Raw genomic sequence first — 1,034,865 nt, 5'->3', positions numbered from 1 at the left:
ACAGTCAGTCTTGTCTACATAACCGAATCATAAGAGTGACAAACCAATAAGGACTACTGACCTGCAGCAGCTTGCAACAAAAGAACTTTTGTAACATTGTGACACCCCGGTGTGTGTGAAAACTGCATGGCTGTAATGCTGCACAGCAAACCAGTACAGATCCAAGTGGTACATTTTCAGTGATGGAATGTGTGATTATGTAATTTTCATAGATCAACAACACAGCTTCAAATCAGCAGCACAAAAAACAAATCAATTATCACCTTTATTCAAAAAAATCAAACAAAAAATGTGATTGCTTTGCTTGAATCATTTTGGCACAACACTGGATTTTGTTTGCTTCATTGGAGGGGTTATTTCTCTTTGTGTGTCATGAATGCAACACATAGTACAGGGACAGAAGGCTGTAGCAACAAGTAGCTGAAACCTATTTATTCACGACTGCAGCAGCCTCTTATCTCTGAAAGCATGCACTCTGTGTCATCCAGCTGTCAAGCACTGGAAAATAAAAAAATAAAAAAAAGTTGATGAGGTTCAGCAGGAAACTAGATGTGCAGACGTGACACTACCGGCAGGTGATTTTGAGTGACATTACGCACCGGTGTCGCCACCAAATGATGTGCTGTTCTGGTGACGGTGCAACAAGCAGCACGGAGGCTGTGGTGTTGCTGTGATACTACCAATAGGCGGGACTGTGGATCTGCAGTGTGAGATTGTGAGCCGCACAGCTGGAACATGAGCGGAAGGCTGGCACGCGGTCCAGCTGTGAGCTCAGCTGCTACACCAGCACTCATCGCATCCAGAACTTGCCTCCGAGTGCGCCAGGAGAGGACTTGTGCGCACGTTAGGTTTGATCAGTGAGGCTACAGAACAGCAATTCGCAGACTCAGCTCCAACTCCGAAGAAGGATCCGAGTGTTTACGTCCTCTGATGACTTCTTGTGGGCTTCGATCAGTGTCGCCTCGAACCGCAGGACTTTCTGTTTCCACTTGGTAGCCGAACAGACGCCGTGAGTTCGGTGGTGCCGGTGATGTAAGCTTTTCCTCCCAGAGCTCACCCCACAATCACTACTGCGTCTCATCTCAGAGCATGGGACCCTTCAAACTCTAAAGGTAAGACGTTTCTCGTAACTTACGCAAACTGGTGCCATTTGAGCTCATTTGGGCATTTTTACGCATGGCGTGGGCTCAGTCTTAACACAGGAAATCTGCCACAATGAAACGTGTTCTGTTCTGGGCTCGACCGGTGTAAATGTTGCAATGCAACAGTTTGATCACGCGTTGACTTGTTTGGTTGCACCATCAGGTAACTGCAGTGTCAGTCTGAGAATCTCACGTTGACTCATTACAGCTGCGCTTTGTTCTCGTGTTGGGGGAAAAAAGTACTTACAGCTGTTGCGCTCAGACTTGCAGAGGTTTAGAGGTTTTTACGTGCTGCAGCTGTTAGATACTTGTGGCATTTACAGAGCAGCCTGTGTTGCCGGCTCATAAACAACATGACCTGGTGGCTGTGCGGAGGAAGACTATCTGTGTCACAGCGCAACAGCCAGAACATGAAGCCCAAGTGCTTAGAGCTGCACTGGTGATGCACTGATACCTGGATCCATCATTAATAGAATTTATGAGCCTGTGCACGTTGATTTTCAGGAAGGAGGAGCATGCAGAGCAGAGCAGAGGAGGATGGAGGAACGCCTATTCCTAAAATTAGACTGAGGAGTGGCAGGGGGTTTATCCTGCTTTGACTGGCAGGCGGATGATGATCTGTTGAGAAGTTAAAGCTTCAGATGCAAAAGCTCAATTTCTTCAACCCTGATCTATCGTTCTTAGCTGAGGTATCCATTAAATGCACATTGACTCGCAGGACCCCTGGCAGCTCTGCTACTAGACAATAAACCACCTGTGTGTTGATGGGAATTTACAGTGACTGTAATGTAATACTCTAAGCCCTACCCAGCTTATTGGGATTCAACTTTGAGTGCTTGAATTAAGCAAACAGGAGGTCAGACTCGGCTTGACCTCTTGATTTTCCTTCAATCGTACCCATCTACCTGTTCTCTGATGCAGGCTGTCTTGACTATGGTGATCTCTGTGTACTGGGCTGCTGATTACCGGCTCTGCGGCTTCTTTACCAGCTCCCCCCTCAGCCTTATCCATCCATGTTTTGGTGTCAGAGCAGAGGGATTTGACTTGTAAGCTGCAACTGGCATCCTGTCTGGACATTTAAAAGTATCAGCAGCTGTAGCTTTGCAGCCCGTTGCTTCCTTATGAGAGGCATGAAAGACATTTCAGTGCTGTCAATGTGGCTGATTTGACCGCCACAGCATGTTGCTGATTAGCTGTACCTGTTTTGAATGTTGGACAGGCCTGCTTTTGTGCACCCGTTCCTCCAGATCAGCGTCTGATTCAGAGAATGCAAATTGGGCAGCCATCAGCCATCATATGTGCACTGCCCACTCAGAAAAATCTGTCAGCACAGCTCCAATCGATAAAACACATTGTCCAAAGTCCATTTCATCGCATGCTGACTTGTTTGATCGTCAGTCATCTCCAAGTCACCCGTGGCCTCTGTGATCTTAGCTCAAGTGGTGCTTGACTTGCTTCAAAGATACAGCGCTTTAAAAAGACAGAATTTCCAAGATTCAGACCGTGTCCAGAATAGTGGAAAAGTCAAGTAGAGGGAGTTAAAAAGAAAACCTCTGCATCACTATCTTTCCTTTCTCTGCTTTCCTGCCGCAGTCCAATTACGGCTGGTCTCTGGAGCGGCCACCCTTGATATTTAGCATCACTTCTGGCTGCCTCCTCCACCTCAACTTGCTGCAGTGTTGCACTTATCAGGAGAGCCAGCTATAATTGGCTCCATTGTGAAATGCCTAATGCTAAAGGACCGACAGCTACAAATTTGGGAGATGCAGAGGAAGGAATAAACTAAAGCAGAAACAGGAGGAAATAGCAAGAAAGAAAGCAGCAAAAACAAATAAAAAAGAAAAATCGATCTACACAGGAGGAAAATCACGCAGAGAAGAAAATAATTACAGGGAGTAGACAAAGAGCAGCAGATGAGACATGTGCGTTGGATGTACGCCATCACAGTGATGAATGGTCCGATGCACTTTCTGCATGTCCTCTGTCTTTCCTAGTTTGCTTTTAATTAGAGAATCCAATATATTCCTCCACAGTTCTGGTAGTACGCTCTTAATTACCTGCAGTGAGGCCGCCTGGATTGTTTGTTTGGGGTTGTTTTTAACAGATTTACCATCATGTAGCACAGCAGAGCTGGAATCACATTTGGTTTGACTTCCTCTAACTTTGCAGGATGACAGAAGTCCTAAAATTCTGAAGATATAATAATGAATGGATGAGACACCTCCTTATATGAACAGGGTCGCTTCTAATCAACCCTTACAAAGCAATTCACAGATAGTCATCTCCACTCTTCTCTTGTGCTATGTATCTTGCATCTCTCTGCTCTCTTGCCACCTCCTCAGCTCTCAGTAAAGGCCACAAATTCTGTAAAATCTCAGCCTGTCAATGCAAGCTCTGCTCCCCTCACCTTTAAAGGCATGGCTGGAACACACAAGAGGAACTGGAGACATTCTGTGGGTGGGGAAGGTGGCTGGGGAGGGAAAGTGTCAGGCGTGATGAGCTATAACTCAGGCTGTGGCTGGAGTTAAATCAGTGGAGGTGAAATACAATCACGGTTGAGCCCTGTGGGAGGGCAGATCAAAACGCACCGGTGCTACATCTCAGCTAGTGATTAGTAAAGGCAGTGAATTAGCACTGATTGTGGCTGCAAGATCATGATTAACTGAGGCATCACTGTGCTACAGGTGTTAGGCGTGCCTCGGTTTCAGAAGGGGAATTGAAAATGCCCGTGGTATCCTGCACCTGCTAGCAAAAAGTGCATTCATTTCCCTACCTTTGTTTTCATACTGTTTGCAGCCTGCGAGCTCTCAAACTATTTGTCTGAATGTTCATAATTAATGGTGTATTATGACTACAGGAAATTAAGGGGTTTGCGGTCTACCCAGGAGTGTGATCTGTTTCAGGGAGGAATACATAAACAGGAACCAGCCAGGGCTGCTAAAACGCCTGCGAGGGGTAATGAAGAAGTAGGCTGGGTGAATGTGAAACTTCCAGTGTTTTCACACAGAACTCTTTCAGAACAAGTCTTGTATGAAACCGCCATACAGCTCAGTGAGCACAACTCTGACAGTCAGGAGGAAATGAAGCAGATAAACGCAGAGCAGCCAACAAATTAGCCTCCAGATGCACTGTTTGTGCTTTATTCTGCAAACCACAGCCATTTCTTAGAAACTAGAGTTGGTGGAAAATTAACGGATTCAGCATCACTTGTTGTGTGATCGTATCTAGAGGGTGTTTTTAGATACATGTTTCCCTGCAGCCACGCGACCGTGACTCCATGTTTCTGCATGAAAGGTCAGAATCTGGTGCCTTCAGGCGATGGAAATGGCTGGCGTTTATATTGAACTGCCAGGTGAAACAGTCTGAAAAATTGAAATCCTGATTTTCAGCGTAGATTTCTTTTTGGTGGCTCCTTTATTTGGTAACTTACTGCAGTTTCTTGCCAAAAAAAATGGAAATTATGTGAAATAATTGGAAAAATGAGTCTCTGACTGGGAGAATTCACATGATCGAATCCAATTAAACACTCAGAAATTCAAAACTTTTGATAAAAGGTGCAAATTCCCACATTGCACATCAAATATTTTGCTTTTAATATGACATTAGACTGTAGCTGCTAGTTGCTGTTGATACAGAGTGACCTAGATTAGTTATACTTTAGCAGTAATCCCTATTAGGGCTGAACCATATGCTATTTTTGTTGCAGTCGGTGCCAAACAAGCGTGTTTCTGTGGGTGAAAAATATAAGATATAGGCTAAGGCATCTCTATACTACCACAAAGCTTCATTTATAATGTTATGTTTAGGCTCTTTTTTTATTTACCTTGATCAAACAGTTACAGCTCCCACGATTTGGATATTGCACTTTTCTGTCGTGTGATTTTGATATTTTGATTGATTGTTCAACCCTCATAACAAGTTTCCTTTACTCTTCATTCTCTCACAAATATTGGGAACAGCTTGTGTAAACGCAACGAGGAATAAAATGCAACACACATTTAAAAATCACACAAAGCCTGAACATTTTGTAATGGCCATACACATACACACAAAAAAAGCACAGGCCCAACTTAAGTATCTGCAGTAGCTTATGTTCCGATGATAATAAATTGCGTTTTCATTACGTGGCTGGCGGTAGCTAAACTTTTTGAATTAACTTATGTATTAGGATAAATCCTGTACTTTCAGTAACTCCACTATGGTAGACATTGTTACATTTAAGCAGCAAAACTGAAAACTCCCTTCAATAATCCACTTTACAGTCCATTTTGTTTCCACATATTTCATTGTAGAAGCTTTTAATCAGTGTAGAACAGCTTGGTTGATTGTAGCAATTCATGACAATTACATGTCAGATGATATATATGCTTTATTAAGTTACCACCGCTCTTCCAGTGGGGTAAATTACGCTTTAGGCCCATTTTAAGTTTGGAAACAGTATGAATTCTACTGCTACGTTGTGCTGCGGCTGTTTAACAAAGTCAAAGAAAAGACGGTGACATTCTACATTAGTTTGTTTAGCATGCAAGAGTGTGAAAGCAGATTTTAAGAGCTGTGTTGGTAATCTACGTGGCGCGATGGCCCAATTTAACAACTGGAGCAAGGCTATGCTAACTAAGCTAACTAGCTTCAGGCTGCAGCTACATAGACATGACTGGTATTAATCTTCTTATCTAACTCTCAAAAGGAAAAAGCAAATAAATCTGTAAAGAAAAGTATAACTTCTCTGGGTTTAAATGATTTTCTGAGCTGTTTTAAGGTGCAAAGCTAAACTATTTTAGGCTAACTAGCTACTTGTTGTGTCTTTAATTTTATAGTCCAGGCATAGCAGTGGGTATTTTCCTGTATTTCCCACGAGTCTGTTGGTTTAGATTTGAAATCCGACTGCCGTGATGAAACACGGTGTAACAACAGGATGTGAGATTCCTGACTTCAGCATTGCAGAACTCGAAATGAACCCTGGGTGAGGCAAAGCTGAAAAGCGGTTGGCAGGAATCGGCTGGGTGTTCCCTGCAAGAGCTAAACCCTGACACATAGTTGCAAAATGATGTATCTTCTCTTTTACGCAACACACAGTGCCGCCTCATCTTTCAGGCTTCACACCGCGAGAAGCTGAGAAGGAAGTTCAAAGTTTCGGGGATCTAACTAAAAAATGCTAAAATTGAGCACACTTGTGATCTCAAATCTGCTACATAGGAAGCCGTTTGTGATAAGAAAAATATACGTGTGGACACGCACATGCACTTGTCACATTTCAAATACCGACACACACCCTTCCGGTATTTGTTGTGAAGCAAACTTTCACATCTGGGACAGAAATTCGAGCAGGAAGCGTCAAAACAAAGCAGCGCAAACAGCCTGACACAATGACGCATTGTTGTGTTCGGAGGGGCCAGAAAGGCATTTATTAACAGCACATGGGATCTGCAGCGATGCCCTTTCTGGAACACACACTGCACTTTCCATTTGAAGTCAGAGAGCTGAGATATGAGAGTGTGCCAGATGTGGAACAGGATGCGTGCCTTTTTTTGTTTTAGAGGACGTAATAAAACGTTACACTCAGGCAGCTGCTGTGGCCCAGCAAGACAATGTGGAATTTATGTGTTTTTATCCTGTGTTTCTTTCTTTTGTGTCAGAATTATTAGAGAGCTTGCACACACAATATGCACAGTATTATGTTTAGTCATAAAATAATTCCAGATGTAATTGACTGTTTCATTGATTACGTCACTGTTTAGGAAGGTTTTCTGTTGAACCCTGTAACTAGACTTTCCAGTAATATGCAGTATTTACTGTATATTGTGTGGCCACTATAATCCACACTAACTGCAGTTTTGTGTCTTGTTTTGTCATGTTGTGTTTGGTTTTTCTTTTGTGTCTCATTCATGTCAGTTTGTTTTCATTTTTAGAGTTTTTTTTGAGTTTTCTGTCTTGTTTGTGTTGCTCTCTGTTTCATTTGTGCCTATTTGTAACTTCTTTTTGTCATGTTGTGTGTTGTATTCCTTTTTTTGGTAGTTTGCGCAGTTTTGTGTAGTTTTGTGTAGTTTTGTGTCTGGTGTATGTTGTTTTGAGTCTTGCTCTGTGTCATTTTGTGTCTCATTTTTGTGCTATTTTTAGGTACTATATGTCATTTATCCATTTTTCCTTGCTTGTGTCATTTTTTTGTTGTTTTGTGTAATGTTTGTGCCATTTTGTGTCTAGTTGTTCTGATTATTTTTGTCTCAGTGTCATTTCCTATCATTTTGTGTCTCATTTTTATCATTTCATGTCTCGTTTGTGTTGTTTAATGTCTCATTTTTCCTTTGTTTTTTGTTTTTGGCATTTTATTTGTGTCTCTATGTAACAGTTTTGTCTCCTTCCTGACAATTTGTGTCTTGTTTTTGTCATTTTTTTGTCGTGTTTTTGTTTTGTATAATCTTCTTTGTTGTTTTGTGTCTAGTTTGTGTCATTTTGTGTCCTCCTGGTATAATTTTTGTCTCATTAGTGTCATTTTGTCTTTTCTTTTGTTTGTGACATTGTGTTTTTGTCTGTTTGTGACAGATTTGTCACCTTCCTGTCGTTTTATGTTTTGTTTGTGTCACTTTGTGTCTCGTTTGTGTCATTTCTTGTCCCGTTTTTGTCGTTTTGTGTCTTGCTTGTGTTGTTTTATGTCTCATTTTTCTTTTGTGTCTTGTTTGTGGCATTGTGTTGGCAGCTTTTTGTCACGGTTTTGTCTCCTTCCTGACAATTTGTGCTTCTTTTTTTGTCATTTTGTGTCAGCTTTTTGTTGTTTCTGTTGTTTTGTGTCATTTTTTTTTCAGTTTTATGCATAGCCTTCTGTTCCTGGTTTTTATGTTTTTGGCTCCAAAAAGGATAAACATTGACAGTTTTAACTCTATTTTGGAATAACAGTCTACTGCTGTTAGAATCTGTCTGTGTTTTACAGTAATTTATTACAGTGCAGTTATTATCTTATAGCATTTTCCATCAGTACTAACCCTCCCTATCTAAACTCCCTCCTTCAGCCAACAATATCTTTCCGTGTCTGACTCGGGCGAAACGCTCTCTTCCTGCCTCTCCGTTTCTCTCTCTTTATCTCCCATTCCTCCTCTCCTCCCTTCACCTCAGCTCCTTCCCTCCCCAAGGAGCAACTGTTGCTGCTAATCTCAGTTTGCAGCCGGTGCCCCCCACCGACGTGGCATTCTGTGTGTCCAGGGAAAAGGAAACGTTTCCCTTCCTGCTCTCAGTACCCTGCAGTCTGTAAATAGAGCCTGCCACCAGCTGCTCTGTCGGCCTCTCTGGAGGACTATATCTGTCCCATCATGCAGCACCCTTACTACAACTTCCTGAAACAAACTATGGGGTGTTGAGCAACAGATAAAGGTGGTGTGTGTGTGTGTGTAATATGAAACGCAAGTGTTTCTACGGTTTGTGTTGGACAGAAAGATGAGATAGAGCTCTAAACTTGGGATTACTCCTCCTCAGTTTGTTAACTGTTGTTGGAGATACAGTCAGGAAATAACCGTAACTGGACTTTAGCGGTTCAGAGTCAAACTTTATGATTATTTGCTGATACGAACCATTAAACTATACGTTACCCTATGTGTCATCGCACAGAGGAAGTTGGATTTGCTAGTTTCTGCTTTTAGATTTTCAAACTATGGTACATGATGAAAGAAAAACGTAGCAACATTATACCCACTAGTAAAGTAAGCCATGGAAAATGGACTAAATAAAGCAAGGTAAAAAAGTAAAAGAAAGCTTTTTCTGTGACAGGAAGCAAATTGGTTTATGAGAAATGTGGCCCCCCTTGTTGTTGTTGTTGTTTTTCTTCCTCTTTTCTCGTTCCTCTCTTCCTGCCTTTCCCCTGTCAGGTCCGGCAAACTTATGTATATTTAACTAATCAACAAGTATTCAAACTAAATAAATTACTGTACAGTATCAAGGGGAGTCTTGTACTTATAAACTCCCCTTGGAAAAGCAAACTTGTATGGCACAATGCAGCAGCCAGATCCCCATTCTGCCTGCTCTGTTGCCGGACAGGACAAAAAAAAAGAAGAAATGTGGCATAGATGAGTATAAACACAAGCAAATTCTTATAATGATAAAGTCCTTTTAAAGCACAGGATTCTACTATTTAAACATCGGTCACTTTTCTGTTCATGTTCCTCATGACATACCCATCACAGTGACGGCAAGAGCCATCGTATGTACGGGATTGGATGATCAATATGTCATCATAAATGTCAGCTTATACAGAAGGTGCATAAATTATATAGATTTCCCCTCATTTAAATTGCTTATGGACATATACCGATCATGAAAAATGGGTGGCGGCCCACTACAGCCAGCAGATTGTGTTGTTTAATGAACTCAGCCCTTACCACATTTGTCGGGGCGTTGGATTTGGGATTCATAAATACCACCATCTGTGATTCCCCCTCTGATGTATGCTCCTCTGGCAGAGTTTAAAATGTTCCTTTTTGCATCACACACACCAGAAGCAGACGCCTTGAAGTTTCACACACTGAGTGTAAGGTGTGGTGGCTCTACTTCGGTTTGTGTTGCTTTAAAAAAAAAAAAAAAAGTGTTTAAAGAGTTTATGTGTGAAAGACAGTAGTTCTAGTATTTATATTAATAACTCATGCATTTTTTTTCCCCATAAAACAATAATGATGTTTCAGTTCAATCAATATAAAACTATTCCACTGCAACTCCAATTTCAGCCATGGGCTCAGTAGACGTTTACAACTCATCATAGGTGTAGATTTTATTTGGATGTTGGGGAGCATTAACCCTCTTGTTGTCCTCATTTACAGGCACCAAAAATAATATTGTTTCCTTGTCTGAAAAAATCCAATATTTCAGCAAAAAAAAATCCCCAAATTTCTGAATATTTTCAAAACCTTCAGGAAGTAAATTCCAATAATTCTTTAAGTTTCCCTTAAAAGTTTAATATGAATAATCCCTCAAATTTGGCAAGAAAATTCTTGTGAATATTTTCAAAAAAATGAGTAAAAATCTTCCAAAAAATCCTAAAAATATCTAAAGTGATTACATATATATCAGTGAAACTTCTAGTATTTTCTTTGTTCAAAAAATTCCTCCAAATTTTGAAAATGTGGACATCATAAGTCTCACTGTGAAATTATATATTTTTTTCCACATTTTTAAACTTTAAAACGGGCCAATTTGACCTGCAGGACGACACGAGGATTAAACACTTCATTTTCTGCAAAATTTTATATTTTTTATGGCAATTTGTGCCTTTTCCAAAATTTCCAACACAATGAGTAAAAGGCTATAGCAGTTTTTCAAAGTGAATGTCTTCTTCCATGTTTTAAGTCATCAATCAACATAATCTGAGAATCACAAATATCTGTACTATGTCTTGTGTTGATCCATTCAATATTTGTTGAGTACTAGAGCCACCAGTGTGATTAAAAATAGGGCGACAGGAGATAAAATATATAAAACATTTGTGTGAGAATGAACAGACTGTGTGTGTCTGAGTGAATAAATGCATCTGTATCCACCGTCTCATGGCCATTATCCATGAAAACATCAGTCAAACTTGTGCTACTCAAATGCCAAGGACGGAAGATAAAGCTAAATCAATGGCTGTATGGAGACGGTGCATTAGCATGGGGGCATTTACTGGCATGGGAATGAGCCCATTATGGAAATATCAATAAAAGGATGAATGTCATTATGTGTGCGTTTGTCACCTACTTGGAATCAATCAGTGCTAGGGTCAGTTTTAAGACACGATGATTTATACACCTACACATGCAGTTTGCTTCAAATGTGTATTTAAAGGGCACATGTACAGGCGTGAGTTGTTAAATGAAAATTTATATTAATTTGCTGAAATGAATTGATAGAAAATTGTTATTTTGGATGAAAAAGGAACTAATTACAGGTGCTTTCTTAGATAGATTTTTGAAAGAACCATCAAAATCCAAGCAGTAGAGACTGTAGTCCTGTATTTCCCATTATGAAAGTACAGTTTTTCTGTTTTTTTGTGGCTGTACTGGTGAAAACGAGGAGGACGGCAGTTCGAAGGCGACTCTCTGCATCCAGGTGACATTTTCGCCGCCCATTCTCCAGTGAAAATGTCTTCCTCATAGCCAGGATTGACCAGGCACCCGTCAGCTTCCCTTTATCCCCGCTGCGCCCCAACCCACGCCCTAATCTGGCCGATCGATGGCCCTGGGTCGTCGTCACCAGGCAACCGAGGTTGACACCAAAGCTCTCCCAGCATGTCCTACTTAACAATCAATGCACGGCTATAGAAACAGCATCAGAAGTGACACCGCAGAGAAGATGCTTAAAGAATAGCTAAAGAGGCGGCACTTGTTGGGGATAAATCGGCCTCTGAGTTCTCCTGAGCAAGCGCAGGGAGAACGGTTCCTTGGGTTGCTGCAAAGGGGCTCCTGTCAGTGAGATGATGGATGGTGCCAAGATAGTATCATCAAGACGTGCACAGCCTGCATTATAGTGCCAGAGGAGACCTGGTTCAAATTGGTTTTTGCACAGGTGGTTCTGGAAAATCCCCCCGCCTTTCGTTTTCTGTTCATTGCTGCAGCGTCTGAGGGATGCACACAGTCGGCCCTCTGCATCTGTATGCCCTCTTTCGGTTTTTTCGACACAGACTGTTCTGATCTGAACAGTCAAAATGCAGAAGTGGAACACAAAAAAGAGCCTTTTCTGCTCTGATTTAAATCGCTAATAAGGACTCCTGTTGTGTGGCAATAATACACTCCAAGGCCACTTTCCTTCCTGTTGTGTTTATGAGAAATGAGCAGCAGTTTCTATACTGTTGGAATATAAAACACGCTGCCTTTTTTTCAGAGCGAGGTGTCTCAAACGTCTGAGGTTTCACTTACAGCACCTCTCTGTGTAGCTCAGATTTACTTCCTGTGGTGGTCTTAGCATCCTACCCAGGGACTTTCATACAGTATCTATTTATAGCATCGTTTTTGATTGTCGTCCATCATTTCTTTTACACTGAAACTGTCCGTTATCCATTCGTAAAGGCACAGATTTGAAGTTTTAATCTTGCCCGTTCATCCTCACGGAGCTTTTCACTCACTCTCGCCGTGTGGCCGTTATGATGAACGATGATGGAAGCTCGAGGATTACGCTTCCCTCTCTTTCCTCGATGCTTTCGTCTCACTCCAATCCCCGCAGAAATGAGTGTGGCCGAGACAGCTCGTGAAGCCTGTAATTGAGTGTGTCCACCCACCGTGTTGCAGCAGAGACAGTGCAGTGAAGGGCTTCATTGTGTCAGGCACAATAGATAAATGCACATTCTCATCACACCCTTCTCACACTTGCAGAACCACAACACTTAAAAGCCATTAGCATGAAGACGCAGCGGCGTGGTGTGCTGTTGTGGATTTTGTGACTTAGCTCTGTCACTCGAGCGTGCCCTCAGTTACCTTCACGCTTATCTGCAAAATATCTGGTGGTTTCTTTATCTTTCGTTCTTGCCACAGATCGACACGTAACCTTTACAGCAGATAGGATTTATGTAATTTACTGCTGAGATTACTGCAAAACATTTAAAGTTTTTTCTCAGGCTATTTTTACTCCTGAGCCATGCCTCTCTGGATAAACATGCATTTTGTGCATGTGTGTTGTGTCTAGAGGTGTGCGTATACGTTGTGAAAGTGTGACTAGACTTTAAGCTGCGGTTGCCATGGTTCCCAGCAGCAAGGACTTACTAAATCGAGAAAATGCCACTATATGTTTTTTTCAACATGTGCCATGTAAACGTTAAATGATTTGAAACTGCATTAACTCTCAATAACTGCTTTATTTCTATGCTGCCAAGTCAAATGTTTCCTCTCGTAAAGAATCCAGAACAACTTCTTTAGAGAAACTAAATAGAAAATACAGGCCCCAAGTAGAAATTCGGTGCAGCAAAAGTGACTACACCCATGATCACTAAAACATAAATTAGTAACTGTGAGATCACAGAATTGAGTACACCTGTGATTTCCAATTGGCCTGAATGTGCGAATCCGGACAAAAAGTGAGCTGCAAACGCCAGAACTTTGTCAGTTTTTGAACGTATAGGCCAAGTCTGTCTGCATGTCTGCATCATGGCTCCACATGGAAATGAATTACACAAGATGGACAAAGAATCAAAGGAAACACAGCTGCAGCAATAATCAGGAGGTATAGAAGGAGCCATGGTAGCACTAATTAGAGCCCCTGTGGTTGTTCTTTTAACCCGTTGATCCACAACGTGGGTCAAGAGATACCCATTGTCCATTGAATCAGGGTCACTTTTGACCCACGTTGTGCACCAAGGGTTAAAATGACTTTACAGACTGTTTGCACAACGTAGCTCAAGGGATATCACGAGAAATTAGAGCTTCTATGACAGAAGAAGAAGCAAAACAACATGAAAAGAAGCCTCGGTAATATTGGAAGGTGAAACCAAGATAAATTTTTGCAGCTCATACATTTTGCATGAATCGGTCCAGGACTATCACAGTGAAAGTTTCTCAAGCCGAAAAAGCGAAAACTATGACTTGGCCGAGTATAGCGCCTGACTTGAATCCAATAGAACATCTCTGGTGTATTTTTAAGAAAAAGGCAAAGCAGCACAACTCGTCTAGCTAAGCAAATAGTCTATTGCGTATATTTTAATGTTTTGTTTCACATTCAAACCATTACTCTACTGTTCAGTGTGAATGTGATGCAGTTACTGTAAGCTGACATGACTGTGAATCATTTGACATTTAAGTGATATTGCACAAGGGTGTCCTCCTTTCTGTTGTATACTGTATCCTGCATGCCACAGCCTGAAGCATGTCAGTAGCAGATAAATTGTGGTTTCCTGGCGATTGTGCTCGTGGCTTTGTATTAATCCGTCTGACAATATGTTCACCACATCTGGTTTAAAGTTCACAGTCCTAAAGCAGGACTTTGATGTTTAAATGTCAATTACATTTTAGTTTGAAGACAAATATGATTTCACTTCAACTGAAACAGTCAGTCAATACTTCAGATGGTATGTATTTTCAGTATTTTACTATTTGCCTTAGTGGTGGAAGAAGTTTTTGGATCGAAACCAGAATGTAAAAATAACCATAACTGTAATTTTCAGGCTGATCATGACACTTCTACTATGGAGAAACAAATTTGATATCATTGTATCTGTCAATACTCATATATCTATATCCAGCAATGTATTGAAAGAACCATTTAGCAGCGTACCATGAAGGCACTTCTTCACCCACCACTCCTGCTCAGCTGTGATGTTTACTCTGCTGCATGTGCTGCATCGACCGACCAATATATCAGTTGTTCTCCAGCATAAAATACAATTTCCTACTGAAGCAGCAATGTGAAAACAGTATTGAAATGGTTGAGGTGGTGCCAATTTAGCTATTCATGGTTTTAGGAAGCTTAATGCATAACAAAGGATTGAAAACTCATCATATGTAAAGTCTTTGCCTGATAAAAAAAGCTATTAACTGCACCTGTCTGACAAATGTAGTGGAGAAAATTCCCATCTAAAATCTTGGAGGAGGGTCCTCTGAGAATCAGCCATGACTATAACTATAAGATAGCATTGGATACTTTGTGGGATCTCGTTTAAATATTCTTTGAGCAGATATTTTAATCCAGAGTGATTCTATCTTACACAACCATAAGGGATCCTAAACAGCTACTGTTTTTGTAACAAGTAACCTTCTCAGCCTTTTGAAAACTCAACTCTCCACTTAAAGTTGGGCCAATTAAAATCTGATTCTTCAAGTAGAACAAGTTTCAGTGCAGATTTTGCACACCCTGACACCTTGACTGCCTTTGGGTCCAAATGAACCATCATATCAGTCTGGGGGATGACTTTGACAGGCACATATCCTAATTAACTTAGCATGCCTAGAGTGTGGTGTAAACAGCAACTGATTATCTCACTCACTGTAGCATTGAGCAAGATGCAAAATAACGGCCCACACAGCTATTTAAAAAATGCAGCAACACCCACTGTGAATTGTGTTTCCTCACTCATCGCTTGGTAATTACTCTGAATAAAGTTCTTTTCTTTACGTCTTTTTTTTGGTGTGTGTTTCAGTGAGAGGCACGACAGTCGGACTGCAGAGAGGGAACCGAGGGGAAAAACAGAGAGGAAGGAAAGGATGGAGTCCATATTATCAGAACAATCTGCCACGGTGGACGAGCTGGTGGAGGCCTGCATCCAAGCCTTTGGTCGGTTATTTAAGTGTTGTTTCTTCCATTTTAATAATTAATTTGACGTTAAAGTGAGTCAATAAAAGCAAAGTATGAGTGTTTTTGGCATTATATTATATATTATTATTTATGGTGTTTTGCAGTATAGAAAAAAAACCTTTCAGAAATGTATATTGTCGTATGTATTGGTGGCCATGGCGACCAAACAGAGATACACACCGACTGAAAGCAGATCACACTGTGACATCCTTTTTTCTTTTCATAGATGAGAAGGGCACTTTGAAGGATACTTCTCTGGTGCGCATGTTCCTCATGATGCATCCTTGGTATATTCCTTCCACTGACATGGCTAAGAAGCTTGTGCTCAAGTATCCTTCACCTTTGGATTCTGCTCCATCAAAGATGTTTTTCAGTGTTTGCCTATAGATATTTCCTTCCACCAAGCATGCAGAGCAATAGAATCAAAGCCAGGTCCTTTTATAATGGATAGAAAAGGAACCTTGAAGAAGAACATTATTGTTCATCTGCTTTGTTCTTCTAAATTAGTTCAATCTTAGTGGCATTTTAGAGGGAACAGTTACAAGTCTGATGACAATTTGTACCTTGACTTGGTGATCAGATCTCAAGAAGAGAGCTGCACTGCAGAGCGCCGAACAAAGATATGCCATCTTATGAGGTAATAAACTATAATATCTGTGTGACTCTTATGTCATCCACTGCTTCTTGTTTCTGATCTTTGGTTTGTCCACCTGGTATCTCTTATTCCCTCTCTTCTCCTTCTCTTTTTTCTCTGATGTCTTTGATTTTAAATCTATACAGAAGCTGTCTTATTGGCCAAACAGGCCCATTTTATCATCACACAAACAGTTAAATTAAGGAGAAGCACTGTCAACGATCACTTCATTGTGCAGATGTAAACAAGTCTATTTTCCTCCACTTCTCTTAGCCCATCTCCCTCTCTCTCTCTCTCTCTCTCTCTCTCTCTCTCTCTCTCTCTCTCTCTCTCTCCCTTTGTTCTGGCCTCCAGGTACTGGATTTCGGAGTTTCCCGCAGAGTTCAATCTGAACCCGGAGCTGGCAGACCAGATCAAAGACTATAAAGACCTCTTGACCACCGAGGGCAACGAGAGGCAGAGTCAGCTCATTGACCTCGACAGTGTGTGAGTGAACAGGCCGCTGAATGCTTCGTGTGCCGTCGACACTGTGAATGAACGTCTGTCTCTGGGTGTTTATGTCAGCTTGCCCTTTGATTGCCTGTTATTTGGCATTGCTGAGCTGTGTAATGCAGGGTCAGTGACTTTCTCTTTACTCATAAAAGCCATTTTGGTGTGACCTTACCTTCCCTTTAGAGCTCCATAAGAAGGCATGTTTTGCTCGGTACGAACATTTGCAAATGACTAAATACCCTTCCAGAAATAAAGAGTTGTCTGATATGTTTCAGATTCCACAGGGTTTGTTGTGTTTTATTATAGTGGACTCAGTGTTGGGCTTTGATATCCAACACCACTTTAAGTGCAGCTCCAACTACTGCAGTGGCTATAAAGCAGATCCTCGTATAATCTTTTATGGTGTTGTTCCATATGACTGCTAACAAAATAACTGTGCTTTCTCGCCCCTCTCAGGCCGTCCTACAAATGGAAGCGGCAGGTGACTCAGCGTGTCCCGTCTGTGTCCAAAAAGAGGAAGATGTCCCTGCTCTTCGACCACCTCGATTCTTGCGAACTGGCCGAACATCTGACCTATCTAGAGTACAAATCCTTCTGCAAGATCCTGGTCAGTGTGGCCGCAGCCCAGTCTGATATTTACATCTCTTGAATTCTTTGAATTTTTAAGTACTCTGGTGTTGACATACTTTGGGCTCATCGCAGTTGCTAAGCAATAGCGGTTCAAATCAACCTTTACCACGCAGTAATTATGTTTGTGGTCTGGAAACATTTTCCTCTTTGAGCGTTATTTTTGCAAAGGCTGACTGGGTGTGCACAGATTTAAACGTGAGAAAATTTTTTTTTAGATCTTTTGTTCCAGTGTGGGGGTGCTGTTGGCACGATGAGGGCAAGGGCAGTGGAATTTCTCTTGGCTTTGTCTTTGTGCTGCTTCTAAAAGAGATTCTGGCTCAACATGAAGCAACAGAAATAAAAAAGCATCAGCAAAAGACAGATTGTGACTAAATTCATAAAAATAAATCTGTTTTTTTCAGTGCTTTCCTGAGTACAGATAATAAGAATCTGCAAGCTTTATACTGTAGGTGTTACCTTTGGATAAAAAAACCCCAAAAGATTTTTCTTGCCAAATTTGGGGCATTTTTTTAAAAATAAAACTTTTAAGGGAAACTTTTAGGGAATAATTAGAATTTTCTTCCTTAAAGTTTTGCAAATTTTCAGAAATTTGGGGATTTTTTTGCTGATTTTTTGGATTTTTTTTAAGACAAGGAAACAATATTTTTCGGTGCCTGTAAATGAGTTCAACAGGAGGGTTAAAGGAGCCTGCAGTGGTTTACAAGTGTACTTCCATAAAACAGTTCAACAGAATAAAAGCACATTTAAATAAATTCTTAATAAAATCCATGAAATAATATCTAGATCTTTATTTTTAATCTATGCATCAAGAACCTACATTTCCCATGACACAATACAATATAATCTTTCATTAGAGCTACCCTGCCGGAGAGATAAAGTTTTTCAAATCCCACCTCCTCAATTTGCAGCACAGGCCACAGAAGGCATTTTATACCTTCTTTATGTACCAGCAGTAGTAATAAATTGATTGTTTGGGTATAAATCCTTGATTAGAATATCCACAGTGAAAATCAGCTGAGGATGCAGTCGTTGGATGTGAGAATGCTGCAGTTTTATTTTTAATAATTTTAGTCTTCAATGCTCCGCTTCTCCTTTTAGTTCCAGGACTACCACAGCTTTGTGATGCACGGCTGCACGGTGGATAACCCCATCCTGGAACGCTTCATCACGCTCTTTAATAGCGTCTCCCAGTGGATCCAGCTTATGGTGCTCAGCAAGCCCACCGCCCCGCAGAGAGCCGCTGTCATCTCCCATTTCATCAGAGTGGCACAGGTCTGTCTGCTGGGACTATTAAAACTGGGTTTGGGAAAGTTGCGGGGTTCAGGGTGCGTAGACAAGCAGAATAATAGAGGGGGATCGCTTGGGACCAGAGACAAAGAAGAAAAATTATAAAGACAGATGAATTAGAAACTGCAGTGAAAACCATAAGATATAGAGAGCCACTATGGGGCTTAGATGTCTTCTATACACACACTTTAGATGCCATGATTTCCCATTAGGTGAGAAAAAGGAAAAATTTAATTTACAGAGGCTTTGGCGGTATTAGCATGTTAAGATCCCTACTGAGAGCTCTTTAAGATAATGCTGCTGTCAGGGGTAACCTTGCATCTCTTGGAATGAGGAAAAACAGCGTTGCTTAGCTGGATGATGATGCATTTTTATCATTATCTAAAGGGTTCTTTCTGGGCTCAAGGGGTTGTAAAATTGTCCCACATAATGAAAGAGCAAGTAAAATTGAATTCATTTGGAAGAGTTCGACGCCGCATAAACCAAAATGTGTCATAGTTATGTCTGTCCACGGCACAAAATGCATTACTTTGACCGTGAAGGTTTGCTGCCTACCTCTGTGTCACATATCTCTTAAATTTTCATCACATGATTCACAAGTTTTTATTTCCTGCTTTGCACATAAAAAGCAACAAAGTCCACATTGCATCACTAATCCCATATACAGTAGATCCAAGTCCCCCTCCGTTTGGCTGGAGAGAGAGTTTACTGATGCATATTAGAACAGAGGAGCAGGGGATGGAACAGGGAAGCAACATGAAACCACCTGATTTTGGTTTAGCAATGGTATTAGTAGCATAATTAAGAAACAGATGTTGCAAAACTGCAAAAAAAAAAAAAAAAAAATCAGGGTCTGTGCTGCTGCTCATCGGTGAAACAGGTAAAATCAAATAGGCTAACAGTGCTCTGACTTGCTGACTAAAGTGTGAAAGAAAACAAAAGACAACAACTAAACTCCCAAACTAGTGTAGCTAACAAACAATAACTGTGAGCAAGGGTGGATAATTAGCAAAGCCTGGCAGTTTCTAGGCAGTGGAGTAAATGTAACATATCACAAAGCTCTGAGCTCTAAGTAACTACTTCTAACTGGCTACAAAACATACTAAGACAAAGAATAAACCACTATCAGCAATTACAGAATACACAAAGAAACCGGGTAACTGCCAGTAAGTGATTGCAGAAAACACAAGGACAACAAGGACTGCCAGCTTACAGGTACATAGAAACACAAGGCTGCTGTCAAGTCTTACAAAGAATGTACAAGGACAAATTGAAGGCCCTCTATTGTGCCTCTTTTCTAGCTTAGCCGCGCTAGACAACCCATGGCAGCGAATTTAATTCTCTTCCATGGTGGGTCTAGTTACCCTCCATAAGGCTCGAGGCTGGATGCTCCTAAAACTGGCCGGACCAATCACCATGAAGTGTAGAGTCAGAAGGCGGGCGTAACTAAGTGACGACAGAGGCGCGACGATTCTGACAGAAACAACCGGCACACAATAAACGTTTATCTTTCGACTCGGCTTTGGCCACAGCCCTTAAAGATTTGAAGCTGAAATTCAACTTGAAAGATAAACAAAGGACGGCACTGAAGTGTTTCATTGAGAAGAAAGACATATTTGGACTTACGCCGACGGGATATGGCAAATCCTTAATATACCAGTTGGCTCTGCTGGTTGGGAAGCTAATGGGACTTAGCCACAATCCGCCGGCGCTCTAGGAACTCCGTCAGCCTATATGTTGCACTGATTGGTTGTATACCTACCCAATTGCTGCAGAGTGATTTGAAAGACAACCTTTCAGCCCGCCTCCCTCCCTGTCGAGCGTTCCTAGACCCTTGTGTCTTAAGACCTGGGTCTAGCGCGGCTAGGCTACCTCTTTTCAGCAAATTAATTAAAATCTCATGGTGACTCATTGGTAAATGGAACAGAGTGTTTCAGTGTCTGCCTAGCTGCTGCTGACCACGCCCCCTTCAGGAAGAAAACTCTCTCTGCATCTGTGATTAACAGTATGGAGCAGAACAGGTGAATACACTGCACCTGTAAACATGAATGTGAGACCAAGATTTTCTGTCACTACTAACTTTCTGAGTTATCATTTTACGTTTAACAATCACTAAATTCACAGCACAGAATTTGTCTTTAACTAATGTGAACAATGGGTGATTGTGTTTTAGTGGCACAGAGCAGCAGCTTGGAAATGATTCTGGAGTGACTGCTGGTCAATATGTAGGTTTAATCGGTGTGGTTTAGCCACTATTTTATACTTGTTCCATTATCTGACAACAGAAACAGAAACAGCACAGCTTTATTGTGAATTCAACTGTATTAAAATACAGTATATGTGAGCACAGGGAGTAGGAGAGAAGCAAATGGAGCTCAGGTTGCACTGAAGTACAAAGTAAGTTGAAAGAAATGAAACCTAAGAATCTGTAGAATTGAGTTATCTACAGAAGTTGTTGTCGTTCACTGAAGAGGCTACAGATGGTAAAATGAGACTACAGCAATAGTAGCAGCTCAGTGTATCAGAGATTTTAGTGGGGAAATTTTTGTTCAGACAAATTTAGCATTTCCTGTTAGCTCTTGAACACACCACCAGAGAATTAGGTTGACTCCTCCCATTTGCCCTGCTCCCTAATGAGGGTATTTAAAGCACTTGTGGCATCATGGCCACTTTTTGTCTCTATATTGATGGCTGCTACATGGACCCCTCTGACTCTGAAGTAGGTGGTATGCTCTGGATTGTTCAAGGGTTTTTGGCTGTTTCAGAAAATGTATTCATATATTTGTTTGATGGTCCCCTGTTTGCCTCATTAGCGTCTGTGTGGCTGAGGTTTGTGATGCCAGGTTTGTCTGCCTTGGCGTATTGTGGATGCTGCCGATCCCCCCGAAGTCTCTATCTTAATTGAGCCAACTGGTTTCTTTGGTAATGATCCCCTGTGGAGCAGGTTGCCGGCTGGCGGTGGAGGTTCAGCATTGTAGAGTGGAAATTTCCTGCACAGACGGAGAGCACTGGGGCGCCTTATCTTAAACCGGTTTGCAGTGGTGGTGAATAGCTGTGAACTCATGAGTGGTTGGTGGTTTGTGGCCCTCCTGGAAAATTATTTTACTGTTAAATAGGATTAAATTATGGTAACATTTTAGTTTGTTTTATTCTGTGTCTGAGGTTGTTCTCTCTGCAGGCACTTTTAGACATCCAGAATTCAATCAATTAGCCAATAGATGTCATTTCTTTCAAACTGAGCCCCTTCTGTCTTCATTGTTGTAAAACATATGTGACCTGTGAATGACTGAAATGGTAGTTCAGATTTAATATAGTTTCTGCTTCTCTTTTCCACCTCTTCATGACCTTGGCACATAATCATACTTGGAGTGAGCTTGGCATGTTAGCCTGCTAACACTTGTTTACAAGAAAACACAAAGTACAGCTGATGGAATTGTCTTACAGGGATCAACAATGTATCAATTTCACAATGATAAATGGCAAAAGTAATCAGTAAATGAATCTGTATCAAAAAGACTTATTAGTTCTTCTGAGATGCATCCTCTGAACATGAAAGTCAGAGCAACGTCCCTGACAATCTATCTTAGTTCTTATGTTTTGGTGGTGGTTTATACACTAACCAGTCGACATCCCCAGAGTCATGCTACTAGCACTACAAAAAAAGTGAAAAAAGAGGCCAATCTTTCCTTAACAGAGTGCTCACTTATTCATTATTAGGAGAAAAATGTCTTTTTGCACATTAGCCTGATGCTATTACAAAGATTTCCCACCTCTGTATCTGAAAAAAAAAAGCTGTATTTAGCACACAGTAAGTCTAAATGAAGTTTGAATAGTCCTGAATCCATGTAGCCATGTATTTCTACAGTCTAGACTTTGATTTTAATCATTTCTGGTCATCTACTGGTCACCATGACTCTAATCCTAATCTTAACTTAATCTCGTCTCTCCCACAAATTCCTGAGCGAAGCCGCCAGCTCGCTGCCTCATATGGTTCTCTGACCATATGTGTGGAGACTGTCATTCTCTCACAACAGAAACATCCCTCTAAATGGCGTCCTGAGCTTCCCCGTAATTGATATCATTTCAGCTTGATGTTATCATTTGCTTTGGTCTGCCAGATGGGCTGAGATTTCCCTCCATGCGACAATTCACTCATCTCCACTGTGCGAGGGAGCTTCAGTCAACCATAGAAAGAAGTGCGGGAGAAAAAAAAAATTTCCATCTTAACAGCCTGCAGTGCTCTGCGAATGCACCCTCATTACTTTGAGATTGTTTTCATCATTATGAGACGTCTTGGTCTGCTCCCGTTCTTGATTCATTTCATCTTTACTCACGGAGAGACGCCAGTCGCTCATTATTTATCTAACGGGCTCTCAGCAGGGTTCCTCACCTTTCTCTGTCAGAGTACACCAGCACTCCAACACCTCACTCGGGCTCTTTTCCTGAGTGTTTCCAAACTTGACTGCTCATTGATACTTAACACTTGAGCTTGCTCCAGTGTTTCGTGAAGCTCTGACAGTGCAGAGGGGAGGACAGATGCCGATACTGACCGGCCATTATTGGAAGAATTCTAATTTGCTTTGGTGACCTTTGTTTTGGTGGCAGCACAACAACCTTTGTGGATTTGAGTGAAATATCTCTCCAACTGTTTAATGGATTTTGGTGCAGATATTCATGTCCCCCTTAGGAGCAGTTGTAATAGATTTGATAATGCCCACATGGCCTGAGCAGTTTCAGTTTGTCTGATAGTTTGGTTTACAAAACGCCACTTCCAATTTAAAATGAACTCTACTCTCTCACATTTTAGCAAGTAGCAGAAGATGCTTGATGAGTCTGCTAGCAAGTCAGTAGACTGTTAGATCTCTATTTTTCTGGAGGTGCTAACTGAGTCTTGATATAACTTTCTGACTCATACCTCTTCAAAATCACTAAGCGTCTTTCCTCTGTTCCTCTTTCTGTTTTTCAACTCCTGCAAATTGGTGTGTGCACTAAAATAGTTTACAACGCAACTGAGGAAGATTCTAATCGGTAGTATCAGTGATGCAGTGGGGCTCGCCCAATGAAGCAGTTTTCCAGCATCATGGACTCCTTTTTAACGAGAGCAGATAACCATGGTAACCTATGCTGCGCAGCCAACCTGCTCTAGTGAACATTTTTCCATGGCTGTATGAAGGAAAATGAATAAGCAAATCTGTGCTGACATTTTTATGAAAGACTCTTGGTTTTTTTTTTACTTTTTCTTTAGTGCGTGTAGCTTTGTGTATCTGAAAGGTCTGCAAACTTGCATAGCAAAAAGTCCATGCCAAAGGGAGTTTTGCTCTCCGACAGAAAATGCTGCTCCTGAACTGCCTCATTTGGAGTCCAAGCTTTTCTTCTGTTACTGTGTTGTCCTGCGGGTCAAAATTGACCCGTTTTAAAGTTTGAAGATGGGGGGGCGAATTCACAGTGAAACTTCTGATGTACACATTTTCAATATTTTTGGAAATCTTTGAACATTTTTGGTGGGATAAAAAGAAATGCTAAAAAGTTAAACAACATTCACGAAAAAAAATCAACCAAAATCCAGCAAATTTCTCTGGATTTTGGTTTCTGTAGCAGTGTCATGGATGGATTCATTTTGCAAATCTATATTCAAAACATTGCATAACATGTGACCTGCATTTATCACTAAATCAATTCACTCCGATGTCAGACCTGACCCATAATTAAACATTGGCTCAGAGCTGAGGAGTGAATACAGAAGCCCAGGAGGCACAAATGCAAGAGAAACCTCAATAATAAGAAAATGCGTGTTAATATTCAGACGCACGGAAGATTGTGGAACATTTTTCTCATTCTCTCAAAGAGCTTTTCCTCATTCTTTTCACCTGTTTCTGATGTCGCATTGAGTAAGAGAAGCTGCTTATCAGAACATGCTTATCCAATAATCTTTGGGTTCTTTTGTTATGTGTGAGTAAATAATGTATTCAGATTCTCCTCTAAGTGCGATTGGCTGCGTCTGCTTTGCACCAGTGCCCAATTTTCTATGTAATTTCACAGATTCCCTGGTCAAGCCCATTTGTGTTTTTGGCCCAGAGATCTCTCTTGCATCTGTGGACTGTTTCATAACAACAATCAATGTTTCCCGCTGTCGGAGTGTCCAGAAGTTATTTTGGACGTTGCCATTCATACAGAATGGGTGAGCATTTGGCCAAACACATTTGAGAGATATCATCCCCGCTGAACATTCCCTCATTAATTCTTTGCCAATTTAAAATGCCTCAAAGTTTAATATTCAGAAGTGTAGCTGAGTGGAAGCACACACAGGGACAAAAAATTATGTTCAAGCTGGTTTCAAATGTCTTTAGAGGCAGCACAGAAGGTAGTCTTAATGTACTTGACATTTCCTAAAGCTTCCCTCAGGGTGTGCTGGTTGTGGCCCATTCCAGCTTCCTATTGGGAGCACATTACAAATGACCCATGTTCATTAGCTCTTTTTCTTGACTGTAGATGTGCATTAGAATTTAAAATGCAAAAAATAAAATAAAAATGGCTGCCTTGTAACGCATTACAGAGCTCCCTTCCAATTCATTTCACATTATGTTCTCTGCGAATGTGCCCTCTGGCTTTGAAAATATACCCCATCCCCAATCAATTTTGTGATAATAATTAGTTGACAGGAGGATGAAGCCCGAGCGTACACAGATTTTTTTTTTCCCGACGCCCATTAGGCTTGGCATGTTGACAATGAAGCTCTTCCCCAGACCTCCCTGATGGTCACATGCGTGTGCGTTGTAGCTGAAACCTATACTCTGCAAATGATGGGCTGCCTTTCTCTGTGCTTTGCAAATTGATTCCAAAGGGTGTTTGAGCTGAATCAAATGATCCCCCCTGGCAGCCCTCCCACACAGCTGTGACCCCATTGATTTTCAGTGAGATGCCAGCAGGCTGAAGGGCAGCGTGGAGCCCTGCAGAGTGCCATTCACAAAGAGTTAGCCTAATGTTGACACAGACAGGTTAGAACATTCAGTAAAATCTCGGTATGCTCGCATTAGGCTCATGTGTGGATGTGCATCTAGGCTGCTGAACGCTGCAGACTTTCCAGATCTACTCTTAAAGTCTCTGACTTTACCCTGTGAGGCATTTCTTTTTCACCACTACATTTTTGTGACTGCTGGTAAATCTTTTTTAACCTTCACCACCTTCCATCTCTCTCTCTGCCTAGAATCTTTTTTTGGGCAGTTTGCTTTTGGCAGTGGCTTACACAATTCACAAACTAGCTCCTCTTTCACCCTCACTCCCAATATTTTTTGCTTTGTCCCTCGACAGAAGCTGCTGCAGTTGCAGAACTTCAACACACTGATGGCGGTGGTGGGCGGCCTCAGCAACAGCTCCATCTCTCGTCTCAAAGACACGGAGACCCACATCAGTGCAGAGACCAACAAGGTGCGGTAGCTGCTGCCATCCTCTAGACATCATTTCTATTTCTGGCATCCGCAGCCGGATGCTACCAGACGATGTTCGCTGCACATTGATGCACTTAACTAACTAGAGATATTGCATTTTGATTCAATAATCCACGTCTCCTCTGTGAGAGCTTCCAAGCTTCTAATCTGTGCCCATTACTCCTACACAGTGTCTTTTTCGAGCTATGAATTTGGTCCACATGACTCGAACGTTAAATGCAACAGTTGGGGGAGTTACAGTGTCTCTTTAGTTATGTAAGTCCATCTGGTGCAGAAAGTTTTACAGAATGTTTTTAATTCTTTAAGCAAGTCTCTCTTGAGACAGCCTCTTCTCTTTCCTGCCAAGTCTCGTATTTGTCCTTTCCCCTCTAATTAATGTCGTCCCTCTGCATTCGCTCTACTACAGGTTTTTAACAACTTGATTGAACTGGTGACATCATGTGGGAACTACAGCCAATACCGCAAGCGTTTCTCGGAGTGCTCGGGCTTCCGATTCCCCATTCTTGGCGTTCACCTGAAAGACCTGATAGCTGTCCATGTGGCACTGCCAGACTGGGCCGACAAAGAGAAGACACGGGTCAACCTGGCCAAGACCCAGCAGCTGTACGCCATCCTTCAAGAGCTGGCACTCATCCAGACCACGCCGCCCAGCGTCGATGCCAATACAGACCTGCTCAACTTGCTTACCGTGAGTGTGAAGACTGGACAGAATGTGTGAGTGTGTGTGTGTTTGCAGGAAAAATGTTGGACTTGAATTAATCTACCTGCAACAGATTGTACCGACTCTAAAAGCAAAACTAGGCCCCGAATCAGAGGCTGTGAGTTTGTTATTCATCATGAAGTGCCACTGAATCTGAAAGCGTCAATTGATTGCCAGATGGAAATGAAGTAGGCGGCAAAATTCAGAGAAGGACGAACACTTTGTGTCCAGCCAGTGCAACAGGCGGCCAGTTTGACACACAGACTTTGTTCTGCTCTGATTTGACTGCCTCATGGTCGGACAGACTGTTGGAGGCAGGTGGCACAAAATCTGCATACAAAAAAGGCCAGAGATCATATATAACCAAAGCATTTGAAAAATGAACCTTGAAGTACAAAACTATGGATTGCATGAAAGAAATACAGTGCAGAGAGGTCAGAACGGCCTGGATGTGGACTTTGAGAAATAAATCGCACAGTATATGAGAGCTATAAGTGGTTACTGAGTGAATAATTAAAGCACAGCTCATGGAATCCATCAGCAAGATATAGTGGAAGCAAGAAAAATAACCGAAAGGCTTGTTTCAATGTGTTTTACCAAAAGACAGCAGAATGTTATCCAGATATCTTGACTTTTAGGGCCTTGCATGAGTCAAGCCCCAAAACACTGCTTTATATATATATCCTATATATCCCATAGTGCAACTCTGTCATGACTTTTAGGTTCCCTCCCTCCTAAGGCTACATCAACACTAGTCTGACTCACCGGCTGTAGACATTTGGGTATAAGAAAAAACTTTTCTGCCAAGCATTTCACATAATGTTCTGTTCCCCTTCCACACTCTACGTCTAACCTTTTTTTTTTTTTTTTTTTTTAAAGAAAGAAACAACTAAACTTTACTTTTGATGACTTCAATAAACACTGAAAGGGGCAAATTTTGGAGAAGATTTGTTCTAGTATAGGTTGCCTCTCGTCCAGGTAGTAGGGAGATAAAATGGGTCGATATATAATTGAGGGACTTTTGAAGTTCATGGGATATATCTTGCATACATTTTTATTGAAAGTAAAAAATAATTATTTTTTATGTTCATTGTGATCATGTCTTTACAAATTCTATAATTAGTTATTATGGAAACAATCATTTATTAATAAAAAATGACTGGATATCACTAGAATGTAAACTAAATTTTAATAAAAATTACCTACAGCAATGTCTGATAGTTAATGCTGATGTTGTTTTCTTCATGGTATGGGTGTGACAAATCAAGGAAGTGGCTGATAAAAACCTATCAGGAAATGATCGCAGGTGTCTGCAATATATCGTTCCCGAAAGCAGAATATGTGTTTACAAAAATACCTAAAACACCAACTAATGGTGCGGATGCTTGGGGTAAAAGTAGCTAAAGCTGGTATGCTGTATTTTTATTATCTATTTATTCATTTTTGAATGAATTCACCTCTTAAGCTGTCCATAGTAGTAATTATACCACAGCTTCCTCAGGTTGCATGCTCCATTCAAGAGTAAGGTGAGCTTCACATTGGATTAAGTGTCAGAAGCATAGCTTAGCATACAATAGATTAGCACTAACTTTCAGTGATATAGCAGGGATTAAAAAGTGCTTCTGGTTTCCCTATTCCAGTAGCCACTGATCTGGAGCAATGCCTTTGTCTGGGTTAAAGAGTCATAACCTCTGTTTCGACATCTCTTCAGTGAACTTTAAATCGTTAACCTGCACTGAAACCTTCATTGTGATTAAAGACCAAAGAGCTTTTCCTGTCAGGGAGCTTTGAAATCGCCTAACGCTGATCTCAGTAGAAACGGTGCTGTCTCTTTGCAGGAAAGCCTTTTAGCCAAGAGATCACATTACACGACCAATAGTTCAGTTTTATGCATTCGTACTCTGTTTTCTTATCACGCTTACTTTGAAGTACTTTACTTCAAAGTGCACTAGAAGTAGAGAGCATCAGTGTAGTTAAAATGTAAAAGGGAAACCCGTCATCAGAGCAGTAATTATGTGAAGCTGGACTCCTTCTTGTCTTGTACCCCACTCCACTCCTGTCAATCATCAACAGGAAGGAAGGAAAACCTCCACCATGAAATAATCCCCCCCAAATATGTTGTTATGAAACACGAGTATATTCCACTTGGACCAAGACGTGACAGTATGCAATTCAAACTAGATGCAGACAGCAGTATTTTGGCTGAAACTCAAAATAAATGACGTGTGAAAGAAGACTTAACAGCAACTCATAACCTTAGCATAAAAAACACATTTTTTTTACTTAAAGAACAAACATTTTGCCACAAATAAATATATCTTATACATAGATTTCATCTTCAGCAGGAGGTCACAAACTGGAAGTACTGAGCAGAATAATCCCTGCATTGTTCATGCTGGCTTAAAAAGTGGTATTTGTAACCATTACACAACCCCTGATATGTGTCAGTGTTTTTGGCAGATGCAGATAAGAGTTTGCTGAATTTGAGATGGAGAGCTTTCCGAGTTTAAACAATCCCAAGAGATCAATTACTCCGCCTGACTGCAGGTGTTGGTGTGAGATTGCACCTGGTTTCTTTTTTTTTTCTGTGAAAAAGAAAGGAAACTACTTGACAGGTTTTGTAGCCGAGAAGCATCAGGAAAGTTTGCTAGACAGAGTCAATACCTAATTATCTTATGCTCGTGATTATTGATGCTGATCTAGCTTAAATCCTGCTCGGCTTGCAGTGATTAGATGGAAAGGAAGTCAATAAATCCTTCAAAATAATGAAAAAGGGTAAGGTAGGCCTGTGCGAAGGGCTAAAACAAGTAAACCACACCGGTTTACCTTGTAATTTCCCTCCTCTTTAATTCATACTCATTAGCGGTTCAAATGGAGAAGCTTTTTTTTTTCATGATCCGGAACGCGGTGGACAATTGAAAGGTAACCCTGGCCTTGAAATAGTGTACGTCTCACTAAATCACAGCGCCAAACAAGGAGAAAAGCCTTTTGTCCTTCCGCTGTTGCCACTTCAACTCAATAAAACGCAGGAAACGCAATTAGAGTAAGAGAATAGCTCAGAGGGAAAAAACTATTTGAGGCCAAGAATGGATGCAGCAGATGATCAGGAGCGGCAGTCGGCTGTAATCTGTTAACTGGTGCAAAAAATAGACGGTGAGCTCTCACCTGTTGCCATAGTGGCATCAAATGCATTTTATGTGAGGAGTCCTACGGTTTCCATAAGCCTTTAGTGTTAAACAGTAACAGTGCAGAATAATAACTTGGCAGTTTTGACGCTTGGTACTGATACAGATTCTTTAATGCAGAGGTGTCAAACATGCGGCCCTCTTAAGAGTCCAATCCAACCCCCAAAGTGTAAAAATTCCAGAGAAGACATTACCTGCAGATTGTTAAAAAGAAATTAAAAATTATTTCTAGACCACGACAAGTTGTTTTGACCATAAAGTAAAATGTTAGATTGTCCTTTTGTCATTTTGTGCCTCATTTTTGTCATTTTGTCTTGCTTTTGTCTGACTTTTGTCATTTCTCGCTTGTGTTTTTTTATTTTTTTGTTTTGCCTTATTCGTTGATTTTTGTCTTATTTTTGTCATTTTGCATCTTTTTTGTCTCACTTGTGTCGTTTGCGTCTTTTTTTGTGGCTTTGTAACTTTTTTGTCTATGTTCTTGCCTTTTTTGTTTTGTCATTTGTCTCATTTTGTTTCTCGCCTTTGCCATTTTATGTCTCGTTTTTGTCATTTTGTCTCATTTTTTTGTATTTTGTGATTGTCTTTTTTATGATTTGTCATTTGTCTCATGTTTTCGTCTTTTTGTTTCTCATTTTTTTGTCATTTTTTGTCTCATTTTAGTCTTTTTGTGTCTTTTTTGGTTGTCACTTGTGTGGTTTGTCCATTTGTCGCTTTGTCTCATTTGTATAATTGTATTCTTTTTGTTGTTTTGTCTCTTTTTTTTTTTTTGTCTGACTTTTGTTGTTTTGATTAAATAATAAATACTGTATTGTTCAGTTCCAAATAGCTTTGACTAAATGTTTTGTGTCTTTGTAGACACTCTGTGATCTGGAGGTTTTAATGTGTAAATGACAAACTGAGGCAAAATGTTGCTGAAATTGATCTTATTTTTCTTTTGAAATTTCAGGTTGTTCATAATGTTTTGTAAAAAGTGAACATTTTCACAATGTACCCGTTTGTCACTAAAACAAAGGGAACATTTGGACTGTGGTTATATATTTAATATAGGTTTTTATGCTGTGATTTCAGTGGTCCGGCCCATTTCAGATCAAACTGGCCTCAATGTGTCCCCTGAGCTAAGATGAGTTTGACACCCAGGATTTAAAGTGTCTGTTCACCAAAGTTTTATTATAGTGGGATGTTCTTCTGCAGTTAGTTTAGTTTGTGTGCTGTGGTATAAATGGAACAATTTTGGTTTTATTTTAAAATATGTGTCTCAATTTGCTCTGTCGCCTTGTTACAACTCAGTCGAACAGATTTTCTTTGTGGCGCTCGCTGCTGAAAACTGACACTGACAAAAAAAAATAATACTCCAATGTGGGTGAGAAAACTGACAAATCGTTGCCAGCATCTTTATTTAGTCACATTGTGTCTATTTCAGCAACATTTTCAGTTGGACTCCAATTGTAAAATGATGCTATTGGCTTAAATTGGTGCAGGAATGTGCTAATTTTAAGATTTGGGATTAATGCTGAGAATTTAAAAGCTATTGAACGGGCGCCCAGATAGCTTGAGTGGATGACCCATAAACAAGGGCTGTAGTCCTTGATGCAGAGGCCTAAGTTTGGTTCCAGTTCTTCCCCTATTCTTCTCCCTACTTTCCTCTCTGCTAACCTGTCTAAAAAGGCCAAAAAACCCCTTCAAAGTAAACTATTTCAGCTACAGCTTTGAAAACGATACACGTGGGGAAACTGACTGATTCTCAAAAAATTGTAACCAATAACCATTAAGTCCAACTTTTTGCAATATAAATACAAACAATAATTCACTTATGTGTCCCTTTTCAGAGGGACAGTGTGAATGTAACATTAGATTATGTAATTATATGTATCTGGATAGACACTTTGCTCGACAAAATACTGATAAATTAATAACTACAAAAAACAAAACATACATTTGCAGTTTTGGCACTCAACATAGATTGAATCTCAAACAGTATTGATCAAACCCTTAGAAACTCATCTCTATGTATCAGTTACACATTAAAATAACCCTTTCCTGCCTTAAAATGGCTCATATTTAACACTGCGCTGTCACTTTCCCACTTTGCCTCTGCAGTTTAGTACAGCTTGAGCACACCGGCTCTCCTACTAACTCTATCTGTAAAAGAACTTTCTGTAGCACTGAAAGTTTCACTGTATGAAACTCTGACTTCTTGAATTCAAGTAAAAATCCTCAAACAAGCTCATAATATCCCTCCCAGCATTTAAAAACCACCACATGGACATGATATTTTCACCAGAAAAGGCCTCTGTTAATGAAAACAACCTTATTTCCGACTCATATTTGAGGACAAGTTGATGAAATGACTGGTTCGGTTCACAATTTCTAATGAATGCAGGTTTTTCCGCAGACCTCATTCACACTGGTTTTGTGTGCAGGTGTCGCTGGACCAGTACCACACAGAGGAGGAGATCTACCAGATGTCTCTACAGAGGGAACCTCGTAAAACAGCTGTAAGCATCACACATGTTCAGATCCTGTGTTTGTTTTCTGTGTGTGTGTGTATTTGACAGCAACATGCATCACTCTCGTCCAATCTTGATGTGATGGATGGTTCTGATTTTAAATTTTACATTTTGGAGCTCCATGATGCATCGTTTCTAATATTTAAATATCAGGTTTGCTGTGTTCTCTTACATTTAATAGATTCTTTTATACGTGGCACAGAGGAATATTGGAAATCTTTGCTTTTCCTCGCTCGTGACATTTGGATCCGATGACGCAACCCCTCGACTTCCGCTCCGTGCAGCAAATTTTTAATTAATTTTTTCCATGTGTAAGACTTCACCGGTTTGATATCGATTCTCACGGTCTCTGGTTTCTCATTGGCTGCAGCAGAACTCCAGCCCTGCCCCCGCACCTGACCCCAAGCCCACGATGATCGATGAGTGGGCTGTGTCGGTGAAGCCCAACGCCGACCCGACCGTCATCAAGAAGCACATAGAGAAGATGGTGGAGGTGAGTATCGCTTGCTCCTCTGTGCCGCCCTCCCTCAGGGTCTGGGAGGATAAGGGTGAGTGATTATCTGTTGTTGTCCTCACTGAGAGCTAAGACATGAACTTTCACTATAATTACCAGAGCCGGGAAGGTCAATTGGAAAAACCTGAGAACTCCTCTTTTGGTGATTTTTCATGTTTTTTTCCCCCCCAAGAACTGAAGGATTCTGTTTCTCTCTGAGTTAGGAAGTTAAATCCTTTCAAAACCAATGGGAATGCTTCTATAATATATGGCCTATATGACATGTGAGGAAAACCTATTAACAAATAAGAGCAATTGGAGCATTATTAACCCTTTATCAGGCGAGTGATCATTATTTGGTAACTTCCGCACACATTAAATATGGCGTTGCTCCCGCCTCTCATTGAGGTCCAGAAGCATGTGATTGTCACCCAGCCAATCAGTGAAGGTCGTTCATTTGATCAATCAGCAGGGGGCTGAAACGTATCAAACTTTCTCTTTAATCCAAAATTGGAAAAAGACGGACTTGTGGCTCAGTTCTCTTCCATATTTGCGGTCGAAACGCCAAAACTAACCTCTTTAATGTGTGAGCTTCGTCAGCTAACACGATGAATGTCATGTTGGTTGACACGAGTTTCGTCGACAAAACGAAACTCGGCGACGTTTTCGTTTCATTAAATTGTGTGAGTTAAAGAAACTCCCACATTTTGCAGTTGAGTAGTTTTATTAAGTGATGATTTATACATTTCTTGGAGTGTTTTTTTTTATTATTTTTATTACCACTAATGGGCAATGAACCATATATGATAACTTCACTGACTTTGAATTTAAACATTAAAATTAAAAATTTTGAAAAAATGTCACAAAAATAAAAAAGTTTTGTCCTCCAATAACACTGTAGGGTTGAAATTTTGAATTTCAAAGTATATCAGTGAGTGCCCTAACCATGCCTGTCACTTTTATCAGGAACAAGACAAATAAAATAACAATAAAACTCACATATGCTCAGTCTATCGCGCTCAGGGTGGGGAGTTTGCTGCTACAGTTTTATATTCTGGTGCAGCGAGCAGTCATAGGTGACTAATTTTAGCAAACTTAAGATTGATATGCGTTACCGACACGACTGAGTCAGTTTCCTGACTTGTGCTGCTTTCACGTTGTATTTTGGCGCATCATAGTCGCATTTAAAAAAAGATTTGACCTGAAAGGTGTCAGTGATAGTTTTACTGCAGCTGCACATTTATTCCCGCATTTGTTCAGCAAACTAAGACTCTTTAGAACACCAGCACAAAGTATCATGACACAAAGTGTTAGAGATTATGTGGAGCTGATAAAACGGACCATTTCCACGTTTTCTGGGGTTGTCTTTCCATTGACAGGAGCTTAAGAAGTGTATAGATAAAATACTGAAGGTAGGGTAGACTGAACTACTATATCTGGGGAAACTGGACATAAATTTTACAAGATTTGGGGACAAACATATTTATACAATAATGCTGATTGTAAAGCAATTACCAGAACAGGGATGAAGAATGTGTTACCTTAGGTTGAGGTAATACACAATATATATGTGATGGAAAACTTTTTCTTTGAGACTGGAGGTGGATAGATTTCAAAGAATTTGGGAAACTGAACAGAGTACATGAAACTCATCAGGTCTGATTTTATCTGAGATTTACCAAAAAAAACTCGTTCATAGCTACAGAAGTGGAAATGTTTGTTCCTGTTTATTTTATTCATTTATTTACTTGACTTTACTGTATTCGCGGCAATTTTTCATTTTATTTAACCTTTATTTAACCAGGAGAGATCCCATTGAGATTAAGAACCTCTTTGTCAAGGGAGTCCTGGCCAAGATAGGCAGCAGCAAGTACAAAGCACAGTTATAAAATTACACAGTTAAATAAAAAATAATAATTAATTTTACAAGCAAGTTATAAAAAACAAGTGCATGTTGTGGGAATAGCCTCAAGAACTCCCAATTTAGATTTAAAGACACTCAATGAGATGAACTCGGTTAATTTCCAGTCTTTCTGCAACATGTTCCAGGCAGAAGGTGCAGAATAAACAAAAGCCTTTTTACCCACTTCAGTATGAACGTATGGAACTGAAAGCAACAGATGATCTTGTGACTGGAGCGAGTGAAGATCACCACTTTTCTGTGCCGTAAAGGAGCAAATGTACGAAACATAGTAAGATAACTGTTAGTTTAACCGGTCAAAATGTATGGTGGAATGCAAAGAAACATGAAGTCCTGGGCATACTTTTATTTGTGTAGTTTGATTTAAAGCCAAAGAATGAGGAAGTCTTTCCCTTTCTTTTGTCTTTAATTTATGTATTTATTTTTTTCTCTTTTTTTTGAATGTCATGTCTCATTTAAAGATATTGCATTTGGAGGAGAGAGAGGGAGAAAAAAGTAAAACTTGATTCATTTATGAGCTGTTATTTTCAGATATATTGATTAAGTTGTTGTTTGTGCATGCTAATTGTCCCCTGACTTCTTGAGAACTTTCTTGCTTACAGTCAGTCTTCAAGAACTTCGACACAGACGGCGACGGCCACATCTCCAGGGACGAATTCGAAGCAATCAGGAACAACTTCCCTTACCTCAGCAAGTTTGGAGAACTGGACAAGAATCAGTGAGCATCTGCAGATTTACTCACGCACCGTCCAAACGGCCAGCATCCAGTCTGTGTTGCACGGAGCTCACCTCTCTTTGCTTCCTTTCTTTTCGCAGGGACGGGCAGATCAGCAGAGAGGAGATGATCGACTACTTTATGAAGGCCAGCTCTCTGCTCAACTGCAAGATGGGCTTCATCCACACTTTCACTGAGACCACCTACGTCAAGCCCACGTTCTGCGAGCACTGCGCCGGCTTTGTGAGTAAACAAATATGACGGCATGTAAACTATAATCACGTTTTGTGTATGAAGCCATGTGTGACCTCAGTCGATCCTCACATTGGATCAAACTCTCATGAAATAGTTTGAACTCTTGTGTTTTAAATTTGGAAAATGTGGGGAAAAAAATATTCTCACAGTGAAGTTTCTGATGTCCACATTTTCAACATATTTGGGAAATATTTGAACATTTTTGGTAGAAAAAAGAAATGTCAAAAATGTTTACGAACATTCAATTTCGCTAGATTTTGGCTGATTTTTATGTGAATGTTCTTAAAGAAAATATTAGAAGTTTGACTGATATACATCTAATCATTTTAGATGTTTTTAGGATTTTTTTTACTCATTTTTTGAAAATATTTGCAAGAATTGTCTTGCCAAATTTGGGAGATTTTTTTAAATAAAACTTTTCAGGGAAACTTAAGGAATTACTGCAATTTTTTTTTGCAAATTTTCAGAATTTTGGGTGATTTTTTATTTTTTATTTATTTTTTGCTGAATTTTTGTTTTTTTTCCAGACAGGAAACAATATTTTTTGGTGCTCATAAATGAAGACAACAGGAGGGTTAAAGAAGTATTGACCTCTCTTTTATTTCCTTGTATTTTTTTCAAATGTATAGATTTCTTTATAGTCTCAATCATTAGCAAATGCCATGGTCTGTTTCAAAAGGTCAGAGGCCATTCCTGATTTGTCTTGGCAGTCAGTGGCTCTTAGACATTCCCCCTGTGAGGTCACGGTAATGCCAGTTATTTAAGTTCCAGCCACATGCTGCTGAAGCTGCATTCTGGGGAATATAGGAGGGAGATAATTGAGGTAGATAAGCGTCGCCCGTGTGGGTGTAACATCTGTGTGTGTCCTTTGGCCCTTAACATTCCCCAAAGTCCCCCGAGGAGTTCTCTGCTATTAAGACGCAGACATTGAGTCAGCACTGAGCTAATGAGAACAGGAACAGGGCTTTCATATGTAACCGCAGTTGCTGAGATGACATCCCTCTTCATTTTTGCCATCGCATATAAGCTACAAAAGGCTGAAAAGAGCAGCGCGGCAAAGATAATGTGTGTAGACTTTCATTAACACTCAACGCACACATATCCTCCGGGGGAAACTCATGAAGGGAAACTCAGAAAAGAGAGCAGGGAAAGATAAGGGCTCTGGCAGCATGCTTCTTCCTTTGAATATGTCTGTGTGAGTGTGTGTGTGTGGCAGAGGTAGATACACCAGCCACTTCCTCATCTGTCTGCTTTGTGCTTTCCTCTTGGCTTCTGTGCAAAAACAATATTTTCCCGCAGCCCATTTTTCAGCACTTGTCTTAAACATGCTGTACAAGCTGAACTCAGCCTTCTGTAAACACCGTCGAGTTCACTCACCTCCTGTGTCTCACATGGGTCTTCATAATCTTGCGCTGTTTTGCCTGCGGCCTCCTTTAGCCTTACATCTTAATTAATGGCTCAGAGATGAGTTCTGCTCAGCGCACAAAGTGAGGAGACAGAGTGTTGCTGCTTCTCAAAGGATGCAGGAAACGTTTAGCTCCATCCTCCTCAGAGCTCTTCTGTAAGAGAGATTGAAGGGAGTGATTTGAAAGTGTTTCAGGGCTCTTGACAATTTAGCTTCGTGGGATCAAAATGAGCAGCATAGAATCAGTCGGCATGTATTTTGTCATTTACCTCTGGAGTGTTCATACAGTGTGACAAAGATTCAACTCCACTGGAAAGCAGTCATTATACTATTTGAACATTGTCTCACTGGGAAAAATGTCTTTTCACAGATTCTTCCCAGACTGTCTGTCGAGGCAGTGATTGCTTTATTAAAGCAACTGAACCGGCACATTTTACTGCTTTTTTGAGTGATCACTATCGATCATTTCCACTTAATTTAGCTTAGAAATGTAACGCTGCCCTAAATATGCGAGTTAACTGCACTTAGATTTAGATTAGTTGGTTCAAAATCATCAAACTAGTTGAGTTAAATTAGTCGAACTAAAGAAGACAAATTCAGTCAACTTTACAGATTAAAGTGAGTCACCTAGTCATATTCACAGATCTGAATTATTTTCATTAATATGAAAAGAAACTATCATAAATTGATTTAGCAGGTACTAAAAACACACGGCAAGTTTCCACTTTGTCTGTGTTCTTAAACTACAAAAAATACAAGAGTTGCTGGGGAGTTTTAAATCGATAGAAATGCATGATGGATAGTTTTATATGGGTCAGTATATAATTGAGGGATTATTGAAGTTGATGGGATATATCTTGCACACATTTTTATTAAAAGTAAACTGTTTTTTTATGTTTGTTCTAGTCATGTCTTTACAAATTCTATATTTATTATGGAAACAATCACTTTTTAATAAAAAATGACTGGATATCACGAAAATGTCAACTAAATAACATCCCAATTTAATAACAACCACCTTCTAATCATAACATGAGCTCATTCAAAAGTAGTTTTGTGTTGTTTTCATTAACTTGAGATAATCATAACAGATATTTGCAATATATCAACTTTTATATGGAAAATAAATTGTATCTGTGTCCAAAAAAAAAAAAAATCACTTTCAACTACCCATTACGGAAACACCTCTCAAGGAAGTGTGTTAATTCCAGATCACATGACCTGCTCCACATGATGTCATTTCCTCCTGAAGAAAAGACTGGCAAGACTCCAAGACTTTCTTAGTTATTTAATATAAAGTAGTGTGTGAGTCAACTGTGGATTTATGGCATGTAAACAGGTTTACTACAATATCTTTACAAATAACTTTCAATTTCACTTTTACTCAGTTGCATATGCAATATTTAGGAGAATCTTTCTGTAAAAATGCCATGTGGTGTTTAGTTGTGGGCGGCCATGTTGATTTTAGGTCTGAAAACAGCAAAAAATGTCAACTATGATACAAAAAGCCCCACAATTATATACTGACCCACACGCTAGTTTTCATGTTTATAACTGAACTTTGTTCATATTAAAGTGGTCTGTAAAAAATTAAATGTTGACATTTTAAGTTCAGTTAAGTAAAAATTGGCAGAACTTCTGTATTTAGAGTACAACAGAAAAAATGAGCTTATTTGACTAGATTTCTATATGAAGTCTTACAGAGTATAGTTCAGACTGAGGAAAAACTAGCTTCTGTGACTTGAGCTCATTACGATGGACTTGTCTGTTCCTCTGCAGTTTTCCTGCTTTGATGTTCAAACCAGATGAAGCTGCGCATAGTCTGAGACTTTAATTAACCGTTTGAAATCACATTTGAAACTTAACGCACTTCATCAGGTCCTACAGATGATGACAGTTTATTCATGGAGATGGCAGCACGTCGGTTTACACGTTGGATATGTTCAGTCCTGTTAGTGTAACGCTAGCACTGTGGTAAACAGGTTTAAAGGAGAGAGGAGTCCTCAGATTTCACAGACTACGAAGACTTTTATTTTTCTGTGTTGGCAGAAGCTGATATTTTAGGAAGCTTCTGCTTAAACTTGACGAGAAGATAAGAACTCCTTTTATGTGCTTTTTTCTGTTAGATATGCAGTCATAGCCGGCATGTTGATGCTTAAAACCCCTTCTTGTGCATAAATCCAAATGTAAAAATGACAACTTTGTGGTTCACCTGGGGTCATGGGCTGTTTCTTGGTCTGGTGACATGACTTCCTGGAGTCCAACATGATGACAAGACCTGAGAAGATGTGTTAATGTGCTCATTAGCGGGCTACTGGGAGGCTAATTTAATTGACTTTTACTCAGAATCATTCCAACTTTTTCCGATCCGTCTGCTGAGCAACGCTGGTCAACTGCTGGCTGTAGTTTGATATTCAACAGACGGATGGATAAATAAATCCTAATTATAAACTCATTATACCAATTGACAATTAGATGACCATGTATTAAATAGACGTGGGGCCAGTAATGGAAAGACTATTCAAGTACTGTACTTGAGTAGAATTTGAGGCACTTGTCCTTGAACTAGACCTCCAATCCACCACCTTCTCGATATGAATTCTATTCAATCACATTTAAAAAATACAACCCATTATGAAAGATTTAAGCAGCACTTTTCAACATATTGTGCTTCTGGCATCTTAAAAAATGCAGCTTGTTGTCAAGGTCAAAGTTGGATAACTGTTAAACCAAAGAGAAATTTCTGTCTCTGAATATCGCATGGCTTCAATGGATGTTACAATAATCAAATATCTCCTCAAAAATCAAACTTTAGAAAACAAAAATCCCAAAAACTGAAAACGGATTTGTGCATCAGAGCGTATTTCTGTGTGTAAAGTAGTTTAAAACCTGCAGCAGCTGCAACAGTAACATGCTGCTGACACACTGAGGCTTCACTGTTAATAATCTAATGATAATATATATTAGATTTTAGCAGCCAGAGGGACTAATACTCAAGATTTTTATACTTTAACTAAAGTTGAATGTTTTCATGCAGGGGTCTTACTTGCAATGTAGTATTTTAACATTGCTGAATTGATGCTTTCCCTTAAATTTGAGTGCATTTGATTCATGAAGGAGCAGTAACTGTGCAAGAGTTCTCTGATGTTAGCAGGATTATCAAGATTTAGCTCCGCAGTTCCAAAAAGCACTAGATGAATAGACTTATAATGTGAAAATAAAGTCGCTGTGATCAATCAAAAATGCCACAAAAGTCAAAGAGAGATAGAGACAGCAAGATAGTGTTGAGAATAATGTGAATTCAGCAAATGACAAGCAGAAACTTTTCTCATTGTGTAAAAGCGTCATTCGCCTTCCTGCAGTTTTTTTTGTTTGTTGTTGTATCAGATAATTCAGCAGGAACAGAAAGACTAGAATGCAGTTTAGACAGCTTTTTTTGTCCCTGGAAGAGCCACACATTAGTTGTTTAATTGTGGTAAAAAAGCTTGAATTACTGAGCTTGATTTAAAATTCCTTTTCGATTTGAATCCTTCTGTTATGTTGATTTCACAGGAACAGCATTAATGGGTCAGTTTGATCTGGGGGCATGTTTAATTATCCAAAGATGGCAGAAACCAAAAGAATCACAATAACAATTGTTCACATCTCATTATTAACTCCTTTACTAATAATTTCAATCAATATTTAGTGCGGTGGTGAGCTTTACCTCTCATAGATCATGGTTCAATGAGGATAATTCCCTTTTCATAATAAATGCATGTTAAAACTTTTTTTTAATGTACATTGGAAAGACCTGCTTATAAAATACAAAAGTTTTACATGACATTGATTTTAAAAAAGTGTTTTCTTTTTCTTATGATGAAGCGATGTCGATAAATGAATGTGAAATGAACCATTTTCATTTTATGATTACATTTAGCAGAAAGTTTCATACCAAAAATAATTTTTTAAAGATTTTTTTTTACTTTAAAATGGTTCAATTTGACCCTCAACATAACAGGAGAGTTAAAAAAGGTCTAGTTTTGCATGTAGCTGTTTGCTTAAACATATACTGCTTGTCACTTTAAACGCCACAATGTGATTCATACTCATTCGCACACAAACATGCTGATTCAAAAGCCAGACATCAGTGAAGGATTCCCGAAATAGAGGCATAAATATCTCACAGAGTGCGCGTTTAATATTAAATGTGTGACTGCTGGTGGTAAAAGTAGCAGTTTTCATTAAAGCTTCCACTAAACCGTCAAAGCAAAGTAACACGTCTGTGCGTTTGGAGCTGTTGTTTGTAGCTCATTGTGTTTCGCAGTCTGCAGAGGCAGTAAAGGTCAGTTAGTGTAGGCAGAGCTGTGATGACAGTTGTGTTTAGATGTTCTGCTCATAACCGACTTCTCTTTGTTGTCGAGCCTCTGGCTGCGCTCGTGTGTGTGTGTGTGTGACTTTCTTTGTGCATCTGCAGGTGAGTGTGTGTGTTAGCGGCCGTGTGTGTGGTGTCTATGCGGAGAGGTCAGGATATTTTGTGCCTCCTCAGATGTGCCAGTGCGGTGTGTGATCTCCAGCTTGGCTCTTTCATGTCATTGTTCCCCCCACTGCCTGTGCGCTCCCTGCATCCCGCTTGATCTCGGTTCCCCCTCCGCCCCCTCTGTCCTGCCAACCTCCCCTCTCTGCCTCTTTCTTTCTCTCCGTCTCTCTCTCTCTCTGTTGCCTCTTTTATTTCTTTTTCAATTTGCGTTTCTTCAGTCTTCACTCGGCATCAATGGGGGATATCAGGACGCGATCAGTATGGGTGTTTTAACATGTTTTAGCTCATAAATCACTAATCGTGTCGACTTTTCTCTTTATTGCAAGACATTTTTCCAGTGCATAAGCTTTTAGATTAATTCCCTGCCTCTCCGCAAGTAATTGGTTTCCATTCATTTGGATTCCCAGTTTAGCACATGTTGGAGACATAAAATTTAATTGAAACGCAACGCAACAGTCTGAAAATTGTTTGGTATTACAGTTATGAGCAGGTATTATTCTGGAGGTGCTCCATAGTGGCAGGAGATCCATCATTTTATGGCACGTTGGTAAGAGTTAAAGTAAAACCATCATGGTAATAAAAAAACTGCACACATCGGAGGCAAACACACCCCTGTGCAATATCATCTGACTGTCAGGTGGTTCAAAGTTGCACCATCTTTCAGTATTTGCTGACAAGTCGAGTGTTGTGAAATTTACTGCAACTAAAGGAACTGTGATTATGGATGCATAAAATCATCTGATTTCCAGCTGATTGTTTGAACTTGGTTGTAAAATGACCCATGAACATCAGAAATGAAGCAGTTCAAGCCATTTTTCCTGTGTCTTTCTGTATATCTGCATCAAGAATTGCCACAGGGTGAAAAAAAAAATCTGATTGTAAAAATGTGACTTTTTCGCCAAGGTCAGTTGCAAAGTGACTTCTTGAAGCTGGTCTGAAGTCACACAGAGCACGGAAGAAGCCCTTTATCGATGAAAGGCAAAGGAAAGCCCAGTTACTCTTTGCTGGGGATGACAAGGATTGGACTGTTGATGAAGGTTCTCTTCAGTGATGAATCCAATTTTCAATGGATGCCCACTCCAGCCAACTTACTGGTTGACTAAATGTGATCATAAAGACTGTGTTATAGTTTGGTTACTTTGAAATAATATGCAAACTTTAACAAGTTAGAATGTTGGTTGCCACTGGTGTAAAAAATGTGTTTGGTTTCTTACATTCTGGATAAATTCAAACTTAAATTATTTGAGAATAGTTACCACAAACAGACTGTCATGACTTTAAAAGACATGATTTACCTGAAGAAACCTCACATTACATTGTTCATTCGACTTAAACTTCACCTTCTACCTTCACCCTGATGATCTAAACACACCTCTTGTCTTCATAGAAATGAAAACCTAATTAACACTCACTTCCGTTGCCCTTTTGCTTCTCTTTCTTCTCACAGATATGGGGCTTCTACAAACAAGGCTACAAGTGTAAAGGTAAGAGACCAATTCATCTCGATTTTGTTCCATGTCTGCCGCGCATATGTACTTGTTCCACGTGGAAGGATACGGCCTTCAAAGTATTAGCGATTCTTTTTGATGCCTTCAATTGAGCCCCTCAAATATTCACATATTAGGGAGTGCTTAATAAATGTCATCAGCACAGAAACCATGGCAAACATATCACACTGTTTCACTCAGCTCCATCAGCTGACAACACACCACATATAATACATTTACTTGCCCTTTCAGGTCTTTGAATGGACCGGTGTTTGAAGAAGCTGGTTCATTTCACATATGTACACACACAAGTCGGCAAACCTCCGACACCTCCCAACCCCTCGTACTCCCGGTTATTAGCTCCTTACACGCACACTCAGCCCGCTCCTTCTCCTCTGTGGATATGCAGCTGGTGGTCTGTGCTGATTCTGTAAAGTAAGTAGTGATAATCTGCAAATGTTACGCTCTCTAAATAACTTGCGCTACATATGCTTCCAACCAGATGTCAAGCAAAAACCTTTGGAAGTGATGCCAGATCTAAAATGCAAATCGCGCAAGTTTCCATCTGCTGGAGGCTTTCAAGAAGTGATTGATTGCAGCTTAGTCTTCTAAATGGGAGAAGTTGGAGTGGGCAGATATTTTACAGGCTTTTCAGTTCAATAAATTAGTTTCCATTACAGTTACAGCAAAAAAAAAAGTTAGTTTGTGCGTGCCCTTTTGCATTTTCTTCAGTTATCTGGTTGTACGAGCATTTCTTTGTAAGAAGTAATCATCGTGTAAATATTAGATCAGCTTGAGCACATGCATGAATGTCTATCAGAGGATGACATGTATTCTCCTCAGTCTAGTGTTGGAAAAACAAGCAGATCTCTCTTGTCCGTTGTTTGTTTCAACATTAACAGCTTCCTCACCCATTCAGGCTTTCAGGTTGACTAACTGATGCTTGTTAAATCGCTTGCAAGTTACCGTCAAACATTGGAGTCGCATAGCAACTACAGTAATTAATGCTCCTTGGGGCCTTTGAGGTCTGTGTAGCCTTCACTGCACCCTGCACCTCGTGTATGGGAGAAGGAAAAAAGACACTCGCTAATTTGTTAATTAGCACAGACATCTTCTGTTTGGGTGTTTTTAAAAAATATCCCTGTAATTGCAGCCTTTTAAACTCGGTGCTCATAAGTAAGGTCGGGCGGTTGTTTCAAGGCAAACATGACCACGTGGTTTGTTGTTTTTTGTGATTAAAACTGAAAGAAAGCGGCAGGGATGATCCCACTCACGCCCCCGAACCCCACTCACTCTCGAAGTGCAGTTCGCAAGTCTGTCCGGGAGTTTTCGAGCGTTCAGGCTTGTTCCATTAATGAGACCAGTAGAAGTCAATGAGAGAGCCCCCATAGCCATTCATCCCTATTACCAGCGTTAGCCCGTACTCTGAGAGGTAGACAGAGCGGCAGGGACATAATTGAAATGAATCACCTACTGCAGTGCATGAGTGGAGTGTGGAGAACTCTGGATGTGTGTGGGAGGTCGGATGTGTGCCGTGGGGCAGCAGACGTCAGACATTTGGACTTATATAAGAGGCCTCCGAGTGTCTGAATGGATGCGGCGCTGCTGCAATGCCAGTATTCCAACTTTTTCACATCAATACAACACAACCACACAGCAACAAGTCATGATTTCCATTTCTGTTACAGTTTGAAAAGTGCGCTGTTGCATTTTTTTTTCCTGAGAATTACATGACACTGCTCTCATATCTGTCTATGAAGCATAATGCTAGTTAGCTTAGCATAAGAATGAGGAGAAGGGAGCAACGGTTACATCAAATATTATATATAAAATAACACATTTTATCTGTCTGGGAAATCACCTTCAACCCAGTTACCCATTACAAAAACACTTCTCTCGGAAGTGTGTTGATTCCAAATCACATGACATGCTCCACTATTTTGCGTTTTCTGTGGTCATTTTGTGTCATTCTATGCATTCTTGTAGTCATGTTGTTTTGTTTTGTGTGTCTGTGCTCATTTTGTTTCTTTTTTGGTAATTTTCAGACTATTTTGTGCATTTTTGTGGTCATTTTGGGCCCCTTTAAAGCCATTTTCAGTCTCTGTGATAATTTTAGGTGCTTTGTAGTCATTGTGTGAGTCTCTGTGGTCACTTTGCAACTTTTTGTAATTGTTTTGTGTGTCTTTCGCCATTTCATATCTTTATATGATTATTATCTGTCCCGCAATTATATATTGAACCAGACATAATGTTGAACAGCTCGATGACTTGTAAATTCCCCCTTTTTGTGGACATTCTGGGGCCGCAGGGCAGTTAGAGGTTTTTAATTGCTTCTATCTCACCATTAGATAGGCAGTTTATCATAAATGAAGTTAAGTACTTTGACCACTGAAAGGAGCAAGAGGATAACACTTCCTGAATGAAGGAGAGAAATAATTTCATCCTTTTATACAGTGAAGAGGTGGTAATGACACGGAATTTTAATGTTTCAATTTTCATGTTGATGAATGAGGAAATTTGGAGTGCAGAGACGTGGGGGGGGATTTGTGTGCATTCAGGTGACTCACATGCTTTCTTGCTGCCTTGCTGGATGACCCACCACTCCTCCCCTCTTACACTCCCCCCGGTTGCCAGAGTTGTTGTCAGGCACGCTCGGCCTCGCCGTGTGCGTGTGCCAGTGCTCGTGTGCCTGCATGACGTGTCGAAGCACTTTTCTGTCGCCCCTAGCGCTCCCGTTCGCCCCCATGTTTCGGCCCGTCCCCCTGTCTGACCCTGTCTCTCGTCCTCTCTCCCTGTCTCGCCTCCTGTCCCGCCGGTTCTCCCTCCCTGCTCTCCGACGCCATCGCCCTCCTCCCCTCACCCGGCACCTCTCCCTGCCGCCGTCTTTCTGCCTCCACGCCCCGGCTGCAGCCTGCGGGGTGAACTGCCACAAAGCCTGCCGGAGCCGCCTGGCCGTCGAGTGCCGAAAGAGGACCAAGAGCATCAGCCACGAGACGCCGCCTGCCCTCCAGGCTCGATCCTACAGTTTCCCTCCGCCTGCCAACACACCGCCCAGCCTGCAGAACACCGGTGAGACGCATGCACACACATAGCTGCTGATGAGCCCATCAAGGCCGCTGTCATATGTTTGTTGGTACGACATTGAAGCCACATGACTGCAGAAACGGCAGGAATGGATGTGTGCTGACGTACAAAAAGCAAGATCCAGCACCTATATCTTTACTATAGTCCATGCACAGAGCCAATCCAGCTGTTCTCCCCTGTTTCTATCTCTGTAAAGAACAGAAAGGCTATATTTTTTTTTCTTCTTTTAACCCTTGTGTTGTCCTGCGGGTCAAATTTACCTGTTTTAAAGTTCGAAAATGTGGGAGAAAAAAAATAGATTTTCACAGTGAAACTTTTTCACAATTTTTGGGAATTTTTAAAATATTTTTTGTTGGAAGAAAAATGTTTAAAAAATGTTTAAGAACATTCACAAAAAATCAGCGAATTTTGCTGGATTTTGATTTATTTATTTTTGGCAATGTTCTTAAACTATTAGCAGTTTTACTGATATACATGCAATCACTTTAGATATTTTTAGGATTTTTTTTTACTCGTTTTTTGAAAATAATTACAAGAATTTTCTTGTCAAATTTGGGGGATTTTTTAAAATGTATTTTTTGAAGGAATCTTAAGGAATTATTGAAATTTTCTTCCTGAAGGTTTGGCAAATTTTCAGAAATTTGTCGAATTTTTTTGCTGAATTTTTGGATTTTTTTTTTCACACAAGGAAGCAATATTTTTTGGTGCCTGTAAATGAGGACAACAGGAGGGTTAACAACTCACGACACATGCAGCATCAACTTTCCTGATGTTTCAATAGAGACAGCCTCCCGACTGATAAAACTGAATTTTCTTTTCACTAATGCAGACATCCTCTCAAAAAATTATAGCTAAAAATCACAGCTCAGAGGAATTTTTACCGCAGCACCTCTACTTTCTGCTTTTGTCCTCCTCTTAGCGTATTGAGCGCTGACATTTGGAGGATATTCTCAAACAAAAGAGGCGTAATTTGCAATGGAAATGTAATTGGCCCACCACAGTGAGGCTACTGACTCATAGTGGCAGTGTTTTTATCAGGCATCAGGAAAAAGCGGTGCCCTGCCTGGCTCAGTTTTCTGTCAGCGTGAACCTGCTTGATCAGTGGGCTTGACAATACCGCCATGCAGATGGATTTGTAAACAGTCAAAGGCCAAATCTAAGTTTGAGGCAGTGTTTTGCATTTTCATTTGATTGACTAATCTGTTACTCATTACTTCACTCTGTTTCCATCAGTAATCGCTGAAGAGGACATAGAGTCAGTGGAGGAAGGAGTTTTTGATGTCCACCTATAACCAGGTGAGAGAGACGTTCACTTTGCCTCTGAAGGAAAAGTCATTTGTGACATTTTTTGGTGTATTTACTGATCTTCAGCACTCCTAATTCATTTCCATTTAAGCTAATAACGGCCTGTTTTAGAATCCGTGGTGTCAGGAAGTTCAGGCAGAGTTCATCGCGTTACTCGAGGAGCCTGATCAGACTTTACTCTCTCTGGAGCCAAAAACGGCTCTAAACGGCTTTTATCACATTTGCAGAACTACTCCACTGTAAACAGACTTTGATGTGTAAAATCAACACAGCTCCCATTTAATATTCATCACGCATTGTGTTCGGAACAGCAGTGCATAGTTTGTAGTAAAGCAGTAAATAGATGTTTTTGCGTTGATCTGCTTTATTTTTTTAACGGCTGAGCATTAAGTAAAGAGCTTGACAATGAGGGGAATCCATTTATTTGCTTTCTTGCTGAAAATTACATTAGAGGACTGATGCCGCCTCTATTTTTGTCCAATAAATATGAATAAAATCTGCCTGTCAGAATCTCTAAAGCTGCAAATATCCAAGAAATAGTCCTGTACCCATTCCTTTTACAGATATTAATGAGCAGATTTTACCTTTAAACATATTAAAATGTGTCCCAAATTGTTGCCATATTTCTTTAAAGTTGGATTCTCCTCATAAGGAGACCAGTTTAAGTGTAGCTGCACCAAAAATACCTTGAGGTGTTGTCATTTAACAACCTTGTGCTTGTGGCCCTTTGGGGAAAAAAACATCAGTGCCAACTCAAAACCTCAAATCACAGTTTGAATTTGAGCTGTGAGCGGTTCAATCAAAGAGCAGGTTTCTGTTCTCAGATTGTTTGATTTGATTTTCTTTTTCCACAGATGTGAGACTAATTTGTGTTTTACAAGAAAAAAGTGACTGCGGATAACAGGAAAAATGAAACCCTAATTTTCCATCAGGGACATGTTTTTTTCTTCTTCATGAGATTCATTTGACATCCAGGTTGGAACCGCTGTTTTGTCAAGTTGGCAAATGACCAATTAAACAAAAATACAGGCCTGTGAGAACAAAAGACATGCCCAGGTCTTCCTACAAGGAAGTTCCAGGGCAAAAAAGATCAATTTGTTTGTGGCATATCTACAGATCTGCTACTTTTGATACAAATATTGAAATAATAAAGGTATTAAAACTATAATATGACACCAACTTTGCTTTAGAAGTTATAACAGCCACATTAGGGCTGTTTGTTTCTCTAGTATTAATTATAATAACATAATTAACCCTCTGAACTCCAACCCACTGTGGGCTCATGGAAACAGGACAACCATGAAGAAGAGGAGAGGAATTAAGTGTTCCAAGTGCAATATGACACTGCCACAAATGATAAAAAAATAGGAAACAAAGATTGAATTTTTAAAATTATTTAACATGTGCAACATTTTTCCAAGACCCCACAAGTGGTTCTGATACTATAAAAGCACATATTTGATATTTTGTTTCCATACATGTCTCATTTCTGCTCAGAAAATCTGCAATTTTTCTCAATTGGCTGTTGGTTGCAGCATTAGTGGCTTCTGCCTTGTTGCAAGAAGCGTAGAATTTTTAGATATTTACAGAATTTCACTGGTGGAAAGTTGGTTTATCTATGCAGGATAAAGTTATTTTGACGAAATGTTAGGATTTTTGGCTTTGATTTGGTTATTTTTCTGACACAACTGTGTGTGTAGTTGATTATCCTGTGATTTTACAGTTGATAAATGGTGTAATTTTAGCCATTTTTCAAAAATAACATGCTTTCCAATCATGCGTATGGGTTCAGAGGGTTAAATGGTGCATGTCCCAGTGCTTATTTACTTTTAGATTACATCAAACCAACTGAGAAACGGTGAATGCGGACCTTTTGGTGTCCCCTGGTGGTTTGTAGCCCTCAGTCTGCTGCAGATCTCTCTTTGCTCTCCTTTTATATGCTGTTATCACACCACTGATGTGTGTATTTCCCTTGCAGCCTTTAGCAACACCTTTAATGCTGAATATAAGTGTATATCACAATCCTTGCAGGAGCCCTGAACTGAGGAGCGCTTTTGACGAGCAGGCCAGTGACAGTCTTCAGCTCTCAATTTTTAGAATCCCTCCTACGGTTGGTGTGCAAGAGGCCAAATCGGCGACTGTCAGGATCCAGACAGAGAGTGTCAGTTTTCCAACCCCTCAGCTCGGAGGAGAAAATGCACTGAACACGAGCCAGGATACCTACATGCTGCCACACAGTGGACACAAACCGCAACTGCACTCCCCTCCACCCTAACTCACAAGAATGTGGCGACCAATGTGAATGGATGTATGTAAAACCTTTGCATTTTGAAGAGTGTTAGTGTAAAATCTTGCTATATATATATATATATATCCCAAAAAAGAATCCACAAAATTGTATTTTCTTGGTGGAATGTTAGTCACTGAAGTTTATAATTTGAGCACACTTTTGCTGCAGGCTGTTTTCTTTCAGACATAAAATAGGTGCTGTTATTGCCAAGAATGTAAAACCTGCCACCCAGACTAAGCTAGTCTCCTTTATCTGAGAAGCTTTTTTCTTCTTCTTTTGTTTATCGCATTGTTTTGAAGTACATTTCAGCGGACCAACAATGGGACCAATTTTGATGTCAGATAAAGTATTGTTGATTTGTGGTGCCTGTCTGAAGTGTGATGACAAAAACGACCATTTCTACCGACGAAAGAAACGGCTGAAATGAGTGTACAGACAGCTATAAGTAGGAATTTTCTGTCATGTTTACCTGAATATCAGTAAATGTCCTCTAGTTATTGCCGTGGTGTTGTTCAGTATGCAGTGCTGTCTTGTACCAGTGCACTGATAGATGACCTATCCTCTCGCAGTACTGTGAATGTAGCAGAAAACAGTGAAACGCTGCCGTCACATGAAGAACTCATCCTTCCTGATAAATTTGTTGACAGCACGAGAGCGGGAAACTGGCTCGCTTCCCACTGATTCCAGTGTTAGTTTCTGAAGTTTTTCAGACTGTCATCTCGGATAAAATAATCAAAAGGATCACCTCAGAACTGGAGTAATGAGGCTTTTCATTTGACAGCAGCCTATAAAAACCTTTCCCTTTGAATCTATTTTAATGTAAGATGTGTTTTGCTGCCTTTATCCTGCATGCGTCGTCCTTCGCGGCTGTATTCTCTCGCCAGACGTCTCTGTTGCTTTTTATTTTCGTTTTTAAATGTAGCACGCCGAATTATCATTTATTTAGGAAACCTGTTTTCCAGACAGTGGAAATGCTCCCGCTTCTTTGTGCCTGTGGAGAGATGAATTCAGAATCGCTGTGCCATATTGTCAACTGCTGGTTTGTCATTGAATGAGACTCCTCCCATTTGCTGGTATTTATTTTCCCTGTATAAACGCATAAATAGATGCTGGTCCTTCTGTGTCTCTCCGCCTGACGCAGGATGTTTTGTTGTTATGCAGAATGATGCCATGCTTTTCTTTGTGGTCTGTTCCCAGATGATTCCTCAGTATTAAATGCAGCAGGCATCTTTCTATAATGTGGTCTGGTTCAAAAAAATCTGTGACAAATAAGAATGATACTGAAAAAACGAGGCTTTCTCTTTTCTTTCTGAAAAAAACAAGTCAATCAGTGGTCATCTTTTGATTGTTTTCCCTCTGAATCAAAAGTGTTAACATTGAAATTCCTCCATTTGCACATTAGCAGAGGATCCTTTCAGTTTTAGCTGCTGCTTTGGTCTAAAAATATTGCCTGTTTTACTGCAGATTGTATGTCATCACAATTAATACTCATAATTTCAGGTGGGAGCTTGCAATTTTGGTGATTCATGTACTACTTTGCAGATTTTCATGTTTTAATTTGAAATTAATGTAGAAGAAGAATTGGAAAACTCTTCTGGGAGCACCTTTTCAAATCTAAAGTAACCCGCCTCCCTGAAAAAAAGAATACAGCTGTCAGGTCAAAATCAAAGCTATTTTTCGTGCTTCCTAAAAAGGGAACTTTTTCAGAAGTTAATATAATTGTTCTTCCGTCTGATCGTGTCGCCGCATTAAAAGCACAATTCAAAATCCAATAGCAGAGCTGAATAAAACATAAGACAAAGATGTTTAATAGAAAGGAGGTGTGGGATGATTTAGTTGACACTAGCTGCAGCGTAATAGCAGAACGTTTTCCTCCATTTAATACAAAACAGCCCATTTTAATACTGCTTGTATAGCCGGTAGCACGTTAAAATATTAATGCAACTTTTTTTTTTTTTTTACAAACTCAGCCTTTTTCCAGAGTGTTTCACAGCAACACAACATAAAAAAATGGAAAAATATTTAACCACATCTGCTCCAGTTACCCCACAATCCTTCATGTGACCATGATCCAGTGCCCTCTGCCTGTCTATTATAGACATTAATAACCAGCCCTGAATGAGCCTTGGAGTCGATGCCACATCTAATTACTCTCAGAGATGAAGTCAGTCTGGGTCTCTGATTGCCCGGCCCCCTCTCTGTATGTTCTGCTCAATGGGAGGACATCGATCGAGCTCGAGCCAGCCTTTGAGTCAGCTCATATCTCATGCAGCGCTATGATACCGCTAAATGCTCTCATGTGTGACTGCGTCGGCTAATGGTGAGCTGATGAACTGCAGAGGCGATGTGACCTATCGACCCCGGTCCCACACATACAGGCGTTCAGCGTTTACGACCTGATTATGCAACTGTAGCCGCTTGTTCCACCAGCATCATTGATAAACAACACATTCACAACCACTTTTTGTGTCTTGATTGGCGTTGTCTTGCATGCATAGAAATCCACTGAGGAAAGAAGACACAAAAGGACAACATGCAGACTCCACACAAGCCAGCGAACGACCTTGAAGATGGTGGAACTATGATGTAATCCTGGCAATCTGACGCAACATATTCTTTGAAAAATCCCACACATGCACTCCCCATATTCCTCCACCGCTGCTCCTCCCAAAGCCTGTAGGATTGCCCGTTAAAGTGTGTGTGGTCATCACCCACTGCAGCATTGAACATCTCTTTTAGCTGGGTGATTGATACCTCCCATTCAGCTATAGAAAAGCCCTCCTAGCAGCGCGGCCATTTAGCCAGCAGCCCTGAGTGATATTGATCTGCAAAGTCTGAAATGAGGGAAATTGAATAGCACCGCAGCTAATTGCATAGTAATGAAGGCAGGAGGGAAATAACCTCACACATTGTTAGCAGTCGCACACTGTGACCTTGATTGCTCGGAAAGAGAAAGATCTGGGGCCTGATAGTTGCAACGCATTCTAGCTAAGATGTCATTCGCCCTCACAACAGATGCTCCACGGCTGTGTTGAATTAGAAAGAGATGCAACGCACTGCACATTGAGAGGCTATAAAGCTGGATATTTACTGTGTAGTTATTGGCAGGTATTCCTTTTAGCAGCTATAGATACACATAAAAGGTTATCATAGATGGGTGGGAGGGATTTGGCACAATGAGTAACTACATGCACTATCGATTTTTTTTTTTTTTTTGAGTAGCAGATCACTCTTAGTTTTGCTCATGTAAGACTAATGAACACATTATTGATTTCATGTCTGCTCATCAAAAGCCGGGAACGCAGCCAAGCTCCCGCCATCTTTTGACGTCTGCTCATCTTTTTTTTTTCCTGAACCACGACACCTGCATCTGCAATGCCCCCCTCCTCCCGTGTGGTGCACTGACTACAAGCATCTGGAGCCGTTAACCCCACGCCAGTGTGAGGGCATGGCCGCCACGTTCCACTTGGTGGCAATGTTGAGCTGCCAGCTCGGGGCCCACGAGCCGAGGAAGGACTCCGACAGTGCGGGGAGGCAGGAAGGCTGCCAGTGATGTGGCAAAAACAGAGCCACTGTCAGGGTTTATGGTGAATCACAATGCAGCATCACAATGCAGATAACAGCACTACATTTCTCTGTCGTTTATATGTTGCTTCCCATAAAAATCAAACCGGGGCATATGCGCGAGAAGATACATACTGTAAATCAAATGAAATGTTGCTTCATACTAGTTTTTCATAAGCTGACAGTTATCCAGCCTCTCTTTCGCCCACACACAAACAAGCTGAGGAAACGACCCTCCAATTCCATTTCAGCAGATAGACGCTGAGTCGTGTTTCGTGTGTTTTTGCTTTCACGGTATGTAAGGTTTTTTTTCTTGACTTTGCCTAATAAAAAGAAGCACATTTGTTCTTTCGCATCAAATCTACATCCACGGACACCTCTTGCTCAAAGTAAAATTCAAGCGGCATAAACAGAAATGGATGGCAAGTACAGTAAAACAAGTCAAACAGGCTGCAGTGAAAGCGCCTCCAGAACTCTCTGGCTCTGCTTATCTGGCTTTGTCGACGTTTAAGAAGCAGCTGGGCAAACAGTCTCGCACAAAGTCGAAGGCGCTCTGTTCGGCGGCTGCGGCCCTAATTGCATTAAGCTCAGTGCTGACTCTGGTGAAGCACTCAGGACTGTAGGGGGTTGGAATCCTCATTAGAGCCGAATCAGTTATGATGAATATTGCTTTAAGAAAATTTCACTTATGCCAGAGAAACCCAGTGGGATGCAACCCAGTGCTGTAGTTCTACTGTGCAACTTTGAAGAAAATAAAACTTCAATTGTCGAGTTAAATTCAACGGCTTAAGTGCTGTTAGGATTTTTTAATGACTTCCTGAATTAAAGAGAGCAAGAGACAATATCCAAGGTTATGTGTCTAAAATCACTCAGAGATTTTAAGAGGAAAAAACAATGCAAGTGAAGAGGCTCTTTGTGAAGCTAGGCAACAGACAGATGTGATCCTTTCACATTGCTGCTGATAATTATTACTCTTTCTGCATGTATGAAAGCAGTCAGAGTAAGTAACCTGCCAACTCTTCGCCTCGTCTCCCACTCTCCCCGCTCTCGCCTGGAGAAGTCTCATTTAGCAGTTGCTGATACCAAATCAAGTTACTGCGGCTCGGAGGATTGACACAAAATCAATGGCATTGCATCTACAGCAGGCATCGCTCCCATATTTAATATTCCTGAAGCAGCAGGGCAGGGGGAAGACGAGAGGGACGAAAGTGAGCCACAGCAGCAAGCAAGCGTGTTTTGACTGATGGACCTGTAGATTGTATCTCATGACCCTGGCGTCACTGATAACAATTCACCTCAGACTTATCTATGTATAACCTGCCCAGCCGGGTCACCACTGCTGTTAAGAACTCCCTTAAAAAATAACATTTAAAAAAGGAAGACGACAAGTTTTTCCCCTGTGTTCTCCACAGTCCCCTTGCCTTTCATTCCCTCTGTATTTTTGAAGATTAAAACCAGCACTTTGGCTCATATAACATTCCTGCTTTGAGGTATTCATGAAAGCACAGATATGATGGGCTATAAAAGTATGCATGCATAAATGACTGCAATAAAGAGCTTTCTCTAAATGTGGGCTATCATGCTGCTGAAAGGTGAGTTATATTTCATGAGTGACTCATCAAAGAGTCCTCTTTCAGTCTAGAAGAACCCAACAATCCTGTATTTTCTACCCTTTGTAGCTTCTCGGTCCTTCTTTCATTCACTTCTGTGTCTGACGTTGCTTATCTGGTGGAGGTCGGCCAGTTGGAGTATAACTGGAGGGCTTGAAAAAAATCTGTCTTACTCAGTATCCTTGAGATTTTTGTTTATTGTTTGAATACAGCAAGCCAGAAAATGACATGAAGATTCGAGATGACTGTTAATATTTAAATTAATGCCCACACATGCAGTATCCACTGGAGAGGTTCGCGATCCAAGAAGCATAAAATATGTAAAACCTCCGTTTTGGCTAAACTTGAATGACGGTTGAGTAATTCTGGAGCAGTTCTGATCATCTCTTGACCATCCCTTTGGTACTCATTAGACAAAGACATGCTGTGGATTATTCACTTACAGACTTAAATGATTCATGGTGGGCCTTTACTGCTGAAGCTCCAGCGTGTGAAATCTAAATATATTCTGTCAATATCTCAGATCAGATTCTACTATCCTGCCCACACAGTACCCAGAATTTAATTCAATAAATCCCAGTGAGTAAATAAATCCCGGATTATTAGATTTAGAATTTGTTGCTAAATGATGCATGGTATATATTTTCTGTTGGACCCCAAACATAAGGTGTGAAATCCAAATATATTAGCATCCTGCCTCATTTTGCTTTGAAAGTAACCTAGAAAAGAACAAATAATGGACACTCTGAATATTTTAAGAGATAACTGGTAGTTAATATGATGCAGTCTGATGGCATAAAAACACCTCCAAATCCTGCTGAAGCCATCGAGCTGCAATGTTGGAAAAGGCATAATCTTGGGCCTGGATACCCCAGGGATGATGTCTTAAGGTACTCCGAGGACAGAAAGACAGCAATGCATGTGGTTTCGGAAGAAAAAGAGAGTTTTGCTGAACTTCTGGGGTTCCATAGAGACATTTTTCTTGGCAAATCACCAGGTGACTTGGTAAGTTGAAACAGAACCTTGCCTCGGCTGTGCTCAGCAGCAGATAAGAACTTCTGACCTCGACAGAGGATATAGTCAGTCGACGGAAGGACATCCAACACAAACTGTAGAGGAGGCAGACCTGGAGGTCTAGGTGGAAACATTGTCCGTTTCTTTAGCGGAGGTCATTGAGATAGTGCCAGTGGTAGCAGGCAATAGCAAAAAGGCATGGAGTGGGTGAGATATGAAAATTGCTGGGCCATTGGTTTAAATGCCTTTTCAGGGCCGCAGTTGAAGCTATAGGTCATGAGTGACAGAATGAATGTAACTGTAGAATAGAGAGGTCGAAGTGATCTTCTTAAACAGGGCGTCTGCACTGACCCTGAGGTATATCTGGAGGGAGCGTGGAATAAGACATTCAGCAGTTGAAGTGATTCGAGAAAATTATTGACTTTCTCTTGAATGCTTTCCTGTTCAAGTATGATCAGGTACGTCCATTTGGGAGGAGACCTGGGGCAGACCCAGAGCACACTGGAGGGGTTGCATATCTTGTTTGGCTCAGGAACCCCTTGGGATGCCTGAGAAATTGCTGGGGGATGTGGAGAAAAATTTCAGGGCTAAGTTTCTGACCCTGCTGCCGCTGAGACTTAGACCTGAATAAACAGGAAATGAATGCGTACTCGGGCTCCCCTCCAGTTACCACTTTTACTTGTAAATAATTGTTTTCACCAATACTCAAAGGTAGTTGCCAATTCCTCTGCTAAGTTTATTTATTTTTTTGTCTTCTTTGTCCTGGAGGCAAGGCATCTCCTCCTTCATGCCTCTGAGGCAAACACAGGCACTCTGCCCAAAATAGTTTCTTTGTCTCAGCCTATTTAGTTGCATAACCCACCTTGACAGTGGGCACAGAATGGCAAAGCAGTGGACCTAATATACATATCATAATGCCTCAGTTTTGAGTGAGGAGCACTCATAAGTTATTCACAGAATCTCTCTCTCTCCTGTTTTCCCTTTCTGATCAAATCAAGCTCATGGCAAATATAATGTGGTGAGTGACAAAGAGGAATGGACAGAGCAATAAGAGAAAAATGAAGAGGAAAATGGAATACAAGGGCATCTGAGGGCAATTATAGAAGGGTTATGAGGCTCTTGAAGGCACAAAAGTCTTCTAAATATGCTATTATTGCCATTGTGGTCAAAGAAGGATGCTAAGGATTTACAAGTCCATAAGGGAGAATGAGTCTCCAAAACCTTTCAGGTTTTTATGTGAAAATGCCCAAGAGGCATGTAAATCCTACCTTTATTAAACACCACTTAAGCTGCATTTATGATGCCTAACAGCATGTGCTGATGGATATAGGCTTAACCTTACTTTATGTAGGTTTATGAGGTTTCGGGTTCATGTGTAGAATTAGTTTGGATGCAATATGGAGGCATATGGACACACTGTTCCCCTAGTACCGGTATATTGTGTAGTTTATATCTATTGGCTACCTTAGCCAACATGTTGTTAGATATTTACCTGCTTCTGTTGGATCAGTCATTCCTATTTAGATTCTGTTGGGGGCTGGAGCACATCTCAGCATGGGGCTGTGGGCAGGTAAACACCCTGCAGGGGTGCCAGTATATCACAGGGTAAACATACAGTAAATTACAGAGTAGATAATCCTTAAAGCTTATATTCACACCGGGCAATTTAGCATCTCCAAGCCACCTGATACAAACATCTTTCTAAAGTGAAGTTAGACTACTAAGAAGCCTTTCTTTTCGTTGCTCTTTTTCTGGAAACTTCTCAGCATGACTCAGTAAGAACACAAAAGGAAGGAATCATAACATTAACTTATCACGGTTGTCTAATCCCCCAGAGAGGTTTTTGCCTGTCCCCAGGCTCACTGGGGCTTTAAACCCTGACAAGGGATCCCTGACCTGGGGAGGCGATTCTGCTCAGGGCCTTTGCTCTCCCAGGCATGAAAGCTGAATCTACAGTATGCGACTGCACAGCTCGCCAAGCGCAGTGGCCTTGTGGCTGGCCAGGCCTCTCTCACTCTCTTTCTCCTTCTCTATTCATTTTTCTTTTGCTCTCATCCCACTCTCATAGCCTCGGTTTTAATTGCTTTGAAGCTGAGTGCTCACCTCAGGGAGCTCAACAGGATGTTTTACAGAGCTTTGGGGAGACTGACTATTAATAAATAATACCTCCCCTCTGTCCTCTTTCTTCACCTCGTACTCTTCGCTGCAGTGAGCTGGAGAGGAGCATGGCAAAGAGGCAACAACAGGTTTTTCTGACCTGCAAAACTCTCATGCAAACCAGCAAATAATGTAATTCTAAAAAATAAAAGTGAGAAAATAATTGCGTTCTGTTCATCTGTAATATTCAAATCTACCCTTATCAGGTGCAATATTTCAAAAGGCTGCACCCTGAGTGTTGCATATCATAAAGTTGAGTATTGTTTTTTAACCTTGTGCTGCCGGTTAATATATTCTGCACTGTGAGAAAGTTACAATCATGTCATCCTGATTAAGCTGTAATCAAAACAGTGTGCACAATTATCATTCCAAATGAAACTAGCATCCCCTCTTGAAAGAAATAAAACTTATTCAGTCCATCTTTTATTCTTACTTACACTGGCTTTCTTACTACATAGACCTTTGAGGTTTTGCTTTGTTGTTATGCTGCAAGGCAAGACTTTACACCCAGGTTTTATAAGTGCGTTATGTGTCTCTAAAGCTTTCATAGCTGTGTTGACCTTATAACAGAGCTAAACGCTGAGGAAACAATGGTTCCCAAGCGTCCTCGCTAAAAGCCTGTCCATCCATACTTTCATTCACTGCGTTCACCCAAAGGGTAAGGACTGAGTTTACTCTTAAAGGAAACATCTACCTTAGAACTGTAATAATGCCAATGGAGCCGCTTTGGTCAAGAGCCCTGCCTTTTGTTATTTGGGGGTTACAAGTGGGAAAAGACAATTCCATTTTCTGCCTTTTTTGGAACAAAATAGTGCGACTATATTGAAACAAGACAGGCATTTCACTTTAGAAGTCAATTTCTGCTGGAAACAGGTAAGCATAATTTAAGCTGCAGAGTTTTCCACTTGTAACGAAAAGTTAACAGAACTCAAGTTGAAGATGAAGATTTTATCCATCGCAGAATCAACTGACTTGTGCTGACAGTAACCTCAACAGACCAAAACACAATGCAACCACAAAACATTGTTTGTTATGTTTATTTTTCTAAGGATTCTCAAATGCATTCTGGCATAGAAGAAATAACCACCCAAAGCACTATAATGAGGCATGTAAAGGAGAAGTAGGAACACAAAATATTTAAACAACAACTTCTGGGAGGAGGCCTGGGAGTATGAGTTGGGTTTAATTTTGGAAGATTCCTGGTGGGAACTGGCATTGAGTGACCTCCATTTGCGCCCGCTTGACTCTAATGCAATTTAAAGTTCTGTTCAGATGTCACTATTCTAAAACTCGACTGGCACAAATTTTTCCAAATACAGCTGACATCTATGACAGATGCTCTGGATCACCTTGTAATCTCGCACACGTTTTTCTTTGGCCCAAAATTAACAAATATTTGGCAGATTTATTTTGATACAATGTCCAAAGTTCTTCAAAAATCAATTGACATTTCTCCCCACATTGCAATTTTCGGTCTCCCCAAAGACTATGATAATTTTTCATCTGTTCAAAAAGAAGTTTTAGCTTTTACATCTTTAATTGTGAGACGTCATCTTCTCCTAAATTGGAAATCTACAAACACCCCATCTGGTACACTCTGGATGAGTGAAGTCATGTCTTTCTTAAGACTAGAGAAAATAAGGTACTCCAGACAAGGTAATTTGAACAAATTTAACACAAAGTGGCAACCATTCATTTTATTTTTTAACATTAGTTAGACCCACACTCCTCCAAAACTCTTCCTGTGAGTTTTTTTTTCATGTTTTGTTTTTGCCCTGTTTTGTAATTTCCTTTATCTTTTATTGTTTTTTTTTTCATGTTTTTTTTTGGTTTTGCTTTCTGGGGACTTAAAAAATTGAAAAAAGATGTACACATATGTGACGATCATTTATACTAAAATGTATTCATTGTTTGATGTATACATGCTAATAAACATATGAAACAGGAACAACAACTTCTGTAGTTCACTGAATCTCACAAAGTATCCTTGTATTTTAAACTTCTCAGCAAGAGTCTTATGTGTGAGTATATAGGATTTGCTTCTTTAATGAAGACTTATCTACGCCACAGGAGCCCACCTTGAATGTACAGACCTGTTCCCCTGCTCCAGTTCCACTCCCGGGACTGCGCGACTAATTAGATGTTGTAATGCATGTGATGGAAGGGGGAGATATTGAAGTTTAAAAAGGAAGAGGGAATGTGAGATTGATCTGGTCCTAAATGATAGAGGAATTGATCACGCCTGCACGTGGTGGAGGAAGCGATAACATTCCCTAATGAGGAAGAATAGCCATTAGTGGCAGAGTTAACAGATATGTGGGCAATCTCTCACGCTGATTAAAAAGGCTTATGAGCGCTGTGACGCGTTTGTCCTCCACATTTAGCGGGAAGAAGAGAGGACGGAAAGACGTGAAAAGGACATTCATGGAGCAAGCAGTCCGGATTCTTTCCTAACCTGTGAGATTTTAGAGGCACACAGTGGGAAAAATAACACATTAGCTCCCTGATTTTTTCTGTGAAAAAGCATATTGGTTAAATGTTTTCCTTGCAATTCATTTGAGTAAGTTAAGGATTTGTGTGTTCTGTATGTGGAAAGTTCAAATCTATTTGTATACAGTGATTATAAAGTTTCCCCCCTTTATTGCTTTTCAACATTAAATCATGGTTAGTTTAATTTGTTTGTTTTTTTTTTTCCAAGGATTTCCTAAAAAATGACCCTCTAAATACCCCTTTTAGTACAGTTAAATCCTTCATTAGAAAGTCAAAGGAATATGGCATATATAAATTTGAGAACAGGCCAAACTGAGTGACTGTAAAAGAATCAGACCAGGGCCACCAAGACAAGGAGTGCCAAGCTTCAGTGTCTGAGATGGGAGAGACTGTTCATATATCAATTGGTGCCAGGTTCTTTGACAGTCAAATCTTTATGGGTGGGTGGAAAAGAAAAAAGGCACATGGGAGACTTGGAAGTTACCTGCATAAGCTTCTCTGGTTTAATTAGACCTAAATAAAGACTTTTGGCCTCATATTAGACAGTATGTTGGACGAACACCAAACACAAACCAATCTTAACAAAAACAGCATTCCCACCATGAAGCATGGTGGTGGCGGTATCATGATGTGGCGGATGCTTCTCTGCAGCAGGCACTGGAAAGACTGTAAAGGTAAAGGGAAAGAATGAAGCGGCAAAGTGTATGGAAACCCTGGAGGACAACCTGATGCAGTCTGTAGGAAGAATGCATCTTGGTAGAATGGGCTTAATGACCTGAAGCGTACAGCCAAAGCTACACAGAAATGAAATGAATACCACAAGGTGAATGTTGTGGAGCCCAGACCTCGATCCAACTGAGAATTTATGACTGGACTTGTAAAGCGACGTTTTCTCACAACTCCCGTGCAGCTTGAGCAGCTTTGTAAAGATGAAAAAGTAAAAGTGAGGCAGACTGAGACCTATCCACATAGGCTTAGGGCTGCAATTCCATCCAAAGGTGCATTTACTGAATACTGACTTGATGGGGATAAATATTTATGCAATCATTACTTTACGTTTAATATTTCTTATCAATCATGAATATTTACAGAAATATTTTGGGAAAATATGTTTTCACTTGGACATGAAAGAGTCTGTTTTGTAAATTCTTGCAAAAAAAAAAAAAAAGGCAAATTACATTGACCGTGGTCCAATATTAAAAAGCAATTAAAGGGCAAAACCTCCAAAGGGGTGAGAACCTTTTATAGGCACTGCATATACACGTCAATCAGCAGCAACACTAAAACCATGACAGGTGAAGTGAATAACATTGATTATCTCATTTCAATGGCAGCTGTCAGGGGGTGTGATATATTGGCCAGCATGTCAACAGACAGTTTTTGAAGCGTATGTGTTAGAAACAATGGGCAAGCGTAGTGAGCTGAGTGAATGTGATATGGGCCAAACTGTGATGGCTAAAAAACTGGGTCAGAGCATCTCCAAAATCACTGCCAATATGCAGTGGTTACCAAATGTAGAGCAAGGAAGGACAATCAGTGATCCGGTAACAGGCTCGAGAGCATTTAGAGCCCATTGGTACATTCCTGGGGAAGAGATGGCAGCAGGATATATTATGTGGAAATGCAAGCCGGCAGATGCAGTGTGATGCTCTGACCAGTGTTCTGCTGGAAACCCTTGGATCCTGGCCTTCATATGAATGTTAACCTGACATGCTACCAGCTACAAAACGATTCTACAGATCAGATACACCCTCCCTGATGGCGATGGCCTCTTTCAGAAGGATAATGCATCCCGTTGCATAACAAACGCTGCTCACCAAGGGTTCGTGGAACATCACAAAGACCTCAAGGTGCTGATGTGGACTCCAAAGCTCCCAGAACTCAGTCTGATCAAGCATCTTTGGTCAAATCCATGGAGACCCCACCACACAGTTCCAGGACTGAAAGGATTTACTGCTAACATCTTAGTGCCTGACACGACAAGACGTCTTCAAAGGTCTTGTGTCGGGGGATCTACACAGCGTTAGGCAAGTCATAATATGATGCATTTGTTGCACAAATGTAGAAATAGCAGCTTGTGTTGAAAAATGTGCAAATGTCATTTTTTGCTTTCTCTTCCTGACGCGACTGGCCAGAAATGGTGCTGGAAGCTTATGGCAGTGAGGTGACTCTCCAAATTTTCCTGTAAATAAAAAAACAATACACAAATGCAGTTCAATCATAAAGCAACAATACTATTAGGATTTTTGGTTTGCGGTGCATCATTTACACGTTATTTTTCACAAGACTACACGGTCTCACCCTCTTATCTAATCTCCCTTTGTTGTGAGCTGTATCTTGCCTGACAACCCACCGGGGCCGCATACTTCTGTGGGCTTAATAATGTGTGAAAGGGTTGTTGTCAGGACGCTGTTTTCACAAAACCATATACATAGGTGCACATGCACACAAATGAACACATAGGCTGCTCCCTGTGACTGCTGTGTCCTTTCTTTCTGTCATTCTAATGTCATTCTGCTTTTTGTTGTTGTTTTTTACAGACACTTTTCAGCTATACACATTGTTAAGTTTGATGTGTTTGCGGAAATAAATTGACTTCCATCTTCGACATCCCCACCCTCTCTCTTTTCTGTTTACTGCTGTTTAGGTTTACTGCTTTAATGGGGTCAAATAATTGCAGAGCGCGGACACTTTTGTTCACTACGCTGCGTTATATTGTACTGGAGACAGTTGGAATTTACATCTTTCATTGTTTCAAGCTGAGACCTCCGCTCTGCGCTTACCATGTTAACAAGATTGATGTGTCCGATACGACCGCACACGCATACACACACACAGAAGAAAATCAATGGACTGTTGTTAGCATTTATATGGCTTTTGCTTGAATGTCGCTCGCTATGAGGGAGCCTGTGAGCAACAAAGTAAAAAAAAAAAAGAAAGAGGTTGTTAGCAGGTGGTAGCCATGAAACAGAGTTAGCAGTGTTTTCTGTTTAACGAAGTCCATTAAACACCACTCCAGACTAAATGGTTCATGTTTTAACGCTGATTCATGGCATTCATAAATGTTTAGTGTCACTTTTAACCGATTAGAGCAGAACGTAATTTTTAGGATTTATTTATGAGCGAATATTTATAGATGTTCACACACATAGGAATAATAGAAGATGTTGAATCTGGATTTAGCATGTTAAGATTTTCTGGGTTGAGAAAAAAGTGCATATGGATTGTAGCTGATATCCGCATTACAAGCTAAATTTAGATCACAGGTAGATTATAGGGTTTGTATTAAATTCATGTTCTCTCCTTTCTCTTTTGCCTTTCCTTAGAAGTTAGATTCTAATACCCTGACAGAATTCTGGATGAAGAAGAAGAAGACGGAGAATCACTAAATTAAAAAAAAGGAGAAGGGGGAAATGAGGAGGCTAAGAATAAAAGTGAAACATAATCTATAGGTAATCTTTTGATTTGGGCACATTCCCTTCTTGCTGCTGAATCAAAAGGTCTATTTGCATTTTTTAACAGATGAGGTTTTAATTTTCACAGTGCTTTGGATTACCTCAATTCAAAGCTCCCTGTCAGAAATGGAAAGATCTCTATCTTTGCTCCCCTTCGCCACTCTCTTACTTTCCTCTCTCTTGTTGTTGAATGTTCTTGTGGATGAGAAGAATCGGAAAAATTAATATACACAGGATGGTCTCTGTTGTCTGATCTAGGATCCTGTCACGCTGAATTATATCTGGACAAATTAGCTTTCTGTTCAAATTGATGTGCAAGTCCTAACCTGCATTTTGAGCAGTGGAAAAGACAAGTAAGAGAGAGCTGATGAGGAAGATGTCACTCCATTCCATCCAACAGCTGCACGCTCAGACAGCAAAGAGGTCAGACCTCCAATAATTGAAGTTTCTGCTTTGGTTTTTATGTTTCTGCACTGGGACACTTTATCATAAAGGTGTCAGTTTTTGCGTGATCCACCAACACAACCAACGTTATTCCCAGGAGGATTTTCTTTCTTAAACAACAGCTTTGGCTTTAAGGACAGGGAGAGTCCCACGTTACTCGGTATTGAGGGACAGGTGGAGACTGGGGAGGCGGTGGCAGCCGAAAAGCAATTAACATTCACAAATAGCGTCAGGGAAGCTATCCGCAGAGGTTACCCTGGCGCTGAATGTCACCTACTGCCTGGGCCCAATTCCTTCATTCAACCCTCCCATAAGGGCAGACACACTTAAATACATATTTGCATACAAATGCAGTGATTAACCCTCTAAGTGCATTAGCTCTGGCTGCTTCTCGGAGCCTCGGTGCTAATATCTCACTCACCATTTGTCTGTGTGTGCTTGAAATGAGGTGGAATAATGACCCTTTATTGACTTAGTTGAATTGTCTTCCATTGGCTTCCTCTGGCTGTTTTGTTTCTGGATTTCTGAAGTATATTATTCCTTTTCTTCGCCAATAAATCACAGCCAAGCTTTAGTTTGCGGTTGACATTATGACAATGTGCTCTGTTTGATTTAAGAAATGTATTTCCATATTGTCTCCGATAAAGCAATAAAGCATTGAAGCTCAAAAGTTAAATGATCCCAGCTGGGAAGTGTGCCATTACAAAGCAATACTAATAGGATACATTACGTAAAGCGTATAGAAAGAGCAGAGTAAAGACGTGGGATTGATCAACTCAGGGTAGTGTTGTAATAAAAAAAAAAAACAGCTGAAGAACCTTCTTGAAATGAAGACAGAGCAAAGCATTTCTTACTGCTTTGTAAGCTTTGTTCTATTTACAGCAGATGAATGCTGACATACTGGGGGAAACCACAGAATACGCCAAAGGGCTGATATGTTCCTACACCGCTGCTGAGGTTAGTCTGTACCCTACACCCAGGCAAGTGAGCCTGAGTGTAGAGGCAAAGAGCAAGAGCTAACACAGTAGAAGAGGACAGAATGAAAGTGTTTGGTTGTGAGAGTCCTGATCCTTTTTTTTTGTTGTTTGAGTCACACTTTGAAGACGCACTTCATGACCTCAGAGGTTCACCTTGAGGCTACAACAGATAACTCTCTGTGGAGTCAACAATCACAACAGAAAAGGAGAAGTATTGCACAATTCATAGCAGCTAGTCGTCACTACTTTCTTTCACCATGTGACTCTCCTTCACTCCACACTGGGTTACATACTGTTGCATAAAGATGAGGACCAAGTAGTAAATAAGAAACATTTAGAATTAGAGTGTTTTTCCCTCCTCATGCCTCCATCCCTCCCTAACTATGTCTGTCCTCCTCCTTTCTTCTCCATCTCGTCCTCCCTCCTCTGTCCATTGGTAACGCATACAGCCGTGAGCAGAGCTAATTAAATGCTTCTAAGTGAGTCGCCTCGCCTCGCCTGCCATTCCAGCCTCAGCAAAAGGTCATCCTACTCACAGGCATGAGGCAGACATTTCTCATGACTGTTTTCCTTTTGAGAAATTTAGCAGATTGTTAATTATCAGATTACAAGTTTGCCTTTTTAAAGGCCAGCACACCGCCCCGAGTTGGATGGCTGGAAAGAGAGGGAGAGAGACAGAGAAGAGGAATGGAGAAGAGGGGGAATAAGCAACGAAGATAGCTGAGGGGGTCCAGCTTTTCTCCTCTTCGCTCGAGTTAAGTCAGGGCTATGATTCGTGATCAGACAGAGAGAGAATTTGAGATAAGCAGAGGAGAGAGGCTCTCTGTCTGACAGTAACCCCTGTACTCTCTGTCTGCTCCCATCAGCCCCAAGCAGGCGATGCCTCCACCTCTCGTTCACGGCACCTAAATTTAAATAGAAACTGTTCAAAGTAACAGAGGTAGAAAGCAGAGCCTTGGCGTGTCGAGATGACTATGCCAAAACAAGCAAAATCACTGCAAAGGCACCAAGAACACTTGTTTACGTCTTTTTTCACCTTTCCTCGCCCAGCCTGAACCCTCCCGCTGTGTTGAGAGAGGCACAGGGCTACAGTGATGCCGGCCAGGTGACATTTTGCATTCTGCTTGTGAAGGCAGAGTCCTATGGGAGAGAAGCGTCAGAATTTCTGTTGCATCGTTGCTTTTGTAATGATCAAAGGGGTTGGGGTTAAAGATGTCATTGTTGGGTACCCATGAAGAACTTCTGGGAGGCTGTTTGCGTGTGCACTGGATGTAGTGACATTTGATGCATTACCTGTGTTTAACATATGCAGAACCTTCCTTTTGGTGGCATTTCAATACATAAGCCTCATACTAGACATCTATCTTTGTGTTAGAAAAGTCCCAGTGATTATTACCATCTGTTTCACTACAAAGTCGCGGATGAGCCACGAGGCATTTTAAACCTCCATTTACAAGAAATGCTCCACTATCTTCCAAATTGCTCATGTTTAACAGTGTTTCTTTAGCTGGATCCTTCGGTGCCCCTGGCTTTACTGCTATTCATGGCCATCAATCTATAAATTGATATGGTGAGTTAATGAGCCAATAATTGAGTCGTGAATCAGCTGTGGAAATAGGCAATGGCAAGTCATTGATGAAAGATCTGTGCTTTATACCTCTTAGCCAAATGCAAAGGAAACAAACAGCGTCCTGTATATGTAGGGCTATACTGCAGATCTGAAAAGCCAAATTTCAGTACTCATCCTTTAGATATGGAAACTCAGAAAAATGTATAGAAATCTGTTGTGACAGGAAACAACTCAATTATCAGTTACATTGCTTTCTGGGAGGCATTTTGATGTATTACTGGGGTTTCTGTCAATTTAAGCCCATTAACTATAAATCACATACTTTCTGCTTGTTGTGTTCAAGGACAGTCAAGCTGATGAAGCTACATTTCAAAGGGGAATACTGCACTTTTTTTTACTCCACTGTGATTATCTGACAGCTGCTATGGTTACCAGTCACTTTGCAAATTAAGATTTTACATGCAAAGCATATAATGAGCTTATAAAATATGCATTGTTACAGATTAAATTACCCAACAGCACAAAGTAGCTAAAATTAGTTCCTCCTTTAATGCAGCCACTGCATTAAAAGCTTGTTTTGCTTACACCAAAGTGCATCAGTGCAAATAATCCATTAATATAATGTTACACTCTGACGGGGGCCATTCTACCGTCTAATGCACATACGTCGACAACATTTCGCTGCTAATATGGCTTCTATTTAAGTCAAATTTTGAATGCAGGACTTCCATGTGTGATTTTTTAAATGTGCTATTACTGTCTTTAAATGACGTAATTCACCACTGGTGGTATCTTTTCTGTAGCTAATTCTCAAATAATGGATGACCAACCATCCTTGAAGGCACCAGCCACGGAAAGCTTTCAGACTCAACCCTGATTTGCAAATGAGAGACAAAAATAAGCCAGTTCTACTGCTGAATAGAAACAAACAGCTGAAAATTCATGTGTCAAAAGCATGTGCATGGATTACATAATGCACGCTCTGCACAGTATTGTCTTAGCTGATATCAACTGCATTTCACAGCCTCCCTTGTTTTCTTTGCCCTCACCTATGTCCCACTTCCTGACCTTCACCCCTCATTGGTGATTTGTAACTAATGTGCATAAGATGTTATTTGTGTCCCTGCCCCGGGCGACCAATGCTCCCTGTCCAAACAACCCACTGCCTAGCCAACTAAGTAAATAAATGGGACAAGAAGAACAAATGAATAAGTAGATAGATGTTCCCTTCTTGGAGACACAGAGGCCTAATTTGAGCTAATAAAGGATCACATCAAGCGTGACCCCTCGCTGCGAATGGAGGGTCGATGGAGTGTCTGAGAAGCCCAAGCAATCTCGAGTCAATTGCTCACTGGCTCAAAGATCTCATCAGCTTCTTTTCTCTTTACAGAAAGAAGGGGTTAGGACGGGGAATGAGAAAAAGAGTGAAACAGGAGGGAGGAGAAAGGTAACTGACAGGCGATGCTTTAAAAACAACATTGTTCACCCTTTCAATGCTCCGTCTCATCAGCTCAGTGCTAATCTGGAAAGGAGCCACTTAAGAACAAGCTGTTGTTTATAATACCATCAATCGATGGATGACCACTATCACAGCGGTAAAATGTCGGAGGAGGGAACACAGTAGATGAACAAAATGAATCCCTAACCCTTTCCCTTCCGCCCATCTTCAACTCTCTCCGGAGTTAGCCCCTGATCTGTGGAGTGGGGGTTTTGGGTAATCGGCAGAGCACTCGCAGCAGCAACTGTGATCTGATTTGTGGCAGAGGGCAGCCAATTACAACCATCGCGTCACTTTGTGCAAGACGGTTACTGCCTGCAGGAGGAGAGAACGAGGGAGGAGGAAGGAGAGGAAGAATAGATGGGAAGAGGCGAATAAAGAGAAGGAGGAGCTGACAGAGGTTAGAGAAAGAAGGGAGGAGATGACAACGAGCAATAAAGAGAGGGCAGGGATGAAGGGGAGAGAAGGGGAAATTAGAAAATGTGATTACATACTGGATAATTCATTTTCTTTTTACAACTCGGGGCTTAGTTTGTGTAACTTTGCCAATAATTGGTGCTCATAACTTTGCAATCATATGGATTCACATGTACATCTATAAAGTATTTGCAAGGGGTCGGGGAATCTGTACCAAAGGACAAAAAAAGACAGAAAAGAAAATCCCACACTGAATATTTCCAAATCCATATAAAATAAAGAACAGGTTTGATGCATGACAGCTGTGTCGGGGTCTTTCTGCAACTTATTATGATAATGTTGCTGTCTGAAATCACAAACAGGAGAGCACTTGTTATTCATGCACTGATGTTTTGGTCTGATCATGCCATGCCTCACCTTGCCAACTGGCAACAGAAGCTGCTGCCCAAATGTCTGTGCATGAATAAACTGGATAGTTGTCCTGTCCTGATTTTTGTTGATTTAAGAGTCTCTGACCACATGTTTCAGGTTTGAGCATTTCTGAGTCATGACCAGCGATAATTATATATTCATCAAAGTTGCAAAGATGTGGAACAAGGGAGTAATAAATGTGTGTGGACAGAAAAGTTGTACCAACATATTTTCTGCAGTTTTTATGACTAAAAATGAGAGGTCTGAAATGTAAACTCTACAAAACATCTGCACCACTGTGAGTGTTTGTACTTGTGTGCTGGTGTGGGTTCAGCTCTGCTTTCTGTCATCTGGTGGCATCTAAACATGTCAGCTGTAGCAACATTTCCATACATCTCAACTGTAGTCACTTTGTGTGATGCAATTTGGTGAAGGCTTTCTCCACATTTTAACATCAGTTTTCTTCCAAAAGAACAGCAGAAAGTGCCAAATATACAAAGATATTTCCACAGTAGTTGTTTTTAAACTTGGCTCTTAGCTATTGGCCAATTTAAAAGGGTTGCAGTTAGTTTATATCTATGTTTTTGTTTAATATTTCCATGTTATGTATGATGCATCACATGCTGTATAAAGTGCATGATAAATATTAAATTGCGTCTCTGTTTATTACTGTAGAGGGGATAGCAGAATCCAGCTGTAAGGAACATTAATGTAAAAGTGACCTGAATGCTGTCTCTTTAACAGGCAGCAATGTGATGCATCCCAAGTTTATAAAGGCCTTCTGTACCTGTGTACAACAAAAAATGGCAGCTGATTGTGTTGCAGTTGAAGTTAATAATAACCAATAAAGAATATGTACAAAAAAGCAAAGCAGAAAAGTTAGAAGATGACCCACACTTTTTACATTTATTATTTTAGTATTTCATTTTTTATCAATTTGGACATAATTGCAAAATTGTCATGTGAGATATGAGTTATGTGGATTTTCTTTAGCAGTTGTAATTTTTTTTGTGTGTGTGAATTGATCTGTGGGTGAAGGTAGTGAGGCTCCAACGCGGTCGGGGTTGCAGGCTCACACAGGCACTTTGGCCACCTCAAGGGGTCCTGTGGGAAAGTTGCAGGGAATGAGCGTGTGTTTCTGCGTGTACAGATGAGCGAAACGGATTAAAACCCGTGTGAAACATAGCGACATAAAAGTTTCGGTGTCATAAAATGTTGCCAGTGAAGCTAATGTGATGTTTACACCGGAGTTTGTAAGTTAAATGAGAAAACGTAGCGTGTGGAGTAGCGCCGCACCTGGTCAGTTTCTAATGAATGTAGCCGCAGGTAGCTGGAACATGAGCTGTGTGAATGTGCAGGATGTTTTTCCCCTTAAGTGTGTGTTATCAGTAAAGTTTAACAATAACTACTTGACAGCTTAAAGCCGCATTTTGCTCATGTGTTTGTGTTTTTGTTTACACAAAGTGAAGATTCTGTTTTAACTAATGCATGAGTGGAATTCTGTGTAGTGCGGCAGTGGTATTATTGTAAATAATGGTATTAGTAATATATAAAATTCCATATATATTTATTTTATTGTTCTTTTGTCATAATTCTAAGAAGTTTGGTCTGTCTCCCAGATATTGTGTGGAACCTTTTCTGGGGGCTCCTGTACCCACTTTTAGCTGCCCCACAGTGTCCTATGAATGTATTTTTTCCCACCTTACATCTCCCCTTTTGTTCATGTATTTGGAAGGAGAGGTTGGCGAGATTGCAGTTGTGATTTGTGTTCTCCACTTATGAGTTCACTTTCCATTTCTCATGTGTGCATTGTTTGATTTCTGTTGCCTAAGCGTATAAGACGGACGATTTTGTGCTTTTTGTCGGCTGTAAAGGATAAAAAATGCATGGAGATTGCCTCCAAAGACATTTGTGTGTCGGCCAGATCATCACAACGCAGAGAAGAGAGCCACCGGTTACATGTGCAACGCTATGAAAATGAGAAAACGGCATTAAGGCTGCATTAGTAGATTACTGGCTCTTGTGTTTGCATTATGAGCAAGCCAAATGAAATTACAAGTTATTACTTATGTCATTTTGTTTCATTTAAACATTGTGTTTGTGCAAATCAATATGCTGCATTCACATGACATCGTGCTACCAAGCAGACCAATCACTTTTACTGGTGTCTGCATTGGCATCATGTGTAGGTAAATGTCAGAGGAGGTGAGGCTATCGCCCACCTGCTGCAAAAATTCAGCCCACAAATAATAATCAAGCTGTAGATCTATGCCTGTCTGTATGTCTGATAGGATTTACTGTGAGCTTACCATATCTGGATACTTATATGTCTGTGTTATCACTGCAGTTATGCAATTTGTTTGAATTTGAATGCCTAAAATCCATCTTTTTACATCAACAGAGAATCATGTGGCAAAAAAGAAGCCCTCCTCCAGTCTGTGAGGTGAGTCTGAGCATAATAAAGAGCGGAACTGGCTTCCGTCTTTTCACAAAATGAGGAGATGGCACAGCGTTGCACCTCTACAACCGAATTTATCCACACTCTCATTCATTGCAGCATCACTTTTATTGCTTTTTCCTGAAATGCGAAATTAAAAAAAAAAAATCAACTTCTTATTACTTTTGACCCCATCAAAAATCAGGGAAAGCACCACAAAATGCAATGTGCCAAATTCCTATTTCCTCCTATTAGGTTCATTTCCTCTCCATACTCCCTTCATTAGCACCCGTGTTAAGCTCTGCAGAATTGCTAATAAGTTAATTGAGGGCTTCTTAAGACTGTGTAGGTGACATTGAGAGGGAGATTGGCCTCACTATGTGTGAGAATGAGCTTTGCATAATATTTAACGGCTACTCATGCTCCACATAGTGTAGCTGTAGCAACGCCTAGGCTCGTATTGTCTCATGCTCACACACACACAGATATAGAATTACACACCGGCGAACACACACTTTCCTGCTATGAGTATGGTGTCGGTATTAATTAAACACGTTGTATCCCACTAGGGGAGAAGCTGTGTGTGTGTGTAGCTGTGTATGTGTGCGATCAGTCACCTTCTATATGATGGGCCGAGTGGGCTTAAGCATGAAATCGACTGTATCCGAGTTGTGAGTGCTTTTCTCTCTATCGCACGCACACACTCACTCACTGCGGCATAAAGGCGATAGTCTGTTTTCATCGTATAATGTGTGTGTGTGGGCAGACAGGTTGACAGTGCATGCAGAGAGTCAGAGAGAAAGAGTCAGGCAGGCAGGCAGCAGCTGTATTGGGACTTCCCTTTGGGGCCAAAGGTTTCCTGCCTCGCTCTCTCTCTCTCTCTCTCCGTCTCTTCGCCTCTCTCTCTTCTTCCCCCAGAGGCTTTGTGTAGACAGAAGAGACTTCCATCCACACACTCACACATACAGATACTCCTTCCTCCATCGCAGACCAATTCTACGCCCACCAACAGGCCGCAGATGGTTGTCTGAGTGTCAGAAGAAATACACTGCAAAGTGAAATATTGAAAGGGAAGTCTAGTATGGTAATTCTGTCTCTTGAGTTTCTGTTTTGCTCCGGTTATGTGTGTGTGTGTGTGTGCTTTTTTTTTTGGGGGGGGGGGGGGGGGGTTCTGCTGGACAGCTTGATTGGCTAGCTGTCCGATTTCAGACTTCCCCACAACAGATCAACCTTGAACAACCTTTCTGTCCACTTGATAAGGTCCACTTACCTCCGAAAGCTCTTATCTCATTCACTCATTCACTGCAGTGAAGAAAGTCAGGAGAGAGATACTGCAGAGTGGCTCAGGTTTGAAAGATTTGTGTATTAAAACATGTCTGTATACTACACCAGTGGAAAGCACATAGAGGCTTAATATCTAGTCCAGGTAATTATGCAATCTCCTTTAAAGTATTTGGTTTAAGATGTGTTCTACTCCACTGCACATCATTTAGAACATTGAATGCTTTTATAATAACCAGCTGATTTTTAGGAAATAACATAAATCTGAAACCTGCTATCAAATAACAAATGCTTTAATGCAATGCATAAAACTATGAATGTATGATGTTCTTTTGCTTTTTAAAGTGTTGAGTCAATTTTGTAGACACCTCAATAAAATGGTCTGACATTTTCAGTACTAAGAAACATAAAATGTGAATTTTACTTCTGACCTTTTAGAAAATAGATTCCGCATCAGTCTCTTTTAGTTTTCCAAACATTGGGTTATGATAAAGACCAGACAGACTGCGTTTGAGTCCATACTAATAGGACCATCTTTCAATCAGAGGAGCTTCGGTAAGGTAGCTCTCAGGCAGGATTTATGTTCTGTCCAAACTGTCTGTCAAATGGTCAGATCCCATGTCGGATAGCGGGTGTCTAGGTGACCATTGTCCATCATTTTCCCCAATCAATGATCTGACATTCACACCCACTTCACGCTTTGATTGGCTTCCTGGGGAGATTGTCTGATAATGTGCGCCGTTTTCCCATTTTTATAAGAAATCACGTCTGCAGTCGCCTTATCGTGGCTGGTTATTCAGTGTGCCCTTAATTCTGACTGTTCAGAATGACTATAAGCACATCTTAAGAACTAATTCTGAGAGGCCATAAGCCGACCCTTGTCCACCCCATTATTTTGCCACTACAGCCCCGTTCCATCGAGTAGCTTGGGCATGCCGTAGCTGATCTGAGCCTTCTCAGAAATGCAATTACACATCAGGTCTTTGGCGGCTGAGGAGATGCCAGGTGAAGACAGCAAGAGCAGGGATTAGTTGACTTCTGAGGGCGGTGGAGGCTTGAAGAAAGACTCGTCTCCATTTCTGAGATGCACATTAAGAAATCTTACCTCTGCTGGTCGGTCGGAGTGAAAGAAGGAATGCAAATATGCCGATGGCAAGGCTGCACTCTTCTCTTCAGTAATGAGACTCGGTGAAATGGCCAGTACTGAAGGCATCGCCACGCCATATCACAACATAAACTAAAGAATATAAACACACTTCCCCCAAATCCGATTCATGTCCTACGTGAGGCAGCGACGTCCTTCTGAGGAACACTGGAAGTTGCCCAGCAGTGAGAAATGTGCAGGTAGCGGGTAGGATAAAGTTCAAATGAATGAACTGTGACCTGGACGATGTGGAAAGTGGTAGCGCAGCAGCTAACCCGTTATCAGTTTTGTATTTATTGTAAATAAATGAACACGGCAGCTTGGTGACCCTGAAATAAGACTCCCAATCACATGCAGCTCCTGAACCAATCTGTGTTGTTATCTGTATTAGGAGCCTTTACACCAGCAACACTGGAAACAAGCAGTAAGCTGCATTTAAATTGACAGTGTGATTGATTTGCTCACAGGTGGCTGAGTGTGGGTGTTTCCTGGTGGCTTTGCTACATTTGGTGTGTCTAAGTGTAACGCATCATCACTCAGTGTGGAGTCAGTTACATTTCCAAAGCTGGATGGCATTTACAGCTTTATGCAATTAAAAAAGCACCCATATTATGCACATTTAAAGTTTGAGTCTTCTAGAATATGTTTAAATGTTCAAAAAAACACATTATTTTTCTCATACTGCACATTACTGTAGCAGCTCTTCTTCATCTCTGTCTGGGACTCACCATTTTAACTCCTGTCACTTTTTTTCTCGCCTTGGTAACAGCTACATATTATGGGTTTTAGATGCTGGAACTTATATCATGAGCAAAATGATAATAAATTCAGACAGGATGGGTTTCATGTGTCACAAAATTAAGAAGCCAGTCCTGACAGTTTCCAGAGTGGGACTTTTTGTATCATTCTTCTTCTTCAGAATTAGTTTCCTCTTTGAACAAGTGCGGCTCAGTTACTTCAGTTATATCAACATTAAGTGCAATATTATTTTTTTCATTAGTTTGTGTACTTCAGTTTCTCTATCATTTGTAATATTTCATTTGCATTATTTTACTACATGTGTAATATTTCACTTTTATGTACAACATGTCATTATATTGTGGAATATTTCATTCTTTCAGATGTATAATTCCAATTTCATGTGCAGTATTTCTTCATGATGGCCGGGTGAGATTATTTCTTCTTCTTCTTATGTCTTTCGTATTCCCGTTGACAACCATGTCTTTCCACTTTTCTCTGTCACACGTTGCATACAGTACAGTGTTGGCATTCGATATATTTGTCCAGTCTTTGATGTTGTCAACATATGTCATTCTCTGGCGTCCTTTTGCTTTCTTCCCTTTTATTTTGCCTGTAATCGCAAGATTCTCTGCACTATTCTTCCTCATCACATGTCCTTGGAATTTAATTTTTCTCGATTTGATGGTTGCCAGCGTTGTTCTTTAAGCACCTCTTCACTGGTTACTCTTCCTACCCATGATATTTTTAGCATTCTTCATAGGAGTCACACTTGCCTGGAGTCTCTTCTGCAGGTTGTTTGGTATTGTCCACGTTTCGCATCCATATAGCAAGATTGGCCAGATGTAGCATCTGAGTATTCAGAGTTTTGTGAAGATGGTCTTTTTCTTGTCAAAAACATCTTTGGCTATGACAAGTCGTCTCTTGATCTCCTGGTCTGATCTGGCATCTTATGTTAGCTTGCTGCCAAGGTAGTTTGATATTGTCACCTGTTGCATTACTACCTGAGTATAATTGCCAGTATTGCTTCTTACTTTTCTATTCTGTAGCCTTATTTCAGTGTACTCTTTGTATTTTCAGTAATATGCCCCACTTAGATATTTTTTTCACTTAATTTGCTAGTGTTTTGTGGTTTTGTTTTCTGAGTTGTATCTTGCAAAAATCTTATTTTATCTTACAATTTGCCACTGTCTAGCATTGAGTGGTTTTACATTGTTTTAGTATAGATGCACGTGAGCTAGTGTGGTCGACCTGCAGCGACCTGGAGCAACCAGTTCATTAGAACATTTGTAAACAAGACGAACCAAATGTTTGTAACAGTTTATTAATGGTTTTGATTATTTGGTAAGCAGTCTATATGTAACAGGATTGCTTTTTTAAAATTGCGCTGATGATTATAATATCTTGTTAGACGACACCGATCTGGAGGCTTCCTCTGCCACTGGTCTGCGTATTAAAAACAATGCTATCAGGCAAGGCATCTCCGGCACAGAAATCGGAGTAGTAATTTGAAGCGATAAGACCTAATTTGTATGAATTTGTTCAAGTTGGAAATGAAGCTCATTATCCTTGAGGTCTTGTTAAACTCTGAGTGAGAGAAGGAACATGAATTTGAAATGCTTTTGAACTACAGATTGGTTGCTCCATGTTGCTAAATGGAAATGTGAAAGCCTTGCAAATCAATTCATGACTAGTCTGGTGAAATAATTTCAATGCTGCATTACAATTGTTCTGTCTCCAGGAAACTGGAGGAGACTGTTTATTTTATCCTAAAGAGCCGTACGTCTCCGACAAGGGTACTGTACATGCACATGTGGCAAGATTCATGTGCAGGGAGTTTAATCAGGGAGCTTTGTAATGAAGTGAGGCCGCACAATGCAGGATCACCAGTTCCACACACAGCTGGAATGCTTGTTGTGAATGATACCTGCTGCACATACAGTGATTTTGTTAAGTGGATCTCTGCTTTCTCCCGCAAGACCAATCTCTCCTGGTCTGTCATGCTGGACAAGTAGTTATTGAGCAAAAGATTGAAAGTAAGAAAGAAGAGATTGGACGAAGAGACTGGAAAAAAGAGAGGGAGGGGAGCGAGGGGCAAGAGACATGGCTGAAGAAAAAGTGAAACGGCGAGGGGAGAGGATGAATGTGGGCAAAATGAAAGGATGGCAGAAGTCAGATGAGTGAGAGAAAGAAGCGCTGGGCTAATGGGAAGCACAGAGAGAGATGGAGAGATGGATTTGACTGAATAAACGAGAAACGCAGACTGACAGAGACAGCCGAGCCAAAGTGAGAGACTGCCCTGGAAGGCAAAAGATGTGGAAGGAGAGGAGAGGACAGCTCAGCTCTGCTGCTTGCTATTCCAGGTGTCATCTTTTCCAGTCGCTGCTGATTAGTGCCTGAACATATCTCCTGGGGAGAAAATTAAATATTGATCTATTTTTCTCTCTTCGTTCTAACTCCCATCCTCTTTTTTTTTTTTTTTTTTACTCTGCTTCTTTTTTTTTTGTATAGAAAAGCACACTGCTGTTGGAATTTCAAATGTGACTGCTCAGGGGTAAGCTTTTCACATATGACCAAAAAAAACACCTCTCCCCAGCACCCTTAAGGCCTCTCACCCAATGGTCTGTGCTTTTTACTACACTTTGTTCAGTGCAGTGGATGCTGCTGCATATTACATGCTTGCCAACAGTGTCCTTTTGTAGGTATCATAATAACGAGACATCCAAGAAACCAGAAATTAAAAGATCACATATGCCACAAAGCTGAAAATGTATATATACTTAAAATGTACAAAATGACCGAAAGTGTTATTGCAGTTTCAATGAAACTTAATTTATTACATTAATGAATAGTTCAGTGTCTGTCTTCCTCTGGAATTTACTCAAAGAGCTATGCAGAAGCAGAAAATGTAATGTTTCCAATGTATTTGTGAATTCAGTGTACCATTTCCATTATTTTGCCAACTTGAAAGTCTTGCATCCTGATTCAGTGACTGCAATTAATATTTCTGCTGGTGATAAGTCCTCCAGTTATGTGCCCCGTTCCTCTACTCAAAAATGAAGCAAGGATTGATAACAATAACTAATATATTAAATGGAAGGGAATTTGAGGAGAAATATATTTTGAATATAACATATCCATATATGGATATATCCAGTCTACATATTTGATCATTGGTAGCTTGTGCAGTGCAACGAATCTTAACTATTTATAGCGACCAACTAATCTGTCCCTTCATCAGCCACTCATTATGGTTGTAAGCTTTGACTCATTACTCATTGATTTTGGGTCACCCGAGGGCAACAAAGCAAGCTGTGAACATAGAACAGGCATTATTACGAAAGCTGATAAGGGAAATATGTTAGTTTTCTTCTAACATAGCCAACAGATGCAAAAATCCAAATCCCTTTCTAGTTGTGTTTCTTGCCAAAGGATGAATGTCCAATCCAATATTGTCTCTTTGCTCCTCACCTGCTCTGTCTCTCATCCAACCCAGTCTGCTGCAGTTTTGCACAGGCGGTTAGTGGGTTAAACACAGTCTGTTGTTGTTGTTGTTGCTTGTTTTGTTTGGGCTGAAACGATCCACTGATAACAGCAGTAAAAAATCATTGGAAGAGTAACTGCAGCAGCCTGTAAAATCAAGAATACTAACCCAAAAGATTCTTAATCCTTTGTAGATGTTAAGTCATGTTTTCAGTCTGGTGATGTTTTTCTGTTGATTCATCCTCTCGTGTCATGTGACCCACCATTAATATAAAACATTGATTATCCATCCATTAGCCATTCCTGCTTAATCCTGTGGAGAGTCGCGGGGGACTGGAGTCTGTCCCGGTAGATGCTGGTTGAGCGGCAGAATCCACCCTGGACAGGTCACCAGTCCATTACAGGGCTAACACAAAAAGACAGACAATCACACACACTCACACTCACACCGACAGCCAATTTCAAATCAGCAGTTAACCGACCATGCGTGTCTTTTACTGTGGGTGGAAGCCAGAGCATTGAGAGAAAACCCACACAGGCACACGGAGAACATGCTAAGCCTGCCAAAATATTGATTTGCGCAGCTTTAAGTGTATTACATGCAATTATCTTATTGTCAGTTCAGTCGTATAACCGATAGCCAACCACAGCTTTAGCCTTTATTCCATCCATGGGAACTGACATTACTTGAGTACGTTAACAGATGTGACAGAGGTGGCTAGATAACACTACATACATCACTGATCCACAGTAAAACCATTCCCTTCCTATTGATTATCCCTGAAAGTACACGAAGGTACACAAGGACATAAGTAGACCATATGACCAGAAGGGTGTATCACATATAAAAGACAAAATAATAAAACGATTAATAGCCTTCACGCCCACCGCAGCCTCCGATCCTCTGGGGGGCATAAAAAGAACAGCCAAGCACTTAAATCCTCTCCTTTCTACCCCCTGTCCCTCCTCCTCTCCCCCAGCCCCGTGTCCTGTTCTTCTCTGTGGAACTCTGGCTTTCAGTGTGACGGCCTCAGCTGCGAGGGCCCAGAGTGGTTGTGACAGGCCAGGATAGCAGCCGTTCCCCGCTGTCTCGGAGGATTAGGGCTCCTTGTTAAGGACGACTCGGGGATGCCTCGTGGTCCCTCTACCTGACTTCTATAGGTGCTTCTCCACTTTACAGGGAAGATTGGGCATTTATCGACTCCGGTAAGGGAAATGAAACACCATTGATGATAAAGTTGATCTAAAATAGTCGCAATTAAATATTAACAGCATGTGTTCATGTTGCTTTGCCAAAGGGTGCCTGCTGGTGCTAATTACTATACATCAAGACCACTGTATGGGCAGGAAGACCAGCGCCACACTACAAATTCTGCACTGTGAGTAAACAAAACAGCAAGTACTTGTATCTTCACTCCGAACACCTTCAGGCTGAATAGATCGCCTTTTCCTGACTAGGACTCAATGAGTGTTCGTTTTTGTTGTCCCTGTTTATTTTACATAGTGAAAACAACAATTTGAGATGGAACAATTTTTGCCTGTTTGTTGATCCCAATTTGGACATGCGTACTATGGTAATATGGTTATTTCTGACAATATGTGGGTGAAATTACTTATCCACCCAAACCAGATGATACACAGCCTGTGCTCTTGTCTATTCTGATGCAAATAGCACCATCTCCTACCCATGTTGGTGTAATTTTGGAGAAACAGCAGCTCTGATAGGGTTACGAGACAAAGGTTACAGACATACAAACAGGGAGAACAACAAGCAGCAGTAGTTGGCTAAAAATTTCAATAATTTAAAATATTTTAGACCAAAAAGGTAAGTTTGTTAGTGTTCACTGTAGTTCTCTTTAATGCAATTTATATTAAAGACCTAAATGTGTTTTGAGTGACTTAAGTTGTGTGTTTACAGCATGTCATGGAGCAACAACTAACAAAAGGCGGGGGAAAAGATTATGTTAATGAGCATTTTTATTTCAACTTTGGCTCATGATAATGGCTATTATTTTATACTGACATTAAACTTAATATGTTGAGCAGATGTCGGTGAGTTCAGTCTGTGAAAGTGTTTTGAAGTATGAACCTATAATGCTTTGTTTTCCGAGGCTGATGTTTTTGACAAGAAGCTAGAAGTTATTTTGGTGGTTTAAAGGCAAAACCTTTTGCTCTCAAGTCAATAAAAGATGCCACAGTTGTGAGTTTGTTAGTTTTTCTTAGGCTTTGTCCAAATCAATACGGATATTTTGCAAAATGAACATTTGGGCCTTTTATCCACATGCAAATTGTACTTTAGGTCACTCACGGACATTTTTAAAACTAGTTAGTCTATTTGGTGATGTGAAATAGGATTGTGGGAAACAATTATATCACATTTAGTTAGTGCATGCTCATAGTTGCTTTGTGTATTGAGTATGTGTCTGAAACAGACACATACTGATTTTTTTAATGTTTTGTTAGCACTAGCAGGTACAATTTAACAGATTAATTTGGCTTTGCAGCACCACTTCACTACCACACAAAAGCCTCTGTGTCCGCTGTGCACAGTGTTAGCTGGTCTCCAGTTTAAAGTCTGCAGGAAAAAAATGACAGTTTTCTCTTGTATTTGATGTATCATTGATGTAGACTGGCTCAGCATGCTTGCTGGAGCCTCAGTGGTCATTTTTGCTTTCTCATAATCGTGCAGTATTGATGGCTGGTAGTTATCTTGCTTTAGACAAAGAGGATGGTGATGAATTCGCCACTGTTTTGTATTTAGCGTCGCTATTAGTCAGCCGTTACTATTTATTTATTCTTTCTGCTCCTCGGGTCCCAGTGCAATAAGCTTTCTGTAACGCATGCCTCATTTACAGCTTCCGAACACAGTCATTCCAAAATATTGCACTGCAAGGTGCACGGTGCGTATTCCTTGGCGGTAACTTATGCTCATATTAGCAACATAATGAGCTTTAATCTCCATTCCCACAAAGTACGCGTCACTGGTTCAAGATAACACCTGTGAACATAACGAACTAACATCTGGTATGATGCTAATGAGGGGAGAACACCGAAGTTGTGCTGTTGATGTTTGTAATGCTGTCAAGGTGCTGACTCAGAGATGCATGAGGCGATGGGTTAAAATAAGGCTTTTGAGGACGCTCTGAGGTATTTTCATGGGAGAATAACAATGTAAATGAGTGTTGTGTTAATCTGTTAAACTGCCAATAAGCATTATAGTAATAATAGCAGGAAAATTAATGGACAGATGACTTTGTAGTGGGAAGAATCGGCGTGAGTATTCTGTTTTTCTCTCCTGTTTGCCGTTCTGTTTTTCTCTCCTGTTTGCCGTGTAAAGCCATTAAGACTTATTGTCCTTGACATAGCAACTGTAAAGCAGGCGCTTGCTAGCCAATTCCCACTTTTTCCCCAATCGACCTCTCTTTTCCACATTGGTGAGCAATCATGATGAAAAAAATGCCTGACCTTTGGTTTTATGGACCATTTGCGATATGGAAAAAAATGTCAAAATGTGATTTCTCTAACTACTGCGGTTAGTGAAGAAAAACCCAGCAGCCCTCAGAAGCACCGGCCAGAGAAAGGCCTTTGTTGTACGTGTATTCTGTATGGATACCTTTATCCACCAGTATAAACTGAACTTTCATGCACCACAAATAGCCATCAAGCGGACATAGTAAACTGGTGAGACTGAGGAAAAGACAGCTCTTGCATTAAAAGGATGACCCTGGAACAGATGGGATGCTTTGCTCTGCTGACAAAGCTTAAGGCCTAAGACCAGACTCCATCACGATGACCAGTCCACTGTAGACTCCACAAAAGAAATGGCAAGTAAATCTTGACTGGCTGAGATCCAAACATCCAATTATTCAGCGTCAGGGAAAGCCTCTCCTCTTCCAGCCTGACTTTATTTGAAAAATTTGAACAGGCCAAACAGGAAATGTGCTTTCATTTCCAGAGGCAACCAAGAGCCAAGACTGAACGCCATTTTAATGAGCTTTCCCAATGAGGTGCCACCTGTTTTATCCAGATAATTGGATGATTGGCCACCCTTAAACGACCCTGGTTTGGCAAGCAATCTTTTTCTTTCTTTCTTTCTTTCTTTCTTTCTTTCTTTCTTTCTTTCTTTCTTTCTTTCTTTCTTTCTTTCTTTCTTTCTTTCTTTCTTTCTTTCTTTCTCAACTATACACACTAACTTCCTTCCTAGAACAACCACAACAAATGCATGTAGAAGCACATTGTTATTGAAAAGACTCAGCAGATGATGAGAATGCCCAAAGCAGACAGCAGACAAACATTCAGCTTATATGCGGAAATTATTTTTACCTGCCACTGTAAACCTTTTCTGCAGCACGCAAACAGCTCAGCTTCATAGAACTTGGGTTTATTATTTTCACAACATCAAAAATAAATCCATTCCGAGAGGGAAACTGAGATATGGAGTCTCTCCTGCCGCTTCACATACAGTATGTAGCTTCTGTAGCTGTGAGATGCTGCGGCTCAGTGATGGTTTTAACAATGACTTTATGTTTGCGTATGTTATTATGAATGCAGCTGCTGTAGAGCAGACACTGGACTCCTCACCTAGACAATTCACATGATTTAATCAATTTCACAGCGAACAATTGAGCAGCGCAGTCTGATGGAACTTGATAATTTCATCATTTCACACTGCTGTTTTACATACAGCAGACATAGCCAGCTGATGCTCTGCCCTTGACTAAGAAAGAAATTGCAACTTCCTGGTCTCTCTCTAGGTGAATAATCCACAAGAGACCTTACAGAGGGAGATTCAGTGTCAGTTTTGGAAGCAAAAAGACGAGCGTCATTGTATTAAATGAGCTGAAGGAATAAGATGGACATTTTTACCCAAATGCAACGGCTTTACCACGCAGTCATCTTATATGCTGTACTAGAGACACTGCTGTATTTAAAGAAATGTAAAATGTGTTATCTGTCAGCAGTCAAAGTTAATGAAGTCTTTGCTTATGGCTCATGAAGTTGAGACTACAGTATATAGAATTGTGTTCCAGAAAGAGCTCACTTCACCTTCACGTACGCACAAAACTAAACTTGCATATTTATTACAAGTTAAAGGTCCTACTAAAAGGTAAAGTCAGCTATTCTAATCCAATACAGCTCTTGTCAAATGCAGTAAATATCTCCTCACAGTCCTCAGGCTAAGCTGCCTGTCTGGCTAAATACTAGAGCTATGTCGAAAATTCATTTCTCCATCACTCACATGTATGAAATGACAAATGAAAACAGACCCCAGGTTGAAAAAAACTGAAGTTCCCCTTTAAGACAACAGACGAGTGATGAAAATTCAGTTGTCATGAGTGGGGAAATTAGCTATATAGACAGAAACATGTTTTGCACACCAGGCTGTAAACATTAATTTATGCATTTTGACATTGGGTTCTATGGGGAATTATTTTCTTTTAGAGCCAGCCTCAAGCAGCAATTCAAGGAACTGCATTTTGTGGCACTTCTGCCTTGGCCTGGTATCTTTCTGCATGGAGTTTGCATGTTCCCCTGTGCATGCTTTGGCTCTCACCGGGTACTTCAGCTTCCTCCCACAGTCCAAGAACATGCTGAGGTTAATAATTCTAGATTGTCTGTAAGTGTGAATGTGATTGTGCTTGTTTGTATCTATATGTAGCCTGCGATAGACTTCACCCTAAGTCAGCTGGGATAGGCTCCAGCCCCCCACAACACTAGTGAGGATTAAGCATTGTATAGATAGTGGATGGATTTTTTAGATGAACAGAAAGCAGGATTTAAGAAAAAAAAGGTGCCTTGAATGTATGGCTGAAAGTCACATATTCTCATTAATTTTATTTTTCTTTTTTTTTGCAATCAGTAAACCATCACCTGCCTTTACTGTAGCTACATGTGTGAATCCCAAACATCAATGCTTTGTGTGACACTGCGCTGACAAACCCTGCAGGAATTTGATCAATTTACCGATTTGCTTGACTAATGCATGTACATGAAAACCATTTTAGTCATGGAAAAAAAACCTCCAGGAACCACAGCGCAATATATGTAAGACAGTATGAAAGACACTAATACCAGTAACTTGGCCCACTACTGTACTTGAGCAGCTCCAAAGAGTGTAATAACCAGGGACCACTGCTCCTTCATGACTGGGGGGCTGACCTTTCCACAGTGGCTGCCCCTCAATTTGCCAGTCCACAGGCCCATACAGGCAGATAATAGGCATCCTCAGGAGTCACTATGTGTCTATATAGTCAGGCATGGACACAGAACTGTAGTGGTGCATTCAAATGTCAGCTATATTTGTTGGCGAAAGGGCAGTGGCAGGCACTGTATCTGCAAGGTAGTGCAAATGGAACAGCTGTTATTAAAAGTAAAGATGTAAAGGACAGACTGGTGGAAGTTGTGATGACAGAAATACAGTGATCAATAACGAGTTGAAGGGATCAGGACAACTTTATATTAAAGGAGATGTCAAATAAGGATCTGGGGAATCCTGAGGTGATTCAAGAAGACGTTGAGTTTATTTTCTTTCTAGTGCCATTTAATAAAAAGTACTCCAGGTGTATAGGAAGTAGCTATAATTGCAAATGCAAAAACAAGAGATTAGGGTAGGAGAGGCTTGTACGTTCATCTCGTCTCCAAAATCCGTTTGGCACATATGGCAGTTGTAGCTTCCCTACAGCTGTGGCATAGGGCAATAGTGGACAGCAGCAGTTTTTATTTTTCTTGCAGCAGCTGGCTCTTTGTTTCCTTGCTGTTTTCGAGGAAAAAAAACTGACTCCAGTGGCTGCATATTAACTCCTCTAATTACTCTAAGGACTAGATTAAACCCATCTAGACCAAACCCCATGTAAATGAATGCCAGTTGTAATTTCCAGCTAAAACATCACTGTGATATTTTATTAAATCCATTACAACCACTATTTTGTGTTAATAACAGATTGCTCTGGTGGCCACCTAACTCTGCAGCATCCCCAGGTCTTAATAGTTTTAAAGCGACTTACATCTTATTATTTTGGAAAATGATGTGTCAAGTGTTTTTTTCTCAAGCGTTAGTAGAGACTGTAATGAGAGTTTAAAATGAGATGAAATAACTGATTAACACTGCCAGGAGGCCAGAAAAAGGCCTCTGGTATCATACACACGTGGACAAAATTGTTGGTACCCCTCAATTAAAGAAGGAAAAACCCACAATTCTCACTGAAATCACTTGAAACTCACAAAAGTAACAATAAATAAAAATTTATTGAAAATTAAATAATCAAAAACAGCCATTACTTTTGAATTGTTGATTAACATAACTATTTAAAAAAACAAACTAATGAAACAGGCCTGGACAAAAATGATGGTACCTCTATAAAAGATTGAAAACTATTTGACCAGAGTGACATGATTAACTCAGGTGTGTCATTTAATTGACATCACAGGTGTTTCCAAACTCATAATCAGTCAGTCTGCCTATTTAAAGGGAGACAAGTAGTCACCCTGCTGTTTGGTGAAAAGGTGTGTACCACACTGAACATGGACAACAGAAAGCGAAGGAGAGAATTGTCCCAGGACATCCGAAAAAAAATTATAGACAAACATCTTAAAGGTAAAGGCTATAAGACCATCTCTAAACAGCTTGAAGTTCCTGTGACAACAGTGGCTCATATTATTCAGAAGTTCAAGACCCACGGGACAGTAGCCAACCTCCCTGGACGTGGCCGCAAGAGGAAAATTGATGACAAATTGAAGAGACGGATTGTTCGAATTGTATCCAAAGAGCCCAGAGCAACCTCCAAAGAAATTAAAGGTGAACTCCAAGGCCAAGGTACATCAGTGTCAGATCGCACCATTCATCGTTGTTTGAGCCAAAGTGGACTTCATGGGAGACAACCAAGGAGGACACCACTGCTGAAAAAAACTCATAAAAAAGCGAGACTGGAATTTGCAAAAATGCATGTTGACAAGCCACAAAGCTTCTGGGAGAATGTCCTTTGGACAGATGAGACCAAACTGGAGCTTTTTGGTAAGGCACATCAACTCTATGTTCATAGACTCAAAAACCAAGCATACGAAGAAAAGAACACTGTCCCTACGGTGAAACATGGAGGAGGCTCAGTAATGTTTTGGGGCTGCTTTGCTGCATCTGGCACAGGGTGTCTTGAAAGTGTGCAAGGTACGATGAAATCTGAAGACTATCAAGGCATTCTGGAGAGAAATGTGCTGCCTAGTGTCAGAAAGCTTGGTCTCAGTCGCAGGTCATGGGTCTTCCAACAGGACAACGATCCAAAACACACAGCCAAAAACACCCAAGAATGGCTAAGAGAAAAGCGTTGGACTATTCTAAAGTGGCCTTCTATGAGCCCAGATCTGAATCCCATTGAACATATGTGGAAGGAGCTAAAACATGCCATTTGGAGAAGACACCCATCAAACCTGAGACAACTGGAGCTGTTTGCTCATGAGGAGTGGGCCAAAATACCTGTTGACAGCTGCAGAACGCTCATTGACAAATACAGAAATCATTTAATTGCAGTGATTGCCTCAAAAGGTTGTGCAACAAAATATTAAGTTATGGGTACCATCATTTTTGTCCAGCCCTATTTCATTAGTTTGTTTTTTAAAAATAATTATGTTAATCAACAATTCAAAAGTGATGGCTGATTTTGATTATTTAATTTTCAATAAATTTTTATTTATTGTTATTTTTGTGAGTTTCAAGTGATTTCAGTGAGAATTGTGGGTTTTTCCTTCTTTAACTGAGGGGTACCAACAATTTTGTCCACGTGTGTATATCACAGTTGCCGGTTGTACGCCACCTTGGATTGTACTACATTCGCTAATTTTTTGCCGTTCAAACTCTTCTGATGGCAGTTCTTCCAAGAAAAGGAAAGCCATCTCCGTGTGAGTGAAAAAAGATATAATAAAACGCTCGGAACAGGGCGAAACACCGACAAACATCGGTCAAGTTGTAAAAAACAGCGCAACATATTGTAGCGACCCTCTGTGTTGAATGAGTGAGACTTTATCTCGTTCTTTGATCATTTATTGAGCCTTCACACAGGCAGCTGTGGGCCGTACTCAACACCAAAATAACTACAAAAACTATAACTTAGCTCCAGAATTAGCCGCCATTCCCATATGATGTTATCTTCTTGTAAAATGATTCATACATGCATGAAAGTCATTGTATCCATGACTTTTCCGAAGCACTGATCATAATGTGATGCACAAAACAGCTTTGTTTAGTTTCTTGCCATGTCGTGATTTTCACTGGAGTCCCGACTTACGGAGAAAATCAACTTGCATCTCGCTGTAGGAGCGGAACTTCGACATAAGTCGAGGACCCCCTGTATATCAGTTTGTCACAATGTTAGACCTACCAACAGGTGAAGTGTACGACACTAATCGTCACCTTACAATGCACTGTTCTGTCATTAATGAAGATCTTACCCATTTCAACCACATCAACATTGTTGTAGACCAAGCAGCATCCTCTTTGAGCAGGACAATACGCCCTGCCACCATGCAACAACTGCTCAACAACAACTCAGTGAATACAACAGTGCCCTTAGCGTTAACCGTGCCTGCAAACTCACCAGATCCCGATCTGTTCAATAAGCGAGGTCCCATCCTGCAATCCAATGATCTGCTGACAGACATGGCAGGAAACCTCCAGAGATCTTGTCTTCATTCCTAGACTGAGGTGTTCTAGTGGCACAAGTACGACCAACAAGAAGCTTTTCTAATGAGGTGATGAAGATGCTAACCTCCAAAACGTCCTTAAACAAGGCCCCCTGACTTGACTTAATTATAAAGCTGAATACACTTAAAAGATATATTGGCACATAGCTCGGGTTAACTTTCCCGCTGCCTTTCAGCAGAACACAGCCCCCTCCCAAGCTCTGAAATTCTAAGTATTCTCGTAAAGTCTCCGACAAGACGTACACAGAATTTGAATCTGCACCAAGTAGTAAGATTTTAAGAGTGTGTAGTCTCCTTCTTCTCCTGAATCCCTTTATCAGCGGAACAGGGAAATATCTGGCACACCCGAGATGAGACAAGCGGACCTACTGGCAGATGGACTGACGGTTTGAATGAGAAAGAGGTAGAGATTTGCAAGGTAACGTGTGCGTGGATCATGCATTTAGTTGGCGGGGGGCGGGGGAAAAAGGGAAGTCTTGTGTTTGTGTGCATTTGTGTACTCACAAATGTTTGAACCTGAGAGTTGGGAGGGTGGTAGGGGGGGCAGACTTAGCTGGGTAATTGAGTGCTTAATCCCATCAAAGACTGCTTCATGCCATCCGCTTCTTCCATAATCTGCCCATAATTACACACTTCCAGCATCTCTCTCTCTTACACACACACACACACACACACGCACACACAAAGTTCTTCCTGCTCCTGTAGAACGCCGTAAAAACAGTTCATCTTAAGGTTATTGGTGATGTTTTTGCCCAAATTACGAGTTCTTGTGGACAGTTTCACAGCACCAGTGACCTACACATTTATTTAACATACTGTAGCCTGCCTAACTCTGGATTTTATAGTTTTATATAGTTAAAGCGATTTAGAAGCAGCAAAATCAGGCACAAAAATGCTGCAAAATAGTATTAGATTAGGTCCTGTGTTTGCAAACCTGCGTGTGGAAGTCTGACATTTCTATCTTGTTGATGACACCGTATTTACATTTTGCCTACTAGCGTTTGCCGTGCGTACTATAAAACCCCCGGATTAATATCGTCAGCCATTTTTTTTAATGATCTCATCCCAGTCACTCACTTGATATGACTTTGTCACATTGCAGAGAGAAATCCATTAGTGTCTGTATTTGGTTTCAGGTTGTCCACAGAGATACGGAACCATTCGTCTGTCACTGTATGATGTATACGCTACACAGTGAACGAAAACCCCTCTTAACCTGTGGGTCAGTGCAGTGAATCGTGGCGCTGACACATCTTTGATCACGGTACTAAATGGCTCCAACAAGATAGTTGTCCCACATAAATCCTAAATGATCCAGGTGAGCCATGGAGGAAAAGGAAAAAGGAGGTGCTTGTTTCTCAGGCTGCCATGGCCAAAGGGGCTAACACTGGGGCTAGTAAATAATATGGTAAACACTGATGCTTTTATTCCTCAACACTCCCATCTGTCTGGCCCAGGGAGCCAAAATAAATACCGGTGGAATGGAAGAGGGAGAGGGAGTATGATGAACCAACAGGGCCTGCAGCAGATTAGAAATGCAGACTTTTGACTGGAGGCAGCCTGAAATCCAAGTCAGCCTGAAAATATTTGGTATGGAAAAATGAGTATGTAAAGCCTTCTCTGCACCATCAACTACCATCAGTGTGCCCATGAGCAAACCACTTCATCCCCCAGATTGCTTCTGTAGAGCTGCTGGTGGATAGTAGATGACTGTAGTTCTCTGCAAATCACACCTATGAATGGGTTTTAGAATGAAACTGTGATGTGGGATTGGGCTACTGTTAATAAAAAGCTGAAATTTTTAAGTTTCCTAATAAAAATGGATTCAAGTATTAATTGTGTTTCAATAAAAATGTTAAAATACACGTATTTATAGGGATTCTAGCAGTGTAAATCAGTTAATGCACAAGCAGTTCAGTGATATCCTCGCAGAAATAAAAGCCGAAGCCGTCTTTGTCTGAGACTGACGCCAGAAAGAGTGAAACATGTGGCTGAACAAGAGCCTGAGACCTTTTAAAATGCAGCCTCGAGACCAAAACTAATACTCCAACACCACTGTGTGCCGTTTGCATGTCTGCGTGGGTTTTTCTCCAGGCGCTCCCTCTTCCTCCCACAGTCCAAACACATGCATTTTACTTTAATCGGTGAGTCTAAATCGACTCTACTGGCAGTGACTGATCACCTGTCTCTCCCTGTTAGCCTTGTGATGCATTCATAAACACAGCTGCAAGAGGCAAAACATCCACAAAAAATACCTTGCTACTGTGACTTTTAACAACAACGACGAAAAGAAACATAGAACTTTGAGATCCAGACTAATCCAGGCACCATGTTGGGAGATTTAAAGAATTAATGAAGTTGCTGCTGTGCCATTTTTGCCAATGACACGCAGCCTTTCTCTATAAATCTGCTGATGAGTGATGACTACAGGTGTGACTACAGGTTAGAATTTTGCTTACTACAAGATGTTCTGGGCTGCTCGTCATCCCACACAGAATCAGTGCTGACATTTCGATGGAGCGCTGGGTCATAGAATTACACTGTAGATGATCAGAAACACACTAAAAGGGGGGTTTGATGCGACAAAAACGTGTAGCAGAACAGAAAAAGGCCACATTTACATTCTGTGTGCGCGTGCCGCATACCAAAATGTGCACCACAATTGCACTGTGCCGCCCAATCAGCACACTCACAGCTATCTCAGCGCAAACAGTCGGAGAATTACTCGACAGGTGCAGGCACAAATATGTAGACTCGTACTGAGGAAAACGGCATTAAAACTATGCTTGCACTGGCACTGGAGTTGCGCCAACTGGAAAGTAGAGCCAAGTTGTTTATTTCAACTAGATTGCTGCAAAGCAAACATATTTCAAAAAGAAATTAAATTGAGACTGCATTATATTTTTGATCAAAATTGTCAGTTTTTAAATTTGGCAAGTTGTAAATACGTTGACATTTAACAAGCCATAAAAATGATCACTGATTAACATCTTCCATAGACTGTTTTAAATATCTGCACAGTGTCTATTGGTTGAAGGTACAGCATTATTCAGCTTTTAAAGAAATGCCAGCTATCAGGTGAAGCTAGAGTATTGCCACCTTCCTAAAATAATGGATCATAACTCAGTCACTGATGTTATTTCCATAATTCAGGGCTCATCCCCCATTGATAAGTGATGAGGACTACGATAATACAGGGATCTTGACGCTGTTCCTCGTTGTGCTTCCAACTGAAGCTTCAAAATGGAACGAGTCTCAGAGTGTCCAACTCACTTCTTTGCTCTACACTTGGTCTCCCATAAAGAACCATTACACCCTGGCTGAGCAAAGACATGACTGACCATGAGGAAGAAGCGGAAGTGCTGCCATCTGAGTGACATTGTCAATTGTTAGTATTTTCTACAGCTTTTTTGTGTTTTCTGAAAAGCCTGAAAAAAACGACACAGGCCATTATTTTAAGAGAGTGTTGGAATAAGCAGGATTTTGCAATCATACAACCAAAAAGAAACTCACCCTCTTCCTCCAGGGCTTCCTGCTCGCCCACTCCTCCAGAACACATCGGCACACACTGCCCGAGCACAGCTGCAGGGAGGTGGAGCAAGGCACATTCAAACTACACCATAACTCATAACCCCTCAATCCACAAAACAAACCAAACCAGAAAATCAGCATCTGGTTTCCAGCAGAAAAAGAGCAACCATGGTGTCACTTTGACTCCCACAGTTGCCGCCAGCATGGAAAAGCCCTTCTAACTTTGGCTTGGGTTTGTTTTATCCAAACTTTTATTTGGTCAGAACTTTTTCCACTATGGCCTTTCTTTTCTTCTTGTGGATCTGGCTGGTTTAGGCGGAACTGAAACATGGAAGACCGGTACACAGTTAGGGTTAGGTTCACCGTCCAGTCATCTCATGTGAATCAAGACTGGATGGGATTTTTACAGGCCTGTGATGGACTTTTTCATTACAGTGTTAGAGTTCTTGTTTTATGGATTGCTTTTATGGATTGAAATGTAAGGAAAATGTCAACAAAAATAACAAAAATGCTCTGGGAATACTTTGTACACTCTACCTTCAAGGATGACCAGAGTGCTTCTGTCACCTAAATTTAACAATAGTGGTTTTATCATCTAACAATGTGACCAAAGTAAGGGTAAACAAGGGCCTCTGTATAAATTTAAAACCGGAACGGTGATGGCACTGACATCTCAAGAACTCCAGAAGAAGCAGTCGGAGGTACTGCAATGTCAAGGCCTTATTTAAAAAATGTGTTTCAATCACCTTTTATCAAATTTTCAGTCCTCAGTATGCTACCATATTCCACTTCAGCCAAGCGTGATGATATTCTCTTCTATTTCAGCAATTTTTAATAAAAATGTACCTAGTATTTTCACTGTGGAAATTGAAAATGTGCCTAAAAGAAAGAAGGAGAGAAAGAAAACTTAGCCAGGATAGATAAATGGGGCAGGAGCTGCAGAAAGGGCCAAAACTACAAGATAAGAGAGGACAGAAAGACAAAAGGCCTGCCAAAAATAAACACCCATCCATTGCATCAAACACACACACACACTCTGTCAAAAGGTGGAAGTGGGCCAACATGCTTGGTGGCCAGGTTGACCCCTTGTCTTGCTCAGGTGTCTATCAGCTGAGACAGGGAGGGAGGCAGAGGGGGCGAAAGAGGAGGAGGACGGAGGGGAGGAGGAGGCAACAGACTGCCAGATCGCTGTGTGGCAGAGCAGTGTGGCCTCTGGCACTGTCACAACTGCTGCCACTGCTGCTTCTGTTGTTGTTGCTGTCAGACGACGACAGGACAGAGAAAAACAGAGAAAAAACGAGAGGGTCAGGTTAGGGAGGACAGTGGCGCTGATTGGAAAGGCTACCAAAATATCTTATTCAAGTAGAAATGCTGTCACCCGGATTCTCTTAATTAGAAGGGAATTGTCCGTGGAAAGGCTTCAGGACGTACTTCTTGACTTTATTTTAGCAACCATATGCACCCGTAACTCCCAAAGTGTCTTCTCAGCAAACTGTCTTGTCGACTCCTTGCTGGAATCTCTATGCTGAACACGGATGAATGTTTGATAAAGACTGTCTGAATGAATGCAGTTCGCTTTTTACGACCTGCTCTGTATCATTTTTTGCACCTCAGTCTTGCACTGGCCAGAACAAACGGAGAACTTAGTGAATTTCCTTTTCACTCTCACTGAATATAGACGGTTTTTGAATTGAGTTAATAAAAAAGCTATAATTTGACTCTTTCCTTTTGGGTTGGTTACATTCAGTATCTATGTGTTAAACAAACAGGCCTCCAGTCACAGTAACAGAGCTTCTGTAAATCCAAATTGGATTAAGTTTGGAGTGTACTGTACTCCACCACCAGACTAACAACTCAAAAAGAAGTGCTGGTATCCCTGCCTCATCCCTCAATCCTCTAGTCTCTAATTCTAAGGCTGGGCTCTCTCTGCTGTGTGGCTTCAGTCATAATCCACACTCTCACAGCTTCAGAGACACATCTTTACACAGAAGTATGGACACAAACTGTAAAATACATGAGAAACACAACCAAGGGCTTTATGTTGAATTTAGCAGTGAAATTGTAGACTCAACACCCAAAACGAGGATTAACCAACTAACCAACAATCAGAAAATGTGGATCAATTCAGTGTATAGGAAACTATGTAGACTGACTGTACAATGCAGATCCCTAAGGAGGAAAACACGCAGCTTAAGTGAGTAAAGAATTTAAAGAGTGTTTTAGTTTGCACAGTTCTATTGCTGTCAAGGTTATTGTAGAGGTTGTTGCCAGTGAGATCACTTGAGAAAGATGCATAAACTTCTCCTGGTCTAACTAAAGTTTGCAAGAAGACCTGAAGATTTGGTGCATCAATAGATAATTTGGAAAACACATTTTTTGTCCTTATCTGAAAGAAGATAGTGTTATTAGAGCAACACTTTACAACGGTGTACACAAAATCGAGAGCAGTTAACAAGCAATGAGCAAGGAACAAAACAGTCAGCTGCCACATTAATAAAGCATTAGGTAATGATTAGTCACAAATAACTGTAAAACAACGCACTGGCCGATGTCTCCATTAGTGGTTCCTGATTAACTATGAATGAGGCAGCGAGCAGCCTCCACGGTCAAGCTGAAAGTCAACATTTATCGGTGAAAATGGAGCTCAGAGGAAACACAAAAGACTAGTTTCCTCTCAAACCAACTTAATTAATTTGGTATCAGATACACGGGCGTCAGTTTGTTTTTAAAAGTGGGGGGGGGCGGAGACAACAGCACTTTGAGAAAATGTTGAAGAACAGCGGCAAAATGCCACAAGCTGGGCTCGAACTCACAACCACCGTACCAAAGGCGGAGGAATAAGCTGTTAAACTATCACTACATAGGGATAGAAGGGTCTGTGGGCCGCTATAGTACTAATTCTCCCGGGCCGAAATTTTGCCCCTGCACGCCTCTGGTCGGAGCTTCCACTTGGCACAGGCGCAAATTTAGCATCTGCGCGTTTTTTTTTTGGTTTTTTTAACCTCACGAAGGTGTGCTGCATGTCTGTGCAACTCTCGGCCGAGTGCGGATGGTGCGTTCAGGAGCGTCAGAATTTTCTATACTACTGAAAATAACTGGGTTTACAACGGCTTACATGTCAAGAATTTGAATGTGTTGGAGACAAAATGACCCCTGACAAAAAGTGGGGGGGACACGTCCCCACCGTCCCCCCCTAAACTGACGCCTATGATCAGATAATCCTTAAATAATGACGCATTGCTGACACAATATGCAGAAGAAAATGCTTTTGACATTTTCTCCTTAATGGAAATTAAAAGCACCTGTTTATATGATGTGTATATTTTCTATGATAAAGACAATTCCAGCTCTTCAATGTGGTACAAAAATACAATGACAGTACATTGGACATCACTTAGCTATACACAAACGTTACATACATTATGCAAACCTTACAGACATCCATGAGTCAGGTACATTTTATACTGAGCCTCTTGCTTTGCTGTACACTATTTGGATTGCATTAAGATGGTTTTAGGGATGTGGAGACAAAAAACAGTGGAATTTCAAATAGGATCGCCCATGTACTCACTATAGTTTGTCTGAGATTCTTTTTTGTATACTGAATAATGTATTTATTTTTCTTCTGTTTTTTTTCCTACAATTTCTAATTTCCTTAGAAAGCGGAACAATTCCAGGACAATTATTTGGTTATTTATCGTATTTTCCAAAAATACACATGTGAATTTGTAGTGTGTTGTGTCATTTAACATACATGTCAAAGTAATTTTAAATGTTTTCTTCATTTGGAGAAAAAGTATTGTTTGTAGGTTTTATGATTCTACAGAAAAATGCTTTAAAAGTACAAAAACAATTTCATGAGTCAAGCATCTGTAGATTTGATGTTGATATAAAATGATATGGAACATGCAACGTTCTGCCTAAAATGCCACATCACACCTTTGCCGCCATAAAAAACAAGAAATCCCACATTAAGTTCTGCGCATATCAAAGCTATAAATGCACAAAGGCACCCACACATATGTGGGGGGGACGTTTACATCGCTGTTAGTCCAATTAGCTGTATTCACACTTGGCTAGTTAGCAGTGTATGCCTGTTCCATCTGTTTATGTATCACAACTTTGTGTTTCTCATACCAGCTTTCACAGGTCATTTAGTTTGCCAGAAGGGAGTCAGGCTTTCGCAAATTCCTCAAACAACTCTATTGTCATTGTATTATTGTAGAAAACTCCTCTGACAGAGGTTATGTGGTTATAAAGGTGCGTGATGCAGCTGTTCCAAGCGATGACGATGACATTTTCCCGTGCTGGCTCCTGTGCGAGTTGCAGCTGCTGTGGAAGTGAATATTTCCATGGCTTGACATGAGGTGGCTATTTTTAGCAAGAGGACATTTGATGATTTGATGAGGATTTCAGTGTCAACACAGCTTTTCTTCTCCAGGAGAGATGACATAGAGCTAATCCTGCGGTGACACAGACAGACAGCGAGAGAGTTTCATCCTAGAGGAATGGCACAGTCCAAACTCATCACACATGTCCACAAACACACTCGCTCACTCACACAGACACGCACATAACTAATGATTACCGCAGAAATGGTTTAATTAAATGCCATAATCACAATTAGATTGACAGATACAGACATTCCCACACACCCGTGTATGCACACACGTTACTGTACACACACACAGTTCCACCCTATCTGCATGTTAACAGACTGACAATTTACTCAGTAATAGAGGCATTAAAAATATTTGTGCAGCCTGATTGGACTGTCAGATTTAGCAGCTTTGTTTACATTAGAGCTGAGAATGTAAAGAGGTAATCTTAGAGCAACTTTGTCTCACTCTTGAGAGATAGCTATCAATTAAGCGATGTCGCTAATGTATCATTATTTTTCTCTTTGTTTTCAGGAAGCTTTTAATTACAAATGTAGGTCATTCAGTTTAGTAATTCATGACTATTCTGATAAAGCAAATATTACTCTTGTTATTATAGGAGGAGTGGGTAGGAGGAGAGTTAATGTATGCCAACGTTGACAGTTATGTTTCACAAGACTCTCCTAAGTTCATAGTTTAATGGAAATATGATGTACGGTAGTCAGCACTGGGAGCAGAACTTTTAGGAAAAAATGGTCTGTAGTCCATATTCCATCCATATTTTGCCTAAAGCAGCTGTATAATCAATATTTTATACTACCTGAATTTGAAGGAGATGCTTGTTTAAAACCCACGTGCGGTTTCCCTCAGTTCTGCAGAGCTCTTCAGCATCTCTCAGCTCGTTGTTTGGTCCTCTCGCCCATCAGTTTACTGTTTTCATTAACTCTCACCACTCTCAGAGTTTGTTTTTTTGGCCACAACCAGCATTATTTTCCCAGTAAAAACTCCATAAAAAAACACACTGCCAACCACCAAATGGCAGGCAAAGAAAGCAACTTGCTGGCAAACATGGTAAGCAGCCAAATATTTTCCAAAGAAGTCAGCAGAGGCGAAATTAGATCAGTTAGAAACTGAGAGTGAATATTGGACTTGCATCTATCAGGTGGTCAGAAATATGAATGCTAATGTTGATCCATATCTGCTGTCGTGTCAGTGTTGTGTTTACAGCTTGTGGCAAAAAAAACAAAAAAAAAATCCAACAGTCATTACAGCCTTGACTACAGGCCCATTTTAGGGTGTTTCGCTCCTTGGTACTAATAATTTTACTAGTCAAGTTCAGTAGTTTTTCCACCAGCAGCTGGATGTTCGCAGGCAGCACTCTCACAAGCCCTTATCATAACCCCAAACATAACAGTCAGTGCTGTGTGCATCTGTGTATGCAGCTGACTGGAAAGTCGGAGAGAGTTGCGGGTGTGAGCCTGCAGCTATAACTGAAGTGCTGTTGCAGGCACTGGAAATGTAAAACACATCTCTTTTGTGTGCCACAGGAACATTTCCTAGAGCTACCGTAAAAGCTTTTATGAACCAGAGTCCGAGCTTGAATCGCTACCGTGTTCAACACAGAGACAGTCAGAAGGAGAAAATGGCCAATTATTTGAAAAAGTTGTAGATTAGGTTATTACTGTAGACTGTAAAGAGATAAGGAAGCTACATGTTAGCAGCTGAGCTTCAGGCAGTGGAGTGTAGCTTAGACACTTTATTAGTTGGATTGATCAAACATTTTTTCTTTTTTTTCTTTTTTAATCATCACGGCCACAGGTAGGCTGAGGCCATTCAATCGGCTATTTTGTTACAGCCAACTGTGATGTGGAGCTTTGATAGCAGTGACCGCCGTGTTCAAGTTCTTTCCATCTATCTTTCCTTTGATGAGATTCTGTCGGTTGTTTGTGAATTTTACATGAGGTTTAGTTGAGCTATCACGGCACATTCTGTCAGTGTTAACAGATACCGCAAGTGCAAATCTATTTTTTTTGTACCTCACCTCAGGTCTGTGGAAGATAAGTGATAAGAGGTTTTCTTACGGGAAAAAAAAAACCTTCTGTCCTCACATTCAAAATGATCGATGATATTTGGCAAAGCAGCAGAACTGAAGCTACAGCCTGCAGAATTTTCTAACTTTGGTACATACATTCATTTCTGTTCTCACAAGCGTTACAATATACAACAGAAGTGAGAGCAATGCTGTGCAATGTCATTATAATGCATTATAAAGAGGACAAGATAAATTTGTTTGGCTGAGATGGGGTCCAAGATGTTTGGTGTAAACATGACAAGGACTACCACAGTGAATGCATGGTCCATACAGTGAAGCACTAAGGTGGCAGTGTTTGAATATGGGGCTGCATGAGTTGCTGGGGAAATTTATTTGCAGATGAAACCACGAATTCCTGTGGATATACCAAAATACTGGATGGCAAGATGACTCCAAGCCTGCAGACACTTGGCAAAAGTGTAATATTCCAGCATGACAGTGTTTCAGACCACACTGCCAATATCACACAAGAGTTTCTAAAGAAGGAAAAAAGTCAAAAATGATGACCTGACCATGAATGCCAACTTATTTGAATCCAACAGAACACCTTTGGGGTATTTTAAAGAAAGACTTAGAGCAGCACAACCCCTCTAGCAAAGAGCAGCCGGGAAAAGAAAGGTCTCTGAGGATTGGCAGAACATCTCTCCAGAAGTTTAGTTTTCTCCATTTAGTGGATTCTGTCATTAGAAATAAAGGTGGACATGCAAAGTACTGGCAAAAATAATATGTTTGAATCTCAGCAGTGAAAGGTGTACTCATAGTTGCATTGGGTTTTCACTCAATGCAACTATCAAACTATTAGCTTTCAGTTTTACAGAAGAAGAAATATCCTGCAGTTCAATCCAGAAAAAAACGATTACAATTTTGAATCATGTGACATTTAAGTGATATTGCACAGGGGTGTACTGTCTTCTGTTGCATACTGTAATTAAGGAAACTAAGTAGCAAATTGTTAAAGATAACCACAGTAATCACAAACACCAATATGAGTCACTAAATAATAAGTTACAGCTCAAGTCAGATCTACAGTTGAAGAGGAATTCCAGACATGGCTCCATTGGGCGCTTTGGCCGTCTGTACACGTGCCACACTGTTTGCACACATGACTGCATTTGTCCACCTGTCTGTCCCTGTGTTCACTGTGTCAGCTGGCCTACCTCCATTACACTGTGACTGTTCATCAAAGCCCTGCTCCCAGGCAACCTTGTCGCCTGGCAACACGAGCGAGGTTCACCAAGGGGAGACTTCAACCGGGCGCGAAGGGAGAGAAAACAGAAGGAGAAAAAAAGGACAGAACGCGCTCTAGCTCCACCTCCAGCTTTTTTAGCTTTTGCGCCACCATGCCTATATTTGCTTCGAGAAAATTAGCCACTCAGAACCTACAGGTTGGTGGCATGGCTCGTAATCGTACAAGCCAGGCAGGTGAGGCGTCATTTTGTTTGCGGCCCGCGGTTCAATATCAGTATCGCACAGCCAATTATTAAATCTACCTCCATATAGATATAGGACTACAGTCACACTGTCACCCTCCGTCGCCCGCCACCATATGCACATGCGTCCATACTGGAGGCGCGGTGATCGAATGTGAAATGCGTCTTCATTTTAGAGCTGTTACACCGTAGAGCTGCAATTACCCACTGATGCCTGCTTACCGCCAGGCAATCAACACTCCATTAGCCCCTCCACACTCAGCCCTAAGACACACATATGCACTGACACCCACAGACACACACATGGCCAGGCAGACACATGTACACACAAACGCACACTCTCCCTCGCAGCAACCGCGATTCTGGAGGGGACACAAATCATTACTGACTGCTGTGGCTGTTTTTTCCCCGTTTTTTTCCTTTTTTTTGTTGAGCTTGTTTTTCTGTCTCTTCCAGCATATTTTCTTTTCCCATCCCTAAAATCGTGCTGCTTCCGTAGCTTCTGGTTCCTAAAGGAACAGAGACTTTTTCCATTTTTAACATATCCTAGCGGAGGAAACTGATCATGTAATACTTCGCCTGAGGTACAGTAGAGAGTAAATGTGTTATTCATGGCCAAAGGCATTTCTATCATGTTAAGTGGAAAATCTGCAGCAGAGAGGTGACTGGGATGCAGGTGGTGCTGAAATGAACACAAACAGACACACACACACACACACACACACACACATTGAAACATGTTTATGAATCATTGCACAGTAGCACAGACGATACAGTACAAACAGACAGTCAAAAATAGGGAGGTAAATGCGTAAATCTGCTTCCCTGCTTAAAATAGTACGCCTCTGCAGGGAGCAATGTTATGCATTCCAGTTCACAGCTTTCAACCGATATGTATTCCTGATTGCTTGTTTTCTCTTAACGTTGTAATCCAGTTGAGCAGGCAGGCAGCCACCAAGTATATATTCCACCCAAAGCACATATTACTTTTGTGCTCAGACCTGCCGCCCTTCAGACACTCAAGGCGAGAAGCAGGCTGTCCTTCACTTTGCCTTCTTTTAATTGCCGTTCTTTTGGGGATCTGGGAACAAACATTCAGCTCAAAGTGTCATTATTCACACTGATGACTCATAGACAAGGAGAGTTTTCCTGTCTGAGCACAGACTGAGGGGAAACGCTCTCCCATATGGTAGCGTATCTGTGTGGTAAATCACAAAAATACATTAAGCAGACATACATGAACAGCGAAGCATGGCATTAGCATCACTATGTTATCATTTTTTAATGTACGGTAACTGAGAGGACGCTCGGTTCTTTGTGCTGCGTAGACTTTATATAAGGAATGCCTTTGAAATCATTCGTCATACTTGTTGAATCAGTCGGAAAGGATGGTGCTTAAGACGCTCTTTGTTGCTTTAAACGACGTCTCCATTAGCTGTGACTGTGCAGGTCAAAAGAATTCAATAAATGTATACTGTAATGGGTGAAATCTTTCTTTTAATACGAAGCTTCAATCCTCCTTCCTCCAAAATGACCTTTGTGAAAGCGTAGAGCGAAAGGGCCGACACATCTGCTTCTGAAAACAACTTGCACTGAAAAGTCTCCTTCCTAAAAAACAAATTAAAAGCAAGCAAGCAGAGAAATAACTCCTGAAATGTTTTCTTTTATGAAATGTCTGCTTAAAGCATCGCGGCTTGTTCACATATGTTGACTTAACATTACAGTGTGAGATAAGTAATGGTGCTTGCCTGCACTGAAAAGTTAATGGTCTCCTTCCAGAGACAAACTAAATGCTGTTTGTTTCCCCCTGTGGTAGACATGTTTGTGGTTCAGGTATTTATTTGGATATTCACTCAACCTTACAGAAGTGGTGCTTGGCAAATGATATTCCTGTAAAGTCTCCACAGTGAATTGATGCAAATATCTGAAATGTAGCCTTCAGTGTGCAGTATGCTAATTCAGACATGCTAGACTGTAGTCGGCGTGTTTAGCTCATGAAGAAGAGCACACAGGTTAATTTGGATTAATGGTGCGACTGTGCTCCATGTTAAATACAGGTCAAAATGATTGAGCTGGAGAGCCAACAGATTATCTTTGGCGTTGAGAACTGGTGTCATGCAAGTATGGCTGCAGAAATAGACGGCAAACTAGAGGAAGTATTGGAAGTAGAATGAATGTAGGGAGTGACATCTGCACAGAAAAAAGAAAAAATGTAAAAAGCTGTTTCTCTTTCACATGGTGAAACACTGGCAAATTGTTATTGTTGTTTTTTTGAATAATATTTAGAGCTTCTTCATGCTGAGCTTTGTGGTGTTAATTTAAATGGTGATGTTACCTTGCCGCAACAATTGCAAGACATTGCAAACACAGTGCCTGTTTTCGGTCAACATCATCCTTTCTGTTGCCAAATTACTTCTGTACAACTGACACTGTGCTCATTTCTATGTGCTTATGGGTCAACAAACTCCTTGTCTTGTAAAAAAAACAGTTTTTTAAAACTCCAGGTGTCCACGAACTCTTAAATTGGTGTAAATTTTGTTCTGTCAGAGAGACTTCTCTTGTAGATTAGTCATGGAAAATGAGAACTGTGGGATGCATCATGCAGTGTGAGTATCATGCAGTGTCGATGCAGAAACAATATATTCTGTAGCCCTACATCAAACACATGTATTAAAATTTCACAACATCAACTCCACCCAGCTTCAGTGCCTCAGGTGTTTTATCTTTTGGACTAAGGGAGTCTCTTTTGGTGACCCAGACTTTCAGAACCAGCCTTCAAGTCAACATCAAGAAGAATGCAGTAGGAATTGGGAACTAAGACGAGAAATATATTCTTAAGTAACTCTCTATTGACCCCACAGTGTCTGTGCCAGCTAATAATGGGTTAGAATAAAGGTAGTATTACATTTAGTTCTCAATCTATGCAGATCACTGAAAAAATACTCTCTTGTGCAGTGATAAATACGCACACAGGATTGCAACCAAACAGCGCTTGACATGAAGAGCTCTGACTGTCGAGTCCCTTTCCTTTTATTCCTGAACTTATCTTTAAAAAGATGCCAGCTTTAATGCAGTAGAAGCCTTTAAAATGTGTTGTTTCTTTTCCATTGCAGAGAGGTTATGCTGTCACAGTGATTATCACGTTGCAGACGTTGTTGCCTTGTGACAGTATTTGCACAATGTACATAATGTAGATGAAGCCCCGCTACTAACACAACAGGAAAGTAACGGAGAGAGAAAAGTCTGAGTAGCCACAGATCATGAGCAGTATTTGAATACAGGCATTGCAATTATAAGACGAGCCTTTGTCCACTGTGCAAGCAAGATGAGGTTTCTTTAATCTTATTGGTTTTAAATGTCCTGCTCTCTTCAGCCAATCATTCTGTTTAAAAGCTCGAGCTGTTCGCTGACCTCAGTTGGAGGGTTTAGTTTTAACAACTGTGTTATCTTTCCTTTCCTTGTGTACTCTTCTCTTCTTGGTTCTTGGTGTATTGAGCTGATAGCTACAAGTTCATTCATTGAATTTTGGGCCAGCCACTCTTTAATATGTCCTTCCATTGGGGCAGGTATTGTCAAGAACGCAAAACTCATCTTGATACCCCTGAAACACCTTCAGCCACTTGGAGGCAGAAAGAGAAGAAATTCGAGCGTCCACTAACTGATATTTTTTCCTATCCTTGCTCTCAGTTGTCCTGCACATTTTAGCCAGGTAAAAAAAAAAAAAAAAGCAGCAGCGTGGATAGGTATCTCTTACAACCAGCAATAAAGAGAAACTCAGAGTCAACAAAAGTTCAAGTTGCTGCTGTGAAAGTTTCTGATTAAATGAGTTGTGCCGAAGTATTGCCTTCAGTTTGTTACCAACTACTTTTATTTTTTCAAAAAAAACTTTCCCTCTGCAACTGATGTAGTGAATTTAATGTTGTATATTAACGTGTTTTTGTGCTTCACTTTAATACAACTAAAACACATTTTCCCCCACCAAAGCTATTCTCCTGTCTCTCATTATTTCTGCAACATCGTCAGCAGGCGTACCTGTGAACTACAGAATCAGGCGCTACAAAATACAAAGAGAGAATGCATTTTGGCAAGAAAAACTTTTTTGTTTATTTGTGAACGTGGCTCTACCACATTTCACAATAAGTGCCCTACTGTGTGCAGTTCTTGCTGTGTCTTCTTTCCACTGCATCAAATCAATGGTCCACTGATTCCCTGCAGAGCTGAAGTAGTCAGCACACTTTTTCAGCCAAATGAACTTAAAAAGGAAGTGGTAAACAACAGCACATATGATTTGCAGAGGACAAATATTTTAATCTTTTATTAGAAAGAAGAAAATTTTTAAATAATATTAAACTTGTACACAACTTACATATTTTCAGTTGATGTTGCCTCATTATAATTAAAGACACATTAACAATATCTAGAATATATTTCTGATTAATTTAATGTATTTTCATTGAAAAAAAATGCCTTTCTTTAAAAAAAAGAACATTTCTAAGCAACCCTAAACTTTTCAACACTAGTGTGTGTATATAGATATAATTTTTTAACCCCTAATGGAGGCACTTTGCATCCAAATTCACATCCCTTCTTCTCGATTGGAGTGCTCCCAAAATATGATTGCAGTGAAGTGTAGGACATGTTTAATGAAACCTCATTATTTGACCTTTCTAACAATGTCACATGCTTGTGCAGTGATGTGTTGGCGAGAAAAAAATAATGGAAAATGTGAACATATGTACGCAATGATGCACCTGGTTTGCCATGTCTGCAAAGCATAATGAACAAAATAATAACATTTATTTCCATTGGTTGTGATTGTTTCCAGATTCCAAGCAATCTCCTCAACACATTTATGACTAATAGTGACAATTTGTAGTGAGATACATGTAGAAACATACGTTCATAATACTAAATGTTTCCCATGCTGTGAAGTCCAATATAGAAAATCTGCAAGCATCAGTGTATCAAAAGATGGACACAATATAAAAATGCAATATATATTATGTATGGCTTGTCCTTGTAATGGCTGATATAAGAGTTTTGGAAGCTTAACATTATTTTGGAGCAAAGCCACCAAAGTTTTTAAGCATTTCTTTTTACCAGATGTTACTTGTGATTCTATACATGCATTTTTAATGTCACACAGTGACCACTGAATTGCAGTTATGGTTCTCTTGTCATTCATTTAGACAGAGGTGTCATCTTATTAGCTCGACATAACTGCCCAGGGGTGTTACCAGCATGCTGAGTGGTGAGAGTTGCCTGTAAGGAAATTAGCTATGCTACCTCAGAAGATAATGTAATTTTATAAATCGAACACAATTCAATCCATCAACAGTACAAATTCAGTTCTCACATTATCAGAAATGAAAGCCGTCTTGTTTCCTGTTTCCCACAAATCTCGCTTGCTTCCCTCCCTTCTCGGTCTCTTCCATTCTTCTCAGTGACACTAGCAATGTGAATAATTACCCATAGTACAGAGAATGGAAAACAAAAACAAAAACAGAAAGGAAAAAGAAAAACGGGGAAAAAATCTCCTACACAAACATCTTATAAAGCACCATCCTGTCAAAAATGAGCCGCATTCCCGATTGCCGTTTTCGATCTGTATGTCAGTGTATTCCTGAAAGTAGTAATTAGGTTGTCAAGGAGAGAGCATGCGAGAGAAACATAATAGCCGCCACACACATACCCATGGAGACACTCACTGAGCTGCTGGTAAGGGACAGCTGGGGGACAGAAGAGCCATTAAGAGTAAGCTGATGGCAGTAACAACTGTGTGCTGTATGCCTTTACTCCACTACTTTACTTCCAAAAACTTATTGACTATGTATCGAGCTAACTTTTTATCTCCTAAATCAAAGGCACACACTGACAAGTCATTTAGATCTAAATATATAGCTACTGGAGCTGCACTGCTTTCCTGCAGACTTGCCTCGCTTATATTTCCAAACAGCCATCCAGGATCTTTACTTCAAATATTATGCTTGTCTTTCACTTTTTAATTTTGAAATTGTAACATTGACAAGTATCGCAATGCGTCACATTAATCAGATATGGTATTGTGGACGCGCAAAGTTGGTATTTAGAGTTGGGGTCAGGAGGGAAGTCTTTTGTAATGAATCTCTGCAAACAGCAGTCATTGAATTTATTCTACTGTCATAAAAAGGCAATGCACATTTGTGAGGTTGAGCACATTTGTCAGGGTTAACATATTTGCTCTGCCATTCAGAGACTTGTCAGGGTTACCTGCATGACCAGGAAGACATTGGTAAAGCTTCCCCCTGCTAATGGCCATGTAGGAAAAGGTCTGTGCACACGGGTTTTGGGGGATTTGGAGGAAGATTTTCGTGACATTTTGCAGTAACTCCACAAAAGAATGACTCACAGATGGAACAGGGCTAAATGGGGAAAGGTCGACAGCATCACTCGGGAAGAAGAAAAGGAGCAGAGAGGGAGTGAAAGAAATGCAGAAGGGGTTGGAGAAACGAAACTGCAACAAGCAAAGCAAATAAGTGCAGAGACAACCGTGCCACTCAGCTGGAAGTTACAGGCAAGACTTGACAAGCAGGGATGGATCGGAACAGTAAAAGGATTTGAAGCTCCATCTCCTCACCATCCGTCTTGATCACCCACTGCTCTTGTTAGGCCCCGGCCATCAGCCACACACAGAGCGGCTAACTAGCATCCCACTGTTCTACCTCCAGTATGACAGTGTCCTTAACAGCAACATCATGGTGGGACAGAGATTAGCAAGTCTCACATGCAAGAAGAATGCAGGCAGGAGCATGGTGATTGCTGGGTGACTGCAGAGAATGCCACATAATTGCAATTTCCAGTGACTTGATTCTTGCTGGGAACCAGTGTTAAATGCCATACACCCTCTCCATCCTCCTGTTTCCAGTTTGTGTCTTTAATAGAGCCAATAGAAAGTAAAAGTTGAACCTGACTGTGCATCAATACACTGTTCTCATTGCTCTTGACATACTTGGAAGTCTCTTTGGAAGTTCCATTCTGTAAAAATGACGTGTGCTGGATCTTCTTTTTTACCGTGCCAAACAGCAACGGCTTTTATTTTGGGTAAGAGGAGGCAGTCACAGGAAGGCTGGTCTGGTGAGTAGGACGGGTGGAGGGTGTTTGTGTAGCTAAATAACTTGTGTCTTCATGATCTGGTACCTATCACGATGGAGCACCACAGTTAAGTCATTTACACCTAAGATATTTCAGAACATGATAGCAGAACTGGTGGACCTCATGAAGAGCACCTTCAGCCTTGGTGACTGAAGGTTCTTTCACAACAAAGAGTGCTGTTTCGCCTCGAACCCACTTTTTGTCATAGCGATGATCCTTGACATGAAGGTTGGGCCAACCTGGGCCTGTAGAGGAAAACTCTGGTATGATGTTGCTCTCTGTGGGTCCATGAAACACAGACCCTGATGTTGATATCGCACAATCCTGATCATGGCGCCTGAGGACAAACATATTAATTTAGAAAGTGAATGTAGTCAGATAACCCTTCATGTTCAAGCATAAACCCTTAACAAAATTAAAGCACAACCATATTTTAATACACATACACGGACATGAAATAATGCCTAGATATGACTTGTGCTTGTTATCAAGCTGAGCCTTTCCCAACTTGCCAAGATCCTACCAGTTCTTTTGATTGTCTCACAATTTCAGTTCTGTGTTAGACAATCCTGGTGTCATGTTAGACAAAGGGTTCTCATGGCAGTAAAACTGCTGTGTAACGCCTACCTAGCCAATAGTCCTCCAGCTCAAACTGACATCTCTGTGATGTCAGTCACAGATGCAGACAGTGTGTTCTTCCTAAAGAAGGTGGGAACAGCAGCAGCTCATTAGTTTTCAGAGCAAAACAGCCTGTTCAGAACATCCCTAAAACCAGATGGTTATACAGTCATGGTGAAATGAACCATGACTCACTCACTCAAAGACACACTGTGAGGACATGCAAGACTTTGACTAATTTCCTGAAAAGATGGGACCTTCAAGCCTCTTCTATTGCCTTGCTATTCAACCACAGCTATGTATTTTTCAAGCTATGTCAGAAAACTCACTTCAACCCTGTTACCTGACGTGGTCCTGCAGAACCTTTAATTGCCTCCACTCTTTCATTTGTCATCCCTTTGCCTCCCATGTCCTCTTCAACTGCTGAGTTTCAATGTGCTGACCCTGTTTCCTGGAATAATATGGAGCTTCTTCCTCAGTAGAGAGCCGTAGAAATACATACATGTTGACATATGAGCAAATAAAGACGCTTATCACGATGCATAAAACCCAGAAATTCTCTATTTCACTGACCTCATTTGCTAATCTTTAAAGTTGTACCGATGATGATGAGAAATTACAAATGTATTCAAATTGTATAGCTAGTAATAGTAGGCTTAATAACCTATTTGCATGTTAATTTATGTAACAGCAGTGAAAACGCAGAAATGTATCTTGTAATTTAAATTCTTTGGTGATTTACTCATTCACCCGACACGTGGTGATCTTACAGACTTCCTACAACACACCTTAAAGGGGGAAACTCAAAACATTGTGCAATCTAGGAAGCCATGCTATTTTTTTTCAGCTCTTGAAGGGTCATATTTCTTTTTTATTGGCAACAGAGAGGACACAGACAACTAGACTCCATCTGCCCGCATTTTTATAACCACCATGCTGTCGACATTTGTCATCTGAGCCAAAGTCATGAGGTGTTATAATGGTTGTATTTGTTTAGTTATCTATTAATATATCTAAGATGTCGCACTATGGCGTCAGTAATTTACAGTCAATTCATAAATGAACCACAGGCAGTTTCTGTACGCCTTTCAATCTGGCATTAGCACCCGTACCACACAGTGTTAGGCCACGTGTACAGAAGTGTAAACTCTTTTTGTATATGCAGCACTGTAAATATCTTACAGGACAGACACCCAAGGTTTACCCAGCTTATAAAGCAAAAACACTTGTCTCCTTACATGCATACTGTGGTTTGTTTTGGTTTTGACCATTCCTATTGGGACTTGGACTTACAAATTAATTGCTAGTATCTGGAATACAGAAACATTTCTTTAAAAAAAATCTTCAAATTCATATAAAATGATCAGCAAGACTGTGATTATAACCTAAATTGTACTTTAATGTAGTCTTTAGTGCAGATTTATTCTTTTCTATAAAAGTCCACCTCAAATATACAAGTTGTACTGGAGGATATTTGTATGCATATTTGAGGTCTCCCCTCCACCGTCTTATTTCTCTTTCCACAAGAGGAAGATGCCCACCGACCACAAGCTGGCCTTTCTCTCCTGATTAGCATCACAGCAGAAGGAGGTGGGAGGGAAAGAGGAGAGCAGGAACGAGGAGGAGGAGGTGGAGGAGGCAGGAGGGGGCATCAGGGGAGCTCTCTAGGAACACACACCAGTTGACTCTGCTGCGCCCCTCTCAGCAGGAGCTGTCAATCCAATTATGCCGACAGTCTGGCCCTCGAACGCACACTTCCTCACACGCATGCGGTACATGCACTTTTCACTGCTGCACTCCACCCACATGAGTTATTAATGCGCACGTCTACTAATGCTCTACCTTCAAACACTGCAGACATTCATAGGTATATCTATGCAATCTTGGCCTGCACGCACGCACACACCTATGAAGACAGCTCCAGCTGAGCCCCTGACTATTACCACATCCCCTGCTTGGTGAGGGTATCACAGCAACAACATGTGCAGCAGGGGGTGTGGAAGTCTCTCGAGCTAATCAAGGCATGTAAGCACCGGCATCTCCACACATAGCCACACTTCAAAGCCCAGCTGTTGTGTGTTGTTTGCCTGCCTGTTGTAAATTCTCCTTTCAAATGCTAGAACATACCCTTTGAACACCCTTCCTGCCCCTTCTTCCTTTTCCTCTCTCAATCTCTCCATCTCTTCTTTCTGTCTTGGCAATCCAGCTCTTTCATTACAGCTTGTTTACTGTGCTGTTAACCCTTTGTGTTGACGATGCGAACATAGGCTTGCCTTTGTGCGTTGCATCCTATTGCATTGCCTCCCTGCTGTAATCGTGTCCTGGAGAAAGCATTGCGATATCTATTTTCGACCGTCCAACAAGAGACATGGCAAGTTGTTCTGTTTTCCTGCGCCACAAACAAGGGGAATAAATACAAGTAATCTCATTCCAAAGAATTTGTTATTCAATCAAAATGTGGCTTATAGAATTGAAAATAAATGCACCGTTGAGAATTAATCTTGCTGGTCGCAGTAAAAACCGAAGCCTGGCAGTAGCAGCGGTGCTCTGCATCTGACATTAAAGCACATGTACACGTATGTGGTTTGGCTACTAAAGCCAAAAGTTTAAAAATAGTTTTCCTTCCTCATATGTGCACTGATTAGCCGCCACAGCAAAATCCTGCAAGAGCAGAAGAGCGGAACTCTCTCATGATTTGAGACCTGGCTTCTCTGATTTTTTTTTTTTTCTGTCTTTCTCATCCTCCACCCACCCATTTGTCTCAACTTAGCTCCCTCTCCATGGTGTCCATGGAGCTCAGGACGACATGCAGAGCAGACAGGCCTGTCAAAGAGCAGAGACATGAAAGCGGATAAAGCATTGAGGGGATAGATTATAGCAACATTACATCCTGAAAATCTATAGCTGCAGAGGACTAAAATATCTATAAAGTACTGCCAACTAAGTAGAAATTTGACTTCACGCTCCACAAGGCACACTGCCCGTAAGTCACAAAGTGCAATGTGGTCTTGATAAATAGCACAGCATCCACATTTTGAACAACTTGAAAGCAGAAGTTGATAAAAGAAAGCTCGAAATTACACATTGTGAAGTCTTTAATGTAAACAGTTTTTAGCTTTTGCTCTTCTTCTCTCTTTTAAAGCATTCTTGAGGTTGCATTGATTGCAAACTGCTGTCAGGGTTGCAAATATGGCATCACCACAGTTTGGAATACAGATGCAAAAGAAGCTCGTCTGAATTGCGTCAAGTGGCACTGCAAAGACCTGATTTTGTGTTTCTGATTTATTTGGCACATTTCTGGAAAGCAAACAGGCAGCTGAACTTGAAATACTGGCTCAGGAGGAAACATTTATCGCATTGCATACTGTATTCAAAAGGGACGGCTGTGTGTGAGAAAGCGGCGACTCTGCAGAGATAAATCAGGTGCAGCAGACATTTGATTACATTTCAGGAATGTCTTAAAATACATATTGCATGAGACCAAACGCAATTTTTTTTTAGTGGTGCCACTTTTCTTCCGTTTAACTGACTTAAGACCTCACTGTTGTCCTTTGGCTGATAGGACAAACACAATTTAAAAAGCAGAAGGGCTTGTAGGTCCTGGGGTAAATATCCCATCATACTTTCCTTTTCGGAGCTATTGCTTCTAACTGCTTAGTAAGAGAAACTTGTTGAATAGAACATGTAGTTTTGCATCATTTTTAATTTAAATTTAAACCATGAAAAAATAGAAAAACTGTACATGATATAATATTTAAACTTTCATAGGTCGGTTTTAGCAACTATAAAACTGGAGAAATGAAGTCTGCAGACATAACTATCCATTTTGTCTGGATTGCATATTGACCACAGTCATATTTTGAGGGTTAAATCGTACGTAGCTGACAGAATACACCACTGGCTTCATTTAAAACATTTTTGCAAAGACCAAATCAGTTTCAGTTTAACTGGTCCACTTGTTATTTGCTCACCTTTATACCGATTTTCTTTGGGATTAGATAAATGCTGAATGGTGAATTGGAAATATGAGTGCAGAGTGAGCTGCAACCTTGGTCGGAACAGACGGAGTTGAAATCTCCCTCAGAAACCTTTGCACAAAAGGAGGCTGGGGGTGGTGGGAGGATGTGGCGAGATCTGGGAGAAAAGGGAGAGAAGGTGAGCAGGTGCAAAGCATTTAGCTGAAAGAGGTGGCATAAAAGTGTAAGTGGTGAGTTAGAAGGAATATGATGCTGAGTGAGGGGAGAGGGAGGAGATATAGAGGTGGTTTATAGTACAAAAGACAAATATGACAGCCTTCTTAGAGAGTGAGGCTAATGGATTTCTCTTGTTCAGCCCTTTCTAAAAACACATCCACGTCCACTACAGCTTATGCTGAAAGCACTGGACCTTCGTCACAACTCGTTGCCTGAAAGTAACAACGGCTTGCTTCTAATATGGAGAGACCGTTAATATAAAGTCCTTCTGTTGTTGGGATTTCCCATTTCTGTATAATTCCAATTGGCTCTGATGTGTGTGGCTGTGCAATTCACAAACAATGACCGGCTTTCTGTGACATTTTAAACACAGTGCATCGGAGATCATGCTGGGATATTTTTCACCAGATTGAGCTTACACGCCACGCCTGACGTGACATATGATAATGAGTTCTATGTGCACCGTTCCCATGCATGACATATATCTCTGCCATGTAATGATAAATGCGGGACCTCTTGTGGACAGATTGATTTTTTTTTTTTATTCAGTGATTTCTCAGTTGAAAAACTAGCTGTCAGTGCCTCTTGTTCTCCAGTCACTTTGCTAGGAGGTACATGCCCTTGTCTGCAATTAAACAGCTTGAGAATAAACACCGCATTGACGAGGAAGCGCCACTTGTCCACCAACAATGCAGCAGTTCATTTTTAACCATTAACATTTAAATGCCTGCCACGATTGATTGACCAAGTTTGAATGGCAATTTTAACACACAAGTGATTCCTCTCATCCCCTATCAGCGGTGATGTTGTCACAACATCGCATCACGGGTCCTTTGGCAATTATGCTTTCACCGTGCACAGTATTTACTATGAGACAGTCTCCAACAGTTCCATTTGTAATAGCCTGACATACTGTGTGGCACAATGGCAGATAGAGTAATGGGTACTTTGAAAAGTAGCCCTCGATGCATAGATAATGTAAAACGAGGCTAGTCGTGGCCTTTTTCTTTCGGGATGCCATTATTTTTTGTCTGTTTTCAGGCTTCACTGATGGCATTTCTAACTGCACCAAAATTTCCAGCCAGCAGCATGTCGCATGGTTGTAAAAAGTCGTCAATAAATTATGTGTATAAATCAATGTTTTATATGCAGAAGATCATTTGGAAACAGGATTGTGTTTAATGCTCCATATATAATATGATTGCCTGTGGAATCCCTCAGCCAGTTGGATGCAGTGAGGTTCAGCGTGTTCAGCTTGCAGGCGGATTCATAAGCCATCTATCCATCCATCTACACATCTATCTTCTGTTCATTGCAATGTCTAGTTTCAAGTGTTAATCTAACGAATCTGCTCGGGATTGGTGGTGAGCATCTACTCAAATTTTCTTCAATCAAACTTGTACTGCTGGTACTGGAAAGAAAAATGCATTAGCTTTAAAACCACCAACTGGAGCTTCAATGTTATAGACTTGCATAGACTACAGTACAGTCGACCACATGCCCCTGTGGTGGGTGCTGTGGGAGTACGTGGTATCAGGGTAGCTGCTAAAAGCCGTCAGGTCCTTGTACAACTAAAGAGAAAGCTGTTTCCATATTCTAGGTCCAAACTCCTCGTCTCGGACAGTTTGAGGTAGTCACTGGTAGGATCTTAAAGTGGGACCAGGATGAATAGAGTGTACAGCTCGGTAACCTCAGGTTGGCATCTCAGCTTTTTGCAGATGATGTGGTCTCTTCGGCTTCGTCAGACTGTGATGTTCAGCTCACACTGGGAGGGTTTACAGCTGAGTGTGAAGTAATGCTGAGGCATTGCTTCTTTGCTGCATGTTGGTGGACTGCTTTCTTTAGGTTAGGAGTAACTTGACTGGCATATTGAAGAGGAAGCTATAAGCCAGACGGCAAAGTTTTGGATCTGCATTTCCACTTGTACCTATGATGATGAGTTCTAGGTAATGACTGGAAGAATGTGATTGTAGAGGGCTTGGACATCTGGAGGGAGCTGCACCTTTGTGTTGAAAGGAGCCAGCTGAGGTGGTTTGAACACCTGATGAGGGTGTTTTCCTTAGAGACTGTGGGGGAGACTTAGAGCTCACTGGAGAGAATAGACTGAGAGCTCCCCTACAGAGGAGCTAGAAAACATTGCTGGGGAGAGAGACATCTGGAATACCCTGCTTAGCTTGCCCCTATCGTGATCTCACTCTGGATGAGCAGCAGAGAATAGATGGTATTATGATATAATGCCTTGGACTGCACCAAACAATCAGTGCTACTTCATGCCTGTGGATTGCTTTGGGTGACCCTTAAATGTCACTTGGGATCAGAGCCTGACTGATTGACCAAACAGGCTGATACGCTTGCAAATGTGCACTTGTGGGAGATGTATAATTTCAAAATGACAAAAGAAATAAGACTGCTGAAATGCCATTTGCACTCCTTAGTTTGCTTTTCACAGAGCTGACAGGTTTTAGTTGTGGGAGTCCTACTTTCCGCATGTCGTGATTGCAGCCTTTTGGAGGATAAGTTAATCCGAGGGATCAAAAATGTTTGCATGTTATGTATCAGTCAGGCTTCATTGATGATATTAGATTTCACTGGAACTTAAAGCCAAAGCTGTTTAGTCCCTCAGTCAGCTGGCCATTGCTGCATCAGTGTAGGTTTTATATGCATGTCTGTTTTAAACTTATGTTTACCTTTGTGGGTGAATAAAGTTGTATTGAATTGAATATCATCATCACAGTAGACTATTGTTGTTGCAGATGGGGCAAATGTAAGCAGGTGACGAGGTGTATAAATGCAACCCATTCCACTGAGCCATCAAATATTATAAACAAAGCATAAATTGAAAATGGCCTGCTGCAGAGTGCGACACTGACACACATTTTTATCTGCTGGCGAAGCACAATAGTAGTTTGTTTCCACTTAGTGTAGCGTGGAGAGACAGATTTGTGAGTTAAAGTTGCTTGGTTAACTCAGTTCCAGTAACCAACTGCGAACGAACTCAGTGTGTGAATTACAAGTGTGAAGTTATTCCTGATTCATTTATATCTGCTCCACTGAGCAAAGCATTTCAGCACCAGCTGCTCAAATGAGCTTGCTCAGTGTTTTAAAGTAGAAGACTGAGGCTGTACTACGCCGGTTTGTTGCACACGTGTAGGATAAGAGTGAGAATGTTGTTTTAAAATAGCAGGAGGTTAAACAGGCTTCCATCAGTTCAGTAACATACTGTAATGCCTGGCTGAGATTATGTTTTTGTTCAGTTTTAAAGAAGAAGATACTGTAGTGTTAAATCAGTCATGAAGAATATTTTTGGCTGTAAAATGATAAATGTAAGGAGGACATAAAATAAATAATATTGAGATTATTACTTTTTTTGTAAATCACAAGGTTAGGTTGGATTCCAGTGAAAATGTTAAGCCATGATGTCTCTCGAGGCTTTTACAATATACTGGCTTCAGGTGGAGGAGTTAAATATTTCTGAAAAGGAACAGATGTGCTTTTCTTTTCTACCTCTGCTACAAAGGCTACAATCATGCAGTTGAACATTTGCAGCCTTCAACCAGTTGAGAAACCATATTAGACATACATCAAATGAATCTCTGCTTGGTGTGTGCTGTGCCTGGGGGGGGGGGTTCATTAATGACATATGGCCTCCAACCAACTCATGTGAGACGCAGGTAAGGGAAAGAGTATATCTACACTCGCTCCTCTGATGTCTCCTCTGACGGTGGTCCTGTCTGTCTGTGTGTGTTTCGTAAAAAGCGTGTGGTGTTGGATCTCAACGGCGACGTGCTCGCTTAGCCGTCTTGTGCCTTACCGTTGGCTGTGCTGTGCTAGCATGTGGCCACTCAAACATGAAGCCGCATTAAATGGATTTATGTATCTTGTTGAGCATATGTAGAGGTGTGGTGTTATGGGAAATAAGCTGTGGGGAACTGTGTGTTCTGTGTTGGTGCCTTTAGGTGCATGCATGTGCAAAATAGCAGTTTGTATTTCAATTGCTTTCCTGTCAAACAATAACAAGTGCGTCTGTGGGACTGCAGTGTGCATTTGTGCCCTCTGTGCACCGCATTCAGGACCATTTTCTGATACACACCTGAACATGTGTTCATGCACAATCCACATCACAGAAGTGTCAAAGCTGAAAAATCCATCTTTCACTCATCTGCTCATGTTTGTCCCCTTCTTCAGTGGTTTGGATTTTAATAAGAAACCACTGAGGGGTGTGATTAGATTCACCTGAATCATGATAATTAGGAGTAAATAACTCTAATATTGTGCTCATTCACAACAACATACAGACGCAAGATGACACATTCTCAAAAGCACTAGTTGTTCAGCGAGATACTTAAATGAGTGTGTTTTTGTAGTTAATTAGGGAGCAAGCAGAAATCTCCATATTAGGTGGATTGATTATGAAAAGAAAACAGCAACATTTTCACCCCAAACCTTCCACTGTAAGCATCAATCACTTCCTTTAGCCCACTGCAACCAATAAAGTCACAAAAACCTGCAGGTTTCCTGTGCAAAAAGAGATTGTTTCTAGCATTAAGAAAGAACAAAACTGCATAAATAGGTGGATATAACAAGACCCTATTTTCACTCTTAATTGTCACATCGTTCCACTTTGTCAGGTCCCATTGGTGTCACATTTGAATACACTTGGTACCTATTAATAATCTGTGATAGTCACAAGTAGACAAAGTGAGCAAATTTGTTCCTCGCTGGTGTTACTGTTCCTTTTTTGGTAAGAGAAGTTTACCCTGTAACCCTTTGATGTGCAGTGTGGGTCAGGAGATACCCATTTTCCTTTGGATTTGGGTCACTTTTGACCCATGTTGCCCATCAAAAGGTTAACATGTGGTTAATGCTGGCGAAGGGTGTTTTTTTTTTAACCCAAAACAGGTACTTTCCTAAACTTAAAAAGGTAGTTTTGGCGCCTAAACTTAACCAAACAGCAAGTCAAATCAAGACTTGAGGCTTACAAATAAAATGAAACTAAGTGAAAAAGTAACTGTCCACAAACAGCACCGCTTCAACCTCGTTATGAGGCTCATTCATACTGGAAAAACGACTATGTGTCTAGAATAACTATGCTAGTGGTAGGACTGAAGAAGCCAACAATGGTTTGACCCAAACACCAAAGACAGCATGCCAGAATGCTGATGTTTAGCAGAGATATTGTCATTACCATCATCAATGCTAGCATGCTAAAAAAAATGCTAATTATTGTATTATAGTGCATCTGAGGACAAAAGAAGGTTGTGTATAATTTTTGAGGCACAATAGTTCTAGTTGGACTTGATGTTGAAAATGTTGTCATTGTACAAAGACTGTTGATTGGATGGATGTTTGTAAAGTCTATTTTAGCCAAAGTTTTCCACTCTGGCTTCGTGATAGGACAACTTATTGTATAACAAAATTCCCATGTATGTCTTTTATCCACATAGCCCAAGTTTGTTCATTTTTTTCCTTACAGTTTTACTGTTACTGATTAAATTTGGAGATTTTTTTTTTCCACATGGAAAAAAATAGCCTAGTATGGAGTCACAGGAGTGCCAAAGCAAAATATAAATAAATAAATAAATAAATGTGGAAATATAAAGCGAAATAAATAAATAAATACATGTGGAAATATAAAGAGAAATAAATAAATAAATAAATAAAAAGGAAAATTCTGTCTTTGCTTTTACCTTTTCTGTTTTTTCCTTTTATTTATTTATTTATTTCTCTTTATATTTCCACATTTATTTATTTGTATTTTGATTTGGCACTCCTGTGACTACATAGCCTAGGGCCTATGGGGTTAAGATATATCAGTCTGGACCCAAGTGCCACCCTAGCCTGCCTTTGCTATCCCCGAAGCTACACCGCTAGCATTGCTAAAAGTCTGGTACATTAGTGTGACCCGATAGCTGAGCGGGTAGGGCACATGCCACATGGATGCATATGCCTTGAGCAGTGAGCCTGTGGTTCGATTTGTGGCTGAGATTAGTTGCAACATGGTGTTTTCATGCTCTCTTTCCCCACATTTCCTGTCACTGTCGAATAAAGCCATTAAAATGAAAAGTAAATGATGCACCTTGAGAGTGAAAATGTAATTATTTAAGCGCTTATTCATGAAGACACATTTATAAGATGTTTTGTGAAAAGCAGAAAGAGCAAATGTGTTTTGTTCATTACAGAGAATGGAACGAATCTTTTTTTTACTGTTTAGCAGCAAATTTTAAACCCAACTCTTCCTAATTACTTCACATCAATGTTACTCGTGTCTTGCTTGTCTGGTTGCAGGCTCCAAATGTGTCCAAATGGACAAGTGGACACTCCAAACATCTGCTTTGCACACAAAAGATAGCATCCCCTAAAAAAAAGACACAAATGTGATTTCCACCCTAAAAAGAAGATGCCAACTAAGTAGGCCTATCATAAAGAAAATCACAAGAAGCGATTACAAGCATTCGGTATTGTTGAAAACAGTGAGAACACTTTGCTGTCATGTCACTACCGAGATGCTGTTTTCATCTTCTCTTCATTTGTAAAAATGTCCTTATCACCGCTTTTCTTCTCCCACAAGCGAGAAGAATGCAGCGAAGTCGGATCAAAATTAACCTGCATGTCTGTCAGCTCTGAGTGCACAGACTGAGCATTATCGCTACCGGTTTTAGTGACTCACACCACATGCTGCCGCTGCCTTCAAAAGCACAAAGGCAGGATGACTGAAATAGCATTCATTTATGCCTTCCCACTTTTGATTCTGCTTTTAATTGGGTTTTCTGCACATTCGAATACTTGCACATTCTGTATGCTTTGAGATGCACAGACTGCAATGCACTTTCACTCACACGGCCAATGAGAAACGAACAGAGTAAGTCCTTTCCCATTGATTTCTGCTTTTCATTATGCTGGTGCAGGCATTGGGGGGTATTTCACAAAGAGCTCTTTATCGCCTGCATTCTTTTATGAAATGGAAATTATAACCGTGGGAGAAAAAGGCTTCCATTCGTCGTTGTCAGAGCCGGTCCAGCTGTGTCTTCTGGGGTGCGTTTGCTGGTTTACTGTAGCCTGGAAGACACATTGACATTCATGATCAGCTGCTGAGCTGAGCTTGTCTACCTGTAAACAGTTTCCAGGCTTTCATGCTTAACCTCCTAAGTTAAGGACAATTAATCCAAATCTGTGTAGTCTGACTGCACAGCTTCCACTCGCCTGCCATTAAATTGTCCCTCTGTGTGAGTGTTCACAGCAGCTGAAAGAGGAGTTTTAAAAATGAAAAAGCAGGAGAAAGGGTGCGAACATTCTTTTTTTTTTCTCCCCTGAGTGCCTTGATGCTTTTGCCAACATCTCATCACTTCCACCTGTAGTTCATTTTAGTCCTTTTCTTTCACATGCTCCTTATTTTCCAGACTGGATCTCCCACACTCATCTTCCCTCTCCTTCCTCATCACACCCCCCGCCCTCGAAGACGCCCACCGACGTCTTGACAGTACCGTTCCTCTCTCCTCCACATCTTGATACCGGTTGCTTCACGCACACCCTGCGCTGAATCATACTCCAGAGGGAAAGTATTCTGACCAACAGAGAAGACAACTCTCCATTCCATATGTCATCTTTACACTCCACTGTGCCCCAACTTCTTTTGGTAATTGGATCATCTCTCTTGCAGCACGCCTAACATCTGTTGTTTTGGGGGAATTTTACCACTTGACAGTTACCACCCATATCTATATGAACTTATATTTGCTGTCTGCAGAAATACTCTTTCTGATCTTGCACTGTATATTTACAGAGGTGCTGGTAGAAGAGCACCTGAACAATCCACAGCAAAGACTATCTATTATTCTAGACGTATTCAAAAGCTTTAGACCAGGTATTCTGTTTTTTTTTCTTTCTTTTTTGTTGGAACTGACTGCCTGTTTTGACTGTTTAGCTGCCTCATAAAAGAAGTAAATTCTCCATCTGCCTTTTCATTGAGTTGTGATTTTAGTCCCAGGCCTCATTTTGCTGAGCCATTACAGTAGACATAAAACACAGAAAAATGTTTGTAGGTATGCCCAAAATGCTTTTTACTAACAGCCTTTTGTCACATCAAAGTACAAAAAGCACATATATAAATTATACAATGAGTGATTGTTGAATTCTATTCAGATCCTTCACTTTCACTATCCTGCTGCGGGGACATTTGAATAGAATGGCACCAGTGTTACAACACAGTAACGTCAGATTTTTTCCTCAGTATTAAGTAGTGTAAGGTGAGAAATTTGAAATTCAATAATTACATTACAGTTACTGATACTGATGACTGCTTTTTGGCGACTGGTTGCACAAGTTGAGCTCAGGGAGGAGGTTATGCTATATTCACATCGTGTGGGAGGTAATGTGATGATGTAATGATAGGAAAGTTTGTCATGTTCACCTCTATGGAAATCTCAAGATCGCACCGAGCAGTCTTGTTGACATTATCTAAGATTCTGCCTTCTACTAAAGAAGGAAATAGACAAAAGCTTACATTTATTCAAAGAAACAAACCCATATCTGCCTTTATTGTACATGATAGTCCACCGAGTGATAGTTTTGCTGTAGCTGGATGTGAGTCAAACACTGTACTTGTTCAGTATGGCATTATTGTTATGGGGGAATTAGGAGAGAGTCCAAATGCAGACGGATGGCAGAATAAAAAACAAAAACTTCAATTCAACACAGAGGAATAACTGGCAAGGAGGCAAAACCAACAAAAAAATCAAAAAAATCCAAGATCCAGGTAAATTTAAAATGACAATCCAAAGGAAATCCATCCAAAGGGGTAATAAAGACTAAAGAACGGAAACACAGGGATGCTTAGAGGGGAAGCAGGGACTAAACAGCCAAGGACCACAGGCAGGTCGACAAAAAGAAAGGTGAACAGGCAAACTGGCAACTGATCAAACTGGCAAAGCAAATTGTTTTAAATTGCTGCTCTGTCTGCTTTTCAAATGACAAAAAAAGTATTTTTTTTTAAAATACACACCCTTTCACAGTCACAATCTGCCACTGGTTTTGAATGGTATCGGCTAATCCTCGCTCAAATTGCACATTGTTTGAAAGCACAAACGCGCACGATTCAAACGGCGTAAACCACTTTAAGACACCAATACTGCAGTAACAACAGCAGCAGCAGCTGTCATGGTTCCATACTTTGTAATAAGGGTGCGTATACGGCGAAACTTCTTTTTTTTTCTGTCGTCTATCGGGCCACATACTTGTTAAATCGGAATGCGCTGCAGACTATTTTCACCGAAAGCAAACAAAATGCTTTCAAGCTATTAGTAACACTTGTGCTTCTCGTTCCCCAAAAAGTCAATGTGCCTGCTGTGAAAAAGACCTATTGTGTAGAAAGTATAAAGATATATAAAACTAAAAAACTCAAGTAAAGTGCACAGACGTTAAAACCTGTAAATGTGCTTTATTAAATCCACCATTTACCTTAACTACACATTTCTGAGTGCCTAAATGTGCAATGTTAAAATATTTAATAGTTCCATGTAGGTTCACTGTGAACACTTTGCTATTTGAACAATACTTTTGAAGTATTGAGATTCTTGGTTGGATTTGGAGTGACTGCAACCAAAGTCCTCCTTGTAACTGCCACCAGGCGTCTGATGCTTGTGACTCATGTTCAAGGAACATTGCCTGTTTGAAAGCACTTGCAGCTAGCTTGACATCTTTTCCACTTTCCCCTGAATTCACTTCCCGTCCCCTCTTGGTTTCTCAATGGCACACATGATGTACGTAGGTGATTAGCCCATGTAACAACCTGTGCAGTGCTTTCACATCACTTATGTTTTCACACTCTCCAGAGGCAGCATCTGAGTGTAAATACATAAATAAGTCAGGGCCTCTGGAGTCAAATGAGTTTCCAGCATGGCCAGGTATAAGCGGCGCGGTTTTCTGTTTAAGTGCAAAAGCCAAGGGAAGCAGTCCAATCAGTCACAAACACTTCTTGAAGATGTGTATAATGAAGGGTGTTAAGATGAAAGGGCAGCTGATGGAAGCGCAGCATGTGGTCTGTGAGTGTCTGTGAGTGTGTGCGCAGGTGGGCGGGTGGGTGGATAAAGTGGGGTGCTGTGGCTGAAAAGAATATGTGATTTGCATGTGTGCCTGTTTCCATGCGTGTGGGCGGAGACTCTTGATATGTAATTTGCATGTGAGGGAGTTTCGGGGGTAAATACGTGTGTGGTATGGATGTACGCTCATGTCGGAGGTGCGGAAAAAACCGTGAAGATTTCTCATCCTTTGTTGCTTTTGTCCCCACTGGCTGTTTATGTTTTCATCTTTCTCTTCTGCACCACACACACACACACACACACACACACACACACACACACACACACACACACACACACACACACACACACACACACACACACTCTTCGGCAGCCTCCCTGTCCATCCCCTCCCCTCCATCATACTTCTCTCTGCGGAGCTGCCAGAAAAATGGCTGTCTTTTAAATGGCCCACTCAGCATGGCAAGATGACTCGCTTATCATCAAGGTCTGCTCTCCGCGCACACATCACACTTGTACACAAAAATACAAGAACACAGCTGAGGATTTATGCAAGGCTATGCATTTGCATACCACCCATACACACATACATGCTCACACACTACTTAGCCCTGTATGCATGTTTTTTTTATGTGTGTGTTTTTGCACACAGACAAGCACTACACACACACACACACACCTGCCTCCTCTGAAGTTCATTCCTCATCCTCATTTCCAGCTCCTTCCACAACCAGTGCACCCTTCCCTCCTTCTCCCACCCTTCCTGTTTTGCCCCGTCTGCCCCATAGGGGAGATTTCACACAGAGTGAAATACAGCGTTGCCAACATATGTCTCTAGCAATCAATTTATGCCACTGGGCTATCTCTCTTGGCTTCCTCTGCTTAATGCACTAGCATAGAAGGCTGCATGCAGACCGGCTTGGCTCTGCTGTCATCATCTTTACAGGCAGAGTTAGTGTCAAAAGAAGTATTTATTTGCATTACATTGTGCGACTTTGTGCTTTTGTTTATGAGTGTATTGACAAATGACAATAAACAGCCAGCTTCAACTCTTGCAATTTTGAGAGTTACTGAGGCAGATGTCTGGGTTTGATGTGCTGCCTTTCATTTATGACTGCAGTAGTATGGAGTAAAAGCAAAGGGTTTGTTGCTGATATGTGAGAATATGGCGGCGAAAATCCGAAAAGCACCACCCGCATTGCTCCTGGCGTGTTCCTTAAGTGTTTTGTTTTCGAGGTAAAAATATGTTGTTAAAATGGTAATGATGGTCAGTCTAGTGTAATGTTTGTGCTCCCTGTGAACACCGTGTCACCCTGCAGCCTGCCGGTAATTCCTGTGTTTCAGCACCACTGGAGTGAACAGTTCCCCATGAATGTTCCCTCTCTTTGGGGGTTTTTTCTACCAAGAAAATAAATGCCCACTTTCAGGGTGAGGGCAGCAATGCATTAAGAACGCATGAACGGGAGAGAGAGAGGGGAGGAAGGGAGATTTTGGTGAAGGAGTGGGTAGATAATCTAACACAGGTGGCTTTTTTCTTCCCTTTTTTTTTTTTTGCTGTTTTTAGGAGGAAATACATCTTAGCCCTTATCTGAGCGGTGATGTGGGATCATTAATTTGCCTGCTTCTTCCGTTCCTGTTCCTGCTGAAGCCTGTCGTTGCAGTCGATTGCCTATGGCCGTTAAGAGGAGAGGTAAGATGGAGGGAGGAAAAATGGCCAGGATAGGGGGAGATGAAGCGCAAATTTATGTAGACAGGCTTGCATGCGTACAAAGGAAACATACAATAGGTTGTAGGCACACACAGAAACAACCACACACCCACGTGGTCACGAAGAGATTGATTCCTTACATTCTCTCACACTCGCATATCGTGCATGCACACACGGCAGCTTAATCGCAGCGACTGTGTAAAATCGAAAGCTCAAATAAAAAGCTGGATGGACTGATGGACTGTCTTCATTACGTTCCAGTCCTCCTCTGAAAACCACTGGGAGGAGACGTGTGGGTAGAATAGGTTTAAATCACCATAATCCCTTCCCAGTGCCTTTTCACTCCTGCTTTTAAGTTGCCTCTCTTGCTCGCTTTCTTTGTATCTCTTCCTATTTGTCCATGTCAGACTACCCATGTGAGGAAAATAGGTGCCCTTCACCATGAAATAATGCCAAGCCTTCTCTTCAAATAAAGAAAAAAGGAGAAGATTGCTGCGGTCCTTGAGGGCTTCCAAACTCTCAATCAGAATATTGTACTGCCTGCATTTATAATTGGTCCAAATCCCCCTGTTGGTACCTTCCCTCATTCAGATAGCGGTATTATTCTCAGCTTTAAATGGTCTTATCAATTAGCGGTGGTCTAAAGATTGCTTAGGGGAGCAGAACTCTACCTTCGAGATTCATCCTGTCATCTTTTATAGATGTCGGTGAGTGTTCGGCACATCTGCCCTCAGAGGGACCACTGTGCCGAGTGGTCAGCCGTGGAATCCATTCTCCAAAAGTGGTCCAATAAAGCAGGGGAATAATGAGCAATGGAGTGTGAAAACGTGAGGCTTGGCTGAATAACAAGGTCAGTATTATTGTGGGGGCTTCGTTTATATTGATAATAAGACTGAGCCTTTTTCAGAGCAGACACACAGAACACAAAGTGGAGTTTTTATTGGGACCAGTTATACAAACTGACATTGATTCTTTTTTAACCAGATCTGAAAACCAACCAGTGCAGCATTTAATGAGCCTATTCAGTGGAGTAAGGGCTTTTTTTTTCTCTTCTTGTTATCTGTGGATGCTACAATTCTGCTCGCTAATTACAGGTGAGAGAATCAGAAAGAAGCTGTAATTTCAAAAAACAAAATCAAGATCTGCTAAAGGAGGAGCAGTCAGATTGTACCTCTGATAATTATTGATTTCCAAATGAGAACAAATAAATAGACTTAAATTAGTCACAATTATTCACAACATAGTTAAAACAAAACTCCATGGGACAAAAAGACGGAGAACAAAGCTTTTGTTCCATGTCAATACAGACCGACAGCAAAAATGGCATTCAAGAGTTTTGATCTTAAGAAAATTATTCTAAAATGTTGAATAAAATGAATAGAGTAAAATTGGTTTTGATTCAAGCCTGCAAGGTTTATCAACAGGGCATTCATCTGACCAACTCACTGACCATTGTTCTCTCTACTCAGCTTGACATCCCCACAGAAGCAATTGTTATGAAGGTCACGTCACAGAAAAGAAATGAAAAGGGTTTCACTGGAGAAAGTTCAGGGTGATCACCTCCACTTCATTCAGCCACTGCTGCATTATGCTACCATGGATGACTTACACTATTCACTTAGTACAATGCAATGTGGCCCCTCCAGCCCCGAGCTAGACCGCATGAATGAGGAGACCTGGAGTCAGGCCATTGGCACTTTGTAAAAAAGTTGGATGACAGCCTCCTGGGAGGGTACGCACTTCTAGGAAGGTCAGGTTTGAGTGTAGATGAGACTCTGTGTTTGGGAAGTAACTGTTTCTTTGTACAAAATAACAGGAAGCTGTTTTTGGTATACTGCACTACATTATTTGAAGAGCTTAATTATATTTTAAAATTTGTGATATTAGTGATGCTAATGCATGTTGAAGTGTTTAACAAAAGCACAACATTAACAGGATCTTGTTCAGTTTAATCGCAGGAGATCGTTTTTTAAAATAACTGAATATTCCAAATCTCAAACGATTACTCACTTTTAATGACAGCACTCATCTCCCTGCATGCAAATGTTCCAGCACAACAATTCCACCTGTGACTATGTTGAAAGAACACCACAGTCACAATCTTTGTTGAGCTCCATCCATGATGATTGTGATTGGTTTGATGAAATATAAATAAGCCAGAGGTTGTTTTTTTTCTTCCCCTCCAATAGCAGATTGATATTGAGGTGCAGCCTCAGAATGGGCTGGCTAAGCAAGACAAGTACCTACTAAAAGTGGTACAAAAAAGGATGAAGATTGAAGCAGTAATGGGGTCATGGGTGCCCAAAGCTCACCAATCCCACAGAAGAGCTTCTGCAGCACAAATTGCTGAAAACCTTAATGCTGGTCATGAAAGAACGGTGTCAGAACATCGCACTGCATCACAGCTGCAGACTCTAAACCGGTCAAAGTGCTGATGCTGACCCCTGTCCACCGCTAAAAGCTCCTACAATGAGAATTTGCCCACGGAGAAATTGCAGAAGGTGGCCAGATGTGATGAATCATGTTTTCTTTCACATCATGTGGAAGACTGGCTGCATGTGCGTCATTTACCTGGGAAGAGATGGGAGCTGGATGCAGTATGTTAAGAAAGCACAGGCAGTTCTGATCAATGTTCTGCTGGGAAACCTAGGGTCCTGGCGTTCATGTGGATGTCGCTTTGACATGTACAGCCTACCTAGCCGTTGTTGCAGACCACGTATATCCCCTCAGGGCAACAGTGTTCCCTGAATGCTGTGGCATCTTTTAGCAGGATAATGTGCCCTGACACACTGTGAACGTGATTCATGAATGGCTTCAGAAACATGGCAGAATGCACGGGCTCCAAATTGTCCAGAACTCAATCTGATCAAGCATCTGTGAGGGAGGTGTACTGGAAAAACAAGGCCAATCCTCGGAGCCTCCAGCTCAAAACATCCGGGACTTAAAGGATTTGCAGCTAAAATCTAACTGCCTGATAACACATGGCACCTTTAGACATCTTGTGGAGTCCATATTTCAAGAGTAAGGGCTGTTTTAGCAGCAAGAGAGACCTAGACAATATGAGGCAGGTGGTTTGATGTTGTTTCCGATCAGTGTGTGTGCTGACTGCGGTCTGTAGGCTTATGGCCATTATCAGCAATTTGCAACCAAAGTCCCACACACACTTGTAAGATGGTAATGAGAGGGCTTCTTCAAACCTCCAACTGTGGGATGATGACTAATAACTGTGTGAATGAGTGCGTGCATGTGTGTGTTTTTGCGTTGCAGAGAACCTTGTTCACATTTCAGAAAAGTTGTGCATGGTCAAGGGATTCAACTCTGACTTTCTGCTTTCAATTAAGCTGGTAATGAGCTGACATTAAGGTCAAGCATGGACAGTGGTGCAGGAGAGCTATGCACATTAATCAAAAGAAAGCTCTCCTAATGGCCAGTGAATTATTAAACACTGTGTTAAGAGTTCCCTACGTCTTCTACCTAAACAGTACAGCCCTGTAGTATGATGGATGCTCATATGTCTGTGAGTGCGTACTATTTCTGCCAATGTAGAAGTTTAATAAAATATGCCTGCATATGTACCATTTTTAAAGAAAGAAAAATAAATAGCCGGATACAGAGACTCCAAATCCAGATGTCACCACTGGAGGAACACTGCAACATCTTCTATTATTAGTTGAAACATTTGCTATTTCAACAAGTTTAAACTGAATAATTTGTCAGAAGAAAAATAAAAAAGTGACCAGTGCAGTTTTGTTCTGTTATTACATCTCAGTTTCTTTCATATGTAAAATATTTTACCACCATTCTCTCTTCTATCGTGACATTTGAGCCTGTGAACCGTCGGCTCACCACACGCCCAATCAGTGTGACATTTAACTGAGGGTCTCGGGCTTTAATTACCATCCTTATCTAGACATATGGCATGAACCATATTACATAGTGTTCAGTAAGATTCGGTACCAAAGTAGGATGTTTATATATCTGCCTGTTACAAATGTCAGTGGATTTTCTCTTTCGGCCCAGTTCCACCAGAAAAGACTTGAGATTTATTTGAAATTGGTATAGTTGCTTTAGTGCAGACACCTCTACAGCTGCTTTTATCTGGATTAAACAGTCATGCCATGCAAATTCACATTCACTTTATGTCCGTCTGTGGTAAAAGCAAATTCAAGCCTTAACATTTCTCCGAAACTAATAATTGTTTGCAGTAATCGGGCAAGGTATTTACTGATTATAGGTGAAACTATTGTCTGTTTCTGATGTTTATAAGTGTCTGTTGTGTCCAATACCCTTGGTAGGTGCCCTATATTTGGCAACTAGACTATAATTAAAATGATTTATGGATAGGTTATATTTAAAAGAACACCAGCCGCAGCAATAAAAAATGTTATGATGAACAGATTATGCTGGAACACAGCTGGATGGAGCTAAACAGTTATAAGTGAATGTACAAGGGTATATTTTTAAAAACACCTGCACACACGGTTTACTGAGGACGTCTGAAACTTACTGAAATCACAGACCGAGGTGTGAAGGGTGAGCAGGTAGCAGTGGGGAGCTGGGGGTAGTAGGAATTACATCTGAGTCAGCTAAGCTAAGTATGGCTGCAGTCTTTAGAACAAATTTGTGTCTGCAGCTGTAGAAGTTGTCGGTGTTCACCTCCCCACCCGCTTTAAAGATCTGTGTCACAGTATTTGAGCAATTACACTAACTACAGACTGAATTTGTCCAGCAGCAGTTAGAGGCAACCAAATGCAGCTGTCCTGCACCATTCTTATTTTACTGAGTGCATTACATCACGCTAGAATTCACATTCGCCACTCACAATTTAATCATGACACATGTAGCATTCAAATTTGAGCGTGCAATGCATTCTCTTGCAATTACACAGAAGTGGGCCTGGATTTTCTTACCGATGATGCTGTCACCACCAGAAGATGACGTGCTTTGTGTGTTTCTGACGCTCAGTTCTACCTCTAGGAACTCAATCCAGAACATCTAAGGAATTTTAGTCAGTCAAATGCATCCGACAGAATCGGTGACATGAAAGAAGTTCTTCATCCAGCTCGTTCTGTCCAGCATTGGAGTCAAAAATCTATGTTGCCTAATGATGGATGACAAGCGTGCATGTGGACCATATAGCAACTTGTTGGTGAGGTGCGATTTCGACGAGATGTGTTGTACCATCATTTCTTTTCCAGAGAGTCTTCGATAGTGACCAAGAGTCAGATCCATAGAGTAAGATGGATTCCAGTGACGCCTTGAATACTCTCATTTTGGTTGTTGTTATGGGAAGCAGGAATGGTGATAGCACTGGTGAATGAACATTGATAGACAGCCGTTTCTGTCACCGATGCCTGTTTAAGTGAATGAGCTGTAAACAGTCAACGGTTAGGAAACTCTGCCCCCTTCAGTGGGGAACTGCTCCTGTGATAGTCTTGGCAAGTCGTCACAGTATTTATACTACTAGAAATTCATGACGAATTCAGTGTACGGCTCCACGGTTGCTCAGTTCCTACATGGTTATGATAAAGTCTCAACAACTTCTAATAAAGAAGATACCCCAAATCCTTCTGGACGGGTGTCTTCTGAGGTCAAAATCATGAAGGGACTCTCCTGACCAAAAAGTTCCTATTTCATTGGAACTTGAGCCATCAAAATAACAAAGTAGGAGCAGATTATGTCCTGCATGAAGAGACATAGTTCTTCTCGAAATCCAAACCAGTCTTTTGTGTCACATAAAGAATCTGGGGGTTCCTCACACATACATATCTTTCCCACCAACCACTCATGCACATACCATATAGTAAATATCCAGCTTAACTGTTCTGTCGAGCATTATTCCAGCATGGGGGTAAAGAGAAGCCTGTGGAGGAGTAGTTGGCAGTGGTGCCAGCCACCCCGGCACTCTGACAAGATTACCTCTACACCCAATTCAATTAGAAGCCCACTTTAGTCACCGTTCACCCCTTCAGGGTCTCCATAATCATAACAGATGGCTCTCTGTGAGACACCCACCATCTTTCACCTCCGAGAGGCCCGAAGAGGAGTAGAGCAGGAGCACTCATCACAGTACAGCGGAGGATCATGCAGAGTCTTTTTCACTGTATGTCAGAGTAACACTTCTTTTGTAGCTGCTGATGTGTGTGGTGCACAGAAGTACTATTTTAAAATCAGCGAAGGCATATTCAATATGGCAAAAATAGCCGAAGCAATTTTCTTTAATCCAAGGTACATTAGAGCACAGGACCGCCTTGCCTGATTGGCACTCCATAGTGTTTTGCATTTTGCAGGTAGCAGTTTGTGTTAGGGCTGTTGAAATATTTATACTGTGCTTTTAGATGTCAAAATAATACACCGAAGCTATTTGGTGTTTTTGAAACAACTGGAGATGAGGAGAGATGAGTTTCAATCACTTAAGTCCATGTAATATCAGGTTTCCACACAGGGGGTCTGTCGAGGAACAATTGAGGAGTAAACAGCTTCTTTTGTGATTTTCCAAGCTTCTTAGAAATCCTGACAATGGTGCTTTGGCGCTGATAGTGGATTGTTGCAAATTATAGGCTGTGTTAGTCACAAATTGTGTTTGCATTTCGGCATACTACATTTGAATGTAATTTTTTGTCTCTCAGTTCATCTAAGGATCTTGAAGTTAATTCTATTTTCTTGGTGTAGGTGTGACTCAGCACATAGAAACGTACTGCTTTGACTGGAACATAATTCAGTTTTGTAGATAATTGTGATCTTCAGATGATAAATCCTTCTGATCCCTTGAAGTTTACGCTTGTGGTTTTGTGTCTTGACTTAGATTGAACTAATTGCTATTAAAACTAAACAAAGATTGCTCAGAACACAAGCTATGTTTTCCTTTAGAATTACAACATCATAATTGTCATTTACTGCAGTCTATACCTACCAACAATACCTTCAAATCTAACAACAGCTTCAAAGCTATATATACTATAAACACTGCTAAATAATATCATGTTAGCATTGGTATTAGAAGCAGCCTTACATCCCAAGGTTAATATTCTTCCCATAGCACTACCATTGTCCTATAGACACTTTAATAGTTGTGGAATCCACATTTTTCATTTTCACTGACTTTTTCCTCTGTTGACAGCAGCAATAGAGACAAAGTGACTTTGTTGCCCCAAGCCAGATCTGGATGTTCACCCAATTGTTCCTTCTGAGTCTGTTCTGTGTGTTTAGTTCATGTTCCATTTTGTTATCAACATTTAATCATTGTTTGCTCACTCTCGGCAACCGCCGTTTCCCGGAGAATCCTGATGCAACATCCTTCTTTGTGATGTCTGAAGGTCTTACAAGATTCCTTCACTGTTTGACTTTGTGCTTTTCCTCATTGTTGAAGAAGTACTGTCACGATCTCATGGATGGGGAACTTTGTGAGCACAGAGCAGTGAGAAGATAATACAGTGATGGCGCAGTATGGACGGAGTTGTTCTGTTCCGACATAGAAACTCTGCTCGAGATCCTTCCAGAGATGGTTTCCTTCTCTTTTTGTTTGGGAACAAGTCATTCTATTTTCCATAAAATCTTTCCCTGTGCGTGTCTCATGCAGAATGAATGAAGCCCCAGTTGTGTCATTCCATGATACATTTTTAAAATACACAACAAATCTGTCCCTTTGTGGTGCCTCGGGCTACGGCGCATACCATGTCCTCACGTCATTATGAGTTTGGGTCGAGCTCCAGACTCCTGTCTAATGCCAGCACTGATTTCTTTCTCACCTCCTTTTACTCCACACAACATGGCTTGAAAAGCACCAGAAATGGCTTGGAACTTCATCAAAAAAAAAAAGAGAGAGTGAAATGCTGATTGGTTGTGTACTGTATGAGCACAACATTGCGACTTCTTATTTTTTTCATTTTTTTGCATGTTACGGGAATCGAGTTTCTCCCGCTGAGAGGGAAGTTGGCACCAAAGTGCGTCTCGGTGTACACAAAACAGCGGATCAAAGGCACAGACAAGTCTTTTTGTTGTGGTAAGATGAGAATGTTCGTAGAATAGAAAGCAAGCGTCTAAACAAAAGGCGACGAAGTGATATTGCGCGAGCCTGTTTTATTTTTTTTACATCTCTTTTCTTCATTTTCGCTTGAATGTAGATGATGGGCTATTATTTTCACATCAATGCTGTTAAATTGCATTTCAAAATAAGATTTTAACCACAAATGCCACTCTATATGTGTTTCTTTATCTTGCTATTCAAGACCTGGAGTGAACTGCACAAAAGCAGTGAGGCAGCATTCATCTTTTTTTGTCATCAGTATATATGTGTGTGTGTGTGTGTGTGTGTGTGTGTGTGTGTGTGTGTGTGTGTGTGTGTGTGTGTGTGTGTATGATCAAAGCCTCTCTGCCCCACCATGTGCTGATCTAGCCCAGGCCCGATAGAGCTACTTAGTCCCCATAATGTCCTGGGGTCCCCTCTCATTGCTGCCTTTGAATCCTGTCACAGATAACACTGCAGATTATATGCCTCTCCTGAGTCACTTTCAAGTTGACTGTTCTCCAAAATCGCAAATCTTCCAATCTGACTGCATACGCGTTTGCAGTGGAGAGTGGCACTATCGAGCCTTCCATCTGACTTTGTTGTTTCTGTCGGTGAACAACAGAAGGCGGCTTTTGTACACAATGTTGTTGAGGACGAGAGAAACAACATGCAGTATACAACGTGATCATCCAGGTTTCTCAAATTCAGGTTATATTGACCCTGAGTACGAGGGAAAGTAGTTCTCAGCAGAGGCAAAGTGTAAGAGCATTTGAGGAAAAAAAAAGTGCTTTAGTGGTCATTTTAGAAAATCAGCAAAGGTGCTGCAACAGTGGTTTTTGCCATTTTCCCATTTGTGAGGTCACTCTGACATAAAGAGGACAGAAGTATGAAATCACATTTTAAACCACCCTTCTATTAACTAGCTTGTTCCTAATAAGTGGATCTATTGTATTTTCTTGCACTGTTGGGGTTTTATGTCTCTCAGTGTCCAAATAGGTACAGTACTTAGAGCTGGATTTCAGGACACTTGCTTCTTTTTATCTGAATTCTTTACAATTAAATCATTTTGAAGCCTTTTTCAAAGTATGGTTTATTACATTTGCCAATCATATCGCAAATCATTTTGTCTTTGGTGTTGCCAAGAACCAATCCACTGCAGTTTTAATGATATATGTCATGTATAAAACAAGAAACACACTGTTGCAACTATGTTGATGAGACAACTGGACCTACAGACAGCTACTGTGTTGAAGTGTCTTTGTTGAAGACGGACTCGACTGTCTACATGGTAACTGATCTGTAGCTGAACAAACTTCATAATCTCTGTGGAAGGAACAATAAAAAAAAAACCCTGAACGCAACAATTTTCCTGACACTGTTATTGCATTATGTGTGCTTTCACAGAAACAGGCACTAATTGTTCGATTCGTTTTCAATTTGCTTTGTAAATCCAGGCCATAATAATAAATCAGTATTAAAAATGCATTTGAAAATTTTCAAAATCCAAGGATACCTCAGTGCATAAATGCAAAAGCTCTTTAGCTGCATTAGGTAACTGCAGGGAATCCATTTCTGATTTTAGACGCTATCAGTGAAGCAAATTATACTACACTATGTCACATTGGCAGCTGAATTCAATCCCCCTGATACTACACATCCCAAAGCCAAGGACATTACTATCTATCACGACCCCACCCCATGCCAAACGAAAACCCTCCCTCTTCTCAGTTCTATCTCAGCTTCCTAATGGAGACTAAGTAGCACTCCATGCAATGTTTCCCTATGCTAATGGTCTTTCTGTCTGGCCTAGGAGGGGACAAGCCTGAACTCTGTCAAATTTAATCTTTTAATAAGGTTTAATACTAAAGAGAGAGCCGCTGCCTCCGTCATCCCACCCCCTTACCAGTGTCTCATCTGGGCTGGGCCACTGTTCCCTCATGCAAGCTCGCTGCAGCAGAGCACTTAGCTTCACCCGGGACATGTCAGCGCTCAGTGGATGTGACGACTGCAAGGCGAGGAAGAGGAGGAGGAGGAGGAGGAGGTTGGAGGGTGGGGTGGGGTTGGTTGTGGGGAGGTGGGGCGGGTGCACACAGGGCCTTGTTAATGGGTACACAATGTGCCGAGAGACAAGAAGCGGCACACTCCAGCAGACAGCACTGTCATCACAGAGGGAGAGACAAAGTGAGAAGCAGAGAGGGAGGAAGGGTTATTATTCTTCCACTTTGCTTATCAGTTATCACTGGCGAGCGCACGTGAGGACCGAAGCATTAAACACACACACACAGGTGCCGAGTGGCAGCTAAGCGCTTCGGCAAGACAAAATGCACGCAAAAGTAAGGAAATGAGCAAGACACACATTCACACCCGCGTACACACGAGCAGCATGGTTAAGTGAATCTCCTAAATCACAAGCCAGTATTCAATTCATTAGGGAGCTCTTAGCAGCTGTTCTTGTCTAACCACATCAAGGCGAAGATTTAACACACGGATCCAACACTTAGATAAGTCTGCTTTTCTAAGAGATGGGGGAATTCTCTCAATAAAAGTGTGCCCGAAATTGGTTTTAAACCCTAAGTCATAAGTACCATTAAGCTGGCAGAATACCACAAATGAAATCAAAATCAGTGTATTCTCATAGGCAATAAGGCGGAAGTGCAACCCAAACAGAGGCCTTGTGTTTGGTTGGCTTTGATTGCTGCAGTGCGCTGACCTCCAGTGTCCTGTGAAAACTCTGTATCTAAGTCGATTTGATCATGTAAAATTTAGATTTAAGATCAAATCTGACAGAGCGTTTTACATAATTCAAGTCTCTTGACTTGTCTTAATTAGAAAGCCTGTTTGGTGTTATGTGTAGCTGCAGCACCTCCAGTATACTTTGATCCTTGCTGCAAGTGAGAAATTATAGTTCCCAACTTGCGGCACTGATAAATCTCAGTTTGCTTGGAAAATAAACAAAATACACAATTCCAGGATCTAGACTTAATATTTGCTCAAAGTACTATTTACGCCTAATAATTTTGACTTAATGTGGGTGCTACATGATAAGTCAGACAGACTTCCTACATATTCATCCTCTGGGGATCGTGATCATGGCACTAGCCACCTACTAAGTGTTGAAATGCTTTGCTGGATAAGGGAAATCTGGAGCAAAATCAGGAGATCACCAATGATATTGAGATTAATCCTCTGTGGGCCATGAGTATTTAATCCAAATTTTAGGGCAAATTGTGTTGCTCGCAAAATGTGAAAAGCTGATTCATTCTTCTGTGGTTTTCCAATGTTTCTGTGTCTTCATGAGGTTCCAGATTGATTCTATGTTGTTGTGATCGGAGCACTGTGGGGGTCACACCATCTGTAGCAGAACTCCCTGTTTCTATGACCCCGGGGTATTTGGAGTCATTGTCACACGGGAGAACAAATTTGGAACCAGTCAAAACATCTCAAATGTCTAAAACTTTTACACTGTACAGGAAACTTGTCAGGTATTTATAAATCAATTACAGCAGCTTCATTGTTCTTGTGGCTCTTTTTCTATTGATGGATTGCTTTTAAACATTATGGATGGATGAGAATCATTTCTAATGAAAGGGTCACTGTCTGGGAGGCCTTTAAATAAGCTGCATGTAGTCTAATACCTAAAGAGACGGATTCTGCATTCATCCTCCTTGTTTTGGTTGAGGGAACAATTTATTTTTTTATTATTATTGTTTAAAAAAAGTGCCATTGTAGTGACAATAGATTTTTCCTGCCTGACAAAAGAGCTACACTTGTATTCCGCTGGTATTTCATCCCAAGAGACGAGCTCAAATTGTCTGAACGCAAGTTTGAAATCATTGTCAGCCGGGTGTATTATTATTACTGTTGCTTTAACTTTTAGCACAGCCTGAGTGTGCGTTGTCTTTGTTTTGGATTTTCACCTTTGGGATTTATTTTCTGAATCATCTCCTTCACCGATCTCCACCTTCGGAAGCAAACACAGACCTGAAGCAGCGATATCCGGCAGCCTTTGAGAGCATGCCAATTAAGCATACAGGAGCCTTTCCTCTACGAATGAGTGGCTTGAGTCAGGTAAGGTAACTTCTTTTATTATTTTTTTTGCAGTTATATCTTTTAAGCACAAAAACCTGAGGGGAAAAAAATGTCTCTAAAGGCAAATGGTAGCAATTTTCTACCATCTAAAATTCTGGTTCCAAAGAAGAAATACTGTCAAAGAGAGACAGCTGATATGAAAGACCACATGCTGAGGTGTACCCCCAACCCTGACAACACAGAAGAAAGGAAAATTTCTCTTGATTGGTCCTGGGGTGGTCATTCAGACTGCTCTGTTTCGGACTTTCAACTGCTGTTCTCGCACAGTATGTTCTCCGATTAACTTAAGCAGAGCTTCTGTGTTTATATTTAGCTGTCATAAACAATAAGCTCATGGACTACATGGTGGGCATTTCTCTGTGGCGGTGGTGGCGGTGTGGAGGTCACAGCGAGACAGAAACACAGGGAGACAGAAGAGGGAAGGAAATGCAATGGGAGAGCTTAAGAGTCGCAAAATATGTGTGCCTGCTTGTGTGTGTTTGTGCAAACCCGTGAGTAAGCAAGTGTGTATGTTCGTGTGAGAGACAGACTGAGAGACATGCCTCCACCAGTGCTGAGGGCAGCAGGTTTTTGGCAGAAGCAGCGCTTTCGTGGGCGTATAGGGAAAGAGAAGGGAAGGGGAGAGTCGGAGGAGGCAGTGAAGGAGGAGAGGATTTGGCCGTGGTACCGATGCCCGGCCATGTGGCGGTGGCAGGGTCACGTCAAGCGTGATTGGCTTTCGCTTTCTGATGGAGGCTGACCTTGAGATCTCGCTGCATTTAACCGACTCTGACTGCTCGGTGAACGCCGGGCGGACGCGTTCCCATGGTCGGTCCCTGAGGCCATGGTCGGCAGGAGGCAGCCTCACATGCATGAGAGAGTACAGATGTGCGCGAACACATATTAACACACACTTAGTGCATGTGTGCAGTGAGGTCACGGCAGCTGGCAACACATCAAGTTTTAAGATTTGGCCACATAACAAAATAACATACTGTATTTTCTAACTCTAGTTTTATCAGATCCTTTGAGACATATGAAATCTCTGCTGCCACATGAATACAATAGGTGTGTGTGTGTGTGTTTGCATGTTTTTGCAACTGTAAAATAATTTGGAAACTGGACCAGCACCCTTTAATGGCCCTAGCAGCTGCCATTGTATTCCACTCTAAATGTGGAATAGAAATAGGAAGAAATAGTTCCAGAAATTGCCTTACTAAAACAGTGAAATCCATGGCTGAGAGTGGGAAGTTGAAACAGTCACAGGGATGAAAAGCTTCTTGTACACAAGGTGATGCTATGGAAACACAAAGTCAAAGTAACATCTGTACATGGTTGTATGTTTCAATCAGACTACACAAGAGAAATTTTCTGAACACCAAGACCTGATGAATGCTCGAGGTTCTATTAAATCATTTATTTAAGGATAATTACTCGAGAATTGTGCTTGACTTTTTTCATTGTGTGCAGCTTCTTACTTCTACTACATCTTGGAACAATAAGACATGGAGATTTGTACTCCACTACGCTTGCCTTTCAGCTTTATTTTTGTTCAAATTTTTCATACCCCTACTGTCCAATGAAAACCATCTGTCACCAAATTTGGTGATTTAGAGTTTGAATTTGTCTGATGAACTGAAATATCAAGAGTTCCTTTGTAAGTTGAGAACACTGTCCTACTTCTTAAGATATGTAAACTCTGTTTTTTATGGATTCTCTTGAATTAGATGAAAACACCGAGTCACAAAACTAAAAAGAGTGCTCGTTAAAAGTTGAAATGTGGTTCTCACAAGACAGTATCACAAACATGATGTAATTGGATAGTAAATGATGCATTGATGGAGATCTAATCACCAATGGAACGTAAAGATTTAGATTTTTTTTGACAATAAAGCTTTGTATGCAGGAATTTTACTTGTACTGGAGTATTTTTACTGTGAGGTATTTATACTTTTACTTAGGAGATAGATCTGAATAGCTTCCCCACTATGGATGTTGGCTAACAACAAAGCAGTTCATATGAGTTGTTTGTCACTCTGCATAATGTGAAGGCCATTTTCTCCATCTAATATAGTGCTAGCAAAAAAATTTATGTATGTGAGAATGTCTTTTTGTAATCAGGGAGAAATAATCTTATGTCTACAGCATTATGAGTGCTGTATTTTTTTCAGCTTAATTTACTCGGATCAAAAAATCTGGTGTTGACCATTATTAACAACAATACCCTTCCTTTATGCTAGATCTAATCGTATAATTCCAACTAATCCATAGCATGAAATTAAACTCTTTTAGAAGTAAAAAGGGACCACAAGTCTCTTCTGATTCTCCTCATTGTGTTATCCTTCTGAGGACAAATTGCTGTGTTAATAGCGCAACACTACACAGACACATGTGTCATCCTATCTAGCTGTGAATGAATCTGAAAGCAGAGCTGAGACTCCAGGCACCTATGGTGGTGAAGGTCACACGTCTGAGTGGTTCCTGAAGGACATGGAAAAGTGATCCCGCCTTTAAAAACCCCGATGACAACACATTAGCTGGTGTCCAGGGAGCAGCAGTCATGACACACACACACAGACACACACACACACACACACACACACACACACACACTGTGGATCCTGTTTCACCATTAAACATGTGATGTGATTTGTGGGAAATCCTCTCAAATTGCACACACGATCCATGCCACCCTTTGGCCAATATATATCAGAATCAAGGCTTTCCACAGGTAAAGATAGATACAGGAGCCTGCAGCAAGAAAACAACAAAGATTGTGTGTTTTGGAGACATTTTGAACAAAGCAGTATTGACATGTGGTGTGTTGATGTGATTTTGTATTCAAACAAGTGTAGAAGATGCAATTGTTGGCTGCTATTTTCATACAAATATCAATTAATAATTCAATTCTAATTCCCTGATCCCCTTTTACTTGTCTTTTTTCTGAGAGAGAAACAAAACACAACACGACGTGGCCTTGACTGATTGTAGAGGTGCATTATTCAACTACATACTGGCCTGACAGCACAAACAACATTCTAATGCGTTTTCTTATTCAGCTTTATGAAAGGCAGTCTGTTCGATGACTGTGCTTTGTTTTTTTAAGCCTACGCTTTGAGATAAGTGCTGAGCAATTTTGTGAACGAGCTGGTCCCTGTATTCAAAGATAACATTAGACAAGAGGGAGACTGAAAGCCAAGAGATTTTTAGCTTTGACAAGGAAGAAATAATAACAGTGGACGGTTTTGACTGGACGAGTTGATCCGCCGGATAAATTGCAGTCATTGTTGCATGGATACATTTGCATGGTAGAATATGTTACTGTGAGAGGGTAATCAAGGAAGCTCACACAAACAATGACAAAATCGCACCAAATGCCTCAGAAAATGCACCAAAGTCCAGAGCATTTGTGAAAAAAATAAATCGATTTTAACAGACAAATGCCTTTTAATGGAGAAATTATGAACTGAAGATAAAGGAAAGAAGGATGTGAAAGGTGACCAGTGGTCATAAATATTTAATTTACTGTGCATTCACTAATAACAAAAGATTTTCCTTTTTCTCTGCAGTCATTTGCCATGAGAAATATTGTGCTTTTTTTGGTCATTTTTGTGTATTTGTGCCAGCAGTTTCTGCTTAGATTAATACCTTACAAGGAAAAAATAGCCTGAGCTCATAAATTATGATGCGCCGCAATAGGATAAACTACCCGACAGCACTGAGTAATTAGAGCTACTATTCGACAGTAAAATTCTGCACAACACCTGAACACTGTAAGAATGCACATAGCGAGAACGTTTCACTCTGAAACTTCTTGTCCAAAGAGAAACACCTCTCGCACATTGTGAATGCAGGACTTTTAATGCAGTGTGTTTACATACTGTTTGGTGGGTACACAAGTCAATACTTTTGTGCTATATGCTGCTCAAATTTGAAGCCTGTAGCGCTTACTCTGGAGTATTTGGCAGTCATTTATGCGTAAAGCGAAAGGAGTTGTCGATACACATGCTAGCTAGTAGCACAAGTGGAGACCGTCGCTGTTGTGTGTAAAGCAATACATGAATAAAATAATACTGGTCGTACCAAGAAAAACAGAAGAATTTTTAAATGAATTTGGGAAAGGAAAGCACAACACTGAACTTTTTATGATGCAAAGTAGCACTGCTGCCATGATCCACAGCCAAAATGTGTTGTTATTGTATCCTAACATCAATAAATTATTGACTATATATCACATATTGTAAAAGATATTACATAAAGGACTAGGAGACTGCACATCCACTCTTATGCCAATGATTGGCGTCTTCCTCGCTCCTCTGTTGCGTCTGTTATGGCGGCACAATTTCCGCCTCTGATTCTATATGCATATGGACTAAGTGTCTGTGTAGGTGTGCTGGGCTTTTAGTGTCTCCTGAATGTGTTAGACAAATGCAATAAAACACAATTCCACATTCACAGTTTGATCTCCATAAGGTGTATAACTAAAAAATCTTCCGGCCGTTCACAAGAGGAAGATAGAACTTTAATTTGGTGTTATAAAGTAGTGACATTTCCTTATAACTACAGCACCTCTCTGAAGGATTGTACAGGTCTCCGGCTCTCATGTACTATTCATGCTATATATTTTTCTTCACATAATCTCTGCTGGATCAGCCGGCAGCTTGGATTTTCACCCCAGCTACAGTAAGTGTACATGGTAAAAACGGCTTGCAATTTGCAGACAAAGCCCTTTGATAGTAAAGGGCCCCTATGGTAACAAGAAGAAAAAAAACGACATAAAAATGCTTCTCTCCCTGAGCATATCCAACCAAGTCGAGATGGGGTTTTTTTCAAGTGTGTTTCTAGCAAACGATTTTCCTACTGCAAACCTTTGCCTGTTCTTCTCCTGGTTCTAAATATAGAGGTAGATAGCGAGAGTGAGAAAGAGAGGCATCTCACACTGGCATTTTGTCAGATCATCTTTTTTTTTTTTGCTGATTTTTCCAATTACGGCTGACTGACATGTAGAGTAGCAAATGGTGAGGCTGTTGGCGCTCATTTCACCGCAGACAGCAGTTAATGAGCTTTTTATCATCTATTTATGTGAGTTCTGTGAGCGAGCAGATGAAAGTGAAGATATCTCTGAGAAAATGCGCTCCCAGACACCTCTGATTGTGATAAAATAACATACAGCTTTTCAAACACCTGCTCTGCTTTGATCACATTGTCTTTTTTAGTTTTTATTTTTTTGGTCATTTTTAGAACCACTAAATATCCGCTCTTATATATCCGCTGCTTTCAGAAGAACCAAAACGACGCGAGGCTGATTGCCGCTGAAACTTTCAATTGATGGAACTGTTGAACAGCCTGTTCTTAGCAGTATTAGCACTGATATAGAACAAAAGCTCACAGCTCACTGACGGATGTTGGTTTTATGAAGAATATATATTCAGAGGGTTTCATTGTGCTTTTTATAATTCTGTTGAATCACAGGTGGCTTTGAAAGGTCTTACACTTATTGACGGTCAGTGCCTTTTCTTAGTAATATGCTGTGAAAAAAATTGTAAAGGAATTAAGAAAAAAGTGCATAGTACAACTTATGTGTTATATATATATATGAGTATGGAGTAATTATATTTTGTAAAAAGAAAAAGTTCTATAGATGGGTCAGTATATAATTGAGGGACTTTTGATGTCCATGGGATACATCTTGCACACATTTTTATTAAATGTAAAAAAAAAAATAAGTAATGCTTTTTATGTTCATTATGATCATGTCTTTACAAATTCCATAATTATTTATTATGGAAACAGTCGCTTATTAATAAAAAATGAGTGGATATCACTAAAATGTCAACGAAAGAACGGTCTAAATTTACTAACAACCACCTTCTAATTAGCTAAACAATAATAAAATGAGCTTTTTCAAAAATAGTTTTGATTGTGTTTTTTATTAAGTTGAGATAATCATGACAGATATTTCTTTTTTTTTATATTGAGTTCCCCATTACAAAAAACACCTCTCAAGGAAGTGTGTTAATTCCAGATCACATGACCTGCTCCACATGATGTCATTTCCTCCTGAAGAAAAGATTGGCAAGACTCCAAGGCTTTCTGAGTTATTTAATATAAAGTAGTGTGTGAGTCAAGTGTGGATTTATCACATTTCAACAGGTTAACTATAATGTCCTTATTAAAAACTTTCAGCTTCAATTTTACTCAATTGTATATATAATATTTAGAAGAATCTTTCTGTAAAAATGCCATGTGGTGTTTGGTTATAGACGGCCATGTTGATTTTAGACCTGAAAACAGCAAAAATGTCAACTGTGTTACAAAAAGTCCCACAATTATATGTTGACCCAGGTGATATTGATATTGTACTTGCCTAAATGCAAATGAACAGGTTTTTTGTTTCTATCTTTAATCTTGAACCAACTTGCATTCCATCAATGTGGACAAAACTTCATAATTCTTGACTGCATCACTTTTCATTGTCATTTTTTGTTATTACAGTGCAGATCCAGCAGGAAAATGTAGATCTGATTTGCAAGAATTCAATTCTTTTTATCCAACTTTAACCCTTCCTCTCTCTTTGTTTTTGCATCGCTCATCCCCTTTTGCCTGGAATTGCATTTCCAGCAATCCATTTACTCCCCATCAAAACTGAATCAGAATCACTAATGGACACATTGCACACCTGCCTGAATATGATTGGGCATTACTCACCAGAAGGTGCCAAAGCAGGTAATGAATGAGCCCCTAATGCAGAAGCATAAATGAAGCAGCTGATTCCAATCACCAGCTAATGCAAGTGCAACATTATTGCCACCTTAACTTACTCAAATGCAATTTTCCAAGTGAAAAGATCTGAAAATGGCATTTCAATCCACGATAACCGATTTTATACGAGTTAAGTGGAAACACTGCAGGTGAATTAGGGTGAAATTTCTACTTATTACTTATCGCCATGAAACTTTGCATTCAAATATGCAGATGAGGGATTATATGAGTGTTATATATTAAAATATGTCAATGTTCATCAGTTTCCAGAACAGATTCCAGAGCTGATTCAGTGAAGAGTGGAGAAAGACAGCTTCATATTTTTAGTTTCATATTAAAGTCAAAGGTTTTCACAGATGGATTTTTAGATTTCTCTTTTTTATCACTTGTAAGATCAGAAAATAGTGTCAACAGCCCAGCAAAATCTCTTTTCACCATGTTTTTAGGAATAAAATGTTCTATAAGTCAGGCTATGACTTTATGAACAAACCCCTGAGTAGAAAAACTTTAAAATATAAATAACTGAATGTTTGGTGCATTTAAGTGCGAATGAGGGGAAGATTTCTGACTCACAGTGTGAGGAAAAATAAACTAATTTTGAGAAAATGGCCTTTAAAGATTTGTATTATAACTGAAATCTACAGACACAAATAAACAAAGCATAGAAAAAAATCTCCGTGTGCATTTTGAATGTTTTCTCTTCATTACGCTGAAATATACATGTTAAAATATACGTTTCTGCCTCTAGTGCATCATCAAGTATTATTAACCTATAAAATACAATTAGAAATAAGTTGGAATTTATCAGATAAAAAATTCCTATGCAAAACTACTTCAGTTTTCAAATTTGTGGTGATTCTAATAACTCTTAATGGTGTTGCAATAGATCAGTTTGGCTGAATGTTCACCTATCATGAAACAGAAATGTGAATGACTTCTTGCTGACACGCAGCATCTATCACGACATTAGCGGACGCCACAGAGGCTAGATAAGAATCATCCCTCAGAAGGACAGTCCTGTGTGTCCTCTAGCCTCCCCTCCACCTCCGGCCCCCATCCTCACCCCTCTGGGGATGAGCAGGAAGTTAGGGGAGTGGGGCTCAAAGTGGGACGGGGAGACACACTCATCAGGCCTCAATGATTAAGAGTCCACATCCAGTGACCGTGAGTGTCAGCCTCTACAACACAAACACCTTCCAGCCGCTCTGGTCTGGTAGAGTGTGAACCCTCCCCACCTGGCTTGGTCAGAGTCGGGGACGGGGGAGGCACACGAGCCCGTCATCCCCTACTGATGGATGGGGGACATTACGGCTCTTGGGGACAGGTGCCACTGACGATTAAAGGCCCCAGCCAGTGGCTTGGAAAGAATGGAAGTGGAGAGAGGGGAGAGGAAGGAAAGGGAAACTGTTGCCGCAGAACGAGTAAACACAAACACTGCGGGGAAAGCAGATGTGAAACGAGTGGCGAGGTGGAGGGGAAGGAGGGGGCGTTGCAGGTAGAGAAGAGACAGATGGCAGGAGCGTTTTTTTTTTCTTCGGCATTTGGACTTTAAGTGTGATACAATACGACTGCCTGCGCACCAAAACAGTGGTCACACAAGCTAACGCGCCTGCTAACAGGTGCAGAAACATTTTGCTTGGTCTCTTCCAGCCCCTGTTTATTGACGCAGGCTTTTCTGTATTTTTCTTTTTTTTCTGTCTGTCTGCCAGAGTCCAGCAGCTGCCCTGCTGCTCTCCTCTGTGCTGTGTTGATGACATTTGTTTCCTAACCCTGCCACTGAGCTGTGGGGACAAGTATTACCTCCCCTGCTTCAGGGGCAATTCACCTGTCTGTCACTGCGACTCCCCCGCCTCCCCGTCTTGACACAGCATCGTTGTTGTGCTACCTCGTAATTGGTCCACTACCTTGTTTGGGACTCAGTCGTTTCAAGCATCCACAGCCTCACCTGTGCACCGAAAAACATCAGGAAGCAAATAGTTTCTGTTTAATTTCCATCTGCCTCATCAGTGCAAAAACTTGCACTTCATCCAATGTGTGACAAGCGAGTAGCAAATTAAGCAGTCGTTCTCAGGTTGTGTAGCCTGTAGGACCCTAGATAATGATAGCAGCGCTAAAGCCGAATCCCTGTGAAGGAAAAATGTGACACAAAATAATGTGTGTGCAGCAGCTCATTTCCATTATTGTTTCCAATCATGGGGAAAGTGAAACAGGCGCTGCTGAGAGGATGACATGTGAGTGAAAGAAGAAGATGGAAAGGAGAAAGTGGCAATCCACTGGGAATGGTACCACCCTTTGTTGATGCCAAGTTCAACAGACTGATTGTGGAATTGGAGCTCTACAACACCGAGGCAAGGAATAATAGGGCCTGGCTGAGAGAATGGAGCTATACTTTAGGTTTCAACCGCAGGGTGGAATGTACCGCCATCAGCAGAAAAAAAAGACGGACAGGAGTTGGGACCAATGTCTATCTCCACAACACCAGTGATTATCTGGAAATTGCCTTGACATTCAGCTATAATTTGCTTTGTAATGACTGGAAATAGCTGGGGATGAGTCCTCCCAGATTGCTATGTTATCAAAAAATGCGCCAGTGAAAAGCAACGTTTTCGCATTTGCAAACAGCAGGGGGAACCACTTCATCCAACCAACCCTCCCTCCTCCTTCCAGTTTCGACTATGGCTCTTCTTCTGATCCCTGTTCTTTTTTTCCACTCCATCTTTTTTATTTTTTTCCCCAGCAAGACCCAATCCGTCTGTGTTTACTGTTATAATGTTTAATGTTTGCTCATCTGCTTACCCATAATCCCTCAGCACACATTCCCTCTCCTCCTTGGCCTCTATATTAAGGCTCTGTCGTCATTGACGGATTAACTCCTTTGAACTTCTCAGGGATGATACAGAGCTAAAACATACTATGAACTATGTCTGACTGTCATATCCACTACAATGTATCTTTGGAGTTTGTGTGTATTTTTTCATGCATGATCTCAGGGGAATTGTACATCAGAAGTTCTGTGAGATTAAGAAGAAGCTTTGAATGGGAACTTAAGACATATTTACCAGCAACAACAGCTGTTTTTTTCCCCACAAAGTCATACTGCTTTAAGTCGACTTTCTGACCGGTTCAACCCACAAACTAAGAAGTCATATGGTGGAGTAAAACATATGTTCTACCTCGAGTGCTGCAGAAATCCGCCAACTGTTACAGTCTACTGAAGAACTTTCCAAAGAAAACAGCATAAACGAAAACTTTTTTTTCCTGGTTTTTCTCTTAAAACCTATGCATCCCACCTAATTATAACGAAAGTAGCCTTCCTTCTCAGCTATTCCATGTCTGATAGGTTGTCATGTGGGTTTCTGCTTCCTCTTGAAAGTGTCCCTTTATCAGTGAATCCACACAGATACTGTTCTGAGCCTCTTGCCAGCTTATCTCTGTTAGGCCGTTAATTAGCACCAAGTGCAGCAATTACACTCAAATATCCTGAGCAACAAAGACACAAAAGACGGCCCCCTACCTACCCCCACCCCGCCGTACCCTGGTCTTAAAACTAGACCAGCTCCCACAAATCACATGAAGGACAGAGGAGTGAGGAGAAGGAAATGAGGAAGGGAGATTTTTGAGCAGCACAAAGACAGCGCTCGGATAAGACTCTGCTGTCGTTTTTAATTGGTTTGTCTCTCCTGAGAGGAGCCCCAAATCTGGAAGGTTTTCAGATGTTGAGCCGGCTCCTGTAAATGCCTGTAAGTTTGTGCACATACATGAGTGCATTTGTGCATACGTGTAACACCGCGTTGCTTAACCGTACAGTTAGCCACACAGTGAACTGAGCTCAGCCTGTATTTGCAAGACTAGAACATTTTTGGTAGCACTTTCCATGAAGGTCATCTCTTTAGAAGATATTAAAATGCATTTAAAAGGTGTTGTAAAACTTTTTAGAAATGTCTATTGTCATGTATGACAACTTTAATTAGTCTTTTGAAGTATTATATGTGGTGATAGGTTCACATAGCGAGTCTTTGAAATGGATTATCTTTAACATGACTTTGTGAGCTGACTATTAGAAATTGTATGATGCTACTGCACATTTATGATTAGTTATGAGAAGTCTTTGCTGTAGTGCGACCATTGCACTAAACACAGTGGCCAGTGGTACAAGTAGAGAGAAATTAACAAAAAGTGTTTAGTTGAAGATGATTTCTCAGACGCAGATACAATTTGTTATTTTCCATATGAAATTTGATATATTGCCAAAAAAGAAATATCTGTCACGATTATCTCAACTTAATAAAAAGAACACAATCTCAGCTATTTCTGAATAAGCTCATTTTATTCTTGTTTAGCTAATTAGAAGGTGGTTGTTATTAAACCAGGAGGGTTATTTAGTTGACATTTTAGTGATATCCAGTCGTTTTTTTATTAATAAGTGATTGTTTCCATAATAAATAACTACAGAATTTATAAAGACATGATCATAATGAACATTAAAAACATTCTTTTTTTTTTAAACTTTTAATAAAAATGAATGCAAGATATACTCCATGGATATGGAGTCACAGGAGTGCTAAATCAAAATATAAATAAATAAATAAATGTGGAAATATAAAGAGAAATAAATAATAAAATAAATAAATGTGGAAATATAAAGAGAAATAAATAATAAAATAAATAAATGTGGAAATATAAAGAGAAATAAATAAATAAATAAAAAGGAAAACTTTGTCTTTGCTTTTACCTTTTCTGTTTTTTCCTTTTATTTATTTATTTATTTATTTATTTCTCTTTATATTTCCACATTTATTTATTTAATTATTTATTTCTCTTTATATTTCCATATTTATTTATTTATATTTTGATTTGGCACTCCTGTGACTCCATAGATGGACTTCAGAAGTCCCTCAATTATATATTGATCCAAACCATTTTTCGACTAGATTTTTATGTTTCACATTTGAACATCTCCTGCTGTTCTCTTAAAAGATATTGTCTAATTTTTAGACTGCATGGAGTATTCTATTCTATTATTTTCTCTTCTCTTCTATTCTAGAATAGAATATTCTATTCTACGCAAATGTCATACCAAGTGTTACCAGCATCTGTCTTACTGCTGCTTTGTCTGGACCCTTATTTTGCAGTGCAGTCAGATAGGTCAATAAAAACGTGTGAAAATATAAAATGAATACTGTGAGTCCAAAGCCAGAATTTCTTTGCTGATGTTGCTCCATTTAAGTCAACTAAAGGTTTGCCTTGCAACATGGCCGCAACATAACCTTGTCAAACCTCAGTGTCCTGGGTGAAAATACTGCCTCACACCTCCACCACCACCCGTCCAGCCTCCCTATGCATCTCTTTTAAATTGGTGAAATTCCTATTTGTTTCGCAGCACTAAAGATCGAACAGCTCTGACAAAATTGTGACTAAAAATGGGTTTGAACTTTATTTTTAGTCTTTTTGGAAGTGTTAAACTTGTGCTCCCTTTGTTGCATTAGTTATCGCAAACAGTATTCTGTGTCAGTACACACCTGTCAAATTAGCCCAGCTATTGCAAATTGCAATAGAGAAAACAAACAATTTCTTGTTTTGAATGGGAGGTATGAATTTGTTATTGTCACTCCCCAGTTTCCACATCTAGTAAGTGTTAAAGTCAGATAAGGACAACAGTAACTCTATATACTGTCCTAAATATTTTAAAATGCATTCCATATTAACTAGCTGTCTGATTTTAAACAGATGTGAGTGCTCAGCTCTGGAAAACTACTTTAAAAACTCACCAATTTCAGATCTTAGAGAGTTTTCTTATTGCTGTCAGAAGTGGTTTAGAGAGTAGCAGTGAACTGACCTAATTATGTAACTTAATGTAAAGCATCTATTAACTTTCAGCGGCTGCAGAGGAGGCTGCATGGTTGTAGCTGTTTGTATTGCTGCTAAATATGGTCCGCAGATGCCTTACTTGGAGAGGACATAAAAATGGTCCAGTGTAACTATGATCAGATGACAGGGGAAGCCTTTTATTGATTTAGAGCAGAGAAATGGAAGGAGCAGGATATTTCCAAACTTTAGAGGGGGATCTAGGGGACTAATTTTAGTTCTTGTGAGCTAAGTTGTCTACTCTTAGATTCAGGAACAAATCTGGGTTCGAATGCAGACTTAAGAGCAAAGGTTTAGTTAATGGCTGTTGTCAATTAAGACAATCACAGTAGGAACAGTACCAGACATTGCAGACTGTATGTATCGAGCCCTACTGCGTCTGTCAGTATTTGAAAGGCCTCAGGTGTTCCCTTGTTCTCCCCACATGCTCAATCGACTGCTCTGTGAACAGCTGACTAGACAGCAAACCAGGAAACTGGCAACCATCTGGCGCCACTGGGGATCCAGGTAGCCCCCCCATAGCATTCATCATGAACGGCCGAACTCAAGGGGAAAAGTAGAAGCTCAAATTAGAATGTAGCACATGATCTTAAAAGGTTCTCACGCTGTTTGAGAGTCACTTTTAATTCTTGGGGGAGTTGATAAGCTACATCAAACAACATATGCGACAGTGTAATGTGCAGAGGGTACATCAGCTAGTGATACATTAACAGGAAGTCATGAAAAGCGTTTCAACTTCACATCGCACGGGCTGAACGAAAGCAAACATCTGGCTTCTAATAGCGCCATTTAAAATCTCAAGATAATAAGAGTACAATAGTGTCTATCCCAATTAACCGTGTTTGCTTTTAGTAGTGTTTTTTTATATATATTATCACTGCTGCTGTATGTAACATCAGCAGTAAAACTCTGAGTGTGATGAGAACTGTTAAGAAGCCCGCAGTGCTAAACTTATAAAGGTGAGGCAAGGTCAGTGCACTGTCACTGCTATCTGATGATAAAAAAAAAAATTATGACAAATACAATTTTTTAAAGTAAAAACTGTCAAGGCTGACTGTCACATCATATCAGTTTTTTTGGATTGAGAAGAGCTTCCCCTACAAACAGCGATTATCATTATTGTTTCAAATATTATTTGCTTGCTGCCACATAGACGTTTGAATAAAGAAGCACCTGTTTGTTGTAGTTTCGAGGCAGAATCCATGACAAGACTTTCATATCAGCCGTGACAAATATTAAATTAGTGGCTGCCATTCACTTGCAAAAATATTATGGACTCTGTACCAGTAATTGCTGCCTTTCAGCCAGTAAATAGACAGTTTTAAAGGTGTTTTTCAAGCTGAAAGTCTATCATTGCAGTAATAATATTAAAAGTCACATCGGGGAAACTTACTTTTCTTCTTCTATGTGATTCTGTTTGTGTATTTTCTTAAGGTTTTTGCAGAGTTGAAAAAATCTCCCTTTGGGTAGAGAGTGGACGTACTGACTGTCACTTGGCAGAGGGATATATTTAACTGGGACACATTTCAGGTAGATGCACACTCAGCAAAGGGGTGAAACTGATGCTTTCATGAGAAGAAGTTACGCTGCAGTGATGAGCAGCACTTCTTGCTCCGAATGTTGTCAAAGTTACAGCATCTTTTTGGTCCCAACCATACTTGCCTTACAGCCTTGTCTCATAAAAATGACATTCCTGCACAACTAAGCGACATTTTGAGTTAGGTTTTGAGGAAAAAAGACTTTCTCTTGGATTGCATTTCTATCAGTCATGTATTCAATGAGGTGGGACTACAAAAAGAAAAGCCCAAATTGTGCTATTTTCCTAAACTTTAACCATGGAGTTAGTGAAAATGGAAGTTAAATCTAAGAACCATTGGATTATCACCAATGGCGCCAATGCCCCTCCATCCTTTTATCATGGGTTTTTCAAACAGGAAGCGTTTCCTTCAACATCATATTCTCATTTTTTTTGCGTAGAAAATACCTTTTCTTCAAACAGAGATGTGGTTGTGGTTTTAAAGGAAACATCCAACAAATGTACATCATAAAACATTTTACATAAAAAAATGCAAAGCTAATAGAATCTACCCAGAGCGCTACTAACAGCAGCCCACTCTGCTCATTTCCTCTCAGAAATATGTTTCGCGGCAGAAAGTCAGTGATTTAATTCATTTCCTCTGTCTGGTATGTTTCCTTAATGACTGTAATTATGACCTTTTGTGGATCCTACAGCTCTACCTCTTCCCACACAGCACTCTCCCTCCTCTTGTCTACACATTAATTTTCTCTTATGTGAATCAAACATTATTATACCTGAAGGTCACACCATTATCCCCCGTATTCACAGTCCAAATATTCATATGTAGTGCTGCAAAGCCTTCCCACTGTGAAAGCGCGAGAAAGAGAGAGTGCTGTTTTTTGCCACTGATGAAACCCAAAATGCTTGGAACCAGGCACAGATATCCAAGACAGAGGTAAAAGCTCACATCTCTAAAATGCTGTAGGTTAAAGATAGAAAATAGATCTTCACAGCAGTGGCTGTGAGAGATACCCACTGTATTTCGGGGAATGTGGCGGCTAGGGAGGCACGCAAGCAAAGAGAGAGGGCTGTGAGAAAAGGAACAAGAGTGTCACATCCATTTGTAACTCCCGCTGTGATGTCAGGATGCTGGCGGGGGCTCACCAACTGTGCACAGTGACATTGATGGATGCAGGTGAGCGCACCAACTTTCTTCCCAAATACTCATCTTTGAAGATCTGTCTGTTTGTTGTTCCTTTATAAACCCGTAGCTGAAAGTTGGCGACAGCGAAAAGATGAGAAATGGGGCTTGCAGGATAAATGAGGGTGACAAAGATAAGAATAAAGGTGAGAGCGGAGTGAGGAATAAAAGGCTTTCAGAGGAGCGGTGAAAGGAGAGGAGATGGAGTAGCGTGACCAGTCCTGGGTAAAGTCAGACAGATAAAGAGAGTACATTATTAAGTTTGGGCTTCCTTCTGCCTGGACTTGAACTTTTTCCCTCAATTCTGTTTAAATATTAAAGGCTTGTAATTAAAAGGTGACGGAGAGGGGCGCCACAGGGGGGTTCTGGCTGTATTGACCGAAGAGTGACAAAGCATACACCACGACTTGCAGACTGCATCAAATGGGGGAGCTGAGAGGAGGGGGAAGGTGGGGGCTCTGGGATCTCGAGGCAAACGCGTCTGGATGTCGAGATGTTTTCATCTGTTTACGTCCCAGCAAGAGCCGCGCCAGCCTCCTGGGGAGCAGTGACAAATCTGAGGCAGGATCCCGCCACGACAGATATGTATTTCTGAGTGTTTATGTATTGCTTAATTTGTTTCTCTCTTCCACATGGGATTGAGCTCTTGCTGAGAGATGACTGGCAGACAAGAAGAGGGAAGAAAAAGTCAGTTTTCAGCACTTTACAGTAGCGTGTAGAGCGCCTTCAATCCCTGCCACCTGCACAGACACGATTCCGCTTCGGATACACGCGGAGAAATCATTCACCGTGTTTGGCCCTCTGTATGTTGTCTGAATGCCGAAGCTGTTTGTCACCGTCTTTGAAGTGCGTCAGCCTCGAATGCACCATTGTTCAGGCCAAATGCACGACACTTCTCCCTCGATGCCGGCCTCGCAAGCCAGATGGTGAAAGGTCAGGGGTCGACATACTTTACCTTCTCCCAACAAGAAGAGTAATCACCGGTACAGTAATTGCGTTCTGCTATTGAAAGATCCGGCGACACCTCGAAACAAAAGAAGCGACTGTACCTTGAAATGCTCTTGGTAGGGATGAGAGGAACGTCTGCTCACCCTCGCACTTTTTCCCTGCCATCACGTCAAAAAGCCGTGAGTTGTGAAGTTGGGAAACAGGCGCGGATATTGTATTGAATCCTTACCTTCATTAATCATACATGCCTTTGAGTAAATTCACAGCTCAACAGATTTAATAAGAGACGTGCTGGTAGGCCCAGGAAGTCTATGTGCTTCATATATACCAGTGTAAGAGAGATCATTATGGAAAATCTCAGAGGGAGGTGAACTTTAATAACTGCTCAAAATAAATCAAGAGGCGATATGAAAATTGACAGGCGTTTCTCCCCCTCCAGACTTCAGGTAGAGTGTGGAATTGAAACAACACTAAGCGTCAGAACCTCTCAAGTAATATTGCTTCTTGAGAGAGATTCTGATTATGCAGGTTAGAATATTATGTGCCACTGCTTTGGGTAATCATGTAGTGCTGCAGCCGTGCTACTATTGCAATAAATCACAGTTTATGATAATGACTCAGGAGGAAATCACTGACACCTAGGCATCCGGAACACAATGTGCGATGTTCATGCATATTCAGCGCCAGCACCTCGGTTTGTTCCACACTTTGCTTATAAGAGAATTCCAGCGCAACATATGTGATTATGTGAGGAGATATAAATCTGAGGCAAATGACTAGACACAGATGACCTTTCCTAACAAATCCAAGATGACCTTAGTATGGGAATGCAAATGGAAGAAATGACTGATGGTTTCAAAGGGCAGTTTTAGCCACAGAGTATCTTAGCCTGCAGGATTTCACTGACACATGTTCAGGTGCGAGCCTGGGGTTCCTATCAAAATATATTACAGAGATAATGACTCTCGTACGTGCAAAATGTTATACTTTTTCTACACGCGAGACTTAGATGAATGATTGTGTAATATAAACAGGCAGACGGTTACTTCCAGCTAGTTTTAAAGGTAGTTTGAGTTTAGTTTCAAGCCAAGGACGTACAGAAGTGTTTGCATAATTGTTCGTTGAGTAATGGCCCTTATTTAACCATGACCAAATCCTTACTTTGATGTTGATCAAACTGTTTAATTTGGTCAGCCTAATTGTCTAAATCTATCTCTAATAATGTGACCTGGGCAGACACAATTATGTTCCCAGGTGGTGCAAATGCATCCTACTACTGGGCACTTGAAGGCAGATCAATTCAAACGTACTTTACTGTTCTCTATGGTTGGCTTTACTGCTGTAGTTCAAACGAGTTATATTAAAACACTAAAAATACATGAAAAGAACTGTATTCGTGTAGACAATACTTCACTTTTCTGAACTTCTCTTAAGTACATTTTGTTTGTTGCATGTACATTCTTATGCTAAACCAAACACAGACAAAAATGTAAATATTGCAGTAATGTTTGTATAAGCGCAAGCCATTCTCATTAACACAAGAGAGAATTCTTCTTTTTCTCGCTAGTTTTGTGACTTAGTCTCATCTTTAATGGTGGTTTGCCTTCATTTTTAGTTGCCATTTGTCTTAATTTCAGCACCAAAACTACTTACTTAGTTTTAGTGTCAAGATTTGGGTTAAAATACGCCCTTTTAAGACAATAAACTTGTGTTACAAAGTAAACTAATTTTAAAAAAAATGAAAATAAAAAAAGAGCGACACCACCAGGGAATATTTGGTCTCATATGGCCTCTCTTTCTGATGTTCACAGGTTTGCATTTATTTTTTAAAAACTATTTATAATGTGATGCTGACATTTTCTGTTTTAATTAGGATGTGTCTTTGTTTGTTTAGGTCAGTAAAGACTAGACATGGCTTTCATAATCATTGGAATTGTTTGTATTACACAGAAAATAGTGCTCATGGGTCTTCATGAGCATGCTATAGTGTAACATAATTGTAAAAAAAAAATCCTATAAACATGACATTATTACATTTTAGAAACTAAGAATGCACAATGTGGAGTACAATTTATATTTTTTGTCTTTCGGAAGCACTGTGCATGGGAAATTTGATGCTAAAGGTACCTTGTGCCTTTAAATGTGACACCAATGTGTCCTGATAAAGTGGAAGTATGTGTATATATCTAGAATTCCATATATTCAGAGATTCATTCCATATCTTCAAAATTCTAGATAATATATACATTATAATTTTCTACATGGCATATATATGCACACACACACATACATACATACATACATACATATGTGCGTTATAATATGCACGGTGCTGCAGGGAGTTTAGACAAATTTTCATTGGAAATTCAGAAACCACCATTGTGGAGCCTGAAAAGAAGCCTTTTCTGAGCTCTGTGTAACTTTGGCGGAAGTGTAGATCTGATGCTACAGTGCTGTTTGTAAGAGCAGAGCAGTGCTCAGACACCAGTGCTCCTTGTTAGCGATGCCCCCCATCAGGATGCTCTCCACAGCACCAGAGCAGGAGGCCTTAAGAACCCTGGGAGACACTCCAGGAGAATTTCCTAAACTATCTGAAGTAGTACAGGCCTTCCCTCATATTTCATCTGTGTGCATCAGACACCCCTCTCTCTCTGCAATGTTCTTTCTTGCTCACACTGTTTTTCTTCATAATCAAATAATACATAATATTAAAAATGGCAAGAGATAAATAGAAAACCGACTTGGGTGCATTCATTCTGGCTGTAGCCTTACTTTAGTCTCAAGTGGCTACTTAGCCTTTTCACAAAACACGGGGACATGTTTAATTTGTACATTTTAGAGTTCCCACTCACCTTACAACATTTTCAAATTTGAGGGTTTCATTTTTTGAAGCAGTGCAGGTACAAAAGAGATTAATTGCTGTGGCATGAATACTCTGAGAAATATTGTGGATGGATTTCCAGGCAACCTTTTCCAGGTACATGTACTACACTATTTCTATATTTTTCAAAAAACATTTTCTTATTTGGCTTTAAAATAAACTACTACTGATACAAACTGGCAATTGTATGTCAGTTAATGTTAATGTTTATCAGATATACCTTTTGAAGCAGAAAACTTTTACATCAAACCCAGTTCTGTCGAGTTTCGGCATATTTTGCAATTTGTCCTGACGCATTTGCCAAAGGAATATTTGTCGTTTATTTACACCGGCTAACCACCTGCAGAGGCTGAGTCAGAAAAATACCGGAGGAATAGTAAAGAGGTGGCAACATCAGTGAGATTGGTAAATCAAGCTGCTTTCTGCGGCAGCGCATAAACAAACCACTCAACTGAAGGCCACATGCTTTTTTTCACCTGCTGCGTTTCATCCTTAATCATGGATAGAATATAATGCAGGTAATAGGGCTCCTGTGTTTGTGTGTGTTTGTGTGTGTGGGTGTGTTCTGTTTCCTTGTCCTTATCCTCCCCCCCAGCTCACCTCATTACAAACTGGCAAAAAGGATGGCAAGGAGAAAATATGATAAAGGTCAGAATGAAGACTCAAAGTAGCTTAGCTCATATCAGAGTCATCTTTACTTTCATCACATACTTGTTACAAACTATTGATTTCCTTTTGGCACTCCTCTGAAAGACTGCAGTAATTCAATCAATCACATCATATAGTGTCATTGAAGCGTCACTTATAAAATAAGTCTTTATTCGTCCCTCTCCAACAAGAATGTACAGTTGATAAAACAGCTTCCTGACCTGTCATGCTCGCTTATCATCACAGACTTACAATAGGGTTTAAAAAGGAAAAGAAATATAGTTTTAGTCTTGTGACTGTTGAGCCCTCTGGGGATTTGATGGAAGAGCTGACAAGCAGTGACAAACTTCCAGGACTGTCCCTGAAGGTGCTGGGGTGGGCATTAAGCAGGCAGACTGATGGACCCTATTTTAGTCTCAGGGAGCTGATAAGACGGGGATTCTGAATCACACATTTACAGTCACGGTTATTAAAAAGCAGGGTCACTTCACTCAGCCGAGCTCTTCAGATGGAGACGGGGCGCTTGAAGAAAAGGAATGAATTAAGAACGGCCCGCCTTTGTCTCTGTCGGACTACAATTTCAAGGACTTTCACCGCCAATCCCTTGCAAGAAACAGACTCTTAATAGAATCTGTTGTGCCTTCATGCTGCTGTGAACTTACACGCTCATGTTGCAAGTGTTTAACATTCTAAAGAGGCAGAAAGTCTTGATTTACTGCGGCAATTATGCTCTTTTATTATTACTCACAATTGCCTCTTCTTTCTGCTTTGCAAAATATGGTTGCTATAAAGTAACAAAGCGAGTTTCAATGCAGTATCTCAAAGGATGGGAAGCTTGTACTTAGGAACTGCAAATATCATTGAAACAGCAGACCAAACGGGATGAAAAAAAATAATGTTCTGTGCTTTTCTGTTTTATTCTGCACGAATAACATATTCTGATCCGACAACCCTCGAGTCTATTTGTTTCTGTTTACTGTAACACTTGACATTTTGAATAACAATTGTGCTCATTTTAGGAAGAAATATTTCACAATTAGTCGAACTAATTAATGCACTTTCCCTAAAAAGAACACTTAGTGTCTCTGCAGCCTAAATTATTCTCATGCAGAAAATCTGGGCTTTTGTCTAGCCTTGTTTGATACCATAGTGGTTTTTGAGGCAGCCATGAAACAGAAATGGAAAAGTCATTTCTTGAACCAGCATGTCACTTTTTTGTATGATATATTGTGGCTTTATTTTGCTCACAGAATGGAAGGAATAAAGAGTGTGTGAAGTCAGCTCAAAAACTGTTGGATAGCACATCTTGTTTTATTATGTGAGAAGTTATTCCATCCTCAGCCCCATTCAAATCGCTCTGTTAAATCAAGAGACTAAAATGTATTTCAGAAAGTATTTGTTATTTTTTCCTGTTTCTGAAGGATGTTGGACCACTAGTGCATTTTCTACACTGGGTGCAAAGGGGCTGATATATTCCGAGGCAGCCGTTCATTCAGAGAGGAGTGCAGTTCTGTGCTACGACTACAAGGTGCAGTCGTACATTTTGGGGTCCACTGACATCAGAATCTTTATGGCTATGAGAATGCAGACATTCTGTTCCCTTTAAATGATACTAAGATTACTGTTCAAGATTAAAAACAGCATGACAACAAGGCTTTTATTTGCCGCAAATGTCAAGCTATTTAATTCGTCTAGTGTTTAGACTATATAAATGACAGAAATAGCAACCGTGACTTCAACCATTGCTTTATGGGGTACCATTTTGAAGACATTAGTTTGACATTTTGCAGTTGTTATCTTTTGAAACTGCACATGGGAAGAAAGCAAGGGCTGGATCTGACTGATCTCATTGGGTAGCAACCAGCCAATCACACATTAGCCCCACCTTTAAACAAACCCAGCTTTATTCTTAATTTTACTCTAAATGTTTACATAAGTTGCAAAATGAATGTTATGTTGTATTTAGAAAATCTTGAAGCTACTGTTTGAGACCATAAACTCATCAGAAAAATATTTATTGTGGTAACAGGTGAAGAGAGAATTAGGGATGCTCTTCTAATAGGCTTCTATACAATTTAACTTGCCCCCTGCTGACCATTAGAAATAATTCAGGTTTTAGGCATTTCTTTGTTGGTTTTCTTTTCAGACCCAGATATTACATCCACCTTCTATTTATCACTTGTTTTTCATCTTGTTCCTCAGCTGATTTGCTTAAAGGCATCTGGTTGAAATCAAATCTTTTAGCTTGTTGACATGGCCATATCGTGAACCAAACAACAAGTGAATGCACTGAGTTAATATTTCCACTTTGGAACTGCAGTGTAGCAATGACAGTTTCAAAAACATGCAGAAAGCTCAAGTTTCACACGTTGCAAACCTAAAGTGCCAATCCAGACAACCTGCAGGCTGGACATTTTCCTCTTCTGCAGAATCGTTTCCCATCTCGTACCTGTATGTCTGAAACACTTCCATATTTCAGTTTTTCCTTGTGTAGCAGTTTCACAGTATCTGATATAGTGAGGTCAGGCTGCTTTTAGGTGGGAAGGAGTGAGTGAAGAGAGATTCACGGGTATATCTGCTTATTCTAGAGGAAGCAAGGGTGTGGAGTTACTTGTGAGCTATTTTAAGCCATTTGTGAGTAAGAGATTATTTTCATCTTCAAGCTAAATATCCTTATGCTTTAGACAAAGGGTGTCTTTGAGGAATAGTTGGGCCATTGACTGAAACTGACTAAAACATTTACTGAAATTGACTAGCCTATCGTGCATTTAATCTTTACTGTCGAAGCAACCGCACTGAATTTTACATTTTTAGCTGCTGCTCTTTATGTCTTACGATCATCACAGATTCATTAATTTACTGAAGCATTTTAACTTTAAAAGATATATTTATTGTTTCTTGAAGCACCACTAATGTCGAACACTGTGTATTGTTAGACCAAAGCCAGGAAGTAATAATAAAATGTTGGCCAGTATAGACAAAACTGTGGTCATAATGTGGTTATTAATATAAAACTTAAGGTCAGCAGCCACCTATGCAGAGCTGGAAAGTGGCTGCCACCTTTCTCAGAGGCCCAGAAAGTACATAATAATTTTCTCAGTTTCATCCATGAGCAGCCACCTGCAAGAGAAATTGAGTTTATGAGATAAGAAAAATATATACACGGAAAAACACAAAGGTGTATTACTGTTATTACTGCATAACATTGTGAGACCGCTCCAAATTACTCCCCAGCATTGCATCACTATCTGCTCCTTTGAGCTCAATAGAAAATAATTCAGTGAGTAAACTTTTGACTTTTTTTTATCTCCTTCCTCACTTTATTTCAGTGAGCCAGATCGTGACCTTGATGCTGCTTTTTTGCATCTGAAATCAATGTACGTGGCGGCATTCAACCCGACTACCATGCCTCATTCTCTTAAATCTAACAGTTCCCCGAACACTCTATATTTATTTGTGCAGGCACATACCAGGGGTGCCCAAGGTCAAAGAAAGTATCATCTTGCTGATGCAAGAAATCCCCTCTCTGATAACGGCAAATACCAAAGCTGGAGAGGCCATAGACATCAACCACAACAACACAGAGGGAGAAACCTCAGTGAACTTTCCCCACACTGAACCAGCCAGTGATTGATTTTCTACACAGATCTCTAAACGGGTGTTACTCTCCTATCTGTAACAGTAATGAATTTCATTATAAGGCCGTGGAACACAGAGGGAGAGATGGAGATGCCGGCCAATGTCAGGGGAAAGAGAGAAGGAGAGAGAATAGAAAGGCAGAGGGAGAGAAAGGCGGGGCTGCCGTTCAGGGTTCTGTCTGTCAATAGTGACAGCGCATCTCCCCTCTGGCCAGATACTGAAATAACAGCCGACTGCAGAGCAATTAGAAACGCTGCCTACCGCTTTTAGACAACCTACATATTCCTCGGCGTTCGTCAGCATCTTTGTCCCGTGGAAGTGCGTATTGTAACATACATGTAAATATAGACGTATGAGTTTCCACCCTACTTCCTCCTCTAGCATGCTGTAACCCTTGTGCCCGGTAACCACGGTGACCAAAGACGTCCTGAGGTTGTGGATGTATCCAGGCCGCACTGAGTCAGGATGCATGATTGGATGACTCATTGCCATCTTGGGGCTAAAAAAGCCCTTTCATCATTATCTCTCACTCTCTCTAATTCTCTGTCTTTCTCCCCACCCACCCACCCACCCACTCCTTCTCATTTTGCACTTATCTGCACTTCAGCGTTTCCCAGGTAAATAAAAGCCATTTGGTTTTCTCCCAGACCCCAGGGGAAAGTGTTGTCATCTGACACCACGGAGAGGTGTCGGGGCATTCTGTTGACTTACCAGTTGTCTTATTTTCATATCTGCTCTCCCCTTCTGTTTGGTTGCTAAGGAAGTGAATTGCAGCTCTATCATTTTTTGGTCATTAGTATTCATGGAGGGCCAGGTCAGGTACCCCAGGAGTGATTGGCGCTCATGAATAAGCCAATATGCCACAAGAGACTATGCAGAGAAATTGTTACTCCGTTTTTTTTATTGGCTCAAGATTTCAATCTCAAGTGGACAGTCGCACACAGTGTATGGCTTGTAATATTTGGGAGTTATTAAAAAGGTTACACTGGTTATTTATTTAGTCTTTATCATTATGGAAATCAATTGTCAGATTTTCACTGCAGTACCAGCCGTTCCTAGCAAGAGCTCTGTCATTATTTATGCGCCTCCATTTCCACCAGAACAAAATTGATTTGACTCCATTTTCATTGTGTTGCCCCCAGAAATGATTTCCCAGTTGGGACGTAATGTCATCCAAAAATATTAGGTTAACACTTAACACAGACTAGAGGATTTGTATTTTGAAATATCTCCTTGATAAACTGTCTCAGTGGCCCATGAGTAAATCAAATATTGCCCTGCTAAATGAGTGCTGCACAAAACTATATCAATTTGATCATAAAACAAGTTAATTTAAATGGTTGTCACTTACATTTTAAGCCATAAAGAGGAGAATATTCCAAACACATTTTGTTTAGTAGCTCTCCTCTAACCATCTGCTTCTCACTGTTATATCTTTTCTTTTTTTAGCGATTCTTTTCAATCAGTTCATACAATTGGGGATTCAAAGAGCACAGATCTTAACATCATTGATTCAGTCTGGGGCTAATCAGTTGGTTAAAAATGGTACTGAATATTTGCCCATCAGTGTGGTCATGATGCTCATGTACCCACAATTACACATGTGTACTATTAATGAGTAATTAGGTAACTTTTCCTAATTCATTGGAACAAAAACCTAAGAAACTGAATAATAATCCTAGTTGGAGGCAACAAACAGTACAAACAAGAGACAAAGTTGTAAGTTCACTCTAATAGCCACTGTATTTTGAATTTTGCTTGCAAATATAAAGCATTTCTGGATCATGTCATCGATGTCAGACCTACAATTTGGTAGCAATCATTAGTTGCATATAAAGATGGATGAATCCTCAGTGATGACTTTCATAGATTTCCTGTGAAGCTCAGTGTGGGGGCTCCAGACTTTGCTACTTTAGCAGTGACAGATTATGCGCAGCTAATCCAAGAATGTCCAAAGAAGTGGAGGATGAGTGAGCAAAGCAAACGTTTCTGGACTCTGAACTGTCCTTTAATGGAACTCAATTGTCTCTCAAAGCGGTCACACCAATAATGATGCAAAACTTTACACCTTAATGCAATTTGAATGCACGAGTTACATAAAAAGCCTATACTATTATTGTGAATGGTGAAATTAGCAACTGTTATTACACCATGCTGTAAACACGTTTATTTTTGCTGTCAAGTTGAAAATTTTAACATGGAGTTCTATAGGGAGTGATATATTTTGAAATGAGCCTCAAGTGGCCTTTAATGGAACTGCAGTGCCTTGCTTCATTTTTCCACCTCTGAAGCTGCTGCCTGGTAGCAATATTAGATTTGCTGTCCTAAAAATAAACATTTCTCTAAACAAAAAAGATGTAATTATATCTGGATAACTTCTATTCTTCACAGCATTTTAGAATATGGCCCAGGGTAAACTGGCTACAATAAAACACAGGATGTCTGTTGTCTTCTGTGTATGGAAATGGCATTACTCTGAGGCTGTTTGAGGAAGCTACTTCAAATTCTGCTGTTGGTCAGTGGCTCATGTTCCCTCCTCAACCATAACAAATCCCATCCCTTAGTCCTACTGTTTTTAATCCATCTACTTCACTGCCATCACTATCTCCCGTTCTCACTTAGTCTCTAATCCCTTCACTCTGCTCTCTCTTTTAGCTTTTCAAGAGTACATTCCATTTCTCCTTTTATTCTGCCCTTGTTATTTTTGTCTGGTCTTTTGACCTTCTGTTCTGCATTGCTCTTCTCTTCTTCTTTTTACTCCCTCTCTCATTTCCTTTCTCTCAAACCATAATTCCTTACAGTGCACTTGGTTTCATTGTGTCAGTGTTTCATCTCTTTATTCCTCTTTTACCTCGCTCTCTTATTTGTTACTCCTCCATTGTTGCTGCCCTGCAACCAGCCACTTCTCCTGCCTTTATCCAACGCCTCCTTGTGTCTGCTTATGTCGTGACCTTTCTTCCTTGACTGCAGGCTGTTCACCAGCCTTACTACTGCTAGCTATATACTCTGTACATGCATATTACTGTACTGCACACCTCCTTATCTCTGCCCGTCAGCTAATACATGTTTAATCCCTAGCTTTAATTTCATCCTAACCCGTATATTCTGAAAAACCATGACACCACAAACCCTCCCTTGTCCTCTCGGATACAACAATACAAACAAACGCCCACACACTGTCCAATTCTCTCTTTCTCTCTTTCATGCAGATCCCCATGCACATGTTGACGGCTTGTCGCCTCGGTGACGTGACTGCACAGAGGTGACACTGCGTCTGTCACTCTGACAGCTGGCATTTCACAGCGATCCACTAACTACGGTACTCACAATGCAGACAGGAGATGGATGGAAAGAGATAGAAAGGGGCACAGAGAGGGGAGGGGAGGTTGCAGAAAGCAAAGATCAGCAAAACAATAAAATGAAAACACGACAACAGATGGACAGTTTTGCTTAATATTTCTGCCCTTATCTTACCCTTGTCTGTGAAGATAAAGGTAAAGCAAAGTCTGCTGCTCAGTGCAGAGTAACGAAGGTTTAGAGGACACGTTGTGCTTGATTAGGGGATGCGTTTTAAAGCTAATGCTAAATGGCCCACTTTGTTAATAAAACCATATGGCCACTTACAAGTTCAATCTGTAATTTTTGACATTATAAATTAAAATTGAATTGTTATGAAACCGTGTACGGAATATGATATGTGCAGTTTGATAAAGTTATCGGTCACCAATTAGTGATGATGAAGATGAGATAACGGCAAGATGAAAATCCTGGGGAAATATTTATTTTGCACCAGTTTAAAATCGCAAGCAGTGAATCAAGGTCAAAGTAATGATAAAGCAAAAGCAACTTGTTACTTTCCTGTAGATCTAAAAGTTGTGAATACTGTCATGACCGTAGATGCTGTCAACAACCAATGAACATACAGCGTTTGACAGAAAGGCAGGTCAGACCTGCTGGATGCTTCACTGAAACAGGAAGAAACATTCTGGACTGTTATCACTTTGAGGAAACCTGTGTGTGAGAAGCTTACTGTAAGAGGATCTCGCAGTGCTGAAGAGCTGTCTGTGGAGTGTTTTCTACTATTATGCTGTCTGCCTTCTGCTTGGTGCTATAGAACTATGGCAGTCTGTCACAGTATGCACCCTTTCAGGAGCTGTATTAGGCAACATTCCTGTTCCAAAACGCACCTTTAGACGTGTTTATAGTCCATCTATGGTCTGTGCTACTGTGCTATTCAGCTGTACGTGTTCGGAAGTGGAAACCAATTCTGAAAGATAATAATAATAATAATAATAATACAGAAAGCCCAACACTGCTGGGTTACAGGATTGGTTCTTTTATGTTTCTTACGTATGAAACCCCAGATGTTTTTCTTTGAATCCGCGTTTGAGACTGGAATTGCTACGCTGCGTTGTCAAAGATGAAGTTCCCAGCTGTGACGTTGACTGAATATTACGCTAATGGAATGTCTTTTAGCGCATAAAAAGCACCATATGGACTGTTAACAAGGTAGAACACTTGATATTCACTACAGGGGGCTGCTAACAAATGTGTTTGTGCTTCAGCACGGAATATTGGCAGTAGGTGTAAATTATGCTGTAAAGCACTGAGGAAATGTGTAACACGACGATCACTCCTGTAGTAGCCTTCAAATGCTCACATTTTTCATTAGGAAACTGGGATTTTATAACATACTGCATATTCATGTTCATTTTACCTCCTTGCTATTCTTCAGCTAATTTTATTTTTCTTAACATGTATATCTATGTAAAATATGTATGTTGTATGTAATACACACAGCACACAGAATGATGCAGACGAATGTCTGTTGGGCTTATTGTCATATATTCAGGAGTATTTCCTTTGATATTGCAGGGTGTTGTTGACAACTGCTTTGCAGATGAAGATGTACTTGAGACTAATGGTGATAAGGGGATAAGAGAATTTTTTTTTTTTTTTTTTTTTACCATTTATGAATCAGATCAGATCCAGATCATGAAAATGACAAATCCATTCAGAGCACAGATGAAGCACAATGAGTGGTCGAAATACAATGAGTCCAAGTCCCTAGAGAAGCCAGAACTGAAGAGGGAATCTCTTATGGTTACCTCAGCTGCCTCATTGCTGGTACTATGAACACAGGTAGCTTTACAGGTCAAGTTTCCACCCTGGGAGGCCAGAAGATCTCACAAGTGTGTACTCTCCTGGGAAATGAGGTCCTCAGTTGTTATGGCCACTGTGGTAGAAAAGTAAAGGAAGTGCAATGCCTTTCAGAAGCTGATAGGTTCTTGAAGCATCTTCAGTTAAAACTTAATCAGAAATGCTTCAGCAGACATTGATAAAACTGTCACCTCTGGCTACGAAGCCTAGCACGGACAAAAAGCACACTGGGCAGTGGCTCGTCTGCACAATGCGCTGAGGAAAGGCATTCCCATTAGTAGTTTCAATGCTAAAAGGAGATTGTTTCAACTCTACTGTGCATCCACCATCACACCAACCACAACAAATGCAGAGTCTCCCACACTTCCAGCATCCTCATCTGGGCCTTCCACCTCCAGGGCTGTTCTCCACACACAACAATCCTTAGCCATGTCAGGCAACCCACTTGGCCAGCTTTGTCGACCCATTGTCCATATCTCATACACCTGCCTTACATCAGCAAAGTCTCTCAGATAATTATGTAGATCTAGTCCAGCTCCTTCACCCACCTTTCAGCAATATCAGTCAACTAAAGGGACTACAGACCCGCCATGGCCATGCAACTTAACCACCCAGTTCACTCCCAGTCAAAAGACCTCACTCCCACTGAATTTGTACTGCCATTTTCATTCTATTGAGACATAATCTGCTCATCCTAACCTGACTGGGATAGAATTAATCACATATGCTTATGCACCTCCCATTCCTCCACCATCCCTTCCTTACCCCTCCTCTATCCTCCCTTCATGCCTCCAACAGAAAAGAGATTCAGTTCTTTTAATCTTCAGTCCACTTCCCCCTCATCTGTGCTCCACAGGGCGTACACCATCAAAATAGCTGCTGCTCTTTAGTTAGGCACGCAAATAGGAAATCCATACTTACAGTATCTCTGTCTCGACTCCCACCTCAGTCTATTAAATCCACAACCCAGACAAGTTCAATCCTGGAGCAGCTTCCACAGCATCCACAGTGAGCATCTAAGACCGAACTGTTCAAGCTCCAGGCTGCTGGTCATCTCAAATAATAAGGAACTGTAGAGGGTCCATGGCAGATTCGGGTGAAAATCGTCAACTGAGATGGAACCCCCACCTTGAGTCTCTGTCCAAGCCTTCAAAATTGTTGCATTCCAGGTTAGCTCACCATCTTATATGCTGTATTCATCCACAGTCTCCAACATTACCTTTCCTCATTAAATCTCTAAAATCACTGCTCTGGCATGCTCCTTGCTAATAAAATATATAACAGAGAGAGGATGCGAGGTGTGGCACAAGACTGCTTGATTCACCATAACCTGCATTTAACAGCATGACAATGTCTGCCTGCTGCTCTGTGTGTCATTCAGTTAGTCCACTCTCAACATCCAACAATTGTTGCATGGATTACCAAGGATGTTGCTACGAATGTCAATGCTGCCCAGAGAATGAAACTGTAATGAGTTGGGTCATCATGACTTTTGATGTAGTACTACCAGCAGGTTCTTAAAAGAGGATGAATCCTTCTTACTTTGCTTCAGTTTCACTCCAGCATGAGGTTTTGTGTAATATGTCTCAGCAAATGCTTCACTGCTATTCATGAGCTTCACACGGATGCATACATGGCTGGAGAGTATGCAACATATTTTGTAATTGGGTAATTTTTTTTAGAATTGAAAATAGAACAAGTCCACCTTTTAGAAACACCTGAGCTTAAAAAAGTCAACAGCACAGGAGCCACAGAGAATAAAAGGTTCGGAGTCTATTATGAAACTTAGCAATCTAAGAACAAATGGAGTTTATAACAGAAATAGTGAGCCCTTGTGCACTACAGAATGAAATTCAAAAGTAATAGAGAAATGCATCAGAAGATGAGAAAAAAAAGGTGGAAGTGCCAGAAGAAAATCATTGAAAGAAATGAATAAGTAAGTGTCAGCTAGAACAGAGCTCTGCAAGGATTCCTTTAAATTTGTCAAAAATCACTCTTCACTGGGGAGAAGATATGTGGTCTGAGGATGTACAGATCATCTCATGAAACAGTCACTCTGGGAAAGTCACTGAAAGTTAAGGCACTTTCAGATGATCCAGTACACAAAATGGATTTTTAGGCCACCAAAATGAAAAAAAAAAAAAAAGCAAAATGCAGTAAAACTTTAATGAGAGTCTCCAGATCTGGATTCATCTGTTGGAAGGTTAAAAGAAGTGCTCCAGGTGTTGGGAGATTTATGTGAGGCTCATGAAAGAAGAAGAGAATATCTGGTAATTGCTAAAAAGAAAAAGAAAAAATGGGGTGGATGTGCAAGACTGATGGAAGAGTAGCAGTATGCTCTCCGTAGGTGCCTGTAATGTGACAGAGCACGGGTGAATAAATTAACTATAATTGAAAAACACCAACTTTTTTGACACGTCTGAACAAAACTACATGGCTTCTAAGAGTGGTTAGATCCTCCAGCCAAGAAACATGCTGTGCAATAGACCTGGAGATGGCATTTAGCCCAGCACCGCACATCCATTTGAGGGTGGATTTTATTTGCTTTGTGCCCCAAATGCCACCAAAAATCAGGTTAAAGCCCATTTTCTAGAGGGAATGTGCAAAATTTAATATGCTTCACAACATTGGATTGGTACTTACCAAAGCATGACAGTGCCTGACAATTTGTATCTTGGCAGGGTGCACAATCTCCACTGTAGCATTCACAATGACAATGGAGGTAATCATTAGGGCATCAAAGTGGTTTGTTGAGAAGCAGCAAGAAGGATGCTTTTTCTCAAACAATCAGGCAAATATTCTACGACGGCTTTGTTCGAATTTAGTGTAGAAGCCAATTATAAGGTAAGAAAATGGAGCTGGTAATTAGACTGAATTGTGATTCTATCCTAATTGTATTAGTCATTTGACATTGCCTTCATGGTGGTGGTTTTCTCTTTGAGAAGGTTGAAAATTGCTCAAATATATTAGTAGCTACTGACCTTCAGAAAGACCTGTCTATTCTGCTGTCATCACTGATGGCTTATGATTACTGGTAGCGGCTGTAAAAAAGCCAATAACGTTTGTCATGTTGATTCTGTAATCCCACCCACAAAGCTTCGACCGACTGAGTTGATTTTTCAACAGGGTTAACAGTTGTCAGTGTGGATCAGATGTATTTGAAGTGCTCAAAAATGTCTATTCTATGACCACCAATTAAGAGGTCTGGAAGGCAGCTAGAGTGACAAACAAAATAGAAAAATTAGCACTCCAAGACAACACCAAACAAGATTTTACTATTTCAGTATTAAAACTGATGCATGGAGAAAAGCCCCTACATTTGACCATATTGTGTCTTGACCCTCGTGCCGTTCTGTGGGTCAAACTGACCCGTTTTAAAGTTTGAAAATGCAGGGCTGCCAACTTGTGACCAGACCTGAGAGTGAGATTTGGTTTGTGTGGGATGCTGACATGGGGTCTGGGAGCCCTTTCCCAGAAAATTTTGAAAATTATTGATCCTATTTCCTGCATTTTGGTGTAATTTAGGAGCATTTTGCCTGTTAAAATCTTATGACAGAGATAACATTAAGGGATAATAAAACAAAAACAAAAACATTGAGCTTAAAAAATGCAGAAAAAAAACAGAGCAAGGGCAGGCAGTATTGAAAATGGTTCTTCATGTAAAATATGAATGAAAATTCTGTGGCTGGATGTGCACAACACATTTCAGTATTTTCCATAAATATCTGCATAATTGAAATAACTCCAGCAACCACTTTGTAACATTTGTCTTGGGGGATTTTAATGCACACACTCAACAGCTTCAAGTTGACCACATTAGCAACTAAACAATAAAAAGTGCTGAAGCAAAAACAAAACATATCTTCACAACTTAAATTATCCATTCACTGAACAGAATTGCAATCAGACACTAAACTCTCTATTAAATGTCAAAACAATCCATCTTCAATCAATCCTCCTAACCCCCCAGGATCCAGTGTTTGTCCTGTTTTTGTGTTGTTACTCGGCGACCTAGACAGCCAGTCATAATGCTTTTTGAGCAACACACCATACTGTGATGTTTTTACAGTGAAGGTTCTACTATGGAACCAGTTTGACATGTTCAGGTGTTCTTTGTGTGAAAACTCAGAGATTTCAGGGATCAGAAGGTGGTTTTCAACTTTCTTTGTGAACTTTCTGCTTCAACTTTAAACTAAATTTACTTCACTAAGCCAGCCCTCTGGACTTCCAGTAAGCTGTGTTCCTATTGGCTGTCCAGGTGGCTGCTTGGTGTTATCAGGAACACCTGAGCAGCTCAGTGTCTTCCTGTTTTCTGTCTGCACTCAAACATTTCCTCTGCTTCTCTTCACTGAACCGGGTTTGGCTCCGTTGTTTTAGTTTGTTCTTTAGGCGTTGGCTTGCAGCTTCCAGCAGTAAAATCCTCTTTAATGTGTTTCTTGGTGTGTTTTAGGGCTTTGTACTGGATAGTTGTCTTGGTAAATGTGGTTCTTTAGCCACAGTTAGCACATGGTGCTAATGTGTGCAGTGATTAGTGGATTTGGTGCAGCTGAGTTGTGTCTTTATCTTGGCTGTAGTGAGTCTTTAGAGGTTTTTGGTCAGACACATTCTGTATTCTTGTTTGTGAACCAGCATTGGTTTCTCTGTGTGACTGTCTGACTTTCTCTAATAAAATCATCCTGCAGCCATAGATATATATCTATCTACTGATTCATATCTATACACATTCGTCGATGCAGTCTCGATGATGACGTTTCACGACTAGTCTTGGTGAGAACCAGGTACAGACAGTTACGTACTGAGAAACGGCCACGGTCTTCTTACCACAAAGGTGCAAAGCTGCTTGTCTTCTCCTCCGGCATCGGGAAACGTCTTCAAAGCTTCTTCAAATCCAAACAAAATACAATCAAAACATCAACGTCATTGGTGCATTCAAGTGCAGTCAGACAAGAAAGTTGCATTCATGAGCGTCTGAAATCGGAGTATCAGTAATGTCAATTTCCAACGAAAGTTTGGGGGGGCACACGGGGTAGCCAATCAGATCAGGAGGGGACCAATTTGGAATTTTCTTCCTGAAGATTTTTTGATTTTTTTTTTTTAATAAATTTGAGGATTTTTTTTTGTGCTGAATTTATGGATTTTTTTCAGACAAGGGAATTATATTTTTGGTGCCCATAAATGGGAACAACAGGAGTGTTAATTCCTAGGAGCATTTTCTCTATCAACAGAAACACTACTTTCGCCACTGCTGACAAGAACAACTAAATTGTGATTTTCCATAATTGCTTAACAATAACAGGCCTTTCAGTTTTCAAAAACGGAATATTTTTGATGAGACTGTGAGGCGACAAGAAATGTTTGGCTGGCATTAGCAGGTCACGTCTCGCTCTCAGTGGGCAGCGTGTAGGACAATGAATCAGTTGACCAGCAGGACACCTCATTGCACGACTTAATTTTCTGATGCAGTGACTTTTAAAATAATATGCGCTCAGACTGTGCGGGGTATGGTTCAGTTTTCTTCTGGAGGGGTTGGTAAACATTGATGGAGAAATCTGTTGAATGAAAGTAAGGAGAAGCCCACAGGAGCCAAACAACAACAATTCTGCCACAAGCTGAAAAGAAAGTATTGAATTTTGCCAGTAATCATTAATAGAAATACAAACAGTGAATGGCACAATGTATATTTTGCTGCCTGTACACGCACTTGATAAAATAGACGCATTTTGGCCAAAAGCAAACACTGTCATCTAATCCTTGCACAGTATTGCACATCTGTGTTTCATGTAGTGCATTCATAATGGAAAGTCTGTGTTTTACTGGAATTTTCTGACATAATTCCTGCACCTAATGTTACTGTTAATAAGCTGCCACATAGTAACTGCTTAAAGACAGCAGAAGTTCCTCACTGCAAGCTGCCATTAACATCATCCATCTAATCATCCCTTGACATTTTGCTTTTGTAATGGGTTTGAGCTTTCTGTTAATGGGTCTCTGTGTTATTTAGTGACATGAGCTTCTTGGATTTGCGCCTAACATTCTGCCCAAGCTTTCATTTATAATTGCCATAGCAACCTCCATAACTCTGGGGGCAAGAAGGAGGAAGGAGAAGGGTGTGGAGAAATGATATCAATTTAACCGTTACCTGATAAGGCGGATGATGAGGAACATGCATGTCAGGAAATGTATTGTAGATTTGCTGGAGTACCTGGTGGTGCCACCTCTGGACCCTCGTCATGCTTAATGAGATGGAGTTAAAGGTGTGTTTGCTGATTACCCTTAAGGGTCCATAAAATAAGAATGCCTCCCTGCTGTCCAGCTGCTGAATTTGGCCATAATTTGGTCAGATTGATGAACTCTGCAGCATAAAGGGGTAAAAATGGTGCCTGGTAGCTGTCTGGTACACCTAAGGCCCTTGTTAATGCTAAATATAGACTTATTTCCTCTGTGTGTGTCAGCAGAGACAGCTATAGCTGCTAACGCTGCTAATGCCTGGAAGGAGCAAGACTCTAGTTGCATGATTCCAGTTACATTTGAACTGAAGTGACACTTTGCTGTAAGTTTCAATCCATTTTAAAGGTGGAACTGAACACTGACACATTTGACTGACTGATAAAGTTTGCTGCAACATTTGTGGGCATCTGTTCCCACTGAGCAGCTGTAATCAGCAGCTGGACTACAGTGTACAAGTTACTCCATCATGTTAATCAGGTATGAGGATTATTTTTGATTAAAAAAAAAACTTCTGCAAAGAAATGAATAACTTTATTTCTAATTCCTAATGTTTTTGCAGTCAACATTCAGTGTCAGTGAAAGAAAACATATTTTATCAGCATTTGGAGCCACATTCACTGCATTTAGTTCCTTTTGCCAAATTAATTGATTAATGATTTTTAACCTTGGTGACTATTGGTAAGGAAATAGTTCAAATTTTGCATCTGTTGTAGGAGAAAACAACAAACACCGGCAAAGGACCCAACTTTACAGAGATGCTGATTCACTCTGGACTGTGTTTGTTGAAATCTACTGGGTGATTTGCAGTGGAATTTTCACTTTGTGCATTATGCAAGTGGCAGATTCACACACTAGTAAGATCTCAGCGATTATTGCAAATTACTGCAGGTTCATGTGTAGTATGTGCTAGTCCTATGTGAATAGATGTGTGCTGGCCTCAGTATGGCCTCACTTATTAAAAGCTGTCTGGCTCAGACACTGGCAGTAACAGGTGTCTGTGTATATGGGAGTGTACCGGTGTTATTTTAATATTTTAGAGCCGGTACATGGTATAAAGCCTCACCTACACCTACCCATGATAATGTTTTTCCTATTGAGTCTCCAAATAAACTGTTGAAGGTAGAGCTATAGTTAAGATCAGGCAACTAAAACAAACACAAAAGGTGAGAGAGATGATCAGAGGTAATATAAACTAGACACATTACACAGACATTAACCCTCATGTTATCTTCATTTGCAAGCACCAAAAAATATTGTTTCCTTGTCTGAAAGAAATCCCAAAATTCAGCAAAAAATCCCCCAAATTTCTGAAAATTTGCAAAACTTTCAGGAATAAAATTCCAACAATTCCTTAAAAGCTTCCCGTAAAAGTTTTTTTTTAATCTCCCAAATTGGCAAAAAAAAAGGTCCTGTAATTTTTTTTAAAAATGAGTAAAAATCTTCTAAAAAATATCTAAAGGGATTACATATATATATCAGTAAAACGTCTAATATTTTCTTTAGGAACATTCACTAAAAAATCAACCAAAATCCAGCGAAATTTGTATACAGTGCCTGTGTTTGTACTGGCCTTTGCAGTGGATATAAACCCTCTGTCACACTAAATGCTATTAATTTATATCACTTTATATTTAGCTGAAACTGGTGGGCTTGGTTACTGTGCATGCATAAACTCTTAAAATGAATTGTTACCACATCTAAGTAAAACTAGAGTTGACATGAATAGTGTCAAAGACCCAGCAGGGAGACTGTATCTGAATAGATTCTGTTCTTCAGACTGGGAAGTAAGACATTTTTTTGTCTGTTAATCCACTGAGGCTGCTGCTCTTCACTTGCTAACTATGCAGTTCTTGTATTGATTTCAAAGTAACAGCTGCTGCTACAGGAGACAGAATACTTCACTTAATGTGCACCGGAGTATTTTTGGCTGCAAGGAGGACGACTATCTTTCTGTTAAAATGTTCCACTTCATTCGAGCAAAACAAGCGTCTTTGTTTTTGCTCAAATGTTCTTTAGACGTCTGCGGCTGTGCGATAAAAGAGAGCTGAAGCGTCGTATGCTAAACGCGTCGTACTTTATTGCTCTTTGTTTCTGCTCCTATTTACCCAAATCCTCTCCTGCAGGTTAGATAAGTGTTTAATTCATCGGCCGACTTTTACCCACTGAGATCCAGTGCAACTCGGCGAGGAGTGCTGAGACAAACCGAGTGGAGACGGACAGGCTCACCTGGTGTGTAGAGCAACATGAGAGGATATTGTTATCAGTGCTGATGCTTCTATGCAGCTAGAGAACGCCAACAGGCCTGTCTGGAGAGAGATGGCAGCCTTATCAGAACTTCAACAGACGACTGACGTTTTTCTTAATTTATTTTCACCAGATTGCCAGATCAAGACTGCCATTTCCATCAGGTGTTGCTGGTTGTATGCAAGCATGCGTGCACCTGTGAGTGTGTGTGTGTGAGTCGGCTCGTGTGTGTGTCTGCAGTTTAAGTGCATGTGTGTGGGTAGGATTATTTCATGGTAATCTCAGTGAATGCAAAGGTGGCAGTTATCTGTGTTATTTTTAAATACCATTTGACTCCTTCATTAATAATTTTACACAGCACGCCGACATTTTCTTTGCAGAGGAACATCTGTCTGGAACTCACCCCCGGAGATGCTGTTGTTGTGCGTTTGGTGTCTGTGTGGTTTGTGTGTGTGTGAGTGTATGCATTTGCCTCTTTTTAAAATGCCTCAATCTCTCTGCTTCAGTGCTTCCACTTTTCTAATTTTCACCAGCTCACCCCCGCTCCTCCTCCATTCCTTCTCTAATTACCTTTTCTTTACCATCATTTCCCTACTTAGCATATGAATTGGACCCAGAGCGTCTCTGTGTAGCTCAGTTATTATGTTTGCACGTGTATGGATGAAAGCATGTGGCTCTTGTAATGAAACACACTGAGAAAAGCTTTATATTCAATTACAGCTGTGACTGCTACATGGGTTCAAAGTTGGTAAATATGTCTTTTGTTTCTACAATGGCATGTACATGACCTTAAATCATAATTAGATAACGTACAAAGAGCAAATGTAAGTTACATTTCATCACAGCTTGTGTACATCCACTCTCCTCCTCGGTGTCTGCATTGACCTCTCCTTTATTCTGACTTCGCTTCTTCTCTCTGTTTGATGGTATTTAAGCAAATGCAAAGTGGCAGAAAACATTGTTTATTCATTGCAGTATGAATAATTTACTAATCATATACATTTAGTGTACTTAAAGAACAAATGCTTATCATCATTTCCAGACTAAACTTACTGTCAGTGATACTGACAGATCTTATTGCAGATTATTTGTCTAATCAGCAAGATTACAATATGAATGGCAAAATTTTAGATTGACTTTGTGGGAAAAAGTTAAAGGTGAAATTATGGAATTATTCAGGAGCCTTTGTGGCGATTGAAAAAACGGTGAGAAGATCTGAGGCTACTCCTCTAACAGTAAATAAATCCTCTACTAAGAGTCAGCTGGGTAAAGACAAGCATGGATCTTAAATGTGATTATTAACAATTTAAAATCATTTCTATAATGTAGCTGAAGGAAGCTACTAATGTAAGCGTTGTATGTATGCATTTAAAAGGCACTAATCAAAATTTTGAGTAAAAGACATGAAAAACTCTGCTAAATAACAAAGATATAAAAAGTACTTTACTCAAAAAAGCACTTATACTATTGAGGAATCATCCTCAAGTACAAGCAGAACGTAAATTATAAGCACTTACTGAGTTACTTTTTAAAAATTGATCAAATTCCATTTTTATATTGCAGTTTTGCAAACATTTAATTTAGTCAGATCATATATAACTGAGTGACAGATACAGTATTAAACAGCATATTTAAAGATGGATGAACCCTCCATGACATCAGCTTTACTGTGCGGTGGCTCCAGCTGTAGCCATCTTTCAAATGTCTGATTCCTCCTAGCTAATCCAGAAATTGCTAAAGAGATGGAGCAGTAGCTGAGGCAGGCGATGCAAACACCCCTGAGCCATGAGCTGTCCTGTGACGGTACTCGTCTGTCACTCAGAGAATTACTTGTGCATACCTTTAAGCTTTAATTCGATTTAAACAGGGGGTTATATACAAACTCATTCCCCCATGCAGTTGCCATGAACTAGTAAATTAGCAAAAGAGACCCAAACCCTTTTCTTGCTCAGCTGTGAATGACTTTATGTCTGCTGTAACGCTGGGCATTTTAACCTGGAACTCTGTGGGGATTTGCTCACTTTTAGCCACTCTCTAGTGGTCATTCAAGGAACTGAGATGTTGACTTCATTTTTCAGCCCTAGAAACTGTCACTTGCGTCAGCTCTGTGAAGTTTTTGTTTGCTGATATTTCCACAGTTTTCAGCAAACAAATCAAACGCTGGATAATAAGGCTGTCAACTTTCTTGTACTTAAGGTCCCTCAAATGTGACCAACAATTTTTATTTTCCTCATGTTCAGGCTCAGCTGAATGTGACTGAGATTCAAAACCGTTATCTGTATTTTGGTCTTGGTGTGCGTGTGTACTTTCATCTTCAGTGCAGGCGTCTGGCATTTGAATGACCAACTGACTTACCGTCATTGTGTCTGGGGAAAAAAGTACTCTCTTAACAGACCATTTAGTTTGTAATGAAGTAAAATGCCTCAAAAATAATGAACTGTATCACAGCAACAAGAGTGTAAACAACAACACTATTAAGCACCTTTATAGCAATTGTTGCATATGTGATTAATTGAATACAATTTCATTATTTCCAGGTCTTTACATTACATTGTTTACCCTCTTGAAGGTAAACTGAAGGAAACTCTCACTTGAACAGGCTTTTAAATGTATCAATGACAAGAAGCTCTGCTGTTTAATGATGAAATATTAAACAAAGAATATGCTAATTCTTTCATTTGGCGGTGTTTTGTGACTGTAGTTAGACAGAAACCTTCATCATGCTAGATGAAAAGAGTATCAGGACATACTTGCAAAGTAATCTAAGGGATTTATACAGCACAGGAGTTTACATGAACTGATGGGCTCAAGCCGGAGAGAGAGGGGGAGTGGAGTTATGAGGCTGAGATATCACACCGCATACTCTCTCAGATTACTCTCTTCTCACATAGTATTTCTCACTCATTTCCTAATGAGCTTAATGGACTGCAAGCCGAGTCTCACCTCTTTAAACCTGATGAGGTCGGGCAGAAAATTGATCTGCCTGGAGGGCTGATATGTGCCCATGCAAAATTAGATAGATGCAATGTACTGTTTTCCACCAGCCATTTTATTACACATGACTGTGTGTCACGGTGAAAGGCCTTTTCTGTTTTACAGCAGAACAATGGAGAACAATGTGTTCAATCTTCTTAGAAAAACCTCTTTAAAGTCTAGGATTATAACCATTTTTATAGTGGTAAAAAACTACCTGCTATGTAAACATATGATGGAGTCCTCAACAAAGACTGAAATCAAACTCGGTCTTTGGGTGGTGGAATCTGAGCTTCCATGTTTTTGAAGCCTGCCGTGCATGTTAGTGCATGTGACTCCCTGTATTTGAACTGTTGGCCGTCTATATGGCTATAAAAATACAAAGAGTTCCACATTGCACTGGAAGAGCAAAAGTGCAGTTCAGCATTGAGATGGTTGCCTAAAACCTCAAAGAATATTAAAATTTAAAAAAAAAACAAGATTACAAAGTGCTGGTTTCCTCTGTAACTTTTTTCCCACCTTGTGTTTTCTGCTCCGATCCGTGAGTGTCTGCTTCCATTGCTGTTCATCCATAAGTCTGCTACAAACCAAAGGCGCAGACGAAGAGCAACAGAAAATTTACAAAAACCTCTTTTTGCAGTTATAGTGTGGACCCACAATGTGGCTGGATTATTCTTTGTTGTCTCACTTGTATACAATCTTCCTGTCTGTAAATGAATTTGAAGCCTGCTAAAATGTGTGACTAACGTTCCTATTTGCTTTGGTCTTTGGTGGTCAAACGATGTCCAGTGGTTCTGAGAGGTTGCGAAGAGAACAATTTAATCCTCAAAATAGTACTTATTACATTCAATAGCTTACACATGGATGCTCTCAGCTCTCTGGGTAAATTGCTACAATATGCCCTATTAGACATAGAGTGCCCTTTCAGTGATGGTCAATGATGCAGGGATGTCTGGCTTTATCATCCTATGGTTCCACTCATAATCAATATGTGTTTCATTTTCCATCTGATGAAATCTCCAAAAGGTCACCTCACAAGAACAAAGCTTTTTTTTTTTGTTATACTATTTTTTCTCGAAAGGGGATTCCTAACCTTTCAGTTGCTGCATTGTAAAGAAGGATTTGACCCATGAGTTTTAGGACAGCCTGGAAATTAAATGTGAAATTACACAGTTTTTGTCAGTATAAGAAAAGGTGGCTGTCAATCAATGAAATAGGCAGTGAGTGACAACGTTGTGATCATTAGCTTGCTGCCACAAAAGGCTCATTTGGAAAATCTGCACACTTGACATGAGCTTTTTGAAGTGTTCTCTTCTCAAATGGAGTTTTTTTATTCTGTATCAGTAACAATATCTTTGAATTTCACAGGTAAAGACACACCGCCTCACTACAGAAAACTTGCGGCAATTACACAAAGAAAGAGTCAGGGGAGATCAGAGGTATCGAGGCGTACTGGGGGTCCGGGATGATCACAGCTTCCTCTGGGTCTCTGAGGGTCCGACTCAAGGGGAGGTATAGATCACAGAGCTGGGGTTTCACTGCACTTCATGTTGGAGCAAATTGTAGACTCAGCTCACAACTCTAAATGGATAGACACCGCCGCTCAACAAACACAGCTCCTGCCACTTGTTTTTGATATGTCTTTTAAAACGTCACTCACCTTGACAATACCTAACAAACCAGACTCGTGACACCTCAGCAGCACGTGAACCATAGTGAACTGACAGAGAAAATGTCTCTATATACAGTATATCTATACATATAGGCTATATGTACGCTAGTATTTCTACATGTATGTATAAACCTGCCTTCTCTCTCCTACCCCACTCTCTGCATCTTCTTCTGATTCTATGACACCCCTCAAACTGTCAGTGAGAGGGGTGTACTGCCTGCATGCATGCTCATGTGAGACAATCCGTCCATCACATTTTTCCACACTTGGATGTCAGCAAGATGGCAGCCATCTTGCTGACATCCTTGTAACGCAGCCCTGGGAGGCAAGCCGGCATTGAGGACATAAACAAGCGTGCTTGTTTGTTCAATAACTATTTCAAGCTCTTCCCAAGTCCGCCCCTCTCCACCATATCGGAGGAGCACTGATTAAAGCTTTTGGCTCCACAAGGAACAATCCATCAGGGTTGTACATAAGCTATCAAAAACCTCAAAGACGATGCTTGCTCGCTGCTTTGTCTTCCAATGAGAAGCAAGGCGGCACATCAAACGGCTGACAAAACCTCAGTAAAAAGGGAATACTTTATTCACACGGTAGCTGTCAATGGGAGGAAAGGTGTGAGATATTCGGGATAAGAGAAGCCTTCTACAGTTTAGATCCTGAACTCATTGTCTCTTCCTTTCAAGGTCTACGGCTGGGGGCTTAATGAAGCAACACGATCAGAGGATCAGGTGACATCTGAAGTATGTCAGGACACGAAAGGTAATTCTATTTAAATACATAACTTCAGCCCTCAGGATTCTCATGTTGTGGCTGGATATGCTTCTTGCAACACTGTAAACCTGTTAACCTTAACTTACCAGAGCAGTGCATTGTTTTTATGCTGATGCTTTTAAATTAAAACTTGATCCATGAATTTGTGAGCATGCTTGATTTGCAACTGATTTCAAACTGTTGCAATGGAAGAAAAACTGATGCATGTCAGTGTTTATAGAGAACTGTTAACTGTCCAACATGATCTCTGTGAATTCAACATGTTGTCTGCAGTACAAAGGACATTTACTCAACTTCAGCTTCCTCTTGTGGCATCAGAAGTCTAAGTGGCAATCATCGCCACATCAGGGGATAAAACGGCCAGCATGGCTACATACAGTATTTGCAGAGATTAGGATGAAATCTCCGATTGTCTAACAGATACTATGTTAGTTAACTAGGCGTCAACTTCAGTAAAGCACAGTAAAGAGTAAATAAACTGTTTGAAAGTCAGTTTATTTTACCAACCCCAACCACAACAAGTAATATCCTCTTATACAAGTGATCGCATACACAGGGAGAATGGAGCATAGACTATACACTTCCAGTCACTGCTGGCTTCTAGCAGCTTTGACTGTCCATCTCGGTAAATCGAATTCAAATGGTAACACAGTGTTCCGACATAAAGGCACAAAAATGTGGGCAAGTTCAGAAAGTTTCAACTTGATGTACTGAACTGACAACTAATAGAGCGAGGCTCGCAGCTCCCTGACAATATATCCTTAACAAGCCATTGCAGTTGGAATAAGAAAAAAATGATGCGTGGAAAGAAATCGTTCTACTTAGTGCTAGTCTTGGGGTAACATCGGAAAATGCTCAACGATCCATACTGAGGCTGAACAACATGAGGTGTAAAGCTTCAGCAGCCTCAGCCCAATTTTATTGTAGATTCTGGCTCATGCAAGTGCAATATTAGTTATGCAAAAGGCTTTTATAGATAGCAAAACATATCAGCCGAAGACAAAATCTCCCTCCCCACTGACATCAGAAACCGCAGAGCCTTTCTTATCTTACATTTACAGGAAAGAATTGTCTATTTAAATCTCCCGTCCCGTTTGGACCAAACCTGTGTTATTGTAACTGCATTAGTATAATGTTTCTTCCTCCTTCCACACCACATCTTCTCCCTGCCCTCCTCCTATATGCTATCGCTGCTCCTCCTCCAACACAATGCTGCAGAGAAAGAGGAAAAAAGTTTGGGAAGGAAACTGCCGCGAGATAAAAGCCACTTTTATCTGCCATTACCTGAAGAGCGGATGCGGCTTCAATCAAGCATCATTCACGACTGAGCCGTGCATTATATCAAAAGAAGAAGCGTGTCCAGATGTGCGATTGGATGTGTATGCAGGCATGTCCGCCATGTTTGCGTACAAATGCCTGACTCTGTGATGTAATCTTTGGATTTCACATTGGGGATGAGTGCATGCAAGTGTGTGTGTGTGCGTCCATTTTTAGGTCTGTCTGAGGTGTCAAATGTCTACTGTCTCATCTTAGATTTGTCCATCTCATTTTTATTTTATTTTTTTCTGGAGCTGTGATTGACAGTCAGGTGGGGCAAGAAAGAGACAAGAGGTTGTTGGTGAGCCAGAGGTGATTTGTGTGTGTGTGTTGGTGTGTGTGTGAGTAAGTCCACACATGTGTAAGGGGGATTTATGAGTCAGGGACAAATGCGAGCATGCCACGCTGACATTCTCCATCACAGAGGCTTGATGTGAAGGGACAGGTCGTGTCAGAACACAGGAGAAGCAGTTTCATCATCCAAAGGCCAGATGGGAGAGAAAAAGTCCACAAAAGACACACAGTCACACTTCCGCTGCCAGTGTTTTTGCACTGATTGGCAAATGAATGCATGGAAGGACAATCCTGCACTTTATGGCACACGCACATGGAAAAAAAAAAGAAAAAAGAAATCCGGTTTACACCAGTCAGTCAGAGGCAGCACTCAGACAGAGAAGTCACCAGTAGAAATGGCAGCCTCAGAGCAATGTCACCATTGTCGTCACAACAAGAGGGTTTCTTTCCTCTCCTCCACGGGCAAACACATCCACATGATGTGCTTGGCTGAGCAGAGAAGTTTGATTTCCTGTCGCATATTTTCAATGAATACAGTTAGGCCAGTGGCTGACAATGTCATCAGAATGAACACTGGGGATTGAGTCATGGTGAAATCTGCCAGACTTCTTTCTTTAGAATATGATCTTTAAGGGTCACTTACCACTTACTACGAGAGTTAAGTGGAAAGTATATTACAGGAATCATCATTTCAGTGAATGGCTTGAAGCCCTACACCCATGAGGTTCTATAAAATCTACTGAGATGAGTCATAGGTGAATTGGTTATTTTGTTACTAATTCATTGCCTCAAGTCAAAACGTCACATCTCTAGATTTAAATTTTATGTTATGCTATACTATTGGTTCATTACATGTAAGCCAGCAAAGCAGCTGCACCGAAACAATGTGGGTTAAATGTTTTTCTCGAGGATATCTCAAAGGTTGCTGTTTTAGGTGAATGTAGCATTCATCATCCTTGTTCCTTGACCAAATATCTGAAATAACAACTTTCTGACATGTTTTCTTGACATTTGGCACAGCTGTCCCCCCAAGCTTCTTGATGTTGAGTATTTGAACTGTTTTGGCCAATTCTCAGCTGAGTGAGAGAAACCAAAATGTGGGAAAAGGCAGAGCTAGAATTCTACAATTTAAGTGGAGCTACGATTCAAATATGCCATTTCGTATCCCATAGAAACACCTTTTAAATGAATTTTTAGATGAGAAACACGGTCCAGAAGGAAACGGGACACAATACTATTCATGCCATTAAACATACCCACACTTTGTACTCCAAAATAAAAGCACTTCTGTGTCTGACAGAGTTTCGCAAAGCAGTCTTCACCATGTGGTTATTAATATCTAGCTTGTTGTTCTTGCTTTCTTCTTGTTAGCAATGCCAGCTCAATAACTCCAGCTTATTAATCACACTGCCAAATATAATGCACATCACAAATGAGCCTGTCTAGTTTTGTATCTCTGGTAAATAGCTCCCATTGAGATTTGAAACATATGTGATGCCTGCTTCATGAGAAGTGCTAGTAAAGGATGTAATTGATTGCCAAGCCTATGACGGGAAACTCATTCTTGCTGCTGTGCCAAGTGCTGTACTGCTAATTTAGTCATTAAAGCTGGCGCACAAGGAAAACTTGACATTCATCCAATGACTTTTTATCTTCTTTGTTTAAACCTGAAAAGAACAGAAAACAACAGCAATGTGTGGATAGCTTTGTTGCAAGGTGAAGCAGCTTTCTAAATACACAGCAGATGTTGAATGTAGACACTTTCTAGCGGGTGTATATATAGCAAATTCCACTTTTGTCAGTATTGACCTTTCTCACAATGTTCTTCGCGAGGAAGATACTCAAGTGTTTACTGCCGAAATATTCAAAAGGAAAGCTTTTTGGACAACTGCAATGCAATCATCACACTTGTTCCAAGAAGAAGAGTGCTTAGATCTGCTTTCAGTGCAGATATTTATGATGTTCTGGTGTCTACACTCATTAATACTGGAGTGGTTGTGTGTGTATGACAGTGGGGGTTATTGAACAATGGATGGACCAACAATCTGTACTATCCTGACAATGAAAATGTTGTATTGGTTAACCAGAAGTAATTGTAGAATCTGACTGACTGATGTAATCAAACACAATGAATTCTAAACAGAAATTAGGCATATTGCTGACCACTTTTGATGCTAGATCTTACTTCAAGGATATATCTGCATTTCTGCCCCTGTTGTGTCTCCCCCAGACTGGATTACTTTTATCTCAGAAGTAAATGGACTCTGTCAGTACTGCATGAGGAGCCAGGGGCTTTGCCATTTGTTGCCACGCGTGGACTTCTGTGTGAAAACACTGAATATTTTTAATGTCTCGGGATTGGTCCAGCTCTCTCTTGTGTGCACTTTGCTTCTAGTACAGTGTCTACTTCTTGTCTCTTCGCATCAGTGAGACGAAAGCGTCCATCCCCTCTGCCACCATCATTCCTCATTTCCATCAGCTCACTCCCCAAACTGTAAACACTCCCTCACCTCCTGTCAGTGTCTGTGATCTCTAACCCTGGTGGCCTATGAGAGCCGTAGTCCTACTGATGTATCCATGCCCCAGTCACCTCCCTGGTGCTTTCTGGCTGAGTGGAGGCAGTCTCGGAGGGTTTCCTCGGGTGAATGAGCCCGACTAGGCCCAGGTCATATGCTTGGGGAAGGTTCACTCTCCAGCACTCTAACGGGAAAACTGTTGGCCATTTATTCAGCACATTTATCAGCTTTTTGTGGTGAACAGCATGTCAGCTATGACGCAGGACAAAGACAAAATGATATTATTTGGAAAATAAATAGACCTAACAGGAAGCATGAACCAAATAAGCCACAGCTAGGGTCAAATTTAAGGATGGTAGGTTCTTGTACAAATGACTTATGAAATTACAAACCAGGATTTTTTTTTCTAAAGAGAAGAGTTAATGCTTTAGCCACTTGTTTGGAGCAAGTCAAGATCAAGCACCCTTCAGCTGATCTAGGCTTTGGATGGCATCCTTATTATAGCTCTGAAGACAATAATAACTTTTCCTGGCACAAAATGTAGTTTAGATGTTTTGTTTAATGTCTGTCATCTGTAAAGATGTATTGACATAAACACCAGCTGTATGTTAAGCTGGCAACATGGAAATGCTTGCTGTTGTTCTTATTCAAAAACTTCCCAGTGGCTTGTCTTCTTCTGCTTGATTCTTCGCATTAGACATTCTTTGGCGGTAACTCACTGCCTCTTCATATTCCTGAGTGGAAAACTCATAATCAACTCACGATCTGAGGAATTAGTTTGATATTTGTTGTTCACAAACACATCCCAAGGGGGAAATGAGATAAGTTTTGAAAATCATTTGTTTTCTTTTCTTTCGCTGCTGTCAATTAAATGAAGCTCTTAGATATTTTCTTTTCTTCCAAAATACGATGTAATTCTGTCTTTATTCCAACAACAAGTTAAAAGGTGTGATGTTTGATTTGTCACTGCCACTGCTGACCTGCATTAGAATTTGAATCAAATGAAACTCATGAGAATTTCACAAGCACTGGAAAGCACCGTTTTAAATGTTGAAAAGCAAAGTCTATGTTTTTCGCAATGAGAGCTTCTTTGGATTATGTTTTTAAGATCTCAGTCATCTGGTCTTGCCGCAGTACCATTCTGCATGCTCTTCTTTAGCTTCAGTCGCTGGTGGTTCGCACCGTACCTCCGTCACTACACCACTGCAATTACACTGCTGCCACCGGCTGAGGTTAGAGAGAGTTCAGTGCTCTCAAGCTTGGCCCCTCGGTCCCTAAAGGACATTGATTCCTCTGACCTAAGTGTGACTGCTCTTCCTCCGACCGAGGTTCACCGAGCTCCTTGCCGCATGGTTCAGTGAGCAGCTAATTTCCCAAGGCTCAGTACACCAGGCTATTAGTCCAGAGGCTAAAAACTAGCTGCCACGAGCTGCTGCGTTGCGGAGATCTATAACCAGGCTTGTGAGAGACTGAGAGAGCTCAGACATCCTGAAAGCTTCCATTGGCTACTCATGCATGTAGTTGTCTCTCTTAAACCTGTGTTGTCCTCTAACAGAGTAATTTCACTACATACATTTTGCTTATGAGCCCTGCTGTACTCACAAGCTAGGAATTGCTGCCTGACACAATGAAGTGGTTGTGTGTTGTTATCAAAGAAAATGTATCTGTATAGAACATTTAAAATAACTTGACTTGATCAAAGTGTTAGCACAACGTTAGCATAGCAAGTAGCAAAGATACACATTATTGAATGACAATGGTAAGACAAGAAATATGTGTAAAAAATAAATAACAACCAGTGTAAAATCAAAAGGAAATGTAAAATCTGAAAATAGTAGGACCACCAAGAACAGCCAAAGGCCACTGAAAGCCCGTACAGTACATCTTGGGCTTTGTCTTAATAGTGTCAATCGAGGGGAAACATTTGACTGAAAGCAGAAGGCTATTCTAAAGCTTTGGAGCTGCAACTGCAAAGACACGATCTGTCATAGTGGCATTATTTCTGTTCCCATTCCCTGTGACTTGGCTGCTTTCTCTCACAAGTATAAACAAGCTTGAGCTGCCCAGAAAAGGACAGACAGATGACAGCTCATTTTGCACTGCAGTCTGTGATGGTGAAAGTTTAAGGCGCAGTGATGAAGAAGTGTGTCTCAGTGATATGCATACTGCATGACACAGCACATACTTTAAAAGGGCAGCTGTTTTACTCAAAATATGTGATTTGGAACACAGGACAATCCCCTCACACACCTGAGATTCATCCTTTAATGATAATTAGGTAAGTGTTGTTTTCGTCCAACTGTGTTTACAGTGGTTGCTTCCTGGTGTTTTGTTCCCAGTCTAACTTGTGTTTTCCTTGTTCCTAAGTTCCCAGTCTCCTCGAGTCGTCTCTTTGACAGATCTCCTGCTCCCACTACCAAATTCCAGCCAGAGTCACCAGCCAACAACATTTTCACCCTATCCATTCCCCTGCAACAACCCTAAAATCTCCAGATTCCCTACATGAAGAAGACCCAATATTGTTGATTGTGGAAGAGTTAAAAGCCAATGTACACAGTCATCATCCCATGTAAGGCTTTAATCCTGGTGATTAAACCCCCTTTATATCATCACAATACATTTAGAATTTGTTTTGTATGAAAATAATTCCTTCATGCCTTAAAATGACAAAGATGTAACCCCACACTGTTGCCTTTAATAGAATGTGTGGAACTGCTATAAAACTGCTCCCTGCAGCTCAAGCACACCAGCTCATGAGCTGGATGAGACAGCAGTGTCGGATACCCAAATACACTGAGATGCAAAAGTCTATCAGCAAGAAGATTAATGTGGTTGTAACAGTCCTCATGTTGTCGAGAGTGAGGATGAATCAGCGTACCTCACAGTAACATGGCAACCTTTTTGCTTGGAGCTCCAAGGTTTTTCAGATTTCTTTGCTAAGTGATGTTGCCAAGATTCCTGGCATGGACATGAAGGCCCTAAGTGGCTAACTATACTCACTGGGGTGTTGAAGAAGCCTAAAAACAATGATCTGCTCTGCTGTCATTTAGCTGAAGGATTTATTAGAAGTGGAAACTGTGGGTTCAGTTGAAGGTGTGTCATCAGCACAACTGCAGAAGGAGATACTGTGTTTGCAGCAGGTAGAGCCTAAGGCAAATAAAATGGGTCCTAAAATGGAGCCTTGAAATGATCCATGAGAGACTGGTGCAGAAAAGGAGGACATGTTCATAATCTCAACAAAGAAAGATCTCGCTATCAAACTTGATACACAGCACTTGAAGAAGTTGGCTTGAATGCCATCCATGTTTGTGAGTTAGCTTAGAAGAATGCAATGAAGTCTAAAATAGTTGAAATGGCGTGTTTGACTTAAGACAGCTGTAGGCCATTTGAGGATTGTGAATTCAGGGATCGGACACTAATTATTTTCATCAGATCAAGGCTTCTTAGTAAGGTTGGACTATTGCATGTTTGAAACAGGATGGGACAGTTCACAGTGTAGGCAGAACTAGAGATCACTTATCATTGCTTTGATAGAAAATACTTCCGATGGCCATTCAACAGGAACTCTTTTTGTCACTGAGAGTAAGATTATTATCACTAAACACACAGTCTGATGTCCCTCTTGTAAACATTTATTACTTGATGTACTGCCATATCTGCAAAAGATTTCAACAGCATGCCACTAAAGTGTGTTACAAAAGAGGTGTGTTGCAGGGATTGCAAAACTGCAATAAAAACAGGTTTGCACTCTATTTTGTATTTAAAATGTGTGTAATTTTATATTCTATTCCTGAAATTACATGTAATTACTCAGTTAAGTAAATAAATTAGGCTGGTTGAAGCATATTACAGCATCTTTGAGTTTCTTGAAGAAAGAGTCACTTGCATTTTAGGTCATTGTTTAATGAGTAAAAAAGGTATTGTGCTGGAACAGCTGTTAAAGATAACTGTGTGTTGTGCTGCCAGTTGTAATGATCAAACAGGCATGACATACTTAAATTGCCCTTTGTTCAGAAAAAAATAAATCATCAAAATATATAACAAGTTCCACCTAGCGAACACAAGTTATGCTAATGAGATCATGATTAAGATAATTCCTGCATTTTTTAGCATATTTTAAAATGCTTGTTTCCTCAACACCCCTGGTGGCTGTATAAATATACTCTCTGGGTGTTCAAGCATGAAGAGTTAAGAGAAGTTGGGATACATTGCCATTAAGTTTGTTCAGATCAAGTATGAGCACTAGAGTGAAGTTGCTTTAATTATAACTTGCCTGTGTGTTTACTGGATGTGTCCATACAGACATGCATACAATTAGAAGACACCAGACAGCTTTAATCTAGGATCAGGCCATGACTGTTCAAATGAAAACAATTTCACCCATCATTTTTTTTTGGGAACTTCGAAGCCACATCCAAGCAATATGATTGTGATTGGTTTATAGAAGTGCAAACAAGCCAGAGCACTTTTGTCCTTTACAAGAGATTGATAGTGAAGTACATTCAGACCAACAAGTATCTGGTAAATGTGACGTAAATCTGCATTCTTTCAGACAGCCAGCAGGAGGCGACTTGTCATGTTGCAAAAAGAAGTTGATCATATACAAGTCTATGGGAAAATGACTCAACTTCTCACTTGATTTGTTACCTCAGTGAACAATTGCACTAGTTTCGAGTCTCCTATGATACAGCCTGATGTCTGTTGTATAAATTATGTTTGCAGTAGGAGTGAAATAGACAATTCAGCAGAATATGCTTTAGGATGTGGCGACCTTGTAGCCAACAAGCTGCTTGGCTTGTGTGATGTGAGTTATTCGATTTGCCAGTCAGATCAACCCCTCTTTGGTTTCAAAAAGAACAAAATGATTTCAGCCAGATTCTAAATTCAGGGTTTCAAAACAGCAGTCCACTATCCAATGAGTCAGACACAATACAGCTACCAGGTACCAGGGCCATCACTTGCCGAACTGTATTCTAATCTGTGATTAAAGAAGAGATTGTGCTCTGTTTTTGATGTTACATGATTCCCTCTGACATTCATCATGGTGCTACCACTGAGCCTTTCTGCTACTTCTTACTAGTGGTCACTGAGATACAACATTAACCTCTGGGCCATCATCATGCCTGTAAAACCTCCAATGCCTCACACTGAAGATAAGCTATTACTGTTATATTATGATTAGATAAACTTTTGGGGAGGTTACAAAAGAGATTTTTGTTTACGTAATGGACCGTAGACTATGTGAGAGTTCTGCTGTACGAAAAAACACAAATGGACAGCAAAATGGTACATGTAACAAGGAAGAAAACCAGGATGCTATGAAATTCTTTTTGGCTTTTGCACTAAAAGAATAATTTTCCATTTCCGCTACATCTTTAAATCAGGAGGCCTTCCTGATTTTTTTCTCCTCACCCTGTAAGTCATGATGACATTTACTAATGCATTCCAGAGAGTTTGCTCTTATTCTCAGTATTCTGCCTGCAACAAATTTTGTGAACACCGTGGTGTCTGAAATATTTAGACTCCACTAGATGGACACTCAAGACTGTGGCACATAGTAAGATGTCCATGGATCAGTGCTACACACCTACAAGACAACACAATGCCTTGAATGCAGTAGTGTCGGGAGATTAAACATTTAGGGCTTGGATTGATTTTTAGTCGTAAATTCTGTTGTCTATCGACCCTAAACAAGTTCAGTTTGAAACAGCAGCCCTAGAGCTGTAACTCTAGGCAAAGAATACCCCTGGATTCTCACTTTACCATCAGTATACTCTTATTAAGATTATTTATAGGTTGTAGTTTGTAGATATAAATCTGTCATGGTAAAAATTGGTGTAGTAGTTGCTGTTGAGAGTTGGTGGTCATAGTAAAAAAAAAACAACCTTCAGAGTCCTCAAAGTCAGAAATATTTGTTAATATCAACTAAAATGGCTCAAGTCACATTAACGTTTACTTCATAGCAATGACTCAAAGCTGCTGTTAGGCAGCTACTTTGATGAAAATATTGCAAAAATAAAGATTTTTTTAAAATTAAATGACCTCTGAGTGGATTATATCTGTCACAGAATCCTCTGTTATTCTTGAAACCTGTGAAGCTCTGCAGCCACCATCTACCCCTCAGAGGTGTGACGCAGTGGGGACGAACATCGCCTCCAAACAAATAACCTATATGCAATCACCATGGAGACATTGACCCTGACTAGACCCCCTCCACCACCCCACCCCAAGGCTGGGGACACAACTGCATGATAAGCAGCTTTTCAACCTCGACTCGAGTCGAGATTCTGTGTCCCTCCCAGCCCATCCAGTTATGAGGCCGGTTGCCAGAGGCCAGCGTGAATCTCATATACAGCAGCCGCTATCAGTCAGTCCATAGGGGTGGCGAGTACTCGGTTAGGGCAGAGATAGCCGCAACTGTGAGCTCATTTTGCCGCTGCTCTCTGCTGCATAGCGTGGCAGAATAATCACACCAATAATACTCTCTGGCTCCATTTCAGCACAGGAGCTCTGAGGAAGGAAATTAAAGCAACAGCGAGGAATGAGGCTCTGGATCTCACATCATTTTTTTATTATTTTTTTAAACCCCACGCGCGCCACCAAGAGAGGACGTCCAAGGCAATAAGGCTCCCAGCCTGCTGAGGGAATTGTTTTGCCAAAAATATTTGTTGTTTTCAATAATGTGGCTGTTTGTATAGCACAGAGGAGAAGAGAAGAGGAGAGGAGAGATTGCAGTTCACATATAATCTCGTATAGTGACCTAAATTCACCATAGATGCCTTATTCTCTTACCCAGGGGAAATAATGAGGAAAGAGTATGATTAGCATGATTAGTCTGTCTGTGTGTAATCCTGCCGTGTGTGTTAGCATACAGTTTGGATGTTCTTTTATTCTCTCTGTCCTATTTCTATGCTTGATACTACAATCACTGCTTGTCTTTAAACCTTAGAGTGTTGGCTTAGCGCCGTAGGCTTATGGCTACCACTGGACCCACTTAAAGAAAGCGGATCCTGTGAGACTCAATTGCCTGCACAGGCTCTCGTCGCTCTGGTTCTGACAGACTATCGTGCCCTTTGCTAATCCCCTGGATAGTTGCCCGGCCCTGGGGACAGCAGCCCAAAGAGAAGCCCCTGTCCATGGAGCTTTGAACAGGTGCCCTGAGGGTCTTTACTGGCCACAGAGACACAACCTCCAATCCTCAGTGATCCTCAGGATGAGCCAGGAAAATGCTGTTCCAGGGAGATCTGCTGCTCAGGCAAGCCAATGGCAGCCGGTCATGCAGGCAACATCTGAGTATCAGCAGTTTCACAAAGACAGAGGAGAGAGTGGGAGATGGGAGATTGAGCCAACACCACTGATCAAAAATAAAATGGGCACACATATATTGAGGCTCACGTACAGCCATCCTCCTTCCAATGCACTAACTTTCACTCACTTGAGGCTAACATTTGGCATGGGGATATTGTGGTTTGCTGCAAGTGGTGTTTCTCAGAGACTGAAGAGCATGTGTGTGTGTGTGTGTGTGTGTGTGTGTGCGTGCTTGTTTGTGGGTGAGTGAAGAATCCCTTTCATCTAGCCTCTGCTACCAATCTTGGAGCTCCCCCCTGCACCATCACCCAGCCACCCACTCTTCAGTCTCCTCTCTTCCTCTTACAGTGGCTACCTTGAAAGCCCCATCACTCTTCAGGTGATTGTTCGTCCTAATGTGATGACAGAGCAAGTGGTGTGGCCATGCTTCTTTATTTGTAGGAGCCACAGTGAGGGTGAGTGGGGGATTGCAGCAATACATAGTAAACAGGACAGGAAAAACTGGCAATAATGAACAACTGAGCATTAATAATAGAGTTTCTTTGTTTCTGTTTTTTTTTCCTTTTTATGCTGCAGGGTTACATGTAATCAGACTGAGTAGTTAGCACAATCTATATTGGCTACCATGTGTCAACAGGTAAACAGATGATCTGATAATTGTTTTGTCAATTAATCAATCAATAAGCATTGAAAGCCGTATATAAATAGCCAGCAGGGGGCGACTCTTCCAATTGCAAAAAGATGTTTGATTGTATAGACGCCTATGAGAAACTGACCCAGACTTTTGCTTGATCTGTTCCCTCAGTTAACATTTTCCTAATGAGATTATAATCTCTAGTTGAAAGACTTTTTTGATTACAGCATGGTGTTCATTTTGTGTAAAACAGGTGATAAAGCAGAGGATGTTTTAAGGCGGCATTCCCAGTCAGATCCACCTCTTGCTTGATACATCGGGTTTCTATAGACCAAGATGCTGCTGGTCAATGCCACACTTGAGGCTTCAAAAACAGTCATTCACAGACCTATGAGTGGGAACGTCCATCGTGTTTATACATATGGCTTACACACCTGAATGAATGCGATGGGAGTCTGTGAGAAGCCCCTGACTGCAGCCCGCAGATCGGGGCGTGGCTCAACGTGGGCGGAGTTAAACGTTGAGCTCCGCCCACATTGAGCTAAACGTGGGCGGAGTTAAACGTTGAGCTCCGCCCACATTGAGCTTGACTCATTTATTGTCACCATCTGGTGGCGGAGACGAAATAGCACATTCACAAACGTCAATACAGCTTCTAAATGCTGGCCTAGAAACCGAGCATCTTATGTGATTTACTGTCATGATTAATTTTATATCAGCATTACTATTTATATCAGGATCAGGTCTAGAGCCAAAAAGTAGTTCTTTGGGAAAACATTTTTCTTGTAGTATCAAATCCCACAAATACAACATATACAATCCCTGGCAAAAATGATGGAATCACCAGTCTGGGAGGACTTTCGTTCAGTTGTTTAATTTTTTTTTTTTAGAAACAAAGCAGATAACAAACATGACAAAAAACTAAAGTCATTTTAATTTGCAACTTTCTGGCTGTAAGAAACACTAAAAGATATCAAGAGGAAAAATTGTGGTAGTCAGTAACAATCACTTTTTTAGACCAAGAGTGATTGGAAGTTGCTGCAGCACACCAGTTTGCTGATTTCCAACCAAACCAGCTTGTTGCTCATGCAGACTGTGGATTTGGTTGTTGCTGCTGGGCCAAATAAACTTGGTTTTGATGCTGCTGCTGCAATTTTTCTCGTCTCACGTCAGTTTGATGATCATTTGCAGAACCAATCTGGGATATCTCCAACAATTCGTGATGATTGACCCTCTTTGAAAAGTCTGATAATCCTCCCCTTTGTTTCAGCTGACATCTCTCATGTTGGAGTCATGATTAATGTCAATCCACTTGGTGCAACATCTCTCCAAGGTGTGATCACTCCTTTTAATCTGCAGACTAACGAGCAGATTTAATCTGATATGGGAGCTAGTTTTGGGAATGAGAATTTATGGGGTGATTCCATCATTTTTTCCTCAGAATTGATTCCATAATTTTATCCCTGTGCTTGGTCTAAAAAAGTAATTGTTACTGACTACTACAACTTTTCCTCTTGATATCTTTTAGTGTTTCTTACAGCCAGAAAGTTGCAAAATAAAATGACTTTAGTTTTTTGTCATGTTTGTGATCTCCTTTTTTACTACAAATTAAAACAACTGAATGAGCGTCCTCCCAGACTGGTGATTCCATCATTTTTGCCAGGAGTTGTAATACTGACACAACTTTTTACTTGGGTTCAACTCTCTTTAACTCAAACCCTGTCTAACTAGGGCTAGCTGGACTGAAACAGTGAAGTGAAATCTGTGATATACAGCATACAGAGACACATTTGGATTTTTTTGTACACTGAATTATATCAGCTACATTAAAGGAGATCAGAGACAGCAGCAATGTCTCTGCCATTGATACCTGACCATGCATGGTTATTCCTGGCTGATAACACAGATTTCCAAAACTTTGCACTAACGACTTTCTTAAAGTGTCACTAATCCACTCAAGGATATAAGACTGAACTGACAGTCAATGCTACATGTCTTTCCTCAAATCAAAGAGGGCTCTTAGCTTGGCCTTCATTCTACATAACTGAAACAAAAACATAATCTCTGATCTCTGTATAGAGACTTTCTGTATATGATTATGTCAGACATAATATATCAGAGTCTGTACAACTCACGAACCATGTACATTTGTAGGGGTCAGATGTAATGAATTAAGCTTCAGCACCGTTGAACACAACTTTATTCTTTTCTGTCAAAAGCACAAAACACCTTCATGTTTCTCCTGTCAATGATTTCTTGACAGAATGTCTCATAGTCTTCCTGCAGACTAAAAAGAAAAAGGAACGGTTCTCTGAGATCAGCGGTCTCCTCTTCTTCCTGGCCATCACAGACACACAGGAGTTCCACTGCCCTCACGCGTTGCTCCTTGGCCATGGTAACAACTTGGGGAAGGGAAATTTTCCCTTGAACGTTCTGGTCCCACACCACCGGGCTGCCGCCATTGCATCCCTGACCAAAGGATTCTCCTAAACAAAAATAAAGAAAACCGTTGTTTAAGTAAAGGCTCGGAGATTGCAGAAAACACTGAAATTAGACTACCCATCTCAGGCAATATACCCCGTTTCCTGTTCCCAGTCCTATTCTCAGCCTGATCTAGAAAGGAAACAGATTGTGGTGTATACAGGCACAATGAAAATGCAAGATTTAAGTGGTTGATTTTAAGTACACAGAGAAATAATGACTGCTCTGTGACATGGAACCTCAACAACCTTGATGGATATGTGTGAGACAATGCTGGCTGGAACAATACCTGATGCTTCAGTGGCAGATTCTGAAAGCCTAAACATTTTCAGGGGGACTTCAGCCACATCCTGAAATAAGTGGGGGGGATCAGTCTTTGAGCAATAGTTTCACTATATACCAATTTATCACATGACCTCTCACCTGTAATTTTTCTGCTCTCGTTGCCTTTTTCTTTGCTGCAATCTCTCTTCTTCAGATCTTGGTGATTTAATGACAACAAACATTCACAATGAAAACATTCATGCAGGTCAGATGACAGTGAATACAGTAAAACGTGATTTAAAAGAATCTGGTTTAAAAGTGTGATACTGAGGGCGCTTACAGCAGGAGAACAAGACACCACCATCTTCTAATCTGCAGCATGTTTTCCTGTGAAGAAGGAAATGCAGAAGATTAAAATATGTTTCCAAAAATAATACCTTCATCGCTACAGTCAAACATAACGTGTCACAATTTGCACAAAACCTCACTGAAATCACAACTGGCCCCCATTACAATGTACAGAGATACTGGTTAATATAATATCATGCACATTCTGTCAGGATACAGGTTTTCAATACAAAGAGTGTGTTTTAAATGCAGAAAAAACATTTTATAGAGGTCATCGATATAACATACTGAGTAGTTCTTACCATCAAAACAAACATGCCACAGTTGGTGGAGCATCTTTGCAGTGTTTTAACAAAAGAATGGCAAGGAAATAGGAAATGTTAGCAAATGCAATGTAGTAATGTCTCACCTAAACATCATTCACACCAAGCTGCCTCCAAGGCCCAGGAGATGTGAGCAATGTGCTCAAAGAGGAAATAAAAGTACAATAAACCATTTTAAAGCAACACTGGGAACAAAGTTGGAAGAGGCTGGAACTTCAAATCAAACGTTTTTGTAATGGGCTTAAACAAACAAAACATATGGTTCTGTTTCCATCTGCGTAGAATAATGTAAAAATAAATAAGAATAATGTAACAATTACTTCTATCCCTCGCAAACACTCACTTTTGTTGTTTGTTTTTGTTTGTTTGGAACATCTTAATGCATTCAAATAAAAACAGAACCATTCATAAAACAAACAAAGGACAAGTGGTTTAAAACAGAACTACCACTGTCCAGGAAGGATCTTGGAAGGTGTCCTAAAAACCTGACTAGATGGACTCTACTCTCATCTCTCCAGCCGCTGCCACAGAGGGGATCTAGAAAGAAAATCTCCCTAGCCTGTGGCCTCAGTATCTGTTAAATGTGTTCAAATATAACCACACACATAAAGTTATGGAATGTTACAGAAATACTAACAAAGCTGCCATGCATTTAATATACCAAAAAATTTAAATCAGCAATGAGCAACTTGTTGTGTAAGGTCATAATAGAGGAAGATATAAATGTATTTACAGAGTATCCAGTGTCCAGGTACAAATACTGGAAGCAGAACCCACTGGAGACTGGCTGCATTGCCCTGTAAAAAGATATCAATAACTGAATATGAAATGCTCAAACTCCACTACAAAAGCAAAACTTTTTAACAAATTACCAGCAGGTGATCCATGGGGTTTGTGGATGATGGTGGAAACCATGTGGCAATGACGTGGCTGTTTGCAGCAAACACGTGCTCTATTCTCTGTAACAGAGATAGATAATTGAACTATACTATCCAATCCATTTGAATTAATAGTTTTGTAAACCTTTCATTTTAGCTGAAACTCTTCGATCACACCTGACACTTTTCTCCAGCCGTTCCAGCCTGCCTGTACACGCTTCTTCACCTCTTTTCCACACTCTCCATTGCTCTGGACTGTTGACCCTAAGTACTTAAAATCCTCCACCTTCTTGATCTCTTCTCCCTGTAACCTCACTCTTCCACTTGGGTCCCTCTCATTCACACACAGATACTCCGTCTTGCTGCGGCTAACCTTCATTCCTCTCCTTTCCAGGGCAAACCTCCACGCCTCTAGCTTCTCCTCCAATTCCAGTAGATTATTCTGAATAGTTTGAATCAGTCTAATTCTAAAAGGAATGGCATCGTTTAAATGTTTTGTTAAACGTCACTTTTCTAATGGGCTTGCTACTTAGCACGTGACAAAATAAATAAGTCTGACGTAAGTCTGAAACTAATGCAAGGAGATAATGCAACTGGAGATAAAATAATATCACTTCCTTCCTTGTCTGTCACAAAATAGCAAAACAGCAACGTTTAAACAAAAGATAAACGTGCTTACCTCCATTTTGGAAACTTCTTCTTCTTCTCTATTACATTCTTCTTCTTCTTCAACGGTTCAACTGCGCTATGCGGGCGGAGTTAAACGTTTAACTCCGCCCACGTTTAGTTCAAGGTGGGCGGAGCTCAACGTTTAACTCCGCCCACGTTGAGGCACGCCCCGATCTGCGGGCTGCAGTCAGGGGTACTTGGAGTCTGTTGGCTACTAGATGGTGAATGCTGTCTTTGCTGTACATTGTGAAGGTCAGAGGAAACAAGTTGCTCCTTTGTTCTCCTTTCAGAGTTAGCAGCTCACTACTGACTTGCTTTGTTGCTCCTGTTGCTTGTAAGGTAGTGGACAGGCTTTGTGTTGTAGCTGCTGGTGTTAATTCACTTGCTTACATTCAGTTAGTGGCGTGTACTTGGATAACAAGCGATCTTCAGTCAGGCTTTTGCTTCAATACCATAAGAGTGCATCTGTGTGGAGAAGACCTCTGTCCAGAGGTCAGAGAGCTGTCTGAAGAGAAAGAGGAAAGAAGCAAGTAAGAGGATAAGAGAGTGTAAGAGCATTAAGAAGGAGAATAATAGTTGTTGTTGCAGTGTTGGCGGTCATCCAGGTGATATTAGGTTACAGTGATTGGAAGAGTGGTGAGACTGTTTAGCTTTTAAAGTGAAAGTTCAGTTAAAATCTCAGTCATTAACAAATTAATCTGTGGAATTCCTAATCATACCCAAAACTAGAACTTAATAGGCAACCAGATGATTGATAGGCAATGAAAATTTCCATGTTTCTACAGGGCTGGACACTTCCGGAGTGTTTTTAAAGTCCTGCACAGCTCTTATAGGGAGACTACTCTTTGGTACAAGTTTAAAAAAAGAACATTCATCATCTCACACTGTGTCTTCACAGAAGGCGTAGCCTCAGCAGCACATTAGCTGAACAGCAGCAGCAGCGTCAGTTCTCCATGTCTACATGGAGCTCCTCTACACGGAGCTGCTCTGTTCTTTGTGATTTGGGCACAGATGCAAAGAGTGGCATTTTCCATAAGAGTGATAAACAAATTGAACATGGGGGCGGTTTTGGATAACACATACAGCACTACACGAGGGAGGAAAGTGTTGGTGCTTTATTGCAGCCATTATCACTTATAATTAGCATAATAAGTAGTTATGCAAACCTGTTATGAGGAACCTGTCGGAAAGGTTAGCTCTTTAACCACCGAGAGGGACTCAGACATCAGATTAAGACACACACACACACACACACACACACACACACACACACACACACACACATCACACACACACACACACACACACACACACACACACACACACACACACACACCATTTTTAATTCAACTTTTCTCAAATGCGGCTGTTTTCTCTGTCAACAATCAACGCAAACTGTCACAACTTTGGAACTAAAATAATTCAGCTAAGGCTCAGCAGACTTTTGCTCATTAGAGACAACCTTTGGACTCAGTGGATGAGTAACAAATGACCTATAGACGATATGCTGTGATTTTAACACTCCATATTTTTTTCGGTTTTGTCGAAGTACCAAACTTTATCAAAGAAAAAATGCTTGACATTTTACTAGCAATATCCAGTCCTTACTTCTAATTATTATTCATAGAAATGGTTGTCAGAGTTGAACCCATCTGTGTTGGCTGCCCTTTTGGGGAAGGAAATTGTCCTTCCTTGTATGTATAGATTGTCAACACCAAATTGCCTTTTTAGAAAATAGGTATAAATCTGAAAAATCTCAGTAGAAACAAGGATTCTCTATTGCAGATCTACTTTACAGCTTTGGCTCATAACACAGTTGTATTTTTACATAACTAATAGATCTCGTAACCATTATGTTCATTATGAGCAATAATAAGATTATAATCATGTAGACACACACACACACAATGTCTTTGGTACTATAAACAGATTCCTCTTATCTCCCAGCTGATTGTGGTCTTGTCTCTCTTATGGTGTAAAAACAGGGTTAAAGTTACAGCCAAACTGGGGGAAAGCAATGCAAACACGCATTTCCCTGACTTGTTAATTCCCACTAAAGCCACAGAGCATGAAATGCACCCTGTTCCCTCATGACACCACAGTCAAACCACTGTCTTCATGCGGCTTATTAGAAAGCTTCCAAACTCTGTCCTGAAGCAAAAGGGAGAAGAAAAAAGAAAGAAAGAAAAATCACAGGGAAAGCAGCATTGCCACTCAAGTGTCAGGGAAAACATTTTGATCTTTGTTTCCACCACAGAAAAATGGATATCAGCGACTGTTCAACATCAGCTTTGTAGAAATGAAAAAGGCAGCGCATGAAGTCTTACACATGCTCTGTAGGGTTGAGCAGATTTATGTTTTGTGCCATTTTCCTTTATTGCCCTGCTTGAACAACAACAACAACAACAAAACAGCTATGAAAAGCATGTAACATGGTACACCATGAAGCTATTATTAATGCAATTTATTACATAACTGGAGAAATCTTGTGGTTTGAAGTAGAATAAAGAAGGAGAAACTGTTGCCAGTAGACTTACCTTCATACACTGATCAGCCACAACATTAAAACCAAGAAACATGTTAAAAAGCATGACCCAACCTCCAAGCTCCTGCATGGTTTTATTGCTGTGATTAATTGGCACATCACATATAATTTCCAAATGAGTGTACACTACTGCTTTAATTATATGCATATGTATAGTTTCTGTGTATATGAACAGAGATTTGATGTGAGATTTTATTTCACAAATGGTTCCACTAAAATGCATTAGATTCAAACTACAAAGAGAGCACATACAAATCTAAAGGTAAGTTGCGTTGACAATGCCCAAGTATGCCTCTTTTTCGATTCAGAACAGCCAATCTTATCTTTTTATAATGACAATTTCTTTATCTTCTGTCGCTCTCCTGGCTGCTTCTGTGTAGGTCTCCTCAGACATGCTACGCTGTGGTCACCTGGGACATTTTTCACCAATGTCTACGACTGGGAGGAACTGGTGGAGTCCCGTGTGAGCTGTGCTTCACAATCAAAAGCACCCATGACTCTGACACCTTCATCTAAAAACCACACTCACGATGGCCTGCCTCAAATCTGATGGACTGCTGAGAGGTTAGGACAGGGTCTGCGGTGATATCTGGTCCAGGTCAGGTACCCAAATCTTTAATTTCTGCATGTCTGGTAGCTTCACCCTGGTTGCCCTCTGTGCACCTCCGGGTTTGTCTTGTTTTCTTCATTTAATATTTATTGTGATAAGATCCTTCCTATGTATCTTGAGAAGCAGGTTAAAGTGGTTAAATTTAAGGTAAGGTGGTTTTAGTCAGTTTAAATCTTTTTTCCTCTTGTCATTTAAGAGATAGATAGATAGATAGATAGATAGATAGATAGATAGATAGATAGATAGATAGATAGATAGATATTTTGTTAATCCTTTGGAAAATTATTAATAATTAATTATTAGATTTTTTTTCAAGTATGTTCCCCTGCCATTGGTTCAAAAGTAACACATGACTTAATCTTTGGTTGCTGCAACATCTCACATGTGCCTGATTTGAAAGCTGAGAATTTCCATTGTTTTTGATAGGGAGTTGTCTGTCTGTATTGAAATTAAGGTGACTGCCCAAGAGAAGGAAATAATGACGACACAAAAAAAGCAAAAATCTGCCAGGAGATATGAAGAGTAGCCAGCCGAATTCAACATTTGGGCTCATTCTGAAAAGCAGAAAAACTAGAAAACTGCAAATGAGATGGTTGACTGAGAAGCACAAGCTTTTAGATGAGTAGAGAATCACTGTACAGTTAGTTTGGAGTGCGGTCTATGATGTAAGCGAACATGTTCCTCGTCAAAATTCAAACGACTTTATGATCAGAACCGAGAAGATTCAGCACAACTTGTAAATCCCTCAAAAACAGACAGACCAGGTTGCATTTTGCAAAAAAAAAGAGAGAAAAAAATCATACAAAACAGAGCTGGTAGAGTTGTGGAACAAAGTTATACATCATGATGAAACAAAAATCAACCTCTATCAAAATGAATGAAAGAGGAAAGTTTGGAGAAAAACAGCGCTCATCTGTCAAACATGGTGGGGCTTCTGTTATAACTTGAGCATGTGAGGCTGCCAAAAGAACTGGCACACTGCCATTTATTGATGATTTCACTGCTGAGAGAAGCAACAGGATGAATGCAGGTATACTAAAGCTCCCTGTTTGCTCACATTCAGACATTAGGAGTCATTGGTCGGCATTTCAGCATTTAACAGAGCAGTAATCCTAAACATACGGCCAAAGGAACAAAAGTGTTTTCCGGGGTGAAGAGGTGGGATATCCTTGACTGGCTGGGTCAATCACCTGATCTCCAGTTGGTCAGAGTTTTACCTAGTGAAGACCAGAGTGAAGGCAGAGAGACCACACAACAAGGCAGGAGGTGAAGATGTTTGCAGTGACGGTGTAGGAGAGCAACACCAGAACAGATACAAAGCATCCACTGACATCTCTGGGACTTGAAGCAGCACAGCACGGACTAAAAGTGATTTTCCACAAAATATTAAATCTGATGATTTTCTGTCTCTTCCTCAGGGCAGTATGTGTTTAACGCCCCCCCATGTCTGTCTGTATTGATGTAAACCTACTGAAATTAAAGCTGAGAGCACTTTAATGTAGCGTCCATTATTTTATTTTAAATTGAATGTGCTGCAGCCTGAAGAACAACTGCTGTTTTTTTACTGTGTGGAATGGAAAAACCATTGTAGCAGACATTACTAAAGTTTGTGAGTGGTTAATGTGCCAACATAATAACTGAGAACTGCACAGAATGTGTTGCACCAGAATGGAAAAATTGACAGTAACTGAGGGGGTGGGGCTCATCGAAATTTGCTAATGGGAGTGCAAATTACATCTTGGACTTTTTGTAAAGGGGAGAAAAGCTTTGCGAAAATATGTACAGTGTTTGTAAGGCAGCACATAAGATTTTGCTACCTCTGAGTCATCGTTAGTGCTTGTCAGTGGCTGCTTTTTGTATATATCCTCTGTGTGGTGTTGTGTGTGTCGCAGGTTAGGAAGTATTGCTTGCAAAAACACTTCACTGAGGGAAAAAATAAATCTTATATTTTTCCATCCAAAACTTAGTTAAAGAGACAAGGGAGAGGACAAGGGGAGTTTGGAGGCTCCCATAAGCTTATTACAAATACGAATCGACCAGAAGTGTGAAGATGCCTCCCATCCAGAAGCAGAAAGCTCAGGGGCTCAGACACTGACCTTGTATTCTGCTGGCTGAACAAACCCAAGTCAACTACAAAAACTGAGAGCAGCTCTAACTATTCTCCAATGCACACATGCTCTACATATATTTTTATATCCACTCCTGTTGAAAGAAGAGGCCCATTAAACTTAATACACCCCCTGCTGTTACCCACAGTCATTTTCTTTTCTTTTCAAAGAGAATTGGCAGGGTAAAAAGATGTTCCAGGAAGGAAAATTACCAAGGCTTGTTTCTGAGCATCCAGTCTTCCCTCGCCTTGTCTGAAATGAAATGGCATGCTGTAATTCCCAAAGTAAATAAATGTTGTTTTGCTTTTTTGGTGGGAGCCTTGCTGTTGAGGCTTTTCAGACCTGTCCAAGAAATAGCTTTAAAGTATGGAGATGAATACAGAAGCTTCCTCAAAATACACACCCATGGCACTACTGCTGCTGCCACACGTGGCATATTATTTATTTCCTGTGCATCAAAACTGGGCTGGAAAATAAGAGAAGAAACTGAATTAAACATCATTTTAGAGAGAGACTAATGGTATTCCTGCAAAAGTGGATGTTGAAGTTTCCCAGGATTTTGTGTGAGCATTTTTTATTTTTTTTTTGGCTCTGTGTGAGTTTGTGAGTGTCAGACATACTGTACCTGTAAGCGCACTGGCTGCTCTCTAACTTCCTAAATTCCATTTCATGACACAATGACAGATAAAAACTTAACAGCATCGCCTCCCCATATCTCCTTCCTCTGGCTCCGTCTCTCCATTTCTTGCTGCGCCTCAAACCGGCCGCAATAAAACTCAAAAACCCACTTGGCTCAGTTCCCTCACTCCCATCTACGCCTTTCCAAAAACGCTCACTCGTGCTTAACAGACAATTACGGCGCATTTTACAGGAGCACGGGAAAGGAAATTGCTTGAACCTGCCTCCTAAGGTGTGTGAGGCAATAGCTTCTCTTACAACCTAACATATATGTTGTATAGTGCATGCATTACCCTGTGTAGGGTAGTTAGCACGGGTGTAATTTTATGTTTCATTTGAGGAAGAACAAATGTGGTTTGCACCTAGTCAGCTTCAGGTCACCAGACCAAACCAGCACTGATCAGCAATTGGCTCGTAGTGGTAATTAGTCTGCTGTAGGATGGTCTAGTTCATGCAAAATTCTTCTGTTAGGTATTGTTTAAGGGCGATTTGATATCCCAGTCACATATAAATATACTCTTTCTAACACTGGAAATACTTGTATGAGATAGGCCATTTCAGCTGGAATGAAAAACGAAATCATATTGCATACATGAACTGCATGCAATAACACATGAAACACTTTAATATTACCACATCAATAATGACTGTGCGTACGGGGGGCCATGCGGTTTATGATTTCCTGTAAAAAGGAAGAAAAAATAGGATTCTTTTTCTCATGAAGCTACCAAGTATCAGGCTGTGCTTGTGGAGGCATATGATGTAAAACTGCTGCTAAAGTTAATTCAAAGCAATGACGTCAAAATCACAGACATTTCACATGTAGTACGTCAGATATTTATTTTAGGTACACACGGGAATCACATTGTTATATTACACTGAATAAAACAATTATGTGGAAAATTTCCCATGATGTTAACCAGTTCAATAGGATTCACATTTCATTCTTCTATTGGATATTTATCATCATCTGAAAACGTTTTTCAAAATGGTAAATATACATGCAGATGAATCTGACTTTTAATACAAATAACAACTAAAACCAACTGCTCCTTTCATAAATTCTTTTTCTTCTGTTCTGATGATTCAGTAAGTTTAAGTGCTGTATGTCACCGCAATCCACACCCACGCGCATATATTTATGATAGATATAATTTTCTGAAAATGTCATGAGACGAATTGTCAAGAATTGCTCTAAATTCCGCCACAACAGGCTGCTGTTACCGGAGGAATCTAGGATATAGTGTATGTCTACAATGTGACTGCTAAATGTCAGAACAAAAACGCGTCTTCACAAGGATGCTTTTGCTATTTGACACCAGAACCTACTATTAACTTGAAGTTGTTGATAACGAAGGCTGTTATCAGGCTCTGTCATATCTGTCTGGGAAATATCTCGACATGATATTCAAATCATGTGCATATCTCCAGCTAGGGAAGAAAAAGACAGAAAAAAAGATATTAAACGAAGCCGAAGAGAGCCCATCAATAAATTATATATATTGTATTATTCTGGATTGGATTTTACTCTGATGACTGACTGCCTGTAATTAAATCTGAATGAATGTGAGGACATAATAACATTGATTGGGATGCATTTCTGCTTTGTGGTACTTAAAAAGTTTATTTAACTACAGACAGCTAGAGATGAAATAGGTATAATTATATCTTGTCCTTAATTAGTATATTTTCATAACAGAAAATATTTACATACCTCTAAATCACTTTGTTGATGAAAACACTATTAATGCCTCATTTTTTAACCAGGTTTTCTTTCTACATAATACAAATATGTTTAATCTATTCTAATTAATTTGTTAATCAATCATATTCAGACTAACTGGTGCATGTATCTCTCCATGAAGAACAGTAAAGGATATACTAAATAGAATAACAGATGTTGGACAAATTCTGGATAGAAATGCAGAATCACATATGATAAGATAACAAAGATATTTGCGTTGTTTTTGTAGATTTTTTGTTAAATTGAGCTTTGCATTAGTTCATGCAGGTATAGAGTCAGGGTGTCACAAGGCCCTTTTATGTCCAGTCATTTTCAATTAAGTTCCCCAACTTAGTGTGCTTTATAACTGAGGCAGTGTTCATTCATTCAGTGCATCTTCCACCAGACTCTACAGATCTGCAGATCTTCGCTGCTGTTCATCTTCTCCTCAGAAATCTCAGTTCATAACTTCAAATCCACGCCAGAAAACGCTGAGCGTACCATCTCCTCCCATCCCGTCGGTCCTCCAGCTCCGGCTCCTCTGGGAGCAGCTGATGGTCTGAGGACCTGGACAACTTGTCGTAACTGATGGAGCCGTGAATTCTGCTCTCTATCGGAAAATCCTTTTGCAGAATATCCACCATCAGCTCAGGAACTGAAGCTCAACACAAATGGGTTCTCCAGCATGACATTGACCCAAATCATTTTTCTCAAGAGCAAATACTCCATTGTATGACTCAGAAATAACGCCAGTATCTAGATGTGACGCAATTTTGAATCATTTGACATTTGAGTTACACGCCCAAGGGTGTCCTCACTCCTATTGTGTCCCACTGGTTGCATAAGAAAGACTTGCACATAGAACCCCACTTTTATTTCTCATTCTTCTTTGTTTTTGTTTTGTTATTTTTTTGACCAGCACTTTTGGCAAACACATCCGATGTGCGTCCATGCTTCCCTTTCCTGAGTCAAAATGGAGCCATCCTCAATACATCAGTTGCAGTCATGCGTATAGTATATCCACACACTGTCACGCTCATCCTCCATCATAAATGGGTTTTCATATGGTACAATGGCAAAACAGCACAAATTAGAAGTTACTTCATCATTCTGCACTTTCAAACAGGCCAGTCCTGCAGCAGATAGTGGAGTCATTTGGAGGAAAAAGACAGTCATTTCCCTCCTAGAAAGTCACACGGAGCATTGAGCGTTCCCTTATTTAATGGTTCAATAGCGATACCTACTCCCTCCTGTTTGAGAGCATTGTTTCCCTATGGTTATTGCGCCATCAGTTACCCCTGCGGATGCCTGGCTGACATAAATGCATACTTCCCATGCCAGCCAAGCAAATTAAACTGAATTGAAGGTGGAGTGCGAAAGAATGGGAGATTAAGTGAGAGATGGCCCGGAGAAGGGAAGAGAGAAAGAGAGGGAGAGGAAGATTGAGCGAGAGATTGAAGGAATGACTTGCAATCAGGGATAAAGGAGGCCATCTGAGTTTCTCTTTGAAGCCACACACACACACACACACACACACACACACACACACACACACACACACACACACACACACACACACACACACACACACACACACACACACACACACACACACACACTCAAATAGAAGTTTGCCTCACTATACTTTCAAGGCCCATTTGTCAATTCTCTGCTGAGCCCTGTGTTCACTGTGTATGCAGGAGGTTAAGTCTCACCCTAATGTAGGCCTAATGACAAATCTAAACTCAACCCACAGAAATCAAGGTGAAGTGTGGCCCAGCAGTTGCAAATTATACCTTGCTGCATGTTCACTGCACTTTCTCCCCCATATTCAATCCAACGAACATCGTTGAAAGATTATGTGCTTGTTGCTAATGCTAGCGACTCCAACTGATTGGAAGGGGAGCTTGCATTGAGAGTAAAACTGGGAACAGAGTGTGACTATAACATATGTTCGAACTACAGACACAGGCGACATGATGACTGAGTGATTAGGGCGCATATTGCATGGGTGCAAACGCCTCTGAGCAATGAATCCTCGGTTCGGTGGACAGCTGGCCTGGTCCCTTTACTGCTTGTCATTCACCTGCTCTCTTTGCCCACGCTTTCCGTCTCTCTTGACTGTCACTGTTCAATAGCGGTGAAAATGCCCAAAAATACCTTTTAAAAAAGAACCGCAGGCACACACAGCAGCTAGATGGTAAATATAGTTACATGTTTAACTTCAAAAGAGGCAGAAATTTCCCCGGGGAGACCAAAAAGAGCTTAAAAAAAGGAATATTGAGAGTGGAATATCAAAACAGTTTCTAACAGGTTTACAATATCAACATGAAAGGCGATGAAATGTCACTGGGTTGTTAGCAGCTTGTCCCTTTTGTTCCAAAGTGTTACTGCAAGTTTATAGTAATATGAACACATTATTGTGTGTACTGTAGTAGTCTGAAAACTAAATTTCCACCATCTTATCAACAACTGAACAAGTGAAATAATTACATTTGAATTTAAATGTCCAACAAGCAAAACAATTTATCAGCATTTTAGCCAATAATACCAAAAAGTCAAGCAAGTCAATTAAGTCTAAACCCACCGATGTTTTCCAATCCTAAAACTTTGAGGGAAATAGACACATTTTGGGAAGTTTGCTTATTTGCTCCATATTTGAGTTAGAGGGAAAAATAAAAACCAATTTAATGAGAGTGTTGAGGTAGTGTAGTACCAAGTTTTTGGTAAACAGAAACAAATAACCTCAAAATCCTAGCTACAGATTTTCAAAACTAATTTGGTAAAGCTAAGCAAGCAGATTTGACCAAAGTGGCAAAATTCCTGAGAGCAGCCCTCGTGTTAACAAAATATATCTTTAAAAATCAACACTTCATAGTATCTTGATAACCTTCCTTGTTGAAAATCAAGTTTTCACCCTATTATTATGTCCCTATGGTGTTTGTTTTTATATGCTAGAGCATGCATCATTAGCAAAATAGGCAGTAGACATCATGACTTAGCATTTCCAATTTAAAGTCCACGAGAGCAAATATTGATTTAGACTCTGAGGTTTAAATTAAACGTATGATACCACTCGTTTCACCCTATGGGGCTCTGTATCTTTACTCTTCTTCAGAAATGATTTCTAGATGGAGCATGTAAGGTTGAATTAGCCCAAAATTACATCTCACTATTTTGTAGCATTGGGTAGTTTTACAGGGTTTGAGCCAAAGGTGTGCTTGAGCTGCAATGAGTGGGGACTGCGTAGAGCAATTTAAAAGCTTATTTAAACTTCTAAATCTGTAATTTTCAAATGTGGATGTGAGGTTTTAAAGGTTTCATCAATAACTAGAGAGAGACTTTAAATATTGAAGTTGCCTGAGGACTAATAAAACGATGCAACCCAAAGGATGTAACGCTAAAACTCCCTTTGCCAGGAGTAGAATTAGAGGACTTACAGTGTAAGAGCATACATGGACACACATACAGACACCGGAGAACGAGTTGGGAGCTCTATGCTGATTTTCTCTGTCCTCATAGTATGGTACAAAAGCAGCTTTGTTCACCAGTGGCTGGTGCTCTCCATCTCAGGGGGATAAAAGAGAGGGGGAATAATTGCTTACCCTCACACCGAGTGTAAAGAGTGTCTCCTTTCGGCAACAAGGCATGATGGGAGCGATAGTGGTTTTCTCCCCACGACACACAGCCTCACCCCGCCTTCCTCAAACACAAACCACCGCTGTCCATGTTCAGTACTGCAACAGCAATCACTGGAGGGGCCGTCTGGAAAATAGCACCCCCTGATGTAGATCTGTGCACATGCTGTGGAGAGGAGCACACTCAGGGACTGGAGAGACTCACTGATAGGGTACAAACACAGATACAGGCTGTTAGATTCCAGTCTTGACTGTGATCTTTACAGCAATCCATCCTGCGTTTCATTTTCTCCCGCCACCGTAAACAAATGACATGCATTTGACATGCAAACGCACAATTCATCCCAAGAGATACGCATCTCCAGCGGTGTATCTCTCCTCTGGATCTTTGCTGTCCTGTGCTATCTGCAAATGTGCTGATACTGTCATTGTTGCCTCGCGCACACATACCATGTCCAAAGGGCTCTGTAGGGGAAATATGTTTGGAGCCATCATGGCTGATCATCTAATCATGACTAGGCCTTTGGGGAGCAGACCATGCTTGCTTTTTTCCCCTTTGCCATACATGCTGATCACACAGTTCTCCCACAATGCCCTTCAACACCACAGATTCATATCTCCGAAGAGGTTTAGATTGCAACAAAGGCGCCCTAAGTGCTGCTTTGACAATTTTCTGTTTTTTTTTTGGAGGAAGATAATTGATGTGTTTTGAGTTTTTCCATCACTCTTGTTTCTTTTTTTGTTGTTGTTCTTTTGTTTTTGCTTCGACTTCCGTGAAATCCAGGACAATGTTAAAATGTTCTTGCGGTTACATGTTCAGTTTCCATGACTTATTGTTTGGGTTTTTTTTAGTTTTGAAACAAAATTTCCTTAATATCCTACTGACAGAAATGCTTGTTCATTTGTGTCTACCTGTGTCCAATCATCAGTGTAGCTTTTGTGTAAAACAATATCTTTTTTTTGTTGTTGTTGTTTTTAGCTAGGTAATGGCTATGATAAAGAGCTAAAGTGGTTTCTGATAAGGAGAATTTCCATGCACAGCAGGAAGAGCTAAACTAGGACCAGAACTGTTGGCTGTAAACTTTTATGTAACACAATTTGTGCTTAAGAGGCTGTTAATTAGTTTGCCAAAGCCATTTATTTTTTTACTTGTTCCTCTTTTTAAAACAATTTCCCTCTCATTCTTTTAACCTAATGCACTCTCTTCTGTCATAAAATACAGTTTAAAATACGTTCTCATTAGTGTATATAAAATCGATGGAAACTGCCTCCTGCCCCACCTGCCTTCGCTTAGATTCACAATTTATCCATTTTCCCTGAATACATAACCTTTTTTCTTTTGTGATATATCAGGAAACTTAGCTGATGATGTCCATTATCTAGATATGACAAAAAACATTGCTGAGTGGAGGATTGAGCAAAATTCTGGGATAATTCAGTTTCAATCTTGTATCTGGAGGAACTACAGTTTTGTCATCGATGTGTCCAAACATCTTAGTCACCAGACAGTCCTCTTGCTGTCAGTATGAAGCAAAAAAAAAAAAAAACACCCAAAAAACAACAACAAAAAAAGGACAGCAATCTCTGTTTCCTACATTCTGTTGACTCATGCATCTATAACAATGCATTCCATGTGTGGACTATTGTGGCTCTATAATACTATCACACTATTCCTCATTTGCTCAAGAGTCATTGTTCCGATAACCCCTAACAGGCATTTGCTGAAACAACTAAAGCTGCTGTTTTTTTTCTTCTTCAGGAAACCAATCTCCATATTTGCCTGAAAGGGTGGCAACATTGATTTGTAAATGAAATATTAAACTCCTAGTGATTTCAAACCTCTCCTCGGCCTTTTTTCCCATCATCTGCTGACCATTAATCAGCATCCTTCCTGCATGCTGGAGACGGATCCTTTCTTCTGAGTAGTGCTGTGCCTCAGTAGCAAACCCACAGGCCTTGACTTGTTAGTTAATGATCTGAATGGAGGCTTTTAGGTTTCTCGCCACAACAGCAGTGCTTTCACTTTACAGTAAGTACACACTGATCTGTAAACACTCCTTCCCTGAATATGGTCTTGGTGACTATGACTGTGGCCTGTAGAAACTCATCAGTGCAGTGAGAATTTAAAGTAAACCTGCTGATATAACACATATTTGAACTTTAAATTCTTACTCTACTGAATTAGCACCAACAGGATGCAGTGATTTTCAACTGGACACAACAATAAGCTTCTACAATGGTAAAGTTGCTGTCTCAGCTGCATAAGAGCTTCTCTCTTTGATTAATTCTGACTGACAGCATTACACACACTTGCTTGTGGTTATTCTGGCTTCTTTTCACACTTGAAAGGCAATTAGCGCTTGGTTTGTGTCATCAACACACATGTTAGATGGTACACACATGTCACTAATATGACATAATAGCTGGAGCAGCTTGTACAGTAATGCTGACATACATCAAAAGAGGACGCTTACACTAGCAAGGACAAATGAAATGTATGTTCTCAGGAACACAAGCAGAGCTGTCCATACAAGAGGGTGCAGAGCAAATACTGACCTACAGTCAACAACAGATGCATCAATTCAACAGATTGGAAGTGTTTATTAGGATAATTGAAGTCTGCTTTATTTGTACGGAGACACAGAAGTGTCTGACGGGTGCTTTTTTTTTTAATGAAAACATGGTGACAGTAAACAGTGGCATTAACTCAGAATCAGTGACTGTTCCTGAATAAAGCACAGATGATAAGCAGGTCCAGCACACCACTTTATCTAAAATGAGACTTAGTTATTCATCACTGTTGCTTTATATAATATTAACCAAAGTTGCTGTCTTCATGACATCTCACGTATGCCGTCAGTTAATATGCATACACCTACACAGCACTTGTCTGCACTTTTAGTCGGCATAAGCTCCATATGTTTATGTAAAACTTACTCATAGCTGCTGAGCCACATATTCTATGGACAGTATACAAATGAAGTGAGTACACCCCTGTGCTATATCACTTCATTATCAGAGGTTTCAGAATTGTACCGCCAATAGCCACAAAGGTCAATACATTTCACTGCTATTATTTCAATTCTTTGTGTGTCCACCTTTATTTTTGATGACAGACTCAACACCTATTTTCCTAAGGGATGCTCTGTCATTAACCCTCCTGTTGTCCTCATTTACAGGCTCCAAAAAATATTGTTTCCTTGTCTAAAAAAAATCCAAAAATTCAGCAAAAAATTCTCCAAATTTCTGAAAATTTGCAAAACCTCAAGGAAGAAAATTCTAATAATTCCTAAAAGTTTTATTTCAAAAAAATCCCTCAAATTTGGCAAGCCAATTCTTGTAAATATTTTTAAAAAATGAGTAAAAATCTTCAAAAAAAAAAATCCTAAAACTATCTAAGGTGATGACATATATGTCAGTAAAACTTCTAATATTTTCTTTACAAACATTTTTTTAAATTTCTTTTTTCCAACAAAAAATGTTCAAAGATTTTCCAAAAATGTAGAAAATGTGGACATCAGAAGTTTCACTGTGAAAACATGTTTTTTTTTACATTTTCAAACTTTAAAACGGGTCAATTTTAACCCGCATGACGACAAGAGGGCTAATGGGTCCATCTATAAAGACAGCTTCCCCAACACCTTTGGCACCTCAACATCACACTTCCACCTCTGTGGTTCACTGTCAGGACTGTGCATTCACCAGGTTTCACGCCAAACATGTTGGACCCCATTTGTTCTGAGCTGAACAAATGCATCTTCATCTCATCTGAGTGCTCCCAGTATTCACCATCCTTCTATCTGTGTCCTGTAAGAAAGTCAAGCAAGGGTGTTTTCCTTAGACACCGTCCACAGAGGCTGATGTTACACAATACCCTTCAACGCCGTCTGAGCTGTCACAGAAACTCTGATTCGCCTTTATGACCCCTGTGGGAAGTCCAGAGCACTTGTCCATCTGTTTTTCAGAGCTCGGTTGTGCACACAGTCTGAGGCATCATTTCTGGAGGACAGCCAGTTAGTGGTACTCCGGCTCATTCTTAACCTCCTGGTTTCTGCCTCAACTGTCTTTTGACTGATTGTTAGTTGGTCATCAATCCTCCCATATCCTGTCTTCCAGTTTTGTGAGAACCCACACTCTTGCTTTTTTTTGTTATCTTTCACTTCCTCTGGAAATTCTTTAACATGTGGAACAATGATGCAGGCATGCAGATAGACCACCCCAAGGCCCAAAACTAAGAACGAGCTTTTGCTCGCAGGTCATACTGAATGTTGTTTTAGTGCTCATAGATTTTCTGACTTGTGTTTCACAGATGTATTCACTTTTGCTGCACTTCTTGCAATGCAGTTTTTCTAAAGTATTAGTTTCTGACTGTTCACAAAGGAAAATACTCCTAACAAATAATAGAATCGTTGAGACGTGATGCAGTTTTGAATGATTTGACATTTAAGTGACTCACGTCTGCTGTGTGCTGCAGCTTGTTGGCACAGTTGTATGTGTACAGAAAAATGTTATCAACAACGGTTCTCTGCAACCCTGAAGCAGTTATTTCAAGCTGAGAAAACCTTCACCCATGAAAAGTTTTGTGTGCCATCCACAGTCACATCTAAAGCAACCAACATTCAGTTGTGTTCAAACAACTCCGAGTCTGTGTTTTAATGCCAAGTTATTATTTGTGAATTTGATGGAAATGTGATAATGGGCTAACAACAAACAAGGGAGACGACTTCTTTGGTGTTTTGACTTTTTTTTCATGTCTGATTACACGGCACACTTGATTTGTCTCATTTCAGGGATGAGCAGGAAGGAGATGGTTGCACTGTGATTCAGGGGCTCGGTAGCATCAATTCAATTCAATTAGTTTTAATTAGTGCAATGGAGAGAAAGGGGAAAAAACAACAACCTCACAGGGTCCTCCAACAATGAAATGAATTACTCATGAGTGAAAGCTTATCAAATCAGCCAGCTTTATATGTAGAGAATATTAAATCAAGGCACTGGAAGACATATGACTGAAATGAGTTATAGTGATATTTAAAAGGCATGAAATCTCTATTGGATTCAAATCAGATCATGATAACAGGCTGGCGGTTATTTGATGCTGTTTGGTGTGTTATACACTCAGCTGACATCTGTCTGCTGTGAGATATTCTCATTTATTTTTAGATGTTGCCTTTGAATGGAAAACTCTTGTCATGCCCAGCAACACTGGCTCACATTTGATTGATGGTAACATCTAACAATGACTGCAGAGGCCGAGGTTTGTTTTTTGTTTTTTGAAAGGCAGGACTGTGGCAAATGTCATACAAAACACTCTCTGATGATAACTTCTGTGTATCAGAGGACATTGTGGATTTGTGGGAAGGTCATCTTTCTGCACAAAATGTACACAGTGTTCAGGCAACCTTTTTGGTTTGGACCCTTTGGGCTACATCTACTGACAACCTCAAGGTTTATTGACAAAATATTGGCATCCCCTTCAAACTTAAGATGACTAGCTTTCTTTCTTTGAAAAAACTAACAAAAAAACAACAATTTGAAAATCTTTTCTCTTGCAGAAATCATCTCGTGACCCCCTCCTGTTGTCTTTCTTTATGGGCACCAAAACGTATTGTTTCCTTGTCTGAAAAAACAAACAAAAATACAGCAAAAAATTCCTCAAATTTCTGAAAATTTGTAAAACCTTGCGAGAGAAAAATCAGATAATTCCTTAAAAGTTTCCCTAAAAAAAAAAAATTTGGCAAGAAACTTATTGTACATATTTTTTTAAAAATGAGAAAAAAATCTTTTAAAAAGTTCTAAAACTATCTAAAGTGATGATATATATATATATATATATAAATATCAGTAAAACTTCTCAGATTTTCTTTAAGAACATTCACCAAAAAAATTGACTTTTGCTGAATATTCTTAAGAAATATTTTTTTTTGTAATTTTCCCAAATTTTTAAAATTTTCCAAAAATGTTGAAAATGTGGACATCAGAAGTTTCACTGTAAAAATATTTTTTTACCCCACATTTTCAAACTTTAAAACAGTTAAATTTGCACCTGACGACACGAGGGTTAATATTTTCCCATCACCAATAAAACAGCCACTCTCTTTGTCATGCACAGGACAGAAGAAAAACAAAACAATTTGATGTATGTAACCCAGTGTAAACAACGGTGCACCTAATTGGTATATAATTAGAAATGCTTGAGCTGTTTTTTGAAGGTAATGTTATCCAGGGATTCTCTAATAAGATATTATTCCAATTAAACACCACACAGAGCTGTTGTCTTTAAAGCTTCTGAAATAATAATCTTACTTGTTTCTGGTCTTGTTTCTTTTTAATACATCTGGGTTAGTTCGGATTAAAGCTGTTTGGTCACAAAGGATGGTTCAAAAAATCATTCCCCACCTTCAACCTTGTAGGCCACAACATAAAGTGAAGACCAGGATTTCTGATCTAAGCAAGACAGTGCAAAAATACAGGCAGCCATGAAAATACATCAAGATCTAACAGCAGGAGTGTGGTGGCAATGCAAGGCTGCCCAGGTGAACCTTTTATCCACCTTCTCAGGGTAGGACAATTAAACCCATGTGCTGCTACTGCAAGGCCAGCGGCGATGCACAGAGATGTAACACTTAACAGCATCTAAATGACAGTTCAGAAGCAGACATGTTTGATGGTGAAGCTTGTTCCATTCCTGATCAGCTGCACTGCACCATATTGTGGTATAATTGTCCAGATATGACAAAACCTTAGATTGTACAACTGGATTTAATATTCTTGGAGATGGAAATGAAATGCAGTTATCCCTCTTCAGATTTTTGTCACAATTTTATTAACCCTCCTGTTGTCCTCATTTACGGGCACCAAAAAAATATTGTTTCCTTGTCTGACAAAAAAAATAAAAAAAAATAAAAAATTCAGCAAAAACAAAATCCCCAAAGTTCAGAAAATTTGCAAAACCTTCTGGAAGAAAATTCCAGTAATTCCTCAAAAGTTTCCTTTAAATGTTTTTTTTTTCAAAAAAAATCACCCAAATTTGACAAGAAATTTCTTGTAAATATTTTCAAAAAATGAGTAAAAATCTTCCCAAAAAAATCCTAAAAATGTCTGAAGTGACTACATATATATCAGAAAAACTTCTAGGACGACGCAAGTATTAATATCACAAGTGAATCTAGTATCAGTTTCTCAGGTCATAGTGTCAGATTGTGATATGACATATCCAAAACTGAGTCCTGAACCACTCTGTTTCCACCACAGGCAGGCAGGTGTAACTTTACAAACTTTAAATCACAGCGGCAACAGTCCGCCGACCCTCTACTGTTTTGAATCTGCTATTTTGGCCTGAGAAATTATTTCTGAGGTGCCAGTATTCTTTTGACAGGCTTCTCTTGTGCCATGCTGCTCAATAAGGCTGTGATTGATGCCCTTCCCCCCACAGGTTCATTGACTAGGTGGCTGTGATTTCTCTGTCGACGGGCGACGTGGACAGACCTCTAAGGCACAACTCCTGATGGCTAGATTGATGGGATAAACTGTAAAAGTACTCCAAAGACACACTATTGAATTATGTGTCGATTGTGCATGTGTGTTCGGTGGCTCCCAGGGGTTTCAGATTGATTGAAGACAAGTAGCCCTTTATTTAGCCGCTCCTGAAATACATGTATAATAAGTGGGGAACTCGGTGAAATACTACACCGCTCTCACCAGCCAGCAGATATATCCTGCAAATGAGGATAACAGGCAGAAGTGACGACTTCTGCTGTCTCAATTTGCTGACATGATGTGGGGCATGATGAGCGGATCCAGTTGTTCTCCCAGTGAGGCAAGACAGAGCAATAGACCACAGTGAGGCCACGGATTGCTACTAATGAGGAACTTTGTCAGCCCGCTGTGTGACACGATGAGCGGAGGAAATGAAAAGAAAGTGAGAGTGGAGCGAAATGCAGTTTCAGCTTCAAATGTTCCTCTTGGCTCAAATGACCCCCCATCTCTGCCCAGATCAAATGGTCCCACTCGTGCAGGTGACACCTGCGTTTTGCCAGGAGCGATGGGCCGGTCTTTAGGGTAACACACGGCGGTGCAGCAGAAACAGAATGGCTTGGCTGGCCAAAGCTCACTCCACATGTTGTCGAAAAGAAAAAAAAATTGTGCAACAGCAGTGAGTTTTTAAGTCCAGCACAGTTTAGAGCCCCACTGGTTTGCATTTAAGCTGATTGACTCGCGGCTGATTTACACTCAGGATGGAGACTAAATGCAATTAGCTAACTGGGAGAATTATAAATAGGCAGCGCTTTGCCCGACTTGTAAAAATACAGAGATTTGAATCCAGTTGGCACACAAAAAGAAGCTATAAAGCTGTGGATATTCAGATTATCTCAGCAAATTATTCGAGTTCCACTTGAACAGACAGCTCTGCCTCTCAACATTACCATACTTTTGAATGCATCTGATATTTGACTGGCTGAAGTTGACTGTAAATTTAAAAATAATGCATTTATCAAAGCAAAATAAAGCACGTATGGATGGGATATCAGAGCGATGCTTTAGTGGACTCACACAGAACTCACTATAAACTCCACAGAGAGACTTAAATTGCCTATAAGAATGCAGTAGCATGTCAATATTCCTATTATTATTCAGTTCCTTTTTAGTGTCGAAGAAAGGATGGTTTTCAGACATATGTCCTACTTGTACTTAAATCCTACACTCAGTATTGTTGTCTCTATAACTATATACTATTGTTTACTCACCTATCAGGAATATCATAAATCTTTATGAGGGGAATTTATGTGTCCATCCCAGGAAAAAAACTATCTGTGGAAGAAAATACGATCCCTTTTATGTTGTTCTTTCCTTTTGTGATGATGATCAAATGGAGTTTGCAGACCCATTGTTTAGTTTACATAACTGCCTGCAGAAATGTTTGCAGGTGTGGGCAGTCATTAGCAAATAATAGGAGCAGCTCACTTCATAGCTGTATCCGAAATAAGTTTTTGACTCATTATTGCTGCAGTTTGACTCACACAATGTAGTTTATAGGAGGACGCTAATTAGGCTGTCATTTTTGAAGACTTTATTGTGACAAACCTTTAAAACCTGCATAATTTGTGGTCTGTATTGTCTCTTGGGTATATTTTGCTGTTTTGTGTGTTTTTTTAAAAAAAAAAAACTTTTTTAAACTTCTTTTTACTTCTTTTTTCTACTACATTATTGATTTTTCTCTTTGAATTTATATGCACCATGGTTTTATCTGATCTTCTTAAACTCACTGAATGCTTCCAATTAAGTCCTGTGCGTAAAGTTGGACAGTAACGCATACTTTCATCTTCTCTGAGTGCCATGAGTGTGATTTTTTAAAATCTTCAGTACCTGGTAGGTGGAACTTCTCAGCCAGAGATCTCCGGTCTGTCTCCCTCGCCCAGGGTGAAGTAGCCTCCTGCAGCCGGAGCGGGGCGTGTCTCTGTGGGCGGCCTCCTCAGTGCGGCGCCGCTACCAAACCACCGCTGCTGATGCCACTGTGTCTCCTGTTCCAGTCGATGCAGGTGGAGGTGCGTCAAAGGACCCAGAAGCATCCAGAAGAAACGGGGAGACGAAACCTTCAAAATAAAAGTCTCAGCGGCACGGATCGGCGCGGAGGGTTTTGATTTGAAAGGAAGAATGTGACGTTACATTTCCTGCTTTGTGTCGGGCTTGACAGCAGGGATGCAGGTGGAGCGACTCGGCCAGGACCGTTCACATCTGTCTTGAAGGAGAGAGGGGGGGAAGAAAACCTGGTCTGTTCAACGCTCTGGATAAAAAAAGAAAGGAAAAAAAAGAAAAGAAGCACAGAAGCTACATCCAGGCTTTACCCAGGGATATTTACAAACCTCCCCAAGTCTGGAGAATATTATCGCAAAGGATTGCCGCAAAATACAAGTAAGGACTTTTTCCCCCTTCTTTGCTGTGGTGACTGTACGCTTCTGTGTGTTTTCTCTCCGGCTGTGAGGATTTGTCCCTCTCTGCAAGGGTTCTCCAAATGGTGACAGGTGATATCACGCTGGAAAAAAATTAAAAGACGCACTTAAATGATCCAATAATGCCTGCTTTGTTCTGTTGAGAGGGAGCCATCAGTAAATGATGCGTAATGGGTCAATATTTGGAGGAGCGGAATGGATCTGCTGTTTGTTTTCTGCGGCTCTGGGAGCAGACACGCTGAATTCGGTGTGTGTGTGTGTGTGTTGGGGGGAGAGAAATGATGGACATATATGTTCTGAAGCCACGCGTGACAGCGTTGGCAGAGTGGGGGAATTCTCCCCACAAAAAACCCCAGTGTGTTTGGTGAAAGAGAAAGTCAGTTTTTGTGCTTGGTGAGCTGGAGATGTGTTTACGCAATGTCCAGACCACTTGTGAGGGGTTATTCTTACAGGTTCCGTCACTCGTTAAACCCCAGGGTACCGATTTAATTGAACAGCTCTGGTTTAGAGGAGAATATACGCATGGATTGTAGCGAGTGAGACACGCTGATGATACATGCAGCCTATTTTTTACACACGCATCCTGCTTACTTGGACTTCTCCCTCACTCCAAATACCTGAAATGGAAATTAACTGTAATTCCACTTTCTAGGGAGTCGAATCCTAAATTTGGCACCATCAATTGAGAGTATTAATGTTTATTTGCTGCGGATTTCTCTTTGAAATGCGAGAGTAAAATCTTTAGGACATGGAAAATTAGGCCACCGGAGGGTAGACTTTCTTTAATGAACAGCTGCATTACATTTGTGTCTGCTGAAGGGCAGGATTGCTGTGATTTGACAGTCTGCTGCATAAAGCAATCTCATAAAGTGTTTTCTTGAGTAAATGTGTTCAGCAAGGACGTGTCAGAAAATGCGCTCTCGCGTAGATATTTGGGACGAGCGTACTGCGACTGAATGCGACTCCTGCGCCACCGTGTCGCCAAACGCCCACTGGGGTGCGTAACGGTGTCTCTACACAAAATCCCCCGAACCAAAAGGACAATTAACAAGTGCTACAAATACACCAAATCCCCGATAACGAGATACGGTTGTGGTTAGTTGTATTGATAATATTTGAGCTCAGACTGTGTAGTTTGGAGACATCGAGGCAGAGACGGATGGGAAAACGCAGATACATGAGGGGGAGTCTCTGTAAAGGCAGATGGGGAAGCTCACCTCCTCTGTTTTTATAGTGAAGATGTAGGAACGTTTTACAATTTTCAGGAGGAAATATGAGATGATTGTCATTATTTACAGTGTTTGCATGTTGATTGATCTCCCAAACCCTTTATTCTTGTTGCTCTGTATGCCATTACTGTGTCAATAATGTTCACATGCTCTCACTGTAATCAAAGTAATCAAAGTTTGATGAGTGCAGACAAGAGTCCCACCTCTGAGTGACTGACCTGAATTCATTGCTGGAAGACCTCTGAGGAGCTGCTGGTTAGCTGATCCACACAGGAAGTAGGATTGCTTATTGAGCCATTTGTTAAATGACCCAAATTAAACTTTTTTGGCCGAGATCAACCAAGGTGATAGGTTTTCTTTTCAGTTGGAGTTTACTTTCTCACGCCACAAATGAGCAATGGTACAAAAGAACAACACTTAATCACAGGGTCAGGATTTTCTGTCTTTATCAGCAGGCGACAGAATGACAGCACCAGTGCATCTTTTCCCACACACACAATTTGGCATTTTTCTGTCAATTCTCAGTTGAAAGAAAGAAGAAAATCACAAAGACGAATACATCACCAAGTCAGCCTAACAACTCCAGCTTTGATAATGGCTTTGGAAATACCTAAATAGCTTCCTCCCTTTGTAACAATACACAGTGAGCAGACACCTTCAGCGGAAAATGGGCGCATGTATAGTCCCACTTTTGTTCTCCGAGCTTTCAGTGCACTTCATGAAGGGTGCTTAACGTTGCCTTTGTGGGTTGAGATGACTTATAATAATTGCAAATTCCTCCGCAATTTGAATAATTTCTCCAGACCTTTTCGCTGTTTGTTATTCAGCGAGTGCAAAAAGTGGATTCGAGGTCCTGTACTTCTCTTTGTTTTCGCTCATCTCCCTGACACGAGGTTTCCAACAACTTTCCTGAATACAAATCTGCAGCTTTTCAACTCAAATGCCGTCATTCTGGGTCAACACACAGCCGGCATGCCATTTGTACATCTCAGAAAAAACGACTGCCTTTTCAAACGTGCCTCATTTCAAAGAGTCCACTATGGGTTTATGGGGGAGGAATCTGTAGCGTGTTAGAGCTATCACCCGAGAATTAATTTGATGAAGGAGCCGGATCTCATGTGACTAATGAGATATTCAGTCTTATGTTGGGTATATTTAGCTCAAATGTAGCCATCCTAACAGCTGTCAGATTGCAGGCATCAGTCAGAAATTCTCTCCATTTGCAGGTCAGTGTTTTGAGCAGCTGTCACTTTCCCTTGACAGAGAGCCGGAGCGCTGCCTTCTATCTCACCTCTATGGAAACATGGGCACTCTGGCACTCTCCCCACGCCCCTCTTCACCGTGCCTTGCCCCTTCAGTTTACCGCCAAAGCGACTGAAATTGGAAGAGAAGAGAATCAGAATGGGTAATCTTTCTGTAATCCCTCGCACAGGCGGCAAAGAGAGCAATCTGCCTCATTAACTCACTCTTCTGCTGCTTGCCGCCTGGCCCTCATCCATCTTCCTGTCCGTTAGTCCACCGTCCGCCCCGAGAGGAGAGGTTAAAGGAGCTTAGGGGAGTTATAAAGAAGGCAAGACACCTTCGCTTCTGTAAAAAGAAGGTTTGCAGTAGAAAAATGAAGGATTCCCCCCTTCTTCTTGCTCCTCCTTGTGCCCTCCATTTTAGCTGCAGGGGCCATGATGAGGAAAGATGTACCCAGCTTGCTCTTTGCCCCACCCATAATCTTTCCTCCTTTGATAGAGAAGTCACAGTAGGGGTAAGAGGAGCCTATAATGCAAAGATGGACTGAAGCACCTCTTATTGTCTCTGAGTGACTGCATGCATGGATTTCTGAGAGAAAAAAGAGGCAGCACAGAGGGAAGAAAAGATACAGTATAGCCTATTGATCCTATCACGTTACTCCCTTCCCTCCTGCTTGGCCTTGCCGGTAGGATATCCGCATCTCGATTGAGACTAATATTAGTCAGTCTGGCAGGACATTTATTATTGAGCATGTCAAAGTTAATACATCTCTTGTCATGCTGTCGGATGCAGAGGAAACGATGTAATGGCAGCAGTTGAGTTCAAAGCTCTGTGTGGTTTTTAACAACTTGCCTTTGGTCTTTCTAATTGAGAAAGAGTGGAGAGACTCGGGTGTTGAAAACCCTGGATCTGTGCCACATATTCGACTGTATTCCACAAAGATTGGGTCATGAATTCATTCAGCAGAGCTTGCAAGTGCATTTGAATCTTGGATGAGGGGATTTTTTCTTCTCTCAGATTGTTGAAAGTAATGTAATCCCAGCCCCCTTTTTTCATATCTGAGTAACCCCCAAAAAAGCAGGCACTGCAAATGAATTAATGAAGATGTTCTTTGTAGCCTCCAGTGAGAGCTTGATTTGAAATATTTGCATTACCATATTGCTCGCCTTTTAACAGGCTCAAGCAAGTTTCTTGGTGCTACAGTTTAGCTGGAATTTAAAGAGAAAAGGGAGTGTCCATAATAGACAAATAAAACATCTCTGGCTTCTTTTTTCCCCCTCTATTCTGGCCTCATCAAAACATGTCACCTTGCTTTGACCTGAGAGAACTGTTGGCTTGAGAGTTTTTCGGAACCAATTTATGTTTCAGGTGTGGGACACGTCTCTTTAACACCTGCCAGTGAGCTGCTTAACCTAAATTACTCCAGCAAAAAGGCAGCTGCTGTTCTTCGGGTTTAAAAATATCACACCTACCTCCCTGTTTGGAAGGGCACGTTCCGGACAAAACGAGCTGACGTAACCTCACTGTTGACGATGATGTATCATGTTCGCCTGCAACCTGAAGACAGTCCTTGGAGTCAGTAGTAAACAATGGTGGCCTTTTGCACTGCAGAGTCTGTTGGGCAAAATTGTCCAGCGCCTCATTTGGCTTTGCATCATTATGTTTCCGCACTGTTTCCATCTTTCAATTATCCCAATCCATACCACGGTACGCTAACATGCGGTTAGCTGTGAAAGGATCTATTTCAAAGTGGAGCAGGTTGCGTAACAGGGATATGGGACACAAAAAAACCCACATAAGAGTTTTATGCTCATAATTGAAGAGTGGGTGTTAGTAACTAATCCTTATGCTGTGGGATATCACTCATCCACACTATTTCTAGTTGTGCATAATCAGGCAATTTGTTTGCATAACACTTGCATATCTAGCAACACAATAGCATTTACTTCTCAAGATAAGTGCTGGACATTACCATCAGTCAATAACCCACTATTTAGACTGAGCCTTATGCAATGAAATGCAAGCTAATCCACGGAAAGCCGCATTCTTCCCTCTTAGAGAATGTTTAATTCATTTGTCCTATGGTCATCAGTGCACATTATGAGGTTGTTTCCCTCAAGCAATTTTCCAAAGATGCAGGGATAGCAGCCTGAGGAGACTTCGGAGTCATTACTTGTCAGTATAAATGCATGGCTGTTCCCCCACACTGCTTTAAATTTGAGTTGTGCATGAGCTGATCATGACGCACAGCAGTCAGGGGAGGTTCCTCGGCCGTCTTTCTGATAGAGTTTGTCGTGTCTCTCTTACTTTATTTTATTTTTTATTTTTTGTGTGTGTTGAACTCCTCCTCCCACTTCCTCCGGTGAGTCTCAGCAGAGCAACTTGAAAAACTGTAAGTACCGCGCTCAGTCAAGTACCCTTAAGAGAATTGTTGTGCTCCGCTACAGTTTATTCCTCTTCCAGAAATCCATACAGCTTTTGTCCGTCCTGTCATAATGAATATATTTTCACAGTGCCACCCCTGCAGCCAAATCAATACTGTGTATCCAAAGTTGACTTATTCATGCTAAAAATTTCTACCCTTACCACTTCACCTTTGGCTGAAATGTTGCTGTTTTCAGTCCCAGGATGCAGCTGCACCTCACGGCCTATTCACCATCTGAAATTAGGTCTGGATTGTACCCACCTGTGGGATAATTTCACTGAATGACAGGGAGCACTCAGGGGCTGATGGAGGTCACAATATTGAGATACTGTCTACGGCTGCAACCGCGACCATACGCAGCCCCAGCATGACAACACTTTCCCCGCCAGGCAATGGAGAGGGATGGCTATTCTGCCATCCACAATGGCCACTTCACCGCAGAGAGGGAAAAGCTTTGGCAGGGCACAATGGGTCCTTTTAGAGAGGTGGTACCGCTGCTGCCGGTGCTGCTTTGGGTTTGTGCAGCCAGCGTACCTTCATCAGGCTTCTCTTGTCACCGATACGATGGCACTCTGTTTGCCGGCGGCCACAGGGCAGAATGTGGGAATAGCCACCATTTATCCCATAGAACTCTAGCATCGAGCGCTCTCAGCCACCAAGGACGTAGGTTGAGCAGGCAGGGTCAAACAATTACCCAACGCTATTCTCTCTGTTGTAATGAGCCAGGAATAGAGAAGCACCATTGAATGATGACTAGTGTCACCATATTGTGATTCAAAGGAGAAACACAGAAATGAAATAGACACTCAAGTTAAATCACATTTAGCTTTGTTGTATTGTGTTATTTGTAGTGCAACCTTGCTTTTTTTGTGGTGGAAATTCGAACATCTGATAGCTAAGGTGGTAATTTTATGTTTATTGTTCCAAAGTTTAGCATTGATGCAAATTTTTCCCTCCCGTTTTCCTGGGGCAAATGAGGCCTGAGTCACATTTGTGCCACCCCGGCTGCCGTTTTCCCAGTTTTGAAGGAGAAAAGCAGAGATGTGAAGGCTAAATGTGTCAGAATGATGGTAAGGAAAGAGGAGGGAGGGAGGGAGGGAGAATGAGCAGGGAGTAGAAAGAGGGAGAACGGAGTCACAGAGCATCCATCCCTCTCTCCATCTTAGTCCAGCTGTTTCAGTCCAGCCATCCATCCAGATAGCTTCTGTGAGACGTTCGGACTAACTGCCCTGATGCAGTGCAGGCTTTTGGAACATGTACCTCAATGGACATTTTTAGCCATGTAGTCTGCTGCTGTTGCATAAGTTTCTGTCCTATGTGCCTTCTAGATTATGAATCATGAAGGAAACCATTCCAAATGTAAGATTGCTATTCACTGCCAGTTATATTTTAAACACTAGAAATGATGAATTTGTCTTTAGGAAATGTCATTACCCAGTTTGATCAACTCTCCACCAGATATAACTTAATAATAATGCTGTGCCACACAAAAAATACCAGTTCTACTACCACCTGTTGTGATTTGTGTAAAGCTGGAGTAGGCAGTATTTTGTGTGGGTCATTGTGCGATAATTTCAACTTTTGTAACCCCAGTGGTCTGAGAGGAAAGTACACATTTGCATTTCCTCTGAGCTCCATTTTTATGCTTTAGACAATCTTGTGTATAATGGGAGATTATATATTAGTAAGAGACTGGAGTGACTTAGTGGGTTAAAAAGATTTTTTTTTCCCGCATTGTATGGTTAGTTTGAAATCCTGCCTAAACCTATAATTAAATGTGGACTTTTGGCTTGACTATTTTTTTGCAGTTTTGCATGCTTTTATTCACACAATAAGGAGGTTACCGTTATCTGACATACTTTCTATTCATTGCTAGAAAGTGGAGAAGGTCCCTATTGGCCCATATATATGAGGATGATATACACAGATAATGGGCCGTTTAATGGGATGTCTGAATTGAGAGAAGATTAAGACGGGAGAGTGGGCAATTGCAAAGATGTCTGTATTTTCAAATTTAAGAATTTTTTGTCTCTTTGCAGATTTCTGCTAACTGCAGCTTTAACTGGAGTAATTACTGTGTTAGGATTAGCCATAACAGCTCTCAAGTGCACATCGGAGACAAAAAAAAAAAAACATAGATAAGAAGAAAAATAGCAACACTTGCAAAAACTGAAACTTCACGAGCAGAAAAAAGCATGATCTAACAATACTGGGCGGACTGGATGATTAAAAGGTGAATCATCAATAAGTGCTGTGTAAACCCTCACAGCGCTGACATCACAGTGCTAAGCTGTAGAGTGTCATGCTGTTGTATAACTTAAAATGCTATTATTGCCGACACTTTTCAAGTTTAATTGTGTTTTTAAACAGTCTTTGTTTCAGTTTCAGCTGCCCAGATATCAACAGTAGACGTCCCATAGCTGCCACCTCTCAAATCATGGCCCAGATATTAAATAAGCCCAGATCTGATTGTTTTGGGATCAGAGCCACTCTTCCCATCAATGGTGTTAATTGTGAGGGTTTAGCACTTACCAGGTTTCCAAGTCCCCCCCTCTCTCTGTCTGTCTCTCTCCCTCTCTGTTTTTCACCGTCTCTCTCCCGTTTTCAAATGGAGCAACACAGGATTCATCTGTGCTTTCCCTCGCTTCCAAGCTGGTGTGACACACCATTTGGCCTGGGTGTTTGGGGACTGGCATGTACGGTGACATGTGCCTCCCATTCCCCAGCGAGTCCCTGGAATAACTTGGTGATTTGACATGGCCCCCGGTGTACAGCAAGCTGCAGAGTGTGGGAGACAGGAAGTGAGTGTGTGTCACAGATGGTATTAGCAGCAGAGATACTTGTGCCTGTTTTGACAGAGCAGATCCCTGGGAATGTATCAGGGATTTCCACCTCTCTTGTGGCACAACACTCTGTCATCCTTTTTCAGTTCCCTAAAATGGAGGACACATTACATGATTTCTCGGCATTTCTTGCGCTAAGTTAGCATTGTGAATAGGACAACACAATCTGGATTTCCAGAAATTGCTATAATCAAAATTCAAGGACATTTATGAACTTGCTGCCATTCAACAGCAGTTTCTCCTAGTTTATATGTGATGAAACAGAGAGGTTAATGTAGACTGGACAACACAATCTTATTTGATACTTGTCTTCTGTAAATATTACACCAGAAATACAACTGGCTATTAATTCCCACCTAAGGAGAAACACCAGTATCATCTAGCAGGATAGCTTCCAGGTTGACAGAGAATCAGAGAATGATACTAACAGAGAAAATGAGACAGAAATGGAGAAGAGATGGCAAAAAGACAAACAGAGGCAGATCAGATGAGCCCAGCAGACCTCTTAGGTTTTCCAAAACACATATGCTGTGTTGAAAAGTCAGCCCCTCCCGAGCCCTATCAAACTTCTACAGAGCATTATCGATCCAAAGCTAACTCTCTTGCCAAGCCATTTTCTCCAAGGATGCCGTTATCTGCAAGCTGTGCACTTTGCTCTAGTTACCCACTATTCACTGGCTAACCCTGCTCTGCCATCAGCCCTGAATCTGGAAGACTTAGTCACACCTGTGTGGCCTGGAGCAAGCCAGCGAGGAGAGAGTAAGTGTGTTTTTCTCTCCTGTAGCATTAACATCTCCATCTCTTACCTTGTTTATTCTCTGTGGGTTCTATGAGAGGAAAAACAGAAGCAGGGATGAGCTTCCTGCATTCTCACAGTGCAGTGGGGTCTTCATATTTTCATACTTACATAGATTTGCAAAAATCATCACATCAGCACTTTGGAAATCATAATTGTGAACAACAGAGGATATCATTGTTCTCTTGTTCTTGATGTCTGAATAAATTAATGAAAATTTGAGATTCCTGTTGGGATATGTTAGCAGTTTAATAGTCTGGCTACATAAATATTCACTAGAAAATAGAATTTCTAAAGAAGCTGTGGTGGGATTGCTGGCTGCTGAAAAGCTGACATTGAGCTGCAATGCTTAATAGGTGGCTGGGAGGGTTCTAAATATGCTGCTTGAAAAGCTGGAAGCTGGACTGTATTATTTCATGTATATGTAACTGAGAGCTGCACAGCATTGCTGGATAAATGGCTTGCAGCTAAACTGCATTGCTGGCTTAACTTTGCATGAAGGATCAGTTGAAGGCAAGAGCTGGGATAGTAGGAAATAGAAAAAGGTTCCAAATATTCAAAATACTGTGTAAACAATGAGAAAATGAAAAGTTGAAATGAAAAGTGTTGACATTAGTGTGTTCATGGCAGGTTGTCACCTCTGTCCAGCAGTTATCCTATTTTTGCAATTACAGATTCAAAATACAGAATAACCACAATTTCCCTATTTCAGCATTTTCATAAACTGATTTTGTGAGTAGTGGAAAATAAATAAAATGTTTCCAATACCTGCTATATTTTCACAGTTTGGGAACTGGAAGCTAAGCCCATTTTGAGCTCGGTAAGAGATGTATTCATCCGGTCAGTTTTAGAAAGCATTTACACCTCTGAGTGAACAAGAAAATTGTAAGCCAGTCTACTTGAAAAGAAAATGACCAGCTCAAGGCTCTAACCTTGCTTGGCAACAATGGCTGAAGCTGAAACAAAATGATGACTCTCAATTAGGAATTGGATGCATCTGTAAATACAACCCTGATCCTGACACAAGAATATTTAGAGCACTTTCAATTTTCTTTACACCATTCATATAATCATCTTTGTTCACGTCCCCTCTATCCACTACCTACAGTAAAATGTGGAGTGTTTGCCCTGAGTATTTCAGTGACCGTCCTTGATGTCATTAAGTGCTTGTGGCACATTCCACAGTGCATTGCCACCTCCTGCCTCTTCAGTTTAGCTGTGCAGATGAACCAGAAACAATAGGTGCAAGATGCACTGTGGAATAGGTCACAAGGACTCCATGACCATCAAGGAAGGACATGCTTTGTGCACACGGTCCATTGGCACACTTCAGCACCACATATTTCACAGACAGCTCCAAGCACTGCCACTGTATTGAGAGCTGCTGTCAGTTCAGCACCACGGACAGCTCCTTACCCGCATGCATTGTTTCATTCTCCCTCACTGCTGCCTGTCTCTCAATGCCAGACTAGTCAGCTAACCTTTGGGTTAAGCGCTGACATTTTTGTTGTATGGAGATGTCTTAATTTTAACTGCAGAATATCACCCTGGTAACTTATGCTGCATAATATCGCTCACCTGCTCCTTAAAAGGTTCTATTCAAGATTTATACAAAATTTTTGTTGAACAGTTGGGTCGGTGCGTTTCAGATATTAGATTATTTGCCCTTTTTAGCTGCAAAACATAGTGTTTAGCAAATAGGAGGTAGATGTTAGTTGAGCATAGTTATCAATAATGAATTAAATTTAGACTATTAATTGTGCTACAGAACTCCTAACATCGATTGGTCCAGTGTAAACTGTTGCACTCATATTTCATCATTGCAGCTCGGGAGAACATGAAACCAACTTTTTAAATAGAAGTCTTTTTGCAGAATCAATACACAGTGCAGTATTAATGGAAAGCAAAGTATGTCCGCTGTGTTCTAATAATGCTGCGCTTCCAAGGTTTTTGATTAATGCATTTACACCATCTGCACTTCACTTGCAGCAGTACTCAGCTTATGCAAAAGAGGCAGTGTTTTCTTTTCTCTTTAATAATGTTTTATATTGCTCAGATTTTAAAATGCAGTTTGTAATTCATTCATGAAACATAAGAGGATTGCTGATTGTTAATTATAAATGTGTGTTTCTCAAACTTATTTTTGTATTCTTGGTTGTTTAACAGTGAAAAGGCTTGTAGTCAGCTACTTTTATCCTTTGCCATTAATTTTATATTCTTGCTGTATTTAGATCTACACTCAACAACTAGCACTGAAAGTCACAGAACAATATGCACTCTTTAACAGACTTTTTGCAGCTTTTGGTTTGGATTCCAAATGTGCATTATGTGCCAACAACCTGGGGTGAGCACTACTTCTGTTCTTACGATTAATATTATTTTCTGTTGTTATTGATTTTCCTGCCTGGATTTACAAGATGCGTCCTATAGGTCATCAGAGGGCCAAGCTTTTCATGAACAGGAATATTCTGTCAGTGCTGCCATTTATTGCCGCAGTCGAACTCAGTTGCATAGTATCAAAGGTATAAGTAAGCAGTCTGACAGAGGCTTGCTCGATGAATGGAAACCTATCCGGTGTGGAAAGGAGAGCCACACTGTTGATTCTTTACCTCGGACAGTTCCTCTCTTTGGACCACTCCACAGCCACTCTCCTATCTCTCCTTGAAACCAGCCATTTGTGTCTGAAGGAGTAAGATGGTTTCAGCACCATGGTCAGCTCCAGCTTCTGGACTGCTGCTCACTGTCCCCGTTCCATTTCTCAGCACACTGGAGGTGTTTTTTCTTTTTCCACCACTTTCCTCCACAAACTTTCCAGCAGAGTTTCCACTGCCTGTGTTTATGAGTGTAAGTGTGTGTGTAGCAGACGTGGTGTGTACGCTGAGTTTGTTGTTGGTAGAGCTCCCTGGACAGCTCCCCACAGAAGGACTGCTGCTCTGGCTTTTTATGATGGATTAGAGGTGTGTATGTGTGTCTCTGAATGTGAGTGTGTTGAACTGCACACATTTGAGCTATGAGCCAATCTTTTTTTCCTCACTCGCTGCGTCCACCTTTGTATCTCTTTCTCCCCCTCAAATTCTGGCTTGTTGTTGTTTACCTTCTTGACAGTGTTTATACTTTTACTCGCTGCCGTTACAGAAATTAATGGCAGGTCTTAGGAAGTAAACAACCATGAAACAACCCAGTCAGGCCCATTTCTAAATACAATACAGTGCTTGTTTGTGTGTCTCTGTGTGTGTGTAAGCGGCTGTGTACTGTGTTTGTGTGTTGGGCTGGTGGTAGCTTAAGCTGCTGTGTTTTTTTTTTTTTTTTATTAATTATTGACTTATGTGAAGCCTGTGGGGAGGACTTGCAGCTCTTGTGGGATAAAACTACTATGATTATGTCTGATTTACTGCCTTCCTACCTGCTAGTGATGACTGTGCAGAACTTACTCCTCTCTCCCCACTTCTTTTCACCAATTTTCTGTATTCTTCCTCACCTCTGTCTTGTGTTACATCTCGCATTGCTTTATTTTTTTATTTATTTATAATCAAGGCAGACTTTACATCGGCATAATCGAGGCTTAGGGCAAGAACTGCTGACTGGAGCCCTTTGATGTTTGGGCTGCCGGTGTTGCGTCGGGTCATGGTGTAAATGTAGTGATGAGGTCATGCAATGTTAAGCCCAAGCCTCTTAGCGCACTTAAGGTAGCTGCAGAATATCTATGTAAGCTCTTTTGAAGTGCATAAATTTTGTCTGATGGCATGTGCAGCGTTGGAAGTTTTCAGTGAAGGAAATATTGTAATGATTTATGGAGTATCATGGCACAGCAGTTGTGCTCAGTGTGCAATAAGAGTGCAGCGATACGCCACGTGCTCGTGTGTATAAGTGTGCAAGAATACTTCTAAGTCGATTTGATTACATCAAATAGAAAAGGACGTCTTAAATATTCATTATGCGTGCTTAAATGCATTTTGCACAAAAGTACAGCACACAGACTGCTTGCCTTTGCTTTTGGAGAAAGTTTTACATGCATATGAATGTGGATGCAAATGCATATTTGTATATGTATATGCATTCTGTGCATTCATGTGGCCTGTTGATGTTCCCGGGCACCACCTGTGACCTGTGGAAGGGTAAAGTCGGCTGATGCTGATGTGGCTGCTGATGCTTTTCCTGTCCCTACAGATGGTCCTGATAGGCCATGGCACAGCACAGGGACAGCTGCTGAGTGTCACAGCCACAGAGACAGAGAGAGAGGGAGAGAGGGCTGAGAGGGTGTGAAGGAGGCAAAGGCAAGGAACCATTTAAGGTGGCATTTATGTTTGTGCAGTGTGCAATCTGTCTTCTTACCTCCTCCTCCTGAAGGGAAGAGAGGCCAATTAAACTGATCATTACACCCTAGACATTTTGTGCTGGGAAGCAAAAGTAGTAGAGACACTAAGTTAATTTTGGTCCTCATAAACAATTTTCCAAAATGAATGCACACGGAAATAAATAAATAATAAGAGGGCATTAAATTAAAAAGAAAGTATGAAAAGAAATTTTGACCATGAAGGTGTACAGTGAAGGTTTAGCTTATTACGCCTACCTTTAGTACATAACATTTTAATATCCAACCATTTCTCTATTAGATTTAGGCAATACAAAGATGAAATCAAACAGAAGCAAAGGCAAATGTCCCAGACAATAATGAGCAGAACTCAGTTTTATTTCTGTTTACCACCTTGGTTTTAAGCATTTTTCAAAATTCCACACATTCGTAATTTCTTGACACATTTCTTCCACAATTTTGCCCCTTGACAGATGTGCATTTATTTATTAAAAGTATTTTTCTTTCCTTGTGATTGTTTTTAAGCAACATATTTTCCTTTGCATACTGGCTTTCTGTAATTACCCTCAAACTGTGGGATCAGAAAGTAAATTATATTGTGATTTGTGCATTATCAGTGCAGCAATAGGATCACCATGAATATTAAAGCATGACAGTTAATAAATTGTGTGGTTGTCGGTTTGTAATAATCCTATCAGTTTACAGTTCCTGTAGCTTCCTTCTGTAGCATGAAAACTGGATTAGTCCTGGTTTTGTATGTATTTCTCCATACCTTTACATAATATAAATGAGAGAATGGCACAGCATATATACAGTGAGTTCTAATTTAAGATATCTGTAATTTTATGTAATACTGATTATGCTTATTTTTGTTTTTGCATATTTTTTTTTGTAATACCCAACATAATTTGTGATTATCGCTTCCATGGACTATTTCTGCTGTATTCTTTTGTGACGTGGGCTTCCAAAGAGAAGCTGCAAAACGTCAACTTCTTAACTTCTTTTCAGCAAGGGAATTTTCTCTTTTTCTACCTAAAGATATTTCATGTGAGATTTGTGCTGCAAATGTGGCACATCCTTGCATACTGATTCTTAAATGAAGAAGTGTGTTCTCATGATGTGGAATATAGGAGTTCAGTCTGCTGCAATGGCCTTATCTCTGTGCGTTGAGCAAAACTTAGATATGCTATCAATGCACAGCTCGACATAATACAAAGGGCAAAGTGAAGTAGTCAGAAGCACAGGCAGTTTGCAGTCAGTGTAATTTTGGGCTTGGATGTTAAGTCAGAAGGAACAAGTGATGAGTCGAGCAGGGGAGAAATTAAGTAAAGGTGAAAGAGAAGTGATAACAATAAAAAAGAAATGAGGAGAGAATGGGGCAAGGTTATGGAAATGACTTTTGGAGTAGGAGGGGGATGAGGAATTATTTGCTAAGAACGAGGATGAAACAGAAGGGGAGGAAGAAAAGGGGAGAGAAAAATGTTCCTTTTTCAACTTAAAGCAGTACGAGTCTACCAGAGAGAGAGAGACAGAGACAGAGACAGAGAGAAGGGAGGAAATTAGGTTTGGTGAGGGCGTAGAGTGCAACCTGTGGTTTGACATTGGCTCACCTTGGCTGTCAGTCATTTGGGAGGAGGGGTTATCTGTCTCCCCCTGGTCCACTCCCTGCTGATTTAATGAATTTACTGGGGCCTTGGGAATGACTAACGCACTTATTTATCGAGGTAGGAAAAGAAGTGGCTGCACAAATCCCCACAAGCAGTTGTTTCCTGGGGGGAACCAAATAATACCCCAGGCTGGGGCTCATGTGCAATTTGGTTACCAATTTGTTGGCTTGAATCCCAATCATGACCTTTGGTATGTGTCCCTGAGCTTTGTTTTCAACCTCCTGGCCTAAAGGATAACTTCATAGGGAATCTGTCTGATTTTAAACACAGTTATCAGTAATTGTTGTTAAAAATCAAACAAATTCATGATTAAATGAACCCTTGTGTCGTCCTGCGAGTCAGAATTGAGCCGTTTTAAAGTTTGAAAATGTGGGAAAAAGTATATTTTCACAGTCAAACTTCTGATGTCCATATTTTTGGGGAACTCTTTAAACATTTTTTGGTGGAATAAAAGAAATGTTAAAATTTTTTATTTAGAACATTCCCAAAAAAATCAACCAAAATCCAGTGAAATTTGATGGATTTTGGTAGATTTTTTTGGGAATGTTCTTACAGAAAATATTAGAAGTTTTACTGATATATATGTAATCACTTTAGATATTTTTCGGATTTTTTTGGGAAGATTTTTACTCATTTGAAAAAAATGCAAGAATTTTCTTTCCAAATTTGGGGGGATTTAAAAAAAAACATTTAAGGGAGACTTTTAAGGAATCATTGGAATTTTCTTCCTGAAGGTTTTGCAGATTTTCCGAAACTTGGTGGAATTTTTTGCTGAATTTTTGGAAACAGTATTTTTTTGGGTGCCCGTAACATGAAGACAACAGGAGGGTTAAAGATTCCAAAACATTGCTAATAGCCAAATGAATGCCACATGCCGGTCGGGCTTTTTTCTTTCCGCTCTGTCTGCTTTCCTCCTCGGTCGGACTATCGCTACCGAACCATCCAATCCTTCATTCATATGCTCCACTGACTGTGCTGCATCAAACAGGCAACCTGTAAACTCAGGGGCAAGTGTCCAGAGAGAGATACGGACTGTGAGCTGCAGGATGCGGGGGCAGTTGGTCTGTTGTGGAGAGTGATGTGAGGCAGGAAAGAGAATGCAGCTATCATCCATTCCTATTAGAGGAGAAAAGAGAGGTCAGAGGCCCGGTAGGGAGAGATAGGGGAAGAGACAATAAGTCACCAAGAGGGAACGGAAGATGGCAACATAAAAAAAGAACATATCACTCATAGTCATATTCATGCCAAGGACGAGAGGCAGAGGAAGCAAGCACGGACAGAGGGAGAGAGGAAAACGTGGACTAAATCCTGAGACCTTTACCTCCTGTTCAGTGTTAAATGCTAAACATGTTACTGCTCACTGCAGAGCTTAGCTTTCTCAACCCTATGGGCCTTTTCCTTGCCTCTGACTCCCGAGAGGAGGAGGAGTGGGGAGGCAGAGTGCTGGCTTTAGAGCTAGCTGTAGGCTGCTTGGCTGCCGAAAACTGCCGTCTCCTTCACTGCCGTCTTGCCCTGATAAATATAGCTCAGTTTGCATGTGACCATTTTCTGATTTTAGTCTCTCTCCCTCCAGATTATGTTTTTAATATGTAATATGCACTGGTTCAAGATGTGTGATGAAATTGACATGAGATAGCGCTGCGTTGCCAGAGGATGTGTAAGAATGTAACAGAGTTGCAGAATCACTGACAGATTTCTGCCATTTTCAGACTACCATATTCAGAAGATGATTTCTTATTTTTGGAGCCAGGATGATGGTCCAATGGAAGCGGCTCCTGATCCCACACCACCAGCGAACAGGCACACATGTGGAATCATTCTAAATATCATCATTACATCTAATATTTTGATTTCAAAGAAGTACTATTAGGCGATATATTTCGTGAACAATTTTTTCTTTCTTTTTTTCTTTTTCTTGATATGGATATTTTTCAAAACACACCATGTTTTCGTTGATTCATGCTATTGTTGCTATATTTTGATCGTTAAGCCGTACCCTGAATAGAGTTCTTGAATCCATCCATTCATACTTTAGCAGACTGAGGATTTAATTGAATGATGGTTGCTATGTAGATGAACACAATTAAAAAACTTTGTGTGTGACACCTCACCTGTTTGAACTGAAGAAATGTGCACAGAATGATTTGATCAACATGTGAAGGATAATTTAGAATTAGGGTGAAGTTATGTTGATGTTCCATGTGTGTAAATGTGCACAGCTCTTTCACTTTCAATACTGCCTTTGTTCAATGCTGCAGGTATCTACTAAACTTCTTCAAACAGCCTAAAGCAACAGACAACACAATTATGTTCTTTATCGATGAATCTCATTAAACTGATCTGTCAGAGGTTTATTTTTACGGACATTTTAGCATGTGATAGATGGAAATTTGCAGATCTAAGAGAGGTAAAATCCAACATACTTGAAAGGTGTTTTTTTTTATTTTGGGGATGTCTGTGTGCGTCCCTCTGGCAACTAGAGACACGCAAACTGTGTCTTTTTTGCTCTCTGTGATGTTTACGGACCAATATTGGTGCTGAAATGTGTTCAGACTTTGTTCTGTGTGCTGAGGAAGGCTGTTTAACTTATATAACTCTGAGGATGAGGAGGGGCTTTGAGGTTTCCTCTTATTTGGCGTGAGATTAGTTTGGCCAGCGTGTGAGCATGAGGCAGAGCCCGAAAGCGGGCAACTCACGCCAAAAGCGTGAGAGTTGGCAACCCTGAGCAAATGATCAATGACTCAGACTAACATATTCAAGTAAACAACTCCTCTGGCCCTGTACTTTGTCTGCTACTAAGCGATGGTGAGGGAGTATAGCAACAAGGGGGATGCATTTTGGTCATTTTGCTAACAAGTAAAATAGCATCCTGTCTCATCCCTGCTTTAAATCACCTCCTCACTGCACTCAGTATGTTACTTTGCAGTGGAAATGAAATCAAGGTATCATTTTAGACATCGTGAGCATCCCCTATGTGAATCCAGTGCAGCAAGTAAGTAGGGATCATTTCACCTGGCTATGGTACTAAAGAGATGCTAGTGAGGTTTGAGTGGCAGGAATTTGGTACAAATTGAGAAATTCGTGTTGAAAATGAAATATAAATCAACATGAGATGAAAAATCACGATTATGAACGTAGATATGAAAGTCGTCCGAAATATGCGCTCCCTCCCACTGCAGTAGTGGTCCAGTCCAATATTCACCCTGACGTGTGGAGACAGGTGAGTGTGGCCCAATTTGGAGCCGAAGTAGCGGCGAGAAGACAAGGAGCGTTAAAATGACCGATATATTCGCCGCAAACAAACATATTAATTTCTGCGTGCGAAATGTTCTGTGTTGGAGAAACCTTGAGGTCCCACGTTGTTAAATTGAAGCTCGAGGAACATGGAGGTTTTATTTTCTTTTGTTAAAAATTGCTTTTAAAAACGGAGCTGGAGGATATGAAAGTTGGAGAATGTCAACCCGGTGAGTATTCGAATATTTTATGTTATTTTCTTCGGTAAAAATACAATTGAACGTATGTGTTTATAAGTACTTACTGACACGACGGTGCGACGTCACGTTTTGAGCTCAAAGTTAAACAGTCGGCTTCAGTATTGCGCACTTGCACGTAAAATGTCTAGAGCCAGGACACCTAACGGCGACGTTATGGTTAAATTTTAATTCTCTTTTATGACTTAGCATGCGCATAATTTGAAATTATTTTTATGTATTTTCATTATCACAAGTGTGACCAACATTTGAGCTCCACGAAGCAGCCTGTGGATAATTAGGCTAGGATCTGGCACGTGCTTAAGCGCACAGGTGTTTCCAGTTGTGGCTGATTAGACCTCTGCTTAGGCTGAAGTTGTTAGAAGTAATTATTGATCCTATTTTAATGACCCATTTTTCAGAGTAAAAGCTATCAAACAGGCTATGTTGTCAGCACAGTACTGAAAAATACACAGAATTAAAAATCAATAAGGATGAAGGAATCATTTTTGCCTTGATGCATACTTAATGAAGAAAGCAAAATCTGCTTTGAGGTCAAATAACTACTTATCAATAGGGATTCAATAAATGAACAGTGCAGGAAGTTTTAAGCATAGTGTATAAAATATCGGAAAAGATGGGGAAGTGTCGTAATATGTTGATACTGGGAGCGGTTGACCTGGTTTGGGTATCACAACGGGGAACATTTAAGTGAAGATGATGGGTTAAACAGCGTAGTGGGTGCTTTTAGATGAGAAAACCCAGACTAATTCACCATAGGAGACCTACATGGAAGCCAATGGGAAGAGTGGTGAAAGTGGTTCTATTATGAACAAATATTTGACTGCTATGAGATTGGTTTAGGAACACAGTTGTGGTTGTCAACTTTGTGTTTTCATTATATGCTTTTATATTGATGTAGACATTCTGTCTATTATTGCTGCTGATGCAGTGTGAATTGCAGGTTTATATTGCTGTCATTATATTAGCCCTATACAATGTGGGTTCGCAAAACAACACAATAATGACGATAATAATAATAATTTCTTAAGATCAAACTGATGCATTGTAGTAGAGCAGACTAGGGATAGACCAATTATCGCCCTGACCAATTTTGCATTGTTGTTTTTGTTGGTCGATTATTGGTGAATTATATGTGCTACCTCAGGTCTGATGCAGCCTTTCCTCTAGTCTGTCGTCACCCTGTTGCCTCAAATATCTCTCAAGCAGAAACACAAGCCGCTGCCACAAACCTAGAAAACACCCGCTCTCACAGTGGCTGAAGTTATGCTAACGGCTAGTGGCCGAGTTAGAAGTCAACCACAGATTACCCTGAAACTGAATCTGTAAATTAATAATGCTTAAAGATATTGACCTTAGTGCACAATAAAAGTAATAGAACTTTGAAAGATTAAGAAAGTAGAGAACTAACTAATCAATCTCACATAAACAGAGGAGATAATTTAATCACTCTTGTTTCTATTTTACATATTCAGTTATAGTTACCCTTATTAATGCAGAAACCAAGCTATGAATGATGGGTTCTCTGCTATTGCATGCTGTTTTAATCATTACTTCTAATGCAGATCGGTTCCAAACGTTGGTTATCTGCCTTTCTCGACCACCAATAATCGGCACTGGTATTGGTAACATACTGGTCGATCCCGACATCAGACTGTCCAATACAGTAATGAGAAGAGGTCTAATCAGGCAAATTAAGTAAAAAATTCTTCATGTCCCTGAGGGGATTTTGAGATTGTTAGTTTGAAACTGTATCAGGTGATAGTTGTGTTTTGTAGTGGGTTTTAAAAGCAGTCCTCTCAATCTGTGATGCTCTTTGTCTGAGAGCAGCAACAGTAACTTGTAATGGGCTTTACTTTCATGCCAGCAGTCATCTTGCGAGAGTAGGTGTCAGTGTCTGACTGACTGATGTCTCATTCTGAAACACTCTTTGTGTTATATATTTCTTTCACTGCATTACAATAACTTCAGTAATAACTGAGTTGGTTCTTGGGCTTTGTGACTCAAACATCATACAGTGCTGCAGTGTGATGCTTACTGCAGTTTAGCGCTCATTTTGGTGATTGCAGACAGTGCTGGCCAAGAATCGCATGCATCCTCATAATTTGTGAATACGTGCTGCTGTGTGTGTGTATATGTGTCAAAGGTTTTCGTTATATGATCACATGAGCCAGCTGCCTCTCAGAGTAAATTAAATTGTATATACACAGCAGCATTACCATCGCCTCAAACCCAGTGGCTTGGCTGTAGTGGCTCATCAGTGATGTCATGACTGGACAAGCGACATCTTGAATAAAACATGCCCACTGGTGCCAAATTAAAAGGTCAATCATCACTTGCTGTATGCTTCATTGACTTTCTTTCTGAACTCAGGATCATCTTGTTTAGCTGTGCGTTGTGCTGCTGCATGCCTGTATGTTAGTCTGCACTAGTTTAATGATTCTATGGGTTCTGTTTTTCAGAAGATGTGCTCTTTTTTTCCTTTGTGTGACTAAAGGTGTGTGTTTGTGTATGAGTAGACATAAGAGTGTATTTGTGAATCCCAGCCTGTAGGCAGGAAACATGATCTTTTTTGTTTTCAGGGAAGGGATGTCTCAGAGTGGAGGCTGGGTTTTGCAGAGTTGTTGCCCATTGGTATGTGAAGGCTGTATAATTGAATTAACACAGGCCTTATGGCCTAATGTTGGAGGCACACTGACTTCCAGCGCAACGCTGCTCACTCATGATTGTGAAAGGAGGTCAGGAGGAATTGCGTGTGAAAAGGCATCTCCTTGTTAAAGATGGGCTATACGAGGGATGATCTGCATTTTTGTGGGAGAAATTGTGTATATTTATACTTTAATTCTTATTCCCCTGCCAGGCTTGCCCTGGCCTTTAACCACGTGGATGGAGTGAGTGAGTCAGTGAGAGAGAGAGATATGGTTGTGGCTGGCTACGAGATTTACTTCAGTGCTCTGGATGTGGTGATGATTACTTAATCATCAGGGCCCTGTGTAAATGTTTAATGGCTGATGGACATGTCTATCTATCAGAACTGTTGGGGCACTTAGGGAGCCTGAAAACTGGCATGGTTTATCCATCAGAGGGTAGTTTGTAACGAGTAGGGATACTGTGTTGAAATGCTTGTGTGTAAGCAGAGATCAGTGTGCATCAGTCCGTCCCTGTTTGTCCATTTGGAGCCCACTCTGTCACACTCATTTATTCGTCTGTCTCTGTGAGGACACTGACTGACATAGTGCAACCTCAATCATCAAACCAAGTCTTTATACAGTACAGTGTTTGTTGATTTCAGTGTAATATCTCATCATTAAGATGCACAGTGATTCTGTGGTTAACATTGCTGCCTCACAGCTGGAAGGTTCTGGGTTCAAATGCCCATGTCCTTCTGTCCGAGTTCCAAATTGACCATAGTTCTGTGTGTGTGCACTGCTGGCTGACTGGTGATCTGTCCAGGGTGTACCCTGTCTTTCACCGAATGTCAGCTAAAATGGGATAAAATTGGTATAGCAAATGAATGCATCTCCTCATTATCTGTTAGCCCTCAATTGTGTGTATAGTGGAAAAAAAAATGTTGCTACACAGTCAGGTCTGTAAATGAGAAACAAAGAAAAATGTCTCTAACTGATCTACACAACACTATTCTACAGTGTTGGTGCACATTTGAGCTTGAGCACATTTGCTTCTTTGCACACAAAGGGGTAAAGGGAGGGGATGGAAAAGGGAAGAGGTGACTGTAGGACCGAGGGGAACAGTAAATCTAGGACATGCTGTCTAAATATGCTAACTAGCTAAACACCACCAATCTTCCTCCAAAATCATAGACATTCAAACCGTGCATATAACGTGTGTCAAAACATGCTGACCAGCCACACTGTGCTCACTTTCCCAAAATATCCTCTCTGCCAAAGTGTCAAACTGACACACACACACACACACACACACACACACACACACACACACACACACACACACAGAGTGCACAGCGGTCGCCCACAGGTGCTGGCTACAGCTGAAAATGCCGGGGCACAATCATTTATTTCAATCGGCCTTCTGTCAGTTTAGCATAGTTTAGCATAGTCGCCTGAGGATTGAAGAAAAATGTATGCAGATTTTCCATTACTCAGAGATACCAGGTAAACAGCACTTTGCCTCCCTTGATCAGCTGTGTTTGGTGCATTACATCACCCTGAGATGCTAAACCACATCTCGCCCATCACATTTTCTTGCAGCTCTTTTCAGCTGCATTCTCTGTTCTTATAGACATCTCCTCTGTGCTGCTGGATGTGTCGGGGAATCTGTGCATTTGCATGTCTCTGCTTTTGCATTTACTCACTGGGTGCTCTTACGGGGTCTCTTTTTTTCGTCTTCTTTGCATTACAACCTAGCGGCAGATCACACCAAATATGCTTAAGATACATTTCTGCCTCACACAATGCGGCCGCAGTAATACGTTCTCTTGTAATGGCCTACAATCGGTTTCAGAGACTGTGGTTTGAAACCGTGTTACTGTGGAGGATGTCAGCATGTAATGAGGATTAAATCATAGCTGGGTCGAGAGCATTTCTGAGTACAGTGTCGAGACACTGCTGTGGTTTGGATTTTAGTGCATACGCACTTGCACACTGAGGAGGCCAGACATTTAAAGCATGACAAGGAAATGCATGTGTAAGATGTCATTGTGCATAATTTAGCATGAACAGATTGTTGCGTTGCTCATGCGTTTAGCTGCGTGAATTGCATGTTTGAGATTATCAAGTGAGAGTTCACTCACATAGAATGGATCTGCATGAGTGGGCTAATCTAACCTGTGGACTACAAATGAAAGTGTTTATTTGAGCTATTTATAGCCAGGCCCATTTAAGACTGAATAGACTGAGGTGTTAGGTGTGCTAAATTTTGCATGTGGTGAATTAAGAAGCATAGTACTTGATTTCTAATGAAGACCAAGGCTGCTAAATCGAAAACCTTCTGGATATTCAAGGAAGTTTACATTATAGAGATAGTTGAGGAAATGCATTTTATTTTTTTCCATAAACCTGCCACAACCTTTGCGGTTGTATGAGGCTGATAAACTACCCAAAATGTGAACTGTCTAGAACCATTTTAATGACAAAAAAATGTATGCAACAAAGGAATACTGTCATGCTTAGCTGGAGAGGAGAAATGGAAAAAGGACAGGAAGGAAGAAAAAAAAATTGGCGAGACAGGAGGTTGGAACTCATTGTCAGAGGGCCCATGTAAAGTAGAGCTTAAATTCACTGTGGTGACTGATTTCCACAAAAGTACTCTGTGCTAGCGAGTCCTGCAGGAGAGACGGGTAGAGAAAATTGCTATCATTTGATATTCAAATAATATTCAAATAAAAAGCTTGTGCTTTCCAGTCCCTCTGGCTTTCTCTCAACAACTGTCCCCTTTATCCTTCCCTCTCCTCTTCTTCTTTCTCTGGTTTCCTTTTCTGTTGTCTCTCCTCTCCCACTGAGCAAGTTTTTACCACAATCTTTTGCAGGGTAAATACAGCTTGAAGGGTATTTTGACTCTCATGGGCAGAGTCTGTGTTTAATTGTGATGCATCCAGCAGTGGCCGCTGCAGTGTTTTGTTGTCTCGTTCGTATCATTGCCATGAATTTTAGATGACTATTGCCAGACCATCGAAATACAACTGAAGAAAATAAAAATAAATTACTCATAACAATAAACATCTGTTCCATTTGAATGACTATGTGTTCAAATGTGGGATAGAGTGTTAATGAAGGAGCTTGGGTACTGTGTCTTTTTCTAGTAGCTCAGTTTATTGTGTGTGCGCCTAGGAATTTATCTATTTTTTCAAACAAAAAGCATAGCATTAATGTTCAAATAGTAAACTAAACAAACAGTTAGCAAAGGCTGTCCTTCCTCACTCTGGGTTGAGTCACCCACAGTTTGGCACTGTTTGGTTTGGCAAATGACTGATCTGTTTATATGATCTGCAGCGAGTTATTATGGCTGCCTGCCACTTGGGCGACTTGTCCCTCCCTGTGAGGCATTCCCAGGGACATTCATCAAATGCCTAATGGCCAAAAACAGGGGCCAGGCCACACTTTCCTCAAGGCCTGTAGTTCTGGCCAACATGTTTCAGTCAGCAGATGGAAAGAAGATGGAAGGCCCATTAGAATCCAATAAGTCTTATTTGTGTCCTTGGTGTGTCCTCTTCAGCAACTAATTTGCACATGACTGTTGAAATAAGGAAGCTTTTCATGATATGTGTGCTTATTTTCCTGTTTTGCTGTCATTCAAAGGAAGAATCAAAAATGCATGATAATGAAACCTGAAAAAATGTCTTCAAAACTGAATTGTGCATCAATGATATGGCTTCAAGTAAGTTTGAAGAAATATGCTTGTAACGGTTCAGAAATGGTGATGCAGAATTACTACACTGTGCGGCTTGACCATTCAGCCACTAAGATTGCTTCATATGGTTATCACAATAAGACTGCAGTGGGTCCTTCTTGGTGGCCTGTGCAGGAGACTTTAAAGCCAGAGTTTTGAGGACAAAAATGATTACTGAATGAGCAGAAAGGTTGCAGAAAGTAACACAATTTAGGGACTCGAATGTTAACAATAACAGCTTGGGTGCCTACAGTTTGGGTGTAAATGAAAATGCCTGCAAATTGTGCAGTAATTGCAACAAATAAACCACATTCATAATCACACATTTGCTCATATGTGGACCCATAAACAGATGAATAAATAAGGTGACTGGCCCATGCCAGCACATACAATTAAAAACCTGGCTTTGTTGAGAGCAGTAGCTCGCAAAATTAATTAATTTCTATATCCAAATGAAAATGGTTACAAAATGTGCAGTTATCACATCAAATTATCTACAGTCTCGGCTCACACATGAAATCGGGGATAGAAAATAAGTCATGTGGAGCTGTAACATGGCCCTCACATAGCTCAGCCTGCTTTGTGTCCACCTTCTCTGGCAACAAGGAGTTTGTAGTTGTGCTTCCAAATATATATCTCAAAATCAAATCTTACATCTAAGCTCCTACATTTTACATATTTGAAAAATATGGAGGCTGATGAAGTAGGCATGCAAAAGCAGATGCTCCAGTGCAGTTTCCAGCTGCAGAGAAAGGTCAGCACTTCATCTGCACGACTCAAGAAGACCAGGATGAAAATTCTGCTTGTCTTTTAAAAAGGCCTTCAGTTTTTTTCCTTACTCTGACATGTACTATGCCTTCAGGTATTTCTTTGTCATGATCCAGAGACAGGAGAAATGTCATTTTTTGCTCTTAATTGGTGCAGCCACTGCAGTGTCCTGTTCCTCTTCATCAACTACCAATACCTGTTCTTGTTTATATGTGACCAGGTGTTTGGCCACTGTGATTGCTTCTTTGTACCCTGTACCTTTTTCTCGGCATGCAGGGTTGTCTGAAGGTGCTGCTGTGACGGAGAACTGAAGTGCGTGTCCTGCACAGCAAGCAACCATGTCTCTTCTCTGCAAGGCTTCTTCTTGTAGCATCTCATTACACAAGACTATTTTTGCTGCATTTTCATGTGCAATCACAACAGTTTTTCAGTAGGATTAGAGAAATCTTCTCAAACTTAGTCTGATCCATGTTTAACACCTCCACGTGATTACGTGTCTAATACAAAACTCTCCATTTACTGGTCATCGTTGATCCAATGAGCTGTCACCATTTTGTAGCCCCTCATCAGCTGAATGGAACGTATGTCTGGGGTAATGCTGAGGACCAAGCACTTGTGGATGAGCCTGCATGTTTTGTCCCATATTTCATGTCTGTTCTGTAAATGCATGGGAGATAGGATGCAGGCTGCAAAGACATCAGCCACAGTAGGAAAAAGAAACATTTAGCTGTATTACAAGGCTAAGCTGGAACCAACAGTTGTTGTTTTATAAGTTGTTTCTTTTGGGATACCTGGCACTCAGCTGTCCATCTTTGAATTTTTTCCAGCTGCTTCACTTTGATGACATCTTGCCAGTGTAGTTGTAGCTTGCAAACCTGTTATGTGGTCATGTATCAATGCATCTTTCATGTCCCAGTGTCAGTACTGGTATAGTCTTGCTTAGCCAGTCTATTCTGTAGTAGAGAATGGTCTTGCTGCAACACACAATCATTCTGCTATAGAGGAAAAGCACTTTGGCTTTTTTCCCCACTCAATTCAGGGATGGGTGAAATTATTGTGGTGGAACACTTACACACGTGGACGAAATTGTTGGTACCCCTCAGTTAAAGAAGGAAAAACCCACAATTCTCACTGAAATCACTTGAAACTCACAAAAGTAACAATAAATAAAAATTTATTGAAAATTAAATAATCAAAAACAGCCATTACTTTTGAATTGTTGATTAACATAATTATTAAAAAAAAAAAAAACTAATGAAACAGGCCTGGACAAAAATGATGGTACCTCTATAAAAGATTGAAAACTATTTGACCAGAGTGACATGATTAACTCAGGTGTGTCATTTAATTGACATCACAGGTGTTTCCAAACTCATAATCAGTCAGTCTGCCTATTTAAAGGGAAACAAGTAGTCACCCTGCTGTTTGGTGAAAAGGTGTGTACCACACTGAACATGGACAACAGAAAGCGAAGGAGAGAATTGTCCCAGGACATCCGAAAAAAAATGATAGACAAACATCTTAAAGGTAAAGGCTATAAGACCATCTCTAAACAGCTTGAAGTTCCTGTGACAACAGTGGCTCATATTATTCAGAAGTTCAAGACCCACGGGACAGTAGCCAACCTCCCTGGACGTGGCCGCAAGAGGAAAATTGATGACAAATTGAAGAGACGGATCGTTGGAATTGTATCCAAAGAGCCCAGAGCAACCTCCAAAGAAATTAAAGGTGAACTCCAAGGCCAAGGTACATCAGTGTCAGATCGCACCATTCGTCGTTGTTTGAGCCAAAGTGGACTTCATGGGAGACGACCAAGGAGGACACCACTGCTGAAAAAAACTCATAAAAAAGCCAGACTGGAATTTGCAAAAATGCATGTTGACAAGCCACAAAGCTTCTGGGAGAATGTCCTTTGGACAGATGAGACCAAACTGGAGCTTTTTGGTAAGGCACATCAACTCTATGTTCATAGACTCAAAAACCAAGCATACGAAGAAAAGAACACTGTCCCTACGGTGAAACATGGAGGAGGCTCAGTAATGTTTTGGGGCTGCTTTGCTGCATCTGGCACAGGGTGTCTTGAAAGTGTGCAAGGTACGATGAAATCTGAAGACTATCAAGGCATTCTGGAGAGAAATGTGCTGCCTAGTGTCAGAAAGCTTGGTCTCAGTCGCAGGTCATGGGTCTTCCAACAGGACAACGATCCACAACACACAGCCAAAAACACCCAAGAATGGCTGAGAGAAAAGCGTTGGACTATTCTAAAGTGGCCTTCTATGAGCCCAGATCTGAATCCCATTGAACATATGTGGAAGGAGCTGAAACATGCCATTTGGAGAAGACACCCATCAAACCTGAGACAACTGGAGCTGTTTGCTCATGAGGAATGGGCCAAAGTACCTGTTGACAGCTGCAGAACGCTCATTGACAAATACAGAAATCGTTTAATTGCAGTGATTGCCTCAAAAGGTTGTGCAACAAAATATTAAGTTATGGGTACCATCATTTTTGTCCAGCCCTATTTCATTAGTTTGTTTTATTAAATAATTATGTTAATCAACAATTCAAAAGTGATGGCTGATTTTGATTATTTAATTTTCAATAAATTTTTATTTATTGTTACTTTTGTGAGTTTCAAGTGATTTCAGTGAGAATTGTGGGTTTTTCCTTCTTTAACTGAGGGGTACCAACAATTTTGTCCACGTGTGTAGCTGTATTACAAGGCTAAGCTGGAACCAACAGTTGTTGTTTCTTTTGAGATACCTGGCACTCAGCTGTCCATCTTTGAATTTTTTCCAGCTGCTTCACTTTGATGACATCTTGCCAGTGTAGTTGTAGCTTGCAAACCTGTTATGTGGTCATGTATCAATGCATCTTTCATGTCCCAGTGTCAGTACTGGTATAGTCTTGCTTAGCCAGTCTATTCTGTAGTAGAGAATGGTCTTGCTGCAACACACAATCATTCTGCTATAGAGGAAAAGCACTTTGGCTTTTTTCCCCACTCAATTCAGGGATGGGTGAAATTATTGTGGTGGAACACTTACATACAGGGAAACGAGCACTGTCGTTAAAATGGATAATCTACAGTATAGAAACACATTTTCAGTGTGGTCGATTGCTCCACAGGCGTAATTTGACCATGTAAGGGGGCAGATTGAAACTCAATGTGCAATGTAAATTAACGCGTGTACATTTTTAATAAAATGTTGCACTAGCATGCTGTAGTGCATGGACAGCAGCTGATTCACTGCTGAAATGCTCGAGCTGGAATTTGCACTGTAGAATATTTGCATTACAAGACTTCTGCAAATACCAGGATGTCCCAAACCAAGGAATCCTCATACCAAATTGACTGCTGTGTACCAAGTGGTGCAGATGTTTATGTAATGTTAGATGTCCACTGTCATTATTACTCAGTATCTAAAAATGTAATGTACAAAAAAATTATTTGATGCAAAAATACATTATTTTGATATATATATATATATATATATATATATATATATATATATATATATATATATATATTTTTATTTATTTTTTTTTCTATTGGGTATCACAGATTGTGAGGCTTGTATTAGTACTCACCACCAAATATCTAGTGTCTTGGCATCCCAACACAGATGACGTTCATGTAGAAAGTGAAACGTATTTAGCATATCCTTTCGAGTGAAACGCATCAGATCTATATAGCTCTCAGTTCAGTTTCCTGCCAATTTTCTGTGCATTCCCTCTGATACGACTCATGCCATCGAATTACAACACTGTTTTGCAAATAGCAGCCATGGTAAAGGGAGTTACAAAAGGGCTGATATCACCAGATCTGCACAATGCTTGACACCAAGCCTGAACATGAGTGGCAGTTCAATTTTAATCACCCCTCATCAGCAACGATCATCTAGGTAAACAGTGCACAGGGATGGGATAATTAATCATCAGTCCCTTGCTCTCAATTAGCTGACTATTGGAGAAGTGGAAGGGAATATTCCAATCACCAAGCTGCTATAAAGGCGGCATGTTGATGACACATCATAGTTAAAGACTTCCACCATCCCAGGATCTAATAGGCAACATCTTGTTAGCAATCCCTCCGTGGATAGTTTAGATGGGCTGAAATGCAAGTGCAGAGAAACGAAAGACAAGAAGAGATAACAAGAGTGATAGAATATTTGCAGTGTACCAATTAATGTTTTTTTTTTTCTGTGCCCGTCACTGGTCTTCTTGCATACACAATCTGTGTGTAGATTTGCACTCAAGTTGCTTTTCCATCAGAGACAAAAAAGGATGAATCAATACGGTCTGACTGCTGTGAGCAAGCGACTGCACTGCATCAGCGTTTTCAGACGAGAAACGGTGGCACCATTCCCTGAAATCAATCAGTCAATGAATTGATCAATCAGTGGTGTTCTGCCCAAGCCACTTAACTTGGATAACCTTTCAAACTGATTAATGAGCTGTGTGTGTCATTGCAGTGGCTGAGGTAATGCAAGGCTAGTAAGAATGATGCACAGTGATGTCATTTGATTAGTCAAAAAGTAAATCAAAGATACTTGGCACACTCAGAACATTCTGTCTAATCTGGTCTTTAATTATGATTCTCTAGTGTGATTGAGGTAGCCCATAGACTCACATTCACAAAGAAATTTTGAGTCACTGGTGTAAATTGTTCGGTTTCAGGCTTGTATACCCCAAAGGCTCAGTTATTCTAATCTCACCCAACACGTCATAGCCTATAGATACAAAAAGGATAGAGTTTTCTTCTTTTGGATCACAGTAACTTGGCAAAGGGGGAATAAATTATGGTGCTATTTGAGGCTGGGAGGGAGAGAAATTATAAGAGAGGGGTAAAAGAAGGAAGCAACACAAGAGGGGAAACATAACAAGAAAGCAAGGGGGGAAAAGAAAGTAAATTTCAATGTAAAGATAAAGAAGAGAGAGCATAGAAAAAAATGGGTTTCTGAGGCAGGCTGACATGCATCAGCTGTCAGATTAGTGCAGGGGGGAAGCGATGGTAAGCTGAGATGAGACGGCTGAACTTTTTATTGCCTATCCCCTAGTTCCCTTTGGTGGCACCACGGCCACTTTTTCAAAAGGCATTAGCTGTCACTCTGCATGAACTTGGGCATCACCGCTCTCCCACTGTCTGCTCTCAGTGTCATTCCCCTGTGATGCTGGTTAGCAGTTAGCTGGCAGCAGCACAACGACCAAAAAAAAAGACGTTAAGAGCGACATGAGCTCAGTTACCTCAGATACCTTTCTGCTTCAGATCTGCTCTTCCTGTGGGATTCCACTGGTGGCTCTGGAACTTCATTAGCTGTGTAACAGTCAGGGGAGGAAGCTTTCTCTTCTAAGAGAATGTCAGGATCGTCATATCCATGTATTTCTGTTGCTATTGTATGTTTGAATGTGATGTTCTCTTAGCATTCTTTTTCTTTGATTTTATTTTAAACATGTTACAGGATGTTATTAACAATCCTATCAAAGCTATATTCTAGCTTTGATATTGTTGGCACAGACAGCTGTAGCATGAAAGTTTCATTTCAGCAAAAACCCTAAGACAAGTTTGTGACCAGTTTAAAAAAAAAAAAAATCCTGCATATTTTAGATTTTTAGACTAAGGTTCCTTTTCTAAAACAATGCACATATCAAGATGACCACCAGCATTCTTAGAATCAAAAATAAATGAATTAATTGTGATCAAGGTTGTCATGTTATTGCTTTAATGTACTGACAAATTAATACTAAACCACCTCTCCTTTTTACCAAGTATGAATGGGCTTGAATATTCCTAAAATGAACAACTGTTGAACTAATTAATCTTTACTTAAATCCATCCAATCCATTGTTTACAAAGGTGCATGTCTGAATATGTTGGCAGCTCTGGGGCATCATTTGTCCTGTCATCTGTTCTCCTTTCTGTGCTTCTGATGTGATGAGATGCACTGCTTGTAGAAAAGTCTTGGTTTCTTTCAGTCTTGCTCTTATTCAGTGTGCAGTCAGTTGTTTGCCATTTGCACAAGTTTTTTGTTGTGCTGGTTCAACTTCTGTTTAAAAATTGCATATAGTGTTATATTGGCAAGTTTTTGTTGTACTTCTGTTTTATCGCTATTGTCAACAAGTGAGACAAGTGTGGATCTCAACCTTGCCCTGTTCACAGACAATAAAAGAGCAAAAACAACTCAGACCTGGATTTGGTCTGACTTTTCTTGTCCACAGCATTCTCCGACCTAAATGTCGGCTCCAGTTCTGTTATCGGCACGATAACAATAATTTGATTTTCTTATCGGCCACCTATATATAGGGCATCATCGGCTTTATTGATTCACAAGATTTAACTACGACATCATAATTACTTGAACAACATTTATGGAACATTTCTTCCACTTTCCTGTAAATTGAATCATGGCAAAGCTGCAGAAAAATATGAGCCTTAAATTTGTTAAAAGCAATGATCATATTTCAAAGCACAATATAATGAGACTGGTAGACCTTGTATGAAGTCTGTGTTTTTCTTTAATTGGATAAGTATTAGATCATGAAAGCACGCTCTAAAAATGTGAAATATTTCATTCACTTAATTTAGTTTTGCCAACCAGTCTCACGGTTTATTAAATAGGGGAAACAGATAAAAATAGATTTTTCCTAAATGCTTTGAGACTGAGCTAATCAATGAATTTACTCAACAGTTATTTTCAGTTCATGTTGTGGATTTTTTTTTTTTTTTTTTTTTTTTTTTTACTGAAATCTAGTCCTTCTGGATTCTAAAGCAAAGACAGTGTTCGGAAAATTATACCAGTGAAACCTGTCCGTAAAAGGCTCAGTAATACCCACATCCAGCACTTCTGGTACCTTGAGGAGCTTTTTAAACCTGAGCAACAGGTTTGCAGGTGGAGATGAGGGTAATGCAATTTACATTTGAGGAAACAATTGACAGTGTTGCTGTCATGTAAGAATTATTTTTCAAACCATGAAATCAAGACAGAGCTGTTGCTGACTTCTCTTTTCAAATACCTCAACAAATAGTGTCTTTTATGCAATTTGTATTGCACTTTCTTTCATTTCTTTCTATCATTAATTTGTCAAAAGATAGCCTATCACCCATGGGTGACAAAGCAGCATTCAGGAAGCAATAACTTAATGAAACACTGTGGGTAGTGGGCTTTGATTACTGTATAATTGAATGCACACTTGCAAGGGTGCAAGACCTCCAATGCCCTGATTATTTACTTTCTGCATTACTGAACTATAGAGTAACCTACATCTATCATGCATTTGTCTGCACCGACTATAATTTATAAGTAACATGTAGCAGTACCAACTAACAGGGCCCCAATACCTCCCTCATTTGAAAATTTCCCAAACAAACACATCATGCAGTGCCTGTATACCGACACTGTTGCAGTAAAGGGCTGAAAAGATATTGCAGACCAAACCACCTCAACAGCAAAATATTTACAGAGACAGTCACTGCAAATACCGTTTTTAGTAACCTATACATGCTGAGTGTACCCTGGGAGTGGAGCAGATAATGTGGCTTAATGTAAGGAAATGAACCTGTCCTGACTGCACTGTTCTCAGCTGCTACATTTACACATAATTTGAGGGCATGTAAATTGCATTGGGTAAAACAAACCATGCCTGAATAGACTCAGTCTACTGCTTAAAATTTCAAGGTGTATTTACTCAGCAATAAAGAAACAATTGTATTAGGGAGATACGGAAGGTAGCTTTATAAAATGGAATTTAACATTGTCATGCTTATGGTTCAGACATCCTACAGTGAGGGTTGTGGGTCAGGACAGGATCAGACGGTTGATTAACGCATATTGTGGATATGGATGGTCATGATGAGTCAAATGTGCATGGTATTAAAAACCCTGGCCGATGCATCAGTGCTAGATGGAGACTGGTTTAAGAGCCCTGATGAAATTATTATTATTCATTTATGAGTGTGTAGTGAGAGGTCTGCTTGAATGCTGTTAAAAATGTTGTGATTTTAGACCTTTTCAAGGCAGAAACAAAAATGTCAATACACTACTTTTGACCTGAGCCCTCGGGGAGATAAAAGGGTATCAAAATTTCATATCACAATAGTAATGACCAAGATGATCATGTATTATTGCTGTGTTTTTAAAAAGAGGTGGAAATGTCAAATGAATACATGACATGGCTTAGTTCTATATCAGCTTCTCTGTTCAGTGCTATTTTCTAGTAGATCAATGGAAATAGTTAGTGAGGCAAAACAGATGTGTCGTCATTAAAAATGCAGCTGTTTCATGAACTTTTACCATTTATGTATGCTTGCTGAATTTAACTGAATTAAGCAATTTAAGGCATCTGTATTCCATATCCTTAAAAAACTTTTTGAATTTGAAATAATCGTACAAATTTTGGGAGTAGTTCAGGGAAATTGGTGATTTTTTTTTTTTTTTTTTAGTAAATTCAGATCTCAATCCAAAATGATGTACCAGTTTTTCGTCAAGAGAGACTCTTATAGCCACCAGTAAATTTACAATGTTTCGTCAGCTGACACTATACTGCAAGCACAAATTAGTCCTTTTGAAGAGAAAACATTGTATTTGATGATATTAAACCCTGAAAACACTGTGGTGTATTTGATATATGAGCTGTCTGCCCTTTTCACCTCCTAGCTAATAGTAATATCATTTATTCAAACAAAATCATCCTCTTTCCCCCCCCCCCCCTCTCTTCCTTTTAACCTTGGAGCTTTGTGTTGGGGCTTTTTGTCTGTTTTGAAAGCTGACAGCCTGAGCTGTTGTTGTCAGAGGCTTTGCTCTCAAATACCAGTCTAAGGTTTCATTCAATCAGTCATTCTCCCTGTGTCTCAGCATGCGCTGTATCGATGTTGGTTTGGAGTCCTTCTCCCACGGTGAACTGCTGAAGTTGATGTAGCCTTAGGGCAGAATAAGCAGCTATCCAGCTGTGGATTGATGGGAGAGAGAGACATATGTGCGCATAACACAGAAACGCGTGCACACACACACACATACACACACACAAGCAGTCTGCAGGACTCTTATTGATCCGATCATCTTATTGCTGACTCCAGTGCGGTGTGCTCATGTCAAAAGGGCTGTGGAACGTCACTCTGCTGCACAGGGTCTGTTCAATCAAACTGTTCACAGCTGGTTAAGAAACACCATTTGAACTACTATAAGTAGTGCTCTTAATATATTTTATTGGCTAGACAGTACCTCTCCACACTGGCCCCAACATGTCCACTTGCTTGTTTTTCCATTTGTCCATAATAATTGGGAAATGGTAATATGCTTCAAGGTTTAGTTTGCTCTGATAATTTAAGCAATTTTCGTAATAATTGACTGCGATTGTCACTATTTTGTTTTTTTTTTAATTGAAAAAGTTAATAAATAAATTTGGAAAAAACTTATAACTAAAAAAGTTTCCCAGATACCCCAACTTGTGTTTAGCCATGAAGATTTCAGCTGTTTGTAACAACTTTTGTAAGAGAAGTACTTCTAAAGTTTTGCTTTTACCGTGCATTACACTGAATACATACATCAGAACAATCAACAGGCTGCTGCTAACAGATTTCAGTAGACATATTTCTCCTACCCCAGAAAGGTTAAGCACCAACAGGCATCAGCAGGAAAACACATTTCTTTGTGATTTTGGCTAGCTGCCTCTTGTCTCTTGCATGCATAATACTATGAAAGATAAACTGTCACAGTCAGAAATTTTAAGTGACTCCTTCTGTTTTGTTTTGTTGTGAAGATAAGGCTTTCCATTCAACACCAGCAGCATGCACAAAATTTCCCCCTGCACGAAGAACACTCAGCAAGAGATACTGATAGGGAAACTTGCACCACTGTGGGAAGTCATAAAAGGCTAGCGGTTCATTACCAGGCTAATGGACAACGAATAAATCCTATAACTTAGTTAGAGAAGGGCTTTGTCTTCATGAGCTCTACTCTCTCTCTCTGCTAACCAACACTTTCCTAGACAGCCGGACATTGCTATGAACTCTCTGTTAGGAAATCTACTCACATGACACTTTCTTCTCCTTTTTGATTTAGACTTGGATGTCCAAACACATTGGTTGGACTAGTGTGGATGTTTTTGTGGTGCTGTACACTGAATTGATGCATTCATTACTGGCTATTAGACAAAACCAGTCAAATCACACACACACACACCTGAGCTTAGGCTTGCACACACTAAATTTGGCATCAGTGACTGAGGGTGTAATGGATCCTCCTCAGGTTTCCCCCGGTGTACACATGTATATGAGCAACAGTGGTGCTGAGGAGACAAGGGGGTAAGAGACAGAAAGGGAGAGTGAAAGCTGCAGACGGAGAGAAAGATAAGAACTTGTAAGTACTCCTCTTTCTATTATCTGGCTAAAGGAGTCATTGTTATCACTTTTGCACGTGCTCTATTGTTGCAAGCCAGTGTTATGTTTCACCCTGCAGTGTGCGTGTTAAAGTGTTAGGATTTTCAGTGTGCATGACTAAATGGCCAGGCCAGTGGCATTTTAATCACTTTGATCATGTTGTGTGTTTTCATCTGCAGCAAAGAGGTAGTATTAACTTTGATTGCTGCATCTCTATATTTATGTTTGGAGGAAAGGTTCAGTAACATGCACTGGAGTGGTTAAATTCTTCTTTACTCGACTGACCCAACAAATTCCCAATTTAAAAGTGAAGTAATTGCAAAACAGAGGTGCTTTCTTTTCTGTCCTTTCCATAGTTTTGTCCTCTGTCATAATTTTTCTCTCTCCTCTGACTTATCAACTGTAGTTTCCTGCTTTTTGTCCAGAGACTGCTAGTCGGGATCATTTTAGGACATTACCAATGCAGGCAGGGTAATAGGACCCTTGGATTGATCCCTGCTTTCTTCCACTAGGGGATCTTTGGCCAGAAGCTCAGGTTACACAGCTGACATCATCTTTAGTACCCCCCCAACCTTCCACAGTCATGCTTCATCTACCTGATAATCCCTCTCCTCCAGCAAGGAAAGATTTGCATGAATGAATGAACAGCTTTATAAGCCACATAACTACATTTTTTTTAAGTGGATATCAAAAAATACAATAAAAAGCATGCATTTTAAAATATTTCACTGGCAGACCTTACAATGTCCTGGTGTGTTATTTATGATACTATCCAATGATTTATTAAATATTGAACTCCACTGCTCATGTTAAAATTATGATTAAATAATGGGCAACATCGTGTTACTTGTCAGAACATCGTCAGTGTTAGCAATGATCAAACTTTTGCAATTACTTAGCAGTCAAATGTTAATCAGTAGTGACTATAGCCAGAAAATAAGATGAATTTTAAACATGGCTTGCTGATGCTTCCTTATTTTTAATTGTCTTATAAGAACATTTTTCCAAGACTCTCCCCCCTGCATCGTACGAACTTATGAGTATTTATACTTATAGATACATATAGCTTAGTGGTGCATGTATATAATTTAAAGAAAGAGACACTTGATGCAGTTTTATTAGGAATTAGCTGGCTGTGATTGAATACAGCAGCACTTAGCATAGTTAATAATCACACTTATTCAGGTTATTCTTGAACTCAACTAAACTTTTGTGCCAAATTTTAGGAAATTCCCTCCAGGCGTTCAAGAGAGATCGCGTTACTAGGAATAGGATGTAAGTGGTTTTAAGTGTTCTTGGTCTTTTTCTTCTCGTAATTTTCATTTATTTTCCTAAAAAAAGCACTCCGACTTGCCTTAGGTATGGAATGTCCCGTACGTTGCCTGGCCTATTTGCTATGGTGCTGTGGTGTTACAGAGTGTGATTTCTTTCCTCAGAAATGATCTTTGGCTAAGGACAGACACTGGCTGCAGAGAGCACATAAACCTGACATCAGCCAAGTTTCATTTTGGCTTGTCATCAAGTTACTCAAGGAGTTATTGTTAGTGACAGCTGAGATGACCTGCCACTGGCGACATTTGTCATTTTAATCAGCAAAAGCAGCGGTCAGTAGTGCCGTACCTACTTTAAAGACAAGCCATTAAAATGTCCATAATACACGCACGGTATTAAAAATTAAGCCTGAATGTTGAGAGGTTTAGCATTCGGCTTCAAGTTTTCCTCAAAATTTACAGTATATGTTTTTGCATATAGGTGTAGCCTAAGACTCTGTGCCAGATTTAGTACCTCGGAAAGAGATGGATTTGTAGTTTCTTGCAATAAATTCTGGGAAATGTCAAGAACTGACTGGTCACTTGGTGTGTATTGTATCCCCCCCCCATGGGTGTCTTTTTAACAAGAAAATCTGTTACTGCCTTCACCTGTCAGTAGTTTTAATGTTGTGGCTCATCACTGTAATAATATTTAAGTAACATTTCTGCCACTGCTGTCTCCAAAATCTGAAGGAGCTTTGCAGAGTCTAGACTCTGCTGAAAACTACAAACTGTGCTTCCTTTTTCCCCCTTCAGAAGTCCCCCTCCACAGAAACCTGGGTCAAGCCTATCAGTGGCTTGAGGAGAGAAGTCATTGTACAGCATTGTAGTTGTTGAAGAATTTTTTTTTCTCTTGACGTCAGACACCATTTAGATACATAATTGCCTGTTTCCACAGCATAAATGGAACTTTTAATATATTATTGGAGTTCCAATGTTTTAAAAAAAAAATCCTCATTAAGGGGGTTTAAATCTCAACATGTGAAGGATGTACATTATTGGCTGTAAACTCTGGAATGAAAGTCTGACTACTTTTCAAAATGGCATCCCTGACAGGAGCTAGGTGTGTGAATTGTCAGTTATGAGATGATGCTATGTGTCATGGGCAAAGATAACGTTTTTTTTAATGTTCATCTTCAACAAGACAGGAACTGAATGAGAGCTAAATACAGTGCAGACATCTCCTGCCTGAGAATGCATGCTCACAGATCATACAAACAAATGCTTTGTGGGGGGGGGGGACACCTCCTGAATTATTCATAGTTTTTCATGGGCATGTTTTCATCATCACGTTTTACCTTCCTACTATCATATTCAGTGGAGTGTGACAAATGATTTAGGCCCACAAAACGCACTAGGGTGAGAGACATTGAGGAAAAAAAGTGTAGAATAAAAATACCCCAGAAATGAAGAACAGCTTAACTCTCAAAGGAACTGTGAAACAACTTGATCCATTCTTTATCTCCAGTGGACTGATTGTGCAACAGCTCCAGCACTCTGAGCAGTTGATGCTGGTCTCATTGTCCTTGTTCCTGTATAGTTACGGGTTTTTCCCCACAGGAAGGACGAGATTTGAGGAATGCAGTTGTTTTATGCTCTCTCCAGTAACTTTAAATGACAAATGTAGCTTGAAACTGCAGCTGGCATTGACAGTGACGGGGTCAGGAGCACTTTTGCTTGTGGTTGCCATGGAAACAGGACAAGCACTTTTTAATATGATGTGAAAGCAAAAGGAAAAGTATTAACTGGTGGTTGCATTCTGTTACTGAGTGCTTTTGTTTTTGAAAAGATGAGTGAACTCTTAGATGAAGAGATGTGAAGAATACTGCTGCTACAGTGTTGCATGAAGTGTATGTAAACAGGGGTGTGTATGGTTTTGTGTGTTTGTGTCGGTCTGTGAAGGTCCCTTTAGGACCCTGTCTCTGTAGTAACACTGTTTAGACAGTTTGATGTGAGTACTGGACTGCAAAAGACAGACTTTGGCCATCCATATCTTCACACCTCACACTGCTTTTCAGTTTTTTGAGACCCATGCTGTGAGGCTTAGAAACTCTCATTACTTCACTCAAATTATAGTTAAGACAAAAATGTATTTGGATGCAGACAGTTACATGTATTATGTGCAAAAATGGCACTCTTTTCTGGTGAGTTACAGGAATGCTTTGTTCGTTCCTGTATGTTTTTACTTGGCTGTGCGCTTTGGATGGCAAGAAAAAACAATGCCGTACAGGCTAAAATGTTATGGTATGGAAGTGTACATACTGTACCCATTTTACCCTCTTTATTAGACATCTCTGTACAATCTAATGGTGGTGGTCTGTTCCACCTATGTTGCCAGTTTGCAGAGCTGCACTCTCAAAATCAGTGAGTCACTCATCTGTTTGGGACCCATCAGTCAACTAAGATTTGAGCCAGACTTTTTTGTTTTTGTTTTTATTTTTAAATGTTTTTGTCAAATAGAAGGTTGCAATGCAAAAGCACAGGGATAATGTTTCACTGAAGGACTGGTTTGTAAAGAAGGGTGTTGCCAGAAGTCTAGGTTAAGGCAGCATTTTAAACGTTAGGACAGCCTTTACAATGTTGAAATGGAAAACCTGTTCACATTATTTTTTGCGTTCTGAAACACTGAAGATGGCAATATGCGCAATTCAGTCTTGCATCATCTCTTACAGATTTTTAAATCAGTCACTTAAAATTCTGTTCTGATGGCTCTTGGATTTGACTGTGTTGCTGTGATCAAAATTATCACTGAAACTCATGCCAGGGGGTTTTCTTGATTGTCAGATGATCTGTAAGTTTTAAAACAAAAAAAAAAAAAAAGGAATGACAAGACTGATCTTTGGCTTTTTAGACATTTTTCATGACCTGGCGTGACAGTGGAGTTACTGTGGATGTTTAAAAAGAAAGTTAAAAAAGCAGAAATGTCTGGAACATGCCATTGCTTTAATATACACAGAGAGCTCTTGCTTTAAGCACCATAGTAGCCTGAATCGATGGTCTAAAGCTGCCTGTTAAAAAACCTTGCTAGTTATGTTTTTTTGTTTGGAGATGCAAGACGTAAGTTTGCCAGTTATGTGTTTTAAATAATGTTGTGGGACATACCCATGTTTGTGCATGTAATTTTGGGCCATTGTGTACTATTAACAAAAATCAGATTTTTGACTTTACACTTGAAATCAAAAGAAAGCTGAGAAGTCGGAACCAATTTCACTTCGAGGTCCTTAGTAGACCCCACTGCCACTTGCCCCAGGGAGTGTAAGAGATGAGGGGGATAAAGGAAAAAGATGGAGGAGAGGGACGTGGTTAAGGCCCCTCAATAATTCATTACCATCGGCCAGTATAAAGGTACTTCATTCCACTTGAAATAATACATGAAACGTCTGCTACAGAGACACCTGTTTCAATTTTTAATGGTTGCCTCTTTTTCAGCAACTACATCAAATCAATCATTGTCCTGAAATCAGAAGTTTCATATCCTTCTTTTAAATACGAAAAAAAATCTCTGCCATATTTTTTCCCATTAAAATTATTTACAGATTTCAAGCTTGGATGTATTTTTTCCAAAACAGTTTTCAAGGTCTGCTTTGATCGGACTTGCAGGAACAAATTCTTCAGTGGCATGGAAATCCTAGCCTCGAAGACGACATTTGTCCTTTTTTTTTTCAATTTTTTTCTTTCTACTTCTGTTGAAATATGCATCATGCTGCCAGAGATCCCTGAGTGCCTTCTCCTGTCGGGAACTTGAAAGTGCCTTGCACTTTTTTTGTTGTGTGCCAGGTCTAATTCCCTTTCCTCTCCAGTGGTGTATTAATACATGCACGACAGAATTAGTTACACTCAACTGTCCACACGGTCTCTATGCTGACTTAAGTCTTTTAAGTAGGTAGGTTCCGCTGGCTGGGGATGTCTCTGTGTGCACAGCCCAAACAGATTCCACGGTTACTTAGATTTTCACAACAATCTGGCCTTATCATAACAACAATGCTTGCATCTTTGATTGTGCATCTCTGTGTGGCCTATATGAATGCAGTTTTTCTGTGGTTTCTTCCTATCCCTTTTGGAGCAGTTGCTGTGCCTTGCATATTTTGCTGGCTGTGGCAGTTGGTCGCCTCACCCCTCTTCGGACAGCTGCACAAAATCCTACAAGCACACACAAACCACATCCACAGCCTATGCACAACTCTCATGACAGTGATAGATTTGTTTTTAATGTGCTATCCCTGCCAGAGCCCAAGTTACTGTTTATAGATTCAGTATGGCAAGGTGTGCAGTTTTTTTATTTTTATTTTATTTTTGTTACTTTTTTCAAACTAAGAATGACATAAGGTAAAAAAAAAAAACCTTACTGGTAAAACCAATCTCTGTATTTTATTGGTCTATGTTATTCTTTTTGCCCAGCTACCCTGGCTTCTCAGGTGCATCTCTCAACACAATTTAATGCAAGACAGAAATGCATTTTATCCCCAAATACATCTCTTGTTCTAAATGATCACATTCGAAATTCTAAACTCAACAGATTCAATCATCATAATGTCAGATAGCCAAGGTCAATGCAGTACTGCTGCAAAATTTCAGGCACTAAAAGTAATGCAAGTGTGCTTTCAAAAATAATGACATTATTTTATTATTATGAACTTCCTACAAATTGTAAATCAAATCGGTATTTAATGCGACCTCTCTTCATTTTTAAAAATACATTAATTCTTCTAGGTGCCATAGGTCACAGTTTTTCAAGGTACTTGGCAAGTAGGTTGTTGTGAGTGTCTGAGAGAACTTGCCACAGTTCCGCTGTGAAGGTCGCTTCATCACATTTTATGCTGTATATTCATGCCTTTCGAGACTGATAGAGACCTTTATAGAGGAGGCCTGGCAAATGCTTGCATGGTTTCTTGTTCTTCCTGTCAGTGAAGGGAGTTCTATATCACACTGACTGTATGTTTGGGGCTGTTGTCAAACTGCAGAATAAATTTAGGATTGATGAGATGTACCCCTCATGGTATTGCATGATGATAAAAATCTAACGTGCATAAAACCTTTGCATAGTACTGTCCATCTGAAAATTCCTATCATTCAGTCTGCCGAGTCCATGTCAGCACACAGTCAGTGAAGTGTAAAGAACTGCTTTTTGGGGTTTCTTCATCCACCTCTGTTTCAGCATGTTTTAAAGCATGTTTTCATTCCGATTGCTGTGGCTTCATTTATGTTATTCTGTCTGTTCCGTTGGTGAAATTAGAACATGAGGAAGTGGGATTGACCGTTGCATTGCTCTGCGATAATTAAAACAGAAGCTCTTTTGGGTTTCACAAAGTGGACACTTTGCTCGGCCACATACTAGGTGTCGGTTACATGGAAAGAAGTGTTGAGGCGAATGACGGTGAGTGAGGTCGTTGGCTTACATATTTCAGGGTCTCCAGCCGCTACTACTTAAGCTTCAACACCTCAGGCCAACCTGATTAGGCCACCTCTGCCTTGTTTTCATCCACTTCCTCTTTATTAGCTAATAGGCTTAGCTCTCTCAGGGGGCTACAGACATATTGGATCAGCACACCAACCTGTGCTCTGTCTATCTGCCTCATTTTCTATCCCCACCCTGTTCTCTCTTCCGTTGTCTGCCTTATTAACTGTCTCATGCAGAATCTCACTTTGTCTTTGTCTTCAACATAGATACGTCTTTAAATTTTCTTGTTTCATTATGAACAAGGAGTGTTTGATGACATAGAAAGGTGCTCGTGCACAATAGATTCACTCAACTAAAAGTGAATCTATTATTTCTGTTGCTCGTCTGTGTTTAGGGACTCCTCTTCTGTATTTCTGTTTACTCATGGGGCAGAACACATACTCGGAGTCAGGGGCAAGTTTTACTACTGCTTTGCTGATGCTGAGTTGGGAGTCATAAAAGCAGACATCATCCCTGACTTATCACTGGCAATATAAACATAATAACTCCTCTGGGATTATGCATTATGCTGTAATTGACCCTTTCTCATTGGCAAAATTGAGGCTATCATTTTCATTTCCATGTGTGGCAAGTCTAGAGGTTGGATGATGAATGAAATTGATGTGAGGACTTCCGTGATGCCGTCTAAATGCTTCTACCTTGAAGGTAATTGTAACATTAAGGAGGGGTAAAATAGTATGGTATGATGAAGAGATTTTTTTTTGCGATTTTGCCATATCTAGCATCAGTTTAATTCACTATTATAATGCATTAATGCTTCAAACGAAAATTTACTAACTCAGATTTCTTACTTGCGCACTACTCAAACTTAGTTATCTACTTTATTAACTGTGTACTTGAAATTGGGGAAAAAAAGGGAAAACAAAATGTTCATTTTAAAAGTCAGATGATGATGGATAGATGATGAATTCTCAATCTGTTTTTTTTTCTCCAGACCAATCAAAATGGATCTCGATGGTCTCCGCGGTGTCATTTTATTTGCCATCAAAAACACTTGTTAGCTAAAACAAGCAAGGAATTTAAAAAGAGAAGACAGCCTGTGATCTCACCACAAATCCTGTAGAACAGGGGTGTCAAGATCCGTTCCTGGAGGGCCACTATCCTGCATGTTTTAGATGTTTCCCTCTTCCAACACAGCTGATTCAAATGATCAGGCTCGTTATCAGGCTTCTGCTGACCTTGATGATAAGCTGATCATTTGAATCAGGTGTGTTGGAAGAGGGAAACATCTAAAACATGTAGGATAGTGGCCCTCCAGGAACTGAGTTTGACACCCCTGCTGTAGAAGATCCCTACTCTTCCACCAAAAGCATCATGCTCATGCAAGCTGACAAACCTACCTTTTTGAGGATTATCTTGCAGTAGAATTAAGGCAATCTTCAAAGCAGTCCTTTTTAAAATAATTTTCACTGTGCAATAAAAAACAGATCACAGATTTGGGCCTGAAGCAACATTTTTATTCAATCACAAGAACACTGCTTTTCATAAAGCTTTTCATTGTTTTTGTTCTTTTACTACAAATCTATTCTTTGTTCTCTCGTATTTTCTTGTTCTGGTTCGGGAGGTAGATACTTTCTATTTTTAAGGTTAATCTTAAAACTTTAATTTTTCGTAAAGCTTATAGTGATGTGGCTCTGAACCATCCCTAAGTTATGCTGCTATAAGTCTATTCTCCTGGGAAAGCTCTCATAATAACTGAGCCTCTTCTGCGTTTTGCATTTACATGTCACTATTGCATGTCATTACCTTGGTGTAATTTCTATCCAGTAGTCTGTGCTTTTTCATCTGTCCTTCCTGCTGCTATATCATTCTGTCGGTATCTCTGGCTCTGGAGCTGCAATTTTTTGATCTGTGGTTACTGCCAACGCGCCCCGCCAACGTGCTCAGTCATTATTGCATGTTGTTGTCCCATGCTCATTTTATGTGTCTCTTTTTAACCCAACCGGTTGATGCAGACAACCATCCAACCTGAGTCTTACTCTGAGAAATTTCTTTCAGTCGAGTTTTTTTTTTTTTTTTCCCCCTTCCCACTGTTGCCACATGCCTTTTCTTGTTGTTTCCGTCTTTAACACTGTAATGCCTGTGCAACATGACCTATCTTAATTGTGCATGGTGATTGAAAAACCTCTTGGTTTTATATTCTAGTGCCCATGTTAGTAGATAAGAGCAACCACGTTTCCTGCATGAGATTCACATCTCGGGCAGGTTTGAAACTCGCTGCAGTGGGATGCCATTGAGTGTTTTGTCATGGATACTATTTTTCCACAGATGTGTGGTTTTAGAAAAAAACAGACCTAGAATATATCTGTTGATCATCAGATTGATTATAATTGTATATGGCACCTACATGAAAAGAATTAGCTCTTTTATCAATTGCATGTGGTGTTGTCACAATACCAAAATTATTACCGTGATGCAATATGTGTGTGCCAGGATATATCAGCACTGCTACTGACATGGAAAAAAAACAAAATCAGGATAAGTAATGATTTAATAGTCAACAGAACACGAAACTTGAAATTGTTTAGTGTCACTACTAATGAACAAATGTATATTGTGACAATGTCAGTACTAGGTATTATTGTACCACAGTGTGTCGATGCATTTTCATGTCCATCCAGAAGTGGACGAGTTCTTCAGATGAAGTCTTTAAATGTTCAAATCTCTCCACTTTTACATGCCCCACTTATGAATGTTTAAATATGGATAGAGACAAGTGGGAGTAGTACAGTAGTGCACATTTTAATCACCCACTTTCACTGTTTTGGGATTTCAGTTGATGAATTCTGAGTGGTTTTGTTAATCTATGTACTTGTGAATGCCTGGTTTTGGAAGCGTTCAAGCTTTAATAAAGCTAACACTACCATTTGGAGCATTCTCTTTGCATGTTTAGAGTTTTACCGCATTAAGTTAGGTAGAAAGTCAAATTAATGTGTTGATATGCTGTCTCCCTTGGTCATGGTGTGTAGGCCAAACGTCTTTTACAGATGCACTTTGTAGTGTTTATGTGCTTGCCCTAATTGTCGGCCATTAAACACAGACGAGTGCTGGAAAATAAAAATTTAAAACCTTATGCATTGTTTTGGGAGGGCACTTTCTAGAAGGTGGCAAGTGCAAAGTTTGCAGAACCCTTGCTGCCAGAATATGGTAAATGTGACAGAGCTAAAGTAATGTAAATTACCCTATAATTTGCATTTTTCTTTTAAAAAATTGCACCACATTTGAATAGAAACATGATAAATGCTTTATGAAGACCGATCTTTGCAGAGTTAGACCTTTAAATTTGACATTGTTGCTTGTTTTTTTTTTACATTTCTCTTAAGTGCATGCCTAACAGTGAGCAGGATATTACTGCAAAGGATGTGGTAATGCTAGTAATTCATTTTTCATAAAGGTGAAAGTTCACTGTTTTATACATTTCATATCTTGATTAGTCTGGAACCACACAGACCGTAATTAATCCCCACTCCCAGTTCTTTGTTGTTAAAGACGGACTCCTTTGTGGCATAGAAACAAAACGCATAAGAGGAAATTATATCACTAAGAAAACCCAACTCTACATAAAGGTCATGCTGGCAGTGCCATGTAGTCTTGTGGCCATAATTAAGCTTTGACACACTGAAGCTTTTTGGAACTTAATGTATGGGGGGAGTGTGCTTCCCACAGTCTGGACCCATCAATGTCCTTGAGGGAACCATAGGGGACCTATTAGCTTAATGAGAGAATGTGTATGCATTAATGACTTCTCTTATAAAACTCTTCTCTGTCCCTAGAACTATTATACAGTTTAGTCATACGCTGATCAGCCACTACATTAAAACTGCGGACAGATGAAGTGACTGATATTGATTATTGTATACACACGTGGACAAAATTGTTGGTACCCCTCAGTTAAAGAAGGAAAAACCCACAATTCTCACTGAAATCACTTGAAACTCACAAAAGTAACAATAAATAAAAATTTATTGAAAATTAAATAATCAAAAACAGCCATTACTTTTGAATTGTTGATTAACATAATTATTAAAAAAAAAAAAACTAATGAAACAGGCCTGGACAAAAATGATGGTACCTCTATAAAAGATTGAAAACTATTTGACCAGAGTGACATGATTAACTCAGGTGTGTCATTTAATTGACATCACAGGTGTTTCCAAACTCATAATCAGTCAGTCTGCCTATTTAAAGGGAGACAAGTAGTCACCCTGCTGTTTGGTGAAAAGGTGTGTACCACACTGAACATGGACAACAGAAAGCGAAGGAGAGAATTGTCCCAGGACATCCGAAAAAAAAATGATAGACAAACATCTTAAAGGTAAAGGCTATAAGACCATCTCTAAACAGCTTGAAGTTCCTGTGACAACAGTGGCTCATATTATTCAGAAGTTCAAGACCTACGGGACAGTAGCCAACCTCCCTGGACGTGGCCGCAAGAGGAAAATTGATGACAAATTGAAGAGACGGATCGTTGGAATTGTATCCAAAGAGCCCAGAGGAACCTCCAAAGAAATTAAAGGTGAACTCCAAGGCCAAGGTACATCAGTGTCAGATCGCACCATTCGTCGTCGTTTGAGCCAAAGTGGACTTCATGGGAGACGACCAAGGAGGACACCACTGCTGAAAAAAACTCATAAAAAAGCCAGACTGGAATTTGCAAAAATGCATGTTGACAAGCCACAAAGCTTGTGGGAGAATGTCCTTTGGACAGATGAGACCAAACTGGAGCTTTTTGGTAAGGCACATCAACTCTATGTTCATAGACTCAAAAACCAAGCATACGAAGAAAAGAACACTGTCCCTACGGTGAAACATGGAGGAGGCTCAGTAATGTTTTGGGGCTGCTTTGCTGCATCTGGCACAGGGTGTCTTGAAAGTGTGCAAGGTACGATGAAATCTGAAGACTATCAAGGCATTCTGGAGAGAAATGTGCTGCCTAGTGTCAGAAAGCTTGGTCTCAGTCGCAGGTCATGGGTCTTCCAACAGGACAACGATCCAAAACACACAGCCAAAAACACCCAAGAATGGCTGAGAGAAAAGCGTTGGACTATTCTAAAGTGGCCTTCTATGAGCCCAGATCTGAATCCCATTGAACATATGTGGAAGGAGCTGAAACATGCCATTTGGAGAAGACACCCATCAAACCTGAGACAACTGGAGCTGTTTGCTCATGAGGAGTGGGCCAAAATACCTGTTGACAGCTGCAGAACGCTCATTGACAAATACAGAAATCGTTTAATTGCAGTGATTGCCTCAAAAGGTTGTGCAACAAAATATTAAGTTATGGGTACCATCATTTTTGTCCAGCCCTATTTCATTAGTTTGTTTTTTTAAATAATTATGTTAATCAACAATTCAAAAGTGATGGCTGATTTTGATTATTTAATTTTCAATAAATTTTTATTTATTGTTACTTTTGTGAGTTTCAAGTGATTTCAGTGAGAATTGTGGGTTTTTCCTTCTTTAACTGAGGGGTACCAACAATTTTGTCCACGTGTGTAGATCTTACAACAATGTGACGTTGTGCAGGGAAACCTTCGGTCCTGGTGTTCATGTGGATGTTACTTTGACACGTACTCCCCACCTGAGCATTGCTGCAGGTCAAGCAGACTTCCCCGTGGCACTCCCAGAAAGCAACAGCTTCCCCCAGCAGGACAATGTGCCCTGCCCTCAGGAACAGCTTAAAGAACACAACAATGAGCCCAAGGTTGTGACCCGGCCTCCAAACTCCCCAAATCCCAATCCGATCGAGCATTTGTGAGATGTGCCGGAACAAGCGTGTTGTGCAGAGGCCACAGCCTGCAACACACAGAACCAAACAGATCTGCTGCCAATGTCCTGGTGTCAGACATGACAGGACAGCCCTCGATGGGTCAGAGATAGTTTGTGAGACTAGGGGGACATGCATTATATGGAGCAGCTAATAATAATGCTGTAGCTCATTGGTGTACATGTGTATGTCTATCAGACATGTGTAGAAAATATTCCATTGCATTCATTCAATGATTGTTTCGCTGACAAGCTCCTGCAACATAGTGTAATTTGTATGTAGTTAGTGGACTTTTAAAGCTCAGACTGTGTGGGTCACAATATTTAGATGTTTGGATATAGAAGTTGTTGGATGGCTTTGATAATGTTTACTTTGCTGATATTCGTCAGATTATGACTCCAAACTATGAAATACTCCCGTATCTGCTTTGAAAGCCATGAAAAAAGTTGAAAAGGACATGAAAAAAAAAACAGAAGAGGACTTCTATCAGTGATGCCAAGTGGCTATTGACCCCTTTTAGCATCCTGAAAACAAACATAAAACACTTCTTCCATGCCCAGCCATCCATGTTTTGAGTGATCAAGTTTATATGGGACAAATAAGCAACAACTTTTGCTGCACTGAAATGTGTTCTATAAACATAATTATAACTTTGTCATCGACAATCTATACAATTAAATGCTTTCCATTTAGTTATTCTGCTACTATTCCAGCAATATACCTACACTGCATCGTGTAGAATCCCATTAGCCCAACACCAAATTGCTTGACAGTATGTCATCATTTATTATTTATACTTGAGATTTGCTCCTGTTCCTAATAAATTATCTGACTTGTCTGACTTGTCTGTTGAGTATTGCTTGAGTTCTGCTGGAAGCAGTCCTCATGTTATCCCTGGTGGGGTGGGTGGAGCTGTGAGATGCTGTTGGCTTGTGTAACCATCGATGTGCCATAGACTTTTGTGGTTGCAGTGAGAAAATCCCATTGATTCACAGATGAGATTAGCCAAGGATTGTGATGCTCGTGAAGAGAGTGACAAGCATGTTGTGCATTTGCCAAACTTGAATAGAACACCATTTAGGGGTTTGAGTCTTTTGAATGCATTTACTTTCACAAGCCGCTGCCTAAATTTTGAGTTTGTTTTTCATGGATGAATGCTCTAAAGTGAAGCATATGCCCACATACTTACCCATAGTCTCTCTGTCCTTGTGTTTGGCAATGCTTCATTTCAGCAGCTCAAACAGACTCCCTCTAGCCCTTTGCTGTTGCCTGCTATCGGGCCATGCAGCTGGGGCGGGGGTAGTGACAGAGCCCCCCTTGGCAGTAAGGGCTAACATGCAAGTGTAGAACAAATTAAACCAAGGATGGCGAGTTGATAGTATATTATCATACTGTTGCTATCGTGGAGAAATGCTGATGCCTGGCCAACTACGCCTACACCCCGATTCCTAGCCAAGTAAAGTGTTTCTACGCTTCCTCTCCTCAGAGTTGCCCGTTTCCTGGTTTCTGCATATTCTCAGACCTGCATGTGGGCCAACCTTTGTATCAAGAGGATATTACTGATATGTGCTGAGTGTATTTCAAGACACTCACAAAGTTCACATACTAGAGACTCAATTAAATCCATAGAGAAAATATAGAATAGAAATAACGCTTACGGGGAATTACTTTTATACAGCAGCATGTTAACATGCAGACAACCCACAAACCTGACAGACCACCAACATTAATAGTCATCAGTATGTCCATATAGATAATATATAACTTTGGCTTAGAGAACAAAAACACACTAAACAAAAAAACAAACAAACACAGGACTAAGGAGCTGCCGTAATAGACTGCCACGTCATCAGCACCCTCTTGTTTTGTTTAAGATATTTGCTTGTCACTACTGGTGTACTACATTCTCTAAGTTCTAGTCAATCTTTACTCCTTTGTTTATTTTAGTTTATTTACTCAGTAGCAGCACAGCGCCACATGAATTTTAGCCAGTAGCTTTAATAAATGGTACCCACACTGATAGTAATCTGAACTGGATCACTTAGTTTGGAAAGTGCCTGGAATTCAGCTGCATTTTGAAGTGCACTTCATCTCTAAAGTGGAGATTTTGCCGATATTAAAAGACCAGTGTTTAACAATGTTAAACCATTTTAGGCAATCCATGTTGCATAATATTATTCTGAACGCACAACATTAATTTCTTCAACTTTCTTGATCAGGTTTAGTTTTTTCAGTTGTTGTCATACTTCTGCAGGGAATTATCGGAAAAGTTTTGTTTTCCTCCAATCTGGTCCAGGTCTTTTAATATTTTGTATTTTCTAATAGAGTCCCTATCTGATACCAGTTTTGTAGATAATAAACAGATAAAATATAAGTTATTCAAAAAGTCAATTCAATGTGTGTGCTTGTTAGCTAAATACAGCATCTCTGCATTGCATTAAGAAAAAAAAAGTATTTCTGCATACAAGCGTTCACATAGGTAGTCATGAGTGCTGTTGTAAAGCTCCGATAAGGCAATGTCTGAAATGATAGGGTGTAGTAAGGTTCCAAAAGCTGCAAAGAAATAGAGAAAATCTGTATTCTCTACTGCAGCTATGTGCTGCTCATCCAGTGCAATTCCATTCTGTCATCTTTTTGGCCTTGTTGCTGACTTGAGGTAATTTCTCTCTCCTTTTAAAAGTATCCTCCAGTGTGTAGCTTGGGTGCAGCTGTTGCCTGAGTTGCCTAAGTGAACTCACTGTGTTCCACTGACTGTGGACTTTTCAGGTGGTAGCATTGAATGTGAATGAAAGACTTCTCTCCCTTTGACACCTGTGTGACAGTCGATCCAACATAGTATTGAACTTAGGTCTGCGCTCAATAAGCTGATACCAATCAGTTAAAAAATGCCTTGTTTCAAAGCATTAAATCGGATTGGGATATTCCTTAAGTGTACTCTACACATTGGTCTTATATAAAGATACATGCATATCAAGTGTGTGGGATGGATGCTCAGTATTACATCATATTAATATTGCAATGGTATTAATATAAAAATATGACTCTAGAAAGAACTTTATTAGGACAGCAATGCATTAATTCCACTTGCAGTTTTTGCAGTGTGACAGATCAGGTTCCCTCTAAATCCTTAGAGTCGATCAGAAAATAATAAAAATTCAACTCTTTTGTCTTTTGCATTCCAAGCCAGTTGTTACAACCGCCTCAGCTTGACGCACCAAAATATTCCTGATACGGAACCTGTGCTCTTGTCCCAGTAAATATCCTTTGGACAGCAAATAAAGAATAGCTGACAGCATGAACATGAGTCATGCCAATGGAGAATTGCGTGTCTAAAAAGGAGAACTGCAGGAGAATTGTGAGGAATGATCAAATATTTGGTTTATGCAGCGAATTCCAAAGAAATACTTTTCTTTATGCGAGGGTGTGGTACCAAAAGGTCAAAAAATGATCTCATTATAAAAGGTAGTCTCCTCATATTATGATAATATAAGAAGACTAAGCATCCAGAACTGACCACTCTGTATTCACCTCTAACCTGCTGTGTCTATTGCAGTGCTATAGTTAATTAAAGCTAACTAAGATGGCCTAGGAAATCTAGCCTGCACTTCAGTAGTTTGTTTCATCAGAGCTCACACACAGATATACCAAAGTTCAGAGGTCAGTTGAAGAGTGGGAGATGGATATAGAGCAAAAGATTGAGGGAGTAAGAAAGAGCTCACTGGGAGAAAGTGTCAAGAGAGCTCTGGTCTTCTCTCCTTCTGAGAGACGTTGATCATAGAGTGCGTGGCTGTTGTGGGATCAAAGGCTTTGTCAGTCAAAGCCCCTTGACTCTGTCTCCGCAGAGCCGACTACAGGTACTCAGGGAGGCATAGATGTGGAATAATTCATGACCGGAGAGGCTAACCCTCAGATGCTCTCCCTGCCCAGAATGAGAGAGCACATTTGGGGTCACAGGTCTCACAGCCTCCCGTTATCAGCCCCTAGGCTTTCAGTCGAGAACAGCTGCTGTGTTTGGCTTCTGTTCCTGTTCTGTACTATCTGTCGTAACACACATACAGCACAGTAGTGTGTTTGGCACAAACACAGTCATGCTGTGAAGTGTTTGTGTGGCACAAATGGCATGTATTGCATGTATATGGGTGGGCAGGTGGGTGGATGCTTGGCATGAGATGTTTTGTTTTTCCTTGTATGTGCAACTATATAATTTTAGCTTTTCTACCCATGGCTGAACTAATGCTTTAGTAAACAAAACAGTTAAATCAAATTTTACTCGGATCTAAGTTTGAAACAACATATGGTTTGGGGTTGCTGACTAATATATATGCAATTAAGTCATCTTCTGACAATTCTGGTAGACAAGGCCGATGGAAAACAGTCATGCAATCAGCAAAGATTTATCTGAAGTTACTGTACAATTCCTAGAATCAGACTTCTAATTGTTTCGTCATACTTTTTTGTTTCAGTACAGTAAGCACAAGTAAAATCTGACATTTTAATCCCTCTTTCCATTTGCAGTTCATGTCAAGTGGGCAATATTTACTCTAGATAATTGCAGCAGTGTATTTGGTGTGTACTGTGTTCCCTGCTGACGACAGAATACACATTTACCCCAAATTTTTGAATTTAGACATCAATATTTTAGTGTTAGAATCAATCGTGATAAAATGTTGGGAAGTATCGATATTTAAGCATCGATCTGCACACCACAAGTTAGCAGAGTAGCAGCAGACTGAACAAATTATACATCTGGATTATACTTGACAGAGCTGCATGTAGGACAGCATGAATGAGGCTGTTCATTTGAGTCTGTATCACTTTTATACTTTTGTGTAGCACATTTATGCTTTCTGTTATTTTCGTTTGGAGCACAAGTCCTGACAGGATTTAAATCAACTGCTTCAGCCAACACCCTTCTTTATGAAGGTCTGTGGAGTTGTCTTTGAAGAAACATAAATCTACTGTTACTGTATGTGTGCACACATGATGTGCCCAGGCACAGCATTGACTTGTAGGTGACCTGTGTTTTAATATTGCTCAGAATCCAATACACAGTCATTTTAATTATGGATGGAAAAATGAAGAAAGTAGACCAGAAACATAAAAATCCGTTCCAGTTTCTGGCTTGACTTGCTCAAATGAAACGGCAGTAATTGCACCGTAGCCGACCGAATTGATTAAAATAGCACGGCATCCATTCCATCACACTCGTGAGATGGGCGACTGCGAAAAATGCAGCAGAAACACCTTCCCCGTAGACCTGTCATTATCAGTCAACGTACTCATAAGCTGACGGAGTCCTGAATTGATTTTGTCATGTATCTGTCCTCAGCTTGAACAGCATCTAAATCAGGTCAAATCACTAATTTCTGTGGGGTCTGAAATTTTGCCCTTGGGACTGATTTTCTAAGCACTGTGTCAGGTGAACTATGCAAGGCCTTTTTAACATTTAATCAGTATGGCAAACCCTTTAAACATTTCATGAGGACTGACTAGTAGGGATTTGCTTTTCACAACTGAAAATTGTGGCATGTCCAAATGTTAATTTTAGATGTGTAAAAGCATTTTAGACATGTTAGAAGCCAGATATGTTTTATGTCCACGACACCTGAAGCAAATCTCTAAAACACGATTTTTTTTGTGTGACGATATAGTCAATGGTTCCAACATAGAAAATTAAGAGTTGCAGTAATCATTGGAAGCTCAAGTCTACCAGGATATACAGATTTTATTCAAAGAAAATGAACAACCCCCTGTCCTTAAGCAATTGTTTTTGGTTTGTATTATACTGATTCACACTAATTAATGCTTGCTAGGTAGCAATGTTAAGACATGAGGGAATGCAACAACTCCTCTCCTGTTTTCTCCTCCTTTTGCCTTTGTGAAAGCATCGGCTCTGAGAAGAATGAGCAGCTTGTAGCTCTTTTAATGTGTACGCATTTGTGCCAACAGTTAGGTAACAAATTTCAGTTATATTTGGTTTTATTTTCAGCACTGAATTAGGATCCCTCACAACCAAATCCAAGTGCCCCTTGTCTTTGCCAAATAAGACATCGATTTGTTGGCATAACAGTGACTACAAAAAAGAAGGTTGTGATTTTTTAGCACTTCTGTAATTTCTGCTTTGCCTTACAAGCAGCAGACAAAGCAAAGGGAGTGAGACGGATGGTGTGAGTGTGTTGGGTGAAGCTGGAAAGTGGTGAAGTCCAGGCAGTGTGGGCTTGAGACAAATTCTTTATCATTTTATCCTCCACTTTTCTTCCTGCGCTCTTCCCTTAGGACTTAAAACCTCGTGAAGACGGGTCTCATTTTACGTTCACTTCGGCCTCTACCTTTGTCTTTTCCGTCATGGATTGTAATCTGTGCATATAATCATGACTTTTCTCTTCTTGCTTGTGGTCAAGGAAAGTAACAGTGTACATGTGTGTTTTTATTCCTTTGCAACTTGAATGACCTCGCATGTAAACCTCACGTTTCAGCATATTGTAGTTGTTTTCGTGAGCCTTGTACCTGTTTTATACAGCATCAAACTGTGAGCAAGTGAACTTGCCAAACTGTACCGAGATGTCATTCTACACCAAAAATCAAACCGGTCGATGATGGCATTAAAAATGAATGGACACAATGCAGAAAAACAAATCCTGAAAGATGGGGACATAGAAGAATTATAGGATAGCAAATATACAGGATTCTTAATCACAGCCTGCCTTTCTTTAGGAGCCTATAGACAGAAAAAATGACATTCTGAACTGTAAGGCCTTTTGCTCAACCTTGTCAGCTTTTGGTGAAGGATTACAGGATTATGCATTGATTTGTATCACAGCACAGGGGACACCTGCCACCTTCCTCTGTTTACTTTCATCTTAGCCTTGACAGGAAAAAGTCCCATGCCAGCCCATTAGAATATCTCTTTATCACTCTGCTGTTGTTTTAAGAAATAAATTGGAGGGCGTGGGGGAGCTCTGAAAAATGGGTCAGTGTGAATATTCAATGTCGAGCGTGGGGGAGGGAAAGAGAGAAAGGGTAAAGGATGGGGAAAGAGAGAGGGCACTAACTCTGAGGCAATAATTATGTGGAATACGGAGCAGCCTCAAGGGTACATTTGAATCAGCACTTTACATTTTGATGCAATGCGAGACCACGTGGAAGTCACTTTATTAATGAGTTTATTTATGTGTGGGTGGATGGCATTGGCCCTGACTCTGCGACACGCTTGGCCAGACTCTCCCTCATACTTGCAAATTGCTAGCAGGGGGCAAACAAAGGTAACTCAGGGTCACATCCACTCAGTGTGCTACAAGCTGTGGAGACCAACCATGTAATGACCGTCTTATTAGCATAATGTGTCCTTAGTGCACCTAATCATATGGATTTGTATGGGCTCATTAAAGTTTGCCCAACACAGGTTTGTGAAGCTGATACAAAAATTTAGGCAGATCTGACATACTGAGAGCTTGGATGCCTGTAAGGGTTGCATGTAGATTTCGTTTCAGAGACTTGACAGTTTCTTGGGCAAACATGCAATACTTAGTGTCTGCTGAATATCTAATATCTATCTTAACTTGTTGAAGTTATCTGGGTTAAAGTCTTACTCTTTTGTTATTAAAGTATACCACTCCAACTTTTTTTTTAGTTTTTTTTTTTAGCCATATTCGAAATGGGTTTTGGGAAGGAACGATGTCAGTGCTGTATTCAAAAAAAAAAAAAAAAGGTTTATTGCCCTCCCATAATGGTCTCCAGTGAAAGCTATTGGAAAACTCATTTAATAAAAACTGAAGTTCAAGTTTTATAAGTGCAGTGCTTTACTTTCTCACCTCTGTCTTCTTTAGGGTTCATGGGTTTTGACGGCTCTTAATAAAAGCTGCGGCTGAGGCGCCAGCAAGCCTCCCCAGAGAAATGTATTTGTGTCGAAGTTTATGAGGACACCAGCCATAAAGGTTTAAGATGAAGCTTTTAAGGCTGTCCGCAACATAAGCATGTACTGAGCTGGATGGGGCGATTATTGAGGGCTGTATCAATAAGAGTTGTACATGATGGCTGTCTGCACTTTTTGTCCATCTTGCCCTGTTGTTTTATATCATCCCGTCAAGAATGTCACATTGATAGTTTCTTTTTTCATTCACTCATCGTTATAGTCGTAAATGTAACATGGTCATGGTGAGTCACTGGGGCTTGTGTGGGAATAGCTGGCGTTTTAGTTGGCGTGAGTGGCTTGCACTTGCTCTGATGGACTCGCATATCTGCAAACACTCATCAGTCCCTCTGTCCTTAGGTATTTAATGTGTGTGAAATGGTTTTCCATGCTTGAGAATGAAACGACCAACACCATGTGAGGATACTCACAAGGGATTTGGCATTTGATTGGCCCGTAGCTCACCACCTGTCCCTAGATGAATATTCATTGGCTTAATCTCCTCTGACAACAAACACAACCAACCAAACAAACAAATGGGAATTCATTTGGGAAACTGTGTTGCGATGACAAAAGGTCAGAAGAAGGGGCGATATGTGATGTGTTGAAATTCATTTTGTTGTCCCTATAAAAGATGTTTGTCATGAAGCTAATTTTACAGGTCTTACCTTTGCAGACAAGGGATGGGCTGCAAACGTGGGTTGTACGCCTTGCATACAATAATATAGATATTTTGTATAATGTACTTTTTTTTTACCATCCACATGCAAATTACGCTTTTAAAGCTTAGTTTTTTATAAACCACTTAAACCGTGAATATTTTGCAAAGCTTTAGTTTGTACTTGTGTGAGAGTTTGGGAAATGAAGTCACAGCTCAATTCACAGATGTGCTTTGTTGCTTTTCGTAATGAGTGAAACAACAGCAATATAAATATATACACTACCAGTCAAAAGTTTGGACACACCTTCTCATTTCATGTTTTTTCTTTATTTTCTGCACAACACAGCTGATGGTCCCAACCCCATTAGGAAGGCAAGAAATTCCACAAATGAACCTTGACAAGGCATAGCTGTGAAGTGAAAACCATTTCAGGTGACTGCCTCATGAAGCTCATCGAGGGAATGCCAAGAATGTGCAAAGCAGTAATCAAAGCAAAGGGTGGCTATTTTGAAAAATCTAGAACATGTTTTAACTTATTTCACATTTTTTGTTTACTACATAATTCCATATGTGTGCGTTCATAATTTTGATGCCTTTAGTGTGAATCTGCAATGTAAATAGTCATGAAAATAAAGAAAAATCATTAAATGAGAAGGTGTGTCCAAACTTTTGACTGGTAGTGTGTATATACACACTGGTTTGTTTTGTTGCTTTGGCACTAGGCGTTTAAAATTTACAACTTAACTTGGCACCGCTACACCACTTCACTAGCTGTGTCTGCAGTGCCCAACATTACTTGGTCCACAGCATCTGTGGTTTAAATTCAGCAGAAAGAGGTAAACGACAGTCTTCTCTGCATTTCTAGTTGTTTTTGTGTGTGCTCTTTTTTTCTTTTTAAGGGAGAGGGAATATTTCCATCGAAAAAACAAACAAAAAGCACTGTTCCTGGCTGGTAAGAATCAAAATGGCAATAAGCTTCTGTCCAGTTGGTGCTGCCATTAGTACTTGGGCACTTGGCAATTTAATTTTGACCGATAAATGCCGTTTGAAAACATGCCTGTCTGCCTGCAAGTGATAATATTTATTGGTGTTGCATTCTGTGGATTTTAGTAATGGTATGTTGTTTGAGAGCTTGGGCTCACTATAGCAAAGTAAATGTGACTGACCATGACTTGGATGCTTCTCAAAAATACCTCAGTCAAACTAAATATCATGATGACAAACTTGTCCTTTCTTGGAGCTCATAGACGTAACTGTTCTTTTGCGATATTGGTGATTGTTCCATGCTACAGCTGATTCTGTAGTTGTAACGTGGTGGATAACTGACTTCTGTGAAGTAATTTCACAGACCAGGAGATGTTAAAATACTGCTTTCCTGAGAGGTCAACAGTTAGATCTGCTTTTGTGAATTTTTTTCCTCCAATATTGTGTCATCTACAACGGAAGTGTTTAGTCTTCCAAACAGAGGAGAGATCATTAATCTCAGTGGCTTGATTTTTTTTTTCTTTTTTTGTCAGAAGCTCCTACTCCCGCCTGCTTGATGCAGCTGGCACTTTTCTTCTTTTGTTGTTGTTTTTGCATAAAACTGCAGCACGACAAATCCCTGGATCTTTGGCTCTTTTATCGTGTCCTACGCATCACACCTTGGTGACACTTAGCATTTTGTTTAGACGTTGTGATTCTGCTAATTTTGGATGCTGTAGTTACTGTTGTTTTACTGAAACTAAAAATGGCAAGAGAGGTAAATCATCACCTTTAAAATTTGGTTTTATGAGCAGTTTATAGAGATTGTTGTATATCGAATTGTTAATTAAATGACAACACAAAACAGCATTTTAAATCAACAGTGATTAAATGTAGTGAGTAGACTTATGACTCGTTATTTCATATTTATAATCTGTCACCTTTTAAATGTTAGGTGATTTTTAATATGCATGTGCATTTAACTACAACTTCTGTGCAGCACATGACAGTTAAAGGGCATGTTTGTGCAAATTAAGAGCAACAATATCATCATGAAATGATTTCAGAAAAAATATATCTGATATTTACCAGACTTCATACCAGCTTTTTTTTTTTTTTTTTTTTTTTTTGAATAATGCGTGTTTTGATGGATCAAAAGTGATGAAGCAGACTGAGAAGCTGGGCATAATTAGGTGTTCAACTTAAGATGCTCCTGGAAATATGGTGATAAATCAAGGATACAGAACAAACTATTTCCCTCTTCTGCCCAGACAACAACCAAATAACTGCATCATCTTTCTCTTTCCTTTTGAGTCACTTTAAATTGGAATCTGCAATATACATCAACTACACATCTGACAGTAGAAGACCTCAAGGTTACTGGGTTGATTTAAAGACCGAAAGTGAGTTAATAGTCTTTGATATATTAAATTTAAAAGGTAAATTACCTCATATATTTGTCAGGGGTGTGTGCTAGAGATGGAGCGTTTTGGGAATTGGGTATTTGGCAAGGACATCCATTCAAATCCCAACACCCACAACAACCTATCACCAACTTCACCAGTAGCATCATTGACGTGTTTTAGTATGAGGATATATCACGTCCACACACACATAAATATGTATATATTGACCAGACCCGCCACTAATCACTTTTCCCCAATGTGGTGATTATTTTTACTTCATGTTTGTCCACCAGAAAGATAACCTTTGCATTTATTGGCCAGTGGCCCTGATGCCTCTGCTGTCCATCCTGGCTTTAATTAAAACTGTAATTGTGCAGACAGATTCCTCTCTCATTATATCTAATCTTTCCTTTCAACCTGCTCACTGTCCTCTGTTCAATTAACTGAACTGTCTGTTGTGGAGGTGTGTTTGGTAAAATGCACCGTGAGAAGCATGTAAATAAAGCTGGACATATTAGCTTGATGATTTCTGCTCTGACCACATTGACCTTCAGTGTTGGTTGCATGGTCTTGCTACATGAGTGGAATCATATGTTGAGGGTCAGACATGGAGCTTGTGAGTAAAAGTGATGCTTAATTTCATTATTTATTCAATCTAATCTATTTTCCTGGAGGCCAGCCTTTGAATTGCTTGTTTTGTTTTGTTTGACCTGCAGTTAAAAGGTTTTCCAAATACCAAAATTAATATGTTTGGTTAAAATATCAAAGCGATGTAGATAGGGAGAGGAGACATATTCCCCTCATTTGAGGTGTTGGAAACCAGCTGAATGATCTTCAAAATTGTTGATTTAAAAAAAATAAAATAAAAAAAATCAACAAATAATTTCAGCAGAACAGACATATGCCGAAACATCTTTCATTTCTGTTACTTTTGAAAATGGAGCGTGTTGAGCAAGCCCTTTATCAAGGTCAGTTTTTCGTCACTGTCCTTTTCAAAGGTGGACAGTCTGTGAGCTACATGCTGGTTGCAGCCTGCTTCTTCCAATGCTGCACTGTGAGCTTACTCCATAAGCCTATACTTGGAAGAACTGATGTGCAATGTCAGACAGAAGGGACTCATGCCGTTTCGTAGAAGTCCCCTGGGAGTTCTGACATACAGTGCATTTATGTCATTCTGATTGAAGTAGATTTAAAAGGACAAGATTTGGCGTGGAGAAAATCCCCTAGTTTTAGCATTTACATTGCCTTATTGATTAGCTTCTTAGAAGAGGTATTGTGAGGTAAAGGGATTGCTCAAAGCAAAGAGGTGTGTGTGTGAGTTGTGAGCATATTTTCATTGAGTTGGTGGTAGAGTATTCAAGTAAAGGTTAACAAGGGATAAAACGAAAACTTCAGATCGGTATCCCCAAATGTATCTCTGCTCGGGTCTTGTACACCAGATTGATGTGAATATTGATTTGATATTTGACAACTGACAAAAATGTCTTTTTTTAAGATGTCCAGAATGTATTTGACGTTAAGATCAGACCTTGCTCTATTTCATTTAACGTGGCTGATAACCATTTGTAGCAACACCATTTAGGTCAAATGAATAAGTGGCATGCATATTTATAATTGCTCTATGGTGTAAAAAACATCAACAATAACACTTGTTTTTTTAATTAAACCCCAGCAGAAATGTCTGCTATACCTCGTAAGACAAAACTACAGCCTCCTCCACAAATCTTTTGTGCAGTTAAGTATTGTGCTAGTCTGTTGCAATTAAGTGCTGAAAGCGAGGTGAAAATGCCTTAATTATATGCCATTATGTGCCCTTTGTTGTTAGGCAATTACAAGACTTCTTCACTCTTGCTCCCTTTGCTTTGTCTGGCGTCCATTTTCTGGAATCGCGTCCGTCTGCGTGTTTTAGAAATGACCAGAAAATGGAATAGATATGAGGAACCGAGAGATTGCTAAAGAAAGGAAAGCAGCAGAGTGAAAACAGTCAGGCAGAGAAATGGAAAAAGGATTATTGAATATTGTGCTATTGTCAGTGAGGGACGTCAGAGCGCATGTGTGTATAATCCAGTTGGGGAAGGAAGGGACAAACAGGGCTATGCAAACTGTTATTGACGGCAGTCCTTGGGATTATTGCTGCACTTATTCACTCTCTGATTATTACCCACTCACCCCTCCTAAAGAAATAATCTTCTATACAAGGCTATGGTTAGAAAGTCTTTGCATAGCGCTACTCTTTTTTCCTTATCAAATCCTTCACATGTAAAAAAAAAAAAAATGCATCCATTCACCCTAAAAACACATGCTGGAAGACACATTTACAGATGTTTATTCTGAAGAAAAAATCCAACATGTCCACATTCTTGTCAGACACACATAGTATATTTCAGATCTGAATTGCCCTTGGCTAATGAGTTGGCTGTGTAGGTGGCACATTGAGAGGTCAGAGGTTAATGAAACATCTGCAGTTACAAGCACTGACCCTGATGTCCAAAGGTGCTGTTCACTGCACTCAAAAAATGCACATTGTTAGTTTTAGTATGCATTATTCTTCTGGGCAGGCAGTGCTATACATAGTTTTATGGCCTAGCTTTATAGCCTCCAGTCAAGGCACTTTACCTCGTTAAAAGATCCTGTTTAATAATTAATCAAGTCCATCAGCTTCAAAGGCTGTGATCAGTCGATTGAGCAACTCTCTCACCCCCCTATTCTCAAGGAAACTACAGCTTCCATAATATCATGTTTCCCTCCTTCCCTAATGATTTGTTCTCAGTGCTTCATACCAAACATGCTAATCCTAAGAAGTCAAACGGCAACTATACTAAAATGTGATGTCTACCCTCATATCATCCTTGATCATCCTATTTCAAAGGAATGGTTGTACGGTGTTAGTTTTTTTTTTTAATGAAAGCTGATTTGCACACTTCTGTCAGCGACAAATGGTGGTAAGGGCTGCTGCTCTTGAAAGGTCATCTGTTAGTAACTCTGCTGTAAGGGAGTGAAGATGATAGTGATGACTGTTGTGGAGGAGGCCCCCCCCCCAAGGATCGTTGCTTTACTGTCAGCTCTGACCCTCGCCGAAGGGTCATCATCAGCTACGTATATCTCTGCCTCTGGTCTTCTTGGCAATGCAAACTGGACAGTACCCATATGTATTTTTTCATCCAGTTGGAGCTGGCGTCGTTAATCATCCACATCATCTTTTCCTGCCTTAGCTCCTCTTGAGGCCCTGGGCTTCTCTTCTCCCTTATTATCTTTCAGTCCCTCACCTCCTTCGCTGCCCTTCATGTCGTCTTCTAAGTATAGATGAACTTTAATTTCACACAAACTATGTCATAGTGTACAGAGTAGTCTGTATGTACCAAGCAGATGGCAGTATCCATGTGTACTGACTGCTCTGTGACAAATTACATATTCGCTGAGTAGTAGCTTTGAAAACACTTAATTGAAAAGACTTATGACTTACTAGCAATGCAAATCGATACAGTAAACATACAGGATTTCTGTGCTATTCATCAATAAAACTAAATGAGTTGATTACAGGCTGCCAATGAATCTTCCTTCAAAGGTTAATCCACGCTAAATCTTGTGTGGCTAATTATAACAGTGAACTTATTGAAACATATTAGCCAGTTACCTGTATTATTATTCTAAGTATATTGACATTCTGGCAAGCCAAAATGGATCATTTAACTTCTCAATCAAGAGACTCCAGCCCAACCTGCATCTCAGATTCCCTTCCCTACAAAACTGCTGCTGATTTAACTGCTGAAGGAAAGCACAAATGAGAAATGGCCCAAAAAATTGAGAGAATTTCAAGTTTAGATTTATCTTCAAGGAGACTGAGGACATTGAAGTGTCAGTGTTTGTCAGCTGCTCTGTGGTGCTGTCAAACAAATCCATGAAGCCATCAAAGCTGCAGCGTCACTCAAAACAAAAACCTGTACGCCAACAGACGTTGATGAGACAATTAGCTGAAGTTGGTGAGCTAGCTTTGAAAGCCTCTTATCAAGTTGCTATTTGAATTGTTCAGTGAAAAAAATCCATACACAACTGTTGACAATATAGTTTTACATGTTAAATGTTTAAGCAAAGTTTAAGAATGATGAGCACTTTAACAGACTGAAAACTTCATTTGTTGGACGCAAGCATTGCTTGCACTATTGATGACATCTGAGGGCAGAGTACAACTGAGAGAGTAGCTGACATTGACAAACGCTTTTGCATGAAAACTGGATGAATCTAAAGGCATGTAAAAGGTTGCTCAACTTGTGGCATTTGTGCAAGTTCTTACAGAAAGAATTTTTCTTTTCTAAACAGTTTCCTTGACACACTATTAGTTCTGAAGTTCTTAATGGTGTTGTTTTTCTGATAAAGTGACATGCTTTGGGCAAAGTGTGTTAGGGAATGCAAGAGCCATAGTTTGTTAAAAAATGTTGACTAATATCATTTGTAGTCACTTGTTGCCAAAGAAATGACTGCTGTGTTATCAGACATAATGGACTTGGTCATATAAACTCAGTTTTGTCAAGCAGAGTGCTTTGCACATGCATTTCTTTTCTCCTGTCTTTGCTGCTGTCAGAGAAGAATACTCTTTTTCATTCTGACGTTGAATGGTTTTCACGTGGGTATATTGGGGAGTTATACCTCTCCTGCAATTCTCATAGCAGGCTACAAATTTCCACTGAGTAACTAAACTTGCAACTCTTGTAGATATTTTTACTGAGTTAAATAGACAACAGCTCCGAAGAACAGTCCTATGCAGTTATGGCTGTAAAATGCATTCCTCTTTTATGACAGAATGGAAGGGGGGAAAAAGAAGTTGGTCAGGAAGGGATTTTCTTCTATGTTTCCATCAGTGGATGAATTCTGACATTCTGCAGTGATCTTGCCTCACATAACATGCAATTGTTGCACACTTGGAAGCACTTGAGGGTCAGTTTAGGAAATATTTTCAGAGGCTGACTCCTGGCACACGCCAGCACAAGCTTGACGATAACGGAGGCCAAGCCACTCATCAAACTAACCACTGACAGTGAATACAGAAACATATATGAGACAAGACCACTCGTCCAGATATGGATCTCTTGCCAGAAACACTTCCCACAATTGACAGCAAAAGCTATGATGAGCCTTTTGACTTTGGCAACAATGTATCTTTGCGAAACTACATTTTCCAACCTCACCTAAAAAGCAAATACAGGTCAGGACTGCAGCCTGAGGCTGATATGGCTCTCTGCCAGACAACCTCCAACTGCCCTAGGATAGACGAGCTGTGAGCCTCTCACCAGGGTCAAACATCTCACTAAGATAGGGGCATGTGCTATTCATAGATCATTAGGCATTCACTGTACCTTACCTGTACATGTGCTTAAAATTAAACCATGAATATATTAGTCCTTTAATATTTTTATTAGCTTGTATTCTATGTGCAATAATAAGGTATGCTGACATGTGGCACTATAGATCATCTAAGGGGTCTTTGACAATGGCAATGGCATGCCTTGGAAATAATGTTGGTGTAAATAGGTTTATAATGCACAAGGAGCCTGCTATTCACCTTGTTTCAAACAGCCAATAAAGTAATCACCCTCTCCCCATTCTTTTGAAAGTGCTACTGCAATCACAATCTCTACATGAGTGAACAGCAACCTTTTCCAAGTTAAGATCACTTCTCACTTCCACATGTAGGCCAAGGTCTGTACTGCTCAGAAATGAAGAAACAAACTTGTCACACACTTAAAAGGCGGTAGGGTGCAAGAAAAAAAACAAACAGCACAGTACAATCTCATGTACAATGCCTAAAAGTATACACCCCCTCAGAAGTCCTTCCCTTTCATCCCTATTTGACATTGAATCAGGGTCAAGATAATTTGTCTTTCTGACAACAATTTCCAAAAGACACCCTTCTAGGCAAAGTGAAAATGGATTTCTACGAAGTAATGCCAATCATACAAAAGTATAAAATGTACAATAAGTGAGTGGATAGGTACCCACACACTTTAAAGTGACTCACTTAATTCAACACAGGTGCAGCCAGTTGGTGCAAGAAGTCACACAGTGAGTGAAATGGAGATAATCCGTTGAGTTAATACTCCTGGCTATAACAAAGAAGCACTCCAAGCAACTCTGTTTAAAAAGTCGTTTAAAAGCATAAGCCAGGGGATGGACAAGGACATTTTCAAGAGATTGTGCATATAACAATTGTTGCCTGTTCTTCGCCAGTCTTGTAACACTGGCAAAGAGAAAGTCAGTTGGGGAGGAAAAAGCTCATATTAAATCTTGACTTGTGTTCGCCAGAAGGCATGTGTGAGACTCTGAAGTCAACCGGAAGAAAGATTCTTTGAGAGAAAAATACTACTTTTTGGCATCAGAAAACAACACTGTTAAGTGGATACCAAACACTGCACATCATCACAAACACACCACCCCTACGTGAAGCATGGTGGTGGCAGCATCATGATGTGGGGATGCTTCTTAGCAGCAGGTCCTGGAAGGCTTGTAACAGTAGAGGGTAAAATGATGTAGCAAAGTATTGCTAAATCCTGGAGGACAAACTGATGCAGTCTGCAGGAAAACTGTGACTTAAGAGAAGATTTGTTTTCCAGCAATACAACACCCAAAGCAGACAGAGAAATCGAGTCAGGGCCCAGACCTCAGTCCAATTCAGAATTTGTGGCTGAACTTGAAAAGAGCTGTTCATTCAAAATCCCTATGCATCCTGAAGGAGCTTTAGCAGTTTTCAAAGAAAGGGGGGGGGAGGGGGGGGGGGGGGGGATTGCAGTGTCCAGATGTGCAAGGCTGATTGAGACCTATCTTTACAGGCTGAACGCTGTAATTGCAGCCAAAGGTGCATCTACTAAATACTGAATTGAAGATGCTGAAAATTAAATGTTTTGGCCCTGTGATGAACATTTTTCTTTTTTAAAAATTCTTGTCAAAGAAGCCCAACTTTGCTGACTGTGATTCAATGTGGAATGTTTGGAGTGGTTGAAACCTTTTTGCAGGCATAGTATATATTGCTATAGAAATGCTTGCACACTGGACTGTTTTTTCTTCATTTGCATCATATAGTATTTCTAAATCAGTCTTCCTCTTTATTAACTAAAATCATGGAGGCTCTGCACATGGCATCTTTGTAACAGCATAACAAAACACTGTTTTGGAGACGATAAGATGAGTGATGAGAATAAGACAGCACTAAATGTGGGCACTGTGGTGTGTATCAGCTTGCTGTCGGAAGAAGAGATGGACTGAAAGCGTGAGTGATGTCAGTATATTGATACTGCACAAAATGAGTATTGAAACCATTTTAAATACCAGCATTGATCTGTCTTGGAAAAATCTTTATTTTTGACAACACTAATGCAAGAAGTGCAGTTTAATTTAGCTCTCCAGCAGCATAAATCTGTATTCTGAAACAAAAAATCACATGACATTAACAGAAAAATACGCGATCAGCATTCAAATTATGGAAAACCTTGACAAAGTTATTGTAAGAGTCTCGCACAGTCAGTCAGGTGAATGTCAGTCAGACTGGGTTGGTGCTTTGTTTTCATTATTGTCACTCATGAAAATGCTGTCTCACAGAGAGAGTTACAGCCAAAATAGGCTTTGACTTTCAGTGCACAGCAGGATAGGAAATATTTTCCTCCTTGCGTGTCCCAAAAAGTTTGTCTTTTGCCCTGGCTTCCTTTTCAATGTCACCCTGCAGTGCAGTCATTTGCATGTCTGCTTCATTTGGTGAAAAAAGAAAAGGTATCCTGCAACCTCAAAAAAACACACTGTTGTCAATGTCAATAAGAAGAGATGGGTTCATGATGAGTTTGTTGCTGTTCATCCACCTTAATGAATTCTCAGAAAACACCAGTACATTTTCACTTGTACTTTAACCAAACCGACACAGAATTGGCATCCCTCACAACCTGTGGCAGCTTTGAAAGGTTTGGGGATGGTAAAGTCTCCGGTTTCTGAAATGAGTTGTCCACAGGCTCATTCTGGCTGTGAATACATTTATAATGCCAGTATGAGATATGACCCCTCTTTACTTTTATACTACAATTTCCCTTTTTATTGCTTTTTAACAATGAATCATGGGCTATTTAATGATGCAATTTTACATGAATCCCCCCCTCCAAAAAAAAACAAGCAGACAAAACTCTTTCATGTCAAAGTGAAAGCACATTTCCACAAAGTAATGTCAAATAATTTTAAAAATGTGAAATAAATGATTGCTTCCCTTGTCACTCACCTAATTGGTGCAGTGAATGTTGCTCAAAAGACTGTGGTATGAAGACACCTGAATCTGAAAGGTCGATCATTTCAGAGAAATCCTAGGTGTTCTCCTTCACTAGTCTCTTTTTCTGTACGGTCACTTTGTTTTTAAGGACGTTGTGTTCTCGGCAAATTTGCACATGTGCCATATTCCTTCAATTTCATTGTATAGATTTTAAATGTACTCAAATATCAAATGGCTTACAAAAATTTTTAGTATGCATCCCTGGACTTATGCTTTACAAAAATCATGTTCACAGAGTTGCTTGGAGTGTTCCTTCGTCTCCGTGGTCTAGTTATAGCCATCGTCAGTAACTAGACCTTACAGATACAGACGTTTTTGTTACATTCACTTGCAACATATTAACTGCATTCATATGATCTCCATTTTACTAGTTATGTAAATTCCAGCACCAGTTTCTGCACCTGCATTGAATTAGACAAATCATTTTAAAGGGGGCAATATTTATGCAGACACTTTTACATTTTATAATTTTCATTAATTTACATTGCAGTGTAAACATGTTTTCACTTTTGACCCAAACGGATATATTTGTTATTGTTAACTTGATGTCAAAAAAGCCAAATCTAATAGCTCATGGCTTAATGTTTAAAAGCAATTAAAGGGAACAATTTCCAAAGAGTAAAAACGTTTCATTGGCACTGTATAACTCAGAAATGCAAATGTTTATTATTCAAACAGCAGCAAATGTATTTCCTGTATTACAAAGATAACCTGGATAGATTTGACAGCATAATTTGGGAAAATTTGCAAAGTATTGCAGAACTTAGCTTTATAAGTTAATATACAGAGGAGTAGTTTTAATTAGATTCTTAAGAAATAATGGAATTCAGATTGCGTGCTGATGATTACGTAGTTTACCAAAGATTATTTCTCACCTGATTTATATCATTACTTTGCATAATGAATTAACAATGAATTAAGGAAGAATTTTGTGAAGCAATTTAAAACTGCACATCTTCAAGCAGAAAAGCTCTGCTGACAAATGTTTGATTTGTCTGTGTCTTCCTGCGTTTAGGTCTTCAAATTGGTTTTCAAGTGCATTTCTTAATGTGAAATTTCTTTGCCAGTTTCGGTGCTCTGACTCTCCCCAAGGTTAAGATAGGGCTGACAAACAAATATACATCCATAGAGTGTGAGGAGTGATTGTGTGTGCCAGAAAGTAACAATAATGAAAAAACACAATGAATTTGAGTGGGAGGGAGTAGATAAACTTCTTGAAGGCAGAACTCTTCTTACCTTGCCTAAACCAGAATATACGGAACAGGCAGCCTTTACAATGCAGCTGGGAAATGGAGCCATTCTGGCTAAGAATACCTCTGCTCTTCTCCCACAGCTGGTAACCTGCATTTGTCTATATTTTCCAGCTTACAGGGCATTACTAGCCTAAAACACAAATTTTATTGGCAGGAATTCTGTGTTTCTACTTCCCACTTCCAAGTCAGGTAACATTTCTGAGCTGCAGAAAACACGTGCTTTGGGCTATTGTCACATAAGGTTATCTTCTAAAGAAAAAAAAAAGAACCACCAGACAGTCATAGTAGCAGCCAAAATGTTTGACCTTCTGCCTCTGCCGATTAGTGACACAAATTCAGCTTAATGATTGTCATGCACTAGCAGAATGTGACCACTTGAAATTTTAACTGGAACACTTTTGCTTGCAGTCTAGACTCCTGCTAATTTCTTCAATATTTATTTTCAAGATTTTGCCCTCTAACAATACAAGAGGTGAGACGCTTTCTACACCTTCACTTATCATAAAAAGAACCACTTAAGTGATCTCGATCACGTAAAGTGGAGATTAGACCTTTATCAGATTAGCTGTGACATTGTGCTTGGTGCCCAATTGTAACTTCCCTCTTACCCAATCACAGATGAAGCAAATGTCCATTTGGGTCTTCATTTCCATCTAATGTATGACTGTGACATTTGTTCTTTTGCAGCTAAAAGAACAGACACTGATTGTGTTAAGCTGGTTGTCCACTCCTTTTAACTTAACCACTGATGGCACATTGTAATGCCTCGGTGTCCTACTGGTGTCATTGGACCCCATTACTGGAGTCATGCTTGATTGGCTATGCAAGACACCTCAGGTCATTAGAGGCAATGGAAGATGAAGGAGTTCTCTGCTGCACCATTGTTTGAAAGTGAGAGGAAAAACTCAGAATAAAGAATGGTAGTGCACTATCTATACATAAATGATGGGTTTAGATGTTGACATATTTCTTTAATATGTTGATATCTAAAGATCTGTTGTTTTTATGTTGAAGGGAACACCTAATCTCACAACAAAGCCAGCAATGTATTTATCTCTACACTGTTAGATTATAAAAGGCCATCTTTCATTCACACTTTAAAAGGGAGCCTTGAGACAGCGAGGTTGCTTATATATTTCGTGTGATTTTCAGCAAGTCAAACTGGTTTGTGTGAGTGTTTTTCAATATCTTTGATATTAGTTTTTCTTGTGGTTGTAAAGATCTATCAACCTTAATCCTTGCTGGATGCACAATGGACAATTAATGCACTGCCTACACACAATCACAAGAATGTATGGGCAGGTACACAACCTGCTCTTTGGCATCATTGTCTATATTATTTAATTTTAAAAATCCCAGAGGAATCTGATATTCAATCTTAGTTTTAAATGTTAAGTTAATCCCAATTGTTGATTCACTTGTCGGAGTCTGATGGAGGGCTGACAAATACATTTTATATAAAATACATGTTGGGCATTTGAATTACCTAAATACTTTAGCATCTAAGTATAGTAAATATTATCTTCCAGTGGTTTTTTTTGAAGAAGTTTAATGTTGGTCAGCTTTAGGTAGTAGAGAAGGACACCATAATTGTGGAACTTTGTAGAAGTTTAAGCTATTTGGGTAAATAAACTGCCTGAATGCAAACTTTAGAGGAAGTAAAGTTCTTCACAGTTTGACATATTTTTAAATGAGTCCTGCTAATGTTTGATTGTAGTTGTCAGTGACTGAGACGGTAGTTCTAATGTTTTTTACTTGATGTATAGTAAATGCAACTAACCAGTAATTATTGAATGTACAAATATTGAAGTATAGGACAGAAACGTGACTCCTTCGTACTTGTTTGGTCTGTTAAACACTGGCGTATCAGACAATGGAAATATACATCCAGAAACCTGAGGTCCAGCATAAATGTATATTCACTGTTCAGAAATGTAACATCACGCAACACCAAGAGAAACTGCAACCCGTCACATTTCAATGTCTTTAACCAGCCATTGCTTGGGATTTTTCCTTGATAGTGCAAAACAATTTTGGGAAGACGCCATTGTGGTTTGTCGGGCAGAAACTGCAATGACTTATTAAAAAATTGAAAATATCAATTGTCATTACCACTTGAAATGCTACCAAAAGTGTGACTGTCATTGAAGGAGGACAGCATGAAGTTGTAAAACTAAAGACGTAACAGTTGAAACACCGGCTCAGACAAACTGGATTATGTAAACCCAAGTGGTATGTCTTTCACATGAGTGTGCAGATCAGCCATAGTCATATGGGAATGTGGCATAAAAACTGTGCATGTGTGGAAGCCTACTGTGTGTCATTATTCCCGTCGTCATTAGGTTTGCATCTGTGTATTTGTTCACTCTGTGGCATTTGGATCAGTATGAAATTTCCCCGGTTCAGCCAGCCCTCTGATCCAAACAATTGCTTTGAGAAATGGTCTATTTATCTACACAATTACACTCCCAGAAGAGGAATTTCAGAGTGTCAGTTCCACCTGGAACGTTTTGGCAGTGCCTGTGGGTCAGTTACAGTATGCATGCTAGTAGGGTTAGCCATGCAAGCAAGATCAGATGAAGTTGGGTATGTATGTGGAAATCCATCAAACATGCTAAACTGTTTACAGCATCAACATCACCTGGATGTTTCAATTAGCAAAGCAAGACAGGAATGGAAGGAAGGAAAAGCACGTTTTTCAACTGACAGCAAACTAACAGCCTCTCCATGCAAAACTGAACCATGTCAAAGCAATAACTAATGCTATCAGAATGATTATTGCTTCAGACATGCTAACATATTTGCTACAGAGATATTTTACAGATTTAAGCATGTGATCAGAGTGTAGGTGCTAGAGCCCCACAACAGTGTGCCTTCACATATGATTTTAAGTGTTTTGATTGCCCTTTGCAAGCAAATGTAACCTGCACTTGTAACTGAACCAGCAGTTGTGCTTATGACTGAAAGGGCTACGGAGTGCTGCTCAATAACAGTGGCCCACTACCTACAAGTCAGATTCCTAAACTGGTGCGTTATTGACATATTTTTTGCTGAGTTTATGTACCATTGCACCCTGATTTATTATCGCATCACAGCCGTGCTAGATCATTGCGTCTTTCCAAACACATGCACACTGACACATCTGCACATATGCATGTCATGTACTTGCGTTTCTGCAGGTTATTTACCTCTGTGACCTCAGCTCTTCTTCAGATGCAGTTAGGAATCTGTTAGTAAGCACTTGTGTGATTCATTGGCCTTCTACACACAACTTTCTTGTTTTGCTTCTTTCTTTTTGTCAGGGTCACAGAGAAAAAGGTCCCAGAGGGTTGTTGTCACCTGTCATCCCTTTTTCTTATTTCTTTTGATGTGCTGATTGTGCTGATACCATTCGAGCATTGCAGAAGGCGACATTTGCTCCGCTGTCATGTAGCTCATATTCTGCTTAAGTGCAAAGTGTTTAGTCGAGTCGTTGTGAGTGTGAAAGTGGTGATTTGCAAAGGCCGTGTTCCTTAATGGTGCTTTTCATGAGCTGCGTGTCACATCCTGATGGCCTGGTCTCAATTGATCCATTTTAGATTGTGCCATCTCCACCACATGTAATTCAGTCTCATGTTAATCCCTATCAGCCCTCTTTCACGCCCTTCAATGAATCATAGGTCACCTGCACTTCTCCTCTCTTTCGTTGCTCCCTACTGTGAGCTGCTGGTACACCCTCTCCTTTTGGCTTAACTTGTCTCCATGCTCCATTCTGTCCCACGAGTTCCCAGAGGTGACAGGCGACGAATGAAGGCACTCATTGTTACGTCAGCTAGTGCAAAGCCATGAATTTTTAATCTGCTCTGACACTATTCTCTGTCTGTCTCTGTCCGTCTCTGTCTGTTACCCTCTCGCTGCCTCTCTCTGTCTTTGTGTTCTATTTCCATCAGCTTCCTGTCCACTGGCCACAGCTTGATTTACACCCAGCCGAGAGGCTTTACACCTGGGACCACAAACCTCAGTGTTCTGCTTGCCCCTGGTGCTTGTCATGCTGTGTGTGTGTGTGTGTGTGTAGATATGCATGTGTGTAAATGGCAGACACCTCTGCAGTGTAGTTGTGCTTCGGGGCTTCATGGCCTGAATCAGGGCGGGAGGGAATGGAAAGAGGGGAGAAGGTTACCATCTATGACCTTCCACCATTAGCAAGAGACTGTTCTCGTTTGCTTTCACACAGACATGTTGTCCGCTGCAGGTAGTCGGTGACTCATGAAACTGATAGCACTGTTACGGAAGTCCTTTGGATCTCAGCTGACAGTCTCTTGTGTGAGTAAATCAATGGATTCATCAATAAGGCGCTTAGCATTGTTGTTTGAGAAAGTGAGAATCGCTTAAAGAAAGTAAATGCATCTGCTTTGGTCATCACAAAATTGTTGTCATTTTGTTGTCATCATAGACACTAATGAAAGAAAGTAACACTTAGTTGCCAGTTACACTAATGAAGCCTAATACAGTGGTCCTTCAATAAAATCTGGATGGTTTTGTTTTAGAGAGGAATTTTTATATCAAAGAAATATTAAAATCAATAAACATGATACAAGAGCATAAACATTTTAAACGTGAGTCCTAACCTTTTTTTTTTTTTTAAACTAAAATAGAAGGTAAAGAGAAAAAAGGATAAAATCCAACTTTAAATGTAAACCTGTAAAGACGGGTGATACAGCACATCTCTGACACAATCACAAGAAAATCTGAACTTTAATATCCAGGAATCTTAATTTGCGTTTGTCAACATACAAGTCTATTTCAGTCCCATCCGTACGTTGGGCAGCCAGTCATTTATTTATAATGTTGATCACTTAATGTGTAACCAGATTTATGAATGCAATAACATGCCTCTGGTTCTCACGTGTGTGGGGACACATAATGGAAGTCATTACTCTCCTGCCCAGTGCTCCATTCTAATAGAGCATTAGTATGCTCTTAGTGGCACTGCTGGTACTGAACACTCTTTCTCCTTCAGAGCAGAATAACTGCTGCTGGGTCTTTCCTCGATTCTCTCCTTTTTCTCCCTTCCTGTTGTCACCTCAACTCTTCGCCTTGCCGTTCACCTTGTTGCTCCCTTCATCCCCACCCCGGCCTTCCCTCCCAGCTGTTTTCTCTCCTTGTGCTTGAAGACGGTGAATTAGCTCCAGCCTTCAACAGGGATCTGCCTGTAATGAAGCCTTTGTGTTTGTACTCTGAGCCGGCACCGTTTCAAAATTGAATTGGATGTTCTCTCCCCGCTCTGTTCCTCTTACCTTCCTGCTCCCAACACGGTTCGGGGTTTCTCCATTATCTCCTGCATTCCTCGTCACAATGCTCCACATTGTGTGCCTCAATACGCCAGCATGTTTTTTCAACGCATGCAAGTGCTCCCAGGCTCACGGCCAAGTCCCCACACCTGGTTACATAATATGCTACATACATATACAGTAGCAGTGTACCACTTTGTTGCAGCATGAATGGTACGAAATGTACACATGGTCAGACATAAACATTCCCATTTTCATTCAATAGACGGCCCCCCTAGCTCTGTCCAAAGCCCACTTTGCACTAATGCTTATTGTGGAACTGAGAGCTCCCTATATACTTGTACTTGTTGCTCTCCCCAGATGTCTTCCCTTTCTTCTTCTCTATACTCCCATTGTCATCGGCGCCTGTTCTTCAAACTGGGTTATTGTTGCCATTCCCAATGTATGACTCTCTGCTTAACGTCATCCTGACCTTGCCTCATGCTTCACACATGTCCACACTGCTGTCTGGGAAGCCATCACCACAGATCTGTGCTCACCAAATCCCATCTGCATAGCACGGTGCTTTTTTTGTCCCCTCACCACACTCAGGCTCTTACCAACTGCTTTAGTCTCACTTGCTTTCTCTTTGTTTACTCCCACCTTTCTGTCTCCCTCCCTTCCCATATTTTCTTTATTCTCCTGGTAATGGTAGAGGATGAAAGGGAGAGCTTGTTTCAGTTCACTGGTGCCCCAGTTGGCTCCTTGCCTTTCTTCCACTGTTGTTGTTGGGACTTAGCAATGGTTAGCCGGAGTTTAGGAAGGTAAACACAGTAGGTGGCCTGACAGGAACATGACAGGATACAGGGGGTGGGAGTTTATTTAGAAAGATGGATAAAGAAATAGCAGGCGGAGTGTGATGAATGATACATGATAGGATGTTTCACAGTCAAAGAGTGAACTGAGGGCACTGTATTGCAGCAGAAGGTGCATTGGAGGCTGTGAGCTACGCAGGTTGCCAGTTAATCATACACATCAAAATCAGATAAGAGTGCTCCGATAGCTCACCTGCTTGAGTCGGCAGCACACGTACGTAACTATAGCTGCTGCAGATTCAGACTTTGCTCTCCAATCTTAACTTTCTCATTGTTTTCTATTTTTGTCTTTTTTCTCCACATACAACAATTTTATAAAAATGCACTCTAGATTAACCAGGCACATTCACCAAAAACCTCCCCAAACTCTGTCTGACAGTGACATTTTATCTCAGGGTTATAGAAGAAAGATGCAAACATGGGATTTTGACTCACTACTTAACTTGATGACAGGAAAACTACTGCAAAAGTAGAAAAGTATTGGTGGTTAAAGTTCCTAAAAGTGGGTTAAAGCTGCTGTCCGGAGTTTCCGTTTGTTTTCAATTTATGTATCATTTTTTAACAAAGCTTAAATGTGTTAGTCTAGTTCGATACTATAATATAAAGTTAGTATAACGCGATATGAAAATTTATTCCTGAGCTCCGCCTTCCTCTCATAGACCCCCATGTTATTCCAAAAAGCGCCGGTTGCTGCCGACCAATCAAGTTCGAGCTTCAGCTTTGTCATGCTGTCAATCAACGGTTACGCGCACAGCAAGCAAGCCCATGCAGAGGTGGGCGAGCTACACACTACGCAACCGCGCGCACATTTGTTTTGCTTGTGGAGGAGAGAGCATCAGGGCTCAGCAACTTCCAGAAAAGTTACCAATCCCACGGCTTGTCAGGCCAAGAGACTGCAGGACGTTTTTTGGCTCGGGGTGCTCGCGTCGCTCCCCGACCACGGCCTCCATAGCCCGGCTGACGGCTTCGTTTAGATGCCCGACCTCTGGAGGAAGATGTTGGGGCGTCTGGGACATACTCTTCGTCAGAGGAGTCATGCAATTCTGAACTCTAGATAGAAATAAATAAATAAACAATGTAACACATATACACGCGTAAATGCACTAAGTTTGATAAACAACGTCATCGAGAGGGATACACGAGTGTAATCACATATTCAAACTTTACTCGTTCGTCCTAGCAGATTCATGTTATTTTGGTATTAGGACAAGTTAGACTCAATACAGCATTCTAACGTAATTCCTTTATTATTTACTAAATGTACTAAATGTAGAAGAGGGGAAAACAGCAAAACAGGCGAGATGCTGCAGCACTCCGGGCACTCCTCTCATGTACTCCGCGCGTGCACAAATAAAGGGGCGAAATCAGAGGGAGGGAGGGACCAACAGTGTTTTGGGAGACGCTGCGATTCAAACTCCGGACAGCAGCTTTAAGGTTGGATTGGAATTATGAAAACAGATTTTTCAAACATAACCACTTGTATGTGTGCATGTATGTGCAAAGAAAATGCCAAGTGACTCAGGCACCGTTTTCACAGAAACTAGATTCTTCCGGCCACATTTCAAACACATTATTACTACAGTAGGTTCTTAGTGGGAGCACACAGTTGTTTTTTTTTTTTTTCTATATATGTACAGCATCATTATCCAATTTCTAACCCCTGCTGCATCATAATCAGATTGGTGCTGGTGCATGAGCATGGTGTGTACTGACTTTACTTCTCTCAGTCATATGTAAGAGGTGGTTACTGTTTACCCGTAACAGGTGGCTCTGTGGTTTATACATACACCAAAGGAAACTTGCTTACAAAGATGTATAAACCTTTATGTGCATGATCCTTTTAACTTGGGGCATTGTTTCTCTGGTGTCCTTTTCTATAGCCTTATGTATTTAATGAAAACAGTAGTTAATAAGCCTTACTGAAGGATAAAGCTTGTCTGTTTCCCATTGTTTTACATTTATTTTATATTTAAATGCAAAATCTATTTTTCAGTTTTGTTTATTTTAACATTTTCTTTAGCTGCATTTATTCAAGGAAAATGCTGCATTCTAGATGCTGAAATGATGTGTATGACTTTGCATTTGGTATTGTGAGAGAAAAGAGGAAACGCTTTAGTTAATATGAATGTCATGAAGTGTTCATTGTCAACACATTGTACAAAATGAAATCCAGCCTCTATTATGATGCCAAATCAATAGGTGAGCATATTGACTTCATCCCAAAATAATGGGATCATCAGCAACTTACATTACCAAACAAAGTCACCTGAGAGATTCACACATTCTCCTATATGGTCAAATTTTGCAAGGTCATAGTCGGTGCGTTTGTATTGATCAGCTGAACCACTGTCTTTTAGCTTTTCCACTTGGTTTCAGTAGTAAATCCTCAGGCACCGAGTGGTTTCAATTGGCCTCAGAGGCAGCCTGTGTAATATTATTTTATTCCTGGGGTCATAATTTATCCTGTCTGTAATATCCCCACTGAGGCAGTTGGGAGGAGGATGCAGTTTGTCTTGCGAGTTCAGGTTGGATGCTCAAAAAAATACCTCCCTCCATTTTGTGGGCTTTTTTCCAGCGAGGGAGTGAGCATCAGCTTACATAATCTGATCCTTTATTCTCAACTTTATTCTCAACTGCCTCCCCTCCCCTCATCAAGCCCGTGTCTCCTCTCCGCTCTCTTCTGCCTAACCTACTTCTGCCCAGAGACTTACAAATACATGCATATTCTGGACCCTTTTTTCCCAGCTCCCCATGTATACCCCCATGTATGTGCACGCACAAAGCTGTGTGTCACCTCGTATCTTTTCAAACCAAATTTTTGCCACTTTTTTTGTTCTGAGTCACAAAGCGGCACTGCACGACTGTGCATGTTCCCTCTCCTTCAGATTTAGAGCTGAACTAAAGGAGACCTGAATCAATGTTTTCAGTGTGGCGTCAGTTGCATTTTTCATCAGTTATTCTTAGTTACTTCCTTCACAGGTCCTCAAAAGAGAAAGGAGAGCCGGATAGAGACAGACCTGATACTAAAGACTGCACATGCGAGGAGCTTGGCGAGAGGCGTTTTGGAAGATACAGCTTTCAGCCATGTTGCTTAGATCAATATGCCACCATAGGAAGTGCACTGAGTGAATTGAGAGGCCAATAATGAGCTGAGTGGGACTACAAGGTCTGTGAAATTAAACGCATTGCTCACCTGCTGCAGATATCAGTGGGCCTTGACACTTAGTAATCATATTGGCATCCTAACATCGGTGGAAATTGCTAAACTGAAACGTTGAGCAGAATATCCAGACCCCAGTTATTGCTTTTGTCGGTCCCTAGGTCTCCGGTGTACTCCTGTTTTTTTTAATTTCTCTGATTTGTTTGTGACAATACGACCATCAACCTCAGCTGGAATATTGAAACATCAGTTTAATTTACAAATCTGCAGTTGCAGTGATATCCTTTCATAATCTGTGTCTTCCACCTGCTGAGTGTACTTGCTATGAGGTCTACAAGCCAATAAGCACAAAAGAAGTTGGAAATAAATGCAAGTATAATGTGTTGGGAATGTTTCTTTTTATGATGGATGCAGATAGCCGTGAGGATCTTAACCAACAAAACTGATTAAAATTCATTATTTCCTCACTATTCTATGAATTATATGACATTATGCCTATTTAGCCCAAATTCCATTATAATGATGACTTGGGCTGACCTGAATAGTGGTTTCTGGCCTCCGAATACTCGGGCCCTATTAAAGACGAATATCCGAATATTCGTTCCGCCACATAAAGTTACGTCCGATTGTTGGGGGGTGGGGGGTTGAGGTCTCTTGTCTCCCGTCTCCAAATTTTGCCTTCGTTTTGTCTTCCGTTAAACTGAAGAATTCCGAAGGCGAAGGGAAGAGACGAGCTCCGAATATTTTCGTCTGGAGGGGGGAAGGGGTGATCACATACACATATGTGTATATGTCATAGACATATGTGTAGATGTTTATGTGATCACACCACGAGATGAGCCGATGTGGGCCGAAGGGGGAGGGAAGACAGTAACGCTGCATATTCTTGCCGCCCGGTAACGTCCCACGGTGGGCGAATATTCGGATACCAAAATTAATATCCGGATACCGCCGTAGCGAATGAATATTCGGATATTCGGGTCCAGCCCTAATGATGACGACAAAAACTATCACGTTTTAATTGTGATTACATTACAGGATTGTTTCATACTGTAGCTGTCTATCCGTAGCTCTGACCATTCCTGTTTCACTCAAATGTCCTCTGTTAGACAGGTGGCTTATGGGTACATGGGAACTTAGGGAGGTCGGGAGGTTGGCTTCTTAAAATATAGGGCAGACTTCCTAATAAGGTGCAAATATCAGGCCTGTGGCATGAGCGAAGCAAATTGCTTTTTGACAGTATATTTAAGATGGTAATCGACTGTCATTTACCACAGCCAATTCTCTCTGAATTGTTACGTGTGCCCAAGTGTCCCTCCCTCTCTGGCTCTCACTCTTTCTATCTGCTGTCCCTCTCATTTTTCCTGTCGGATTCATCCATAATTCATTGGTGAATTATAGGACCCCCCCTCCTGCCTTCAGCACACACACACACACACACACACACACACACACACACACACACACACACGCACAGATACCCCCAATAATAGATGAAATTTAATATTATATTCATAAATCCAGCACTTGCTCTGGGCTTAAGGAATGCATTATTTGGCAAGGTGGTGGCTTTTGTACCTCAGTTTTACAAAGCAAACGGTAACAGATAGCAACATGTGTAAAAGTAGACTATAAATCCCACTGTTTGTCTGTGTGTGTTTCAAAGACTGCTTTTCAAAAATTTGACATTTTTCTTGACCAATATCATTTACCTACCATTACCCAGTATAGTCGCACAATCCTGCAATTTTTATTCCCTCAGTTCATCCTCTTTGATTTTAATTGCTGATTGAACAAATGACAGTAACTTTTTAAGTGTTTAGCGTCTTAAATGCTGCTGCTGGAATGGTACTTGTCACTGACCACTGAGGAACCTGAGACGGTCTCTAATGGTGCCCGTCATTGCCCCAATTAACAAGCAGAAAAGATGGGATGGCAGCCACCATGTATAGTTGCTAATGGGCCCCTTTTATTGTTTTTGCAGTTTTGTAGACGTGATGTTAGTAGTATAATCATGCCTTTGAAATGCAAACACACTTCAGGTTTATGTGTAAAAAAAGACTAACACTGAGTCACAAAAAAAGAGTATGTGTAACCACCAGAGGAGCCCACAAGAATCCCAGCCATGGCAGGAAAAAGTGTGAATGATGTGGATAGATGCATCTCTTATCTTAGATGACACACACTGTTCTAATTAAAATTTCTTTATTCAACTTATTTACACACACGCAAACACATATTCCATTTTCATCCCATTTTCCAGGCATAGAGGGGATATTTAAACATCTTTGTTTACGTTCCTGGCTTGCCTACAGTATTTTTTTTATATAATCCTGAATACTTAAGCGACTGCACGAAAATAATCCATTCAATAAAGGCTTTAAAAGTCGTAATTGGCAAATATTAAGATCAGGTGTCTTCCCTTTCAAAAAGATCTCACTTCTGTTTCTGCTTTGAAGTGTAATATAATATATCCTTTTGTATGAGTTGTTTTTTGGCCATGTTTGGACTTTATTTGACAGGTTAAGTTGAGAGGCAGAGAGGAACTTAGGGGAGAAGAATTGGGGGAAGACCTGCAGCAGAGGGCCATGAGCTGGAATTGAACCCAGGCCGCTGTGATGGGACTGTAGCCCGTTTATGGGTCACTAGTTGAGCTACCTGGGTATGAGCTTTGACATTTCACAAAGTTCTCTTTTGGCCAGTACGAGGCTCAGCATACCACTGCTACTCAAGCAGTGTCTTTTTCCCATCATCTTGTTGACAATGACTATTAAAATGACCTGTTGACAATATTGACCGTGTAATGTTTTCTGACTGAAACACACACACACACACACACAATACCTTGTCAGTTTTGAACTGTTCCCGACAGTGAGGCATTTGCAGGTCTTTGTTTTTTTTCTTCTCCCCTATCTAATGATAGGAAGATCAAGAATGGTGCAAAATGAAAGTGTGTATGTGTGAGCAAGCAGGCATGACTGTATAGTTAGTTCTCCCTTTATTCGGTCTCTCCTCCTCTCAAGCATTACTTTCTTTATGTTGCCTTCCAACCCTCTCTGTCTTTCCTATGTCCTGTCTCACTCCATGCTCGCCAGTCTCGCTCTTTCCCTCTTTTCTCCCAGATAAGGCCAGTAGAGCTGCAGGCTGCTGGGCTGGTTAATTGGAACAGGAGAGTCTTGAGGCCTGGCCAGTGAGCCTTGCACTTCCTACCAAAACATCTCCAGGCACTAAGACAGCCACACGCCTGCTGCTGGGCACACACACACACACAAAATTATTCACTCATATTCTCACATGCCCCAAGCAAACATTTTACATTTCACACATGCAAACCCACTTATATCAAGTGAACAGGTAGGGCTTCAGCACCTTACTCAGGGCAACTTAGAGAAGAAAACAGCACTCAGAGATATCTAAATGTGTAAACTGTAAACATAATGTAAATGGGCTGAGTTGGCTGTGATTATACTAACAAATGCATTACTTTTGGCGACGATTGCTGTTGGAAAATTAGCAAATGTTCCCAACACACATATATAGTTTATGCCCCTCCAGATACATATATGTAAAAAAACAACAACATTTTCACCCTCTATGCTCTGATGGTACACACTATCTAACACATGCAAGAGTGATAACCTGACAGAGCATAACCCGGGGCACAAACAAACTGCCAATTCATTCTAGTTACAAATGCATTTAAGTCAGATTCTTTTGGATTTACTCGTTCAGTCCAGGCCACACCTGAAGTCTGCAAGCTCTTACACAACTGAAAGGTTGGAAATGGGTGGAGCCACAGTGTAACGGGGATGGATGGCTGGATAAACTGAGACTGGGAGGGTGGGACATGATGGGGGATGAAAGGCATTATGAGGAGGTTAGTGTCACACAGGGAAGAAAGAGGATGGAAGGGCAAGCAAAAAGGTATTAAGGGCCTGGATGAGCACTCAGCCATATGATAATTTTACAGTACATATGCAAAAACTCTTTCATATGATGAATCTGGCAGAAGGCATGAAGATCTAATGGCACCACAGTGTGGAGAATGATGCGTGTGTGAGTGCATGTCAGTGCAATTGCATTTCAAGTAGAATTGCAGACTGAGTTTCTCAAGTGATGTCGGTTTTTTTTGTTAATTTATGTGCCTCATACTTACCCTCTCTCCCTCCCTCCCCTCCCTTCTGCTCTCTCCCTTTGTTTGGCCATCTTGTTGGCTTGATTAGAGGTGTAATGATGCCTTTGAGTAACTCGCTAAAACTAGAGTCTAAAACTGAAGGCCTCTGTTGCCACTGGTGTCGTTGATGCGTCTTTTTTCCTCCACTGAGGAAATTATGTCTTTAGTTGATATCTGACCCACCATAGTAGTTGGAAAAAACTGTCCTACACAGTCTTTCCCTGAAAAATTCCTTTCTTATTGATAGCCAAGGTTATTCACTGAACTCCAAGCAGTCGCACTTTTTTTTTTTTCTCGTTGTAGGCTCGTTTTTTGCTGCAAGTCTTACGCTTTTATGGAAGTAGCAGAACAGCTGCGAGATGAGAACTCAAAAATGCCTTTGTGCAGTACAATGCAGTTATAATTCTTCAAGAACTTTTCAAGGGCTCGCAGGTGTTACCAATACTTTCTCTACATACAATAAATATATTATAGTTACATTTTTAATTTGTTTCCATGCTTGTTTCATATCTTCTCTCTGTAAACACAGACTGCAGTTCAGTCTCTGAAAATTTGTCATGTGATTGGTGGTCACTAATGGCCTCTGGATTGCACTGAGTGTGGGTTTTATCTATACATTTATTTATTTATTGCAAAATCTAGTTATTGCACGTTGTATTTTTTTATAAATGCAAAATGGAAGTAAAATGATTTTGATTAAATATCATGATTTTAAGCTCAGATTTGAGGATTTTTTTTCCCCCCCAAAGAAATGCCTTATAAGTATAAGTAATTCAAGGACCTTCAAAAAGTGGGGAAAAAAGACTATTCTTTCTGTTTTCACAGTTTGAAAAATTGTGTAAATTTGGTAAACTGTGTTGAGCAAACCCACCCAACTCTGGGTTGCCTTTTACTGCACAATCAAAGTCTAAAGCTCGTCATGGAACAAGCTGTATGTCATTACGTGTACTTGTCTTTAATTATTTCTCTTTTCTACTCACTCTCTCACTGGTGTTGCTTTTCACCCTCACAACATTTCAGCTCGCAGAGCAAATGCATTTGCTCCCCATGATTCACCTGTCAAGGCATCGCAGCTCAAAGGAGCAACAAGGAGCCCCGCTAAAGTCATTATTAATCTGGCTGTTACTGAGCTAACGGCAAGGCTAAAGCCCTTGATCTGTTTCATTGCCATCTTCTCATCAGGGCTAAATGCAGTTAGCACTAACAGCCAGAGCTAGTCACTAGCGGCTTACAGCTGACGAGGCTGATCAAAGGCAGTAATCGGATGTCGAATAAAGGTCCGCTCTCGTTTGTGTTTGCTCACAAAGCCCACACGACTGAAGGACTGTGTTGTGTAGCTGTGCTGTCGCATTACTGATCCTTATTTTTTCCCCTGGCTTTAAGGTGCTCTTTATCTTTTTTTTCTGTTTGAAATGTAGGTTTGTTCTTTTTTTTTCTTTTTTCTTCTTACATTATTCTTAGTCTTTTTAATTCGTCCTTCCCTCAATCCCTGAGTCATCGATCTGTCTCTTAATCCTGGAGCTACATTCCAGAGCTGTCAGTCAGAACTCTGGCTTTTTAGTACATACGATATACTGCCACATTGTGCAGAAATTAAACAGAGTTTCAACAAGATCTCAACTCAAAATATTTTAAATGTTTTCTTTTTAAATTATCAATCTGTAATTAGCCATTTCATTTTAAATAGTAAAATTATACTTGGCGAATAATCTTCTAGTAATTTGCTAGTAACGTTTTTCTCATAAGCGAGCTTTACCTCAGGACACATAGGGAATAGTTTGGCCAAAGAAAGGAAAACTTTCACTCTTTCATATTGTCTCCCTGGTATTAGTAAGAATTGCCACTGAAACACTTCGAGGTGTTACTTAAAGCTTCCTTCAAAATGTCTGACTTTCAGACTGATGATTGCTTTTATGTATTCTACCTCTCCCCATTGTATCCATTTATCCTTAATTCATCCCCCAAGGCAAGAGCTAAGGCAGAAGTATGTTTTCACTGTGGCTTGTCTGTCTGCAGGATTGCACAAAAACTTCAAAACAAAATCTCATGAAACTTGATAGAGAGGTAAAGCATGTGCATGAAGCTTTGGCATAAATCCTAATCAAGGGGTGGATTCATGCATTTGTTATTTATTTATGTATTTATTTTTCTAACCTGAACATTTAGAACTTGACAGAGAGATTAAGTGCATGCTATAGAAGAACCCATTAATTTTGTCACAGATCTAGATTGCTTCCTTAACAATGGAAAATATGGCTCTGGCCTTGGCAGAGGATGTGCTCTCTGTCTTTGCACCAGCCTTCCTTCTCTTCCCATGCTTCTTTGCTATTCCTTCTCCTATCACTTCTTATTTTAAATCCTTGTTTTCCATCTTGACCAGGAATATTAAAAGTGGCTCAGCGGGCCTCTGTGGTTAATTAGAGCACAGCAGTGGCAGCAGCAGCTTCATGCTGACGGATGGTACACTGCTGAGCTTCTCACAGGCCAGGATTAATGGAGACCGCCTGTCTACGATATGGTGTGTGTGTGTGTGTGTGTGTGTGTGTGTGTGTGTGTGTGTGTGTGTGTGTGTGTGTGTGTGTGTGTGTGTGTGTGTGTGTGTGTGTGTGTGTGTGTGTGTGTGTGTGTGTGTGTGTGTGTGTGTGTTCTTGTACTTGCTACATTGTGAGAACCATTTTCTGCATTTAACTATCAAAGTGAGGACATTTTTACAAAGTGAGGACATTTTGGCTGGTCCTCACTTTGAAACAGCCATGTTTGAGGGTGAAGACTTGTTTTTAGAGAACAGGTATGAATTGAGGTTTGGTTAGGGTTAGGGTAAGGATTAGGGTTAGGCGATCAGTTGTGATGGTTAAGGTTAGGGTAAGGCTCTAGGAAATGCATTACGCCTATGGATGTCCTCACTAAGATAGAAGTACAAACATGTGTGTGTGTGTGTGTGTGTGTGTGTGTGTGTGTGTGTGTGTACTTGCTTGCATGTGAAAGCTGTGTGTGTAATGCATATGTGTATTAGCGCATAGAAAATCTATTTGCACTTGTACATATTTGTGTGAGCTACACCTCTATTATCCTTTGCCTAGATTGCTGTACTATGTAAATATTCTATACGCTTCACTCGTTTTTATGGCTCTTGAGAAGTGTGTCATTGTCATATTTACAATTATAAATAATGTCAACCCCTTAGGAGTAAAATAAAAATAAGGGAAAAAAAATAAAAATGCATAACAGTGAACTCTGTGTGGCATTGATGGGCAGTGAAGTATTCAAACCAGACTTCACCGGGTTGTCTGTGAGCCGGATGTTTGCAGAAGAAGGAAGATGAAAGTCTGGCACAGCTCCACATAACAGATGTAGTCTGGTCTGTGGGGAATCTGAAGACCTGGGGCCAAGGCGGAGCTCTGCAAGAGATAGATTAAACACGAAAACACACATATTTATTCCGAGGCATACTGTAAATGTGTGCACACACCAAAGCTCATTCTTCCACAACAAAAAAAATGCAGAGAACAAATACCCTGAAACTCACCGAACAGCACACGTGCAAGCAGATACATTTATTTACATAAATACATTTATTACAGTGAATAATACCGTGCAGTCATACAAAAGACCACTTCCCCCAGTTTTAGATTGCTGACCAAATATTGCAGGAAGTGAACAATGTGCAATATTGCTGTAGGTAACAGTTGTTTTAAAGAGAAGCATACATCGTGAAAACAACCACACCAGCTTCAGTTTACAGCATATTTTAGTCCCTGTCTGTGCCTTTTCAGCTTTAATACATATTTCTTCAAATACTAAGTTAGCCTGACTTCTTTGCATTACTGTTTTATTTGGGTCTCTGTTAAGACTAGCTTATGCTGCAGATAAGAACATCATGACAGTTGAATCCAACTAATTATTTACCTTATTCTAATGGTAGTTATTGGATGCTATTTTTAATCGAAGCATTCAGGTAAATGAGAGCGGACAATATTTGTGCCACAGAATTGAAAAAAAAATAAAGGAGGATGATGTTCTGTTGTTGTCACTGATTGTAAAACATCCAATCTTTGTCTCAAGTGAGGGAATAAAAATAATAAATGGGTCAGTTTCCACTGCAGTGTGAATGTAGCCAAAGACTCTTAAAGAGTTGGAGCAGAGTTTCTGTCAAGATTGTGCCAGCATTCCCTTTGGGATGATGTGAGAGGAAATGGGTCGGTGGTGGCTCACATGACCATGCAGTTATCCTGAGGGTAGCAGAGCTTCACTTGGGCACGAAGTCGAGGCAGGGTGTATGAGACTGGGTACAGATTGCTCCTTCAGTCAAGTGACCCATCTCTGTTGCAGCTTAGCCAACAACTGTGAGGAAGAGAGCTGTTGTTTTTCTTCAGGCAGATGGATATCATGCAAGCAGTTGGTTTATTAAAAAAAAGATGGCAAACATTATTTTTGGATTAAAACTGACCGAAGCTGGGTTGTCATTGGCGAAACGGCTCTGCAGCCAAATGCTGTAGAGGAGACACAGTGGACACTAACTGTGACCAAAAGAAAAACACATAATCCCAAATGCAGGCATAAATATAGACACGCACAAATTTGTGTTGGGTACACAGAGTCCAGATGAACACTCCATTGTCACACAAGGACAGTTGTGTTGCTGGATGCAGACAGCTGCACATGCAACTAGAATCAATCACAACTACACACAATGCAGTCCTCGGGGCTCTAGTTATCTCTGGAGGCTTGTTATGTTTCCTCTGCGTCCTTGGGATTTAATAGTACCATCAGGCGAGCCCACCAATATCCCCCAATAACTAGCAACAGAATGCATGGAGGATGCACTGAAATTCAACGTGCCAACCTTTATAAACACCCAAGTGTGAAAAGGGCAGGGAATGCTGCTTGGTAGAACTCCCCCCACCAGACAGAAATAACTAGGGGATATTCAGTTTGTGGAGGGGAACATTTCAGCTCACATCTGTTTGGTAAAAGAATGGTTAATTGGGTAGCCTAATGGCTGAGTGGTGAGAGCGCATGCCACATAGGTGCAAATGCCATCAGCTGTGAGCTCCTGGTCCGATTCCCAGCCGACCAGATTCTTAATGCATGTCATTCCCCCTCTGTTTTCCCCCGTACTTCCTGCCTGCCACTAATTCTCTGTAATAAAGGAACATGTGCCCCCCAAAACAATCTTAATTAAAGGTTGTGCAAGCTTTTAATTTCCCCACAAAATGCAATTTTGACTCCAAAAGTATAATACAAACATGATAAAACAATGTCATGATCACAGTATCTTTAGGTGCATTTTATCACATTGCTGCCTGTATACTTTGTATTGTATATATGTATATGCATTTGTGTACTGATTAATTTGTATTCAGTTGACTGAATGACTATCTGATTAAGGCCATACTAGTCTTCATATACTTGTGAGTAAAGGTGAGATTCTGTCCAGTGACTGCATGTGGTGGTGTTCTTGTTTTTGGCTGACATTTGCAGTGAACATCGCTGTTTTAAAAATGTCTCTTTGCCAAGGAACTCGATGTACTTATTCACTTGCATCTACTAACATGATGCATTGCCTTTTATAGTCACCGGTATCAATCACTTGAATTTCACCTGTTAATTTACACTAGCATGCTGAAGCGTTAGCAGAAGTGTGTGTGCAAATGAATACAGCAACCTGATGGGGCATGCTGTGCTTGCCACAGACATTTTGTTTGACTGTGTCTCGTATTTAACAACAAATCATCTTGTAATTGTAGTTCCGTGTGAGCACATGACGTCATGTGAGAAGTAGAAATCATGAAGGAGAACACATAGGACTTCAGCCGTCCTTGTGTTGTCAGAAACGCAAACATTTTATGTCAGGAAGCCGTGCAGTCAACACAGACAGCAGATCACCACATCTCAGCTTGAAGTTTAGGAAGGTAGATAATAGAGAAATTTCAAAACGTAAAAGAAAACCTACCTGCTAGGGTCCATTATTTTTGTTTTGTTTTGCGCGAGCTGAAATCCAAGGCCACAGAGAGAGATGCTGTGATCTGGTTTTTGAGACTGCAGGATTATAAGTTGAGCTGTTAAACACTTTCCCATAGCCAATGATAAAACACATGCCATATGTTAAGCATATTTGATTGTGTTGGAATAGTCGGGATGGTTGGATCAGCTACCCCCACAGGATCAAGTGGTAAACGGCTGCATTTTCACACTGTTGTTGCAAATATAAATTACCTAAAATCAAATGATTACAGCATTTAATTGAGATTTATTGCTTAACTCTGCGTAGTGAACCACAATTAATCAAAGATTTAATTTTTTAGCCTGTTCAAATTTGAGCATTTTATATTGTACAAAATATGTTGCTTGCTTTATTTTCGTTGTCTCCACGGCCTCGGTATGTTGCTGTCCTCTGTTTTCATGATGGTAAATGTGTTTTCTACTTTTCATTGATATAATCAGCTGTAACCCCAAGGACAGCGGTGATGTCCAGTAAGCTGCTGCACAGATTTCCAACTCATCCGCTGCCCTTTTCTCGTTTCCAACAGCTTGTGTAATCAATTGACAACTGTTGTCGAGGGCGACTCATAAATTAAGTCGTATGTCGGACACGTTTGTTGCTTTGCTGGAGATTGATCCATCATTTGCTGCTTTCGTCGTCTTCTTGATTTTATGACGGAGAGCAATGTTAAAGGTGCATTACTGCCACCAGCCGGACTGTAGTGTGGTTCAGAAATCTACGTATGCATTCACTGCTTCTAATCGTACATCACAAATAACACAATAGAGCAGCACTGACATTATTTTTTAACGAATAAACTTCACCCACCCTACTTTAAATATTATTTTCTATGACGCTGTCACAAGTGTGTTCATATTTGAAATGTTTAACAGTAGGGACAGGCTGCAGGAAAATGTCTGTCTGTGTGTGTTGGTTTGTTTTCAACTGCTTTGTCTGTTACTTTATTTGTATTTTTCTTTTAAATGATGCAATTCCCACGCCTAAGCAAATTTTCTACCAACCTAAAATGCTCAAATATCAAGTATTAGGTGTTCTGTGCTTCCAGTGCTAAAAATACAACCTCACAAGAATCTGAAGGCACCGTGGAATTCTCTTGCATACGAATATGAACATAACCCGAAGAAAAATGGCCTCCGTATTATTTGTTTTCCTCCCTCTTCTGCTTCTCACAGCTATCTGTCCCCTCTGTCCTCCCTAATCTTTCTCCATCGATGTTAAGCTTTGCCCCTCTGAGATCATGATTATGCAGCCTCTCTCGCTTTCTCTCTCTCCTTCCCTCCCTTGCTTGTACTCTATGCCAGCGTCATCAGTGTTGTCACTTTGAAGCCAAGCAGGATAGCACAAGGGAGCATGAGCAGGGGTGAGCCTAGCTTTAATTGTAGACTGTCTGATGGAAATTAAATCTCACTCAAGAATTAATGGCAGGGGATTAGGTCAAGCCCAAGGGTCAATACCAGCTATTCAGACAGCTATTGACTCTGCAGCTCTCCACTCTCAATCACATTTGATTTAGTGATGTGTGTGTTTGTGTATGCATGTCCATAGTGTGTGCGCCACAGAGAATGGATGTCATTTATGAAATGTACACCATTTTTGTCTAAATGTAGGCATGGATGACTGCTGTCTTCGCTGAATATGAAACTGTTACGTTAAAGTTCAGCATACTGCTTGACTTGACCGAGAGTAACATGATGAATGAAGACATTCATTTAGCTCAGGCCCTTTTGGGATGTTTGAAGCCATGCAAAACTCAAAATGCTTATTTATTCCTGGGCTCTCAACAAACTTTTTTTTTTTTGAAGTGTCAGCTTTCAACTGAAGAGAGTAGGGAGTTTATATATATATATATATATATATATATATATATATATATATATATATATATATATATAGTACATGGTGTCTAAAACTGCAGGCGAAAGCAAACTCCAGGCAAAGCAGATGAAAGATAAAAGAAATTAAATACGGTGAAAAAAGTCTGCCAAGGCTATCACAGTAATTGCTGATTAACTTTCTGTGGAATGGGTCACGTTTTTACGTTTATTCTGTACAGTGGCGATTAAAAGCACTGGATAAAGTTTGCATGTAATTTACAATTTTTTGTGTGTTTTCTTCCAGATCGCCACCTGCCACCAGAATCATGGATCCCATACCTGCATAAATCTTTGTTTTCCATAAGTTTAAGGAGTAGACGGGGCTCATGCTGAAATGATGAATGCATCGCATGCTCCAGCAGACACCAGCAAGCTCTGATACCCGTCTACTCGACAGCTCCCTCACTCTTTTCTTCGACTTGCACTCCTCTTAAAGAAAGATCACAATCTTCCCCCAAGGTTTTGGCGGCAGCTCAAATTCCTGGAAACTGCATCGAGATCTGGATTCTAGAGACGAACATTCTATTTTTGGTCCAGGATAGACCAAGAGCCTTTTGAAGAAACGGCTGTGTTGAAATTATCATATTCCCCCTCTTTTACTCTCCTGCTATTCCTCAGTCCCAGAGGCACCAACTGATGGAGAGACGAAGGAGAGAGTCTGGATAAGGACAAGAATTAGAGCTTCAGAGAGAAAAGGAGAAACTGCATATTGCTTGGGAAAATTGAAGTAGGGCTACTGTGAGGATTATTTACCCATTGAGCTTCATATACCAGTTTAGTGGTATATAATAAGTCTTGTTTACTTTTGAAATCTGTTATTCCCAGTGAAGCTAGGCCTTAACTTTGTGATTCATTACTTTTAAGGCATCAAGTACAGAAGGGAAACTTGGGAACTTTGAGCATGACAAGGGGGTTAAGATTCATGTGTTGGCCCCTGTGGCCTCTGGCCCTCTTTAGCCTGCTTACTACAGTGGAGATGCTGGAATTCGGCGGGGCACCCGGCCAGTGGGCACGCTACGGCCGGTGGGAAGCTGGATCAGTGGGTGAGCTGAGCTTCAGTCTTAAGACCAACATCAGCAAAGCCTTGGTACTCTACCTGGACGATGGTGGGAACTGTGACTTCTTGGAGTTGTTGATTGCCGGAGGGCGCCTCCAGTTGCGGTTTGCCATCCACTGTGCCGAGCCAGCCACTTTGCACATGGAAACACGGGTGAATGATGACCGTTGGCACATGGTGTTGCTCACCCGCAACTTTCGTGAGACCCTGCTAATGGTGGATGGGGAGACAAAAGTGGCTGAGGTCAAGTCGAAGAGGAAGGAAATGGCGGTGGTCAGTGACCTGTTTGTGGGCGGGATCCCGCCTGACGTACGTCTCTCTGCCCTGACGTCCAGCACAGTGAAATATGAGCCACCCTTCCAGGGCCTGATCTCCAATCTGAAGGTGGGGGAGATGCCTCCGACCTTGTTAAACAGCCAGGGCATTCAGAGTGACTTGGAGTATCTCTGCACCAAACAAAACCCATGCTTCAATGGAGGGTTTTGCTCTATTCAGTATGGAGAAGTTCACTGTGACTGCACCCACACTCGTTTCAAGGGGAAGTACTGCAAGGAAGGTAAGAATCTGTCATACTCTACCTTATCAATCCTGTTGTTATTGCATTGTTGCTGTGCTGTGCTGTGCTAGGGAATGGCAAGGCATGCTGTGCCTTAACATGGCAACTTGTAGTCAAAAATATAATACCATTTCGTTTGCTGTTCTTGTCGCTTTGTAGCGATTTAGTCCTATGAGGTGTCGGTGTTGTAATACTTTGTACAGAGTATTGTGAGTTATACATTTCTGATGTGCATACAGTTTTTTACGTCTCTTGCAGAAAGGTCAGAGAGACTCATTTCTCTGGTGAGGCAGTAGGAGGTCTGTGTTCTGGTAGTGTTTTAAAAAGAAGTGCTGATCCAGGGAGGTTGAGAGGCTTTCTGAAAACGGAAAAGTTTCTTGACTTGAGAAATTGAATTGTTGAACAACACTTTTTTTAGGAATTGTATGAGTCATACAGAAGTTTTAAACATTGCGCAGGTGCTTCTTTTAATGTGGCTGGGATTTCTTTGAAAACAATATTTAACATCACAGCTATTGAATATTTCATATGCAAGATCACACATTGTAGACTCGTTTTTCAGCTGGCATTCTTTCCTTCACTTTTTCTGTGTGAAGTTCCTCCATTTTTCGTTCTTTCCCTCTGTCTTCTTTCTTACTTTCCATGCCTATTGTCTTTGGCGCACACCCTGCTCTTGCCTTCATTTGCTCTTGGGATGTGCTCCTGTGCTGTCAGCTCATGTCAAACTCTGTTCTGTTTTAAACCTCTGGCTCCCTCCTTCACTGACACATCCCATTTCCATATCTGTGGTTTTTCCTTCTCCTTCACATTCATCCATCTCTGTTTCTCTTCGTCCTGCAGCATTTTTGTTCGCTCGCGCCCTACCCTCTCTTCTCAAGGCTATCGGGGCTTTCTACCTCTCTTCACCTCCCCTCCTCCACTCCGTCTCTCCCGAGTTTACTCCCTTACTCCACTTATCTCTCTTTCACCTTTAGCCGCTGTCAGCACTTCCCACTCGTACCTCTCCTCCTCCTGCACTTATCTCCCCACGTCTTTCTTTCATCCTGTCTGCATCTCCACACCTAGCTTGTGAATTCTCTCATTCCCTATGCAGCCATCAGAAATTGCTCCATCTGTCTTGATCATTTGTAATAGGGGGGAAAAACAGGGGGAAAAGCCCTTCATCCTACATTATCACCATGGCTTATTAATATTGCATTGCGACTTTGAGAATAATCAATAGACTCAGTAGTTCCTACCTTGTCCTGTGTGATGAAATGACTTGTAATTACAGAATGTTCAAAAGGTAGATAACCATTTTGCCAGCAGTTATGTGCCAATTGTTTGAAGTCTTGCATTTTTGTGGCACTCACAGATAAGCTTTGACAGAACGAAAAAGAAATCGACTCAAACAAAATATTTTGTTCAATTTTTTGTCGGAGCGTTGCTTTTGATAGATCCGAAGTAATAAGAATAAAATCAGCACGCGGCCATGATTTAGATCAAAGCCTTTGAATTATTTTGATGTAGAAAGTTTAGAACCGTCTTAAACAGCTAAAAAGCACTGTATTGTTTTGCTTTTGCTCTCTAAAGAAGCCGAACAAAAGCACAGCCCTTGATTTCTTGAGGATGAGCTGTTGCTGTTTAGAGGCCCTATAGCGCAGCAAATGTCACTGCTGGACAGCCATATAGGTCTGTCTGTCTGTTTCCTCCCGTCTCTCTCTCATATTTCACAGTTCCTTTAATTCTTCGAGCCTTTTCTTCCTTTCTGTCTCAGTACTCTGTGTCAGATTGCTGTGTGGTTGCTGGAAGCAGATACTGCTGCCTGGCTCTCGGCTAAATTGAGAGCAGAATACCAATGCAGTGCTACAGTGACTGCAGGAAACATTTGTCCTTTTGAAATGGAGAGAGAGTAAGATAGAGGGGGGGAGAAGGGAGACGGAGGTAAGGAAGAGAGAAGCACAACGAGGAAATTAGGGAGAGAGCAATGGCGCTAGTGAGAAATGGAGAGCAGAGCAAGAATGAGGAGGGCAACATGAAGATATTCATTTACTCAGTGTTAATTTATTTTCAGAGATGTTCTTTGGTTTGAGGACTGTAAATTGGGTCATTATGGCTGACTGCCAGTGCAGCGGTGTATTTATTCTTTTTATCTAACACATGGGTGGGAATGTAAAGGCCTTTCTCTCTCTCTTTCAGTCAGTTTTAAGACCCTTTAGATGCCTGTACTAACAAATCCATGTCTCGCTGTGTTAGCCCTGTGGTGAAGGGGCCATGTCAAAGGAAAGCTTATTTTAAAAGGCTTCTGCCTGCTTACTTCAGAGCGGAAGAACGCATCATTTCATGGTAAAATTTTTAATGATGAGATGTGGCACTTGGAATACATTTATATGTCTAGTTCTAGATGATTCATGATGCGCCAGTCGAATCTTTCAGGCATTGAGCTGATGCTCTTCTTCAGAGATTTACAATCAGTAAAATAAGCTTAAATTCCTAGATCACAAAAATAAGTAATGCAAAGAACCCAGAAACACTGCTTTGCATTATTTTTTAATAGCAATAAGATCATTATGGCTGCTTTATGCTGCCTTCAAAGGACATAACACATGCAAGATTAAAAACTAGCATTAAAGGCAAAGTTCACCCAGGTCACACAGAATTACTTTCTCCCTAATTATTTCTTGTGGTATTTACATAAGCTAATAAGTGATACTGTTTGATACACACGTTTTGTAGTCTTAGATTTCTACTTCCACCTTAACAAATATAGCAGTAGCTGGAATTTATTGTTTTTAGGCAAATGTATTTTTTTTACGTGATTCAACAAATACTTGAAGAACAAAATACAGAGAAAAACAAATATAAGGTGCATATACAAACATTCGCATCAAGACACATTTCAAATACTCAGCTTTAATAAACAGTGACAAAGAGACGGAAACAAAAAACAGGCCAATATAATGAAGTCGGTACATAAATTGTCAAATAGAATAATAAGCAATATAAAATGGGGCTGCAAGTATGCATAAATAGGTACATTATGACAGTAGCTAATAATCACAGCAATCAAGGTTCTGCAGATTTCCAACTGCTTCAGAAACTCAAAGGTAGAGAAATTTCATTTAATCGTAAATTTTATTTTATTTTTTTCAGGCGCAAGAGACCACAATAAACTATTAAGCCAGAGTTGGTCTTGGTCCGTTTACTCATTTCGATAACCCTGCTCTAATGTATGTATGTTGCAGTAATTTTCTTTTCTGTGTTGAAGGAAACAATCTGGGGATCTGCCTAAATTGATGCGTACTGACAACCTGTGTATCATTAGAAAAGATATTCAGCTTGGGCATTTGGGCAGTCCTATTGACCATTTAAACATTTCTATAATGGATACATCAACAATACAGGGGTTATTCTTTGATATTAAGGTTGTTTAATGGATTATGTTTGAGCATTTAGGCAAATCTCATTAATCTCGTTGCTTGTCCGCACACACAAGGCTTTAATGCTCTAATGTTCTGAAAAAAACATACCAACTATCATTACTTTTTCTATTAAAGTGAGAAGTTATTATTATTATACTTATGTATTTTTAACAGAGGTGGAAGTAGATAAAGATAAGGAATATTGTATGTGTACAAATACTACAGCAGTATTTTGCATGCAGGTAGTCTCATGTCTTCAGAGGGCAGAAGGATTTAAGATTACATTTCTTTTTCTGGCCACATTTTGAGAACCATACTACTTATACCAGGTGTGAAGCCCAGTCTGTACATTATTATTATTATTATTGTCCTGTTGTGACAGCACAGATTATGTATCTTGTGATGTACTTATAACTAAAAGGGTTACATGTGGATTTTTTGAGTTCTATAAACTGAGTAGGTATCACTTTTCATTATTTCTAATGTCTGAATCGCAACATTGTGTAATACTGGATTTTACCTTGATTTTTGCATCTGTTTAAAGTTATTGATGTATCACGCTCAGTTTAGAGGAACAGACCACAAGAGACATTTTTCTGGTTATTTTCTCAACTCTGATTTAAAAATGATATGATCACATAACATTAAACACATCTTGCTGTTTAAGATTTATTAGTTATTAATTTATCTTACTTATAAAATTCGGAAAATTACATTTAGAAATTTTAGCACCAGTTTGTCCTTCCGGAAACGATGTCTTACTCCAAGTTATTCACAGACAAAGCTGCCTTTAACTTTTTATAGGGTTTGTTTTCTTAGTAAATAGTTATTTGAAACACTGTTTGAAGTGTCTGTGTTTTTGTTTTTTTTGGAGGCAACTATACATGGAAACCTTGCCAGTCAAATACACATGCTGCAAGAGCTGGGGACAAGAAAATAAGAATGAAAAGGGTTGTCTCTTCAGTTATTTATGAATTTTGAGAAGTCTAGTGTCAAGTAGACCCACCATGCTGTGTACAGTTTTTAAAAAGACATTTATTCCAGCACCTGAAGTAACAGCACCCAGTAAAATGAGAGAAGCCTGTCTCTTTCTGGGATTCAGATGCTAGCACCTTCCTTTCAAGTATCACCCTGTGTGTAAAGACAGAGTGCAGGTGGAAGGAAATTACAGAGGCGTGGCTGTGGCTTGCTGTTTTGTTTTAGGAAAATGCAGTGTCAGGTTATAGCCGAAAATCTTTCCTGGATGTAGCGTTGCTCTATTTTCAGCTCTTTTTGTTAGTGTTGCAAAGCTTCACCTGGAGCCTTCACTACGAAGGAAGTTCAACATATCCAGGCTATCTCTTCATTGTCTAGCCTCACTGAGCTAACAAAAACAGTCATAAGTGATCACACCAAGCTGGTTATTAGTTTATTAGGTCAACACAGGGTTTCTGAATTTAGCTAGTAGCGCATTCACAGAGCAGTCGAAGGCACAAACAATTTAGAATCCCAAACTAATGAGGTTTTTAGCTGTCCATTGTGCTACTGCAGCCAATGCCAGGGAAGAAAGCTGGCACAAATTTTCTGTGTTTAAACTATTTTAATGTCGATTAATAGGCTCATTAATATCACTGCCTCATAGAAGACTCGACCTGTATATAACTACAGCTGTATGTAAGTTACTTAAATGTAAGTTTTTTTAATGTAAGATTCAGGTTGATCATTTTGCAACACACGATTGTTTTACAAAGTTATAGATGTAGTTTCTTCATGATGCTAATAAAAAGAGACACTATTTAAAGAATAAATAATCCAATCATAGAAACAAAGCTATTTTCATAATGATGTGAATGATGAATTTAGTAATCTGACTTTCAATCTCATCCTTCTGCTGTGTAGGGCAGCTTTAACCTTTCAGTTGAAACTCCGGCAGTGTTAAATGGAGTTCAGAGCAAGTAAAGAACAAACAGAAAAACATCATTCAAAATGTGAAGTAAGCTTGCTGCAAATCTTACAAGGTCAACAAAAACAAGACTTAAAGTGCTTTATCAGTCTCTGTTAGGATTATATCGCCACATAAAGGCCTGTAGAAAAATGAGATGGCTTTGAAATTGCTTGCAGCTCTAAAATCTCTTTCTCTCCAAAGAAACCATCTCTTTGTCCACATGTCGAGGTCGGTGAGATCCTCGAGGAACAGTAATGGCATTTTCCAAGATAAATGATTGGTCAGTAGGCATTGCTTTTATACATGATGATCTATTACCTCTTATGTAACTTGATGAGTTACCATGACGATGTAACCCAGTAAGAGGCAAACCCCTAACGTAGTCCTGAAAACAGAAGATTCTACTTCTAAACCCAAATCATAGTCAATAGTACAGGCCTCAGGTGTTTCTCTTGACTTTACCAGTCTAAAAGAATAATGTCATTGCCTGCTGCTTTTCTTTAATTGCTCCTACTTACCTTAAACTTGAGGTGTATTGTATAATTTTAGTAATAATTTTTGAGTCATGTTTTATTTTGAGTTTTATATAGAGCAGAAACAATCTGGAATAGTGATTTGCCCATATCGCTGACTTTTCATCCAACCCGACTAGAGTGGCTGCACTGTTTCGGTTTCTGATTGCTGTTCATATCATTTAAAAAATGCTGTTAGCCAAAATAAACAAATAGTCTGTTTACATTCATTGCTTTAGGATGGAACCAGACATCTCAGGTATCACACAACTTGTTCAGATTATAACTAATGTAAAGCGAGCATCTGCAGCAGACCTTTGAAGGGACGTGTGTTTCAAAGAATCTTGACACATTTTGCAAATGAAAGAAATTTAGGAAATGGGGAGCAAGTGTGATGAAAGTTAAACGTACACAGATAGCTTTCAGGATGTAGCAGTAATTAATGGCTCTGTTGAATTTGTAATTGTAGTATTTGTCTGATTTTTTTATTTTTTTTTTTTCATGCAGACTCTGTGGCTGCCACTCAGAGCAGCATGTCATTAATAGAGAAACTGTTTATGCATGAACGGGCCAAAACGGCCTGATCACATGGAGGTGGAGAAGAAGCAGTGGGATGTGAATAACCAAAACAATAGCTAATGGGCATTTGCAGAAAGAAATAAATATAAAACAGATGGGCTTCATGGACTCCAGATAATTTTACAAAACTGGAGGAAATGAAAATCTTCCAAAAAGAGACAAATAAGAAGAGAAAAGAAGCTGCATGTTAATTTTTAAATTGTTTATTAATAATAATTGGTAATACTGTGTTCTGGACTTATGCATGAGTTGATTAGATGCAATCTGCAATCTCCATGCAATCGGATATCCGTCATCATATTTGGCAACCGATTTTAAAGATTTTAGTGTGAAAGCAAGCAAAATTGCACCATTTTCAACCAGTGTAATTGAACAAAAACATGAATGTTTGATAGACAATATTGTCTTGGTAAAAAATTCACTGTGATTGGCAACCGGTAGAAACTGGTCCTCAAGTATTTAACAATTTATTTTATTAAACAATCTCTTCAATACCAATTACATGTCAGAGGCTGTCGGTTCCCAAAAAACAAACAAAAAAAACCCCCACAACTGTAAACCAATTTGAATATTCTGTGCCAGAGTTGAGTGACTGATGGTTGTGAGGCTGTATAGCTATGAAGGCTGGATTTTTTTTTTTTAAAAATAGAACAAAATAGAATCCATATTTTAATGACAGCAAACAAAGAAATGTAAGGTCTGTCAAGTGCAACATTAACATATGGATGGACAAGATACAGAGAACGTGTGGTGATCAGAAAAAAAAAAAACAGAAACAAAAAAACTTTCCATCCGTCATCTTCACTGATAGCAGCTGTATGCTCATGAATATATGTCTTTGGAAGTGGCAGGCTTTGATGTAAACATTAGAGCATACCAACAGAGAATAGAGTTTGACATAAAGAAGTGGCTTTCAAATGTGCCTGATACGGAGATGGAAAAGAAAATAGTCAAGCTTTTACCTTGTGATCTCAACCACGTTGTGCTGCATAGATTTTCTCGAAAGACTTACTTTCAGCATCCGCGCTTTGATGGCCTGTCAAGCAATTCGGACAAATTATTAAATTAGAAACTGCTGGCCACAGAGGAGCTAATTCAGTGCAAAAATACTGCCCTCCCAACTTTTGCAATCCTTTGTAATGATGAATATCAGCCCAAAGAGGAAACGGTGAAATCTGAAAATTGAATTTGACAGTGGAGGTTTTGTAATCCGAGGAGGTTGTGCCATTTCATCTCCCTTAAGCACAATTCTTTTTTAAAATTTTATCCCACTGCTTTGTAGAGTGTGTATCTTCTGTTGCATTGATTTCAATACCAGTGATCCTTTGTCCATGTGTATCACTGACAGACTTTTTGCATATTTATGCTGTTCTGGTTAAGTGGGAAGTTGGTCAGACAGGATGGAGGTTGAAGTTGAACATCACACAGTCAACCCAATACTTTCTAAGCTCATCTGATACCACAGAGAAAATGCACATCGTACCTCTCTGAGGAGCGAGCTCACGTACCACCTGAAACAGTAATGTGCTCTATGTATGTATTTATGCATGTGCATTTTCACTGCTATAATCATCCTATTAACTTGCATTTTGTAATAGTCATGGTCATGCCTTTTACCATTACAGGTTGTAATTAAAGCCGCTATGTCCCTCTGTAGGCCATTGTGTTTATAATTGATGCCGACCCTGGCTTTGTTCTTGTGTTGACCTCCAAGCGGCAGTGCAGGGCAAGGCAGCCATGAGCTCTCAAGTCAGGGTAATTGGAGGTTAAATGACTTTGTGAAAATGAGTGCCGTGCTATTAATTAATTAATTTACTCATCAAACTGTGAACAGTCTTTTCGGTTGCCGTCAGACTTGCTCTGCACCTGATTTTAAAGGTGTCATGTTGTTTTCATTTTATTGTGTATGGCCTCTAAATTGCTGTGTCTACATAACTTGACATACTCAAGCAGTTAGAAATCTTAAATGCGCCAGTCCTCTTAACTGTTCAATGAAGACATCGAATTCTACATGTCATAAATCCCTTCTAAGTTGACATAAGAATAAAACCAAGTCTGAAAACCATATACAGAAACTAAATGTATCCATCTTTGTTGCTTATTCACTTATCAGTTTGCAAATGCATGTGCCAGTGAATTTAGAGGGCAGTGCAGTCGCATTACTCAGTTGTCCCTCTTAAGGAAACAGATAGGCCTTTTGTTCTGGCAAACAAAGCTGTCGACATAGGCCAGGTAATGCTTGCAATTACCTAAAGCCATGCACTCCCACACGCATCTTGAAGGACTTAAGTCTGCGTCTGTTTTACCTGTGTAACTACAACGGTTGTGTGTTGGACTGCCAAAACGCCGGTGACCTACATACAGTGCTGTGCCTGAATGCATCCTGAAGACGCTGACTAGGGACTCAAGTTATTACTGCTGCACTGCTAATGTGTTGCTATCATTAGGCAGCCTATGTACACATGTTTGTAATAGCCATAAGATGGCCAATTCATGATTTACCCCAAACAGTAGTATCAGGAATGTAAATAACTTTGCAATCTTGGGCAATCTATTGACTTAAGTGTAAAAATATGAGTTCATACAACCACTCTAATAACAGTGCACTTTTGGGGACATTATCAGCACCTGTGGTTTACTTTATATTCCTTAATCCAATCAGTAATATAGCATAGAATATTTTTTTTTGCTTGTGACAGGGAACGATATCCCACAGTGTCTCATATAATTGGATGTTATCCGTCTTTTGGCAGTGGAATATAAACAGTATATCACCATTTTATAAAGAATGATTGATGCAGCAGCCCTTCTCCACTTGGCATCACCAAATAGAGTTGTGTTTAAAAACAGCTGCTTAGCTCATTACTGCTCACTACTCTCCGGTTCACTTTCATCATCACTTTTTATTATATATGGAGGTATAAAGCAGAAACCTGGGTCCCTGAGGAGCACTGCACTTAACTGGCCTGGACCCTGTATGTCGGGAAGGCAGCCCATGCCTTAAAGCAAGAAGCGGTGACCTCAGGCGAGCCTCTAGCTGCAGAGTGAGGGAGAGAGACAGTTGTGTGTAGGGAGTCAAGGCGTCAGCTTCACACACACATGCACACACACTGTCCTTTTTATAGCCTGTGGAGATGTTTTAATGCAGTATACCGTGAACAGATGCTGTTTTCCCCGACAAGCCAGAGTAATCTGGTTTATCAGCTGTTGTAATTCAGGAACGATAAGGGCTCAGCACCCCTCTTAACACTCTAACACCCATAGATTTGACATTTTATACACTTTAGCTCAGCATTGTTTTTAGCTAACACTTCATATTGCTTTTGTATCTCCAATTTCTTTTCAAAGTGAAAGCCTAGCACTTTAACAGTTCGTACTGCAACCTCACATTGCCCCATTGCAATGGCCTGCAATCCTGAAACTTTGAGCTGCATCTATACTGAAAGAATGAACATTTCTTCTGTTTCTATGATAAGCAGAACTTTGGCCCTGAAGCCTACCAGCAACCTTTCTTGTAAAATTGACATAAAAATAAAATGCAGAATACTGGAATGGTCAAAAATGATACTAATATTAATGCTTCAGACAATTATTTCACAAAATGTAAGTTGGGTTTGGTGGGACATTGAGCTTTAGTGGTTTGTGTCGGGTCGGACGCGACAAAACAGGACTGGGACAAAGCACAGAGGATGCCTGAGAGAGTCATACATCATGGTGATAATTGCTCCCCACTGGCAAGCACAGAGAGGAGGTGGAGTGTGTTGGGGGTGAGTGTGCAGTTGGGAAGAGGGGCCCTCACTGCCTGATAATTGAACTCCCAATTAAGTTGTCCTGTATACATAAATAAATATAGAGCTAATGAGGGGGCCGTACCCCATAAGGCCGGCTGAAGAGGTTCCATAGATAACCCTATCAGCAATATGTCTGGCTGTAACGACAGCAATGTCTTTTTGCCTTCACCAACAAGCTACACTGATAAAGTCTAATGAAGCAGTTTGTGCTTGAGGTCTCCACTGGATCTGATTGCTGAGATTTTGTTGGTGTTTATCAAAGCTGCTGTGTTACATCTCTGCTGCTGCTGTGTGCTGTTGGGACATGATGTTTGTAAAGTAGCTGTCATTAGCTTTCTATCATTATGGCTCTCTTCTTCCCTCCCCTGTGCTAGTTGCCCAGTAAGCATATACCGCTTTTTCAGTTTGTCTTGTTAGTACAGACACAGATGGGAAGACCATTGAAACATTATTTTTGCATATGTGCATACTGTATATTGCATTGCTCTAAAAGTTTTTACTTAAAATATTCAAGTTTGTTTATAAAGAGCAAGAAATATTGGCTTTTGCAACAGCAGAGTCTGATATACTGAACATCTGTACATGTAGCTTTCCAAGTCCAGTCCCTTGATGAGTTAGCCTAGCCGCGCTCGACCCATGTTCTGAAGACACAGGGGTCTAGGGCCGCTCGACAGGGAGGGAGGCGGGCTAAAAGGTTGTCTTTCAAATCACTCTGCAGCAATTGGGTAGGTATACAACCAATCAGCGCAACGAATAGGCTGACGTAGTTCCTAGAGCGCCGGCGGATTGTGGCTAAGTCCCATTAGCTTCCCAACCAGCGGAGCCAACTGGTATATTAAGGATTTGTCATATCCCGTCGGCATAAGTCCAAATACGTCTTTCTTCTCAATGAAACACTTCAGTGCCGTCCTTTGTTTATCTTTCAAGTTGAATTTTAGCTTCAGATCTTTAAGGGCTGTGGCCAAAGCCGAGTCGAAAGATAACTGTTTATTGTGCGCCGGTTGTTTCTATCAGAATCGTCGCGCCTCTGTCGTCACTGAGTTACGCCCGCCTTCTGACTCTACACTTCATGGTGATTGGTCCGGCCAGTTTTAGGAGAATCCAACCCCGAGCCTTATGGAGGGTAACTAGACCCACCCTGGCAGAGAATTAAATTCGTTGCCGTGGGTTGTCTAGCGCGGCTAGGCTATTGATGAGTATGAATGGATTAGGCAATCTTTAAAATGTCATGTTATTTAAAATCAGTGCTGTACCACGGTAACAAAAATGAGAACAGCAACCTCTAACAAAACAAATCCTGAAACAGTTTTAGCATTAATTCAAATACACAAACAATGACTGGTTGATTTTATGGTTGCAGTTGTTGCCAGGCCTTAACTCTTGTAGATACAATTTTTCAAAAAACTGAACCAGCTTTATACTGTCAGGTAGAGATTCAGAGGGTCATGACTTTATTTGAGAATTCAATTTATGCAAAGGAAGTCTTACACTGTCAAAAAATATGCAATTTTAGATGAAAATGTCCCTATAGTAAAATCTGGTTCTAAGGTTTCAAAGATAGATGGAACTAGATGGTGGAAATACTCAAATGTAAGGTTGGAATGAGTAAATGGACTGTTAAATATATTTTAAAAATCTACTTTTTAAAATATTGCCATAATAGAAATCCAGTAGTTTCTTGAGCAGAACCCTGATAGCTTGACAAAGATGGAGCTGTATGAAATAGTAAGAAATAGTAAAAAGTGTCTGAATCACCTGAAGGTTTGAAAACATACCGAAATTTAAAAAAATAAACCTATTTGCTTAAACGACTTAGTAGAACCAAAATTCCTCTCTACAAGAAAAAAACCTTGTTATTGGGGTCTTTGTCCCTTCGAAGCACGTAGACAGCCTTGATCATTTTGGTACTGAAAGCATAGTTGTTGCTTTTATGCTTCTTTTCTTGTCCACAGGCGTCCACTTGAAAGACTCTGTTGCATACATACATACTGTCGAGCATACTTACTGTTATTGTTGTAGTGTAGTCGCCACATGGACACAAACTTTGCATTGCATGTGGACGTCTGCACAGACTTGGGTAGAAGACAAATAAATGTCACATGGACCCTTACACACCTGCAGACACAAGTAAAACACTCGAGTCATTGGCCACCATAGTCAAGCACTGACTGGCTGACAAACATCTCGGGAGGTTAATGCTTATGTCAGGGGTCATCAGATTTGACACTGGATTAAAACTATGAAATAATAAGAATATTATAAACTAAAAATAATGACTGAAATATTGAAGGTGCACTCTTTGAAAAGCTATCAGGAAAACATTTTTTTTAAAGAAAAAATTACTTGGCAACGGTATCTAAAGTGGTAAGGCTGTTTTTTGTTTTTATGTTTTAAATGTCTAGCATAGTGGCATTCACATATTTGCTTCAATACTGTCAAGCCTCATCTAGGAGTGTGACAGAGTGACTCAACCTCTACAGGGTCCCCCAGATCCTCAGATGAGATTTCACAACTGCTGTCTTTATTTACTGACCAAAATAACAAACAAATCTATGTGAGAACACCAGAGATAACCAAACAAAAATCAGCAAACCAAATTACAACCTCTTTTCTCCATGTAAAACATAAACGGGTCAAAGAAGATCAAAAGAAAAGGCAGGGAATCAGGCCATCCACATAGCAAAAGCTACAGGTGGACAGACAGTATTTAAGAGTGGCTGGTTGGAAAAGAATGGAGATTTCTTTTATCCTGGACTGCGGCAGCATCCTCGTAGCTCCTAATATTGCTGGCTATTGTCTGACAGAAGCCAATCATCTGCAGCTGGTTAGCCGGTCAACCAATCTCTTCTTCGTCCCTGCTTACTTATATTACCATGAACACACAGGTGTTCACACCTGACATGCATCATGCAGACTCCTAGCAAAGAAAACAGCCTTATAATGGAGCAGAATGAACACTGCGGTTCTAACAACCGCCTTATAAAGTGGAAAGAAATGACTATGACTGTATCGCAGAGCTAGTTGAACACCATTATGGACCTATCGAGTATATATGTTCCGGTAAGACAGATTTACTAAGTAAATTAAACATTTTTAAATAGGACAATTGTGTTTTACTTTGCTTGCTACTGTCCATACAGCCACCAGTCATCGAACATTATTCTTCTTCTCTTTTTTTAAACTTATCTTATTTTTGGCTCATTTCTACTCATCACTCCCTCAGACTTTTTTTTCTTTAGCCTCAATTGTGTAGAGCCTTTTTGCTGGCAGAGCAATCCACAGTTCAAAGGACACATGCTCCTGGGCCTCTACTCTCCACTTGATAGATTCCCACCTTCCTCAGACAGACAGCAAAGCAACATATCACTATTTAGTCATGGCTTCCCAATGTTCCCCAATTCCTTTGAAGGGTATTGCTTATCTCAATCTCTGTGGTCATGCTGTCTTCTTACACCCTGCTCTCATAGTTTTTCCCCTGTGCTTTTGCATTTTGAAAACAGACAGCGACCATATTAATCTACACTCCAATAACCGATTCTGATCCGGTGTTAAATTAATCTTTGGTGCGCTTAAAAAAAAGGAGAATGTGGTAACAATTGCTGCAGATGAGAGACTTGCTTAAGTCCCTAATCCCCTAATTCCTCCCAAATTTTTTTTTTTTGCACTGTATGAATACTTTTATGCAGATTGCCTCTCCTTGTGGAGGCAAAATGCAGGCATTACTGGATTAAAGTGAGGTGTTTAAGTTTCCTTATTCAAACGAGTCAGTGAATGTTAAGCACACTCAAAACATATTTGCTTTGACTTGGATGTTGCAGAGAGGTAGTAGTGTAGCATGTAAATGGGATGGGTGCAATCAAGCAAGAGGCTTTTAAAAGGAAGGTGTCAATCTGATGCTTCCTGCCCTCAACCTTCTTCACCCTTTTCTCAGGTGAGTCTTTACTGGTTTGAAGGTCGCTGCCGGTGTGATCGGCCGTCACATGCAATTAAAGCTCGCTCTCTACCCCGGCTGTCACTCCACAAGTAGAAAATTGATCAGGAGGTCTGACTCTCTCACATCCCTGTCACATGTCACTTGATATCCATCCCCATTATCACTGAACTGCAGGAGAAAGGGTAAACAAATGGGAAAACAACACATTGTCTTTGAAGGTAACCTTTGTAAACATTTAGCGGTAATACATATGGTTGTGTTTCCTGTAATAAATTAGCATATGGTGCATTTCCACAGACCATGTGTCGCTGCAGCATTACCATGTAAGCAAACATGAGATTTACAGACGGGACCGTTATCGATCATTTGCATGCCTGTATGTGATTACAAATGATTTTTTTTAAACAAAAGATGAAAATCGACACACATCTCTGTGGAATACATGCGTTACAAAGGTTGTGCTGGAGGAATACATTAGACTGCTTTTCTAAAGAAACAACAAAGCAAATCAATACCTTGTTTTACTGTGTCGACTCGCCGGCATCGTTATCCTAATGCACTCACATCAATGGCTCTAAATTTCATATGCATAGATTTTTGAGTACTTGGTGCACAGCTTTATGCAATTAGGCTTGATTTCTCTTTTTCAAGATTAAGGTCTCCTGACTATTTGTGTACAGTGTTAATTAACAGACAGACAGCTTCCCAGAGGCTGCAGTCTCAGTCCAATGCAATTTCCCCAGATAATGCCTACTTCAAGAACATTAAAGCTATTTAAATCAAGCCTATGTATATACTTAAACTAAATAGCTCTGCATTGCATTAAGAGGAAACATGCAATGCTGCATTCAAACATCTACGTAGGTAGGCACAGACCTTGCTGTAAAGCGATAACTTGGCTCCCAAAGCCAAAAGAAGGCAAAACCTGTATTTTCAACCAGAGCAAAGGGCTGCTCATCCAGTACAATGAATTCAATTACTCCCTGAAAATCCTTTTGGCTCGTTGTCGCTGTCTCGAGAAAATTTCTTTGTCCTTTTAAAAGTATCTTTCAGTGTTTGTTTCCTGAGCCACCTGACTGAACTCACTGTGTGAGCCAGGGACATTGTAGTCGCGTTTTGCTGCAAGTTGTGCTCTTCCTTCACACTCAGTCTGGAGTGTGAAGGAAGGTGGAGGTGGCAATAATGTGTCTTTGACCTTGTTTGCCCACCACCCATCCAACCAAAAGAAGAATCAAAGATTGGATGCTTAGTATTGCAGACACCGTCAGTGCTTGCTAGGTTGCTGGGGTAACCTTATCAGCAATGCTTTGTGAGTCTTCCTATACATATTACAACACCGCCAATAACAACAACGATGATGATAATAATAATAATACCAATAATAAAAATAGTATATTTTGGAGGACACTAAGAATCAAATACATATTTACAAGGGAAATGCTTGAACATCTTTATAGTAACTCTTATGCATTGTTTCACATTAAGTTATGCAGTTCCTTTATTCTTGTCTATGCCCAGCCATATGTAGTATTATACTCTGATAATGTTGTATATTGCAGTTTCCATAAAAATGCTTTGTGATGATGAAAGGAAAACTGCACTTACTGTCCATTTCTCTCTCATATTTACTTGCTCTGTTGAGGCCTACATAAAATATTAATAGTATGTTTCATTCTTTGTTTGATTATTGCACTCCATTCTTCAGTATTCTTTTATATTTTACTGTTTTTCCTGAAGCTGCAACAACTAGATTATATTTGTGATTTAAATAGTTTTAACTTGCATTGAATACCCCAGCTTTAATGAGTTGATTTTTGGTGTGATTGCCTACTACTTGGCTGCTTACGTAGCTTTTTTCACTTAATCTCTGATGTAGCTGACTAAAAGGCCTTGGTTTCTAGGATTTTGGGAGGTTGCTTTTTGTTTTTTTTAAAGCAGTTGGTTTCCCAGTCAGGACACTTTACGAACAACTGAGTAAAACCATGGTATACATTTCATTCTCATGTTTGAAATGATAACACTTTGACTGGCTATATGAACTGTTTTTACTCAGTGTCTTTAGGTGTCCATTTCACAGCACAGCAGCTGGCTGGACCGGGATTTTGTCATTAACGGCTCATTTGACTAACCTGAATTTTCTTAGTCGTTTTCACAAATCGCCGGACTGTCAACTTCTACTTCAAACACTGTAGCACTGTAATCCTTTACTTTACAAAGACCCCAAGATACAGTAATATGACAGTGTCGATATATGGCATAGAAACGGTTCCTATGCCTTCCATCATATCCCACAGTGTGTCATTGAAAATGCAGGTGCAAAATATCTACTCAAGCTTGTAAAGGAGAGGCCTTGATCTCAACATGTGGGATTCAAATTAGCCTTTTGAGACTACGTAAAGGAACTAAGGTGCCATCACTGCTGATTTCTGCACAAACAGGGCGGTATTCATTATTACTTTATAGATCTCTTGCGAACCGGGCCACTTCTATGATATTTATTTATTAATTTAGTCTCCCAAACAGACGGGGCCACCTGTGGAGTTAATACAACGCCGGCGACATCAAATTACTTCGGAAATGAAGTCTGATTGCTGATGTGCCTGCTGCTGTAATGCCGTCACTCAAGTTGCAAGCTGTTTGTGCTTGTGCCTCATCAGTGCTGAGTGAGATTTCACAACATAGAGAATGAAACTTAGCATATTTTTATTTTTTTTTAACTACTTCATTTGGGGTTGAGTATTATTAAATTAAATAACAAAATCAGGAACTGCAGCAATATGATGAAATGTAGTTTGTTCTATAAAAACATGGACAGAAGAAATATTCGCAGGAAGCTTTTGGATCGACCACGTGCTGTGTTGGGACAGTATACACGGCAGTAGCTAACTTTCCATAGCAAACACAACTGAGATGACCAAATACGAGCTATAATTAGCAAATGGTGAGAGGAACACAGAATTTGCCATAACTGAAAGTTCACTGGTTTCATGGCAGAGAAAGTGGTGAAAGAGTTCAGATAGAATTAGGAGAATGAATCTGGAAAGATGGCATTAAGTACACAGCATTCATTGAGATATAAAAGGAGTACTTTAGCTAATTGGTGGACAGAAAGATGCTGGATGATGCATTGTGACAGTGGCAGTGACAAAATCGTCTAATACATTAAGAAAGGGCTTACGTCTGTGATGGACTGTCCAGGGTGATATTTCTTAGGGAAAACTAAGCAGTCTGAGAGACACACCGTGGGGGCTGGGAGGGAAGCGCACTGTGTGTCTGTGGGAATACACAGAAATGCCGATCAAGGGTGTTTGCAGAAAGCATCAATGCACCATTTTGCTGGTGAGGCCTTTAGCATGGGTTGATAGATTGAGCAAAAAACGTTCACCAGAAAAATAGACAAAGTAGAAAAGGTCTCTCAGCGTGTGTGGTGACGTTTCACCTTCTGTCCTCTGTACATCCAGTCCCCCCCGACTGACAGAACTAATGTTGCACCACACAGACATGTTGTCCTTGGTAACAGTTTTCTGTGTCGTCAGCATCAGTTTGATAATGCGATTCAAGAAAGCAGACTTAGTTTTCACATTCTGAAATGACTGTTGTAATTATTCAGTCTTTCCGTTTTAGAGCACTCATCACACCATAACACCACTTTTTATTCACAGGCATCTTTTTTTCAGCAAAAGGACTTAATCACACATTTCCATAAACACACAAACACATTGACACACATCCTCTGGCGTCACTGCTCACAAGCCAAGCAGGACAGGTAAATATTGACTCACAGTCTTCTCATTAAAGGGCTTTTTGACTATCAGACCCTGAAAAGGACATATAGTTCACTAATTGCAAATGGTAGAATGCCAGGGGCGGTGTGTGGTGGTGATAATGGTCACCCTTTATCTTATTTTCTCCCCCTAGTGTTGGCCTATTGCCAAGGCATAACTTAGACCAAAGTGTCGAATCAGATTTGAGGTCATCCTGGGTGTTAGGAATTACACGATTTCACTGCAAACGCGGAAAGCATAGTTCATGTGAAAATAGGGTTAATCTTGTTATGCTAGGGATTCATGCCAAGTTTATACAATGGGCACAGCTTCTAGTCCCATTTTCTCTGCCAGCTGTTGTCTCTGAATTCCACTAAGCCATGCATTTTTATTTATTTTTTTAATTATCGTTACAGCTCAGAGTTACAATAAACATAAAACCTCCCCCTAACGCTTGTTGTTTAGCCCTGGTTTAATTTAGGTCTAACATTGAAACAAAGTCACACAAAGTCAACAATGCCAATTATGAAACATTGCAAAGATGAGACAGCGTAGCTGAAGAGTAAGCTCGTAAATATAGAGGCAAGAACAAGGGAATATATAGAAAGAAGGAACAAAAGACCTCACAATCCCACAGAGAATATTGTTCTGCTGTCTGATCAAGCTTAAAAATACTATTACCTTGTTGTCACTGGAGCTGTTCTCCCTGGTTTGACTCTAGAAGATGCACTGACCTTTTCAGCACTTTACCACATCAGGTCTATTACGCGCCGACAGTTCACCTCTCCCTTTTCCTTACAAGAGGATAATACCAGCTCCCTTTTTTATTGTGATGAAACAGCCAAGGTGGCTTTAGTGTGATTTCATTTGCCCTGCTCTCTGAGCTTCCATAGGCAGCAGTCCTAACGGTCACTTTACCTGAAAGCAATCGTCAGGAGTGATGGTTACTTTCGTGTGTGATTAAATATCATTATATCTGAACCCCATTATTTTTCATTGAACACAGAATGGTGGAAGGATACCAGCTTGTACAGACAAGAGAGTGGATTATCTTCCCTGTTGGACTTTTAGCTAGATGATCAGAACACAAAGCTTCCATCAAATATGTAGTGGAAGGGATTGATTGAAGCTGATTCTGTAATCCATGTAATACTTGGAACATTTATTTTACCTCAGCCACTCTGTGTCTTGGTTGTACTGTATGACCAAGGATTCTCTGCTCTTGTCTTTGGTTCTTTATTGCCACTGGAGGTGGTTAGAGCACTGAGATCATAGTGAGTCAGAACTGTGTCAGCAAGGCTTCCTCCCACTGGAGCACCCCATCCATCCATACGTCTATTTCAATTCAGCACTTTTTTGTGTGTTTTTTCTTTTGCAGCTGTGCTGCTAAGCAGTGATCATGTCTTATATATGTACAAAAAGCCTTGGCAAACACCATCTGCATCATTCTGCCTGTGTAGCTTCAAATACTATAGTGTGGAACCAAGAATCTCAAAATGGCTTCCTGAGTGATTTTTCTAAGTATGGGCAGATGGGGGTAAGAATTAATTCAATGCTTTATTTATGCTGCTAATGACATCGAGGCTGTTTTGGCTCTTGAGAGAGGAGCGCAATCTTGAAGTGAACAGGCAAGATTTGGACCGGAGAAAATATATTTTCCTGTGACACTTCCAAGGCAATGAGACACAATAGTTCTACCCACATAGCTGGTAATGAATGATCAACCTAGTTCAACCTCGTTCTTTTATCCTCTTCCGCTGGGGTGTTACTGTTAAGCTATGACTGTGGTGTATTTTTACCTGTATAACACAGTTATTATGTAAATATAAATAGAGACTGATACTTTATTGACACGCTTGTGAGCCAGACACATATACCTACCCAGACACGGATTCCACATGAGCTGATGAGGGAGAGATGGATCTGTTTTCTCCGTCTGTCTTCAGCCAGGTAACTACTGTGATATGGCCTGGTTTTGCTGTGATGTGTGTGTGGGGCTGTGTGTGTTGTCGCACTGCACAGGTGGCAGGCAGCAGGGACGGGAACAGGCCAGTGAGCAGGTAGAATACCACTGAGGTGGAAATAACAGTCTGGACTCCTCTGCTGCTTTGAGAAGTCTGGCATGAAATGCTGCAGGTAGTGCTGACCGCACACTGTTGCTCCCCCTGTGCTTGACAGAGTCTGGTACAGGTGTATCCATGTGCATTTGTACATCGTGGTAAGACATACAGGTATTCACTAACATAATGCACAAACAAGGACATAAATACAGATCCATTTACCGTACATTTGTTATATTTATGTGTATGTAGCATCATTTATCAGTATAAATGCTTTGACTGCTGGTTAGTATTAATACTTAATTGTGATTTATACTTTCATTGATTTTCTTTATTGATTTAACATTGTTTCCATGGGTGTTTCCCATTATCACAATGTTACTTTTAATCCTAAAAGCTTTTAGTCAAATCCAGTGATAGTGATAGTCAATGTAGTTCATGCTTACCGTCTACGTGTACTAACGAGCTAGATATAAACAGCCTCTCTCCAGATTCAAAAGAGGAATTGGAACATAATTATAATCCTAACATCTGAGCAGTGTTTGTTTACTTCATCAAACTTCCGATGAGGATAAAACCCTGTTTGGTGGAGCTGTTAACTACTGATAAAATGTGACCCAGACCATGCACTGCCTTTTGTAAGATGTCAGAAGGCAAAACGGTTAAAAAGCACTGCTGTAATATTTAACGTTTTATTATTAAAACTTGTCATATTATTAATTGTATCAAATTTTCCACCTTTAAAGTAACTAAAGCTGCCAAATAAATGAGTGGAAATGCAAAGTAGTATAAAATAGAAATACTCAAAGTCCAAGTACCTCAAAATTGTTCTGAAGTCCAATACTTAAGTGAATGTGCTTAGTTGCTTTACACTTCTGTCAGTGACTGTTCGTAGTTGTATATTTGGTTACTTTGGTTAATGGTTTACGTTTATAGTGCTTGAGTTTATTTTCTTTATTTATCTTTTCAGTTCAGTATGTAGTTATGAACTGAATTTTGGCTTCTTCTTTAATATTTGGTTGCTATGTCCAAGAAGCTTTATTTTACTGCTGGTAGGGCTGCAACTAACGACGCGTCGACGAATCATCTGAGCACGATACGTCATCAAAAGCGGAAGTGGACGCGCAATGCAACAGAAATTTCCGTCCGACCGGACTGCGGAACACGGACGTCTGCGTTTAGATACAGCTGTATAGTAAACGCTGACATCCGCGCTTATGATAGATCGCGGATGTCTGCGCTGCATCGTGCATACATAATACATGCACGATGCAGCGCCGATGTCCGTCTGTGTTCCGCGCTCCGGTCGGACGGAGATTTCTGTTGCATTGCACGTTCACTTCCGCTTTTGATGACGTATCGTGCTCAGACGATTCGTCGACGCATCGTTAGTTGCAGCCCTAGCTGCTAGTAGAATACATGTCTGGGGCCATTGTCTTTAGTTTTTTACCATTTGCCCCTGACCAAAGCCACCACACAGTGTCCAGCTGAGAGTCCAGCTGCTGTTTTTGTTGCATCTTAGGCAGGTGCCATCGCCAGAGGAAATCATAAATTGTCCAAAAGTTCATGTTGAGTAGCAGTCTCAAACTGTGCTCCAAACAGTTGCGGCAGACGGACGAAGAAGGGCAACACAAGTGAGAAAATAAAAAAAGCAGACAGCTGGTAACAATAGTAAAGTCTTAACACCTATTATTGAGGGCTTTAGTTTATTAAAAATGGATCATACTCTTGACTCTGTTTGACCTGTATGTGTGTGAGCGATCAAGCTTTTTAAAATGTGAAAGTGGCTACAAGGAAGAGACAACTATAGGACACTTCTTTTTATTCTGTCTCCTCGAAAGTCCCTCTTTTGTTCTTCGGGTTTTGGCAGTGAGCCTTAAGTCCAGTCAACTTTCACTGCAGTGATTCGTCTGTGACACATCAGTAGCTCACAGAGCTGCTCAACACTCTCATCTAAGAGAGTTTAGAGGGGTGAAGTGAGGGGTGAGCATAAGTGCCTTTGCTAGGTATTGTGTAAGGCTTGCCTTTGCTTTAAGCTGCCACATCAGAGGCAGTTCTCACTGGTAAATAAATCCATTCTCTCCAGCGGACAGACAGATCAACAGACAGACAGATATCTGTGCATGTGGGGTATATGTTCATTAGTTCTTATGTGTAGACATACATTATACATTGGCATGTAAATTCAAGATAAAATATTTAAGATTCTTCGCTACTTCTAGGTCAGGAATCAAACTCAAGGAAGTTAGCTCCTTGGATAAAATGTAAAATTTCTCTGAGTTGCTTTCTTCTACTGAAACGGAGCTCATGACTCTCAGGTGGATTTGATCCACTCAACAGAGGCTGATCAGGTATATGAAGTTGTGGCTTTTGTTTTGCCTGTTATGTTGTTTTCCTGTGCCTATGGTTTGCTGGTAATCATTGATAACTAAGTAGCATTGTGATAATAATGGAAACAATGGCTTCTGAATGAGGTGAAATTGTCAGAAGTCAATTGTTGTTATAAGAAAAATGTCAAACATGGGCAGAGTTAGTTTCTAAGGGGGCAGTTCATGGTGCTACATAAATTAAATTAGTTGTGTTCAATTTTGACTGATTGTACTCTGGGTATACCACCAGGTGATCAATACATCTGGCTTTGTTTACCGAGACATTAAAAAAAGCAGGTTCATCAGAGATGCACAATTTGCTGAATAGAGAATGCAAGGCTCCAGTTAGCAACAGCGCTATCAAAATCTGAGGAATTATCTCCGCCCTGATCAGGGTGACATGCCACTCCATTCTTGCTCCACATGCTCCATCCACAGCTTTGCACCTTTCTGGACAAGGATTCATACTGCAGCAGGATAGTGACCTCATCCCTCCTGAACATTTAAGGGCCACATGAAGCTAAACGCTCCTGACATTACAAGAAGTGTTTTGGAACAATGTCAGATCATGCTGGGCTAACATGGATTAGCAAGGAGTTCATACAGCTAAAGTGTCATAGATCTAAAGGGGGACATACCAGATACTAAGTTATTGTAAAATCCATGTTCATTTGTCTGTTCACTGACAGCTCGTTAAGCTGATGTTACCATTATCTTAATGCCGTGTACTTTTAATAAGTAAAACTGTTTTTTTTAAATAGCTTTATAAATATTCATTTAATTTTGCTCAGTTGAATTTTGAACATTTGGAGCAACATTGAACTTGACCTCCTTCTGATTTTCTCATTGTGTTGGCAGAAATGCTATTTTGACTTCCCACCTCTAATTACACTTGCCTCTTCCTTTCTGGCCTCCCATGGATCTTTTCTATTTGATGACTCACTGACCCCCGTACTCCCATACAAACCTGCACCCAGTCTTTTTACATACCGCCCACGGCCAATTGCACTTCCACTCTGGTGAACAAGACCGAAACAGTGGCTTGGTGTAACCCTCTCTACATCACATTTTGTATTCCATCCCTATGGTTCAATGAATACTGTCTGGGATGGAGAGGAGCCTATGTTCCTGTTGCCACATCCACATAGGGGAATGATGAATGTTTCAGTCCAGTAGGGGGTATTGAGGGGCTGGAGACAAGGTCAAGAGCTGGTTCAGGACAATAATGCATAAATCTCAGGTAGACATGGACATCCTGAATCCCTAGCAAGAGCTGGAGTCACATTTTGGGTGCAGTACGGCCACAGGTCAAAATTCATTCCCTCAAAAAGATTAAAACGCATTCAGTCATTTCTGCATATAGTGTCTAGCAGGTGTTTCATACGATCTGTGTCGGGCAAACATAATGTTCTATTCTAAATAAAACCTCAGGTAAACTTTATGTACTGTGCTGCTACAGATGCTTTCATAGCAGAGAGATTTTTTACAACACAGTGCCGTTGCGTTCATGGTTGTTTGCTGTGTTTTAGTGACTTTATGACGCATACAGCAGTGGTTGATATGAACAGAAAAAGGAGCAATTTCAAGCTTGTACTTTTTGCATTCGTGATTTTTCTGTCTTGGGTTTTTATGGCATTGGATGTGAATCATTGTGTAATTGCGGTCTCAGATTGTGTTCATACAAAGCATTTTGGAATTTATTTGAAATCTGAAGCACTTATTTCATTACTGTGGTTGACTGAGGCAGGTCAAACAGTGCCACATGCCATTTTTGATATATTTGAACATGGGTGACACCAAATACTTGCATTTAGCTGACTGAAAGTGCCAGACTAAGTCTTTTTACAAACCTAAAGAAAGTACATTCTGAACCAAGTATTAAAATGAAACGGTTAAGGGAAGCACAATATCGTCTGATGAACGTGAAACCGTCATTCTGTCATTCGTTCATGTGTTTCAAACTAAAATAAAGACCATGGACAAATCCCTGTCAAACCAAAGCACAAGCAGTACTGGACCTCATGTTACCCTCAGTGCTAAAATGTAGATATTTATGACAGAACCACTGTTTGTACATGCCTGGTTATATATGTTTCTGCGTCTGTAGTTTGTCTTGATTTTGAAAGCATGAATATTGTTTTAGAGAACTGTTGTGCACATAAAGTTATTATTACTTGATTCCCCTTGCAACAAACATGAATTATGGAATGCAAAATGGCGCTTGAGGCTGCTCGAGGCAATTTACATCGGCATTGAAAAACAATAGACTTTGTAATAGCTTTCGAGTTAAGATCTATCTTTTCTGCTCAACATCTATCTTCTCTGCAATATTGGATTTTCAGCTCTCTCGGTTGAAAACAGTGGCCCAAAGCAGCTGCTGTTGCCCACCTTATGTTTTCTGACATTATGGCTAATAAGATAATGGACCTTTTTGCTAGCAAAGAACTGGCTTCAAACCTCAGGGTCATCTGCTAGACCACATGATGATTTTGATAGCAGTGATTGAATGTATGAGTAATCCAGAGAGAGGAACAGGGAAAGACATATGTGTCTTTGTTTCTGCTAAATTAGGTCTACGCTATCACAAATAAATATATATTTTTTAAAGACTATTGCTACAATTTGTGTTGTTTTGGGCTTCTCTTGTTATCCAGATTCATGTGCTAGTCCCACACTGCTCAGTACTTAATTTAAACCTGGCCTTCCATATCACACAGAGAAATGTATTTCAATAGATATTTTAGTCATGTAGCTTACAGTGACGGCGCACATGATGAACTTAACAGGCCCTATCTAATGTAAATTGGATTTTGAGTAATTTGTAATTAGACATTTTTCCCAAAATAATTGTGATGTGCTACACCTGTGTAATGCAGATTCCAAATCGCAATGCAACAACGTATTAAAAGAATCCTCTTCCAGTGCATATTTTATATTAGCTTTTAGACTGTACTTGCAAAACTCATTTACATTTACCCCTCTTGATCAACAACTTGCTCGTTTACGGGGACACCACAACCCAAAATCCATCGGAATCTCATGGCAGAGTGTAATGTACGCGTTCATTCTAACATTCATCACTTCCTGACTGTCGGGAACTGAACCAGTGTGGGCTCAAAACCATCAACAGCTCTTGCCTCAGAGTGGTGGCATTTTTGGAGATCTATGAGGGTGTTTATGAGCAGCTTGAAAAGGGCATTTTACAGATTTATGGATGACAAGGCTAAATGATCTATGGAAAACAGAGAGGGGGGGAAAAGGGTTGTTGATGCTGATTGGGGGGAAAAAAAGGTGTTTGAGTGTGTATTTGAGAGGGGTGTGCCCCCTCTTTCCACAATATTGTGGACTTTCTATAGAGCAATTTGACAGGGACAGGAGGAAGAAGGGGATGGAGAGTTTAAGCGAATAAAGAAAAAGGTCACGTCTAGCCATTTTCATTAAAGCTCATTAACTTTTATTTGCTCAAAAAGATGTCTGTGTAATTAGAATAACAGAGATTGAGCTAATGAAATTACAATAAACAGTGGTGGTGTGGAACCAAAAAATAATATCGCAGCCGGGCTCACGCATGTCTGAGAATTAATTGCACATTATTGGCCGGTGACCTTTGAAGGAAATTGAGGTAGATCCCCAGGTGTGTTTTGCTAGGTGTGGGTTTAGATTGCCTGCATAAGCATACATGCATATGTGTGTAGTCTCTGCGTTCATTGAGTGTGTCAGCATACAGGATTATCTCCAGTGTGTGTGTGATAGGTTGATACAGTAACTGAGAGGTGTTTTTATTGCTGCTTTGTCCTTCATTTATTGAACCTATTATTTCCTGCCGGTGAGGAAGTGGAACAATATATTTTGACAAATGACAAGGTATCGAATTGGCTTTCTCTACACCTTGTTCAGTAAAAATGAGCAATCCGAAGCTCACATTTGTCATTTATTAGCAGGCTTAATAGTGAGGGTGGCTAAACTCATCCCTGGCTCCCAGAATATAGTGCAGATACTGCTCTGCACTTCCTTGGTCTGACTATATGTTAGTGAATGGCAAAGCGAGTGAGGGCTTCCGCTGCAGCCAAACACTAACTGATTTTCGTAATAAACACAACTTCCACCTGAGGAGAGGGAGCTAATTGGTGAAATGTGTTGAGGAGAAGCTGCTCAATCCCAGCTCCACATGATCAGACTTTAGGGTGGACACCTGCTCTGCTCTCATATATTATTGACAGCAGGAAAGTACTGTATGTGTTTCAGTGTGTGTCATTAGCAAGAGCAGGCCATAAATGATGAATGACACCTGATGGTACATTTGAAAGATTGGAAAACGGTAATCAATTCTCCCTCACTTTAATCACCTCATTGGTCTAATATCTGTTTTCGACCTTCAGATGGAGCAGTCGTTCTGTGGCAGCAGCGACGCCGAGACATGAGAGTAAGGGTTCAAATCTTTTAAAAATTAGAGGAATACAAGCTATATGGATAAGATCGGATGGATTTGCTCCAAAGTCACATCAACACCAGGCGTGTGTAGTTCCAACACCTCACCTTTCTAGCCTGCGTGAAACCTGGCTCGATTCCACAGATATGAGGGAGATTTGTCAGCCTCCCTGTTTGTTCGCTGTGTGTGCTGATAGCCTGGCAGCCTGTTTGTTTGTTTATTCCCTGTCTAGGTCAAAGCAGATGCCCTCGCTCTTCTTCTCTGCCTTTTCACTCTCTCACCAAGCCTATGAATCTCTGATTCCGAGTCTCTGAACTGGTACAGACCCTGTTGTGCTGACCTTTTCAGAGAAGTATATGTGCTGTAAGGTAATGTCACAGCATTCAATTCTCGGATCTAAAGCCCGTTGTCGGAAAAAGCTGAGGCTGGTGTCTGGTAGCGAGTAGACTCTTGAATTGAATGTTCTAAACACTTGTAGGATCAGTTGCATGAGTTCACCAAAGGGATTGGAATAAAAACTGAATAAGTATTGATTTAGTAGCTGCAGCTTCACCATGCTCCATACAGTTTAATTGCCTGTATTCTGAAAATGATTAAAAGTAAGACAGTTTGGGTACAACTTTCCAAAGAAACGGACTGAATAGGCCCAAGTTAGCCGCTGTAACCTCTGTGTCTCAATACATGTCACTACTTCTGATTGACTCTGATGAATGATGATGATTTAAATCTTGCAAATGAGAACCTTACAGGCTGATTTTCATCTTGTTTTTCTGCTGATATATTCAAAAATGTCCAGTTGACCTGAACATTATACATCACCACAAAGTAGGCAACCTTGACCTACTGTCAGTTAGAATCTGCATCAGCAAACTTGTCTCATCAAGCATTTCAATGAGGTCAAGTAGTTTCCTGTCTCATGCATCCATTCAGAAAGTTGATGCCCCACAAAGGTCATGGGCATAATAACCTGTTGGAAATTAAAGTTAGCTACAGCTAAGTTTTGAAGTGTTATATGTGATACAGCATTCATCTAGTTCCTGCTGAAAATCTGATACTATATTTATTTAGTTTCTAACTTGTTTTCATATACCCCAAACTATGTGTATAATTTGTCTGTTTTCCAGTTTAGCTCTGAGCTCACTGCTGCTAGTGAAACTGTGTCAATAACACAACTGACAAAAGGTCAAAAGTTAAAAATCTTACTTTATTTTTCAGTCTAAAGAAATAGCTAACAACCCATGACAAGCAATAATGAGATTTTTGGGAAACAAACAAACAAACAAACAGTATTCTCGATGATAATGGCAGATGCTGTCATTTTCACTTTCACTTCATGACTGTATTGTGGTCTCACACTATCTCAGTCTAGACACTTTTGGTTCAGATACGTGTGCATTTGGCTTGTTGTCACAGAAATAGAATGGCACTTCAGCTGGTAACAGGTTCAGTTCAGAGCAGCTTTCTCATTGATAGTGGAAGGTCGTGATGACAACACTTTTGCAGATGAAGATGCACCTGAGGCTACTGATGATGTAGTAGTGTTTTGTGCCGTTTATAAATCTGATAATTTAAAAGCAGAAAATGACATTGCAGTGAGACATCCAGTTCGAACTTGTTAGGAGTGAAGGAATCTCACAAGTCTCATAAGCTCCCTGGAAAATATTAGCACCTCCTTTCTATGGTGAGAGAAATAATGTTCCACGACTTCTACAGGCTGGTATATGCTCTAAAATTCTTTATTTTATCCAGAATCGGATCCAACCTCAGGTAAAAGATTATAAAACTAAATGCTAAAAATGCCTCAGCTTTCCATTTTGAGTTGACTGCAAAACTGTGGAGTGGTGTGAGTCCTTGGTGCAGTCCTTGCTGTGTTTAAAATGTTACAAGAAGCGGTCAGTTAATGTATTTTTTTCTCCAAAAATGGCTTTATCCATCTTATGCATGTGCAGAACTATGAAATAGTGTGAACAAAAATAAAAATAAGTATGATTTTTAGATTCCATTTCATGTAACGCAGTTGGAATGTTGTAGGTTTATACGTGTATGCATTTCTTTTTATGTACTCATACTTCACCTTAATAAGGGCCAGGCTTCATTATAATCATCACCTTGAAGAACATAATTTGTGCTTTTAAGCGGTGTTGACATTTTTATTTACATGGACGAGTCAGTAGAGGAGAAGAAAGAATTAGAATTTACACCTTGACCAATGTTCTTGACAGAAATGACAGGTTTTCATGTGGACCACTACAGAAAGATCTCTTCTTTTTGTTTCATTGGGATAAAAAAAATATTTGAATGGTTTTAAATATCAAACACCTGTCATCCTTAATGTCATTTATTTTCACAGAAACGGACAAAATAAATGTAAATAACAATGATTTGTATCATTAGAGTGCATATAAACAAGCAAAGGTACAGACATTTACAAAAAAACATATAAAATAGATTAAACTACATTGATTGATCCAGAGGCAGTGTTTTCAGGTTGTTTGTCCTTCAGCTCCATTTTTCTAAATGTGATTCTCCAGGTACACTTTGAGAGAATTTCTGTACATTTGGCACAAACATGTAGATTGACTCAAAGAAGAACTTACTAGAATTTGGTGACACTGAGCATATTCTGACTGCCTCATCCACTGAACTGTACTTGCATACTTCAGCAGAGAATAGATAATCTGTAGTCCACTTGCGAGTTTCTTGCGGACTACACAGACCGACAAGAAACCGAGGTGGTTTCAGGAGCAGTCGGACATTTGCATTTTCTCTCAGAATTCAGATTTTTCTTTTTTTGTAGCCAAAAGCCAAAAGTCGACCTCACTGTTCTGTAAAATCTCTTTCCTTGCTTTTATTCAGGACCCTAAATTGGGAACAAAAATTGATATTGTGAGCATATTTCACATTCTGGTATAAAATTGGTGACCTTCATTTTGGGTGTTCACCTTGAAACTCTGGCGTTTATATAGATCTTCTGTGCTGCTCGAGGTTGTCACATAAGAGGAGAAAAATGTGACATGCTTTTTTGTGCTGAGACATTGTGAGGCATCAACTCTTGTCTGGTCATTGATAATTTAGTTATTTTTTAATTAAAGATTTGTTGATAGATGAGCTTGTTGTTTATATTTAAATTGGGGCTGTCATGTGTCGCAAAACTGCCTCTGACGTTCAGTTGTGGCGGCAGATACAAATGTTTGATCCTGGCTTGTTTTCTTGCTGATATTGTGTTGCTGGAACCCATAAATGGTATACATTATTCAAAGTGTGAAATATAACTCAAAAACTCTGTCACGATGTTGATTCAGTCCAAGAAAGGGCTCCCTGTTGATTGATAACTCCCGGCAAGAAGGAAGCTGAGTTCTTTGTCTGGGCGATATTGAGCATTCATAACCGATGTTATTTTTCTCCATAAATCTGAAACTTCTTTTTACAATCATATAGTGTGTTCCAGCATCTTTGTTACAGTGGCAGCATAGGTTATTGTTCCACAGTTTGAGCCTTGCCATTATGCAGTCATCATGTTGCCAAAGTTGATGCAACTTTTTAAAGGCAGATATTTCCTTTTCTATTTTTTTTGCTACAAACAGTGCATTGAATAAGTAGTTGAAATTGGCTTTTTTGAGAATATTAGACGTTATACTACTTATCAGAGCACATTTGTTAATGTTAAACTGTGTGTGTTTGTTGTATATTGTGTTTGACCTTACTAGAGTCACTCCTTGACCGGTTGGAGAGAATTATTTTGTAGATTGTCAGATTATTTTCACACTGTACAGACAAGCCATTTTCAGTTTCTGATCAGCAGCAGGCCCGATCATCTCCATAGAAGACAACATTCTTATTACCAAACCACTTGATCTCTACAGGAGACCAAGCTCCCACTGCGACATACTTCTCTAAAATAGCTCTATCCATTTTCAGATGTGAAATCTCATGTGGGTTGTGACAGTGTGCAGTGAAACATACTTGAACCCAAGCAGACACTTCCACTTGCACACACTGCGATAATGTAGGTCAACACACACACACACACTCATACCGACATGAACTGCACACACAGACACACACAGTATTGATTTACTGTCATCACCTTGAAGGAAGGTTACCTGCATTGTTTACTTTATGAATTCATGTTTTCACAAAGACGGCAGCATTTCTGGCACAGCAGTGACTAAGACACACATTGACACCTAGCAAGGCTGTTGACTAGGTGTTAAAACTGAGGCAATCGTTGTGACAACTGCATGTTTTGGGGGCCCTGAAGTGTCCATAGTTGTGTATTGTTGAAGGATTAGGGGTTCAGAATCTGTGAACTCTTAAGATTTTTTTTTCTCTCATGTCTAACTGACAAAGACACAGCTTCTAAAAATGCTGTTTTTCACTTCTTTCACATTTCTTTCTTTGGCGGTGACTAAGATGAATAGTACTTGCAGTGGTCTCATGCAGCAGTTGATGTGATCAATTATAGTCTGTATTTGACCTTTTACGGCAACAGTAAAACTTTTTTTTTTTAATTCTTAAGTGATGTGTTTGGTTAGAATGTGCTTTTTTCCCCCCAAAGTTTTTGGGCCATTAAGGAATGCGGGAGCTCATTTATAACAGGCTCAATTTTTTTTTTACAAAATATAGTAAAATCAAAAGACTGGCAGTTTTATTGTTGTCTGTGTAAACTAATGTAACCTTTTCAGTGGCTCACTTCAGATTTGATATGTATTTGCATTAACAACCACAAAAACTAGGCGGTTTACAGTGCAGTCCTTGCACATGGCAGCATATTTGCCTATTTACACCCACCCCTTGGCCCTTGACTCCACAAAAAAAACACAAAGGTTGTGGTACATTGGTTCAGTGGGAGAGACCCTCTGCTGTGTTTTTACTTTGCAATCCAACCACCGATGCTTCACAGGTAATCGGAAATTTTTGACGCTGTTGTTGCTTACTGACACTTAGGCCCTAATGGCATCTTCCAATTGTTTTTGTCCCTGTGAGACTAAAATTGGCTTAGTTCATTATGCTGCATGAAGGGATTTCAGGGAACCTTTAGGCATACTTGAGTCCTTTAGCAAAACACTTTGCATATTTAAACTATTGGTAAGTGTTATTTATTTCTTTATTTGCAGACCAATACTCTCTCAAACCAGATCAGAATGATACATGTGTTCTTTAGAGCACATCAAAGCGGTGGAGGAATAAATTGATGCTGCTCTGTTGATACAGAAAGTAGTAAATGAAACAAGAACAGCAACTTACCAGTGTCCATAGGGTTTTGCTCTCTTTGACTATTGCAAATAATAAAAATGTTTTTGCCGACTTTGTACTTAACTCTTGCGCTGTGTACGTTTCTATTCTAAAATCCTTCCGTCCATTTAATCTCGGGGCGTGCTGCTCAGCACCTCAGGGCCACACCGAGCAGCACCAGACAAAGTCACATTAGCTTCTCTTGACCTCGCAGCTGTAATCGGCTCTGGGGAGAGGCAGGTGGTTGGTGTTTTGCGAGAGTCCCATGCACAACGTTAATAGTTTTGCAAGCGCAAGGCCGAGAGTAAAGAGCAAGGATGCAAGCGTTACAACAGCTTACCTGGAGATTACAGCATCAGCAGTTCACTCACAATGCAACCCCACAGGATTTGACTACCATTACCCTAAAGGGACAGTTTCTTCTTTTGCGTTTGTGGTAGTGTGGAGATTTGGAGTGACTTTACCAGGCAGCTACCAGGAAAGATTGAACTGTGGCTCATACTTAAGTAGGACCCTGATGGTTTAAGACACTGTCATTAGAATTAGAACATTTTGTGTTGTATTAATTAAGCAGTTGAGATCATGCTGTGATTGTTTTTCTTTTCTGTTTTATGTCTGAAGTAGGTTTGCTGCATTTTCAGGCATATGGGATAATCCTGTACTCAGCTCTGAGCATATTTACTTGACGTCCCCAGAGTGACTCGTTTCCCTTAATACTGTACTTTTTTTTTAAAGGTGTATGGATACGATGGGTGAGGTGGAACGGGCATTGGCAGCCTTCTTTTTCTTTTAGGAATCCACAACAATACTCGCCATGCTGTAAGAGGGGGGAGGCTGACTGGCTCAATCCTAACTCAATCGAGGATCATCAACAATTGTCACTAAATCAGCCCCTTTAGTCTTTAGCTTCTCTCTCAATTCATTACAAGTGAATGGGCTTTTATTGGCGTGACCATTTTAACAGGGACTTGGGGAGTGTGTGGAAGCTTGTAAGGCTGGATCGACACAGGCAATTTACGAGGGGATCGACTGTCGACTTGAGGCCAAAACCAACACAAAACAAACCAGAGCTAAAGAGAGTGAGAGGGAGAGATTAAGAGATTTGTCACCCGACCATCCCCATTCCCACCCCAATCCCTCCGCCCCCTACCCCTCTTTTTTTTATTGTCCTTCACTTTTTATTTATTTCTTTTTTTGTTCTTAGCCTGTTCGTTTTGCTCGTCTCATCTCCCTTCAGCTTTGGAGTCTGTTGGTGTTCCAGGCTGCTTTTTTTAACTTTCTTCTGCATATTTTTATTTTCTTTAGCATTTCACTGGCACTCTTTCCAACAAATTCTAGCCTGTTCTCCGCTGAGACTGATATGCAAACTGTATTATCTCATCCCGTTCACAGGCACAGTGAAAATACATTTAAAATTTAAAGCAGCGCTACATAAGAGATGTTTCTCTCTTTCAAACACCTTACAGTGTCCTGTAGTGAAAAAAAACATAAATCTGGAAATGTAAAATGTAAACACAAGATCCCTGGGAAATCATCTTAGTGGCTTTTTTCAACCATCTAGTTCCTTTTCACTTCGTTTGCCATAACCTTGTAGATTTTGATGATGTGTAGGTGTTTGCATCTGCAGGTGGCACTGAAAGCAAATGGGTTTATATTTACTGACATGCAGCTGTTGTGCATCACAGTTGTAACATTATATAAAAAATAAAAAACTTGTCATAGAATAAAACATGTTTTTTTGTAGAAATGAAAGGTTTCTTTTAGTTTAATGCAAACAATTACAAGATCATTTGGTTTATATAAATTTCAAAACGATACCACCTTGAGCTGTCTCCTGTTGTCTGTCTGAAGAACGTGTGCATGCCTGAAGGTCATGGATTGTTTTGAATAACACAATCAGAAAGAATGAATGACCCTCAGCCATGCATAGGTTTTGGATGGCTGAGGGAAGATTACCTTTGTGATGGACCTGATGTCAAACTGATGGACTGCTTCGCCTGCCCTAGAATAATCTTTTGTGTATGTTTGTTGTCTACAGTGGGCTACAAACACCACCACGATTACCATTAAACAATAAATGGAAAAATGTAACCTAGCTTACATTGCACCATAAACTTGAGATGCTTTTTCTGCATGACTTGTTACAACAAAATCTGCTGTTTTTCATTCACTGCCCCACCCTCAAACAACAGTCTTCAGTCTCACCCAGCTTCTAATTTCACATATGCGATAAGCCGTCTGCCAAGGCTTCTTACGTCTCATATCTCCTGCACCACCACCCCCTCCCCTCCTTACTCCCTCCGCTTCTCTCCCACTCCCCTCTTTTCCCATTATCTCCCCTCACTCCCATCTCCTCTGTCTTCCTAGGTTTGCAAAGATAAGATTTGCGCTCCCAAGTGAGTTCTTGGTGTCGATACTAATGTGCTGCTATCATCGATGAACTGTCAGACCCTCTCCTCCCATTCTGCACCATTCCTCTCCTGACCTTCCTGTAGCAATCAAATAAAAAGAATTTCTCATGACATACAGTAAAATCCCAGACACTACTCTAAAGCTTCTTGGCCTATAATACAACTCTATAAAAAGGATCTTCATCTTAAAACTGTTAGTCTGAAAATGCCAGTCACGACTTATTCTGTGTAGTAATCTATTTTGATTTTTAACTTATGCATTATTGACTGTTGGCTTGCATGTTCCATTGCCAGAAGATTTTAGAAATTCATGGCATTTTTTCGTGATTGGCTTTGTGTTCACATCTATGTGGTTAAAGTAGAACAGCTGAATAGCCAGCTGACGTACACATTTTCCCTTGTCTCCCTCATATTCAAGCTGATCACAGGCAACAAAGTGATTTTCATGTTTTATTTAGATTAGAAAGAGAATTGGCAAATGCAGTAGATGAAAAACAAATTCCCCCAAAGTTTATCCTCTCCTCACCCCAGATTTCAAATAATGAAGACGGAATATTTCAGATGATGTAATAGCCCCAGAGGAAAACATTATCGCTCACAATGCTTCTAAGGAAGCTGTGTTTTTGCTGGTGTGCCCAGCAGTGCACCATTAAATATCAAAACAAACGTTGCTGTTAGTAAAGGGTTGAACAGATGGACAGAGCTGTGTTCCACACTTGTGGTTTGTCTGACCAGATTTGGTTTTATCCACACAGACATATTTGGTAATACTCGATAATGTGTGAGTTTAGTTTTAAATTAGTAGAAAATTCAGAACAGACGCAGTTCTATGGCGTGACAGTGTAGATAGCTATAATAAATACAAGAGGAGAGTTTATGTTCCTGTGAAATAAAAGAATGAAAAACACTTCTAAAACACTTTTTATGTAGGCCCGACTTTGGAATGACAAACCTATGGCTCACTGAGCCCAAACAACCTTTGTGATGTGTTTTAACTCGGCACACTAGAAAAGAGCTGAATTCAGTAGTCTGCTCTATAAAGTGTAGTACTATTTCTTCTTTGCTGTTTATTTATGTCAGTGTTTTTATTTAGCTCCTCTAGATATCACACTAGATCCCTACCATCATTAGCACTGAATTGTACATGCCTAGTTAAACATTTAACCACACAATACGTTTATATCAGTGCCATTGCAGATTGCTAAGACTGAATACAAGTCGTCACTGAAATGCATTGTAATCTTTACTGTTATTCTCTATTACCAGAAATGTCTCAGTTGTGGTCAGATTCAGCTGACATACTGAGAGTAAACCAGTTTTGTTACATCAACAAGCTAAAAGGAAGACAAAATCAACAAAGCTTCTTGCTCTCTCCACTGAAGAATGATTCACTTACCTGCTCACTTAAGAAGAAGAAATGCTAAATCATTGGATGACATTAGTACAGTGAAATTTCTTTAGCAAACAGAGGACGATTCAGTTGGAGCATAGTCATTAATCCTGGAGCTGACTCATTCCTTCTCACAACAACATAGAAGTTATCCAAATGAATGGAACATTTCTGTTTTGAAAAGTGAAGCCAGCATGGACGTGCCTTAGAAGTGCATTATTTCTAACAGCTAACAGTGGGTGACTCCTCTGGTCTCAAAAACAAGCCAAATTGTATTGAAGTCTGCAAGAAAAAGACCCGAGTTCTCTCTTGATCTGTTCCCTCAATAAATGTTTTTCTAGAGAGTTTATGGTCTCAAGACTTTCTGACTACAGCGTGGTGCTCATTTTGAACATTATTGTCCCATCTACAGCAAAATAGACTGTAAAGTCCTAAATAAAGACTTGTGATTAACAGGTTGGTACTGTATCTGCATGCGTAGTGTCCTCTAGTTTTGACACAGGTCCAATTTCGAAACACCAAGACAGTGATGGCCAAATCCCAAACTTAAGACTTAAAAATGGTAGCCAGGAGCTACAGTACATTTTGATACATTATTTTATATCTGCTTTCATTTTTGCTATTAAAATTGGTTGTTTGATGGAATTACCCCAGTCAACAAAACATTTTAAACAGTTAAATTGGGTTTGGACATTTTGTAAACCTGCTGCTACTCTTCAAATGTGATGATGAATTTTCATCAGCATCACACTGAACGGAGTTAAATTGTGGCACTTCTTAACTCTGTGCCACAATTTTAACTGAACTTCCACATTTTGTTATGATGAAGAATAAAAAAAAACGTGACTGCACATCATTTACCAGTTATTTTCTGTCAGTAGTAACCAATCAGATCCATATGCATGCTCTAGTAGTGGATAGTAGTTACCTGTTTGATGGTGATAAGGAAGATAAAGCTTTGCAGAGACAGGATTGATCCTCTGCATGCAAAACACATCTTTTAGACCAAACTAAAATAGCCTGATGGCATAAGTAAAAGAACAAAAAAAGCTAACAATAAATTAGTCAACCTCCTTTGCTCTCCCCAAAATGTCAGACTACCTTCTGTTTAGCAAAAATAAAAATGACAGTAACAATGTCATGGCCCATCTGGCAATTTTAGACGTGCAAGTTACATGACTGTACAGGGTGCAATGCAGAGTGGCAAATTAATAAAATGCTTTATTTCATCGTTCAGTGACTGATGGAACTTTTCTGCAACATGCTTCAAATGGTTTATAGTAAATTTTCAGTTTAAAAGTAAAAAGCTGTCTACATAGCTGAGGAACACATGATGGAAATGTACTGTTGGATCACAAAAGAGCATGTGATAGGAGGTACGTTAGACATCGGCCCACTCAGCCAGGGGTACGGCAGGGAAATGGAGCAACAAACATGTCACTTAGTGTATGTTGATGCTTCTTTGCTCACAGTTGTTGGGCTCCGGGTGGGAGCAGAATGGTTGCTGGCTATCAGGTAGTGACATCAAAGAGTTGGATCTCCCGCTGCTGATTGAACCTAACAACAAGTGTCATCTTGGTAAACCCTGTTATCCACATCACCTCTCTGCATCATAAGTAGACGTATTTTCAGGACGGGGAACCCTACTGGGAACCAAATCTTGAACATCAGCACGATTATGTTTGCACTCTGTTTTTAAAGCTAGCTGCAAAGAGCTATGTATAGAAATGACTTTGCGGAGCGTCTTTGCCATAGGGGTAGAGACTTGAGATGCTGAGCCCAGAGGGTGAAATGTCGCTGCAATACTTTGACGTCAAAAAATAGTATTTCTTTACACCAGCTACATAGTTGGAGAATTTGAATGAAACTTAAAAAAGGTAAAATCTCCAAAGCGTTGCAGTTACACCTAACAGTTTGATGTCTAGTCACTGCTGATGGCTCAGAAAGTGGCTTCAAATAGGTAGCGACTTCAAAGAGATTTAACTGGCAGAGTGTTTGGAACAGCCAGTGGTGTCATCCCCAGTATTGGTTTCTGTTTTTGGACCGGTTTTGCAGCCAGTATGTGTCAATCTTGTAAATTATGGCTTCGTTATAGGCCTGCTGTTGATCTCTGTTAAAGAAAATGTCCTGTGTTTTAAGTGGCTCTCACTGTGCTTCAAAGCAGTTGCATAAAGGCTCACAATGTATTCTACAAGCCCAAATATCTGTTTCTTTTATTCATTGTCAGTATGTCAATAAATGTGGCTGGAATAATGTGAATAACTTTGTTGATTAAGACCTATGCACTCTTAGATCTTCATTGTTTAATGACTCTACATCATAGACTGTATATATAGTGGACGTAGCATCTGGCTCCAGAATTGAAGCCAACCCGGAAGTGTCAAAAACTTGCAATATCCCGCCGTCCGCTAGGGTTGGCTCCAAAAAGCTTTTGCTCCATAGACCCCAATTCATTTTTGGAAAAAATAAAATTTGATAGACTGATTTTCTACACCTCAGGATTTTTTTCCTGTTAGTTTTCATGGTCAAAATAAGAGATCAGGTGGCCGATCTTAAAATAAATCAATACTGAATTTTAAATAAATCGTTAAAGTTGGCGGAGCCAGGGGGCGTGGCTATACTTGATAGACAGCAACAGAAGCCTCTGCAGTAAAACGTGGGCGGGATAAGAGAGTTCTCAGCCAATCCTGCCCCTAGTTGCTCTCCGGTCCAGTCTGTTTGATGACGCTTTTTACGTCACTGGCTCCAAAAAATCCAAAACGGCGACCAGGAAGTAGCAAAATCCGGGCTTCATTTTCTCGCCGTTGAAACCAACGGGTGACGTCACGGTGAGTTGACGCCTGCTCTACATAATGTACACTAAGCACTGTGTGTGTTTTATGGTGAGTGGACTTGTGTAACTGGTCCAGCATAGAGAACAAGAACAGCAGGAGGCCACTGCAGAGAACATACTGCACTGAAGGTAAAGAACATTAAGTCTGGTACATGTTGCTCCGCAGCAGTCGGAACACAGCCTCGCATGTTTGCATATTTGTGTAATCATCTAACCCTTGTTTTCGTCATTTGGGAGCAGTAATCTGGCAGAGGATTTGATAGTGGGGACAAAGAAACATGATCCCTCGATGTCATTTGATGAGTTCATGATCATGGAGATTTCAAGTGCAATGGAAGCAAATCTTATTTAGGTCACCTTGAACAAGGATTAGAGGGAAAAACTCATTTTCAAATTTTCATGAAAAGTCAGATTTGTTTTGCAATCCAGCCAGAGGGGAAAATGGTCCTTATTCAGGGATAATAAAACCGTTAATTTATTACATGTACATTTGTAAATATAAATATAACTGCACACAGATGTATGTGTGTGTTTAGAGTACAGCAAAACATTTGTAATATAAAAATATTAGTGTACTTCAGAAATATCAACTTGCCTATCTACTATATTTTTTAATTTCCACAAAAAAAATGTTTATATACAGATTACATGATGCCGTGTTGAGATACTTTAAGCACTGCTTTTTAACTGCTGAAATACTAGCTGTTATCTGAAGCACCACCGGTGAATGTCAGGTTTTGGTTTCAGCCCCTTAAAATCAAAGAACAAGGGCTTGCTAGAACTTACTACGGCTGACATTCACATCAGCGTCGAGCAGTCGTACAGCAACAAACTCACTGTGCTGTAGAAGAGACAGAAATATCCCAGTGACAGCATCCTTAACAGATCAGAGTACCAGGATCCAATGTTTTGTTTGGATTGTGTGGTTTAGGACTCATTTTTTCTTCACCGGATGAGCTTTATGTGCTCAATTGTTATTTCCACATGCACATATATTTACTAGGTGAGAAATGTAGGTAATCACTGATGTAGAACTGTGAGAGTACACAAGACAGGTTGTGTAAACTCACACATTTCATTACACAATTGGACTTTTCAATGAAGTGTAATCAGAGTGATTTCCTTTTGCTACTTCAACAGCTTAATACTTAAATGTAGTCAGTAATGCCAGCCTAACAATGAATGACATCCCTTTCAGTGATAAGAATATTAGAGATTCCAGTTCATCCTGCGGTCATCAGTGACTGCAGAGAAAGCCGTTTCTTCCCCTGCCACGGTAAATCTTGAACAGACACATGGAAATGCTTCTCTTCTGCTTTTAAATTAATCTTTTAGTTAACTGAGCACTCGTGATTATTTCAGAGTTTAATTGCGGTGACACGTGAACGATATTAATACAAATTTCAACGGAGTTTAAAATCAAGGTTAAATGTAGTGAAAAATGAGCCGCATTGAAAATCAAATGTCATTAATTCTGCTGGGCTGGAGGGCCCTAATGGACAGGACGGCAGCCAAGCCAGGCCAACGCTTGATTGGTGAAAGATACACTCATGGCCTGGCTTTGCTCGCTCGCTCGCTCGCTCGCAGTGTGAATGTTTTGTAATGGTTTTCTGTCTTCATCTCTGAAGGAAAATGTTTTTTTCAGCGGTCTATTTGCTTTTTGCTTCTTTTTGCTGCCAAAAGATTCAGTGGATACAGAAAGCAATCAGACCCACCATTACATTTTACACACTTTGTTTGGGATTTTTGATTTTAGATTGATAAAAATGACCATTTTAGTGGCCAAGAGTCAGAATCACAATCGATTTTAATGGCAAAGTGCGTACACAACATACAAGGAATTGGCTCTCGTCTGTTGTCGTCAATTTAGGAATAAGGAAAACAGAATAATAAAGTAACTATAGAAGAGAAATTAAAAATATATTTGTACAGATACTTACACAGCTCAAAAAGCGTATAGATAAACTTGTACAAAAAGCAGAGAATATAATTCTTAGTGCAAAAATATTGTGGTGGATAGGTGTGGAGGAATGGCTCAGATAACGCATAACAAAGTAGAAATTATATATTGACTGTGGTGAAACATTTCGGTCACAACTGCAACAAAAACACGGTCCTGAAATAACCTTTATTTTCTGATTTTGCATCTAACTGGCTTCTTCTTCATACCAATGGCTTCCAATGCTCGTGTGGTATTTCAATCTGGAGCATGTCTAAATGATGGGTAAAACATGATTTTAAGAAACTACGTTGTAAGAATTAATACTGGTGGCTATAACATAAAACTGTTGGGTCATTCCATTATCTGAGTTCTGTAACATTGAGGATATGCTTTTTGCTGCATTCGTCCTATCAAGTCTAACTAGCTTCCTTAGCCCTGCCACTGAGAAGCACCATCAAAGATTGATGCTGCCGCCACCATACTTACTGTAATCATATGATATCAGCCAGGTGATGAGCGGTGCCTAATGCCTGCCAGACGTACTTGGAGAGTGCTTGGAGTTCTGCTCAAAGAGTTCAATTTTTCTCTTATCAGACAGATAATCTTTCCCTCGTGCTCTCAAAGTCTTTTAAAGTGCCTTCAAAGCCCTTCCATTTGGAAAACTTCAAGTGGGCAGTCATATTTATTTTACACGAGTGGCTCCTGTTCAATAACTCCTCCAGAAAATTAGAAGGCCTCTGGAATTCTGTTAAAGTGCTCGTTGAGTTCTTGGTCACCTTACTCACCAAATCCTTTCTTCTTAGGTAGCTAATTTCAGCCAGGAAGTACAAACAAGTAAAGAGAGGATTCAGACTTCTTTAATTTTACAATTATCAACACCACCGTGGTCTTGGAAACGTTTTCGTACACTTTAGGAACATCTGTGCCTCTCCAGAGAACACTACAGAGAGTTTTTTGGACAGAATGGCTGTTCTTTGTCCTCACATGCAGTGCACATTTTAGCTCTTGTGAACAGATGTGTGCATGTCTAAACTGTGTCCAGCGAATTCTATTTGTCACGTGAACCATGGTCAAGTTCTTGATGCATCATAAAGCAAATACAATGGATATTACTGCTGTTTGGAATTATACACTAAAGAGTTTATTTTGGAACTGAGAGATCTCAGTTTTGAATTTCAATAAACCTGCCAAAAAAGGAAAAAAAAAAATATAAACATTAAAAAGCTCTGAAAAATGATATATGAAGCCAAATCATTCCTTGGAGCAAGAATGAAGTCTTTATTTCGCCAGAGCTGCAGTTTTTCTAGTATTTCACTGCACCGTAGTTGAGTATATTCAGATCACTGCTGTATTACATAACACTTGGCTTCCTGTCAATTATCTGGCACCCATATCCATTTATTAACATCAATTTAGCTCTTAAACTTTGTAACATTTTTTATTTAGGTTTCCTTTAGTAAATGTTGGGTAATGTTTCCAACTAGGTTTGACCTAACAAAGTCTTTTGTTGCAACTCAGTTCAGTTCCATAAAATACTCTTTTGTTTCTCATACTCCTTCATCCTTCCACATCCTAGCAGTTTTTCTTTCCTAGTTTTTTTCCATCCTCTGCTTATTACTCTTCCCACTTGGCAACTCGTCAAGGAATCATCTCTTGACTAGTTAACCTCCATTTCATCTGAACTGTTTGGAGTCAGTTCTGTTTTGCTCTCACGTGTTAAAAAATGTAATGTTGTTGTTTTCTATTAAAAAAAGAAAGATCAAAATTATGACTCTACGCCTGTCTCTTCACAGGTTTTGGTAAAAATTCTATGGTTATTAATTTTATATCAGATTAGATTGCGAGATTCTATTCATGACTCAATTTTAAATGAGATGTTAATTTATAATGCATTGTTGTCCGCTGCAAAGAAAGGAATGTTTTATATCCATTTCCAGTCTCTACAGTTCACTGTAGTTTCTTTCTGTCTCCCTTGGTCTCTTTTTATTTCTGTCTGACCTTGTCCTTGTTGAACCCCGTTTAAGGGCCCTGATATATGTCAACCATTGCCTTTACCTTGTCCTCTGCCTTTGAGTCTAAGCACTGTGATTGGCAGAAGAGGTGCACCCTACTCATTTCACATTATTACCTTTCCCTGACCTCCCTCTGAAACCCGCTTTTGCTTTATGAGTCAGCACTGTGCGAGGTTACATGAGTCTCACTTTGCTGTGTCTGAAGTAGCTGCAGGTAAACTATAGATGTGTATGACTGTCACTGTAAGAAACCCAGGGTGCAGAGGTTTGTGTAGGCTGAACAATTTTCTACATTTCTATAGATGTTCAGAAATGTTAGATCCGAAGTTGGAATCCAGATCTGAATCAAATTATACAGTGACTGACACTTCACAGGTACATAGGTGTATGGGAATAGTGTGAAAAGATTTTTAAATGCTGTCACGCTGTGCTAACGTATCCTTTACAAATTTCTTGAACTACTTGTTCCTTGGCTCATGGCTTACTTTTTCACCAAATGTTATTGGAAAAATATTAACAAGGTTTTAGACATCTTACTACATTCACTAAGACAAATCAGTTGGACCAAAGGCAATACCTAATTGAAAGAACTGCTGCAAGATAAGCTACACTAACTGCTGACAAGTATACACAATTTATTTCACGACTTTAAGGGATAATTCCATTTTATTCTATCCTGCCATATTAATTTGAATCTATGGGGCATCCTCACGTTGCACTCTCTGTCTCTGAAATTGAAAGACATGAGGAGTAGCAGAAAACTCCCTGCAGCTCTGCGTAAAACACATTTTTTTTCAGGAATCATTTAATCATTCCAAAAGTAAACAGAAATTAGCATTGTGCTGCCTTTTTGCTAACTGCATTAGGGTTATCGCATACTGATATTTCTGGCACCAGCAGGTCCCGCTATTTGCACCAAAAGTTTTCTCTGCGGTGCACATAGCAAAGCAGAGGTATGTTGTCTTTCAGTGGTCTTTCCGCCTCTAACTTTTCCTTCTGTGTTTCGTTATTTGTTTGCTTAGCTCTTTGTCCATCCAAACAATAAGGACGACCATCAAGCTGAAATGACCTGCGGCCGTCCTCATGATGTGCCATGGGGTAATGCATTCAGGGTTTCCCCTCAGGAAGGCTTAGGTGCTACATGTGTTACTGCTCTGTCACCCAGAAAACTGACTAAGATCAAAGACACAAATAAAAGATTGCTCAGTTGTAGTGGTGATCTGTTCAGTCTTTACCCATTTGCAGATCTAAACCTGGTGTTGACCCCTAGAACCCCAAGCAGATCCTGAATGTTGAGTGCAAACAGTTTATTTGTGGTGACATAAGTGAGAAATGGTGAGTCAGGAGATATTTGGATCATTGTCCCGACAGACCTCCACGTCACATGATTAGTTGGAGACCTGTACAAAAAATTGTAGTTTGAAAATCTTGTGATTGTATCTGTTTCTGCAATTGCTGACTGTGATGAATTGTTAAAACAAACACACACACACACAAAAAAAAACCCTCATTCACGTCTGGCTTGGGAAACAGAAAGCAAAACAGTGCAGCTTTTCACATGCCTAACCATATGTGAAGATGCCATTAGAAGTGGATTCAACTAACAGTATGATTTTAATCAGGATTTTGCTTTGGGATGATGACACATTAAAACAAATTAGTCCCTCAGTGCAGAGGTAGATGTACGCTTTTATAAGCAGTGAATGAAGTTTGCTAATATGTCAACTATATCTATTAAACTCTCCTGATAACTCTCCTTTAATTATTACATGTTCAGTGTCAAAACACGGACAAGAGATTAACAAGTGAGCAAAACTACCTATTAATAACTAAACTAATTAAAGTGAAAATGTATAAATATAATCATTTATATGCATAAAATACATATAAATGATTAGATTTTTCTCTTTTAATTCAGCTCTTCTTATTTTAAGAACAAATGTATTCCTTTGTAGTAATATTTATTAATTGATAATGTTCACTTATTTTTCTTAAATCAGTAGGCACCGTTTTGAAACTCATGGTGTATACAGTATACCATATTTTCAAATATTGCTTTAACGCATAACATGTTTTGTACCTGAGATGGAAAACGACATTTACTATTCAGTGAAGAAATACCTTACACATCTGTTTAAGGTTGCATCTCTCTAATCCTTTCCATTTGACCTCAGTTCTCTCCTTCCCCTTCAGACATTCTGTATTAAATGGGGAATCCTGTGTATGTTGTGTTGCTGCTAGATAAATCAGTCAATTTGCTTATTTTTTTTTCAATTTTTTTGTTTATCTGGATTAGAAAGCCTCACTTATATTTCCACATTTGTAGGGTGGAAGTTTTGTGTTGTGCTGTCGAGATTTGGTGTGAAATCTGCAAAGGCCATGTCTGGCGGATTAACTTGTCACTCAGTGAGAAAGTTTCTGACAATGTGGGAAAGTTCAGGACAAAGCTTTCGTCTGATAAAAGAAAGCGTGTGTCGGCAATGCATGTGCGCACACATGTTCTCCATCCTCTTGTCTTGCCTGCATACTCTGTTCCCTTTATTCACTAATGTTGTCATTTCTTTTCCTCTTTGCCACTGCAAAGTCATGTGAAATAGCCTTGGACGGAAAGAGATTTTCTGTCGCTTCTTGTCTTTGAAGTTCTGTTCCCAGAGCGACGTGCCACTAACCACCACAACTACAGTTACTCATAAAAAAGAGAGCATGTAAAATGATAGTTTCATTTGAAGACGAGAAGAAAAAGCTTACACCACAGCAAGCAACAAATATTTGAAATTAAGTATTACGCTTTCTACTACGCTGCGGTTTACTTCGTAAAAATCAATACAAGATATATCAAATGAAGCAGCAGAGCCAGCGTTGCTCACAACACTGTGAGACCTCTTTGTAGGCAGTTATTAAACAAAAAGCACAATCAGCCCACTCTAACTAAAACCAAGCATTATTAACCTGTTTGAATCCAAAAAATAAGGTTGTGCTGTGTGCTCCAGGGGCAGTATACTACAAATCCAAACATAAGCTAACTAAAGCACTGTATGAACAGAGTGTTTGCAGGTGTATGCACTTCATTGGCAAAATAAATTACGAATGTTAAGGTCAACACACTATTTAATTTATACAAAGTTTTGCACCCTGACCATACTGGATAGGAGTTGAAGTTTCAAAAAACTAATAAAAAACATTATTACTAAAAAGTTTTCCTTGTTTTTGTTGTCTGTGCAACAATGTTTCACATCACATCCATGTGCTTATAGTTCTTGTGTCCTCTTTATTGTATAGGTCAAATATTCAGTAGAAACAACTTAAACATTAACCTTGCGCCACCTTAAAAAATTAAAAACGGCACAAAGAAACTAAACTGTTCTGCTGCAGACTGAAGAGAGCGGTAGTAAAGCATCCATCACTCAATAGCATTATTCATTTATTATTGTTTAGTGTTATCATGGACATTAGAATAAGATGTTAATTGATGTAGTGAAAAATACAGAAAAATATAAAAATACCTATTTTACTGTAAATACTGTGTGAAACAACTCGTACAGCCATGTTGTGACTTGATGTCTGCATGATTGGAATGTACTTCTCCAGCTGTGCCGAAGCGTTAGAAAGATTTACAGTCACTTTCTGGTTGCCTCTGATGTTGAGCTTGAACTCCCTCTGTGATGACTTGCTGCTGAGCTTCAGCCCTTTATCTCTAATGAGAATATTATTCTGGAAATTATAGATAATTATTTTTAAGAAGAAGTCAATCACAATAGATATTCTGTGTGTGTGCGTGTATGAGGATGCAAACAGTTTGATTTCCAATGCCAGATTTTTTTATTAACTGAGTGATGATTTGATGTCGGAATGACTTCAGAAGTAATTTATCACCCCACGGGACTTTGTGGGACTATACTTTAATAGTCATAATATATTTTAAAATGCACTTCGTAAATGCTGTTTAACATTGAATTGACGTGTAATATTTACAATTATGCTGGTGAAGTTGTTTTAGATTAATGTGACTGTTATGAATTAATTTAGATGATGCAGCACCTTGCAGTGCTACTTTATGCTCATTCATCTTTGTATCCAACCAACAGTTAATTGTGCGGCTTCCTTTATGTGCAAAGAAATGGGGGAATGGCAAGAGAGAGGAGGTTGTTTTTCAATGCAGGCACGCTTTTCTCCCCTTGGTAAATCCTTTAGTTAGCTGGGTGAGGATTAGGTCTGCAAAGTCTCTCATTTGCCTCCAAAACCCTTCAGGGATTCATTGGTGAAGACATTCAGCTTCTTCACTGCTTCCATCCGAGTTTTACATTGGGTATTTATTTATTTTTATTGCAGCCCACGTCTGATTTCTGCTTTCTTTTGTATTCCGAAACTGCATTTTTGATTAATTTAGACTTTTTTCGTGCTTTTGTTGCTGGAGGTACAGCACACGAATTTAGAGATATTGGGAAGCAGTGTCACATTTGACTGACTGTCCAATTCAGCACAAGTCTATGTCTGCATTTAAGCATTTGCTTTTTCCTTTACTCTTGAATTACGTTTAAAAAGTTATAACAAATAATTTGTACTCCTCTTTTTATGCTAGACAAGATTCAAAGCCTTAGCACTGGGCTCCATTTTTGCTCATGGACAAAATATGCACACATACCTAGAAAAGATTCTGTGCATTCTCCTCTGAAAATTGTTCTACACATTCCCTTGCGAACCACAGAGTACATTGAAAAGATTAGGATCCCAGTGGAGCTGAAAGCCCGAGGCGATATGGGATACACCCTAATGGAAAACAGCTCTTGGATAAAAGTAATGGGTGGTAAAGACTACAGGAAACCATAAATGGGATAAAAAAGACAACCTCAAAAGGATGGGGTATATCCCAGAAGTGTCTGACTGAAAGCGTATTTCTTCCTTAAGGCGAGATTTTTTGCAAGCATTCACTGTGAAGCAATGGTGCCTCAAAATAAATAGCTGTCAAGTACACTTGACATGATACAGATATATATGACGATTAGGGGTCTTCACTATTTTTACTGTATTATTGTGTCTGAGAGGATCCTCTGTCATTGTAGAAGGATCAGTTACAACATTAAACCACCTGTCTAATGCTGTAGAGGCATCTTAAGCCAACAAAACATCTCTTAGACATTTGATTCTGAGGTTGTGGTTGGTCCACAGTACTGTTTAGGTGAGTTTTAGGTATCAAAGTAACAGCAATAGGAATTCCAAGGATGTGGATTTCCAGCAGAACATTGCACTGTCAAGAAATAATCAAAGTTAAACACCTGATCTGTCAGTGATTGTAATGTAGTGACTGGTCGGTGTATATTCCTGCAGCTTTGCCTCGTGGAGGATCATTTTTAATATTCTCAAGAGACAAGGGGTGTCTACTTAGGTGCTGTTTCGAATTTTAACTATATCTGTCAAACTTGTTAAAATATGCTTTTCATTTCAAATGTTGCTCTTGTTTGACCCTAGAATTGTAAATATTGCCAATATTTGTAATTACACAATATTTAATTTGAACATAATTTGGTCTGTCAATGATCCTTTTGTCAATGTTGACCGTACCTTAAGATCTAATTCAAATGATCTAACACCAAGACTGTACAAAAAATCCCTTCTAGTGCTTCAGAATGAAGAACATAATCAGTATTTCAACAAAAGCAGTGTCCTGCTGCGTCTCTGAAACGATATGAATTGAGTTTTGACAGAGAGAAGCAGGGACCACAAAGAAAAGTGGAATGAGGGACTGTGTTGAGAGATGAGTAGAGGGGGGAGGCAGAGTCATGGCCGGTGATGATATAAACAATGTCTACTGTACATCAAACATCCTTTGCTTCAGCTCAGAAAAGAGAGGGAGGAACATATGTGGGTGCACAATGAAAGAAAGGATGATGGGCTATGATCAGAGATGAGAGAGCAGGACGGCAGAGTCACGGCCAGTGATTGTATAAACAACTGCTACCCTGCATCACACAAACACTGTCCCCATGCTGCAGCTTGGCAGATGATCTGTCATTCATGAGGGGCTTTCAGTCGGTGTACTAGGGTCGTTTATGTTTAAATGCGTCTTCAGCTATCTGAGAGTTTCAATCCTAATAATTTAATGTTTTGGGGTTTTTTGTTTGGTTAAATGACTGTTCTTGTGTCAATTGCCTTGACCCACTGAACTCATTTTAGGTCAGGTCAGGCAGCTGGGATGCATAATGAAACCATCCTTCAACCAAAGAAGTCCCAGTATCTTGCTTATCCTTAAAGGTTACCTTTGAATAATTGCCCCCCCCCCCCCCCCCCACACACACACACACACACACACACACACCCCACCCCACCCCACCCCACCCCACCCCGTACGAATGGGGATAATAGAGGAGCAAAATAAATGTTGCTTCTCCAGGAGTCTTCATTTGTTACCCTTGTGGTTCCAATTACCTGCAATGACATTGGTTAAAGTCCAGATGCTTTTACAGGCCAGTTATAGTGCAGAATTCAAAGGCAGACATAATCTTTGGTTCATGCATGGGTGAAGAGTGCATTCAGGGGAATCCCTTTTCAGGAACCAGGCTGATGTGTTATGGGAAATCTGTTTGACTTGCTTACTTTCCAGCCACGTTTGGGGCCACAATGGAGCAGTTCAGATTTTTAAATGGCTCCTGTTTTCATCAAATCTTAATGCTAAAAGCAGCTTTAACTATGTGGGATTTCCATCATGTGGACCACATAAAAAATGAAGTTGTCCTGTGTAGCTGTAAAGGGTAGTGTATTTACTTTTTCTTAGCTTGACCTTGTGGTTTTCCATAAATTGTATGCTGTGGTGACACAAATTCCTGTGAGGATACTGCATGCTGTTTCTACCGCTGCGTGATGCTGCTTCAACCTTCCTGACTGAAATACTGCGCCCGACAAACACGGTGAACCAGCGCAGTGCAAAGTCATATTAAAATATTGTCAACTACTACAACTTAATACAACAGTGTCACATGCAGACCCAGGCCCAGCATCCACAACAGCAGATCAAAATGCCTTGTTCTCCACAGGGATGGCATGCCAAGCCAGAGGCTGTTTTACATTCTTTACTCCTCATCTTCCAACATGGGGGTTCTAGAGTGGCACACAGCTGCAGCTTTATTTTCTTGCATTACAGATTGGCGTCTGTTGCTAAAGGGTGGCTTTTGTAAGTAAAGCATCCTGCTGGAGCCTGAGCTCTTTGACTCCCTCTTGCTGTGTCATTAAGACTGGGAAAAGTGTGTGAAAGTCAGTGTCTCTCAGTTGGGGGTCCTTTTTGACTCGAGCCTCCTGTTCACTATGGGAAATAGTGTGGTTACAGTCTGCTAGTTGAGGGTTCTTCACACTCCCATCGGATTTTTTGAGAGTGTATTAAGTGTGTTTTTACGAAGTTATTATGCTATCTGCGGACTTCTAAGAAAGTCAGCAGATAAGACATATTCAGGGAAGCAGACCATCTGCTGTCCCGTATCCAAGATGTCAAGCTTTATTGGCTGTCTTTGTCTTGTGTAGATTTAGTTTGAAGAAACAATAAATGACATTTACTTGGAGAAAATATAGCATCTGAATCAACTTTTTCTGTCTTTTCTCTTTTTTTCATGCATTCCCTCTGGATCCTGAAGCTGAAGAGTATGCTGTTGAAGGTAAGACTGATGTTCTTCTCCTCAGCTCGTCTGATGGCTTCTCTTAATGTTCTCATGGATGCTGATGCTGGTTGCTTGTTAATGCTATATGCTCCCTTCTGGGGAGGGGCATTGTCAGTTTGGACTGCGGTTATAAGTGACTTCCAGGGGGCCTAAATTACAGTTTCTCAATATGATAAAAGTGATGGATTTACAATCAAATTTATCCCTGTTTTATCATTATTTTTCTTTACTTTTTTTAATTTTGTTTTGTTTTATTTGTAGTTTATTTCTGTAAACACAAGAATATGGTTGTATATTGCACTAAGGAGTATATTAATACAATTTAGAAACCTTGAGTCAGTCTACTAGTTAATAAGAATTTGTTTAAGTGAAGAATTTATGGTTGTTTTGAGGCACTATCTTCCTTCCTATCATGTCGTCTCACACAAGAGTGAACAACGACTACTAGTAAGGGCCCGTGAGGCCTCTCATCAGCCCTTGAGTCCAGATACTAAATCAGGTCTCGATGTTGCAGAGTTTATGGATAGATCAGCCTTACCTTGTCTGGCTGCAGACTGTCACTTGTCTCCACTCTGAATTGGAAGAGGTTCACTCACTGATTGACTGAGTCTGTTTGTCAGTTCAGTCAGACACTGAGGTAGACGGAAACAGACTTTGTAGAATGTGGAGTGGAAAGTTGGAGTCTTAAGTGTGGGTATGTGCATGCGTTTGCATGTTTTGGAGTTGAATTTTCTCCGAGCTGAGTTTGAGGTGATGGATAGCCTATCACATAGCCTGATCCAGCTGGGGAAATCACTATGACAAACACCCTGTTGCCCCAGGTTTTCTTTAAGCTGAAAAAATATGTGCTGCAGTTATTTCTCGATTTTCTACCAAACATGCGGGGTTTATCTTTTGGCATATTGGAGATATGGAAGCTCATGTCATAGTGTAATTTCATTGTTATCAGTTAACCCATTGAACTCTATTTATATTCTAGCCTGCACACGATATGTAAAATGTGTGCACTTGTAGACAATGTGAAGCTGACATTTTCTTTGCTGCTACTTGGAAAGCACAAGCCTGTAGTAATGACTGTATCTGTATGTGTGTCCTTAAAGCCAGGCCTCATGTCAGTACGACTGAAGCCCTTTATGGTTAAATGTCATGGAGAAGGTTGGAGAGAGCAATAAATTGTCGCAGTTTCTACAAAGCACTTTCTGACACAGCACAGTGTGGTGACAGTACAGTAGGTTTTCAGTGAGTGTGTTTGCATGGACATGAGTGTCCTGGTTATGTTTGTATTTGCACATGTATGCGGTATATTCAAATCTCTTACCTTGGTTTCAAGATACCCAAATTACTCATAGCTAGAGTTCTCTAGAAGTAATGGGAAAAGACTTTTGAAATGATACATTTTATCCAGTTTTGTGAATACAGCTACCCGCAAAGGGCTGACTTTCAGCCAGATGAAGTAACCTAAGCACAAATATTAGCAGAAATAAAAAGTATGTCAAAATAAATAAATGAAGTTTTGCCTTGTTGTGATGAAAGAGTTAAATGTACTTAAATGGAAGAACTTGTGTCAGTATTAGACACAGAACAGAATGAGTGTACAGAATGCCTCCTCCACAGCGTGCACAGGAACAACTTAAAAATTAAATACAAATTTTAACAGCGTCCATTTGTTTCTAGTAATATCACAGGTGCCTGCTGTGATCACTCACTGTGATACTGTCATCTGTGTTATATCCTGAATATGATTGAACCTGCAGCAAAATTCATAACCAGGATGTTGATGTAAACACACTCTTTGTACGAGCAAAGCAGAGAAAAGGAGAGAGGTTGAGAATGAGCAGATGAAACTGATGAATTGGATTCATTTTTATGATGTAGGAGACTTAAGAGCAGGTTGGCAACTATCAAGAGACCCTCAGTCCTTTGTTACCTTTCATTGCACACAAGGAAATCCATGCTCTTGCTAAGTAGTGTCCCAAAGAACCAACTATTCTGGGCTGTTTTTGTGTCACAGGAATGCCACTTAGAAATATAACTAAGCACCTGCGTTTTCCCTACAGATTCGAAATGTGTTCTGCTGGTATTTCTTAACACTGGTCGCGCAAGGGCACGTGTTGCCGGCTAAGCATCATATTATTTATGTCGTCTCCTAGCAGTGTGAGAGGGGGGCATCTCTCCTTGTGCAGAGGTCTAGGTGTTTCTACAGCAACACTATGACTCTACTGTGAAAAGCCCCTTGAGTTTTTAAAGAATTTTTAAAAAGCCTTGGAGTATATTTTGACTCACAAACTTACTCCAGGGTCAGGATACGCTATTTTATGCGGTAGTTACTGAAAATATAAAGACCTTGATTGGTACAATCAAATGGTTTGATTTTAACTGACTGGAGTGGCTCAAGAGAAATATCTATTCAGTGGCAAGAAGGTGGTATGTAGACTTTAAGTGGTGACAGAAACTTGTAGATTTTATCACTTACATCAATATTTGCTTGGAAAAGCCCCCGTAATTAGAATAATTCAACTCAAAAATATTACATTGCTGTGGCATGTGAGACTATAAGTATCACAATTTGGCATTGTTTTATTAAAAAAAAATCTAAATTGACTATCTATTTTGAATTTTTTTATCATTTGTCTAAATCAATGCCTCAAGTTTGATTTCTCACTGACTGTCCGTCTCTGTTTTTCAACCAATTTGTACAATAAGATTTAAATTATTCAGTAATTGTGTCAAAGCAAGCTTACTTTAAAAGTTCAAATTGGCTCCTAGGTAGAGACATGTAAAGACGATATTCACAGTTATGTCACCTACACACTGTGAAGCCACTTTAAGTCTTGCCAGTGATCCAAAAATACCCAGTGTTTGTATTGTAATGCTGATTAAATAGCAAAAGTTCTTTTCTGTGACCTTTCGTTTTAGCATGTAGTGAAAGTGCGAACTCTTGGGTAGTGAGCTTTAAATGAATGGTCGCTGCATTGCTGATCAAAGTTTTGGACCAAGAGTGAGTAATTTTAGTCTGTTTTGTCCTCCTATTGCACTCTTCTCCTGTTGCACTTAAAGATATTGATAGCTGCAGACAATCTAGAGACACTTGTAAGTACCGGTGAATATTTAGGTTCAGTCAGGCCCGATTCGTCCCTTGAACAATCAAAGTACACACGTGGACAAAATTGTTGGTACCCCTCAGTTAAAGAAGGAAAAACCCACAATTCTCACTGAAATCACTTGAAACTCACAAAAGTAACAATAAATAAAAAATTATTGAAAATTAAATAATCAAAAACAGCCATTACTTTTGAATTGTTGATTAACATAATTATTTAAAAAAACAAACTAATGAAACAGGCCTGGACAAAAATGATGGTACCTCTATAAAAGATTGAAAACTATTTGACCAGAGTGACATGATTAACTCAGGTGTGTCATTTAATTGACATCACAGGTGTTTCCAAACTCATAATCAGTCAGTCTGCCTATTTAAAGGGAGACAAGTAGTCACCCTGCGGTTTCGTGAAAAGGTGTGTACCACACTGAACATGGACAACAGAAAGCGAAGGAGAGAATTGTCCCAGGACATCCGAAAAAAAATGATAGACAAACATCTTAAAGGTAAAGGCTATAAGACCATCTCTAAACAGCTTGAAGTTCCTGTGACAACAGTGGCTCATATTATTCAGAAGTTCAAGACCCACGGGACAGTAGCCAACCTCCCTGGACGTGGCCGCAAGAGGAAAATTGATGACAAATTGAAGAGACGGATCGTTGGAATTGTATCCAAAGAGCCCAGAGCAACCTCCAAAGAAATTAAAGGTGAACTCCAAGGCCAAGGTACATCAGTGTCAGATCGCACCATTCGTCGTTGTTTGAGCCAAAGTGGACTTCATGGGAGACCAAGGAGGACACCACTGCTGAAAAAAACTCATAAAAAGCCAGACTGGAATTTGCAAAAATGCATGTTGACAAGCCACAAAGCTTCTGGGAGAATGTCCTTTGGACAGATGAGACCAAACTGGAGCTTTTTGGTAAGGCACATCAACTCTATGTTCATAGACTCAAAAACCAAGCATACGAAGAAAAGAACACTGTCCCTACGGTGAAACATGGAGGAGGCTCAGTAATGTTTTGGGGCTGCTTTGCTGCATCTGGCACAGGGTGTCTTGAAAGTGTGCAAGGTACGATGAAATCTGAAGACTATCAAGGCATTCTGGAGAGAAATGTGCTGCCTAGTGTCAGAAAGCTTGGTCTCAGTCGCAGGTCATGGGTCTTCCAACAGGACAACGATCCAAAACACACAGCCAAAAACACCCAAGAATGGCTGAGAGAAAAGCGTTGGACTATTCTAAAGTGGCCTTCTATGAGCCCAGATCTGAATCCCATTGAACATATGTGGAAGGAGCTGAAACATGCCATTTGGAGAAGACACCCATCAAACCTGAGACAACTGGAGCTGTTTGCTCATGAGGAGTGGGCCAAAATACCTGTTGACAGCTGCAGAACGCTCATTGACAAATACAGAAATCGTTTAATTGCAGTGATTGCCTCAAAAGGTTGTGCAACAAAATATTAAGTTATGGGTACCATCATTTTTGTCCAGTCCTATTTCATTAGTTTGTTTTTTTAAATAATTATGTTAATCAACAATTCAAAAGTGATGGCTGATTTTGATTATTTAATTTTCAATAAATTTTTATTTATTGTTACTTTTGTGAGTTTCAAGTGATTTCAGTGAGAATTGTGGGTTTTTCCTTCTTTAACTGAGGGGTACCAACAATTTTGTCCACGTGTGTATATCAACTTGCGGCCCTTCTGTATCTCTAGATGGAAGTTGGCAGCTCCACAGACTTTATTAGCAGGGAAAAGAACCTTCAGCCATCACTGTGTGCGGCCAGGACTAGGATATCCTGCACTGAAAGCTGACAAAGACGAGACAAAAACGGAGGGAGCTGCTACCTGCTGGAGGGATAGCTACTGGGAACTGAGTGCAATCACTCTATTACCAACACTGGCTCTGGGCACCACAGGGCAGCAAGCCTTTTTTTCCCCTATTTTATGTGGGTAAAATCTGGTTTTGACCTTCTGTCCGTCCCATATCTCCCTCACATTCTCATGACTTCTTGCCTAGACTGCATTAATTAGCTTCTCGCGGCCTCCCCAAAGTGCCTTAGTGTCACAATATTTGCTACATGTGAACAGCTCCTGTTGGGGAAAGGGTGGAGCTGAGGAGCCTAAGGGAAGCGTCATCTCCTGTTGTATTTACTTGTACTTGGACTCAAGGGGACAACTCCAATATGTTTCGTAACAAGACATTCAGTAATTTACTTGATGGCCCGTTGTCTCTACTACCAAACTCTAAATGCGTCTGCATGCCTTGTCCTCTATTTTTAGGGTTTCTCTGCGACCGCATTTGGTCTAATTAGTGTTGCTGACCATGTGTTCAAAGGTTGGTTGAGATTGATGAAACCGAAAACCCTCAAAGCCCCAGGGAGGTTGGTGCCCCTGGTAGGTGGCTAGTGGCCCTCGCTCTTACACTGTAGGCCCTCGATTGATGATGTGCCTGCGACACTGACCTGTTTTTACTGGCAAGCCAGGCACGCTCTGCCATCTGTGTACTGATAACCGAGCGTGTCCTGTCCCTAGAGGACTGCATGTGTGATGTATAGTTTCATTATGTAAGCGCAGGTTTACGGCATTGCCTGGTGAAGTGGTGCTCCTGTAGAGGTTACTAAAGAAATAAAAAATAAAGCTGAAGGCAGTGTTGGCCTATAATTTAGATTAACAGGCTACATCTATTGGGAGAATGCCAGCTGGACACCCTTGTTTAAGGCACTCAACACTTTAATGAACAAGATTTGGTTGTGGTGTGAAGAGTGGTTGGTGCAGACTGCAGTGATGTCATCATAGCATTTTTGATGTATGAATGTGAAGCTAAATTTGTGAAAAGAGCTGGGTGGTTCATTGATTCTCTCTTGTTTAGAAATGGTTACAAAACAAAACTTATTAAATAATACATCTCCAAAGCAGTAAAAATACATTTAAAAAATTTAAAAGCATACATATAAATGCTGATACTATTCAGTTTTCCTCCAACAGACCATGCCCGTGACCATGAACAGAAAGAAAAAAGGCTCATACACAAGTGGACAGTAGTGGATCAAATCTGCTTCTGGCCACAGAGTCTGGCTGATAGATTTAGTGACCTGTTGCTTTGCTTGGGTGAACGATGTTCTGAGCTGCCCATGCTGATCATAATCAATCTGATCAAGGCTAATGATCTTTTCTGTCTGAGCCACGCAGACCTCCAACTTAATCTCACCCTCGGGGAATGGGAATAACTATTATTTTCCTCCGCATAATAAATGGAGTTTGATGTTGACTAGAGATACAGGATTATAGATTTGAGTGGGCCCTGTAGTTATAGGAGATTACTTTGGATCATCCAAACCAGATTATGGATTTAGTTCTTATTTGCTCAGAAGAAACAAAAAACACAATAATAAACCAAAAACTTGAATGTTTTGCCAATGTGAGTGTGTCAAGGCTACAGACGGAGAAAAAACAGAGTAAAGCAAATATTAAATGTCCTGATGTCATTGTGGTATTAACCTAGATTTAGTTTGTTCTCTGGGACAAATGATGCTTGTACATTATCCATATTCAAATTGCACTGGCTAAAAGGCTGACCACCTGGTAACATGCAATAAACTGAGTGTGTGTGCATACATATTTATATAAAGAAAATTCCTTTCACACTCATATTCCATACGGTAACTGCTAGTTATTAGACGACATGAATGTCCCCTTTTACATGTAGCAACATATGACAATCAATATTTTTTTTTAACATTGAGCACACAAGAGATTTGCCATGTTCAAACAAAGCAATCGATTTTGGAAGATTACTGGCTGGCTTTTTGCTCACAAGCACTCAAAGAATAGACGGTATACAAACAAACACAGACCCACATACTCACAGTAGTCTCACTGGAAAGGAAAAATGGCCACTGAGGGGAAGGATGAAATACCACTGAATGGTGTCTTTCCTCAGTTCAGAAATTACTGAAGAGCCTTTGGACAATAGGATGCCTGCGTGTTTCGTCAGCTTGCCCACCCTCTGCCAGATGTTGCCGTGAGATTAAGACTCTCCCGTTCCTGGAGGAGACGAAGTCCAGCCATGCCTGTTCTCACAAGACATTAATTTCACCCCACACACAGCTGTCACTCTTTCCCTTCTTTCTATTTTTCCGCTTTGTGATAACGGAGTCTAAAGGGATGAAGTGGGCATCCCCTTGTGAGCAGTTCCAGATGCTTCAGTGTCAACATGCATGGCCTTGGGCAGTACTGTTTGCTATAATGGAGGGAAATGGATTGGACAATGTGTGGCCTGGAGCTGTGGTGTAGTACTATTTTTTTTTTTGTGTGTGTGTGTGTGTGTGTATATGTCTATGTGTAGAAGGACATGTGCCAGATTTTGCTGCACTGCTTGAGATTGTTATTTTGCTTTGGAGACTATTGCAAAGCTGTAAAACTTATTTTTAAATAAATTGTTAAATATGTGACAGTTTCACCTCTATATTACATATCCCTGCATACGGTATGCCTTTGTAACATATGTAAAATAAATGCTTTTCAATATTAGAGCTTTGCCAAATTGTTCTCCAAAGTAAATTCTGACTCACTTGAAAGAAAGCAGCCTTTGCACACTTTGAGCTAATAGGCTAAGATGGCTGTTTTTAGCATATTGTTCTTCATAAGTGCATTTGAAATGAACTCCCTTTGACTGACTGTTTCCCAGCTACCTATCACACATGTCATAACTTCAGCACTTGCACTGTATTATAATGACATACCACAGTGAGCTTTGGGGAGAAATTCAAGGCTTTCTTTAAACTTCTCATTTCCCCTGTGTACTCAAATGATCTTTTTTTTTGTGGACCTCTGTGCCTTTGTTGCTTTTGATATAGAGAAAAAGACACTGTGTTTAAAGCATTTCCCAGTGGACTTTTGGGGTATTTGGAGTTTATATTTCTTTATATGTCCCATTTAGTGATCTTCACCCGCTAATTTATGCCCGGTCAGGAATACAGTCTTAGTAATCCACCTGTCTTTTTGATCCCTCTACATCTATCACTCAGTTTTTTCTTCTCTTCCTCTCCCCTCATCCCTACACTTATCTTCAGCTGTATCCAGTTCATTCTCCCGTTTTGTTTTGTTTTTGCTACCTATCTGGACTCTTGACATCTCTTTCTTTATATCCCTCTGCATTTCTCGCTCTCTTTTTATGCTGCCCTCTCCTCTTTATCTTGATAATCTTCCCTCTTGTGGGAGATGAACTTATAGGTTGTAGCTAAAAGGAGTATTGGCAAGATGTCTCTGTAGGTAGCTGCAAAATGTGGCGTTACTGTTTTATTGAATGTTGTATAGAGTGGACAGAGGCAAAGTCAAAGGCATAAGAGGTGGAAATCGGTTTACTTAAAACTAGTCCCCATATAGTGCTTACTTCATACAGTGACATTTAAAGTTGACCTCCAATGACGTTTTCTCACCATGTCCATTAGGGCTGGACCCGAATATCCGGGGGGCAGTGGGGAGCCTGCTGCCTACAGAAAAAAGTCCTAGAGAAAACACTGAACCTTTTGAAGGTCCTAGTAGAATGTCACATTCTATGCGTGTATTAGTCTTGATCGCGTGGCCAGACTGGAAAAAAAAAAAAAAAAAATCAGAATGCGTCTCCGGTGTTGTTCAGGGGGCTGGGCCAAATGTAGAGGCGAGCCGTAGTTTGGGGACCCCTGTTCTAAAGGCTGTAAATGTTTGACACTATTCTAAGGATCATGAATTAAGATTAATCTGCCATTACTGCACTGGTCTCAATATGCAGCTTAAGCCCTCTTGGGAACAGATTAACAGATGAAGGCAGGTAATGTAATTATTACCTGAGCGCCTCAGTAATATATGTTCCTTTTGAATCTCCAAATAGAGTTATGTCTAATTTCACTGAGCGCATTCAAAGAGCAACATCAAAATACAGCCTGAACCGAGCCTCGTGCCAGGACAGGTTTAATTAGTCATGTATCGGATTGAAGAAGTATCACAAAGCACACATTTTTCTGTGTGCATGTGTGTGAAGGTTTTTGTTCTGGATTACATGAATGCGTAGACACTGACACGTTCCTATTTTTGACATAACAGCTATCACGTTTGTGACTAGACTGTTTCAATGCTGTCAATTTGAGGCACTGCTTCATATGTTATTTTCTCTACACAAATCTTATTATTTCAAAAGTGTAAGAACATTTCTGTAGTAGCGACACCCTTTTCTGAATTCAATTAAGGCATGAAATGCCACAGACTACAAAGCTATACGTGCATGCTGGCCAGGTGACACTGTGAGAGATTGCATTTGAGCAGAGCCCGGTGAAAAGTCCATCTCCCGGCCATCCCTCAGCTGACAGCAAGTACCAAGAAAATAAAAGCACTTTCACTTCCACCTGGCTCCTAAACCGAAAGGTTGAGGGAAGTGATTACTGCCACATTTTTTTTCTGTCTGTTGTGGTTGTGCAACCATGTTTTTGTATGTTTTCCACACAAAGCAGATATTTCATTTCTTGTCATTACTTTTATTTGTTTTGTTTTTTCCGGGACATCTGGGTGATGATACATGCTTGCTTCTACTGGGTGTTTGTGACCCAACCTCCTCATCCTACTTTCTCAGGCCAAACTAATTCTTCACACTCTTTCCACCATATGAACGTTTGCCTCAAATGTCTTGTTTGTGGCATTTATTTGCTTTACAACTTTAATTTAGGAGGCCTACAGTTTTAAATGAAGTGCTGTTGGTGGTACGGAGGCAGTGCAGAGAAAAATGGTCTTGCAAAATAGAGATCAATTGGCTGGTGTGATGAATGAGAGTAACCAATAAATGAGGGGAAATAGAGCTGCTCTCTCCTCTTCCCTCTCTCACATTCATAATAGAAAAATAGTAACACTTGAGTGGGTTTTTTTGCCACCAAGGACCTTCCTGTACATGAATGGAAAATTATATTTTTTCAGTATTCAAATAGGTAGGGAATATTTTTTCTGTTTCTCCATCTCTCACCACTTATCACTTATTCTTTTTTCTTCTTTTACGATTACATTTTCCCCTGTAGCTGTTAATATGATGTCATTCGGAGGGTGATAGGATGATGGTCTTTCTGGAGATAACATCATGTGTCCATAGCAACCGATATTGTTTTTGTGTTCTTTCTGACTTTATTGTTGCTCAGGTACCTCATGTTACTTAGCTTTATAAATGTTGGTTATCCCTGTTTAAACTGCAGGAGTTTCTGATGACTAATGCCAGATGTTATGGTACCACAGAGGCAACAGCATCTTGACTTCAGAAATGGGAAAAAAAAAAAAAAAAATCTACCAAACAGCCAAGATTTATGAATGTCACAAGTAGTTCAAAAAGACAGTAAAATATTGTCAGAAACCACAGCTCTGAGCTTTCAAAGGTCTGGAAGTGGAAGTGTCTGACTGCTAAACCAATTACTCTCATGTGTTTTATGTGTCGCTATTATACAAAGAAAAGGCTTCACTGGTGAGGATTCGCGTCGTCTTAGATGAGTAGTGTCCCAGGGAAACCCTTTGAATAACTGTCCAAAAGTTATAGTTAGTACACAGGCTGATTAGATCTGCTGTATGTCCACTTTACCAGAAGGTGACCCATTTCTATTTGTCTGATTTTTACATTAGGAATTGAAATTATTTAGCTTTTTTAAACAATTATATCATCATATTTTTCAGTATCTCAACCAAAACCCTGCAAGACTCCGTAAAAGTGCTTATTTTCCACTGATAGTCATTAAACTTTATTTCACAGTACAGCAAAATAATAGACCAAAAGTAGACTGACTAGTATTTGACAGACTCACATGTTTAAAAGTGACTTCTTTTGAAATTAATTCCATTCCAACATTCAGACATGACTGGTAATGTACTGTGAATGTTAACCCTTCTGGGATGGTGTCAGTTGTTCACGATCACGTTCAGTTGCAGTGGCACTTCATACTTTTAATAAAATCTCTGCAATGGATGCATGTAGTGACTTCCTCTAAAAAAATAAATGTTAAAATGGTAATTTCCTAAATCCCTAATTTGTCTTTTGGCTCAAACCAAGAAAATGTTTGATGTCACGGCATTTCCCTTGAGTATAATTTGTGAAATTATTTTCGCATTTTCATTCCATTCCATATAAATGGAGAAATCAAAAAGTCAGTAAAACATTTGTTTTTAAAAGTTGTATCCTAAACAGGCTGCATGCACTAGCCTAAAAACCACCATCTGCAGTCTTCGAAAGTCTTTGTCACTTACGCATTTGCAAAATTAGAAACTGAACACTGAGTGCTGTTTTGTATCGTACGAAATCAGACTTCATTAATTGGTGGAAAATGGAAATGTCTACCATCCTGACAAAACCAAAGCAGTTCATTTCATTGCGGTTTTTAATTTGTGTAACATAAATTTCACATTGCAGAACACATTAAGGCGAGTGCTCTTATCACAGAGAATCTCTGCTAGTCCAGGCAGCTCATGATTACTGCTGAAAAATGAGTCCATCCTTGATTTAAAGACAAGCTGACAAATTAACACATTTCACATTTTAGCCAAGTGCACAACGCAGCATATTTTCATTTATCAGGGCCTGGCAAGTGTCACTGATTGAATAAAAAGCCCTGCTTAAGCTTCTTTCACTCTTCCATTCTTTGCATTTATTTAAAATTGTGATTACAATACTTTTCATCACAGCTGTGCCACAGCAGCCTGCATTTTTCCACTAGTTCAACTCAGTTCATCTCAGTTCAACTCAGTTCTGCTTCTAGTGACCTCCTGTGTGCAGTTACAGACTAGTTTATGATGGACACAGCATACATCACAGGCAAAAATAAGTAGTTGAACCGTCCCTTTTACAACATCCCTGCAGACAGGGCGTCCCTGTTTTTCCTCTTCACTGTCAGTATGGCCTAACCACTATGATGAGTTGTTATCAGAAAATACCATAAATTTGTTCAGCAGCTGCCACAAGGCCTTACTCCTTACAGCTCTTATTTATTTATATGTCGCCTCTCCAATTCTCTGAGGGCCAGCGAGGAGGAGCTTTAATGCCACAGACCCTCAGTGCTTAGGCCTGGCCTACTTGATTTCTCGTGTGATCACTTGGAGGGAGAGAAGTAGAAATGAAGGGTGTAAGGGGAGGGCAGGAGCTAGGGGGAAATAGGAGGGAATGTGCAAAGGGAAGGAATATATAGACCTTATAAAAAAGTGACACAGGCTAGAGTGAGGAAGGAGAAGGGTTGAGGGGAATCTCAAGAGCTGAGGCGTCAAACCAGCAGGCTGTTTCAGTGAAAGGAGACATGGCCTAGATACTTCACCAGTATTCACTGTTAATGACTGTTCAGCTAGACCGGGGTTCATTTTGTCAACTAAGTCAGTGTCATGCAAAAAATGTTGTTATACACCATGTGGCCTTTTAGCACTGCATATGTATGTTTGGCTTTAAGGAGAGGAGCTGTGCAACACTGCTGGTCCTTTAACCTTACTGTGGCCATGAACTTCACGCCATGTCTTCACATCATGTCTATAACACGTGTTCACATCGGGTAGAGTTGTAGCATTCTATCAGTTTAAGATGTCAAGCACCTACAAAGTTACTGCCTTTGAATGTAAGATGGTGCTGGCCTGACAAATGAACCCTAAAATCCCCAGTGGGTGTGATTGAAATGCTATCATTAGAGTTTGCCCAAGTTATACAACATATCAGCGCCAGATAAACTGAAATAATCATCAGATTTTTAGCGTCTTAGTGGTCATTAACAAATGTTTAGGTTTAAAACATATTTTTGAGTGCTCTCTACTTACAATTCATTATCTAGTCCTTCTAGTTAGCCTGTTTCCATATGCAATGATTAACCCACAGTGTGAAAAAAAGAGGACTGGAACAAACAGACTGCTCGGGGTTCAGAGGGTTAAACCCATACTCTGGTTTATCTTGGCTGAACATTTTACAAACACATAGCTAAGCCTTTCATGCAGATTATTCCAAATACTGCCTTAAATGTCTAGACTGCCATGTTTTGGACTTACTGTAGCCCTGTGTTCTATTTCTGTAATTTATTTGGAATTCAGACCACGAGCCCTTCTGTCAACAGGTCCAGCATTTTTATTTTTTAGTATTGTCTGAGTCATCAGTCTTGCCAAATGAAAATGTAGAAATCACGTAGGATACCATTCCTGGTACCACAGATGGTCACTAAGCTTGTGCTCCAGATTGGGCCTTTAAATCAGCAGTTTGATTTCTGCAGGGAAGTTTCAACAGAAAAACTGCAAGAAAGACAACCGTTTGTTTTCACGGCTTGACAGTTGGCAGTGAATGAAAGCGATCCAATCCCCAGATCCTCTTCCTTCTTTCTTTTGCTGATGTGAGACTGACAAATGCTTACACCTGTGCAGAATCCAGACTATATCCATATCACTCTGAAATAGATTGAGTATGTTGCACTGTGCGTGTGTGTCTGTGAGAGAGAGTGAAAGACAGTGTTTGTGCATGTGCAGGACCCAGATTAAGCTGTCACACAGGCTGCGAGTGGTCCCAGACAGGCTGATCAATGTGGGGCCAGCTTGCAGATAATAAAGTGGTTAGGTCTCCCCCGATGCCTTTAATTGAACAAGTGTCGCTGGCTCGGCCCATCTGGAAAGAAAGCATCCTGGGAATAGGGTGTTTGTATGTACACTGTGGTCTGAATGGCTGGTAAGGAAGAGTAACTTTGGAGCCATGTCATTCTGTGACAAGCTCAGGAGGCAGTAAAGAAGGAACATGTAGCTGAACAAGCTGACACCATTAATCTTTTAACTTATTGTCCTCTAAGTTTTTGTACATGTGTGCGCTTTTTGTCGAAAAAGAAATGCAATACTAAATATTTCAAGAAACATTCCTCAATTTATCCGATCCTTTCCTTACAACTCCCTCGCTTTGTGACCACGGAGAGGGAGTTTTTCATCTAAGTTTTATGCAGTGTTATCCTGTCTTTGTGTGTCTGTGTCCTCTCCGTGTCTCTGGCTCTTATAACCAGTGCGGCTGTATTGTACTGCTAGCTGTTTAAATGAAGTCCAGCCTCTGCTTCTTCAATTTTAAGTGCACCTCCCCTTCTGTCAGAGTTAAAACTTCAATCCAAGAAAGGCCCTGAATGTGCTGTGGCCTTAGTTCACGGAGATATGAAAATAGAGCAACAGAGAGCGTTTGTGAAAGCACATTTATTTACATCCTGGAGGACCAAAGGCATAACATTAAGTGCCTAGGGGTATTGCTTCTGCATTCAGGGAGAATTTATTACATTCCAGGAATTTTTTTGTTTGTGTGTGTGTTTTACCATTAATTCTTTACCACTGTCAAGGATCCTACTGTAGAAATTTCAGGCACTAGAAAGTGCACGCTGAACAATTCAATGCCTTAAGCGAGTGGCCCAGTTGAATAAGATAAGGTCAGAACTGCACTCCTGATTTAGAGGATACAGAGCAGCTCCCATCTGGACACTGACAAGAACAGCCTCCCTCTTCTCTCTAAGCTAAGACAATGAAGAGACCTTCTACCTGTCTTGTTCGCTGTTTCTCCTTTCTGTCAGCCGGAGCCCCTATACACTATTCATAAACTTGGGCAGAGGGTTGTCTGACCTTTTTGCTGAAATGTTAGGGCAAATTAGTTGTCAGAGTAGTGAACGTGGCAGCCATGCTAAGCCCCAGCTCCAGTCCCATGCAGCTCCACCTCCCTGCATTTTTGTGTTTCCTTTTCACGGGGTGTCTGCCCTTTCTACTGCTATAGCACTCATCCCACCACTGCCACCACCATGAACACATTTTTGTTTCTGTTGTAGTCATACACTTCTGATTGCAGAATAAGATGGACAGACGCACTAAATATTTATAACCATAATATTCAGCGCAAGGCAGTGCAATGTTACCCCAAGCAGGTCACCAGCATTCATATGCTTATCTAATACAATCCAAAAATTCAGCCATGTGGTCCATTTCTGCTGAAAGCTTTCCTTCCAGGCAAACTGTAGGTCAGTCCTTTCAATCAAAAATGAATTTAAAAAATTCTCAACAGCACTCTGTCGTGCATTCTTTGTGAATCACTGCCCTAATTCAGTCTATACGTCACACATCCTTGAATTACGTTCACCCACTTTTACCCTGAATATAGAGCAGCTTATAATGAGCCCAAATGCAACCAGCACCCTTTTAAAGCAGAGTAAACACTAAGCTTGCTGAGCCGCTGGCCCCCAGAGTCTACGCATATTCATTACATTACGTAATGGCTTTTTAAAATAAACACCACCGCATTCAGCAAGCATTAGTTATCCCTGCATAGTAATTAGCTACTAGAGACTGTTTTTTGTGTTTGTGTCACTGCTGGTGCACTTTTTCACAACAATGAACAGGAGCGTGACTTTGTGGTTACTCAGGACCCGGCACATTGAGTCTCAAAGTATGAATAACCGGGTTTGTACGATCCAACACTTTGTTTTTGTTTTTTTATTATGCTCCTGGATTTTTATTTCCTTCATATACTTTGTGGTAACGGTTAGCAATGAAGCAGTAGTGGAGTTCTGTTACCATTTTTTCCCCTCTCTTTATAAAGCAGTTTTGTAGACTGTACTAGCTAGCTGCTGTAATTCATCAACCTAGATTCAGTCTGGATTTCTGTCAACGATTACTTGTGATCTGAAATATCCTTCGTTTTCCGTATTCACATATACTCGCCAATTTGTCCTCTGCCTGAACCTGATCTTATCTTGTGGTTCACGGATAAAACTGATCTCCTCTCCCTATAGGCCCCTTGCCTTTACTTTCTGACCTTAGCCTGACACTGATCCTGCCTTTTGAAGACAAGTGAAGATCAAGTGCGAATCAAGGGGTTAGTCACGCTGGTGGTACAGTTTTTTTTCCTTTCCTCTCTTCCTCGTCTGCGGTATGTGTTTGTGCTCTTCGGGTCGATCAGTGCAGAATGCTAAACCCGTGCAGTAATTGCATGTGTGTCTGTTTGCAGCTGACTCTAGCTCATCGTTCAGCATGAGAGGAAATCTATGGCAGGATGATAAACATATTGCTAAGCAAAGGGATTTTAGGCCTGTGAGTGTCATTGTGCCCAGCACTGTGTACACAGGATGACAGTGCTGCCTGCGAACAAAGGTGCCGACAGCTGTCCTCTGAGGTTAGATTCTTTACCAGTGCGGTAGGCTGTAACAGAATTATGTGTTTAAAAATGAGAGGATATTGCATGTTTTTTTCTCATCTTACAAGCTTTACTATATACTTAACTACTGTACATATAGCTACATATAAGCGATGCTTTACAGTCCAGATTGTCTTTGGCCGCCTTTTAGTCGCTCTGCTTGAACATCACTTCACACCATCCTCACATACCCAGGAGGCAAACCAGCCAGTGTCTACATACCGACCAAGCAGTTACAGTCGCCATATCACATCCCGCCTGGCCTCGCTGTTTACCGAAGGCCATGATTAAGTGCCATGATGGAAAGCATCAACATCCATTTCATCCATATTTGATGAGTGAACGTCTCTCTCCCATTACACACAACAGGGGGAAGCTGTAATCAACATTCACACACACTGTGAATAATTATTTACCCAGATAATGGCTGTGTTTATGCAGGCACAGAAAAGGGTTGATTTTTATATCTGTACTGTTTTTTTTTTTCCTTTCTATGATAAAGCGAACTCTGATTAGGTAATAGCATGACTGATTTCCTGTCGTTTTTATTATTTGGCTTGTTCAGTCTGCCTCCTGATCTGTCAACTAATGTCATTAGCCCTCTTTACAGAAAAAAAAAAGTATTTGTCATCTCCAGGACAACAGAACCACAATAACCTTATCAACGAAGAACCTGTCATGTCATGTCATTTTACCGCATTGTTGTTTTTGTATAATGACTAAGTGTCTTTTCTGCTCTCTGCTCACACATACACCCAACAGAGGGGTAGGTTATGGCTGCATTGAGCAGTGTTACGTTTAGTTTCAGAGTCTCCCTGCAAACCTTGGATTTTTATGAGCCAGACCCCATTTCTGCAGGGTATCGCCACATTAAAGAGAATGTGAATCCACAAATGAGGTCAGCAGAGAGGGCTGTTACATTAAGGGTGCAGGAATCCTCGTGTCTGACTTCTAGCTATTACAAATGGCATGTAAAGATTAGCATATAGATATTGAGACTGATTATTAAATATTGGATCAGGACAGGGTCACGTTGACTCCGTCTCCTACAGTACACTCAGTTGCAAGGTTATTAGGTGCACCTATCTAAAATTAATGCAGTCTAATGCAGCTGTTCCGCAATAAATCCTGGCTTCATGAAGGTTCCTAAGTAAATTTTGTGTTGAAACGGTTAGAGAGAGGTGTTAAAGCAGCTGTTAAGTCATTTTGGAAGCTGTAGTTTATGATACTTTCAAACTCCTTTATTATAAAGAGAGGTGTTTATTTAGTCTACCCTCACTGATGTAAATACAGGTGATAGAAATATAGCCAATCATTAACCACGCCCGACGGGTACGTCGGCGGGGTTATTGCATTTAGTGCGGTATCTGGCTGGGTAAGTATGTATGTGACTATGTCCGATCAGATATCTCTGCAACCGCTGAAGTCAGGATAATCAAACTTGGCACTGAAGATCAGTCTAAGGTCCCCTGCTCAGTTGTGGAGTTACAGGTCAGCAGATCAAGTAGCGAGGGAGATACATACGATGATCAAAATTGATACATATTGCATCAGTTGTATAGGGAGGACAGGATTTTCGCCTGGGGCGTGGTTCTGCCCTCTACTGAGGGCTCATCTAGTTCATCTTTAGCAGCACTACAAGCTATGTAAAAACAAAACATTATACATTTAATGAGGAACAAGTTTTTAAATTTTGTTTGGTTTTTGACTCCAATCTGAGTCCTTCAATAACTAGACAAGCCCTCAGTAGAGGGCAGAACCACGCCCTCTACTTGCGAAAACCCTGTCCTCCCTATACAAATGATGTAATATGTATCAATTTTGATCATCCTACGTATATCCCTTCCTACTTGATCTGCTGGCCTGTAATTCCACAGCTGAGCAGGGGACCTTAGACTGATCTTCAGTGCCAAGTTTGATTATCCTGACTTTAGCAGTTGCAGAGATATCGGACCGGACATAGCCACATACATACATACATACTTATCCAGCCAGATACCGCACCGAATGCAATAACCCCGCCGACGTACCCGTCGGGCGTGGTTAATAATACCTGTTATTGATACTGCCATTTAAGATCATAAACAAGCACAGAATTTGACCCTCTATGTTTGCTCTTTGCTCTGCTACTGTTTAGTGGGCATTATGACAGCACTGACTGATGCAGGTGCAGCCAACCTATGACAAGCAGACACATGCCTACTCAGGGCCTCTCGCCCTTCAGGCCCTCATCTCGCCAACCTGTTTTCATTTTCAGCAGCCAGACATGCGGATAAAATAAATGATTGCAGTTTTTTTTTTTCCCCTTCCCTCCAATAGTTGTACTTGTGGTTGGTTAAAAATGTGCTCCCTTCACTAGCTTTCGAAACCAAGTCCTAGAAAATGCATCGCGCTCATTGACATCTTTTTCAGTTGGCCGACACAAAACACAACAGTGAAGTTGAGAGCCAAACAAGGGAGCTATTTCATGCTTTCATGTTACTGTGTGTCAGCAAACGGTGCATGTGGTTCATACCCCCTGTGCAGTGGCTGAGAGCAAGGGAACAATAATTTAACTTTTTGAAAATTCAGATGGTTTTATTGTAGCAGAAGATTTCAGTCTGTGAGAATTTGAGCTGATGTTTCACAGCAATTTCTTGAAATGTGCATTTAGATCCTTGTTGAAAAAGAAACAAGAAGGGAGACCAAACCAAGAGGGTAAAAAGCAACAAAGCAATAGATTTAGATTTGTCTGCTCTCATTGCTCAGATTTTTCTTTCTTTTTTTTTTTTTTTTTTACTTAGCTGTTTGGTTGTGTTTTAGCTCTGTAAAGTCTTACATCCCAGGAATATAGTTTTGACAACTGTTGCTTTGAATAATTGGTGTGGGAGCAGTGGCTACAAGTCCTGGTTTCTCAGGACCTAAGCTATTATTTCACCAAATTCATATTGATCCTTGTTCCCTGTAGCATTGATCCCACTTTTAAACAGAACAGGAAGGACTCTTTGTGCTGCACTTAAAAGCTGTGTGCCATTTTGTTGTCAGTGCACACTGCTGTCTTTCAATTTCACTTGACACTAGGTAATCTCTGTAATGTTTAATGAAAAGACTGCAGTGACAATACTTCAATGCCCATGTGTCTCTAAATGTTTCCCTTGGCAGTTTTCTCTTTGCTTTTTAATCTTAGAACTGCATTTGTTATGTTGAGGTAAAGTCAAGGTGATAGATGTTGACTGTTAACAGAGCTGGGAATGTGGTGGCTATCTTTTTTTTTTTTCTCTTGCACAAATGCGTCAGAAATACGCAGATGGCCACACTTACCATTAGTTTGTCAGTCCCAAGACCTTTAAGAGTCCAATTTACCTGATATTTACTGCGACAACAATCTTTAATGGCAGACACGGGACGTCTAGACCACCATATCCTGTTGTTGCTATTTCTCAGTGTAATTATTGTCACCATTTGACCCCACAACAAAGCTGTCCTTTGTGCTGTGTTTTCACGCCGAGGAGTTATTACTGATTTCTGTGGTGGGGAGGACACGTCACAGACACAGCTTCTGAGCTCCTATCACCACTACTTTCCCTGCTCATATATTAGCACACCCAAAGAGTTGAATCTCCAAAGTAACACCCGAGCTGTTCATCCCTCACATAAAGCCAGTCTCATAGATGTGACTCTTCTCTCATAGAGAATATCTGAGTGTTGTGAAATGTAATAAGTAGCTCAGGTCTGCAGCGGAGGTGCTCTATAGAAACCACAATGTATTGATCAGCGATTTTCACAGAGAGTGCAACATCACAGCAGCACATTTAAGTCCTTTGAAATTTATGATTGTGAGTGAAGCGTCATACTAATTCCTCTCATTGTGTGCTTTCATGGGTGAAAGGATCAGATAAACAACAAGCATGCAGCATCATGTTGTACCTTTTCACTGGACCTAGATGTACTTGTGTACAGCTATAGTTGAAAATAATACATAGTGAGTAGATTTGCCTGTGTTGGAACTGTTTCACACTGTGGTCTTACTTCAGACCAAAGAGCTCTGTGCTGCCCCATTAATTTTGAAGCTGCTTTTATATGACCTCAGCTGCTATACCCTCACAAGGAAAGTCCCTCTTTTGAAATACGAAGCAGTGAGGTGTGTGCCTGTGGGAGAGGAGTGATGTTAATATATAATTTTTGTTTCTGGTAGTCAGCGAAAGGCCTTGGCCTCTTTGTGTCTATGCTTTTATTTCTAGTTATTCAATGTAAATGATCTCAGATCCTGTATGGACAAGATATACACAAAAAACATGCACATATGCAATTAAACATTACTTTGCATTTATCATCTCAAATGTCAAATATTTCACTACACTATTGCACTGTAGTTGTTGTAGTAGTATAGCTCCTTAAATCCAGATCAAGATGGTATTGTTTGTCAAACTGCAGAGCTACCTATACCAAAACAATTATTTGTATGTGATTATCATTGATCTCTTGATAGTGTTACCCCCATGGTAGATAGCGGATTATCTGTAGTTTAGATTAGAAGAAGTAATTTATTTCCTGTGCGTGTTCTTTGATCATATGCCTGTCTGGGCCTTTGCATGTGAGCCGAAATGTATCAATTATGAAATCTGAAAAAAGAGAGAAAACATATGAAACACTAAATTTAGGAACTTTAGCATTTACAAGGAAAGTCCTGCCTCTGTACTGATCTAATTCTCCATGTGTGTTACTTCTCTGCATTAGCGAACTCTGTCATTGATTCATCAATGATTTACGCATCACGTCAAAGAGTACTTTCAAATAACATGAAGCCATCTGTCTGAAAGTTGGACATTGAAGTGGAAGTGGACCTTTAAACAGGATAATAATTCACAGCACACTAGCAAATCCACAAAGGGGTAGCTCAGACAGGAGAAATGGAGGATTATCAAATGGCCAAGTCAAAGCCCTGATTTGAATCTCATTAAAATGTTGTGGAGGGATTTGAAACATGAATTAAATGCAAGAAAACTCTCAAACATTTTGAATTAAAGGGATTTTGCATGACAGAGGGGTTAAAAATTTCTGCAACTTAATATCAGAGACTGATGGACAATTATGCAAAGTGTTTACAGCAGTTATTTTTGCTCAAGGAACGGGCAATATAAGCTCCTGAAGCCGCTGTGCGCTGTGATGATTTATGTTTAAATACTTCAAGAGTGTAAATTAGCTTTTGGAACTCCCATCTCCTATTTCCTCAACTCCAGCCTTTCCACTAACTTTGGAAACCCTCTAGATTTTTGGGTTCCCAGGTTGGAAACTTCATCATGAACAACTACTACATGTGTATAGGACCAGAGGGCATTGTAATGATTTTATTCATGATTAGCACCAAAATCAGTCATCTTAAGTGGTCTCGGGTACATTATAATTTCCCTAGATGCTATCATCAAACCCCTCCAATATCAAAGGAAGTGCTGCTCTGAAATAAATGGGTAACCAAGCTGGAGCGCCATCGTGTTTTTGTGACAATAAACCAAACACACATGTCTTGGCAAGTAATTTCATCCCCCTCTTGTCATTTTCATCCAGCTTACAGTTTTTCTTTATTCAGGAAACAGACCTGTTGCATGCACCAGGCTGCTAGTGACCCTAAAGTTTTTAGATAAACCTTTAAAATGCATATCTTATCATTTAAAAACAAACAGTTTAAAGTTACCTGTGAAATGAGCTATAGTCCTGCATAGCTGATAACTCGAGATATGCTTTTGAGGGTTGAATAAAGTTATATAGCTAATTATGTACAACACATGTAGACAGTCATTTGTGCAAAAAACTAGGTAACAGAAGCCCTGAATCAGGATTAAGATCTGTAGTGTCTCATAAACATTCATGTAGTGTTTACCTCACCAACCTGGCAGCCCCAATCCCCGAGTGCACTAAACGGTGTAGGAGGTTGACGTCAAAGAGAGGGGGAAGCCGTAAGAAGATGAGAGGAGTTTGAGGATGAAGAGGGAGATGGCGGTGCACAAGAAATCACAACTTGACTTCCCTGCTTATTCATGTGGAGCTCGGCATGGAAACCCCATTGGTGTATTTAACAAAAAAAAAAGAGGCATCACTTTAAAGAAAGGTGGTATTCTACCTCCTTTCTTTTTTGGTTTCCCAGTTGCACCGTTTCCCGTCTTCCTCCATCTCTGCCATCCTTGTCTGTCAAAAGGAAATGACATCACCGCACTAATACATATTTCATGACACTTTCTTACCCATATGTTAAAAATAGGTGCTATGAAAACCGTACATTTTCTGTCCCATTTCTTTTAACAAACCTCTGACTTGGTGGCCCCTAGCTCACTGCATAAGAAATGAACTGAAGTTTGCCTGGAGGATCCTGAATGCATTATAATAAAATATCACACATAGTAAAACACTGACAGGTGGTTGTTAGTAGCTACATTGTTGCCCCACTGAATTCATCTGCTGGATATTGTTTTATTTAATTATTTCTCTCACATCGCTTAATATATCTTGGTCTGACCCTGATATTGTAAACACAAGATGAGCTTAAAATGTGCTGAGATCATCTGCACGATTTTCAAAGCTCCCCAAACCCCAACCGAGTTTTAAATAGCATTTTTATTGATTGTTTTACCTTGCAGCAACCTGCATAAGCATGTGGTTGCACTCTACTTAATTTTCAATATGTTACTTTTCTGTTGCCCAAAGGCATCTTTTGTTTCTTGTATATTTGCACTAAATCATCGAAGCGTTGTGAAATCATTGCTCTAAAATAAATGTCAATTTATTTGCCTGACTTTTATCTTGAAATTGAAGGAGTCATCTTGATTCATTTCTTTTATGCTTAGGTGTTTGGTGCAGCAGTTCTGTTCATCAAATATCCAGGAAATTGGGCTCGGATGTGAGTCATCAGAAAATGAAGCATCCAGAGGTTTTGGTTCCCAAATTAACTTGGCCTTTATTCAAGGGTGATGCTGGCCAGCTTGAAGTTTTCCTTTTTCATTTTTTCCCCCTTTATCTCATGGACGGCAAAGCGGAGATGCAGATAATTATTATAAATGACTTAGCAAGATCCTTATTTAAACATGCTTTTATCTTCCGTCCCTTGTTCTTTGGCGTGACAGACAGCGTCTGACTTTGAGTGCGCTATTCTGTTGTTTTATTGCCTCCGTGCATTGCAAAGAACTTTGATTTGCTCTAAAAGAAGAAATGGTTTCTCAAGATTTCCCCAGCTGCTGTAAATGGTGTGGTGCAATGGCAAGTCAGAGCTCAGAAGCTATTAAGGCCATTAAGGCTTGTGTCTTCAATGGCACTGGACTGATGACTATCATAACTGTCAGACGACCTTTGTAAGAACTGATGCCAGGCTGATGGTAATGTAGCCCAGTTTAACTCGGGAACAATAAAGAAACTGAGTGTGTTCATGGTCCTGAGTGGCTTGGTTGCAAGGTGAAAACATTTTTATGCAATGTGATAACCTGGTTGGCATAAACTTACACATACATGACACCAGTCAGATTTTATTCATGGGAACTGTCGTTTTCTACTTGACAGAAGATCTTGTATCGATACTGGGGACTTGGTCGGCATTTGTGTTGTCTGCGCTTTAGAGGACTGAGAGACAGGTAGACACGCACAGCATAGTTTTTCCTCAATTTACCAAATAGATCTTTCGTGACAGAAACCAAAATATTTAATTTGCTAGAGGCTACTTTGTGTTTGATCGTCAAGTCAGGTTTTGGTTTAAGGTCAAATAAGCAGATGCACTGGTACATGTGATGTTTGCCTTGCACATGTGTAAGCTGCCAGCTGCCAGCATATCTTAACTGCCCAACTGAAATCTGCGTTCTCCAAGAAAAACAATCGTTTTTGGACTCCTACTTCAGCTACAGGGAAAAAAGGATTCCTGTTTACATGTTGTCTAAGAAATCAGTGTCATACACAAAACCAAGCAAAACACAGTTACTTAGGTGCATGTTATTGCACTGACTGTAAGCACGATAAATCACCCCAGTAATGCCTGTGGACCAGAAATAAATGTACTTGCATATTGAAATATCTGTCCTGCATATGACCAAAATCCAGCAAGAACTAAATGCACTGTATTTACCTAGAATACAGGAAACCAAAATAGTTATGTGAACAGTTTAAACAAAAAATTTGGTACTGGCCTAAAGCCTTATCTCGTGTCAAGGATGTTGATTCAGTGTTATTTTGATCGATCATTACAGAAGAATGGCTCCATTTGTATGAATTAGGCTCACACAATCTGCAACAGAGGCAAACATTACTGCAGTTATAAAATGGCTCATAAAATACAGATTCAGATACATGGCATGTAGGCCTGTGAACAGCATTAGCTCCATGTTTTGTACAATACTCAAAGTCCTGATGTCTAGTGTAATACCTACTGCAGTCATACATCATCACATCTTTTGCTTTGATCTTCAAAGTTAAATCTTTTTTTTTTTAAATGATTGTTTTGTTTGTTAATTTTTTCTAGATATGGAAAGTAGCTGCCTGTCTGCATTAAATCAAAATGACTTTGTGATTGTCAGAATCTGAATATTTTAAGTGAAATGTTGATGGATGTAATACCTTTTTAAAACAAACATTTTTTTCCCCAGAAATAGATGAAAAAAATATCAAAGAAATAGGTACTCAAGGACTATTACAGTACTTATTCTAAGTGTTTCTCTATTTCCTCTTTTCACAGTGACCAATCAATAGCTAATGGACACTAATACAATGAGCAGAACAAATGTCACACACCATGAGTGCCCAATCAGCCAGTGCTTTTCAAATCAAATGCACTTCAGTCGTTGCTTATGTAGGCCTGTGGCCTGATTAAGGCAATTATGGCCCTGAGCTACCTCACCGTACCTCATACAGCCATGGCCATAAGTTTGGACACAGCATGACTTCCTATGTCTGTTTTAATGTCTATTACAGAACATAGCTAATATTTTTTGACAGCACCAGTTTAATTAGTCAACAAATCAACAAGGGATATAATATTATCAATAAATTCCAACAACTGGAACAACTTTGTTCCCAAAACATAATATTAGAAGAAAATAACAAAAAAAATGCAGTACTTTCACAACCGAATTTGGTAAGAATAACAAAATGACACCAAACTCTTTTGATGTTTTTTTTTTTTTTTAAATATGAAACTTAATATAGTTCTCAGGAGTTGTGTACTGTATTGTAAGTGACAATTTTGTGGTATTTTCTAAGATTCACAAGCGTCATGGTACTTGTGTCCAAACTCATGGCCATGGCTGTACATGTCGAAACCCTCTTATCCTCGTAAGTATGTCCACAGTCATATGTGCACAACCCTATGGGTCAGAATCAAATCGTAGAGAATGTAGTCTTGAGAAAGCCCACACATCTGATTCACAAGACGTAATCATTCGTGTGTCTGCAATCAGCCTACACTTAGTGTGTGAATAGAGAAATCACTCTGTTAGCAAATCAATTCATGCATTCTAGATTGTATCTTTAAAGCATTTACTGTTGAAGTGGCTTCCTATAGTGCTTCCAAGTCTGTAAGAGTAAGAGACACCCACGAAGTCAATTAGTCAATCAGAAGTGGTGCAGACCACAGCGTCTGCACCACTTCTGATTGACTCCTATTTTTGAAACTGACACATGCAGCGCTTTAGCAGTTTGATTGCAATGCAAACACAGAAACTCATCCATATTCTGGTAGTTATTGAAGAGCTTTCCAGAGTGAATATATCTACATTTTTTTTCAATTCCATTATTGGCTCATTGTATAGAATGAGACCTAACATTTTCCTAGATGTACCCACACATTCCAACCTTGACATTTAACCCATTTTTTTTCTGTTTATGTGCCTGAAAATCATTGCTTTGAAGCTTTGAAGGAAATTATACAGCAGCCTAGAAGGGTATTTGCCACACAGACCCAGGTGAAGACTCTCCCTTTACTGCTTACTATGAAGGTGATGGAGACAAAGGGGAGGAAAAGCCTTGATGGTAGAGGTGATATTTGGTTTGCAGGGTGAGCTGCTACACACAGCGGGGTAATAAACACCTTTACGCATTTACAAAGATCAGACCAACTTGCCAGTGTGACATAGCGGGTCACAATGAGATCTTCACCATTGGGTTTATGCTGCCTTTCCTGCATAAACAGCTTTTTAAGAAAATCTTATCGCTGCCCTGGTGGCTGCAGGCCTGCCCTGACAGCATGTAGCTTGAGAGGAGCCATCATTAGGGAAAACTATGTGATGTTCACGCAGCGGCCAAAAGTGTCTCGGCTCTGAATTTGTTTTCCTTCCCTGTGTATCACCGATGGGATATCTGAAAATGAATCTGATGCACATGAAGCTTGGGAATGTAGTTTGTGCTAGAATATTAATAGCAAAGCCATGTTACTAACAGTGCATTTGATGTCCTGGGCACCTGGCAAATGGTATGCATGAGGAAAGTTAAACATTTATTCACTACCACGATTTGACAGGACATATAGTGGAATTTGTAAAATATAAAATGATGGTAATTCAGTAATTCAATGAGAAGCCGTTGTCATACATGTTAGCTACAAAAAACTGTGGCACTGTGAATAAGGGTGAAATGGCAGCACAAATTGACCTGATTTCTACATCCAAATAAATATTTGTTTGGTAAGTTCTGTGTTGTAATAACTTAGTTTTATATTCAATTGTCCTTTTCCGTAAACAGAAGTTGAAAGTTTGATCTTTTACTTAGCTTTATATTCACATGTCATTTACAACTATTCATTGCCAAACGTTTGAAGTCAAAGTTAGTGATGTGGCTTGGGTACACTGTTATGGACAAGGATCTATCATGCTCAGTAAACAAGAGTCTCAGAGACACGTTAACATGGGAGTTTAGTGGACCTTGGGTTTTTGGCTTCTGCCAAGAAGTTGAGCATTTTTACTTTGCCCATCTTTTGTTTGTAGTGTTAAGGCTGACCGTTTTCCTCACTATGCTGAATAGTTGTTCAGACACTGCTTCAGAAGCACAGATGCAGAGGGATTTACTGTCCACCTTTGACAAGTTTGACAGTTTGACTCTTGTTTGCTGTAACTTTCTTGAAGTAAATAGTGTACACAACTTCATCAGTATTGACTGACTCCCCTGTATCAGTGGATGTAAAGCCAACATTATATCAAAGCAGACCAGAGGCATTTTCTTTTTTAAGATTCCTGCGTTCCCACCAGCACTTACTGTATGCCATGCTAAAGGAGCATCTCTGTGTCAATTTATTTGAAAACCGGCGAGTGCGTTTTTGATTGGATTTCTAAAACTATCATATTCTTTACCACTGTGACAAACCACAAGCCTATCAAGTGGTCAAACAAAAGGCGAAAAAATGGTGCTTATTTCATCTCATTTAACCATTCAATGTCTAAGTAGTACAGGTAATTGTAATTTTAAACGATACCTCAATTAAATCAAAAAAGTTCGCGTAAGGAATGTATCTCAGTGTAGATCAATAAATATGAAACTAATTGCAGCCAAGAATTTTTAATCCAGCATGAAAGCAATGCCATGGGAGCACACACTCTGACCTGACTAACTGTTTTAGAGAAACAGAATTGAGATGCCTCAATGCTGTTTTATATGTGTGTGCAGTAGTTGGTGTGTGACTGCACGTACACGCTCACATGTGGGTCTGTGTTTAAGGCGGGTAGAGATAAGGACAATCAACTGAAGAGTGTTGTTACTTTAAAAATATCGCATAGGGAAATTACAAGATAACCATCATCACTACCACTTAGTATTTTCTGCTGTGATGTGCTTCAGCATCACAAATAGAAAAACATTTTGCAAGGAAATGGCACCACAAAACTGTCTCACCTCTGTGAATATTTGTAACCACTGCTGAATAGATGGTTACTCTCACATATGCATACATCATGGACTAGGAGAGATTGTAATGGAACTGTCCATCACATAAAATATGTCACGAACAATGAATGTTTCAATCTATTCCAGCAGCTGAAGTGAGACAAGGGCTTTCAAGAGGGCACGATAAAGGCAATGAATGTGTGCACAAAATCTAAATTCACAAATAATGGATGATGCAAGCATGCAGGAGCGTTTTAAACCCATCGGTGCTTCCAAAAGCAAATGTATCAGCAGTCTGAACTGAAGTTGACATGCACTTGTAAAGATCATGCATATCGTGACTGTCTTGAGTTTCTAATGACTCATAGACATCCTAAATTTTCCATGATGGATTAATTGAAACACATGCGTCTTTGTTTCCAAAAACAATCATGCATTTTGGTTCTTTCATAGATTTATTATAGCTCTTATGGGAATATGAAAAATCTGCTGGGTCAAAAATATACAAACAGCAACTTGAATTTTTGATGATGTGTAAAGCAAATGAGGACATTTTTCGTAGCATCCCTTTTTAATTTCTTGTGCGTGAATATGATGGACTACAGCTGTTGACTCTGAGCTAATTTCAGTAGTCAGTTTGATAAACTCATTCAACTTGGGCATAAACGTGACAATGGGAAAGTCTGAAGAGCTCAGAAAAGATCTGAAAAAGCAAACCAGTGACTTGAACGAATCAGGAAAGCCAGTTGAAACAAATGTAAATGACATGGTACAGTTATCACTGCAGTGATCACAAAGAAAACAAAAGCTGCCCCCTTCTGCTGAAGGAGAACTGGTCAGGACAGTCAACCAAGAATCCTAAAAGCAACAGTTCTTCAGTCAGAAATGTAAGAAAGACATGTTGATTTAAAAAAAAAAAAAAGAACTTCTAAATGTATTATTATTTATGTGTCTGTATTGTTGATGTCTGTGTGTGTGTTTGTGTATCTACCTGCATGTGGAAGACATAACGGGTATAAATCACTGTCTCTGTGTGTGAGCATATGTTTGTGTTTTTCGTACCTTCTCGGCCCGTTATGAGCGGCTGCTTGTCTTGACAGTTGGAATGGATGGAACTCATTATTTATGATGCCGTCCACACATCACTGTCTGTTGCCAACACACGAGCTGTCAGCTGCCGCAAGATGGTAATCGCACAGTACCATTTGGTTAAAACCTGGGAAATAAGTATCTGTGGTAAATAACAGTATGGTACAGTCTGTTCCTTGTGTATATGTCTCACAGAGAAGAAGACAGAGAGAGATAAGATGTGGATGGACTCCTCTCCACTCTGATCACATACATCTACTAGATTAGCTTTCCAGTTTAAATCCGAGTAGGATTCCAGCCTGAGGGTGTCGCTCAGCTGAGTATGGCTGTCTCCCTTGCAGCATTTTATCGTTATTTAATTATTGTAAACAAGCTACACCATGGGGCCAATTTGTAGTATATCAGTGTGTACTGTACATTCACTGTGGTTGACTGCAGACACCTGCTTTTATATTCCAGTAGCCCTGTTGGATCGCTTTCAGGTTGGACTGCTGCAACTATTGCAGCTGCCAAGTTTTAGCATTAAATTAGCATCTACAACTTTGCTAGTGCATGTTGGATTTTACGTTGTGCCATACTGTGTCAGAGAATGTTGATTACTGGTGAAGAGAGAAAAAAATCACTCCGTCACATTTTTATGAATGGCTCTAGACATCTGTCTACTGCTCTACATTATGAGTATTTTACTTGCAGATGTGAGTTAAATTCATAGTGTGTAATGTGACAAATAATTCGGGCATACCAGTGCAAGTGACTCTGGCACTCTTATTAGCAAATCTCCGTGTGCACACATTCAGGTAGCAGCTTCTCACTTTTACTTGGTGTTGATCAGTGCTGTTGCCAATTAAAATGATGGACGGCAGATCATATCAACTGTCGCTAACTGATGTTAATTATATAATTTACTGTCTGTACTTCGCCAGCGTCACTCTGTAACACCGCTGTGTAATCAGAATTGAGCGCAGTGTTTCTGCACTTCCAGCAGCTTCGACAGAGTGAGACATCTTGTCTAGTAAAACCTTCAGCTGATCGTCTCACATCAACTCAGCAGTCAGAATCCACCATTTAAAATTTTATTCGTATCAGAGCAAGAAATTAATTTAATCAATTTTAGTTCCAAATGAGGCTCCTTCAGCATTTCTAGCAGGTAGTTTTAGGAAAATAAGGTGTACCAAGCTAGTAGGAATGTTTTTACGCATATTTACACTTCTGATACTACTGAAATATTTGATAATTATTGCTTCTGTATATAAGTTTATTTGTACTGTGTACTAAGATGGAATAAAAATGTGTTCAACAAAAGTCTGAAGGGAGTCAGATAGACAAGATAACAGCCTATAACAACCCATAGATTCAACATTGTTATAGTTATAATAATTCCAGTAAATTTCTGTTCTTTATTGCTGCATCTTTCAGAATTCATTTATTGTGTCTTTTAGTATACCATTTGTTTAGTTGTCACTGTTTTGGAGGAAAAAACGACACATATTTAGCAAGATATTAATTTAAAATGAAAAAAAGAATCACCTGTTGCTGAGCTTCAAAATTACAGCAGCAGAATGACTGCATCTCATTTACCAGTCTAGTTTTTCTTAGCTGAAAATGCATGCTACATACATTAATATTAATAGTTTTTTTTGTCTATTGAACTCTAACAAACTTTTAAATTTCCTTTGCCATGGAGGATTTTACCGAAAAAGATTTGCTCACGGGTCATCAGTAATCAGAGTTTCACTTGTCCTTAATTTAAATAGCTGGTCAATGATGTATCAATTACTGCACTGTCCTTTTTTGTGACTGAAAGCATGAAAAGATGGCCTTGCAGTAGAATTATGATGTTTTCAGTTATTTTATGGCTTTCTGTTTTTTTGTAACTTTAATTTGCTTCCACAATTTTAGCAGGAAACTGTTTTTGCATGATTTAAAGTGAGTTTCCTAATTAAACAGACCTTCTAGTATTTAAGAAATTGCCATTTTGTCTACACCAGCAACTTGATTATTGTTGAGTATTCTACGACCTTCCTTCCATCATTTTAGGCAGTTCTGGTTTCGGGCATTTTAGATATGTCTGAAAAATTTGGGAGTACTTTTCATCCTGCTTTCCCGCTTTTCATTTGCATAATTAAAAGCTGAGAAGCTTTCAGTTGCCACTACTTAGTATGACCAAATGTTTTAAATGAGAGCCCTACGCTAAGCATCCTCTCACACTTCGCTGTCACAGCAGTGTGTTTAGAAAGCGTTTGCATGTGCTACAGGCTATGGCACACACCAGATTTGCCCTAAAGCACAGGATGCGGTATAACAGAAGAGATAACGAAACCCCACTGAGGTAACCGGGTGGGTTGTTGGGCTTCAAACCCACACCACTTGCCACTTTCACTGTGTGTGTTTCTCTCTTTGTCTCTCACCTTCCCCTTATGGTGACATTTTTCGAGGCTGTGTGTCGCCATGAATGACAACTAGGGGCTCTTTGGAGTGTGTGTCTACAGAGTGGCCTGGTAGGAAGAGATAAGCAGAGGAGGCCGCACACATGGACAGATTCCCACACACACATGCATATTGTCCATGCTAAAAAAAAAAAAAAAAGAGGACACAGAGACCTCCACATCAAGAATCCAAAGAAAGTCTTGGTGTCATTCAGCAAATGTCTTTGTAATTTGTGTTGTATGTGTATAGACACACCTTGTGGACATGCCTGCAAGCTTTTTGCAATACACTACTGTCAACCAATTGACACAACTGGCTTATGATGTCAGCTCGTAACCCGAGTGACTTAAAGTTATATGCAAATTTTCTACACTGGTAAAATTAAGTTGCACTGAACTTCCTTTCTCTTCTCGATTGCAAGGTAGAAAAGCTATGCAACAATGGAGAGGTTTGTTTACAAAAAGTTTCCCATTTATTACAGGAGTGTAGTTTCATTTTTTACACACACACACACACACACACACACACACACACACACACACACACACACACACACACACACACACACACACACACACACACACACACACACACGTTTGTTTTTCTATACCGGTGGGGACTTACCATTGACTCCCATTCATATCTAACTCCTAACCCTTACCCTAACCCTAACCTTAACCATCACCAAATCAATGCCGAACCCTAAACAAACGTTTTTGCACTTTTACATTTTTTATTAACAACAATATGGCCAAGAAAACGGTGTTGCCACCCGTGGGGACCTCATTTTAGGTCCCCACCGTAAGACAAGTCCCCACCTTTATAGCAAATAGTCAGGTCAAAGTCCCCACCTGTATAGCAGAAACAAGTACACACACACACACACACACACACACACACACACACACACACACACACACACACACACACACACACACACACACACGTTTGTACTTCTATCTTAGTGAGGACATCCATAGGCGTAATGCATTTCCTAGAGCCTTACCCTAACCTTAACCATCACAACTGATTGCCTAAACTTAATCCTTACCCTAACCCTAACCAAACCTCAATTCATACCTGTTCTCTAAAAACAAGTCTTCACCCTCAAACATGGCTGTTTCAAAGTGATGACCGGCCAAAATGTCCTCACTTTGTAAAAATGTCCTCACTTTGATAGTTAAATGCAGAGAATGGTACTCACCATGTAGCAAGTACAAGAACACACACACACACACACACACACACACACACACACACACACACACACGCACGCTGAATTATTTACCTTTAAAATACTTTCATTACAGGAGCAGCGTGGGGCTGTTTATTATCTTCTTCTGGGTATGAGTTTATTATTGTGCTAAATTGCAGTTTAAATTTTAGCACGTGTACACGAGGTATAACACAAGCATACATACATACACACACCTGTTGCATTGCACTACTCCAGCGCTGTGTAAAAACACAAGCAAGGTTTTAACATGAGTGCTGCCCTTACTCCATAGATGCTTATTAACATGTACAACCATAGCTAGTACCTCAGAGTGATGGGCTCACATGTATATACAATCATATTCCACAGCACCAGTGTAGAACCCCAGCTTGCCGCTCCGCCTCGGGGATGGCAGCGGCAGATGGCGCCTGTTCTGAAGTGCCGAGTCCCCAGATTTGTTGGTTAGAGCCCCGAGAGGCACCGTTGATCATAGAAATGAAGTGGAGATGACACTGATCACTCTTCTCCTCTTCCCCGAGCTCCCGCACTTTCAATAAATGCAGAGGAGCTGAGAGATACTTAAGGTGCAGAAAGGGTAAGGAGAACGAAGACCGTATGGAAGATGAATGCAAACAAACCAGAAGCTTTACATGGAGGCAGCATCTGAGGGGATTTGGATGCAGACAAGGACCTGCTACCACCTTGTTAACTACAAACAACACAAAGAAAAAGGGTTGAATTGTCAGTGATAAGCCCAAGCAAAAAAGGTGTGTGTGTGTGTGGGGGGACGCCTCTTGATTGATTTTGGTATTTCTGAGGCAGCTCTAATTATATGCTTTTGTTACTGACACTGATGAAATACTCAAACAGTTATTGATTTGGCTGCCTGACTCTTTTTCCAAAGCAGATCCATTTCACTACAGCTGGTATCAATCTTTATCCCAGTTTCAGGTGCCTCCTTTAGCAGGACAATTAGTTTTAATTACATGAGCTTATATGGAAATTAATTAATCTGGATGGCTGTAATTTTGGCTGTTTCTCAGACACTGTCTCCTTTATAGAGTATCTCAAAATTTCTATTGTCTATCAAATTTATTCTGAAATTAAAAACAGTGCATTACTGTGGATGTTGTATTGCTTTGCTTTTAATTGCAACCTGGAAGCAAAACATTTCTGAGGCGAAATGCAGTCTAGACAAACCATTGTCTGGCCATTTATTTGCATGGTTTGTAGGCATTTTCAGTCTGCATAAAAGTGATGAGTGTTGCAGTATTTGACAGAAGTCTGTGCATTTTCCTGTCATTTGTGGCACATTAGTGATACAAAAAAAAACCCTTCAGACCAAAAAATATCAGTATATTTTGTCATGGCTTCAGTTATGACTCCAAAGTGTTATGTCAGTTTAATTTATAGTAGTAAAACAATCGAACCTGAAATTATGCCTTTCTTTACCGAGTTAGAAAACACAGCAAATTGAGTCTTTGTGTAGTACAACAGCATGTCAAGCTAAACCACACATGTACACTCATGCCACACAAGAGCTTTCCTAAAAAGACCCACCAAAGAGAAATTTATGGTCACAGTAGTGTATCCCATTGAAAGAACTGCTTCCTTTTTTTTCCAGTTTCCCCTCTCCCATGGTCAGATATGGCTCTTTTCTTTGGTCCGCATCGGATAATTGCATATAATTGGATTTAGCAGTTCACTGACCTTGCGGTCAGTTTGTCGGACTTGACGGTAGACAGTAGTCTGAGAATGAGAGGGCGCAAGTGAGAGAGACCATTTTGGTTATTGTGGGTGTATATACTGAGCACATCAGTGAGTATGTTTCAGACTGAAGTCATGTCAGCCTGCTCTCTGGTGACCTGATGTCAGATACCAAACAAAGGTCTTTAGTTAGTCCTGACATAGCAGTGTACGTGCCATGACTATTTAACGTATGCTAATGTTATCATTCTTGTGGATCACTATGAATCAATTTTTTATCCTGTCTCAAGGAGTTCAAATGAGTGAAGGAAAAGAGTGGCAGGCCGCAGGGGATTTGAGTTCTTTGTACCTCAAGCCGGCACATTAGCATTCGAAGAGTGTCATGGATTAAGAGATAATCCTCAGTCAGCTTGTTTTGTTTTTCTGTCTGATTTCCGTGATATCTTTGGTGCTAACCAGTCACAGCTTTGGTGTTTTTACATTCCATTGCACAAAGACTGTACCTCCATGTCAAAGCTGAAGTTGAGCCTCAAACAGTCACTCCGCTAGCTTTCTACTTTTAAATGAGAAAGTTCCATTAGCTAACAAGCTTTCAGAGATTCTGAACTTGACTTTTGTTTGTGGGGGAAAGTCAGATATTCTGTCTTCAATCCAGGCTAATATCCAGCACAATCCTAGTAGCTGCTGTGGAAAAAATCCACTGGAAGCATCTTCCTCCTTAAGTGTCTTGTCTGCCCTCTTCAACTTGTAAACTGGTGACCAAGTAATGACCCCCTGCCACTACACACAGTAAGGGACAAAGCACCACATATATGGGTCTCTCTCTCTGCCTCTCATGTGCGTTCTGAGCCACTAATCCAGTTTCCTTTGGGCTCCCTGGGGATGAGCTGATCGAGCGGCAACTGGTATTCAGCCGCTGACACACTGTTAGGAAGGGCTGGCATGGAGGGGATGAGCTCCCATGAGTGCCAAATAACTGGTGACTCAAGCAAACCCGTCTGATCTACTGCCAGATCCCTTTGTGGAGGTGGAGGTGTTGGATGTGGAAGAGGAAGGTGGATTCACAGGTCAGGGGGTGATTATGCTCCCCACACAAACACAAGCAAAAATATTGCTTTATATCTATCAGCCTGTCCTCTCTTCTTCCTTTTTATGCTTTCCTGAGGGAAAAAAAAATGTATAGGATACAAAAATAGCTCAGAACAGATTGAGTGGTTTTCTTAAAGAGCTGTCGTGGGGCCCGAAACAGCACGGTGGATCCAAGGATGGAGTCGTGACAGATGGGATCAGCGGAGCCTAGCATGCCAGCCCAATCTGATTAAGCAATCCTACACTTTATGAGTGGTAGCCAAATGAAAATGGTGGCGATGGTTTTGGCAGTGAAGGTGGTGACAATATTTACTCAAATTCCCAAGGGCATTGGCAAAGGTACACTACTGCACACATGTCAGATGTGACTGAGATAATATGGACCTTTTGCACCTGAGGCCTCTCCAGAGTGCTCTTTGGATCTGTCCTGCTTCTCTTGTTAGTTTAGGTAGCCAGGTGGCAAACACATGGATATGATCAGTGCTTGTTTCTGCATTTTGATTTTGTCAGTTTTAATAAGTCATACAGTACTAGTCAAACATTTTGACATGCACTACTTTTTCAAACATGCAGCAAAAATAGGAAATAAACTAATATAATCATTAAGTAGGACAGGGAGGTTAATCAAATCAAAATAAATAAAAAGGGAGGTTAAGCAAATCCAAATAAGGTTCAATTGAGAATTGAGTCTTAAATGTAGCTGCTGGTAACCTTGTTGACTGCTTTACACACGATTTGCAATATCTTCACTACCCTCAAGAAGTCATAATCTTGTCGAGTAGAGAAATTACTGTCCATCATTACCTTAAGAAATGCATTTGTTAAACTTACCAGCCTCTGAAATCACCAGTAATGGAACCTTAGAATAGCATCAATGTTGCGGATGGAACTAAGCATCACGGAGACTGTATGAAAATGGCCTTTTTGCTCATTGGTGGGGTAGTTTTCTTGGACCACAGGGTGAACCAAAAGCAGGTAACATGCATATAACATGGCCTGCATATACTGTTGGCTATTCTTTATTTATTTTATTACAGTACACACATCAGTAGCAGGTCTACTGAGAAATACTTACAGTTAAACAATGCAGTCTTTGTGATGTGAGCTTTTGGGATGCAGGATTTGTGACGATACTAAAAGGATTTACCTCCCAAGTACTGCGGTGAGAAGATTTATGAAAAGGTTAGGTTTTTTTTTTCCATTGCCCTATACCTACAATCCCTGCTGAGTTTACCTCACAGGGCAATGGCCAGACTTTTTTCTGTGAATAGCATTGCAGACTCCAATTAAGTACAGAATTCTTTTCTACACTTCTATGACCTTTTTCAACTTTGACTTCTAAGAGTTGGCTATGTGGGTGGATAATATAATAAAATGCACAATGACAAGCTTAATTACATACAGAGACGGACACTGTCCAAGAGATGAAGTTAGTTCAACTTGTTGAGACCAAATAAAACAGGGGAATGAAGGAAGGTGATGAAGTTTTGGAAACGGAATAAGAAGAAAAAGTGAGTACAGGAAAGTCGATATCAATAGATAGGAATGACGGATGAAGAAAGACACAATGAAAGCAGAGGAATGTGAAACAGAATGTGAACACACCAGTATGGCTGTCGCTATGGTAAGAAAGATACTGGAGCCAGTTGCCATGCCAACAAGGGTCTGGCTGCAGCATTTCATGCATTTGTCCACAGAAGGCCTAAAAAGTGATGAATGACTTTCAAGAGAACCAAACTTGGAAGGAAAAAATCTGTGATGTTGGGAGGAAAGAAATTGATTTGTCATTTTTTTTTCTCTCTCTCTTTCTCCTCTGTGTTCTGAAGAAGACTGTGTACCGCCATATTTTTTAGTAAAATACAGCTGGCACTTCAAGGTAGAACACGCCGCACCAGTAAAAAAAAAAAAAAAAAAATCTAATATATAATAATAATAATGTTGCATATATATCCCTATTCTCTGTTCCATCAGGAGTGGAACTCATTAATGTGGGAAACATCACCTGTTCAGTTGCTTGTTAATACATTAATACATGCATTTAGGCATGTAGATGTGGTCAAGACAACTTGCTGAAGTTCAAACCGAGCATCAGAATGTCGAAGAAAGGGGATTTAACTGACTTTGAATGTGGCATGGTTGTTGGTGCCAGACGGGCTGGTCTGAGTATTTCAGAAACTGCTGATCTACTTGGATTTTCCACACACAACCATCTCTGGGGTTTACAGAGAATGGTCTGAAAAAGAGAAAATATTCAGTTATTATCTGGCTGTTGTGTGGGCAAGAATGCCTTGTTGATGTGAGAGGTCAGAGGAGAATGGGCAGACTGGTTTGAGATGATACAAAGCCAGCAGTAACTGAAGTAACCACTGGTTACAACCAAGGAATGCAGAATGCCCTCTCTGAACACACAATATGTCCAACTTTGAAGAAGATGGGCTACAGCAGCAGAAAACCACACCGAGTGCCCCTCCTGTCAGATAAGAACAGGAAACTGAGGCTACAATTTGCACAGGCTCACCAGAATCAGACAATAGCAGATTGGAAAAGCGCTGCCTGGTCTGATGAGTCTTGATTTCAGCTGCCACATTCAGACCAGAATTTGGCATAAACAAAGGATGGATCCATCCTACCTTGTATCAACGGTTCAGGCTGCTGCTGGTGGTGTAGTGGTGTGGGGCATATCTTCTTGGCATGCTTTGGACCTCTTAGTACCAACTGATCATGGTTTAGACACCACAGCCTACCTGAGTATTGTTGCTAACCATGCCCATCCCATTAAGACCACACTGTACCCATCTTCTGATGCTATTTCCAGCAGGATAATGCTCCATGTCACAAAGCTCACATAGTCTCAAACTGGTTTCTTCAACATGACAATGAGTTCACTGTACTCCAATGGCCTCCACAGTCACCAGACATCAATCCAGTAGAGATGTGGTGGAACAGGAGAGTGGCATCACTGATGTGCAGCCGACAAATCCGCAGCACCAAAATCTCTGAGGACTATTTCCAACACCTGGTTGACAGTTTGCCACAAATAATTAAGGCAGTTCTGAAGGCAAGATGGGGTTCAACCTTTCACAAGCTAGGTGTACCTAACAAAGTGGCCATTAAGTATATGTGTATATATTCTCTATATATAAATAATAAGGCAATACCAAGCTTTAGGCTTTTTAAAAAGTAGGATATATGTGGACTTTGTTAGGCAGAAGAAGCTGCATTGTGCTCCAGCTTTGTATTAACATCGTTTTTCTGAAATCCTTTCACAAATATTCAAAGACGCATATGATATTTTCTGTTTCCTTTTTGTTGCTTTAGTTTTTCTCAGTGTCCGTCACACGTGAAACCTCATTCCAAATAGAGCTGGGCTATTTCACACCACAGCGGCACCAGGCATCTCCTACATTGTGTTTAACATTGTTGAAATATTTGTTTACAAGGTTCAGTGCCGTTTAATTTTCTTGTGATCAGCTCCCTCTTCTCCCTCTCCCTCTCTTTAGCTCCTTCTGCTTGCTCAAACTCAGGAGCCTTTTTGTTTGAATATGCAGAGGACTTCTCGCTCGCTGTTATTTGTTCAGTTTGCCTAATTAGAGTTTGGCAAGATGAAAGCAAGCAGCGGGGCTTTTTGCTCAGCAGCTGAAACTAAACGAGATACTGTTGTGTCTTCAGTAAAAGCAACTAGAGGTTTGTTGTTTCCTTCATTTAGGGTTGAGCTTTGCCATTTTTGGCATAAGCAGACTAAAGATCGTCAGTACATCAGTCTGTACGTCGTCTTTATATTCTTACACTTCAAGACTACAATCCACTTCTGTTCACATTTGTCAGACATTTTTACCAAAACATAACAGAAGTAATCCTTTACATGGCAAAGTCCAGACAATACAGTATTATGAAAAGAAACCCAACAACAACGAAAAACTATGGAGCTATTACATAGCTTTGATAACGATTAGGAGATTAAGACTTGATAAAAGACTAAACTATTTATCATTCATTGTTTCCTAATTCAGCTTGGTGAAGAGGCTGTTTAAGCAACTTTTTCATAACCTTTTTATTCACCATTGTGTAGCTACAAAACACACTATTGTACTGTTGTAAGGACGATCCAGTAGGGACTTCCCAGTCTCAGTTAGATCAAGCTGCTTATCATTTCCCACAAAGACGATTCCAGCCTCACAAAATCGGCACATGAATTATGAATACATTTGTTACACAATTTCCATTAATTTTGCCATAATTACCCAACTCTCTCAAATGAGTGAACTTCCAGGAGCACTGCAGATTCTGTGGTCTAATGGTGTTTACCCGACCCGACGAGTTAAATGAAGTTACTGCACTGTCTCAGCTGGAAGACATTAATTTTCCATTATGGGATGTTGTTGCAGTTACCTGCTGAGACCCTCCCTCTGACACAAGACAGGAAGTCGCCCTGTCAAGACCTCACATGGAGCCCCATTTTCAAGAAAAGTCATTACGATTTCATTTTTTTCCAAGCACAAATCTACAGTAGCTGTGTTGTTAGTGGAGAGAAACAAGACTGAGCTCCTAAACGCAGGCTGAAGGGGGAAAATTGTCAAGAATGAAACATTAAACATCAAGAAGCACTCAAGGCAAGGTGCTATTTTGCTCTAATGTCCCTGTAGATCATTTTGCTTCTGACTGGAGCTTCCATAGCTCAGAGCACTGGGGGATTCTGTTGTTGTTTTACTCAATTTCACTTATGTGGGATTACTTTTGTAACAGAGGTGGGTATTGACACCAAATGTATATGTCTGTGGAAAAATTTTCATATACTTTGGACTTAAAAAATTATGTTTAAGATTCAGGATGGTTATTTATTCGGTCATTCCGTCACTTCCTTGTTTCTGAAGCGATCTCCCTCGATAGTTTAGACACATTGCTAATAACTGGGAATACGCCAAATTTGTATTAATGAAGATATGAATGTCAGAAGGAAACTACAAGATCAGACTGAGAAATATTACAGGAGCAGAAAGAGCAAAAGGAGCTCTAAGTATTTCAAATGATGCTAGTCGCTTTGGATAGGTTGTGTATGCGTGTGTGGGGTCTGTGCTTTGAATTCTTTGGTTGGTTTCATACTTCAAAAAGGAGGCGTGGTTGCATGTGCTAATCATCCACTTGAGGACTGGCTTCCTTCCTTCTTTCCATCAATGCCGCTATTTCTCCATCACATCTGACGTTGCAATTACAGCTTCCAACATACCATGCATAAAAAAGGAGAGAGAGAGAGTGGGAGAGAAGAAAACACATAAAAGATGTCATGCATTCTGTTGCCCACTCCCTACTTTCAGCCTCTCTAATGAGCAGAGTCCAGAAGTGGCAATCAGAGGCATTCATTCCATGAAATTGGCTGTTGAAAGAGGGCGGATGGACCAGCGAATGGTTGTAGGTTGCATCTGCGGCACTGGCAGTTAAAGATTAGGAAGGACAGATGGATGCTCTGAGAGGGGACAGTAGATCTCCAAGGGTACTACTGATGAATTTTGACCTCATAAATTAAAGGAAAATAGGGGTCAGGTGGAGAATTTATTGGTTTCTTTACAAGATGAACCCAGCATGATTCCTCCAGGTCAGACACTCAAAACATTTTATAATTGGGAAAACTATAACCAATGTAAGGACAGAAAGAAGATGGTACCAGTTGAAGTGTGGCACGTTAGCTGTAGGACATGACAGACAGTTTTTTTTAAATGAATTTATTTTTTAAACTCCTATCACTGTAGTAGAGTCCCTCCCTTTAAAGTAAAAGCAGTTGGGTTTTCATTTAAAAGCTGGTAAAACCTTGCAGCTCCTCTGAGCATTTTTAGGCTATCTTGTGTAAATTAGCATAAGTGAAGAACATCATCAACATCCCTTCTGTGTGTTGGTTTTGATGGCTAAAACAGGGAATTGGTCCAACTTCTTCAGCTTGACATATGGAGATCTGATTTATTTATGAACTGTTTAATTAGGATGGAGCAGCAACTGTAAGATCTCTACCCTTCTCTAATCTTCAGGACACTGGTTTATTTTTCAATGCATATTTCCGAACATGTTAGCCAAAAGTGTAAGTCGAAGTGATTCACTGAGCATTATGGAAATGAATAGGAGAAAATTGTATCTTATCTTGATATGAGATATTTTCCTTTGTGAGCCCGTGTGATGTACAGAATCAACAGTTATAAGCCAATAAACCAAACTGAAAGTGTCTCCAATGTGGGTCAGCCCTATTGCCTAAAAAAAACATGTATTGATAGGCTTTTCAATCTGAAATGTTCACGCTTTATGTCTTTAATTTTGCATCATGTTTGGACAGTGCTCTAAAACACCAACGTAATGGCATCAGAAGTGGTAATTTGAATATTATCTGTTTGATGCAATCTTAATGATGTAGTTTGGCTCTGTCTAATTGTGACTTTGAATAGCAAATCACATCATTTGACAGACTTCCAAACAGCTTAGTGCATCGCTCCTGACAGATGATGGCTGTTGCTGCTGTGTAAAGTGTAAAGTGACCATAAAGATTTAATGCTTCACTTGCTTAGCTAAAGTGCCTCGCCTGGGGTCAACAGTTCCCCGTGGTATTTCCAGGGAAATCAAATGTATGCATACACTCAGGCACGCACACACACACACTCACACACACACAGAGAGAGAGGGAGGAGAATTCGGAATTGCTGTAAAAGGAGTAAATTTTTTATTCGGATTCACTGAGAATCTAGGGCATTTTGCCAAAAGTCTGCACTCCAAACCAAGAAATAAGCATGCACTTAGATCTTCTGATGCACTGCATAAATGCTCTTACATTCTATAGAGTTTATTCTGTGGATGCTACCTGCATATATTCGAAACTCAGCAGTCACTAAAGTTAATATGACATCAAACATTATCAATTTTTACACAAATATACGGGGTAAACGGTTATCTTCAGGTAAAAAAAACAAACAAAAAAACCACTGAAGATTACAATTACTATTTGCTTAAGTATCGATTAAATAAATGCAGCTGTGCCTGTGATTTAGATTTAAATTTTGCTTTTCTAATATTTCTGTGGTAACTGGTAAAGCTAAAAGGGAATCCAAAATGTGTTTTAATCATAGTTCTGTTCTGCATAATGTAGGCATATTTCATGATAAATCCATATGAGGGTCCTGCATAAATTTTACTAGTGTGATATCTAATGGATCCTGTACTTTATGCAAGAAAGCTGCAGCCACAAGAACCCAAAGACTTCTGAAACCAACATGAGAGCGTCTTAATATCTGAATATGTGTAGTTTCCCCACCTGTTTCAGATGTTACCAGCCCATTGACTGGCTGTTCTGACAGCAACTCTACATACGGGCCAGCAGGGACCTCCAGCACCTTCTCGTTGCCTCAGAAGACCATTATCAACCCCATTTAGTTGAACTCCATTATCATCTCACTTAATGGCAGAGGAGTCATGATTTTGCACTTTCGTAGAGGAACAAAAGTCTGCATTTTGAAGCTGGAGTGGATGGTGGAGGAGGAAGTCAGTGGACTTTCACTGTGGATGCTTAAGTTCAAGGCCCATCCTGGATTGTAATTATAGTTTTATGTTTGTCATTTTGGTTTAATTTTGATTTATACTTTCACTTATATGTATTCACTGTTGTTTACTTACAATTTCAGGAAGTTCTTGGTTAAGTTATGGCATTAACACTTCTTGATTAGGTTAGAAAAGGATTGTGGTTTACTGTAAAATGCACCATTGCTATGTTTACCACATTGCAAAGCTCCATTTTAATTATTTCAAGGGTAATTACTTGACTAAAGAGTTAATATGCAAATGTTCACTCTCCAGCAAGACGTCGCTGATGTTATTGTGGTTCCTCTCTGTTTATTACTAGAATGTAGAGGAGGTCCCTGCTGGCCCATATGTATGGGAATCATCAGCAATAAGTGTGTCCATTCTCAACAACCCACAGGCCTGGATAGTACATGGTAGACACTCCATCAAGGTTCTTAACAACTCGGAACATTTAACTCCCAGTTGGCTATAATATCAACATATGGTAAGCTCCAATCAAATCTTTAAAACGTCTAGTTCGAACTTTTCGGAATTTTTTTATTAATATGTGCTATCGTGTGTATGTGTGCAGCTACTTGCAATGCCTTTTTACAGTACAGACTGTACTTGAAAGAACACTGCCTCAATTTCTCTACTGACGAAAGCTTAACCTGCTGACCAGATTAGGGCTGATGGCTCCAAGCCTTTCTGGCTTTCATGTTGCAATTTGATTGAGGGTCAGCGCAGACATGGAGTAATTGACAAGGCTTCATCTCAGCATGCCTTGCTATTCTCTTTTGTCGCACTGAGCTGCCGTTAATGACTACACTGCTGTGGATCCAGTGAGCAAGATATTCACTTCCTGTTAAAGTACAGAGCTTGACTCCAAGTCTCTTCTTTTTGAAAGAGGGCAAGGTCCATGTTAATAATTTAAAGCGTGGAAAGACATGGAACTAAGATTGTAGAGGTTTTCATAGCCCCTTACCTCCTACTATCTCCCTCTCACAGAATAGATATCCATAATGAATTATTAAAGCTCTAAAAATTCTGCCACAGTTTCAATATTCCTTAAGCTGCTGAAAGACACTGTGTTGTAGATCAGACTACTGCGATGAATATTATTCACATTCAATCACAACCATTTTCCAATATCTTTAAGCGGATGTTTTAACAAATTGCTGTGATTTGTTTGAGTGTTTGAGACCCATGCCTGTACTTTTTGGCATTGAGAGACGCGTAGCAACGATCACACAAACTATATCTTGGCCCAGGCCTAGTAAAATCCATTGATTTGTGGATGTGTCAAATGTTTTGGATAGTATGCAGTTTTATATCTCGCGTCAAGGGTGCACCAAGCAATGAGCTGCACATAAAATAATTTATTGTTCTCATTTTATATTTCATGACTTTCATGCACTTTGACAGTTCTTGCTTTGTGATCGTGCTTGCTCCCACTAAAGTCATCAAAGGCAGTGTCCTTAAAGCTGTGTTTTAACTGCTGTTGTATGACTATCATTTCTGGATCAGCAAGTAAAGAGAAGGGTTTTGTGTGAGTATGGGAGGCATATAAACTGCTGTGGCCATATGCTGGAGAGAGTCCTTGGAGGATGATGCTATTTAACATGCCAGCGCAACGCCGCAGGGAGCCTCAGAAGCCAACAGATTCTTCTTTGTGACTTGTTCTGTGTGTCCATCTTGATGAACGATGGATCGAGAAAGTGAGGGGAAAGGAAGTGCAGAAAGGGTAGAAAAAGATAATGATGATGACTTCCATTTTTCTCCGTTCCCTCATATTGCGTGTTGTTCCTGCTGCCCTGAGACCCAACACATCTGTTAGTGTGTGTGTGTGTGTGTGTGTGTGTGTGTGTGTGTGTGTGTGTGTGTGTGTGTGTGTGTGTGTGTGTGTGTGTGTGTGTGTGTGTGTGTGTGTGTGTGTGTGTGTGTGTGTGTGTGTGTGTGTAGGATGATTATGCTCAAAACCTGCAAATATTTGAGGAATGTTGTGCCGGATTAATGTCTGACAGTGTCATTCAGGAACATGCTGTACCCGCTGGATGCTGATTTCAAAACAAATGCATTACTTAACAATTCCAAATCTGTCTTTATTCATTACACCTTATCCTAGCATGATCTATGTGTCCAAATAGGATGTCAGAACGACTTAAGGTGCAACAATTGTCTAGTCTTTACATCTAGCCAAAACACAAACAGGAGCTGGACCCTGTAATTAGTCCTAACTCTTTGTTTATTAAAAATGCTTGACAATTTTTGATGCTGACTCACTGTTGGCTGGATGCTTTTCAAAATCTCATGTTTTTGAAAAATTCATACCCATGTAATTATCTGTCGGTGGTCGATAAGTGCTTTTAGCTATGTGCAAGCAGACATCGGGTGTATCTGTCTCTTTTTTTTTTTATCTTTATCATGCAGTATGTGGCAGGGAAACATTTTCTTTTTTTTAGCAACCAACTGTCATTTGGATGAAATCAGTAGTTTGCAACACAGTGGTGGCTTGTGTTCATCAGACCTGAGAGGAGAGCATGAGAAAGTGGCAGATGAGGAAGAAGAGAGCAGGAGGCAGCTGCAGCTGGCTAATGGAGGGCTGCGTGTGGAGAAAAGGAGCAAGAAAAGGTGGAAAAAGAGAGGAAAGCAGAGGGAGGATAGGAGTAGACCAGATAAGTCGAAAGCATGTTTCCTCCTAATGACAGAATTATGACCCTGCTCCATCTGCCACTCAATCATAACCAGCCAATCACAGCCGCTCTCCAAACGGCCCCGGTTCCGTTAGGCACTCCCATCTGTACTCGCCACCGAATTAAGGATGTAATCAAATGCTCAGATGTCAAGGAGATGGGAAGAAGCATAGTCTGGATTCAGGTTTTATCACAGTATCTGTCCAGCAGTACTGTTTGTGGCTGCGCTAATTTGATTTGTGTTCCTTTATTGATACACAATGGAAATAAAGAGACACAGAGCTTTCTTTTCCTCATGTCTGTCGTATTTGGATGTCTTATAGTTACTGGTAATTAAAATTTTCTGTCATGCTGCTTCGTCTCTCTCAGACTACTTGCTAGTAAAAGTCATTCCACCCCGATCAGAGTCTGGTATGTTAGGAGAAGGGCATTCAGTGCTTGTTCCAACACAACATAATGTGTGTGACCGGCTGTGTGTTTGTGTGTGGTAGTGTGTGAGTGTGTATGTATCCTGTTGCGTGAAAAAAAAAAAGTTTTGCAATTTGTGCAGGCAGAATCTGTTCAAAACCACATTTACAATTATCTGTTTCAACCTCTAATACAATACCTTGGAGTGAGCGACTCCTTGATTGATTTTTGGGCTTTTTGTTTGTCAGTCACACCTGTCTGTAAATCTGTGGTTAATTCAGGCTGTGAAGATGCCATTTGACAACTGGCTGCTGTCGCTCTGTCTGTTCTCACCTTCCCTGCTTTGCCTTTTCTTGTCTTTCTTTTCCATAAAATTCTACCCTTGCCTTTTGCCTGCCTGAGCCGGATGAGGCCGGGGTGGGAGGCGGGGAGTGTATTTGAATGATTTGGTATGCAGCGACAGCACCATTCTGTTTCATTGCAGGAGCCTTCGCCTTATCTCCTTAATGGATTATGAGCAAGGGAACAAAAACAGAAGGAAGCAGAGTGAGAATGATTGGACTCCCTGCAAAGGGCCGGCAGGAAACAGACTGCAGCCAGATAAATAAAACACTCTGCCTGTGTATTTCCTCTGCCCCTGAATCACAGATGTTATTAAGAAAGCGGACAATAGGAACAGCTTGTAGTTAAGAGTCATTTGAGCTTCTGTAGTCTTTGCATTCTGATTTGCCTGCCTACTGGTGGTGGTGAAGAGGTATTTGTGCATTCACGGTGCAGACCACTAGCCACCGGTTGTGTACTGCTTTTTGAGACAGACACCGTTCTGTTTGTTTGTAAGAAAAATAAAAAAGACAGCACCAAATGTTTAGGCAAACTTAGCTGTCAAGTACCTCGGTTATCATTCGGTTTGGTCGAAATGTTTCTGCACAGACCTACCAGAGATGAACCACAGTGCAAAGAAGCAGAAGTTTCACCACTGATTAATGCTGCTCTAAAGACTCTTTTTTTTTGCAAATGCTAGAGTTCTGGATTCAGTATTTTAGCACATCCTTGATTCAAGAGAATAAATGAAAGGCGGTGTTGAGTCACCATAACTCTGCAACTCAATGATTACCATTTATAGTGTGCTGTGTCTCTTCTACATGAGCAGATCTGTTGATGCGACTGTTATCAGCTACTGGAAACGGAATGTGCAGAATACTAAAATGCCTTCAGATGATGAAGGATAAAAAAAGTATGTATGTATGTATGTCTTGGTGTCAGTTGATTGTTTAATGGGTAATTGTGTTGCTGCGTATTCTTTTCAAGTCTGTGGCCTCCTTAAGGTAACAAATAGCACTTTTTTTCTGCATGTTAGACTCCCATTCATGCTGGTGAATGATGATATTCCACGCAGAAATAAGGAACAACAAACCAAGACTGTAAAACTTCACATCCTTGATGCGTGGAGATTGAGCTGTTTGTTGTTAGTATCAAGCGTTTTTGTGTTTGAAACATTATTGATCAAGATAAGACAGGTGGACTTGAAAAGATAACCTTTTGGACCTTCTGGTCCACCAGACATTATGTTGTTCATATTCTGTGGTGCCTGGGGTTAAATCCAATGTGCTTTCTGCTTATTTCGGAATAAACTCTGCTCTAGGCCATAGCTATTCATTTTCCCTCTTAGTCCTATTTCTGTCTCACGTTTTGGCAGGGGGAATTCTATCCATAGGACATGCTGCCGTGTGTGTGTAATTCAGACACTGTCAGCCCAGTTGTTAAAACAGATATTTTACCATTTTCTTGTCAGATATATAGATATATTTCCTCGTGATCCCATGTACAGCAGCTTTCCCACGCAGGTCTTACATTTGTGAAAAGTTAGAAACCGTCTGCTTTAAGATTGCTGAAGAAAAGTGATTTTATTCTGATAGTCTAGACAGGAGTGTGCTTGAATGTATTTTGTTGACGACAGTAAGACACCACCTGCGTTGTGTTTGAGAGCTCAGGACCTTTATATATTTGGTGATTATATTTTCTCCCTTATGGTCTTCACGCAGTCATGCTATTTTGGTAGTTTCTGTACGTGAAATGGGTAATGCTGCTTGTGTGATGGTTTCTTTGTACTCTAGCCTGATTCCGAACAGCTGGAGCTCATTGTGGACATCTTTCTTTTTAATCTATTGATCTGTGTGTTTGTCTAGATGTGTGTGCAGTAGCCCACAGTTAGCTAAAGAACTATTTGAAGTGGCTGTTGTGATGCTGTACACCCACATCAGTGTGCAGATAATGTTTTATCCTGTAGCGTTTTCCAGATTTATCTCTGGCCCCCTATGTGCGAGACCTTGCGGAGCTCAGATTCCTTTTTTTCTGATTTGAGTACAGTAGGAGACGAGAATCCAGTTGAAGCCTTTTCTGCCAAACAGTTTTCTGTGTGTTCCATAAGTACTCCAGAGGAAAAAAAGCATTTGTGAGAGCAATAGCCTTCGGGGGTTGCGCCAATTGAAAATGCTTTTTTTTCTAACCCCCCCCACACCTCACTCAAGAAGTGTTTGCTTGTTTTCTGTTACTATTCGCTCTTTCTCTCTATCTTTCTCTCTCTTTCTCGTTTTTTACCTTTGATTTGAACTCTGACATCCAAGTCTGCCCCAGGATGTCTGTCACAAACTGCAGTCCAACGTTGTGACAATGCTTTTTTTCTTCCCGTGCCTTTTATGACCTTCTTTTCTTCCTCTTTCTGTTCTTTTTTTCTGTTTTTTCCCTTTCAAGGTCTGGCGCACCTGACGTTAAACGACCAAGGTATGGGTTCATTCCTTTTTTATTTTGGTTCTGTTTTTTAAGAGGAATTGACTCAGCCTCTTTGCCCTCTCGAAACTACAGCTTTCCCTCGCAGTTTCCTCCTCTGCTTCTACCTTCCCTCGGTGCCATATCCCTCCATTTCCTCCCAAATCCTCCCTTGCCTTTTAATCCTCTGCAGCGTCCTCCCTGTTGCTGCCTCCTTCTTTGTCACCTTCCTCATATCTTCGTTTTTTTGGTTGTGCCTCCTGCTTCTCCTTCCTCTCCCCGCTGCCATATCTTTGTGCTTTTCTGTGACCTCCACCAATGTGTGTCCCACCCTTTGTCCTGTCCTATGGCTCACGTCCTGGACCTTCACCTCTGACCACCTTTGACCCCGACGACCTGACCCCGGGGCTGAAGGTAACACTTTTCTGCTATCCCTTCTGCTTGGGTTTAAACATTGAGAAAACAAACAAACAAAAAAAAAAGTACAAAAAAAGAGCTGCTGATTCTATTGGAAATGTGTTTGTTGGTCAAAGTAACAAAAGCAAAATGTGTCCAGATTCCCATTCACTAACACTTCAAGGTGAAAGTGTTGTCGAATGTGCAGAGTTTCTCATCACCACTCTGCTGACATTCCCATTGTTTGGCATTCAGATTTTTTTTAAGGGGCAACAGCTCAAGTTCTGATGAAGTTATGTGTTGTTCTGTTTTATGAGAAAATGTGTCTGCAATTGTTTTGACGTTGCACTGGATGTTATTGATGATGTTATTGATGCTATTGTGCACACATTTGCATAACATGCACCTGTCACACAAATGCTGTTTAATCTCTGCCATGCCACACTTCTTTCTATCCCTTAAAATGCATTCTCATTTTTTTCCCCCAAAGAGGTTCACATCATGCACAAATGATTTTATGTGAGCGTTTGATGTCATTTTGTGTACATGTGCAGCAAGAATGCACTTTAAACCAAATACCAAGCACCAGTCTGACCATTTCCTTTCCTTGACAGTTATGTTCTCCTCATTTTCTGACCTTTCTCTCCCCCTGCCCTCCCTGTGAAGACTGTTCATGGAAAAAAAAAAGTGTTGAAGCAAAGTTCACAGTAGAGAAAGAAACAAGTCCAGTGCATGTTCTGACCTTTACTGGGGTGAAGACGACTTCCTCTCTTCTATCATCTTGGTCCATGATTCACGCAGACTTGAGCACCAGGCCCTTTCCTTTGACTTGACCCTTTACTTTGTTTCACAGTTTCACATTACTCTCACGCTGTTTTCCATCGTGAGATAATTTGGTCAAATACTGAACAAATGGGGAAACGAGCAAGTTTCAATGGAAAGTTAAAAAAAAGGAGCTTGTCTTGAATTTAAAATACCACTCTGATTCTTAAGTACACCCTGATCAGTCATGTTGTCTTATTTGCACCTCAGTTTGACCTCAAACTCTAAATTACATACCTTAAGTAGCAATATCAGAATATAAAAAGAGAAATCTAGGCACACTTTACACGCAGCCTTAGTTTCTATGAAACGTGTGTCAATTGATTGACTACTGATGATTGAGGACATAACTACAGATTTTTTTTTTCCCATCCAGGCTCATTGTTAATCAGCAGAAGTGCCTCTACTACTTTATCCACCCATTTGTGCTTCCTTTTCCATCTGCCCACCCTGACAAGTGCACTGTGCAATATGACAGAAATCTCCATTCTCCATATGCCTGCTGATACTGCTTGAGTTAGTCAGCGTGTCTGTGCGAGTCCACCAGGCCCATGAGCCATCCCGGCTCTTTTCTCTGCCACACCAGCTTTACATGCTGGGTCTGCTTCTGTACTGCTTAATTTTTTTTTATTTTTTTTGTCTGTGGCACTTCAGCTCATCCAAGATTTTTTTTTCTTTTTTCCAAATTTCCAAATTTATTGATTTTCTCCTTGAAATGACAATATAACGAGGAACCATCGCAAGCAATCAACAACACCCTCCCTGTGGCACGTTTTGTACATCCTTCCCCACAATATATGACATATAAACTATCCTTGTAAAAACAAATGTCTAGAAATCGCACAACCTGAACAAATTAGACCAGCAGTAAGGTGACTGTACAAACACAGAGGAAACACACTTACATGTTGCCATGGCAAAATCTACCTCTATCAGACATCTTTTTTGATACGTGAAGGAAGAGAGATTAGCCTAACCCTGAAAAAAAATATGTCAAAGCATTAGGAATAAGATTTTGACTAGATATATGGGATAAAGTGTCAAAATTATATATCCAGTGTTCTCTTTAAATGGCCCTGATAAACCATAATCTATTCTTTTTTAATATAATTACGTGTCCCCTGTGTAGAGCCATGAATTATGAGAAAACACCATCCTCATCTTTCATTGCCAGAGGTCAGGAAATGTGTCCTTGAACTATCCATTTGAGTTTGTAGCTAAGATGAGCTGGCTGACTCCTCTGCCACTCGCTAAACAGAGTAGATGCAAAGGGAGGTATCTTAATTGTTCTCTTCCTGAAAAGGGTGGAACTTGCTGAGTTGGATGTAAAGCTACAAATACTGAAAGCACACATTTAGAAGAGGTCTTAAACTAGGCGTTAGAAAGCCTAAGTGACATGTACAAACTGCAGTATTTCAAGCTTCACCTTGAAGTACACATTCTAGTGACGTGACAACTTAGTAAAGAGGTATCTTTGCACAAAGAATTGCATTCTAATACAACTTTTATATAAACATAAACGGTTTTCACTCGTTTTTTTGGTTTGGATTAGCCATCAAAAGTTGTTAGGTTTAGGCAAGCATCACAATTGGATTGATATTTTCACATCATTAGCTGTATATTAGAAGCTTGGTTAAGTTTAGAAACTGAAAGTACTTTGTTAGGATTAGGGAAATATCATGGTTAAAATACAAGCTGTTCACAGAATGTTTGAAGCTTCTCCATTTTCTGGGTTACCAGGGTGACAAGTCCTGCAAAATCTAATGCATGATTTCCTGGCTGAATGTGAGTGGCAGTAAAGTAATACAATAAATGCTAAATGTTCAAAACAAATGTAATCTGGAAATGTGTTTTCCTCAAAGCATGATTGAGAATGCAGTTTAGTTGTATAGATACGTGATTTTGTGGAGACGGGCTTGTGGCAGAACGTGTGCTTATGATTTGCTGATGATCTTTGACAAACACTCTCTTTTTTACAATCTTAAAGCTGACATATTTTGAACTTCAGCTTATTTCCAGAGCTCACCCAGGGATTCCTCTCAATTGCACGGTATCCGCTTTTATCTATGATAGAGCTCGATGTTTACCAGTTCACTATTCCTATGGCTCAACACAAAGGCGGAACATATTTCTCTGTGCCCACCAGACATTCACTGCCACAAGCAGATGTATCATAACCATAATCCCTTCATCTCTATGCAGCCTCAGCTCTGGCTCCCTTCAGCGATTCCCGCAACCTACTGTCATTTAACTCTATCCCTGTCTGTAGTCCATTCCAAACTTGGCCAACTGTTTACTCCAGCCACATGCTCACAGTGAGAAGAGTACACATGGAGATAATAGAGCATACCAGAGGAATAGAAAATCTGACATTAGAGCATCTGTCCATCTCCATTGGGTCCCCTGAGACATGCCCTGATCTCAACATCAGACATTCAGTCTCCAATCCACCATGCCAAGGGCATAGCTCTGCATTTCCTGTAAACTTGGCCCCTGTAGGCAGCTGCATTCCCACCTGTGTGGGGACTAAAACTGTAAAAATGAGACTTTGTTTTTAAAAGACAGAGAATAGGGGTTACCATAGTGGAAAATAAGTCGAAGAAAAAGTTGTAGATGATAAATGAAATCTATCAAACGCATAGCTGAACGGCTTTAAAGTGCATGTCAGTGACTGCAACACACTTCTTGCACTCATGTACATCATTTTCTCAATTTTACGTGCAATAAAAAAAAAAAAAATCTATCTCCAGATATACTACAGGCAGTCAGCAGAGGTCTAATACATAATTCTGTTTGAGGAAAAATAAAACAACTCCTGCACAGGCAGCGATACATATATATGACTTTTCCCCCCACTGAGTGAGGTTAAATAAAAGCTACATAAAAACAATCACAAGGTAAATAACCTGGAGGAGGGATGCCATATTATCACAGTTTAAAGTAAAGCAGCTGATTATGCTTGTTTCATCAAGCAACGCCTGGCTAGCCATTTGTATTGATTTACCCTGTAGCCAGAATTAATACAGTGTTTGTTCCCAACGGACAGGCCAAAAACATCTTAAAAGAGAAACCGATCAATAAACCTATTTGGTAAAGGCGAGAATGTGTCACATGTCAGTGAATTAGATTATGTTTACTGGGGGTTTAGATACCCCTCACCATCCCGGGCATAAACCTTCCCTAAAAATGTGCGTGATGATGTGCCTGAGTGTTTATGTGCACTTGTATGTATCACCGTGTGTCAGGATAGGTGGTGTTACAGAAAAGAAAGGTTTTGGTCAGTGTTAAAGATCAGAGGCAGATGCCTCAGCCATCACATAACCAGACCGAGAAAATCAATGTCAGTCTCCTCTCAAACCCAGGGCTGTCCTTCATAGCAATAGGAAGGACAAACCCCAGGCTTCAGCCACTGCTGATCTCTATCTGCCTGTCTGTGAGACTGCTGTCAGCCCCACACACTGCATTCTTAGAAAGCAGCATCTTACATTTTAACAAAATTGTGGCTATCATCTTTAGAATATATTTGACAGATATGAACTCATTGAACAATTCAGCAGCCGGAGTCATTAAAATGGGTTACATTTTTGGAAAAACCTCTGTCTATTTTTACATTTAAAGAGCAGATTTTATTCTTACTTTAAATGACAAATGCTTTTTCCACCACACAAGCTTAAATATCTGCACTTAAAATATTCTTGTCAGTTTTGTCATGCAAAGACAAACCCTTACATAAAGATGAGCAAAGGGAATTCATTCATTTTTTTTATTGTCTCCAGAAACCAGTAGCTAGTACTATTTAAAATACTTCCAAACTTCCAAAGAATAAAAGTAAAGTAAGAAGGGTCATAATTTCTGAACTGCTTCTTAAAGGATTGAAATGGCATTTTCAGATGAGATGAGAATTTCTCTAGGCGCAGTAAAAAAAAAAGTCTAAGTCCAATAGCAGTTGTATTTTCAGTAACTTTTAGAGAAATAAATAAATAAATCACAAAATGCATGACTAGCTATTGTGCTCAAAATGTCATTCTGATGGATTGAAATTTTTTTTTTTTTGCAAGAATTGGGAATAAATGTATTTTATAGTTGTGGAAAAAAGGCAGAAATTGTCGGTCACTTTGACCCACTGATTCAGATTCTCATTGATTCTGACTGCTAACATTTGAATGATAAAGTCCACACATGAACAGCACCACAATTTATGTAATGTAAAGGAATTTTAACATCTTTAATCTGAGAAATCGTTCATCAACAAATTGTCCTGAATTCACCACATGATTAAAGCAGGACTTCCGTATGTCTAAATTCCTACTTATAAATCCCTTTTATTATAACTGTTAGTTAGAATTATGAGGACTTTTGCTCTTGAAGTCCTGTGTTCTTTATGTAGCACATTTTTCGTCTATGAACAGGATGGATTTTCAATGTCTCACTGAACAAAGCTTGATCGTGCTTTGGATAGAACTGATTGACTTTATAGTATTGTAGAGTGTGCTGCTCCCTTAGAAACCCTCAGTCAAGTCATGATTTGATTCTGAGAAAGCTCCTCTTTGCTTGGAATAACAATTTGACTCCTGACTCTTTCATTTAGCTCTAATCCCCACTATCGCAGCGCTACTTGGTAAGCGATGTATTCCTTCAAATTTGAGGCACAGCCATATTTATATCAGGTGAACAACTTAATATGACTGCTGACTGAGAAACAGTGCATGATCTTTAATATTTCACCATCATTTTTGCATGTTTCTAAATACACAAATTTAATTATTTCCATTTTTTATTGAGAATACAAGAGACTTTTATTGTTGTGCAGCTGCAGAAACCTTTATGATCCAGTATGTACCTCAGTTTTGGATTCACAACAAGGGAGAGTAAATAGAAAAATAACTCAAATGTCAGGAATGCACCAGTGTCAGGCTATGACCGGTTTGTAGTGGACTGTCACGGTTAAGTTGCTCCCTGAAGTCCATCCATCAGTGGAGAGCACAGCCCCCACTGCAGTTGATAATTCCTGAACAAGTGCTGCTTGTGCTTGTTTGTACAGGGCAGTCGCAACAGATAAACTGCATACATGAAGGCACACTGTGGCTGGACTCTAGCACCTCAACTGTATCCTTAAATCCGTTATTTCCTGCCACCATGTATAGTTGCATACCTGCAGTGATAAGCATCTGTGCAGCATTAGTTATGGCTTTAGCTTAGTCCAGCTTGAGGGGAAAGGCTGCTTGAATGCTGTATAGAGAAGAACTTTCTTCCCGGTCGGTTCCTCTCTCCATTTATTTTTCCCAAGGATAACGTCGGCTCTCAAGTTGAAGTATTTTTAGGGGCACAGTGAAAATGTGTTTCCTTAATAAAGGGATATGAAAAGACCTAACACTTACAAATGAAATTATTAATTTATCAGAATACAAAAAGCACAGTATAATTATGAATAATTCCTGTTTTATACTGTGTTCATTTAATAATTATGGAATTATTTATACTGCGAGTCGCAACATCTTTCAGAAGATTAGTCAACATTTACAAAACTCCGGTTTACCATCTGAATTTAGCTTTGGAAAAGATGCTAAGAGCCGAATACAGTTATCCAGTAGTGTTTATTTAGTAAACATCCAGAGAACACTTTAGACAGAACGCCGACATTAATCCTGAAGCGGAATCTTTTCTTTTGACATCAACAGGAAATGTTTCAGACTGAATGCAAGTTTCATAAACTGCCAACGTCAGATAACATGACTGGCAGACGCACACTGAATGTAAGGATCAGCAGGTCGAACTGATATTTTCGCTAAACAAGAGGAGGAAACTTTGTCTGATTAGAAAGTGCAATATGTGATTCAACAAATGCAGCAGGCGACTGAATAAGACCGGTATGGAGACTGTTACCGGGTCAGCCCTGTTATATTTAATACTGAACCAAATACCACTTACCAATACTTACCGTTCAGGATGAATACACCTACCTTTTAACCACTAATATACTCTATATGTGTGTGTGCAGACGGAGGTGACAGAGCTTTTAAAAGCAGGATATTATATATTTATCACTTATTTATTTATATTGGAAGCACAGGATATTGTATATAATTAGCACTTGTATTTAGCACTGCAGTAAAATGTGATGAAATAAAACGTAAAGAAAGCTAGCAAAGTCAGGCTTTATTGGTAATGGTCTCATTGCCACAGTGGTAAGTAACATCCTGATATATTATTACTCTTTTGAGACAAGCAAGTCAACAGTTACAGTATCTGTTTAATCACTTCAGCCACAATGCACTACTTAATACTTTGTTGCGATAAAACAGCAATTATTTAGTGTGAATGCAGTTGTATCTGGGTCATTTCATCTGAAGTCATTAAATTTCAAGAGTACTTTCTACTCCGCCTAATTTGCCTGTTTTTTTTTGTTTGTTTTTTTTAAATATGGACATTCATCAAGATACTTGTGAAATTTGAGTTGGATAACTTGACAAGTATTTTTGTGCTTTGAAATTTTGAGGTTGTTTTTAAATGGTAATATTTCAGACAATAAATAAAAAATCCAAGCCAGAAATTTTCATAGCTTTTTTTTTTTCTCATAGTGAAAGTGATTTCTAATGTGAAAATTGATGTTACATGTATTTTCTGAAATGTATGTCCATGTCACAATAATACAACACAAACTATAGGGAATTATTTTTCAATGTATAATAATTTGCAAAAACATAAAATAAAATCATAGTGATTTTTTTTTTACCTTTTTAAACTAAAGGTATGACAAGTTATACTACATATATGTGGTTCTCCAGATATAAAATACAATATTTTAAAAAAAAAATGCATTCATACTACATTGCGTTAAGTCACTATTTACTGAAAGAAAAGCCTGGAGGTAAACACTTCAGCAGTTACTATCAATATTACATGTATTCACACTTAGTTTTTGTGCATTGTCCAGCTTGTGACACTGGCCTTGAAAGCCAAGTTAACTCCCAATGGAACACCACAAAGAGAGTTCATTTTGATCCTATCAAACCGTTTCCACAGTGATCATGAATAATAAATTGACCTTTGACACCTTGCTCTCAGAAGTCCATTAGATTTCCATTAAATATATTTCAAAGCATGAAAACTTCGCACTTTCATAACAGGATCTATTTATTTAGAAGTGATTGAAAACTACATCACAAATCTCCAAGCCAAAGTTTGGTTTTGTCTACGAAAAACATCATTTTCTTCATTATATTTGGAAATTCTTTTTGAAACTAAATAATTCTCTTCTCCTTGGATTAGACTATCAAGCAGTATTTTGTCATACCTGCTCAGTCAGTTGTGAAAGTTTAACAAAAATAGCTTATTTTTAACTTTCTGTCATGAAGTATTTCAAATTTTAAAAAAATCATGTTTTGTTTAGTCATGCCTTGAGTTAATGCCTTGATCAGAAATAGCAGTGAAAAATTTTAGGCTTTTATCTTTAATTCTTAAGGAGTTGTCTTTAAACATTGCCTCAAATTTCAACTTGCTAAAAGTGAGATAACAGGCTCTTTGTTTGTTTTTGTTTTTTTGTGTGTGTGTGTTTTCTCATCGTTTATTTTTTACATAGATTATTTTGAATATCCATAGTTTATGAAAAGAAAGAAAAACAGTTCCAAGCAAATCTGAGATGGTTGAGCAGAAGGGCCCTGATGATTTGAGATGGAATGACCCACCTGTCTCATGCAGCTCAGCTTATATGTGTGTCAACAGCCTATTTTACTGTGCAGTTTGTGCTCCCCTGTATTTAAATATAGATGTAGCTTGCTTCCTTGGCCCAGCAGTCTCCAAGGTGTTCATGTATCGCTCCAAACGGCAACCCTGAAGCTGTTTCATCATTGACAAACTAATTAAAAGGCCCTAAATAAACTGCCGTTTTCAATAATAGAAGAATATGTGCAAGTTAATGGCTCTAAATTGGCAACATTTCCAGCCCCGTGGCTTTGGAATTGCAGATGCTTATGCCCACGGACCATTTGATTTCTGTGTGAATGAAGTCCCCTGCTGCTGCCACCACCTCCGCTTTTAGGGAGGCCAGCATGATGCATACTGGGAATGAAATTAACCAGGCCCTGGGAGATTGTCACTTGGCAAGTTTAATGTAGATCTCCTTGGAGATATTGGGCAGAAAATGAAGGGAATATCCAGCATGATCTGTATCTCACCTCAAATGTAATAGACTAGGTCCAGGCCGAGATAACCATCTCTGTCTGAGCTCACTGAGGGCAGTTTATAGAGACTGTGCCGCTTTGGTCTGAGCTGGGGACAACTATGAAGCAAACAGAACTTCATTCTTCACACAGTATGCTTTGCACAAAACATCACCAACAGCTTAATGAAGTATCAAATCAATAGTTGCCCTCAGCAGTTGTTTATAGTGATTGTTAGCTGTTCTGTTTTGTCTAATTTCAGATGAAAAACAGTCTGCAGCAGTTTGGTTTCAATGATCACACATTTCCGCTGTCCAAGCACTTCAAATTCAATTAATTTGCGACATTTTAACTGAAACAGGCTTGCAGTAATGCTTACTCATGCTATATAGGCAGTGATCTTGTGGGTTATGTTTGAGAATTTCTTTTTTGTGGTTGGAAACTGAGCTGCTGGAACCTGTTTTACATCTGAATTTAGATTGTGGGTTCTAGTTATCCAAAAGTCTGTAGAGAATCTCATCTGAAAATCAAATGTAGGGAGTTCTCCAAGATGGTTTAAACTAACCTCCCAACCTTGAAAAAGTGCATCGGTACATTTACAGAATTGGTGCTGTTTTGAACAGAAGTACACACCAAATGCTGACTTGATCTAGTAAATGAATTCAATGTATAAATAATTACTATTTATGACTTTACTTTTGAAAGCATCCCCACTTTCAATATTCAAACCCATCAACATGTGTTCCTGCTTTATATATCTGAACATTTTTGCTTGTTTTTCAAACATGAGTGTTACTACCACGAGGCCACGATTGTTCGACGGGTGTACATAACACCCCGTTGCCCTCTGCCCTTTCGTCTCGACATAAAGTCTCAATAGACCTTATCTGAGCGATAGACATGTTGCTTCTCCAATTAACTGAGACAGAATAATGTACACGTAGTATACACACACACAGAGATACAAATACACACACACACACACACACACACACAGCAATAACTCATTAAATTAAATTGGCTGTAGCTTGTCATTTTGACAGACATTAAACAGGGAAGCCTGTAGTTAAAACATATTAAAATGTGTTCGATTAAAAAGGTTTAATAACAGTGAGCATAATGGTATAAATACAAAAGGCTGCAATGAATAGTTGCTCAGTATTAGAAAATGTCCTACTGACAAAATGCCAGGTACTCGGTAAAATGTACTCAATGACCCGATCGCTGCAAATGACATTATGATGAGTTATGGTTTGTGTCCTTCAGTATTAATGTATTAATTTGAAAAGGATTGCATTCTTGTTGTAGCATTTTATGGCACATAGATGGCAAATGAAAGAAGGACTCATGACATGTTTGGCCCTAACTGCATTAAAATGAATAGCACTTATTTTAAATAAATAGTTCGTGGAATGAAATATCCTCCTATATTAGCATTCCAGTAAACTTCCATGGAATAAAAGGAAGCTCACATGATCTTCACAGGCAAAATGTCTGGTTAAGAGGTGATTTTCTGGAGCTCTTTTAGCTATTTTAGAAGGTGAAAACTGTCTCTTGTCATGTTCTCTCAGTTGTTAAAGTCCTTACAGACAGTTGAGTGGTTACCGCTGCGTCTCCCGCCAGGCCACATTGGTTTTCTGTAATTTGAATGGGCAGAAACAGAGGTGCCACTGTGCCGTGGTGACTACCATCCAAAGCTGTGTTACAGCCTGATTTGATTTGAAGTGATAATTAGTGAAAACACAGTCTCACGGGGTTAATCTCACAGTGAGTAAAAATCCAATTCAGCTAAATCCTCATCTGTAATGACTTTAAAGTCACATGAACGAGGACTAAATATCAGCAAGCCTGCATTTGATTACTGAGATTTTATGCTTTTATGTTGATATGAATGAATCTTGACAAACAATAAATTATGACACAACATTCAAGTAAAGTTTAGTGGGTGTTGCATGTCTTGGTGTTGAACTTTTACAAGGTCAAGATTTGACAATGGAAGGCAAATTTAAATTCATCTGTTTCTGTGCTCACCTTAAATCTGAAGTCTGAACTTTTCAATGACAGACATTTCTAGATGTCATTTTAGAAATTTCTATTTTTAGTGGAAAACCCATATGAGACAAGAATCATTATTCAAAGCAGGATATTTGATGTTCAAACATATCTGAAGGGGATCTTAAATATCAGTTTTCCCAAATGTTTCTCCTGTGAAAAAAAAAATCTTGTAGATGAATTCATACATCTACAGTTCAGCATGACTAAAAAAAAAAAAAAGAGACTGTCCCACTTTAGCCACAGGGAGCAATTAACAAATCTATAACAACGAAGGGGAGCTGCTTTTATGAAAATGGAGATTTGGCCACTAAATTTAGCGCTGGCTGCACATGTATATTTCAGAATGTATATTTCATTGGGGGAGAAAAAAGTACCTTTTTTGAACTTAATTCTAGAATAAAACTGGTTCTAACTTGAATTCACGATTTATCAAAATAGAAACAAAACTAACATTAGATCAAGTTTTAAATACACCGTTTAGGATCATTTAAGGTGTTGCAACATTCATTCACACTGCATGCTTTTGTGCATCCTGAGGGGTCATTTAGAATATAGCAGTGACCTCTTTCACCCTGTTCAGCAGCCTGGGCATGGGGGGGCTGTCTGGCTAGGAGCCTGCGAGGCTACTGCAGAGACATTAGGCCAGGATGACAGAAGTCCTCACGCAGGCTGAAATTTTTCCTGACACAGCAGCAGGCTAAAATGGATGGAGCTCTACAGCAGCCTCAATCTGCTTCATACAGTCCCCACTGTATAAAGAAAAGCCTGGGATGAGTAGACCTGTGAGTATGGGGCTACTCTATCTATTAAGCATGTTCGTGTTATAGTACTAGTGTCGTAGTGTTTCTGTAACTTCAAATCAAAATTGTTTTCAAACATAGCTCAAAAGAGAGAATATCATCTATGTTTGCTTCATTTTGAACCGCATTAAAGGATGTGGTTAATTAACGACACTCGTGAAAAATGGATGTACTGAAACCAAAATGAAAAAAAAGCGCAAAATGCTGGTGTTTGGTTTGTGCAGAAGTCACTTTATGACACCATAAATGTGAGGAATTGTAATCTATTTAATCTTAACCGATGAATGACAACAAAAATATCAGAAATTGAAATTCCTCCATGTTATACCAGTCATGGGGTGTAATCATAATCATGATGCTAATGCTGATTGACAGGGCTGGACTGAGGCTACCCTTCATGACCTTCATTTGGCCCCTTGGGTAAAGCAAGTGGCAGTGTGTGAGGTGTGTGACAGTCCCAGTTGCCGTGTCCCCCGTTCGAGATTGATTGGAGGCCCGCGTTGTGCTTCCCAGGCTAGTCACGCCTCGTTATTGGCAGCCTCACTTAGAGAAACTGACAGGGCACATCATACACCCAGAGAACTCCCACTTTACTATGCAGCGGGATCACACCGCTGTACACTACAAATCCCCTCGCTATAGGTGTTCCCTTGTGGACTTAGTGTGTCTAACAGTTAGTGTGTGGTAAGTATCTGCTCGACCGGTAGCAGAAATCACTGCTCCGAAGTTAAATAAATTGTAGTGTTATGTTTTGTTTTGGTTGTTTTTGGTGGGGAAAAAAAATATGGAAACAAGTCTGTAACAGTGGCAGATACAAAATGTTCTTCAAGGTTTAGGCTGTATTACAGAGAGAACAAAGCCAGCATAAATCCAAAACTGCTCATGCACACGTAGCAGAGGGAAAGAAAAAATAAGAAGATAAACAAGGACATCAAAGTAGCTCAAAATTTTAAGGTTATCATTGTGCAATTTCAATAATATCACTGACATTAGTGAAATAGACTTGACATTCCAGCTTGATCGAGCAGTGCAAAACGAAGACAATTAAAAAGTAGCGAGCACTCCATCTGTTAGCGTAGGAGTGTAACATCACCGAATGACTTCACTGCAGTGAGAAGCTCTGAAAATTAAATATAGCATTTTGCCACACACCTTTTCTGTTGTCTTCTCTTTCAAGCTGATCAGTCGACCTTGACTTAAGTATGTCTGGCTGAAGGCAGTATACACAAGCAGGACGTTAACAGTGTGGGCTGGCCGTGGAACTCCCTCCTGTGAATTTGTAATGAAAACACAGATCATCACCGTATGGCAGTGCACAGCGGGACACAACACGTGCCATATCTTCCGAGCAGACAAAATGGCACGGCATAATGGTACATAGTCGAAAGGGCTCTGTGTATGGATGGCGTTTTAAAACCATCCGTTGTTTAAAAATCCTTCCTGCAATCCCACTCCCATGCAAGTAGCTAGCAACGTATGGCAGCTATGTGACACAGATTTGAAAATTCTATGTAGATTTTAGATTACAACGTTCATAATAATAATGGAGGAATCAGATTCCACTGAGAGTAAGAGGATTTAGCATCCGCCAATTATTCTGCCTCTCTCTCCTAAAGTGCCACCTTAAGTTAGATTTATCGTTTGTGTTCTTTATGGTAAACTAATCTTAGCAAGGTTAATCTTGCTATAACAGTGTAATTAACTGTTTGCTCTCAGGTTTGTTTTGAAACATGGGACTGATTCATGAGATCGCTGTGTGGAAATCAACTAAAATGAACCTATATTACCTACAATTGAACGCTTATTTCAGTAGCCTCATTATGTCACTCTCCTTATAGATTACTTTTTATTTTTTTTAACCTTTGTCTCCTCTGATGTGTTTGCACCCCCTAGCATCTTTTAACAGTGCCAGCACTAAAAAAAAAACCCCACAAACACCCGATAATACAACTGACAGTGATATCAAAATTGTACCCCAGACTTTCTCGTCACCGAGGGCAAATACATTTTTCTGATGCTATTTTCTTTGTTGCTTCATTTATGCATATTATTGTCTGTAAATATGCATAACCCAGTTCAGTATGACAAGCTTCTAAATGTCACACAAATTGTTTCCAAGGCCAGGGGGCTGATGTAATTATTCCGACACAATATTTCATGTGATTTCATTTAGGGGGAAAAAATAAATAAATAAAATTATGTAAAACTTGACAAGCCCAAGAAAATTAAGAGAAGACTCAAATCACAGCAGATCTAGTAGAGCCTAATGCTCAACCGGTCCAAAGTAAAGTGTAATTTGGCAAAAGGAATCTTTGAATATTAAGCTGTATCCCAAAACAACAACAAAAACTTAAAACACTCACTTATGTCACAGCCTTATTAACAGAAATAGTGGAATATGATTTCAGGAAAATAGATGAGAAAAAAATTGGAAGCTTAGTGAATTCCTATTAAGGGTGGATACGTTCAGGTGGTGATTAACTCTCATAGAGTTACCAAGGAAACAAAATATGTCAATAATAGTTGACCCACTGATGGATAGAAGTCATTAACACCCAGCGAGTGTATTCAGTCTCTGTTCATATTGCTTTGACCCTCTCTCTTTTTTTTTTCTTTAATTGTGTGAACTTTTGCCCTTAATGTTATTGTTCCACTCCTCACCTCCACCCTCTCCTCTGTTTTTTCCCTCTTCATTTTTTGGAGTGCATTTGTAGTCTTTATTTAGCCGGAGATTAATTGAATTTGGCCCTTCGGGTATTAATCTTGGGGCAGTGTGGTCAGAGGCTGGAAATTGGATCCAGGTCAGGTTTTTACATGCTGTAATTAAGGTCACAAGGGGCAAGAGAGAGAGAGAGGGAGGAAATATATTGGGGGAGGAGGGTAGTAGGAGTACATAGTAGAAGTAGGTGATAGCAGGAGGAGTAGGCTATGAGAGAAATATGAGAGAGCTGCAGCTGTTTGGATAAAATCCAAGAAAAGATGAAGCGATTGTAGATGAGAAAAATCAGAAAAGATAGGAGCAAAGAACAAGAATCTAAAGGGAGAAAAAGAGGAGAATGGTAGATTTACAGACCAGCAGATAAATCAAAGGCTGGGTAATGATTACATGATGTATTTGCTTTGTTTGGCTCAGCCCTGATCTGCACATTCACCTTATAGGACTACATCAACAAGGTTATGTAGCTGTCTCACAGGGCTAAAAACAATGAAAGACATCGCACACTCTTTGTTAGAAAATTACAAACCAGTGACCACGAGGAGAGTCTGCCCTTGGCAGAAGACGGGCATTTTCACAAACAGGTGTCACACATCTGTGATGTGAAAATTGTTTGGATTTGGAAACGACAGCAAAGCAGCACCTGCTGCAAGATATTTGACCATTGACCTGAGCCCACAAAGACAAGAAAAAGAAAATTTTTCACCATTTGTGAAAATAACATTACAGCCCCACCATGAATACGTAACTGAGAATCTGTGTCCAATGACATCAGCAGCTTAACTCACAAATGAAGTCACTGTGTTACAATAGAGGTGCAGTTAATAATCAGTAATCAATGCAGGTGGCCAAAACCAATCACTAAATTATTTTCCAATAAATTTAACTGTCATTTAGATGGTGATGTCAGTGTTTCGTTTTTTGCACTGACTCAGAATACTCTGACAGACATTAAGGGAGTGAATGGTATCACTAACCTGATGTGAGTGGACCAAGGTCACCGCTGATCTGAGCCCAGCAGAACTGGAGGAACACTGAACTAAAAAGAATAACCTGGTCTTCTGCCAGTGTTTTGTCAATTTGCCAGTCTTAATTTGATCCCCTGTTGTTGCTGAGCATTGGGGAAGATGTGTTTTAAACTTCAGTTAGTAGTACATTTACCAATGAATTCCAACACTCACAGCGCCACAGTGTTGCCAATAGCAGCCCAGTCTAAATTAAATGAAGAGCAGTTTGTGGGCGGCTTGTCCTCAGTATGACGTTTTTAAATATGAAATCTAAAAATCAAACACACAAGCATATATTCTTCTTTCCAATTTTAGATACACGCACACTGAGATCTAAAAATAATGGTGGGTCACAAACTGCAGAATATTATTAAGATTATCTTGCCAGAGGGAGGAATAAGGAAGCCGTGTAAACAAAATAGAGACTGTAGTGCAATAAAAATAAATAAATGCTGTGACATTATTAAAAAAAAAAAAAAAAGAGTAAACCAGAAGAAGGCTGAATGAGTCTGGATGACCAAGTACTTTGGGAGGATGTTGGCAAATATGGTTGTCTGTTCTTCAGGAAGAACTGGAGGTGAGATTTTAATAAGAGTTTTAATGTCTGTAGCTAACATTAGCTTCCAAGGCCAGAAATGTTTAGCTCTGCATGGGAACATTTTCTACTTTTACAAAGCAGCCTGAATCTGGATCAAACATAGGCACATCTACATAATATTATAAAGCACAACATCATACATTTCAGTACCATAGCAGCAGTTTACATACATTACATAAACAAAACACATACGGCATATTACTAATGTACACAACAAGCATCACAATTGTCTCTTTTGTTTGTTAGCTCATGCCTATAACAACCCCAAGCTATATTGTAAGGCTTTTAGCTAAATATGACCAATTGGAGAATTGTTAGAATCCGAATAGTCCTGATCATTAGTTTGCATTATTAGTATAGTGGTCAAAATTCTCTCTACTTGCAGCCCTCGTACAAACCACAACAGAGTTTGTTTTGTCTGCTTTTGTAGTTGGAACTGTCTGTGATAGATTCAGATCCAAAGCTCTGGGTGATATAGCTGGAAAGTAATGGCTTATTTTTAACTTCAGTCCCAGAGAAATGAGGATTATCTTGAATTTAACCAATACTTTTAATGTTAACAGCAATGAAAAACAAACATTTAAAACTACTGACAAAAGATCTGCTAAATGAAGAATCTCACCCTGATGCATATTTATAAAGAAGGCATGCGGAACCCAGAGGTGAACAGATGGCAACCAGGTCAAAGCTGCCACAATGCGCTAAGATTAAGCTTCCATGTGGTCAGTCGGGACGAGGTCTCGCCAAATGAGGACCCTACACCGGCCTCCTTGCACCCTGATGTCAAGTCTGTCAAACCTCGGAGCAGGCAACCAGGAATGTGTCACATAGGTGGAGCTGGTGGGCAACACAGAGTCATGGTTGGTGTTACACCATGAAGCCCACTTTGTCACCCAGACCACCCTGTTTTTCTTGAAAACGAAGAAATGATGTTTACATTCAGTGATCAAACTCTTGGCCATTTTGCCCAGCTCTAGCTGAACTGGATGAAGGAAGGATAAAGAATGGAAATAGAATGGTCAGCATTAGGACTCTGGCTCATCTCTTCTGAGTGTTTGCTAACCGAAAGCGTTTTGCTAATGTAAGCATAGCCAAAGGGCCAGTGTTTGGATTTTTAAATGTGAGAGAAATACACCTCATCTCTCCCTTTTGTTTTTCTGTCTGGTTCCCTTTATCTGTTCTCGTCTACTCTCTCCAGAGAGACAAAACCCAGCGGGGAGGGGACTGATGAAGACAAGGCCATGTGGGGAAAAGGAGATGAGGATGGGATAGGAATGGAAAGATGAGGCACATCAGGTGACGAGTGTAACAGGAGTAGAATGATAATGACCAGTGAGCCCTTGCTTTCTGCTGCTCTGTCTCCCTACAGTTGTCGTGTCACAAGAAAGAATCCGGAGAGCATGCGTGTACTGTTACATCTAATCTAGTCCCTGCCTACACATGGCCTCTATACTCTCCCACTCAGTTTAACAATACAGAGGCAGCCATAAAACCCTCGAGGGACCAGGAATTACCACACGGAACATCAAAGGGATCGCACACTCATAGAATTAATCATCCCCTTCTATGACACACATATACTCAGACACACTTATTGAGATGAAGCAGTCTTTCCTCATATCTTATTTCTACATTCTTGCCATTGTTCAGTTGCATAAAGCTCATGAATACTCGCTCTGTGATGAAAGAATTGAAGCTGACGAGTTTAGAGAAGCAAGAGTTAAAACCTCGCTCCAGCACCACACTCTCTCTAATGTTCTCTAAGCATTTAAATGTAAACTGCAGCAAACTTGAAAGCTGAATAAGTAAATTTTAGGCCACATATTTAATAGTCTCTTCAATAAAAAAGAAAAAAAAAAAAGCTCCGGCTGGCCGACCAGAATGAAATATAATGAACAAAAATAATCACATCCTCTTTCACAGTTTCTCTGGCTCCGTCCTGAGGAAAATGATATTTCTCCGTTTAGTAAATAAAAAGAAAGAAGGAAAAGCTAATCTCTTTGGTGGGAGAGGAGGACGGACTAATGAAACATGTTGACACATGTATTAGAGGCTGCTATAATTGAATAAGGGGATTTGGAAAAGGGAGAGAGCATTATTAAGATACACAGGGATTTAAAAGGGTAGAGAACAGAGGCAAGGCCAGCTGAGTCAAACCAGCGCCTAGAAATGTCTCTGTCAAGTTGTCTTGGGAGAAATATAGTTTTATTTATTCATTTGTTCTTTTTGTTTGCTTTTCTCATGCATTTTTTGTGTTCATAAACTATGGTTATGTTCAATTTCCCTAAAAGTACTGCATATCTTTGTAAGTAGAACCTTGGTTTATGTAGATTTACTATACAAATGATAGACTTGAACCTTCCACTGAGGACTCAGACCCCTCTGTGCAACCATATAATCATATAAAAGCTGTGCGATCTAGAAAGCATGATTCTTCATGTTTCATACATATGCCATATGTGGCACCAAGACCACCAATTCAGAAAAACAGATAAAGCTGAACGCGCTTTCACTGAGGCAAGAAGCTGCATGTGTTCAGAAGTAAACTGGCAACTGGCCTGATAAAAATACAAGACAAACGAGAATGCTACTTTTGTATTAAGCAAACAAATGAAAAGACTAATACAACCCCCACCTCTCACAATTGAAATGCACGTTACGATAGCTAAAATATTTTAAAAAATGAAGAAGATGCAATGCTGTTTTATGCAGCAATTGTTGCAGAGTAACTCGCAAACAGCAGCTGCTATAGAGAATACCGTTGCATTCACAGTAATTAAGACGCTTCTGTAAGACCCCATTTGTTTGAATATAGTTAATTGACCAAATAATTGTACAGAACAAAATCGGGCTTAAAATTTACATGTGTAAAGATTGTACAGCCTCTCAAAGGTCCTATACAACCACTTCTCTCTTTTTTTTTTTTAACTATGCTGTCATCAGTTAAGTAGTATGCTTAGTACCATAAAGCAGGGCTTACTAATGCAATTTGTGATTCACCATGTCTCATTTACACAGAAATAAAATGAAAAAATTAAAAACCTACATGTAATAACTGATATATTTAGCTAGTGTGTCAAGCATTGAAAGGACAGTGGTTGTAGGCTTTCACAAAAATGTATTGTTATACAATTAAACTGCATTCTCAATTACAGTTTGAGGGAGACATATTTTCTGCCAGATTGTACTTGTCTCTGTGTCACAAATCCGCTTCAAATGAAAATATATTTGTCATTTATTTTATGACTGTATTGTCGCTTCTTGTCAGCTAACCAATCATATGTTACTTGCGACCCAGAAAATGGAGAAGCAGCTTCAACCATCTTGTGAATGGATGACATTTAAATACAAAACGTGGTTTTCCTAAATCTGACCAAGTGGTTTAGTGCCTAAACCTAACTACAACACTGAGCGAAAAGTAAACAGTAAGTGGAAATTAAAGTTCGGTCTAAGAACAATGAACCCACAGAGGAGTTGAACCTAAGTCCCATTGCTCATTTATGCCTCCATCCTGCTCCTTTATTTATACTTTGTGGCTCTTTCAGTGTCACAGTCTTACCTTCCAATGATAAAATACATTTCTTCAAAAGCATATATGAGGATGCAGTTCAGTTGTAAAGGAATCATTTTTGGGAAACCGAGTTAGTGGTAGCGCAGAATGCAGGATGGTTAACTTTAATTTGTAGGCACACATCAAAAATCTTCAAAAAGGTCCGCATCAAAACATAATATGCTCCTATGACCAAATGAAATTAGGTGTCAGGCATGGATAATGATTAGAAAGCTCCTCTGCCAAAAGAGATGCAAATGCTGATTTGAAAGCAAAATAGAAAGGACTTCTTAAAAAAGCATTAACATGTGCTTGTGAGAAGAAGATATTTTGCCTGTATCATCTGTTTCACATGCATTTACACAAGGATTCGCACTTCTCTGTGGAGGTACCTCATTTCACGTTGCAGAATTTCTAATGGTTTTGATGTGCCATCAAAGCACGTGTAATGACACAAAAGACGGAAGAACACTCGACCCCATGCAGACATGTTCCACCCACACATGGGGTGATTTTACAGGATATATTGCTGAAATCTTCAGCTTGGTGATGAAGCTCCACCTGACCTATAATGAACCATACTGTAGCTGCACTCTGTCCTTCCCCCTCAGAGTATTTCAGTCTTATGGCTAATTAGTAGATAGTCACACTCTTTGTAACCTTGATTCTCGCTCACCTCCTGTAAACCCTCACTGCATGTCATTTTAATAGTTCAATATTAAAGAGGTGGGATGATTTGTCTTCATGAGTTACTGGACAGTGGATGTTCTCTTAATGTCTAATAAATGTCCATAAGTCACTCAAGGTTGTGAATGTGCCACTATCTGCTAACATCACTATTGATGCATTCTTTTTAAACTCGGCCATTTAATTTGTATCTAAACATAACCACACATTTAGTTTTTGCATCAATAAAATAAACACATTTATTTCATCATAAGCCCTATATTCAATCTTGCGACCATGATGGCACAGATAAGCATCAGCAGGAAGGGAGATACGACACAGCATGTTGCCGGTTATGACCTCTCCGAGGCAAGGCTGCAGTTTTCAGTTCCTCTCCAAACATTTGAGAAATGACTCACAATGACCTTGTCTTCCAAATAACTCAGTTGATCAAAGCCACCTATCTTTTCTCTAAATGGGCCTAATTGGGCAGATGATTTGTGTAGTGAAAGGTTTTAACATTACTGAAGCTTGGTGAACCAAAATAATTCCCTCTAGTTAAGATAAGAAGCCAGTGCCAGCTGTCTGGAGTGCTTTCAGTGCATTCACGCTGCAGTCTGCATCAAGGTGAGTTGCCAGACAGCAAAGTTCCTTATCAAGGTTACAGGGAATTCATGGGTTTTCATTTTAGAAATGGTTCATTAGCTCGTTTAATACAGTCTTGCATTACAACACTTTTGTCACAGGTACAGTTGCTTGTGCTAATCAGTGGTTAAAAGGCATAAATGACTTTGTCTTACCTATTATATTGTGTTTTTCAAATTAAAAAAAGACTTAACTTTGATCCCAGTACATTTCTCTAAGATAATTCATAGACATTTTCTCTTGTAAATGAAAAGAAAAGGGGGTCACAGCCTCTCAGAATTATACATTTTACACTGGGCAACATACTCCACCTCAATTTCGCCCCTTGCTAATTTTGAGCATTCACAGGGCAGTGGGTGGTTTTGTGCTCACCGGAGCATACAAGCGGAGGCAATGAGGCAAGTGGAATAACATTAGAGACCCTTGTTTGAAACTGCAATCCACAGAGCAGGTAGAGCGGGGAGGAGGGTGAGGGGGAATGGGAATTTGTGTTGACGGCTCTGATCAAGAGCATAACTAACGACCGCTGCTCCAAATGTCAGCAAAGACGTATAGGGCTACTCTGATAAACACCTTCTTAGCTGGGATCACACAAGAAATATCAAATTACAGAACCAGATCAAAACAAGGGGGAATTTTCTCCACAAGCACCAGGGACAGAGATCATTTCGGATGGGATTTGGATGAGGTGTGGGTTGCAAAAAGAAGAAACGGGGAATAAAAGAAACATGACATCAAATGAAGCTGTTAGGCAGAGGACAGGGCCTTCAAACATGCTGTGTGCTTTTATGTCAGTTGAGAACAAAAGAGGTGCTGTGTAAGTTATAGTCCTGCTCAAACGGTTCCATGAATAAGATATTATAGCTATTTCTCTGTGTGCATGATTTGCATTCTCAATCCCCAAAGCCAGTTTGCAGTCATTTTTCATTCCTATGATTAATCAAGTGCATTTGCTTTTGGAGAGAAAAAAACAGCTACTTAAGAGTTACAGAACATATTAGTATGCCTGTGACATTATGTGCAAACAGAATAGGCTATGAGCTCCGAGAGCTTCACTTGCAGTTCTGACAGGGCTGTCAAAAATGATATGCACTTTAATAAATCTAATTTTACACTAATCTGATCTCTTTCACACACACACACACCCACACACCCACACACACACATTCAAAACAACTGACATGGTAGCTCATGAAAGCACACACAACAGGCCTGTTTCCACTTCCACAGGTAGCTCTACTTGTGCCACCTGCACCACACAAAGCGCCTCTGTGTAAGGATATAGGTTTTTACAACAATGCCCTCCTGAGGAAATATAGAGTAAAACAGTGCATAGGCTGTGCTCATTCAAAATCTGTGTGCATTTGGATGGCAATCATTCTCTCTTAGTTTTCTCTTTACCTCTATCTGGCTACATCCATCTGTATTCCTGCCTGGCTCTCTGGTTAGTTATCCAGTTATTCCACACCAGTTAATCAATATCCTCACTGGCTTTTTACATCAGTTGTTCACATGCACAGCTGGAAGAATTCAGAGCCTCGGTGGAGAAATGATCAGTGATGAGTCTCGGTGTGAGGTGGCTAGTGCCTTCTTGTAACCCTCAAAACCTCTCCTGTTGCTGCGTCAATTCCGAGCCCATATGCATATTATTACTGCTAACATAAACCAATCACTGGAGTCCAACTTAAATCTGAAGTGTCAGGAAAGCTCGTGTCATCTCATCGTTGATCCTTAACCTTAGTGCCATTTATTATCAGCTGGAAAGTAATGCATGTGATGAGTGTGATGTAGAGTGGAAACAGTGTGAGGCTTTGGAACATTACGAACAGTTTTTAAATTTAAATAGACTGACATGAAATGTATCCTCGCCCTGTCTTAACATTACACTGAAATTAGAAAATCACTCTTTGCCAAACTCCTGCTCTTTTTTTTTTAAATAATTAATCTTTTTTCCCCCACACTAATCCCGTTTAGATGATAAATGATTAATGGGTTGACTACGTTGAGAAGGAAGGATTGTTACTAATTAGATTTCTGACAAGCAAAATAAAAAAAAGTAGACATCAATGCTAATTTTCTAATGATACATAAAAGAGGAAACCAGGTTAATGCAGTTTTGAGGGCAGTGTAAGGGAGGTTGTCAAAGAATCCATATTTCCAGAGAAAATGATAGCTTAATGTTGCTTACTGTGCTGTTTTACTTTTAAAGTAAAGTTCATGTGTGAATAGAAACAAGAGGAGCACTCAAGCCCTCATGATGATGTGTGTAAAAGTAATAAGTAGTATGGCATGCATCCCATTTTTAACTGTGAAAACACTTCTGTACGTAAAATAGGAATATGTCAAACAAATGACACTTTTCACAGAGTTACTTCAGATTCATGAGTGTTCTTCACACAGACAGATCAGCTGAAGTAGCTCTACAATACAGCACTAAAGGATTCTCACAATGGTTAAACATAAAGTTGAATTGACTTTGAGCGTTTGACACCACACGTCGTGGCTCCGTCAAAGGTAAATATTCACTTGAGCAGTGTAATGACACACCCACCTGCAGTGACTAGATTTACATGTGAACCCATTTCTTTTAGAAGAGCAGTTGCTACAGTCATGAGGTCTGCTGCTTTTTCGTGCACCTTAAGGAGATTTGGGTCGATGCCGTCTCTACTGCACTTATCCCATAATTCCTGCTCTGCATCCTCTTATTAATTATTCAGTTTCTGCCCTGCAACCCCCTACCCCACTACCATGTTTGTAGCTTCAGGATAGGCTCATCTAGGCTTATATAACATTAGCTTTCTCTATACTTGTCAGTCTACTTTTATACTCTTGCACATTTGAACTTAAAAAAAGGATGCACAATCGTTAATATAATTATTGCCTGAATGGATTTCTGTGGTTTGCTGTACAGCAAATACAAATCACTTTTTAGCATTTATGCTATGCTCAGTCATATCATGCAATTGCAAGAAAACACAAACATTATCTGACAGGAGAAGTGAACTTTGAAAAGAAATGCCTTCTTCTTTTTTTTTCTTATTTTTTGCTCACAACTTGACAAGCAATTTCAAGTTCAATCCAACCTTCTTGATAATTAGCATAATTTCAGGTGACTTATAGAAATCAGCAAAAAAAAGTGCAAATTTACTGTCAATAAATACATACTGAGTTAGGGCACCACAACAACAAAGGTAAAGAAAAAATAATTTGCTGTGAGGCAAGCTTCTCTCCTTTACATCCGTGTTGCACCTTCACTGAAGCAGTGAGAGATTAAGGATGCAGCCAAACATTCCTCAGGCTCATACTATATACAACCTCTGAAGCATTTATTACAAACCAAATAGGAACAATTCCACTCGAATGTGGCTGACACTGATTAGTCAATTCAAAATTCAGGCCTCAGTCATGCTCCATGTGAATTACTATACAGCTCTTTGAAATCAAAAGCAGCAGTTACTACTGTAAATAACGTGCTCTGCTTTAAATCACTGGAATGCGTTATGTCCATTTCCATTTTGCACGTACTGCTCAGGCGTAAACTAACCGTGACGTCACCCGTTGGTTTCAACGCCGAGAAAATGAAACCCGGATTTTGCTACTTCCTGGTCGCCGTTTTGGATTTTTTGGAGCCAGTGACGTAAAAAGCGTCATCAAACAGACTGGACCGGAGAGCAACTAGGGCCAGGATTGGCTGAGGACTCGCTTATCCCACCCACGTTTTACCGCAGAGGCTTCTGTTGCTGTCTATCAAGTATAGCCACGCCCCCTGGCTCCGCCAACTTTAACGATTTATTTAAAATTCAGTATTGATTTGTTTTAAGATTGGCCACCTGATCTCTCATTTTGACCATGAAAACTAACGGGAAAAAATCCTGAGCTGTAGAACATCAGTCTATCAAATTTTATTTTTTCCAAAAATGAATTGGGGTCTATGGAGCAAAAGCTTTTTGGAGCCAACCCTAGCAGACGGCGGGATATTGCAAGTTTTTGACACTTCCGGGTGGGCTTCAATTCTGGAGCCAGATGCTACGTCCATCTTTATATACAGTCTATGGTACTGCTGAAACACTGGAATTTGGTCATTAGGAAATAAAGGCGGAGGCATAAATCATTTAATTACCTTCAATGAGCACCACCCCATACAACCCGGTCTCACGGGGATTCGTGAAACTGTCACGTAAGTTTTAGTTTCGGTTTCGTGCGCACCAACACGATTTCGTCATGTTTTTCGTGCCGCTCACCACGAAATGTTTTTCGCTGTGGTAATCACATCTGAAAGTGGTTTATACCGGCGGATTCATGACGATCTAAGCTGTCCATCGGCGTATACGGCTTGTGTGATCGCGTTTGCGGCCGCCGGCCGCCGGACATTCGTGAAATTCCTATGCAAATTGGTAAGTGTACCACCGGCTTATGGTTAGGTTATGGTTAGGGTTATGGTTAGGGTTATGGTTAGGGTTATGTTTAGGGACGATGTCATGCAAAATATAGCGTTGGATTCGCCACGGTTTTACATTAAAAATATAATATACACATTCTTTTGAAATACGTTCTGAGTGGCACGAAAAGTCCGCCGTTTAAAATACATTGGTGCGCATTTCGTGGTGAGCGGCACGAAAAACATGACGAAATCGTGTTGGTGCACACGAAACCGAAACTAAAACTTACGTGACAGTTTCACGAATCCCCGTGAGATCGGGCTCCCCCATATGTGAATATGAGCAAACTAGCTCCAGCAGACAGTCAGATTTCTGGCATTTTAATTAGAAATAGTTGTTTTATAGCAGCACTCTTTAATATGATGTAATGATGCATGCACAAAACACACATATAGGCAACACCTCATATACGCAGAGATATAACTATACCTTAAGTGAGTATGCGCTGCTTGTCTTTGCAATTTAAGTGGGTTACTGGAAGAATTAAAACAGTAAAGCATGTTTTATCAAAATGTGGCTGTAGAGGAAGATGGATCTCTTCACAGAGAGACTGCAACATGTAGGAAATAAAGAAGATAAGCAAATTAGAGCAAGTAGAGTATCAAAAGTATCCCAATCAAAAATCTGTCTTTTATGTAAACTTGGAAAAAGTTGGAAGATTTACAAACATTTAAAAAAAATATTACATTTAAAATGGAAGAATGTTTTGTATTTATAGCGGTAACTTGAGGCTGTATGCAAGGAGACATGAGAGCATGACACTGCAGTGTGTCACACCCACTGTGAAACATGGTGGAGGGAATTTTCAAGTCTGAAGGGAGTTGAACACCTGCTCCGGATCAATCCCACCCCGACAAAGAAAAAGTAGCACTTCATTCTTCAGAGGCATGCGCCGCTCTCCGTGGACAAGGATTCATACTGCAGCAGGATAATGAGCCCACACACACTTTTAACAATAAAGAAAACTAAGGGTTTCTGACTGGCATGGACTTTTCCTCCAGAGTCAGCTGACCTCTACCCCAGTTAACAATGAGGGGAACTTGAAGAATAAGAAAGCCAAATGTTCCTGGCATGTTGTTAGACCATGCTTGGATAATATGGACTGTCAGGTTTGAGCAAACTTGTGGAGCCCATCTTGAATGCTGTTGTCAAAGAGACCCTATGCTAAATTGTTTTTTTTTCCAAACTTGTTGGCCTGTCCGTTGGGTATTTTATATAAGGGAAGACCCATGCATGGCTTAGCATTTCTGCATTGAATATGCACTGTATCAGTGACCTCCTGATAAAAATGTGAATGAAGGAATCCAAGGTTTAATCCATTAACAAAAACCTGAGGAACCAATCGCAACAACTTGCAGGAATCTATTCTAATTTTAAATAAGCATGACTGAATCACTCCAGTATTGCAAATGATTGTTGTGTGGTGCAGAGTCATAGGTGAGTTTGTGTTCTTGAGCTATAGCAAGTAATAGAGGCGTTGGTAAAGATTCTAGGATTTTTTTATGCATTTATATTTTTGATACATGCAATTTTTAATTATTGACTGAAGAGGGATATGAAAACAAAGGAGGGCAAACCATTTACAAAGATATTCTGAAATTTAGGATCATTCAAATGTTTAAGCAGTTATTTGCCTTTTATAAAGAAACATACATATTAAGTTGCTACTTAATATCTTCACCAGGGTTTCAGACTCTTGAATGCTGAAAAGGTTGGTTGATCTTTTCTATGTAATAAAATGTTAAGCACAGATGCCACTGTTAGATCAACATCTTTAGAATGCACCCCCACATAGGCACTGTCCTTTTTGGAAAAACAGACGGGACATTTTTATAGTAAGTTTCAGTTCAGGTTGGTGTTTGATATGTTAAGATTATGATGTCCAGATGTCCAGAAGAGGACAGACTGACAGTGTCCTATTAAGGATTTTACATTTCTAGGTGAATGACACTGATGCGGTGTTGCAGCATTTCATTTACATGCCAACTTCTGGACGCATGTGGACAATATAATATCAAGTCCTCACTGAGTGAGTATCAAATAATGCCACAGTTAGAAAGTCAGCTGTTGTGCTAAGTCTGTTACAATCCCTTTGACCCGACTAATTAATTGGTAGATTAATCAACTAATATTTGATATTAAGTGAAGTTAATCAAGCACCCGGGCTTGGTAACAGTAGCCACAGACCATTAACTTGAGTAGAGCATTACAGCGTTAGTCTAATCACATCTCACAGAACAAGCACACTAATCATATAAGAACAGAGAGAAGGCCACTCCAACATGCACAAAGTACCATTCTTAACCCCTCACAAAGCAGCAAAGCACACTGGAAGGTTGCTGCCTTGTTGGACTCAGGAGAGCCTTCAAAATGTCCTTCATATCATGATTTTATTCTTCTGCATTGACTCTGCTTAATCCTTCTGCTTTCTTTTTTAAATACTCCCCCCTTATTCCTCCCCTTTTTTCATTGTCTGTCTCCTCTCTTTCAGACTGTTATGTTCACACGCAATTTCTCTGTTTATGGCCGTTATGCAATTGGCTGGACGTTTCAACAAGCCTGTAACAGGCATTCCTAAAAATTTCTTCTGACTTTAATTGTCCCCGATGAGGTGCTTTTCCTCACTTGTTTCAAATGAGCAGGGAGACTGTGGGCCATATCCAACTGTGCAGCTTATTAAATGTGTTTATCATACAGATATTACAAATCTAACAAATTACCCCATTAAAACAAAGACAACATGCATGCATCACAGTATACATGCGTAGACTGTAAAATTCCCAGACCGTAATGTTTAATGTATTACGTGAAGTTTACTTAGCCTCCAGTGAATAGGGTAATTATAGCAGCTTAACATTGCTTTGCTTGTACACTAAAAATATCACATACTTAAATACTATTTTCCTTCTTTTTATTACACAGATGTCCTTTTGCATGAAAACAGTGTTTTACAGGATGCAACTGACATTTTAAAATGGACTTGTGGATGACATGTGAATTAGGAAATCTCTTTTGGTGTGCCCATTTTATCATTTATCTTTGTGTGTAATCTCCATTTTCTAAGGAAGAAAAACATTTCAATTCGTATCTAGCATTTAGCGTCAACATTTCGCTCTTAACTGACGCCTCAGACAGTTTCAGTGGCAGGCTAAAATTACACATTGTTCTTGTGGGGGATCTCTAATGGCAAATCGGGGAGCACTTCAGCGTTTTGCAAGGAAAAAAACAAAGCATTTAATGAAATCAGCCATCAAATGTGGATGTTTTTCAGTGACAGTTTTAAGAACGGAGACATAAAAAGGAACTCATTATGGCAAAAAAAAGGAGACAGACAACAGACCTAAACCAAACAGGCTGAATACGCTGATGCTTTATCAACTGAAAACTTGAAAAAGTAGCAACTTTGCTACCGCAAGCTAAGTCAATAGTGTTCACATCGGAAGCTGGTGAAATAAAACGTTGAGGCCTTCCATAGAAGATTTGTTTGTATGCTAGTGGTATGTAGCCCTGATGTGCATTTACCATGTTTATTTGTGGATATATTTATTTGTGTTTGTGTGTGTGTTTGCATGTGCACTGTCAAGGAGCACTTGACATCAGAGGAGAGGTATGGGTTGAGGGTAGCCGAAAGGGATTTGGTGAATTACCAGGCTGCAGCATCAGCATCGAGTCCAGAGGATTAGAGCAAGGACTGGGATCCAGGAAAGAGATGTGCAGACGCACGAGGAGAAGGGGATCAGTGTGTGTGTGTGTGTGTGTGTGAAGTATTGGTCAAACACTGCCTTCAAGCCCTACCCAACAGTGAAGAGGCACCATGTCATATCATAGTGGAGCATCTTCAAGGTCACCGAGATGCACAGTGTCATGTGTTGTGTGCCAGTTAAAATAAGTGCACAGCCTAGAGTGCAACATGTGTGTTTATCAGCACATTGGATCACAGGGAAGATGTGCAAATTAACTTACAGTGGGTGAAGCACAAAGTCAATAAAGCACACAAATATTAGGAATTTTGGTTAAAGCCCTTTGAGCTCGTTGAATCCTTGCGAAAAGTATATGCAAGAAAAACACATTTCTGACATCGTAGGGAATGCAACACAAACACGTCAGAACTGCCTGACTGCTTTAGTCCGAGCTTCATTTTCAGCATACAATTTCATGGTATTAGTCAGTGCTGGTCAGTCACTGAAGCTGGGTAACCATTCGGCCTCTATTACAGCTTTTCTCAGTAATATACAGCCTCTAGTACAGCTTTCTTCAGTAATATGCACCCCTTGTCAAATGTTTTAGGACACTGTCTCACTCAAATAAAGTAGAACCTGTCATACAACTTTTGACAGGGGGTGTATTTCATCATGTGGATGTGATCAGGACAGGACTCTGATCATACATGTACATTTTCAGGCAGATTGGAGCATGTTCAGGGCATTTACACAGCATTTGAAATTTCATGGTGAAGGATCAAAATTCCAGAGGCCGCCACGGACACGCCCTTTGACTTTGGAAAAAGATTTTAATAACTTTGGATCATTAAGGCCTCCTGTATGTACTGGCCCAATTTGAGGCGAATTGGAGTTTCCCCCTAGGAGGAGTTTGCTCTAGAAAAAAATCAAAAATGGGCAAAATCTGACATTCAACGCAAAATAGCTCACTTCCTGTTGGGTTTGGAATGTGGCTGTCACTGACTTTTTTGCTCAGCCAAATTTGGTAGATACACTTCCTGTCAAAAGTTTTAGGACAAGTTCTACTTTATTTGAACAAGAAAGTGTCCTAAAACTTTTGACAGGGGGTGTATATTCTCTGTAATGCCTTTGTTACATTTTTCTTACAGAAACCCATTTTGTAATTTTGACCACTTTAAACATTTACATCTGTCTTTCCTACAGCGCGCTCAAAAAGGGCTGCAATGACAGTTTAAATCTTATTTTCTGCTGGGAGAGCCACTCAACCCTGCTGGCCGCTGAGGGTCCAAACAAGCGATGGTTCCTCAGAAAACTGCTCTTAGCAATCAACCCACCCCAATCGCTCTACTGTGTCACTGTTACCTGGCAACAGAGCTTTCTCCTGCCTCCCGCGGATGCAGTAGGAGAAAGGAAGCACATAAAAAATAACTTATATATGGTTAGATAAAATAGTTTTTATTGGCATAGTTTTTCAGCTTTTGCTAGACGAGACAACATATTCCTTTAATTTAGTAAAAAAATAAATGGATTTAACAGTTCTCCAAGGGATATTCAGTGACCCTTGTATCCATACCCTGACTCATTCTTTTCAATAACCTTTTTACAGAGTTACTTGGGGTTTTCTTTTGTCTTTGTGGTATAGTTTTAGGCTGGAGTATTGATTCACCACAATTTGGACAGATATAGGTGTCTTTGGACTATAATCAGTTCGAGACACTTCCAGTGCACATAATCTCAGTTTCAATAGTTCACTAGCAACAGTTGGCGAAACCTGTGTTGAATTTGGTGAGTCACTTTAAATGGGTTGGATATTTGTGCAGTCATTTATTTTACCTCTTGAATTTTTAATTATTTGACATTAATTTTCAGATGTAATTTGTAGTATAAAACAGTCTTGAGAAATTCCTGTGCAGAAAGCCAAAATAAATTGATTTGATGTGGAGAAACGAAGGAAAAACAAAACTTACAAGGGGAGTGAATACTTTTTTGTAGTCGGTGTGCCACTCACACCTCAAGAGCTGTTCTAAACTCCCCTAAGCTAAATGGCAATTAAATCATTTACTAATACCTCCATATTTCATTTCAGAATGAGATATTCCTCCAGCCATCAAGAATTCAAGCAGCTCCAAATGCTGCAGCACAGATGAGCAGTTTACTACACAGTTTGGAATTGGAGGCAGAGTAAAAAATAAAAGAAAAAAGTTAAAGGTCTGTTTCTAAAATGCTGCATATCCTAATGCCTCTCATGTCTCCAGAAAACCTAGGCCAAATTCTAGTCTTTTTCTTCCGCTTGCTCTCTTACTTTGTCCTGGCCATGGTGGTGACAGCAGAGTTTTTAACCCCAGTTGACTGCTCTGGATTCCAGTAACAACCGTGGAATGTCTTCAAAAACATTCTTTTATACAATCTATAAAGGTATTTTTGAAGAGTATTGAATGTTGTGACCTTAGTGTTGTGCTGGAAGAATTTTGTTTTGTGCTCCATTGCAACATGAAAAAATACTGGGGGGAAAAAAAAAAAAAAAAAATCAGTGGAAGAATCAAGGTTTGTTTTGCTTGCCCGAAGTTAAGTTGAGCGGGTTCTCATGTAAATTTCTTTTTTTTCTTTTTTGGAATGTTTTGTACAAAATATATGTCACCTATCAGCAAATACATTGGAACATTTCTTGATCTTGTGGACCTGTTGTACGTCATTTTCATGTGGTCATTCAGGTTGCTGATGCCGTGTAGCGTTTTATAAGGCCTTTTGGGCTGGGCATCACATGCTGCAGGACTCTCAAAGAAACTAATCAATCAGTCTGAACATAATAATAATAAATAAATAGAATAGAATATAACCAAATGTGAATCTGGCACTGAGTAGTCCTGTGAATACTCAGCTGTTTCTTGGTAGTATGTTCAAGATGGTAATAGAGTGCAAGCTTCAAACAAGTGAAAAAGTAGGGCTACTGTATGGGCTCTGACAGGCCCATACAAGCACCGAGCATGTTGTCTGTTGCTATTTTGTTAAATACCTTAACAAAACAGCATTTTTTAAAACACCAAACCAGTACCGCTGAAATTATATTGTTGTTGAATCAGGTCATGACAAAGGATTTTTTGCCTGAATGATAAGACATTGGCTCAAAATTCTTAACTGCCTTCTGGTTTAGCTGGCTTTGTCCCTCAAGGGATCAGTGCCGTCACCCTGATGCTGGGCTCTGCCCTGTTGTTGCATCCCCACAATGGCTCCTGCCATCTCAGGTGACTGTATTGCCGATTATTGCGAGGCCAGGAACTGCAGTGATCATGCCAACCCCGGCGTGCCTCATGTTATTTAGTTTGAATTGCAGTTCAGCCAGACACAGTCCCATCACCAACTATGGTCCAAGTATCCCCACCTAACCCTTTGTACTCTGGTCTGTCGAGAGATGCTTGCAAATATTGGACCTGAAGTGGAGGCCTTGCAGAGTGAATTCTGGTGTCTTCCTGCTTACAGAACACAGTCCAACACCTTTTTTTTTTCTCATGTCTGGAGATATATTCTTGGTAGCTGTTAATGCTTGTTGTAAGAAGAAGGCCCCTTTGCTCAGAGTGCCCTCTCCAGTGAACAGTGTGCCATGGGTGCTGGAGCCAATTAACTCAGCAGCAAACTTTATTTCCAGAGGAGTTCTGAACCCAGGGAACTAAGGACTCCATCCTAATCGAATCTGAGAGATCTGTTGCTGCTTCCCATGGCAAACATTTTAACTGGGTGTGTTTCAAGGGTGACGGCGTGTTGTTTGCTCTTTTTCACTCTTCTACTGTCTAACCTGCCTAACCTTTATCAAGACTGACCCTCTGTGGGGTGCATTGGAGTTTCTTGCAAATAACTTTATGGCCATGTCAGAGAATTGTAAACTGCAATGTCTATTGCTAACTCCAGACATCAATCCTAGTCTCTACCCTGAAGCCTAATCACTAAGCCCTCCCAGACCTAACCAATATCACTCTTGTGTGCAGGTGTAGTCTTTAAATGACGTTATACGGCTTTGTATTTGTAGTGTGTTTGCAGTTTGAATAGCGACTGAATTTGTTGACCCTTCTTATTTTGTGACATTACATTGTTATATACAAGTCACCAAACTGTCAAAGATCAGGAAGGCCATGAACATGAATAAATCATATCTGGATGTTTGAAAGTTCAGACAACTCTACAAATATGTAATAAACAAACAGAGCAGCTTCTTATCACATTTCTGCCCCACAATATCCATGCTAACTTTATGTATGTTTAGTCAAAGGCAGTTCAGCTATATTTTACATGTTTTCCAGACACAAAATGGGTTCCTGATAGGATTGAAAAGTCCACATCAAAGTCCTTATGCACATAATGGTTTGATAGTGGGACAGCCCTGATCTGTCTTCCATTTAATGGGTACATTACTTTTCAGTCCCTCAAAGAGGGGGTTCTTCCTTGATCAAATGCACAACTTGGAGAGCCTGTGCATCAATTTCACATTTTGTTTTCATGCATGGCATTTGTTCAGCATTTATTCACACCCCGATACGCATCTAGACAACCAAACTGCAGAGGTGATTTCATAAATTTACTTCTTGAGCAAGAATTTTCACCATTTTGTGAATCAAATGCTATTTTGAGGTGACAGCACAAACTGACATGTGCATTTCCTCACACAGAGCTCGTATTCATGTTCCCAAATGAAAATCTTATGCTAACAGGAAGTCTCAATCCCTGTCTTTTTGACTGGCACCTGTCACGCCGCCTGGAAGTCAGTGCGGTGACGCAAATGAAATGGAAATGTAACGGTTTCAGCTGTGTCACCTCAGTGTTTATTTTTTCCATCCAAGCATAGAAATTAACATGAATTAGTCTTTTCTGACTATCCCTCAGACACTTTTTCTCTCTCACACACCCACAAGTTTGAGAGTATCAAGCAGAGGGTGTTATTTAAAGGCCAAACAGTGGATGATTACTTGTCAGTGTTATCTTCAAGTGAAATTAAATAAATTAGCTGAATGTCATGTGCACATCTTTTTTTTGTAACTGAATGAAAGTCCCTTTTCAAACGGTGTAGCTACGACAAATCCTGTTCTTAGCACTTGTCGTAGTTGTTAAGCTTAAGTAACTAGCCTCTTAGTAATTTACCATTTTTTTTCTTACCAACTGAGTTATCATGTAATTTACCCTGACATTAGAGGAGATAGTGGAGAAGCCAATGAGGTGATAGTGAAGAAATGCCAGGTAACAACAGATTGCTTGTGCAGTTTCAGTTTGAATTGGGTAATTTTATGAAATAGTTGTATTTTACACGTTTTCAGACTGCAAACAAATATCTTAAATGGACCCAGCGAAGATGGCATCTTTTCTGTGCATCCTAAATAAGATATCAGAAACAACAATGAACGTAATCATGTGAACCTTTAGTTTGACTTTATGAATCTTTCCTTTTTTTGTGTGTGTTTTTTTAAGTTCTGCATCTGTTCGTAGTACAGAGGGATACTTTAAATTTTCGTCTAGGTAGTGGAAACAGAACAATCCTTTCTTTAGCAGAATATCTTTTTTTTGTTTTCATTAAGACACATTCCACTAATATAGGCTATGCACAGGTGACCATTGTCTGTCATGAACCTCTTTAATGGGATTGCATGTAACATCGAAGAATCATTGCATGAACTCATTTGCGCAAAGCACACACATCACTAGGAGAAAATTTTGAATTAAACTCTTTACTAGTCAGCACAAGGTCATACATGTATCAGTCCTCAGAAGCAAGCCAGCGGCAAAAACCGGGGACAGGCAAAAATCCAAAAATGCAGCGAGATGTCCTTAAAGCACAGATAGGAGCACAAATCAAGGACACAAGTCATACATAAGAAAAAGAAACTTGGAGCAAGTAGGGGAGACACTAAAGACTTCTTTTCTATTAATTAGTCTGTTGACTTTTTACATATTCATCCATCAGTCTAAATGATTGATCTATTTGATTTACGTTGATTTTATTTCTAATTTTGAGTCTCATCATTGTATTTGGAAGCTACAACTACAAAAGTATTAAAAAATTCTGTGCGCTAATGAAGAGACGACACTTACAGGGGTTTTCCTTTTCTTGTGGTAAATCATCCAGAATAGTGCAAGTGTGTTTTCTCTTCACGTACTCGTGCATTACACTGTAGTACGCCATCGAAACTCTGCAGTGTGCAAACCACCTTTTGTTTTGTGGTAGTTTAAAGTACTTCCTAATTTTTTTTGCAACCTTGAATCTTCTGTACCTTTGACACTGAGTCGATCTCTGATCCCTTCTGGGAAAACACAGAAGTGAGTTAATCATGGGTGCATGAGGTAAATGATTTTAAAATAAAACCGGAAAAACCTACAATGAGCCTTAGCGGGATCACGTTTCAGGGTGTTTCAGTCTATGCAAGGAAGCACAGCGATGTGCATAGGCTACAGTTTCTGTCCATTTAGCTTATTAGGTTAAATTCACCAGTAATAGGATGTTGATCAAGGCAAAATGCCAGCATGTTGCTTTGTTTGCTCGCTGTTGTAGAAAATAAGCACAAATTCCAGCAGTTGGGCTGTCACCTCCATGTGAGAGTGAGTATAGATTTTTACCCACAGCCTCTTAGGGATTCAGTAAATGCACAATCATCTTTCCTATACCTTGCCCACCACCGGGGGAGGACTGTGTAACTGTGTAGATACCACACTGTATTGTCAAACTTTTAACATTGCAAGAGAGCTCCCCAAGAAGAGTTTCAGCTGCTCCTTGTCAATAGACAGGGCCCGGGTTGTGAGATGAAATATTAACTGTGAAACAGGTTCAGATAGGAGTCATGCTGAGGTAGTTTTTCACTGGATTCATTGATTTGTGATGTTGTTTATGTTGTCGCCTCACACCGACCGTCTGACTTTACCCCTCATATGCGTTTTTCAGAAGCACACGGCTCCAAAAGCATAAATGATGTTTATCTGGGGGTGTAAGTTCACTGTAAAGCACAGAAAGAGTGCAAAACAAAAGTGACACATTTTTTTGAACTTAACATATTTGTTTGCAATCAGTAGACTTTTTTCATTGTATTTTGATTTACCCAATAGGTCGAGTTATCACCACTTTATTTTTCAATCACTTTTCAAACAGTTTCTGTTTTTAAAGTGATTCATTGTGGATTCAACTACAGTACTTGGATAAGAGCAGGGCTGGGCATCAGGAACGGGTTCCAACTTGGAACTGGTTCCAAAGTTCAGATCACAAAGTAATCTTGAAGATGAGTTTTGAGTCTGTTTCTCAGCTCCTGAACAATTTAATTTGTGCTACTTTCAAATATACTCTCCATGCTCCATTTGGCTTGCTAGTTGAATGCCTGCACATCTGCCTTTCTCCTAATGCATGAGTCTAGCTTCTTAGTTAACAGCTTCAGTCATTGCTGAGCTGCTTATTTAGCAGATAAACACCACACATTTTATGACTGTCTTTACACAATTACCTTAATGTAGAAAATGCTGTAATGAAATCCTTTGCAAAGATGCCGCTTAGTTCTGATACTGTTACAGTAAAGTACCTATAAACCCCCAAACATTGAAGACATCAGAAAGGAGGCTTTGATTACTTGCTCTGCTGTGAAGTATGCAGGCGGGCATCTTGCTGAAATTACACGAATCAGAGCTCTATTTCTCATCTGTAATACACCACAACAACTTTGAATATATCCCTATTGAGGCATGCTACAGCTGAGTGAAGTAACTTTAGTCCCCTTGCAGCAACACAGTCCTATGTCTGAAACAATGTACTGCTTCTTCTCTCACACTTCAGCTGTGGATTTGCTAACATTACTTATAAACATAGCAACTCTATTACTTCAGAAACATATTAAGTCTTTGTTAACTTGTTAATTTGTTAGCACAATTATACAGTTGTAGTAGCTATAATCAATGGCTCCACAAAGATCGAACATTGGTAAAATGCAACTGAATCCATCCCTAGACAAGAGTGAGCAGCATTTGAACACAGTTTTATTGAAAAATTTGCAAATGAGGAGGAAGGAGAGCTGGGAGTCTGGAGTTAGATGGTAGCCATAGTTGTGATCCATGGAGTGATTCAGTGGCAAAGTACATGAGGAAATGGTGGTGTGAGAGGTCAGAGGGGGGAAGCTGAGTTAAACAAGCGTGGTGGGCAGTGGCAGGACTTGAGCAGGTTGAGTTAGCAGACAGGTCACGCAGGGCGAATGGAATCCTGAGGCACACAGAGAGCAAAGTAAAAAGCAAAGCATGAGAAGCAACAGGTTCCTGAAACTGTTAGTTCCAACATGGCAGACTGAGCGATCTGTGAAGAGCCGAGCTTCAAGCGTTGCATGGAGAGCTGGGGATGGGATGATTTGATGAAGACCAGGTGTGGCTGCAGATTAGCAGCCAGGAACCCACGAGGAGACGACTGTCAGATAGTCGGTGGACGTATACAGAGGCACAGGAAAACAAAGAGACCTCAAGAAACACAAGGAAGGCAAGCCAGAAGAAACACTAGGAATATGGAGAGAAGCAACCCCGTAGTTGTCGTAAGTGGCGGCATAAATAAATACAACTTCCTTTTTTTGTTTCGAAGGCATTCAATCAAGCATCCTAGCAAGCATTCAAATGAGCTGTTTTGTATAGAACCAGGACAGAAACTAGCTCATCTAGATATAATGCATTTAGGTGTTTTGATGTTTTTACTGAAAAAATCACGCTTTTCCTGCTGGGCATGGGAAAAAAGGTCTTCTTAGGAAAAGGTAAATTGTTACAGAAGGACTTATTGGAACACTAGCTATTCGTAATGATGTTTGCTACACTCTGCATTCCCTGCTATTAACGGTGAGAAAATACTTCTTATATCAGTATAGTCTAATTAAAGCTTAGAATACAGTTTAGACTCCCTGCCATGTTTCATACCTACTTTAACCCCAACTAAAATGTCAGTCCTTTGTTCACCATACATCTAAATTAAGAATGATGACGACTCCATCACAGAAAATTAAGAGCTATAGGAGTGTTTGGAAGCTCAAGTCTGCCATGATACGTGTGGTCTCTACAAGTGTATGTACACATTTGTTCACAACTGTCTATGCTATTTTTCCTTCCTAATAGGTATAAAGAAAACAAAACAAAACAAGAGAATGTCTGTGGGTGCTACAAATCTGAGAAAAAAATGAAAAAAATACAACAGAGCCTAGACTGGTTGATTTCACACTTATTGATTTCTGCCTGCTCTTTTGCTCAAATGTTTGTAGTTGTCTGCTGCTTTGTTTCTTTTATTATTGGGAAACTTCAATGTGGACTAGCATGGTATGTTGTTGTTCTACTTTACAGTGGGTGTGCATGTTGCACCTCATTCGTTCATGTGCGTCATGTTCTCTCGACACACCTCTTTCTCGGAGTGAGGGGTGTGGGGAGTGTGGTAGGAGATGGAAAGCAGATCGGCAGCAGACAGGGGTCACTGCCTCTGACTGAAAAGTGCAGGGGGTGATCAGTGGTCATTTTCCTGCCTTCTTTCTCATCAATGGGACTATGTTCACAAGAAGTTCCATGTGTAATGAAGGGTGTCACGCAATGCAGGGAGGGTGTGTAAAATGTGCTGACACAAACCACTCACCACACTTACCCCTTAGTATGTTCACTCCCTGGAATACTGTCATGAGTACCATACTGCTGCTGGCATCCAGCTGGGGTTATTTACTATACTACAGGGGTCATTGGAGACTTTATAGCTCTGCCTCTGAGTCCTATCAGCTCTCCAGAATGATGTATCCCCACTAAAACATGGCTATCCCACTTCTGTGTCTGACGCTGTGAAGATGGCTGCCATAACTTTATATTTGTACACAGCTGTCACGACATGATATTACAAGGGAGCACGCATTCTACTTTGTACATCTTTATTTCTCTTGTGGTGTGCTCGCTGTGGCCCGTGAGAGGTGGAAAGGCGTGATAGATGAGCTATGTTTGACCAACTATCTCTTCATTTGCTCCGTTTCGCTATCTTTCGCTCCCTTCCTACTTGTTTCTGTCGTTGGCAATACCTCGTGCGTGAGAGCGTGTTTGTTGATGTCAGAGCAAGCAGGGCAGCTGATACCACTCGGGAGCCGGCGATACCCTTGTCAGAATCCAGGATATTAACAAACAAGGCCTTGGAGACCGAATGGTATCGATTGTGTTCATTCCTCTGGCACCTTTTCTGCCGTTGCCTTCATCCACTTCTGTGGACGTTTAAGCTCTGTCTCAGCTCTTGTGCCTGGACTTCAGATCGAGAACAAGGCCAAGCACTGCAAGGCAAAGCGCCCTGTGTTCCATCTGTTCTGGCTGGGATTCGTCCTCTGCTCCATGTGTTTGTGCTGAAGAGGCTTCAGTTCAACACAGGCCTCAAATGGCAGCCATCTCACAAGTATGGATGTCAGCCTATCGTGGGCCACTTTGTTTATAACTGGCACTTTTATAAGAGAACCCAAACCAGCAGTTTATTGGGCTATAGCCTTTTCTACCCTAATATTATGTGTTTGAGTATGTTCACAAACCTTATCCTTGCATATTTTTAAGTAACCAGATGTATTTAAAGGTCATAAACCAAAGGGATGAAAAATAGTGTTCCTCTTTCAAATGCTAAGGGATAATTGTGAATCTGTCGTCGTGTTCAGCAGATGACTAACAAGACGGCATACAAGTCCAAGGCAGTGGTTTAGATGTCTTCAGTTTTTTTTGCAAACAGTGCAGAAATCCTGTGTGTGAAGCTCAACTTTCCTGAAAAACAGGTTTTTGCTTTTCACAAGTTAATTGGATGTTTCACTCCCTCCTGAATTAAACACCAACTGTATACTCTGCACATTTGCTTCAATACTTATCACCTGCCAACCAATACAGCAGCTTCAGTTTTTAATTGGGAATTTGACCCTACAGCATGATCAATATTTCAGATGGAATTTATGCATGTTTTTTTTTTTTCTTTTTGAATCATCTATTGAGCATTGGAAGCACTCCAAGAGCAGTGGTGTGATTGGGTGGTCTTTAGAATTTCTTTTCTAGTTTCATTTTTCTTCCCTTCACTCTTATTTTGTGTGTCACGCTATTTACGACGGACTGTGTGCGGTGTAAAGTCTAATTAACCATCACAGGTTGGTGGGCTATGTCATTCTTTCAGCGGGTAATGAGAAATCGAACCCTGCTTTGTGATGTTACACCCAATAACTCTATTAAAAGTTACTATGTATGTACTTTTCTGACTGAATTGTTGATTTCTTAATATAACTGATTGTCTTCTTTTCTTGCCTTGAGTTCTTTTATGATAGCTATTATTCCTTTTGGTGAGGTTCCTTTTGTTTAAAAGAAAGCTACTTAATTGTATAATTTGCTGTTTTCAAAGTCACAAATGCATGGTAAACGGAGCCAGGGCGATTTTTTTTTTTTTTTTAATGAACTCCAGAACACAGTGGTTTTTAATGAGTTTGCGTCCTAGGATGAGTTATTTGCAGAGGAGAGGAAAGTGAATGTCAAGAAGTTAGCTGTTGCCTACAACGTTCTCTTTTGACCTTAACGACTCATTTTATGAAGAAAATATGAATGCTGCCTTCTGAACATCCCTGCTAGTTGTTTTCTTCCACCATCTCAATTAGCAGCTCTGTGTTGCGGCTTATGCGTGGAACAGTGCTCTTGTAGACATCTAATGCTAATTGCGTTCTGACTTGTCTTTTCTCTCCTGTGCTCTTATCTCATTTTGCCCTGACTATCTTTTCCATGAGCGAGTGTAAAGAGTCATTTTGCTTTGCTCTTTGAACTGATCCATGTTTTCTTCTCGTTTTTCTTCCATTTCAGGTGACACATCTCAAGTTGGTAAGTCAACTTTCTTTCTATAGTTTATCACACCTTTCCATATTCTCTCATGTACGCACACCCTACCCAACCTACTGTGATTATGCAGTGCAGTTAGGTATATGTGAACATTTACATGCATGCAAACGAACCACCAGTTATACCTTTTAATTTACGTCAGGTCCATTACACACCAGCTGAATTCTGGTGTGCAATAAGGAATAAAACTTTGCCTTTAAAAGCTAATTGTTGAATACAAATCCCTGCAGTTCTCCCTTCTCCTACTTTCATTCTTTATGCATTGCAGCTATTTGATTTTGTTTGCTACATTGCCCTCCAGCTGTTTGTACTGTATATTGAAGGGAATTCCCAGAAAAAAAGGTGAAAAAATAACGTCTTAATTCCTCTTTTAGAAGTCTAATAAAGTGCACTGCTTTCCAATGTTTTTAAAGGTTTCATTTAATGACTAGCCAGTTTGGGAACCCCAGCATAATTCTGTTTGAATAACACTCGGCTGCATTTACTTCCTTACGATGATCTTGGTTCAGTGAGTTGTTCCTCTGTCCTTTTTTAAGCTGTGAAAGTGATTTATGTGGGGACTCAGGTTCTGATGTATGGATTTAAGCGAGAGATGACTCCTGCTGTGCTTATATGGTTATACGGCTTTCATCCATTCATTATTTGTTCATTTGCCTTAAGTGGTTGAGTGCTTTCCTTGTTCTAACGGTACTGGTAGCAGTTCTGAGGTACAGTACCTAATCTTCCAAATATTAATGGCCCACTTTCTTTTATCTACATCTGCATCTTTTAAAACGGTCTTTCCTTTCATACAACCTTTAAGAGGTGCATTTGGAGTTATGGACAAGTTCTATTTATTGTTTGGTTATGTACTCGGCCTTAAGTGCCCCAGACTATTAAGGAATTTATTAAAAGACAGACAGAGGCTTTATTTGTAAATATGCTGACATGTCACAGTGCACTAGCTTTTCTATCTGCATATCATTTGGAATCAGTGAGTGGAAAACATGAACAAGGGAAAGACTGGGATATGAAGATGAGAGCAGCAATGGACAGACTAATGGGATGTATCAACACCTCACTCAAACTGTAGGAAAATGAGAATTTAAAACTCTTGCTCACAGCACTTTGTAGCAGCAAACTATTGCTATAGTGATGTGTCAGTGTTATCGCTCGCCTCCCAATAATTAGCTTTGTTTCGCTGCAGTACCCAATATGCATTGTAAACTTGCAACAGTAATCTACAGTACAGCAGAATGTGTAGCATGTAATGAGAAAAAAAACATGCAGTTATTCCCACAAAGTGATGATAAAAAGGTTTTTAAGCAATCCCATGGCTCATATTTTCCCCTGTGAGTTCAGCACTGTGATAATTCAGCCATGTCTCCTGATCTTAATACATAAATAGTTATTCATGTGTGTGTGTGTGCTTGTCAAGGTTTGTCCAGTGAGTGTTTGGCCCAGAGATCTAATGTTGTCTGAATACTAATGTGGCATTTTGTCTGACTGCGGCAGCTTATAAACTGGGTGGGGACTGACATCTTGATCCCCGGGGTGTTGGGGAGACTGAGGACAAATATTCAAACGACACGCCCATTCCTTACCACCCAGCAAGAATCACGATCCAAAGAGAGGATGGAATAAAAGCTAATTAAAATTTGATCTGGGAGGCCAGGGCAAATTGAGTTTCATCTTCATTAAAACCATCGGGCAAAGAGGAGAGATAATTCATTTTTGCTTTTGAGATACAAGCTCTTTCTGCACTGGTCTGCACATTTAACATGGCTTTGGTTTTTGTAGACCTCTGAGGTCTAACCGAGAGGAAGCTGGTCATCAAACAGTTTCTAAGTAGCTCATTTTCTAAATATGTTGCCGGGTATGGTTTTTGTTCTCCATGCACTGTCGCATGCATTAATTATTGAGCAAAACAGTGTCACTGCAATTCAGACATATTGGTTTAATCATGTTCTTCCTACGGACTAGTAAGGCAGGAGTCATAAATATGTTTCTTATTATAAAATGGTAAATGGTTGTATTTATGTAGCGCTTTTATCCAAAGCACTTTATATGATATGTCACATTTACCCATTCACACACTGATGGCGGAAGCTACCATGCAAGGCGCTAACCCACCAGGAACAATTAGGGGTTCGGTGTCTTGCTCAGGGACACCTCAACATGAGCATGACGGGCCGAGGATCGAACCGGCAACCTTCCAGTTACAAGACGGCCACTCTACCCACTGAGCCATGCCGCCCAATGTAATATAATTACATTAGTAGTTAGTTATTGAATGCAAAGTCGCATTTTGCTCTGAGGCAGTCGGTCACAAGTTGAGACGATGGTGCTATTCATTTAGTTTACTGGTTCAAACATAGTACTGTGCCTAATTTTTCCATCAAATTTCGTCAAAAATGGTTAAATTAGGAGCAACCCAATAGCCAAGTGCTTTGAGTATGTACCACCCGGGTGCAAATGCTTTCAAGAAATAAACTCATAAATTCATCCACGGCCTACCTTGAAGTTAACTGCATGTCATTCCCCATTGTCTGTCTCCAATGTAATAAAGCTGAAAATGCCAAACAAAAAGCTTTGCATTTCAAGGGAAGAATCATTTGAACATACTGGCCACACACAAATCATCCACCTGAGATTTTGTCAAAATTCAGTTTATGCTGTTAGACCCGCATGGACAGACTGCAGCATCCAATCAGTTTTGGCAAAATATTATTATTGCTGGAAGTTCATGTTTCTGTTTTTCTAGACAGTCCAGTTTTTCTTTTCACTGCCAGGCTTATGAGACAGGTAGTGGCAGAGATAATTGTTGTGCCTTAGATGTAGAGGCAGGGAGGCTGACTACAAGCGGAGATCCTTATCCTAATGCTGAATTTCATTCCGACTCCAAAAAATGGCATTGGCAGAGGCACAGACATCTTTCTGTGTACATCTCTCTGTCTGTCTCTTTCAAGCCTTGTTCTCCACAGATCAGATGATTAGCATCTCTCTTTCCCTTTTTCCCCCTCTCTTCCCTTTGAATGCCAACCTCGGGCTAGTCAGAGCCAGCAGAAGCCTCTTCATGCTGATGCTGCAATGGGATTGGCCTGCTTACCACATGGTCCCAAGAACGCTCAATGAGCCTCACATCCACAATTTGGAAGGAAAAAAAAGGGATTGAAGCTCTGTGTCATGTGAAAGATGGCACTTAGAAGAACATATTGTTTTTTTTTTCCTCGTGCTATAAAACGTTGAATAGAGAAGCTCATAAATGTGTTAATATATGGAGTGATTCTGATTTTATGCCTCCCCTGTGGAATATACGTGTTATATTGACAATATAGTTGGATGTCAAGTTAAGACTTTAAGTTATTGTCAACCACAAATATGCTAGAGAACTTATAGATGCAGATATTCAAATTAAATTACAGCATTATCAGGGTAATGAAACGGTATCCATGGGTAGAAATTGGTGTTAGTGCTGTGCTACATTTATCAGCTTCAGCTAACTCTTCTGAACTTTTCTTTCCTTTCATACCACCTACCTTGATCATCAAAACGCTGCCACTAAGGGACTGTGATGCTCGATTGCACCTATCTGGCAATGTAGCAATATATATAAAACACAAATGTTGGAACCAACACATTATTCCTGGAAATGCAACCGGTATTTAAGAGGTTTATTTCCTGCCTTCTGATAAACAGCACAGCCGTGGAACAGCGCAACATAACGGGCAATCCACGATATAAAAGCCCAGCCTGTGACCACATTTACATACTAGAGCAGGATGGTAATGAGATAGCTACCTGAGATAATTACTACTCAAGGCGTCCGGCTCTCATCCCTTACCACAGGGAACCAGTTTAACTCACTACAATTAAACAGCCACTCATTTGCTCCATTTGAGGCCCCATTTATGCCATTTTATGCTTCACTGTGTCTTAATACAGTGGTGACTTAAACAATGGGAGCATGGAGCAGTGAATTTGGAGGGATGCATGGGTATATAGATTTGTAGACCGGAAAATGACAGACATGGAGGAGTGATATTAATTTCAAGATTAATAGAACACACTGTCGACATATGCATGCCTGCTACTCGATTTCAAAGGATGACTTTCCATTGGCACTGATCTACAGCTCACATTTAAACTTGAATCTTCTCTATTCCAGCTGGGTAACTTTTACAAGTGATTGTAAAATGCCTTTTTTCCCCTTATGATAGACCCGTTTCCAATTTAGAACTGGTTCCAAAAATCCAATTTCAAAGGATTCATGAAGACTTTTTAACTTTGATTCTGCATTTTGGCTCCCAAACAAATTTCACTCATGTTAATTTCAAATACAGTGTGTATTGGAAACACCTACTGTGTATGTCCATTAGTCATGCATCTTCCTATCTCCTCATGCTTACTGGCTCAACCAGTAACGCATGCATAAAGTTGTCTATGCACTGTAGACTGTTATTTGGTGTAAAACACAGTCACATTATTAATTTGTATAATTATGAAGTGTTTCTTTCCCTTGATAGACAAAGATGTTCAGTGGTGAAGGAAGTCCACAGATCTTTTACCAATGTAAAAGCCCTGATGAAGTATAAATACAATTTTAAGTACGCGGTGCAGGAAAAAACAACAGAACTGCAGCTAACGATTATTTAGGAATAATCTGTTAATTGATGGATTTAGTTTGTAATGAAACTATCCAGAAATCTCATAGTGACACCTTTACAATGCTTATTTTGCCCAACAAATAGTCAGAACTTTGAAATTAGAAATAACATTAATAACAATATAATGACTTTTTAAAAAAATCAACAGAAAAATAAACTAATCCAGGCATTTGTGAAGATGTAACCATGAATTCTTTATGCTTAAAAAATTAAACCCAAAATAGTTGCCAGTGAATCACACTTGATAATTGTTATGAATCAGAATACCAAAGCTGACTCCTGTAGTATACTTGTCATTTAAAACTGTGAGTGAATACTTTGTCTTGCTTGTTTCCTACAAACATTTTTGAAGCAGATGTTATCGCCTTCAAAATTTATTTTTAATGTGTTTTATTCTTCTCAGTTTTTGTTTGTCTAACCACATCTTTCTGACAGAATCTGGATTAGGCTTTAGTTGTTCAGCTCATTGACGTCTAGGTAGCCAGACCTGAATCTGTTGTGATTCCTCACAACAGATGTTATTTAGAGGTGGGTAAAGAATAGCACATTTCACCCTTCCTCGTAGTATATAAAACCATAACTATCTGACTGTATACTCTGTCTGATTGTGGTGTGGCTTAGAAATGCCATTATTCCCACTAATGACAATAAATTGTAACTTGTAAGATGTTTATGTTGCTGATGGGGACTCTGTGAGTGCTCTGCTAACATTCTGCTTTTTTTTTTTTTGGAGGCTGGAGAAGTCCCTGACATGGCAATCACTCAAACCTACTGCCATTATATTTCATCCTTGTCCTGTCTCAAACAAATAAATTAAACTGTAATATCTTGACTGCTGAGGAATTGCATTGGATTGTTATAAATGATGGCGCGTTGATAGTTTGTGATCGTTGAGCTTAGTATATTCAGCCGAGCCGGGTGAGACTACACACTAGGAATAAGAGATGGAGAGCACTGCTCGATGTGCATTGGTGCCAGCGTGTGAAGATTAACGGCGTCCGCTTCCATTAGTCTCACAGTAATTGTTAAGACAGCAATGAACAGTCCATAGCTCTAATCCTCAAAGCAAAGAGAAGTTGCACAGACCACCAACGTTCGGATTCCATTTCCCTCACTCAAAAAATGTGACTTAATCTTTCCATCTTGCTCAGAGATCACAGCGCGGAGGCGACTCACTTCCTGTATTTACTAATTAGCTAGAATTTGATCAGACTTCTTAAAAGACTTTTTCAATCAGTGCAAGCTTTGTGGAACTAAAGATAATGAATTTATGACGGAGGGGGCGTTTGTATGCGAGCCCGGAGATCCGTTCGCCTGCATAGGGGACTGACATACTTCATAATGTATTTCCCCCTCGTGGGAAATGAGTGTTAGCTTAGGAGAGAGTTAGTTTTACGGAGAAGAACTATGGGAATTACACTATGCATAAATTAAAGGATAAAAGAAAACAATTTGTGTGAAGGGGGCAAGCTTGGTACGTAATGCACTTTTTTGTTTATGGTGCATACAGTATGCACACTTTTGTAACACGTTTGCTGGATTGGGAGTTAGCAGGAATATTGACGGGGAAAGAAAAGATAATTTGTGCTTCCATTTTTAGCTAACTTTGCAGGTAATCCTCTTTGTCCTGCCTTGTGCCGAAACTTGATGCTTCTGTTCATATTTCCTCCTTGGATCAATTCACATGATGTCCTTTGCCGTTTATGTTGAGCCCAAGGCTGAACTTCATTACGATGCTCTGCAGGTTCATTGCTGGTCTATTAAGTTGATTTAACTCCAGGAGGGGGTTAAGAAAGAGCTAGCATGCAAGAAAGAAAAGACTCGGAGAATAAAGGGCAGAGTAATGTGATTATATTATGGGAGCAGCAGGGGTGTTAGCTAAGTATAGGACCAGGCCATTGCTGTAGATGGGCCTCAGTGCCCTGTAGCTCTACAGCTTAGAGGGTGCGTTCATTAATAGCCGCAGCTTATTACCAACAGCTGGTGTTGGGTACTGCCCAAGGCCAATTGCATACATTATCACACACCATAACGCATGCACCTTTACTCTTATGACTTCAACTTGGCTACATTCATTCCCTCATTTGACGACATTCACTCTTTCTGGATATGGTGCTCTGTGTGCACGTATGGCACCGTGAGTTAGCTCAGTCGTTGCTGTGTTGCTGTTTATTTCCTGTCGATAAAATTAGACTTTCTGTTTTTTGGTGTGTTTTATGGGGCGGGAAGCTGCACGCATGGGGCGACCAAATAGCTTAGTGGTTAGGGTGCATACCACATGGGCACGAATGCCTTCAAGCAGTGAGTCCCCAGTTCCTGCCTGGCCTGGACCTTTACTGCATGTCATTCGCCTGCTCTCTTTCCCACATTGCCAGTCTCTTCCCGCTGTAAATATCAAATAAAAGCAAAACTTCTCGAGGAATACTAATATTTGTTGCTAAGAGGATTAGCTGTGAAGTACGTTGTAAGTAGAACAACAAACTTTGTGGTATCCTTTCTCTCAAATAAAATGGAAGACATTAAGTTAACTTTTTCTCATACTTGGACATGGACCTAGTCTTACAAATAACTTTTTACTGTACAACCATGAAGTTCCCCTTTGCAGACATTGGAATCGCTTTCAGCATATGTTCCCCAATCCAACCCTCTAAAGTTTAAGCTTGTTTCATTTTTCATACACACACACACCTTGCCTGTGTTGCTTCAGGGTCATGACAGTGTGAGTGTGGTTCTAAGGAGGCGATGACAGTCAGTCAGCAGCAAACGGTCCGCTCCTGCAGACTCTAATCGACTGTGTGCACACACCTCTGAACTCTACACAGCAGCACTTTGTAGAGATGAATGTGTCTGAGACGGGGGGGAGATCATGTCCATTTGTTTCTCAGCTTTGCAGAAATGTGACTTAATTGAGCTCTGTGCTAATATTATGACTCAGCTGTTGATGAGTGACATGAAAAGAAAAGTGATGCAAATTAAATGGTGACACAAGAGGCAGAGTTGTGACAAACAGCAAAATTAAAAGCGGCACAATTACGAAGAGCTGCACTGACTGTGTGGAAGTGTCTTCTGGTTCCTTACCTAATATATTACATTATCAAAAGTAATGCAGGGTGTTGATCATTAATAATTATGAAATATGTCTAAACTTCCCAGGCTTATTTAATGGGGAAGCTTTAATGAGATGTAGCCCTCGCAGTGGCGTTCATAAATCACACATACTGTATCGGTAGGCTGTCGTGGAAAGTGATGTCTCAATTATCATCAAGTGTCACATTGCAATCAGTAATGATGTATAATTAAAACTTCTACCCTGTTTTACTCCATATAGAAAAAAAAATACATGTCAGTGCTTCACAAAGTACAGAGGCAAGAAATGTTGTTCTGTGTTAGATTGCTGCCCGGTCTCACCAAGAAATGTGTAATGGCCAGATCAATAATAAAAAAAATGGATGAACAAACAGCGAAATAACAACTTGATGTCACATTTCTGCAGGCTGTATTGTAAAAGTAATACGTTCTTGTTCTGTGGACCAATGACTTAAGCAGAAATGTGTCAAAGTACTGAGCATTTAAAACACTGACTTCTGTACTCTGATTCCAGTGTTAACACTCCATGTTGGTATATTTGTGTGTTTTTTGTATATACGGGGAAAAAAAAAACAATGCAGGAATGCAGATAGGTCATCCATCATTACGACAGACACTAAGCCTAAGGCACGTTCAGCTGCTTCACAAACACACTCTTCCAGTTCCTCTGTCTTGCATTACGTGAGCTATAAGTCTGGTGTCAGATTTTATTTTGCCACAACAGAGATCTGATCTAACCTCTGCTAATGTTAATGTAAAAAAATCAGCTTCGGTTCTGCTCAGACAGAATTGAAAAAAACTGTTTCTGTCACAAGGAGAAAAAGTGACTGACTGTAAAATGAGCTGTGAAAAAGATAAGTTTCTCACAGTGTAGCATTTCAAACATGTACTGTATCATATATCAAATAAGTGAAACCTTCATGTTATCAATGTCAACAAAAAGGACAATGTGTTGGGACTCTTTTCATTTGTTATCCACACAACATATTTGTCAAAATTATGTTAGTTTTTTGACTGATCTCACTCCCATTCGTAGTCGCTGCATTATTTGAAGTTGCTCATGTGATTCCCAGCTGTGTTAAAATGCAGACCTCGGCAACAACACGCCCCATCCTCACCCACCTCCTGTGTAAGTCCTACTCCGCTGGGGCCCCACGGGTCCCGGTACGCTCCAGCCACTGTGTATCTGTTAGCAATAACTGCTCTGTGGTTCCCAGGCCACGGTCAGCAGCAGCCCACAGCCGGCTGATCGATAGGGAACCCAATAGGAGGGATGAGGTCCATGAATCAACCTGTCTGGATATGAACCAACACACACATACACGCTCATGGCACATAGCAGGAGAAGAGCTAAAGCACTCTACATACATAAGTGGTATGTGCACTGTAGATGATCCCTGCATAGACTAAATGATACATACAAAGGAAATGTTTTGTCCTCAATTAAAGTTAAAGGCTTAGGTGATCTTCACTTAAGAAACTATAGCGAATATGCTGTTACATCATATTAGGTCTTTTATGGATTTTCTTTTAGCAATTAAACATTCTATAATCTAGTATTTTTTAAATACAGGGTATTTTCTGTCATCCCACATAAATTGTTTCTTTGGTCTTTTGCGATGGCTGCAGCTTCCACTTCAAAGAATCTCATTAGAGACTTTAGTGCAGTTTGTGTTTGTGGTAGGTCTTTTCATTCAGGATTAAAATGAAAGAACCAAAGAGCATCTTTCAGAAGTATGCTAAGTGGATGCAACTATGTCCTGCAGTGCGTTTGAGTAGTAAATCTGTCCAATCTATACAATACATGCTGTGTTTCATGGTGTTGTGAGACTGTGCAATGATCTTTTTTAATTTAACCATTTACAGTTGTGCCTGTGTGGTTGTTGGGTCAGTTAAAACATATGAGGTTTGAAGTGTTTTAACAGATGTGCAATAACTCCACAGGGGTGAATGTGCATGTTTAGGATGTTGGAGATGCTGTTTCTGCAGCAGCTCAACCATTTTAGCAGTTTTAGTCATCCAAATGGTTTTATACCACTTACTTTTTAACTCCCAAGTGTAATATTTGAGAGAGCAATGTGCCGGGGACAATGTCGTCTTGTAAGTATTGAAAATTCTTTGTACTGCCATTGTCCTTTCTGTTGGGCAGAGAAGTGAAACATTGTAAAAGTTGCATTGTGTACTTAAGAAAAAAAAGAGAAGAAATAACTACTTTTTACAGTTTGTAAGCACTGTACAGCCTATCTCTTTTACCCCATATGACAAGACACAGTAGGTTTTTAAAAAGTCTGTATTTCTCAATCTCAGCAGCCATGTTTATGTTTCATCCTCTGTCGTAAACCAGCGCAAAAGAACTCCGCAGCCACCGGTACAAGGGCCAGGAGCATCGTTGTTAGTATGACTGTGGCCGCTGCAATGCCGCTCTGCTTTTTATGATTGACTTGCTAGCATTGATAGCACCCTGGTTTCCAGGCTTGTGGTCTCACACAGGGTGTGAATGTTTGCTGGATGGATGTTTGGATGTCAGTGGCTGGCACAGGATGTCATCACAGCTGCTCCCTTTTTTCTATGTAACTCTATGTCTCTCACTGGATCGTGCACAGTTTGCAGGATGCTGTCCAGTAAAAGTACCTAAAGTGATGCACCAGCTTTATGGGGGAGAAAGGCACAAGATGTAGACATCAAATCCATGCACTCATTTCCAAGCTCGTTGCATGTGACTGGTATAGCAAACACTGACTACATTTTTATGTTAACATGAAATTTGGTGTTATGTGGCTTGTCTTTTGTGTGCAGGAGTTGATTGTTGATTGACATTGGGGTTAATGAATACATGTAATAAACTTCATCTAGAGTGGATTGTGTAATAGTAATTACTGCTAAGTGATGGTAACTACTTTCATTTTCTCAAACTCGAGAAATTATATGAAAGAATGAAAACTGTAGGCCCACTAAAGCTAATTAAAAATGTTTTTAAAGGTAATTATACTCCAGTATGGACACAGTTGAAGATTACCGTGGACGGATATTTTTTGCTATTATACTACTTTAGTAGTCTGCGTGGAGGATTTAATTAATGCATACATGTGTAGTAGATTGTATCTACGCATGTATTCCACACATACAGACTACTATCAAGCATGCACACTATTGCTCTTGTAGCACTGACACAGATTCCAAGTTGCATGCAGACATGTTAAGGGGTTTGCAGATTTGAGGCAGTGACAGAATGACAGACCCATGTGTTGTTGTATGATTTCCGACAGATAAGTCCCAATAAATTTACAGCGGTGGATTTGCAGTAGGGTCACAATCAGGTGATCGTCAGCAGGCAGCTGATGTCACGTTCACTTGTTGTCATAGTTACAGTGATGCCGTACCACTATCTCGCAGTAATACAGAAATCTTTAACAAATCCATGAATCCAGACTATAAGCTGCATCCCTGCCAAAATCTAATCATTTGCTCCTTGTGTCATTTCTGACCTTCCCTGAAAATTTTAGCCAAATCCATTAGTTTGTTTTTGAGTAATGTTGCACACAGATAAACAAACAGATAAACATACAGCGATCATCACATAACTCTGCCTCGTTCCTTGGTGAAGTGAAAATCCAAGTGATTCGGTGGCAAATGTCTTCTGCTGGTGTCCCTACTGTCATTTCTTTACAAAATTTACCTTGATACATGTGATTAATGATCTTTTCTTAAACATTACCAAGTAATTTTGGCACCTAAACCTAAGCAAATATCAAGTAAAAACAGGAACTGAGCCACAAAATAGCACAAAATGAAGCGAAAAAAAGTCACCCGAGTTCAAATCCTGTGACTTGTGCTGCCTCCACCCTTTCAACATCATCACAACTCTGTTAAAACAGAAAAACGTCAGCATGTCTATTGGCATCGAGTATTGATGTGGGTGGCACAGACACCAAAGGACACCTTGTTTGTATCTTTTAAATGCCAGACACTGCAGTTTTTGACACCCTTGAAACAGAGAACACGTTGAACTAGATTATGTAAACCTGTAAACCTACCTTGGATGGTGACTTGCAAAATCAAAAAATAAAGTCAAGCAAATAAAGAAAAAACACACAAAGGCAGAAACAAAAACATGTCTATGCATTTTGTTGAGCATGGAAAATATTAAAGATATGAGTTAGGACTTCTGCCTTCATGAGATTGAATGTAAGTGCTCCATCCTCAGAAAATGGAGGTCAGAATGTCGGAGGGCACAGATCCTTTGACAGCTTTGCTTCTTTCATTACTACAAGGCCAAATTGAACCATTATTTAAAATAAATTGCATCACTGCTTCCCCAACTCGTTCACCTCCTCCTCGGTAGTCCTGCAGTGTTTCTGTCGAGTAAAGCACCCGGTGAGCTGGTACTCTGAGTTGATAAATGGGGGAACCGGTAGACCCATAGTGTTATCAGTGCTACTAAGGCCTGCAAAACTAAGAAGAACACAGGATTTGCTCTGGGGTAGGACAAAACCAGGATATGAGGCTAAGGTTGATCTATGGCTGCACACTCACAATAGGATTCACGTTGTAAAGGCCTCAGTGAACATTGTTGGAGCAAGAGGGCCAATAGCTGCGAGTGTGTCTGTTTATTAAGGTGGGGTCGGCTTGTAATTTATGTCTGTGGATTTCTGCACCATCTAAATGTCCTCGTGCAGTTTGATATGAATCACTCACACAAAATTTTGTGTACTGCATTGAGTGCAGTGGGAGAAGAAGTATATTTTACTCCGCAGCCTAGATGATTGAGTTTTTACTAGAACCCTGTGTGTGTGTGTGTGTGTGTGTGTGTGTGTGTGTGTGTGTGTGTGTGTGTGTGTGTGTGTGTGTGTGTGTGTGTGTGTGTGTGTGTGTGTGTGTGTGTGTGTGTGTGTGTGTGTGTGTGTGTGTGTGTGTGTGTGTGTGTGTGAAGATTGATAGATGGGCTTGTTAAAAAAAGGCATGCGGCTGTGAAACGACCGACCAATTAAATCCAATCTGTTCCAGAGGACATATGACATCATAAAAGTGCATCATCCTGCCAGTGCCTACACCTACACGATGCTCAGACACTGGAACACAGTGTATGTATTTCTAATGCAACAACAGTTGGTGGTTTCCATAGAATGTTTGCTCATTGTGCTAAAAATATGTAACCGACTTAAACAATCGTCGTGCTACTTTCACTTGATTGCCCTCTACTCTCCCACGTTTGCTTTTACTCTTATGACCTGTGTGTGAAGTTAAAATAGAATTGTGGAATATTTGACCCAAGTTTGTCATTCACAGTGGGGGAAGAAGATTAAATATAGTCCAATATTCAGCAGTTGGGATCCTGTTTTTTTTTCCTTTACATGCTTCGCAGTTACATGAAATGTATGCAGTACGAAATGCATTATTTCACCATTTTCATCCATCATTGCTGCTCTCACATTTGCTGTTGTATTGTTTTCTTTACCTGAAAACATCTTTCCCAGTCACATCCTCCTCACACCTACTGCCTTAAATAACAGACAAAACACTGCATAACAAGCCTCAGTGATGCAACATAAGACCTTCAGTCACAACAAAATCCAAAAGACATCAGACTACATCACTAACAGGCGTCGCCTTCGTCATTTCTGTCTTCCGTTCCCTCTCATTTGACCGTAAAGCTTGCATTCCGTTGCTGAGAGGTAATTAATGTAGACGAGACGGTTATGCAATGCTTCTCCTCTTCTCAGCTTCATTGTGTCCCTTCTCCCCGTTTTCAAGGCTGCTATGTCACTGCAGATAACGTGGGCTGTGCTTTTAAAAAACAGATTGCGTTACAGTTTTTCAAAATCTGTCTTTGCGAGACAGTTTTATTTCTCTTTATATGTGGGTAACCTTCCACGCTGCAGTATCAAGTTGTGGACAGTGAGGAAAATATTCAATATCCAATCTTTCCCGGCCAGCGTGGCTTAACTTTATTTCATAAACTTCGATTCATGTGTGGGGATTGCCATTTTATCAAGTCACAGCCAAGATGTGATTGCAGCGATACTTTGAGTTAGTATCGCTGCAATCTGTCTCTTAATTATTGTCACACTTTGATGCAGTCACAGTGATTTATCCAGCTCTGTGGTCAGGGATAAATTGTGTTTTCTTAATGGTAGAAGGTGAAGGAGAAATGCAATTAGAGGAATGCGGTTGTCTACCCTGTAATAAACACAGTGGTGGCATCGCCTGTCTCACAAATGCACACATACAGCCTCACACAAAAGCACTAACACATTTCCTCCCGTCTCTGTAGTTATCCTATTATTTCATACTTTGCGCCGCTTTTTCCTTTCACATGTCTCCTAATTAGCACTTGCTTGTGGGGAGGAAGACAATAAAACACACATGCACACTCAGAAGCTTTATTTACCCTTTGTCACATGGGAGAATAAGCCATATGGTGGGCTGTGGATGCTATAAAACACCAAACATGACAATTAAATTAAAATGTGTGTGTGGTTAACAGCCTGCAAGAACAGCAGCAGTAGCTTAAGACGCTGACTGTGAGATATGAGTAAGTCCCATACCGTCTTTCACAGCTCAAGAAATAGGATGCCACCTTATTATGGGCGTGAAGAATCTACTTATATGACAATTTCATATTTTCAAGAAATGTTTTCCAATGAAATCTTCATCAGTCTCAAGAGACGCGAGGAATCCGCACAAGTGCTGTGTTTGTGTGGGGCTGAAGAGTTGAATGATACCCGAGTCTTGGCTTTGAATAAATATAACATCGTGTGAAACCCCTGTGCAGCACTCAGGAGCTCGAATTAAAGTGGATTTAAGGGATGTGAGGGTTGGAGGAGAGTGAGGGTTTATAACTCTGATTGCCATGCCCACTACTCATAATGAGACGCATTACAGAGCTGATGTTGTAAGATTAAGGTGACTTAAGAGACATGAGCAGCCTTACAGATCAGAAGAGTGAAAGAGAGCAGGGAACAGAGAGAAAAAAAAACATTAAGGAAGAGAGAGAAAAGTGTGAGTGGTTAGTGAAGGAAGAGGCTGAAATGAAAAGATAGAAATGAGAGAGGAAAGAAGGGAGCCAAGAAAAAAATGGATTTTGGCGCTGGAGGAAAGGAGGGGCAAGAGAAAGAAAGCAGACAGTGGGGACAATAAAACAGACAAAAGGAAATATCTGCATTCCTGTCAGAGTATGAGAACGGCAGAGAAGCTCTCAGTTATTAAAGCGTTGACAGCCTCTGACAGCGATATAGCTCCATTTTGCTCTGGCCCCATCACTGAATGACTGGAATTCAAAACAGGCTGGGATGTCATGTAGAAAGCTGACAGGTGTTTGTGTCCAGTTACCGTTGGTATTTCCAGTAATAGAAAAAAAAATAAATAAAGAAATCCTCCATCCATTCCCGCAGCCCACTTGTTTGATTTGACAATCCAAGTCTTGTTGATTTTTTTTTTTTGATATGCTCTCTGATTTTTATGACTGCCAGCTGCTTGAAAAAAATAGGATACACGATGTAAATTCCAACATTGACTGCAGTTCCAGTGCTTCAACATTTATATTTAAAACATATAAACCGTATTATCTGACCAAACAAAAAAACAAACCCAATGTATAGATGTCAACAAACTTCATGCTTCCTTGCTGCTGTTATGTCGCTTAATCAGGCTAGGATCCGGTTTAAAAACAGATGGAGGACATAGTGTTGCCTTTTCAAGCTGCTTTTTCATGCCGTTATGCTTCCATGCTTTTTCTGCATTGGTTAACAGTTTCTTGTTTTTCAAGATTTCCACCTAGACAGAAGTTTGATTTAGTTTAAATCACTTTCAACCAAATTTTTTTGTCCCCATGATCCTAGTAGTAGTTGTGTCCTGCAAGAACACAGTGTCCACTACAATTAATAGTAAAAACAAAGCAGAGGAGAAGCTTCAAAAGAGCTGCTGAGTGTGGGCTAACATTTGAAAATGAATACAAATAAAAGGACAAAGAGATACTTAAAAGGTACAGAGTTTTCGAATTGTAATTTAAAAATCCCATTTGTACATGAGCAATTATACAAATTATTTCCACCTGTGTTTTTATTCAACTAAACACACATTATTCAGGCCTTTGTCTTAGAAAATAAAAACACAATATCCTTTTGCACTTCTGTAGGCTTTTGTCTGCAATTTCTCTGTTCACTCTTTGTATTTTCAGTTTCCTTGTTTTCAACTATACAATGCACAGAGGTGGTTGCAGTTGACCTCTACTGTGCTTCGTGGCCTTAAGAATGAATTTTTTTCCAAGGACACTGTGCCATCGACAGGCACCCTTTGATGAATGGACCAAGGACTGCTCTGATTCACAGGGACCTCCGTGACAAACAGCCTTTACTGTGTAACATGGTTTAATGGGCAAAAGAGTGGACGACCCTCCATACCCAGCATCCTCATCATGCATTGCCGTGTGGGCTCTGGTGTGTGATTGTGAACATGAGTGTTGCTGGTGTGTATTTGTGTGTTCATTAAGGGTGTTATAGTTGTGTGGATGGTGACAAGACAGTTACATTTGCACCTGTATAGCTGCATTGTCAGTGTCTCTGACTAGAACTGGACATTTTTCTGGGATTTTTGCCCCATGGAGACTGATGTCGTTACTCCCAGATGTCTACAATGTAATTTAGTCTGTAGCTTCTGCACAGTTTCCATGGATTTGAAGTCATTGAAGTGCAGCATAGAGAGACGGGAATGCATGTTGATTTTCACTAGAGTGCAGTCTCACTTAAATGTGAATGATAGGGTATTTGCCTTTACGATGCAAGACACCATTTAAGCTGAACAAATTTCCTTTGGTCCAATCTGACCAACTAGTTTGCTCCCAACATTCATCAGGTTCTTGTTATTTGACAACGTGTCGTCCACTTTTCCATGCTGAACCATGCAGTTTGACACAGGCTATAGATCCAAAACTGGGAAATTTTAGGTGTTCACAGTTCATTTTATAACTGCATTTATGCAGTAAATAAAAATCAAAGGTGTACTCAATTTAGTTACACTTTTTAATGTTTTGGGTTCTGCACATGAGGAAATACTACTACTACTTGACAAGCAATAATGCAATCATTGAGAGGTGATACAAATTTAAATCATTTGACATTTAGGTGTTCCTGTGTAGTGATGTACTCATTTCAGAGAGCTTCCAACAGTGCCTGCAGTATCAGTGGAAATACAGTGTCACAGAAGTCTGAAGGTGAAAATACTGACATCGGGTTTTTTTGCATTATTGCAGGGGGTAGATTGGACATTCCAAAGATGGATATCCTTTGCTTCATGACATTTGTTTTGCAGCAAAATGTTGAGGCACCATAAACACCATCAGTGTCAGATAGCATCACCGCTGAAGCTAATCAGGCTACACTGAGCAAGATTTGACAGTTAGCTGCTCCTGATGGTGGCAAGCAGCGCTTTCATTATTCACCAGGACAACATGCTCCTGAAGAGTGGGTGGTATTGCAGGTTTTTTTTTTTTTCTTATAATGCTGCCAGCTTGACTTTCTTTCTTTCTCACTGGCGTGTCACATTTATATTAGAACTGAACAACTGTATGCAAATCATGCATAAAAATGGTGAGAAAATGTACAATTTTAGTTCTCAGGGTCTGAAATAATTGTTCAGTATTCACAATTACTTAAATGATGGAGAATATTTTTTCCTCATGTGTCCAAGTATTTGTTCGTATGACATACGCTGACACAGATGAGCAGTTTTTTTTTTTTCTGCAGTAATGCGGATTTTAAACGGTTTCAAAAAATCTATATTTTCTAAATGACCTCAACCATACATTTGTGCATCTCTTTAATGTTGATGGGAATCCAGATACAGTTTGAATATAATTCTAATAATTTCTTGGATATGAATAAAGTTTTATTTAATCTTAAATGTAGTAAGAATTCAAAACAATCTATACATTTTTCCTGTCATGAGAATCACAATGTTTAGAGCATTTCAGAGCCTCTGAGTTGTAAAGTGATCTGTAATATCTGGTTTTCTTTTTAAGAGCTTTGGTTACCGCTGTGGTTTGTTGCTTATTTGTATTCACACTGTTGAGAAAAGAACACACTTTGAATAGATTTGTAATGAATATATATAAGGACACTCTAAAGGACAAACTATTGTCACTCTAAACAGTCTCCCACCTCTTTGTTTCTGTGTAATCACCATTGTAAAGAGGCTATAATCAGCCTGGCCAGAGTAAGGCTGAATATGAACCCTCTGCTGTGATTAAGAAGAACATGTCAGCCTCCGAGCTGATGGGAGGGCCACATATTTGTTTTTGTTTTCCCATAAACAAGTTGTATGTCAAAAGTGCTGGCATAGGGATTTCCCCATCAGACATCCAATGTAGAAGTATAGACACAAAGAAACACAAAAGGAAACAGAACGCGGATATGTTGTGGCTTTTCCAAAAAAAAAAAAAAAAAAAAGCAAATAATGGAAATAATGAGCTGCAAAGCTACAGAACGGCGTGCTGCTGGTCGTAATCTCACTCATTCTCGGAGAAAATCCACCACCGCGCCAGTTTTACCTTTGCCTTTATTCATTAACAACGCTTTGACAGGAACATCAAAGCATACAATACAAATATGTACTGTTACACAAATAATTTGACAAAGCTAAGGAGGCAACCAAATACAGAATTACAGGCTTTAGTTTTGTAGTTTTCTGTTTTCTTTGCAGCAACATGACTATAATATTCAGAGAGTACTGTAGATTTTGATGGGGTCTCTGTCTATTGCTGTTTCTTTTTGCTGTGTGCCTATTACATATTCATATTCAAAATACAGAATTCAATTTCACCACAACTGCAAACTCCATATTGCAAATACATTTGAACTGCATTTATTTGTTTTTGTACTTCATACTTGGGTACACCTATAGTGTCAGTCATCTATAAGGAAACTAATCAATCCTGCCTAAATCCATCCTGTTGGATTCTAAAGCAAATATTGACTTTAGGCAGCTGTGGTTGAGAAGCTTTAGAATCACTAACCTCTTCAAAACACCCACGTTGTCTTAGCTCACCTTTAAACTGTTTTCGGAGTCTTTATCTTACACACTGATGCTGTAACGTGCATGAGACAGAGACAGACAATTACTCGATTAATCGATAGCTGCAGCCATAAAGTATTCAATAATGTTCTTCAAGTATTCACACTCTCACTCCCTGAGTTGTTCACAGCAAGGCCACCTCAGATGGAATCTGTCGCTGTCATCCACACAAAGCTCCCCCGTGTTTGATGCAGCATTACAAGTCCAGCAGCGCTGTTCACTGTCCAAAAGGTTTTTAATTATGTTAGGGAGCCACAGGCTTTTATGTACAACAGGACTTCTGACAATACGGCTGTGATTGTGATTTCGAACAAACAATAGCGCTGTGATTTGAGCCACTTGGCCAGTGATTGCTCCCAGAGCAGACTTTCTGACTTCTGACAGGGGATGGCGTCGACACCCTCCTCATGAACCGCTCCATACTGAGGTTGGCAGTGTTTCTCTGTGGGTGGTGTGCTGTTTACGTTTTTCATTCTCTTTGACTCCCTTCATGTTCCTTCTTCCTTCCAGGAAATGCCTTTGTAACCCTTTCAATTTTTGATCCAGAGCCAAGTGTTTGAGCTCTATATGCTGCTGCCTTTATCTGTATACGTGTAATTCCTGGGGCTAATAACAGCACTGCTACATCTTATTGAGAAATAACACATTTTGTGATCACAAGCTTCTGTAAGAAGTGAGTGCAACTTTTGATTCACGACAGCACAGGGATTAGAAGTAAGTTTTGAAGCAAAGTAATCTCAGCACCTGCCACACTAAATGCTGAGCCACTGAAACTTGATCAACAACCGTATTAACCCCCCGCAGATTGTATTATGCTCAATTTGCATCATGAAGCTGTAAAATTACATTTCCAACTTTATTTTTTAGGAAATTAAACAATCAAACTATCACTTTGAATACTAGCAATATATAAAAAAAACATCCCCTGCAATGCGGTCACAGTGAAGGACAAGGAGGTCTGATGGGCGTGTAAGCTTTGGGTTAGAGGAAGCCGACAGATGAAACGCGTCCAGGACTGAGAGCTCACTCTCTGGTCATTGACCACCACCACACTGATTCCACCTGCAGCAGGTGGTGCGACCTGAACACTTGATACACACTCAGCCAGGCAGAGTGATAGATGACTGTTGGCCCTCTTTGTTATGATGAGAACAGGCTAGTATGACTGCATGCGCTCACAAATGGCATCTCATCAGGGACACGATGCCCTGTCTCACACCTAACAGCTGCCCCGTTGGCTCAGTGTGCTCCCCTCTTCAGCAGTCCTTTTTTTTTTTTTTTTTTTTCCAGCCATTTCTAATCTGTTCAAGTCCACAAGTGGAAGCGAAGAGTGTTGACTCCATAACGACTTTTCCAATGTCCTCATTGATTTGTTGAGACCTGACCAAGCTTATCTCAGTCCCTGTTCTCATGGCACAAACACAGACATTCCATCCGATTGGGTTTGTTGCAAAATGCAGTCACAGTCTGAGCTGGAGAAACAAAAGTGTTTGCACAGCCATCAGCGTGCTCATGCATGCTCGTGAGCATGCGTGTGTTGAAGTCCCTAGCCTAATGAGGCTTCTCTTCAAGCTTTTCTGATATCAAAACACACCAATACACTGCAAGACAGATGCACTTGATAAATCTGTGCGACTACCTTGCCAAATTTAAGGCATGAATGTAACTTGGCACTGAAACAATGAGGATTCACAACTTTTTTCATATTACCACAGTTGTTTTACACTGTTTTCTTTTAACATCTCAATATTTTTTGTCTTTAAAGACAGTGTTATTATTTACACCGTATGTATGATTGTCTTTAAAAAGCTCGATAGAAAGACGAAATGTTAGATGTTCTATTGATCCTGAAGGAAATTTAGGCCTTTGTAGCTTATACAAGACAAACAGAAACTAATAACACCAGAAAAATATGCTGTTGTTACACAATGATAGTCACAAAGAAAAAAGAAGGCGCCGCTTTGTTCACAAAAAAGTGATTAAGAAAGACAGTTTAATTAAAGTTGGACATTTGGTAGGTGAAAAGAAAAGATTCATCATCTCCATCAATTAACTGGCAAAGAGAGCTCAGGCACAGAATAGACTATGAATGTGTAGTTTTCATTTTATTTTCTCAAACGTACTCCCTGTTGCATGGCAATACGGCAAAAATAAGTTTCAATTTGTGTGGAATTTTATTCTGAACTATTTTCTTGTCATTTGTCCATCAACACACCACATGAATATGCCAAGGCTGTTTTATCCAGAATACTTCACATATCATTGTATATGCAAATACTTTGGAAGAATATGCACCTTTTGGCTTATTCTATTAGCATTTAAACCTTCAGTCAAAACATAATAGATGCTCCCCAGATAAAGCTTTTGTATTTCCCACAAATTTGCAAGTATTTAAATGAAAAGCTAAAAACCAAACCTACCGGCGTCAGGAATTTGCCAAGCAAAATGATGACATGAGGCGTGTATTATGGATGGGGTTAAGTGAATAATAAAACTGCAGGTAGGGAGCTTGTGTGGGTGGACAGATGGATAAGGAGAGAGAAGTGGAAAGAGAGCGAGAGAGAGGAGAGGTGAGGTGGCAGCTTTGCGTTGGAGGAGGAGAGGATGGCAGCAGGGTGAAGCAGCTTTCTTCTCTTAGAAGGGTTGAAGAGGAGGGTAGGAGAGCAACAAAAGGACTGCAGGTGGGCAGGAGAGCATACTCACTATTTGATTCAATTAACACCACATGCAAGAACCAAGAGGGCTGCTGCTTGGCTCTTTGTACAGCAACACATAGCTTCTGACTTTGCTTTTCACTAAAGCTTGGACTGTTAGTCAGTAAATCTGATAAAACCAGAGGCTTATGACTCTGATTCGATTACCATGCCTTTATTGTGTTTTCATTTACGTCTGAATGCATTGACACCGATCAGCCACAATATTAAAACTGATTAATTGAATGGCGTCTCATTATAATGCGCTGCCTTGCTGCTTTCCATGTGACATGTGGATGTTACTTAGACACATACAACCATAAACTGTAAATAAAGATGGACGTAGCATCTGGCTCCAGAATTGAAGCCAACCCGGAAGTGTCAAAAACTTGCAATATCCCGCCGTCCGCTAGGGTTGGCTCCAAAAAGCTTTTGCTCCATAGACCCCAATTCATTTTTGGAAAAAATAAAATTTGATAGACTGATGTTCTACAGCTCAGGATTTTTTTCCCGTTAGTTTTCATGGTCAAAATGAGAGATCAGGTGGCCGATCTTAAAATAAATCAATATTGAATTTTAAATAAATCGTTAAAGTTGGTGGAGCCAGGGGGCGTGGCTATACTTGATTGACAGTCCCATTGACTGGTCCCGCCCCGAGTTGCTCTCCGGTCCACCCTGTTTGATGAGGCTTTTTACGTCACTGGCTCCAAAAAATCCAAAATGGCGACCAGGAAGTAGCAAAATCCGGGCTCCATTTTCTCTGCGTTGAAACCAACGGGTGACGTCACGGTTAGTTCACGCCTGCATACAACCCATCTAAACAATATACTCATGGTAACAGCAATCTTCCTGCCACACTACAAAAACTGCTTAAGAATTGGTGTACTCTAAACCTAATTAAACCCATGAGTCACCCTGATTAATACAGCCTCCAACAACTTTAAATAAATGATCTTAATATTTTTTTTCATTTTTTATATTGAAATGCGTGGGGGGAAAAATGGTTAAATACTATAAATCCGTGGTCTTGTCATCACATTGTAAAAGCATTCGTGTTAATCCTCAGTATATGTGCAAAGAAGACACCCGTGAAGAGAAATACAGCACACACAGTGGATGATACCCTACACAAGAATTTTGATTGGCCACTCTCTTCAGTATGCCTGTGATTATGATGCATAATGCCCAAATATGCTCTCACGAAACTGCTTTGTGTCCAGCCATGCTACATTCGAAGCTCTGAATATGCATAGCTATTGTGTATTAATGATCTGCCAAGTGAAGTTGTCTGGAGAAATACATTTAAAAATATTTAGATGAATGCAGTCGTCATACCCCAGCCTGGAGCAGGAAGCAGTTTTTTTTTATTATTTTGAATTTTGCTCTCTTTACAAGTCTAACGAAAAGTCAAAATGAGACACCCTCTTTTCTGTGACCCAGCAGTAAAAAAAGCACCCAACGCTGTTCTAATGCAGGAAGTATAGAGGACTTCACCATGGCTGTCACTATCTATCTGCACGGTGGGACCGCATTACTTTGATAATGAATACAGAAATACAACTTTGGCATGCGACGTGGACTCAGGAATGGGATTTTGATAGGAGTAGTGAGAATGCAATGCTGAACACTCCCTACATGTTAAGATTTTCATATTGCCCAAGGCCAGGCTCATCTCCTCATCCAGCCCGACAGAGCTCATGAAAAGAAAAGAGAGGGAGAGTCTGTTTGGAGTCTTCTTTGCTTGATTTGATTAGGGTGTTCTCTGTGGCTAAATTTATCCCCGGTGTTTTGGACAGTTCTCAAGGATAACTCTGTTGATTGCATTGATGATATGTTTTTATTCATAAACCTCTCTTCCCCCATGGTAGTCGTTAGTACTTCCCTGAATAGGAATAGGAGGAGGGGAACAGGGATCCTCCTATGGAGTTGTGCAAACCCATAAAACCACCAGTAATTTCATGTAATTCACTTTACGCTAGTGGGAATATGATACATTTTTAATTTTTTTTTCATGAAGGAAAGAACATCAAATAGACTTGTAAAGCTTGTATGCAACACGTGAGCAAATTCCATCAGCTTGAGAATTACAAATATTTAAAGACTTGAATCCCAACATTTAATATTCTCCATGTGAAAAAAGACAGCATACTGAGTAAGTTACATTCTTGAGTAAAATGTTGACACTTTATTTGTAAATGACTTTTGATTTTGCGTTCTGTACATAAATTGAAACCATAACTGAATATTTTATGTTTACTTAGCTATACACTTTAGATGACAAGGATCCGCTCCACACTCTCTACTCGTACTAATCAAAATCTAAACATTTCTTTACAGCACACTGTGTTTCATCTATCCGAGTTTTCTCAGAATAGAACTACCATCCTGAATGATAACCAGGCTATAAAATATACACAGCAAGTGTTAAATGTCATATGCAAGTGAATGTTAATATGAGAATGTGGTAAAATAATTGGTCAACTAAATGTTCTGACTCCTGAGCATCGTACAAGGTCTCATTAAACTCCAACTCTCTTTTATTCACAAAAAGTAGTGCATGAAACACTACGCTAGCAGCTTCTCATTTTATTCCATAAATAGATTCTAACTATATAATATTCGTTGTTCTGAATGACCACTGTGCATAATGAGTACTTTTGCTTTTGCTACTTCAAGTATATCTCAGAGCTAATATTTTGCTTTGCTTGTCACAGAAAAAATGGAAAATGTTACTTTCATGCAAGATCTAAATGCCTCCTCCACCACCGTCAGTCAGAGAAAAGCTGAGGATTGTGGGTGTTGAAAGTGACCAACCAGATTAGCAGAGTTCAGCCACTGCCCCCGTCTCAGAAATGAACTTGACGAGTGAATGGCTGTTGACCAGTTGTAAATGCGCTGGTTCATTTGAGCTCATGGTTGTCAGAGCCCTGTGCACGTGGCGACACATTGGTGCATGAAGAGTAGAAATGGGCCCTCACACGGATGGGTTTCTGCACATGAATGCCAGTTTATGACCTTGTAACACATGCCTATGTCTAACATTTTGAGGATAGTTTGATGCAATAAAGGCACCCTTGCCCATAGTGAGCTTAACCACTTGGGCTTTGTTTGGCTCAACAACATACAGTGAAAGTACTACGACTCGCAAAGTAAAGCTCATAACCTGCCCCGGAAACTGTCCCCCTTTAATCCCATTCTAGGTTGCAGGCCTGCAATTGTTAGAGCTCCAAATCTGATGCAGACAGATGCTCTCATTTTATTTTTTGACAGCAGAATATTACACTAATTATCATTAGTCAGACTAGTCATATCACACCACTTTATAATCATGGTATGTGACTACTACAAAACTGGTGTTTTACCAGTACTTCAATTGGAAATCGAAAATAGGCTCTGTCGAGGCCAATTTAATTGTGTGGGGATTTCATCCACAAAACCCTAGCACGGCAGGAACAAAAGAAAATAAGTACTGTCCGCATAGTAAATGAAGTGAAAATGCTGATCCATTCTGTTTGTTCAAAGTCCCAACTCTACCCTCGCATTATTCTTTTAAAACACACCTTTGGAGTCTCTAAAGTTGAGATCCTCATGGTGTTTTGTTAGCCAACTGTGCATAAGGAAATAGCATTTCATCAGCATTGATCATTAGTCTTTGTAGAGCCTATAGTGTTGACTGCAGGAAAAAAAAAGTCAGGGGGAGATTGAAAATTACCTTGGAACACCACAGGTGGTCTGACTCTGCAGGACCTGGTCTTGGATCACATCAGCATCCAGTCGTAGGCACTGCCAAGTACTGGTCTATAATCACATTATTTTCACCCTGCGTAATAAAGGCCAAAGCCTGAAGCTACTGCTATAGTCTAAATTACCTTTTTTAGGGATTTGTGTGTATGCATGCATGATTGAGCATGTGATGAATTACATGCACCAAAATGGAAAAACTGCAGAGCTTCCACAGCTTGTGGTTCCGCATAAAAATTGACTCTATTTTAATACAATGCCTGTGTTATATTAAAGTATTTCAATTTTGACGTCGTTTGTTGCTCCGACACAAACAAAAGTAGAAAATTGCAGCATCCAGTATGTGAGTGTGTTGCCTGTATGTGCTCATGTGTTCACTGAGTTCATGTGTGCCTCCTGTATATTGTTCCTATTCTTGATAACCTACTCATTGACCTGCATGTCAGCCCATTCAGCTCATTAGGGCTAAGGGCACGTCTCGACTCTGGCATTGTCATGGCAACACGAGAATTAAACTACTCAGGACATCTCTGGCTATTTCAGCGCCTTCGCCTCCCAGGCACTTAGAAAGTCATGTGGAATATGTGTGTTTTGTGTGCAGCTGTATCCATGAGTCCCAGGCTGTGCACGTAAATATGTGTGTATCTGTGTGTATGCATGGTGGTGCATACATGCATGTGGGGAAAAAGCTTTCTCCAGGTGATGATCCAAATTGCTGTGACCTGTGCATGGCCCCAAAGCCACTTGTCTTCGCCTTGAAACCCTAATAAAAGTTGTCTGTCTGCCGCACTAGCCGCCGCCACTTATCACATGATGGGATGAGAGCAGAGTGCAGCAGCAATTTGTATGCACAGAAACACTCTAGCTGTCGTGGGGTGGGCCAACCCAGGAGATTAAGAACCCGTAGAGGCTTTAGTGTCAGGAAGAGATCATGTTTTGGTCCTAGTGATCAGCAGTAGCTGCCACATGACAGCATGATAAACAGGGGACTCAGACAGCACATCTTGGTTGATTTAAATACCCCCCTCACACTCACCTGACTATTAAGAGGGCCGTAGCTACTTTGAAGGATGTACTCTCAACGCCTCATGAAATATCTTGGTTGAGAACGGCCAAGCAAGGGAGAAGATGATGTACGGCAACATATAAAGAAAGGAGGCCTGATTTATGGTATGGAGTTGTGACCAAGTAATGGAAATAAAAATGCACGGGCAGCTTAAAGATATGCCGATTATTTCTACAGTGTCTTTCTGTGAGATCTTTGTTCTGACCATTTTATTTTAAACAGTTGTTTAATTAGACCAATAATTACATCTATTTAATTTATGAGTCATGACACCATGAATTTTAGCTTCAATAATTTCATTTAATATCAGTGAATAAAGACGAGTTAAAATCTCACATTGGTTGTGGGTTTAACTTCTATACACCCACCTCTATATTTCATATATTTAGAATCTTGTCTTTAGAATGGCTTACATGTGACTGTAAATGTTTCTTTCTCTAAAATATGCAGATCTGTCAAGTCCCTACCTTTCTCTCCACTCAGTCTTCTCTGTTTCCTGCAGCTTACACACAGCAGCTTCTCTACAACTCTGCTTAGACACTGTAGAACTGCTTGAGGAAATGTGATTGAAAGTCTTAATATAGGAGTAATTCAGCTGTTACATACAAATACCCATAAGTCTGCACTTTTGTTTTTGAGACTATCATCAGTACGCTGCACTGTCAAGGTGGAAATACACAGCCATGACTTTGACTGCTTTTTTCACCTACAATATGACTTCCACCTTATTCAGTAGTTTACTTCTTTTGTCTGATTGTCGGTCTGCCGGCTTTGTTGTAGAAGGCAGCATTGTCAATGCGCACATTTTCTACCATGTTGGCTTTTGTTGTGCATTACACAACCTGGTTTACCATCCTTCCTCTCAGGTTCTCATGGGGTGAGATGATATTGGTTATAATGACACATGTCTTTGTTTTTTAAAAGCTTCAGGGGGAAGCATACAATAGCTCTAATCTGGGTTTTGGACAGACCAAGAACACGAGCATAAGAATGGATTTTTCCTTCAAATGAATCAGTCTTCTGTACAGCGCACAGTGGTGGATATGCTTTGTGTTGGCCCTTTGGGATCCTTTTAAGTAAGCCTTATCCATGTAGCATAATTCCTTATAGGGTCTGCTTTGTTGTCACAAATAGGATTCCGCGTCCACTAGACGAGCACTAAGCCAGGGCAACCGTATGTTGTTTTTTTTTCTTTTGTCATATCAAGATTTACAGTATATTGTATTCTTGTATTAACTTCACCTGACTTGTTTTCTCTCCAGATCAGTTAGTTGGTAGAGAATAAACAAAAAGAGTGTGCCAGCCAGTGAACTGAGACATCAAGGCTGCTAGAGTATATAATTGGAAGCACTGCAACCATTTGAATCAGGCCTAACTAGTCAGCAGACCCACACATCTTGGCTCAGTCTTCTGCTAACTGCTTTCCAGCAATGCCTTTTAGCACCTGATGCTAAGATGCGCACTGTAACAATCCTGTCACGTTTCCCAGACATTTAAGATGTGGATGAAGAAAAAGAGATGGGGGATATCATTCAAGTGATGAATAAAGAAAAAAAGTAGAGGGGGGCATCTCAGTTGGGGGAACATAATGGATCTGAACTTAATCAGCAATCAACATTAATGTTGATGTTGCTCTGTTTATTCAAATTAATCATCAAGGACAGGGCACCCCCCCCTCCCCATGGCAGAAGAGAGGAGAATTTGTCTGTGCAGTGCCTTGCCAAGGAAATTGATGATGAATTACTCCGTTTATCAAGTCGCCCCCATTAGCAAGCTCGCTGACGGCCCTGTCTCCATCCCAGAAGATGTTTTCTTTGGCTTCAGTGGATGGTAATTTGGATCCTGATATATTTTTCTCTCTTTTTTTTTTTCCCCTGTTAGTCGTCTGAGTGAAAAGTGAAACCGCAACAAGCTTCAGTAGTAATGGCTAGGTGTGATGCTGAACCCTAATGCATTTCACTTAACATTTCACTGGTTAGATAAGTGGATGAGTAGCAGTGGAGGGAGCAGTTATCGAGAAGTGAGGAAGGAAGAGTGTGCATAAATCCCACGGTGTCTTCTCTGGCAGCTCAGGGTAAACACAGATTAATGCTGTTCGACCGATACATCAGAGAGGATGTGCGCTTAGATAAACAGGATATACTCAGGATATTCTAGCTCTGTTTGGATAGATTCTTGTCAAAAATTTTCCTGTAATTTGGTATCAACACTGTATGTCCCTGATGACTAATAATAAAGAGGACTCTATCAAAACACAAAAAAGCTGCAGCAAAACAAAATCTTTGTTAGACTCTGAAGAACAACAACAAAAAAAACAGTTAAAAGCACAGTCAAACTGATAAGAGACGGCATTCTTTTTAACTACCTTCTGTTTAACTGAACAAAGGTAAAGTAATTTGGCTTAGTTCAGCAAAGATGGCTTACACTTGTTAGGCTATAGATTGAAACTAGATGAAAAAACATTGGAGATTCATTAACCACTAACCCTCCGTGAGAGATGGATGGCTGAGAATGGCAGAAAAAAAGAGGTGTGGAAAGTAAAATAAGCAATCAGATGAAAAGGTGAAGAAAAGCTTGTGGCGGAGGAAAAAGAGCTAGATACCGGAGAGCACATTTCTTGTGTAGGCCATTCGTCATATACAGCAGGAACAGGGGAGGAGGGGATGGACGGAGGAGTGGAGGGGAGAGGCAGGAGAGAGGTAGAGGCTGCGGAGTGATGAACAGTTGGCCTATCCCATCAAGGATGCCTTCTAACCTGTGCTGCAAAAAGGGGCATCCATCACGCAGCCAGGCAGCGGTGCTCTACACAAAAGCACAGGCGTAGAAACACACTGCTCACATGCTAGGCGCACACGCTCACAAAGGGCACAGTGATCACCGCCAAAGGCTAGTGGGCATCACCCGGCAGACTCTATTACACTGTGAAGTGTGGAGAGATGTTCCACTGCACCACATTTTAAGGCGCAAGGGATGCACTTCTTCTGGAACAGATTTTCACATTTTGCTGCAGAAGCTCGCATTTGTGTAACGAAGCAAGTTCAAGCAGCATGGGTGAAATACTTTATACTGTCCTGTATCTTTGAGGCAGCAGCGGTTTCATAACAATAATGTCACAAGCTAGTCCGTCAAACGCCTCCGCTGAATCCAGTGACATCTGAAAATGACACATTAAACCTTTGCGAGATTTCAAAGTGGCTGGTGCTTGAGTCTTGGAGGTAGTGACTACTTGTTGGTAATGTATAAATACGCATGTTTTGGCCTTACCAGCTTTCCCCATTCCATCAAACATCAACATTGCCAATTTTACGTCACCTATAGTTCACCTAAGTTGCACTAAAATGCTTTATTTTTAGGTTACAGTTTTTTTTATAAATGCTGGTATGCTCAATCTTGTGTTTTTATAGTAACGAGGACAAGTTAAACAGAAGCTGTGTGCTTGAGTGCATATTTGTCCATATGTGTTTGATGGAGAACATTGCACGAAAGAGATGGTCTGAGGGCATCTAGTGTGTGTTAATCAGTGTGTGCACATATAGGCTATGTCAGCGTCTGCATTTTCAGTTGGAGGAAGCACCTTTGTTTTCCACATACTGCGGGGCAAGCATTTATCTGTGCAGCCTTGACGCTCGCCCAGCTGCGTGTCAAATGAGCCACACGTATGCGTTTTATGCGAAAATGTGCATTTCACACTTGTCTGTGTGCGTGAGAAAGAGTTTGTGTGTGTGTAAGGCGAACACCGTTCATCTGTTTCCTCTATGGTCGGCCTATTTACGATATGGGGACACAAGTGTCGCTCCCGGCTCGGCAGATGTTGGTGCTAATGCCGCTCGACTGTTCACTCTTAATCATGTGGGCTCACGTCAGACGCCCTGCTGCTGCTGCAGTTATGGATTAGTCTCTTCCAGCTATTGACTGCTGGTGAAGCTGAAGGCTGGGGAGAGGCTGATAAAAGACACTGGAGTGTGTGTGGTATGCCAAGGCCCTGGCTGTGGTGTTTATTGACTACCTGGCCTAATCAACACTCGGAGCCAAAGGGAGCGCTTGTTAGCAGCCATGTACTGCTTAGATGACTGCATGATGTAAGAGTGTAGGTTGGAGGATGGAGGGGAGGCGGGAGGGTTTGTGTAAATGTCAGTGCAAGTTCAGGAAGATAAAAGCAAGGGCACGGAAAAAAATAAACAAATGAAAGAAAGATGAAAATGCAGACATACTAGCACACACAAAAACACACATACACACTTGTCATAAATGAAATCTCTATACAGTACGGATATAAATTCCCAACTAGTGCCATCCTAATTTGAGGGAAGTTTTGGATTCAGCATTTCTGCTAGTTGTTAAATTTATTTTGGTCTAGCAGTGTCTGGACAAAAGATGTTAATTTTGCACAATAGGTTTTTAAAAAGGGATCAATACAGTGATTATAATTGCAACTTTTTCCACGACTCAATCATCACATCATGTTCCTTTCTCAAGTCTACACTTTTCTGATCTACTTTAAATTGTATGGGAAAGCTGTGAAAAATACTGTATGAGATAAAATAAGCAAACCGATGTGCAAAACCATGCTGTGGGTTACAGCTTGGTGACAGATAATTTGTGCTGCGAAGATTTGTAGAATGATGCCATCATCTCAGCATGCAGTGTCACTGGGAGTTGAAAGATGGTGTGAAAAATGTTGTATTTTCTTAGCCTTAGTGTTGTACGCTAGCAATAAATTGAAATGCTGCAGACATTCAAATTCATGAATGCTATGCTTTTGACTTCGTAAAAAAAAAGGAAAAAAAAACAGTTTCAGATACTTCATATTGATATTTTAGCCAGAGCTTTTTCTTTGCCTTTCCAATTTAAAAATTGGGAACTCTGGCCACGTGGCTTTAACTGCATATTGCAAAAATGAAGGCGTGTTTCCATTTTTTTTTCTTAGCCAGCATATTTGCACTTTGGACTTGAGAGTGGATCTGTTTTTGCTAAACAAAAATACAAAGGCATGAAAAGGAAAATTCATTTTGAACTTCAACCCCCCCCCCCAAAGAAATAAAGAAAATGTTCAACCTTGTTTTAAAAAATTACACAGTGGGCTCCTTTTACCAAGCCTCTGCATCTAGTAGGTTCAAACTGTTTTTTGTTTGTTTGTCTTCTGCAAGAAAAGTTCCAGAGAAATGTTTGTTGAAGTGAGTCACCAAACTTCTTTCTTCTCTCATTCCCCACCAAATCTTCAATCTGTTCAAATCCAACCACAACCCCTAAGTGTTGTTGACACACTTCACGGGGCTGGTCTTCATTTGTAGAGACAAAGGCAAGAGAGGCAAGAAGACTGAGAGGCAGTTTGGTGTGCAGACGGAAAAACGACACCCTTAGTTAAGCATTATTAAAAATGGATGAAAGCATTACTTGCTTTTTTCAATATCAGATTTAGAGTTAATGAGGGAAATTAGAGCAAGGGGAGGGCAAAAAAAGAAAAAAAAAAGACTGATTGTACCAGGGAATGGGGAGGAAACTCGGCTGTGATGCTTGCAGCCTTTGTTGCCATGGAGATCAGTGGGGAGGCAATTAGAAATGCGCAGATCGTGTTTGAATAGTGTATGCATAATTGATTAAAATCATCTCCAGTGTGGCTATGGTGGTGTTAGTGAGGATGATGATGAAAAATCAATACTTCATTTTGTGGCAAATATTGAAGTGGATGTGACAGGGGTGTTTCTCTGTGAGAACTTAATATACACACACCTGCAATCCCAAATGCTTGTGTGTTTGGTAATATCTTTATTTTTTCCTGCACGCCTTTTTCTCTTTTGGCTGTGTTGTGATGCTTAGTCTGTGGCAGATTGCTGAAACTGCTTTGGCTTTTAAAACAGTGAGAAAACAAAGTCCACATAATTGTCTTCCTCTTTTAACTTCGGCTTCATAAGACTCCAGTAGTTAAGCATTTTTCTGAGCAGATAAATATTTTTTCTCCCTATTCAGCATTCACTAGCATTCTATGCCTGCTCTGTTATTATGGTGCAGGGATCAGAACATCATTGATGGTTCTCGGTTTTGTTCTAGGGTTTGGTTCGGTGTTGTCGACCTTCATTTACACAACGTCCTGCTCTAGAGAATAGTTTTCTAACTGCATAGATGGCATTAAGCCCACTGCAAGTGTGACTTTAAAACTATGTGTGTTTTTTATAATGGGCATTTCTTTTAAGGTCGGTGAAGTCATGTCATTCTGATTATTTTATCTTCAATTTTGATAGTTTACAATGCCTGGCTAAGGCCAAAGTAGCTTGCTGGAAGTTACTGTGAACAGGAACAAAATTATTGCTGTCATGAAGCATTGACACATTTATGTCTTTGTACTGAATAACTAATAAATCATTGCTCAATCTTTGTACTGTGGATTAAACTGTAGCAGATCAAACTATGTTTGTACAGAACTTGTAAGCTCAATTTACTCACCAGAGAGAGCCACTGGTTTTAAATGTTACAGAAAAACCTGCTTTGTTGTTGGGAATTTTTAAATGGAAAAGCTTTAAAATATATTAATTTTCCTCAGCTGTAACAAATAATAATAATAATAAAAATAGGTTCAGACCATTTTGATTTTTGTAGGGTCATGTAGGGGTGTTTTATGGTCCACTGACAGATTAAAAACAAGACAGTTCATTCTGAGCATGGTCTTGTGAATTTCTTGGCTTAATTTCTAACCAGTGCTGCTGTCCATGGTGCTGAAACCCTTTAGTATACCAGACTACTGTATCCCAGGACCATGAGGGACATACCTTCTATACATCACTGACTGATCATGTGTGGCACACTTTGTCATACTGAAAATAAATACATAATAATAATCACTCCCAAATCTGTGGTATAAACAGTATAAACATTTGAAAACATTTGCATCATATCTAATTTTTGACTGACCTACATTTAGTCAATGTGCATTCTCCCCTTAACAAAACCTATAAACGTAATCCCAGTCAAACTTTGCACATAGACCTACACTATAAATATACTTGAGAAATGGGTGGGGTTTCTAGAATATTTTCCTCATGTTTTCCCTGCTTTGAATTTTACTTGCACCAACAACCACTGGGGTATTACGTATGGTAACATATATAGTTGTTGTGGTGTAGGGGGAGCATTTAAAATCCAATAAATCACCAGAAAACAAACAAACAAAATAAATCCCAGAAGCATAAAAGTAGCCACTACTACGTCTTCCTCAGTATTTATATCATTCATCTTCCAACTGATTCCCATGTTTTGTCATTAACTTATTTGCAGAGATACAATGTGGGGGGTCACTGCCTCTCTTATACTCTCATTTCTGTCATGTCTCGTTCTTCTGCACATTTCCTCACAGCTGTGATGTTACCTGCCTCTCAGTCAGGTCCTGGTCTCCATGGTGATGGGGTGTCCGTGCCACTGCCTGGCATCGGCACTCCAGAGATTTGCTGTTTGCTGGGCTTAGTGCCAAGCCTGCCTCTTTGCAGGTGCCAGTGTGTTGCACTGAAAAACTGTTAAATCCATGACTCACACAAAGTAGTGTTTGCAGTTTTTGTTGTGAATTTGGAATATGGTTGGCATTATGGACAAACTTGCAAGCAACTTGAATGAAGCACTTATATTTTATCCAAATATTAAAATTCGTTCTCGAGGTGTAGCGTCTTGTTAAGCCTATTTTCTGCTTGCTGCTGGAATTTTCTGATAGTATTTTATTTTATTTATTTATTTGTCATTGTTGTTGTTGTCACAGTTGAGGGCAGAATAAATGTCTTACTTGTTGAGCTACATAGGATACACATATGACATTTTGAGAACTGTAATTATCTCTCTGTGGTTTCTGCCAAAACACACGGAGGCAAAATATCAGCATCAGTCTGGGCCTGCAGTTTTAGCCTCCTTTTCATTTTATGTGGGGATTAAAGCAGGGAATACTTAAGCATTGGCTTTCTTAAAGGAAATTTATGTAACTCAATTTTGAAAGGCATGTTTCATATTTGTTTAAAAGAGCCAAACTAGGACTAAACAGCCTTTTAAAGCTCTAGATGTTGTTTTTTCTCTGGATCAGCTTAGAAGAAAATTTGTTGATTATTTTTTTCTGGAAGGACAGCCATCATTGTGATCAAACCTGTGAACTATTGATGGCAAGGCAGTGTCCTTACCATATTATACATGGTACATATACGCAATGGAAAATATTATACCAAACTAGTGCTTCTACAACACAGTATGCAGCAGCCTTAAAGTGGGGTCTTCGGTGTTCTTGACATTCTCTTGGCATTCAGCATATGTTTTCCTCCAGTTGTTGAGTTTACTTTTTAATTAACATTATGGCCTTTGGTTTCTTAGCTAAATTTGCATCCTTGCATTTCTCTCTTTTCTCAATTATGGCAACCTGAACATCAACTTGATCATAGAAGCTCCTTTTCAAGATACATGTCTTCCCTTGTTAGAATAATATACACTGTAAGATGTAGGTAGTTAGACACAGATGCAAAACAGTACAATCTAGACTATGTGGGAGGCTAGTTTGTGTATATTTAGGTATATTTATACCATGATACAAAGGTGCATTTAAGGGTTGTGTACATAAAAATAAATAAAATAGAATGGAATGCTCCATTCAGTGTTTGCACAATAACATGTTCATGTATTGTCTTATATTTTCACCAAATCTTTCATAAAACCCATGTCCTTATAAACAAGTGTTACTAATTTATATGCACATAGTTAACAAATTAAAAATGGATTTATCCTCACTAATGCTGTAGTAGAGATTGTGATCAACAGTTTGAAATGCCTGCAGTCAATGTATGGAATAGGCGAACACTGACATTTTGATGAATACATAACGTCCAAACATCGTGTCTGCTCTTTCGGTTTTGAATGATTCCCTAATAAGGATATAACAACACCTTACTACAATGGCACAGATTTCCACCACACTCATGATAAAACGGTGTCTTTGATATTGACTCTGTGACAATCCTGTTCCTGTCCTCATTAACACACAGAGTGGCTGTGTGTGTTGAAGCCAACACCGTTTCATTCCTCTATCTTTGACTGAGAGTGCAGCTCTTTAAATTGCTCTGCTTTTTTTTCTTTTGCCATCAGTCCATCTTCGTATTTGACAGTGTCTCATTTGTATTCTCTTTTCAAACAGAGACATTTGTGTATGATATATCATTTGCATCATTTTCCTTAGGTGAGACAGACAGATCAAAGATTAGACAGGTTTCCTCTCATTAGAATCATGGTATTATTTCTGACACAAGTGAAGATGACCTCAGTCTCTCACCGTTCCATCTGTTGTTTGTCTCCTTGTCCTCCGTTCTTTTTTCCCCTCCGTCTGCTTTTAAATTGGTCTCTGATTACTGCCACCCTCTGGTTGTATATCAGACACAATCTTTTTTTTTTTTTTTTTTAAACTAAGCTGTATGTTTAAGGGGCTGCTCAGTGGGCTAGTGGTTAGCACTTTCGCCTTGCAGCAAGAAGATCCCTGGTTCGAATCCCGGGGTGGGCCTGGGATCTTTCTGCATGGAGTTTGCATGTTCTCCCTGTGCATGCGTGGGTTTTCTCCGGGTACTCCGGCTTCCTCCTGCAGTCCAAAAATATGCTGAGGTTAATTGAGTACTCTAAATTGCCCGTAGGTGTGAATGTGAGAGTGAGTGTTCGTCTGTGTATGTAGCCCTGCGACAGACTGGCGACCTGTCCAGGGTGTCCCCTGCCTTCACCCGAGTCAGCTGGGATAGGCTCCAGCACCCCCCGCGACCCTTGTGAGGATAAAGCGGTGTATAGAGGATGGATGGATGTATGTTTAAGGCTACACTGACATTTTATGAACAGGAAAGGGACCCACAGGTAGAGATGTTGATATGCAGGTGTAGTGGCTTATGTCTGTGATTTTTCTAAAACTTTATTCTTTCTTTGATGCATATATTTGCTTAACATAATTTTCCCCCTCTTTCGAATCAAATGTGGAGCATCTTTAAATCTTTCATTGTACTGTTCAATTATTCAGCTTTGTAGAACTTGGTACTGTTTGCCCTTTGCTTATTTTACTCTTTGTTCCACCATATACTATTGTTTTAAAGTATATTGTTTCCAGAGTTAAAATGTGATCTACGTTTTTATTTTTTTTTAGTCTTACCTGGTGATTAACTAAATATCTTGTTGTTGTGCGCCGTTAGTCACAAAAGCAATTTAAAGACATCTTATTGGGTTACTAGAGTTTTATATGAACTAGCCAGATTAAATTGAACATATACAGATTGAAATATTTCAAAGTCCTTTCCTTACGTGTGAAATCATGAGGGAAAACATGGCATCGCTCGATGTCTAGTCTCTTGTGACGGTATGTTGAAATGTGTGGGATAATACTGCCTCTGTTGACATGAAAATTGGATTTGATCTTGTAATAGCAGATTATGAGGCGACATTGGATACAATAGCTGAAAGGATTTTTTTTCCACAAAATAGCCATTGAAAGGACTGGAAGGTCTTGCTGTATTATACCTTCTTTCATTACCAACAGAGCAATGTGCTCTTCTTATAGCTTTCTCATGCTGTCAGAACAAGATGCCTAAACTGTCAGATACCTTTAGGTCAAGGTCATATACAGTTAATGAATACCCTCTTTTTTTAAGAATAAGAAACTGTGCTCCAATAACAGACAGCTGCTTTAGGGAAAAAAAACAGTCACATTTTATCTCTCATGAAGAAATCACTTAGTTGTTTTAACTGTCGTTATTGTTGTCTTTGTTGTATACACATTTGTCAACATCTGGGCTCCATGCCCTAGTTTTATATGAAAAGTGACAGACTAAAAACTAAAAGCATTAGTGGGTATATTGAAATCTTCTTGAACATGCTTTCATTTATTATCATTTCCAAAAGTACCAAGATCAAAGAGGAGGAGCCCCATATTCTGCAGAGATGAGACAGCAACAGGAATGTGAACAATTTCACTTTGTCTTTGTGAATTGCGACAGAGTATTTGAAATCCATCAGCAAATGTCAAAAACTATTTTCTCCGACTTGCACAAAATGGACGTTGATCACAGACCCAAGAAATAATATAGTATGTAGAATGAAGACGCAAATGTTTCCTTTAAAGCACTATATTGAAAGCTATTGAATGATTTAGATTACTTTTGAATCAATTTAAATAGAATTGTTAGAAGTGTACCACAGCCTCTGTTTGTTCCGGGGGGTTGGTACAGGATGTTTTGTTCAGTCTGAGACTTCTTCTGGGTACACCCTGTGATCTCAACAATTACTGTCAGAAGTCTGTTTACGTCTGTGCGTTCAGCCTCCCTCAGCTGTAATTATAGTGAGTTCCTTAAGAACACCAATAGTAGAGGTAGCCTTTAAAGCTGGGTAGCCTGCACGAGGTTTTAATTAACCTTTAATATGATAACTTACCCTGTATGTTTTAATAAGCTTTACGGCACAGCCAGAACCTGTAGCTTCTCTGCTCACATTGTTCCGGTCAATCAACTTAACACCATGCGGAGTTCACACTGAACATGAACATGAAGCCCCTGCTTAGTTTTGTCCAGTGATGTTTCCAGTAGAGTTTATTCAAATGACTGTATTCTCAGTGGAAACAAAAGAGAGACGGGCAGCTTTATTTTGTGCACTTCTAAAGCTGAAATCCCACTGCTGACTGTCGGGGTAATACAACTTAATCTTGATAAGCTGTACTTTGATAATGTTGGATAATTTGCATTTGTCATTCATTTTTATGTCAACAGAGGACTAAGTCTTATAGTCTTTTCACTTCTATCTGAAAGCTCTGTTTGACGTCATGTTTTTTAAGGCCAAAAAAGCACATTCTGCTCTATTCGGTTGTCTAAAGAGGGGTAAAAATACAGTTTACACAGTTAACTCTGCTAATTCTGCATTAAAAACTAACATTACATTATAAAAATGTAACAGAAGAAAAACCTGGACAACTAATGATGCATTTTGCGCAGGTAAGGAGCTCTCTGTGGGAGAGAAGAACTCCATTTATAAGTTTGCAAACCTTTGACATGCACAAAAAAAAAAGATGTAATGCCCTAAAAGACAGAAACCCCAAAAAACCTTTATAGTGAGAATTGTGGACCACCAGCTGTAAAACAAACTATAAGAAATTAATTTGTGAATGATGTTAATATGTTTTGAAATAGATTACAAAAATGTTGATTTTTGCATGTCTCTCCATCTTGCTGTACCAAAAACATACCTAATCAAGACACCAAAACCAAAGTACACACCATACTTTTAATTCCGTGCACCATTGCACTCCTACATTTTATGCAGCACACAAAATAACGTCTTAATCTTCTAAAAAAGTGTGGTAGAGCACATGCAACTCCCCTGTCCATCTGTATGCACACAGACACAGTATAAAATTCAAGAAAAGAGGCTTCAGTCCCTTAATACACCATTGTAAACTTGCTGCACTCGACAGCTTATTTCTTATCTTAAAATTTTATGCTTCCATCTTGGAATTAAATGAGGATTTTACTTCAGAATAATAACATGTATGTATAATATTCATACATATCCACGCATATAATATAACATCAGTTGTCGGTCACCTTAAAATAGTCTTCTCTCTGCTGCATATTGACAGCTCCAACTGTGATCTGTTCTTTCTCCTGTTCCCTCTTGCATTATCTCAGCGTGCGAAAAGTCGCCTAAGCAACTCATTATGCATGTTGCAGGTCTAGATGCTTCAAACTGTGACATGCTCAGAGTGTTAATGGTAGAAGATAGTTTTTTTGCAGAGGGGGATGAATTGTGGGCGGATAGTGATCGAGGTGTTGGGGGTGGGGGGTCCTCCTCCATAAATCAACTGTGTCAAATTACAAGATTGTGTTACATGATTAGCATCTGCATAATGAGAGGAGTTCATTAGCCTTCTTTATTAGCCGTGATTGGGCGTTGCGGATGCCATGTTGGAAAAGCTTGCAGAGTTTGGCCTGCATATATGTTTATTAAAATGAAGGGCTTGGCAACCGTGTGTGTGTTTGTTTGTTTAGTGAGACGTTTAAACATGTGTGCTTAATACATACCAATATGCGCACGCAAACACACATGACTATGTTGGCGTGCACATATACAAATGACGGTGTGTTTCTCATGGCTCACATCACATGTTCCTTTCCCTAACATATACACACACCCAACCCCCTCCTGTGAAGCATCTGCTCAGTTCGCCGTGTATACTCACCTGCCCAGCATGCCAGCGCAATCCACTGTCACTAATTCCATTTAGTCCATATGGCTCCACCACATCTCTTCTTCAATGCATGCTGTGTGCAAGCGTGCGTGTACCGGTACATGCATGTTTGTTTGTATGTGTGACTCTCCTTGTACCTGACTCTGCTTTCAAATCCTTCTCACCCTCTCTAAAATCTCCCCTGGGATCACTTAGGATTTTCCTTGCGCTCCTCAGTGAAGATTCCACATCTGTTTTATATTCTTTCGGCTGCTTTGCGCTTTCTGTGTTTAATTGCTACGCCGCTGTGTGATTCAGTTGTAGACTTGAATGTGAATAATTCAGAAATATTGAATTAATTTTTGGGTGTCATGTTGCATGTTGAGCATTTCCACCCCTGTCTCTTATCATTGCCTTGTGTGATTAAAAAACGGTGAAAGAACGTGACGAGCATTACATTCACTTGATGGTTTTGCGCTTTAAATTAATTAAAACCCTGATTTCTAATAGTAGCTGCTCTGAAAATAACGTCACACTATACGGGGAGTTCACACTTGAGATTGTTTAGTTTCTACGTATTTCACTCTACAGTTAAAGACTAAAATCTGATTTCTGTGTGCACTGTAACCTTTTGTACTGAAATGGCAGCAAAATATATCTGGAAATCTTGAATAAACTTCACCTAGTCTCAGTTTCTGTAGACTGAATAGAAAATTGACTTCACTGCAGTACTTACAACTGTAGGTTTGATGCGTTTATTTGTTTTTGATTACACACTTACATCCGCAGCATGTATTTAACCCCAATTAGTATAATTTACAGTCCAGCTGCAGGCAATGGTCATTCAAATCCATCTTTGGGTCCATTGTTTTGGTGTCTTTTTTTTGTTTGTTTCTTTTTGTGTGTGGGTCTGTGTGAAGTAAAGGTTTTCTCATTTACTGCTGCACTGGCGCAAACACTCTAAGACACATCTGCATGCACATATTCCCTGTGCGCTCTTTGGCCCTTTTGTTTTTGTCTCTCTCCTGATCTGTCAACATATCGTAAGCGTGGGATGAGGATGTGAAGCGGTAAGTGGCAAGACGTGACCCTTCCTTCCCCTTGCACACTCACACACATGCACACAAACACACACATCCACACCGGGTCTCAGCTTGTATCTTGGCTATCCTTTCCCAGTGGTATTGAGGTGCTATCTCTCTCTAACCTGTCAAGGTTGTCAGGTACTGATAGATGGCAAACAGATAGCATGGCGGGAGAGGCAGGACATAAACAATGCTCCTTTCTGCATCCCGCCCTTGCTCTGTCTCAGCTTCCACACACAGCTGCTGGAGACGGTGGAAAACTCACCAGTAACCCATCTTTGAAAATGGCATCACTCTATCAAATGTTGCAGCTGTTTCTGTGGCTCTGCTTTTCTGTCTTTTTCATTTTTTTTTTTTTTTACACTGCCCCTGTAGTTCGGATAGAGACTGGCTTAAAGGCAGAGTTTGTGATTCTAATCTAATACATATTTTGTCCAGTTCAGAGAATATCTCCTCATGGTTCACTAACTGTCCATCGTGTGTGTGTGTGTGCTGAAAACACCCAATGTTTGCGTCTAGCTCTGGCTCTGTATAATGGAAGCAAACAAAATGGCTTGGACCAACCCACGCCACAATGTTCCAACATGTCCGGGTCATGTTCACACTTATGCACGTTTGTATTCATGCAGAGGATGGGGGGGAACGCATTGAGAGGGATGACAAATCTAGCACAATAATCATCCAATAATGCCAAGTAGCTAAATTTTAGAAATCTTTCTCCAAAACTGCCTTTAAATAACACAGAGCCAGTCTTCTGCAGATAAAAGTCTTTGTGACATCAATAGTGTTAATATTTAATATTCTGTGCCTACATTCCATTGCCAAAACATTAAGTCAGTTCTAATTTCGCTTCTGGTTTTTAGAGTTGAAAAGACTCGGATGTAAAAGCTCCCACTGAAGCTCCCGCTGATAGTGAGTAAGGCCAGATGATTCATTGATGATTAATTGCAGGTTTTCTGAACTTCCTCCAGTGACTGAGTGAAATCATATCCTGTACTTAGTTAAATCAAAAAGCAAATATCGTCAGACTGAAGCATCACACTCGACCTAATTAGGACATTCAAATTCCTGACGACATCGTCGAACTGTGACCTATCAGCCACATCATTAAAAACCAATGACAGGTGAAGTGAGGGAAATTGATCACATTATTGCAAAACAATGTTCTGCTGGGAAACCTTGGCTCCTGGATGTGGATTTTGCTTTGACACATATCACCCATCGAAATATTATTGCAGTCCAAGTAAATCAGCACATGGCAGGAGGCACTGTCCCAGCAGGACACTGCCTCCTGCCATGCTGCGAGTGGCTCAAGAAACACGACAATGAGCCTCAGGCAGGGACCTGGCCTCCAAACTCCCTAGATCCCAATCAGATCGAGCAAGTCCAATCCAGTGAGGGCCTACTCTGCAACCAACAAGACCCAATAGAGTTGTTGCCAGTGTTTTAATGCCAGGCACCACAGGGCAGCCCCAGAGGTACAGTGACCATGCCCTAATGGATGTGAGCTGTTTTGGCAGTATTAGGGGACCTACACAGCTAGCACAGTGTTGTGGTTGTGTAAGTGTGATTTGATTGAGTGCTTTAGTGTCATTTCCACTGATGATAAACACTGAATCCATTAATCCTAGCCTTTTTTTCGATGGATATGCTTCCTCCAACCTGGTATATTCTCCAGGTGGCTTGACAGGAAGAGGATCACTTCTTCCATCATGTTAGAAATATACAAGTAAATGTTGAATCACTTGAATCTCGACTCTTGAAAAGGGGAGCATTGTTGCTATTAGGCCAGAGAGACAGACTGATACTGGACAGAGAATAAACAAGAAGTTAAAGAATAATGTCTGCGCTCTTACATGTGCATCAATTTATGACCAGATATGATCCTAGTATTCCATATCCTAGTGTTTTTCAAAACCCCGGATGTGTACCTTCTGCCTTCCTGCAGCTGCATGTATGTGCCCAAAGAACGTCAGGAAGCTCTCAGAGAGCGAAGCGTTTAGCATACCTGTTATTTATGGCGGCAAGCTCCTCTCGGAGGTCAACACACGCAACGTCTTTGAAATGTAATTATGTGGCGATTGGTGAAGTGTGGATGCCGATGTGGAAATTTATTGCTGACGTAGTGCTAATGGATGGCAACCGAACCATTCCATTCAACGCACACACACATACATAAAATTTCAAGGCCCTAGTACGAACTAGAATAAGCGGATGACGGTGACACGGGTTGAGGCGATGAGTGCATGGCCCAGTGCAAGGAGAGGGCAGTGGAGGTACTCTGTGTGTGACTGATCTCCCAGTGGATACTGCCTATCTGATTCAGGGTTAATGTTACAGACTTGAAGCTAATGAAAGTTTCACAAGTTCACAAATGACTGTTTTAGGTGAAAAGTGAAGCTACTTGGGGGATGATATTGCAGCCACTGTATGCTGCAGTATCACACGCAGTCAAGTCACTGTTTTTTTTTTTCCTTTGCTTTACGGATATGTTAAACCTGAAAACAATCTACAAAAGCCCCACTCTCTCTCATGCGTAGAACGATATGTAGTTTGACAGCTTCAAGGTCACTCACCGGGTATCGCGCACGGACCAATTCAGCATGCTGAAAGGGCGCTGGCCTAGCTGGGATTGTTTTCCTGTGGCCATAATTAACTGCGAATAGAGATTAGGATTATTTCATTTAGGTAATCTGGCCCAGGAGTCCCCAGCCAGTAGTGGTGGGGAGAGATAGAGGAGGATAAATTGGTAATGTCTTATAATGAGCAGCTACAACAGGCATGCTTTGGCCCCAACCAGACAAATAAGCATGCAGTCGCCCCATTGCCTTCTCCCTCCATTGTGACAGGGCCCAGAATGGGAAATCATTTTTCCATTTATTTTTTAATCATTTTCTCAATTTTCCCCCTCCCTGCCGTCCATGCTGAAAGTAATTTAATCTGTGGGCCACTTCAAAAGACATATTTTGTGCGCATGCTCACACTTTGCCAAATAACACACATTGCATGTCTATAGACTGGGACGTACACGCTGACCCATTCTCTGCTTTGCTTGAGGGTACGGTGTCATTTAGGGGGAGATGTGTCCTTAAGCGGATTTCTCATTCCATACTAAATGTTGTTTACTGTTGATATGTGTTTTGCCTAGAATGTTTTCTATGTGACAGGCGCTCAAGTGATGAAGAAGCATGAGCAGATAGAACTGGAGTCAAAACAAAGCCATCAAACAAAGCAATCAACACCTCGGAAAATGTTCCACCTCCACTTTGGCAGGGATAGCATTTGCCTGTTGTCACCCAACAGAGCGTTAGAATAAAAAAAAACATGTTGGTTAAAAACAAAAATCCTTTCAACTGCATCAAGCTTTCAACCTCTGCTTTTATCATGAAGCAGTAGTTGACACTAGCTTTGCAGTGCACACAGGCTTAACAGTTTGCCTGCATTCAAAACATGGCAGCAAATCCCATGCGAAAGTATATGTTTTCTCTCCCCAGCAATCAGTCTGCCTGCCCCCCAAACACTGGTTTGCTTCAATTCTATTGGAGGGATTCTGAATGTGGACTGTGAAGATTTTTGTTTACCCTATTTAGACTGGTGGTAGCGGTAGAAAGAGTGCAATAACCAATGATGAGCAGTGCCCCTGTAATTTTCTGAATACATGTATCTATGTAGCAGTCTTCCAGAGGCTAAATCATTTCTGCTGACAAATAATAAAAGAGAGGTGGAGGATTGTAGGCGCTGGCCCATAAATATTTAAGGACTAGAGGATTATTACAGAGTTGGGTTTTATAGGAAGCCTCTACTCTAATTGTTGTGGCTTGGAGGGATTCTGAATGTTTGCCTGTGCACGCAGTCGTGCTGCCTGCTGTGCCACGCTTTAAACATTTTGCCAAGATATTGTGTTGATGAGTTTGTTTATTCTTTTTATGATCTCTTCAGACATCTTACAACTGCACATCAAGACCTCGCTGTCTGTGTGATGTGCTTATGTGATCTCCAGCACAACCTTTTTTGTTTTTGTGATGGAATATCCTTTCAAGTGTGTTCCAGACTTTGTCCCAAAAAACACCATTGAGGAACTGGTATTTGTTGTTTGGACAACGTATTTGTCTAATGGGGTGTTTATGTTTTTTTGTTTTTAAATAATGTTTTTGCTCATAGTCTGCTGATTTTGGTTCAGTGTGACATCAAGACAAAGGTTTTTAGATTATCTGTGGGTATGATCTATACCTGGGACATTCAGATTAACACAAACCAAATGTGAATTGTGACTGATAATTACTAACCTGTGTTGTCACGTGAGAGAAAGGAGCTCCTGAGCATTATACCACAGAGTAAAAGTTGAATTTAGTGAGTACTGAGGGATCCTGGCAGGGTGAGGAAGAAAGAGATGTCATTAAAAGTGTATGAGGCCTGGTTATTTTGTAGACATTTGTAAGGAATCCCAGTATGCCCTCTGCAGCCTCCTTTCTCATTCAGCCCACTGACCCTCAGCCACTCCCCAGCGGTTCAGACCACCTCTCGCCTTCCTCTTTGATTCTGTTGGCTGGTGGATGAGGAAAAATGACTGTGACATTAGCTATCGATTCCACATTAACTCATCGGGCTCCATCGCTGCCCCAGACACATCGATTTCTATTTTGGCTGTCACAGGAGAACACAAAAAAGGTGAGGCTTGCTAAGGTTTGAAAAATGGATGGGCTGTCCTTTTTTAAATAGCTGCCAGCTCACAACTCGGTGTTTTCCCGGAGCTGGCGACATCCCGCATGGCTGAGCTTTATGTGAGCATGCAAGTAGGGAGCAGAATGATCTCATACTTGGTTGGCATGCGTTCTGCACTGACCACCGTGCCCAGTTCCAAATCTTTACACAAGATGTTTCTTCTTGTTAAGTCCGCAATCTCCAGTACATGTAACATCTTTTTGTTTAAAACTCACAAAGGCACATCCTACCATTAGGGATAATAGAAAATAGGCTCAGGAATATCCCCCAGTTTCAGCCAAATTATGAATAACACTGCACAATGTGCCAAAATTCATCTGTGAACGGCCTTTTTTGCATATGCTGACATAATTAACCAACTCTACACAAATGAGCTATGTAGCTGCTGTGCTAGTATCATGGTCTTTGTTCAGCATCTGGCTGGTTGTGCAGTGGAAGGCCTGCACACAGGATAATCGGCCTGATGGCAGGTGGCGGTTTGTGTTGGGCATCTGAAAGCCTTTTTTCTCTGATGGTTGGCAGAAGAATGGTCATGCCAGGGTGGACACATGAGAATATACCAGGTAGCGGTGGCCAGTTTTGTCAGCCAGTCACTTGGTCAACCCATTGGTGTGCTGGTGTTTTGGCAGAGCATAAACACCACTGGGCAAACAGTAGTGGAAGTGTCTAATTACATTTACTACTGTTAATTAATTTTGACGCTTTATTCTCTGTGTGTATATTTTTGGGATGATTTCAAAGATTTCACATCTGTGCTGAAATTATTCAGATGTGCAATTTGCTACAGTTAGAATCAATTTAATTAGAATTATGGCAGATGTTATTAGTTCGTAACTGGAAAACCAAAGACCCATCTGTATTCAAAGGTTAGTTACAGCAGAAAGTGTGTCTTTGTGTGGCTTTTTGTGGATTACAGAATGGCAATCAAAAATACAATGGTAATACCTACTTTATGTGCTTCGTATCGCAGTTGCTTTATTTTCAACTTTCTTCCTTTTGAGACTTAGCATCAAAACTTTTCACACTACTTAAACAGCAAGAGCAATGTTCAAGTGGGATTTTTTTTCCATATTTTTCTTTTCATGAATATTTATTCAAACACTCTTTACACTTGACTGGAGCCACAGTATTCTGCCAAAGTAGCAGAAATGCAGCTGTCGTGTTTGAGCTGATCACTGCATGCATCTAATTTTTCTTTCAGCAGCTACCAGTAGTAATAGTAGGAAAGCAGGTGGCTCTCAGAAACATCTACGCATTTCATGGTTGACATATCAAGTCACTTTGATAGATTAATTACAACGCTCAGCCACAATATTAAAACAGGTTAAATGAAGGTTGATCATGTTGTTACAATGAGATGTTCTGCTGAGGACCCTTGGGTCTTGGCATTCATGTGGATGTTACTTTGACACATGGAACCCACACTAATACAAACCAAGCACATTGCTTCCATGGCAATGGTACTCCCTCAGCAGGACATTGTTGCCCTGTGACACAGCAAAAACTATTCAAAAGTGGCTTGAGGAATAAAATACAACCCACAGAACCCAAACGTTGATGGTCGGAGCTGTTTTGGTGGCATACAGGAGACCTCGTCAGTATCTGACAGGTAGTCTGATTGTTGTGGCTGACGTAAATACATTTCAGCGTCATTTACTGTGTAAAGCAAAACAGAGTATATCCATGTGAAAAATCACTGGGGAGGTTTTTTCTGTGGGTAAAAACAAGGTAAACAAGCAAAAAAGGAGCTTCTAGCAGGCCTTCCAGGTCTACATTATGGCTGTGTAGGTGAATAAATCTTTGATACGTTAAACATCACACGAGCTGTGAAATGCCAATTTATTTTGAATTCATATCAACAATTTTAAATTTGTTTATTCAGTTGCTACAGCTAAAATGCCACCAGATAAGCAGATATATTAGCTTGCTAGCACTGACTATTGAAGCAGGAGAGATGTCATTACACTGCTAAATATATTTATTTTATATCATTGCTCAGTGAAAAAACAGAATATCTGCCCATAGATTTGTCCAAGACATATTTCATTGATGCTAAGGAGAATCTAGGTCGTCATCATACTGAAAAATAAAGCAGACAAACAAAACATTACAATCCAAAAAGAATGAAACGTCACCAATAAAAGATGTAGTCGTTTTTGTTGCATTTAGGTTGTGCTTTGGGGCCTAAATTCTCATCATTCACAGTCTATCTAGCCTGTTAATTTTTAAATCAAATACCACACATTTCATTGAACTAATGCTGTTATTGTAAGATGATGCAATTTAGTGATGCTGCACAGGAGTGTACTCAGTCTTTACTCGCTTGCCAGGACTACATTTCTGAACCTCCAGGGCAGAGGTGACATTGTGTTTGTGCATTTATAAAGGAGAGTGCGCGCAGAGATTGATGACTAAAACAGTGAGGGATTACTCACAAGACCTCCCTCATCCCTTGTTCCTAAAAGCTACCCTTCCAGTCAACCCTGTCAAGACCACTGACTGTCAAAGGCTGTTGAACAGTCGTGATTGACACGTACAGTGCATCAGTACATGCTCATGTGTTTTGATAAAGGAAAGAAGACAGTAAATCAGTATGCAAGGAAATTACCTACAAATCATAGATAAACGAGGGAAAATAGCACCGTAACAGACCCATATACGTGCATGCAGACATACAGTAGTTTCCTAACAAATGTTATGTAATGGCATTCACTAACACAGTGGACTACTGTGATTTTTGCACACTAACTATTGTATGGTGTGACAATGATTACCATAGACCAGTCTTAAAAAATTGTAGAATTTAAAAAATATAATTAAAAAAAACTCAACAAAAGGAAACAAGGTGATGGTTTTTACCAGTGTCCCTACCTAAAATAAATATTACGGATGTTATTGTTTATATCAGGAGTAGCTAATAAGGTTTAGCATCTTCCTGCAGTGTCAGTACGACTTTCTAGGATCTTGTGCAACAGATGCAATTAAAATGTTTGAGACCGTGTATAAAAAACTAAATTGTACTTCAATTTAGCTGCTATATCTCTAAAATAGTCTCCTGGTGCAGTGAGACACTGCTCCCAGTGCTCCTGCAACACCTAAAACATTCCTAGGAGCCCCGTTATGTAAATTTGTTTAGCACCGTGTTTCATTAGCACAGGAATCTCCTAAGCTGTGTCAAAACGGTGACCCCTGAACTTAAATTTAAGCCTGGGAAAAAGGAAGAAGTCACAGTAGACAAAACCTTGTAACTTCTGAGGCTATGCAGCAATGATTGTGTTATGACTAGTCATCATGCTGTGACTGGATGAATAGCAAATTAGAACACTCACGCCATCGCGCCACAGTTCACGGCATTTCAGCCTCAGGGCATTACTCTAGACCTCTGCCTTGACAGTCCAACCGTTGGAGACAAATTCCCAGTGTGCACACCACCTTAATGTCGAGAGAAACAACAAGCATTCTTTTGGTACATGTTCTTTGTCCTGTCTTGGAAACTGTGGGCTCTCACTCTATGAAACTACCATTTCTTCTTTTCATGGTAGCCATAGACTTACGCCTCATCACCAGTGACGATCATCGACATTAAGGTCGCGTACCAAAAACCATCAAACTTTGTTTTTTAATCTCACCACATGCTGTGCCACAAAGTTTCAATGGAATGGTGCTCCCATTCTCGACAATAGCAGGCAAAATGCTTCCTATTTCCACCTTCCTTCACCTTTTCAGCAGTTCCTGGCTAAATACTGGCTTTTCAATCTTGCTGTATTCTGTGGCATGGAATTGCAGTTCAAAGAAAGCTGAATACCACTCAGTGCATGCCTCTAACGTCACCAGTCGTACATTTGAATTCCATCTTTGTAACACAGAAGAGACTCAACCCCTCAATCTACCTCACAGTCATTGTCAGACAGTTGTATCCTCTTGAACACTGACAGTTGGCTTCATTCCTGAAAGACCAGCCTTTTCTGAAGTGAGAGCTCACTGGCTTAGTGTTTTGATCTGGCTGATGAAACAGGTTTGTTTTTACAGAGGATTTTTTTTTGTTGTTGTTGTTCTGAAACTTATTCCCTACAGGGACGACAGAGTACATGCAGAACAAAACATAGAAGAACAGAATCTCATATACAGTGCAGACACAGCATAGATTTACCATTTGTCAAAACACGGGAGAAGCATATTTTCAGCACATACACAACTGTCTATTATTATATAAGCTCTCAAATTGATTAATCACAACTGTTAGGATGCTTCAGCCTTTCCTCACTGGTTTGTGTGTGTGCTAGTAGAATATGCTAGTAGAGTTGTTGGGAAAGTGGACAGCAGTTGGTGCCAAAGGAACAAAAGAATGAGAGTACTACAGAGCTGTCATTAAGAACATCCATGGGAAATGTGTGTATCCTTGAATGTTGGACTGGTAGTACACCTCCTGCATAATTACCTGTCCCCTCCTCCTTTCTCATCTTCCACTTCTCTATCCAACAGCTTCTCGTTGCCCCACTTTCATCTGCAGCTCGTATGTGTTTCCCTGATTTCCTTTGGAATTTCCCCAACTCACAGCTCATTTGGCTGGATATGCAGGCCTAAATGTGATCAGGTGCTGAATTCATTTGCGCACTCGTCTCGTGTGAAGATGGCGCTTTTAAGCTCGACTGATTAGAAGATGGGAATTTCTGGAGAGGGTGTTCATGGAAAGGTGTGATAATATGAGAAGAAAAGAAGGAGCAAAAGGAATGGGAGGGGAAGGGAGCGACAGAGGAAAACAAACAAATACAAATAAGACTGAGAGATGGAAGGCTTCAAGTGTGTTTTGCTGGCATAGAGAGGGGGAGATTTGGGAGGAGACAAGGTGTCCCAGAGGAAATGCAAGGGATATTCAGCAAGAGACAGGGAGAGATGATGGTCAGAATACAGATAAACAGCAAGAGGGATGATGATTTTGATGATGATGATGCATCTCCAGCACAGTTGATAAAGAGAGAGACACATAGACGAGGGGAAGAAGGAAGGGAGGAAATGTCCATGCAATTACTGTGGCTGCCAGAAAGAGGCTAATCGAATGGCACTTGGCACAGCAGGCCTCTGTTCCACGCAGCTGGTGGAAGAGGGAGAGAATGGGCTTTGACAGCGGGGAGAAAAGATGGGACGGAGGAAGTGAGGGCTGCAGTGGAGAGGTTGCAGGGATGCAAAGGGAGCCAGCTTTGAGGGATTCAAAACATGGGGAGTGATGTGCACGGGGCAAGGAATGGGACACAAAATCGGAGCTGTAAGCCATTGTGAATATTCCGTTGATGTGTTAGGCATTCACACTGATCAGCATCATCCCTGCAGTACAAGCAATTTTATCACAAATAATACATTTTAGATTTGAAGAGCTACACCCTTATTTGCATTTAAACAAGGTGAACACTGAGGAAAACTTAGCATACTTTACATATTTAATTACTAAGGCAAAACATTTTTCATTTTTTGCGACAGCTTCATTTGATATTTTTAAGCGTGTGTTAGCGGAGTGTGCGTTAATCTGTGTGACTGAGTCGATCACAAGAGCAGAGTTTAATAGAATGAAGAGAAAGCTTAGGCGATCAAAGCAGAAAGAGAATCTTTGCTGGCACTCGGCAGCAACGAGATGGCCAGTCAATGCTAATTTCAATAACTCTTTAATTATTAGTGTCAGAGCTCCTTTGGATCATTTTGGCTGCGTGAGCAAGCGAGGCGGGCGAGAGAGAGGAGGAGGAGGAGAGGCGGTGAGATAGGGATTCTCAGTACTGAAATATTAATGAAATATGAATGACAGGAGATACAGTGGAGGTGCTTGAGATGAGAGAAAGGGGCAGAGAAAACAGTGATAGAAACGTCTCTTCTGTATTATTGATGCTGAGAGTTTGGTTGTAAGAAGAACTTCGTATGGGAGTGAGGGTAAGGAGATAGAACGTGGACATCTTTCTCACTTACATTGTTCTCTTTCTGTATATCTCATCTATACTCCAATTTCATAAAAAACATCTCTTGTCTTTTTCCTGTTAACATTTCCCTTCATTCTGGGGAATTCCTGACCTTATGACATCGCCTGTTCTTCCTCCTTGTTCCTCTGTTGAGCTTGAATCGCACTCATGAATAGTTTACATTTGTGATTCTTGACATAGAGCTCCGCCATTCATCCATTCACATCACATACTGTACATTACGCTCAAATGTGGTTTAATAATGAGGAGACAGCCGGCTCATTAACTACAATGGGTTTTTATTGCTGTGCTGAAGACAGCTTGCATCAGAGTTTCAAGAGAGCCCTAAAAAAAAAGACAATGCAGCTAACCCTCAGGCTGTCCAGTTTCACCCCAAATTTGATTCCAAGGTGCCACCATTCCAGAAATCTAACCAGAGCAACTTCTTAAGCTGGACTCCTTTGTGAAATTTTAACTCTTTCAGGGGGTTCCTTTTCCCTTTGTATCCCCTCCTCCCACTGTAATCAAGAAACAAAGCTCAGTAGGAATTCGTTAGGTTCATTCTCTGTGAAAAGAATATATGTGTGTGCTGTGGAGTAGCAGATACTAACTGCCCTGAGTGAGGGACCTCTGAAAATATTACCAGCCTGCTCTTTGTTGGTGCATTAAAACCAGTCTTCAAGGTTGTTTAGCTTCACTTTGTGGTGATAAATACAAAATGTTCGGTTTTGTTTCTCTAGTAAAAGAGTTATTGTCGTGTGTGTCTAAGATCAGCAATATGCAGTGCTGGTATTATGCATGAATGCCGAGAAAAGTATGTTTCACCTCAAATCTTGTAGATGTGGATATCAATAAGATAACAACAAAAATAGTATTGCCTCTTTGTTAAAGGCTAACAACCCTAAGTTATAATTAACATGGTAAATAAAAAAAGTGTTTGCATGTTCTGAATAGTATTACATCACTACAAAACATCATACAAAGGGAGAAATTCAAGTTTAGCAAAGATAAAGCCAGTGGGTGTGATTATTCATGTGTGTTATGAATGGCAGGTTTGAAAACATTTTTCCGATTGAAACGACAAGCTCACAATTGAGGCATCAAAAAAAGTGGGATAGTGTTAGTAGATTTAACCACATACCTGCAAATGCTGTATCTTTGAACTCTAAATGAGCGAAAGTAAGCCTACAGCTTGTATACACAGCTTTTATTTCTTCCCTTCATCACTAAATTGGCAAATTAGGACCAAGTGTACAACGTGTGTCATTTCAATTTTAGCTCAGTTTACCATAATGATAAAATAGTCAAATGTAATACCAGCTCCTGTAACCTACTTAATTACAATAACAAGATAATTACAATGTGTTTTTTTCTAGTCTCTGCTTTGCTGCGGATACGTGTTTTGTTTTTGTTTTTTCTTATCTGAGCTGTGCCAGAGAATAGCATCTGCATTATATTTGGTCAAAAACAAACAACCTCACATGCACAGCTTGCTATTGTACTCAACAGCTCTGTATTTTACTGTAAAACCCATAAGTTATTGATAGAAGAACACAACACTGTGATGTGATGTAACCGAGGTGCTGGTGACCACACATTTATTTTTCTCCCATTGATATTACACGAGCTTTCACATATTGCACAGCAGTGGACTGTCACTGTCCCTTCACTGTAGACAATGGCTGGAGTTGTCACAATACAGCCCACGGTGTCAGACGTACCTTATCTTTTTAGTTCTTCATTCAAGGTTACCTAACTGAGCCTCGGGGAGCACTTCAGATGTCTACAGCGTGAAGAGTTGTGACATTGACACGGGAGTCACAGCGGAGTCACGTCTCCCACTTTTGACAAGGTTGTGATGAGGCTGCCATCATATTAAGGGAAAAGGCAGAACATGCGGCACAGTTGTCAGTGGAAAGAAAACTGGGGGATGAAGTTTTCTGTTTTGCGGATTGCACGCTTAGAAAGAAACTCAACAATCTCCGTAAATACCCACAGGCCTGGGGAAACGCGCACACGCCGCAGCACACGTATAATGAAACACCCACATAGACTTGCTCGGCGATTGTCCTCATCACTGTGCCGAGGAAGTGTCTGTGTGGTTTCACTGAAGCAGCAACGCTCTTCTGAGTGTACAGATAGTCAGGGAGAGACGGCGAATGGGTGGAACATATAGGCCCTGATGTCTAATTAACTTGCTGCCTTTAGAGAATGTGTGTGTCCTTAAATCCAAGGCAAATGATGACCAATGAGGAGTGGGAAGGGAGGGGACTGGCAACAAGACAAGGGGGTGCAATTATTCAGAGAAATGGGGTGCTGTGATGTAGAAAGTACCTTTGTAGTTTGTGTGAAATCTGTGTGCAAGACAGAAGCTGTATGTTTGTATTAAACATAGATCGACTCGCAGTACTACTCTGCTCAAAGTTCTTTCAGAAGAATGTAGAATATCATTATTGAAAATTTACTTGGATCTGCTCTTTTTACTGGCTGTTGTGATCATGTTTTTTGTGTCGGTAGCAACAGTTCAAAAAATAATGAATCACACACAGTAAATGATAAAGGGATGAAAACCTGAACCAAACCTTTCTAGATGGGCATGCCAGTTGTGAATTCTGACACCTGATGGATATTTACATGTGTTCTAACGTCAGGCTTTTTCTGAACTAAAATTCCCTGTGATGATAAAATCTACGGTGTTCGTCTCAGATCGCAGTTTTTTGTTTATTTATTGTTTTGAAAAGCACAGAAAGGCAGGTGTTGACGGCTAGTACGACTGCACAAATCACTCTGTGTGATATTAAAAAAACAAACTCACTAAGACATAGAAGACAGACAGGAAGAGATGCCGAGGCAGGGGCAGAGGGTGGGAGGCAGTGAATTAGAGTCTTTAATTAGACCAGACATAGAGTGCTGTCTGCGTGTATCACACAGCCTAGGCCTGAAGGGAGGAGTATAAAGGGAAAGTCACTTTCAAGCTCCACTAATATAATAGAGCCCCCGTGGGACCAAGTAGGGGGTAGATGTTTTTTTTTCTTCTTCATCTTCTTTTTTGTTTTTTTGTTTGTTTTGAGCTTATTTGTGCGTCTGCGAGTGTGTATTCACTCCAAGTCTCACTGTGTTCAATCTGTATAAAGGTTGGTTCAAACAGCTGAAGTCACCACAAGGTTAATTTTTTGCCTTTGTGCCATTATCATCCTCAGCAGCAACACATCCACACACAAATAGAGCATCTTGCTAAGCCTGGTGTCATATCAGTCTTGTGTGGCTAAGCAGGCTGTTCAGTGAGTTGTGAAATTGAAATGCAGCCTTGGTTATTAGACAAACAGCCTATCACCCGTACTGCTAGTTCACTGTCAATAGCCACTGTAGCGTCAACTAACAACACAACTCATTTGTTGATTAAGAAGAGCTGTGCGTGCTGCGTATGCTTATATGAATGCAAGCGCAAGTTTGTTGGCCTGTGTGTGTGTGTGTGCTTGCATTTAGGTGCCATTAGTATATACATCACTGAGACTACACCAGTGTGACATATTAATCCTAAGCAGCAGTACAAATGAAAACATGACTTCTGGTTTAATATTCCATTTGAATCCATTAACCTGGGCGACAATGATGAACAAATGTGAATTTACAGTATAGTGTGTACACGCAGCTTATATGTGTGTATCCAACTACAGTATATCTCTGTATCAGTGCTATGCTCCAGTTAAAAGCAGAAGACAGCTTTTTTATCAGTGGAAACAGAGCAATGTTTCCCTGTTCACCAGTGCTGTATTTCATACTGACTGTAACTTAACTGTAAAAACCTTGAGTGAATGATCACCCTACTCAGTCAGTTTACAATATATTTATTTGATTCCCTTGCCTTAGTCCCATATAGGGTTCTGACAAAGGTGGTGTTGGACAGACTGACTGAGGTTTGCTATTGTGTGCAAAAGATGACAAGAAAAATAAATGAAAGGAATTTTCAAGCTCATAGCGTCTGAGTTTGACCATGTTTGTTTTTATAGGGAGTCATTCAGCCAGTGGGCTAGGATGAGGTCGTCTACCGTAAATGAAGTTTGGGAACAACCAGGGGCAGAATGATAATCATGAGGATTGGGAGAAATCCCAGTGGGCCGGTAACATTTCACAGTGATTACTCTAGCCTAACAATATTGAGCCTTGCTGCAGGCTTAGCTCAAAGAGCTGTGTGCTTGCAGAGTCGGTATCTTCACATACAAACAAACACGCTCTTTTTGGGCCCAAACCAAGGCACCAGTAACTGGGTTTACATGCACTTAGGTAACCAGGTTACAGCCGGCTTTTTCCAGTAAACTGATTTCTTAACTGTCATGTAAATAAGAAACTTGGTTTCCATAATCGGTGCAGGGGATTAGAGAAACCTGATTTTTCCCAGGTAGATTTCTCCTGGAGAACACAGACTTTTCTGCCATGTGTACGCACAGCTGGGTTTCTAATCCGCTTTTTACAAATGTGCACGTGCATGACAAAAGATTTCATACGGGGAAAGTAAGCGAGTATGTAGTGGCTGGATGAAAGGAGAGATCATTTCATGGAGCAATGCGTTCTCGTGTTTAAAATAAGACAGACTAAAGTCAGACTAAAAACTTAGAATCTGGCGTGCAAGTGCCTGAAAGTTGGTTTCTAGTCCACCGCTAAACTTTAGAATATTATGTTCAGACACAGATTCCTCTGTGATGAGAAGCTCCATTTGCTGTACATGCACTATTTACTGCCAGAAAAGAAAAGAAAAACCTTAGAAAGCAGCGTGCAAGTCAGGAATAGAGAAGGAATCTGTTTATTGATTTGTTGCATATATGCACAGATTTAGAGTATTTATGTTACTGCAGTGTTAGTCAACTCATTGCCTGATTACCTGTGCAACGTGATTCCTCTAAGTAACCATGTTGCTGAAGTACACGTGATCATAGAGAACAAAAGAGTAACCGAGCACCTTTCCAAGTGGCGCACACCTAGGTTGATATGACATGCTGAGTTTAGATATCTTGAGGGAAGAAGAAAATGATTTAAAAACACTGAAGAAGGACACAGATAACTGTTCTAAAAACAAATATTCTGTGTAAATGTTACACATTTAGGGTTACAGCAGGTGCTAGAATTATACGTGAAATTTATCTGTGAGAGTAAACTCCCTGTTGGGTCAGATGAGGTAAAGAGATGAAACTGCAGCATAGGTTTCCACACTACACACACTCAATAATTTAGAACCACCAGCTGTCAGACCAACAGATGATGTGTGTTCTGCTTCTGATTGGATAAGTACATGATTTTAACAAGCCATTTACAGTTTTTTTTTAAAGCTATCTCTGGTAAACCTGTGTATGGAAATAATGCATTGACAACACACAATGTGTCACGGTGGCATGAGGTTTAGTACAATTCTAGTAATGAATGTCTGAATTTAGGAGGTGCATCGAAAACATTTTAGCTGTTCCCGAAAATATGTCATTCTAAAGGGTTTATGGTTTAGTCATCCATCACTATATTGTCATTACATTTCTAGTCCTGCTTTTCTGAACATAAATACTCGCATTACCTCTACATTTCCCGACTAGCTGATGGAGTCTCCTGGATAGACGGAAAGCTTGGTTTAGCCCACCGTGTAACACGACAGAAATGTGAATGCAATCTCCAGTGAATTAGGATTATCTGTGAATGAAAAAAATAACTTCAGATGTGATAGTCTGTGACATCCACAGTTTAAATGTGCGTACAGTGATAAACAGATCTGCAAAGTGTTAAAAACCAAAGCAAAATTAATTGTCGCCCTGGAAGAGGAAGAGCCATGCTGGAGCTTTTTGTGCTCACACTGCAGTCAGGCTTGTCTGGCACTTAAAAGATAACACAGATACATACACATGCCAAGGTGCTACACACACACACACACACACACACACACACACACACACACACACACACACACACACACACACACACACACACACACACACACACACTGGGAGACTGGACACAGGCCATCTCACTCTGTGTGCATAATATGCCTAAAACAATAAATGGTAGGAGATATGAATAGGCACTGAACTGAACCTCTTTCTCTGCACATACTAGCATTACTATTTGAACATCTGTCGACTCCACAACCTTTTATCTGTCAGCTTGTTCAATAGAAACGCAACAGTTTTACCTTATTGCTCCGGCAAGGAATGCGGCAGAGTTATGTGATGATCGCCGTATGTTTATCTGACTGTGAAACTGTCTTCCTGTATGCAATATTACTCAAAAAAAAAAAAAAAGGACTTGGAATAAATTTGAAATGACACAAGGACCAAGTGAATAGATTTTGGCAGTGATGCACAGATCTGCTAAAGATGTCTGGATCATCTAAATATAGTGACACGGCATCACTGTAAGTATGACAAGTTAACACTACGTCTGCTGCCTGCTGGCGGTCACATGATTGCAGTCCTACTACAAATCCACTGACACCTATCTATCAGAAAGCATACAAGGCACAGCTGATTAATTTGTCAAAGTGTTTCTGAGTCCCATCAATTCCTGCCATCGCTACATATTTCGGTCATATGATTCGGTATCTGTATGTAAGGTACACATGAATAACACATGGCTATGCTCAGTGCAAGGTCATTTTTTGTTAAAAATTTCATCCCCTAATACAATTAATGGATTTATGTTGCTTTATTAAGGCACTTTTTGGATGCTTTTTGTGATTTATTGATTTCGGACTGATGCTTTTAAATCAGCCCAAACATTGTTTTTCTTTTTTTGTATTTTCTGTTTAGTTCACATGACCTTTAAAGGCGTTGAGTATGAAGAGCAGCTTGATCCAAATATAAAAAGTCAGCATTTTTGCTAAACTCTTTTGTTTTGACCAGGCAAAAAACAAAACAAAACAAAAAAACCCCAGAAATGCTATCTTCCACTCTATAATCTAATATTGGGAAGCCGTTATCTTACCAGCTCAATGCTTCTATCTCCCTGCCTGCCTGCCATATGGGATGATTCATGTCGCTGCATTCATCATTGACAAGCCTCCAGAGGGAAAAGTTAGCATTTATCTAAAAGGTTTCCAATACAAGTGGAATAAATCCAGTTTAGGCTCTTGGAGCTCTGTTTGTTGTCTCGTCGGTGAACCCCCTCGAGTTGATCATTTTACCTTCTAATGTCGGTGAAAATACTGATCACGTATGAACATTTAAAAAAGGATTCTTCCACAAGTTTGTTTCAACTATGTGCATTGTGGATTTTGTTCCCACCTGTGTACTGACTCATTTCAACATTTAGTGAAAGTTTTTTTTTTTTTTTTTTTTAGAATTCCAGCAGGGAGTTAAAAGTACTTGTTAGTCACGGGTCTTGCCAGATGTTTGTATTTGTTACCATGCAGCTCTGACGTGTTACCCTTATTAGTTGAGTAGTTTTAACATTGTCAGGTACACAATGCCAAATCCCCCATTCCTTGTCTCACACCAAACACTCTGCTTGTCTGCAAAAAGCCATGTCTCCCAGGTCCTCTGTGGGCAGTTACATTGTTTTTGGATACATGGATCAAGAGGTCAAGCGCCTTTAGCAACAAGTATCGCTCATTAAAACACTTTCTCAGCTAACTGAATGTCTTATTAGTGGTTCAACATGCTGGATTACTTGCCTCTCTCAAGAGTGACATTTACTCGAATTTGACCCCAAACTAAGGCTGTTTTTGTGTGTGTTTCTCCCCTGAGCTGTCATTCTTACCCTTTACATGTTCTTCCTCCCAATTTGGGATTTTTCTAGTCTGAAAAGAGGTTTGAATGGAGCCTTCTCTCTCATGTTTGGGTAAAGTAAGGAAACACTGTGCTCAAGTTCAAATACTGTTTGCTAAAAGTAGCAAAAGTCAAAGTAACTATTTACAAATCTATCTGCTGAAGAAATGAGCTGGGTAGAATAATTTAAATAAAAAAATCAGAGCCCACTCAGTGATGCAGTATGTATTGGTTTTAATATAATGATGGGCTCACTCACATGCACAGTAAACTTCTACACTCGCTCTACTCTTCTGCTGGCGATGACATTAACATATTAAGTAAAGCAGTTAACAATGGATAATTCTTCAGGCAGTTTGCCAAGGATTCTCATACAATTAAAATAATTCACATAAAACAACATCAGGCTCCCTTCCAAATAAACCCCACATTGATTTTTTTTTTCTCTTTGCTTTGTCGACAGTATTTTCTGATTAAAATGTGCAAGACTGCAATGCATTAAAGCTGATGTATGTTTCTCTTTAGGCACTCAGTTTACACTTTAATAAAATGTTAATATATATATATATATATATATATATATATTTTTTTTTTTTTTTTTTCCCAGAAGTAACTTGAAAATTATTCTAGCAAGTTGCCACTTTTAAAAGTGTCCTTGTGCTAATATCCAAACTGGTTTTATGAGATATTGTCACCACAATTCAGTGCAGAGTTAATGAGCCAAGTTCAACCAATTTTCCCTGGAGCCATTAAAGAAAAAAAAAAAAGTAAAATAAATAATGCATGTGAATTTTACATGGCTGCTTTCATGTTGCTCTAGTAAAAGTATGCGAGCACTGCAAATGTCAGCCTGATCATAATAGTAGAAAATGGCCAGTCATACAGTATATCTGGAACAGGAAATATATATATTAGAAACAACTTACATTGCTTACACCTTTTTTCAAACACTACTGTAAAGGCTACCTCCAATGTTAACACTCTGGAAAGGCTTTTTTGCCTTGCAAATGGCTTAGTCTTTAAAAGGATCTCCAAAACAATACACAGATCAATGGTTAGATGAATTTTTGTTTTTCGGGGAGTTGAGTTTGATCGAAACCAACACTTTCATAATTTAAAAGGACTTGATTTAGCTTCAATTTATCATTATTGTTGTTGCTATGACTACGAAAACGAAGAAAACAGAGAAAAAGTAGCTGCTGCTGCTGCTGCATGCTTTTAACACCATGTAGGGTCAGGCTTGATCTTCTTTTTTTTTTTTTTAAATGTTTGAGTTAAAGTATGTTTCTGATATTGCACCATCGCGCTTTGAAGGTGATTGCAAGAACAGCATTTATACCAGTATCTATATTTATATAATATAATCGGTGATGAATCGCACCAATGCAGGAATCCTGTATTAGTAAATGTCTACTTTTATGCCTGATCCATGATGGTTCAGAAAGAGGAGAATAGAAATGCATAGCAGATGTAGCATACTATTATTACTATTAATATATAGAAATAACACTAACCATGCTCACTACCTGTTATTGTGACCCAACAGTAAGTTTAACTTGCAGACGACACACAATCCAGACAAGACAAGTTTCACTTCTGACCGTGAAGTTAAGCCTCAGAATTAGCGGAGACAGCTGATCTTACCTGTTTTTCACGGTAACTTGGAGCAGTTACAGCCAGCACCAGCTAAAAGTTGCAAGTCACTAAGTGAATATTTCATACACTGAGCTTTACTATTGCTTTGACTGAGTTGCGCAAGGAGTTCTTTGCCCTGGTAATTTACACGGCTGAAATTTCACTTAGCATATAGCTTTCTTGTCCTATCCTAAAGAATATGAGTAGTACATAATAGGTGAATAATGTGGAGGGGGGCTCAAATTGGTGAAGTGAAGGGTATGTTTCTTCTCAAGTTAATAGGGCTTATTATGTACTTTGCCAGTCTTGCAGTCAGCTCCCTGTTGGCTAAGGCGCCTGACATTCAGGAGCACACAATCCTGTCGTTAGTGTCAGTTTACTTGACATTTTCTTTGTGTCCCCTTTGAGCCTGGAGACTGAGCAGCCCTCCACTGTGATAATAGTCACCTGCCAGATATCCATGGTGGGAGAGAAAATAAATGACCGAGGAAAAATGAATAAGCAGTCGGTAGAAGAAATGGTGCAAATCAGAGAGGCAGAAAAAAGAGGTGGCATGGAGTCTTGAGGTTGCTGCCGTGGTGTCTGATATTATAGCCGCACAATGGATTGTTTCCACGGTGACAGACAGTTAAAGGCAAGAGTGTTATTTCCATTATTGCTTTGCCTTTTCTACCTCAAATTAGTCTCAAGAACAAGAGTGAGAAATGAGGGCAGGCAAAACTGTAAGACAGTAATTTTGGAAGTCAAAAAGGTCAAAACAGTGCACCTCATTGCCCCTTGACACGCAACATCACCATAGTCCAGTTGAAAATACGCCTTGTTTTCAGTGTCATGTCAGGGTTATGTGAACCAACTTTCTATACCAGATTTAGTATGCAAATCACTGTTGATTCTATTCTTATCAGCTACAGAAAGATGTACTTTCTTTTTCCTTTACCACCTGCACGGTCCTCCAGCGCCCTTCAAATGCTGTCAATCAAAGTAATGGCATAAGGGATTAAATTACAACGCACACCGCACTCTTAAAATGTGACCTGCAGCTACATTTAAAGGTGGAGGAGGAAAAAGAATCTAATCAAGAGTCTTTATGCCAAGGGCTATGAAAATGCATGCCGTCTGTGCGTGTCCTCCAGTGCGCTTAGTTATAGGTTGGAAGGAAGTCTGTGGACACCTTGTAGACATAAATTTCACTAATAAAGTCAAGTGAGTGATTAGAATACCAAATGCATGTAAACTGTGCATGCAAATTTGACGGTGCAAAATGTCAAGAAAAATGACGCTATGTGAATGTAAATTGCATTCTTATTTGATGCAATGGATCTAAACATTTTAGATTTTTGTTTCAGATTAACTTAGATGATTTTAACCTAGATTTGGGAATATCTTCTCTGCATATTTTCTGGTGGAGTTTCCGCTGCACTACAATCCTCTAATTATTGTAAAACATTGTGTCTGAATCCTGCTCCTCTTTTTCTCCAGGGAATGTGAGGTACTATCACTGAAAACCCAGTCAGGCTTGGATAAAAAATAACTTAAATGTCTTTTTGTTCTCTTTCATTATCCCACTGTACACAACTGATTGAGTTTTGAATCTCCTGCTCTTTCACCAGAGTCCCTGAAAACAAAAGAAAGACTGTGAATGACATGGTAGCACATCCACTCTGGCTCAACAAGCATCTCTAGTGAGAAAAGAATGGTCAGCGCAACAAAGAACTTTGGATTCCAGTAAATAGGCTTTGGAGAAGGCGAATTATAGCCCCTTAATTACAGGATTACAATCAGTCCCTGGATCAATACATAAAGCAATCACCAGCTGTGCCGAGAAAGAAGAGGATTATTGGCGGGAACATTGTTCATGTGTTTCAGCCTCAGCAAGAGACTAGATGGATCCATAATTGTATCCACAAACCGCCAATGTAGCAAAGTCACAGGCCAGGTCAGAGCAAAATGTAGGCAGGTGTCGTCTATGGTAGAAAACCGCTGTTAGAGTTGAAATTTAAAATGAATAATTTCTACAATTAGACCCTTTTCAGTCATGCCTTCTTTTCCTGTTTATCTCAAAGCAGTTGAGCATGTCAGCTTCATGTCTAAATGAGCACAGCGATCACTTTTTCATAAAACCCACGACAACAATCGTACCAGGTCGGGTCTAGCAACATTTGTGCATCATTTTTAACACAGCACAAATCTGAACTGTGCGCCATGACGAGCGATATTCATCAAGTTGCGCCGATCGATTTTGGAGGCTTTTACCATGTCACGACTAAGATTGCACCAAAAACATCACAGCAAGCACAAAAGAAGCATTTTAAAAGCATTAAGCACATCTTTATGTGTAATCCAATTTAATTTCCCCCACAATTTCAAATCCGTCACAAACTGAAATGTCAATAAAAGTACAAATTTACTGTGATGAATACAGTCTTTAACAGGTTAAATTAATGAGGCTTGCAGCTTTTATTTTATACCTCTAACACACACAACAGAACAAAATGGAATATGAGCGACTGGTACCATTAACTAATTACCTTTCTAATGACATTCTACGGTGTTTTGTGATGGACAGTGCATTGTAAGTACGTGGCACGTTTTGAGAGACTGGCCAGGGGCAGTAATTCATTGCTTAGTATACCACAAATGTTTTTGTTAAGGACAGCTGACAGTTCAGATTTATGTGTGAGGGAGACAAAGAAGGTAGAATCCATGAAGAGTGAAACTTAAAGCAGGTAGGGGCCACAGAGATCTGAGCAATCGATCAATCATCCCACCTCAGCAGTTTCTCTGCTCCCCACCCTCTGACACTGGAACTCGCCCCACTTTTCAAAGTCTGTGTTGCCTCATCCTCTTTAACTCTCTCAGTTTGTCGCCTGAGCTTCCCCAGTCATTGTCTGCATTCTTTTGTATTTGTTTTAGCCTTCTGCAGTTGTGACTTTTGCTTTGTGGCAAGCTTCAGCAGCTATGAATATATAAAAACAGGGGATATGTTGTGTGTGCAGGAGTTTTCGAGGATGAGTTGGTGTATTTATGCGTTTCTTTAAAACTGGCCAAATGTTTAATAAGCAAACAAACGTTTTTCACAGCAGTTCACAAGCCTTCGCCTGCGCCTTGCAGCTAGCATAGGAGACTAGCCGCTGTCTGTGGACCCAGCAGGCCTGTTTGATTCATGAAGCAGCATCAAAGCTTTCATATGCTCCTTACATTTCCCACTGCTCTCTCTCATCTTGCTGTTGAATCGTTTCTCCAAAGCTGTCGGATAGTCTCTCTGCAGGGCGGTTGGCACTCATCGAAAGCTAATAGAGGGTGACTGTATATGCATATGTGGGTGTGTGTGTGAGAGAACAGTGAGGTAATGTGATGTGACGAGCAGATTTGCCAGCATGTGGTCATCGAGATTTTGGGTGTTTTCGCACGCACACACGCACAGGCACTTTGTCTTGTCTTATTCCGTCCTCTCTTTACTAATTCCCCGAAAACTACCTAATCACTCCCAATATGTAATCCAATCGGCCAAAAAGCAGTATGTTAAGGTTCATTATGCGTTGACTAATGCAGCACACAAGTTTGGATGGAGCTATTCATGCAGCTCATCTTATTAAACCTGCTCTCTCTCTCAGTCTGAGCTGAATCCAATTTAATACCACATGCTGCACTGCGCTTTTATTACTGTAATATCCACCAAAGATTAGCCTAGAAATGACACTTTCAGGACAGCATTGACAAACACAGGTTGCATTTGTGCTCTCTTGACATTTTGCCACCATTTATGATGCTCTATATTTCCGTAGTGGGGACAGTCTGGGTAGATCATAAATCGAAGCTTAACTTGTAGCATATTTATTTGCACATACCCTGGTGCTTACATTTGCTTGGGACTCTCATGTGAAGTTGCAGCAGGATTGGGTAGTGTGTGTGTGTGTGGGGGTTGGAGTGTGTGATGGTCCAAGTCAATGGCATTGATTCTACTCGGGCTTGAATTCCAACCTCATCCTCCTCCCCCTCAAGCTTTCACTCTGTGGCACACAGAAATGAAGCATCCCCTCAAGAACAACGAAGGCCACAGATCAAAGGACAAGCTGCTTGACACAGTGTCTGCAGCAAAGTCCTTAACTATTGCTGGTGCATGGTTGTGACAGAGGGGGCAGCAGAGGTTGAGGTTAGAGAATCCTTTTTGTGCAAGGTGCAAAGACAGAGTGGAGAAAAAAAGTACATCCTTCAGCATGTGTTATACACAAAGTTTGATCGAGAGTGCTTGAAAACATAGATGTGACATTGTACTCATCCCCGCTTTGAAATATTATTTCTTCTTCCAGAGAAATCAGTTTCAGCTAGAGAGAGAGTAGCACTTCGACAGCTGGGGTTTGGGGTTTTATGTTTAGAAATTTCAGAAAGCTTGTGTTTGTGTTTACCTTCCTGTTTTTCGTACTTGCATCATTCAACTTTGGAAGCCACCGCACTCTGAAGTCCAAGCACCATGAGCGGCTGCAGAGGTTGGGAGGTTGGGTAAATACACGAGGCAGATGATAAACACTAGCTTGCCTCATTACATTTGCTTATTCATGAAGCAATTGTTGGTTAGTTTACTCTGCCTTGATGCAGGAAGTATCATTCTGACTCCTATAAATATCCCGTACTAAAGGTCTGTTGAACAAACGCAATAAAATCAAATATCAAAGAAACTCAACATTCAATTAATAAGCTTCTATTACGGGTGGCTAAATTTCAAATGAGTCATTTCTGTAATGCAGTCGGGGCCTTGTGTGAGGTTAATTGAGACCTTGACAGCACTTTAGTCTCTGCTGCATGCTTGTGTGTCTCGTCTTTCCTCCGGCTAGAGTGTCTGCTCTTGGGCTTTACGGAACGAGATTTGATCTGAGTGAAAAGGCGTACACTCCGAGTGTGTATGCGCATGTAATCACAGGAGTGCTACCATGGGAGTGAGAGGATGAGACAGAGATGTACAGTAGATGCTAGAGGAAAAACAGATGTATAGGAACAAGCTCACAATTCACAGGAGCTGAAGTGTTCTCAGGGATGGAAAGGGGGGGAAATAAAGTCATTCTTTATATTAGTTCTTGTGTCTTGGCTGAAGTCATATTGTCCCTCCTGAGATGTCAGAGGAGAGCTTTGCATTGTGGAGAAGGATCACCAATCACCTGGAGCATACAAGGGATGCAGGAAATGATTTAACGTGACACACAATATGGATCAGTGTACGCTTTTGGATAGCACCGCGCCGTATTACTGTCTGGCCAGTATTGCAGTTGTTGTTGTTTTTGTTCCTACCTCTGGCTCTGAAACCACGAGCAAATATGATATGACTGTATTAACCTTAAAATAATTTACTGAGGGGCATTGTTGGCATCACGACCAGACTGGCTGGTGCTCCAGTGAACCCCCCTCCACGCCACCACCCTCCTCTCCTGTCACTCTCCGATCCTCTCCAGCTTTATCTCCTCCTCTCAGCCTTCTGTTCATTAAACAGACATAAACAAAAGAAAGTTTTTTGTTTTTTGTTTTTTGGTCGCGTGTGTCTCTCCATTGCATGCGGCTCAATCTCACTGAGCTCGTGGAAGCAATCACAAGCTGTTTGTTGCTTACCGTTAACAGCCCATACTTTGGGAGGCGGTCCAACTTAGTACATAATTGAAAATGGTTGCTGTGGTCCATTTGCTACGCTTTTGTTCTTCCTACATCAGCAACGCAGGCACCGCCAGGATGCTGCTCTTGGGGGATTTGCTTTTGTGTGTCATTTTTCCCCACCATCTCTTTCTCTCCCCTCTTTGATGCCTTTTTTTTTTTTTTTTTTTTGATGACAATTCACACTTCAGTTGAGATTGCTCTAAATTTCGATTTCAGCCAAAATGCTCTTTTAAGTAGCTGTCTCTGTCTGGATGCTATTTGTCCCTGGCTCCTTTTATTTTTTTTCTTCTCCCCCCGCCCCTGAAATGTTTTCTTTTATGTGAGTGCATCCACTCGTATTATGTGGTCGTGTTTGTCTCAAAGTGAGCGCTATCATCCTCTTTAATGTTCCAGAAGTATAGCAGTTAGAATGTCACTTAACACTGTACTCTCTCTACCTCTTCAAAGCTTTCTCTCCCTTTCCTGGTGTCTTCCATGCAGCAGTCATTCCTCACCAAATACTGGAACAAACTTTTTTCTTATATAGTCTACTACACATTGGAAAATGACTGGTCATATCTCAGTACAAAGAGCATAGATATCACATGGACAAACCATTATCCACCATCAGTCTTCTCCTCTCACCTAAGATTGTTCCAGTAGTGAACTCGTTCGCTCATGAGATTTGGCTTTCAATCTGTCTGCCAGCAGACCACCCCCTCTGACCAGCCCAGCCTCTCTCCTCGGGGAAATGCACCGAGGTCTTGGAGTGATTTTGCTGTAATGGAACTTCAGGATAAACTAGATTTGATGATCCACCTATACAGGGGCCTCTTGGCACTTTGAGTTTGCCCTCTCTCCTTCCTATTCGAGCCCTAAACCTCATTACCTGAGGCTGATTCTTCATCCGGGCCTCCCTGGGGAAACAGAGGTGTGGAGGGGCAAATGAACACAGGAAGTCGAGTGTCACTTCAGATCACAGTTCATGTCAGGAAAGCAGCTGATTTGTATGAAGAAGAGTTATTTGAGACTTGAGAGATCTTCCTGCAATCGGTGATGTGTGAAGCTCTTCTTTTATCAAAGATTCTCTACCTAGCTGAGGATTAGAAGTATTTTGTATAGGGATCAGCCTTCTCATTGTTAGTATTTCTTAGTTAAGTTGAAACTCAGTTGATCCTGCATGGAACCGAGGGCATCACTGCAACAAAAGTAATGCGATTCAGGGAAAAGGCAGGGTCTATGCCATAGAATAAAGAGCATAATAATTATATAACAGTAGAACAAGTGAATAAAATGGGCTGAATGTGAATCCAATCATGAGAAATAGTACAGACAAATGCTACTATTTCTCTACTGACTGAATTGGGTGTCCACACTTTGACTCGTGTGATTGAGGTGTCACCGTTTTGAGGGTTCTTGCAGCCTTCTTTCTGTTGTAACAGCTGCAGGTGTTTGTTCAGTTCTTGACAGATGCACACAGTGTCCTCCCTGGCTGCTGTAAGGCTGCTGTTTGACATGTGTCCATTGTACAAACTGTCTGTTTTGACTGGTAGTGTGTGAACAAAGCTCAGTGCAGTGGAAGGAGGCCATGTGCTGCAGACAGACTGGCAGGCATTAGCAAAGTTGTCAGCACCTTCTCTTCCCTTTCTTTTTGGCTTTTTCGAGTTGCTCTTTTAATCCACTTTGTCTTGCTTTGGCACTAATGTTCCTCTGTTTTGCTGCCATCCAAAAATACATTTGTGTCTAATTCTATGCCAGCTGTTTGCTTCACTGGAATGGAAGTTGTTTTGTTTTATTTAACATTTTCAGACCACTGTATTATTGTAAGACAGGTGCATCGCCATGCCCTAATAAGCTAAAACAAATACAGAATTCATTTCAAAAAATGTAACTGCAAGACAGTATATATGTCTATTTAGTGCTATGTCTGTAATATATCTAATATGTTTGGAGTCTTGGCTTAGTGTATGTCATGCTTGGGCAAGTTGCATATTGAACTCTGATTGGATAATGATTTTTGTGAAAATAAGCTTTTCATTCTGTACGCTGAAGCTCAAATATCCCAATAATCTAATAAGAATAACACATTTTTGTGAGGAGAAAAGGGTTAGCAAAGTTTCTTTCACAATGATGTTATTTACCTTTCTTTTTTCCTCCCTTCTTTCTTCTTTAGGTAAGGAAGAGTCAGTAGCTACCTTCAAGGGCAACGAGTTCTTCTGCTATGACCTGTCCCTGACACCCATCCAGAGCAGCACCGATGAGATCACGCTTTCCTTCCGAACGCTGCAACGCAACGGCCTCATGCTCCACACTGGCAAGTCAGCCGACTACGTGAACCTTTCCCTGAAGAGCGGCGCCGTTTGGCTGGTCATCAACCTGGGCTCGGGAGCCTTCGAGGCTCTGGTGGAGCCCGTCAATGGCAAGTTCAACGACAACGCCTGGCATGACGTGCGCGTCACCCGCAACCTGCGCCAGGTAAACACTGCACGCATAATCTAGGGCTGCTGCAGTCAGGATGGTGCCTCTGTCTGCCACCCACCCTATCTCTGCTTTCATCTTTGTCTTTTCTCCTAGGACATGGAGAGCACAGGCAGCGTTTGTCTCACGTTCCTCCTCTCACATTTGTTTTCCTTCCTCCCATCTTAACAGAAGTTTCTCTTCTTTTCTAGGCTGAAGTAGAGCAGAAGAGCTGTGCTTCTTTATATTTCTCTCATATTCAAATGTTTAAAAAAGACCAAAGATCTGTCTTTCTTTTATATTTAGGTCATCCAAAGGCATTACAGTCCACATGAAGATGATGCTATGATCCTAGCTGTAGTTAGATTATTGTTAACATATATTAAAATGAAATCAAAGACAAATATGCACATGTAAGGTTTGTCCCTGGACGTTGCTCTGTGGACTTATTAATGAACTAGTAAAGAAAGTGGTCTGCTCAGTAGGTATGCACATAATGTACTCAGCTGCACAACTGGAATGCACCCTAATTTATCAAAGGTGACATTGCACTTAAAACCTTTCTGAACAAATTACCCAACACATCTTTACAGACCTTTAATCGTAGGTAATGGAAAACAAAAGAGCACCGGCAACCTGAACGTGTATGTATGGATGTTGGTGTGAGACTTGTGTGAAATGGTGTTTGTGGTGTTTGCTGTATGTTCAGGAAAACATTAAGCACGTGCACATGCAGGGCACTCTCAGAATACTGGACTCTCCGGATGCTCCAAGTCATCAATTGGCAAGTGCAGATACCAGCAGAGAGATACAATCAATTTCACTTACACTTGCCATGCTTACTTCTTCACATTTTTTCCCCCCTTTTTGGTAAATGTAATTGGAATGAATGGCTTGTCAGAACTAATAATGGGCATTTGCAAGCGGCCCAGAATACAAAAAGCCAAATGTGAATGCATTAACACAAAGATGGTGCATCAGCTTCTTTATTTCACTGCGAAAACATCTCCAGAAAGTTGGGTAAAAAGCAGCCAATGCTATCAAGCCCCTTTACTTTTAGGCACTGAAGAAATTCCTCGCCTTGCAGAAATGAAAACCTGAGAGCAAAGTGATCCTTAATGTGGACTAAGTGTACTAAGTGCTCTTAAATTATAGGGAGACATTTCCATGCTAACCAGAGTCTGCAATTTCTGTCACATTGCAATAATATTATTATGTATTTCTGTGAGGTAACTTAGCTATGAGTGTAGTCCAAGATTTGTGGAACTGATGGGTTAGAATATACTGCATTTGCCTTAGAATAAGGGCAAAGAACCGCACACTTCTAAACACACACAAAGAAACTGCGGCGCAACTTCTGAGAAACACACACATGCACAGTCGGGGTCAAATATGTTGTGCTGTAGAGCTATGTGTGATCAGCAGAGTGCAACCAGCTTAATGAGTTCAGGAAGCCAACACGATTTTGAAGATTTACAGCATGAGCCAATCCACCTACCACCAACTGCACCATAACGATCATTAGGCAAATGGGAAACACACGCCATGCACATACACACATGCTGAACTGAGACTATTATTATCCAAGTGCTTCTCTTTCTATCTGACTATTTCTACGTCTGTTCATCTGTAGAACCGAGGATACACCTGTATTGTGTAGAGAAAAAAAAATCACAATTTTACTCAATTTGGCACAATAGCAGTAATAACCATTCAATATATATTATTATAGTTGTATATTAAATATCATTAATGTGTCTTGTTGAAGCATGGGGCTGGGCTGGAACTGAAATTTCAAAACTCCATTCAAATGTATATCGCATCACTCAGAATTTGCATAATAAGTGTTACTTGGCCATAGCAGAAACATCAAGTAGTGTTAATTCAACATCATACTCTTGATATTCTTGGATGAAAAAGAAAAAAAGTTTTTCTTGCATGAATCACTGGTGAAATCCAACTTTCAGATTTGTGAATTACCTGCATTTTAGTTCCGATTTTTCCTCCCACATACAAGATCCTCTGGATATGAAAACCAGCTTAGTCTCTAAAAGTCTTCACGCTCTGTGATGACTTCATGTGGCTGAGCAGATATTAAATCCCTGTACTCTGTGCATGATTTGACTCAGAGCTAACCACCCACATCGTGTTGTCCAGGCTATCTCCATTAACCCACATAATAGCTTGAATCCCCACTGGATCACTCTAATTGACTTACCAGGCAGTCCAAGTGTTAACGAGCTCTCTAGATTTACACTGGACCATCCCCACAGAGAGGCAGAAGCAGAGAAGTATCAATGACATTGACCACCTGTGACCCTATGTTTACTGCTGAGCTGATACCCAGCAGATCAATGATTGCTTGCATGTTTTGAAATCGTGTAGCACAAACATGCATTCACACATATCTCAGGGGTGCTTTAAAACGCAGAGCTGTCCAGTACATTGACATTACAAACACAATCTCTGGTCAAAAAGAAATTAATAAACGCTTCAATGATAGCCTGACAAATATTGACCGTTATAAGCTCTGCAAAGCTCTTGCGAGGCTGCTATTTTGGGATGCTTTGGATTTTGCATTGTGTATAGTTTCCAAAAATATCCACATAAATCAAAAGATATTGGTCATTTTGGGAAAAAAAAAAAGCATGTGGTGAATGCAACATGTAGCTCCTGGCCCTGCTACAACATGCAATAAATACCACAAATACTTCTATTTCCGTCATATATTCTTTAAATACAAAGAAAATGTAAACACCCACACAAACTCTATTGTTGTTTTCTGCAGCCCAATGGATCAAATGTGATATCTTGAAAAGTAGACGGTGGCCTATAAGAAAAGTGTCAGATTCCTGCTGAGGTTATCATACATCCCCAGCGGTCTCCAAAGTCTCATCAAGTCTATCTCCATTGTTTTTAACGGCTCTTCCAACGTCATGCATATCTCCGACTGGATCAGTCAGCTCCAAAATAAGTAAAGCCTGTGAGCTCTTCCAAGTCAGCCTCTCTCTCTCTTTCTATCTCCCCCTCTCTCTTACTCTCTCTTCCCTCTGTATGTGTATATTCGCTGTCTTTTTCCACAAAACCTATGAATTTGTCAGCTTTGTGCGGGATAAAATGAAGCAGACAGAATTAGGTGAGGTGATAGGGACTCTCCGCCAAGAGAGAAGAGCGAGAGGGGAGGGGTGGGGAGAAATGGGTATAGAATATGCCGAACAACTGATCGCAGCTTCAGAGCTCCCCTTGGTGGCATCTGGCAGTAGTGCGAGTACGCATGTAGAGAGCAGTGTGTGAATGCAGAGTCAGGCTAATCCTTGCGGTGCATGTTTGATAGGCAGAAGAGCACAATGCCATGACCTTTAATAATCAGTGCAAGTCTCTGCCCCTGCTACACGCTCATTCACACCCATTCTGGACCGTACATATCACAAACAGCGAGACACTTCTCCTTTCCTTCCTCTGCTCCTCCTGACATGATTTACCGTCATGAATACGTTGCAGACCGTTCTCTCCTGTGGGATTACATACACGGTTGTGACACGGAGCAGAAAGACGAAGCCAAGGGTAAAGATGGAAACACTCATGTCAAGACGTCATGGGGAGTGATAAATCCAATACAAAGATTCAGAAATATGAAAAAGCCCAGTAAAAATGGATCAAATGTTGAGCGGGCAATGACTCACTAGTCAGTCAAGCAGTTTAGGTCCTTCTGTTGATGCATGTTCAATGCACAGTTTATATAAATCTGCGCGTTGTCTACTTCACTGTATGTTTAGTAGGTATTGATTTTCTGATCTCTTCAAATCCCTTTGATTTTCCTAGAAGCCCTGCAGACACAATGGACGCCTGCCATTTTCCCTTACTGATTGTTTCTCGCTCCTTGCTCCTCACTTCATCCAGACATTGTTACCTTTGTGATGGGCTGCCATCACGAAGGCCATTCTAATGTGGTTAATTCTGCTCCAAGGAGCAAGGATGGATCCCTGAGGAAGCCAGAGCAACTATACAGGAGAGCCTTCACAGACGTCTTTTATTGGACATACGCGCCCCTTTATCGGAAGTCTGTCGGTGATTGGCTGATCCGTGGCTACAGTTTTATACAAACAAGCAAAGAACAGAACAAGCTCACAAGTATTAACACCAAAATTGAGATCATGCTGTATTTCAGATTCATTATTTAATTTAAAATAGAAAATCTGTAGGTATGAGCCAATAAAGAACCATGAACAATTTTCTCAAACATGAAATCAAGCCTTATACTCATCATCTCCCTTTTCCCTTTGAATCTGTCATGAATAATAATACAGTTATGGAGAGGCAGAGTGCCAAATACCGATCACAGATAAACACATTTTGACAGTTCTCATCATGTGCATTTAGTCTAAAACATTTGTTGGATGAACACATCTGCAAAACATGCTGATCGCAGCCCAGATTACTGAATAATGTATGTACAGACAGAATATCAGTAAACGCAATTGCTGCCAATGGAACTATGCTTAATGTGAAGTTCAGTGTCTAAACAGAATTACATTTACAGCCTGTGATTTGACTGATCTGAGTATAAATACATGACATATAGAAATAGTTGAAACTAAAGTTTTGAAACACATGTTGCAGGTGATGTGTGCATTTTCATTAGTATTTGACCTGCATGTATGGACAGACACAGACTCTAAACTAAAAGAAGTCGACTAAAATCCAACTGACAACTGATCCAGCTGTGCTGCTGTCGTTTGAAATGGATGTTGCTTTAGTTGACAGTTCAGAGGAAATGATGTTTAATTTCTCTAAAAACACATTTCCTCTCGCCTCACATCTTTCCCTCGTGCCTCTCCTCACATCTTCCACGGGATGGATTAAGATGCATGAGGACGCAAGTGAGGCTAACATGGATGCAATTAAGGACATTGGCGTTTATCCACTGACTGGTGAAGACACTACTGTATGCCTTGCAGGGATGAGATTTAGCACTGACTACTGGAAAAATCAGCCACAATTCAATCGAAACTCTCTCGGACAGAAACTAAAACCACTGGCGCCTGTGTTATTATGTTCCTTCCCATTACTGTCATTGCAATAACTCAAAGCCAATTCATCAGCTTTTATGCACATTGCAGAGTTACAGTAGGGTAAGTGCAGGTCTCGGGATGTTCACTGCATGCCAAATACTTAATTGTCTTTAAACATTGGATTGCCTTTCAGGTTTTTATATCACTGCAGCAGTGAAAGAGCAGCATCGAGTGGAAGACCTAGCAGCAGTCAGCAGATTACTGTTATCAACAGTTTCCCCTGACACACTAAACCAACAAAAAGACATGTATCAATACCAGTGCAGCTGCTGTCTCATGTCTAGAAGCTAATGTGATGACACATTTGTGATCGATATTGGTGAAACTTAATTTATCACTTTATGCTTCTTACTAGATTGAAATCCCCTAGTTTGCATTTGGATGAGAACATTTTGTTCAGACATGATACATGTGGGAGCTACAATTACAGTTCAGCATGTGCAGCGTCTACGTGGATGTCTGCAGGGCTGTTTCCTCAACAGACCACCGTCACTTGGAAAGAAAAAAAAAAAAACAGTACATTATGCAATCATCTGCCACCAGCTTCTATAAATTTATCACTTTAGGATCATTAGTATAAACCCATTCCATGGTTTGTTGAGAATATCATGATGCAAGGCCAGGAAAAAAAAGAAATTGGATTCCTTTTCTTTGATGTACTACAAAGATAAAAATGCAGAAATACGGTTATCTATATGTATTCTTGCAGAGCTATCTTTCCACGACGGCAATTACTAGAACAATCAAAGCAGCCTCATGTTGTATCGGTCCATATGTATGCTTAACAAGGACTTGTGTCCCACAGGACACTGCAGGCAGTCGGAGGAAAGATGAGACACATACTGACAGAGGGGAAGGAAATGTGCACTGTACGTCTGTATTTTTGTTTGCGAAAGATTGGTTGTGTGCACAACAGAGAGTGAGAAATGGAGTGTAATGCTACTATGAGACGAAAAGAGTATCTGAGCGGTGGGAGGATAGAGGGAGCACAGGGAGAGACGGCAGTTTGTTCTGTAGTACGAACACAAGAACAGAGGCAAGCTTTCTTTTAATTCCCCAATGTGACTTTACAACTAAAAGATTCTACATCCATTGTGTCACAGAACTGGGTCAGTAGCTTATCCAGCGTCTGGAAATAGAGACCTTTGAACTCAATATCTCTCTGTTTTGCTATCCCATTTTTCCTTTTTGTATCACTGTCACCCTCTTCTTCCTTTTACTCTCTCACCTACAGTACCATCTGTCCTCCTTTCTCTGGCTTCCTCTCTCTTTATGTCAGCTTTGATGTTCTTCCAAGTTCCTTGTCTCTTTCCCATATAACAGGACAAAGGAAGGCGTAGGATTAATGAACAGGTGAATTTTCTCATGCTGTCGTAGCGCTCTGTACAGTTCTGATGTTCGACTGCTCGCCCAGAGTTCAGCTGGAGCAGAAGAGCTTTGATCTGTCAGGATCGAGTTCAGTTAAGGTGACATTGAGAATTCTACGCCTACGCAGTGAACCATATCCACTGATATTGGAATTTTGAGAAAGCAGCTTCCTTTAATTTACTAAGGGATGACACAATCCTAAAACTATAGAGAGAAAGCCATATATAAAAGCTTCTTGTGCCATAGCCCCTATTGACATACACGTGTTTTATCATCTAGAAAAACCTCTTCTACAATCCCCTTCCTGTAATAAAATACTGTCTTTGAACAAACAAAGGCAGCTAGCTTAGTGACAACAAACTCATGGCTGTAGTGCAAAGAAAAACAATTTTTTTAATGTAAAAATGTCTAATGCTACTATAGAATATAAGTGTCCCCACTGTGCATGGGTAAGAAGTTACTCTGAATATTTTTATTCCCTGTAACTGAGCAGGCGTGTGTGGCTTTTTATGATTGTGGAGGCTCAAGCACAGCTTCATCGTCGATAAAGGATACTAAAACTTTACACACAAGCAGCACGCCAGCATTGTTATTTGGTTTACACGCCCTGTAGATTTATTCTAACCTCCATTCATTTCTCCCATACATAGACTGGTGTTTGCTAGCTCTGTATCCAACTATTTTCAACAAACATCACTCTTGCATGCCAGTTCACTCCACCTCTATAGAGTTGTTAGAGCAGCAAACCGAGTCAAGGGATGGAAAACATTCTGATGAAAAATGTACTTGGCTCTCCAAGAAAAAAAAAAAAATCAAAATGAAACACTGTCACAGCTCAGTTGGCGTCATGGCTAAAAATTTCATCACGGAGAATCATTGTCGTGTATTAGTGTTATGAGATCTTTTACATGCAGTGTGATCTTGTAACAGCATTATTCCTTTTGAAAATGAGGAATTTAAAAATGTACTGTCGCATTTTAAAGCCTTCATTCACCATTCCGTGATTGAAATGTTGTAATCCCCATGACACCGCCACCATATTTTAGAGCCACGTGGCTCGCAGTGCTGGGGAAGCGATCATTTTCCTCATTTGTTTCACATAAAGCGACAGGATAAAAATGCCATTCCTCCTTCTTCAATCAATACTAGATGCCTGGACACTCCCCCTCCTCTGCCTTGTTCTTTCTGTATGTGTTCAGAGTGTTTTTCATCCATTTCTGTACAACACGATCAGCTGCAATTATCCTCCCCCCTCTTCCTCTCCCTCCCATCCGTCCCTCGCCCTCCTCCCCTCTCATCCAGCCATCCTCCAAGAGTTAGCCAGAATTCCTAAGAGAGAGCCAATCATTTCCTCTCCCGCTCATTTTGCACACCCTCTCTCTTTCATTTTTACTCCATCTCTCACTTCTGTTCTTGTGAGCAATTTGTCACTTAACAACGGTGTCTGTTAAGCTGTTGGGCAGTGAATCAACCCTGGCTGCAGACTCATATTAACCATTCTCTTACAGCTCAGTCATCCAGTTAAGGGCTCCGATATTAATTGTAAACAAGTTTTGATTCAATAGGAAGCAGGCTTTTAGAAACTTCATTATTTGGTCGTTGGACCTGCTCTTTTTGTAGGGACAAGAACACCAAAAAATGCAGAGCCAGAAATGGTAAAAAAAAACAAAAAACAGAGAGAATCTGTGGATTTTTAGCTTTCACAGAAATCCTTGAACTACTGATCAGTGACATGCTGTTCCATCAGGAAACTTAACCAAATCTAAACTTAACAATTGTTATATTTCATCAAAATCACTTTATTCTGTGTGTATCATTCAAAGAAAATGCCTTAGATAAATGGTTTTTGCTGTCTAGATTCTGTTAAAAGCCACGATTCTGCAGTCCTCACTGTGACCATAAAGCCATTAGTAAGTGTCTAACAGCCATGTGACAAAAATTCTAAGACATTGTGGCTGAACTGCAGACTGAGCTTACACAAAGCAGATAAAAATAACTAGGAAGTAGTGAAATGTATAAAGTCTCCATTTTTCATAGTATTGGCAACAACTGCAGATTTTTGGAAAATGTTTTACTTGTCAATTTTTAGATTTTTCCATTTTTAAAAAATAAAATACAACCCTAATTTTGTTTCATCATTTATGGCTTTAACATTTTGCTATACTGACGACATTTTGAAGTTCCCTTTATTCTAATCATGGCTGTGCTGTTTCCTAAAGGGGCCAAGCTTTATATTGCGTTTACAAAATGAATCCACACTAAGTAAAAAAAAAAAATATGACAGGAACAAAAAATGGCCATAAAATGCTTCAGGTTAAGATGTTATTAACTGGTGACACTCAGTCAGTAATAAAATGTGCAAAAACACATTAAACCTTGAGGATTACTTCCTGCTATTCACATGTTAGCATCTCAATCGGGTCAACGTAATGTGTTTTAGCATAATGACAGATTTAAGCTCTTCTGGCCAAATCAAAATGCTATTTAGAGTGCTGAGCTTTGCCAAAACATACACCACACACTGGTGTAGTGATGATGGGTATTGCTATTCAAGACGAGCACGGGTACTGGATTTGTTTGATGTACATAATGACATGCTAACACCCCTGTAATCCATTCTCAGTTTACTGCCAATGACATTTTAAGTATTCCTAATGTGCTCCAGCCATGCTGAGAGGAAGTGAGAGTGCAGTCATCATGTGAATGTAGGCGGATGTGCATTTAGGATTATTTCTTTCCATCTTTGTTCTGTTTTTTCCCCCTGTCTCTTCCCCTATGCTGATCAGAGGTCATCACCTCGAGCACATCTCCTGCCTGTACATGCTCAGACTACAAGCACCTTATGGTAAAACACAGACCTAGCTATTTGATACAATGCTGAGAGTTTCTGTGCGTTTTAAGTGAGGAGGGGAAAAAAAAGCTCATTTGCATCACATTTCCAATGCATTAGCATATCAGCCCACATTCCCGCACTCACTCACTCATCAGCCTCATTTGCCACGACCTGCTCGAGCACTTTAATGTTTATTCATCCTCTGCTTCACTGACTTAGAATCAGATACCCAATCTCTGCACCGTTAGTACATTCAAACAGGTGGAAACAAATAATACAACGTTAATGAGACAAAAGCAGCTAACGGATTAAAACCGAGATTATGGGAGAAGACAGGACAAGTTGGCTGAAAAAGGAAGGGAATGAGGAGAGGATACCTTGGTAAAGAAGCAAAAATGAGTAAGCATTTTTCAGTGGCATGAATTAGACCTTATTGCTTTCAGAAAGCAATAATTAATTGCTTTCTGACACCAAATTGGGAGTGTTCTGCTCTGTTTCTGATTCAGCTGGTGAGTTTTGATAGTCCAGTTTGTAGCAAAGGCTGGCAGAACTGGAGTCTGTAACAAACGGCAGAGAAACAAATGTTTTTGTCAGAACCTTTTGCATTTTATTATATCTACCAACATTGTCAGAAATTGTGCAAAAATATTGACGTTAAAATGACAGCCGTTGACTTTAATTCTCAGGGTAAACAATAGACCCTCATACCTTCACTGCTCCTGCCTTTTGTTGTAATTTGTTCTTTTTCCTTCTTGCTGAATTCTCGAGGTTTCCTTAGTTTTTCTCCTGATGTGTGTTTGCTACTTCAGCCCAGCCGTGACAGTTTTTCTTATAAAGTGCATGCACAAGTACATACAAAACATAAACAGTAAAGAACAGCTGGAGCTACTCTCTCTAAAGCATGCATATTCATGTTCAGCTGCCGTGGCTTTGTGCTACCAAACTGGATCAGAATGTATTTTAAGCGTTAAGAGGTAGAAATAAACATTAACTATACTGTTAATCTTTCTCCCCCCCCCAAGTTGTTATAAATTTCTAAATTCACAATGCCTAGTTTAGCTAGATGAGCCATCTGTCTGTAGAAAAGTATTTCCTTAGTTTTAGGAGTGCTCATTCTGCAGGCATTTAAGCACTGCAGCTAAGCCTGGCTAAGAGTACAGCACAATCTCAGAGACAAGTCTGTGCATTGTTTATTTTGTGCAGACATTGCACAGACAAAGTATATTAATCATTAATTAAAGAATGTAGCTTATTATGAAACTTAACTGTTTCATTTCAAAGTCTCAGCAATTGCAGTTGTGAGTTGACAATAAAATGTGCCCCACTCTGCCCCTTTTGATGTGAATGGAATCTAAGAGAACAGTCAGAGATAGCGGATAGGGGAAATAGCGACTAGGATGATAGGAAACAGAAAAAGAGAAAGAATTATGACCATCTACACTGCGGTACCCACGACATTCTCCTGCAATTTTCATGCACGTATTCTCTCTCTCACACTCAGACAGCTATACAAAAGCCCACTCCCCTCAGTGCTGTTTGTTTGCAGACTTCTCTGCACCGTAATTGCAGTGACATTCATATTTGCACCTGAAGCCTGTCTGCCAGTTTCCATTACTTGGAGCCAGACTTACGGAGGGGGAGACTCTGACTGAATGTTGGATGATTGGAGTGAATGCAGAACCAAATGTACCTGAACAAGCTATTTTGAATCTAAGTCCAAGTGCATGCTGTGTGACAGGGTCACCCACAGAGTGCCTGTGTTACTGAGGACAGCCTGATGCATCACACATGCATAAATACTTCGCTGTGCAGCATATATGTAGGTGTAGAAGGCCACAATAATTTAAACATACACTGAATTTTTCATGTGACACTAATCATTAATTCAGAAATTTTCACTCGATGACAAATAGCACTTATTCCCTCTCCCCTCAGCGCGTAATACAATACCACGGCATTACTTTTATTCCTTATTTCTGAATTCTCAAGTTGGAAATTTGTAGGAGAATGGTCATCAGTCTCAGAACTTTCACAGTTACAATGATAAATCTATCTGGACTGGGAATCTTGGCTCCACTGCACTATCCATTGATCATTTTCACAGCTTTGTCATTAAATATTTATTCAGCTTATTCGCTGGTGGCCACAGTTCAGTAATGGCCACCGTGTTGAGCGTGTAAAAGATCAGCAGCTCAACGCATCACGTTACATCTTAGCTAAGTTTGTCTGGCAACCTGCAGCTCCTCCGCACATGTCGACAGAGCGACGTCGACTGTTTGACCTGTGAAATGCAAAGCCACAAAACACAGACCGTTGCCGCCTTTGTTCCCCAATATTTAATAAATGAAGGTTTCTCAACCCAGGAGGGGCTTTGAGACAGATGCAACACAGAGTTGTTTGTCTGAGCCTGTGGTTGTTTACATGATTGGGAGCTTTATCCTCCATCAGCAAACATCAGCATTTGCCGCCTTGGTTTCCCCACATGGGTCAATTACAGAGAGGGTGATGGTCTGTCTCAGCAGGGGTTCTAGACATGTTGGATTTTCCTGCAAAGTTGAACAAGGTGCATAGAAGAGAAGATCCACTGTACAAGAGTAAAATTAGCACTATGTAAATGGGTGAGCTAAGCTATTAGGTAGCCTTGCATTCCTACTTTCTCCAAAATGACCCACATTTATCGTTTGGTACTCTCAATTGTTATCGCCCAGTGTGTATTATTTAATACTATAACCTCCTCACACAGACTCACACACCACCCACACACACGCCCTCTTCGCTAAGACAATGTGACAATGTTTTCTGAGAGGGATAACAAGGGATTCATCTCATATGCTGTGCTCTTGTCCAACATGTCATGCATTTTCTCCTGCAGCCGTCCTGCAATAATACAGCACACACTCCTCGAGCATGTTGGCGCACCACGAAATGGGGAAATCATGACAGAAACCCTTTAAAGCAGCTAGTTACAAGACCATTCTGTCTTGCCGTTTGAGAGCAAAAGTAGAACAAAAGTTTAATTTTCTGCACGATTGATCTTGACAATGGAGCACTAGTTCAGCAGTACTTACAGTTCTCAAGCCTGCAGTAAAAAGTCTGACTTGTGCAATAGCTACGCCTCTAGATCTTCTACACATCTACTTTCACACATTACTTCTGGCTGGCAGTGTGCTCATTTTGTACTTTCTACTTCTTTTTCTTTTTTTTCTTTAATCATGAACCCAGTGTAACCCCCAGTGTGGAATTTCTTTTTACTGAATGGCTGTGTAATTATGGCGCTACTAAAGTTAAAACAATGAATTTAGGTGCAACAGCCCGCTACGCTTCATCAAGACACTCCTATAGGTAAATCAACAAGTGAAATGCAAATTAGTGTAGCAAAAGTCATAAAACAATGTACAAATAGACTCAAATTTTCTTATTCACTGCATTTAGTTATTGCACACACATGTTCTCAGTTCTGCTCGTCCATTAGTGAGTATTCTTTGACCCTGTGCAGAGACTTCCACAGCAAAATCAAAATAAACTGTCCTTCTTACATCATAAGCAGATGCTGCTTACTCACATAACTGACGCATGCATGTTGAGTCATTATCCCGGCACACTGCCTACTGACGTTGGGGTGTAATCTCCTCCTTTCATTTCTGCTACCCATATTCTCAGTTTTTGTATCGTGCCAGACATCATCAGCAATTTTTGAAAGATAAAATTCCCACAACTGCACCCTTTCAAATCTTTTCGGGCTGTTCCTACAAAGAACTGATAGCTCAGAGAAAAAAAGTTCAAAATCCAGACATCAACTGCCTGCAGGGGATCTAAAAGTTAAAGGATTGAAGATGTTGCGTTTAATAATATCTCATTTCTACCCCTTCGCTGCATCTTTAAATGAGTTCTGAAAGCCCCACCAGTCACTGTCACCTTTGTAGTGGTGCATTTGTCTAAATTAATAAACCTTTTTCAGGTTGCCACTTTTTCAAGCTCACATCCATTCTTTGATGTATCAGATGTTTTCTTTTTTTTTTGTGCGCTCGGAGACACGGGAGCACGGCGCGGTACTGATATGCAAATTCACACCCACCACTGAATCTTTTTTAGCTAATTAATGGATCAAGAGGAGTCATTAGACAAAGTGGGTGACTGGTGACGGCACTTTACCGTGACCCAGGACCAAAGAGTGGGTGTGCACGAAGCTTCAAATTGTCCGGTTAGCCTCACAGGGAGCGTTGTGTTTATGGTCACCACTTAGATTCAGCTCCCACACAGATGGCACGAACACATTGTAATCTATCCCACACACACACACAAAACCCACAGCACTGTACCTACTGTACATAATACAGGGACAGACTGACACACATGAGCGGAAACAAAGGTATAGCATTTGGCTTGTACATGTAATGTGACGGTAGAAATGTTTTGTCATTTGCATCCGTCTCCACAACCTGTCCTGGAGCTTTGTGTTAAATTCTTCATGAGCACCATTGTTCTATTAGCATCGCACCAGGCGAGATAATTACTTGGTGTAAAATTTGATGTTATCTGTGCGAATTGCCTCAATTATATTTGGGATTCCAAGAGAGAAAAGTGTCTAATTCGACCCTTTCCGCCCAGATTCGGCGTGTCAGATATGACCACCCACAGCGAGCAGCTTTCTGATTAAGATGTTAGATGTCCTCTAGATGTCCACTCTGTCCCCAGGGAAGGCTCAGGGCTGACACATCTTTTTCCTTACTATTACATTTAATGCTGGCTTGAAATGTTAAAACATATGTAAAGACAGGAACCTTTTCTAGCTCTGCAAATTACTGTTGGAGCTCTAAATTAAATAAATGTATGAAAAAACACTAATAACAGCCATGTGATGCTTCGAAGACATGTAATAGTCGAATGCCCAGATGAGAAACCAAAATACGTTTGTTGATTTATTTATGCCCATTTAATATTAAATTGTGTTTTTTTTCTCTCTTCCTGGGGACAGCAAACATGACTGTTTATTGTGAGAATGAATTCAATGATTAAATGAGCATTTCTCTCTCTTTCAGGATGCTGCAGATACAAGACCGGTCAATGAAATTCCTGTCACTCTTTCTGCCCCTCTCTATCCTTCAGCCTCTTCTGTCATTCTCAATTATTACTCTAAATTAATTCTGCTTTCCTCAATGCCCCTGATGATTTCATTGAGGTTTTTTTCACCATAATTGATGTTTGCTACAATGCAGTAATTTTTTTTCCTAATAATTTGCTTTCTCTTGCATGCATCACAGTAGCCCCTTAATGACTACTCGGGGAAATATTGCCTCTGCTATTGCACCTCCTTAAGCAACAAAAAACGATTGGCCACGCCCAGTGAGACAAAAGAAGAAAAAAAAATGCCATTTTGAAATAAGCTTGATCTGACCGACAGCAGGCCCCGCTGAGCACCTTAGTCTGCCACAGTGAATACTAATACTGATGTACTTCTCCCTCATTCCCTTCCCCTCTCAAAATGCACATCCCCATCAAAACTGCCCAAATCCCCTCTGTGGAAGTTGATTTGCTAACTCTTGTCTCTCTTACTAACAATCTTCAGAATTCTTCCAATTTGATTCTTTTCATTGGTGAATTTTGTTTCCCTTACCTTTTATGATTTCAACAACTAACACTGTGTCATTCACGGAATGTGAACCATCTGTTGTTTTCTCTACTTAACTTGCGACTTACATACTAACAAATGTATTGTTATCCTTTTACTCCTTTACTTTTTCTTTAAGATTTTCTTTTGTAAATGACCCTTTAAAACACAATAGTTGCTTACAGTTGCTTTCTTTATTTCTTTATTTGGATGTTTTACTACATAAACAATAGGAAAAAAAAAGATTCTTTAAATTATATTTTACTATTAGATCACATTTTTTAGACTCCAATCGCCTATTAAAAGGCAAAGGTGGTTTTGCAAAAGGTGATTTTTTTTTTTTTTTAAAAAAGCTTTTTTCTTTCCCACTTTTTTGGGGTTGAGGTGTGTTTTCTTGAGTTTTTAAGGTTTGTCATTATTTTTTTCTTTCTCCTCCCCCTGTTTTCTCCTGAAGCACGCAGGCATTGGACACGCTATGGTAAACAAACTGCATTATATGGTAGATATCATTCTAATTGTCTTACACTTTGGTTTGCCCTGGGTTTTCCGTTACCTCTTTCTATTCTGTTTGCTTTACTGAAAGTACAATCCTCCATCAATTCCAAGGTAGCTGAAAAACTCCACCTTTCTGTTTTTCTTTTAGCCCTCTCTCTGTATATTTCTATGTTACTGCTTTTTATTGCCATCCAGTTTCCCACTCCTAAAAAGACTTACTGTTCTCATCCAACGAGGTCTGCCTAAAATTATACAGAAATTCAATAAATTTAGATAAATATTTCTCTTTTTTTGCTGTTTATTTTCTGTTCTTTTTTATGTTTTTGGTTATTTTTCTGGTGCCTCAAACACTATCCGTATGAAGAAATAAAGAATCATAATGCAAGATATTTTCTCGATTTAATATCAGAAAAGTTTTACAATTTACCGTTACTTTTTGTTACTCCCTCTTGATTTATTTATTTTTTTTAGAAGAACCCTATGAAGTGAGCGTGCACAGCAGATTTCTCACGCAGATAAATACCCTGCTATGGCTATTCCAGTGAAAGGAAGTTAAAAAAGAGGAATTTTTTTTTTGTATTGATCTCCCCAACTTTTCGGACAACATGAAAGGAATAGCCCTAAAGAGATCCTCTTGCTCTGTCGCTTCAGTTGGTCCTGTTCAGCCTTTTATGGAGCGACCTGTTATCTAGGCTTGCCATCCTGTGGTTTATGGAGTCATGAAGAGTATTTACAACTCTTGATTTAGTGGTCAAAGCCCTCGCTGTAAAGTAGGCCTCAAATGAGGGCTTGATCCCATTAGTGGCCTTAGGCTGATTTATGATCAGGATGGGGCTGTTCCCAGACCTGCACCTGAGCACACTGCCCCTCTTACACACACATGTACACACTTAATGTGGTGGCAATTGTAGCTGGAACACAGGTGCAGAGATGATGAGAGTAAAAATGAATCGGTCTAAAGACGAAAGGTCATTTTTGAAGCTGTAATGGTGATTGCACACGTGTTGACCTGCAAACTGGAGGTCAGTTGCCAACATCATTTGTAGGCATTTAAGACTGAATGATCAAAGCCTTATTATATTTTCAAGCTCTTAGAAGCTCCATGCATAGTAGTACTGTCTATGTACACTTGCAAACTACTACCTGTGTGTTGTCGTGGCCAGGTCTACTTGCTTTCACTGGACTTTTCCAATCAATAAATGAACCTGTCTGCCCGTTGATGCAGACCATAAAGGGAGCTGCCTGGGAAAATCTGAACTATGTGCGATCAACCCCTCATTAACACTAACACCAACTTATATTTCTTCTACTTTACTGGCCTCACCCTTGCATGAAGAAACTTGAACCTTCCTTTCCTTTCCAATCGTTTCTTTTGTTGTTGTTGTTTTTTCGATATAGAGATTGCATTGAGTATATATGTATATGTATATATCATGGCTAACATATATACATACATATATCAGTCCTAATATAATCAATATGGCCATAAGACACGTTAGCCACACCCTCTTGATTTTTTATTGATTTACCTTCTTTTCCTTCTTCTTTTGTTTGGTTTTTTTTACTTATATAAGTTTAACTTCAAAATTAACGTACTAAACTGAATAATGACCTCACACCTTATCTTCCTGAAACAAAAACAAAAAAATATGGGAAAAAGCAAAGAGAGGAGACAGATTTTCATTTTCTGGTGAATAGAGGATTGATGCCCCAAGGAGCAAATCTGGCCAATCCATCAAAACAAGAATTAGAAAAGAAGAGTGTTCTATGCAGAAAGAGGTTGTATCTGGTGGTGACTCACTCACTTCCTGGCTCAAATTTGACAAAAGTGATGAAGCAATTTTGAACTTGCATCAGAAATACCGTGGTGAAATTCGAGCAGAGGAATAATGAGAACTGCAATCATGACTGAGTATGGATTTTTGTGTGTGGAGGACAGGGACGCTGCTGATATGACGTGTCCTACGACTGGAATACTGATTGCTCTATTCACCAAAACAGGGACGTCTTGCTCTCCCCTCTCAATTTTCCCTATTCTTTAAAAAAACCCTCTCATTTCCGTTGATTTCATCCGTGATCGTTAACACTGTTACCATCCTGTACCACTTCCACCTCCAAACTGACAGTATCCAGTGGTTGTATTCCTGCACCCTGTTTTGCATGTTTCTACTGGCTAGAACATCTTCACATCAGCATTCTCACAGGGTGTTAATGCTGCTCTAGCCCAGCACGTGTCAGTCTGTTGTACACGTACCGAGATGGGTTTTTATGTTGCCTTCCTTCTCGATAACAAAAACCCTAACACTGAAAGCTCTCTTCCTTTTCCCATTTGTCTGGTGTTGTGGTGATTTGCAATTTAATCTACTCCCTCACTACTTCCCCATTTTGCTGCATCTTGCTAGATGGTTGAATTTTCTTTTTATTATTTTTATTTAAATAGTCTGTTTGTGTTGTGTCAAATGGAACTCTCGCCCCACCCCCATTCTTTGTGTCATCCTTTTTTTTTTATTTAAGTGCATGGCTTGTGTGTCACCCTGTTAGCTTGGATGGATTCATTTTGTTTCTTCTTAACCAAAACAAACCCTTGTCACATGAAATAACACATTCAGTCCAAATCTGGATCTGGTTTGAGCAATCAAATTGCAGAGGACTTTTAAAGAATCCTCACATACTCTACTACCACTTCGACTAAATTTACTAAAACGGTGTTACTAATCTACTGTTTGAATCAAACCTTTGTTGTAACTGTACTAACAACCATTTTTGTGTCTGACTTTCCCTTACTTACAAAAATACTAACCGATTTCGTTCACCCTCCAACCCTTTGAAATCTTTTCGGCACACAGCTAAAGAATCCCCCCTCCTCTTTTCCTCCCTCATCTTTTTGAAAATTGTTGCCCAAACAACGCTCGCACTGAGCTTCCCAACTCCCCCTTATGCCTTTATACTAACCTAGTAATTTAGCTTATTTCAAAGGTTCATACTTTTCAAATCTAGTGCTTAAAGACAAGGCCGTTTCTCAACATAGTTTGTGCCCCGATAAGACATTTTGACAAGCTGCCAGACACCTATCGAAGTCAAACGCTGAATGGGAATCCATATCTTTCCCTTCTCTCTTGAGCATCTCTCCTGTTTGCGTGCCTATGTGGTGATCTGTGTGGGAATCTAACTGTGTAATGTATTGTATTTACTCTAAAAGATAACAAATTGTTTCTCCCTGCAAAAGCTCGCTGACAGTAATCAGACGTAGTGCCAACAAGGGTAAGTGATACATTTCCAAGGTAAGCTTGTGGCTTCCCCTGCATGGATTATGATGTTACAGAGTGAAGCTACTGAAAGGTGTCCATACTTTGTCATACTGTGCTCCATAACTCAGGAATTGCTGACAAGTGTACTACATGAAGACTGGGTGCTCACCATAATGACTCTTGGGAACTGCACGGTGGTAGAACATGGTCTGTACTCCTGAAGAACAATGCATACATAATGAGAGAGACTCACACAATGGTGTTTTCTATTGTACATGCTGAGGCTAGACAGGATGTAGCTTCCAATACTTAAATGTGTAAAACTCCACAATTGTCCCTTTAGGTTTTAAGAGTGTGGCTAACATCAGCTATAAGAGTGCTGCTCATACTAGCTGGGTTCACTCTGATGCACTTTTTTGTGGAAGCTGTGGCTCCTGTACTTGTTACCCTCGGTGAGCTTGCTCATTTCTTTTTTTTTAATTTCGCCCTAGTCAGCACATAAGTTGCTCCAGACTTCTAAAGATCAATAGATGGGAGATGAGCTGAGTGCTCTAGAATGGAGGGAATTGTGGGCAAGTGGCTCTGCTGTGACGCAGATACATCTCTAAGCACATATGGTGTTTCGTTTTGAGCTCGCTAAGCTAAAATATGGCTTTAGTATGTACAGAATCTGGTCAGTTTTATCATTTCATGTGTGATAGGGCTTACCAAACTGTCTTCTAATAGTGTAATCACCAGCAGAGTTTGAATCATATTGACCCTATTTTGCATCATGAGAGCCAGATCCACTTTATGGAGCCCCCAGCCGCCTGCAGTCTTAGAGGAAGATATGGTCAATGAGCTAGTGACACGCTCAGCTGAGCACACTGCAGGACTCCACAGAGAACAGTTCCAGTTCACCGTACGCTACATGTGAAGCCCCGCTGCAAAAGCTTTGTTAGTCTGTCGGTAGCTGGGTTATCAGCAACAGGCACACAAGAGGCGGTGGCTGAATGGAGAGGTTAATAACATGAAAGGAAGCATTCTGCCAAAGAGGACCATCTTGGAAGCCAGTTCAGCAACATGTGAATGGGTGGAATAGAACGTGTCTCATGATTTGAACTTCAGAGCTGTATCAATCGCTTCACAGTATATTCAGCGGTAAACATCTTCAGTGTGTTTTTTTATGATATCTGGGGCACTCAGTTCAGCGAGGTCTATTTAGCTTCTGTGTGTGCTTGACTTAAGAAGTATTTGAAGAGCAGCTGGGAGAAAAAATGGACTGAAAGCAACAGCAGGGCTTTTTTATTTGTGTTCTCCTGTTTTAATAGTCCTGTTTATGTACTGGTGTGGTTGTTGCATGTTTGAGGCACATATGAAAGGTGGAGCACGGCTGGTGGATTAATGTTCAGGCTTGAAAAAAAGAGCACCGAGGATGCTAGAAACGGTCCTTCTTGTGAGATTTTCACACTAGTCATTGAATAATTGTGCAGCCGTCTGGCACAGGAGTGTTGATCTCTAAGCCTGGCTGCTCTGATTTCTTCCCACAGCACTGCTTTTGTTCTCTCTCTTCAGTTGCTTTGAAAGCACTCACAGTCAAGGAGGCACAGAGTTAGAAGTTCATGGAGTGACCTGAACCTCATCTTCAAAAACCATTCATTTTGCCTTTAAGTTATTATCACTGTTAAATGTAAAGAAATAACAGTGGGAACTAATGCTGAATTTTAGATCGACTGGTTCTGTGCTTTGGTCAGATTTAGCAGAAAGAATTAGGAGGAACGTTATTCTGATTGATGTCAAGCAAAGTGTCGACAATTACAGTGTTTTTAAAGCTACATTTCCACACTCTGAATGATCCAATTGAAAACAAAGGGTCTCAGAGAGGACGAAAACAACCAGAAACTCTCTGGGGAAAATTATACAGCCAGTGATTTGAGATGGGAATGCATGCAGAGTATTTCAACTAGCAACCTGTGATATCATCACCCTTTCCCTCCTCTGGCCAGTGATGCAAGTGCCTGTAATATTGTCAATGGGATGAGCGTGCACTCAAACACTAGCAAACTCTTGTGAATAATTGCAACGCTACCTCAGAGGAAACATTTGGATATTTGTTTTGCTTTTCTTCGTTTTATGCACGGTTCAGTGGCTCATTTTGCTGTTTTGACGCTTTGTCTCTGAGGGGCTTTTATTGCTGTTTAAGTTTGACCTGTGGTCACATGGTGAATTTCTGAACAGAATATCATTGCTCTAGGCAATGTTTAACAAACTGCATGTATTAAGAGCTTTGATTAACCTTAAAAGTAGTGGAATCTGGGAGGCTGGAGAGGGTAAGGGAAGAAAGAACAGATACATTGCTGATCTCTAATTATTCCCCTTAGCTGAGAACTTTATAGGTGTCTGGCAGCTAGCCAATATTAGTCAATCATGGCCCCAGTGAGCCCATTCAGCTTTGTGCCATCAACAGTCCTCCGTAAAATAGTCTCCCAAACTTCCCGAGAGCCTATGATATTGGTGTTCTTCAGTAATTTAGCCAACACTTTATTTTCAGAAGGTTTACAGATTATATCTCTATCCTTTGATGTCTCCCATCTCTTTTTTTTGAGAAGGGGTAATGCCATAGGTAGATGACTCGACCAAAGTGAGATAAGCACGCCTGAAATCACATATATTGTGATAATCCCCCTGCCCCCGTTTCTCCTCCTTAACCGAAAAGGTCTCTCGCGTCACTATGGGACAAACAACTTGCTGAAAGCCCCATCCGAGATCTCCAAAGATGACCCCAACAACTCTGTGAACTGCAGATTCTTCATGCCAGATGCATCTGGCCAATATGATCCATGTTTCTCACCAAGTAGCAACAGCAGACATAAAAATGAGTTGCCCTGTTAAGAAGGGAAGTACGGGAATTTAAAAAAAAAAAAAAAAAAACAGCCAAGGAAAACAGAAGATGAGAGCTCAGCTGGGGCGACTGATCTGTGGAGTGCAGTTGCTAAGGTTTCTCTTCAGTTTTCTGCTTTAGAATGTGTGTTGCCATGATTGTGGACCTGTGGTTCATATTGAATTAAAGTGTAGCTATATTTTTATTCATGTCAACTGGTACATTTGCAGATGGAAATCAGTGCTTTTGTAAATTGTGTAAAAAATAAGGTGCAACTGTGTCTGTGCTCATACAGTAGCTTGCTATTAGTGAAAAGTTATGCTTGTCAGAATTATGCTAAAGAATAGTGTGTCTCTATCCAACATGACAAAAAACAAGCACTACCATATGCAAATCCCCACTGGGCAGTAAATGACCAACATGTAAAGCTGATTCTTGATGAAACTGTGGCGTTCACCACTTTTTAGTATGCAGAGGTAATGAAAAGCAGCTTGTCGTGTGTGCGGCTCCCAGCAATTTGGTATTTGTACATTTATGCAGGATAACAGATGTTGAATTAGAGACTGGAGTGCTTCACTTTTGCCCAGGCCAGCTCTTTTAGGATAATTAGACAATAAATTGGTCACTAACTGCAAAAGTCTCCACAGAATCAAACAGCAGGATTTGGCAGGGTGTTTGTATAGCAGCAAATCTGTGGTACTGATACTAAATGCAGCCATGATCTAATACTGTTAACCAAATTATACTTAACGGCATTCACATCAAGTGCTGCAGTTTGCTGCATTGTAATGAGTGTAATGTAAAAAGACAAGTGACAATTGGACAGTTGGAGGAGAGATGCAGTCTAATCTCAGCTGAGTATGTCTCGTCTCATTTTCATTCATTCTTCGGGTGTTCTTTGACCTGACTAGTGCAACATTTAAGCAGTTGCTTGACCTTATCTGTGAAGGTCTAGTGTTACATTACGACAGGAGAAATCTGCACACATGCTGTTGTAACTTTGGATGAAACTGTCATTTTTAAAATGAGGTTAGTCATGTTTTAGTAATACCAAAGTACGGAGGCTTAATATTACAGACATCAAAATATCATTTGAGCTTAAAAAGACTCTAAGAAAATCCTGGGAGAGCCTCAAGAAAGTACCAAAAAAATGCTTTTTTGGGGATATTAAGTCTTTTTTCCACACTTCAATCCACACTATCTAATACCATCAGCTTCTGGCTGTGTGTTTGATTCTTGATTCCACCTGGTGCTTATTGTTCTATCAGCAATCAAACGTTCAGCACAGAATGTGACCTTGCACAAAATATATGACTTGAGGCAATTAAATATCCTTTTTACTGATAGTTCCTTGAATGAAGGCAGGTTTTAACAAAGGAATGTTACAGAAAAGCTCTGTCAATCACAGGAAACCCCCTGTTGACATTTTAAAGGTAGCGTTACTGGTACAGACCCAGTTCTTATTCTCTGTTTCATCTGTAATTTGAGTCAGTGCAAGTGATTTAGACAGTGTTCAGCATTTATTTATGGCATGTCTAAAAAAAGAAAAGAGTAGCTGTTTGTTTCTCACACTGAATTTTAAATGTTTTCCAGGCACATTTAATCCAGTGCAGACTACAGTCAAAGCCCACCTTTGCTTGTAGTCAGCTACAGCAGCATTGTTTTTCTACTACTGGCAGTGATTACACAGTCAGCACAGCATTGTTCCGTTCATTTTCCCTCAGCAACTGCACTCTAGAGTGAAAGTCCTCAGTCTGACTGGTACCAAAAGCAACCAACCAAGCGATACGATTTAGGGGACAACCTCGCTTATGACTGGTGTTTAATCCAATTTCTTCCTTGTTTTTCCTTCCATTTCTTCTAATCTCTCTCTTTTCTTACCATTCTCTGTTCCTATCTGTTCCTGCTCTATTCTCTATCTCTCCGTCCTTTCCCGTCTGTCTCTATTGGGCCATGCCTATGCCAGGTGACCATCTCAGTTGATGGTATTTTGACAACGACTGGTTACACCCAGGAGGATTACACCATGTTGGGCTCTGATGACTTCTTCTACATTGGGGGGAGCCCGAACACGGCAGACCTGCCCGGATCACCGGTCAGCAACAACTTCATGGGCTGCCTTAAAGATGTAAGTGGCTCTATCTGATTGTGTAGTTTACTTTTTGTAGCTTATCACACATAAAACCGTTGCAGATTTTGCGCTGTATGTCGCCGCTTAAGCCTGGAAGCAATCCTGACCAACCGTCTTGCAATGCATGATTAGTTTTCAGTTTCACACTTGTCTGTGTTGCCCTATGTGAAATGACTTCACCGATATCACACAGCTAGAGTGAGAACATACAACATGGCATGGGGTCATCCTCACACATACTCACACAAACACATTTGTGGAGACTGACGCAGCTTCATGAGAATCATCAATCTGGGCAGATATGTGAGAGTAGGAGGTGTCAGACATCCTGAATCTCTTTCAAGTGTTTATTTCCACCATGCTTCTTCCCTCTCCCTCTCCTAACCACACCGCAGATCCAACACATCCACAGGAATTTCACACACCACCATCAACTGGTAGAAAACAGACAGATTTAGATTTTAGACTTAAAGCCGAGACAGCGTTCAGAAAAACACACAGCGACACAAAGTCAGGAATGGATCTGCACTGGACAGATGCCTTGTAAAACTTTATTTCACCTCAACTTTGACAAAACTGACTTTTATTTTCACCAGGGTTCTAATTCATGGCTGAACAAGCTGTCAAGAGGACCAATCACAGCTTAAAGTATTATGCCCTTGTAAACGTAATGACTTGTATAGAGGCAACGCAACATGGTGCCGTCGCATTTCCTCATAAAACCACGCTGATTGAATAAGTAATTACTTTTGCCATCACTTTTAATGGATCGCACAGTAATCACCCTATCTCTAACTTAATTATGCCTGTAGAATTACATTTTCATTATTTGGGTTGCTATCAGAAGGATCCCTAGTGGGCCTTAAACTTCCCAAGGCGTTTAACTATCCTCTCTCTCATCAAGACAAGCCTGGATTTACAGTCAATGTACAGACAGAGCTCAGGGAAGAGGACGGAGTGTGAATGATGACAAAACAGACACTGGTGAGAGTCAGCGGCAACAAATGGAGGTGGAAGCGAAGAATCAAAGTGAGAATAGTTTCCCCCAATGGAAAGTCAAAGCAGATGGTTTAAGAGCTGATAATTAGATACTGTTGGATAGACTGGGTGATCTCCCAACTAGTAGCTAGGTAACAGGAGATGTTGTGTAGGACAAATGAAGAAAAATAACGAGAAGTTGAATATGTGTGGTGTTATAAAGTGGCATTACAAAGGTGCGATCATCACCTCCAAATCTGGACATGCGTACGTTACACAATATGCATCTTACGTTGACTGCACATCTGTGCAAACAATGTAAGAAAAGAGAAGTAGATGGAAACAGAAATCAGGTGTGAAATACGATAGAGAAGGAGAAAGTACGTTCCAGAAGAAATTCAGGAGAAAAAATGATCTTACTGCAGACATCAGACTGTGGCATTCATGTTTGACCTTCTGTCAAGGGCAGCATTTCTCATTTAGCAGCTTGCTTTTACGTTAAGTATGGAATCTTGATGTGGATGTTTCCTCTGCCCTGCAATGCAGCTGATCAGAACTTCCATCAAGATCAACAAAAGTATATGAAGCATTTACGTAGTTTACTCCATTAGCAGCTCTTTTTTCAGATAACCCTCAGTTTGCATCTAAATTCACATCTGTTCTTCTTGGTTGAATTGTTCTTGAAGTATTAATTACAGCTAGGTGTGGTGGATATTGAATTAAACCTCAAAACTTGACCTTTCAAACAATGACACTGAAGGCATGTCAATGTGTTGACAAGAAAATAATCTTAAATTTACATCAGAGTAAATCAATCACAGCCTGCATAAAGCCCTGTATCCATCGTCTTTCTACTAATCCACCCTTTCTAATTTGTTTACCCATTGTCACCTCCTGACATCTCCGTTATGTCATTACACATCAAATATCAAAGTAGATACCCTTTCCAGTGATACTAGTTGTTTCTGTGTGTGCCAAAGAGTAATCTGGTGTCTCCGACACAGAATCGACATTCCATCCAAAGTTTTTTTGAAAAATGAGCGCAGAATAATGGACTTGCTTTTCACTGCAATATTTCAGACGTTGTGTTCAAAACACGAGTGCAGGTCACCACTGCACAAGAAGGCCGTGGCAATTTCAGGGGACCAAGGCAAACTGGCCATTGAGAGAGGTGGGGGCAAACATTACAGTATCCCACCATGATGATTTTGATCCTTCTTGATTCTACTGCCAACATTTAATGGTTTCTCATTCATTTAAAGAGTCATATAAAAATCTGCAAGACGATCTCAATAGCCTAGACTAGAGTCAGGCAGGACTCACACATTTGTTGATCAAAAGAACAAGATATAGCAAGTATGGCCAACCCTTTTTAATAACTAAGAGGAAAAGCATAAAGGTGAAGGTATTGAAATTACCCTGACAATAGCCTAGCGCTCACAGGGTTAAAATTTTAAATTCAAGACTTGCTGCCAGATTCTGTAGTTTGTTAGTTTGCGAATTTGTGTTTGTATATCAAAAAAGATGTGTGACCCAGACTTGAACTTACTAGAAGCTTCAGCTTAGAGTGTTTTCCTAGTGTTTGAGTCTTATGGTCTCAAATGTTCAACTGCAGTCAGGCTCTAATGACTCCATCAGCTGAACTGAGCCAGAAAGGTAACCACGCAGAAAGGCATTGAGAAAACCTGCAATGGGAGCAACTCAGAGCACCGGGCAGAGTAGTAGTAGCTGAATGTAAAGAGGAAAGTGTGTGGTTGGGGGGTAGACAGTGGTGTGTTTCATCCTGCGCTAGTTCTGTGGGACAGCTTGGATTATCAGTGGTGTTATGGTCCGGGGCAAGGCTTTCATGCCGCCACCGTGGTCAAATGCCTTTGATACGCTTGGCCAGCACCCTCCAGGCGGCAGAAATCCAAAGGAAGAGCACAGCAGAAGAAGAGTAAAAGGCACCAAAAGAGACACTGAAACCCTATGAAGGTTTTATTTGCTGCATGTGTGTGCGCTCCTCCGTGTGAGTTCAAAGTCACCCACATGCTATGATCATACGCTGTGTGATGTATGTGTGTGCTTTCTAGACTGCCACTCCGAGAGGTGGGGTGTGAAATCAGGTCTCGCTGCTCCTCAGCCTCCCGGTCTTGTTTCCACAAATTCCTCTCTCCTGTTTGTCACCATCTGTCTCTTCACTGCAACCTCCGCCCCTCCAGTTCCCTCCCAAACTGTGACCTTGCTATCGCCCATTTCACACTACCCTCTCAGTCTCAATCCTTTGTCACTCCTCCTGCCTCTCTCATCACTTCTCCCCATCTCTCTCTCTCTCTCACTGCCTCTCATCTTCCCTTTCTCAGGGGCAGTTTTGTGTAATTAAGTCCATGGTAGTGCTGTTGGTACACCAGCTCTGCCATCCTGACGGCCAAATTAAAAATTGATTTCTTCAATGGATTCCATGCACTGGATGAATGCTCTTGCCCTCCTCTTTGCCCTCACTCTCCTCCACTCTCTTTCCTATCCTCACCCTACCAACTTCATATTGATGCTCTCTCTGCGTCTCTGACTTCCTCGATGTCTCACCTTTGTTCCACCCATCGCCTCCACTCACGGCCTGCCTACCATAAGTCAACATTCACTTAGACTTTGTGGTTGAAAGTGTGCTCCTGGAAAACTTGCCCTTTGTCTTTCTTCATTTGTTTCTTTATCACTAAGCTAAGAGCCGTCAGTATAATACACGATAATGCAGACATTACTCCGCAAACAGTCAGTGAAGGCCAATAAAGTTGATAAATGTAACGGATATTTGTTAAATTACCTGTTAGAATAGACTGGTGGATTCTCTGTCAATCAGTTGCAACACTTTGTGCAAAAGCAGACTCAAACTGTGTGGTGTATAGGCTCATTAAACATTCACAACCGTAAGCATATGAGTGAAAGAGGAAAAAAGTAATTATTTTTGTACTCGAGACCTGCTGGGTTTTGGATTTACAGAGTTTCTCAATGACAAAACAAATCAATGGAGTCACCCCTGTGGGAGGCTTGGTCCGCGCGTTAGGTATGCCATTAGAACCATAAGAAAGAACAAGTCAGGCTCCATGTCAACGCCGCACACGTTCTGATTTCAGAAAGATCAGCGGAGTTAAGTCAGCACAGAAACACCCTGTGGCCCTGCCACACAAGTCAATGAATTCTGCAGTTGGATGTGATCACATCAAAAGAGGGAACAAAAACTGTGTTTCTAGGCCTTAAAAAAACTCTATTCAGGACTTGTGAGTTTTTTCTTTCAACCTTTGACATGTGGTTATGTTATTATTGGACAGATCCAGTGAACTATTGTGACTTGGCTTGTAAGGCCTGCCCCCTGATATTGAAGAGGACGCAGTCAGAGACGCAGACAGATTGCCTGTAGAGCCAGAGTTTCAATAAAAGCGTAGATGCTCAGTCAGCACAAGTACTTATACAGAACCTGGCCCTGACTGAGTGCAGATTGTCCAGGGCCTTTGTTTTACAACGCACCAATTATTTGATATCTCTGAGCGGGCCGTATATCCTTTCCACAGTTTAATACATCCCTATGCCCCTCTGTTACCTTTTCGTTTGTCATTCACCACCCTCCTCAGCATCCCTTACTGTTTAACTCTTTCTCCTATATTCTCCAGCTTTCCTTCTTTTACATTTCATGATTTTTTTCATTGCATTCAGCTCCTCTTCATTTTGCCTATGTATTCTTTTGCAAAGGACACTAATAGACTTAGGTGAGTATGACAGCGATTCTCGCGTTTAAAAAACTGGCCTGTGCAACATTTTCGTGTTTGACAGTTAAAGCTTGGAACTGGTAACTGGCAACAAAAAGCAGCATGTCAACTGGCCTCATTTTGATACACCAGATTGAGCTCACATGTTTGTCCATCAATGAATCCATAGTTTAAAAAAGACCAAGTTCATTTGTAATGTTTGTGCTTGGCAAAGTGTAAAGCAACACTTTTTCCAAGACTTTCCTTTGGCTAGAAGGTACAAATTCAAGTTATAATAACGCAGTTAACACTTGGAACGTAATCTGACTTAATAGCAACTTTTAAAATAATCTACATTACTGAAAATATTGCAACTCGCTTCCAATTTCATATAAGTGATGCAATAAGGTCTAATTTGCAGGTCACATACAACTATAGAAAGTGTTGTACCACTAATTAAGTCTGTGCTGGCTCCTGCTCTCTCCTCCTCCATCCTTTCCCTTTCTTATTCAGTCATGTTCACCTGTTTGTTAGATTGCAAAGTATTTAACAAACCATATTTATTGCTGGACTGGTGAGCAAATATATACCTTATAGGCTAGAAAGTGAAAAAGTTGATGAGAAATCTCTAAAAAATAATTTTACCCACTTACGAAGTTCACAAGCGTGTTTTTTTTTTTTGTTTTTTTTTTTTTGGGGGGGGCGGTTAAACACAAACTTCTCTGAGCATTTGTGCAATGAGTGACAGTTAGACCTTGGAAATGTTAAAACCTGCAGCGGGACTCCCGCATGGAAACTGCAAGGTTAGCAAAAAAAACACTTTGTTAGTTCATTTATCAAGTTCACAGCACAGAGCATGAAAGCATGACAAAGCACTTGCTCTCTAATCACTCCTCTCTGATGTTTCTGCCTCTTCACCACCGTCCTCATCATGGCCTGCAGACTTGCTTAAATGCATAAAACCATTTGCTTTGTTTGGCACCTTCCTTAGATTATCGACCACAGGTTTTCTTTATCTATTCATGTTTCGGCAGCGAGTTTAGTCATACCTACACAAGATATTAACTACCTGAGTGATAGATGCTTGCAGCTGCAGTGGCAACTTCTACCTGCTGTTACAGATTTCCCTGGTTGTGCTGCTGCAGCTAAAATGATCTGTTGAGTGTCTGTATGTAAACATGCAGCTTTTTAAGGTCGAAGTGTGGAAAAAAAATACTTCCGTCCATAGCTAGAACAGACCACCAGGACAATTCTGTTGACCAAGCTTGGAACACAAAGCTCTTGAGTTTACACCAGACGTGACTAAGGGTTCACAGATGATGGGAAGTGTCTCAGTAATGCCAAACTTGTTTGCAGTTGATCACAATCGATAACCAGTCACGGCTGATTCTACACCGAGCTATTTCTGTCTGCCTGCTTTCACTGTTGTTCTGATGGGTGACTCTGGATTGTACACAATCCTTCTGACCCTTTGAAAGTCCTCATGTCAGTGGCATATTGACAGCTTGGATCTGTCAGTCACTGAGGCACAGTTGTGCCAAAGAAATATCAGACTTCTGAAAGACTTTCTGTGGCAGTAGTTGCAACCGCTGGTCTTCATTATTCAGGATTTCAGTTGTTCAGAGTGTTGTTTTACAGACAGATGTCAAGAATTGTCAAGATTTAGAGTTGGTCTAAAGCAAATGTAGAAGAAAAGGTTTACAGATTTCAAAAGCAAACGACTTACTTCCTCATGACCATCACAGTCTTGATACATTGTTTATACAATTTGAATTTTTTGTCTGGATTGTGGTGCTGGAAAAAAAAAAAAGTGAAGAGATCACAGTTACCATTTAGCTTAAAGTTCTCCAAAAGAAGAATACCACTGCGAATAGAACAACACATCTGTCTATTGTGAGTGTTTTCACTGACCCTTAATCACAGAGGGAAAAGACCAAACTACGATTAGTGGGAAACATCCTCTCTGGGATAAAGTGAATTTCATATCAGTTTCAGCGTTGCTTGACAGAATAATTGGTCTGAGCCAAAGTGTTTATGGGCTGTTTGGCATCATCTTCTATTATCCCTGCTGTTTACATGGCAAAATGGATGGAATAATCGTATTTTATTTTTAAGAAATAACTAAAAAAAAAAAAAAGCAGCACATTATTTACTTTGTTCAGCCAACAATGGCTTAGTTTTGTCTGCATTCTAAATCAGTCATTGGAACCACATTGCAGATACTAACTGGCCTGAAAGTCTTGTCATGTTTCCAGCTACCTCATCTTTCCCCAGCATGCTGTGTGATCCTTTGCAAACAAGCATAACACCAGGCTGCTCTTTTTGTGGAGACAAAGCAGACAGAGCTGAATGGATAAACAAAACAAATAAAATAAAAATTAGAAAAACACCTGAAAATAAATGAAATAAAAATAAATCTTTTCCATCCTCCCACTGTCTTTCCTCATGCACCTAGCAGTGTCTTTTTCTAGCACCTTAAACCAGGCGAGTTCACGCCTTATTAGCTGCCAGTTTTAGCGTTATCATCGCTAATTACCAGGACTAATCTGTGCTAATGATGACATTATGAAGTGTACAGTACATGTGGCAGCGTGGCCAATGCACAAGATAACCAAAGGGAGCTTAAGTTCAAGAATAACCCTGCATATGTGTTCTCGTTCAGGATTCTGTGCTTGTGCGTAGGTGTAGTGTTTGACAGCGAGGAAGAGAGAGAGGACAAGATAGAGAGAGAGAGTGCCTGCATGTGAGAAAAATAGGTAAGATGGAGGGCATTTGAAAGAGCTACTGTGAAAGACAATGAGGAATGACAGCAGCAGTCTGGACAAATTAGGTAGTCAAAAGCCAATATAGTGAACCACGCTGCACCAGACAAGGCTTTAAGTATGAGCCGACAGGCCAGCACAAACAAAAGCAAAGGGTGACTTAATACACAGACAGTATCTCAGTGATAATTATTCCTCCTTCTGCTTTGGGAAATAGTAGTTTGCAGGCAGGATTTAAGGATTGCAGGATTTAGGTGACCTGGTTTTACCTTTAAAACGGAATCCTGACAGAAAAAGGGTTTATTTTTTTCTGAAACGTGTTCTCCATGCAATTTTAAATTCCTAATTTACCAGAGGGAGGGGAAGCCAATGCTACATGATGTGAAATTAGTGTACAATAAGATAGTATGTGCATGCTAAAGCGAGGAATACAACTGATTTTATGAGTTCCCTTCTACGCACAATGTGCAGGTAGATTTTTTTAATGTTTTTACTCAGTGTCTCATGGATCAAACCTATGACTTTCAATAACAGAACAACCTCCTTAACACTGTAGCTTAGACAGCAGCAGAAAACAAGGATAGAAATGGAGATAACACTTTTTTTTCCCCCCTGCTCTTTTCTCCATTAACTGTCAGCGGTTATGTGTAGGTGTGTGAGAGCGTGAACAGTGCCGCATGAAGGGAAAACACACACGCAAAGACCTCAGCTGGTTCACACTATTACCTTGAGGATGGCCTCTCGAAAGCTGTGTACAGAGTGTTCAACAAATGAAAGGAAAACTAAAACTGAAAAAGAAGAATAATTTACTTTGCCGTCAGCTCTTAATCCATTATGAATACACAGTCAGGCATAGAGGCACATTTTGAGCTTAGACAATAGAATTGTATTTCATCAAAGGCTGCTGGAGACATTTGCATTAAGGCTGAGGGGAAAACTCACTTCCTCTGTTTCTGGATTTCCCCTGGAGCCTTTTAATGTTTTCAATTTACTGTGCATATTTATTTACAGTTCTACAATACATTTTTTTTTTCTTTTACAACAACAAATAGGTTATATGCTTTATGGATTTGACCAAGAATTAGGAGTCTATATAGTGGTGATCAGAGTATGATGCACTGAGTGTGTTGTGCACACTCGCAGACATCAGTAAAATCAATAAATGCATGCCCTGGGCAACTCACTGGCCCCAAGTGGTCGCTCTCGGTGTTTATTTTTTTTACAGTGTAAAGGAATTCCTCGCCAAATCTTTTAACATCAGTAATCTGAGCATTCATCTGACCTTAGATTCCTCTTAGGGGATCGCCGGTAGGAGATTTAAAAGCAGCGTCTGTACTACTGAAGCTGCTTTCACACTGCTGTTGAAAAAAGTCATGCATTTCATTTATGTTTTGATTCATCACTATTCTAATGCTGCCAAGACTTCCCAACAGCCACTATAGGTTATACTTGTAACTAATTGGAGCAATTAGCATGATTTTGGAGGCTGCCAGTGTTGTTAACACAATGCTCTTTCAGGATGCAGCAGAATTTTGTTTTTAGGCCAGGAAAGTCAATTTTTTTAATAAATATCCGGCTCTGGCTGCCATATTTAAATTAACAATTGCACACCACTACCTCTATTTTGGATGCAATTCTAACCTTTTAACTCATCTCTGTTCTCTCTGCTCATTAGGTGGTGTACAAGAACAATGACTTCAAGCTGGAGCTGTCGCGGCTAGCCATTGAGCGTGACCCCAAAATCACCCTGAATGGCGATCTGGTGTTCCGATGTGAGGACGTGGCAGCCCTGGACCCTGTAACCTTTGAGACCCCCGAGTCCTACATTTCCCTGCCCAAGTGGAACACTAAGAAGACAGGATCTATCTCCTTTGACTTTCGCACTACAGAGCCCAGCGGTCTTCTGCTGTTCAGCCACGGTCGCCCTCAGGGTCCTAAAGAGCAGAAGCCCGGTAGGGAGCTGAAGACTGATTACTTCGCCATGGAGCTTCTGGATGGGTATTTGTACCTACTGATCGATATGGGCTCCGGGAAAACAAAGCTCAAAGCCAGCAACAAGAAGGTCAATGATGGGGAATGGTGCCATGTGGATTTCCAGAGGGAGGGGAGGAAAGGTGAGGTTGTCTTTAAAGTGATCTAAAATTTGACTGAACATTATGTTCTTTTTATTACAGTATCCATTCACATTAATCATCTAAAATCTGTAGCCATTTGCTTCTGTTAGCCTTGTTACTCCGACAAGAAATGTGACAGAATTCTGTGATGATCGGTGTACGGTTGTCTGTCTGTTTGTCTGTCCATTGACACCATTGCTCAAAACCAGATGAATGGATTTGGATGAAACTTTCAGGGAAGGTCAGAAATGACACAAGGACCAACTGATAAGATTTTGGCAGTGATGCAGCTTATAGTCTGGATCCATCGATTTGTTAAAGATTTCATTGTGAGATAGTGACATAGCGCCACTCTAAGTAACAAGTTAACACTACATCAGCTGCCTGCTGACGTTCACATGACTGCGATCCTACTGCAAATCAACGGCTGCAAACTTATTAGGATTTATCCATCAGAAATGATACAAGGGACAATTGATTAAATTATGGGTTAGATGCAGTTATAGCTTTGCAATTGCTTGCAAAGACCAGATAGACACATCATACTTTATCAAACATCAAATGTGCATGTACTTAATCTCAATCTTTTAATATTTTAATTGCATTTTGTAGCATCTAAAGGCAGCACATTTAAACTATTCACTTGATTAAGGAGACCCAGTGTCACAGATTTAAAGATTGACTGTCTTCCTCTCCATGCTAATTATAGTGTGTTATAAGTGAAGAAATAGTTACACATGCTAAATACGATGCAACTAGTGATGATTGTAATGTAAATATATTTTTCATTTCCGTGTGACGTCTTCAGTTGCATCTTCCTGCTTGTTGGTGCAAACAGGAGCATCTGCATGCCTGAGTGTGTGGTGTCTGATGAATGATCTAAGGTGGGCAAGCACCTTGGACGTTTTATCTCCCTCTAATGGTGTCTTATAATGAGGAAGGGTGGGAGTGAGTGTCGGTGTGTGTGTGCATGCATGTGATCTCACTGCCGCTCCTGCTGTAATTGGCTTTTAATAGAAAATTAAGATGGAGTCGTTAATCACAGAAAGAGAGAGGGCCCCTTTGTTTCACCCACTCCCTGCTGCATTCTGCTTCCCTTCTCCTCCATTTAGCCTATTATAGACACATTAGACACACACAAACACATGCGCACAGACACTCGACTGTCATCTATCCCCCTCTTCCTCATATGTCCTCCTACCTCTGTTTTCTGTCCCTAAATTAGCCACCCACTGGCCCTCCCACTCACCCGTTCATTCTCTTATCTACTCATTCACCCACTTGACCTCCCACCCACTTGCCCACCTATCTAGATCACACACATCTTGACACGTTATTTGTGCTGTCCTTTTGGAGTCATTGAACCATACTTTCAGTCACTCACTAAATACAAGAAGCCCCAATATCTGTTTGCTCAGCTATGTCTAGACCTATTTATCCTTTTGCCATTATTTTGTTACATTTTTGTTTGGTTCATATAGTCATTTGCTAATGTTGGTGTTTCTGTCTTTTAGGATCTATCTCAGTCAACAGCCGTAGCATGCCCTTCAGTTCCCCAGAGGGCAGCGAAATCCTGGATCTGGACAGTGACATGTACCTGGGCGGGCTTCCTGAGTCTAAGTCGGACCTCATCCTGCCGCCAGAAGTTTGGACAGCACTCCTCAACTACGGCTATGTAGGATGCGTCCGCGACCTCTTCATTGATGGCAAGAGCCGTGATGTCCGTCGTCTGGCTGAGATCCAGAGCGCTCTGGGTGTCAGCAGTTTCTGCACCCGTGAGCTCCAGAAGCGGTGCAGCAGCGCCCCCTGTGGCAATGCAGGCCTGTGCAAAGAGGGCTGGAACCGCTACATTTGTGATTGCATCGGCACCGGATACCTGGGTACCAACTGTGAGATAGGTAAGGAGGAGGATGCTGAAGGGCTATGGTGTCTATATGGTTGAGAGATTTGAAGTTTCTTTACAACTCTTAAGTTTATTATACTTCTTAACAGCTTGTGCTTATAACTAGCTTGTCTCAGTACACATTTGTGTTAAACAGAGTTCACAAAATAAAAACAAAATAAATAAATTAAACAATGCTATTGTATTGTCTCATACAAAAGCTGCAAACTGATACAGTAACTCTTTTACAGACAGGCAAAAATCAAGAGGCACCAAACCCTACAGTATAAATGAAATGTGCAACAGGAATTAGAAATGGTCCCAACATGAAACAATGAAAGTTGCTAGATTACTAACATTTCAAAGCAGAACTGAAAACAAAGGTAGAGCGAGCATTTTGGCACATTTGACAACAACCTTCCTTTATAATGAAACAGCTGTTGGTATAGTAGCAGAAAGAGTTCCACTGTGAGCTGTGTGTACGCGAAATGCCACTCGAGGCTCAGTTGCATTCGGCCCCACTGCTGGGAGTCGGGAATTGAGGCTGAAGTGTTGGGAGGTTGGCAGCAATGTGGCAGAGCAGCCAGGCCTATTGCAGCCATCTGTGCCAGTCATGCAAGTCCGGGTGGCGCATACGCCACAGTGAAGCGGGGTGAGCGAGTCAAATAGCACCACGTCTGTCTGATTCATCCCAATTAGCTGCCAGCACCTCGGTCCACGGTTTGTCTTTGCACGTCTGTGGCGGTGAGTGAGCCATGACAGTGTGGAATTTTGAGGGACAAGGAAGGTAATGAGGGAAGGAGAGAATGGATTCAAATCAGGACAGCTGAGGCAGAGGATGAAAGGTCTTTATTTCGAAGGGTGATATTTTCACAGTTTACTCTGTGGTTGCTTGTATGACAAGTGTGGTTTCTGTGATGCTCTTCTGCCATCTAGTGGAGCTTTGTGTTACTGCAAGGATGTGGCACCACAGATCCAACCACAGATTTCTTTGTCTATGAACTGAGTTCACAGATTAGCAGGGTGCAAGGAGAATCCATGATATAGACTAGCAGAAGACAACCCAGAGGACGGTAGTGATAGTGCTTTGAACCAGTGTTTATGTGATAATGAATGTTCTTTGTAAGCTGTTGTCATATTTAAATGTATGTAGGAGGAGGTTTCCCAATGAAGGCAATGTGTGTTTGTCCAGGGTGTGTGAGTTTGATGTCCACTCTTAAAATATCACATCTTTTACCTGATAGTTCCCCTGCAGAAAGGATTTTTCTGCATCTTTTAACATCATGTTTTTGTGCACTCCAAAACCTAAATGCTTGAAGCACCCTTTGACAGTGACTCATGTTAGCCTGTGGTGACACATATCGACCCACACTGCAAGATAAGAGCAGTCCTCGGGGAACTGTCACCCTCCACAGCGGTCTATTTATGGCAGAACTGATTCTAGAGACAGTAACCACAGCTGTACCTAGTGTGAATAAGAATGTCTCAGAAACCGGCTTCACTTTTGTTTTTGACATTCTGAGCTGGAGGGCAGTCGTATATTGGATTCCATATGAGTATGTTTTTTTGTTTCTTGTTCTTAACAAGAGGTCCTGGGAGTGCACTTCACAAATGCCAGCATTAACTTCTAAATAATTAATACACAGTTGTATTTATTACCAAAATGTCATGGCAAACAACATGAAGGTGCATTCACAAAAATGAGCAACAACAGAGGTGCAGATACAATCTGCATGTTGCCATCAAACTTTCAAACCCATTTAGATGCCTGAGACATGCACCAAGATTGATTTTATCTTTTGATCCGTATGATAACTTTTCAGACACACATGACACACGCATTGTTTGTACTGAATGTACCCTTGATCTTATGTTGCAGCTGTGACATTCAAATACACCCTTTGACAAACAGGGGGATTTATATTTGTTTTGGTTGCATTTGAAATAATAGAAAGGCAAAGATAGAAAAATATGTATATAGTTTACATGGCTGCAGTATAAAGCAAAGACATCTTTAATGAATTTGAAACTAACCCAAACGCAACAAAAATGCTATGAAGTGTGACAATCAGTAGGTTAGTCGTGTTCATGTGAGTGTGTAAGTGTTGTATGATAAAAGGATAAACCAAGGAGAATGAGCAGACTTTCCATTGCGTAACCAGTGGGTGCACTTTTACACTCGGAAGACTGGGCCCAGGTATTCCCAATGATAAACAGCCTGTCCACATGTACTGGATCTGCAAAACAAAACACAAAGACAAGCATCCAGGCCTGCAGCCAAAAAAGGCGACTCAGTTAAATAATATAGTCTAAATTTAGCTTTCATTTCATCTGTAGTGTTTGGAGAGACTGGGACATGAATATATCGGATGAGAAGATTTTCCAAAGATAGATCTGTTTTATGTCATTTTCTTACATTGAATTTGACAGCTATTTTCACTTGGCTGGTGATGCAAGCCTGTCATATCCACTCAGCCTCCATATCATTTAAACTAACATTATTCATGCCGGTGCCAACATTTGATTCATGAGGATTTTTTTTTTAATGTGATCCATATGTTTTTTTTTTTCTGGATGAAAATAATATAAAAAGTAACCAAAGACAACATGAAAGGATTTTAGAGATGCTAATGTTTAATTTTTAACTACTGCTTGTGTAAAACAACAAATATAACTTCATATTGTTGTCACTGCTTGAGAAAATGTAGTTAAGTCTGTAGTCGATGATTTGCAAGCCATGGAGACGGACATTCACATTCACAGGAGCTACACACAGTGAAAAATCAGAGTGTGTGGTAGGAAGCTAGAAGGGACCCCTGCACTAGAAACATTTCTCACATGAGTGGCAAAGAAGACTCAAGGATCACCACCAAGACCATCCTGATAAACCTGAGCAATCCCGGACCCAATATTTTCAGGCAGACATGAAACAAGGATCGTCTCCATAGAAACCAGCCAAGTGTGACTCTCTAACACAGACAGGCATACAAAAGCTCACCTGGACAAAGAAGAGCGCTTTTGGTCATCAATTTTGTGGTGGGATGACATATGAGAGACAGAGACGTGGCTTTTGTTTGGTGAAAGCATTTAACCCTCGGTCAAGCATGGTGGTAGACGTGTAGTGCTTTGGCAATGCTTTTTAGTTGATAAGCTCGGTAACCTTGTCAAAGTAAACGGCATCATGAGAAAAGAGGACTACATTAAGATTCTAAAGAGAAATATCAGACAGTCTGCAGACAAACTAGACCTTTAGAAAAGACAATATTTTGAAACCTATAGCCAAAATGATCAAGAAGTGATGAATAGAAAACTGTGTGTCACTCAACATTTTTGATTGAAGCAGCCGGATTATGAGTAGCTTGTCCAGAACCTGTGGAATTAATTGAAGACCAGAATGACCTCAACAAAGCTTCTTAACAATTATGAGATTAAGTTTGATTGCTGTTGTGGCAAATAAAGGTGATCACTTAACATTGAATAATTTGGGACATGGCAATTTGATCAAAAATGTAAATTAAAACTGCACAGAAATAGTGACAATATGTTATTAACATGTCGAACATTTTGACATCTTTTATGACTGTATAATTGTTTTGACGGGAAGAAATGTTTTGGCTTCGTCATTCTCCATCACTAAACATGTTTCTTTCCCTGTGTTATGTGTCGCCCACTTTATCCACTCCTTTACCCCCAACAGAGGCAACAGTGCTGAGTTACGACGGAAGCATGTACCTGAAAATCATCATGCCGGTCACCATGCACACAGAGGCCGAGGACGTGGCGCTGCGTTTCATGTCTCAGCGGGCGTACGGTCTGCTCATGGCCACCACGTCCAAGGAGTCAGCGGACACCCTGCGACTCGAGCTGGACGGAGGCCGCGTCAAGCTCACCGTCAACCTCGGTAGGCCGCTGTGATTTATCGTGGATGTCCCTGCTAACCTTTCCCTGGCCCCTTCCCCTGTCTCTCATCGTCACTCTGTATTTTTAGCATTGTATGCCTTTGAACTTAGGATAACGGTTTGACATTTTCAGTTTCACATCATGATTTTTCTTCCCTTGTCAGATAGTTGGGTGGAGAAAAAGTTTCTAAATTTGTCCTTCAGCTACAACAAATTAGTTTTATTTAATGGATCCATTTGGCACCATGGCAGCTTTTGGCCGTAATTCTCTTATTGGTTTCAATGAGGATTGTCAATAACGCAGGAATGCTATTCATTTGAGGGAACTGGTGTACAAATACAGAAGCTTCTGCTCCACAAACTGCTTGCTGGAGGAAAATAAGACTGATTCTTAATGTAAAGGTATCCTCAGATCATAATAGTTTTGCCCTCTGTGGGGAATTACCCTGCAGTGATTTCTTTTCCATATTCTTTGATCCCTGCACCCCCTACTCCCTCTGCATTCATCCCCTTCTTTTTGTATTCTGTGAAGCCCCATAGCTCCTCATTCTGTTAAAAAGCTCCATCTCTAACAGTATCCCTGGCCCGACCCTGAGCCTTAACCCATTAACCTGTCTCTAGAAACTTCAAGGTGGCCTTGCTCCTCTCCTGTCTCGCTCTTCCTCGTGGTTCTTGCTTTTCCCCCCTCCTTTTTTCATGGAAATAGCTGACGGGCTGGTTGGTTCCACTTCCTCTCAGCTGCGGTGCTAATTTGAGACAGGAATCTTTATCGCAGGCCAATCATGAATGTGTTGAAAGAAGAGGAAGATGTAAAGTGTTCTGAAAGGCAATGTTAGTTAGGAGAAGGTCAGTGAAATTAAACAAAGAGGACAGTTTGTATGATGGATAGTTTCATAGAAAGGACAAATTCATACCCTCTAATAACTGGCTGCAGGAATGTAGACCCACTGACTTATTAAAATTTCATTGCAATGAATGTTAGTGCTCTGGGGAAGATGGCTATGACCTTCCAGCTCGGGAGATTTTAAGTCTGTCCTGACCTTTTAAAGGACCAGACTCTCAGCAATGAACCGGGAGGAGCATGACAGAGGTGCACTCAGGAATGTGAGATTCTGAGCCACGTTAGAGACAGAAAGGAGGGCAGTGGGATAAACGAAGGTGGCCGTTCCTCTATCTTTTCTCTCTCCCTGTCTCTCCTCTTTCTCCTTCAACCTCTCACTTTTTCTGTCACTCATAAACACTCCACCTGGCCAAGACTCAGAAGATGGAACTTTTCATCCCTTCAATGGCCTGTATGTCTGCGGCCCTCGGATCAAACAGTCAGAGAGACCGGCTCACAGCTGTAGAGTCAGACATTCTTTCTACTTCCTGCCACACCTTGACCTACTAGCAATTTGCCACAATTGAGGCTAATTCATAACTATGAGGTCCTGTTCTTTGTGTTTTTTTTTAAAAGTGATGCTTAAATGGCACCTCGACATAGTATCTGACACCAAAGCTTTGCTAAGGATTTTCATAGCACATTTGCAAAAAAAATTAATTAACAACTTAAGGCACCCTGCAATCAGAAGGGAATCCTTCTGATCTGTTAAGGCTCTAATCCTTGTTAAGATGATTAAAGTCCTAGTAATTAATCACTAGGAATAGCTGTAATTTGGACCGTTTTAAACCTAATGATATTTATTAGTAACAGATAATGATAACCTGTTCAATTTGCAATATGTAGGCTGTAGCTAAGTGTGCCAGGCTAACGCTGTCCAATAGCAACTGGCATTGTTTTATTTGGCTTCATCAGACACTGCAGTCATTAATTATCAGGAGAGAAATTCTTGTCCTGGGGATTTTTCAAAGCAGGAATAACTTGCTTCAGACTTTTGCTGTGAATTTGCTTCACTACAAAACAAACAAAAAACAAGTTACCAACACATGTGGCTCATTAATGCACTTTAATGGTATTTCACTTGTGTTATCTCCACGTCTCTACAGAGTGATGCTGGTCCCTGGCTGTTTGTGTCCACTATTCTGTAGCGGTTGACAGCTCGAGACCACAGCCCAACCACACTGCTACATGCACATGTAGTTCTGCAGCGCAAGACTGAAGCAGACTAGTAATGAATTAATCAAAGGATGTGGGATTCTGTAGGGAATAATTATTCAATACTTGCATGCATATAGGATGTCTCTTTTTGCCAGCCCTCATCCAAAGCTCAGGTTATGCTGCAGACCAAGATTTAGCTTCTTTCTTGACACAGAATGGGTGTTTACCAATGTCTGCTTTAACCTGAATCTTCAAGTTGAAGTAGTAAGCCTTTAAGCCTTTCAGTATACTGAACACATGGCTTTTTAAAGGATTTAAAAATATATATTTTTGCCGCACCACTTGGAGAAAAGAATACACAGTAGAGTCTTATTTCTTGCCTTTTGTGTGTACAAAGCATGAAGTGGCTGGGATGTGCAGATCACCCTTTCTTGTCATTTACACTGTTGGGTTTCTGATACCTGAAGTGCTGCAGAAGGCAAGTACGTCTCAAACTGTCAGGAAAGGGGGTGAAGTTAAAGGTGTGAGATGCTGCATCTGCTGCAGTGATGGAATAGCAGATGCAGGGAAAGAATGATATTTGCACACAGTGTGAGCATAATGGCTTAATACAGTTTAATTTAAATCCTTGTTTTGCAGGCCAACTAATTATTGCCAGAACACTTTGTGCAGTTGAAATTATTTGGCTCTATCTAAATAGTTTACAAAGCTAATTGTTATTGCATGGTTTATCTGGCATGGTTTACAAAGGAAAAGAAAGGAAAAAAAGACTTAAATTATTAAAAAAAAGACGTGTACATAAAGGTTTTGCCAGATGGTATGATAAAACTTTGATGCTGAGGATTTCAAAACTGCACTCGACCCAGATAGAACCTTATAATTCCAAGCACACAATTTGCATTTTGATGCTGTCTCCGCAATCACATGTAAAGTTTTTATGCATGTATGTATGTATGTAAATGCCAAAAATAGACCAATTTGCATAGTGTCTCCATAAACTCAAGGAAAATACCATCAGCAGTATGTTCATATCACACCAGACTGTCCTACTCTGTAGACATCACTGTGTAAATCTTGCCTTCTGCGGTGCTTTGGGGGGTATTGGGTGGAACGAGGGATGGTAATATTGATGGAAGAAAAGGGTGATCCTGACTCAGAGACTGTCCCCGGATGGTGGCCCCAGAGCAATGCTTGGTTGTCTGCAGAATGTACCTTGAAGGATGTAAAAATGTCTCTTTTTTTTCTCTTTTATCCTCTCTCTTCTTCCTTTTTCTTTCTGTCTCTTTCTATCTCCTTTTCTTTTTATTTGATCTCACCATTTCGCTCTCTCTCCCGCCAGATTGTATCAGGATAGACTGTAGCCTCAGTAAGTGGTTCTATCCATTTTTCTGACTAAATTGTATCTGTCTCTCATCCTGATTCTGTGCAGTGGCGATTTCTGCTCTCTCCTGTCCTCATGATTACTGACATCTCTCTCATTGCCCATGTCTCTGCTCTTCAATATGTTTTTTTTAGCTTTGATTAAGCATCATTTACCTTTTTCTCTCATTTTTGTGTTTCTTACGGCCTCATTTGTAAGCTTGCCCTCACCTTTCTTTTTGAAATACCTGATCAAAGTTGTATTCTTCTTCCTTCCATATGCTCTGTCATTTTAATTTCCCCCCTTTCTGTCACAAATTTAATTAATGTTTCCCTTGCATAATTATTAGGATTTTCATCCCACAACCCTCCTCACTCGCCTTCCACCCTCAACTATGAAATTATTTCATTACATTTCCCCTGCTTATTACCCATTCTAGTCATTTTCCTGTCAACCTTCTCTAAAAATGCATTCAGAAAAGGGCAACTTGACACTCCTCTGCTGGATGTTCCTATTTTCTATTATGCGACGCTGAGCCTCGGCTCCACACGGCTGCACACACAGGTGTTGCTTGTTTTCTATGTGGGACAAACTGTAGTTTTGGCCCCCAGAAAGCTAATTGCTTATCCACTGAGAGACGGCACCACCTGGTGTGTGCTTGTTTTCGGAGCAAGCTAATGTTTTTCTGCCTCATGCTGACAGAATGATAGCAAACTGTTATTTCTATCATGGCCATTGACAATTGAACAACTAGCCCACAGGTAAGTGCTGCCAGGCATGGTGACAAAAACAGAGAAAACTGCATGTTTGCCACAATGTTTGCGTGTCTGTCGGTGTGCTACTCAATTTTGATGAGGTCTTTGTGAGAGGAGAAAGGTGGGGGATTGAATTTGATTAGCGTCTAAGAGCGAGGTGAAGGTAACAATTGATCATGCATTTTTGTTTGCTTTTTTAAGTATCTGTATTGATTCATTCGTAATGTTAAATTTCCAGTGAGAGGTATCAGGTTTAAATGAGGATCAGGGTTTGTTTGTATAAAGTCGTACTGTGCTGTAGTGATGGTTTGAATGATAAAAAACAATCCTTAAAGTCAGTAGTAGGTGCCTTTATGAATATGTCTCACGTGTTTGCATGTTCAGCCTCACTTATTCAAGTCTTTTGCCTCTCATGTATGTGTGTCACATTTGTGGGATGCACGTGAATGCTGTTGATGTCAGACTTTACAGAGTGCAATCCATAACCTACAAAAGCCTCCACCAGGTGTGGAAGTGGCCTCAGTGTATGACAAATTACATCTCTTATCATATCCAGCGCCACAGGCATGGCACACATTGAGAAAAAGCTCAGTAGATAACAGTACCCTAATATTGCCACTAGATGTCATGCAAGCATCAGGAATATTGTGTGATTTCCCTGCAGTAGGGAGGAGTTGGAGAATGAAGCTGTTTTCGTCTCTATTTTTGTACCACCACAGGACTCTACACCATTTCTCTGTTAGCCTCTGTTGGCTGACTTCATTATTGTAAATTATCTTAAATGATGGCTGAGGTCATGTCAGATTTGCATATTTTAGTAGGCGAAATGTTTTGCAGTCCGAGAATAACAGGCGGTGTTTTTAAAGATTCCGAATGCTTTGTAGAATCACCACTGTACTGGAAAGACCACTTTAGTCAAATATCGATCTGCTTATTCACCGACTTGGAACTCTTGGTTTCAGTGGGTTTGCAAAGAATGTTTTATTTAACCGCTGTAGTTTTTTGGTTTACTGAACACCCTTGTACAGTAGCACAATAATGTCCTGCTTCAGGACCACTCAGTTGCACACAACACTGTATAAGAGCCTGCAAAATGTGAGCTTGTGCATGGAACACAGAGGAAGACAGTTTGTGTATGTGAGAGAGAGGGAACAAACCATGCAGATTTACAGACTACATTTAATTCAATGGGATGACATGTCCCAGTAGATGCATATCTAAAGCCCTACAGTGACTAAAGCCTCATATTTGAGTAAGCAAATCTGGATGCTAAAATCTGTCTTTCACCATAGCAGGGAAAAGCCTTTGCAGGAATAACCATGTGATGAATGCCACTTTAATACAGATGTTGAGCTATATGGGCAAATATTGAGAAGAATGCACAAATATCAATCTATTTTTGACTATTACTGTTTAAACTACAGTGTGTCAAATGTTGACTCTCCTGACCTTTCTGTTTTTCCTTTTATCCCTGGACTTTGGAGTGCTTTGTGAGGCTTAGGAAGTGAAGGATCAGCCTTGTGTTTTATTGTAGTATATCGTGACCCAGCTCTCTCCAACTTAATGCATCTGATATGATACAGAGCAGAGCTGTAGCCCTCAGCTCGAGTCAGGTCAGGGTGTCAGGCTGATGATATCTGTTCGGAGGGTGGCCTTTCAACCGCCAGCAGCACCTTCTCTTAGTGCAAGATGAGATGAGATTTGGCATGACATATGGCCAGCATGTGGGGTGCGAGCGCTCCGTCTGCTAATGTCATACCCTTTGGCCTATCCACCTGCAAGCACTGACTCAAGAACAGACTGAAACACACTGCGTGCCTGTGTGCGTGGACGAGATGAAAAGTAACATTACAGTTCAGCTTGAAAGCATCTCTAAATATAACAGACTTTTAAAATTGCTGGTTGCCCACATTTAGGCTTGATAGTGCCACATAGAAGCACTGGTTTCTTATCGCTTCATATATTCACAGATTTACAGTATGGAAGTAATGATAGTTTATGTGAATACATTCCTTTAGCCTCAGGTCCCTGGTTGCTTATATGCATGTGCACCCTGAGATGAGTTCAGGGTTTTTTAAACTTCTTGGTTTTTCTGTCGATGATAACTGTAAAATGGGACCACAGTCAATAGTGTTGGGTTCCAGAGAAGCAAACCAAGAGAAGTAAATCAGTCTGTGTTGAGGAATGCAGGAAAAACCTTTGTGTCTTTACTGTCATTTAACAAGAACCAAATTTCTCAGTACATTTCTCTAGTGACTTATACCTTATCCTATAATTGACTGCTTTTCCAAATAAGTAAGTTTAAGCCACAATTTTAAGACTTTTAGTGAACAACATCATAGTCTAATAAGAATAGCAGATGGCTGACTAATAGTACGAGGACATACAGTAAGTACACTGCTGTCCAATGCTGTCAATGTGCACACCCACAAACCCCGATGCACATGTCTGCACACAAGCATCCACAGATGGATGCATCTCTTGACGTATATTGTGGGCAGATAAGTGAATGTGCCATTTTACCCACTCTCACTTTTTTTTTTTTTTTGTCACCGGAGCTGTCACCCTCCTCAGTCTTAGCTGCTTCTACCCAGGTTGTCAGGTGTCACACTCTTCCCCCATGTGTTTTGCACAGTCGCAAGTACTGCAATGTGCAGCACAGCTCATGTAGCCCTGGAACCATTTTTACTGCAGATACATGTGTTCAGAGACAGCAGGTGTCATAGCCATTTTAAATTTGAATGGATGGCTTGTTCAGTCTAATTTGTATTGAATCGGGGTCTTATCTGCCTCCCTAGCCCTTTCTCACTTGTCTCCATGCAGATGGCTTTCTCTTATTTTCTCAGTGAATCACAAATATTGAATTTGAATGAGTTTCCAATCACTCACTTAAATCATGAGTCATCATCTCCTGTCTGAGCCAAGTAGATGTCAAAGATAGATTTGCAGTCGGCATTAGAAATTGCCCTCAGTGTTCTTCAGTTTGCAAAATTGGAACATGTATCACAGTTAGACTGTAAAGTCTAAAATTTATTTTGGAAATGCTTGGATTGCAGTTTGGTTTTTAAAAGCAATTTAATGCTTCAATAGAGGAAAGCTTCTGTTATTTAATGTTCATTTTATCCTCCAAAACTCCTGGCCAAATGTGATGCAATGAGCCAATAAGAAGAGTGTATTATTAACATAATGTCTTAGATCGGTGCACTCTCAAAGATGGGTGCATTATTTAATAAATAGATTTTTGTTCAAATCAACCGTCTAGTTCAGCGATGGACAAGTTCATGGTACATTTTCCACTAGTTACCAAATTAAAATGTAGTTAACTGTCATCTATGTGACAGTAATGCACTGCTAGAGATAAGCAAAAAAAAATGCACACTTATCTGTTCAAGATTGAAAATGCACGCATAAATATCTCCCTGCAACTTAATTTATTTTTAGGACATTTCGTCACATTTTGCTCTTTGCATGTATTCATGGAAACAAACCAAATGCCTCTTAAAATGTTAAACAGACATGACCTGATAACGGAAGTCTTTGAAGCCTATATACTGTAAACTTCAAAGGAATATGTAATCAGAGCATTTTCCTAGCTAGAGCTGGAATGGAACGTGGTAGAGTGTTTGTGTGGAAATGTGCCAGTGTGTTGAAGTGCATACAGTAATACAGTAATTTACCTTAGGATATACTGTTATCTTTAGATCTGTCACTGTGTGTAGTGTTAATGTGATAGTTGAGACCAGTATCTGTCAAAAATATTCCATAGCTGAGCATTGAACACAATATGGCTAGAAATGAATCATAAGGGCTTAGTTAATGAAGATTTGTAAGACCTGCATTCAGACAACGCTCTGCTAGCTGTTCAAATGTCCTGTTTCATATAATTGCACAAATGAGTGGAAGAACTGTTTTTGCAAAGAGCTCCAAACACTAAAGGGCAATATTGTAGCCCGAGTACAAGTTGGGAAGGCAATGAACCACAGCTGCAGCAGTGGGTAATGCCGAGCAAATCTAGAAGCTCTAACAAGGATGGCACTGTGCCTTGTAGTTTTTCTTTTTTCTATTTACTTCCGCCTTTCTCCCTCCTGTCTCCGCTCACTGTTAAGTTAAGACTCCCGAGGCAATCTGCTCACTAGACCTAACCGGATGAGGAGATTGCCTTCCTACCCTTTTTGTCTAATACACATTTTCCACACCAATGTTCCAGTGTCTCCTCGCAGTCTGACCACAATTTCAAATCTTTAACTTGGAAAGGACAGAAAAAGACACAGGCAATGTTGGCCTTTTTATCTTGGACAAGTACTGGGAAGCAGCATGCAACACAAGACCACCTCTGGTCCAGGTTCACTGAAAAGCTTGTAAAGCATGTTGAACAGGAAGGTGGGAAGCTTTTTCATTCTTAATGAATTCTTGGGGCTCAGCAGTGTGTTAGTGGAACTTCTCTATTTTATGCACACTACCTTGGTAGCCGAGTGGTTGAGGCCATCTTTACTAGTAACAAGTTGTGACTTACACATACCCAATCCATCTGTTATCTGCATAGTGGCCTAGTTTTTGTTCTTGAGCAATGCATCTTCTTAGTTTTGTTGATGTTTTTAAGTAGCTTGAGCTAAGAGGAAGATTAGTTTGCATTATTTACTTGTTGCTTTGTTTGGTTTTGAGTGCCATAGTGACCAGTCAAATAACATAAATGGAGTCAAAAAATCTAAAATTGTAGCACATAGATATTAAAACATTGAGATATCATTCCCTTATACGGAGGTATGCTTCTTTATAAGGAGCATCCTCTGAGTAGTCTTGAGGTTTTGCCGGGAAACATTTTCACATACCAGTAGACCTTGTGGAAACTTAAATTTGGCAAACAAGACTGTGGATCCTGAACGATCCTGGAAGAAGCAGTTTCAGTGCTGCCAAAGTCTTTATTGGCAAGTCTCATTACTCGGCAGTCATCTTGGTAACATCTTGTGACAGTTATTTTGGACCAACAAGATCAGGTCCCCATCTAGATGAATAAGGAGAGAGCCAATACTGCGAATTTCAGCAAGAACGACATGTATAGAATCACTAGTCAAATCGGATAACTCTCTGAAATGTTGAGTGACTTTGCCCCAAAATACAGTTAAACACTTTTCTCCACATGTTATGCTTTAACTGTTAGCTGGATGTTTTCTGGCTCAGCTGTTAGAAAGCAGATTCTTTTTTGGAGTGATAGTCATAGCCCGTGTCATACAACCACCATCTTTGAGGTTGTGGAATTCTTCAAATGTTTTCTATGCAGGATTCCTGAAGTAGTAAATCTCTCACTTGTAGCATCTGTGGTGCCACTGATTGCCACCTTTTCATGAAGCTGTTAACAGTTGTTGGAAATGTTGTTATATGCTAGCACTTTGTGCTTCAGACATTTAGCACTGTCACAGAAAGCAGCACAAACTTCCTCTGTAGTAACAAATATACACACAAGAAAAGCACTCGAGGAGCGCAGTGCTCCGCCAAGACTGTTCATTCCCTGACCTTGTGCGTGTGTTATGCATGTGTATATTATGTACAGATACCAAATCACGTGACCTAAATATGTAGCGGTACACCACCAAAATTTAATCAGTTGTTGTTTGTATCATTTCCGATATGTCCACAGTGGTGTATTTGTTGTTGGATCGCAATCATGTCATCGCCAGCAGCTGAGGTAGCGTTCACTTGTTGTCATAGTTACAGTGACGCTGTGCCACTATCAGATGCCATGTCGATATCTCAATGGGAAATCCTTAACAAATCCATGGATCCAGACTATAAGCCGCATCGCTGCCAAAATCTAATGAGGTGGTCCTTGTCTCATTTCTGACTCTCTTCGAAAATTTCATCTCAATCGTTAGTCTGTTTTTGAGAAATGCTGTATACAGACAGAAGGAAGGATTCACATATGCCGATCGTCACATAACTTCACCGTGTTCCTTAGTGGAGTAATGACACCAAAAGATCAAGAAAGGCGTTGTGCAATAAGAGCTGGAAATCAAATGAAAGTTTTGCTTTATTTCTCAAGTACAGAAGTACAACATATCTTTTTACTCCATCATTTATAAAATTAAAAGATTTTCATTGTCCATACAGGGTACTAGTTTCCTTTGCATCTACCGTTCTCAGAATAATGCGACCATAAAACAGTACAGTTGCTGAAACTGATCTGATTTTGCCAAAAGCGTGGCGTACTGGATCTTTGAGTTGAATTAGGTGTGGCTGCCATGCTGCCGTAGTCTTTGTCTATGATCGGTCCGTCTCTTTTCAGCCCTATGCAGCGAGCGGTTAGATGCGGACTCATTATAGACACTCTAATAGGAGAACCGGCTGCAGCCTGAAGCTGTCGAGACCCATACTGCCTTACCAGACTGATGGCTGGCTCATGGGACCATATCCTCCTGCCACAGCATGCTGGGTTGTTCAAATCATAAATCAGCATCTACCCTGGGACCTTTTTCTAGAGTGTGAGGGGGGAGAGTTAAAAAAGAGAGGATGAAGAGAACTGATAAGAAGCAGAAGATGGAGGGTGGGGATAAAAAAGGAAAAGCAAAGAGGAAAGGTGCAGATGGCAGTATGAAAAAGGACCAAGAGAGTTGCCTGTCTTTGAAGCTCCAGCAGGATCTCTGCAGTTCTGGAATGGATGGATAAAATGTATGATTAATTTCTTGCTTCTTGAAATCATTCAGGTGTCCTCTCAACATCCTCCTTAATCACATATATCTTCCGGCAGTGGCCGTCTGCAGTTCTAGAAGCCATCAGCAGCAGTTATCTTGTCACGCTACAGCACAGGAGCAGGAACAGTGGGAAGGAAAAAGTGTGTGGCCACCGATGCCAACCCGTGAATACAAATGTCTTGTGAGCAAGCATCATGCACGTATTTTGCTTCAGAGAAAGGAAAATAGACACACTCGTGTACACACACACACACACACACACAGGCATTGGCTGCCTTATCTCTGTAATTGGCACGGGGGGGTCAGAGCGGCAGCCGTAGATAATCATAGCTGGGGGTCATAATCTGTTCTCCGCTCCTCTCCCTGCTTCTTATTCCTCTCCTCTCATCGATCCCTCCCTCACCGTCATAACCACACACACACACACACACACACACACACACACACACACACACACACACACACACACACACACACACACACACACACACGCTTTTCTACTCATAACACAGACATGCTTGGTCACTTTGTTTATTTTTTATTCTTCCCCCCTCCCTGTTTGTAATGCAGCACCAGGCTGAAGATGCCTTGGATATGACCGTAGGCGAGTGTTTTGCTGTTGTGTCAGCATGTGACAGTGTCCTCAACTGACTGCCAGACCCCCCCGCTTTACCTCAATCCCTACCAAGTACATCCCTGTGACTCCTCCACCTCCAATACAGGAACACAGGAGTGGTGACACTGAACAAGCAGAGGTGCCTTATAGAAAACAGATAAAGGTTAGAATGGGGGGGAAAGATGCATGGAAACAGAGTCAATAGCAATCCTTTCAAAAAAGGAAAAAGACACACAGGTGGAGGAGGGTCTTGATATAGATGTCACTTTGCGTTTTTATTACCGTTATCTGCTTATATCTTTCTTGGCATCTGAAGGGCTGTCATTTAGATGGCTCCGGTACAGACACACTCAAACACACACAGAGAGAAACACACCCAGCTTTTCATTAGATCTCCAACGATAGGTATGCGCTCCTTTGAAATGGAGAATATGATATCATAAGATAGGAGCCAAGTGGCATTATCGTCAAAAGAGGTCTTATCCTGATAACTCTGAAGAGCAAAGTAAATCCTGTCTTTCGCTATAGAAACGATATTAACTTCTGCAGTCTTATGTAACTATTCCGGCTATCAGCCTTTGCTTTTATAGAAAAATAACAAGTCTGTATGGGTCACTTGCCTCCATCGAAGAACCCTCAGCCCTCCTATAAACCACATTCCACAGCAGTAGAAAAGTAATTTCTGCTTCCATCCTCTCATAGGGTATGTGTATATAATAGCCATTTGGTAAATGATGCTGCAATAGTGCTTGCAGTGTGACTAAGGCAAAAAACAAAAAAAGTAGAAGGATATAAAGAGCTCCATTCAAACGCACATATATATATATTATATATGGAACTGGCCTATGTGGCTCAGCCAGAATGCACACTCCAATCTCGCCATTGCTTGGCTCATTTTTAAACAAGACACTTCTGAATCTGAAAGTCAATGAAGGCAGTTAACATAGTTACTCGTCATGAATCATAAAATAGCACCCCTGGGTCTCAGAATAAGGCATCATTTGCATAGTCCTACCTCTGTAAATTCAATTTGAGCCACACACATAAGAAGCGACTCAGGTTTGTGGAATGTGGGCAGCCGTTGTTTGTCACTGTGGAGTCCAATCTAGTGGGAATTCATTCAATTGAAGAAAAAAAAAAAAGCAGTCAACACGTTTATAAAACAGTGAACAATAGCTCACTCATGTCATATAACACCGTCACATACTGGCATTTAGACTGCATTTTGCAAAGCAGCATTTCATAAATGGTCCAATTATCCAGATTTGCATTACTTTTAATGTGATTCTGTCCTTTTTGACTTTTGCAAATCATTTCCCCTTCTTTTTCTGTTTAATACATATATTGAACAAAATGATTTACCAAGATAAGGGATGCAAATTTAAACAATTTTCTAGCCACGATAATTACCTGTCACCGATTATTTGTTGAAAGGAATGACGCACATTTAACATTTTTTTTCACAGAACTTTTTTAACCACTGACAGTTAATGTTCACCACAGAATGACTAGTCACTACAGGCTGGCAAAGAACAGTTAAAGTAAGCACAGAGTTGTTGAATTATAAATAGCAAAAAAAAAAAAAATCAAATTGCTATCAAGCAATGTGCTCAACAAAATCCGATATATTGAGCCCAGCAAATGAGCTACAGTCTTCTACAGGAAGTAACCTCTAAAAGTATTCATCTCTTCACAGCAGTTTGATATAAAAATAGTCCTCATACCTGATCAACATGATGGAGTGACTTATTCACTGTAGCTGATGTTAGTCCAGCTGCTGGAAACAGCTGCTCAGCCCAGAAACACTGTTGTAGAAACTTTATCAGTCAGTCAAATATGTCACGCAACTACTTCCACATCTAAGATGGATTTATGTCCAGAGCACAGTACCGCCGATACACTTAATCACTTCAGTTTGAAAGGTGTTAGAAGCATGTAATCAGAGTCGTGCTGCTAATGCCAGCATCGGGAACTATAGCAGCTCTCTGCTGTGCTCGGGGCCTGATCTGTGTAAGTGTTGGAAAATCCTAGTTTAGCATTAACATGGGCCACAGGGAGCTAGCTAAATCCAGACAGCCACCAAACACCGTTTTTCACAGCTTTAATGGGAATAACTGCCACAGTTAGCAGTTAGACAGCATGGTGATGTGTCTAGCACCAACTTATAGGACGGAGGAATCAAGGCAACACAGAAGTGTCAGATTCTGCAGTTTCTTGAATATCCACTTGAGGCTGCCTCCAAATTTGACTTAACACGATTGTCCATATCCTAGAGACATCTGCATGGTCTCTGCTCCAGTCATGCTTCACCTGTTTTATCATTTTTGATTAGCTGAGAGTTAGGAGGAGTCAGATACTGCAGAGATGCCAAACCACAGGTTCATCCATGTTTATGTAGAGTTATGGGGTGCGCTTGCTTTTTGTGACTCTTACGGGTGATCGGCAAACACACCTGTAACTCCATCCAATTAAGAGTATGAGGCTTCACATTGTGGTGCAACCAGGTACTACAGCAAATCCGAATCCTTGTCCTGACACACATGACCCTCATCTTCTAGTTAATTAACATGTATTTACTCAATTAAATAATTAATTTTAATTAATTAATTATCCTTATAGAAAACTAGTTGAAGTTGTTTTAAAACTAAGACCTACTTGTGATAATGTACCTGTAGCTACAATAAATAGATCATGTAGTGGCATACTTACAGTGCCATATCAATAAATGAAGAAAGAAAAATGCATTTATAATTTTGCTGCTTTGAAATGCGTTCATATATATATTGACCACCTGTCTTTAAATGAATTTATGATGTGTGCTGGTATAGAAAATACAGTGCACATCAATGTTTTTGCTGCATGATTCCATCCATAATTTAGTACTTCTCCAGCATAAGGATGATGTGCAAATGTGTTTCCTTTAACTACCTTAATTTTTCACATTCATGACTAACACTGAGCCATGTAATAAGAGATAATTTCCCAGAAGCCTGTTTTTTGTTTTCTGCTAAACAATCACACCTGTTCAGCTCCTGAAGTTAACTCAGTAAGTTCCTTTCCAATAAATCTGAGGATTTTGTCATGCCAAGAACGCTGCAAAATCCTGTGTCATTGTCAACAGATAAATGATTAAAGTATGCGAGTTGTTCGAAAGCAGGCACATTTGTGTCGTGTTACATGAATACCATATCAACTGACACCTTTTGCAACCTTGCAGAAGAAAAGGAATTACAAAGTCATTGGAAATGGAATAAAAACATCTCACAAGTTAAGTTAAATATGTACCTGGCAGGTATTGTTTTAGTGAGAATTGGAACATTGGAAACAAGACTGTTACAATGATTGAATCTTTCAGGCCTTGTAAATCTTTAGAATATTTGATTCTAAAACTCATTTGAAGAAATCTTTGTCCACTTAATCATTTTATGGACCATGCAGCATTCTTATGATGGCTGATAAAACAAATTATACACTGCAGTGATGGTAATCTTATATATTTTTTAATGTTTGAATTGTCTCCTACTTACTCAGTCCCTCACGTTTATCCAACCTTCATTTCTACATGTTTTTCTTATTGCATTGTGTGTAGCTACTCATCACTAAGTTTGACATTTTTCCAATAGTGTATCGGTAAACCTTGCACACACTATTAAACTGTACACTTCAGGTGGATTTTATGGGAACACCGTGGGCTCTGCAGACAATATAGACATTCTCCAAATAAAGACTGAACGATTTGTTTGCATTGAAAGATTGTGCTCCTTTAATAGCACCAATTTAACTATGTTAAAGCCAACTAATTTATGCAATGTTTGAAGTTCTTGTACCTCTACTATAAACTGCAACACGAGAGCAAGTGTGTAAATTCACACACTGTGTAATGATTCCCCAAATTATCCATGAAGCATAGCATTACCTTACTTTCAAGTGGAAATCAGACAATAATCATATGCAGTGCAAAGCCTATACTGACTTCCTTAAAATTTAATAAACAGCCATATGACCTGCATACTAATGCGTACTTCTGGAAACACATTCTCCTCTGCCACCTCTCAAGATCTGCGTTTGCTTTTTAAAGGCAGTCATAAATAATGTCCCTTGCTGTGGTCTGCTTGAAAATACAACAGAAGAACAATGATTGTTGATCTTGTTTTGACAGACATCTCTAAGTCCTGTTTACTGTTCATAAGGGATGCCGTGCATACCGTTTTGCATGCAGTGTCTTAAGTCCTGCAGTAACATTTTGAATGGGTACGGTTTGCATATGAGAGCGGTGGCAGGGAGGGCTTTGGTGTCCTGGAGATGTCCCCCGCCGTCCAGACAGCAGTCGACTTGAGTAATCAAGTGTGAAGGTTGCGGGGAGCAAACAGCCATTAACCTCCCAAACACAGGCCATCATCACCGTCTGCAGAGGGTAGAGAGAGTGTGTGTGTGTGTGTGTGTGTGTGTGTGTGTGTGTGTGTGTGTGTGTGTGTGTGTGTGTGTGTGTGTGTGTGTGTGTGTGTGTGTGTGTGTGTGTGTGTGTGTGTGTGTGTGTGTGTGTGTGTGTGTGTGTGTGTGTGTGTGTGTGTGTGTGTGTGTGTGTGTCGCTGTTGCTGTTGCTGTGTGAATGGGAGCCACTGTTGTGTGTAGTGGAGAATTGTGTGTGTCCTTTATTGCTGTCTCGTGGATTGTGAGCGTGTCTGCTGGCAAGTTTGTTGGTGCATGGTGCGTGTCCGCAGCTAGAACTGCCATCAGCTGAGTGGAGAGGAGTGTGTGTGCATGTGTGTACATCTGAGTGTGTGCAGTGATGCTTGGAGCATGCAAGTTTGAGGCCTTGACCACAGTCTGGTAAATAGTCGTTTGTGCGTGTGTGTACTTTGAGACTTGCACGTATATGCTCTGGCACCCATGGCTATTTATTCTGATTTGCAGGCGAATTAGGCCATGTATCCCACTCTGTCAGCCTGTCCAGTGTGATCTCAGCACACATTATTCCCATATGGCAGTACAGTATGGCTGTACTTGGCATGCCCTGGCCTGTGACCGCCTGTTTGACATGCCACTGTGTTGGCTGGTGTGATGCCATGCTGAACCATCCCATCTGTTCAAGGCCAAGCTGGCACAAGAGGGAACTCATTGGAGGCAAGCTTGAGGAAAAGGGCATTGGACCTGGGGCTTGGCAGGGCATGGCTTCCAAAAATCTCCTGAACTACTGCCCTCAAAACGGTTCAGAGAAACAAGGGTGTGATGGAGTGAGGACAAGTGTTTGTTCTCTTTAGAGACTAAACGAGTAAAAACGGTGAATGAAGTCTTCACCTGATTATTTGAAAAGTAGTCCACCTACAACTGAACTGAAATGTCCTCATCATTTGAATGTGTTTTTCACATCCTGTTGATGAAAGTGCCACAAAGAATGACATTTTAATGGAAGCTAAACAAGCATTCATGCATTTCAGCAGTTGCAGCTGACTTTTGTTTGTAAGTCAATAGCAAATAAATCAAGCTAATTAAAAAATTGAAAATCACCAAAATGAAAACCCAAGCCCAAAATGTAGTATGTTTGGGGCATGCTTTCATATAAATCTTTTCAATACTGCAGTTTAAAGTGTTGCAAAACTCTCTTGATGGTGATCACAACTGGAGGTTACAGTTTACTCACCTATTTTTTTCTTATTGCATCATAGGATAGAGGCGTATGTATTGTAGGAGGGATGTTGTAGGATTATGGTTGTGTGATTATGTGTGTGTGTGTGGGTTCCGCAAGTGTGCATTTCAGAGTAGTAGGCAAAAGATGGGAGCGATTTGTCCAATAAATAACAGTATTTGGGCTATGCAATTTATTATTTTTCTAATCATGACTGCCTGAACAACTTTCCCTATTAGTTATTTCGTCTAAATAATGAGTTTTCCTCCATAAAACATGACTTTTCATTATGAGTTAATTTGACCCAGTATGCCCTTGTACAATGCATCACAGTAAAACATGCAAACAAAGGTTTACATTTTGAAGTGCAAAACTGGAGAGTTTAACTGGAAACTTCAACATGACAAAAATTTAAACTAAAAAAAAAAAAATAAAGCTCTTCAAGTAAATCATCTGTGCAATTTCAAAAGAAATTCACGTTTCTATTAAACTCTTTAACAAAGTGGAATAAGTGCAGCATGGACACAGTGCATGTTTTACAGGCACAGGCCAGTTAAGCAGCTCCTTTTCTCCTAATTATCCTCTGATTTTGGTGCTGGCTTTGAATTCAATGAAAAAGATATTCAAATTCACAGTACTGTTGTTGTTTTTAAAGCAGTATTTTAGTGGTGCGCAGTAGCAGCTTGGAAGAGACTTCTGGATAATCTTAATGGGCTGCTTTTAAGTCATTCCTTCATACTCGTCCAGTTGTCTGACAACAGAAACTGGAAAAAAAATACGTAAATGAGAGTAGCTTTATTGTGTATTTGACTGTAGTGGAGCATATGTGAGTGCAGAAAATAGGACAGATGTAATTCCTCCTTGTTCAATATTGTAGATGTGTTTTCCTTTCAGGTGTTTGTGCATAGTGCTAGTGCTGCTGTGAACAAATTACCTTTTTGTTCAATGATACTGAAAAAAACCTTGGGTCTTTGAGAACTTTTACAGAGGACTGATTTCATGGCTCAGCAATTACACAGTGACACTGAAGAAAAACATTTAAAATAATGGGTTTGAATTAAAAAAACAACAACAACATTGATTATGTCAACTAATTGTGACAGTTCTTTTAAGTACTTTTTTTTTTTTGCAGCAAACTGCGATTCTATTAAAATTCATTTGCATTTAGTGATATGTTTAGTGGTTAGTTTGAGAGCAAGGTTATAATTAAAAGGACTAAATATGAAGTATTTAGCAGCTCTGATTAATCTTTGATTCAGACTTGGGTTTGGGAGCACAGCAGCCATCAGTCAATACATTCATGTCAATGCAGTGACTTCAAAAACATAAACCACAGAACGTGTGTGTGTGTGGATATGTGGAAAAAATACGTGTAATCTTGGTTTGGGGTGGGTTATCAGTGCACGTTTCAGAACACTTCAGGGGTCCCTTTCAGTGCAGCAATGAGATGTGCAGTATTTATAGGATTTGTTCGTTTGGGTGGGAGGAGAGCATTCAACCATTTGAACTTAAGAGGCAACATGCTGAGAGGCTCTGTTTAAAAAAAATCAATAGCAAGTCAAGCGGATTCAGAGGAGATGCAGTTCAGGAGGGCATTTCAAAAGCAGAGATACCTGGGACAGATCAGTTGTTGGTGAATCCATGTGTATATGTGTGTTTGAAAAGATTGTGTTTAGGCAGTAGCTTGCAGTGCAGCACAGTTGTTTGAGGGTAAAGAGAACACATTGCAGGAGGAAAGGATTGTTGGAGAGCCAGACAGGAGGGCAAAAGAGAGGAAGAATGTTTAAGTGTATGTGAGAGAGAGAAAGGGAAGAGGGGGTGGTGTGTGGGGGAAGATGGCGTCCCTCTTCATTACCGACACTAAGGAGCCATGCCAGCAGCACAGATGGCGAAGGAGAGAGGGGGCATTGAGTTGGCACACAAACTGCAACGCACACACATCGTACAACACATACATTGGCACACTGAAGCCGACATGAGGAAAAAAAAATGTAAATTCAAAGTAGTAGTCCTCAAAGCTCAATATGTTTCCTAATGATTGTGATACGAAGTACAGGTAGAGCAGACACACATGTAGATGTTGTTCTCATTCCTGCTCATATCACTTGCCCACACACACACACACACACACACACACACACACACACACACACACACACACACACACACACACACGCACACACACAGGCACACAGGCACACAAACAAGTGTCATCAAGTCATCCTGTGGTGTTCCCGTGCCAGTTTCTCGGCCAGGAAGGCAGCCGTGCTGACGCTGCAGCTCTCTCAGCATCTTCTGTCCACCGCACTTTCTCTAACACACACACACACACACACACACTCATTACAGATATTCTCTAACCCTTTGCCACCGTCAAAGCTATAACCTAAGACCTAAATTAAATTTTAACGGCACCTTTTTGAAAACGAGCTCCCCTCTCTTTCTTTCATTCTCTTTACCCGTCATTCACGCCCACGCTCACAATCGCACACACTCGTGCACACACATTCAGGCCCCCAATGGTCTAATTAGGAGCAGCGGTCTGTTTGCACAGTAAGAAAACAGGGCAACATGGTTGTGTGTGGGAGAATGTGCACAGCGCGTACTGCTCTCCTCTGCAAGGTTGAACGAAAGAGCAATCTCTCTCTCTCTCACACACACACACACACACACACCACACACATACGCATGCATCCCACAAATGTAGGAAGCTAGAAAAGCATGTAGTGTCAGCTCATAGCCTACAGTACACCTAAGAAACACCCACCAGCTCCTGGTTCTTACGGCTGAAGTTACTATGTTACATGAAAATCCATCTTTTACACCAGCTTATTTTAAAAAAAATCTATACATTTGATTTATGACGGCTAATTAGCAAGATACAGATGATACTCATTAAACATCATATTAACTGGCTTTAGCTTGTTTTTGTCCTTTCAGTGGATGTAAGTTGTTTTGCATCCTCAATAACTTTAGCGGGAAAATAACGATCAATAGACTAGTGATTATTTGGCATCCTCTGGCTTCAAGGTTTTTCTTTTGTATAATCTTTAACCGGCTTTTGCCGTGTTCCTTAAGACACAGCATGGAGCAGAAAATGGCTTTTAAGTGATGGAATTTCACTACTGTTATTTTTTTTTTTTTGCGCCATTTTGATGCAATACCTTTAAGACGTTCATAATTCTATCTAAGACGGTACGCAGACATCTAGAATTAATTCAGCTTGAATTCCCCCGTTGCACACGTGCTTGGCTTATACAGGGAAGAATCACATAATTAATCAAAGTATCGCAGCATGAAATAAACTGCTCTTTGTGAAGATTTGCATTTATATGCTTCTCTGAAAAACCTCAGCAGTTTTTGTTTGTATCCCTATTTTTTGTATAATGACTTTAATATCTATTTTTTTAAATCTCTTAAAACATTTTAACGACAGTGTAATTCTAACGAGGATGAGCTCACCTTAATTGTTCAATAAAATGGTCTCATTTATTGCCTACCACTGGTAATGGCCCAATTATGATTCCCATGGCATTTGCAAATTGTGTTATTAATGGTGATCTTAAAATTCATGGGGAGCCATGAGACACCAACACATGGGAAAGTAAATCTGCATGATGTTTACCTTATTCTCAGTTTTAAAGAGCAAAACGTATATCCTTTTTATTCAAAGCTGGCTGCACCTGTACTGCATGAAAAGCACAGTGGGGAGCTCATTGTGCTTTTCCAGATGAGTGCACAAAAAGGGGGTTGCCTGAGGTCCATCACCTGGTGAAATGCTAATCATCAACATAAACACGTTCCACACTATACGGACACATATTCCCTTTTAAACTGCATCACCTGCCTGTCTTTCTAAGCAGGGATTTTATGAAAAATCCCTTTTCTATCTACCTCTTTTCCATATGAATCCACAACAAACCCAAGTATTACAATTCCTCCTGGTCAGCATTCGGTCTCCCAGGCTCTGTTTTTATGCTCCTCTGCTTCTCTGCGTGAAAAATCCATTTCAGTCATCTGGTATTCTCCACTGTCTCTGCATTTTCTGTTCAGCCCTCCACCCCACTCCCCCTCTTAGCCTTTGTGTCTCTGGTCTGCTGTTTCCAGTGACACTCGGTATCAGCACCCTCTTTTTTCCTCCTCAGAGTGGGGCTGCTGAGTAAAGAACGAAACAGTCAGGAGTGCGGCTCTTCCTTGAGCCCGTTTTAATTAGACTGCAGTCCACTGTCATGTTTTCTTTTCTCTCACTGATGCTTGCAAGTGTGGATATGTGTGGCTCTGCAGAAACTCATGACCTCAAAAGCACTCCCAGCTCATGATTATGTTCTCTTCCCAGGGAATTCAAATCACAGAGCTTTCACTACTGTATCTCATATTTAAAGATGCCAGCTTTTGTCAAACCTCATAAAAGAGAATATGATTCCGTTAAGGTGGATCTGCTGTTATGAAACTTGACACAGTCGTTCAGATTTGCCTGTTTAGTTGAGTCAGGGTTGAGATGAACAAGGTGGCATATTCAGGGCACATTGTTGTTCTAGAATACAAGTGTATATTTTTCTATATCTTTCTGTTCAGTGTTTTGTAGACAACCCTGATGCCACTCTGATTCCGTAATTCACATAGTATTGTTACCTTCTACCTACATCTTTATTCCGTAGCATTTTCACTGGGTCCTTTTCAAGGCACCAGTGTAACTGTGTGGATCAGGGTATAAATGATGTTGTTAGCTCAGACACATCATCACATTCATCCTAGAAAACTTTGGCCCTGCATTTACCTCTGACTCGTACAATCTCACAGCTACGTATGGTTGAATGACCCCGAACCAACCATGTACAACTGCATGACTCATGACTGCTACTCTTGTCATGAACTGTTACACCACCAGCAAGCTTGCCAGAGACCGCCTGTGGCTCTGCCATGCTGTGGCGTAGTCGTTTTGGCCTCCACATTGCTGAGCAATGATCATCTTTGGCTGGCTTTGGTCCCTCTGGTCAAACTACGGTGCTCTAGTTAATGTAACAGCCATGTTGATAATGCTTGCTGGGGCTACTGTTAGTTTGCGATGATTCTACGTGACAATGAGGAAGGTAACTGGACCACTCAAAGGTCTGGTGCCATGCAGAATGCAAGGGAATCAAAATGAAACATGTCTCACAGCTGTGTTTTATCATTTTGCTTCATGCTGGGGCTTGGAGTTGTGTAGTCTGCGGTGATGCACATGAGCAGAAAGGAGAGAGATCCTCATGCTTGGGAAGATATTCAGTTTGTCAGATGCTTTTATCTCAAGCACCTCAGAGTTCTGAGAGTTTACACATTACCATGAGTGGTCTGAGAGATATCTGGATCTCTGTGCCACTTTTGCATGGTGTGAGAAAACAAACATTATTCATCTTTCATTGCTTGATTGCAATGATAGAAATGCTGTGATCATTGCCCACTGCAAACTTATGATCAGCTTTACTCTCTCAAGTTGTTTTGATTGGGGTTTAGACAAAATAATTACACAACTATGCTCAAGTACTCACTGCTGCAGCAACCACCACACAGCCTGAATAGAGACTGATGGCAACAACCTTCAGCCACTGGCTGAGGGTTTGTGTTCCATTGATCCGATTGCATTAATCAAGGTTGTTTACAGAGAGAACACAGCAACCAGTGATGGATGACTGTTGGTAATTATGCGAAAGGCTGCAAACATCACACCCCTCATTTATGGTGTACTGACTTAGTCAATGAAAATAATCCACAGTCCTAGCTATGTTTACCCTGGTAAAGAAATCTCCTGGGCATCCCTTGAGCTTCCATTTCACACAATTTGAAAATGCAAAGAAAATTGACAGGATGTAAACAAAAAAGATTGACAGATAAAGAGAGAGGAAACCTTTGATCTGATCACAGCTCATTGCCCTGTTAATATCAAGACAAAGTAAGAGCACACAAGTGGCAGGATGCGAATTAATTACATTTTAACAATTGCAAGCTATTTTATTAATGAGTTCTGCATCCCTGTTTGCCTTTTTTCTGTTTCTCTCTGCCAGTGACTGCACTAAAGGCTTAGTGGCTTGTTTACATACTCGACTGCTGGTCCTCATCTTTCTTGTTTTCGGGGTTACCTGGGCTGTGAAGTAAGGCTTCATTTCACTTCACTTATGCCTTTGAAGCAGTTCCTGTTCTCAGCACTAATTACATTATGATCTGGGAGTCATCGGCCAACCAAAGTATATAAGAAATCCTTTAAGTGTTTTATGTTTAGATGCATCCTTCTGAGTAGCCAACTCAGCAAAACTAGTCTTTATCCTTTGAGTGTGATAGTGCACGTGCATTCCAACCGTACCCGTGTTTTTCCTCAAGTGTTGTTGTTACTGCACTTCACACTTTGACCGAACAGTGTAACTGGTCCCTGACTGCATTTTTACCACCTTCTGCCCAGAGTTTTTTGTTGCTTGGGTAGCCTGGCCAGGGCAGCATATATATCTTTTGCCCCCCCATAGTTAGTAGTATTATGGCCAAATGGCTCTTGCTATGTGAGCAGCAGTGGCCCTTGCTCTCCTGTGGCCTGTAGCAGCCAGACGAAATAAATATTACATGGAGTCCATTCTAAAGGGTAGCCGTTCCCGTTCGTTTGTGCTGCACTGGGCTGTTCTTAACTTTTACGGTCTTACATCAGCCACCCGGCTCTGCTGTGGCTCTGCTGAACTTTGTTTCTTAGTTTTTAGTTCCTTTGTGTTTTTTTTTCTTCTTCTTTTTCTCATCTTCATCTGTTTTCATATTTGTGTCAGCTTTAACTTCTCTACTGGCAATCCACTGTTACTTTCTTTGCAACAATGTAGCAGTCTTTTGCTTTATATTTACTTCACACATGGTGTGATCAAAAGTCTTTCTACCCAATTTCGTGTGGCTGAAGACAAAAAGCTCATGAAAAAAATGATATAATAAAAAAGTAACAGGAGTAAATGGGAAAACAATTCTCCAGCGGGCTGTGTGTGTTCTTGCCAGGCGGGACCATCAATTGATGGGACATTTTTTCCTCTAGACTAAATAATTTCACACACAACTGGGAAAGGGGACAATCATATTTCTCCAGGCTGTACTATATCATCCACTCGAGTAGCCGGTGTAATACACTGAGGCTCAAGCCAGCTAACTAGTCAGAATGGAGCCACTGACCCTTGCAGTCGTAAGGGATTAAAAAATATTAGACCCACAATAAACAAATCATCACTGGCAACGGCATAAGTAAGCCAGTGCCTTTTGATGTCTTTATTTACCAGTCACAATGGCCCTCCCTCCACTCCAGTGCTGCCTAAAAGTGGAGCGTGCAGAAAGTGGCTTAATGGAAGTGACTGGTGTCCTCTGGCATTCTGCTATTTCAGTCTGCCCTGCTACCAACGAGGTGGAAGTCCCCCTTCAGTATTTTGCTGTTTACAGAATCCTCCTCCTCTTTTCTGATCCCTGATTACCATCATCACCTCAGTGCCAACACACTGTGCACGCCCACTATTGCTCGTCATTCATTCCAGCCTCTGAAGCCACCCAAGAATAGATTCCCTTTTGTTGTCATATCATGTTCTTTCCCACTCTTCCATGCCCATTTGCAATCCTTAAGCAAACTTTGGCACACCTATTAGCCTTCCCCAATCACTGCTTTGACTTTAGCCATCACTCATGTCAGCTCTCCATCGTGCACGAAACAGGGATTCGTGATTGCTGTTTTAATTAAAATCTGCACTGTTTGTCTCCCTCACACCAACAGTTTGTTCTCAGGCTGATGTAATGAGGCTCTGTCATTGGCAGGATATAAATGGCCTGTTTTCCCACTTTAAAAAGAGGGCTTATGTAAATATTTCTCTAATAAGCAACTCTGCATTGCCATGTGCTGTTGCACTGAACTGTCTTCTTCAGTGGCAGGAGTTGAACCAATGGGAAGTGAGGAGACCAGAACAGAAAGGAACTGGTAGTAAATGGTAGTGAAAAGAGGGAATTAATAAGTAGAGTGGGTTGGTGGATGAGCAGTTCAACCTGTCTCGCCCATCAATTCCCCCACATATGTAGCACAATAAGAGAATCCTCTGTGTGCTGAACTAAAACATGAAATGCTCTGTGAACACATAACATGCCTTCATATAACGTTTGTAACACAGCGTATCTGTTCCAATCTCATTCCTAAAGTGGCTGTGATTTATTTACCGTATTGTCTTCACATCCTGCTGCCACACTGAGCTTTTGATTTACCACTCTGTCAGGGTGGATATTTGATTCTTTTCATGTCTAGTATGGTGGAAAAGTGTGTCGAGTGAATGCGGGTTGCAAACATGCAGGTTTTCTTTACTAGCTCTGTCACCTACTGTGTGTGAACTCTGAGACTCTTGAGTGTGGGTGGGGGGTAGGGATGGAGGTGCATGGGTAGGCGCGCACGCCGTCTCCACTGTGCTGTTTGTGATTTGAATTCCCCCTACTACAGGCAAAGGACCCGAGACACTGTTCGCGGGGCAGAAGCTGAATGACAACGAGTGGCACACGGTGAAAGTGGTGCGAAGAGGCAAGAGCCTACAGCTGTCTGTGGATAATGTCACAGTGGAAGGTTAGTTGTGTTTGGGCCACAGAGGGATTAATTTGGAGTGGAATCCACATATATTACCCTACAAATAATGTATCCACCCTCAGAAAGCTGTCTGTTTGTCCTCAAAATGACTCATTTGAAAGAAGACATTTACTAGTTTTAATGATAGTGAATCAACTTTATCAATAGCTGAAAGAATAAAACATTTATTATTTAGACTCAGTACAAAAGAAAGGCTTTCAAATACATGCTTTACTGTGAGTGAGCAGCTACGAAGAAAGTACAGAGAAATCGGTTCTGCCAACTTCTTAGAAAATAGCAAGAGGAGGATGAAAGGTCAAGAGATGAGGTGGAGTCACAGGCACTCACTGTATTGTGGCCTGAGGCGAAAGGATGGAAGGGCAAAGGATGACGGAAGAGGTGGGAAAACGGTGCGAGCTCGATGAACGGAAAAGAGTGGGCATGCTGAGGCCGGAAGCAAAGAGTGACCCCATAAAGTCCTGACTGGTTCACAAACTGGTTCATGGGGAAGAAAAATGAGGAAACGCCCAGGGAGTGCTTGCAGGGCTCGACAGGCATTTGCAGGGAAGGCGTTTTAATCGGCAGCTTACCAAGATCATTACTTTACATCCCCTATGTAAACACACTATAAAGTGTGGTGTGTAGAGCAGCAGCAAGAGATCTTCTGAGATACTGTTTTTATTGAGTATAATTTACTTCTCAACGGGCTGAAAAATAGGTCCAACAATAACATATATTCTGCACACATTTTTGTCAGATATCTAAAATCTATTCCAAGTTATAACAAGCTTAGTGAAGATACACAAAAACCAAATGAATTTGTTCTTACTAGAAGAGTATTAAGTTGGATCTCATTAAGCTTTTCTTTGCAGAAAGATGTATAAACACATTTTAATATCCATGTATAATTCATTGTTAGTTATATAAAGCTCTATAAGTGATCTTTTGTCTGCTTAAAATGACTAATTTATTCATAGTGTTATCATGTGACATAATTAAAACCAACTCTTTTTTCAAGGATGTCTCATATGGCATTTAAAATATTACCATGAAGTTAATGTATTGCCGTAAAATTAATGTATTGCCATATGTTAATGCTGTTTTTTCTTCTATATCATCCACCATTTTCAGGTCAGATGACTGGTGCCCACACACGTCTTGAGTTCCACAACATTGAGACAGGCATCATGACTGAGCGCCGCTTCATATCGGTGGTGCCCTCAAACTTCATTGGCCATCTCCAGGGCCTGACCTTCAACGGCTTGCCATATCTAGACCAGTGCAAAAATGGGGACATCTCTTACTGCGAGCTGAATGCCCGCTTTGGCATGCGCCACATCATCGCAGATCCGGTGACGTTTCGAACAAAAGTCAGCTACTTAGCTTTAGCTACGTTACAAGCGTACGCCTCCATGCACCTCTTCTTTCAGTTTAAAACCACCACACCTGATGGCCTGATGCTCTTCAACTCTGGAGACGGGAGCGACTTCATAGTCGTGGAACTGGTGAAGGGGTGAGTTTCGTGTGGTGCCGTGGGCCAAAAAGTCAAACACACACACAAAAATCCACAGGTTTAAAGTTCCAAAAATAGAAGGATTAATTTTCCAAAAGTAACTTTTAGAAAACAAATGACTAAAAAGGTAATTAAGTTAAAGTTATAGGGCCCATAAAAGAGGTCAACAAAATGTAACTCTACTGAAAATAAGACTGACAAAACCTAAATACCAACTCAAGTAACAAACCTGCCTGAAAGAGACACTGGGGCAGCTTACAGTTGTGCTCATAAGTTTACATACCCTGGCAGAATTTGTAAAATGTGCTCCATTCTTTAATGAAAACATGAATGATCAGAGCAAATACAATTGCATGACAATAAATAGCTGTGTCTGAACATCAGCCCTAAATGAAAGAAAATATTTCCATTAACAAACATATTTGCTAAAAAATTAAGGACAATATTTCACAAATTTGGCCAGGGTATGTACACTTATGAGCACAACTGTATGTAGTGGTTGATCAGACCACATTTAACACACAGGGGGAAACTATATACACCCCCCCCCATGCTAATAAATCAATTTTAAACAAACTGTCTCTTATAATTTGACTGACTGCAACTCACGATAACTAAACATGCGACGGTGGTGTTTGTGGGTGAGTAAATGCTGCAGTCTTTTGTGTGGCTGTGGGCTCGGCCACCACATGTGGTTTTAATTAACTGACTTTCTCTGATTACAGTTAAGTGGAGAAACTTGTCTGCTATCACAGAAGAGATGCCCTTGCTTTTTTCCCTCTTCTCTTGATGTTTTGGTTGACTGATGACAGTAAATTAATTATTTTTCAGTTGGGTTTCAACATCATCTTTGATCTATCATCACCACTAAACAACCTAATCTAATCTGCACCATTGTTTTTTGTGATAAAGTAAAACTATTTTACAAATCAGGCCACTCCATTCCATAACCAAATTTCTCAGTGTGAATTACAGTGAGCAACACATCTAAAAATAAAATGTATATATATGCATTTTTTTCATAACATTTACACAGATCAGTGAGTCAATTAATGCTGCTATGAATCAGAAGGCTGAATGTGAGTTTAATGAATGCTGGTGAGTAATCGTAACCACTCATATTAAAAGCTCCACTGAAATGTTCATATACTGCAGGCAGTTATTTGGTGGAAAACGTAGAGAAATTCTTGTCTGTTTTTCTTGAGAACTTTTCTCTCTTGTATTCCATGCATAGTTTTAAGCACTATCCATTTCTCTGACCAAGAAAGTACTTAGCGAATGTTCTACAAAGACTTGAAAACGCTAGCGCAGACTAGAAATAAACTGGTTAGAATTCTGAATTGTATCACCCTAAAAAGCTGCTCATAATTAGTTTCCAAAAGAGGCTTTTGCTTGTGTATCTGTCTTTCTCTTCTGCTCCATATTCAGCACTGTTACAACACAAAAGCCTGACCTGCTTCTGCCACACAAAGACAAGAGGCTCTATAAAGGAATTGGAATCTAGGTAGAAAAAAAAAACATACCTTGAATGAAACAGCCACAATAGCCTTAACCCCAAACACAAAAGACAGCCATATTTGTCTGAAGGAGGGAACTGTGCCACCTTGTCTGCCTGTGGGTAGACGGGGACTTTCAGACAAAAGCAGGTTTCTATATTTACATGTCAAGCCAAACAAACAAAAAAAAGAATCCCAGGCCCTATGTGCAGCCACATGAACTGGTTTTACTATTTTCCTCAAAAATGTCTTAGAGAACAGAAGAAATATAAGAGTCACTCAATCAGTTTATCATGTCAGTGGGAGATGGAGCGCTGTTCGCCGGCTTGTCATCGGTGTGTCCTTGAAATAATAGAATATCCTTTATTAGTCCCACAAGGGGAAATTTTCAACGTCACAGCAGCAAAATGACGGTACAAAAAAATCAAGAAAACACAACTATAAATTAAAGAGGTGAAGTATGCAAAACAGTTTATATTCTTATGGCAAGGCCAAATCCTAACGGCTCACTTTCAAACAGCGGCTTTGGATTTTTTATCGAGTAAGCTTTTTAGTGGCCACGCAAACATACTCCTCACTCCGATGTCTTTCTTCGCAGGTATGTCCACTACGTCTTCGATCTCGGCAATGGCCCGTCGCTGATGAAGGGCAACTCGGACAAACAACTCAATGACAACCAGTGGCACAATGTGGTGGTGTCCCGGGATGCCAACAATGTACATACACTGAAGATTGACTCACGCACCGTTACTCAGCACTCCAATGGAGCACGCAACCTGGACCTCAAAGGTAACAGCAGGTCATCCAGTACTGTAGAATCTCCGTTAAATCCTTTGAATTGTTGTTGGAGGGCGGCTATGAACACATACTAGCACAAACCTCTCTAAATTAGTTAGTGTCCCAGTTTTATTTAGTCTGAATCTCCTATATATCCATTTTTTCCCCAATACAGTGAGAAATCCTTACTTTTTATGCAAATAGTACAAATGTACCTCAACATTCAAGTCTGTTTATGTGCGAGAAGGCACATTATCAGTGAAATAAGTAGTCAAGGCTGTGGATGAAATTGCAGTAGTGTACCAAAGACATTCTCCGAAACACTGATTGAGACTTCTGGGGCTTTCTCTGTAACAAACCAAAAGAGGGAATCCTGTGAAGCTTTCTAAACCCTTATTGTTTTTTAGAACCAGTTTCAAGCTCGAACATGCATATCAGAATTATTCCATTATTGCAACTTGCCATTGTGTGGCATTGAGTAGCTAGAGTTGTAGGTAATCAGGTGTCTGGTTGGAGTGAGAGATGTTTATTTCATAGATTTGTACATTATGAAGGAGGCCACAGTGTAGCGTTACATCGGTGTTATTTTAAGGCAGGAAATAGGGAAATTTTAAAAATGCCTTCGTAGAGACTTTTTCTTACATGATCTCTATCGGTAAGAACCTAAGCTTCATCGGCTATCACACGTGTCATAAATGGAAAGCACAACTTCTTGGCATGATGCTAGTGAGATGAGAGATGAGATTCGGGAAAATATTTTTATGCAAGTTGCCAAATTGATACACAAATGTTTAAGGGGTTAAATCATGGACTTTTCTTGTATTTTCAGACGCCCAGGCAAAACAGAAAAATTAAATCTCTTTTATCCCGGGAGCCAAGTGTAAATATGCTATTCAAACAGGAGCGGGCCGTGGTTGAAATTAAAGTTAACGAAAACCCGGCAGCACCTTTAATAGCTTGTCTTCACCTTGAAAAATGACCCTCGCTTTTCAGGAGATGTTAGCTTTAGAGGAGCAGGGCAATAACAGAGCAATATCCTTTAGCATTCAGTGTCCCAATATGACCTAAACCCAACATTGCAGATCAACATGAAAGACAAGACAGTTCATACCAGACACAATGACAGCTTTTCACTTCATCCAGCTGGACTTCGCTCTTTTTGCTTTCACTTGTTTGTTCATCCTGAGATGTCTCTCTGCCTGAAAAGAAACTGTTGCATTGAGTTCACCTGACTTTTACCTGCAGTACAGTGACTATCTTTTGATGGAACCACCTCTACCTCTTTGACTTTAAAATGCCTTGCCCTTGTAAATCATTTTGAAATAACAGCCATCGTTATGAAACACTCGGGGAGGAATAGGCGTCTCCGGTCTGCTGAAAAACTGGAGCTGGAAGCTCAGCAAATTCTAGGCTTAAAACCTCAAAAGTCAGGTTTCTGATCTGTTATTTGGATGCTTGAGAGAGAAGGCTGTGTGGATCATCCAAAGAGTGACAGCATGGAAATATAGAGGTGCCTACTTGGAAGGAGAATACTAGGTTGTTAACAGAGGGGCAGACCGTAGCACCACTAGAGCTGAACTCTTTTAAGTATGCACTAATATTAAGAATAGCTCGGGATTATTCACTCTAATTTTGCCTGTGTCATGTTTGCCCTTGAGGATACAGCAGAACATCAGAAGTGAGGGTGAGCCTCTGGGCCCACTGAAGGCTGCAAAGAGTCAAAAAGATCAAAATGTGACTGAAGGATTTACCCTTTTCTCTGCTACATCCTTTGGAATAGTGTACCAGGAAAAAAAGAATAATTGTGGCTGGTGTGTACAGGAATGTCACTATGCCAGTGTCCTTAATTAACACAAAACAGTGCTTTCATCAGCCAGAGACCCAGAGAATGAGGACTCTAAAATTGTCTATAGTGGTTTTAGCAGTGGCACGTGTAATTAACTGACTGGCCTCAAAAAAACAATCACATTTTTCACATATGCTTTGGAGGCGAAATGTATTTGTCACATGCTTTATGTATCATTATCCTTTGTGCTCATTTCACAAGACTCCATTGTCAGTAGAAGGATCAGTAATTACTAGTTCTAATGAATGCTTGCTGTCAAGGTTTTTGAATATAGTAAGCTGCAGCATAATTGTATATTCATGTGTGATGAATGAATTAAATTAGCCTCGTGTTCATCTGTGGATGCATATAGATGAGTGGCTAATTAGTGGAAAAATCAACATAGTTGAACAGTCCAGGTTTTTATAGAGGTCTTTTATTACCACAAGCTGCGAGGATAGCTTCAAGGGTCCTTGACAAATGATTCTCACTATACTTGAGGGATGGAAAACCATTTATTGGGTGTTTTGATCATCTTGTTGGAGACTGCTGTCAAACACATACACACGTGGACAAAATTGTTGGTACCCCTCAGTTAAAGAAGGAAAAACCCACAATTCTCACTGAAATCACTTGAAACTCACAAAAGTAACAATAAATAAAAATTTATTGAAAATTAAATAATCAAAAACAGCCATTACTTTTGAATTGTTGATTAACATAATTATTTAAAAAAACAAACTAATGAAACAGGCCTGGACAAAAATGATGGTACCTCTATAAAAGATTGAAAACTATTTGACCAGAGTGACATGATTAACTCAGGTGTGTCATTTAATTGACATCACAGGTGTTTCCAAACTCATAATCAGTCAGTCTGCCTATTTAAAGGGAGACAAGTAGTCACCCTGCTGTTTGGTGAAAAGGTGTGTACCACACTGAACATGGACAACAGAAAGCGAAGGAGAGAATTGTCCCAGGACATCCGAAAAAAAAATTATAGACAAACATCTTAAAGGTAAAGGCTATAAGACCGTCTCCCAACAGCTTGAAGTTCCTGTGACAACAGTGGCTCATATTATTCAGAAGTTCAAGACCCACGGGACAGTAGCCAACCTCCCTGGACGTGGCCGCAAGAGGAAAATTGATGACAAATTGAAGAGACGGATCGTTGGAATTGTATCCAAAGAGCCCAGAGCAACCTCCAAAGAAATTAAAGGTGAACTCCAAGGCCAAGGTACATCAGTGTCAGATCGCACCATTCGTCGTTGTTTGAGCCAAAGTGGACTTCATGGGAGACGACCAAGGAGGACACCACTGCTGAAAAAAACTCATAAAAAAGCCAGACTGGAATTTGCAAAAATGCATGTTGACAAGCCACAAAGCTTCTGGGAGAATGTCCTTTGGACAGATGAGACCAAACTGGAGCTTTTTGGTAAGGCACATCAACTCTATGTTCATAGACTCAAAAACCAAGCATACGAAGAAAAGAACACTGTCCCTACAGTGAAACATGGAGGAGGCTCAGTAATGTTTTGGGGCTGCTTTGCTGCATCTGGCACAGGGTGTCTTGAAAGTGTGCAAGGTACGATGAAATCTGAAGACTATCAAGGCATTCTGGAGAGAAATGTGCTGCCTAGTGTCAGAAAGCTTGGTCTCAGTCGCAGGTCATGGGTCTTCCAACAGGACAACGATCCAAAACACACAGCCAAAAACACCCAAGAATGGCTGAGAGAAAAGCGTTGGACTATTCTAAAGTGGCCTTCTATGAGCCCAGATCTGAATCCCATTGAACATATGTGGAAGGAGCTGAAACATGCCATTTGGAGAAGACGCCCATCAAACCTGAGACAACTGGAGCTGTTTGCTCATGAGGAGTGGGCCAAAATACCTGTTGACAGCTGCAGAACACTCATTGACAAATACAGAAATCGTTTAATTGCAGTGATTGCCTCAAAAGGTTGTGCAACAAAATATTAAGTTATGGGTACCATCATTTTTGTCCAGCCCTATTTCATTAGTTTGTTTTTTTAAATAATTATGTTAATCAACAATTCAAAAGTGATGGCTGATTTTGATTATTTAATTTTCAATAAATTTTTATTTATTGTTACTTTTGTGAGTTTCAAGTGATTTCAGTGAGAATTGTGGGTTTTTCCTTCTTTAACTGAGGGGTACCAACAATTTTGTCCACGTGTGTAGGTCCATGTCCAAGTTCTCCCATGATTGTTGGATTAAGATCTGGTGACTATGAAGGCATTCACGGCGTTGATTTGCAGTTTGCATTTACATTCTCAGGCATCTAAGCAAGAGCTGCTCCTCTGTTTTTTTCCTTACATGTGGCACTAATTCATGATCATCGCTGTCGTCAAATGTTCATCATCGACGGTAACTCCCAACCGTATTGACTGATGTCTTTCCCATTGATCTCAGTGCAGACGTTACTCAGGTCTCTGTTCATTTTGAAACACTACTCAGTTAAACAGTCTTTTTTTTTTTTTCTCAAGCTCCTGCCATCTGTGCCCAAACAGTGAACAACCTCAAAGTCACTTGGATCCATTACATTTGCCATCTTGATACAAAATCAACAGGATTGGGTGTCAGTTTCTTAACTGAACCATGCAGTGCACCTTTGTTAAATCCTCAGCAAGTGTTGTTTCTCCACTCAATCATTCAGCTCTTTCTTTTAATTTGTCGTGCGTCTGTATCCGCATGAGCGATCTCCTACAGTAAAGCGAAGTAATTAATGTCTGTATTTAAGAGAGGTTGTTTTTGATTGATTACTTCTGTCTATGATGTGGCTAAGACTGCTGTCAGTCAGCTCTGAGATTAGACAGGCGAGTCATTAAGAAACTGACAGTGATGGTTTTAAGGGAGTGTGCTGCAATCCTGCAGGTGTTGGACCACGTTGCTTTGGTTTTAGGCTGCCCGTGCTATCACTATTTTCTTACGCTGTCATTTTTTTTGCAATCATGTTAAACTGTGCCGTGTCTAATTAAGGTGAAGTGTTTCATAACCAGCCCTCAAGCTGAAGGATACACACACTCACCTGTCATTACGTTTGACCTAATATAAACACGTCTTCTCATTATTAGAATTAGCGTTGTTCTCCAAGCAGTAAAAGCGGTGTTCTGTCACTTTAGAAATTAATAGACAATTGGACCCCATGCTAAGAAAACACAACATTTCTATCATCATTTATATATTTAGAATCACAGACACCCCATTGAATGTTTTTTTCCTCCCCAATGAAACAAAAGGCAGTTTTTCAGCGTCCAATCAGCACCGTTTTCATGACTGGAGAGTGACCCTCCATCTGTGTTATTAATGTGTACGCTGCTGTGTTTGTAACTTCTTTATTTTCATGGTTTCTTTTCTTTATCTGAACAACTGCTGCCTGCTGGGGATGGGGATTGAGGCAGCTTGGTGCAAGTGGGAAGAATAATAGTTGTAAATCTTGCTTCAGAGGACTTTAGTAGGGGGAAGGGGATGTCTCTATCCTCAATTCCCTTGTCTAATTGGGCATTCAAGCCTTTCTCTGTGGTTCTAGTGTGACAATTCCCCTGCCAAAATATCATGCACAGCTCAAACACTATAAACACTGAAGCAAAGCACCAGGTCTAAACGTGCGTGTAGGCAGAGTAAGAGTCTTGACAAATGCATAAACACATAAACTATAAAACTAGATAGGCACTTTTTTTTTCCTTTTACCCATTTACATCTCTGTACACCCGGAGTCACTCATGCTGTTTACATTTTTCTGACTGTTCAGCAGTCGCACACAAAGCCTTGCAAATCAAACACAGAAGAAATGGCAATAATAAGCCATTTTTCACAATCTCTTTGCTCCGTTTTAACACCATTTCAGCCTGAATTTCAAAGAAAAAAAACCAATTCGCCAAGCTTTATCTGTGTAATTGCACAGAGAAAATGGGGAAAATGGGTTTTGTGCTCTGTGTCGTCGTCTTCTTTGTTTTTGGAGAGGCAAAAAAGAACAAAAAAAATCTTCAAGGCATCCTTCTTTGTCAGCTAAAGTATGGCGAGGGAGCAACACAGAGTCCCAGAGGATAGCACTGAGTGGATCTAGTTTTGTATAGTGAATGCAGGTCTTGGAGCGAGACATGTTAAGCATACATCGCACAGAGAAAATGGCTCTGTCCTTCCTGTTGACAACCGGCAGAACACTGACGGCAGATTTCTTCGCATACCTTCGCCTTGAAGCAACCTTGTTGACTCTACAGCAACACATTGTAAAAGGATCTGTATCAAATATGCCAGAGATGCTTTGCAATATGATGGTAAAACACGATAATGCAGAAAGATCCTTTAGTTATGCCACTGGAGGTGAAAGATACCACAAATCATGATAAGCTGAATGTGAAATCACAGTAGGTGCATATTTTTGGAACTTGGAATGTGTGCTTGTCAATTTGATATAGAAGAGTGAGCAAACTGACACTAATTGGCTTCTGCTGTGCTATACATCTCACATTTCCTTTAACATATGTCAGCTCTATTTATCTGATGATCTATTATGTCTGTATATAGTAGTAGTAAGTACTAAGAGTATTTTTCATGATATAGCTGTCACAGACTGTTGGTCAGTCTTCTGTCAAATGCATGCATTATCAAAGAAAACAAAGAAATAGATTAAAACAGTCTACAGTATATCTCTCAGAATCTTTCCCAATGGGAATCCTCGACTGTATGAATTGTTTTGCTTACCAACACCCATGCCCAGTCGCCACTTTGATCCATAAAATAATGGTTTTAATTATCACAGAATACATTAAAATATGAAATGGGATTTCCTTCATTCAACCCCTTTTCTTTTTCTCTGCAGGAAAATGTCAAACAGCCTTTTGTTTGATGTCTCCTATTAAGAGGGCTGCTTTGACTATTTCAGTAGGGCTTTTTATTTTTTTGCCACAGATCTGATGGGGGTGTTGGCCCATTTTTTACACATTTACAGTGAGAAATGTTTCCACTTTTGACTATCACATCATGGGTGTTTTTCTTTTCTCCCATTTTCAATATGGACATATGTTCTGCCTTTGCCAGGTGTTGCTCTTATAATTTAACCACCAATTATCATGTTTGTTTTGGGGCTTCATTATAATTACAAGTACAAGCAGCTTCCTCCTGGGGAGATAGCTGGGACAATTAGCAGCATCCTCTTTTGTGACAGGAAGCAACAGGGTTTATTTTGCGAAATACTTGCACCAATAATGCCGTTTGGGGTGGACAAAGGCTAATAGACCCATTTGTTTATGCTAATTATGCCAGCTATCACAATTAATTAAACAATTATATATTGATCATCGTGGTATGCAAAGCTCTTTAAACCAAGGACACTTAAGGTTAATTAGTAAATGTTTTCTGACTAAAACCAATAAGAATATACACACTTTGTGGCATCTCGCAACATGTTTTGCTAATTAATGTCACTACTGCAGCGTAGCACTTGGCAACTAATGTAAGAGTTTGTAGGTCACACTAATAGTTTTAGTGGCTTTTTTAAAAAAAATTATTTGTATCTTGTAATTTAGAATTTTCTAAATCAAAACTTTAAACAGGTTGGGCATTTAGAAGAGGAAGTAAACACAAACATCTGCACCCCTTGGGGGAATAGCCTGTTTTACTTTTTAAAGAACATGACAATGTCAAAGATATTATCTGTTTTTTACTATGTGGATATACAGTCATGGGATATTAGGAATATCAACAACTGTAGAAAAAAACAACTAATGAAGCATTTTTTTCAGGTTGTGGAGATGCAGGGAGGAGGAGTAATTTGGCACACCACATTCAGACGGTGCCTGTCCCTTTCTTTTGAAGATGCTTGCTAATGAGGCATACTTGTGTAGAATTGTAAAGAGATGACATTGAATATGTTCCATCTTCCAAGAAAAGCAGAACAAATTGAAACACAATATGGAGGAGAGGTTTGGCAAGGGAGAGAGACAGAGGAGGGGAGAAAGACAAACAGGTACACAGATTGTAATGAGCTCTGTTTTTGCCAGCAGTAAAATTGAGATTTGCCGTTTGATCGCCCCAAAGTTTTCCTTCTTTTCTGGTTAATATCAGCATCTGACAAACCAAGCTAAGCTAGCCACAGATCCTGCTACAATGCCCAAACCTTTTCATATCTCATGGCAGACGCTTGAATTTCAGTTTGTTTTTTTCAGAAGCACGAATACAAAAGGAAAAGTGATAATTAGCGTGTAATATAAAAAAAAAGAACTAAAAATGATCTGCCAATAAATGATCGCAATTGTGCATTAGACGTTAACAGTTGTAGCTGTTAAATAATAAAAATCAAGCTGTTAGGAACCCCAGCCAGTTGAACATATCCTGTTTTAATGTGTCTGCTGTTGCCAGAAATTTCAAGTTAGGAAGCCAGAGGTTCTCATAAACACCCACTTTCCAGGAAAACATTGGCACTCAGCTGTGGCCATCGCCTTAGAAGTTGATGGATACTCTGAAAGTTTTTAATTTGTCCAGAAATAGAAACACTTTATCTTATATAATGCCACAGACTGTCCGTTCACAGTGTAGCGATGCAAAATAGGCGTAAGTAAGTGGGCTTGGTGGGTTTCATTCCGACAGTATCCACATGAAATACACTGTTCTACACAAAAATGCCAAGTCACTTGTATCCAGCTGATAGTCTAGGTGAATAAATTAAAAGTATCTAATTAAAAAAAAATCATGAGAGGCTCTGAAAAGGCTGCAAAAAGACTACTTTAATATATGGCTTAATCCTCTTTACAGAGTCTCTTAGTGGTATGTGATAGTGTAAGAAAATGACTCAAGCATTTAAAGGATATAGTTAATGTCACACTACGTAGATAGGCTTCGCCTGCTGCCCCTCCTTACAGGAGAGATTTTCCTAATGCTACCTTCCTCTGTAAGAGGATCAAGATGAGCAACATCACACCTGCTCCAGAGCTGTTGGGGATTCATCGTCATGCTCGGTTACACAACAGCGTGGGGTGTTTTTGGTGACTGCACCCACATTCTCAGATAAAGTGAACTTGAACTTTCTAAAACCCTAACACACCTACTGCATGACTTTCATAAAATATGTTTTCCACTGCCCGACATTCGGCCGTGACGGCGGGTGCCATTGTAAGTTGTAAGTGCCATTGTAAGTTCAACAGTGGCTTGCTTCAGTCAGTATCATCAGTCCCACTGTGTATGCCCCATCCTCGGTCCTCTTCAGTGCAGTCACCGGTCCATTAGCATTTCCACTTTTTTTTTCCAATGGAATCCTCTGTCAGTATGAAGGTAAAACATATGAATCAAGTCATCCTCTGACAATATACAATACCACGTTACCTCCTTAGGGGGTTCCTGTTCTGCCATTCTATTGTATGTAGATTAAATATCATTACCGTGATTCCAGAGTCTGTGCCATTATGTAGGAAGAATGCATTTCTCCACCTCCTTTGCTTCTTCTTATCGCTGTCTTCCATATTATCATGTCAGCGTGAACAGTAACAAGAGGACGATCCGTTAAGTGAAGGACAAGATGGAGATGTGATCGTACAGAAAGAAAAGGAAAAAAAAAACCTGTCCAACACGGCCACTGAAAGGAACATTTCAATCGAGAGGCAAAATACTGCAGCTGCTGTGCTTTACAGCACCGATTACATATTTTTCTTCAAAAATTTTCTTGACCTCACAAGCTGCGAAAGGGTACACAATGCTAGCCGCAAGGACTCAAGTGTTAAAATGCTTCAAGGTCTCAATATACTGACAGCTTTCTTGGAAAGCAATCTGAAATGTCTATGATTAATCCCTGCCAGCTGAATGCTCAAGCCATTGTGGAGGTGTTGTAACCTACAGCTTCGTTAATGGCCTCTAGGTGCTGGTTCCATGAAACCTTAAAGACATCCCTCTTAAATACAGACAGATACTTTCACTTCTACTACATTCAAGTAGTATTTTATGACAAAGATGCAATAGCTTAGAGGTGCTGGATGCATGTTTGCTGTATTGATACTTGAGACCATCACACTTTGATTACATGAGGCTTTTCTCTGTTTCACTGAAGAGATTCTTTTGTCTGAGAAGCAGAGACTAAAGAACACCAAGTTCTCTTTCTCTACTTTAATCTACTTGAGTGTAATGTCTGTGTTGAAAGATTTTTCTTGATAAAATTCGCAATATCTTAAAACTAATCAAGCAGATCAGTAATTCCAGAACAAGGTCCCACTGACTTTTTCCATTTATTTCAAACTGATTTTCAGTCTTCTTCTGATGATAGTCATTATTTCGTATCCATTCAGGGAAGATACCAGCATTCCAGCGTTCTCTTGAGACTTGTTAGCTCAAATTTCTGTGAGTGTGAATAGTGAACCAGGTGTGGATGTAAGGTTTTGTTTAAAACCTGATGCTCTCAGGAAGAGAAGAGTAAGAAATATCTGTGTACGGGATGTGTTACAACATGTGCACTGCATTCAATTTCCTCTTTAGCACAGTTTCATTTTGCACCTGGTGAAGGATTGTGAGTGACAGGGAGGGAAGAGGCAATGTAATGAAGATCTGCCAAAGGAGCGCCTCAACCATTTGCATAATAATAACTAAACAAATCACATGCAGTATAACTGGATTAGCACTTCACATCAGACAGCATAAATGTCTGAATCAGTTTCTTCAGCCTCTTGCGTGGCACATATGCCTGAAAAAGCTTCAGGAAGGTGAAGACAGCGTGAGCAGTTTGAGACAGATGCTGTGTTCATCAACATTAATTTGTCATGATCCACATTGTCGTCAGCACAGCGGGTGATGTTGCCAGGATCGCTGTTCTTACCATCTTTATCATTAAATTTTAACTCAACAGCATCTATTCTTAACTACTGTTTGGCCTATATCATTATCAGGTACACACATGCTTTTTTTCTTCTTTTTTTCATGTGAATTCAGAGACTATAGGTCCTTCACATAGTCTTGTGAAGTGCTATCTTCCCTTCCTTTACAGATTCTGTTTGCCTCCTTTTGATTCATTTCCCTCCCCTGTCCTTCTCTATCCCCTCTATTTTTCTGCTCAGTTTCAGTCCTCTCTCAATAAATGATGGGCTAGGTATCTTGAGTGCTGCAATAGAGCAGTGTGTTTTACCTTTTTTTTTTCTCCTTTTTTTTTCTCACACTGACCTGTCTTACATTACAATTTACTACGGCATTACTCAGAGCTTTGGCCATTTTCCCACCCCACCTTCTTTCCCTCTCCGGCTTCATCACTCCCTTTCATCAAAAGCCAGCTTCCTCACCAGAGGTGGATCCGAGATAGAGACGGCAATTCTGTGTCTGTGTCTGCACACTCATGCATGTGTTTACAGTTATGCTCAGTGCTTCCTGCAGACACAATCTGTCAACTAACTCCTCTAAAAGAACATTTAGCCACTATTTATCTCCTGTTTATTGCAAACTAGTTCTGAGATGACAATTGATTATTAAGTGCCCAAAATTAAACAGAAAATTCCACAATTTTGAAGTCATTCTGTTTAATCAATAATAAAAACAACTATTAGTCATGCTCTTATGCTAGAATATGCCAGTTGACATATGTTACAATATACAGCATATGAAACAGTTGGCATGACATAAGCGCACAGTTTGTGCAATTCATAATAGAAACTATTTAACATAAAGTGTTTATATGTATGTGGGAAAGCAAATTAATCATAGCTCATACACACTCAGACTGGAATTCTCATACATGCAAACAAAATGCCAAAAAAGAGAGTGGTACTTTGTGTTTATAGTGATGTTTATAACCTCTCTTTTATCAGAGGAGCCAAAATACAAAGTGTTTTTTTTTTTTTTACTCATTTTATGGTAAAAATGTCAAAGGTCCCTGTTCTGATGAGAGCGTGAACAGAAGAGCCATTTCATGAGAAAAAATAAAGAAAGTGCAATTAGTACAGACAGGCGGTACACAATGTCCTGGGAATGTACAAAAGGGTAATAGGTGATGGAAAAAAGATAATGCAATGAAGCAGTTTTAATACAAGAATAATTGAAAATTGACTTGGATTGCCTAACGCCAGGCGGGTTGTCAGTGTCCTCGATCTCCTGCTGTTTCTCTTATAGACTCTTTTAAATTGCCGCTCCACTTAGCGTATCTTGATTTTCAAAATTGCATAAGCGAACAGCAGCACCACCAATTGTAGGAGTGTTTAGGAGAGAATGGAACTGGCTTTGTCCCACATGGTCATAAATCCCCGGGGCCTCATTGGCTGGCCTGCGCTCACCTGGCAGATACCAGACTAGTAATAATGCCCCTGATGAATGCGATATTGTCATGGGGGCATTTGTTTTTTCCACACTCGCAGAGCCCCTTCTCCATCATCTTAGGACTGAGAAAGACAGGTTGAAGCCTGTCTGCCTCTACTAAACCACCTTCCAAGCTATCGTTCAGATGCAGTTTTTCCAAACAGCTCGACTGGTGGATATTTATAACATGTTAAAGTCAAGTTACAAAAAAAAAACCTCATCCCAACACATTAAATTGTATTCTGTCATTACAAGCAAACATTGCATAAAGTTCTATTTTAAAAACTTAGGCAACATTAAATGCATTGCTCTGAGTTATTATGTAAACTGACAGTCAAAATATGTCATGCCTCTAGAATCAGTGAAACAACCCTCAAAAAGTCAATCCAATCATAAAAAATTACAGATCAAGCTGAATCTTAATATGTAAGCCCCTGTGTCATTCTTTGAGCTAGTAAGTCCATGCATAGATTCTGCTTGCATTTCATTCCACATTGTCAGTATGGCCTCCCACATCTCCTGTTTTGAAGTAGAATGCCGCCCATCCTCATACAGCTTCCTTGCTCCACAGGTTCTCAGTAGGATTAAGGTCAGACGATGATGGTGGCCGCACTGTGTTTTCTTTTTTACTCCTTTTATTCCCTTTGCAACCAAGCAGTCTGTGGTGTTTTGTGCGGCATGGGGCATGGCACATTGTCCTTCATGAAAAGGATTTTTTTTTTCCCAAAAAGGCATGCGTCTTCTTTTGATATTGTGTCAGGAAAACCATCAGTTAAAACCATTTCTGGTGGAGGTCATTCTAATTACAGTCTCACTTTTCAGTATTGCAGTCCAGAACATCAGTCAGGAACCTCCCTGCTGCTGTCACAATTGTAACATAATAATAAAAGAGACATATCTTTATTTATGGCGTACTTATCTATAATAAGTTGCAACATCCAAAACACTCCATTGTTCTAGACCGTTCAGTCTAGCGTGTCAGTGAATAAAACAGCTTGAAAATTAATTTCCACATATTTCTGCTTCCCTCTCTCTGTCCTTAATAAGTCTTTATAAGCCTTTATCTGACCCAATTTATCTGTGCTCTGAATCACTCACAGATCTTTTCACAGTGCAGTGCTTTCTCTCCAGTTTTCACCAAATATCACTGCTGGTAATGCCTCTTGCAAGACATTGCAATATTTCATGCTTTTTATCTAAAAGATCTTCCTCTCACCATATTGTGTGACAACTGTGACTCGCCTAAAACTGTGAAACAGCTTCTCCAAGTCGGCTTCCCTTTAATTAGGATCAACTTGGAAAATAACCCTTTCTTAGGTTTAGAGTTGTTTTACAAGATGTGGAAAAACAAAAACAAAATAAGCAAAAACCTCGTCTGAAGAATTACATTTGATTTACATAAATCCTACTGATTCGGCTGTCGGATGAGATGTACCTGTCCCTTTTAAGCAACAGATTTTAAATTGACATAGCAGCACAATATATTAGCCTCAGTGAATTATGTGCAATAATGTATCTTTATATGTCAAAAGAGGGTAAATGGCAATAATGATTAAAGCAATACAATAGATTTGTGCACATGTAGATGTGCTGGAATTCAGTTTGTTTACACAGATGTACAAAATCTTTAGTTTGACAAGTAACTGTGTGTCGTGTGGTTGTAAGCCCAGTTATGTGGAGATTTGAGGTAATGGGTGTTGTGGCATTGTAGAGTCTGATCGTTGGCGACATGAAAGAGCCTACAAAGTGTTGTGATTCAGGTGGCTGCATCAGTCTTTGGCTGAACATGCTCCTGAGCCATTGACAGCTTTTAGCTTCCCTCTCATCCTCTTCTCTGTCACTGTTTCTGCATTGTCCACTTACATCCCCACCACTGAGTTGGCCTCCCTCACCGACTTGCTTGGTTTGTTGGCATAATAATGCCACCTCCTTAGCACATTACATAGGTCCTCCCCCTCCATCTATCTTGATGGCAGAAGGCAGTAGAGCAGTCCAGATGCCCCCTTTCCAGTTTCTAGTGGGTGAACCTGAGGTGTATTCTGTTCTACCCTTCCAGATGTTGGAGCTCCTCACCCCATCTCTAAGGCTGAGCACAGCCACTATGCAGAGGAAACTCATTTTAGCTGTCCTTATCCATAATTATCAGCAAATGATGTTCTTCCCAAACCAATCTCCTCCTCAATCCAGCTGTGCCTTAAGATCCCGTCCATAAATATTACTAATTAAATTGAAAACAAAGAGCAACCCTGGCACAGGCCAGTGTGCAGTTGTTTGACTTAATGCCAAGAAGATGGACACAGCTCTCCCTCTTATTCAGATTCATAATAATTTAGAACTCAGTGTATACTTCTGCCCACAGCAACGACGGGGGAGTCTGTCATAAACGCCCAGTTGAAAACTGACAGTAAAACAAATATTACTTTCTTGTTCTTTTAAATAACCCGTGAGGGACATTTCTTTTCTTTTTTCTTTTTTTTTGGGCAAAATTAAATTCAAACTCCTCCTTAAAATAGATTTAATAAAAATTATTTTCATTTTCACAGAAACCTAGATATTTAATTCATGTGGACGCCTCGTTTATTGAACAGTGGAGGCATATGGAAGGAAAATTGCAGTGTTGTTCCGCAGACAGTGAATAATAGAAGTGGTACAACATTGTGACAGCAGCCACTAGAAATTGTATGACTACACTTTGTGATTCACAATGAGAAACTGTTGAATATATGTATGTAACATCTATGGTATCGTAACAATGTGGCATCTGAAAGAGAAATTCTTTGAGCCCACAGCCAGACAGTAATTGATTGGACCAACAAAAGAAGGCTTGCCTCAAGACATCCTCAGTTCAAAAGTGCAGACTGTGCACATTCAATTTCTGCCACTTTTGACAGGTGCAATGAAAACTAGACTTGTAAAACACTGCTATAACAAGCCTGAACAGCTGACCTGCACTGGCATTTGTACCATATATCATGTTGGGTAGAAGTGAGTGGATAGGAAGAGGAGATAACGAAAGACCAGGATATTATGATCACAAAAAGTGGAAAATGAGAGGGCAGTGGGCAGAAGACAAATATGTGGAAATGGAGAGTAAAAGATGGTGACTGAGAAAACTGGGGAAGAAAAAAGTGAAGTGCAGCAGGAGAAGCCAGTCAAGCCAAAGTGAAAGGACACTGATTGCAGACTGACATTTCATACAGGGAGAATGGAAGCTTGAAAGTGTATAATGATGCCTGTCTGTGTCACTACACAGTCTTTCAGAAAGTGTCACCAGTGAGCACTGTCACATATTCTGATACGGCCCTCTCAGGAACTTTGACAACAACTGACTGAGTTTGAAATAATAAAAAAAAACAAAAGCATTGTAATGGTGGCAAACAATGACACATTACATCCCCTTTTTGTTTTAAAATGGATCATATCGGGTATTTTTTTCTCCTCTAATGTAGATATACATCACTGTTGGGAAATCGTTGGTTAGTAGCAGCCTGTATAATTTTAATACAACAGGCTATGCCATAAATGATTAAAGAGCAACTAAGGGACTTTAGATATGCTATAAAGCACGACATCAAGGGGTTTATTAACTGCATGTGCTGCAGCTTAAATACAGCAAATATGAACACATCAAATAATGCCGTTCTTGATTAGTGGATAAACTATTTTATTACAGTGCTAGTGTGTAAATAGCAGTGATTTGTGGGTATGAACGTAATGTTAATTGAAATATTATTGGGTCAGTGGACGCACAAAGACCCTGGACCCTTCCCAAACAAGCTGATTACTTTCCATTAAATACGCTGCTGGTGTCTGTTGTTTTAATGCAAGGCGAGATACTCTACTGGATAAAAATAAGGTGGCAAGATGGTCTACAGAGTTGCACATGGATGTTAAGTTTGCGATTTTCAACCCCTTTTAAAGGAAGTTATGTGCATTTTATTGTGTTTAGGATGATTCTTAAACTGTTGACTACAGCTATGTTTTTAGACACCTTCCAGTTGATCAGAACCGTCAGTGGCCTAATCTAACTTAGATTAATACAGAATAACTGCTTACCACATGCTACCAGTTACAGAATTCCCCTCTTTGCTGCTAAAGTATAACCGAGTTAGATGGAATAAATTGGTTGTTGCTCAAGAAACAATAATAACAATAGCATGCCAATCAATAGACAATGAGCACATTTTCTCCATCTTAATCTCTCCTCCTCACTTTGCTTGTGTTAAAATGTTTGTGCATTTTAAAGACTTAATTGTAATGAGTCACTTTTGCCTTTAGCCTTGTGTAATGATTGTCACACCACATGCTAGAAAGCTACAACTATAATTGGTACATGACGAACACAATCAAAACATCACAAGCCTGTTTTCGTCCATAAGGTAGCAATTTTATACCCAAGGTTCACCTGCCTAAATAGTCAATTTGAATATTGATGACTTGTTGCTGGTAATGAAAAGCAAAATATATTTAGACGGATAATTTTACACAACTGTTCATCATTCCATCTTCACTCATTCTATCCAGTTACGCTGTTTTTAGACTTTTCTCCCTTACTCAGTTGCCTGCATTGAGTGTTCGATAAAGAGAAAGAAGAGAGAGTGAGACTGTCACACTCTGAAAATGTGTTTTACCACCTGTCGTTACAGTAGAACTGAGCCAGAATGCACCTGTTGCCACAATTGTGACAAATAATTACAGCTTTAGTTGTCGTCAGTCTTTCTCCCCCCCCAAAACATCTCTTGCTATATCATTTGTTTTCAAAAACGTGCATCCAAAACACAGAGCGTAATTATATAACTTATAATTTAGCATCAGCAATTAACACACAAGCAACATCAACATTTATTCTCTACACTAGTCATCTTGTTGTGGCATCTTTACAGATTGGAGCGTCTCTGTAATTAGCAATCATAGATTCCCTGCATCTTCCTGCTGGCTGCCATTGTCCCGGCCTTGCCTAAAACACACACACACCCCACCCTGACAGTCATTCATTTGCACAGAGCAGTACAAAGATTTGTGTTTGTGCTTTTGTGTGTTTGCATGTATTTTTATGTTTCTCATCAGTAATCATTCAATCTTTGTCAATTAGAGCCAGCATGGTAGCGGAGCAAAACAAGCAATAGCGAGGGGAGAGCAGTAAGGACTTGAGAGGGAGGCAGAGAGTCCTAATAGAGCATTTAATGAAAGTTAATGGTCGGCTTTGTGTTCACCAGGGAATTGGCAAGAGGGTGGCTGAGAATTGTTCAGAGATCAGACCGAGGCGTTGTGCATTCACGGCCTATTCTCATTATCAGACTTCTCTTAATGACGAATATAAATAATGTATAGCACAGTGAGGCAAGATATGGGGAAAGATTGCAACACCATCACTTCACTTGGGAGCCAATTACAGGCAAAGATGAAATACAGGTCTCGTCTTGAGCTGACAAGGTGTACTGACCGAATAAAACGGATAGCGCAACACTGCAATTGGATTCAAACAATATCTCTCCAAAAAAAAATCTAACTTTTCCGTCATTGAATAATCCAAAAACTCTTATATTTTCATATGAAAGCCAGAGTGCCTCCGATAAAAAGCACTATTTGAATGTTTAGATGGATGTCACGAGTTTACGCCCATGAAATTCCTTTTGCCGATAACTCAAAAATAATGAAGACAAAAGTAAAATCGGAGCTCTGAAGTCCTTTGTTTTTGGATGATGGCTCTGTTTCCAGACCAAATTATAAACATACCCTTACATCTCATTAAAACAATGCTCTTTCATCCTACAAATTCACATTAATAAGTAGTTTGTCAACATGCCTGCCTTCGGTTTGCCATAGAATCTAATAAAGAAGCTGCAGAAGAGATGATTTTGTGTTTATTCTGCGGAGATCTAGCATTGTCTGGGCAGTATTATTGATATCCCGGTGGTGAGTGGATTGTTGTGATATTCAAAGCAGACTCCCATCTTCAATTAGTATCACAGGTCTCCTCGATCTTCAAGTCAATAAAGCAAGCTGTTTAAATGGAGAAAAGTACTCTTTGTGCCGTTTAGTATTATTGTGTGAAGCAGACTTAAAATAGCAAAGAAAAGAGAAATTTTGCAAATTCTGTGCCTTGTCATGAAGTTTCTTTTCTCTCAGCGTGATGTATTGATCTTCTGATGGTGTGGTCACTTCGGGTCTGCCTGATCGTGCTTTAGATACAAGTGATTCAGTTTCCACGAAGCATTTTAGAGCACCCTGCAGTACCCCCTCTGTCTCGCCTTCAGTCTAACCTTCAAAATCAACTCTGAGAAAGCCCCTTTTTACTTAGAATAACAATTTGACTTCTGACACTTTCATTTACTTCTGACGCCATGTTCTGCAGTGTCACGATGCTGCTTGGTCAGCAATGTTCAACTGGAAAGCTCGCCATATTTCTAACAAGTGAACATTAGCTGTTGATTTATTGTAGCAGGTTTCTGATGCGTGTCATTGTAACACTGCTGAAATGGAAGAGAAACAAGTCAAGGAAATCCCACTGTTGGTAAAAAGATTAACATGGGCAGTTCTACCAGTTTGCTTGAATTTGATTTCTAGTGGGCTGGACCAGAAAAATCACAGCATAATAACCTATAAATAACAACAACTCCATATTTTGTCTTTGTTTTAGTGCAAAAAAAGTAGATTCTGAAAATGTTAGTCACAGATATCTGCAACTGAATGATATAGTATTTTACTTTATGATCAAAATGACAAAAGTCAGACAAAAAGAACAGCAAAAGCAAGACAAAATATTACAAAAATCGAACGCAAAATGACAAACGAGACACAAAACAGCACAAAAATGAGGCAAACGACAGGAAAAAAAAATTGACAAAAAGTGACAGTGACAAAAAAGTACAAATGAAAAAAACTGAGACAAAAAAAATTACTCAAGTGACACAAACAAGACCAAAAATGACAAAAGGGAAAACTAAACAACAAAAAGTAGACAAAAACACAAGCGAGACACAAAGGAAACACAACAGGACAAAAATGAGAAACAAAATGACAAAAACATGAGACAAACGGCAAAAGTCAGACAGAAGAACAACAAAAACAAGACTTACTTTATGATCAAAACAACTTCTCATGGTCTAGAAATTATTTTTAATTTCTGATTTCACAAATTCACAGTCTGCAGTTAATGCCTTCTCTGTAATTTTTACATTTTGCTTTGTCAGATTGCCGCAGACCGCATGTTAAACACCCCTGCTTTAAATGCTTCTAAACCCTTAAACTTTCATGTTTCTTCCAGTTTTACATACAAATATGACATATTTCCAATGTGTTATCAGACTTCTGAACACCACTGTGCATACAGATTAAAAAAAACTGTATAAATTACACATACACAGGACTTAAATACTGCACTTCTAAGAAAGCGAGCATGTAAGTTATCAACAAAACATTTTCTGATCGTTGTTCTTTTTTTTGTCAGACAAAGATCTGGTTGTGAATAGCTGCATTGGGTCCTAAGGTCATCCACCCATCTTTCAATGACTCACAGATCAAACTTTTAGATCAGCAGAACTGCATAATAGAAGTGTTCATGCCAGGAAAAAAAACACAAAAACCATCATTACAGAGATATTTCACTTTAAAGCCTTGAAAACAATGAGAGTCTAGTATAAATGTAAAGTGGGTACGCTCTACCAGACGGGGCTGTCAGAGGCTCTCCAGAGACCAGTATCCAAGCATCCCGATTCCTCCCATCGGCCCCTGAGAGGTCATTATGGTAACCATAGAGATGTGGAGGTGGTGTTCTCTGGTGATGTCTGGGAGGCTGTAATTGGTCCCGTCTTGTGGATCTGTGTGAGCTCTTCGGCACCACAAGCATGCATCACTGCTGGGACAGCAAGGCCAGAGCAGGACGATATCTCTGACTGGGAGGAAAATGGTTCGTCATCATTTTAACCTTCCTGCTCGAGAACAGTCCTGAGAAACCCGTGAGCCCTTTGATAGATACAGTTTGTGTCCGCAGCAACATATTTTGCACATTCAAAGTTTTATCTATATTGCTGGTAATATTCTACACCCCACCTGCAAACTGAATCAACACTCAAAACTTTGTTAGACATGTGAAGAAAGAAAAAATTAAGCTGTTTAACTGCCACAACACCTCTTGCTGCATCAAAAGCTACTTTTTTCCAACTGAGCTTGAAAACCAACACCTCTTTAATAGAGACCTTTTCTGTCACCAGGTTTACAATAGGTTAATGAGGTTTATTTGAATTTTGTGAAATAGCAGCTTCCCACTGCATAAATTGGAAAGACATAAGAAGTGTGCGTTGGGTCACCCAGCTGTGTGCGTTTATGTAGCTCATCTTGGATCAGTGCTTGTTGAGACATTTTGGGAATCTTACATGCCAGCTTTGTTCCTCGCAGCGTTTAGATGTTAGAAATCAGAACATTCAAAGCAAACACTCCTAACGATGCTTAAGCCGTGTTGCATGAAAAAAATAAAAAGAACGTGGACGAGACGTAATATATGCTGCGGAACAAAACATCCATGGCCCAAATGAGCAAGGAAGTCAAAACTTTACCCGAAGAAATCTGTAATTCAAATGAAAGTATTCAACTCCACAATGAGAGCCCAGTTCGCCGAGTGGGTAGGGTATGTGTGCTGCATATTTATAGTCTTTACTTGACTGAAAGAAAACAAAACTTGCATGACTAATTTTTACAGTGCATCTGGCGCAGAAGCCTTCCTTCCCTCCCTCCTCTCTTGTCTAGTCTAGTTATGCAGTCAGCCAGTGGAATCTCAAACATTCTGTTGACGTCTGCGGAAATGCGCTGTTTGCTCTTTTGAGATTAACTCCATACCGATAATTTCATATTTGCTAAATGGTTCTTACAGGCCTGATTTCAGGACATCACTCAGTTGGACAGCTAATGAATTCATTGTATTGATTATAAAGCCCGGGAGCCCTGGCTGGGAAATATGAAGTGTCAAGTACTCATTAATTCTGGAGAGGAGTTGGCAAACATCATTGACTCATTCCATTACACAAAGTCCACATATAATTGACCTTGTGGCTCATTGCTTCTCACTTGAAAGTTCCGTTTTTCGCAGCGGAAAAATGCAGGTTTTCTTACGGTCTTATCTTTGTAGCGGGATCTCGCCCCTGTGTGAAAGGTTTTGCTTATGTTCATTTTATGCTTACTTAAAGATAAAGCACAGAGTAGGGGTTTTGATGATATGAAAAGCCTGAAGCATTTCAAACCGTGTTTATTCAAATGCACTTACATCAAAGGCCTCTTTGTGTTTTTCATAATTTCACTTGGCATTTTCTGCAAAACTCTACAGAACTGAGAGCTGAGATAGGAAAAGAGAGAGAGAGAGGAAAATAATTGGGTTTAAAAGTGGATGGGTATATCCTTTTATGTTGTAATATAAAGAGACCTTAATTGTACTTGAGCAGTGAGATTTCCCAGAGTTCATCTTTATCATCTCTCTTAGGATTCATAAATTCTGCTTCCTTCATGAGTTTGCGCTGCTGAGTATATTCTGCTCTGCTTCCAGGAGAGTACGGTTTATGGACAGGCTCATGGAATGAATCTGTCAAGCGTCAGATGTCATATCCAATACTCCAGGCTTGATGCTGCGCAGTCTATTCATGTCAGCTGTAAGCTACTTCTTTGAATCATGTAATAGTCAAAACATGCTCATACCGCCTCTGTAATGACAAGCATTTTGTCAGGGATGTCTCTCAGGAGCACACCTCCCTACATCCACACTGCTTGGCGTCAAAATGTCAGTTCTTTGTCTCTTTGTGACTGTAATATTTGCTGTCTGCTACATGCGTTTGGTAGCGCACACCTTCACAGGCACAGCAGGAACGCTATGCAGCTGTAAAAGATTAGCTAATTAATCCTGCAGCGACCGGTGAAAGATTTTTATTGCCAATTTTGTACAGTATCTATAAGCTGTGAAGTTTAATTATTTCAGGTCTTCGCTCATTGACTTTTCTCTCTGTAGGGGGCAGTAAAGGTCACGGTAAAGTGCATGTTAATTAGCAGTAAGTTCTTCTACATGAATGTCCATCATAATCAAATGGCTGACTGTGGCATGTTCCAGTATCTACCCCTTCTGGTAACAGTAGTACAGGTTTTCTTGCAATGTTGGGTCATACAAATGTGCTTTTGAAGATGATTTTAAATGGCAGCCAGGATGTGAAGATATGTAATGTGACTTTGGGCTACTAATATAAATAAGAAATATGTGTTGTAGAACAGAAAGTTATCTGGACTAAGGCTTTTGAAACTGAGTAATGTACCAGCGATGCTCTACATGTTTTGATCAATTCTTAGAATATTGTCAGATTTGGGAATAAAGCCTGGGTTTGAAGCAGATGTATCCAACATTTGTAATCATTTTTCACCATGTCAATGACTGATACTGCAGTTACAGCTGCAATTCCTATGTGGCTGTATCGAGCAGTGGTCCATTTGAGTGTTTGAGTATTGATTGATTGACCAACCTTATGGTTTATGGTCGCTCTTTATTTTTACACTGCTGCCATGTTGAGGAACAGCCTTCCATTACATGTGCACATGTTTCAAATGAGAGGGGCTTATTGTAGTCAGGTCACTTTTTATTGGAGTGGGGTCACAGATTTATAATTATATATTTTCAGTTCAAAAATAATCAAAACAATGCCTTGGATTGTAGCTTACTACACTGAAAGTTTCAAGGTTTTCTAAATGTTAGTCTTGTGCAGTAAGGCAGCTTTGGTAGCATCCTTCACTGTGTCCTATCCAAGATGATGATGATGTGATTGGATTACAAAAGTACAAACAAAACCGAGTGTCTTAGTCAGCCTGTAGCAAAATAATAAGCAGTTGAGACTGTTCGAAACTACATATTCAATGACATTTCTACCTTAGCCGACAAATTGTCCTCATTTTACTTGTAAATGGAAATTGTTATTGTCTGAATATGTTTATTTTTTTCAATAATATTATTAAATGTCAGGAGTTAATTGTCATCCCAGTAATGACTATTATGCACATGCAATCAGTAATTACTCAATGCTTTTTGTTTCTTATTTTTCAGTTTCTTACTCATAGTTGCTGTGTGTGTGTGTTTTGCAGGGGAGCTGTACATCGGTGGCGTGACTAAGAACATGTATAGCAATCTGCCCAAACTGATTGCATCCCGGGACGGGTACCAGGGCTGTCTGGCCTCTGTGGACCTGAATGGGAGACTCCCTGACCTGATCGCAGATGCCCTCCACAGGGTGGGCCAGGTGGAACGAGGCTGCGACGGTGAGTAGTGGAAGCGGATGTCTATCGTTCTCAGACTTTGACTTCATGTGTAATTGTAATGCTCCCTGTTTACTAATACCGGTGATCTCTTCCACAAAGGTAAGGGTAAATCAGAAATTATCTCGCCTGTGAGTCACCAGGAGACATCAAACAACACTGGTTTTAAGTGTCAGTGTGTAGCAGTGTGCTTGTTATAAGTAACTAAAAATCCACTGCCAACTTTTCAACAATTACTCATCAAGGTTGGCTCAGTTTGAGAAAATGGCAGGAACTGTAAGGAAAACAATCCAGGCTCTGAGTGTACTCTTCAGAGACGGAAACAAAAACATCTATTTTTAATCACTGCTATACTTTTGTCCTTAATCACACCCATACATTGGAGCAGTTTCCTTGCATGGCCTAATCGCACACAAGATTGCCACTTGAACTATGCTTCCAGTAAATATGCCAGTGCAGTAAGTGCATTTCCATAGTTGTTATTCTCTGATATGCACCAGTAACCACACCCAAATTCTCTGGCATGTCTTTACAGTCTGTCCTCTGTTATCCTCTCTATTGCCCCATAAAACCTGCATGAGGGAGGCATCTTTCCCCTCTAATGTTATTGTCAGTGTGGCTAATCTCAGCAACATCCCACCCTCACCGGCTTTTGCTTCATCAATCTTGCCATTGTCGTGTTTTTACCTCTGCTGTGCGTAGTTTGCCGCCCTGTCTCAGGCTGCGTGCTGTTGGGTAGTTAATCGTGAGTATAACAGAGGATTTTTTGGCTGTAGCATTTCCCCTTCCACACACCCCACCCTCCGCCCCCTCCGCCATGTCTCAATGGCATACTGAGCGTCAGAGAGCACAGACTTGATTTCCCTGAGGGCCACACTGGCCGACTCGATGCAGCACTGATCCAGCCTTTTTTTTTCCCCCCCTCTTGTTCCCTAACGCTGCTACTTCTGCCAGCCAGCCTTATTACCTGCCTACAGTTATACACCACAATTACTTGGCTCCAAACACAGTTTAAAACTGCATTAAGCAATCATATTGCCTCCCGCAGGCAGCCAAATGGATGCTAATATTAGTTAATGATTGGATATGCCAGGGAATTGAGCAGTAGTAATTGACCAGTTTTGGAAGGGTGGACTCTTTTGACAAATATTAGTATACCTAGTCCTGAAGCTGTTGTAAATCCATGGAATATTTTTTTTTTTATATTATACAGATACATTAAAAATAATTTAGATAAATAAGATGTGATTCAGCTTTATTGTCACTGCACAAAACACAGTCCTCATCTCAGCTTGTTAGAAAGCTGGGGTCAGAACGTAGGGTCGACCACGCTACAGCCTCCCCCGAGAGGGTTATTACATCCAGAAGCCCAAAATAATTCACTGCTGAGCTACCGCTACCTCCTTTGATTAGTTATCTTTATTATTATAATCAAATTCACAATATCAAGCATTACCATATGCCAGAAACACTGTTTGTCATCAGTTTTTTTGGTGTTGATTGATATTTTCAACAATTAATATCCAAAAAAATTATTTCTAAAGCAATAAGAAGTGAAGATGACTTCATCACATGTATTGTTGCCATAGGACTAAGTCCACACCAACTTGCTTCTGAGCTCATTGTTAGCTTATGGGCTGGGGATACAGAGTGTTCGGAGGTGGCTGCTGGTCCGGTCTCTCCAGAGATGAACCAGACAAAGGCGAGAACACGGCACTTGTTCTTGTAGCTCCCCACTGACTCAACAGATCACAACAACAGAGAACAACAAAGGGGAAGGAGAGCGAGAGAGATGAGGGGAAGGTACAGAACCAGTTTTGCTGATTCACTGTAACTCAAGAGGGCAGACCCAAAAAGAGAGGTCAAAAAATTAAAATATAAGAGGAAAAGAATAAAAATAAAAACCGTGAAAAACATAACATTCCATATCAGCCTATCTAAAAATGTAACAAGCACAGGAGATTGCAGAAATAGAAGGAGGTGGGTTGAAGGTTCTGAGACTGTGCCTTTAAAAATAAAAACAATACTCCCTGGTTTATATCTGGCTGCCGTCCCAGTCAAAATAGTCTTCGTGTACAGTGATGCGGTGCTCCCAACACTCCCGTAACACTTAAAATGCTCCCTAGAAGCTGGATGCTCCAAGTCCCCATGGCACCTCCTGCGATGAGCGCTGAATCTCCTGATCAGTCAAAACATCAACCCTTCAACTTGAGTTTCACTTCCGGGAAGAGAAAGAAATCGCAGAAAGCCCAAATCTATCAGATTAAGCCGTATAGCAGAACTCTGCCTTTACAGTCCGACAGTCAGACCAACATCTCCTGACCAGCGCCGATTGTTGACGTGAACGTTGACTCATCCCGGCTGCTGTCTGACACAGAACCTGAAAGCTCAAACCAATCTCCAGTTGACTGCACTATTAGTGTGTGAGCAGATGTTTCAGTTGTAGCCAAGCTGTTGATGAGCACACAGTTGACAGCAGCGGGGGAATGAAGATGTGTGTTTACTTGGTTATTAGTCTTGCTCCCTCCCTATATTGTTCATGATTTTCCTCAACACGGCAGATGGAGTTTTATGCTCCAGCAAACCGGAGGCACCTAATAACAGGTTCTTAGTCAGCCGCACAATTGTAATGTTAGGCCAATCAATAGTTTAAAGGAAGACTGAAGAAGTGATTACATGACATGGTTATTAATTATGACAATATGCTTAATTAGATCCTGAAGGGAACCTTTTTATTATTGAGTAATTAATGGGTCAATTAGCATAGTTTGGCAGTTAAAGAAGTAGAAAGTGGATATCTGGGAGCACAAACAAAAACTACCATATTTTGGTGTGTGTTTACATGAAGAGTTTTACTTTTCCTGTGCATGTTTTTTTGCAGTTTTTTTTCGTCCATTTGGGGGACTGGGGGGTATTTTTAAATAGGCTATTTGTAAATGGCACAGTGAGATGTCTGTTTATCTACACGGAAACAAATTAGTCTGGCATTGAACCGTGGTTCTTTGAAAAATGCCTATGTTTAATTGAGATTTTAATTAAAAACCTCACTACCACCAACACCACAACCACCACACATACACACTTATTTTTTTTAGAGCACAACTGTCTTGCCTAAGACATGATCTGCACCCTAATCTTAGATCTATCATTCAGCCCCCCCCCCCCCCCCCCCCCCCCATCTAATTTAGAAAACAATTATTTGAAATCAGGTTTTCTTGGAAGGAAAACTAATTATGATCTTGTCTTCGTTCATTTCAACCAGTTGTATTAGCTACTAATAAAACAGAGTCAACAAAGACGAAACATTCGGTGAATCATGTCAGTTCATGTGACAATGCCTGTCGGGTCAATAGCATGTATAATCTGATGTGGAAATGTGAGTTTTAAGTCTGAATAAGAGCCTAGGATTCCACAGAAGACTTACAACAGGGTAGTTTCTAAATGACAGTTTAAATGCTTTCTCGCCATCCATAACAGTGGGAGGGAATAACTTCACTGAGGACCCACCCTCCCAAACACACACAGAGACAGAGAAAGCTTGCTTTTTACTCTCGTAAGCAAACTTTTTACAACACTTTATTTTTTGGTAGATCAAACATCCATTTTGCAAATGCTGAACTCTTGTAACTAACTTTTTGGCACCGCTGCGGTCAGCTGAAGGCTGCTGAGGGTGCACAATCTGCACGGCATTACTAGAAAATGAAACACTTTGAATCTACAGGGGGTGCCTGAATGCAAATATTATAGAATGATTAATAGAGCTTTAAAAGGCATCGTTTGGTGTCACTGTCTGCCTAGATCAGCTATATAGATATATTTCTTTTGCGATAACACACCCCTAATTGCTATGTGATCTTCCACGTGAATTTTTCTTCATTTTGTTTTCATTTTTTTGGACTGAAAACTGCTGCTGTGTATTTCATTATGCCTTCAGGACCCAGTACCACCTGTACGGAGGAGTCCTGCTACCATCAGGGGGTGTGTCTCCAGCAGTGGGAGGGCTTCACCTGCGACTGCACCATGACGTCCTATGGAGGCTCGTTTTGCAACGACCGTATGTGAAATCTTTCTCGTGAATGCCATGGTTTGAATGGCTCGAATGAGTGGTGCAGTGGAAATATTGGCAGGTGGAGAGCTGCTGATAGGGAGTTGGTGGTATAAAGTCAAAGCTCCACAGGCAACTTTGCAAGTCAGCTTTAGTAGTGACATTGACAGAGCCCCGTATTGTATAATGTAATACCAGACAACAAGATTTCTCCTCGCTGATGTTGTTTGGGCAGTTGTGATTGGTGAGTCCGGCTATCTCCCACTGAAGTACTCATTTATAGCTCTACAGGAGACCATTCATTTGAATCCTCGGGCTCTCAATTAGTGACAATGGGAGGCTCACACTTTTACAGCCTTAATTTATCATTAAAGCATCACATTTTTACATACATAAATATTTGGCCTTATGCAGTTAAAAATCGCGACAGTGCGACACAAACTTAAATAACAAATGACTTTAAAAATTAATCCTTGAGCTTTTTGCACACAACACATATAAAGTTAAACATCTAAACACTAGCTAACAGACTCATTTCCTCACTTCAGCAGGGTCACACAGGCTGTGCTACACTCATCAGTTATTCCTCTTCACACATTCTGTTACTCACATGTTTTTCTGAGCAAAATCTTGTACAACCGAGAGTTCGCCATGGGATTGATTCCTCGGCTCCTGAGGTACCGCTGACACATGCTGCGAGGAGAAACAGTGATTTAAGTCCTGTGTCCCTGCCATGTGGTCACCTGCTGGGTGGCTCACAGCCAAGGTGTAAAAAAAGGGAAGGTGTGGGGAGAAGGCAAGAGAGATTTATCACAAATGTGGTGTTTATTTGAATGTTTTAAGTGTTTCTTTCCCACGCTGACAGTATGTATTTATTGTAATATGATTATAGCTAATGTGGCTACTGAGGGTGCAGCTACAGTGTACACATTTGCATAGATATTGCTTAGGTGTGAAATAGCTTCATTGAAAATATTTCACCGTTGCCATAATGCTCAGACATTACTGCAAATGACTTTGTATATAAAGATAAATATCTTGACCTCTTGTCAGGGAGCTTTAGCTTTAATTAAGTGCAAAAAATTACCAATACAGTTACAGCAAACATAGTTGTGAGAACTCATGAGCTAATTTCTTCTCATTGTTCAGTTTACAGAAGTTGAATTTTGTCATTAAAGTGATATGGCTCAGTTGTGAGATATTTTAAAAAGTACGACATCTCAAATCATGTATCTCACCTCATAAACAAATAGAAGACTAAATCTAATCTAATGAGCTCATCAAACTGTCCACACACCTAATAAATATTTTATTATTTTCTAAACACAGAAAAGTGTTTTAAGGTGTGTTGATAATTTGCTGCAGCAACTAAAAATGTGATTTTACTTTTACTCAGCTACCAGCTGCCATAATTTGTTATATGCTTTTGAAAAACCCTTCGATTTGAATCAATAGTTTTAGAATCTCTGAGTTGGAGGTGTAATTGTGTGTTTAAGCTCTAGAAAGTTGTAGGGACACAGGTGGAGTCTTTTGATGCACAACATGGTTCAAAAGTGACCCAAATCAATGGATAATGGTCATCTCCTGACCCACACTGCGCATCAAAGGGTCATGAATGACTGTTTTCAGAGGAAAACTTGTAAATAATGTAAATTTAATCCACAACTAAATATATTTTTAGGAGTATATTCACACAATAATGCTGCTAGTTAAAATATGCTTAAATGATTTTTTTGAAACTGAACTGTTTTATCTGTTTGTAATAGATGTGAAACTGTAATGCAAGCTGAGTGATGCAAAACTCGACAAAGATGATAGGTGGGCCATGCAAGCTTCCTTTTGTGCTCTCTGTGATGATTTTCAATGAAATCTGTTATTACAATTATGTGCAGTTCAGGTCCTGTTTAGCAAATATCGGTCTGTCTTAAAGTGACCAGGGTGCTCACTCAGACACATTCATATCCCATCAGTTTAATGCAAAGGGATGCATGCCTAAATGGGGCTTAAATGTAGTAATAAAACATTTGTCAAGATGAATATTTATCGCGGCGCTTAAGAACTGTGTCTGTGGCAGAGCTCAGCTTGGTAACATAGAGCTTATACTCAATTAGCATTCAGCACTTTTTACAGGCTTGATTTAAACAGGGGCAGAGGCAGGGTGACAGGCTAATAGACTTGTTTGCATAAGTCTTTGTTTGCTTATGAAGTGGTAGGTGCTGAGTTAAGCTGTATCACCCTCACCTTCCCTTCTGTTTTTTAAGCCACCCTACGTTCCATTTGTGGTTGGATTTATCTTTGCTTGTTGTGTATTGTTGCTGCTGTTATGTTGGCTTTACAGAATACGACTGGGCGTGACAGTAAGGGGCTGATTAGCAAGGTGCTCGTTCGCCTCTTGGAAGTCTCAAGCAAGGAGAAGGTGATAATAAGTGTTCTGTCGGCATGACAGCTCTGCCAAGATAAGCAGAGATCCTCCGCTTCTTGAGAGGGGAGAGCAAATGAAGAAAAGAGAAAAAGGAAAAGGGTGCTGATTCCTGCATTTGAGTTGTTGCCTGTGGGGAGCGTTAGCAGCTTCTCTGCGCTGGTTTCAAAGATGACAGGTAGAAATGTGTGGAGGCAGGGAGCATACCAACATGTGTTCTGTGGAAAGATAGAGGAGATGTGTGTCTGTTTGGTGCGAGTGTGGAAACTGGATGGAAGGACTTCACCAGCAGCCTGTTTAAAGAACCATTGAAGATGATCTACCGTCAGTCTGCATTACATATGGATCTCTAAGTTTCTAACTCCATGAAAATCTCAGACATAAAAGACTACAATTGCAATTTTAAGGCTGCTGTGTAAAGTTCACTCACCCCATTCTGCTGTGTTTTTGGTGAGGGGCTGCCATAACACAGAATAGCACATTTGCACTATCTTAAAGAACAGCTCGAACCTCTAATTAGTCAGAAGTCTGTCACATGTCTTCTAAACTCAAGTGCAAACTTGATTTAAGTGACAAAAAGCTGGAAAATAAACATTTACTTGTGCAGTGGAATTACTGTGATGCTATTTGCATGCAGTATATAATTTTCCAAATGTGCTTTCCAACAGTATGTCAGCCTCTTTCTTGTGTGCATGCATTGCTGTAGCTGCTTTCTGTTGTAGGTTGTCCTTCCTTTCCTCACAACAGCTGCTCATCTTCCGACCTGCTCTCCTGTCATCCTCTCTGCCAGCTTGGAACATCTGAAAACAAATTTCATCTCTTGACCTTCAGAGCTTGCCCTAAGTTGACATTTTGGCTTCTTCTCTGCATAGTCTTCTCTTTCTTGTCTTTATTCCTCCTTGTCTCTTGCCAGACAAACACTTTGTCTCCTTGAGGCTTTTCACTGAATCTAATTTTTTTTCTGAACATACCAACCTTGGGAGAAATTTCCTTGAGTCTGCTCTGAAAACCAAGGTAGGAGTCGTTACGCTGGGTAGCATTTTAAACTTGTTTGAAACCGTTGCTCCATATCAGGAGATCATTCACCTTATTTGTGTTTATACACAGAAGACTTGCAGTATTCACTGAAAGCCCTATCAACAGGGTTACGCTCTGTTGCTCTCCACAGTAAAATTGCTTTTGCCTGTTCTCTGCCATGTGCTCCTGGTTTGTCTTCTGTGAATCTGAAAATGACAGCTGTGAAAGGGCTTAATTCTTTTGTAGAATCGCTTGTGCAATAGGAATCGTATAGCTCGGATCCTGCTTTTCTGCATGAATAATGAGAGTGAGACCAGGATGAAAAGGTGCATGGGCTGCATCGCTTTATGGATTCATAATAAGTACGGGTGCATGTCATCTAGAGAAGAGACAGAAATAGGGCCAGTGAAATAAACCAGCCTGCCACGTGGCAACACTATTTATATCATACTGTGAAAGATACCACACATTTACAGTCCACGAACAGAGCGTGTTTTAAAAATATGCGCTCTATTATCTTAATTTTCCTTTCAAAAGAGAATTAAAAAATGTGAATACATGATTGATAATGCGTTTTATTATCTGCAAGTAATAAGAAATTAGTCTAATTATGCAAGAATCATTGCTTGCACTGTTCTTTCTGGAAGGTCTTTTTTAGTCAGATGAAGCATCGAGGGGCCTTACATGTGTCACAGCAGTACCCTGCTCTACTAAAACAGCAGAATCATTGATATATAAATACTGTATCCTATGAAACAAAGTGGTTAAAGCACACAGCCATGCATCTACAGTTTCAGATAACTACAAAAACCCATTAAAAGTTGTGCTTCTAACATCATTCAACAGTATAAAGCTTAAGTTTAATTCCCTCAGTTTATGCACGGAGTCATTTGTTTAACTCTGGGTGGAAAGGCTGTCAAACTTATTGACACTGCTGCTATTATTTATGAATGCAGATTCACAGTTCAATGGGGGAGATATTGCACACTGAGATAAAGGATTCTATTATCCAGCGTTTTTCAACACCGATACTTCATGCCAGATAAACTGAAGTAATTTGTCTCTATTAGGCTTTATTACCTTTTGGACATGAGCCAATCATATCTGCTACCTGAGACATAATGGAGATTAACTTCTTGACTGCAGCTGCAGACAGCGCTTCGTCAAACCTTAAAGAAGATGTAGATGTTGTTTGCTTGTTTGATGCAACGATGTTTGTATGTTTGGAAAGAAAACGCACATTTCTAAAACTTGGATCCCAGAGTTACCAAATTGAATAGGAGGATGAGTCACATGGCCCTAAGCAGCTACTAAATAAAGAGCTGTGATTCCAGTGGAGTTTGGGTGTCTCATTATTTTCTCAGTACTGTTACAGAGATCTCTCTACTGCCAAGAATAAAAGCCGTGTAATAATCAGAGTCCCGTGAACTAATGACATATTGCATCTAAGCGTCCTTTAATTTTTGAGAATATCTCCAAACTTGTTGTTGCTTGTGTCTCTTTGACAAGTCACACATTTTAGTGCCCGGAGAAGAGCGAGGGAATTCAAATAACATGTGACATGGTGAATTCAAATGGGATTATCCAGGGGTTATTAGGACTGTGGATGGTGTTGATGAGGCTGAGGCCGTGTCCACAACTGCACTGATGTGGCTCTTTTCCTGAGTATTGTTATTGTTTGATTAATTTTGAAATATCTTTGTCTTTAGGGCATCCACTAATGGGATGGGTTTCTTGTTATTGGCAAACTGAAACACATTCAGTAGTTTTTGCAGTTGATGCTGCACTGTGGACTTGAAGTGCATCATATTAATTCTGACTATTTCTAAATTGATCTGTACGTTTTATAAATTCCGTAGTCAAGGCAACTACTGTTGAGAGCTCCTTTGTTGTCCTTCTTGAATTGGATAGAGCTATCTTCCTCCTTTCCCCCATCTCCAAATCATGCTGCACTGCAGACAGCTTCTTTTTTTTTTTTTAACTTGTATTTCTTATTTATGAGTGTCCACCTGGTAGGAAAAAAACTCTGCTGAGGAAGTCTAGTAGTCAGATTGGCAGAATATTGATGCCAGAAGTGATCATCATACCCCAGGGTTAGCACGGTTGCCTTTCACCCTCAGATAAAGGGAGGTGCCATGCTGCTCATTCCTGCTGAATAAATTTGTCAGGTTTCTGTGTAGAAATGCTGCTGAACAGTGCAACAGTTCACTCTGTGATGGATAGGTGTGTTTGTGTACCTGAAGTAGTCCAGAGGATCTATTCCCAGAATGACAAGCTTTTTCTTTTTTTTCTGAATAGTGGTTTTTCACCTCTTTGTGACCTCTTCCATTGGTAAGTTTACTCTGACAGGCCTACCGCACTAACCTGATGTAACAGATGGTTTGTTATTCAGAACCTCCTGAAAAGCTGTTCTAGGAAACTGTTGGGGTAAAGGACAGGGACTTTTAAAAAGTGCTGGGATGAACTAACCCTCTATCATGGGTTAACTTCCACTGTGGTCACACCTAAAACATTCCTGTGGCTTCCAGTAGTTTCTCAAAGGACACCATTTGGTCTGAACCACAGTGGTTTGGCCACAAGTGCATGGCTTGAAGCCTGGCAAGATGAATTAACATGAAACATGGCTTGAGGGAAGGATCAGGTATAAATAAAATTGGTCTTTGGTATTCCTCTTTTCTACACTGCAAGAGTCTGGAGACTTCACCTCGGCAGCTTCTTTTAACTCAAGTGCTCTCTGACGGAATTTTGTATGTATCCCTTTTCTTAAACAGCCTTTACTGTTCCGTTCTCATTAGCAGCAAAAACTTTTGGCGCAACACAGAAAAAACACATAGCATCTGACTAGAGCTGGAGGTTGTTTCCTGTACTGTATGTACACAGCTGCAATAATGGAACAACAAATAGAAAAAAAAAAAGGGCTGTCCTATACCCCTTCTTGCTCACACATACACCAGAGAGCATTTGTTATTCAGCAGCAGCCTGCAGTGATTGACTGGTCTATTTGTCTCTGCGTAGCGTATAAGTGGGCCACTTGGTATTCTGCCTTATTCATCTGGAACCAACTCAGACAGAGATGCTGTGCAAGTGCGTGTGGTACGAAGGCTTTGTTTCTCTCTCACTTTTTCATTCTGTGTTTATGTGAGTGAGAGAGCGACCATGAGAAAACAAGACGAAGAGGGGCCAGGGAGGGAGATCCTGGGAGGAGAGGCTGTGCACATTCTTTGTTTGACTGTATGCATTCACTGGGCGTTAACACAACACGTGCATGTGTACAATGAATCCAGCTGCTGGCGGATAGCACTGTCAGGAATACTAATTGAGCACAGAGTGGCAGTGTGTTTGCAGCACTGCTGATTTCAATCTGCCTCCTCCCCCAGTACCTCATCTTGGTTTCTTTTTTCTCCGTTTACATTCAGCATAATAAATCATTTATCTTGTCGCTGAAGCAGGAATCTATACTGTATTTAGAGCCATCATAAAGATATGACTGACCACATTCAGTTTTTTTTTCTTATGTGTAGTTCAGTTTTTATGCTGCTGATTCTATTCAGCTATTCTGTTCTTATTTTAATTTGCTTGTCATGTTTCTTGTCCAATTTATGTCTGAATTTTTGTTTAATTCAATTTAATCTCTCTGCAAACCACTTTGGTCAACATTTGTTCTTAGTGTGCTCTGACATTTTACTTCACTTGACTATACAGAAACTGCACATTACTGTGTCTAAAGATTTGATTTTCAACTGACACCTGTAATACACCAGTAATTCTTTTCACTTTTCAATTCTTGCCTATTGAAGCAAAAGCATCAACTAGTAATCATTACTAACAAGCAGGCTGGAAAATGGTATTACAATGTCTAAAATTCAGGAATGAGCAGATATGAATTGTGGCTGAACTGATACAGCAAAAAAAGTACTCAAAATGGATTTATTTATTTTTATTGCAAGTCATTTATTTATGCCGTATGAGCCCCGTAACATGAAGTTATTTGACTTCAACAATCCTAGATGAGTAAGTGCAGCTCACTAAACATTGTACTCCTTGTTTTTGCTAGCCTACTGTTAATGCTTGATAAGCTTGATAGGTTTAAACAGGCATTGGTCACGCAGAGCCCCTCTTGCCATCTTTTCTCACCAAACTTTAATGACACCTGATTACTGAAATGCATTCTCTCTCATCCTCTCCAGAGGTGATCATTTGGTTGGTGCATCGGTTGAAATACAAACAAAAAAAACTCCAAAATAAACAACAGAGAAGCCAAAAAAATCAAAGATGGCTACTGATCTCCAGAGCAAAATGGAATCCTGCCTCGCCGTGTGTGTGTTGCGCTTGGTTTGGGCTTTACACCAATTGTCAGACCGCTTTTTTGTGATGAAGGTCACACTGGTTTCAACATGGACTCAGTGCTCAACACAGCGTGGATCAGGACAGACTTAAGGGGAGGCTTTAGCCCTCTCAGATTCTCATCACCAGCTGAAATCACTCAGCCCAAACTCAGGAGGAATGAGCAAGCAGAGTGGCAAACCTCTCAGAGAGAAAAAAAACAGAATCTCCCCTCAAACCTCCTGATCCAATAAGGGAAATCAACAGTTTTTACCCAAGGAGCCGTCTGGGAGAAAGACAAGCATGGTCTCACATAAAACTCACAGAAGGTGTCTGACTATTTTTTTCAACATATGCTCTCTGACACCCTCATTCTCATTTTTGTCAAGTTGTGTTATTCATTTCTCCCACCTCTCATGTGGCTCCCCAGCCAGACCCAAAGTGCTGCTGTCCAGACCTAGCAATTAACCGCCACCTCATTAGGCCAGCAACACAGTGGGATTCCTGAATAATTACTTGGGTTGATTTTTTCATGTCCACAAATATAGACACACATACAACGAGCTCCCTCTCTACTTCCCATTTGTGGGCTGCTCTAGAAATACGATGGAGAGAGACCAGGGAGGTTGCAGCTATCTCCCCATTTGCAGACGCTGAGGGTGAGAGCATGGGCAGGAAAATGAAAGTGTGGCTGGAAAGGAGAGAGTGCGAGTGAGTAATGAAATAGTGTTTGGGCATGCAAAGGCAATTTTGGCTTTCCCAAAAAGAGGGCAGCGCTAAGCCCATTGGGCTTTAGAAGTCACCATGTCAAGAGCTTGAAGCGGATTGGTTGAGGGTGGATGGCCACACGCTGTGGCCCGCGGTGCTGAGGGCAGTGAGTGGAAGTAATAGCTACGGACAACATATGGCTTAGATGGAAATAATGCTTTTCCTGTAGTAGTCAACCGACTGGAACTCTTGTACTGCCCTGATTGAAAATTTTTGTCAGTGTGCCAATTTCCACCGGCTATAATGCTGCACATATGCAATAGATTGTAAAAGAAGCATCTCACAGATAAGGTTAATGTGAGTTATTACAATAGCAGTAGCTCACATTTACCTTATCTGTCTAGCTTTTGAGCACAGTTTTATAACACTCTCTCATATTTTAAAACTCCCAGTGCTCAAATCCTTAAACTTCAGGTTTCAGTAAACATTCTGTTCCTCATCTCTTCTCTCCAGAGTGTGTTTGTCTGTGAGCCTGCTAGCTTTGGCAGGTAAGCCAGACATCTGCCTGTATCTTTGGGTAAAAATACCAGAAACTTTCTTTTGGTCTTGATGAGTTTTTTTTTTTTTTTTCATTTGTTGAAGCAGTGCAGATTTTTTTTCTCAACCCTTGCTTGGTTTTAATTAAAGATTGCACACGCTTTCAAATCACAATGTGCATTAAATGACAATTAATGAGGCTTTGTAATTGCATTGAAACCATTCCAGCTACTCGCAAGCATTATCAAAAGCCTTTCACTGCATTCAGGAATAAGAACAAGAGAGGTGGGAGGGATATCTGTGGACTTGTGTGTGTTAGTGTGTTTGTCTGTGTGTGTACATGGTAAAGAGAATCAAAGCCTTTTTTTTTTTTTCAAATGGTGTTCAGTTCACACGTTTCAAATTATTCAATGCCTTTATTCACACTTTGTAAACAGCAGCTTTGTACATCTGAGTAGTGGCAACATGATTGAATTCAGTGGTGCAAATGCACTTCCAAATAGCATGCACTCCTTCTGCAATCAAACTGATGTAAACATGATACGTGGAGATACGCTTTGTGTGTGATATGTGAGTTTGTGCGTGCGTGCGTGACGCATTTGGAATGCTGCCACAATGCAGATGAGAACACAAGCAGGTGCTAAAAGTCTTTCCACCATTTTAATTTTTTATCCATTTCCAGTCATTTTTCTGGCTTGTTTTGTCTTTGTGAAATGGGATAAACATGCTGATCAAAAAGAGATCTACTTGTTTCGGTTGTCATACAATTCAATGTCAACTTTAATCATCCCAGTCTGTGTTAAAGGTTCATGCCCATTGCAATTCCTTAAAAAAACCTTCTCAAACACATCCTGACTCGCAAAGTATCAACTCACTGAGTATGGAATTATTGATGAACCTGTTGTAATAGAGGGCTACGGTATTGCTGGACTGTACATTAGATATGACTCAGCGGTTGGCACAGCAAACCTTTGGCTGTGCCTTATTTTTGTTGCTACACTACTCGCAAGACTGGGAAATAGGCTCATCTTTATAAAAAGGTATCTCTGCTGACATGAATGACAGCTGCAATATAAGCAGATCCACAGTTTATCATTGCTGATGCTGACCACCTGAAATAATAGCCAGTGCTTTAAGGCTGGCTACACTCTCAAAATGCATTAAATATCCGATAATACTGTCTACACATGGGATTTAGTAGGAGGAAATGCCTCGTCAAATTCCCTCAGTGTCTCTCTCTCTGCTTTCTCTTGTGCTTCATTTCCTGCGTCTGCACACACACACACACACACACACACACCTGAAAACGCTCAGGAACCTTAGCTGAGGATGTCGATGTTTCCTCGGGGCAGCAGCACAGAGAGAAGGCCTTTACTCAAGTTGACATGGTAGATCATCAGGACTGACACATACACACACGTTTGCACGTGCACGGCCGCAAACACACACCTATGTTGTATTTATCCCTGTGAGGGTTGAGCTGTCAATAAGTTGAGTTGACAGTCTCCTCTTCACCTTGTCTTTCCTCTGCATCCTGTCCTCTTCCTCAGCTCCTCTACATCCGCGCCCTTTATTCACTGTACATCTCCCATTACTCTCTCATCCACTGCTGCTCCCCCGTAGGCTGAGGGAAATCCCACGTTGCTGGTAACGGGGGCTTAAGCATTTAAAGCATGAGAAAGTTAAACATTAATACTAGGATGTTAAGTTAATTATAGTCTTTCAAGTCTTTCTCAGTTCAATTCAATTGCATATGTCACACCATATCATCACATAAGTCATCTCAGAGCACTTTACATAGCAAGGTCAGGACCTTCCACTGTAATGGGAAAAAAAGGGGCAATTCCCCCTGAGCCAGCAGAAAAAAGGTTCCCTTTTAACAGAAGGAAATCCTCCAGCAGCACCAGACTGCTGGGCAGCCGTATGTCTCCATTGGCTACTGGTAAAATATATATATACACATTCAAACCAGGCTCTCAGGAAGTCTTAATTCAGGGTAAAATATCAACAATTCTTATGGATTGAATACTTAAATTCCATCTATGGATCAAATCTGCAGGAAGCTGCCTCCTTGTAAATTATTTGACATGTTTTCTAGAGTCTGTCTTGCTGTTCTTCACTTCAGAAATCTTTGGTTGATGTGCAACAACAGCATGGATTAAAGGATAGATTGTGGCTGGATAACTCAACAATGTTTTACACAAACATTGGCCGTACATTTTTAGCGATGACTGTGATGACAGTTAAGCATTTTTGAACCACCTGATGTAAACTTACACCTGTTCGACGCTGCAATCGATTCTGAAGGCAAACAAATCAAAACACAACAAAAGTACTCATCAGCTTAGGAAAAGTAATAGAGATTCTGTGTTCTTGTTGAAAGGTGTAATCATCAGGCGCCGCGTGTCTGTGAACTCTCACGGTGTCCTTGAGCCAGAATCCTTTATTTGCACACTCTCTGGAAATCACAATTGATTGCGTGTTAGCAAGGAGCTTAAAATGGGTTTTGAAAATATGCACTTTCATCGGATGCCGGGATTTAACTTCTCAGACATCGTTGCCTCTGCAGTATCTCTTTTAATAAAAGAGAAATGAGAAATCAATGGCATGGATGATTGCTATAATGGAGCTGTAGAAATACATTCCATGATCTCTTGGAGTTGTTAAGCAGCGACATGTTTGTCTGACTGAATGCAGAAAGCCAACTTCTAAAGTATAATATGATACATCCAGCTCATTCCTCTGGCAAATCCCCAGTTGTTCATATTATTTATCTCTGTAATGAAATGTCTGCCCCAAATTGTCTTCTTCAAGTAGCAATAATGAGTTGTAATCCAGTCACGAGTCTGTCGGTATATTTTGTGGTTTAAGTGTGTCTGAGTGAGTGCACATGTCGGTATGAACATTTCTACAGCAGGGATCAGGAGCACCAGTGGAGTGCAAACCTACCCTAACATCGGATCTTGTATTTTGTACTCACATCTTCTTCTCAGTCCCTCAACCCATAATGGAATTGTCCAAGCGGAAATGCAGTGACCATCTTAAAACAGGTCTGATCTGTTGCCTAGTGAGGTGATAAACGATGGTGGCCGAAGAGGGCGATAAATCAGAAATATCCCCTTCCCTGAAGAATTAATGCACATTGATGCACATTCCTCTGCATCGATTCAAGTTGTGACACTTAAATAGATTTATTTATTCTTTTATTCTAGCTTATCTCATGATCCCATTTTGTTCAAAACCCTGCATGGAATTTTATATCAACTTGTTATTGCGATGTGTCAGGAGAGATATTTTATTGATATTTGATTTTTTTTGAAAGAGTAAATCTTTTTTTTTTTCATTATTTACTGCTGGGATAGAGCCGCACCATAAAACCTAATCTTCAGTGTATGTGCCCCATTGCCCAGCCTCTCAGTGTTTGACTTTTTGGAGATATGTGGCCACAGTGTATCCTGCCTGTGCTGGTATGTGCAGTTCCCGTACTGGGGTGTGCTGTGTCGAGAGTCTCTCTACATCATTGCTTCATTTCAGTGTCTTTGATTTCTGTGCTCTGACGGATGACATGGGGATGGGCCAAGTACAGATGAGAGCAACCATGAGAGAGAGAGAGCGTATAAAAAGAGGCAGAGAGGGAGAGATGGATGGCACTATTTTCAAAGCCCCTCTTTCTTAGCTGTCGAGGGAAAGTTTGACTTTCACAGTTGGAATGTATAATCAAGTCAGCTGTCTCTTTTCCTTTTTAAACAAGTCCCTATCTGACACAGGAGTAGGTTTGTATTTGTTCGTTTTACTTCTATACTTTCTGTTCAGTTCTTCATAGACCATGACTCTGACTTTGTAAGGCACTATTGACAATATATGATTTTGTTTAATTGCTTTATTTACATTAAATCAGAATCAATAATATGTCATCGCAGAGCCCCAAAGCTGCATCATAGTTTCCTCTTGTATTTTTTTGTTGTTAAATTTACATTCACACCTACGAATCCACGCAGAGAGCAGCACTGGCGACACCTAAAAGCAATTAAGCTAGTCAAAAATAATGGTGCAGACGTGAGATGTTGCATGACCAAAAAGAGGCTTTGATGAAAGATGTATCTTCACGAAAAGAATTTGATTGAATTCAGTCTATATCTCATGATTTGCACATGCATGATGCTGATAATGAGCATCAGCAAGTAGACTACTGGATGTGCAAATGTCAGTCAATCAAACACTGACATTCATTTCCTTTACACTTCACACATATTTTCTCAAATTGCACCCCACAACTCTGACATTACTAGATTCCAGACAATCTCCCTACACAGTAATGGAAGTATCTCTTTACTGCCAGCAATTTATGCTGAGATACATGTAACGGCATAATTTAATAATGACAGAAAGTTTGGGTATAATAGAGTGGCTTCTGTGTGTAGCATTTACAATGACTAAAACAAGAGCTCGCAAATAAAGGTAATGAAATTCCCCTAAATATACCGCAGGATACCGACCAGAACTCATGCTGTTGCTTCTTTATTTACCTTAAATGTAGTTATGCTTCTTGTGCTCTGTTTTCTGTGTGTTTGCAGTGCACTTCAGTATTTTATTAATCAACAGATAACGTTTTATGTGCAACTAAAGCTGGAAGTTAGCAGGAAGCACGTTTTTAGGACCTTGTGATTTTATACAGATCAACTATTCCATTAGCTTGGTGTTTTTAAGATGAAGACCTTCTTTCTATCTCCTCCCCTTTCCAGCTTAGCTTCAGTTTTGCTGTGATCTGCTATTTGCTGCAGAATTGTGTGTCCTCTTTATCTTTGGCTTTTACATGCACACGCGTGCACACAATGCAGTCGAGGAGGGCCAGGGATCGATTGAAGCCAGGCATATGAGCATAACAAAGTAGACAAGTGTCCTTGAGCAAAGCAGAAACCACATTAATAACCCCCAGTGATGACAGCCCACTTCTCCCTGAATGCAGCCATTCTGACTCTAGCTGAGAATGCCTCTCTGTAAAATTGATAATACATGAGTTTCAGCAAATTTGTTATCCGGCACTCATCAGAGAATCAAGATGAATTTTAATCATGTTTGGAATGCTAAGGAAGATGGTGCTGGAGCGTTCGACCTGTCTCAGTGAATCATCCTGTTGCTGCATATCCGGCTCTGCATTCGCTCTGTCTGACTGCAAATATATCCATCTTGTGTTTTCCAAATGTGCTTTCTTGCCTGAGCAGCAAGTAAGCCAGAACCTCTTCCCCACTCCCTTGTCTCCATCCCAGTGCTTGGCACGTCCTGTATTATTCATGGCAAGGCTGTTCTTTGTAAATAGAGTAGCTTAGGCCCCCCAGTCAGCTGCCGTGTATCGGAGGCACCATAGGCAGGCCTGACAAAACATCCCTACTGTAAGAGCTTTTAAAAGCAAAGGTGGGAGGGAAATGAGTGGAAAACTGACACGGTGAAACAAAACTCTCCTTCAACATGAAGACTACACTCCTACCACGCACAAACACGTACACACACACACACACACACAGGGCTTGACTGGGTGAAACTAATCACACCTGGCATTTTTTGACCCAGACAGTCGCACCACAATCGATCACCAGCCGTCTTTCCCTGAATATGTATGCCAACGATGCCACTCCCTAAAAAGACTGTGTAATGAGAATGAGGGAATCAAGGAAGACTGAGAGAGGGGAAACAAGACGAATACCTCTAGAAAGTGGCACTGAAAAATGTATGTTTTGCTGTGATGAATCCTAAAACAAGTGACAGCATCCTGTGTGTGTGGAGAGAAGGAATAATTGTTATTGATCAGATGATTTGTGTTTTCCAGACAATGTACCATTGAATAAATTGCAAACTGACTTAGACAAAGCAATACTTTATATTCCTGGGGTGAATCCTTAAGAAAAAAAAAAGCAAGTGAGACTGTTCTGTTTAGATGTGAGAGAGGAGATATGACAAGTAGCATTGCATAAACTGCAAAATAACACAAAACACATTTATTTCCAGGTACAAAAGGGCAAATTCATCCTACAGGCTAATAAATAAAACAAAACAAATAACAAACACTGCCAGCTGACTCAGTCTTAATGTGTGAATGGTGATTAATGTAAAATGATGATGTTCTTCCCCACTCGATGTAGATGTTATCATACTATTCAGCAGAAGTTATCAAAGCACACCATTCCCATAAATAAAGGCAGGTACAGAAATCCTCCATCTTCTAGGAGGTGCGTTATCACCCAATGAATGAGATGCTCATTTATCACCTTATTTATTGGAATTTTGACAGAAAGAGGGTCAAAAAAATGAGATATAGATGTTTGAGGGGAGTTGAGTCCTATCTTATATCATATTTACAATTTTATTTATGTTTTTGCTTAAATCTATTTTTAATTATACTTGAAGAGTTCATTTGCAAAAACAGGCAACTCCGTTTTCACAAAACTAATTTTTTCATTGTTTACTTGAGATAATAATAATAATACTAATAATGAATGTTTTCTCTATTTTCTCATGTACTTTCTACTGAGTCAAATCCACTCAACTTCAGTTTGATTGATATTATCTCAAGTAAACAATAAAAAAAAAGTTTTCTGAAAATGTATCAAAACTGAGTTGTTTTTGCAAATGAACTCTTCACTTGTATTCCCTTTTTTAAGTGTTTGGTAAGTTTAGGCACCGAAACCACTTAAGTTTGGATTTTGATAATGGCGTGGTTTACAATTTACCCTGTTGCTGCATTGTTTTCTTACTTTTATCATGTGGATCTTGAGTTCCTGGACTCCAGAAACCTTACTTAGCCTTGAGTTTGTTCCATCCGTCACCCTCATGTCTCTGCCTCTCCTCACCCTCTCACTGCCACCATCATCCACGACTCATGGGCGCTGAAGAAGGTCCTGCAGCAAACGTGTCAATGATTTTTGCATGTTTGGCAGCATCTGCCACAAGGGCCTGTCCTTTTTTGACTCGCAGTTTCTCCGCTTCTGCCTTGCATTTGGTCGTCACCGTTTTGGCAGCTTGACTTGTTTTGCAGATGTGTTTTTTAATGAAGGCACTGAGCCCAAAAGAGGCGGGATTTTGACATATGATTGCAGCAGCATTGTGTCAATTAGGATTAGAAAATAACCAAACAATGGGACGATGTACCTGTTTCATGGGCCGGTCGGACAGAAATAAAAGACAGCTGTGTCAGCCCAAAAGGCACGTCCGCCAACCGGGAAAGTGCCAGTTCTGCCAGATGGCCAGCCCAGTCCGGCCCACACACCCACACACACCACTAGGAGCCTCAGGAAGCAGTGTCTTTAAAAACAAGACCTGAAAGCTCATTACTGCCCCAAATTCCTACCCCAAAAGATAAAGAATGTTCTGACTATAGCAATGCTCTGAAATAATCTATTCATATTGTGCTTGTTCTTTTGTATGATGCATTATTGTCCTAGTATATATAAAAATATTATGGTTTTTTTGTAGGTTTCCATATTAATAACATCACTTTTGCCTTTCTTCTGCTCTTTCCTTCCCAAACAACTAGTTTTTGTGGTCAGGCACATGCTTAATGGATGGGATGCTGTTGTAATTCAACAAAAACAAACCGTACCATATAAAAGTGAGGAAATGAGTAGTCTCTTAATGGTTTGTTGTCAAGCTGGGCAAGTCATTCCAATGTGGCAACCCACTGAGTGAGACTGCCCTTCAGCTTTATGTTCCATGAATGAGCGGGCTGGAGAATTGAACATATTGCACAGTGGAGATGTACCGAAAGCCACACACACTTCTAAGATTAGCATGATTAGCATTGTTTAAATCTCACTGAAATCCTGTGAAAGACAAAAGAAGACTTGAAAGTGTTTCTTTCTTCTGTTGCCCCCACCACGCCCACCTTCCCACCCAACCTATACACACAGCTGCCACCACCCGTGGTTCCTGCAGTTAAATTTAGCCGTCCTAATTCCTGTTGTCACCTGCACTCTGCCAGCTACTCTTGCTTGGTCTTAATCCAGCCTAAACATGTCTCATAGTTTTATTTTGTAGCAATCAGCCTCGGAAAATGCACATTAAAAAGCAACTTTGTTGAAAATGTTTAGATTACATTAGATCAGGAAATGCATCCTGTCTTTGCTATCACATCACTGAACAGTAATCTTTGGGCCATTCCACTTCTTGCTCCTCGTATCCTGGCAGTCGCTTCAGCAGCACAGAAGTTGTGTTTTTCTGTTTACCCGTTATGGAAAATCATAAAATACTGCTGTTACTCCATATAAAAATATCTTCCTGCTTTCCTTCAATGATTTTCAGTTTTATTGTGAGCATGACTTCCCAATAGAAGGCTTACAGACTGCTAAATTGGCCTATCTTCACTCCTTACCACAGATGGAGCATGCATGAATAGTCTGCATGCAGGCATTAAGTGTGTTTCGATCTAAAAGCCCATCAGCGTGACGCTCCCCAGTGTGCAAATGTGACACACACACACACACACACACACACACACACACACACAGCCTAATAAATATTGCCTCCTTATTTTGTGTCATTCCATTCCTTGGAGAAAGGCCTGTATCGACAGGCGGCCCAGCTTTACCTGATCAATAGCCTCTTTCTCCGCCTCCCTCTCCCCGCTCGTCTCGCTCATATCTCAGCTCCCTTGTTGCCCACTGATCTTGTAGCTGAATTACTTCTGATCTTGAGCATATAGTGAGAAACTACAACAGCTTTGATCAGTCTCATTTGGTTTTATTTTCAATCAATTATCCCAGTACCCCGCTCACTGGAAGCTGGTGGGAAAGTGGGCACGCGATCGTATATCACAAATATTTTCACCGGCGAGGTGCACGGTTGCCTCACCCCTGATTTGCACAGCCAGTCACAGTCAGCAACGGTATAATGTGTTGCTGCGGAAAGGCCATGGGGTCACATGAAACCATTTAAGTCAAGCTAGACTGAATAAAGTTGCTGTGCTGTGCAGGTTGCTCTCCTATGAATAGTGTATAAACCCCAAAGCCTCTTAGTTACATACACAAACTTGCTGAAAGATTAGATGGCTCGCTTCATACATATTCAGGAACAATGTGTGTGCCTTATCTCATGATTCATACAGCCCCCAGTATTGAAGTGTCTTGGTGATTTTGCAGAATCCATAATAGCAGCTGAGTTGACTCATATTTACAGTCATACATAACGATGATATAATTACTAGTAATACAGCTGCTCATAATGAATACGGCAAAATTATTTGCAAACTACATCTCAATCTGTCAAAATATTGCTGAAGTTAATCTAATAATTCCTCGACTGTAAAGATGTTCCTCTAGTTGTCTCTTAATTCTGATATTTATCACAGGAAAACACACTTTATTTGAGGAAATGTGTGTTATTCTTTAGGAACCCAAAAATGTATTGGCTTTTTATGTGTTAAGGATCTTTTTATTGACCCACAACATTGTACTGATCAGTTCTACAATGAATGCATAATGGAACAAGGATGCATTCATCATATGTGAAGTGGTTGCAAGTAACGATTCAATACAAGACTTTAATTAAAGGCCAGCATCGGCAAAACAATTTAGTGCCGTCATTTTGAATATAGAACATGAATAGAGAAAGCATGAAGGAGGTGGAGAAACAGGGATGCAGAGGAAGAAGTGCAGGCCTACAGGAACCCCTCAGGGCCCAGCCACGGTATTGTGTAAATACCTGAGAGCAGTGCACAGCAAAGTGCAGAGTCTCTTATTCTGGAGCAAGAAATCTGGTGATTTTACGAGGCAAAACAGCAGGAATGCCTTTGCCCCTACCCGTTCTGTCTTTTGAAGTACAAATAGCTCACTGCGAATCGTCTAGACTGGTTTTGAATTATGATTTGCAGGGTAGATTGCATTTAATTTCAATTAATATAGACATGAAGATGCAACAGCAAAACTTCCAAGTTTGCCTGTGTGTGTTTGTTTTGGAGAAAACTTATTACATGCTGCGTTGTGAATGAAAGACGGGGCACAAAAGGTAACGGAAAGAGAACGAAAACTGTGACTCTGTCTCACACTCCACCCACACTCATCAACGGTGGCATTTTAGGCTGTCAAGGACCGAAAAAGGCAGGAAAAGAATCCTTGATGCCTGGCCTAGCTGCAGTGATAAAATATTGAAGTGGTTTTGAGCTCACTGTGCAGTCACCGCTTTTCATATATTCTGCTTCAAGATAAAAGGCTGACCCCCCTTCCCCCCCTATTGCTACTATACCTCGTCTCACCCCTTCCCATCAATTACTCCACTCTTTGTCTTACGTGTTCTAATTGTATCTTACTCACCTAGTTGTGCAGTTACTCTTGCCTTAGCTCACACATTTTCCTGAGAGAGTGTTAACCAGAGAGCATGTGTGGTTGTTTGAATCGCAGCATAATGAGCAATGATGTTCAAAATAAAATGGATGGCTTGTCTCATACAAACTTGTAAGTTATAAGACTTTATTTTGCTAATATGCACACTGAGCTCTGGGCTGCATTCTTGGCTGGTGTGAGCACACATGTGGCTAGCGCTCAGTAAGTGCGTGGTTGCACCGCAGACACTTTACAAACACACTTTGCCTCATTCAGAGGAGGCAGGGAGTACTGTTTTCTGGCCCATCATGTGCAATCCTGGCAGATTTGTAATGCAAAGCTCTTGAGCCGAGGCCACTCTCAGATATGTTCTTTACTCTGTAAATATACTGGTAAGTAAACATGTATTTTTCAAACCAGATGTAGTGTCTTATAAACTGCACTCAGAGTGCCCAACAAATAGAACCTAGTATGAGCTAAATCCAGGTAATAGTGGTGCTTTAAAACACACAAGTGACATCCTGGTGATGGGGTTTGAACTGTAATCTATTTAAGAAGTGTGGGGACACATTGTGGATGTGCTTTGGATCAGTAGGTTAGATGGTTTCACAGGTAGGCAGGATCACTCTGGTTTTCCTGATTTTGGCACCTGATTCTGAGTGACCTTGAGGTGGAGAGATAGTCTTGATACCTCCCCAGGGAGCGAGAAACAGCAGTGGATAAACTCCCTCATGGCAAACAGGAAAACAGCCACTGGCCTCTGAGACCACCTCTGTTCTCTTGGGCTCTGACCCCCTCTGGACAAGCAGTCCACTCTCATTTTGTAGTCAAGGCAGATGCCTGCTCTGAGGCGTAGATGATGTCTAGATGACCACGCTCACAGCTCATGTGCAAGTTTGTAAAAGCACAAGAAGGCACAGTCTTCCTGTTTGTTGATGTAAGCAGCTGCAAGCATGCTCTAAGCCTTCAGTAATGCACCACAGCTTTGATGGTGCTGTAAATGTGCTCTAGGAACCGGATCGTATAGACCTGTTCCTCCGTCTGAGCACACATCTGCAGGTTGTTTGAATAATTTAGGGCTCTGAGCCTTTCTCTCCACAGAGGGCTAAGACCTGCATGTATGCACCGGGGCCATCGAGAATGAAAAGACCTTATCCTCACAGGTGAATTAAGAACCACATATAACCTTTTCATGTGGCGGTCTGAACATGGACATGCTTTAGATCTAAGGTGACAAACCATTCGCCCCTCGACACTGAGAGCTTCAGACACCAGAGAAACCAGTTGCAGCCCCTGTGGTCTAAGATCTGTCTGACAAATTAGATGCACCTCTGTGTCTCTGCGGGTTTCGCTATGCAATAACCTCTTGTCTGCTTGATGACTGTTAATTTTAAGAACTAAGCTAAGCAATAGCTGCAGATAGAAGGGCAGAATGCACTGGACAGTTCATAGTCTGTCTACTCTGCAGTATCTCTTCTTTACTATGTTTATGTATGTGAATTAGCTCCCAATTAGTTCCCATATCTCACCACTGGAACCACTGAACAAGCCTCTGTTTCCTTTTATATGACTCTGTCCCTGCGTCTCTCCCTCTCCTGCCCCCCTCCTCCTCCCTTGTAGCAGTGATTCATCACAGCAGTGAAACTGTGAACACAGTGAGACAAGCCAGTGGGTAGCGTGTGGTAACTACAGCTGGCACTTTTTTTTTGAAAAGTAGACAAAAAGAGGTAGGAAGGAGATGGTGGGAGGCGGGGTTATTTAATTTTCTATTATTTTGAAGTTCATGTGACCTGTCATGTCAGATGGTCGGAAAATGTCCTGCTGAGACAGATTTCTTGTTCAAGTTGTACTTCTTTCCATGGTCAGGAGTACAGCCAGAGCTACAGTGGATTCTTAAGGTCATGAAATGGTCATATTTGAATTTCTATAAAGTCACATAACCTATTGCATACCAACCACTGAGTGAACACAGTTGTCTTGTCAGTGCCTACTAGTGGACAATTTGTGTCTCTATATGTCTCTCTCTCTCTCTCTCTCTCTCTCTATATATATATATATATATATATACTGTGTGTACATATAAAGTGCTGTTTTCATGGAATTACAGTTTTCATTCACTGTCTTCCTTACCTCACATCTTATAGGCACTGAACTGTAAATTACCATTTAAAGCGGCGTAACAGAAAGGTATTTTACCTACTTTGCTAATGAAGCTGAGTTAATGATTGATGACTTTTGATGTACAGCAGCTATTTAATATCCTTTGTTCTCTAAGAATGATTTAAAAAATGCACGAATGAATAAATTATGAACTCCAATAAAAGAATATCAGTAGCAGAAAAACCTTACTGTTGCCCTCTAATGAAATAGGGAGGAACTGTTTGAAAAATGAAATACCATACATAATTAATTTAAAAAAAAGCAATGGAGAGGATAATTAATTTCATGTTTTTTGGAAACAGTACCACGATAGGACAGGTCGTTTATCACATCACATGAGTGGGACTTAGAGAAGGCAGACTGGCAAATAGGGAGAGACTGGTGAAAAAGTACGAGGTAGATGTGATCCATACTGTAGGAGGAAGAGATTGTTTCCTCGCTCGCTGTGGCCTCCAGAGAATCAACCAGCAATGCAGCAGGAGAATGGAGCATGAAACTGCAGAACGTACACACTCACAGCCGCCATGTTCAGAGTGAGACTACCAGATAACAAGCAGAACTTTAAAACCTCCTCCAACCTTTTTTTTCTGATTCATCCCTCTGTACTCCCTTTTCCCATCATTTTTCTATACCTCCTTTATCCTGACTTTAACCTCACCCCTTACTTTTACTCTTTTTTTTCATGCATCTCTCTTGTGACCTCCCTTCTTCCTCCCCATGACTCATTTCCACCTTTTAACATTTTCTTCCTCTCTGCTCCCTCCATATCCACCCATGCTGTTTTCATACTTCCATCTATTTCCCTATTTTCCTAGCTGAGCTTAATTCTTCTATTCTTTCCTTTTAATCATCCGTTACTCCTCCCTTACAGACACTTCACTTCCTTCCCCCCTTCCTCTCCTGCATCCTTTCCCCCCTGTTCCATCCCCATAACCACTCTACCAGAGCTCCTTTCTAAGTCTTTCTAATTTAACAGTGCACTACAGCCAGGGCCTCTTGTGGCCACTAGGCCCTCTCCTATTGTCTAGATGAAAAGAGGGAAAAACAGAGTTGGGCGGTCCTCAAGGGAGCGATGGCAAAGAGGGACACAGAGGGAGAATAGAGAGTGATAAAAATGAAATTTGTGCATCACTTGATTGAGTGTTGTGGGACAGATTGTGTGTGTGTGTGTTTGGAGAAGTTAAGAGTCAGTGTGGGAAAAGATAAGAAAAGAGAGCAGGTGATTTGAGTTTAAGATGCAGTCCGTGTCCTCCACTCAGAGAAATCACTCAAGCTTTGAACCCTGTCTTTACCCTAGTTTTATGCATAAAGTAGCAGTGTGTGTGTGTGTGTGTGTGTGTGTCTGTGTGTGTGTGCGCATGTACTTGTGTGCCACTGAGAGTTTCAGAGAGAACAATGAGAAAGAAGAAAGGAGACAGAGAGAGAGAGATAAGTTACGCTCATCTGTGTGTGCAGAGCAAGAGAATAGAGTGAGGTACTCAGCTTCAACATTAATGAGACCACACTCCTTAGCTGAGCTCTAGTAAAATCTGTGTCCTCATCTCCATATCTCTTCTACTTACTTTCTCAATATCTAATGAAAATGTGGTATTTTTCTACATGCAAAGTGATAACCTTTCTTCTTGCCTGTCACCCTTATTTTTTAAGAATTATCAGAATCCTTGTTTATTCACTTCACATTTGTTTAGTTGGATTTGAAAGAGACAAACATTAATATGTCACATTTGGTCAATAATCCTGGCTCATTGTGTTTCCCTCTTGACCGAATGTTCTTGATCTTCCTTCCACTTTAACTTAGGCTAGGACTGTTTTTTATTTTAACTCAAAATGTTTCTCTAAAGAATGAAGGTTCATAGGATAACAGCAGCAAATACAAGTAATATGCGGTGAAAAAGAGGTGTCCTCAACACAGCTCTTTGATTGGTTTCAGTACACTGATACCAAGGAAAATCAAATTATGTTTTAGTTAAGAACAGTTTGGTGTGAACAAAACTAGTGCAAATGATGAAGTGATCTATTCAAGAGAACGAAACCAAACCCTGATCGAGTTCAGAGATTCCCCCCTCCATTCAGTAGCTATACAGACTTTATCCTGCTGGGGGGGATGCTGAGAGCTGGAGTGTTCCTCAGCAAACACTGAACGGGAGGCGAGGAACACACAGAGACAGACATGCACACAATCACACGTATGGTCCGGGCAGCTCAGCAAGTTTGAACCCAGAACCTTGGGTCTGGTTTAGTGCTAACCACTGCACTACCACATGACATTTAATTGGATTTTGACTTGATTTCCTTTACTGTGTTTTTTTTTCTTCAACTAATTAAACAGGATACCTCTTGTGCCCCTTCTTGAACCCCAGCTCCAGTCACAGTTAATAAAATCCCCCTTTCTAACCTACCAATTACACTGAGCTTCACACCTCTGCAACTTCATCCACAGCAAAAATCAGTTTCGTTGTGTTTGTACCTGATTTGGTTCCCTTTTTGGAGCACATTTTATTTTTGTGCCTATCTCCTCATAATGGTTCCTTGTAGGCTTTATTTGTGCATGATAATCAGCCCTAGAGGCGATTCGGTGGCAGCAGGATGCCAAGCAAAGAGGTATTAAATTATTAATAATAGGCCTGAATGAGACCGTTAACCATTGGCTGAAAAGCCGAGTTCTGTATGTGTTTGTATGCGTGCTGACTCACTTTGCACATTCAATCACTGTGGGGATAATTATTTAAAAGGAAAGAAATTGGAGGAACAAAGAGAAAATGGCTACAGAAATAGAGAAGGATGAGGGTGCAGGGAAGAAAATTAGGATGTAGACAGCATGTGGAGAGGATGAATTGCATAATTAAAAAAGTAGCCAGTGCATATTGATTGCCCAGATCCTTAGATAGGTTTGTGGAGGAATGTGTTGGGAGTGCAGTTGTCCCCAGGCCGGAGTGAGAGATAGCAAGGGCAAGGGGCAGGGATAATGAGCTACAAATGGAAACTGCTGCTCATTTAAGACGCACTTATCTGTTTCATTTTGATGGAGACGTGCAGGAGCACAAAGTCACACGTAGCTGTGCATTGACCCGCAGCAATGTAAATGCAGACACGCAGCCAGAAAAAACACGGCTGTTCCACACACACTCCAGCAACCATGATCTGGATTCTCATCCTACAAAGGCACAAAAGCTTACATGCACAGATATGCACACAGACACATTTAATTTGTAGATCCTGCTTACCGTGAAAAATCTTGGCATGCCGTGCCGTTATTTTCTGTCACTTCCATTTTTGGTACCACAGGCTGCGGAGGAAGCCAAAAAACATTGTGTGTGCCCCCGGGGAGGGAAAGTGGAAGTTGATAGAGGGAGAGAGAGACAGCGGTCTCCTGCTCAGCTGAGTCAATTTGGTTGCTGGTCCCCTCTCAGTGTGTTTGAAGTGTGTTTGTTGACCCGTAGACCTACAGCACTAACATCCACGCATAAGTTTAGATTGGCCGCGCTGGCAATTGTAAGCAAGTGGATGGAGAACAAAAGAGAGAGAGATGTTGAGAGAGCTAGAGAAGGCCAGAGACAAAGTTCAGTTTTGCTTTTTCATGAAAAGTTTTGTGGCTCTTTGTACTGCAACAACAAATATTCAGTCAGTCCAAAGCCAGTTAATGAAGCATTCTGCATTTTAAAACACTGGGCTTGTTTAGTAGTTTGCAGTTGTGATGTTTCTATGAGAAAACACTGATCATTAGGTAGATGTTTGTAAAATCAGGGAGACATGGCCTCAAAACACCACAACGAGAAAGTAGGGTCCATTTTTACTCATTATCATGGGTGCATATGAAGAACCTTACGCAAGGTTTCACTGTGTTCGTCAACATATTAATCTGATTACATACATATTTTACGGCTAAGAAGCCACCCACCCCAATTGTGCTGCGGATGTTGTCTTGGAAATACATATCAGCCACGGTTAACTTGAGCTGACACACAATGCATGGCCAGGCATCCTTTTTTAAGTTGAAAGCAAATTGCTTTTGACATTGCTCCTAATAATACATTAGCTTTTAACTGCACTCTCAAACCTGCAGCACCCCAGCAGAAACAACAGGACTCCAAAGATTTGAGAGGGTCTTAAATTACACTCAAAATGCATCACTGGTGACCATTTGAAGTTCATATTTTCTGAAATGGATTAAACAGAGCTTTTAACCAGAAGCATTAGCAAGGTGGTATCTTTTTTAATAAAGGTAATTCATTGATTTTGGGAAAAATAAATGCACTTGCTAAAACATTTTAAGCGATTTGTATACACATATATTAAAGTACACCGCCAAGCAATAGTGTTATGTATTCTCCCTCTGTATTTATTCCCATCTATTTAGCATCACACTCTTGCAGAGAATGCGGCTCCATTGGTAGATGCTTGTCTCACATCACACTGTCATCAACTCTTGCTCAAGTAGCATTTTTTGAAGTTCAGCTTTGTCAGATGATACACTGGCTTCAGATTTAGCAAGATAGTGGAGTGTTGTTTTTGCAGCTTAAACCTCAAAGTTTAAGTCGGACAAATTTGCCATCTGGGTTTCTCACAGACGCATTTATAGTGGGGAAAATGTCAGGTAGTTCCTGTTAGAAAATCTGTTCCAGTGCTGCAGGAGCACAAAACCATGTACAAAGAGACACGTAGTCTGGAATGAACAAACAGGCTCAACCTCACTCATACATGTGTAAACACATATTCACACTCTGGGCTGAACACACACTCTGTCACACACATTTGCATGCTCATTCACTCCTGTGTCCTCTGACTCAGTCTTTCAGTTTGTCTTTGTTGAATTTATCAGCATAATCCTTCTGTCTTTGCTTGTTCAATAGAGAAATGGAAAAACTAAGCCAGAGGTGGGTGGAGGCGGCGAGGGGTGCGGCAGCGAGTGAGAAGCGCAACCGCAAAGTAGTGGGAAAGAGACAGGACATTAAAATGCATGGCTGCCCTTGCCTGTTCCGATAAAGCTCACAATACACCGGCATCAAATCTCATCAAATAGTCATCAGACAGTATATAGCAGGCGGAGCTTCTGAGCACTGCATCCGAACGCCCTGCCCATGGAGCTACATGTGCATGTGTGGGTAAAAGTGTATGTGTGGGTCTGACCTTCCTGCGGGGACACTTCATGTCCATGTGTTCAGCGCTGTCACCTTTTGACCGTCACTAATTGTGTAAAGCAAAAGGCACACACCTGGCATGCTCACTCTAATGCTGAATCCTCCAAGGTCGTTCCCAAGCAGCTCCACCTCCTCCTCTGTCCCTTTGATCACGCCTCCCTTGTCCCTGTATGATTTCACACTCATCCTGTATCCCCCCTGTCTGATTGCCTGCCATGTCCTGTGGCTGTCTGGAATTCCAAGGGGACCTTACAGGAGCGCCCTCCCTCCTCAACACAAATACACACAGACAAACACACTTACTGATCAGCGGTGGACTCCCTCCTCTGCTCGTTAATGACCTGGCCCATAGGGAGGGAGTGGAGGTTGAAGGGTTACCAGAAGGGTGGGGAAGGAGATGAAATTGGTTGTCAATTGATGCGCCTCAGGCTGAGAAAATGTCAAAGACAGATATGGCAGATGGATTGAGAGACACTGGGTGTTCTGTTTGCGGCATGATGCCTTGATAATCGATCAGGAATAGCCGTTGGTCAGCGCTAGCTCAAAGTCAAAGTGAAACCTGCTGTGGGAGCTGACCTTTGCAGTTCAGGTTTTAGTGTGTGTGTGTGTGTGTGTGTGTGTGTGTGTGTGTGTGTGTGTGTGTACAGTAGTCTTTATGAGGAAGAAGTTAATACCGTGTACAACTATAAATGCGAGCTACCATGTTCAGCAGGTGTCGATACTTGCCTGAGGTAGCAGCAGTCAATCTCTGACATCAAGATTAATTTAATATTCCGATAACTCAGGATGTGATTCGTTTGCTCTGTGAGCAGATGGAAGAAAAAAGGAAATGGCAAATTGAAAATGACACCCCTGGCAATTCTGTATTTCCTCCGCTCCATACTGAGAAATTTTTGAAAAGTGGTGGCTTCTTTAAAGTTATTTCGTAAGATAGGTGAGGAGTGCTGTACCCATCACACATGCCTCAAGAAATGTGGGCATAATGAAAAAAAAAGACTCCAAGTAAGCAGGTATAACGCTGTCTTAAAGCACAAAATTCAGAGGCTACTGCCTGGATACTGACATTTTAACTCGTTAAATAAGTCTAGTAATTAGCTGGCTATCTGCAACAGGTTTTTGCCCTTTCACGGTGGCACCCAAGCAACCTAAATCTGGGGCCAAGTTCAGCTGAGCACAAATACCAGAGCGAGAAGCAGGGGAAATAAGCGGGTTGAAATGTCTCTACACTCTCTGCTTTTTATTCCTCTTCGATGATTGATGGTGGACATTGTTCAGTGGCTTTTAGTCACAGGCTTGTAATTGCTTTTTGATATTGTTACAAATGAGAAATTATTCTGTCCCATTACCAGCGCAGGAGATAAACAATGGGGAGGGTTCAGCAGTGGAGGACGATAAGCCGATGTTTACAGAGGGAAAGCACCAACATTCGCATTCCATTTATTTGAAGTGAATTACATGTACACGGAGGAAAAGGGGCAATTGAGACCCTTGAGAGAGTCAGATACCTTCGAATGTAAATTACTGAAAAATGCCTGTGCTCCATCATTTTGCAAAACTACACCAGGAGACAAGCGAATTTAATAAAACTGCCTTTACTAGTCCGAAGAATTATTATTCATACAACCAGTCCATAATTAGAAGACAAATACAGCATTAATCAGCCACCTCCGGTATCAAATCATGCCCTTAATTTTGCGGAACATAATATTTTTAAATGCATTAACAATCCCTGTTTTCATTGATTGAGGGGCGTGGGGGGAGGAGAATGACAGTTTACACGTGTTGGCGGACGATCCATTCCATAAGTAAACACCCTCAAGGACTTAAATTAATGGTTGCTGTCTCTTCACATGTCACACCTTGTGTAAGCAATGTCCTGGAACGTCACTCAGCGGCTCCTTCCTGCCCCCTAACAAGACACCCACCACCCTCCCATCACGGCAGCAATGCTAATCACTTGTATCACTCGGTCAATGTGTGCAATCATGGCGAGGTGTGACGGATGACATGGAGGTGTGTGTGCGCTCAGGTGTTGGATTAGCGCTCAGTTTGTGGAGATGGATCCACTGTGAGAGCTGTAGACTCCCATATAATCATGAACGTGGACACGCTGATGTTTTTTACACTTGACATTTCCCCATACATCACTAACACAGAGTGCAACCCGGCGTAAAACGCATCATGCATGTTGAGGGGCCTTGCAGCAATAACAAGGCGGTCGGCGGTGATGTCAGTCGCATCTCTTGAATTGGCTGTTTCCTTCATAGCAGTTATTTAGGGCATGTCCCAGGAGTCCATCCAGTGGAGACAATTCCAAATGAAGTCTTCGATTCATAAGCCTTTTTTTTTTTCAGGGCATCGAAATCAGAACTTTGATTATTAAAATGCCTTTTTTTTCCCTTTACATAGTACTGGTAGTGTTGTCTCAGTGCTTATCTATCCCTGGACAGTCCATTACCATCCGATTTTTTTTTGCCATTTTTCTGCGATTTTAAAGAAAACCTGAACCAAGTCAAGTCTCTGATACATCAAATCTCACAGAAGTCAAGTCCAAGATCGCTGTTAAATCCTTACTTTTGTGACTAGAGCCTGCTTACAGTCCAAGTCTCAAATCCACAGTTCTGTGTTATATTCCCTAAGGAGATCTCACAAGGAGACTGCTGGTACTTCTCATCTCACTCGCACAAAGAATGTTCTATCAGGCACTTCTATGTTAATCCAAGCCAATGTTCTTCCCATCTTCTCTGTCAAAATATATCTCTCTTTCTGCCATTACCATGTATTTCCAGTTATATAGTGGTAAAAGTGTAGATCTGCACTTTGCTGACAGACCTTAGCTGACCTGAGATGAGACTAGGATTACAAGACTTAGTCATTCCTGCTGCACTGTTGCAAGTACTTGGAGAAGGAAAGACTCCAGCCATGGAAATTAATGGATGCCACAACTTTGGGAACTTGTTCAATCTGTAACTTTGTGTTGATGAGTCTTTGTGACTGCTTTTTCTGCGCAAACTTCATGGGCACAGCACAAAAAACTAACAAAAACAAAAAAACTTGATGTGCTAGCTTGAGAAAAACAAGCAGTTTTTCCCCCAGTCATTGATGTGCCATTGTTTTTTGATGATTAAAGACGTGGTGTATCTGTGATGTCTGAGTGATGTGCTTCAAAAACAGCAAGTTTAGTTGGGATTTAGTCGCTGATATTGAATACCCAGTGATTTTTATGTTTGGTTACTTCTTAAAGCTGGCACCGCTACATTCCCAGTATTTGTTTTTGCCAGAAGTTATTTTTTAGCTCCCCATAATCACAACCCGAGTGTTGTTTTTTGTGCGCTGTGCTTTGATTAACACAGCCATAAGATGCTGAAAAACTTGTTTGCTGTTGCTGTAAAAAAACAAACCGGCTCTCAAGGGTAGCGAGGATCCCTGCAGAATATGTCCCAGCCTTAGTGACGGAGACAAGCTGGCGTGCACTGAGCCCCTACACTCGAAACATGCTCCCTCTGTGCTGTAAGCTTCCCATATGATTCCCGCCCTTTGCCCTTGGACATGGAAAACAACTTCCCTAATTGATAGGAACACGCCATGTGATGCAAGCTGACGCCTAAGAATTCGTATTTTTGGTGCCTGCAGGTAGTGCTTTCCACATAGGTTTTTTTTATTTATTTTTATCAGCTTGTATGTTGCAGGCTAAGGTGAGCCGCTGATTGCATGTCAATTAGCCTGTCAGAGAGTAAACAAGTAGTCCACTACCAGTGTGTGTGTGCTAGCAGAGAGAGAAGGGAGACAGAAATGGAGGCGAAGCGACCACATAAGTGTTTTTTGGGGAGCATTAGTTAGAAGGAGCCATTTTGCATTCTCCAGTCATCTGAGCTTTGCAGATCCCCCCCTTCTCACACGGAATACTAATAAAACCCCCCGAACCACACATAGCGTAGCCAGAGACACTGAGGATGAAATATGCAACTAAAGTTGTTTGTTTTGGGGGCCTCAGAGCCAAGGTTATTTGTCATTTCTTTCAAGAGTGGTTCTCAGGCTTAACAGATTCTGTCTGCTCTGTATGGGCTCATAAGAACAATGATCCGTTAAGGGCGAAGAAGTCACTGCCACCAGCCTGGTAGAGCACTAAACAAGGTTTAACTGTTTTTCCATTTTGCTGCGAATGTACAGTAAGCTGCACGCGTCTCATATTCACTCATATAATAAATGCATCAGTATGTTCACATTAATCACCTAAAGATGAACCATTCTAGAAGGCTTAACATGTCATTATTTAGCGTCATCTTGTCACAGAATAGTGGCTTTAATGAGGCAGAGTAAAAACTTGTCATCTCAATAGACCTTATACGCGTCACAAGGTGTCACCAATTAATTTTGCATACATGTAAATAACAAAAAAATCAATACAAAATGCAAACTAAATGAAAAGGAAACTGTTCTGGTTGTAGAGATCTAGATGTTTGTACTGGCCTACGCTAACATGCAAGCGCACGCACACACACACACACACACACACACACACACACACACACACACACACAAGGAGCCTGCAAGTCATGTTTTGATCAGTCTTGTGTGTAGTATGCGTTGTGATCTACTCTCCAAGCGAGTGCCATCTCTGAAGTGTTAAATTGCTGATTATTCTGTCACTCAAGAGCAGCTAGCTCAGTGACTTTAGCGAGTGTGTCACAGAACGAGTGAGGGACAGAGTTGGAGAGAGAGAAAGTTACGCGAGAGAGGATTTATTGGGATATAGAGACAATTAAAAGTAAGTTTCTAAAACATAAAGCAACAAAAAAACACATGTATTTCTCTCTGCTTCTCACACACATGCATCTGTGTAATGAGGTATCAGGCTCGCATGCAAAGTGGAATTAACTGGATGTAAAGGTCTCATTAATGTCAAGTGAAGTTTATTCTGATTACCTTTAATGAACCATTAACAAACAGCACGGTACAAATGGGTTTTAAGCACCCAATGAAACACAAACATGCCACAGACTTCAGGGCACAAAAACAGGCAAAACACTTCCTGTTCGCAGCTGATGTATATAAATATACCCATAAATCTAAATATAGATAGCTCATGTTGATGTAGATTATATGTGGATTATATCGCAGATTGCAGACATGGCTCACATTCACGCTCACAAGAAGATTTTTGATTTTGTGTATGTTCATTTCTTTTAATATTTGTAATTGTTAGAATGCATTTGATGTGTGTGTGTAGACGTGCAATGACTATTTGTCAAAAAATACTTAATTAAGCTATTACCTCAACGGATCAGTTAATCAGTTTAGGTAATAGTTTAAGGGAAAACAATGCAAAAAATACTTCTTTTTGGTTTCCTTATTTTGCTGTGATGTTAAACTGAATATGTTATTGCTGATTAGACAATATATGGGGAAAATAGATTATTTGCAATTGAGATTATAAGATGTTGCAGCCGTATGTAGGTGGTGCTGTCAGTGAAAGACTTATGCCTTTTTTATGGTCCTAACTTACAATAAAAAAAGGAGTAAGTGAAAAGGTTCATTGTGGCATAATAAAACAATACATAAGGATAAAGCAAGCAGGATGTTTTAGAAAGCTGCATTGGAAAAAGAAACAATGCTAGTTTTCTTGAGGGTATAGTCTGCATTAGTTTAAAAAATAATAACTGTATTTATAAAGCGCTTTCAGTCAAAGTGCTGTAGACAGAAATAAAAACAAATCCATTTGTGTTGCATTTGTGTGGGTGGACACTGGCAGATAATGAAGAGACAACTGCATTTACTTAGTGAGCTTCCTTTTTTAGTCTAGATATTAATTAGAAACATTGTATTATGAACTTTACAATAACTCACAACCTCTGCACCTGTGTAGACGTCAGTGTAAGCTACAGATTATGAAAACTTTGAAATGATTTTATTATGTTGCTTCTGTTGTGATTTTTTCCCCCCCTAAAGCATTCTTAAATCCATTTCAGATTGCACACCTGCTGCTATAAAGTGTGTTTTGTAAGAAAAAGGTTCCTGGTTTTGTTTAAATTCAGACGTGCTAAGCCTGCTTTCAGTTTGGAAGAAAGGAGCTGTCCCTGGTGCTGAATTCAGTTTCACAGCTACCAGTTTTTGTTGGTTAAAAAAGAACAAACTGGAATTGAGAAGAATATTTCAAAGAGGATATTAGTAAGGTGGAAGGCAGAATTGCATAACAGTGGAAGGTAGATTTGTCTGAGAAAATATCAACAGCAGATGGACAAAGGAAGTTGGGGGATGGGAGGGGATGCAGCTAGAAGAAGAAGTGTGCGTGGCGTCAGGAAAGTGTGTTTGTATTAACAGTTGAGCCAGCGAGTATGTGACCTCTGCCACGGTGAAGGCAGTGCCGAGGGAATCGAGCAGATGGATGACTAGCTGGTGTCTCAGCACCTCTCCAGTTCACTACTGGCATACTCTGTCCATTTGTCAGCATTAGGAGTGGCAGCAGGAAGATCATGGGGGAGGAGCACAGGAAGCTCTGCTACTCTCCCTCTCTTGATAGATTTTTAGATCAGATACATGTGATTAAGCACATCACACATTTTTCTGTCCTAATAGTTGTCCCTCGTGTTGTTTTAAACATATTTAACACAGTATATTTACATTTATTCTGCATTACTGCGAACAAGAGACTTGAAAATACAAAGATGTTACCTCTAGTGACAGTGGATGATACAGGCGTGCACCTCACAGTAAAAGAGGCAAGATGTGAAGAAGTGACAGGGAATCGGAGTACATTATAATAAATCCACCAGGGTAAAAGCACTGGAGCACAACCGAAGGAAATGTGCCCGCACTCCTTTGAAAAATGAGCATAGTTGCATCATGTCCATTTAGAGTTCAAACCTATTTGGATGTGCTCCGAGCTGCAGACAGATACTGTCCCTGACTTCATGTTGTAGCTCTAAAGCATCAAACAGAGCAAGTCCTGTTGCTGATGTTTTACATCTCATACTGGAGTCCTCAGCCTTTTTTTCTTTCTTTTTTTTTTTATTTTTTATTTTTTGGGACCGTGAATTGCCACATATCCAATGTAATCACTGTAGTTAGCTTTGGTGGTTGTGTTTGCCAGAGTCAGTGTGATATTTTTTTTCAAACTGTGCAGCTGTATCACTGCATTTTGAACTTATGTATTCATATGAATCCCAAAATGTCCTCCTACTTCATGTCAGAAAACTATCATTAAGATCTCATCCTGAAGTGACATTCCTTTGAAGTAATTACATGACACATCAAAAAGAGAGAGGATTTTTTTGTTGACCAAGCTGCTGTAGACTTTTGATGCACATCCTGCTTCAGAAAAGTCACAAGAGGCCCAATAATTGCATATCTAGAAGACCTTTTGGTTACCCCAACTCAGCGAGTCAGAGGTTTGTGTGAGGTTCAGTGTGCCTTAGGCTGTGCTGTGATCTGTGTGTGTATTTTTCTAGTTGTGTGTGTCAGTGTTGCATGTCAGGAATCTGTGTGCTTGGTGTGTGTATTCCCTGGTCAAAAATCCATGCCTCAAGACGTATCATTTGAGTGTCTTGAAGTTGTACTGCAGATATTGTGATCATTGTTTTACAGTATTCATCATTCCACATGAAAACGAATAAATGAAAAATCATGGTAGCACATCAAAACAACGATACAAACAGACAGGCAAAGTAGCATCGTCGTGCCTTCAGGGTAATCAGTAACACAATGGCACAGGAGAGAACAGCTTTAAACCCCCTTTTTTAAACAGACCCACACAGCAGGGGCAAAATGTTTTGTCTCGTTTTATACGTTTGCATGTGTAGCACACTATTGGTGTTTGATATCTTGATCAGTTCTGTGTGGGATTTAAAAAAAAAAAATTCTTATTCTTTGGGGTAGCAGAACTTCTTCTCTCACAGATCAGTCAACAGGAGTCTTTCTGAAAGAAACATTCATTTTACCCCAAAAAGAAAAGGTTTGTTTGCCCTTAGAAATTAGACTGTGGAGGAGGAATAAATGTAGAATTATCGTTAATGTCGAGGATGCCAGTGGGGACTGTAAAATTGTAATGGAAAGCAGAGTGTTTTCTAGGATAATTAGGAAATTTCTCATTAAAGGGAGCACCATCTGACACCCTGACTTTACTATTTGGTGTTCCAGATTTGTTTATGAGCTCAACTCCGTGGGACATGCTGTGACAATGGAAAGCTGTGGGGAAAACATGGTTGTATCATGTCACAGCATTGGCTTTTGGATAGTGTAAGCATCTAACGAAGACTATTAAATGATTATTTTTGTGTTTGTGCTGCATCTTTCAAACTAGGAGTATTTTGTTCTCTATTGTTGCCTCTGTGTTGATACAGTATTTATAAGAATTGTATCAGCTTTCTTGGCTCGGTCACAGAGTCGTGAAAGTATTTCTTTTTTCGCATGGTGCCTGATGCCCTGCGAAAAGGAGATAATAGGAAATAGGTTTCTGTGATACAAACTCATCTGAGTCACCACTCTGCAACTTACTTAAAAATCTGAGCGTATGTGGGAGGATTGTGTAAACCATTCTCAGATTCCCTCCGTTCCTGCTTGAATGTCATATGCGGCAGTCCAAAGGTGGAACGCCAGTTGGCATCTCACCTAAACTAATAAGTGAGTTTAATAATAACACATGGAGAAAGATAGCGCTACACGTCGAGCCAGATTGTTTTGAGGGAGAGAGATGGTTTTAAATTCAAGAGCCGAAAAAAAGAAAAAAAAAAACGGCTGGCAGAGCCCATCAAAACTGCTGAGTCACAACAAGACAGATTGTCACACAGTATGCAAAAAACACGTAAATAGATAAACACACACGCACCACCAACCTCATTTTGCTTTGCGGAGGCCCCTTAAAAAGAAGAAAAGTAACAGCAAACTTTGCTTTTTCCACTTTGTTTGTAAAGTAAGACAAAGAGAGACAGCTAATACTTGTTTCCTTGTGTGCAATAATAATTTTTTTGTTTGCGTGCCAGTATTTTTGATTATGGTCTGGCTTGTGTCTCTAAAGTGAGAACAATTGGCTCTTTGAAACGCACGCACACAAATTCCTCAGCCTGACATTAGGATAGTGAGCTGCAATGTAGAGCCATCTGTTTTGTGCTAATACATCCATTGAGAGTCCTCCATCTCTAATAAGCCCCACAGCTACTATGGCTGATTACTGAACACCTATATTTTTTCCTCTATGTTTCATTTGTGAATGTTCGGCGGTGCTGTGTGGAGCCATTTACCTTAAGCTGTGTTGAGGACCTTTCCAGTAAGTCGAGCACTAGAGGGCAAAGCCACCAGCTGCTGTTGCTGGGCTGCAATCACAATGACTTGCTAAAAAAATGTTTTGCTATTCACATTAGTTGTCTTTTTTCTTGGAGAGAATCAAGATTTTTGCTAGTATCTGCATGTGTTAGATAAACTGCTGACTGTTAATTGAGAGTGAGTGTGAATGATTGTTTATATTCGTTGGTGTGCAGCCTTCAGATAATAAATCCAACCATGCTCAGAATTTTATTTTTTAACTAGAACTTGATGATGTGTAATAGAATATACTGCCTATCTACTGCTTATCTACTTTCAGCAGAGCCATATTATGATGAGTTGATGTGAAAATACTGCCGTCAAATTTAGTGCAACAGCTACAATTAGCTGACTAGTCGATAAATTGATAGAAAACTGTGAACAACTGTTCATGTTTCTGAGATGTAATTCTTGTTTTCCTTGTAAACGGTTTATTTTGGCAGAATTGATTATCACCTTGAGGTCTCTGAAATTGTAATAGACAATTTTTTTGTGTGTTTAAAGACCTCAAAAAGGACCCTAAAACTGTCACTGTTCATCTAATTGACTCTGAACTTGACACACTCAACTTTCTTGGGAACAGTGATACATACCCAGATTTTTTTTAATTTTATTTTTTTTTAAATAATTGGTGAAATTAAATGTTATTTAATAATATTACAAACATTCAACCCCCTGAACTTTCAAAGCATGCCAACCCATTTGAAAGGCACTTTTTTATTTATTTATTTATTTATTTATTTATTTATTTTTAATAACCCATCAAAATAAGAGCAAAGAATATTTTCAACCAACTATAAAAAATAAAGTAGTGGAACAGTAGCTTTTTTATTACTTATTTATTTATGTCTTAGGCAAATTTAAATAAGCAAAGATTTATTTTATTTTCTTTATTTTTTTTAAATTTATTTTTAACAACGCATTGTATTAGATTTGGATTATTCTGCACCAAATACATTCCATTCTGACATGTAGTTGTTGTAGCTGCAGGTCTTCATATTGCGGGTGAAATGACTCCACAATGAGTTAAAAAATATATATATGACAAGGGCAAAAAACGTTCAGGTTTGTTTGGACTTCAGAAAGAAAACGTTGTTGGTCCAGATCTAGTTCAAATCATCAATCTCATGTAATCGTGTTTTTTACTATATAGATATTAGAATATCTATTAATATTGTGCTATTGGTTTCATCCATATTGCCCAGCCCCATTAAAGCACTGCTTTATCATCAAATGTATCATGTCATTAAAGTTATAAACATTTTAATTTTAATTTACCCTATTTATCATTTATAAGACGCACACAAACATTAATGGGGTTTTGCACAGTTCTCCAATGAAGTCCTGCAAGCTATTATTAAAATAAATTGTGCATTAATACTTTAAACAAAATGTCCTTGTGCCGACATAAAACTGCATTCTAGTCTAATAAAGCAGTTTATGGATTTTTACTGGTAAATAATACTAGACTTCTAAAATATATAGATGTAGATAAATTCTTAATCAGAGGCTGAGTGTTACTGATTTCTGTCCTCACTTTGTCGTCCATTTTTCCCTTCTCTTCTTCTGCGTCTTTCTCCTGTTTCCTTGCCTCTTCTTCGGATCAATGGCCTCCACCAAGCCAAACCCATCTTATTGACGTTTCTGTGCTCTCAGAGTAACAGAACACTGGTCAGAAAAGAGCCATCCTCCAAACTCAGCGCTGCATATAAATAGAGCCGTCAGTCTGAAACGTCACACAGCTGTTCCACTTCCAGTGTCATGTTTCACTCTTGCATTATTATGATCAGTAAATTGCCTGTCAGAGTTACTTGAGTCCTTGTAGCTTATTTAAAGATAAGCACTTTTACAGTTCTCCAGGGCTATTTGGACTAATGGATATTGAGCGTGTTAATATTTTTCTGCTCATTTCGATTCGTTTACATTTTGCTGCCTCAGCCTTTTGTGATAATGAGAGAGGATCTGCTGGTCTTGTGGATTTTCAGAGCTGAAAACCTCTGAACTGGTGGGATGAAGTCAAGCTCTCATTTCTTTTTTCACCGTCTTTTCTCCATATTTCTTCAATTTATCAGGTTCAGCTTTTCAATCATCACTGCGTCTCAGTGGGGCCTTCCTGAAAGCAGGTTAGCATTTCTGCCTGACACACAATCCTTGAATATCGACTCTTTCTTGTTCACATAGAAAAACTTGCCTGGAAAATCCAGACTGACTTTATTTATGTATTAATATAAATACAAATAAAGGCAGTCTGGCATTGTGATGACAGGAGACGATTTCAAACAGGAGGGGCTAACGAATGCAGCTTGAACGAGAAAGAACCAATCAGCGTAACACGGATGTGACGCACAAACAAATCGACCTTGAAGTCCATGTAGTCCAAACAACAATGGCATGCAGCCGAGAAAGCGTCGCGGTGAATGATTACTGCCGTTTTTGTCACAAAAATCTGCGAATACATGGGGTACTCTCAAGTACAACACTTATTTTTGAAAAGGCTACGCAACAAAAGACTCCTTCCGAACGATTAGCGGTGTTAGGAATAACTTTAAATCGGAGCCAAACCAAGTCGGTGCGTATGTGTAAAAGTTGCTTAAATTTACTCACACGTTTGGAACGGGATTTTCCTCTGTACAAACAATGGCAAGAAGCCGAAAGTAACGAGTCATCCACTGCTTCCTCATCGTCGGAAACGTCAAGTGAAAAGAGGCAACGACTAACGCCATCCAAAACGCCAAGAGACCACAAAAAGATTCACTTTGGCCCCCCTCCTCCTCCTTCTGGCATCATCTTCGAGGCGCTGAAGATGACGCAGCATTAACTCCCGCCTCCCGTGCTATGATTGGTCGTACCAAACTGTCCCGGGAAGGAAACGCGATTCAATTCGCCCAATGCCAAACTGATTCTCCTGTATCTCCTAACATGGAGATAGGAGATTACATGGAGATTCAGTTTGGATTTTCCAAGCTATAGAAAAACAGGCCAAAATCACCTTTTTCCCTCTCAGATGTTGAAGCCTGTAAAGTTGGACGTGAAGACAAGTAGAGAAAAGTGACGCGTATTCTGTGGTAGTGTCGATAAATGCACGGGGCGAGGTGACACTGACAGCGGGATTGTCAGCCGCACACACAAAACTGAGCACAGTGCTTCACCCACAAAGTCCAACGACACAGGAGGAATTCAGATGTTGAGGCAAGGAGGAGAGCAGCGCGGAAGAAACTGCAAACGTACAATAGCAGAAAAGCCTTGCAGGCACATCGTTTTTGTTAACCTTTTTTTGCTCTCCCTCAATGTTCCGTCGATGGATCAACTCAACACAAGACGGGTTGAGGGAATTTTTTATATCGTATCAGATAAATCTTAAACTGCAAAATGTGTAATTTATTTAAATGCGTTATAATGTGGTATTTTTTGTTTGAAATAAAAAAAAATCACATAATCACACCCTCAAAGCTTCTAGGGAGCCGCTATTTCATGATGTTAAAAAATTGAAATGTTGTCATATTAAGCATTAGAAATTCAAGACAGCACTTTTTTTTTTTTAATCTTCATGTTGCCCTGCAGGGCGAAATTGACCCATTTTAAAGTTTTAAAATGTGGAAAAAAAAAAAAAATCTATTTTCACAGTGAGACTTCTGATGTCCATATTTTCAACATTTGTGGAAAATCTTTGAACATTTTTTTTTGGTTAAAAATGTCTCTTAAGAACATTCACATAAAAATCAACCAAAATCCAGTGATTTTTTTTTTTTTTGTTAAAGAAAATAGAAGTTTTACTGATATATATGTAATCACTTTAGATATTTTTAGGATTTTTTTTTTTGGATGATTTTTACTCAACTTTTGAAAATATTTGGGGGGATTTTTTTTTTTTAAAAAGAAAACTTTTAAGTCAAGCTTAAGGAATTATTGGAATTTTCTTCCTGAAGGTTTTGCAAATGTTGAGAAATTTGGAGAATTTTTTGACTGTTTTTTTGCGGATTATTTTAGACAATGAAACAATATTTTGGGTGCCTGCAAATGAAGACAACAGGAGGGTTAAATAGCTGAAATGAGACACCCTCCTTTGCGTCTCTCTACCCCCAAGGTGATTTTGCAACATCAAAATTGCTCCCAATTGATTTGGCTTTTGTCCCCCCCATGCTTGCTCTGGTGCGCTCCTCTCCGCCTCTGCGATTCTGCCTTCCAGTGGTGAGCTGAAGCTGTTTATTTTGGACGGTGAAAGAAGCGCCGCCTGCCAAAATGTGACCGGTCAAGCCAAGTTTTTGAATGGCCAGTTACCTTTTGAAAAGCCCTGTAAAAAAATAAAAAATAAAAAATCAGCCACAGAACATAAGTCACAGTCCTTGAGGTGACCTTCGGTAAACCTGCTGTCAGTAATAAGAGCTATTTTAGTGATGTACTAGAGGAGCTGCATGTACTGGTGTTATATCAAGTCTTACATAAATGTTGTGATGATAATTCTCTAGGTAAACATCTTTTTTTTTCCTCGTGATAATGAAGAAAAAAACCATATTTCAGCTCTTTGCTAAAGGTTATACTTGGTCATATTTTGATAGCTGCACTACTGATGGTGATGCAGTATTTCTCGCTGTCAGAGTGTAAATGATGGTGCTGAAGGCAAACTCTTTGACTTTCTTTGTGTTACAAGGAAAAAAAAACACTCCTGAGGCCGTCACGGCTGCTTCCACTCATACTGTAGGTTGAAAAATATCCTCCAGCAGATTATTCATATTATTTGCATTTTGCTTACTATAAAGCACTTTCAGGTAGCCGTAGTAAAGTATTGCCTGGGAACTCCATTAAGCATTCAGTGGCCTGTCACAGTCGAACAGGCTTATGGGTTCCAACCTTACCCTTGTTCCTTTGTCACTGATATGCACGTATACAAATTACAAGTCCTGTGCTACATTCACGGGGGCCCACCTCAATCTCCTTCCTCATGGCTTCTTTTAATGACTTCATCACTCATCGGCAAGATGTTTTTTTTTTCTTTTTTCTGTCACTAGGCAGCCCCTGGCCACAGACATGCCTGGGACCGGTTTGACTTCCCTGGGCAGGCAGTGATTCATGCAAAGGGTCTTGGGAGTGTTGGAGATCCAAAGCTCCATGATTATCCTTTTCGCTCAGGCTGGATGTAGACTGAGCTGGCTGGACTAAAAGCCCAGATCAGTGCTTCTACAAATGGGACCCTAAGCCCCACGGCTGCTAACCCTCCTTTATTCAGGCTAGCTTACTGGCAGAACTTAGTATGTGGTGGTGTAGAAACACAAGGTCAGTCGCTCTCCACTTCTCATTGTCAGTCTGACCCCATTTTTTTTCATTTCACATTAAAGGCATATCAAACATTACTTAAAAAAATCTGACTGGGATTTATGGAAGATGTGAAGAATGGACACTCGGTGGAAATTACATAAGAGAAGCATCGCAGATTGGATTTAAAACTGGGGCACTATTTGGTATGCACCTATGCAACCAGAGCAATTCTCTGATTTCTATTCTGTATAATTAAAAAATGTATTTGAGGGGATTTGGGGACATCTTTTAATGTCAGGATGGTAATGACTGCACCTAGGCTAAGAACCCTTATTCACTCGTTTTTTTTTAGAATTTAAAGAAAATCCCTTTTGCACCAATTTTGGAGGGACTGATCCCCAATGTGTCACAGTCCTTCTTGCCACTAATTCCCTGTGTTGATGTTGCTACTGTAAATTCCCTTCAGCTGTACGCTGAATGACAGTTATTGACCTCCGTTGACCCCGGTGAAGACTTGGGGATATAGAAAAAGGGAGGAGAAATTCCAATATGGTTATTGAGTTAAGCCATCTTAAATCCCTCTCTGTCTGTTTGAGAGCTTCCCCTTGAGGAACTTGTCTGAAGTTAACTGGGACACTTGTGAAATTACTTCTATGTGCCTGTGAGGGGATAAAGGGAATTGCTACTGTACATACTACCTCCCCATGGACTCAAACAAGCAGAGTCTACCTTTTTTTTTTTCCTGACAGCACCTCAGCACCATAAATTTCACATGCAAGCCCAGAGGAGTCTCCTGGGCCAGCGAGGCAGTAGTTGAATATCATTTTCAGCCTTTTAAAACCAAAGCTCTTAACTCTCTGCACAAGTTTACATTGGTGGCATTGGAAAATAGCACAGCTTTTGCTAAACATACCTTCTAGTGTCACCTCTTCATTCCATTTCCCACAGTTATCCACAATTCTTTTATCTGTTGTAATTTGTTACTTTCTGTCAGACCTCCCTCTTCCCTTTTGTTGTTGCACCTTTGCTATTTGCAGCTGTTTGCCAGACCTTTTGCTCTTTGTTGTATTACCCTCTGTTACTGATTAGCAACCATATGCAAATGAACCACTATTCATCTGGCCATCCCTGTAAGATGTGGACTCTGCAAATGTTCTCGGTCAGTTTACCTTCACAGACTCATGCTGTGTGTTTTTAACCCCACCGTATGCTGGCATACCAACAAACACCCCGCTACAGCAAACTTCAAAGAACTAAGAGTGAAATTTCTTCAACAGAGTCATCTTTTTGGACTTTAGGAGTCTTTGTAGCTCACATGTTGTACCGTTTCTTTTAGCTTCTTGCACATGCTGCAATGCATTTCCACACCAAGAGATTCCATCTTTGGCAGAGAATTTAGAGCTTGATGCACTTTGTAGCTACATAGTTATGGTTTGTCTGAGCTAACCACACTTCTTTGGACAAATAGTAAGGTTTGTATGGGTTGTTATGGTTGTGAATCCCTGCAATAAGGTATGTCCCTAAGACAAAATATGGAACCAGTTGGAGTTTTGTTTGTCTTACTTACAAACACATGCACTTGTTATTAGCATCCCTCATATGTATATTGGTATAGTCTGTAAACTGTATTTTTAGCATCATCCAGCAGCTCTATCTATCCTCTAATACCCTTCTAGCATAGTGTTTGCTTTCCAGTGATTTCTCCCCCCCTGCTGTGCCCCCCCTCCACAGCCATTCTCAACTAAATAATGAATTTGTTTGATGCTACTCTCTCTCTCTCCCCTGGCTAACCAGCTACAACCATTTTAATGTGATTCTCTTTAATGTGCTCCTGCTCCTCTCAGCAGTCTGTGACCCTTGCAGATAATTGTGAAGCCATTACGTGGAATCATTGTCATTTTGCAGGCTGTCACGGCACGATCGTTCTACCTTGTGCATTTTTACAGTGTAGAACGGGGTCATATCTTAGGCTGCTGTAATGTTAAAATGAATTGAAAGTCCCGTGTTAATATGATATCTTACTCTGCTAGATCTGTGAAGCATTGTAAAATTACATGCCTGTAGAATCAAGTGTCTAACACAACCTGAACCAAGACAATTTGAGCATTTCAGCTGATCTTGCATCATTCACACTGATAGTCAGCTTTACGTTAGCTAGCTTTCTGTATAAAATATGCGATATAGATTCACCGTTCGTGCACAAAAATCCAGTCAGCTTGCAGGGCAAAATGAAACATGAATTCATTACACCGCACGCCGCATCTCTCTGAAGATAAACACTCAAACTTGAGAAACACAAAGCTCATATTATGCATTATCAAACAGCCATTTGTGATAAAATTAAAAGTTTATTTCTTCCTCTCAGAATTACCATAAATACTGATGACTTTATCCGAGTTTGCTCATCTAACTTGACTGGCTTTTCTTAAAATAAATAAACTCCTTTGTAGCTTTACAGATGGCTCTTTCTGATGTGCCCGCCCACCAAAGAATGTTTAAATGTGACATTGCATTATTCTTCACAGGTTTTAAAAAGGTTAAATGTGAGGGTTTTTGCTTAGGTATTTACCATATTTCATTAATAGCATTTTTTTGGTCAGATACCAACTGCCTTTCTTTGTTAAATACACTTGTGGGTCTAAAATGACAGTTAAGTTTTTTCTAATCTGATTTAATATCTATATATGGCAGACAAAGCTTGGCAAAGGTGTGATGAACACTAGAAACTATAATATATGCAGAGTTAAGGGAGCGGTTGACATTGAAGTTGTAGTTTTCAGTGGATATTGTCACTAGATATAAATAATGTCCCACAGAACAGCCAATATAAACCCAATTCCATGAATATGAACCTTGATTTTACACTCAGTGCATGTCTTGATATTTAACTGCATCCCTTTATTAGCTGCTTTTTCCCTTCTAGCACCGTCATCCTCACACAAATCCACATTTACTGCCACTTAAACCACATACTTGTACACATACATGCACATCCCTGCTTTCTTCTAAAGCCCTGAAAGATGGACGGCTTTAAAGTTTAGAATAGTCTTTTGCTTAGTTGTACGCATTCCACATAGACAACAATTCATGCCTGCACACTCACAAACATACACAATCTAGACACAGCAGACACCATCTTCCTTAAAGAGCCGTAGACAAACAGTCAGTGGTTCTCTGTTAGAGGCCCAGAGGCAAACTAAAACAGAGTCTCTGCCAGACTGACTAAAACCAGCCTGAATAGAGCAGCACAGGATGTTGTGTTGTGTTTACTCCCTCTTTGTGCAACAGATAACCATGAGAGCCAAGTAAGCTCCTTCTTAGACTGGGGTGATTCAATTTATGCGTTTCAAAAAGCCCTTTCAGATTACCTAATTGGTCAGTATTGGCATTTTTAGCTGCCGCGGTGTTGTTCTCTTTTACAATGTGAAATAAAAAAAGGAGGGCAGCGATTGACTGAGCAGTAAACACCGGTGTTTGTCCAAAGAAACACTTTTTTTCTCGCTCCTTGCAATTTACTTTCAATTTCTCTTCGTCGTTCCTCCTGTCTTTTACTCGTCCATTGTACTCAGTTTTGAAATCAAAATTCACTACTTGTTTTGCCATTTTTCTCGAATCAGCATGCCATATTGCTCCTAACCTTTTTGTTTTGCATTGTCTTTGTTGTTTGGGAAACTTTGTTCACCGCAAGAAGCAACAAGAAAGAAAGCAATTCGTTTTTTTGTTTTTTTTAATTGTGTTGCTTAACAAACCATTTGTGCTGTTTGCTGAATTAATGTTACAGAAAACAGAGTGCACGTCTGAAGCAGAAATCTTTATTTTGGACATTTGGACGTATTTGTTTTGCTTTCAGTTTTTTGCTTTACAGTTTCATGCTTTTCTCTAAATGAAACTTGATATACATCAGCAGAATTGTGAAAGGAGCTATTTTCTGTTTCTGTGCTGCTGTGCTTTATCACCTAAGGGAGAGGCAGTACCCATGAAGAACAAAGCGGTAAATTGTTACAAACATTACTTATACTAAAAAAAAACAGCTGTCTTTTCATGGTAGAAGATAGCAGCCTATTCCCAGATCAATCACAGCACTGAATATTTGGAGAGAGGATAGTCAATTACTTCCCAGAAAGGGCTTCCCTGAGTGTGCTTTAGGGAGACTCTGGCCAATCTACTGAATACACTCAACTGCCACAGTATTAAAACCACCAACAGGTGAAGTAAGTAACACTGATAATCTTGTTAGAATGTTCTGCTGGGAAGCTTCGTGTGGTTGGTGCTATGTTTTTATAATTTTTTCATATTTGTATGAAACTACTGAGCATTCTGTTCAACTCTACTGAATTGAGGATGCATCTATCACCTGTATGTAGGGCATTTTTTTTTACCATCCAGGCCTAGCAAACAGCCATAAACCTTACATCTTTGCACTGCACCATTGTAGCTACCTGCAGTGTTGCCTCTAAGTATCTCCTGTCAACATTCTAGCCCATAGATTTCCATGTGTTCAAAGGTTAATTGCATTTTAACTGACATGAAAAGCACGCATTCCACTCTTTGTTTGCATAAAGTTACATTATGATATTACAAGATTTGAAACGTTCTTTCAATTGTGACAGCAGCACAGAAAACAAAAGAATAAAACTCGATGTAGATGTAAAGAAAGTCCCAAGGTAATTACTAAATGGGGTATAGAAATGTTATACGTATGCGTTAAGGTGTTGAAATATTCATGCCCGCTAACAACATTTTCAACTCAAAGTATGATCTATGAATCGCTATAATACCCCGTTTCTGCTCGGGAAATTAAGCATTCTCTCTCTTTCCAGCTTCACACTCTTTACTTTCATGCCTGCATTTCGACTTTTATTTATCAGCCTCACAGTGGTGTTTTAGTACAGTGATTATTATGATTAACGGACAAAACAGTTGATCAGGATGGTGCACTTTATGCAGCAGCAAACAAAAAAAAAGTGTTTTGGTCGGACAATTGATTATCCCCCCCTTGACCTTTGGCGGGCCATTTATTGTGAATGCACTTCTCTTTCTATTCAACTAGCTAAATGACTGACGTGTCGAAGATAGATGGCACAATCACAGCCTTATTGAAGCTCTTTTCACGGAAATGATTGCACCAAATTGCAAGAATCATTATCTCAGTGTGGATCTGTGTTTTTTTTCCCTTTGCAGAGCTTGTGAATCTACAGTACCAACAAAGAAGAAATGCACTTAATATTATACCACATTTTCAATAATATACATTTCAAAGAGGAGGGATGTATAGATGGTTTTCTTTTGAGTGCAGGCTTTCGACATTTGTTCAATCATATCATCATCCAGTGATTCATTATGAAATGATTGAGGCTTTTTTATTAGCAAGCCTTAGTGGGTGTGCAGATAGAAGCCTTCTGGCCTTAATATTCATCGCTAGAAATGGCAGTGAGACGAAAAGATCAGCCTATGCGGCACAGCCTGAAGTTTACTTTACAGGGGTTTTACGGTTTCCAAATTTTCCGCCATCAATTTAAAAGTTAGAAAACCGCCAGATTTCCTTTTAAGAGTGAGTTCAAGACTTGTAAACATGAGTACATTTTTGTCAGGTTTTGTAGTGCAAATACATTGAGTAAATTGTTTTTACAGCTGCATTTCACAATGACAGAAAAATTAAAGGCTTTTTAGTACTTAAAAAAAACATGGTATGCATTTTTACCTGCTCCATTCACATTTTCTTTTCTATCACAAACATCCAAACAAATAACCTGGTACTGGTTTTCAACTTCTAAGTATACACACATTTAGTTTATTTCATTTCAGCAACAGACAGCTATAGTTGACTACTAATATTGCCTATTTATTTACTCAGTGGTTTTCCCTGCCACTTGAGTTTAACTTACCTGTATGTTTATAACACGCATCCCCCTGCCTCCACTAGTTTTTGTTGTTTTACTGCACCCGTTTTGTTTAATCTAAATAATTTGCAGCGGCTTTCCTCTCGTTCCAGTTTGTTGTTTGGCGTCGTGAAGGCCGAACCTTCCGCTTTTGCTTTGATGATTTACAGACATTTGAAATAAGATCTGCAGTGCAAATAAAGAAGAAATAAATTGATGGATTGCTCTCTCCTCCGGCTCACTTTCATTCTCCCTGCAGAGGTCCTAAATGTGAGTGCCTTTATAGCAGTGGGCTTGTACCAGAGATAAAACTGTTGACAACATAAACCCTTTCGTGCCAGCTGTTATACTCTGCAATATACATCATTTGATATTCGGTTTTGTTTTTCTCATCTACTCCATGATATCCCCAGCCTCCTCCTGGCTCGTTCACACTGTCCCTCTGTCATCTGCACACTCCTGCCTGTGTCACTCTCTGCTGCGTGGCTGTCATGATGATTTCACAGGTGCACAGTAATCTGTTCCAAAGAATGAATTGTGACAAAACAAACGGAGCTAGAATTGAATACAAAAAGGTGTCATAGGAGGATAAGGAGGAGCACAAAGTATTTATCCCGGTGACATGGACCTGATTGCCGCCCACCCACATGGCGACACAAATCCCGATCAGTTCTGTGCAGCACCGACGGGGACCGGGGAGGCATTTCATATCACTTTTTTTTTTTTTTTTTTTTTTGTCAAAGTCGCATGTGTATGGGTAATGTAATATAGGTTTACATTGTCGAGGCTCCTGAATCAATGTCGCCGCTCTTCCTGTCATTCGAGAGTGACACTGCAATCACTACCACAGCTACCGCTCTCAGCCAAGAGTGATTGCCGAAGATGAGAAGCAACGAGAGGTCGAGCTTTCAGTCGCTGTTCTGTTTTTCAGTCTGGCATCTCATAATCATCAGAGAAAAGAAAAGTTATGAGGAATAAAACAGCCAGGCAAATTGCCTAACCTTGCTCCCTCAGCGTTCTGAAGTTACGTGCTTCGAATGAGGCTTTAATTGTCAGGTCTGTGAGCAGAAAACTACACATCTGGGGCTGCTGTGCTACATTCATGTCATCATTTCTTTCCTTCCTCTATAGAACATATGAATATCTGTTTTTCCATCTCCATGTGGATATTGCATCTTGACAGCAAATGAATCAAACACTGAACTTGCTTGACAATGCAGATTGCCGTGACTCATTGTTGAGATTTAGGAGGTGTGCACGTTGGCTCCTCGGTGAGTGTTTGCTACCTACGGTTACCCAGAACACCCTTCGTCATGTAGGTTGGATGAGATGTTTACGCATCCATTAGACATGTTCATTTTGTGAGTGCCTGACATTTACATTGTATTATTTCATACAGAACAAAGTGAGCTATAATGTAAGCGTCTCAGCAGTGGTGCGAAATTCAGTCATCGTTCTGAGGCATTAATTTAGAGAATTGGATGTGATATGATGCATTGCATCTTATCTGTGGATGCTCTCTGTAATCCTTATCTCTCAGATTGCCTCCTTGCATCTATATATCTGCTCTATTCCATCTACTCCCAGTCTTTGCTTTTGCAGTTGCTGTATGTTTCTTACACACACTCCTTTGACAGCGTTAAATCACTTTGAGACCCCGTATGTGCTCCATGAATAGTCCTGTAACAGCAGTGCAGCTCAGTGCGCCCTGGGCAGAGAGCACAGTTTCAAGGGATCAACCTTTTCTGCTGTGCTTATTAACTCAAGGATCTCAGAAGAGGAACGTGTTAAAAGAACGATGTCAGAAACTGAGCCACAACTTCATGTGATGAGAGCAGCTGCAGACGCTACAGAAGCATCTGTTAGGCCTAGGGGTAGTCATCAAAATAAATCTGTGTCAGTCCATGATAATTGCAGATATGTTCTCGTAACTGTTGCTGATTCTCAGTTTTCTAACTGTTGCTAACACACAGTATTTCATTTGTGATTTTAATAAATTCTGAGAGTAGTTTAACTATAGACTTGTGCACTATATGAATTTTAAAAGAGAGCCTGCATCTAAATCATGAAAAAGAGCTTATTTGTAAGAGGAGTTAGTGGGTCTTGTCGGGAAAAAATTTTCCCTCCACAGTTTGTGTCTGTAGAGATAATTTGATTCCTGATGGATTCGGCCATGGTGACTTTTCAGTGACAGCGTAAACGTCTCCATCCTCTTTGCATCGCCCTGCTGTCTCTCCATCTCCTTTGGCCTCATGCCTCGTACATCCCAGCCATGCTCCAAGCCTTCTTCCCTCTGCCTATTTCCCTCTCCTCCATTCTCTCCATCCCTTCGTTCTCTCCTGAGGGAGTCGGGAAGCTAATGGCTTTGTGCTGAGTCCTCAACATTAATCAAGCCCCCATTAGCCGAGCCCATACAAAACTTAGGACTAATTGATAAACTGGGATCAGAGGACCGGTGAGGAGTGTGCGTATGGAGGGAAAGTGAGGACAAGACGAGGTCACAGAGATACAGTTAATTTAGGCTGCTGCCTTTAGAGATTCTGTCTGTTTCACCAGTCTGTCACATGTACTGCTTGGAGCTTTGGTCTATTTGTGGTGAAAACATTGTTCCATCACGATACAACTTTAAACTGCTGTTAAGAAGCAGCAAAAAGCCAACTAAGATACGTTCTTGGCAGATGTTATCTAATTTAATGGAAGATTCCGAATTGAATCTATACAGTATAATCAGGGACCTCATTTATAAAGCTTACGTATGCACAAAACAGGGCTAGAAAGTGGCATACGCCACTTTCTACGCAAAGGTTGTGATTTCTAAAAACAAACTTGGCGCGAGAATGTGCGCACCGGTTATGACATATTAGACTTGTAGAGCCGGATAATCATAAACCCTCATTGTTGTAGATGTTCCTATAGTGTGCCATTCGGCCTACGACTGTATTTGCAGAACTATGTTCAAATATCAAACTTCCATCTTCAAATGATATAGAGCGGTGAGTGGCACTGATTGATTACTGATTTGGAAAAGGCATGTGACAATCAGTCCAATCGCTGATCAAGCGGATAAATAGCGGGTGACAGCCGTGCGTAATGTGGCACAATGGATGCGCTCGCATTGCTGGAAGATCACGTTAAGAATGGAGAGAGATTTTAGGTATCACGGGGATTTGCACATGAAGATAACTGGCTAATAAGCCGATTCAGATTCCCTAGAGCAGTGCTCTTGGATCTATGTACTGAACAGGGCCCTGTCTTAGACAGACCCACCCGCCGAAGCCATCCCAGTACAGACACAGGAACTGACGACTCGGGGGTTTCTGGCGACACCGGCTCCTTCCAGCATTAAGTGGCCGACAGGTATGTGTTTTATATGAAGAATATATGAGGTTACATTTGTTGTCTAAATCCTATCTGGGTCTGATATAGAGTTAAATGATGTCCTTTAGGTCTGGGATATCACAACCATCCCTCAGTGCAATAATGCCAGCTGTTTTGGATGACATTATAAACATGACCAGTCAGTACGTCAGGTTTCCTTACACTGTGGGTGAACAGGCCAACATTAAACGACAATTTGCAGCGATGTCCGGTTTCCCAAATGTAATCGGCATAACTGACTGCACTCATGTTGCTGTAAGGGCTCCGAGTGAAGATGAATTTGTCTTTGTGAACCGAAAAAATGTAAATTCATTCAGTGTACAAATAATTTGTACATCGGACATGATCATAACAAATTTAGTGGCAGGGTGGCCTGGGTCAACACATGATTCATTCATCCTGACGCACAGCAGTGAAGACTGCATGCCGGCGCTGTGTAAAATGCCGTGGATCAGCAGCTTATTTATATACAGATACATTCATGAGTTACTTTGCATTGACCATTCATGGTAAAATGTGGGTGTGTTGTGGGCGGAATGTGAGGTGGATCCACCTGTGCAATCTTCCAGCTGGTGTGTGATTTATCAAGAAATTGTGTGCAGCTGTGCTTACACACAGTTTTATAAATCAGGGGCGAAGGGCATACGCCCATTTCACATTTTCGGCATACGCAAACTTTTAGTATGGATCCTACACAATGTTTTATAAATGAGGCCCCAGGTCTTTTACCTATTTAACATAACCTCCTCTAGTTTGATATTTCAGTATTAATGTCCACACATTAGTCATGCTAAAGTAGTTTTATCCTGCTATTTTCTTGCTGCGTATTTTCGGAATTTTTATTATCCTTGCAGGGAAATGACTTCATTCATGTTGCAAATGAAGCTGAACTCTCCACCTCAGTTGAAGTCAGTTTGATTAACCAAGATACTTTTGCGCTGGCTTTCCAGTTGCAATGTTTTCATTGACAGTAACCTGTACTCTTTTGCGTTTGTGGATTGTTATGATTAATCCACACAGGTTCCTGCGATTAGCTTTGGTGCTCTGTGCTTCTGTTTATGTCTCTGTGCAGCCAGCAAACCTATCTGACACAGACACATATGTGTGCAAGCATACAGCTTTTTCCTCATTATGACTTGCAGCATTCTGCTGAGGTGGAAGAATCCAGACAGCAATTATCTAAGCCAGAGAGTCAGCAAGCGGCTCTACGCTGGAGAAAGGGCTGTTAGACAGAGACAACACCTCGTTCTCAAAGTTGGATAGTCCTCATCAGACTACCCTGTCTTTGGTCACAATGAAAGAAACAAGAGCAAACACTAACAGGGCCAATTTAATAGGTTGCAAAACAAGAGAATTGGTATGTGGGTGGAAAAGAGAAGGAGGTATCCACAGACACTGTTGTGATGTATCATTCTGCCAATACTAATGGCAAGTTGGAAGCTGAAATGATGGTGTGCAGCTACACTTTGAGAGACTGCCTTTTTCTTCCTTAATGGAATGAAATAAAAAATGGCATTGCTTTTGTTCTCAGTCAACACGTGCTATATTCCAGGAGCTGATGACATGTATCATCTAATGAGAGCGTATAGGCGGGGAAAAAACCCACACACCCTTCAATCTTGGGTCACTCTGTGTTACTATTACAGAAGACACAGGATCTTTTATATCTCAGACTGTGGCTTTCCTTCAAAAAAGGTCATTTTCATTTTTCTGCTAAGCCATGTTGACATTGACATTTATGGAAGTAGACAAGGTGATTGGCAAGGATCAACAGCAACTTGACTTCCCAGGAAAAAGGGAGGGGGAATTTCTGCCTATATCCAAAACCGGTCATTTTCTGTCGCTGCAGGTTTTCCCCGTTGTGGCAGGCTTTCTGCTTCTTGCATGACAGAGGCTCTGCCAAGGCCTGAAATATATATGAGGGGGTGCGGGATGGCGCACCATTTCAGGACCTCCCATTATGACTGCGAATCAGAGCATTCTCCTCCGTGCTGAATAATTCATGCAGAGAAAGTATCTGCTTAGTCAGATTTTTTTCCACTTCATGTAGGAAATGGATAAAAGCAGTCAGCACTCGTCTTAGAGTAGCCTGGGAATGGAGTTGCCACTAAGATCAAGTCTGAGTCAAGGGACTTATAAAGAGAAAATAAAATCTTTAATCTTTGCAAATAGTAGATAGATCTTGAGAGAATGAGATTGTCCCTGAAAAATTCTATTTACCAGCAAGTCTTATTAGGATTCTGGGAGAGTATTTCTGACTTTGCAACCTGCAGCATTTGAATTGCAATGAGAGGAGAGAGGAGCAGGTGAGGAAGAGGGAGGATGTGCTGGGGCAGGAAGGGGCTGTTCCAGTCGCCCCCTTTATTTATTCCAGACGATCTCGGTGTCCCATTACTCACGCGGCAGCCTGAGAGCTCTTACTCATTGAAAACCTGTTAAAGCCCTGCGTCAGCAACAGAGACAGACTGTGAGAAGGGTAAACAGAGAGAGGAAGAGAGGGCAAGAGACAAAACAGAGGTGAGACAAAACACTTGTCCTGCTCTCAGCCCCATTTTTCCTGAGTACGTCTGCCAGTGGTTGCTATCCAAACCTCCATTAGCCACCATGAATAATGAAAGGGAACAATGAGTGTGTTAGCATTGAGCTATCCCCCCTTTACTGCTGGGACCTACACCCCCTGTGAGCAAGTGGGTGGGTATGTAGGCAGACAAGGTTGAGAAATTAGAAAAGATCCAAAGGAGAAAATTAGACTTCCTTTTCTGGAACTGCTCACCACATCCATCTTGCAGCCAGATGGGGTAGTGTCAGGGGAGTCATCGTTTATGGACTTCTTATCCGTTTAAGGTAAAATAGCTTGGGGCAGGAAACTTTCTTATTGGTTTCAAAACTTTGGGATTGCGTTGCACCTCAACTGATGGAGAGCCTCATCTGCCGAGAGCTTTGCTTATTTTTGTTTAGTTTCAGATCATAGTCATTTAAGTTGGAATTGATTGTGACAAATATAGCCATCTGTAAGGATTTGTGTGACATAATTTTTGTCATCCCATCCACATGCATCCCGAGATGTGTGATGATACTGGACTGGATACACTGCAAGCACAACGACAGCACATACGCCAGCAAAACAAATGGTGCTTTTAACAAACGCTTGTTAAGTGGAGAGGCTCTGAGAGAAGGTTCTCCATCATCCACACCTTTGTAATTCTTAATCACTGACACAGTGCTGCAGCACAATCTGGAACTAGCTGCTGTGTCCTGTAAAAAAGTTACAACCAGCCATTCAGAAACAATCAATAGGAGACGTGTGTTTGTCTGTGCCTAGTATGAGGAACAATGTGAACACCTGCATAGGAAACCAGCATGTATCTGTTGTGATATGTATAGAATCATATGCACAAAAAGAATCCTTAAATATTAGTTACACCAGTATACATATTAATGCATAATAACACTGAGCTTCAAATGAGTCACTCAAAGAATGAGCATGATTTTGAAAAGTGTTTCTATGACTGTCTCAGTTTTTACATTAAAGGTCTTTTGAACTCTTGTGGGGAAGAAACAATAAAGCAGATTACCTAATGTGTACCAACAAGCCCGCCCACCATTCAGCAACCCTTACATTCATTTTGACAAGCCAAGTATATATATATCTTTTTATTAAAGGGAAATTGTTTGTTCCTCTGTGTTTCAGGCTAAATGTTCTATTTCTACTGTGGATATAAAATATATATTCCTCTTAGCCTCCAACATTTCCTCACCCTCTGCTGTGCAATGCACATCCCTCTGCTTTTAGTGCTCACACATCCTGCCAAGACCATCACTATCTCTGCTTGTTGTTGTGAGAACACTTGAAACAGCTCAAATCAGACAGAAACAGCTGGCCTCAGACCTCTGCTTGGGAAAAAAAAATGTCAGGATAGGCAGAGAGCAAAAGAGAAGGGGAGGCAGAAGTGATAGTACAAAGAGGAAGGAGATAAGGGCTGAATGAGAGAAAGCAAATGTAATAGAGACTGAGAAAGGTAAAGACTGGCAGCGATGAAATAGAGATGTGAAAGAGACCAAAAAGAGAGCCAGAGTTGGAGAGCGAAGCTGTGGAAACAGACATGACGACACAATGCATTTACCATGTTCCCTCGCTCTCACTTCACCTCCTCCCGTTCAGTGACAGCGGGGAGAGATGTGAGGAGGCAACATGAATGGAGGCAACATGAATTTGTCAGGTACACCTTGCTCTGCCACATCACTTTGAAGAGATGTCAATTACTTCTGACATGTGGTAAAGCTGCATCACCCATCATGGGCGCATGAGGGGGATTGCTTTGAATCTGGAAGCTGTTTCTATATTCATGTTGCTGTCATTCATTTCCTATAGTATAACAAATGTAAAAATAGGCTGTGGATTTTTTTATGTATATTCTCCTTATTAGATGCACAACGTCCCAAAGATCCCTGCATGCACAGCACACTGTGACATGAGACGCTTGTGTATTCCAGCAGGTAGGGTCTTTGCATTTTAAATGGACACCGATACTGACAGTTGAACACATTATGCATGCTACTGTTTTGTTTTCAGTCTTTTGTCATATGCAGCAGCTTAGATCACAGCTGGTTAAATCATATTGTCAAAAAAGAAGCCATTCAGTTTCCATACAGTTTCTACTCTCCAACAGCAAGCAGAGGGACACATGTAGTTTGGGAAATAATTGAGAGAAGCAGCCCAAACCCCTTGTTTTCCTTGTCAACAGCTTAACGTTAATGCAGCTATAATTGATATTTTCATTATAACAGTATATCAAATGACAGTGTGTAATGCGACTCCTACTGATGAATCTACAGAGAATTATCACCCGGCTGCAGCTCCCCTCGGCTTTGCAGGGCTTAATTCAGAGTTTCAGCTCATTGTTTGTCTGTCTGGCCCTGCGACTTTATTGTTGAAGTTCACTCTCGACACTCTCATGGCGTGGCTTTTGGCCACCGCCGGCGGCTGTGTACAAGATTTGAATGACAATGTGATGCTTCACAACTCCTCTCTGTGTGTAAATGTGCAGCTGATCCAAATAAATAAATAAAGCGCACCTGTTTTATTGTCGGAATGGAGGTATAAAAGAAAAACACTGCAGCAAACCGAAGGAGTAAAACAACAAAAGCAGTTTAGCATTTGTGTTTTGCGCTTTGAGCCAAATAGAAAAGTACATAAGCAATCTGCACACTTGCAGTGCTGAAATGCTTATTCGGATTTGCATCACTTGATAAACGGTGAATTGATTGGATTTATATTGTGCTTTTATCAGAAGTGCTGTGCACAAGCAATCGGTGACAGCAAACGAACGGCAGGTCAGACTACAAAGCAATGACCAGGTTGTCATGCTTTTTGGTTCTCCAAAGCTGAACTGAGTCACACACACACACGTTTACGTTGTGCGGTCTCACCCCTGCCAAAGAAACAACAACCTGCATGATCCAGAGCATTAGTCCCATGATGTATCAGTTGAACCTCAGACGCAGCCTTGGTCCTCACCCCGCGCTGCCGTCTGATCTCGGTGCGCTGGGGTCGTAGCGGTGGCGATGGTTTGGATACATGGTTGGATGTCAAGCACCACACTCCATCGCTCATGTCTCGTGTTCCCCAGCACAGGGCTGCACACATTTCATGCTTGACCATGCGTGTTCTCTCTCAATCCATTCTTCCTCTCATCCTCCTCTCTATTCTTCTCCCCCTCACTTATTCATTTGGTCACTGGGGAGGGGGCAGGATGGAAATGCAGGTAGTGGATTTTGACAGTCAGCACTGTCTCCTTTTGTGATTTTTTTTTTTTTCCATCTTTGCATTTTTTTTCCCCTTCTTCCTCTGCTGTAGTTCTTCTACCGCCCCACTCATACTGCATTGCTTTGGTTCTCTCACTTCACCTCCTCACTTCTCTCTCTCTCTCTCTCTGTCATAAATTTAAGATAAGAATTTGTTTCAGGTTTTCTCGGTGTTTGCTTCTATAGGAGACGTACTGCAAAAAGCCGTTTGATGGTGTCCTGTGTATACATCAGATTCCAGCTGATGCTTAAAATTTTATCTTTTCGACTTCACAGTTGTTTAGATGCCGCGAGTCTGACTGAGATTCTGGTGCACAGCATGGCTTGCACACACCCACACATTCATATATAAGTCTGAATTAAAATGCCACCTGAGCCCACCTTTCTTTTTTCATCACACCTCCATTCTGGGATAAATTGTGATGGCTGTCAGGCCTGGTGGAGTCTAAGGACGAAGACTGTGAGGTGTCAGTTTTTGATCACACAGTATTTTCTTGCTCATAACCAGGTAAGAAATGCAGTGACGGTCATTAACATAAGCCAGAACATTCCTGTGCCTTTTTATTATTATTTTTTTGCCTTACCTTCAGTGTCTCTTTGTGTCAGTCTAAATTTACATGATGAAAGAAGCAAGATTTCCCAAAGTTTAATGATATGCTTGAGGGGCCTTAAAATTGCATCACATGTATTGCGATGAGCCCAGTCTTCAGAAAGCATCCGACATCCTGTCTTGGACATCTGTGAAGTATAAGGATGCCACATTTCAGTGTTTTTCCCATTTATTTAGGTTTATTCTCTTTTTTTTTTTTTTTAGACTTTCAAGCTTCCTTTGTATACAGTATGCTTTCATGGACGTGGATAAATCTGTATCCTTCTCTCCAACACTTCATTTTGATCTTTGGCTCTCTTCGTTCCTCTCCCCGTCTTTGTTCGTCTGTCTCCCCGTCTCCCTCCCTCTGTCCACCAGTCCTTGGCTTTGTACTGCTAGATCTTCAAAGAGAGAGCCAGGCTAGAAAGAGCCCCTTCTGTTTGATTGCGGAGGGGTCAGTGATGATTGCTGCAGGTTTTAGTTCCTCAGAGAAATTGACAGAAAAAAGGCACAGTGTGCGTCTGTCCCCGTGTGTGTGTGTGTGTGTGTAGGCTGGAGTTTCTACAAAAAGCGTGGGCGCGCACATGTGTGTGTGTAACTGGATGCTGTTGCATGCGCACTGTTGTGAATCAGCCGAAAGAATTTGAGAGAAATAGGCAGCTGTGTCGAGGTCTGCCCTGAACCCTCCTTCTGCCTTAGTATTTGCTCGAATGTTGTGCCTGAGAGCTGTGGCAGGTTATTACTACCTACAGTATTTTACTCGGAGCCAATTTTACCAAGGGTTTCCAAAGCATGACCCAGACAGACAGGGGTGACGCGGGCAACAGAGACAGCAGGCTGACCTCTGGCAAATGAGTGTCCCTCTCTTGTGTTGCTTTGAATCTGATATGAACTCTGACTTGAGTAAAAAATCATCACAAGTCGTAAAATAGGAGAGCGAAGAGAAAAGCGCTTTTTCTTTAACTGCAAAAGTGGCAATGCAAAAAGAAAGAAAACCATTGATTTCTAGAGGTCAGAGGGGGTGTTCAATAGCTGTGCAGTGTTGATGGAGTCAAATGATTAATGCTGCTTTAAACGCACAAACAAGCTTTGATTGCTTCTGTATCCAGCCTTATGAGTAAGTGCAGCTCTCTATGCCTGGATGACTTCCCCCGCTCCCAGCTTCAGTCCCCCCAGAATGACCCTCATCTCCAAATTCAAAGGAATGGAACCATTTAGCTACAAGTGTTCAGAGCTGCACATCTTAAATATTCTCCAGGCTGCCTTTTCAACCCACCAGTCTAATTTACAGCGATAATGACAGAGCAAATTTAAAGTAGTCTCCATCGAGGGATCTGGTCAGGGCAAGGAAGGGAGGTTAGGGAGGTGGTCGGGGGACAAAGAGGGAGACAGATGTGATTAGAGGTGTAATGGGTGGGCAAAGGAGCCAGGGGAAGGGGCGTTCTTGGTTCTTCTTGGGACAGCTGGAGGCAGTGAAATATGAAGCCCAAAAAGCAAAGTGACAGAGAAAAATGTGTCTCTCCCTTTCCCGTTTCCCTCGCTTTTCACTGTGAATCAACCTTCTGTCATCAAGAACTCCCGCTGGTGCCCGCCACACCTTGTGAACAGCGCTAAAGATGCCTAGCAGACAGGGGCAAAGTAAAAACAAAGTGATTACTTCTAGCTAGCAATGTTTAATCAGTCTCCCACCATGCTTTAGATAACTTCTGACCCTGGCGTGATAGGAAATTAAAACGATTTCTCTAGTAATGGAGAATTCAAGGAGTAGTTTCCTGAAGGACATTCCCATCTTTAATTATATTCTGGGCAATTCTCCATTACAGGGTCAACACTGATGGCCTTGTTCAGGTAAAAAAAACAGGAAGTGAATTACTGGCATTCGTCTCGTTATTGGTTCCTCTGGTGCTCTGTGACATCACCAACCTTTCCAGGGACCCGGTGTCCCCATTAAAGGCCCGCCGTGTATTAAAGGGAATGGTGTGAAATAGGTTGTCAGCTTGATAAAACTCATAAAATGTGACTCGTTGTGTGTTCCAAACTTTTGAAAACTACCCCTCTTACTTAAAATAGCCCAGTTACTTTCTCCAAGATGGTGAGGACGCTTTGATGGCTTCAAAAAAAAAAAAAAAACAAACAAACAAGAAGGGTTTTTTTTTAATGAGTGATCTTGAATGTATTAAGATGGGGTAGTAAATGCTCACTGGGTTTAAGAATCAGGCTAATTCGTGGGTTTTCTGTGGTGCAGACGAGGAAAACTCTGGGTTGCCAATGAAATCAACTCATTTTTGACAATTTGATCAAGGTTGGTGCATTATTTCTGCACAGAAATAAAATGCTATTTTAAGATGCATTTTACATTGAATTGTTTTGCACAAACTTACTTTTGTAATGTTGAATGCAATCTTTTTTCCCCCATGCTTATTGTCTTCTGTCATGGTGCAGTGTTTTCCACAAGATAAAATGCTAATTAGATGAGGATGTGAAACACATGTAAAATCTACAGTGTGCACACTACAAAAAGACAAGATAACGAACATTTTTTTAAAATTTTAAATAATTCTAAAGCACACTGTGAATAAATACTGCTTTGCACTGACAGCATCTTCACGCACTTGGCTCTGGTTAGCATTCAGTCTTCGCAGTCCCTTTCATGACTCCGATGTCTAGACAGTAATTTCATGAATAAATACAATAGATATCACCTCTATTTGGCCCTCCTGATTGATCTGTAAGCCCTGTATTGATATGATGAGCACAGTGGAAGAAATGCTGCAGTGCATATATCTGACTGGACTGGAAAACAATGCAGGAGATGACTGTGTGTGTGTGTGGTGCAGCCTCAGTGTCTGTCAGCATTATGCAGAACAGATGCATACACAACCGTCCCCACACTTACATACTCACAACTTTTACACACAAATGCAGTGCTGCCTTCAGACAGGAATGCTTATAAGACATGAGAGCATATTACGAACACACAAGCTGCTTACACACACACACACACACACACACACACACACACACACACACACACACACACACACACACACACACACACACACACACACACACACACAGTCATGAATGGCCTCAGTAACAGAAGTAGGTCACACTGACCGAGAACGAGGCATTGATTTCACACAGCTGCAAGACTAACTACCTCTTTGCTCATTGTATCACGTCCCAGCAACTGTATAGTCATCGATTCGGCAGGGTTCGCCACATGAAAACTCCTCACCAACGGCATTTCATTTTAATGATACTTAACTGTTTTCTATGGCTATGCAGCCAACATAAATAACAGCTCTGATATGGTGCTCTCCCACATGCACAGATAATGATCCGGTTTGAATACAGGGAAAGAAAGAACTTCCATTGCCAGTACAAACTTTTTACATTTTTTTGCTCCAACATAAATCAGGCCTTTCTAATGTTTTCTACTGACCAAACTAACACTGTATAGCATGTTTAATTTCTTTACTTATTAGATCTTAAGACACTACAGACAACTCAAAATATGAACAATAAAGTTGTCATTATTTCTATAGGTTTCCCGTTTCTTACTGCTGGAAAATCCTGTAAAAAGATAACCATAAGATTTAGTGTCAGAATATTATTCATAATTCAGTGTCACTATCTTCATGCGTGCATTGTGCTCATGTATGTTATCCCTCCAGAGACTGTGCACCCTACAGTGGCCCTGGTAATTCCTTTGATCCCAGTGATTAATGTTCATCCACCGTTGAGCCGAGTTTGATTGATGCCACGTGATGACGAGTAAGCACATGCCTCCCGGTGAAAGTTCCCGATTAATATCTCCGACAAATGCGACTCAGTTACTAATTGAAATGTTGCTGGCTGGCTTAAAGTGATTTTGTCATTAGAGTGGCACAATAACTGCCCTGTCTAAGCTCGATGGCAAAATGAATTTTGAGAGGGAAAATTGAAGGGATTTAGAAAAATGCTGATAGAGAGGATGAAACCAAGAAGACAAACTGCTTTAAATTAGACTGCTAATAAAACGGTGCAAATCATGTTATCAAAGCCTCACGAGGAAGCTGCCTCATCCTCGTCTCCATGATGGTTAATTACTTGATTGAATAATTCATGATCACACTCTGCATAATATTTGGATGTATTGTACACTAGCATGGCTGGGTTTGGACATGGCAAGAGTTACTCTTTGCAATTTTTGCATACAGTCTAGACATCCTAATCCATGTATTTGGATGTGGTTATAGATGACTCTACCGCAGATATTTTTGAAAATCTGCAGTTACAGTTTGTATGCCCCCCACTGAATCTTCTTCACACAATGGATTACCTGCTGTGATGTATCACGCAGGGAATGAAGGCTGGGGGAAACATCATCTACAAGCTCTGAGAGAGAAGACCGGCACAGCAAGGAAATGGGCTGGAAAATTCAGAATAACGTCCTGCTATGATGATGCCTGTTTCCTGTAAAACAAGATGGAGTGGGTAGAAACCTTTAAAGGAGCAAGAATGTGGAATCACCTTTAGACTAATGCAGGTGAAGCACTGCTAATCACAGCGTGTAAAACAGCATGGACACTGTATTACAGGTGCAAGAAAGGAGGAATCTTTCAGAAAGCTTAAAATTGGCACAAAACAAAATTTGAATCAAATTAAAAACTTCACTGTGCATGTAAACAACAACTAAGTCTGCATTGTCTTTAATTTAAATTTGCAAAGCTATTATCTATATATGTAAAATAGCTCCATAGGGCAATGAAGCAATGCTGGCTAATGTGTTGAGGTGCTGATGCAGTTTCAGCTGGCCATCTGGCTGGCTGCCTGGTCACTGTCTGTCTAATGGAGATAAAATGTCCATATATTTTGTAGTCAGCATCATAGCTGCAGTTGGTTTAAAGAGGACGATAGTTCTGTGCACTGTCAGTTCAACACAGTCATTTGAAAGTTCAGGGAAAAATACAAAATATTACACGCTGTGCTGTGTTGTTCAAGTAAGCATTTACTTGATGATAATCGATATTTTTCTAAGCTATATTTTCTTAGGTTAGTTTATTGTTTTCATAGTAGACCAGAGCTTTGGAATAAATTGCCATCTCTATCAAAATAAACCAAGCCCATTGTATGCAGCCTAGAATGGGTCAAATGGGCACTATTTGTGATTTTGAATTGGAACAGGTAGTTGTTTTTGATTGCAGGAACTTGCTAGTCATTTTAGGGTGGCCTGAATCCTGCAGCCACAAAATCTACCTCTGTAGAACCTATTCAGGGCCGTTTTTGTGAGAGACAAAAAAAGTACACGCTTAAGGGTTGGTACCTCTGACTGACCCATTGCAATGTGAGTCTTGCTGCTGACTTGGTGAAGTGAAAGAAGAGAAGACAAATGCTAATTGATTAAACTCAGTCAGGCTGTTTTTCTGCCTTCAAAACGTCCTTGTCAATGAAAAACTGTTGTCTTCCCTGTAAAATTTACCGTACATGCTAACACAACAAATTCCCCATTGCTGTATTTCCTATGTGCTAATATCTGTCATTATTTTGCCACACTCTGAGATAACATCACGGTCCAACCTGTCAGATCCTACACTGCCATGGAAACAGAAAGGCTAATCCAATTATGGAGCTGTTCCTATAAATGTCCATGGCACCTTACACCTGCGTCGAGTTCCTGCAGTGGAAAGCTGCCTATTTCCCCCCCCCCATTCTGTCTCTGCATATAATACCTTTTAAGTCAATTTCCCACGTTAATCTCAGGCACAGTATTGAACTAAAACTGTTTAGCACCCTCTCAAGAGTGACTTTTTAAATGCAAATATATAAAATATGTGGTTACCATCGCAATGTTTTTCTACATTATTTTTACAGTATGGCTTTTTTTTTTAACATTACATATGATCCATATTCATATTAATGTAGTTTATTTTGTTAGCAGCACTCCATGAAAGTTCTACATATACATTGTATGTGCAAAACAGCGACTGGAACAATTAGTAACACGGATAGATGTACTGCAACTTGTACGACCTTAATTGCTGGACATGCAGGCTTTTTTACCTGTGTTTACTAAAGAAAAATAAGTGAAATAAGTAACTACATTGTTTCCACTTTAATTTGTCATGCATTCAATACAGATGAACGCTCAGGCCTCAAGTCATTTCCGTATTATAGCACCTGATACTGAAATCGAATTAAACAAAATTAAAATGAGCCTTTTATAGCTCTAATGAATGAAGAATGCAATGGCTGTTCTTTGCTGCCGGGTCCCAGAAAGCCATGAAGCAGTGGAAAGGGTTTTATACTCTAAAATCACAGATCATGTCAGTAAGCAGTCCAATCAGAAATGGTGCTTGAGGGCACATAAGTCAGTGACCACTGAAACATGCTTTCTGTCAGGGATCGACATTTACAGATTATCCTTCAAAAAATGCCCATAGGCTTTTGTCCCTCAGGGTGAGGTAGTAGACTGGACAAGAACTGTACTGAGCGCTTCAAAAAACCTCATGCTGTATACCACGACTATGTAACATGCATTTTAAAAAGACACAAATATAAGGAATGTCCCATGTGGCCAGTTCCCGTCATTTTTCACACTCTTCTCACCAGAAACCGCTGAGCATCGCTGCAACGCATTGTCGAAACTTCAGAAGATGAGTCATGATGAGCGTAGTGTGTGTGTGTGTTTGTGTGTGAGGATGATTGTATGCATGAAATGCCTGGCACGTACCAACATGTCTTAATCAGTGCCAGTAGCTCAAGTGAAGCCCCACAGCTCTGGTGGACTGGTGGCTGCTTGTCTGGGAAGGAGGAAACACACGCTAACATACAAACACAGACACTGACACGACTGTGAATGCCATCTGGCTTTCTCCGGCCCCTGCGGAGGGGCCACGCCCTCAGAGAGACGCGCTGAGGAGTGAGTGGTCGCTGAAGTAGGACAAGGAAGAGGGAAGGCAGTAAAGGTTTTAAAGAGAAAAGGCAAGGAGGAATTTGAATGTGTGAGATTTCAGACTGATAGGCCTCCACCTGCCCACTACTTATTGCTAATTGGCCATCAGGCTCTTGATGCTGTGCCAACACAATAGCAGGGTGCCAACGCGCAATCTGACTGCCATATTTTCTGTCTCTCAGTGTCTGTGTACTCTCATGTATTTCGCTGTCTTCTCTTATCCTGTCATCGCTTTTGAATCTACAATCTACGGAGAGCGCATATAATTGAAGCGAAACATGATCTGAAAGGCCAAATGCTAGAGGGAGAGCTCAATGCAATACAAGATGGCTTATGGTCTCCATTTTGACAGTGACTCTAAACACCCTCACCAGGGGCATGGGAAATATTCAGCAATAAACTGCTGCTATGGCTTGGCACCTGACATCCTTGTGCTAAGTTAAGTGAAGGTTTTCTTGAAAAAAAAACATGGTTTGCTTTGCATGCTCGGCTAAGTAAGTAAGCAGGCCTATCTTCTTTAAATGTTTCTTGTTTTAACCGTAAATGATTTGCGAAAGACAAAAGCAGGAGAAAAAATCACACGAAAGGTTTGTTTCACCGGAAACAAGTGGCAATGCAACATACAGCCGATTATGAAAATGGAAAATGAAAGGTCTATTACGGCTGAGTAAAAGTAGCTTTGATTAGAAATGAGAATGGCCACTTAACCGACAAATGGTGACAAGTGGGCTGCAGTAATTAATAGCCCTTCATAGTAGAGCTTGGGGAGGAGGATCTAGTATTAAGTTTGCATTGGCTAATATAAGCGAGGAGAAAGACGAGTATAATTGTCATCGAATCAAAGTTATGTGACTTTAACAAACCAGTCTTTTTTTAACTGAAGGAGAGAGACAGAGGAGAAAATTTGCCCACGGGGAGTTGAAGCATCAGTGAAAAGAAAGCAGAGGAGGAAGAATATGATTATGTAGCTGGGCATTGCAAATTGAATTATTTAAATGTACGCACTGTAATCATGGCCAAGGGAGTGAAAATAAAATGACGAGAGAACCAACGAATGAAGCGGAGTAAGGGAGACAGACAGACGGAAAAAGTGCAGGCTAGTGTGTATGGTGAGATTTTTGTACACTTTGCTGCATCCATGCATGTAAAGCTCTCTGTCCCATAGAAAATCAGTGTATTATTTAAGCTGAAGTTATTCGAAATGCAAGGTTTCCCTGCCCACTGAGGTAGAAATGTTCTTGCGCCATGTGCTCTGACTGGGGTTGATCCTGCGGTTCCACTCTTCACACTTGTTGGCAATCAAATCTCAACTCACTGGCTCAAAAAGCAAGATACATGTTGGGACTAAACCGCTTGAGAAAACATTAAAATTAACTGTCATGGCCGGGTGCTCGGATCTAAATTTTATATTAACTGATTCATTTACGTAACCTATGGCTGGAGCTCACTTGCCAACCAATCCCAGAGAGCCAGAGATCCATTTCCTTCCCTGATTAAATTCCAACTGAGTCGTTTTGTGTGCCATTAATCCAGTGTGCTTTTTTACATTGCAGTTCCCCCTGTACTTCCAGTCATCCTAGATTAGTGATCCTCCATTACATGTTCCTTTCTCATTTCCATAAGCATTCATCCTCTTGTGTTACATGCGAGCAGTAATGCCTATCTCTTGGCTAACAAAAGGACATCCCTGCCCATTTCCTATTATTAGTGTGGGAGCCTAATGACTTTATCAGACCCTGTCACAGAGTGATTCCCGTAAACCCCTGCAGTGCATAAGCGGGACCAGACTTGGGGCCGGGCTGAATAAAGAGTGTAAGGGTCTTTAATTAAATCTGTCATCTTGGCATTTGATAAGCAGAGCAGGGCATTATGGCTGCCAGCTATACAGCCTGATGGTGGAGAGAAGACTGAAAGCCAGCTATCCCAATCAATCCTCACTATTACAAACATAGGAGGGGGAAAAAAAAAAACATGCAGGTTCCCTATCCAAACTGTGCAGTAAATAACTTAAATGATGTTATTCAAGTTTGTGAGTCAGTATATTTACATTGCATTCATCACTCAGGGTGAGAATTTATGTTCTGCTGTGGCAATAATGAAGCGAGTGCAGCGCCTCGTGTACTGAGCAATTCTGTAAGTGAAAATAGTGGAAGTCATGTTGGAGCCGTTCAGGGATTATTCATCTGCAAAACATAGATTATATTGTAAACAGGAACGGAAATAAAATGAAGACAGATAATGAAAAAGCAACGCATATCCTGGCAATAATGACTAATCTGTGTGTCTGTTATCGTTGATCAAAATTGGGGAATTCATGAAAATGTCACACCCGGATGTACTCGGAATATTGTGGAGAACTCTGCAACACATTTTTAATATCTGATGCTAATATTTAATGAATATAGGAAGTTTTTGCCCCTTATTATAGTGACATTAATCATTTTCTCAGTTAGCATCCTTCTGTCATAATGATCTTAACTATATCGTAGTCTCCATGTATGCTTAGGGATAGATTTCAGTGGAGAATGCAGGGAACTTGATCCACTCAACAATTAGAGCATTGGCATTGTACCCCTAATAATTGTATATGATGCATTCCAAATGTGCAGAAAGTTTTCAGTGTGAGCAGAAATCTGACTGACACACATATGAGCTATTAAAGCCCGAGGGGTTGTAATTTATTTAAAATTAATTAATTTATCCTTGACGTTACTCGGTGCTACATGCACATTTAAAGAGGCTGCATACTTCCCCCAAACAAAAGACACAAAGGAGGACAAAAATGAAAGCATAGCTTAATGTGTGTTGAGGCAGCAGTGATAATATTACTACATTTTTACTCATTGCGTTATATTCCTTTATATTACGACCTGGTTTCTGAGTTTCCTGTTCTCCCTTGCATATATAAAGACATTTACAGCATAAAATGATGGAGGAAAGGAAGCGATGTGTGCATAAAAAAATCACCATAATGCAGGATTTTCAATGTGTGATGCTCAAAATTTCCTTGGGAAAGATGCCCAGTCCCCTGCTCAGTGTGTCCTCTGATGTTCAAACGAATCTATGCCCATGCCTGCATGTTTATTAGAGAAGTCAATCATCTGAAAAATAATTGCATTTAATATTTTAAAGCATTGTCACTGAACACAGTCTCGGGTTTGTACAATTATGTGAATATGTTGTGCCTGGTGATACGGTTGGTATGTCAAAGGTGCCTGCATTCAGCTGCTGTTTGCAGACGTTAAAGACCTGCAGCTTTGTGGGTCACATTTGTCTATGGACGACATTTTCTGCCATGTCCTCAAAGCAGAAAGTAGTGGGGAGTGAATCTGTACTTTATGCAGTGGTGTCAGCAGTTTAGCCGGGACTTGAGAGAAATCACTCCAGAATCATCGGACAACATCTGACATCTGAGAGTAAAGATGAATGTCTTTACCTAACCCAATCTCCAAATATGGATTGCACCTGGAAAGTGCTCACGCAGCCCTCTTCCTCCGTCTAAATTATTGAGTGCGTACATGTGATGTGTTTACTTGGCCTATGTCCACATGAATAAGTAATGCTGTGTCACACGCACGGTATGTAAAGAGATATGAAGGCCGGAGGTTTCCACCCAGCAAATAGGCAGGAAATCTAGTTTATTTGATTTCTGATTGTGGAAAATATATGTCTGTCCCGATTCATTTCTGTACTGTGATGTTATCTGAGAACTAGCGGTCCTCAAATGCAGAGATGAAAAGCCTCTTTGGGGAGAACATTGTGTTGGTTTTTGATTCCACATGCCACCATCATCATAGTTTTTTGTACTATTTGTTTTTGAGGTTAAAGAGTAAGGACGATTTCAAATGTTAGGCATTTTTAATGTGTATAATTGATTGTCAGCCAGTAGAGGTCCCATTAGAAATAACATTTCTGCATATTTATTTTATCTCTGATAATTTGATTCATTGTCAAGAACAATCAAGATACTACCAAACAGCCTAAACCTTAGCCAAGTGTCCTGGTAGTCACAGGCTCACATAGATTTTACCTTTAGCGCAGTGTAAAACCATATGCAAGACTTGGCTTCTCAGCCCCTGCATGCACTTCTGTATATATCTAGAATGCAAATGTAGCTTTGTGTGGAACACTGGACCAGTTACAACAAATAGCTGTACATGAACTAATGGAAGGCCTTCCTTAATCAAACATAACAGCTCACAGTTAATGCAGACACACACTTACTGCTTACTTACTAAATGTTTAGCGTGAGGTGCTTTCTCCCTACAACAATTAAATCAGTGATCAGAAATGTAACATATTTTAGCATTTTAAACTAGAAGTTCATCACAATTAGTGCTCAGAAAACATAATTGCGCGTTTCTTATGTCTTGTGCCTTTTCAATGTCATGATGAGAAGACGAGGTCGTAGGAGTGAAAAAGTCAACAACAGTAGTCGTTTTCTTCATAATCCACTTATAAATATACGTATCTGTTCGCTGCTTTGAGGTTTGTGTAGATGTCTAAAGCTTTCTGGCTTGATTGTACAATGATTGACCCTTTTCTTGGATGCCTCCTGTCATGTTATCACCTGATTCTCCAACCCGGCAGACTAAATGTCAGCCTGTTCAATTTCCTGTTCGCCGCTAAAGTGCCTGTCAAGATTTTTTCCCCTCACCTTTACACTCGCTCTCAGAGGCTGATGACGCTTTCTGCAATATTTTAAACTAAGTGGAGTCCTTGCTTTTGTATTTCAGTGAAATCAGCGCGAGATGTAACACCACGGCGTTTACTTCACTAGCCTGTGAATACATTGAGTCACACAAAGTACTTGAGAGTGAGAGTTTCTCATTCATCCGTAGTTGTGACCTTGTGTTGTAAATGCTGAAAATGTGCAAGCTGCTGCTGTACCTCACGTCCTGTGCTTTTACTTTGAGCTTTCCATCAGTTTAGCAAAAAGCCACATCAATTCTGTTTTGCTGGGGAATCTTAAACTTCTCACATTAACGGCAAAAATGTCATTGCAATGTGGCTGGTGTTTGATTACATTCTTAAACCGTAGACAGTCGTGGCCAAACCAGTGCAAAGTTGCCATAAAGCTGCACTGTGTGTGTGTGTGTCAGTTGTCCAAGTTAAATTTGTTATGCTCACTGTTTCTCTCCTCTGTCCTAGTGGCTAGAAATTACTTAATTTAATAAGCAGCGATACAGCCACTCTAGCTCATTAAGTCTGTGGGAGAAGAAGGCGACGGCTTCATGACTAATTATTATGTTGGCGATGTCACCTCCTGCCTCTTTGCTTGTGCTCATATTGTGCATGGAGATGAGAGAGGAAGGGAAAGTGCAGTGTTTAAAAATTACTGGGGGAAAACAAAGATTTGACTAAAGATTTTTACACAGTTACCCTTGAATGTATTGACTCAGTCTGTTATTGTTTGATAACCATTTCTTACTCAATTAAAAACTCAATCAGTCCCCAGCTGTTAAAATGTGCAGCACAGCGCTTTTAGCAATCATGATTGGCAATAGCGGCCAATACCGTAATGGAAAGCCGTTTTTACATATTCAAAGCAGGCATCCCCGGCTGCTTATTGATAACCTGGACATGTTAACCCTTCAACCTTGCGCTGCTGCAAGTCGACAGATAAGTTCAGAACTTGCCATCAGGCTCATCCCTAATTAGCCCTCGTGGAGCTGCTCGATACGAGGCCTGCTCTTAAGTGGTTAACGTCCTCTATTGAGTTCAAGCACTAGCTGCTGTCAAAGCAAGGGAGAATGGAATAATGAAAGAGAAAAAGGTATAGAGACATCAAGGACATTCCTGGACACTTCTCTTTGTGTGTCCGCTGCCAGTGAACTTATGTAAATTGTAATACTGTATCCCCCTGAGGCATGATCGTCTTTGCCTACTCTTTATCCTACTTGATTCCATGCAAGCTTCCAAGATCTAACCTCGGTACAAACAACTTGCAGTCGACTCCAACCACTGGAGGGCACCCCACTTGTCATTATGTTTATATATCATTGACTCTTTGGAGGAAAATCTGCTGGGAAGATTGATTTGCTAACTGCAGGGATTTATGATATAAGATAAGCTGCGGAATTACCAGGATTTCTATATAGGCTAGATCCATAAGTAATGATTTTGTTACCTCCTGTATTTTCGCCTTCTGAAGTGTAATAGTAGCTGTTGAAATTCCACTTGGGGGTTGGTTCCGAGTGTGGAGGCCTGTGTTTGCAGGGGCCCCACTCGGGTGACTGGATCCGAGGTCTTTGCTGTCAAATAACATCAACGATTTCACACGCTGGGCACCGAGGATTAGTTTGTGGCTTTGATATAAAAGCACTGCAAAAAAAATTGTTACAGTGTGAAGTAAACAACACTATCAGATGTGCTCCATGTGAAGCTCATTCTGGAGCACATGCACATAACCAATATCACAAGGACAGACAGTGGAGGACCTTCAGGAATGAAAATGAATCAAAACAAATTTGTGAAGGCAACCTGTGTGTTTATTAAGAGCAAAGCCATGCAACAAAGTAATCAAAGTTATCAGATATAATGCCCGAGGGATGGCGCACGGGATGCAGCAAATGTGTTTTTTTCCTACGTATTCTGCTTTTCTTAAATGTATTCCGCTGCTGTGTTGCGCTGTTGCGGACAGCAGCGGTGGTGGCTTCTGTGTGCAGAGCGTGTAACAAAGGCTGACACATCGAGGAGGCAGCCGTCACCCTGTCCATTAACTCTGAAATCCTGATTCCAGTCAGCTATACTGCAGCAAAGGCTCTGGACTTTTGCCGCACTCACTACACGGTGCACACACATGCACAGTCTGACTCAATGTAGGCACAAATTCATCCAAAACATGCCCTAAAAGGAGATTTTCTGCTTCTGTTTTTTGAAAAGTTGCACTTTCCCTAGTAGTAAGTGAAAGTGTATACAGAGAACTGGGAGGAAATATTTTCCACTGAAGGGGAAATCAGTGGAAAGTGTTTATTTCAAGGGTTTCCCCCTTAGATAAGCGATGACACAAGAAGGCGCAAACATCAGAAAGGGGGATTATGACCAAACTGCCTCCCAGAGGGAGAAAATGATAAAGACTGCAGTTTAAAAAAAAAATAGAAAGTCTAAGCTGAGAGCTGGTGTTGGGGGAAAGGATTAAAATGACAGGTATAAATATCAAGAGAAGATTGGGAAATCCTGGTGAAAGGCCACTCAGTGCTGAGATGTATGCAGACAAGAATCCACAAATGCTGTCTGGTATTTCATTATTATCTGCTTTACTCCCTGCTTATTGTGTTCTCTACTGCTTCAGTTACAATTTAGCTTCTATTATAGTCTTTTCAGTGCAGATTTGGTCATATTTTGCTTGTATTTTCTGCCACTGTTACCCTGGGCCTACAGAAGTACAAATTGACCAGAGAATCCATTTAATATGCTGAAATTTATTCACAAAACACATCCACATTCCTGCAGTCTAACATTACATCAGACTTCTGCGGGGTGTACTCATAAAGACGTGAAGCTTTAAAGGAGCATATTTGATCCCAGCTGAGTCGAAACTTATTAAGAGCTTTCTCATTCAAATCACATCTAAGTAGAATCCTTTCAATTAAGCGGTGCTTAATTGTGTCTCAAATATTTGATAGCCTCCTGTCTTGGTTTCTTAGTGCTTATGTGGTTAGTTACTGAACAGGTAATAAATACCATTTTGACAAAGCATTGTAACATAATAAAAACAATCTGGTTCTGCCATTCAACCAGTTTTCTGCCTTGGACTGGTTTCAAAAGTAATTTATTGAAACAGTTCTTTCTGTCGTCCGTGTCCTTATGTGTCATGTTGCAAAATTATACCTACAGGGAAAGAGACGGAGTGCATTAGCTTAGCGAACTCATGGTCTGTAATAGATGAAATAAAAACATAGCCTTAGGTCTAGGTTGGATTTTAGTATTGGATTTGCCACTGCCATTCTGTTTTGGAAGGGTTCAAAGGTCTTTTGCAAAACTCTGGGTTGGATATCATATCGACAGAGTCCTGCATCTATTACCACGCACTAGTTAAAAATATAATGAACTTAGGTCTCCTGTGTGCACCTCTGCAAATGTTCAGTAGATCTAGCCTGACGTGCCTGGCGGTAGCTTTCCTTCATATTCTTGCACATCGGTATCAATGGGAGTGTTGCAGAACGTGTGGGATGTTATCAGCAGTAGACAAAATTGCAGCTCAAGCCATGTATCTCTCATGTGCAGGATAAGACCAAGAGAATTCTGTTCCCTGCAGATTTCTCATTGTTGTTGTGTGTTAATCTCAGTGATAACAGCGAGGACTCGGCGCTCCCTATCTGGAGTTTAAATCGATAGGCACTTCCATTTATCGAACATAGACACCAACGGAGCATCAAAAACGGCTTATGTCTTAAATAAGCTGTTGTACAGTGCACTCTGTCTTTCTGTTGATCTCTCTTCTTCTTTTTTTGTGTGTTTCGCCCTCTTTCACACACATGCGCACGCTCGCTCACAACTTCTTTCCCCTCTTCACATAGGCTTTGGATAAATTAGATGTGATTCAGCAGGCATTTCAAACACTGGGGTGTCTCATACCCTAGAGCTCTGCAATCTGGCTCCCCAGAAAGATGATGACTCTTTCTTTCTCGTGCACGCTGTCCTCTCTCCTCTCTCCTGGCCTAACTTTCTTTCTCGCACCGTGCTCTGTTCCCCTGTTTCCCCAGTGCTATTGTTGGGCCTTCATTGCGTATAGAAATTGTATTTAAAATCCTTAAATCCTTGTCAAAATTTCTCCCTGTGTGCAAGAGATTACTGTGAGCCAGTATTATTCTGGAATAGCTTTAGCAGGCACTCTCCCTCCCCACCAACCTTTCAGCATGTACCCTGATTATTACCTTCACAATGGCACGTAGAAAAGAATCGTTTTCAAGTCCCAGAAAACCTGTAAATCACTCTCTGAAGTTGTTGCAGGGAAAAGAGCGATCGCTTAAACAAAAGAATGTTTTCTCCGCTATTGCTAATAACAATAAGGACCCATTGCAGCTTGGAGTTTTGTCACAGCGAGTGAGTTGCGCCGACGCCTCATTTATCTGCTGGAATGCAACAGAAGCTTCTTTTTTTGCCGTATAGTTTAGGCTCAGTGAGAGTAATGCACTCCAGGGCCAGTTGTCCGTAGCTTCAGGTCAGGGGGGGCCCTCATAGACCTCATAGATGAGGGAGGATGAGGTGGAGATGAGCCCATCTGGCTCAGACAGCTGGGTCCACAGCTGGAGGGACAGACAGTGACAGCTGACTCACCACACAGTGTTCGGCTGCGGAGATGGATGGATGTATGTCTGGAGGGGGAGGAAGGAATCAGTGGAGGGGAGATAAGTAGAGGTGAGAGAGAGAGATGGGAGAAGCTTGCCAGTTCACCAGCAGCATTCTAAGTTTACATTTCTACTATGGTGAAATTGAGGCAGAAAAAGAGAATGCAACGTTTCGCTTGTGGGGAAAGAGACCTTACACAGCTCGACAGGTGTCACGGGTAATGCTTTTAAGTTACATTCAAAATCAGTTTGCTTATGATTTAATATTTTTTTTGTAAACGATTCATGCGCACTGATGAGCACAACATGACAATTAGCGGTATTAGAAATGCATATTTACAAGATCAATAACTGAAATGCATCTAGAGTTAAAAAAATCTATTACCCCAAAGTGACTAATTAAGATTGTGTTATCCTCACAACTGGTCATGTTTGGGGTTTTTTGTACCACAGTTGACGACATATATGGGCAATATTAGTGATACAACATTCAATTTTGGATCACAGCTGCAAGGACGTATGTCAAAAAGAAAAGACTAAATGTAACTGATATCAGAGGAGTAATAGTTTCAATGTGAAAATAGCAAAAAGAAAACAACTACTAGCCTGCTGACTGCAATTCAATACATACTGTAGCTTACAAAGTCCTTCCTGTTGCATGCAGTATAAAACAACTGGGACAAAACACTTGTGCTGCAAATTCATGATGACAAAGTAAATAAGTGCAATGTAATAAATTGCAAATACACAAATTTAAATGAAGAAGAAAAAGAGAAAAATGCTGCTATGGCCACTGTTTGGCCCTCCATTCATGATTGCTTGGTTAAAAAAGCTACCTAGCAGCTTCCTTGGAACATCAACCATGGACTTACCCCAGGGGGAAGCAACCCTCATCTGTCCTTGTATTGTCAAGGCAGTGAGTTATTTTGACTGTGGATGAAAAGAAAGCTGATTCAGCTGATGAGACACTGTTACAGCACCCCGAGGGGCAAGCCATACCTATGCTGTTTAAATATTCAGCATCCCAACAGACTGATGGATATCAGATCTTTGTAATTACCAAACACCCAATTAACTAGGACGGGGAGAGCTAACATAAGATTGGCAGACAATGTCATTCAGCGTATGATCGTTAATGAAATCTCAGAGAAAATGGCTTTTATGGTGATGTGGAAAGGAAAGGGGAAGGGGAGGGGAAGTGATTTATATGTTTCCCTCATCTCCTCACCGTCTCCCTCTAACTCCCCTTGAGGATATATCATTTCACATGATTAAGATGTGTGCAACCTGCTCCTCCATTCAAGCGAAACAGGAGACACCCCCCATAGCTACTTATCTTTCCTCTTCTCTACCTAGCTGAGGCTTCTTGTGCCCACAACACACGTTTTCCTTTAATCCCTCCCCTCTAATTACCAAACGTACTGCTCCTGCCTTTTTTTCCTCTCTGTCTTTCATCCTGACCCATTCCTTTTCATCTAGCCCTTCTCCTTTTCCTTCCTCGTCTTTCTTTATCGATGTCGGTGCGTTAAAGCTCTCTTTCATTATCACTTTCAATTCCTGTTACCCTGATATCATACACCATAGAGATGCATTTAACTTCATATTCTTAGTTTTAGGAGCTGGTGCAACCGCAATGCTATTAGTGGATTCTTTGACCCATCGCTCTCCTCTAATGCATCCATCAGCTTTGTAGAGATGATTCAATATTTTTGCTTCCGTTCTCCATTGCGTTTTTTCTTTCTTTCTTTCTTTCTTTTGTGGCTTACTTTGAAGCCATTGTTGGGTAAATGTATGCATCTGATTACCGGCAGGATAATTGATGCTGGGTTGGTGGAAAACCAATAGATTTTAATTACAAAACCTCCCTGAGAGCAGCATATTAAAGTAAGTAAATAAACAGTATGAATCACATTACAAGCCGCAAACTGGCTGCAGGCTTATGTTACCGTCTTTCCCTGCACTGAACAGTATAGTGCAGTAGCCCAGTTGTAAATTGCAATGGGTCATTTGGGTCAAGTGAAGCTAACCCCCACCTGCTGGCAGCTGCTTTTAGTGAGCAGATTAGAAATTAATGACAGCAAACAGCATTTAATGCTGCCATTTATTCGTATTCTACAATATAAAGTTGGTGGCGGGACAGAGTGGGGTTTAAATTGTGTTGTTAATCGTACTTGGCTGTGGAGGCACTGTATGGGCATAGGCACACACTCACAATGTCAAGTGCCCCACGTGGGGGTAAAAAACAGAAAAGTCTTGGAAGTGAAAGCAGATGGGAAATTTGATGGCAGGCAGGCTCGACTATGTGCTGCCCCACTGCAGTTTGATTGGCAAATATTAGTGTCATCACTTGCTTTAGGTGGCAGAAGATAGCATTTCATTACAAAAATATATATAAAAAATAGATCAGTGGCGTCAGTAATTAAGTAAATTATCTTTGTCTGAAAGTCTGCCTGATCGAGATCTGTGATCGCAAGCCTCAATATAATGTCACGAACCAAACCCCTTAATGTGGAGTGAAAAAAAGACAAATTATTAGCCTGCCAAAGAAGCTTTTTTGCTTCCTGTGTGTGTTAATCAGAGAGGATGATACTTGGTCAAGCACAGGTTTTCAGTATCTTTCTTAGAGGCGTACTTAAGAGGCTTAGGTAGGTAGTAAAGTGATGAACTTCAGGGTACTGTGGAGAGTTAACTATACAGACAAAATAACAAAGATTTCATTGTGATTATGTACAATATATGTGTACATTTTCAGACAGTCTTCCCCAAAAAAGATCATTTTTCTCAGCCGTGCTTAAAAAGACCAAAAAAGATCCCATTTTCCTGACAAGCAACCGTGAGGTCTTGTCTTCTCTCAATACCAAAAGTAGCTTAATGTCAGCGCTGCACCACAAAATCTCTTCAAAACATGGTTGGGGTGGATGGTTGAGTGCACAAGTAGTTTAAACACCACAGTTTTCATTCAGTCAGCTGCTTTTAACCATGACTCGAGCCACAATCTTCCCCTCGGCTTTCAAATTGCTCACATTTCTAGCTTTTACAATGGTTTTGTGGGTTGTTATTGTAAGACAACAACAATGCCAGCCTGACAACAATTGCACCAGACCAGAAATTATTGAAATTGGTCGCATTGAAAGGCCATCACATGTAATCTAGTTTGCCATTTACATAAGCAGGCGTCTCTGTCCATTGGGAAAATTAGTCAATTTACTGTTTTACTTCAAGAGTATAAATTGATCTGGGACGTTCCACAAAAGTAGTTTTATGACGGCTTACAATTGAAGATACGAATGCCAAACCACTTTTTGAGTTTCTTCATCAACCAAGTTTATATCCCAGTTTATAGAATCCAGCAGTGCACTTATATAAGCGGCCAACATTGTGGCTCAGTCTGGAGGAAGTTTCCCAGCAGTGCACTTACATAAGCGGCTAACACTGGGCCTCGGTACGGGAGAAAGCTACTGAATAGCACAAACAGGAGACTGGAGTTAAAAATTGATGACTTGCTTTTTGTGTTTTGTGCTCTCCCCCTCTGTGCAAGCAAAGAGATTCTACTTGTCCTAGTTTCCTGACCTCACCCAACAGAAAAAAACCCAAGCCCTGCCTTGGCTTTCTCTTCGGGTGTCATAGCTACTTGCGCCTTTTAAATTGATCTATACATTGACGTCTTGCATGCAGCAGCACAGACTCTTTACTTGCTTCCCTGACAACAAAAAGAAAACACCTTCATTCGCTTTGTATTTCTGTCATCTTCTCTACTTAACTTCGAGTGGCGTTTGAGGTCTAATTAATTAGGTGTGTAATGGCGAGCATGTTTCCTCGGGATTACACTGTGGAGGAGAGGCTTTGATCCCACGTCTGCCAGTAACCTAAAGCCTGCTTCTTCCATCTATGACCTCACACTCCCTGAGGGATTTTTTTGGAGTTTGTAGGTTTGGCGGTGGAATATTTAGCGTCTGGTGCGTGCAGGTTTTTTGCCTCTGAGACATTGGAGTTGCATCACGCAGCCGTCGCGCTGACATGGCAGTCATGTGTATGTGTGTGTGGTGCAATTAGTATGCATGGGTGTGTGTCTGGAGTGATTGTTCACCTGTGTGTATTTGTGCGCTCTGTAGTCCTTGTTTTTTTTTTTTTTTTTTCTCTCTGTGCCGGAGGGGAGTGCAGCAGCAGGTGTTGGCAGTCCTCTGTGTTTTTCATCATAATGAGTTCCCAGTCCACACACTGTCTTCTGAAGGAAACTATAGTGTCAGTGACAGTCTCCTGATAAACCACACCGCTTCCCCGCTCATACGCTTGTTCAGAGTTAAAAATTATTTATAAGTAGTAGGTAATTGGTAATATTATTTGTTGCATAGAAAAAGAATTGCATGAGGTTTCTATAAGTTTAAGTGTTTTCATGCTTTCTCGTATTTAAAATGATTTATTTCCGGATGTTTCTCTGTTCACAAATGTAGCTTAAGTTGCTGATATGAGTTTATTCAAGATCACTTCACAGCTCAATGAGTTAATCATCCTAATCAACGGATGACACTGCTCTTAAGTGGCATCTATAAATAAAATTACTGCATTTATACTGTAACACTGAGACATGCAGTTGTTGGTTGGTAGATATACAAGTATTTCATCTTATGATTTAAATCAGATGTGAGCATAGAAATGAGCATCAGTGGTGTAATGCAGCAACTGAAATCTGTGCCTTCGGACAAATGCAATGAATGCACTGAAATCTTAACATACCGGGGCTGGACATAATCGCAAAATAAGTTAGACGCCATGTTCCACTTCAATATAACTTGACCATGATGTCTCGGCCAGCGCACCGAAGAGTTGAAGTGAAAGGAATCCACTCCTACCTACTGCTCTACTGGTAATTTAATACATTTGTGACATTTGAAATAGACAGCCTTCATTTTATGTTTTCTTTTCAGCCAACCGTTAACTTAAAAGGTTTAGTAGACATGCTTGGACAAAATACAGTAAAGGAAATTCGACTTTAGTCCACATTTGTCTCCTTGAGTGGGATGTTGACCACACTGCAAATCATCTGTGTGGACCCTGCTTTTGATTAATTAGAGAATTAACTGTTCAAGTACAGCATAGTAAATTCTTAGAGTACTCTATATGTCACAGACTCCTGGTTCTTGCCATACTACAGCTCTATAGGAGTATGTGTTAATCCTATACTTTTGATAGTCTTTGTAATCCTTCCTCCAAGTTCAGCAGTTCAGTCTTGCTGCAGGATCAGGGCATGTGTCCCGGTCACCCTGGGTGTCACATCTCCCTCACACTGACAGCAGCAAGCACAGCATCTCTTGTCTCCCCCGGGATGCTCCCACCTGGCAGAGGTGCTTGTGTCTGTTTTTGTGTGTGTGTGAGAGTGTCTGTGCTCATATGAGTGTGTGAGTAAATGAATAATAGTCCAGACTCTGTTCTCTCCATCAGAGCAGGAGACCTGCACTGCCTTTTCCCGTTTTGGCCATTTTTCTTGCTTCTTGTCTCTAGCACTGAGCTCCTGTCCCAACTGCGATCTCTATCAGCCATGATTTATCTGATACACAATCTCCCTCCATTCCTCTCTTTCTAGCTCTTTCCCTCGGTCTATCTCTCTTTCCTTCATACTTCCTCTCCTCTTGCAGTCCATTGGCTATATTTCTTTCCTACACCAGTCCCTTCGTTCTCCTCATTATATCGAACGGCTTGTTCCTCCCACTCTCCTTACCATCATGCTTTCTTGGCAACCCCCCCACCTGTCACTCTTATTTTTTTTTGTTGTTCCATGGTTGTCTGCAGGAACAAAAAAAAACATGCAATGCAGAAATGCAGATGGGTTAAGACAGGAGGAGGGAGAGGGGGATTAATAGAAGAGTGGATGCATGAAGCAAAACATTAGAATATGTCTGCAAAGATTCTCAGTCATCCAGGTCATGGTAATTGTAGGAGCTTCAGTTAAAATGAGCTGGACTTCAACAACCTACAAGAGAAATCAGGTTGATTTTTACTTAACCTCCTACAAAAACATTAGAAGTGTGTCTGTAGCGATGATAGCTGAATAAAAATCCACCTCTTTTGCTTGTTCATGAATACAACAATTGCCCCCCACCCCACCCCCAGCCACTCCTAATGAAGGTGTGTATTGCTGGATTCTGCAGATCTATACATTTGCACTTGAGCTAGTATTACATGTGACTTGTGAATTCACACATCTACACATCGGTGTGTTATGGTCGTATCTATTGGTTTAAAAACCTGCAGCTTCTGTATATGTGTGTGCAAACAATACCCAACATGTATGTGTGCCTCCCATCCCTCTTGCGTTCGTGCTCTCCTCCTTCAATTCTCTTCACTCATTCCCCTCCCACTCTCTCTCTCTTTCTCTCTCTCTCTTTCTCTCTCTCTCTCTCTGCTTCAACCAGACACACAAACACTCTCTCGCTGTCTCTGCTCTGCCCTATGTATCATAGTCGCCGTCTGTGCATTCAAAGGATCCGAGTGTGTCCACCTTTCTCTGGCTTTCGGCTGTATTTCTGCCCCTGACTCTTGGCTTTTTTTGCCCTGCCCTGTACGGAGCCTTTGCGCGTGTGCTGTTTGGGGTGGGGGGGGAAACTGGCTGACTTGATCGGAGGAAAAGGAGACGGGAGAACTGTGCGGGCAGGAAGGATGCGCTCGTTGCTGCAGCTTCTGATTCAATTAGCATGAATTTCACAGCAGAGGCAGTAGCGGCAGCGGCATCGTCAGACTCTCTCGGCAAGCCAGACTGTGTCGGAGCTCCACTGAGAGGACCAGTGGCTGCTTCTCATCCGCTTCCTACCCTGGAAAGCAGTGTTTGAAGGGACAGACGCACGGAATCCTATTCCCAAGGGTGAAGAGCAATCACAAGTAGGACGGAGCTTGGTTACAAGTCTAAGGATTGGAGGATTGTTGCGTTGAACTGATGCTTTGGTTGTGGTTTAATCCTGTTAAAGGTGTCTTCTTGGTGCAGCTCTGCGCTGCATGACCCATATTGATTTATTTTGTCAGAAAAGAAGAGAGGGAATTTAGCACCGCCGTACTTGGAAATAACCAACCGTTTTGTCCTCCTTCTCGACATCCGTGGGTTTTTTCCCTGCCAGTCCTTTATTCTATTTATTCATCTCTCCAGACTGAACGAGTTCAGAGCTCCTTCAGGAATTCGAAGCCCCGAAACAGGATTTGGCTGCTTCTTCATCACAGCATCCTTGTCTCGGCTCTGTTGTTTCTTTGCCTCTCCCTTTTGCACTCTGGTTTTACTCCTATGTATTTTTCTGTTCTACTGTTCTCCATATAAGTTGTCTCCTAAAACCTCCGAAGGGATGGCGGGAGTCTCTTTCTTCGTGATGGAGGCTTGGATTATGGGTGGAGAAACCTTCTGAAGATCTCCCCGAGGCAAAGGAAAGTCAGTCGAACAATTAATTCAAAGAGCTGTACACAACATATTTTTCAAGGAGCTAAGATGGAGTCTTTTGTTTGCAAAATCGATGCTGCTAAGCTGTGATCATTTGTTTTAGGCTGCCAAGGAAGTTGTACATTAAACAGAAGAGGTTAAGTTTCTTACAAAAGGTTTAATTGCTTTAGGAGAGGAGTTATTTTGGTTCTAAAGGATCAAGTCAGAAGCTTTTGGATATCAACACAAGACTGTTGGAGAATTTTTGGGGGTCTTTCATTTCTGGAAGGATTTTGTATTTTTTTTTTCACAGATTTTTTTTGTTTTTATTTTCAATCGTTTTTGGGATTTTCAAACGGATCTTTTTTTTTTTTTTTTTCCTTTTTTGGCTTATATTTTTCATCAGTATTTTCTTTTCTTTTTTTTTTCTCCATCCCGGCCTGGAAAGCTGGGGATCATGGGCCCTGGATTCATTTGAGATGTTCACTTCCTGTTTGTGTCGTATGAGGGGGAGGGGCCTTCTGTCTCTCTCAGGCCCCGCCCCTATGGAGCAGGAGGTGGAAGTGGAGGTGGACGAAGGGTTGCTACTGGTATCCAGACCAGCTGTGGCATCACCCGTGGTGTGGGCCAGCCCAGCCTTCCTGTTTAGGCTGGTGCTTTCTCTTGCACTACTGGTATTCCCGTGCCCTGCCGTGGCCGCCCGAGTTTCCTCCTCTCTCAGTACCACCCACCACGTCCACCACTTTCACAACAAGCATGGTACTGTGCCCATTGCCATCAACCGGATGCCCTTTCTTACACGTGGGGGCCATGGTAAGCTCATTTCTTTTTGTTGCTCTATTCCTAAACTCTTCTTAACTGATCAGCCAATGATTGGCCGGTGCTTTTGCTGAGCAACATGCGAAGTTCATGTATGAGTTTGACTGAGCGGAATGACAAGGATTTAATGGGTCAGTGAGAGTTAATTTTCTTCAAGAGGTTGATTTATGGTGGCAATGAGCTCTAAGTTGAGTACATAAGCCCGGGCAATTGGTTCATCCATCTATTGATCTCTGTCATCTCTGGAAAGACGAGAGCAGCCAGGCCTGGGCGACTCTCATTGCCTCAGCTCCCCATAGGCCAGTGTCTTGATTCATGTCCCTAAGTTGGCGGATGGTGTTTCTAGAAGCTGTTCCCATCTGTGTTTTTTTTTTTTTTTTTTTTGTGCAGCGCAGCCACAGCCTGCTGGGTTCTGCTACTTGCATTTCAAGTTCAGCAGCCATCTTGGGTCTATTGATGTATTGAACTGTGGCCAATTTAAATTCATGTAATCACCACCCATAGTGAAATTGTTGACGCATGATGGCAGCCACTTAAAGGGAATGGTCTGGTTGTGGACTTGCTAAGTCTCACATGCTGTTTGTCACGGTACATTGTATACTCAGAAAAATCCATTGGTAATTGCCTGAGCGCTCCTTATTTTGTCCTACTTTCCACAGTATATGTCTTTGGCTCAGTGCTCTGTGGTGCATCAGTTGCTGCGCTGTTCTTAGCCTAAGCTGTCAGGGACAAGGCAGAGTTTCACACTGATGATTCCTTTGATGTTCCCCAACTCGAGCTTTTTCCACCGAAATGTTTCTTCTTCCTTTTCTCCTTGAATTTGTTTCCCTTGCCGCTTTTCAACACCCTATACATATATTACTTTGACAGGAGATGCTAATAGCATTTATTGATTCCTCAGCATGTTCGTGCTCATGTCGTTCCATTTGCATCCACTTAGTTTCTCCAACAAGCCTTTCTTCTTTCTGTACATCCGTCAGTTACTACCTTTATCCTCTACCCTTTTCTCCTCTCTTTTGCCCCTGTGTATTTGTAATCTGTATCAAGCTGTCTAGCAAACCTCTGCGGTCATTTGGCTGCGGTCAGCCTCTGTAGAGATTATTAGTTCACAGTCTCTTTTCTCTGTTGCTCACCGCTGTGTTGCTTTTATGATATCCAGCCCACAGCTATGTGTGCTTGAAGTCCTCACAGTCAAATTGCGACTGAGCACACAAATGATGGCTGACATGTGTTGCAGAGGAGTTAACAAGCAGTATGCTCAGTGTCTTGTTAATGACAAATTGATTGGCTGATCTTTTTTATAGTGTTCATTGGGGTGTAATGGGTCACTAAATCCTTCAATTGGCTTGTTTTTGTTTCTTTTTCAAATTTTTCAGGCAAGCTAATTTCTTTCTTTTATTACTTAAAGATAACCCTAAATATTTGTCCTGGAGGTATGGATTACTAAAAACACCAGATTGTCAAATAAGCTAGTTAGAATTACAATTACCAATTCCAAAACTAGGAAATGTTCTTGTAGGTAAAAAAAAAAAAAGTTTAAAGCATCCAAAACTCAAAAATAACAAACAAAAGACAAGATACTGAATTGAACTGTTTTATATATCTAAGTGTTAGAAAATATGTGGTCCCCTAACTTGATCATCATACTTTAATTTCAAATTAATGAAGTTGAGAGCAAAGCCGACATAAATCTCATTGATATGTTTAAATGTTCCTGCCAGTGGTGTCACTTTGTATGAAGCCTTTCTGTTTCAGATACCTTTAAACACCTTTTTGAAACAGATATTATTTTGTTCTAGTGTTCCCATACAGTTTATCTGAGGGATGCAGGCAGACTTTTGGTCTGTCTAGATTATATCTCAGCAACCTTCATTAATAACTTAGATCAGGTTGTCAGCACTCTGCCCCTTTCTTGCCTGTATTTTTGGTACAACTTGTTCTTTGTTGACACAGAACAGTCATCATTCAAGTCTCTGCCTTCAGTACCTGAAATAGAATGAAAATCATTTATATCTTCAGTAAAAAAATTGCTCCGTAATAGTGTTCCACCCCAATGCACACCTTTTTGGGTTATTTTAAATTAAGCTTCTACATGATAGTTCATCAGAGAGAATCACTGAGTAACAGCGCACAAGCAGTTTTTCTCCTCTAAAATGGCAGCTCCAACTAGTGTCTTCTCTTTATTTTGCTGCCTTCTCCTCCGTCTAGCTTGGATAATTGGATTGCACCTCTCACATCTTGAGTTGCTAAGCTATTTAAATTGACATAATTAACATAAAAATGTTCTCTGGCTCTCTCTGTGGATTTATGGCTGTCAAAAGATATTGGCCTGGAAGAGAAATGGTCTGTTTGCCCTGCGAAAAGGAGCGGCTACATTTCCATAGCAAACTTCTCGGCTCAGGCTCAGGCCGGGATGTCACCCCAGACTGTACAGGCCTGTCAGTCTTCTCAGTTTGCTCTTAGTGTGCCACACATTTGACTGTCATGCGTAGCACATGCGTGGAAAAGCTGCTACAGCTAAAGCAAGATAGTGAAGTTATTCAGTTGATTGGTTGGCTGTATTTGCTGTTCTTTTTTTTCCTCCCTGGCAGTATGCTGTAGCAGTTACTAATGTACGCCTACACAGTAAACACTGCTGCTTCTCATTTGGTTTGTGTTGCTTTTAGTAGCACACTTCCAGAATTTTCATTATCTACAACAAGACAGCACACACACACGCACACACATTAGAACACCGCTCTTACGCAGGGAATCAAATTCAGTCGCCATCATAAATACCTCCATTGCAGCCTGACATATCAAGTCCTTGTCTGAAATGCCAGCTCTCCGTGTATTGTCAACCAAGTGGCACAGCTTATTACTAGTGCTAATACCCCACTCAGTGATAAGGGCCCACTTGCTTCAGAACATTTTTCAGTAGGCAGTTTCTCAACCGGGTGTCATTGTCACAACACTGTGGAGGAGCCTTTGCCATCGCAGACTTGCATATCCACACGTTCCCACCACCTCGGTCGGATTTTGTGTTAGCTCAAACAAAAAAAACAACCTCCATCTGCCTGCGTGGAGGGTGCCAAGCAAATCTTACTGTCAACTAGAAAAGTAGGCACCTATAATTCATTAGGCTGTCACTTTGGCCCTGAACTCACCCCTGGGTTTTAGCATATCAGGTCTACGAGAACCAGGGCTCAAGCCTTATCTGCTGCCCTCTTCCCACAGCGTCATTACTATGCTACACCTGTCTAGATGTGCTCCTGCAGTGTCATGCTGTGCTCACATGCTGGCACACACCCACACATCTATTAATACACACCGCACTTTGTAGAATGATTGCAATCTTACAACATGTATATACCAACAAGACTGGTGGGATAGGGCTGATTTTGTGTATGTCACATATGCACAAATAAAAATAAACTGTACTTCGACGTTGTCTGTACGCCACATGGGATACTTAACTGGAGCTCAAACTATTTTGTGGGAGTTATGAGGTGCATACCTTGCGCATTCATTTGATTTAATGTTTTTAAAGTGATCGTTAAGCAGTGTGAGTATTCAGACAGAATGGATGAGCCACAGACCCACCGTTTGCCACTGATTAAAGATATCTATTGTTACCAAAATTGGCTGTGACGGATGAAGAGCTGCCTGATTTAGAAAGCCTGTTTCTGGCCATCTGAGACAACAACCTATTACAGCCTCCTATATGTAAAGCAGTTCATTGCTGTCTACTCAGATGGTGTGAAGTCTTACCCACATTCTTCTGATTACAGCTAGTTGGCAGAGTCTTGACTGCTGAACTATGGCATGTCACTAGGCTGTCTGCTCAGCGATAGGTGACACCCTACACACATACATGTTCATGCTTTCAAGGATCACACATTCGCTTGTTATAGGGGAATGTGATGGCTCTTGTGAGCTGTGAGGTGTGAGCTTAAAGTGTGCTGCATGTCTATATGTTGTTTATAATGTTTTTTTTCTATGTTCCTTATACAGTACAGTGCGTAAATACACTGGCACTGCAATTAGAGAATCATTGCTCCAAGGTGTTAAGTCTGTCATTCCATACAAGCCAGTAGGCTTTGCCTCAAGCTTTTTTGTGATGATCTCACTTTTGCAGCACTAGCATGAACATGGTGTTGTTGGCATGTCTGTCAGCACATCTGTGCTTGCATGCATACACCATGCACGCCTTTACTAACTCTGGATTAGAGACGGAGAAGGAAAATGTTTGCCATGTGAGGTAATCCATACCTTAACACTGTAATGCATAGAGCTAAAGGCGATTAAAATGCCCATCTTTATTAAAGGCTATCTTTGATGTTTTAGATGGAGCACTTCCAAGAGATTTTACTGCTACGTGGACAACTTTGTCCTTGGCAGTGGACAGATTATATTCACAAGCAGCTGCCCAAAGTGTTCCTGAGGTGTACATACATGTGCATTCATTTGCATATGCCTTCTAATGCACACAAATTTGCATGAATATTATTAAAAATCCTTCTGTGGTTGAGATGTCTCCTTGTCTTGCTGAGGGTGAAATTTCAAGAATCATATGCGTCATTTATGTCTTGGCCTGTCAATCATAATTGGTCACCCAGGAACCGGAGGTCAGACTGAACCTCAAGTGCGTTTATGGATACATAAAAGAACAAAAGCAGGAAATGGAAGGTTACCCTAGATGACCTTAAGCCATCAAATCATTTCTGATTCAGACAGGACCATAATTATAGCAGCTCCCGCATAACCTGGACCTTCTTTCTGCTTTACCTGTGTGTTTTTTGTGTTTTTGTGTGAGAAGCTTTTGCATATCACACAAATGGGTTTTCTTTTATGTTCCAACTTGCAACTTGACCATCAAAGGAAAACACATCCATTGTTATTTCTCCAGCAACGCTTTGTTTACAGCGAGGCTGTTATTCTGAAAAATAGAAGGACAATAATATTGCTTTGGTGAGGCAAAGAAAGCTCGATTTTTGCCATGTTTCTTTTTTTTAAATATTTGAAATATGAATTGCCTCAACAAAATGAACCTTGCAAATTGAAAATGGAAAACCTGATGGCTACGCTAAATAAAGAAAGTCGTCAAATGTGAGATGCAATGTATGAATACAATACAACACAATCATTTACAGTTACTGTTTGCCTGTATCACATTATGCTGTGAAATAACCTGCAGCCTATACTTGATGTTCATTGCGTGGTTGCTGGTGTGGATGCACTGGCCTTTGCTGCTTTTCATCGGGTCTTTGGTAATCATGGCAACCCACCTCGTCGTGCCCTTGAAGTAATTGAATAGGATGTTGTGTATTCACACAGCTTGACCTTCTTGTATAAATTCAATTCTCCATTGGCATCCCCGGCATACATTTCCTTACATTTCTAACTTCAACATATAATTACCATTCTACTTTATTCCAGTGTCAGTGTTGATTCTGAACCACTTTATTTGCTCTTAAGTTGCGTCTTTGTTCTCTGTTATATTTCCCCCATGCATCACTTCAATCACTGCGTTTTTCGTCCAAACATCTTCCCGTTATCGTCTTGACCTTATCCTTAAAGATGTCATACCCCTGTTTCTTTTATTGCATTGTCTGTTCTTGTAGCTCCACAATTTCTACAAGCCACGGACCTCCTCCGGCGGGAGAACAGGCAGTGTTTGTAGTCCTCTGTGTGTTGTTGTTTGTTTGTCTTGACCGTACATGCATACTGATGAGGTCAGCTGCTCCCTTCACCCATCCATCCGCCCTGTCCTGGACGAGCAGGGCCACCAGCCTTCTAGTCCAGGTCTGAACGCCATCTTTGCAGAAAACCGCCCAATGCGTGGCCCTCTAACCTCAACTCCTGTCCTTGTCTTTCACCAGTGACCTATATCACTGGTTACTGTGCTAATGACAAGCTGCTATGTTTGATAATCACCACTTTATCTCTGGGCTGCAGGGGGAGGTCAGGTGCAATGTGTGTGTGTGTGTGTGTGTATGTGTGCATTCATCTGTGTCTGTAGCCGTGTTGAGGGGGAGAGTTGTTGAGCGCTCTCCTTTGAGAGTCAAGTCACAACCCTTCTCTTTCAGAGAACACCATTAGTATTCATGATTCTCCCTCCACACGAAGTCCAAGGCACACAACCACATGCACGGACACGCGCATCGTGATGAGAAACAGAAAGGACGCCTCAGGTGTTCTGGCCAGTTAAGATAAGCTTGCTGGTTTGACATTTTCTGTCCTGCGCCCACACACCCACCTTCCCTCCCCCTTTTTTTTTTAACACCTGAGCGTTTGTGCTGCCATGAAAGGGAACATATATAAGCCAAGAGTGCCAGGCTACACCCTTCCAAAAAGCTGCCAAGCTTATAAATGGAGCGAGTGTGTCATCAACTTCCAGTTAGTTCATAGGTTTTTGAGTGTTGAGCCCACCATTTCAGGAGTTAGTTTAAAGGTTTTCTTTTTCCAGAACTTCTCGGGCTCCTGGTTGATGCTTCAGGCTGGTGCATTTTTGACAATTTATGTAATATGATGCAGGAAAGTGGATGTTTCAAGCAGCGCTGTTGCAGTTTGAGTTCACATTGACTACCACAAACTCACTTCAGCAGTACCCTTAAAAGTTTCTTCCCCCTAGTTTGTGCACATGTAGGTGCTTGCTGGCGTATGTGTTTCTCTGTGGTGACTATCATGCTTTTTTGAATGACTATTTGTACTTCTCTGACAGCTCCAGGCTGAAGGCTAAAGTGGGCCCTGTGGGCTTGTCACCCTCTTGTTTGGACTATAGTTGCCAACTACACAGTGAGAGCCCCTGCAATGCTGAAATGTAAGGTCAGCACAGCGACAGGCATGAAGTTCAGCAAGACTACCACTTTATTATAGTTGAGTAAAAGGCTAATTTAAAATTTGGCTAAACATTGAATTTTTTTGTTGTTCAATGTAAATCCAATCACTTATTGCGTCAATCAGGTGTAAAGGCAATGTAAGGGAACATTGGATATGGGATTTTGTATCATATTCTTTGATTAGCTTTTTCCTTGAAAGAAATAACCAATCTCATTTAGTTAAGGGTTGCTTCAATTCCACACCCTTCTCTTCATATGAAATGGAGCACAGTAAAATACCCCTGTTAGGGCAAAATAACACTCAGGATAGTTGACATGCAATCACCTCTGCAGTTTCCTGCATGTAGCCAGTTTGCTAGTGAGCACATTTCCCCTGCCTGCCTGGGAAAATGATGTGCCCTGTCTTGCTCTCACATGTTCGACCACAGACACAAAATAACGTGTCATACTCTGCCGCGGGGACCAGATGAACACATCCCATCCAACACAGCCATTCATAGCTTTTCTATTAAAACGAAGCACCGAGTGAGCAGAAACAGGATAGCACTTTGCCCGGCCACTGTGCCTGAGGTCTTCCTCGGTCTTGGGTTTGATTAATGCCCCTCCGAAGCAAGAGAAGCCTGCACCAATCCATGTGTCACAAACTCACAGATACGAATGGGAATGGCATTTAAGTTCCTATTATTTGCAAACTACCCATTAGTTGGATGCAGAGTTCCGACATAATGCATGGCTGAAGCTGTTCAACTGACTGCTGTCTTGAATACTGAATTACTACCTTGAGAAATAATCGTTTGTTCTTATATTGTATTCTGTTCCTTTTCTCGTTCCAAAAAGCTAAATTGCAGCCATCATCAACAGCAGCAGGTGCAGTTACATGGCAGTTTCTCTTTGGTTCTCACAATAAACTGTTTCCTTCCTTCTGAAAATTTGCTGAAAGTTGGCAGTGAGCTCAAGGGAGGCGACATGGTTACTCTGTAGTGTGTGGCGGGGATGTTCCCTCATTCCCACCCACCTTTCCTGCCTCAGCACATGAAAGAACTGCGGGCACATCGGTGTAAGTGCATCACGGTGTGGGCAACGCCTTGGCTTTGTAGACAGCAGAAGCGAGGGGGCCAGAGCTTCAGAGGGTGCGGTGATGTAAGCCCGCTTTAATTATTTAGCCGTCAGATATTAAAGCGGTGCAACTTGGGGGCCCGCGCCAAGTATTTCAGCCTCCACTGGGAGAGCTCGCCATTAATAAACAAAGTGGCTTATATTATGCATGACTGATGCTTTGAAAAACCGCCACCTCTGCCACTTTACCCAACCCGAAGGAGTTTTGGGAGGCAGAGGAAAACACTTTCATGAGCTTTGCAACTATATGACTTCCCCCCCCACACCTCCCTTATCACCTCTCATCCCTTAGCTAGCATTCCCCTGACCCCCACCTAGGTTTTCAAGGGGCCTTTGATTGTTGCTGAACTAATAACCTAAAGCATTACCTTGTTATATCATGCTCGAAATTGTAAAGATTTTTGTACAAATGCCACTTATGCATGGTTCTGCTTGTCAGGCACAATTTCATTTAGTGAGCACCACATTATAGGCAGTTGACATGTTTGTAAAATGAACAATAATGTGTTTTCCATCATGTAAATCGAAAAGGTACACATCAAATATGCACTGCTTTACAATGTATGAAAGGACGATTATATTAAAACACAACTACTGTGACCTTTTATATACAAATCACACTATTTGACATGTTACTAGATATGATTTTTATACATTTTTTGCTTGATCATTTCCTATTGACTTTGTGCATTTGAATACCGGATAATATAATAGAAATAAATTGGATTTCAGGACGTTCTGGACTATTTAGGAACCAATTTGTATGTGTCTTTTGATGTATGTACACTGATGTTATCTCATGATGCTTTTACATCAAGTCTATCACGTCATTTTAAGTAAATGTAATGAGAAATTCTTTATCCATTCTACTGAATTCTGTCGTTGATGCCACACTAATCAGGGCTGCTTTGACAATAATCTTTACCTCATTTCCTCCCACCTATGGTGAACACTGTATGGGTCATTTAACATTTAGCTATGAAGCTTCCCTTGCTCAGTTGGTCTCCCGCTTGGCTTCATCCTGCATTTTATTGTATTAAAATTACCTCTCCATTATTGCAATGCCTTCAAATATTTAAATGCAATTTCCTTGACTGAGAGCACTCACATCAACCAGGATGTCAACAGGGGTTTCCTTGTCAGCATTTGTTTTTTCCATGTGGTTGACAGAGAAAGCAGCCCATGGGACTGGGCAGTATATTGGCTATGCTTATTTTAGACCGGTGATTTATTTTTACTGCAGTCCTTTGGTACTACTAATTTCTTGACTTAATTATTCCTTGATGGCGCATTGTGCACAAGACAGTGTGTGATGTATTGCTTAAGCAGAGGCATGCATTTCCATAGTTTGAATTATTATGTCAGTATATAAAAAAATATAGATTTACTGAAGGAGTTTGACAGACAGATGTCACCTCCACATGTACACACATGCACACGCCCACACATGTTCTGCCAGCGGAAAGTAACTTTACGGAGTTCAAGTGAACTCCAAAGATCTCAGCATCTCTATCTGACACATCTGTGTCATGGCAGCGATGAATGACAGATGTAGCATCCATCACCATCATTCCCCCCCTGCCATTACCACTAATGTGCCCACAAGTCATCCCTGCATGCAGCCTCCATATTGGAAGAGGAAGGAGGGGAAGATGAGGTATCTGCTGGAAATGAGAAAGAATGGTGGATAGAGTGGAGATTAATAGAGTAGGGAAAAGAAGGAGAGCTTGCACAGCAGGAGAGGCAAAGGAAGGTTGGAATATGAGGGAGAGAGAGAACTACAGAGAGTGATAGAGTCTCGGTATGGCAGGTTTGAAGCCCTAACTCATCTTCTTGCACACAGAGCCTTGACACACTTAAATCTCCTCCCCAGGGCCTTTGGGGGGCTGTAGAGATGAACCAAGGCACTATTGGAGCAGAACCAGAGATAGACGAACCCCCGCTACTTTCCACTCTGCTCCACTCTGCTCTGCACTGCTGCCATCTTATCCCAGCCCATCAGTCATTTCAGTGTGGAAATAGGTTATTCACAAGTGCACCCAGGTGACTGTCCCATTTGGGGCTAACCAAAGCCACACTCGGCTTCACAGTTCTCGGCCAGGGGGCTATAACCACCTCCGTTCTGTACACTTGCTCCTCTGTGCCTGACACATTTGAAAATGTGGACAGATATTTGTCTCTTTCCTCGCTATACACATGTAAAAAGCACCTGAGATAGCACATAAACAGTGCTTGGGGTAATTACAGCTGTGCATTTCATCACTTCCAACACAGAGATGGCTTAAAATAATCAGACCACTACAGAAGATTTTATGGTGTGGCTTTGGGTGCATTTGTAGTTATCGGAGTGTCAGAGCTGGCATGCAGATTGTGTGCTTATTTCCTCATGGGATGGAGGAATAGTGCAGGTCAATATCTAGTCAGAGAGAGACAAGTGAAAGCAGTAACTCCAATTGGCTGTAAACTTGATTGATTGCAGTGGAGAACAGTGCAAGTGAAGCATTCATAATGGTAGTGGCGCAGTGAAGGCCTATCCAGCATCATCCTGTACTTACAGAGAGAGCGGAGTCTATAATCTGTCTCCGATGATAACTGTAATGTGGAGGCCTTTATCTGCCAAGGGGGAAACCAAGAGGCTTATCGCATGGCCTGTATGTAAGGCAAATCACTCAGTCGCCCATCCTCTACAAGCTTCACCCTATCCACCTCCTCCTCTTCGTCTTCCACATGCCAGCTAATGTTTCCTCATTGGGCAGATTATTGACCGCCAATGGCAGGGCACGTGGGCGGGCTAAGAGGCTCAGTCTGGCAGAGAATTTGAAAATGGATTGCTTCCCCGGAATCTCCCGTTTTAAACTGCACAGCTAAGTGTAGAATGTCTTTCTGAAAAACATAACAGGGAGAAATATGACATTTCATCTGCTTATTTGTTTATGCTGGAGGACTAAATGGCCCCTTAGCCAAACAAATTGAAACTGGCATCGAACACTTCTCCTAAATACTGAGAATTCACACTTAATTTGACTCTCCAAAGTAATTTAGGCTTCTTGGAGTGTGTACAATTAAACTTGTGTATCTTGTGTCCTGAAACCTTGGAGCTCTCCTCAGTCAGTGCAGAGCCATCTTACTGCATGTTCATCAGTCAGGATAATGGCTGTCCACAGCACAAGATGTCATGCCCTTTTCAGCTTTGATTGAGGGCGAGGTTTACCCGCAAACAGGGTTATATTACACCTAACTGTGCTCATGAAACTAAATCCTACAGAAGCAAAGTTTTATTGTACCGTTAGTGGGCCTATAGTTGGTTTGTATTTTTAGCCCTGATGGCTGCTGTAATGATCAGCTTACAAGCCTGCTTGCCTTAGAATTACCAAAACAAACACCCCAGCATGGTGTCAAAGACAAACAAATTACAACCAGACTGATATGTGGAAGCAGAAAAACTCATTTACTTGCATATATTCAGATGTACAGCAGCCAGACGTATCTACATATCCTGCACAAAGTAAATAGATGCAGATGGATGGAGAATTTAAGGGAATACCTGATTAAATGAGTGGAGAAACAAATGCAGATGCTTTCACATAGGTGCATTGCATTGTACAACTAGGCAATTAAAATCCAGTCATTCTCTTTGGCATGTGTAGAAATAATGAAAAGGCCTAGTTAGTTCTTTCAAAAAAGAAAAGATCAGACTGACTTTTAAAAGGCGTTTATTGTTATGGCACAGATGGCAGGAGCTTCAGACACGCAGACTCTCATTGAGGTGGTTAAGAATAACATGTGGATCAGCAAATCAGTCAAAAATTGTGCTTAAATGTGTACATGTGATGATGCGTGTTCATTAGTTTGACATGATAGAATGTTATCAGACTGTCAGCAAGAACAGTCTGTCGACAATCGCGTACAGAGATATTATAGTAGTGTTGCAGTGCATAAATCCATAATTGCGAAGATGAATGATCATTTGAGAGTTCAGCAGTGCAGAAGCTATAGATAGTACATCTTTAGAAATGTGGAAAGAAAAAGGCAATACGGTCAAATGAATCATCCTTTTTTCCTGTTCTCGGTAAGTGGGCGAGCTCATTTGTAGTGCACACAAAGACGGGGTCACTGCAAATCAATACAAAGTTGCTCTGAATGATCACCTTTCTTCTGTGATGATAGTCTTCTATACTGATTGAAATGCTATGGCCTAAAGAGTCATCACAGTTCACTATATTTGAACATAACATTTACATGTTACACAGTGATCTCAACCATCATCAAAGCAACCTATTTGAATATTTAAACTAGAGTTGCATTCCTTTTCGTTATATAGGCCCAGACAAAGACAGTGTGTGTCTTTAATGATTGGCTGGAGTGATATATAGCCATCATGTGCATGCTTTTATGCAGAGGTGGCGTTCCCAGCACTGCACTCGACTTGAATCATTTCCCCTGTTGAGAGTCTGCTCCCTACCTGTCAGTCATCCGTCTTGCTTTGTCAGTTTCCTCCCTCCACTCATAGCGCCCATCTCCCTTTCTGGTCCTGCTCTGTGGTATCTCATACAGTGCAGTGAAACATAAAGCTGTCCAGGTATTGATTGCATTTCACTCACAGGTAGAAGCTATTGTCCATAAAGCCATACTTTGGAGATCAAAAGGTCAGAGCTATTGAAGAGTAATAAACAAGATTGATGCTGGGCTCTGGTAGAGGCCTTTAAGTGGTAGATAATGGATGCATTTTTGTTCTGTCATCAATAGTAGTATTTAAAATGTTTTGTTCTCATTCTGATGCTCACTGAAAATTGAATTCTGCTCCTACACGACCTTTTAGTTTCTGCATTTTTTATCTTTGCTGATGATTTCAATCCGTTTGCACACACGGAAGATGTGGGATTCCATTACTATTTTGCTCTGAGATGTCAGCGATTCAGACAAATGCCAAGAATGCAGATGATTCACAAGTTATGATGTAAAAGAAACTGTAAAAGTACTGTATTCTGTCAGTCTAACATGACTCATTCCATTTGCGCAAATGTAGCTGCTGCTCCGGCACGCAACAACAAAACACTTGCTAATCATGTCCACTCCCACAAATCGCTTTGGAAATGCTATTAAATGGGAGTGATTTTCAGTTAAAATGTTGAACACTGTGTTCACTGCGTTTGAAAATGACGTACCTTTTTAATGAAGTCCTTGTCTCACTAATCCTCCAATCAAATTAATTACATGGTGTAATTTCAACTTCCTAAACATTTGTTCCATTATGTCAAAGCTCAGGAACAATTACAAAACCACCAAGAAATGCTGGTTATTTGCATAGTCGGGCTGCTTTTTGAGTCGCATGCGGTTTCCTTTATTTCTTTACTGTAATCATGGAGGATGCCGTTTGTCACTTCATGTCGCAATGGAAGCCGTGTGAGTCTATTGTGCTGATAACAAAGATAGCAATGTGTGATGTGGGTACACTGTTCCTGTGTGTTTGTCACACAAGGCCAGATAGATGGAAGGACAGGAGCAGAGAGAGGATTGATGAATGCAGGCACAGTGGGCAAGCAGGTGAGAGATGGAGAGCGTTATTTTTCTCCCTCTCTCTCTTCTCTCAGTGCCGGGAGGTGACCTCTAGCTCGGCGATATGAAGAGAATGTCACGCAACATTACCCCTCCCTTCGCCCTAGACGCACATGAAGTTTTATTTTTTGTGCCATGCTGTGGAGAGAAAACAACTTTTCCTCCTTGATTAATGTCTGGCATGTGGGCAGGCAGTCGAGACAGTAAAGAAAGGATCGGTATCCCTTTATGCATTCTGTGTCTCGTCCGCCACATTTATTAATCAGACTGTTGACATGCCCCGAGGAAGACCGCAGTGTCTCCGACTTCCTCCCTCAGGACGGCAACTATTATCCTTTCTTGGCGGTTTGCTGACCTCCTTCCTGAAGGGACTCTTCTTTCATACATTTCATTGGGAATCGGGGACTCTGTGGAAAATCTTTATGGCAACTCTGCTTTTTATAACAAACAGGACTAAGGTCAAGAGCCAGCAGTCATATACTGAATACCTAAGATGTGCTCTTAAATCTTCAAGGCACAAATGGGATTCTGTTGGGTTGTCTTTTTTTTGTTGCTGGTTTTGCCAAATTGGGCTCTACTCTATATTGTTGTTGAATCAGGCAGCAATGACAGCAAACGTGACCGTGTAGCCGTACGTAAAATCTATCAAGATGGCACCAAGGACAGGTGTGTGGATTCGTCAAATAGTCTATGGGTGACATTTCAGCATGTTTGATTCCCTGACAAAGATGTCTGTTTTCTAGATGGGTGGAGGAGTTTGCATCTATGAGCACCAATTGCTGTGGCTAATTACAGAGTTAAGAAAATTCTCCTCCCTCACAACACCTCAACCACGGCTTCCTCTCTGTAATTACCTGTCAGGCTTAGCCATCAGATAACAACACCGACTTCCCGTTTCGTGAAAGGCCTTGGAGTCTTTGCCTTCAACACCGTTCAGTCAATCTGCTCAGCAATCTCGTGCTTTCTGTGGCTTAAATGGGGTGGGAGTGAACCTTGGTCTCTAAATAACACAGCCACACTTTTCAGCTTGCAACATGGCATAGCTGGTGTTTAATGGTAGTACATGTCAGATTTGACAGGAGGTCCCTCTAGAGGTAAGCTGTCCAAAGCTTGTCAAGTCTGCCATGTGAAAGTCGAGGTGACATGAAGTTGTGACTCTGGACAGTAGGTGGTGGGGCTGACATAAGCTGTCTGCACAGGGAATAAATGTTTAGCAGTTTCTTTGTCAGCACCTGTGAGGTACGTCAAAGTCTGCAAGCAAGGATCTGCAGAAACCAATCTATATGTTGAGTTTTTCACAGATAGGACTGTGGAAGAAACTGCGAGGTGAGGAAAAGCAAGTAGCTACGGTGCGTGGGTTGGTGTGCATGTTAGTACAATTTGTGAAATGGAATCTACTGGCAAGCGCATTAGAGAATCGTGCAACATATATTACATTGTTTCTGCTCAGAAGTGCTCTACTAAGTGTCATCTAAATACCTTTTGATAAGCGGAAACTGACAGGAGGTTCCTCACACTGCGCAGAGTGGGAGGTATGGATGCAGATGTGTATAGTGCATGTATATATTTACTGTGTGGGCTGTGTCTGTTTGTGTGTTTTTGTGGGGGGGTGGGTGGCAGAAGAGCTGTCATCCAAGCTTCCACGAAGGTGACTTTCTATCCAAACAAACAGATGAAGTTGAGGTTTGATTGGCAGGAGAATATCCACTCCACTCTGTCTGCTTCTCATTGCTATTTGATTATGAATTAAGCTCTGCATGCTTGAAGTGAGCTGATACCTTGTTACAAGTGTGGCAAGAGATAACTGCTAATCTTTTCCTGATATTTACTCAGGACTCAAGGACACAATAAGACAAGGGATTACTGTACAAGAGAATTACAATGTTTTTTGTTAGTTTTTTTCTTGTAAGTATGTAAAACTCTGTTGTACCTATGCTTAGGACTACATTTAAATACCGTTCATGCACCACTGGGCATGTCGGCCTGTCTCGTGGATTTCTGTGTGCCACTGGCTTGAAGCAGACAAAATAGCCAATATGGGGCTGACAAACATTTGCTGACTGATTAGTAATTGATCCTGGTCTCATGCACAGTGATTTCTTGTTGTAATTAGTTTTAATCGTCTTTGGAAATCAACCTTTGTTAAAAAGTTTAGAGCTGTGATGGCCATTGAGCTTAACATGAGGGAAAGTAGTGGGAACATGGAAGAGACACAAGCCAGTCGAGGAATAATTCTGCTACCTCTGTCCTAATGCTTTTTCCTCCTTCACAGTTTTGTACGTCATAAATGGTAAATGGCTCGCACTTTAATAGCACCTTTTCATCTCAGGTAGGTTCTACAAAGTGCTGTACAACGTGTTTCTCTGCGTGCGCACTCACAACAATGGCAATGAGATACAATGGCCTTCATACCGTTGGAAGCAACCTGGGGTTCAATGTCTTCCTCAAGGTCTTTTCGACATGTAGAGATATGTTGTATTGTATTGTGCTCAACAATACAGCTGCTGTGTATGGCTAGTTTTTTTATGTAGCCTTGAATTTGCTTTACCACATCTAAGCTTTGTAGCTTCTTTCCTGTTTGTGCACTTAAATTGTAAAGACCGCAGGTTTGTATTGTCATATAATTGGGTCAAAAGATAAATCTCCCAAATAAACGTCCTTCAGGCTTAATCTCAGCACAGTAAGCAGACATTCGGACACTGCCTTGTATCCGGAAAAGGTTGGTGGCATTCCGGTGTATCTAGCGGAGGTGTGCTGGCATGGCAGCCTGTTCCTGTTACATGACACAGGGAGGTTTTCCTCCCATCACCAGCCCACAGGTGACTGCCAACTCGACTGAATCTGAAGCCAGTTTCACACAAGCCGGACACGACTGTCAGAGTTTGCCCGAGTGTACCGACTGAACAAAATAAGAGAATGTATAAGAAAAGTGGCAGAGCACTTTTGCACTTCACCCCTCAAGTTCAGTACAGCTCTTAATCAATTAATGACACCAAATAAAATCCACAGAAGCTTTGTGTTGCATAAAGCAGTCAATGCTGAAAAGAAAGAAGGCATGTGGGTATTCAAAAGGGGGAAAAAAAACAATGGAAACAATTTCTTTCTTACCTCTGCTTTAGAAACAGCAACGCAGTGTTATCATCTTCGAGATACAGAATCTGGCTTTGCGGAGCTTCAAGGTTGTTCCATGCAAACGCCTGAAAAAACAGGGCAGGGATTTGGTTTACTTGCAACAGTATGTAAATGGGAGCATAGGAGTGCATCTTGGAATACATAATCACACCAACACCACCCCTGCTGCAGATCTGCATCATAAGCATTATCTCAGCAGCCCCAATTAAAAACTTTTTCCTGATTCCAGTGACAATGTTGCGTTTAACATACATCAAAATTTCATACTGCTTACTGTTACTTCACTCACCTCAGTGATCTCTGCCTGTCTTTCACAAGAAAAGGACAAAGAATTTTGTCTTCTGCACTCTACTGAAACATGAAAAAGAAATAGCAGAGTAGCATGACAGAGAAAAGAAGAAGAAAACTGGACAGTTCTGAAAGACCATTGGGCCTGACAGGTGCATGAGGCCAGAACTGATGGAGGTAAACAGCAGGATATTGAGAATTTTAAAAAATATTGAAGGTTTACTTCAAAATATTTTTAAAAATTCAAACCTCAATACCACAAGTAATTTAGCATGGCACTGGCAACATTTGCAAACAATTTCATTAAAACCGTTTTTATCAACCCAAACTTTTTGAGACACTTGGAACCAAAACACAGTGAATCCAACATCCACTGATCTCTTTGCAAAGCAGTGACTAAACCTCAAACTTTTACAGCGCTTTTCACTTTCCCTACTAATGGCCACTTTTCATCAGGCAATTCAAAGAATAATCTGATTTCTAATTAGATTGGCTGACAGGTCCATGTCTGTTGAAGCACAGCATGGTGATTGAGCATTGCTAGATTGGCTTTATATTATATATATAGATTATATTATATAAAGATTGTGACAGCCATGGTGCACCAGGAGAACCAGCAGTCACACTGTAGCCATTCACTCCTCATAAAGGGTTCCTCTCCAGCACACCATGATCTCTTGATGCTTTCTGGTTGGCTGCTGTCTTCACTGATCCCCTCTCCCCCTTCTGACTCCTCTCTGTTCCATCTCCTCCCCTCCCAGCCAGTTCTACAGTATTTCCCCATCAGTGCTGTGGAGCTGGGAGGCTTTCAGGGCTGTGGCTGGAGCAGCTGTCAATGGCACAGTGGACACTCTTAATTAGCTCCCCTGGGGCAGCCCCCTTGGTGGAGCAGAGCGGGGCACTAACTGTGGAGGCATGCCGAAGAAAAGCAAAGCCCATGCAGGCCTCGTTTAAAACCCATTGAACTTCTGGGTTACATTATGCTTCAGTTGACAAATGGGAAGGGAAAATGTAAAAAAAAATGTGAATACAAACTTCAAACAATAGCGGTAAACTCATTACTATTCTTAGCTGATTATGCTTGGGTATATTTCTTTCATGATTGTATCGGAAAACACAGTTTGTTTGTGATCTCTGGCTTTATGCATACAGATCTAAAGGTTTTCTGTTGTTTCAGTTTTCAGATGTCACAAAATGCTTTAATAAGGCTCCCCCAGAACTCCATAGTCACTGCAGAGGCATTGCTTTATGATGCGGTGAAGACATTCACTCAGTCTGTGCCTTTGTCTTCATTTTTTTTTCATTTCAAATCAGTTTTTTCCTTAATATACCTACATCTATCCATGGCTCATTTTTTTTCTTTTCTTTTTTCTGCCTTGCTGGCTTTGTGCAGCTCAGTGCTGGAGCAGAAGGATGAGTCTGTGAATCAGACATCTGCTTTCCACTCTCCCACTCTCTCATTTTTATTCCTCAGCTCTGCCATCTAGCCTACACCCCTTCATGCCACATGCCCCTGACACCATTTAAATTCCTTCCTCTCTATACCGTCCACTCCTCATTTTTACCCCCCATCATTTTTCTTTAGCTGCCTGTCTTTTCTCAATTCTGCTGCCACCTCTGACTATATTATCCCTTCATTCTCTTACTGTTTCTCTCTCTGTCTCCTGCCGCAACAAGGAGGCTTTGTCTTTATTTTCTGTTCTCCTCATTACAGCTAATGTAATTCCAGCAGTTGTTTTTCCCCTCTGTGTCTCATGCCCTTTTGTCCGGTCCAGACTGATATGCTGGCTTTGTTGTGGGACTCCAAACAAATAAAAGCGCTGTTCTGTTTCTCCTCCATTTGAGTGAGATGCGAGTTGAGAGAGGGATTGATAGGTAAAGCAAAGGAAGAAAAAGGGATAGCATTGCCAATCTCACTAATGACTGTGTCTCAGCATAACTTGAATTTTGGCAGTCGCAATGTTTGTTTTAGTGCTTTTTTTCTAAAGCCAGCATGGATGTCAGCGAAGAATCAGGGATCTGTGCATTTGTCGTAGCTGAAAACACAAACTGTTCCATGTTGACCTCACTCATCTTAAGCATTTATTTTAGGTCGGAAAGAAAGATTTTGTGTTATACTGCACACCGAGGACATAGGAGGCATCCCAGCAAGAGCAAAGCCTGGGTGTATTAGCTAATGATTAACATCCATTCACTGCTCTATTAAGTGGTACCCAATTAGCACTGAGTATCAAGAAAGAAGCAACTTTACGCTGTGATATTTTCATAGCCTCTGGTTCCCTGGCATTTTCAACTGATTTGTTAATTAAAGTTGGTTGGTGGGGGGTGGGAGGGTGATTGACCTTTTAGCTCAATTTGTTTCCTTGCTGCCGCTCGATCGGGGGTGTGCTTCCCCTTTTTTTCCCGGTGAGTAACCGAGCGAGGAGAGAGGGCTGCACCCGCGGGTACCTTGCAGTCTGAATTATACAGTCAGTGGTTCTGGGTGTTTGTACATATGCTGTATAAACACACAGTCATAGCACGACAACAAAATTATGCATCCATGTCTGTTCTTGTTAGCAAACAGTGCACACACAGCAGATGTACACCTGCGCTGATGCACCTGCATTTAAAGACACGCTAAAATGCAGCTGTTACGGCAGGAACACAGAACAATGTGTATCTGCAGTACACTGGCTGAATTCGAGCCAGGCTGGTGCTACAGTTGGCCACTCCTGGCCTGGAGGATGTAATGGATAGATGGATGGATGAGTCCAGTTAAACACGCTACCTAAATGTTGTTGTAGAGTGGATATAGACTAAAATGTGCCAACAGAGGGATACTTGCAGTTTTAACTTAGCCTTAGAAAATACAAGTAAAGCATTGAGAAGCATAAAAAAGACAAAGGAGATAGTTGTGGCATAACACAAGGTCTCAGACTAAGACCAGTCCAGCCAGTTAGTGGTACCTTACATTGGCCGGCCTCTGACTCCAATGATGTGTCTAGACTGACAGCCGCAGTGAAAGGTGCCATTGGTAGAAAAATAAGGGTGTGATGTGAAGGGACACATCAGATGGAATTGTTGGCGAAAAAGGTCAAAGTTTGGGGCCAGACCATGAAAGGGAATTCTTACTCTGTATGTTGTGATCAGAGAAATGAAAGCTGCTTTGAAGTGGTGTCTTACGGCAGGAAGGCTTTTCAGCTGTGAAGCCGACATGGCGCTTGGTAGACGTCTAGAGAGCTGGAAAACTGGCATGATAAATCCTTTAACAACATATGCCGTTTGTTTGTCTTAAAAGTCTTTCTTTATTTTTTTTTCCATGATCAACATTGTTGTTATGCTTCCTTTACTTCAAATGCATAAAAGTGTACATGATTAAGCAGGAATAACAATCAAACCTCCTACAAAACAAAACAAAAACTTAGTGGTAACCCTACCACCACCACCACAACCACCATTCCTAGAAATCTGTCTGTTTCAAAAAGTTGCAACGCAGTAAACCAAAATCTGATTGATATATGAATTAGGCCCTGCACTCACTGATATACTCAAGTTTATGATTTTTTTAACAGTATTGCATCACAGTTTTAAAAAATATATACAGTATAACCATCCAGTGAGTAAAGTTTTGTCTTATAAGGGTTATAATAGAAATTTTGGATCATTTTTATGACTCTCTGCCTTCATAAAAAGTAGCAGATTTGGAGCTACAATAAGAGATAACATGTTAAAGGTCCCCAGCCAAATTCAGCACATTGTGGTTATTGCCAGTTTAAATTGGACTTCTACAGACAGAATTGATAAGGTACCCTTCATTCAAAAACATGATCTATTGTCTTTCAAAGTCCCTACAAATTGATATTATGATAGGGATTGTAATTGTGACAATGAGACCCAAAAAAATCATAACTTAAACTGTCATTACAGGCTCAGCTGGTGATTTCATTCCTTTGCACTATATTTACACTACACATTATACATTTAAAACTACGGAGATTCTCTGACTCCCGTGTTGTTTTTTCCGGGTGTGCCCTTATGAATAAATAGTGATACTGGGAGAAAAAGAATGAACTATATGTCCCTAGTCATTAAAAAGATATAAGGAACCAGCAAGCCTTTCTGCTTGATAAGACCCTTCCCGAGAGACCATCCCTTATTTTAAAGAAGAGCATACATTAGACTGAGTTTATAGCCCAGATGAAACACAGTGGTGGGAGGATGATAAAGTGAGTCATAGAGAGGGGGAATTTGGCAACGAAGATGGGGAACCAGCTGGATTCATGAGGGTCAACAGTGGAAGTAAGTAGACGCAGGGAGTAACCTTGAGGTTAGAAAAGCTTGGTTGTGACGGAGAATGAAGAATACCAATGTTGTTTCTCAGGAGAGCGGGAGTCACGACACATAACCAACTGTTGCAGTGTGTCTGCTCTGTGACTAGCATTAGCCGTCTCTAATCTTTCTGGGCAGCTCCCAGTAGAACTGTATGAATGTCAGAGTGTAGCTGTAAAAGAGCATGAATGCTCTGTTGGCTGTCCTGCATGAATAAATATTTAACCGTATTAAAGGTCTACAGTGTTGCCAGCAGCACCCTGAAGGCTATGTCTTTAATTATGCCCAACAACATGCAAAGATTTTTCCAATTTTGCCAATATGATAGCCACATTAGTGTGGCAAGACGTTTCAAGTTTGTTCTGATAAAAAAAATGCTTGAAACCACAGAGAGAGTAAATTTTTTAAGGGATGAGAGGAGTCTTGACAAAATTTCTTAGCAGTGTGCTGCATATAAAGTTCATATAGAGCTTGAAGTGAAAGGGGTTCATACTATAGAAACTATGAATGTTCTCTAGATAATGTGGCAATCACTGAGATGCATCACTTCATACAAATGAAAAAAAAAGAAATCACTGCAAACAGGGATTTGTCCTCTGGGGACCATGATGAGCAAATCTCTAAGAAATGTGACTGCTATTTATTTCGATTCTAAAAATGGTGATTAAAGGTTAAATTTGGCCATACAGTGAAAGTAGATGAATAATCAGTGGGCCACCTGAATTACAGCATATCATCAGTAGGCGTGGTGTTGATATCAGTACGAGACTACATGACAATCCAACCAGTGGTGGTCAAGATGTCATGCTCTAGACTACAGTGCCTCACTGCAGAATAAACAGATTATAAAAACAAGCTCCCAGCCACTTCCTTCCCTGTCACATTAATGAAACGCACGTGTATAATGGCGTTGTTTGACATCCACATGCAAATCCACCCTTCAGAAAGCCGGCCCTCGGCGCAGCATGTGTTCAGTCAGCTAAGGCACAAAAGATGTCGCATGTCAGCCCGAGAGAGCAAGATGGATCATCTCAGTCAAGACCTTAGACATTTCTATTCATGCCACCTCTCTCTATAGAAGCTAATGGGTTTTCCCTGCAGAACATCTTTATTGTCTAATGCACAATAATGTCTCAGATGTTTTATGAGCTCGACCTAGCGAGCAGACAGAGAAGAAAGTAACGCCAAGGCTGATCGATGGCTAGGTAGTTGATGGATATAACCATATGGAACAGGAAGGTTGATGGGGAAATGGGGAAAACACAGAGCTATGGTGCAGAAAGCAACATTAGATGCCTAATGCTGTTCTACAGAGAGACATCTGGGCTTAATGCATTGTACAAGGATGCTTGTATCCTATCTGTGGTGAATTATAAATATAGAGATGTGGAAATGGCTTCCATACTCAGATACATCTGGAAAGAAATGGGCTTAAAGGTTGAAGTAAAATCAGCTGTGGTTTCCCATACATTTAGTACGTCTTCTCTGCCACATATATAATGTGTTACCTTCAAAGGTTTGTACTATTATCCCTTCTCTGATTGGGATGTTAGCAGCAGTTTGTGCTTCTTAGATTCTTACCTTTCCCAGATGTTAGATGGTGAAAACCTTACACAATGTGATTACTGCTGTGCAACCGCTTTCAACTCAAACTACAATGGACTATCAGTACTGGTGCTTGAAGAGAGCATTTAAAGAATCCCATGAGGGTTTCATTGATCAAACTAGTTAAATTTAGATTTTACAGTAAGGATGCTGAAATATCACGAAAAGAGGAATGTGATCAAAAAAACTGCAAATGCGTGCAGCTGTCACAAATTTAGTACGACTTTAATGCAACTTGAGATATTCACTACACTCAAATGCAGTGAAAGATGTGTATATGCATATGGCTTGGAGTCATTCTGTACAGAAAACTGTTAGCTTAGCAGTGCATAGCATGAAGGGATGGTTCAGCGCTCCTGTTGGAGTGGATATGTACCTGTCTCTTTTATGCCTGTGATGCTTGGCTGCACTAAGCACCCATCTGTAGGAACACATGGGGTGAGGCAGAGCTGGGCGACCACTGATGAGATTGGTAGGAGTTCAATGTTACACAGAGCACAGCCTGCACAGGCACAGATGCATGTTGTGTACATGGCAACAGGCAAACAACCACATTTAACATAGCCTTAACCAAACAAGCACAGATGTCTTATGGAACTTGGACGTCACACTGCTTCACATCCTGGGAAAATTTCACAAAAACAGCACATTCTTGAAATTCCAGGTGTTTTGTGGAAATCTGGATGAGCTGTAGCAAAAAGAGTCAAGGTGCAGCAGCATTTGTTTTAGTAATTTATTAAAGAATAAAAGAAGTAGCAGTGAATATTAAATGAGGGAAATGCAGAGCGAATATTCCAGCTGAAGGACAGAGCTCCAACACCGGGCTCGTGTTCAGAGGTCTGACCAAGATTCAAACAACAAATGCAAACCTATAATAGTATCTGTCCTTCACACAGCACAGCTTTGCCTTCCTCACAGCAGAGGCTCCTCAGCCGAGGAATCTCACGGTCTTTGTGTTTTTAGACCTTGGTAGTCACAACATAATCGCATACCATAACAAAATAGTGGAAAACATATCCAGGGTCAGGCCTATTATGTGCTCTGATTAACAGTCATGCCCAGACTTGATCGTGATCGTCAAAGTACAAATATAATTCATCCAAATAGTCCTAGTTCAGGTTCTTCTATTCTGAGCCTTTCTCCTCATTCTTTTTTTTTTTACTTTGAAAAATGCCTGAATAAACGGCATGTCTTGCAGCTTTGAAAGATATTATCTTGGTTTTCTTTAAGCGTAGCCACATCCTTATAGTAATGGAGGTATTCACCAGAAAATTACACTTCCTGAGGAAATGGTGTCTGAACTAAAGGTGAATCGCTTGCCTCGATTATTCTGTTATTGTCAGAAGACAGACATTGAAAAGCCCCTCTGCAGCCATTTTGAAATCTGACAAGATGAAAACATGGTGTGAAGACTCGGCACATGCTGGTTGAAAGAAAAAAAGAAGATAACCTTCCACTGTGGATGGATCAAGGCAAAGGCCTCGCCTGCAGATAAAGTTTCACTCAGCACGCCAAGCCAACCATCCAGCGTTCCACTGCTGTGCTGGATATCAGACTGTAGACGATAGCATGATTATTAAACCCAGTTCAGGTTCTCTCTCAGCTCCCCAGCTCCACTGACTTGGCCCTCTCTTTCTTTCTGAAGTCCTCATCAGTGTGTTTGCAGCCTTCAAAGTCACTGGTCTTTAGCCAGCCAATCCTCTTAGCACTAGGATGAGGATCTCCCTCTGACACAATGCTGACGTTCGCAGCATGAGACCTGTCAGATGTGTGTGAGGTGGGAGCGTGTGTGTCTCTAAGAAACTAGGCTTCCTTTTATATATAAAAGTATGCAGGTTTCAAAGGGGATTTCTAAGTCAGACAGCCATCACCTCCTCAGTATAATTATTATGATAGTATTCTACATTTGCATTCATAATGAGTAAAGCATGCATGTGTGTGAGGATCTACCAGTCTTTGTAAGCCAGTCATTTTGTCTGAACCAGCCTTATCTATACAAACAGCCATATAGTGCTTGCTGATTGTGTTCATGCTTCGGCAGGCCAAACAGGCAGTGTGTGTCTTTCAGCAGGCCCGATAATCTCACTGCCACTTTTTGCCAGCATTTTTATGAGTAATGACCATGAGTGAGAAGGGTTTTTATTTACACCCTCGATGGTCAACAATCAACAATTACTCTCTTGACATTTGATTGTTTTTTGTTGTTATTTTTTGACTGCGTGGGTTGCGCATGACCCTAAAATACGAGGATCTTTTCGTGGGTGCGTCTTTGTCTGAGTGCATCTGACGGATTAAAGTGGCAGTTTTTATGATTTAATAACAGCAATTATCACTTTGGGGGCAAAAGAATAGACAGTTTATCGGTCTCAGGATAGCTTGAACAGAGCTGTCTGTGTTTGTGTTGCTGCTATCTCTGCGCCACACACAGACACATTTGCTGGATTGCCGGTGGTTCAGGTTGGGGGTTGAAGTGGGTGTGTGACAGAAAGATGTTTTGTTGTCTGTCCTCGTTGCTCATTTCTGCTCATTTGTCTCAGTGTATTGCTTTTTAGGCCTCTGTGAAAGAGAGAGAGAGAGAGAGAGAAACGGGCAGATGAAGAAAAGTAGAGATAAAGATGCTGAGAGAAAGACAGGGTGACAAAGGGAAGATATAAAGGTTGTACAAAGCAAAGAAGATAAGTGAACGCAGCTTGTTTAAGAAATAAAGGCCCTGCCAAGGACTTTAACAAGAGTCTGTATAAAAAGAACTCAATGATAGAGATGAAGTCATCTTTCCTGTAATATTTTCCTGTAAAATGTTTAAATGGAAAAACGATGGCCTCAGTCCAGATAGATAGATTCTGAAAAAGAGTTTGGCTTCATGCACAGAATTCAGGGAAAAAGGCGTTTTTGTGGAAAAAGGCTTTTCATTGTAATGCATTTTTCCATCACTCACTGCTTTTTTTTTTTTTAATTGTTTGCAAATTGTTTGTTGAAGGTGACTTTAATGAGAGATGTGGACATCTTCTCTGACAGGTGTGCCGAAGGTGTGTATATGTGTGTTTAAAGCAGATAAGGTAGATGGAGCACGCAATAGGAAAGCACTTCAGCCTTGTGCATGATGCTGCTGGGCTCGACGCACATGTTTCACAGCATTCACACATCTCTGCAAGTCACATTCGGCCTGCATATTTTATAAGTCTAATGTTTATTTTATCACATGTCTGCGTCCAATTCTGGCTTCTTATGGACTTGTGCAGGCCTTCTGAGACACTGTGTGGCCTCTTTTCCTTCCTGTACAGTGTATATCCATTTCTGCCTTTGTTTGTATGTTTTGTCTCCTTTTATAACTTTCATTATGCTTAAGATCAGGCAGGAAATCTGGTCATGCAATGTGTCTTTAGGTTTTTTGCTGCCTTTTTGACTCAAAAACGACACAGTTATCTGGAACTACATCTCTGCTTGGCAGGATTTATGGTTTTATCACATTTGTGTGGTTAGCATAGTTCATCAAGCCTGAGACCCTTTTGATCAGAATGACAGTAAATTGCCTGGTAGAGATAGTTCAATCCTGGGTAAACACAAACGGCAACAAATACAGTAAATCTGCTGAATATATTCGATAAGTCAGTCACTTGATACATGACAAATTTTATGACAGGTTGTCTTTGTAATCCCAAAAAAAATCTAAGTGACTTTTTTTCTGATCTGGTGCACCTTTCAGCCTATTTCTGACTTTAATGAGAGACGTGAGCATCTTCTCTGACAGCAAACATTTACTTCACGACTGATCAGCCATTTCTGCTTCCCGAGACCCTGAACAGCATGAAACAGGGCCAGTACCAGCTAACATTAAAGTGTAATTGCAACATGCCCAACTACTCAAGCTCTCGCCATTTTTCTATCATACATGGCCAGGGAAAATATTTTGTTTTTGTGTTTTCTTCTTCTTTTTTTTTCTCTGCTTTCTGTACTTGTCTTCATTACACCCTTGTGTAGCATAACTTACTCTGCATGGAGTTGATTTGCTCTAAAGGCAGTTAATGAAGCCTAATTTGCTTTATTTTTCTTCTAATTTGCTTAGCAATTCTGTGAAAGCATGGTTAGTGTTTGTCATTGTCTTTGCCGAAGCTAATGACTTCCTCAAAAATGACTAATATGAGAGTTTTATAATCTGCCACCTACATTCTTTGGGTTTGCTTTATAGTCTGTACGCCCAACTACCCTCTCTGCCCTCAAGTTTACTCTCCGATATTAGTTATTTACTATCACACCTCCCTTTAACTCAGATCTAAAGATGTAGCCAACCGATTGTATTCTTGCCACCATTCAGAACAGCTTTTATATAACGTGTGAATCCAGTTAGTATCTATCCACAAAGCCAGTATTGTTTTTGCCACAGTCTCATTTGTCTCTTCACTGAAGCTTCTATCATCTTGGGAATATGTCAACCCCATGTTCTGAATTCTGTATTCAGCATAAATATTTCACTTTGACTAGATATTTTTGAAAGCAACGCTGTAATATAGGAAAGTGAAATGTTCTGCCTCTTGAGCAGACTCCTATATACTCCCTGATTTGTCCTACTGCTTTCTGATGTCTTCTGACATATCCAATTTGGGCGATCTTTCCAATGTGTATGCAAGGTAATGAGGTAAATAGAGCATTTTTGAGCGTCATAGCTAGTCTTGTCTGAGCCAATTTTGCGGTCACTTGTGCATTGGACGCTATTGAAATGGTAAATAAGAAAAAGCGCAAAAAATGATTCCCACAGTACAGTACAGTGATTTTATACAACTGATGCTGCATGTAGCCTTCTGTGTTAAAATGTGCAGAATCGTATCTTTAGGGCTGCTGTAGGATGAGTGCCATTTTTAAGAATGGTGTAGTTTTTCTCTCTTATCTTTAATGAAAGATTTAGATCTTCCCTTTATTCAAAATGGTGGATGTCTTATTATTAACCCGCTTTAATCTCCATCTAGCTAAAAATGTGTACATTCACAAGCACATCCATTTCCATCTAGCGTTCACACCACCGCTAACAGTCTTCCCACTGCCTCAGCCAAAGAGTGCATGTGGTGTTGCTGGAATCGCTACATTGCTCAGGGGTCATTAATTTCCAAGCTGTGCTTAACGCACTTGGCTCTCTGTGGGGAAGATGACATGTATATGTATGAGTTTTTCAGGGGCCAGAAAAGAAAAGCAAGTGAGGAGGGTGGGACAGGTGGGAGAGGGGAATAGGGGAAGGCAATGAGAAAGAAGGGAGGAGGGAATTATTTAAAAAAAAAAAAAAGAATGAAGCTGAGGCATTGCTATAGGTATAGTGTGGGAAAGGGGAAATTAATAATAGGCTTGCTCTTCAATTTAGAGGCAAGCCTCATAGAAGTGCAATGATTTAAGAAGTCTGGTGTAGATGCTTCACAACATGATATTATACAATATTTTAATGTGTTGTGCTGCATAAATTCTGAGGCTTTTAAATGATGCAGGGCTTCAAAATTGTTCAGTTCAGTGATTGATTATAGGACTCAGACTACATTCCAGCATCTTCTTGTACATAAAAATTCACTTGGTATTTAAGTACTTTGACACCAATGGATCCAACTTTTTCTGTAAGGAATGTTTGCTTTTTATTAGGTAGCAAATGTTTCGTTTTTTAATTAGTTGGTTTCCACTGTATCTCACATCATAAATTAACTGGAAATCAGATGCATTGTCCAACAGCAAATCACTGCAGTTGGGTTTTATTGTTTAACACACCCTCAAGCAAGAAAAAGATGCAAAAACTGATAGTGATCGTGTCATTTCTTTAAAGACTACAACAGAAGAGAGGGCAAGAAAATAATTATATAGTTTGCATGTAATGAGGAGTGAGCTTATGTATGTCTGTTATCAACATACTGCTGGTCTGCACCAAACTGTCATTCCCCATCCTTGCTAACAACCATTCAGCAAGGAAATGTTGTTGCTTCATAATCAATAGACTGGTAATCAATTTGGTGTGTAATGGTATTCTCATTGATTATTTGGTACACAAACAATACTGGCAGAAATCTGTTTGTGTCGACATACTTGCACTAGTGAAATTGTAGTGAGAATTCCCTCAGGAGTAGTTTAAGATAGCAGCAGATGTTGTCCATCAGCTGTAACATGGCAGCAAGATTAGCAACAAAAGCTGGCTAGACACTGCAACAGTTGTAATAAATATACACAATGGGTTAAATCATGCTACACACTGAGCTTGAGTTTTAATCAACCTTTATACACATTCAGAATCTGCTAATTCTCAACTCGCACTGTCTGAATCAATGGACAGCTCACCATGTCAATAAAGTTTTTACAAACAAGATGGCCGCCTTCTCAGTATTAGAGAGACAGGCAGCCTTGTGTGTTGTTTAAAGCTGAAGTTGGACTGCTTGCTTTAATGGTTGCCTATTGTCTGGCAACATAAAGGGAATATAAGAATCTTAAATCACCTGAAAATGTGAATCATTGTGTTTTGATTAGCACAGAGTGAGCCCTTTATATCTACAAAAGGAGTGGGTCTGTTCAATAGCACAGTTAAAACAAAAACACTGGTTCAAGCGAATGCATTTTGGGATTTATACAGTCATTGTGGATTCTCCTACAAGCTTAGACAGTACAGGAATGTCATGATTTAGAATGTATTTTGAGTAACAGCTGTGAGTATTTTCTTATTGATACATATGTTATTTGTGGTCAGTTGGGCACTTTTTCATTAAAATTGTCTAGTTTTCTCAGCAAAACCGAAAATGCACCAAACTTTCATTCCAAACTGAGATTCCTACCAAAAAGTGATGTTTTTATGAATTTATTTTTTGCCCCGTAACACCCTTTTGATCGATACAAGCTCAGACTAAGGGGCCTCATTGTTCTATGTCTTATTTATTTTCCTGTTTTGTAGAATGAAGCATGGAAGAAAAATTATCTGCCTGACTAGAAATTCCCTTCATGTTAAAGCTGGCAGTTTTCTCAATCGTTTTGTTTTCTCCTCCATTGTCCTGTGAGTCTTTTTGTGCAGGTTATTTTCATTTTAACCAGCAGTGAGTGTATATCAGCCTTGGGTAGAGCCTTGCTTTTGAGGTCCTCTCCAGACGGAGGCAGGCTCTTTGCTAAATATTTAGGCCACAGGGCTGATGATATAAATAAATATGGAGATGTGCTCTCTCCAGTAAAGCCTGCCAGTCTCTGTGCCTCCCTCTGCTCTTTTCTGCTATATGTTCCGGGAGTTGAGATTTAGATGATTCCAAAGGCTGGGAGTTTTTTATTAATGCCGAGGCAGCCACACACACACACACACATTCACATACTTCATCATAAGTGCAGCTGCATACAATTCCTAGTGTTGTATCAGGATGGTTAATATTGTGTCTGGCAACAGTAGAAACATAAAAAACCAGACCCACATTGCACTTGACTTATTAATGTAATGGCCACAAAGAAGCAAAACCATTGCCAAGAACATCTGTCTGCCATCCGATACATTGTTCAAAATTGTAAGTGAATGTTTCAGATTTAATAGAAAATCTGAAATAGCATTGTCTTCTGTATAGTCAATAGAATTACAAACTGTGGGTATTCTTGTACATTTAGCAATACAGACAGATTAATTAGCAGATCGACAGGAAATACCTTAACGATACGGATACATTGTAAAAACCATTCATCAAACAAAATTATCAAACATTCTTTAGCTTCGGAAACATGATTTTATTACTGTTTAACATCATTACATTTGAATATGTTTGCGTTTGGATTTTTGGTTAGCATTTTGGAACAATATCAATAGATTCTTTAAACTGTTGTTGACATTTTTCACTATTTTATACATTAACCATTATGCAATACTCATTGTATGCTCAATTGTAAAAATAATCTCAAATCATTCCTTTACCTGAGTCTAAGAGACAGTATTGTAAAACCGTTCACTACATTTGAAAAGTGGAGGTGTCAGTGCTGTGTTTTCTCCCTTTCTTGTTAGTTCCTCTCTATATTCTCATCTTTTATCAGAATCCTTAGTGGGTAGCGAATGGATCGGGGAAATGAGTGTAGAGACATCTGTGGACACCAGAGCTCTTATTCTCTGATTATTTCCTTTTGACATATATTCCAACTCCCTGCTGTTTTGCCTCAGTTTCCATCTCTGCTTTGTAGATTTGTAATATGTAGGGGGCTTTTTTCTCCGCTATTTTCATCATTTTCGGGTTAGCTATCTTTCCCCTCTTTCGGTAATTATAGACAGGTCTCTCATTAACCCAAACCCAGGCTGCAGGGATGGGTCATTCTCTGCTTTGCTGGCAGTTATTTACTGATGCCACTCTCCGCTGGTCCGGTTACAGGTCCTCCCACCCCTGCTGTTCCAACCCCTTGGTTGGCAAACTCGGGCTTTCAGGGAGGCAATGCTTTTCAGCCATGATTCAAATTAATTGTGACAACGATCTAATGCATCACTGAGAAACTCCTCTTTTTTTGTGAGGTATCTCCATTCCCCAGCTTCTGGTGCTTTTATATTTCTGTTGTCTTTTTTTTTCTGCTTTGTTTGTTTATTCCCTGCTCAAATTGTTTGGCGGTATGCGTACACACAGTGTAATTTGGGGAAAGCTTTGAAAATCATCTTGAGAGTATAATAAATATTGATTTTATATATTAGGATTCATCATGTTTATCTTTGTAATATGAATAGTATTGTTTTTAAAATTGCACCACAGGCCTCGAGGGGCTGTTGAAATCAAATCCGTTTGTGTGTGTGTGTGTGTGTGTCTGCGTAAGTTTGTGTGCGTTGTATTTCACCCTCCGAAACACAGGAATGCGAACACAGCATGTTTCTTACAAGGATTCCTTTACCTCAAACAGTATCACACTCAAAACCAAATAAAATAAAATCCTGTATGTGTATAAATAAATATATTTATATTCTCCTTTTACCCTAATGGATGTATTTTGGTGTTTCCATCTTTCAGATATTCATCTACAGTTTCTGCAAACTGGGATGAGTGACATGTCATTTCCAGTTCTCAGATCTTTGTCATGTGACAGACATCACAAGTGGTGAGAGAGAAAATATCGGCAGTTTATTCATTTTTAAATTTAGCTTTTCGTTAGCCTCACTTTGGGATTAGTTGGTACAGAAAGCAGTGGGAATCAATTATGTATATTTACTTAAATCTAGTATATTATACATTGTTTTCCTGCTTTATGCTTTCAACTACATTTCAGAGGAAAATATTGTACTTTTAGCTCTACTGCATTTACTCCACAGCTGTAGTTATAGCATGTAGATGCTATACCAAAAGCATCGTATAACAAGGTTTTCAGTTAAAGCAATTTGTGTAAAATGAAACAAGAGGGTTCCTTTTTTATTGTTATTTCTGATGTCTTCCAAAAAAAGAAAGCTGGACATGAAGTATTTCAAACTCGGTCCACTCCCACAAGCTACAACATGCCGCTGACGCTTCACTATTATTAATCTAAAGAATTCATATAAAATATCAGTCTGAGAGACCAGAGCACTACTTCAGTACCTCAGCTGCTTTATGCTGCTCATATTTATCTGTAGGATCTTTTACTTTCAGTTGTAATAGATTATCTTTACGTTGCTACGTTGGTGCTTTATCTTAAGTATCTGAATTCTACTTCCATCACTGGCAAGAGAATGTGAAATAAGCTACAGGTCTCATTTAATATTGAGGAGGCATCAGTGGACAAAGAGAAGGGTACAAATGAGACTGGCCAGTGGAGAGCAGACCGGGTCCAGATCCTCATATCTGCACCTGTTTGGTGTCAGAATATTTGCTCAGTTCCTTAGCTCGCCCCTTTGCCTCCTCACCTCCCATCCATCCATCTGCCGACTCCAACTGAGCCCGATGCCAACTCTGCACTGCTCTTGCCTCCGTGTCGTGCGCGCTCGCCTCTCTCTTCCAAATGGCTGCTTGTTTTCACACTGCACAGCCTGTCCGTTGAGCCATGTCCGAAGGCACCTGCTGAGGCTGGAAATGAAGAGGGGGAGAGGAAAAGTAATAGTCCGAGGCTGGACGCGCCGGGTCAGGATGGGTTTAGCGTGGATGGGACTAAGAGTGATCCCACAGATGCTGTTACCAGTCAGATTGCTTTTGGCAGCCAGGTCTCCAGTAACCCAGCTGAGCATCTGGATGGTTACACAGGCATGGAGTGTGTGTGTGTTGTTGGGTGTTGGCTTGACTGCAGACAGTGTGCATTGTGGCGTATGTTTGCCCTTCACATGCCTCCTCTCTCTTGTTTCCTTTTGATTCTTTACCAAAGTTTCCACTTAAACCTTTAAGTGTGACATGTATGCCGTTGCTGTCGTGTACACTTTAATTGGATGTGTTAGTGTGAGATTTGGGGACTTGCTTATTCCACCTTGTTTAGTTTTATATTTCCCCAAAGTTTGGTTTGATTCCAGTTTAATAAAAGCCTAAGCACAGATAGCAGTAGCTGTAGTAGATTTTTGCTGTGGGCACAATTTAACAACAGCTTATGGTAATGCAGTCATCATCTTTTTCTCTGTATGGAAATGACCAAAATAAGGCCGTCTGAAAAGTTATTTTAAAAGCTGTCTCTTCGGGGGGGCAAAAAAAAACACATTTAAATTATCCATCACACCTACTGGAGCCTAATCTCTGCACGAGTTCTCATTTAAACTTTCCTTCAAAAATGAAATAAACAAACAAGGGAGCAAACGCATTAATAAATCAACACATAAACATATGAATAGATAAATATCTCCATATCTTATTAGCATTTTGCATCCTTTCCTCCATGTGTAGCTGCACAGCTTTTCATGCAGTCCTCGTCTTTTTAATTAATTTAAGGTGATGAACTCTTCCAACACACAAATATACACACTGTTCCCACCTTTGTATTCCGTCACCATCGTCTCCATTCCTTCCTCCAGCTTCCTTCATTGGATTCGCTTTCACTGAACTCTACTCTGGTAGCAATTGATTAAAATGGGGGTCAGCGGAAGGAGCAGGAGGCTTAAAAACCTGAATACCGAACAGGCTTACACACACACACACATATGCAACATACGTGTGCGTAGATCAGTCACAGACAGCCACAGCAGGTGCTATCATGAAAACTGAGGGCACCATGAGTCCTTTTCATGTGTCCAATTAGTGCTTGGCACAGGTGTCTCTTCCACAAAAGCAAACCTATTACTGATAGGGGGCAGTTTTAAGGGGGGGTAAGTGGATATTCAATACTTGTTTTGTGCGAGATTGCTTTTCAAGAAGCACCCCTGGTTGATGGAGTACAGCATGCAAATGTTGATGGTGTGCAATAATATGCAAGTTGCAGCTGTAAAGATTAATGTTTAAATTCATAGATTTTATACAATGTATGGAAATCGGAAATTTCAACTTGGGTGAGCTATAGATTTTTGTGCAAATATGATAGAAGACAGTGCACCTGCACACCAAACACCTTATTAAAATTCAGTGAATGTCCTCCTGTTTAGTATGCCTAGTAGTTTATTTTTGACTGTCTGGAAGATGTTGCTCTGCTGGTACAAGCGCCGTGTCCCTCGCTACCTTCAGTACAGAGTGTAAACAGACTCTTTGTGCTCATGGAATAGCCACTAAGCGGAAAGTCTGTCCCTCGAGGTTATCTTTGGAGTTAATCAAACGCTACACGGGTCATGAGCTTTCTGCTGCAGTGATTCTCAGGTTGCAGACTTTCAAAAGAAAGAAAAGAAGTTGAAAATTTACTTAAGCTGGAATTTGAGACGAGGAGCAGAGTTGTGGTAAGCTACACTGGGAATTCACCAGTCAGTTATGCTTAAGTATTGACTGAAGAGAATACTCGAGCACCCACTCCCCACCCAACGCCTGATCACGCTTTGTGTCTGACACGGGACGATTTTAAATTACATATCATCGCAATTTCGGAATAAAATTAAACGTTAATGCTTTTTCTTCCTGAATATTTAAATGTTTAATCACCTGCTGAAGCGCACCTTGCATTTAATTTGAGTTGTTTACAGTCGGGTTTGGCGCTTTCACTTTTCGAAAGCTGTCTTGCTGCACACAGTGTTTCCAGGATAAACGGGGAAAAGGCTCCATCACAGCATTCTAAAATACTGATCTTTGCAAAAGATGCATTCAGGGATATCAGACAGGTGAAGAGCAATGAATAGTTTGTGGAAACCTGTCCCAACTAGCGAGGCATTCTCCCCCAGGAGAACATTTTAACAGATATTTGCTGGTTTTTAATTACTCCGCCAAGGAATGCGGCTGAGTTATGTGACTTTCAGCCTACGTTTGTCCTTCACTCAACAACGGACTAATGGATTTGGAGGAAATTTTGGGGGATTTGTTAAAGATTTCCGTGTCATTACAAGATAGCAGCACAGCGTCACTGTAACTATGGCAACAAGTGAACACTACGTCAGGATTTATCCGCCGGAAATCATACAACAAATGAGCAGCCTTGATGGAGAACTGCATTCTCTGAGGGCTTTTCTTGTTATTATAAATAGCTATAAAGGGATCTGAATGCAGATCTGAATGCAAAAAAGACAAGAAGAAACATATATGTTGGAATCAGCTTAGAATCAGACCATGTATCTTTTTTTCTTGTGTTCTGAGAATCCTTTAAATACTATTTTACAGTCAGGTCACAACTGCAGCTGAGTTAGTGTATTTACAACTAAACAACCCACTAACTGATTTGTAAAAGCCCAGTGTCACATTAGACATGAAAGGGGAACATGTTTGTATTGTCTTTGGGGAAAAAAAAGAAATATGAAGACTCAGCTTTGTAACATTCCTCCAGCTTTTCTCCTGCTTTAGCTTACTGCCTATTTATGTAAGGCAGCTACCAACATGCAGCTTTTGTATTTTTATGTAACATGGCTGATCATCATTATTATAATAATACTTTAGTTCCAGAGGTAGGAGAATAAGTGCATCTTACCTCACTTTCGGTAGACTTCTTGTACCCACAACACCACTTTCACAATTTAAAAATTCTCCTTTTCAGCTTTTTTAAACCATTAACCATTTTCTTCTACCTTTCACTCTGTTTTCATTGTTTCTCCTTTGAGTATAAAGAAGGTAATTAAGTGTGCAGGTTTGCCACCTTACAAAAAGTTAATAGAGGAAAGAAAATAAGACTTATTTTTTTCAAAGAAAAATTGGGAAAATCAATTTTTAAAAAATAAACTTGAATAAACCTAATCTAAAAAAAAAGCTTTGCCAAAACTGTTTTTTTAGAAGCAGAACATTTGCAAAAATAAGACTTCTTGCCAGAGTACACATTGTACTTCAGACATTTACAGATCAAGTGAGCGACAGTCAATAAGAAGACAAGGACTACTGGAGGCACATGCTGGCAGTGAGACAAATGTCATGTACTAAAAGTTTTCTACCTCACTTTACTAACTAGAATGTGGATTTGCAAAACCACTTAACAGCAGCTGGTAGAAGATGTCAGCTAGCCAGCAAGCACTCAAACTGGGATCATTCTAGACATACGGAATCACTGTTATACTAATAGCCTGACTGACCATATTTCAACTAGTGATTTTCTTGGAAAAAAGGGTGTAGTTATAGACACATTTATTCCAGGGCCATTACAAGCATTGCATTGTCACTTTGGCTTCTTCTCTGCGGTGGTTGTCAGGGTGGTGATGGTGAGGGAAGCTTTACATGACAGCCGCCATAAAATACTACCACTCAGAAACACAAGAGGCCGCTATAGCTAACAGATTCCTTCTTGTTCTTTTTTTTTATTCTTTGGATGACAAGACAAAATAAGAATTCTGTTTTTAACACCACCACCACCACCACCACTTTTGCAAGTCATTATGCAAAGCAGTACATTTCTTCCTACATGCAAAACAATGACAAAGAATAGCGTCCAAAATAACACCCTGCTTACTCATTCTAAGCTGCAGCCGCTAGAGTCACATCCAGGCTATATCTCTCTAATATTGGATTTGCCAGAGCGCACAGCAGACTAATAACATACATTATAATGGAGTATACCCATGATATTGCTGTTCATTTGTTTGTGATATAGTCTGGTTCGAACTCGCCATCTCCCACACAGAAGTTATTACTCTGAGCAGATGCAAGCAATTTAGTGTCTGTTGTTGTCATCCCTGTTCAGACACACAACTACACAGGTGTAGTAATAAATGTCGGCCGGAGTTAAAGCTGCTATTAGTTTAGGAAATTGGGATGTAAATAGATTGTGCGTGCGTGTCTTTATTCGACCTACATTTTGCTTTCACATTTCTAACTTTAAAGACAGAGGCACAGATTTCCGTTGTCAAAGTGTACCGCATTGTAGACTTTTTGATTTAAATTCGACTTGGTTGGCAGTTTTGATCTGGAGGAGGTATGATAGCATTAGCCTTATTTCCCAGCCTACCGGTGCTTGCAGTGGTGTTGCTAGATAATGGTGGATAAAAAGAAGCAGGGGTGTTTTTCTGTGTGTCGATGCAGCTGAGGAAATGGAGAATGTAGTTGGGTGTGCGAAATGGATTTGAGCTTTGCATTAAAGAACATTTGGGAAGATGAGTATTTCCTCCTTGCCAGGGTTTTATCCTTCTTTTGCTGTAATGCACATTAGCAGCAGCATGTACAGCGAGTTATTCCTCAGCACCAAATGCCTTTGGCACATGTGTGTGTGTGTGTTTATATGTGTGTCCTCGACCAGGTACTATTTCAGACGTGGTCCCAGGGCTTCTGCCAGGAGCCAGCCAGCTCAGGTTCATCTCGGATCAGCAGTTTTCTGTTGTCAAATATTTTTTCTGTTATGCTTGAGCCACCAACGGTTAAATTGAGGGGAAAAAGTGAACCTGAAACACAAAAGCAGAGAAGAAGAAAAAAAAATCCAGCGTTTTTTTTCCCTCTCTCTCGCTGTGTTTGGCACCAATATAGCTGTCGTTTCTTTTGGTCTGTCTCTTTTGTTCTTCTTTTCTGTCTCTCCCACCAGTTCTTTGATGGCTTCAGACCCCGGGATAAAATGTGGTTCTTTCTCTTGTCAACAGAAATGGATCTCTGGAAGACGTCTTGCTTGTCATGATGAGACGATGCCAGTCTCGTTGAGGGCAAATAGTCTCGGTGCGACTCTCTCTGTGAATGTACTTCTTGGCTTTCTTTCTGTTCTCCTACACATTCGACTACACTGCACAGAATGGCTAAAAGGCGTTGATAGAGCTGTTGCTGCAATTTCTTCTTGTAAAACTTTCACATTTCAAAATTTTCACATTGTACAGAACTCTGAAATCATCAAGAACATTTAAAGCTGTTCAGCATTAAGTGTCCCGCTCAATGACACTTCACAAGGCCAAAGACTTGTTCATTAAACGCCTTTAAAACTTCCAAGCTATGCAACATGCAGACAGATTAGACACCCATAAAATAAATGCAAAATGCATTATGTTTAACTCCAGACTGCACATATGTCGTCATCTGAAATGTCAGCTGAAAGATGCACTCTGGTAGGTGGTGTTTTTTGTGACCTACCAGGTCACATTGTCTAACTGGATATTTGTGGTGGCCTTTCTATAAAGAAGTAATGCCACGTTAAATGTCAGAGAGCTAAGAAACAGGCTTTCCCCCCCATGAATCTTCTGTTAATATACTCACACAGCTGCTCTGCCTTTGAATGTTCCTTCCAGTCCACTGCCTTGCCTGAGGGTCCTCGGCCCCTTGTGGTCCTCACTCGATCAATAAAAAGAGGGGGGACATTCGATCGTCTCCTCACCGCCTCCCCTCTTCCTGCTTCACATCAAAGGCAACCATTGCGCAAACGCACCCACGTACAGTACAGAGTCCTGCCTCGCGCTACACCCGTGTCTCTCTGCCGTCGTTCCACCCCCCCCCCCCTTTGGCTCACACACTTACCCTTTAACGCTAAACTTTGCTGTCAAATCTCCGCGGGCCACCGGAGCGCAAAGACAAATGTTTCCCGCCGAAATGAGAATTGATTTTCCCAACGGCCTCTGTAATCAGCGGTTCGTACATTTTCATTTCGATAAAAAAAAAGTGTCGAGGGGCATCGTTGCAGTAATGACTGTCCCCCTGGGGGATCGAAGGGCACCCAGGGGGTAAGAGGGGTTGGAAAGGGGGGATCGGTGGTGACCGCAACATTGTGAGGTTGTTTGGAAGGTTATGTAGTCGTATGAGATATCAGAATTTCAGGCTTTCAAAGCTAAAACAAGCACCATTCGACCCAAACTGTTGATATGACAAAGATGCAGCCTGGCGCTAGAAAGGATCGGAACAACATTATGCAAAACGAAGTACATGAGTGACAGCGTTTGCCATACAGACAGATGGGGAGGAGTTGGAGGAATAGTGGATGCGGAGGGCAGGAATCAGAGCCAAACTTAATGGCCTATGCAGTGACGAGTAGCGAGGCAAGTCAGGCTATAAATCCATGTGCTGATGTACCAGGCCAAGGCTTGGCACGATCCCCTGCCAGCGGGTAGGGCTTGCTTTCCACCTGACTTCCCCATTCTTCTGGCTCTTATTTCTCTCATTCTGCCTCCTGTTTTATTGTCCCTGTCATCACACAGACATAAGTGTTTCTATTTTTGCGATGCGGAATAAGGGTAGAAGTAGAAACAAACCTCGTCTTAGATCACACTTCAACCGCACCACAGATTAGAATGCTCAAATATGCTTTCATTTTAAAACAATGAGTGACAAGCAGTGTGGTAAAAACATGCTTATCTGTTTATTTGGGATGTCACAGCCCCCACAATGCCAATATTTTCAATCATCTGTGAGAATTTGTCTTATCAGCCCCTGCCTGACTGTCTAACAGTATATTTACTGTCTGTACAAGAGAAAAACAGAAACATCTTTTAAAGTTTATGCACGCAATATCATTACATGAATAGAATAAATCCAACACAGTGGACAGTTTTATTACACCACAATGCAGCTAATTTAATATAAAGTTCCATCTATATGCTAGTGGTGAACCTGCACCTCCTACACATGGACGTCAGTTTGCTCTAGGGCGATGCTGTGGATTTGTTGAAGTGTCATCAATTTAGAGGCATAGAAAAAAAAAATATTTTGGCCCGACTAATGCCTGGCCTGGTGGCGCCTCCCTTTTGGGATTGTGTCCATTTTGAGCTCATTATTTACCCTCAGCTCTCCTCAATATGGTGGTGTTAATTATGCTGGATAGCCAGTCCTTCTCATCTCTAACTACACTGCTGCCCCAGAGAGAGTCGCAGAGCTTTATAAACCTCTGATGGCTACATCTGTGATCTTAGGATTCCAATTCTGGTTCCAGTGTAGGCCTATTTTCCTGCAAGAATGTAAGAAATGCATATATCATGTGCCACCTTGTAAGTCTATTGATATATGTGTGCACAGAGCAGCACTGACAGCAGAAACAGTCCTGTCCTTTTTTCAAACATTCATGTACGTATCCATACTTGGCAGCTGTTTGACATGTACAGTAGATGGGGCATTGTCACATATGCATCTACCCCGAGGCAAGGTGTACTGAGAGGCAAAGTCATTTGCATTAAAGGCACATGGTGCGCGTCATCATCACCTGCTCACCTGAATGTCAGAGCATTGGAGCGTTCACACATTTCTCTAGGCCGCCGGTTCTCATGATCCAGTCTAGATTTACCTGACATCACAAAAATAAGAAATTACTTTGTGGCAAGGACTGTGTGTGTGTGTGTGTGTGTGTGTGTGTGTGTGTGTGTGTGTGTGTGTGTGTGTGTGTGTGTGTGTGTGTGTGTGTGTGTGTGTGTGTGTGTGTGTGTGTGTGTGTGTGTGTGTGTGTGTGTGTGTGTGTGTGTGTGTGTGTGTGTGTGTGTGTGTGTGTGTGTGTGTGTGTGTGTGTGTGTGAGGGGGTGAATATGCTACCATTTAGCTTTTAAATCCTTTAACATTACCTTCACACTGGTCCAGCTTGTGAAAAGATCCACTGATGGAAATGTGCAAGGCTCTTCCTTTTTCTGCTGTATTATTCAGCTTAATTCCCCCACTCTCACAAGAAAATGAGCTCCTTTATGGCCTTTGTAATTCTAAGCTTCGCCCTGATCTACCGCCTTAAGAAAATCAGGGAGGACTCACCCCTGCGGCTTAATGCAGTGTATATCTCATGGTAGGCTGGACTGTTTAGACTAATTGAAGCACAGCGTGGTGTTTGATAAACAAGCTGTTCCCCCTACTGCATGCTACTAATGGAATCTTCTCAGTTGAATCAATATTGGTGTGATAATTTGTCCATGTTTACGTGTATCGCTGGAGACTAAACAAGCGGGAAGGACGCTAAGTTGCAGAATATCATACATTCTAAACATAATTTAGCTCGATAATGATCACTTAAATATTTGGCATGCAATCTTACTATGATTTAGCTATTTTTAATTGCAGCTACATCACTGAGTGCAAGACTGATCTGACAACACACTTCAAATGTATGGATTTTTGTTTGTTCCAAGCGCAAAACATGCCAACATTACTCAACGCCACACGATCCAAGCGCATTTATTTTGTTTAGTTGTGGATTTCCCCTTTAAGAACTGCTGTTTTCAGTCATAGTGTAGCTTTAAGTGGCTACTGTCGAGTGGCTAGTTGGTTACAGACCGCCAAGTGCCACTTCACCGATTATTCAGTGTCTGCTGCAGAGTTGCCCTGTAGCAAAGAGCAGCATAAGAGTAAAACACAATAAAAACCTGTGGCAAATGGAAACATTGTTGCTCAGGCTGGCACCGAGTAGGTTTGCCAGGTTATTGTAAATGCGCTGTCAGCGAAAGGCCGAAGGCTGTCATTCACATTTGATGGAAGCTGACATTTTGTTGGCGCTCACCCCGCCGCCCTCTCTTGATACACGGAATCAGCCCTGGTTTGCCTGTCGGATGGTTTCCATTAGTTGGGCGGCTAGGTGTATTAGAACGACTCCCTGGCGGATTACAGTGTTGATAGTGTGTCAATCTCTCGCTCTCAAATGCCAGGCTCCACAGCGATTCCTCCTCCTTTTTCTCTGTTTATCACTCCCTTCTCTGATCGAAAGCCTCGATTGATGTCGACACTGCAAGAATTCGTTTTACATTAATCACCTGGAGCGTCAAGTATGTGACTGTCTGTGCCTTGCTAGAATACATGATGGTGTGTCAAATCCCATTTCAGTGGTTGTTGGGATCTGGAGTGGTGATTCCCTCTTCTTATGAATTGTCTCATTGTACAAAAAGATCATGATATCTGATATATTTGTGAGTACAGTCTTGCAGATAATGAGACATTTGACATACAGTAAACTCGGAATTATGCCCATTTTCAGGATAGTCAAACTAAATAGGGCTTGTGTTTTCTTGGAAGGGAGAAAAGCTGATAAGAATGTTTTTGCAGCTCATGTGGTTTCCCAATGGAGGCAACCATTTGGGGGGAATTTAATTCTGAATCTGAAAATTTTTGAGTCAGGAAAAATCCCACCAATAAAGCACAGACGAGCGAATCTTTGAAACGGCACAAAACAAAACCACATCGTCTCCATTTTTGCAGGCTGCAGCAATGCTTCGACGCTAAGAGTAGCTAACTGGGATTATAAGGAAAAGAAGCTGTTTAAAAAGACACGTTGGAGGTGACTGCATGCGTGGGAGCTCGCTGAGAATGTAATTCTCTCCTGTTGCGTATGCACATTTGCAGTGGGTGCATAAACATCACAATTTCTCACATAAATCTGCACATATCCGAATTCCTCATGGCATCGGTTGTCCTATATATGTACATTACTGTGGTAAAGCACAGTGTTAGTGACTTGACAGGACATTTACACCCATGGCCAGATATAGGATTACTATCATAATTGGCACGTAAAACCAGTAATGCTTCGCAGTATTTCTGGCATTCCAGTATGTTCTATCCATCAGACTTCACAGAGATTATGACTCTTTCCAGTGATTGTAGCATTGAATGCCAACTAGATCAAATTTTATCTCTTGATGCCAGCTGAAGGATATTGCTTTCGCTATAGAGCACAACAGCAGACATGTTTGAGTTTTCTTCCGATTCTGGTACTGATTGCAGCCCTTTTACTTGTTTTGTCTTTCTCGTGAGCTCTGACACGATCTGCTGTTTTCCAGGAACGTTATTTACAATTAGACTGAATATAAAGCTAAATACCTCCGGGATGGTTTTGCTTTAGCAGCTCATAATGATGTTGGGTATGAAGAGGAGCGGGGGAACAAATGCACAGCAATGACCCAATCTGTTTGAGGATGGAAATTAATTCAGTCTTAAGCAATTCTGGTTGAGTGACAGGGCCGGCAAGCGGCCTTGATTTCCCCACAGTGCCGTCGCTCCATCTTAAAGCCAACCTCATACATAAAAAGACCACCAATTAGGAGTTAGTCAGGGCTGCCCAACGTCCTGGATTATGATTCCATAATTGAGTGTGCTGGAGGTCACTCCACTTACTCTATCTCTGTGGGGGGGATTTTATTTGGAAACCGCTTTGCCAACAGAAGGTGATGGCTTGCTAATAGCTGCCAGCTCCAGGCAAAATTGCCTGTCAATGAAGGTAATTGGGCACACAAGCCATTTTTTACACTGTCACTTTGTCCACATTCAGACACTAAAAACCTGTTTTTTAAAAAAGCAGTTAGTTATATCACGGTGCTTTTGAAGTGCACCTGACACGCTGGGTGATTGAATAACTTGAAGCCATGCAAATAACTGTTATTTAGCCATTTTTACACCGCACATGTGCTAATGGTATCTACCCATTTAATAGTTAATTTGTCAGATAGCATCACCAGAGCTCATCAGGTGAAGTCGAGTGTTCGTTGCTGGTAGCTGCCTTCCAGTGGAGGCTTCTTTGGGGATTTAGTCGGATTAGTCCATCCTTGTCACTGCACTTCACAATGCTATTCAGCTCTGACAGTTTCTTAAACACATCTATCCAATCCTGCTCTCCTGATCAACAACATTATCTCAAGCTTTTTTTTTTTATCCCCTTAGTTTCTTAAATTTCTCAGCAAAATTATCCTGAGTAGCTGATGTCCAGCACTGTTTTATTCTCACCTTCCCATCCTCGCTCATCCACACCCACATATCTCTCTCGGCATTCAGCTCCTGCTGATGAACTTGCACGTCTCTAACCCACCAGTGACGCCAATCAGGTTAGGTCTGGTGATCACAGAGTGAGGCTATTGAGGGGAAGCTGAGAATAGCACCAAACGATCAATAGGCAAGCGCTGAAATTCAAGAGGAGGAAGGAAATGCATAGCAAATGCAATTGAGCTTTGGGGTATGAGGAGGCACTGAGGCAGCACGGTGGCAGCACAGGCTTTTACATACATTATTACACAGGTGTAGCGCTTTTGTGATGAAGCTCATAGACAAAAAAAACAGCATACATAAATGGATTTGTGTGATTTTGCTTAAGGTCAGAACAAGTATTGACTTTAATATAAAAGTGAGCACATATTCATAAGAGAATCTCTAAGGGAGAAGAAGTGAGAGATACAAGCAGTTTAGGCCCAAAGGGGATTTGGTCCGGTACCAAGGAATAAGAAAAGCGAGGGGCTCTACCCTTCAGCCATACTTCACCTTCATAGCAGCCATAAACCAGGAAATGTTCCAGTATAAAAAAAGGGAAATTGATTTACAAATGGGGAAAACTGTAAAAAACCACAGATGAAACACTCTCCTCGTGGTGGCTCTCAGCTGTGTATGAGTGTGTACATAAAATATAGTGGGAGCTCCGCCATTCAGTTTGAAGACATAAAAGCACATCGTTGAGTCCAGTCACCTCCCTCGCTGTCCTCCCCTCCTAACCCCATGTTCCACCTCTGCATCTCACCTCTTCTTCTTTTTTTCCCTTCTCTCTTTCTGCTACTTTTATTTACCATGTATCATTTTTGCGTGGGCCTGACCCCGGACTGTGTCAGCTGCTGATTGAAGCCATCAATTATGTAGCTAAATGCAACAGAGTTCTGGCCAAAGACCCCCCCTCTCTTCCCTCACCACCTTTCAACTCCTGCCACTGACTCAACTCTGAAGCTGCCCGGTGAATTATTCACCGGTGCCCCCTCTCCCCCTCGGCTACAGAGCTACTTCGCTTTTGGACTTGATTGGTTTTTGCAGTCTAAGGTGGCAAATAAAGCTGTAGCTAATGCACACATCACTGCAGGTTCATTCTGCTTTAACTCCCATTGGGGATTTATGTTGTTTTCATTAGCTCTGCCTTGCAAAGACAAAGCATAATCTTACGGCTTTGAAATGATTCACATGGGGGTGCTGGGATGGGAGCTTCAAGTGTGGTTACCAGGCAGCGATGCGTGTTCGCCGGTGCAGCGGTGCCATAAGGTTGATTGCTCAAAGGAGAGGCAGAACCAGAACATAGGTCTGATAAATGATCTGAGACCAGCTGTGGAGGAGTAGGAGGTGATAGGGAGGAAAAAAAGGCATGAAAAGCATATTTCAAATGGAGCTGTTATATAGCTGTACCTGGAGATTAGAGAAGGAGACAAAGTTGTATATAACCTCTGCGGGGGAAGGCTACCATGGGAGGCTTTGTCTATTATGTCTGCTTATTATTTAAAGCCAAATCAGTCCTTGTATAGAGAAAATATCGGCTGCGTTTTTAAGTAGCAGTGCGTAGGTGACTGTGCGGTCAAAGCACAGAGAGGGCTGATGAGGGGCTGTGTGACGGCGGTTTGTCTGCATTTGCCATTAAAGCCAATAGCAGGCACGACGGACTGCACAGCGCGAAGTGTTTCTTATTGTAAACGAAGGAGGCAGGCTTTTTGTGGCTGTGCTGCTGGAAGGACACACATGCACGCACACACACACACACATTCAGACTGTATGACTCCATCCACCCACCATGTAATGTGCAGAGATCAACTTTCTCCGAAGAACATGCCCACACATTTCTACTATAGCTCAACAGCATCATCAGTCACCTTCTTCTTATTATTTTACCAAAATTAGATACATTCAGATTGGGTTAAACATTTGCAGATAGAACCACTTGTGTTTTATTTAATAAGATTCCGAAAATACATAGTTCAAGTTCTGTAATGAGCTCTCAGCTGTCTTTAATAAAGCTACTGCTCTTGCAAATAACTGCGTAGTCAGACAAGCAGCTAAAGTTCAGAGAGATAAGATCTGCTGTTTGTGCCATTGCGGCCGAACACTGGAACATGTAGCTTTGACATTGAGCTTTGATTAAGGACACAGCCAAAGAAGTCAGGATTTAGCCCCTGACACCTGTTTAGTGTCTATCAAAAGAAAATGAAAACTGGAATGGAATGGAATGGAAGCTGCTGGTAGTGGCATGATGAGCAGGGAAAGGTCAAATCAATGGGTGCACCGACCCACAAACCGTGTATTTTTCAGGGTTTGCTAACATGAAAATTGCAACCACAGGTGTCCGTGTCATTAGAAAAATATGGCTTCCTACTGGCCCATCTGATGTTGATGTGTATGTGGTGTGTGTGCTTTGGCTCTATGCGATTGTGGAGGATGTGTTTTGTGTTCTAATGGAGAACTGTAACGTATGGGCTCAGTGCAGTCATTGACCCACTCAGAATGGAAACTCGCAAAGTCAAAACCTCCTCAAACTGTTTCCACTGAACATTTAAACTGTGGATTCTAAACTCTTCATCATTCTGCTCCTGTTTGTCTCATTGGACACCAATCAAAACACTTGGCAAGCAGTGATTTTATTGACCTCCACGGCTGTCCAGTGTTGACTACAGTCATCACCACTATTGACCGGGTTATTAGCTTCTCCTGACTGATGCCATCGCGAGTGTAAATGATTATTGGATTGGTGGAGAAGCAAATGATACAGCGCAACCACAGGTTAGAGGGAGAAAAGTCGGTCATGCATGTAGGTTTTATCGACATTCTAAGATGGAAAAGATGGAGGAAGGAAAGGATGAAAGAACTCTTGTGAGGAGTATATCTGAATGTAGTTTAACAACACCTGGAAATGTCTTTTCCCTTGTCCTGGAAATCTCTCGGTCGCGGCTATTCATAATTGCATATTAAACCTTGAGGTTGTATTTTAACAGATTTGTGGCATGTCTGGTAATAAAAAGAAGATTCCTGCCATTCCATCTCTGTTATTTGTCTTTAAAGACCGTCTCTCCTCTGCTCACAAGGACATTATGGTTCCCCAAGGCGACGACTTCCGTGTCTGTCAGTGCGTTAAATGGGAGGGGAGACGGAGCGGTAGTGCTCAGTGATTTGACTGAGGTCATCCTATTGTTGTCTGCAGCGTAGGTACACGGTAGATGGGCCCGGCCCGTTGGTGAAATTAGTAAAGCAGTTGTCCTTGGTGGCACCGGCTGTCTTTCACCGCCGTCTCTCTTTTTTTTTGTTTTCCTCCCCTGAACATGTTGTGTTGCAGTAGATTGGGAACAAATGATTAGCTGGCTCTTATTAAATTAGCTCAGAGTAATCACTGTTTTATTGTTTAAATGTTTTCTCTTTGGAGTAAATAGAGTGTTGCAGATTAAGTGTGCGGGTGTCTGTGTTTTGTTTGTTTGTGTGCACACTCGCCTTCATAAGAGAGGAAGGGAGGGTTTTTTTTGAAAGTCAGTACCAATGTTAGTTTCAGTTTAAAGGTGCCTTGAGGCAGTAATTTGGAGCTGATACCTATATTTTAGATCTCACCATCAGCTTGTCAAAAAGCTGAAGGAAAAGAAAAAAAATCACGTAATGTTGCCCTCTTGAAATTAGTCTCAGCAGGCAAGAAATCATGTTCCTGACGTGGGAAACTAGAATTCTTCACCCAAACAAGCGCAAATTCATGTTTCTGGACTTGACATTTCTTTTCAGCAGGATGAGGTAATTTCACTGCAGGTTTCTCAGACAGACAGACCCGAAACTGTGAGCAAAAAAGAACAATTCATCTTCAGAGCCAGTGTGATATCTTGTTTCTTTCCGTCGATTGTCTGATCCTGTAATTTAACAACATACATAAAGTGTCTTGAATTGCTTTGCTTCCTGGCATGCCTCAAATAAGCCATGCGTTTGGCTTTTTCTGCTCTTTTATTATCAACTTTCTCTTTACTGTTTACTCATCTTTGGGGAGCTGTGATATAAATAGAGAGTTGTTATGCAGGCATAGATCACTTGGTTGCTGAGATCTCATTAGAACAGCAAACATACACTACCGTTCAAAAGTTTGGGGTCACTTAGAAATGTCTTCATTTTTGAAAGAAAAGCATTTTTTTTTCAGTTAAATTAGTCAGAAATATGGTCTCGATCAGTGGTTCCCAACCTGTTTGGCTTGGAGCCCCCTATAAGATGCACCCTGCTCCAAATTTTTGCATCAAAAGGTAAATAGAATATCTCCATAGGGGTACAGAGGCCCATTTCCAGCAACCATCACCCCTGTGTTCTAATGCTACATTGTGTGCAACATAAAATTGTCTGGGTGACCCCAAACTTTTAAACAGTAACGTTGTAACATTGTATGCACACTCTGTAGAGATGAACAGTTGAGTTAAATACAAAAGTACAACAACATGCACTGTCACTGAATTACCACTACATTATTTAGTAGATTTATGTTGCCGTAAACCGTGCATTGCTTTGTCTGCTGATCAATTCACTCCACGCTCCACCTTAAGTGGTTTAGTGGCACCATGACAGCGCTGCAGTGCTTCCATCGTTGCCTCTCAGAGTCGTTCTTCACCTTGCCGCAAGAGGCTGCTTGTCAGGAAAATGCAGGTCATGTAAAGTGTTTGGAAAAACAACCGATATAGATGTTGTCTGATAAAGGAAACGTAGATTGCAACACACGTGGAAAAAAATGGTCCCTTTTGGAAACTGCCATCTATCCCTTCCAAGTGTACGCCTTGAAATACGAGTTAGCTTTGTGTCCCATTTAAACACCGGGCGTATTTTCTCTTACTCGTCCTGTTCTCTATTCTGCAGCCTCCCTCCTTTGGTTTCCTTGAGCGCTGTGCCCACTTCATATCCTCCACCACGTCCTTCAGGGAAGGTGGAGGCACTGAAAGCAGACAGAAATAGCCACTCATGCATCACTACAGCCCCAGCCTTGTTCGCTCCTCGTCTCTCACTCAATCTCCCTTTTGTCTTTTAAACAAAGGGGCAGCGTGTTAACCCTCTGAGAGCACCGCACTGACCCACCACCTTGCAGCTCCTACGCTATTTTTCCACTTGTCCACGCTCGCTTCTAAGCTGTGGTGATAGCAGTAAGAGCATGTATATTCATGACAGCTGAATGAAAAACAGCAGGACCCTGATTGTGAAAGGATTTAGTCTGAATTGCCCAAGGATCTTCTCTCTCCTTTCTTTTTCACTCCTGTTTTCCATTCCTCTTACCATTTTCAGCTATTCTTCAGGGTCACATCTATAAAAACCAGAGTGACACGAGATAGAAAAATGCCAGAAAAAAAAATCCAAAAACTCGAACACAGACATTGTTTCGGTAGATTTTATTTAAACGGCTAATAACCATCAGCCTGAACCAGATTTACTCTGGTGCCTTTCTTTCTGTTTCTGCATGTAATTAGAGTTTGACTTACTAAGACAGCAACTAATTACATTATCAGCAACGGGGACTGCTTTCTATTTAATGCCATCGCCATACGGGATTAGCAACTTGGTGAGCGTCAGGCTTCAGTTGAAGTTTAATGACCACAATGCTCTTTGTTTGGTCTTATAAAATAATTATACTGTGCTGATTTATAGTCGGCGGTGTTTTTCTTTCTCAGAATCTTTGCTTAGCTTTCCTAATTCACTGCGGCTCCTCTGCATGCTACACTTTCTCTACTGTCACTGAGATTTATGTAGAATGCATTTTAATTTACTCATTGCTATCACAGCTGATTCCTTTAAATTGGGTGAATCAGTTATTACTAAAACACACAGATCATGTCTTCTCTTGTGTCTTTTTTTGCAGCATTGTCCCTTTTAAAACATATAAGACAAGTGCATACAGTACTCTTGGTGGTCTAGTTCATGAATAACAACCATTTCCTTTCTACAAGGCTTTAAAAAAAAAAGGACTCAGCAGATTTAGCGCTCTATTTAAAGAAACAGAGTACGTAAACAGCACTTTGCTGATGTTTTCTGTGATTGCTTCAGTTTAAAGTACTTAATGCTACTGATTTATGCAACATTGTTACACACCAGGTGTTTAAAAAAATAACCTGCAGAGTATAATGAGGGATGGATCAATGATAATGTCCAGAGGATGGCGTTCAGAGGGGAAATTGAGACTGTTGCTGTTTTGACCCAGCTTAAACTGCAAATATGAATGTTCTTGGATGTTGGAACTGTAATTTTCTTGGACCAATTTGGTGGAAAAGTACCTTTTTTAATTATACATAGGGCTACTGCATGCAGTACACTTACTAATTAAGGCCAATTCCCCAAACACGCGCATATCACGCTGACTCTTTCGGGCCGGGTTTTAGAATGTGTGTCTATCCTGTGCTGTGTTTGTAGCTGCTGGGTAAGACCACTACATGTGAGAGCGCAGTGGAGAGTAGCTGGCATTGAGATTGATCAAGTGCAGCATCGGAGCGGACAGGCCACTGATTGCAGACAGCAATGATCACACATGTCAGATGCTCAGCACAAATACCCGCTTACACACACCACAGCACACTATCGCCTTCTTGGAAATACCTAAGTAAAAAAATGTTGCTCATGTGCTAAGAGCCAGCACCACATGGCATTAATATTATATATGCAATTGAGTAAAACTGAAGTTGAAAGTTATTTATAAAGATCTTGTAGTAAACCTGTTGACATGCCATAAATTCACACTTGACTCACACACTACTTCATATTAAATAAGTCAGAAAGCCTTGGAGTCTTTCCTTCAGGAGGAAATGACATCATGTGGAGCAGGTCATGTGATCTGGAATTAACACATTTCCTTGAGAGGTGTTTTTGTAACGGGGAACTTAGTGGAAAGTGATTTTTCAGACACGGATACAATTTATTTTCCGTATAAAATTTGATATATTGCCAAAAAATAAATATCTGTCATGATTAATAAAAAGAACACAATCAAAACAATTGTTAAATCAACTCATTATTGTTTAGCTAATTAGAAGGCTGCTATTAGATTTGGACAGTTATTTAATTAACATTTTAGTGATATCCAGTTATTCTGTATTAAGTGATTGTTTCCATAATAAATAATTATGGAATTTGTAAAGACATGATCAAAATGAACATAAAAACACTATTGTTTTTTACTTTTAATAAAAAAATGCATGCAAGATATATCCCATACAAAAGTCCCTTAATTATATATTGACCCAGAATAAATTAATCAACATCAGACGTTGTGTTTACAACAACACCTAGAAAAGCTTAACAGTTTCAGAAACGGCGCTCTGGAGTGGAGCAGCTGCAGGTTACTCATCTGTTACTGAGGACCTGAGACAAGGTGAGCTCATCAAGTGGCTCCTAAAAGTTATCAGGCTAGAAGCAGCCGTTTGACATGAACTTCATGGTGAAGACAGTTCAACTTTGGGGCCTCTTTCTCCAAAGGGTAATGTAATATGTTTGGAATATAGTCACTGCAATCTCAGGATTCATACCACATAGCATTAGCTCAAACAACTAGCCTACTCTGGCTTTCAAGAGACATTAATATTAATGCCAAAAGTTCCACTATCAGGGCTGGAAGTAGGCCAAATAAACCCGGAACTGAGGAGAGGGATAATTACACTTTTAAGATCCTGATGATCAATGACGCTGAGTCTGATTAAAATATAACCTATGGTTCTGTTTTGCTCTTTAAGATGTTTAAATCATGTTGGAATAGACCAGCCAGTAAGCTGCAGTTTAATTTTTGTCCTCTTTGAGCAAGACTTTTTTTTCATTTAAAAGATATATATCAGCTTACCATGCTTTTTTCCAGTCTGTTACTCTTAGTGGTGCATTCTAGTCAGATTTAGTTCTGTCCTTTTATAAACGGAAAAAAAAAGGTTTGACCTTGAGAAACGCTTTAGTATGTTGAGAGAGGAAGGTTAAAAGGTAGGTAGATTTCAAACTGCACAGAGCATGTGCCGCAGTGTGTTGCTGTTTGTTTAAATGTGGTATGTACAGTTAACTAGTGACTAGATCTCATGTGAGAGACGACCCAGCAAACATTTCTACATTCAATGACCGTTCTTTCAATGCCCAATGTCAGTTTGGTTGAAAAATAGTTGTACCTTCATCAAAGTTGAGTCGACACCGTCTGTCCAATCAAGAGCTTTCAGGAGCTCACAGAGCCTCCTTATGTTTACTGCCTAGATAAATATAGACCCAGGAAAGCTGTAGCAATAACATGCCTGAGTGTACTGATTTGAGAAAAAGGGTTTGTTTTATTGCTTTAGTATTGAACTTATCATTTCAAAGAAGAATAAGCCATTTCCTCTACTAAAAGTTTCTCACTTTTAATGCCTCGACTCAAACTTTACAATCACAGCAAACACAGCTGGTCATGCTGGTCATGTATATTCCCTGTCTGCTCTGAAGCTGCTACATGCTCTAGAAAATCATGTATCAGCTGGCCCTTTCCTAGACATGAAAGTATGTTTTATTGTGAGTTTGTGATGTGTTGCGTGTCCTCCATCTCCAGCCTCAGAAGCAGCCACAATAACAAACCCAGGCCTAATAATGATTCCTAATAGGGAGCAGTAATTGGAAATAGCAACTTCATTAGTGAGTGACAGCAGCAGGTGATAAGACAGGGGAATACTGTGTAGCCAGTGATGCTAGAAACTCATTATCAGCAATGCATGCCCCACTCCTTAATTATTTGAGAGGATCTTCACACTCTTCACAGTTCCTCTCTCTCTTTGACTGTGGATTTTTAAGTAGTTTCTTTAAAAGAGATATTTGGGGTGCCTCTGTTATCTGTGTTTGGGAGGTGGATGGCCTTGGGATGAAAGTGATGAAACGGAAGAGGAGCTGTAATGAGAATCTCCGCGCTTCGGCCTTTGATGCAAAGCAGATGCAGCTCCTCTCCTTTTCTTTTTTTTTTTTTTTTTTTTCCGTGGGTTAGCCTCACTGCAGACTGCCGCAGTTGTTTGATTTTTAATATGCCCGACATTACTCACCAACATTTTTCATTAGCAACTTATTACCGCTGCCCGAATACAATACACCGATCAGCCGCAGCATTAAAACCACTGACAGTTGAAATGAAGAACATCGATTATCTCGTTACTGTCTAGAGGTGGGGTAAAGAAGAGTGAACAGTCAGTCCTTGAAGCTGAAGTCATGAGGATCTAAGTGACTTTGACAAGGGCCAATTGGGTCAATGCATTTCTAAAATGACAGGCTTGGGTGGGTGTTAGAAACTACCAAATGACACTATCATAATCTGTGTGTGTGTGTCATTTACCTGTGGAAGAGATGGATAGCTAAAAGCATGTTGATGGACACAGTTTGATGTTCTGCTGGGTAACCTTCACTCCTGGATGCTACGTCGACATGCACCGCCTGCTCAAGCGTCGTTGCAGACCACAAACTCATCTCTGTAGCTGCTCCCTGATGGCAGCACTCTATTTCAGCAGCACCACGTGACCTGCCTGAGTGCAAACATTGTTCAGGACATGACATTTGAAGCGTTCAAGGTGTGGACTTGGCCTCAGTAGTCCCCAGATCTCAGTCCAATCAAGCTCCTGCGGGATGCGATGCAAGTAGAGCCCATGGAGGTTGCACCTTTTGCATCTTTCAGCATTTAAAAGATCTGCTTCAGATGCGTTGCTTTGTTCTACCAGAGGACACCTTCAGAGGCCTTGCGGAGTCCACGCCTCGATGAGTCAGAGCTGCTTTGGCAGCACCAGGGGAAGCTGCACAATATTAGGCGGGTTGTTTTAATGTCGTGGCTGGTGGTCTGTCAGTGACAACACAGCTGAAAGTGTACCTCATGTTCCCCCTGAAAGCAAGGCTCATTAAAACAAGCAGGCGCCTTGGAACATAGAGTATACATGTGCTGTATACTTAAAAACACGATGTGGTGGGCAAATAAATCAGGTCGCTGTGTATTATCACTTGCTTGATCTGTGGGTAGGCCAAAACTCTTGTGTATGAGTGCTAAATTGTGTTGTAATTTTTCTGTAGTGGCAACATAATAATACTGTGGAGGAAGCACCAATAAGCAAGTAAAAAAAGCTAAGCACCGTGTGTGTATAGCATGACCTGCTGTAGAGTTTGATTACCTTACAATAGTTTGCTCTCATTTGGCCCTTGATTGGCCACCACCGGGAGGAGAGCTGAAGGGGACCGAGGAGACGAAGGCAGCGGCAAAGAGTGAAAATCGGAGCGAGCACTTGAACTCTTGAGTGGCATTGTTGATGCTAATGCACTGCTCAGAGACAGAGCCAGAGAGAGTGGAAGGAAAGGAAAATTGAAATCGTGAAAGTGATTGAAGGAAACAGGGGAGTCTGGCAGGCTAATGACACCGAATAGACAAGATCACAGTGATGGAGAGAAGAGATAAGATTATCTCTTATTATCTGCACTTGCATTAAGATCAGAGGGAGAAAAGAATGGAAACTGAGAAGTAGAGAGCTAATGCCCAGTGTGCTGGAACTGTCAGCTCCAGCATTGCAGCAAAAAAAAAAAAAAAAAAAAGACCCTAAATATGTGCTTTTGATTAAACACGATGACCAGAGATTACAAGCGTTTTGTAAACCGGGCTTAAAGGTCAAACTGTTGCAAAACACGATCTAGCATTGCATCCCAGAGGCGATACTCGCACACACAATGCTTCCTCTGCTCCATGCAGCTAGATGTAATTGGGAATGATTAGCTCCCCGTCTGTGTTGTCCTCTGTGCCGTATTCATGCCAGTCCCACATGCCTACAGGGGTTCCCAGCTGCTGCGGTGTAGAGGCGTGTTCGAGGGCAAATGACCGCTTGATATATGGCAGAGTAATTGCCATCATACAGATTATGTAGCAGCATCATTCAGGTTTATGAATATAGTTTGTACCTATCAGTAAGAATTCAAAGCTGAATTGATCTGATGAATTCCATATTCCAGCCTGGAGGTGAATCGTGCAGCATGACAAACACACCACACCACACCACACACACACACACACACAGAGCCCAGGTATTAATCGGTGGATGTTTTAGAGGGAAATTCCAGCATCTTGCGGCCATCTGCGGCCGTGAAGAGACTGACAATGCTGTGTTTACTGCCAGAACCAGCCGGAGCAGCGGCAGTGCGGCAGCCAAAGAACTGTCGCATCCATCCTGATTGGAATTCAAATGGATCACTCTCGCTTGGATCAATACCGCATGATAATGATGTTGTGACATTTGGAGAGGAGATTGTGCGTGCCGATGTGTGCTTGCAGCCCTCACAGTGTATCCGAGTGGGAAGTTGTGAATGCATATGAGTCCCTATTGTGCCTCTGAATGTGTAGTCACGCGATCGTGCGTTGTCTCTGCGACGTAAGCAGCATTATTACTTTAACTAATTCATTACTCATCATTATATCAGCAAAACTGGCATTACCATCCTGTGGTTCCTTTCAGAGCTCAGAATGACTAATAATGTGATTTCCTTCGGCGTGGATCACCGGGGAAACCAGAAAACTTTAATGCGAAACACAATTCTGAACTCTTTTGACAGGATAAACTAAAATAGAGTGACAGTGTGTCCACCCAGAGCGAGATGTTCCCACCATTTCTCATCCTATTTGGCAATGATGAAAGAACACAGTGGAAATCAAATCAGGATATGGCAATGGGTTGCAGGAAGAGGAGGTCAGTAAATCATCTCCCTAGTCATTTCTCGGAAAAGCATACAAGAACATATTACAGTAATATTACTATAATATGTTCCTGTATCAGGTTTCTGAACACTGTAATGCGTATGGGGCTTTAAGACAAAATGAAAGCCGACTGTATTATATGAAAGCTTTCTATTATAGCATTGCAATATCTCAACTTTCATTTCTGTGACTTCTCTTAGACCAACTTTTTGTTATTTCCACTGCATTTTCTTATTACATTTATGCCCTGCACCTTTCAAATAACTCATTTGTTGTGGCCACCTGACTTCCCTACCTGAGTTTCCACTGGTCTTCCCGTGCCAAATTAGTTTTAGCTGCAGCTTTATGAGCGACATCAGCGATCTTTCACAGAGGTTGAGGACAGCCCTTTAGCACCATTGATCTCTGCACTCTGCAGAATGTGCATATATCCCCCTCTATACATCACCAGATGACGCTTTATCAGGAGATGGATGAAACACAGCAGCAAGCTTGGTCTGCATTAGAGATACTAAATATTTCTGAGGATGCTTACCCCGTTGATTAATGGTTTCATAAAATGTCCACAGCTACCCCTCATCTTTAGGCTGCTTTTCAATCATAGACAGATCAGCTCGGGGCCTTTGGGGAAAGAGCAAAACTTGAATCTGATTTGTGCTTGTTTGTTTTTGCATTGAAACATTTCTATCTGCATCCTCTACATCATGTGATTAGTGTCAAGAGGGGCCGTCTGGTTTACCAAGTTATTTTTGTTCCCCTTTTCTTCCTGTTCCGTCTGTCGATATTTTCTGCTCATCCCTGTCTCCTAATCTCTCTTTTTCTCCGTACGCTTCCCGGTTTTTCAGCTCATCCCGTCTGCCCGGCTCCCTAAAAGAGTTGGCTGCACTGTAGTGAAACACTATTAATTACCTTGTCATCCCTCGACAGTTGGCAGTGACAGGTTTTAGACCGGCTCTCTGAGGAGGTGGGCGGACACCGGCGCTAAATTAAAAAGCTGGGAGAGCTTGTCATGCCCTGTCACTGGTATATTTCATGAAAAGCCGAACATGTGTGTGCGCGCCTGTATATGTGTGTTCAGTCTGGACAAGAAGACAGACGTGCAGAATTGCAAACAGACGGGCAGAAGGAAAGAATCAGACACGTATCGACAGAAGCGTGAGACCAAGAAACAGCTGGTGGTTTTGCGGACGGAGATGTGGAGACAACAAGAAATGAGGCCAAATATACAGAAGAGGCAGCAACCGGGGAACATCAGAACCGCAGCCTCTTTCATTTACAAGAATGCAGAACACATGCTGGCGGTATCTCAAGCGTGTACAGGCAATAACTTCTGTGTGCTTTGCCTCATTATTTTTTTGCCATTTACTCCCCCCGAAAAATGCATGTTCGCAACCACAGTGCATAGTTGAGCTAAAACATTAGTCTGTGAACTGTAATGGATGTTTCAAAGGACAGTTTGGATCTAATTTCACCATTTTCCCTTCCAAATAAGCTAACCTGGGTGTTGTTTCTCGTCCCATCGGACTTCTTTTCGTCACCGCTGCTGCAGCTTTGCATTCCAGCAATTAGGACTTCAGTCACTGAATTTCCCAGACAATGCTTCATTTGGAAGGCCCTGTATTTTTGCTCGGCGAAAATGGTGCCATGCTCCAAAAGCTGCTTCTCGCTGCGCTGCGCCACCTTCTCCAGGTTGTGCCCTCAAGAGAGATGGAGATTTATTCTTTACATTTGACATCTTGCTACTTCACCTAATGGAAAAGCCGTGTTATCTATCCCTGGCCTTCGTGCATGCTGCAGCACCACATAGGAGGCTTGCTGGGGTTCTATCTGTACCGGGCTCTGGCGCTGAAACACTCAACGACATGGTCAGTCCTCTGTGCTGCTGTTTATCCTGGTCCAGACCTGTGTTTGGTCTGGCGAGTGTGAACAAGCAGCAGCAGCCCATGGGAGCTGTCCATGGTGCTGAAACCACTGATCTCTCCTCTACTGCTGCTTCACTAGCTGGTTAGTCACCAAAATAATCTTACCCTGGCTTTCAGACAAGTAAATATATGCAACTTAAATTGTTTTACCTTTGTCTACATTTATTAGAATCCTATTTAAGATCCTTTTCTTTTTTTGTTTTTGTTTTAGCTGTAAAATGTTTCCTTCCTTTCCAAACGTCAGCCAGCCACACAGTAATTTTCTTTAAATTTGCTTCATTTGGCATTTAAAAATTAATGTGCAGAAGATTGTAAGAGCTTTATAAAAGGTCACCACTTTGATATGAAGAATCATGGTAGACTCGTAGCCCTTCAGCTTTTCTTTAATCCTGCTTAGTAAAGAAAAGATTAGAACTGCAGAGAAGTGTTATCCTGACTGGATGAGCAAAAAGTTTCCTTCAAAGACTTGCTCCAAAAAAAAAAAATGAGCTCACAAGTTGGAAAAAAAATCATGCTGTGAATTCAAACTAGAATGTCTGATGGCCTGTATGCTACCTCAACTAAATGTAGACATGCTAATTGAATTTATCTCGCTTGGTTGTGGTCAGTGAGATGCTATCGCAACAGGTGTTACCAGGCTTTGCTGTAACAGCATATCCTTGTCTGACGCTATTAAATACAGCTTGAGTCTTAAACGTGGGAAAGAAAGTCCATTGGGAAGGGTCTGTTATTTTCAATCTCGCACTGAAGAGGGTATGATGTTACTGCGGTATTATAGCTTGAAAAAAATGCTTAGAAGGGTGAAAGAAGCTAAAAGAAGGGAGAGAGGAGGAGGAGTGAAAAGAGCCCTGGGAAATCTGCCGCCCCATCTCACAGGCACCACAGCTTTCCTGTTCCTCTCACTCACCTCACTGACTTTTAATCGCTGGAGCCAATTTGCTGGGAGAGAAACCCCACGCTGGCAAGAAATGAAACCACCTCAACTCCTTGACACACACCTTCCCCACAGCACCGTCCCTTCTCCTCCTCTCCATCCCCTCATCTATTCTCCGCTCCTCAGTCTCCCAGCACATCAAAGGCCTGGAAGAGAAACATGGAGACTCGCTTGGTCGCTCCTTTGCTTCCCCACTCTTCATTTTGTACCGCGGTCCCACTCCTCCTTCCACTCACTCCTCAGTTGTGCCAACTCCGGAACAAGAAAAAGGGTGAATACAGGTGATCAAATGGTTTAAACTGGACTGCTAGCCAAATAAAAAGTGCAACCGATCAAGCTAAAGCGCTCATCCTTTACGTCAGTGAAACCCTGGGTGGTGTTTTGATAGTTTCTGCAGTTTTTTGTTTTTTTTTGGTTATTTTTTTTGTGTTTTCGGATCGGTGCTTCATTATTCATCCCTCTGCCTCACCGTTTCCCACAAATCAGCATCAGGCTACAGATGTCTGGGAGGAATATATAGTAGAAGCGATATTTAACTCTCTGAACACCAAGCAGTTTCTCAGTGTTTCCTGCTCCTGTCACATTTTTACTCACTGTGAGCTCATTTTTCCCATCACACAAAGTCCTGCACCTCTATGGAAACACAAGCATATTATAGAAACAGAAATAGAGATACCTCTAGATAACTTTTAAAAGCTAGTAATAAACATGTACAACATTTTTCAAACTGCCCCCAGATGTGGCCCATGCTGAGACAAATACGTAGACAAAATAAAAATCTAAATCGATAGTTTACTACTTAATTTTTTCAATTTGTTTCCGTATTTGTCTCCCATCAGCTCTGTGTAAACACATCCAGCAGTTCCAGAGTAGCTGAAAAAAATGATATTTTTTTTTGTTAACTGTTGGTTATAGCTGAGTCACTAATGGCTTAGTCAAAGTGCTGAAGCAAAAGTTTATTTTTTGTTTAGTTTTTTTTATCCAAATCTTAGTGCTATTTTATTTTTCCTTTCAAATGATTAAATGGGACATCTACAATAAATGGATTTTGATGAAATGTCATGATTTAAAGCTTCCATTTTGATCATTTTCACAACAGAGCTGCACATCACACATGATTAATTCAGTTACTTCAGTTTTTAGAGCTTCTGTTTATGATAAATGGTGTAATTTTGGCATTTTTTAAAGCTAGTATGTTAAATGTGTAGATGGGTTTTGGGTTAAAGAGGCTTAATCTACTGCTCTCTTCATAAGGCCGTGTTGTTATTCGCAACCAGTTTAAAATGAGAGAATTTGTCAGAAATATATGGTCTCTGAATTTATTTATTTTTTTTATTTAAATGTTTTAACTAAATGAAGACATTACTGTCCTCTATGACACTCGTGTGAGGAAATGGTGAGAGAACCATTGCATAGATGGAAGGGAACAGGAAACAAAGGTAGAATAGGTTAAAAACAAAAAAAGGAGAAAGAGATGAGGGTTGTTTGCCCGAGGCTCTCCCCAGCACAGCGGTGGCAGTGTTGGGGGCTTGAGACTGTAAATAATTCAGCATCTCACAGCAAAGAACACACACACACACACACTGCACACTGCACACTGCACACTCAAGCCCTCTACCTCTCACACATCCACACACATATTCCCAGACCCTTTCTTTGTCTCTTTCACCCACACATGCACAGACAAAAGCCATTTTAGCTTCATCTCTTGAGGGGTGTGCCAGCTGCATTACTATTTCATTTAATGTATTTCTCTGTTTTCTGTGTTGGTATACAAGAGAGCAGAGAGGTAAACCAGGGGTGAGCGTTAACTGTAAGGTCAAGACTCAGTTCCCATGAAGATCGCCACCACATTTCCTGTCCACCACCTCCTTTATACTCCAGTGACCCGACGCTCGTAAAGGCCTTGATGCATGTTCAAATAACCTCAGTGCAAAGCTGTAACTGAACAAAGCTTAGCAATGACACTGCATTCCCTCTGTGTTTGTTATTATCATGCCGGCATTTAATTGCGTTTTTGAATGCCTAGAGGGGTAGCAGTGTGCGTCCCGTTACTGCTGCACGGTAATGGTTATACAGTTATTTTGTCTTTGGCACGAAAACACCATTACTCCCTAGAAGCCTTCTCCTGACATTTAAACGTGGAAGTGTTGGCTCGCAGCGGTTGGGTTGGAGGGGTGGGTGGAAATGGATAAAGATGTACAAGGAGAGCATCAGGAGTGACGGGGGAGGGGAGGGAGGGCTCGGTAATGGGCGCTGCCGGGCCGGGATATTCATGGAAAGGCACGCAAAATGTCAGATGTGAGCTGCACAGCCGACTAAGAAGTGAATGTCAGGGGGCAACGGACAGCTGCTGGGCGATTGCCTGGTCATTAGCAAGATACCAGTGACCTGGGGCGGTGCTGGTGACCTCAGCCGGCTCCCACTAAACATGAACTGGTCTGTTACTGACTGAGCTGACGGCTAATAAAAGTTTATCGTTGGTGCAAACCATCTGCAAAACATAGGTGCTAACCAGAGATGTGCCGGCTTCACATTTTCATGCTATTGTGGCCAAAAATGTCAGTGTAAATGGGAACATGATACGCATCAGACTTTCGTCAAATGCCACGATGAAATACATAGAATTCAGAGAATATGATGTATGGCTTTTTAATTCTTTGCACCTATGCATGTTCCCATACTAATCTTCTTGCATCCATGGATGATGAAAGTTGTAAAAACCTTGAACATTTGTAGACGTGCACAGAATGTATCAGCAATGATCTTTTAATGGACTCTAAACATGAGAGCAGAGCAGCCCTTCACAGTAGTACTGACCCGTGAGAGAGGGCGTAGTCTTGCAATCTTGAAGTTTCCTCCTAATCAGTTATGTAATATGGATGCTTTCTCACAGCAATTCAACACCCATTAACACGTCCTGATCCAGTGAATTTATATAGCAAACCGTGGAAATAGGAGTTGAAGCTTACTGACTGACATGCAACCCGCTTTGCTGGTCCTGCTGTGGCTGCTGTGCCACTGAAGACTCTGGAAGCGACAATAATCACAGTAATCTAATGACAGTAATAGATATTGTTGGCAGTGGTGTCACTATGATCATGTATAGCATGTAAACCAGCCCGCTGACACACATGTACTGCAAGGGATTTGCAGTATAGTGGTTACCTCTGGGGGGGGGGTTGAGCTGTCTAGACAGAGAGGCACGCCTAAAGTCAGTTTAAGGCAGGAAAGGATTGTTTTTTTATGGGGAAAAAAGTGCTATGCAAAGTTGTGTTTTTTGGAGTTAAATCAATGACTGCAGAGGGACTTTCATTGCACTCCACCATGACATAAATTGAATCAGACGAGTTTGCCAGTGAATGCAACTCGTGCAATCACCTGTCCTCCAAAACATATTTGTTAAACCAAATCAGTAATTTATAAACGTCTGGAGACTCGGCTTTTTGAGAAAAGTGTTGAATAAATGATTTCCCCTACAGGCTCTGCAAAATCTTTTTTTTTTTTTTTAAATAAGCAAGAAAATCAGTGGCCAACACAGCACGGAGCAACACTCCACATCATTTTCACAGTGAACACTAAACAACGTCCTGATTTGCATGCTTGTGCTTTATGGACTCTGGCGCCTCGCACCCCCTCCCCTCCTGCCTGTAAAATGCCAGTAAATGGTAGGGGCTCTGCAGCAAACCCAGCATCCCTTATGGTCTCATGTTCCCTCCTGGCATGACACAGATGGAGAGGGCTGTGCCCCACTGGTGCCACTTTGTTTGGTGGTGTTTCGCTGTGATTTTGAAGCCCTGTGGGTGCTGGCAGGGCCACAGAGGCCTCTCCTGGCATGGAGTCGTATCATCTCTGCAGGATGATAAGTTACCACGAGAGGAGGGGGGGTTAGTTGGGAGAGCAAAATAGAGATATAATACTGCAGAGGATAGATGTGCATAGACTGTATATACACCAGATTTCATATGATATGGAGAAAGATATTTGTAAATAATTTTTTTTGCATCAGTTTTTTTAATCGCCTTGCTGGTAGATTCCACCAGCACCACCTCACCTCTGCGCTTTTCTCTACCCTGATAGCATGACAGTTGCGGCAGCGAACGCTTATCTACTTTCTTTGCGTTCTGGAGGATACTCTCCATCCCTTCCTCCCTTGATTTCACCTCCCTCTGTTTCCTTTCCCACCTTCCCATCTTTACGCCAGTGTGTTGCTAATCAGGGCGCACAGAGCCAGACAGTTTGTTTGCAATCCGATAAGAAGGACGGACCAGAGGGAAGGGGGAGAGAGGAGGGAGGGAGGGAGACATTCTGGAAATACCAGCAAATTGGATTTAGCAGCAGAAAATAGCAGGTATCTGATAGCACACGGGCTTGATTCTATTAATGCAGGCGGAGAAAGTAAAGCAGGTGGTGTGTGTGTGATTGTGTGTGCATGATTGCATGTGTGATGGTGGTTTTAATTAAGGAGGTGCAACAACGAAGAACGGTCCCCCCCTCCATTCCATGCACGCACTTTGCGACAGAAGATAGGCGGTTTGAAAGCTGGCACTCTTGCCCTCCTCCCCCCACCCCACCAAGCCTCTCAGCACCCTCCTCCCTTTTGTCTCTCCTTCTTCACACACCTCAGCTACAAACCACAGCCACCCACCTTCTCTGGCGTAGCTAACCGTCCTCCCCTCCCAGGCTCCCCACTCCCTTGAAAGGAGGCCAAAATGCTCAACAAAGCAGTTGTTGCTCGCCACGTTTGATATGGAAATTTTTAAGATAGCTCCTAATAAACAATGAAGTATAACTTCCGCCGACTGCCAAATTCTCACTTGGAGTACTGCCTCTCCCCCTCTTTTATTTATTTTTTTATTACCTCGCTCCATCTGCACACCGTTTCGCCCAATCAGGGAGAAAATGAGAAGCGATCAACAGCCGCAAACACGTACCCCCTCCACACCACCACTTCCTAGCCTTTTTTCTGCCCCCCCCCCCCCGCCTCCCTTTCAATATCTTCCTTGGCTGACCTAGATAGTGAAAAGCGAGGAGATGGAAAAACATGACTTCAGCAGAATCAAAATGCTTTTCAACGGTCTTGCAGGCTAGCCTTTTGTTATGCGCTTCGATAGGCGTTTGCATTTTCCTCGGCCTGCAGATGGTGGTGTATATATAGTAAAGATTGCTGTTGTTCCAAACACTCGTAGGTTTTTTGTGCTAAATAAGAATAGCCTTCGATATCAGATTATTTTCAGAATTCCTGGTTTTGTGTTGTATTTCATGGTGTTGCACTATTTACATTTCGCACAGAAGCTGAACTTGTTTGTGTCTTTAGGAGAGAAGACATTGCATCTTTTTAAAACCCGGTTTCAGGCTCTCGCTGACCCGCTGCTCACAGTAAGGCGGTGTTTTTACATCACCACACACTGACCATATGGTTCAACCCAATAAGAAGTGTGGAGAAACACCATAAAACAACAGGACTGCTCTACTGCTACCAAACTGGGTCATATCAGTGTATAATTCAGCAATGTGTGCCACAGAAACACGCCAAATGTGTTCTCTTTCACCAAGACACTGTGTTAAAAGCATGCAAGTTGCAAAATTAATCCTACAGTCGATGATTGTGATAAAAGCAGCCACATATTTCAGTTTATTTTGTATATTTTTTTACATCTTGATTCTCTTTGTCCGCCTCTGGATTCTACTTGCCGCTCTTGATCTTTGCCTCGGATTTTTTTTTTTGTCCTGGATGAATGACTTTGTGTAAAGGACGACATTTATTACATCCTCTATAGAAAAGCCGTGGCTAAGTATGATAAATGAATGATGAATTTATCAGCGTGTGATTAATGTACGGTCTCGTTGAGGTGCGTTTGAACTAACCGGTGTCTCTCTTGCTCTTTCTCTCCCTCATGCTCTCCCTCCTGCCCCCACTGACGCCTTGAAAACAACCAAATAGGTAAGTGACACAATCCCGTTTTGCACACTAAAATGTCAAATTGAGTTATTTGGTTCATTTTCTTTCCTACAAAAGCCCGGGTCTGTGTTTCGCCAAGCTTAGGCAGCAGGTACGGAATAGATTCCGAGTAGGCTTTAAGGATTCTTCAGTGGTGAGGCATTGCAGCCGCTTGATGACTTTTAATGGAATTTGGGCCCTTTTGAATGAGAATGAAAATGGTGTACGTACTAGATCTGTGCTCCTGTGAAGCAAAGGAAAGCAATGGTACAATAGATCCATCATGAGGAAAGTGTTATTTGAATTACAGCTCTATTCTCTGGCCAGTTTGTGCCATAGTTAGAGCATTTTCTGAAGACCAGACATTCTGCTGACACTCAGTCTGCTGTTTGCTTTTAATTGCATATTTAGCTCAAACGGGGGAAGCCTTTACTGTAAGTTTTCAGAGAGCCTGCTCTTGTGGCTCAGAATTTAGGTGGAGCATTAAAGTTTAATAGACATTGGACTGCAATGCATCTTACTTCCTTTTACCGCTGACTCGATTTCGACTACTTATCCCTCTATGTGTCACATCATAATAGTTCTGAGGTCATTGCAATATTAATACATACGGTGATTATAAAAAGGGGCAATTGCCACATTTTTTAGAGGGAAATTACTTTCCGTGTGAAGTATTCTTTGACTTCTTCACTCCGTGCTGGTTCATTTTCACAAAGTGTCGTTGGGTTGCTCATTAGAGCTCAGAGCAGGCTGCATTAGAGACAGCACATGATGCTTCGCTTCTCGCCCGCTCCATTTTTATCCCGCCCTCTCTCCCTGCATTTCCGTGTGCATTTTGCCACCGCCCTCTGTTTTTTTCATCAGCACAAAGGCAAATTGCTCATCTGTCTCTGTGGCTTTATTCCACCCTTCTGTCTTTTCATTATTCCTCGTCATTCTCCATCTCCTTTTGTCCTTTTCACAATAATGAAAACCATCTTTTTCTGTCTTTTTTCCCCCTCTCCCCCCCCACCTTCTTCTTCCTGCTCTTTATGGGATGCCTATTAGAGCGGGCACATCTTGTGCTGTTATTCAGCTCACACCTCATAAGGCGGGAAAAGCGAGCAAGATGGCATTTGTTTTGCCTTACAACCAGAGCTCATGTGTTCCAATTTAATTTTCTCATTTGATCTTGTCAAACGGCTGTATTTGGAATACATGAGCCTGTTTAAATTCATGAGGTCAGATGGAGTGCTCTCTGTAATTGGAATCATTTACACACTTTATTGAGGATGCCCTCTTAGCTTATTGGTGACAACAAGATGGCCAAAAAAATGCACTTCACACCTCAAAAAAATCTGAAGCAACAACACTGCATTGTTGTCGTTCGGTTCGAGTAGAAATAATAAAATAAGCACACCTGCAGATGGTATAAACAGTAAGATTTGCATTCACAGAATTCGCACCGACTCCTGTAGAAACCACATTTGTTATGTTTAGCTGCACTTTGAAGAATGAAAAATCCAAACCCAAACAAACAGGAGAAGGATCACAGCTGCAAACATGCAACTCATATTTTTTATACAAGTTAAATATGTGATGTAGGTTTTAAAGTATGGTGCACAATGTGGCAAAACCTGATCTATTTAGCTGAGGTTTGTTTTAACAAAAATTACACCTTTATATTTGCATATGAAATTTTGATTGTGAAAGACCAGTTAATTTCATTATTAACAGGAAAAAAATGTAGTTTTTGAAGCAATTAGATGTTACTCAAACCACTTTTGGCTTCAGTGAAGTTCTCATTTTTTCCAGTCTCCCTCCTGGGTATTGTACACAGCTTGAAAAGATCTTTAAAATCACTCCAACTTATCTCGGGTGAAGGTAGGTGAAACCAAAAGCGTCATATGGTGACGTGTTATAGGATGTTGAGAGAGACGGGTAATAAGAAAGGTGGTGCATTGCTGCAAGTGCAAGAGAAGACGTCTGGGATACAGAGAAAAAAATACGTTGTTTCAAGGAGAAGTGACAGCAGGAGTGAGATGAAACAAAATACGTTTTTTCTTCTAAAAGTATAAAAGTGTAGAGATGCTTGAACCAAAAAAAAGAAGGAAAACAAAAAAATCCATCCAGATACAAAACTATCATGCCTCCACACTGAAAGAGAGCAATCAAAGCATGTAGTCTTGATTACTTCTCTACATTTCGCCAGAATCTTCCTGCCAGTGCAGATAGAAAAAGCTGAGAGAAAAATGTGTTATGATATTTTGTCTCCTAAAATCACTCAACTTGTAATGGTTAATCCGAGGTGTTATAACTCTGTGCTTTCAAAATAATGGTATGTGAGAGGCAGAAATGCTTGAATCAACCTCAAACAAGCTCCATTCAAGAAAATTACAGGTGTGTATCGCTGATGTGACAACAGCTTCGACAACGTTGACGTTTTTGATGAAACAGTCGGCAAGAGATGAAGTGCACTTATCCCAGTGACAGATACATGCGATGACTAGAAAAGAGCGCTGCCTGAGAGTGGGGCAATTCTGCAAAAAAAACTGCTAAGTGAACCGAATGCATCTGAATAATAATAATAATGTTGTGTGCATCCGAGTATCCTTTGGGACCACGTTCATACAGGAAGCTTCGTACCAACACTCAGTTCCATCTACATTCATGTAGCAGAGTTGTGTTTGTAAAATTTATTCCAAACCTTTTTCAAGTGTTGCCTCTACCCCCAATCCTGTCTCCTCAAGATTGCATTCCTATCCAACTAAACTTCATTCTCAGATATGCTTTTTACCCAATAAGTGCCAGGAAAATTCTTCAGTGGAGTCCTGATTTCTCCAAATTAGCACTCAGAGTCGTCTCTCAAGTCAAAGCAAAGCTTTACTTGCAGTAAGGAGTCATCATGAACAGAGCACAGTCTGAACAGGTGACTGATGAAGGCGCAAAACAGCGTAGCTTTTACACAGGCACATAGGCATGAGTTACACATCATGGTATGAGTTCGCCTGATGGAAAATTACTGAGCACAGCTTCATTTGAGTTACACACCACAGTTAAGAGCATCCAGTCATAAAATACAATAATTTTCATAATGGTAAAGTCACCATATGATGATGTAGGAAACCTTTATTTCACTTTTCAAGAGTCACAGTGCCTGTGTTAGGAGGTTGGAAGATTGATGTTGGCATATATATATATATATATATATATATATATATATATATATATGTCTTCAAATTAAATTCTTTGCTTTCATTTTTACTCGCTCTGTGTTAGGCATCAAAATTACTCGGTTGTGTTTACAAAAATATAAAACTTTGGGGTTTTAAGCCGCCCTTCCACTGAATTGCAATTCAAGAATCAAAAAAATGCATTATTTATCACACAATAATAGAAAAACCACATAAAAATTACATTAAAACTCAAAGAATTCCATAAATACATGTACAAAGCAGATGTCCAGAGCTGCAGCTGTGTTTTGGCCTTGTTTGAAATCGATATTGCAGTGGGAATGAAGGAGTTCTGAAAAAGGTCTATGTTTTTTTTTTTTTGGCCAGAGGTGCTCCGCCTGATGATGCCATGTTAGAGGCTTGGTGAGGTTCAGGCTTCACAGCTAGGTGAGGTTTAAGAAAAATAATGATTGAGTTAAAATTCACCCTTTTACAACGTGTTTGAAGTGTGTCACTGGGGTGACGAGGCCCACCCATTCTGAAATATGATTGGTTGACTTAAAAGAAGGTACAGCTGGAACAAATCCTGGAGAACATCAGTTTCCCTCAAAACATCACAAAGAATGCAGCTTTTCTGAAATAAGTTGCATTGCATTCACCTTGAATGTGCCTCAGAGCCTGCCTTTTCTCGAATGTTGTAACTAGCTTGAGCTGTGAGGACAAATGCAGCGCCGTGGTCGTCATTTTTAATGCCTTGTTTGCATTTTGACAATATGTGTCATTAACAACCAGCAGCTCAGTGAATATCTGCTGCTCAGTGAATCTCATTGCATATTATGGACTTTGTAGACAACAGTCGGATCCAAGTCCTCTGTTTTGATCCTCTGCTGGATTGGATTTGTCAGCATGACTGACAGTCAAAAGGAACCTTCAGGAGAATACCTGCTTTGTTCGTCTCTTAAAACTGCTTATACAGTAAATATGGAATAAACAGCAATATACAGCCACCACTGCTCAGCCCTCATCTCTGCAGGTAATGTCCTCTGAGACCCCATTTCACTCTTAACACTCAGATTCTATTGGCTCCCGTCATCCTCTGTCTGTACACTTGTCTAGAGTCTGGTTAGGAAGGATTTTTAAAACTGATCTAAATCAAAATGCGTCACTGCAGACGGCTTTATGCTTTACTCCTCCAGACTTCTGCCAATGACCTTTACAGCATGATGTTTTTGATGGCGTTGGATTCAAACAAAGAGCTCCTTAGAAAGCCCACAAACATTTCTCTTTTGATATAACAACATATCAATGCACTGAGGTCAGAGGTATTCATTGGCTCTGTGTCTCTTTAGAAGGAGAAGCAACAGTTACAAATGGAGAGTCCATCATCCATTTGATCAGCAGTACTTGAGTGATGAATTCTCTCCTCAGAGACATATTGTTTTCTTCACACTTGGATTTCATTTGAATATGAATCAGGGTGAAAAAAAAAACTATATAGCATGACTTTAGGAAGTGAAGTGAATGCAGAAAAGAGCAGAGAGGCAGAAAAAGGTAGAGGGAGTGACAGAGAGTTGGTGAGTGAACATCGAATGCGAACAGAGGTTTGGTGCTGCGGGGAAAGGAGCTGCTGGTTTCAGTGGTGCTTTAAATGACCCTGCTATCTCTGTTGCATTAAACACACTGCCCTGCAGTCTGCACTAAGCCTCAAGACTCACCCTGCGCAATCCGCTTACCCTTGAATAGCTCTAAATTAGCAGTTGGGTTTTTCACTTTATGCCTCTGAAGAGCTGAAGACGAGGCAAGGAAGTTTTCTTTTTCTATTCCAGAGGTAGAGACTTAATACAGCCTGCAGAAAAACGTGTTTTTAATTAACTTACCTTAAGGGTGGTCCCTATCCTGAAACCTTTGATTAATTAGATAGGAAGGTTTCAGATGACGGAGCCTGTGGGCGACCCTGAATGCTTTTCTTCTTCTTTAAAGGACTTCATTACCCCAAAATCCTGTAATGCGACATCAATTAATTGTGTGCTCCTCAGACCAAAATTTTCTCGACATCAGATGGAAAAAGGAGGTGGAGACGAAGCACTAATGTGTCTTTTTGTTTCAGTAAAGTCTTGAGTAGTCTCAGCGTTTCCTCTTCAGCTCCTTCACCTTTAGTGTGACCTTGTACACCATATTTCCTCTCTTCGGTCAACTGTTTAACAACTCGCCAGCCCGGGGTACCGATGCCGCAAAAGAATGTCTGTAGGCTGATGTATCTCGGAGCAATGCTACATTAAGCCTCCCATCTGGTGGGATTACAATTACAGGTATTTAATTTGGTGCCGCGTCATTAGTGCTTTGTTATGCCGTCTGACACAGTCAAGCCTCCTTCTCCAATGACAATGACCTGCATTAGCAGAGATTAGATGTGAGAGTTGATTGAGAAAATGACACAGCAGAAATGTAATTGGGTTGCATGGGCGTAAAATCTCAAGAAGGGGGATAAATCAAGGAGAGAGAAACATAAAAAAACGAAAAGTGCATGTGGGAAAAAAAGAGAAAAGCTGCACAAGACAGATTTTAAAGTACAAATAAGTCATCTTATCAACTTAAATTGCAGAGTCGCCTCCAGAGACAGCATGGCTTTTCTTTAATTACCCACTAAAATTCAGAAACACGAAAAAATGCCCAATAAGGGATTAATAAAAATGCTAAACTGCTCCTAAACAGCACTAAATGAGTCCTCTATCCAAAGACGCGCCATTAGATCTTTTGCTTCTTTTGTCCCATTGGTGTACTTCAAAGTATAAAAGCGTTGCGGTTCTAGTTCTTCAATAATGCAGTTCACTTTATTATTCAAGTTCAGACTGTTTAAACAGGTTACCCCTTGCCACACGCACCGTTAAATTTTAATCCAATCTCAAATTTGAGCCATCAGCAGAGCCCAGGAGCCTCTGATGCATATGGACTCTGACCTTTGGTACTTTAATCACTGCCCTCCAGCTGTCTCTCACTGGTTGACTCATATCGGAATTTTAGGGGACAAAAAAATGTTTTCAGGATGGCTCCATGAGGAATATGTGGAAAGAAAACACTTTAATGTACACAGATGCTCAATTATGTTGTTGTTTTTTTCACCAAACTTTGTTGGTTGGTATGTAGTTATAGTTAAAGGTATACTTAAACATTCAAGTAAATATGCTTATTGACTTTAGTGGTCTCTAAATCATTTGTTTATGTCCACCAGAGAGGTAACACATCTTCATTTTAAGCAGGCTTGTATTAAAGGCAGCCCTTTCTTTGTTACGCCCTCTGCTTGACAGCTCTAATTGGTCATATTTGTTACAAAGCCTCGCTTTAATCCACATTTGTGCCGTTAAATGTGCTTGTTAAGGCTCCCATCCATTACAGTGGACAGAAACCTTTCCGTTTCTTTCATTAAAGTAAACGAGAATGTAGTTTAGTTGCAGAGGTACGTCTGTTTTGGGCGGCTTTAACATCTTTAAAACACATGCAAGGTAGGGGATTTGAGTGGCTACATCGTTAGCAATGAAGACTTTAAAAATACATTGACGAAAAGAGTAAAAAACCTTTCTGTTCCATCAGACAGACAAATGATGGATGTCTGATACTTGAATTGCTAGCTATTTCGATTGCTCTTAAGTCTGTTGCACCCTTCAAGTGCTCTACCTCTGTGGCTCTTGCTGTAAACAGAATGAAGCTTTAACAGTGAGGAGAGGTTGACCTGGGTCGACCGGCTCATCAGAGCCAGCAGTCACTACAGTTAATGGATTGTTGTGTGTCCACTGCCTGTAGAGAAGATTTACAACCGGCTTCCGTCGCAGGAACATCCGCGTCTGCCGTTTAACACGCTGCCTCCAGCCTGGCAAGACCAATCCACAAACAAACACACGTAGACGTGGAGGAACTGATTAACAACAAAAGCAGACAGCTGTGATTTAGCAGCACCGGATAAAGCTGCACCTCATGATGTTCTGTCTTCCATCTTCTGTTGAGCCTCGCTTTGTTAGCGTTCGGCATATACGCTGTTTTGTCAGATGCTGAGTGTTAGTGGGGCAGATTGAAAGTGGCAGATGTTGAGAACGGAGAACTGTGTTTGCCTCACAGAGGTGATGTTCTTATGTTAGGCAACACAGTGGACAAGTTGTTTGCTTCCCATTTACTGCAAAGATCAGCATCTTTGACCTTTCAGGTGAAAAGAGCAGCATTTGATTTAGCCTTTTCATCTCCCACACATGCTGTTAAGTTCTATATGCACGACGTGTTTTCCCAGATTGAAAATTAAACACTCTTGGAAAAAATATAAGGACCCCTTTGGCACCATTGATTTCCTCCCATAGCAGCCAACAGCTTGCCTCTTGTCAGAGCAAAGCTTTTTAATCAGATGCGTGCAGGAGTCTGTCTTTGTGGAATGAAAAGAGAACGGAGGGGCTGACTGAGGGATGGGAGGGTGCGGGGAGGAAAGCAAAACGCAGCAAACAATTGGCATGAAATGAACTGTCGTCAGAGCCGGTGCTTCGCTGAGCATAAAAGAGTCAGAGAGGGATGATGTATTGTCGCAGGGAGAACAAGAGCTGTGCTTTGTATGCATATTGTATGTGTTGTGATGGAGTTGTGGCCCCTATCAAAGGTAAATCTAAAACACGGAATCATAATAACACTCAGAATGGGGGGAAAAAAGTGGTTGAAGCTTGCAAATGGAAACTTCTGACTGTCATTGCATTTGTTTCTTTATGCTATTCATTCTGCTGAATGTTTCCCTTGTTTTGTTGTCTTTGATTCTCTGTCCGTCATCACCGTCTCCTTGTGCATGTCACTCCCTGTTTATTTTTCCCTGCTGGCCTTTGATCTCCATCTCTGCCAGGACGCTTCTCGCTTCCTTGTTATTCCGTCGCTTCCTCACATATGTCCTTGTCAACCCATCGCACCCTGTCTCTCATTCCCTAAGTCCCTCTCTTCCTTGACATCAAATCAAGCCGGCTCCCTGCTTCCTTTCCCAGATACAGGAGGAGGGAATGAAGCAGCAGCGAGGGGGTCTTTGTAGTCAAATTGACTTGTGCCGTGTTCACCAAACGGATGAGCCGGGCAGGTCTGTGCCCGGGCTCAACAGTATGCATGACACACTCATTTGTCATGCATTGGCCTGTACATCTACTCCTGCCAAAATGCTGTCCTGGCTCCCATCCCAACTCTCTTCTTATTCTCTCAGCACTTAGGCTTGGGGGAAAAACACAGGCACAAAATGGCTGCCACTGTCACTGCACTGTTCTCAGCAAATGAATAAGAAGCAAGAGGCTGTGCTGTTTCATGTTTTATGAACAGTGAGATAATGCAAATTTTAGAGTGCTTTTCCACATGCAAAATGGAAAGAAAGTGGTTTTTGATGTCATTTTGAACCTCCTAATGTCAAGTAGTGACTTATAGAGACTCACCAACCGCTACTTCATTCATTTATTTACTCCTTTAAGCTAAATCTTTTGCTATCTTCATTCCCATGGTCACTTTTCTTGTGTGAATCCATTGAAAGTGTAAATTCACATAAAGTGAGGCTCCAATACTATAAAGCTGAAGCGAGTGTGCCCTTGAGCAAATTCACTTGAATGTCAAATGCTTTAAAATTGTATAACCTTTTAAAGATTGTATTATTTTTAAGTTGAACTGTAGGGTATTTCGCCTCATGATAAATCAAAAGTGAATACTTTGAAAAGACTGCATTGATGGTGCAGGTCCCAGAGAAGAAACCCAATGCAACAAAAGTGTCAATACAGCTGAAACAAAACTGGGTACACTGGCGATGTACAACTAGCCTAATTTCATTACCATGGTTTTAAAACAACCTGGTTATGAAATAACCTGAACTTTCTCAACTTTGGATCCATCAGTGGTGTCTACCTGCATGTAAGCATCTTGGTTTCATGTGAAAATAAATTGCCACTGGAGCAGAAAAAATCAGATGATGTGATTTCACAAAGGTGGACACGGTCACAGAAAGCTTAGTAACCAACAAAGAGTCAGTTTAAACACAGCTGCGGTAGTAATCAGGAGGTCAAGAATGAGGAATAGTACCACTAGACAGAGCAAAGGACTTGTAACATCAACCTCTATAGGCGGCATCCGTCTTGTTTGCTCTTTGGCACAAACCTTCAAGATGTAATGTTGCTACAAATCCCAGAAAGAAGCCTGATAAATGTTAGGTACACATTCTTTAGTCAGGTGGGATACATTTATTCAGCTCAGGTGGGGTGCCTGACTACCACAGTGAATGCATAGTCCCAACAGTGGAACACAGAAAAGGTATTGTGATGATATCGGTCTGTATGAGGGCAAAAGGTGTTGGAGAGATGACATTCTGGATGGCACCATGAGGCCCTGTGGATATACCAAAATAATGGCTGACAAAATGACTCCCAGTCTGCAGAAGAGGAATATTCTAGCATGATAGTCATCCGAAACATAACGCCAAATTCAGACAAGAGTTACCGAAGAAGAAGAAGTGAAAAATGTCTAAATGTGTCCCCTGACATAAATCCAATTGAACACAAAAGCAAAGAGTAGCTGGAAGAGTGCAGTCATATCCTTCTGTGAGGCCTATGTATTGAATATAGTGAATTTAAAGTGTTAGTTTTTCATTTTAAATATTAGTCAAGCCCTACTATTAGACTTAGAAGCAATGCAGCTGCTTTAAAAAGATACACTTTTGAATCCTTTGTGATATTTCTCCTTTTCATTGCATACTGTAAGTTCCATCTGAGGTGATCGTTTGGAGAGCCACATAAAGCTGATTTATCACTTTGACCTTAATATTATTTAGTCAGACATTAGTCATTTCGTCATGTTGTCTCCAGAAAGTGAGCGCAACAGATTGGTTTGTAGGCTTTGGTGGCAGCTTTACACATAGGCCTTTCCTCTAGATTAGAGGCTAAGTTACATCAGCCACCATTTTCTCTCTGGCAAGCGTCCCCATTTCATAAAGGTCAGTGGTATTTTTTCTGCTCTCTTCGATGTAGGGTAGTCCCTCTTTCATTGTTCCTCCTTTTCTTCCCTTCTGTCTTCTTCTGATTACGGTGTAGCATGGATGCAGCAAACACTGTGTACTTGTCATTAAGGCCAATTTCCATCACTCCTTCTCCTCTCCTGTCACCAGTGGTGCCTCCACTAGGGAAAGAATGGATTTTAATGGGCGGTGGTTGATTAGTGCAACACTAATGATGAGTCAAGTAGTGCGGATGACTGTGGAGAGTTGGGCTGATTTAGAGAGACAGTGGAGAGAGAGAGAGGAGATGAAACAGAGAGGGAGCGACTCAGTTTTTGACTGATTGTGACAATTGAGTTTTTTCTCCTTTTCTTTCCCTATTCATTCATCCACGCAGTTTACAATAAGTACGTAAGGATCGTAACAGTCATTTATATCCATATATCACAGGCAGTACTTGCAAATTGAAACTTCTGACTCACTCTGTTGGACGTTTGTGTGTTTCCTCTCTGTCATTAATGCTCAATCATTCTGCCACCATCTCGTTGTGCGTGTCACTCTCTGATTCACGCGCTGTTTGTTTCCTGTTGGTCGCCATGCAGGGACCGGCCCACTCCTCTTTCATCATTTCCACTCCTGTGTTGTCCTTTCATGCGCTAATGATGATAACAGCTTGTTTTTAAAGCAGGGATTTTTGACCAGACTTAGCTGTGGCTGCAGTTACAAGGTGGTACTTTGAAATATCATCAGCCAATTTTAAAAACAATCCTGGTATGTTATAGGACGCTGATTTCACCCGTAAAAACTCACCACTGTGTATTAAATTACATATTTAGATTATTTTTCTTCATTCTGCACTACAAAATTTCAAGTTTTAGCATTTGAGCAATTCATTCATTCACACTCATGCTAGAAGCTAATGCTAAAGACAACTAATTATACATAAAGACAGGACTGGTTCCTTTGGTTTGTAACAGATGTCAACATGTGTGTCTTTAAGACTGTCATCTCTATATTTTAAGGTGAAAACGATCAGCTGTGACGCCGAATGCTTACTGAACTCATGCTCTATCTTTAAGCATATTAAAAACATCGTTATAATTTTATAAACTTATTACATAGACCACAACTCCATGAGCCTAAATGATCACCTGGTGCAATGGAGTGTGCAGAACTCGTTAAGATAAAGCAGAGATGATGAATCAAGTTGCTCCTATTATAAAGGATAATATTGCATATTTTGTACCAGAGGAGTGCATTATGTCTTCAAACAAATATTTTAAAAGTCAAAAGTATGGGTATCTCCTATTCAAACAACAACCAAAGTAAGAGTATTCAAGACATCAGTGGAATCCATCTTACTCTAAGGATCTGACTCCTGGTCACCATCGAAGACTCTCTCAAAAAGAATTGATGGGACTTTTACCAGAATGCTACGGATGGTACAAAACATCTCCTGGAAATGGCATCTCCCCAACAAATCCACATCCACGCTTGTCAACCTTCATTAGGCAACGTAGACTAGCCCTGGCTGGACATGTGGTGAGACAACAGAGCAGCTGGTCGAGTATCGTCATGGAAACCTGATACTATCAGAAAGGTTCTAGAAAAAGAAACTGGTCTGGAAGGCAAAGAACTATTGACTGTAAAGCTGGACAGAACGAGTTGGATGAAGAACTTTATTCATGTCACCGATTCTGTCGGGTGCAATTTACTGTCTGACAATTAATTCAATTTAAATAATAATCCAGAAGCTCAAAATGATGCCAGACAGAAGACAGACCAGTGGGGTCAATATCAAAATGCTTGAGTGCATCTTCATCTAATAGAACTCCGAGATTTCATGGAACAAAACAGGGGTTGGGAGTAAGAAGACCCTCTTTCATCTGTCTGTAAAAGGATCAATCGCTTGCTAATGAATCTTTGTAGAAAAACGTTTTTTTTGGATCGTGGTCTGACTTTCAAGCCAGTCCAATTACATTAGCTTTCCATCTCACCAGCTGCTACCTATGGAGTGGTACATGACAGGAGCCTTGTCAACAACAGAAAAGACCTCTGGCTGTTGCAACAAACCTCATGGAAATGAGAGTGTGAGCTGCGATGCATTTATTAAAGATCTCTCTCCCTCCCTGCCAAATCGAAAGTAGGTCACCGCAAAACTGTGGGCCACTGTAAATCACTCCTTCCATGTGCTATAACTCTTGTTCCCTCAGTGCACTCTCTCTGCATGTAAACCTTACACCAACCCTGAGCTTATGTTTATATTTTAAACACGTCAGCTCACTGGCATGTCAAGGGTAAGGATCTAAAATTGCATTAAGGGGTAGGATTTATTGCGAGAAACTGCAGGCAGGATGGCGAATGGGCTTGGTGCGCCTCGCAAAACAATTTTATCACGTCAGGGAATTTGTGGTGCTGTTATTAACTACGGCAATAACGGCTAATAAGACCTGAATCCAGTTTGTTTAAGCCTGTTGAGCAGTCACGAGCCGCTTTTCTTCTGCATCCAGGAGTCTGTGCTCGAACTCCTCCTGTGGATGCTTTGTGCAAGAACAGTGGGTTCAGATGGGATGTTCGCTTTGTGTGTTGCCTTTAAGCCACTGTTAAAGCCACCCTGGCATGTCGAACATAAGCAGGGGAGTAGAACATTTTAAAGTTCCAAAACCACCGTGAGTCAGTGGCGGAGCAATCGAAAGATGCTTTCAGTCTCTCCATTTGCCTGCCGGCCACTACACCAGTTTACTAGTGATCATACTGGGCTGCACAGCAGTCGCCTAAAGCTCCACAAAAATGAAATGATAGGGAATCAGTAAAGGGTAGGGCTGCCAGTATTTCAAAAAAAAAAAAAAAAATCAAGTTTGAATGAGTTTGAACTGCTAAGAAAAAATGTGATCCAATTCAATACATGCCATATGCTGTTTTGTAGCCCCCTTTGTACAAGCTTCTGATGAGGGTCCTGACCTCTGTAGTCAGCAGTAAAGGCAATTTGACAACGCTGTATAGTTGCTCCATTCATTCATGGTCCATCTGTTGCATCATGTGGGCAACAAGCTAGCAGGCTCGTCCTCAGAATAATTTTTATTGTCGTGTAAACAAAGCTCTTTACAAACTTGACAAAAAGCCTTACATTGTGCTGTCACTGACTACGAATCCAAAAAGTTAACTATAATTTTGAATATCTCATTTTTTTTTTTTTGTCTTCCCTACATTCAAACAAATCGTCAAATTTAGAATAAAAAGTAGCAGCCTTGGTAAGAGACTAGAAGAAGATGGGACTGAAATTTTAGCACAATTTCAAAGCCGACCATTCAGTTAAGAATGCGGCTTGTGATGGCTGTGGAGTGAGTGGTTTGCAGTGTTTCTTTGTGCCGGCTGGTCGGTGAAGGCCAACTGAGGCTGAAGGACGACTATACACGCAACCCTCAGCTCACTTCAGCTACTGATTACAGCACTCCTCTCATTAATGTCTCCTCTCAGTCCTTCTATAGACCACAGCGACAGTGTTCCACATTGATGTGAGCGGCTTTGTTATTCACCAAAGCCATCCTATTTAGTCGCACCCACTCACAGACTGTGTATTCATTTGGATCACTTCGTCAAACAGTTCTATTTAATATAGTAAATGACCTGACATTGAACACATTTACATTAAATCCAAAGGGTTTTCAAATGCACCTTTGTGTACATTTCAAATGTAATTTAGTCTGTCTATTGACGCATTGTAATTAAGGCAGATTAATTCGTGGATGTCAAGAAACTCTTGCAAAAGCTGCAATTTTTTCGCTATGTTGTCGGATTTTTTTTTTAACTTGTTTTAACATAGATGGATTTTTATTACAGCCACAATGCTGCACTTTACTCTCCATTCTCTCAATATTAGGCAGCAGCCACAGTCAGACTTAAGCTGAGAAAATCACATCACCCCAGTAATGACATTTTTTCACTGTCTCCCTGTTGGAAGATTAGTTTTAAGATTTCATTGATCAATTTTTCAAGCCCAATTAGGTCTTGCCCTCAAGTTATATCATGTACTTGTGAACCCTCTCTGAGCGTGGGAGCAGCCTCAGATCTTTAACAGGAGCAGACTCGAATTTGGCTGGAGATTACGTGCCTCGGGACTGAATTGTATTCTTGTAATGTCCACATGTGAGCTTGTTGTTTTGGACGAGTCCGAGTAAACACTGCAGTCACCCAGCTTTCCATTTTCAGAGCGAAAAGTTCAATTTTAGAAAAGTCCAGGTTCGAAAAGGTCATGTTTTCCTCTGCCTCGTTTCTCTCCCTCTATTTTTCCTCTATCTCATGCTCCATCTCCTCAGTCCCTCCCTCCTAATCCCACCATCCTTCCCCTTCTTACTCTAACCTCTCCCTGTCCGACACTCTGCGCTGTTGCTGACGGCAAGGGACAGGGCGGATGTTTGAAATTTCACTCAGGGTGTCTCATTAGAAACAGCAAGGCCTTTTCCACATACCAACCAGAAGAGCCTGCTGGCACAGTGTGGTCTGTGTCGACTTCTGCAGAGACACAGAAAGGAAAAAACGAGGGCGAGGTTTGAAGGAGGTGAGGAAAGGGACGACAAAGAGAGAATAGCAGCGGCGGCTGAAGGTCGGGGGACAGAAGTAATAGGCAGAGGTAAAAGTGCAGGTTAGAAATGTTTTATCCCATCTTTCCCTTGTCATCATCTCTTCTTTCTCCTTTTAGCACACTTTTGTCCATCTTTCTCTCTGCCTCTTCCCCTCTGCTAGCAACAGCTGTGGGAGGAAATGAAGTGCAAAATGTCATCTCGTTCCTCCATCTGCGCCCACTGCTAACATGCCTGTGTCACTGCTGACACCAGCTCGTTCGTCCTCTTCATCTTCTCTCCTCTCTATGAACCACCTCTGTCTGATCTGCTGAGAGTGAATCTCTTGTTTTGTCTCTACTGCTAAGTTTAGCGATACCTACCTGCTACTGCTAACCTTACGTAGCACATAAAGGAAATGTTGCAAAGACAAGGCCCTGAACTGAGCTCAAAATATCATGTAATGTTTGTTTTCATTCAATCATCATTTTATTCTATAGAACCTTTTCTAGTCATGATCACCCAGAGCCTAATGCAGGTTTTTTTGACCAAGCAGACAGGTCAATATATACTGTAATTGCAGAACTTTTTGTATCATAGTTGACATTTTTGCTGTTTTCAGACCTAAAATCAACATGGCCGCCTATAAACAAACACCACATGGCATTTTTACAGAAAGATTTGTCTAAAAATTATATATACAACTGAGTGAAATTGCCGTTAATGGTAAAGATGTCATATCAAACCTGTTTACATGCCATAAATCCACACTTGACTCACACACTACTTTGTTAAATAACTCATAAAGCCTTGGAGTCTGGCCAGTTTTTCCTTCGGGAGGAAATTACATCATATGGAGCAGGTCATGTGATCTGGAATTAACACACTTCCTTGAGAGGTGTTTTTGTAATGAGTACCTTAGTTGGCACAGATACAATTTGTGATTTTCCATATAAAATTTGATATATTGACAAAAAAGAAATATCTGTCATGGTCATCTCTACTTAATAAAAAGAACATAATAAAAACTATTTTTGAATTAAATTTGGATGGTTATTTAGCTGACATTTTAGTGATATCCAGTCATTTTTTTATTAATAAGTGATTGTTTCCACAATAAATAATGATGCAATTTGTGAAGACATGATCATAATGAATATAAAAAAACTTTATTTTTTTTTAACTTTTCATAAAAATGTATGCAGGATACATATCATGGACTTCAAAAGTCCTTAAATCATATATGGACGCACATGTAATTTAGCAATAACCATTCATTTGATGTTGCCATTGCTCAGCTACCATGTACTAGTAATCCTTTCTTCTACTCGTACTGCTTTGTTACTTTGTTACTAACCCCTAGTGATTTTATTTGCCCTCATTTTGAGTTGTCCTTCACTGAGATTTCTGTGTTCACCCAAACACAATGAAGGCCACTACAGCTGTTTTTATTGTGCCTACAGTACTAGCAGGCACCACCGTGTTTTTACAAAAGCAACACCCCACTCTGAATAATCAACAGTTTTCACACTTTTCTTTGAAGAAATAGTCCCCATGAAACCTCTTCACAGCAATGTCAGTTCATTACCTCTTGCTGACATTTAGAGAGATTCAAAGAGTTTCCAAGTACTGTTTGCTTTTTTCTTTTCTTTTTTTTTAATCCAGGCACATGCAATTCTGCCGCCAGCTATTTCATATTGTTGCAACTGCAGTGATATAGAATGCAACAAAGCGAATACAATGCTGTGTAATGTCAGTAGAAATGTTAGATGGTTGAGTAAAAACATAAAATACAGGCCCCAAAGTAGGGCTGAGATAAACAAAATAATAAACAAAGAAATTATATTGCAATTAGTGTCACTGATATTGAGATGAGTAGCAGAATGAACATTTTTACGTTCAATTTTTACTGACACAAATGTAGAATTGTGACTTTTGCTGCAGTTTGTACTGAACAAGCATTTTCCCTTATATCTAAAGACTATGATTTGTCATTTATAATAGCATGTTGTGACATATTTAGCATCAAAAAGCCATGCTGCGATAATATGCCAGTATTTTTCATTAAATATTCAGTCTCACCCCAAAATACAAGAAAAATAAACGCATAAACCTCTAAACACAGTGACTTTCTCAGTTTTGAGCTGTCGTGTCCCCTCCAACAGAGCTCCACTTACTAAGAAATTGTCTAAGCAAGAAAGAAACTAATTTGTGAGATTTTTATAAAGATAGGGAAGGAACAAAAGCATCAGTTGGCTTCTGAACATGAGCATAACAGCACTAAATGTTAGGGGTTTGAGGCAGAGCTGCACGACCAGTAACAGACGGCACAGTGGCTATCCTCGAGGAATGACAGTGCAGACAATTTACTATTTACTCAACCTTGAATTGACAGAGGTTAAATGCTTCTGGCCTGGCACAAGGATTATCAGTGAAACTGACTTTTAGGTGGCTGGCAGGACAGTGTAGAGGACATGAAGTCGATTTCTACTGTATGGACACCATCCTAAAAGATGTCAACGAACATGAACTGATGAGTTTTGAATTTTGGGAGCACATTCTTTTCAGATAAATTTCCTAAATTAGTCTGGATAAGATTGGATCCAGCATGTTTGGTGTTGATCTGGCCTGGACTACCACAGCGACCGCATAGTGAGATCGTGAAACATGGAGGTGGGAGTGTGATGTCATTGAGCCGCTTTGGTACGAAAGGTGTGGCAGAGATTCCATTTATAGGTGGCACCATGAGTGTGTTTACCAAAGTTTTCCAGTGCAATAATCACACAAAAAACTGAACCCTGTGAGTATGTCCCCTGACTTGGAACCAATACAACACCTTTGGAGTGTTACAGGGTGGAGGATAGAGCAACAAAACCCTTCAAGCAAAAAGCAGTTAAACAAAATATGCGTGTGAGAAATGGAAGAACATTTCATCCGAGGCCGGGAGTGTTCCGTCATCAAAAATAAAGGTGAACATAAAGATAAAGAACTGAAAGCATAACTCACAACTACTTATTTTTGATGTAGCTGCTTCTTGAATGTTCCCTTTAAGTAACAGTTAATTGGTCTCATTCTTCTTGGGTTTTAGCTAAAAACAAATGAAACTAAACTAAAAGGAATTTAATTTTATTATTTGCTCGCTTTTGTTGTAGGCTGGAACTCTAAATAATAGTTTTGCAAAGCCCAGTTTGTGATTCAGGAGTGCTCAGAATATTTTGTCCCTCAGTAAATCCTGTTTAGAGTAACATCAGTGCACTCCGACTGTGTCAAAACTAGAGTGGGTGCCACCTAGCTGCCCACACTGAACTTTTCACTGGGAAAACGTACAGCGGGAGAGCGCCAGATGAGGTCTGTCCCTATATCCTCATAGCCATGTACAAGAAGCTAATACTTCTTGACATCCGTGAAACCCGTTTTTAATCTGCTGACTGAAAGTGATGGGGAGGGAAAGGAAATGTGGAAGGAAAGGAGCGAGGGGAGGAAATACTGCAGGAGTTTTCTGTGTACAAAATCAGCTCCAGTTTGAAAATGATCCGCTTAGGGTTTGTTTTGTTTTTTTATTTCTAGAGTGTTGTTTGCACGTCCTTTGGTGGTGCCAAGAGGGGCATCCAACCATAGCGTCTGCACTATTTTTTTTTCTTTTTTAAAGAGACCCCATTTCTTGCAAGGTTCCCTCACTTATCATAGCCTTGTTAAAGTGTGCACAGAGATGTGTTACTTTGACAAGCCTGAAGACATATAGCAGTAATTTAGAGCCAACTATGGAACCGCTTTGTTTTACATCTATTTTCTACACATCCGTTTATCTAGACAAGCGGATGTCATGTATTATGGGTGTTTGCAGTTGTATTTAGACAGACAAGGCCTGTTAGATCACCTCGGCCTGTAGAGACAGAACACAGAAAAAGAACACATATTGAGAGATGCGTAGCGGGATACAGAAGCTTCCCCACGTGATTTCACAAATACGCAGCGAAACCTCATATGTCGTGCATCTTGAAGGGCTGGGGAAGATTGCTGTGATCACTGTAATCACCAGTTTCTGTCCATGCTTTGGCAGGAAAGCTCCACTAATTACAGAGAAAATGTTTGCTGTTTGTTTACCAGCGAGAACTGGCTGAAGCAATATATTTCCTTGCCATTGTGAGGCCCCCTAGACTGGCTGCTGTCTGCGATGTGTTGACTCAAATCCAGGGTGAACTGCATTCGTTATTTGTCTAATTTCCCTCATTAGCCACAGCACACACGCGAAGCACGGGCTCGGGAAATGAGTTCGGGTTGTTTGGGGTGCTGGAGTTATTGTGGTGGCGGGGGATGTCATCGGAGTGTGTGGACACTGGAATGGCTGCCTCGCTGCATCAAATCACATTTCTGTTTTGTGTTTGGGGGCAACTGCGCCGTTATCTGCTTTGCTGTTGTTAATAAGACAAGATGAAATAAGATTTGCGCGTTATATGCCTCCAAGCACTTCTTTCAGCCATCTTTCCTCCAATTCATTTCTATAACCTGTCTTCTTTCACTTCCGCGGAGTGTGTGAACAGTCCTTTTTTGCTACTTAAAGGCACTTGAATGAGCATGCAATGAGAACAAATGTCTTTGCTCCGGAGAGGCGCAGTTTGGTCTTTTCCAGCATGAAATAATTCTTCCTCTTTAACAGAATTACACCCATTGTGACATTTAAAAATGGTAAATGGCTTCGTAACAGCCACAGCCCATCTCGCCAGTGCTGCTATGCATTGTCCAAACACTCTCGACAGGCTCGGAAATAGCCCGGAGCTAAACACTTGCCTGTGTTTTTCCCCACTGTTCCTTCCCCTCATAAAAATTCAGTGTCTTTGTATTCATCGACACTATTTAGGTTCAAGCACCCCTCTAGGCTACAGGCAGAGGAAATTACATGTGAACGGTGCGGTTCAGAGGTTCGACTGCCCTGAGCATGTGGGAAAAACATGCTTGGGGCGCGCGTATCTGGACATAAATGTGAGTAACTTCAGATAAAATAACGAGGAGGGACTTTCAGGTAGCTTTTTTTGCCACAGACAGTGCTTGATGCCGGATATTTTTGGTTTATATCCTCAAAAATATGAATTCTTCTTTATCATAAAGGCACATTTTGGACGTTCACAAGTGAAACATTTGTCACTTTAATGGCTGATTGAATTTAGGTGAAAAAACAGTTAAATTTAAGGGAAGAATTGTGGATTGGGTTAAAAAAAGCATTGGGTTCAGCTTGTTGAATGAAAGCTTAGACAGATAAAACTGCTTTATCTACATAAAGGCTCCACATTTTATCCTTCCTGTCTCAAGAAACAGGAAGTACTCTTTCTTCTCTGGCAAGTTTCTTTTTTCTATTCTTCCTTGCACATTTTTTCCCTTTTTATTGATTTTTATATAGCATTACATGCTATATAAATTCTTAAACCCTCTAAGGCACACTTTCCTATATTCTACATTTACTTGACTTGATATTAAGATATTCAGAACATGCGTGTTTACATTTGCACTACATGCTAAACATGCAGAAACTGAAGGCGTGTGCATCAAATTAGTCTTATGGGTAAATTCCTGTTAAAGAAAACGGATACACAGCTCTTATTTCTAACAGCCTTTAGTGTGTTTACTTCCCAAACAAATTCAACCACATTGGGAGACGTGTCAGTGACTTCAGCAGAACATTATTAAACCCAACAGATTGCTTCAGAGTCCAGTTGGCTGCTCGGCTCTAAATGACGCACCGGCGGCGAAGAGACCTCCACCAATAACCGCGCTGTTTATTCTCCGTCCAGTTACAGTCTGTGTTTGTTTGTTTGTTTGTCTGCACTAGCATCTGTGAATTCTTGTTTTCCCCCCAGTTAAGGGCCTTATTTGCTGCTTGTGCATTTGTTGGCTGGTGGAGCCTCTCAGCACCAGCCAACAAATGGATTGTTATGTAACGGCCGCAGCCTGCTATGTCTGACTGCCAACCTGCAGAGAAAGAAAAAGGACGGGGAGGACAAAGGGAGGGCTAAAGATGAAGAAAAGGAATGAGCGAAAGAGAGGCGGGCAGTTAGAGAAAGAGAAAAGGAGTAAGTGACATGCCTCCGGCTAAATGTTGCGGTTCCAGACACAGCACAGAAAATCTCCTTTGCTGTTGCCCTTTTTCCTCCTGTGCCTGTTTTTTTTTTTCCTTTCCTCGTCACATTATTGGTTCGGCTTGATTTGTTTTCCATTGAAAGGCTCTCAGCAAAGTACAGACAGTCATTTATTTAGTATCTCCCATTCCTCACCGCGCTCGTCCGTCTTGCCAGCTTCCCCCTCCCCTCCCTGCATGTGAAATATCAGCTATGTGACAGGCGTATTCAGACAGCCGTCCCTGCCCAGGAGTCCCCCCAGGCCCGGCGAGATGAGGGAAGAAGAGAGACGAAGAGAATACAATCAACTGCCTCTGCTTTATTCGGGCACTTCAACACTGACTCGACATGAGAGAACAGAGGCACCGATGACATTTCAGATGACTATCCTGCGTCCTCAGGGGGCTGGCATGTGGATTTTTTCTTTTTTTTCTCCTCCTTAGCAATTGCCTCTTCCTTGTATCTGTGGGATCTAACCCGTTCTTAGCTTTTAGCATTTGCCTCTTCAGTTCAATAACCGCCAAAGCAGTGTGTGTCAGATTTTCAGTCTCATGAGATCAGAGGGGAGCAGGACCACCTTTACTCTTCAAAGACACAGGCTTATATTTGTTCTGTTTTCCTTCTAAGGATAATCTTTATGGATGGAAGTTCGTGATAGCTGCTTGAATAGATAATGGGCCGTCTACGCGGCCAGGAATGGGTGTGCAGTCAAGCAGCGTCAAATCCCACCCCGGCAGCTTTCATGTGTCAACACTCCGAGCTTCACAAGATCCCAAAATCCTGTGTGGACTGACCTGCACCAGCTCATCGCATGTGCATGTCAGAACACACTCAACACACACACACACACACACACACACACACGCGGTATTTAATGCATGCACCTCACACATCGACTCCAGACTATGTCGTTCTTTCATCTCCTCGCTTCATCCTCCTCCACCTTTGATGTGGGATACCCTGGAGTCTGAGGAATACAGTCCTGGGGAATGAAACGGAGTGGATCTGTGCTCTAGCTCCTAGGAGGAGGCTTCCCATTGATCCCCTTTTCGCCTCTTACTCTCCCTCAGCCTCTTTCTCTTGCCTCAAATCACTCACTCCATCATCTCTACCGCTCTTTACCATCTACCCACCGAAGATGATGGTCATTATTCCATTATTTGCGCACATTTCAACCACTCCTGCACCTCTAGCACCACATATAACGAGTCACCCTAGCCCTGCAGTGCACCCAGCTCATTTCATTAAAGAACCATTTATGATGTTGTTCCAACCTCTGGTCAAGTATTCTGCCGGGGTCTTTTACACGTTAGGCCGTAAGTTGCTAAAGTGGACGATGATGTCGGCGTGGACATACTGATTGTGCAAGGTGTTGATTTGCTCTCTCTGTTTTTGACAAGTGGCATTCCTGAGAGGCCATTATGTGCATGCAACAAGCTCGAGAGGTGAAGTCAGTGGAGACTAATTTCACCCAATGGGCAGCACTAGTAAAGTGGAGGAGTCATTTTGTGAGTTTTTCATTTATTCAAGTGGAATACAGTGCACAATTAAGTGGTCATTGCAAACTGTGCCACTATTTTCTGCGATTTTACACCCTGAACAAGCCATTGTTTATTTGCCTGATTGGTTAGCAACAAAAATAATTGTTGCTATCTATAGCTATCTCCTTTGTTTCCTTGCACATGTGAGCACAATTCATCGGGGGGAAAAAAAGCCCTTCACACTTATGTAATTTCACAATTTGCGCCACCATTTTATAAGGTCACCACTTCAGGGGTGGATTTGCTAACACCAGCTTTAGCCTGTGTTTGTTTATGTGCTGTGAAGGCCACTCTGGCGTAATTAGGATGATGTTAACACTAATTGGACCCGCGGCTATTAAACATTATCAAGAAGTGCACACACTTGCTTGCACATTTGTAGCCCCTCAGCGCACACATGCGAGCACACACCTGTATTCCCATAGACCGAGCAGCAACAAAACGCTCTGACCTTTTCACAGCATCACAGCTTAATGACTCTGTATGGGAAATAGGGATGTTATTCTATGCAGGCACGTTATTATTTCTCCATGCAGTGTCTGACAGTGTCTATCTCTTCAGACTTTCTCTCATTTTCTTCCTCCAAGCACTAGCTGTCTCCTTCCACCTTCTGTTCACTATCATGTTTCAACTAAAACACCAGCCAGAGTCTTGCTAATGCCATTTTTCATCTGCTTTCACCGCATTTTGCAGGCTTAGCATCTTGAGGGTGGCGGTTTGGTTGGAGGTGGGGTCGGGGTCTGGCGATGCGTGGCCACCAAACACGGTGAATAATTAAACAGCAGAGTCCCAGGGCAGAACCTCGAGCTGAAATATTCACACGTTCCTTCCATCTGCCGCCGCTGTTTGATTGGCATGTTATTAGAAGAGTTAATGTGAAAAGATGCTGCTGTTATTGCTGCTTTGACTGTGTTCCTGGGGGGCGTGGGCATGCAGCTGGGGACTGCGAGCAGCTGGTATAAAGGTGTCAGAACCCTGTGATAAATGGACAAATGGAATGAAAGGACAAAAACGGCATTCATGCATAAACAGCACACACAAACAGTAACGAACTGCATCCAACAACATCCAACCGAAGTCAATGGCATGCTCCTGTATGTGCAATGTAATCCAGCAAGGATGATTTACAATTACTTTATTGCACGTATGGTTACTTTGAGGTATATTTCCCTACAGTTTAAATGTGATAGAGTACCAAGATGAACTACCACAGAAGCAAACTGATAATAAAAAAGAGATGTTTAGATAAAGAAAATCCTTCTCTACATGTAAGGACACAATTCACCATTAAGTGGAAGAAAGGTAGCAACTTCATTATGCAGTGTAGCTAAGTCTTGTTTCCCCCAAAACACTGAGACAGCCACTTAAAAAAGCTTGTGTGCAGGTAAGTTCATTGACTGTAGCCGCTGGATTTCAGATTTATCTGCAGTAAAAGCCTGTCGCTCAAAGGGTTTTGGTAGCATATCAATAATATTTTGTGTTTTATAAAACCGGAAGGTCTAGATCCAGGGAGGTATAATTGATCTTACAGAGGCTGAGTCAGAGAATATGGGAAATCAACATTTTAATGTAACTGAATCTTTCTTGTGATAACACTGACTTATGTGTTTTATTGGACCGGAGAGTCCTATTGAGCAAATTCATGGAGCAAGACTCACAAAAAGACATTCAGGGAAAAGAGTACAACGACAAGCGCCGTGATTCATATAATTCACTGTCCCAGAAAAAACACCATGCTGCCTAGTATCATTTTGTGTGACTGCACTTTACTGGGTGAAGATTGTGCGTCTCTGCATTGTCTTGTTTGGGAGATAGCTGCTTATTCCGCTGCTAATTCGATAAGTTCGATAAAAGTGGCTGCTTATGTGATTTATGCAGCTTAATTTTGTTACATTTATGGACACCCACTGGGCTGGTTTTGTCCTTCTAGTGAGGATATACAAGAAGGAATGCAGTTATATATTTATAAATGTTAATCAGTCATTTGCACAGGCAGCAAATTGCTCGTCTACAGACAAGGGATTTACTGCTGTTGTGGACATAAGGGCTCAGTGTGGCTCAACCACGGCGTAGGGATGATGTTCTACAAGAATATAGCAACACTGACGTTTTAATGCATTTTATATTCCAGATTAAAGGTGTTCTTAAATTTGTAAGTCATACAATAAGACAATATTATCACCACATCGCATTTTTTCTTTACTGTCTCCTTTCATTCCACTTTTATTTTCACTTGAGTAAAGTTTCCATCACATAATAGAACTTTAACTGAAGTACAGTTTTCCAATACTCTTTCCGTGCCTGTTGCCCACCTGGTCTTTTGTGTGCATTGGGTTTATAATAAATCTCCCTGGAGACTGAGATATTACATCTAAAAGAAACATCTGATCCTCGTCCAACTGAGCTTTAGTTTGTTTCGGTTCTAGTTCTTGTCTATAGGAGCTCCAAGACATTTTTCTGGCCGTGAAGTCTCAAAATCAATGCAACATGTGTAGGTTTCTGAGGACAAACCATACAACCGGAGCGTTGAGAGCGTTTTCTTCTCCTTGGACGTGCAGTAGCCGAGAACAACAGAAACAAAACTGACACAGACATTTATTGTAAACAAATAGTTTCAAGCTGTCATCTGAGATCTTTTCATGTTTTCTTAGCACAGCCTGCTATAACAAAGTGGGATGTGAATAATATGAATATTTAAGTAGCACGTCTTGGGCGTTTTCACGTGTCATCTCCCACCATGCAGTCTCTCCTGACTTATACAATGCAGCGATAAGTGGCACCTTTTCTCTAACCGTAGCATGCCTGCATCATAATTAGCTAATAATCTCACCTTAACATTTCCCAGGATGACTCATGCAGTCCTCTCTGAAAGCCTTCGTCTTAATCCTGGACTCCACTGAGCGCATGTCTGTGACGTGTCTCTGACACTTTGTTCCATCCACCGTTCAGGTTCACGGCCCGCTGGGAGTGTTTTGGAAGCAGAGCGGTTTGTCCCACTGATTTATTGACTTGCTGATTTGCTCGTTTTTTTCTCTGATTCTTGTGCTCCTGCATAGTTCAATGGTTTATTTTGCTCTTTGTGCCGCTGCTTGTGACCTCAATGAAGTGATGAGATGTATGGTTGGGAGGTTTTTTGAAAACTGACCAGATGCCAAATAGGAAGCGATGCTTCGAGTGGCCGCAACATTTTCCCGTGGCCGAGCTAAATGACATGCAACAGGCTTAAAATGCACAGTCATGAAACCAGAATTGTCCTGAAAGCTGCATGTTGTGTCCATACAGTCCTGTGATAAATAAAGTTAGACTTGGTCTTTACTTGTTGGTGCTCATGCAGTCGATTCACGGTTTATTTGGAATAAATAGAGGACAGAATACATTCTCAGTTTTTCTATATACGTCTGTGAAAATGCTTTTCAAGCTGGGGAAATTGAAAGCCTCGGGAAGTTAGTGTGCATCTGCACCTTTTGACAAAAATAAAAATTGCTGCTGTCTGTCTCGGCAGCTCTGTTTGGCATCACTGTCTCAACCTCACCAGACTATTGAGCAGGCTATCAGACAAAGGAGGGTATGATCAATAAGCTTTCTAAATGATATATATGCGAGGTAGATTAGCTGTCCTGCCTAGCAACCTTTCCAAAGACTGCTCTCCTCATACGAGAGTGTAAAACAGCTGAATACATGACCTCCAGCACTCCCCTTCCATGTTCTCCTAATGCCCCATTGCCTTTTGTACTACTCCCACCGGAGCCCTTCATTTAAGGAGATATTTGGAGAAAGACAAGGGTACCGTCAGAGTTTTAGCTGTGGAATGGTATTTGTACAGGAATCACTCTCTGATAGTAGCATCCCCTCCAGGGACATAACAAGCATTTTTGAAATGTTTCAAACAAACGCTACAAGCGCATCGTTGGTGTCGAAATCAAAATAGGAGAAGCATTTGAATTTTCCCGAATAGTAAAAGGTACAGCTGTGTATCAAGTCCCCACTGGCAGAATTAGGGAGGGGAATAATCATCAGACATCTCAAGCTGACAGAAGTGATTTCTAAACAGTTTGAGGGATGTTTCATAGAGACGTGTAGCTTACAACTGACACCACAGCTTAAGGAAAACACTTCAATGACCGTGTTATTTGTAGTTTGTGTTGTAAATTTAGTAAACCGAGTCATTCAAAGCGCACAAATCAGTCATCGCCAATTGTCTACCCCCAGGGTTTGATCTTTACGCGAGGCAGAACAAAATGTGATTTGGAAGAAGTACTTTTAAGTGGAGAGCAATCCATCACTGAAAAAAGTTCATTCTGTTATTTAATTTAGAAAGACAGGGCTGTGCTGTTGTTCACTGGTATGATTATTATTGAAACTCACAAAGAAAACAGTAAATACACATTAACATCTGGACAGAGGTAAAATGCTCAGGGTAAATTAACAAAGGTGCAAATATTACAATGCAGATAAGAAAATAGAAGCAAAACATTTGTGGATGAGTTGAACTGAATTTATCAGAATGGCAAAATAACAAAGAGGTTAATAAGGCACTCTGATTAAAACGTAGTAAATGCACATTGGTGGCACAGGGATGGAACACAGACCAGCCAATACTCATGTGCAATACTCATTAGTGGCATTTACTACTTATTAATATAGTCAAACGAGTACAGCGGGCTATTTTCTGTGTGGGGAAAACAGTGAGGGATCATGTCTTTAAAGCTGCTTTTGTAATTCCTGTTTGTGAGCTTGGATTATGCCCAATTTCCTCTTGACTTTCATTTAACCCCTTGACGGCTTTTGTCGCAAATTCGCAACATACCGCTTTCATTCAGACTGCTGCCGAGATAGCGTATCCATTCCCCCAATGCCATCCATCCATCCATCCTCTATACACCGCTTTATCCTCATTAGGGTCGCGGGGGGTGCTGGAGCCTATCCCAGCTGACTCGGGCGAAGGCAGGGGACACCCAGGACAGGTCGCCAGTCTGTCACAGGGATACATACACAGACGAACAATCACACTCGCATTCACACCTACGGACAATTTAGAGTACTCAATGAACCTCAGCATGTTTTTGGACTGTGGGAGGAAGCCGGAGTGCCCGGAGAAAACCCACGCATGCTCAGGGAGAACATGCAAACTCCATGCAGAAAGATCCCAGGCCCAGACCGGGATTCGAACCAGGGATCTTCTTGCTGCAAGGCGAAAGTGCTAATCACTACGCCACTGAGCAGCCCCCCCAATGCCAGTTTGTGCATATTCAATGCATACACCCCCTGTCAAAAGTTTTGAGACACTTTCCCATTCAAATAAATTAGAAACCGTCTCAAAACTTTTGACAGGGGGTGTACCTCGGAATCTTTTGCAAGCACTGGTTTCTTGTGGGACCGGTCATAGTAGGACCTAATTATTATATATCTGTTATTATTATCATATATCTGTTCTATGTGGGAAAGCAAAAATGAACTTTTTTAAAAATTTAATTGTAAATAAATTTAGTTGTTAAGGGGTTGAAGGCAGAGTCTGCATTTCTGGAAAAAGATATAGCTAGCATATTTACACAGCATGCGATTTACCACCAGCACTGGTTCGACAGCCTCTGTTCCCTCCATCTCTTGCAACTTCTCCTGTGCATGAGCACCACCCACTAAAATAGTGTCATATAACTGATCCAAGCCACTTTGCCAGGGCTGTGTAAGAACACCAGATTTTTTTTTCTTTTCAAATCTGCACGCACACAGAGGATGGACAGCTAGCAGACCCCAAGGAGAGATTCACTGAATCTGACAGAAAGTACATTGGATTAGAATCACATACTCAACTTTTAATTGGCGATAGTGTCACTTGTGGAGGTCCTCATACTTCAAAACTGTAGTTCAAAGGAACATGTTTCATCTCCGGATTTGAGCATGCGCAGCCTCTGAAAAATACATTATCATTTTCCAAGTATAAGGTCAGTCCAATTACTCTTTGAGAATATAGTACAGAGGGCTGAATCTTCCTGCTACTGCTGCAGAATTTGTTCAGAGCCAACTGCAAAGGAAAATGTTACCAACCTGATTATATCAAACGCAGTCGAAACAACAGGAGGAGGAGTTTGAATTTCCTTTATTTCTTAAATGGATGTGATTTAACGTCACTGGAGCAATTATACTTATATTAAGTACAATACAGCAAGTTGTCAGTTACCAAAATGATGTCTTTAAAAGGCTTTTTATTATGTTGTGGGTTTAAGGTTATCTTTATTATCCCTCTTGGGGAAATTAGCTCACATATTATCAGAATAAAAAGGCGCAACACTGATAGGTAACAAACTGCTGCAGGAAATAGGAATCCATTCTAAATACATATGCCAAGGTAGAACAACATCACAACCACAGTGGTAATTTTCAAAAACATATCACTAGTGATTAAAAATAAAACACATGGAGTCCCGCAAACAGATGCTCTAGAACAATGGCCTGGGGGCAAAAGCATAAACTCAATATGAAGCAGATAATCTTGGCATTTCATTACTGGCCTGGCCTGACTCCTTCTAGAGATGTTATTGGCCATTTTAACAACACCTAAGAAAGATAGGTTTCCAAGCAAGCAGTTGTGCAAAAATATTAAAACAGATTACATCAAATTACTGTAAAAGAAAGTAGAGATATATCACTGGAAAGATTACAACATTTTTCTGAAGGAAAGCAAGTCTTTCCTGGACTTTACAGAGATTGCATCAACGTGGGAGCCATGTAGTCCTGCTCTCGATATCTTTTCACAATCAAGTGTGTCTAAAAAAAAAACAGGTTAACACATTATGGCTTATCCCTGACTGGACTTTGGAATTTGTTAGAAACTTTGCGACTGCCATATTCAAGTGTCGTCTCACCTCATATAGCAGGAAGGTCCTTCTCATCCTTTGAGGCAATCTTGCAGAAAGCATAGATAAAAGAGGAATATTATCCAACCACATCAGAAGGAAATGGCTTGCTATTTCCACTCTCGATGCAGCCAATCTCTGCAATGCCATTTCTACATTTTCTTATATATTGCCACAGTGTAATAGCCATCAGACCAAGGGTGGCAATGTTGACAAGGTTGTTAGTCTACATAAGGGGAGAGTTTGCATCTGAGGGTATTGATGTGTGTGGAGGAAGAGATGGAAAGACTATAAAATGTGAGTGAAGTGTGTGTGTGTGTGTAACTCTGCAACTTCAAAGATCAACAGCTGTCTGGAAACTTTTGGCAAATGTCTCATCTCAGCCCCTTTCTCCATCCCAGACTGCGCGTTTCTTTGTGTCTCAGAAATATACGTTGTGTCAAAAAAAGGTAGCAAAAAAAGATTTCAGTCTCCTCGTTTAAAAGGAATCAATAGCTCTGTCTCTCTCCTTAACTGCTTCAAAGAATCAGTCTGCACTGATGCAATAATGTATGAAGGTTGAAGGAACCAGCTCTGTGTTATTGAGTTATTGTTTGAGAGCCTGTCTGAGAGGTTAAAATAAGAAGTGTGTATAAATCTACATGAGTGTGCAGCGATGACGTGCCTTCAGGCTTATTGCCTCTCAAGGATTGACTTCATCACCACCCTCAGTCCCTCTTCTCCTGGTGGAGTTTTCATTTTATCGCCGGCCTGTCTTGCAATTTTCACTGTGTCAGCTCCCATGAGGCTTTGCGACAGGTGTTCGACACTGCAGCATTAACCACAGGACTTAATGAAAAATTGTGGCATCTGCTTTCTCCAACATGACCTGTTTATCCCCGTGGTAGATGGTAGTGGCCTAGAATCCACTATCCCAAATCAATGGGCCCCTCTCAGAGAAAGCATCCCAAATGATAAACTCACCCCTGAATGCACTCTGCTCTCGCCCCGATGTGGAGAGGAAGAGTGAGAAAAGGGGGAGGGAGGGCAAAAAATCTAAATCAATAGGTTTTTCATTACAGCTTTGATTCATGAGCCTTTTCTGATTATTTTTCCACCGGATCCATGGACAAAAGAAAATTGTATTTTTTGGTCCGTTCTTCTTCAAACCAAATTACCAGCCAGCCCACGTGAATGGAAATAATAATCAAGGAGCATCCTGCGATGGTTTGATCCATCTCTTTGCACTCTCTTCACCTCCGGAGCCGCAGGTAGGATTGATTGGTCAAATCGATGGCACCAGAGCTAATTGGACAAAAGTAATAAATATTTCGCCTCTTTTTTTTGCCCGAGTACAAGAGAGCATTTCCATCATTATTGTTATTCCAGTGAAAATGGGCAGGCAGATTGCTTGACCAGACCGTGGTGGAATGAAGGTCAGAATAATCCATACACGGCCAGGTTTTTGTTTGCTGACAACTCCCAAGGCAGCACTAATTTACTTTTAACTCGCAGTTTTCAATAAAGGCCACCGGTTGCCGTTTGGGAGAAATGAGATGCAGAGTCTTCTGTCCGCCTTGATCTTTCAAGAAGCTGCAGACATTTGTTTTCTGCACAACAGTTACACATTAGAAGCAAGTAAGTACATAGTCTCAGGCCTGCAAGTTCCCTACGATCCGACCAGTTTCATTGCTAATGGCCTCCATGACGCCATAACGTAAACAGATTATGTTGGTGTTTCTTGATCTGTCATGTCCCTAAGACCCCTCTGGCAAATGCTCAGTTTTGTACATAGTTACCATGACCCTATGGTTCTGAATATGTGACTTTGATGCACGGAGATGAGTATTTAGGACTTAAATCAACAGCCGGTGAGGCACTTAAAGGAAAGATCATGATCGTAGTGATCGTAGGCCCAACAACAAATCCCAGCATCATATGTAAGATCAAGATAAAGGTCTTAAGATGCAACAATATTGTGCAGTTTTTAGGATAGGAAATCAGATTACCTGTTAGAGCAACATCAGTGCAGGTCTATTTCAGAGACAGTCTTTCATATACTCACGAATTTAAAGACCACATTAGCGCTTTTTTCAATGTTTCACCCCTTATACTACAAATTTACATTTCTTCACTACATTTCTTATATTATTAGTTTCTATTTTGCAAAGCAGACAAAGTGTTTCAGAGTATTTCCAGGCAAAGATGCAATGCGGTCACCTGCTGGGGAAGATGCAAGCGATGAATCTTCAGACTTCCGAGCATCTCAAAGTGTATTGATGCTCCGTGGTTTTAATGAGATCATTGTCTAGAAGACAACCAGAGAAGAACGCCCTCCAGACCTGTCTGCTTGGATTTGCTAAACACCTTTCCTGTCTCTTGTTCACTCTGTCCCATCTGCACTGTAGAGTGTGTGTGTTGCACTGCAGTATTCAGTGGATTTTGAATCAAGCAGAGCAGCAGGTGTTTGCTGGAAGAAACAGTGACACATGGATGCGCCCTGTCAGACTACTCATTAGAGACTCTGCGCCTCCTTTGTCTCCTCATTTAGATGGGCGAAGAGTGCACGTACACACAAGCACATGCACAGACTTACACAAGTGCACAGACATACACAAGTGCACAAAGTAGCAGGTGGCCACAATCAGCTGGACAAATCAAAGCAGGCAAAGTCAACACCGGCTCATTGGACGGATGTAGGAACAAGGGAGAAGTAGAAAGTATTTCCAAGTATTACAAGAGTTTAGAAGTTCTTCTTTTGTTTGTTTTGTTTTCCTTGAACCATGTAACTTTCCTTCCACTATTTGTGACATTCACGCCAGAAGTGAAAGTGATGCGTGTGACTGTGACGGTAACATGAGGCGTAAAGGGAACTCTCTGGGGAAGACAAAGCATATGGTAGCTGCTACGCATGAGGGGGGTGTTAATTGATGAGAATTATTTCACTGTGAGTACGCACATAAGATATGCAGCGATAATACGTGCTGCATGTCTAATTTGTGGTACACCCTAAATGAGATGTCAGTTAGTATTAAACTTGTGGGTTTTGAGGGCCTTTACCCCTGTGTGTTATATTCCAGCATCACCGCTATCTGCTCCATCGACCACAGATTAAAAACAAAAATGCAATTTTTGTGTTACCACGCCATTACATCAAATGGATCCCATGGAATGCATGCATATTATGCATTGTTTCATCCATTTTTAAGTGGGATTCGCCGTGAAAAATTGGGTTTTCTTGAACCCTTGGGCGCTTTATTTGAATTTAAAATAGGGGTCTGTGTATTTAAGGTACATGGCGACTACTACTTGGTAGTTTAGGTACACTAACAGAAGCTTTAATGTATCCCACTGGAAAAGTTCGCTTTTATGCCTCCATAATTATATCCCCCAGCATTTGGATGTGGCGTGATGAGTCCCTGCTAATTTCTTGGCTTCATCTTCAACTCCTGGCCCAGCCAGAATAGAATTAAAGCTTAACATTATTAAAGATTAACATTAGGCCCTTGAAATGATGTTAAAACTACAACGAATATCAAATAGCATTCACAGTCACACTTGTTGCATTGTCTCTTATCGTTGCATGTAAACAGCTATCTGACTGGCTGAATAAAAATGTAAAATCCTCTATTTGTTATGCACGTCAGGGATGGGATTAAAATAGCATGGGGTAGATTTTATAGCGCTCATCAGAGTCGAGTTTGGAAATGATGTATCTGACACAAACGGCTTATATGTCGCTGTAATTACTTTCACAGAGTCCGCTCTAAAAATTGAGTGTTTGATGTGAGAGAAATAAACAATAATAATGGCCAAACCAAATAGATGCAGTAGATGCTCACATGTTCTTTAGACTTTTAGTTGGGTCAAATTCTAAAAATATCGCATAATGCACTCCCCATAGTGGAACTTGATCCGTGCCTTTTGAAAGCCCATGTGTGTTTTCACAGGCTGAGTCATAATCCCTCTGACTAGAAAATTGAATATGACATATAAAATCAGTGGAGTGCTGAGGAGCTCTTTCTCCCCTATTACAAGTGTAATCACCTATGTTATTATGCACCAACTTCCACTACCAACAACCATTTTCTCTTTTTTTTTTTTCGCCCCCCCACATCTCTCCAGTCTCATCTATCACAACATGGCTCCCCTCCCTTTCTATTTGTCGGCCATTTTAGAAATCTTTTCTCCTCTTCCTCCACTCGTCTCTTGTCCAGTTTCTACGAAGCTCCGGTGCTGCACTGTTAATAGACACAGGAAAGGAAAGGAGGAAAAAAAATAAAAATGCCAACACTGTCTACAATTCACACTTTCCCGTCCTTCTATATTCCCTGCCTCCATACTCTGTTGTCTTTCTTCCTCCTCTCTCTCTTTTTTTTCCTTCCTCCTCCGGCACACAACCTCTTTATAGCCCTCCTTGCCATGCTGCGATAATTAGTCAGCGCTAAAATAATACAGCCTCGAGAAAACAACAAGAGCTGAGCAGAGGGCTTAGCTCCGCTGGGAGGGAAGGAGGAGGAAGGAGGGAGGAAAGGAGGGGCGGTGAGAGCCAGAGAGAGAGAGGAAGTGAGGGAAAGGGAGGAGAGTTGTGTGTGTCAGCCGATTTCAAATGGCTACCAGCGGATTGTTAGATAATGAAAGTGTCAGGTAGCTGAGTGAGTGTGTGTGCACGTTTGTGTGTGTGTGTGAGTCTGTGCGTGCAAGAAAGACCGCACATCTCCATTCTTTTTCAGCCGGATTATTTGCTTGTGTATGACCGGGAGCGTGTGCAGCCCGATGTTGTTTGATGGCCCGTTGGCCCTGCAGTTATCACAGCCTCTGCTTTCCGTCGTCTCTGGCCGTAACACACCTGTGAGATGTGTAGAACACGAAAGAACATAGGCATTAGTGTGTGCGTGTGTGTTTTCATAGGTGAACATTGGTGCTGTGTACATCTATGTCCAGGCATGATTGTGGTTATATCAGTCTACAGGGGGGGCCATGAGTTTCCATACATAGAAAAAAATAAACATTTTCTGTTGGTCAACAGCTTTTATTTATATAATGTGCTCCATATGATCACCATTGTTTCAGAAACACATATTAATATGTGTTTTCCTCTGTTGAATAACTTGCATTAGCACAGTTGAAGTTGTGCTTCTAATGGCGTTGGTGATACGTTCCTTGAGATGATTTATGTCTCGTATCTTCACCTGATACACCATGGTCTTCAAGTGCCCTCAAAGATAGCATCAAACGCATCTTCTAGGGTATCTGAAACATAAATAAATATACCTTATTCATTACACATGGAAACTCATGGCCCACCCTGTATAGTCCTGCAATAAATTGTTAAATTTAACCATTTTGTGACTGTTATATCGCCACCAAAATCTTGGAAATTATCTTAATTTGTCTCATTGATTGGGGCGGTTTTGCACAAAAATGAATCGCTGGTTTGCTTGTGTATTCATGGAAGCACAGCTATGTGCTACATATCTACATTTACATGCATTAGACATACAGCCCATGCATATTTGTATTTATGATCCAGGAAGTACAGACAGCCCACAGGGTTGAGAACAGTTCACTGTGGTTTCATTACTCTATGCTAATTACAGCCAACGCCCGTCATTTTTCATTTACCGCCGGGCTTGTTGGTGCTAAGCCAAGTCCTAACTCCTCTGTTACAGTTCAAACATGAAATCACTCAGTGTATGGGGCGGGTACATCTTTTTTTCCTTAAAGCGAGAACTCAGAATACTGTTGAGGCAAAGTTCCTTTGACAGGGAGATCTGAGGAATTTCTTTTGTTGATGTTGAGAGGTGGTGGTTATACTGACAGCATAGCCAACACAAAGTTTGTCAGTTCGCCCTAGTTTGAATGCAACGCAACTGCAGGCAACGGAGGGTAAACGAAACTGCAGTGGCTTGGCAGATTACCGTTTCAAAGGCGAGGGACAGCCAGCGCTGGTGTATTACGACCGCTTATGTTAAACGTGACTTCGTGACAAAGACGTGCACTGTCAATAACATGAATTTTTGCAAGAATGAGTGCTTTCTCTGACATGCATAATCATTTTAAAATAGGGTAATTAAGCCAGTGATTTTCAGTGTTTCTGCAGAAATGCTGTAGCGTTTACTTTTTTTTGCTCATTTGTCAAAGTCCTTCGAAGCTGTCTCATGTTTGCTGCACACAATCAGATTTGTAACACGCTCTGTAAGCAGCACTCAAAAGGAATCTTTGTTTGATATTAATTACGATTATTTTCACAAAGTGCACAACACAACAAAAGAATATACAACAGGAGGAAAGGCATGGATACTCCAATAACTCCTATTTCTGCCTGTGTTTTGCAGCTGGGACAACTTACATCTTCGGGAGAGGCGGAGCCCTCATCACATATACCTGGCCACCCAATGACCGGCCGAGCACACGGGCAGACCGGCTGGCAGTGGGCTTCAGCACGCAGCTGAAGGAGGCCATCCTGGTCAGGGTGGAGAGTGCCAAGGGACTGGGAGATTACCTGGAGCTGCACATAGTAAGGAACCACTTTGTTGATATTGATGAGGGAATGGGAAGGCACCCTGAGGTACCTTCAGTCAGATAAATCACCGATGGGAAATCCGAAAAGACAGAAAGGGATTGGAAAATGCTCTGCAAGGAAAGGTGGAAAAGAGGAGAAAGTAGGGTACAGAATGTAGAAGCAAAAATGGGAAAAGCACTCAGGGCTGAAGAAAGAAGAGATCAACTGGAGGTCACTGATGCAGAATGAGTGCAGGGAAAGAACAGAGGCACTTTATTTGGAGTAGCACCTGGTTTTAAAGAATGAAAGTGTCCAGAAGATCACTCGGTAAATCTATGTTGGCATAGATTAGGCTGATGAAAACCCAATCCTGAAACAGTATACACATTGACATAAATCTGCTTAACAGTCATCCTTCTGGAACCTGTGAGATTATAGGCTGAATTCCAACCGAATTTGTAGGGCTTAAAGGATAATTCTGGTTTATGTTGTTGCTTGGCTTCCTGTAGTGTTGGTAATAATAATTTCAGTCGGTTTGTTTAAAAACCTTCATGACACACTGACAAAGTATTTCTAAATCTCAGGAATTAACTCAGTAATTACAGTTGGCTTGAAGGCCAAAACTATGAAAACAAGACTTGGGTTGTAAGAAATGGGGATAATACATTAAAATTGGACTTTTTAAAATATTAGACACCATGACCCAGTTTTTCATATGTTAAACTAGACACCCAACTGCTCCAAGTGTTAAGAAATTTCCTTTAAATGTCATTTAAATTTTGGGTGTTTAATGCCTCCAAGGGTCAATGAGAGGAATCAGTGTGTGCAGGGTCCAGAAAATGACTAATCACACATCAGCGTTTCTTTTTATCCCCTGTCAAAGTAGTTATTACCCTCATTTCCGCTTTTATTGCTTTCATATGTTAGGCTTAAAGGTCATTTAAACCCACCACTAATGATAACTTTAAATGGCGATTAAGGGACAGTAGGCATTTAAAAAATGCATTTGCACAGACTCTAATTGTCTCGTTGACCCCTGCGCTTCCTCTTCCCAATACATTTACATTCATAGGCCTTTTGATGATGGGGTTGCTGTTAATTACTAAGTAGGACCACACCTGGTGACTGATGCACTCATTATGCTGCTGGAGTCACGCAATTAAACACTCAGGTTCAGAACAACTATGTTTCACTGTACCGCCTGCTGGAAGTGATATCCCAGTATCCTGCAGTTTCTTTGCTCTCACTTAAAAAAACGCAGTGATAAGACACTATCGCCGCTATCTACACTTATCTACACTCAGCCATCTGTGCAAGTCGGTGTGGGCGTCTGCGTGTGTGAGATCACACCACTCCAGCATCACGGTGACCCCAATTTGTTTGGGCCACCCGTGCCTGGAAGCGACAGGAACATAGTTGACCCCGGGTCGCTTCTCATCCACTGCTCCGTAAACCGAGAGTGACAGAGGCAGGGATGATGGGAAAGAGAGGGGGATAGGTGAAAGAGTAGAGGGGCCGAGCTGTTGGATGGACCGAGTGGGCCAAGGCCAATCTGAATGCTCTTAACAGCAGTGATAAATAATGGTAATGATGTGAGATTGCACTTGTAAATGTAATGGACACGGCACATGACACCACGGTGGAAGTGGTGATGGGGCAGAGTTCAAGTGTAGCAACTCTGAACTTTAAATGGTCACTTCCTGTAACTTGTGCTTATAATTCTGCTTCTTTGTAACATCTAGAAGGCTGGAAGTCAAGGTTCACAGAGAGCTATACCCAAAATACAAAAACTAGTATAGTTTCTCTTTTACATCTCACTGTATAGCATGCTTTTGGTGTTCTTTCCCAGGTTCTTAGAGGTTTTTCAATTTCTAGAACTTTGAAAATGTGTTAATTAATCATCAACAGCATCTCTTTAGAGAAACGCAACTTTTACTCAACTTTATGATTAACTAATTACTCACTTTAAACACTTGGCACTGGAACCACTGTCAGTGTGCTCTGTGGAATATTCATGGTCACAGGGCACTGTTTCTGTAATGGACTTTTACAGTTAATTTTAAAAGCTATGAGAGCTGCAAAAATCCTATCCGCTTGCATCTGAATTGGAGTTTTGCCGAACATCTCAACACCTGTGTAAGAGAAACCAGAACTATCTGTGCAACTAAAGGTTTTTGTCATTTCATTGAACTTATCCTTTAACTTGGATTCAACTTTGTGTAAAGTTTGACAACATAGTGCTTTTTTTTTTAAATTCCACCCAGAAGCAATGCCTCCTCTCTGTTTATCTCCGTCCGTCGCTCGTGATCCCTCATCAGTCATTCCTTTGCTTGCTCTTCTCTCAAGTGCATATTCTCTATCTTACTTCTGTGTCTTTCATTTACTCCCTCATTCCCTCATGTCTGGCCCGTTCATTCCCTCTTTCTCGCACTCTCACGCTCACATCAGTGCCTCCGACGCACCGGCCCAGCTCCTCTGCTCCCATTGCAATTACATTTCATTTGCTGCCGTTCCTCCCGAGTCGCTCCCCTAAATGACTCTGTTCAGCCCGTGGTGGGTGTTTTGGTCCTGTTAATTATGCCTGTCTCTCTTTGAGGGGAGACGTACAGGCAAATTAGACCTGAGAACCTATGAGCCGTGGCCCCATATCATCTCACCTGATGGAGGCCTCACGGACCCAATCAAACCGCAAAATAGCTCCATGTTCAAACAGTGATGGTGGCCTTGAGGTCCCTTACCTGGGGCCTTATTTGTTAGCGGTTCAAAAACACTCTTTCATTTTTCGTTTTTGATTTGTCCAATGTAGTCTAATGGGATTACAAAGGTTCCTACCCTAACTGACATATTTTAAAGTTGACACGTGCCGTCCTAAGGAAGCTTTGTAGTTGACAAATTCACCATTACTTATGAAGCAATTAATTAAGGTTAATGTTAAGTTAATGGCTTTTCCTATCCTGTATTATTAAGTCAGTGGCCCACAGACTCGGATCACAACAGCATCTTGTCATTACAGGAAATAGCACAACACTGATGGATGCTTTTCCAGACTGCCTAAGTAGAAATACTGGCACTGGTGGGCACAGTTAATAATAACACGCCACCAGGATGTGATAGAGCATTATTCCTTATCTCACACAAACCACCCGTCTCTTTATATACCCTTCCTCCCTTACCGGGCCTCCTTCTCTTTCATGCCACTTCCCTTCTCCATTCCTGTTCATCTACCTGACAGAGGGCAGGACATCACTCACTACATCTTCCTGACATGCTGTCATCAGGCCCCAGGGTAGGAGATGTAAAGTCGAAGTTGTGGGATAATGTGCTTAAGCTCAATCTGCTGACTGTTGCTGCTGTAGCAGCACATCCTCACAAGACCTTGTTTCTTGCACATTCCTAATTATTTACCGTGGGTGTGTCGGGAAGTGCGGCAAACTTTCTAGTTCACATTTTGAGAGTTGTAGATGGGGGAAAAAAAAGCTTTGAAATACACTATCTGTAAAATGCCATAGGAATGAGTCATTTCTGAGCAGACCAAACATATTTCCTACATGTCTGCAACGATCCCCTGTCATCTACGTCAGAGAAGATCTAGTAGTAAACAAAAAGCATCTGGATTTGCTGTTTAGTCATAAAAAAATTGCTTTTCATGTATCAGACTTTGTCAGTTCTACTGCTTTTAATCACCTACAGAAGTTAAATACCACATATGTCCCCAAGAGTCAGCAGAACTAATTGGATGAATGCTAAGACATTTCCAAGAAAACTCAGTAGTCCCAGTCACCTTTGAGTCACTGTACTCAGATGAACTTGTAGCTCGAGTTGTAAACCCCTGATCTCAAGGCTGAGTTGTTTGTATTGGCATCACAGTTGTGGCTATCGTATGCCGCTGTTCTGTCCTGCCGTTTGGAGACATTGATACCTTTTAGTTCATCTTCCTTTCAAATCAAACAAAATAATGTTGTGCTGAAGTGAGAAACAAGACCCTTTTGACTTTCCATGCTTAGAACAGCCAGCTCCACTGACTTTGTTATTTTGAGGTTTTTCAACCAGACATTTAGGCCTTTCTCATGTCTCAACCAGCACCGTCCACACAAAAAGCCTGAACAACTCAACTGCAAGTTCGTCTTCATTTTGAGGGAAATGTGTTTTCTTCTATCATAGTCATTACTGTATTGCTTCAAAACTTATTGATTTTCAGCCAATCAATCATATCTATCTTCACTGGGACTTGATTTGTCACCTTGGTGCACCAAAAAATGAAGGGGAAGCTTCAAACAACATAAGCCATGATTTTTCCCCCAAAGCTTACCAGATAATTTTGATGCCAAACTCTAACCAAGCAACAAAGGTTGAAAGGAAACCTAAAATAAAGGTACCTTGGGTGAAAGTCCTGTGTGAGACTAATGCCACCAGGACCCCTTCATCCTCCTTCCATGGACTTTGAATGCACTTTTCTACACTTTTCTCTGGTTTGCCACTGATTTTGCGCCCTTACCAGTTAATGCTGTAACCAGTTTTGTCCTGGTCTTTCTGAGACCACCATGACTGAGGTCCATTGTCCTCAGTTGAAATAATGACACCTGAGCAAGTTCCTCTATAGCTGGGGCCACTTAGTAGGTCTGCATTAGGAGTATTCACCACAGGAAAGTGTCACAGAAGTGCAGAATAAATCTCCATGTGTAGTTAATTTACCTCTAAAATGTGGTACAGATTCATTAGTTAGGTTTTTTCCTACAATATTGAACATACCCTTTGGTTTCACCTCCCACGACATGAATTAAATAGGAACAGGGACTGCTGCTATTTCTTAAGTTAGAATTTCCATTTTGTTCAATTGAGCGGGCAGGATGTCCCCCAGCCCCCACAAAGTCTTTCACAGGATGTTAGCTCTACAGAAGTAAAAACGGTCATTTGGGAGTGCAGGACATCATTTTTGCCAATCTTCATGACATTTCCACCATCAGGGCCTGGGGTGTTAGATTTCAGGGAATGAAGGCTACTGACAGATATGGAAGTGGACTAATAGCTAAATCTCCCATCTGCGGCTGCTGGAAAAGGTAGATGTCCTTGCAAGACCTTGGAAGCCAGTCACAAAATGAAACGGGTTATAATTTAGATTTGAAAAGTTTAAAAAAGACTTAGTTTTTGACTTCTCTCCACAGCGCCAGTTCAATAGTTTCTCTACTTGGCTCGATTGAGATTACTTCCTACACCAAAATCTGGGCCCACGCACAAGAATATAAACATGCTAATCTACAGGAGCTGGTTCAGTGCAGCTGAAAATATCTGCCTGAAGTTTATAGTTACGTTTTAACAGCTGTAATAAAAAATTAAGTCCCTCCAGAACAGATTTTGTAGCAGGTGATGCTGTTTTTTAAGTGCAGCAGTCAGTCTGAGCGTCGTGAGGCTGCACACTCCTCCTGTCTTAGCTTATCCAGACTGGGAGTGAAAGCAGCAGTTGCATGGCAGTCAGAGTCTGATGTCTTTCCCCGCAGTCATATCTCAGTGCAAACAAAAGTACAACATTCTATTGTTTTGTGCAGACGTGATATTCTCAGTCTGAGTTTGTCCATTTTTATCTGTACACAAACATTGGCAGTTTGAAAACAGGGCTTGTGAGGAGCGCTGCCTTTCATTTCAACCTGGCTCGAATGCCTTTCTCCAGCTTCATGCTCCGCTGTCCATGCTACCTGGCTCAGGTAAAAGCTCCGCAGGCAGCCCTCCCAGTCAGAGAGGTAAACAAAGGCACTGAGGTAAATCAAGTCTGAGAGGCTGTCTCTTATTTATTTTTTTCCCCACCTCAACCAAAAGTGTTGCTGGCTGTAATCTAAAGGAAATAGCTTGTGTAAAGGAGCCTTAGAAACTATCTTCAGGGTTATGACTCATCAGAAATTAGAAGGCATTACCATTCCGACTAAGCGGAAATATGTAGATGTTTCGACTTAAAGCAATAAGGGCACAAAAAACAGACCAGCAAATCGGGGTTATTTGTTATGCACTAAGAGATGAGTCATTAATGAAGAAAGGAGCGAATATCAGAGCCATTCTTTTCACGAGCCACTCATAAACTTCCTAAACAGCCTGGCAGATGGCTGAATAAAGTTGTGGCGGTTTAGATGCACGTTTCAAAGTAGGACTTGTGCAATCTTTGTTGCATTTTTTTTAGAGGTGTCTGTCTGTATTTATTGCTGTTCTCACGTCGCTGTCATTACATTTACAGCTGGCAAGTTGTTGCACTAACTGCTCTGTGGGAAGTGTCTCATCTGCAGTTATGGGCCGGTGCACAGCGCACAGCGGGCCTCCCCAAGTACCTCCATCACTGGCTGTCCGGTCCCGGCTCATAGCATTAAATAAGGGCTGCCTCTGATTACCCGTTAGGGAGACATCCTTCACCACAACTGTCGACTTTGAGCAGGGGCAGAGAGAGAGGAAGGAGGGGGAACAGCAAGAGGGACATGGCGATATTTCCTCCTCTTGACCCCACCCTTACCCCTTCCCCAGCATGTGACGAATGCTGATTGAGGAAGGAGTATAGCCAGACAAGCGCGTTCATGTTCCTGCACACAGGCTTTTTGTGGCCAGCTTCCCCGTGGCCAAAATATGAAATGCAGCATCTGACATCATTAGCTCCACTATGATCTCTTTTTCTCTCACTGCCAGCTAATGAGAGCAACATGTTTTTTTTCTTCTTTCTTTTTTTTTTGCGAATGTACCCCCACTTTTATTTCCTGATGGCCACAGGTTATCTGTCAAGGGTTTAAACCAGCAACTGTTTAATTATGGGTGGAAAAATATAATCTAACATGCGACGGCAGCCTGGGATAAGATGAGTGGTGGTGAGAACAGGGTGGATGGAGAGATTTCAGAGTGCGGTGGGGAGCTGAGAGATGCTGGCGTCAGATAAAGGCAGATGGTGATGTGGATAAAACTGTCAGGGAGAAGCAGAGGCTTTTATCCTCTACTCCCCACCCCCAGTAACACACATGCACGTATAGCCACACACATAGCTCCTGTACTCCTAACTAGCTGTCGGCTGCACACAGTCACTCACTGCTCTCAGGTTGCAGCTGGAGTTGCACACTGACACGTTTGCAAGGACACCTTCACATTCACATGATGGCAAGAATGATTAGCCCGAGTACACGCTTTAATACATGCATGGTTACAGTTTGCAAGGGCATCCCTATGCATTCTCTACCACACGTTGTGATTTTGTTATTTCCTTATTTATAACTCCCTCGTCTTTTCTCAAATGGTTGTCACTTCAGCAACCCGCTCTCCTTCATCTTGTCAGGGCGGAAAAAGCCAAACATGCAGGGAGGGACGGAGGGATGAAGCGTGGAGAACAGTTGAGGAAGAAAGGAAGGCATTGCTTTGATGAATGCAGCTGCCTCGCAAAGGGGAGCGTGGGCCGCCGTCAGTAATGAGATCGGGTCCTGGTGGGTTTGGCAGGGTCTCTCTCCTCAGCCGGCGGGAGCCTGACAGCATATCGATTAATCCTTCCCTTTCGCATCACTAATTAATTGTCCCTGCGAGTGGAGGAGAGGTAGGGCATGAGCTGAAGGAGGGGGGCAGAAAGGTTTCATAATGGGTGGCTAACTTTGGATGGGCGATGGGATCAGAAGATTCATATAAATGCTACCTCCTTCTCTTTGATCGGTTGACTCCTTTCAAGTTCGTACTTCAGTTTCATTCATTTGACTGGGGATGTCTGCAGACGGTAGTACACGGCATGGATTTAATTGCTGCCTGAGAGGCCTGATACAGAGTATATAAGTGCTTAACGTTTTGGATGACCACAAAGCAAAGCCTCTGCTTGTACCTGTTGGGTCATTTGTCTTGACTTTTGAACAAGGGACTGGTAAGTGGAATGTATAGTGAGCATCGCCTCACAACATTGTGGCTTTGTTAATTTTTCATATCTAAATGTAAATGGCCTCATTGTTTGTCAACTGCACACCAGCTGAGGAAATGAAAGCGTATGTGCACACTGAATTAAATACTACTAGAAATATAGAATTGCACTGGATCAAACAAATGCTGTGTTAACCCTTGGTGTAGAAGCTCCCAGTCCTCCTCCTTGTGTAAATTGCTCTCGATGTGTTTATTGCAGCGAGGTGCAGCACATATGAAATTAACCTGCATGACTTGACCTTTCCAACAATTGCGGTTGGTTGTCTGTGAGATAAGGTCTCAGCGGGAGAAAATAATTAAAAATTTGCATCAAATCTAATCAGAGTTACCATCTGCAAATAGGCTCTGCATCCATTTCAGCACCATAGTGTTTGTTTGAATTAGTTTCAAAGTCGTCATTGCATAATATCTCCACATCATTGCATAGATATTAACATATCTATACAGCGATGTGTAATATATCAAAGCAAAGAGCGGAACGGAAGCTTTGTAATTATGCAAGTTGCATATTTGTACATGCCAAAGTAATCACATTATGAAGACAGATGAAACTTCTGCAAAGTAAAATCTTGACTAATTTCATCCCACATTTTTTACACTCGTGTTTCTTGGTTGCGTAAGTCATAAAAGCCCCATCATTTAAGTAATTTCATGCTTAGATACATGTAAAAGCAGAATTTCATCATGCAAAATGCTTTTTTCCTTGATGCAAAGGCTAAAAAAAGAAATATGTAAATGATTGACAAGATACCACATGTAGGTCTTTAACTTTTAATGACCAAAATGAGAGCTTAAAAGTAAAGGCAGTAAAATTACCCCGAAAATAGCCCAGGGCTCACGAGGTTAAGTGTGTGTGTGCACATTTGACCACAGTGCAAACACTGATGTGACAACACAGAGAGCTGTTTTGCCTTTGACAGCTGATGAAAGAGCACGGTTGTCGACGTCGCTGATTGATGCGCAGTTAGAGGTATAATGTGATTGAAAACTTGCACAGAGAAAAGCAGCTGCTGTAAAACGGTGCCGATTTCCTCTCGACGAAGATTTACTCAGGAAATATGGATGAAACGACATTGTATTTCTCACTTCTTCGGCTAAACGTAGACCTTGCCAATTTGTCTGCGCTACACTGTAGCTGAAAAGACATCACAGTGGTTTACTACACTTTAGACGGCACTACGTTACAATAGAGCAAATTGGCAGATGCTGTCTGCCAAATTGACTTAAAAGTGGAGCTAATTTGGGGGTTTAGTGTCTAGTTAAAGGAGACTTTGACATGTGAAAAGGAGCTTGGGATCAAACTCACCCAGCATTGTCTGAAACTTTGGAAGATTGCTTAAACATTTCGAACATTTGGACAAAAAGCCATCACTCAGGAATCTCTTACAATACATGTGTAATGCTAGAAATAAGTCCTTAAAAGTTAATTATTTTGTTAACAATGTTCCCTGGATGATCTTTACTGCCTATAGGTCACTGTATTTGCAGCTACCTCTATGTATCCTGTGAGAGCGAAGAAGTGGATGGGTTTTTCCAGATCAATAACCTATTAAGGTCCAAGAGCAGACCTGTCTGTATGGGTTCAGTCCTGCCTTTAATGATCACCTGGGAAGACAAAACTACCCTGTTTCTATTCTGTCTTGTCTGTCTGCCAGTTGCTGTCTTCCACTTGTCTACCTTTGCACTCTGTCTGCCTAATTGTAGTGTATTTTCGAGGAGATCATCATCTTTGTCCAGATGAGTGCTGTATGATTGCCTTGCATGATAAACGTCTGTCTAATATGATTGTTTATTTACGCTATCAGCATTGGGATGCATTGCATTGCCTCTGCTGTCTTGTGTCTTTGTTTAATTTAAAATTTGAAGCTAAAGCCAGCAATCCAATACAGTTTTTGTCAGATTCAGTCATGGTTCGCTAGCTGTCCATTCTGTGTGTGAGCTGGAAAAAAAATGCAAAAATCAGGTGTTCATGCTAGACAGGAAGCAAAGTAAGTGTCTTGGAGCGTTTGACACACAATTATTCCAACAATTCCTCTTCACATCTGTGCTCATGCGCATGACAGGAGATTTTTTGTGTTGGTTTTTAATCTCGGAGATTTTGAGTTTAACCGAATAAGCCTAAAGTTTCACAAAATGACTGCACAAGCGAGGATGAAAAGAAAAAGAATGCATGTACGGCTGGTCTCCGTAGACCCAGTACTCAGGAAGTAATGGAGGAGGAAGAAGGGAATAAAGGAGGAAGGCAGAAAGAAAATTAAGAGCATGTAAGAAGAAGAACAAGAAAAACGAGGGAGAAAAGTACATTTATCTAGTCTACTTTATCTTTAGCGAGGTACCCCGAGGAGAGCACCGCTGTGAAGTCTTTTCCAAATGTCGCTGCTGCACATCCAGCCCTCAGCTCCCTTTAGATGCACTTTAGCCAGGCCTCCTTTCTCTGGCTGCAAGAAGCACCGGGCCAGGACAGGACAGGCCATTTATTTAACACCGCTCTAAATTTAACACAACGCAGGACAACTATTCCTCATGAGAAATGACGCCTTTATTTGCATTCTGATTCATTTACACTTACTACTGCCGCCGCCGCTGCTGCCGCTATTAACAATTCTCTGTGACTAATGCACTCATTTTCTGTTTGAATGCACAGGTGTCTTTGCTATTCTGAATGGTCTCATTAAAACTTTTCTCTTCCATGATTAACTCGTAATGCTGATACACGCACGAATTTCAGAATGGATGCGACATCCTTAAACCAACAACACCTTCCTGCTGTGTGTTGTTATCACCTTCCCTCGGCTTCTGTGTGGTATTTATCTGCGCAACATTGAAAGCTGTTAGATTTTGTCTGGACTTTGGCTGATCCTTACGTCGTCTTTGATTCGTTTCCACATCCCTAATTCATGCTTGCCCTTTCTATGAAAGTTTTTCCATTGACTTTCTGTACTGTTTGAATAAATCTTTTGTCTCCTATTGATTGTAAAACCACCACGAGTCCATGCCCCCCTTTAATATCTCAATCGACCATCAAATGAGCATCCTCCATCACTTTTGGCCCACTTTCTGGGGGAAAGAAAATAATCCATAGCTCGCTGGCCAAGCATTATGAGGGTTTGTTGTGGTGTTGCGAGGAGAATCGGCATTGCTTGGCTTTTCTGTGTTTACGCCTTTGAACTTCTTCCAACCATATCTTAAAGCGTTGGTCGACTCAAGGTCCAAACACTGTTACTGAGTCTTTTCTCGCATTTATCTCCGTGTACTTGTTGGCTACCTTGGGGAGGATATTCTACCTTGAATATAGCGAAGCACAAAGGAGAAGCTGAAAGCAGCATTGGAGAGAACGTCCAAAGAGAAACAGACCTACGGACTGAGGGAGAAAAAAGCAAACGCAACAAGGGGCAAAGAGAGAAAGATGGACTACAAGAGGATGTCTCGGAGGCTGAGAGAGGCAACAAAGATGTTTACATCTGCTCATCCATGCAGAGCACACGTCTGTGTTTCCAAGCCCTCAGTGATGTGCTCAATGCAGAAATGATGAATGCATCTTTTCTCAGTCGCCACTCTTAACTTCGCAAGTCCATTGACTATTCTGCTGTTGACAGACCAGCAAAAACACTTCATTATTCAATGGTTTTGTTGTTCTGAAAATGAAAGCCATTAAGAATGAATGTGTAGGGCCGTCAGCATAAATTTGGTCAGAACTGAGAGTGAAGCAACCGGTGTAGAGCAAAGATAAGAAAGAACACCTTTTTTTAAAAACTGTAATTCCTTTTGAAGAGTAAAAGAGCTCTTAATAAATGCCACAGCCGGTGTTCTGCAGTGAGTTACATTCCACACAGCATTCCTTACGAGGAGGAAAAAGAGACAATCGGTCAGGCCGGGAACACAGCAGAGATTGCTATGATGCTTCTGAAGCTTACCGGGTTTGTTTGTGCTGTTTCTTGAACTCCGTGATCATGTTAGAGGTCGACATGAAGAGGCTACAGGACACATACATTCAGTGCACTTTGTAGTTTGAGCAACTGGTCTGGAGCCAATTAATTTCAGTTGCCTGAAGAGGGATGATTAAAGAAGGAACATTAAAGGATGGAGGGAGATTGGACAGAGTGGCACAAATGATACATTTCTTGTAAATCACAATTGAGGTCATATTTTTATGATTTTGGCCGCCGTTTTCATCTTTTTTGGACGACATTGTTCTGATCAAAGTAGCTGCTGCCGTCCAGATGCTCAAATGCAGACAACACGACAGAATAACTAGCTGGCTGTATATTTTTTAACCACCACCCGGCAAACTTTGCAGTGATGCGCCTATTTAGTTGCTTTAAATTGTAAAGTGACAGGACGTATAGCCATTCAAACCCACGTGTGCACAACGTCAGGTCTTGTATTAATTCAAAGCTGACAGTTTGTAACGCTGGAAACCATATTCAGGTCCTCTGCTTAAGTAAAAGTACCAGAAAAGCTGTGTAGAAATACTCCATTACAAGTAAAAGTCCTGCGTGAAAAATCATTTTCAAGAAGTATTAGCAGCAAAATGTGGTTGACATATCAAAGGAAAAGTCCCTCTGACGCATATATTATTGCATGTAGCATATAGCATTATTTATAGTGAAACATGTCAGTAGCATGTTACTGAGCTAGTTTGAACTATTTCATATATACATTTAATGTACAGGGACAGCAGATTACTCTATCCCCAGCCCTCATAACGAGATAGGTAGAGGAAAATGAGGAAAAACTCCATCTTAAATCTCTAATTTGTGGTGAGATAGTTGCTCATTTGGGCGTTTGTTGAAACTAAATAATGTGAGAAGTTTGACGAGTCTTTTTGGTAGAACAGATAACAACTTATAGAGCCCTGAAATGTACTTATTGGAAGTATCCAAAAAGATTGAAAGCCGCCGGTTTAATCTTTAACAATGCATTGAATTTTAAAAGCTTGTTAAATTATCCATTGTGTAAAATCTTTGTCTTGAACGTAACTAAAGCTGTCAAATATTTATAGCTGAGCATAAAATGGAAGTATAAAGTATCATAAAATAGTAATATTCAAGTAAAGAATGGCTAAGCTGTGGCTTTGTTTAGTCTCTCTGATCGCTCATCACAGATTACTTATTGGATTTATCTGTGATTTTGTTGTCGCTTCAAAATGTAGCACCATTTTTCACTAACGAGATAATAACCAGAACTAAGAAAATAGTCATCATAATGCGATTTCCCTTAAAGAGCAAAAACTAAAATGTCCTCCAATCCTTCACATTTAGCCCATCACCCTCTTCTTTCTTTTCAATTTCTTCATCTTTATGGGTTTGAGGAGTAATTCACCAGTAATTCCATCCTTACTGATATGGGTGATCGAGGTCTTAGCTCCGCCGAGCAGCGAGAGGAGTCCACTGTCCTGTGTTCCTCTCTTTCGCCGTGAGATGGAATCCTGTTGTCAGACCAGCGATAACCGAAGCATGATGGGCCCCCGAGGTCTGTGCAAACCTGTCGTGGAGTCCATCCTATGGATGTTCGCCGCTGAATCTTTCATGCGCTATCACCTGGCCGATAAGGTGCAAATAGGATTCGCCGGCTGCAGCTGCTGTATTGCTTTGGTAAATCTGCTGTAAAGACCATTTTTTGGTTGGATTTCAACGGAGGGCAGCAGTGGAGTTGGAGACAGGTGTGGACACGGAAAGTAAAAAATAGAAAGGATAGAAAGAGCACAGAGAGTAAGCTGCAGATGTATTCAAACAGATGTGTGTGCTGTAGTTGCATAATTCCCTCAAAAAGATCCTTTTTCTTTGTCTTTTCACAAACCTGAGCCTTAGAAATGCTCTCCTAGAAAAAATAAGTCATATTTAAGTATTACAACATTAAAAAATCAATTACAGATGACAGATGTGCACGCATTTTGCAGCAGCTTAATTCTTTCTGTTCTCATCCAATCCTCCTTTCTTTCTCTTCTGTCTGCCTGTCAGTTTGCAAGACCGTATATATATTCATTGACCACATCCTCTTTTGTATCTGTTTTGTGTCAAAATTGGCTCTCAGTTTGATCAGAGATGGAAGAGTAGGAAAGGGGGAAAAAAAACCAAAACAAAACAGTGAAGCCCTCGCTCATTTTGATTCATTTGGGATGCTGTTCAGGATCCCACTCTCTCTCTCTCTAGGGAGGGGGTCAATTGAAGGGAAATACACAAGCAGCTAAACCTCCAAATGGCTTCAACAAACAAACCAAAAAAAAAGGCTTTTGCTCAAATTCACTAGAGCTGCGTGTATCGAGACCTGAAGAGGGAAAAGATCATTTTGTTTGTGACACATTTATGAGATGTGAGGCAAAAAAAATAAACTCAAACAAAACAAAAAAAAACTGTGTCAGACTGTGAATATTCAGAGAAGTCAGGAATCAAGACAATTCTCACGCTCTTTCATGCTCACTGAGCTGCTCTGTCGCGCATGTTCCCTTCCTTATATTTAGGGGAAGTAAAACCACAAGGGAGGAACCTCGAGCAAGTGATTGAAGGATTGGTGCCAGTGCATTGTTCCTGCACAACTTAGGAGGAGAAGGAAGTTCATCATTCATTTATTGGTTGCTGCCGTCGGGAAGCGAGTGCACCGCCGTCGTTTCTTAGGTTTATCCGGTGGGTTTGGGACAATCAGATGCACGAATCAGCTGCCAATTATTTAGCAATGCCTTGTTGTATAAGCCTCCTGTTTTGTTTTGTTTTTTAATTTCTTTGTGCAACACTTGAGTAGAAATCCAAAGCTATTCTGCTCTAAGAAAAGAAAGACAAAGCAGAAAAGCAAAGGTAATCCTTTGCAAGTAAAGCTTAAACAAGGGTTAAATTGGGATTTTTAAAGTGGTTTCTGGGTGCAAATCAGCAGCAGTCTGCATGCAAAAGCTTCCATTTGAGCTAAAAAGAGTTTCAAAAAGTAACCCATGACTAATATCAAACTGTATGTAAACTACAACAAGATGACAGGCTTCTGCTCTGTAGGTGGCATTGGTCAAAACGACTAGCTGATAACAGTAAAACCTTTCTCCCGCGCATCAGTATCGGCTACAATGTGTATTTCCTCAAGAAATTCCCAGCGCTATTGCTGAAAGCTGCTGCGGTGCTGCTAATGGCGCTCATCAAGCACAAATACCACCCATCTGTGTGAGCTGCACGGTCTTGTGAATGTTTCAATCAAACACCTCTTTTTTTAATCTTTCTTTTTTTTCTGCCAGGATCCAAACCCAGAACATCCTGCATCTTTAAAAGGTGATCCAATAGCGGTCGCCCCGCACAGATTACCATAAAACAAGACAACTCCTCATTTTGTTGAGGAAAAATGTGTTATTCAGCTGTGATTTTTCCACTTGTGGTGGAAGATATTGCAAGTTTAAGGAATGAGAGGCAGTTTCTATTGCAGTGAAAGACGGCTTTACAGCGGCTTATCGATAAATTAGATCCTGTGGCTACATTTTAATGTCAATTGTGTGCTTCATCACCACAAATTTGTGCGTTTTTGAGCAGGTTAGACATTTTTTCTGGCGTTCAAAATCCACTGGACCAGATCCGCGCTCTGGTCACATGAAACGCTAAAAAAAACATCTCCGAAAAGCTGAAAAACCCTTCTTTTAGAATGTAAAAATCCTTTGAAATTAAACATTTTAGCAAATGCAAAAGTAATGCATTCAAAGATCAAAGCTATGGCAGTGTTTCAAGTCTCGATTCTGTAGGTGCACCAATGCCAGAACCATAAAGTTGAAATACTCAACTTGAAAGAAAGCAGAGTATGTTCCACAAAAGTTTGCTCTCTCATAGGATCCCATTCATTTTTAAATTCATAAAAATATTCATATAAAATCGACCATTACGGATATCTGCACTAACTCTAACAGCCTGCGTTGCATTGATATGCTTAGCACTGTAGCTTTAGAACCAAGTTTCTCTTGCAGAAGGAGTTTTATCATTGTTTGAAACATTAGAATAGACCAAGAATAGTAAAAGAAATATACATTGTTGAAACTTGATAGAGTGAGGCTGTGCCAGCAAATAGTGAATATGCTGTGACTGAGCCCCAATTATCCCCTCATCTTCTACTTCACCAGGCACCCAGAAATCACAAATACGTCGTTCAGCATGTTTGCAATTTCTTTATAAAACTTTAATTTGGCAAACAGAATTGATAGCCGCAGCCAGTGAGTGGAGGTTATTCCTGTTTGTTCCCTCAGCCGCTCTAATTCCTTTATTATATCCCAGTTTTTCCCTTCCACCCTCTCTTTGCTGAGTCAGTGCTTGTACTTACATCGGGCCAAGCTTCAGAATGATATGCTGAATAAGTACCCTTATATCCGTAGCTGATCTAGCAAAAGGCTGAGGGAGAGTCGGTGCAAGTAGGGGAAGGAAAAGTCACCAGTTTGACTATAAAGGCGGCAAACTGTATTTTTTTTATAATGTGCTGACATTATTCCAGCATAGGCTATGGTGCGTGACTTTTATGGACAGATGAGCAAATGTAGAAGCAGAGAATATGACATTTTCCAGCAGTTTTAAAAAGTTAAAGACTATACTTAGAGGTGGCACATTGGCTCATTGGGGGGGTTTTGCAAGAAGAAGTCACTCGCATGACAGAAAGTCCACCAACTCTGACTATTATCCAGTGCACTTTGGACACATGGAATCTTCCCACACAACTCAGACTGGGGCAGTCGCCGTCAAGCTGTTCATCTCTGGGCCAACTCGAGGGGGAAAAAAAAGGCTTGCTGCTTGGATGTCTTCCCAGAGCAATTAGCTGAACCCACATGCCTGTTTGATTAATACACAGATGAAAATTAGCTTCTCCCGGCCACTCTGCTGAGCCGGAGCCCCTTTCACGGTGACCAGGTCGGATGTCAACCTCTGTGTTTTGCCACTCATCCACAGGCCATGTGGAGGGTGTACCATTCAAAAAAATTAGATTTGTGTGATCTGCATTATTGCTACTGCAGCATGATGAATGGACAAGGAGGCAGACCACAGTCATCTGAGTTGACAAATGAAGCTCTCCCCCCGGTCTTGCTTATTCCACCTGCTCACCGGTTTACATTGCCATGTAATTTTCATTCAGTCAACCAGAGTGCAATCTATACATACGTGACAAATAGGGCATAGTTATCAAAGCTGGCAGTCTCAATAATTAGAAAAAGGCAATAGTCAAGGCCGAGGAGACCATTTCCCTGATGGATTAACAGCAATCGCTTACCGCAGCGTCCCAGAGCTGTTTACAATGGCAGTCATAAGGCAGATGTATTGAGCATCAGTAATGCCTTTCTCTGGATCCACTCAATCAAAAGCAATTGGCTAGCTAATCAACAGATGTAATGGCATACAGTGGTCTGTTTCCAAAGGCAGCAGATGTATTATCATCAGACGGAAAATAAGATGCGTAAACAACAGGCACTTCCTGTCCATCCGGGCTCTGCCTCTCTACTTCACACACACACACACACACACACACACACACACACACACACACACACACACACACATATGCAGGCTCACACATTGCAACCCACCTGGGAGGGATGGTCTGAGCACTGACTGTGATGCCAGTTACACAGTGAAGAGGAGAACACCCAAGAGGTATTCTAAGGACCCCCACCTGCTGCTTTAACAAGGTCCAGATCAGTGGGGCTTCTCTGGGTCAGATGGCCGGGGGTAGAGCCTTTCAGCTCTGCCGGCCCCCTGCTAGGTTTGCAGCTGTGTGTGAGGTATCCTGCTGCACTCTCTCCTGCATGAAAAAGCTAAACGCTCAATCCTATCAAGCCTCCATTGGGAACATCTAAAATGGAAAGAGCTCCATGCTGACATCACCTCACAGCAGACTTGCATCACCGCCGACAGGGGCATCCCAGGGGTTAGAAGGTTTTAGAGGTGGAGAAGGGAGGAAAGTTTTCACACTCAGAACATCACGTACGCACACAAACACGGATCCAGACACATGCTTCATAAATCTCTCCATGCTGGAGGCTGTCACGGCAGGGTGTTGAGATGCCATGCTTGCCATGACAATTAGTTGCACATCTGGCCTGATGATAGAGCGAGTCGACCAGACAGCTGGTACAGCACTACCAGTGTTTAATGTGTAAATCTGCAAGGTCCCGGAACATTGAGCGTGGATGCACGCGGAGGGGTGGGTTGTCTGAGGGGGCCGCAAGTTAGCCACTGATTCCGATGGTAAACGAGAAGTGTGGCTGTTAGCCTGATGCTAACAGAAAAATAATGCAGGCGCTGTGTGAGGCTCAGCTGGAAAGGGAGTAATGGAGGGCATCGGCGTAAGTTATGGGGACACAGAGGGAATGGAAGACAAACCTCCGATTAAAACATTCACTAAAAGTTTATAGTTTTATTCTGTTTAGTACAGTAAATTTGATTTATAGCATCCCAAGCCTCCAATGTGTTCCTTTCAAACATCAAATCACTAGAAAACTTCATCAGAAGGATTATAAATAGTTATTTGAGTATCTGAATCCCCTGGAATTACAACAGAATAACATACTCTATCTTCATTGGTACAAAATGTAACAAGTACTGGTCAAAATTATATTAAACTTACACAAATTTTATTAACTCTTCTGTGTTTTGACAGACGTTGGAAGGTTCACAAAAACTCAAATAAAAATAGTTCCCGGAAACTAAAGCGAGTTCTGCTGAAGGATAACAAATGGCAACGAGAGGCCAGCGGGAGTTGGTTTATAAGCAGTAATCATGCCTCAAAGAGGTTGTAGATGTTGAGCTAGTATTAATGGCAAAGCTGCCGCATTTTCAATTTTGACAAGTTGTATCCCACAAAACATTTTAATGGCAGTTATTAATGTTTTGTGGCCCTATTAAATGTTTCTGTTGCTTTAATAAAACTGAACCGGACTGATTTAGAATTTTAATCAGCTTGAGCGGCACAAATTCATAAACTTCTCGTCTTTATGCATAACTAAAATGTCACAAATCTAGTTTTAAATGTGTGTTGCCAAAAAGGAAATGGTGCTTCATTGAATTCAGCTGCAGCTGGGGAGCGGGACACTCAGCCAGTAGTTTAGATTAGACAAACTGACCTAGAGCAACAGTGAAGCAAAATGAGGGGATACATTATTAAAGTGGGTTACCCAGGCAACTGATCATTGGTTTTAAAAGGTTTGAATTCATCCTCGAGGCCAAATCCACATATTGGCACTATGCCTGGCTTACAGTCTTCCACATCCCTCAGATGGTAGAATCTGAAAGCAGAGAAGTGCACTAGATGTAAACAGCATCTCAAAGATAAGTACGAAAAGAGAGGGCAAATTCACACCTTGGCACCCATATCTCCGGCAAATGATAGTCCAACAAGCAACTAGTCTGGCCTGGATGGTCATTTATGGCTCTGCTTGTGGAGCTGAGAGGAGGGGAGCACCCTGACACCCACTCACCCTTCCACTGCCAGCACCGCCAAGTCCCGGGCTCTTAATTATCCCCTGGAATGATGAAAATGAAAAAGAAATAGTAAAGATGGAGCCATAGCCGTGACGGCTGGTGGGTCATTTAGCTGAGCATTTATAAAATGAGATCCCCCGCTCGGTCTGGAGCTATATTAGAAAGTCTAATGCCTGTCTGGAGAGATAAAGAGAGGTAAGGTCGCCCTAATCTGCCAGTTATACATATCATGACAGGCACGGACGGGAGGGTGTGGTCACGCACACAAATACCGAGGCAGCTCCATCATTCTCACACCTTATTCTACCAAACTCACACTTGCATCACATCAGCGAGTGAGACACAGAGTGAGATAGTGACAAACGCTGAGCAAAAGCACCATTGTCTGTGTTCCTGCTGTGAAGCTTGTCCATTCAGTCTCCTTATAGACTGCAGTAAATGTATAGTGGGAGTCAAGCATTACAAATGAAAGCACTTCTGTAATGGATTTGTAGTACAAAAAAATGCCTTGCAAATGATAATCTACTAATTAAAGAGACAGGTGGAACTTCACTGAATTTAATGTCTTAGTTTTTGGTATCTCAGCTTTTTGCTTTAGTGTTTGGCTTGTTTAGTCTTCAAGTGGCCGTGTAAATGTTGAGGTGAGGTGACTGTGGAAGAATGCCAGAACTTCTTGGTCTCCTTTATTCCTCCTGAAGCTCTTCAAAGCTTTAAGGTGTGTTGGGGCTTATTACCGTGCTGCAGCAAGATCCCTTCTCCACAAAGGTGCAAGAATGAAGTGCTACTTCTCCTTAGTCAGCGACTCCAGACTTGATTCGTTGCAGCATCTTTCTCCCTCCTCTTGGCATCCTTACATGCAGCATTCTGTCCCTGCCACAAATCTCTAACTGTGAATCATCATTAAATCTGACTTTTTGACATCTTCCACTGTGAAACGATGGTAGGTCTTAACCCACCGCCAGCATCTGGTCTTGTGTCCCCTCTGAGAAGTCTCTTAGAGATGCTACTCATCCTCTGAGACCGCCACTCGGCAGCCTTTTGCTGTTTGGAGTCTTGCATTCTGTATTTCACAGGTTCTGCATCTGTAATGAAGTCGCTTCTCTATCTCTGAGCTAACTAAGATTGATGAATTGATCTTTTTAATGGACTTTTGGACTGCTTGATCCTGCTTTAGATACAACTGATCCAGTTTCCACTACAGAAACCTTCAGTCAGGCTCGGATTTGAAGGTGACAGAGCCCAACAAATGGACTCCTGGCACTTTGACTTTATTTTGATAGCATGTTTTCCACATTTGCAATGATACTTGGCAAGCAGTGTTACTTGGAATACCCTGACAGTTGTCTGAACACTTGTTTGTAGGAGTTAACATGGCCAGTTCTAGGTTTACATGTAATTACGGCAGATTTTCAATGTGGTCTCAGACTTTCTGATGCCTTTGGACGCCATCAGCAATAAGTTAGCAAGCAAAATTATGACGTACGTCTAGTTTAAAATCAACTGCGCTCAGCGAACTCCTGCCTAAAAGGTGCCAGCTGCAGAATCTAAATACTTCATTATGGTATCCTCAAGGTACACTCCCATACACTAGAACCAATAAATGTATGCAACCATGACGTTCATTACAGCTGCTGTTATTCTACAGGGATATTAAGAGCATATGCCAGCGTCTCCTTGCTCCCGTATTTAGAGATGCAGTGCTCGTCTTCCACTCCCCGTCGGCGAGTGAAGGGGAGAAAGCAGCGATTCCCTCGTCAAGCACAAAAGTTAAAACAAGCTTTAATTAAACTGTCGACTTCCTGCCTGTGTCCTACAGCACGTTTAATCTGCGACTTTGGTGCTTGAAGTTATGATATAAGAGGTATTTGCTGCAATGGCACTGATTCCGTAATTACCGGTTATGCTCTGTCTTTCGGACATTTGTTCACAGCAGCTATTTTGCAACTTAGAGCGAGAGAAATGTCAAGAGAGCTGACTTTGAATCGGACAGGAACTGTGTAATGTCACCGCCGCTGTGTTCGGGCATCATCTGATAAAGCAGCAACTCCTGTATTCTCCAGTGAGAGCTCGGCTGCCTTGTTCCACCCCTCCTCACGTCGGGTGATTCAACATCCGTACAAAGGGAAGCCATCCAAATAGATTCTTGTTTTATCTGTTTCTCTCCGGCTCGTGTTCCAATATGAGTCGACTTGACTGTCAAAGCGAGGGCATTACCTGTGTGTGAATGCGGCTTGATGTCAACAGTCTCTGAGCGGTGGAATATGGTGCATGTATAGACATAAGGAGACAGATCCAAACCCCCAAACAGCCCATATCAGCATCTTCTGCCGAGCGTCTGTCGTTGACCTTCATGTCACTCGGGTGCATAGCACATCGCGGCCCACAGTGTCCTCTAGCGAGGCCTCGTCCTCTGCCTTTCTCGCCCTGTTGGTGTCACTCCACAAGGGTTATTGTCAGCCGAGGTCAGGATGCCATGTAACCGTTCATTTCTTATCAAAGTCAAGATGGATGCAACCTGCCTTGAGTTACTTACACCGACACGCTGTCTCTCCACATCTCAGTCTTTCTGTTTGCATCGTTCTCTTCCCTTTATCGCTTTTTTTTTTTTAAAAATCTGTTTCTTCTTTCCCTTTGCTTCAAAGGTCATAGTTTTTCCTTGCTGGGTTTAACTCAGCTCATTAATCTGGCTGATATTTCCTTGTGATCAAACACTCCGATAATGTTCATCCACTGCTGTGATGATCAAGCGTCCTAACTGGAACAAACAAGAGATTCATTACGACAGAAATGCTCCTTTATCCTTCAAGCCTCTGCTGACTTGCACTTGATTGACAGCCTAGCCAAAAGGGAGACAGAGACGCAATATAAAAAAACTTGTGCTCGCAGCGGTAACTTAGAGGCCGAGGGCATACAGTTAGCGGTCCTGCACTGAAGAATACCCGCCGCACCACTTACCATTCAAACAGACTGATGTTGACCTTTGTAGTGAGCTGTTCAATATGCTGGAGCTGGCCTTGCTAATATGTCCTCTGTCTTTTGTTCAGTCAATGTTTGACGGTTTTCTTATTCCACCAGCTTTGGTACATAAACCTTGAGAAAGTAGAGGGAAGGGAGCATTCGTTAAGAAGCTATGGACTGTGATTTAAACCCTGTTGTGCAGCAGGGAACTGTCAGACTGTGTTACCCAGGGACTTACAAATGCAGTTTAAAATGTACATCATTGGATGTATGCAGTGAAAATGTCTCACTATAAATAGCAAGAAACAGCAGCATTCAGGCCTTAAACACAGATGGCTTCAGCATCATTAAACACCACGTTCATTATCTTCGGGTCCTCATTTTCTCCTAAATGATGGCAAAGGTTGAGAAATTTAGAGAGACGATCCACGCGCTGTAGCCAATAAAACAGAGGCAATTTAATTTAAGTGGAATTTCAAAAAGCTGTCAACAGCTCGTTTAAAAATGTGTCTTCCTTCCAAATCATTTATTGAACCATCCTGCCTTAAATCTCTATTGACTTCCCCTCAATTCTTTCCTTCCGCCCAGCCTCCTCGTTTGCTCTTTCCCTTCCGCTTTTTTATTCCAGTTCCCCTGAAGATGGTCAACTTAATTCGTGTTCACAAAGCCTCAGCCCTGCCACGTATTTGTTCCAGTTAGACAGGGTTTAGCCAACTCTGTAATTGGCCTGCGGTTAATCCCTGCCTTTCTTTTTAGCCACTTTCAATGGAGGGTAAATGACTTCTTCCTCTGCCTGTGGCACAAATTGGTTTACGGAGTGTGTGCTTGTGTGTGCCGTGCACGCTATAAAGAAAGATTATGGCACTCCAAAGGTTCCAACATGAGAGTAGGCTGCAGGTATTCTCACACGTAAGTGGTGAAACAATTAGAGGGAGTCAAGTAAAAGCAAAATTGAAGCAGTGATGAAACGCTGCGGTGTGAAATAGCCATAGCTGAGCGTGGCGCTGTGACATTGTGTGATGGATGACATATATGTCGCTGTTAGCAGCTAATGGAACTTGGGGGAGACCGTAAAACTCGTGCACAATTAGCATCCTCAGGGTGAGAGGCTATTGTGAATCAAGCATCTGAATGTGTGAGGCATCAGTGTGGAGGCTCATGCAGTATGGATCACTGTGCAGGTACCTGAAGAAAGCCAGATTAATAGTGATGGGAAGATGAGATGCCACAAAGAATTCATTATTCCCCCTCTTAAATAAATGAGCCCTGGGCTGTGACTTCACCGCTGCCATCTCAGATATAACACACGCTTTAATCAGAGCTGTCGGGAGGACTGCGCCAAGAGCATGTTCATCCTCGCATGTGCGTGCATATGCAGGCCTCTCCATTTTTGCCTGTGTCTGACATGTACATGAATAGATCTGCAGGGAGAGATGTAACAGAATAAGGAATACGTGTGTTGGAACTGAATCTTGATTGTCTTACAGTGAGCTGCATGTTCGAGACCAAGGACAATCATTTATAGCTTCCAAGAACGCTTACAATGCACATCCCACTCCTGGCCTGCCTGGAAATGCTGGTTATGGACATCTCATTGAGTTTCCCAAACGTTCACTCTATGGATTAAGCAATCATCTTCTGATGTACTGTACTGTCTGTGTGCATCCACATCGCCATATTTCGCTGACTAACCACGCAAAGATACCCAGCTAAACTGCAGTACGCTGGCACTGGCAGTTTTACAATCTCACAGAGCATTGGATATCATTTTTATTTAGTTGGCTTTCTTTTACGTGAGATGCAAAGCTTTCGCCAAAGAGATAAAACATGCAGTGTTTGACTCAATGGCCATGTGATATCAATACTGCAACACTGGGAACGTGATTGCCTCCACAGACAGACACTCCTTCAAGTACTTTGACAAAAATATTAATCCTCCAAAACATTTGTGTAAAATTATGTGCCATTTTCATAGTTTGTTGGTTAAGTTTGCCGCTGCCATTTTCATATAGAGTTGCATCTGCATTTGTATACGTGCCTGAGAGTCTGTCATCGCCGGGGCCTGATGGCAGAACCCTACAGAGGAATACACAAACGCACAGTGCAAGCTGATAACAGATGTATTGCAGAAATATTCTCCACCGCGCAACATTACGTCTCTTTGCATAATATGACATCATGTGTTGTTCTTATAAATATATTTTTAACCCAGCAAGTCAAGTTGTATTATATCCTACTCGGCTCTATTCTGTACCATTCAACTCTTGTCCAACCTTTATCTGTGTGCTCTGAATCTGTCAAGTCCATTCTCGCGATTGTGTGGTCTGTCACTGAGGCTGCATCATCTGCTCAACTGTTTCAACATGGACTCCTGTTCTCACCACACACACACACACACACACACACACACACACACCCTCCCTCCCCTCTTCCTGGCTCTTATTTTCTCATCATGCTGCTTGGCGCCGTCTGCCATGCTTTTGTCCTGTCCTTACTTCCAGCCAAAATGGAAGCATCTGGCTCCAGCCTACTCAGCACAGGCGGTAGGATGGTTATATTTACCAATCCAGTAATTGGGGTTGCAAAACCTTGTTGTGTGTGCAGCAGGTGTGTGTTTGAACTGATCGCTGTTCCCTATAGAAAAAAGTGTTTGCAAGGTTATATTATAAAAAAGCTCTGCCATCTATAAACATATGGTGTCTGAATCCTTTACTGTGACTATTAACTATATTGGCATGCATAATACAGGATTTATTTTTAGGTATACTTAAAAATAATGCACATCCCTACACATGTTCCTGCAGCTTATAAAATCAAATAGTCTCTATTTTGGATCAGAATCAGTGCACAGCTAAGACCACTGACTCATCACAATGCTGTCATGGTGTGTGGGCAGAATGAATAACTTTGGCAACTTTTATTTTAATCTCACAATAAAATGAGTAAGAACTATTTGGTATTCCCCGTAGGTTGGTGGGTGGTTTTGCTGTTTTGGAGAGGCAGGCTCTAGTGATGTTCGCATTAGCCCATTAGTTAAGAAAAAAGGTTTGAGGAACGGCACTGGAAGAAGTGTGTTTTGTGTTTAAATGCCCTGTTAGTGACAGCACGCAGCCCTCAGGCAACCACTCGTCACTACAGACTCATCCACTTCAGAATCATCTTGGCAAAACATGTAGAGCAAAACAACTCACTGGGCCTGGGGCTATTCTGTCCGGTGCTTCTCTCACCAAAAAAACTGGGAATAAATTGGGCTTTATGCAAAGCTAACACCCAGTAGCAGAATCCAAAGTGCATTGCAGGAGCCTTGTGAAACCTTTGCAGAGCAGGAAAACAACGATGTGCAGGTATTATTAAGCGGCACTAGCGGTGTTGTCTGATTGGTTGCTTCGTGCTTTGCATCAGTTTTGACCTCACATGTGGTTCCTGTCCACCACAGTGGTTCATTTGGTTCTTCAAATTGGCATCATAGTCACATATCCTTACATTCTCACTGGTCTAATTTGCATACATGACTGAGTCAGTTAGGCCTGTCAGCCTCCAACTAAAGACTGATTTACTTTTTAATCATGTTTAACTCTGCCTCAGGTACTTTGTTCATGATCGTTCTGACTGTTCTGTCAGTCGGTTCCTCTTCTATCTATTCTCCATTTCTTTTTCAGAAGACCGTCCTTCAGGGCTGCCACACAAGTGATAAATTTTCCCCCAATGAATCAAACTGACCGTTTCATTTGGGTTCAGTTTATTTAGAGTTTTGCCGTTTATGAAAGTATTTAGCAGCTACAAGGACAAAAGATAATAAAAAAGCTCTTCCTGCTAATGAATAGATGACGTGTATGGTGGTTTCGCCTTTTCCGGTGTAGGTCCCTTGTGTTTTATCTTCAGGTGCTCATGTATTGCACTGCGTAGCTGTGGTGTGCCACAGAAATTTTGAATAAGCCGCCTTTGTGTTTTGTGATAATCTCCCATAATGTCAAAGCCCTGGGTCTTTAGGAACATTTACACTGAATCAAAGCAGACTCTGATGCAACAGCCATTTTGTAAAAAGGTTTGTGCTAAGTTATCGCGACAACCACACCATTCTTTCTGTATCTCCAATGAGAGATTGAGTGAGTGATATTTAGATAGATAGATAGATACTTTATTAATCTCCAAAGAGAAATTCACAATACCAGCAGCATGAAGGGCAGAGAACATGAGAGCATCTAAGTTACAAATAAGACTATATACAAATAAGACTATAAAAAAAAATATATAAACATCTAAACATCTGGCAGTTCAACAGTGCAGTAATGCAGTTGTGCAAAAAGACCGTGTGTTTCAGTCTGTAGCAGTCTGTTTTTTCACACTTTAGTCCAGCATGTAGATGTGAGTGTGTGTGTGGTAAGGTGTGTGTGTGCGCGTGGTGTTAGTGTGTAGTGATTTAGTGTCCTCACTGACCAACACCTTGCTTCTGAAGGACGCTGTGATGTGCCGAAGTGGATGCCAGGCGTAGAAAATGTGTCCTGAAATCAGGTTACAGACGACCTCTGTCGACTCTCTGCTTCCCACTCCATCTTCCTTCCACTGAATGTCAGTTCGACATAACCTTGCTTCCCTGAAAAACCTATAATTCAACCTAGAAAACTACAATCATCAAGAGGGAATGGATTTTTATCATTATCATTTTCCTCCATTTAAATCTGAGCAGCAACAACCAAAAAAAGCCTCCAGGACCTTTCATTTAGTGATCTGGGATCTTTTAAACGCTCTCCACCAAACATCTGGCCCTTCATCATTTGACGGCACCGGCACGAAATGTGGGCACCATTAATAAGCTTTACTGCAGCACATTGGCATTTCAGTGATGTCTTTTTAATTACTTTGATTGATCGTTTTGGATTGAGATGAATACGGGATGGCAGGTCAGGAGAAGGGGGTGGTGGACTGGGTGGGGGGGTGTGATGGGAGGAGGGGGTGCTATGACAATTAATCCAGTAACCTTTCTAACTTGTAGCTTAAATGTAAATGGTGCCCCAAGGGTGATTATCATAATATATATCAATGCCATTTCGATTCAGAAAATGAATGAGCCCCCACAACGTGAATATTTCAGATTTTTCCCCATCTGGAAGTATATATTACTTGGATATCTGGTCAGGGAAGATAAATATGAAATGATTATGGCAACCACTGGCTGGAAAAGCTCACAAAATATCGACTAACTAGGGCCCGAGGCTGAGCCTGTCAATTTCTGTCAGCTTACACAGCATGAAAAGACAAAGATTTTTTTGTAAAACAAGGATTCATCTTCTGAAAGAATGTCCGCATCACATCTTGAGCTGCAGACTGTAGTCTTTTTCTTTAATATTTTTCTCCTCCTCGGGATGATAAATCAGCATGCTGGCTTGTTGATATGTCTGTTTGCAATTGTTTTGATTAAAACTCTTGTGACTGCTATGTCAAATGGCAGAAGGAAGCGGAGGACAAGCTCCCTCGCTTTCATTGCTCAGCTGGATGTTAATGCAGTGGCATAATTTGCTTTCAAGACAAAAAGTGGAACATATTTAAAGGGACTCTGTAGTCAAAATCAATAATACTCAACAAAATTTGAAAGGAATGTTGCACCTGAAAAATCCTAGAAACACAAATGCTCTCCATCTTTTTTACAGCCTGTTCATAATGCTGCTATAGGTAAAGCAAAAGAAGCATGCGTTTGGTTCAGGATACTGTCTGCTACATTTAAAGCCGCCGGTTCAATGAAATCAAATGAAGAGCAGCGTGTGGTTAGCCGAGAATGTCTAATTACAGAAGCATCACAGGTACAATTTTCTGCGGTCAGTCAGTGGAAGCCACTCTGGATGAGAGTGTTTGCTAAATGCCTCAGATGTAAATGAAGCTGTCTGCGATTCTGCTGTGCCAGTGTGCTGACTGTAGAGCTCCCTGAAGAACAGAACCGAGGGCAGCGCTCATCAGCCCTGTTTTGCTCTGATCAAACGGCGCAGCAGACGTGTTTTGTTGGTGATGACGGTCATCTAGGTAGGTGACGGCCGCTCTCGTTTCCCGCCGTATGAGGGTAAATTCGCTCTCTGTCACATTTCCCACCCAGTTTAGTTACAAGACACGCACGTGCTCATCACCCATCAACGTCAGCGACATCCCCTGCACTTCCCCGCAGGTGTTGCCTCCAAAATGCATCTCCAGACAAAGTGAAGGCATTAACGGTCTAGTAAAAATGCTCAACAGATGTCAGACGTGTTTATCTTGCTGAATGTTGAACCTGTATATTTATAAATGGTGCCTTTGAAGCAGGAAATTAACATGTCATGAGTTTCTCTGTATCACGCTAAGTGATGTCCCAGAATAGCTTGTTTTACGCGCCTTATTTTCCTATCATCTTTGATGGACACTTTACATTTCTGAGCCTAAAATAACCTTATTAGAAACTGAAATAGGTGCATGTCACACAGAGTTATCTTTCATGGCCTGTTTATATCAAACTGTAGCAGACAAATGTTCTCTTCTGTGCTTTAAATAACCTTATTACGGTTGTTTTCATCACACTGCATGATTTCTGTCTTGAATGGTTAGCCAAATCTGTACTAAACAAATGACTAAAATCATTTAAATAGGCACATTGGCTGAATAGAAAGCATGAATTTAGCTTAATTAGGAAACCAAATTAAAATTGCAATGCAGAAAAAATATTTCGACAACTGTCAGCACCACTGCTTTGAAATGAGGCTATGTTCGCTCTGTTTTTTTCATTTGTTCACTAATTCTCGTTGCCATGTGCACTACACTGGCTGTGAATAAAGGTTTCATTTTCACCAGTCAGTGGTGACAGCTGCACTGACTCATTCTAGCATCATCAGCTGAGCGCTACATCATATCGCCTCAGCACCACTGCTGTGGTTTGCCAATTTCACACCATAATTCATTCACTATTTATAACCGTGCTGGAAATTCTATCGCTTGGGATTTCAAAATATCAATTTTAAAATATTGGGGAGAATTTCTTCAGCTTTTGCCCTGCTGCACTCCCATGTAAAAGCCGCCTCATAGGGATTAATTTGAACCACTCCAACGGCGACCTCCAGGGTTGAAAAGTGAGCCGAGTGCCAAATATTGCAGTTCCTTGCACGGCCACTAGAGGCTGGCTTCAAAAGCGATTACACTCCTCTTACAACAGCCAAGTTTACAGCAAAAGTAAACATGTTTACAACCTGGCGCCGAAAATGGTTTTAGTCACTATTGTTAATTTTCTCGATCATGACTCCTATTATGGGTGTACATTTTAATATAATTCACTCATTTAGGTTGTTTTAACCCTCCTGCTGTCTTCATTTACAGGCACCAAAAAATGTTGTTTCCTTGTCTCAAAAAAATCCCAAAATTCAGCAAATAGTTTCCCCAAACTTTTCAAAATTTGCAAAGCTTTCAGGAAGAAAATTCCAGTAATTCTTTAAAAGTTTCCCTTAAAAGTTTTATTTAAAAAAAAAATCCCCCAGCTTTTGCAATAAAACTCCTGTAAATATTTTCAAAATATGAGTAAAAATCTTCCATAAAACAATCTTAAAAATATCTAAAGTGATTACATCTATATCGGTGAAACTTCTGATATTTAAAAACATTCACAAAAAAATCAACCAAAATACAGCGAACTTTGCTGGATTTTGGTTGATTTTTATGTGAATGTTCAGAAGTTTCACTGTGAAAATATATTTTTTTTCCCACATTTTCAAACTTTAAAACGGGTCAGTTTTGACCCACGGGATGACACGAGGGTCAGGGCTTAAAGTTAGGTATAATTAAAGGCACGACTGCTTTGAGCAACAGTGAGCTGTATTCTTGCTCCATGTCTTGTCTTTTCTCATTTTTGGATTACCTGGTAGTTAGGCAGACAAAATAACGTTCAAGAAACCTGTGGGTGGTGTCTCAAAGGGTTCATCCATCCGTCAATAGTGGATCTGCATGTATGGTACTCTTTTCGTTTGAGTAAGTGCCTGGAAGAAGTACCTGCTCTGACTGAAATTTGTGGATGAAGTGTACCAAATGCACCAGCCTCTATTTCGAGCTAACGTTGACTATATGTAAATTTCACGAGGCTATAAAACTACAGTGTTTCGTGCGAGATAGAAAAGCTTTTGAAAGAATTATTTTGCCCTTTGTGCGACAGTAACACTCCTCAGCAAAACCAATTTAAATGAAAACCCCTTAGATGAGAAAGCAGCATTTTTACACAAGCAATATATTTCACGATATTCCCCAAATATATCAGCTATACTCAACATCGCCTACATTAAGAGCGTCAAGAGCCGTCTCCACATTCCTCTTACTGTAATTTCTTTTAACCGCCGTTCTATTAAATTTCCCTGCCGCACACTTTTAAATTCACCGAGCATACTTTCTAGGAGTCTGTTGTTGTCATTCATTGTTATCTTAATGATTTTATTTTCCTCTGCTTCTCTCTGCTGTCATCACTGGATGTCAGACAATGTGAGCCTCTTCTGTGAAGAGCAGTTTATTTGATTGGGATAATAATCAGAATCTGAAGTGGCTTTGTACCTTGGCGAGGAGGTGCTTCACACACAATTTTGTGCCCAGCTTGTCCCCTTCTCATGCTGGAGGGCAGGTATCTTAGCTTGGAGGTAGTTTTAAGAAGTCATCAAAATTGACCATGAAGTGGGAGGCCTTTCAGTCCAACCACAACGCACTTGACACCCTTTGAAATATTAGAAGCTGAAATTGTTAGAATTTCTGAGCAGTGTGCCATAATTTTCAGGTCAGTGGGAATGAAACCCATTTTCCTGACAAATCACATGGAGTGCACCTTCCGATGAGTGCTCTAATCTTTCACAGAATAGCTAGGGATTTTAGCAATAATTCACGTCAACGCTATTCTGTCCTTCCCTCAACGCACCCCAGGATGAAAATCGCTCTAGTGTTTAGTTTTTGAATCATTAAATAGCATGTATTTTGTTCACATGGATATCCTACAGCACCAATCACTGTTTAAATACTGTATAGAAGACAATGAGACTGTCTCTTCTGTCCCATCAGTGCTGCTCACTGAGGCATCGGCCCAGGCTGTTCTTTTCTGATTTCCAGCATTTAATTTAGCTTTAATTAATACAGCAAAGCTTCAGAGTCACTCGGAGGACAATGTTCGGTTTTCGCTCCGTCTCTCTGTGACTCCTTCGCCTGACAAAGCTGTTCTTAACCGTTTCCCGGCTTGAAACTTCACTTTAGAAAATGTACAAAATGCCCGACGAGCTTCGTTAGATTTTAACTTCCAGCCTCGAAAGTCCCACAAACTCACGCAAACGTTAGCATCAGAGCCACAATGCAGACGAAAAGTCGGTGCAGTTATTGTTCAAGCGAAGGGCTGTGAATGTCGTTAGGGCCCAGATAAAGTGGAAGGAATGGAGTGAAAGAAAGAAAGATAGCCATCTTTCCTGAGCCTCTCCCACTGGACCTCCAATGGCTGAGTGCGTCCAACTCTTATACCCCTAATCCCATTTAGCAAAATGTAATCAGAAAAAGCCCATTGGAGTTTCTATTGCCAAGATCTCTTCCTGTGTGGGCTCAGCGGCAGAGTCTTACATCATCGAGATTCTCACCTTCTTTCCCACCGGCCTCAGTGAGACTCGCCTCTCCTTATTGTCCTGCTGCTGCTTTGAAAAGAGGCTCCAGTGGCTTGTGTTGTCCATTCATGTTACTTGTCTTACCTGTCCCTCGGTGGATTTGGCTGCAGATCCGTTTGTCATTGTTTCCTCATAGCAGGACTGTCAGCCAAGTTTTTGTTTTTTTTTGTTCTTTCTAGCTACACTTTTCCTCGCATTCAAACAGAAACCATTCCTGGGAGCTGACCAGCACAACATAGTCCTCTATGCCAGTTTACTTGTGTAATGCTTTAGTGTTTTAGCTCATCTTATTGAACGATTGCCTTGCTGGAATTCTATGCTTCTTTTCTCATTAGATAAAAACTAATCAAATTGTCATTCTTTTGTGATGCATCATTACAGAATGGCATTGTTGGCTTATCATGAGGTGCTTTTGTACGTGCTAATTCCTCTAAAGAAGAGATATTTCTTCATTTGGATGGCACATTTATTGCTTTCACTCCTTCTACTTTAGAATTTATCGTATTCTTTATTGATATGAGTTTGTAATCGTTCTTTAAAAAGTGCTAAATAGATAGAAGACTCTTGTTATTCTTATGGATGTTATTATTAGCCATAATAAAAACCCATTGTTGCTTTCTTGGCTAGCTTTTAGTGTTATTCCACTCCATAAATCCATCTCTCTGCTTGTTAGTCTGTCCATCTGCTTGTCTGTCTCGGCAAGTAAACCAGCCTGCGGTCTGACTCTCGCTCTCCCACCCCTCCACCATCAACATTTTTTATGGCATCATGGTGGTTTGAGGACAGCCAAGCAAAAAGAAAACATCCTAATCTAGGGCACAAGCTGCATTCCATTAGCTAGGCCTGCCAACCCTTATCCATTGATCTGCCCGGATTTGGGAGACTTTCTAACTTTATATTTTGAGGAGTTGTGTGGAGTGGGACTAGCGCCTCACTGATCTGACAGATAAAAACAAAGATGAAAGAGCTGCATTTAGGCACAGGCCCGGGACAATAAGCAGAGACGAGCGGAGGGGGATTGAGCCGGAGATAAAGGGATGAAGAGGAGGATGTAGAGGAATATGTGAGAGGCAAGAAGTTTGCCCTCCAACACTGGTGAAGGTCAAAAGGTTTAGCGGTGGGAAAAACCGGGAATGGTGCATGTCAGAATGAGCGCTAATGAACACTGGTGCTCAGAAAGGCAACCACACTGCTTCCTTACATCCACTGCATCCTGTACAATTTCTGTTTTCAGTAAATACAATGTCAGACTGCCAGCTTGTGCCCCTTTCTCTTCTCAGATCATGAGTTTGGACAGCAGCCATGGCTGTTTGGCTTCCTGTGGCGAACTTTCACCCGCTGCTTCCACACCACATGAAAAGGAAAAAAAATACTTGATGAAGGAAATCGGAGGGTTCAGTTTTGCCAATTTAGATGAAAGAATGAGGGTAATAGGTTGAGTGAAATATCAGCGTGTTCCAGATGAATTTGAAAGGATATTAAAGTGTTTTTTTTTTTTTTCTGAGGCAGATAGATTTCTTAGCCCTTTTTCTTCCTTCTCTTCCCTCCTCGTCTGCCTCCCATGCAGCATAAGTTGACCTGGAAATGCATATTTACCCAAACACTTCCTTAATTAAAAACTGTCGCTCCTTTCCTCTCGGCTCGGTGGCCCGTCCCAGCCCCTGAGCCCCTCACTGACAGCCATTCAGAGCAGAAAATCTGTGGACTGCATCGCCCTGCTAGCGGGCTAATCTCTGCCTCTCACACCCTGTTTCTGAATTAACTGTCCTCATTATCACATCCTCCCAGAAACTCTCCGTCACTTCTTCCTACTCTGCCATCCATCCCTCCCTCACTCCCTCCTCCTCGTCTTCTTCCTCTTCCCCCTCCTCTCTCATGTAGCTCTTCCTCTCTTCCTTTCCGGCTCACCCTCAAAAAGTAGGACGACAGGAGAGAGAGAGAGAGAGAAAGAAAGAACGCTTTTTTTTCTCTCTCTTTTTTTTTCTGCTCCATCGCCTAAAGTTGAGAAATTCTAAATAGCATCGTGAGTGGCCACAGGCGAGAAAACGCATTTTGGTGTCAGCCAAATGATAATTGCATTTCAGCTGTGGTGGTGGAGGGGGCTCATTACATAAGCAAAACATGAGAGCTCGCCATGTTCGGGGCTGAAGCTGTCACAGAGGTGTTTTGAAATGTAGCCAGGGGAACATGGCTGCATTACCAGATCCCAACTGCAAAACATTTAGCCAAGCTTTAGTCACTGACCGTCCTAATGATGCCGTGCACTCAAACTGTAAACATCCCGGTTAGCAGCGCATAATGAGCAGCGTAGGGTTAGACGTCAAGATTATCATTGTGACCAACACCATCTCTTTTGCTAACCGCTGGCGTCATTTTTTCCTCCCTGGTTGCAATGTCGCCTGATATTTTTTCTCCTATAGATGCACCACTATGCTCACCAGCTATTCCCCAACTTTATAAACTGCCATTTGTGAGTTGAGATCCGTTCATTAATCTCCCACTCTCTGCAGATCTATCACACTCCCACGCCATCTACCAATTACACAACAAAGAAATCCACTATACAGAATTAGACTTAACCTTTTAATTGTCTTTTTAGACAACTGAATAAAGCATTTATTCAAATAAATGCATCAACTGACGCATAAATTATTCCGTGATGATGGCTTTTAAAACCACAAATTCAGGACGTGTCTAAGATCCTGTTCCCTTAATGGCACATTTGTATTTTCTGACGCCTGAAACGGTGTCCAAAATGAGTAAGCAGCTCTTATTTAAGACATAAAACCATGCAATCTCTCTGTAGTATAGACAGGTGCAGACTTTATAGCCGAGTCCAAATAGGATTCAGCTTGCCAGGTGATCCGTCTTTTGCCAATTCTAGCCTGTCTCCAGCAGGACGAGTACAATATAGGCGCTGTAGGGATATTCCTCTGCTGTGAGAATCCATGTCAGCGTACAGCGCTGGCTAGACTTAAAGACTTCCAAAGCTTCTTTGTGTAAAATGACAGACATTGCTGTACAATTTCTGATGCCTGGTTCTTTGCATATGTATTTGTATATAAAGAGTGTAATCCCCGGGGCAGTTGTCCAAATCCTAGTAGTTTTTACAGTATATGGTGACTGAGAACACGCAGTTCTGCAATTAAGTAAGAGTTTGAAGACTATCGCCGGGCACAGCTCCACTATACAAAGTGTCCAGGAGTAGAGTACAGCATGTCCTGGCACTGATGCTACAATTCATCACTTGTCGACCACACAGCAGTCCTTTTGATAGCCAACACTTTAGCGAGATAGACCATTCCATTGGCAAGGATGCAGTTAAGGGTCCTAGAGACTGATGGACAGACACAGGATGTCAGGATACAGTGAGCCTGAGGATGTAGATGAAAGTGAAAGAGGGAAAAAAAAGCCTGAGGAAATGCACGAGGCAGGAAGGGAGAGAGGTCTCAGATGAAGACCTCAAATGCTTTCATTACTGGCTGTCAGATGCCAGCATGAGATAGAGACCGGTCTCAAGACGTTGGGTCAGGACTCCAATCTCCAACCACAGCAGAGCAAGAGGAGCTGTGGAGGGAAACCAATTCACCACTCCTGACATGTAGGCGATGGAAGGAATCTCGGCCACGCTGAAGCTCACAAACAGAGACGTAGAGGCCGACCGGCTGTGCACAGTCCACCAGAGTGTGTCTGGCTGGAGGATCGCTGAATACACTCCGACAATCTTGCAGGAGCACACCTGCATTCAACAGGGAGCTCACTCAAAACACTGGCAAGAAAAACCAATAAGTCCTCTCAGAATCCTCCTCAAACACATCAGCTCATGCATCACACATGCACACAGACAATGCAAACACGGAGCGCTCGCCTGAAAACAAATGGAGAGTCTTTTATTTCTGACGAGCATCATTCCAAGTGGCACATCGCAGCATTCCTCTCAGGACACTGCGGCCTCTCTTTCATCTCTGAGCTAATGATGTTCCCCTGCACCGTTCACTGAGGCCTTTTTAACGAGGCGTGGGGGGGGGGGGGGGGGGCGACTAGAGGGAGGGGAGGTACGTTGACCTGCCTTTTATTGAGAATAATGGAGCCAAAATGGCTCCCATCGACTCCAATATTTCCCAGGTGGCTGTTCATTTATCACTGGACCTGCTCCTCCCAAGAGAATCATAATACAGACGGAAAAAAGCATTCAGCTCACCATTAATGGCCACTCAGCCTAAGCTGAAATATCACTGCAGGAAGAGTGGCATCAAAAGCATCCTTTTATATCTGCAGGCAAGATGCATTGTGCCTTTGTCTTACTTTAGTTAAGCATTTCCAGAGTGCTTGCCTGCTGCAATATGACTCTATTTCATTCAGACTCACAGTGAGTGTAGACGGTACTGGATGATGCTAAGAACTAGAAACGAGCCATGAAGTCCAAGCAGGAGTAATTGTTTAGTCTAGTATTGAAACCAGGTGTAAACGGCGTTGTTTGCATTCAAATTTACCAATTTCATGTTCAATCCTTTGTGTTTTGGTTCCAGCAAACTCGGTTCTGTGCTCTAAGCTCATTCAATCCATTTGAGGATGCAGTCCCATAATACTTTCCATCACTCACTCTGACAGTTGTCCTATAAAAAGATTCCAAAAAACAACACAAAATGCACACTAGTAGTTGTTCCAAGTGCAGCTAAGCAACGCTTTACAGCTGTACTGAAATATATATTCACCGGGCAGGATCTCGTCCCAGACAGCTGGCATCGGTGGGACTGGATTTATCTATTTTGTCAGTCTCCGCTTACGGCCAGGACGGCTTCACAAAACTTCTCTTCCCCCAGGGGATTTAAATCCAGTCTTTTCACCTCACTCCCTTCTCTCCTGTCCTTTTTGTTCCCTTTATACCTCTGTTTTTACAGCACAGCACATTACTAAGTCCAGTGTGCTTTGAAGCATCGGCTGTCCAGGAAAAGGGTCACGCTGCAGGTGTGCGAACTGCCAAAAGGCTATCTGAACCCAAATCAGAAATATGCTGTCTCTGCCTTGGGCATTGAATGCCCTGGGTCTGGCTGGAAGGCAGTGTTAGGTTAAAGAAGAACCCTCCAAATACCAGTGATGTCAAGAACACTCTGGCCCCAGCAGGAAGCGGTACGGTGGGATCACAACTCAGCTTCTGCTCAATGCAACATGCTTCAGCCCTCCAGCTTCCCTCTGTCACTGAGTAACACCTCAGTAGCATCCCATTGTTTGCAAGTGTTGGGTGCTCTTGTAGAATTGTAGAAGTGGGACCAGAAACCACATAGGTGCTCTACAAGCTGATTCTAAGAAGACACTGTAGGGACTGTGAAGTAAACTTCCACTGGGAAATCATTTTTATTTTCTCTCGATCTCAGTTTTAACTTTATTTTTCACAGATTTCCTTCCATGTAGCTTCCATGCTGTCAGGATGGCTTGTACAAAAGTCTGGATCTAGGAATGGCAATGTAAATTCAAATCATTAATTCAGCTTGGCCATTTAACTAGTCCACACAGTGCTGCTGGTTTAGAACATGTCCAGCATCTGACCTCCCTTGGCAAGAATAGTATGAATATAACCATCACCTATCGAGTCAAAATATATAAGAAGTAGCTGAACCTGCTGAACCACGATCAGTTTTGAGATGTTTCTACTTTCACTGCAGTATGATAGTCCTGCTTCTTTGGTTAGAAGTAGAGAGGACTCACAAATATGTCTTTTTTTAATGATTATATGACAAAATTAAAAAGGACATGAATCCTTTTTATTAAGATACACGAAAGCTGGTTTCCTTTGATTACTCATTCTTCAAAAATGTTTTTTTTGAAGCTAAAATGAGTTAAAATGATTGTTTCCATAATAAATAATTATGGAATTTGTAAGATGTTATAATAATGAACAAATAAACTTTTTTTTTTACTTTAATAAAAATGCATGCAGGATATATCCCATAGACTTCAAAAGCCCCTCAATTATACACTGACTCTTTAGACTTAGATTTGGTTAATTTCTCTGATAAAATGGAGTCTCAATGAGGAGTAAAGTTGAAATTCCACTGGTTTAAGTTGCAGAACCTTGGATTCTTTCATGGTAGTCCACAGTAGTTAAAGATTACTGACCAAAATGACAGATTATCACAGCACATCATCAAATCAGGAAGATTTTTATGCCCCCTTTTTTGGAGCTGAATAATCCCATTTTAGCAGCATCAAATGAGCGAGCTAACTAGGGCCCATTACCTTTGCTGGATTGCTGTCTGTTGGATGTGAGAGGGTCTTTAATAGAGAGCTCATTGCTGGCGTCCAGCGATTGTTGATAGCGCTTGATATGGGGAATCGGAGCCCTCAGGCTTAGCTTATGCACTCTAATCCTCGTGGAGAGAGATAAGGGGAGAGGGCCTTTAATGTGACACACACTCACGCAGAGAAGCGTACACACACATCACAGCACGTATGGTACACAAGCGCACAATCTGAAGGGCGCAAAACACCACACTGATGCATTTACATACTCACAAAAACCTCTCATATCGCCCCGTGTCTGTATTTGACGTTATCTCTGACATGAACAAAGACACCCTCACGTGCACGCGCACAAACACTCACACACTCTGTTGTCAGGACTCTCACAGTACGGTGCTGCATCTGAGACATCTGGGTTATCAGGGAGTAGGACTTTTATCTCCTGTTTGTCATCACCACATCACAAAACTTGGGGTAAGTGTGTGTTGGCTTCCCCCAGTAGTGGTCCAGAAGTGTCATTACTGCTGTGGTCGTTACGATGAACACAGGATCTTGTGTTTGTGTGTCTGTTGTTTGGTGTTTCGGCTCGCTTCATTTGCTATTCAGACAGATTCAAGGCAGAAGTGGCAATCACCGTCTTCTTCTTCTCTACCTGCCGCTTTTTTTCCTCTACGTCAGAGTCTGAAAAAGCAGGGAAAAACAGCCAGCTGTTAACCCTCCTGTTGTCCAAATTCATGAAAATTTGCAAAATCTTCTGGAAGAAAATTCCAATAATTCCTTAAAATTTCCCTTCAAAGTTTTATTTAAAAATAAGTCTCCCAAATTTGGCAAGAAAACTCTTGTAAATATTCTCAAAAAATGAGTACAAATTTTCCAAAAAATATCTAAAGTGATTACATATATATATATATATATATATATATATATATATATATAGATATAGATAGATATATATATACTAGTAAAATTTCTAATATTTCCTTTCAGAACCTTCACATAAAAATCAACCAAAATCCAGCGAAATTCGCTGGATTTTGGTTGATTTTTATGTGAAGGTTCTTAAAGAAACGTCTTTAAAATTTCTTTTTCTACCAAAAAATGTTCAAAGATTTCCCAAAAAGGTTGAAAATGTGGACATTAGAAGTTTCACTGTGAAAATACACATTTCCACAGACTTTACAACGGGTCAATTTTGACCTGCAGGACAACATGAGGGTTAAACCTGTACGCTGAGCTGAGAGTCGCAAGCCTCTGACATGGAAACAGCTCTCAATAAAGCATCTCCAACCCCGCCCTGACAGCCGCACACTAACCTATCTGATCAGTGCTGCAGTAATCAATCTCCATTATGTATTATCTCCGTGCTCAAAGGACGCACGGGCACGCACACACCTGCAACACACACTCATCATCATCAGTTGAGCTGCGTGTTTATTAGGCCAAATGAATTGTACGACGCACACTGATGCAGCAAATCCTTACTCGCAAATAAAAGCCAGACGCACACACTGAGAAAGACCAAAACACCCAACATGAAGACGTTTTTGCAGTTAAATATACATATACATGAGAAGTGCTAATAGCCGTGCAAGAGTGCTATTTTCACCCCCAGACGAGCGGCGTTTTAGTTATTATTTAGTGTTTACGATGCAGAGAGAAAGAAAGGGAAGCAAAAGGGAGACCGAGGCGGCGAGAAAGATAAATAGAAGAGGACAGAGTTCAAGAGAGACGCAAACAGTAACGAGCACAAAGAGAGGCAGGCAGAGAACTACCAGCTGGGTACTATTTATGCAAATTTTGATTTAGCAATTATGAAAATGAACGAGGGGAATAGAAACAAAGTTTGAATGAATGGCCTCAATAACACAAAAGAAGAGAAAATGCATTGTTTTAGGGAAATAAAGCACAAAACTTGTCACAAGCGTGTCATAATTGGAACAGAAAGGTGGTGTTATAATTATGATGTGACAGGAAAAGAAAAGGTGCTTGTACACGAGCATCAGAGAGCCAAGAGGGATTTCTTACATTTCAGAAATCCTCGATCTCTCATGAAAGTATTGAGCATTTCAGTTTTGCTATGTTTCTAAAGTTTTCCCTTGACTTTGTTTGCGGGAAACAGACCCAGGTGCAGCGAGAATCACAGAACAGTGCAGACATCGTTGGAGAAGTGAGGAGACGGGAGGCTGGAGAGAGGAAAGGGAGGAGGCTCATTAGGAGGAATTCGGGCAGAAGCAGCTCCGCATTTTACTTCTGCTCCGTAATTAAGAAATGGATTAATGAGAAAGAGACACATGCGTCTGCCAGTGCCACCGCAATTAACAAGCTGAGGAAAAGTTTGTTGTTCCGTGGCTGCCTGAGAGGGAGCAGAGTGCGGTCATGACGTTACGCTCATTGACTTCTTGTCTCTTTGCATCTTTCTTCGTTCCCTTTTTTTAGACTCGTTTGGCTCCTGTTGTCGCCCCGGCTCTCAAAATACCCTTGTTTCCACTCGGTGCCGAAGCTTTCCCATTAGCCTTCACCTTCTCCTGAATAAGTAGGCTACTTGCAAGTGGGGCAAGTATGTGCAGTGTGTTGCTTTTTGATACTAAGCATGAAAGACAATGAACATTTCATAAGTTCTCTAATAATCACATTTATATATGTGTATCGTTTCTGCAGAGAGACACCAAATTACACATGGGCATTAATTTGTAGGCTTATCCACTCAAAATACTTCTCATGCAATAGATTTCCTCAGTGTTCATTTAGTCGTTGCAGCCAAACAGACCTCGAGATAGTGTTTTCATTCATAATTAGTTGCGAGTGGCTTTCAAGTCACTGTCTGGGAAGCCGTACACGTCCTCCAGAGTGGGTAACTTTAAAGCCTTTCAGTGTCTCAGAGGTCATCATCCCTCACTTTCCAGCCAGGTTTTTAATATGAAACAACCAGGGGAAGTGCTGACTTTTTGCTGACACTGCCTTAAACTAATGGACACCAAAAAAAAAGAAACAAAGTTGACTTCATAGTTTGAATCGTTAGGATCCGGTTGATGCTATGTCGTCTACCTTTACCTCAGGGGAACTTTGTGAAAGAGCTGGTGTTGGGTTGAACAAATGGGAGAAATGTATTTTATTCTAATAAGATGTCCCAACCATCTTCCGAGCTGCCTTCGGATGTCTCACCTCCTCACCAAGCCCACCGCCCCACGGAAGAAACTCATTTTGCCTGTGTCTTGTATCTACGATCTCAATCTTTCGTCACTAAAGGGTTAACCGAGGGTTGGAACACGGGTCGATTGATGAATAGAGTGGTTTGACTTCAGCTCCCTCTTCACCGCTGCTGTCCAGTGCAACGCCTTCAATACTGCTGGCTCAAACTTCCACCTTCCTTGGGAGGTTTTCTGGGCACATCCAACTGGGAAGAGATTGGTCGGCCTTTGGATCCTCCAGCAGGAGCTGGAAAACGTTGCTGGGCAGATAGACGACGGAGAAGAGTCCAGTGCTCCAAACAACGGCTGTAACTTCTTATTTTTTACGTTTAGATCAGGTGTTTTTTTACAAAATGAAAGCAGTTAGATGGGTCCTCGCACGGAGAGCAAAAACTAAGCGCTTGTTTGGACACACGTCTGTCTTCCCGTCTTAATTCGTGAGTGTGTGTTCGTGAGCAGGCAGCAGGTGGTGTGTGTCGCGGGCGGCTGGTGCAGCGGGGGGGCAGGTGTCAGGTGTGCGAGGTTGAGGTGTTGTGAGGTCTGTTTGGAAGATAGGCGATGATGCGTGCTGGCAGAGTTGTCGGCTCAAGTCTATTCCTGCCTTTTTTTTCTTTTTTTTTCTGTCTTTATCTCTGCAGCACACGCACATACAAAGACACGCTCTCAGGTAGATACTGTTCAGGGTAGCTGTTCAGGAGGACAGGTTTCTTAGAGACGAGGATCAAAAACTGCACTGATGACCCCAGTGTTCACAAGTTAGGTAAGTAGAAATAGAGAATTTATGATTGGAGCCTCTAGTTTGCGTGTTTTTACCAACAAAATGTGTATATTTCCCTCTGATTCAATATTACCTCCGGCTATACCTTTCTTATTCCTGCAGTTTACACTTTGTTCCCCTGGGATGCACATTGGAGCTTTTGCTAGCTCCACCAGGGAGCGTGTGTGCCAGCAAAATCATGCAACAACTGCAAAATCAGATTGCATGTAACTAGGTGCAGAGGTGGAGCAGCCACAGAGGAATAATGCACTAAATTTTGAAATCTAGAGCGGTGAAATGTTGGCCTTACAGAGGTCTGTGATCTTCGAATGCCCGTGTCCACATTGGGAAGTCATATGTATTGCAGATATACATGTAATTCCAGTTTCAGATATCTGCAGTTTAATTCTGATTAATTCTAGTTTAACATGTTTTAATTCAATGTATCAGGGGTCACTAACTGGCTGACCGCGGCCCGGATCTGGACCCAGACGTCAACTTATACGGACCTGGACCTGTAATCAGTAAATTGTAACACGATTTTAAATTTGACGGGTCACTTCTATTTTATCAGTGCAGCTTTTCCAGTGTTTAAAGACCAATCAGGTACGAGTTCAGCCATCCCACGTGATTCTACTCAGCCTTTAAGGTCTCTGCATTACAGGCGCTAAACATTGCATTCAGAAAACAGTTGAGGGCGAGGGACAGGAGAGGACAAACAACAAAGAAAAAAAGCAATATAAGACAGAAAAAATGTAAAAGTGTGCAATTGTTTCCATTTTTTGAGATTTAGGTATTGTTAAAGAAGTTGGTTCAGGTTGTTCAGACATTATTTTTTTCAAATTATGTGCTTTTTTTTCACGTATATAGTCATATCAAACGTTATATACTAGTAAATGTTGTCAAAATGTTACTGAATTTACTTGATTTGACCATCAGTTATTGATTACGTGCAGACGCTAATAAGACTACCAGGTCACATCAACATATATCGCGCTAATTCAAGTTAGACATTGATGTTCCGGTCCTTTGCTTTAACACGTTTTCTCTGACCGGACCTCTTTGAATTTTAGTTGACTACCGCTGCAATATACCATAGATTCCTTCATTTAAATCTGAACTAGTCACATTGACATTGTAAATATCTTAAACTGGAACTCTGCCTGGTCAACATGTAATTACAGCTGTCTTGAATTCGGTAAAAGGAGATTGCAGTTATCTGTAGGAGATCTGTAGTTGTGTCAGAAGGTTATAAGTGGGCGGCGAAGACGAAGGCGGCTCGCTCTTAAATAGAAAGTGACTAGTCGCAGTGTAATTACTAACTGACGCTGACGATATCTCTAGTTTTAAATCCGGATGGCCAAACTCGGCTGTTAAATGTTAAAACAGCAGCTTCTTAGGCCCTGTCACTTGTCCTAGAGACGCAATCAGCTCAATATAATGTGATGCATCACAGCTGACATTTATCTCATCTCAGTGGGCATGTGCTGTATGTGCTCTTGCGGTGTTTTCTCTTTTTTTTCATCACTCAGCCTACTAACACTTTGCGCGGCACATGCTGTACAATCGGCGGCCACCACATTTCCACCCAAGTATGAAGATGGTACAATAGGAGCTGGAGAATATTAGCTATTCATGGGTATCTAATTCAATTATTTCTGGATGTCAGCAGGGAGCATGCACAATTCCTGAGCCCTGAGCCTGACACACACAGCAGCGATGTTTGCATGTTTGGATTCCCACACCATGGAAATGTGTGGCCCACATTAGTACACAATCAGCTCTGGCCTGCCGTCGCATCCGCTGCAGGGATGAGCTCTCGTACAAATTTCTTGTCAGATTTTCTGCATGCATGATCGCATGTATTACACGATCCCGACACACACGCAGCCAGCAGCGTGAAGGAGAGACGGCGAGGGGTGGAAACCAAAGCCAGGGGTTTTTTCTACGACGGTTCTCTGCTCCCTGAATGAACAGGTGACCCAATTATATACAGTAGAGGCTGGAACACTCTAATCATGTCTGACAGTAATTCTGATTTGAAGCATAACTTTCCACTCTGAGATTTCTTAGCTGCAGCCACAGGACCTCCATGTTGATTTCACTAGATGGAAAAATGATTAAAATAGGCGACAACAGAAAGAACATTACAAAAAAAATAACTGTACTGCCATGTACTTTATAGAAGTGAACCTTTTTCTCCCCTTAAAATCATTTAAAAGCTTGCTTCATCCAAATAGCCAAAAAATTAGCAGGCAGATAAAAAAAAATGAGAATGTTCTCGCTTCTCCCTGGTGGTATCTGGCCATTTAGATAGTTAGATCCAATTTAGAGATAGGCCTATCTGTTTATTCCACCAAAGCAGTAGATGTGAATGGAATTGCATGTGAAAAAACAACCATACAATGTCTCTAGTTGTCATTGGAAATATTTATACTGAAGAAATGTTTTTTCCACACTCATTTATCATGCTACACAGGCTAACATGTTAGCCTCTAATACAAAAAAAATGGTTGTATTTGGATGGAGGATTTATTCTGGTGCAACTTTAAACAGGCAACAGGCAATTTATTTACCATCCAGGGTTTTACCTTTCAGATCGCTTACACTTGTGTCCTCAAGGGCGAAACACGGCCGTACCTCGTTCACTTTAAAACATCCTTCCTCTTCATTATGTGCAGAGGTGACTGTTCATTTCAGAGTTGAAATTATAGGTAGCTGTCTCCTCTTTTTCCCTCTATTGAGCTGACTAAAGGAAATTTTAAATATTTTTTCTTTTTTTGTGATGTCATCCTGCCTTTAGCATCCTGTCCTCGTCTGATTTGCTCATCTCGCCCTCCTTTTCCCTAAACCCATCCATCGTCCCTCTGCTGCCGCTGGAGACGTTTATGTAGGGGGAGTGATGAGGTGTGTAGTCTGGGGGAAGGTTTGTCTGCTTGATTGGCTGATAAGATGTCTGGTTAGGGTTTTTTTTAGGTGAGAGTGGCTGCTGTTTGACTATCAAGTGAGGGGGCTCTTGTATGTGCTCCCACACTCCTCGAAGCCGTAATGAGAGAAGTGGAAGCCGTGGAGGTGCCTTGATATTTCATGTGTGATTTCTTCGTCTTTTGGCAGCCGCTGAGCCACCACAATGGCGTCCCGTTTATATTTTATACCTCAGAGTTGTGTGGTGGAAGCCGCCGACACGCACAAGGAGTGAGAGTAAATAGAGCCGCCCATTAAATCATCCTGGATTTATGGCGAGGTGGGTTTGGTAGCTGCAGGGGGGTGAAACACACACATGTGCACGCACCGGCTGACACTACAGTAAGTGGTTCTGCCCCAGCAGTGCTAAACAAGGCCAACAATCCGCAGTTATGGACGGTAAATAGAGCAGAGCACTACCTGTAAATAACCAACACCACAGCCTCATAAATCCTCTGTGTGTTTGTGTGGCTTTCTTTACGCTCACACACACAACTCATGTGACCAGATAGGGAGCTGTGCCTAAAGATGTGTGTCTGTGGATTCATGCTAATCAGCCCTGACCCTTATTTTATAATCTACTTCACCTCCATATGTTTGTCGCTGCTCATCTGTGTTCACGCACACGGCTGCACCGGGCCCGACTAGTTACAGGAGGGACGTGACCTCTCTCTCTCGCCTTTTGACTTCCATCTCCCGCTCATCCGGACCGACCACAGGTCAGGCGGCCATATGTGGACACAGTTAATGCTGGCATCCGTCCCGGCGCCCTGAAACGAGGTGGGCTCGCCCACTGACACGGAAATCAGAAGCCGGCCACAAGCAGCGAACACCAGCCAACGATGAGGCTGACACAGGATATTTGCTGGTGTTGGTGGGGGGGTATCATGTGGAGAAAACTGCACAAGTTTCCTGTGTTTGGGCTGACACAGCCGAGGAGCATTTACAGCTCACCAGGTCATGGAAGGATGGTATTAAATCACAGGAGTGTCATAATAAAAGATAAATATGTTTAAAAAAAAGAAAATAAATGTGTAAATATAGAGATGAATCAATAAATAAAAGAATTAAAAAATAAAAATCTGTTAAAAAATAAATGTGTAAATATGAAGAGGAATGAATAAAAAAATAAATTTCAAAATATGGAAATATAAAGGCAAATTTTGTCTTTGCTTTTCCATTTTTCCCTGTCTTTTTCGTTTTTTGTTTTTTTTCCTTTATTTTTATTCCTCTTTATATTTCTACATTTATTTCCTTATTTTTAACAAATTTATGTTTTTATTTATTCTTTTATTTTTTCCTCTTTATATTTACGCAGTTATTTCCTTATTTTTAACAGATTTATTTTTATGTCGTCTTTTATTTATTCCTCTTTATGTTGCCACATTTATGTCCTTATTATTTACAAATTCCTTATTTTTTTAGCAGATTTATTTTTTCTATTTATTCTTTTATTTTTTCCTCTTCATTATTACCCATTTCTTTCTCTTTTTTAAACAGATTTATCTGTTGTTATGGCACTGATTCCATAGGATGGTAGGGCGGAAGTTGCAGAAGAAATTGGAGGCAAAAAAGCCCCATGTTGCTTTGTTCACATTAGAGCTGCTCATGGGTTACGGTATCCAGTGATGGGAGGATGCAGTTTATCCCCTGCTCTCCATTTTTAGTGTAACCAATAATTCTTTCATAGACGGTGTTTGAGCATACAGTATGAGTGTGTATGTTGGGAACAGGCGTCATGTTACATGTATGTGCATCTCTGTAGTGGGTAGTGGGGGAGAAAAAATAGGGAAACGAATTGAAGGTTGAGCTGTGAGTGTTCGATATCACTGTCCTATCATTTTCTTGGCCCATGATTCATCACGCTTGACGACCGCTGCCGGCGGCGCTCTGAACTTGCACGGCGGGGTTGCTATGGTGACATAGCGCGAGGTGGGAAAAGCACCTGCGGCTGGCGAGACAGCAGCGTTTATCACCTGCTGGGGACGCAGGGTCGCACCTGGCAAGCTGACCGCCCACACTTGTAGGAACACGCGTCCATGGAGACAGAAACGGCTGACAAAACAAGCAAAAGACGGAGTTTAAGAAGCCAACGCAGCACCGGTTTAAAGTCAAAATATTAGAAAGAGGGGAGCCCGGTGGAAACCTCTACAGAAAGTGGTTACAGGCAGGTGCTGGGTGTCACATTTTTACCCACTTTGGGCTCTTTTGTTTCAAAAATATAAACCCCGGCACCTCTATGGAAGCAGCACAAGTACAGCCAGAAGGGTTTTAAGGACACAAATGTAAAAACGATAGCATAAAAGTGGAGTTTCTTTGAATATTTACCTTACAAAACTGTAAAAAAAAACAGCAAAAAAGTTGTTGGTGTTAACAGTATGCAAAAAAATATGACGTTACTATATGCATTAAAATATTTACATTTTTACAACACTTCTTTTTAACATTACTCTGCTCATCAACTCTAGCAAGCTGTTTCACCATGATGAATGTATCTTCCATCAACTTCTGGATGTTTTTTTCGTCTAAATTTCTCTGTAGATCACAGCCAAGTCAGCGCGGAATGTTTTGTGTTTTGCAGGTTTCTGCAGCAAAAGGTTTATATTTGGCCATTTTTTGGAATGAGACTTGAATTTGTGAAAATTTTAGGGTGGCGCATGATGCATTCATCACCATTTGAAGGTAGAATTTTAAATAATTAACATTTTCTGGCTCTGTTAAATGGTTTAATTTAGACTTTTTCCCCTTTTCTTTCAAGTTAACATATGAAGCTGACGGCATTCACCCCGGCGAGGCACTGGGCTAAATGTTAGAAGAATGTGTTTCAGGTGTCAGAGTTCTGGGGACTGATGAATGCTTGTACAGTTAAGAATTTGCATAGAAAAAGAAGGTAATCATGGCTTTTCTGTTATTTCAGAATTCTGAACTTTTTTCAAACAGAAACTCATATTCCAGCTGAGTTTTTTCTTTGCTCATTGCAATATATTTTTTCAGATTTAAAATCAGAGTATGTATATTTCTACTGCCCAGTTCAAAAAATGTCAACAAAAACACAATTTTACAAAGTATTTCAACCAGATTTTTGTAAATAATGGTGATAACTGAGTGATATTGCCACAAATTCCTTTTTTTCACTCATGAATTTTTAAAGATTTCCGTCCACAGGAGGCACAATGATGTTTTTTTTCCAGGGGTGTTTATTGTCAGTAACAAAAAATATCATCAGACTTATTTAAAAACGTGGAAGTCACACGGTGTGTTAACTAGAAAGAAGGTGTCAGCAGGCTCACATTGTCCCTGTATTTCTTGTGGTGTCGGCTCAGACCCTGACATCCCCCCGCCATAATTCACAGGAAGAAACCGAGCCAAAAAACTTTTTTGTTTCTCTCTCTCTCTTCTTTTCATTTAGCTCAAACTGAGATCTTCGAAGACTGCCGGTGCCGCCTCGTAAACAAAAACCGCACACAGCCGTCACTGCTGGAGACAGCCTGGATGCTTTACGGGCAGCTTTGTAGCTTTCATTTGTGAAGTCACAGACAACTGTGTTCTGAAACACAGGCGGGAATCACAAACACCACCTTAATGAGATGATCAGTGCACTGAATGCATGCAGTAATGATAAAAATGCTAGAGTATTGTATTACTGCACATATAAGCTTCTTCTCGGGGCGACCGCATCAATGCCATGTTAATTTTTCATCCACATTACGTATGACGCTGACGGCATTCACCCTGGCGAGTCGCTGGGCTAAAGGTTAGAAGAAAGCAATTTATACATTTAATTATTCATTATCTGTTGCAAGTTCCCGCATGATAATACGGCGCTTGTTTCATTTTTAAAGTGAGCCCTTCTCCTCTCTGAACCTTTATGAGATCATTAGCTGCTGTTTAATATACAATGCACTATTTGTTCACAACAAACCTGCCGCTAATGTGCCTCTCCTCAGTAATCTGTGAAATTTATAGCCGTTCAGCTGTAATGTTTATAGAGGATTAATGGATAAGGGTGCGTGGTCAGTTAACTTTGCCTCTTTTTTTTAATATGACAAACTCTCTCCAGAGCTGTAATTGCCCCGCCGGTATCACAGAGGTAACTTTGAACTGTTGTAACAGACTGTTTTCTTGTTACTCTGGTTGATAATGGACTTGCGGCGCTCAGACTCAGTCCCACTGTTCTAATGGCTCATTTGATTTATCATACGCCTCTGTAGATTTTAACAAGCAATTCATTTAGATCCAGAAGCTAGAATTTAAACGGTGTCATAATCAACCACGGCAGCGATTAATAATCATCGTTTCCGTTTGTATCAAATAATGCCGTTGAAACAGTATCTCTTTAATGTCGTTGATGAATTACCTCTTCCCCCTGAGCAAAATTTAGAGGAAAATCACATTTATTTCCTTCTCTATCTGCTAACCAAATATCAGAGAAGAAACAATAGAGAGCAATAGTTTATATTGTCTTTTCATTAATATCTATTTCTGCATATATTTCCTTCCAGCTCTAATGTTAACTCCGTCTCTTATCGATCTGTGTAGTAGTGTTTGAGTGTTATTTTTGAATATCTAGTGGGAATTACAAACACAACACATTACAGTGTCAATGCAAAACCCTCTGCTAACCACCAGCATCGATTGTAACTGTGTGGAGTAAATTCTGTTTCTTTCACAGTGAAGCAAAGAAATTCCGCTTTTGTCATTTTGTGTCTCATTTCGGTCGTTTTGTGTCTCGTTTTTGTCATTTGGTGTCTCGTTTTTGTTATTTTGTGTTATGTTTCGGTCATTTTGTGTCTTAGTTTTGCCATTTTATGTCTCGTTTTTTTTTTATTTTGCATCTCCTTTTTGTCATTTTGTCTTGTTTTTGTCGTTTTGTGTCTCGTTTTTGTCATTTGGTGTCTCGTTTTTGTTATTTTGTGTTATGTTTCGGTCATTTCGTGTCTTAGTTTTGTCGTTTTATGTCTCGTTTTTTTGTGTTTTGCATCTCCTTTTTGTCATTTTGTCTTGTTTTTGTCGTTTTGTGTCTCGTTTTTGTCATTTTGTGTCTCATTTCGGTCATTTTGTGTCATTTCTGAAATCCCTAAAAACTGACATCTGTGTGTGGAAGTGACATATTGAGAGTTTTTTTTAACCATTAAAATAATTCCCTCCAGCTTTAAAATGGATTGAATATACACCCCCTGTCAAAAGTCTCATTCTGTCTCATTCATTTGAATGAGAAGCCGTCTCAAAACTTTTGACAGCGGGTGCATCTCTACACTGTTGCTTCCTTTAGAATGTGCATATTTTTCTCTCTACAACCTCTCGTCCCAAATCACTGCAGCTCAAGCACACCAGCTCACTGACAGTTTTGCCCAAACACTAGAGAACTTCACTGTGCTCCATATTGGCAAGTTGCACTATTGGAATAATTCAGCCACATGTTTGAATCAGAAACCTATTTTAAAGTAGATTAATGGCATTGAAAGCACTACCCTGCAAGTCGACAGGACTGGTTCCTTACTTTTGTTATGAGAGAAACCTTGGCTTTTTGTTTTTGTCGTCGAAACGCTGCAGTTTTAAGGTGGAAATGCTCAGCCATGGGGTTGACGTGTCTTCCAGCATATTAAAAAAAAACACCTCGAGGACACGTTAACAGGGTAAAACACTTGATTTTCACTAGAGGAGGGCCTTCAATGCTGCCACCCATGTAGCCCCAGAAATAAAGATTTGGGAAACTCCAGTCTTTACCTAAATTTCTTTCTTTCTGATGCTGGGTTTTAAAATGGCAGCGTTAGCAGTGGTCATGCAGAAAATGAGGTCCAAACATGGAACACCGCTCTCATTAGCGCTGCTCTTGATGTATGATTGATGGTCGTTAGACTAAAGAGTGTTGACAGAGGGCGACTTCCCGTCTTCTCTAATGTGTTGAATGGCTCACGGGCTGTCAAAAATAAGGCTGACGCTTAAGATGATTCCTTATGTAGCCTAAGTGTTTGTGGCGTACAAACAAACTATCGCTTTAGTTTTGTGTGTCGAGCTTTGGGATGCAGAAGCTTGTTTTTGCTTCTTGTTGTTGGGGGTTCTTCTGGCTCGCACATTACAGCTGAGAGGTGTGAGATTCCTCTGATATCCATGTGTGCGCTGACCTTGTTTGAGTATTTCCCCAACAACATAAGGCGTGTAAACATGTTGCCTTGATTTTATTTGCAGCTAACGCCAAATAGATAGGGGAAAAAAAACACCAACATAAGGTGGCTGGCATCTGGACTTTCTGTGAGGAAAAAGTCAAAGTAACCAGATTTGAAGCTTTTATTTATACACAGCAACTAAGAACAGAATATATGAAACACCTTATAATGCAATGCAGCAACACTTAGACCTACTGGTGTGGCACTGTAGTCATGTTCTCGTTAAAATGTGGATAATAACAAACTGTGAATGAGTGCTTCTTCATCATGCGAATATATTAAAGGAAAAATGTAGACATGCAAGTTGTGAAGCTAGGATTGTATTCCTCCTGTGTAGCATGGCGTTCAGTTGCTGACAGAATTGGCTAGTCTGGTGACTCTACTTCTTTTTTTTTTGTTAATTTTGACAGATTGGCGGGTTCATTTAACATCGAGTGTGGGAAATGAGCACAGACGGAAGCGACGGGAAGACGAGCTAGTCATTTTTTAAAATAAAATACTCTGCAAACTCCGCCAGAAATAAAATATAAAATAAAACGTTTTATGCAGCACAAGCTGTCCAAGTAACAAGGAGGCTTTGGATCATTTCTTTTTAAGTGCAGGGACCCTCTCTGGCCATTTTTGTTGAGGATCCATCAGAAGAATGAGATATAATTGAGAGGATGCCTTTCATCTTTAATAGCTCATTGTTAGCTCGGAAGAAAAACTATTTCATTCACCGTGCTGCTAAAAGGTCAAAGGTTTTCTTGTGTTTCTCAATCCAAGAGTTGTGAATCAATCAGTTTATTGGCTTTCTTGCTTGACGCTTTAACGATGAACCACATGCAGTAGGATTCATCAGCAAGGACTGTTGGCATAAATGGTGAGGTTCCTCATCGCCTATTATGAACGCTGATGTTGGAAACTCACCATTTGCCGCCAATAAACAGACGTTTCATAAATGTAGGGTCTGTCGCAGGCCTGTTGGATTGCACAGGTGTACCTAATAAGCTTCGAACGCTGATTTAGAAAGGCATACACCAGAAACGGATTACAGATTTACCGCTCGCCCAGTGATTTGCTTGAAAACAACATGTGCGCAGTGTGCGCGTTGATTAACCAGCAGTCGGCTCTGCAGCAGCGCCGGACAGACAGGAAGCGAATGAAAGGACAACAAGGCAGACAGCCAGGGACAGAGAAAGAGATTGTGTTCGTTTTATCCGTGTTTGCTCAGTTTAGCCCAGGGCAAATATTAGCCCGTGCGCTCGGCAGCCGTTCTTCTCTGCTGGGCTTCAACCTCACGCCCCGCCCGCCGAGACTAGAAAGGCAAAAGAGAGGGAGAGAGAGGAAGGTGGAGGATGGATGGGAGAGGAACAGTTGGAGAGGTATCGTGGTAACAGATGGGGAGAAGCACAAGGCAAGTAAGAGAAATTGAACAGAAACCACATGATGTCAGTGAATAAAGAGAAAGGAGGAGTTAGATAGAGGACAGTGTGAACGATAATCCTGTGGTCCAGATCAAAGGTTTATTTTTTTTAGTCGGAACATGTGTAGCTTTAAGGTTTACATTGATGACATAGTACGTGGCCTATTTATGCTTTCAGTGCTGCTGCGTTTTATACAGTCTAGCTCAGGTCTTTTGATAAAAGCACAATACAGCACTTACTTTACAGCTCGTATCGAAGAGCCAGGAAACGTACACCGTTTGTTCACATCACAACCTGTACAACATGCTTCAATTGAAAGGAGTCTGGAAGCTCAACACAAGCAAACAGATTGATGCTCTAATTTTTTTTGTCTGCAGCTCTGTTGTGCAGTGCAAAAGGACAGAAAGGGACGGAGTGAGAGAGGGAAAATGAGGCCGCCAGAACACAAAGCGGAGAAGACTGAAAACAATGGAGACAGAAAACACTTTGCTCTTGATTTTGTCCGAAGGTCACAGTCGTTCCCTTCAATTTCGGCCAGCTGCCTGCCTCGCTTTCCTCTCGACGGAGAGTAACGGGCCGCTCCGCGACACGCACACGCAGCCAAAACAAACATTAATGCACGTGTCTCGCCCACAGCCGCACACAAAGTCGCACAGTCGGAGTGTGAAAACATCAAAAAGAGAACGACAAAATGAAGTAATCTCCCATTTGTCGTTTTCTTGCAGCGTATACTCAGGCACGGCAAATTGTATGTGCAAACTGTAGATGAAACAGACGGAAGAGAAGTCGTACTCTCCTCTGTCCTGTTCTTCCTCACAAAACTCCAGCTGTTTGCTCACCCAAACTGGCTTATCTCTGCCGTTCACTCCCCAAAGGTTTTTCGATAGCTACGCAGTCACGTCTCACTGTAATGCCATCATTTATGAACATAATGTAGCACAGTTAAGAGATAGTAGCTTGCTCTTCACACAGAACTGAATTAGGGCTGTTTTCTACTCCTCTTTGTTGGAATTCACATGACATTATTGGATGACTGAGGGTAAAGGTCGTTGCAGGTCCAGTTGGTGCCTTGTAATAAACTCAATGTGGGATTCCTGCTTGTGTTGTTGGGTTTGTGTGTAATAAGCTCAAACTACAGGAATTTTGGATTGATTTACCACTCTAGATTGACCGAGGAGAAATATGGACTGGGATCTGAGGCAATCTTTGGTGCAAATTATGTGCTAATTTAACGAGTTTATAGAGCCGGTCTTAATCTGGTGGATGGCTCATCATTGGCTTACGAATGAAATAAACATATTTGATATTTAGAACCTAAACTGTGGGCAGGTATGACATTGTTGCCATGCAGTTGCCATTCAAGCTCCAAAATTTCTTGTCAAGACAGACTCCAGTCTCCATTGTGTTTACACCTGTTTCCCCATGCAATCACACGAGATGGTGCACCGCTCCCTGATTGCTTCCTCAATAATCTTAATATCACCCTGCAGTGCATGATTCACCATTATCCTCCAGTCCTCTAGTGTGCGTTTGTCTGAGAAGTTTCTACTTATATGCACGATGCAACCTGTTTTTTACAAACCTGTTTTAAAACTCCTGTAGTCTCAGCCTGGCTTTAGTCTGCCAAGTGGATCCCAGTGACTCACCAGCAGGTCTGATCAGGAGATGCGTCATAGTCGTTACAGAGGAAAAACATGATTTTTTTGTGGCAACTTTTAAGACTTATATTCCTATTCTTGTCCAACATCTCATTCATCTCTCTCAGGTTTGGTCTGTCTGGGTTGGCTGCATTCTCAGGTCTCTTTTAAACCAGTGTCTATTTCTGTCTGGTCAGTTTTTCAGCAGGCTTTTTTTTTGCTTATTATTAATGCACATGCACATATCCAGGTTTCACATTAGTGTGAAGCTATCCTATGCAAATGCATCTAGTTGCTATTTTTAGTATCTTAGTCCCTTTGTATCTCCAAAATGATTATCTTTTTGCATCGAGGTTCATGTCTCAATTTAGCGGAGTGATTAAGCTTTATTCATACTTTCATGAATTTTTCGTCCTTGTTTTAGAATTGAATAAGACAGGCAATTAATAACCTGCCACAGTATTAACCCATACAATGTCAAAGGAGTATTATTGGGCAAAGCCTCTAACAAGCGGCAGATTATGCACAATATTCAAGGACTCTGCGATCTCATTTCACAGTTTACGAAGTAGATTTACGCTGTCAGGCAGGATAGATCTGTGTTTTCAGTTGATGCACCTTTCGGTGTCAGACACAGAGCGCTCCCTGAGTATCAATTCTTATTCTCAGATCACTCGCAAGAGCGTGCGGATCAATTGGATTCCACCAAAACCATGTTAGCAACTCCAGTCAACACAGTAATGAGCCTCTGGGGAGTGAAGGAGCTGGGGATGAGGGCAGACTGATTAGAAAATTGAGAAAAAGGAGAAAAAGGGGAGGAAAGGTTCGAGTCAAAGTGAAAGAAATGATCATTAAGGACATTTGAAGGTGAGGCAATACCCGGTCTTTGTTGAAGAAAGTAAAAAAAAAAAAAGAAGCTTTGAGTGTTCTAAAAGGAAGGCCTGATGACTGAAAGGACTGAATTGCCATTTTGGTTTCACTTGATTAGTATCTATTTGAGTTGCCGATTTTGGAACCATGACAAAGTTAATAGACATTTTGAAGTCATAACATAAAGTAGTATTCAGACAGAGTCATCCTGCAGCTGGAGTCTGCTGACTTTCTAATGCTTCTGTAAAACTGATAAAATGTCATGTCAGTCATCAGTTATTGCTTCGCTTTGTCCCTGGAAAGGTAGTCGGTGTAATGAGGTTTTGTGGCAGATACAGGGATTATTGCCATATCTCAGAGTTTAGCGAGTTGATGAAGGATTACGGGGAGCCGGTAATGGCAAAGGATAATTGAATACAAAAAAAAGAGAGGAGAAAGGATAAATTGACGTGCATGGGAAACTTTATTTGTCTTGTAAGCCTCTTTGTCCCATATTAAGTCACCCAAACTAACAGATATCTACCAGTGTCTGGGCCATACCACGGCTTTTGGTAAAGCGATGACTTGTGGGTGGATGGACATTGATTTCTACTGCCACAGTAACAAAGATCCTTTTCTGGCTTTGCCTCAAGGAATACGCCCCCGCAGTTCCAGCGCTGTGCCTCCCAACCTTTGATTCCCTTCTTTTTTTACCATCTGTTCTTGTTACTGTTTTTGTCATATCACTGTATCACCATTTCTTACCGCCCTTCTCCATTTTTCCTCACTCCCGGGTGCTTTGTACATCCGGCACATCCTTCCCCTCCGCCTGGCTTTATCTGTTCCATCCTCCATCCATCCATCTCTGGTTAGCGGCTTGAAGTGGCTCTTGACATGAAACATCTTTGCTCTTTGAAATGCTCAGGTTTCACTTGTGCATCTTGATAAATTTAATCCGTTTTAACACATCTTCCTGGCAGCGGCGGAGTCTGACTTGTAAATGATGGTTCTATTTTAGCACTAACGTGGCATATTCCCTTAATGTCACCTCTCTGATTTATTCATTTTTGGGTGTGATAAGGCAGTGGAAGGCAGACTGGCCACCTGTGATGGATGCTTTAAGTTTATCATTTTATTTAGAAGTGGGGAACTTCTGAACTGAACAAAAAGGACTGAATGGACTTGATGGAGATTACTTTGTCACTAAAAGGTCAAAGATGTTTGTGTAGGTTGCTGGTTTTGTTAAATCACATCGAATTTAGCACAGGTCACTAGTTCACTTCGCTCAATCAAACTACCATTAATTATAGCTGCTTCAATCGTTCTGTTTAGAAGAAAAATGGACCTAATGTAATGTGTGCAATGTAAAAGGTGTCCTTGTACTGGCAAAGCAAGTGAGAATTACCACCCAGCTTTGCAGATAACCTTTGCTCTCTAGCTTTACTTTTTCTGTGTTTTTGATTTGTTTGGTTGCTGTCGACGAAAAACTCCAGCCTTGACACTTAATGCGACAGAAGCACCCTCTTGGTTGAATTGCTCTTGAGATATGGAATACAGCGAGGGCTTTTTTCTTCTGTGCGATGAAGTGACGGCGAGAAAAATCACTTTTAATTTACATCAGTTTTAAGCTTGAGCCTGCACACAGCTCTGTGTTCATCTCCGCACCCATTACTCTGGTTCAAATTACTCATTAATTACTCATCGCTGCATCAGTACGTTAATGTCTTGATGTGTTAATATATATGTGACTGCATACGTGTTAACATATCTGTGCAATGATGTGTTAATGTCACATTATGAGAACTGCAGCTTTGGAATTAGGCTTGTTTTCGTACAAAATGTTCAAACTTGAGCAAAGTAATATTAGTTCATTCAGTTGGATAAGTCATGATTTCATAATGGAACCACATATCAAGATATACAGCAGAACCTACTCTTTCCAGTGAGGCTAGTTGTGTTCGTACACCAAGGAGTAATCACAGCAAAAGTCATCGATGTGTCCAACTTGGGGCAGACTTTTTAACACTTTCAAACCAAAAAAGTAGATTTCATAGCATCAGATTCTTAAGAATTGTTAAAAAGATACAGAATGTACGATGAGTGCTTGTAATTGCCAAGATAAGAGATAAAGGCAATAAGTACAAAGTGAAAAAGCCTAGGGCTCATTGGTTTTAGAAGTACAAGAAACACTTTGTTGGCCATTTGTAAGTTTGATTCTGTTGCTACAGAGACATCATAATTCATCAGCATCTCTTTCACGCAGAAGTGCGAGAATAGAAGTATGATAGTGGAAAAAAAAACACTTTCCCACATGCTAATTTATGGAGTTTTTCTGACCATATCAGTAACTTTAAATCTAATTTCCGTCTGTTCACCACTGTTCATCATTCAAGCAACTAATAACTACTAGATGATTAACAGATAAATACATACAAATACATAGAAGTTTGTAACCCAATTTGTTTATACTTTACTCTCAAGCAGCCGAAAAATCAGTTTAATCAAAATTTCACGCCAAAAACCAATCCTACCATAATTCATATCAGTGGAATTGCAGCGGTGGAGTGGAGTGGGGGTCGTTGCATCACGTTTCATGAGGGTACATAGCGTTCAGCACAAGTTTGCCATAATAGCAGTATGAAAAGTAAACATGTTCGTGAAGCGAAATGGCAACTGTGACCGAACGTGGTTTCAATTGCTCATCGGACACACCGCGACAACACCCCACTTCACGCTTTGTACTATCATTTGGATCCCAGCCACTAGGAGGAAAAAACACCATACACAAATCCCCGTGTCTGAGCGTGTGTGTTCATGTGTATGCGTGTCCACTGGGCATTCGGCAGCTTTGTAAACAAGGCTGCGGTGCGTGGCGGGCCTCGGCGTTACCTCGCTTCAAGGACATGTTTGCATATAAGTTTGCCGCGTGTTGACAGTGGAGGCGGACGGGTCAGGTGGGATTCGAACCTGCAGGCCTGATGATGGTTTGTGCTGAAGGACGCCGTCCATCAGCCGTCTCAGTGGCACACATCAGCCCAGCATGAGCTCTGTGTGTCGCTTTGTCGTGCCCAAGATTGGAAGCCGACGCCGAGTGAATGAGGAGTTTTGGTGCAAACTGACAACATAATCAGGATTATGGAGGATGATGTTGTGGCTGATTTATTTCGAATTCCCTCTCTCCGTCTTCAGCGCAAACGTTGCTTCCGTCTGCAGCATCTTTGGCACGCTGCCAGTGTGTGTGTACTCCAGGACAAATAGGCAAGCCCAGTGTGAGTCATGCTCTGATGGGAGATTCAGATTCAGACACATACACACACACACACACACAGCCACAGCGCATTAGTCTAACTCATTGATTTTTCAATGAGGTCTGATTCACTGTTAGAGCGGCCACTCGTCGTTTTCAGCCGTGACCACTGTCACTAAGAAGAGGCAAAGGGAAAAAGGAAGAGCTGGGGTGAAGCGAAGAAAGAGGGAGGGAATGGGGAGATGAAGTGCTATTAAGATGAGGAGATGGGGGGGGGGGGGGGGGGGTTGCTCAAGGTGACTGCTGGAGATCACGGCAAACACATACAAATGAGTTTGGCTGAGCAGAAACAGAGAGAAGGTGTGGCGAATGAAACCGACCATGTCCTCTCTGCAAAAGTTCCGTCGCTGCCCTCCTCTTCACATCACGCACATGTGTCGTCTCAGGTGAATGATAAGAAGCAGAGGGGGACGTGAAATCTGAAATCCCAGCCCTAGATAGCAGCTCCCCTGATCCAAAACGGCTGTCGGGCCCTCAGACTCTTCCCTCCTTCCGTCACAGACGCTCTAAAGACGTTAGGTGAACAGACAGAGGGTGATTTCGCCGGCGAGGAGTCTACATGTTATGCAACCGCCTATTTCTTCTTACGTAACGCTGCAGGTTTTTTTTTTTTTTTTTGAGTGGAAGATTAGCCCCACTACAGTGTTCCCCTTGTAGCAGATGCCACCGCCGATCTCCACTCTCAGGCATTCTGCATACATGTTGACAAGATGATTAGCCATACAGAGCCAGAATTACCCCCAAAAGGAAGATGCCGAAATATCACATGATCAGGCTCAGCTACAGGGAAAAAAAAACTGCAAATAGCACATATAATTAAACATCGTTGCACAGAATTGAGTGAAAATGCTTTGCTCGAGCTGGAGGAGACATTAAGCTGCACTGTACCCCATGTTTGTGAGCATCCACATAAGAATTGATTGCTTTTCATCGGGCATCCAGTAAAAATCTATTTATCAGTCATTTCTCTGTCCATGCTGCTTCAGTGGCTGATTCATAAGCTAATAAATACTGGAGCCGTGCATACTTACGCTGGCGCGTCAAGTTAAGCTCAAGCAGATACAAGCTGTGATAGATCATTATTGGGGAAATGAGAAAGAAGCTGATACACAGTTTGCATTTCCACCACCCACGGGACTATTAATATGAAATCTGTCAAACCAAATCATCAGCATCAGCAAATTCCTGAACTGGTCAGCCGCGTTTTCCGGACCGTTTCTTTCTCGAGGCGCGTGTTGATGCAGCGAAATGCAAAATACCTTGAGTGATTTAAACAACTGTCTCTGCCCAGAGTCTTTGCTGAATCCGGCAGTTGCATCGCCGTTGTTTCCCCCTTTTTCTAATTCGCCTGTTTGGCACTTGTGTATCAGATCTGAGGGGGAAACACAGGAAGACTTTGAGGAAATGCAAATATACGAAGAAGACGACGGGAGATGAAGCTGGAGGGCGCGTTAGCGAAGAAGAACGTCGTGATTGAGCTGTCTGTAAAGAAACGAAACAAAGAAACAAATCTTTCAAAAATGCATTCACATCCATCCCCCAACCCGTCCTTTGTCTTTTGTCCCCCCTTTCTTAATTGACTACCAGTGTGTGCTGGGAAGAAAGAACGAGATCTTGACATCTTCAAAAGCAGCTTTGATCTCAGAGCACCTTGAGGCCCTGGAGGATCATCAAGGTTCCCTCTGTCCTTTTATCGCGCAGTGTTTCTCTTTGCCCCTATGCTCCTCCTCCTCCTCTCGCTTCTTCCTTTTCTGCTCGGCGTGATCAGCGAGAGCTCTCTGAGGCTGCCTGATAACCCTGATACACACCCGCCAACTGCAGCCCGCCGCCTCATTCTCATTCCGCTCCCGACAGCAGCGTTTACCTCGACGCGCTCTCACACGCTGCAAGGTCATGTTGAAATATTTCAGACGGAAATGCTCGCCGTACCCCAGCACTGCTCTTTCTCTGCTGCGGCTGCTTGCACAGAATTCCAAAGCCAAGTTTCTTTGTCTTTGAGAGAAAGGAAGGAGAGACTCTAATGAGAGGATTACAGAAACTTTCTCTCCCCTTTTTTTTTTTTTTTTTTTTTTGTTGGCAGCTAAACTCTCACTGTTGTGTGGGAAGCTGATTAGCAGTTTCTGCTCTGCGAAAAACATCTTTTCGTTGTGCTAAGATCTTAAATATTTGGCAAGGACAGCAAGTTTGTGCTTGAATAATTATTCTGATATTCAAGCGAAAATCTTTGGAAAATCTTCTAACTCCCCGCAATCTTCTCCCTACTTTATTTATTTATGGTTTGATACTGTATAGAAAGATATACTGTAAAGTGCGATCATTATTTAGCCGTATTTATAGCGCGAGTGCTAATTTGCAACACCCGGGCCTGGAAGAGTTATATGAGGTCGAAACAATGCAATAAAAAGGAAAATCGAGTGAGTACAGCAAGATGCTACAAACTAAAATGTAATGATATTAAGTAAAAAGCTTTTTCTGTGAAACTCAATGCTCCACAAACTGATTTTGGCTCAAGTTAAAGCTCATTCCAGTCTGTAGGTATTTCTTCCAGCCCCCCTGCCACTCTAGATCTCTGAATGTTTCATTGAACCCCAGTAATTCAAAGAGATGCTCTCCTCTTCAGGCACTTGAGATTTAAATCGGATGTAATTGAAAATGTATCATATGGCAGAGCTCTATCCCTCCAGTCTACAGTGGACCCCCTACCGACGCCTCTGATTGACCCACGGAAGGGAAAGTAAGATGAGCTCACCTCTAGATAAAAGACGAAAAAAAGCAACATTCTTATTCCTGACATTAGCCGACAGCTGCAGCAGATTAAGGACTGCTAAGCGGTAGTTGAGAAGCGGTGGTGTTTAAAGAGCAGCCGGGGCTTATTGTAAGTTACCTAGCAGTCCCTTCCTTTCAATGTTGCAGGCTTGACTGCTCCCAGTCATTCAAAGAGGTTTTTTCCCCCCCTTCTGTTTCCAGAGATATGTTCGCTTAAGGGAAATGGCCATTAAAATGTCATTACCGCTACACTAAAATCATTTTTAAAAAAGCACTGGTTCCCAGCGGCTTCCCACTGTAATGGGCTCGATACATTCCCTCAGCACAGGGAAGAACCCTAATGTTGCGGAACACAAATGCTAATCTCTCTGTAAATATCACTCAAATTCACTCTCCCTTCTGCTTTTCAGTCGTAATAGCACAGATTCATTCTGCTCTGCCCTGGCAAATTGAATTAATTCTCCAAGCAAAGGTGCTATGATTATTCTAAGCTTCCTAGTGCGTGGGCTGTAATGGAGATGATCCTGACATTTCTGTTCCATCCAGAAGCATTTCGCTCAACCTCTCCATTTTGTTATTTTTTTCTTGCTCACAAAGGTATCAATAGTCAAAGCTTGATTAAATTTTCATTCATGTGTGGCTCGCTAATCGCTCTCTGATAGCATTCATATTCATGTCTTGAAATCCGTATTGGATTTTGACACGCATGAGGAGAGTGGGTTGGAAAAACTGCGAGGGTCAGGCCATAACATGAATCAATTAAGTGCCTGAGAAGCTGGAAGCCCTTTGCGATTTGAGACGTTCTAGCCTCTTTGCAGAATGAGATCATCTACTGAGGAGTCCATCGAGCTCATCCAGGTCCAGCTTAGGTAGGATCTTCATGTAGGAGGAGAACAGCTCAGGAAGGGCCTGTTTGTTGTCTTGCTTCCATGTAGATCCTGTTTGTTCTGGTTACTCGGCTGCGTCTTACGCTGTCGATCGCTGCGCGGTGTTACTCTCGACCACCAGTGCTTCCACTTGAGCATGCTCAATTAATACCCTAATCACTGCTTTCATCAGCGCATGGTCGTCATGTGGCCTTGGCGGCATGCTGTAACCACTTTACAGAGCGCCAAAGAGCAGTTAGGATGCACATAAATTTTCCTGATTACACTGATCATTAACTTACTGTACAACCTCCGCACTTATTTACTCAATTAACTTGCTATTTTAAGTTCTGTTAACATTCAGGGTGTTTTATTTTCTTTTTTAAAATACTTAATCAGCCATGAATAATGAAAAACCGCCTCAAGGAAAAGCCACGCGTTCACCTCTGAATATCTTGGCATTATGGAAAGTGGCAAAATAAATGCACATACCTAATGAGATAATGGAATCGATGGCGATGGAGCTTGCAGCGGGCAGATAGCAGTGTGCAAATGTGACCCCCGGCTGCAAATGAGCTTGACCCGCCACGGAGTGACAGTCAGGAAGTGTTCTCGCCGCCGGTATGGGCAGCACTTACAGAACAAACCTGCGAGCGAGGATTTACTGCCAGACAGGGAGCTTGTCTGTAATGGTGTGTCTGGTGTGTGGCCTACTCGGTTTCTTTTCTCCCGCTCACCCTTGTTCTGCGCCTCTCTGGCAGACTGCAACTCTGTAAATGACTTTGACCTTTCCTGGGACTGAGGACAGGAACCACAGAGGGAGAGGAGAGAGAGATGCCGGGCGAAGAGAGTAGAGTAGGCGGTTGACTGCAATAAACTCGAAGCAGTGGGCGGCTGTCAACACTAATAGATGGGAGAGGGGAGGGGGTCACCCGGTTGATGAATACTAAAGGTGCCCGAGTCCTCAGCAAGTGCTCTGTTCTTTACCAGGCTGATATGTGAGGGATCTGATGCTTGCAGCGTCATCGGGCTACACAGTGAAGACCTGTTTCTGTTAACTGAAAGAAAAATATCTTTTGATGTTTGCCTCAGGACGACAAATAGGGAAACCGTGTCATGTGTGTTAGCTTGGATTGCTACACGGCTGGGTGACCGCAATTAAATTTTATTTAAAAGTATGGAGTTGACAGTTCAGTTGCTTCAATGTTAGCGGGACATCTCTAGATATTGATGGTTAAAGATCTCAAATAGAATATTGGTACCAAAGAGTGGTCCAAGAAGTCTGGTTTGATCCATCTATCCATCCATTATCTATACTCTGCTTAATCCTCTGTAGGGTTGCAAGGATCCCAACTGACACCTAAGCACACTCACATTCACACCTACAGATAATTCAGAACGGGTAGTTAACCTCTGTATATCTTTGGACTGTGGGAGGAAGCCAGAGAACATGTCAACTGCACACTGAAAGACCCCCAGGTTAATTCAGAAGTCTGGTTTTATGTTGCTGTCGAATCTTTTCGGTGTAATGCACTTATCTGTAAATGGGTTGAAAAGGTTGAATGTACTGGATGAATTAAAACATTAACCTCACGACGCGTGGAATATCTGCATAGCCTGGACTGTTCTGAAAAAGACAAGATGCAGCATGTATGGTTTGTATCTGTAATGACCAAGATCAGAGCTTGAAGTAAAGGTGGTGAAATTACCCTGAAAATAGTCGAGGGCTCATAGGGTTAATGGCTTGGCTCAGATGCTCCCATCCTATTATTCAATGGAGCCGTGAACGCATGAATTCTTTGAAACTACCTTGATGTGTAATTTGAAGCAGGACCAGAACATTAGACAGAGAGGGAGTTATCTTAAGTGTTAACTAAGAGGCTATTAGTTACTGAAAGAAAAGCAGTTTGATTTGATAGAATGGGCTCCAAGAGAATGACTTTATATATACACCCCTCTTCCAATCACGTTTCATGGGTATCTGGGTGTTGGGACACTCTTCTAAAAATGTCCTCTCTTTGCAGGAACGGGGAAAGATCGGCGTGATCTTCAACGTGGGAACGGACGACATAACCATCGAGGAGAGCGCGGTGATGGTGAGCGATGGCAAATACCACGTGGTGCGATTCACACGCAGCGGGGGCAATGCCACGCTACAGGTGGACAACCAGCCGGTCATCGAACGTTTCCCCTCAGGTAGGAAGGAGCAGAGGCCCTGATATACAGGGAGAAATCAGTGTCAGTTTATAAACTTCACAGCGTTGAATTCTAAGATAAGCCGGTTAACACACTGGAGAGAGAAGGAAGGAGCTTTTGGAAAAGAAATATTCAGCACTTCAGCCTCCCGTGTGCCACTAAAAGAAACACGCTGGTTTATTTATCATGACATTCATATTTAGAGATTGGCTGCATTATTCCTGGTGATTAAGTCTGGTCTAAAAGGCAGGAAAAGCCAAGCAGCCTTCCTGAGGGAGGCAATCTCCCATCTAAGAGCATCCACCTCTCCGTAGTCAGTCTGCCATTGTAGCTGCTGGCGCTGTGAAGCCAGCATTATAAAAAGGAGGCCGGTTGAATATGCCAGTCAGGTGCGGATGGTGAGCAAGATTTTTCAGGCAGGATACATGGGGAGGACGCTTCATGGTGGGAAAGTATGCGGAGGTGTTTAGAAGTCATGCCTCGGCTCTGAGATAAACATAGGCACAACATCATTACACGTACAGACTTTAAACGAGGGCAAACACCCGATGAGTCACTGCTGGGAATGTGCTAATTCCCCCGCTTGTTGTTTAACCATAATCATGGTATTCTATTTCGGCCTGAATTATGAGGCTATTTTTGTTCGTGCTGAAGCTCCCCCTTAATTTCTCTCTCCAATGTGTTTCCCCTTTGTTCATGGTTGTTCAAAGGAAGACATTTTGAGTTCCCGTCATGAGTTTGCATTTGGTAAACAGCAGGCTAACTCTGTGCCTGAATTAATGATCATGTGGAAAAACCTGAATACAGATTCTTCACCAGTGTGTTTCTCCCACATCAATGCTGTCCAACCAGTAAATCTGCGGCCCTGCTGAAGTCAACGCCTTCCATCTCCATTGTCTAAAAGCTCCGTCTATGTATCGTCATTGTTTCAAGCAGCGGGGAGTGTGTCACTAATGTGGCCATGATATTTACTGTTGTTGACTTATAGAGCAGTGGGACTGTGACATTCTCTGTCACAGCAGTGATCCCATATTCTGAGGCTTTGTTTTGGCATTGAGAGAAGCATATTCTTTTGCTCATCCATCAGCACAGCGAGGCCGGACTAAGGGGCATGCATTACAGCCAGAAGAGGAAGCGCCCTGCGACAGTTCACTCTTTTCAGTTGTTATTATGATGGAAATGCAGCCCTTTTCACTACAGAACACACTCAAAAGAGGAGCCTTCATCTAACAATAGCACAAACCGCTTAGAAAATAACAGTGGAGCAGCCTGTTAACATTGGCAAGTGAGTGTCATCATCCAAATCTATGTTTTGTTTCATCAAGAAACATTAATGCACGGCCCATATTGTATTCTTTTTATCCCTTTTTCTTTCCGCCCCCCTCCTTTGCCGCTGTTGTTGTCCTCATCAAACATTTCTTCCCTTTTCCTCCGCTGATCAAAAATTGAAGAGTGTTATTTTGTTGTTGTTTGTTAGTTTATTTGATGAGTTTTGCGTTTGCCTGCCGGGGGCTGGAGCCCGTCTGAAGTTTTAGGAGGTTATCAGGACTAAGGGAAGGAAATAGATGAAGATGAGAGGGGGGGTAGTAGGATAGCTTTGATTCATTTATGTGAGCTAGATACACTCAAACTATTTTTGGGCGCCTGCTTTGATGGCTCCGGCAAAAGCTTTGAAGGTTCCAGTCGTCTTCGTCTGGCTGGGCGGCGTCCTGGGGAAACAGAGATGTTACACATTAGGAAAGCAAAAACCTCGGATGAGGCTGAGGCACAAAAGGGCGGAGGAGCGAGCGAGGGATGGATGAGGGAGGTGCGGGGATTGCAACTTCCTAACTGACACATGAGGTGCGCAAAGCCGGAGAGCGGGGTTATATTGTGTAGAGAAGACAAAGAAAAAGGAGCTCCCTCGTTGGAACAAGTTCTTGTGACCCAGATTTGCAGATTTAGACATCTTCTGATTCTCTAAATGGGACAAAATACTCGATACTCGCAGTTTGTAGACAGGACTGCTTTATTTTCCTGATGCTTATATTATGCAGTATCACTACCATATTGTCCCAGTAGAACATTGAAGTCATCCTTGTAACCAGATTTCTAAGAAAATAGAGCAAGTTGTAGAGAAAGATGCCTCCAGCAGGGTGTTCTGTTAGGTGTAACGGGTTTCAAATTGGTCTGGTTATGATAACAAAACAAGGAAGTGCAGTTTCTTGTGAAATCTTCTTCCCCAAAGGAACTGGTGTGACCCACATCATGCATCTCATCGGGATGCCAGTGCGGGTTTGAGCTCCGTCTGAGACTTTGGAGATGTAGACAGTGATGTGTGATTTCTTGTCTCCTAAACTATGACCCAAGTAAAGCGCAAGTTCTCAGAGGATGAAGAGGGATGATAGCGATAAAAGACAGAAGGTAAATCTGTCATGTGTCACCAGAAAGGCAGTGGCGGCTTAACTTCTGTATCTTTTTCTGACAAACCCTCATGTTTATGCGCCGTAACCACAGTGTCAGTCCAAAATGCCAGTTAGATTCTGAATTGTATTCATTGGTTTACTCGCAAAGCCTCCATTAAGGCTTGGCTCGCCAGCAGCGGGCTTATAAACAGTAGGCCACTGCGAGGTGATGATTTGGAGAGACAAGATGTTGACAGCAAGCATAATCGTCACGGGTCAGGCACACTCAATGGCAAAGCAACACATCTCCTGACGTCCCACGAAGTGATGTTTGTCGTCCTCGGGGAGTCTGTGTCTGTGGGTGTTTTCGGTATGTGTCTGATTCTACGTGTGACAGGGCATGCACATCTGTCTGCGTGCATCACATACAACACTCTGTATGTGTGTGTTTGTGTGCATTTGATGGTCAGAGAGCAGACAAAAAGTGTCAGAGGAGTGCCAGGCCAACTAATCCGGTGTGTCAGGTGTCCCCCGTGGGTCCTACAGCAACAGTTATTGGCCCACCCCACCTCCTGTGTTCCCAAAATGGCAGACGGGCTCAATAAAAGCATCCCCATGTCACACTGAGCGCCTCAACCTGGCCACAGGTAAACGGGCAGATGTTAGCCGCGGTGCCATACGGACCGTAATTGTGCCATTTCACACCCGATTCCCTTAATTTACTGGTCATCTGTTGTGAGAAAGGTAACAGATCTAATGTGACTTGTTTGTTCAGTCTGCTGTGGTTTGTTTACAGATTTATGCGATTGTCCTTTGAGACTAGTCAGTTCTGATTGACCAAAGTGTGTGATTTGTTTTCAGATAAACACACAGGATCCTATGGAACGCTGTTTTATCATTTTAACAGCTGAATTTGACAATCTAGAATTAAAATTATGGATATCTGTATTGTCAATCTGATGAGTCAAGATGACACTTACTAATACTAGTACTTGTGATTATGACAACTTGAATTTATACAAGGTTTCCCATTGTGTACTAGTCCAGCAAAACTTTCAAACAGTGTGAGAAGCAATGGCAGCCCCTATATTGGGTAAAATCCAGGAGCTGATCAGTGAGAAGTTTGTAGAGAAGGAAATCTTTCTTCATTAGAGGCTTGTGGTCAAAATTTATTGGCGCTTCAGCCTTGAGCTGCTCCAACATGGTGGTAAACCAACTTTACATTGTGGTTACAGTTGCAGTGTCATAGAATGCTTGAAACACAGGTCACGTCCACAACCAACTTAGTGTAGCTTCTGCTGTAAATATAGATAACTGTAAGGTCATGTTGCCTAATCAAAACTCTATTTCAGGATATCTATAGCTATATTCTTGATGTCATTGTGTAACATGACAGTTTCCATAGTGTAGTGGTTATCACATTGGCTTAAAATGCCAAAGGTTCCCGGTTTGAATCTAGATACAGATTTAATGAAAAACATCATACTGTGTTATGTCTTTCAAAAAGTGAAGTGAAAGTATAACATGTTTAGTCTGTCGTCTAAAAATGGACAAATATGTCATACTTTAGTATGTTGTCCAAAATGTCATAGTATAGTATGTCGTCTGAAAATGGACGAAAATGGACAAAAATGTCATAACTTTGTATGTCTTCCAAAATGCCACCAAAAACCTCATAGTTTAGTATGACGGACAAAAATGTCATAGTTCAGAATTTCGTCCAAAAATGTCACCAGAAAGGCCATAGTTTAGTATGTCGTCCGAAAATGGACAAAAATGTCATACTTTAGTATGTTGTCCAAAATGTCACCACAAATGTCATAGTATACTATTATAGTATGCCGTCTTAAAATGGACAAAAAATGTCATAGTTTTGTATGTCTTCCAGAAATGGACAAAAATGTCATAGTTGTGCATGTCGTCACCAAAAACGTCATATGTCATTTAAAATGTGACCAAAACATCATGGTGTAGTGTGACAGTTTCCATAGTGTAGTGGTTATCACATTGGCTCACAGTGCAACTGGTTTCTGGGTGAATCACGTGACTTAAACATCACCAAAATGTGATGAAAAACATCTTACTGTAGTATGTCTCTCAAAAGCTGAAGTCAAAGTATAGCATGTTGTCTGAAACATTACTAAAAACACCCAAATTTAGAAAGTCGTCCAGAAAGTAGCAAAAATGTCAGATGAGTATGTCGTCTAAAAATGTAATAGTGTAATATGTCACCAAAAATGTCAGAGTTTAGTATGTTGGACAAAAATGTCAGTTTAGTGTGTCACCAAAAATGTCATAGTTTGGTATGTCGTCCAAAAAAGGACAAAAATGTCATAGTTCAGAATGTTGTCCAAAATGTCACCAAAAATGTGATAGTATAGTAGGCCATCTGAAAATGGACAAAAATGTCACAGTTTTGTATGTCTTCCAAAATGCCACCAAAAACGTCATTATATAGTATGTCGTCTGAAATTGGACAAAAATGTCATAGTTTTACATGTCGTCAAAATGCCACCAAAAACGTCATAGTTTATTATGTTATCCAAAAAAGGACAAAAATGTCATAGTTCAGAATGTCGTCCAAAATGTCACCAAAACGTCATAGTTTAGTATGTCGTCCAAAAAAACCGAAATGTCTGTTCAGAATGTTGTCCAAAATGTCACCAAAAATGTCATAGTTTAGTATGTCGTCCAAAATGTCACCAAAAATGTCATAGTATAGTATGTCGTCCAAAAATGGACAAAAATGTCATACTTTAGTATGTTGTCCAAAATGTCACCACAAATGTCATAGTATAGCATGCCATCTTAAAATGGACAAAAATGTCAAAGTTTTGTATGTCTTCCAAAATGCCACCAAAAATGTCAGTTGCACCTGCATTGTCTTCAAAGTAGAGAAACACGCCGTCTTTTCGCCGATACGACTTCCGCTGCCGTATCACCACCGCAGGATGCACCTTCTTCCTGAGCTCTGGCTTGCCTTTCTTCACTGTGGCCATGACCATGTCACCTACTCCTGCAGCAGGCAGACGGTTCAGACGTCCCTTGATGTTGTCCAAAAAAGGACAAAAATGTCATAGATTAGTATGTTGTCCAAAATATCACCAAAAATGTCATAGTATAGCATGTCGTCACCAAAAAACGTCATATGTCGTCTAAAAGGTGACCAAAACATCATGGTGCAGTGTGATGGTTTCCGTAGTGTAGTGGTTATCACATTGGCTTACAATCTGAAAGATTTCCGGTTCGAATCCGGGTGAACCATATTCCTTAAATATCTCTAAAATTAGATGAGAAGCATCATACTGTGGTATGTCTTTCAAAAACTGAAGTCAAAGAATAGCACGTTGTCTGAAACATTTCTAAAAATGTCAGAATTTATAAAGTCATCCAGAAAGGGACAAAAATGACAGAATTTAGTATGTCGTCCAAAATGTCACCAAAAATGTGATAGTATAGTATGTCATCCGAAAATTGGACAAAAATGTCATAGTTTTGTATGTCTTCCAAAATGCCACCAAAAACGTCATGGTTTAGTATGTCGTCCAAAAAAGGACAAAAATGTCATAGTTCAGAATTTCATCCAAAAATGTCACCAGAAAGGCCATAGTTTAGTATGTCGTCCGAAAATGGACAAAAATGTCATACTTTAGTATGTTGTCCAAAATGTCACCACAAATGTCATAGTATACTATTATAGTATGCCGTCTTAAAATGGACAAAAAATGCCATAGTTTTGTATGTCTTCCAAAAATGGACAAAAATGTCATAGTTGTGCATGTCGTCACCAAAAACGTCATATGTCATTTAAAAGGTGACCAAAACATCATGGTGTAGTGTGACAGTTTCCATAGTGTAGTGGTTATCACATTGGCTCACAGTGCAACTGGTTCCTGGTTCGAATCTGGGTGAATCACGTGACTTAAACATCACCAAAATGTGATGAAAAACATCTTACTGTAGTATGTCTCTCAAAAGCTGAAGTCAAAGTACAGCATGTTGTCTGAAACATTACTAAAAACACCCAAATTTAGAAAGTCGTCCAGAAAGTAGCAAAAATGTCAGATGAGTATGTTGTCTAAAAATGTAATAGTGTAATATGTCACCAAAAATGTCAGAGTTTAGTATGATGGACAAAAATGTCAAAGTTTAGTATGTCGTCCAAAAAAGGACAAAAATGTCATAGTTCAGAATGTTGTCCAAAATGTCACCAAAAATGTGATAGTATAGTAGGCCATCTGAAAATGGACAAAAATGTCATAGTTTTACATGTCGTCAAAATGCCACCAAAAACGTCATAGTTAAGTATGTCGTCCAAAAAAGGACACAAATGTCATAGTTCAGAATGTCGTCCAAAAATGTCACCAGAAAGGCCATAGTTTAGTATGTCGTCCGAAAATGGACAAAAATGTCATACTTTAGTATGTTGTCCAAAATGTCACCACAAATGTCATAGTATACTATTATAGTATGCCGTCTTAAAATGGACAAAAAATGCCATAGTTTTGTATGTCTTCCAAAAATGGACAAAAATGTCATAGTTGTGCATGTCGTCACCAAAAACGTCATATGTCATTTAAAAGGTGACCAAAACATCATGGTGTAGTGTGACAGTTTCCATAGTGTAGTGGTTATCACATTGGCTCACAGTGCAACTGGTTCCTGGTTCGAATCTGGGTGAATCACGTGACTTAAACATCACCAAAATGTGATGAAAAACATCTTACATTAGTATGTCTCTCAAAAGCTGAAGTCAAAGTATAGCATGTTGTCTGAAACATTACTAAAAACACCCAAATTTAGAAAGTCGTCCAGAAAGGGGCAAAAATGTCAGATTAGTATGTCGTCTAAAAATGTGATAGTGTAATATGTCACCAAAAATGTCAGAGTTTAGTATGTCATCCAAAAAAGGACAAAAATGTCATAGTTCAGAATGTTGTCCAAAATGTCACTAAAAATGTGATAGTATGGTAGGCCATCTGAAAATGGACAAAAATGTCATAGTTTTGTATGTCTTCCAAAATGCCACCAAAAACGTCATTATATAGTATGTCGTCTGAAATTGGACAAAATGTCATAGTTTTACATGTCGTCAAAATGCCACCAAAAACGTCATAGTTTATGATGTTATCCAAAAAAGGACAAAAATGTCATAGTTCAGAATGTCATCCAAAATGTCACCAAAAATGTCATAGTATAGCATGTCGTCCGAAAATGGACAAAAATGTCATAGTTTAGTATGTCGTCCAAAATGTCACCAAAACGTCATAGTTTAGTATGTCGTCCAAAAAAACAGAAATGTCTGTTCAGAATGTTGTCCAAAATGTCACCAAAAATGTCATAGTTTAGTATGTCGTCCGAAAATGGAAAAAAATGACATAGTTTAGTATGTTGTCCAAAATGTCACCACAAATGTCATAGTATAGCATGCCATCTTAAAATGGACAAAAATGTCAAAGTTTTGTATGTCTTCCAAAATGCCACCAAAAATGTCAGTTGCACCTGCGTTGTCTTCAAAGTAGAGAAACACGCCGTCTTTTTGCCGATACGACTTCCGCTGCCGTATCACCACCGCAGGATGCACCTTCTTCCTGAGCTCTGGCTTGCCTTTCTTCACTGTGGCCATGACCATGTCACCCACTCCTGCAGCAGGCAGACGGTTCAGACGCCCTTGATGTTGTCCAAAAAAGGACAAAAATGTCATAGATTAGTATGTTGTCCAAAATATCACCAAAAATGTCATAGTATAGCATGTCGTCACCAAAAAACATCATATGTCATCTAAAAGGTGACCAAAACATCATGGTGCAGTGTGATGGCTTCCGTAGTGTAGTGGTTATCACATTGGCTTACAAGCTGAAAGATTTCTGGTTCGAATCCGGGTGAACCATATTCCTTAAATATCTCTAAAATTAGATGAGAAGCATCATACTGTGGTATGTCTTTCAAAAACTGAAGTCAAAGAATAGCACGTTGTCTGAAACATTACTGAAAATGTCAGAATTTATAAAGTCGTCCAGAAAGGGACAAAAATGTCAGAATTTAGTATGTCACCAAAAATGTGATAGTATAGTATGTCATCCGAAAATTGGACAAAAATGTCATAGTTTTGTATGTCTTCCAAAATGTCACCAAAAACGTCATGGTTTATTTAGTATGTCGTCCAAAAAAGGACAAAAATGTCATAGTTCAGAATGTCGTCCAAAATGTCACCAGAAAGGCCATAGTTTAGTATGTCGTCCAAAATGTCACCAAAAATGTCATTATATAGTATGTCGTCTGAAATTGGACAAAAATGTCATAGTTTTGCATCTCATCAAAATGCCACCAAAAACGTCATAGTTTAGTATGTCGTCCAAAAAGGACAAAAATATCATAGTTCAGAATGTCGTTTGAAAATGGACAAAAATGTCATAGTTGTGCATGTTGTCACCAAAAACGTCAATATGTCGTCTAAAAGGTGACCAAAACATCATGGTGTAGTGTGACAGTTTCCATAGTGTAGTGGTTATCACATTGGATTACAGTGCAAATGGTTCCTGGTTTGAATCTGGGTGAGCCATGTTACTTAAACATCACTAAAATCTGACTAAAAAATTCATACTGCAGTATGTCTTTCAGAAGTTAAAGTATAGCATGTAGTTTGAAATATTACTAAAAACGTTAAAATTTAGAAAGTCGTCCAGAAAGGGACAAAAATGTCATAGTTTAGTATGCTGGACAAAAATGTCAGATTAGTATGTCGTCCAAAAATGTAATAGTGTAATATGTCACCAAAAACGTCATGGTTTAGTATGTCGCTCAAAAAAGGACAAAAATATCATAGTTCAGAATGTCACCAAAAATGTCAGAGTATAGTATGTCATCTTAAAATGGAAAAAAATTTCATAGTTTTGTATGTCTTCCAAAATGCGACCAAAAACGTCATAGTTTAGTATGTCGTCCAAAAATGAACAAAAATGTCATAGTTCAGAATGTTGTCCAAAATGTCACCAGAAAGGCCATAGTTTAGTATGTCGTCCAAAATGTCACCAAAAATGTCATTATATAAGTATGTCGTCTGAAATTGGACAAAAATGTCATAGTTTTGCATGTCATCAAAATGCCACCAAAAACGTCATAGTTAAGTATGTCGTCCAAAAAAGGACAAAAATGTCATAGTTCAGAATGTCGTCCGAAAATGGACAAAAATGTCATAGTTTAGTGTGTTGTCCAAAATATCACCAAAAATGTCATCGTATAGTATGTCGTCCAAAAATGGGCAAAAATGTCATAGTTGTGCATGTCGTCACCAAAAACATCATATGTCGTCAAAAAGGTGACCAAAACATCATGGTGTAGTGTGACAGTTTCCATAGTGTAGTGGTTATCACATTGGCTTACAGTGCAAATGGTTTCTGGTTCGAGTCCAGGTGAACCATATGACTTAAACATCACCAAAATGTGATGAAAAACATCTTACTGAAGTATGTCTTTCAAAAGCTGAAGTCAAAGTACAGCATGTTGTCTGAAACATTATTAAAAACGCCCAAATTTAGAAAGTCGTCCAGAAAGGGACAAAAATGTCGTACTTTAGTATGTCGTCCAAAAATGTAATAGTGTAGTATGTCACCAAAAACGTCAGAGTTTAGTATGTCGTCCGCAAATGGACAAAAATGTCATAGTTTATAGTAAGTCGTCCAAAAATGTCATAGTTTAGTGTGTCGTCCAAAATGTCACCAAAAAGGCCATAGTTTAGTATGTTGTCGAAAATTGACAAAATTGTCATAGTTTAGTATGTCTAAAATGTGACCAAAACATCACGGTGCAGTGTGACAGTTTCCATAGTATAGTGGTTATCACATTGGCTTATAATTCGAAAGGTTTCCGGTTCAAATCCGGGTGAACCATATGTCTTAAATATCTCCAAAATTAGATGAGAAACATCATACTGCAGTATGTCTTTCAAAAACTGAAGTCAACGTATAGCACGTTGTCTGAAACATTACTAAAAACATCAAAATTTAGGAAGTTGTCCAAAAAGGGACAAAAATGTCATAGTGTGATATGTCACCAAAAACGTCTGAGTTTTGTATGTCGTCCGAAAATGGACAAAAATGTCATAGTTTGTATGTCTTCCAAAATGCCGTCAAAAACGTCATGGTTTAGTATGTCGTCCAAAAAAGGACAAAAATGTCATAGTTCAGAATGTTGTCCAAAAATCACCAAAAGGCCATAGTTTAGTATGTCGCCCAAAAAAGGACAAAAATGTCATAGTTCAGAATGTCGTCCAAAATGTCACCAAAAAGGCCATAGTTTAGTACGTCATCCAAAATTGGACAAATATGTCATAGTTTAGTATGTCGTCCAAAAATGGACGAAAATGTCAAACTTTAGTATGTTGTCCAAAATGTCACCAAAAACATCATAGTTTCGTATGTCATCCAAAATGTCACCAAAAACGTCATAGTTTCGTATGTCGTCCAACAAAGGACAAAAGTCTCATAGTTTTGTATGTCCTTCAAAATTCCACCAAAACGTCATAGTTTAGCATGTCGTCCAAAAAAAGGACAAAAATGTCATTTCAGAATGTCGTCCAAAATGTCACCAAAAAGGCCATAGTTTAGGATGTCGTCCAAAAATGGACAAAAATGTCATAGTTTAGTATGTCGTCCAAAATGCCACCAAAATGTCATAGTTTAGCATGTCGTCCAAAAAAAGGACAAAAATGTCATAGTTCAGAATGTCGTCCAAATGTCACAAAAAAGGCCATAGTTTAGTACATCATCCAAAAATGGACAAATATGTCATAGTTTAGTATGTCGTCCAAAAATGGACGAAAATGTCAAACTTTAGTATGTTGTCCAAAATGTCACCAAAAAGGCCCAAGTTCATAGTATGTCGCCTGAAAATGGACAAAAATGTCATAGTTTAGTATGTCGTCCAAAATGTCACCAAAAATGTCAAGAGTTTAGTCTGTCTTCCAAAATGCCACCAAAAATGTCATAGTTTAGTATGTCGTCCAAAATGTCACCAAAAATGTGACTGTATAGTTGGTCATTCCGAAAATGGACAAAAATGTCATAGTTTTGTATGTCCTTCAAAATGCCACCAAAATGTCATAGTTTAGCATGTCGTCCAAAAAAAGGACAAAAATGTCATAGTTCAGAATGTTGTCCAAAAATCACCAAAAAGGCCATCGTTTAGTATGTCATCCAAAAAAGGACAAAAATGTCATAGTTCAGAATGTCTTCCAAAATGTCACCAAAAATGTCATAGTTTAGTGTGTCGTCCAAAAAAGGACAAAAATGTCATAGTTCAGAATGTCGTCCAAAATGTCACCAAAAAGGCCATAGTTTAGTACGTCATCCAAAATTGGACAAATATGTCATAGTTTAGTATGTCGTCCAAAAATGGACGAAAATGTCAAACTTTAGTATGTTGTCCAAAATGTCACCAAAAACATCATAGTTTCGTATGTCGTCCAACAAAGGACAAAAGTGTCATAGTTTTGTATGTCCTTCAAAATTCCACCAAAACGTCATAGTTTAGCATGTCGTCCAAAAAAAGGACAAAAATGTCATTTCAGAATGTCGTCCAAAATGTCACCAAAAAGGCCATAGTTTAGGATGTTGTCCAAAAATGGACAAAAATGTCATAGTTTAGTATGTCATCCAAAATGCCACCAAAATGTCATAGTTTAGCATGTCGTCCAAAAAAAGGACAAAAATGTCATAGTTCAGAATGTCGTCCAAAATGTCACAAAAAAGGCCATAGTTTAGTACATCATCCAAAAATGGACAAATATGTCATAGTTTAGCATGTTGTCCAAAAATGGACGAAAATGTCAAACTTTAGTATGTTGTCCAAAATGTCACCAAAAAGGCCCAAGTTCATAGTATGTCGCCTGAAAATGGACAAAAATGTCATAGTTTAGTATGTCGTCCAAATGTCACCAAAAATGTCAAGAGTTTAGTCTGTCTTCCAAAATGCCACCAAAAATGTCATAGTTTAGTATGTCGTCCAAAATGTCACCAAAAATGTGACAGTATAGTAGGTCATCCGAAAATGGACAAAAATGTCATAGTTTTGTATGTCCTTCAAAATGCCACCAAAATGTCATAGTTTAGCATGTCGTCCAAAAAAAGGACAAAAATGTCATAGTTCAGAATGTTGTCCAAAAATGTCACCAAAAATGTCATAGTTTAGTGTGTCGTCCAAAAAAGGACAAAAATGTCATAGTTCAGAATGTCGTCCAAAATGTCACCAAAAAGGCCATAGTTTAGTACGTCATCCAAAATTGGACAAATATGTCATAGTTTAGTATGTCGTCCAAAAATGGACGAAAATGTCAAACTTTAGTATGTTGTCCAAAATGTCACCAAAAACATCATAGTTTCGTATGTTGTCCAACAAAGGACAAAAGTGTCATAGTTTTGTATGTCCTTCAAAATTCCACCAAAACGTCATAGTTTAGCATGTCGTCCAAAAAAAGGACAAAAATGTCATTTCAGAATGTCGTCCAAAATGTCACCAAAAAGGCCATAGTTTAGGATGTTGTCCAAAAATGGACAAAAATGTCATAGTTTAGTATGTCATCCAAAATGCCACCAAAATGTCATAGTTTAGCATGTCGTCCAAAAAAGGACAAAAATGTCATAGTTCAGAATGTCGTCCAAAATGTCACAAAAAAGGCCATAGTTTAGTACATCATCCAAAAATGGACAAATATGTCATAGTTTAGCATGTTGTCCAAAAATGGACGAAAATGTCATAGTTCAGAATGTCGTCCAAAATGTCACCAAAAAGGCCATAGTTTAGTACGTCATCCAAAATTGGACAAATATGTCATAGTTTAGTATGTCGTCCAAAAATGGACGAAAATGTCAAACTTTAGTATGTTGTCCAAAATGTCACCAAAAAGGCCCAAGTTCATAGTATGTCGCCTGAAAATGGACAAAAATGTCATAGTTTAGTATGTCGTCCAAAATGTCACCAAAAATGTGACTGTATAGTTGGTCATCCGAAAATGGACAAAAATGTCATAGTTTTGTATGTCCTTCAAAATGCCACCAAAATGTCATAGTTTAGCATGTCGTCCAAAAAAAGGACAAAAATGTCATAGTTCAGAATGTTGTCCAAAAATCACCAAAAAGGCCATCGTTTAGTATGTCATCCAAAAAAGGACAAAAATGTCATAGTTCAGAATGTCTTCCAAAATGTCACCAAAAATGTCATAGTTTAGTGTGTCGTCCAAAAAAGGACAAAAATGTCATAGTTCAGAATGTCGTCCAAAATGTCACCAAAAAGGCCATAGTTTAGTACGTCATCCAAAATTGGACAAATATGTCATAGTTTAGTATGTCGTCCAAAAATGGACGAAAATGTCAAACTTTAGTATGTTGTCCAAAATGTCACCAAAAACATCATAGTTTCGTATGTCGTCCAACAAAGGACAAAAGTGTCATAGTTTTGTATGTCCTTCAAAATTCCACCAAAACGTCATAGTTTAGCATGTCGTCCAAAAAAAGGACAAAAATGTCATTTCAGAATGTCGTCCAAAATGTCACCAAAAAGGCCATAGTTTAGGATGTTGTCCAAAAATGGACAAAAATGTCATAGTTTAGTATGTCATCCAAAATGCCACCAAAATGTCATAGTTTAGCATGTCGTCCAAAAAAAGGACAAAAATGTCATAGTTCAGAATGTCGTCCAAAATGTCACAAAAAAGGCCATAGTTTAGTACATCATCCAAAAATGGACAAATATGTCATAGTTTAGCATGTTGTCCAAAAATGGACGAAAATGTCAAACTTTAGTATGTTGTCCAAAATGTCACCAAAAAGGCCCAAGTTCATAGTATGTCGCCTGAAAATGGACAAAAATGTCATAGTTTAGTATGTCGTCCAAAATGTCACCAAAAATGTCAAGAGTTTAGTCTGTCTTCCAAAATGCCACCAAAAATGTCATAGTTTAGTATGTCGTCCAAAATGTCACCAAAAATGTGACAGTATAGTAGGTCATCCGAAAATGGACAAAAATGTCATAGTTTTGTATGTCCTTCAAAATGCCACCAAAATGTCATAGTTTAGCATGTCGTCCAAAAAAAGGACAAAAATGTCATAGTTCAGAATGTTGTCCAAAAATGTCACCAAAAATGTCATAGTTTAGTGTGTCGTCCAAAAAAGGACAAAAATGTCATAGTTCAGAATGTCGTCCAAAATGTCACCAAAAAGGCCATAGTTTAGTACGTCATCCAAAATTGGACAAATATGTCATAGTTTAGTATGTCGTCCAAAAATGGACGAAAATGTCAAACTTTAGTATGTTGTCCAAAATGTCACCAAAAACATCATAGTTTCGTATGTTGTCCAACAAAGGACAAAAGTGTCATAGTTTTGTATGTCCTTCAAAATTCCACCAAAACGTCATAGTTTAGCATGTCGTCCAAAAAAAGGACAAAATGTCATTTCAGAATGTCGTCCAAAATGTCACCAAAAAGGCCATAGTTTAGGATGTTGTCCAAAAATGGACAAAAATGTCATAGTTTAGTATGTCATCCAAAATGCCACCAAAATGTCATAGTTTAGCATGTCGTCCAAAAAAAGGACAAAAATGTCATAGTTCAGAATGTCGTCCAAAATGTCACAAAAAAGGCCATAGTTTAGTACATCATCCAAAAATGGACAAATATGTCATAGTTTAGCATGTTGTCCAAAAATGGACGAAAATGTCATAGTTCAGAATGTCGTCCAAAATGTCACCAAAAAGGCCATAGTTTAGTACGTCATCCAAAATTGGACAAATATGTCATAGTTTAGTATGTCGTCCAAAAATGGACGAAAATGTCAAACTTTAGTATGTTGTCCAAAATGTCACCAAAAACATCATAGTTTCGTATGTCGTCCAACAAAGGACAAAAGTGTCATAGTTTTGTATGTCCTTCAAAATTCCACCAAAACGTCATAGTTTAGCATGTCGTCCAAAAAAAGGACAAAAATGTCATTTCAGAATGTCGTCTAAAATGTCACCAAAAAGGCCATAGTTTAGGATGTCGTCCAAAAATGGACAAAAATGTCATAGTTTAGTATGTCATCCAAAATGCCACCAAAATGTCATAGTTTAGCATGTCGTCCAAAAAAAGGACAAAAATGTCATAGTTCAGAATGTCGTCCAAAATGTCACAAAAAAGGCCATAGTTTAGTACATCATCCAAAAATGGACAAATATGTCATAGTTTAGCATGTTGTCCAAAAATGGACGAAAATGTCATAGTTCAGAATGTCGTCCAAAATGTCACCAAAAAGGCCATAGTTTAGTACGTCATCCAAAATTGGACAAATATGTCATAGTTTAGTATGTCGTCCAAAAATGGACGAAAATGTCAAACTTTAGTATGTTGTCCAAAATGTCACCAAAAACATCATAGTTTCGTATGTCGTCCAACAAAGGACAAAAGTGTCATAGTTTTGTATGTCCTTCAAAATTCCACCAAAACGTCATAGTTTAGCATGTCGTCCAAAAAAAGGACAAAAATGTCATTTCAGAATGTCGTCTAAAATGTCACCAAAAAGGCCATAGTTTAGGATGTCGTCCAAAAATGGACAAAAATGTCATAGTTTAGTATGTCATCCAAAATGCCACCAAAATGTCATAGTTTAGCATGTCGTCCAAAAAAAGGACAAAAATGTCATAGTTCAGAATGTCGTCCAAAATGTCACAAAAAAGGCCATAGTTTAGTACATCATCCAAAAATGGACAAATATGTCATAGTTTAGCATGTCGTCCAAAAATGGACGAAAATGTCATAGTTCAGAATGTCGTCCAAAATGTCACCAAAAAGGCCCAAGTTCATAGTATGTCGCCTGAAAATGGACAAAAATGTCATAGTTTAGTATGTCGTCCAAAATGTCACCAAAAATGTCAAGAGTTTAGTCTGTCTTCCAAAATGCCACCAAAAATGTCATAGTTTAGTATGTCGTCCAAAATGTCACCAAAAATGTGACAGTATAGTTGGTCATCCGAAAATGGACAAAAATGTCATAGTTTTGTATGTCCTTCAAAATGCCACCAAAATGTCATAGTTTAGCATGTCGTCCAAAAAAAGGACAAAAATGTCATAGTTCAGAATGTTGTCCAAAAATCACCAAAAAGGCCATCGTTTAGTATGTCATCCAAAAAAGGACAAAAATGTCATAGTTCAGAATGTCTTCCAAAATGTCACCAAAAATGTCATAGTTTAGTGTGTCGTCCAAAAAAGGACAAAAATGTCATAGTTCAGAATGTCGTCCAAAATGTCACCAAAAAGGCCATAGTTTAGTACGTCATCCAAAATTGGACAAATATGTCATAGTTTAGTATGTCGTCCAAAAAAAGGACAAAAATGTCATAGTTCAGAATGTCGTCCAAAATGTCACAAAAAAGGCCATAGTTTAGTACATCATCCAAAAATGGACAAATATGTCATAGTTTAGCATGTCGTCCAAAAATGGACGAAAATGTCATAGTTCAGAATGTCGTCCAAAATGTCACCAAAAAGGCCCTAGTTCATAGTATGTCGCCTGAAAATGGACAAAAATGTCATAGTTTAGTATGTCGTCCAAAATGTCACCAAAAATGTCAGAGTTTAGTCTGTCTTCCAAAATGCCACCAAAAATGTCATAGTTTAGTATGTCGTCCAAAAAAGGACAAGAATGTCATAGTTCAGAATGTCATCCAAAATGTCACCAAAAAGGCCATAGTTTAGTACGTCATCCAAAATTGGACAAATATGTCATAGTTTAGTATGTCGTCCAAAAAAGGACAAAAATGTCATACTTTCGTATGTTGTCCAAAATGTCACCAAAAATGTCAGTTTATTATGTCGTCCAAAAAAGGACAAAAATGTCATAGTTTTGTATGTCCTTCAAAATGCCACCAAAACGTCATAGTTCAGCATGTCGTCCAAAAAAAGGACAAAAATGTCATATTTCAGAATGTTGTCCAAAATGTCACCAAAAAGGCCATAGTTTAGTATGTCGTCCTAAAATGGACAAAAATGTCATAGTTTATGGTATGTCGTCCAAAAATGGACAAAAATGTCATAGTTTAGTATGTTGTCCAAAATGTCATAGTATAATAATAATGGATTAGATTTATATAGCGCTTTTTTGGCCACTCAAAGCGCTTCACAATGGACCCATTATTCATTCACTCACACAGTCTCACTCTGGTGGTGGTAAGCTACATTTGTAGCCACAGCTGCCCTGGGGCAGACTGACGGAAGCATGGCTGCCAATCCATGCTTATGGCCCCTCCGACCACCACCAACATTCACACACCAGTGTGAGAGCACTGGAGGCAAGGCGGATAAAGTGTCTTGCCCGAGGACACAACAGCACAAGACTAGCCAAGAGCGGGAATCGAACCACCAACCCTTCAATCATTGGACAACCCAGTATGTCATCTGAAAAAGGACAAAAATGTCATAGTTTTGTTTGTCATCCAAAATGCCACCAAAAATGTCATAGTGTCGTCTGAAAAAGGACAAAAATGTCATAGTTTTGTTTGTCTTCCAAAATGCCACCAAAAACATCATAGTTTAGTATGTTGTCCGAAAATGGACAAAAATGTCATAGTTTAGTATGTCGTCCAAAATTTCACCAAAAATGTCATAGTGTTGTCTGAAAAAGGACAATAATGTCATAGTTTTGTATGTCGTCACAATATCACCAAAAACGTCATAATGTAGTATGTCGTCCGATAATGGACAAAAATGTCATAGTTTAGTATGTCGTCCGAAATGTCACCAAAAATGTCATAATATAGTATGTCGTACGAAAATGGACAAAAATGTCATAGTATAGTATGTTGTCTGAAAATGGACAAAAATGTCATAGTTTTGTATGTCATCAAAATATCACCAAAAAACATCATAGTTTAGTATGTCGTCCGAAATGTCACCAAAAATGTCATAGTATTAACCTCGCCGCGCTAGACAACCCACGGCAACAAATTTAATTCTCTGCCAGGGTGGGTCTAGTTACCCTCCATAAGGCTCGAGGCTGGATTCTCCTAAAACTGGCCGGACCAATCACCATGAAGTGTAGAGTCAGAAGGCGGGCGTAACTAAGTGACGACAGAGGCGCGACGATTCTGACAGAAACAACTAGCCTAGCCGCGCTAGACAACCCACGGCAACGAATTTAATTCTCTGCCAGGGTCGACAACAAAAACGACAACAGTCGTTGATCTCCATTAGCACCGACTCTGAATAATCTTTCTGTTAACATGTCTGTAATATACTTGAGCTTCACCCATTGACTGTATAAATAAGGCTTCACCGAACTACCGCATCCTCTGATTTCCGGCGCTCTCGGAGCCTATTCATTGCGCTGATTGGTTGTATACCTACCCAATTGCTGCAGAGTGATTTGATAGACAACCTTTTAGCCCACCTCCCTCCCTGTCGAGCATGCCTAGACCCTTGCGTCTTCAGAGCATGGGTCTAGCGCGGCTAGGCTATCATAGTATAGTATGTCGTACGAAAATGGAAAAAAATGTCATGGTTTAGTATGTTGTCCGAAAATTCACCAAAAACGTCATCGTATAGTATGGCTTCAAAATTTGATTTAAAACTTCATAGTTTAGTATGTCATCCGAAATATCACCGAAAATGTCATCGTATAGTACATCTTCAAAATTTGAGAAAAACATCATAGTATAGTATGTGTCCGAAATATCACCAAAAACATCATAGTATAGTATGTCGTCCAATTTAGTAATTACTTCCAGTTATTGTTAATTGTCATAATTTTATCATGGATATCTGAAATGTTCTTTTTGCCCAGGAAGTATTGAATTACAGCCATCAGCAGGACATATGCAATCTAACAGTTGTATGTCGAAGCTGGTTGCTGTAGAATTCTGCCTTGAGATGCAACCAGACTATATCTTGTTCTTGTTCGAGAACTGAGGTAATATTTATTCCAAGAAAGACTGCTTCAAGGATGTTCATATCGAAAAGAACATTGGTCTGGGATGAGATAACCCCCTCTGACCTGTACGGTTATCAAAACGTAACACAGTGCAGAAGAAAACTGACCTCTGCTCAGGGACTGTGAGCTTCAGCCTCATGCAGTTTTTCTCTTGTTTACAGAACTTCACTGAATATTAAGTGAAGAAAGAATCTAAAGCTTTTTAAAGAAGCCACATTTTTCTCTTTTAGATGTAAAGATGCATTTCTGTGCACTTGACTAATGTTTCTTAGTATCTAGCTGAAACGATCCAATTCTCGCGTCTCTAACAATGACATCAAAAGTTAATTTAAAAATCCCCCCCCCCCTTTGTTGGCATCTGTTGTTGTCAGTGTTCATTGGCTTTCTGATTTTTCCAGGATTGACTCTCTCATCATGCAGCAGAGACAGAGTTGTCACATTTCTTTACCCTCAATTTTCCATCGAAGTGTCTGTAAAGAACTGCCGTCTATATCACGATACTGTAGATCATATCTATTTATAGAAGTAAAACAAGACTTATCCTTGTGTTTCATCGATTACACCAGAGCTTTCGACACAGTAAAACATCAAGCAATAATCCAAATGCTAAAGAACATAAACATAGATGGAAAGGATTTACAAATGATACAAAATCTATATTGGCAACAAATTGCAGCAGTGAAATTAAACAATGGAATTGCTGAAGAACAGCCAATAAAACGAGGACTCAGACAGGGATGTGTGCTGTCACCTGACTTGTTCTCTTCACATCATGAGGAAAATACAACACGGGAGTATCCATTGGAGGTTATAACATAAATAACATACGATATCCAGATGACAGTGCTGATAGCAAACAGTGAAGAAAACTTACAAGCCATAGTGTCCATAATTAATACAGAGAGCCAAACACTTGGTCTGTCTTTAAACAAAAAGAAAACAGAAGTCATGGTAATTTCAAAGAAAAATGTCATCCAAACTGTAACATAGAAATAGACCAAGAAACACTGAAGCAGATTCATCAAATATCAAATATCTCGGTTCATGGATAACATCAGATGGAAGATGTCAAACAGACATCAGATGCAGAATAGCAATGGCAAGACCAGCAGTTACAAAAATGAATAATATACTGACAAATATGAAACTAGCAGTTAGCATCTGTATGAGGACTGTCAGCTGTTACATCCTACCAGTTCTGATGTACGGATGTGGATCTTGGAACATAAATAATAAAATGTCAAACAAAATCCCTGCAGCAGAGATGTGGTTTTTCAGATGCATGCTGCGTATATCTTACACAGAACAAGCAATGAAGATGTTTTAAAAACACTAAAGACAAATTATACACATTATACACAAGAGAGACACATTTTTGATCATTTTTTTGGTGGTAAATGAAGACAACAGGAGGGTTAAACAGCTGCTGCACCTTCATGAAAAAGAGCAGGAAAAATCAGAAGTTATGTGTCCAAGTGGTGAAGGGTCATTGTCGAGTATCCCATGGAGGAGTGGTCCACCCGTCGTCATCTCCGCTTCCTCATCCGTCGTTGTCGTCCCACTTTTTACAAATCACTTCACATTAACTCTTCCATGATTAGAGTCATTCACAGTAAATTGTGATGTCACACAAAGACAGAAGCCTGTGGAAAGATCCATCCACTTCTTGTGGGTTTATACCACACTTGGCATTTGAACTTCGCTGCACTACCTCCTGAGCTTTGGATAATCATTTCCCATTTTACAGCCTTAGTTTTATTGTCACCATCACTGCATACTGGGTGTGATATTACCATATTTTTCTACCTCGTAACCGTGTCATTATGACCAATGAGAGTGCGCAGTGTGACGTCTTTCCTTCGCACTTAACGTTTCCTACCGAGCAGTCCGTGTGCTACAAAGCCACCACTTTACTTTCTCACAGTTGAGTAGAATCAGGGAGGAACAAGGGTGGGAGAAGGGTAATGCATGGATGGCACCCTATAGCAAAGTGCTGGGGATGCAGTGCTTAAAAATGATGGACTGATGGCAAAGAAAGAGAGAAAGAAGAGAGGATCAGTGGTGAAAAAAAGGCAAGATCCAGTACGTATGCTGGAAGCAATCTACTGTCTCAGTGGTGATGGATGAGGCTTTGAATGATTCTGAATAATAAGCGCTTCACAAATTGGATTGCATCACAGCAGGGAAGATTACATATAGTCTGTACAGTAGGAAGCTGCCTTCACATGCCGACACATAAGCACGCAGCGTAGCGTTGTACGCACGCCCAGGACGATTTCACAACACACAAATTACTCGCCACTCGAAACGCACCCAGATGCGACAGTGTTCATTTTGAGTAGATCAGCGCGCCACTTAATACAGATCATAAATCAAGGGCTGGAAAGAGGAAAGATAGGCAAAGTACAAAGACAGGGCTATTGTCGTTCCCTGTTTTCATTCTGTGAGGCATTTAGCGGATCTGTTCAGCGTGAAGGCTGCCCATTAGAGAGAGGAAAAAGGGGAGAGGCGAGACATGGGTTCACGGAAGAGGAGAGAGACTCTTTGTGCCGGCAAGGTCAGCTCCCGTTCTTCCGGCTGAGCTGCTAAGATGTTCTCCGTCCTCAGATAAATGGTGTAAGAAAAGGGGGTCAACGAAGCTCTCGGCTGTGCTCTTTCCTACCTCCCTCCTTCCGTCTTTTTTTTATCAATACTTTTATGTCTCGGCTGCTTCTCGGCATCCATCTTTGTCTGTGTGACCTCCACAGTCGGACAGATGGGGAACCGACTGTGAACAAACAAGGAAGATAAAGAGACGGCGTAAGAAGAAGAAGAACAAGAAGAAGAAGAAGGGGAAGTAGCCCAGAAGATCCGCGTCCATCTTCCCTTTGGCAGGAGCAACACGAGAGCACTCTAAAAGTAGTCAGAGTAGCTGAAAGTAGGGGAGAGCAACGGGATTAAGATAGGAGAGGGGTGCACTCAGTACGAGACAAACGGCTGGAGGCGTCCAAGACTTTAGCTGGATGTAGGCTGGATTTCACTCTGCTGTCTGGGCCCTGTAAAGCAGGAGTACAGAAGCAGCCCTGTGTGGCTTTAATGGTCCACTGAGCAGGAGATGATACATGAGGGAAGTGCGGTGAACCTTCTTCTCAGGACTAGTGGGAAACCATTTGTGCTATCATTGGAAGAGTACTTCATAATAAGAATGCACAATACATCACAATGTATTTTCCAACTCGGTCCAGGCGATGGCTACTTTTGCACATATTTTTTCCACGTAATTGCAGTGGAATTAGCATACTGTTCTGTTACCCTGATGGCTCTCTGGCTGACATAAAACGCAATGATTTTTGAATGTGCACTCTCATTTGGTAAAGCAAGAAAGCAGCTTCAGGTTTGCGTGTAAATCATTTATTTTTATACAACACTGTCGAACAAAACAACTTTAGCAAGCGTGGGCAGAATGCTAACAATAGACACAAACGGGGCATAAAGTGACCTTTTTCACAAGGTGGAAAGACAAGTAAACAAGAGTCAGCGTCGACGCCAATACACTATTCTGAAACCTCACTATATATACTGTAATTTAGGTTCTTTTCGAGGTTTGTCGAAGTGAAAATCAAGTACTGGAATCAAGTGTAACTATGAGGTACTTAATCTCTATTTTATTCAAAAAGACTTTATTTTCTCCGGCTTTTAACTTCAGAACTTTTTACTCTTATGGGCCTATTATTATTATCATTCAGTCTGTAGGATAGGATTCTGTTGCTGCTACTTTCATTTAACCCTCCCAAGCCCAAGCAGTTTTCTGCTCTTTTTTTTATTATTATTATCTTTGCTTACTGTGGGCTCACTTTTCACTGCAATGGAAATAGCACAACCATGGCTAGAAGTAGAGAGAACACAAAAAGAAATGAGACAAAAAGAAAGAGAACAAAAGTAGAAATTCTGACAATTGTTTATTTACTTTAATAAAATTTCAAAAAATAGAATTAACATGTACAGCATTTGTCACAGATGTTACCAATACTGGAAAAGAATTATCCTATATGGTAGCACAGCCTGCAGTTCAGCCTAGTACAGCTTCTAAGTTGCACAGAGAAGTGTTTTAGAATCTGGTTAAAGTAAACAGTACACACTGTATTGGGAAAAACTCCAAATAAGACGCATAAAGTAACGAAATTTTGATTAACTATCATGATTTTAAGCTGCACGCCACAGATGAGTCATTCAAGAAGCACTGGAACGCTGAAAGTCCACCATTTTTTTCCAAGTTTCTGTCTGATAAAGATGTAATTTTGGCAATAATTACAACAACTAACATGTCTTTACAACAAACCAGCAAATTTTGGGGTTCAGAGGGTGAAGAAAATGACATTTATGAAGAGAATTAACATTTCAGTGCTGGAACTGATACCACAAAGTAGTCTGTTTGATCAGTACTGATGACATAAATTAAGCATGTTGTACATTAATTCTTATAGTTATTGATGAAGATTTTCAAGTCCAATGATACTTCTGAGCAAAAAAAGGGGAAAAAATACTGGTACTCATCGGTCATTAGAGTGATATGACGCATGACTGACATTTATCACAATTTAGGTTTTTATTACATTCGTCATTATATCCAGGAAAGTACAGCCACAAAAAAAGTCACTAAGAGTTAATTGAAGTCAGCTAGCTTAGTCACTTGTCACCGATGACAGTTCCCCCTCATTCTGCTGGATCTTATTGGGCCTCTGGTGCTCTGCGGCTGCTTCTGATTGGATCTCGCACAGTTGGAAGGTATCTCCAATTATTGTCCTGTGGCTATGGGATGATGGAGCCGGAGAGAGCGAACAGAGAAATCGTGAAGGAAGTAATGACGAGGAGAGAGAGAGAGAGAGGAGAGACACAGCTAAGTGGTGCAGATCAGGAGAGGGAAAAGATTGCTTTGGGTAATTAGAGAAGTGACAACTTTGATTTCAACACGAGTTAGGGGAGGGGGGGCTTTTCTTTGGCTCGCTCCGGCAGCCACCCTCGCACAAATCCACCGTGGCCGAGATGAAAGGTGGCGAGGGATCCTGTTGAAGCAAGAAGAGAGAGGGGAAGAAATGAAAATGAGCTGCTGGATTGATAACTGCTCCACAGATGAAAGATGAGCGAGCAGCTAAAAACAGTGAGATACCGCGTGTTTCAAACGCACGCAGACACGAGTGGTGGGCGACGTATTTACAGGGAACAAAGCAGTGAGGTGGGTAGGTAAACTGTTTTCTTTCCCTCGTGCGTCACATGGAAGAAACACAACTTGTCGACGAGCTTTTCCCTAAAAATGAGAGAAGAAAACACTGCGAAAATGCCATCTGAACATGGAAATTCTATCCACCTCAAGCCCCGAAACACAGTTTTCCAGCAATCTTGTTTCAGAATCTTGCCTTATTTTTCTTGACTTGAAAGCTGCAAGTTTTCTCAAGATACTGACAATGAAGAAAATTACAAAAATAACGGCTGGATAAAAACAGTCTATTTCACAGCCAAATTAAAACATGAAAACAGGGCTTTATCGAAACACCGAATTTTGGCAGAGATGCATTTAGTAGCACAAGGTTACAGTACAAGGAGCAGTGGTTTCTTCTACCCATCTGCTCTCAAAAGCACCCAGTGGATATGAGAGCGATCCATCTAAAGTTACCTAATGAAAAACAGAACTAGGCTTGCTTGACAGAGAGAGGTTTCTGGGAGAGGGAGGGAGAGCAGGATGGCCGCTGGCCAATCGTCTCCAATGTAATCTCCATTCTTGTGGATGGATTTCCGATGTGGGTGTCCTGTGCAAGGGCATCTGGCTGCCTGCAGAGCTACATGATATACAGTTGGCTCCTCAGAGAGTCTCCACACACACACACTCTCTCACATGTAGTACACATATGCACCGATACGGTGGTGTGTGATTCATATGCTGGATTATCAGCACGCTCAAATCCAGCTCTCCCAGACAGACATGGAACCAGATACTCTACACTCCCAACACGCCACACAGGCCTCCTGCCCGTCCTCCACCTTGCTCTGCGTCTCCCCGAGGTGCCAGTCAATCAGCGTGCCCTTGCCCTGCCCCTCACACCACAGCTGCGATACCTACCCAGAACCGGTCCCATCATGGCCGTTAATCCAGCCGACGCTCCAGGCTGCAAACATGCGGTATGGGAGGATGGCGGTCTGGCTTCTGGAGTAGGAGTGTTTCAAGGTGGACGGTCTGAGCCTCGGGGAGTCCAGGGCCTCGGGCAGGTTGGCTGGGTGAACATACATGATTGGTGTGGATAAGTGTGGACTGTGATGCTGACAGGCTCACATCCTGCTGGTTACATTTTATTTAGGGTTGATATGCCCAGGACTAGAATACACATACACCTTTTTCCATAGGCCCAACAGTTCTACACATGTAGTAGCTCATTAACAAAATATTTCTGACGTCTCTTTCTGTTGCTGGGTAACCAACCTTAGGGAGACACTGATGACGCATGTAACCTCGTGTCATCCTGCAGGTCAAAATTAACCCGATTTAAAGTTTGAAAATGTGGAAAAAATATATATTTTCACAGTGAAACTTCTGATGTCCACATTTTCAACATTTCTGGGAAATTGTTGGACATTTTTTGGTAGAAAAATGGAAATGTTCAAAATGTTTCTTAAGAACATTCACACAAAAAATCAAACAAGATTCAGGAAATTTTGCTGGATTTTGGTTGATTTATGTGAATGTTCTTAAAGAAAATACCAGAAGTTCTACTGATGCATATGTAATCACTTTAGATAATTTTAGGATTTTTTTTGGAAGATTTTTACTCATTTTTTGAAAATACTTACAAGAATTTTTTTCCCAATTTTTTTTTTTTTAAATATAACTTTTAAGGGAAACTTTTAAGAAATTATTGGAATCTTCTTCCTGAAAGTTTTGCAAATTTTCTGAAATTTGGGGAATTTTTTGCTGAATTTTTGGATTTTTTTTCAGACAAATAAACAGTATTTTTTGGGGTGCCCATAACTATTTTACAAATTTACAATTTGAAGTTAATGTCTGCCCTGTAATTTCTACACTCTGAGGGCTGGATTGGACCCTCTCGAGGGCCGCTTTTGGCCCACGGGCCTCATGTTTGACACCCTTGTTCTCTCTGCCTGTTCTAGGGTATCTGAAACATAAAAAAAATAAATTATACATTTTCTTATGTATGGAAACTTATGGCCCACCCTGTATGTAAACCAACAGAGTCATGTCACCCTAAGGGATGGCATATGCGGCTATAAAAATCCAAAACTGTACCTGACTGAAACAAGTCTCCTTGTGTGGGGATACACTGATCCTAGCGCTTCTGTCATGCTTCAAATGCTGTCTGGAAATCCCATTCTGTGAGCTCATCAAGGACCATCTGCAGCAATTTTTCAACTTGGGTTTCAATTTGGGGAAGAGGAAGAAGTCCCGGGGAGCCAAATCTGTCGGTTAGGACGGGCGGGGAGCGTGGTTTTGTTGGTTTGGATTCAAAGCTCAGAGATTTCAAAAGAGATGGTGACAAAGCAGCCTCAGTTCAGGTGTGTTTTGGCGCTGAATGTTCTTCAGTTGACAGATTTTGAGTGCACAATACAATGAAAGCAGAAGAAAACGATGGTTTTTGGAGACTCTTCTACTGAAAAAGCTACTTCTTGATCTCTGGGTTGTGGCTGTGGACCCAACGCTCCTTGAGTCAGAGATCTGCATCTCCTGCTCAAAAGTCAGGAGACTTCGTGCGATTTTGGCGTGATAAGAGTGTTAAGATTGTGCAGAACCACATTCACAGGTTCAGCATTTTTCCACACATGACTGCTAAATGGACTTGGACATGGAACATCAGTGGAGTGCACCATTAAGGCGCCATTAGTCCACATTTTAGCACTGATGTCCATTAGTGAAGGGTTGGCTATAAAAAGGATAAAACAGACGCCTCAACAGCTACGAGCCTCTGTTTGATTAACTAGTTTATTTTTCTCTCTGTCGTGTATCTGATTTCCTTGAGCGTCAGGTCCGATAGCATTGTTCCGCCGTCTTTTTATCAAGCAAAGAGAACAGTCTTGGGAATGGAGCTAGCTCGATAATGATGGCGAGGGAGAAGAGTACAGCCCGGCTGTTTAATCTATCCCTCCCTGATTTTCATGCAGAGCAGGCTTCAGCTGGTGAGGAGGAAGAAGTTTGGCTGGTTCACTCAGAATGACTTATTTCTCCAAGGATCCCAACGCAAACAGATGCAAACAAACAAGCAGGACACTGAGGAATGTAGATTTTCTGACACTGCAGAGTAAAAGGCAGATATACCTGTCCAACAGGATTTTTTTTAGAATCAGTTTAAACTATATTTTCTGCTCAAATCAAACTTACAGTCACATCATGCTCTGTGTTCCAGTTTTCTTCCGCCTGTCCATCTTTTTTGTTCTGAGTAGACACAGGGCCATTGTTTGTCGGCTCCTCCGCTGCTTTTGGTTGCTGATGAGGATGTTGTCACTCACTCCTGTTTGCTGGGGAGAGAACACACACACACATTTGCATACAGCACACACACTCTTCGCTCTCAGAATTTATTACTTTGCCTGCCGCACACTTACACACATTATGTGTGTGTGTCGTAATGAATGGCGTCGCCTGTGTCACAATGTAGTACATTTAATCTCCCGGTAATAAACTCACTGTTAGCAGAAAATGAAGAAGGATGGAAGGGCAAAATGGAGCGAAGGTAAACAAAACAAAAGGAGGGAATTAAGGGAGGAAGGTAGGAGGAACAGCAAGACTCTGAGAAAAGAAGAAAGAGAAGGGGAGCTGGGAGAAAGAAAAAGCAGGCGGTGAAAGTGCAAGGAGAGAATGGGGCATGGAAGGTATTAGTGAAAAAGAAATCAAAATGGGTTTTGGCAGGAGGGTGAGGAAAAGGACAGAATGAAGCGTGGATGAAGGATTGTTTGAGAACAAGGGAGGGACAAGCAGAGAAGACGAGTGGTTAGATGGAAAGGTGCAAGCAAGAAGGAATGAATAAGTGAGTGAGACAAGGAAAAGGGATTAAGGAAAGAGCAATGACAGCCGGAAAAGAAGGGAAAATGTCCACAGTGAGAGAACAGAGGAAGAGGTAATTTCCTGAGTGTAGTGTTGAGCTCCTGCCACTAGAGGGAGAACTCCGTCTCTCCAGCTGTTTCCTCCTTATCAACAATTATTTAGCTGATAAAACGGATCCTGCATGGGATTAAGTTACTGGAAGTGGCTGCCTCAGTGTGATTCAGACGAGAAAGTTAGAGGAGGGAGGAGATTTAGTCAGGATAGCAGATGCAGCAGTAGGAGGAGAACATACAGGATTGATTCATCTTACCGAGGACTACTGCCTCCCACTATTTTCCTTTCGCTCTGTTATTATTTTGATCGCCTTTTCTCTGCAACCCCCCACCACACCCGTCTCATTTCTCCCATCTTTTCCTCTCTGCTGTCTGCTGCCGGCAGCATCTGCCTCTCCTTCTCTAATTCAGTGATTGCAGCAGAGTGCCCATGTCATTACTAAAACAAGGCTGCATGTGCACTGTAATTGCCGCTCTGCCTCTTTTTTTTTTCCAGAAGGCAGAGCGGTACCTAGCTAATCTTAAGTGCAATGTGAACACATGCATGTAATAGCCGCAATAAAGGTTTTAATTTGGAACAATTATGTGTTTCAGAAGAGACGTCGGTAATCACAGGCAGACCACTTAGGAAATGTGAGGGACAAAAACGCCAACATTTTTCCTTTTCTGTCAGTTTCTACTGGTCTGCACCTGTGATTCACTTCTCACCCAAATAAACACCGAGCTACAGGTGCGGTGACACCGAGTCAGAGGTACATGGCAGCTGGCTATGTGTAATTTGTGCCTGTCTTCTACATTCTCCTCCATCCATACGCCTTTCTCCTCTAAACTGATTTCCTTTCTGGCTTCGGTTCTCATTACGGTCTTCACAGTGGCCCTATTGCCCACACACCAACAGCTGTGTCTGTTCATATACAGTATGCACACGTGCAAACGCATCTCCTCTGCCTATGTGAGCCATTTTTGCGCAGGCAGGCGTGGGTAGAGAGACCCCTGGGGAGTGGAAGTAGGTACTGCAGAACTGAGAGGTGGTCTATTTTAGATCACTGCAGCAGCACAGGGCGGTGAGTGGGGTGGGGGAGCGAAATCAAAGTCTACTAGCGAGGATGCAGGATACGCTTCTTCTGTTTGCCGTTAAGACATTGATCCTAAACTCTCCTTCAGTCTCACACTTGTGCAGATAAATGTATCAACCCCTTTTAAACTAAAATCACTGCAACAAATGACGCATTCTGATTAAGCGTTTCACTCACGCATGTTGCAAATTGGATAATTCCCAGAAAATCAAAGCGATAATAACATATTGCTCATTTTTTGGGAACCTCCCAGAACGCCACCCCTGCACAAGGACACCAGGGGATTCCCTGACCTGATTTTTGAGTCGCTGTGCTAGCATAGCTCTGTAATTTTTAGCCTGTAATCTGCAAAGATTGCCGTTTGACACAGACAATAACTCCTAATTAATCCTCTGACATTGCCACCACATTAGACTTCATCAACCCCCCCTCTCCCCTCCCACAGCCTGGCCACCATCAGCTCTCATCTCCCCCTAATTCCAGCTCCGTCTCTATTGACAGTGCTGGAGATGTACGCCGTATGACCCCGAGGTTGATTGAAGTGAAGTGAGGGATAATAAGTTTGCATAGCAGCGATGAAACTTCTTTGACACGCTGATGAAGTGATGCTAATTGCCAAGTGCCACTGAGAAGAGCTCTGCTAATGCACAAGAAGAAAAAAAACCTGAGAAAAACAGAGCGCTAACAGTTTCACTAAATCCTTTTTTACTTTAGTTGAGGTAGAGGAGTCGAATTCAGAATGATGTGACGCTCCACAGGCAGAATGCAATCCTGTCGTTGGATTTGGAAGGTTGCTAATTAGCAACACTTTGTGTGCAGTGGGAACTAACATGTCTTCTTTGAAACAACCATGAAATGTGTTTTAATGCTGTGTGATTATCTCATGCTAATGTGAAATAACAATGGTTTACTGCTGACTCTGAGATGTCTTCTTTTCCTGCTTTATTCTTCCACAGTCTAGTGATTCTGTTGTTTTGACTGTTGGTTTTGTGTGCGATTCTAGCTAAACTTACTTCATTACTGCTAATGCTTTTCTAACGTGTATTCTCTTTGCGAATCAGAATTTAGCCCTTCAACAAATGTAATCACATTACATCTAAATAATTCATAAATCTGTTTAACTTGTTAGTGCATTTAAAAATCACTTAAACTCAAGGTAACTAGAATGCTGTTAACTTGTCTAACCTAACCAGCCCAAAAAACACACCCTCAAGTTCTTCCTGTCCTAACTAAAGCTGATTTTAAAGTACATAACTTGCTAAACATTTGCCATGTTGCCCTTCTAACCTCTAACCTTTCAACTTCCAGATTTTTTTGTAACCTCTCTTAATTTGTCTTCTCCAAATTTCTTAAAGGGAACTTTGATAATGAGCGCCTGGCTATTGCTAGACAAAGAATCCCATACCGACTTGGTCGGGTAGTTGACGAGTGGCTACTCGACAAAGGTAATAAAATCCCTTTAACTCCACTAATGATCTAACCGTCTAACCTACCGTTAACCACCACTCTGGAGGAGGTGCAGTGCCATGGAGCAGGGGTGAATGTGATTTGGCTCTTTAACAGAAATATAGGTCCCCTAAAATCCACTGCAGATTTAACAAGCCCAATAACGATTGGCCGATAACATCATTATCCGGCTCCTTTCAGGTAGTCTTTATCTCCAGTGGTGAGAAACCAAACTGGAAATGTTGGAAAATGTTGCTTTCTATCACAGTTAGTTTTATTGACAGTTAAAGCTGTCCACTGTGTAATAATTGGCACTAAAACAAATTTAGCGTATATGATTATCAATAACAACACCACACTCAAACGTTGGTGGGCACAAATCCAGGGGACCTCAACCAAAGCACCTTAAACTGGGGCTGCATCTCTTCAGAGAATTAACCCCCAAATAACCCAACATAACCCCCTAATAACCTGACCACATGTAAACAGCCTACTGATCACGTTTGCTTCTTTCCTGTGTCTTTTGTTGGCTGAATGTGAACTTGTATTGAATATATTTAACCACTCATGAAAACAAAAAAAAAAAAAAAGACTTTTGAAGAAAAAGAATCCCCCATGAAAGTCACTAAAAGTTAAAGGGACTGTTGAAGTGTTTGCTCACTGATAAATCTACATTCATTGCAGTGTGTGGGCGCCATCTACCCACCCGGCATTATGCATAACTAGTGCCGTAAGTGTCGAATGTGGTCCCATCAAAGTGATGATACTTTAACCCTTTGAGTGCCGAGTGTCCCAACCTCTTTGTCTTTGTCTTGTGTCGTGTGTTTGTGCTGCTGAAGGTGGTTGATTCTTTTAAACAAAATAAAAAATAAAAAGACAGAAGGATGAATTTGACAGCTAAATGAGGATGAGTCACAAAGTAGTTTCTGTTTGGTAAAAGCACTGCAGACCCTCATTTCTCTGGAAGAAGCTGGAAACAAGAGCATTAGTGGAATAAAAAGCAGTACAGGGATGAGAGTCTACACGTAAATGCATATTTCTGCTGGAGACTGAACTGTAAAACCTCTGAGACTTAACGGCAATATTTGCATTAGCTTTTCTATTTGCATGAGATATGTATTGGGATTATCATGAATTAAACGTTTCAAGCCAATTAGCTTCAGGGTCTCCTCTGAAAAGGTATGGTGAACAATAGCACATGCAGGGATGAATTCAGAAGATAGAAATTTGTCTGTGAGAACAAAATGAAGTATTCATGCATCAGACAAGCAAGATAAATGAAGCGCTTGCATATTTATTTCATGGAAACAAAACAATCCTTGCATTCATCTCCAGCTCATATAAAATGACTTCTGTGCTCTCCTCCGGTGTGTCGGGGAATGCACTTTTTGCTGAGGGTAGTTAGGACACAAATCAGAATTAAAAAGGCTGAGGAGATGAAAGTTGAATGAAAAAGTGGATCAATAAAAAATGACTTACCCACTTATGAAATGATTTGTGCATGCCATGAAACTCTAAAGAGAATGAGCTTGAAACTGAATGTATTATTCTCTTTCTTCTATAGTTTGAAATGAGCCTGCATGCAGTCATTTAGATGAGCACATCGAGAGAAAGTAGGCAAGGAGAAATAAACAAATAACCAATCAAATCTCAAGCGCAGCCTTTGATCAGGGTGCGTTACTCAGAATGCAAAAGTGAACAAGGTCGCTTATTTGTTAATACGATTGGATTCATTAAAGAGGTGTCAGACACACGTCATGGACTGAAGAGGCAAAGTGGTTCTGGAAGACGCTGCTTGTCCAAAGGGCACGCTAGCTTAGATAACGAAGGGGATTAGCGGACATTTACGAGCTCAAAGGGTTAAAGCTGTTTGTTGCTTTGAGAAGGAAGTGGATAGAACTTAAAGCTAAGAAACTTCTAAGCAGAATCTAACCACCTAACAGCAAATCAAACTCCACCCACACTAACCGCTGAGGGCTTCTCTCATCAATCCCCATCATCCACAGATGCCAATTGAACCGATTGGACAGATTTTCCAGCTCTGCCCCGCTGGTGACAAATTCAGAGAGCCCCTCAGTTATAACCTTGTTATAAATGATATTTAACTTTTAATTGGACCCGGATGTCAGTTATTTGGAAGAACTTGGACAGGTTGCGGCAATCGTTCGCGACGACAACAACCACCAAAAAAAAATCTAAACAAAAAGCTAACAATATTCTAACTCCTGCTTAAAGAAACAAACCTCCAAGAGACGACGTCTTTCCATTGTCTTCGCCTCTATGTAACGCAAAACTCAGAGGGTTAAAACCAAGCAAATGAATGAACCCCAAATTCAACACCTGCTGTGGATCATTTTGACAAAGAAATGAATGAAGGTCCCTTTAACATTTATTGTTTTCACCACTGAGGAAATGGATGTATTGTATTTCAGTGTATTCTTCTATATGTCATTTGCTGTGCGGGGTGAATGGTGTATTTGAATGCGAGTTGCACACTGTCATGTGTGGTAAACAGTCTGGATCATTCATCCTGTAATGGTCCAGGCTGCGTTGCCAATATGGGGTTTTGGTCTCTGGTGATTTTCCTACATTAATGCCTCAGAGGGTTCTCAACATGCTTCAGAGTTCTTGATCGCGGCGCAGAAAACAATCAGCCCCGTGGGTCTCCTCTTCCAGTACCTTTATCGTTTCGTCAATGTCAAATTCGCCAAGCGTGGAAAACCTCCACGTCCTTCAAATGGTGTAGGTGTTACAACAGCGCCATTCATCTCAAGACTGTGTGTGTGTGTTGGACAGAAGCACAAAAAGGGTGCTAATCGCTCACATTCACCCTCTCAAATCAGAATTTGAGTCACACCAGGACACAATGGAATTCAGTGAAGCCAGAAGTGTCCTGGAGAAGTGGTGGCGCACTGTCTCACCACATCTCATTCTGAAACCCTTATTCCATCTCCCCTACTGTGTGTGAGGCAGATCAGAGTGAGCATCTCTGGCCACTCTGCGCCTGCTGACTAAATCCAAAACGGCAGCCATTACAGAGACCCAATGGAGGGGAAAAATCCCGAGTCCCAGAAGTTTTCAACAGCTCTATCAGACACAAAACTTAGTCAGATGTGTCCCCCTTTTTCTTCTCTATGTGAGGGATCTGTCATCCCAGGTTTTCTCCTCTCAATCTGCCTTTCCTTACAGTCACACTTCTTAAATTCGCCTCTTTTTTTTCCTCACATCATCAACACCAGCCTTTACCACGCACAAAAAAACTGGTGAACATTCTGCTAAGTCGGTGCAGGGTTTTTTTTTTCTGTAGAAAAAAAATCACAAGGCGACATGGTCATCAGTATCCCCTGCCACATGTGATGTCTATGAGTCTATATCCAAAATGGTGATGACGGGCCATAACTCTGTTAAATATTATCGCACAGGTGTCATTTTCGAACTTGATCAAGGTGTCCATGGTGTGAAGCTACACACTAAATTTCGTAAACCTAGCTGTAATAGTTTCCGAGAAAAGCTGTCCCCTTCATCTCGGACGGACGGACGGACGGACGGACACACGGACGGACACACGGACGGACACACGGACGGACGGACGGAGGCCAAACCTATATCCCCCTTTTCCACTTCGTGGAGGCGGGGGATAATAACATAATCTGAACAGGCTACAAATAAGCAGCAAAAATCAATTCCACATAGGTGTTCCCTTTAGCAGATGAGCGAGGAAGTGAATAGGATTCCCAGAAGAATTTGGGCTTTACATCTTCTTCTGGCGAGGAGTCTGTCCCCGTAGAACTCTCCAACACTTCGACGATCAAGCTCTGAGTTGAGCTACATGAGTTCAGGGAGGAGAAGAGAGGAGGAATACTAGGACACCAGGTCTCTGTGGCCTGAAAAAGCAAGCCGGGGAACCAGGTTTAATGTTCGGTGTTTAATGGTCTAGCGTGAGCTCCCCACTCCCTAATCGAAAGCAATCAAGTTCTCCTGCTTGGTGTGGGGCCAGAGCCCAAATCAAATCTCCAGGCCAGGCACTGGTCCAGATCTCCTATTCATGATCCCGGCTTCATTTCAGAGATTCTCTCACATCTGGCTGCAGTCAACAGAGAGCAAATCCGCCCGAGCGTCTTTCAGCAGCTCCATGATGAGCTCTGCTTCCCGCTGAGTCACTATCTTGTTTTCCCATTTGATCTCTATGCACTATTACGGTCGTATTTGAGAGAAATAGAGGGACACCGAATGAATTTTAACGTGCTTGCTCATGAGCGGCGAAGTGGCAGCAAGAAAGCTTCTCTGTAGCTGGAAAGTAGGGACTCTTTACTGTTATTTCATGGTTCCCTACCATGAAATGGCCTAAAAACAGCGCAGTCACAGCTGGAGAGAATAAAAGGAAAGAAGATTGTCCCTGGCTAACCACCGTGCTATCTCTCTTTGTGTCTCCCTCGACAGTATCACTTGTTTAAGATCTACATGCAGATATAAGATCAGATATCGAGCCACATCTGATTAAATCCAAGCCAGTGTCTCCAGAGTCCTGCAAATTTGCCGCCACAATCTCGGCGCCCTCAGCTGCCTTTAAGGACCTCAGGGCTCCACATTGCCTCCCAAGGCTTCCAGTCTATCTTCATGCCGCATTTGGCCCCTCATCTCCATTGTCAAACACAATTAATTCATAGTGTTCTACCCGAACCAGCCCAACTTCTGAGGAGTAAAAAAGCAAAACGCTCTTAATTACCAAAGAGAGTCTTGTGCCGAGGAGATAACTTGGGAACACTTCATAATCGACTTTGTCAGCATCCCACCCCACCCCCATTGTGCTCCAGTCTTCTTTGACTTTCTCCCTCCTTCTTCTTTTATGTTTTTCTTAAGAGAAAGGAAATGGAAGTAGGGGGAGTTCTTGTTTGTTGATACAGATACTAGAAATTCTGCAGGCGTGTGAAGGATTTGTGAACACAAACCCATAAAGACTTGGCGTGCAAGCGGTCCAGCTTTCCGTTCTGCACGCCACAAAAGCAGTGTATTGACAGAGGTGAATTCTGGGCCATGCCTCCCACCCTGCAACCCAGCTGAAGAGAAAACATTTCAGATAGAAGCTTCTTCCGACTGCATGGCATCCCTCCTCTCTGTGAGATAACAAAAGTGGAAGGCGGATGAGAGAAGCGTAATGACGACGGCGGTGGGAGACTGATACCGCTCTCTCTGGCTGCAGTCCTTTCACATCTCCTCATGTACACTTAGATCATCCTTTACCCACCCTGCAAACCTCCATCTCCTGCCATCCCCTCCCCTTCCCCTACAATTCTGGAGATTGTAGCAGACATACAGCCGCTACTTTGCAGCCTCTGACAAGCAATCTTTGCATTAGCAAGCCAAGCGTGGCCCAAGCCCAGCCCACTCCCTAGTTTGGCTCTGCTCAGCTAGTAATTACCGACCACAGCTCATCTGAGACAAGCCATTTCTCTCTGTTTAGTAAGGAAAAAAGTCAAGGAGGATGGTGCATTAATGCATAGCTGCAGTGAGAAATTTTCTATTACTCCTGTTAGTGCGGCAGGGAGTTGGTCGAACAAGTAATCTAAACACAACCCTCCTCTCTCTTTTATAACTGACATCAGACAGGAGTGATGCAACCTGTACCCAACTGATAAAAGCCTTTAAATGTGCAGTCAGGTATTGCGTTACATTTGTAAAATCCTCACACAGGAGTGATGTCTTTTACATCATCTGTGGCAGATTATTATTTCCAATGGCAGTTTTAGTCACTAATAAATGAGCAAAGGAAAAGCAGGCAACCCAAAAATAAGGGAAAAAAACATTGGCTATCACTTCAGTGTGTCATGGCAACATTACACTCGTTACAGTAAAGCCAACGCTGTGATGTGGGAGCACAGCAACATCTATGATGAAGTCCAGTAGAGCAACACAAGCAGGCACCAGATCAGGTTGTAAACGAGTCAAACGTCGAGCCAGAACTTAATTTGGAAGCGACACCAAAAGTGAGCCCACCTGAAGTGGAGGTAATTAAAACCTATCACAGTGTTCACCCATCTTAAAGGCAAAAATTAAATCACACACACTACTCACATGACTGATCAGTTCTGTCAGATGCTGTCCCATGATGCTCTGAGAAACAATCCACTCATATCCTGAGAGGAATGATAGCGCCAACTTTTGCATTCATTTGCAAAAACAGTGCAAAATTGACTATCTAGGATCATTCACCTCGACTTTCTCTTCTAAATATGTTCTAACTTTGAAGTTTGTTCACAACCTGTCTGGTAGTTCTAGTAGAAGATGCTGGATTATCCTTAAAGCCATTCCAGACCAGTCCTACAAAGTGTTATTCCATAAACAATAAGTCAAATTCACGATCTAGACTAACATCAGCATCCTAACGGAGGTACGAAGATTGAAGAGTTCTGCTAAATATTTCTAGAACAAGTCTATTTAACAACCCAAAGACAAACGAAAAACCCCTCATATCAATGTGGAAGGAGGATGTAATGGTGATGTGCGATCATCAAGCACTGATGAGTCTTTGTGACAGAAATAAGACTTTACCTCAGCTATAAGTTTTAACTTGGAAAAAGTAGTCTTGATCTGTCAGATTTGAAGGAGCAGTGAAAGATCATATGTTTTCAATACAAAAATGCAATTTTATGAATCCAAAAGGTCTGGTCTCAAAGTCTCAATCCATCTGTATTTAAATTTCTTTCAAGCCCAACGTCTTTCACCATAGTCAAGAATAATGCAAATGTTTAACAAAAATGATAGTAAAATGTCACTGAGGAAAACTAGAATAACATGTTTTTAGTTTGTGTTGGCCAAAACTGGACTTAAACTAATAAAAAAAGGTATAAAACTAATACAAACTTCAATCAAAACACTAAAACTACATCTAATTTAGATGCTAAAATCAACACTAAGCATGTTCCTGCCTCTTTATGAGCATCTTTCTGGCCAAAGGACAGGGATGCAGTGACGCTATGGCCTGATACTAAGCAAAGTGCTCATCATAGAACCCCACCGTTTTCACAGAGCTAACCATATGATTAGCTGACTGCACTTAAAAGTGAGGGTGGGAAGCTAGAGGTGACTCACCAGGCATTTAATATTCTCTACATGGGAGGCAGTTCAGTGCACTTTTTTGCTTTCTTTGGCTTTTAGTCTCCCGTCCTCTATCTCTTCCCTCTGCTGCTTTTCTTTTTTTTTACCATCTCACTCCGGTGTATTACTGTAAGTCTTTCTCTTCCTCTGCCACCTTCTTTAACTGCATCATTCCTCTTGTTCTTTTTATCAAGCCTGTCATCCCTTCCCTCCCTCCCTCCGTGCCCTCGCTCTGTCTCTTTGACATTCTATCCTCGTGCACGCTCGCTCTTTCTCCGTCCTCCTCGTCTGTCATCCTCCCTCATTCTTGTCATCTCTCATGTCCCCATTCTCTCCGTCCCAGCCCGAATTCCTCTCCCTTTATCGTCTCTCTTTCTCAAGCATGGGACAGGTGGCTCAGGAACTGCCCCGTGGCCACCGGTGGAAAATCACATGTTGCTTGTCTTGTAATGGTGATGATATACTTTAAGCTTTAATATTAACGTGCACCTCCTTTCTTTGGAGAGTCCCATGAGAAAAGGACAGGCCGGTGTGAGATGTACAGCAGGAAGGAGTCCACATCTTCCTCCATATTGATTACCTGCCAGCTAGGGAGGAGGGGGCACTGCATTCCACTGTGCATAATGTAAAACTAACCGCTCTCCCCCAGCTGCACAAGATGCTGTGACATGCAGGGGTCATTACCACAACGATTCGAAGAGGAAATCGAAGTCGGAGTGCTTCTCATTCCTCCGTGGTGCCTGCTATGCTATCAGAAACGAAGCCCCCCCCCCCCCCCCCGGGTGATCCGAGCAAAAAGGCTGCTGTTAAGCCGGATAATAATGCCTTTAGAAATACTTGTGCCCGCCTTCTTTTACCCAGATGCCCTGTTTAAGCAGCAAAGAGCATATTGGCTTCTTGCCAGCAAGCTAGCCAGGTTACAGAACAGGAGGGAAGATTTTCCAGGCTGCGGCGCCCCTGAGGCATCATTTCCAGTCACGAAAACCTTAAAAAATGAGCAGGAAAAGAGATGGCGTCCTCACCAATCTTTATAGGTAACTTAGCCTTGAGATTGGTGTGTAAGTGTAATATATGTATTTGACTGCTCCACCACATTCTATGCATATCCCTTCTTTTCCTAGAGCTATTTTTACTCCACTTTGTTGTGACAAAATTGAGGGTCACCAGGAGTAAGTCTGTATATTCTATACCCCCCTATGGATTTAATACTCCGTGGATTTAAATAGGGGCTAACAGTGGAGATGGGAGCAAAAACAAGAACAGAAACTTACCACGCACAGATCAATAAGCAGATCATCAGAATGCACGCACCAGCCGCAAATTACTGGATTTTTATGGTTCCATCATGTAAAAGGTCACATCTAGAGGACGGCTGGACTAAAAACAGACTGGCTGATGACTGCACTGGTCTGAACTCTCCGTAGCCTGGCAGCTAATGTGAGCAGGTATCTGCAGATCTCAGGCTATAAACAGCAAAAGCAGCACTTTTCTGCTCTATTTGTTGAAAAACTGACTATGAAGCTGGATGTCCACAGCTGATTAAAGCTGACAGATAATACCTTTATAGTAACCTGTGTTTTCAGGGATGCTGGCAGCGTTGCTTTTTAGATGGAAGTGTTGATTGGTGCATCTTTTTAGCCTAGATTAAAATATATCCGCAATTATTATTGGAAGATTTTCATGCAGAAACCTCATACAGTCAGAAAAACTCTGGTTTGTCTCTCTCCTTTAACTAAATGCTAATTAGCAATGGTTAACATGCCAAAACACCGAACTAAGATGGCGAACTTAATAAATATTTTTACTGCTAACTTCAGCACATTGGCACTGTTATTCTGAGCATGTAGGCATCAACTCAAAGCACCACTGTGTCTAAATACAGCTTCATAGTAGAACTCTTAGTCCTGTCAGGATTCGCAGAGCAACTGATGCAGGTCTTTCAATATTCTTGCTCATCTGTCTCATACAGTAACACCTGAAAATCCTGTTTGAGACAGAGAGACAGACAGACAGAAGGATAGATGGGTGAATAAACAAATAGAAAGATAGATGCACCCGTCTTCAGTCGCAGCTCTGCATCTGCAGTGGCTCATTGCAGAAGCCTGACTATTCTGGTCTCTGCACTGCAGTTAATTAAGGCTTTGTGTATGGCTGCGAATGCCTGTTATAATGAGGGACTGGCAGTCTGCCACCCCACCCCCCCACCCACCCATCCAGCCCCATCAACACCCTCAACCCCCGCCCGGCCGCTCCCATTCCTAAGCCTCCGCCCATTAAATTCCTATCACCTTAAGAGCCCTGGGGAGAGAGAGGCAGCAGCAGCACCCGATCCCACTGAATTGGTCCGGCAGACCCTCATCAATGTGCAAACTCCACGTGCTCTGCAGCCACACACAGAGGGGGAGGAGGCGTATGTAAATAAATGTTGTGCAAATACACACAGCTTGAAAAGGCCAACTATCACACACATAAAGGTCATTTCACTGACATATTTCAGAAGTCATTATATACACGCTCGCACACCCTCTCCTCTGCAGCAGCGCCGCATCCAGCTCTGTCATATTAAGCGCTGTGATTGCTTGTCATGCCGAGGCTTCTTTTTCCATCCCTCCACCCCTGCAACCCACCCCTCTCATGCCCGCCGCCAAAATTGGCTCTAAAACCGCGTGTCACTTTTGATTTGACCCGGCAGACCCTGAAACAATAACTTCATCAGGCCCTGTTAGAGTCTCATCCTGACCAGACAGCTACAAAAACAAACACTGATTTCCCTTCATCTAGTCTAGAGGGCACCTTTCTTCTTTTTACTCTCTCTCACAGATGGGATGAACACATAAATGGCTGCCACAGTGCTCTCCTACGCTCAAGGCTCATCTTTTTTTTTTCCGCAAACAAAAAGGCATTAAATAGGTCACCCAATGGATGCTTGGACACTTTAAGAAATATGTCACGATATGCAGATGCATGTGCACTGACTTTTGGAGGTATTACTAATCCCCCCCACTCTTCATCACAACCATAAGCTGCTTGTCAATATGGCTTACTTAGGACTGTGTCACTAGCTCAGAGTGTAACTCTAACACCAATACACTTAACTCCTCCAGAGTAAACTGTCCTGTCTGAAGAAATCATCTTCTGACATGGAGTTGCTGCTCACACACAGGGGAGAGTTGGGTGCTTGTGTAGGAACTTGAGCTGTTTGCTAAACCAAGAGGACCGACGGCGTTCAGGAATATAGACGGTAATGTGTGTCCTCTACTTCCCCGCACTCTGACCCTTTCAGTGGGGAGTCGGGGCTGCTCGAAACCGGAGACCCTCTGGGCTGACTTATATGTGTGTGAGAGGGGGGATGGGCATGAGGTGGACTGAGATTGTTTCTGTGCATTTCCGAGTGCCTTTGTTCTCAAAATTCATGTTTGAAGTTAACCTCTGTGTTCACACAAGCATGGTTGTTCTCCCGTATTTCCCCAGCTGATGTTCACAGTTTGACAGTCAGTCTGTCCTTTTCTGTTCCTTCTGTTTACGGCAGCATCTCTTCCACACCAAACATGCTAAGTGATGAGATAATAGAGTGAGACTCAGTCATTATGTCAACAGTGCATATGCCAGACATTAAGTCTCATCATTATAGAGTTAAGGGACGGGAGCAGAGTCCCTTGTGCATCCCCGTCGGGCCTAATGATCTGATAATGGGATGACACGTGTAATGGCCCATCTCAATGGAATAGATTTATCTCCCTAGCACTTCTGTAGAAAACTTCCAGACACACATACAGTGAACATGTGGATTTGCACCCATACACCATCACACAAATGTGCATTCATGGACAATTTTTGTCTCATAGCCCCGCCCACCTGAGTGCTACACATATGTTACAACAAGTGCAGCCATATAGATGGAGTGTAAATCATAATTACAGTGATGAAGTACCCTCTCACTTCTCTTAATTGAAAACAAATGGGACCCGGGCCTGTCCCCAGTGTCTCCATGCTGGTGAGCAGAAGGCTCGCAATCTCACAGAAGAAACAAAGGCAACATCTAAAAGTTAGTCAGAGGATTCATTTGTCACCATTTAACATGGGAAACCGAACGCACATGCATGAGCTGCAAATACGAGCACTGAGGAATAATCGCTCATACCTGTGCGAGATGTAATAAATATGCATACATGCAAACACACATTCAGAAACACACATTCCCTCCAGACCACCAGGCTCTCATTTCAGAGGTTCATATCCCGCCATCTCTTGAGAGTCGATACTTCACTCTCAAATGCACACATTAGTGTAGTATCTCTTTCACAAACAAACACACTCCCTCTTTCCTTACAGGGATTGATTAATCCATAAAAAAGCTCTTTGCCTTCTCCCATTCTTCTCCTCTGAGTAATTACCTCATAAGGTCTGTTTTTAACCCACATCCTTCCCACAGTGGCCCTCAGCCCTCTTCCTTCTTCCACGTGACTCATAATGCAGGTCAAAGTTTGTGCGGTGTGATGGGATGTCCCCAAGGAGATGGGAATGCAAATCTGGGATTGGGAAAAAACTTAACACGTATAAATAAAACCTGAACTGACATCAGCTGAAGAAAATACAGGGAGAAAAACTACACCTGTCAGCCCACCCCTCTCCACCCCTTCACCACAAGTCCTGGTAACACATTAGTATTGGACCCTGGTTAAATGGTCGACCCTGTCCTCCCTTCATCCATCTATCCATCCAGATGAATGGTAATGACCACAGAGAGGAACAGCCCCTGATGAATTAAACATTTCTTTCCAATGAGGATCTCATTTTCCTCCTTTGGATAGCAGAGCGGGGCGACGTTTTTTTGTTGGGTTTTTTTTTGCTGGCAGAGGTACTTTATCTTCGTGCAGCTCAGGTGCATTGGAGGTCAATGACACAGACCCAGCATTGTTCTAATATATTCCATCTCGGGGCAAATGAGATGCATTTTGCTGTGAACCTTCAGTCTCAGGGTCAATCCGCAACTGCCCCTGCAATTTATTTGACTGCCAGATTCATGCTGCTTTTCTGGGAATGTGGCACGTGATCAGCTATATAATGGCGGCAACTGCAGCAAGCCAGGGTCCAATCTCCCTAAAGTGTTACCCAGGAAATCCCATATGATTGAAATAGTCCCTCTATCTCCCCTTCTTCACACTGAGTCTGTGTATTATTCTATGTTTCATGCTCGAGCTCACCCAGAGACCATGAGTTGATTTGTATTCTTTGCCTTTTCTCTCTTTTTCCTTCTTTTCTCCTACTTCCACTTCGCCTCTCTCCTCATCTTTCGTACACCAGGTCGCCAGTTGACAATCTTCAACAGCCAGGCGTTCATCAAAATCGGTGGTGGAGAGAAGGGGCGCCACTTCCAGGGCCAGATCTCAGGCCTGTACTACAATGGCCTGCAGGTGCTGAAACTGGCAGCTGAAGGCGACCCCAATGTCCAGACCCAGGGTAACCTGAGGCTGGTGGGTGACGTGCCCTCGGTGCTGACCACCGACACCACCTCCACCACCCCGCTGGCTGATATGTCCACCACGATCATGGAGACAACCACCACCATGGCCACAACCACCACCCGCAAACAGCGCTCGCCCACCATGAGGGACAGTGTCACACAGGTGAGCAATGATGAGCTTGAGATCCAGGATTCACGGTGAGAAGCTGAGAGAACGAGGCGTAGCTAAAAGATTGAATCCCGGTGGGGTGAGTCACTGAGCCGGGGAGGTATTCTGGTTCTGTGCGTTGTCATGGAACATTGCCAGTGACTTTTAATTGGCTTTCTGAAGTTCCTCAAAGTGCTGAGAACAATATTTGAAAGATTAAACAGCATGGGCAAGTAACCAGATGGCCCTCCTTGGACGAGTAGATGTGCATTTCAAAAGAAATCATACATCAGCTGCAAGGTCAAACAGTCACATCCTTAGCGACGCGTGGTGTGTGAGCCTCCTCTTGTTAGCCGTCAGCCACATTCAGACGTTCAAACAGCCCTCAGTCTGAGAGGGAGTCGCAGAACAGCTCTGTGTGGTCGGTCCTATTAGACCGATCGACACTGCAATTTTGATTTCCTCGAAGAAGATACAGCTGACTAGGATGCTGGAAATAACAGCATATCCAGACAGATCAACAAAGGAACATCATGAGGAGGAAGTCCTAGGGCGCAAACAACCCGACAGCTGAGGGTGCAACAAACTTACTCTGCCTCAACACGCATGTGAGAGGCAGTGATTTATGGTCTGATGATTACCCCCGTATGCTAAAGGCGCATATTGCCAGCATGGAACGCAACAATTAGCAAACAGCAGGGAAGCGCTGTTGCCCACATGCATGAAGATGGAGGAGGCGTGTCATCGAGGCCCACTACTCTTATAAAAACCCGAATAACAGGATGCATTTGTTCCAGTGGCGAAAACGCTCCAGTTCACGCCCAATATCATTAGCAACGAGCTGTATGCTGAGCAAAAACGGCTTTGCTCCAAAGCATTTTAAAGTAAGTGTGATTCAGGCCATCACTGGAAGCACCGCGGCTTCTTTTCCATTCTAATGCCAGATGTACATTATGGCAGCTATTTCTGTTACTGTACAGACTTTGTACCTTAACTACTTGAAAGCTCTCGTCTTTAAAAGCTGTCATTTCCATACTTTAAACTTCAACTGCCCAACAAACTTTTGTGATGTCGCAGAGAACACAAAGGCATGGTGCCAATTACCAGCGCATTTCTCTTATTCAGCTGTGTTCATTAGTGCTACTCATGTCCACAGAAGCATATCTGAGATCAGTCAGCGAACCACTCGCGCTCGTCCCTGATAACCATGATCAGCAGATGCAGAATATATTTAGACCTTAGTCTTTGTCCTTTTATCATCATCTCAAACCTTTCCTATCTGTCTTATTTTCAATGCCAATTAGAGTCAAGTCAAGGTGAGGCTGCTGATACCGCGGCTGCACAATTCATGCAACTTTGTATTGGGAACACCCACTTCAAAGAAAACCAGAATGTTTTTCATCAACTCCTGTTTGTTTTTCTCATCTTCGCACATTGATAAAAGTCACTTAATGAAGTCTCCACAGGCTCGGCAAAGTAGCTGGCAGCTGACATGTTCAGAAATGTCAATTCAAGCATTTGGTTTCAGTCATGGTTGATGCTGCCATGTAATTACAAGCAAATAAGAAGTTCTGGAGTGAAAGGCCAGTCAAAGCTTCTTCATGGACAACATAGTCTCAAGTGTGCCCAGTTGGCATAGCTCATGTACATGAACGGCTTGTGATTTTTAGCATTTCTACGTCTTCTCTCTAAATATGAGATCAATGGAATCGGACTATAAGATGTCAAATGTAGCCATCCACTCACTTCAACATCACATCCTTTTACATTCAGTGTACAACAAGCTTTTATTGCAGTGGCGTGTGATGTGAAATTGGCATTCACAGACAGCTGCGTTTGATAAATTATCTGGAACCATTTTAGGATAGCAAAGGACTCTGAGTGTTGTCTGACTCTCTGTTGTTACAAGCCTTAATGTGTATTGCGTTTGCTGACTGATGTTTATGTTTGGTCATAAAAAAGCACGGCTCCACCTTTAGAGTGTTTTTTATTGCTAAGAATCTATTTTTTAGATAGTGTACACACATTTTACCAGCTCCTTTTTTTATTATTATTATGGACCTAGCTGAACACAGTGTATTGTCACAATAGCCTGAAATAGCATTAAGAATATGTGCCTGAGAATGAACACATATTACCAATGACTCGCTCATTCACGTAGTTTAATGATCAAACAGGCAATGTTTTCCTGCACGCGGAAAGACATAAAAGCATTATTGGGGCGTATAGCTAACACGCACCTGATCATTCATACAGATGGTCCCAGCGTGACTGAATGTTTGTTATTTCGGAATTTGTTCTAATTTGCTAGGAGGTGTTGAAGGCCTGGCAAGCTCATCTGCTCCCCTTTGATAAAAAGAAAGAATAAAACAGAAATGGTTCAGTGAACGGAGCAAAAAGAATAACTGTAGACACAGTTGTAGTCAAGTAAAATTAAGCAAGAATTCGTGAAGGGTGAGGATTACGCTGATTTTAGAACAGCTGAGAAGCATCAGACAGTGTAAGAAATCTTTTATATTAGCTCTTTTAAACACTCAGGCTTTGGTTATGTATGACTGTCCAGGAAAAAAGAAAGCCTGTGGCTCTCAGGAAAGGTTGTTGTTTGGTTTTAAATTTGCAGAAGCAGTTTGAAAAAATTGGATGAAAAATGGGCATTTAGCTTGAGCGGTGGTGTGTCACAGACGTGGAAACCCATATAGAACTCAAACTCAATCAAAAACACCGACAATCACTGTACATGGCTCACAATTGAGAAGTGTATAAGTGGCGTTCAAGGAACCGACATTGCCTGTGAGTGCCGCTCTGTTTTATTATGTGCACTGTAGGTTTCAGAAGTGGTTACAGTCTAGCAGCTGAGATGCTCAGAATTACAGGTCTTAAATGAAAGCTGCTCTGTGTAGAATCTTTATGCGATGCCGCCATCTGTCTGATTACTGTGATGACACTGATTTCTGGAAGTTTCTGTTCATTTTTCCATAAGCAATGCTAGGTGAACACAGTGTCCTTGTAGTAAATGTTTGGGGAACTCAGTGATGGCAATCAATGGAACCCTGTTGTTTCCATTGGTAATGTAAAAAAGTATGGATTAGTTAAACCCAAATGGTTCTTTCACCTACATGTTGCTGAATTTCACCGACATTCCCTGGCCTCTGGTCAGTGCATCGCTGCTAGTGTGTTCCTGTATGTCCACCCCTTAAGACAGTTGCATCATCGTTAAGAGTCCCACGTTTCAGTTCTTCTGTATCACTGCTTTGAACTGTGTATCATCTTCTATAGCCAAGGACTGAACAGTAAGCCGCAAAAAGAAATATTAAAGTCAGTGTAGCATAACCTGAGGGACTGCTCAGGAATGTCTTTGAAGAAAAGAAATTTAATTTGCATCTGCGGCTCAGACCAATACCCCAATGTTACAGTCTACAGTTTTATACTAGTCATTGATCTCTAGACCCTACATCAGTCACAGTCATGGAGTCGCATTAAGGAGTGCTGTGTTTCATAGAAAAACATAGACAGACTGACTAGTAGGTAAGTATGTAGATAGGTCAATACAGTAGTAGTATTGGGTGAAGTTAACAGTAATTGGACAACAAAGCATTGTACTACTTAAAAAGAACAGAGATCTTCTTAAAATCAAGATTTAGGATGAAATTATTGGAACGTTGTTTCTGTAAAAGGGGTCAATTTATGGAACCATCTAGACGAGGAATCAAAAGAATCTAAATCACACACAAGATTTAAAAATGTACCTGATGATTATTATTTTCTTTTGTCAATGAATGAAATAAAAACAAACTAACTAAAATTATGGAGGTCTAACTGACACACTGGGGACAGGCCAGGGTGGCGGAAACCAAGCGAGTGGAAACCTAAATTTCAATTTCTCCAAAAGCTCTGAGCTACCCGCCGCGCTGTAGCTTTGATCATAGTGGAATAATGTGCTTTGATGCTTAGAATAAAAGATCTACCTTTTGATGTACGTGTGGGGGTCTGATTTTTTCTTCTTCCCTTCACCCCTTGATACTGTGGGCTTCCATGAAACAGTTGGAGTCATCACTTGTCTCGCTCTGACCCAAATTTGGCATCGAGGTGTTATAAAACTAAGATCACAAGCTACGTCCTTGCTGCTGTCTTATAAAACCAAGAGCACTCCCATGTGTTTGTGATGTCTCTGATTTGTCTGCATAGATGTGAGACGATTCGAAGTTGTCTCCTTGTGGATTTTGCTTTGAGACTGTTGGGGGGAAAAAAACTTCTGGTCGGGTCAACCTGGAGTCCTTCAGTTCTCCTTTAACATTTATCAGTACACTAGGTTAGGAGGCCTCATGACAGTTTTACATCTAATAAATTACAGTCAGTGCTGCTGTTGTGGGCTGCTTTGGATGTTCGAGGGGGGCAGGTTGTGAATTGGGGTTTACAAGTATGTCACAGATGTTGCACTAAATTAAAAGCGTGATAACTCCTGCTGGCTGGCACAGCCATTTGACATTTAGTCAGTAAGACTTAGATTATATAAACATTCTTTCACTTACGGTCACAAACACACCCTGCTGTGTGCATTTATTGATGTCTCTGCTGCAAAATTTAAAAAAGTGCACATTTTAAAGGATTCATTACTTGTTCTTTATATTGAGTTAGGGAAAGTGAAGCAGCTGTCTGCAGGAATGAAATAGAAATGTAAGTGCATGTTTGATAGAGATGTTGCTGGGAAACTGAAGCAAGTTCATTAGGCCCATTTGACAGAGCTAGGTGATGTGAACACACACTCAAACTGACACAATGTAATTAATAAATGATTACACCCCGGCCGTGGATTAATAACAGAGAGAAAACTCTGCGAAGCAGTGTGGCGCTTGAATCAATTATGCTGATAAAAGCCCTCCATTTTCTATCGGATGACCCCATCTTGAATAACAACCGGAGGCAGAGAAGGGGGGGGGGGGGGGGGGGGGCGTTTGGGTGTCTAGACATGCAGCTGCATGAGTCATGCAGTAGTGGGGACGAACCTTGGCTGCTAAATTGGAACCACCTTGTCAGATTTAATCTGTCTTCATCTCACGGCCCCCTGTTGCTGTACCTGCTGTACTTCTAAAGGCTGCCCTACAGACTTCATGTCTACTGTTTTCTTTATCACGTAGTTCAAATGTCTACAAGCTCCAGGTCAAAAAAGAGTCCTGATATGGATGGAGATAATATACGGTGTATATATACAGTAAATAACAGTTGTGCAATAGAGCTTCCAATGTCTGACTCTATTGCCCACACAGCAGAGCTTGCCTTCTGTTTAGACGAGCTGCACCTCTTTGATTGGTGGTGTTGCTAGTTTCTATTTGGTTTCCCTGAAGCTGCCCATCTCTGCTTACATAAATACACATGGGTGCTACTCATAAAGCACATCCACCTCCATATTTTCAGCACATTTGCCACTACTAACAAACAACTCGACAGTAAGTCTTCATGTGGTAACCCTAAGTTACAAGAAAGTTTGCTTATTCACCTACAGCCTTTTCAAACTTCGTGGCTGCATTAGCTTCTGTCAAAGTAGGTATCAGTGGAGCCAAAGACCTTCACTGTGACCGCCGGAAAGTCTTAATCCTCTTCGATGTTCTCTGTATCCTCTACACAAATACAATTTGTCCTGACTCTATCTCCTCTCCTCCCTCTGTTCTTCCAGAATGCAGATGACCTCTTGGTAGCATCAGCTGAATGTCCTAGCGATGACGAAGATTTGGAGGAGTGTGAGCCTGGAAATGGTGAGTCAACTCAGGGAGTTCTGTCTTCATTGTATTTTATCCAGAAGCAAAGTGCAGCCTTAAACAAACAAAAAAAGACTTATGTAGACTGTCGCTGTGACCCTTATTCCACTTCTAAATGACGCTTTGTGACTGCACAGCCCCCACTATGCAGCTCTGATTGGCCAGATGCACACCCTCCAAGCCCTTTTCTTATTGGTTTTCAAAGCAGCAGGCAGTCAGAAGCATTGTGGTCCATCAGTTGCTCAGCCAAGAGGTAATACCTGGCATTTACCCAGCTGTTGCACCAATCTTCTGCCGAAGCTTTAACAAGGCGAGACAGTTTCAACGTGGAAGCGCAGCTTGTTCTGTGCGGCACACAGCTGCAGTCTGGCAGGCTTGGTGGCTGCGGCGCCGTTAGTGCGAACAGCGGGTCAAGCAATGTTCTGACACCATGACAGGAGGTGGAAGCTAAAGGCCATGTGTTTTACTCGCTGCCGCCGTGCTTTCTAGCTCTATTAAGCTGGCCCTACTTGAAAACTGCCAAGAACCATGTTCACACAGAGCAGCAGTGTGATTTAAATTACTCCTACCACTATGGCAAAGGCTCCTAAGAATCTAAGAGATATGCAAATCCACATTTAATGACATTTTATCCTGAAAGATCCTGACTGACAAGATTTTTATTGGTAAATGGGTTTACGGCTTTAACTCTGGTGTGGGCGGGAGGGAACCTATCGTCGAAATAGCGCCAGCATACAAGCTGTTAGGGTGAGAATGTCTAGGAACTGAAAGAGAAGTAACTGTTAATAAAGCACAAGCCCCTTGGTAATTACTCCAAATTAAGTTTATAAATACATGGTTTGATTTGCATAGACCTCCTCTGCTAGCTACTACAAGCGCTTTTTGATCAGGCACGTTAACTTCCAGACAACTCCAGAAAATTACAATTACAAGATGACGATTTCAATGAAACCTCAGCAGAAAAATTTTCAATACACTCAACCGGGTTGTTGTTGTAGGTCTGTAGAGCCGCAGCTTGTTGTGTCATGCTTCAGAGTTTCTATGACAGCTCAGATATTGAGGAGGACATTGAAAAATGTCAACGTATATAGACTTCATTGAGGAAATGACACACTCGTTGCTATTCGGAGCAAAACTGCAGAATGAAGCTTATGCTAAACAATATACACGAGCCTGATGAATGTTGGGAACAAAAATAAACAGACCTATTTGGTTAAGACTCAACAACATAACTCTCAAATTTTTAGTGTTATTTATTTGCAAAAAAATACTAAAAGATTAATTTGATTGATAGCATCTATCGATCTATAGACCCTCCAGAAAAACGTGGACAAAAATCCTTGATTATGCGGGCTAAAATCCTTGATTATGCAAATGAATATGCGGGGTTTTTATGCCATTTTATGTGGGGAAATTGCGTAAACTTGCAAAGTATGCTAATAGTTGTGAAATATGCAAAAATATGCGCGATTCACCTGCCGTCTGGACGCGGAGGGATGTGTCCTCTAATCAGACACTGGGACTGCTGCGGGGTTACTGGACTGACAGCCTGTGCTTTGGGACGGGGAGAAGCTCACAGCAGCACCTGCTGCTTGTTGAGGACAGTAACTGCAGAATGATCCGAGTTTTCCTGTCAGTCTCCAAAACGGCAGAAAAAGTCGTTAGATTTGTGGCTAGTCGCTTTTGACAAAAAAAGTCGCTAGGACGCTTTGGAAAGTTGCTAGATTTAGCGAGAAAGTCGCTAAGTTGGCAACACTGGCACCGTGCTCCACATCAGCTCGTGCTTCTAGTGTGTGTGTGAATGCGCGAACTGATGACGTCAGGCCGGGCATCACATAAAAACTCACAACTCCATTTATATCGGTTATAGTTTTCTCATTTTATGCGGAAATTGTGAAATCAAGCGGGACCCGCATATTTCTATTTTTTTTTCGTGGAAATGTGAGATTCTTGCGGGAATTATGCGCTGTTTTGCAGGGATTATGCGGCCTTTTGGGAAATAACTGACCCCCGCATAATCAGCGGCATTTTGGTGATTAATGCGGGAATTCATGCGATCGCATAATCGCGTTTTTCTGGAGGGTCTAGATCTAATATCATGAATTCTCTTGGCCGCATAATTGTGTTGTTTTCCTAGAATACATTCATTAAGACTGTTCAAAGGAATGGGGATTAGTGGGGTGAATATGTTGGACTGAATATGGCAGGAGATTACAGCATATATCAGGATGTTTGTGAGGAGAAACTGATCTGAACCTGTGTAGAGAAACTCGAGTGTAGCATCCTCCTGTGGTTCTCTCTGTAGGTGGTTGGGACCGAAATAGAGACTCAATTCCCCTCTTATCGAAAAGGAGAAATGAGAGTTTTTCGGTGGATGCTATGCCCAGGCTTAATCTCCCATGAGGAAATGCATCTCTCCCTCTCCCTCTCTCTCTCTCTTTTTCGTATGCCCACACAAACACACAGAGTGGCAGACATGCTCACCTTTCCAGACAGACACTTGTCTCTCTCACTCTGTGGGTGTAAAGTTTTCTCTCTCCTGAGGAACAACAAACATGCTCCCGCGCGTGCACGTTCTCCGTATCACACCTTCCAGACGACGCGAGGGTTCCAAGCGAGGCGAGCCAGCGGGGTCGGATAAGCCCCGGTGAAAACTGCGGACAAGAAGGGAAGAATCAACATTGTCCAACAAAACGTGTCACTTTTCCATCACCGCTCCACAAACACAGGCCTGTAGCTGCCGCGTGATAGGAACGGTTCCTAGTGTTTTCAATTACGTGTGAGAATGCAGCTTGATGCTATTGAACTGCCTTCAGGATGGAAGAAAAAAAATGTTAAGCGCACAGCTGTGGATTTTCCATTAAGCCCTGCCAGATATGGCTGCTGTGAATTCATGGGGATCAATGCAACTCCTTATATCCAACCAGTGGAGCTATGACTAAGTTTACCTGCAGCTGTAGTACCAACACACACATCCCAGGGAAGCAGCTTGTTATTCTTACAGCCGCATCAGGCCCAGGAGTGTTCTGGTCATCCAATACCAAATGATAACCCTCGACTGGAAAATGCTCAATGATTGTGGGGCAGCTTCTGTCGCACGCTTGCTGACAGGCTCGGAGTGGATGCAGAATAGACAAAACATAGGGTGCAGGGAGAAAGACCTGAGAAGAGACAAGTGGGAAAGAGCTGGAAGGACTGCGCTGTGAAGGGCTGACCCTCATTGAGATGTGTGTCACGTTCCCTTGCGCTCAAAGCAGAACAGCGAAATGGGGGAAGAGGAGAGAAACGGAGATACGAGGGGGAGGAAGAGGGAAGGAAGAGGAAGCAAAGGAGAGGATGCAAAATTCAGAGAGCGAGCGGAGTGAAATTCCCATGAACGATTCCTGCCTTTCCCCACCAGGCTAATTAAACTTTGACTGTTCGGGAGCCTTAATTACATCACCCAATTAGAGCTTTGGTTTGGATCCTCCAGTGTTGGTAATGAGTCGCCGTCAGAAGGGCGACAAGACCAAAAAAATGTGGGCCCAGATTACAAAGCTGGAGGAGAGAGTGACTAAGTGAACATGAAGACACTTGAGAAGATATTTGTTCCAACTATGAAATCATCATCTCTAGAAGCTGCATTCACAGTAACACATAATACTAAGAACTTCTCCTCCGACATGCTCTGATCATTAAAATCTCCATCATTCTATCTCCACTTTTCACTTTCTGTCTTCTCTCTACCTCGGCATGACCTCACTTTGCTTTTCTTTTGCTTACCTCCGAGCTACTTATCAGTCCCAGGATGTTGTAGGTGCTATATCGGTTTTACTCTGACAAGATCAGAGCTTTGAGCTCCTCAATAATTCATCAGACGGCACGCTATAGAGACAACCTGTGAATGCTCTTTTTAGGTCAAGGAGTGAAAGTACGAGATTGGGTGATAGATGAGGGATGACCCTGAGCGCTGAGCCCTTCCAACCCAGTGTGACTCGGAGCCTGGTCGATGGGTTTGGGTGTCAGATATTTGTCAGTGTGATACTTTATTGATCTCTCACAGCCAGCCATTCGTAAGTAAACAGCCCCGGGTTTATCATATGGGTTCTACAGGTTTGATGTTTGACAGTGTTGAGGCTTGAACCAGTGGCAGTGGATGATCTGTAAACAGAACCACGTCCTTTCACAGTTCAGGGGAGCGTGTCCTCGTTGTTCCCCTGACATGAAGTCCAAGCCTCCACTGCTGCTCTGTCTGATTGGTCTGATTCAGAAACTTCTTTCTCATCTGACTGTTTTCTCCAGAAACAAAGTGAGAGTTTGGAGACACTTTTATAAATCTGGGGACAAAAATTATATCTACAACTACAGGCCAATTTCCATACAGCCTATGCTGTCCAAGGTACGGGAAAGGATAGTGCACAATAGATGTATGGCTTCAGGAAACACAGTGCAACTTGTGTGGCAGTTTTAGATTTAATTGAAAAAAAATAATGAGGCTATCAACAATTCTGAACATACCATTGGAATTTTCCTCGATCTGTCAAAGGCTTTTCAAACCATTGTTTTTGAGATTCTGCTTGGCAAACTGCACCACTATGGAATTAGAGGTGCTGCTTTGAGCTGGTTCAGAAGCTACTTACAGGACAGAGTACAGTATGCTTGTATAAATGGCCACGAATCCCAGGAAAAAATAATCATGGGGTTCCCCAGGGCTCTGTTCTGAGGCCTTTATTATTTATCATATATATAAATGGTTTTGTTAATGTGTCTGAGAACTTTCATAAAGTCATGTTTGTGGATGACACAAACTTACTCGTGTCTCACAAGATAAATAACGAGATCTGGTTGCGTAATTGCATGAAAACTAATTTCCACTAGGACTGAAAACTAATTAACAAATTAGTTAAATAAATGCTGTGAATTAGGAAATAAAATACTGTATTTGCAAAACACAAGGAGACAAAAATATGATTTAAAAGGAATATTTCACATAAATTTTAAATTAATTAAAATGAATATAAACAATGCTGTGATTTAACTATTTAGCCAATTAAATTATGTAGCAAAAACAAACTTAGATAATCAACATTTTTAAATATAAACAATAACCAATAAATGTGCTGCATATTTCCTGACTATATACATATTTAAACATCTAACACATAGGTAGTGATGAAAAGTTATTGTTTTGTCCATCAATTGTAGTATAATTTGTCAGTTTATTCACACCAAATCCTTTTGCTTCTTTTACAGATATGTCACACTTTGATACTTTATTTTATCTGCATCTTTACTACTATAAGCATTGTGCTTCAAGGGTGTTGTTTTTAGTCCCTGGAGATGCACTGGATGAACAAAAACAGAGATAATAGTCCTCATAAAGTTAAGTCAGAATAATCAGTCATTGCAGAGGTGCTCAGACAGCTCAGTCTGCTGTTAAACACACAAATCAAAAACTGAAGGATGCATTACTCAACATTATTCACATGCCTCGAAACCGTTTTATTTCATTACTGGTCAATGGCGCATTTTGTCAATTACCAAAAAATTCTGCAGCAAACTATCCAAAATCTTATTGAAATTATAATTAAAGTCTGATGTTAACCCAGAGCGGTGGATGGAGAATGGGTTTTTCTTTTTCCGTTTTTTCTTTCGTGCCACTGCTTTCTCAGCAGGTAGTCTTTCTTTTCGCTCACGCTTCAAACTGTAAACAAATATTGTAGTTTCTCCCCTGAAGCACGGTGGAGAAACACTGATTCACAGATTGTCTGACCTACCTAAGCTTGTAGTTTCTTTTTTAAATGAATTTCCCATTGTTTGCATTGTCCAGGAATCTGTTAGCTTTATACTCGTCTGTTGCAGACATATGTAGACCTTATAAGTTAACTAATGCACAAGATGGATGTGATTGTAGGACAGTAATAAGAGAAAAAAAGACATAGAGAACATAAAGTGGGCTAGAAACGTGGCGAATGCAAAAGCAGGGAGGTGGTGAAGTGGGACATTTTCATATCTCTGCATCAGGTAGAGATTCTCTGCCAGAATAACAAATCCAACCATGCTGATGGAGAGGATCCAAGTGCTAAAGCGCTGTGGGGGGGTGACTTCTACTCCATCCAACATGTGACACTCAGTTGGACACAGTGTGAGCAGGGCGTCATCTCCTTTTTTGTCAAAATAAATCACTTTGCTTGAGAGCGTCGGCAGCAAATGCTACATTAATGGAACCCCATGTATGAAGAAGCGGGTTTGTTCTCACAGATTATGTGGCCGTAATTGTAGCTATTGTGGGATGATTCAAAAGCAAGCAGTGGAAAATATACTATGCTCGGACACACGGTCGGATTCACCATCTGCAGCCTAATCAAAGCTGAATTACAGAATGCTCAAACTCCAAACAACCTTTTTTGCTCTAAATATTTCAAATGGATGCGAGCGGGGCGACGTGATCGGCAGAATAACGATGTTTGTCAGGGGACCGACATAGATGCATCAGTATCCATCTGCCCTGTTCTCGATTGGAGTAAATAGAGGGGATGACTCATGCTGGCAGCACGGTGGCGTGGCATGTGGGTAAAGATAAAGAAGTTTCATCATGTGGACTGAACGTGGCTCCGCTTCCTCAGCTGTTCAAATCAATGAAGTCAAACTCAATCAATCAGGCCGAGTTTCTTTGAGTCTCCCTCGCTTTAACGCGTAAACGACGGCGTTACGAAGTTAACGAAAGCGACGCCCGCGCACCAGAGTCATGCTACATGTACTTTTCAGCTCCATTTGCATCAGAGCTGGTCTCAGTCAGGGCAGCTGAAGTTTGATGGCTTTGATGTAAAATATAAGGACGATACCACAGGCTGCATCGTGTTAATCAAAAAAATTATCTTTCCTTTGCTTCTACATGCTTCTTGGCAGCTTTCAGCACACGTGGGGAAAATCATAGCGCATCCCCCCCCTCCTCAAAACTCGAGTCAACTTCCAGAGCCTTGCCTCTAGGTGTGAGCTGACAAATCAGAGCTGCATATGGGAACAAAAGGTTGCAGCGGTGGGGAAAGAGGAGAGCCAATTGAAGTTGTTGATTGGTTTAAACTATTGGTGCAGTCGTAGGCTTGGGTCACACAACAGGAAATGAAAAGATGGTTCACTTGATAACTGCCTAGAGTGCCAAGACGGTGCTCGCTTCTGTGTGTGAGGGCTGAGATTCATTATTTTCCTAGTAGCCACCGCCTGCCAGTCATATGGGATGATGCCATAAGGCCCTCAGGCTTTGGTTGCACTGAGAGCACAGCAGAGTGATGTGTGTGACTTATTGGAACAATTCCTTACTTTAAAAGACGTTTACGTATTATGTCTGTATTTGCCTCCTAAATACCTAAATAATCCCTTTAAGCACTCCATTGTGGGTTCATATAAGGTAGCAGAGAAACACAGCGTTCCTGATTCAGAGAGGATTACATTAAGTGTTCACCGTAACAAGGACATCTATTTGCAATGTCAGCCGCATGTACTGTAAGTAGGGCACACCGTGAGCGGAGGTAACTCCTCGGTAATGGGTGGGCGCATGCAGAGCGGCGGTGTAAAGCTTGAAATTGCACTTGCAGCATCTCTGCCACGTCGACATATGGCAGAGTAAAGATAGTGAAACTAACATCTTGTCACCCCCAGTCGCTATCCGAGGTCCCCGATTTTTTTTTTGTCACTTCTTCTGTGACTTTGACAAGTTATTTCACAAAGCCAAAGATTTTTTTTCGTCTCTCCGACGCCCTTCTTTGTAAATCCTACTTGGCGTGGCTCTTCTTTGTTCCTCGAATGTGCCACCATGCTCTGCTGTCCTCTAGCCCTTCAAGGTGAAACACATCCCTCAAACACAGAAAGAAAGAAACTATAACGGAGAGAAATAACTTCAGCATTTCCATGGAAACTAGCCTCTCCAGCAATGGTAGTGAAATAAGAATTTGAAGAATTACTACTTTTTTTCCCCCCCATTTTACAGCTCTCACATTTTGCTTTATTTCAAGGGCCGTTTCTTTCAAGTGTGTTGTAATATGCTGATATGTCACAGTGGCATTGTTAACTCAATGCATCACCTTTTTTATATAACAAAGCCTTTCTTTGAGTGAAATTGTGTGGTTGTATAACTGACAAGGGGGTTTGAGAGGGGTGTCTGAGCATTGCTGAGCTGAATAAAGGCCACAGAGGAATTCTTACAATCCCAGAACCTCCCCCCACCTCCGCCCCAATCATCCCTGAACTCCCCGATCCGAGCCCTCTCCCACCGAGTCGCTCTGATTTACCTCATCAATTGAACAAAGAGCCAGAGTCATGATTTTATGCTGGTGATGTTGGCATTTCTTTGGTCATGTTTTGCTCTTACCTTCCCTTTTCTTCCCCCCTTTCCCCCCCTACAAAGATGTGCTTTAATCTAATCCCCTCTGCCATGTTTTTCAACTGTTTCCTTGAATGTGACCCCATTTGCCACACTGAAGAGAGGAATCTAGTGTGTAAATAGACTATGGTGCTGATCATATTCTGCTTTGTACTGTTAACACGCTCCCGATATGTTTGTGATAGAAGGATTCCTCCTGAATGAATGCACCCAGTAACCTTCATTTAACAGCGGGCTAAAAATCTGATTACATAACTGAGGCTTGACGAGACATTCTGGCTCATTAAGATAATATTTTAACTGTTCACTGCCCCATGTTTATGTGTGGTGTTTGGGAGGGAAGTGGGCATGTGAGGGGGGAAAAAAAGGGATCAGTAGCGTACAACACTGTCTCTCGGTGTGATGTAGTGAGCACTGAGGGTTTGGGTTAGAAATTAGGGGCATCAGTTTCCTGCAGTCGCTCCTGAGGGTTTGCATACAGATTAAGCTAATTAGAAATGAGCCATAGAAACTACCATGCCCAAAGGGGGGAAAATAGGATTGAGACAATTCTTCATGAGAATTTGGGGGCACGGGAGGTTGGGCGGGGGTGGGCACAAGTGAATAATTCACTCTATTTTTTTACATTCTGATTATTTTTCCACCCAAAAAAAAGAGGAGAGGAGGTAACGAAGGGGGGGAAAGTTGTTTATCACTATCCGAGAACAATCTTACACAGCTTTCTTTTTGTAATTTTTTTTTCATGCAAAAATCATGCGGCCAATTTGTTGATGTAAGTGACCTGAACCTCGTGGTTTGCTATCTTATTTAACCAATGACAGCAGAAGCATCTGAGCGCTAGAGTAGTCAGCAGTAAGCAGAAGTTAGCAGTGAAGATGTGTAGATGTTAAGTTGTTCAGTGTAATTTGTAGTCTACTTTTATCCTGTGTTAGTGATATAACATGTAGGTCTATGCAGCATAGGGAGCTAGGTCAGAGCAGCCAGGAACAGATGCAGGATAGAGTATTTTCTTACATCTTGTGCTATATTGCAGTTGAGCAGAGTTAGTCAGCATATTAACTTTTTAAATAGAACAGACTAACTAACCTTATATAACTAACCTCATGTTAGGCTGTAGTGCTGTTCTAATACTGGTGTTGCTGTATTCATTTGAACTGTTCTTCTTTTGTTGACCTGGAGGTGGTCTCTCTCTCAGGTGGTCTCTAACACTCTTTTTTTCCTCCGTTGTCTCTTTCTTGTCCTAGGAGGTGAATTAGTGTTGCCCATTATTACGGTGGACTCCCTAGATCCCCCATCCATCGCCACCCGCTACCCAGTAATCCCCCCGCCCCCCACCACCTACCGCCCCTTCCTCACCCTGCTCGAAACCACCAAAGAGTCCCTCCCCTTACCCAACGGCCGGCCCCCCTGCCCCTGGACCAGGAGGACTGCGAGGAGACCATCGAGGTGTCGGCGTACGGCTCGGGGGAGATGACCGAGTCGGATGACGAAGACTATTACAAAAACTCCCCCTTGGTCACCGACAGGACTGTCCTCCCACCTCCCCCGGCCGTCGAGGGCGGCGTCCAGATCCCCCGAGACCGCCACTTCTCCCGCTTCCCCAATTCCCCCCGCCCACCTCTCTCCTCCACCCCCACGGCCAACCCCGACCAGCTCAGCCCGCGCATCAAGCCAGCCGGCGGCGGCAGCAGCAGTAGTAGCAACAACAACATCCCCGCCGGGAAAATGAACACCCGGGACCAGGTGCTGCTGCCGCCGTCCCACCCCTCGTCAGACCCAGGCCACCGCAGAGTACCGGGAATAACCTACCCCCCAAATTTCCCTCATGTTCCCACTCCAGACCCCACGTCTCCGGAGAGAGGACTCCCGGGTGCTGTGGAGGTGCAGCAGTCCAGCAGCACCACCGGGATGGTGGTGGGCATCGTGGCGGCCGCTGCCCTCTGCATACTAATCCTGCTCTACGCCATGTACAAGTACCGCAACCGCGACGAGGGCTCCTATCAGGTGGACCAGAGCCGCAACTACATCAGCAACTCAGCCACGCAGAGCAACGGAGCTCTGGTGAAGGAGAAACAGCCGAGCACTGCCAAGACGGTCACCAAGAACAAGAAGAACAAAGACAAAGAGTACTACGTCTGAGGGAGTGCCGCCGTGACACACAGAGACAGACAGCAGACGCACTTAGAAAAGGAAAGAGACAAGAGAGAGAAAGAGAGAGAGGGGGGGGAAGAGAAAAGGCAGTACACGGAAAACGGCAAACATACCATAGTGGCTAATTCATTTAAAACTCAGTATTGTCTGGTGGTCACATGTGCAACCAGTTCCACTCTAGTAAGAGGGAGGCAGCAAAATAAGACGACACGGTGGCATAATGGTTCTGTTCTCACCTTTCAGCATTGCTTTGATGGATCTGACTAAACCTAGATTAAATGTTAACCATTGCGTGCATTTAAGGGAAGGCTATTACACCTCAGATCTCAACACATACTGTGCCAACAACCGTGTAGCAAATGCTGATAAAACAGTGATTTATTGGTTAGCATTTGACAGGTTATTTAATATCTTGAGTACTGTAGGAAAGAACCACCATCAGTATTTGTGTCAAGGTCTGTACTTCACTCTGAGGCGAGCTTGTGGTGTACACCGTCACCTTAGACAGTATCAACATATTATTTTACAACCAGGCTCGAATTAGCAACCTGACATCCATCTGTACAATCAATATACTGCCAACTTACAGAAACGCCGTGTCAAATCCAGCTCTCCCACATCTGTAAGCGTCTGACATCTCCGATCTCACACCTCTCGTCAGATCTCTCTCTCTCTCTTCCTCTCATTCGCCCGTGCACTCTGTTTCTCTCCTTGTCTACGGTGCCCAGCAGCCGATGCAACGTAAACTCTGCCGTGTTTCAAGCATGTAGTATTCATTTACGAAAAAGAGATAAAAACTGTTTTTCTTTCTGTGGAGTTTAAAAAACAAAAAATATGATGATGATTGATGATCATAACAACGTTAAACGTAGCAACTATGTGAGATACCACCGCTCCAACCTAATGGATGCTAACTTGTACGTTTAGCCGCCAAAAACTTGTTGAGGCCAAAACCCCTTGGTCATCCTTTGTTCCAGCAGATCTGTGTCATGTGTTTCTGGGGCTCCGAAGTCGCCCCCTAGTGGGCCAGGAGAGAAACTGTTACGTCCTTACAGTTACTAATCACCGAAAAACAGAAAAAACCTCCAGCAAACAAGATGAACTCTGTTCTATATAATTATAAATATATGTATAGACGTTGCAGAAACCTATGGACCTAAATCGTGAGCGAGTCTAGAAGGGAGTTCGCTGACAAAGCACAGCGAAGACGGACTTTAGGATTTTTGACGTCGGAACAGTTTCACCACTCAATCTCCTGCTCCCCAGACCCCCGCCCCTCTCATGAACAGTTTGGCTGATGGAATGCCTCGCTGCAAGACTCAGTCACTTTGGTTCGCTCTTTTCTTTTTCTTTTCTTCTTTTTTTTTTTTAAATATTCTTTTCTCTGGAGAGATGAGAGACATTTTAGGGAAATTCTGAATTCATCCTTGCTGGAGTTCCACTGTGGAGAGAGATACCTTGCAGCTGAAAAAGCGACTGTGTCTTTCACCCCTCTCTAGCCTGACTGGACTGATGGCAGCCAATGGGCAAAAACAAACTTTGTGGGAAGAGCACACAAACAAAAAGGTGAACGGCAGTTCCCTGGAAGATGTACAACAGAACTCTAGTATTCCAATTTTCTCAACTCTATTAAAAAAGAAAACTGTACCATGAAAAGAAAAGAAAAATCCTGAAAAAAGTTTGTGAAATGTCTAAATATTTGACTCTCATCCCATTACTAAGAGAAATGTGTTTTCCCTACCATCATTCCTGTTTGGAGAAAAAAATGACTATGATTCTGGGAAACTGAAATTTCTATGTATTTTGTTTTGGTAATTGAGCAAATGTGATTTGGGTTATGCACATTAAAACCGTGCATTCTCCTTTTTCAGAGGAGAAAAGTTCCTCATTTATTCCATACTTCATCTGTCATCCTCGATCTATTTTTCGTCCTGCATCTATTCCTTTTTCTCTGTATGGCAGATGGTATGTCCCCCATACTCTGTGGAGAAAGCGGGCTCTATTCATCCTCCAGTTTTTTGTTTTTTTTATTTGTTTCTTAACTATTTCTGTCTACATGGCAAGAGCCAAGATGGCAGCCGTTTCATTTGACAGGCTCCATCGATTCAATCTCCTGCCACGTTTGTCTGGTTTCTCTCTTTCTTCATTCCAAGCATACCCCTCCCAGTATCTTCCTGTTCTTTCTAAATGTTATTGTAAAGTGTTCCAGTGAGATGACTCTAAATATGTGTACATTAACAGAGGGAATACACTTGGTTATATACTTCTTACTCCTTGTGTGGCGTGGTCTGTTTATCGTCTCCCTGTCTTCTGACTCAGTTTTAAACATCTGCACTCGTTCAAACAACATATTAGTATATCTGGTTTACAAAGCTCTTGCGTATAGAGTTTGACCATTTCTGACTTTGGCATCCCAGTGGTAATGTTGAAAAAGAAGTAAAGACAATGTTAGACAGCCAAGGTTAATGGGCTGAAATGCTAAATACAACTGGTAGACTGCAGCAGTTTCTACTAAGATTGTCTCGTTTTTCTAGGTGTTTGCAGGTGTTCTAAAAAACAATTGAAAGTGTGGCCCACAATTCCTGTCAAAAATGGCACCTATTCTCAAAGTCAGAACTCACGCAGACATGATCCGTGTATTTTTAGGTATTCACTGTGACTTACACTTTCAGGGGTTGTCAATACCTGCAGTTCACCGCAAACAGACATCCATGTCACAGGGGGAAAAAAGAAAAAGCTACAAATGACTTCAGAATGTGACACGCTATCATCACACTGTTTTCGGTACTAAAGCAATCCCGTGAAAGCTGTTTGTACATCCACTGAAAGGAGGAGCTGTTAATAGCTACTTCTGCACACTTCTAATGGCGCCAATTTGCTAAAATTAGGCAAATACGAACCAAAATAAACAGGGCTCAAGTAGTAACCCACAGCTAACTCACTGGCAGTCATTGATATGAAGTGGCCCAAAGTGTCAGACTTAGAAAACCCCTGTTGAGCACTGGAGTACAGATTTTTCAGTCATTCTTTCCTCAATTAGAGAAAGCGCTTGCTAACATGATGTATAGTCCATCTGTTGAAGAAATTTCACTCTTAGTCCTTCGTAGTTTATTGCAGTGAGGTGTTGGTATTCCGACATACAGCGGGCTTACCAACACACAGCATGAGTCTATGAAGGTAAGCCGACCAAGAACATTTGCAGAGACCACACTTTATAGGGGATGATCTGAGGGTAGGGAGGAGCCGCATGTAAATACAAGGGTGGATAGTGGTTAATTTGGTTGCCAATCAGTAACAGAAGGTGGTTGAATCAAGGGGTCTGGCAGACAAATGTAAATAGCAGAGGTGCAATAACAAAAGGTAAGATGAAGTCTGACAGTAACAAGTAACAAAAGATAAAAGAATTGTGGATAACTGTGGGAAATGGAATGAAGCGGTGACACTAGAACTACTATTTTCTTCATCGCAACAGAAAGATTTGGATGAGCAGCAGGACCAGACTAGAGCACAGTACTGACGAGCTGACATGAAAACAAAGAAGCCATCAGGTTCTTGAAGTCATGCAGGTTTTTACTTATTCCCAACTTTAAAGAGGCTTATGCTAGCGCCGGCCTTTTAATACATTCACTTATTTTACGACCTGCCAAGGTGTTGCTTACTTTCACATGCACAGCTGTTTTCCTGGAGTCTTATATCGAAGGTGTTGCTTTGCTGTGATCCCGCAGGAACAGACGAAAAACATCAGCACATCTAATTTTAATCCTCGCGCCTGAACAGATTTCACAATCCTAGAATACATTCCTTGGTCTTAAGGGGCCGCTATTCAATTACGCACATATTCCACACAGATTATTTCCAGCTCAGTTATTTATTAGTGTTTTTATGACTCCACTTTTGATGAGTTTTAGTCAGTTGAGTTAGATCATCAAGCGTCCTCACACCTCTGAAGGAAAACACTTTTAACACACTGATACGGTGATCATCACAAGTAGCCAATCAGCTTGGTGAAGATGCTCTAAAGCCAAGGTAAAAGCATGCTAATGTCCCAAACTTAAAAGAGCAATCATACAACTCAATCTTAGTAATCACCAGCTCTCCAATCAAACATGCCGTTGCAGGGACTTTGCTTCACTTTAAGACTGCTTTTGAAAGGCAGAGGTAAGTGCTCTAATGTTGTACCAGTGATTTTCTCATGAGATTAAAGCTTAAAAAAAAAAAAAAAAAAAAAAAAAAAAAAATGATTCTAGGGCTGTGTATAAATGGCTAAAATGATATTCAGGATTATTTTCTGATCAGTACTGAGATAGAAACTATTGATCATGATTATTTCATTGATTTTATGAGGGGGGGATTATTTTTTCTTGATTTTTCACACTTAAAAAAACATTTACATCTTGTACTATACTCCTGCCTACACAAAAATCTTAGCCTAGCCACGCTAGACCCATGTTTCTGAAGGCACAAGGGTCTAGGCACGCTCAACAGGGAGGGAGGCGGGCTAAAAGGTTGTCTATCAAATCACTCTGCAGCAACTGGGTAGGTATACAACCAATCAGCGCAACGAATAGGCTCCGAGAGCGCCGGAAATCAGAGGATGCAGTAGTTAGGTGAAGCCTTATTTATACAGTCAATGGGTGAAGCTCAAGTATATTACAGACATGTTAACAGAAAGATTATTCAGAGTCGGTGCTAATGGAGCTCAACGACTGTTGTCGTTTTTGTTGTCGACCCTGGCAGAGAATTAAATTTGTTGCCGTGTGTTGTCTAGCGCGGCTAGGCTAGTTGTTTCCGGTTGTTTCTGTCAAAATCGTCGTGCCTCTGTCGTCACTTAGTTACACCTGCCTTCTGACTCTACACTTCATGGTGATTCGTCCGGCCAGTTTTAGGAGCATCCAACCTCGAGGCTTACCGAGGTTAACTAGACCCACCCTGGCAGAGAATTAAATTCGTTGTCGTGGGTTGTCTAGCGAGGCTAGGCTACAAAAATCTAATATTGAGACATAAAATAATCTTCATTGGAATTCAGTGCATCCCTAGAGGCAAAATGTCTCATTTGCAGGACATTACAACTTATTAATATTTCCTAAACGCCTCAGATGCAGGCTACGATACATGCTAGATATCCGACTGTACACAGGAAAGCCTCTAGTCTCCTCTCGCTTACTACTCAGACAGGTATGTGACCAAAAACAACTTTGAAAGGAGTAAAATATATTATTCTAATGTCTGAGCTGAGTAATTTGATCTACATGGGGTGTTTTCCATGAGCAGACCATTCTAAACATTAATATTGCAGTCGATCATGTTAATTTAATGGTGTGAAGTCAAAATTGTGATTAATATTCGATCAGCTGTGCAGGGCATACTGATTCTATTTTAAGGAGCTACGAGACTCTCCGAGCTCTTTTCGACCATCTAAAACTGTGGGCCTTTAACGCACATAAATCTTTATATTTGTGTTTACTGTCTGGGGGTGATGCTTTCAATTAATGACTTACGATAAATGCCCTGACAGGCTTCTCGCTAAAATATGATGAGAAGTATTCATAAAACCAGGGGGAAAGAAGTCTACCTGCATCTCTCTGCAGTTAAGGCAAAAGCCACAATTTGAGAATTTATGGTACTCAGACACATTTGACAGGCCACGGTCTACAAGTTGTCCACTGAACCAGGACAAGGACAAGTGAGAAATAGGGCACAGTGAGAAATTGTGCAGCTGTTTTCGAAGAATTGGGTCTTTTAGTGAGTGACAGGGGATAATTTTCCCTACTTAACACAAAATAAACAATATCAGCAATGGGTAATCACATGCACTCGGGTCAATTTGTAATTGCGGGACTTTTTTAACATAGTTGACAGGTATCATAGTTGATATTTTTGTTGTTTCCAGGCCTAAAATCAACATGGCCACTGGAATTAACACACTTCTTTGAGAGGTGTTTTTGCAATTTGTTATTTTCCATACAAAATTTGATATATCGCCAAAAAAAGAAATATCTGTCATGACTATCTCAACGTAATAAAAAGAACACAATCAAAACAATCTGGAATAAGCTCATTGAATTATCGTTTACCTAATTAGAAGGTGGTTGTTACGAAATCTGGACGGTTATTTCGTTGACATTTTAGTGAGAAACAGTCATTTTCATTTGATAAGTGATTGTTTCCTTAATAAATAATGACGGAATTTGTCAAGACATGATCACAATGAACATAAAAACATTAGTTTTTTTTTTAACTTTTAATGAAAATGTATGCAAGATACATCCCATGGACTTCAAATGTCCCTCAATTATATACTGACCCACTTCATGCTTCCTTCAAGCTACATTTTTTCCAGCACAGCAGGTTTCTTTGTCACATACAGTGGTTTAGTCAGCTATTGAATGCCTAAATAAACTTACAGCACAGACAGAAGCTAAGAATCATCACATATGATAACAGACAAGTCTGCAGGCCCAACTTAAGGCCCAAACAGCAGCTTTTGAAGCAGAAGAGCCGAAAGTCTCCTGTAGCGGAGAAGGCACGTCAGGTCAGAAGTGCACCAGGAGCATGTTCTCATTTTCATGAAATTCACAGGGTTATGCACCGTCAAATCGTCTCCCAGGGGTCAGACTGTCGAGGCAGAGCTCTACTGTACTGCTCTAAAGTGTCTGAGGGAAAAACATTCGGCGCAAATGACCTGAACCGTAGCACGAAGGCATGTGGGTGCTTAAATTATGCTGCACGCCCAGTCACAGCACAGTAATTAGGCACGTTCTCGCTTTCCACCAACCGCCGCCCGCCAGATTTGGCTCCCTGCGACTTCTTCCCTCTTCCCCAATATGGAGTTCAAGCTGAGGGGTCACCGTTTTGGCACAGTGTAGGAGATTCAGCGCCCACCAAAGACGATGCTTGACATGCTTATCTAATGGGATTTCCGGGGAGGATTACATGTGTGACAGCGTCGGTAGGAGTACTGTATCGCCGCACAGGGAGACTACTTTGGCAGCCAATTTTAAATCAGGTACAGTTTTGATGTTTGGAGGCACAGTCTCAGAACTTTTTGGCCACATCTCATACGACTGGCATGTGATTGTTCTAAATCTGTCAGCAGCTCTGTGAGGCTGTACTTGCAGCAGGGACATCGAGCTTTGAGCTAAATGCTAAACATGCGCATTAGTGTAGCATGTCAAATTATTACCACAAACACAAAATACAGCTGAGGTGAATGGGAAAGTCTTCCGATTTGTAGTTTAGTTGACCATAAACTAAAGTATTGGACACCAAATTCAAAAATTAGTTTGACAGACGGAGGATCAACAAAGTTATTGGCACTATGGGTGCATTTGTTAAATTTCACGGCAATCCATCAGACAGTTATGAAGATTTGTCATATAAACCAAACAAAAGACAAGCTTATGGGGGTGTTAAGGGGATAATTTCAGTACAATCTCAACACTAAAACGTTTACTAGTTTCTTGTAGCTCCTGCAATTCAAACTGGTAAACTGACCAGCCTTGCTATTCCTGGTGTCATGCTAGTCAAATAGCATGGCTAAAAAGAGGCTTTGCACACACGAGCTAACAAATGCCCAGTCTTACATAGTGCCATGGAACACAGCGTACAAACACAATGACAATAAATCCAGATACAGAATGCCTGTCTGTTGCTCCGTTGACATGGCAATGTATCATTGCTGGCGCGTAAAATGGCCACTTCTCACACGGCCCAGCACACCATGCATTCATGAAAGCCACATGAGAGTGTATGATTTAGTAATATAACAGCGCAGTGGGAGCAGATGTTTATGCTCAGCTGACACAGGCGTATTCCCTGTTTCCCTGCGTCTCAGCTGTCTTTATTCGCATGAAGGCAAGCTGTCTGACTGCAATATCTCTGCTCATCAGAGTGCTCATAAAATACAAACTAATAACAACAAAGTGCACATCGATGAGATCATCTGTAGACAGCACTGAACGCATGACCCAAAGCAGTGCATTTCAAGCAAGACATCCATGATGGGCTAATGAGGCATGTCAAGCAATTAATACACTCCCATAGACACCATTGAAACACCTGATTTAATGATGGACCAATTAAACAGATGTTCTCAATTCATGAACTGTAGTTTTCCACCTGCCCGGACTGCATATTTTAGACATATGTGCACAATCAGCCACAACAATATAAAACCACCTGTTTAATATCGTAAAATAGCAAGTAAATCCATTGAAGGAGTCTGTACAATTGAGAGAGATGGTTCAAGGCAAACCAAATACCTCACATAACGAATTTCAGGTCATTCCAATCCAACCCCTTTCAGTGGTAAACATAAATAAACAAAGAAATTAAATATTGGCTCCGCAAACAGGATTTACAACCAGCCAGAGACATATTCAATATTGTACTCCCCAATAATGGAAGGCTCCACACGAGCACTTTTCAGGCGTGCCATGAAAGACGTTCGGCTTAGTTTCTGGAGGAGTCAACAGGCTGCAGCATCAGCAGGTAAGTGTGTGTGTGTGTGTGTGTGTGTGTGTGTGTGTGTGTGTGTGTGTGTGTGTGTGTGTGTGTGTGTGTGTGTGTGTGTGTGTGTGTGTGTGTGTGTGTCGCATCGGTGCTGAGTGTGCACCCTCGGACGCCGACCGTAGCCAGCACAAAAGTCCGGTGGTGGCGAATAGTTCATTAAAATAACGATGCATGATTTGCACAGGGAACGGCGGCGCACTCTCTGGCCCCACAGCGAGAGAGAGAGACATGCGTCGCCGGGGAATGACGGGGCGTTCACCGGTGGTCCGTCACATTATCCCCTTCCTCCCCGAGGTTGGCGATGTGCGGCAACCTGGAAAGGTAATCTGCCACAACATTGTTTCTGCCTGCTCGATGTCGGATCCGGAACATGAATGGCTGGAGTCCTTCAAAAAAATCCTGGATCCAGACGGTGATCCGGATCACCTCCAAAATCTAATCGATTGTTACTTTTGCTCTTCCGGACATTCTGTGAAAATTTGGTGAAAATCCGTCCATGACTTTTTCAGTTATGCTGTTAACAGACAAACAGACAAACTCCGGTGATTACATAACCTCCTGGCCGAGGTAATAAAGCGTCTTGAGACTATTTGACCTGTAACTGGCGTTATATAAATAAAATTGAATTTAAATTGAGTGTATCTTGTGATGTTGAAGTAATTCAGACATATATGTTGGAAAACACATTTTCTTTGTCCATTAATCTGTTGATTGTTTTCTCCAGTAATTCATTTCTTGTTTTGGTTTATAAATTGTCAAACCAAAATATATTCAGTTTACTATCATAAAAACCAAAAAGATTTACATTCCTGATGCAGGAATCGGGCAGTTTTTCACTTTTATCTTAGTTTAGTCAGAAAGATAGTTGATAATGTGTGAACTGTTGCAGCTTGTGAGCTGTAGAAGGTTTTAATGTTTGGGGCCGAGTGTCAGAAAACATTTAGAAACCAACATCAACAAAACACTCAAAGATTTGACATCATTAAAGGGAAATACTAGCCTAGCCACGCTAGACCCATGTTTCTGAAGGCACAAGGGTCTAGGGCTGTTCGACAGGAAGGGAGGCGGACTAAAAGGTTGTCTTTCAAATCACTCTGCAGCAATTGGGTAGGTATACAACCAATCAGTGCAACGAATAGGCTGACGTAGTTCCTAGAGCCCCGGCGGATTGTGGCTAAGTCCCATTAGCTTCCCAACCAGCGGAGCCAACTAGTATATTAAGGATTTGCCATATCCCATCGGCGTAAGTCCAAATACGTCTTTCTTCTCAATGAAACACTTCAGTACCGTCCTTTGTTTATCTTTCAAGTTGAATTTCAGCTTCAAATCTTTAAGGGCTGTGGCCAAAGCCGAGTCGAAAGATAACCGTTTATTGTGCGCCGGTTGTTTCTGTCAGAATCGTCGCGCCTCTGTCGTCACTTAGTTACGCCCGCCTTCTGACTCTACACTTCATGGTGATTGGTCTGGCCAGTTTTAGGAGAATCCAGCCTCGAGCCTTATGGAGGGTAACTAGACCCACCATGGAAGAGAATTAAATTCGTTGCCGTGGGTTGTCTAGCGCGGCTAGGCTAGGGAAATACAACTTTTGACTGACAATGTCTAATTAAACGACATTTATTTCCAATGTAAATGTGTGATATTCATCTTCTGGAGCTTCTCTTCACATCGATAGAAAGGGACCTTTGAACTGTTCAGAAAGGAAAACAGGGAACCCATTGGTGGTTTTAGTTTAGGATGCTACTGCGGTGTGTCACTTTAATGAAGTGACCTTTAAATATTGCAGAGAAACACGGAGCGAAAACAAAAACACAACAGCCTGCCAAAATAAATGAGCCACCACCACCACAGCTTGTGCTAGATTCCACACCTCTCATGTGCTGCAGTTTGCACCTTGGCTATTGAAGCACATTTGCACTTGATGAAGCTCCAGCTGAGTAATCTCTCAGGTTCTGATCTTTTTCAGCTTCAATCTGCTTATTTGAAAAGATGTGCTTAATTTTAAAGAGCATATGTTTGCAAGTAGTGAATGTAATCCTGGATGTTTGGCTGGCTAGACAGCGGTATTGTTCGGTTGTTCAGCGTCACAGATGTATGGAGGAGGGCGGCTACGTCATGTGCAATCCAACAGGCTTTCTTTAAGAAAGGAAGAGATACAGTACATGCAGCGTTCGTGGCAAAGGTCAGGAAAAATGCTACGTGTTGCCCTGGATTCCTGCTGTTAACTGGGGGCAACTTGGGAAATAATTACACTGGAAAAGAAAGCACAATATTATTGCATAGGTTGATTAATGTGTTGTGGAAAATGTTCTGTGCATTATTTCAACCGTAACAGTAAGGTCGCATGAGAATTCACAAACATTTCTTTTAAACAACACATTAGAGTAAATGAGGTCTTAGGGGGCATGTACATCACGATCTTGACCTCCTTTTGTGTTTTTTTTTCTTTGAATGCAATCCCTGCTTTCGCAACAGTACTAAAAGAAGCACTAAATACATCAGCCCAGTCCAGTTAAAATCAGAACTTAGATACGTCTTCAAACAGCAAGGTGGCAAAATTCCCCTCACCAGGGTTCTCACCAAGATTTTTTTTACAGCGTAGCGGCAGGTTCCGAGAACCCTGCTATGCGCATGCGCAATAGCCTTCATTGCTCGTGATTTAGGTCACTATTCACCATACATGGCATCACGGAAACAACCGAGACATGCGAATTGTAACCCCGAGATTGGAAGCGACTCTTAATTTTAGACGGGAACGGGTCAATCGACAGGAAAGTACGGCTGAGGTGGGGAGACATAAATTAACCTAGATAGGCACCCAGTCGATAAAAAAAAAAAAACGCACATGGCGTTATCAGTCAAAATAACTCTCTTTCACAGCGCCAACTGCCCCAATAAAGAAGTTTTCTCACATAAATATGGAAATACTACGCAAGCAAATGTGCTCAAAGCACAATACCACAACTTGAAAGGCAGCCTAGCGGCCCTAATCACAGCATAATCTTTTAAACTGACAGTGTAACGGCCCGTTACGTTGAAATGCGCTGGCGAGAATCCTGCTCATTGATTCTGAGTATCTTCCGAACAATGAGGTCAACTCTACTTTCACATCAAAAGCCCATGTGAAACCAGAACCAGTGTATTGTGTATTTCACATCGTAATTTTAGTGGAAAATGATGGAATATTGTAGTTTTTTTCAAAATTTATGCTTCTAAAAGTCTCGGTAAAAGCTGCTGTAAGCCAATTATGTGACCATCTGGGAACCAGTATCCCAGAACTAGCTGACATGTAAGGTCTGGAGGGCTCATAAAGGGTCAATACATCTAAGACGGGGTTTTTCCTTTGGTACTGGCTCAAAACCTCTTCTGGGGTGTGAAAAAAAATTCTTCTAGACAGGGAAAATCTTCTTAGATGTGAACCAATGCTGTTCAGTGATCTACAAACACATTTTAATGTCAATTTTCAATCAGAGCAGGGATTCAAAATTGGCGTAATGTGTTGAACTTTTCTAGGATTACAAGGACCTGGACCTGTTGGTGCCGTTTCAGGAAGAATTGAATAAAGTTCTTTGCAGTAGTTCAATTTGGTACAGATAAAGGCATGTGCCAATTTATCCAGATTTTGAATTAAAACCTTGACATAAAATCCCTGATGTGATAATTTAAACATGGTAGAATCTTGTATTTTCAGTTTCATCCTTATGGAACTGAAGAAAACTTTGGTATGTCCAGTAGCTGATTTTATCAATATACATTTTCAGACACTCTACTGAGAAGCTATGTATATTTGAGGGTCATCTGTATGACTGTGGCATAAGACCTTAAGGTTTTGCATAATTTAATAAGTAGGAGATTGTCCAGAATAAACAAACCAGGTCCAAGAATCAGCCCCGGAGCTCCACACATTATTGGCATTCATGCCTCAGTAGTTACCAATAAAAACAATATTCTCTGTCTTGAAGATATGACCAAAGCCAACTCAGCCAGAATTCCAGTAAGTCTATATATATAATATGATCAGCACCATGAAATGCAGAAGTGAGACCCAATACACAGGCACCACACTCTATATGTAGGTTAATATCATTAAAAACCTGAATAAGAACAGTCCCAGCCTATAATTATTCATCATGAGTGGGTCTAAATTACCATTTTTTAGAGTGGTTTAATGACTGCTGTTACCGATGCTTTAGGAAAACCCCATGAAACTCTGCAGTAAGTCTCTTAAAAAACAAATAACTTTTTTTTTTCCAAAGAAACGTGTGCAGATCATCAAGACTGCATGTGGAGGGTTTCAGGTGCAAGATAAGTAGCCCAAGAATTTTACAGTTAACGGAATCAAAGTGAGTCATCGGCTCTGCTGTATCATGATACAGCAGTATCATGATACAGCAGTATTATGTGCTGTGTCATGTATTCTTCTGATTCAGTGAGGTAGTGCTAGAAGTTTGCCCTATATTTTCAATTCTGTCTGCATTTTAAAAACACAAATAAGCAAAACTGTTGAATAACTCAATAGCAACAGGTTCCACAGCTATTGGTCCTATTGGGGGAGTTGTCCTGATGAAGACTGTAGGGACCACTGTGAATTCAGAGCTTCATATTTGTTTTGCTATTTATGCTGTTCTACACACGTGGACAAAATTGTTGGTACCCCTCAGTTAAAGAAGGAAAAACCCACAATTCTCACTGAAATCACTTGAAACTCACAAAAGTAACAATAAATAAAAATTGATTGAAAATTAAATAATCAAAATCAGCCATCACTTTTGAATTGTTGATTAACATAATTATTTAAAAAAACAAACTAATGAAATAGGGCTGGACAAAAATGATGGTACCCATAACTTAATATTTTGTTGCACAACCTTTTGAGGCAATCACTGCAATTAAACGATTTCTGTATTTGTCAATGAGCATTCTGCAGCTGTCAACAGGTATTTTGGCCCACTCCTCATGAGCAAACAGCTCCAGTTGTCTCAGGTTTGATGGGTGTCTTCTCCAAATGGCATGTTTCAGCTCCTTCCACATATGTTCAATGGGATTCAGATCTGGGCTCATAGAAGGCCACTTTAGAATAGTCCAACGCTTTTCTCTCAGCCATTCTTGGGTGTTTTTGGCTGTGTGTTTTGGATCGTTGTCCTGTTGGAAGACCCATGACCTGCGACTGAGACCAAGCTTTCTGACACTAGGCAGCACATTTCTCTCCAGAATGCCTTGATAGTCTTCAGATTCCATCGTACCTTGCACACTTTCAAGACACCCTGTGCCAGATGCAGCAAAGCAGCCCCAAAACATTACTGAGCCTCCTCCATGTTTCACCGTAGGGACAGTGTTCTTTTCTTCGTATGCTTGGTTTTTGAGTCTATGAACATAGAGTTGATGTGCCTTACCAAAAAGCTCCAGTTTGGTCTCATCTGTCCAAAGGACATTCTCCCAGAAGCTTTGTGGCTTGTCAACATGCATTTTTGCAAATTCCAGTCTGGCTTTTTTATGAGCTTTTTTCAGCAGTGGTGTCCTCCTTGGTCGTCTCCCATGAAGTCCACTTTGGCTCAAACAACGACGAATGGTGCCATCTGACACTGACGTACCTTGGCCTTGGAGTTCACCTTTAATTTCTTTGGAGGTTGCTCTGGGCTCTTTGGATACAATTCCAACGATCCGTCTCTTCAATTTGTCATCAATTTTCCTCTTGCGGCCACGTCCAGGGAGGTTGGCTACTGTCCCGTGGGTCTTGAACTTCTGAATAATATGAGCCACTGTTGTCACAGGAACTTCAAGCTGTTTAGAGATGGTCTTATAGCCTTTACCTTTAAGAGGTTTGTCTATCATTTTTTTTTCGGATGTCCTGGGACAATTCTCTCCTTCGCTTTCTGTTGTCCATGTTCAGTGTGGTACACACCTTTTCACCAAACAGCAGGGTGACTACTTGTCTCCCTTTAAATAGGCAGACTGACTGATTATGAGTTTGGAAACACCTGTGATGTCAATTAAATGACACACCTGAGTTAATCATGTCACTCTGGTCAAATAGTTTTCAATCTTTTATAGAGGTACCATCATTTTTGTCCAGGCCTGTTTCATTAGTTTGTTTTTTAAAATAATTATGTTAATCAACAATTCAAAAGTAATGGCTGTTTTTGATTATTTAATTTTCAATACATTTTTATTTATTGTTACTTTTGTGAGTTTCAAGTGATTTCAGTGAGAATTGTGGGTTTTTCCTTCTTTAACTGAGGGGTACCAACAATTTTGTCCACGTGTGTATGAGTTTTTCTTTTTATATTTCAACCAGTGGAGCATTTTCCTTCTTACCAGAAATAACTTTGACTTTCAAGCAACATAATCTACTACATTTGGGACTTTTTAAGTTGTTTACAAGGTCATCCACTGAGGTTGAAGCTGAGTAAAGCAGCATGGAGGGTGCTTGAGTATATGCTCCAGCACTCTTTCCACTGATATATCATCTTTTGATTGTATCAGGCCCACTACAGTGGCAGTGGCAGTGATTTCAAACGCAACACAAGAGTGATCAGATAAAGCAATATCAAGCACCGTAGCCTTAGAGATATTAAGACCACTGGAGATAACCAAATCCAATATAAGGCCTTTGTTTGGGATAGGTTGTTTGAGCGGAGAAAGTCTAAAGATTTACAGAATAAAGGGAAGTTCTTAAGCATTTCTACCTTCAACATAGATCAGGGGTGACAAACATGCATAAAAATTACAGCAAAAACATTAACTGCAGATTGTAAAGCTGTAGAACGTTAAATTTAAAATAATTTCTAGACCTCGATAAGTTGTTTTGATCATAAAGTAACATACGGTACTATATTGCTCGTTGTGTCTCATTTTTGTAATATTTTGTCTTGTTTTATTGTCTTTTTTTGTCTCACTTTTGTGGTTTGTCTCATGTTTTTGTCGTTTTGTGTTTCCTTTTCGTCTCGCTTGTGGTTTTTGTCTTATTTTTGCCATTTTGTGTTTTGCTTTATTCATTGTTTTGTGGGTTTTTTTGTCTCGCTTGTGTTGTTTGTCCATTTTTTGTCATTTTGTTTCTCAATTTTGTCATTTTGTGTCTCGTTTTTGTAATATTTTGTCTTGCTTTTGTTGTTTTTTGTCTTCCTCAAGTAAAATACTAAAAGGTATCTGCAGTTCCAGATAAATGTGACTATATGCTTTACTCCTTTGTAGACACTCTGTGATCTGTAAGTTATAATGTGTAAATGATAAAATGAGGCATATTGTTGTTGAAATTGAGTTTGTTTTTCTTTTAAAAAAATTAGGTTGCTCATAATATTTTGTAAAAAGATAATTCCTTAAATTTGAGCTTTGTTGCACTAAAAGAAAGGAAAAATCTAGAGTTGTGGATACTTATAGGTTATTATGCAGTGATTTTACCGGTCTCTGGAGATCAAATTGGGCTGAATGTGGCCCCTGAACTAAAATGAGTTTGACACCCCTGACATAGTAAAATCACTAGTAATGACAACACATTAAAGTCAGTAACGGAAATTATATCGAAAAAGATTACTGCTGACTATTGTAGTGGCCTTTGGATAGTAAACAAAACAAGATGTGCTTCTTTATATAACAGAAAGATGCTCAAATGATTTTTAACTACCAAGTGACAGCTCTCAACACATAAATGTGTCCTTAGATTACACAGCGACTCCACCTCCTCTGTTTTCTGCTCTGATTCTAGTCCCCACAAATCTGTATCAACAATCATTAATCAGCAATAATCTACCTGGCATTTAGCAGGGACAGGTGTATTATGTTTGGCCCAAGCTCAAACATTATCTCCACTGGATCCCAGCCCCATATCCAAACTTTTAGGAGTGACATCTCCATGGTGACAGGGGTCCGTATCACATCAGTTTGCTGTGTTCGTTCTTATCAGCACAACTGGCAGGGCCGACCGTGTTCAATACAGCCGGTGTGGGTTGTCGTTTTGTTTTCTCTCTCAGGCGATTGCTGGCACTGAGGGGAAGAAGGGGGGGAGAGGAAGGGAGAGAGTTGGATAATAAAAAACGAGGTGGTGGACGATGAAAGGGAGAGGAGGGATGAGCTATGGAGGAGGCAGCCTGGCCGGGGGTGAGGCAAAAAGGGGGACGCGGTGTGAGTTTGATGCCAGCATTGATCAGAGCTTCCATTCTGTCAGCGAAGCCCAGCGGAGGAGATGAGGGAGCGGGCGGCAGGGGAAATTATCCACATGTGTGTTATCAGCCAGAGATGATCTGTCTTCCTGTCGCAGCGAATGTTGGTCGGACTTTTCGCCAGAGTGCGTCATCAGTCTGTCTGCACGGCAGAACGATGGATGGTGAAAACAATACAGAAGATTGTCTGTGAGTGGTTTTGTTCCACAGCGCCTCGGATGACGGATATGGGCTCCGAAGAGATGCTTTTTTTTCTGCTTGAAAACATAATAAAGTTGTCTGAAGTTAACGTATTAGAGCTGCAGGTTTTGGAGAGCTGAGTATTTAATCCCAGAAGTCTACTGAAACTCTCTGTCCACTATTGGTAGTGAGCCACTAATAAACGGCTGAACTCTGAATGTCCCCGGCTCAATAAAATCCAGTTTTAATATTTCAGACTGATGTGTGTGAATTTCATTGGCTCTGACATGAACGATGATCAAAGTATGATTCTGATTTTCAGGAGACATTTTCAGCTACAGCATCAGGAAAACTAGAGGTCTGAAGTGTTGTACACATACAGTCATGGAAAAAATGATTAGACCACCCTTGTTTTCTCCAATTTATTGTTCATTTTAATGTCTGGTACAATAAAAGGTACATTTGTTTGGACAGATATAATGATAGCAACAGAACTAGCTCATAAGAGTTTAATTTCAGAGCTGATATCAGACATTTTCCATGCTTTATTGATAAGAACTAAATTTGATGATTATCGTCAATAGCTGCAGTATTGTTCTGCCAAAAACAGCTTTTAGGATTCCATGTTTTCTTTTCTGTCTGTTTCGTCCCATGATCCACACAGGACTTGGTACTGATTCATAACCATTGTTTGTGATGACTGCAGCCATGCGTCTCTTCATGCTCTCCACCACCTTCTGACATTGTTCTGCTGTCACAGCAGCCCATTCCTGTTGCACTAATTTCAATTTGTTTTTGGACTTGTGGTTCTCCAAGTTGCATTCGATGATTTTCCACAAGTTTTCAATTGGATTTCAGTTTTTTCGCTACCTGTCTCTCACTCCTGCATATTTCCAGCAGTGCCAAGATGGCTGCCTTTGTGGTTTCACGTAATTCTTTAGTTTTAGGCGTTATGTGAGAGCTGACAACTTGTGAGTTGTGCTACGACTTGAATGTCAGCAGGAAACCACTCCAGGACTTTGCATGTGCAGTGCTGCTGATGTCATGAGATGTCCTCTTATATACTCTGGGAATACAGTTAAGCTTAAGCATGTCAGATAGGACAAAAAGCATTTTAAAATCAGCTGCATTTTTGTCGTGTTCATTGTATTCTTCAGGTCATATACCTTTAGTGGTACCAGGCATTAAAATGAAGCAGAAATTGAAGAAAACAACGGTGGTCTAATCACTTTTCCCATGGCTGTATTCCTTTGATGCACTCTCCTACTATTAGCCCTGTCAGCATTTCAAGTCTTCTTCCACCTGATTTGAAAGCCTTTCTAGATGATTTCACACTGTTAAGGCTCACATGTAAACCCTGGTGCTTCAGCTCGTCAGCAGTCGGTATTATTTCACCACCACACTCGTTTATCAAAGGTTCAAACCTGTTCATCAAGTGTGCACGCTTTGTAGTTTGTGGGCTAAGCCAGTCAAAATCAATTCCACCACTTCAGTGCAATGTGAAAATCCAGCTTTGCCTTTCAGTTTTGCTCAGATATGTTCCCAGAGAGATGAGCTCCTATGCTTCCTACTACTCTGGGTCTGCTGGCTAAAGCCAAATTCCACTGCTCTTCTTAAGAGCAAAAAATAAATAAATCTAGTTTCTAATACATCTATCATCTCCTGAGGCTGATGGTATTCTGTGTATTTTGGAGATTATGGAGTAGGGAAGCAATGAATAACTGATGTAGCTGACAAGTAAATGAACAAATTAGTTGGCAACAAATTTAATTGTTGGTTAGTGCCTGCTCACTGGGCCAAAGCATTTAGTTTGTTTTTATCGTTATTTAGCACAGGCCTAGTTAGCAAAGGAAAAGCTATTGAGTAATTCAGGCAATTACTCATTCTTATACAAAAATTGCCTATCAAAACAGTCTTTAGAGGCAGCATTAGTATGGAGACATGTCGCTTTGTCCTATTAAAAGTCACAGAAATAGTGTCTCTATTGTTACAGCTTGGCTCAAAACTGACTGAAAATGGTTTCATTGTAACACAAAACAACCCAAAAGGTGCCCCACAGACCACAAACTGAAACTCAAAACCATGCTGCTGGAGCTCCAGAAGGAAGCAGAGAGCCATATGCTGTAAGTGAGGGAGGTTTTATGCCGTTTGAGCCACTTGATCCCAGGTGTGGCTCAGTCAGAGACGACCCTCCCTCACTGTAAAAGCAAAAGAGAGAACATCTGGTGTCCAGGTGGAGGGTCGTCAATTACTCCCCCATAAAGATGAGGAATCTCGACAGCATACAACACAACACAAGCTACGGAATACTCATCACATATTCCAAAGTCTCTTCAACTTGTTCCAACATCTGTTTAGCTATACTTACACTTTCTCCTTCAGTCTAGTTTGAGTAAACAGTGTCCAGGCCATCTTACTCACCAATGACAACCCACCATCTCCATCCTGCACCCAGCAAGCCCTAGTAGCTGGAGTAGCACTTTAAGAGTGTAGGAGGGGAAAACAGACAAGAGACCAGGAGGACTACGCCTGGATCCAGTGAGCGCAGTTTTACAAACCAGATGCCCTGGATGAACATCCGCCACCACATTTTCAGAGTCTTTAATGTGGTGAACATCCAAACAGCAAAAACATAACTATGACCAGCAATCATTTACCAGTATGTGTATCAAAGTTGCATATTTATAAGTTTTTTTTCCATCTAAATAATCCTTCAGGAATGTGCAAATCTATGAAGTCCCAACCCTTTTCTCACATATTTTAGTTTTTTTACTTACAGCACCACAGTTGCATTCACATATTACTGTTTCATAGAATATACATTCTACTAGGACACAGGACTTTGTCACAATAACATGTTAAAGTTCGACTTGTGCAGTTTGAAGTGCAAAATGAGCTGTTATGTGTCTTGCTTGTACTTGTGCGTGATGCCGTAAGACAACTGTACAGAAGATTGTAGGTCATAATGGCCTGAAAAACTGCAAACTTCACAATCCGGATGTAGTAGATCGTCCAGGTATTTCTAGAGCTGAGTACCGAACTTCGGTTCTTTAATGGCACCGACCGAAATGTTTCGGTACTAATGAGTATCAAAATAAGCCTCGTCTTTCGATTCCATGTTCCGGTACTTATCACGTGATCATGATCAAGCAAACCTGTGATTGGCTGTAACATTACACGTGATTGCGGCAAGCTGGAAAAAAAACATGCTGAGGCGCCCCCCATTCACAGACAGGTTTCACATTAGGTACATTGACTTTACTGCAGTTGTGTAGCGTGTCGTCGAAGTGGGAAAAGATGCCTCTGAGGTCTAAAACGTGGCTGTACTTTTGGAAAATGGACGCCAATAGTGCGCGGTGCAGTATATGCCAAAGCGGGTGGTAAACTCCATCTAAAGCTAAATACCGGCACGAGACCGATAGTCGACAAGTACGTTAAGGGAAAGTTGAAAAGAACTTTGAAGAGAGAGTTCAAGAGGGCGTGAAACCGTTAAGAGGTAAACGGGTGGGGTCCGCGCAGTCCGCCCGGGGGATTCAACTCGGCGGGCCAGGGGCGGCCGTTCTGTGCGGGAGGATCCCCTCACGGGACCTCTCCCCGGGTGCGGGCCGTCCCCCGCCGGGCGCATTTCCTCCGCGGCGGTGCGCCGCGACCGGCTCCGGGTCGGCCAGGAAGGGTCCGGGGGCGAAGGTGGCTCAGTATGTACTGAACTGTACATTGCTTGCAAATGTTCTTTTGCACTGGAAATCACTGGAAAATTAAACTCAAGATGTGAAAAGTAATGTGTAATGCAATTTTCATTCTGTTAGAGTATATATTGTAAAACTGGTACGAAAAAAGTATCGTTTAGGAACCGGTATCGAAGTGACGGTATCAGTATTGGTACCGGTATCGAAACTTTTAGATTGATACCCAGCCCTAGGTATTTCTGGCATACTATGTACTGGAACATACTATTATACAGTATGTTAGAATAGATATTGGAATGCAGTCTATGGCCGAAGAAAAATAAAACAAAAAGCAAGACTTAGCAGGTTGGCCTGAATGGTTCCTTAGGTTGGTATACTGAAGTTTTAAGGTGGAAATTCTGTTGAAGAAATTTCACTCTTAGTCATTCGAAGTTTGCTGCAGTGGGGTGTTTATTGGTATTCTGGCATATGGTGGGCTTACCAACACAGAGCATGAGTCTGTGAAGGTAAGCCAACCAAGGACATATGTAGAGTCAACATTCTATTTATAGGAATGGACGTATAGTGGGCCAGAGGCTAGGGAGAGGGTCGTATGTAAGTGCAAGGTATGGTTGCTAATCAGTAACAGAAGGTAATACAACAAAGAAAAAAGGTAAGTAAATCAAGACGTATGGCAAACAACAAAAGGTAAGAGGGGTCTCACAGACAGTAACACATAACAAAAGATACAAGAATTGTGGATAACTGTGGGAAACGGAATGAAGGAGCAACACCAGAAGGTATCTTTAGCAAAAGGTGTGCTATTTTCTTAATCAAGTGCTTATTTCAGCATGTAAAAAACACCATCTTAAAAAGGTAAAAACTTGATTTTCACTGGAGGGGCTCTTTAAAATAAACCAGCCGATCATCTGAACCGCAGAATAAAAAAGAGCAGGACAGCAAGAAAGCAGGACCAGCACATGTATCGACACCACCCTATCACCCAAAGATAAAAAAGACTAAAATCAAGTTAAAAACGGTGACTCAAAAATCTATGCAGCACTGCCTCCAATTGAATCAGCACGTACACAGAGACCCAGTATCAAATCAAAAAGCTCTGCTTGTAGAGGTTGGTAAAGGTAAGGAAGGAGAGAGGAACGAGACTTGTCTGCTCCATTTTGTGCGCCGTTTCCTCCATATTTCATCATCCAATCTCCCATCCAACTGTGAGTTTTACCCCATGGTCGCTTTTCCAGTTTACTCACCAATCTATAAAATATGATGTGCACACATGTTCGAGGATCACACCACGATAAGACATCTCAACCATTCCCCCGCCAAATTTGATGATCTCCTCACTCTCAGTGCTCCTCAAATAGAGAGATCTTTGTTTCTTTCTCGCTCAGCTCGACATTCACCCAGTCAAGACGAGGAAAAAGCAAAAAACAAAACTGTTGTATCATTTCCCCATCGGCAGAACGCTTGGCTTTCACAAGACACATGACATCACTGGTTAGACAGACGATCAGCAACAACACCAGCAGTCGAACTTGCCATGTAAATGTTCAGCATCAGGCTCGAGTGTATATCTGTGCGCGAGTAGGTGCGTGTGGAAATCAGAGGAAGCTTTAGAGCAAATTTGTTTACTTGCCGCTCTCTGGGTAAAAAAGCTCAAATGAGCTGTGAGATGCCTGCGTGTTTGGGTGTGTTGTGGTGTGTTTAATCGTGTGTGTGATCCTGCACCCCAAGGCGGCGTTTATGACAGAGGGGGGCTCCCGCAGGAACAGACTTTGTTTAAGTCCCCACAGACCGCCAGGGAGGTAAGGTAATCCTCACATTCTGTCACCTGGTTAGTACACAGACACTCGGGAAAAAAAAAAATCGCATTAAAAGCAGGTCCACAGACGCCTGCAGACCAAACACTGAGCTGTAAGTTCAAAGACTACAACCCTGAAAGACTGATGCAGAGTCAAATTCACTTTGAAAGGTAAGACGAGGGGCTAGACAGCGAAGTTTATTCCGTATTTTCTGTCAGTGACTTTAAGCATAGATTGTGTTGGTTATCATAGCATAGTAAATAGCCACATAAGCTAATGTTTCTTGCTCATGCATTCACAATCACACTTAATATTTCATCGTGCTTCAGCATTTAGTATCTGGGGAAACCGCTCGCTCTGCAGGCATGTACAACACCAGCATCCTCCAGCTGTAACCCCTAAAGTATTAATGCTAGTAGTCACATCTAGCAGCTGTGTTTTTACACTTGACTGAATCTTGTAAGAAAGTTATCTGATGTCAAGGTGTAGCTCTGAAGAGGTTCAATCAGTGATAACAGTGTTTACATGCATGCTAGTATCACAGCTTTGATCAGATTTGGGATGCGTCGTTTAAATAGAGAACAGAGAAATGTCATTATTAATATCACACCATGCATAATAAATACTTGTGTTTTGGTTACTGATTGCTCTGTGGTATTTGCGAAGGTGTCTACGATGTGTCGAACACAAACCGGCAATTTAATCTGACATTCATGGTACTGCTAGCCTCACATTAAATGACTTTCACGATGGCTACTGCCGGCAATGGGACACAACAACGACAGGAAAAATTAAGCTTGTCCTCTACTTTGAGCCTCTGTGCAGGACAAAAGAGCAGAGGATTAAAGTTGCTGTTATGAGATCGTCATGAGTTTAGTGTCTCAGAGTGGAGAGAACATTTACAGCATCTTTTTACCACATCTGAAGCATTCCACCACATTAGGTCCATTACTGGCAGTAGAATGGTCTAAACTAGTATTTTACCTCTTTCAAATCGAGGTAAGACTTTCACACGCACAAATGCTTCAAAAATCTGGGATATTCAAGTTCATGTAAACACATTTGAGGCTTAAAACATTCCTTTTTGGGAAAGCAGTTGGTATGGGTGGGGGAAATTTCCAATTGTTCGATGCATCGTGATTTGGACGTGGACGAACCTGAATCGATTTACAAACATCCAAATTTCAATTATTTAAATCTGTTAAAGTACAGAAGGTTTTAAATAATGCAGAACTAAAAAGCGTGGTACACGTCATCTCCGGGACACTTTGGGATGTGCACCTGGAGCAGACACGCCATGCAAACGTAAAACAAATCTGGCTGAACGCAACCCACCGCGCCGTGAAATCCGAACAGCTCCTTCTAGTTTAAAAGCACACGTGTGGAAACACTTTGGCACAAGAGCCACATGATATGTAATCTATGCACTGCTGCACATATTGGAGTCCAGTCACACCATCCCATCCCGGCGCTATTTCACCAATACAGGCATACAGATTCTCCAGCGCGCCTTCAGACACTCTGAAAAGTAGTTGGTGCTGTATAAATAAATTGACTTGAACTGAATAGTACCATTGTATAACCACTATGTCATCATATCAGTCAATTATCAGCGCAAATTCTTCCATATATATGAGCAGTTAGAGACTTCTTCTGCCTTCGAGTAGGCTCATTTAGACATAATCATTACTTTTAATGGTGTTCTCTTATCACCTCATTTAATGGTGGTGGAGCTGTGATTTAGCGCTTACAAAGAGCAACATAAGTTTACATTTTGAGTCTGGAAAGCACTGAGGAGGCATAAGTCAGTGAACTTATGTCCAAGAGAGAGTAGAGTACAAATTGCATTTCAGGCTATGAGTTAAGTGTTTGCTTGTTTTCAGCTTTTGCTTTCATTTACTGTTTTTCGTCCAGCGTTCAGTAAAGTTCAGGCACCAAAAGTGCTTGGTTCGGTATAGAAAAGTTAAAGTTACTTTTTGTTCATCAGTGATCAGAATGAATGAGCTTACTAGAAGGGGAGGATACACGGCAATGGCATGCACTAGTAACGGTCATTTTGTGGTCGGATAACAATCTGGATCATTAATGCATGTAACCAAGAATAGAGGAGACTAAAAACTGAACAAATAGTAAATCCTTCAGTCACAGCTTATCCTGAACTGCTACACCGCAGCCACCTGGCTATATTTTGTTCAGTAATTGGAAATTTGCTAAACAGTTTGTGCAGAGAAACTACAGTTAAAAGTATCTGCGAGTTACAGAAAACACCACAGATCAAGGAGCGTAAGCACATTTGGGTATCTAGACCTCAAGGCTTTTAAACGAGACATGCTCACTTCAACTCCTAATGTAACGGTCACTTAGATATTTTCCACAGGAGATGATCTGACATGTCGTAGCTGGAAAAGCACAGATGGAAAGTAATGACAAATCATTGTCATCACTGAATGCAACAGTGTCATGGTCTTGGTACTGGTCATGCCAGCTCATTGTCATGGCTTACTGGGACAAGTGATTGGAACAGAGCCATCACTAATGGAATATTAGTTGGACCTGGGCTTTTCCAGGTGCCTCATTGTTCTTTCTCTTCACTTCCTGTCTGTTCTTTCAGCATTTAGCTATCTTTTCTGGGGCTTCTGCGAATTTTTGGGTGGCATTTTCTAACTTTATTTGAGAGTGACAGTGAAGATAGACAGGAAATGTAAGAAAGACAGAAGCTTGGAGTATTTACATCCATGTGGTGTGCAGTCTAGCTACTAAAAGAACACCCCAGTTTAAAAACAAAGGTACTTTAAGGACACTCACATTCGACTGCAAGCTCCAGTACCTTGCTAATAAGTATTCATGGTTTGCATTTCTATTTCAGTAAAGTATACATTGCTGCCAACCAGGTGTTTTATGGTTGGATAACTGGCATAAATATAGAGGCAAATGATCAATAATGACAGCTTTCCAAGCTAGCGAGTCACAGGATAACAACCAATCTTCGGTCACGTCGCAAAGAAGTTAAAGAATGTACCATAGAAAGAGTGAAAGCTGCAGTACTGAGATATAAAAATATGTCTTTAAATAGGTACCTTACAGATTTAATATATTAAAAAAAACAACTTTTCACAGTGGAAGTCTTTGCAGAATTGTTATATCACAATTTAGAATCCCACTTTCTCCATCTTGATCAAGTAAAGAGTTAAGATTTTGTGTGGCTATTCTTGTAGGATCGTCGTTTGCATTTTCCTACTATATACTGTCCAAACACCCCGCGACCCTAATGAGGATAAAGCGGTGTATAGAGAATGGATGGATGGATACAGTCCAAACATTTGATGAATTTGCAGCGTGTGTGCTCTGTGTATCATGATATTGCTTGCTAATAACGGTGCGTGTCTGAGTGTGTTGTGAGTAAATGTTTGCATCCTCGTGTGAGTGCGCTTCTTGCCAAGCAGGCCTCTCTAACATATGCTGGACAGTCAGCTTGTGCATCTCCGGGGAGAACGCCAACACCCCCCCATGCATTTAGCAGCTCTCCGTGGGTGAGCGTCTGATCACCACTCTCGCCAAGATGCTCGGTAGGTTGGAGTGGGACTTTTGTCTGATGGCACTCTGACACCGATCTGGAATCTGCTCTAACACCAGGGGGGTCCCTCTGTGGTGCAACACCGAGCAAAAACCCTCCTGCCTCTTCTTCTTCCTCTGAATTCAGTTTACTTTCTGTCTCTTTTACTTTCCTCTGGTCCTCCTCTCACTGTCACTCTCTCTCCTTCCCTTCTTCTCTCACTCTCTCCTTACAAGAAGCGTCACGGTGTTTAAACTAATTGACAGCACCTCTTGGGCATGACACAAATAGAGCCTCAATTTACAAGTCAAATATGTATAAGGAGCGGTGCGTGAATGGAAGGGAGCCAGGCAGAGCTGCGAATGCAGCAGGAAGGGGGTAAAGAGGGTGAAGGCAGGGGGTGTTGAATAAGTGGATACAATATGGTGAGCAGGGGCAAAAATAGGGCATAGACAGATCTTAGGGAAAGCAAAGGAGGACTGATAGAGTGTGAGAAAACAGGCATGTGCACAAGTCTATGTGTTCACTTAAATTTGTCTTTTGTAGTCTGTTTTTGTATGTATGAATAAATGTTGGTGTGCTTGTGCGAGCAGGAACACATGGCTGTTGATGACTGCATGTAAAAGTTAATGTGTGCATGCTAAAAGAGTGTTTCTGTACAGCAGGCTGCATGTGTGCCCATGCATGTGTGCATAACATATAGGAACATAAGTATTTGTGTGTGTGTGTGTGTGTGTGTGTGTGTGTGTGTGTGTGTGTGTGTGTGTGTGTGTGTGTGTGTGTGTGTGTGTGTGTGTGTGTGTGTGTGTGTGTGTGTGTGTGTGTGTGTGTGCATGAGAGAGCGGCTGTCACTGCGGAGAAAAATCCAGACTGCAGGGCAGGGAGGAAGATGATGGATGAACAGGTAGCTGCCTCCAAGCCTCTGCTGCTGGAATGAAGCCATACAAACACACCACACTTACCTATCAATCTGACTGTCAGCAGATTACACTGTCAGACACACACACACGCTAACACAGAGTGTGTGAACAGAGACACACAGAGAGAGAGAGAACAGAGCGAGTGAACGGGAGACAAAGGTGAGGAATAAAAGATGGAGAAACGTCGGGGGAGAGGCAAAAAACGGGTTGAAAGATTGCAAAAAAATCACAGAGCTTTTGAGAGGGTTTGTGTTGATGAGTGTGCGTACGTGTGCACCCTCCACCATCCCTCCCCTACTATTTTTGCCCAGTTGCCATGGCAACCACCATCCTTATGCTTGTGTGCGTGTGTTTGGGGAATGTAAAGTCAATGCCGTGGCTTGCAGAAACTGCATTGTCCACACCTCAAAGCCTCCCCTCGCCCAGCTCTGGGCTCTGCGGTGCCGTGGCAAGACTGAAAAGACTCCCAAACATCACCCGTAATCCCCTCCTCACCTCCACAACCGACCCCCACCGCCCTTAGATAATCATTCACAGTTTGAGATTATTCATGGCCTCAGTTATGTGGAACAAATTAAGCACACATAGAATAACTAGGTGCTCATTAAGGCCTATTTCAGACGGAGCTCCATTATAGAACGCTCTAATTAAACTGCTGTGGCATTGAAGAAGCATCCAGCTGACCTCGCCGGCTACGAAGACACTTTAGCTCCTTCACGCAACCAGGATCCACTCATTACTCGCCTGCACTCTGTCAGAGCTAACGAGTGTGTGCATGGCAACAGGTGAAGAGATTTTTAGAAAGAGGTCCAGCAAGATCTTCATGCACTTGACTCATGACTTGATGTTTTTCAGGATTCTGATTGAACTCTCAGAAATCTCACTTTAAACTCAGCAGTTAAATCAGTCAAAGTGGAGCTTAAAATACTGGCTTTACAGTCAGACGTTAAAATGAATTAATGCCAGAATCCTGTCTTTAATTCAGAAGTGTGCGTTTGTGTCACAAATCTGACTTTGAACTCAGAATTTTTTTCATGTTTTTAAAAATATTTTCAGCCTTGGTGAATGTCTAACTCTATCTCAAATCCATGCTAATGTTAGCTTTTTCTCAGCAGTAGAAGCTGGATATTTAGCTAGCCGTTACCGCTGCTGCTACTGTTTCATTCGTATGTGTGCACTTGTGACTTTAACACAGAATTCTGCTGACAGAGAAAGATGTAATGGCTTTAGCTAACATTTCAATATTCCTGAAGATGTTCTCCATAAAATAACACGAGCGAATAACAAGAAAATATGTGTAACATAAGCAGAAAAAAATGATGAAATTTCAAAGCTGAATTGGGCTGGATGGGGATAAATTCTGGCATGCCACATCGAATTACACCCTAAAAACGAGAAACATCACTACCGCTGTGTTTGCTCAGTGTGGGATTGTTTATCGCAGCATCTCACATAACTCACACATCCCGAGTTTTGTGTTCACTTCTTCCATTTCAGCTAAAGGTGTTGTTGACTGTTGCCGCTGACACGCATCGGACTAAGTGAGAGTCTCATTATCTGGTGATTATCAGTAAAAGTTCTTGTTTGCCTCTTTTGTTGAGTTGTTTTTGTGATAGCCACAGAATTTCTAAGTCTAGATGATTTAAAGCGACAGTACGGTATGTAGGATTTATTGGGATCTACAAGCGAGGTTGCAAACTATGATGAAGAAAATAGCATACCTTCTAGTGTCACTTCTTCATTCCGTTTCCCACGGTTATCCACCATTCTTTGATCTTTTGTTGTTTATGACTATCTGCCAGACCCTCCTCTTACCCTTTGTTGCCATACCTTTGACCTCTGACTATTTTTTGATATGGTGGTTGCATCGAAGAGGAAGAACCAGAGGGACGGACAGGAAGAGACGGATTAAACAGCTCTGTCCTGGACTGCCCTCTGGACTCCACTGAAGAGGTGGGTGAGAGGAGAATGGTAGCCAAGCTGACATCAATAATGGACAACACCTCTCACCTCCTGCACAAATCTGTGGGAGGCTTAAGGAGCTCCTTCAACAACAGGCTGCTACACTCTAAGAGCAAGATGGAGCTTTACGGCAGGTCCTTCATTCACACTCGTCAACATGACCACGGTCGTGATCAGTGACTGTAGTATAATGCAACACCGTTAGTCTTTATAACTTTTTAATTGTGGATACAATTATCCATCATGCCATATCTGTACATGTGAGTGGCATTGTAAGTAGTCCTTAATATTTCTATTTTTGTTCTATTTTTGCATTTTTTTGTCTTGGTTTTCCATCCATTCTCTTCGGCTTATCTGGGGCCGGATCACGGAGGCAACAATATGTTTTTAACGTACATTTTAAATATGTTTTTAACTGCGGCAGGACGCGAATTAAAAACTTGTGTGAATGTGCACAGTTTGAAGCAGAAAGCCTGAGTTGACAAAGAAAGCTGACAGCCACCCTCATGACATCTGTTTTTCTGACTCGGGTTTTGGTTATTGTCGGGCTGGCTTACACAAAGAAAGGCTGGCTATGTCCAACTTGCTTCGTCGTACAGAACTCTGGTAAGTCAAACTTGTTGTGGACCATCCTGTAGATGCTCAAACTGGGAAGTTTGGAGGCTAACTCTTTGACTTGAACTCTTTGCTGTGCTCCTAGAACTGTTCCTGTGTGGTTTTGGTTTGTGCTTTTGCTATGGACGGGTGTGGATAGTCTGCAACAATGCTGAAGTAACATCCACTAGAAAGTCAGGACTCAAAGCTTCCTAGTAAAGCATTATATTGTAATGCGATTATCATTGGTATTCACTCCATCTGGCAGCGATTTCAATGCTGTCGGTGACACTGTATCGCTGACATTTTATCCTGTCATGCCACGATGAAGCCTCTCAGATGATGCCAAAAGCAGAATAAGTCTGCTCTGTTTAAAAAAAAAAAACTAGACTATGTCACAACTGGTAAAACCTCTGTCTTTTACTTTGTACCTGGCTGTCACCATCTGAAAGCAGCATGAAGAGAAGATCATGTATGATCTCACACCGAGTCTCCTGGGATCTCATTTGCTCAAACATTTGATCATTACCTCTGGATATAAACATGAGACTCACATGCGGCAAAATACGAGGGAGTGAAAGCAGCTTCATTAAAATCTGGCGGATTTTATCACGAGTGCCTCTTTAATTGTGAGTTACTGTAGAACGTATAATTGTGAAACTCCTTCACCTGCTGCCAAGCTCTCACCAGCGTGATGAAGTGCACTTATTAGCGCTATTAACAGCAAAAACATAATTAAACCCACTGGAATCAAAATGACTATTTGGTTGCTAATAATATCTCGACACAATGGCATGCCACAGTGCTGAGCTGTGTTTGTAATAAATGGCTTAATGAGAGTCATATCACTAGTCTGCTGTCACATTACAGTCATCACCTGGAGCCTCACCAGATGTGGAACATGCAGAAATACAGCATCTATGTTTATTTCATGTATCATCTGAGGTATATCATAGTCTCCTTGTTGACCACACAGATAAAATGCAGGAGCTTGAGTGGACTTTTGGGCTATTTAGGTCACATCCCATTGCACTTGTAACATTTTGCTTCCACTGGTGCACAAATTTTCCCACCACTTCTTCTTTTCCTGGTGTTTTCGCTGAGTTTTTTTCTTTTTTTGAGAAACGGTGCCCGCAGGCGGGAAACAGAACAGGTTCTGGTTAAGTGGATTCATTACTGTCTCATCTTTGTTCTGTTTTTTAGGGTTATGAAATAAAAAGTAGCACTGTAACACTGCAATACATCACAGCTGGTTATACCTTTCAGCCCACGGAGGGCAGAGCAGCTATTTCTCCTTCCTGCCAAAACCCACTGTGGAGCTCATCTGAAATGTAATAAAAAGTAGGTGCCTGCTTAAAGGAATAATCCACCCAAAAACTACTTTTTGAGGATGAAATTTCTGCCTAAACTGAGCTGAAAAAGCCTTGATTTTGGCAGAATTTTCACAACATATACCATAAATGATTTTGCTCACATGATTTACAGGGGCAGATATAAGAAATTCTTGGTGAAGCACGACAACAGCAATAATTGATGACAGTTCTATTGATTTTTTAACATGATTTTTGCCAATATTGGTGGCCATGAGTTAGTTGTGTGCAAAGATTCAGTGATTAAGTTGCAGCTGGACACAAACAATATATTGAAATTCAAATCAAAATTGCAATTTGAAACAGTACAATCAACAAATCATGAAGGCTACAATTTGTACTTTATGCAGCATGTTGGACCCAGGACTTTAACTGTCATTTCAATGGTTTTACAAATTCATCCCATCTTGAAAGTTACACTTTTGATAGTAGCTCTAGTGGTTATGCTCTATCACATGTTATTAGAGAAGCTTCATCAGAAAAAGCTGGATGGATACGAGACCAAAATGGAGAGAGAGACATGTATAGATACTGTTGCCTTTGGTGAAGTTTCAATGGCTCGACCGTCACTGAGTGTCAAACCCAAGAATACAAATATAGACAAGAAAGCTTGAATTTTAAAAGTTATTTCACAAATCAAATCCTAATCCCATTATCTGTAGTCTACTGACAACACCAGCATGGATGGATTTATGTGTAAATTATAATGATATCTTGTAATGTATTGTTCAGCTGCTGTTTCAGCACCACGGACAGCGCTGCTTGTTTGGTAGGTGCTGCTCTGTCACTGTACTGAAATGGACAGGACCAGATTAATAGACAAACTGACAGAAAATGTCACTAAGTTCAGTGTCTTAGGTGGCTCACTTTTCATGGTTTTAAATAAAAGTTCTGTGTCATTCTCAGAGCTAAAGGCGGTCCAACAAAACAATAGAGAGTGCGACTTTTTTTGTGGATGTTCAGTCCACAAATGAAACGTTTCACCGTGGTATACATCTTTCTGCTGCACCGCCCAGTCCTAGTAGAGTCAACAAGAGAGAAAGAGCTGTAAACAAAAGCTACTACAAGCCTCTCCCTGCTGATTTTGAGTGATTATTGTGAAAGCTCTGAACATTACATTTGAATAAATAAATAAAGCTTTGTTATTTGATGACAGTTTAAACAGCTACTACCTAGGCATTCTTCAGTGTGCTCCAGGCACTGCAGATTTTGTGATGAATTTTCTCCTCCAGTGACCCACCAGAACAGCACCCTCTCTGCATCGCATGACCTCCTGAATAACAAATTAAGTGCTGCATGCACTGTGTGACACTCTATTGCTCTTCTAGAGGCTACTGTACCATGTTAAAACGTGGAATGTAAGAAGAACAGACCTCATATTTCTCTAATGCTGCATAATCTCACACTAAAGTCACGGTCACATCATAAAAGACTTAATAATCAAATTTTTAGGCCTTAATAATGTGTACCTCATGTCCACGAGCTATTGATCTTGTGGTCAAAGTTAGGAATGCGTGGCCATGAAATCAATAGCAACATAAGATATAATTTTAAAAAATGCCCACCATGTCACCAGTGCAGCTTCAAACCAAAAGAACCAATTTGTTTTTAGCTAAGAAGTTATTTCTGCAGCATCTCTGGTTGTTTTATGGGCATGAAGGCCGGCGCTGCAAATCAGGCCTCCTTTGAAACGGGTCAGCTACTCCTTTGCTGCAATTTATATCATTGGTTTTGAAGCTGTGTATTTTTAAATAGGAATATTGGTCCAGGTGCTGTGTTTAAGTGCTACAAAGCGTTTGTACTGGGACTTGCAAGGCTTGCCAAATGCAAGCTGGGACGGGATCCAGCTCCCTCAAACCGTCAGCAGGGTAAGCAGGTATGGCAAGAAGACGAATGATCCCAGCAGAAGAGGTAAAACCAACACTCAGATGATTAACATCCAAAGTACAAGTAGGATAAATTACGTATAGCATTACTAACGGTGGGCTATTTATTTTGTTTGTATGTGAAACAGTTCAGGGGGGAAAAGGGGCCCGGATGCACCGGAGAGAGGCTGACACAACGAAAAAGTGAGCTTTAATTACAAAAGCTGGTACAAGGTTACAAAGACCAGGCAAGCAAACAAACACAGTGAGCGAGCCGAGGCTGAATCTGGGAGAACAGGCACGAGTCCAAAAAAACAAAGCGAGGCACGAGTTGAGAAACAAAACGCTGGAAAGTTACGGCGCAAAGCGACGGAGGCGAAGAGCGGGGCGAAACGAGAGGAATCTGGGGACGGGCGACAATCCAAAACAAGGAGCAGACGAGGGCAATAAATCAGGAACAGGCAAAAGTCATACATGAGAGAAACGAACTTGGAACGGGACGAGAAGAAAAACACAAACAAAAAAAATGCTGGAAAGCTCGAGTAGTGAGGAGAACGAAGACAATCTGGCAAATAAGCGGTGGAGAACTGATTGGGAAACGAGACAGGTGAAGCACAAAACTGGCAAAGAAAGAAAGAAAACAAGCAATGAAGGTAATAGCTCTCGATTTAGGAGATTTCTACGTCCACTATAGACTACTGTAAAGTCATGTTGGGGAAAAAAAAACATAAGCATCAGGGCTCCAGACTAACTTTTTTTCCGAGGAGCACAGTGGAACTAAACTTAAAATTTTAGGAGCGCAAGCAGAAAGTTTAGGGGCGCACACCAAAATTGACTTGCAAAGTAAATATTCACATTTCCTCTCATTTTCACTGTATTACTGATAAATACTTGAACAATAAATTTTGAAAATATAATGTTTTCAGTTCACATTTTATAGTGCAGCACAACATAACAAGAAAAGCACTGAGAGCGCAGTACTCTGTTAAGGCTGCTCAGTTGATGTATAATTTCCGACAGATGAAATATTTAATAAAAAATTACCATGTGCTGAGTACAGGCATGTGTTATGCATGTGCATGTTCAGTATTTATACAGAATCACGTGTAAATTACCCCATAAAGGTCTGTTCATCAGTTCATCACTTTTGTCAAGCCTTTGTTTTGCTCGTGTTAAAATAACCGTTCCCTTCGGCTTTTATTCTGAAAGTGTATTTTTAATGGTATGGGCTTTTATTTTGTGACCATTCCAGCGGCACAGGAAGCGCATAGCTAAGAAGCGGCTTCTTGACATGATGAAGACGCTGCCAAAAGGTTTGAAAATTCACGTAAAGATGAAAGAAAACGGTCCCATGCTGTTGCTGTCTAGCAAAATATGTGTCTGAACTTAGAATCAGCTGGAATGGAGACAAGCTCTGATGGTGAAGAAATGAGGGAAGGACAGAAAGGGGAATTTGTGTTCAAAGTAAGGCTGACTGCTGAACAGAAATAAAGGCTTTGTGAAACATCAGGAGCTCCACCTTCATTCGCCCCCCGCTCTCACACACACATTGGCCCGCCTTCTTCTTCTTTGGTGTCCGTCTCCTTTCTTCTTCTTTTGGAGTTAATGTGGGTTGGTAAACCAGCTCATTTACTGTCAGCTACTGGGCTGAAGTGTGGAGCAGAAGTTTGTCAGCAACAAAAACTATTCAATAACGAAAAATTTACTCGCACTGTCTCAAATTTTAGTCTCAAAATGCAACCATTTAGTCGCAGTCTGGAGCCCTGAATATGGAGATCAAAGGAGGCATTGCTGTAAAGGAAGAAGGTAAAGGATGCCAGCACACAGTGAGCACAGAGGTGGGTCAACTCATGAGGTCTATATACAGCCAACAACTCAACCAATTTATTATCTCCTAAGGGGGATGAATGGACTTCCCGGATTTCATTTGGATAAGAAATGAGGCACGGCAAAGAAAACCAATCCGTCATCATTTCGGCGTGGCGGCGACAGGCTATGAATGGCTCTTAAGAACACCATTTATTAAGGCTTACGCTCTACTGTATACCCCTGGTTCCTCTTAAAATGTTCAATTGCACCACTGCTGGCCATGAATCAAGATATGGACTCTCAGATCTACCGGGACCGAGTCTCAGGTAGCAGAATTAACTGCACCATCAGCCCTCTGCAGCAGCACAGCATGCTGGTGGTGGTGATGATATCATTATATTTTTAGAATTAGTCTTGCTCTCCTTTGGGATTGGAATAATCTTTGCTTTTGTTTCCTTTTTTTTCACATTTCCATCCACCTTCTTGTCTTTTCTGCTCCGTAAATTCAAGACAAATGGTTTCCTTTAGCTCACTGTGCTTTTTAAAAATTACAGCTAATGTCTGTTTTAGATAAAAGCCCAAACAATACATTAGCACCAGAAAACTTCAAGGTTATTTTAATTATCATTTTGAATCTTTTTAGTCACATCACTTGATCTTTAAATCAGTTTTTAGGTGTGAAATGACTTTAGACTGCCCTTTGGTCACAATGAAAGCTTAAACGGTTCGTTAATCAATTACTAAATCAACAATTTTGACTATTTTAAGTAATTATTAGTCCAGAAACTACCACAGAGAGCATAAACACACAGCTTGTTTGCCTTTCTGTTTCCTTTTGCCGTCCGATTTCACATTTCTTAGGCTAATTAAACTAAAACGGCCCGAGAAAATACTGTTTTCCTGCAATAAAGAGACACAGCAATAATAAATGTAATCCAAGTTTTAAGTTTGTTGCTTCCAGCTGCTTCTTGGAATCTTTCCTCTGAGTTTATTAAATACCTGCAGCATTAAATAGCAGCAGGAGGGACTTAATTAGTAACTGGGTCAACACATAATTGTGGGACTTTTTGTATCATAGTTCACATTTTTGTTGTTTTCAGACCTAAAATTAACATGGCCGCCTAGAACCAAACACCACATGGCATTTTTAGAGAAAGATTCTTCTAAATATTATAGATACAATTGAGTAAAATTGAAAGTTTTTTATAAAGACATTTTCGTAAACCTGTTGACATGTGATAAATCAACACTTGACTCACACACTATATTAAATAACTCAGAAAGCCTTGGAGTCTTTTCTTCAGGAGGAAATGACATCATGTGGAGCAGGTCATGAGATCTGGAATCAACACACTTCCTTGAAAGGTGTTTTTGTAATGAGTAGTGGAAAGCTATTTCTCGGACACATTCACCCCCTGTCAAAAGTGTTAGGACAATTTCCTATTTAAATAAATTAGAAAGTGTCCTAAAACTTTTGACAGGGGGTGTATATAATTTATTTTTCACATAAAATTTGATATTTTGCCTATAAAGAAATATCTGTCATGATTATCTCAACTTACGGTAATAAAAGGGAAAAAAAATCAAAGCTAGTCATTTTATTATTGTTTAGCTAATTAGAATGTGTTTGTTATTAAATTCGGACAGTTATTTAGCTGACATTTTAGTGATATCCAGTCATTTTTTATTAATAAGTGATTGTTTCCATAATAAATAATTATGGAATTTATAAAGACGTGATCATAATGAACATAAAAACTTTTTTTTTTTTTTTTACGTTTAATAAAAATGTATGCAGGATATATCCAATGGACTTCAGAAGTCCCTCAGTTACATGTCATATGTTGACCCAGCTACAGTTAAATAATGAGTTAGACAGCGGTCGTTATGTTGTATGTTTACTAGTTCCTTGGAATGAAGCCGTGAGGAACGTAAAAGTCACGCATGTCTGAATGGCAGAACGCCACCGCTTTACGACACTGATTGAAGCAACAACTTCCCACAACTCACGTCTGAAAGAAAAAAAACATAATTACAGAAATCAAAGTGACAACATCAAAGACGACAACAACAACACATCACAAAACGAATGCAGGAAACTGAAATTCACACCAAGCACAAATATGAAAGAGTGGAAATGCAAATGTGCAGGTTTTCAGATGTGCCAAAGTGGTTGTATAGAATTAAACTAATTGCTATTCAATATGTATCTTTTGTATTGAGCATTTTTTTTCCACCCATTTCAGCAGCTTCAGACAATTTATGGACCGACTGAAAATAATAATTCTTTTAAAAAACTCGCCTCAAGTCCATTTTCTCTCTCCATAGTGGATTTTTTTTTTAAACTCATCGGTATCAATATCGGCATCACCCTCAAAGGTCCAGCATCGTTCACACTCTAATTCATATTTCATGCTTCATCACAGCTCATCTGCTAATTTTACACTGGAGTTAGGCTGATGATCAACCCATCTGATTAACATCAAGTGCGGATATTATGTTTTCTCTGAGTGCAGCAGCTGATTATTGTGATTAGAACATTTCTGTGCAACTGAGTCCCCGTGTTCTAATAGACCCATTATTCTAAAGAAAAAACCAATAAATGAGTATGAGAAAAATCATCTCCAAGGAAAACAAAAAGTCAGGCAGCTTGATTTATAGACAGCCTCTCATCAGTTACAGCAGAGATAAGTTATGAGTCGTTAGAATACATTGTCCTGGTAATTGTGCTGCTGCCGTTGCTAAATCGGTTGAAGCGTAAAATATAAGCAAATTCACAGCCGCTAATAAAGCAGCCAGAAGATCTGAATCCAATATCAAGTGATTAGACCAGAGCTGTCAAACTCATTCAGCCCAGTTTGATCTCGAGCAGAATAGCCGATAAAAAACGGCAACTCCAAATTTAACCCTTTATTTTAGTGCACAAAAAAGTACATTCTGAAAATGCTCACATTTAAGGAATTACATTTTTCCGAAATAAGATGAACAACCTGAAATTTCTTCAGAAATGTAAGTTCATTTTTATCTCATAACGTCCCTCATTATGTTGCTTATATACAGCGTATACCTGTGGCCTAAATCTAAAGATAAATCCATCAGTACAACTAGTAGCTATATGCTCCATAGAAAGAAAAATGCACAACGCACATTTAAAATTAAATATCCCACATGACATATTTGTTAACCTAAATTTTCTGCAGTTTTGCACATTACATTGTTCTTGAAAGTTGCAGAGTAGAAAAATAGAGGCCTGTGAAAAGAATGTTACCTTAGTGTTTTTGTTGCGTTCCTCTCACAATTACCTCTTTGCAACTTTTTTATAATTTTTTTCTACCTGTACTATAACCGACCTCTAATCAGCAGCAACAAGAAGTACAAGATAAGATACATTTCATAACTTAGTCATAGATTGACTCTTTTTCTTTTAAGCTTATATAATTTCCCACAGGTTTAATGCTTTGTTGCATGTTTTTGTACTTGTAAATTCCTCTCTGTTGTAAAGTTAAGCAAATACTAAAGGACAAAGTCTTGTAAAACAGTCAAATGTTCTGCCTGTAATTCATATCTTTGGCGTTGGAAGTATTAAGGGACCAAAAAAGAAGGTATTTTATTCATTATATATTTTTAAAGTAATCTGTTATCGGAGCTTTTTTCTGGCAGATATCGGAATTGGTATCGGCCTCAAAAAAATCCATATCGGTCGGGCCCTATTCATTTATATGTCCGTTATGGCTGAAAGATCACAATTTATGTAGAGCACAACAATCTAGTATTTTGCTTTATGATCATCATCATCATCATCATAATCTTTATTCCAGACTCAAAATGGTCCATAAAATTACATACAAATACAAATTTAAATAAATAAATTAAAAAAACAGTAACAAAACAAAAACAAACAAACAAACAAAAAACAACAACAACCAAAAAAAAAAAAAAAAAAAAAAACACTACACATGTAAACTATATAAACAGTCTCTCCAGTGTCTCCAGAGCACAGAAGTGTACCGGACACTGCTCTGCCCAGGTTTGACAAAGGCTTGAATAACTTTATTATCAGAATCCATGAGTCGCTTAGAGAACTTAAAAATAAAATTTCTAATAACAGCATTCAGTGTTCTGACATTATTATGCACAAACAACTGGCTCGCACTGGTCCACCGAGGGACTTTCATTAAAGGCCTAAAGGCATCATTGTATACCACATGCAACTTTTTAAATTTGGCTTTTGTGTAGCCAAATCAAAACTACTTGTCGAGATCTAGAAGTTATTAGAATTTTATAGTTTTTTTATTTGTAGCTCGTGTCTTCTCTGTAATTCTTGCCCTTTGCAAAGTTGTGTCCAGTTTTGGCCACATGTTTGACATCCCTGGATTAGACTAAACTTGGAGTCCGGTGTGTTTAACCCGGCATCCTATAGCGTTACGCAGCATCTTCTTGTGCCTTCCACGGCCAGCAGACTGCAGCAAAGTGCAGCTGCTGGCATACAGTATCCAATGAGATTTATCCCCCCGCTGCTGGGGACTTCTCAAGCTAAATTAGCAGGAAATAGCTTCTGTCTCGGCCCGTTTTTGTCACAACAATGAAGCATGTAATTGTTCTGTACACATGCACGAAGGCCAACCGCAATATTTACCCTGCAAACACTTCTCCCTCTCAAGTCTTTCATGCATGCAGGCACATTTATTCAGGGCTCTCTTATCGGGCTGCCACAAAACAGGCAGGTTTTTGTGGCCGCGTCGTCGCTGTGTAATTGTTTGTGCGCTGCTGGCGTGCACTTCACGGTCCTATCTCGGACATGCTCCCGTTGAAGCGGGTTAGTTGTGAAATCAAGCGAGAGGACGGGTGATTTTTTTTTTTTTCTATGTAACAATATAGGCCTGTCAAAAGCAAACCGAGAACAGTGGCCAATTTGGCACGGAGACAGGTGAGGCATGTTGAGACGAATCGCAAAATGAATGTTTGATCAGTGAGAGGCTGCAGCAAATCACCACCTCAAGAACGTCTGAAGTGAGTCTTTCTAATAAGTGTGTGTGTTTTTGCAAAGCCCAAACCAGCAGTGGGAATTAAGGACATTTTTTTCCCCCCCACGCTGCCTTTCCTTTCGCCTTGATACTCTACGCTCTGTTCTGAAAAGGAGTGTGTTATATTTTAATTCTGAATACATCTACATAAAGACCTTTTTTTTGTCTGTAATTTCCATGATCTCAATCTGTCAATCAGCCGTCCTCGGTTACATGTGTGGCTCTCTGCGGTGGGAGGACCCGCTCTCCCTGAAAACATCATTAGTCAGCCGCGCCGTGTGAAGTTATTCCTGACAGCAGGGCTCCGGATGAGCGCGGGAAAAGGAAACACATGCTCGCCCTCTGACCCGATGCACTGCAGATATGAAACTCCCAGGCGTGGTCTGATGGGAAACCCACAGAGGTAAAATGGCAGACTACAGTGACAACAAATAGAGCAGATTAATGCACAAAGTCTCTGGTTGCACTTACACATTGCCCTCTGGTGGTTGCATCTGCACAAATAGAAGCGGCTGGATCCTCAGAGTGACAAACGCATGCAGGGAGGGACTTCTCTTTTCAGATTCATGGCACTGCTAAACGGGTTCTTCCTCCCACATTTTCACTTTTAGTATGACACCACCATTAAAAGTAGCACTGATATAAGGAAATTACATTATTCTTTTGGCTAAATGAGTTAATTTCTTCTCACTCTGAATGCTGAATGAACTCTACGGGTTGAGATGTGCTTTTTTTCTCTCGTTACAGCTGTAGATATAAAGGTAATAACATGTAAGATACCACTAACAGCCTCATATATACATCATATTAAGGATGTACATCGACCACGACATTAAAACCACTGACAGGTTGAGTGGTTGGTATTGATTATGTTGTTACAACGGCACCTGTCAAGAAGTGGGATGGATTAGGCTGTAAGTGGCTAAATAATGCACCCTGACGCACAGCAAGCATGTTCTATGGAGGTTAAGATGCTGACTCGACTTCCACATTTTCCTGATCTCAGTCTGCTGGAGCATCTGTGAGACGTGCTGTAAAAACAAGCCGAGTCCATGGAGGTCCCACCTCACAACTTCCAGGATTTAAAGGATCTGCTGCTCACGTTTTGACGCCTGATAGCATCGGACACCTTCAGAGGTCCTGCAGTGTTCTCTGCCTCAGCAGCTTAGAGAGGTTTTGACAGCAGAAGGGGAAGCCAGACAAAACTGTGCAGGTGGTTCTGCTGTTGTGGTTGATCGGTCTGTATGTGTCTGTATCTACATGTCGACGCTTAAGTGAACCGGCTGTGTAGCGCTAGGACAGAAAAATATTGCTTTTAATGCTTTTGCTCAACTCAGCACCACTGGATGGTAGCTATGGTATCACAATAATGCCATAATAAAAGATCAATCTGTTCAAGAAAAAAAATTATATATTTGTAAATATAAACAGGAATAAATAATTTTTAAAAATAAATATGCTAAAAATAAAGAAATAAATGTGTTAATATAAACAGGAATAAATAAAAGAATAAATACAATATAAAGCTGTTTTTATTTTTAAAAAGAAAATAAATGTGAAAATATAAAGAGGAATAAATTAAAAAATAAATTTTAAAAAATGGAAATATAAAGGCGAATTTTGTCAATGCTTTTCCCTTTTCTCTTTGTTTTTTTATAGGTATAGACTACTCATCTGGACAGAAAGCCCCGCCCAAAGCTATCTGATTGACAGCTCAGTCAACCAAATAAAAGCAAAGGCAAAATGGAAAAACATTTATTTATCCTTTTTTATATTTACACATTTATTTTCTTATTTTTAACAGATTTATTTTATTTATTCCTCCTTATATTCACACATTTATTTATCTTTATATTTGCACATTTATTTCCTTTTTTTTTTTTTATTTCTATCTCTTTATATTTACACATTTATTTCCTTTTTTAACAGATATATCTTTCATTATGGCACTCCTGTGATTCCACAGGTGACTTTCATGCAAGTTAACTTAAAGAAAACTCATCAGGTACATAAAAAATGATAATGCAGATATTAATTGTGCCACGCTCGATGCAGAAAGAGAAGCTTAGCCTCAGCAGGTACTTGAAAAAAATATTTTTGAACCAAATTAGAAACGTTTTACTTGTGTTTATACTTAACATGACCTTGTTGATTTGATAATAACCACCCACATTTGTGAGAAGAATCTGTGACCTCCTCAAGTTGAAAATAAAGAACGAATATGAATAAAAATTTCATACTAGGAAAAAGTATCAAAGGATAGTTTTAGTTCATGGACAGTTTCGGCTTGTGTTGGCTCATTTTCGGTCATGCAACAGAAGCTGGGGCTACAGAAATTTTAAGCAACTAGATGGAAAATAGCACATGTCAAATGCAAAAATTAAAGTAAATAAATGCAACAAAGAGGAAAAAAATAGTTCAAATGCTGGATGATCAAACAGAATAATGAGACAACACTAAAAGCTAAATGTTTTCTTAAATAATACCTTATTTCACAGTTATAACGACGTCTACACCAGTCCAATAATCAATTAGTTCACTGATAAGGAAGAAAATGTTAAATCCCCACCATATTAATCGATGAGGAAAATCATTGTTGAGACTCTTTATCAGACTAATTCCAGTTAGAATTCATCTTTAACATAACGTAGGCCTCTAGTAGCACATCCTCTACCGAATTTATAAACAAAATATTACCAGCATTTGACAGCTAATTGGATTGTTTTACAAAAATGACACACATTCACTGGTTTGGACAGTTGGTCAGACTAAACAAGCGACTTAAAAACGTCATCCTGGGCTGTTACAAATTCAGATTTCGTTATTTTCTCACTCTTTTTTTGAACAAGCAAATGATTTATCAGTTCATCGGAGCATTAAATGGCAGATTAATCCACAATGAAAACAGCTAGTCGCAGCTGGGATAAGAATCTGTGCATATCGCTGGCAGTTTTCACTCATCGCTGTGCACACACAGGTGTACAAAAACACACCTGTGTCCACTTCAGAGATTATGAACCTGAATGTATCATATCTGGAGCCAGAAGCACCAACCATCACAGGGCAAATGCACCTTTTAGGGGCCACTGGGATTTAATCAGAAAGATTCAAATCAATGAGAGAGACACATCAATATTTCACCATCAGTCCACCACTCTATCCAACCTGAATTACACACTGCTCCCTCTTGAAATATGCACCTTTCAGTCAGCAACAAATCGATCACAGAGGCCAATAACCTGCAGCAGCACTCAATGAACCAGCATCCAATATCAGCCAGCTGTCTTACCTTGAAACAGGTGTTTCTTCCCAGACTGCAGGAGCATCCACCAACAGTTAAATCCAGTATGAGCTGACGGGTCATTTCACAGCTCCCTGCTTCTGTTGTTGTCGTTAGCATTGTTAGCCAGCATTAGTATAAGCTCCACAGAAAAATAAAAAACAAAAGTCAACCTGTCGCTACTCCGCCTCTTCCCCTGTTTATAATCTGTCCTTTAACCAATCACCTCGCCGCCATTGCTGAAGCTGGCATTCATTTGTTGGTTTCGTTTTAACAAAACGTGTTTCCGCAAAAGGCCACCTGAGGTCAGCTTTGGGCCTGCATCTCGACGGCTCCACGCTCCAAAGTTTGCCGAGTTAGACACCATTTCCTTCGATTTGCCATGTTAGCCGTTGCTAGCATAACAGCTACGTGTCGTGCATTGTGGGTAATGTAGGCCCCTTGTTTTGACAAGAAAGAATAATGTGTCAGGAAATGTAATATCAGCATTCCAGATATGTTTTATTTCAAGTGTTTACTACTGCTGCTGTTTCACTTGAGACATAATATTTTATCATAATATTGAGCCCTCCTCATTTATTTATTTTTTCCAAGCAGGGATGGTGTAAATTAATAAAACATTTCTCTGAGAAAAAAAAAAAAAAAGGAAACAAAGCAAGCAAACACAAAACACACAGTTACACACAAAAAAAACATGAAATTCAAACTAGTATTACATGCCAACCCGTACTAATTCCTCAGGCGATTACAGAACAGAATTAGATGGATACTCATATATCCGTTGAATTAGACATCATCTGCCTGTGGGCTCTCAGCGGCTCAAGCTTGTTTATCCTCATGACATCTGTGACCTAACTGCACTGAGGATTGTGGGTCCAAATGGCCAGAAAACCTGCTGTCAAATGCCAAATGCTACCAGATGTACTCAGACATCCTGGTATTTTTTGGCACACTGTTTTCGACAAACTATTTATTTAAAATACCAAATCTTTTTCTGGCATTCTGTATAGTATGGTAGTAAGGCCATATCACCAAAATCTCCATTTCTATTAACGAACTCTGTATACAGTGGATATAGCAACCGTGATGTGAACCATTAGTTTGTCGACTACTGTTCTGAAGAATTTGGAATTTGGCAGTTTTGCTCTTTTGGAATCAGACATAAAGGGTGTACAGCGGGTCATCGGTTTATGACGTCCCCGATCTACGGCATTTTGTAGTTAGGTCAGAACTCGTAACGTGGAACTAGTTGGCGAGCGGAGTGGGGAATATGTCGTCATGTGGCACTGTAAGGCAGACTTGTTTACATTCGCTGGTTGTATGCCACCTTGGATTGTGCTACATTTGCTAACTTTTTGCCCTTCACTATGGCTCCCATGCACAAGTCAGACTCTTCTGATGGCAGTGCTTCAAAGAAAAGGAAAGCAGTCTCCATGCAAGTGAAATTAGACGTAATAAAACACTTGGAACAGGGCAAACATCGGCTGGTTGCTTGACCGAAGTCGCACGACGATCAGAAAAACACACAAAGGGGCATTATTAGATCAAATTGTAATAATAGTGCAACATATTCTGTTATCTTTTTGTATAATGACTCATAAATGAATGAAAGTCGTTGGTATCCATGGCTTTTCCAAAGATATTAAGACTGATTGATCGTGATGCATGTAACAGCTTTTTTTACATTTTCTCCAGAATTCCGACTTACAGCAAAAATCGACTTACGGTGCACCGTAGGAACCGAACTCTGACATAAATCAAGAACCCCCTGTATCTGACTGGGAACTTGAAGATACTACACATAGCGATCTGTCATTCGCCATAATTTTACACTAAGTTCAACCTAAATTTACAAAATAAACACTGATCGATTGAAGGAGACTTCAAATTAACCATTTAGATCATAAATTCATCAGGAAAATGTTCAGCAGAATAAGTGAGAAGTAGGATAATTTTCTCATAGACTTCTATAGAATCTGATTTCTTTTCACAATCACGGGAGTCGCCCCCTGCTGGCTGTTAGAAAGAATGCAGTCTTAAGGCACCTCCATCTTTCATGTACACTTGATGGTTCCACTGTATTTATCTCTGTCTGTTGTTGGCCTGATGAATGCTGCATGAAAGACAGGATTTTTATAGCTTCTCTGTATATTTCAAACAACATAATTAAGTACCAGACCCTCGTTAAAAAACTGAAATGAACAGACAAATAACTCAAACACTCTATAAATGCCACTCTCAGTATGAATAGAGATTCTTGACACCATCATGCGACACATATTTTAATAAGATTTAAATCAGATTACATTCACAATTTATATACATGCTCATGTACGTCCCGGCTTACAGTGGTCCTGATATTCTGTCAGTATGTTCTGCTCTATCTCGGACCACAGAATCCTCCCTCCGCTTCATGGTTCACCACTTGGATGAGATTAGATTCTTTTCTTTTTAACTTTTTTATGTAACAGTGTTGAGCCAGAAGTTAAGCTTTAGCTCATGACACCGTTCGCTGCGATAAATCCGAGACCACTTTCGCTCAATGACTGTCTCCCCGTGGATTCATGACAACAGATGTTAGAAAGTGCAGAATTCTGTGAGGCTGCAGATTTGTCACACTGAGATCTGGATTGCGCTCTCGCGGCGAGCTTTGCAGAACAACATGTCCTGAAGAGAACGGCGCTGCTGCTGGATTTCCTCTGTTTTGTTCGTCGGTATTAGAAGCTCGTGCAGCCATTTCTGGCCTTGTGAGACACAACCTGTCTTCTTCTCACTTCCTCAAATCTACTGTGATCTTGACACGTTTCACTCTATCGGTAATCTTATCAAGCAAGAAACCCTTTCACCCGTATTAAAATGTCATTACAACGACTGGATGACTCCAATTACCTGCTTTCATAAAAAATCATTATCCTAAAGGTCAACATGCAGTGCTTTAATCCAAACTAAATACACAGAACGGTAAACAACACAGTAAATTGCGCTTCTTTTGTTCTAAATAGCTGAGGTCAAATGAAGGTCTGGGGACATTAATGCAGAAATCCAATTGGCATTTAATGTGTTCTAAACATCCCTACAACTATGTATGTTTTCAGTAGCCATGGGTGGAGGATGTAGCTAAATCCGAGTCTTGTTTGTCTCATATCTATAATCAATTTCTGACAGAAAATTAATAGCTAAAGAGCTGACAATTCCCAAAACAATTCCCATTGGCGCGGCTTCATGAAGTAACGAACATCTGAAATGCTCACCGTCTCAGGATCAGAGTCACGTTTAATCATCTCTTGAGGAAACATAAGGTTCGTTCCTCCTGTTTTTATTTTATTTTGCTTCTCTGACAAACCAGATTGTTTCACTTCAAAGACAGCCGAGCAGAGAGAAACAGTGAGAGACAGACGGAAGTTCTCCACGGCTCCTCATCGACGTTCTCTTTTGGGAACCAGGAGGACCCTGACTCCTGGGAGTCTGGCTTGATTACTGAACGGAGCTGAAAATGAGAACAACTGACACTGGGCTCTGTACATATAGCTGATGCTGAAGGAGATGTTGTGAAGAAAAAAGAAAAGCCTCTCGAATTCATTTTAATCCTGAACATAAATTGGCTTAAGTTGTGTTGCTTCCAGTCTAATTTATCTCATCGTATCCGAATGAAATGTGACCGAATTGCAAGTACTTTCTTCAAAAAAAAGAAAGGGATGATCAAAGTTTAACCATTTTTAAGACATTTCTACTTTAAGAGGGCTTTTTTGGTTAATTAAAGCTGGATTCATTCATTTTTGGCCACTTGGGGGCAGCAAAACTTGCTGTCAACATAATATTGGAAGATTATCACCGAAAAAAAACTAAACATTATACATTTTATTATCATATAGGATTTGTTTCAGTCTAATATTAGGAAGCCGACACAGCATTAGGCAGTTAGTTTTAATCTTATGGCTGCTGACTAATATAGCTACACATATTTTGATGTTTTATAGTCAAAGCTGCACTAACATCATATTAATGTCAGGTCAAATGGTAAACAGTATTTAGCTGATAATGAGCTCTCATCAGCTTGTGGAGGCCAGAAAAGGGTTAAAATGTGACACATTAAGCAGATGGCCAGAAAACCGATTCCATTTCAAAGCTAATGTTGCTCACTGGAAATATAAACGGCGAGCAAGCAGCCAAAGAAAATCAATCGCTGTGGCTTTAACTCGCACTCGTGGATGACAAATTAGTAATTAGACCTTCTGCTATGTTTATTCTACATATATATTAACAGGCTAAGTAACAAGGAAAGCAGAAAGTGTTCAGTGTGAAGGCACTGCAGAGCCACACCGCTGCGCTTTACAGACTCTCATTCACAGTGTCCATGGCAACAAGAGCCTTGGAGACTTGTGCCTGGGGTAGAGGAGGGTCAGGCGTTGCAGAGAGTTTCTCCATCGCGTCCTCGCTGACGCTGCTGATTCCCCATTCTCTGTGTTATCCAGCTGACTGACAGTCCTGATGACCGGCAGAAGAGTCGTAGTAAAAGCGAGGCTCCATGTCTCCTCGGCGTGTCCACACATCCGAAGACCTCACCACCACCCAACGGTGTCTTCTCCCGGTCTTCAAACGGATTCCTGTTCGAGATGACGACCTCTCTCTGGAGAGATGCGATATTTGTAGTTGGCAGCGTGCACCTCGTCGGAATGGTTGCGATTTCCACACGGCCCGTTTTAGTTACAGAAATTCCAACACAAACGAGGCATTTGTCACTTCAGATCATCCCAGACGTGCAGTCTTCTGCTGTCTAGATGCATATAAACATAGCAGAGTCCACTGGTCCTGAGTCCATATGCTTCAATGTGTCCCCAGCTAAATGTGAAAAGTATTCATTCTTTTCTTGAGTTGATATTAGGATTCATCCTCAATGCTATTAACTTCAAATCTTCTCATCTGAGAAAAAATCTGGTTAAATAGGTCAATATATAATTGCAGGACTTTTTGTATCATAGTTGACATTTTTGCTGTTTTCAGGCCTGAAATCAACATGACCGCCTATAACAGAAAGATTCTTCTAAATAGTATTTATACAATTGAGTAAAATTGAAATTGAAAGTTATTTGTAAAGATGTTCTAGTACACCTGTTGGCAGTTGACTCACACACTATTTTATATTAAATAAGTCAGAAAGTCTTGGAGTCTTCCAGTCTTTTCTTCAAGAGGAAAGGACATCACGTGGAGCAGGTCATGTGATCTGGAATTAACACACTTCCTAGAGAGGTGTTTGTGATGTGTAACTTAGTTGAAAGTGATTTCTTGGACACAGATACATATAAAATTGTATATATTGCCAAAAAAGCAATATCTGTCATGATTATATCAACTTAATAAAAAGAACATAATCAAAACAATTTCTGAATAAGCTCAAAACAACAAAAACAAGACACCAAAGACACGACAAAATCGAGACACAAAGTCAGAAAATGATACAAACGAGGCAGAAAATGAAAAAAATTGATATACAAAATGACAAAACCGAAAAATGAAACGATTAAAATGAAACACAAAATGGCAAAAATGAAACACAAAATGACAAAAACACGACACAAAGTGGCAGAACAATTTCTGAATAAGCTCTTTTTGTTATTGTTTAGCTAATTACAATGTGGTTGTTATTAAATTTGGACAGTTATTTTGTTGACATTTTAGTGATATCCAGTCATTTCTTTACTAATAAGTGATTTTTCCATTCTAAATAATGATAACATTTTTGAGGACATGATCATAATGAACATAAAAAAAATCATTAGTTTTTTTTACTTTTAATAAAAATGTATGCAAGATACATCCCACGGACTTCAAAAGTCCCTCAATTATATACTGATCCAAATGGAGGTCTATATTTTGCGGCCACGAACACCAGAGGAGCCCTCGCTATCTATTCTACTGCACTGCATTTCATCTTGTCTCCAGATTGCATGTCACATTCTGCAGGAGGCAGATCATCTGGTCTGACAAGGCAGTGACGCGCCGAGAAAAAGTGCATGAGCGGTTCAAAAATTCATGTTGTTTAGGAAAATACGCACACAAACCGGCGCTGTCCTCACCCTGTCATCACCTGTCATGTAGCTGTAAAACACAGTCTCACCACTGACACACCAGCTTTACCCTCAGTTACAGAAATAGATGAGACACATATACACGCAGAGCCATTATTTCCACTGAGGCATGCTAGTCTTCATTCCATTTTATGGACCGTGAACGATGTGAAAAGATGTTGTAATATGGTAATAACAGAATATTTCTTTCCGCCTCTGTGGCAGAATTGAAATCTTTTTACATTTAATTTTGAAAACAGCTGTCAGCTGGAGGAAAATGGCCCGATTCGCCCTTCAGGAGTGACAATGGAAAGCCAGAATGGACAGTTTTGTGGACAGTGTCTCGACATATTCAGCAGATTGGTCCACCTCTTCAGTATCAAAAATAATAGCCTGACATCCACCTGATGGATTGCCATTAAGGTTCATGCAGAGCAGGGGTGCCAAACATGTGGCCCCCGGGCCAAAACCAGCCCAGTAGAGGGTCCAATCCGGCCCGTGGGATGACTTAAACGTGTAAAAATTGCAGAGAAGACATTAACTGCAACTTGTAAAAATAATTTCCAGACCTTGACAGGTTGTTTTGATCCTAAAGTAAAATACTAGATTACGCATTGTTCTTTTGTCATTCTCGTTAACCCTAGAGTGAGATTCATTTACTCATATCCAAGCCCATGGACAGCATTAAACCGGATAACTTAGTATGGCATGTTGAGTTTCCAATGACTCCAAGAACTCCTGATTTTCTCTGATGGAATCACCTGTCACAACAAAAAATCATGCTTTTCCATCCTTCACAACCTACTGTTGGGTATTGGATGGACTACAGTTTAGTCTCATGTCTCCAGAAGAATGCATAATAATAATTTAACACCAATAGTTAACAGCAAGAAAAGGGTGTCTCTCAACATAACACTGCGGAGAAATCACAAAAAAAAACACCTCTCTTAATTACAGGAAGACATACAGTCCACCATCTGTTAACATGAGCTTGTGATGTAATAACTCACCACTGATCACTCGTGTTTTTATTCTTTACATTTTTTTGGTCTGTAACCCTTTCTCTGGGGAAATTAGCTATAGAGATGAAAACCGTGTTTCGAACTAAGCTGTAAATATGTTTTTTTCTACCTTAAAAGTGGACATTTTAACATGGGGGTCTATGGAGATCTGCTCACTTTTGAAACCAGCCTCAAGTGGCCATTGGAGGAACTGTAGTTTTTGACTCTTTGGATCATTACTCTTCAGCAGACTCACTTTCTGGTTCAAACATAGATGGTTGAATTACTTCCATTTTGTAGCACAATTTCACCACAGAAGAACTTCAAGTAGGTAGACTTTTTGTTGTATCTCACTGCTTATCTGCTGCCTCTGGACTCACATTATACTGCTACTAACTACATTTGACCGCCATATCTGAAAACAGATAATCAGTGTACAACATGGACCACCAGGTATTTAATATATATCTATGCTTTGTGCTACTAAGTCAATGACTATGAGTAATTTAACCATAAAATATCCACAATGGTACACCGTACAGCCTGCTTGCATTGTGAGGTTATCACACACATTCTATGTTTTTTCCCCATTCTGCGTTGTTCGCAAAAGAAAGCCTGCTATATAATGGATCTGTGTAATGTGTCTTTCAAGGCCAAACTACATCTACGGCTATAATCTCTGCTAAGAAGACCTTGTAGTTGGATCGTGTACTCAAAGCTGGTAAGGCTGCTTTCTTAACACTGATCTAGACTTTTCTTTTCTCAAAGGAAATGATTATTATGTTATAGAGGTAACTGTTACTGCCCAAGTATAATGACACCAGTACAATCAATCCATTGGTAGAAAGTCAACAGTTTCACACTATTTTTACGGTTGATTCAACAACAATCACGAAACTTTCTTCATTCTTGCATCACATTCTCCACCTTTGACACCAATGAGGTCACAAACAAGTCAGGAGTGTTACATTTTATTTGGTCTTATCTCTTTTTGAGCTTTTTTTTCCTTTGTTTTTTTTCCACAGGTTAAAACCCATTATAATAGTCAAGAGAAATAAAAACATTTTTCACATACTGTATACAGAAATAATCCTCTTGACGCACAATAAAAACAGTTGATTAGGCCCAGCCCAGTGCGAGATTTCACAAAAATGCAACAAAAAACGAATTTTCAAAGCCCGACGACTTGCAAAAACAAAAACAAAAAAACTCCAACTCGCATGAGCAGAGGCAGATCTGAGAGAGATGTAAAAATGGCTGCCAGGGCAATGCAACAGTTGTGTTATCACATCGCCGAGGTTGTAATAAAAGACAAAATAGACATAGAAATTAATCTGGAACAATTACAATAAAAGCAAATAGATACAAAGACGGGGAGAAGGTCAAGTGTGTGCTACTTTAAGGTAGCTACAAACGCCTTTTCTCCATCTTAGCAGTTTTATGCACATAAAAATTCAGTATGGGTGCCTCGAGGGGACGTCAGGCTGCAATTTAGGTTTGGGTTTTTGCTGCAATGTACACAAAGAACCGAGTTTCTGCTACACAAACACTGGGGAGCGCAGACAAATCAGATTTGGTCAGATTGGAAGAACTGGAATGTAAAGTTAATCTGCCTCATGTGAAGCACCCATACATGCATCTTAAAAAACTCCAGTGAAAACCTAAAGAAAAGGTTTTGTTCATATGAAATCATCCTAATGTAGACTGCGTCCATGGCCATCTTGAAAGAGAAATAATCCAGTGTGTAAAAAGATGGCCATTTATAAATATCCACTCCCCCCCCCTGTATAGAAATGCTGTGAATGTTCTTAGCAGGCTGGTGGGAAGCTGTCAGAAGGAAAAGCCTTTTACAGTACTGTGATGCTGCGAGTTGAAGAGATTCGACCAGTGAGTCATGGGGATTTGTACCATCCAAAACCATTTCAAACTGCCTGCGTGGATCATTTAGAGTTCAGTTATTTAAGCCCAACCATGAGCACCTGAAAGAGACCTCCTGCTGTTAAATACCCAAAAGCCTCAGGCGAACACTTTACCCGGAATTATAGCTGCGCCTCTGAAGACGTTAATCAGGTGAAATGTCAGACGTTTAGTCACTTAGCCGATCATTAAATTTGTTTGCATTGATTTGCACAGAAATACTGTTGGCAGCGCTAAACAGAGCGGTGGCGCCTTTATCCTTCCCGCCAATTTCACTGGATTTTGGTTGATTTTTTTGGTGAATGCTCTTAAAGAAAATATCAGAAGTTTTACTGATATATATGTAATCACTTTAGATATTTTTAGGATTTTTTTTTTGGAAGATTTTTACTAATTTCTTGAAAATATTTACAAGAATTTTCTTGCCAAATTTAGTTTTTTTTTAAACTTTTAATGAATTATTGGAAGTGTCTCCCTGAAGGTTTTGCAAATTTTCAGAAACATGGGGAATTATTTTTGCTGAATTTCCAGATTTTTTTCAGACAAGGAAACAATATTTTTTGGTGCCCATAAATAAAGACAACAGGAGGGTTAACAAAAATGCCAAAAAATACCAACTATTCCTTCTATAAGCAAACACTGCTGAGCAGACGACAATAAATCATTTTGTGCTTTCTATATTTGACACACAAGGCCTGCTTAGTCAACCAATTGCTTTGCAGCGCACTCAATCGGCACTCCAGAAACAGAATTTTACAGACTGAATGGTTTCTATTTGAGGAAGATCACAAGGTAATTGAGTGTCAATAGCCGGACAGAACAATAATCACAAGCATGGGGCTGTTTTATGTTGTCGAGCAGAGGGAAGGGATGAGAATGTGGGCATTGGACTTAATAACCTCATAGATAAAATCCATGTTTATTTTCTAAACAGAGTGCCAGCTTTCAGCAAGAGCCATCGCTGTAGTCTGGGAAGCGAATTGGTCTTTCTTTCATAGCTCCTATTGATTCAGTTTTTGCTGCTGCTGCTGGAAAAAAACAGACAGCAGATGGTGACCTTGGATGCACAGACTGAAAAGAATTAGGAATAATATTCACAGTTTCAGAGAGCGCTTACACACCTGGTGGCAGCTCTCGCAGACATGGCTTTTGTCCACATTCCTATTGGGATGTGCAGTTGCTGTACGCCTGACGAAAGGTCATATTTGATCATTTGGTCTCGGCCTATTAAGGCCAAACAAAGGCCTGGGCAGGTGTTTCGGTTTAATGCGAGCCAGGACGAGCAATAATGCGTCTGCGGCGCTGACAGCCGGCTATAAGACAACCGAAACGAGGCTGAAAACCAGGCGTATTTGTAACATCCACTTAATTGAACACAAGCAAGCAGAGGCAGCAAAGGTGATTTAGGTGAAAGCCACTGAAATGCCAGGCCATCTATTCTGTCGTTTCAGAATTCACTCTTCACTGACCTGCCAAGAGAAAATTTCATCAATAAAAGTAAATACAACACATGTTCAGCCAGAGGGTGTTTTTTTTTTTCCCATCCAGCCTTATTGAATCATTCTCCAATTTTCTCTGCGCCCATGAGGGAGACAAACATGCTCTAACTGGAATTTAAGAAATAGTCAACTTCTGACTTGACTTGCTGACTTCCTCAGAGTCAAACACTAAAAACGGGGATGTTTACGTGCACACTGCGCTCTGCTACTTTGGGTAATATGGGCATGTAGACTATTAAATGTGATTCTTTTCCTCCCCAGTAACCGGGGTTCACATGTTTCTATTCCAGAGCTCAGTTTACCCATAAGGCTGTGCAGTAATAAGATTCAGCCTTTCGCCAGCAACACTTGCCACCATGTTGTCACAGTCACACACTGCACCTCGATTTACATCTTTTCCCCTGCGTCAGTCACTTTTGACACATTTATAAAAAGAAAAGAACCAAATCACACTGAACTATGTGCACGATGTCAGAAACTACAGGATGGAACAGAAGTCAAACTGGCAACATGTAAAAGTAAGGAAGCATGACGTATTTTGAAAATAACGGAAATGGAAATCTGGCCGATTAGGTTTTATGTCAAATGTTAGCTTCCGCTAGGTAGCCAGGTGACAAAATCAAGCATTCAAAATTGTATCATCTCTCCGCAAATGCAGTATTTCTTTTTATAAACTATCAAAAACATATACTTTTGAAAGACTACATTGTAAACAAAGGCGACAAAGCACAAACCCCATGAAACTAAAAGGAACACAGGGGGTAATTGTACTATCTTTGACAGGATTATATATCCACTGGCACCACTGTTTTTTAAAGCTAACGGTATTAGTGTTTACATGTTTACTACTACAGCTGAATCACTGACCTAATGAAGGTAGATCAGATAGTGAGTATGCGAGTTCACGTCTCTGCTGTTTACAAAGCCAAATTAAACCCCAATGGATGGCTGCATTAAGCTTTACTTTCCACTTTTGCTCCTTCGCAAAGCTAATAACTAGCTTGCGACATGTTCTTTTATTTTATTATTCTGTGTAATAGCTCTGATTTCCCCCCTCTGGTACTCTAAAACACAACCACCACTAACAAATAGCCTCTTGGCATGATGAGGGTCAAGGCCTTGCATTTCTCCATTGTGCAGTCTGATTAGAATTCATCCATGTAGTGTGTTGACCGTTTGCTATCTACTGATTAGGGGGCAACGGTGTGAGCTTGAGCTTTGAATTAGGATCATGAAATCACGTCTGTTCCCTGTCACCGGTGGCCAGATATCAGTCCCGCCTTTAGAGGATTCGGTTCCACTCGTCTTGTCAGTTTGTTCTCGGTGATTTGCGGTGACGGACGGGGCGACGCCTGGAAGAGCAGGACGTCACGATCAACTCATCGGGATTTTCTTATTGGGGTGCCGGCTGCCAGCTCCGGCTGACGAACGGCAGCTATGGTTCCTAAATCTGACAGGCAAACCCAAGAACTGGACATCCTGGTCCACAAAGTGCTTCCTAAAAATGTGTTTATTCCCTCAGCTGGCAAATTGTCAGATTCAGATTACACTTTAATAGATGAGGCTGGGGTGTTTTGTTTATGCAAGCAGGTACTTAAAGTATTCTGACCTATTTTCTTGGGTCTTTTTATAGGATTGAGGTTTCTCAGCACCTCAAATGAGCTACTTCCAGAAGTTATAACCAGAGGGGGCAAGCAATCCCACTCTGACTACAGGTAATAATGTAATTACTTGTGAAAAACACAGTGATTTTAGGTAGTCAATTACAAAATGTGCTTTTCGGCATCAGGTCTGAGGGAAAATTAAAGAGCACCGAGCGAACGCACAGACAAGACATGAGTGGCAGGTTGGAGTGGATGCTTGACACACAGAGAGAATCTGTGACAGAAATAATCTGCCAGACGTTTCAATCATCTCAATTTCCTTCATGTGTCTTTTTCTTTTTTGCTCACAGAGCCGTGTTGACAATAACAGCTACCCAAGCGTAACGACTATCAGAAGATAGCTCTCGTGGCTTTGTGTGTTGACACGAAGAGACGAGGCAATAACTCATCACTTGTCATGTCTGTAAAATGTCGGTGGCGGGGATAAGAGAGGGGAGGAAGGTGGGGAAGGCTGCCGAGAGAGACAAGTTCTATATTAAACCTCTTAGATCCATCGTGCTCGTGTCCAGGTAATGGCAGGTGAGTCGGACCAGAGGTCAGCATCAAGCTTTAGACGAGCAAAATTCAGGATCATCCACGACAGATGATCCTGTCAGATTCAGAGTGGTGGCCTACATGTTCTACCCGTTTGTTCAGAGCATTGGATAGACTCTTTCTTCCCCTCATTGGTCAGATATCCAGGTACAGGCTAACCGCATAGACCAGGGGTGTCAAACATGCGGCCCACGAGCCACAAGCAGCCAGCCAGAGGGTCCACGACTTTTCAAAAGGTAAAAGATACGCAGAAGATACTAACTGCAAATTGTAAATCTGACAATTTAAAAGTTGTTTTGATAAATACTAGATTGTTCATTGTTCTTTTGTAATTTTGTCTCATTTTAGTCATATTTTGTCTTGTTGTTTGTCTTTTTTGGTTGACTTTTGGGGTTTCTCTCATGTCGTCGTCATTTTGTGTTTCCTTTTTGTCTCGCTTGTGTTGTTTGTCCTATTTTTGTCATTTTGTGTTTTGCTTCATTCATTGTTTTGTCGCGTTTCCTTTTTTTGGGGGATTTTTTGTCTCATTTATGTCACTTGTGTCTTGCTTTTGACCATTGTTTGTCATTTTGTGTTTTGCTTTATTCATTGTTTTGTGTATCATTTTGTGGGTTTTTTTTGTCTCGCCCGTGTTGCTCGTCAATTTTTTTGTTGTGTCGTTTCTCGCTTTTGTTTGTGTAATTTTTTCATCTTGTTTTTGTCATTCTGTGTCTTTTTTTGTCATGCCTGTGTCGTTTGTCCCTTTTTTGGTCACTTTTTAACTATTTGTCAAATTTTTTGTTTCTTTTGTTGTTTAGTTTCGTGTTATTTGTCCCATTTTGTTTCTCATTTTTGTCATTTGGCATCTTGTTTTTGTCATTTTGTCTCATTTTTGTAATATTTTGTCTTGTTTCTGCTGGGTTTTTTTGTCTTTTTTGATCATAAAGTTAAACACTATATTGTTCAGCTCCAGAAACCTGAGACTAAATGTTGTGTTCCTTTGTAGACACTCTGTGATCTGGAAGTTTTGATGTGTAAATGACAAACTAAGGCATAATATTGTTGAAATTGAACTTACTTCTCTTCAAAAATTTGAGGTTCTTCACAATGTTTTGTAAAAAGAGAGTTCATTAAATGCACCTTTGTGCACTAAAACAAAGGAAAAATGTGGAATTGTCATTATTTATAGGTTGTTATGCTGTGATTGTACTGGTCCGGCCCACTTGAGATCAAATTGGACCAAATGTGGCCCCTGAACTAAAATTAGTTTGACACCCCTGACATAAATAGCTGCTGCTTTTCTATCCGTGAGCATCGATAAAAATCAAGCAGACCCTCAAGTTTAAAGGCTTCAGACGAAATGTTTCTCACAAATTTAGATCCCACTTTTTTCTACAAATCCAAAAGGGGTTTATACGACAATTTTGGTACCTTTTTAAAGCAGACAATTTGACATTCACTCCTACTTCCCTCAGCAATTGCCAGGTGTGCGGAGGTGTGACAGTAGGCAGTGTTTGAACTCTCTCAAGCTCCCTTTTCTCCTTCTTGACACAACCACTTCTATCAGTTTTCAAACTGCAATACTAGGTAAATGCTTTCTAGAAGAGTCACAGTGTGCGATACCCGTTTATATGAATTGACGACAAGCTTTTCTCCCCTCCCTGAAGTCGAGCCCTGCAGAACGGCTATAAACTTTCGCCTTCAGATGTAGACAAACTAGCTCATTTGAGGAAAAATTCGAATGAGAATCTCCGAGCTCTGTCTCTTTGTTACCGCTGCACACATTAAAACTCCTGTTCCAATTTCCAACAAAATTGCCTCAATAAAAATGAGCACTCCTCTGTAAATGTACTCTGTCCTAGAACAAATGCCATTTCCTTTGCCCCCTCGTATAAAACCCGACCCGAACGCTGTGCAGCGTCAGGACACAACTGCCCTCGAGAAAACTTCGCAGCGAAGCAGGGAGGGAAGTAAGAAGAAAACGAATGAAAGAAAACTATCTCCCCACATCACCTGAGGGGCGAGAAGGCAGAAAAAGGTGAGCCTTGACAATGAAGATGAAAAAGAAGTCCAGTCAGCAGCCGTAGCCAGTGGCAACGGAGAGGAAAAGAGGCGAGGACAGACGGCTCTTTGAAACACGAAAAAGGCCACGGCTTAAATCTAGATGTAAGCTGGAGCAGGAGGCGACTCAATACCTTGCCCGGAGTATGCGGGGTATTTTTTGTAACATCGGGGGCAAATTAATTAACCAAATATCTGAACGCTTTGTTAATGCTCCCTGCTCTTATCAAGAGGCTAATTATCACTATCAGCTTCCTCTGTTCGTCAGTAGGATTATTAGGCTCATCACAAAGCTTTCCCCCTTCGGAGACGAGGCTTTCACTCCTCGGCAGAACAAAGCCGGCATTGTCTTCCGATGACACCGTGTCAACGATGAAGCCGATCGGTATTTGTACGTCATGGCGTTTCAGAGAAGCCGAGGTTGGCGGGACGAGTTTTGTGCCGTGAGTCAGTGGGTCTCTTTCAGCTGCTTGCATGCTTGACCTACACTTGTTATGTTAATAGACCGGATCAGATGGTTTTGGGGAAAGAAAAAAAAAACACCCTTTGATACTACTTAGGAGTTATTCACTGCTGCACCTCCACCTGCCTCACGCTGTGCATTTCCCAAGACGATTTCAGAAAAATAAAACCCTGAGAATGTGCCTGGACATGTTATATTTAGCACGTAGAATGATCTTGATTGCTGCTCTGCATTCTGGTCGGTTGTACTTCCCACAGGAACCTGCATGATCTTTTAAGCAAGACGAAGGGAGCTACTGCTGGTCTCGTCTTGCACATCAAATGCCATAACCTTGAAGAAATAGTTGGGACAATTTAGGAAGTAGGCATATTATCTTGGAGTGGACCTGAATATTCAGTCATTATGGTGTTGTCGGAATATTAATTTTGAGATCCGAATACTTGGATTCCCGTGCTCGAATATTCGGATATTCGTCATTAATTGGACCCCAATATCCAGAGCCGAGAATTTGCTATTATCTTATGAGTTAGATGAGAAGATCAATACCACTTCTTCCAGATGAACCCCCGAGCGCCTCTAAAGCTTATTAATTAGCGCATCATGTCTCGTTAGTTTAATCTGCACTAAAGCATTGAGTTGTTGTTTATGGTGGGGGGAGCAGCAGCTTCCGAGCCTCATCTAGTTGCCTGGCAACCTCATAGTGACGACCATGACTGACCAGAAATTACCGCAAATAAACAACAAATGTGACGCGTTAATGAGCGACCTTCAGAGATGACGGTTTGTGGATTGTTTGTCCTTTGAAAAGCTGGACTCACCATTTGCCCCTGATTTCTACAATGTTAAACTAACCCGTCTCCAAGCTCAAAATGTCGTCGTCGCCAGGTGTCAGAGGGGCTTCTTTCTGGATTCTATTTATTTGGAAAGTAAATTTGGTTCGGGAGATACAGCAGGGAAGATGGGACTAATGAAAAGCCTGGAGAGTGGTGCGTTTGTTCTGTCGGGGAAAGAAATGTAAACCGAAACTGTGTGATTACTTTGAAAGACAAACGGATTCTCACTGAAGCTTCCATACCCAAGTACTCGGCTGAACCTTCCGACAGCAACATGCAGGTGGTGATAAGACAGTATGGATAGTATTTAAGCAGTTGATAACAGAGGAGTTCTGTTTAAATACCATCTGTGATTGTCTCAACTGTCTCTGTGCTGTCCTGTGTGTGCAAACCCCCCTCAACCACACTGGTCTGGCACTGGATGGAGGTAAAAACAACTTATTTGCAAACACCCTTTTGTCCCAGCCCTTACACTGTCGCAGTGGCATTCTTTGGCATATGAAGGGAATGCAGAGGGCTCCCCCGTCTTGTTTCCTGTGCTGTGTCGCCTGCCAGCCGAATGAATCTGTCCAATCCCTGGCATTTCCCGGGGAATGTGACTGGAATGTTATCTGCTTCCAAGTGGAATGCCTGGGTCACGGTTTTGTCCTGGATTTCACCAGCGGCCTAGAATATCCACTCTGAGTGCTTTTTCTCCCACAATGCAACAGGCAGACGCAGTTTCAAAAAGAAAGAAAAAAAAAACAAAAACACAGTAAGCTTTCCTTGAACAATGAGTCTAGACATACATGCACACGCACACACACAGACGACATCTTCTCACACCGCAACGCTAAGCTGATTTGCAAATTTAAGCCAAATTCATAGCATCTTCCCTACGCACCAGATTAACCATTGAAGGAACCTTGAAAAGATATATATTAAAAACACTTCACGAAATAAGGCACTCCAATTTTCCATTGTCCTGAATGCTTTCAGTCTGTAGAGAGGTAGAGGCAGATGAAGCTGTGCAAGTCGCCTTATCCACCTCTGCATTGTCACAATGCTTCAAAGGTAGGGAGGGGGAGATGAAAGCGGGTGATACGAGCAGTCTGATAGAATCTGAAGATGGGACTAGTGATCTGTGCTCTGCTCCTTCAAAGGGATCAAGAAGCAGAGATAGAGGGAAAGAACGAAATGGGCACCCGCTATTGGTTCACAGGCGGCTATCCCACGACTCAATGTACCTCCTTTCACTGGCTTTCTGGTTTCCAAAGCAGCAGGCTGATGTAAACACAAGACCTGCGATGCCTGCGATAAACCTCCCTCAGCGGGTTGATTGGCGAGTGTGCGTTCCAAATCCGTGTTACGACGTTGGACATTGTAGTGGGAAAAAGGTCCTGGACTGTGTTCCTGTGATTTAAAAAAAAAAAATCGCAGTTCTTAGCATCCATTAATGAAACGTGGCACAGGCAAGGCTGGGTTTAAAACCTGTCGTCTCTGAGTTGCGTCGGGGACTTGAAGGGTTTGAGCCCCAGTATCCTCCGGGGGTGAGCTTTCTCTTTGGTGCCGTCCAGGGGCTTGCTGCAGGCCGCCCAGCCGAGGTCAATGAGAGGCGAGTCGGCCGGGTTGATGGGCGCGATGCGGAACGAGGGCAGCGTGGGCGAGCCGTTGGTGGAGCACGGGGCGGAGCGAGAGGTGGGAAAGGGAGCCGAGAAAGGGTCAAAAGGGGAGGCGGCGTCCGAGCTGCTCGAGGGGTCGGCCTTGAGGGCGAACGGGTCACAGTCCGGGGAGGGGAAAGGGTCACAGTTGGTAAACGGGTTGGTAGGCGACGGCTGATAGCACAAAAGGTTGCTGTCCGAGCGGTTTGGGCTGCGGCCGCCACCTGAGTTTCCGCCGCCAGCCGAGATGAAGCTCCAGGGGTCGATGCGGGGTCGGATAGGGGATGGGCGAGGCCGAGGAATGACACTGACCTCCAGGCGGCGGGTTTTGGGGCTCAAAAGGGCAGGATTGGGGTGGAGAGAATAGGGCGCTGATGGCTTGTCGTCAGAGTCCTGCATGTCTTGGCACAAAGGCAAGTCCAAAACTGGAAAAAAAAGAGGAAGAAAATCACATTAAAGGGGTACTAGAGCAATTTACTCTTATACTTCTGTAGGGCTGAGGAACTTCAAAGAGAAAGAGGAGTGTCCAAAGCAAAGAAGTAGTAGTTAGAACCAAGCAGCCAACATGGAAGTACCAAAATCTGTCATTCCTCAACTGTCCACTTGAGGCTGACTCCAAAACAAGTCCATTTCCATGGACCACAATGTTAAAATGCCCAACTTTAAACAGGAATAAACATGCTTACAGCCCTGTACAAAAAATACTTTTGTTCTCCACAACTTCATAGGAGTGAATATTCATATAACTCACCTGTTTAAGTTGCACAAAGGTTAAAAGTTACAATTAATTAAGCGCATTGCCATTTTTTTAGCGTATGGAACAGACTTTTGCATGGGCTGCCTCAGCTTCACTTACTCATTTTCGTATAAACTTGGAGTTAAACCTTGATACACTTTTGCACACAGGCAATAGCAGACACAATGGACGCATCGTTTTTGATATTATGCAACTTTTTAGTTAACTCAGGGCTCTCCGTTCCGTAGACACATGTCTACATATTCTGCACCTGCACAGTACTTCCAAACATGCTCCTACTGCCTACGCAAAACTGCCGCTAAACTGATCTTCAAAACTCAAGAAACCCACTTTGGGGGTTCGTCCATCTTTACATAAAGTTGATGGTTAGGATGGATACCATATGGGCAGCAGATCCCCAGCTTGATTCCCAGCCAGCAGAAGCATTTGCTGCATGTCTGCCTGCTCTCTCTACCTCATCTTTGCTCCACTGTTCTACTGAATAAAAGCTCACATCTCCCAAAATAAATCTTTAACTAAAAAGAAAAAAAAAACAGAGCAGAAGAGGACAGGATATTCTGACTTTTAGTCCCTAGTTAGGAGTATTTTCTGTCAAGTATCTGAAGCCTCGGACTTTCCAAAGCTGCTCCAGAGCCAAAGATCACAGCTGAGGCTTCATCTGTAAAATCAAAGAGTTTCTACACAATATGAGAGAAAGGCTGAGTACTCAACATATTAAACATCTTCATCATCTTTCTTGCCTGAAGAGGGTTTAATTTTTAATCTGCAAATGGCTGCTGTAGCACTGCCCTGCTGCACTGTTAGCGCACTCCTATCCAACCGGAATTCTTAATAATCCACAAAACACATAAACCTGTTTGATGAAACTGATCCAAACAGAAATATGAAAGCGGTACATTATTGTTGCATAAAGAAATGAAACAATTACCCGCGCAGAAAGCAGACGCAATTAGTCTAAATTAAGTGCAACATAGCGCTGTGAAACAAGTTGACAGAGCTGCAACAGTAGCAAACAGAAAGTGTAAATTAGCACTGACAAGAACATTAAACTCAGAATAAATCAGCCTGAATGAACATTTGCCACTTCCGTATGTGACGCGTCTGCCAAATGGCATTATTTACATCAACAGAAACTCTCCAAGGCTGCTAAGCTTTTCAGCCGACAAGAAAAGAGCAATCAGGAGTCACATGAGAGCACAAAGAAACACCAGCGAAGGAATCCTCTGAATTCATCTCCCTCTCTCTTTCAAGCACACATTCACCGCCAGCAACCTCGTGGCAGTCTGTCTATGCATCTGAGCCTGAGTCATTACAGTCAATAAACATAATAAGATGTTTAGCTGAAACACTCGCTGTTTAATTATGTGCAGCTTTTGCTTCTGTGTTTCTGATGTAATGAGCGCATGCGGTTCGTGAGATTACGGTTGCTACTCAGCGGAACAGGCGAGGCATGTCTGCTCGGTACCTGGGGGCAGAGCTGTAAGAACCTCTCTGTGGAGAATCCAAGGCTTTGTGAGTCAATCGGACCAGATATAGAGTGTGAAATGTTACCAGAGGGCACTCTTAAAGCCCTCCTAAAGCCCACTCGCTCTTAAAACAACCAATGCTCACGCCTCCGTCATTATGGTGCTAAACTGTGCCAGTGCTTCCAAGAAATGCATATCAGTCTTTGGAGAAAAAACACATGAGTATACTGTAAATGAATTTGCTGCTGATATGCAGATCATGTCTGCTAGCATGACGCAGGAATTAAGACACAAAAACATGCCACACGTCATAATTTGGAGGTAGAGCAGAATGCTAATCAGTCCTGAATGTTATCTCTCTTTCTTTTTTTTTTTTTTACAGTCACGTATTTGTCCTTATGAATGGCACCTACACTTAGCATGCCTGCGTATGCACGCTAAGCTCCAGGCAAACTATCTGAATAAGTTGCCAGAAAGACACCACAGCAGCAGCAGCAGCGAAATCCAAAATAGATTATCGTCAATTTTGAGTCCACTGTCTGTCTGAGTGACCTCAGCTGTGTCGCCCCATGTTTTGCATTCATCTTTAACTTTTGCAATAAAAGAACAGTCCGTGTTGAAAAGAGAAGAAAACAACAGAAGATTGGATGCTACCTTTGCTTAGCAAATATTAGCAGTGAAGTATGGAGGGCCAGCTGTTACCTGAGATATGCAAATAAGAGGAAGGAAAGCTTTGATGTAAATGAAAAAGCTCGAGCTGCACTGAAGCCTCCCTTGTGCCGGAAAGATCTCGCTATAAAAGGCACAATAATAATTCCGCAAGAACTGTGAGGGAACATTGTCATGCTGAGGAGGTGCATTATTCAAGGTAAAAGCTGGATCCACATTTCAGCGTCGGGGCTCCTGGAACACGCTCAGTGATCCTAAGGGAATGCAGATGAATCATGCAGCTAGATTAAAAACCAAATCATTGACCAGATCAGGTAAGTGGTTCAGTGATTCTGTATAGTACTTTTGTTATGTGGGAGGATAAGACAAGATGAATCAAAATTATGTTGGGGCGCTCAATAGATTGAGCAGGCGACCTATAAACTGGGGCTACAGTCCCCTTTCAGCGATCATGGGTTCGATTCCCACCCATTGCCCTTTGCTGCAAGTCCTTTCCCCATACTTTTCCCCACTTTCCTGTCTTCCTCTCACTTTGACTGTCAAATAAAGCTGCAAAAACTAGATGGGATGTTTTGCTTTCCAAACATTATACCTCCAGTTAGTAGGACAGACTGGTCCTTGAAAGGTGGCAAATGGATTCGGACTGACCTAGCTGAGAAGTGTGCAGACCTTGGCTGGACCTCCTCCTCCTGTCAGCTCTGTGCTCCCAGGATTCACTGCTCAGCTCCCCGTTGGTGGAATTAGAACTGGGGGTCCATTCGCCCAGGTTGGGCCTGTCGTGCCGCAAAGGGTTCCTGGGACTCTGGGGACTGTGCGGCGTTTGTGGCGTTTGCGGCGTCCGATGCCCGCTCCTCTCGCGGGGGTTTGGCGGAGGCGGCGTCAGGGGCAAAGGCTTCAGTTCTTGGTACTGCAGAGCTAAATCCAACAGTGGTCTGGGTAGAGGCTCAGAGGTGGAGAAAGTGATGAGATCATCCACTACTGGGGGGTCTGAAATGAGGGGCTTAGGGAGGGAGATCTCAAGTTCGGAGTGGGTACGGTCATCAAAAGAAGGGGGGTTAGTTCGAGGGGGCACCCTTGGGGGAATATCCAGACAGCGACCTAGTCCTACGGAGGCCAGGAGGGAGCCGCCGTCCAGCAGGGCCCGGTGGGTGCTCTTAATCAGCCCACCGAGAGAACCCCTCTCGGGCCTTGGGGAGCCAGCCGGGGAGGAACCCCCTTCCTCGCTGCCCGAGTCTCCCTGAGGTAGAGGAAGCCGCAGGCTGTCCTTCACTGAGGAGCCTGCAGAGAGAGAAAGTTTCATAAAGACAGAAGGAGAAAGAGACAGAAAAAGAACACTCAGCATATTTATTATTCATTTAGCATCTATTTATAATTCACACTCATGCCAATGTGAATCATCACGGTGGATAGCGGTAGACGTGTGGTTAGGCCGTTGATGGAGGGCGTCGGATACCGTTCTGAGTCCCTCCAGAGGGAGGGGTCGGCGTGGAGGGTCGGTACTCCTCAAAGTCATCCTTGGACTCTCCGTTCTCATTACTGTCTGACTCCAGGAGCTTGGCTCGCATCGACAGACTGAAAGCAACACGAATATTCATTAAAGCACGGCGCTGGATTAAGCAGAGTAACTGTAAACGTCTACATGCGTGACATCCGGCTGTACCTGCTTTCCTGGGGACTGAGGCGCAGGACTTTGGGGCTTTTGGGACTTTTTGGGCTCTGGGGCCTCCAGTGGGTGCTCAACCTCAGGTCTCCATTGGCTTGTTTAAGAGAAGGGGCCTCCAGGGGCCAGACAGGGCTCAGACCAAACGTCCTGCTGTTGTCACTGGGGCTGACTGCAATGGGGGAAAAAAGCAAAGACAGGGTAAAATTAACACGAACTTGGATCTGTTCCATATGCTCTCACTGCTTAGCTGTGCTGTCATGAAGTGAGTATTTTCCTGCAATCATCTCCAAAACTCTGGCCTCGACTGACTCTAGAATTCATGAAACTTCAATGTGCTTCTTCTACTTGCATCTCTGCAAAGTTTAAGTGCTAATTTACTCCAAAACCTGTTTACAGCCGACACCATCGTTTAACAGACAACTGGTTCACAGGGCAGAAAGTGTGAGAAGAAGGAGCCAGAGTCAGCTGGGAGGAGATGAGGGGAAACGAAAAGTTCTAATAAAAGTTGCGATTGCACCTGCCAAGCTCTGGCAACACTTTGTGCTGCTAAGTGTGTGAACATTGTGTAAAGATTCAGTCGCATGCAGCTTCCTGTCAGAACAGCTTGCAACATACAGACTCCATCACACCCCTTAAAAGAAAAGCCTTCTCACCATAACAACCAAAACGCCTGTGAAAGAAAAATAGACGAGGGGAAAGATGAGAAATGGAAAACTTTGGTGTTTTGAGTTTTCATTTCCTTTCATTGGATTCCCACTTTCCTTTTCATTTCAGCTTCAGAAATGGGAACCGGTAAATACGCTCTCAGGATGGACATGTTGTCGTATTTTCTTTGGCCTCTCCTGTGACAGAGGCTTGGCTGATGCACTTTACCTCCCGTCAGTTTCCAGCACAATGTTTTCAAAGCAAGCACAGGAGTCAGGTGATGGTGTCAGCGTTTCAATTTCAGCAAGAACAGACTGTGGCTTCAAAGAAATTTCCCTTTTCCCAGCATTGTCCTCTGTAAACATCTTTATTCATGTCTCTTAAATACCCTCTCTGGTGAAAATCTAGTTGTTTAGCATGCCCATACGGCGTTTTTTATAAACTAGAAGACACATCATGAGTGAAACGCCCATAAAGGGGTGCAAAATGACCACAAACCAGTCAGAATATGACCAAAAAACCCCAAAATGAGCACAAAGACACATAAAACAATCACACCATAACGGACATAACATGCACAAAATAGCAAAAATTGACACACATGACTACAGAACACCACAAAATAACTAGGTACGACAGATAATTATCATACATCAAAATGATGAGAGACACACAAAGTGACGACAAAAAAATGCAAAATGACTGCAAAACACCTAAATTTATCATAGACAGACTGGAAACAGCCAGAAAGGGAAGCAAAATGACCACAAAAATGCACAAAATGACCACAAAAAGATCTTAAATGCCCACAAAACAGTCTGAAAATTATCAAAAAAGAAACAAAATGAGCACGAGGCAACACAAAAAAAAACACACAAAGACATAACACTACCACTAAAATGCACAAAATTACTACAGAAAAACATAAAATGACTCAATGAGATGGATAGTTACCATATAGAGACACAAAATGGCGAGAGAGACACAAAAGAACTACAAAAAACTGCAAAATGACCACAAAAACACCCAAAATGACCACAAACAGACTGAAAATGGCCACAAAAACACACAAAATGACCACAAACAGACTGAAAATGGCCACAAAAACACCCAAAATGACCACAGACAGACTGAAAATGGCCACAAAAACACCCAAAATGACCACAAACAGACTGAAAATGGCCACAAAAACACCTAAAATGACCACAAACAGACTGAAAATGGCCACAAAAACACCCAAAATGACCACAAACAGACTGAAAATGGCCACAAAAACACCCAAAATGACCACAAACAGGCTGAAAATGGCCACAAAAACACCCAAAATGACCACAAACAGGCTGAAAATGGCCACAAAAACACCCAAAATGACCACAAACAAGCTGAAAATGACCACAAAATGACCACAAACAGGCTGAAAATGGCCACAAAAACACCCAAAGTGACCACAAACAGACTCAACATGGTCACAAAAACACCCAAAGTGACCACAAACAGACTGAAAATGGCCACAAAAACACCCAAAATGACCACAAACAGACTGAAAATGGCCACAAAAACACACAAAATGACCACAAACAGACTGAAAATGGCCACAAAAACACACAAAATGACCACAGACAGACTGAAAATGGCCACAAAAACACACAAAATGACCACAAACAGACTGAAAATGGCCACAAAAACACACAAAATGACCACAAACAGACTGAAAATGGCCACAAATCACCCAAAATGACCACAAACAGGCTGAAAATGGCCACAAAAACACCCAAAATGACCACAAACAAGCTGAAAATGGCCACAAAAACACACAAAATGACCACAAACAGACTGAAAATGGCCACAAAAACACCCAAAATGACCACAAACAGACTGAAAATGGCCACAAAAACACACAAAATGACCACAAACAGGCTGAAAATTGCCACAAAAACACACAAAATGACCAAAAACAGACTGAAAATGGCCACAAAAACACACAAAATGACCACAAACAGACTGAAAATGGCCACAAAAACACCCAAAATGACCACAAACAGACTGAAAATGGCCACAAAAACACACAAAATGACCACAAACAGGCTGAAAATTGCCACAAAAACACACAAAATGACCAAAAACAGACTGAAAATGGCCACAAAAACACACAAAATGACCACAAACAGGCTGAAAATGGCCACAAAAACACACAAAATGACAACAAACAGACTGAAAATGGCCACAAAAACACACAAAATGACCACAAACAGACTGAAAATGGCCACAAAAACACACAAAATGACCACAAACAGGCTGAAAATGGCCACAAAAAGGCACAAAATGACCACAAACAGGCTGAAAATGGCCACAAAAAGGCACAAAAGGCCCACAAAACAGACTGAAAATGAGTAGGTCATGTGATTTGATGCATGTGAGATGCATAAATATGTAATTCTGATGACCAGAGATTAGTTTTCAGAGGGAGTTTATTGCCGTCATGGACTACATCTTGCTAGTTTATTTCTGTTCACAGTTTGCTCCTCAGCTCACCAGCTGCAGTGTATTAATGTTAAGTCTGCTTGTTGCCCCTGTCACCCACTATCGAGAAATTGCTTCTTTTCTTGTACGACACTTTTTTCTTCAAAACTCCTATACAAGAAACGTCAAGACCCAGTGTTTAGCGGCTTCGTGAGGTTGTACTGACAGCAGCAGCATGCTGAGGGCTAGCAGGAATGATGTTTACAGTGTTCATCAGCTAGGTTTAACAGGCAAACATTTGCTAATTTGCAGTAATCAGAGTGTGCAGAAGAGGAAATCTGCTCGTCAGTCGAAGCGTTGGGAAAGAATGACCACAGCTAGAACAATTTCCTGTAGGTGATGAAGAAAATAACACACTTTTTCCTACAGATACCTCACAATTCTTATATCCTTTTGTTATGTGTTACTGTCTGTCAGACCCCCCCCCTTTACCTTTTGTTGTTTGCCAGATCCCTTGATTGAACCGCCTCTTGTTCTTTGTTGTATTACCCTCTGTTACCAATTAGCCACTCCTTATATTTACATACCATATTTTGTATCAATCACTGAGTCATTCTGAACCCCAACATTTGTAGTCTGCTCTGAAGAGCATATTTATATTTTTAAAATCTGCCAAAATGACACCTATTTTGTCCTTCCGACAGAACTAATCATGGGTGACCGTCAAATCAAATCAGACTATTTCACTTCATTCTACACGTAAACAATCAGCTGTAACCAACACTCAAATTCAGGAACTTTTGTTTGAACTGCAGGCATTGTTTCCCCACCACAGATGAGACGACGACAGATGCAAATTATAAACGTAAATAGTGAAATGTCCACCATTTTTCCACTATAGGTAACAGCTGTTTGCACTTACAAAAATGTTGCTTATTCAGTTTTATTCAAAGTCAAAATTCAACTTCAGTTTTTCTGTTTAATTATTTACGGTATTTCAACAGCGATATTAGACATTTTTTAACTCTATCTACGTCTATTCATGGTTGTTCTGCTTCTATAGAGGTGCAGGAATGTATATTGCAGAGAAAAAAGGTGTCCAGAAACTGAGAAGGTTTAACTAAGAGTAAAAGTCACCAGAGTCAATGCGGTTTATCTTTACCTAGCCATCCAAAAAGTCCCGGAAGCGCATCTAGACGACAGTGGTGGGACGACCCAGCATTCCTAGAGCTCTGTATGCTGTTATAGCTACAAGGGATAGCACTGAGATCATCCTATAAGCATATATATTTAGATTTCTGTGCATCAGAAAACAGAATTCGAAAGATTAAAAGGACCAATTTCAATCAATAAAGCAAACAATATCAGCCATATGACACAGACGAGCCTACTGAGATGCTAAATACGCTAACTATTACAATCCCAGAGTTCGAAAAGTCCCTGAAAATGTGGGGCGGTTTAATTTTCTTGTCATCTAATTCAGCAGAATGTGCCATAATGGAATCCAGCTCTGTGGACTAATGCAAATCAATTTGGCAGTTCTCTAGACAAATAAGTTTGGGAGGCCCCGGCGATAAATCACTGCTCGCTACCGAGAGGGCAAGCATAAATATCCACTAAACACACTTTAATGACAGGCACGCTCACGGCTTAGCGACCGCCATTAAGGGGAGTCATTAGGAAGTAAAGAAAACCAGGCTGCTGTTTAATGAATAAATGAAGCAGGCAGATGTTTTGGATTTACAAACCACTTTCACAGATAAATGTTTCACTGCAATTTGCGCTTTTATGTCAAACCCCAGTGGTAACTGTTGAGTAAAAAGCCTTTCATTGCCTGTTGCTGCACCGCAAATTTCCTTTTGGGATTTCTTGTTAAGATGCCCTGTGACCTGCTGGCTACGACTTTCCTCGAAGGGAAAGATCTCGAGGTTCGAGAGCCCGATGAGCAGAGGAGCGTTGTAAATCACCGCCGCCGCCGCAACCCCTTCCTCAACCCCCTTCTTCCTGGAGCAATGAAATCTCCTCTGCATATTTTTAATTCAGTAAACCACAGTGGTGCCTCTGCATGCATAGAAAACAGCTAAAAACATAGCTGAATGGCTCCCCCCGCTGCAAGATGGAGGTAACTGCAGAGCTACAGGGAGGAGGAGGAGGAAGAAGGAAAAAAAGCTGCCGAGAAGTGCTGAGAGGAAGTCAGATAATATTTGGACTGGAACAGACTATTGAAAAGGGAAAAGGGTGTGTGAGAGAGCAGGGAGGGAGGGGGGAGATAGATAGAGGGAGAGGGAGAGAGGGGGCCCACAGGGAAACAGGGGAAGACAAAAAGACGAGTGGGTGGTTGAGAGCACATGAAAGGAGAGACTTTGGAAACTGAGAGATGTAATGTTGCAACAGAAGGCAGCGTGTGCACGCAAGACGGGCAGAAACGTTACATTCTTTGGTTCCCTAAACGTCTCGGGAAGCGCGCGCACACGCTTGGAGCTGCACCTGTGCATGTGCCAGGAGGAGGGAGGAGGACTACTCACGTTGGATCGCACGAAAACGTGGGCCGAAGGAAGGCGAGGAGCCCGAACCCAGATCGGGAGAGTTCCGCCTCTTCTCCAGGCCTGGGGACGCCTGCACCGTGATCTTATGGATGAACCCTGCAGCAAACAAACACACACACACATACAGCACATGCGTTTACAACGAGATGTTTCACACACTGAAGAGCTCTCAGCTGCTCTGAAGGTTGCGACACTTTTCTAAGCTTCCTTATTTACGTAAAAATAGCCCGTGAAGAGATCCGTGGTCGTGGAAATTCAGCGTAACACACTGAACAAATGCCAGCGAGGATTGTTTTTCTCTGAGCAGGTTGTGTAACTTTCCGGTGCTAATTTCTGAGCCATGTTGGATTTGGGAGTTTATCTTCTACCTTGTGAGGAACTGCTTGATCTGAACATGTCGCTGCTCAGAACAAAGTGATGAAACCCAGGAGGTTTCAGGAGGGACAACTGTGAAAAACACTTCCTCTGAGGTAGTAATTTAGTGGGAAACAGCTTCTGCAAATTAACCGTGTAAGACCCGAATCTAGAAAAAACGAGCAACAAAATGAGCAAAAGAAGTCCAAGATGAAACAAAAATGATACATACACACACTGCTAATGTTGGAGTACACAGCCGGTGGGTAACAGAAGCCAAATATTTTAATGAATGATTCCCTCAAACAGAAATTTATGCCATTAAATTATAAACCTCAAATCAAAACTCACCCAACACCTTCTTCTTTCTTTTCTTAATTTCTTATTTGCACCTTTGGCTTACTTTATTCCTTCCCTATAATTAATGGCTGCTGTTCAAATTACTAAACTATGTTCTTCAATTTTACTTGCTCACTTTCAAAGGTACTGACTCAATTTGGTGTTTAACCGATGTATTGTTCCTCGACGAGGCCAAAAGAAGACGAGCAAGGGAACACTAGCAAAAGATAAGACTGAAAATGTAATTTGGGGGAATAGTTTGATTCAGTCGCTTCATAAATCCAGCGGGCCTCAGCTGCTGTACATTGGCACAATTGTGTACTTTCACTTTACTCTCTGCATCCATGACGCCATCTGTAAACACACCTTTTGCCCTTCTGCAGAATTAAATCATCGCATTCCAACCTCCGTGCTTCACTGTCAGGATTATGCATTCACTGCCAGCCAGGTGGATTTATATCGACCATCATCTGTTCTTTAGTTTAAGTTTAATCTGGTGGTTTTGTGCACAAGATTTCTTTTCATTATGCACCGTCCTTCACACTGTTTGGTCTGTCACAGAAGCTCTGATTTCCTATGATAACCTTTGTCTAAACCTGTCAAAGCTAGACTATGCAAATAGTGCGCCTGCAGTAGGCTGCTTTTGGAAAGACAGCCACTGTAGCTCCGATTGGTGGTATTATCACTGGTTCTACACCTCCTGATTACTGCAGCTTTCATTACTAAGATTCCACAGGTTGGCCTTAACCCTCCTGTTGTCTTCAATCATGAGCACCAAAAAATATTGTTTCCTTGTCTGAAGAAAATCCGAAAATTCAGCAAAAAAAAAAAAAATCCCCACATTTCTGAAATTTGCACAACCTTCAGGGAGAAAATTTTAATAATTTGATTTAAAAAAGTTTCCAAATTTGGCAAGAAATTTTTATACATTTTTTTTTTAAAAAAAGTAAAAATGTTCCAAAAAATAGCAAAAATGTTCCAAAAAAATTAGTAAAAATGTTCCAAAAAAATCCTAAAAATATCTGAAGTGATGACATATATATCAGTAAAACTTCTGATATTTTCTTTAAAAACATTCACTAAAAAATCCATCACAATCCAGCAAAACTCGCTGGATTGTGGTGGATTTTTTGTGAAGAAATTTTTTTTTTTAACATTTTTTTCCATCAAAAAATCTTGAAAAATTTCCCAAAAAATGTTGAAAATGTGGACATCAGAAATTTCACTGTGAATTTTATTTTATTTTTTTTTCACATTTTCAAACTTTAAAACGGGTCCATTTGACCTGCAGGACGACACGAGGGTTAATAGTGTATCTCCATATCATTGACACCTCTAGATTACTGCTACAGTTGCGTTTCCGCTGAGTTATAGCTGTTTATCGATCTTTTTGCATCCTTTATCATGTTTGCAATCAGATTTTTCAATCCCTCTTTTTCACGTGAAGCCATGATGCAAACATAGGAGGAAATACTTAGAAGTAATGCCCTTATTGAGTGGTGAATCATGTCACGTTTAAGTGCTATTGCACAGAGGTCTACAGTGTAAAATGTGACACCAGTGCTTTTGCTGGCTGTATATTTAGCCACAACACATACAGGACAGAACAGAATTTGCAAAGCAGCTGCAAAGCCTCTGCTAGTCAAGACTCCATTTCTTTTATGCCTCTTTTTGCTTTTTTTTTAGCGTTATTATTGCAGCAGCGCTCTCCAAAGCGTGCCAGACTGCATTTTGTTCCATACGCCGTTTGTGTCTGAGACAAATAAACCCTAAATAAGAACATCTAAGCATGTTTCATCTGCTTCTAGACAACAAAACACCATATATAAGATACTCCTGGGAGCAAAGCGCGAGAGGATGAAGGAAAAGATAATAATATCGGCGGATGGAGGGAGGATAAAAAAGAAAGGGATTCGGGCAGATATGGTTAGAAGGAGAATAAAAACACAGACGAGGGAGCTGGAGGGGGAAATGGGTGAGGAAGCTTAAAAAGAAAAAGAGAGAGAGAGGCTTAGAATGGGAGCAAGAAAGTGAGAGAGGCCAGCCAGCAGTGGATCCATGGACAGGAAGTGTCGAGGCGTGGTTGGCTCACTCTCCCCTCTCATCAACCCCCCACCACCACCACCACATCACCGCCCTGCTGCTGCTGGGAAAGGCCTAACCACAACACACACACACACACACACACACACACACACAGAGCGCATTTACGCATGCTTGCACAGCCCAAAATACACTCACACACACGCATTGGATGGGAGCTGCTGCAGGCCGGCCGACTTTCTGATAGCAGAGCATTCACAAGAAGCAGCGGTCAGGTGAGTGTGAGGCGGAAAAAAACAGCGAGCGGTCAGCGCAGATTTGTCAGAAAACAGTATTTGATGGAGCAAAAATTCAAAATCTCACCAAGTCTGTTTGTCTTATTTTTAGTCCAAATGTCTCATCCCACTTCATTTAAGATAAATTCACTAAACAAGCGACATTTCAGCAAGATAGAGGGACTTGTCTCAAGACAATGCATCTTAAATATCTTGTTAAGTCAAACAATCTTGAAATTATCTTGTTTTGAGTTGAATTCTACAAGAAAACTGAAAATAAGTTTTACCCTCGTTTTGTCCTGTGGGTCAAATTAACTCATTTTAAAGTTTAAAAATGTAAAAAAAAAAAAAAAAAAGAATATTTTCACAGTGAAACTTCTGATGTCCACATTTTCAACATTTTTGGGAAATCTTTGAACATTTTTTGCTGGAAAAAAATAAATTTTAATAACGTTTCTTTTTAAAACATTCACATGAAATTCAACTAAAATCCAGCGATTTTCTTCTATGGTGTGTTGTCCTTAAAGGCCAAATTATCAATGTACTTCTATTTTGAAAAAGCCTTTATTTTGAAGTTGTCACTTCCTGTCCGCTATTTTGACATTTAGCTTGTTTTCTGGATGCACAGCTCTCTACTTTGGCAAAGTCGTAAGTCAATAACTTCATTTTTGGACTTCCTGCTTAAGTTACAAGGATTTATTTAGATGCATTCGTGTTGTTTTATTTTGTTTTTGTTGCAGTTTTCACTCTGTTTGTCATGTGTATCAAGAGCCACAGTAAAAAAGTCAAGTTTGCTATGACTCGCGATTCATTTTGCTTGTTTGAGTTTAACTAGTTGGACAGCTGCAGCTTTTACCATCAGCATTTTCTCACCATCAGAAGAGTGTAACTTAAGCTTGGGAGTCATACACTGGAAAAAATGCCCTCTCAAAACAAGAAAAAAAAACGTATTTCAAGGAACTTTTACCTTGAAATAAGTGAAAAAAATCTGCCAATAGAAGAAGTGAAAAATGGCTTAGTAAGATTTCTTAAATTAAGATATGATATTTTAAATAATCAGATCTTAAAATTAGCTGGGAAAATTTATTTAAAGCTCTATTTTACCAGGATTGTCAAGCTTAGGTGCCTTAAACCTCCTGTTGTCCTCAATTACGGCATCAAAAAATATATTTGCCTTGTCGGAAAAAAAATCCAAAAATTCAGCAAAAAGTTCCTCAAATTTATAAAAAATTCCAAAATCTTCAGGAAGAAAATTCCTTAAAAGTTTCCCTTAAAAGTTTAACTTTAAAAAAATCCCAAATTTGTCAAGAAATAAAAATTGAAAAAATCGTAAATATTTTCAAAAAACAATAAAAATCTTCCAAAAAAATCCTAAAAATATCTAAAGTGATTCCATTATATCAGTCCATTATACCCTTTTTTAACATTTCTTTTTTGTCCACCAAAAAATGTTCAAAATCCCCCACCCCCACCCCAACTTAAAACTGTTTTCACTGTGAAAATACACATATTTTTCCACATTTTTTAAATTTAAACCGGGCCAATTTGACCTGCAGGACGACACGAGAGTTAAACTTATTTTGATATTTCTTGTAAAGTACAACTCAATACAAGATAATTTCAAGATTGTTTGACTTAACAAGATATTTAAGATGCGTTGTCTTAAAACACGTCCGTCCATCTTGCTGAAATGTCTCTTGTTAAGTGAATTTATCTTAAATCAAATGGGATGAGACATTTTGACTAAAAATAAGACAAACAGACTTGGGAAGATTTTGAGTTTTTGCAGCGTAATGAAGGTTAAAAGTTAGCGAATGTAGCACAATCCAAGGTGGAGTACAACCGGAGAATGTCAACAACGCTCGCCAGCTAGTTCTACGAAACGCTGTAAGTCGAGGACGCCGTAAACCGAGGACCCCCTGTAGTTGATGTCAAAAAACACAACACTCATTCACGCACCTTGGGGCATGCTGATCTTCTCGCCGTTCTTGCTCTTGAGCTTGTGCTTCTTGAACGTGCCCTTCCTCTTCTTGACGTTGGGCTTCTCCTGGTTCTGGTTCTGGTTCAGGTGCAGGATGAGGAGGCTGAGCTCGCGTTCGAACACGTCCTGCTCCCACTGGGCCAGCTGCTGCTCGCGCTGCCGCAGGAACTCTTCGTGGGACTTCTGCTCCAGAGCCGCTCGCTTCAGCTCCTCCTCACGGCATCGCAGCTCCTGGTTTAAGGAAGAAACGCGAGAGGATGAAAGCAGTCAGGAGGGCGCCCAATCACGTGTCGACGGAGGCTGTGCAGGTTTACGGCATCACAGAAAGAGACGCCGAGGAGGCTGTGTTTATCAATTTTTCATGACTCGCAGCTTTTATTTACAAGGCTTCTCCTCCAGGGATCGTAGCTTAAATACTGTTTAGATCAAATGATACGATACCACATCTCGTTATGCATGTTTGTGATATCTCTGTGTGGGGGAAACCACAGAGATTCTAAGCACAGTGGTCTTTTTGTGCCATCATTTAATTCAATCATGTGATCTTTGACCTCAAACAGTATGCATTATCTAAATGTCAAATGATTTAAAACTGCATAAAAAAGATTGTAAGACTTCAAAAAAGATGGAAAAAGGATACAAGAGGAAGCTACAACTTGGTGGAAACACAATCTGGAGGTACTAAACAAGCCGTAATGCCACTAATCAGAGCTGCATTGGTGATCCTAATAAAAAGAATCCATGGACATTTCATTATTTGTCCAATCTAGCTCCACCGTGACCAGAAGTCTGATGAATACTGGGACTGTCATGTTACGAATGAAAGGTGTGCTGACATTTGTTGCATTTAGTTCCAACTGTGAGGGATTTATTTTATAAATCAAAGTTTTGAGTTTGCATAACGGCAAATCACTTCTGCTGTGTGTCAACATTTATGAGACACAGATGCAAAAAAAAAACACTTTAAAGGCGGTCAATAGATAAGTCTGGAGGCTGTCTGAAAGCAACATCCTGATCTTGTGACGTCTTTATTACATTCCCAAAGCCTGAAACAAAATTAGTTAAATGTCAAGAGTGGATTAAGCTGCGTGAATGTTAAAAAACTCTGATCTGTTCAGAGTTAAAGCACCAGTAATTACCCTCGATTTCAGCCTCTTACCTTCTCTTTGGCCCGGAGTTCATCGAACATGTCCTGGATCTCCAGTTTCCAGTCTTCCTGCAGGGAGTGGAAGGAGTCCTGCGGCATCTCTTCCTTCACCTGCTGCTCCAGCGCCGTCAGCTGGGCCAGGATGGAGCCGAAGTTGGGTCTGCGGTGGGGGTCCTGGTCCCAGCACTCTGTCATGCATGCAAAGATCAGATCGAATGTAAGTCAGTGATTTTAAAAAAAAATGGTTGAGAAAGGGCAATATCTATATATATACGTAAATATAGATATATAATTAAACATCAGACCCAGATGAGTGCATTTGTTGTTTCTCTGTACTTTCTTTTCATTCTTATTTGCTTTGGTCAATTTGAGCCTTGTTTTGTTATTTTGTATCTCGCTTTTGTCATTTTGTGTCTCGTTTCTGTTGTTTTGTGTTTTGATTTTGTCGGTTTGTCTCGTTTTTGTTGTTTTTGTCTTTTTGTGTCTTGTTTTTGTTGTTTTGTGTTTCGTTTCTGTTGTTTTGTGTCTTGTTTTTGTCTGATTTTTGTCATTTTTTCTTGTTTCTGTCGTTTTGTGTTTTGCTTTATCATTTTGTGTCTTATTTTGTTATTTTGGGTCTCATTTTTGCCATTTTGTGTCTTGTTTTTGACAGTTTGTGTCTGATTTTTGTCATTTTGTGTCTGATTTTTGTCGTTTTGTGTCTTGTTTTTGTTGTTTTGTGCCTTACTTTGTCATTTTGTGTCTTATTTTGTAATTTTGTGTCTTGTTTTTGTCGTTTTGTGTCTTGTTTTTATCATTTTGTGTCTTGTTTTTGTTGTTTTGTGCCTTGTTTTTGTCATTCTGTTTCTTGTTTTTGTAGTAATCTTGTTACCATAGCAGAGAAATCTTTCTCATACTCAAGCTTGTTATAGTATTGTTTTGTGTTGTAAAGTTATTAACACAGGTGATGATATATATATGTGGCACTTCTTATTTTTCATAATGAGGAATAATCCTGTCGAATTCAACTTTTAGCTCAGACTCTTTCATTATGTCCATTAAATGAGTGATAACATTTATTAAGCTGTGAGTCTGCAACATCTATCATATCAAAACGCAAACTAGAGACACAGAGCTTGTTAAAAACACCAAAAAGAAGTCACCTTGAGTGGTACCGATACTGGAAGTTTTGGGTCCAGGCGCATGGTCTACAACTATGAAGCATGAATGCAATGAAGTGTAACATTTAAAAAAAAAAAAACACATCAGAGGTCATTTAGTTTGGCGCACAGTTGTTTCCTTAAAACATCTGACGGATTCGCTCGTTTCCGGTACAGTTTCACTTCTTTTGAGCATTTTGAATCTTGAATCAAGGGACCAGAAAAGAAGGAAGTCACTCAGTCATTAAGCATAACCCTCAAAAAAGGAGATTCCATCACGCAATTCAAAGCTTTTAGCATTCAAACGAGGACAAACGACTTACAGAGACGGGCGTTTCTGCACACAATGCTGCTAATTTTCTATTTACACACGTTTTAGTCACTTGTGTGAGCACAGTCTACAGTCAAGCTGATCACTTATTCAAAGCGTTGCGCTTAATTAACTTGCTGTGGGGAGTTTTGCATAATTTTCTGCGAAAAGTTTGGGCATTACAAGCAGATCAAAAACCAATCTGATAATTAATTAATCCTCTGAGGTGGCTGCCGGTGCTTTTGTGCGTTGATCTCGTTTTTAAACCCTCCTGTTGTCCTCAATTACGGGCACCAAAAAATATTGTTTCTTCACTGCAAAAACTCAAAATCTCACCAAGTCTGTTTGTCTTATTTTCAGTCAAAATGTCTCACCCCGCTTGATTTAAGATAAATTCACTTGACAAATGATATTTCAGCAAGATGGAGGGACTTGTTTTAAGACAGTGCATCTTAAATATCTTGTTAAGCCAAACAATCTTGCAATTATCGTGTTTTAACCGTCGTGTCGTCCTGCAGGTCAAATTGACCCGTTTTAAAGTTTTATATGTGGAAAAAAAAACATTTTCACAGTGGAAACTTCCACATTTTTTGAATTTTGGGGGAAATTTCTGAACATTTTTTGATAGAAAAAAGGAAATGTTAAAAAAAAGTGTTTCTTTACAAACAGTTGGAAAAATTTTACCAAAATCCAGTTTTTCCCCGAATGCTCTTAAACAAAATATTAGAAGTTTCACTGATAAATATGGAATAATTTTAGATATTTTTAGGATTTTTTGGGAGATTTTTGAAAATATTTACAATTTTCATTTTTTAAAATTTTTATTTCTTGCCAAATTTTTTTTTTTTTTTAAAATAAAACTTAAGGGAAACTTTGAGGAATTTTCGTCATGAAGATTTTTCAATTTTTCATAAATTTGGGAAGTTTTCTGCTGAATTTTTGAATTTTTTTTCTACACAAAGCAACATTACATTTGGTGCCGTAATTGAGGTTATCAGGAAGGTTAAGACACCTAAGCTTGACAATCCTGGTAAAATAGCTTAAAATAAGTTTTCCCCGCTAATTTTTAGATTTAGATATTATAAATATACATCTTATTTCAAGAAACCTTAACAAGCCATTTTTCACTTGTTCTAATAGCAGATTTTTTTCACTCATTTCAAAGTAAAAGTTCTTTGAAATAAGTTTTTTTTCTTGCTATGAGAGGGGCATTTTTTCCAGTGCTGCTATTTTTTAGCATGTCTGGCTTATTTTAAGACACCTAAGCTTGGCAATCCTGGTAAAATAGAGCTTAAAATAAGCTTTGTCAGCTAATTTTAAGATCTCAAGGTTTAAATATCATCTTATTTCAAGAAATTGTACCAAGACATTTTAACTTGTTCTATTAGCAGATTTTTTTTCTTTTATTTTAGGGCAAAAGTTCCTTGAAATAAGTTTTTTTCCTTGCTTTGAGAGGGGCATTTTTCCAGTGTTAAGTATACAGACAAAAAAAAGGCACATCAAGGGAGGAGGCTGGTATCATGACAGCAGCTATTTTCTTTTCCAACACAAAACTGAGAAGAGAATAAGCGTGCACGGACACATTGCACAAGGTGGCTCCAGCGCTTAAACACTTCCCCTCCACGGCCGCGTTATGAACAACATACAGGAATTTGTTTTCTCAATTTCATCGCAGCTTTTGGGGAAATGGAAAGAGGACGGCAATTCGATGTCACGCAACGGCGCTCTCACACCACCCAGCTCAAAGCCGCCGCCTTAACAGCGCCACGAGTGCAATTCAATTACATTTCCCAAGCGCTCGTCTCACCTGACATGAGCTGGGCGAAGGGCTCGGGGCACGTGGAGGGGATGGGGAGGGTGAGCTTGTTGACGGCGACTCCGTAGGCGACGGCCAGTCCATCGATCCCTCTGTAGGGCGCCTCTCCTGTTAGCAGCTCCCACAGCAGAACTCCATAACTGGAGGGGAAACACAGACAGAGAGGCATGAGACGAAACAACGAGAGCAGAATTAGACACAGGATACGCCCTGGAACACGCATCATGATGTGATATGATGGTCAACATGTACACTACTGCTTAGAAGTCGAGGATCGCTTAGAAATGTCCTTATTTTTTATTTCAATGAAGATAACATCAAATGACTGATAAATCCAGTCGAGACATTGCTAATGTGGTAAATGACTATTCTTGCTGGAAGCGGCTGATCATGAGTTAAGTTTTTATTTTGCACAAGAGCAAACACAATCACTGAGAGGTGATAGAGTTCCAGATCATTCACTTTCACATCACTTCTGTTGCGTGCTTTATCAGAAAGCAGAAGGCTGGATAGAAAATGAACATGAGGGAAAAACTTCAACCAAAACAATTCTCGCTTTCAGTGGAATTGTTTCTGCATCCTTATCACCACCAAAGAAACAATCATTATTTCCTCTATAGCTTAAAAATAATGAGGTGCAGTCAGACCATTCTCCACAGGTCTACCTACAAAAACAACGTTCATTTGGAGTCGTCTTAGCCCACTTGGTGAATGCTAAACCAAAGTGTTCACTCTCATTTGAGCTCTGTTTTGCGTTGACCTTATCAGAGCATTTTTTTTAGTGAAACCTGCTTCCTGGCGTGGCTGGAAAAAGTCAACCAAAGTAGGTCAACTGAGCCCCCAATATTCTTTTTAACTTTAGTCAGGTCTACTTTCAGACCATTTAAATTAGGGCTGCAACTAACGACGCGTCGACTAATCGTCTGAGCACGATACGTCATCAAAAGCGGAAGTGAGCGCGCAATGCAACAGAAATCAGCGTCCGACCAGAGCGCGGAACACAGACGGACATCGGCGCTGCATCGTGCATATATTATGTACGATGCAGCGCCGATGTCCGCGTTTAGATACAGCTGTATAGTAAACGCTGACATCCGTGTTTACGATAGATCGCGGATGTCCGTGCTGCATCATGCGTACATAATATATGCATGATGCAGCGTCGATGTCCGTCCGTGTTCCGTGCTCCGGTCGGACGGAGATTTCTGTTGCGTTGCGCGCTCACTTCCGCTTTTGATGACGTATCATGCTCAGACGATTAGTCGACGCGTCGCTAGTTGCAGCCGTAATTTAAATACGCATTTGTACTTGATGATAGATATTGTGATTGCAAATTTATTTACCATAATTCTTTTACAGTCAGGTCTCAGTTCAGTATTCACCGCTGAACAGATTTTAAAGGTTTAATGCATCGTTACCACAAGGCAAGGCAACGAGGATGGCGTGAATTTTTAAAACCATTAACACACCAGTTAGATGTTCTGCATAACATACGTTCTAAATTGCAGCCTTTGTGATTTGCTAATTGCAGCGTTTTGATTTTAAATTACTTCTTTGTATGCATTAGATGAATTTCAAGTCAGTGTTGACATTAATTGCACTCCTTGCTTTGTACGGAACATCATCTTACACATTCATTACCGCAGCACTGACAGGACAGAACCGAGACACGTTTGTGCGGCAGAATATTTCTTGCTTGATGGAACACGTGCTTGCAAAGCACTCTGAACTCATGCATGCAGAACTTCTGCAAACACAAACACACAAACACACAGGACTTTTTCAGCCCACACAATGGGAGCAGCGCTGCGTCCTGAGAAGATGAAGCGTGGCGCAGGACTTGGATCTCCCACACTGTCAATTAGCCCTCGCCCGGACCTGACTGAACGCACTGTGGAGGCTCGCTAAGTGGAGAGCGCAGGCCGCAGCCTTTTTTTATTTAGTTCTTTAATTACAACTTCCACACACTGTGACTGTGCAGAAACGCTGCTCGTCGGCTCGCCCCGAGGCGGCCGTCGTCTCCGCGTGGCGGCATTCGAGACGAGCGGCCGTGGACACATGAGAAAGAATACCAGAACAAAGATTACCCTTCATTTTCAGAGCAGGGCTGCCCGTCTGTCCCGCTCGCTGTTCGCTCATTTTGCTGTTTTCCAGATTGTGCCGTGAAAACGAGCTTGTGTGGGTTTCTCTGTGAATAAGCTGAGGATGTGTTGGTGAGATACAGAGATGGCATTGCGACCTTTAAGGTAGCAAAAACTGGAGCTAAATAGGTTCTTCTGAAGTAGCCAGAAAATTCCTTAAGTAGCTTGCAGCGTAGAAAAAATCGTTTTGGATGTTCCCAAGGACGCTTTCGAAAAGGTTCTCGGCTCAATTGGTTTCACATAGGCTCCATACGAGGCTGCAAAGACGCATTCAGGAGTGGATGGAACGGTCCAAATCCACGGGATTAAAATTAAACCACAGCGTATGAGAGGAACCACAATGCAGCAAAGCACCGGAGCTGTGGATGTGTTATCGCTGTAATAAATGATTATTTTATCCCTATGGCTGGGTTAAAAAAAGCATAATGAGACACAAAAAGACAAAAACAAGACACAAAACGACAAAAACAAGACACAAAATGACAGAAATGAGACACAAAATGACAAAAAATGACAAAGCAAGACACAAAACGACAAAAACAAGACACAAAATGACAGAAATGAGACACAAAATGACAAAAAATGACAAAGCGAGACACAAAACGACAAAAACAAGACACAAAATGACAAAAACAAGAAACAACATGACAAATGCAAGAAACAAAATGACAAAACAACACACAAAAGGACAAAAATAAGACACAAAACAACACAAACGAGGCATAAAATGACAGAAACGAGACAAAATGACAAGAACAAGACACAAAAAGACAAAACAAGACACAAAAAGACAAAAACAAGACACAAAATGACAGAAACAAGACACAAAATGACAGAAACAAGACACAAAATGACAAAAACAAGACACAAAATGACAAAAACAAGAAACAACATGAAAAAATAACACACAAAAGGACAAAAACGAGACACAAAATGATAAGAACAAGACACAAAATGACAGAAACAAGACACAAAATTACAAAGCAAGACACAAAACAACAAAAACAAGACACAAAAAGACAAAAATAAGACACAAAATGACAAAACAAGACACAAAACAAAAGAAACAAGAGAGAAAACAACAACAAAAAAGACACAAAAGGACAACAACGAGATGAAATTGACCAAAGCAAATAAGTATGCAAAGAAAGTACAGACAAACAAACGCATTCCTCTGGGTCTGATGTTTAATTATACCATATTAGTATATATATATATATATATATATATATATATATTACCGTTTAAAAAAACAGCCCTGCCTGCTTCGTTCTGAATGCAAATTCGTACACGTTGCTTATGAGCCGCCATGAATCCCCTCTCAACAAATTACACAGTTGTTTAAGTCATTATGATGAAACCACAAACCATAATCAGGGGACTCTTCTCTTTGTGTGTAGATGCAGCCACACAGATACTAACAAACACACAGACACACACACACAGAGCTATTCCCAGATAAAGGGCTGTGGTTAGGTCTGCTGTGTGGCCTCCTTCTCTGTCTATACTGGAGACAATGGGACAGTGTGCAGTACACATGTCCCACAACAAAGCACAGAGCAGCTCTTTGAAGAGACGCCGTCACATGGTCGCTGTGGCCTTGCTCCAATCCATCACTCTGTCCCTCCATCTCTTCATCACCCAGGCTCCCACCATCACTTCTCTGCACTTTCCCCCTGTCTCCCTCTGCTTCTATCATGTCCAGCAGATAATTAATACCCCAACTACTGCTCTACACAGACCTTCTACTTCAGCACTGATCCAAGATATCAATACTCACACTGATTTGTAGGCAAAGTTTTATGCATGTGCACCCTATCTGCTACTGTATGATATTCTACTTGGAGAAGTAACATTGAGCTCAGCTGAAATGATCTGAAATGACATTTTTTTTCTGGTGGATTCCATATCAGCTGTCAGCTTCTGAAGCAGCTATGAAATATTTCTCCAGGGGCCACCACTCAGTGTCATTTCAGCTTTGTTATCGAGTGTTTTATGCCACGTGTCCTCGTGAAAAGCCGCACTCCCGACGCTAAAACATCCCGTCTGTTTGGAATTCAGCTGGTCTTCTGAAAACGGCTGTAACTAGGCAGCAGTGTATTATCACTCACAATGTAGGATGTGCTCAGTTTTATCGTCTATTTCACGCTAAATGGGAGCGTCATTTACAAGACGAGCATCACGCTGCACTCAAAACGACAAAAACAAGACACAAAATGACAGAAACTAGACACAAAACGACAAAAACGAGACACAAAATGACAAAGCAAGACACAAAATGACATTAACAAGACACAAAATAACAAAACAAGACACAAAATGACAAAAACGAGACCCAAAATGACAGAAACAAGACACAAAATGACAGAAACAAGACACAAAACGACAAAAACGAGACACAAAATGACAAAAAACAAGACACAAAATAACAAAACAAGACACAAAATGACATTTACAAGACACAAAATAACAAAACAAGATACAAAACGACAAAAACGAGACACAAAATGACAAGACATAAAATGACAAAACAAGACACAAAATGACAAAGCAAGACACAAAACAACAAAAATGAGACACAAAATGACAAAAACTAGACACAAAATGACAAAGCAAGACATAAAATGACAAAAACGAGACACAAAACGACAAAAACGAGACATGAAACGACAAAAATGAGACAAAACGACAAAAACGAGACACAAAACGACAAAAGCGAGACACAAAATTACAAAAACTAGACACAAAATGACAAAGCAAGACACAAAATGACAAAAACAAGACACATAAGGACAAAAACGAGACACAAAATGACTGGCAAGTTATTCATAGTATGTCTTAACTAGCATATGATTGGGAACAGGGCCATGCTTCTTGTCTTTATGCTAAGCTAAACCCATAGCCTGCAGGTCTTTGCCTGATATTTACAGCATCTAGCATATCTAACTTTATTACCCAAAATGTCAAACCGTTCCTTCAAGGTGCTGCGAGTCGGTTCATTTCACCTTTTCTTAAACATTTTGAAGGGCACAGCGGGCTTTTGATAAAAAAAAGAAATAAATACCCAAATACCTCGCAAGGACACCTGTTCCTATAACACAAATCCTGGATCTGGTTCAGCTGAATTCCACTGTAAATTACCCAGCAGCTAAAGGACTCACCTCCAGACGTCGCTGCCCTTGGAGAAGGTGGACGACTTGATGACCTCGGGGGCCATCCAGGCGTAGGTGCCAGCGGTGCTCATCTTCGTGGTCTTGTGCCACTCTCTGGCCAGGCCGAAGTCTGTAATCTTCAACGTCAAACCCTCCATACATTCATTCTCTATGGGCTGAGCCAGAAGGACTACAGGAAGGACAAAGAGGGTGGAAAAGGGGAAAGAAAGGCAAAAAAAACCTCAGATTTAGTCAAATTTAAACACTGAAACATGTTAATTGGTAAAAATTCAATGACTGCAGAGATTAATTTTGCACATTTCCTGCTTGCTTGTCGCAAAAAAAAGTCTGAGCTTAGCGTTCGATACGCACAGTCTCACTTCCTCTTGTTTTTTAGGCCACAAACTGAGTGGCAAACACATTCATGGTATGTTTAACGGGCATGCCGAGTTGATCGCATGATTGGGCCAAACTGAACCGAGCGATGTCGTCACTGAACTCACAACATGTTGGTCACGTGGAGAGATTTAGAGGAAACGCCGTTTTTAAAATAAACGCTCAGAGGTCACTGCCTGCTGCATATTTGTCTGCTTTTGGGATGTAATTTCTGTGTTGTGATATCCACTTAAGAACAAAACAACAAAAACAAGACACAAAATGACAAAAACGAGCCACAAAACAAAAACAAGACACAAAACAACAAAAACAAGACACAAAACACCAAAAATGAGACACAAACCAACAAAAACAAGACACAAAACGACAAAAACAAGACACAAAACCACAGAAACGAGACACAAAACCACAGAAACGAGACACAAAATGACAAAAACGAGACAAAACGACAAAAACAAGACATAAAATGACAAAACAAGACACAAAATGACAAAAACGAGACACAAAATAACAAGACTCAAATTGATCAAAGAACATAAGCATGAAAGGAAAGGGTCTGATGTTGAATTTTATTAATATTTTACCCTTTCTCAAACATTTTTTTTTTTATATTGACTTACATTAGATTTGGTCTTTGAAAAAAGAGAGAAATTAATCATTAAAAGTCACAAATTGTGCTCGTTTTTATGGTTAATCCTCCTATGAATGCATAACTCCTGGGTGTAGCCATGTTTTTAGCGAGCTATTACAGCACCTGTAGTTGTAAATACAGTTGATCCTATTCAGGAAGAAGACTCTCTCTGCATCTTTGATTAAAACAGCTTTCTGTCATTTCTAACTTTCTCTCATCTTACTTGGTAACACTGCTGAATTCAGAGCACATCTGTTTTCTTAACTCAAACGTATGGTGTGATGTTGCGGCTCAAAAATCAGTGGTTCAGCGGGGCAACAGCTTGAAAAAGTCTCGAGAGTGACCGCTGGTTAGCACGTAGCCTTAATGCGCTGCGTTTCAGTTACTGTTTTCATACACCTCCTGACAGCGAAAGCAGAAAAATATGCAAATGAGAGCAGCTTTATGAGGAATTCCACTGTATTAAAACGCAGTAAATGTTCACAGAGAGACGAGAGCAGATGACCTGCTGGGGTTAATCTGCACTGAAGCACCAGAAGGAGACGTTAAACAGTAACCCGCTCAGTTCATGCAGACTGGTTTCTAAGCTAGGTATCATATAAAGATGCAAAATGACCACAAAAGCACCTAAAATGATCAAAAACAGACTGAAAACTGTAACAGAAATGCATATGATTACTATAAAACACCTAAAATTTCCACAAACGGACTGAAAATGGCCACGAAAAGGCACAAAATGACCAAAAATAAACAAAATGAACACAAAGACACACAAAAAGACACAAAATGACCGCAAAAAGACCTACAATTCTCACATAACAGTCTGAAAATGACCAAAAATATACAAAATGAGCACAAAGACACACAAAAAGACATAAAATGACCACAAAAATGCACAAAATGACTAAAAGTGACACAAAATGACTCAGTGAGACAGATAATTATCATATAAAGACACAAAATGACATGAGACACACAAAAAATTGCAAAATGACCACAAAAGCACCTCAAACTAGCAAAAACGGACTGAAAACAGTAACAAAAAGGCACAGGATGACCACAAAAAGACCTAAAACGCACACAAAACAGACTGAAAATGACCAAAATAGAAACAAAATGAGCAGGTCATGTGATCTGGAATCTTATTGTTTCATATTTAGTTGTCTGAACTTAAACCTAAACCACATGACGGAGGTAAGAAATGTGTTATCTCGCTGCCATCTCATATGGAAAACCCCTCACAATAGCTCACAGTGTGTCCAGATGCCAGGTGGATTATAAAAAAAGAGAGAAAAAAAGTTACACAATTTGCTTGCCGAAGCACAACAAAGTTGCAAATCTGTCGATGGAGCCACTGTAAACTGATCAGCAAACCTAAAGTCCCTATTATTCCCTTAAGGCACGGTGATATTCATCTTTCCTGTATCTTATCACACGCCTGCAGACCACCGTCATGTGGCTGCTGGGCTACACGCGTGTTCAAAGCAAACACGCCCACTGCGGTGAGTCAGATCACAGATGTGCTAAAGGTATGCTGTGGAGTTTCACACCTCTGCTGCCTCTGTGGAGCCGTTTCTTTAACGAGTCGGTATCTTTTTAGTCATTCTCACACGTATGATGTGAATCATACATTTTGCACTGATTTCCAGGTGGTACCGATGCATGAGTCTTCTCTTGGTCTATTTTCTTGCGGTTTTTCCTTTATTTTAACGATTCAATACATATCTGAAGGTCTTATAGTGTCATATTTCTCTGACGCAAGCTCTTGTTTACCTCAAAATAAGCCATTATGCGGATTTAAGTAGGTAAAAGTGTGTGTGAATATATATTAGCTTAATAAAAATAGTTGTATCTGTTAATGTGCAAACAAAACTGACACTGTAATCCAAGTTGGCACACATGTGCATGTGTACATGTCTGCAATCAGAGAGGACGCAGTAAAAACTAGGGATGTCTGATATTGGCTTTTTGCTGATATTGTCCAACTCTCAATTTCCGATATCAACCGATACCGATATACGAGGGCTATTTCCCTAATTTTAGGTAACATCACATATCTCCTGTCGTGGAATTAACACATCATATCTAATTTTATTGTATAAGCAACAAGGCTTTCCAAATGTAAACACTGTCCCTGCAAAATAAAAATACTTCAATATTTATGCGCTTTTTTTTTTTTTTTTTAATTGCCTCAAACAACAGTTCACACTCTCCATTCCTCCCTCTATAAGTCCGGTAAATGCGGGCGAAATCCAGGCATCATTTATCGGTTTTCATGATAGGCAAAAATACCCGATAACAACATTGACCGATATTACATTTCTACACCAATATCGGCCTGATAATATCGGTAGGTCAACATTATCAGAGATCCCTAGTAAAAAACTTTAAAAACACTGAAGTATTTCCTAGTTTTGTGCAGTTAGAAAAGTGTTTTATCATGACAGAGCATTTCCTACTTGATGAGTTTACACTCAAAACTCTGACGAATGCAACAAACCCAAGGACGCCAACAGCAACCGGCTCAGGCAAGATAAAGAAAACATTTATATTTTTCTTCACTTGACCTTTAACCAAACAAAAAATTACTGATATCAACTGACCCGGTCAAGACGTGTTTGCAAATTAAAAGCAGGTCTAATCTGATTGAAAAACGAAGGCTGTTTTGGACATTTCTCCAAAACTTTCACTTTTTAACCACATTTAGTTCAGTTATTGACCTACATATTACTAAAACTGAACTTACAGGCTTCAATACAGGCTCACTCATACAAACAGTTGACTTAATAAGCAGAAGGACAATCAGAATTGATAGAGAACACCTGACAGCAACAATATGGATCCTTAAAATAAGATATCTGACACACAAGACTGGCAAAATCCAGATGAGATGTAATAACCTGAAAGTAAACAACAGTTTGATAACCAGCCGGCGTTATGCAATGCTGAGACTCTCCGAGATATTTTCTGAGAAAACGGAGTGTAATGCTGAGGATGCTGGTCGCTGTGGTGTGACTCGGTATCACATGTCTCGGTGCGATCGGCAGCCGTGCCTCTCCTTCCCCTTTGCTGGCAGAGCGGGCATCGCTCAGGGCACGGCTGGCTGTCAAACACCAGGGAGGAGAAGCAGCAAAGAATTTGACTTATTATAGGGAAGTAAGACTCCTGCTATTTGCAGTCACTTTCCGACTTTCTGGGCCCGCCGCTGTTTTCCTTCTTTCTTTCTTTTTTTTCGATTTTTCTTCCTTTGACTTCACTGGCTATTTTCTCCAGCCTCTCTTTTCTTTAGCCACAAAAATATGATTTTTTTTAAATCTTTTTCCACACATAGAAACGATTCACTCTCTTTCTCTGTCTTTGCCTCTCTTGTTCAGACATCCTGTGCTGCGCCTCGTAGCCCAGAGGCAGCGGGCTTGACGTCACAAAGGAATGCATCACAAGAGGTTGTGTTGTCTGCTGCGAGTGTGAGAATGTTGAAGGGGGATAGGAGACTTTTGGTTCTTTCATGACGTACTTTCATGGCCAAATTCTGCACCCACTTCCACAGCAATCGGTCTCGTACGACAGGTGCAAAGAAACAATTAACGAAGGCTCTTTTCTTTGTCTTCTAACAGCGAGACGGCTTTTAAAATCACTGCATTAGGGTATCACAAACTTCCACATCGACTTCTGCCTCACAAAGAAGACGCAAACAATAAAATGGCAAAAGTAGCCAATGGCCAAAACAAAAACAACCTCGACAGCGATTGGAAAAAAACAAACTGCCTGTTCATTTAACCTTTTTGCAGAAAATCAATTTCTGTCCGTTCTACGCCTGAGTCATTGTTTCTGTCAATTCCACAGGCCCTTAGGGAGGAGGGAGGAGTGGTGATGGTGTTGGAGGGGGCGGGCTGGTATTTACTGCAACCGGCCCTGATCCCTTGCTCCGCTTCTTTTGTCCTCCTGCCGGTCAGCCGTCTGGTAAAAACAAGCCCCGGTCACTCACCCCTATTTCCAGCAGGACGCTCGCTCGCAGTGCCGCGACCCCACTTCCAGGAAGTGGAGTCGGTATCGGCCAATTAGCCTCCAGTAGCAGAGTCCTGCCTTTATCAAAAAAAAAAAAAAGAAGTGTTCCCACCGATTGCGGCTCATTGTGCACAATAAGCGCGGCTCTATTTTTAGGAAACGGAGGTTAAGAGGCGTCACGTGGCTGCAGATACTGACATAGAGCGACCGGAGGGAAGTGTAGATGCTGGGGTAGAGCGAGTGGAGGTGAGAAAGATGGCAAAAAGAGAGAGAGAGGTGCTGGATGTTGATTGTTATCATATGACTGAGTGAGACAGGGCATGGCTAAAAGTGTCTGTCTGGGCCTACAGAAAGCAGAGTGATAGAAAATAGGGGCACACAAAGCACTCATTGTACACAGAAAACACTTACATTCGATGTCCATTTTTTAGCGATACACAGAACAACTATATATATATATACACATATACAGGGAAGGGCATGCAGCTGAAGGGCACACATGAATACAGAGATGCAGACTAAATCCCAGAGCAGCATGGATGTAGTACGACAGCTGGACCGTCTAAACACTAATCAGCCACTTGGCACCAGACACTGGATATGAAACGTCTCTGCAAAATCGCATTGTTTTGTCCGTGCCAGTTGTACAATTTGCATTTTCGCCATATGTAGATGCAGTTAGTGCATCCAAAATGGTCGCTAGCTTCGCATCGATGACAAGAATTTGGAAAGTTATTGTTAATGTGCAATGACAAGTACGAAATCTGTTCAGAAATTCCCTCTGGTGTAGACGTGGAGTATAAACTTTAACATATTTTGAAACTATTCTATTCTCGACAAACTTCCATTTCAACTTCAATTCCCCTTAATTTTTATACATATTTTCCTCAAGTCTGTACATAAAAGCATAAATATAATGTTGAGAACTTATTGAGTTAACTTTAAAAACTTTAGAAGGGCATTGTTGGGCAGCCCAGTAGCTCAACAGGTTGGGCAGACAACCCAAAAACAGGGGCTATAGCCAATGACGCAGCAGCCATGGGGTCGATTCCAGCCCAAGGCCCTTTGCTGAAGGTCTTCTCCCCCTACTTTCCTGTCTGCCTCTCAGCTTAACCTGTCAAATAAAGCCAAAAATGGCCAAAAAAAACTTAAAAAGAAGGGCATCGTTGGGCGGTAGCTCGACAGGTTGATCGGACGACTCATAAACAGAAGGTATAGTCCCATGGGTTCGATTCCAGCCCATGGCCCTTTGCTGCAGGTCTTCTCCCCCTACTTTCCTGTCTGCCTCTCAGCTTAACCTGTCAAATAAAGCCAAAAATGGCCAAAAAAAACTTAAAAAGAAGGGAATTGTTGGGCGGTAGCTCGACAGGTTGATCGGACGACTCAAACAGAAGATATAGTCCCATGGGTTCGATTCCCCCATTCTTCTCCCCACTTTCCTGCCTCATCTCGCCACTATCCTGTCAATAAAGCCAAAAATAGCCAAAATATTAACTTTTTTAAAAAAAACAAACAAGGCCATTGTTTTTAACCTTTTGATGCACAACATGGGTCAAAAATGAACCTGCTTCTGCTACTGCAGTGAATGCATAGCCCTGGCAGTGAAGAACGGAGGTGGGCGTGCGGTGATACGGAAGAAGTTGTTGTTTGGCAAGATGACATTTAGAGATGGCACCATGAAAGCCTCTGGAAATACCAAAATACTGGCAGACAAGATGGCTCCCAGCCTCCAGAAGCTTGGGAAAAGAGGAAGATTCCAGCATGATAGCGATCAAAAGCACACGCCAAGACCACCCAAAAGTTTGTAAAGAAGCAAAATGAAAATTATCACGATCTGCATCCAGTAGAACATCACTGGGATATTTTATACCCAACACCTCTTTTCCCCGACAGTTCAATTTAAAAGTGATGCAAATACTACAACGTGACACGATTCAGAATTATCCCACTACCTGTCACACATTCATGCAGAGAGATCTATCGCAAAGGGCAACAAAGGGCATTCTGACAGTTTCTTACCACATATATTACAAACATGCATAACCCATGCATATAAATACCCCTACGGGATGGATATCGCCTACCTGTGCACACTCTTAATGCCTGCACATGGGTCTACAACGCTCAACTACCCACACATGAAACCGAGCATAGAAACGGACAGACAAAAGCATTTTAGCAGTCTCAGCACACATACACACCGCATTCTTCGTCCACTTCCTGAGCCGAGGCAGAGTGCATCCACAGTTCAGCCCTTGTTCAGCCTTTCCTCCTCTTACCATCGCACTGACAACGACTGCCGCATTAGTCAGCTGCTTACTGGACGGTATGTGGCAACATGCAGTGTCCAAATCAGCTGCTGCACCACATAGCAAAAAGTCATTCGCCGAGGTCTTCTGAAAAGTTTTGGTGTACTTCAGTCTGGACTGGTGGGAGGAACCCTGGGAGAAAACAGTCTACAGCTACAAATAGCTACATGAAGGTCTTTTGGGTATGAGCAGTGTACACAGGACATCAGGATTTAAAAGAATGACTTCCAAATTATATTATATTTGGGTAAAATATGTGGAATGTGTGATTATTTTTGTGTCTGCACCCTCTGTTATCTCCCACCTGGTATCATATTTTGAGGAGCTCTGTAGCCATAGAGGTAAACACAGCCGGAAATCTACTTCAAAGGGCAACGGCGACTAGATCAGTCTTGCCCAGACAGAACATATTCCTGATTGAGAGGCGAAACCAACAGTGTCATAGCAAAAACACCGTGACAGGTCTCCATGGCAACGGGCCCTCTGTTTAGCATTGTTTGTTGTTCAGAAACAAGAGCGTGTCAGTCGCAGGCATGACTCCTACCAGATCTGTTGCCGGGACTGACTAAACACTGCAACGATTAACTCAGCGAGAATCCCAGAGTCAGGGATTTTGACATGAGTTTACCAGGACTGGTTAAGCACAGCCATGCATCACCCCGCATCCTGGGTAAATATGGATCACATTCTTCACAAGCCATTAAACAAGAATCCTAGGTCTGTTTGGGTTCTTTTACAAGCTGAGCAAAATGCAGCTTACTGTGCAATACCAGCTCAGTCTCTTGGGGGGGGGGGGGAGTGAACATTTTAAATTATTTGATAAAGTTTCTGGGAACTTGCATCACTATCTGTATATTTTGGGGACTCCATGGCAGACAAAGAACAGAACTGTCAGATATCTATAAAATCAGATGGTATAAAACTAAATATTCATGGGACATTGGTGGCCTTTTAGCTTCTACAAAACAAAAAACAGAATGTAAGCTGCACCTGATAACATGTCTGGCTAATTAGCTTGCGGCCTTGAAAGTTAGCACGACTGCTAAAGCTAAGGAGCAAAATTATTAAGAAAGTAGGTGATATTTTGTTTAAAGTCCCATTCATGACTATTAAGTCTACTGAATGGTTAATAGCTGCCTGCCAGCATTCACATGGACAAAGCTAGGTGACTATCTGGTACAATCTTGCTGCGAACATCAAGTATCTGTGGCTAAACATGGGAAGGACTGATAAAATGGCTGGCTATCAGTTAAATAAGTTGTTTAAAATTTGCATTTCAAGTCCGAACCCAACTTTAAGCCTTGGGACTTTGAGGAACCTCTACGTTAAACATTTTTTTTATCTTTCCTTCAATTTCAGGTGAAATCTGATCTAATTTCTGATCACTTTTGTGCAAATTAGTAATATTATCAAGCAGTCTTTACCTCAATACACAATATTTATGACTTTGGGCCACGTTCATCAGCTGGATGGACGTCCAATCGTAAGACTTGGCTAGACTTACAATAAATCCAACGTAGAATTGCCACCTGCTGCACCATCCAGCTGTAGTACAATGTCTGACACTGAATCCAGCAGCTTGTCAGATTTAAGCAAACAGTTGTGACTAGTTTCCGCGGTGAAAATTTTTAAAAATTCATCCGATGGCGTTTCTAATCGACAGGCTCAGAGCGGCGAGCATTCAGGCGTGAAGGAGTAATGACAGACCACACCAATCCTCTGGATATAAATGGAGATAGAGAAGCTATTAACAGATTTTGTTTCAGCGTAGCTTAATTGTTCGAATTAATTGACGACTTATCCCCACAGCTGCAACAGATAGAAACAGATTGCCGTCCCCAAACACCACAGATGCCACATCATCTCTCTGCAAATCCGCCCTATGACTGGAATCTCTACCTCCCCTGTTGGGTTTTTTTTTTTTTTTCTGTATCTTTCCGCATTAAAGAGGATGGATTTGAGATGCTGGTGAGGAGGTTATGGATGAGTCATGGGCGAAGGGAGTTAGATGGGATCAAAGCATGTTTCTATCACTGCCAGACTGCAGCTCATTCAGTTTAAAGTCATCCATCAGCTGCACTTTTCAAAGGCCAAACTGAATAGAATCATCCCATCAGTCCTATCTGCTACCTGTGACAAGTCGAAGTCGAGTGCCTGGACTCCGGGTCATCTTTTCTGGTCCTGCCCAGAACTCAAGAGTTTGACATGACATTTTTCATTTGTACGGCGAGATACTGTACACAGCCGACAGCTAATCCCTGACAGGTGATGGGACCTTCTCTTGGCACAGTCAGACGAAAAAAGCTGCTCCTGAAAGGGTGGACGTTGTATTCAGTCCTCGTATTCAAAACGGGTTCAGTGATATGACTTCTTCTCAGTTCTTTAAAGAAATTTGCAGCAGTCTATCCAAAGCCCGACAAGTTTTTTAAGATTCTGGGACCCTTTATTGAACATATTAGGAGCAAAAGCTACCAACCTGGCAATAAATCGTATCCAACTGTATTTTATTCTACTTAATTGTGTTGCATTTTACTTCAATCCACCAGAATTTCAGTCTTCCAGGCTCAAAATTAGACACATTACCATAACAAGACACAAAATGATCAAAGTTAGTCACAAAATGACCATAAAAACACACAAAATGACCATAAAACACACAAAATGACCATAATCAGACACAAATAACCATAAAAAACACACAAAATGACCATAATTAGAAACAAAATGCCCATAAAAACACACAAAATGACCATAATTAGAAACAAAATGACCATAATTACAAACAAAATGACCATAAAAACACACAAAATGACCATAATTAGACACAAAACGACCATAAAAACACACAAAATGACCATAATTAGAAACAAAATGCCCATAACAAAACACAAAACGACCATAAAAAGACACAAAATGACCAAAATTTGTCATAAAATCACTAAAAAAAAGACACAAAATGACCAAAAGCAGACACAAAATGACCATAAAGACACACAATAACAGAAATGAGACATAAAATACCAAAAAAGACACAAAGTGACCAAAGTTAAACACAAAATGGAGACACATTTGACACAAAATTACCTAAATTAGACTGAAAATGACCCAAATTACTCACAAAAGGACCAAAATTAGCCCCAAACTAGACAGAAAATTATCATTAAAATGACGCCGTTCTCGATCGTACTTAGTCTTGGTTCCATGGATTCTACTTGTGAACCTTACGACCTTTGTGGACTTTCAGTCATTGTACAGATTGACATTTATATGTGCACTTTTTCTGGCAGTTTTTCGCTGCTGTCAGAAAAAAATAATGGAAAAGAAATTCCTGAATAAAACACATATATAGAGAAGAAAAAAGGAGAAAACTGTCAGTCGATGCTGCAGGGCCTGACATACAAAGAGCAGAACCGTGTAAAAGGTTCAAGGACATGTGAGCGAACATGCGGCTGAAGGTAGATCACGTAGCGATGGAGGCCGTAACCTTTCAGCTGCAGCATCCAGTCCTGTCACAACAACACGCCAAACGCCTCTTCACTCTGCACTTCACTTAATTATCTTTTCTGGAGCTACATCTCTGTCTCTCACCAGATTTTTCTATGTACGCTATCATTCCTCACCCCTTCCATTCTCCGCTAGGGCACGACTGATGTTAGCAAGTTTATCAGGTCAATATCAGCTGAAAACTCACTCAGACAAATAATAAATAAATAGTAATAAATCTGGGTAAACATCAAAAAAATGTTCAAGAATTTCTACCTAAGTTCTGAACTGTTATTTTACAGATTTTCCCTGTCTTTTAAATTACAGATAATGAAAATATGTATTAATTTGCATATTGACCGCGAAAACGGACAAAACTGTAAATTTAAACAACTTCTATTGTATTTAAATCAGCAAAAATATTATTGTATTACAGATGTTTGCCATTATTTGAAAGAAAGACATTTTGAGATTGAAAAATGATTTTAAAATATTATTTATTAAAGTTAAAAATAACTGTCCAAAACTGTGATTAATGTCCACAACAAAAAAAATCTGTATTTTTTACTAAATGTAATTTATTCTTTCAATTTGTGAAAGTAAAATTACACTTTTTTAATGAATTTAAATCAGCAAAAAATATTGTTTAACAGTAATCGACTCACTTGCAAAAAACTTAGATTTAAAATTGGAAAATGGTAAATATTTTTTTTTTAAAACAGATTTTCCCTGTTCTATAAAATTATAGTTAATATATAGTAAAATCACAGAAGAAAAAAATTTACTTGCTGGTTGTGGAAAGAAACAAACAAAAAAGGACTAAAACTGTAATTAACGCCCAGTAATGTTGTCTTTCACAATGTGTGAAAATAAAATCATACTGTTTTAGTGAATTTATACCAGAAAAAATATTGTTACCAGTAATCAGCTGTTACTTACAAAAAAAACAACTTTAAGGTTAAGATTTAAGTTTGAAAAATGACCAAAAAATAATTCGACTAAAATAAAATAATACAGATTTTCCCTGTTATATAAAGTTATCGATAATATTTAGTAAACTCACAGAAAATACGTATTAATTTACTTGCTGGTTTTGGGGGGAAAAAAAACAAACAACTAAAAGTGTAATTAATGTCCAGTAATTTGTTCTTCTACACTGTTGTACTGAATTTAAATCAGAAAAAAATATTGTTGTTGGAAAATGGCAAATAAATAAAAAATAATACTGAAAAAATACAGATTATATGATACAGTATTATATACGTTATAATATTTAACAAAAATCACAAAAAATAAGTAGTAATTTACTTGTTGGTTGTGGGGAAAACAAAGTGACTAAAACTGTAATTAATTAACTTGGTCTTTCACAATTTATTGTATTTAAATCAGCTAAGGTAACATTGTTTTACAGATGTTTGTCATTATTCTCTGTCTTCTATTATGCTTTTTAAACTTTTTCGATAAGATTTTATTTCATTTCTCTTTTACAGTTTGCTCAATATCGGCCCGGGGTCCAAATATCGGTCTAGGTTTTAAACGTCCTCAGCCTCCTCTCTCCCGTAGGCGAGGGGGAGAATTCCGGCAGGGCGGGGGCTTTCCCCAGGAAGAACGGGAGCTTTGTCCCCTGAGGGACGAGGCCAGAGGCTGACAGACAGTCTGGCAACCTCTGACCAGGCAGCCGGCGAGGGAGAGGCAGTGATAGGGCATAATCATAGAGCACAAGATGTCAACTCACGGTGAAACTAGCGCTCGCTTCGCCGGAGTTTCGACTTAGCTCAGGGGTTCTCTGGGAGGAATTAAGCAACGTCAGAGAGTTCACCGGCCACAAACGGCTGATAACTGTCATTAGGAGATTCTGAAGTCAGTCTGAGGCGGCATTTCTTCCACATTCGGTGAAGATAGTCGACTTCCCGTTCATCCCGTGTGACGCGGCGCTGTCATTAGTTAAACCTGAAATATCCTAATTAAAATACAGCTTTTATATGGCTCCGCATGGCGCCCTGAAACAATAGAAACAGCTCATTTCCTCAGAGACACACACTGTGCTCAGCTGCTGAGAGACAGTTTGTCAGGTTCCACCTGTTTGGGCTGTAATGCCGTCCGATTTCATCACTTATAAAGCTGTCGGGAGTTTGGATAAATTCAACCCTCGCTTTGTGCTTCACGAGTTTCACAAACCTGTAGTCATCTTTACAACCTGAATAACGGTTTGTAACTTTTCTCGGACTGAGCTGGGTCATGTGACGTTATATGTAGTCAATCAGCCCTAATCGAAATCATTTGTTTGGTTGTCGTGTTTCTCTAATATCATTTTATACCATTGAGAGACACAAAATGACCTAAGTTAAGACACAACATGACCAAAATAACAACAAAAAGAAAAAATAACAAAAATGAGATGCAAAATTAGTCACAAAACGACAAAAAAATGTCACAAAATAACCATAAAAAGACACAAAATGACCAAAGTTAGACACAAAAAACAACCAAAAAACAAAAATGAGATGCAAAATGAGAAAAATTAGACATAAAATGAGCGAAAAAATACCAAACAAAATACCAGAAAAGACACAAAATGACCCAAGTCAGACACAACAAAACCAACATCCAGAGTTCCAAAAACCAAAGATATTCAATTTACAGCAGTGTTTCCCCTGGGTTGAAATGGCCTTGAGGTGGTGGGGTGTAGGCAAGGGCCAACAAGGGGGGGGGGCAGACGAGCGGCGGAAGGTGTTAGCCGACCAGCTAGCGGGGGAGATCGGGGGAGAGCAGCCGGCGGACCGCAGAGTTAAAAATGACAGCTCCGGTGGCTTGGTGCTTTCTGTTTTTTTTTTGCTTTTTTTTTTGGGCGCGGACCAGTGAGGCGGCAATTTCGGCAAAATTGTAGTGAGGCAGTGGCCTATACCAGCGAGGCGGCCCGCCTCGTCGGTCATATAGGAGGGGAAACACTGTACAGTCATGTAAAATATAGATGAGTGGCAAATCTTTGCATTGAGACAACTAAACTAGGACATCTGTGCCCATTTTTTGGAGTGCAAGGACTCAAATGACTCGAAATCAAAATCGTCACTTGCCAGTCAATCGAGGCCACCAGATAACCACAACATGAAACCAACGTCACAAACATGATAAAACCTCAGATAATGTTGAGATAACCGCAGCGTGGGTTAAAAACACCCAGATTTATGGTTATTTTACAATCCTACAGGTGTGAACGTTTCATGATTAACAACCCCACGTCAGAGCAAACAACCAACATTGGAACTTTCACGAGGCGTTTATCAGATTTGGCCCGACTCCCAGCTGGCACTGAGCTGCACCGACATGATTTTGGTTTGCAAATCGAGGAATCGATATTCAGCACTCAAGGTACGCAGACACAACAATTGATTGTGGTCTATTATCATGTGAGGAATCAACGGAGGCTACATGACGAGGACAGATCTGTTTCTATGAAGCACGTAAACTACGAGCTAACGGCTAAAACACGCCCTCCCAAACACACCAACACAAGGCCTTATTCTGCTCCTGATACGGGGTTATAAATGATTCCCTGTGTCAGGTAAAAGGCTGCCAGCTCCTGGAAGCGGTCACTTATTAACAAGCCTCTGGAGCTCATGTGTTGAAATTTAACCTTCATTAGTGCTACTTCCTCAGAAACCCAGACGGAGGGGGGCATTACTGGGTTGACCCCAGAAGCTGTGGGGTCAAGGTAGCGGTGGGAGGCGGGAATGGTGTCCAGAGGGGGTAGATGTGATTAATCAAACACAGCCAGGGACAAAAGAAACCGTAATGCGTGAACTCTACAGCATGTGGCGCCTAAATGAACCAATTTTAGACCACACAGAGGCGGCTGCAGGATGAATTTCTGTCACCAGGGGTCTTAAAATCAACCACCAAGCAGCGTTGGATCATGGGAGTTGTTGTCACCATCTCAAAGGATCAAAGAATGCACACAATCTTAATTTACGTAATCATCAGTTCACATCATTCCACAAAAAAAAGTTCTGACTTAAGTCACACCGTAGGAGCTGTTGCAGCTATTGTAGCAATCATGCTAAGCTAACCATGATCCATCATGAATGAGCAGTACAATTTAATAAAATTAAAAGCAGCAACAGTGGCTAGCTCGCTAGTTTGCCTACTTATTGTTTATTCCACCATCTCTGGTGTATCATGCTGTGTTTTCCTGCCAAAGTGAAAGATAATCGCCCATAAAAGGCAATCAAAATTAAACACACCACTACCTTGAAAAAAATGCTTGAAATTATCTGTGTTTAAGCAGAAAAATGCAGACAAAGTTGCTGCATTCTTGGAGATGTTCCTGCTGGTGATTCAACACAGAATATTTAAATAGGAACCGAAAATGTGTTGATTTTTAAAATAAGGGAAGCTTTTTGACTTAATAGATGAATACAATCAGGCTTTTCAAAGGGCTGGTAAATGTTAAGAGATATTTGTTACTATTTGAAGTGTAACTGATTCGTGCTTTCTGTGCGTAAGGGTTCACAAAGGTACGGAAATTTCGTCTTCCACGCTCGTCTGTCAGGACCCCTCTGCAAATGTACTGATGAACACCAAAAATTGCACCCTATCTTGTTATATTTCATCAGTTAAATCGTTCAGTTACAGTTATTACTCACTGCCAGTCTTCAGGGGCTTTGATTTGTCTGTGCTTTCCATTAAAGGTGTCCAAACCCATTTCTAAAATCTCCAGAAAGCCCGTGCTACATCCGTCAACCGTAAAAGAAACAAACAGAGAATACTCATATTGGCACGGTGCTACAACCCAATCTGTAACATCCTGGAGAAAGTCATAGCTTGGCTTTCAGAAACACCCACGGGAACCCAATAAAAACCTGTTGTAGTATGAACAGAAACCGGTGAAAGTATGTCAGTCATGAGAAAACCACAAATTGTTCTTTGATGAAGAAAATATTAGAGAAGTGTTTCTCTGATGTGAACTCTACTAGAGATAGGTGGGCCGATTAAATATCAGTTCACCAACTCAAAGAAACCATTTATATGTCATATAAATTAACTTTATTCACATTTTTCATTTCATTTTGAAAATTTGCAATTTAATTTAATTAATTAAACTATTTCTTGTTGATCTAACTGCTCTATGTCTCTTAAATTACCCCCAAGGGACAAATAAGGTTTAATGTCCATCTTTAACCACTAATATATGTTTATGATGGGATTTTTTGGTGTTATACGCCATTTTTACATGAAAAAAGTCTCATTTCTTTATTTAATCTTCCAGTTTTTAAGCGTTTCTCATTTAATATGACTAAATGACGCTGCATCCATCTTGATGTGTAGATTCCTCACAAAAAAAACTACCAAAACACTATCTCAAACTGAAACATACCCTGCATGCCGCCCTCGAAGGCATTTTTCTCCAGCCTCGTAAACATTTTCCCTTCCACAAACAGATAACGTTTTCTCTTTCTTTCCCCCCCCCCCTTCATTTGCATGGGAACTGTCTTGTGATCTGTGTGGTGAGAAAGCAGAGACTGGAGAAAAAAAAACAACGGATTTCACTCCGGCTGAGCTCTGGAAACCTCTCTACTTCCTGTGCGTTCTGACCTTCCACTGTCTGCTTTTATTTTCTCTCTTTTTTTACCCCTGCAGTCCCGTTGTTCGGCCTCCTCACACTGCAGCTTTCATGACTACATCTCATTCTGCACCCGGAGTACAATTAAATGGCATAGCTGTACAAGTCAAGCATGATTTGATTCCCCTTTAATCACTACAAACACTGCCTGAATCGATATTTCGATCGCAATGAGCGGTTTCCAATAGCCCCGAGTTGTAATACGAGTTCGACTTTTGCTCAAAGTTTTAACCCGAAGCGTTTGGAAAAAGTGGAATATCGGCGGCTGAGCACAATGACCTGCAATCCAGGCTGCGCTATTTCGAGCGCAGGGGCCGAGCGAAGAGCATGTTGTGCATTTGCGCGTCTGCAATTATGCAGCCAAAACACCAGTTAGCGGTGGAGTCTCTGTGGAAATGGGAAGAGGTTCCTTGGGCGCATCAAACGGCAGCGATGGCGACCCAGAAAAGACAGAATACGTTGAATTCAGCTGAGCGGTGTGTTTCACAGAAGCATCATCTTTGCATGAATCAATAATTTCAATAAAAATGAGCAGGTGATGAAGAAGCCGAGCACACTGATTGGTAAGTTTCATTTATATTCTAGTAGAAGTTTAAAGAGAAACTTGCAGGCTGAATTTTTCTCTACATCTTAATCACTAATTCATATTTCTTGGTGTTGATCATTACAAAAGCTGATTTTAGGTGTATGATTTTGTGTGTTTATTGAGACATAAAGGTAAAAATGAATGGTAGCAGGTGGTAGGAAGTGAGCAGCTAAAATTTAGAATGCATTATATTCTTGTTTGTGGCTGCTGCACAAACTCCATCCTGTCAGGACTCCACACTTCTCCGAACTCTTGAGCTAGCTTTCACGCCTGACTGCGTTCTGAGTCTTCCATGACATGCAGCACGTATTTTAGACAGGAAGTTTATGTGTCACAGAGCTCTGGATGGGATATCGAAGCCGGGACGGTTCCTGCAGTGCGCACATCTGCTTCAGTTCCACCGTCAGCGGCAGATTGTGGCACCGATGGGAGCAGCGGTCACAGATCTGTCAAGAGATTCGACTCGTGAACTGTGCACTAAAAGCGACACCTGTCCGGTTCTCCACAGGTTCACTGCTAATTACTTTCCCGCTGATGGCTGTTATTTCCCCTACATTTTCATCTGATCCTGGTCTTTCTGGCACCTACCAGACTCTGAACTATAAAACTTTGGCCTGTCGTTATTGTTAAATGGTCTGATTTAGTTATCGTGTAAAAATCAACTCTTAATGTTACTGTAGTGTTTCTTACATGAGTTCACAAAGGTTTCCAACCTGCAAGTTGTTGTTTAAGTACAGAGGAGACATAATAAGTCGCTTAATGGATTGCTTTTTTTTGTCTTTTACCGAAACAGGCTAGCAGTTTCCCTTCGTTTCCAGTCTTTATGCTAAGCTACGCTAATCGCACCTTGCCTCGAGTGCTGAACTTTACCCACAGACATGAAGTTGATATGAATCTTCTTATCTGGATGTCAGGAACAAAGTAGGTGAGTGAACTTCCATAAACAACTCAACACGGCCTACATTTACTGTACTTTGAGCCTCAACTTGAGGACACGAAACTCCAACTGAAAAAAAAACAAACTTCTGGATGCTTAAATCTAAAAATGCTCGCTCTGATTTCTGTCCACACTTGTGTGAATCTTTGAAATCTCCATCTATCACCTGTCTGACAGCATCACTGTCTGTTCCATATGATAGAATACAGACAGAAGTAGAACACGGCAGGCAGGTGGACGGAAAAGCTGCACAGAAAGTTCGCCTTCCCTTCGCCTTATCGCCCGCCGACACACAGTCTGAGCCGGCAGCGATGCAGCTGAGCTCTACCCCGGGTGACCCCTCCTCAGCTCCCTGTCAGGACACCCCAGGCGCCCCTCGGATCTGCCAGTCAGCAAGTCGAGCGCTGGAGACGCAGCCATGTTTATGGATGGGTTGCCTCATGACGGTGCACTTTCTGCAGCACTCTGAGGTCACGCCTCATTCTGCTGCTGAATAAAAACACTTAGCATGTGCATGAATTTGCTCTTCGCGGTGAGGCGGATTAAAAAGTTAGTGGACTAATTCGGTGAACTTTGAAGAGCTGGGAGGCTTGTTTCAGAGTCTAGGGCGAGAACGTATAGTTTAATGAGTGAAATGAAACAGATCTGACGTTTTTACAAAGTGTGTCCTCTTTCTTTGCCGTTTAAAGCAGAATTAAAGGAGATTCACCTTCTTTCCTGCATCTTAAGCGTTGACTTTATTGTTCAATCCGCCTCCATGGTGACTATTAATTTGAGTGTTAACTGCCCGTTCCCTCTTTTTTATCATGGACAGTGTTTTTTAATTGCTAAACAGCGAAAGAATTTGGCAACAAAAGCACAAATCTGAAGTGGTTCTGACTGTCTGTTGCCCCGGTTTGCCAACTACTTTTGTCATCATGTGCTTGTAGTTGGCAGAAGAAGTAAAGAAGAAAGAAGAGCGCTTCTGCAGTAAATTATATGGATTATATTCCTCTGAGTGAATTCTAAAACCCTGCTTTTCTGAAGAAAAATAGATAAGGGTCTGATTCTTTAAAGTTACATCATATGATCATTTTCTGTCTTGATAATTTTAGAAGTTTCAGCTCAACAGAAGCAGCACCGCACCGACGACCTCCGCGCTCATTTGCGAAACGTGACTCGGCATGTAAGCGCCAATCGCAAATCGCTTTTGTGAAACGGGCCCCCGCTGGGACGGCTTTCAGGACCTCAAGCGTCGTTCTGAGTGGATTTGCTGAGCATGGAAGCAGCGGGGGTCACCTAGAAGGAGCGGTAAAAATTGGGTTTGCACGGCAGAGCAAACACAGCTCCGCAAACTGAGCATTACGACATTACAAACAGGGCACTGAGCAGCTCAAGCAGCAAGCTGAAGAGACAGGCATGGAGTCAGCGGGATTATCAAATGAATGTGAAATAACATGTTGTTAAATGTCAAAACTGTGCAGTTTTTTGGTCTATCATTGGTCCCATGAGGCCATTTGTTCCCGCCGAAAATCACCTCTGAACATACACAAGAACTGTCAACGTTAGACTTACAGGCCATCAAAACTAATTGGTCTAAGCGGGATTTCCCATCAATCTAATAGCGTGAACATGCTTAAAAAATGACCTATAAGCACCAGATTTTCTCAGCTTTGGACCTTTATCTCTGCATCATGGCTTCACATGGAAAAGAACTGTTCACATGAATGTAAAAATACAATTGTGAGACTTCAAAATGATGGGAAAGCTTACATAAAGATGGGAAGATGTGTGGAATCACAGCTGCAGCAGTAATCAGCAGGTAAAGAACAAGTTATAGTACCAGTAATCAGACCCACAGTGGTCGTTTTACTAAAACTACACCACAGACAGTGTCCTTGGCTTGTATTCTGGCAAAAAGCTACTAAACGTTGCTAAATAACAGAAAAAGAAAGCTGATGGATATTAAGGGAACATTCTTTGTTCAGATGAAAAAAAGATAAATTTATTTGGCTCAGATGAGGGTCAGCAATGTCATAAATTTTGCTGGATTTTGGTTGATTTTTTGTGAATGTTCTTAAAGAAAATACTAGAAGTTTTACTGACATATATGTAACCACTTTAGATATTTTTAGGATTTTATTGGAAGATTTTTACTCATTTTCTGAGAATATTTACAAGAATATTCTTGCCAAATTTTGGGGATTTTTTTAAGGGAATTATTGGAATTTTCTTCCTGAAGGTTTTGCAAATTTTCAGAAATTTGGGGAATTTTTTTGTCGAGTTTTTGGAATTTTTTCAGACAAGGAAACAGTGTTTTTGGTGCCTGTAAATGAAGACAACAGGAGGTTTAATACATCTCAAATTAGAAGGTTACATAAAAGCAAAAATCTATTTTCGAGTGAGATTGTAAATTTGTAAAACTATAAATTTAAAAATAATCTCTAGTCCATGACAAGTTGTTTTGATCATAAAATGCTAGATTGCTCATTGTTCTTTTGGGTCTCATTTTTGTAACATTTTGCCTTGTTTTGTTTTTTGTTTTTTTACTTTTTGTCTCATTTTTTGTCATTTTGTTTCTTGTTTTTGTCGTTTTGCGTTTCCTTTTTGTCTCGCTTGTGTGTTTTTGTCTTATTCTTGTCATTTTGTGTTTCGCTTTATTCGCTTTTTGTGTAGCATTTTTGTATTTTGTGTTTTTTTTTTTGCTTGCGTTGTTTGTTTTTTGGTTGTTTTGTTTCTCACTTTTGTAATATTTTGTCTTGTTTTTGTGGGGTTTTTTGTTTGTCGTTTGTCTCGTGTTTTTGTCGCTTTGTGTCTCGTTTTGTTTTGCATTTTTTTCTTGGTTAGTTAGAAGTTACTATGCTGTGATATTACTGGTCACTTGACCTCAGATTGGGTTAAATTTGGCCCCTGAACTACAATGACTTTGACACGTCCGTCTTTAAGCATCCCTGTCTTTATCCAAGCATCATGTGTAGCTCAGCTGAGTCCAGTGTGATCCAGCAGCAAGGCAGAGAGAAGCGTAACATGATAGAGGGGAACTGTGTGACATTTTGACTGAAATTATTGAGAATACTATCAATTTGAGCGCATAAATATATAATAAATCTGGACAGAACTGGCAGCTGTTTCTAATCTTGATTTATCTCCTGATTATTAATTTAAATAACTGTTTGATCCACTTGTAGTTTCCAAGAAGCCAAACATCTTCAAAAGTCTAACAGTGAAAACAGATTTTCCTCTTAGATATCCACCAAAAGCATGACCGTCACACGAAGAGGAATTTATGGAACAGTTGACACGACAAGTTAAATTCTGCGTCAGAGGTGCTGCGTAACACGAATCCAGAAGTTGCGGCTGCCTCGTTATGACACGGTGATTATTGGATGTGATGACGAACGTTCAAGGATGAGCGTTATGCATGCAGTGTTTCACAACCAGAAAGGCTTTTTCACGTGAGGTTTGCATGAAGACTGTTGAGGAATGAAGGTTCCTGCATCTGCTTTTAGCCTGAAATCTACTTCACAGTAGTCTGAACAAGCAGAACGACTCCATAGATGAACGTGTAAAGGTGGAGAATGCGACTTTAATCCGATCAAAGACCTCTAAAGCCAAGTCTCCTCACATTTCCAGGAAGTTATTTTGGGGTAAGAAGACCAGATTCTGATCGAAAGCAATGCTAACTGCACTTTCAACGGTCCTCGGCACATAAAAGCTACATGTACTGCTGAAAAAGTTTGGTAAATTTGCCCCAAAATAGGGTTCAAATCAGGCGTAAACTAACCGTGACGTCACCCGTTGGTTTCAACGCCGAGAAAATGAAGCCGGGATTTTGCTACTTCCTGGTCGCCATTTTGGATTTTTTGGAGCCAGTGACGTAAAAGCATCATCAAACAGACTGGACCGGAGAGCAACTAGGGGCAGGATTGGCTGAGGACTCTCTTATCCCGCCCACATTTTACCGCAGAGGCTTCTGTTGCTGTCTATCAAGTATAGCCACGCCCCCTGGCTCCGTCAACTTTAACCATTTATTTAAAATTCAGTATTGATTTATTTTAAGATCGGTCACCTGATCTCTCATTTTGACCATGAAAACTAACGGGAAAAAATCCTGAGCTGTAGAACATCAGTCTATCAATTTTTTTTTTTCTTTTTTAAAAAAAAATAATTTCTTCTATTTTTTCCAAAAATGAATTGGGGTCTATGGAGAAAAAGCTTTCTGGAGCCAACCCTAGTTTTTGACACTTCCGGGTTGGCTTCAATTCTGGAGCCAGATGCTACGTCCACTATATATACAGTCTATGCTTCAAAGAGCAGCTTTTAGAACACCATGCTTAGATCAATGCAACAACATGATTGGTTGGATGTTTTAGGGAGGAAGGTGTGTCCTACAACGGCCACTGCTGGGGTTACAGAATTCTCCCGTAGTTTTCTTTAAGTGGTGAGTCTATCCTTTACCGCGTATTTAAACGTCACTATCGCCAACGTTAAAGTCACCATATAGGCTGATGTAACACCCTCCATTGTTCCGTTTCCTACATCCTCATAGAACTGGAGTCCAATGGAAACAGAAAGGCTAAAAAGGTCAATTATGGAGCCATTCCTTTAAACATTTGCACCATTTTACTCAAACTTTTCCTCAAGACCACAGGTTCCTTTCTGCTACAGTTCGCCCTGGCACCGATTCCTACAGCAGCCTATTAAAAGACTATTAAGGCGCATCAAGCCATAGATTTCACGGTCTGATTGCTTTTACTGACAGCTCTGTCAGGCTGTCATAATTAGCCTTCCACCTTCTGCTGCACCCTGCCTCTGCTCTTTACCCCGAATTAGGATTCTCTGCTCGAGCTCCAGCCAGGTTTATCTACGCGACAAACGCCGCCGAGGTCTTTTATCAGCCAGAGTGATGAGATTCAGGCCCGACATGCTCGACAGGAGCAGAAATATCTCCATCTTGTTCCACAAAGCGTGCTTTATTCTGTTTCGAAAAAGACCTACGAGGCTTCTTTTTCTGCTGAGGCGAGCTACATGTGCAAACCTGACAGTCCTCACGGCTGAATTTACATCCGTAGACGGAATTTTCTGTTTTATTCTTCCTCGACATCATCGCCTCGCCTGACAGCCGCTTTAACGAAATGCAGGTGCATGTTCGGACTTCCCTCGTTCCCTTCGCTAAATATATCTGCAGGATCAAGAAAACGGACAAAAACGTTTAACCCTCGTGTTGTCCTGCAGGTTTTAAACTTTAAAAATGTGGAAAAAAAAATATATTCTCACAGTGAAACCTCTGATGTCCACATTTTCAACATTTTTGGGAAGTTTATGAACATTTTTTGGTGGGAAAAAAAGAAATGTTAAAAATGTTTCAGAACATTCACAAAAAAAATCAACCAAAATCCAGCGATTTTTTGTGAATATTCTTAAGAAAATATCAGAAGTTTTACTAATATACATGTAATCACTTTAGATATTTGACTCGCTTTTTGGAAGATTTTTATTTATTTTTTGAAAATATTTACAAGAATTCTCTTGCCAAATTAGGGGGCTGTTTTTTTTAAAGAATTTTTTATTTATTTTTAATTTTCTTCCTGAAGGTTTTGCAAATTTTCAGAAATTTGGGGAAATTTTTTTCCTGACTTTTTGCATTTTTTTCAGACAAGGAAACAATATTTTTGGTAAATGAGGACAACAGGAGGGTTAATTGGCCAAAACTGTGATAGAACTTCTTATACTAGTATGTCTAAAGCCACATTTAGACTAAAAAGACTCTAATTCAACTGAAAACATCCCTCCACTTGTAATTCTGCGCCATAATTTTGTAGTAACATCTCATATTTACAGCATTTAGAATAAGATCAGTGGTAAAACAGCTCTGTCATGTGAGTCCCAGGCTGTAAAAAGGTAGTCTGAGGCTACAGAGAGCACAGGTAGATATCATGCTGTGTCATATCGCACAGAGAGGAATCTTTCCGGCTCAGCGCCTTTGGACTCGGATGCAGCGGCACATGTCTCGCGTCAGTATTTCGGGCGACACGTACGCCCTGGACCTCGTCATTAAAGAGGGACGCGATGCCGGTACAGCTTTACATCGCTTCTAATGGGGCTTTTTACCCTAAAAACACAGAGCCACCTGAGTTCTCCTGCAGCCTAACCCTCTGTCATTACCATTCTTGCGATGCAGCGTGTAATCCCCGTCCCAGAAAACCTTCCTGTCTGCTGCAGGTCCCGATCGCCGACCTGCACCGAAATAGAATCTGCTCCCTGTTTAACTGGGGATGACTGACACGGCAAAACATCAGTGCAGCAGGAAGACGGAGAGAATAAGGCCTCGGCTGTGAGATTAACTCCCTCGATTCAAGGTTTGTTTATAGCACAGGACCCCTATTCAGCACATCATAGGAATAGTTTCCTCTGCAGCATCTTTTTTTTTTCCTAACGTCTGTCAGTCTGGTTTGTTCATCCTCAACAGTCCCTCTCTCCTCATACTCTGTTTCCCCCCCTTATCTTCACCCCTGTGTCGGGTTCTTTCCCAGTCTCTCTACAGCACAAGAGGGGAAAAAAGAGGAGTTATGTTAATATAGTGTTTGTATATGAGGCAGGCCGGAGCGAACACAATCCCTCTCTGTGTGCGCCGGCAGATCGTATCGCTCTCCTGCCTCCTCCTGCCTCTTGTTTTTTAATTCTTCTTTGAATCTTTGTCCCTGGCCTGTCCCTACACGTCTCCACGCAGCCGTAACCCCGTCGAGCCGCTGAGCAATATCCTGTTGTGGTGCTGGTGGAAGGAGAGGAGGGGGGGAAAGCGGCGAGATTCCGACAAACTTGTCAGCTTTTTGGCGGCGTTGGGAGCCGGCGGGTTTAAGGCACAGGTGCAAGAGCGTCTCCACACAACAAAAAACACAAAAACGCAGGCTTTAATAACATCAGAAAGCGCGGCGGCTTTGACGGTACAAAATGTACTAAAGCGTCGACGTTAAACCTTCCGATTGTGGTGTCAGTTCCTCAGAATAGTGGCGCAAGTTCTTCTTTCTGGAGCTGCCATTTTGCAGAAATCTGTCAAAAAGGAAGCAGGAACCCCAGTTTGATCTGCAGCCGCTGGTGCAGAGTAAAGCAACAGAACGGCCAGTTGTAAGAAAAGTAGGAAAAGATGGAAGCATTTGAGGTGATGTGAGGACAGAACAGTCCTCTCTGGTAGTCAGAAAGCACACACAAGCCTCCTGTTGTCCTGTCCCGTTTTAAAGTTTGAAAATGTGGAATTTGACGGTGAAAGCTTCCACATTTTCAACACTTTTGGGAATTTTTTAAACATTTTTTGGTGCAAAAAAATGTTTCTTTAAGAACATTCGGGAAAAAATTTGCTGGATTTTGGTTGATTTTTTTCGGAATGTTCTTAAAGAAAATATCAGAAGTTTTACTGACATACATGTAATCACTTTGGATATTTTTAGGATTTTTTGGAAGATTTTTATTTATTTTTTTTGAAAATATTTACAAGAATTTTCTTGCCAAATTTGGGGGATTATTTTTTAAATAAAACTTTTAAGGGAAACATTTGAGGAATATTTGAATTTTTTTCCTGAATGTTTTGCAATTTTTTTTTTATAAATTTGGGGAATTTTTTTGGCTGATTTTTTGGATTGCCCGTAAATGAAGACAACAGGAGGGTTAGTGGGTCATTTTTTGAAAATATGTACAATTTTTATTTTTTTTTTTTAAATGTTCTTTCTTGCCAAATTTGAGGATTTAAAAAAAAAAAAAAAAAAAAAAAAACAATTTCAAGGAAAAATTTTAAGAAATTTTGCTCCTGAAGGTTTTGGAATTTTATTTTTTATAAATTTGGGGATTTTATTTTTTATTTTTGCTGAATATTTTGATTTTTTTCAGAGAAAGGAAATAATATTTTTGGTACATGTAAAAGGAGACAACAGGAGAGTTAATGGGTAATTTTTTGAAAATATGTACAATTTTTATTTTTGTTTTATTTATTTTTTTTTAAATCTTTCTTGTCAAATTTGAGGATTTTTAAAAAAAACAACTTTCAAGGGAAATTTTTTAAGGAATTTTGTTCCTGAAGGTTTTGCAATGTTTTTTATAAATTTGGGGATTTTTTTTTTATTTTTTGCTGAATATTTGGATTTTTATAAGAGAAAGGAACAATATTTTTGGTGCATGTAAATGAAGACAACAGGAGGGTTAAAAGGAAGATTGCTTTTGAAAACGAGGCTCATCTGTTCCAGTGATGGATTAAGGTGAACGGTCGTTGTCCCTGAAGGGCTCGTAAACAACTGCCGAGAGTCGCTGCTGTCGCTAACGACCGGCAGAAGATGCTGATTAAACAGGAGCGTTGAAGAAAGTGCATCGCTGGGCGCTTGGGTCCGAGCCAGAGGCCATAACTGGAATTCCATCAAATGCAAATCCAGAACAGAGAGCCAGAGGAGCCTCTTTCTCTCACCGATTCGGGATGAGAGAGGATTTTTCACAGCCTCTGCGCTTTAGCCGTCGTCTGTTTTCTTAGCGGATTTGTGTTTTAGTATCTTATGATGATCTAAATGAGGCTGCGGGGCTTTTCTGCAGGAATGGACGGTGTCAGAGGTTCAGACTTTGAACCGTGACCCACATTAACTTTTTAGCTACTTCTTATCTACAAACAAGGACGCGTCTTTTGCCTCAGTTTGCTGCACGAGGTGCCAAGCAAACATCCAGTAGAGAAAAGTGCACGGCTAACGGCGGCTTCCGGGTTAGATACCGGCTTTAAAATGGAGCCAACGTCCAGATTCATTGGTTTGGAGTGGTGAAAATGCACTGGTGCTTGCTCCTAGGTGCCAGTAATAACAAATGCTGTCCTCTGCGCTACAGATAGAAGAAAAAAAACTGCTTACATTGTGTGTGTGTCCTTGGCTTCTCAGCAGGATTTTGCTTTTCGCCACCAAAAACAAATGTCAAATCGACTTACAGTGGACTTTAAAGCTGCAGCTGATTTATTTTTTCATTGCCAAATGTTGCTTATTTACATATCGACTTTAAAGCGGCAACTTGTTGGGATTTTTTTGTTGTTGCTGCTGCTGGCGAATGTTGTGTATTTGCACATCCGTCGCATCAGAGCAACATTCATTTGGAGTTATATGTCAGGTCATCTGGGATATGTAAGCCGCTATTTACTCTCCTTTTAGCTCAGTAGCTGCTAGATACTCCACTATCTTCTTCATCTAGTCGCTAACTTTGCCTGTCAGGTGTTGGAACTGAAAGCAGCTGATTCAGGTGGTAAAAGTTGACCAAAACAGTGCGTTTGCAGGTCCCTAAACCAAAACAACGAGCTGAAAAATGCTAAAATGAGATACATAACAGGTTTAGATCATCACTACAAGTGGCCACTTTCCGTCGGCGTTGCTCCACCGCCGTCGCTGTTTCCATTCAGGCCGTCGGCTATCTGCACAAAGCCTTCATAGACTCAAAAACAGCTATAGGCATCGCCACACGCCATAAAAACTGTGCGGAGGCTTTAGTTGGAGCTGGTGGGGAAAGTGCCAAGCTAAGCACTCGCTGGGCTGAACTCACAGGCCTCTTTTTCAGGAAGAAGCCACAGTTAGATCTTGGATCAACATGTCTTTTTTTGCAACGAGCGGACAAGCATCTGATACATCTCTCTACCAGCATGTTTTCATTCAGGGCCCCGACACTGCAGTGCACTCATAACATCCCCTGTGTGTGTTTGTGTGTGTTTTAGGCGGCTGGGTGTGTGATGTTTGCATGAAACGTGGTGGACTGCCCTCTTAGACATCACAGCTCCTCTGTTCAGCAGCAAGGATTATGAGGGCAGTTTAACCCTCCTGTTGTCCTCGTTTACGGGCACCAAAAAAATACTGTTTCCTTGTCTGAAAAAGATCCAAAAATTCAGCAAAAAGATTCCCCACATTTCAGAAAATTTGCAAAACCTTCAGGAAGAAAATTTCAATAGTTCTTTAAAGGTTTCCCTTAAAAAAAAAAAATTTAAAAAATTCCTCAAATTTGGCAAAAGAATTCTTGTAAATATTTTTTTTAAAAATTAGGAAAAATCTTCCAAAAAAAATCCTAAAAATATCTAAAGTGATTACATGTATAGCAGTAAAACTTCTAATATTTTTTTAAAAAATCGTCATTATTCAGAAACATTTTTAGCATTTCTTTTTTTTTCCACACCAAAAAATGTTCAAAAACTTCATAAAAACGATGGAAATGTGGACATCAGAAGTTTAACGGTGAAAATATTTTTTTTTCAACATTTCCAAACTGTAAAACATTGTCTTTATTTATGGGCACCAAAAAATATTGTTTTCTTGTCTGAAAAAAATCCCAAAATTCAGCAAAAAAAAATCTTCAAATTTCTGAAAATTTGCAAAACCTTCAGGAAGAAAATTCCTATAATTCCTTTCAAGTTATATATTTTTTAATATCCCGCAAATTTGGCAAGAAAATTCTTGTAAATATTTTCAAAAAATGAGTAAAAATCTTACAGAAAATCATAAAAATACCTGAAGGGATTACATGTATATCAGTAAAATTTCTAATGTTTTCTTGAGAAACATTCACATAAAAATGTTCTTGATTTTTTTGTGAATGTTCTTAAAGAAATATTTTTAACATTTTTCTATCAAAAAAAACATTTTTAAAATTTTTCTATCAAAAAATGTTGAAAATGTGGACATCAGAAGTTTCACTGTGAAAATATATTTTTTCCTCCACATTTTCAAATTTTAAAACGAGTCAATTTGACCCGCAGGACGACACGAGGGTTAAACTATCAAGGCATGCTAACAAGCTAAATATCAACATTAAGTTTTTTGCAAGCGGCTTTAGAGCAACCAGATCCTTTGTGCAGGTTCCAACCACAAAACTAACCCAGTAGAACCCCCTTCAGGGCTATGTTCCACTGGAGAAACCAACATTGACTGATCTTCATGGACCCTTCCCTTGCTGCTGATGAAGGACTTACTGTTGTTGGACTTGAGGTCCCGGTGGATGACGGGGACGATGGCCTCGTTGTGCAGGTACAACATCCCTCTGGCGATCTGCACGGCCCAGTTGACGAGGACGTGCGGCGGGATACGACGGCCGGCCAGCGCCCGGCTCAGCGGCCCGCCCGAGGCGTACTCCATGATGAGGCAGAGGTTGGGCTCCTGCAGGCAGACCCCCTTCAGGGCGATGATGTTGGGGTGGGTGAGCATGGCGAACAGTCGCGCCTCCTGCCTCACGTTCTGCGCCGTCACGCTGATGTCCTCGTCGGGGTCCTGCCGGGCCGCCTTCACCGCCACCAGCCCGCCTCTCCACGTACCGCGATACACCTTCCCGAAGCCGCCGACCCCGATGACCTCCTCCAGGTTGAGCTCCCGGAAGTCCACGGCCTCGGATTCGAACTCGCCCACCACTGCCGGGCTGAGCTCGCCGACCACGCCGCTGCCCGGGAGCTTCCCGTATCCGCTGGGCTTGAAGGAGCCGTAGTTGGACGGGAAGATGCCCACCTTGTTGTTGACCTTCCCGGCCCACCAGCCCTCGTCCCCCGATATCTCAGAGTCCAGAGACAGGACCTCCACCAGGTCGCCTTTACGCAAGGTGAGCTCATCCTTACAGGACGCCTCGTAGTCGAACAAGGCCGTCCACACCGGGTTGGTGAAGTTCCCTTTTTGCGATTGTTCCAGATTCTTCCAGTTGGACAGCGGGCCACGACTGAAAATGTTCTTCAGTGGCTCCATGGAGCCTCAAGCAGATGTTTTGACTGGATCTGACTTTGCACCCCAAGGGTTTGAAAATAAAGTACAAAGGAGTACTTTATTGCGCCTCGCTCCCTTTCCTGTCTTTCTTGTTGGCTCATCAGGGACCAGTGGAACGCGTTCAGGAGTTGGACCAACAAGTTGCGAGGGTTCACAGACCAACCAGGTGTGTTGCATTCGTCTCCGATCCGAAGCTCTCCCTTCACAGAACCTTTAGTCCAGAAAGCTCAGATTCCTGCACTGGATTCCTCTCTGCTCAAGTGATGTGGTGTGCGGTTTCCCAACACATGCTTTGAGCACAATATCATTTCACCGGCCTGTATTTAAGAGGCTCTCCAATCACCTCATTACGGCCAAACCAGCTCCTCTCTGGCCTCATTCAAAAGTGCCACCTGTTGAGTTCTGGTTTTAAAGAGCAGAAGAATCCTTAAAAAACTCCAAAATCAAGTCTCCCACGACACTTCTAGCTGTCCATTTTGAGTTTTTATGTATTTTTAGCCATTAAGTGCAGCAGCCACCACAAGCAGGAAGCGCTGAGCTGCAGAGAAGAATAGCAGGAAAGGAGTATTCAGTCCAGCCAACCAGTGTTTTACGACAAGTTTCAGCGCTGACCAGTTCGCATTATTGAGCCCAAACGTCCAATAACCGACCGCAAGTTTGCGTCGCTCCCGCAGGAAATCCCGCATCCCATTGCGCCACAGTATCCATGCACACGGTGATGAGAGGAGCGCACGGAGAGGCGACTTTTATTATCATAACAAAACAGAAAACAAAAAACACAGCAGCAAATTAGAAACCGCCGATTACTGTGGAACAGGAAGAGCTCTCCAAACCTGCTCGGCTTTACTTTCCAGAGGGCAGAAACACGCAGTGAAAACAAACAAATCCCCTGAAGTTCCTGCTGGGGTTTTCAGATCGTGGCCTGTTCCGGTTCGGTGTCGTTCCAGTCCGTGTCCAAAGAGCGCAACTCCTCCATCGTAACTTCTTCTTCTTCTTCTTAAACGCGCTCCTCTTCCTCGGTCACAGCTCGAACCACCGCTACGTCTGAGCTTCAGTCAGCGCAGAGGGTGGGGTTTCAAAACTTTTTCTCTCCCAACAGGAAAAGAGTCAGATGACAGACCGAGGAGGTGAAGCTGGACGAGAGAAACGGCCCAGCATCCGGTTAACACTGTCAAAATAAAACACGGAGCGCAACAGTCACTTAACCCTGGTATAAATATAGAAAAAAATGCCAAAAATACATTTCTATCAATCAATCTATCTATCAAAAAATGTGCAAAAAATGACACAATAAAACAATAAATCAATTATTAATTAATTTCAACAATTCATTAATTAAAAATAATTTTAAAAAATGACATTTAACCCTTTAAGAGTGGATTTTACAGGGTTAAATAAGATAAGATAAGATAAGATAAGATAAGATAAGATAAGATAAGATAAGATAAGATAAGACGAACTTTATTGATCCCACAGTGGGGAAACTTCACTGTTCCAGCAGCCCCAATAAGAAAAAATAGTATAAAGGCAGTATAAAATAAATTATGTCAATAAATGTCAGCTGATTCGTCACTTCACAGTTAGCCAACACTTGCAAGTTGAACAATAAACTATTTTCTCCTATGTGGAGTTTAAAACTAAAAGTTTAATTTTACTATATCAAAAATACACAACAAAAAGACTAATCGATAGAAAAAAAGTCAGTCCATCTT

General features: G+C 40.7%; 3 protein-coding genes and 3 long non-coding RNA genes across 13 annotated transcripts; 2 read left to right on the top strand and 4 right to left on the bottom strand.

The window, feature by feature from the left end:
* Positions 1-587: 587 nt before the first annotated feature.
* Positions 588-51,017, top strand: LOC110959356 (RAS guanyl-releasing protein 2). 3 transcript variants are annotated; one of them, XM_022206197.2, is made up of 17 exons: positions 588-1,112; positions 15,217-15,350; positions 15,598-15,700; positions 15,952-16,008; positions 16,360-16,491; positions 16,954-17,104; positions 18,226-18,399; positions 25,723-25,839; positions 26,266-26,547; positions 32,165-32,239; positions 32,625-32,744; positions 35,268-35,383; positions 35,482-35,623; positions 43,007-43,043; positions 45,957-46,115; positions 47,364-47,426; positions 49,467-51,017. In XM_022206197.2, exons 2-16 carry the CDS (start codon positions 15,281-15,283, stop codon positions 47,420-47,422), a joined length of 1,794 nt encoding a protein of 597 aa, XP_022061889.1. In that variant the 5' UTR covers positions 588-1,112; positions 15,217-15,280; the 3' UTR covers positions 47,423-47,426; positions 49,467-51,017. The 3 variants fall into 3 exon arrangements, with proteins under 3 accessions (XP_022061889.1, XP_051799930.1, XP_022061888.1); XM_051943970.1 differs by having other exon boundaries at positions 589-1,112; positions 32,622-32,744; positions 49,533-51,017; XM_022206196.2 differs by having other exon boundaries at positions 591-1,112; positions 32,622-32,744.
* A 141,045-nt stretch (positions 51,018-192,062) lies between these two features.
* On the bottom strand, positions 192,063-194,023 carry LOC127532432 (uncharacterized). Of its 5 annotated transcripts, XR_007939875.1 has the most exons (5): positions 193,383-194,023; positions 192,966-193,012; positions 192,785-192,841; positions 192,651-192,711; positions 192,063-192,366 (listed from the first exon to the last, which is right to left on the bottom strand). It is a non-coding gene; the product is annotated as an uncharacterized LOC127532432 (long non-coding RNA). The 5 variants fall into 5 exon arrangements; XR_007939876.1 differs by having other exon boundaries at positions 192,651-192,841; XR_007939874.1 differs by lacking the exon at positions 192,651-192,711.
* Positions 194,024-203,288: 9,265 nt separating this feature from the next.
* LOC127532381 (uncharacterized) lies at positions 203,289-215,681 on the bottom strand. The gene is made up of 2 exons (XR_007939764.1): positions 215,512-215,681; positions 203,289-206,311 (listed from the first exon to the last, which is right to left on the bottom strand). It is a non-coding gene; the product is annotated as an uncharacterized LOC127532381 (long non-coding RNA).
* A 132-nt stretch (positions 215,682-215,813) lies between these two features.
* nrxn2b (neurexin 2b) lies at positions 215,814-920,474 on the top strand. Its single transcript, XM_051943965.1, is given in 24 exon segments — positions 215,814-216,057; positions 306,210-307,578; positions 357,784-357,804; positions 406,802-406,831; positions 448,164-448,181; positions 516,616-516,917; positions 532,235-532,258; positions 540,350-540,511; positions 549,649-550,087; positions 551,602-551,985; positions 555,667-555,870; positions 559,246-559,272; positions 581,414-581,533; positions 582,665-583,046; positions 585,141-585,331; positions 608,532-608,705; positions 612,637-612,756; positions 793,874-794,055; positions 858,127-858,298; positions 889,144-889,233; positions 901,634-901,956; positions 907,613-907,691; positions 917,298-917,465; positions 917,468-920,474. Coding segments are annotated over 23 exon segments (5,049 nt in total). The 5' UTR covers positions 215,814-216,057; positions 306,210-306,866; the 3' UTR covers positions 918,193-920,474.
* LOC127532380 (uncharacterized) lies at positions 881,549-910,397 on the bottom strand. The gene is made up of 4 exons (XR_007939763.1): positions 910,179-910,397; positions 885,997-886,133; positions 883,732-883,882; positions 881,549-882,679 (listed from the first exon to the last, which is right to left on the bottom strand). It is a non-coding gene; the product is annotated as an uncharacterized LOC127532380 (long non-coding RNA).
* A 48,454-nt stretch (positions 920,475-968,928) lies between the features above and the next one.
* Positions 968,929-1,034,263, bottom strand: LOC110962013 (mitogen-activated protein kinase kinase kinase 11). Of its 2 annotated transcripts, none has more exons than XM_051943966.1 (10): positions 1,032,379-1,034,263; positions 1,003,476-1,003,656; positions 998,165-998,313; positions 994,921-995,096; positions 993,740-993,992; positions 988,749-988,865; positions 983,116-983,287; positions 982,909-983,027; positions 982,125-982,733; positions 968,929-978,988 (listed from the first exon to the last, which is right to left on the bottom strand). In XM_051943966.1, exons 1-10 carry the CDS (start codon positions 1,033,133-1,033,135, stop codon positions 978,387-978,389), a joined length of 3,135 nt encoding a protein of 1,044 aa, XP_051799926.1. In that variant the 5' UTR covers positions 1,033,136-1,034,263; the 3' UTR covers positions 968,929-978,386. The 2 variants fall into 2 exon arrangements, with proteins under 2 accessions (XP_051799926.1, XP_022065545.1); XM_022209853.2 differs by having other exon boundaries at positions 982,104-982,733; positions 1,032,379-1,034,262.
* Between the last annotated feature and the right edge of the window lie 602 nt (positions 1,034,264-1,034,865).

This window comes from Acanthochromis polyacanthus, chromosome 23 (genome assembly GCF_021347895.1).
Source record: "Acanthochromis polyacanthus isolate Apoly-LR-REF ecotype Palm Island chromosome 23, KAUST_Apoly_ChrSc, whole genome shotgun sequence".
In the NCBI taxonomy this organism is placed as follows: domain Eukaryota; kingdom Metazoa; phylum Chordata; class Actinopteri; family Pomacentridae; genus Acanthochromis; species Acanthochromis polyacanthus.
This window is presented reverse-complemented; position numbering and strand designations above follow the sequence as displayed.

Coding starts and splice junctions, on each gene's coding strand:
- LOC110959356 (XM_051943970.1), top strand. CDS start 15,281: ATGGAGTCCATATTATCAGAACAATCTGCCACGGTGGACGAGCTGGTG. Junction 32,240..32,621: donor GGGAACCTCGTAAAACAGCT/GTAAGCATCACA, acceptor CATTGGCTGCAG/CAGAACTCCAGCCCTGCCCC. Junction 35,384..35,481: donor GGAGAACTGGACAAGAATCA/GTGAGCATCTGC, acceptor TTCTTTTCGCAG/GGACGGGCAGATCAGCAGAG.
- LOC110962013 (XM_022209853.2), bottom strand. CDS start 1,033,135: ATGGAGCCACTGAAGAACATTTTCAGTCGTGGCCCGCTGTCCAACTGG. Junction 995,097..998,164: donor CTTCGCCCAGCTCATGTCAG/GTGAGACGAGCG, acceptor CATGCATGACAG/AGTGCTGGGACCAGGACCCC. Junction 982,734..982,908: donor CTCTGGAGGGACTCAGAACG/GTATCCGACGCC, acceptor CTCTCTCTGCAG/GCTCCTCAGTGAAGGACAGC.